At 41.5% G+C, this 1,153,433-nt stretch overlaps 3 protein-coding genes and 1 pseudogene across 5 annotated transcripts; 3 read left to right on the top strand and 1 right to left on the bottom strand.

Annotated features, from left to right (window-relative positions):
* Window positions 1-130,280: 130,280 nt before the first annotated feature.
* ARHGAP6 (Rho GTPase activating protein 6) lies at window positions 130,281-478,242 on the top strand. Of its 3 annotated transcripts, none has more exons than XM_040336505.1 (13): window positions 130,281-130,540; window positions 341,207-341,366; window positions 379,223-379,294; window positions 401,001-401,257; window positions 416,598-416,793; window positions 417,243-417,298; window positions 421,092-421,242; window positions 430,174-430,322; window positions 434,248-434,427; window positions 446,055-446,152; window positions 471,644-471,897; window positions 475,312-475,392; window positions 477,039-478,242. In XM_040336505.1, the coding sequence occupies exons 1-13, from the start codon at window positions 130,496-130,498 to the stop codon at window positions 477,728-477,730; spliced, it is 2,391 nt and encodes a 796-aa protein (XP_040192439.1). In that variant the 5' UTR covers window positions 130,281-130,495; the 3' UTR covers window positions 477,731-478,242. The 3 variants fall into 3 exon arrangements, with proteins under 3 accessions (XP_040192439.1, XP_040192441.1, XP_040192440.1); XM_040336506.1 differs by lacking the exon at window positions 130,281-130,540 and adding an exon at window positions 312,030-312,833; XM_040336507.1 differs by lacking the exon at window positions 475,312-475,392.
* AMELX (amelogenin X-linked) lies at window positions 268,314-290,723 on the bottom strand. Its single transcript, XM_040336508.1, has 6 exons — window positions 290,620-290,723; window positions 284,370-284,448; window positions 278,762-278,809; window positions 274,754-274,798; window positions 272,039-272,443; window positions 268,314-268,481 (listed from the first exon to the last, which is right to left on the bottom strand). Exons 2-6 carry the CDS (start codon window positions 284,421-284,423, stop codon window positions 268,476-268,478), a joined length of 558 nt encoding a protein of 185 aa, XP_040192442.1. The 5' UTR covers window positions 284,424-284,448; window positions 290,620-290,723; the 3' UTR covers window positions 268,314-268,475.
* LOC120930023 lies at window positions 412,758-412,900 on the top strand (annotated as a pseudogene).
* Window positions 478,243-523,262: 45,020 nt separating the features above from the next.
* Window positions 523,263-1,134,164, top strand: CFAP47 (cilia and flagella associated protein 47). The gene is made up of 64 exons (XM_040336504.1): window positions 523,263-523,464; window positions 525,255-525,406; window positions 533,179-533,294; window positions 566,863-567,001; window positions 567,964-568,189; window positions 576,505-576,665; window positions 579,222-579,352; window positions 584,824-585,059; window positions 593,460-593,649; window positions 599,497-599,719; window positions 602,046-602,198; window positions 602,334-602,523; window positions 604,247-604,343; window positions 605,178-605,394; window positions 607,266-607,510; window positions 611,302-611,432; window positions 613,104-613,226; window positions 622,898-623,029; window positions 626,262-626,339; window positions 637,029-637,173; window positions 637,641-637,735; window positions 653,737-653,905; window positions 658,711-658,811; window positions 662,396-662,555; window positions 662,719-662,917; window positions 664,221-664,427; window positions 688,917-689,017; window positions 691,708-691,848; window positions 716,958-717,177; window positions 720,787-720,999; window positions 731,187-731,268; window positions 748,689-748,826; window positions 756,115-756,301; window positions 763,483-763,580; window positions 763,671-763,787; window positions 766,710-766,844; window positions 771,693-771,805; window positions 788,324-788,474; window positions 795,660-795,748; window positions 799,247-799,333; window positions 815,235-815,290; window positions 819,500-819,645; window positions 827,063-827,171; window positions 845,156-845,382; window positions 848,093-848,282; window positions 870,795-870,991; window positions 876,263-876,406; window positions 883,174-883,347; window positions 887,555-887,666; window positions 896,809-896,937; window positions 918,380-918,477; window positions 958,626-958,801; window positions 967,030-967,137; window positions 968,563-968,674; window positions 975,751-975,855; window positions 995,981-996,137; window positions 1,012,944-1,013,039; window positions 1,037,484-1,037,643; window positions 1,040,549-1,040,643; window positions 1,060,367-1,060,519; window positions 1,095,928-1,096,099; window positions 1,100,185-1,100,346; window positions 1,105,088-1,105,256; window positions 1,133,871-1,134,164. Exons 1-64 carry the CDS (start codon window positions 523,303-523,305, stop codon window positions 1,134,078-1,134,080), a joined length of 9,507 nt encoding a protein of 3,168 aa, XP_040192438.1. The 5' UTR covers window positions 523,263-523,302; the 3' UTR covers window positions 1,134,081-1,134,164.
* The last annotated feature ends 19,269 nt before the right edge of the window (window positions 1,134,165-1,153,433 follow it).

Below are 1,153,433 nucleotides of genomic sequence, written 5' to 3'. Positions count from 1 at the left end.
GGTTAACCGTCCGTTCTCATCGGATGGACTGAACGTGTGTACGCGGCATAACGGTATGTGTCCCTGACATAGCTTGAATGAAAATGTGAAATGCTCAAATTTATTTCATACACACTGTATTTTAAGGTAGACAGGCTCAAATGGCATTGACATTCATAAACCATGTACACAACAGGGAAGCCCATGAACAGACCAAGCAGGTTTGCCCCTGCAATTTTGTTCATCAAGGCAATACAGAAGCACATTTTCAATGAAGGTCGACTTTTTCCAGCAGGTCCCTAGCATAAAACAATGAAAACATCTGCTCATCAGAGCCACTAACCCCAGTGGAGAGGCCCCTCTCCTATTTTTATAAAGTGTTGTATTCCCTCTCTACCCATGGCACCCCGGCCTTCCTGTTCAGGTGGGAGAAGGATCTTCAAAAGGAACTCTTGCCCTCCCAAAGAGATACTGTCTTGCTGCTTGCTCATACGTCCTCCATTTCATCTAGATACGCTGAAGTTAATTATAAACTATTGACTAGATGGCACTATACTCCGGCGGTGCTGCACAGGGTTTTCCCCCTGACACCCCCGCTCTGTTGACGGGGCTGTGGTGAGAATGCTTCCCATGCACACATTTGGTGGTTCTGTCCTCTCATTCGCCCATTCTGGTTAAACATCCTACACTGGATGAAGGAAATACAAGGTTTTGAAACCCCACATGACCCCTGGGTGGTACTGTTGCACTGTACGGCTGCACCAATCGGATCATATAAAAAATCACTCACTCCACATCTATTAAACGCTGCAAAGTCCCTTATCCCCCGATTCTGGAAGCAGACGGTGGTTCCCTCGCTACGCCAATGGCTGGAAGCGGTTGATCATATATATTACATGGAAGACCTTACTTCCTCTCTTAAAAATAAATCTGATTTAGCACGGAAGATATGGTCCGATTGGTTTGCCTTTAAGTATAAGTCGGCATATGCTGACATCATGTCTCAACCTACCTGATGCAATGTACTTTACTGTCAGATTGATGTAGTGTTATATCCAAGAGATTCTTTTTTTTTTTTTTTTTTAATTGGTTTGAGGTGGCGGCCAGGAGCAGAGGAATTCCCCTCCCCCCCCCACCTGCCCCTCCCCCCTTCCTTTTTCTTCCTTTCTTACCCTCCTCTCTACTCTCCTTTCCTATTCTTTATACCCGTTTTAAGTTTTATTTCTGATCCGAAGGCTTTCAATGTCACGTCTGGGCGTACCGAGCGAGGCACAGCTCTGGTTTGCGAGCTGTGGAGTAGCATGGGAAAGCGTGAGAGTTAGCTTTATTTTTCGTTAAGTCGCTTTCATAAAAGCTATTGAATGTTTCTTGCATTGATATAACCTCATGCCTCCTCTGGTACCTCCGGTTAAGTTATTTTGTTTACCAGTAATGGTGATGTCGATGCTACGGATATTATTTTATGTTACTTCTTACCCTTATTTTATTTATGTTCTTTCGTGCTGTATGCTTTTATATGCATTTCTTACTTAATAAAAATCTTATTGAACAAAAAAAAATCAGAGCCACTAACCCAACTTTTGTGAGCTCCTGACAAGACTATTCGCTAATGGGTTGCCCAAACAAACGATTAGTGTTCTGTCAACAGTCAGCCTTTTTACCCAGCAGCAGGCTCACACAGGAGTGCGAGTGAGCTCTGAGCATCATTCAGTTCACACCTGTGATCTGGATCTTCATCCCTGAACAAACAGGGCCCTAAACATAGAAACCACTCAGTACAGCATTCAGCCCTGTCTAGCCACAGCCTGCTAAAATAAATAATTTTGAAAAATTATGTTTATTACGTTGTGTAAAAACAAATAAAAAAAAATAGTAAATAATAGCCAGGTAACAGGCCTCACACTACAAACATAACACAAAAGTCGTCAACACTGGACTCACTGTATAACCCTGAGACTGAACATGTGAATAATACTAGCAAGTTCAATGGCATTTATAAATGATACTAGGGATGAGCTTCCAGTTTGAGTCGAACTCATGTTCGACTCGATCATTGCCTGTTCGCCCGTTCGCCGAACAGCGAAATAATTTGGGGTGTTTGCGGCAAATTCGAAAAGCCACAGAACACCCTGTAAAAGTCTATGGGAGAAATATAAAGTGCTAATTTTAAAGGCTTAAATGCAAATCCGGATTACATAATATGATATATATATACATTTAAAATAGCATATTGTTTTAATAAATAATATAAAATAACTAAAATTGCGTAGATAGCTAGAACTTCTAATCAGCTTTGAACTTTTATTAGTTTAGAGCATTCAGAACAATGAAAGCTGATTAGGATTATGTAATGTAGGGTACAGAACCTTGTATAATACTCTTTGCTTAAAGGAAACCTATCAGGAGACAACCTGTACACTTCTGAAAATGCAAGTTGTTATGCTGACCCTTGCTTTGATAGAGGACAAATACTGCCTTGACGTTTCTTATGCCGCGTACACACGGTCGTTTTTTGTGATGAAAAAAAACGACATTTTTAAAAGCGTCATTTAAAATGACCGTGTGTGGGGAAAACGTTGTTTTATGTCTTCTGGAAAACGACCAAAAAAAATTCGAACATGCTTAAATTTTTTATGTTGTTTTTCAAAACGTCGTTTTTTGTGTCATAAAAAATGACCGTGTGTAGGCTAAAACGACGTTTAAAACAATGTTTTTAAGCCTGCGCATGCTCAGAAGCAAGTTATGACGCGAGCTTGAATGGAACAGAGTGCCGCCGTACGTGCTGAACGTAACCGCGCTTTGCTAGAGCATTTTGAAAAAATTATGGTGTGCAGGCAACGCCGTTTTTTAAAATGAAGTTTAAAAAACTTAGTTTTTTTCATGAGAAAAAACATTGTTTTTTTACAAGACAAAAAACGACCGCCTGTACGCGGCATTAGGCTTTTTGCACATTTGCTCTGGGACAGAGACTTAGAAAATACTGAAGCCAGCAATGGCAGTCCCTATATTGCTTTTATGACAGGTTTATGTAACAACCTTTTCAGTTAATAGATACATTTGAAAAAAAACATCAGGGCCTCTTATATATGCTCAGCTTTATATAGCAAAGATCTTCACAACAATGCCATTTTTCTGGTTGTTTTTTCATTAAAAATCATTCAATGTATTTGTAAATCTATCTACTATAAATATCTAAACCTCAGTGTTAACAGCCTTTCTTAGTCCTCTGCACAAAGAAATGCCATAAGAGAGAAAGGAGCAGCACTATAAGCAAATCAGATACTGTATTGCATTGCAGCGCTGACAGTCTGTCTTCTCAAATACACTAAAGCCTCATACACACGATAGGACTTCCAATGGACTTTTTCTGTGGATTTTCCCCTGAATGGCCATGAACTTGGTATGCATACACACAGCGGGACTTTTTCAGCCAACTTTCACCAAATCACGTGTTTTTTTTTAGCTCTTTACCGCCCCCCTGGGGCAACTTCTGCTATTGTTGGCCGATCTTTAGCATTGGTTCTGAGCATGCGTGCTTGTACTTTGGACTTAAGTCTGATGGACTTGTGTACACACGATCAGATTAGCCGACGTAGACATTTGTTGCCGAAACGTTTGTCTGTTTTCACAGCGAATATTTGTCCGATGAAAAAGCGAAAAAGTTTGTCCGATGGAGCGTACACATGGTCAGATTGTCCAATCAAACAGGTTCGTCGGACATTTGTTGTCAAAAAGTCAGATTGTGTGTATGAATCTTTAGATAAGAGAGTGAAGGGATAACCTAATTTGTTTTCTGCTGCGTTTTTAGCACGAAAACCTTTTTCCTTAATTGCAGTAAATAAGAATTGGGTCACTTACTTGGCTATGTTGTTTGGCAGGAATGCCCAGACTGGCTAAGCACAATTGCAAATCCCTTTGCTTTTTAGGTATGATAGTTTATACACATAGGATAGATTATCTATAGTATTTATGTATTACAGTGATGTATTTAGCTACATTAAAAGAGTTTAGCTTTAGAGAACAACTATACCTTTGGTACAACTGTCCTTTAAACACTTCACGCCCTTAGGATGTATCTGTACATCCTAATTTTTAAGTGGTTATACCAGGATCATGGCTGCAACTGCAGCCATAATCCCAGTATCAAAATTTGCAGCCAGCAGTGGGCTTTTCTGTGGAAGTGATACAAGGGGGCCCCTTCCTGCCATTCCCAGGCTCCCCAGTGCAAACTGGGAGCCCAGGACTGTTGCTCTCTGTGGAGCCAACTAAACACGGAGGAGAAGGTATATCTATGTCCGTCCCTCCTCTCTGACGAATGAAACCGGAAGTGATGAGGATTTCATCACTTCCCATTTTGGTTTGTTATTTACAAGCTGTTACTGGCTTGTAAAGCATCTAATAAAACCAATCTTGGTTTGATCATATGCTTTTGAGGGCAGAGGAGTAATCTAGGGTCAAAATCTGTAGCCTGCGATAGGCTTTTCTGTAGAAGTGATCCTAGTGGCTCTTCAGCCTCTGAATCACCTCTAAAGGGTGCAAATTGGGGAACCCAGGACCGTTATTTTCCATGGGACTTGCTGAACACAGAGAAAGAGAAGGTACATCTGTGGCAAATGAAACCGGAAGCAACAAGGATTTTGTCACTTCTGGCTTCGGTTTGTTTTTTACTGTTAACGGTTTGTAAAGCATCTGATCAAACCAATCTTGGTTTGATCAGATGCTTTTGGGGGCAGAGGAGAGAGATCAACAGAGGACCTGTCACTTCCCCAGCTATCACAATTGATGTTGTCTTCTCCAGGCCCCAGACCTCATGGCTCCCCCCCAGAGGGTAAGTGCTTCCTCACTAGTGCTGCACCTTGATATTCCTTCTGCAGACCAACCCAGATTAACTTATCTTCCTACTATATAAAAGGGACAAGGCTGATCACTTGATAAAGTTAGGTGGTTAGTGACGATATGCATGGACAGGAGCCAGGTGATGTCACGAACAAGTACAAGGATAAGCATCAAGTTTGTTCTGTTTGTTACATGCCGGATCTGCTTGCTAACTTGATAGCAATGTTACAAGTGATATATTTATGAGTGCATTATTTACACTTTTTAATAAATCATTTGGTATTTTACCTACTACACTATGGCAGTCTTTCTGTGGTTTTGAGCCCTGTCTATAGCATCTCTTTACAAGCTGACGTGATTATTGGATCAGAGGGAGAGGATACACTAAAGGTGAAGATTACTGATCCTCCCTTGACGATTTTTTACATCAGATCACCCCTAAAATTTGGGAACAAGTGTTCCTAGACCTATTACATGGGTCTATGAAACAGGTATGAGTCCATCCTATATTCACTGTGTGGTGGAGCACTGGAAAAGGAAAATTTGATTTGTAACACATGGGGCTAAGGTGTTTTAAATCACCAACAAGTTTATCTACATGTGTGTAACTGTTTCAGGATAAGGGCAAAACTATCGGTGGAACCTGTATCACACTGAGTGGATATTGAAAAGGCAAAACATTAGAAGACATTCAGTTTATTAATAATTGCTCGGATTTATATCACTGAGCTTTATTTGGTGTCTTTAAGAGGATTTTCTTTCATATTATTACTGTAGTGGGGTATTGCCCTTTCTGATGTGAAACAAAAGACTACCATTGCTGATCGTGAAGGATCTCAGCTCCCTCCGGTGGCTGAGTTGGGTTAGAGCCACCTGTTGTTTACATTTCATTCTGGTACTGCAGTAAATGTTAGGGGATTGAGTTCAGAAGGAGAAGAGACTCCATTTGCCCTGGCCTGTAATGAACTACATTACTCAGAGAGCAGCTGTGCAACCCCAAGATGCTTTGCCTTCCGCACCGCCTGCTAAGGGGAGGTAATTTAAGGGAGAGGACGTGTTTGCCGTGCTCTCTCGGGACCGCCTCTTCAACCCAGTAGGACTCTGGGAGGAGTGTCTCCACAGGGAGTAGGCCGCAGTTGAGGCCTACATACGCCCGGGCGGAGCGGCCAGGAGGAGAAGGGACAGAGTTTCTGCCGGAGTCATTGGATGAGATCCCAGTAACCCTGTGACCTGTCTGAGGAACGGAGACTGCTGACTGACCGGACGGTGTGCCGTAGAAGGGAAAGGCCTGAACCGGTTGGGTGAGACGGGCACTTGCCTGAAAGTACTGATTGTCTTGCAGAAGGGCGGATCGTTAATATCCATATTTGCGGTTTGACTAATCAGGAAACTTTTAACAGTTTACTATTACCCTTTTGGATTATAAATTGCTTTTGCGCGCCAACGCACAAGTGCACAAACTTTTAGCAGAAGACTGCATTGAAGTTTGGCCTGGGACGCCAGGCCATCCTGATTAGCTATAGTACCTAAGGGTTATCTGTTTAGAGTTGTATATTCACTATATTCGTTGCATTGCTTTTTGACCGAGTAATCAGATCCATTACTTTATATGGTGTTGTAGAGAGGCAGAGATCTGGGTGAGGTTTGGCAATATGGCGTTTCAATATATGTGTTTTGTTGAAGGGGTTCCTCTTGCTGTGTGCTCACACAGGTCTATGTGACATTGAAGCCTAGCTCACATTTAAGCCTTAACATTGTTATTGATACTGCAGGGACCTGCAAATAGAGTAACGTTGTTTTATTCATGTTCTGTTGTTTCTTCTTTAAGTAAAGCATTACTTTGGTAATCTTGAAGTTTGTGTGCAGCCTACCTTTTATACTGCAAGATCCCTTCCATTTAAGGTAACCACTTTTTATTTGCATAATCTGTTGTAGTGTAACGGGATATTGTGCTTCCCCACAAGCTACTGGGGTCCACAACTCCCATATTACCAGGTGTGTCAAGGGAGGGTTTTGAGCCACTTTAAGGGGTTAATCACAGAGCGTAGACCCAAAACAGCCAGCAGCTCCTCTGGGGGTAGTGCTACATTACTTATTATTTTTTTATTGAGTTATTAAGCTTTTAATCTGTAATATTTCATCATTTATCCCCTTTAATTTCTTTGCGTTTTATTTATATATTTCCTGTTTATGTGAGAAACACACATTTTTGTAAATGCAGCAGCTGAAGCACATATTGTCATTTACATCAGTTTGTTGGCAGTGTGCTTTTTTTTCCCTTTTACACAGTAAGTAGGACTTGTCACTGCCCCAGTTATCATAAGTGATGTTGTCTTCTCCAAGCCCCAGACCTCATGGCTTCCACTTCAGAAGGGAAGTGCTTCCTCACTAGTGCTGCACCCTGCTATTCCTTCTGCAGACCAACCCAGATTATCTCTTCCTCCTACTATATAAAAGGGACAAGGCTAGCCCTTGATGAAGTCATGTGGTTAGTGGTATTACCCGTGGGGAGGAGCCAGGTGACATCACAGACAAGAGCACGGAATCCATTAAGTAAGTCATTGTATTACCACCATTTATGATTATACACAGAAAACAAAAAAGTAATCTTTCATTAATTTGACTTGTTACGTTAAAATGGATTATCTACTATAAATAACTACCGTATTTACCGCGGTATAACGTGCTACCGCGTATACTGCGCACCCCCAAAGTTGACCCGAATCCTGTGGAAAAAACATTTTTTTTGTGGTTTTTGTACTTACAGTTTTGGTGTCTTGCGCGGTGGCCTCGTCGGGTCCGGTGTTCATCTGCGGCTTTGGGTGTCCTCTTCGGTGGGTCCGGCGTCCTTCTGCGGCTTCGGGTGTCCTTCTGCGGCGGGTCCGGTGTCCTCTTCGGCGGGTCCGGCGTCCTTCTGCGGCGTCCTCGCGTCCTCCACCCTCGTTTCCCGCGCCGAGTTTGAATACTGCGCCGACATATACAGAGCGCAGTACACTCGTGTATTGTCGGCAATGCTCGGCTACCCGCGCTGACGTCCTGGACGTGAGCACGGAAGGAGCCGAGACTGCCCGACTATACCCGAGTGTACTGCGCTCGGTATATGTCGGCGCAGTATTCAAAACTCGGCGCGGGAAAGAGGGTATCGGCGTATACCGCGCACCCACGATTTTGCCCTGATTTTCAGGGAAAAAAAGTGCACGGTATACGCCGATAAATACGGTACTTTTTGTACGTATACCTTCATTGTTTGTGTTACCTTCGCGTTCCTCTGAAATGTATAATACTAAGTATGTTTAAAGACTTCTTTGATAAGAAGACACTCAGGGATAAACATATATTTCTGTAGCTCCAGGCGAGGTTATTAAAGGATGTATAATGAAAGACTGAGTCAAGGATTGCAGTATATAAAGGTAAACATTCTCTCCTCTCCCACACCATGGCCTGCAATGCCTCCCTCCTGGTTTTCATGTTCGAAATCTGTAAAGAAATCAGTGCGCCTATGTAGCAGAAGATGTAAATCTGAGAACTGCTTTCTAAGCAGTAAATTCCTAACATACAGTTTCCATTAAATGACCTCAGTCTGAAAGGAATTCTTAAAAGTGTTAACCGTTGCAGTGCCTTTCCACATTGTGTTGCATTGTATTATGATGAATAGAATATACCCTCAAGCAAAGAAAAACATGCGCAGCCCTCAGAGGTGTACAGTCATCACAATTCGCAACTTTATTATGAACTACAGATGTTAAAAGGCCAAAAAGTTCAGCTGAGGACCTAGCCCAGTTGGCTTTAGAAAGAAAAGTACATGAAATCAAGATTGTTGTGCTTTTATTTAAAAAAAAATATCTAGCCAGACATTATTTTTAAGTTTTGAATAAAGCAAGGCAGGGGTAGCACCTCTGTCAGGTTTTTACTGCTGGCTGGGCCTATGTTGCAAAGATTCTGTTTCAATCTGAATTTTATTGAATTTTAGTAGTATCTACATAGACATACATTACTACTATAATCATAGCAGTCAAGCATACATGTACATAATACATATTTTCTTATCTGTAACATATAATACCCATAGGCACATAAAAAAAAAAGGAAGGAGGAACAAAAAAAAAAAAAAAAGGGGGTGGGGGGAAATAAAATTAAACAGTAATAATAATCTCCCCACCATGGCTACTCGTCTGTAAGGTTCCCTTTAACCCAGGTTGGGAATTCATCTGATTTCCGAAAGTCAGACCATGCAGACCAAGTATGAGAAAACTGCTCTTCCCTTCCCGTTTCCCGGGCCAATAGACTTTCCAAGTCTCTAGAACGTTCCAATTCCTTCACCCACTCCCCTAGGGAAGGCACTACCCCTGTCTTCCAGTATCGAGGAATAACTACTCTAGCTGCTGAAATAAAGTATCCAATCACGTCCTCTCTTGCCTTTTTTAAAGGACCTGGGGTCATATTTAGAAGGGCCACTCTGGGTGATGCGCAAATTACTGTATCCTCCAATTTTCCATATAGATCAAAAATTTGTTTCCAAAACCTTCTTACCGGCGGGCAATCCCACCAGACATGTAGCATGCTACCTTTTGCCTCGTGACAACGCCAACAAATGTCAGGTATATTTTGATTGATTTGATGCATTATAGAAGGGCACCTGTACCATCTACTCACCAACTTATATGCCTTTTCTTGTGATCTTGTATCTATTGAAGTTTTGTGAGTCAAAATAAAGCTTTTTTGCCAGTCTGCTAAAGCTATATTCTCTTGGAGTTCTTTCTCCCACTTCCGCGTGAACGGGGGGAGATCTGGATGGATTGAAAGCAAAAGGATAGAGTAAATTATAGAAATTGAGTGTGATATTGGTTCTTCTTGCAGTAGCAAGGATTCAAATGCAGTCGGTTCAGCATAGAAATCTAGTTTCGATGGGATTGATCGTATATAGCAAAAGGCTTGATGTCTCTGCAGCCACTGCGCAGAGTTCTGAGGGGTCTTAGTCGATGGAAAATCTACCACTAGTAGTGAATCTGTCTGGAGGACTTGAGCAATTCTTCTATGGTCTTGTTTATACCAGGGCCCAAACGTGATTGAGTGTAGGGCTGGTAAAAAATCCGGCGTTCCAAAAAAGGGGGTCATAGGGCTCAATTGTTTTGATATTTTATATATGGGTATCAGTCTGTCCCATATATACAGTGTTTGCCTAGTAAGGTCTACTGGTATTGAAAGGCCTTTTCGAAGAATAGGCGAGGTCCATGGAAGGGCGCATAAATCTATAGGATTCATATGTCCTTCCAATTGAACCCATTGCTTCGAGGTGAAGTGGTGAAACCAGTCCGTAATACGTGCTAATATAGTCGCTTTATGGTAAATCGAAACATCTGGTACCCCCACTCCACCTCTGTTTTTTGGTAGAGATAGTGTCCCGAAACTAATTCTTGACTGGACTGAATTCCAGATAAACTTAGAAAATAGTCGGTGAATTTTACGAAAAAACACTGCCGGAAGGTGGATTGGAATTGTTTGAAACAAGTATAGAAGACGAGGGAGTATATCCATCTTAAGGGTATTAATTCTACCAAACCACGAAAGACGTTTGAGTGTATATGATGTCAGGGTCGTTTGGATTTTATTGAGCATCGGGAGAAAATTTAGAGAGTATAGTTGTGCTGGTGACGCTGAAATACTAATCCCTAAGTATCGAATCGACTCCGTACACGTCTTAAAAGGAAAGTTCTTCGATATTCGCTTCATTTTTGTTTGCGGGACAGATATATTAAGAAGTTCTGATTTGTTGCAATTAACTTTAAAATTGCTAACTTCACTAAATCTCTGGAATTCTGAAAGTATAGATGGAATAGAGGTATGGGGGTTTGTTACAAATAGTAATAAATCATCTGCAAATAGGGCCAATTTTTCATGTAGGGGACCTACCTGAATGCCCGTTATGTCTTCATTTTGTCGCAGTGCATTTGCAAGGTGTTCCATTATTATAACATACAATAATGGAGAAAGAGGACATCCCTGACGTGTTCCATTAGAGATATGGAAAGCTGGGGACAACGATCCATTCACCCTAACTCTAGCCGAGGGCGATTGATAAAGAGACATAATCCTTGCCATCATACAGGGACCCATGCCAATCTGTAGAAGAGAGGCTCTTAAAAACTTCCAACTGACCCGGTCAAACGCCTTTTCGGCATCAACTGTTAACAGACATAGAGGAATCTCTTGAGCGCGGGCATAGTCCGTCAGCAGGAGAGTTTTAAGCGTATTGTCTCTTGCCTCTCGACCACTGACAAAACCAACCTGATCTAAATGGATTAGTTGAGGCAATAGTGGTTGTAGACGGCCTGCTAAAATTTTTGAGAATATTTTAACATCTATCCCAATTAGAGATATAGGTCTGAAATTTGCGCACAGCGACAGATCTTTATCTGGTTTCGGGATAAGTGAAATATGTGCTTCCAGCGTTTGTTTCGGAAAAGTAGATCCGTTTGCTATAGAATTAAATACCCTGGTTAGAAAGGGGGTAATAAGAGAACAAAAATGTTTATAAAATTTTGGCGTAAAGCCATCGGGGCCTGGGCTTTTACCTCCCGGGGTATTGACAATAGCTTTGGTAACCTCTTCTTCAGTAATTACGTTTTCCAGTTCTTCTACTATATTTTCCGCCAAAGTAGGTATCGGAGTATCTACTATATAGGATGTTACTTTATCCTCTTCATTATCAAATGAGCTTGAAAATTGGTTTGGGGGTATATTGTATAAAGATTCTTCTGCTTCCTATTCTGGTTAAAGGAATGGATATAGCAGCAATATAAAAAATGTAAATGTACATGATTGCCGTGAACATACAATGTAATTGCTAGAAGCCAGGTGTTAAAGTATAAAGTAAAGCTTTGTCTTAAAGAGGGCGGTGTTGTAAAATAAGTTTAACCTTACTGAATATTATCAATTAGGGCTGATCTATTAAAGGCAAATTGGCTGTTCAGTGAGGTTGCACTTTGCAAAAAATTGCCCTAGAGTTTAGTGAATGCGGTGAAGTTCTACTTTGCAAAAAATACCCAATCACTTGCAAGAGAAAAAAAAACAGCATTTTTGCTTGCACATGATTGGATGATGGAGGCCAGTGGAGCTTTATCTCATTCACTAGGATTTGTGGCAAATTCCCTTTCAAAGTGCAACTCCCTTTGCAAAGTAAAGCCTATTTGGCACCAGTAAATCAACCCACAGTGTCTCTACTTTATTTATGTGTTTCCTTATAAGTTCACAAAGTTGATTCCTGTATGTATAGTAGTGTATTTTTTATGTTTGTAATTTAAAGTGGAGGTCTACCGTAAAAATAAAATACTCAAAATTTTTTATTTTTTTTTATACTTACCAGAAATGGCTGTTACTTGGCAGATTTTCCTAATCTGCCCCTTCCTTGTCCGTGGCGCTCCTGTCTCGTCCTCCTCGCGTTGTCGTCTGGGGAATGGGGCGGGCTGACTTCTGGGAACTGTGTGTTTCCCAGAAGTCAGCCGCCCATTCACAGAGCGCCATGTGACTCGCGCATGCGCAGTAGGAAACGGGCAGTGAAGCCGCAAGGCTCCCTCTGCCTGTTTCCCTTAGTGAGGATGGCAGCGCCGGGACCCGGTTCAAGGGATCGATTGGCCTCGGGCAGCCGACATTGCGAGCAACCTGGACAGGTAAGTGTCCTTATTAAAAGTTGGCAGCTACAGTGTTTGTAGCTGCTGACTTTTATTTATTTTATTTTTTTACAGCCGAACCTCCGCGTTAAGCTAAACTTAAGTTACAGCTTTAACTATTCTTTATGTTAGATCAGTTATAGGCATCATTCAGATATTTTTTTTAGCAGGCAATTCCCTGCACTATAAGAACAATGATAGCAGCTTTTTAGCAGGTTGGTTGTTCATACAGGCTGCGGGAGGGGGGTGTCTACCTGCTTGCCTGTGCGATCGGCGAGCCGGAGAAGGTGTCAGAATAAATCTGAGATTTATCTGCCTTATTTTTGGAGTTTCTTTGTCTGAAGTGGGATCATCTGTTCTTTTGGGGTCTACCTACCATCCACTGCCCCATCTACAGATTACATCATTGAGTTTATTTCCTCGCCATGCCTGTTTGACCAATGTGTTATATGGTGCCAACCTTACTTCCCTTGATTGCATTCCATGACCAAGCACTGTTCAAGATTCATCACTGCAATTTATTCACCATGGTTGGTTTTCATTCAAATCACCCCCAAAGCATAATTTTTCCGCCTCCATGATGGTGGTGATGATGTTCTTGGGGTCATAGGCAGCATTTCTCCTCCTCCAAACACGGCGAGCTGAGTTGCTGCCAAAGAGCTAAATTTTGGTCTCATCTGAGCACAGCACTTTCACCCAGTTCTCCTCGGAATCATTCAGATGTTCATTAGCAAACTTCAGGAGGGCCTGTACATGTGCTTTCTTGAGCAGGGGGACCTTGCGGGTGCTGCAGGATTTCAGTCCTTCATGGTGTAGTGTGTTACCAATTGTTTTCTTGGTGACTATGGTGCCGGCTGCCTTGAGATTATTTACAAGATTCTCCCATGTAGTTCTGGGCTGATTCCTCACCATTCTCTAGATCATTGATGCTCCGAGAGGTGAGATCTTACATGGAGCCCCAGGCTAAGGGAGATTGATAGTTATTTTGTGTTTCTTCCATTTGCGAATAGTCGCACTAACTGTTGTCACCCTCTCACCAAGCTGCTTGGCGATGGTCTTGTAGCCCATCCCAGCCTTGTGTAGGTCTACAATCTTGTCCTTGACATCCTTGGATAGCACTTTGGTCTTGGCCATGGTGGAGAGATTGAAATCTGTTTGATTGCTTCTGTGGACAAGTGTCTTTTATACAGGTAACAAGCTAAGAATAGGAGCACTCCCTTTAAGAGAGTGCTCCTAATCTCAGCTTGTTACCTGGATAGAAGTATATTTGACAGTGGGCAAATGCTTTTTTCCCTTACTGTAGGTATAAGGACATGTACTACATTATTACTATATTATTGACCCAGAACCAGTATTTAATCTGGGGGATTACAAAATAGAGGTTCAGATGAAAGGGGGCTTCTCCCTCCCAACACACACACAGACACACACAAAGGTAAGCTCCACAAAGGAAAAAAACAAGCCTTGTTAATAAAGTAGTGCGTGAAGCATTGAGTATTGACCAAGAGCAATAACTTTCAACAAGCATTTCGATTTAACTTCACTCTAGGAAAATCAATGGTTGCTTGATATATGTGCTACTATTTAAGAGTAACTATAATTTTCTTTTTTGCTTAAAGTGGTTTTAAAGATTACACGTTTTCCATTCACGAAGATAAATAATCTTCTGTGTGCGGCATCCCCCCCCCAGCCCCCCTAATTCTCATCTAAGCCACCTCTTAATCCAGGGATGTGCATGAGAGCTGAGCTTCTCCCAGGTCTCTTATTCTCTATTGGCTGAAGGCTGAAACAGCATCAGGAACAATTGGCTTCTGCTACTGTTAATCACAGCCACTAAGCCAATAAGGAGAGAGCGGGGGGGGGGGAAGGGCCGAGATGCGGTTCTATGTGTCTTATTTACACATAGAGCAGGGCTCGGGAGCCAGCATGAACCTGTGCCCCCACAGGTGCAGGCGGGCTGTTTTGGGGGAACTGACACTGAAGAGGAGCGAGCTAGGCGTGCCAGCGGGGGGCCAGAAAAGAGGATTGGGCTGCTCTATGGAAAACCACTGCACAGAGCAGTTAAGTATGACATGTTTGTTATTATTATTTTTTTATCTGCTTTTAATGTCACTTTATTTAATAAATAAGTACATTACCCGAGCCTACCTATGTGTATAATACATGCTATGCATGTATACAGAAAAACGTATCCTATGCTTTCCTGTGTTTGCCTGATGTCATTGTCTCGAGGCTACCACATTAGTTTAGGTCTCCGAATGTTTATAATGGCCAATTGACCAGACTTATAAAAACTAGCATCAGATAACAGGCATTTCTTATGTTCTTTAACACTTGATACCAGCCATTTATCCATGTGTTCAGGTTTAAACAATGGTGCTAGCATCATTACAGCATGTAATGACATCATCACAACTGTCAGCATGTGTCAAATCTATAGACTGATAGATGCCTGCAACATATCATATGCAGGACCAGACATGCCTTGTTACTTGAAATTGTGGGACAGGATTAGTTTGCCCACTGTCCATTATTTTAGTCTAGTCATATAACACTGTATTATCAAACATGTACAGTTACTGATTCATTGTACAAGGTCTAATGCAGAACATATTTTGTGATAAGGTATACACAATATACATCAATGTGTGCACATTACACACACAAGCATAACATGGTGAGGAATCTTCTGAATCAGATGTGTGCTTCTGATAAAACATGTAATACTTGTACTAATGTAGTCCAATATAGTAGCCATGATTTATTACATTGTAGCACTACCCCGAAGGAGCTGCTGCTTTAGATTTGGGTTTTGCACGTTACCTCAAGATGTCAGGGGAGGAAAGTCTGTAGAAATTGCAATGTCCACACAAGATGTAAAACCTTCAACTGCTAGGTTTTATTTTTGCTGCAGTAAAACTTGTGGAGAGAGTAGAAGGTAGAAGGAGAGAAGGGGGAAGGTTCAGGTACGAGGTACAGAGCACACATTTTTTTCCCTAAAGTTACAGTATTCACCACTCTCTCTTGAGTGGGTATTTCTCAAATGGATAGACCCAGTCCCGATCCTGACCTCCCTGGGGCCCTAAGCAAAATTACATGTCACATGAGGCCCCCGTACACACGACCGAGTTTCTCGGCAGAATTCAGCCAGAAACTCGATCGGAGCTGAATTCTGCAGAGAAACCCGGGCGGGTGTACACTTTTGGCCGAGGAAGCCGACGAGGATCTCAGCGAGGAAATAGAGAACGTGTTCTCTATTTCCTCGTTGTTCAATGGGAAATTTCGGCTCGCCGAGATCCTCGGCGGCTTTACAAGGAACTCGACGAGCAAAACGATGTGTTTTGCCCGTCGAGTTCCTCGGACGTGTGTACGAGCCTTTGAAGTTGAGAAGCAGGGGGGGCTGCCGAAAATGACATGTCACATTAGAGTTGAGAAGCGTGGGGGGGGGCGCTGCCGATATTGACATGTCACATTGAAGATTAAAGTCGAGAAGCGGGGGGGAGGGGGTGTTCTGCTGTTCTGACATCTTACATCATTAAAGTGAGAAGCTGGGGGCGCTGGCTTCTTACCTCTTCTCCTATGCAGCCAGCGAGTTGAGAAGCGGGGTGAGGGGCCGAAAATGCCTTCTCACCAGGCGGGGCCTCTAGTAATTTGGGGGCCCTCCGCAGCTTTGTGGGGCCCTAAGCGGCTTGCATAGTGAGCCTATAGGGCGGATCGGCCCTGGATAGACCCTTCTCACATGGCCTAGCAGCTGGGATGATGCATGAACAATATGAGAACAGTCTCTGCCACAGACCGTCTGAGAACGAAAGATGGATAGTCAGGGATCCACTGCCACAGGATTTAATTCCTAAACTTCCAGCCTTACAGTAAAATAGCCTTTAAGCTGATACTGCAGACTGTAAGGCAAATAGAGTAGTGGATCCCTTTATAACGAAGTCACCAGGCCTATCCCGAGACATTAGCTTGCTTTTCTTGGTCTCCTTCAGGGCAGGTCCTCCCCTGGTTTCCTTCGTTAAGCAGCTTCCCCCACTTGGATGGACAGCTTGGGATCCCCTTTTGAATCGTAGGCCCCAGCCAGCATAACTGGGCCTACTCCATTGAAATGCGACCTCGGGCCAACGTAGTCCCGATGTCAAGATCACACACACGTTCCTCGCGCCAGGAAGGCCACGAGGCGAAGGCCCCCGAAAAGCGACATCTGCCCCTTAAGTATCCCTTCCCGGCATGCACAGCGGGGCACCACTCCCACTGGGCTGCTGCCGAGAAGGGTCACCTAACACACTATGGTTTGCTTGTGCTCCAACGTTGGCCTGAGGTGGTAACACCACCTACAGGCAACAGGGGAAAATCCTATCAAGCACAACCATAGCCAGAAGAGAGGCTAATTTCAATGGAATTCAACAAAGTCTGAGCCCACTATTGGCTCAGACACCCTCTAAATTTAGAATAGCGCCCAAGTCATCGGGAGCAGGGCCCTACAACATAATTTATCATAAATTGATAAATCATTACTGTTACTGCCACAATATATCAGCACATCCAGTGAATAAATAAATGTAGACAATATTTCACGTGTCTTTTCTCTTGGAAACAACATGTTGAATTATGGATCATATTCTCTTCTCCCCAGTTCAGACCAGAACACTTCTTGAGTTTAGAAAAGGGAGACATCACGTAGATGTTTTCAGTATTCCTTTGTTAAACTGATGCTTTATCACCTTTGCCCTGGACCTTCAGGCATAGTACTATGAAAGATTGTCCCCTATGGCTATATAAACAAATGAGTTCCTTTCTCTGTAGGCAACACCTGGTGCCTGCCTGTAAACTGCTATTGTAGATAATATGATGACATAAGTTAGCAGAGGGAATTGTAGAAAAAGTAGAATTCATCCAAAAGTCGAGAACAGACTGTACTATTACTCCTTAACTATCACTCATCAGTAAAAGAGTGACAACTGACAAAGGCTTTCCACTTGGCTTTGGCTTATCATTTCCAGCAATTCCGGCAGTGTTCATATTGATTGTACTATCCTGTGTAAGCAGGTCAAGACATTCACCAGTCACTTTTTTATGGCTTGTACACATATTTCAGTACATAGTCACTCTTCCTGCAAATATGTCAAATTTTGTTTTTCCCATCGCTTTTTACCCCAATGACAATGGTTACTAGGACAAAAAGAGAGAGTGAATCTCGCCACAAGAAATACAAACTCACGAAGATCTAGCAAATGGCAATAGAGTAATGCAATAGTCAGATATCTCCTGAATCATCATTCTCTGGGAAATTATCTGCCCAGCTAAAGACATTCATAAGGCCAAAGACATGACATTACAGACCCCCAAATCTGGTCTCCTTAACCACTTCCAGACCACCACATAGCAAATTTACTGCTACAGGGTGGCCCTCCTGTGTAGAATAATATATATATACAGCCCTCAAAATTTCCACTCGCCTACTAGCATTTGGCGAGTGGATTTAAGCTGGGGGCGAGTGATGACAGGGATGCCTGACCAATTCCCCTCCAATCTGTGCCTAGACTTAGAGTCCCGATGAGATTGGCGGCCGAAGAGGAAAGGTGCATGCTCGGGAAAAGTAGTCTGGTGAGCCGCGCACAGGCAGAGCAGTACACAGGTGCTCTCCTTACATGTAGCTGGAGAGCAGAAAGTAATGAGTGAGGTGGAGAATGGCATAAATTACCACTCCGGTGCAGCGCTCACTGAAAGTTGCCTTGACATGAGAGCGGCAGCCTTCTAGTTTGTGCAGTTTTCTTCTCCTTGTGCTCTATGTAAGTGTCCAACAGTTTAGCCTGAGCACTGTGAACAGACTGGTCTCAATGTGTGCTGTGCGCTGTCAGTGTGCGCTGTGCTATGGTGTCAATGGCTGTGCAGTTGTGTGGATCTCAGCGCTGGATTGTACTCCCTCCCGCTGTGCTGCACCTCCTCTCCTCTCTGCCAGCCTGAATAAAAGGGGGAAGTGGGGACATGCAAGCGTGGAGCCGCACACACAGGCTCCTGATGATGAGATGAATGGGAGAAAGAGAGAGGATGGATGGGAGTTGCAGAGGAGACAGCAAGAGAATGGGGAAGAGACCCAGTTCTAGTGCCCTGTCCCTCTGGTCTGCCCCCAGTGCCCTGTCCCTCTGGTCTGCCCCCAGTGCCCTGTCCCTCTGGTCTGCCCCCAGTGCCCTGTCCCATTTTGTTAAAGTTAAGGTAATATTTAATTTTGTAACTCGATTCTGCATAAAACATTCCATGAGATAATCTACGAGGGCGTGTTTACGGGTGCAATTAGGCGCAGGGCAGTGTATGAATTAGGTGGGGCAACTGGTGGCGAGTAACTCTTGAGGCCTGGCTAGTGGCTCAGGACTTGAAATTTTGAGCCCTGTGTATATATATATATATATATATACGTGATTCTGTACTTCCGTCTAGGGGGTGCATGCACGTGCCACCAGCAGACCACTTCTGCTGTGAATAATCACAGCAGAAGCCGATCTATGGGTGCTTGGCATTGGGTGTCTGCCGGCCCCCACCGATCACTGGGCAGAGACACAGCACTGAGCAAACAAGGCAGATCTCCCTTTTGAAGAAGGGATGCATTTTGTGTCCCTACAAAAATAAATTATTTTCCCTAGTAAAAGAAGCACATACAGTACACAAAAACACTGGCTAGACACACAGGTAATCTTTTGATCGCACTAGATGTTTACCCCTTCCCAGCCAGAGTCATTAGTTCAGTGGCAGTGCATATATTTAACAATGATTACTGTATTACTGGTTCCTGTAAAGTGTCAAAAGTGTCAGTGTGTCCTTTTTAACTTGATCTAGTGAATTGTTTTTTTTCTACAGATGTAAAAAAAAAAAACGTGAATAGATTTTACAACGTCTAGTTTTCTTCAGTCATTACTTATCATTTTATAAAATATCATGCTGTTCATTGACAAGATCTAGACTTTAATCCATGAGGCTGTAATTTGGGGTAGACTAGGATGCCCACAGACATCTGAGGGCATGGGGCGTCCGCTCCATAGGGCAAGGGAGGGCGCTCCCCCCCCCTAGAAACCAGTGCCATGATCCTCGGGGAGAAAAACAGTGGGCAGGAAGCAAGGTGGCGGCACGGCGAATCCAATTGTAGCCACTCTCTCTCTCTTCTAGCTCCAGCTGACAGAAAGGGGGCGATCGGGGGAGATATACAGTACAGCCAGCCCTCGGCTCTCCTCTCCCTGTCACAGCGCCGCTGCCGAGTTCTCTGGTAAATGGAGCAGCGGCGCTGTGACAGGGAGAGGAGAGCCGCAGGCTGGTTGTACTGTATATCTCCCCTGATCGCCCCCTTTCTGTCAGCTGGAGCTAGAAGAGAGGGTGACTCTAATTGGATTCGCTGTGCCGCCGCCTTGCTTCCTGCTTTCCTCGCCATGATTGGCCACAGCAGAGGGCCAATCAGAAGATTCTGGGGACTGGGGGCATCATGGGAAATGTAGTCCCTTAAGAGTGGCGGCCCCAGCGTGTCCACAGACACCATGCTAAAGCCCCCAGCATGCAAGCACTCTGCTGGGGGGGGGGGTTACAAGAGGAAAAAAGAGAAAACTGTGCTCATGCTGGGGGAAGCCAGAGAGAGAGCCACGATGTGCCCACACAACCAGAGAGCCACGCTGTACCTGCACCAACCAGAGAGCCACGCTGTACCCGCACCAACCAGAGAGCCACGTTGTACCCGCACCAACCAGAGAGTCACGCTGTACCTGCACCAACCAGAGAGGGAGTCACTCTGTACCCACACCAACCAGAAAGGGAGTCACGCTGTACCCGCACCACCAGAGAGAGAGTCCAGCTGTACCCACACTACCAGAGAGGGAGCCCCGCTGTACCCGCACGACCAGAGAGGGAGAAAGACCGAGCCGCTGTCAGGGTACAGGCATGCTACACTACTGACTAGAGTCACCCCAGGCAACCCAGAGTGAGTGAACGTCCAGCCAGAGGGATCACTGTTGTGGTTTCACCAGGTCTGGTAAGAGGGCCTGTTGGCCATTATCCACTACTGTTCCTAGGGACTGAGCCATTAGGAAGTGTCTAACCTGATATCCTCCCATCTATGCTGGGGGCAATTATTGCAGACAATGACACCAAATGCTGGGAGTTTTTAGTGCAGAAACTGACACTAGTGCTGAGGGTCATTATTATGTACACTGGTACAGATGCTGAAGTATTTATTCTAGAAATCTGCACCGATGTGGGGGGTTATTGTTGTTGCTACTGATACCAATGCTGGCGATTTTTATAGCGGAAACTGACAGCAAAGCTGGAGATTGTTATTGCAGAAACTGGCACTGATCCTGGGGGTTATTTCCTTGGGGGGGCCTCCATTTTTTATGATATTGTTATTCAAAGTTGCTAGTTGCTTGATAGTTGCATCAGGTTTCTCAAACCTTTGCATGCCTGCGCTTTATGTGATAATGACTAAGCCCCTCCCCTTCATGACATTGTCAAAAAGGGACCAAGCATGGATGACCTTAAAATGATGCCCCCCCTGAAAAAAGTTCAGCGGACACCCATGTCTGAGGGGGGTTGTTTATACACCATCTGACCACTCTCACGGCACCAGATCTTCACAGTGCTGAAAAGAGCACCATTCATTAGTCCGCTGCAATATCGCAGTCGCGCTATAAGTTACTGATCGCCGCCATTACTAGTATAAAAAATAAATATAAATAAATATATCCCATAGTTTGTAGACGCTATAACCTTCACATAAACCAACCAAAAAAATAAATAAACAAAAAACATGTAGCAGAATACATATTAACCTACATTTATAAAGACATTTGATACATTTTTTTATTGGATATGTTTTATTGCAGAAAGTAATATATATATTTTTTTTAATTGTCGGTATTTTTTTGTTTATGCCGCAAAAAATACAAACCGCAGTGGTGATCAAATACACCAAAAGAAAGCTCTATTTGTTGGGAAAATAATGATATACATTTTATTTGTGTACAGCATTGTCAGATAAAGTAATGCAGTGCTGGTCATGAAGGGGGGTAAATCTTTGGGAGGTCAAGTGTTTAATCTGTGGGTCAAGTAGACATCCATCAGCCAAAAACTTAAAGGGGTTGTAAAGGAAAACATTGTTTTCCCTAAATAGCTTCCTTTACCTCAGTGCAGTCCTCCTTCACTTACCTCATCCTTTGATTTTGCTTTTCAATGTCCTTATTTCTTCTGAGAAATCCTCACTTCCTGTTCTTCTGTCTGTAACTACACACTGTAATGCGAGGCTTTCTTCCTGGTGTGGAGAAAGCCTCTTGACGGGGGAGGGGGCGAGCAGGAGTTTCAGGACGCCCACTAAAACACAGCTCCTTTCTATATCTGCAAAGTAGAGAGTGTCCTGACCCTCCTGCTCGCCCCCCTCAAGAGGCTTTCTCCACACTAGTGAGAAAGCCTTGCATTCCTGCGTGTAGTTACAGACAGAAGAACAGGAAGTGAGGATTTCTCAGAAGAAATAAAGACATTTAAAAGCAAAATCGAAGGATGAGGTAAGTGAAGGAGGACTGCACTAAGGCAAAGGAAGCTATTTAGGGGGAAAAAAAATCCTTTACAATCCCTTTAAGAAGATCATAAATTAAAAATTTTGAAAACCTCTCAAGAGTGACATTCTTGTTCTTCCTTAGATAAGCATTTCTAAAAGCTGCTTTCTGTGGGGGGCACTCAACAGGAGGAAGGGGCCTGCAGCGCCAGCGAGGGACCCGAGAAGTAGGGGATCGGGGCTGCCTTGTGCAAAATTACCACACAGAGCAGGTAAGTATAACATGTTTGCAGGGCCGGACTGGGAATAAAATCATAGCATTATTATACCAGCGCAACAGCATAACGTCAATATTTTCTTGTTCATGACAGGGAAAACCATGCATTTTAAAGCACATTTGAAGAGTGTATTATATATAGAGAAGACAGATATGAAATCACATAGGGCTTTTTATATATATATATATATATATATATATATATATATATATATATATATATATAAAAGCAAATTCCAGTTAAAAGTGGTAAAAGTGGTCAAACATCAAGGGGGACCCCAGGAACTCAGAACGTGGGGGGGGGACCATCCTCAGAAAGAATACACTCAGGTAAGGGGGGGTGGGTTACTGATATAAGGGGGAAACCTTTATATCAGTGCCTGCTTACATTATCATATCCACCCCCTTACATCAGTGACCCCCCCTTCAGACTGGCCTAGCGGTGTTGTCACTGACCTCCTCTCAGGTGCACCCTGTATGGCTCAGTCAGTAAGCTCCAGCTCAGTGGCTCTGGTTTTATCCTATAGTCTTCTCTCCACTGTCCGCAAACGTCTGACTTCTCCCATGACCCCCATCCCGGCGGCGCTCCCACTCTTGAATCCTCTCCAGACTCCCTTTAGAGACTGCAGACATGATGCAGGAGATGGTCAGAGACTGCAGACATGATACAAGAGCTCAATGCAGCCTCACCAGTGCCCATCAAATGCAGCCTCATCAGTGCCAATCAAATGCAGCCACACTGTGCCCATCAATGCAGCCTCACTGTGCCCATCAATGCAGCCTCACTGTGCCCATCAGTGCAGACTCACTGTGTCCATCTATGCAGCCTCACTGTGCCAACCATTGCATCCTCACTGTGCCCATCAATGCAGCCTCACTGTGCCCATCAAATGCAGCTTTACTGTGCCAATGAATGCAGTCTCACTGTGCCCGTTAATGCAGTCTCACTGTGCCCACGAATGCAGCCTCACAGTGCTCCTTCCAGAGGATCTGTTTGCTGTGAGATGGAGTAGTCCCTGGCCACCTGAACCTTTAGCACCTTCAGCCGTTCTAATTTTCCGGCCCCAGTCAGCCTGTCCTCTGGTCCTGGGGAAGTGAGAGCACTGGGTTGGAAGCTGGAGAGAAGAGGGAGGCAGGGGTTGGAGATCACAGAGGTGGCGGGTGGAGAGCGCTGGGGGGGAACTTGAGAGCACTGGGGGGAGCCAAAAAGAGCAGGGGTGGAGATCACAGCAGGCTGAGAGCACTGAGGGCTGGAGAGCACTGAGGGGGCTAAGAGTGTGGGGGAGGCGAAGAGCACTGGGGCGGAGCTTGAGAGCACTGGGGGGCAGAAAGAACAAGGGTGGAGAGCACTGGGGGATACAAAGCGCAGGGGGAGTGGAGAGCACTGGGGGGTGGAGAGCAATGGGGGGAGCTTGAGAGCACCAGTGGGGGCCAGAAAGAACCAGGGTGGAAAGCATGGGGGCTGGAGAGCACTGTGGGGGGCGGTGAGCACTGGCGGGGTTGAAGAGAACATGGGTGGGGCAAAATGCAGGGGGGAATGGAGAGCACTGGTGGGGTTGTAGAGCACATGGCTGTGGGCAAAGTACAGTGGAGAGTACAGGGGTGGGGAGCAGAGAGTTTGGGGGGAGCTTGAGAGCACTGGAGGGGGAGCCAGAAAGAACAGGGGTGGAGATCACGGGGGGCTTGAAAGCGATGCGTGGAGCTTGAGAGCACCGGGGGCCAGAAAGAACAGGGATGGGGAGTACTGGGGCTGGAGAGCACTGGGGCGGCGGCTGGAGAGGGATGGGGAGAGCTGGAGAAAGAACAGGGGTGAAGAGCACTGGGGGGGAGAACAGGGGTGGAGAGCCCTGGGGGGAATAGAGTGCACTGGGGGGGAGAAAGAACAGGGGTGGAGAACACTGGGGGGAAGTGGAGAGCACAGGGGGAGTGGAGAGCACTGGGAGGGAGTAGAGAGCACTGGGATGGTGGCTAGAGAAGGATGGAGAGAACTGTGGGGGGGGGGCTGGAGAGTGTGGTGAGGGAGGAGAGCACTGGGGGGAGCCAGGGAGCACAAGGAGAATCTAGAGGGGCCAGTAAAAGAATTTGGATAGAATGATCACATGGGAGGGAGCATATAGACGAATTGAGCTTTCTATATTCCTCCATACAGCCGCTGAATGTTTGATTCTACTCTTCTCCCTCCTGCAAGCATTAAGCAGCTGCATGGAGGAATATAGAAAGCTCATTTCCTCTATTATATGCAGCCCCCCTGCCGATTCTCCTATCCAGGCACACAGGGCGGGCATCTCCCTTTGTGTATCACAGAGCTGTCTGGGTCTGTGTTCAGCGTCAGCGCTGTAACAAGGTTTCGCCCCCCTTGACCGACTCGTGTGACAGGCGGAACACTGATTCTATCTACTATCACACGAGCCGGTCGGGGGCGGGATCGTGTTACAGTGCCGCCGCCAAACACAGCCAGCTCTGTGATACACAGGCAGGGCCGTCTTTAAGGCAGGGCAAAAGGGGAAGCTGCCCTGGGCCCTGTCATTGTTGTGGGGCCCAAAGCAGCTGCCTCATACTTGCCAACTATCCCAGTTTAAATTCCCTTGTCCCTTGAAGTTTTAGTCCTTTGCTGTGTCCTGATAGCTCAGTGTGAAGTGCTGCTACTAATGCTGCCCAGTTCTGACCTATTGTTGTGTACAGATGACTCACTTGCAGACCCTGTGTTTACATGTAAATAACCGGCATTCGTATGTAAATGACACGAGCATTCATATGTAAATGACATGAGCATTCATATGTAAATGACATGAGCATTCATATGTAAATGCCATGAACATTCATATGTAAATTATTGGAGCATTCATATGTAAATAACGGAGCATTCATATGTATATAGCTGAGGCCAGCGGCAACTATATGTAAATAAAGGTGGCATTCATATGTATATCATGCTCCTCTGCAGTGAAAAGATGATGTGCTGTAACCTCTAGCAACCAATCAGTGAGCAGTATTACTGTACAGAAATCTGTAGCAACCAATCAACAAGAAGAAATCATGGGCTGTAACCTCTAGCAACTAATCAGTGAGCCGTAATGTGTGCTGTAACCTCTAGCCACAAGTCAGTAAGTGGTAATGCTATGCTGTAACCTCTGGCAACCAATCACAATCACTGCCTTATCTGATATGGTAAATGTATTTATTGTATGTCTCAGAGCAGGTGAAGAGCAAAATTTCATGAGGGGGCCCGCAAGAAAATTTTCGCCCAGGGTCCAATCAACATTAAAGACAGCCCTGTACACAGGAGCCGGGGAGAGGGGAGCACTGCAGCCACAACTCAAAGCGGCCCCAGGGCAGGCGGCCTACCAGGAAATTTCCCGGTATCCCGATAGGCCAGTCCGGCCCTGCGTGTTTGTTATTTTTAAATAAATAAAAAAAAAACTTTATCACTTTAATGGGGCTCTTTTCATCACTGTGAAGATCTGGTGGCATGAGGGTGGACAGATGGTGCACATCCAACCCCCCTCAAATATCTGTGGGCATCCTAGTCTACCCCAAATTACAGCCTCATGAATTAAAGTCTAGATCTTGTCAATGGAAGCATGATATTTTATAAAATGAGAGGTAATAACGCATTTTCTAATGACTGAAACAAAACTAGACATTGTAAAATATATTCAATTTTTTTTTTAACTTCTGTAGAAAAAAACAATTCACTAGAACAAGTTAAAAATAGAAAACATTTAATCTGCCAACACTTTCCAGCAAATTTTGCATTTAAAATGAAGTGTCACGGGCAAACCAATGAAAGGAAACCAGTAAGCTATTTTGATATTTGACAGATCTCCTGTAAGGAACATCATTTTACATTAATGACAAAACATGAAATGTAAATATTTTTTTCCCGTAGAAACAAAATAAATCATTAGCACATCATTTGCCAGCCTTGCACCTTCAGTTTGTTAGTGTGGCAGAGTAGCAAAGAAAATAATAAATAAACTTCTCTTTTTGATTTCTTTCCATTTAAATCATTTAAAAGCAAAAACAAGTGAACATCAATTATAATTCATTTCTTAAAGCTGCAATTTCAAATACTGGTATGTTATTTTTGCGGCTTTACCTGGAACTGCCCATACATATGTCATATTTAGCCACACACATACAATATTCATTTGTAAGATGATATATATATATATATATATATATATATTTTAACAAAAATAAAAAGTTGTGAAATGATACTTAATCACTTTAGCTTTTGTATTTGTTTTCCCCTTATTGATCTGAGCAATTTTCAACTTTTAGATGTAGATTTAGAATGTATAAGGCCTCATGTACACAGGACGCTGCTAAACGTACGTTCAGAGGCAGTTGGACGCTTTTTTCAACTGGCCCTGAACTCATTCAATGTTATCCTATGTGACCAGGTGCACAGTCTCGTTTATTGCCATTTTTAGGCAGTTGCGTTTAACCACTTAAGGAACGCCTCCTGCACATTTAAGTCAGCAGAATGACACGGCTGGGCACATGCACGTACAGGTACGTCCTGTGCTAGTACCCAGCCGTGACCGGGACCCGATCGCCGCTGGAGTCCCGCGATCGGTCCCCAGAGCTGAAGAACGGGGACAGCTGTGTGTAAACACAGCTTCCCCGTTCTTCACTGTGGCTCCGTCATCGATCGTGTGTTCCCTTTTATAGGGATACACAATCGATGATGTCACACCTACAGCCACACCCCCCTACAGTTGTAAACACATATTAGGTCACACATAACCCCTTCAGCGCCCCCTTGTGGTTAACTCTCAAACTGCAATTGGCATTTTCACAGTAAACAATGCATTTTAAATGCATTTTTTGCTGTGAAAATGACAATGGTCCCAAAAATGTGTCAAAATTGTCCAAAATGTGTCCGCCATAATGTAGGAGTCACGAAAAAAATCGCTGATCACCGTCATTAGTAGTAAAAAAATAATAATAATAAAAATGCAATAAAACTATCCCCTATTTTGTAAACGCTATAAATTTTGTGCAAACCAACCGATAAATGCTTATTGCTATTTTTTTTTACAGATAGAAGAATACGTATCGGCCTAAATTGAGAAAAAAAAATGTTTTTTAGATATTTTTGGGGGATATTTATTATAAAAAAAAATATTGAATTTTTTTCAAAATTGTCGCTCTATGTTTGTTTATAGCGCAAAAAATAAAAACCGCAGAGGTGATCAAATACCACCAAAAGAAAGCTCTATTTGTGGGGGAAAAAAGGACGCCAATTTTGTTTGTGAGCCACGTCGCACGACCGCGCAATTGTCTGTTAAAGCGACGCAGTGCTGAATCGCAAAACCTGGCCGGGTCCTTTAGCCTAAAGGTCCGGGTCTTAAGTGGTTAACAGCGTTTCTTTGAAAGAAAAAAAAATGGGTCCAAACGCAGAAGATTTCCACGTTTTAGATGCCAAACGCGACTAAATGCTTCTAAACGCAAACGCGGCATGTAAACACAGCAAAATGGACGTTTTAAACGTGGGTTGCTATCTGTCAAGTTTCATTATTTAGGAGCAGTTGTAAAAACATCCCGTGTACATGGAGCCCTAAGGTTAAAATATAAAATATTGACAATTAATATAATTTATGGTTCATTTAAGTCTTACTGTAGACACAAGTAGTGTTAGTGCAGTGATTTATCCCCAGCCCCCATACAGCTCCATCTGAAGTTTCAGTCAGAGAATGGAAGCCTCAAAGCAGGCAGCTTCCGCTCTGCTCTATCTTAATAAAATGTAAAATGCCCTAGGGATACTTTGTTACGTATCATTTGTTTATTTCTAAAACAACGAGTGTATGTATATTGTAAAAATTTCAGTATACATCAAAATGGATAATTTGCTATGTAATTAAAGAGCCAAAAGACATAAAAAAAGAGAAAAAAATACAAATTGACCAATAAAGGTTTTAACTCTTTTACTATAGGTGACTGTACCTATTACAGTGAGGAAAATTAGCATTCGCTATTGTAAGATCTCAAGCACATGGATGATGTGATGCTGAAAATATGCCAAGCGTAAAATAAAAAATTCCAGGCAGTTTCCAGCACCCAAGGAATCACATGTGCCTCATACAGCCTGCCATACAAATGAATGGCTGTTTGTGGCTGTGTTTATGTAAATGTTGTTGTAAATGGTGATGGCCCTGTGCATCATAATATACATGAGCATACGCATACAGTGTATTTACCTGAATGCAAGACTCTTACATTAGGGAAATATGTGTGAAAGTAAAACATGTGTGAAAACATGTCACATTAGGAAAACATGTGTGAAGTAAACACTGATGAAGAGAAGCATCGGCCTTCACATGAGAACCACAATGTACAGCCATTCTGTTGTATTGCAGGCCTGACTGAAATTTTACGTCCAGCATATTTCCAGCCTCTAACTGTCCGAGTGCATGAGGCCTAAGTTAACAGCCTCCGTTACTCATTTATTAAATCAGCTCCACAGGCCTCAGTTTGTATAAAAATGTATGCTACAGGGCTGTTACCAAACTTTCTGCAAGTTTTGAGCAGTTGTCTTTTGTATTTGCTCATTGAAGAGCTATAGGTCTGACTTATTTCCGGACCTCTGCAGTGAAACCACTGCTTTCCAACCGACAGCAAGGCCCCACTCTGCAGCTGCTGGCAGGAAATAGACTTTTCTACTCAGAACAAATTTGAACACATTTTATTTTAATACACATGGAATGAGTTTAGCTTCTTTTAACTGAAGGTTCAAATAGGCTTCAGCTTTTAGGTGGCTATGATAAACTCTAAGGGGCAGATCCACGTACATCGGCGCATATATAGACCGGCGTAGCTCATCTCATTTCCGTTACGCCGGCTCAACTTAGAGAGGCAAGTACCGTATCCTCATAGTATTTCCGCACAACGTTGCGCCGACGCAACGTAAATTTCGAGGCGTAAGCCGGCGTAATTGAAAGTGGGAAGGAAGTGGGCGTGTTCCATTGAAATGAGCCTTGACCCCATGCAAATGAAGGGCCGGCCGGACTGCGCATGCGCATGATTATGTTCAGCGCCTCTGTGCGCATGCTCAGAACTCGGCCCGGCGTAATCAGTGAGATATGAACTAGGCCCGGCGTAATTAGTGAGATACGCCCAGGGCATAAATATGCCCAAACATGCGCCCGTCCATTGCAAAAGTACATCCATTTGTTTCCCCCCCTGAAGCAAGGTGCTTTTGTTCTGTTGTTTATTGGTGTTTGTAGGTTTTTGTCGGTGTGTTTTTTGGAGCGTGTTTTTTGGAGTCATGTCAGCGAGGAAGAGGAACTACTCCCTGCGGGAGAAGGCCATCATTGTCAGGGCCATGACCCTGTATGATCGGTTTCTCCATGGGCCTGAGTGTGTGAACACCACCCAGGCCAGGAGGAGGGAGATCCTGCAAATTATTGCAGATGATGTTAATGCATTGGGGAGTGAGATCAGGACCCCCAATGAGATCTTGAAAAAGATTAATGATCTCAGGCGCGTAGTCCGAGGTAAGCTGGCTAAGATGGCCACTCATGCCAGGGGCACTGGAGGGGGACCAGCAACTACTATCAGGCTCACTGCTGAGGAGCGGGTGGTTGCCCAGTGCCTCCACAGGCATCAAGTGGAGGGAGTGCCTGGATTTGACTCCATTGAAGAGGCCTTGTGTAGCATGTGTTGGGGGGAAGGAAATATGTGACAATTGTGTGGATCCTCCAACATGTGAATGTTTTGTGTCATCCACAGATGTGCAGGAGGGTGCTGGGCCATCTGGCCAGTCCGCACCACCCCCCGGACATGAGTCTGATGCAGACCCCCAGGCAAGCCAGGAGTCCTCTGAGGAGGGGAGTGGCCACAGCTCTCCTCAGGAGGAGATTGAGGAGGAGGAGGTGCTGAGTGCCAATGAAGTGAGGCTCCATTTGGAGGAGTCTAGCCCTGGTGCTGGCACCAGTCAGGCCTCCATCAGGGGTAGCACCTCCCACTCCTCCCCCAACAGGGATTCCCCCCAAGGGTCTCCCCTTCTCGTAGGCCCCAAGCCTCATCAGGAGCCAGGAAGGCGACCCGGAAGACAAGGGGGGTGGCAGAGGTTCTGCCAGAAAATCTCCGGAGGGACCAGGCCCGTCAGACCCGCCATCTGGGTCAGGTTACCCAGACTTTGAAGCGGATGGAAGACAGCATGGCCTCCATAAAGGAGTCTGTGCAGGACATGGGTTGCAACTCCTTGGCTGTGATAACCTGCCTGAATGACCTGCAGACCACCACAGCAGGCGTGGGTCAGGAGGTGCGCGCCCTGACCGAGGCTGTCCAGGCCAACACGGCAGCCATCAATGTGGGCCTCACCCGCATCGCCCTGGCGTTGGAGGGCAGGCCGCCAGGTGGGCAGAGACCAGGGGATGCTCCTCCTTCTCCTGATTCCCCCCCCCATGAGTCTCCCCTGAGGAGCCGGGGCCGTGGCCGCCGCAGGCTTGGGCCACGCCATTGCCGTTAGGTTTTTTTTTTTACTCAGGTGATGAGTGTTTTATGTTTCTTTGTTATTTTACTCAGATTATGATTTGTTTTATTTTTTTGTAGCCCAGGAAGGCTACAGTGTGAATGATGTTTGAATGTGGGGGTGACATTCCTGCCGGAAAAGGGGTGTCACCCTCGGTTGTGGTGGAGCAGGGATCCCCAGGACCAGGGAGAAGTGATCCCCAGGTCCGTGTGAATGGTGTATGAATGTACAGTGACATAATTGGAGCCTTGGCGTGGCGTTGCTGCTCCCAAGTCCTGCATGGTGGACTTGGGCTAATCCAATTTGATAAGGATGTGGGGTGTGGGGTGTGTGTGCTAGGGACCACAGTGGTGTGCATGCGTGCATTCTCCTTGTGCCATGATTAATGTGTGGGTTTAATGTGCAAAGATGTCTACTGCAAGGCATCTCCTGACTGCTGCTCCCTCAGAAGACGGGGTATCCTCGGTCAGGGGGGGAATGTCTGGTTGGGGGTTAGGTCAGGCCTTTCTCATGGCAAAGTTGTGCAGCATGCAACATGCAGCGATGATCTGGCACACAAAGTTTGGGGAATACAACAGGGTACCCCCAGACTTATCCAGGCATCGGAAACGGGACTTCAGGAGGCCAAAGGTGCGTTCCACCACTCCAAGGGTACGTGCGTGTGCTTCATTGTATCTTTGCTCTCCTGGGGTTTCAGGATTCCGGAATGGAGTCATGAGATGGGGTCCAAGTGCATATGCACAGTCACCTGGAAGGGAAAAGACAGGAGGATGTTAGTCGTGCATGTGCCCCTCGTGATGTCTGCATCATGGGGTGGGACAGTCATGCCTGACACCCATGTCACTCACCAACCAGCCAGCTGTCCCCATACATGTTCTGTTCGAATTCCATTGGGATGGGGCTTTGACAGTATATGTAGCTGTCGTGGCTGGACCCTGGGTGTTTGGCACGGACGTGCCATATGAGGCATTGGGCATCGGCTATCAACTGTACGTTGATGGAATGCCAGTGCTTACGATTGCGGTATATGTGCTCTGTGTCACGGGGGGCCGTAGTGCCACATGGGTGCAATCAATGGCCCCCACGGTGCGTGGGAATTCAGCAATTCTGTAGAAATCACGCATTGCCTTCACCCGCAGGTCCTCCTGGGTGGGTCTGATGATTTGGTTGGCCATGCGTCTGAGGATTACGGGGACAACCTGGTGCACACATCTGCTAATGGAGGATTGTGCCATCCCAGCCACCACTCCACTTGTAAGCTGAAAAGAGCCACTGGCAAGGAAATGGAGTGTTGCCAGTACCTTGACCAGTGGCTCCACTGCATGTGAGCATTTTGTCTGGCTGGTGATGTCATCTTTCAGGGTTGTGGTTAATTCCATGATGGCAGTAGGGGTGAATCTGAAGATGCGATACACCTCCGAATCACCCATGCCAAAGACGTTTATGCGCGGTCGGTATATCCTCTCCCGTGCCCTCCTCCTTCTACGCGCATCTAAAGTCAGTAGTATAGCTATGACCATGGATGCCCCTGGCATGTTGGCATACAGATTGTTGTCCTGCAAGTGTGGCTGCTCAGCTCGTCCCTAACGGTATTGCTTTAGCTGACCTGCACACGTCTGGTGCAAAGTTAAAGCTGCTTTTATGAGGGGTAACTTTAGACCGGACGTACAGCTTACGCGCACAGCGCGTAGCCTGGGCCGGACAAACGTACTTTCGTGGATCGCCGTATCTCCCTCATTTGCATAGCAAAACAATGGTGCGTCCAGCGTATTTTTGCGCCCACAATGCGCCAGTGTAGAAAAATTACGTTGGTCGGAAAAACCTAGTTTTCAGGCGTATCTCGTTTTGGGGATACGGCACATAGATACGCCGGCACATATTTACACTTACGCTGCGCATCTCGAGATACGCCGGCGTAAGTGCTTTGTGGATCTGCCCCTAATACTTTAGTAAATCAATTCCCCAAAGAGTTTGACAAGTGTAGTTTTTATGCCAGAGCTGCTTTGTAACTCCAGCCCAGTAAAAGTTAATTTCTTTCTGTGAAACATGCCTGAAACCTAGTCTGACACAAAATTACCCATGAAGCTCTTCACTACTGGTTCACACAGCTATAATAAAAAAAACTATGTTGTAAATTAACATCTGCACTCATATGATTTATCATTTATGTCAGTTCCAAAATAACATTTTGAATTTGTGTACCATTCATTTTGTACAGCCCTATTTATAGCTCCATATAAATTTCTCCATGTAAAGAGGAGTATAAGGCAGTTGTGATTTATATCTGGAGAAGGACATAGCTAGTTCTGATTACAGCAGGAAGCTGAGGTGTAAACATCAAAATGCTGCGGTTAGTGTTTGGATAAGTGATGTTGGTTGCTTACTGTGTTCTTCCCACTTACTTAGGGTACTACACTGGACCTAGCCATCTAGTCAATCCAATCTATAATGTGTATAAGAGGAATGTTACAGCTGGGAGATGTGAGTCATTCGTTAAAAGAAACTGTTTTGATACATATTGTATATTTATAGTATGTAAAGTATGTTTAGCTAGAACGATGACCTCATATTTAAAAATATAGATGTTACAGCACTGTAATAAAAGTCTGTCTGCACTGTAGCCCGCTGCAAAGGCTTACAAATTCTGGTTAGTCCTGCACATGAAGTCCACCTAATGTAGTTTCAAGTGATTGTGCAGAAATTATGCTGTACTTGAGTTCAGCAGTGTTGCCACTATCATGTAGGCCAGTGGTCTCCAAACTTTGGCCCCGAGGCCAGATGCAACCATTTGTCTGCTTTTATCGGCTCTTGGGACATTTTTCCCGCCACTGCAGAAACAGTTGGGCATAGTTCCTGACACCAATAATAAAGCACTAGTCCTCTTATTGGGCCCTATTCCTCTCACTGACACCAATGATGGGGCGCTAGTCCTCTCACTGACACCAATGATGAAGCACAAGCAGTGTTAATTTCATCGACGAAAGCATTTTCATCAAACATTTTCATCATTTTCGTCCATTGACGAAAACAAAATGAAAAGTACAGCACAATTTCGTCCACTGACAAAAATGATGAAAATCAAATCTATTTTAGCGAACGAAAACGGGATGAAAATGTAAAACTGGGGCGTTTACTCTCGTGAACTAACTTCCGGTTTTCACGGAGTTCCGTCTGCTTCTGCAATCCGCTCCCAGCAAGCAAGCGCATTCGACTATGTAGACCCTCTTTATCTTCAGCATCATAGCTCAGCCTGTCAGCTTTGTATCTGGTGTCCAGTTGCATAACAATAGCCACAGTAGCCCATGTGGCTGCTTTGGGACCTGGGAGTGGAAGGCGGCCCCATTAGGGGGGCTGTCAATGCAATTTAAACATAGAAAATCTGTGTGCATGTGACATAAGTGAAAATCCAGTACTGTATAAATAAAGATTGCAGAGGTTTTGTTAACGCAGTCGCCATAACCCTGTAATATTTCCAGTCAAAAAGGTCTGAAATCAGATATACAGGGGGAGTCTTCAGAATCATTAGTCACAGATTCTCTCTGCAGGCTGTGCAGTAAGGAGAATTTGTTTAGCTGTCTTAGCAGTGTATATTTACTCCCCTAAAGCTTCTAGTAACCCCAGACAGAACTGAATTAACTCTGTATGCCTAATGCAGCCTTCAAAACCAAAATACAAAAGAAAAAGCAGTGACTCTAAGATAAATAGCACAGTAAAATATTAATTAAGCAATCCTATTTAAAGCATATATGACTATGGGGTTGATTTACTTTAACTGGAGAGTGCAGAATCTGGTAGACATGTGCAGTTAGTTTTGTACCGAATTTGTTTTTGTTAAAATTTGACATATTCGTTAATTCGGAAACAACCGAATTAAAGAAAATATGTTTAATGATTTTTTTCGAAAACAAGTTTTTTTAAAACAAATGTTCTAAAAGATCGAAAATTAGATGACCTGAAAATCTGAAAATTCGAATGAACGAAAACCAAAACCCGAAAATTTGAAATTCCAAAAAGAAGAACGAAATATCGGAAATGAGAAAGAACGAAAGGACGAAAATACAAAAATAAGAGCAAAAATATGTAAAAAATCTAATTTCTTCATCAATTTAGGCAAATTTGTATTCTGCTACATATTTTTGGTAAAAGTGTATATTGATTGGTTTGTGCAAAAGTTATCGCATCCACAAACTATGGGATATATTTAGGGACTTTTATTTTCTACTAGCAATGGCGGCAATCATCAATTTTTAGCAGGACTGTGATATTACAGAGGACAAATTGGACTCTAAAGCCCTGTACACACTATTAGATTTTCTGCAGATTTTTGTCTTCAGATTTACCACTAGACGAAGAGAGAGATCAGTGTTTCTGATTTGTAGGAACCACAGATCTCTCTCTTCCACTGTGACAGAACGAAGGTCTGCCTTGTTTGCCTTGCCGCACCCGCTGATTTTCTCCCGCTGTGTCCAATCACACTAAAAGTGGGTTGCCGGCGGCTCACGCATGCCGGGACCAGTAAGTGTGAACAACGTACAGGTACATTGTTTTGCGCAGGCGGACTGCCCTGCTGCAGTATATGTGCCGTGGGCGGTCCGGAAGTAGTTAAATTATTACGTTTACTAACCATTATTATAGTTTTTTATTATTATTATTTATTAATAATAACTAATAATAACAAAACTCTAATAATAGTTATAAACTATTAAATTATAGGTATTGTAATTTCCTTTCAAATTCGGCTTTTAGTGAACGTAATGAATACAAATTTGGCCTAATTTATAGAATTATCTAAATAACGAATACTGCATCTATACGAATGGATTGTAACAAATTCAAATTTTTCAAAAATTTCTAATTTATTTCGAAATAACGTTTATCAAACATAACGACTAATGATCCGAAAACCCCCCCAAAAAAATGAATGAATGAAACGAAAAGTGCACATGTCTAGAATCTGGTGCAGCTATGCATGGTAGTCAATCAGCTTCTAACTTTAGCTTGTTCAATTAAGCTTTGACAAAAAATAAATCTGGAAGCTGATTGGTTTCTGTGCAAATTTTGCATTCTCCAGTTTTAGTAAATCAACTCCTATGAGTAATTCTTTATCACAAATGTTTAAAAGTTCATTTGCTAGTCTACGCTTTTCATAGATATTCCACTTTCCAGAGACTGCAAATATTTTAGGACAATCATCCAAAGCCAATTAATCTATGATATTACTTACAAATCCACAAAACAGTCAATACAATGATAAATATCAAGGTAGGTATCAGGTCATGTATCCAAAAACAAACATCATTAAAATTATACAAAACTGTCCACCAATATACTGGAATTGTTTTGTATATTAACACATTTATTACCTAGACACAGAGAGGTGCATGGGTGAACCGTCTATGACTATGTCATCCAAGCAGATAGCTTGAAAGAATAGGTTATTTAACAGAAACAATCTGACTCCAAGAGCTCCTCAGCAAACAATGCAGCTTTTCTGGTGCTTGACAAAATCCAAATTTGTCTCTTTAGCTTAAAATAGACAACTGTTTGTAGTTTTGCAAAAAAAAACGAAGTTTATAGAATTAATATTAGAGTTAAAGAGTAACTGCAGCAGCATTAAGAAAATTTGTCATTATAAAAATATATTGTGATGGTCATTATCATTGCTAATTGGTCATTAGTATTGTTTTACTGATTACTACACCACCTCTTTTGTCACTTGCTTGCTGTGGTGGTGAAAGGGTTTGGATTTTATCTTTTTGTTTTTATTGTTTTATTGCAGGTACTTATATAGCGCCATCAATTTACACAGTGCTTTACATATACATTGTACATTCATATCGGTCCCTGCCCTCAAGGAGCTTACAATCTAAGGTCCCTAACTCACATTTATACACTAGGGCCAATTTAGACTGGAGCCAATTAACCTACCAGCATGTCTTTTACACTGAGGCCTTAGATCTGAGGTGCTGAAAAAGACTGGCAAGCTACTGAGGACAGAGTGGTTAGCTGAAAAATTAGACCCCTTTCACACTGAAGGAAATTGTCAGCCGTTTTGAATGAATGAATGAATGAAAGACTTGTATAGCGCAACGCATGCGAACTGAATCGCCTCTGGGCGCTTGTTCCAGCCAGTATCTGCTTTAGCGCTAAAGCACCTGAAATGCACCTCCCCAGTGTAAAGTCCAAGTTCTTTCACACTGGGGCCGTGTGCTTCGTAGGACAGAAAAAGTTTTTGGTGCGATGCGGGAGCGATGTATACACTGCTCCTAAACCGCCCCTGCCATTGAAATCGTTGGGCAGCGCTGCCTTAGAATCTGCAAAACGTTTCGGTAGCAACGTTTTTTCAGGCACTTTTAACCCCTTGTTAACTTAGTTAAAAGCACCCTGATCCCACCCGCACAGTGCCGTAAAGCACCGCTAAAACGAGCGGCGCTTTACCACTAAAGCGGCCTGCGCCCCAGTGTGAAAGGACTCTTAATGTTATACGTTTTCGTAGCCTTACCGAAGTCCCTCCTTTTCCCTGACAACTTCTGTCCACAACACTTTCCCAGGTAATGTATTTACTATGCTGATAGCTCTCCTGCTACCTTTCCTTGATTTAGACATATGTTATAAGATCAGTGACAGTAGGGAGGTCAGGAGAGGGCCCCATTAATGTTTTGCTATACGGCCCCATGATCTGTAATTACACCCTTGCTGGTGTCAGTGTCAATTTCATGTGTATTTTTATGAAGAATCCATCAGAGTAGTTGATTCAGTAGTTCCACAGTATACTTTCTACATGGAACTATTGTTAATTCACTTTGGCCAGGTATATCAGACTTGGCTGAAAATCATATTTTGACCTGTTATGTTCATCTTACTAATGTTCTAATGGTCTGTAAAGACCCTGTGGGAGGACAGAACGTTGCTTCATTCCATCTACTTTCAAAGTATCCATTTAAGTGAATCGGTGGAAAGAACAATTCCAGGCAAGTGAACGCATTCTGTGAGCCATTGGCGCTATCTTTTGAGCACAGCAACTGTGCTAAAGTGAGAACGTTTATGCAATTTATCTTTCTCTAACTTTTAACCCCTAAAGCATAAGTAGCTCAAGTCTTATTCTGGTTGGAAACAGTGAGTTACTTTTCAGTACTGACATTCTTTGCCTAATTACAACCCAAATCGGACAAGTTTGTTTAACCATAGTAATTCCAAATGGCTATTATTCATTGATCTTACTTCTTTGCTTACTTTCTCAGTACACCAAGTTAATGCCAGATTCCTATTTTGAATATCCAATTAGAAACTTCAAAGGCATTCAATAGAGATTTGAAAATTCAGTTGTCTAAGACATATTCTCTCATTTGGGAAGAGGATATCTAATAGCGTTAAAGTTTAATTGTAATGCCGTTGGGTCAATATTATCTTATTATATTATTTGTTATGGGGCTTTGTATGTTTTTTAAGTATTCCTTTACAGCAGTAATTTCTACTTTGTTTGTCTGATTAAAATCTCTGGACTGAACGGCCAGTGAAGGGACAGTCATTGCTAGGACCCATTCATTTTGTGTGTGTAAATATCACCTAAAACCCCAATTATTTTGGGTATGCAAATATCACCTATTAATTTGGGTTTTAAACCAAAATAGCAAATAGAGCCTAAAAAACATGTACAGGTGTCTTAGGCTCCACACGTTGGCCTCAAAGGAAAATGCAAGACAATACTATCCAGTATTAAAAATGTAAGAAAAATTATTCCTGGTGGCAGCACTTCCAAAAATCCTTTTATTGAAGCATATGACAAGTGGTTGACAGGTAGACTCTAATGACTATGCGCTAACATTTAAGCAAAACGCGTCAACCTTTTTGTCCCCTGCTCCATCTGTCAACCACTTGTCATATGAAACTTCAATAAAAGGATTTTTGGAAGTGCAGCCATCCGGAATAATTTTCTAATGTTACACAGCATGCGAGTTGGGCTAGCACCTGACTAGTGTATGTGGGAATTAACCAGAGACTAGCTAACCTGGAGCAGCTTTTCTTGTTTTATTAAAAATGTATTTGACTAGTTAAAACCATACTGAATAAAGAAATACATTGGGGCTGATTTACTAAAACTAGAGAATGCAAAATAAGGTGCAGCTCAGCGTAGAAACCATTTAGCTTCCAGGCTTTTTTGTCAAAGCTTAATTGAACAAGCTGAAGTTAGAAGTTGATTGGCTACCATACACAGTTGTACCAGATTTTGCATTCTCCAGTTTTAGTAAATCAACCTCATTATGTACAAAACAATTATACATTTTCTTTAGGATAAAAATAACTATCTTAAAGTTGGGTCGCTACTCACCAGTTGTCTCTTCAGTTCAGTACTTTACTATAGCAATCTAAAAGAGGGGTTGTTAACCACTTGACAACTGGGCACTTAAACACCCTTAATAACCAGACCAATTTTCAGCTTTTGGTGCTCTCACGTTTTGAATGACAATAACTCAGTCATACAACACTGTAACCAAATGAAATTTTTGTCCTTTTTTTCCCACAAATAGAGCTTTCTTTTGGTGGTATTTGATCACCTCTGCGTTTTTTTTTTTTTCGCTATTAATGAAAAAAGAACGAAAATTTTGTAAAAAAATGAATTTTTCTTCATTTCTATCATATCATTTTGTAAAAAATGAATTTTTCCTCATACATTTGGCCTAAAATGCATACTGCTACATATTTTTGGTAAAAAAAAAAAAAAATTTGGATATTATTTAGTCTGGGTGAAAGTTATAGGGTCTACAAGCTATGGTACCAATTTCTGAAAATTGAACAATTTGATCACACCTGAAGTACTGACAGCTTCTCTCATTTCTTGAGACCCTAACAAGCCAATAAAGTACAAATACCCCCCAAATGACCCCTTTTTGGAAAGTAGACATTCCAAGGTAGTTAGTAAGAGTCATAGTTAGTTTTTTGAAGTTGTCATGTGTTCCCACAATTCTTTGCAAAATCAAGATTTTTTTTTTTTTTTTTCATACCAATATTGTCATTATAACAGGTTATTTCTCTCACATGGCATGTATATTCCACAAATGGCACCCCAAAATATATTCTGCTGCTTCTCCTGAGTATGGCAATACCACGTGTGAGACTTTTACACAGCGTGGCCACATACAGAGGCCCAACACCGAAGTAGCAACTTCAAGCATTCTAGGAGCATAAATTACACATCTAATCTCTCAACCACCTATTACACTTTTGAAGGCCCTGGAGCACCAGGACAATGGAAACGCCCACAAAGTGACCCCATTTTGGAAAGCTAACACCCCAACGTATAATCTATGAGGCATAATGAGTCTTTTGAACAGTTCATTTTTTTCCAGATGTTTTTGGAAAATGTGGAAAAAAATAAAAACACATTTTTTTTTACAGAAAGTTGTCCATTTATAGGATATTTCCAACACATAGCATGTACATAGAAAAAATTACACCCCAAAATATATTCTGCTGCTCCTCCTGAGTATGGCGATACCACATGTGTGAGACTTTTACACAGCGTGGCCACATACAGAGGCCAAACACCGAAGTAGCAACTTCAAGCATTCTAGGAGCATAAATTACACATCTAATCTCTCACCCACCTATTACACTTTTGAAGGCCCTGGAGCACCAGGACAATGGAAACGCCCACAAAGTGACCCCATTTTGGAAATCTAACACCCCAACGTATAATCTATGAGGCATAATGAGTCTTTTGAACAGTTCATTTTTTTCCAGATGTTTTTGGAAAATGTGGAAAAAAATAAAAACGCATTTTTTTTTACAGAAAGTTGTCCATTTATAGGATATTTCCAACACATAGCATGTACATAGAAAAAATTACACCCCAAAATATATTCTGCTGCTCCTCCTGAGTATGGTGATACCACATGTGTGAGACTTTTACACAGCGTGGCCACATACAGAGGCCCAACACCAAAGTAGCAACTTCAAGCATTCTAGGAGCATAAATTACACATCTAATCTCTCACCCACCTATTACACTTTTGAAGGCCCTGGAGCACCAGGACAATGGAAACGCCCACAAAGTGACCCCATTTTGGAAAGCTAACACCCCAACGTATAATCTATGAGGCATAATGAGTCTTTTGAACAGTTCATTTTTTTCCAGATGTTTTTGGAAAATGTGGAAAAAAATAAAAACGCATTTTTTTTACAGAAAGTTGTCCATTTATAGGATATTTCCAACACATAGCATGTACATAGAAAAAATTACACCCCAAAATATATTCTGCTGCTCCTCCTGAGTATGGCGATACCACATGTGTGAGACTTTTACACAGCGTGGCCACATACAGAGGCCCAACATCCAAGAAGCACCATCAGGTGTTCTAGGGACATAAATTACACATCCAATTTCCTTACAATCTATCACATTTTTGAAGGGCCTTCATATTTCTAACACAGCATGTACATACCAAGAATTACACCCTAAAATACATTCTGCTGAGTAATGGGTAAAAAAAAAAGAAGATTACCTGTGGTTTTAGTAGTGCAATTGTCCACAGAAGGAGAGCCCCGATCCAGGCAGCAGGCAGGGACGTGGTCACTGGTCAGCGACAGTGAATGGAATTGTCCAGGCAGCAGGCAGCAGGCAGGAATATTGTCCATAGTCAGTACAGTGCCAGCAGTGCAAAATATTTGTCCTGGTAGGAACATGGTCCAAGTAGCGGGCCATGGGTAGGGGAATGGGGACAGGGGTAGAGGCTTCTCCCACCCAAATCTCTTTGAAGCCTCCGGGCAACCAGACCCTAATCCGGGAATGAGAAAACTAAAAAATTAGTTTTTTCATCCAGAAAAACAATTCTGGAGCCCCTCACATATGTGAGACCCCTGTGTTCCCACTAGTATAGCAGGGTAAAAGATCAATCCAAGGGGCAGGCAAAAAACGTGGTCAAACAGTCCAGGGTCAGTTCCAGAGCAGGCAGAGGTAGGTACAGTTTAGGGTTAGGCAAAAGAGTGGTCGTATAACAAGCCAGGGTCAGTTCCAGAGAAGGCAGAGGTATGTTTAGGGTTAGGCAAAATAGTGGTCGTATAACAGGCCATGGTCGGTTCCGGAGAAGGCAGAAGTATGTTTAGGGTTAGGCAAAAGAGTGGTCGTATAACAGGCCATGGTCGGTTCCGGAGAAGGCAGAGGTATGAGTGCAGTGGCATAAGGGGTGTGGGGGGGAAATTACAGGAAATTAGAATTGCGTTTACCATACGTCCCTAATAATGAAGAAACGGATGGTAACGGCGGAAACATGTTCCAATACAGAGGCCTGGTTGGGAAGGACAATCGGGACAGTAATACGTGGTGTCTTTTCGAATTCCTCTTCTGGAGCACACCCGGCACCTCTTCTGATTTCTGTTGCCTGTTTCACGGGAGGGGGTTTGCTCAGGAAAGTGACGCTCGTGCAGTCTGCTCACAGAATCAGAGCGAATATTTTCCGGTGGGTTTTCAGGGTACAAAAGGGCGGTGATGACTTCTTCTTGATAGTCCAGATATGATACGGGGTTCTCGGATGATTTTTTTGTAAATTACATAGGAATTGTAGAAGGCCAAACTAAAAAAATAAATGGACACTTTCTTATACCAGTGGCGGGATTTTCTTGTGGGCAGGTAGGGTTCTAACATCTGGTCATTGAAGTCCACTCCCCCCATGAACAAATTATAGTCATAGATGCATTTTGGTTTTTGGATTGGGCCGGTTCTTTTGGGGACTTCCACGTGGGTGTCATTGTGGATTTATGAGAGCATGTGGACGTTCCGTTTGTCCCTCCACCTGACAGCCAATATCTCCTGGTTCCTCAATGCTGCAGACTCCCCTCGTCTGAGCTTTTGATCCACCAGTTTTTGCGGGAAGCCTTTCCTGTTGGGTCTTATTGTGCCACATGCTGGGGTATTCCGAAGGTAAAGACAGCGAAACAGGGGCAAGCTGGTGTAGAAATTATCCACATAAAGGTGGTATCCCTTTCCAAAGAGTGGATACATCAGATCCCAGACCACTTTTCCGCTGACTCCCATATACTCTGGACATTCAGGGGGATGCAGTTGGGAGTCCTTCCCTTCATACACCATGAATGAGTAGAGGTACCCTGTGGCTCTGTCACAAAGCTTGTACATTTTGACCCCATATCGGGCCCTTTTGCTGGGGATGAACTGCTTGATGCCCAGCCTGCCTGAGAATTTGACAAGGGACTCGTCCACAGATATGTTATGGTCAGGGGTATATAATTGGGGAAATTGTTGAGCGAAAAAATTTAGAAGTGGCCGAATTTTATATAGCTTGTCAAAAGCAGGGTCATTTCGGGGAGGGCACTGGGCGTTGTCGTTAAAGTGGAGGAACCACATAATTATTAAATATCGGGATCTTGGCATAAGGGAGGAGAAGATTGGCATGTGGTGAATGGGTTTGGTGGACCAGTAGGAGTACAATTGTTTTTTTTTTGAAAGTGCCATAGTAAAGGTTAGGCCTAAGAAAATTTTAAATTCGTCCACGGTTAGTTCTCTCCACTCAAAGGGGCGGGCATATCTGGAACCAGGGTTACTTCTTACGTACTGTTGTGCGTAGAGATTGCACTGGGCCACAATGAAGGATAGGAAATCTTCGGTGAAAAGTAAATTAAAAAAATTAATCATAGAAAAGTTTTCTGTGTTCACCTGGACACCTGGCTGGGCAGTGAAGGGGGGGATATTTGCTGCTCCGGAATTAGGGGGAAGCCACAGGGGGTTTTGAAGGCCATAGGGAAGGCTGGCATGGCCCCTATCCCTTTGGGGCTGAGATGACACCCTACTGGTGCCTGGGCTTTGTTGCAGTGGCACATCGCTTGAGGTGGACGGCACAGCTCTTGAGGTGGACGGCACAGCTCTTGAGGTGGACGGCACAGCTCTTGAGGTGGACGGCACATCGCTTGGGGTGGACGGCACAGCGCTTGGGGTGGACGGCACAGCGCTTGGGGTGGACGGCACATCGCTTGAGGTGGTAGGCACAGCGCTTGAGGTGGACGGCCCTGCGCGTCTGGGAGTAGGCCGCTTCTCCACGCCAGCACCCCTTTTTTTCCTGGGCACATGTTCTTCTTCAGATTCTGAATCGGACCCACTGTCTATAACGGGTTCATAGGCCGAATCAGAATCGGACAGAGACTCCTCGCTGCTCTCATCGCTCATGGCAAGTAGAAGATGTACGGCCTGCTCGCCGGTAAAGAATTTTTTTGCCATACTGGTGGCTGGTGAGGCTGTACTGCAGAGTACTGTGGTGGCACTGGTGGACACAGGTGGGCACAGGCGGCACTTATGTGCACTGTAGTGGCATGGGTGTGGCTCTGGTGGGCACAGGCGGCACTGGTGGGCACAGGCGGCACAGGTGGCTCTGGTGGGCACTGGTGGCTCTGGTGTGCACCGATTAGCAGCACTGGTGGACACAGGCAGCACTGGTGGGCACAGGCAGCACTGGAGGGCACAGGTGGCACAGGCGGCACTGGTGGGCACAGGTGGCCGTGGTGGCACAGGCGGCACTGGTGGCACAGGCGGCACTGGTGGGCGCAGGCAGGACTGGTGGGCGCAGGCGGCACTGGTGGGCACAGGCGGCACTGGTGGGCACAGGCGGCACTGGTACGGCACTGTTGTGGCAATATTATAGGACTGGTGCGGCTCTGGTGACTGGTGCGGCTCTGGTGACACTGGTGCGGCTCTGGTGACACTGATGCGGCACAGATGTGGCACTACTGGGCACAGATGTGGCACTGTTGGGCACAGATTGGGCACTTTAGGCACAGATTGGGCACTTTAGGGCACAGATTGGGCACTGATGTGACACTATGGGCACTATAAACTCACAGTTTATCTCCTCTTCTCTCCCGCTGATACTGTGTGAGGAGAGGAGAGGAGGTAAACTTTCCCTGACCTCCTTTGTTTGCATTGTGATCGCGCCGTCATTGGACGGCGCGATCACATGGTAAATGACCGTTGTTGCTGGTCATTTACCTAGATCTGTGTAGCGCCGGGTCTCATAGACCCGGCGCGCACAGAATTTTCTGTGTGCGCGCCCGAGTCGGCGCGCATTGCTGCTTCTGCGGGGCACCGTTTCAGAACGGTGACCCCCAGTTAAGCAACCACCTTGCCGCCGTTTCCAGACGGCGGCTGGTGGGGAAGTGGTTAAGAAAGATTACAACAAACTCCACTATAGTTGGTTGACATACCATAATATTATGCAGATTTTAGGCCCAAATTAGTGGTAGATTAACAATATGTTCCACTATTGAAAAGAGCACCATGCTAGCGACTCTACATAAATGTTTATATATAAGGTAGCTTCTTATTTAGCTAGATCACTATTCATTTACTGCATTGATCTGTCTTAATTTAATTTTTTAACAAAACAATTATATGATGTCATATGCAACTAGATATACTTTTCTGTAATAAGATTATCTTAATGTTACGATGTAAAATATTTCTCTTTACTCATTACATTCAATGTTTTCTGATAATCTTTAATAAAATACTTGAAAAAAAAGAAAAAAGAAAAGAAAGATTATTATAACATATTCATTATACACACTTACGCCAAGAACGTGGATGCTTTCCATGTATACTGGAACAATGCAGGTTCAGTGAAAAAAAAATATATATTTTCAACAGATGCATGTACAAATATGCATACATATATTATGTTATCATATCACATATCAAGCTTACATTTCTAGGAAATGAGCAGTCATACCCAGCATAATTTTTAAAGCTGAACTTTCCAAAATCCGCTGGCTGGGTTGGGTCTATTGAGGTTCATGCAACCTTGTGGACTTATCTCTTTAATTTACAGCTGCCAATTGTATCTGACAGTTTCAGGGATTACAGTTATCACTATACTATATCATACAGCAGCAGTTCTTCCTGAATATTAGTTCTTGCCTTCAAATTTATTGAGTGCACAAGTGTTCTACTACTATGTCAGCAAATACAGTGTTTTACCTTGTTGGCATCTTCTTTGATACAGCAGTTTGCTAAGTATTAGAATGAAATTCCTATGACCTGACAAGTACTGTGTGTGATAGATTTGGTCAGCATGGACTAGTATGGCAGGAATGTGTATTAGAGCAGTGTCAAAGATCAGTGTCCTCAGGGAATTATCTGTAGACTGCCCACAGAATTGTATCTGCTTTACATGCATTGATCTGTAATCGGATGTTACAAGGTTTAAACCTCTTTAGTTCAACTTCCTGCTTTGCAGGATTCTGGCTGCTTAAATGTTTGTGTCTGTACAGGGCTTTAATTACCCCTCTGAGTTCATAATAAACTGTGTGTATTCTTCTGACACAATCTTCAGTGCCTTTAGTTCCAGTCTAGAGCTCTAATAGCTTTGTGTGGGGCTGTAGGTGAAAGATGAGCAAAAGCTCTATTATTAGCTTTCCTCCTCAATTAAAAGAGCTCTTATCTAAACTAGTCTGAAAACAAGGGAAATTGGTCAACACATTTATAGATACACATAAAGAGGGCATCACAAAAAGTCGTAGGTGTGCGGTTGCGGTAATAAAATAAAAAATGAGCAGAACCTATAAAAAAGAGGTATTTCCGGACTTGCTACTGGGGAAACTATTGGTAATCATTTGTTTTCTTTTACTACAGAGAGACTTATGAAATGTCAGAACAAACTACTATTTTTAATGGACTTTGATCTGCAAAGGCCAGTCTGTTTAGTGGCATTTTGGTTAATTCTAGTAAAGAGCTATTCATGTAATACCTTCATTTTATAATATGTTTAAGATCAGATGAACAGAGCACATGTACCAAAACAAGATTTATAAGTATATATAGACACTAGATGACTAGACTAGGTAGATGACAAACAGTATGGGTGCCTCTCGATCATTTCAGACAAGACATCCTTGGAAGATTCTTCCAAGGATGAAAGACTGATGACCCAGGAAGGCTTTTTCTTGCCTATTGCTTTTTAATTCTCAAAGATAAAGTGATTCATTGGGGGAACTTTGTCAAAACTGGAGCCAACAGAATGTGGAGCATCTGTGCATGGTAACCAATAAGCTTTTATCTTCAGTTTGCTCAGTTGAGCTTTGAAAATGAAGGGTAGAAGCTGATTGGTTGCCATGAACAGCTGTTTAAAAATGTATTCAACAGTATTGTGATTTCCACCTAGTGCAGTGGTTCTCAACTCCTGTCCTCAGGACTAACAGACCAGATTTTAAGTATTTCCTTGGGGACATGCATACTAGAATACTGCGATCACTGAGTAGAAAATGATATCATCTGTATTTCAGTTATCTTGCAAACCTGGCCTGTTAGTGGGTCCTGAGGACAGGAGTTGAAAACCACTAACCTAGTGAGTATCCCATCTAGTGAGTAATGAGTATTTCCACCTAGTGAATCTCAACTGTTGAGAACAGATACAAAAACTGCTACAGGTTTAAAGCGCAGGTATCTCAACCTGCAGAAGCCTGCCAATACTTTCTTGTTATGGTCGAATGCCAGGTTTTTTCAAGAGGCAGTTCTTCAGCCCTTTTTTTTGCCCCATCCTGATGATTCCTTTTGGCCAGTGAGGCTGCTTACTGTGGTAAAGTAGCTGTAGGAATGTGTGGGGACTTAAGTCAGCCAAAGATAGATCAAATTTTGGACGGTTCAGCAGAGACTGGCCGAATTTCACTCCATATATGGGCACCCTGGCTGTGCAGAAATCAATCTATCGATGATAGAAGTCGGTCTATGCAACCACCCTGTCAGTTTATTTCAGAACGATCAGTTCTATCAGCCATAGGCTCCCCGCCATAAGGACACAATAGCACAGAGGGAGGGATTCACCTTGAATGTCCAACCACCTTGAATGTCTGGATGGAGGAATTGATAAATTTGCAGGATGATACATGTTGAATTGATACATGTGGATGGAGGAATTATAAAAAAAAATTGTCATTCAACCCGCTGCTTGAATAACAAAAATGTAAAATGTATGACCTGCCTTAGCAATAAGCTTCTATACTACCTGCAGGTATCATGCTTTGCCTAGCAGAACATGTGACCATGACATGAGTATTTAGGAGACTACTACAAGTATGGGAAGGCATGGATGTACAGATCAAATAATCCTTCCTGTCCATATACCCAGACATTCACCCAAGTTTGATGAGAGTAGGGGATGACATCTACCAGAAAACATTTATTAACATTTTTATTTTATTTATTTTATTACTGCTCCTTTTCTGAATAGTACTGTTGTTGATGTAATGTAGTTTATCTCCTAGTCCCTCTCTGGTATTGGGGTCTGCTGTTTTCCTCAAATTTTAGTGCAATTACGGTAATAAACACACATTTCCTCCAAGTCATTATCATTGTGGTGCAGCATTTCTTCACACCTCTGTGGGATGTACCGGTACTTATAAGATGAGACTTTTGATTTCTTTGCAAATTACATTTTTTAATCTCTTGGAGAGTTTTACTTAAGGAAGGTGACGCATGAAAGTTAAAAGTACAAGTAGATCTAACTGAGACCTAATATTATACCAATTCAGATCTTGACCGTATCTCAGTATGAAATCAACTACACGTTGCATTATAATTTCTGCTTAGATTTAAAATCATGCTGTGCTAACTTTTAGTAAAAGCTAAGAGTGCTTTTTATTCATACATCATGTCTTTCTTTACATTCAGCTTGAAAGAGAACATTAAAAAGAAAAAAATGAGATTCTATGGCAACTAAACTTGACAATGTCCTTAGCCAGTCATTAGTGAGCTTACTTGTTTGGTGCAATAATCTATAACAACCATTCTGCTAAGAAGTTGATGTCGGAAAAAGGAAAGATTTACTTCACAGGTGTCTAAGAATGTTTGTTACTAATTAATGTAATCAGTACTGTAAAACCACCCCTCCCAGTACAGGAGCAATGTCAGTTATACAGGAACTGCATAAAAGGTAGAAACAAAAAAGTTCAAGACAGTGCTTTAATAAATGTAACACGTGTGATCCAGAGATATTCAGGATGACAAAACCTGTTCTGGGGAAGTATAGTGATGAACTTTGCTGACCTCTTCTTCTGAAAAATGCTAGTTGCCTGGTTCTCCTGTTGAATTAGTACTTTCTGAGTCACTGACCTCAAGTATGCAAATTAAATTCTTAATAAACCTTTTGGAGCATTTGCATTTTATTCGCTTTTTTGCAGTACACGAAGGAAAAAAAACTGTTTTAGTAGCATTTAGAAGCAGTTAGGAGCATTTAGGAGAATTCAGCATTTTTTTCTGCTGAGAAAACACTCCAAAAAACATATTTTTTCTGCTCCTAGACGCCCAAGCTAAAAAAAATGCTAATAGCCTAAAATAGCATGCATGGACACATACAGTAGGATAACACTATTTACTGTAGTTTCTAGGAGCAGAAAATGCCACTTCTAGGAGGTAAAAAAAATACTAGTTTCATCTTCTTTAAAATCTTGCTTGTCTTGTATATTGAGCCAGTCCACAGATCACCAACACAGGTTTCCTGTTTCAGGATGGCTTCATTGCCCTGTAGGATCCCATGGAGCCACCCTTGTGTGCTTGTTCCTGGCTTTCTATCCCTACATTGTGTGAGTCAACATGAACACGCAGCCCCAAGGCCTATGATGGCAAGCCGCTGCCCTTTTCCCCCCTCCTCCTGCCACCAGGGCCGTTTGAAGGAATTTGGGGGCCCCAAGCTAAATGGACATGGAGGCCCCCCCAACTGCAACAATTTTTACTCCCCCTCCCCATGTTTTTTTTATTCCCCCCCTATGTTTTTTTACCCCCACCATGTTCTTTTTACTCCCCCACTCCCTCCCTCCCTGTGTCCTTCTTACTCCCCCCTCCCCCTCCCTGTGTCCTTCTTACTCCCCTCCTCCCCCCTCCCTATGTTCTTTTTACTCCCCCCTCCCCATGTTATTTTTACTCCCCCCTCCCCCTCCCTATGTTTTTTTTCTCCCCCGGCCCCACATGTTGTTTTTATCCCCCCCTGTGTCCTTCTTACTCTCCCTCCCTGTGTCCTTCTTACTCCCCTCCTCCCCCTCCCTATGTTCTTTTTACTCCCCCCTCCCCATGTTATTTTTACTCCCCCCTCCCCCTCCCTATGTTTTTTTTTCTCCCCCGGGCCCCCATGTTCTTTTTACCCCTCCCTCCCTATGTTCTTTTTACTCTCCCCTGCCCCCCCCTACTGAGTCTGTACCGCGTGGCAGGAGAATCAGTTTCCTGTTCCCAGCCGGACTGACAGGAAGTGAGCACTCAGTGTGAACTTCCTGTCAGTCTGGCCCGGGAACAGGAAACTGAATCTCCTGTATTGCGCGGTACCTGGCCGGAATCCGGACTACAGGAGGAAGGAAGAGGTGCTCAGCCACGCTACAGAGAAGCAAAATGAAGACTCAAGGCAGCAGTGCTGTGCTGCAAGCTCTCTATAGAGCGCTCCAGTGGCTGCAGCATATAGGAAGCTTAGCGTGGCATGGGGCCCTGCTTGGGGCCCCAGGCCAGCTCAGGGCCCCAAGCAATTGCTTGGTTTGCTTGCCTTGTAGCGATGGACCTGACAGCAGCTGGATACTGCGTTGTCCCTTCTGACCACCCTCATGTCATGTAATCATTGTGTGTGCCCTATAACAGGAAGTACGGAGAATCAGCGCTAAATAGAGCAAGATCCACTGGCTTTGTAGGGGTGCTTCCATTGATTTACGTGTCGAATATGTAAATGACCTAGATACGCCGATTCACAAACGTACTTGCGCCCGTCGCTGTAATCTACGCCGTTTACATAAGGCGTATGTCCGGCGTTACGTTAAGCCTCATAAAGCAGGGGTAAGTCATGTTAAGGTATGGATGTCGGAACAGCCGTCGTATTTTACGTCGTTAACGTAAGTCGTACGTGAATGGGGCTGGGCGTAGGTTACGTTCACGTCGTAGTCATTGAGCCGGCGTATCTTAGGGAGTATATGCAACGTGATTCTGAGCATGCGCGCGCATGCGCCGTTCGTTAGGCCCTTCATTTGCATGGGGTCATAGTTAATTTAAATGAATCACGCCCACTACCTTCCTACTTTGAATTAGGCCGGCTTACGCCGGCCAATTTACGTTACGCTGGTGCAAATATGGGGGCGAGTGCTTTGTGAATACTCAGCTTGCCTCTCAATGTTACGTCGGCGTAGCGCATATGAAATGCGCTACACCGGCACAAAGATGCGCCGATGTACCTGAATCCGTTTATCAATATATATTAATGTCATGTGAAATTTGTGAACATCAAACATTACTTTAAAAATACAGAATATTTGATGTTTGTGATGTGCATGCTCGTTCTAGATTAGTGTCTATGCAAAGTATTGAGGTCCTGGGATCAGCATGACATCCAGGCAAGTATAATTTTCAAAATGTGGCCAATGGTTACCAATGACAGCTTCTTTTAGTTGTCCTTGTCCTTTTATCTAAGCCTGGAAAGGAGGATTTCATAATGTGAGGCAGTTAGCTAGAGTATAGGGGCATAATCTTTAAGTGGAAGTTTATATACAGTAGCTACAGTACATACAATATATAGGCAATAAACTGATCTGCTACTAAGTCATGCAAATCTTTATTACATTATAAAAGCAAACCTGGCAAAGTTTGGTTTGCAGAACGATTGTTGAACCCAGCAAGAAGCTGGTGAATTCTGAACATAGCCAATCCTATTGAAGTCTAGGGGAAGTTAATCTTGTTATTTTCTTCTTTCTTTCTTGTTCAATGGGGAAAAGGTTTTTCATGCAGGTTAAAGTGCGACATTAAAGATTGACAAATCCTTTATTTAACACACCTGGGGGAATCCTAAAATATGAATGTGAAGTTACAGAACTGTACGATATACTTTTTAAGCGTGACATCAAAAGAAAAAGAAAATTGGAAAAACAGCATGGGGTTCCTCTTGCATTTTAAACCAGACTCTTATCAAGGCATGCATATGGGGATGTTGTAGGGTGGAACCTGAAAGGTCTCATAGTGTGTGATGACATCATAGTACTAGCTCTGCCCACCACATTTCCCTGTAAAAGGCATCCTCTGGGATTGGAGGCAAGTCTGCAGGCAGACTATCCTAGCCAGGCAGACTATCCTAGCATTAGGGAATAGGGAAACCGCAAAGTCTGCCTGCCTTTGCCGCCACATTTGCACATTTTGATTGGCTTTTCATTTGTTTTGAAATGGTATTTATCAAGTGTTCATTTGTGGAAGTTTATTTCATTTTTCTGAGCTGATGGTCATTTAAAGGGACAGTTCACATTTTTACTTTGCCATATATTGCATTAGATCCGGTATTCAATTTTTTTAGGTGCAGCAGTCTTATTGTTATCATGACCAAGCACAAGGTTTTTTTTTAACGATTGGTAAACCTCATTAGTGGTCTGACTTTTTACACTTAAATTATATCTAAAGTCACATGTTTTTCATGTTGCATAGATTGTGAATAGGGATGAAACACACCCCCCCCCCCGTTCGGTTCGCACCATAACCTTCGAACGGACCGAACGTTCGCGCGAACATTTAGAACCCCATTGACGTCAATGGGACTCGAACTTTCGAATTCAAAAGTACTCATTTTAAAGCCTAATATGAAAGTTATTGTCGGAAAACGGGTTTGAGAACCCGGGTCTTGCCCCAGGGAACATGTGTCAATGTCGTTTTTTCTGGAGCCATTATTTTAATGATGATTAAAGTGAAAAAATCTAATAAAAAATTCCTTTAAATATTGTACCTGCTGGGTATCTATAGTATGCCTGTGCAGTAGCACTTGTTTAGAACTGTCCCTGCACAAAATTAGATTACTATAAGAAAAAAGTAATTTAATACTGCTTGCGGCTTTAATGTAATGCCTGGTCCCTGCAATATGGATGAAAATCATTGAGAAAAATAGCATGGGTTTCTCCCCCCTCCCCCCAGGTCATTACAAGCCCCTTTGGCCCTATATACTTTGAACAGCTGTATACATGCGGTGCAAACAAGACAGGGACTCTAGGTTTGTTGTTAAGTAGAATCTGTTTGTAATTTTGAACTGGTACTTCTTTAAAGTGTATCTCCAGCCATAAAATCTATTTTTAAGCTTTTCTGAAAACATAGAGAAGGGTTATCACCCCTGTAACATTTGTTTTGCTGTCTATGTGAATCCGTTCAGAAGATTGCAATTCACTTTCTGTCCCAATGACAAATGATTTTTTGAAAATTTGTTTTTTTTACTGAAACAAGGATTGGTAATAAAGCATCAGTGAACAGGAGACACCTCTTACAGAAGAGAATTTCCCTTCCTAGGGGTAGATTTCCTCTCACTTCCTGTTGTCACGTAGCTTTAGGTGCACACTGCAGAGGACACAGGCAGTACACACTATGTAGCTTTAGGTGCAAACTGCAGAGGAAATGGGCAGTACACACACCGAGTAGCTTTAGGTGCAAACTGCAGAGGACACGGGCAGCATACACCACGTAGCTTTAGGTGCAAACTGCAGAGAACACGGGCAGTACACACCAAGTAGCTTTAGGTGCAAACTGCAGAGGACACGGGCAGCACAAACTACATAGCTTTAGGTGCACACTGCAGAGGACACAGGCAGTACACACTACGTATCTTTAGGTGCAATCTGCAGAGGACACGGGCAGTACACACTACGTAGCTTTAGGTGCAAACTGTAGAGGAAACGGGCAGTACACACCACGTAGCTTTAGGTGCACACTGCAGAGGACACGGGCAGTACACACACCACGTAGCTTTAGGTGCACACTGCAGAGGACACAGGCAATACACCACGTGAGAATACTGCAGCTAGCACAATCACCTGCCTGCCAGGAAGAGCTGATCTAGCTAAACTATACAGTGTATAAATATATATACAACACCTGGGATGCATATATCCTCTACACACTGTAACTTTAACTGACTAGACTGCCTGCTCTATCTACCTAGGAAAAATAACTCTCTCTCTCTCTCTCTGTCTCTTACCACTGCCATAACACACTACACAAGGCCGACCTGCCGACTAAACCCCCTGAGCCATAATTGGCCAAAGCCACCCGTTTTTTGCACGCTGTGATTGACCAAGTGCATAGTGCATGCTTGGCCAATCATCAGCCAGCAATGCACTGCGATGCCGCAGTGAATTATGGGCCATGACACGCCACTCGAATTTGGCGCAAACGGGCCGTAACGTTCGTAATTCGACGAACGGTCGAACATATGATGTGCGAGTCGAACATGGGTTCGACTCGAAGACGAAGCTCATCCCTAATTGTGAAAGAGTTAAAGTGTAACTTTAAGGAGAAGAAAAATGCTTGCGCTGTTTCTATGTATATCTCTTCTACCAAAAGTGCTTTTTCTCTGCGTGTGAGCTGTATTTATTTATTTGTACACTGAGCCATGCACGCACAACTAAGTACACCACCTCTGCATTCTGTGCAGTAACTACTGTGCGCGTGTGCATGTAACTTTGTTATCCCTGCTTGGTCAATCAGGATAGCTTGAGACTCCAGAACCACAAGGAGACCAGGAAAGGATGGAAGCCCTTGTGATGTAGTGATAAGTGGTAGCACAGCCAATGCATCATTGGAGAGGGGGAATAGGCAAGGTAAGCTTGCCATAATGTGCAAATATGTTTGCACACTTTTACATTATGGCAAGTGCTCCTGAGAACCCTAAAATATGGGCAGGTTTGTTCTGCTTTAAAACCCCTTTTAAATTTTTCTTTCTGCCATCTGTGTTCCATTAATACAATTTCCCTTCCTAATTTCAACTTCCTGACCTGTAGACACAATAGAAAGTGAGGAAAAAAATCTCTCACAGGAAAAAGTGTCCCCGTGGATGAACTCCCATCTATTTTTGTTCTGATGACAAGTACAATTTTTGGCTTATTTCTTACATTTAGTCCCAATCACAGTGACACCAGGAAGTAAATATCTCTAAACCAGTAAAGCCAAAGAAAAGCCTAAACAAATGTTCTAGGTAAGTGACTGACTCTTAAATGTTGTGAACTGGAACCCAGTGTGCTGCACAGATTGTCTGTGAGATTCAGTAACATGCAAAATCCAGAATATTGCTGCACTCCTTGGTATCTTTATCAAGATACCAAGGAGTGCAGCATTATTCTGGATTTAGCTTGTTACTAAATCTCTCTAAAAGGGACATAGACAGCAATACCAACCTATAAGGGGCCTAACCCACTCTATCCAAAGCAAAAAAAGTTGTACTTTAGATACACTCATTTGAAAGTGGATAGCATTAATATATTCATTTTAATTGTTCTCTGTAGTTGGTTTGTAAAAACTGGGAGATGCCCCCCCCCCCCAAACACACACCCACAAACATATTAATTCTTAATTTTATCTTCCCACAATCACATGTGTGGAATGATTTTGAGGAAGAGTATGCATTAATTAGGCTTTGTTATTTTGCAGGATGCTATCAATCCAACATGCTTTCGAGCACTGATGGCCACCGGAAAATGTAGTATAAATCCAAAAAAAAAGCAAAAAAGGATTAACGACATTTCATTAAATATTGGTAAAAAGATGAGGGATGGACAGCCGCACTCCAAACCAAACAGGTTGTCTTTATTCAAATCAACAGCAAGAACACAGCAGATCACAGCAATAGGAACAGGAGAATACCGACGTTTCGCACTGGCTTCAGTGCTTATTCATGGCCATGAATAAGCACTGAAGCCAGTGCGAAACGTCGGTATTCTCCTGTTCCTACAGTAGGTGTTTGTGATATTGTGCTTTTAGCACGACAGCGTCGCGCTGATACTCGGCGACATGGTGCCGAGATCTCGCCGACATCTTGCACTCACTGGAATAGTGACAGCACATCCCAGCAAGCGCGTCATAGAAGCGACGGGAGATCCGACTTGGATTCCCGCCAATTCTACACGTGTGCGGCGTTTGTTATGAATCCTGAGGGGGAAGTCCCCGCCGGATTTTAAATAAAAATCCGGCATGGGTCCCCCCTTAGGAGCATACCGGGCCCTTAGGTCTGTTATGGGTTGTAAGGAGAGCCCCCCTACGCCGAAAAAAAACGGCGTAGGGGGTCCCCCTATACGATCCATACCAGACCCGTATCCAAAGCACGCTACCCGGCCAGCCAGGAAGGGAGTGGGGACGAGCGAGCGCCCCCCCCCCTCCTGAGCCGTACCAGGCTGCATGCCCTCAACATGGGGGGTTGGGTGCTCTGGGGCAGGGGGGCGCACTGCGGCCCCCCCACCTCAGAGCACCCTGTCCCCATGTTGATGAGGACAGGGCCCCTTCCCGACAACCCTGGCCGTTGGTTGTCGGGGTATGCGGGCGGGAGGCTTATCAGAATCTGGGAGCCCCCTTTAATAAGGGGGCCCCCAGATACCGGCCCCCCACCCTAAGTGAATGAGTATGGGGTACATCGTACCCCTACCCATTCACCTGCAAGAAAAGTGGTAAAAACACAAATAAACCACACAGTGTATTAAAATATTTTATTAGTCTGCTCCGGAGGCCGCCCCCTGTCTTCTTTATTAGCTCTTTTACCAGGGGGGGCTTCTTCTTTGACGTCTTCGGGTGGGTGGGGGCCGCCGTCTGGTTCTCTTCCACCGCCGGGGGGGGGGTGGCTTTTAAAAAAGCCCCCACCCCCCCGGCGGGTTTCCTCCGGCGTCTTCAGCGGGGCTCTTCTTCTTCTTCCGCTATCCCGACGGGTCTTCTCCGCTATCCGGGGGGTCTCGCCGCTCTCCGCTGTTGACTCGTCGCACCCCGGTTCTTCGTCTCGCAGTCCGGTCCCTTCTTCCGTGCTGTACGTCTTCTTCCGTGCTGTGATGAGTTCTTCTTCCGTGCTGTGACGTCATGTTCTTCACTTCTCTTCTTCTCCCGATGTTGACACGCCGGTCCTCCTCGCTGAAATGACGGATGCGCGCCTTGCATCGGACCTATATAGGCCTCACAGTCCCATCATGCTCTGTACCTACCCATGTGATACCTACCCACGTGGGTAGGTATCACATGGGTAGGTACAGAGCATGATGGGACTGTGAGGCCTATATAGGTCCGATGCAAGGCGCGCATCCGTCATTTCAGCGAGGAGGACCGGCGTGTCAACATCGGGAGAAGAAGAGAAGTGAAGAACATGACGTCACAGCGCGGAAGAAGAACTCATCACAGCACGGAAGAAGACGTACAGCACGGAAGAAGGGACCGGACTGCGAGACGAAGAACCGGGGTGCGACGAGTCAACAGCGGAGAGCGGCGAGACCCCCCGGATAGCGGAGAAGACCCGTCGGGATAGCGGAAGAAGAAGAAGAGCCCCGCCGAAGACGCCGGAGGAAACCCGCCGGGGGGGTGGGGGCTTTTTTAAAAGCCACCCCCCCCGGCGGTGGAAGAGAACCAGACGGCGGCCCCCACCCACCCGAAGACGTCAAAGAAGAAGCCCCCCCTGGTAAAAGAGCTAATAAAGAAGACAGGGGGCGGCCTCCGGAGCAGACTAATAAAATATTTTAATACACTGTGTGGTTTATTTGTGTTTTTACCACTTTTCTTGCAGGTGAATGGGTAGGGGTACGATGTACCCCATACTCATTCACTTAGGGTGGGGGGCCGGTATCTGGGGGCCCCCTTATTAAAGGGGGCTCCCAGATTCCGATAAGCCTCCCGCCCGCATACCCCGACAACCAACGGCCAGGGTTGTCGGGAAGGGGCCCTGTCCTCATCAACATGGGGACAGGGTGCTCTGAGGTGGGGGGGCCGCAGTGCGCCCCCCTGCCCCAGAGCACCCAACCCCCCATGTTGAGGGCATGCAGCCTGGTACGGCTCAGGAGGGGGGGGGGCGCTCGCTCGTCCCCACTCCCTTCCTGGCTGGCCGGGTAGCGTGCTTTGGATACGGGTCTGGTATGGATCGTATAGGGGGACCCCCTACGCCGTTTTTTTCGGCGTAGGGGGGCTCTCCTTACAACCCATAACAGACCTAAGGGCCCGGTATGCTCCTGAGGGGGGACCCATGCCGGATTTTTATTTAAAATCCGGCGGGGACTTCCCCCTCAGGATTCATAACAAACGCCGCACACGTGTAGAATTGGCGGGAATCCAAGTCGGATCTCCCGTCGCTTCTATGACGGCTCTGTCTCCATCGCGGCAAGCCAGCTCGGCGCTGGCTCCCGCGATGGGGCTCGTAGGTGCTCAATCTCGCCGAGAAAGAGAGCGAGATTGACACAAAATCGGGTTCACCTACTGTATTGCTGTGATCTGCTGTGTTCTTGCTGTTGATTTGAATAAAGACAACCTGTTTGGTTTGGAGTGCGGCTGTCCATCCCTCATCTTTTTACCAATATTTGCCTTAGTGCATTGCCTGCACCCTTGGAGTCCTATATTTTTGAAACGACCCTACAATAGACCTACCTTGAGCGGTGATCTTCTCTGACATTTCATTAAACATGGACTTTTTGGTACCATTACAAAAACACCACAGGTTATGTGGACATTATGTCCTATGTAATTTCCAACGGTGCCCCAGCTAGTGACACATTCTAGACACATGTAAGGCTTTGGATCCTAAAACCTTACTGAAAACTGATATCTAGCTACAGAGCAAGAGTAGAGAGACTTCAAACTAAATGCCAGGTGTTTTCTTTTTTCTTTAAGACACATTATGCTAATCCAACTATCAATAAATTGCCATATATGAAGACAGCTACTAAATAGGGTGGCAGGCCCCCTTCTCTCCCTCCTTCCCGTTTTTTACTTTCTCTATCTCTTCCCTGCTCTTTTCTATTTACCCTCTGTTCTCTGCTTCTTCTTTCTTCCTCTCTTCCCTCTGGTGGTCGGAGTGGATAAACTACTTGACGAGTTATAAATCCCATTCTCTGGGACGCCAGTTGAGAGAGTGTTTTGCTGTCCACTCCTATCGCCACTTTACTGAAGACACAATCAGGCTAAGACAGAGGTTGGAGTGATGGCACAGGTAGCTTGGGAGTCGGGATCTTACAACAGCACACAATAGCTGATTATATTTGAAAGTTCTCTCTTGTGAAGATGTATATACAATTGTATATGCTTGCTAACATAGCCCTTCAGTTGGTTAGTGTGAATACAATCGGTTTAGCTTTCATTGTAACTCTTTCTGTACCCAATCGACCAATGAAATATGGATGCATTGGATTTTTTTATGGACATTTGTAACCCTCTGATATTTTTTTTCTTTTGTCTATTGTAAAGAACATGAATATGAATAAACAAAAATCATGAAACAAAAATAAAATATTAATGAGCTTGTGACACATTTTGCATTTACAGTATTTCACAAAAGTGAGTACACCCCACATTTTTGTAAATCTTTTATTATATCTTTTAATGTGACAACACTGAAGAACTGACACTTTGCTACAATGTAAAGTAGTGAGTCTACAGCTTGTCGAACAGTGTAAATTTGCTGTCCCCTCAAAATAACTCAACACACAGCCATTAATGTCTAAAACGTTGGCAAGAAAAGTGAGTATACCCCTAAGTGAAAATGTCCAAATTGGGCCCAAAGTTTCAATATTTTGTGTGGCCACCATTATTTCCCAGCACTGCCCTAACTCTCTTGGGAATGGAGTTCACGAGAGCTTCACAGGTTGTTATTGGAGTCCTGTGATGGATGTGAGGCCCCGTACACACGACCGAGTTTCTCGGCAGAATTCAGCCAGAAACTCGATCGGAGCTGGATTCTGCCGAGAAACTCGGTCGTGTGTACACTTTTCAGCGAGGAAGCCGATGAGGAACTCGTCTGGCCGAATAGAGAACATGTTCTCTATTTCCTCGTTGTTCAATGAGGAAAGTCGGCCCGCCGAGATCCTCGGCGGCTTCAACACTGAACTCGACGAGGAACTCGATGTGTTTGGCACGTCGAGTTCCTCGGACATGTGTATGGGGCCTGAGAGACCTTGGGCTCCTCCACCTTTCATTTGATGATGCCCCACAGATGCTCAATAGTGTTTAGGTCTGGAAACATGCTTTGCAAATCCATCACCTTTACCCTCAGATTCTTTAGCAAGGTAGTGGTCGTCTTAAAGGTGTGTTTGGGGTCGTTATCATGTTGGAATACTGCCCTGCGGCCCAGTCTCTGAAGGGAGGGTGTCATGCTCTGGTTCAGTATGTCACAGTACATGTTGGCATTCAGAGTTCCCTCAATGAACTGTAGCTCCCTATTGCCAGGAGCACTCATGCAGCCCCAGACCATGACACCATCATGCTTGACTGTAGACAAAACACAATTGTCTTTGTACTTCTCACCTGGTTGCCATCACACACGCTTGACATCATCTGAACCAAATACGTTTATCTTGGTCTCATCAGACCACAGGACATGGTTCCAGTAATCCATGTTCTTAGTCTGCTTGTCTTCAAAAAACTGTTTGCTGGCTTTCTTGTGCATCATTTTTAGAAGAGGCTTCCTTCTGGGGCGACAGCCATGCAGACCAATTTGATACAGTGTGTGGCGTATGGGGAAATAGACAACCTCTGGATATGACGCTGAGCACATGCACTCATCTTCTTTGGTCAACCATGGTGAGGCTTGTTTTGAGTGGAACCTGTCCTGTTAAACCGCTGTATGGTCTTGGCCACTGTGCTGCAGCTCAGTTTCAGGGTCTTGGCAATCTTCTTATAGCCTAGGCCATCTTTATGTAGAGCAACAATTTTTTTTTTCAGATACTCAGAGAGTTCGTGGCCATGAGGTGCCATTTTGAACTTCCAGTGACCAGTATGAGAGAGTGAGAGCGATAAAACCAAATTTAACACATTTGGACCTTTTCACTTAGGGGTGTACTCACTTTTGTTGTCATCAGTTTAAACATGAATGGCTGTGTGTTGAGTTATTTTGAGGGTACAGCAAATTTACACTGTTATACAAGCTGTACACTCAATACTTTACATTGTAGCAAAGTGTAATTTCTTCAGTGTTGTCACATAAAAAGATATAATAAAATATTTACAAAAATATGAGGCGTGTACTTACTTTTGTGAGATACTGTATATGCCTTAAGAGTGTCTAACCATTAAAGCTAAACAGTGCTTGCAGTGGGCTTTTAAATGTTATTCTAATAAAATTAGAAATGTGTAGATTAACCACTAGAAGGAATTCTATGTTACAATGGGTTCATTCAGGCTCCCCGCCTAATGTCCACCCCCCACATACCTTCTCCACCTAAGGCCCCTGCTAACAGTATGTTATGTTTTTTTATATATATATATACTTACCTTTTTCTGATGTCTCCTGGCTGGTCATATGATGCCTATGTCCTCTTTCCTTTCAATCCACTCCCAGCCACCCTGAATGAATGATGCAAAGAGTGGTGACAATGTAATGATATTGCCAAATCTCTTTGCATCAATTCAATGTAAATGCAGGATGCAGTGCTCTTGGGGTGGGGCTATTTTACTCTACACTCAATCTTTCTGGGTTCAATGATGCTGGGTGACAGTCAGCCCAGAAGGCTGGGGGCATTGAAGATGGTCGAGAAGTACCATCTTCAATGCCTCAGATGCCTCAGATTGAAGATGAGTATTACAGCTTCAGCTGTTTTTTCCTCTTGCAATGGGACATTTAAAAACCTTCAGTTGAACTGGCCATAGAAGGATCAAAAATCAACTGGTTCAGTAAGGATGTCTGAGTTTCGATCTATGGTCTTTCCCTCTCTCTTGAGTGGGAGTGTTGTTATATTTTTGTTTGATCAGAGCTTGCAGCCAATCAGCTGCAGTGCAGTGGGGAGGATTCTGATTTTGATGTTTGGATGGGGGAATCCATTCTTTTTTTTTTTTGGCTGGCTGACTGGTCAAAAAAAAAGCCTTAAGCCACCATAGATTGTTCAAATCTCGGACAGTTCAGCAGGGACCGGACGAGATTCAATTAATCTATGGGCAGGCTGACTGTAATTGTATAGACATTGATCAATTTGGGTAGAATCAGCATGTCGGATTTCTAGCATGAGGCAATAATCATTCCCGCCTGGAGAATGAAATAGCTCTGCGAGAGCTAGACCTATGGTTGCAGGAATGAAAATTGCATAATCTATGGCCTGTCTTAGGTTTTAACAAATGTTGAGATAAGACATCGACCAAACGGGGAGTGCATTTTCTTCAAGGAGACTTGCATCATGAGATGTAGCAATAAAACACAAACATTGTCTAGCACTGCAAAGCGAGGGCAAAAGTCTGTGGGGCAGATCCACAGACAGAGTACGCCGACGTATCTACTGATACGCTGGCGTACTTTCCAAATTACCCGCGTTGTATCTTTGGTTTGAACCCTCAAACCAAGATACAACGGCATCTGGGTTAGATCCGACAGGTATACGTCCTCGTACGCCTTTCGGATCTAAGATGCAATACTTCGGCGTCCGCTGGGTGGCGTTCACGTCGTTTTCTGCGTCGGGTATGCAAATTAGCTATTTCCGTCGATCCACGAACGGCCGGCGCATTTTTTTACGTCGTCTCTAGTCGGCTTTTTCCGGCGTATAGTTAAATCTGGTATTTTGCGGCGTATAGTTAGACTTGCCATGTTAAGTATGGCCGTCGTTCCCACGTTGAAATTAGATTTTTTTTTTTTGCGTAAGTCTAAGTTAAAAAAAAAAGACGTAGTTGCAACGTCATTTAGCGCAATGCACAGCGGGAAATTTAGAAACGGAGCATGCGCAGTTCATTCGGCGCGGGGACGCGCTTCATTTAAATGAAACACGCCCCCTAATCGCTGATTTGAATTCCGCCGCCAAAGATACACTACGCCGCCGTAACTTACGGTGCAAAATCTTTAAGGATTCGAAATTACGCCAGGTAAGGTACGGCAGCGGTGTAGCGTATCTCTGATACGCTGCGCCGATCTATTTCTATGTGGATCTGGCCCTGTGTATATTATGAGCAGATGCCCATGTACATGTATGATTAAAGACTTTAGATTTTTTTGATACAAGGTTTTGAAAACATCACATATTGATAAAGTTATTTCTTTTAAATATACATTTAAAAAAAATTACCTATTCACTTTAAGATTTAGATAAAGCGATCATATTGTAGTTGCGCATCCTGAATTACACAGCATTTATCCAATGTCTTACTATTGCTATTAGCGACTGGTGTACACAATGCAACATTATAATTCACTTACCTTATGATACTATGTAATACTGAAGCTTTAATTAAGCTCTTTGAACATAACAGGCACTTGCCTGCACCTATAAGAAGAGAGTATTAAATCATACTGTATATATTAAAGTATATTTAAAGCTGTGTTAAACCCAAAGCCAAAAATAAAATGTATTGCAGCTTCCTTAGATGTGGTGGCTGCATCCGTTTTCTTTTTTGTTGGGGGGCTTTTTTCCCTCTGTTTTCACCTGGCCAGTAACCCATCTTCTGTATTAGAGTGCCTCGACTCACACATGGCACTTTTGGACAGCAGCAATCTAATGCCCTGTGCACACGATCGGTTTTCCCAGTAGTAAAAAGTCTGCCGGGAAAACCAAGGGGAAAACCGAGAACCTGCTCATTAGCTTTTTCCCCCTACACATGGCCGGTTTTCCTGGCAGGAAAACTGCCATGAGAGCTTTGATCGGGAAACCCGGCCATGTGTATGCTTCACAGCTGGCTTAAAAACCGCCAGGAATCCCGGCAGGAAAAAAGAAAACATGTTCTTATTTTTCCCCTCCGGGATTCCTGGCAGTTTTCCTGTCGGGAAAACTGCCATGGAGCATATACATGCCCAGTTTTCCCGATGGGAAAACTGGTCGTGTGTACCAGGCATTAGTCTGGGGCTTTTTAGATGTACTGGCAGATTAAATAAATTGAAGACAAACTCCAGCTAAAACTTAATATTCAGTAATAGCAAACATTTTTGTCCTCTTGAGATAAAGGTTTTACATAAATACTGTATTTATTGGCGTATAACACTCACTTTTTTACCCTGAAAATAGAGGGTAAACTGTACCTGCGTGTTATAGGCAGGGGGCTGTGGAAGTTTTTTTCCTGAAACTTCCCTCATAAAGTTAGGGTGTGTGATATACGCGCGTGCGTGTTATACGCCAATAAATTCGATAAATAAAAGTTGATCATTGTAAGCACCTCTGCTAGTGTTACATGGTTTGTTTCTTCTCTGTAACTAATGCATCTTCTGGAGAGCATCATCTTTTGAAAAACACACGGTCGGTCAAAACCGATGGAAACGGACTGAAGATCTGTTTCATCGGTCCAAACCGATGGTGTGTGGGCCCCATCGGTCAGTTATCCTTCGGTCAAAACTGAACTGATCGTGTGTACGCGGCCTCAGAAACAATGGCTGGTTCACCAGATGAAAATCGAAGAAAGAAAGCCTAAAAAAGAAAAGAGATGCAGCCATTACATCCAGGAAATGGTAAGCTGGAATAAAATAAATGATTGCTTTTGGGTTTGATACTGCTTTAATCATAAAAATAGGATATGTCCCATTCCAAATTTATAGCCAAAGGCTGCCCTGTACAGAAAGTAAACATGCAATAAAGCTCCTTTTTACAGATCTGCAGGAAACCAGGGAAGGGAAGTTTACTGGACTTTCAGTTAATAGTATCGGTAAGCCTCAGGATAAATGCTTTGTTATGCAGCATGCGTGTAACTGGAAGCTCATAGGGGAGTTAGCTTGTAGGAGGAGAAGGAGATCACAGGGAATATGTCATCAGTGTGATGACATTGGACTAAATGAGTAGTATGATGTTCATTGGACTAAATGAGCTGGCTATCACTCGGGAAGCTGCAAAAATAAACTGTTCTGTTGCGCCCTTTGATATGCTGTGTGGCAGGGATCTTTGGATAAAAAGAAAAGCTAAATAGAATTACAAATGGTTTTGGCAGGTAATTCAATTCATATATTTGCATTACTACTGCATATTTTAAATAGCTTAAATACTAACTGGAATTCATTCACCAAGATGTTCATGATTACATATAAATATACAACAGCAGTATACCAGAGCTGTTACATTGTTTATTACTATTTGTTTAAAGTGTAAGTAAATCCCTCTATCGTTTTCAGCTGAGGAAGCTGCCATCTTTGCCTCTGTTTAATCCACAACTGCCATGATTCTGCACATGTGATCAGTTATGACACCAGCCATAGGATGGTCTGACAGTTTGGTTGAGAGCACAACCAATGGGAGTGTTACATTTTCGGCATGTGCCTTAAATGAAACTGTTTTATGGATGGGTTTACTTCCGCTTTAATGCTTCATTGCAAGCTGTACCATCTTTAAGCTAGCTCTAAAAAGCCAATATAGGCATGTAGGAAATTCACAAAGCAGTACAAATATAATAATTGGTAGTCAATTTACACAGCTCTTCTTTGGTTTTAGTTGAACAGTGGAATTTATTTGTCTGATTAAGAAGTCCTTTCTTATGCATCCAATGATCTAACTTGATACAAGGAATTCTTGTTCTCTGGCAATGAATAACTCCAAAGAATGTAAAGAGTGGTCAGTTATTTTAAATGTTATTTTACTAACTCAGCTTTATCAGTAATTTCTTGAAGCTTTTTGCCACAAACATAATACTACACCACAGATATATATAATATAAAATTCAACTGGTCCCAGTTATATTGTATCTATGCGGTTGAATAATTAAAGCAAATAGTCTGTTCACTTTGCTTGGAAAATGCGGTGATATTTTTTTTTAAATTGCAAAGAATACCCAATAACGTGCAGGGAAAAAAATGTTTTTTGCTTTCACATTATTGAATGATGGACATCGGCAGAGCTTCACCTCATTCGCTAAGCTCTTGAGAAAACTTTCTTGCAAAGTGCAACTTCACTTAAAAAATAAACAGTCTGTTTTTAGTAAATAAACCTCTACATGTTGCTGAAAGACTCTGATCATTGTCTCATTCATACTATTATGTTACTTCCTGTTTCAAGGGGATCAAAACTGTGGAAGCTGTGCACAAAAAAAGGAAAGTAGAGAGAAAGGGACTAGCAGCAGCCAGAGAGGTTCAAAAAGCTCACATCTACCAAATGAATAAAGTAGAAGCAGAAAGATCAATACACTGAAGGTCCTCAGGTACAACTTCCTCTCTAGCAAGGAAAAGAGAGAGCAACACAAAAGTTACATTACCAATTTCTCACATTTCCCTGGACTAGCAATAAGAGGCAGTAGAACATTAAGTGTACTCGGGGCCAGTGCTGCCACTAGGCAAACTAGGAAGCTGCCTAAGGCTCAATGCTGTCTAGCGGCGCCTGGCTGCTGGTTTCCCTTTGCGTCTGCATGCTCTGCTTGTAACTAACTCAGTCTCAGGCAGCTGCTCCGTCCAACCGGTAGTGTAATTAGAGGCGCAGCACAGCTCTAGAGCCAGCGTTAGAGGAAGCAGAGTCAATGCTTCTTGTATAGCGGCGCCTTCTCTCACATGGGCAGGGCAAAGGGGGTGGAGTCAGGGTGGAGCCATTGGGGTGGCAAAATTAGGTTTTCGCCTAGGGTGTCAAAAATCCTTGCACCAGCCCTGAGTGTACTGTAGGTATGCCACTATGAGAGGCAAGGTACAAGTATACTGCAAATTTTCAGGAGGAATTCAAGATATTTCCAGGGTACTGCTTAGGTATAATTAACATTTTTAGAGCTCCCCTATATCAAAGCATGTCATCAGTTTTTGTGTTTAGGTCCACTTTAACTCTCAAGCCTCACATTATGACACCACATCTAACACTATGAAGTGAAACAAGTGTAGTCACATCCACACAAAAGTTTTGTGAGTAAAATACTATTTTTCTAGAAAATTAATCAGAACCCCCAAACATTATTATTACTATTATTAAAACATTTTTTTAGCAGACACCATAGGGAATAAAATGGCAGTCATTACAACTATTTTTTCCAGCACGGTATTTGCGCAATCATTTTTCAAACGCCTTTTTTGGGGGAAAAAAACGGTTTCATGAATTAAGAAATAACAAAACAGTAAAGTTAGCCCAATTTTTTTATATAATGTGAAAGATGATGTTACGCCAAGTAAATAGATACCTAACATGTCACGATTTAAAATTGTGCACACTCAAGGAATGGCACCAAACTTCAGTACTTAAAAATCTCCATAGGCGACGCTTTAATTTTTTTTACAGGTTACTATTTTCGAGTTTCAGAGGTGATCTAGTGCTAGAATTGTTGCACACGCTCTAACCCACGCGACGATACCTCACATGTGGAGTTTGAATGGTGTTTACATATGTAGACGGGACTTACATGCGTGTTCGCTTCTAAGCGCGAGCTACCGGGGACAGGGACGTTTAAAAAGACATTTTATTTTATTTTTATTTATTTCATTTTTTTTATTTTTACGCTTTTTTTACATTTTTTTTATCACTTTTATTCCTATTACAGGGAATGTAAACATTCCTTGTAATAGGAATCACTGTGACAGGTCCTCTTTATGGAGAGATGTGGGGTCAATAAGACCCCACATCTCTCCTCTAGGCTTACAAGCATGAGATCGTGAAAAAAAATTCACAGATCTCATGCCGACAGCTGCGATTGCAGCTTTGTTTACTTCCGGGTACCCGGGCGTGATGTCACAACGTCGCGCCCGGGCCACCGACGGTCATAGAGATGACTGGTGACCATCTAGTCACCAGTCATCTCTATCGTCGTGAGCCAGCGCCGGCCGATTCGTTCTCCGGGCCCCCGGTGGCACGGGAGAGCCCGGAGAAGCAACGGATGGCTGCGGGAGGGGGGACGTCCCCTTCCGCTGCCTATAAGAACGATCAAGTGGTGGAAATGCCGCTTTGATTGTTCTTATCATGCACAGAATCGCCGGCAGAAGACGGTGATATCTGAATGATGCCTGTAGCTGGTGGGCACTGATAGGTGGCAATGATGGGCACCGAGAGGTGACACTGAGAGGTGGCATGAATGGGTGGCACTGAAGGGCATTGATAGGTGGCACTGGTGGGCACTGAGAAGTGGCACTAAAAGGCAGCACTGCTAGGTGGCACTGATGAGACATTGATAGGTGGCACTGGTGGGCATTAATAGGTGGCAATTGTGGACATTCATGGGCACTGATAGGTGGCACTGGTGGGCACTGTGGGCACTTGCAGTTGGCACTAGCAGGGTGTACTGGCAGGGGTTATTTGCAGCACAGAGGAGGCAGATGTGCCTCCTTCCTCTTCGGCACCGATGTCCCTTTCACATAAGCCGGCGATCGGCTTTTTTTTCTCCTCGCACTGTTAGCGTGAGGAGAAAAAAAAACAATTACCAGCTTTTGTTTACATCACGTGATCAGCTGTCATGGCTGACAGATGATCACGTAGTAAGGGGCCGGGACCGGCATTTGGGGTCCGCGATGTAGCCTTCATTCAGCTATAGCGTGGGCACCAAGTTGTAATACAAGTGTGATTTTTAACTGCACTTCTGTCTCGGTCTGATTCATGGTTTCTGACATTGTACCTTTAAAAATGTTCCTGGAATTCCTGTGATACACCCCAGATTAAATTGCCTCTGGATGGTCATATTCAAATGAGCATTATAGCTTTTTTTTTAGGTAAATAAAGGGGGGAATTTTAGCTGGTTACATTAAATGCCACTGACATTAAGCAAAGCAAATTATAATATTCATTTTAGGATTACCAAAGCATTTAAATATATAATTTAACATTCTGTACTTTTACTAACAGAATTTTAGAATGCACTTTTATGCAATAATACAGTTAAATTGTGTCATATCCTGGTCAAGCACTAATCAGTAATTTAACAACGTAAAGAGGTTTTTTATATACCTGGCAAACACAATACAGTTTCCATTATGAACGGCCGAGCAAATGGTGAATTAATAGTCATTTTGGCATTCAAACCTCAATGAAAACCACTGCTTTTAGCCCTTCATCCTTTATCTGTCCAGTAGACAGGAAAGTAAAATTGCACTGACGACCAGAGAGATTTAGACAGGGAACTGTTTAAAAAGAAAATGGTTCACAATGTCATAAAATTAAATTCACCAACGTCATTCAGGAATTAGCATTTTCAAAGGAATTTCCATTCTAAACAGTTTACAATCAAGTGATACTTCTCAAGTTTTATACAGAGAGTGATTTAGGGCTACACAGTTTTTTTTTTTTTTTTTTTTAATCTGTCTATGTACCAATATCTAGAAACTATTTCCTATGAAAACAACAATTGTCACTGCAATCATTAGTCATCATTCTCTGTGTTCTGTGTTGTGCTGGGATTGCTTTGGTGAAATCGGGAATAAGCCATATAAAAATCGTATTATCATTATACTTTACCTTCTTCTCTTGGCTGTATTACAACTTTTAAAATGGCAGAATATGTGTTAAACGCAGCAAATATTATTGCTGATGTAAGTTTTTTGTCCATCCAGACACATATTTTTGCATTTCATGAGGTTTGCCCACAAAATTGATACATTTTTCTCCTGTCACATGGACTGATAAGTAGGGTTTCACCGATACTGATACTAGTATCGGTATCGGTGCCAATACCAAGCATTTGCACAAGTATCGGTACTTGTGCAAATGCTCCGATGCTTGATCTGATACCTGTTGTATCGAACCAGGCATCCTCAATGTAGCGGTGGGGGCTGGGCAGCCTCACTGGTGATCGGTTCGGCGGTGGGGGGAGTTACAAGCACCGATCCCCCCATAGCCTTTCAATAAAGCAGCTAACAGCTGCTTTTCTCCTTCTCCCTCCCCAAAGCTGTCAGCTACTTTATTAAAAGGCTATGGGGGGATTGGTGCTTGTAACTCCCCCCACCGCCCCACCGAGTACCCCCGACTGTCCCCCTGTGCCCTCCTCTGGCTTCAGGTGTCCTCCCTCCGTGTCCTCCTCCAGGTCCCCCTCTGTGCCCTGTGGGCCCGCCTCCAGTCCCTGTGCTCCATGGGTCCTCCTCCAGTCCCTGTCCTGTTCCGGGTCCCCCTCTGTTCTCCGCGGGTCCTCCTCTGGTTCCCATCCTCTTCCAGGTTCCCTATTATAATATAATAATATTCACAGAAAACACAACCATCCATTCATGTCTCTATATTTTATTTTGCTTGAAAAACACCCCCTAGCATTTCTACCTGTAGCCAACTTGAGAAAGGGCAGATGATTCATGTAGCATTTACTTCCGTGAATCTATTTGCCATTAGATCAGGCATGCAGGCAAGGGCATGTTCTTAGCTGAGAAAGCCCCCCCCCCCCCCCGCCCATGCTAATTAAAAATAAATGTCCATAAAGGCTCCTGGAAAGTATGTCATTGTTTGTTTAGGCCAGGAACCCAGAAGCAACTGAAGAAATGTAAAAAAATGTTTAAAACAAGTAAATGTAATATACTGAAAATAAAACAAACATTAAGAGCCGGTTCACACTGGGGCGGCACGACTTCAGGAGTGACTCGGCAAGGCGTCCTGAAGACGAATTCAGAGGCGACTTGCAAAATGACTTCTGTAAAGAAGTCAATGCAAGTCGCCCCAAGTCCCCCCAAAGTCGTACAAGAACCTTTTTCTAAGTCGGAGCGACTTGCGTCGCTCCTATTAGAACGGTTCTATCGACTAGAATGGGACACGACTTGTCAGGCGGCTGAGTCGCCTGACGAGTCACCCCAGTGTGAACCGGCTCTTACAGTGCTGCCTATATAACACATAAAAGTCCACAAAACAAGTGTGCCCGTAATTGTGATCACTCTGATGACAAATGTGACACACTATAGTGCTTAAAAAAAAGTGCTTCCACAAAAGAACCTTCCTCCAAGGAAAGACAGGTTACATGGATTCCCACCTCACTCAACAAATGGAGTTGACCCCTTGTTTTTAGCAAGTGAGCCAAAAAAGCTTGTGTATATAAGACCAAGAATAAATCTCTGTCAGTTGCTCCATGAATCTTCCTTCAGCCCTATGCTAAGTATACAGCTTTGTCCCATAAATTGCGTATCAAAACAGTTGTTCCCCACATAGATAATACAATGGTAATGAGCCCCGCATAATGAAAGTATGTTTTTTTTTTTAAAACAAACGGCAAGTTCTGCACTTACATTAAAATAAACTGTCACCAGCCTGTAATATTATTATTAGTATTATTATTATACAGGATTTATATAGCGCCAACAGTTTGCGCAGCACTTAACAAAATAAAGGCAGACATTAGAGTAACATTACAATTTGGTACAAGAGGAATCGGAAGGCCCTGCGCATTAGAGCTTACAATCTAAAAAGGGAGGGTCGATTGATACAAAAGGTAATAGCTGTTGGGAATGAGCTGATGGAGGAAGTAAAGGATAGGCTTCTTTAAAGTGAAGAGTTTTCGGGGATCGTCTAAATATGGATAGACTAGGGGACAGTCGGACAGATTGGGGTAGGGAGTTCCAAAGGATTGGAGAAGCTCTGGAGAAATCCTGCCGGCGAGCATGGGAGGAGGTGACAAGGGAGCTAGAGAGCAGGAGGTCTTGGGAAGACCGAAGAGAGAGGCTTGGTTGGTATTTTGGGACTAGGTTAGTGATGTAGCTAAGGGCTGAGTTGTGGATGGCTTTGTAAATTATTTTTAGTACTTTGAATTTTATTCGTTGGGTGAGTGGAAGCCAGTGGAGGGATTGGCAGAGAGGGGTTGGTAAGGTGGATGAGTCTTGCAGAGGGTTGCTTGATGGACTGAAGGGGGATAGTCTATGTAATGGTAACACCTCATCAAAGTTTATTACACATTTCCTGCCTAACCTGTACCGCCCAAAATGTTTTGTCATCAAAAATTGGCATCCTTAGGAGCTAGGACTTCCATCCACCATATTTCTACAAAAGAACAAGCCCTATAACAAAGGTAACCGATTGAGATACCATGTATATAATATATTCTTGTTTTTACTCAGAAAAAAACTACATATAGACAGAGGGATAAAATAATTGCCATAGTCAGAGCTGCATTATCAAATGTATATAGGCAACACGTTACCTAAATTGCTCATATGTTATCACATTAAACTATGTGTATCTCAAGACCCAAATGACAACCACTAGTGTAATTTAAAAAATCTACATGTGTATAAAATGCTATTGCCAAGAAAATGATCCCAACCCAAACTAAAAAATACATACTGTACTAAAAATTGCCATAAAACCATAATCTTTACAGATAATTAAATACTAAAATATACCAAAAAAACTGATAGACTAGAGGTAAAAATTGGAAATGTGACAATTACCGGTATGATTTATATCTATATTTGACCCCTTAGGGGTTAAAGTATCCAGCTCATAAATGCATTGCATTTTTTTAAACCAATATAATCATGTCTGTGCCTCTTCAAGGCCTTTCAACCTTATCAATGCCACCAAAAGGTAAGTAATTCAGGGTCACATCTATGATACAGTGTAAAACGGTTTGAAATGCTGTGTTTTCCGTTAACCTTTTTTGATGCTGTTATCATGTTCTCTTATTCTCACACTTAATTTCCTGGCTGCCCTACCCATGTATTAGAACCGACAAAGGGCACTCCAACAAGATTGTGACATAGTTACTATCACATGAAATTAATTTGTTGATGTGTTCTGTGTTAATGACAGTTTTAATATTTTAATTGTTGAATTTTTTACAATAAACCAGAGGATAATACTCTATGGGAAGCTTTCTTTCCTATACATTATATACTGCACACCACCCATCCCAGGAGCTCTAGAGCCATAACGGAAGGTATCCATCACAGAGGATTCAGTGGAGAACATCAGAAAACATCACATTGGGTTTGGTCCCCAAAAAATGACATAAAATCACAAAATACTTTTTTGCTATAGGGCAAAGGAGTCCAACACATCCAGCGAGTTTGAATTTCTACACCACACTAACAGGTGGAAGTATTGACATCGATGGATACACAGAGCACTGCAGCACCTTCAATTTTGCACTAATAGGAACTTTTACTTTAACCACTTGCTTACTGGGCACTTAAACCACCTTCGTTCCCGGAGCAATTTTCAGCTTTCAGCACTCTCACACTTTGAATGTTAATTACTCAGTCATACAACATTGTATCCAAATGAATTTTTTGTCCTTTTTTTCATAGAAACAGAGCTTTCTTTTGGTGGTATTTGATCACCTCTGGACTTTTTATTTTTTGCGCTATAAATGAAAAAAGGCGGAAAATTTAGAAAAAAAATGAATTTTTCTTAGTTTATGCGATAAAATTTAGCAAAATATAAATTTTTCTTCATAAATTTTGGCCACAATTTATACTGCTACATGTCTTTGGTAAAAATAACCCAAATTAGTGGATATTATTTGCTCTTTGTGAAAGTTAGAGAGTCTACAAGCTATGGTGCAAATCATAAAAAAAATATCACACCTGTTGTACCGGTGCCTATCTCATTTCTTGGGGCCCTGAACACGCCAGGAAAGTACAAATACCCCCCAAATGACCCCTTTTTAGAAAGTAGACATTCCAAGGTATTTAGTAAGATGCATGATGAGGTTTTTGATGTTGTAATTTTTTCCCACAATTCTTTGCAAAATGAATATTTTTTTTATTTTATTTTTCCCCCTCACAAAATTGTCATTGTAATAGGTTATTTCTCTCACATGGCATGTGTATACCACAAATGACACCCAAAAATACATTCTGCTACTCCTCCTGAGTATGGCGATACCACATGTGTGAGACTTTTTTACAGCCTGACCACATACAGAGCCCCAATATGCAGGGAGCACCATCAGGTGTTCTAGGAGCATAAATTACACATCTAACTTGTTGACTACCTATTACACTTTTGAAGGCCCTGGAGCACCTGGACAATGGAAATGCCCACAAAGTGACCCCATTTTGGAAAGCTAACACCCCAACGTATAATCTATGAGGCATAATGAGTCTTTTGAACGATTCATTTTTTTCCAAACGTTTTTGGAAAATGTGGGAAAAAAATGAAAACACATTTTTTTTACGCAAAGTTGTCCATTTATAAGATATTGCCAACACATAGCCTGTACATAGCAAAAATTACACCCCAAAATACATTCTGCTACTCCCCCTGAGTATGGCGATACCACATGTGTGGGACTTTTTCACAGCCTGGCCACATACAGAGCCCCAATATGCAGGGAGCACCATCAGGTGTTCTAGGAGCATAAATTACACATCTAACTTGTTGACTACCTATTACATTTTTGAAGGCCCTGGAGCACCTGGACAATGGAAATGCCCACAAAGTGACCCCATTTTGGAAAGCTAACACCCCAACGTATAATCTATGAGGCATAATGAGTCTTTTGAACGATTCATTTTTTTCCAAACGTTTTTGGAAAATGTGGGAAAAAAATGAAAACGCATTTTTTTTTACGCAAAGTTGTCCATTTATAAGATATTGCCAACACATAGCCTGTACATAGCAAAAATTACACCCCAAAATACATTCTGCTACTCCCCCTGAGTATGGCGATACCACATGTATGGGACTTTTTCACAGCCTGGCCACATACAGAGCCCCAATATGCAGGGAGCACCATCAGGTGTTCTAGGAGCATAAATTACACATCTAACTTGTTGACTACCTATTACACTTTTGAAGGCCCTAGAGCACCTGGACAATGGAAATGCCCACAAAGTGACCCCATTTTGGAAAGCTAGCACCCCAACATATAATCTATGAGGCATAATGAGTCTTTTGAACGATTCATTTTTTTCCAAACGTTTCTGGAAAATGTGGAAAAAAAATGAAAACGCAATTTTTTTATGCAAAGTTGTCCATTTATAAGATATTGCCAACACATAGCCTGTACATAGCAAAAATTACACCCCAAAATACATTCTGCTGCTCCTCCTGAGTATGGCGATACCACATGTGTGGGACTTTTTCACAGCCTGACCACATACAGAGGCCCAACATGCAAGGAAGACCAACCGGTGTTCTAGGGACACATAGCATACACATGACAAGAATTACACACCAAAATACATTATGCTAAGCAAAGGGTAAACAAAAAATGTACCTGTGGTTTTAGTAGCGCAGTTGTCCACGGGACGATAGCACTGGTCCAGGCAGCAGGCAGGGACTTGGTCAGCAAAAGAAAATGCAATTGTCCAGGCAACAGGCATGATGGCATAGGTCCTACAGGCAGCAGGCAGAAGTAGGGCCTCGTTCAGGACAGAATGGGGACAGGGGTAGAGGCTTCTCCCACCCAAATCTCTTTGAAGCCTCCGGGCAACCAGACCCTAATCTAGAATGAGAAAACAAAAACAATAGTTTTCTTCATCCAGAAAAACAATTCTGGAGCCCCTCACATGTGAGACCCCTGTGCTTTGAATCCCACTAGTCCACTGGCAGGGTAAAAGATCAGTCCAAGAGGCAGGCAAAAAGAATGGTCAAACGGTCCAGGGTCAGTTCCAGATCAGGCAGAGGTATAAACAGAATCGGTAGGCATAAGCGTGGTCAAATAACAGTCCAGGGTCAGTTCCATATCAGGCAGAGGTATAAACAGAATCGGTAGGCAAAAGCGTGGTCAAATAACAGTCCAGGGTCAGTTCCATATCAGGCAGAGGTATAAACAAAATCGGTAGGCAGAATCGTGGTCAAATAACAAGCCAGGGTCAAATACAGAGCAAGCAGAGGCATAAGGGGTGTAAAGGTAAATGGCAGGAAGTGACTAATAATTTAGTAAGGAATGATAACGGCGGAAACAGCCGTCTATGCAGAGGCCTGGTTGGGAAGGGCATTGGGCACAATAAAAACGGGTGTCTCTTCTCACTCCATCTTTGGAGCACACCCGGCATTTTTTTTGGGAATTTCGGCCTGTTGGTCCGGGAGGGATTTTATCTGGGAAGTGGCGCTCGTAGAGTCGGCTTACCACATCGGATCGAATGGTTGCTGGTGGGTTGCTGGTGTATAAAAGGGCAGTGGTGATTTCCTCCTGGAAGTAAAGGTAGGATTTGGGTCTTGGAGTGGATTTTCGATATAATACGTACGTGTTGTATATGGCCAAATTGAATAAGTAAATTGAAACTTTTTTATACCACTGGTATGATCGTCTTGTGGAAAGGTAGGGCTCGATCATTTGATCATTGAAATCGACACCCCCCATGAACTTATTGTATTCGTGGATACATTTAGGTTTCTGGATTTGCCCATTCCTCCTTCTGATGGTAACGCATGTATTGTTGTGGATGGTAGAAAGCACGTACACATCCCTTTTGTCCCTCCATTTCACGGCCAGAACTTCCTCATTGCGTGCACTCGCCGTCTCCCCTTTTCTTAGCTTCTTGGTGACGAGGCTTTGAGGAAAGCCCTTCCGGTTCGACCGTACGGTGCCGCATGCGGGTGTCTTCTTTCTATACAGGTTTCGGAAAAGGGGCAAACTTGTGTAGAAATTGTCCACATACAAGTGGTAGCCTTTCTCCATGAGCGGGTTTAGGAGTTGCCAAACAATTTTCCCGCTGGTTCCTATGTAGTCTGGGCAATTAGGGGGGTGTAGCTGGCTGTCCTTTCCTTCATATATGTTGAAGGCATAGGTATATCCGGTGGCACGGTCACATAATTTGTAGAGCTTCACTCCATAGCGGGCCCTTTTGGAGGGCATAAATTGCTTTATGCCGAGCCTGCCAGAAAATTTGACAAGTGACTCGTCAACACAGATGTTTTGGTCCGGGGTAAACAACTGGGGGAAAATTTGGGAAAAATAATCTAGTAGTGGCCGAATCTTATAAAGTTTGTCAAAATTTGGGTCATCTCGGGGAGGGCACTGGGTATTGTCACTATAGTGTAGGAATCGCATGATCATTTGATATCTGGACCTGGGCATTTTTGAGGAAAAGACGGGCATGTGGTATATGGGGCGTTTTGACCAATATGAACGTACTTCGTTTTTGTGGTTTAGTCCCATACAGAATACGAGGCCCAAAAAAATTTTAAACTCTTCCACTGTAAGGGGTCTCCATTGGAAGGGACGGGCATAATAGGATGTGGGGTGACTGGAAATAAATTGTTGGGCATAGAGATTGGACTGGGAAACAATTGAGGAAAGCAAGTCCTCAGTAAAAATTAAACTGAAAAAATCTATTGGGGCAAAATTTTCTGTGTCCACTTGGACTCCTGGCTGGGCAGTGAAAGGGGGAATGTTGGCTTCTCCTGAATTAGGAGGAAGCCACAAGGGGTACTGAAGGGAATAGGGAAGGCTGGCATGGGACCTACTGGTACGTGACCTTGCTTGACGAGGTGTTGCGGTTCTGGTGGATGGCACAGCGGTGCTGGTGGATGGCACAGCAGTGCTGGTGGATGGCACAGCAGTGCTGGTGGATGGCACAGCAGTGCTGGTGGATGGCACTGCCTCCTTAGCAATACGCCTTCGTCTGGCGGGCGGACCCTCTTCCTCCTCTTCTTCCTCTTCTTCCTCTTTCTCCTCTTCTTCCTCTTCTTCCTCCTCTTCCTCATCTTCCCCCTCTTCCTCCTCTTCCTCATCTTCCCCCTCTTCCTCCTCTTCCTCTTCACTGCTAACTATCGGCTCATAGTCAACATCAGATCCGGCGTCTGACCTTGCGGAGGAATCCGAATCGCAGAGCTCCCCGTTGCTCTCGTCGGCCGCAATAATTTCGTATGCCTCCGTAAGTGAAAAAGATCTTTTAGCCATGACAAAAGATGGCACGTGGCACTGATGACACTGACAGGTGGCACTGACGGCAAATGGGACTGGCAGATGGCACGGGCAGATGGCACTGATGGCAGGTAGCACTGATGGCAGGTGGCACTGATGGCAGGTGGCACTGATGGCACTGATGGCTGACGGCACTGATGGCACGGGCAGATGGCACGGGCAGATGGCACGGGCAGGTGGCACTGGCGGCAGGTGGCACTGATGGCAGGTGGCACTGATGGCTGACGGCACTGATGGCACGGGCAGATGGCACGGGCAGGTGGCACGGGCAGGTGGCACTGGCGGCAGGTGGCACTGATGGCTGACGGCACTGATGGCACAGGCAGATGGCACGGGCAGGTGGCACAGGCAGGTGGCACTGGCAGGTGGCACTTTTGGCAGATTGCACTTTTGGCAGATTGCACTTTTGGCAGATTGCACTTTTGGCAGATTGCACTTTTGGCAGGTGGCACTGATGGCAGGGGCAGGTGGCACTGATGGCAGGGGCAGGTGGCACTGATGGCAGGGGCAGGTGGCACTGATGGCAGGGGCAGGTGGCTCTGATAAATGCACTGGCTGGTGGCACTGGCTGATGGCACTGGAAGGTGGCACTGGAAGGTGGCACTGGAAGGTGGCACTGGCAGGGACTGTGGGTAGTGTTTGTGTCACTCACTGTTTGTTTTTTTTAGACTGTAACGATGGATGCACTGTAAAAGGCTTTCTCTCCTCACACGCGGTCTGTGTGTAAGGAGAGAAAGCCGGCGATGAGAGATGATCTCATTTGTTTACATTCGAGATCATCTCTCATTGGACGGCTAGATCGAATGCTGAATGGCCGCTGTGATTGGCCATTCAGCACGATCTGTGATTGGCTGTGTCCGAGGGACACGGCCAACACAGTTTTCTGCAGAAGCGCGATCGCGGGGAAGCGCTTCCAGCAGAGAAACGACAGGCCGTTTAAAAACGGCCACTTGGCACTTCAGGTCCGCGCTGCAGACGTATTTTTACTATAGCGCGGATCTGAAGTGGTTAATTATCATCACTTTAAATCCATTTATGAATGCACTTTAATCTTTGCCACTTTCCACAATATGATGTATCATTAACTATATTTTGGTAAATATAAGCAAATTCACTGTGTTATTTATACACCCAAGGTTATAGGTTTAAAAGTTTATCATGGGTATAACCCAAAGAGTAATTAGTACATAAAAGTTTATCATGGGTATAGCCCAAAGAGTAATCAGTACATAGGAAGAGCAGGTGCTATCTATTTTCTATTTACAGATTAATCTTAGTTTCATTCGTCCAAAGAATGCTTTTCCAGAACTGGTCTGGCTTTATTAGATTTTTTTGGGCAAAGTCTAATCTGTCTTTTCTATTCTTCAGGCTTATGAATGAGCTACACCTTGTGTTGAACTCTCTGTATTTGCTATTGTCAAAGTCTTCTCTTGATTGTAGACTTTAACAAAAATACGCCCACCTCCTAGAGATTTTCCTTCACTTGTCTGGATGTTGTGAATAGGTTTTTCTTTACCATAGAGAGAATTCTGCGATCATACAACACTGTAGTCTTCTATGGACATCCAGGCCTTTTTATGTTGCTGCGCTCACCAGTGCATTCTTATTTCCTCAGAATGTACCAAACTGTTGACTTGGCCACTCTTAGTGTTGCTGCTATCTCTCTGATAGAATTGTTTTTGAAGCCTTACAATTGCCTATTTCACTTGCATGGACAGCTCCTTTGAACGCATGATGTAGGTTCACCGCAGCAGATTCCAAATGCAAACACCACACTTACAATCAACTCCAGACCTTTTACCTGCTTAATTGATGAAGAAATCACAAAGGAGCACTTGGCCATGAAGCAGCATTTGACTCAATTGTCCAATTACTTTTGGCCCCTTGAAAATGGGGGAATGGCTATTCTGAAGAGCTGTAATTCCTAAACCCTTCCTACGATTTAGATGTACATACCGTCAAATTAAACCTGAGAGTGTGCAGTTTCATCCCATGTCCATTATATAATGATAGCTTGAATATGTTTTGGTAAATACCTGAAAAAAACAAAAATTGCGCATGTGTCAAAATATATATGGACCTAAGTGTATTTGCCAGCCCACCATGGATCATCTAGTGTCATCTGTAAACTTTATTGAGGAATGATCACATCACAAAAGACAAAGTGCAATGTTTCAAGCAATGAGTAAGCATCACATGATGTGAAACATGTCAGACACCTTTTTCCTGTTGTTCACTTCATTTTGACTGCATCGTTTGGTTGTTTTTTGGATTTCATTTGTACATTGTTTTGAGGAGTGCGGCAGTCCAGGATCTTCTTCTATCCAATGCACCTGTGCATAGCCAGCAACCTTTTGGTTTAGTGGGGCGGAAGCAAAGCCAAGAGATCAGCAGTTTTTAGAGTGGTATCATCTCTCGCAATGTTTCAGAGCTGGGCAGGACCCCTTTGTCAGGCATGTGTCAAAGGTTTCCTGAGCAGCTCTGAAATGTTGCCCTTTGTGATGTGATCATTCTTTAATAAAACTTTCAGACATCACTAGATGATCTGGGGTGTGCTGGCAAATATGTTTGTTGCAGATGATGACACTTATGCCGCGTACACACGATCAGTCCATCTGATGAGAACGGACCGATGGACCGTTTTCATCGGTTAACCGATGAAGCTGACTGATGGTCCGTCGCGCCTACACACCATCGGTTAAAAAACCAATCGTGTCAGAACGCTGTGACGTAAAACACAACGACATGCTGAAAAAAACGAAGTTCAATGCTTCCAAGCATGCGTTGACTTGATTCTGAGCATGCGTGGATTTTTAACCGATGGTTGTGCCTACTAATGATCTGTTTTGACCTATCGGTTAGGAATCCATCGGTTAAATTTAAAGCAAATTTGCTTTTTTTTAACCGATGGTTAAATAACCGATGGCGCCCACACACGATCGGCTTTGACTGATGAAAACAGTCCATCAGACCATTCTCATCGGTTAAACCTATCGTGTGTACGCGGCATAAGGTTCTGCCCATCGACCGGAGCTTCAGAGAGAGAAGAAGAACTTTGAAGCCAGCAGGAGTGAGGAGTCGGGTAAGTAATACAGCCCGTTTAGCTCTCCCAAGAAAGGAGCGATTAACCCCTGTAGTGTGGGGTCCCACTGCAAGGGTTGCTTTTGTCACATTGCCAGAGTCCAATTTGAAAACAAGCAGGACAGCCAGGCAACTAGTATTTTAATAAGGAAAGCACAGCAAAACCACCCTGCATGTCTCACTCATTTCAATTAAACCTCCATATCCCTATCCAGCAAGATATCTTCAAGATACATAGACGCTCTGGAAGAAGTAGGAGTTCTCCACGCTGCTTTGTGCTTGTGCTCTACAAGGCAGAAGTTAACATGGCTGCATCCAAAAAAGATTTATTTTTACCCTCTAACAATAACGTAGACACTAACACACTCAGCAAAAATATGCTGCTTTTGTTTAATTAGCACTGCCTGGCCAAACATTCTTTTGAATGTGACAGATTCCTTGTAAGTGAATGTTTATGATTTGGTCGGTATAAACAGCGCAGGAAACGGCTGGATATTGTTCAACTATGGTTGGAATAAGTTCAGACACAGTTTGCCGTTCATATGATATGCCAGTAGTTGCCCTTGTACAGTATACAGAGCTTTAGCAATTAAATCGGGTACATTTCTCACCTCACTGTTGACACCCCAAATTCCTAGTAAAAACATGGAAAAAGAGTACTAATATACAAGTATTCCACTGTAATGTCTTACTGGAGAGGGAGATAATGATTAAACATTCGATAATGCAAACACTTTAAAATCATTACAGCAGCACCAATGAGTAAATCACTGGCACAACTACCTTTCTAATTAGCTGTAAATGGATTTAAAGGACAGTCATTCTCTTACCTCAAGACCACATATGTTGGGCTCCAGCACAGCTGCCAAGCACAAATTCCACTTTTGCAGTGAAATTTGAGAAAACTCCACTATATGTTTGGTATGTTTCATATAGAATACCTCAACTATTTTTTACCTTTTACTGTAGATATTTCTGAGGAGAAGGTGTCATGGCCGGTTTTTCTCAACGTGGTCTGTCCCAATAGCTGGGCTAGGGACTGGTTGAGCTCAATTCTTATTAACATACAATGGAGAAGACCATCTTCTAATTAATTAGTTAACCTTTTGTTAACTGTTCAAATCTATTGCAATTGATGAGATGATGTCTGTCTGCACAGTACAGACAGGGTTAATTATGGTTAATTATGGTAAATACTGCTTCCAGCCCCCCCTCCCCCCCTTACATTAAAAAGTAAGTGGAAATTTTCTTTGCTGGAAGGTCCAGAATACAGCATCTAAAAAAAGGTAAGCTGACATTTTTAACTATTTATTTTAAGTCATACTATGTGAATGGGGACATGTTACAAATTTAAAGTAGGTGTTTTGCTAGCTGCAAAAGTGTAAATACTCTTTAAAGTCCAACACCACAAATTAAATAAAATTACATTGCATCATGTATTTCATTCAACCAAGTTGGCTTCCTGGACAGTCCCCGCCTCTTGGCAATGCCCCTCTAATGCTTGGCACCTCTGACACCTCTTAATCGCAGAAGTAAGGGGGCCAGGACTGGGGTACAGCGAATAACAAAAAACAATCAAGACATTCAATATACCAATTAACTCTTTATGTGAAAGGGAAAGAATCAGAATCAAGAAGCCACTATAAGGGAGATAATCCGCCATCTTGTGCAAGGAATATCAGTGAGTAATCTAAATACACTGACATACAGTATATAAAGATGTGGACATACACTATATAACATGAATATTTTATGCTACAACATGCAACAACAGAAAATACATCCCAGGTGAAACAAAACACTACCTGCCACAAATCTTCAGAAGTCACTACGTAACATAACATGAATTAATTCATGAACAGATTAATCCTCTGGACCTGAAAGAGATAAAAGAAAAAGAAAAACAGGAGAACACATATACATGAGTCTATAGAAGTTCTAATGAATTCTTCAGCATTGCAGACATAATAGCTGGAACAGTCTTTGAAGCATCAGGCTGCTTCTTGCTAAAGCTGGCCATACATGGCCAGACAGCTGAACGAAAAAAACTGAACGCATTTGAGTTGGAAAATAAACTTTCTTGCACAATGACAGGTGTAGATGACTCTGATGAGCTTCATAGACCTTTTCCTGTTAACAGGATTCCGGGTGTGATGTTTGATCTGTCAGCTGTGTCATATTGGATCTGGATGGACAAGTTTGTAACTGAGTTGCAGTTTAGGTCAAGACTCTGGTAAAAGGAATGTAGAATTTATGTCTTTGGAACTCTAAAGCACTGTACACACGATCGGTTCGTCTGATGAAAGCGGACCGATGGACCGTTTTCATCAGACAAACCGATCGTGTGTGGGCCCCATTGGTTTTTTATCCATCGGTGAAAAAAAATAGATTTTTCTTAAAAAAACGAAAGAAAAAAACGATCGTCTGTGGGGAAATCCATCGGTCAAAAATCCACGCATGCTCAGAATCAAGTCGACGCATGCTCGGAATCATTGAACTTCATTTTTCTCAGCACGTCGTAGTGTTTTACGTCACCGCGTTGGACACGATCAGATTTTTGACCGATGGTGGAAAAAATCCATCCGATTAGATTCCATCAGATATCCGATCGTGTGTACAGGGCATTACTGGAATTTTCTAAGTGAAGAAACTTTACTATTTTACAGTTACCAGGTGTATTTTAATCAATGATGGGAATAGCCTGAGGTTGGAACTGGTCCTATGTGACCAACTTTGTACCAACTTTTGATTTAGAGTCATTAGTTACAAAATCCATTAACTGCAGAACATCTGTATTGTTGTGCAGGATCTCAATACTAGTACATTCCTGGTTACCTGTTGAAGGTTCTGTCTTGCTGCTGCCAGTAGTCATTTGAAATGTTATTTCAGTGACCACTTTTGTAAGATGATTCTCTAATGTAGACTTGATCGTTCATGAAGTTCCAGGTTGGCACCTCTTTTTTGAGTTCCCATAGTATGAGTTTTAAGAAATGAAACATGTATTTGGAATTATTTTACATATATTTAACAATGGTTTTACTAGTGCACATTGTTTGAATGCCTTTGATCGTCGCCAGATTGTGTACATTTTGTCCACTAGATGGAGCCAACGATCAAAGGAAATAATCTATTACAGAAATTACAGGCAAAAAGCAAGTACTGTAGCCTGTGCATATGTGTGTGACATTCATCCAACAAATGTTTTATAAATTGATCCCTTGATAGTGGTTTGTGTATTTAGAACCTATTGTTGCCCATTTTTCCTGGATATTATAAGGTGATTTTGCTACAACCTGCTAACATCATGCACAGTGTTCAAGTAGCTAAGACCTGATATGGTAGGATCCTCCTTAGAAATTTCAAGCTCAAGAAGAAGATTATTATGTTCCTGGGACTTATGTTGGCATCTGTTGTTGGATAATTTTAGAAGGTTCTGCAGTTTCTTTCATGGAGTTTTATATGGAGGTCTCTTAATACAGTCTGATGACTGAAGACCAAACCAGCTAATCAGCAGATCAATATCAAATAAGTGAGATGCTAGGAGTCTAACCTACTGACTTAAATGTGTATCTCCAGCTTCAGTATCTCCATAATCATCAAACTTGAACTCCAGGTTTACTTTCACTTTAAATACCGTAGTTTGTTTGGCAAAACTGGTCTAAAATTTACTAGTTCCTTTACTAAATGAGTCATGTAGCATTCATTTTTTTGTTTGTTGATTTTTCAGAGTAAAGAGTTTTACAAACATTCATATCGAGTATATTCATACCTCCCAACTTTTCAACTTCAGAATGAGGGACAAATGAGCATACCTTCCAACAAAGTTTTTGAGCGGGGGGGGGAATTCCGTGGATCGGAGTTTCGGAGTTGTTGAACGGGGGGGTTTACCGCGGGGGGGTGGGGGTGTCGCGGAATTGTGGGACTCTAACACTGATCGCTGGATTTACCGCGGGATTTACTGCGAATCGCGGGACATTCCCGCAAAATCGGGGACAGTTGGGAGGTATGGGTATATTCCATATCCTATAAATGTGATGATGGTAACAAAAGTACAGGGTTAAAACTTAAACATCGTGGACTTTAGAGAACAAATAGAGCTGGGCAGTAAAAAGGATAAAGTACTAGGAATAAGCAACCCTGAGACAGTCTGCTGAATATGCCGGATATCCCTCCAGTCCACCCATCCACCCCACTTGGGAACTAACTGTGGACGGGTGGTGGCACATCCAACCAACTCCCAGTCATTTATCCCTTCCCTTCTCCAATTAGTATATTAATCAGAAAACAAAAAATATTTGCATTTCATAAAAACAAAAAGTTGTAAGCTAGGTAACAATTTAAGGCCTCTTTCACACTGGGCGGATCAGTAATGAACCGCCCCGTGCACCTCCGCTTGCTCATCGGGGGTCGCTCTGTTGATCCCCGCTGAGCCGGCGGATAACTATGGGGGATCAGATGAACACGGACCGTATGTCCGTGTTCACCCGATCCGCCAGACAGAAGGAAAAGTAGGTTTTTCCTCCGTCACACTTTGGCGGATCGGAGCGGGTCGGATGTCAGCGGGCATGTCACCGCTGACATCCGCGGCTCCATAGAGGAGCACGGAGCGCCCGTACAGGTCCGCAAAAAAAAATGACAGACGGACCTGTGCGGGCGCTGAGTGTGAAAGAGCCCTTAGTCTGCGAGACGCAAAACATCTCATCTAAAACGTGCTAATCTAAATAACCATCAAAATTGTGTATTTATAACCATCAGTGGTCTCTTCTTCATTGTTTGTCCCTTTAAAGCGGAGGTCCCGCGAAAAAAAAAATATTAAATGCCAGCAGCTACGAATACTGCAGCTGCTGACTTTTAATAAATGGACACTCACCTGTCCAGCGTGCCCGCAATGTCACTGCCCGGTTCCCTACTGCGCATGCACGAGTAGGGCTGCATTTTCCCAGTGGTCCCAGCTGTCTCCTGGGACCAGTGTGTTTCCCAGAAGGCAGCGGGGGGGGGGGGAGTGAAGTGACTCTTCCCGGAAATGGGTGTAAATACCTGTATTATACAGGTATCTGCACCCCCTCCCCCTGAAAGGTGCCAAATGTGACACCGGAGCGGGGGAGGGTTCTGAAAAGTGGAAGTTCCATTTTTGTGTGGAACTCCGCTTTAAGTATAACTCAGGACCAAAACTGGGGAGCCTAGACCCTTTATTGGTGAGAAAGATAAGGTAATCCTGGACTAGTGTATGAGTGGATGCATTTGGAGTCATTTGAAATGACCTCATATGCAGGTTTCAATGTAGCATTAGTTACACAGTATACAGCAATGTGTTCTGGCAGTGATTCAGGGACATTCCACCTGCTGCCAGTTTAAAACCAAGACAGACTTTGTATTTCTCAGCCATTCACAAAAAAAATACTTTTATTTTTTCAGTAAATATAGGGCTTCCTCCTATTGGCTGAGGTGAAATGTGTGACATCATCTGCCTGCCTGCCTCCCCACCTTAGCCAATCAGAGGAAGCCTTGTGTTCATACATAAAAATGCAAGGCTTCCTGTGAATGGATAAGAAGCATAAAGCCCAATTGATTTTGTTCTGGAAGCAGACAGGAAGCCCCCATATCACTGCCGCACTGCTAGAACACATGGCTGTATAATGTATGTAGCTGATGCTACATACAGTTTATACAGTGCTGGCAGCAACCACATCCCTTAGTAAGGGATATACTGTAGTTCATTCCCATTGTCCACCAATGAGGGGGAAATGCAATGGGAGGGGGGGGGGGCACATGGACCACCTATTGCCAATATAAGGGGGTAAAGACACTGACCACCATTGTTAAGGGGGCACAGACACTCACTGCCAATGTAAGGGGATATAAACACTAGCTATCATTGTAAGGGTGGACAGGCATTAAGGGGTTGCTTTACTAAAACTGGAGAGTGCAAAAACAACCTGGAAGCTGATTGGTTTCTATGCAAAGCTGCACCAGATTTTGCACTCTCCAGTTTTAGTAGATCAACCCCTTACTGTCAATGTTAGGGGTACAGACACTGACACAGACAGGGATACAGACACTGACCATCAACACCTTAAAGCGGAGTTCCACCTAAAAATGGAACTTCCGCTTAATCCACTCCTTGCCCCCTTACATGCCACATTTGGCATGTAATTTTTTGGGGGGGGGGCTTCAGGAGGAGTGGGACTTCCTGTCCCACTTCCTCCTTCCGCCGAGGGGCTGGTAAGGCAAATAGCTTAGATGCCTTATTGCAGCCCCCCCTGTAGGCGAGCGCCTGTCCAATCGGAAGGCGCCGTGCCGCTCACGCATGTGCAGTGCCGCTCGTGCATGCACAGTGGGTGCCCGGCCGTGAAGCCGAAAGCTGTCACTGCCAGGTGCCCACACTAGGAATGAGGGGGGGGGGCTTAGTAAACAGCCTCTCTTCCTTTAGTAAATTAGCCATGTTGCTTTTAGCTGTACAATATAATTCAGAAAGGTACATTTATATCTTACAAAAAGCCATCTAAACAAGAAAACAAAAGTATCAACACTGACCTCTTACCATGTTACCTGAAGAGTCAGTTCTTTTTTGTATTACACATGCTTTAGGCATGAGTTCATAGCAGCAGCATTTTTTTTGTTTTTTGAATGGCTATTAATCTTCTAGCAAAAGGGAAGTTTGGTCCTGTTTTTTATCAGGAATTTAATGACACAGCTTTAGGTCTACAAATGTGAATTTTGTTATTTTTACACCACCTAAATTAATGTTAAAAAATAGAAATTCATTATAAGATGATTCAAAACACATTCCTACGTTAGGCCATTTGAAACCACTATTAATCTTCCTTTTTTTTTCCTTCTCCTGGAATAATCATCATACTGAGTATGAAAACTGTTACAGACATTTTTTTACTTTTCAAATACACTGTGTATGCAAAAGTTCCCAAAGCTAAATTATTTGGTTTGAAACAATATTTTTTTTTTATCTAGCAAAAAGAGAGCACTTGTGCCAGACTTAGCTGTTACCAATTTTTTTATTCATTTGTTTATGTTAATGGAGATTAGGGCTAAGGTACGGGTTCACCACTACCATGGGTTTAAGGTGAATTTTTGTGAAGAATCACCTGGGGGAATTTTTTTAAAACCATGCATTCTTTTCATGAACTGGGAGTCATCAGGTTTTGACCAATAAGGGGGATTTTGTTTAAGGCAGTCTCTGCACTATAAAATGGGGGCACAGAGTCTATGTCAGTATATTGGAAGAATATCTAGGCCGGTGCTCAAAATTTCCACTTGTCTGTTCACATTCGGCAAGTGGAAATTAGTTGAGGGCAAGTGTGGAGCAGGGACGGACTGGGCCGATCAGAAGCGATCAGCCAGGAAACTGTCGGGAGAAGAGCCAGCCAGATCACACATAGCGGGGATCGCCTGTATATGAAACAGCAGCCACTGTCAAACAACTTTCCGCCACTGATGAGGCAGCAATGATGGGCACTGCTAAGCTGCACTGATGAGCACTAATGAGAGCACTCTGATGGGGCTGCACTGATAAGGCAGCACTGATACACTACACTGATGGGCAGTGATAGGCTGCACTGATGGCCACCGATGAGGCTGCACTGACAGTGTGAGTCATAATATAATAAGATTATCATCCAAAACAGTGGATATCCCATATGCAAAACCATTCTTCATGTTCAAGAGGATATGTTATACACAGGCAACAATATAGTAAAACACCAAAAAGGTCACAAAGTAACATGTTGTTGATGTAAAATTTATGAATTTGTGTGCACTATTTGGGGTATGACTGTAATTCAGCAAGCATGATAAAGGAAAAAGAAAATAAAAAAAACAGAGAATATACATAGGAAAGTAGACAAATAGAATAAACAGTGCAAACCAGACGTAAGAAGAGAGCAGGAATAATAATAATAATAATAATAATAATAATAATAATAATAATAAATAATAAAAAAAAAAAGGGGGTTGTATAGGGACAAACATGGGGAGAGGGCGTGGGATTCTGTAAGGTAAAAAACTCTCTCGACTAGGCCAAAAAGACTAAAGGTAAACAGAAACTAGTCACAGCACTTTCCAGTCTAAGTGTCCAAAGGAAAAATTAGCACATGGTGGTCAGAGGAATATGTAAAGTCAAACCACTAGAACCAGGCTTTACAAAACAATTCCTCCCTCCCATTGGCTTATGCCTTAATTTCTTCCATAAATGCAATTTCTGTAACCTTACATAACCAAAGAGGGGGGAAACAGGGACCTGTTTATGATAGGTCCCCCTTCCCCACTTCTGGAGACGGTGCCGTGGCGACGTCCCTTGGAAGTTCAGCCTCCCCTCTTCCTTCCTCTTCTCCCTTCCATAAATAAAATTTCTGTGACCTTACATAACCAAAGAGGGGGGAACCAGGACCTGTTTATGATAGGTCCCCCTTCCCCACTTCCGGAGACGGTGCCGTGGCGACGTCCCTTGGAAGTTCAGCCTGCCCTCTTCCTTCCTCTGCTTCCTTCCATAAATGCAATTTCTGTGACCTTACATAACCAAAGATGGGGGAACAGGGACCTGTTTATGATAGGCCCCCCTTCCCCACTTCTGGGGACGGTGCCATGGCGACGTCCCTTGGAAGTTCAGCCCCCCCTCTCCCTTCCTCTGCTGCCAGGCCATATAAGAGGAGCAATGTGCTTCGCACATGCGCAGTAGGGATCCGTCTTTGAAGCCGAAAGTTTTGCATTAGGGAGAACAGGGACAACTTCAGCCAGCCACTAGTAGACAGATTACTGCATAATGAAAAAGCATGTGTTGCCGATATAGCTACCTGTAGAAAGGCCTGTTGCTTTCGGTAAGTTAATTGTAAAAGAAATTTTTTTTTTTACAGTTAAATATTTGCTGTGTACATTTTGCTGAGATTATCTGTGAAAATTGGATTATTCTGTAACACTATATACATATTTAAGGGATCCCACAAGCATGTTATTTCAAACATGTGTGTATTTTCTATATTGCTCTGAAACAATTAAGACAAATGTTTCCCAATAATCATTTGTACAGTTATTTACAAAATAAAAGACTATATACATTTTTAAACAAACACAATATGGAAATGTAGCACTGATATTAAAAAAAAAAAAATGAAATCCAAATGGTTTTAACCTGTAATAAGCTTGCAGCAATGTAACGTCCACCACAATGTTGTGCCCACCATTATATAGCTAAACTAAAGGCTCACCAGTTCCTCTCAATTGAAAAAAAGGTCAGAATGCACTTCATTTACTAAGTCATGGAATCCTATGCACACAGTAGCCTTTACAGGTAAGTATGCATCCTTCTCCTGGAGATACAAGACTCCCTTCTCAGGACCCAAACAAGCTCATGAACATATCCAGTCAGTATAATCTCCTCATACTGGATTGGTGCTTGTAGGAACCATAACTGGAATAACAGTCAGAACCCAGCTCCAGTATGAAATTGTAGAAGTGTTTGAAGTACCTTGGAAGAGGAAATGCCAAATGTTGTGCAAATATCTTTTTAAACCAAATTAAAAGTGCAGTTAAAACATTCCAAAATAAAATATACATTACACCATACTCATATATGATAATACACATAGACCTTCAAAAATGACTTAAAACTATTTATTATTGCTCAACTATTGTTAATTAAACAATTGATATCCCATTCCATCTTCAGTCCATGGGGGGTCTATGTTTTCAATTTGTGAATATGTTTTGTTTCACACTTGGATACCTCCCTCTTTTTGTTAACCCCCCACCCAATTGGAACGTAATTTATCAGTGGCCATACATTGTATTACGAAGGGATATTTGTTATGTTTAGAAGCAAAATGAAGAGACAAGCTGTAATATTAAAAACTGAATGGATTTTTTTTTTTAAACTGTAAGATTTGAAAGATTAGATTGAAAATTATGTAAATTAGTAGAAAAATCATCCTACTAGTTCACTTTTTAAAGGGGTAAAAAAAAAACTTTACAGTAGGCCTCCTTTACTCAACCATTTAGCCGCATGCACTAGATTCCAGCAAGAATCAATGGATGCTTGTGGCTGAAATTACATGTGCTTGCAAATATCGGCAGCCGTTTAGTATGTACAAAGTATTGACGGGCTGACAGCAGCCATCACTGTTTGCAAATAGCCACATACCAAGCATTTACCTGTGGTTAGGGAGGAGTGTCCGAGCCTGGATGCAGTCATTCTGCTGTCAGCATGTCAATACTTTATACAGACTGAGCAGCAGCCTCTATTCACATGCACTTGTCATTTCAGCTCCAAGAGTTTGACTCTTGCTGCAGGTGCAGGATGCCTTAAAAATCCCACCTTTAATGTTTTTTTTATTGCTGTTTTAACAAACTTTTATCTTGAGATTTTCTCCTTGATACTCTGCACACTCCTCCATTTGAGTGCCAGAGCTGTGTTCTGGTTTGAGTACTGAGAACAATCTTATTTTGAAGCTGCATAACAAGTATTAAAAAAAAATGTAATCACATTTTGCCAATGTCCCCCATGACAGTGAGCAATCTTTTTTTTTTTCTTTTCTTGCTTCATTTAGGAAAAAGTAGACGAAAGGCAATGTGAAACTATAGCCAAAAGGGTTTTATTTTAGTTTAGGATAAAATGGTTAGAACTAGACATGTGCATTTGTTTTCGTCCGAATGCATTTTCACCTGAATTTCAGGTATTTTCGTTATTGTTTCAACAAACGAAAACAAACACGCAGAATCTGAAATCCGAAAGATCCGACATAAAAAAATGCTTTATTTTAGTTTTCGTTGCTACAACAGTTCGATATACAGTAGGTGCACGCAATATTGTGTCAATCTCGCTCCCTTTCTCGGTGAGATTGAGCACCTACGAGCCCCATCGCGGGAGCCAGCGCCGAGCTGGCTTGCCGCGATGGAGACAGAGCCGTCATAGAAGCGACGGGAGATCCGACTTGGATTCCCGCCAATTCTACACGTGTGCGGCGTTTGTTATGAATCCTGAGGGGGGAAGTCCCCGCCGGATTTTAAATAAAAATCCGGCATGGGTTCCCCCCTCAGGAGCATACCGGGCCCTTAGGTCTGTTATGGGTTGTAAGGAGAGCCCCCCTACGCCGAAAAAACGGCGTAGGAGGTCCCCCTACAATCCATACCAGACCCGTATCCAAAGCACGCTTCCCGGCCGGCCAGGAAGGGAGTGGGGACGAGCGAGCGCCCCCCCCCCCTCCTGAGCCGTACCAGGCTGCATGCCCTCAACATGGGGGGGTTGGGTGCTCTGGGGCAGGGGGGCGCACTGCGGGCCCTCCACCTCAGAGCACCCTGTCCCCATGTTGATGAGGACAGGGCCCCTTCCCGACAACCCTGGCCGTTGGTTGTCGGGGTATGCGGGCGGGAGGCTTATTGGAATCTGGGAGCCCCCTTTAATAAGGGGGCCCCCAGATACCGCCCCCCCACCCTAAGTGAATGGATATGGGGTACATCGTACCCCTAACCATTCACCTGTAGGAAAAATGTCAAAGTTAATAAACACACCACACAAGGGTTTTTAAAATAATTTATTTTTCTGCTCCGGAGGCTCCCCCTGTCTTCTTTATTAGCTCTTTTACCAGGGGGAGCTTCTTCTTTGACGTCTTCGGGTGGGTGGGGGCCGGCATCTGGTTCTCTTCCACCGCCGGGGGGGGTCGCTTTTAAAAAAGCCCCCACCCCCCGGCGGGTTTCCTCCGGCGTCTTCGGCGGGGGGCTTCTTCTTCCGCTATCCCGACGGATCTTCTCCGCTATCCGGGGGGTCTTCTCAACTCTCCGGGGGTCTCCTTCTATGTTCGCCGCTCTCCGCTGTTACATAGTTACATAGTTACATAGTTACATAGTTAGTCAGGTTGAAAAAAGACACAAGTCCATCCAGTTCAACCACAAAAAATAAAAAAAAACAAAATAAAAAACACAGTAAAATCCTATACACCCAACTCGATACCCACAGTTGATCCAGAGGAAGGCAAAAAACCCCAGCAGAGCATGATCCAATTTGCTACAGCAGGGGAAAAAATTCCTTCCTGATCCCCCGAGAGGCAATCGGATTTACCCTGGATCAACTTTACCTACAAATCTTAGTACTCAGTTATATTCTGTACATTTAGGGAAGAATCCAGGCCTTTCTTAAAGCAATCTACTGAGCTGGCCAGAACCACCTCTGGAGGGAGTCTGTTCCACATTTTCACAGCTCTTACTGTGAAAAAACCTTTCCGTATTTGGAGGTGAAATCTCTTTTCCTCTAGACGTAAAGAGTGCCCCCTTGTCCTCAGTGTTGACCGTAAAGTGAATAACTCAACACCAAGTTCACTGTATGGACCTCTTATATATTTGTACATGTTGATCATATCCCCCCTTATTCTCCTCTTCTCAAGAGAGAATAAATTCAGTTCCTCTAATCTTTCCTCATAGCTGAGCTCCTCCATGCCTCTTATCAGTTTGGTTGCCCTTCTCTGCACTTTCTCCTGTTGACTCGGCGCACCCCGGTTCTTCCTCTCGCTGTCCGGTGCCTTCTTCTTCCGTGCTGTACGTCTTCTTCTACCCACGTGGGTAGGTATCACATGGGTAGGTACAGAGCATGATGGGACTGTGAGGCCTATATAGGTCCGATGCAAGCCACGCATCCATCATTTCAGTGAGAAGAGCCAGCGTGTCAACATTGGGAGAAGAAGAGAAGTGAAGAACATGACGTCACAGCACGGAAGAAGAACTCACAGCACGGAAGGAGAAGAAGACGTACAGCACGGAAGAAGAAGGCACCGGACAGCGAGAGGAAGAACCGGGGTGCGCCGAGGCGAACATAGAAGGAGACCCCCGGAGAGTTGAGAAGACCCCCCGGATAGCGGAGAAGACCTGTCGGGATAGCGGAAGAAGAAGCCCCCCGCCGAAGACGCCGGAGGAAACCCGCCGGGGGGTGGGGGCTTTTTTAAAAGCGACCCCCCCCCGGCGGTGGAAGAGAACCAGACGGCGGCCCCCACCCACCCGAAGACGTCAAAGAAGAAGCTCCCCCTGGTAAAAGAGCTAATAAAGAAGACAGGGGGAGCCTCCGGAGCAGAAAAATAAATTATTTTAAAAACCCTTGTGTGGTGTGTTTATTAACTTTGACATTTTTCCTACAGGTGAATGGTTAGGGGTACGATGTACCCCATATCCATTCACTTAGGGTGGGGGGCCGGTATCTGGGGGCCCCCTTATTAAAGGGGGCTCCCAGATTCCGATAAGCCTCCCGCCCGCATACCCCGAAAACCAACGGCCAGGGTTGTCGGGAAGGGGCCCTGTCCTCATCAACATGGGGACAGGGTGCTCTGAGGTGGGGGGGCCGCAGTGTGCCCCCTGCCCCAGAGCACCCAACCCCCCCATGTTGAGGGCATGCAGCCTGGTACGGCTCAGGGGGGGGGGGGGGCGCTCGCTCGTCCCCACTCCCTTCCTGGCCGGCCGGGTAGCGTGCTTTGGATACGGGTCTGGTATGGATTGTAGGGGGACCTCCTACGCCGTTTTTTTTTTCGGCGTAGGGGGCTCTCCTTACAACCCATAACAGACCTAAGGGCCCGGTATGCTCCTGAGGGGGGAACCCATGCCGGATTTTTATTTAAAATCCGGCGGGGACTTCCCCTCAGGATTCATAACAAACGCCGCACACGTGTAGAATTGGCGGGAATCCAAGTCGGATCTCCCGTCGCTTCTAAGACGCGCTTGCTGGGATGTGCTGTCACTATTCCAGTGAGTGCGAGATGTCGGCGAGATCTCGGCACCATGTCGCCGAGAATCAGCGCGATGCTGTCGTGCTAAAAACACAATATCACAAACACCTACTGTAGATAGGAGATTCGACATGATGCTGTCAATAGCAATCTGTGTCTATCGAACCTGTGGTCGAATGTTCCTAACCTTCACCCTATTAGTCCAAAATCATTCTACATAGAGAGGAAAGATTCGACGTAGAGAGAAAAGATTCAACATTATAAAAACAGTGTTGGGGTAGACCATTCGACATGAACGACGAAGATTCGATGAAGCAGAGAAAAACATACAAACATTGAATCTGTCATTGAAGGCTTATGGTGTCTGTCGAAAGTTCTAAGAAGATTCGACAAGCAGCTAAACTGTACGACACCGCGATCATAAATTTTCGGTCAAGTGTTCCGCCCATAAGCTATAGAAGAATTTGAATATTAGTTGACTAGTAATAATAATTCATAAATATAATTATTACTAGTGTCATACAACATTAGAATTCTTCTATAGCTTGTAGGAGGAACATTCGACCGGAAAAGTATGATTGCGGCATCGTACAGTTTAGCTGCTTCATCGACAGATTCAACCTTAATTCATTCAGATTTTCAGACAAATGCACTTTTTAAAACAAAATAAATAAAAACGAATTTCGGGAGTAACTAAATAAATTAATTTTTCGGACAAAAACGAAATTCCGAAACAAAATATTTCAGTGTGCACATGTCTAGTTAGAACATCTTTCAAACTTTTATTTCTATCTATATCCCTCTTGGGGAAATCTTCTCTCACTACCTGTTTCAGTAAAGATTGTTCCAGTGGAGTTACAGGCAGTAAAAAGTAACATGTTTACTGGTGGCGAAGGTTATGAGCTTCTGTTGGGTTTTCATTGCTCCTGTGTCCCCTTAGGTAGGATGTCCATGCATTTCTGTCCCAACATTGTTGGTCACCAAGATATGAAGTGAGGGGAAATGTCTCCAATAGGGACATCATGCTAAACTAATCCGTAATATATATTCTTGAATATAAAATAATTGGAGGTGGGTTAATATATTCTTGTGTTGTACAAACTCCCCTTGAAAACCTTACTTTATTTTTTCATTTCTTTTTCATTCTACTTTTAAGAAATATTGGGCCAGATCCACAGCCAGCCGCCGTAACTTAAATATTACCATTTAAGTTACACGGCCGCAAAATTTCTACCTAAGTGCCCGATCCACAAAGCACTTACCTAGAAATTTTCGGCTGTGTAACTTAAATCCGGCCGGCGCAAGGCGTTCCTATAAGTACTGCGCATGCTCACGACGTCATTTTCCCGACGTGCTTAGCCATTGCGCCGGGTTTTGAGAATCGCGACGGGCGTAAAAAAAAAAATACGAGTTGCGGCGGGAAAAAAATTAAAAAAAAAAAAAAAGGGTCTACTTTTACAACGCCTAAACAGTTTAGGCCTTGTAAAAGCAGCCCTTATTTTACGATTGCAAACTAATACTTACGGAGAAAAAACGAAGAGTAAAAGCTTTGTGGATCTCCGTAAGCGTACCCGAAGCGGCATTTCGACTCGAAATGCCCCCAGCGGCGGATGCGGTACTGCATCCTAAGATCCGGCAGTGTAAGTCCCTTACACATGTCGGATCTTCTCCTTATCTTTTGGAAACTGATTCTGTGGATCAGTTCCAAAGATAGAAACAGGGATACGACGGCGTATCAGTAGATATGCCGTCGTATCCCTTTTGTGGATCTGGCCCATTGACTATAGAGTCAAGGCTTCTTAAATAAATAGATACTATGTGTTACTTTGTTCAAATGAAAGTCTAGTCCATACTATAGTAATCAATTATTATAAAAAAAATTTGCATTAGTCTAGGTATGTGTCATGCTATATGTATCCATATGCTCTATGAAAGCAGGTCTGATTTTTGGTTCATTTTTTTTTGCGTTAGGCAGCCTGTTTAATTTAATGGACTCTCGTGACACAATGGGGTTGATTTACTAAAGGAACCCAGGTTGTTCACTTTGCAAGGGTAGTTTTAGCTTAGAGAATGTGGTGAAAACTTGTTTTGCAAAAAATACCCAATCACATGCAAAAAACAAAATTATAAAGCACAGTATTTTTGTTTCTCTATGAATGGATGATGGAAATTAGCAGAACTTCATCTCGTTTATGATGCTAAAGGAGAAATTCCCTTGCAAAGTTAAAGTTCCCGTGCAAAGTTAACAGCCTGTTTTCATTTAGTAAATCAATGTGTGGCATATCGTGTATTCACACGTGTAGGTTGCAATAGACTTTCCTGGTGTGAATGAACCCTAAAGTAGGTCTAAACCCAACAAGTATTCTAAACAATTGCCTTGTTGGGAGAAGGCCCATCTGTGAAGATGTGATCACCAAGGGTCAGGAGTAAGTAAAGCAGAGTGTAGGGTCAGGAGGAGGTAAAGCATTTTGCAGGGGTCAGGAGTGAGTAACGCTAAGTGCAGGAGTTCGAAGTAGAGGGGCAGGAGAAAGAAACAAAGAGTACAGGAGTCATTCATAAGTAATTCACAGAATGCAGAGGTCATAAGTAAGTAACACAGAGTTCAGAGATACTGTATATAGTATGCATACAGAGTGTAGGGCTCAGTAGTAAGGAACACAGCGTGCAGTGGTCAGTCGTAGGTAACACAGAGTTTAGGGGTCATTACTGAGTAACACAGTGTTCAGGAGTCAGTAATAAGTGACAGAATTAAGGAGTCAATGTATTGTATTGTATTGTATTGGCACATGTACAGCATTAAGGGGTCAGTTGTATTGGCACAGGTACATCATTCAGGGGTCAGTTGTATTGGCACATGTACAGCATTAAGGGGTCAGTTATATTGGCACATGTACATCATTCAGGGGTCAGTTGTATTGGTGAAAGAAAAACTTCCATATAGTGTATAAGTACATTTTAGTGTGGATGTGGCTCTTTCACCCAACCTCCTCAAGCTCCTGTGCTCAGTATAAACAGTTGATGGTGGTGGCCAATAATTTGCAGGCCAGGATGAGCAGACCTCCTCTACAGAGCGGCCATCTGCATTCAGTAAGACCATCATCTCCCCTAATGTGACACCTAATGTGACATCATGTTGGGCCTTTGGCTTCTGCACCACATGATAAGTTATTCTGACATGGACCAAGCAAGGGGCACAAGGCCTCATCCCCTTAGCCATATCAATGGAGCCCTGAGTTTTGAAATGGGAGGTCAGTGTGCTACGTTCTACTTTAAAATTATCAGCAATGTCCCTTGCAGAACTGATTGCAGAGCATCTCCGGGAACTTTAAATTAGAGCATATCACACACTGATTCTCACGTCAAAACTTAGGGCTCAGTATGGTAGTTTGCCAGGGAAAGGCCATCATAACAGGATCTGTTCCTGGGAAAAGGGGACAAATGGCAAGCATATAATAGAGAAATAATGGCATTGGTATTTAGGGGTGGATTTACTAAAGGCAAATACACTTTACACTTTTGCACGTGCAGTTGCTCTCTGCAGGTGCAGTTGCGTCAGAGCTTAGTAAACGAGGTAAAGCTTCCCTTTACAAAGAATACCCAATCACATGCAAGTAAAATTTGTAAAAACAGCATTTTTGGTTGCACATGATTGGTTGATGAAAGTCAGTAGCTCTCCCCCTTTTTTGCTAAGCTCTGGAGCAACTGCACTTTCAAAACTGCAGGCTGGTTGAAATAAGTCAGTAGCGCTCCTCCTTTATTTGCTAAGCTCTGAAACAACTGCACTTGAAGAATGCAACTGCACTTGCAAAACTGCACAGCCTCTTTGCCTTTAGTAAATCAACCCCCCTAAAATCTCAACCATGGGCATACTTGACAGAGTTATAACCCAGTGTCTGACCAAGGACATTCATGGCAGGACCACCAGAATTGACAAAAACTTTTAACATTTCAATAACACGTTCATTGTGCTTTATGTGCATTTTAGTATCAAACTTATTCTTGCGTTCACATTTCTGCTAATGGGGGATCGTGTACAAATGTGCGTGCTTGAACGCAAATGTGCGCATACGTGCGCATTTGTGCACATGAGGCGTAAATGACTGACTAAAAATGCAGATTTTTCAATTTATTAATTTTTTTGAAGAATACACAGCGCTAGATTACGCATCTGTGTGCATAGGCACATTACAATTAATGGGCTGTATTTTAGCTCAGTAAAATAATAAGCTGTACTGAGCTTTTTTAAGCTGCAGTGTGCAAGAGGCTTAAGTGTAACTATTCTATACTCCTGTTCTTCTGTCGTTTTAGAAATATTTTTGAGTCTTCATTCTAGCTAATGTAAAATATGCAGGCTACAGCTGTATTTTACACCAGGGAAATGGAACCATTGCCCTTTAAATCAGTTGTATGATTCATCTTACTTCCTATCACACGCCTATTACCAAGGGCCCATGTGACACCACAAACCTTTTTCGAAGCGTGTTTGCCAAGTTTCCGTCAAAAGCATTAACCTGTAATCTTGTTTTCAGTGCAGTTCAAGCTGTTATAGAATAACATATCGATGAAGCACACTTTAATTACTGCACATAAGAAACAGAAGAAGGCTTTGTCCTTGTGTAGCATCATTATGCTGTATCGATCAAATTCTTGCACAATAAAGTTAAATACAGTTTTTTGTACATTTTTTTTGTAATAAATAAATTGGAAACGATCTTGAGGGTCACTAGAATAACAAATGTGGTGATGTCACATGCCATCATTGTCTGGCAAGATAATTGCCTAAGAGAAAGTGCAGATGATGTCATTTTACATATGTCATTTGGTCTTTTGAGTTGAACATATTTGTCATTCAAGGTCACTTTTGTGCTGTAGCTTATTAAATTGAACATTTGATATTTCGTTCAGTGGCAAAGTCATTTACTGCAAGTGAATAACTAAGAAAATATGTTAATCCAAAAAATTGCAAAATATTAGCACTGAAAGGAAAGTTTTACAAAAGGAAGTTAGAGTGTTACTAAACCCAGTAATATGAAAATAGTTCATCTGCCCCCCCCCCCCCCCCCCACAGTGCCTACAGCTTATAAATCTTCTTTTTACATTAAAATACTGTCACTATATACCTTTTTGGATGATCTGTATACCATGGTCAGTGATAAACTGCACAGTTTCCCCAGTCCTGAGAGTTCAGGAAGGTGGAGAATTTCACTGCAGCCTGTATACACGCCCCTGCATGTGTAAAGTCAATATCATGTGATCTGGCTAGCTCTGATCAACAAGTAAATGTGCTCTCCAGCATAAAAGATACAACTGAGCATGTACAGGTCAGCTACCCTGCCTGTGTTAGCTGGCTTCCCCCAGATAGACAGTGCATGAGGGGGAGGATCTGTGCATACAGGATAAAACAGCCTTTTACACAATGTAGAGGATTAACCCCTTAACCACTTCCCGACCTCCTCATGTACATATACGTCAGCAGAATGGCACGGACAGGCACATGTACGTACCTGTACGTCCTCTGCTAGACGTGGGTGGGGGGTCCGATCGGGACCCCCCCCGGTACATGTGGAGGTCGGGTCCGCTCGGGGAGCGATCCGGGACGATGGCGCTGCTATTTGTTTTTAGCCGCTCCGTCGCGATCGCTCCCCGGAGCTGAAGAACGTGCTTCACTGTGGCGGCGCATCGATCGAGTGATCCCTTATATAGGGAAGACTCGATCGATGTTGTCAATCCTACAGCCACACCCCCCTACACTAGTAAACACACACACAGTGATCCCTAAATCCTACAGCGCCCCCTGTGTTTAACTCCCAAACTGCAACTGTCATTTTCACAATAAAGAATGCAATTTAAATGCATTTTTTGCTGTGAAAATGACAATTGTCCCAAAAATGTGTCAAAATTGTCCGAAGTGTCCGCCATAATGTCGCAGTCACGAAAAAAATCGCTGATCGCCGCCATTAGTAGTTAAAAAAAATAAAAAAAATAAAAATGCAAAAAAACTATCCCCTATTTTGTAAACGCTATAAATTTTGCACAAACCAACCTATAAACGATTATTGCGTTTTTTTTTACCAAAAATAGGTAGAAGAATACGTATCGGCCTAAACTGAGGAAAAAAAAAATTTATATATGTTTTTGGGGGATATTTATTACAGCAAAAAGTAAAAAATATTGCATTTTTTTCAAAATTGTCGCTCTATTTTTGTTTATAGCGCAAAAAATTAAAACCGCAGAGGTGATCAAATACCACCAAAAGAAAGCTCTATTTGTGGGGAAAAAAGGACGCCAATTTTGTTTGGGAGCCACGTCGCACGACCGCGCAATTGTCTGTTAAAGCGACGCAGTCCCGAACTGTAAAAACCCCTTGGGTCTTTAGGCAGCAATATGGTCCGGGGCTTAAGTGGTTAAAGGGGTTGTAAAGAAAAAAAAATCCTAAATAGCTTCCTTTACCTTAGTGCTTTTAAATGTCCTTATTTCATCTGAGAAATCCTCACTTCCTGTTCTTCTGTCTGTAACTCCACAAAAGTAATGGGAGGCTTTCTCCCTGGTGTGGAGTGTTGTGCTCGCCCCCTCCCTTGGACGACAGGAGAGTCAGGACGCTCTCTACATTGCAGATAGAGAAAGGAGATGTGTGTTAGTGGGCATCCTGGATCTCTTGTAGTCCAAGGGAGCATGACACTCCACACCAGGGAGAAAGTGTCGCATTACTGTGTGGAGTTACAGACAGAAGAACAGGAAGTGAGGATTTCTCAGAAGAAATAAGGACATATAAAAGCAAAATCGAAGGATGAGGTAAGTGAAGGAGGACTGCACTAAGGTAAAGGAAGCTATTTAGGAAACATTTTTTTTACATTTACAACCCCTTTAAGTTCAACAGTGAGTATAACAATAACAAGCATGCTATGCTGCATACTGTATACAGACTGATTTTACAGTGGGTTTGGTAACACTTTAAAGGCTGACTATTCACAACTCAATGCCACTTCACATCGAGAGTCCTATGTAAGAGCAAGATTTAGGGGAATTCTGGGCAATTCTTCTGATGAAAATTTGTGTACAGCTTGTGTAATTTGCTGGGAAATCTTCATGGAACATAATAAATCCTTTTTTTTTTTTTTTAAGTTTAGTGCACATGCTTTAGTCTGTCAAGCAATCGTACTAGAGGGCGGAGCCTGTGCTGACGTTATCATGCCCACTTCAGGTGGCGATGGTGCTGGTTTTATTACATGCAATTTACATTTATATGTGAATAGATACACAATATATATCAAATAAAAGCTACAGGTTGCATCTGATGCTGATGTGCCCTGTGGTACTCAAATATCCTTGGAGTATATTGCTGTTGTAATCCTAATTGATGGTCTCTGACCTGTGGGTGATCTCTGATTCAAAGATGCTGTTTTAGATCACCTATAGCTTGGGGTCTATTCAATTGGTAAGAGGCTGTATGTAGTGGAAGTGAAATTCACTGAAGGCATTGCTATTCATCACAAGTGAAGGAAACAGTTTGTGTCTGTGGAGTAGTGTTGGAACTCTCCTGAATTCTTTTCTGTTTTGGACTTTATTTGATTCATGTCAATAGTGTTGGTGGAACTCACTGGCTGTTCATATATTTTTTGCTATTATGTTTATTGCTTTATGAAATAGTGCTGTTACTTAGGTATTACAAACTGTTTAATCTGATATTGGGTTTATTACTGTATTTTCCGGCGTATAAGACGACTTTCTAACCCCTTAAAATCTTCATAAAAGTCGGGGGTCGTCTTATACGCCGGTAACCTAACATCCTTACCTTATCCTAAGACATGCAGAATCGCGGCCGTACGTTTTTTCAAAAGCCATGCCTCCTACGTCTTCTGTTCCGTGATAGACGGAACACTCAGCTTCCCAGGAGGCACTGTGTTCAGTGTTCGCCTATCACGGAGGCCCTCTCGTCCTGTGTTTAGTGCCTCCTGGGAAGTTGACTGTTCCGCCTATCACGGAACAGAAGACGTAGGAGGCGCGGCTTTTGAAAAAACATACCGCCACGATTCTGCATGTCTTAGGATAAGGTAAGGGCACAGTGAGTCTAGCATGTAATGGGGCACAGTCTGGCATGTAATGGGGCACAGTCTGGCATGTAATGGGGCACAGTCTGGCATGTAATGGGGCATAGTCTGGCATGTAATGGGGCACAGTCTGGCATGTAATGGGGCACAGTCTGGCATGTAATGGGGCGCAGTCTGGTATGTAATGGTGGCACCGTGAGGCGAGGCATGACTAGTAGGAAGGGGGTAGTCTTATATGGCGAGTATATCCCAAAACCAACATTTTGGCTGGAAAATTAGGGGGTCGTCTTATACGCCCAGTCTGTATATGCAGGATTCACTTTTAGGAAACAGCACAACTTTTTATTTTTGCTTTTTACTAATCATACTAGAAACATTGTGTGTCATGGCATTAGAACTAAAGGCAATTTAACACTGCTGTTCTGTAATTTGGCTGCAGTGCACATGTACCCACATGTTTGTGCAGTTAACCCTTGGTTTCCCATAGACTTTCTATTAGATCATGTGTTTTTGGTGAGATTCCTGAAAGCGCACCAAAGAGGTAGTATGCCAGACTTTTAATGTGCTTTCAGAAAATGCACCAAAAACACATAATCTCGTAGAAAGTCTATGGGAAACCATGGGCTAACCACATGAAAAACACTGGTACATCTGTGCTGTGTCCAATCCACAGCACAGATGTGTAAATCCAGCCTAACAGGTATATATCTGCCTGACTGTTATTCACATTGTGCTATCTATGACTAACCATAGGTCTAAGTAGATCTTGCCCATTCTGTGTCATTAGTCAAGTTTGTTATGTGTTAATCCCTGAGACTGTCTTATATGGGTCTCTAATAGATAGATAGTTAGTCCAGTCATAGCTGTAGTTGACTTAAAATTCGTAGTAACATTTTACTAGTTACTATCTGCATGGCAAAGCTTCTTATTGCAGTTTTATTGACGATAAAAGCCAAACCAAACTTTGTTAAAAGAATAAAATAACACGTGGACACCCCAGTTATATTGTGAATTTGTAGTTAAGCCAGTCCCACATGTATTTCAGCCAGTCCCACATGTATTTCATCTCTGTAGCTTTAGAACACCTACATTTCCAAGTTTGACATCTGCAGTAACTCTAGAGCAAGGGTGTCAAACTCAATTGTATCATGGGCCGCATCAGCATTATGGTTGCTCTCAAAGCGCCGGTTGTATCTGTAAGACTAGATGTCTAAAGCACCCCCCTGCATCAGATGTCAAGAGCCCCCCCACCATTAGAAGTCAAAAGTCCCCCCCCTTACTTTGTACTGCTGTGGGGAAGAAGCTGAGGACAAAGATGGGAAGCAAACATGGTCTGGAGTAGGACTGGAGGAGGTCTGGAGTCAACTGCTGGATCCTGATGAATGCTGAGACAAGGGGAGGCAGAGAAGAGGGGGTGCTGGAGCAGCACAGAGAGACACAGGGATCTCCTCTCTGCTGAGGGGGGGGCAGAGACAAACCTCTCCACGGCTGCACGGAGAAGTGCAGGAGGTGTTCTGTCCTACTCTCTAGTACCAACTGCTAAAACAAGGTGGGAGGCAGAAACGAGGGGGTTGCCACAGCTGCAGGAGTGGTGTGAGGGCCACATGAAATGGCCCGAAGAGCCAGGTTCGTCCCAAGGGTCTTGTGTTTGACACATGGGCTCTAGAGGATGACTGAATGTTTTGGTTTTGGCTACAACAAATTCACAATATAACTGGGGTGTCCACGTGTTATTTTATTCTTTTAACAAAGTTTGGTTTGGCTTTTATCGTCAATAAAACTGCAATAAGAAGCTTTGCCATGCAGATAGTAACTAGTAAAATGTTACTACGAATTTTAAGTCAACTACAGCTATGACTGGACTAACATAATCTATTAGAGACCCATAGAGATGCAACAGAAATCTGAAAGCTATGAACTGTATAGGAAGTCACACCTCAATGTGGTCAGTCGTATCACAAGTATCATAACTGCTGCTGTGTTTGAAAGAACACACACCATTCCTTTAGATGACTATGCAAGCTTTATTATAAAAGCACAAAAAAAGATTTAGTTTTAAATGTATCACATAACACTACATCTACTGTAATGATTACTGACTGCTTATCGTATCTCCCAGCTTTAAAAAATGTCCAAAAGGATGGTCAGTATGCCAGATGTATTGTGTAACAGACAACTGCTTTTTCTCTATAAATTAACCTTGGACTTATGTAGAAAAATAGAGTTTGAATGACAGGAGAGAGTGACAAAAGAAGAAAAAAATCATTCAGACACTTGGAAAATAACAGTATACATTAAGACTCTATCTTGTTTAATACCTAAGCTGCATTTTTCTTTTTATTAGGTATTAATGCCAAAGTAAAAAAATCACAAGGTACATAAATTACAATCAATTTAGGCCAATACGTATTCTTCTACATATTTTTGGTAAAAAAAAAAAAAAAAATCGCAATAAGCGCATAGTGACTGGTTTGCGCAAAACAAAATAGGGGACATGAATTATGATCGGGTGTGACGCCGCCATTCTAACTAAGGGAAACCGGAAGTGGAGCCTTGCGGCTTCACTGCCCGTTTCCTACTGCGCATGTGCGAGTCGCGTGGCGCTTCGTGAATGGCCAGCTTGTCTTATGGGACACACACAGGTCCCAGAAGACACAGGCAAGGGAGGAAATTACCTAGGAGCTCCGCGGTATAGGAAGTGGCAGATTAGGACGACTGCCTAGCAACAGGGCGTTTCTGGTTAATAAATTCTTTTTTTAGCCAAATGTTTTTTTATATGTTTCCCTATGTGTGTTAATGAAAAAAAATTCAGGGTAGAACTCCACTTTAAACTAAAAGTTTGTCATGAATTTTTCTCGAAAAAAACACCTCTTTGTTTGTGCAAATCATCTCAGACAAGTAATGTAATTATGTTATCTTGATTCTATACAATTCTCTTTGAATACTGTAAGTAAGATGTTCTAAATTTAGAAACTCACTTCCTGGGCAGTTGCCTTTAAGTATTTCAACAGTTTGGCAGACGGCTGTGTTAAGAGTTATATATACGATGACAACAAAAATACTTGGAGAGGAATTCTCATGGATGCTGTGCACGCTATATACTGGGCTGGTTTGAAATTGTATTTATTTTAAAATTATAACTAGATCAGTATTAAAGGATAATTCCACACAGAGCACAACCCCTAGTGTGGGCTCGGGTCATAAGCTGATTTTGTTTGTTTCTGTCATTTTCCTGCTTCCACATATATCCCAAGGTCTTCAGGAGTAAACTACTGTAGTTTTCTATCAATATAAAGTACATTTCTAATTATTGTTTAATTCTAAAGAAAATACTTTCTAAGGGTACACGCAAAAGAAGGAGAATCCCCCAAAGACTGAAACCAAGAACACCAAAATTGTATTTCATGCACACCAGATACATTTTTTTTTAAAACTGGTAGGGGGAATTGTACTTGAGTTACTAGGTTTATCTACCCAGGGGGTGAGACTCCTGATAGAACAAGAGGAGTGATGAGATCTTACAAATTACACAACACTAGCACACATGTATAACCAAAACCTCAGTACTGCATGGATTCATTACCTTTATTATTGTATCTCCACTTTTCAAATTTTTGACAATACACTCTATCATGGCAGTATAGAAGTTGCCATACTTCTTTGGTAATGAGAAAAGGAAGACACTGCTCCAGGTAATTGGATCCAGATGAATTAATTGAATGGGTGGCATTCCTCTAACGGGTGCACGCCTCAAAGAAGTGGCTGCACACCGAAGTACCCAACACAGAGGTTGATGCATTTCACACAGTTACATTGTACTTATTCAAGCCTTGAGTAAGTACAATGTAACTGTGTGAAACGCGTCAACCTCTGTGTCGGCTACTGTTCTGTGGTGTATGTCATGCATTTTATTTGGGATGATGCAATAAATAGACTTTTGGTACTTCAGTGTGCAACCACTTCTTTTCATAACCATACTTCTTTGCATACTTCATGGCATACTGTATATTTACATATTTTTTCTTCACTATATGTAAAAAAATGGTGCATAATTTTAATTGTAGCATAAAATGTGAAGTTTCATTGCATCAACCTGTTAGCGCTCCTGTTAACTGATTTATTTTGTTTATGGGGCTAGATTTAGTGGTTAGGCCAGATAAGATTTTTTTTTATGGTTAGGTTTAGGTTTCAGGCTTGAATTTTCATTCAAAATATACCAAACCCCAGTGGGATGGTATCTTGAACCTTACACACACTTGCCTGTATTTGTGACTGAGTTATGATTTCCATCTCCCCCATAGATCTCTCACTTTGAACCCTTCCCTTAGCGCCCCCGTTTTTTTTTCTTCCCTCCTCTCTCTCTCTTTTATCACCCACAAGGACTTTACATCGACGGACCGACCCCCCTCCCTTCTGAGCGGCAGACCGCGCTCTCCTTGCAGACCTATCCTTTCCCTTTACTCTCTCTTCCTGTTACTATGGGGAACCTTCCACAGTTTAGTTCCCCTTTGTTGCTTGAAAACAGTTGGATGTCATCACAACACCTGGAGCTTGTCTTAATTTCCTTTTTTCGCAATTTACAAAACTTTTTTTTTAAAGGTTGAAATAATTTTAGCAATTTAGTCCGCTTCTAGTGGTTTTGTTAATCAATGGATTTCATGACTGTAATGTTTATGTGATTTATGCCATGTTCTTCCCAATGGCAATGATCTGTATTACATCTCTTTGTTCAGTGTATGTGATGTGCCCTTTCTTCAATAAAGAACGTAAAAAAAATATATACTGTATGTTGTTGACCAGATAAGGGTTTGGCTCAAAATTTAATTTGAGCCTTTTAGGAACAGTTGGAGTATAATTATGAATCTCTCTATTGAGTGATTCTAGCTTGGGATTAAACATTGGGAAATAAGCTGACCGTTTAATTGTTCCATATTCTGATACTCAAACATACAAAAAAATACAAATGTTATGAACATCTGCAACATGGGCCTTCAACCAAGTGCTGGAAATGATGGCTCTAGAGCAGGAGTCCCTAAACTCTTCAGTTCATCCACTCCCTTCTTAAAGTTACAGATTTGTTAGTTGGCCCCCAAACATTTTTTTTATGAAAATCAAAGATTTGATGAAAAATTTCATGGCATCATTACTATTTTTTTTTTATAAAAGTCAGGCATGCTTTCTCTAGTCAGCTGACATTATGGTTGTTGCTATGTCAATTTTTTTGTAAATGCACAGCAATCAGTTCTTTGGCACCCCTCCCACTGCTATAGGTATATATTTTAAGTGCAAAGGTTTTCTGAATTTTTAATTTTTTTAATTTTACATTAAAAATCACTACATTTTTTTATTTCATTATACTCATTAGGTAGAGTAATTTCATATTTTATAAAATAATTTCTTAAGCAATAGTTATATACATTTTATCTATGTATGAAGCTAAAAAATGTGCTCCTGCTTATGACATGGCCTCACATCAAAAGCTGCAGCTTGCCGAAGCCAATTAAGCAATCTAGGTTGTCTAATTATCATTTGACCCCTAGGGGCACTATTCCACTGGAATTTATGAATGATACATATTATGTCTAAAGAACAGATTGCACAGTAGTGACTTCCAGGAATTCTCTGGGCTGCAGAAGCCCAGTCCATATGTTTTACTCAATATTTACTTGAAAAAAAAGGCAAATAAAAATAAAGATGAAATTATGTTAGTCATTTCATGTGGCTCACAGCTCACCAAAGTCCTGCTGGTTTGAGCTCATAATTTAATCTTGTTAAAACTGTAAAAAGATATTATCAGTGTGATCCATGCTAATAGTTTGATTGAAGCACTGTTTAAGCTCTTTCAACCTGATGTTTAGGCCATAATTAGAGGTATTGTTAAATCTTTTTGTTTTTAGTTCTTGTATCAAAGTAACACAACAAGATTGTTTATAACAAAATACAAATTTATGAACTATAAAAAAATATATATATATATATAGGACAAACCTATATACCGGTAATTGTTTACATTGTTGCATTTTGGTAACATTTCAAAATGATCTGAGTTAATTGCATTCCAGTACTTTATATTCCAAGTATACTACTTACTGGAAGCATTAGGAAGCTGGAAGCATTAGGAAGCTCTGAAAAAAATGGAACCACATTTTCTTCAATGGTGAACACTATGACATGCTTATTGCATCCCCCCCCCCCCCCCAGTTTAACAATTATTATTATTTCTTTCCACTCATTTGCATTACAGGGATGCGTAACAACAGAAAACTACAGAGGAAGGAAGTTATAAACTTTCTTTCATAAACAGTATGATGCCCAGAGGTGAGACAGGTGCAGTCTTCATAATTTAGGTATACGGAACATCATTCATATTTAAAAGACTGACTGCTGCTGGCTTACTTTAATGTATTTAAATCACGTTTAACTCTTCACCCGCTTACAGCTACAGGAAGATATAGCTTAAAGGATCACTAAAGGAAAAAACATTTTTTGCTGAAATGACTGTTTACAGCAGTGGTTCTCAACCTTCCAGTGCCGTGACCCCTTGATAAAATTTCCCAAGTTGTGGGGACCCCTAACAGTAAAATTATTTTCATAGCGCGTGTTGAAAGCACCCAAGGCAAGACAAGTAATTTGCGCCCCTAACCCGGAGACATTTAGTGCTCCCTGAGTGCCTTCCACTCGTACAGTATTAAAACCCCTTCTAGTACATTTTAGGATGTAACACTCTTTCTCTTTGTTTCTCTTTGTTCTCCTTTCTTCCCCTTTCATCTCTCTCTATCCGAATTCCTTGTTTTTCCCCCATCCCTCCCTCTGTTTTTCTTGCTCCCTTTTTTTACTTTCTCCCCCTTTTTCTTTGTTCTTCCCCCCTCCTATCATCTCCCTTCCTGGGAGAATAGTTGCAGGCTTCAGGAACAGCCCAGGATTTTGTAACCCTGGCAAATCATCATTTGACCCCCGAGGGGGTCCCGACCCCCAGGATGAGAACCACTGGTTTACAGGGTATACTGTAGAGACATAATAGTTAACTGATTCCTTTTAAAAACGATTAAAAATAGATACAAATCAATCATATAATGTGCCTCTTAGATGCAAAAACGAAACTGAAACTAGTTTAGTCTTTGCAAGTTATTTTATGCCTCTGTGCTGGACAGTGCCATAGAGAGTCATGGCTAGGAAAACGAAACTAAATACTCCCATGACTTTTTTCATAAGGAGCCAGACAACCAGGAAGTGTCCAGAACAGAGTAGTATTACAGCAACATCAGAGCAAAAACGAGCAATGAGGACATGAAACCAGGACTGCAGTAAGGTAAAGGAAGCTATTTAGCTAAAAAAAATATTTCCTTTAGTGACCCTTTAAGCTACTTATACACAAGAAATACCAGTTTCTGCATTATGGATGTTTTGGGATGGATTGGGTTGTCTCTTTAGCCTGGTATTGGGCCAACTGTGCTGGCATGTCAAACCCGTCTATGGCCAACTTAAATAACTCAAGTTACTTAATGTCTCAAATACATAATCTCAGATATCCAATATGAAAGTGAAGGAAGAGTAGGCATCATTTTATGAAAGAGAAGTTTACTGCAAGGAATTCCTGGTTTAATAAACTGCTAAATCACTGCGGTTGTGATGAATTTTTTTTCAAAAAGTAGAAATTAACCATTCTAAATTCTAAAGTTGACTGTAAGTAGTAAACATCAAATAATCATTTATGTACATTTTGACTGCCCATCTTTCTATCTTAATTATCCTAAAAATGTATGTGTAAGCATGTGAAATAGGTAAACCAGTGTGTTTCATGTACTGAGAGAGGAGCAGGCTGTGATGAAATGCCAAGGTCATGGGTAACCTTCATCTTTTGAGATCAGTTTGCCAAAAGTGTCTGTGGAGGTTTGTGGATGCCCATTGCTCTCTTAATCCTGGCTCTATCTTAGCCATATCATTAATCTGGTATTAAATGTTCGGCTTTTGCACAGAGCTGCCCCAATCCTCTTCTTCTCTGCTCATGGCTCCTCCCTCTTGACCAGCAAGTCACTTGGTATGAGGGTACTGGTGCATGCTCACTCCCGAACCCTGCTATATGTGCCCATGAGACACGTATAGCCACGGCTTGCCCCTTACCCTCTGCTCTCTCCTCATCGACTCAATAGCTTTGATTAACAGTGGCTCCCGCTACTGTCTCAACAAATGAGGGGAGGGAGTCCTGGGACAGCTGAGGCTCTTGTGCACATTGCTGATTCGAGAGAGAGTTCAGGTGGGGGTGAAGCACAGAAGGTTTATTACTTTATTGCATTGAATTCACAAAGGCAAAAAGCCTTCAGCCTTTACAACCACTTTAAGGCACCAAGTTAGTCATCTAATGTTGGGGCCTTCTTATAACAAATGGACAATGTATGGGCTCAAATGATTGCATATATCAGCTTTAAAAAAAAAGAGGTTGATTAAATGCCTTCATTCATTTTCCCTTGCTTCCTATTATGAAAGCAGAAGTAAAGTTGTAGCACCTGTAAGGACAGAACATAACTTAAAGGGTTTGTTAACCCATCCACATAAAACTATGCCAGCCCCTCTATTAGAGGAATGGAGGGGCCGTGATCTCCCTCTGACATCAGCCAGGGAGATCACGTGGCCGCTCGTCTCCTCCGCAGAAGCTGTGTCTCATAACTGTAAAGCGGCCTCGAGTCACGTGACAGCTGAAATGATGTAAATACAACACTTGTTTTTTAACTACAGACACAGTGTGCTATGCCAGCCTCTAATAGAGAGGCTGGCAGTGAACTTTTTATTTTATTCTACAAGAATAGCGGTGGGGGCGGCCGGAGACAGACACAGGGGGATGACAGGCAGGAAGGAGGGGGAGAGAGGAGAGCAGAGGGTACAGCATATGACGGAGGGACACACTTTGACCACAGTGATCAGGGCGGAGCTACCCTGGTTATTGTGGTCTATTTAGAGAGGGCATACAGGAAGTGGCAAGTGCAGGGGGGTTTACAGTTTAGAGGGGGCAGATTACACAGCACAAACGCTGTGCTGTGTAATCTGCTTTAAGGGACCAGGGTCTGCATTTTTTTTCTTTTGAGGGTTAACAAACACTGTGTGCACATCATGTTAAAGTTACAACTTTTGAGAACTAGATTGTTTGAAGATGAATGATAAGCTTGGCTATATACATATTACATGAGATGCCCAATGTTTGTAATTTTTAAAGCTTTAGACGTCAACATGGCATGTTTTGAACCCAATTTACTAAACTCAAAGTACTGTACACCTCAGACACTCTAGCGCCTTGAGGCAATTAAGTTCGCATTTGTGCGCTATACAAGTTACTCACTCACTCACTCACTCTAGCTAAAACTGTAGGTTATGAAATCCAAATAACTGTAGGCTAAGTCTTGAAATGCATACTGGCATGGCTGTTGAGATCCAGGCCACCCCAGTCCCTTTTGTAGGTATCTGGTAATCTGGGACCCTTTTTCTTAACTGTCTGTGATGCAGGAAAGTGGCTATAAAATTCAAAACACTGTATGCTCCTTGCTGTCTCTCCCATACATAAAGAATGCTATACCAAAGAGTCATTATAAGTTTCTTGCAGCCCGAAATCTGATTTTCCTTTCTAGAAATGTAAATCGGATACAATAAGCATATGAAGAAGAAGTTACACAACAAAAATGACTTCCCAATGAACATGCAAAGGGCTGTCTGGTATGTGGCTGCAGTGGATTACAGACAGCTTGGATTAACATAAATTGAGTGCCCATTCTTTCTTTAGAAAAACTGCTGTTTGTTGATATGATTAAGTTGTTTGTTGATTGGATTTCCTTAAAGATGGGAATGAAGCTTTCTAATAATCTAAGAAACCCCATAAAAAATAATTGAAGTTTTGACTCTTCCATATTTCTGGTTTAAACCTAACTCTGAACTCCGGGGTTAAGGTAAAATTTACCCTTTACAGTAGGGCCCCTTTGAACTTCTCTATGATGCTCCTAGTTTATGGGTGGGCCCTCGATATTCTCACATGCAATGCGGGACAACTGGTCCTGCAAAGAGGAGCTGCTTCAGGGGACCAGTCTTAAAAAAAGGAGTATAGCTGAAAGAACAAAGACTAAGGTAAATATTTCTACGTATTCCTTATCCCCTAGACAAAAGAAGCAATTAACGCTAAAGGATTAATTACAAGGTGTTTTTTTCAGCTGTCTCAAATTGAACTTTAAAAGTATTCAAATAATATCATGATAATATCTTGGGGATTCTGCATACCTCTGTACTGTGCCATCACTGAGAGTAGAAGTGACATCCATAAGCACAATATCTACATAGAAACAAGTCATGGAAAAAGATTACTTTGGGTTCACCAATGTATGGGTCAAGTGGACAAACAGATCTATCGCTGTAGTAAGGGTCCATCCTAAGGGTTTTCACATATGAGTACTAGTGTTTGAAGTTAGTGCTGCGATCTACAGTTCATAAATTTAGCACGCTCTAATTCCCAATCAGCTCAAACCGCTTTTTTTGCCTGTGAGTGGTGATCACTTGCTAAATGTTTATGCTGATGCCTACATGTACATTACCAAAACCTTGACATGCATGTATACCCTAAAGCCTGATGCACACTTGACGTTTTTACAGCTGCTGTTTTTGGCTTCAGCCGTTTTTCCTACAGCCAGTAAACTCCCCAGCATGTTATCCTATGTGTCCATGCGCATCCATGCGCATCCTATTTTATATTTTTGGTAAGGGTGTTTCCTGGCTGTAGAAAAACCCAGAACTAGTGGGTTTTAACCACATGCCGACATGTGCCGACACATGGCACAGGCAGGCAAAAGGACTTGCATACCCACGATCGTGTCACAGTGAGGAAGAAGGGGGAAATGCTTATGTAAACAAGCATTTCCCCAGTCTTGCTAGTGACAGGACAGTGTACACAGCTTCCTGTAATCAGAAGCTGTGATCAGTGTCGTGTCACACACAGCCCACCCCCCCTACAGTTAGAAGCACTCCCTAGGCACACCTAACCCCTTCAGCGCCACCTAGTGGTTAACCCCTTCACTGCAATTGTCCTTTTGACAGTAATTGACAGTGCATTTTTATAGCACTGATTGCTGTAAAAATTTCAAAACAATGTGTCAAAAGTGTCCGATGTGTCTGCCATAATGTCGCAGTCATGATAAAAATCGTTGATCGCCTCCATTACTAGTAAAAAAAAAAGTTTTAAAAAAAATTAGGGCTAGGGAAATTAATTAACTATTAATTCATCGATTATTCTTTAAGTTTTTTTGATCGATCAAAATTCTTTTGATCGATCAAAATTATTTTCATTGGAACTCACCTCTCCGCCGGCTTCCGGGCCTTCAGGGAGTTCCCGTCGGAGATCCGGTGATGTCACGGACACCGACGGGGGGCTTGCCATGTCCATCTGAAGGGCTCCTTTGCTGTGCCTTCATATCTGCATGCCGGCGGGAACCTTACTATCTGCCACACGCAAGGGCTGTTACACTTCCCTCTATCAACCTGGGATTCTACAGCCATCCACTGGGAGTTGTGATAGTTCCCTTCACGGGACATCTACATGCTGACAGACTGATGTTAACCCCTCCTCATCTGGATTCAGCAGTGGCATCGTTGTACACATTTTTATACCAGTATCATACTTAGCTACATGTTTTATGACTGCTTTTGCTACCGTTTGATATTACTCGCACCATTTTTACAGTTTATGTAGCTACATCGATTTTATCTCCAGTGCAATTTTTTTTTTTTTACCTACTAAGACTATAAAGGTTTTAATGCTATTCTCATTGAGCGCTGCCTGTGTGTTGTTTGTATCCTGCTATCCATTTTTCCAGTGGTTGGTAGCTGCACTGGGAATCAGCCTGCAAGGAGATCAGCTAAAAGTAGTTGGATCTGTATGTGCGTTATAATTAATCGAAATTAGTCGATTAATCGATTTAAAAAATAAATCGATTAACCGAACACAAAAAATGTAATCCGTAACAGCCCTAAAAAAAATGCCATAAAACTATCCCCTATTTTGTAGACGCTAAAACTTTTGCGCAAACCGATCAATAAACGCTTATTGCAAAATATACCAAAAATATGTAGAAGAATACATATCAGCCTAAACTGAGGGGGGAAAAATTATATATTTTTTGGGGATATTTATTATATTATTAAAAGTAAAAAATATAGATATTTTTTCAAAATTTTCACTCTATTTTTGTTTATAGAGCAAAAAATAAAAACCGTAGAGGTGATCAAATACCACCAAAAGAAAGCTCTATTTGTGGGGGGGGAAAAATAACGTAAATTTTGTTTGGGAGCCATGTCGCACGACCGAGCAATTGTCGGTTAAAGCGACGCAGTGCCGAATCGCAAAAAGTGGCCGATCTTTGACCAGCAAAATGCTCCGGGGCTTAAGTGGTTAAGCGGAGTTTTTCTGTTGTTAAAATGCTCATACTCTGATAAAAGCTTAAAAATGCAAAAAAAATATAAAAAATGCGACTATTCTGCACTTATCAGCATTTTTGGAGCCATGAGCTTTTGTGGGAGTATAGTTTTGCTAAAAAAAAAAAGCACTACAGCTAAGCACTGAAAAACACCACTTCCGGGTATGGGTCTTCGGGACTGGGCGTTCCTTCTTGATTGACAGTCTTCCGACAGGCTTCCGAAAGGCTTCCGACGGTCGCATCCATCGCGTCACGATTTTCCGAAAGTAGCTGAACGTCGGTGCGCAGGCGCAGTATAGAGCCGCACCGACGTTCGGCTTCTTTCGGCTACTCGTGACGCGATGGATGCGACCGTCGGAAGCCTGTCGGAAGACTGTCAATCAAGAAGGAACGCCCAGTCCCGAAGACCCATACCCGGAAGTGGCAGAGAAGATCGCCCTCTACAACGGTAAGTACTGCTCGGATTTTAAAACAACTAGCCGATTCCCCTAGACTAAATGAGCATCCATCTAAGGTTAAAAAAACATTTATGGGTGAACTCCCGCTTTAAGCCCCATTTACACAATCAGAATATCATACAAAGAATACCACTTTTGAATCGATCGTACAATAATATGATTGTTAGTACACAGCTGGCATCCGAAAAATTTCCAAAGAGACAAACATGAAAAGTTTTCTCGTATGATACTAGTTTGTAGGATTTCCGTTTAATCAGTACAGTTTTTGTTAGAAAATACAATATAAATACACTACAACACATTACATAACTTCCGAATTTGTATTCTGTCATGCAAGAAATTTCGTACTTTAGTAACATATTCATTTTCGATATGGATATTAGCATCCAAAAAAATAACTGACGATCATTCGTCCAATAAGCTCATTGTGTGTCCTTAAAAAAAATGATCCTTCTTTGTTGTGGAGATGAGGAGAGTTAGAGGACTTTATCAAAGCACAACTGGCAGGGCTGACACCATTTATTGTGAATTCAGTCCAGAAAAGTCACTGCATTGTCAGTATACAACAATAAATTAAAAGTGGAGTGCATTTATTGCAGATTAACAGATATATATTTCTCTTCCGTTCATAGACGGACACAGCCTTCATTGACATTAGGGTTATGATTCTTCCTACCAGGAGAGTTTAGGCATCTCCTGGTAGGAAGAAGCATAACCCTAAGGTCAATGAAGGCTGTGTCCGTCTATGAACTCAGAGAAATGGATTTTACGGTGAGTACAAAAATCCTTTTTTCTCTTTTCGTTCATAGACGGACACAGCCTTCATTGACCTTAGGGTTATGCTTCTTCCTACCAGGAGATGCCTAAACTCTCCTGGTAGGAAGAAGCATAACCCTAATGTCAATGAAGGCTGTGTCCGTCTATGAACTCAGAGAAATGGATTTTACGGTGAGTACAAAAATTCTATTTTTTTTCTGTATTTGCAGGGTCTTTATAAAGATAAAACCCAGCGGAAATGTGCATGTACTGTATTGAGAAATGTACTATATATGCGTTTTTTTATTGCCCTACACTTTAAAAGAAGAAATGTATTCCACCCAAAAGCTACTGCTAACGGGAAGATTTTGAGAAGTTCAGAAGACATTTCTCTTGATAATACAATAAAAAGAGTAAGCTTTTGTTATATTTTTAGGTGTGCGTGCAGCTCTACAATATAGTCTTGCTAGTACAATAATACCTGTGGGGAATAAGCTGCTCACACAATAAAACAAATATTGAGAAAGTTTTATTCCCACAAAGAGTGTAAAATTCAACAGAATTTCAAAAGATAAACCTACTCTTTCTGAGTAAATATTAGTAATAAATCTGTAATGTAGTTGTTGCTCCAAGTGATTTTATTATACTTTAGATAATCATATCCAGATTATAAATAAATATTTAAGCTTGGTATTGTATATCTAGTATTTTACAGATGTATATGTTATGTAAAGTCCCTTGGAGAATTATCAGATAGCTCAGAGTGGTATTCTGCATTTTTATTGCCGGTATCTGTAATATTTGCTTTTGGTGGATACACACTAGAAGAAACAAAGTTGACCTTAGGAAGGGAGATAAACTGCTGTCCTGTACTTGCTGTAGGGTGGAGTGGTTAGGATGCCATTTCTGCATTTCCTTGGAACTTCACCTCTAACACCATTTACAGGAGACAGCTATTGCTTATCTTAAAGTGAATCTATGGTCAAAATGTAAAATCCTATATTCATTTCCATTTTGTATTTCACTTATTTCTAGGCTACGCCTAGTAATCTGAATTATCTTGAAGTTTGCAGACTTACATTGTCAAGATCTACACACATTTACTTCTTAGAATCCAGTGACACGTGTTCACTATGCCCTGTGAGTAGGCAATGCTGTGTCATGCATTTCACAGAGCCTGCCTTCTGAACTAAAGAGGTGCTGAGAGGAAAAGTTTCAGGAGGCAGACAGCGAGGTACCATGGGATATGTAATCCTTAAAGGGCCACTAAAGGAATTTTTTTTTTAGCTAAATAGCTTCCTTTACCTTACTGCAGTCCTGGTTTCATGTCCTCATTGTTCATTTTTGCTCTGATGTTGCTGTAATTCTGCTCTGTTCTGGACACTTCTTAGTTGTCTGTTTCCTGATCACCACAGTACTGGGAGATTTTAGTTTCGTTTTCCTAACCATCACTCTCTATGGCTCTGTCCAGCACAGAGGCATTAAATTACATGCAAAAACTAAGCTAGCTCAAAAACGAAAGGCACATTATATGATTGATTGTTATCTATTTGTAATCGTTTTTAAAAGGAATCAGTTAACTATTATGTCTCTATACCCTGTAAACAGTCATTTCAGCAAAAATATATTTTTCCTTTAGTGACCCTTTAATCCGACAGAATTCCATCGGAGTAAAAGAGAACATGTCCTCTATCTAAACTCTGACGTAATTCCTCTGAATTTCCGATTAAAAAAGACCGATAGGGCATACACACGGTCGGAATTTGCGATGGGAAAAGTCTGTCAGACTTTTTCCATCAGAAATTCAGATTGTGTGTATGGGGCATTAGAGATAAAAAGTAAACAGCAGAGGAGAAGCTGCAAAGCACCCAGGGAATGCAGGAAGATGTGTAAAAAGGTGGCCAGCAGACTAGTAGCATTCGCAACATAAACAAAGATTTTTCAAGTAAGCCTATGTTGATTTTTTTTTTTTTTAGGTAAGCTTATATTGGATTGTTAGTATTTGTTAACCTAAAAAAAAAAGGACAAAAAAAAAAACACAGACCCTGCTTCCCTTAAAGCATGTTATATAGCACAGTGCTTGTGCCGTGTAATTCGGCCCCTTCTATCACCTAAAAAAACGGACTGATCCTGCCTGGCTATACCCTCCCCCATGTAAACTGATCACGGTTTATCAAGGCTGCTGAGCCCTGACATCGTGGTCAGTTTACATGCCTCCGTCATCTGCAGTCCTGCTCTGTCCTCCTCTACCCCCCTCCCTGCCTGTCTGCTCGTGTCAGTGCCCTCCCCCTCCCCTCCTGCTGCTCTCATAGCTACTATAAAATACTCTCTTCCCCTCTGTAATATAACAATATGTGTCCCTGTGCCTGTGTTATAGAAAAAGGCTACCAATCTGTACCTATATCAGAGTGGCTCCCAGCGCTCGCATGACTCCTCGGGTCCCCGGCTCTTGCGTAAACCAATAAATATGCGCTTATTGCATGTTTATTTACAAAAGAGAAATAATAATACTTATTGGTCTAAACTGATGAAGAAATTCATTTTTTAAATTTTTTGGGGGATATTTATTATTTTTTTTTTTGTTTCATAAAGTAGGGATATTTATTATAACAAAAATTAAAAAATATTGTTGGTTTTACAGGCGGCAACAGTTTGACAGGTGGTTTAAGTTTTACAGGCGGCAACAGTTTGACAGGTGGTGATGAGGCGTTATGCCGCTTCCTCACTGCCTGTTTTAATCCCTATAAATCTGCACAACTGTCCCGCAACAGTGTGCATTGCATGTGGATGCGGCACGGGCCCATTAAGGTGAATAGGTTGCGTTCAGCGGGCAAACATGAGAGGGGAGATAATTGTTGCTGTGGCCATGAAGCAAAGCATTGTCGCTGTGACATGTGTACACCCCCATCGCTGCCTTTGCAGAGATAGAGGGAGTGGCTGAGGAGTGGTAAAAACATGGTTCAACTGTGTGTTTTTACCTCCCCCAACCGCAAGTGTAAATGAGGCCCGTAATCTTTCCTCATTCCAATTTCTGCATCTGTGTCACCATCGGAAAATTTCCCATCAGTTCCTCTCCTAGTTTTAATATTTGGCAGCAGAGTCAGGGAGTGGATAGTTTTTATTTGACAGTGCAGCTCTGCAACAAATTGAAAAAAGTTTAGAATAAATCTATTTAATTTCACAAGCTTGTTGGAGCCTATTGTAATCAAGACCAGTCTATCCTGCAAGGAGAGAAACCTAATAGTATGGTAAAACAAATGTTATGACATCTATTAATAAAGTCTGACAAACTTGACTTTGCCAGTTTAAAGAGATAAACCAGCTGAATATCTTGCAAAATAATCCTGTGTCCAGAGTTTGAAGCTAAACCTAAAATGCCTGAAAGATGAAATGTTTATTACAACTTCTTATAAAGTTCTTCTTGCAGAAAATGTTCTCATCGTTGAAATACATGGACATTCTACATACTGTACTGTTGTTACTATTGCACAACTTGCCAACAACCTACTTTAAAGTGTTATTCCCATTAAAGTCAATGTTTATTGGTTTTCCGAGTTCTATTTATTGATGATGTAATACCCCTTGCCCTAAACGTGCATAAAGTGCACCTGTGCTAAGACTAAAGACATTAAAGTATTAACATATTCTTATCTAGCAGTAAAATATCTTTAAAACAAGCCCTCACTCACCTGTCTAACTGCTTGTACTGTGAATAAATTCATTCTCAAAATTCAAAAAAGGTCACAACAGAGACTCTTTAATCAGGTTTAAACCTTTTCCTTCGATTTCCCTTCTAAGGGGCAGATCCACATACATACACTGCGCCCGGCGCAGATGTAAGATACGCTACGCCACTGTAACTTACCTGGCTTTGGTTTGAATCCTCAACGAATTTGCACCGTAAGTTACCGTGGCGTAGTGTATCTCACGCGGCGGAATTCAAATTGGGCGGGTAGGGGGCGTGTTTTATTTAAATGAAGCGCGTCCCCGCGCCGAATGAACTGTGCATGCGCCGTCCGTAAAAACTCCCAGGGTGCATTGCTCCAAATGAAGTAGCAAGGACGTCATTGTTTTCAATGTGAACGTAAATGGCGTCCAGCCCCATTCACGGACCACTTACGCAAACGACGTAAAATTTTTAAAATTAGACGCGGGAACGACGGCCATACTTAACATTGAGTACGCCACCATATAGCAGCTTTAATTATACGCCGGAAAAAGCCGAACGGAAAGAACGTAAAAAAATGCGACGGCCGGTCGTATGTTCGTGGATCGTCGGAAATAGCTAATTTGCATACTCGACGCAGATTACGACGTGAACGCCACCTAGCGGACGCCGAAAAATTGCATCTAAGATCCGACGGCGTACGAAGACGTACGCCTGTCGGATCTAACACAGATGCCGTCGTATCTTGTTTTGTGGATACCACAAAAGCAGTGGATATGTCTATAGAACAAAAATTGTTCTCAGTAGGGCAATGAATGTGTCTGTAGAGCAGAGATTGGTGTCAGAAGGGCAGTGGATGTGTCTGTAGAGCAAAGATTGGTGTCAGCAGGCCATTGAACTTGTCAGTAGAGCAGAGATTGGTGTCAGTAGGGCAGTAGATGTGTCTGTAGAGCAGAGATTGGTGTCAGTAGGGCAGTGGATGTGTCGGTAGAGCAGATTGGTTTCAGTAGGGCAGTGGATGTGTCTGTAGAGCAGAGATTGGTGTCAGTAGGGCAGTGGATGTGTCAGTAGAGCAGAGATTGGTGTCAGTAGGGCAGTGGACTTGTCGGTAGAGCAGATTGGTGTCAGAAGGGCAGTGGATGTGTCTGTAGAGCAAAGATTGGTGTCAGTAGGGCAGTGGATGTGTCGGTAGAGCAGAGATTGGTGTCAGTAGGGCAGTGGATGTGTCAGTAGAGCAGAGATTGGTGTCAGTAGGCCAGTGGACTTGTCGGTAGAGCAGATTGGTTTCAGTAGGGCAGTGGATGTGTCTGTAGAGCAGAGATTGGTGTCAGTAGGGCAGTGGATGTGTTGGTAGAGCAGAGATTGGTGTCAGTAGGGCAGTGGATGTGTCTGTAGAGCAGAGATTGGTGTCAGTAGGGCAGTGGATGTGTCAGTAGAGCAGAGATTGGTGTCAGTAGGGCAGTGGACTTGTCGGTAGAGCAGATTGGTTTCAGTAGGGCAGTGGATGTGTCTGTAGAGCAGAGATTGGTGTCAGTAGGGCAGTGGACTTGTCGGTAGAGCAGATTGGTTTCAGTAGGGCAGTGGATGTGTCTGTAGAGCAGAGATTGGTGTCAGTAGGGCAGTGGATGAGTCAGTAGAGCAGAGATTGGTGTCAGTAGGGCAGTGGACTTGTCGGTAGAGCAGATTGGTGTCAGAAGGGCAGTGGATGTGTTTGTAGAGCAAAGATTGGTGTCAGTAGGGCAGTGGATGTGTCGGTAGAGCAGAGATTGGTGTCAGTAGGGCAGTGGGTGTGTCTGTAGAGCAGAGATTGGTGTCAGTAGGGCAGTGGACTTGTCGGTAGAGCAGATTGGTGTCAGAAGGGCAGTGGATGTGTCTGTAGAGCAAAGATTGGTGTCAGTAGGGCAGTGGATGTGTCGGTAGAGCAGAGATTGGTGTCAGTAGGGCAGTGGATGTGTCTGTAGAGCAGAGATTGGTGTCAGTAGGGCAGTGGATGTGTCAGTAGAGCAGAGATTGGTGTCAGTAGGGCAGTGGACTTGTCGGTAGAGCAGAGATTGGTGTCAGTAGGGCAGTGGATGTGTCTGTAGAGCAGAGATTGGTGTCAGTAGGGCAGTGGATGTGTCAGTAGAGCAGAGATTGGTGTCAGTAGGGCAGTGGACTTGTCGGTAGAGCAGATTGGTTTCAGTAGGGCAGTGGATGTGTCTGTAGAGCAGAGATTGGTGTCAGTAGGGCAGTTGATGTGTCTGTAGAGCAGAGATTGGTGTCAGTAGGGCAGTGGATGTGTCAGTAGAGCAGAGATTGGTGTCAGTAGGGCAGTGGACTTGTCGGTAGAGCAGATTGGTTTCAGTAGGGCAGTGGATGTGTCTGTAGAGCAGAGATTGTTGTCAGTAGGGCAGTGGATGTGTCGGTAGAGCAGAGATTGGTGTCAGTAGGGCAGTGGATATGTCTGTAGAGTAGAGATTGGTGTCAGAAGGGCAGTGGATGTGTCTGTAGAGCAGAAAATGGTGTCAGTAGGGCAGTGGATGTGTCTGTAGAGCAGAGATTGGTGTCAGCAGGCCATTGAACTTGTCAGTAGAGCAGAAATTGGTGTCAGTAGGGCAGTGGATGTGTCTGTAGAGCAGAGATTGGTGTCAGTAGGGCAGTGGATGTGTCGGTAGAGCAGATTGGTTTCAGTAGGGCAGTGGATGTGTCTGTAGAGCAGAGATTGGTGTCAGTAGGGCAGTGGATGTGTCAGTAGAGCAGAGATTGGTGTCAGTAGGGCAGTGGACTTGTCGGTAGAGCAGATTGGTGTCAGAAGGGCAGTGGATGTGTCTGTAGAGCAAAGATTGGTGTCAGTAGGGCAGTGGATGTGTCGGTAGAGCAGAGATTGGTGTCAGTAGGGCAGTGGACTTGTCGGTAGAGCAGATTGGTTTCAGTAGGGCAGTGGATGTGTCTGTAGAGCAGAGATTGGTGTCAGTAGGGCAGTGGATGTGTCGGTAGAGCAGAGATTGGTGTCAGTAGGGCAGTGGATGTGTCTGTAGAGCAGAGATTGGTGTCAGTAGGGCAGTGGATGTGTCAGTAGAGCAGAGATTGGTGTCAGTAGGGCAGTGGACTTGTCGGTAAAGCAGATTGGTTTCAGTAGGGCAGTGGATGTGTCTGTAGAGCAGAGATTGTTGTCAGTAGGGCAGTGGATGTGTCGGTAGAGCAGAGATTGGTGTCAGTAGGGCAGTGGATATGTCTGTAGAGTAGAGATTGGTGTCAGAAGGGCAGTGGATGTGTCTGTAGAGCAGAAAATGGTGTCAGTAGGGCAGTGGATGTGTCTGTAGAGCAGAGATTGGTGTCAGCAGGCCATTGAACTTGTCAGTAGAGCAGAAATTGGTGTCAGTAGGGCAGTGGATGTGTCTGTAGAGCAGAGATTGGTGTCAGTAGGGCAGTGGATGTGTCGGTAGAGCAGATTGGTTTCAGTAGGGCAGTGGATGTGTCTGTAGAGCAGAGATTGGTGTCAGTAGGGCAGTGGATGTGTCAGTAGAGCAGAGATTGGTGTCAGTAGGGCAGTGGACTTGTCGGTAGAGCAGATTGGTGTCAGAAGGGCAGTGGATGTGTCTGTAGAGCAAAGATTGGTGTCAGTAGGGCAGTGGATGTGTCGGTAGAGCAGAGATTGGTGTCAGTAGGGCAGTGGATGTGTCAGTAGAGCAGAGATTGGTGTCAGTAGGGCAGTGGACTTGTCGGTAGAGCAGATTGGTTTCAGTAGGGCAGTGGATGTGTCTGTAGAGCAGAGATTGGTGTCAGTAGGGCAGTGGATGTGTCGGTAGAGCAGAGATTGGTGTCAGTAGGGCAGTGGATGTGTCTGTAGAGCAGAGATTGGTGTCAGTAGGGCAGTGGATGTGTCAGTAGAGCAGAGATTGGTGTCAGTAGGGCAGTGGACTTGTCGGTAAAGCAGATTGGTTTCAGTAGGGCAGTGGATGTGTCTGTAGAGCAGAGATTGGTGTCAGTAGGGCAGTGGATGAGTCAGTAGAGCAGAGATTGGTGTCAGTAGGGCAGTGGACTTGTCGGTAGAGCAGATTGGTGTCAGAAGGGCAGTGGATGTGTCTGTAGAGCAAAGATTGGTGTCAGTAGGGCAGTGGATGTGTCGGTAGAGCAGAGATTGGTGTCAGTAGGGCAGTGGATGTGTCTGTAGAGCAGAGATTGGTGTCAGTAGGGCAGTGGACTTGTCGGTAGAGCAGATTGGTGTCAGAAGGGCAGTGGATGTGTCTGTAGAGCAAAGATTGGTGTCAGTAGGGCAGTGGATGTGTCGGTAGAGCAGATATTGGTGTCAGTAGGGCAGTGGATGTGTCTGTAGAGCAGAGATTGGTGTCAGTAGGGCAGTGGATGTGTCTGTAGAGCAGAGATTGGTGTCAGTAGGGCAGTGGATGTATCAGTAGAGCAGAGATTGGTGTCAGTAGGGCAGTGGACTTGTCGGTAGAGCAGATTGGTTTCAGTAGGGCAGTGGATGTGTCTGTAGAGCAGAGATTGTTGTCAGTAAGGCAGTGGATGTGTCGGTAGAGCAGAGATTGGTGTCAGTAGGGCAGTGAATGTGTCTGTAGAGTAAAGATTGGTGTCAGTAGAGCAGTGGATGTGTGGTAGTAGAGCAGAGATTGGTGTTAGTAGGGCAGTGGAGGTGTCAGTAGAGCAGAGATTGGCGTCAGTAGAGCAGTGGAGGTGTCAGTAGAGCAGAGATTGGCGTCAGTAGAGCAGTGGATGTGTCAGTAGAGCATAGATTGGTGTCAGTAGGGCACTGGATGTGTCAGTAGAGCAGAGATTGGCGTCAGTAGAGCAGTGGAGGTGTCAGTAGAGCAGAGATTGGCGTCAGTAGAGCAGTGGATGTGTCAGTAGAGCAGAGATTGGTGTCAGTAGGGCAGTGGACTTGTCGGTAGAGCAGATTGGTGTCAGAAGGGCAGTGGATGTGTCTGTAGAGCAAAGATTGGTGTCAGTAGGGCAGTGGATGTGTCGGTAGAGCAGAGATTGGTGTCAGTAGGGCAGTGGATGTGTCAGTAGAGCAGAGATTGGTGTCAGTAGGGCAGTGGACTTGTCGGTAGAGCAGATTGGTTTCAGTAGAGCAGTGGATGTGTCTGTAGAGCAGAGATTGGTGTCAGTAGGGCAGTGGATGTGTCGGTAGAGCAGAGATTGGTGTCAGTAGGGCAGTGGATGTGTCTGTAGAGCAGAGATTGGTGTCAGTAGGGCAGTGGATGTGTCAGTAGAGCAGAGATTGGTGTCAGTAGGGCAGTGGACTTGTCGGTAGAGCAGATTGGTTTCAGTAGGGCAGTGGATGTGTCTGTAGAGCAGAGATTGGTGTCAGTAGGGCAGTGGATGAGTCAGTAGAGCAGAGATTGTTGTCAGTAGGGCAGTGGACTTGTCTGTAGAGCAGATTGGTGTCAGAAGGGCAGTGGATGTGTCTGTAGAGCAGAGATTGGTGTCAGCAGGCCATTGAACTTGTCGGTAGAGCAGATTGGTGTCAGTAGGGCAGTGGATGTGTCTGTAGAGCAGAGATTGGTGTCAGTAGGGCAGTGGATGTGTCAGTAGAGCAGAGATTGGTGTCAGTAGGGCAGTGGACTTGTCGGTAGAGCAGAGATTGGTGTCAGTAGGGCAGTGGATGTGTCTGTAGAGCAGAGATTGGTGTCAGTAGGGCAGTGGATGTGTCAATAGAGCAGAGATTGGTGTCAGTAGGGCAGTGGATTTGTCGGTAGAGCAGATTGGTTTCAGTAGGGCAGTGGATGTGTCTGTAGAGCAGAGATTGTTGTCAGTAGGGCAGTGGATGTGTCGGTAGAGCAGAGATTGGTGTCAGTAGGGCAGTGGATGTGTCTGTAGAGTAGAGATTGGTGTCAGTAGGGCAGTGGATGTGTGGTAGTAGAGCAGAGATTGGTGTTAGTAGGGCAGTGGAGGTGTCAGTAGAGCAGAGATTGGCGTCAGTAGAGCAGTGGAGGTGTCAGTAGAGCAGAGATTGGTGTTAGTAGGGCAGTGGAGGTGTCAGTAGAGCAGAGATTGGCGTCAGTAGAGCAGTGGAGGTGTCAGTAGAGCAGAGATTGGCGTCAGTAGAGCAGTGGATGTGTCAGTAGAGCAGAGATTGGTGTCAGTAGGGCACTGGATGTGTCAGTAGAGCAGAGATTGGCATCAGTAGAGCAGTGGAGGTGTCAGTAGAGCAGAGATTGGCATCAGTAGAGCAGTGGAGGTGTCAGTAGAGCAGAGATTGGCGTCAGTAGAGCAGTGGATGTGTCAGTAGAGCAGAGATTGGTGTCAGTAGGGCAGTGGATGTGTCAGTAGAGCAGAGATTGGTGTCAGTAGGGCAGTGGATGTGTCAACAGAGCAGAGATTGGTGTCAGTAGAGCAGTGGATGTGTCAGTAGTTTTTTTTTTTATTCTTCTTTTTTTACTATTTTATTTTTTTAATATTTTTTTTTTACAATATTCTTTTTTATAATTTTTGTTTACAGTTTTTTTCAGGAGCCCCTGTGGGGGGCTTTGGTGAACTATCAATGGTCTAAACAGACCCACAAGGTGTCACTTTTGAGAAAGAGAAAGGGACTTAGGACAGAGCTTCCCCAGTCCCTTTCTCTGCAGCCTCAGCTGCACTGGACAGTGATAGAATGGGAAATGCTCTGTGCTGAGCGTCATAGTTTACTATGCTTCAGTTAAGAATAAACACATGAACGATCGGTATAGATCACTCGCTGTGCTCATTCAGAAAAGAAAGGGGCTGGTAAATAAAATATTTACTGGCCCCTTCCCTCGCTCTCTATCCTGAAACATTCCCTGCAGCAGCCGGGGGGAAAGGAGAGAAGAGAAGCTGGCAGCACTGCACTGGACCTAGAAGATCATTGTGATTGTCATGTACCACAGCGATCTTGATGCAGGACCTGAAAGGTCACTGCGGTAGTCATGTGCCACAGCAATCTTGGTGCAGGACCTGGAAGATCACTGTGATAGTCATGTGCCACAGTGATCACTCATGTATGAGATATGCATACTTACTTACAAATCATAGCTAGACTCCCTGTTGTGTGTATGCTATGGGTGTGCACGGCCAACTCCCTTCGGACAAAAATCCAAGGAAAAGTTTGTTTGAAGTCCGATCGTGTGTATGAGGCTTTAGACATATTTAGCTCTTGAGCCTTGATTCATTTCAATTTCCAGAAAAATATATTATTATGGCCAATTAAATGAATTAACGCCAAAGCTCTAGTTGCGCCTAAATGCATTAAAAATGCATGTCCACCGCTATCCCGCGATCATGTCACAGAGAGGCAGAACATGGAGATGCCTGTGTAGTCAAGGCATCTCCCTGTCCAGCCAAGTGACAGGACACTGATCGTCTGCTCCCTCTCATCGGGAGCAGTGATCAGTGTCCTGTCACATGTAGCCCAGCCCCCACACCAGAATCACTCCCTATGGCACACCTAATCACTTCCTTGCCCCATAGTGGTTAACCCCTTCCCTGCCAGTGTCATTTGCACGGTAATCAGTGCATTTTTATAGCACTGATCGCTGTATAAATGTGAATGGTCCCAAAATAGCGTCAAAAGTGTCCGAAGTGTCCGCCATAATGTCGCAGTCACGATAAAAGTCGAAGATCGCCACCATAACTAGTCAAAAAAAAAAATGCCATAAAACTACCCCCTATTTGTAGGCGCTATAACTTTTGCGCAAACTAATCAATATACGCTTATTGCGATTTTTTTTTACCAAAAATAGGTAGAAGAATACATATAGGCCTATATATTTTTGGGGATATTTATTAAAGCAAAAATCAAAAAATATTGCTATTTTTAAAAATGGTCGCTGTTTTTTTGTTTTATAGCGCAAAACATAGAAACCGCAGATGTGATCAAATAACACCAAAAGAAAGCTCTATTTGTGGGGGAAAAAAGGACGTCAATTTTGTCTGGGTGCAACGTCACACGACCGCGCAATTGTCAGTTAAAGCGACGCAGTGCCAAATCGCCAAAAATGTCCTGGTCATTGGGCAGCCAAATCCTTCGAGGCTGAAGTGGTTAAAGTGATACTAAAGTCTTGCATGTTATTCTTACCTGCTCTGTGCAGTGGATTTGCACAGAGCAGCCCAGATCCTCTTCTTTTTGGGTCACTCACCGGCGCTTCTGGCCCCTCCCTCCTGCCGAGCACCCAAGCCAAACCGCTGCTCTGTGTGTCCATTCCGACACGGAGCAGTGGCTCCTCACCACCCCCTCTCTCTCCTCTATGACTCACTGATTTTCTGATTGACAGCAGTGGGAGCAAATGGTGCCTGCTGTGTGTCTCAACCAATCAGGAGGGAGAGTCCCGGACAGCTGAGTCTCTTGTGGAACATTTCTGAATCGTGATGGGGCTCAGGTAAGTATTGGCCTGGGCAGGAGGGGGGTGTATGTGCCAAGTATAAAAGTGGTTAAGGTAAAACACCTTCTCTGCTGCAGGATTCCCCCATGCCCCTCCCCCGCCCCCCTTATTCTTCCCTGAGCCCGATCCAATCCAGCGATGTGCAGGAGAGCAGCGGTTCTTGCCATTGTCTCCCTCCTCATTGGGTAGATTGATAGCAATGGGAGCCATTGGCTCCTGCTCCTGTTTATCAACTTTAGCGATGAGGTGATGGGGCCAGGGTTTCCAACTTTTAGTATATTTACAAACAGTTTGTAAAATCCCTAATTGTTGCACCTGTCCATGAATGTCAGGTATGGACATGCAGCCTACATGTTCCGTAATAGACATTCATGAACAGATGCAAAAAGTACACATTTTACAAACTGTTCATACATTTACTGAAATTTGGCAACTCTGGATGGGGCAGAGTCATTGTCTGTGTCAATGGATGCAGTGGGGCTTGGGAGCGAGCCAGCACGAGTGCCCCCATGGGAATCGGTTTCCTATTGGGGGCACCAGCAAGAAAGGAGAAGCCCGGAATGTTGGCGTGGGACCCAAGAAGAGGAGGATTGGGGTCGCTCTGTGCAATTCTATTGCATAGAGCAGGTAAGTATAGACATGTTTATTATTTACCTACTTGAGGTCCGCGCTATAGCCAAATAACGGCCACAGCGCGGACCTAAAAATCCGGGAGGCCGTCAATAGACGACCTCCTCTTCGCGTGCTCTCCGCACGCCCCTGCAGGGCGCGTGCTGTGATCACCAGACTCGGGTGATCACCGATCCGAGTAAGGGGCCGATTCCGACCCCTTACCACGTGATCAGCTGTCAGCCAATGAAACAAAGAATCGGTAATCGGTTTTTTTTCTCCTCTTGCTGACAGCGTGAGGAGGAAAAAAATCCATTCACCGGCTTGTGCACAAGGGACATCAGTCCCAAAGAGGAAGGAGGCAGATGTGCCTCAGTGCCAGCTGCCAATTGCTACCTGCCAGTGCCCACAATGCCACCTATCAATGCCCACAAGTGCCACTTATCAATGCCCACAAGTGCCACTTATCAATGCCCACAAGTGCCACTTATCAATTCTCACCAGTGATGCCAATCAGTGCCTCATCAGTGCCACCTAGCAATGCAGCCTATCAATGTAACCTACCAGTGCCCATTATTGCCAGTCATCAGTGCACATCACTGCCACCCATCACTGCCACCTATCAGTGCCTATCACTGCCACCTATCAGTGCCACTTCTCAGTGCCCACCAGTGCCACCAATCAATACCCTTCAGTGCCACCTCTCAGTGCCCACCAGTGCCGCCTATCAGTGCCCACCAGTGCCGCCTTATCGGTGCCCACCAGTGCCGCCTTATCTGTGCCCATCAGTGCCCATGAGTGCAGCCCATCGGTGCCCATCAGTGCAGTCTCATCAGCGTACATCAATGAAGGAGAAATATTACCTGTTTACAAAATTTTATAACAAAATATAAAAAAAATATATATTTTTTTTTTTAAATCTCTTTTCTTTTTTTTTTCAACAAAAAATAAAAGCCGCAAAAATACCACCAAAATAAAGCTCTATTTGTGGGGAAAAAATGACAAAAATTAAATTTGGGTACAGCGTTGTATGACCGCGCAATTGTCATTCAAAGTGCATCAGCGCTGAAAGCTGGAAATTGGTCTGCGCAGGAGGGGGGTTTAAGTGCCCAGTAAGCAAGTGGTTAAAGAAAAAAAAATCCTTTACAACCTCTTTAACGTCTGGTACGCACGATAAGATTAGCGGACGATTGATCGTTCATTTTTATTTTTTTTTGCATGCTAAACTCTAATCGAAAAATAAAGAGTTTACCGAAGTTCCCGGAAATTCTCGTACGAATAAAAATTCGGAAGTGATGTCATGTGTTGTAGCGTATTCGTATCGTATTTTCGAATGTCAACGGGGCTGATTATAAATGAAAATCGCACGATTTGGTATCGGACAAGAAAAAGGTTTGTGCTTGTCCGATTGGATAATAACGGATTAACTATCGAAAAGCTGTGTAATAATGATCATATTATCGTACGACCGCGTCGAAAGCGGTATTTTTCGTCAGATTTTCTGATCGTGTGTACGGGCTATAACACCATGTCGGGTCACAGCAGCACAAATAGGGAATTTGAAGGTTTGGAGGGGGCTGAGAGCAATAGAATTCTCCATAGCTGAGTAGATTGTATTATGAATGCAGAGTTTAGTGTCCCCTGGCTTGCTGTGGGGTAGTAGAAGTGGCCCCTATATGCAGCGGCCATTGCTGTCTCCGTGTACTATGTATCATGCACGGAGGGAGCGCTGTGCCTGGGATCCGCTCAGCACTTGTTGCTTCCCCGGCCGCCCGCCAGCGTAGATGAGTAGCCGCCGGTGTAATAGGTGTGGGCGGGGCAGTGTCCCCCTCCTCCTGCCATGCCCCGCCCTCCCCCGGACTCCAGGCTCAGACTGATGGGGAGACAGAGATTGTTGCTCGCCTATGAGTGAGCCTCCTGGAGGATACTTTGTACATGGTGTAATACATGTAATAAGGGAAGCTGTGGCCGGGATTGCCATGATGTGGATGGGCTCGGTGTCCCCTCTGCGGGTGTAATAGGAGAAGTCGCCTTGTCCCCCGGATTGATCTCTCTCTACAATGTTCGGAGACTCGGTGTTCTGTGAGCGGAGGCTGTGCTATGCGGTAAGTCATTGCTCTGCTGTCACTGCCCGGAGAGGTAGGTGACAGTTTGCGGGGCTCTGAAACTTATAGATCGCCGCCTTATCACAGGAAGCCGGCTCGGTCCTTTTTAGGAAGCAAGCGATCATCGGATGCTCTGGTGATATGTACTAAGCGGAGAGCGTCAGTGGTAGCCTAGGCTCAGCTGCAACACCATGGAGATCATCTGCAGTGTGCCTATAGAAAACGGGGATTTATAGCCATGTCTATGCTCAGCAATGTATACAGGGGATTTCTCTGACTTTTTGTACTGTTTATTTACCTGTCTGTGCTATGTACTAAGTGTAGAGCATCAGTGGTAGCCTAGGCTCAGCTGTAGAGTGTCAGCGTAGGTAGCCTAGGCTCAGCTGTAGAATCATGGAGATGATGTGCCTATAGTAAACAGGGATTTATAACCATGTCTATGCTCAACAATGTATGGAGGGGATTTCTCTGACTTTTTGAACTGTCTGTTTACCTGTCTGTGCTATGTACTAAGTGTAGAGTGTCAGTGGTAGCCTAGGCTCAGCTATAGAGTGTCAGCGTAGGTAGCCTAGGCTCAGCTGTAGAATCATGGAGATGATGTGCTTATAGTAGACAGGGATTTATAGCCATGTCTATGCTCAGCAATGTATGGAGGGGATTTCTCTGACTTTTTGTACTGTCTGATAACCTGTGTGTGCTATGTACTAAGCGTAGAGCGTCAGTAGGTAGGTAGCCTAGGCTCAGCTGTAGAGTGTCAGCGTAGGTAGCCTAGGCTCAGCTGTAGAATCATGGAGATGATGTGCCTATAGTAGACAGGGATTTATAGCCATGTCTATGCTCAGCAATGTATGGAGGGGATTTCTCTGACTTTTTGCACTGTCTGTTTACCTGTCTGTGCTATGTACTAAGCGTAGAGCATCAGTGGTAGCCTAGGCTCAGCTGTAGAATCATGGAGATGATGATGTCTATGCTCAGCAATGTATAGAGGGGATTTCTCTGACTTTTTGTACTGTCTTTTTACCTGTCTGTGCTATGTACTAAGCAGGTAGCATCCGTTGTAGCCTAGGCTCCTCAGGATAGACACCATCTACTGTGGATATTCCTCTGCCTTGTTGTACTATCATTCCAACTGCTATGTGCTAAGTAGAGAGCATCAGTTGTAGCCTAGGCTCCTCAAGATGTATGTAGAATGATAGACACCATCTGCTGTTTATGTCTATGTAGCAGAGAAGTATTTATAGCCATGTCTATGTTCAGCAATGTATAGAGGGGATTTCTCTGACTTTTTGTACTGTCTTTATACCTGTCTGTGCTATGTACCAAGCAGGGAGCATCAGTTGTAGCCTAGGCTCCTCAGGATATATGTAGAGTGATAGACACCATCTACTGTGCTTACAGTAGAGGACAATTTATAGCTGTGTCTATGCTCAGGAATGTATGGAGGGGATTCCTCTGCTTTTTTGCACTGTTTGTGCTATGTACTAAGTAGAGAGTTGTAGCCTAGGCTCCTCCCGATAGACACCATCTAGTGTTCTTACAGTGCAGAGGATATGCCTCTGGCTTTTTGTACCGTCATTCTACCTGCTATGTGCTAAGTAGAGAGCATCAGTTGTAGCCTAGGCTCATCAAGATGTATGTAGAATGATGGACACCATCTGCTGTTTATGTCTATGTAGTAAAGGGTGATTTATAGCCATGTCTAGGAATGTATGGAGGGGATTCCTCTGCCTTTTTGTACTGTCTTTCTACCTGTCTGTGCTATGTACTAAGCAAGAGAGAGCATCAGTTGTAGCCTAGGCTTGTCACAATGTGTAGAATGATAGACACCATCTACTGTGCTTACAGAAGATTGTGATTTATAGCCATGACTATGTTCAGGAAAATGTGGAGGGGATTCCTATGCCATATCATTCTATCTTCTTGTATTATGTACTAAGTTGAGAGCATAAGTTGTAGCCTAGGCTCAGCTCCATGTATGTAGAATGATAGACATCATAGTCTGCGCTTATATTAGAGGGTGACTTATAACCATGCCTTTGCTGAAGAATGCTCAGGGAGATGTTAGGATAGGATTCCTCTGCCTTGTTGTACTGTCTTTCTGCCTTTTTATGCTATATACTAATCAGAGAGTATCAGTTGTAGCCTAGGCTCAGCTCCATTTATGTAGAATGATAAACACCATAGGGTGATATCTATAGTAATGCCAGTGCTCAAGCATGCTTAAGGGTGATATCATGGAGGATGGCTTTTTGTACTATGTAAAGAGTATCTGTTGTAGCCTAGGCTCAGCGTCATGTACGGTATGTAGAAAGATGGACAGTTGGACACCATCTGCTGTGCCTATAGCAGAGGGGAGCAGGAGAGTTATAGCCATGTCTGAGCTCCAGAATACTCAGGGGTGATGTCAGGGGGGTCCCTCTGCCTTTTTTTTAGCGCCTTTCTGCTTTTTTTGTGCTATGTACTAATTAGAGAGCATCATTTTTAGCCTAGGCTCAGCGTGATGTATGTAGGAAGATGGACACCATCTGCTGTGCCTATAGCAGAGGGGAGCAGGAGAGTTATAGCCATGTCTGAGCTCCAAAATACACAGGAGTGATGTCGGCGGGATCCCTCTGCCTTTTTTTTATTGCCTTTCTGCTTTTTTTGTGCTATGTACTAATTAGAGAGCATAATTTTTAGCCTAGGCTCAGCGTGATGTATGTAGGAAGATGGACACCATCTGCTGTGCCTATAGCAGAGGGGAGCAGGAGAGTTATAGCCATGTCTGAGCTCCAAAATACACAGGGGTGATGTCAGGGGGGTCCCTCTGCTTTTTTTTATTGTCTTTCTGCTTTTTTTATTGTCTTTCTGCTTTTTTTGTGCTATGTACTGATTAGAGAGCATCATTTTTAGCCTAGGCTCAGCGTGATATATGTAGAAAGATGGACACCATCTGCTGTGCCTATAGCAGAGGGAAGCAAGAGCATGTCTGAGCTCCAGAATACTTAGGGGTGATGTCAGGGGGACCCCTCTGCCTTTTTCATCGTCTTTCTGCTTTTTTTGTGCTATGTACTAATTAGAGAGCATCATTTTTAGCCTAGGCTCAACCTTATGTATGTCGAAAGATGGACACCATCTGCTGTGCCTATAGCAGAGGGGAAGAGGAGGTATATATAGCCTTGTCTGAGCTCCAGAATACTCAGGAGTGATGTCGGCGGGATCCCTCTGCTTTTTTTTTATTGTCTTTCTGCTTTTTTTGTGCTATTTACTAATTAGAGAGCATCATTTTTAGCCTAGGCTCAGCGTGATGTATGTAGAAAGATGGACACCATCTGCTGTGCCTATAGCAGAGGGAAGCAAGAGCATGTCTCATCTCCAGAATACTCATGGGTGATGTCAGGTGGACCCCTCTGCCTTTTTCATCGTCTTTCTATTTTTTTCTTTTTTGTGCTATGTACTAATTAGAGAGCATCATTTTTAGCCTAGGCTCAACATGATGTATGTAGGAAGATGGACACCATCTGTGCCTATAGTGGAGGCGAGCCGGAGATTTGTAGCCATGTCTGATCTCCAGGGGTGATGTCAGGGGATCCCTCTGTCTTCCAATCTTACTGTTACACAGATACATGAAGGTGCAGCATATTGCTGGCACACTGCAAGTATCACTAGCATTGTGAAAGACTTAATTTGGGGTTTTTGTTGTTTATATGGCAACCAGCTGTTAGCAATGTTCTAGGTTAAAGTGCATCACCCTATGATATAAGCAGACATCTGGATGGTGTCACTTCTCACTTATAGAATATTCTGCATAGCAATCTAAAGCTGGCCATACATGTCTTGCTGTCTCTTGGGCTGAGCAGGAGAAATTGATCAGATTTACTATCCACACTAAACATCATGTCCAGGTATTGTATTCAGCAATTGCTGCTCCCAAATACCCAGACGGTCGGTCTGATTGGATACAACCAGCAACTTCTGAAAAAAAGTTCATCAAAAGATCAAATTATGGCCACCTTAAATTGTATTTCCACTATTTGTACCCAAATCGGCATGACTCTTACTTTATGTTCCTATTCCCATCGCACAACTTTAAAAAAAATGCAGTTTACATTTTCTAGATGCTCTTCAGCACGGATAATCCTATGTAGTTCTATTTTCTAATGAGGGGACTGGGGGGCTGCATTTGCCGTAATTGACCCTGTCTGCACTGTGCTGGCAGATCTCATAATCAGTTGTAAACTAGATTTGATCACTGTCTGTCCTGACACAGGGTTAAAGATTCACAAAGCACTTACGCCGACATATAACAATATACGCTGACGTAAGTGCAAATGTGCGCCGTCGTATCTGTGCGCCGGACCCACAAACTAAGATGCGCCTAAAAACAGGCTTCATCCCGCCGACGTAACTTGCCTACGCCGGCGTAGGGTGGGTGCACATTTAGGCTGGACGCATGGTGGCGCTCCCATTGATTGGCCATTCAAATATGCAAATGAGTGAAATACGGCGATTCACGAACATACGTGCGCCCGACGCAGTGCGCGTAAGTTTTACGTCCGGCGTAAAGTTATTCCCCATAAAGGAGGTGCAACCCAGCAGCAGACATACAAAGGTCTGCACCAGGGAACACAAGCCGGCGTATTTTACGTTGGACGTGTCTGGCTGGGCGTACGCAGTGATCCGGCGTAGTTTAGGCAGTTGTTCCGACGTGGTGGTGAGCATGCGCAGGGGGATGCGTCCACGTCTCGGGGCATGCGCAGTTCGTGATACGTATCTGTCTGGCGCTCGGCCCATTATTTGCAGGGGGTCACACCTCATTTGCATGGCTCACGCCCACTTCCACCTACGCCGGCGTACGCCTTCGAAACCCAGCGCAGCGTTGGGAGCACTGGCTTGGTGAATTCCATGCTTGCCTCTCTGCGCTGCGTTGGCGTAGCGTACATTGTTTGTGCTACGGCAGCGTAATGTGCGCCCGCTCTCTGTGAATCTGGGCCTTAGAAGCTGGGTTCCTTTATTGTATGGTAATAAGAGGTAGCTCATCGTGTCCTAATGCCTGGTACACATTACTAGTTTTTGTTCGTTCAACCCAGAGGGTTGAATAATAATAATAAAAAAAAAAACTGACAACTCCCATTGGAGTCGATGTGTTCACCATCCGAAGTTAAGCGACCTCCCCCCACTGAGCTTGTGTGTTCTTTACATGTTACACCCATATTAAGGGCGTAACATGTATAACAATATGAATGCACCGTCCACCCCACCCCCCGTAACCTGCTGTGACAGCAGACCGGGGATCTTCTCCCCACGTCTGCTGCCACAATTTAAAAAGGACGTGGCCAAGCGGGGACCTGGCCGCGTCACTCATTCAGTGTCCTCTGTGAATGGAAAACTACAAGGTCCAGCAGCCTTTGTGGCTGTCAGCTTGTAGTTTTCAATAAACTACCACCACGCTGTGAGCGCTCATTGAGTCTTCCTGTCAGAATTAATCAGCTTCCTCGTACAAGGGACGAGCAAGCTGATACACTCATGCCGCGTACACACGATCAGTTCGTCTGATGGACCGTTTTGATCAGACGAACCGATCGTGTGTGGGCCCCTTTGTTTTTTTATCCATCAGTCAAAAAACTAGGAACTTGCCTTCTAAGTTACGGCGGCGTATCGTAAATGGGGCCGGCGTAAGCGCGCGTAATTCAAATGTGGATGAGGGGGCGTGTTTTATGTTAATTCTTGGTGACCTGATGTGATTGACGTTTTTCCCGAACGGCACATGCGCCGTCTGTGGAATTTCCCAGTGTGCATTGCTCCAAAGTACGCCGCAAGGACGTCATTGGTTTCGACGTGAGCGTAAATTACGTCCAGCCCTTTTCGCGAACGACTTACGCAAAAAAAATCAAATTTCGACGCGGGAACGACGGCCATACTTAACATTGCGTGCGCCTCCTAATAGCAGGATTAACCTTACGCCGAAAAAGACTAATGTAAACGACGTTAAAAAATAGCGCCGGGCGTACGTAAATTTGTGAATCGGCGTATCTAGGTCATTTGCATATTCTACGCCGAAAACTACGGAAGCGCCACCTAGCGGCCAGCGTAAATATGCACCCTAAGATACGACGGTGTAAGAGACTTATGCCAGTCGGATCTTAGGCTAATGTCGGCGTATCTTGCTTTCTGAATACAGAAAAAAGATACGCCGGCGCAGCTTTGAATTTACCCGGCGTATCTACAGATACACCGGCGTAATTCATTGCTGAATCTAGCCCAATAAGCTTTGCCAGCATTCCCTCCAGAGTCAATATACTGTATTTCAATTGTATTAGTGTGCTATTCAGTATTATGGCACTTTGATTGTTTGTTGACTTATCCTTAGTGCTTATAGGCTAAAGAACATAATGATAGCTATACACTTAATGAGCCAATCAGAGGATTCTTCACAGAATCACGCCAATATAATGAAATCTTATCAATTATCAGTTTTCAGAAAAATGATTCTGATCGGTCTTAAAGTAAAATCTGATTACAGTAAAACCTTGGTTTGAGAGTAACTTGGTTTGAGAGCGTTTTGCAAGACAAGCAAAATGTTTTAATACATTTTGCCTTGATATACAAGCGATGTCCTGATATAAGAGTAGCGTCACGTCACAACTGAGTATAAAAAAAGCAGAGAGGAGCCTCTAAGTGTAGCAATATGGTTACATTTAATGAAGGTACAACATTTAGCAACTTATTGCTACACTTAGAGGTGCCTCGCTTCTCTTTTATACCCTGTAAAAAAAATGCTTTGATATACAAGTGCTTTGGATTACAAGCATGTTTCTGGAACGAATTATGCTCGCAAACCAAGGTTTTACTGTATAGGAAAGTAGATAGATCGCCATGATCATCAAAAAGTGGTCATACATGCATCAATTTTATATACGGTCAGATAATTGATAGATTTATTTTCAAAAATATCATAAACGCACAGATCAAGGGATTCGCCATACACAGACCAAAGTGTTCTGCCTTTCCAATCATATTTTTGATTTGAAAACTGATTGAAACGTATGAGACAAGAGGTGGTTATACACGCATCGATTTTACAGATGATCGAATAACCAGTTGATTCGTTGGTAGAAACATTGCATCCCTCGCAACATACCGAAAGGAAAATAAAATAATGAATTTGAACTGATCGTCTGATATTCTATATACACAGCAGTATATATATATATATATATATATATATATATATATATATATATATATATATATATATTGCTATATATATATATATATATATCTCTATATATCTCTATATACATATAAAATTATATATATATATATATATATATATATATTGAAGCATACTCAATGGACCGCTTAAAGGGGAGGTTCACCCTAAAAACGACTTTCTAGTATTATATATGTACATTACAATACAATTATGCCTATTATGTTTTTTTTTTATGCTGTACATACCTCGGTACAGCTAATTCACCCGTGGCTTCCGGGTTGCGAATCCCGCGGGAGTGGGCGTTCCTAACTTGCTGGTGATTGACGTGATGACCAAAAACTAGCTCCCCCCGTCGCGTAAGCTGCGTCACGATTGCCGAAAGGAGCCGAACGGCGAGTCGGCGCTATACTGCGCCTGTGCACCGCTATTCGGCTCCTTTCGGCAATCGTGACGCAGCTTACGCGACGGGGGGAGCTCGTTTTTGGTCATCATGTCAATCACCGGCAAGTTAGGAACGCCCACTCCCACGGGATTCGCAACCTGGAAGCCAGAGGTGAATTAGCTGTACCGAGGTATGTACAACATAAAATAAAAACATAATAGGCATAATTGTATTGTAATGTGGCGGGCCATTGTAATACTAGAAAGTCGTTTTTAGGGTGGACCTCCTCTTTAATCTTTTCTCTGCCTTCACTCTTTTAGGTTTCTTTGTTTCATATTTTGTTATCTGTAATCTTGTTTCTACACATTGCTGTTTAAAAAAAAAAATGTTTACAAAATAACAACTTGTTGGCTGCAGTTAAAAAGTGTATAAAACTGCAGCAGAATAAAATATCCTGAATGTTATTGTTGGTGTTATCCATACATTGCTGTACGTTGGAATGTTGCAGATAAAAATCTTTTTTTTTTTCCTTCTGAACTAACCAGGCACAACGTGCCTGTGCCCATGCATTTGTTTTTAGAGAACATGAAACAAACTTTAGCTGCCTTGCTTTATTTTGAAGTTGCTTTTGTATCTAGAATATAGAAAACCACTTCCTTCTTTTACAAAGCAAACGCACAACCATTTCCTTTACAGCCAACACAGTCAAATCCGCTGCAATGTATATCACAAATGTGCTACGCAAATAGCTAAACACACAGACACACACATATATACAGTGTGTGTGTATATATATATATATATATATATATATATATATATATATATATATATATATATATATATATATTTATATATATATATTTATACACACTATATTACCAAAAGTATTGGGATGCTTGCCTTTACACGCACATGAACTTTAATGGCATCCCAGTCTCAGTCCGTAGGGTTTAATATTAAGTTGGTCCACCTTTTGCAGCTAAAACAGCTTCACCTTTTCTGGTAACCTTTTCTGGTAAACAAGGTTTAGGAGTGTGTCTAGGGGAATGTTTGACCATTCTTCCAGAAGCGCATTTGTGCGGTCAGGCACTGACGTGGACGAGAAGGTCTGGCTTGCAGTCTCCGCTATAATTCATCCCAAAGGTGTTCTATCGGGTTGAAGGCAGCCCAGTCAAGTTCCTCCACCCCAAACTTGCTCATTCATGTCTTTATAGACCTTGCTTTGTGCAATGGTCCAAATCATTTGGTGGAGGGGGGATTATAGTGTGGGGGGATTATGGTGTGGGGAAGGGAACTCTAATGCCGTGTACAGACGGTTGTTTTTTGTGATGAAACAAAACAACGTTTTATGTGATGAAAAAAAACGACGTTTTTGAAACTTCATTTTCAAAAACGACGTTGCCTACGCACCATCGTTTTTCAAAATGCTCTAGCAAAGCACGGTTACGTTCAGCACGTACGACGGCACTCTGTTCCATTTAAACTCGCTTCATAACTTGCTTGTGAGCATGCGCGGGTTTAAAAACGTTTTCAACGTCGTTTTGCCCACACTATCATTTTAATTGACACAAAAAACTACGTTTTGAAAAACGACACCAAAAATTCGAGCATGTTCGAATTTTTTTTTTGACGTTTTTCAGAAGACATAAAACAACGTTTTCCCCACACACGGTCATTTTAAATGACGTTTTCAAAAACGTTGTTTTTTTTCATCACAAAGAACGACCGTCTGTACACGGCATTAAGGCATCAGCCTACCAAGATATGTTGGACAATTTATGCTCCCAACTTTGTGGTAACAGTTTGGGGATGGCCCCTTCCTGTTCCAACATGACTGCGCACCTGTGAACAAAGCAAGGTCCATAAAGACATGGCTGAGTGAGTTTGGGGGTGCAGGAACTTGACTGGGAGTAAAGCCTTTAAAGGGACGCTAAAGGTTAATTTTTTTTACCTTAATGCATCGGCTGCTGTCAATCATATCCAATGACACAGCGCGCCAGGTGATACAGTGATACAGTGAGCGGCTATAGCCACCGACTGTATCATTGGAGCACACCCGCAAGAACTAACCACCATGCGAGAGAACTCGCATTTAGGTGTTTAGTTCTTGTGGGCAGGACCTGAGACAGCCGCCGGGGGACCCCAGAAGAGCAGGTTCGGTGCCACTCTGTGCAAAATGAGCTGCACAGTGGAGGTAAGTATAACACGTTTGTTATAAAAAAAAAATTGCCTTTAACCCAGTAGAATACCATTGGGATGAATTAGAGCGGAGACTGCAAGCCAGCCTGACCTCACAAATGCACTTCTGGAAGAATGGTCAAACATTCCCAATAGACACACTCCTAATCCCCCCTCCACCAAATGATTTGGACCAGAGCACAAAGCAATGTCTATAAAGACAAGGATGAGCAAGTTTGGGGTGGAGGAACTTGACTGAGCTGCCTTCAACCCGATAGAACACCGTTGGGATGAATTATAGCAGAGACTGCAAGCCAGACCTTCTCGTCCACGTCAGTGCCTGACCGCACAAATGTGCTTCTGGAAGAATGGTCAAACATTCCCCTAGACACACTCCAAAATCTTGTGGACAGCCTTCCCAGAAGAGTTGAAGCTGTTATAGCTGCAAACGGTGGGCCAACTCAATATTGAACCCTACGGACTAAGACTGGGATGCCATTAAAGTTCATGTGTGTGTAAAAGCAGGTGTCCCAAAACTTTTGATGATATTGTGTGTATATGTGTATGTGTATATATATATATATATATATATATATATATATATATATATATATATATATATATATATATATATATATATATATATATATATATATATATATATACATATTACATTTTAAAAATTGTGTAACTCTCTTCAGCTAGTTTTGTGATTCATACGCCCATGCCAAATAACAAAGCTACCAAGGCAACATTGTATTTCCTGTTTGATTTTTGCCATGCCATGCCTGCTTATTGGACAGTGTAATGGTGTAGTTGATCTGTGCATGTTATGCCTAGAATCACTATTTAATGATAGAATGTGGGAAAAGGGGGATATGGGTTTCTAGGCCCCCCTTTTCCTCATGGGAGAACGGCAGCATAGAGGTTTCAAGATCCCCTCTGCAGGGTAAAAGGGCTTGCGTTAGGGAGCCTGTAACTGCCCGCTTGGGCAACCTTGAAACTAGGAGTGGCGAAGTTTCCAGGCCCCCAGGGTCCTCTATATATAGGGGGTCCTGACTGGAATTGTGGCCAGTCGCCATGGAAGAATTTGGCTGTAGGAGCTCCCCAACCCTCCCTCCCCCTTTTTTTTGTCCTGGCCTTTGTAATGTGGTGGGTCACCTTTAAAAAAAAAAATTAATAATAAATAATTTTGTTATTGATAACTGATGAAAGGGGGACAGTTTAATAAATCCTGTTGTGGTTTTGTAATACAGCTCGAGCTGTAATAGCTGAGCTGAATAAATGGTCGTTATATATATATATATATATATATATATATATATATATATATATATATATATATATATATATATTTAAGTCGGTTTAAAATAAATTCCTATGGTGAATTTTAAGTGAATTGTTTATAAGTTATTAATAAAATAAAACCAATAATAAAGGCCGCGGCCATATATTTATTCCACATAATCTTGAGTGGTTGTTTGTTATTTAAATAATGTCTGGTGGTCATTTGAAATTGCTGCCTGTTGTCCCATCTCTTAATTATTATTTTCGTATCATGACTAGCAGCACTGCAGCGTTAATGTTTTCTATATAAATAAAAATAATCAACCTTATTTATTAGGACACATTGCAGTCACCCCTGCCAAAGGTCTTCTTATGACACCTCGAATGTGATGTGTTATTGGTTGTAATGGATAACTATCACCACTGAATTGTGCATTGCTTCTGTACATACACATTCTTTATTAAACATGGACTTATGTTTTCTGAATGTTGGAGCTTTTGTCTGTATAACACACAATCATTTTCTATCAGCTGGTTAATCATCTCCAAGAACGTGTTTAGGTTAGCTGCTGTAGCTACAATAGGCAAGTGGAGAATTACAAGGTTGTAATGGGTGCACACACTTCCACATGCCTAGAAAGAAAATGCTTTCTACCCTAAGAAGAATTTAGCTTTCAACAATGGCGTTTAAGCATGCCCCACAGGCACTCAACCTCTTCATTGCTTATGTACAAGTAGATCACAGCGATGTCTTCCAGGTACTGAGATGTCTTCGTATTTTTGGACGCGATCCATAACAGACGCATGGTTTTATTTGGGGATTAGGCAGAGCACTTGACAGCCAAATGTTGTTTTATAAACACCATCAATATGGCAGCAACATAGTATGTCTCAGAAGGACATTTCGGTTTGGGAACAAAGACTGTGCAAAAAAAGAAACAAGAGACTCTGCAATATACAGTGTATCAATTGAATGTGCCAATCAACAATAAGGGACAATTCACAATGTTGCAATATGATAAAACACACATTTTACCTTGACAAATAGAGCTACTCCAAAGAGCTACTCCAACACACCAGAGCATCAGCAAAAGTACATGGGTTTTAGTGCACCACAAACTACAGATGTGAACCATTTATGCGTAGTAAGAAGCTGTATTCTAGTAAAGGTTGCAAGTACATTAAAAACTGTGTTGATATGCGCCAACTGCCCTCTTCAAATGAATGGGCTGCCAAACCACAGAGCATGTTAAAATGTTCATTTAGGTGTAGAGGGGGGGCTTTGCTTGTCTTTATCTGGCCCCTGGGGCACTATCCCACCAACTGACACCAAATATGGGACACCATTCCACCCACTGACACCATCAATCCATCAATAGCACTATTCTTCCCATTGACACCAACAATGGGGCTCTCTCATTAAAACCAATGATGGGGCATTGCTTATGCCCACTGGTGCCGGTGTCCTGCTGAAAATGTTTCCCTGGCGGATAAGGACCACCCTGTACTGTGCAGGCGCGGCGCTTGCGCAGCACAAACTCAACTGAGCCTCCGAAAATAGCCGGAGATGTAGAGCTGAGAGTCAGCTCTACACTGCGCACTGACTATGATACAAGCCGCACGCTCCCGATGCTAGTGTTACTCTGCAAGGGGTGGGGGGATTTTAGCAATAAAGTACACATCTTAGCGGGGGAACACATTGCAAAACTCAACCATCAACAGTGCAAAATCCGCCCTTCATGCTAAGACGTGTACTTTATCGCTAAAATCACCCCTGCCCCTTGCAGAGTAGCACTAGCATCGGGAGCGTGTGACTTGTGTCATAGTCTGTGCACAGGCACCGTGTAGAGCTGACTCTCAGCTCTACATCTTCGGCTATTTTTGGAGGCTCAGTTGAGTTCGTACTGCGCAACCGCCGTGCCTGCGCAGTACAGGGGGTCCTTATTCACCGGGGGGAACTTATTCGGCAGAACACTGGGGCATTTTCTACTCCCATTGGCCACAGTCCACGCTCCCTAAAGCAGATAGTAAACTGTCACTTTGCTTGGAAAGTTTGGAGACCCCTGGTCTAGTGTGAAGTTGCTCAACTAGGATTCCTCCAGAGGTCAATAGGGGTTCTTTCAGCAATGAGACATTTCTGCCACTCAGATAAGTTCTGACTGACACCATTGGTCTTTTTATCTGTAAGGCCTCGTACACACGACCGAGGAACTCGATGGGCGAAACACATCGTTTTGCTCGTCGAGTTCCTTGTTAGGCTGTCGAGGAACTCGACAAGCCAATTTTCTCCATTCCCGTCAAGGAAATAGAGAACATGCTCTCTTTTTGGCTCGTCGAGTTTCTCGACAGTTTCCTGGACGAAAATGTACACACGACCGGTTTCCTCGTCAAAAAAATATCTCCCAGCAAGTTTCTTGCTGGTTTTTGCCGAGAAACTCGGTCGTGTGTACGAGGCCAAAGAGGCTTATTCTTCCCAATGACTACAAGTGTAAGGAGCATTTTCCCCCACTGATCAGGTATCATGAATTGTAGATAAAGTCATTTTTGGCATAGGTTCCCTGAGACTGGAACGTTATTTGGATGGGTTCCTCTATGTTGAAAAGGTTGAGAAAGGGTAGAGGTTGGGAAAAACTGTTTTACATATCTGATCCCCACTCCCCCGGCAGGCAGTGCTCCCCTATGCTCTGGTCAAGTACTCGCTGATACCGAGATACCAATAGCTTTGCGGTGAGATTTGAGCCCATACAAAATAAATAAGCTCAAATTGCATTACAAAAAGTCGCATGTAATTTGAACAGAAATGTGGTCCAATTCCTGTCCGAATCGCATGTGGTTTCCCGCACCACTCCTGTGTGAACCCATGCTGAAGTCACTATGATAAACCTGGGTTCACACAGGAGCAGTGCAGGAAACCGCATTCATGTTCAAATCGTTTGTGATTCTTTGTAAAGTAGGTTTAGCCCATTCATTTTGTATGGGCTCAAATTGCACCATAAAGGTATCGGTTTTAGGTACAAGTACTCAGGCAAATGCTTAGTATTGGCCAGGGGTCAAGTCCTGTGGAAAAAAGTGTGGGAACTCCCACATTAGATCCACTCCCCCACCAAAAAAAAATAAAAAATGATACGCTCATATGCATAATTACTAAACCGCATGTTTTCTTTTTTTCGATCCACTGTACCTGTAACTGTAAAGCAAGTTCTTTCTAAATCCTGCGATAACTCGCGACAGACCTCCGCAATGTCTCCTGGGAACAATGACAAAAGCTCCCAGGAGACATTGCGGCATCAAGGAAGTGACAGAATACCCGCACACTACCCGATAAATCCATATACAGGAAGTGGCCAGTAACATAAAGGATTACTAAGGTTCGCCTGCCCCTGACAGTGACTCGAGCTGCGCATCGCGCTTAGTGAAGGATTGGCTTGGGCGGCTCGGCTGCTCTCGGCTGCTCTAGTCCTGCAAAGGGAACTGAGTTCCTGCTGTGAAAAAAGTGCAGGAACTCCGTTCCCACGCATTCCCGCAGGACTTGAGCCCTGGTATCGGCACTGATAACCCTAGGATAAACAGAAGACTATCCTCAGACAGGAATGTTAAAAAAGCAGACTCCATGGACCACTTGTTTTTTTTTCAGTCTTCTATTTTTCTATATGGAAGATTAAGGCAATTTGAGAAGAAGGCAACCGGTCCTTCCCTACAGTTTTCGCAAAACGTCATTGCTCATGAGTTATGATTTTTCACCATAACTTATATTACAATCCTGCTATTACTTTGGAGATGTTAGGTCATATTTGACCAATACCAGCAAGGCCAGGGCTGCTGTTAAAAATCACAGGGCCTTATACAGCCTACCTGACAGGCCAACCCCCCCCCCACCCCCCGAAATATATCAAAACAATATTTTCACAAACAAAGACAATAAAATCATTATTATCAGACAAAAAAACATAACAGAGAACCTGTGTGAATTAGCCCCTTTTAAAATAGTTTTTAAAAAGCTTTAAACATTTTTTTTATATATAATTTTTTAAAGAATGTTAAACTTTATTAAAATGTATTTTATTTTACAATTTGTTATTTTTTTTTTACGAGACGGGTAAGCCAGCAGTGCCGTGGGGGGGGGGGAGCACAGTGACAGGGGGCACACAGGGGAGATCAGAAGCAGGCAGAATAGGGAGGGGGATTGGTGTGGGGGAAGTAATTCTGTAACTGCCCCTCCATACTACTACAATGATTCCCTCTGCTGTCCGGGGCCCCCTACAGGAGGACTGGTTGTCCCCCCTATCAGCGGCCCTGAGCAAGACATCTTATATAGTAGGTCTTCTCTCATCAATAAATTCAGTATTTGGAGAAGGCTGTTTGTGAAATGAAACAATTGCAATAAAGTCAAGTGAAAAAGAAATCTTCTAAATAGCAGGAACATATAAGTATTGCAGGGTGCCCTCCTGCTTACAGACAACAAACATGCTTCAACTAGTCTAGAATGCTGTAACTTCATTATAGAGATAGGCAATGGTGAACACTGCTCATTTCAGTAGCTAATTAATCATAGTGCTAGATAATTATACAGATCAGACCTTCAATTCTCAGAATGTCACAGGAAATTAACCTTGAAACCTAAACAGACAGTACAATGCGTGTGTCAGCTCTCATACCCACACACCATTGTGTTTACAGGAGCATACTCTTAAGTAATAAGCTTTCCAAATAAAACTCTCCAGTTAGTGACATTAGAGTGACTTTGTACCAAGTTCCAACGTAGACGTTCTGTATTATGGTAGCAGACACTATAGGATGCCTATGCTTACCTAACCAGTACCTCTCTGCCACCCACTCTGCCTACTGTATGTATCAGCAGACCCGGTACTTCCAAATGTAAACAAAACTGTAGCTCTCCTTTATGTCTTCTACAATTAAGCAGCTAATTGCCAGGCACACGCACTTTTCCGAGGGGACGTGTGGTTAGCCCTGCGTGGCTATTGACTTTAGACAGTTCCAATATATCTATAGGGTAGCACAGTGACTTAGTGGTTAGCCCTTCTGCACTGCAGCACTAGAGTCCTCAATGTGAATCCCAACCAGGACTCTACCTTCATGACATTTGCATGTTCTCAGTGTGATTGTGTTGGTTTCCTCCAGGTGATCCAGTTTCCTCCTACCTTCCAAAAACACGCTTCAAGAAAAAAAAAAACACGCTTCAATTCCTTCAATTCCTACGGCAGTGTAGGCCTGGTGTCTCTTGGACTCACAGTGCAATTGACCCTGCCTCGTGGGGGGATACAGAGTAGGTGGGGTGACTGTTATCTGGCGATGGTGGCTTGGTCAGTTCCACCATCGCGTATGATGGGAGATGGGCTGAAGGTTCTTTGGCTGGACTATATGTCATCCAACTATTCAATAATATGCATTATGTTTGATACTGTATACTGGATGTTGTAATTTCTAAACAAATGTCATTTTTCTCTCTATAGAGCTATAACTATTTTGGTCACGTCCTACTCCCCTGATGAAGCCAATGTCTTGGCAAAACTAGTAGGGAAGACTTGACCGCTATTTAATCAATTGTACTACAGTCAGAGGGTTTGTTTTTTATTGTTGTCCATATCTCTGTTAGGCCACCCAGAGACAGTTTACATTTCAATCTATCTATGAGCAGGCTGGTTGTACTGAAGTTGATCCATCAATCCACTTCAGTATAACCAGCCTGATGTTTTTTTTGCCCGATCAGCAGTGGTCCTTGTATTCTGCTGGTAGGGAAGGCTCCCCACACTCTCCGCTGGCAGAACACAATAGAAGTGCAGGGAGCCTTCCCTACTAGCAGAATACAAGGACCACTGCTGGTAGCTATCGCGACCGGGAGAGATCGGGCAAAAAAAACAAAAACATCAGGCTGGTTGTACTGAAGTGGATCGATGGAGCCACTTCAGTACAACCAGCCTGCCCATAGATGGATCAAAATTCAAACTGTCTATGGCTGGCCTAACAGAGATATAGACAACAATAAAAACCCGACAGGTGTCCTAATCTGTTTCCACCCTATCCAAAACGAAAAAATAAATAAAAAATTATGTAGAAATACTTTAACATTAAAAAAATATATATATTAGGTCGCCGTATTTACTTGTAATTCTGTTGTATGGGTAATACCTTAAAGCGGAGCTTCACCAAATTTTTTTTTTTTTCAAAGGCAACTGTATTGATGTTATTATTTTAAAATCGCCTCTGTAATTCATTTATTTTTTATAAAACAAACCTTTTTTTTCTGTGTTGCGCGCTTCCATCTTGCTTGTGGGCATGTGGAGCCCACTAGGATACTTTTCCGGGATAAAGGTGCTGCTGGGTAACCAGCATGCACCTCGTGATCTCGCTCATGCGCATTAAACACACGTTGCAGCGCAGGAAACGTCTCTGGGTTGCCGTCACATTTCTGCCTTTGCTATCTCGTGATGCTGAGAGGTGGCAATGCCCACTGACTCCTGGGAATCATGACACACATCTCCAAGGAGCCAGGGCGCCGCAGGAAATCACATACAGTGCCGCGGAGGGGAGAAACAGGAAGAGAGAAAGAGCCTTGAAAACAAGGTAAACTAGGAGAAAAAATAAAAAAGAATTGCCCAATGCAGTTATTATGGACTGTTTAAAAGCTAATGATGAGAAGATTATAAAGTGGGTGGAACTCCGCTTTAATATTAGACAGTTTTCAGTTCAAAATATTATAGTTAAAAAGAAAAAAAAGGAAAAAATGTCTGTAGAACTCCAGATTTCGATAATTACATGCTGTCATTGCTGATTGTCTAGTGGATTGAGCTATTGCAGATAATTTGTAGATAAGAACTTGAAAGACTTCTTGATTTGTTGCTCTTATCCTGTGACAACGTAATGCTCCTGTTTTTACAAAAACAGACATGTTCACATGCAGAGCTTCGGGGAAAAACCAAGTGTCAGACTCTTGTCAGTGGATAAAAGCTGTCAGTGTACTCTGGGATGGAGCTTTCACGTGACAGGCCGTCCTGGTCTCCTTTGTACTTCATCCATCTCCCTCATACTAGTTATCTGCAGCCCTAGCTTCGCTCATAAGGTAATATATGATGAACCTGCATACGTGTTGGTAAAATCTCACCATCTCATCCCAGGAGAAATATTATTTCAGCAAACAAGTCGTCATGGAAGTGAAGGAGAATGCCCGGGATTACTTTACCCAGCGCACAGGCATGCTGCCTTCTCTCTGTTTGCTTTAGTTTTATGAATACACAGGAATCTTCTGTAATTTTCAATACGTGACTTCTCATAAATATTGGGTGGAACACTGTAGGATGCTTTATTTACCTTTTTCCTTTTTTACTGTACATATAATCCTAATGTTTACCCAGAAGCCACAGAATCATTTAAGGCTCCATGCACACTGAAGCTGATAAAAGCTATAAAAAAACGCCAGTAGCTTTGCAGGGAGCATTTTTAAGTTTTTTAGCGTTTTTGCAATAGCTTTAATCAGCGTTTTTCAGTGTAGCTTTTTTTTTTTCCCTTTTTTTTTAAAATGGATTAAAAAACGATTGCACCTGCGTTTTTGAGAGGTTTTAAGCATTTTTGAGCGTTTTCTGCGTTTTTCAGCGTTTTGCGTTTTTGAGCGTTTTTTCCCCGCCAAAAAACGGCACTTTGAACGCAGATTTCGGGCGTTCAGAAAAAAGCCAATAAACTCCAAAGCTCATTAACACTAAAAAACTTTGCTGGCAAAAAAATATGCCTCTGGGTGCCCTTATCCTTTAATAGCACACCAAACATAATGCGATTCTTTCGCCAAAACGCAGCTTTAAAAATCGCCCCCAAGGTAGCAGGAGTTTCTTTTTGAGAGACACATGTGCATAGGGCAGGTCGTTCAGTTGAATGGGCTAGCCTAATTCCAAACGTAGAATCGCTTTTTGAAATTCGCAAATGGAGCCTTAAAGTAAACCCCCAAAAAAACAAAAACCTGCAAGACAAAGGCATAATGAGCTAGTATGCATAGCATACTAGCTCATTATATATTACTTACCTTACATGGAAGCCCCCGCTGCGGCCCTCGTACCTCCCTCCGGCCAGCGACATCTCTCCCAGAGTTACTTCTCGGTATTGCGGGATCAGGCGCTGTGATTGGCCGGAGCCGCGATGGCGTCACTCCCGTGCATGCGCGCGGAAGCCGTCGGTGACGGATCACTCAATGAAGCAACAGCACATACGCATGTGCCGATCACATCGGCACATTCAGATACGAGGGATATCTCCTAAACCTGGTTTAGGAGATATCCGGGGTAGCTATAGGTAAGCCTTATTATAGGCTTACCTGTAGCAAAAAGTGGTTGTAAAGGGTTTACAAGCACTTTAAAGTGTTACTAAACCTACAACAGTAAAATCAGTCTGTATATGCAGTAAAGCATGCTTGTTATACTCACTATGGAACCTAAGGGGTTAATCCTCCACATTGAGTAAAAAGGCTGTTTGATTCTGTCTTCTCTGATCCTCCCCTACTTCCACAGTCCCCAACCCATCTCCTGTTAGCACAGAGACTTGGAGGCACTCTGCACATGTTCAGTTTGGTGCATATTAATAAAGATTTTATTACATTTTTTTTCGGGAGGGTGCATGTGATCAGCACAGGACCAATCAGTGCAGACAGTCCCATCATGCCTCTGGGAGTAATTGTAACTGCCAGCCTTGCAATGCCTCATGGGAAATGTAGTTCCACAGCAGCTGGAGGGCCCCAGGTTGCCTACCCCTGTTTTATATGAACTGCATAAATAAGGTAGGAATTTTAAGGATTCATACAAGTGGAAATGTAGGAAAGGCCCATGAAGAAAGGCAGGTAGGCATGTCGTTGTGTCCTTTTCTCTGCCTCTATGCATTTCCTAACATGTCTGCTAAAAAGATAACATATTTGATAAGAAAGAACTTTTCAACGTCTACATCTCAGCGATAACAGAACGAGGAAGTGACGGATTGTTCACATACCAAGCTATTAAACTGTTTTGGTGAAATGTATCTCTAAAAACAACAACCAAAAAAATAAAATCGTTTTTTCGTGTTTTTCTTTTCAGTCACACATGAGAGAAAATGGTTTACAGCGTTGTCAGTCTGCGGTCGTGCATCATTCAAGGATGTATGTGTTGAAGTGTAGTTGCAGATGTCACTTTTTCACAATGCTAAAGTATCCACGCACATCTGAGAAAAGAGACATGAATGAAATACAAGGTTAGCGGAAGTACGTGGAGTTAATGGGGCTAAAGTGATGAAAAATATTGAGTGGGATGCGAGAACATGAAACGAAAGGCAATCTATAAATCATAAATACAAAAGGAAATGTGACTTTGGAAAACAGATGCTGAATCAGTGCTGCAGCAGAGCTTGGCGTGGTCACAGGTTTTAACCACTTCATTACTGGGCACTTAAACCCCCTTTGTGCCCAGATAAATTTTCAGCTTTCAGCGCTGATACATTTTGAATGACAATTGCGCGGTCATACAACACTGTACCTAAATGATATTTTTATCATTTTTTTTCCCACAAAGAGAGCTTTCTTTTGGTGGTATTTGATCATCTCTGCGATTTTTATTTTTTGTGCTATAGACATAAAAAGACAGAATATATAGAAAAAAAACACAATATTTTTTACTTTTTGTTATAATAATATCCCAATTTTTTTAAAAAAAATAAACATTTCCCTCGGTTTAGGCCAATACGGATTCTTCTACATATTTTTGTTAAAAAAAAAATCGCAATAAGCGTATATTGATTGTTATAGCGCCTACAAAATAGGGGATAGATTTATGATTTTTTTTTTTTTACTAGTAATGGCGGCAATCTGCGATATTTTTGTCAGGCCTGCGATATTGCGGCGGACGTATCGGACACTTTTGACACAATTTTGGGACCATTCACATTTATACAGCGATCAGTGCTATAAAAATGCACTAATTACTGTATAAATGTGACTGGCAGTGAAGGGGTTAACACTAGGGGGTGAGGAAGGGGTTAAATGTGTAGCCTGGGTGTGTTCTAACTGTGTGGAGGGAGGGGACTGACTGGGGGAGGTGACCGATGCTGTGTCCCTATGTACAAGGGACACAGATCGGTCTACTCTCTCCCTGACAGGACGTGGAGCTCTGTGTTTACACACAGAGCTCCACGTCCCTGCTGTCACCGCCGATCGCGGGTACCTGGCAGACATCGCGGCCGCCAGGCACACGCATCGGCTCCCGAGCGATGCGCCGTGAACGTTGATTCACCGATGCGCGCCCCCAGCGGCACGCACGGGGAATGACAACAACAGGACGTCCAAAGACGTCCACTCGGCACTTGAGAGACGCGCTGTGGATGTCTTTCGTCCATAGCGCGGATCCCAAGTGGTTAAAGAAAAAGGGTAATAACATAGTTTCAATATAGAAACATAGAAGAGCGATGGCAGAAAAAAAGACCAAGTGGTTTATTATGGAGTCTGCCCGTTTTTTTTTTTTAGCCTCCGCTCACACCGAATCTGACTTTGATATTGTGCGATTCCACTTGAAATCGCACAATTTCAAAGGCGCATGTCAGTGAGACTTCAGGTGTGAATTGGCTGACAATTGTGAGACTTCATGCAAGTCACAACTAAAAATTGCCAAAAATACTGCAGGAACTGCTTTTTAAAATTGCACTGCAAAGTCAGCATCACATCGATCTGAAACGTTCCATTGGTGACAATAGGATATGATTTGTCATGTGATTGGGATCTGCCAAGTCACATCACAAGTAGCACCAGTGTGAACAGGGGCTTATACTTTTTTTTTTGGTTACTTTTTTGTATAGATCTATGTTTGTCCCAAGCATGTTTGAATCCCCTTACTGTTGACTGACTCACTACCTCTGCTGGAAGTCTATTCCAAGCATCAACTACTTTTTCGTTAAAATAATACGTTTTAAGATTCGTTTTGAACGTTCCACCTGCTAGTCTAAGGTCATGTCCCCATGTTCTTGATCTTGGCTCTCCTGAACCTTATTCGCCCCCTTAATGTATTTAAGCGGTTCCCGACCGGCCGCCACAGTTTTACTGCAGGAGAATGTCTCCCCTGGGCGAGCCGCCATAACTGTCTGTCGGCCCTTTAACACACACAGATCCCGGTTCTCGCTCTGTCACGAGCGATTGCGGGTGCCCGGCAGTCATCGCGCCCGCTGGGCACGCCCATCGGCTCCGGAGACAAGCTGTGGGCCAGCGCCGCCGATGTTCCACATAGGACGGCTCGCCCAGGGGAGCCAACCTGCTGCAGTATAACTGCGGTGGCTGGTCAGGAAGAGGTTAATGCAGGGCATGCATTTAAGTGTAGAACCACGTTAACTCTCTCTAGATCTTCAGACAACCACACAATCAAGGAATCATGGCAAATATAATTTTATTACACGATTCTCTGCAAACTGGATGAATATACATACCTATATTGAGATGAAGTAAAACCAATTTGCCTAGTTTGCAAATTAATTCACCTATCCCTAGATATTATGAAAGTTAAGTAAAAGAGTTATGGCATAATTGCAGGTACTATGATTTGTCTCAAGAACATTTTGCCATAAAAAATCTGTTGCATCCTAATAACCAGGCATTTCTGATCTTCTTAATATTTACATATGTTGTGAAATTCAGTAGACTGTAAGCTCCTTGAGGGCAGGGACTGATGTGAATGTACAATATATGTAAAGCACTACGTAAATTGTCAGCTCCATATAGGTACCTGTAATATTGTTTATTCTAAAAATACAATATGCTTGATTAAAGAACTTTGGTTTGTGACAGTAAAAGATGTACTGGATCCAGTTTATAAGAATGCATGTCTCTATTGCCTACACTGGCCAGATATTTTCGTATTTGTCTATCATGCTGCAGTGAAATGGTTACTGGTAAATAAGTGACTACCAGGGCTTTTTCACGCCACTTCTGTTGGGCTGCGTTGCTCAACAAAGGCAATCTGAAATCTATTGTTTGCAATAGGCCCGGTTCAGCCCAATGCCCTGTGCGAAAATGGATCATGCTGAATTTACATAATTTTTTTTTTACTGGTACTTACATAGCGCCATCAATTTACGCTTTATATATATATTATACATTCATATCAGTCCCTGCCCTCAAGGAACTTACAATCCAAGGTCCCCAACTTAAATATACACATACTAGAGTCAATTTAGACAGGAGCCAATTAATCTACCAGCATGTCTTTGGCGTGTGGGAGGAAACCCACACATCTACAGGGAGAACATGCAAACTCCAGGCAGGTAGTGTCATGGTTGTGATTCAAACTGGTGACCCTAGTGCTGCTAGGTGAAAGTAATACCACTGTGCTTCCTATTTAGCTGGAAAAGCAGTGGCTGGGGGTCTACACATGCATCAGTCCTTGACCTCAAGGACCTCACAATATAAGGTCCCTAACTCACATTCATACATACACATAGTAGGGCCAATTTAGACAAGAGCGAATAAAGCTACCAGCATGCAGCCCAACATACTACACATGCAACAGTACAATGGTACTTTTACAATTTAGGGCCCTTTCCCACGTATGGATCCCATGAGGATCCGTACCTTTCTTATCCGCTTGCTCAGCGGGGATCGCTCTGTTGATCCCCGCTGAGCCAGCAGATGACAGCACGGTTCCCCTATGGGGAGATCGGATGAACATGGTCTGTCTGTCCGTGTTCACCCGATCCACTCTGCAGATGGATGGAAAAATAGGATTTTCCTCCGTCTGCAGAATCGGAAACATAACGGGGACCGATGAGATCGGGTGTCAGCGAATGTTCATCCGCTGACACCCGCTATCCTATAGGGATTAATGGATGTAATGGATGAATTAATGGATGAATGAAATACGGATAAACTGTACACATGTGTAAAAGGGCCCTTGACTAAATCCATTCTAGATGATGCAAGCAAACATTTGTTTGGTTGCTTTTTGCCCCTTAAAATTTCCTTTGCTTCAGTATTTACAACTGAAACACAATAAGATTTGAGGTTAGGCAGAATACAAGAAGGATCGATTACAGGAACTGAGTTGGGAGCGAGTCAAATTGTTGTAGAGAATATTGTGCAGCATCTTCTTTTTTGTTGGCATACAGCACTAGTCATATTGCCTTTTGTTTTTCCTATCATTTTTGCATTAACTTAGTTCTCTTAAATGAAAACAGTTCCTTAGAACATTAGATTCTGGAAGGTAGTTTTGCTTGAACCTTAGTTCTCTTAAATGAAAACAGTTCCTTAGAACATTAGGTTCTGGAAGGTAGTTTTGCTTGAACCCTAGTTCTCTTAAATGAAAACAGTTCCTTAGAACATTACATTCTGGAAGGTAGTCTTGCTTGAACCTTAGTTCTCTTAAATGAAAACGGTTCCTTAGAACATTAGGTTCTGAAAGGCAGTCTTGCTTGAACCTTAGTTCTCTTAAATGAAAACAGTTCCTTGGAACGTTAGGTTCTGGAAGTTAGTCTTGCTTGAACCTTAGTTCTCTTAAATGAAAACGGTTCCTTAGAACATTAGGTTCTGAAAGGCAGTCTTGCTTGAACCTTAGTTCTCTTAAATGAAAACAGTTCCTTGGAACGTTAGGTTCTGGAAGTTAGTCTTGCTTGAACCTTAGTTCTCTTAAATGAAAACGGTTCCTTAAAACGTAAGGTTCTGGAAGGTAGTCTTGCTTGAACCTAAGTTCTCTAAAATGAAAACAGTTCCTTGGAACGTTAGGTTCTGGAAGGTAGTCTTGCTTGAACCTTAGTTCTCTTAAATGAAAACAGTTCCTTGGAACGTTAGGTTCTGGAAGGTAGTCTTGCTTGAACCTTAGTTCTCTTAAATGAAAACGGTTCCTTAGAACATTAGATTCTGGAAGGTAGTCTTGCTTGAACCTTAGTTCTCTTAAATGAAAACAGTTCCTTAGAACATTAAATTCTGGATTCTGGAAGGTAGTTTTGCTTGAACCTTAGTTCTCTTAAATGAAAACTTCATTAGAACATTACATTCTGGAAGTTAGTCTTGCTTGAACCTTAGTTCTCTTAAATGAAAACAGTTCCTTAGAACGTTAGGTTCTGGAAGGTAGTCTTGCTTGAACCTTAGTTCTCTTAAAAGAAAATGGTTCCTTAGAACATTAGATTCTGGAAGGTAGTCTTGCTTGAACCTTAGTTCTCTTAAATGAAAACAGTTCCTTAGAACATTAGATTCTGGAAGGTAGTCTTGCTTGAACCTTAGTTCTCTTAAATGAAAACAGTTCCTTAGAACATTAGATTCTGGAAGGTAGTCTTGCTTGAACCTTAGTTCTCTTAAATGAAAACAGTTCCTTAGAACATTAAATTCTGGATTCTGGAAGGTAGTTTTGCTTGAATCTTAGTTCTCTTAAATTAAAACAGTTCCTTAGAACATTAGATTCTGGAAGGTACAGTAGTCTTGCTTGAACTCCTTCCATATGCCTGTGGTTTGCAGAGCATGGAAAATATACCTGCCCACCCACCTTCTACTTAACTACTCAACCTAATCTCAGTATAAAACAAAATTGAAAAAAACAGACATGTGTAATCGCTTGTTTTAGTCAGTGCCAGTTCATGCAGAAAAGTATGCAGCTCTACTGAAACACTATACCATTAAGGGACACGGAAAGAAGACTCATTAGCTAGGTGCATACTTTTCGGATGCTTTCAGAGATTTAATAGAGACATTTGTGGAAAATTTCTAATTTTCAATATTTTATTCTGTTTACTTTTGCAAATATGATCACATTACTTTACATGTATATGTTTTTTTATGATTAGTCAATGTTGAAATATCTGCTCACCTTTGTTTTAGCAACAAAATAAAAAAATATGTCAAAACTGTATTATCAGGAGACATGTATTACTCATCTTTATTGATTATAACCCATGGTCAAGGGAAAGTGTCCCTTCTAGTCGTTCTCAAGCATGCAAATTATTGTGATCCAGGTTGACTTTTGTATGAGTTTTGTACACTTTTAACACATTTCTGGTTTTTGAAACATCTGTAAAAGGTCATATGTCTTTTTAGTCAGATGTGTCTGTTTTAGAGATAAAAGTAGATCTCCAGGAGAGTAGCATTGAACATAGGATATACACACCCCCACCCATTTCCAGCATTCCAGCCTAACAAAAAGTGTGTGTTTAGGAGCCAGATGACACAGGAGGGATCTATTAAACAATCACTGCTTCAGCCACTATGTGAGAAAGGTCATAAGCAGAGGCCATACCACTGGAGGTGTAGTAAACTCCATGTGCCATTAAAAAGGGAACATCTTCTTCATACCTTAGGGCAGGATGATTACTGTAGTTTCTCTCAATATGTTCTTAGAGGAGTGTTGTACTATGTCAGTCATTGATTAAGAAATGTTTGGCCTTTAAGTGATACTCTTTATTGCCTAAATTAGGTGTTAAAAATTTAGTTTAGCCAACAAAGGGGTCGATATACTAAAACTGTAGAGTGTAAACTCTGCAAAGAAAATAATCAACTCCCATTTTTTTTTGTCAAAGCCTAAAGTGATTGTAAAGGAATTTTTCTTATAAAAAAAAAAAAAAAAAAAACATGGAATACCTACCTGCTCTGTGTAGTAGTTTTGCACAAATCAGCCCCAATCCTCGTCTTTTCAGGTCCCCTGTCTGCGCTTTGGGCACCTCCCCCTTGCAGAGTGCCCCCATAGCAAGCCAGTTGCTGTGGGGTCACTCACATGTGGTCGCCCCATCGTCGGCTTTCTGCGTTCATAAGACACGGAGAGCGTGGGGGAGGCACACGGAGACCCCCCCGGCCTGCCTGCAGCATAAGAGAGGAGGAGAGAGTAAGGACGAGCGCTCCAGAAAGACACCCGCCCCATTTTCGGCGCCATTATCGGCGTGAATTCTCTTTCGGCAAATTGCCGAAAAAAAGGCAATTTTCGACCGAAATTTCGGTGCATCCCGAGTTTTCAACCCCTTCTTTGGGGTTAAAAGCGCCCCACTAGCGGCCGAAAAGCACCGCCTAAACAGCGCTGCTAAAATGAGCGCCGCTTTAGCGCTAATGTGGCTGCGGTCCCAGTGTGAAAGGGGTCTTAAAATTTTGTTCAAACCTTGCTGTTTACACATGCCTGGCACACTGGCAGTAGAGTGATCCTACTATTCCTAGGTGCAGTTTCCTGTGCCACCTCTTCCCTTCCAACCTCCCCATTGAGCAATGATTCTAAGTGGTGCGCAGTGGGGCTGTTTGGCCAAAGGCTTTATGGGCTCGCAGTGCAGAACCATTTGATTTTCATGTACTAATTTTGCTGTTACTTCCATGAACTAAGGTGATAATTGTGACTCAAGGGTAACTTTTTCAGAACACAGGAAAATATTTTTTCAGTTTGCCGCTTGAACACCACAACGTGCCACTGCTCAAGTTATAAGTCAGCATATATGGGCTTTTTCCAATATATAATATATGGACTTAATTGTAAACTTTATTGGAGTGTCTGATCCATGTCACCATGCTGGCTGCCCTTATCACTTTAAAGTCCACAGAACCCCCTGTTTACAGATTTGACAATAACAGCATAAAAAAATCTATAAAGGCCTAGAACTACCATATCAAATGGGGGGGGGGGGGGTAAACCAGTTATAAAAACACATTTTTTGTATCTTTAAAAAATATATATCTAATAGTGCACAAAAAATATCAGTATATACATAGAATATAAACAACATCATGCGTTGATTCCTGTTTACTGTGAATTGCCTACTAAACATATGGACGAGTAACATGCTCTTCTTTATTGATGACTAATCAAGTCACAGTGACAGATATTTTACTGAATTGTGTGCTTTTAAATTTGCATATTAAGATTTATTCTCCCTAATTAGTATTTTATTTGTGTGTATAAATAAATAACTGTTCAAATGATGTTTTTTTATTAAATGCAACATTTTTGTATGTGCCAATCAAAGCTAATTTAGATAAAATTAATTAACGCAGCAGAGCACAAGAAACGCATGCAAGCACACCAATGCTGGTGATCTAGAACTAATGCTAATTGAAACATTTTCACCACGTCTAAAGAAATTCAAATATTGTTATGTAATGTCTTATTTCTGTTTACCATTGGGAGCACATTTGTTGGGATTGTGAAATAAATTATATGAAAATCACATAATTATGTGAAGTTAATTACAAATGAATAAAAAAGGAAGTGTCAGAAATTACAGATGGAGTTTATCATTGTCTCTTGGTAATACCAAGAAGTATTTTGCCATTGTTACACATTACAAATTCACTGTACATTCACCCATCCACGCTATTGCAATGCAGTAATGTGAATGTGCTTTTTTGCAATGCTCATTGCATGTGTTTGTGCAATGTGGTGTTGCAATGTACATATCTTACAAGTGTTCGAGCAATGCAGAATAAATGTCAACCCAATGCACAATGCTGGTGATCTGGCGTTGTAGCTCATCGCAACACATAGCAACACACTAATGTGTTGCAGTTCACTGCCAAGAATGAACTTTATTTTGGTGTGTTGTGCTGTGTTTTAAGCAGCCCATCCAAATGAATATGATGCCTTAGGGCCCTTTCACACGGGGCGGATCAGTAATGATCCGCCTCCGTGTGTCCGTAAAGCTCAGCGGGGATCCTCTGTAAAATCCCAGCTGAGCCGTCGGCTGACAGGGTGGTCCCAGCACACTGTGCAGGGACCGCCCTGTCTTTCCTCCATTCTCCCCTATGGGGGGATCGGATGAACACGGACCGTGTGAAGGCGATCATGCCGTCACTGTTGGCTCCCGCACTCATCCACGGGAGTGATGTAATCGCTACTCCAGCCAGTCACAGCGCCGGAGCAGTGATACCCGGAAGTTACTCCGGGAGAGATGTCAGCAGCGGAGGAGGTGATCGAGGACCGATGCGGGCGCTTCAATCTCAGGTAAGTAATTCATAATTAGCTAGTATGCCTTTGTCTTGCAGGGTTTAGAGAGGGTTTACTTCCTCTTTAAAGTGATTGTAAAGGCAGAATTGTTTTGTTATCCTAATGCATTAGGATAAAAAACCTTCTGTGTGCAGCAGCCCCCCTCAGACCCCCCTAATACTTACCTGAGGACCATCTAGATACAGAGATATTGCATGATAGACTCGGCTGTCCTGGACTCCCCTCCTCATTGGTTGAGACAGTAATGTGGCGCCATTGGCTCTCGCTGCTGTCAATCAAAGTCAGTGAGCCAATGAGGAGAGAAAGGGGGCAGGCCGGGACACGACTCTGTCTGAATGGACAGAGGGAGCAGCGGCCTTGGGTGCCCCCATAGCAAGCTGCTTGCTGTGGGGGCACTCTACAGGAGGGAGGGGCCAGGAGCACCGAAGTGGGGCCAGAAAAGAGGAGGATCTGGGTTGCTCTGTGCAAAACCATTACACAGAATAAAATATGAGACTGTAGTATCACTTTAAGATTTACCAAAACTACAACATGTGGACCTAACCAAATCAATCAATTAGTTTCCAATCAGGGAGGTCTTTGAAACCAAGTTATTGGTGGATCTAAAGAAGATGTCCTGCTGTCATTATGTGACCTGAACTTTGCCCTGTTGTAAGTGATGTTTGGACACAGTTCATGGCTTTTGACATATAATACATGCCTGGGGTTCTTACGTGAGAGCAGATGCTGAAATGCTAACTCTATTAGGACACAGGTTGCAACTGCTGCTACTGGCATCTGGTTGGTAAAATACTGATTTTGTATAATCTAAAATGTATCTAAAATATGTTTCTTCCTATTACTGGCGCATAGTTAGTTTAATTGCCAGTTTTTTAATATGATAAGAAACCGTCATTGTCTGCTCACTTAATTAGTCTAATTTAGCCTTTCTCAGCCTTTTTCCTCCGAGGAACGCCTAAAATATCTTTCGGGTCTTGGGGAACCCCTGCTTAAACCTATTTTTCAGAGTTCATTAGAAAAAAATGCCCCTTACATTGGTTGTCAATGGAAATAATGATATTTATGTTGGAGGTCAATTGGAAGAATGATACTTAAATTGTTGGTCAGTGGGAAGAATGGACATTGTCGGTCACAGGAAACAATGGGCCAGATCCACAAAAGGGATACGCCGGCGTATCTACTGATACGCCGTCGTATCCCTGTTTCTATCTATGCGACTGATTCACAGAATCAGTTACGCATAGATTTTCCTAAGATCCGGCAGGTGTAATAGTTTTACACTGTCGGATATTAGGATGCAGTACCTTGGCCGCCGCTGGGGGCATTTCTCGTCGAAATTCCGCGTCGGGTATGCAAATTAGCACTTACGGAGATCCACGAAGCGGTTTCCCTTCGTGAAGTCTCCGTAAGTTGTTAGTTTGCAAACGCAAAATTAGGGCTACTTTTACAAAGTGTAAAGTTAGTACACCATGTAAAAGTAGACCCTTCTTTCCCGCGACACTGTCAAATATTATTTTTTATTTTTTTTTTTCCCGCCGCATCTCTTCTTTTTCCCGACGCAACTTTTTTTACCCGGCGCGATTCACAAAACTCGGCGTAACGTAACTTCGCGCAAAGCACGTCAGGAAAATCGCGTCAGGAGCATGTGCAGTACGTCCGGCGCGGGAGCGCGCCTAATTTAAATGGGACTCGCCCCATTAGATTGGGCACGCCTTGCGCCGGACAGATTTAAGTTACACAGCCGAAAATTTCTTGGTAAGTGCTTTGTGGATCGGGCACTTAGGTAGAAATTTTGCGGCGATGTAACTTAAATAGGAAGATTTAAGTTAAGCCCGCTGGCTGTGGATCTGGCCCAATGTGCCTTACATTGGTGGTCAAAGGGAATAATGTTCCTTACATTGGTGGTCAGTGGGAAGAATGCCCCTTTAGATTGGTAGACAGTGGAAAGAATGCTTTTTACATTAGTAGCCAGTGAGAAGAATGCTTCTTACATTGCTGTTTAATGGGAAGAATGCTCCAAACATTGGTGGTCAATGAAAAGAACGCTCCTTGCATTGGCATTTCATTGGAAAGAATGCTACTTACATTGGTGGTCAATGGGAAGAATGCGACTAACATTGGTGGTCAATAGGAAAACACTCCTTACATTGGTGATCAATTGGAAGAATGCCCCCTCTTATAGTGGTGTTTTTAAAGGAGCCCTGAAAAGATCATTGACCGCTGGCTCTGCTAAGTGGCGTTGGCACCACAACTGTGTGGGCCACCACCAAATAGGAGGTCAGTCAGCCACTGCTCAAGAAACCCCTAGCATTCTGTGGAGGAGCTCTGGTTGACAATAGCTGGTCTACTCAATTTATATTCATTTGGGTCTATATGACTTAGCAAGGGATAAAGCTCTGAACCTTCTCTGATTTATTTGCCTGTTTATGTGTGTTATTATTATAGCTGCATGACAGGAGGTAACATCATAGAAGTTATTCATAATATTTACAGCATAAGGCCCCTTTCACATTGGGGCGTTTTTCATGCGGTACAGCGCTAAAAATAGCGCTGCTATACCGCATGAAAAATCATGCCCCGTAGTGTTCAATGTGAAAGCCCGAAGACTTTCACACTGAAGCGGTGCGCTAGCAGGAGCGCTCCAAAAGTCCTGCTAGCCGCATCTTTACCGCGGTATAGGAGCAGTGTGTTCACCGCTCCTATACCGCGCCTTCCCATTGAAATCAATGGGAAAGCGCGGTATTAACCCTTTTTCGGCCGCTAGCGGGGGTTAAAACCTCACAGCTAGCGCCCGAATATCGCGGTAAACACGAGGGTATAGCCACGCTACAAATAGCGCGGCTATATCGTCACCGCGGCTCCACGCTGCAATGTGAAAGCAGCCTAATAGTAGGTCAAGTTGGTAAAAAACAAGACAATAGACCTGAGCATGCCATCTGCAGGCTGCAAGTTGTAAATATGAAATATTCAAATGCAAATGATTCTGATTTAACAGAAAACTTTGCGCCGAGCATAACAAATGGAGACAAATAAAGAGTGAGTACACAACAAACTATAGAATCATTTTTAAAAGCAAATGTAGTTTCCTGTGTTTATTCATCTGAATTTATTCTTCTGGACCATAATTATGTAATATGAGAATTCTTACAAAATCTTGCACATTGCCAAAGATTTAGTAGTTTATTTAAACGGAATGTTTGGTTTTTAGGGTCTACGCAAGGAGAAACACATTAGCGTGCAAGATACAGCCAGCTAAATTCTTGAGTTTTATTGCACAGAGTTTTACTGTATATCTTCTTCTTATACCAAATAAAGGATGTTGAAATAGATCATGGTCTGCAAAGGGATATGCTTCAGTAGTGCCGATCCTGACCTCCCTGGGGCCCTAAGCAAAATGACATGTCAGGCCCCTTACACACGACCGAGTTTCTCGGCAGAATTCAGCCAGAAACTCGATTGGAGCTGGATTCTGCCGAGAAACTCGGTCGTGTGTACACTTTTCACCGAGGAAGCCGACGAGGAACTCGTCGGGCCAAATAGAGAACATGTTCTCTATTTCCTCGTTGTTCAATGAGGAAAGTTGGCTCGCCGAGATCCTCGGCGGCTTAAACACAGAACTCGACGAGGAACTCGATGTGTTTGGCACGTCGAGTTCCTCGGACGTGTGTATGAGGCCTCACATTAAAGTTGAGAAGTGGGGGGGGGGGGGCACTGCCGATAGTGACATGTCCTATTAAATATTAAAGTTGAGAAGCAGAGGGAGGGGGTGTTCTGCTATCGGAACTGACATCTTACATTAAAGTGAGAAGGCGGGGGTGCTGACTTCTTACCTCTTCTCCCATGCAGCCAGCGAGTTGAGAAGCGGGGTGAGGGGCCAAAAATGACTTCTCACCAGGCGGGGCCTCTTGTAATTTTGGGGGCCTCCTGCAGCTTTGCGGGGCCCTAGGCAGCTTGCATAGTGAGCCTATAGGGTGGATCGGCCCTGTGCTTCAGAATCTGAATAAAGGATATCTAAAACCAAACCTTTTTTTTTTTTCTTGTGGGGGATAAGTTTTAAAACTTCTGTCAAGTTTTAATTTTGTGTCCCTGATGGAGCATGGTTGTCTACTGTATCGAAAACTAAAAAAAAAAGAAAAAAGTTTTAGTTTTAGGTATACTTTAGTCTAGCTATATAATAAAAACATTTACCAGCTGAACAGGGCAGATAAATGGCTTTGCTGTTGTATTTCATTTCCATAAAGTCTATTCTATTGCCTTTACTTTTTAGAGGATGCTAACCAGAACAACTGCACTGAAACCACAAGTTTATACAGAGCTGTCAATGACATATTTATGAAATATGAAGATGAAAATGAAATAAGAGCGAGCTGTGCATGGGGCAATGAGACACAGTAATATGCCTCCTTGGTCTGGCTTGCATAACATGTAACATTCTTACATGAGTCGTTTTTCTCATTATTTAGAAGCATGCTTAAAGGAGTAGCAAAAATTAGCTTTAACATAAATTATCTTAGTTTACATAAAGTTTACATAAAGTAATTTCATTGGAGTTATTATTGCCTATAAAATAGTCTGATTAAAAATGGACATACTGTAATTACTTACTATACAACACAGCAAAAAATGACATTATTCATCTTAATGTGAATCTGTTACTTCCGTACCTCATCCGTACCTGTATCTGTTAGTGCTGTGCGAGTAAACTCTATAGCTGGCCATATATGGATTTTTTTTTTCGATCAGTCAGCAGCTTGATCGAAAAAGCTGCACGGATTACCCCATCCACACAAGCAAGGTGGGTAAAGGAATCCTCCCTGCTGCGCTATTGTATTCTGACAGCAGGAACTCCTCCGCTGTCAGAATATACTGCGTTGCAACTGATTGGCTACAGAGCTGATTGAACATCAAAATTCCAGCAAGCCCATGCAAGAGAAGTCCGATTGTTACATCAAACTTTCACAGCCATAGATGGATCAAAATTCAGCAGCTACAAAAACTGTAGCTGCTGACTTTTAATAAAAAGAACACTTACCTGTCCAGTTTTCAGTCTCCGACACTGGCATACTAACTGTGTGCAGCCAGCTGTGACTGCTTGCGGCTTCACAGTTGGCCGCTTACTGCGCGTGCGCAAACTGCACTGCTCTATCTCCCGTAGTCCGTGGTCTCGTAGCTTTCTGGGACCTGTGACATGCCCCAGAAAGCTGTAGGGGAAGGAGGGGGTGAACCTCTGCTCAGATCGCCATGGAGATCCGACCAGAAGTGTGGGAGCGGGTACCTGTCAAAGCCAGGTGCGATTTGAGCCCTTACAAAAATCACACTGTAAAGAATCGCATGTGATTTGAACAGGAGTGCGGTGCGATGCTTAAACAAATAAAAAAGTTGCGCTGTTTGGTTATGAACCCATAAAAGTTAAGTGATGCACAGTATTACTATAAAAACAAAATTTTAATCACCTTAGGTGCAAAAAAACAACAACTTAATATGTACAAAACAATAAATCTAAACACAGATAAAAAATATATAAATACAACCCCTTTCACACTGGGGAGTTTTCAGGCGCTTTTGGGCTAAAAATAACGCCTGTAAATCGCCTGAAACACGGCTCCCTTGCAGTCTCAGTGTGAAAGCCCAAGTGCTTTCACACTGAGGCGATGCGCTTTACAGCCAACGTCGCCCTCACCATAGTGTGAACACAGCCTAGCTGTGCATATTAAAGCGGAGCTCCACCCTAAAGTGGAACTTCGGCTCATCGGATTCCTCCCCTCCTCCGGTGCCACAATTGGCACCTTTAGGGGGGAGAGGGGACAGGATACCTGTCTTTGACAGGTATCCTTTCCCACTTCCGGGAGTCCAGCTGCGGCCATGACGTGGCAGTGACATCACTGCGGGGCTCCCTCCTCCTCCTCCCCTGGCCGCCGGGCTATTAGGAGAGAGGAGCGGGGCCTCGCGCATGCGCAGTAGGGTTCCCGGTGTGAAACCGAAAAGCTACACTGCCAGGTTCCCTTACCCACAATGGCAGCGGCAGCACCTGAGAGCTGATTTTTTCTGCGTCAGTGATTTTTAATGAATTTATATGGGAGAATGCGTCAATACAAAAAATTTGCACATAAAAAAAGGAGATACAGTAATATTAATTGTGCAAGTAAAGTATCAAAATTGCATAACATGTTAAGAGATAAGCTGTAGAAACAACAGGCATATGAATCAGTTGGGTTTAAGGCTTACGTTAGTTTTGCTGTGGCTTTAACGATCAACAGAAAAATATGGTAGTGACATGTCAGGAATGTATTCATACAGAATTACTGTACTGAGATGCCCACGTTGAGTTTCGCAAAACACAGGTTATAACAAATTAAAGTGTGTTTTTTTTCAATTGCCTCAATGCATTAAGGTAAAAAAACTTTTGCAAGCAGCTCCCTCCCCAGCCCCCCCCCCTTTTACCTGCATGAGTGCCCCCATAGGAAGCGGCTTGCTATGGGGGCACTCAGCAAGGGGGGCGGAGAAGAGGAGAATAGGGGCTGCTCTATGCAAATCTTTCCACAGAGCAGGTAAGTAAATCATGTTTGGTATTTAAAAAATAAAATAAAAACTGTGCCTTTACAATCTCTTTAATGTAAGAACTTGCAAAAGAAATTGTTGATTAATTTGTATTTTTTGTTTCTGAAGGAATTTATTTTTCCTACAGACAAAGATCACATGTACAGCCTTAAACCAAAAATAATCCAGCGCCTTGACAAACAGAATAAATAGAAACATATTCACAATGCTGATGCTGTCAAAATGTGTTCCTTTTTCTTGAGAAGAAAGCATTGCTGCCAGTGCATTTGCAATTGCCCAAATGCCTTTTGTCTATAAAATCCAGCATTTCACAATGCTCTTGGCTAACGAAAAATGCCCACTTTGTAGTATCAATTTGAAGACAACATTTTCAAAAGAAGGTGGCACTTCAAAAAATGAAGATTACAAGAAGCATAATTATAAAAATGAATCAAGCTGACCAGGTGGAATTGCCAACTCTCCTTGATTTTCAGGGACAGCGCTATACTGTATGTTATATATGCTGTTTATGGAGAAGGCTATTCAAACAATACAATAAAATGCCTAAAAGCCTAGATTTACCACCTCCTTGGCTCAAACAAACAAATAAATAAACAAAATCAATCTACGCTTACCACCTCCTTGGCTCAAACAAACAAATAAATAAACAAAATCAATCCACGGCCGAGGAACTCGACGGGCGAAACACATCGTTTTCCTCGTCGAGTTCCTTGTTAGGCTGTCGAGGAACTCGACAAGGCAAGTTTCTCCATTCCCGTCGAGGAAATAGAGAACTTGCTCTCTTTTTGGCTCGTCGAGTTTCTCGACAGTTTCCTCTACGAAAATGTACACACGATCAGTTTCCTCGGCAAAAAAATATCTCCCAGCAAGTTTCTTGCTGGTTTTTGCTGAGAAACTCGGTCGTGTGTACGAGGCCTCAGAAGTGACACATGCTGGTAACGGAGGAAGGAAGCACCAGAGAGAAATTACACTTAGAGCTTTGGAGAGGGATAAGTAAACAATACAGATATATGTGCTTTGCTCAGATTCCATGACTGGTGTTTACAACCACTTTAAAGTGGAATTCCATTAAAATTATAACTTAGTATAACTCTACTCCCACCCTATTCTTCGACTATTCTATCTACCCTATAAAAGAAATTACGCCTACACTTATCTGTTTTGAAGTTGCTCTGGTCTGGTCATATGGTCGAATCCCAGTGGCAGCTTCAGTGTAGAGGAGAGGCAGCCAACAATGGCTTTAGAGCCTGGGCGATGGTGTCACCCATAGGCTTACTATGGGGCATCTGTTGTCAGCTGTCTCTCCTCTACACTGATGCCGGCGCTGGCACTTGATCATGTGACCAAACTGGAGCGACTTCAAAAAGCGTAGCTGCTGACTTTTAATAAGCAGACACTTACCTGCTCCATAGGCCAGCGACGCGGCCGCCTGGAGCTCCACTCCTTTCCCCCCCCCCTCCGGTTGGCGCCTCCATTCATAGTGTGGGCACCCGTCCGTGACAGCTTTCGGCTTCACGGCCGGGCACTCACTGCGCATGTGCGAGTCACGCTGCGCACTATGATTGGTCAGGCGATCTCCTGGGACCTGTCACGTGTCCCTGGAGATCGCCTAAAGGGAGGGGCCGACCTAAGGTGAGAAGAGAAGTCGCAGAGGCGATCCCTGGGAGGAAGTGGGACAGGAAGTCCCACTCCTACTGAAGCCCCCACTCCCCCCAAAATAATTTCATGCCAAATGTGGTATGTAAGGGGGTGAGGAGTGCTTAAAGCAGAAGTTCCACTTTTCCGCTTTACGTAACACTCTATATACTATTCAGAGCCTGACCATCTATATATATGATAGGTACTGAAATGCTCTTCTGATTGAGTAATCCCATAATTAAAGGAATTATGTTTATTGTCCATATGGTAACAATCCTTTGGGTATTGAGCTGCCCAGTACAATCAGTTCTTCTATAGCAGTGTGTCAGGCTTTTGAGAATGCTCAGCATAATGTGCCCAAAGCGGCAGAAAAACATTGCATTTATGAATAGGCTTGCTACATTTTTCCTGCAGCCATGGAAGTGGTTAATCAAAGTGTTACCTTTGTAACGCCTAAAGTATTTCATTTTGAGTAACAAGTATTTTCTGCCTGTAGATGTTCATAATGTTAGGAAGTGTTTGAATGGGTATTGATAAATGGTTTTAGTCTATATATCAGTGAATTCTGTCCAATAGTGTTAGCAGTTTTTTTTTTTTTTACTTATGACACATTTTTGTTTCCTCTAAGAACTGTGGCTTTTAAATATTTCACTTCTTCCTGGGCCAAAGTTTACAAAAAATTAAGATGAAAGTTTAGGGAACTAAAATGACAGACTAAAGATAAATGTAACATTGTTCCCAGCTTTGATTTATTGCTTTATCTGGGGTCTTCAGCTTGTCGCCTGTGAGAAGGGCAATGGAGATTTCCCCGACTTCCTTTCAAACACCAGAATATGTCACGTCTGGGCCATGTGTTTCCAGTTTGTTGTGTCTCCATTTCAAAGGGTGAATGCTTTGCAGATTTTAAGAGAATTTTTTGGCGATGGGGTAATGCTGACATAAGTGAAAAGGGCTTCTACTTCCTTATAGGTGGCATTACAACAAAGCAGGAAACATGCCTATGTCTGGTAGTATTTTAACCACTTGCTTACTGGGCACATATACCCCCTTCCTGCCTAGGCGAAATTTCAGCTTTCAGCACTGCGTCACTTTAAATTAAAATTGCGCGGTCGTGCAACGTGCCTCACAAACAAAATTGACGTCCTTTTTTTCCCACAAATAGAGCTTTCTTTTGGTGGTATTTGATCACCTCTGCGGTTTTTATTTTTTGCGCTATAAACAAAAAAAGAGTGACAATTTTGAAAAAAAAACACAATATTTGTAACTTTTTGCTATAATAAATATCCAATATTTAAAAAAAAAATAGTTTTTTTTCTCAGTTTTGGCCGATATGTATTCTACATATTTTTGGTAAAAAAAAAAATAATAATAAAAAATCGCAATAAGCTTATAGTGATTGGTTTGCGCAAAAGTTATAGTGGCTACAAAATAGGGGATAGAATTCTGACATTTTTTTATTTTTTACTAGTAATACGGCGATCTGCGAATTTTGTCAGGGCTGCGATATTATGGCGGACACATCAGACACTTTTGACACATTTTTGGGACCATTCACATTAATACAGCAAACAGTGCTATAAAAACGCACTGATTACTGTATAAATGTGACTGGCAGGGAAGGGGTTAACACTAGGGGGCGAGGAATGTGTTAAATGTGGATCCTGGGAGTGATTCTTACTGTGGGGGGAGGGGACTGACTGGGGGAGGTGACCGATGCTGTGTCCCTATGTACAAGGGACACAGCATCAGTCTCCTCTCCCTGACAGGACGTGGAGCTCTGTGTTTACACACAGAGCTCCACGTCCCTGCTCTAAAACTGCCGATCGCGGGTACCTGGCGGACATTGCGGCCGCCAGGCACGCGCATCGGCATCGCTGTGACGCGCCGGGCTTGCGCTCGCGCCGCCGCACGCACACCCCCCAGTGGCCGGAGGACCCGAGGCCGTAAAAATTCGGCCTCCCGGATTTATAGAGCCACCTTGAGGCCGTCTTTTTACTATGGCCCGGGTCTGAAGTAGTTAAATAAGACGAGAGTTTAGTATTATTGATTAGAATTGTCCAGTTTAGGTCTCCTTGCTATAAATGAGGAGACTTAAAGCATGTGTTACCCCAAAACGTCATGTTCCTGATATGTGCCTGCTGTACCATGTACTTGTATGTGAAAGTATCCTGTTCTCTTTGTATTGCTTCCTTTGTGTGAAATCCCTGGTGTTCCTGTTTTTCCCTCTGCTTTCCTATTAAAAACTGACCACACGAAGCAGGAGAACACACCATGATCAATTCTCTAGCTGTGCTGGGAATTCAACCTGCTCTCCTCCAATGATCAGAGTTGTTCTGACACACCACCGCTGCACAGCCATTCACTGGGAAGCTCAGTGTGCTGCTGCTTCTCCTCCCCCCAGCTCTTGTGCAGCTGAGAACAGAGGGAACGTGATCACTTATAAAAAAATTATTAATATGTATTTTTATATCTATACGAAAATGTTTTGCCTTTCATTTCTATTTTATGGGTTGTTTTACAAGGTTATCATTTACAATCACTTTAAATGTACCTACACAGAGCCAAAAGATTTGTTCTAATTCAGCGAAAAAAAGAGAAAGGGACATTTATAGGTCACTTAGAACCGGTTCACACTGGGGCGACTCGTTAAATGAGCAAGTTTTCAAAATAATCCGACCGTGTGTACGCTCCATCAGACCAACTTTTTCGGTTTTCATCGGACAAAAAGTTCGCTCTGCAAACGGACAAACTTTACGTCAACAAGAGTCCGATGGTGCCTAGCCCGACCGTGAGTACAGCAAGCAATCAGACTTTTGTACAAAGTACAAACGCGCATGCTCAGAAGCAAGGACCAGCTGGAAGCATTCTCTCTGGTAAAACTAGCGTTCGTATTTGAAAGAGCACATTCGCGACGCGGCAAGTTCTGAATTAAAGCAGCACACATTCTCTTCTTCTTTATAATGTGATAATACTAAAAGCTGCTTTGCTGGTGATACTGACGGAGTAAAAAAAAAATGTCTTTACTTTGGATTAGTGTATTTTGGTTATATGAATCAAACATATTTCTATATTATTTTGTGGGTCAAGTTAGTACAACCCCATTGCGCAACATGTCTTGACGAACGGACATTCAGAAATGAACAAAATTGCATGAAACTGAAAATCGCGAATCCACACAAAGCCTCTACTAACTCTCGATTAGCAGAAGGAACCCAAAGGGTGACGCCAGAGAATTTAACTTCCTCTTTTAAACTCTTGTCAGTACGTTGAAATGTCACTACGTTTGTGTTTGTTGCCGAAAAAGTCAGAGCGTGTGTATGCTATGGGTGTGCCCGGACAACTCCATTTGGATAAAAATCCAAGGAAAAGTTTGTTTGAAGTTCGATCGTGTGTACGAGGCTTAAGACTAACCTATCTAGACCTGTAAGCTTCTCTGGTCCTTCTCCAGTGGAAGAAGCTCTGTGCAGGAGACAGCCGACAATGGTCGTGAAATGCCTAGGAAGTGAGGTCACCCATAGACTTACTATGGGGCTTCCTTTGTCACTGCATCCTCTGCACATGCCTCCACAGCAAAGCCGCCGCTGACAGCTCAGTGTGGGACCAGCCCGGAGCGGCTTCAGAAAAGGTATGTATAGCGATTTCTTCTTTTCAGGGCTAGATAGGTTAGTTTTAGATAGTGGATGCCTTTAGATTTTCAAATTTTAGCGTTAGGGTAAACTTCTACTTTAATTGAAGAAGCTGAAGTTAGAAGCTGATTGACTACCATGCACATCTGCACCAGATTTTGCACTCCCCAGTTTTAGTGAATCAACCCCTTAGGCTTCTCCAGTAGGTGACATTGAAAATAGGCGATATGGTGGCAAAATCAAACTTTTTGGCCTTGTACACACGACCGAGGAACTCTTCGGAAAAGACACATCGTTTTCCTCGACGAACTCCTTGTTAGGCTTGTCGAGGAACTCGACAAGCTTGCTTTGCGTACACACTGTCAAGACCAAATCTCCTCATTCTCAAAAACAGTGACGTACAACACATACAACGGCAGGGGAAGTTCGATTCCACTGGCACAACCCCTGGGGCTGCTTTTGCTAATCTCATGTTACTGCGTGTTAAGTAAAAGTTTGGTAGGAGACGATTTGCACTTTTCAGTCTGTTACAGCGTGACAAATGTGCTATCTCCATTACAAACCCTACTTTTACCGAAGGTGCGCTCCTGTCTCATACTTTATTCTGAGCATGCTTGGGTTTCTAAGCGTACACACGAACGCGTTTCTCGTCGAAAACCAGCCCAACGAGGAACACGACCAGGAAATTGAGACTCCCGTAGAGGAAAAAGAGAACTTGTTCTCTTTTTTCCTCGTCGAGTTCCTCGACAGTTTTCTCGATGAAAAGCGTACACACGGCCGTTTTCCTCGGCAAAAAAGCTCTGGCACCAAGTTTCTTGATGGATTCTGTCGAGGAAAACGGTTGTGTGTACGAGGCCTCACTCTGTGAAGGAAAACTCTTTGACGGATAACTAGATGACTAGTAGCTGTGAGTCTTGAAGAGTTGGCTGGGCAATTTGGGAGGAGAAGGATAGTAAATAAAACATAGGCAGCGTTTATAGTAACATTTCAGACTTCAGGCTAACATATCAATGAAGGTTTGAAGGTGAATCTCCAATTATAAAAAATATTTTCTTCTGATTATTTATTGTTAAATGGGCAAATCCATCTAGGCATGACCAGTTGACAGAAAATAATAGATAAAGAAAAAAAATAGCCTTCTTCTGGGAGATACTGGGAAAGCAAATTGAGCAACCCCTATAAATATACTAGCAAGGAATAAATTTGAAATATTCTTACAAAATGGCATTTTGTTTTTGCTGCATCACATCAACTATAATGATTGCCAACATAAAGCTATTAACACGTTGCCAATATAAATACTGTAATTAAAACCATTTTTTAGTTTCCATGCCAGCGTTTTGTCGAGGGTATTACAAAGACGTTTGAGCTAAAATTCAATATAGCAGAACTGAGCAGCATTAGAAAGTAGTATAGGCTTACTAAAGGAGTATACTGAGCAAGTTCATCTCATTGCAAAGTGAATAATGTAAAACTGTAATAACTTGAGGACCCAGTCGTGTCCAAAGGAATAACATACAGAATGTTTGCATATGATTAGATGATCCTTTATTGGATCATTTATGTTATTTACTAAGCTTGGTAAAAAAAATTACTTTGTAAAGTCAATAGTCTCCACTGTAGTAAATTCAACCCGTTGAATTGGTTTAAATGATATAGAGTTGGTTTTAAATGGCAACATGAGAATGGTTTCAGGCTCCTAGAATAACAGCCTGTCTACGGATGAGGTGGAGTTAACCCATCTTCAATTCAAGCCTCCAATCATGCGCAGAGACATTACAAGAATGTTTCCATAACACGATTGGATGTTTCAGTGACCAAGAATTTACCGTTCAGTCTATGTTGCCAGTGAGTGTAAGCAGCATTTATTTGCCGTCTTAGGCTTTATAATCCTTCACAGTGCCTATGAGTTAATGCTCTTGGACATTTGCATGGCCTAGCATGGCATTACTTTATTGGTCACTGCTATGTTAATTATTTTTAATAATTAACACCAACAGTTATCTAAAAAAAAAAAAAAAAAACTGTTCTGAGTGGAATGTTGAAGTTTGCTGAAAAGAGTTGTTGAATATAAAAAAAACAGTTGAGTTACAATTTTTATATGAAAAAAAAAAAAAAAACCTATCTATTTAACAACACGCTTTATTTAAAGGAGAAGTATGGGATAAAAAACAAAAATACACTCCATACACACCTCTTTGCTGAAGCAGCTGTCCCCAGTTGGCTCTAAGACCGAGAAGTGAGTCACTGCTCTCCGCTCTGCCCCTCCAGCGCTCTCTGAAGTGCAGGGCTGGGAAGGGAATCAATATTGTCAGGATGCTCCTGAAGCCTCGTACACACGACCGAGGAACTCGACGGGCGAAACACATAGTTTTCCTCGTCGAGTTCCTTGTTAGGCTGTCGAGGAACTCGACAAGCCAATTTTCTCCCTTCCCGTCAAGGAAATAGAGAACATGCTCTCTTTTTGGCTCGTTGAGTTTCTCAACAGTTTCCTCGATGAAAATGTACACACGACCTGTTTCCTCGGCAAGAAAATATCTCCCAGCAAGTTTCTTGCTGTTTTTTTGTCGAGAAACTCGGTCGTGTGTAGGAGGCCTGAGTCTGGAGCAGCTGTGTTAGTCAGCTGATAGTGGTCAATAGCTGACTCTGGGTCACAGGAGGACAAAAGTAATTGTACTCCTGTGACCCACAAGAGAAGAATGGCAAAAAAAGCTTTGACCATTGTCATTCCTTTGAGGAGATTTTCATTCACTTCCTGTCAAGCCCTCAGAACAGGAAGTGACTGGAAATCTCTCTGGAGAACACATTCCTGCGCACACTCACACACATTGGGTGTTTAGTGTGACATGTTAAAGAGGAGTTCCAGTCTCCCCCCCAAAAAAATAAAGTCAGCAGCTACAACTACTGTAGCTTCTGATTTTTAATATAAAGGACACTTACCTGCCCCTGGATCCATCGCTGTCCTCATCCGAGCTGATTCTTCAAGCAGGTTCAGGTCCAGGTGCCGGCATCTTGACCAAGGGAAACCGGCAATGGCCCTTAAGTTTTCTGTGTCCCAAAAGGCTGCGGGGAAGGAGGGGGTCGAAATTCTGCTTGGATCGCTGCAGCGATCTGACCAGACCTGGGGGAGCGGGTACCTGTCAATATGAGATACCCCCCTCCCCCCCTCAAAAAAAAACTGTAAAGGAGGAGGAAGGGCGTAACTTCCCCTTTTGGTTGAAGTTCTGCTTTAAGTTAGTTGGATGCAATGTCTTCCTTCATGTGCATGCTGTCAACCAGAGTGTGAAAGAGCTTTGAATAATGATGAGTACTCAGTTCACCATATATTTTAATTATTTTACACCTTCCAAAAAAATATGTTTTACTCGGTAAAAAAAATATGCTGTTCCCTTTTTGAAGAGTTATATTTTTAAGTAGCATAGTTCAGCTGCCACATGTGTATGAATAATCGTAAAAATAATATCATTTTCAATAAGAGTTGCATAATGTTTTTATTAGTTGCATTTTATGTATTATAAAATAATGTTCTATTGTTTGCATTTATTTATCATTTACTTTAATGTATTGTAGCATTGCAATAATAACACAGGATGATTAAAACTAAATATAAGATACTGTTTTTTTTTTTTTTTTATGCGATAACAAATTTTTTAATGCAATAACACATGTTTAAAGTGTATTTAAATTGAAACCCTTTTTTTATAGTTTTGAATGGAGTGGGAGCAGGTTTTTAACACTGTTACCTTTTTATTGCTGTCTGTGTCAACCTCCCTGGTGTCTATTGTCTGTCAACTAAAAGTAAGTGAAGATCCAAAATTTTGAGTTGTCACCGGAACAGAGGATCTAATGGGGACACTTGAAGCCCTGATAGCTAAGAAAGGATTTCCCTCGCTTTGGAGAGATTTCCTCTTGCCTATTGTTGTGTCTACAGCACACAATGAAACACAGACGGCAAAAAATTCCTTCCCCTTTCTATGCAAAGCTAAAAAAAAAAAAAAAATGCAGATTTGAATATACTTTAATCCTAAATAATTTACAACTGAAAGGAACAACATTCAAATTGCAATTAAACATTGTAAAAATAATTTATTCATCTATGCATGCATGCTTTTGTGAGGGGATCAGACAAAAGGCTGGGTGAACAGTAATGATATATTTTCAACTTTAGTATGATCAGATGCATGCATATAACATTGGAGTACAGCAAACTTACAACTGTGGTAAATCAGCCTGCAGGTCTACATAGAATACTGAATTTGGAGTTAATACTCAACAGAATAGTAAAATGGTTGTCTGGGTGTCCATACAACACTGTTAGCAATGCTTGTTTAATTGCCCTCTCAAACTGGCTTAATTGATTGTGCCACTGGAAACACATTCCAGATTTTTTTTGTGTTACTAATGTGTCCACATACAGCTCCACCACCATTCCCCACTCATGTAACATATTTTACCACTGCTAGCTGACAATAATTTGTACAGTACACTTAAATGAATCCCTGATAACTATTAGTTTACAATGCTATTTCAATCACCACCTATTTTGTGCTTAAACATAACATAACGTATGTAGCGCCTATGTACCTTACAGTACAGGTGCTACTGAAATTTAAGGGCAGATCAAAGTGTAGTTAAACTCTGATCCAGATTGTTAGTAGCAAATTGCGGTCTCTGTCTCAGCTCGGGTGCTTTTCCCAGTAGCCAATCACGAGGGTTTGTCCTTGCTGTGCATGCTGGGAGGGGTATTTATGGGACAGATGCCATTTGTTCGGGGTCTTCTTCGTCCAGTGTGGCACCCACCTTTAGGGTGGCCACATCACGGCGCCCTGGCGTTATGGCCTACCTGGCCGGAAAGCGTGCATGCCACGCGGTGTTCCTGGTTCCGGGGCCATGCTGACCCGGAGCATCTGAACAGTGGCGGGGACCCAGTGAGTGACTGGGTTCCCAATCTGAAGATCCCAAGCTGTACTGCTGTTCTGTGGGGAGTCAGTCTGAGGAGCGCCATTGAGAGGCTGGTGGTCCAAAAGGGCCTGGACAAACCACCGGGGATCGAGGTAGCTGGACACCGAGGGATTGATCACCTGTTGGTCGGTACCTGGGCGGCAAGTTGAATTAGATCCAGATATAACTCAAGTAAGGAGGCATATCTCCAATAATCCAACCCAGAGGGGATCTGTGGCAGAGGTATCTTCTCGTAGACACACAACCGAGAAACTCAACGAGAGAAACACATCGTTTTCCTCGTCGAGTTCCTTGTTAGGCTGTCGGAACTCGACAAGCCAATTTTCTCCATTCCCATCAAGGAAATAGAGAACATGCTCTCTTTTTTGATCGTCAAGTTTCTCGACAGTTTCCTCAATGAAAATGTACACACGACCGGTTTCCTCTGCAAAAAAAATTCTCCCAGTTTCTTGCTGTTTTTTGCCGAGAAACTCGGTCGTGTGAATGAGGCCTGAGGCTCATTGAGAGGGGTCTGTGGCAGAAACTTTCTCCCAAGTTCAAGTTCACCAAGGAGGGTCTGTGGCAAAGACTTATTTCTAACATTGTCCGAGTGATACTCCGGCTGCCAGGTCAGTGAGAGAGGCCTGTCCGGGTACACTGCACCCACTCCGGCGGGAGTGGTGAAGAAAAGTGTTACGTTTGGGAGCAGGACTGTTTCCTATCATTACGCCTGAATCTGCTATTCTCCTATCTTCTTCAACTTTACTTTCCTCACCACAAGTTTACTGTTTTTACCCGGCTGGGTAATAAAGAGCACAGCAAAGAGCACCTGTCTGGACATTCCTTTACTTCTACTACATGCAATACACATCACATCACCCCTAGGAATTTTGGAGGAGCCACGAGGTAACACGCCGCCCAAAATTCCAGCAGCTCCTCCGGGGGTAATGCTACACGTACATATCATAACATATAGCACATACTACATTCTTATAGATGAACTGCAGTCTGCTCACATCATTTGTAATAAAAACATCTTTGCCATCCTGAAGCTTCCCTCCAACCACTTTGCATATTATTTTATATATACTGTGATTCTTTACTTGCCAAATATACTGCAGAAATCTCCCTACACTGAGTCTGGCTGCAGCCATTTTAACAGCTGAATCTGCTGCCTGTTCACTTCCTGGATTTACACAGATACACACCTCCAGCTCTGCAACTTTCATTGGCCCTCTTATGACTCATCCCCCTTCTCTTACTGGCAAATTCTCAGAGTGAGAGACAGAGATGGGCATGATGTCATAATCCTACACCAGGGATCTTCAAACTACGGCCCTCCAGCTGTTGCGGAACTACACGTCCCATGAGGCATTGTAAAACACTGACATTCACAGACATGACTAGGCATGATGGGAATTGTAGTTCCTGAACAACTGGAGGGCCTTAATTTGGAGACCCCTGGCCTTGGTTAATGACCAGACAAGAAACAGGAAGTGGACTGTATAAGGTATTTACAGGCAGAAAAAAATGTTTTAATATCCAATGGTAAAACAACAAGGGCAGAAGATTTAATACATGGAAAGTTGAAAAAATGACTTAAGGTAATCAAATATGTGGTGACCAATAACAACTGATTTTTTTGGTTGCCCAGTTTGCATAAGTCTGTTAAGCATTAATGACTTATAACACTATTAATATGATTTATAACTGTTCTATTGCTTGGTAACACAAATTGCTAATCAGCCAATCACATGACAGCAACTCAATGCATTTAGGCATCTAGACGTGGTGAAGACAACATGCTGAAGTTCAAACTGAGCAACAGAATAGGGAAGAAAGGGGATTTAAGTGACTTTGAACATGGCATGATTGTTGGTGCCAGATTGGCTGGCAGAGCATTTAAAAAACTGCTGATCTACTGGGATTTTCACCCACAACAATCTGGAGGTTGTGTTGACAGAAATGCCTTGTTGATGTCAGAGGTCAGAGGAGAATGGGCAGACTAGTTTGAGATGATAGACAACAGTAACATAAATGACTCCCAAGGTATGCAGAATACCATCTCTGAATGCACAACACATCGAACCTTGAATCGACAAAAAGATCAAATTTTTCTAACATTCAATTAATACTCATTCTTGTAGCAACTGAACGTTCATGGATTATTATTTGTGGCATCACATGTACAAATACTAGCTGAATTTTCAACCCAGAAAATGGAGTGTATTCTATTCTAGCCCACACATAGGGGTTGGTCTACTAAAACTGCAGAGTGCAAAATCTGGTGCAGCTTTGCATGGTAGCCAATCAGCTTCTAACTTCAGCTTGTTCAGTTAAGCTTTGATAATAAAACCTGGAAGCTGATTGGTTTCTGTGAAAAGATACACCTAGTGATCATGCTAATTCTGTATTCAGTACCAGGTAATCCATTTAATTGTATACGTGAATGTTTCACAAAGACCTGACCTAGGTGCAGCTATTATGTAGTAATATTCCCGTAAAATGACATTGAAGCAAAAAAGAAAAAGAAATCATAAAAAAAAAGAAATCACTTGAGTAAACCAGAATCTGCGCCAGTGCAAACAAAAGACCCGTTCTAATTTGTCCTGACTCTAAATTGAAAATCTTCTTTTCATACAAAGGGATTAACAACTGAAGAAAAGCAATGTGAACTTTTTTGATCACGATTGTGCTTTGGAATTATATAACACTCACATTAGTCACTGGGGCAGAGAAGCGGCTGCGTGATTCATACATCATTATTTTTATAATATTTCCAAAGTGGGATGCAATTGTAAATTGAAATATGTGAAAACAAGCTGTGTTTCAATTGTCTCCCCCAGAGGATGGAAGCTGGTTCATATTTACCACAAATGTATCAGCGTAGGCAATAGACAATAAAACAGCTTAAAAAGTAAGTGCACTTTTGACAGCCAACGCAAATACTACCCCCCAGGTTCACATCATTAGTGCTAAATATAAAAACCCTACCTCTTGCTGCCCTAGATTTATCTGTTAGTCACTTAGCATGAGAAAATCGGAAATCGGATTATTACACTTTGCATTTTAGCTGTAGGCCCCTTTCACACTGGTGCGATTTTGCTGCACTTTTTATGGATGACAGAAGTGGATGAAAACTATCCCCTATTTTTCACTCCAGATGCGGTGGGACTGCAATGGGAAATTATTCCAGTGCAGTCACACCGCAAGGACAAGGCAAAATGCCTTGTCTCCTATGTACCCGGATCACACCACTCCCCTGCAGTGGTATGTGGCCACTATGCGCTGAAAAAAATACTGCATGCACTACTTTTTTTTCAGCCCAATGCGAGGCAATCCAATTGAACTTTGTGAGATGTTTGTGCTAGACTTCCTCTGTAACGCTAAACAGGTAAACACTGCCACAACTTGGGATCCAACTTGTGAGACCCCAAGTTGAATGACATGGGCGATTCCATGTTAGTCAATGAGAGCTGTCTTAATTAGCACTACTGAAGTCACTCTGACTTTAGAAAAGGTTCCTGTACTACTTCAAGGTGACTTCTATCTGACTTGTGCCCATTAAAGTGTTACTAAACCCAGGACCCTGCACTCGCTATATCGCGTCTCCAACAGTTTACAGAACATGGAAATGCAATTATTTTAGTAACTGCTAAATACCTTTTCTCATTAGCATTATATAGCTTTAGTCTTGTGACTTCTATCAGTGTCTGGTTAAAGCTTGTAGGAGGAGTTTTCATTCTACTCTTACTGTCCTATGAGGCTACAGGACCCATGACCCTCTGTCCGGACAGTGCTGATTGGCCCTTTGCTGATCACATGCACCCTCCCAAAAAAAAAAAAAAAACCCTCTAGCAATACACCAACCTGAGTGACTCCAAAGGCTCTGTCTTATCAGGCGATGGATTGGGCATAATGAAAGAAGGGCAGAATCAGAGAAGACAGTATCAAACAGCCTTTTTACACAATGTGGAGGCTTACCTCCTTAGGTTCCACAGTAAGTATAACAAGTATGCTTCACGTCATATACAGACTGATTTTTCTGTGGGTTTAGTAACACTTTAATGGAAGCCGCTTCCAAGTCAGACCCTCGTTTATATTGAAGTGATTTGGATCCGACATTGCATGAAGATGACCCTCCCTCGCTTTAAAGTCACATTGAAGTAGTACTCAGGTCGCCAGGAAGTCACACAACTTTCAGATTGCAGTAGTGTTAACCAAACCTGGTGATCAGATTGCATCATTGTCCTTTGAGAGGTTGCAGAAGAGGTTGATGTGTGACCTATATTTGTGAACATATAACTGGACAGGCAGCAAGATGTTGATGATTGTATACTGTTCCAGGAAATAGATGCTGTGCCTGGATGATACCTAAACAAAAATGGCACTGTCCTAAGAAAAGTACATTAAAACATTATCTGGGAGTTCATGATCTTTGTTAGGCCCCGTACACACGACCGAACATGTCTGCTGAAACTGGTCCGCAGACCAGTTTCAGCGGACATGTTCGGTCGTCTGTACGGCCGACCGGACAATTTTCCGGCAGATCGGACAGGTTTCCAGCGGACAAATGTTTCTTAGCATGCTAAGAAACATGTCCGCTGGAAGCCTGTCCGTCGGACATGTTCGGTCGTCTGTACAGACTCACCGGACATGTCCGCTCGGCCGAAAGCCCTCGCATGCGTCGAAGTGATTCGACGCATGCGTGGAAGCATTGACCTTCCAGGGTCGCGCACGTCGCCGCGTCAACGTCGCCGCGTCAACGTCGCGGCGACGGTGCGGCCACGTCACCACATATCCTGTCCGCGGGGATTTTGGTTTGATGGTGTGTACAACCATCAGACCAAAATCCGGGAGCGGACATGTCTGTCCGTGTGTACGAGGCCTTAAGAGAAAAAAAAATTTGTGTCGCATTCTCTCTGCTGCCCGGTGCTTTAATTGAACTTGCATTAAACTCAAGCAGCATATAAGAAACGATTGTTAACGTTAGCTTGTTATGCTTGCATTTGTACTTCTCAAAAGCTTTTGCTCAGATTATCCTGATTATAAATCATTAAACTGATGTTTATAAATTCTTTGGATTGCATTTATTATTTGTATAAAAAATACAGTTTTTGTTTTTTCCGTGCAAACAAACATGGTTTTTTACTTAGTAGTTTCTCAGGGCTGTAAACAGCTGTACTTAGGCATACCAGTCAGAAATGCTTTTGAAAAGCTGAGAAAATTCAATATTGCAATATTTTTTGTCTGGGAAACGTGACATCCTCCTTGATCAGATTAGCTGAAATTTTTTTTAATTCTCTTTATTGTTTTACTGGGCAGGAATGTTAGGTTGATCAGATGTAATCTGTTACCTGACTATCCTGTTCTGGAGGAGTCAGGGAAGTAAAAAAAAAAAAAGAACTTTTAAATATAACATTTAACTGTGCAGTAGATATAAATATTGACATACTTTTCTCTAGGTCACCCCTGTGTTTATCACTATAAGGGCCTTATTTACTAAAATTGAGCTCATGCTGCAATAAAAGGTTAGCAGCATTCAATGCCATTGGCAAATATTGATTGCTTGATCACGATGTGTTCCAATACGACTTTTCTCAGTGGTCCATCTCTGTAATGTAGCCTTCTATTGTGGATGTACAACAATATATATATATATATATATATATATATATATACACACATAATACAGAGCTGCACGATTAATTGTTAAAAAAATTGTTATCACGATTCAACCCACTCACGATCTTAATACAGCATTTCCCTGATTCTATGTAACAAGTGCAGAGCCTTCTCTGCTCAGAGCTGTCAAAAAAAAAAAAAACTCATCTTGATAAAGAGAAACATTGGGGGTTATTTTACGAAAGGCAAATCCACTTTGCACTACAAGTGCAGTCACTGTAGATCCGAGGGGGACATGCAAGGAAAATAAAAAACAGCATTTTAGATTGCACATGATTGGATAATAAAATCAGCAGAGCTTCCCCTCATTTCAGATCCACCCCTCAGATTTACAGCGACTGCACTTCCAAGTGCACTTGCAGTGCAATTTCAAGTGCACTTTGCACTTGTAGTTTGCACTTGTAGTACAAAGTGGATTTGCTTTTAGTAAACAACCCCCATTGTATCTCTTCGTCCTTTTAGATCAAAGGGATAAACTTCGGTCTATAAATGAAGGCAGTTTAAGCACATAAAGACTAAACCTTTTTTGACACTTGTTACGTACAAGTTAAAATAAGTATTATTTTGCTAGAAAATTACTTAGAACCCCCAAACATTATATATATATTTTTAGCAGTGACCCTAGAGAATAAAATGGAGATCGTTGCAATATTTTATGTCGCACTGTATTTGCGCAGCGGTTTTTAAAAAATATATATATTTTTTTAAAGAATAAATATACTTCAATGAATAAAAAATAGAAAGAAAGAAAAAAAGTAAAGTTAGCCCAATTTTTTTGTATAATTTGAAAGATGATGTCACACTGCAAGAATCAATTTAAGCAATAATGTATTCTAAGCAAAAAAATTGTGATTCTCATTTTATCCAGAATCGGGCAGCTCTAATACTACATATTTTTATATTTATATATATATATATATATATATATATATATATATATATTTATATAGATATATATCTATATATCTATATATAGATATATATATATATATATCTATATATATATATATATATATGTATATATATATATATATATATATATAATTTTTATTTTATTTTTTACTAATTGGTTTGATTGCTTTCACTTTGTTCAGTGCATATGATTATTTTTTTTACACCATCAATTAAAAAGCAGTGAAGCAGGTTTAATAAAGAAATGGCTACCAGTGGTAACAAGTCTCAGTACAGAAACTGTACATACAAGCAGTTGCATTATTTCTTGAATTGTGAAAATGTTTTTTTTTTTTTTTTTTTTTTTTTACTTGAATGTATACACTTAGAGAATTTTAAAATTCATGAAAATTCAAACTGATCTACATGCAAATATTTATTAAAAACAGAATGTGCTTAATACAGATTCTCCTGACTTGCTGTCATAAAGCAGTGTTGGACACACACATGTACAGTATATACAGCTTAAAGATATTTGAAATGCCGTTACTCACCAATTTATATAGGCACAATGGTTGCAACTTTCAAACAGCAGTTCCAAACCTACAGTGGTGAGATGTAGTTTGTAAGAGAAGGGTTAAAGAAAAGTGAAAGCCCTAATTCCAATACTTGCTATGTTTAGGCACCAGATCAATGATCTTGAAGGTATGGCGTTCAAGCACTTTAAAAAGTCAAGTAAGGCTATGGATTACGATCGCATGCTGCTGCAGTGTAAAGCTTACTGGATGTGCGGTTTTAATATGGCTCTTTCCAAGGGTTTTAACTCTGTACTGTCTTTTTTTTTTTAGATTGTTTATATGATTTATTGTGTTGTTTGTTGATTGTCTGTCTTTATGTTTTGTTAACTGTTATTGTACAATTGTCATTATTGTTTAATGACTTTGCATTATATATATTCACCTGATCCATGGATTTTACTGCAACAGTTTAATTAGTAAAATCAACTCATTAAGTTTGTTTTAAATACTTATTTTCTTTCTCTTGCACTCTACCTTTTCCAGCACCTGTAACATTATTGACTGCTGAACCCCTTCCCACAGCATAGGCAGCATCCATTTTTTCCTGGCTTTAAGACCTATTGCTAGTGTTTGATATCATTAACTCACGCCACATTTATCTTGGCATGATTGATTGAAGAGTCAGGCCTCGTACACACGCACGACCGAGTTTCTCGGCAAAAACCAGCAAGAAAATTGCTGTTTTTTTTTTTTTTGCCGAGGAAACCGGTCGTGTGTACACTTTTCGACGAGGAAACTGTCGAGGATCTCATCGAGCCAAAAAGAGAGCATGTCTTCTTTTTCCTCTACAGGAATGGAGAAATTTGGCTCGCCGAGATCCTTGACAGCCAAACAAGGAACTCGACGAGCAAAACGATGTGTTTCGTCCGTCGAGTTTCTCGGTCGTGTGTACAAGGCTTCAGGATATACCGCTAAGGACACAGTCGTTTTTGTAAGCCATGGTATATGATTCTGACTAGGCTTATTTATTATTACATGAGCCATTTGATGGTACATTTAATTGACTTCCTGCTTTCCTCATTTATGTTTTGTGTTACCAAGGCTTTGAAAGTTACTCCTTTTGTTTTAAGCTATTATCGTAAGTGTATCCTGCCTATCCCAACCATATTACTGGAAAAGCATGCTGACTTCACACAGTATATACATTGACCTCATGTGTTGGTGAGAAAAAAAAAAAGTATATGGATCATTAGTGTTGCCATGGTACCAAGGAAAGCTATAATTTTCTACAGTATGCATAAAACCTATATGTAGCCACTTAAGTCAACCATAGATGGTTTAAATCTCGACTGGTTCAGCAGAGACCGGCCGAGATTCTAACCATGTATGGAGAAGCAGAATGTACCCAAGTTGATTGCTCAGCGGGAGGGATTACCCCATCAACACTGACTGTGTTGATGGAGAAATCAAGCGATTTTCTTTCCTGCAACCATCTATGGCCGGCTTTAGCCAATGCCTCGGAATCAGCCTAGCATCAAAGACATTGAGCATTGATGATTGAAAAGAGACCAGATAAGACATTATTATATTGCAAGGTGCATTTTTTGACAAAATGTAATTAGTTGTTATATATCATTTTTTAATATTTTATTTCTGGTAGTTTTTTGAATCTTGAGAAATAGATCAAACCCTTGGTGCTGCTAGTAATGGTTTATTTATTTTGTACAAGTAAATGCCATATTGGATCATTGGGGAGCTGGTAATGATTGTATACTATTATTATCTATATATATAAAACTCAATGTGTGTATGTATGTTCCAGCATCACGTCCAAACGGCTAAAGATATTAACATGAAACTTGGCACACATGTTACTTATATGTCAGCAACAAACATAGGATAGGTGGTTTAACCCTTACCCACCCCCATTTGCCATGGTCAGGGTTTTTCTTTAAAGTCCCATTCAACTCTATGGGAAATACATGTTACTTCATGTTCCAGCATCACGTCCAAACGGCTAAAGATATTAACATGAAACTTGGCACACATGTTACTTATATGTCAGCAACAAACATAGGATAGGTGGTTTAACCCTTACCCACCCCCATTTGCCATGGTCGGGGTTTTCCTTTAAAGTCCCATTCAACTCTATGGGAAATACATGTTACTTCATAACTTCCAAACGGCTGTAGATATTTCGATAACACTTGGTCACATGTTACTTATATGTCCACTTAAACTATAGGATAGTTAATTTATCCCTTAACTACCCCCATTTGTGAGGGTCGGGGTTTTTGTTTAAAGTCCCATGCAAATCAATGGGAAATGTATGTTCCCACATAACTTCTGTACGCCTGGAGATATTTCAATAATACCTGGTACACATATTACTTATATGCCAAATAAAAATATATGACAGTTAAATTAACCCTTACCTACACCCTTATATAAAAGATGGGTATATTTATATTACTATGATTTTCCTCCCCAAAAGGTTAAGATAGGAAGACCGGGCAACACCGGGTATTCAGCTAGTATGCAATAAAATGTGTGCTTACTAAACTGAATTTATCTTCTCTTCTTTGGGTATGGTTTTCAAGTTCCAAGTTTTAAATAAAAATTTGCTAAGGTATGGACAGCACAAGTGTTCATCATTTTTCAAAATACTTAAACCAGTGGTGTTCAACTTTTTACATAGAGGTCTCGAGGGTAGCCCCCAACATATCCAAATGACAGCACCTTGGTACGTAAAAAAAAAAGATATAACTATTCTTGAATTTCTTGGATAATATTCATTAAAGTGGTTGTAAACCCTTATTTGTCACTTTTACCTACAGGTGAGCCTATAATACGGCTCACCTGTAGGTATCAAGAATATCTCCTAAACCTGTATGGTTTAGGAGATATTCCCCCCGCAATGCGCCGCTGATTGCAGCGGCGCATGTGCAGGGGGGATCCTCGGCTAAAGGACCGGCATCCGCCGGACCTTGCTGAATTAAAATCTCCCGCGCGCACGCGCGGGAGTGACGTCATCGCCGCTCCAGCCAATCACAGCGCTGGAGCGGCGATACCCGGAAGACACACCGGAGCAAGATGACATCTCGCTCGGCGTGAACCAGGTAAGTGTTCCTCACCTCGTTCCAAGGTAAGTATTTCATAATCAGCCAGTATGCGGTGCATACTGGCTGATTATGCCTTTTGCCTTGCAGGTTTAAAAAAAAAAAAAAGGTTTATGCGGTTTACAACCGCTTTAATTAGCATTGAAGATTGTATACCCATTTCTACTGTGTTACACATCATTTGGTGGGTGGGAATGAGAGTCACGTGTCTTCATGCACCCTACTAGATTGCTTTGCACCACACCCTTCACCCTCCCTCAGGGGACTTGTGTTACATGTAGGTAATCTGCATTGGCTCTCAGCAGGAAAGCCCACAAACTAGTCATGGCCACTACCGCAAGTATCTTTGAGCAAAATTAGTGCAGCCTTTCACATACCAGTAAAGCTGTGTAAGGCTTACCGACTACTGATTGGGAAGCTGGGAATCTCCCTTGAACCGGCAGATTGCCAGGGAGCCACCCTGTACTTGATATGATAGGTTGTGCCCTGGAGGGGAGATGGTTTGTGACAGCTTTGACCAGCACAAAAGTTCATGTGAAAACAAAAACAGTGTGCAGTACTTTCTTTTTCTTGCTTGTGCTCAGAATGCTCAGAATGCCAAGCACAGCCAGTGCTTCACATGGCCAACATAGTCAAAGACAGGGGCCTTGTGTTGGGCACCAGGGACTATGCAATGTTATGCTATAACTTGTGATCATCCCATCCCATCATTCTATGCTTCCTCTGAGGTTGAACAGGAATATCTCTAGGAAAATGCAGATAGAAATCTATGGAGCTGTGTATAACATTTTTTTGTAACAGAGCATGCATTATCACTGTCAGATACCACAAATGTATAAGTACACTAAACTCTGACTACTCCTAAAAATGTTTGATTTGTAGTACATTGAAATTACAGGTGTTTTATTAAGGAAATACAATGATCACGCATCAATTGTAGTTGTCAGTTATACCTTGTTTCTAGGGACAGCAAAAAAATATTTGAAGAATTTGAAGATATTCTTCCTTTCTGTGAATATTCCAAAATTCAAAAATTGTCTGAGCATATTAGTTTTGTTTTTAACTTGTTAAACAGTAAAAAAAAAAAAAAAAAATCACCAGATGCAGGCAATTCCATTTCTAGATTTTTTTTAATAAGTTTTGTATAAACAGATAACCAAGAACGGTCTAAAAATTGTTTCCTAACAAACCATGATTATGAGAGCAGGAAGATGAATTTGAGCCGTATGCGTTTTTGGGCTTTTAGGAAACAATTTTCAATTGTTGAGGGTGGAGGAGCATCTTTATATTGTCTGATATATATGAGGTAACTTTGGTGAATAAACCTAGGAGACATTTATATACTGTAGAAGCAGCACCTACTGCTTCAGTTATCAGTAGAACGGTAGGCCAATTTCATAGCTGTTTCTATTCACTTAGAGCAGCGATCTTCAAATTCCGGCCCAGGTGTCAGATGTGGCCTTTTGCTTGCTTTTAGCCGGGCACTGGGGCATTATTCCTTCTACTGTTGCTGACATGGTTCCTGCCACTGACCCCAACAAGGGGGCACTAATCCTCCCATTGACACCAAAGATGGGGTACTATTCCTTCCATTGACACAAATGATGGGGCACTATTACTCCCCCTAATACCAATTATGGAGCATTGTTTACTCCCACTGATGCCAGGACATTTTCTTTTCCCATTGACCAAACTTTGGCCCCCCTAAAGTTTGAAGGACAGTAAACTGGTCCTTTGTTTAGAAAGTTTGCGGACCCCTCACTTAGAGCATAAATGGAGGAAGATTCTGCCTGGGATCTGTGATGCTTTTATACTTTTACTGTACTTATACTTCCAAATCTTTGGGTACTCATAGGCATCCCCCTATCCAGTCTCTTTAAGGTAGACCTAATAGCCATCTTTCATCTATGGTACCTTCTAATACCTTCAGTTGACCTGGGTTAGGACCAACCTAGGATAAGCTAGTGCCGGGTGTGACATTCTGTAGTCGCTTCCCTCTCCTCTAACATTGAATTAAGGTTCCCATAGACCCCCGCAGGTGGTCAGATAAAAAAAAAAACACATCAGGATAGAAATATGGAAGATGTTGTTTCCAATTTGTGTCCATATTTTTATTCTGGCATGCTCCTGTGCTGCACATTCAGCCTTTTGTTGCCTGGGGGTGGAAGTGTGCATTGACATTAAAATGGTTGTAAACCCTTACAGACCACTTTAACCTACAGTTAAGCCTAGATTAAGGCTTACCTGTAGGTGCAACAAATATCTCCTAAACCTACACGGTTTAGGAGATATTTGCAGAAAAGACTGCACCGATGTCTACGGCGCATGCGCATCGTAGACAATGGCGCAGGCGCACTGAGCGTGCTGTTAGTGAAGGCGATCATGCGATCATGCCGTCACTGACGGCTCCCGTGTGCATGCGCAGGTTAGACAATCACAGCGCCGGAGCCGCGATACCCAGCAGTCACTCGGGTATCATGGCGGCGGTGGAGGTGAGGAACGAGAGTCGCTTCAGAGGCTTCGATCTCAGGGAAGAATTTCATAATTTGGTTGCCACATTTTTTGAGTTTCAGCTTCAGAATCTGTTCATCCAGTGAATATTCAGGGTTGATTTCATTCAGGATTGACTGGTTTGATCTTCTTGCCGTCCAAGGGACTTGACTATGGTACCATCAATTTATTAAACATGCCACAGCAAATTAACAAGACTCTCGCACAACACAGAAATGATCTGAAACAAATAATTGTATTTGTGCTCTTTTTTAGTTGTAATTATAAAAAAAAACACTGGGTTTAAGGTAAGCATTTTACAAAAAAGCTCTTTTGTGAGGCATCCACTGGACACTGAAAAACTGCCTTTCTATAATAGTTAGAAGTCCATGTTGTGACGTGATTATTTTCTTGCTGACAAAGACTGTCCTCCATATGTGCATGTGTTATTCAGTCATTTATTATCTGATAGAGTCCATATGACCTGCTGTTGTGAAATAAAAAAAAAAAAAAAAAAACGTAAAATCTGAGGATCTGTTGTTCTTCATACATGTTGTCCTGAAATATCCTTTATGGGATAATTAAATGCACATTCCAACTACATTATGTTGGATTAGATTACAATTTTTTTCATATCATTTCAGGTGGTCACTACAGCATTTCCTTATTTAACTCATTTTTGGTTGGAGTGGGCAAGGGTTAGAACATCTGTCACGTTGTATTAGCTGGCTGTGTCCCAGCTAAGGAGATTTAACCTGACTTTTTGACCTAAGTATTCTAACTGGATGAAAAGTGATAGAAAATGTGTTCAGTGTGTTAACACATTTTATGTTGTGACTAATGCACCAAAACCCCACAAAAATCGGAGTCAGTGTCACAACAATTGGATGTTTTTAACTCCACGCATTGTGTTGCCACTACAGTGCAGCAACCTATGTAATAAAGCTGTGTCCAAAAAAAGGCAAATAGAAGCCAAACAACAGTTGTCAGTATTGCGGGTTGTCTTCCTGCAGCTGATGTTTTCCCTATTAATGACTGACCATGCCTTGTTACTCACATGCCAACGAAGGGGTCCTGCACGGCTCCAAAATGTTGAACTATGTCTTCTGTCATGTGATCATTCTTCAATAACAAATTGGACATAATTGACCATCTGTGGTGTGCTGGCAAATATGTACATTTGTTCTGCACCTTGTCTCTGTATGGAGGTGGCCATATTGGTGGAGGCAGGACTTTACTTCATTATTTTAGAGCTTCTAACAAGGAGATCAATGAGCAGCACGGTAGTGACATCACAAAATCTCATCCTGAATCTCCTGAGACATGCAAAGAGAGGCAGCGGTGGCTTAGATTCACACTGCTGGTTTACCGCTATGAGACACCAAGGCACTACTGCATACCAGGAAGTGCACTTTTATTTTTAAGGAAGAATTGAGGACAAAAGGTACAGTTTCAGTGTACTGCTTAGGCACATAACATTTATAAATGTCTCCAATAGCACAGCACACTTAAATTTTTAAGCCTCGTGCCCACAGGCACGAAAAAAACGTCGCTAAAAACACGATTTTATCCACGTTTTGCATTGGCGTCAATGCGTGTTTAGCCGCGCTAGATTTTAGCCACATTTCTCTGTCTCTATTCAAAATCAGTGGTTCCCTATGGGAGCCCATAGATTTGAATAGATGTTGCACCAGAAGTCAGATCAAGCTGATCCGACTTACAGTGTGACTTGTGTGCTGAGAATCTTGGAGGGGAACACCGCCAAATATTTTTGTGAGATTCCCCCACAAGATCCATACCAGACCCTTATCCGAGCATGCAGTCTGGAAGGTTAGGAAGGGGGGGGGGAACGAGCGAGCACCCCCTCCTCCTGGACCATACCAGGCCAAATGCCCTTAACATGGGGGGGGGTTGGCTCTTTGGGGCAGGAGGACCCTGGGTCCCCCACCCCAAAGCACCTTGTCCTCATGTTGATGAGGACAAGGGACTCTTCTCGACAACCCTTGCCCGGTGGGTACAAGCAGGTACATGTATTATGTAGGGAGATTTGTTTCAGCTCTGTGTATCACTTGAGGCCAGTCACTTCACTGGATATATCTGAGAGAATACAACCACTTTAAAATGGTTGTAAATTGGCCCTAGTATGTATATATATAAATGTGAGTTAGGGACTTTAGATTGTAAGCTCCTTGAGGGCAGGGAATGATGTGAATGTATAATACATGTGTAAAGCTCTGCATAAATTAATGACTCTATATAAGTACCTGTAATAACTAAATAAAGGCAAAGGGTTTTTTACCTGCATTAAGGTAAAAAAACTTCTGTGTTCAGCTCCCCCCCAGCCCCCCCTAAATAACAACTGAGCCAATCTCAATCCAGAACTGTGCCCGAGAGCATCAGTGCAGCTCTCTCTCCCCCTCACTGGACATGAAGACAGCAGTGGGAGCCATTGGCTCCTTCTGCTGTCAATCATAGCCTGTGAGGAGAGAGTAATGGGTGGTGCCATGCTGTGTGTTGATGGACACACAGTACCCGGCTTAGGAATGAGCCCACATGAATGCCCCCATAGTAAGCAGCTTGCTGTGGGGGCACTGGGAGAAGGGGGGATCCAGGAGCACCAGAGAGGGGCCCCAGAGAAAAAGCATTGGGGCTGCTCTGTGCAAAACAGTAGGTAAGCATAACATATTTTGTTTTCTATCTATAAAGCACTTATACTAGGTGTATAAGACCATGTACTTCATTCTCCAGTATGAACAAAAAAATATATTCCTACACTTCAACATGTCTGTTACTGGACATAGAACATCAAAAACAAGAAGTCTAAATTCAGCTGCATTCATCTACACCAGACATTCTCTTGGGAACTACAGTGAAAGTGAAGTTGAATTTTTGGCTTTTAGCCTGTTTCCCCTTGAAAGCATTAGGAGTAACGCTGGGCTCACTATGAGCAACATTTGCAAGATATTATATTTGTTTAAAAAATCTTTGTCATTATTCTTTTTTCAGCAGTTTTGCTCATGCACGCGGTCAGTTAGGGCCGTACACCAACCAGATCAGCGTATTTCTGTGGCACGTAGGTGTTTTCGATCAGCCGAGAACAGGAAGCATGAAGAAATCAATGACAAGCTGACATTGTCTACGGCTATCCACATCTGGTAATCGCACACATAGAGTGTTTATCTACAGTTAAGGACAGATGTGCACCCCTGGATACAAACAGTTCACATTCAGAGCCGCACATTAGTCCCTAACCGCGTGTATTTGACCTATGTGCAATTAAGCCAACACCTGTGGACAGCCATGGACAGTGTCAGCCTTAACGGCTGATTGGGAGATCGTTATTATTAATATGGTATTTGTATTTATTATTACAACAATTTACTGTTTCATTTCTCCTAGTTGTGAAGAAGGGAACGTAAACTTCCTTCATTTTGTGGTATGTTTTCAATTTCCCAACTAGCCTCTTCCACTTAATATCCTGATTACATCTTTTAGAGAATCAATTTCCACTGGTAATCATAACATATATTGCAGCAGTTAGTAAATGTTAGTACTTGGCTTTTTATAGACAGAATTATTATTATTATTTATTTTTTACTTCACGTAGGAACGCCCATTCAGGAGGAGGAGGAGCATGATGTGAGGACTCGTTCCTGAGGCTGCTGCCGTCGCTGACCCCGGATCCCCAGGCTCTACAGGCTCCACGGGCTCCACGGCTCCACGGCTCCATGAGATCGATGAGCCATCCCCATAGGCGGTGCTGCGATAGGTGGCGTCCAGCCGTCCAGCTGCTCGGCTGTGATCAGCTGAGCGATTAGCTGAGCAATCTCCCCCACCTCCCCGTGTCAGCGCGTCGGGTTGTTTTTGAACTGACCGGCCCCCCTCCTCCACCTCTCTCCCACCTCTCTCCCCGCTCTCTCCCCCGGAGTACGACAGCATGACAGCTTGTTTGGCTTTGCTTGGCGGGCTTACGCTGGGCAGTGTTGTGTAGAGCTGTGCTGGTTCACTGGGTGCTTCCAGCACGCTCACATCCATACTCAGTGGGTTTAAAAGGGAGGGCTTGTGAGTGTGTGGAGTGAGCTGAGCCAAACGAATCCAAGCCAGGAGCTACAGCATGAATGCTGCTGCACGCTGACACTGACTCCCGCTGTGTATTGAGTTCTGGGAGATCCTCATTTGGGGAAACTGCCCCCCCCCCTCATCCTCCAGTTGCTTTAGTGGGTCAGCTGGCTCACTCTGGTAGCCTGATAAATTCTGTGTCAGGGTAAAGGGGTCCAACGTATTCACGAATACACTAATCCACCCTCCCCCCCAGTAAAGTGATACAGCCTGAAGGAACGGCAGACCGACGGGTCCAATATCCATGAGCAAGCAGGGAGGTACAAGGAGGTACAACAGGTATACTATATAAAGCTAGAAACAGTATTCACAGAGAATTCTACAAATGGTGAGTCATCTCTGCATACTATGCATACTACGCCTACTTCATACTTTACGCTCCTATGTTTAAAAAACTGACCTGCAAGATGTAACGCAAGATGTATGGTTTTGACTATAAATACTAAAGTGTACAAAGGAGAGTGATATAACTGAGCTTACAGACTGGAACAGAGATTGGACATTCTGGGCATTCCTTCTGCATTTTCTTTAGCATATATATCACACTATAACAAGATAAGAAGGCTGTAAGAAAGTAACATCAACCTGGTTATCCTGCATTATGTATCTGTGCGACTGTTAAATGTGACTTTTTAAATCTTAAATTTGATCCATTACTGCCGTTACTATATACCACACATTGATTCATAAAGTTTTTTTTATTTTTTTTTATTTTTGACCCCCGGGCTCTGGGTGTCCCATGTAAGGGATCACTCTCTCCACCCACATCCTACTGCACTGATCCATCGTGGTTGCTCGGTGGCTCGGATATTCCCTGTGGTCTTTGGGCTTTGGACTGGGGGGAGCAGCATTGTGTACTCTACCAATATCCTTACGGGGTGACTGATGCCTGAAGGATAAGCAGATGCGGCGGTTCCAATGAACATGCAGAGGCTGCTCTTTAGGTAACTCTGAAACAAATTAAAATCAGCCCACATAGAGAGTTCGGAGGTAAATAAACGAAGTGTCACCATCTCTGAAATTATCTCATATTTGATGTGTTTCAAAGACTGTTCTGCAAGATGAAATGAATGAAAATGATCGCTAAAGTGAGTTTTGCATGGGAATTTAACTGTGACTATTAATAAGACTTTAAGAGGTGCCTTTTTGATTACTCCCTAATCGTGATACAGATTGGCCAGCTTTACAGCACCGATTGTATGCACACGAGGGCTGTCTCACTAATGGTTATTGCTCAATCGCATCGCAGGTAGTAACTACAATAATAAAAATATAATTGTTATTATAAGCAGCGGGTATTATTTACTCCTTCTTATACATTCATATTTTTGTATTGTAACCGGGCCTCTCTTTTTTCTCTGGGGTGCCTTTTCTTGGCAAAGCAGAAAAGAGGGAAGGGAGAATGAGAGGCCGTCCTGTAAGAGGAGTGGTAGCCAATGCCCCCAAAACCAGTGCTAGCCCAGGCACAATAAAAAAATATATGACTCAAAATGGCACCAAAGATAACGCTGGGAGAATAGCAGGGGCCAAAAGTAGACTATCGGAGGGCCAATTAGAAAACAGTCAAAGAAGACAATCAGAAATTGGGATAACTGAAGAAACAGAGGAGGTTGCTGCAGGACCAAGCGGAGCAAGTTATATAGACCTACCCCCATCAAAAGGGGAGTTATTGGAGATGTTTTCAAAATTGCAAATATCTATCACTCGGATGGAGAATACGTTAAAAAATGAGATATCAATAGTACATGATGACATGAATCATCTATTAAGAAGAGTTGAAGAAACAGAGGAAAAACTGGACTGCCAGGCAGAAGAAGTGATAGAGTTAAAAAAACAGATGAAGGATTTACAGAGAGAGCAACGGAATATGCGGTACAGAATGGAAGATCAAGAAAATCGGAACCGGAGGAAAAATCTGAGGATCCGTGGTTTGCCAGATCAGGAAGGAGAAGATCTTCAAGAAAAATTGGATAAAGTTTTTGGTCAATTATTGGGAAAAATTGAAACTGAAAAAATTAAATTTGAAAGGTTTCACCGGATCAGGAAACCTACGGAATTGGCTGCGGAAATACCTAGAGATGTTATCGCGCGGTTCCATAACTTCCAAGATAAAGAACAAATCTGGCAAGCCCTGAAATTAAGACCTGCGAAGTTAAATGAGGTCAACTTACAGATCTTTCCGGATCTTGCTACCGAGACCTTGTCCAGAAGGAGACTATTAAAGCCATTATTGGAACATCTTAAATTGAATAATATTCAATATTTTTGGGGTTACCCTGCTTGTTTAACGGGAAGAAAGGAAGGCAGGTCCGCGACCCTAAGATTTCCTGAAGAGCTGGCTAAGTTCTGCAAAAGACTTGACATTCCACTGATAGATATACCTGGATGGAGTGAAAATGAAGAGAAAACACCGCAAGCACTTGAACAACAGACATGGCACCGCATTCCAGGAAATAAAAGAGGAAAATAAAAGAGGAAAATAGTAATAGCAGAAATAATAATAAAAACGAGGGAGTAGTAGGGTGGCTTTAAATGGAGGGGGGAGGGCTGTGGAATAAAGGCCTAGGATCCCACGGCATGGAGCGTTTTGGGAAAGGAGGAGGGGGGGAATAAAAAAAAAAAAAAAAAAAAAAAAAGAGGGGGGAGGAAACGAAGAATGATATGGGGTTAGAGTCGACTTTATAAGTGATGGAAGTTTAAGTAGGGGCGCGGATATCGGGGGCGGGCGGCAGAAGCTCTCTGAGGGTCTTGTATCAGAGCTCAACCTCAGGGGGGAGAACCGTAGGGCCGGATGGAGAAGGAGGGCCACGGATCCTTAAGCCTTTTGAAGGCTGCAATCCCCCAATATGATAGGGGTAGTAGGGGGAGGTTTTGGGGGGGTAGGCCTGGTACGGGATGTTGTGGGTGGGCGGGAGGGGGTGGATGGAATGGGGGGGAAGTGGGAAAGGGGGGGGTGGGTTTTGGATTGAGGTTCTCTCCGAACCTTCAGTGTAGTCCTGGTGACATACCATCCGGCAGTTAAAATAGGAACCCTAAAAATTCTTTCGTATAATGTTCGTGGTTTGAATAACCCTACAAAAAGAGGTAATATTTTGAGAGAACTTAAATTTCTTAAAGCAGATATAGTTCTATTACAAGAAACACATATTTCACTGGACTCTAATCTTAAAATAAGTTCATATGACTACCCGTTATGGTACTATGGGGACTCACCGATTAAACGTGCTAAGGGTGTTGCCATTGGCTTTGCCAGGGGAGTCAGATTTTCCCTGGGGGAGAGAATGGTAGACCCCGAGGGGCGCTATCTTTTCCTCAAGGGCAAAATAAATGAAGTCGATTACTCTATAGCTAATATCTATGGCCCAAACCAAAACCCTGTTAAATTTCTTAAGGGAGTAATTGAGAGGTTCATGGATTTTAGGTCCGGCAGGGTAATTATGGCCGGAGATATGAATCTCTGTCTGGATCTAGATGCCGACTGCACGTCGCGTGTACAGAGGGGAGGGAACGTACAACGGAAATTACTAAAAAAGAAATTACATCAACACCAATTAATGGATGTATGGAGAATTCAACACCCAAAAGTACGGGATTATTCATTCCGCTCCTCTGTACACGGGACGTATTCCAGAATTGATTTATTTTTGGTGGACCATGAATCTTTGGAGACAGTCAAAAGTTCTGATATCGGAATAGTAACTTTGTCGGATCATGCCCCAGTATCAATTAATTTAAACATAGCGGGAATACAAAAGAATAATAGAACATGGAAAATAAATGAGGATTTATTGCAAGACGAAGAGGTTGTAGATAAGATTAAAAGGGAATTAGGATTGTATTTTAAAGAAAATAGTTCAGAATTTCTGTCAGAAGCATTAATATGGGAAACTCACAAGGCCTATATCAGAGGTATTATGATCGCAATCGGAACAAGTAAAAAAAAAGAAAGTAGTAAGAAACGAGATGACTTATATAAAACAATTCTCGATCTGGAACAAAGACATAAATTAACAGGTGATTGTGTAGCTGGACATTCGGTTATTTTAAAAAGGGCAGAACTAAGGGACCTTATTGAACAAGAAAATAGATCAGTCTGTCTTAAAGTTAAAAAAGAAAGGTACCAATGGGGGGATTTGTCGGGAAAATACTTAGCCAAAATGTTAAAAAAGGAATCTACCAGAAATTTTATTGAAAGTATACAAACTAGTAAAGGAAATAAAGTATTTACAACCCCTGAGATTGCGGGAATATTCCAAGAATACTATGGGAGGCTGTACGCTATATCTCAAAATGATCCCCCTGAGAAAGCGAAAAGGAGATTAGAATACCAAAAAAAATTCTTAGAGGGAGCAGGTCTTAAAAAAATACCAGTAGATAAACTTAGTTCTCTAGAGGACCCTATAACAGAAACGGAAATTAGGAAAATCTTAAGAGAGTCCCCATTAGGGAAAAGTCCTGGCCCGGATGGGCTAACAACTGAGTATTATAGGAAATTTAGCGATATCCTAGTTCCTAGGATGTGTGCTTATATGAACGGTATTGGCACAAATTGGGACATTCGTCGTGAGGCACTTGAAGCTGCAATTACGATTATCCCTAAAGAGGGTAAAGACCCTTCACAGTGTTCCAGTTATAGACCTATTTCCCTATTAAATGCGGATGTAAAGTTGTTTGCCAAAATCTTAGCTGGTAGAATGAGGAATATCATGAATAAATTGGTATATAATGATCAAGTGGGCTTTATCCCAGGTAGGGAAAGTAGGGATAACAGTATCAAGACACTGTTACTGATTCAGAGAATAAAAGAAGGTAAGTCCCCAGGTCTACTACTGTCGATAGACGCTGAAAAAGCTTTCGACAGAGTAGACTGGGGATACCTTCAGACTACTTTAGAGTTTTTTGGGGTAGGCCCCAAGATGTTGGGGTGGATAAAAGCTCTATATAACCACCCAACGGGAAGGGTTAAGGTAAATGGAACGGTATCCGGGCTTTTTGAGATGTTTAATGGGACCCGTCAAGGCTGTCCCTTGTCACCCTTATTGTTTACTTTGTCCTTAGAACCTTTACTTTCTACGATTAGAAATAATCCTGACATCGAGGGGATACAGACAGATGACAGAGAACATAAAATTGCGGCTTACGCCGATGATATCCTGTTATATATAATGAACCCGATTACATCTCTCCCTAATCTTTTAAAAACTCTTAAAGTCTATGGTGAAGTTTCTAATTTCAAAATTAATCCCTTAAAGTCCGAAATCTTGAATATTACTGTGAAAGCACAGGATGTAACCAGATTTAAAAAAGACTTCCCATTTATTTGGAGAGACACGGTATTAAAATACCTAGGTGTCAATATAACAACATCTCCTGAGTCAATTTATCAGTATAATTTTATTCCATTACTGAACGATATTAAAATGGACTTAAATAAAATTGCTTCCAGACAGAGGTCCATATTAGGAAGAATAAATAGTTTTAAAATGTTAACTTTGCCCAAGATTCTATATAAATTACAAATGTTGCCGATTGCAATACCAGAAGTATATTTTAAAACATTAAAAAAATTATTAATTAGATTCATATGGCGGAAAAAGAAAGCGCGCATAGCCATGTCTATACTCACCAGAGACAAGGCGCAGGGCGGGTTGGGGTTACCTGACATCAAGGCATATTATATGGCCATTCACATGACACGGGTGGTTGAATGGGTTAGAGAAAATAAAGAAAAATTATGGGTTAAATTGGAAAGTAGTTTAAATAAAACTAGGTTAGGAAAGGAGATTTGGATTCCGGCACAATTTAGACAGCCTAAAGAGCACTTGTACACGATTACACGGACATCTATGTTAATATGGGATAGGGTTCACAAAAATGAAAAATGGGGGTACAATTCCTTATTAATACCACTATACGACACAAATTATTTTGCACCAGGGAAAGTAAGCTTGTCTGGGAGTTGGATAAAGAAAACTGACGTAAAATTAAGGGATATACTGAAAGATGGCAAAATCTATAATTATCAGGAACTAGGGAAACACAAAGAAATGTTTGAGTTGAATTGGCTGAGATACCAACAGTTGAAACATTTTGTGGACTCCCTTCCTCGTCCGATCAGGCTAGAGGGAGATTTGCTCCCACTAGAGCGTATGTGCCTGGCCTCGAGCGGACGAGGCGGGATCTCACGGATTTATAAAATATTGTCGGGACTAAAAAATAAGGGGCTACCTCCGTATATTAAAAAGTGGGATGAAGAGTTGGCAACAGGGGACACTGAGAGAGATTTTGGGAAAATATTGAAGATGACACATATCACTTCAACTAACTGCGGGTTGATAGAAATGAATTTTAAATGTTTATCAAGATGGTATATCACCCCAGATATTGCACATCGATTCCAAGGGGAGACTTCCGGATTCTGTTGGAGGGGTTGTATGGAACCCGGAACCATGTCACACCTTTGGTGGACGTGCCCCAAAATCAACAAATATTGGCATAACGTGGTATCAGTAATCAAGGAAATCACTGGAAATAAAATAGCAGTAGACCCGTGGGTGTGTTTGTTCCACGGGACAAATTTGACTAGTAAACAGTATATGAGAACCTTGCTCCCCCATATCCTGAATGCAGCAAAGAGCCTGATCCCTAAACAGTGGAAAGATCCCGAGAGCCCAACAATGAAGAATTGTCTTGATAAAATAAATGATATTTTTTATATTGAACAGCTTAAGTTTATGGGGGAGGAAGGTGAAAGGGGATTTAAACTTAAATGGCAGGACTGGGTTGACTATAAGTCATCACAGAGTTATCTAGTCCGGATGGTATAGGACAGGTTGTGAAGTAAAAGTTGACAAACTAAGAGACTGAGGTTCGGAGAGAAAGGGGTGGGTCAGGGTATGGGGGGGGGGGGTTGGGTTAGTTGACTTGGGTAGGGGCACTTTGGTCTTATGATGTAATTTTTTTCTTTTTGTACTTTGCCATACTGCCGTATGGCAATACTGTGCCCATGCTGGCTTAATATACACACAAGACATAGCAAACAAGGTAGGACAAAAAATCTATATAATAAGAAATAACCACATATGATGCAAAGCCACAAATGAGACGCTATGGGCGGTTATACCGTGAGCAGGTCTCCCTGTCCTATGTCAGGGTAGTCTTTTGTTGGCGAAGTCTGAAGTGGACGGAAAAATAAAAAAAAAAAAAAAAAAGAAAAAAAAAAAAAAAAAAAAAAAAAAAAAAAAAGAAAAAAAAAAAAGTACTTGGCTTTTTAACACGGATTTCCATAGGTCAAGAAATGTTGACCATGAAAGCAATAAACAGATAACTAAGCTTTATAGAGCCTATGCTATTGTTCTGTCCTCTTGTTTCCTGTCCTGTGTTGACATAATGTTCTGGCATTTGGATTGAGAAGAACATTTGTGCATTACGTTATTGTACATGCATTCACTTTTTCTTCAGAGATTTTTCTCTTTACTGAATTATTACTGTGAGGCTCTAATATGTGAGTAAGGTTATACTGTCATTTACTGTGAATTACACATACGAAGATATACCCCCTAGTGTACACTTGGCATTTAAAAAATCAGCAAGAGAGTTATATGATTGCGTAAAAGCATAATGCTTTCCTACAGCACACAGAACTCATCAGATCTCATTGAGATACACATTACAGGATATAATATTCCACAAAGCTGTGCCAAATACTAAATGTCTGACATCAACAAGCACTGAGTGAGAGTTCAGGAGATTAAAAAAGGTAAAAAGGAAAAAAAAAGGGCAGTTTGCAAAAGAAGAATAAAAATGTAATAAAACTTGCCAGGCTCATTGCTTACAACACTGATCTTAGCTCTATTGCAGAGCTACATCCTGATTCCCCTGCTGCACACTGTGGTTTCACTTAACAGTATTAGAGCCAGTGGTAGCCTGTCTATTAGGGACGCACGGGCTCTGCCCCCCATCTATGCGTCCGGCCCCCTAATCTACATGCAGGGCGCGGAACCATGGATTCCAATGGGGGGTGTCTTTTTTTGAAGCATGTTATTAGAGCCAGAGGCACTAATAGGCTTCAAAAAAGGGTGGGCTTGGGGTGCAGAGCACTGCGCTCCAAGCCCACCCAGTTGCGTGACAATAGCAAATTAATATTAATTAATATCAATTTATTCTTATGCCCTGTACACACGATCGGTTCATCCGATGAAAACGGTCTGATAGATTTTTTCATCAGATATCCGATGAAGCTGTCTTTCATCAGTCGTGCCTACACACAGGGCCTGATTCCAGACAAGGCCAACAAGGCCAGGCCTCGGGGCGGCAGTGGGTGCAGGGGCGGCACTGTGGCTGAGAGGAGAGAACACTTTCACTTTCATTTCGAAAGTTCCCCCTGCCATGCGGATGGTGAGAGGAGAGAAAACAGAGGGAAGAGGAGGTGAGATGGTTCTCGGCAGCAGCACCCCCCCCCCCCTTCCGGTTCTCAATGTCATTTTGTCATTTTTGGCAGCATAACCCCCCAATGATCAATGTCATTTTTGGCAGCAACATCCCCCAGGTTCTCAGTGTCATTTTCGGCAGTAGCAATCCCATTCCCCCACCCCCCCTCCGCTTCTCAATGCATCTCAGTATCCTGCCAAATAAGTCCTCTGGCGGATAATGTCCCCCCTGTACTGTGTAGACGATGGCGGCATTGAAGGACCCGGCCTTGGGGCGGCAAAGGGAGTAAATCCGGGCCTGCCTACACACCATCAGTTAAAAAACCGATTGTGTCAGAACGCGGTGACGTAAAACACAACGACATGCTGAGAAAAATGAAGTTCAATGCTTCTGAGCATGCGTCGATTTGATTCTGAGCATGCGTTGATTTTTAACCGATTAAAGATGTCACTCTCTAGATGTGCAAAGCTGGTAGAGACATCCCCAAATGCACGCCACACTTTTCAGATTTTTTTTTTTTAAACTTTGGAAAACCATTTATCATTTTCCTTACACTTCACACTTATGTTCCACTTTGTGTTGGTCTATCACATAATATCCCAATAAAATTAATTTACATTTTTTGGTTGTAACATGACAAAATGTGGAAAATTTCAACGGGTATGAATACTTTTTCAAGGCACTGTAAATGGTGCGCTTTTTTAAATAAACATAGCCCCTGATTTTGTGGATATCGGGGGGAGAAGCTTTTTTCTGTTTTTCAGTTTGTACAGAGAGTGAAAACATAAAACATTATTTCCTGGAAATGTTGGAATTATTTTACTCTAAAGAGAATACTAAGTTAATATGAAACTCCATAGGGAACATTAACACTCAGCTCAAAGAGCTGTTTTGTATGTAGGAAGAATCATTTGAATACATTGTGTTACTGAACAGGTTATATCTGTCGTAATGATTGTTTCTGCCAGACATTGATAAACCCAATGAAAAGACTTAAAACATCTAATGTGTTCTTTGGCTCTTCACCAGGGACATTAGACGCTACTTTCATTTAATTCATAACATGGAACATTTTTGCATTGCTGTATGATGATGCGTTTTACCGTCATTTTGCCTGTTTTCGTCACAGTGATTTGTAATTCTGATGTTCACTATATTATACAAAATATTTTTTTGTACTTTATCAGTAGTCTGAATTCTTTATGTGTAACAGATTTTTGGATGGAAACTGTCAACATCTCTTTACTGTTGTTCTCCACATGCAGTGCAAAATCGGAAAAATGTCATTGTTTTTAGCCCATCCCTAGGATCTAAATGAGAATGTGTATGTGAAGGCCACAAATTAAAAGAAAAAAAAAACGTGGCTACATCCTTTTCTTGCGTTTCCCATATACTGTATATGCCCGTTTTCACTTAGAGGCCGTACACACGACCGAGAAACTCGACAGAATCCATCAAGAAACTTGGTGGGAGAGCTTTTTTGCCAAGGAAACCGGTCGTGTGTACGTTTTTCATCTAGGAGACTCCCGCCGAGGAAAAAGTTCTCTTTTTCCTCAGCGGGAGTCTCAATTTCCTCGTCGTGTTCTTCGTCGGGCTGGTTTTCGACGAGAAACTTGAGCGTGTGTATGCTAAGAAACCCTTGCATGCTCAGAATAAAGTATGAGACGGGAGTAAAAGTAGCATTTGTATTGGAGATAACACATTTTTCACGCTGTAACAGACTGAAAGGGGCAAATCGTCTCCGACCAAACTTTTAATTAACACGCAGTAACATGAGATTAGCAAAAGCAGCCCCAAGGGTTGTGCCAGTAAAATCGAACTTCCCCTGCCATTGTATGTGTTGTACGTCACCGCGTTTGAGAATGAGGAGATTTGGTCTTGACAGTGTGTACGTAAAGCAAGCTTGTCGAGTTCCTTGACAAGCCTAACAAGGAACTCGTCGAGGAAAACGATGTGTCTTTTCCGACGAGTTTCTCGGTCGTGTGTACGAGGCCTCACAAGTGTTTTCCGGTATAAATTAGAGTTTACCATCCATGGTGATGACCAAATCTGAGAAAAATGGGAAATCGATGATGGTGCCAGCTGCTTATATTGCATGAAAGACAATAGGAGGGATATTTTGAAATCCACATGAATTGCGCAGGTTTGGCCTTCTAAAGATCAGATCTTTCATCTTGGCCATTTAAAATCTTTGCTTATAGCTTTTGGCCATTAAAATCTGGGGAAGCCCTGCCCATGCAGTTATGCGGATAATGTACATTATCCGCATTTAAATGGCCACCCAAAGACTCAGCCAATACCTTATCTAGCTAGCAATTTTTTACATTGTCAGCCACATGGGCCCAATTATAGGAGCATGCAAGCATTTCAATGATGTTAGCCTAAAATAACAGGTTGATTTGTCTCATCATGCAGCCCGGGTTTGGTAGAGGTATGAGCTAATGAAAATTAATGTTACATTCCTTTCCCTATCCACAAAGTGTAGGAGAAGGGATAGAGGAAATTGCATTAATGTGCCAGAAATCATCTTACATATTTCCTTTCTCGGGTGCCTCTGCATTCTTGAGAAATAGTGGGAGTAGTTTTGGAAAAACAATGTAAAGCATCAGCTTGCATATGGTATGGCAATGAACACATTCCCAGCTGAAACTCCTTTTCATCGTCCATGCTATGCTATAGTATCATCCTTCGGCCTAAAGGCTTAAAGGACGGCTGTTTAGAAATACATTTTGCTTATTTTTTGTTCAAAACTTATAAAATGTTTGCAGTTATATGTTAACTTGTATCAAAGTATTTGATGGGAATTATTGGATATTGCATAGGGGGCTCCATAGATAGGCAGGTATATCTTCTTGAGAACCTCACCAAAAATACATCCTTACTTATGTGAATCATCGAAAGTCTGAGAAACACACCTAACAGTGATAACAGTACACATATGGGGCCTTTCTTCTTTACTTTTTCTACATTAAAAGAAGAAAAATTATTTGCTGGGAAAGTTTCCAAAAAGTAAAAAAAAAATACTTTAGAACACCAGAAATTCAAATTTGTATGGCATTTTATGACATTTAAAGTCACCTAATCTTGTTAGCATTCATTGCTGTTATGTTGGTTATAGACAGCTCAGTGTCTTATAATTCTTAAAAAGTAAACCGTTTATGTACTTTTAACATTTCTCCAATGACCATCATCATCCTCCCTTTAAAGCAGATGTTTGTTCCCAGGATGATCTGTCTGGCTCCCGAATTGTACCATTTTTCTTCCATTCCTGCAATGGGCTTTGGAACCCCCTAGGACCACACTTAGGCCTTGTCGTTACAACAGTGGTCACTAAAACATAACATTATATCTGGGTGTGCGTTCTCATTTCTGGTTACAAAAGACGTAAAATGTCATTTTCACAGCAGGTAAATGGTATGCAAGAGAAACAGCTTCAAGCCATGTACTGTAGGAACAAAAATCCTTTTCATATGGAAATATATTCCCTTAAGGTTAGTTTCACTATCTCTTAATTAAGGAGAACAATGTAGCTTTCCTTTTTAGACAAATACTTTAAAGTCTGGACTACTCTCAGATGAGGTTTAGGTAAACAAGCAAACGTATTGGTTACCCTCCCTTTCCTGTCTCACTCAGACTGCTTATAGCCAACTTATGAGTGTTGGGAGCTCCTATGGAATCTTGCCCTTCATTTACATTCTCACCAGGATATCAATGATAGATACTGACAGCAACATAGAAACAAGAAACACCTTGAGCCAAATTAGATCCCATTAGCTAGAGGCATCCCTACAGTCTCACTGTGTCCATAAATATGTTATTTTTCAGTAATTGTCCTAGAAGGGTTTTCCAGTTATTTAAGCAAGAACAGAATATACCTGTTATATACCTGTTGATCTTGCCAGAAATGCTGTCCTTATCACTTCTGTAGCTAAATGTTATCTAATACTCACTAAACTACTCATCTCCCCATGCAGTTAAAGCTGGCCATACATGGATAGAAAATCGCTCGAAAAAAGCATTTGGTGCGCTTGATGGTTCGACTTTCAAAACGTTAGTGGGATCATTTTAATTATTGAAATGCAAAGTTTTATGGCAGAAAAAGAACCATTGTGTTGTTTATATATAATATATTTGTGTCCCGGGCAAGGGCGTCTGTGCCCCCTTGCAGGGTGTCTGTGTAATGTGCAGGGGCCATGGGGGTCCGTGTACTGTGCGGGGGGTCTGTGTAATGTGCAGGGGGACTGTGTCGTGTGCAGGGGGTCCGTACAATGTGCAGGGGCACCGTGTACTGTGCAGGGGGCTGTGTAATTTTTTTCTGAAGCTTCCCTCTTAAAGTTATGATGCGTGTTATACGCCTGTTTGTGATATACACCGATAGATACGGTAGTTGTAGTCCAGGCATGTTAGTTTTTATAGAAATACAGAAAAGGCTAATTCAATTATTTATTGCAGGTATTTATATAGCACCATCAATTTACACAGCACTGTGCATTCCCTGCCTTCAAGGAGCTTACAACCTAAGGTCACTAGATCACACATTGTAGGACCAAGTCAGACAGGAGCCATGGAGCACATGCCTACTCCACACAGGTAGCATCATGGTTGGGATTTGACTCAAGGACCAAAGGACAGCAAGGAGGGAGTGCTAACCACCAAGCCACCGTGCTGCCATTATATGCATCTGATGTAGCAGATCATGGTATCAGACATGAAATGTTGTTAGAGATACAAGTTGTCTGTTCATGTTTAGAATTGTGCTGACTTGTGGCTAAATTGCATTTGCTCTGAAATACTAGCACTAGGAGCTTTTGGCTCATATAAAGATTTGTGGAGATGAACTAACATGTACAGATGTGTGCATGGTGGTTAAGCCTTTGTTCACATTGAATGCCGCTTTGAAAAAGCAGCATAATCACCAAAAGTAGCGCATGAACTACTTTTTCAAATCGATGCTGCACTGAAAAGTTGGCATCGCACCTATTTGAACATGGCAGGACTTCATCCGAAAATTGCACAATTTCAAAAACGCATGTCAGCGCGACTCTAGGTGCGTCTTTGAAGACATCTGCGCGGCTTCATGCACAGATGTCTATGCAAGTCACAACCATAATCACCAAAAGTAGCGCATGAACTACTTTTTCAAATCGATGCTGCACTGAAAAGTTGGCATCGCACCTATTTGAACATGGCCATTGCCGACAATAGGGTGCGACTTGTCGTGCCATTTGACTTGGGCTAACTCAAGTAACATTCGAGGACAGATCTCTTGATTTCTATAAGATTGTATTAATCATATGAAATCAGAGAAATCAATAATCATTGGAAAGTGCATTTTTCACTTAGGTTCACTTTGAACATCCAATCTGATGCAGAGGAATTTTGTTTGCGCATGTACAGATGATTGTAGTGAACACAGCTTCACTAACCTTAATGACAATTTACTCTTTTAGTCTATCGTGGCTGTTTTAGGCTGATCATAGTATACTGTACATCTTATATGATAACTGTTCTACTGCATAGATCTTTATTAATAAGTTGAATGAAGCCTTGAGAGCCAGCGCTTGAACAATTACTTGCTAACTATTGTGGTATTGCACAATTATTCTTGATCATAGTGTGACCCATACATTAGCTCACATTTCCTTTTACTTGTTATATCATAGGATCAATCTCTCATTGACTCTTGATCGCATGGTAGCATTTGATACAAATCAGTCACCCTGTATTCACACCCAAATTTAAAGGGATTGTGGCTCTCTTGCTAAAGGAGTGTATAAGCGTTACATGATAATTTATGTGACCATTCACTTCCATCATCCTATCATTTAAAAAAGCAAATTCCTTTTTTCCAATTTTATCTGCACATGATTGGATAATTGTATTATCCACATTGTATTGTCTGAGGATTCTCATATCTTTTAGTATATCAGCCCAATTGTTCCAGCAAAAATGACCTGCCATTTTCTAGTACTCACCCATATTTCCACTTTTCTTGCAAAGTCCTCCATAACACCAAGCAATTAGCATTTTAAAAAGAAGAGTTCAGTAATGAAAGCCTACATGTTTATTCATTAGAAAAGTATGGAGGCTGCTGTTCCTACCCTCATCCTTTAAGAACGTTAGTTCCATGGCAGTCATGCTGATGCTTTGGCTTCAATGCCTTTGGAGTCTCTTAAGGCAGGGCATACATAATTTTTTTCTTTTTCATACAACCAGTAAGTTGAACAAAAAAGAAATGAACCAATTCCCCCATCCACACATTCGATGTGAATGAGGGAATCACTCCATTTGACCTATTGTATTCTGCCAACGGGGAGTCTTTACCGCCAGCAGAATACAATGATCAGTGTTACTGGCTATAGCTGGCGGCACCGAGCGTGCAGGAAAAACCCAACAGGGTGGTTGTACATAAGTTGATCGATAGATTGACTTGTGTACAACCAACTTGCCCTATGGGTACTCAACCTGTGGCCCTCCAGCTCTTGCAGAACTACAATTCCCATCATGCCTTTGTCTTTAAGAGTCATGCTTGTAACTATCAGTCTTGCAATGACTTGGTACTTGTAATCCTGCAAAAACTAGAGGGCCACAGGTTGAGTATCCATGAACCAGCCCATACATGGCTCAAAGTTCGGCCAGTCCCAACTGAACCAGACAAATTTTGATCCATGTATGGCCTGCTTTATATGGAACAGTGATAAAGAATTCTGAAACTCCTAGAATTCCAATGCAGTGTGCTTGTTCCAGTTTTGCAATCAAAAGTAAGGAAGATGAACCTATCCATGTAACTAGCATGTTTAAAAAAAAAGGCCAGCAATGGCTGCTGCCATACTTTTCTCATGAATGGGTCACAGTAATTATTGCCACTTATCTTATCTCAAGCGTGCCAATTAAATGGGGAATTACTGTTCATGCAGATTAGTCATCTATTAAAATGTCACCCGAGGCAAGGAATTCCAGTATAGTCATCAAATCCCTGTTTATTTATATAATTAAGTACTATGTCATCTGATTATTTCCAAGGGCATTGAACATAGAGATGTTACAAAACAGAAGCATATGTATCAGTTCAGATACATTAGTGGAAGGTGATCTGCAGAGCATAACGTACAGTTATAAAAATTGCTAAATACAAAAAAAGAAAAGGTGCGCATGGTATGTTGGGTACTATATACATTGCAATGGTCATATAGTCTTATAGGCCCCACAGCTTTCTGTATCTGGATATGTTGGCTGCATGCTTACCTTTTTAGGATAGCTCAGATAGCGATCAAAAATACACAAAAAGCAGAATGTAGGCTTTACAGGCCTATAAAGATGTTTTGGAAGTTTTTCATTTTGCTGAAAATTTTAAAAACTCTGCTTTCTAAGAAGTAGTCAAAAGTATTTGTGTTTTACAACCCAGACAGCAATTTATTCCAGACATCTGTAATCTTCCAAAGGGCAAATGCACATCCACTGTGCTTGTTATTTAATAGACATCCAGAGGGGCTGTGTTAGGCCTCGTACACACGGCCGAGAAACTCGACGGGCAAAACACATCGTTTTGCTCGTCGAGTTCCTTGTGAAGCCGCCGAGGATCTCGCCGAGCCAACTTTTCCCTTTGCCGTCGGGGAAAAAGAAGACATGCTTTCTTTTTGGCCCGACGAGATCCTCGGCGGTTTCCTCGTTGAAAAGTGTACACACGACCGGGTTCCTCGGCAAAAAAAACAAAAAACAGCAAGCTTCTTGCTTGTTTTTGTCGAGAAACTCGGCCGTGTGTACGAGGCCTTAGAGTATTAACCTGAGGTAATTATGTGGAATTCAAATGGCAGGTGTCAACTGCATCACCCAGAAGCAGAATCAACATTTTTGGCATATATTGGCAGAATCAGCAAAAACACGAAATAAAGGATTAAGTACCTTTTATGTTTAGAAACATTAAAGAGTGATGGCAAAAAGACCAAGTGGTTCCTTGAGTCTGTCCCCCCCCCCCCCCACTGCTCCAATTTAAAATGTATTTTTTATTTATTACAGGTACTTTTATGGAGCAGCCAGTTTATGCAGGGCTTTACACATATATTGTACATTCACAACAGTCCCTGCCCTTAAGAGGCTTACAATCTAACTCACATTCATACATATACAGTTGTGCTCATAAATTTACAGAATTTATGATTTCTTGGCCATTTTCCAGAGAATATGAATGATAACACAAAAACTTTTCTTTCACTCATGGATAGTGTTTGGCTGAAGCCATTTATTATCAATCACCTGTGTTTACTATTTTTAAATCATAATGGCAACAGAAACTACTCAACTCACCCCGATCAAAAGTTTACATACCCCAGTTAATTTAATAATAACTTAATACAGTGTATTGCCCCCTTTAACATCAATGACAGCTTGAAGTCTTTTGTGGTATTTGTGGATGAGGCTCTCTATCTTCTCAGATGGTAAAGCTACTCATTCCTTTTGGCAAAAAGCCTCCAGTTCCTGTAAATTCTTGGACTGTCTTGCATTAACTGCACTTTTGAGATCTCCCCAGAGTGGCTCAATGATATTGAGGTCAAGAGACTGAGATGGCCACTCCAGAACCTTCATTTTATTCTGCTGTATCCAATGACAGGTCAACTTGGCATTGTGTTTTGGATCATTGTCATGTTTGAATGTCCAAGTACGTCCCATGTGCAGCTTCCTAGCTGATAAATGTAAATGTTCCTCCAGTATTTTTTTGATAACATACTGCATTCATCTTGCCATCAATTTTGACCAAATTTCCTGTTCCTTTGCACACATCCCCAAAATTTCAGCGATCCACCTCCGTGTTTCACAGTAGGAATGGTGTACCTTTCATCATAGGGCTTGTTGACTCCTCTGCAAATGTCACATTTATGGTTGTGGCCAAAAAGCTAAATTTTGGTCTCATCACTCCAAATGACTTTGTGCCAAAAGGTTTGAGGCTTGTCTCTGTGCTGTTTGGCATATTGTAAGCAGGATACTTTGTGGCATTTGCATAGTAATGGCTTTCTTCTGGAAAACTCAACCATGCAGCCTATCTTTCTTCAAGTGCCTCCTTGTCCTGAAACAGACACACCACACGTTTTCAGAGAGTCCTGTATTTCACCTGAAGTTATTTGTGGGTTTTTCGCCACCATTAGTAGTAAAAAATGCAGCTAAAGGACCTTGCCCCTTTTTGCGATTCGGCACTGCGTCGCTTTAACTGACGATTGCGTGGTCGTGCGACGTGGCTCCCAAACAAAATTGGTGTCCTTTTTTTCCCACAAATAGAGATTTCTTTTGGTGGTATTTGATCACTTCTGAGTTTTTTATTTTTTGCGCTATAAACAAAAATAGAGCGACCATTTTGAAAAAAAAAACAATATTTTGTGCTTTTTGCTATAATATATATCCCTGTTTTTTTTTTTTTAAAAAAGCAACATTTTTCTCAGTTTAGGCCAATATTTATTTTTCTACATATTTTTGGTAAAAGAAAATCACAAAAAGCATATATTGATTGGTTTGCGCAAAAGTTATAGCGTCTACAAAATAGGGGATAATTTGATGGCATTGTTATTATTATAATATTTTTTTTTACTAGTAATGGCGGCGATCTGCGATTTTTATCATGACTGCGACTTTATGGCAGACACATCGGACACTTTTGACACATTTTTGGGACCATTGTAATTTATACAGCGATCAGTGCTATAAAAATGCACTGGTTACTGTGAAAATGACACTGGTAGTGAAGGGGTTAACCACTAGGTGGCACTAAAGGGGTTACGTGTGTCCTAGGGAGTGATTCTAACTGTTAGGGGGAGGAGCTACCAGTGACACGTCACTGATCACTGTTCCTGATCACGGGGAACAGTAGATCACTGACGTGTCAATAGACAGAACAGGGGAATGCCTTGTTTACAAAGGCATCCCCCCTGTTCTGCCTTTGCCAACCACAATCGCGGGCCGCCCAGGAACATCGAGTTCCCGGGACCCATGGGTACACTCACGAGGCATGCAGTGGGAGGCAAATTTAAAGGGACGTACAGGTATGCCCATTTGCCTGCCCGTGCCATTGTGTCGACGTATATATCGTTGTGTGGCGGTCGGAAAGTGGTTAATATTCTCTGAAAAATGGCCAAGAAATCATAAATTCTGCCAGGGTTATTAAACACATACTAGGGCCAATTTAGACAGGAGCCAATTAACCTACCAGCATGTCTTTGAAGTGTGGGAGAAACTGGAGGACCTGGAAGAAACCCACACAGGCACAGGGAGAACTTTAAAAAAAAAAACATTAAAAAAAATTAAGAAAGCAGAAAGAAAAAGAAGCTTACGCAACTAATGAGAAGTTTCTTTGGCTCTGAAGTTGTTTTCTTTTTTAATTCTATATATGAATTTTCTCAAACTGCACATACCTTGAGGGGGCATTCAGAGAACATACTGTAAAAAATAATGTTTAGACTTTTTTGATTACGGTACACATCAGTCTCATATAAGTAAAGCCTTTGTTACTTTTCAAATGCGTATTATTATTTTATACAGTAGCCAAACAGCTAAAAATGAACTATTGAACTGAGGAAGGGTGTTTCTGTTTTGTCAAATAAAAATCATCTCATTTCATGTCAGCTGAGAACAGAATATGGAAAAATGAAAGAACACAGCTCGAGTTCATAATACAATCACCAACAACATAGCAAAACACAAGTATGACCATATTTTGAAGACCACACTGGGTCCTTAAAGTAGAAGTGTAGGCTATGCAACACCCATGGGCGTCCGCTCCATAGGGCAAGGCAGGGCTTTCGCCCCCCCTAGAATCAGTAGTAAGACACTGTGACACACATTTAGATTTAGCTGCGGCCGCCTCTCGAACCAGCGCCGCCGATTGTCACTGTCTCTCTCATGTCCGCGGCATATCAAGTCAGTCTGTGACTGTGTTTGTTTACCTTCCGCTCCCCGCCCCTTGTTTTCCGGCCAGCCAATGATCGCTCACTCCCCCTAACTTTGCAGTCCAGCCTGGTGCTCGTCCTGGTGGCGTGACGTCACTCACGCCGGGAGGGGATCACGTTGGTGATACTGATGGCTGGGAGGAGCGTAGAGAGCTGTACCAAGAGGAGCCCGCACGCTATTGAGGCAAGTCTAACACACAGACACAGACAGTCTGTAAAGCGCTAATTGTTTGCTAATTTTCAGAAGGGACGTCCGTAAAAGCAGGCTGGCTTTGCAGACAGTGCAGTAATGCCAACACACATTAGCACACTTTGTACATGTTTGCACTGACATTTTTTTAATGGCTCCCCAATGCACTAAAGGGACACACCTGCTGCATGGTAATACACTTTGATTTTTACTATATGAAATTGTGATTGTTATTATTCGATTAGTGAGCCATTTTACAAGTGTGTGTGTCACACACACATTTGTAAAATGGCTCACTAATCGAATAATAACAATCACAATTTCATATAGTAAAAATCAAAGTGTATTACCATGCAGCAGGTGTGTCCCTTTAGTGCATTGGGGAGCCATTAAAAAAATGTCAGTGCTTTTGCTTTGTAAACTTGATATGAATAATTTTCAATACAAATTATTGGAAAATAAAAAAATTTCAGTGAAAACATTAATATGTGCAAAGTGTGCCAATGTGTGTTGCATTACTGCACTGCAAAGCCAGCCTGCTTTTACTGACTTCCCTTCTGAAAATACTAGTTTCTTGGCTGCAAAGCCACCAGAGACAGCCAAACAACTAGCACTTTAAGCAACAAAAACCTTCACATTTTTCTTTGTATATATATATATATATATATATATATATATATATATATATATATACCCTTAAAATGCCAGGAGCCGGGTGCACTGGTCAGTGATCATAGTAACTCATGTATTAATGTCAGTGCAGGACATTTACCCCCTTCCCCCCCGCTGCCATGCTTCATATTAAAAAAATCTTCAGACTGCATTCCGTATGGCATCATGAATATGCAGCATGGGGGGGGTAAATGTCCTGCACTGGTTATGGTTACTCATGTATTAATGTCCTGCACAGTGCAGGGTGCAGTGTAATGTAAAGGGGTCCAGGGATGCAGGGTGCTGTGTAATGTAAGGGGTCCAGTGGTGCAGTTTGCTGTGTAATGTAAGGGGTCGAGAGGCGCAGGGTTCTGTGTTATGTAAAGGGGTGCAGTGATGCAGTTGTGGAGAGGGGTACACAGTAGTGATAAAGAGATTGAAAGATGCAGGGGGCACAGTGGGATGTTTTTACATTTCAACGTGGGGGGGGGAGCGCTTTTAACCCCCGCTAGCGGTCGAAGAAAGGGTTAAATGCGACTGTGTATCGCCAGTGCCGAAGCGCCCCCCCCTGAAAAAATTTCAGCGGACGCCCATGGCAACACCTGCCCTTTAAATACTCCCTTCCCACTGCTCCTTATTGCATTGCCTAGAGCAGTGATGGCGAACCTTTTTGAGCCCGAGTGCCCAAACCGCGACAAAACCAACTTATTTCTTTCAAAGTGCCAACACAGAATTAAACCTGCCAGCGTCTCTGTACAGAGGATGGGACTGATCATCCCTCTTAATTCACCCCAAAAGGACCAAAAATTTACGTTTCAGCCAAATTTGTTCAGAATGTAGGTTTCAGAATTACATTCGGTTACTGCACAATGAAAACATACTGCACACTGAAAAATGACTGCACACTGAAAACATACTGCATAATGAAAACATACTGCATAATGAAAACATACTGCATAATGAAAACATACTGCATAATGAAAACATACTGCATAATGAAAACATACTGCATAATGAAAACATACTGCATAATGAAAACTGACTGCACACTGAAAAATGACTGCACAATGAAAACATACTGCACAATGAAAAATGACTGCATAATGAAAACATACTGCACAATGAAAAATGACTGCATAATGAAAAATGACTGCATAATGAAAAATGACTGCACACTGAAAACTGACTGCACACTGAAAACTGACTGCATAATAAAACATACTGCACACTGAAAACTGACTGCATAATAAAACATACTGCACACTGAAAACTGACTGCATAATAAAACATACTGCACACTGAAAACTGACTGCACACTGAAAACTGACTGCACACTGAAAACTGACTGCATAATAAAACATACTGCACACTGAAAACTGACTGCACACTGAAAACTGACTGCATAATAAAACATACTGCACACTGAAAAATGACTGCACACTGAAAAATGACTGCATACTGAAAACTGACTGCATAATAAAACATACTGCACACTGAAAAATGACTGCACACTGAAAAATGACTGCACACTGAAAACTGACTGCACACTGAAAACTGACTGCATAATAAAACATACTGCACACTGAAAAATGACTGCACACTGAAAAATTACTGCACACTGAAAAATTACTGCACACTGAAAACTGACTGCATAATAAAACATACTGCACACTGAAAACTGACTGCACACTGAAAACTGACTGCACACTGAAAACTGACTGCACACTGAAAACTGACTGCACACTGAAAACTGACTGCACACTGAAAACTGACTGCATAATAAAACATACTGCACACTGAAAAATTACTGCACACTGAAAAATAGCTGCATAATGAAAAGTTACTGAACAATGATTACCTGTAATTCAGTCCCCTTCTGCAAACCACTCAGTCCTGTCGAGGAAGGTCTCTCTGCTGGTGCTGCTGACCGGAGAAGGGGGGGCCATCACAGAAAGCCTGCTCTGTGATGGCTCTTGTCAGAGTCACAGCAGCTCTGGTCCTGACAGAGGAGAAGCAGGCTCTCTACAACACGGCAAATGCAGGGAACAGAGCCGAGCAGAGCACACTCCCGCCCACCTCAATACAGCACAGCCACGCTTTCATCTCTGCCTGCATCTTCTTGTCAAATGTGGCGGGCTGCAGGAGGAGGGCGGGTAACAGCAATACTGATTGGCTGGTGGGTGAAGCAAATATTAGAAGCGCAGATCTGATTATTTCGGCAGCTAGCCGCTGATTGGTGGGTGCAGTGTGGATTGGATTAGCGTGCGTACGTCACCCCCCCCCGTCGCTTATTCTTTGTCACTCCCACTCAGGTACGTCACCGCTAGCCAATAGATAGAACTATGGGGGATGTAGTTTGCAGTGCGGTGTGGACAATTAGATTTTCCACTGTATGCTTTCATTTCATGGCGTGCCCACCGAAACAGCTTGCCGTGCCGGGAGCGGCACGCGTGCCACGCGTTCGCCATCACTGGCCTAGAGGTTTGCATAAGTCACAATTTTAAATACATTTTTTCTTACGTGTTTCTATTCATCACGTTCCTACAAAGCCCAATCTCATCTTTGTAATGTGCAAGGCCCACAGCAGAGCTGAATTCTATAGAGGTGTGAAGTCATCTCCAACCGGCGTCCACTACTGTAGGCAATATCTGAAGGCTTGAGAGATCCCTCATACCAGCTGCACATCAGACAGAGGTGACAGAGCATTGTGGTCCTGTGACCCCAAAGAGAAACAAGGAGAAAGGGGTACTTGAATTGTGATTTACACTAAAATGTGTGCAGTAAAATGAGGAGCCAGGGGCAGCATTTAAAAAGTGGTAGCCTAAACTTCTACTTTAAAGCGGGGGTCCACCCCAAAAAAATGTTTTAGCATTACATTCAGCCGAGTTGTCAGACTGAAAATCGGCTGTTTTTTTTTTGCCGTACATACTGTATTTTCACCGCCGCTTCCGGGTATGTAATCTGCGGGACTGGGCATTCCTAATTGATTGACATCCTTCCGACCGGCGCATACAGCGCGTCACGAGTTGCCGAAAAAAGTCGGACTGCGAGTCGGCTCTATACGGCGTTCTACATGCTAATAATAGCTAAACATGCTTTCACGTGAGCATTGACATCACTGTTTAAAGAACTATAGGCACACCTGTTTGTACGTTTTGGATAGAGTAATGCCCTGTACACATCAGACGATCAGTTCATCTGATGAAAACGGTCTGATGGATTTTTCCATCAGTTATCCAATGAAGCTGACTGATGATCGGTCGTGCCTACACACCATCAGTTAAAAAAACTATCGTGTCAGAACACGGTGACGTAAAACACAACGACGTGCTGAAAAAAATACATTTCAGGGCTTCCGAGCATGCGTCGACTTGATTCTGAGCATGCGTGGATTTTTAACCGATGGACGTACCCACAGACGATCATTTTTTTCTATAGGTTTTTTATCCATCAGAAAATTTTAAAACAAGTTCCAGGAACCCGCACAGATGTCTCTGAAATCGCCCCCGAAAGTTGGACTGACATGCGGGTATGCAAACGCATGATTCCAGTCCCGCAGCAGGGTGAACCTAAGCTTAGACCTAATGCATACAGATTTTTAATTTTTTTTGCTCCTGTGCCCTCAAGCATAAAGTCCCTGCCAGGGATGAAGCCTGTTTTTAGGCGTATCTTAGTTTGTGGGTCCGCCGCACAGATACGACGGCGCATATTTGCACTTATGCGGCGTATCTGGAGATACGTTGGCGCAAGTGCTTTGTGAATCCAGGCCTACAAGGCTAGACTAGTGTAAACGCTGACTGTGTCAGCACTTACCTGAGTATTCACAAACAGCATATTTCCTCAAATGCAAAATACGTTGTACGCCATGCGCATGCAGCCATTCACTTGTATTTGCAGCAGTAATGCAGCTTCCCGGGCACCGGGAAAGCTCCAGGGATTTTACACTAGAGGACACAGTACCGTGTTCATGAGGCCTAAGGCTTCATTTCCACTGGCGTATTTACAGCCACTTTTCTGAGCGTTTTTTACAGCTTAAAAACGCCTGTCCATGTTATTCTATGGCATCATGCCCACATAGGCGTTTTTGAGCTTTTTTTACAAAATAAACATGGACAGGCGTTTTTAAGCTGTAAAAAAGGCTAACAAAAGTGGCTTTAAAAACGCCAGTGGAAATGAAGCCTTATAGTGTTGTTTGAGTCTGTTTACGTTTTTTTGGCAGTTTTAGACAAATGTAAAAAGTTACACATTTTTTTTTATTTATTTAAAAAAATTACATACACTAGAAACATAGCTTATTGTAAAATCTCGCCCAGACATGGTCTATATACAATGCTGTTACAGGTTTACTTTTTCAAATAGTCTTCATATGTTTCTATTTCTGCTGTATGTTATCTTAATGTGTGTGAGTATACAATATGCACTTGTATGATAAATGAAGGCCTTCCTTCCTTAACCACGGTGACAATACAAAGCAATTTGTTGCATATGGTGTACTTCATCTGAAAGGCATTTCCCTTCTCCAGCCTGCCTCCTTGATGGATAACTTTTCATAGAGTGTTTGTATGTATACATTGTAATAAAGTATATAGTATATTGAAGAGGTGACATAGATTTATAGTAGGGCAGTTGCAGCAAAGAAAGATGAAAAATTGATGCTGTAGTTGCTTATTATTATTGTAAAGTAGTTTCCTTAACAGGTGTGGCTATATAGTAATGATGTTGCGATAACAATAAAGAAATCCAACTTCTAACAGCTAAGCATACCCCTGAGCAACATTCCTTTATGTGTAGGCTCTGTTAAATTTCCAAGCAGCTTAGCAGGTCTATACACATTTTAGAGCTTGTGGGTCCGCAGCAAGGGACCCAGGAAAGTTTAGATTAAAACATGTAAATGTAATTTAATTAAGAGTTACATTCATACACGTCCTTAGGAAAAATGAAACAACAATACATATATGGTCACATTTTTATTACATGTTGTATTAACATGAATTTGATTGTACTTACTAGTGTAATACTGTTTTAACCACTTCAGCCCCGGACCATATTGCTGGTCAATGACCGGGCCCCTTTTTGCGATTCGGCACTGCATCGGTTTAAGTGGCAATTGCGCGGTCGTGCGACGTGGCTCCCAAACAAAATTGGCGTTCTTTTTTTCCCCAGAAATAGAGCTTTCTTTTGGTGGTATTTGATCACCTCTGCGGTTTTTATTTTTTGCGGTATAAACAAAAATAGAACGTCAATTTTGAAAAAAAATTAATATTTTTTTACCTTTTGCTGTAATAAATATCCCTAAAAATATATTAAAAAACTATTTTTTTTTCTCAGTTTAGGCCCATACGTATTCTTCTACATATTTTTCATAAAAAAATCGCAATAAGCGTTTATTAATTGGTTTGCGCAAAAGTTATAGCGTCTACAAAATAGGGGATAGTTTTATGGCATTTTTATTAATATTTTTTTTTACTAGTAATGGCGGCGATCAGAGATTTTTATCGGTACTGCGACCTTATGGCGGACACTTGGCATTTTTATAGCCAGCAGTGCTATAAAAATGCATTGATTACTATAAAAATGCCACTGGCAGGGAAGGGGTTAACACTAGGGGGCCAGGAAGGGGTTAATTATGTTCCCTGTGTGTGTTCTAACTGAAGGGGGGAGGGTACTGACTAGGGGAAATTACTGATCGCTGTTCATACATTGTATGAACAGATGATTCGTAATTTCTCCCCCTGACAGGATCAGGAGCTGTGTGTTTACACACACAGCTCCCGGTTCTCGCTCTGTAATCGTGGGTGCCCCGCTCTAGCGATCGTTGATCGGTGATCGCGCCCCTATTGGCTGAAACGCGAGATGACGTATAGCTACGTGATCTCGCGCAGCCGAGCCGACCTGCCACTGTATAACTGCGGCGGCTGGTCGGCTAGTGGTTAAAATAATTTTATGGACTTGGCCTCAATTTGGGGAATCTGTTGCCAAACTAAGCTAACTGAACATCAGCTAAAAAACAGAAACCTAATTCTGAGATGCACCGGGTTCTCCCTAAACTCAGCTAGGTGCGTAGGACAAGAAAGTTACCTGTTAGGCTGCCATGTTTCCAATCCCCAAAACAATCACTTTCTTTGCCATATGTTGAATGAAAGAAAAAGGGTTTTTTGGTTAATGTTAAAATATAAATCCAGTTGGTCCTCTGAAGTCACAGCTTGCTTTACAAAAAGTATATTACAAGCATCACTTTAAAGCGGAGGTTCCACCGTTTTTTTTTTTTTAAAAGCCAGCAGCTACAAAAACTGCAGCTGCTGACTTTTAAAAAATGGACACTTACCTGTCCAGTGCATCCGCGATGTCTTCAGCCAAGGACGAGCAATCGATAGTCCCTCGGCTGCACCCGCCACCATCCTCGGTTAGGGAATCGAGAAGTGAAGCGCGGCGGCTTCACTGCCCAGTTTCGCCGCGCCGTCACTGGTCCCCGCTCTCTCCTGGGAAACAGTGTGTTTCCCAGAAGACAGCGGGGGCTGCGTGTAGGGGCGTGGCTGCTGCAGTTTCTATTCCCGAAAGTGGGTGCAAACACCTGTCTTAGACAGGTATCTGCACCCCCCCTCCCCCCGAAAGGTGCCAAATGTGACACCGGAAGGGGGTCAGGGTTCCGAAAAGCGGAAGCTCCATTTTTGGGTGGAGCTCCGCTTTAAAGTTGAACTCCAGACTAGAACACACAAATACCCTTGTAGTGGTTTCCCCTCTCATTGGAGGGGTTACATTCTCGTTATTTCTAGATGGTAGATGAAAAGGCTTTATTACTTTACCCTATTTCGAATTCCAGCAGACTCTGGTGCTCCCCTCTTCTCCCTGAAGCTCTGAGCTGTGGCTGGTCCTCAATGTTCAGACTTGTCCTCACATCCCCCACCCCTGCACAGCCATTCACTGGGAAGATCAGTGTGTTGCTTTTAAACTGGTGGGTTTAACTAATAATTTTTTTGTATAATTCTCCTTTAAGGGGGCGTGGTAAGGGGGATGTCCTATGCCTACATACTTTTGCTAATAGCTGTTCCTCATTCCCATCTCAAAAAGTTGGGTGCTATGTTTAGAATGTTTTTAAAAATGCTTTGCCTTTCATTTCTGTTTTAAACTGAATGGGTTGTTTTACCAGGCACTATGGGCAAATAAAGTGGGTGAGGCTTCAAAACATATGACATTTTGGAAAAACACAATTCAATAGAATGGGCTGCCCTCCTCTCCAAAAGCACACCAAAATAACTCCTGTACCCGTTTTTGGAGTCGATTTGCATATTTGGACAATGTAATTTGGCGTATTGTTTGCCCATTTTGTCGCATGGTTTCATGATCATGACATCCTATGTATATGAGAAATTATTGTCAAGCTTGCTGCACCTTATCTCCTGTGGCTTGTAGATAAAAGGAGCCTAGAGCGGCCTAATTAATTGTTAAACGAGACTGTGTATTTTGCATTCGGGCCATACTGTAAAAATAGTGGTGGCATGACTTCCTTTACAAAAGCCTGTATTTAATGAGTTTCCTGCAGCCCAAATAAAGATAACATTGTATGAGCTGATCATTGTATTTATTCACACTGTGGTCTACACTGATTGCATTGGATACCTTAAAACAGAGGCAGTTAAAGCGGAGCTCCACCCTCCACCTCCGTGAATCGGATCCCTCCCCCCTCCGGTGTCACATTTGACACCTTTCAGGGGGGAGGAGGTGCAGATACCTGTCTAAATCCACGATCGGATCACAGAGCTTAAGAACGGGGAGAGGTAAGTGTAAATAAACCTTTCCCCGTTCTTCCTAGTGAGATTGTCACTAATCGTCTGTTCCCTGTCATAGGGAATTATGATCAGTGACATCACACGCCAAGCCACGCCCCCACACAGTAAGAAACACTCACTAGGGCACACTTAACCCCTTCAGCGCCCCCTACAGGTTAACCCTTTCACTTCCTAGTGTCATTTTCACAGCAATCAGTGCATTTTTATATTTTTAAAAAAATATATTAATAAAAATGCCATAAAACGATCCCCTATTTTGTAGACACTATAACTTTTGCGCAAACCAATAAATAAATGCTTATTGCAATTTTTATTACAAAAAATATGTAGATGAATATGTATCGGCCTAAACTGAGGAAAAAAAATATATATATTTTTTGGGAATATTTATTATAGCAAAAAGTAAAAAATATTGTTTTTTTTTTCAAAATTGTCGCTCTATTTTTGTTTATAGTGCAAAAAATAAAAACCGCAGAGGTGATGAAATACCACTAAAAGAAAGCTCTATTTGTGGGAAAAAAAGGACGTCAATTTTGTTTGGGAGCCACGTTGCACGACCGCGCAATTGTCAGTTAAAGCGACACAGTGCCGAATCGCAAAAAGGGGCCTGGATCCTTTAGCAACAAAATGATCCGGGGCTTAAGTGGTTAAAATACAGCCTGGGTCTTGCTTCCTATATGCTCCTCGCAATGTAAGGGATCCTTTCAGGTAAAACCATATCAGTCATGGAGGAGAAAGAAGGAAGATGCTTCCATAGTGTAGTATGTATTAAGAGTATACAAAGCCAAAACGTAAAATAAGTTACATTTAAAATTGGTGAAAGTTTTCAGCTTATTTAATAATTGAGACGTTTATTCACATTATCACACAGATGTAAGCTTCAACAAATTCTGTGTTGCTGTTGAAAGTTTTTTCAGCAGTTGTAGCATTTTCCCTCCAAAGCATCTTCCTTTGGGAGTTTCATGTTTGGTTAATGCTGGAAGCACAGTTTCTGCACAACATACTCAAGAGAGCATGAATCATTGACAGCAGGATTAAACACAAGCAACAATCTGCTATTTTTAAAGCGGTAGCATCTTTTTGAAACATAATGGGAAACCAGTATGATGCCTCGTACAGACGGTCGTTTTTTGTGATGAAAAAAAACGACGTTTTTGAAAACGTCATTTAAAATGATCGTGTGTGGGAGAAAACGTTGTTTTATGTCTTCTGAAAAACGACAAAAAAAAATTCGAACATGCTCGAATTTTTTGTGTCGTTTTTCAAAACGTTGTTTTTTGTTTCACAGAAATTGACCGTGTGTACCAAAAAACGACGTTTAAAACAACGTTTTTAAACCCACGCATGCCCAGAAGCTAGTTTCAATGGAAAAAAGTGGTGAAACGTAACCTCGCTTTGCTAGAGCATTGTGAAAAAACGATGGTGTGTAGGCAACGTAGTTTTTGAAAATGATGTTTCAAAAACGTCGTTTTATTTCATGATTTAAAACGTCGTTTTTTTTTTCATCACAAAAAACGACCGTCTGTATGCGGCATTAGTGTGCACCAGTTCTGCAATCCCAAATTGGCAAGACGTCTTATTAGTGGGTTTTACTGTACTCTACACACATATAAACCCATGACAGACCCCTTGCCCTTTTTTAACTATTATGCCACGTACACTCGATCATTTTTCGGCATGAAAGAAAACAAAGTTTTTCCAACTTCATCATTAAAACGACGTTGCCCACACACCATCGTTTTTAAAAAATGCTCTAGCAAAGCGCGGTGACGTACGACGGCACTATAAAGGGGAAGTTCCATGTGGATGACGCCACCCTTGGGGCTGCTTTAGCTGATTCCGTGTTAGTAAAAGATGATTCACGCTTTTCTGTCTGTTACAGCGTAATGAATGTGCTTACTCCATTATGAACGGTAGTTTTACCAGAACCAGCGTTCCTGTCTCATAACTTGCTTCTGAGCATGCACAGGTTTTTAACGTCGTTTTAGCCCACACACTATAATTTTTTACAACCCGAAAAACAACATCGTTTAAAACGTCGTTAAAAAATGCAGCATGTTCGAAAAAATAAATTGTCGTTTTTCAGAAGCCGAAAAATGATGTGAAGCCCACACACCATCATTTTAAATGACATTTTTTAAAAACAGCGTTTTTTTTCATACCAAAAAATGATCGCGTGTATGCAGCATTAGAACTGTTTTCAGTGTGCCATAGTTTTACATGCAACTGAAATAGGAAGTTCAAAAAAGTTGTAAACCTATTTTGCGCAGGGCTTGATACATTTATACACAATGGGGTTTATTTACTAAAGCTGGAAAGCGCAAAATCAGGCTCACTTCTACATAGAAACCAATGAGATTCCAGGTTTTATTACCAAAACTTAATTGAACAAGCTGGGGTTAGAAGCTCATTGGTTTTTATGCTGAAGGGAGCCTGATTTTGCTCTTTCCAGCTTTAGTAAATAAACCCCATTGTGTACTAAAAAGTGGGGTATGCCTGTAGTGTGATACTGTACTTGCTACTGTAATTAAAGAAAAATGTCAGGCAATTTAAATACCTATACATACATACATACATACATACAGGTAATACTTGAAAAATTCTAATATCGTGCAAAAGTTCATTTATTTCACTAATGCAACTTAAAAGGTGAAACTAATACATGAGATAAACTCATTACATGTAAAACAATATAGTTCAAGCCGTGATTTGTCATAATTGTGATGATTATGGCTTACAGCTCATGAAAACCCCAAATCCACAATCTCAGAAAATTAGAATATTACAAGCAATCAATAAAACAAGGATTGTACATAGAACAATATCAGACCTCTCAGAAGTAGAAGCATGCATATATACTCAGTACTTGTTTTGGGCCCCTTTTTCAGCAATTACTGCCTCAATGCGGCGTGGTATGGAAGCGATCAGCCTGTGGCACTGCTGAGGTGTTATGGAGGACCAGGATGCTTCAATAGCAGCCTTCAGCTCTTCTGCATTGTTCGGTCTCATGCCTCTCATCTTTCTCTTGGCAATGCCCCATAGATTCTCCATGGGGTTCAGGTCAGGCGAGTTTGCTGGCCAATCAAACACAGTGATCCCATGGTCATTGAACCAGGTTTTGGTGCTTTTGGCAGTGTGGGCAGGTGCCAAGTCTTGCTGGAAAATGAAGTCCGCATCCCCATAGAGCTCGTCTGCGGAAGGAAGCATGAAGTGCTCCAAAACCTCCTGGTAGACGGCTGCGGTGACCCCGGACTTAATGAAGCACAGTGGTCCAACACCAGAAGATAACATGGCTCCCCAAATCAACACAGACTGTGGAAACTTCACACTGGACTTCAAGCATCTTGCAGTGTGAGCCTCTCCATTCTTCCTCCATACTCTGGCTCCTTGGTTTCCAAATGAGATGCAAAATTTGCTCTCATCAGAAAAGAGGACTTTGGACCACTGAGCAATACGCCTGCAGGCTTGATCCCAAGCTGCGCTGTGTGCATCCATTGATGCTGCCCCCTCTCCCCCATCACAGGATTTTAATGACAGCAGCAGGTGCCAATGGCTGCCACTGTGCCATATCTGCCCAGTGAGGAGAGAGAGAGCAGCTTCTCTTGTCCACAGTGCTGGATCGAGATCAGGCTCAGATGAGTAAAGGGGAGGCTAGGGGAGCTGCACACAGAACGTTTTTTTTACCTTAATGCATAGAATGTAATAGGGTAAAAAAACTTTGTACCTTTAAAACCACTTTAAAAAGGAACTGCAGTCTGCTCACATAATTTGTAATAAACACATCTTTGCCACTCAGAAGCTTCCATTCAACCACTTTGCATATTATTTTATATATACAGTACTGTGATTCTGTACTTGCCAAATTCTACTGCAGAAATCTCCCTCCACTGAGTCTGACTGCAACCATTTTAACTGTGGGCAGCTGAAGCTGCTGCCTGTTCACTTCCTGGATTTACACAGATGCACAGAGGCACACCTCTAGCTCTGCAGCCCTGAAGCTCTGCTTGGCCCTCCTATGACTCATCTTCCCTCCCTTCCTGGCAAACTCTCATGAGAGTGAAAGAGAGATGTGCATGATGTCATAAGCCTAGGCTAATGACCAGACAAGAAGCAGGAAGTGGGCTGTATAAGGTATTTACTGGCAGAAAATAATGTTTTACTATCCAAAGTTAAAAACAACAAGGGCAGAAGATTTAATAGATGGAAAGATGAAAAAAAATACTGAATATCCGCTTTAACTTCCAAAAATTATACATAGCGATAGTTAACAAGACCCCAAAAGCAAATGTTCATTTAACAATCAAACTTATCTCAAACTATGACATAAACTTGTATGTGAAAATTTCACCCAAAAATAAAATTCCAATATGAATAAACATGTAGAAGTATTTCAATGTGTTTTTTTCTATTTTTCAAGGTGCAGTATACACCTCTGTACAGATGCCTGAAACAAAACTCCCTCACCAGATTTCCATGACCTCCTATTACTAAGCAGAGCTCAATGCACTCCAACTAGATACAGCTCCGCATGTCCCGTCACAGCTCCCATCAGTTCATTTCCACTTTAGACTCAATCATCACACTTGGAAAAAAAATGCTTATAGTGTAAATACATTATAAGCTCTATTATAAAAAATCTAAAGCACTTGCATTCGTAGGTGTGACAGCCACACCAGTATACCAAGCTTGTATGTTGTTACTGAACAGTTCCAGCAGAGCACACATTTGTTAGGTTGTATTAAAGTATTAACAAAAGTCTACAGGTTCCCTTAAAGGAGAGCTTTTTTTTTTTTCCATTACTATGCAGGCAGATTGTCTGGAAAAGAATTCATCATACTTTGCAGTAGATTTCTGTCATTCGAAGACAGACAACCAATTTCCCTGGGTGGTGACCCAATGATACAGAAAACAGATGTGGAAAGCCTCCACCTTGTGTACTTGTTGGAATGGAAGGCATCTGCAAAACTGTTTTCTCAATACCTTTAAGTCATTCTAAAGAGAAGATGATCTATAAACCAAGTGCGTTTTTTTTTTTAAGTAAACTGATTATTTTACAGGCTATAGTGGAGCAACTTCTACTAGAATCTGAGTTAGGGCTAGGAGAGGCAAGGTTTTCAGCACCGCCGTGAAATGAAGCAGGCCCCGTACACACGACCAGTTTCCTCGGCAGAATTCAGCTTCCGACCGAGTTTCTGGCTGAATTCTGCCGAGAAACCCGGCCGTGTGTACACTTTCGGCCGAGGAAGCCGACGAGGACCTCGGCGAGGAAATAGAGAACATGTTCTCTATTTCCTCGTTGTTCTATGGGAGCTCTCGTCCCGCCGAGCTCCTCGGCGGCTTCAGGGCTGAACTGGCCGAGGAACTCGATGTGTTTGGCACGTCGAGTTCCTCGGCCGTGTGTACAAGGCCGCACCCTGTTCGAAGTTCAGAAGAACAGGAAACATTGGGGTTCAAGTGGTAGCCTTTAACCTCTAAAGATCCAGACGGTATACTTTGTTTAACCACTTCCTTACTGGGCACTTAAACCCCCTTCCTGCCCAGAGGACTTTTTGCGATTCGGCACTGCGTCGCTTTAACTGACAATTGCACGGTCGTGCGACATGGCTCCCAAACAAAATTGATGTCCTTTTTTCCCCACAAATAGAGATTTCTTTTGGTGGTATTTGATCACCTCTGCGTTTTTTATTTTTTGCGCTATAAACAAAAATAGAGCGACAATTTTGAAAAAAATAATTTTTTACTTGTTGCTATAATAAATAGCTCAATTTTTTTAGTTAATTTTTTTTTTATCCTCAGTCTAGGCCGATACGTATTCTACATATTTTTAGTAAAAAAAAAAAAAAAATCGAAATAAGCGACTGGTTTTGCGCAAAAGTTATAGCGCCTACAAAATAAGGGACAGAATTTTTTTTTTTTTTTACTAGTAATGGTGGCGATCTGCGATTTTTATTGCGACTGCAACATTATGGTGGACACATCGGACACTTTTGACACATTTTTGGCACCATTCACATTTATACTGCAATCAGTGCTATAAATATGCACTAATTACTGTATAAATGTGACTGGCAGGGAAGGGGTTAACACTAGGGGGTGAGGAAGGGGTTAAATGTGTGTCCTATATAGTGTTCTAACTGTGTTGGGGGAGGGGGGGTGACTGGGGGAGGTGACCGATCTGTGTCTCTATGTACACGAGACACAGATCGATCTCCTCTCTCCCTGACAGCACCGCTGTCTGTGAGAGCCGGCAATGAGAAATTATCTCATATGTAAACATATGAGATCATCTCTCATTGGCCGCACAGATCGCCTAGCAAACGGCCACTCCGATTGGCCGTTCACGGTGATCTGTGATTGGCTGTGTCCAAGGGACACGGCCAGCACAGAAGTTCCCCGCTGCGTCAATTGACGGCGCCCCAGAGAAGTAGAACCACCCTGCGGCCGTCAATAGTCGTACGGCCGTCGGGAAGTGGTTAATCAGGGTTTGTGGTCTTCCATGACACATGGGACACATGGGAGAGCATTTCATTTCTACCACCTTTGGAACAATTGCATCATTTAGTAGATGTTTTGTGGCAAAACAAAAGAAACGGATAGACTAGTAGATAGAAAAGAAAAATGTCAGGCAAATTAAATACCTATACATACATATATATTTTTATAAAAAAAAATTATTTGACCTGTCAAAGAAATTATATTTCTGTCAATTTCGTATTTTCATTTCCATACTGCACAGGCTGTCTGGTGACACTTCTTACTGACTAAGGCCTCGTACACACGATAGGTTAAACAGAGGACAACGGTCTGATGGACCGTTTTCATCGGTCAAAACCGATCGTGTGTGAGCCCCATAGGTTATTTAACCATCGGTTAAAAAAAAGCCAACTTGCTTTAAATTTAACCGATGGATTCCTAACCGATGGGAAAAAAAACGATCATTAGTAGGCACAACCATCGGTTAAAAATCCACGCATGCTCAGAATCAAGTCGACGCATGCTCGGAAGCATTGAACTTTGTTTTTTTCAGCACGTCGTTGTGTTTTACGTCACCGTGTTCTGACACGATCGTTTTTTTAACCGATGGTGTGTAGGCGCGGCGGACCATCAGTCAGCTTCATCGGTTAACCGATGAAAACAGTCCATCAGACCGTTCTCATCGGATGGACTGATCGTGTGTACGAGGCTTCAGCAGTCTAGCTTCCTTTGTCACCTCTCTGTCTCCGGCCTTCTTTTGGATTTAAAATCAACATCATTACCTCTGTCCATTGAAGAAGTCTCATTAATATTATAAAATATGATACTGATGCACAAATACATGTACTCATCATCCATCAATGCATTTTAGAACAAAATCTGATCTTTGTTGAATAGCTTCCTGCTTCTCTGTCCTACAAAGAAGGTTGCGAATATCTTAGGCTGAGTTTAGCTGCCTTCACGCCATGTTGTTTCATTAAATTCAGTTTTTGAGCAGAGTGTAATTTCTAACCACTTTAATATGGGGGGGGGGGGGGAACCAAAGTGTTGCAAATAGAGATGCACTGAAATTTTGGCGGCCAAAACATATCGGAGAAAATGGTGTGTTTTCTGCATTTTGCCAATAGAGAATGCATGCAATTTTGCCATGATTCTACTGTGCTTATGGTGTGTATTTCATAGGTCATGTGACCCAAAAACTGCATAAAAAACGTAACACGGTTGTGTTATTGATGTGTCCTTTCTGCATTTTCAATGCGTTTCAACAGGGAGGTGCATTTTTGGTGTGTGTTTTTTTTTTTTTATTGACCAATAATGCAGCAAGGAAGATATTTAACAACACAAGGGACCAGTGTGAAGACATACATAGGGTTTTTTCTTGAGCTTTTCTTGCGCTAAAGGTGCCAATAATGGCCGACAATAAAAGCATATTTATTTAAATTCATGATATTAATTAAAAAGTCAAATATAATACAATTATATATAAATATATATATATATATATATATATATATATATATATATATATATATAATTTTTTTAAAAAAATGTAATTTTTGGTTATAACCAAATGCATCCTGAATTTTTGGTTTTGGCACCAAATCTTTTCGTTCTGTGCACCTCTAGTTGCATTGTATGTGACCCCTGCAGGAATAAATGCAAAAACACTATTACAGGTTTCTTGCGAAAATCAGAAATTTTGTGTGTTCTGTGATTCGATGGAAACCTGTCCGCTGGGCCGGAAAACTGTCCGGTAGGCTCTACACACGGTCGGACGGACCAGTTTCAGCGGACATGTTCGGTCGTGTGTACAAGGCCTAACTGACACTTTTGACACTTTGCAGGAACCAGTGACACTAATACAGTGATCAGTGCTAAAAATATACACTGTCACTTTACTAATGACACGGACTGGGAAAGGGGTTAAACATCTAGGGTGATCAAAGGGTTAAAGGTATGCCTAGCCAGTGTTTTTGTGTAAACAGTGTGGTGCTTTCGCTAGGGGCGGAAATGGATTCTAGTCCCTGCTTTGCAGGAACACAGAATCCATTCCTTCCCCCATGTCAGAATGATGATCTGCCTTGTTCACATAGGCAGATACCCGTTCTGTGTGTATTATCAATGATCGGCGGGTGCCGGAGGACATCCAGTGCCCGGCACCCGCAGGTCGGCTTCTGCTGTGAATAATTAACAGCAGAAGCGGCCCACCAGCTGCCTTTGCCCATCAAAGACTCCTGTTATTAGTCCTTATGCAGATCAGGAGTGCTGCATCAAGTCCCCCAAATTGCTGATGCCTGAGAAAATGGGCAGCTAGTATTTTCAAAAGTAGAGGTCAAATATGGCAGCCTCCATATTTCTGTTAGCACAGGTTTCCTTTAATCTGACAGCAGTTTGACAAATAGCCGTGAGCAGTACACCTTTAAAAGGAAACAGTGTATGATCTATGTTATTAGTAAACTCATTTATTTTATGGCTTTGTACTTACATTGCTTCTGTTAAGAAATGCTTTACACAACAATCCTTAACAATCTCCGGTTAATTCAAATAGAAACATTTCACTGCATGTCCTTCCAAATGTTCTGAGGCGTGTTTAACAAGATGTTTGTGTGTCAAACTTATTTAGAATTCTTGAGAATTGATTCTCTATGTTCTTGTAGATATTGTGTTTCCGTATCCAAGTATACTAAAGGGCAAAGGAATGCATTTAGCAATTCCACTGAGAACCCCATCAGCCTTTCAGAACTAGAAAAGTGGCTGAAAAAGTGATGTCAAGGAACACATTAAAGAAGCATTAAAGCCAAATATGCATACAACAGCTGGTCCACATATGAAGGTAGGACTCACTTGAGTAGGTTTATTGTAAAAATCTTCCCTCTGGGGTCACACTGAATTATGAGAAATATCTTTTGCAGGAAAGCGGGTCCAGATACTTAGCAGTCTAAAGATTTTGTTACAAACAACATAGACGTGTGAAGAACTTGACAACGAATTGAAATGAATATTGACTGACTTAGTTTGTACACTTTCACTGCTTTTTGATGTGCCTAATTAATTTGTAACTGCCCCGGCCAGGGATTTTTTTCTGGTGAAACATGCCGAAATGATGTTCTGGAACCTCTGCCAAAGACTGTTAGGGAGCGAAGCAGTTTCCAATATGGCTTAGCAGGGCGGCTGTGGAGTGGGCTGGCCGCATTATCCGATACAGCTAAGGTAGTTCTGGCTGAGAGCAGAAGGCAGAGTGATATCTTCTGCACTCCACCTCTCCCTGCAGACTGGATGCTTCTTTTGGTGGCAACCACAGCTGTGTGGAAGAACTACTGTGCAGGTAACCTGTCCTGACTGCTCAGTGCTCACTGTGTTGTGGAGAAGACAGTGAAGTGGAGATAAGTTGTATTATACATTGCTTTTTGGGTCAATTTAAATGTTGCTGTGTGGAGCTGTGTCTGGCAATGCTCCTATGGCTGTCTGTTTGCTGGATTGGGCCATCTCTTTGCTGGATATGGGGGCTGTCTTTTTGCTGGATTGGGCTGTATCTTTGCTGTAAATGGGGGCCATCTCTTTGCTGGATTGGGCTGTCTCTTTACTGGACATAGGGACTGTCTCTTTGCTGGATATAGGAATATCTCTTTGTTTGATCGGGATGTCTCTTTACTAGATATAGGTGCTGGATATTGGGGATGTCTCTTTTCTGGATTTGACTGTGTCATTGTTGGATATGGGGGATGTCTCTGCTGGATTTGGGTTGTATCTTTGCTGGATATGGAGACTGTCTCTTTTCTGGATATAGGGGATGACTCTGCAGGATACAGAGGATGTCTTTTTGCTAGCTATGGGCAATGTCTCTTTGCTAGCTATGGGGGATGTCTCTTTGCCAGATATGGGAGATGTCTCTGATGTGAGAAGCAAGGAGAGAAGCAGAGAAGATACAATTGCTGGATATTTCTGTTATGTACATGTTACTGCATTCCTTTTTATTAACAAATTCCATACTAATTAGCCCCCAAATTTGACTTGGTTCCCTATTCTCTAAAGGGATGGTGGTAGGAGGTGTGCAGGGGTGGGGGTGTTAAGGGGCAGTTATAGGGGGCAATTCTAGGAGCAATTTGAGGTGGAGATAAGCGTGACCTAGGGCGGGGAGGGGGTGAGTCCCTGCACCTTTTCTACGAGGAAAGAAGCCCTGGCCCCATGCTCTTACTTTTACTTGTCTACGATATTATAGGATATCATGAACTAGGCTTAGACCTGTGCAAGTGCTGTGAACTCTGTATTCAATTTTATGGAAAGTTCACACTCTTCATAGGGCAGGGGAGCTTAAGTTACACATTAAACACATCCCACCCAGTGGAGTAATCCCCGCCCCCCTTACCCCCGGTCGGTTGGGTCAACCCTAGGCTCTAATCATGTGCTTCTAAAAAAAAAAAAAAAACATTGGAATCCATGCATCCAGTGCCCACATGTGGATAAGGGGCCGGAGGCATTGATTAGGGGGGCCACTTATGGATGGGCCACCACTGTTATAAAGTGCTTAAATAAATCTAGTAAGTAACCTAAGGATGTATTCTTAACTAAAAAAATACCTTCTAATACTCTCTTTTTTATTTTTTTTATTTCTTAATAGACAAACAGACAAAACAAAACACAAGACATCATACACATTAGACCTATATATTAATGGAATTTCAAGATCCAATCACTCTGCATAGCAAATCAATTTTAAATATAAATTCTAAATAGAAACAATATAACAATTAACCAAGGGGTATTTTGTCTAGGCATAAATCTAAACCATCCCATTCGTCCACTTAGGTGTCAATACGCACCAAGTGTATTGAGTGGGAAAAAAAGAGGTAAACATCAATCCCTTCTATCCCCAGTGGCCTCAAGCATCCCTATTTTAGGACCACCTATATCTCAATTAATAGATGCCGTATATGTTTTGTCCAGTCACTTTGCCCAGACTTTGGGCAAAGGGCTAGCATATGTTAATTTCAAATATGCATTCTACATAAGGAACACAACTAAATAGTAGCCACCACTCAACCTGAAAGTTTATGTATGTCTGGTGCACGTGTGCAGTGCTCCTGACAGCCATAATAGCCGCATTAAGTTGTAGACCAGCACACACTAGTGGGATCGCAACACTCCTTCATTTAACATTGGGTTAAAAATCCAAGTGTCCTTCCTTGCTTACATGTTTCAGCCCTGTATGGGCCTTAATCATAGCTCTGCATAAAGGGAAATTTCCTCATAAATGTAATTTTGAAAAATAGACGCTTCCTCTTCTGGGTATTGGCAGTTCCTGTAGTAAATCAGGTCTTATATGTTAAAATAGGATTACATACTGTAACCCTGTCACAGAAATAAAGGGATGGGTTATTGGAAAATAATGGAATGGAGATCTTGCATTCATATTTAAATCATGTGAATAAAACATCACCATTGTAACCACCATACTACACAACCCATGGAAGTTTATATGCTCCCCTTTCAGGAAGTCCATGAAAAGAGAATATCATCTGCAAATATGATATTATTATTATTATAATACAAGATTTATATAGCACCAACAGTTTGTGCAGTGCTTTACAACATGAGGGAAAACGGTACTGTTACAATATAATACATAAGAAATCAGAGGGCCCTGTTCCTTAAAGGTTCCAATCTAGGAGATATTGTCCTCTAATTCCTTTTCTATAGAAGGGTAACTGTTTAATTCAGGGTTGCTTTACCAATTGACTAGAAGGTAATTAGTTAAACTGTATGTGATTGGATGATTGGTGTGAATATAGCTTCACCTTTTGCTTTAAGTGATTATTCGCATTGTAATCTAAACATTCTGTACTGCTTTAGTTAATTAACCCCAGAGTGGGCCTATTTTTGCAAGCTTTGGAAGTAGTTTAACAACTGTGATATGGAAGCAGCTGTGAAACTATCAGCTTCATTTAGCAATATGTCTTTAAGAGTTGTATTAAATCAGATGACATACCGTATGTTATAGCACATTGCCTTGTTCTCATGATTTTTGAAGAATATTAGAACGTATTTGCTGAAATGTTGCATTTCATAGATTTGTAGACTTTTTTCTCTATATTAGGTATCATTGTTTTACTACAATATCTCTCCCTGATCAACAGATACTAAAATAAAATACAAATAACTAAATTTCAAGTGATTATCTACAGAACCGCCCTCCCACTTGATAGTGGTTATGGTTTCGGTCTAGTTTTCGAAAGAAGGAAGCGGATAATCGATATCTCTTTGATACCCCAACTTAAAGACCTAGGGCAAGAATTTACGCCGGCGTATCCATAGATACGCTGCGTAAATTCAAAGCTGTGCCGGCGTATCTTCTTTCTGTATTCAGAAAGCAAGATACGCGAAATTAGGCTAAGATCCGACTGGCGTAAGTCTCTTACACCGTCGTATCTTAGGGTGCATATTTACGATGGCCGCTAGGTGGCGCTGCCATCGATTTCAGCGTAGAATATGCAAATGAGCTGGATACGCCAATTCAGAAACGTACATGCACCCGGCGGATTTTTTTACGTCGTTTGCGTAAGGCTTTTTCCGGCGTAACGTTACTCCTGCTATATGAGGCATAGCCAATGTTAAGTATGGACGTCGTTCCCGCGTCAAATTTTGAAAATTTTACGCTGTTTGCGTAAGTCGTTCGCGAATAGGGCTTTGCGTAAATTATGTTCACGTCGAAAGCATTGACTATTTGCGACGTGATTAGGAGCATGTGCACTGGGATACGTTCACAGCCGGCACATGCGCCGTTCGTGAGAAACGTCATTTACGTGGGGTCATGTTTTATTTACATAAAACACGCCCACCTCTTGACAATTTGAATTTGGCGCGCTTACGCCAGCTGATTTACGCTACGCCGCCAAAACTTACGGAGCAAGTGCTTTGTGAATACTGCACTTGCCCATCTAAGTTGCGGCGACGTAGCGTAAATAACATACGCTACGCCCGCACAAACTTACAGTGGGCTACCTGAATCTAGCCCCTAGTTTACACTGGAATTGAAAGCAGGCATTTTTTAACGCTCCTCAAAAACCTTTGCAGTTTATAATATGGACATCACATGGTGCTGTTCACATTATTAAAACATGAAGCACTAGCGTCCCTTTGCTTCAAAATTTACGCTTCATGTCGAGTTTGAAAGGAGTTCCATTCAAGTCTATAGTAATGCTCTGCAAAAACGCCAGAATGTATTTGAGGTGAGGTTGCGGCGTGTTAGTATATTACAGTTAATAATAGGCATTTGTGGGGCGGTTTTAATGTGCCATAAATTCATGTAAACTGTGTGTAGGGGAACGTTTTTAATGCTCATTAAATGCTTATCAAACGTACCTATTAATGTGGATTAACGCTATAGGCACATTTGATAGCATTTTGAGCAAGTTTGAACAAGCCCTAACAGAAATGTATAGTCGTTTCCATATTTTTTTTTCTTTTAGGCACATGTGCAAATGAAATTGCAAAAAGTCTATTAATCAGATTTTTTAGGACATTTTTCCTATGTACGGTATAGGTATATACAGTATGTGTAAGGTGTCAGGCATCTTTGGTTATTACTAGTGGACGTCTTGCTTCCTCCTTTAGTAATATTTAGTAGCCATGTTTCACTGTGAAACACGGCAAACAAGATTTGTTGGTACAACAAGATTCCTCAAAATGGGATTTTAAATGGACCGCAGGCAGTAATTCGTAAAAAAAATTAACAAATGTATTATGAAGTACAAATAACATACAACATGAAAAAATGCACAAGGTTGCCAATTATACAAAACGTATATATGGGAGACAGGTGTAAAAAACAGTTGTGTGCGCATTTCAAATACACATACAGTGTGGGTCTTCCTCAGGGACTATACGGGCTTCGACACGTCAAGGACTGTGGCTTCCAAATGTAGATAGTTCACCGGCAATGGACAAACACTCAAGAATAATAAGATGTACTCATTAGGGCCAGAGAGGCGTGACTGGCCAGGGTATCATGGGCCAATGTGTGTTCCCCAGATTTCTCCTAATTGTGTAGTGAATTAGCTGCAGCAAAGTGCATCAATCTTGGATAGTGCCCAATAGTATTGCCCATGGAGGGTGTAGCCAGCATGAGATGTGTTCCTGTACTTTGCAAAGACCTTATCCTTAAAAATTCATGGAAAGGAGTGTATTGTAGTTTAAATTATCATAGCAACTGTCATTGTATATGGTAGAGTGCAGGGTCTGTCCAGTTCAATGCAACCTTCCCCAGGTGGGTCGGATGGTGGCAACCCCCCCTTCCCCCGGCATTTTCCCCATTAGTTGCAGGCGGTCAGGCTTCTACAGGCAGCAGGCAGCGGCCGGTTTGCGGGCTCCTATGGGCTTTCTGTGTTCTCTATGCATTCTGGCGGCCTCCGCTGTGTGGCTCCTCCCTGCTCCTCCTAGACATACAATAGGATCACCTGTCCTTTTTAGCCAATCAGGTGACTGGTGTCAAAACCAGCTTCCTGATTGGCCGGGAAGAGATTCAGTGTTAAAACAGGCAACCCGAGCCCACCCTATATTGAGGCCTATTAGAGTCTCTGGCTCTAATCGGTGCTTCAAGAAAACTGCCCCTTCACATTGGAATCCATGCGCCAGTGTCCTGGAAGGGGCCGGATGCATGCATAGGGGAGGCGGCGATGGACAGGGAGCGGTGCCCACACACCCTTAATGGATGGCCGCCAATGCATGTTAGCCTATGTGTACATGCACATATAGACTTTTAGCAGCGGTTAGTGGCAGGTAATAAACAATTTATTCTGACCAATGAAATTAATTAACGCCCAAGAGCTTGACACCTTTAAAAGCTCATAAAAGCTTGTAAAAGCTTTAGACACTTGTACAAGCATCAGGCATTTTTTCTGCAAATATGTTGCTGGCTTCTAGGAGAGTTAAAAAAATGTCCTGTGAGCATGAGACTTTATGTGACTCTTATGTATCTTATGTATCTCCGCTATTAAGCAGGGAGCGCGACTTATTGCAGTGAGATAAAGAGCTCCCTCTAGTGCAAACTCTAGGGCAGACACTACAATAAGATATGTGTTTACTGAATATACACTCTGATTTTCTTTAAAAGCAAACCTCACTTCATTGGTACGCTTCCTGGAATAATGACTCTAAATATGTTCTCACTTAAAAATACACTCTGATTTCTCTTTAAGAAGCAAACTTCACTTTATTGTACAGTTCCTGGAATAGAAGGCAGCTTATACTTTATACTACAGCAGTTTGGTGACAACTCTTTTCCTCCACCTTGTTAAAAGTAATTGTTTACACGTTCCTCCTTAATGCAAGATCTTGTGCTAATACCAGCAACCAACTGTACTTTTCCTATCTTGGATTTGTTTCACTTCTCAGATTAGTCATTAGAATGTAGCATAGTCAGGTTAGGAGGCTCTTAAGGCCATAATGTCCTGTTTGTCTTTGATAGATAAAGAGACCTTGTCAGGTCTCCAAATAAATTAAACCCTATTTACCCCCTCCTGCCATCCCTTTTACTGGATCTTGATACTATAGGGGAGGATAGACTTACAGATCACTAAGATTGGCAGTTACAGTGGTCATATGATCAGGAGCCATCAAACCAGCTCTCCAACATACAGAGAGAACAGGAGCTATCTGTGTCGTCTCCATGATTGTGTTGGGAGCAGGCTCTCAGCATAGAAACCTTGATCACCATGGATGCATATGTGTGGCATGAAGGCAGTAAGGCCCACCCATCCTCCCGCCACACATATTGCATTGTTCGCAAGTGCTAAAGTGCGAGTTTTCTGCAGTAGAAGAGGTAGCATACCTTTCCAGCGGTCGGTATCTTCTACCCTCTTTCCGTGTTCCATAGCTCCAGTGTCCATTGGTATTCATCACTCAACACTACCAAGAGTGTCAGAAACTTGTTTTTACCACCATGCTCTGTGGTTCCTTCCTCCATCTCCTGCATCACTACTTACTGTAGCAGTAACATGGAGGAATGAACCGGAGCACACAGTGGAGGGTCACAGGCATTCAACACTCCTAAAGAGTAAACTACCTCTTCAATTACAGGGTACTGGTGTTTAGATTTGTTTAGATACCCAACAGGGTTTGTTTAAATTCCTGTATGTTGCATATGTGATCTCAGTTCAAGTCACTTGCATTTATTTCACTTTTAAATGCAACTTGTGGAGATGTATTTCTCTTAAGCATTAAATTCGACACTTTATTTTACAATACTTTTTTGTTTTGGTGGCTTTTTTAATAACATACAGCTGTGCCACTTGTATTACTCTAATATAGAAAAGCTTCTATAAATTAAACCCTATTTACCCCCTCCTGCCATCCCTTTTACTGGATCTTGATACTATAGGGGAGGATAGACTTACAGATCACTAAGATTGGCAGTTACAGTGGTCATATGATCAGGAGCCATCAAACCAGCTCTCCAACATACAGAGAGAACAGGAGCTATCTGTGTCGTCTCCATGATTGTGTTGGGAGCAGGCTCTCAGCATAGAAACCTTGATCACCATGGATGCATATGTGTGGCATGAAGGCAGTAAGGCCCACCCATCCTCCCGCCACACATATTGCATTGTTCGCAAGTGCTAAAGTGCGAGTTTTCTGCAGTAGAAGAGGTAGCATACCTTTCCAGCGGTCGGTATCTTCTACCCTCTTTCCGTGTTCCATAGCTCCAGTGTCCATTGGTATTCATCACTCAACACTACCAAGAGTGTCAGAAACTTGTTTTTACCACCATGCTCTGTGGTTCCTTCCTCCATCTCCTGCATCACTACTTACTGTAGCAGTAACATGGAGGAATGAACCGGAGCACACAGTGGAGGGTCACAGGCATTCAACACTCCTAAAGAGTAAACTACCTCTTCAATTACAGGGTACTGGTGTTTAGATTTGTTTAGATACCCAACAGGGTTTGTTTAAATTCCTGTATGTTGCATATGTGATCTCAGTTCAAGTCTTTTGCATTTATTTCACTTTTAAATGCAACTTGTGGAGATGTATTTCTCTTAAGCATTAAATTCGACACTTTATTTTACAATACTTTTTTGTTTTGGTGGCTTTTTTTTAATAACATACAGCGGTGCCACTTGTATTACTCTAATATAGAAAAGCTTCAAAGGGATGCGTGATAGTGGATCAAAGAATGTATGCATATTTGTCAGCTGAAATGAGATGATACACATTACCTAGACAAAAAAATCCAAAAGGGGAAAGGAATTTTTTTTTAGAAAAGGACCTTGAAAGAAATATGTCTGAGTATAATGCAATGTTTAGGCAGGAATTTTTTTTGCTGTTCTTTTAGGTAACTAGGCGATTGTAGTGTACAAATGTAGTGTAAACGTTGTTGTATAGATACCTATTGCTTTAAAGTTTTTCTGTTGCTTTGTGGATCTTACAGGTGGCCATATTCAGGCAGATGTTTCACAGAGAACAATAGGACATGAGACATCTGCTTGTCCTTGAACTCCCTGGGATTTTCCTTTGTGTGCCATGCCAGACTTCTGTCTTTTGATCCTGCCATTTCAACCTTCATACCTCTGCTTATGTCATGTTTGATATAGTCACCTTTGCGTCAGTCCCTTTTTTCTTTGCTTGTATCACCGGAACTTCTATTATCACTACTACTTTGGTCGTTCCTGTTCCTGACACCTGTGATCCTGCCTCCTCCAACCTCTAGTTCAGTCACCTCTACTTCTTTCTGCTTTGATTTTGTCACGTCAGCTTCATTCTCTTATGGTTTTTTTTTCTGTTGCTTCTGTTACCCTTTTATTCTGCTTATTCTTCTTTGGTCTCTGCTTCTATGTCGTATAATTCTGTCACAGCTATGTTTTTCTGCTCTGATTCACCATGCTCCTGTTACTTCTGCTTCGGGCTTCTCTTCTCCCTTTGTCCCTGTCTCCGTTTTACCTGCTCCTGTTACCTCTTCCTTTGTCTCCTCTTCTCCTATAACCTCTGCCTCTGTTTGTTATGCTCCTGACAACTCCATCACTTCTGATTTTGTTACCTTTGCCTCCGTTACCACTGCTTCTGTCTCTTCTGCTGCTGTCACATTTGCCTTTGTCTCCTCTGCTCTTGTCACCTCTGTCCATTCTGTTCCTGTTACCTCTGCCTGCTCTAAACATGTCACCTCTTCCTCTGTCTTCTCCTATCCTAGTACCCTGTCTTTTGTCTCCTGTGCTTCTGTCACTACTGTATATAGCCTAGCACACACCACTAGCGGGTTGAAAAAAAACACCTCACAGCTCAGGTCGGAGCCGCTGGACTAACAATCCAATGTTCGTATAGCGATCTCCCCTGCTGTGCTACTGTGGTCTGACAGGGGGGCCCCCCACCAGAACACTCTGGTCAGCGCTCTCAGCCATTGGTTGAGAGCGCTGAATGGGAGCCGGACGGCAGACCATTCTTGGTCATGACCCTTTGCCAGAAGCCGGGAGAACAGTTAACCTCTGTCGGACCGGCTGCCATACACACGGGCCAAATGACGGCCAGTTTCTATTGAACCAGCCGATGTTGCCCGACATTCGGCCGGTGTGTGCTAGGCTTTTGTCTCCTCTGCCCTTGACTTCTTTGCCTTTGCCTTTTCTGCTCCTGTTACCTCTGCCTGTCTCTACTGTTATTCACTCTACTTCTCACTAATCTGTCCACTCTACTTCCCTTCTTGTCCACTCCAAGCTCTGCATCTGCTACCTCCAATGCTGCAACTTATACTTGCATTTGCTTTGCAGCTATCTACTCACACTTTCAATATATTTCTAGTTTAACTCTTTTTTTTTAAGGTTTGTTTTGGCTTTTTTCTTCCAGAATTACCTTCTCTTACTTTATTAATTGGTCGTTTTTATTAGGTGAGACCCCAGAGATCATCTTCTCTGAGTTTGCCCATGCAAATCAATATATAAGTGCATACACAGTATTTTTGCTGGCTAGGGAAAGTGAACATTGGGCCAGATTCACAAAAGAGATACGACGGCGTATCTCCTGATACGCCGTCGTATCTCTGTGTTACGGCCGTCCTAACTATGCGACTGATTCATAGAATCAGTTTCGCATAGCTAGCCCTAAGATCCGACAGGTGTAATTGAATTACACTGTCGGATCTTAAGGATGCCATTCTAGGCCGGCCGCTAGGTGGCGAGGCCATTGCGGTCGGCGTAGAATATGCAAATGACTAGTTACGGCGATCCCCGAACGTCCGCGCTGTCTAACTTTACGTCGTTTCCATCGAGTTACGCTGCGTAAAATTAGGGCTGAGCCCTAGTTGTTCTAAGCCATGTTAAGTATGGCCGTCGTTCCCGCGTCGAAATTTAAAAAACCACGTCGTTTGCGTAAGTCGTCCGTGAATGGCGCTGGACGCCATTTATGTTAACGTTGAAACAAATGACGTCCGTGCAACGTCATTTAGCGCAATGCACGTCGGGTAATTTACCCGACGGAGCATGCGCAGTACGTTCGGCACGGGAACGCGCCTAATTTAAATGGTGCCCGCCCCATTTGAATTGGGCGGGCTTGCGCCGAGCGCATTTACGTTACACAGCCGCAAGTTTACAGGTAAGAGTTTTGAGAATCAGGCACTTACGCTGTAAACCTGCGGCGGTGTAACGTAAATCAGATACGTTATGCTGCCGTGGAGCAACGTAATTGTATCTGAATCTGGCCCATTGTTCCTTTTTTTTGTTTGAAACATGAACTTCAGAAATTATAGGTAATAAGGCCTTAAGACTTTTTTTGTCTCAGTGTCTCCATTTTTGCACCTCTGCTTTTTTTCATCTGCTCCTGCAAAACCACTCTTGACCCCTTCTCTGATCACACTGCACTAGAAGCACCTAACCTTCTTATCTGCGTACGTTACTAATCATCCTGGTCTTCTTGGCTCTGCATTGCCATCCTATGACATTTTCACCAAGAAACCCAAAAATAGAACCTTTCCTCCCAAAGCATAATATTCAATCTATAGCACACCTCTAGAACACCTCTACCTTCTAAATAATTATTCTGATGGTAATAATAATAGGAATAATCAGTCCTGATATTTAGAAATTTTGAACAATGCGTTTTGAGTTAAATTGGAGTTACGCTTTAAATGTATACTGGAGTAGTCTAACAGAAACCAAAGTGCCTTCCACTTAAAACACAGAATTGCTTATTGATTCTGAGCCATATGAAGCATGATCTCTGTGCTCAAGTTCATCTGTGGTTCAAAAGAATCAACAATTTGGCAAATCCACAGACTGGCATATTTGCAGTGCATGTACATATGATTTATTTCAATCCTCTTATCAAAAATATTAGATTATTTTAAATACTTCAAGGCTTTGTTTATATAAAGTTAGTTTTATTACATGTTCCCTGAAACTTGTGTTTTATGTGTTCATCACACTTGTTAATAATGCTTTGATATCTTATCCTTCCACTGTTTTCAAAGCAAATGGGAGGTTGGAGCCACTAGCAACAATGACTCATTCTCATCCTGTTTCCCGTCCTCAGTGCAGAGAGAAGCTATATAAACAGCCAAAGGTATCTTATCAAAATTGCATAGTTAAAGCAACGTTTCATGAGCATCTAAACCTAAAAAAATAATTTATTTCATGGCAGCTTTGATTTTTGCTGTATTAGTCAGCTTCTTGTAACTCAAGGACAGAATTATTGTCCTAGGGTGACAATCCTTACTCACTGTACTGTATCTATGGAGAAGCAGTGTTGTCACCCTAAGACAGGCTTACAGCACAGCTTTCCTCTCATAACATAGGGATGATATCCTATATATATAGCTAGGAACAACATAGCACAGACAATTTTTATCGCACAAGATTTTTGCTAGGATCAACAGGTACTTACTTGTTTCCACTTACTTACCTGTACCTCAGTAGTCCAACCACCCCGTGTCCTTTTTGTTTTTTTGTTTTGGTTTGGGGACCAAAATTCTAATCTCTATTCAAGGTACTTACTATGCGGATATAACAAAATGCTTTCAATGGAATACAGACCAAAAGAAAGAAAACATGAGAAGATTATATTCAGGGATTTCAGTTTTCTTAAGCAAAACAAGAAGCTCCAGTAGGTTAGCTATGCTCTAATGCTTTAGAAAACTCTGCCTCCGTCTGCTTCTGTTCTATAGATATTATGATCGGCTATTCTAGTACACCTAAAATAAGTGGTATATAGAAGGTTCTAACTTTAATATAATCACATAATAACTCCCAGTGTTCTAATGAGGAACATTCCACCCCTTATAGAAAATCTGTTCTTTGCACTTGCATTGCAAAATTGCCGGCTTAGTTTAATACCCCCCCTCCACCCTCCTGCATATTCTCCCCAATGAGTCTATTTATCCCCAGGAATGGAGAGAAATACCTGATATTTCCAGATATGGTTATGTGTTACTTCCTTTCCTACCAGATGACTGCCTGTGCTTGGTACAGCACTATCACATGGGACTGTTGGTGCATGGTCCAGCACTATCACATGGGACTTCTGGTCAGCACTGTCACATTGGACTGCTGGTGCTTGGTCCATCACCATCACACGGGACTGCTGATTCTTGCTCCAGCACTATCAAATTGCTGGCTGGTGGTTGGTCCAGGACTATCACATGGGACTGGTGGTGCTTGGTCCAGATGAGGGCAGAGAGGAAGAGCTTTTTATAAGCTCAGACTGGTATCAGAGCCCTCACTTGGGCTTCTTCTTCTGGTAGTGACTAGAGAGGTGAACAAATAAGGAAAACTATTCAATGCCGTAGGGGCTGGTACTTCAACTATTTCCCTCTGTGCACATAAAAATGAAAATAGTAATGGTTAAGTTATTTGAAAACACACACAAAAAAACTTACAGAGCTGTAAATTACGTTTGATGTGATAATGACTATTAGTACTTTTGTATGTTACCTTGATTTACATAAGAAGAGCATGGGAAGCACAAGTCTCAATACAAAAACAACCGTGAAAATGACATGCATGGGGTTCAGCTTTAAAATACAGGTCTCCCCCTCCTCCAACAAGTCTTCCCTCATTTACATTTGGCATGTCATTTTATTTTGGGGGGACGGATACACTTTTTGTAGCTGCTGACTTTTATATGGGTGTAACTCCGCTTCAAGCACCATATTGTGATGCAGAAAGTGTTGCTTCAGTATGACTCAAGTTGTAATCTACCGATACGAGTAAGGGAAGCTGCTTATGGCGATAACTGTGTTAATATGAGTGATGTACATCACTTAGCCAAAATATGTTAATATGTCAAGGAGGAAATATCTGAATTGTATAACAAAGAAAATATGTGGTTGATTTGTGAAAGCATCTGATGACCTTCACATCAAATGTGTTAATGAAAGGATTACTAACAATTGACCGATTACTTAACAAGACATTTCTGACAAAGTAGGCATTTCTCAGAAACATTGTCAATCATGAGCAGTTGAGAATGCTGTCAGGACATGTTACGGAAACAGTGTAGTCAACTTTTGTTCAGCTTCACAAAATGTGTTTATTGTTGGCAAAAATGTATACATTACTAAGTGACTACCGTATATACTCGAGAAAATACCCCTCTCGGCTTATGCTCGAGTCAGTGTACCCGAGGGGCTGCGGGTGTCCATTTTTTAAAACTTGCGGCTTCCTCCTGGTCCTGTCCCATCCCGTGATAGGCGTTTGACACTGTGTTCAGTGTTCCGCCTATCACGGACGTTCTTTCATTCTCAAACTCATTTTCCCAGCAGACACTGGGCCAGATTCATGAAGCACTTACACCGTTTTTTTGGTAGATGCACGGCGTAAGTGCAGATTTGCGCCGGCGGATCGCTGCGCCGTACCCAGAGAACCAGATTACGCCTCCAAATAGACTTCATCGCCTCGGTGTAACCTTCCCACGCCGGCGCGGTGTTGGCGCAGATTTACGCTGGTCGGATCTGGCGCGGCCATGGTTTTTGTGTTTTAAATATGCAAATGAGGTTTTTGGGCCGATTCATCAACTTAAGCTTGACCGGCGCCGGCTACTCCCGGTGAGCGGAGCTGAAATTTCCGGTGCAAAGTTACACCTCATAAAAGCAGGGGTAACTTTGCACCAAACTTGCAGAGGTCAGCTGGAGAGCAGCTAAAGCAGCAGCGTTACAAACGAACTGAGCAACAACACTTGCTGGACAACACATAGAGGCGGTCCCCATGTTGGGAGAGGCCCTCAATAATTACAGCCCTCTCCTCTGGGCTGAAATTGGTCATCCGCCCACCTGAGGATTCCTCATCAGCCATAACTGCCCCACCACAATGCAAACGACCTAGCTTGGAAAAAAAAAAGCTTCAGTACATTTGCACCTGCAGGGCGGAAGTCTGGGCTGATTCATGGACTGGGCTTTGGTAGTGGGTCGGCGTAGCTCAGGGATCACTCCGGGGCGCAGTTCTGAGCATGTGCAGATTGGGGCATTTACCCCTGGATGTCACTGAGCATGTGCGGTCTAAGATGCGCCCCGGCGTGACCCCTGCGCCACGGTCGGCACTTCATTAGCATAGGGTGACTCCCAGTTGGCCTTACCCCGCCTTACGCCATCTAAAATCCGCCCCGCTGGGGCATCGTAGACAAAAAAAGTTTCTTGAATCACCTAACTGCTTCTCTGCGCTGGACCGGTGTAGTCTAAAAATGATGCGCCACGCCGGTGCAAATCTGCACCATTGTTCATGAATCTGGCCCACTGTGTTCAGTGTTCCGCCTATCACGGACCTTCTCTTGTCCGAGGATGAAAGAACGTCCGTGATTGGCAGAACACTGAACACAGTGTCTGCTGGGAAACTGGGCACAGGGAGGCGTGCAAATGGGCATTGTTAACCCTCTTTTCCGCTTACAGTAGCTGCTGCATTTCTCACCCTAGGCTTATACTCGAGTCAATATGTTTTCCCATTTTTTTGTGGTAAAATTAGGTGCCTCGGCTTATACATGGGTCAGCATATACTCGAGTATATACGGTATATAAAAAAATACATGTCATTTTGATAATTAAAATATAACTAAAGCCAAAACTTTATTTTTTCAACTGTGCCAAATTGACAAGATTCCCCTTTACTTTCAATTTTGTAGGCACAACAGGAAGTGAGAGAACATTTCTCCAAAGTGAGGAAAATGCCCCTTTAGACAGTTGCCACCGGTATCGTTACTGAAAGATGTCCCCTTTATTCCTGTTGTCATGGCAACTCAGATCTATGGATTCTGCCTCACTTTCAGTCCGACCAAAATCCCATCGGAATTCCAACGGAATTCCATCGGAGTAAAAGAGAACATGTTCTCTATCTAAACTCTGACGGAATTCCTCTGAATTTCCGATGGAAATAATCCAAAGGGGCATACACACGGTCGGAATTTCCAATGGAAAAAGTCAATCAGACTTTTTCCATCGGAAATTCTGATCGTGTGTACGGGGAATAACTCTTCGGCATTACAGTGTAATCCCACAAGAGTGTTGTCAGTCATTAGTTCCTGAAACCCCACTTGACTAGCTACGTCACAGGGGGTGTTTATTTACTGACATACAGCAACAGCACAGGATTGGTCAGGCGGGGGGAAAAGCACCATGGAAACTGTTAAGGGAAACCTAGGCTTAGCTTACTTTTATGGCGCATGTGTGAATCCCACAGTGAGGCATTAGAAGGGGTGGAAGTACGGCTTGAAAAGACAGCAGGAGGTTTCCGCAAAGATGTTGCAGGCTTCGGCCGAGACGGATTAAATTACAAATAAATAGAAAGAATGCTTAAAAAGATGCTCCAGCTATCCCGTTGTCTTTAAAAGTGCATTATATTGTGGTATTATGTTTTTTCTGAATCTTCTGTATTGAATTTACTACTGCTTTAATGGTCATACTCTGAGGCCCCGTACACACGACCGAGTTTCTCGGCAGAATTCAGCCAGAAACTCGATCGGAGCTGAATTCTGCCGAGAAACCCGGCCGTGTGTACACTTTTCAGCGAGGAAGCCGACGAGGAACTCGTCGGGCCGAAAAGAGAACATGTTCTCTATTTCCTCGTTGTTCAATGAGGAAAGTCGGCCCGCCGAGATCTCGGCGGCTTCCACACTGAACTCGACGAGGAACTCGATGTGTTTGACACGTCGAGTTCCTCGGTCGTGTGTACAGGACCTAAGAAATATTTATTTTTTATTTATAAAAACGTTCCCAACCATTCACGGGAAACATCCATGAAGGAACTCATTTTTATTCAACCACATATATACTGTGCAATTTTGGTAATGTAACCTTTAAAAGTGACATGTTTTAAATTCTCATAATCAGCACCAAAATTATACAATTTGATGGAAAATAGAAAAAAAAAAGGTCACAATAGAAGACTTCAAATATGTTACTTTCCATATAAGGGGCTTCATTTTGATTTGTGCAGCAAGCACAGTTCATTCAGGCGCTTGCTCAGATAGAGAATGTGAAGTTCTCTAGCAAAGATAAATATATCCGGGTAATACAAATGATTTGCATGCTTGAGAATTGTGGAATACGTTAATCATTTATACAGTGCTCTTATCATGGTTCTCAATGCATTAGGAAGAATTGAGATTGTGGAATGTAGAATTTCACTGTTTACTTAAAGGCACCATGAAAATGTTCCCCGGCTGAACACAAAGTATTCTTAGTACAAATATAGAAGAGAAGCCTGTAAAGTGCCTGTATCTGCATATCCACTTCATAGGGAATTTCTCCACTCATGGATTAAACAAACCTTTTCACGGCTAGTCTATAAAGGCTGTGTTGATGCATATTCAAAACTTCAGTAGACCAATACATGCATAGTTATTCGTCAAGGAGAGAATAGGAAGGAGGGAAGGAAGGAAGGAAGGTGGGTGACATGAAAAGATGGGAAATAGCTATGAAAAAAAAAAAGAAAAGGGGAAAGGAAGGATAGAATGACCAATGAAAGAAAAGTGAGGAGTGAAAGGAAGGGAAGGAAAATAATTAAGGAAGAAAACAAAAAGGAAAGATAGAAGGAATAAAAGAGAAAGGGAAGAAGAAAATGATCCAAGGAAAGGAGGAAGGTAGTGAGTAGCATTCAATGATTAAGCACATAATACTGTGTTAGGCTGGGTTCACACTACTACACTACTTTCATCCTACTTTGCTCTGCTACATTGGTCCTACATTTATCCTACATTGGTCCTACATCCATCCTACTTTCATGAACAGGATACTACTTTGGTCCGACTTCAATGATATTCAATGGGCCTGAAGTAGGATCAATGTAGGACCAAAAGTAGTACAGGGAGCATTTTCAAAGTCGGACCGACTTGTGTAGGACGCTACAAGACCCTCTCATAGGGAAACATTGAACACAGAGCAAAGTAGGATGAAAGTAGTGTAGTAGTGTGAACCCAGCCTAAAGCCTTGATGCCTTGATTGTCCTGTGGTATGTCACATGGATTAATAAAGGACTTATATTAATCATCTTGGAGTGCGACCGTTTCTTCCTTTTTGCAGTGAGTAGCATTTGCCCATGTTGACATTACTGTAAATTGACCTGCCATTACATGTATATGTCTCTAAATTGGTGCTCAGTACTTTCCTAATAATCCAAGTGACCAGGCAGATGCTTGCTATGGTCTTATCTTCATTTATTGATAAGGCATGGAAGACTCCAGCACTTCATACATAGTTAAAGCACTTGCCCTATTTCGAAGGTGAAATGTCTTTAGACACAAATTAATTTGTAGAAAAATTTGGTTTGTACTTTTTATGAAATTAAATAATATACTAAAGCAATTCACTATACTAACGCTAACATCCATATTTTTATCTGAAAGTTTTTTTTAAACATAAATGTGCCTGGTACTCAAAGCTTTCTGTAAAATAATTCCCATCCACATATAACCCTTTTACAACTTGATGGCCAGATAACTAATTGCATTGAACTGTTGACCTATTTCCATTGCTGTAAAAACAGAAGCCTAGTGGTGTCATGTAGATATATACACTTACGTGCTCAAGGTAACGTCTTCCGAGTGCCATAAAGCGTTTACAATAATTACAGCTTAAGGCAGAATTTCAGTTACCTTACCTGTCACCAGACCTGTATGTCTCAGTTTTTAAACCTGGTGTTATAAATTGCTGCCACTAATATGTCTCCAGGCTTTATGACCCGTACACACGATCGCTTTTCCTGTTGGAAAAAGTCTGATGAGAGCTTTTGGTCAGGAATCCCGACCATGTGTATGCTCCATCTGACATTTTCCAACAGGAAAACTCCTGGAAAAATGAGAGTAGGATCTCTTTTTTCCGATCGTGTGTACAAATCCCAACGTGCAAAATTCAGACGCATGCTCGGAAACAAATCGACGCATGCTATGAAGCATTGAACTTTATTTTCTCGGCTCGTTGTAGACTTTTAGGTCACTGCGTTCTTGGCAGTCAAAAGTTCACCAAACTTTTGTGTGACCAGGCTTGAGCGGAATTCCGTTGGAAAAACCATCAGCTTTTTTTCAGACGAGAAAAGCGCTCGTGTGTACGGGGCATTAGTGGGCAGTTTTCCTGTTATCAAGTTTTACTTGTATATCAGAGGTAACTATAGAGTAGTATGGTTTGATTTTCATATGACCATTATTTTAGTGTACATATACATCATTTTGGAGCATTCTGTTCACTTTTCCTGCTCTTCCACTTATCTTGGACTTTCTTCAGTGGAAGAGTTGAGCCCTCAATACTCCCAGCTGGCAATATGTGCTCATTGTGTGGGGCAAATCATGTTGCCTTCTATCCACACTAGAGCTGCACGATTCTGGCAAAAATGAGAATCACAATTTTTTTGCTTAGAATGAAGATCACGATTCTCTCACGGTTCTCACGGCGTAAAATCTTTTACCTTTATACAAAAAAAAGGGCTAACTTTACTGGCTAGTTTTTAAATTCATTAAAGTAATTTTTTCCCAAAAAATTGCATTTAAAAAGACTGCTGCGCAAATACAGTGCAACATAAAATATTGCAACAGCCGCCATTTTATTCTCTAGGGTCTCTACTAAAATATATATATATATATATATATATATATATATATATATATATATATATATATATATGTTTGGGGGTTCCAAGTAATTTAAAATTTGGCAGGCTGCCCAGACTTGGCAGATTGCCCAGACTTTGACTTTTGGCTGAGAGCAGAGAGGAAATTCTTTGCATATCAAAGTGCAGAGAGAAAATTATTTTCATGTCAAAGATCGTGAAACCCTGTGTCAAGATCGCAATGGGAAAAAGATCGCGATAACGATTCTTGACGATTAATCATGCAGCTCTAATCCACACCTATCGTTTTAGGGAAATGTCTGCCCATCTCTCTCACCACCCTACTCCTATGCAAACTTTAAAACAGAACAGTTCAAAGTAATGGATGGCATTGCCATCTTTACATGCATTGTGTACGCAGTAGAATTGGTTTATAGGAACTGGGGGAAAGCAGAAAGATTGCATATTGCAGCCAAATAATACTATTTTGGCTAGTTTTCTAGTTTCAACTTTTCTAGTGTAATTCTTAGATCATCAGTGCCTTTTAATTGTGCACTTTCTTTAGTAGCAACTACTAGCTTTATCCCCATTTTATTGATTGTACAGTTCTTAGCAAAGGGCATGTTAGACTTCTGCAAGGAGACTTCTGCTCTCACACAGAATGCAGTGGTCTTATCTGCTTCCCTCTGCCCCATTTGACACGACTTTACACTGGCATGGGAGCTTAAGGTATTTGTAAACCTCAGACATGAAATATAAACAAAGCATATTCCCCTATAGTGTGCACTTGTCTCCATTCAGAGCAGTAGGTGTAATTTCTGTCTGGTGCTTCATTCCTCTGCTATCAGCATGAATTACTTCTGACAAGTATTCTCAATACCAAGAAAAAAAGGTAACAGGAGAGTGATCTCCAGCTGATCGTAACCCTTAGTTCTGTTCCTGTGTGCTGTGTGGAGGAAGGTGTGTCCTAGTGTATAACTTTAGCACTCTACCCCCTGTTTTCTGGAAACTTATGCCGCTTACACACGATTGGAAATTCCAACAAGAAAAACTTGTCTCAAACTTGTCATGCATACACATGGTCACATTAAATTCCCACCGTCAAGAACGCGGTGAAGTACAAAACTAAGGCCCCATACACACGAGAGGATCCATCCGCTGAAAAATCTCAGCGGATCGTTTTCAGCGGATGGATCCCCTGGTGTGTATGCTCCAGCGGATCTTTATCCGCGGATATTTCCGAATTCCAGCAGATAAAAATTTGTTGACATGCCAACAAATCTATCCGCTGGAATCGGATCCCACGGATCGATCCGCTGGTCTGTACAGACTCACCGGATCGATCCGTCCGAGGGGATCCCGAGGGGATCCCCCGCATGCGTCGTAATGATTCCTTATATGACTGTGTCGCGCACGTCGCCGCGTCATAATCGCCATCGCATAGAAATCCGCGGAAATCCTTGAGAGGATTTATCCGTGGAAACGGTCTGCTGGACCGTATCCGCGGATAAATCCCCCGTGTGTATGGGGCCTAAGACGAGCCAAGGAAAATTAAGTTCAATGCTTCTGAGCATGCGTTGACTTGATTCCGAGCATGCATAGGATATTTCTCCGTCGGAATTGCATACAGACGATCGGAATTTCCGACAAGAACTTTTCCCATCTGAAAATTTGAGAACCAGCTCTTAAATTTTTGTTGGCGGAAATTCCGACAGAAAAATTCCATTGGAGCCTACACATGGTTGGAATTTGCGGCCAAAAGCTCACATCAGACTTTTCTTGTCAAAATTTTCGATCATGTGTATGCGGCATAAGACAAGCGTTATAATTTTTGAACTGTAGAGGAGAGAAGGCTGCAGACAAACAGGTACAACTTGTGTAGGAGGATTTTTTTCATCTCTGTGTATCACCTGAGGCCAGTAACTTCACTGGGTATGTGTAGGGGTTTACAACCACTTTAATTTAATGCCTAGCAGAAGTAAGACATTTAAAATCAGTGTTTTCCTGCATTAACATATCTTCTTAATTCACGGTGGAACTACAGTAATGCCGCGTACACACGATTAGTTCGTCTGATGAAAACGGTCTGATGGACCGTTTTCATCAGACAAACCGATCGTGTGTGGTCCCCATCGTTTTTTTATCCATCAGTCAAAAAACTAGGAACTTGTTTTAAAATTATCTGATGGTTAAAAAACCTATAGAAAAAAAACGATCGTCTGTGGGTACGTCCATCGGTTAAAAATCCACGCATGCTCAGAATCAGGTCGACGCATGCTCGGAAGCATTGAACTCCATTTTTCTCAGCACGTTGTTGTGTTTTACGTTCTGACACGATCGGTTTTTTAACTGATGGTGTGTAGGCGCGACGATCATCAGTAAGCTTCATCGGATATCTGATGAAAAAATCCATCAGACCGTTTTCATCAGATGAGCTGATCGTGTGTACAGGGCATTAGGCTTTAGCAAAGTTTTGTTTTGCTATAGTCAGTAAAGTGGCTTTTATCTGCATGTATATTTAAAGTAAAAAAATGCCCTTCCTCCCAATCCCAAAAAAGTTAAACACGCTTGGGAGGGGATTGCATCAGTCTCAGGTATGCGGCTATGGTTCAGAAGGCAAGCCGACTGTCAGAATGCATGAATGATTTGCTTATATTTTGCTGATTGTCTGTAGCAGTTACCATTTAGTGTGTGTATTAAATTCATGTGCTGTATACATTTAGCTACATACAGAATCATTACGTATATGCCCAAGTAAAATTTATTTTGTTGGGTATTTCAAACATTGTTCCGTTTTTTTTTTTTTTCATTTACCTTACTGTATCTCTTGACTTTTCTTCTACTTGGCAATCAGTTAAAAGACATTCACACAAGTACAATAAAACCAATTTTTTAATTACACCTAAATTATAGCAAACACCCCACAACGTCCTTTTCAATCAGAAGTCAGCAAATAATCCAGTTAACTGATGCCAGGTCTTCATTGCCAAGGCGCACTTTATTAAGTGTTATGTTTTCTCTTTTTCATGCATGGCCAGTAAACCTGAAATACAAATTACAGTTATATAAAAGAGTTGCTATTAACATTCACAAATAGTTATGTCATGCTTACCATATCTAGGGAGAACTTGAGATTTAGGATTGCAGTGACATTTTTAAACAGTTAAAGCATATCTAAACTCAATAACAGAAATAGTAATATATTGCAGCTCAACACTTCTTAGATGTGATGGCTGCATTATTTTAGGCTTTTTTGTTATTTGTTTCACCTGTTGATCCTGCCAGTAACACAATGCCTGTCCTCGACAACACTCACACACTGTACTGTATGTTTGGAGGAGCAGCATTGTCACTCTAGGACAGGCGTGCCCAACTTTTTGAAGAGTGAGGGCCACTTAAGCGACTTGGTAACCGGTCGCGGGCCACAATGAGCAGAGCGGGGGGGACGGCATGTCCGTGTTTGCTCTGCTATACACTTTTTTTTTTTTAGCAGATCGGATTGGAGGTAGGGCACAAGCCGGTTTATGTCTGCCACTACTTGGAGGTGAATAGAAGGTCCAATTGGTCAGACCGCGTGAAAGGGGGCCCAAGGCTTTCCTGCACTTTGCAATAGACTTCTATTCTATTCTTCAGGCTTGGTGTACTTTCAGAAAGCTCACCGAACTCGCAGGTAATAACAGAAGTCTATGGCTCAGTGCAGGTAACCTGCAGGTAAACTGCTCTGTACCTGCGGATCAGTTTGAAAGTAACCACTGCAGAACAGATATGCCCATATATATATACTGTGGTTTTAGTAATAAACTTACCTTTAGTAACAGTATTCTATTCCATTCCACACCAGATAAGGAGGTCGCGGGCCACATCAGAGGGCTCAGCGGGCCACATGTGCCCCTGGGCCACTGGTTGGGCACCTTTGCTCTAGGACAGTGATGGCGAACCTTGGCACCCCAGATGTTTTGGAACTACATTTCCCATGATGCTCAACTACACTGCAGAGTGTGAAGAGCATCATGGGAAATGTAGTTCCAAAACATCTGGGGTGCCAAGGTTCGCCATCACTGCTCTAGGACATAACTACAGAGCACCTCCCTCTCTTTGGGCCAGATTCACAGCGGAGATACGACGGAGTATCTCAGATACTCCGTCGTATCTCTCAGAGTATCTATGCGACTGATTCATAGAATCAGTTACACATAGATATCCCTAAGATCCGACAGGTGTAATTGTTTTACACTGTCGGATCTTAGGATGCAGTACCGCGGCCGCCGCTGGGGGGAGTTTGCGTCGTAAATCAGCGTCGGGTATGCAAATTAGGAGTTACGCGATCCACAACGGTTTTTCGCGTTCGCTACGTCACCGCTAGTCTAGTTTCCCGTTGCAAAGTTAGTCGTCGTTTTGGGTGCCTTAACTTTACACAGCACACGTATGTGCTGTATAAAGTATGGCCGTCGTTCCCGCGTTGAAATTTAAAAATTCACGTCGTTTGCGTAAGCCGTCCGGTAATACGGAATTACGCTACGGCCGTCGCCGTTCGAAAAAATGACGTCACTTTGCGCAAAGCACGGCGGGAATTTCGAAACGGAGCATGCACAGTAGGTCCGGTGCGGGAGCGCGCCTAATTTAAATAGCACACGCCCATTTAAATTATGCGGGCTTATGCCGGAGGCCGCCGGCGTAGGTTTTCATTGCAAGTGCTCTGTGAATCAGGCACATGCGATGAAAACTTGTGGCGGTGTAACGTATCTACGATACGTTATGCCGCCGCAATTCTACCTGAATCTGGCCCTATATCAATAAAACATGAGGGGGATATTTTCTGTAGTTCACATAAGATAGCTAGAAAAGCTGATTACAATATTTAACCATTTCCTGCACATGCTATAGCCACATGACAGCTACAGCACGGGCCTTAATTGCTGAGAGGGTGTCAATAGACGCCCTCCCGTGCATGAGCTGCCTGTGTGCCTCCTGCAGAGCGCGCGCGGCATGTTCTGTGATCACTGAGTCATCTGATCACAGATTGGAGTAAGGGGTCAATCACGGCCACTTACCATGTAACCAGCTGTCAGCCAATGATGTTTACAAATGACAGTGGGAAACGGAGGGAGAGAGCACATGGGGACGAAACAGAGTTGCGCCACGTCCTGGTTGAAGAAAAGCCCTGGATGCGAGAACCACATGAATTGTCCCATGGGTCGGATTCAGCCCCCGGGCCTTGTGTTTTATACGTGAGTGATAGGGGAGACTAGATTTACAGGATTATAGACTTTTAGCTGGTCAAACAATTTAAATATAATGGCCCATATTCTGAGTAAATTTCCGCCAGCTGCGCTTAAGGCACTTACACTCCGCTGTCCCAACTTACAGGAGCAGGTGTTGTATTCCTCAAACACTTGCTCCATAAGTTGGGACAGCGGAGTGTAAGTGTCCCGGCGTAGCCTGGCGGATCTCCAAGGGGGCGGCTTCTATTCAAATGAAGCGCGCCCCCGATGCGAAAGAACTGGGCATGCGCCGGGCTTCAAAAAGCCCAGTGCGCATGCTCCAGTTCTCGGCGGAAAACGTCAATGACGCCGACGTGTGCGTCATTGACGTAAAGTCGTATTCAAGAACGACTTACGTAAACGACGTACCCGACGAAAAAACACGACGGGGACCCGACGCCATCCGTAACATGGCCTACGCGAGACTTGCGGAAACTTACCCCTCATATAGCAGGAGTAAGTTTCCGCTTACGCAAACGACGTTAGCGACGGTTACGCGACGCGAATTCGTTCGGGAATCGGCGTAGAAGGATCATTTGCATACGCAAATGACTCCTTCACTTAAATGCCATCTAGCGGCGGCCGGCGTCATTGCATTTAAGATCCGCCAGTGTAAGTGACTTACAGATGGCGGATCTTAAGTGTATCTATGCAAAAATGATTCTAAGAATCAGGAGCATAGATACACGGGCCAAAAAAGGGAGTTACGATGGAGTATCCTGAGTTACTCCATCGTAACTTCACTGAGAATATGGGCCACTGTATGTATATCAACTCTGTGTAGGTAGCTGTTTTTCCATAGTTCATGTTTAAAAAGAAGTGACCCTCAATTGTTGAGGTTAATTTACTAACAGAACAGAGGCTGCTATTTTATACATATGCTGATAACATTGTTTCTAATGTGTGAGATACGTTTCGAGGGCTATTTGTCTATACTGCATTTTGAATTCATTCAATGTGTTTGTCCCTGGATGATAATAGCATTTCATCCAGGAAGTCTGTGAAAGTAGTTGAGATGCACATCTTTCCGAGTAGTAGTCAGCCAGTGATCAGATACTCTCGTTCAGTAAACAAGCACTTCACCGTGGTTACATTCCACAACCAGATGTGAAGCATTGAATAATCTCCTTCCAGCAACATGGAATCCATGAACAGCTGTTCCCAATATATTGCATTAAAAACAGACTTCCAAGGCTGGCTATATGGCACCATTTTTAGAAACATTATGGATATGAGAATCAATACAAACAAAGTCAATGCAGTGGCAGATGTTACACATATTGGGTGTGGGGTGATGGAGAGGCTTAGTAGTTATGAAATGAATTGTGTGCATCATCTCTGGCAAAAATATTGTGTTTTGCTGCCCAATTCTGTCACTTAGGGTGTATGTGTGAATAATAGTTGTGTGTAATGTTCTCACAGCATTTCAACAATTCACATCAAACTTTACCTTTAGAGCCAGTTCACACAGGCGCGACTCGTCAGCCGCCTGCCAAGTCGCGCTCCTTTCTGTAAAATGGGACCGTTCTAATAGGAGAGATTCAAGTCGCTCCGACTTAGAAAAAGGTTCCTGTACTACTTTGGGACAACTTCAGAGAGACTTGCATTGGCTTCAATACAGAAGTCTTTTTGCAAGTCGCCTTTGAAGTCGTGGGCAGATCGTCTTGCCGAGTCGCTCGGCAAGTCGTGCCCAGTGCGAACCGGCTCTTAGGAATGAAGTTACAGGCAGGGCAGGAGCTTCAGACATGATGGATGACTTATCTATCCCCCTTTTGTTTTGCAGGCTCTTGTAGTATCTATTGTGCCACTTTAAGCCCTGGTTCACATTGATGCTACTTTGAAATCGACCTACTTCCCTTGAAGTAGCACGATTTCAAAGTATCAAGGTCAGTGCGATTTCAGGTGCTACTTGATAGACATCTGTGTGGCTTCATGCACAGAGGTCTATTGAAGTTGCACCTGAAATCAGCAAATGTAGTGCAGAAACTACTTTTGCAAATCAGTGCCGCACCGCAAAATCGTTATCGCACCAATTAAAACAGTGCCATTGCCTCCAATAGGCTGCGAGATGTCATGCGATTTGATTACTCAAATCGCATAACAAATCGCTCCAATGTGAACCTAGGGTAAATCACATTTAGATAATTATTTCATAGACAACTATACATAACAATTATGTCCCTTGGCAATAAGCAAAATTTTACATAACATTAACCACTTGCTCATATACGTCGGCAGAATGGTTGTCCTGCGCAAACTGATGTACCTGTACATCAATTTGTAAAAGCAGGATAGCGGGTCGTGGGAGCGTGCTCGTGGCGAGAAGAGGCAGAACGGGGTACAAGGCATTTCCCCATTCTGCCTAGTGACATGACAGGAATCTACTGCTCCCAGTGATCGGGAGCAGTGATCTCTGTCATGTTTCAGTAGGCCCACCCCCCCTACAGTTAGAAGACATAAAGGGAACACACTTAACCCCTTGATCGCCCCCTAGTGTTAACTCCATCTCTGCCAGTGTCATTTTCACATTGATCAGTGCATTTTTATAGCACTGATCAATGTAATAATGTCACTGGTCCCCAAAAAGTATAATTTGGGGTCAGATTTGTCTGCCACAATGTCGCAGTTAACGCTAAAAATCGCAGATCACCGACATGACACGTAAAAACAATAACAATAAATAATCCCTAAATCAATCCAGTAGTTTGTAGACGTGATAGCTTCAAGATCAAGATCACAATTTTTTAACAATTAATTGTGGAGCTCTAGTACACCCCTAAGTGAAAATGTCTAAATTGGTCCAAAAGTGTCGATATTTTGTGTGGCCACCATTATTTTCCAGCACTGCCTTAACCCTCTTGGTCATGGAGTTTACCAGAGCTTCACAGGTTGCCACTGGAGTCCTCTTCCACTCCTCCATGATGACATCATGTTGCTGGTGGATATTAGTGAACTTGAGCTCCTCCACCTTCAATTTGAGGATGCCCCACAGATGCTCAATAGGGTTTAGGTCTGGAAACATGCTTGGCTAGTCCATAACCTTTACCCCCAGCTTCTTTAGCAAGGCAGTGGTCGTCTTGGAGGTCATTATCATGTTGGAATACTGCCTTATGGCCCAGTCTCCGAAGGGAGGGGATCAAGCTCTGCTTCAGTATGTCACAGTACATGTTGGCAATCATGGTTCCCTCAATGAACTGTAGCTCCCCAGTGCCGGCAGCACTCATGCAGCCCCAGACCATGACACTCCCACCACCATGCTTAACTGTAAGCAAGACACACTTCTCTTTGTACTCCTCACCTGGTTGCCACCACACACATTTGACATCATCTGAACCAAATACGTTATCTTGGTCTCATCAGACCAAAGGACATGGTTCCAGTAATACACGTCCTTAGTCTACTTGTCTTCAGCAAACTGTTTTCAGGCTTTCTTGTGCATCATCTTCAAAACAGGCTTCCTTCTGGGATGACAGCTATGCAGACCAATTTGATGCAGTGTGCGGCATATGATCTGAGCACTGACTGGCTGACCCCCCCACCCCTTCAACTTCTGCAGCAATGCTGGCAGCACTCATAGATCTATTTCCCAAAGACAACCTCTGCATATGACGCTGAGCATGTGCACGCAACTTCTTTAGTCGACCATGGCGAGGCCTGATCTGAGTGGAACCTGTCTAAACCGCTGTATGCTCTTGGTCACCGTGCCGCAGGTCCGTTTCAGGGTCCTTGCAAACTTCTTATAGCCTAGGCCATCTTTATGTAGAGAAACAATTCTTTTTTTTCAGATCCTTATAGAGTCCTTTGCTATAAGGTGCCATATTGAACTTCCAGCAGAGGCATTGCTAGGCAGGTGTGGGGGGTGCGGGCCGTACCTGGGTGACACCCGCCAGAGGGGTGACACCCGTGGGTAGCAGCACGCACCTCTAACAGCGTCCGCTGCCACTGATTAGCTGTGCCTCGTCTTGCGCCACTGTGTACCTCAGCAGCGCAGACCGAAGCCACCTCCTCCTCTGTTTACATCCACAGAGGAGGAGGAGCCTGCGCTCAAGGGACAGACACACAGTGTGTGTAGCACAGCGCTGTTCTGAAGTATGTAAGGGGGGCGTCTATACTGCTGGGGGTCTGTACTACTAAGGGGGAGGGGTCTGTACTGAGGGGGGGTCTGTAATTCTGGGGGGTCTGCACTAGGGGGGTTTCTGTACTAAGGGGGGTCTGTACTGAGGGGGGTCTCTAATGCTGGTGGGTCTGCACTAGGGGGTTGTCTGTACTGAGGGGGGTCACTCTGCATTGCTGGGGGTTCTGTACTGACGGGGGTCTGCACTGAGAGGAGGTGTCTGTACTGAAGGGGGTCTGCACTGAGGGGGTGTCTGTACTGCTGGGGGGTCTGCACTTGGGTGGGGGTGTCTGTACTGATGGGGGTCTGCACTGATGGAGGGGTCTATACTAAGGAGGGAGGGGGTCTATATTGATGGAGGGGGTCTGTACTGAAGGGGGTCTGTACTGAGGGAGGGGGTCTGTACTGCGGGAGGGGGCTCTGTAGTTAGTGGAGGGGGTATGTAGTTAGTGGAGGGGGCCTGTACTGCAGGAGGGGGCGTCTGTAGTTAGTGGAGGGGGGCCTGTACTGTGGGAGGGGGGTCTGTAGTTAGTAGAGTGGGGTCTGTACTGCGGGAGGGGGGTCTGTAGTTTGTGGAGGGGGGTCTGTAGTTAGTGGAGGGGGGTCTTTACTGAGGGGGGACTATAGTTGGTGGGAGGGTGATACCAATTTTTTTTCACACCGGGTGACACCAACCCTAATGATGCCACTGACTTCCAGTGACCAGTATGAGAGAATATGAGTGACAACACCAAATTTAACACATCTGCTCCCCATTCAAACCTGAGACCTTGTAACACTAACGAGTCACATGACATCGGGGAGGGAAAATGGCTAATTGGGCCCCATTTGGACATTTTCACTTAGGGGTATACTCACTTTTGTTGCCGGCGGTTTAGACATTAATGGCTGTGTGTTAAGTTTTTTTGAGGGGACAGAAAATGTACACTGTTATACAAGCTGTACACTCACTACTTTACATTGTAGCAAAGTGTTATTTCTTCAGTGTTGTCACATGAAAAGATAGAATAAAATTAGGGCTGTTACTGATTAAATTTTTTGTGTTCACTTAATTGATTTTTTTTTTAATCCATTAATCGACTAATTTTGATTAATTATAACCGTAAAGTCCACACATCTCCCCCAGTAATGTCCACACATCTCCCTGTAATGTTTACAACTCCCCCAGTAATGTCCACACATTTCCCCCTGTAATGTCCACATCTCCCCCAGTAATGTCCACACATCGCCCCCGTAATGTCCACAACTCCCCCAGTAATGTCCACACATCTCCCCGTAATGTTCACAACTCCCCCAGTAATGTCCACACATTTCCCCCTGTAATGTCCACATCTCCCCCAGTAATGTCCACACATCGCCCCCGTAATGTCCACATCTCCCCCAGTAATGTCCACACATCGCCCCCGTAATGTCCACATCTCCCCAGTAATGTCCACACATCTCACCCAGTAATGTCCACACATCTCCCCAGTAATGTCCACACATCTCCCCCGTAAGGTCCACTCATCTCCCCCATATTGTCCACACATCTCCCCCGTAAGGTCCACTCATCTCCCCCGTAATGTCCACATCTCCCCTGTAATGTCCACACATCTCCCCCAGTAATGTCCACATCTCCCCCAGTAATGTCCACACATCTCCCCAGTAATGTCCACACATCTCCCCAGTAATGTCCACACATCTCCCCCGCAATGTCCACACATCTCCCCCGCAATGTCCACACATCTCCCCCGTAATGTCCACATCTCCCCCGTAATGTCCACATCTCCCCCAGTAATGTCCACATCTCCCCCATAATGTCCACATCTCCCCCAGTAATGTCCACATCTCCCCCGTAATGTCCACACATCTCCCCCGCAATGTCCACACATCTCCCCCATAATGTCCACATCTCCCCCGTAATGTCCACATCTCCCCCAGTAATGTCCACATCTCCCCCATAATGTCCACATCTCCCCCAGTAATGTCCACATCTCCCCCGTAATGTCCACATCTCCCCAATAGAAAGCACACTCACAGGCAGCAGACGATGACGTCAGCGCGCCGCTAATAGGCGACCGCCGGGTGTACCAAGATGGTCACGGCTCTGAAGCTAGGCCAAAGCCGCGGCCTTTCCTATGGGTGAGACCGCGGATCTCGTACTCGATCAAAATTATTTTGATCGATCAAAGAAATTAACGATTAATCGAGGAATTAATCGTTAATTTCCGCAGCCCTAAATAAAATATTTACAAAAATGCGAGGAGTGTACTTACTTTTGTAAGATACTGTATATCCTAATTGGTAGACGCTATAACCTTCACGTAAACAAATACATTTACAGTTATTGGGATTTTCTTTTTTCACCAAAGACATGTAGCAGAATACATTTTGACGTAAATGTATGAATTTTTTTTTTTTTTTAATGTTTTAAATTTTTTTATGTTTTATAGCAGAAAGTGAAAAATCTTTTTTTTTTCTTTTTTTTTTTAAACATTTTGTCCTTTTTCGTTTAGAGGGCAAATTGAGGGCAAAGTGGGTTCTTCCCATGTGTTGACCCTTTCCTTCCGCATCCTTCCCTGCAGTTTTGGTAAAATTGACAAATATGCTGTAAAAAATTTATATATGACTAACGTAGTCTTCTCTCAGTATACTGTATCATTCCAGACTTAGCTGAAAATGGAAAAACTGATCATTGAATGTAAAGCTATATTTTGCGGACCTGTGGGAAATGTCACTGTTTATGGATGTCATACATCGTGTTTTCATGTTTTTGTCATGAGTTTACATTAAGTTACAGATTTTTGTTAGAAGCAACAAGGTTTTAATTCATCGGATACATAGATCTATGTAACTATTGTGCCAGCTGTTGGAGTTATTTTTATACTATAGCTATACTCTTTTCTTTCATAAAAAGATTCATTTGAACAGATCAAAGCATTATTGTGAAGCAAAAGCCGGTATGGAGACTTTTACCATATGGTCCAGATTTATATATACATTCCATACAGTTTGCCAAGACTTCTAACTATAAGACTGCTTTCTGTCTCAGAATACTTTTATCGTTTCAGTACATTTAAAATAAACCCTTTCATTAAGCAAACAATTACATTATGTATAACATTTCGCTTTGGAAGAAATAAACACCAGAAAATGTTTCTGAAAATATATTGCTTTGACACAAAGTGCTCTATACATTTATCATGATTGCTGGCTTTGTTCTCACAGGAAATCATTTTTTTTTTTAACATTAGATGGATGCTCATTTTGTCAAGGGGAATCGGGTAGTTTTTTTAAAATCGAAGCAGTACTTACCGTTTTAGAGAGCGATCTTCTCCGCCGCTTCTGGGTATGGTCTTCGGGATTGGGCCTTCCTATTTGATTGACAGGCTTCCGACGGTCGCATACATCGCGTCACAAGTAGCCGAAAGAATCCGAACGTCGGTGCGGCTCTATACGGCGCCTGCGCACCGACTCACCGACGTTCGGCTACTTTCGGAAAATCGTGACGCGATATATGCGACCGTCGGAAGCCTGTCAATCAAGTAGGAATGCCCAGTCCCGCAGCCCATACCCGGAAGCGGCGGAGAAGATGCATCTCTAAAACGGTAAGTACTGATTCGATTGTAAAAAAAAAACACCCGATTCCCCTTGACAAAACGAGCCTCAATATAATGTAAAAAAAAAGGTTTTTGGGTGAACCTCCACTTTAAAGAAGACACACTTGTAGCACATTTTGTGAGTGCAGATTCTGAAACATGTAGGGTTATTTTTAGCTTTGCTGTTAAAGGTTCAGTCCATCAAGAAATAATTATTTTAGATATAGGTCAAGCATGTTGATCTGAGTAAGGCCGGCCATAGACAGAACACAAGGGGTTTGGCCCATCAATTTTGCCCATTTAGTTTCCCCATTAACACAGACAGTAATGACAGGGCAATCCCTACCGCCGAGCCATTGTGTTATCCTGGCTGGGGGGCAGGGGAAGCCTTCCCCGGTGGGAGAAGACAGTGATTAATGCTAAAGGCTATAACAGCCACTTGCAATAACCGCATTTAAAATCCAACAGGCTGGTTGTACCCATGTTGATCGATCGATCAACTTGGATATATTCTACCTGCCCATACATGGTTCAAATCTTGGCCATTTATGGCGGGCTTAAGCTCCTGCCTTTTTCTACGACTAGGATACTCCAACAGCTAGATCTCCCTGTTGTCATTTCTGACTCCATTCTGTACACATGGGAGATTGGCCACTCATGTTTGTGTGCTTGAGCACCTCCTATTGCATTCTGCCTAATCTACAATACCTAAACGATCTAACAGGGGGAGTGGGAGCATGTTATAATAAGCACATCAGGTGTGCAGCAGCCTTGGGATATCATACACACGTATCTTACTGGTCCCCAAGATATAAGAAACTGTAAGGTGGTTAACCTTCCAACATCTACCAAAAGCTAAAATTACAGTTCCTTTAAGACAATGGTCTCCAAACTGTGACCCGAGGGCTGGATACAGCCATTTGATTACCTTTATCTTAATGGGGCACCATTCCTCCCTGTAGCACTTACAATTAGGCACTATTCCTCCAACTGATACCAACAACAGGGCACTATTCCTCCTATTAAAACCAATGATGGGGTATTGCAGACTCCCACTGATGGCAGGGCATTTTCTACTCCAACCAGCCATAGTCTGGTCCTTCTAAAGCCTGAAGGTCAGTAAACTGGTCCTTTGTTTAGAAAGTTTGGAGACTCCTGTTTAAGGTATAGTGAATTATGTTGAAAAGGTGGCTAAACTTACCCATATTGGTTTCAATACAACATATAATCATTGCCATAGGACTGTATTTAAAAACTGTCAAAGCCCTATGTGCCTTTTCTATGCTCAACTGTCACTGTAAATTTCAGTATCTCAAGCTTTAGTCTTGTCAAGGATATCACATGATTGCCATGCATGTTATTGTGGCCATTCTTTTAAAGACTTGAAGCCCCTTAGGCCCCTTTCACATGGACGGACTGATTGGTCCCCTTGTCAGTTTTTCAGGCGGACCCTATCATACCATCCATTGCTTTCTATAGAGCGGCAGATGTTAATGGACATTGGCAGTGCCCCGTAACACCTGCCAACATCCAATATGATCCTGTCCACTAAAAACAGATGGATGGGGATCAGATTGAATGAGAGTTGGATAGAAACAGAAAGCCTGTCCATATCCAGCTGGCAGCCCATAGAGGACAGCAGGCTGTATCCATACCTGCGCTGTATCAGTGGAGCAGGCACAGATCCGCCTGCTTGGCGGGGATCAGTGGAGAGATCCCTTGCTGAGCGGACGGATCTGCTGGTGGACTCTGCCAGTGTGAAAGGGGCCTAATTTGACTGAACGTGTTAAAAGGAGTTATTTGTATCATGCAGCTCATATAGAGTATTGCCTGTCTGGTGACTGTAGTGTACAGACACAGTAGTTTGCCAAGATCACAGAGACTCCTGATTGTTAAAGTGGAGTTCCACCCATAAATATAACATTACATCAGTAGTTTTAAAAAAATGTCATTAGTCTTTTACAAATTTTTTTTTTTTTTTTCAGATGCCTTCAAAGTGTTGTTGCTAGGCAGACTAGTTAATCTTCCCACTTCCTGCACCTAGGTGCTTAATGCTTCCTAACCTACACCGCACAGACTCCTGGGAATGTAGTGGGTGTAACTTTCCAGGAGTCTGTGCACTCCCCAGTCTCAAAGAATCATGTGACTTGGACAGCACAGGTGCTGAAACCTGATCTGACACTGCTTGTGCAGCACTGAGCATGTGCGAGATTTGCAAGGCTGAAATCCAGGAAGTCATACAGTCTGGCTTCATGATGCACACACTTAAGATGGCCCCAGTCAATTTCTATTTTATAAAGTGTCTAAATGCTGTAACAACCTAACAAAACGTACCTTAGTTTACAGACTAACTTTACTAGAATACATTAAGCTTGTGTATTACATGGGTATTTATATTTAAAAAGTGAAATTGTGGCCGGAACTCCGCTTTAAGAATGTCCAGTGAATGTTCCTTTCTTTGTACACAGATGCTGACCCTTTCCTCTATTAAGGAGAGTATTTGAACCATCATTTTGCTGCCTAGTATATCTGATGACTATCTGCTTTGGCTGAGCAATGAGTTCAATAAATCTTCATGGTCAGAAATAGATTTGAAATAGGGAAGTCTTCCTTAGAAAATGTCTGGTGTCAGCATTGCAAGTAAAGCCACAGCTAAAGCAACTTAAAGGGGAGTTCCAGCCATTTGTATGTTTATTAAAAGTCAGCAGCAACAAAAAGTGTAGCTGCTGGCTTTTAATAAACAGGCACTTACCTGCTCCAGCGCTCCAGCGACGCGCCGGCCGGGGCTCTGCTCCTCTCCCCCCCTCCCCGGCCGGCGTCTTCATTTTCAGTGTGGGCACCCGGCCGTGACAGCTTTCGGCTTCACGGCCGGGCACCCACTGCGCATGCGCGAGCGGCACTGCGCATGCGCGAGCGGCGCGGCCCGGCGCCGTGTAATTGGCCAGGAGATCGCCTAGGACCTGTGACGTGTCCTAGGCGATCGCCTACAGCAGCCACTTCCTGAAGGCGATTAAGCTTAGTCGCCTACAGGAAGGAGGAAGTGGGACAGGAAGTCCCACTCGTGCTGAAGCCCCCACTCCCCCCCCAAAAAAATTACATGCCAAATGTGGCATGTAAGGGGGAGAGGAGTGGGTTAAGAGGAAGTTCCAAATTTGGGTGGAACTCCTCTTTAAAGGGGCACATCTAGAAATGATTATTGTGCTTAAGCTGTACTCCGAAAAATGTACCTTTTTGTTTTGTTTTCCTCCTAAAAAATGTCAGTGCTCCTGCTGTGCCTTGAGCCTCATACCTGTATACTGTATCTGCAGTGTGAAATGGTATAGGATACCGCTGTCTCTGACTGCAAGGCTCACAGGAGTTGGAGTTTTTGGTGATGCCACCACTGTGCTGGTTATTGTTTATTTGTTTTTTGTTGTTGCTGGAAAGAAAGCTGCACCTGAGTACCTGCAGTGCAAGAATTTACCCACTTCTGCTTAAAGCGGGGGTTCCGCGGCCAAGCTTTTTTTTTTTTTCCAAGCATTCACTGTGGGATAACAATATTAAGGTACACTCACTTCTCTGGTAGCTGTATATAATTTCTGTCCATTTTCTCGGCAAAGAAGGAGTTATAAAATCCATGTGATGAAGTTTCCATTTTGCTTGTGGGCATTGTGAAGCCCACAAGCAATCACTTCCTGGAAGCGGTGAATGCTGATCTCCCAGCATTCACCGCTCATTCTCTCGATAATGGCATTTATAAACTGCATGCCCTTTCTTAAAATGGCGCAATTAGAGACGCCCTCGTCACGTGACCGGCGTCACGTGATACATATAATCTCTCGAGATTTTGCCACACGGGGACCCACAATGTATCTTTGGAAGCACAACACTGTGTCCCACATTGCATTGCGGCGATGGGGAAAGGCTTAGAAACGCATATTCCCGCGGGAGGGGAATCCCGGAAGTCGCTTTATAAATGGCAATATTAAGGTATTTAGATATGGCAAAAAAAAATCTTGTGCCTTAGGATCATGTACATATTGCAGTGCTTGTGTTACACTATAGTTGTGATTTTGGGTGAATCTCCGCTTTAATGCATCCCGTGGATACGTGCTTTGGAGTTTGTTTACTAAAGGCAAGTACAGTTGAAAGCACACAGAGCTTTGCGAATGTGTTGAAGCTCTGCTGATTTCCACCATCCAATCATGTGCAAGCAAAATGTTATCTTCCTTGCACCTGATTGGATATTCTTTACAAAGTGAAGCTTCATCACATGCTCTAAGCTCTGGGGAAAATGAATGCAACTGCACTTGCAACATGCACAGTCTATTTGCCTTCAATAATCTTTCCTACTTCTTTTATTTTACTCCACTACCATTTACATACCTCCCAACTTTTTGAGATGGGAATGAGGGACACCTATCAGCAAAAGTATGCAGGCATAGGACACACCCATTTCCACGACCCCTTAAAGGAGAATTGTACAAAAAAAGATTGATAAAACCCACAAGTGCTTTTATTTACGACTACTATTCCTTTATATTGGCTTTTGACATTAACAAATGCATTCATTTAGAAATCAGGTGAAATGTTTAGCACTGGAAAACACTTTTTGATAGATAAAAAGTGCATTTTATATACATCAGACCAAAATGAGGGATAAATGAGGAGGAATGAGGGCAAAGAGGGACATTGCTCCATGGAAAAAATCAAGAGATGGTGTTGCGCTTCAATACTTAGCATAGAATGGTGTAAGTGGTAAAATCAGGGCTGTCTTAATGAGAGGGCACACCTGGGCACTGCCCAGGGGCCCCTGCACTTTCTCCAAAGCAGCTGGTCCTTGAGCCCACGCTGCCCCAAAATTGCCCCATGATGACACTGAGAGTGATAGATACACAGGGGAGGCATTCTGCCTCCTACCTACTTGATGTCTGTTTACCTGCTGTACCTGCATTTCTTTGCCCAGGGGCCCATGATGCTATTAAGACGGCCCTGGGTAAAATGTATAAATAACCAAAATAGTATAATTGATACATGAATGTGCAAATATGCAAATAGACTGACTGAAAAATAAAATCGCTATAAATGCTAAGATAAGGTGCATCCAAAGGTGAACTGAATGAATGTGCAAACAGTGCAGGGACAGTCCCTCGAAATCCGGGACAGTTGAGAGCTATGCATTTATCAGATCATTAATAATCAGGGGGCAGGTTTGACACATGAAAGCAAAGTCTTGTCTTTTACAGGGATGGCCACCTCCACACTGAGACACAGTGCCAAATAAAGCATAGTAAGTAATTAGGAAAATATCGAACTACAAGCTTACAGGCAACACCAGTGACCAGTCATTTGCACTCCCTTATCCTCTGAGGGCACAGCTTCCACAGTTTAGGTCCTTTTTAAAGTGTACCTAAACCCAAAAGCAAAAAAATGTTTGACTTACAAATCCTTAAATGTGGTGGCTGCATTTGTTTTCTTTTTTTAGGCTTTTCTCTTAGGAAGTGTGTTACTTGTCGGATCAGCAGGTGAAAATAAAAGAAACAAATCTAAAAAAAAAAACGAATGAAGCCACTACATCTAAGACTTAGTAAACTTAAATAAATTTAAAGTTTGTTTATGGGATTAATATGCCTTAAGATCGTCCTTTTGGTAGCTTTGCTCTGTTTTTTTTTTTCAAATTTGCAGTGGATATGAGGCATCTAGACACCTCTTTTTTATGAAGGCTCTGCTTCACACAAGTATAGTGGAGCTCTTTTTTTAAAAAGTTTCTATAATACTATTTAGTTTCTCTTTATATAGCAAATGTATTATTTGTTGTAGAAAACAGTTACACAGACAAAGTACTGGTTTTCCATACTCATCAATTTTGTTTTATTAGGAATTTTTATATATTTTTTTCAATGCAATGATGATAATTAGCTAAGGAAAAATTGTTGTTGACAACTAAGCATAGACTGGACTTTAATGGTAGTGAAATCATATTTTTCTTGTCATTTCTGCTCACATTTAATCCTAAAAATAAATGAAAAAAAAAAGAAGATTAGAGGGTAATTGGTACATCTGGGTTCTATTCCAATGACATTACCTTTCATAAAATAAACCTAGTTTTAGTGTGCCTTTCAAAATAATTTAAGTAAAACATTACTTACAAACAGCAAATGAATACAGTACATTCCTGATCAGACAGTGGGATTGTGATAATTATGATACATTTTCAATTTCCTCACGCATACCAATTGCCAAATATCAAACATGCACTAAACTGTGCAGCAGTAATTCAGCATGCATACACTATTATTCTACATCATGTTACTGACTTTTCAGCCTCTATCATTAAAGACTATTCGTTTTTAAAGTTTATGTATGGTCCAAAATTTTTCTTTTTCGTTTGTATGTATATATCCTCACTAGTTAGGCCGCGTACACACGATCAGTCCATCCGATGAGAACGGTCCGAAGGACCGTTGTCATGGGTTAACCGATGAAGCTGACTGATGGTCTGATGTGCCTACACACTATAGGTTAAAAACCGATCGTGTCAGAACGCGGTGACGTAAAACACAACGACGTGCTGAAAGTTCAATGCTTCCAAGCATGCGTCGACTTGATTCTGAGCATGCGTGGACTGGTCGTGCGTACTAACCATCGGTTTTGACCGATCGGTTAGGCGTCCATCAGTTGAATTTTAAAGCAAGTTCTAAATTTTGGGACCGAAGGATAACTGACCGATGGGGTCCACACACAATCAGTTTGGACCAATGAAAAGGTCCTTCAGTCCGTTTTCATCGGTTTTGACCGATCGTGTGTACGCGGCCTTAGATTTAGGCCCCTTACACACGGCTCTGTTAGAGTCCACCTGCTTAGCGGGAACCTGATTGCTCCACCTATGCAGAGCAGACACAGCTAACTCTCCATTGTCGGCAGTTGGATGCAATAGGACCACCTGTTCGTGTACACCCAACTGCCATCCAATCCACCAGACATCTGTTTTTAGCAGATAGGATCGGATCGGATTTTGGCAGGTGTTAACCGACACGTCCATTGAAACCCATCTCTCCATAGAGGAAACTTGAGGGTCCTATCAGGTCAGTCTGGAAAACTGACTGGTTGACCCAATCAGTCTGCCCATGTGAAAAGGACTTTATCCTCCCTATATTTACCCTCTCTATTTTACATGTGACAACGTTTACTAGGACAGAAAAAGATGGGAAACCAAGCATTTTACGGTTGTCGCCAGAGGAAGAGATGAAATGCAATCTTCTAAGTGTGGCATCTGTTTGGGTAACAACTGCCTAATGGAGGATTTCTTTACTTTGGAGAGATTTCCTCTCACTTCTTGCTACGTGTACAGTGCAGGAAGTAAAAGGAAATCTCCGAAATGGAACACAGATGGCAAACACATTGACAAGAGTATTTTTTTACACAACATATTGTTGTACACATTACTTTTTCACAAAGTAAAAAAAAACTATGAAGCCTCGTACACACGACCGAGAAACTCGACGGGCGAAACACATCGTTTTGCTCGTCGAGTTCCTTGCTAGGCTGTCGAGGATCTCGGCGAGCCAAATTTTTCCATTCCCGTCGAGGAAAAAGAAGACATGCTCTCTTTTTGTCTCGACGAGATCCTCGACAGTTTCCTCGTCGATAAGTGTACACACGACCGGTTTCCTCGGCAAAAAAAAAACCCAGCAAGTTTCTTGCTGTTTTTTGCCGAGAAACTCGGTTGTGTGTACGAGGCCATAGAATTGTGTATTTGTTGTAAAATACAACAATCACCCAGACTTGCTATATATATTTTTTTCTTTTTTCATATTTTTTGGCCCTTACAGTCTTTTTATGACTTTCAATGATATCAGCCAACATTATGTTGCTCCCATGGTCTAACAACATTGCCATATTCAATGCCAGCTTCTGAAGCATAAACTTTGAGCAGCTGAGCTTCCAGTATTTTTTTCTCTGTGTAATAAATTGCTAAAGTGATAATGTGAAAAGACTACGGCATTTTTAAGAAGTATTTGTACCATGGAGGAGAGATTACTTTACATTTACAGAAAACTATTTCCTGTAGCCGCTTAATTAGAATGCTATTTTGGGATGTAAAAAATATAAACATATGCTGCCTAAGTCCGCACTCCATAATTAGGACTCATCTGTTCTTGGGAATGGGGTTTGTTTTATCAGCATTTCTCTGTGAATAATGAATATTTCCTCCTGATTATTCTTTCGGTAGCTTATTTTGTGTTCCGTGATATGGAATAAATAGGTCATACTGATCATTTAAAAAATGTAAAACAAGCTTGAGAAAAGATAGAAGCAAAACCAAGAGAGTGTGAATTTTCTGATAGCTTTGTGTGACATTTTTCAAGTTTAATTTTTGTAGAATACTTGAGAATAGAATGGCTTGGAGGCTTTGTACAGTTCGATGCCCTTCCTGTAATAAGCTTGAAAAATTCCATAACCATGTTAGTCAGGTTATATTATGTAACTTTGCCCTTTCAAGATTAATTCATTAGACAAATAATCTATTGTAATGGTCTTAACAAATGTTAGAATATAATTGTTTTTTGTTCTAAAAATCTATATTTGACCACTTAAAGTATAAGGCAAACCTCCAATTCTCTTTAACAATAACCATGAAAAAGAAAAGTTTATTGCCAATAGCATAATGTATTGATCTATTACATGTACATAAAAATCACTTATCAATAACGACTGCTGATCCTCTACAACAGTGGTTCTCAACCTTCTAGTGCCGTGACCCCTTGATAAAATTTCCCAAGTTGTGGGGACCCCCAACAGTTAAATTATTTTCATAGCGTGGGTTGAAAGCACCCAAGGCAAGACAAGTAATTTGCGCCTCTAACCCACGGACATTTAGCGCTCCCTGAGTGCCTTCCACTCGTACAGTATTAAAACCCCTTATAGTACATTTTAGGGTGTACCACTCTTTCTCTTGGTTCTCCTTTCTTTCCCTTTTATCTCTCTCTATCCTAATTCCTTGTATTTTCCCCCCATCCCTCTCTCTAACTGTCTTTCTTGCTCTCTCTTTTTTTCCTTTCTCTCCCTTTTTCTTTGTTTCTCCCCCTTTTATCATCTCCCTTCCTGGGAGAACAGTGCGGGCTTCAGGAACAGCCCAGGATTTGGTGACCCCTGGCAAATCATAATTTGACCCCTGAGGGGTTCCCGACCCCCAGGTTGAGGACCACTGCTCTACAAGCTCCTTCTACTGCCCAGGGGAGTGGACAGGCTCTAAGGATGGTTCTACTTCACCCCTCTCTAGCACTGATCTAAGTCTAGGCAGGGATAAGGGTCACATGACTAGTGGTTAATTAATAGTTTATATTGATAAAAAAAAAACTGTATATTTTTTTAAATTTGTACAATTCCATTTTATTTTGAAATGGCAGGAATTAATTATTTTTTTTTAAACATTGACCCTACTCCAGCCTCTGCTACCCTGCGTGTGCTTACCTGTGCCTTCCTGTTTGTTTCCCCCCACCCAAAATATAAAACTGATCACAACCAAAATTAACCCCTAGTCCTGAATACATGCACGTTGTTCTTACCAGTTCTTCTTGGTTTTGCTTGGTTTTGCTCAATGGCTGCCATGGTTCATGTTGTCTTTCTTCCACCAAAGGGGGCTGTGGTTGAATTGGGAAAAGAGGCTGACCAGGTTTGTTTAAAATATCAGGTTTTGGTAGCTCTATTGGTTGAGTGTTTGTTGGATATTGACTCTCGGGGTTAGTCAGATAAGTTGGATTTAATGGATTAGCTTGTGGAGGTGCGAAAGGAAGCAATGGATGGTGGGGGGATAGAGGAATCATGGGCTGTTGAGGTATAAGTACAGAGTGGTGGGGTGGCAGCTTTGGTATTGCATGTGGATGTGGTAGCTGTTGCTGGGGCATCATTGGTGAAGGAATCATTGAATTCTGAAGCCATCCAGACATGGGCTCATAGCCAAAGGAGGGGTACTATAAAAATACAGTAAATATTAACACATTTGTAACTTGTCCACTGCCACAAAATATATGCTGATCTATATGCAAGAGTGCCTTTTGGTATTGATCTATCATTTGTCACCTATCCGTGTTTACATTATTCATAGAAGTGAAATTATAATATAGACACTGTAAATTGTGAATTTGAAGACTGATTATTCTAAAAAGAAAAAGTTAAAGTAATTATTAAAAAGTGAGAGTATCCATTGGTTAATAGTGCCATTGTTTTATTTTTAATTATTGTTTCTGGCTTAGAAGTAACGTAATCAGATCCATGGTTTGGTGACATGTACAGTGTTTCCATCTGTCTACCTATAATTTTCTTCAAAGTAAGATATGTATTATTTTTTTGTGTATTTATTTATTGTATTTAGTTATGTAGCACCAACAAGTTTCCCAGTACCTAATGAAATACATAGGCCCCGTACACACGACCAGTTTCCTCGGCAGAATTCAGCTTCCGACCGAGTTTCTGGCTGAATTCTGCCGAGGAAACTGGTCGTGTGTACAGTTTCGGCCGAGGAAGCCGACGAGGAGCTCGACGAGGAAATAGAGAACATGTTCTCTATTTCCTCGTTGTTCTATGGGAGCTCTCGTCCCGCCGAGCTCCTCGGCGGCTTCAGGGCTGAACTGGCCGAGGAACTCGATGTGTTTGGCACGTCGAGTTCCTCGGCCGTGTGTACGAGGCTATAGACTTTTCACATCAATCTCACATTCATGACAACATTGACAAACACTTGGACACCCAAGCTGCAAGCCAAGGGTTGTAATCACTTGGCCGTCATGTTGTCAACAGGGAGACAGATGATGAAGAGTACAAGAGGAGGAGATACAGAACAACTATTATCTATGCATACAGTACATGGATTTCTGGTACACACAAGACTTCAGTGAGACAGAAACCCCCATTAAGTAAAAGAGAAGTTTTACCTTGGCACTTAGTAATCAAGTCTGATGTGACCTAGAAGCCCAACTCTGGACAGAGAATGATGATGAAGATGGGACTATAACAGAAAAATCTGCTCTAAACGTGGTTCAGCAGAGTTGATTCCATGCAAAGCTTTGTTTTGTATTATTGAACTAGTAAAAGGTGATCCACGGGACCATTTACCAGTTTTTACTTTGTAAAGTAGACACCCCATCCCCAAACACTGATCCAAGGCTTTATGCACGCTAGCCTACACTGGCAGCTCCTAAACTTGAGTTTTTGGAATTTTTTCACCAACGCTCTTAAACTCAACTCCATAAAAGCCTGTGCCAATGTACACGTAGGCTTTTAACAACGTTTAGGAGCTGCTGTGTTAAGGTGAGTTTTAACTTTCCTCTCCTGAATGCGAAAGAATCGCATTCAGCATAGGAACTTTTGGCCCGCCGGCCGAAGGAAAATGCAAAAGTGCGAATTTGAGGCACTTTGGGTTTTCCCACAGCCATGATAAATGTAGGTAAGTGTAAATAAAGCCCAAGATTGTACCTTTGAGACTGGAGAGATGTTACTGGGTAAAAATCATCAGCCGCCCCCCCCGAGAAAAAAAAAATGTGCGTGGCCTAATAAGAAAGTAGTTTGCTTTCGTATTAATTGCTGTGTTAATTAGGAAGTACTAATGCAGTGATGCCACGATGACTACACCCTGGGTTTCAACTCCGGCTTGTGGGACATCTGCACACTCTGTAGATTAAATAGTGATCTGGTCATTCACTTGTATGAAACAGGTTCACAGGCAAAGCAAATTACTATTTTCTTGCTCATTTTCAGTCTCAAAAGCACAATCTTGGGCTTTATGTACACTTGCCTACATTCACCATGGCTGCGCGAAAAACGCAAAATGTGGCAAAATCATGCTTTTGCGTTTTCCTTTGGCCGGCGAGCCAAAATGTTCCTATCCTGAATGCTACTCTATTGCGTTCAGAAAAGGGAGGTTAAAACGTAAACAAGCCAAATGTGCTGTCATTTGTGAGACACAGAAATTGGTTTGCTCATTCCCACTATCTCGTCTGGTCCTGCATTGGATTTTCAATTGTATTTTGGTTTGGGCAGGGATTGGTGTGAAAGACCGGTGTATTTTGTAAAGTACAGGGGTATTTGTCAGTACTAGTTAACTAATATAAATCAGACTTGTATTTTAATAATGAAGAAAAAACGTTATGAAGAAAGCAACTGCGGTGTGTACCAGGAAGAAGTGCATGAAAAGTGTACATATTACAGTGTTATATTCATTGTACATATTATGTGATGCTCATTTTTACAGCTAATTGGAGTTTTAAACTCTAAATAAAATACCTTACCTGATGTTTCATCATGGACTGGTACCATTTTAAAGGTGTTAAAATCTGAAAATAAAAAGCAGTTTATATTTTACTGAATATATATTTCGCCTATTTGTGTCTCAAGCCTCGTACACACGGCCGAGGAACTTGATCGGCGAAAACCACAGTTTTGCTCGTCGAGTTCCTTGTGAGGCTGTCGAGGAACTCGGCGAGCCAATTTTCTCCATTCCCGTTGAGGAAATAGAGAACATGCTCTCTTTTTGGCTTGACGAGTTCCTCGACAGTTTCCTCGTCGAAAAATGTACACACGACCGGTTTCCTCGGCAAAAAAACCCCCCCAGCAATTTCTTGCTGGTTTTTGCCGAGAAACTTGGTCGTGTGTACGAGGCCTCACTCTGCATTGCTATTGTGCTGTGTAGCCAGTGCCCTGACTAAACATTGCCTGCTTTACAATTCGTCAACGTTAATTAACCAACTAAGCTTACTGAAAGTTCTTATCTGTTTTTCCTTAAGAATATAATTTGACAAATTGGTCATAAGTTATACCTTTGCAAAAAACTTGCATATCCTGCTGTATTTGCGCTAGACAGCTTGGAACAACTAGAATTGTTAAAGCTTAAATAAAAGCTTTATTTTAACATGACGTTAGACGTGATGTCAGATGTATTTGTGTTTCAATTTCTGTACATAAATTTACCTGATCTTAGCATGTAATAAATGACAGGGATCTTTTCTATCATTTTTTTTAATGACCTTAAAATGTTTAAAAAAAAAAAAGAAAGATTTATGCTCACCTAGGTGGATGCAGCATCCAATACTGTATCTGTCCCCTGCTGCGTCTCAAAGGGGTTGTAAACCTTCCTGTTTTTTCACCTTAATGCAATCCTATGCATTTAGGTGAAAAAACATCCTATAATTGCCGGCCCCCCGGCCCCCCGGTTTATTTACCTGAGCCCTCGAACGTAACGGATCGAGAATGCGCTGGATCTCGACCCAGTCTTCTCGGGTCTTCATTGGATAGATTGATAGCAGCGCAGCCATTGGCTTGCACTGCTGTCAATCAAATCCAATGACGCATGGGCGGGGCCGAGTCCGGCATTCGTGTCTATGGACGCAAATGCTCAGGTAACCCCCTTGGAAAAGCACTTCCCAGAGGGGGTTATCTTATGCGGGGAGGAGCCAAGACAGCCGCCGAGGCACCCCAGAAGATGTGAATCGGGGCCACTCTGTGCAAAACAAGCTGCATAGCGAAGGTAAGTATGACATGTTTGTTATTTAGAAAACAAATTTAAACCTTTAGTATCAATTTAAGCCTTGTACACACAATCAGACTTCCAGTGGACTTTTCCATGAATTTTGTTCCGAAGGGCGTTGGCCATGTACTTGTTCTGCATACAGACGGCACAACATTTTCAGCCAACAAAACCTAAATATGTGGTTTTTCTGCTCTTTAGCGCCACCCTTTGGGCAACTTCTGCTAATGTTGTCTGATGTTTAGCATTGGTTCCGAGCATGCGTGTTTGTACTTTGGATTTTAGTTGGACAGACTTGTGTACACACGATTGGGTAAACTGACATAACAGATTTATTGCCAGACAGTTGGTGAGCATGAACAGACAACATTTGTTGTCGTTAATTCAGCCAACAATTGTCTCATGGAGCATACACACGGTTGGATTATCCGACACAACCCGTCCATCAGACAATTATGGCCAAAAAATTGGATTGTGTGTACGGGCCTTAAGACTGACAACTAAGCGATAAAAGACCACTGATAGCTCAATTCTCAGTCTTCACTGAGCAGAGAGCGGTTACTGTCAGGCAAAAGACAGATAGTCTGTGCACCTTGCAAGTGCAGTTGCTCCAGAGCTTAGTAAATAAGGGGAAGCTTTGCTGACTTCCATCATCCAATTATGGTACGTTATTTTTTATTTTATTTTCCTTGCATGTGATTGGGAATCCTTTGCAAAGTGAAGCTTTGCTGCATTCTGGAGCAACTGCACTTGCAAAGTGCATACTCTATTTGTGTTTAGTAAATAAACCCCAATGCATTCCCTATTTTACTCATATCTGAACAGTTGTTCGGGAAGCCTTTCCTGGGAAACAGATGGAGGCTGCCATTGCTATTTCTCGTGCCAGTTTTCTAGCTTCTCTCCTTACCCTCTTACTTCAATATGTTGGGGTCTATCTATAAAAGATTTGCTTTGTGACTGTTTCAGCATTCATGCGGAAAAAAAAAACATTACTAATACCTGTAATGTTTGCAATATGTGTGAAATGTGAGTTTCTATTGCCTTTCACAAATGTGAATGCAATATTCTCTACTTTTGGATCCCAAGAGAAAAAAAAGCCTTAAAGGGGTTGTAAAGGTTTGTTTTTTATTTTCTAAATAGGTTCCTTTAAGCTAGTGCATTGTTGGTTCACTTACCTTTTCTTTCGATTTCCCTTCTAAATGTTTTTTTTTCTTTGTCTGAATTTCTCACTTCCTGTTCCTCGTCAGTAAGCTGTTCTGGCTGACTAACCCCCAGCCAGATGATGGGGGCAAGCATATTGAGGAGAAACAGGAAGTGAGAAATTCAGACAAAGAAAAAAAACATTTGGAAGGGAAGTTGAAGGAAAAGGTAAGTGAACCAACAATGCACTAGCTTAAAGGAACCTATTTAGAAAATAAAAAAAACAAACCTTTACAACCCCTTTAAATTAGAATTCCATGCTTAACCTAACTAGTCTTAAAAATGTCCCCTCCCCACCCAACACCTATGCCGACTAACCTGTATAAGAAAGATCTGTATACTATTTTCAGCCCGCTCTAGTCCGGTCATGTGATCCCCTGTGTCAGCCAGCTGTGGCTAGAGTGCCACTGCTAGGGAGGTTGGGGTTGCCGAAAGAAGCCGAACGGCAAGTCGGCGCTACATGGCGCCTGCGCACCGACGCTCGGCTTCTTTCGGGCAAACCCGTGACGCTCCTTATGCGACGGGTGGAGGTCGTTTTTGTCATCACGTCAATCACCTGCTGTATAGGAACGCCCACTCCCGCGGGAGGCCCTACCCAGAAGCCAGGGAAGAAAATAGCTGTACGAGGTATGTACAGAAAAAAAAAAACTAACGGCATACTGTCAATGTATGAGTGAGATGGATGTAATGTTTAAGAATAGGTGTTAAGAGGGGAGAGAGAGCATTTTACGACTAATTAGGTTAAAGGGTAACTCCACTTTTGTGGGGGGAATAGAAAATAAAGAAAAAATAATATAGTGCATATAATTGTGACACTAATGATAGTGTAATTGAATGTTATTAAAAATTTCCTTTTCAATCTGCAGCTCTGTAATTTTCGGAGAATCTATTGCAATATGGCTACCTGGGATTGTTCTGTACACATAATGTGTACTGACCACCCCCCAGAAACATAATTTCCTGCTTGTGTGATTGGCTCACCAATTTCCCCAGAATTCTGCACTAAGATACAAGTCATATTTCAGGCATCCCCTGCAACTAAAATTTCATTTTTGGAGAGATACTTTCAATAGGATCCCATCTAAAGGGATGCAGGCCCAGCAGATTTCCTCATTAGTGCCCTGCTGCTGCCACACCTGACAGGTAATTATGAAACCCCTCCCATTAGACCTACTCAGAACAGAAGCACAGTGAAACACACATGTTTTTTTTTTTCAGAATAACAAAGGGTTGGAATCTGCAACACAGTTTGTTATAATCCTTGTAATGTACATGGATCACCCAGAGGGGATGTTTTTTTCTCAACAGAAGTGGAGTTACACTTTAAGCCTGGATGGCAACAATACAACATTTGCATTCCACAACCAGGAATGTAAAAATACAACAGTCTCTCCATGTAAAAATCCTACAGCAGTCGCTTTCTTTAGTTGTCACATATACTAAATAGTGTCATTATTCAATATGACCTAACCCATACTTTGCCTGGCACCTATCTTTTACATAAAAAATTGCTATTCAACCTTTAGATGCATATTATTTAACAGTCAGTTTTATTAAACATTTATTTGCCTACCTCATAACTAAGGTTGACATATCCTGGGTGCTGCGGGTGAGGAGGAAGCTGCGAATAAAATATATGGATGTTATATTTATACAAAATAAGCTGCAATTTTCAAACTGTCACATACTGTATTATGGAAAGCAGAAAATCTGCTACAGGTATAAAGCATAGACTCTGCAGGGCATACCTGCTCGGCCTTTCTGACAGCCTAAGACCAGCGGGTAATTTTTACACTTATTGAAAACACCTTTAATGGTATATTTAACAGACTGAACTGGCACAGAAAAAGTACGTTTATTGTTAAGCCTAGAACACACGGGCCAAATAGCGGGCGGCATCGGCTGGTTCCATAGAAACCGGCCGATGAAAACTACTAGTGTGCATGAGGCTTTAGACTTTATAGATTTTAAACCTCTTTGTTTTAAAGCCGAGTTCCAACTTAAAAAAATAAAAATAAAGCAGAGTTCCAACTTAAAAAAAAAAAATAATTAAAAAAGTCAGCAGCTACAAATACTACAGCTGCTGACTTTTAATAATCGGACCTTTACCTGTTCTACGGTCCAGCGATGCGGGGGAACGAAGCTCCTCTCCGCGGCGCCGGAATCACTACTGTGGGCGCCCAGCTGTGGCTTCACAGCCAGGCACACACTGCGCATGCGCAAACTGTGCTGCGCACTGTGAGTGGCTGGGCAATTAACTGGGACCTGTGCTGTATACCGGATGATTGCCGAGAGAGAGGGGGGAAAGGTGAACTTCCTTCTGGAGCCGTGGTGCCCTGGGAGGAAGTGGGAGCTGAAACCCTCTAAAAAGAGGGTTTCCGCCCCCCCCCCCCCATAAAAATGACATGCCAAATGTGGCATGTCAGGGGGTCACCTTCCCTTAAAGCGGAAGTTCCATTTTTGGGTGGAACGCTGCTTTAAGGAGGGAAATGTAATGCAGTGAATTAAAGTGAATCAGTAAAGGTTGTTTAAAAAAACGATCAATTACCCTTTTAGCTGTTTTTAAGTTATTCATTCTAAAAAGATCCTCAAATATCACAACAAAGACGTTAGAATTTGGTTTCTAACAACTTAGAAAGGCCCCGTACACACGACCAGTTTCCTCGGCAGAATTCAGTTTCCGAATTCTTCCTCGGCCGTGTGTACACTTTCGGCCGAGGAAGCCGACGAGGACCTCGGCGAGGAAATAGAGAACATGTTCTCTATTTCCTCGTTGTTCTATGGGAGCTCTCGGCCCGCCGAGGTCCTTGGCGGCTTCAGGGCTGAACTGGCCGAGGAACTCGATGTGTTTGGCACGTCGAGTTCCTCGGCCGTGTGTACGGGGCCATACTCGCTGGATGTTTGCATTGGAGGGCAGGGGGGCAAGATCTTCTTTAATAAACACATTTTTTGAAAACTATTTTTTTCACAATGCTTATAGATGCAGAGGTGATTGAGAACTTGCTTTGAAGTGTTTTTTCATTTTGTTCAGAAGCTATAAACACTAATGTGTGCATAATCTGGGCACAGGCTTATTTTAAAGAAAGAGAAATGGAGAACAGGTGAAAATATTTTTACGTTAACCTATGTTTATGAGCTATATTAAATCAGATTTGTTTGTGATTTTTGACCATCCAGTCTTGTGATATAGTCAAGTGAAGAACTGTCATCAGCACACCAAGAATTCCTCAAGAAGGGTCAAAAGTGTTAATGTAGTTTCAGAGCCAAGCAGGGCCCCTTCGTCAGGCAATTGACCCTCAAGGGGTTCTGCATGGCTCGGAAATGTTGCTTTCTTGTGTACCATGTCAGATAGAATACATGGACCTGGACCTCCACTGTAGTTAATCTGCGCAAATTGATCCAGGACACCCCTCTAGTGTGCTGGCTGAGCAATAAAAGAGCAGCAGCATCATACTGATGAATCGTCACTCTGCTCACTTTAAGTTCTACTGTCAACAAGCTTCTGGTGTTAGGCTAGCAGAACTATTGCACTCTGCAACAGTGCTTGATTGACTCCTTCCTTTACCGATCTGAATCTCTCAGTGCAGGGTACTATAGAAACTAGACACATTAAGATATTTAAATATGTACAGACATCACATGATTTTTATGGATATGTAACTTAATTAATTGGTATTGTTATATCTCGCTGGAGTTCAGTTTACCAGAAAGTATTTTCCACTGAACCCGACTGGGTGTTTGCAAATTAATTATTATAAAATTAACTTAATTGTGTACATAACCACAATCAGAACACCAACAACATTACTTGATTTAGCTTGATTGCCTATTAATTACATATGTGGGTGTATGTGAATACTATACTGGCTCAGACACTTACATTGTTTGCATTACAAACATAAAATTGCAATAAATGCAATACATATACATGTACCTAAGCACATTACATACATCCATAAGCTGCTTTTGGTTTTGTTAAAAGCAGTTTATGTGTAATCTGTACATTTTTCTCTAAGGCTATCCATTTTCTCTAAGGATCATCTATTTCATTGGGGTTGATTTACTAAAAGAATATAATCTGTTCACTTAGCAAAGTGAAGGATCAATTTGCAAATGTAGAATTCCAGCTAAACCCTAACTAGTCTTAAAGTGATTTTAGAGGCAGGTTTTTTTTTTATCTTAATGTATTTTATGCATTGAGATGAAAAGCCTTCTGTGTGCAGCAGTCCTCCTAATACTTACTTAAGGTCCCTCTAGATCCAGCAATGTTGCAGGAATGTCTCCGCTGCCCAGGACTCCCCTCCTCATTGGCTGAGACAGCAGCACTGCTGTCAATCAAATTCAGTCAGCCAATGAGGAAAGAAAAGGGACATGCCAGGTCACAGGGAGCTGTGACTCAGTTTGGGTGCCCCCATAGCAAGCTGGTTGTGTGGGAGCACTAACTAGGAAGGAGGGGCCAGGAGAGCCAAAGAGGGACCTGAGAAAAAGAGGATCCAGGATTTACCAACATTTTAAAAATGTTCACTCCCCTGTCTTAAACCTATGCTGACTAAGCTGTGTAAAAAATATGTACTTTGTATACTTACCTATTTTTAGCCCACTCCAGTTCAGTCATATAATTCAACTCCCTTGTGTCAGCCAGCGGTAGCTGCAGTGGAGAGGAGGGACTGCAGACAGTGACTGCATCATGGCCCTGCCTATAGTTGATGCCGTTGTCAGGCGCTATTTCCATTATTCTGCAGTCACCTCTTGACTGGACTGGAGCAGACTGCAAATAGGTAAGTATATACAGTACATCTTTTTTTTTTACAAAACTTATTTAGTATGGGTGTTTGGAGGGGGAGGTAGCATGATTAGGACTAGTTAGGTTTTCACTGGAATTCTTTAATGTTTAATGTTCAGGACATAAAAGCACAAAAAGCAGAGCTCTCTAAGTGCAGCAATGGAACATTTATTGTATAATAAAAACAAATTGGTAACTCACATGAAGTAAGTTTGTGGAGTCTACCTGGCTGGCCGCAGTGCTGCACAAACCTTGCACTAGATGCCTCTTCTACAGGGATCACTGGATGTCCTGATTTCATATGTTTTACATGCCTCCACAAACACTGCACAAGCCACTGCTTTGTCCCCCGTTCCGACGGCCTAGTGCCCGCCCTGGTGACGCCCTCTAGCCTTCCAGGGCTGGATGGGTGTCACTTGCCCTCAAAAATGGCGGAGCCCTTTTCGGCTTCAGCCATTTGTTTCAGTGCGCATGCGCGTGCGTCTATCGACACGCTGACGTCATGTGGGTGGTCCGAACGAGCGGCGCAATCGACGCAGCTCGTCTGGGATATTTAAACGGGCAGAGACCCCCGTTGAATGTGTATTGGAGCCTGGGTCCCAGGACACGCTGAGCCTTACCAGATCTCACAGTAAGTCCCTCTACCTACATTGCTTGGATGCGGCATTGCAACTCTAGCAGCCTAATCTATGCTATTTATAATAATTTCTTGTTCTGTTTAGGTGCTTTCTTTGACCAGTGCTATTGGTAATATTACCTTGTACTTACTTACCTCACTTGTGGCTCCTCATATATACTTTTTGGATGCTATATCTCAGCTATAAACAGCACTACTCACTGGGACCGTTGGTACTGGACCCTCACTTTTCCCATATGATAAACAGCACTACTCACTGGGACCGTTGGTCCTGGGACCCTCACCTTTCCCATATCTTAAACAGCACTACTCACTGGGACCGTTGGTCCTGGGACCCTCACCTTTCCCATATCTATTTTTGTACCTCACGCAGGTAAATCACTGTTTATTTGGGTCACTTTCTGCATGATCCATTCACTCATTCATATTTTGCAATTTTTATTACCACTTTTTTTGTCTCACACCTTATACACTAATTCTTAGCCTCCGGCTTGCTCCCCATTCCCCCCATCACTCCCCTTTCTCCTTAATTTCCTTTCCCTGTCCCTTTCTCACCCTTTTCCCCCTTTCTCTTTCTTTCTCTCCCTTCTCCATTTCCCTATATATAACCTTTTCCCTCCCCCCCTATTCCCTCTCTCCTCCCCCCTCCTATTTCCCTCCCCCCCTTTCCTTCTCTCCTTTTTTGTTTGGCGTCACGCTATGTGCACTGTTTTAAATGTAGTCTATGTTTGATGTTTTTTATTTTTTGCTTTTGTTATTATATTAATAAATGTATGTATTTTTTTGAGATTACTGTTCTTTTTGAGTTTACCTATTTACTGTGTACTGCAACAGTCCTCCCTGCCCACCTTACTTTGTCTGCTATAAGGAGGTTACCCATAAACTACTTGCACCATAAAGACATTCCATTTGTTAGCTTCGGGTGGTTTTGCATTCCCATAGAAGTATATAGGAACAGAAAACCCACTTGAAGCAGGTCACATGCTGATTAGGGAGATCAAACTGCAGGTCAGAGCCTATCAATTAATTCTATATGATCTCAGAACTAATTCTTCTGATGCAAGCCCAAAATTCATCAACACCAGCCCCAAATTTGTTCACTTCAATCAATTTACTCATTTAATACATCAACCCCAATTAGTTTCATCCAACCTATGCCTGAACCTCTGATGAACTATTCCCAGTGGTATGCTGGCAGTAGCAATAAAAAAGCAGCTTCAACTGTACCACCCAATGTTGATGTATTAGACCTCTCATATAGAGGGGGTGCCTGGCAGATATCAGAACCGCCTGCCAAGTTTCCCCTTACAACCTCAGTGTAAAAAAACTCAAACAGTAATATCGTCTGTATTCATCAGATCTTGGGGTTGATTTACTAAAACTGGAGCCTGGTGCAGCTCTTCATAGAAACCAAACGGCTTCCAGGTTTTATCATCAAAGCTTAATTGAACAAGCTGAAATTAGAAGCTAATTGGCTACCATGCTCCAGTTTTAGTAAATCTCCCCATTTATGTTTAAAGTCCAACTCCATCCAAAATGTTATTTTGACTTTGAAAGAGTAGGTAAGAAATTCAATAATTCCAATGTATATAAATTGTGTTCTGTTGTTGAGGTTTCACCTCAACTTCGGTCCCAGTGATAACCATGATTAGGATATAGAGTGAGAAATATTGATGTGGACACACAACAATAGAAGCCAAACAGTATTTTTCCATTAGGCATTAGGAAAGTTCCTGCCACTATGGAATGAATAGAACTCACGGGTAAACAGAAAGCAGCTCCAATGAGTGACGTAAGTATAATCCAGGACTTCATAATGACACAATGCTGTATCTTACACCTGTAAATGAAATGTAAAAAATAATTTTCACAATGAAATCCACTATTCAAACTTTTCTGTTTTTCTAGAGCCCTAGTATGCAGCCCTATAGCAATAAAACTATGTACTACTGGCTACACATAAATTGACATTAATGTCTAGGTCAGTTTATCACAGATTAGAACATTTCAGTAGGATGCAGTGACATGATTGTTTGTCCTCTAGATATATTTTAGATTTGTTGTTATACATTTGTACTGTACACCATTTGTTAAGATTTTTTGTGGTCTACAGCTAAAGGTGGCCATACATGGATCGAAACTCAGCTGGTTTAGTGAGTGAATTCCCCATCTACACAGAGAGTGTGGATGGGGAAGTTGGCCAGATTTAGTTTATTCACTAAGAAGCTTTCTGCACCATCAAATCTAAAGTGAAATAGAAAAAAAAAAAAGGCTGTGCCATCTCAGAGCAGTCAGTGTTTATAAAGACGGAATGTCTGCCAACTGACTTAACTGAGAATTTCTTTGGAAATCAGTGTTTGAGGCCATATATACTGGCTGTGAACTAACAAGTGAACACCACTAAAATTAAAGACATCATGTAGTAGCTAAACGAGAGGGGTAGTGCAACCTTAAAGTGGAACTAATACCACCAATTTAATTATTTACAAAACAGATACATTCAAGCCATGCTTTGAATTATAACTTTTACAGTTAATAGTGTGCTTGTGTTATCTTTCAACCAAGCTATGCGGTCATCAAATGACTGGTGTCATAATTGATCTCAAGTGCAGCACCATGGCAACTGAAGATGAAACAGAGTCTAATGCCGCGTACACACGATCAGGCTTTTGCCCGGCCAAATTACATCAGAATTCCGACGGAATTCTATTGGAAAAATATAGAACATGTCCTATATCTAAAGTCCAATGGAATTCATTGGAATTTCCGCTGAAAAAACTCAGATGGGGATACACACGATCGAAAAATCCGATGGAAAAAGTCCATCTGACTTTTTCCATCGGAAATTCCGATCGTGTGTATGGGGCATAAGATGGCAGCTTCATTAGCTGTAAAGGATAGGAGAGTTTAGTTTCTCTTTAAGCTGGGCAGATTATTCTTCAAAAGGTTCATAGAAAAATTGTTTACAACATTTTTTTTCTTACCATCATTGAGTCAACTAATTTAGTTTGACAGCCCTTTTAAAATTTCATCTAGACCAGCTACTTTAATAGAATTCCAGATGTATTAATGTGGCAGTAGAGTTTCATTGATTCCAAACACTCATGTAGGTTGTACAGGCATATCCCACTTTTAAGTACACAATAGGGTTTATTTACTAAAGCTGGAAAGTGAAAAATAAGGCTCACTTCTGCACAGAAACCAATGAGCTTCCAGGTTTTATTTCCAGGCTTAATTGAACAAGCTGGAGTTAGAAGCTCATTGAGTTCTATGCAGAAGTGAGCCTGAGATTGCGATTTCCAGCGTTAGTGAATAAACCCCATTGTGTACTTAAAAGCGGGGTATGCCTGTATTGGAATTGTGTCTGTTACAGGGGTTGGCTATACTCAGGAAAAGCTTCTCCTAGAATATTTCTAGGTATATGATCCGACTATATTTTGTGAATTTGCAGACTTTCCCAGGACCTGCATAGTATGTAAACCTAGTTCAGTTTTCTGACCGATGTGCAACACATTCAGTAACATAATTTTTCCATTTTCTATGAATATATAAAAAACACTGATACACTGGAAAATCTCTATATGCAATAATAAGCACTCCTAATACCCACAATTTCTCATTATCACAGAGATGTTAACCCACACTTAAGCCCCCGTACACACGAGTAGAATGTCAGGAGATATTTGCCGCTTCAAAAAACATCAGCCAACATTCTGCTCATGTGTATGTCGGTCTGTCCGACAGAAGCCGGCCGGGTGCCCATACATGGATCGAAATTTGGCTGGTCCCAAATTTGTATCCATTGTATGCGGAAATTCTGATTCATTTCAGTGATTGCAAATATTAGGCAGTGTATGGGCAACCTATGGTCTATAAACAACCCCATCACTGCTTTGCACAGATGTACTGTATGTTGAACATTTGAAATGATGAGATGATATCTCATTACATTGCTAAGTTTTTATTAATATTTTCATCACAGTCATTACCACATCCAGAAAAAGGTAGCATTTAATGTTCATGGGAACAGTGGAAGAGAATGCATGAAGAAAGACATTTGTTTATTGTTGCAATTGAAATCTGTTTTCCCAAAACACGTGTACAGCTTTCCACATGTCACACAACGTTGAATGCAGCCAGTGCAGCAGTGCTGGAGGCAGGCATGTGGAAAAGAGTGGGTGGTGAAGTATGTTGGAGAAAGAAATGTGTTGAAATGACTTATAAACACAGTTATTGCTCATGGGCACGTGCAATTCTATTTTTCTGCTGTGTTTTCAAATGCTAAGAAACTAAAGTGTAGCATTCAATTAACTGAGCAACATGCAGGTGCATAAGAATATTCAGGTAAAAGGCAATGTCTCACCAAGCACTAATCTTCATGTGCTATTTAATACATTAGGCGCTGTAAAAGCAGTTATGTAAATTGCAGATTCTAGATCTGTACGGTGCTCTTTCACCACAAGTCGTATCTATGGTAATAGTTTATAGTGGCCAAAAAAATCGAGGATATTATGTGAAAGGTCCAGCTACTATATGTATTTGGCTAATCTGCTAGGTGTTAAAAGAAGTAAAGCATTTTTCATGTAGGATTACAACCCATTAAGCTCCATGGCATCGTGCTGACTCCAGAATCATGGCAGGCTTGAAATTGGGGCAAGTATTTATAAAGATAAATAGGTAGGTAGATCTACACCCAATCACTAAAATCTTCCATAATCTGTTTTAAATATCTTTAAATCTGCAGCTATCTTTAAAACTTGATGATCTTTCATTGAAGGTCCTTTAGGCACTTTTTTTGGTATGAGGTGACAAGTATTTTTTATGGGGTGACAATTGTTCCCCAATTGTTTTCCTGCATTGTCATCCTGTGACCTTTGCCCTTGTTGGATCTTACAACCTGCCATGTTAGCAAACATGGCAGACATAGTCAGGAAGCCAGCCAATAGGAATGATGTGCAGCAAATACTGTTGTGAGTGCATGTAGACAGGAAGTAACAGGAGTGCTTACAAGTTACAGGTATGCTAAATCAAGAGAATATACTAGATTTCAATAATTCAGGTATAGCTTGCAGTGCTATTCTAAACTGAGACAAAGATCTCCCCACTGGTTGCAGTGAAGAGAGCAGGCGCTTATGCACCATTCATGGGTGTAGAAGCATCTACAGACAAAAGAAGGAACACTGCTGACCGACCCAGTACATGACTATGTAAATGAGTGTGGCCTCAGCCGGTGCTGCTCCAGCCACGTCCACTGACATGTTTCGCCCCACACACTGGGGCTTCGTCACAGAGGTCATGTTTTGGATAATTTTGGAAGAAGCAAATCTGTATATAGGTATGCATTTTGATGCATTGATGTATGCATTTTGACTTAAGGTATAACTACAGCCAAAACTTTTTTTTAGACTTAGATAGTGTGGTGGGAGGGAGGGAGGGGGGTTACAACAACTGTTATGTTTTTATTGGTGTTTGTGTCCTTGAAAGAGAGATTCAATCTCGCTAATTGTCACCAGGAATTAAAGTGAGGGTAAATCCAGAAGAGGAATAGACAGAAAATCTTTCAACGGGGACACCAGTTCCCATATCAACTGTCTTAGAACAGATTTCCCTCACTTAGGTAAAATATCCTCTCACTTCCTCTTGAGTATACAGGACAGGAAGTGAAAGAAAATCTCCCTAATAGGACACAAATGGCAAAAAAATTTACAGTGGTTTCAACCCTTTGTTATTCTAGTTTTAGATTTAGGTATATTTTAATAAATTATGGCTGTTACTACTATTTAGTATATAATCACTAAGATATGTTTAGTTTTCTTTTGTTAATAAAGATAATAACATTGTATGGTACTTTCTGCATGAGAGATACAGTATATATCAGTAGTTCATGGGTAAAAAATATCCTTTGTTTTATACTGTCAGTCAGCCAAAGTTACCCTTACCATGTATCTTTTTTTTTCGCAAAGCACTATAGGAAGGTAGTAATTTTCCATCTCTTGGGACAGGATAATCAACCCTATTGCGTATAGTGAAGACAGTCCATTGCCAATGTCTGGAATTCCTTTTGGTGGCGTTCCAGCCCTATCTATTGTTTCTGACCACAAAGAATGACAAGCCTGCTGTTTTCTTGCAGTATATATTTAGGTGAATACAAACAATGTTATATTCTTCTAGGGGAAAAAAATATTTATTAATGGATGATGGCAGTTACAGTATTTATCGACGTATAACACGCACAGGCATATAACACGCACCCTAACTTTCAGAGGGAAGTTTGAGGAAAAAAACTTTACACACCCCCCTGCGTATAACATTTACACTTTATTTTCAGGGTAAAAAAGTGAGTGTTATACGCCAATAAATACAGTATATAATGTATTTACAATATATTTACATTGCTGTCTGTGTCCCTACTGGACCATAGTCTCTAGAACTGAAAGTGATGGGAAAAATCCAAAATTTTTAGTCATCACCGGAGTAAAAAAAAATGAAAATCTTCCAAAGAGGACCTCTGTTTTGGTGACAATTCTTGTTTGCAGTGATACTAATTTTTGCATAAAAAGATTATGTCCCTTCAGTTATATGTGCTTCTTTAGGCTTCATGTACACTGGCAGCTCCTGAACAAAGGAGGCGCCAAAGTTCCCAAACTCAACTCAATAAAAACCTATGTGTCCTTATACATATACAGTAGGCTTTTAGCAAAGTTTAGAAGCTGTTGTGTTTAGGTGAGATTAAACCTCTCTCTCCAGAATGCAGGAAATTGCTTTCAAGATGGGAACGTTTTAACCACCAGGTGCGGAAAAATGCTAAATGAGGCAAAAACACATTTTGCGTTATTGCCTCGTTTGAATTGTCCCGTAGTCAGGGTAGGCTAGTGTATATATAGCCTCAGTCGGATTTACACTCCTCTATAGGAAATAATATCAAATATTCGGTGGAAAACCACTGATGTCTTCTTTTATGCAAAACCCTTTTGTTTCTCCCCCTACTTTTAGCTCCATATTTTTTGTATATGACTCCATGTTTGCACATGATTCAAGGCACTTTATCAAAGACATATACTGTATGTTATATAAAATATTATTCTTTTTTACATGATGGAGCTGCATTACTACTGTTTGTGGCCTGTAAGGAACTGCTTGGTGTTGTATCTGTAATGTCATTTTGACATGCTGTGTTCTGACATTTTTAGATTGAGATCAGTAATGGCAGCCTCTATACTCTCTTAATCGTGGTTTCCTGTGAAGGGACCATGTAACCTAATTTAGCAAGCAAGTATAGTAGGAGTAACCATGATGTATAATCATATCTACGTTTCAAAAAAAGAAACAGCACTTGTTGCTTTTTTGCCATAATAGGGTGCCCTTTTCCAAGCTGCCAGTTTAACATAAAAAAACATTAAAAAAGAGTGCGCACTACTAGTACTTGTATAATAAACAAATACTCCTACAGTATACAGGCATGGGATAACTGTTGTATTTTTGAACAGAATAATTCAGTCACAGCTAAAAAATATGACTAAGATCCTTCCCAAAACACATACGCTAACTTCTGCCGATAAGGCACACTATCTGTTTTTTACACAAGTCCTAAGAGTACTGATCATCTTCTTATCCTCACCCTCAATGCTGCTGTTTAAAAGATCAGATCATGGAGTACTTCCAAGACATGGAGCTGTGCCTCTGCTTGCACAAGTGTCAGAGATTTGCCCAGAGACTTGTTTGGAGCTTAGGCCAAGTGGAAAAGTAAGAGTGAGGTATAAATCTTAAGAGGTTACTCAGTTCAAAACAGTTCAGAATGTAATTTAAATGATGGCAACACAGGGATACGTGTAAATAAAGTTACATACTTATGATTTCTAAATGATTATGAACCATGTGCCAAAATAGTTTCCCTTTAGAGCAAATATATTGCATGTTTGTTAATTTCCTTTTAAACAAAGGAATATTATGGAATCTATGCTCAATCAAATTAAAAGCAACTTAAAATATGTAAACTATTGCATTTACCTACCTTTTTACCTTCAGTTCATGGAAAGTGCTTGGAAAATGTGCACAATGACGAAGCTGCAAACATTTAAATCTAAACTGTTACCAAAGCCCAACCAATCATCATTGACTGGTTTGGGAAGGTGTCAGCACTTTTATTATCACTGGTTCATAATTGTGAAGTGTTAGCATGTTTACTGCAACGTAAATACAGTTCTCTACAAATGCAACAATGTATTATTAAAAAAGTGGATTTGTCAAAGTCAGCTAACCTAAACCTGGTTATTTATTTTTTCTCTGATGTCCAGGAGAAGAACTTGATAATTATGGTAGAATTAAATGCCTAAGTACAAGTACACATTCACTATGCAGTTCTATTTTCAGCCATACACTGCCTATTTTCCACAAAGGAATATTATTATTATAGAGGATTTATATGGGGCCAACAGTTTGCACAGTGCTTTACAACATGAGGGCAGACAGTACAGTTACAATACAACTCGATACAGAAGGAATCATAGAGCCCTACTTGTTAGAGCTTACAATCTAAAAGGGACAAGTGATACAAAGGGTAATAACTGTGGGGGATTGGCTAATGGACAAAATATAAGTACAGTTGTTAGGTGGAGGCAGGATAGGCTTCTCTAAAAATAAAAGTTTTTATGGAGTGCCTAAAAGTGGATTGAGTAGGATGTAGTTGGACAGATTTGGGTAGGGAAATACAAAGGATTGGAGAGGCTTTTGAGAAGTCCTGGAGGTGAGCATGGGAGGGGTGACAAAAGAATTAGAGAGCACTAGGTCTTGGGAGGAATGAATAGAATGATTTGGTTGGTATTTTGAGACTAGATATAGATTTTGAGACTAGGTTAGTGATGTAGCCAGGGACCAGGTTGTGGGTGGCTTTATAAGTTATTGTTAGTATTTTTAATTTAATTAGTTGTGAGTGACAGCCAATGGAGGGATTGGCAGAGAGGGGTAGCAGAGGCTAAGTGGTTTGTAAGGTGGATGGGTCTGGCAGCAGCATGCAGTCTAAACATTACTTCCTACAATTGGGCCATATAGATGTCAGCTTCTAGTATTTTAAGACCTTGTTCATATTATAGCCATTACAACTTTGGTCGCTATGCATATTATAATGAGATCCAGGGATGCTTTAGGAAGCATGTGCAGAAATATGGTGGCTTCTCTAAAAATCAGGAAGACTTTAGCAGGTAAGGTGAACCCACAGGTTTGCTTTATTAGCACAGTCTCAATATTTCTTCTTGCCTCAGTGTCTCTTTTCAAAAGCAACTAGTTCTTAAGATCTTGCATTGTTTAAAGAAAAGTGCTCAAACTGTCTTTAGAGTAGTTACAAAGTATGGTATTAGAATAGCATCAAGTATTTATGATACTCTAACGTGCTAATTTTGCCTTTTAGAATTTATCTCAAGGGTTTAGCCAAGTAAGGGAGAAAATGTATTTCAGCAATAAATAATCCAAAAGAAGGTGGGCCGGTCACTGTTGGTATAAGTTTTGCTTTAGTAGCAGTGTGTATGTCTTGAAACATAGCAACTTATTTTATTTCAGATGTGAACACTGCTAAAGGAAAAGTATTTTATGAGGTAAAACTTAAGATGCAATTGGTTTGTAAGTTATGTTCCATAACTTGGCCTTTCTGAGACTGGAAGAAGGCCTTTTGTTAAAAGAATCTTGGCAAAACCATCCTCAAAGAATAAATCTTCCAGAATTTCTTCCCAATCATAATTTAATAAAGGATATATTATATTTATGGAGATGATTTCTGGCCAAGTCAAGTATTCACATGAATTTTATTCTAAAGTGGTAGTAAACTCCTTTCTAGTACTTTTACCTACAGGTAATCTTATAATAAAGCTTACCTGTAGGTAAAATGTATATCTTCTAAATGTGCACCGTTAAGGAGATATTCCAGTGAGAAGCAGCCAGTGATGTCACAGGCGCATGCGCTCTGAAGGGATGGAATATTCGTGCCATCCCTTCAGAGCTCTGTGCCATGGTTGTGACTGCCACATGCATGCGCAGGCGTGACATCATCATGGCTTGGCCATTCAAGCAGCATGAGTCTTCAAACCCGAAAAGGAAGACCGTGTATGCAGTGCATTTTTATGTACAATGCTGTGAAAAGGTATTTGCCCCTTTCTGATATTTGTCTCATCAGTCCACAAAATATTTGCCTAAAAGTCTTGGAGATAATCAAGATGTTTTTTGGTAAATGTGAGATGAGCCTTTGTGTTCTATTTGATCAGCAGTGGCTTTGGAGATGGAACTCTCCCATGGATGCCATTTTTGCCCAGTCTCTTTCTTATTGTTGAATCATGAACACTGACCTTACCTGAGGCAAGTGAGGCCTGCAGTTCCTTAGATGTTGTTCTGGGTTCTTTTATGACCTACTGGGGTCGTCGTCATGCTCTTGAAAGTAATTTTTGTAGGCCAAGAGAAAGGTTTCCCATAAGCAGACTTTTAAGGCCCTTCTGTGCAGCTAAATAATTAGCATTTTTTTTATCTGCTCCTACTTTGGAGCTATAACTTAGTATAATGTTTTTACTTTTAGGGATTTCCTTATCTTGGGCCCCAGTATATTCCACTGGTCTTCTTGCTGCTTTGGAATGTAAGGAGACAATTCTCCTCAGGGATGACAGCTATTTTTACTAAGGCTCCTCTGTATACTCTCTACTTGCTTTGTTTGATGTCCATTGGCCTTGAAATGGCAACCCCATTGGCACAGCTTTCCGTATTATCTGCCTACATCTTTTAATGCTATACAATGAAATATTGACAACTACCTTGCCATCCAACATTATGTAAGTAGATTATTGAAATGTTTGATATGACATGTACCATGATTGCAACTTTCTACTTGCGTAACTGATGCTATATATTTTTAATTATGCTATAGAGGAATCCCTCCTTTCTATGCATCCCTGAAGAAGGAGTAAAATGTACCCCGAAAAGTGTTGGGTGTAAGGAGGTCCTTTCATATACCCTAAAGGATGGTGATATTTGCTGGCTTTGTTCAGACAAATCAATATTTCATATATATATATATATATATATATATATATATATATATATATATATATATATATATATATATATATATGTTTTTAATGATGTTTAATTATTAATAAAATCTTTTTCTACTTTAATATTTTGTATACTCGTACATCAACACCAATAGTGCCTTAAAAGTCCGCTATGGGGAAACCTTTCTCTTGTTCTTGACTACTGGATGTGGCACAACACTAACATAGATTTGCCATTTGCCTCTTCTTTTTCTCGAATTTTTGTAGGCCCACCACTCCTGGGAAGGTCCACCACTGTTCCAAGTTATCTCCATTTGTGGATAATGGCTCTTTCCGTGGTTCACTGGAGTTCCAAAGCCTTAGAAATGGCTTTGAAACCCTTCCTAGACCGATTAATGTATATTACTTTGTTTCTAATCTGCTCTTGAATTTTTTTAGATTGTGGCATGATGTGTGGCTTTTTGTGTGCTTCACTTTGTCAGACAGCCTCTATTTATGTGATTTCTTGATTCAACGGGTCTGGCAGTAATTAGGCCTAGATGTGGCAAGTGAAATATATCTCAGCTTTCCAAAATATTGTGGTTAATCAGAGTTCATTCAAGATTCCGCAGGGGAGGGGGCAATTACTTTTTCGCACAAATTATAAATTAACATGCCACTACCTTGGTAAAGTAAATTTGTGAAGGTATGGCCTGGTTCACACTAGTGTGATTTGAGATGTGATTTAAGTCTGACAGAATCGCATGACAGTGGAATTCATATTATTCTCAGTGGTGCCTGTTCACATCAGTACAACAAGTTCTATTTTGGAAAAAGGTTCCTGTACTACTTTGGTGCGATTCCAGCACGATTTGGCCCCATAGACTATGCAAACCACATCCGAAATGCAACCAAGTAGAAACCAAGTTGCACTACATAATCACATTAAAAGTCAGATCAAAGTCATATCACGCTAATGTGAAACTTGCCTAAATAGTGTTGGCTTCAAGATCAGGATGGCGGCCAAGTCATCCTGCTCCTGGCTTTATCCCACTCCTATCTTCACTACCTAGTAGGTTTCATTTACTAAAGGAGTAGAACATGTTAGTAAATGTTCACTAAATGTAAGAAATGTACTTTGAAAAGTATACCCAATCATCCGCAAATACATAAAAAATATGGATTTGTGCACAATAATAGGTGATTGAAGTCAGCTCAGCACAGCTTTACCTCATTCGCAAACTGAGCTTTCAATAATTCTTTAGTGAATCAACCTCAAGGACCTGCTACTGACCGCAAACAAGTAAGCGTGCAGATTTTCAGATTTCTCATACTTAAAGCAGAAGTTTTTCTAAAAAGAAATCCCTACAGCTTTACATCACTTACCTATAATGAAGTATGTCCCATGTTGTGCAGGCAGCTGGATCCTGGAGAAATCTTCCCATCCTCTTCTTGTGTCTGAACTTCTGGCACTGCATTGGTTAACAGCTTTGAGTCTTCAAACCGGACACGTGCCCTCCTGCCCACAGGAGAAAATCCCCTTTTTACAAATTGTGTTACAAGCAGAGTAATCAGGAGAAAATCCTGTGACTGATTAGACTCCCCCATTCAAAAATTGTTACAAGTAGTTACAAGCAAGGAAATTAATAAAATAACTTTTCTAAATGGATGAGTAGGATAAGGGGGTGAGTATGGATGGTCCAACAGGGACCCATCCCCTCATTCCTACTCCTCCATTTAGAAAAGGTGTTTTATTGATTTCTCTGCTTGTGATACAATTTTTGAATGGTCAGTCACTCCCCTGTGGGCAGGAGGAGATGTTTCCCATCGGACCATCCATACTGCTGTTTTGTCTGAACACCCAAAGCTGTTAACCACTGCAGTGCCAGGTATTTAGAGACAGGAAGAGGACAGGCATCCCTGCAGTGAAGATTTGTCCAGAGTTTATCTGCCAGCACAAAGTGGGACTTTATTACAGGTAAGTAATGTGACTAAAAATGTAGATTTTTTTTTCTTCAGCTTTAACTGCATGCTTGTTCCAGGTCTTAAACTTATAAGGTAGTAAAATCAGGATGGCAACTTTTGAGCCTATCCTTTTGAAAACTAGCCACTGTAAACAATGGCAGCCCCAGTATACAGTATGTAGCCTCACAGCTAATCTTTACAGTAGACATATTGAGCTGCTGGTATGTATGAGCAGCAGGCACCTGCTCAATATATATATATATATATATATATATATATCAGAAAATGTTGTTAGATGGTCAGTAAGACTGACTGTAAAATGACAGTGGCAGTCAGGACTATCATTAGCAGCATAGCATCTTATAGTTATGTGAGAGAGACATGGTAGCACATGATGTACACGGGACAGACACTATAAAGTCAATGTCCTGCTGAGAGGATATCACAGGCAACATCAAAGGGATCTATGAGACATAGATTGCTCTGAGAATCCCTGGTCTTCAAAATGCATTAGACAAGTCTTATAGTTTGTGAGCAAACCAGATCAATTTTCATGTCCACTGTACTCTCACATAATGTCTCTTTTTCATGCACTTAACAGGTATGTGTTTTGTATCATGGGGGATTATTTACGAAAGGCAAAACCACTTTGCACTACAAGTGCAAACTACAAGTGCAAAGTGCACTTGAAATTGCACTGAAAGTGCACTTGGAAGTGCAGTCGCTGTAAATCTGAGGGGAAGATCTGAAATGAGGGGAAGCTCTGCTGATTTTATCATCCAATCATGTGTAAGCTAAAATGCACTTTTTTTTCCTTGCATGTGCCCCTCAGATCTACAACGACTGCACTTCCAAGTGCATTTTCAGTGCAATTTCAAGTACAATTTACACTTGTAGTTTGCACTTGTAGTGCAAAGTGGATTTGCCTTTAGCAAATAACCCCCATAGTGTTAATTTGTGACTTATAAAATTTATGTATCCTGCATTCCAGCTTTAGGTGAGAAAAAATGTTTTTGGGCAATAGCTTGTTCCTTGGCCTGGAATCTACAACAGCTTGAAGTGCTACATTTCGCACATTGGCCGCGGTAGGCAATTACTTTCTGTCATTGGTTCTGTGTGCAGTATGCTGGCTTGCACAGAGAACTGGCTTAAATCAGCATCGCTGTAACCCACTGTTTTTGCCAAAGAATTAGGTCAAAGAATAAGTGTAATATCACTTGGGGCTATGTCCTCACCATAAGCACACAAAGTATATATTAGCTTGTCTTATTAACCATCTGCTGTCTTCAATAAAACTAATTATCTTTTACTTTTATTGTTCAAGATTAGGTGCTGAGGTCTAGTTTAAGCAAAGCAATTTTTCTGGGCTATTTACGAGTAGATTTTACCAGTATTAACTTTTACTTTGTAATTAAATTGACTTTTTAAGCAGTGTTATGAGTTTTTTTTTATGTATCTATAGTATATCTGAACCCAAGAACAAAAATTTTATACGGAGAATTTGATAACTGCATCATGATGCATGACTATTTCTATTGCACAGTCTACAAAATTAATTTGCATCTTAATTGAACGTGCAGTCGTTTTGTATTTGGACTTCTTTAGCGTTTATCTGGGAATGGTACCACACCAAAGTTTCTCTGACCTTCGCTAGCCTCAAGCCACATTCCGTAGTAAACCGCTTTCAAGAGCCACAAGGATTATGGCTCGGCAGTTCTCAACCTCCTTTGCTGATAATTGCAAACACTTTTTCATGACATTTTATGTAAACATTTTCTGACTGGTTCTATGCTTATGCAATATGTGTAATGTTGCAGGTATCCAGAAAGGGAGGTACCAAGTATGTGAGCATGAAGAAAAGATTTACTGTACTGCATTGACATAAAAAAACATTAATGATACATAAAACAGTTGTCTAAAAACCATGAAAAGATAAAATGTTTAAAGTCTATCCAATCTGTTAAAATAGTACTGACATTGAATACCTCAACAATCATATCCAGTATAACACATTGAAAGAACATTGCAATTTAATGATGTATTAAAATTATAGATAGATATATAGACATATCTATATATATATATCTATATCTATAGATAGATAGAGATATATCTCTATCTATCTATCTATCTATCTATCTATCTATCTATCTATCTATCTATCTATCTATAGATATATCTATATATATATATATATATATCAAGCTAGCTACACCGTGTTAAGAGGAGATTGGACATTCCGAAATGCATCCCCCCTGCATTATGCAGAATTGGCAACGCAAGGCATATGAATTAGTCACCATCCTACACGTGCTACTACCTCCTAACCACATACCTCAAACTACAAAAAAGTATAATATTTGCCAGATTGTAACACTGTAGCCTGCCAGAAAACTACATATGATTCTGGCCACTATCAACTTTAGTCTATGCTGCAGCAATTTTTAGTAAATGCAGTATTCTTTGTCAGTTTTGGATGCAGTCTTGTCATTTGTTAAAAAGTGAGTTCCAGTTTAAAGTGGAGTTCCACCCATTAAAAAAATAAATGTCATTACTGTGCAGCAAATAATATAATAAATGACATTTGGAGAATTTTTTTATAACTTACCTTTTCATGCCTGTTGCTATGTGGTCCTTTCAAATCTTCCCCTTCCTCACCATGGCTCCTTATGTCACTTCCCATGGCTTTGTTGCCATCACAATGGGGCGGGCACTTCCAACGCCGCCGTCCCCGTTGTGATGGCAACCTGAGAAGTTGGCGGTGCTGGGATACTGTGAAAATGTGCATTGTGGGAGGTATGGTAGTCCTGCCATTCATCTAGTTCTTCTGGGTATGGCGGAGGTGTAGGAGTTGCCTACCCTTACGGACACCCCTATGGGTGCTGTTGCACAGGTGCTTTAAATCAGAGTCAGTGGCTTGGTATTTTGGACAGCTATTTTATCTAAGAGAAATTCCCAAAACATGGCCTGTTGGGGGTACTTGAGGACTGAGGTTAAGAACCACTGCTTTAAATGATCCCTCACTTAACACTTGTAGCTAAAAAATTACAGGAACAGCAGTGATTAGGCTCATGCCTCGTACACACAACCGTTTTCCTCTGCAAAAATCATCTAGGAAACTGCTGGCAGAGCTTTTTTTGACTAGAAAAACGGTCATGAGTATGTTTTTCGAGAACATGCTCTCTTTTTTTTCGCCAGGAGTCTCAATTTTCTCGTTGTGGTTCTCGTCGGGCTGGTTTACGACGAAAAACACGTTTGTGTGTGTGCTTAAAAACTCGCGCATGCTCAGAATAAAGTATGAGACGGGAGCGCACTTTCGGTAAAAGTAGCGTTCGTAATGGAGATAGCACATTCATCATGCTGTAACAGACTGAAAAGCACGAATCGTCTCTCACCAAACTTTTACTCAACACGCGGTGTAGATTAGCAAAAGCAGTCCGAAGGGTGGCGCCAGTGGAATTGAACTTCCCCTTTTTAGTGCCATCGTACGTGTTGTACGTCACTGCGTTTGAGAACGACGAGATTTTGTCTCGACAGTGTGTATGCAAGGAAAGCTTGACAAGAATCTGGTCAAGCTTGACAAGAACCTTGACAAGAACCTTGACAAGAACCTCGTAGAGAAAAAAAGTTTATTTTACAACGAGATTCTCGTGTGTACGAGGCTTTAGGCATGTACCAGGAAATGCTATTTTTCAAAAGGAATTCATGACAAAAAGTGAATTTTTCATGGAAATGCCTAGCCACAATGAACTTATTCAAGACAAATAATCTTTACGTCCACGTAAAGTAGATGGGGTGGTCCAAAATAGTAGTGTGGCATCTCTAAAGAAGTGTGCTTTATATATTATGTTCAATCTAAATTTATTGAAAAATTGTTATTAGAAATTTTAACATAAAAAAATATCAAAACATCAGACATATGCCCCGAAAATCTGGGTCAAGTACAAAATAAAAAAAAGCAATAGCACGGAAAACAGAAAAAATAATTAAGTGCAAAAAACAAACAATAATAAGAGAAATAAAGCATTATTCCAAAACAAGGGGCCAGTAGGATTGGTACAAAAGATAAAAGGGATACAGGAGCTTGAACAGGAACAAAATGACAAGTGTCAGAATATGATCCGTGCGATTATGACCAGGAGAAATAGATAAAACAATGTCCCATATACTGTATTCATCACCAAACCGGCAAGCATATATGGCAGAGATGGCAGTACCAATCTAAGCTTTATATATTTGAAGTGTGCTGTTTTAGAGAAATTTAAACATCTTTAAATTGCACATAGCCAGATTGCCTTATATTATCAAGTTCACTTATAATTGAAGTTATACTTCAGAGAGTAAATTCCTTAAATTATTTTTGCGGTCCATGTGATAATAATGTGATTGGAAAGAATGTCCCAAGTGTTTGTAAATAGATTTTAAATATTTTCCACAGTTTCACAGTCATTAAACTATTACAAGAAACCAAAATCAGACACATAAAAACGCATACAGTAAACAGTTGATGATGTTGCGAGCCAAAAGCTTAATTTATCGAGATTTGTGTGAATGTTTTGTCACATTCACTTACAGCTTTTTCCATTAATTATTTTCCCAAATAGAATGCATTTATATGCTCCATGAGCTTTTCTTTAAAGTGGATGTATAAATTCTGGAGGAACTGATTGGTAATCATTATATGCAGTTATTTTTATATAATGCCAAAAGAGCCATACCACACATGCATTGGAGTTGTGGCTATGGGCACCACTTCCAGTTTCCATTCCTGTAACCTTATAAATGAGAAAGGAGGGCAATGTTTGTAGCCAAGCGACACATTCCTGCCACACCCACAGTTATGCAGACCATGGAAAATTAATAAAAAATAAATGACTTCAAAATAATCAAACTGTCAAAATAGAAACATTTTGTGACAGGACAAAGGATGAAAGATTTAGTGGTAGTGGTAGTTAAATAGAAAAATGTTTAAATAGAGTTCTATACATCAGACTAAAGATGGAAATCTGGAAATATTGGCAGAGGGATTTGGTTCCTAAAGAGAAACAGCCCCACCAATTGAGGGACAGCTGAGAGGTAAAAGCAGGTTGGTGACCAATCTGTACTGCTTAAAGTGTTACTTAACCCACAGAAGTAAAATCAGTCTGTATATACAGTAAAGCATGCTTGTTATTCTCACGGTGGAACCTAAGGGGTTAATCCTGTGCATTGTGTAAAAAGGCTGTTTGATCCTGTCTTCTCTGATCCTCCCCTTCTTCCACAGTCCCCAACCCATCTCCTGATAGTATAGAGCATTGGGGTGACTCTGGGCATGCTCAGTTTGAGTCACTCTGCACACATTCAATTTGGTGTGTATTGATCTAGAGTTTTTTTTTTCTTGGGAGACTGTATGTGAGCAGCACAGGGCCAATGAGCACAGTCCAACAGAGGGGCAGGGGTCCTGCAGTCTCATAGGACAATCAGAGGAGAATGTAAACTCCACCTACAAGCTTTAACCAGACACTGATAGAAGTCACGAGACTTCTATATACTGCTGATGAGAAAAGGTATTTATTAGTTTATATTTACTAAAATAATTGCATTTCCATGTTCTGTGGGAGAGCAGATATAGTGAATGCAGGGTCCTAGGTTTAGTAACACTTTAATGGCAATAGAGAAAATGTAGGCCACTGACCTAGCTATGCTGTCTGGCCTGCATCATGAGGGTGATTGAATGCAATTACAGATTTTTTGTAGGGTGAAACAGTTCTTGCATATGTAATTCAAGTGCTCATTTATCTGCTTGTCTGAAGATCAGCTTAAAGCAGCTGAACACCGTCTAGCTGCCAGAAATAGATCACCATGATCATCGCATTGTTGGTGGTATTGTAATATCTTGTGTATGCAGAGAACGATGAATGAGCAGAGAAGGCACAGCAGTATTGTCAGTCTGAGAGGATGGTAGTGTTAAATGTATTAGCAACTTTAGATACACAAAATTTAAGCCAAGCTCTACCTGATACTATATAATAAGTTACAGTAAATAGTGTTTTTCCTTTTGCGATAAAAGTTTTGCATTCCTGTCAGGTACCTGCATCTCCCTCCCCCCTGAAAGGTGCCAAATGTGTAGGCTCTCATAAATTTACAAGAGTTAGGACTGCAGATAATACTGGGGTGCCTAGGACCTGCTCTGCAGCTTACGCATGTGTTTGCAAATGTGTGCTAACTAAACCTCTGTTTTTAATGCAAAACTGTTAGACAGGATAATTTGGTTGGTTGCAGACTGGCTGGAGAGTTGAGCTGGGAATTTTCTTTTGTTTTGCATTAATACTGCTAAATACATCATTAAAGCAAACCTCTGCGTTGGTCATGCAGGGCAAACTAACATGTTAATTTTAATGCCACCTCCCCAGCTGCATATATTATCCTTATACTTTGTTCAGCAATTGGGACTGAAAATACACTTCTTTTTGTGAGCTGTATATGGAGCTTATGCCCCTGTCCTCATGTCACAGTCCTGAGTCATTAACCAAGATACAGACCTTTTTGATATTGGGAGAATATCTGCATCAAGAGATGTAAGGACTGGAAATATGGGGGTGGGGCACAAAAGACGTTCCTCAAATAGGCCCACTTAGGCATTTGGGGTGGGACATTTTCCAATTGGAAACCCATGGACAGGGAGTGTGCCATATGCACATCTTGACTTCCGGTAAAGATGTTTGGAGCTCTGCCCCATCCTTGGCCATGCATGCTTTTTAAATAAGAGTGACAATGTGCAATGTATTGATGGATGTGGGGGGGACTTAAGTTAAGACATAGGTAGGAGCCTGCGTTTTATTTATACAACATATAACATGTGTTTAACTTGACAGGTTTTGCTTTAAGTATTTGTTGCTTATGATAATTTTTGGGGTATTGATGAAATGTAACTTGTTAAAAATTTAGAAGAAACAATGGATTGAGGTGTTGTTACATTTTTGCTATATGCCCATTGGGAATTGACAGTGCAATCAATCATGTATTGTGGTCAACACACGGCATTACAAGTGCTGATTAATTGCTACATGAGAAGGCTGCACCTGCAAAAATTGTCAATCGTAGTATTCATGTTACAACACGAGGTGATGCTTGGTCTACTCACCTAAAACCACAAAAAAATAATAGTTTTAGGGCTGTGTTCATTGCGTAAACAATCTTAGCTTGAATAATGTTCATTTTTTAGAGTATTGTAAGCTATTCACTTAGCAAAGTGAATAGTCCCTGAGCTTGGTAAATCATGTGATGCTGTTCACTTTGGTCATCCAATCATGTGCAGGCAGAAACGCTAGATTCTGTTATATTCTTTGCACATTATTTGGTATTCAAAATGAATCCCCACATTATTAAGCTCAGTGCACATTCTCTTCTTCTTTAGTAAATCAATCCCCTTGTCACATTATTCTATAAGCAGTGTAGTAATCACATTACTCTAGGTCAGACCTGTGAAATCGTATTGACTGCATATTGAGTTGTTAAAAAAACAATAACATTTTACTGGCTTGTTTAACAATGCATTATAAAAATATATCTTACTGAATCCTGACATAAGCTTTAACATGCTAATGTTATTTTTAAAGTTATTTTTTATGCACTTTTTTCTTTAAATAATACCTTGTGATCTTGCCCCTGTAAGTCCTTGCCTGGCCACTTCCTGGTATAGGGTGACAACGGTGGTTCTGCATTGTTACCCTGTCACATGAACCTCAGTTGGAGACAACAAGTGGCCTTGCAGATACCCATTATATAGGTATGGTCCAATGTTGACACTATTGGGAAGCTTCTTCAGAGCAATGATAGTTGGGGAACTCTGGAGCTAGTGTATGTTGACAAGAGGTTGCTGAAAGAGACTAAAGCAGCACTAAGATAGAAAAAGGTAAAGCCATCATTTTTTGGGAAAAAATAATTGATTCCTATCCAGTTAATGTTCAGCTCTAGTTTAATAAGTGTGATAAAACATTATGCTATATGCCCACCCCACCTTAGATAGCAGAAGGAGCCAAGCCTATGAGAGAGTGGAGAGAGGAGAAAAGACCTGCAGATGAGCACATTGCTGTATTGATACAGGATTTAAGTATTTGGGGGGTGGGTAGGGGCACCAAAAGGTTTTTTACCTTAATGCACAGAATGCATTAAGGTAAGAAACCTTAGCACTTTAGGACCGCTTTAATACCTGGTAAGTTACTGACAATGAATGAGCTTGTGCTCATTGCTTGTGAAATGCTTGCTTACTTTTTTGATGACCTCTGTCCAAATTAAAATCAATGGAGGGACCTATGATTTCGGAGAGGGAAGGGTGTGTTTTTGTGACTCATTTTGCTGTGCACCTGTGGATAATTTTGTGACTATCTGGTGTTGGGACAGGATTTTTGACTATGTAAAATTGAAAATACATACAGGGCATTATGAGCGAAGAGAGTGTGATTTTCTATACTCTATGCCAGCCACTAGCGATAATCAAAAGTAAAATCTGGCATACTGGATGTACCGGGGGTTGATCGATCAGCTTGGTACATTCAGCCTACCCATACATGGTTCGAATCAAGGTTCAGCAGGAACTGGCCGAGATTCAAACTATAGCCTTTCATCTTCTGACACTTATCTGCTATAACATTAGAGTGTGTGCCCTACTAACACCAAGAATGTTTCGAAATTACTGGACAAAATAAAACTATTCAGCTGAACTGTGTAGGTACACTACTTTCTCAGTTTTTAGCTAGCAAACCCAGCAGTGGGAGGACAAACTGGAGGTTAAATGTTGGTCTGATATATTCTATACAAGTGGAAGTATTGTACTGTATATTGGAACAGGAAAGCTATAATTTACATGCTTTTATAAATTGAAATGCCTTACCCAGTGCTGCTGACTTTAATTTAAATCTACTCCGATTTAGCCATACGAACAAGTACTTGAATAGGTGAAAAGCTCTTCAGACCTCTAGAAAACATTAGTAATAAACTAACACATTATAGGGTATTATTTATGTACTGATTTTATTACCCATTGTGCTTCCATATATTGTACTGCGAATCCAAAGCTTTAGTCTAATTCATTATACAGCTCACTTATAGTTAGATAATTAATGCTAGGAGAAAACAAAGATGATACACTTAAGGGAGCAAGAATTAAACATCTACCTCTCAAAATAGCTGCCTTAGTACAGAGAGGCACTCAAATTAGCAATTCAGATAAAGCCTTCTATGTATACACTGCCATAAATAAAGTTGTTTTGCATTTTAGCTTTATTAAGAATTAACATAAATGTCTAATGCCGCGTGCACACGATCATTTTTCGGCATGAAAAAAAAACGACATTTTTAAAAACGTCATTTAAAATGATCGTGTGTGGGCTTCACATCGTTTTTCGGCTTCTAAAAAACGACAAAAAAAAAACTTGAACATGCTGCATTTTTTAATGTCGTTTTAAAAAATGACGTTTTTCGGGTTGTAAAAAATTATCGTGTGTGGGCTAACAAACTTCCAGGAGAAAAAAAACGCCATAATAGACTACAATTCCCAGAATCTTGATGGCAGCCGCACAGACCTTTCCTCTCAACAGATCAAGACCCCCCCCCCCCCCCCAAGAAGAAAAAAAGTAAAACCGTTTGTAAAAATAAGTATAAATACATATCTTCATTTATTTTTACAAATCTCAAAAAAAAAAAAAAAAAAAAAAAGATTTGTTTGCTTTGTTATATAAAAGTCACACTAATATGACATCATTTTAATTAGCTGTATTTGTTGCTTATATTTTGGAGTAAATATATAAGGGTGTAATATATATATATATGTGTCCAAATTTGCTTCCAAACAAAATCCCTAGGTGTCCAGAAAAGGTAGACTGCAAAACCTAAAACATATAATGTGCGGAACCCAGATATTGCTGGGAAAAAAAAGAACTCTGGAACACAAAGCGATATAGGGAGAACAAAGGCCTGATGACTCTAGTGGTTAACACATTTTGGCATCAATATCCAGGAACAGGAACTGGAACTTAATTGTACAGATTATAGAAAGTACTATACATGTAACAACTGTAAATATGACATCTACAGGTCAGAGGTATGAACACCACAGGTATGTGTGTAGCATTATAGTTTTGAAGTCATTTTTGGGTGTTTTTAATGTTGAAACTGTTCATTTTTAGGTTCAGATATAGTATGGATTATACCGACTAAAGAATGAAACTTTGAAACGAAAACAGCCATTGCTTTTATTCACTGTCCATTTATTAGGAACCACATTTAAAGGAAGCAGACGGGAAGCTCCACAGGAACAGATATGAGCACTATATTATTATTTTGGCAGCTGACTTGTACCCTTGTTATTAAGGCAGAGATATGACAGAGGCTTTCTTTCACAGACAGTATACACATAGATCATTGTCTCACATGTCCAACTACTTTTTTAACCATTGACTTTTTTTATTATCACAACCAATTTGTAATTTTTCTCAGTTTTTTCACTTTTTTTTAGACTAGTATGTCACCCAACACACATATGGATTATTTATTCACCTAGCACTTTGTATAGAGCACTCAGCAGAATAAGAGCAAGTTTCTAAAGAGCCACAACTTAAAGTGGCTCTAAATGCTAAAGGTTGTTTATCTGAATTAAGGTAAAAAAAAAAAAACTTCTGCTGCCTGTCCCCCTTTCACCCTCACTAAAGTCCTGTACACAGGGGCCAAATATTTGCCAAAATCAGATGGTACAGGACACCTTTGGGATGAATTAGAGTGGAAACTGCAAATCCAGGCCTTCTCCCCCAACATTGCTGCCTGACTTCACAAATGGGCTTCTGGAATAATGGTCAAACATTCCCATAGACACACTCCTAGACCTTGTGGACAGCCTTCTCAGAAGAGTTTAAGCTGTTATAGCTGCAAAGGCTGGGCCAACTGAATATTGAACCCTACGGACTAAGACTGGGATGCCATTAAAGTTCATGTGTGTGTGAAGTCAGGCATCCCAATACGTTTGACAATATAGTGTAGCTCAAAGGGGAGATTGATGTACTAAAATTACATTGTTAGTACAGGACCTCCTGGGGAGCTCCTCAATTTCTGACCAACTTAGGTACAGGGACAACATGAAAACTCCAGGCAGGTAGTGTCATGGTTGGGCTTCAAACCAGTGACCTTAATGCTGCTAGGTTAAAGTGGTAACCACTAACCACTTTGTTGCCCATTTAGCTGGAAAAGCAGTGGCCAGGAGTCTACTACTCATGGCATCCCTTCTATGTCAAAATGCCAGTGGAGGAAAAAAGTTAATGAATATACAGTAAAACCTTGGTAACTTGGTTTGAAAGCATTTTGCAAGCTACATTTTTTAAGAAATTTTGACTTGATATACAAGCGATGTCTTGATATACAAGTAGTGTCATGTCACAACCGAGTATAAAAGAGAAGAGAGGCACCTCTATGTGTAGCAATATGGTTACATTTAATGAAGGTACAACATTTAGAAACTCACATGGTCGATGATTAAAAGAGGCACATCTATGTATGCAGGCATCCAGGGAAAAGCTGTCCACATAGACCGTCCTCCTGACCTCCATCTACGTTTTCCCTTCCACGCTGCACTCCATGAGCACTTTAAGTCTCGCTTTCAGATCACTGTACTGCAGGGTAGACTTCTCGGTCTGACAGTGGTGAGAGCCGGCGATGAGAAGGATGGTCTATATGTGGACAGCTTTACCCCAGATGCCTGTGTCATGTGCCTCTTTTATTCCGCAACCATGTGAGTTTCTAAATGTTGTATCTTCATTAAATGTAACCATATTTCTACATTTAGAGGTGCCTCTCTTCTCTTTTATACTCTGTAGCTCCTGCTGGATTTTGTTTCTATTCCCCTTTGTGGAGGCCGCCATTTGAAGATGATCATTTTATGGTTACACAACCTATCACATTGCTATAATCTTTTTTTTAATTTTATTTTTTATCAAAAGTATTTATTTCCTTATAAAGGGTACATATGAAAAATCACAGTATTGTGGGTGCAGCCGCTTTATCAACAGAGGAAAGGATCAACATAAAATGGGTTGAGAGCTTGTCCCACGTACATATATACAGTATGTTGATGTAATTAAAGTATAGACAGTGGGCCGGATTCACAAAGAGTTACGCCGGCGTATCAGTAGATACGCCGACGTAACTCTGAATCTAAGCCCTTCGTATGTTTAAGTGTATGCTCAAACTGAGATACACTTAAACATGCCTAAAATACGACGGCCTGCGCCGTCGTATCTTAGGGTGCAATATTTACGCTGGCCGCTAGGTGGCGCTTCCATTGAGTTCGGCGTAGTATATGCAAATGAGTCGTTACGCCGATTCACGAACGTACGCTTGCCCGTCGCAGTAAAGATACGCCGTTTCCGTAAGAGATACGCCGCGTAAAGATAAACATGCCCCCTAGGTGGCGTATCCAATGTTAAATAAGTGTGGTTATTTGGTTTGTGAGTCTGTGTACTTCTTTCCAAAACAGTTGTATAAGAGGGCAGTACCACCAAATGTATAATCTTTTTATATGTACTATAAACTGAAGGACTTATGAATAAATGGTTGTGGGACGAATCATTTGAGTTTCCATTATTTATTATGGGGGAATTCACTTTAATATAAAAGTGCTTTGGATTGCAAGCATGTTTCTGGAACAATCTGGAGTCCTTTGATCCAACATAAGCAGGCTGTGCTCTTCTTTGTCATCCTCTAGCTGGTGTTGTGCATTTAGCAGTCGTAAGCAGTATGTAGTCATATAAGCTGCACCACTAGTCTTTAGTAGTGATATCGTCTGCACCAAAATAGTAGGGAAGGAAACTGGTGGGTCAGGCACTGACAACCAATTATTGTGGTTGTTGAGCTTGTCAGAATGTATTTGTGCATTGAGTACTCTGGCAGCAGGTACAGCTGTGTTACTACAATACATTTGTGTATACTTACTTGGTTTAATCCAGGTTTTTTTTTTCTTTTTTTTTTTTTTACAATACTGACCATGTTTAGATCTTTTTAGACCAACACAGAATTATATAGAACTACAACATTTTTTAATACATAGTTCCAGTGTAAGCTAACTTAATTTTTCTAGCCATTTATCATATCTGCCAGACATAAATACTCGCACCCTAATGCGTTCTTATCTTCCCAAAATGGAATCTGTAGTTTACATTCAGAGTAAAATGACCTATCCATGTTCCTGTATGTCAAGAAATAAATACACACATATACAGTATATACCCTAATTTAATTTTCCCAAGCAGCAGAAACTATTGGGCAAGATACTATTAAAGGAGAAGTATGGGAATTTAGTTTTTCCCATATTTATACTTACCTCGGTGGATGGAGCATCAGACCGATGCTCCATCTGTCCCCTGCCGTCTGTGCACTGGGAACCGAGCCACCGAACATCGCCGATGACTCAGGTTTCACAGATCCCTTAGAGGAAAGAGACTGTCTCTTTCCTCTCTGCTTCTCCACGCTCATTGGAGCGCTGAGCCGTGGAGGGGCAGGGAGAGGCTGTCTCAACGGCTCGCTGGTACGCTGAGACTGGCATCAATCATACTTGGAAAGTCGTGATGATGCACTGCCCTGACTGATGGCAGTGACGTCAGCGGAGATCGCTTTCCGCTGAAAATGGGTCACAGGATTGCAAAACTAATTGCACTCCTGTGACCCAGAGGAGAAGCCCAGCCTAAAAAGCTCAGGCTGGACTTCTCCTTTGAGCAAATATGGCAGTAAGCATACCAAAATTATTGGGTTCATCCCTTTCTCAGGTCATGTAGCTGTCAGAAAAAGCTGGACTTATTAAAAAGTACAGGATAGCAGTGTTTTTTTTTTTCTTTTATACATTTGGGTTGCCATAAAACACTCAGACATTCAGTTTAGACTTGTGAAATGCCATATTTAAATAAGAAGTCTTTTTATAATTAACAAACTGTACTTTGCTACACTAACAGTGCAGAACACATACATCTACAGCAAAGAATCTCATCCGGTTGCCATGTCAAATAAGTTAATCATAAAATGCAATAAAACCGGTTAGCTTTTCTTTGTGTTTTCAATCTGTGGTCAACAAGCAGGAAACAGGACATTAGTAGGAGGTATTTGATTGTTAGTTATGTACGGTATATGTTGGGCATATACTATACATTCTGCTGTAGGAGTATTTTAATGTACTTTCCATAAATATAATGAGAGATGTCAGGATTGTTTAATTTATATGGTGTAACCCTATGTAATAAAACAGGTATAGCCAAGCATCCTGGAAACTAAAATGCTATGTAGTACATACATTTCCATTGAGACATCATCCTCATACAATTCAAGTGGAATAGGAATTTTTGAGCTGTGTATCTTTTATAAAGTTGAAGTTGGAATGATCATGTATACCCCAATTTTCAGCAATTGTAAAGGGTGATGTATGTTTCACATATCACTGCATTTTTTTGGTGTTTTCATAGCTTCCTGCAACTATCAGATGCTTGATTTACTAAAGGAGTAAAAATAAATCAATGTTCACTTATGTTAGTGAATGAAGTAAAGCTATGGTTATTTGAATAGTCAATCATGTACAAGGGAAAAAAACAGAGCTTCACCTCTTTCACTTAGCTCAGTGAGCTTTGATTTGGGAAATACAACATCCTCTACTATATGGACTCTACTAAAGGTGCATATTGCACACACTTTTAGACCCGTTCAGGTGCATCATGCTTTTGAGACCTAATGGATTCCATTGGCCAAAATATTAATTTATTCAAGCGCTAAACGCATCCAGCGTTTAAGTGCGTTTAGGAGTGTTGAGCATTTCTTTCTGCTCAAAGGCTCCTCTCCTGAACATTTTTTTCCTGCCAGTAACTACTACTTTTTAACCACTTCTCCTTAGGTGGATGTCATATGACGTCCTGGAGTTTAAGTAGTTAAATATGAATGCAGCTGCAGGCGTCATTCAGATATCTTCTTTTTGTGACGGCGATTCCCTGTCATGTAAAAATAATCTCTTCCGATGCTTCAATCGGCTTGCCTTTGTGATCGGCGAGCCAGAGAATGAATTGGCAGGCAGCGGCCATTTACCAGAATACTAGATGGTTCCTTGCAGTCTCTATGATCTTCGGAGGCTGGGCACGATGTTATGACATCACGTCCAGCCTCGGCAGATGTAAACACTGCTGTTTCTTCGGCTGGGAAGCCAAGATCTTTTATATATATATATATATATATATATATATATATATATATATATATATATATATATCTCAGGCTCTGCCGGGAAGACGAGATAATTTTTTTTTTTATCTCAAGCTTTCCAGCCTAGAAGTGAGATCTGGAGACCCCAGATGTCGCTGTAGAGAGAACCTGCCATGCCTTATTTATATTACAAGGGATGTTTACATTCCTTGTAATAGGAATAAAAGTAAAAAAAAAATGAAAAAAAAAATGAAGATAAAGTATCAAAATAAAAAAAGAAATGTAAAAAAAAAAGAAAAAGTGTAAAACGGCTCACACACAGAAGCTAACGCATACGTAGGTTGCGCTGACATTTGTAAACGTCATTCAAACCACACATGAGAAGTATTGCTGCAAACAATAGAGTGAGAGCAATAATTCCAGCACTAGACCTCTTCTGTAACTCTAAATAGGTAACCTTTAAAAATGTTTGAAGCATCGCCCATGGAGATTTTTAAGTACCAACGTTTTTCGCCATTCCACAAGTGCACGCAATTTTAAAGCCTGACATGTAGTGTATTCATTTACTTGGCTTAACATCATCTTTCACATTATATAATTTTTTTTTAAAAACTGCGGCAAAAATACCACGTGACATAAAAAGTTGCAACGACCACCATTTTATTTCCTAGGGTCTCTGCTCTCCTAGAGTCTAAGCCCTGTGTACATGATCAACCCCACTGGACTCATACATACAGCTGGCAGCGATACAGTTGTTCCAGGGGCCAAGTCCTGGGAAAAAAAGTGTGGGAACTCCCACCCAAGATCCACTCCCCCACCAAAAAAAAAAAAATGATACGCTTGTATGCATAATTACTAAACCGCATGTTTTTTTAAGCAAGTTCTTTCTATATCCCGTGATAACTCGCGGCAGACCTCCGGAATGTCTCCTGGGAACAATGACAAAAGCTCCCAGGAGACATTGCGGCATCGAGGAAGTGACGGAATACCCGCACACTACCTGATGAATCCATATACAGGAAGCGGCCAGTAACAAAGGATTACTAAGGTTCGCCTGCCCCTGACAGTGACTCGAGCTGGGCATCGCCGCTTAGTGAAGGATTGGCTCGGGCGACTCGGCTGCTCTCGGCTGCTCTAGTCCTGCAAAGGGAACTGCGTTCCTGCTGTGAAAAAAGTGCAGGAACTCCGTTCCCACGCGTTCCCGCAGGACTAGAGCCCTGAGTTGTTCCAAAAAGTTGAAGAACGCTACAATATCTAACACTTTAGTGGACCCAGTTTATTTTTTTAAAATCAACAGAGAGCCTTCACAATAGAATGAATGGCAAGAGACTGTAGTCCCATCTAGACATGCTTTGATAGCTCTGTACAATCAGGCAGCCTGTAGCCATGGAACGTTGGGTAATATTGATGAAATACCTGACTTTAGCATGATGGTAACAATGCCTGGATTGCACTAGCAGTTCTTTTTCTTATGCTACTTGCTTCTTGGAGTTGGTCTTTAAGGTTTAATGTGTAGTAGGATGTAAGATGTCCTGTGATTGCAACTGGATGAATTTAGTAAAATGAAAAATAAACTTTACTGTTTTTACAAAACGAAAAGGGAAGATCCTGGAGCCTTCCAACATTCTTTAGTTCATTCCTAATAAGGAAAGTTTGTACAGTGTCAGTCTGTCTAAGAGGCACAGAGTCCCATGTACGGCTTTCTCCCTTTTTGCTTCACTTTTTAGTTCTAATCAGCTTTTAAGCCTTGAAAAGTCCAGTGTTAAGTGGCAGCGGTAGACTTTTCTCAGCACTGAAACTTTAATTTCTTGGTTCTCATAAGAAGGCGAGCTGAACGGAGGAAGTGAACTGCAGATCTGTAACCATCCCGTTAGTGAATCTAGCCTCTCTGAAAAACAAGACTCTGTCGTGGGATTTACAGCAGCTCCAGATGTTTTTTTCCCTCCTCGCAGCGGACTGAGATATTTTTCTTTCTGTCTTTGCTGTCTGAGTCTATTTTCGTGGTTTATGTTAATGTTCCTATTTGAAAGAAAGGAAGCAAACGTGCACTTGATGGGTAAGAAACAATAATTTCCCTACCTTTGAATGATAGCTGATGTGCTGCTTTATAATGAATCTGTTGTATGGTGATCTAAGTATGGGTGATATCATATTCACAAAGAAGGAGCTTTGCTCTGAAAATAGTCACCAACGAGGGTTATTGATCAAAATTAGGACTTTGTTTTAGCCAATTCAAGAACACCACATTTCTATAAATAAATTAGATGCCGCTTTGTCTTCCACATAGTTACATGGTAGCGTGGAATAAAGACACCAGTCCATAACGTTCAACGTGTGTGTGTGTGTGTGTTTATGTCACTACCATTTCCCATATCCCTGTATATTGCATTTTCTAAGATGTCCATCTAAAAGTTTTTTGAAATTATTGACACTCCCAGGTGACACCACCAACTGTGGAAGAGAGTTCTTAGTTACTTCATTTCGCAGTCTTGACAATGGCTTACATTCTCCTCTACTGCATGACATTTATATGTGTGTATATATATATATATATATATATATATATATATATATACTGGATGATGCATACAGACAAAAGACAGTAAGGAAGATTTACTAAAACTGGAGTGTGCAAAATCTGGTGTAATCTACATAGAAACTAATCGGATTCCAGGTTTTATTGTCAAAGCTTAATTGAACTAGCTAAAGTAAGAAGCTGATTGGCTACCATGCACTGCTGCACCAAATTCCGAGTGCTCCAGTTTTAGCAAACCTCCCCCATATGTGTTTCACTTTGCCATTTTAGCTGTGTATTTATATATTTTCCTGTATGCTAATAAGCAAAATACATTTTTATTTTTGTAACAATGTGACTAAGATAAAAATCAAATATCCAAGAGCAACGCATAATTAACCAGCACAGCATAATTAAGCATGTGTTCAAAGAATTATAATTAAGTGCATAGGAGACTGGTGGCCTGGTAAACAGCATTTCATGTGACTATGTTGTTCATGTACACTATCAGTTTAACAGTATGTTCCATTTTTATATGTTGTTAGTTCATGTCAATTTTTTCTTGTACAATTCTATTGAACTTGAGTAATGTCATTGTTAGAAGTTTCGAGCTATGTCTTTATTTTGCTATCTGTAACACATAACCTTATAATTATCATAGATGTTGCAAGATAGTAAACAGCACTGAGTGTAAACTGTTCAGTTTTCTTAGATACAGGCTGATGAGGATAACCCATATACCATTTCAGCCCCCTATCAGTTCCTCTGGTGATCTCTTCCCCTTGTTGAACAGCCAGGTACTGCTTGCTCGAGTTTGTTATTGTCATTAGTCAACTCAACATGAAATCTGCCAATAACTCAACAACCAGCACTAGCATGTGTCTATAGATTGTACACGGGCTGGCCAGTTTTAAGAAAAAACGCTCTTTAAGACCACCAAATATATTCCATTACCATGTAGATGAAACATGCAAGAAAGTCATTTAAAATGATAAGCATATGACCAATGGACTCTAAAACTCTATCACACGGGGTCTTGATTTGGGTCATGTAGGACTAAATTCATGGCAACTGTTTCTGTAAATGTTTATGACAACAAATACAATTGTATTTCTTAGTAAATTTATTGTGAAATGTTGCAGTAGTCTTTCTTTTGAAATCAAGGTTTGGTGGCAATCTTTTTTGTCATGGGAATGATGAATAGTTTAACCTTATACAAGCGTGTCCCTAACACGCTGCAGTTGGAAGCTTTGGAAAGTATAATGGTCACCACAACTCCCAAAAGGATTTTTGTTCCGTTATACAGAACACACAACTATTTTCTTTATTATGGGAAATGTGCACTGTTCCAGTATCACTCACACCCAAGGATACGATACTGTGAAATACTGATGCAATGAAATACATGAAATGTTAGCATATCAATTTTAAACATAATTTTTTTTAACTGTTGTCTCATTAGTGGGTAATTTTTAGACATTTCATTGTTTTGTAACACGCATGCGATGTTGAATTAGTAGAACTGTAGTTTCGCTAGCCAGTCCATAATTTTTTGAGATAAGTGAGAGCACAATTTTAGTGTCTTATTAAAAGAGTTCATGAAAAAACTAAACGATTTTCACATTTTGACTGTCCATGGTATGCTTTAAAAAAAGGGGGGGAAGGGTTGGGACTTTGAATGAGATGCGTTTTTAGCAGTATGCGATTAAATATATATATTTGCAAATACCTGTGTAGCTGCAGGCCAACGTCAAGGCACTCCGTGTACTGCCGTTCCTAACTATGAATTTTAAAGTCTCCTAAAAAGGCACACAGGTGTGCTAATCAATAGATAGGGGGCAGGTCATAACCTATAGTTGGTCCAGCAAAAAAGAGCACTGGAAAAACAAAAAAAAATGTGGAACCAAACATGCCTACCAAACGAAAATACCACCAAACTAAAGGCGGACCACATCAACCTGGGTCAGCTAGTCAAAAAATGACAATGCATAATTAACTGTCGGTGGTAGATCTGTGGAGGCACTCTATTCCACTCCTGAAACGCATCTCGATCCCTGGATAGTGTTGAAAAAAGGGGGGATAGGGTTGAGACTTTAGATGAGGCATATGATAAAAACTACCACAGGCCCCCATCCCTGTAAATCTATAAAAAAGGGGGGGGGGTTGGGACTTTGAATGAGATGCGTTTTTAGCAGTATGCGATTAAATATATATATGGAATTTAAAAAATGTTTCCATAATGGCCAGGCTCAAAATTACCAGCTTTAAAATGGAAAATGATTACTGGACTGGATGGGGTATTTTTACGGGGTGCATGTTTAACCACTTAAGGACCGGAAGATTTTCCCTCTTAATGACCAGGCCATTTTTTGCGATACGGCACTTCATCACTTTAACTGACAATTGTGTGGTTGTGCGATGCTGTATCCAAACAAAATTTATGTCCTTTTTTCCCACAAATAGAGCTCTCTTTATGTGGTATTTGATCACCTCTAAGGTTTTTATTTTTTGCACTATAAACAAAATAAATCGGCAATTAAAAAAAATATATTTTTTACCTTTTGTTATAATAAATATCCCCCCCAAAAAAACAAATTTCTTCATCAGTTCTGGCCAATATGTATGCTTCTACATATTTTTGGTAAAAAAAATTGCATTATGATTGGGCAAAAGTTATAGCGTCTACAAAATAGGGGATAGGTTTATGGCATTCTTATTATAATTTTTTTTTACTAGGAATGACGTGATTAGCGATTAGCGACTGCGACATTGCTGCGGACAGATTGACACTTTTTGGGGACATTTATACAACGATCAGTGCTATAAAAATGCACTAATTACTGTATAAATTACACTGGCAGGGAAGGGGTTAACACTAGTGGTAATTAAGGGGTTAAATGTGTTTCCTGGGAGGTGTTTCTAACTGTGGGGGGAGTGTACTGACTGGAGGAGGAGAGAGATCGCTGTTCCTAATCACTAGGAACAGACGATCACTCTATACTACCCTGTCAATGTAAACAAACAGATCCCCATTCTGCCTCTCTGTGGAGGGATTGCGGGTGTCCGGCGAACATTGCGTCCACGCGCATCGGCATGGCCAACGACCATGCGCATCGGCTCCCCGCTGTGAAGTGGGCACGCCTGCTATATCTCTTCAAAGAGCCAACGTGCATCTACTGCGATTTGCAGGAATGAGCTGCCCTGCCACCGTATAATGACAACGGCTGGTCTGCAAGTGGTTATGTTATAATTTTAGTTTGCCTTATAGTACTTTTGGATATGGCTCTGAATTTTTAAAAGCTTGCTTTTTTTGTTATTGAGGTATATATATTAGTGCCCCTGGAAGACGCAAGTTATTGTGAAACGGCGTAACCCCATTCATCTACTAACAGGAACGGGTTTACCTGCAGGCGAGCGGCCGGCACCACAGGTTTAAGGCTGTTTAACACTTGATCTGATATAAGTGTGTTTTTTTATCCTTTTCTTAATAAATCCTATACGGTTTTACACTATGGGAGCTGTTTTTGTTGTTTTTTTGGTATGATCCCTGCCATTGGAGTCCATTGAGTCTGTGGGTGATTTGGATTGATCTATCATCATTCCGATTTGGTTGGAGTAGAGCAAGCCGCATCTGTTTTAAAGCTGTCTTTGACCCTCTGTAACAAGGGGTCACAGAGATCCGGTGCAGTGTCACATTCCACTCCCTATCACAGAATGCTGCGGAAGTGACGTTTTTTCACCACCATCTTGCTACACCCCACGCTCCTGGACAGTAAAGATAGAGTGAGAAGGGGGCAAGTGGACATCTTATTACACCCACCGGAGTTTTAGATTTGAGACTTATTTTCAACACAAAACGGAGCTTATATGCTTAAAGACAGTATTTGGAAATCTGACGGACTGTTTAAATGTTAAATGTTGAAAGCAGCAGCAAACCTGATGACCTTACATGTTTGCTCATGTGACAAAACACCTCTGATTTTCACATTTAACATCTAAACAGTCCGTCGCATTTAAAAACACTGTATTTAAGCATATAAGCTCCGTTTTGTGTTAAAAATAAGTGTGAAATCTAAAACTCAGATGGGTGTAACAAGATGTCCGCTTGCCCCCTTCTCACTCTATCATTACTGTGCAGGAGTGTGGGGTGTAGCAAGATGGCGGCAACGGAACGTGACTTCCGGAGCATTCTGTTATGGGGAGCAGAATGTGACAACACACCGGTAAGCAGGCACTTCTCTCGGTGGTGGATTTTGTTTAACAATTTTGTCTGTAAAGAAATCACAGTATTTGGAAGAGACTGTCTTCAAATGGATGTGTCAACCATTGAGTTTACCACAATATTTTCATAACATCTTCACTGGTGTTTTTCCTGGACTTTTTTTCGGTCTATATAACACTTATTTGCTTCACGTAACAATACAGTGTTTCGTTTATTGGACTATAACATTATTAATTTTTGTATCCATTCACACATATTCCCTTATCTGTTTGTATCAAGTGATAATTGTTCATAATTTTTGTTTATATTTGATGCAGACTGATTATAGTTAGCGCAACCTATATTTTTTCCATATATAAAGAGATTTGTAGATTTTCTACCGGGGTAGGTTTCAGTGGCTCAGCATACCTACTCCATCATCCTCTGTTGACATAAGGTATTGTTCACATAAGGGGGTTTATTTACTAAAGGCAAATCCACTTTGCACTACAAGTACACTGCAAGTGCACTTGGAAGTGCAGTCTCTGTAGATTTCCATCTGCATGGGGAAAAAAAACAGCACTCTTGCACATCATTGGATGATAAAATGAGCAGAGCTTCCCCTGATTTCAGGGCTTCCCCTCAGATCTAAAGCGATTGCACTTCCAAGTGCACTTGCAGTACACTTGTAGTGCAGAGTGAGGATGCCTTTAGTAAATCAACCCCCTGGATGTCTCTCTGTTCAGTATACATAAAACAATGGTTTCTTGCAACCCTTGCTTTGGACAGAGGCCACAGGAAGTTTCTACGCTTAAAAATTTCTAATTCTACAGGAGTTTTGTGTTCTGCGTGTAGAAGCCACTCAATGTTATCCTATGTGTCCATGAACATTAGGACGATTGCAGGCATATTTTAAGCTCAGCTTATGGAAGCAGGAAAAAAAACATTCTGGTTTGCGTTCCTGATTGGAGCTTTCTGGCAGAAAAAGAAACACAAAACTCTCCTAAACTCGTCTAAACTTTGTACAAAAAAATGCTCTATGTGAGCATTTTGTTTTGTTTTTTTCTGCCAAGGGAACTGGAGTTTTTTTAAGCTCAGTGTACATACATGGAACCTAACAATAGGGAACTGGAGTAAACTTTGTACAAAAAAATGCTCTATGTGAGCGTTTTTGTTTTTTTTTTCTGCCAAGGGAACTGGAGTTTTTTTTAAAGCGGGGGTTCACCCTAAAACAAATTTTTAACATTAGAGCCAGCATACTAAGGACATTTACTTTCGGCAGGTCATTTTTTTTTCTCCATACATACCTTGATATTCTGATTTTGTCCAGGGCTTCCGCGTTCTGATGACTCCGGGACTGGGCGTTCTTATCCCTGCCTCAGGGTTCTGATGACTGCGGGACTGGGCGTTCCTATCCTTCGGTTCGATGATTGACGGCTTGTGAAAGAGGTCCCCTGTCGCACAACGCGTGTCACCAGATTTCCGGAAATAGTCGAGCTGCGAGTCGGCATTATACGGCGCCTGCGCCCGCCATGTAGAGCTGACTGCGCAGGCGCCGTAAAGTGCCGACTCGCAGCTCGGCTATTTCCGGAAATCTGGTGACGCACGTTGTGCGACAGGGGACCTGTTTCACAAGCCGTCAATCATCGAACCGAAGGATAGGAATGCCCAGTCCCACAGTCATCAGAACCCGGAAGCCCTGGACAAAATCAGAATATAAAGGTATGTACGGACAAAATAAAAAATGACCTGCAGAAAGTAAATGTCCTTAGTATGCTGGCTCTGCTAGATATAATTTAAAAAAAAAATTGTGGTTCAAAGGCTTCTGGAAGGAAAGTTTACTTCGGAATGCACCATTTACATGTATACAGTTACAAAATATATTGAGACATCTTTTAAACATTGACATATTTTGGTCATGCATTGTACACAGTCACAAATAGCGACCTCCACTGGTTAGATGCATGCTTTTACGTTCTAAAATAAGCCTGGATTTTGGGGTCCTTATTTGTCTTGCACTTGTGCATTCACCCTTGTAGTTCATTTGTTGTACATTTTAATACATGTGCTCAATCAACCATTAAAGCAGATGTGTATAGTCACGTTTTAGATTTGTTATAACACATCCTGTGAAGGGACTCATTCAGCTGCTCCACACAAGATGAACAGGCCATTTGCTTTATAGTTATCACCATTTCCATGACTGTTTTGGGTGTCGTTCAACAAAATAGTGTAAACGGTGTATGCCATCTGGTATGAAAGAGGCCATCAATGACCCAGTTAAAAAAAAAATATGAAAGGATTTCATTAGCTAGCAGCATGCTCTTTAATATAATTATAGCGTGCTCAAAACCATTTTGAAAGAAATGTAGGCAGATGTATGACCTGTAATTTGTATATGAAAACATATTAGAATCTGTCAAGTTGCAGCTATAAAATTCTGTCTGGAAGCTTTAGGTAAGAGTCAGCATGGGATTGATGGATCTTGGCACACCAGCCGAAGAGAGTGTTTCTTTTCAAGAAACATTTTTAAAGCTTTGGAATAGTTTTACTGCTTGGTGTACATTGCACTTATGTTGAACTTATGGGTTTACAATACCAATGAAATGATCATCAAAGAACTTCAAGCCACAGAAACGCCAGGGGCTGACTTCCTTGACTAAGGAATTTACTATTGATGCTATGGAAAGTACAAATATGATCATCCTTTATTCTCAGTTTCACATTAGACGTAGTGTGTGATGATCTCATAGCCCTAAGACATTAAAGACCACACACAACCATTCTGTTAATGGCACCTGCTGCCACAGCAGTATAGCAGCTAAAGCAGCGCTCATAAATCTCCCACCATTTGGAGTAAATGATATAGTAGTAATTGGAAAACAGCATTAGTCTTCATCAGTGTTTTTCAAGTCCATATCTCAGGGGATGCTAAACAGGCATGTGTTGTCCAGTACTAGGTAAGAAAACAGCTATATGCTGTAAGTTGTATATCCAGTACTTGGGATCATCACCACTGTAATATGCAGGGCATCAGGCATTGCAATGGGTTCTCTTATTTGTGATCTTGCAAAGAGAACTGTCACTACTTTCACTTTTACTCTTTATAATCTACAGTGCTAAGCCTGCTCATTGCTGCCTGTAAAATTTCACTTAGGCCCCATACACACGAGAGGATTTATCCGCAGATACGGTCCAGCGGACCGTATCCGCGGATAAATCCTCTCGAGGATTTCAGAGGATTTCTCTGCGATGGCGTGTACACACCATCGCATTGAAATCCGCGCTGAAATCCTCTGGCGATGACGTGTCGCGCCGTCGCCGCTATTATGACGCGGCGACGGGCGCGACGCTGTCATAAAAGGAATTCCACGCATGCGTCAAATCATTACGACGCGTGCGGGGAATCCCTTTGGACGGATGGATCCGGTAAGTCTGTACAGACGAGCGGATCCATCCGTTGGAATGGATTTCAGCAGATGGATATGTTGTGCAGCACAGCATATATCCGATCTGCTGGAATCCATCCCAGAGGAGATTTCTCCGCAGAAACAGATCCGCTGGCGTGTACACACCATAGGATCTATCCGCAGAAACCCATTTGCTGGGATTTATCTGCGGATGGATTCTATCGTGTGTATGGGGCCTAACTGTTAAAGCCTCGTACACACGACCGAGGAACTCGGCGGGCGAAACACATCGTTTTCCTCCTCAAGTTCCTTGTTAGGCTGTAGAGGAACTCGACAAGGCAAGTTTCTCCATTCCCGTTGAGGAAATAGAGAACTTGCTCTCTTTTTGGCTTGTCGAGTTTCTCGACAGTTTCCTCGACGAAAATGTACACACGACAAAAAAATATCTAAATATCTCCCAGCAAGGTTCTTGCTGGTTTTTGCCGAGAAACTCGTCGTGTGTACGAGGCCTAACAGTGTCTTTGTAATCCATCCTGCAATCTTTATTGACATCACGGACACAAATGCGCAATCTGTATGTTCTTTAATGGCAGGCAATATGTGCCGTTTCTAAAGCTTTAGCATTCCACGTCATTTCCTTATGCTGAAAACGGCACATACAGGAAGCCTCACTCTTCAGCTTCCTGGTTCTCCCCGTCGCATAGGGGGAATGAACCAGAATAGCATATTGCAGCGATCGCACATGCGCAAGATTTATACAGGGAAAGACAGGAAGGGCGGAAATTACATCCACACAGAAACAAGAAATCAGCAGTAAAGATGACACATCCAATGTCAGGAAGAAGATTTATTTTAGAAAAGCAAAAAAGATATTTCCAACACTCGTTTTGATAACATTTTAATATGGAAGGCATCTACATACTTTGTTGCTTGATAATATAAAAAAAAAATGTGATGGGAAAGAGGGACACATTTTATCTACTATGGAAACACACCCCTGCCATGCCCCCAGCTACATGGACAAAGACGAATTAATATAACAAATGACTGGCTAAACCCATAATTGTGTTTTTTTGCCACCTTTTCCTTGAAACTGACTCTTTAAAATGACAAATGCAATAATGTAGTGGTTAGATAAAGTGTTTAGTGTAGTATAACATGTTTAGTAGCAAAAGTGGAACTTAACCTCCCTGGCGGTATGATTCTGTCAGAAAAAACATGCTAAAAGCGGTACCATTATTTGCAAGGAAATTTGGCGTTTTATATTGTAGGTCTGTAATTTTTAGAAATAACTCACTTAAATCTGACCAAACAAGATTCTAATAGGCATCCCGTGTATTACATTTTTTTAAAAACAAAATGATAAATTATAATATATTAAATAATTATAAATAATTATAACAAATAATAATATAATTATAATAAAAATTATTCAATAATGTAATCAAATCAAAATCACTGAAATTTGCTCAGTTGCAGAATTGTCGCTGTCATTACTTTTATTTTTTTATGACGAATTTCCCCACAAATCGCTATCGCACAATTCTGCAAGTGATTATAATTTATTATCGCTGTTTTTTAGCTGATCTAAAACTATTTTTGACATAAAGGGACACTTTTGGTTGCTATGGACAATCTACAGTTTGCAGGGAGAAAAAAAGGTTTTTATTATATAAAATGACATGCAGGACACTGGGCAGACCACTAGGGACAGGGGGGGTGTGTTTTTTTTACATACAGTACTGTAATCTATAAGATTACAGTATACTGTGTGTATAGTGTTTGTTTACGTTTTTGAATTTGGCGCCGTTCTCCGTCCCCGTGCGTCGTAACGTCGCAGGGAACGGAGATCGGCGTCACACGGAGGCACTATGTGAATCGAGCGAGGTCCCGCTCGCTCACACAGCGCGGTGGCATCGCTGGATCCAGGGACAAGGTAAGTAAAAAGTGCCTGTGGATCTAGCGAGGCAAGCCCGAGACTGACTCGGGGTTACCGATAGTAGCAAGAAAATCTAACCCCGTGTCAGTCTCGGGAAGACCGCCAGGGAGGTTAAGGAAAAATCTATTTTTAAAAGTTAGATTGGGCTAGTGCAGTGTTGCCAACTTACCAGATTGAAATTTTCTGACACGACACCCAAAATTTACTGGCACAGCCAAGTTTTTACTGGGATTTACAAAATGTACTAAATTATAGTTTAAAGTGCATATTTCTGTATTTAGGCTACAAACAATATGTAATTAGCAATGTGATTTAAGGTAGATATTAAGGCAAAAAACATATTTATTTCTTATTTCTTCCTTTCTCTAAGTCACAGACATATTTTTTACTGGCAATTTTTTCCTGTCACTGGCATTTACTGGCATGAGAATAGTGCTTGATTTTTACTCTCTGCCCGTAAAAATACTGGCGTTTGGCAACACTGGGCTAGTGTAGTTATATGTAATCAATAAAATGTATAGAGGAATAGAGGGGATGTGCACGTTTTTATCTGTAGCCAATCCACGTACAGTATGTTCTTTGATCGTCCAGGCAGTGCTGCAGCGACTTCGGAAAACATTGTATTCTTTTCAGTGGAAATTAAGGTGTTCTTTGATTGGACAAGGTGGAGATGAGGGTAGGATAAAGTCAAAATCTATCCTCAACCATTCGAATAATTCCTTCTATTTAAAAAAATTATATACAAAGCATTTTCTGAATGGAGAAGGTGCCAAGTGAGTGACTCGCTGGGGGTTATTTACTAAAACTGAAGAGGGCAAAAATCTGGTGCAGCTCTGCATAGAAACCAATCAGCTTCCAGGTTTTATTGGCAAAACTTAACTGAACAAGCTGAAGTTAGAAGCTTATTGGCTACCATGCACAGCTGCACCAGATTCTGAGTTCACAGGTTTTGGTAAATCTCCCCCTCTCCCCCTCTGTGTTCTGACGCTGACATCTTTCCTACTGTGCATGTGCAAAGTGTGTTTGTGAATGGGCAGGGGAAGGAGGGGGGTGACCTTCCAGCTCAGGATGCTGTGGTGGACTGAGCTGGAAGTGGGAGCGGGTACCTGTCAAAACCAGAAGATGACAAATGTAGTAGCGTTGGGGGGCAGGCTAGCGGAGATCACCCTTTTGGGTGGTGCTCTGCTTTAAGTGCTAATTCTTAAAGGGCATTAAGCTGCAAATTAACAGTTGGTTTCCATAGGTTACTTCAATTACTGATTTTGGTAGTTATTTAGGCTGATAGTTCTTGTGCAAAGCACCTGATATTTGAAGCCAATTTTCACGCTTAGCCATTTTCAAAAAGCAATGCAAGAAACACAGTATTTTGTAAAAAAAATCTAAGTTAGACTAATCAGAATCCACTTTATGGAAGTCACACCAGTACAATATAGATTCTTGTTGGTTGCTATCTGTGCTGCCCTTGACAGTTAGTATTTAACACCTTGTAAAAAAATTACTGAATACACTAGCTTGTCCTAATTTGTAGAGAAAATGTAAAGTTAATGTAATGCAATATTTTCGTGAGTTAGTAAATTCAGGTCGCATGGTATTTCCTAAGAGAAGTAAATGTTTCTCTGTGAGCTTCTCCCTTCCTTTTGACATCCTGTGCATGTGTCATGGACCTCTTGATTAAAAAGAAACCCTTCATTTAGAAAACGTCATAAACCAAATATTCCTGAACTATTTACATAACATTCTTTGGGAAGCCAGCCAGGACGTAAAGTAAGCAGCTAATGGTGAACAAACACACCTAGATGGGAGTTACTCTGTGTGTGTTAAGAGAAGGTCATGGCCTTGTCATTGGGAATTTTGGTGGTGGATGAGGTTGAAATCACACTGCTCAAATGCACATTTTCCTAAGCAACTAACGTAAATTGGTACGGCTTGTTGATCTTTTGTCCAGTCTATGCAGATAAGAATATATTACACAATACCTATCAAAAATGTCAACCTATGCCTCTATTTATAAACAGCATTTATATATATTTTGTTTAACTCCTAAATGCCTGCTGGACACATTTTACAAAAGATTGTTCAACATCAGCTGGCATTTACATGACGATCATGTGAACACACACGGAGATGGCGAGGAACAACCAGAGGGGTTGATTTACTGAAACTGGTGCAGCTCTGCACAGAAACCAGCTTCCAGTTTTTTTTAAATAAAAACTTAATCGAACAAGCTGTAGTTAAGCTGGTCATACATGAGTCGAATTCCGAAAGAATTTCCTTATAAAAGTTGTAACTAAGAATTTTCTTTCGAGTTTTACTCCATTAGCGGGCAGCAGTAAGGACTGAGTGATCGGGAATGTTGGAAATTTTTTGAAAAACAAACAAATTTCTAATCAAAGATTGGAGAATCGTATGAGAAATATAACTGAAAAATAAATGTGCTTGAGCTGTGACCTGGAGAGAAAAGAGTATTCCGTCTACAAAAATTATTTTCTGTAGTAACATGAGGTTAAATTGAAGGCTTGCTTGGTCGAATTTCTAAATCAATGGTGGTACCATCGGATGCACAAAATTTTCATATTTGAAAAAGAACTTTGGATTTTGACCCATGTATGGCCGGCTTTAAAAACTAATTTGCTTCTATGCACATCATCAGATTTTGCACTCTCCAGTTTTGGTAAATCAACCCCAATGACTTTCCTAAAACTCAGAGTTAGGGGACATTCTTGTTACATATTGCACTGTAGTAGACGATTAATTGTTAATTTTTTTTTTGATCAATCAAAATTCTTTTGATCGGTACTAGTGGTGCAACGGATCGTAAATGATCCGTGATCCGAATGGGTCACCATATGCGGATCGGCACACTACGTGATCCACAGAGCTCTGCTGCTTTGGCCTAGCTCCCGGAGTGGCGGCCATCTTGGTCCACCCGGCGGAAGCCTAGGTGAGCCTAGAGCGTGTTTGGCCGGCTTCTCTGGTAAAATTAAGCAAGCACTAATCTTCCTATAAAGTGCGGGAGATGTGGACCATATTACAGTGGGGAGATGTCTGTGGATTACAGTGGGGGAGATGTCTGTGGATATTACAGTGGGGGAGATGTCTGTGGATATTACAGTGGGGGAGATATTTGTGGATATTACAGTGGGGGAGATGTCTGTGGATATTACAGTGGGAGAATTGTCTGTGAGTATTACAGTGGGGGAGATGTCTGTGGATATTACAGTGGGGGAGATGTCTGGATATTACAGTGGGGGAGATGTCTGTGGATATTACAGTGGGAGAATTGTCTGTGAATATTACAGTGGGGGAGATGTCTGTGGATATTACAGTGGGGGAGATGTCTGGATATTACAGTGGGGGAGATGTCTGTGGATATTACAGTGGGGGAGATGTCTGTGGATATTACAGTGGGGGAGATGTCTGTGGATATTACAGTGGGGGAGATGTCTGTGGATATTACAGTGGGGGAGATGTCTGTGGATATTACAGTGGGGGAGATGCATGTGGATATTACAGTGGGGGAGATGTTGGTGGATATTACAGTGGGGGAGATGCCTGTGGATATTACAGTGGGGGAGATGTCTGTGGATATTACAGTGGGGGAGATGCCTGTGGATATTACAGTGGGGGAGATGTCTGGATATTACAATGGGGACTATATATGGTGGTGATCCGAAAAATGTATGTGCGTTATAATTAATCAAACACGAACATTGTATCAGTAGCAGCCCTCATATATATATATATATATATATATATATATATATATATATATGTCATGCTTTACACCTTTGAAGAAATTATTTGTATTGCTTCAATTCATGAAATACATTTGAGTTTTTCAGTTTCTTATTTTTTACTGTTAATTTATTTTATTTTTTATTTATGCTTGTATGTATTTAGGTTAAATCAGTTTATGCTAAACAAAAAAAAAATATTCCCAGTCATCATTACAGTGCAATTAAAATAAATACAGCACACTGCTTTACAAAAATGCACAACACAGTAATTCAAAGCATAGCAATATACTCCAACACACATGTGCAAACCCTTTTGTTAAATTTTGATGAGAATGTACTATGAAAGCTTTTAATCATAAAGTAGAACAAAATGCAAACTTTTTGTTCTCTTTGCGTAGAGTAAGCAAACTTTTTTTTCCATCTGTGTCCAATTGGGAGATTTTTCTTCACTCCCTGCCTCATAGCCAAAACTAGAAGTGGGAGGAAACACCTCCAAATTATGGGAATTACTGGTTGTTACCAGAATTAGAGTCCCAATTGGAAGATTTCCCCTCTATTCCTGTTCTGGTGACAACCAAAAAATTGGGATGTCCTTTCACTTTTCACTCTTGATGCTAACGGTAAACATAACAAATAGAGAGGGTAAATCTCCCTACTGGAGGGGGGTGGGGGCACAGACAGCAATAAAAACTTGACAAGTGCTCTAATCCCTCTCCACTCTATCCACAACTTAAAAAAATATTGCCTTTAGTTACACTTTAATGTTTCAGACACGTTTTCTCTGATACTTATTACCACAGATAGTTGTAATCTTATCAGGAGCAAACTAAAATTGGTTTATAATCCTTTTGATCATCACGGGAAATTACATGTTTTGGTAAACTTACTTATCACAATTTCCCATGAGGATTCATGTGTGCCTAGTAAAGTAGTGTATTTTCTATTTATGACATGACATGATATGAATATATTACTATTATACCACGTTATAATTAATTATAATATTAATTATTATTATAATAATAAATAAACTGCAGCTATATAAAGCATTGATCCTGGGTACCTAACACCATTTTCACAGACATAGTGAAGCACAACAGTAAAGCTATAATGATTCTCTGCATAGTTATATTCTATAATAGAAAACATGGCAGGTGTTGTAAGAAACCCTTAGTATAACTGCAGCAGCCATGTGGGATGTGGCTGAAGCTTTTTTGAGGTGTGTGTTACTACTATAATTCTCATAAAACAAAATAATTAAATATTTGTATTACCTGTTATTTTTCGCATGCACAGTATATTATTGATTTTTTTTTTTTTATTAAATGCATTTTTTGCTGAAACGAATGTAAGGAATTTAATCTGTCATGATACAATCCACTGTTATACCCTAGGTAGGGGAACTTAACCAGAAGATGAAGGCATAGTACACTGGCACAGTCAGGCTCTCCTGCATGAACATGTATTTTGAACATGCTTACAGGAGGAGAGAGCAGAGGGATAACCTTTTTGATGCGTGGTTGCAGATTGGGGGTGTTGTCTGATCAAGCCTTGCAACTACTACATTTGGGATCCAGGTCTTGGCTGAGTAATAAAACAGCTTCCATATATGTATTTCAATTGTGTATTTAGATACATATAGCTGGATTCAGAAAGATTTACGCCGGCGTATCAGTAGATACGCCGACGTAACTCTGAATCTGCGCCATCGTAAGTTTAAGTGTATTCTCAAACTGAGATATACTTAAATCTAGTTAAGATACGACAGCCTGCGCCGTCGTATCTTAGGGTGCAATATTTAGGCTGGCCGCTAGGTGGCGCTTCCGTTGAGTTCGGCGTAGAATATGTAAATCCCTAGATACGCCTATTCACGAACGTACGTGCGCCCGTCGCAGTAAAGATACGCCGTTTACATAAGGCATTCTCCGGCGTAAAGTTATTCCATCAAATAGCTGGCCTAGTATGGCCGTCGTTCCCGCGTCGAAATTTGAAAATTTGACGTCGTTTGCGTAAGTCGTCCGTGAATAGGGCTGGATGTAATTTACGTTCACGTCGAAACCAATACGTCCTTGGGGTGTACTTTGGAGCAATGCACACTGGGATATGTACACGGACGGCGCATGCGCCGTTCGTAAAAAACGTCAATCACGTCGGGTCACGAGTAATTTACATAAAACACGCCCCCCCCATCCTCATTTGAATTAGGCGCGCTTACGCCGGCCACATTTACGCTACGCCGCCGTAAGTTAGGAGGCAAGTGCTTTGTGAATACAGTACTTGCCTCTCTGACTTAAGGCGGCGTAGCGTAAATACAATACGCTACGCCGCCTTAAAGATGCGGCGCCCTACTTGAATCTGGCCATTATTGTACTTATCTTAATGCAACACTTTTTAACAAAAAACTGGCACATTGTAAAATGCTTGCATGTTCAGTTTTTTTTTAGATTTGGCTATCAGAAAAATACATTGATCACACTTTTTGGAAAAGGTTTGCTTCTTTTAACTTTACCTGTAAATTCAATGTTGGAATGTAGATAGAGCATTGAACTTACTCTCCTACCCCTGGGATTTTGGACTATGTATTTATTTTAATACAATAACCATTTCCGCTCTGGTAGGTCCCCCCCTTTCCTGACCAGGCCCATATTAAATTAATGTCCTTTTTTCCCCCACAGATAGAGCTTTCTTTTGGTGCTATTTGATCACCTCTGCGTTTTTTTTTTTTTTTTTTGCGCTATAAACAATTAAAGACTGTCAATTTTGAAAAAAATATATATATATTTTATACTTTTTTCTATAATACATATCAAAAACAAAATGTAAAAAAACTAAATTTAGACCAATATGTATTCTGCTACATATTTTTGTAAAAAATCCCAAGAAGCGTAAATTGATTGGTTTGCGCAAACGTTCTTGCATCTACAAAATAGGGGACTGATTTAGGGACTTAATTTTTTATTGTTTTTACTGGTAATGGTGGCGACAGGACAAATCTGACACTAAATTACACTTTTTGGGGACCAGTAACCCCGATACAGTGATCAGTGCTAAAAAATGCACTGTCACTGTACTAATAATACTGTCAGGAAAGGGGTTAACATTAGGGGCGATCAAAGGGTCCCTAGCTGTGCTTTCTTACTGTGTGGAGGATGGTTTAACTATAGAAAGACAGATATCTGTCTTCTTTACAAGCAGAACAGTTTACATACAAAACACACCAAACCCGCAGTGATGTGACTCGTCCCATAGGATTGAAATGAAAGTTTTTCATTGCGTTTTTATTGCGTTTTTAGCAAGATAAAAAAGCATCAATGTGAAATGGCCCTTACTATTTATAATAATGTTTAATTAAGTGGTCGAAAGTTTTTTTTATCTTTATGCATTCTATGCATTAAGATAAAAAACCTTCTGTGTTCCTCTGCCCCCCTGATACTTACCTGAGCCCCATCTCTATCCAGTAATGTCCACAAGGGCCTCGGCCATCCGGGACTCTCCCGATGCTGTCAATTAAACTCAGTCAGCCAATGAAAAAAGAGAGGGGGCAGGGCCAAATAGCATCTCTGAGTCTGAATGAACACAGGTAACTGAAGCCTCGTACACACGACCGAGGAACTCGACGGGCGAAACACATAGTTTTCCTCGTCGAGTTCCTTGTTAGGCTGTCGAGGAACTCGACAAGCCAATTTTCTCCATTCCCGTCAAGGAAATAGAGAACATGCTCTCTTTTTGGCTCTTCGAGTTTCTCGACAGTTTCCTCGACGAAAATGTACACACGACCGGTTTCCTCGGCAAAAAAATATCTCCCAGCAAGTTTCTTGCTAGTTTTTGCCGAGAAACTCGGTCGTGTGTACGAGGCCTGTGACTCATCACGGGTGCCCCCATAGCAAGCTGCTTGTGGGGGGTGCACTCTTCATAAAGGAGGGGCCAGGAGAGCAGAAGAGGGACCCGAGAAAAGGAGGATCTGAGCTGCTCTGTGCAAAACCATTACACAGAGCAGGTAACTATAATAGTATAATATGTTTGTTATTTTAATAGAAAAAAAAAAGAGACTTTACAATCTCTTTAATGTAACTACTCATGTGCAATGCATAAAACAAAATAATATAAATTACACCTGAAATACATAGTTTACACAAAACATTCAGTTCTTTTTTTTACCTTGTGTAAAGTGTTGGTAATAGAAACTTGGGCCTGCTTTCAATCTTGCTTGCTTATGATGTCAGTGTTATGGTATGCTACACAAATTGCAATGCTAGAACAAATTCAGTAACGTGGATCCGGTTTTCATCTGCTTCCAATTGGCAAAAGAGACTATTAGTAATAAAAAAAGAAAAGATAAGCTTTGGAATATTGCTTGTCTTCACAGATTTCTCCACACAACAAAGTTGTATTGTAGTAAATGTGGCCGTTTCACAGATAATTTGGAAACGAAGATTAGCCAGAGCTAATAGCCTTTGATGAAAGGTTGTGTTGTTCATTTAGGTGAGAGTAATTTAAATGGATTATGGATAAGCACGATTTGACTATGAGTACTGCTGCTAATTAGCTAGCAGTCGGACATCTGTCATAAAAACATAATTTGTTAACAGTAAAGATAAACCAATACAATCTGAAGAAATAAAGTTGTCATAGCAAAGTAATATAATATGATATTGTTCCTTTTAAATTAAATGTAAGCATTATTTGAATACATTTGTTTTACTTTTTCTGTAAGAGCCGGTTCACACTGGGGCGACTCGTCAGGCGACTCAGCCGCCTGACAAGTTGCGTCCCATTCTAGTCAATAGAACCGTTCCGACTTAGAAAAAGGTTCTTGTACGACTTTGGGGGCGACTCAGGGCGACTTGCATTGACTTCTATACAGAAGTCATTTTGCAAGTCGCCCCTGAAGTCGTCTTCAGGACGCCTTGCCGAGTCACCCCCGAAGTCATGCCGCCCCAGTGTGAACCGGCTCTTAGAGTGTCTAACATATATCTTTAAAGCTGATCTCTGGGATAAGAAAATATTGTCTTTATACAAGAGGCATGTGTATTTTTCCTTGAATCTTGGTGCCCTTCTTGGTGTTTATTTTCCAGATCCATGCAGTAATTAAGTGTGAGACTTGCCCTCTTTTCAGCAGCTTCCTGCAATAAAGACTGGGTACTGCTGCTCTCTCTCTCCGGGCAGGTTGACTGGTCTTGTCTCCGCCCCCATCTGTAGATTTTTGCAGGCAGCCTGTAGTGGGTGGACTTTCTGGGCCCCTCCCAAAGCTCTGCTCACTGCACATCACTGCAGTACAGTGATGATGCCACTGCTACTTTATGGGTAATATCTAGGTTTGCAGAGGCATTTGGTGCACACAAGATAGATTTATATCCTTTGTAGCCATTGAGGAATATATTTGAATAAACATTTTTGGTCCAGGAGCTTATCTTTAAAGTATAACTAAAGTCAAAACTTTTTCCTTACATTAGTTTTGGATAGGGTGGAGAGGGATTAGAACACCTGGCAGTTTTTATTGCTGTCTGGGCCCCCATTAAGGAGATTCATCCTCTCTTTTTATCCTGTTTACCATTATTATTGAAAGTGAAAGTAAAAGAAAATTCCCCAGAAAAGTAATAGAAGGGAAATCTTCCAATGGGGACACTAGTTCTGATGGCCCCCAAGAGATGCCCTTAATTTGCAGGGATTTCACTAATTTCTTGTTTTGGCTATAGGACAGTAAGTGAGGGTAAATCTCCCCAATGGGGCACAGATGACAAAAAAATAAACCAATGGTGGTTATAACCCTCCCTTACGCTATTCAGGTTAAAAAAAAAGTTTTGCCTATAGTTCAATTTGGAATCTTAACAGCTTAACATATTTAACAGCTACCCATATGATTTTTGGTGATATTTACCAGCAATTTGTTTACAGGCAAAGTCATTTTTTTTTTAATATAAATTGCACTTTATTTACTGCATTCAATAATTTCTGCAAATTAGTCACGTGACCGCGTTATCACATGCGGTCATCGTTAGTGAATTGACCCCTTGGTTCTTTTTTTTCATACCTGTCATCTTTTGGACAAGAACTGAAATTTCAGTTCCAAAGTGGGAAAGGAGTAGAGATGACTAGGAAAACATATTATCTTCAGTCTCTTATACCTGCACTTTGAGTCTTGTGTGGTGCTTTAAAAGTGCAAAGGCATTCAGGTAAAGCCATGGCGTGTCAGGAACCATTAGATTTGAGATCCTCTGAAAAAAACACTTCAATCTTCAATCTTGAGTCATGTGACGGCTGATGTTTGCTAATCCCTTAAAAAAGATGTAGGAGGTGGTAAACGTATTACCTAGATATAAGCCACTCATTTACAGGATATGACTTGCTGCCCCTGCCCATCTGACAGATCTCCAAATATATAGGTTAGGTGAAGCCTAGGAGGGTAAAGAATGTTGTACTTTGGAAAGGAAAGATGTTTCAAGGAGTCAATTTAAATCTGTTTTTGGTTACCCTACAGTACATAGGCTTCCGCAGCTATAGGCCTTGAGACACCAGATATCCAGTGTTAACCTAAAGGGAACAACGACTTAATACAATACTAAATAGGGGTTTCCTGGATTGAAATCAAAAGTGCATTTACTACCATGCCAGTTTAAAAATTGTACTGTATATTGCCATGGGAGGTGAACCTTGCTTTTGGCTAGAAAGGTGTTATTCAAAGTGGATTCCTGATGAGCTGAGTGAAAGCATTCAAGCTGGGCCAGTACCAGGGGCGGACTGACCATTGAGTCACTCGGGCACTGCCCGAGGGCCCCATGCCACTAGGGGGCCCCATCAGGGTTGCTAGGCTCAGTAAAACCAGGGACAGTATGTAAAAATCTATGTTTTTTTTTACATCTGTCCCTGAAATGTCCGAAACCGACATGCTTTTGATGTGAAAATCCCGCGATTTTAGCTGCCCCACCTCTGCACTGCCTCCTGGCGTGGTGGCCATCTGTAAGCCCAGGGGCCCCATAATCTTCTATTGCCCGGGGGCCCCATGAGTTGTCAGTCCGCCCCTGGCCAGTACACAGTTGGGCCACAGGCTGTTTAATGGGTGCATCTTTTGATAAATTACATGGGTAATGGTTCCTAAATACAAGTTACACCGTGTTTACCTAATTGAGTCTGGAGTGGTGGTGGTCAGGAGAAGAAGTTATCCTCTTGGAGGTAAAGAGCAGACCCCTCTATGGAACACACGTCAGGTGATCAGGGCTCCCATGTTATTTGGGCCCCAGATGTTCAGCTAGACTGTCAGAGCCCTGATCTTGAACCACAAATAATTTCAATGCCTTACAACATGAGTACCTCTGACCATTATGGATCAGTGCTGCTGTTGATGGTGTAGCAGAGGGTTTCTAGCTCAAGATCTGTACACATGTCAGCAGAAAGCTTAGATCTGTGTGGGCTGTGGGACAGCTATAAACTGAAGTGATAGGACCCTGGACAGCCTTGTATTTCCATAGCTCCCCCAAGCAGAGCAGTGACTATGTGGGACAGCAATGTACATGCCCACAAGGGATCATTATAGTAAAATAAGCAGTGCTAGTGCTTAATGTATATCCAGGATTACTATACAATAGCTACGTATGTTACATGTTTGTCTATGTAACTGATAACCTGCTGACACTAAATATGCCCAGAGAACAAATAAGGTCAATACGGAAACTACCAGTTGGTCATATATACAGTATAGACTGGTGAATTGTATGCAGGGAGAAGTTTAGTGTGCTATATAAAGTATAGCTAGCCAAACAGACAAAGTTCAAGTTCCCTGACCCAGATAAATCTGCTTACAAAGGCATGACAATCTTTAACAGAGTCAAGAATAACTCTTCAAGTGCCCAGATTGAATCTTTTATGGTCTGTGCGCACCTGATTTAAAAAAAAGGCAAAACTCTTTGCTGAATACCTTAAAACTCTCTGCGTGTCAAATTTTTTTGCATAGCTTGGTTTGTGTGTAAATGTTGAAAGAAATTAGAAAAGCATCTGAAATAAAAAATCACATCGATCGATATCAAGTATTAAAAACAGAAAGAAGTGCAGCGCTAATAAGTGATAAATGTATGATTCATAAAAAATAAATGAAATTATGAATAAACGTTCATTCTGGAGTGAGAATTGAAAGCCAGAAGGGTAAGAAAAATTGTGTATTATAGAAATAAGTCCTCAGAAACCGTGAAGTGAAAGAATCAAGTGACTTTGTCCAGCATCATTTCTTGTGAAAACAAAAAGGCTGCTATACAGACGTTTTTTTCTGATATCAAGTATTAACCACATATAATAGTACAATTAATATTTTTTAGTCATCAACCATCCTCTAAAGCAGCGTTTCTCAACTCTAGTCCTCAAGACACCCCAACAGGTCATGTTTTCAGGATTTCATTCAGACGAAGCAGCTGTGGTAATTACTAAGGCAGTGAAACTGATCAAATCACCTGTGCAAAATAATGGAGAGCCTGAAAACATGACCTGTTGGGGTACTTGAGGACTGGAGTTGAGAAACACTGATCTAAAGTGAACTGTTCCATTGTATAAGGTGATTTCTTATTGCACCCTTAGTTGCTAGTAGTTTTTTGCTCTGAGGATATTTTGCTTGAAAGGTGCCTGCTGTGCCATGCACTTGTGTTAAAAATAACCCTTTAATATTTTTGTAGTTCTTCCTTTGACCACACTATGCAAAGAATCACATCCTTTCCAGCATAATCAGCTGTGTGGCTGTGCTATGAGTATAACCCGCCTGTAATCTAAGGCCCCGTACAGACGACCGAACATGTCTGCTGAAACTGGTCCGCGGACCAGTTTCAGCAGACATGTTCGGTCGTCTGTACAGCCGAGCGGACAGGATTCCAGCATACATTTGCCCGCCGGGCCTTTTTCGAGCGGGCAAATATTTCTAAACATGTTTAGAAACATGCCCGCTGGAATCCTGTCCGTCGGACATGTTCGGTCATCTGTACAGACCTACCGTACATGTCCGATCGGCCGCCATCCCTCGCATGCGTCGAATGACTTTGGCGCATGCGTGGAAGCATTGAACTGCCAGGGCCGCGCACGTCGCTGCGTCATCGTCACGGCGACGGCGCGGCCTCGTCGCCGCGTATCGAGTACGAGCGGATTTCTGTATGATGGTGTGTACAGCCATCATACAGAAATCTCCGGGCAGACATGTACGCTGAAAACGGTCCGGGGGACCGGTCTCATCGTACATGTTTGCCCGTCTGTATGAGGCCTAATGGTCAGACTTGTGCTGACACTCCTTTTTACTAGGAAGATCAGTGTACTGATGCAGCCCCCTGCTGACACCCCCCCCCCCCGCTGATACCCCAACCCCCCACCCTGCATTCTTCTACCCACCTCTCCAAGCCTCTAAGACAGGGGTGTCAAACTCAATTTCCTTGTGAGCCGCATCAGCATTGTGATTGTTCTCAAAAGGTCCGGTTGTATCTGTAGGATTAGATGTCCAGCGCATCCCCTCCCCTTACAGTAGATGTCAAGAGCCACCCCACCATCAGCTTGAGTCCCCCACTCTCCCTTAAATCACAGTACACCCCCCTTTTCTTATGCTGCTGCTGGGAAGAAGATGAATGCATTGCTTGAAAGCAGAAAGTAGGGGTCTGGAAAAGGACCAGAGGAGGGCTGGAGATCTCCTGCAGCTGCAGGAGAGGTGCGAGGGCCACATGAAATGGCCTGGAGGGCTGGATTCGGCCCGTGGGCCTTGTGTTTGACACCTGTGCTCTAAGGGTATGTTCACACTGCCTGCAGAGAAAACCAGAACATTTTTCTCTGCAAGTAGTAATTGCAGCTGCCGCCAAAATGGGGGCAGCACCTTGTGTTTTTACAATGCAAGGCACTGGGATTGATTTACTAAAGGCAAATCTCTCTGCAAGTGCATATGCCCCAGGGTTTAGTAAATGGAGGTAAAGCTTCACTTTACAAAGAACAACCAATGACATGCAAGGAGAATAACAAAAAATGCATTTTTGCTTGCAGATGATGGAATGATGGAAGCCAGCAGAGCTCTCCCTCATTCACTAAGCTCTGGAGCAACTTCACTTTCAAAAGTGCACAGTAAATTCGACTTTAGTAAATCAACCCAACTGTCTCCCCCTTTTTTTTCTAAACCTTAATGGAATGTCACAGTGTCATTTGATTTATTTCTCTGCATGGCAGTTGAGCGGCTGTGCATAAAACTGCAGGGTTGCGCAGAGACCTGTGGGGCGGGGCGGTGCAGATAAATGCAGACATGTTGTATTTTTTGCACCGCTGAGAGCTGCAGGGAAGTGAGACGGGGCACACAGAAAACAAGAGTTGTCTAAATGCCCGTGTCAAGAGCTGTGTTTTTCTTATGCAGAAAAACATTGCTCTCCACTGAATTGTGACCTGCTCCTCATGCAGCTGAGAAAAGAGGTCCAGTTATCACTTATTGAAAAAGGGAAAAAATACATATTAATATATATATATATATATATATATATATATATATATATATATATATATATATATATATATATATATATATATATATATATATATATACAGTATATGTTTTGCATTTCTATTTTAAACGGAATAGGTTGTTTTACATGGTTCACATATGCTGTGTGTAGTTGGGTCAGATATATTTTCTGATATTTTAGTGTGGAGAATATAAGCCTTATAGATTTTTTTGTTATGTCAAATAACATAAAAACATGAGCACAGTTCAAGAATATTATTCTGCCATTAACTGCAGGAAGCGTACTCCTCACCGTAGTCACTTTGTATGTGCATAGGGGCCTCTGTATTGTTGGATCTGTTACGCTGGTGCGTAATCATTTTTCATGTATTGTGGCTGTCCTTTTTGTACTATTTCTGGCAAGCCATCATACTTTGTCTAAACACTTAAACAAATGTCTTGTTTGACTGCTTACATTAACATTTCATATGTATTTTTTAAACAAACTTTGTCTATGCGTATGATGTTAAGAAAAATAAATGCATTTTTAGTTCAAATACATGGAATTTTGAAGAATCCAAGTAATATGCTACGGCCACAGCTTGAACGTCAGCCAAGTTTTATATCAGATAACTTATAATTCAGTTTAGCTTGCACTGTGTTGGAAAACAAGACACAGATTTGCAATGCCAATTTAAATAATGGTCTAAAAAACATTTTTTTTTGTATACTTCTTCAAATATAGCATATATCGTTTTAATTTTGCTTTTATTGTAAGTTTTCACTAGAAATAGATGTAATACTTTAAATCAGACCATGCCAAGCTAGTCTTTGTTGAGCAGGGCATGCTGAGACTAGTAGTTATACATTCACCTTGCATGTGACTGAAATTTTCTCTCCACCTTTGCTGTCAGAGTGTTGCTTATATTGCTTTGAAAAATGAAAGCGAGATCCCTGTTAATGTAATTTGTGTATAGAATTTCATGAGATCTTTTGGGACTAGTCATGGTACCTTATTTTACCTGCAGATGGAGTCAGTTGTGGGTACTGCCAAGTCCAGAGTTACCAGAAAGCCAGACTGTGCCTGAAGCAAACTAATACTTTAAAAACACTTCAAAAATATACATTTGGGCGTTAAAGCAGAACTAAACTGTATCCTAGCATCACAAATTCAAAATGCTGTTCAATTAAATGTTACTATTTAGAGCAAACTTACCCACCCTTAAATGTCTCCATGCTTTATTTTTGTTGAGAAATCATTTTGAACTCCCCCTCCCCTAGCATTTTCTAGACATTGCCATCTTGAGTAAGGGCAGATTGATGTAGCATGTACTTTCTGGAATCCATCTGTCCTTAAAGCGGAGTTCCAACCACAATTAGCATTTTTTAAATGTATGTCCTTTCATCCTGCGTTTTTATAATATAAATCTGATCACTTACTATTTTACCATCCGCCGCCGATCCACATAGATATTCAAAAAAGTAATTTTTCTTGTGGGCATTGTGAAGCCTGCAGGCACTTACTTCCTGGAAGTCTTGGACAGCGCACTGCATCCTGGGAAATGATGACACACATTTCCCAGGAGCATTAGAGGGAGATGTCAGTATCCTAGGTGGTTTCAAAGGCAGGTTTCGTGGGACTGCATAGCAACAGGCATTTCAAGATGAGTAAAAAAAAAATTCTTATTTTTTTTCTTTTTTAGTCGTAAGCTACAGTTTAAAGCAAAATAGTTTTTTTGATGGAACCTCCACTTTAACTCAGACATGCAGGCAGCAGGGTGCGCTTACCTGAAAAAGCCCCTCCTTCAGATGAAAGAAAAATGCCTATGAAGAGTAATGGGATGCATAACATAATTTTGGCCTAGGCCAGAAACCAGGGAGGCAACTAAAGAACTATAAAAATAAATAAATATGTACTATAAGTAAGTACAACATACATTTACTAATGCTAGCAGCAAGAATTAAATAGTCAATGTTGATTGAGAGAGTTTAGTTTCCCTTTAATAAAGGTATGCTGTAAGGAAAATGAAAATATGTCAGCTTGAAAGAGTATTTTTCTTCTTCATTAAGTTGGTATAAGTAGTACTGGTAGCATTCGTTTTAGTAATATGGGCTGTATTATTGCAAGATTCTGGGACACCAGCACACATGGTCTGCCAATAGATTTCCAAATAATGGAGCTTGAGTTGTGGGACTGTAAGGCCCCGTACTCACGACCAAACATGTCTGCTGAAACTGGTCCGCGGACCAGTTTCATCAGACATGTTTGGCCGTGTGTAGGCCCGAACGGACCTTTTTCGGGCGGATCGGACAGGTTTCCAGCGGACAACTGTTTCCTGGACTTGCTTTAAAACAGTCCGCTGTACGGTCGTCTGTACAGACCTACCGTACATCTCCTGCCGCCCGCCATCCCTCGCATGCGTCTTATGACTTCGACGCATGCGTGGAAGCATTTTAAAGGCAGGCCGCCCACGTTGCCGCGTCATTGTCGCGGCGACACCGCGTCATCGACGCAGCGACACCGGGGATACGCCCCGCGTATTGTTTACGCGCGGACCTCTGTTCGATGGTGTGTACAGCCATCGAACAGAAGTCCCCGGGCAGTCCCCGGGCAGACATGTCCGATGAAAACGGTCCGCGGACCGGTTTCATCGGACATGTATGCTCGTGAGTACTCGGCCTTAAAGACCTTGTGAACAGAACCAACGTGTTTGAGATTACACTTATTCCCTGACCCCATTTGACAGCAGTGGGCCAATCACTAGGCACCTATGCCTCTTGGGGATGAAATGTAGAGATGTACATTTATGGCCCCTCAAGACTACACTTTTCAGCTCTACACAGCAGTAGATGAGTATATGTGTCACAAAAAGCCTGGGAGGGAGATTGCTTACTCTTAGTAAGGCCACGACCCTTTGCACTATCTTAAAGAGGAAGTAAACCTTGATGGGTGTTACTTCCTCTTTGTTCCCCTGCAAAGGTAAAGCATAATGAGCTACTATGCATCACATAGTAGCCCATTATGTGACACTTACCTGCAGGAGAGACCCGCGATGTCCCCGTCTTCCCCGTGAGTAGCGAACGGCCATTCTTCACCCCTCTTCCTTCTGGGGCCATGAACTCTGGCTGTGTGAGTGGCCAGAGTCACGTGACGCTGCATCAGCTCACCCCCTATAATTACTACCTTTTGTATCACTTGACTCTCCATTTTAGATTGTAAGCTCTAACGAGCAGGGCCCTCTGATTCCTCCTGCTATATAAATCCTGTATAATATTAATAATGTGGTTAACATCTTCTTTCCTTTTTCTAAACTTTACATGGATGGGAACCTTACATTTTTTTATTTATTTTTTATTTTTATTGTTTTTGAATGAACAAAACAGAAAAAAAACATTTGAACAAAGAAAAGGTACACATCAGGTGTTCATTAATGATCGAACAATTCTACAACCTGCCAACATCCCACTTCAGAAAATAATATAGTCAGACAGAGCATATATATTAAACAATATGTGAATATTGAACAGAAACATCAGAAATAAAGATCTGCATTGATTGTACTGTACTCTACAGACACATCTGTTCTTGAATTTTGCTATTATTTCATCATTAGCTTACATGTTATTTTAAGTATCAGGAATTAACATAATGCAAAGAATATAGGTTGAATTATATAGAAGATATTACCCTATTGGTAAAGTAAATTTTGATTCCAACCAGGGAGTTTGTAATTTTTTTTCAGGCACCCTTACATTTTTAGAGCCCTAAGATATTTATTTTTAGTTAATGTAGAACTTTAGATGTTCTCACCAATAATAATAATGTGTATAAAATGTAAATTTAAATTCTTGTTTTACAAAGATGTAGTACCTGCTACTGTCTCAACATTACCAGCAATAGAACTCTGTGTTAGAAGTGCACACATGAATAATGAGGACAAATCAAAAGTCACATCTCTGGCATTCTTACAATATGCTGTTGTCTAATTTGTGTTATTTAAAGCTTGAGATGGGATTATAGGGTAACAACTGATTAGAAATATCTGGATCTCTTTGACAATGCTGTGACTTCATTAGACTTTTGTTGGAACAATGGAAGAAAGTAATAAATGTTTTTGAAACAATTTGCATGTTAATGCAATGCACTGTACACAATCTCAGCTGACTTTTTCTCTTTATTTTTCTTTAGGGTGATTTTACATGGAACAGCATGTCTGGGCGCACCGTCCGTCTGAAATCAGTTCCCATACAGAGTCTTTCTGAACTGGAGCGTACACGGCTGCAGGAAGTTGCATTTTATCGTCTACAGCAAGATTTTGACTTAAGCTGTCAGATCACTATTCCCAAAGGTAAGGGCATACTTTGATGATTTTTCATGGTAGCTGAGTGCTTTTTCTTACAGACTGTGTTCTGTTATCACCAAAATCTTTATTAGTTCAGAATTGCAGTGGTTTGGTTGTTCTCCAAACTCTTAGGTGGAATGCTTAAAGAAAAACAAAATCCAAAGTAAGGACTAGCTAGTTTATGAAATGTGTGTTTTTTTGTATATACAGTCTATGTATTACTAGTGTTTTCTCTATTATAATAAAGATCAACACCAAAAAGGCATTAAAAAAGTTAGATATGCTTCAGTAAAAAATATCATTAATAACACATATCAAATGCTAAAACATATTTTTTTTTTCATTTTGGATAGAGTAATTGAGTGTTAAAACCGATGTCAGTTTTTTTGTCATATTATGTTTGTCTCATTAGGGAGACTTTCCTTCACTTCCTGTCATGTCGACTCATGTTTTCAATGTGAAAGGAATCCCTTTATAAGCCCTGTACACACGCTCGGTTTTCTTGGCGGCAAAAAGTCCGCCGAGAAAACCGAGGGGAAAGCTGAGAACCCGGCAGGAAAACTGCCATGTAGCTTTGGCCAGGAATCCCGGCCGTGTGTATGCTTCATCGGCACTGCTTCGCAGTGTTTTCCATAGGTAAGTAGTAGATCTGGCGGGGAAAAAAAAACACTGTGAATCAGAAGGGGAAAAGAGAGCAGGTTCTCTATTTTCCCTCCGGGATTCCCGGCTGTTTTCCTGATGGGAAAACTGCGAGGAAGCATACACACGTCCAGTTTTCCTGGCCAAAAGCTCTCCTGGCAGTTTTCCTGCCGGGAAAACCAGTCATGTGTACGAGGCTTTAGAGAGTTGTTGGAACAAGCATCACCATTGAAAGATTTCTCTCTATTTCTGTTCAGATTGCAACTCTAAAGATTTTTAGATTTACCGTCACGTTCATTCTCCATGATATTGACGATCAGAACAATTTGAGAGAATAAACTTTGCTAACATAGCAATAAAATCCTCAGGCCTCGTACACACGACCGAGAAACTCGACGGGCGAAACACATCGTTTTCCTCGTCGAGTTCCTTGTTAGGCTGTCGAGAAACTCGACAAGCCAATTTTCTCCATTCCCGTCAAAGAAATAGAGAACATGCTCTCTTTTTGGCTCGTCGAGTTTCTCGACAGTTTCCTCGACGAAAATGTACACATGACCGGTTTCCTCTGCAAAAAAATATCTCCCAGCAAGTTTCTTGCTGTTTTTTGCCGAGAAGCTCGTTGTGTGTACAAGGCCTGACAATGGTTCTAACATCTAGCCAAAACTCTTGTGTTGTGTGAAGTCTCTTTAGCGAGCAGAAAGCCCAGACCCGACATCAAACACAGGGAAGGAAAAGGGGTGGATCCATACTCCCATTGTCGGTATAACACTCCAGGAAAGTTGGTAGCTCCTCCCACAGGTTATTAAAGGATAAGTCCACCCTAACATTAAAATTTCTACATCTACCTTTATCCATGATCTCACACTAACCTATCTAACCCTATATGGAAGAAATCAGTATACTTTCCTTTTTTGAAGCTGATCCGTTGTCCAGCGGTGGAAGCTCTGCAGAGGATGCAGCCGACCACGGCTGTGAAATGAATGGGGAGTGACATCACCCATAGACTTAATATGGGGCTTCCATGGTCTGCTGTGTCCTCTGCACCCATCTCCACAGCGAACCCGCAGATGACTGTTCAGCATGGGATCGGGTCAGATCAGCTTAAAAAAAGGTATGTATGCTAATTTATTCTTTACAGGGTTAGATAGGTTAGCGTTAGATTGTCGATGTCTGTAGATGTAGAGATTTTAGTGTTAGGGTGCACTTATCCTTTAACTCTATTTTAACAGAACGGGTGTACTTTTGAGAGTGCAGGAAAGATTTATAGATACTGGCAGCTCATAGGGATTAAGTTTAAGCAAAAAAGGAAACCCATACTTCTCTTTTAAGGACTGTAGCTGACACTTCACCATATCATAGATAATAAAGGTTGTGCCTATTGTTATATTAATTAGAGTAAGTCACTTAGTGGTCATAATTATTTTTATTAGGTCTTATTTACAGCAGATGCATGTATTTTCACACACCATATAAATGCAAGTTTTATATATGTTGTGTTGTTAAGATCTCATTTGGTGAATGAGAGAATACAGGTCTACATACAAAAATTACTGCATACATTACATTACATTTTCTTCCCAACACCTCTGAACGCAAAGAATTAATCTGCACAGGCCATACTGAATAGTGTAGACTTTCCTATACCCATGCATTTTGTCTGCTTGGGCATAAAAAATAAAAATGTCTACAAATGCTCATAGTACGAGTAAGCCCTAAGGAATTTATTGTACTTCCTAGAAAAATCATTTTAGCATGTTTAAAGAATTGGTGTGTCCAATAACATGCTTTCTGAAAGACATTGGACATGAAATGGGAGCTGTTTATATACCCTGAAAAAAAAAAGAAGTTCTAAAGTAACAGACATGGGGTCAAATGAAGGGCTCCTTGGCTTCCCAAGATATGCTGTTATCCCTAGGGCTTTAAAGAAAACACTGAGACTTGTGAGTAAGAGGGAGAAATATTATGTGGGTTGAACTGTCTCTAATGATAACCCTTTAATCAGAATTTGTTTTGATAAACGCTTTGTCAGACCAGTCTTTACTCTCTTCTATCATTACCTTTCGTTACCAGCAGATTTTTAGTGCCAGCTTTTAATTTGATATTTAGGCTTCATTTCCATGGACGTTTTTATAGCCACTTTTGTTCGCCTTTTTTACAGCTTAAAAACGCCTGTCCATGTTTTTTTTTATGAGCTGCAGCTCAAAAACGCCGCAGTAGCGTTTTTGCGCATTTTTGAGCGTTTAAGGTTTGGCGTTTTTACAGCTCTAAAGCTGGGGCTTCAGAACGCACTGGTCCTGTTTTTTTTTGCAGCTTAAAAACGGCTCAGCCATCTACAGCTCAAAAACGTCATGGTGGGCATGAGGCCATAGACTAACATGGAGAGCTGTTTTTAAGATGCAAAAAACGCTCAGAAAAGTGGCTGTAAAAACGTCCATGGAAATTAAGCCTTAGGAGAAAAACTAACATCAGTTTGATTTTTGTCATTCCGATTTTTAAATTGTTATATCGAAAATATTAAATACCTCCATGGTCCATTTTGTGTCTTTCTAACAATGGAGTGTAGGCAAGTGAATAGTAACTGAGTGTTTTGTTGATATAAGCGATGCATATCCTGTAATTATTTTCTGACATTTGATGCACCAAACAGCTTTATATAAGTCCGCAGTGATCTCATCTAAAGGAACAACTTTTTGTTTTGTCCTTAATACAGTAAAGAAGATTTAGAACCCATGTCTGATTTGAATTGCTTTGTCCCCATTAGGGAGATTAAGGCATGCGCATGTTTGGGAGTCATTATCCTTCAATGGCACCCAAAAGCAATACAATTCCTATCGGGTAACAAATACGTATAGGACAACCCATTCAAGTGAATGAACTGCTATATGCAACACGCAGAATCAAGACAAAATCGTGTAGTGGGAGTGTTTGTTCCTGCTACGCAATGATGGACCTAAATCTATCAATCTGTTTTGTCATTGGGATAGAAAGTGTGTGAAAATCCACAATTTTGAACAGCCAGTAGAACAGAAATAGATGGGAAATCTTCCAGTGAGGGCACTGGTGCTATGACAGTTGTCCAGGAGGGGACCTAACTCACTTTGGAAGTATTACTCCTCACTTCCTGTTGTGTTTGAAGGACAGGCAATGAGAACAAAGCTCTCCATATCCTTTACAAAAAAAAATGTTTTTTTAATTAGATATATGTTTAATCTTTTCAGTCCAGTGTCCACTTTAAATGGACTATGCCATTAGGCAAAACTCCTCCTAAAGGGCTTTAGTAAGTATTGTTACGGCTCACAAAACCACCTGCCAATTTATGCATCTGGACACATAGAACTAGTACGATGGTACACCCCCTATTTACTTTTATAATCAAAAAATAAAAAGGTTTAATCATAATCTGGACACATAAGTCAGGGAATAACACTACTAAAAATATTTTACTCCTATCTGCATCTCTTTTATAGAGATGTCCACTGACACGACAGAAATTAAGTGGAAGTCTTCCCGAATGCATCACAGACATAAAATTGCCCTTCTCTGTTCAAAGATCATAAAAATATATGGTTGGATTTCAATGTCAGCCCCAGTTAATTTGTTGATTGATTTTAAAAACACTAAAGCTCACAAAATAGGGATCTGCTTAGCAGTTGGCCAGGGATGGTGATGCTTGCATACACAAGACACTGGGGTTGATTTTCTAAAACTTGAGAGTGCATAATCTTGTGCAGCTGTGTATGGTAGCCAATCAGCTTCTAACTTCAGTTTGTTAAATTAAGCTTTGATGAAAAAACTTGGGAGCTGATTTGTTTCTATGCATAGCTACAACAGCTTTTGCACTCTCTAGTTTTAGCAAATCAACAAACTCAAAATGTGGACCCTCAGAATATTGCCCCTAAGTATAGATAATAAACATCACAAGCTTTCCAAAAGGAAAACAAGGGGAGAATCAATATCCCCCCATAGGTAGAGGTGGGAGCTATCGGTAGAACTATGTCACAATCAGTAGATTGAGGGTGGGATGGGGTGTTGGCGCTGCCCTCCTTATAAACTGTGTCAAGCTATAGTTGTGAACAGTGACCCTAAGGGGTACGTATATAAGTGTAGTGATTGTATAGCCAGCATAAATTGTGGAAACAAAAACTGAGTACCAGCTATATACTAAGTGTAATGACAGTAACTAAGTGCTGGCATGCAAAAATGAACCAAAAACACATACAGTTGTATAATAAACAAATAAACCAAACTGTGCTGTCACTGGTAGGCTGTAGGCTAGCCTGTGTGTAACTCCACTATGTGTGTGTTAAACATTCATATGAAAAAAGTTGATATAAAAAATGGTTAATATAATAAAATAGTCCAATGATAAAGTGCAGTGAGAAAAACGATCTTCATAAGAATAATAAGACAGCACAGTTTGGTTTATTTGTTTATTATACATCTGTATGTGTTTTTGGTTCATTTTTGCATGCCAGCACTTAGTTACTGTCATTACACTTAGTATATAGCTGGTACTCAGTTTTTGTTTCCACAATTTATGCTGGCTATACAATCACTACACTTATATACGTACCCCTTAGGGTCACTGTTCACAACTATAGCTTGACACAGTTTATAAGGAGGGCAGCGCCAACACCCCATCCCACCCTCAATCTACTCTTGCTATTCCCTTTGGGGAATCGTTCTTGGGGGGCTGCAGCCTAACATTTTAACATTTTAATTTTCAAATTTAATTTCAACTTTTATTATATTTATCATATTGGAACACACCAGATACTGGTTTAACACCTTATTCCCCTAGCGTATTATTCCACTGTATTTGTATTAGCCTTGGTGGGTCCTAAGCGCGGTTTATTTTCTTCTTTTTATGTCACAATCAGGGCCGCTGATAGAAATCATGGGGCCCCGTACAGCCTATCTGACGGAGCCCCCTTCGGCCCTATCCCTGGTTCCTCGTTCGGCCCCACCCCTAGCCCCTTCCAGGCTTTCAGTGGCTGCAGAAGGAAATTAGAGAGACCGGTTCCTCTAGATCAGTATTGCTCAACATTTTACCAGTCATGGCAAAATATATTCCCTTTTCACTGCCTGTCAACTGCCTCTGAAAAGCGATCCGAGTCTCGATTGCTTTTCAGAGGAATGGTATTTTCTTGTTGGTATTACGATCGTAATTATGACCCGCTCTGATCGTACAGAAAAAGGGTGTCAGGTTTAAAAGTAACGTGTGTGTGTGTATACACACATGTAAACACATGTATGCACATATACACACATATAAATATGCACACAGACACACCTTTTAAACAGTAGCTGTCTGCTAAGGGAGGGACCTGCAGTTACACATGGAACATGGCATGAGGCTAGATTTACACAGATTTCTGGCCATGCTTTCTCAACAGAACAGGCCCCTCACTTCTACTGTACATCCAAAATCCATGTATTTTAAGTGTCTATGGACTCCTCTCCTGAGGGATACTGTGAGAATTCACCATCTACTATTGTCTGTTATATGCTTTTTTTCTCTGCCCCCTAATTCTGAACACATACAAACATACAGATTGCTTTTTAAAACATTGACAGCAGCAGCAGCACTGTACCTTCCATGTTGGGGTACTGCGCTGTAGGGGGAGACAAAGAGCACACACTGTGCAAGACACCTCTCGCTTTGCTTTCACTTTCAGCGTCTGCACTGACGATTTACATACCAGCTGAGAATCGGGCAACCACCTTTATAACAATTCAGGCATGGGGGAGAGGGCACAATGGTCCCCTGTAGCATGGTGCCCAGTCCCAATGGCTACTACTGTGTCCCGTTTCTGTCTGCCACTGCATTGAGTGGAGGGAGATGAATCACTCCGCCAGGGAAGGGAATATGCAGGCTGTGACTTGAGCCAGCATGCGGAGCAGGCTTGGAAGTGACATGCACCCGAAATAGAAAAAATAGTCCCTCCCACACACCCACAAGAACATCAATACGGAGGTATACAGAAAGAAGAAAAAAAAACTCAGATAAGTCAGGGGTGGGGGGAGTTGGGGCGAAGGGGTGCTAGCTGGAGAAGGACTTTTTTTTAATTTTTTATTCTGCTTTCTTTTATTCTCTGATTGCCGGGCCCCCCTGCTTGCCGGGGCCCAGTACAACAGGGTCAGGTGTACTGGCTTATCAGCGGCCCTGGTCACAATAACTGACCACAATCAGGTCTTTTATCCTCAGTTATTTTAGTAAATGAATCTCATTGAGTTTCACTTAACAAGTAAGAAATTTGGAGATACAGAGTTTACCTGTAATTGTCTACATGATTGTTATATGTATTTCATTTTGGCTTAGGTGCAGAAAGTAAATTGTACAGTTCCATTTATAACACCAATTTGAACAAAAATGATGGCAGTTCATGTGCTGCAGTCTGATTCTTGCATTTGTCTTTAGTATGTGTGCATTTGTTGTCTGCAATTAGTACTTGTACATTGTAATCTGAGTTTAATCTAAAAGATGTGTGGTTATGGGTATTTTATTGCATGTTTTAAAAATGAGACAGCCCCTATGAGGGCTAGCCCATAATGCCTGTCTTTGTATTTATAGTTGACCTTGCACTTTGAGATGACATATTACTTAGCTATACCTATAGACTAGATCTACCAAAGAAGACTGTGTCCTTGGTCATTTTTTATTTTTTTTTGTATGGTAAGCAACAAGAACTCTATACACTACCTTTGTTGTTTTTTGAAAGATTAGATAGCCTGGTTTGCACTGGTGGAAGGTAAAGACATGATGTTCTTGGACAAGTGTGCATTATGTTTCCATAAACAATCCTGTACTTAATAGGCCACAAAATTCGTTTTTCTGTGTTATTTTTATGTGCTCTGTACTCATCATATACAAGCTGTTTGGCAGCATAGACTGAAAGTGTGTATGAACCACCATTATTGTAACATTTCCCAGCTAAATATTTTTAGAACTTTCTAAACTTTGCTTTGTTAATTACAAACTAAGGTTTTTCTAGTCTTCTCATCCCCAAATGACCCAAAAGCGTCTCCCTGGGATGCTTTTTGTGTATATGTTCCTTGTTTCTTTTAGTGATTTTTTTATGAAGGCCTTAGTTGAAATAATCTTTGCATTTATTAATTTGCTGACATAGTTAAAAGTTATTTGTGTTTTCAGGAGGTTTCCTCAAATATAATCGCAGCAAAATAGTTAATGCGCTAAAGCAGTGGTCTCCAAACTGTCGCCCTTTGTTTGCCTTTACCCTGCCCTTGGGGCACCATTCTGCCCACTGACTCCAACAACAGGGCATTATTTTTCCCACTGACACCAACAAAGTTTTTTCCGCCTATCGGCATGTGACGCTTTGGTCTGTGCGGATACGTTCGGTTTGTTGTCAGTTTCCGTGATGACGGCCGTCCATTTATAGGCAGGCAGACAACGTTTTGGCTCGGCCCTGCTGAGGAAGTTCGTGGAAACATAACGCGTACGGGGGAGGAGCACACAGCCGTCGCTCCCTGCCGTCCTTTCTGGAAACAAACCTGTCATTTGTTTGTTTTACATGCTGCCGATCGTTCGGATCTTTGTAAGTAGTTTTTATGCTTACCCAATACATTTTAATATTTTGAAACGGAGAGCACTTAGATTTTTTTTTCCATATATGGTATGGTAGATATTTCCTGTTTTTCTTCCATATATGGTGCATTACCCTGCTGCGGATTAGTGAGGGACCTGACATGACATTTTGCCATCAGGTGTATCTGCATTCATGATATCTGCTTGCATGACTACCTGGTAACACAGGAGTCCATGCCCTAAGATGAGAGTGGCCAATCCTGTAGTGGTGGAGGGATCACTATTGTTTTGAGCTCACGTCACCGGTGAATCTCATGTGGAATTTGGAATTTGTTCGTCACACAATTCTTTGGACTTTTATTCACGTTCATTTGGACATTTTTTTGTTTTAGGTTTTGCTGTGTTTTTTCATCTTTTTACACTTTTATTGCATCAATTGAATTTTTTATGTGCTGCCTCAATCTTTTATAATACAATTCAGTACAAGATGGTTCAGAGGATCCTGTTGTTTTTTAACCAACTTATAGACCTCTTTAAAAATCTACTTTTTAACTCCAAAAGTGTTATTGTACAGTAATTGTTGAAATCCATCCTAGTCTTGATTATTGCATTTCTTATTTTGAAAACCAAGTATAAAGGACACATTGGTAAAGAAAAACACCTGTGGGTTTTTAATGGTCTTTGCAATGGGTGTGGTAATTGTGTGTTTTCTACCTACATACTTTGTGCTAAAAGGTATTCTTTTCTTCATCTCAGGCAATGCTGAGTCCCAGTTGGTGCAGAAAAGCTGCAATGGTGCTACATAATTGTATAGAAAAAGAACATGAACTTTATCACATTGGGTACTTTTCTACCCTACTATAATTTGCATATGTACATGATCAGTTCTTGATTGTGAACCCATGGTATATGTTTGAGAATCTAGAGGAGCTTAAAGCCCAACTTCAGTGACACCTTATGTTTGGCATTTTAATTTCATGCATATTTTATGTGCTTTGACTCTTTAGCCACTTCAGCCCCAGAAGAATTTACTCCCTTTCTGACCAGAGCACTTTTTGCGATTCAGCACTGTGTCGCTTTAACTGACAATTGCACGGTCGTGCAACGTGGCTCCCAAACAAAATTCAAGATGTCCTTTTTTTTACCACAAATAGAGCTTTATTTTGGTGGTATTTGATCACCTCTGCGGTTTTTATTTTTTGCGCTATAAACCAAAAAAGAGTGACAATTTAAAAAAAAGGTTAGATTTTACACTTTTTGCTATAATAAATATCCCCCCAAAAAACAAAAAAAAATATTTTTTCTCAGTTTATGTCGATATGTATTCTTCTACATATTTTTGGTAAAATTGCAATAAGCGTATATTGATTGGTTTGCACAAAAGTTATAGCATCTACAAAATAAGGGATCGTTTAATGCCATTTTTATTATTATTATTATTATTATTATTATTTTATTAGTAGTGGCGCTGATCTGCGATTTTTATCGTGACTGCGACATTATGGCAGCCACATCGAACACTTTTGACGCTATTTTGGGACCATTGACATTTATACAGCGATCAGTAATATAAAAATGCACTGATTACTGTGTAAATGACACTGGCAGGGAAGGGGTTAACCACTAGGGATCGAGGAAGGGATTACGTGTGCCCTAGGGAGTGATAGGGGGGATGGGCCATCAGTGACGGGACATTGATCACTGCTCCCGATGACAGGGAGCAGTAAATCAGTGTCCTGTCACAAGGCAGAACAGGGAAAAGCTTTGTTTACACAGACATCTCCCTGTTCTGCAGCTCCATGACACAATCGCGGGACACTGGCAGACATCGAGTCCGCAGGTCCCATGGGCACAGTCACGGAGCTTGTGGCAGTGGCGCGCGCCTGCTGCTGGCGGCGTGCACGCGCCTGCACTGCAGCAAAAATAAAGCAACAAACCTGTAAGTTGCTTTGCGCAGCCGTGCCATTCTGCCAACGTATATATACAGGAGGCAGTCGGCAAGCAGTTAAAACATAGTAACCAGTGATCTATGCACTATTCATTGTAAGATGCAACAGTTTGCAAGCATTAAACTGGAAGAAAAGGCAATGCAATAACTTTTAAAATGTTGCCTGACCTTCAGATATACAGTTTGTTATAAATATTAATGTAAACCCCTCTAAATAACAACAAACAAAATGTAAAAACTACGGTGAGCATGCTTGCCTGCGGATCGCTGCTGAATCCATAAAGCGGTGACATCTACCCACTGGTGTCCCTAGCTCTAAGGTGTCGTCAGCCCTAAAAGAGTTAATGTACCCCAGCCACACAGACAAGCACACTTTCCAGAGCTTTGTGGTCCCAGACTTCTTGGGAAAAGATAAAACAAAGTACCTATGTCGAAATTTATTACAAACAACTTGCAGCAAATACTGTATAAGGGCAGTGGGAGGCATAATTTAAAAGGGGGGTTGTTCCATAGCCTTTCCTTGATCTTTAGGCAGGCAGAAAGCACATGGTATGTTAATAACGGAGTGGAAAGTAGGACATGCTCATAAGCAGAGTGCAATCTATTGAAAACTATCTCTATTGTACCTGATACAACTCCTTTAAACTGGCTTTAATATGCAGATCTGAGTTTCTCCACCGTATTAAAATAAACTTGGCATTTCTGTGTTTATACTTCCACAGAGTACATTCTCCTAATTGATGCCATGAGCTTTTAACATTTTACAGTGTAAATAACTGCTTATATAGACATCTACACAATAGATTTTATGTAGCTTTTTCAAACACTGTGGCATCAGATTTTTTAAACATACTTCATACCGAATGATTTACTGATTTAGATGGTGGTTTGCTGATTGTGGTACTTGGCTCAGCTCTGGTTTACAAGTTCTGGTTTTAACATGTATGACAGGCATCAACAGTCAGTTTAGCTAATATTAATATCCTTGCAGACTTATGAAAAAACAAAGAAAGCACCAGCCCAGATCTTGTAGCTAGTTGTATGGCCATATTCGCCTCAAAAGTAGTGAAAAATACTGAAACGTAACACACTGGGAAGCGGGTTATTAGAACCAGAACCAGAAATAATCAAAGGGGAGAACGTTTCTGCCTTCCACACCTAAGGATTTTTACTCACGTTAGGTGCATTACTATGCACTTGGACTCCAGGAGGTGTAAAAGACATAAACAGCTAACCTGTGCCAATTACATACATTACTGTGCCCATTACAAACATTACTGTGCCCATTGCAGCCTCACTACGCCGATCTGCATACCTAATGAGAGCCGTGTCATACATACAGTCAGACGACGGCCATTCATCCAGAGTTCAAAAGCCACGCCTCCTCCTCATACTCGTCTGTGATAGGGGAACACTCAGTTTCCCAGCAGTGAGTTAGTGCTCAGTGTTCTGCCTATCACGGACATCCTCTCATCCTCGTCCGTGGGACTGTATGCATGACACGGCTCTCATTAGGTATGCAGGCACAGACTCGAGTATAAACCGAGGGGGGTATTTTCAGCACAAAAAAATGTGCTGAAAAACTTGGCTCGAGTATATACGGTATGTCGTTTTTTTTTCAGGTAAGTTCATTTGTTCCAAATGCTGAATGTTAAAAACTATTTTGAAGTAATTTCAAGCAATATTCAAGTCATCAAATGTACTGAGAATTTACACACAAATTTTTGCATGAATGTTCCTACAAACATTCATTCAAAAAATGTATGGCCAGTTTAAGGGGTGAAGTAGCTGATAAATGTGGATTATTATCACCCTATCACGATTACGAAAACTGGAGAAAGTATGCTTGAGGAATAAGCCATCAAACTGTTTCTTGTCTTAGGAATGTCTTCATTTTAGTTTCCAGGCCTGCATACATACTTTAGGCATTACACTGGTGTCCTATTCCCATTGTTAAAAATCGAATCTGTTTTAATAATATAAACAGTGCAGAAAAAGGAATGAGTACTCCACTCAAAATTCCGAAATGACCAAGCACCATGCCAGTAATTGGGATAGGGAGACCTCCCCTCTGATATCCATAGGAGGTAGATTACTTCTGCAGATGTCTTATCCCACTGGACTCTACTGAATTTTAACTATTGCTTTCCTATTGGAAATTTGGTCCAAGAATGACAGTTTAGCTTGCCTTATTTCGTTTTTCAATATCTTTGTGAAGTTTTAAAACTGGTATATTTTGACGCAACGCAATAAATGAAGTATGTAGACCTAATCAAATCTGCCAAAGCTGCTTAGCTTTCCAGGAAAAAGTCCTTTAAATTTGGCAGGTGTTTAAAACTTGCTGAGTTGTCCCACATTTCACAGAAAATGTTAACTTTGGCAGAAATGTCAAATTTCCACTGAGTCTATGGCTGATTCAAAAGAGCATCTACAGATGAGGCGCTAGGAACACCTGTCAGTTTAATTCTTACATCATAAATCTAATTGTGCTGCTGTATACTATAGATGTCCTGAGCTGTAAATTGCCTGTCTACATAGTGTGATTATTTAGTTTGTCTAAATGATACAAATTTGTGATGCCACATATCCAAAACATATACATGTGAAGTTAACTTTAAATTCACAAATAGTAGGAAGGTTTATTCTTAAAACCTGCTACAAAATATTTTACAGGATGATTTGACAAGGAATTTAGCTCATGTGGCAAGTCTAAATTAGTAAATTTAAATGGAAAAAAAAAATTAATAGTATTTTTTTTAAAAAATAATAGAAAAAGAATAAAGCATACACGATTGCTACACAAGTCATATTGTAATTGAATGTTATTACAAATTACCTTTCCCTTTCTATCTGCAGTTCTGTAATGTTCTGTAAAATGCCATGCAGAATGGCAACCTGGAGGCATTCTGTATACAGATGGTGTACAGAACGCCCTCTCGAAATGTAATTTCCTGCTTGTGTGATTGGCACTAAGCTACAAGTCAAATTTGTGACATCATCTGTAACAAAAATGTTATATTTGGTGAGGTATACCCAGAGGGAAATAAGATCTAAAGGGATGCAGACCCTGATACTTTACTCATTAGAACCCTGCAAGTGCAGCAGTTGATTGATAATTATAAAGTTACTCCCATTCACAATTACTTTCCACATAGATACAGACAAACAAACAAACAGATACTTTTTCAGAATAACAAAAGGTAGGAATCTTGAATACAGTGTGCTAAAATCCTTGCAATGTACATAGAGCACCCAGAGGGGAATGTGTTTCTCCTAACAGGGTGGATTTAGGCCCCATACACACGATAGAATTTATCCGCAGATACGGTTCAGCGGACCGTATCCGCGGATAAATCCTCTCTAAGATTTCAGAGGATTTCAATGCGATGGCGTGTACACACCATCGCATTGAAATCCGCGCTGAAATCCTCTGCCGATGACGTGTCGCGCCGTCGCCGCTATTATGACGCGGCGACGGGCGTGACGCTGTCATATAAGGAATTCCACGCATGCGTCTATTCATTACGGCGCGTGCGGGGAATCCCTTTGGACGGATGGATCCGGTAAGTCTGTACAGACGAGCGGATCCATCCGTTGGAATGGATTCCAGCAGATAGATATTCTGTGCATGTCGACAAATATTTATCTGCTGGAAATCCATTCCAGGGGAGATTTATCTGCGGATAGATATCCGACGGAGTGTACACACCATAGGATCTATCCGCAGAAACCCATTTGATGGGATTTATCTGCGGATAGATTCTATGGTGTGTATGGGGCCTTACTCTTTAACCTTAGTGGTATAGGATGTGCTTTGCTATCCTAGCAAACCTGTGCATACTATAATAACCCAAACAGTTTAGGGAAGATTGTTTAAACTTAAAAATACTTTGCTCACTTTGAAAGGAAATTTTCCCCCAACTTAGTGAAAGCTGAAGCAAAAATATTGTTTTATTTTTAGTTTCCTTGCACATGAGTGGGTATTATATGCAATCACTTAGTCAAGGTCCCTTTCATGTGAGCGGTCTGATCGGGTCCGCCTTTCCATTTTCCAGGTGGACACAATCTCCTCTATGGAGCGGCGGATGTAAACAGACTTGTGTCCACTTACACACGCCTACCGACAATCCTATCCAAGCAGAAAGGGATCTCTTCCCTTCCATCTGGCTGGATCAGATCGGAAGGCAATCGGGTGGAAACGGACAACCGGGCCATGTGAAAGGGGCCTAAGGGAAAATATCATTGCAAAGTGAACAGTCTGCTAATATTATATATTATATTTTCAATAGACTCACTTTTGGAACCCCTGGGTGGTTGGGCAGCATCACATCCCAAACAGACATAATCTAACAAAACTCATAAAATAAAAAAGATACTGTCATTCAAACTGAAAACTTCAAAAGTAAAGTCAATATTTTTTTCAATAAGTATAAAACATAATTTAAAAGGCATTGTAGATGCGTTGTGTAAATACAATCACCTCAACTGGTACACCGTGTTATGGTGCCGAAGGAAATATTATTCACCCCTATTGCATAATAAATATTGATTTATAGTATGAATACAATGACAGTAAAAATGATCCTGCACAAATTTTTATGTTGCATTATAAGTACTTGGCAAGGGGTAGGTTATTGCTCAACACATTTTACACAGGGACTCATCAGAAGCTCATAGGTCTGTAATTATACTGTGCACGAGGTGTAAACCATAGGAATTAGACTACATAAAACAACCCCACCCCACAGGGAAGAAGGCAGCAAATAGGTGGGGCAGAAAACGCAAACCAGAGGCGAGGACCTGCAACAACGTTGCATGCATTATTAGGGAGGGGGGTCACAAAAATGACCTCTCTGGAGAGAAACCAAATCTGAATAAAGCTGAAAGGAAATACAAATGTTCTTGCCTAAACCAAGACAATTTTTTTGGTGTAGATAGTACAGCGCAAGATCAGCTGAGATTGTTGAACCCAACAGCCAAAGTGTTCCCAGAAATCGAACATAAACCATCAATGTGGTGAACAGTAGGCCATGAATCTTCAGAGTAGTAAGAATTTCAATTACCCCCCTTGTCTATACATAGTATACATCCTTTTGGTTTCTTTTTTTGACATGTCCCTCTTTAGGTTAAACCCCTCCATAAATTTATAGTATCTATGCCACAAAAATTCAACCCAGCAGGATCCCTATTACTACAAATATGATAAAGTAATGACAGGCTGTGTGTCCTAAGGTCCTTTCTTATGTTACGTGCATGCACACTCATATGTGTCAAAACGTATGCGTTTTATAGCATCTAATGCCAGGAGCATTCTTTTAGCAGAATCTTCAATCAGGGTTTGCCTTTTTAAGTTGGTGCATATAATGTTTGATTTGGATGTATAATGACTTTGTTCAGTCTAATGGCAGGTACTTTGGTAAGGGTTTTCACATAAGTGGGGAACAAAGACATGAGTTTATAGCAGGGGTGCCCAACCAGTGGCCTAGGGGGCCACATGTGGCCTGCGGAGCCTTCTGATGTGGCCCACGACCTCCTGATTTGGGATAGCAGGTTCTCAAGCCCAGATCGCGGTTTGCCGACCCGCCATCCCAGAGCATCAGTGTTTTGAATGAAGCCAATGGTAGAGGAAGCAAGTGGCTGAGGAGCAAGCAGAGCCGCATATGACGATGCTTTCTGTATAGCGCCGACTCCTGTCAGAAGCGGAGTGATACCAAATGCATTCTGCCTGGGACAGCAACAGTCAGCAATACCTGAATGGAAGACTGTTATTAATGGTAAGTTTAATACTAAAAGCAGTGCATATATGTGCATATCTGTTCTGTAGTGGTTACTGGACTGCTTTCAAACTGATCCGCAGGTGAAGGTGTCCATTTGCACCCACCTACCTCCAATCCGATCCACAAAAAAAAACCAGAAGGGGGATCCGTCCCCTTCCATCTGGTTGGATCGGATGGGAGGGCCCACAGAGTAGAGTGGGCTGTGTCCGTGTCCGCTCTGCATATACAGAGCAGACACGGATCAGTTTTCCGTCCGCTCCACTTATTGTGGCCCGCAACCAGTTACCAAGTCACTTAAGTGGCCCTCACTCTTCAAAAGGTTAGGCACCCCTGGTTTATAGGATTCAGAAAGCAAGGGGTCCTTGGGCTTCTTATGCATGACCACTATTAGGGCCTCGTACATGGATGACGGGAGCCTACCATAAGAAAAGGCCTCTTGAAGTAAGAGCAGTGGGGGAAGCAGTAATACTATTCCATACGCCTCCAAAGGGAGACCATGGGTGCCAGGATCTTTATGGTTGGAAAAACTGGATATTACCTCCTCAAATGTCTCTAAAGTTCTTATTATCTGGCATATATATTATACATTCTGCAAGGTTGCTTACATGTACCGTTTTTCCAAGTGATGGAGAGAAAGAACCTCTCTGAAGCTTTTGAAAAAGTGTGTTTTTTGCTGCTTCTATACCAAATGAGGGAATTTCTCATCACTTTCTGTTCTGATCCTTTGTTAGCAGATATTAAATCTTCTCAAAGTGCACACAGACAGTAAAACGTCCAGCCCCTCCTCATTCTAGCAAAATGTACCTACACTTGGTGGTAGAGTAATGCAGGAGCACGTTTGCCTACGCTGGAAGTGCTAAATGTCGTTATCACAACTTTTGCAGATCGATAACTACGAGATTTTGCTCCCAGTCACTCTTTCTCTTGTTTCTATAAGAGAATAAACAATAAATTGCACATGATGATAAAAGAGAGCAAATTGTGAGATGACATTTTTGGGATGCTAAACAGAATTTTCATGTCTTGCTTTTTAAAATATTTTAAAATAGGATCTCCTGTTGGATACTATTATGAGAAACAGTTATCACTACTTTGTGAAAGTTTAATTTGAAAAAGCTCTTTTGAGCTTTTCATATACCTACTTCAATTATACAATAATGTGTATAAATGATGACATGTATTTGTACTCCTAAAAATAAGTGCACTTAAGAAAACCGTGATGCATCCTGAGACCCAGGCAAATTTTGATATACGGCATAGACATGAGAGCTACAGAGATAGGATGTCTGTCTCAGTAGATCCTGCTTTTACTGCCTTCTGTTTATTTATAGGTTTCGCAAATCCTGTGCAAATGAGTCCAAGCCTTGCTTAGGCAGATTAGTAAAGTAATGTTTTTCAGACTGGTACCGGAATTAACCTGTTTGTTCATTTAAGTGAGGCAGAGTTAATTTACTTTGCAAACAAACACAATTAAGTGTGTTTGAAAATGTTTTCCTTATAACTAAACCCTATGTACTGTGTTTTCGTGTATGTATATATATATATATATATATATATATATATATATATATATATATATATAAAACATAATATCTAACTGAACAATCTACTATTAACTTTTCGCATTGTAAAAAATTGTGTGCAGTCTTTTTAAAACACAAGAGTTGATTGCTGCAGTCGGTTTAATTTCCACCACTGACCCACATGATCATATCTCATCGGGTACCCCCCACTATACCTTTTACTAAAGAAAGAAGGGACTGACCATTTATCCAGTCAAGATAAGCTAGATATGTCAGTTTGCTATTCTCTCTCCTATCATAAGGGATTTGTGTACAAATATTTGCAAAGAAGTGTCTTTCAGTAGTTGAACTACACCTACACTCCTTGGTCACTTTAACAGGAAAACCTTCAATTGCTTGCTAACACAAATTGCTAATCAGCGAACCACATGGCAGAAATGCAATGAATTTAGGAATCTGGACGTGGTGAAGACGACTTGTTGAAGTTCAAACCGAGCATCAGAATGGGAAAGAAAGGGGATTTAAGTAACTTTGAACGTGGCATGGTTGTTGGTGCCAGACAGGCTGGTCTGAGTATTTCAAAAACTGCTGATCTCCTAAGATTTTCTTGCACAACCATCTCTAGAGTTTACAGAGGATGGTCCGAAAAAGAGAAAATATCCAGTGAGCTGCAGTTGTGTGGATAAAAATGCCTTTTTGATGTCAGTGATCAGAGGAGAATTTGCAGACTGGTTCGAAATGATAGAAAGGCAACAATAACTCAAATGACTCATTACAACCAAGGTATGCAGAATACCATCTCTGAATGCACAACACGTCGAACCTTGAAGCAGATGGGCTACAGCAGCAGAAAACCACACAGGGTGCTACTCCTTGTCAGCTGAGAACAGAAAACTGAAGCTATACTTCGCACAGGCTCACCAAAATTAGACAGGAGAAGATTGGAATAAACATTGCTTGGTTTAATGAGTCTCGATTTCAGCTGCAACATTCAGATGGTAGAGAGAATTAGGTGTAAACAACATGAAAACATCCATCTGGCCTTGTATCGACAGTTCAGGTTGGTGGTGTAATGATGTGGGGGATATTTTCTTGGCACACTTAGTACCAATTGAGCATTACCTGAGTATTGATGCTGACCATGTCCATCCCTTTATGACTACAGTGTGCCCATCTTCTGATGGCTCCTTCCAGCAGGATAATGTACCAAGTCACAAAGCCCAAATTATCTCACCACTGGTCTCTTAATCATGACAATGAGGTCACTGTACTCCAATGGCCTCCACAGTCACCAGATCTCAATCCCATAGAGCACCTTTGTGATGTGATGGAACGGGAAAATCGCATCATGGATGTGCAGCCGACAAATCTGCAGCAACTGCGTGATGCTATCATGTCACTATAGACCAATATCTCTGAGGATAACATATAAAATATATAGGCAGACTCCCTGGGACTCTCACTTTTCTTTTTTTTTAAGGTCAGCACGTGCCTTGTGTTGTCATTATTGCAGTATGTTGGTTTACAGTGTTTCCAATTATATTTGTTATATAGTTATTTGCAATATTTTTACACTATTGGTTATTAGGATGATCACAGTTGTATTTGGTATATAGGTGATTAGTGCACACTTTAGTGATAATTGTGTTTGTATATCCTGGTGAATACTATTTCTATTACTTTTAGGATTATTTGCGGTAAATTTATAGAACCCAGGTTCTCCTCAGAAAGGTGCCCTTCCAGGCCAATTTTTGGAGTTTTCAAGTGCAATCAATGTATTAAAACTGTGATACAAATAATGGTTTATACATCTGTTTCTACTGGAATTATCTACAGTTCAAAGGGCTCCTTTATGAGTTACATGGGATTTTGAATTGTTTTTTAGGGGTTATGGGGGTATATGTTTTCTCATATAGTTATATTTAAAAACTGATACATGTGCAGTGTGGCTGACTTTATCTGTGGGGCAGGGGGAGTCTTAGCTCCACTCCTTTTTCCCCCAACTATTCCAAAGCAAGATCATGAGTTCTTGTTTAGTAGAAGTAACAGTGATTATTACTTATTCCAGTAACAGTCATACTTTTACAATGATTCAGACTGCACAAAATAAATATTTAGATCAGTGTGTCCTAGATGAAACTGATAACTCTCCTTTCATTGGTGTGCCCTGAACAGTAGCTGGGACGATTTGTGCTTCAGATATACTTAGTTTTAAATAATGACTTAAAGCAACTTGTTCTGTCTTGGAAAATACATTTTAAAAAGTTACATTTAAATTTAAAGAGGCAACCTAAAACAAAAATCTAAAAATTATTTCACATTTTTCAAGAGCTACAGCCTCTGACAGATACTTCAAATCCAATACACTTACCGGAATGGGTAGACTGAGAGTGTCTCTTTATGTTTTAAGGGTCAATGCACACTGGGAGTGGAAAAAAAGGCCCTAACAAGCCAGGAAAGTAGACATTCATAGGTATTTAGTAAGAGGCATGGCAAGTTTTTTAATTTTTTCCCACAATTCTTTGCAAAATGAAGATTATTTTTCCACAAAATTGTCATATTAAAGGGTTATTTCTCTCACATTGGAATATTCATGTGTGCAACTTCACCCCAAAACACATTCTGCTACTCCTCCTAAGTTTGGTGATACCAAATGTGTGGGACTTTTTCACAGCCTGGCCACATAGAGAAGCCCAACATGCAGGGATCACCATAATTTGTTCTAAAAGCATAAATGACACATCTGATTTCCAGACATTTCCACACTTTTGAAGGCCCTGGAGCACAAGGACAACGGAAACACCCACAAAATGGCTAAATTTTGGAAAGAAAACACCCCAACTTATATTCTATGAGGCACAATGAGTCTTTTGAACATTTCTTGGAAAATGTGGAAAGAGAATGAAACCACATTTTCTACGCAAGTTTTACACGTTATTAAGGCACTGACGGGTGCTGATGAGGATTTACTGATAGGGTGGCACTGGTGGGCACTGTATGTGGCACTGATGTAGCACAGATATTGTACTCTACAGGGCCACATCAGTAAAGGGATTGGCCCTTTACCCAGACCCGTAATGCGCCGGGTCCTGAGAACCCGGAGGTTACGGACACTGCGGGGTGCGCACCCTAGGGGGCGCAATAGATGCTTGTTCACGGGAGGATGTCATTGTATTCCCTCCCAGACTTAGCCAGCCAAGTGTAGCCGTCATTCAGCTATGGCCTGGTTGGCAACCGGTTATTTGCTTTTTCTGCGTGAAAGTTCCTCTCAAAAACATGATCTAGAAGGTTTTTTTTTTTACCCGTAAATGCTAAGCTTAAAATATGCCTCTAAATTACCTAACATGCAAGGACACCTATGGTAGTACTAAGTTTCTTCTACAGGCAGGAGCAAAAAATTCTAAACTCATGTAAAAGCATCACAGTTTACGCCTAGTGTGCATGGATCCTTATGTGACTTAATTTCCATATATCTGTTATTGTATGAAAAATAGAAATATGTAGATAACCACTAGAAAGAACTACAAATTTCACTATTTAGATATCAGCCACATAGGAGGTAATATGTGGTTTTCAATTCTTTTGTAACATTGTAAAGCCAAGCTGATGACTTTACATATATCTATCTAAAGAAAACCTTGAAAAAATGATACATGCCTTTCATTATTTCTGCTATAGTGGTGTTTACCCCATATGGACTTAAGTATTTTTTGTATTTCAGCTATGGGTCTGTTGATTTGACATAAAATGTTGTCATGCTCATTTAGTACTGCACATTTATTGTTTTTTTGGCTTCAAAAAGGTTTTCTTATGTTTTGATTGTCTTTCAAGAATTTTTCCAAGAACGCATTCTTCCAGGAATAACTTAATTTTGTATGTCTTCTGATGTACAAAGGATGAAAAACATATAAAGAAATAGTCTTTCTGAGTCCCATAGGCTTAAATGGGTTATACCTGTATCAACCATGCAGCCAGTCTGGTACTAGAATTTTACCAGCTAGGCTTCAGGCAGGATGGAAGGCCATAGCTGTTTGAGGAGGTAAGTAGAGATGTGTGGGGGTTAGGTTGGACACGGTTAAATGTATTAAGGGGGATAAGGTAAGCTCTAACTAGCAGGGCCCTCTGATTCCTCCTGTATTGTATTGCAATTTTACTGTCTTCCCCGATGTTGTAAAGCACTGTGCAAACTGTTGGCGCTATATAAATCCTGTATAATAATAATAATAATAATAAGATGAGGGCTGACTAGTCTTGCATCTGGCCCTTCCTGTAGTTTTTGTGCAGGCAGCTTGTAGTAGGTGGACTTGCGGGGCCCCTTTCACAGCTTTGCTCTCTTCAAAGAATATGTACAACATAGTAGGTATCTGCTTGGCCATATTTCTCAGCAATTATATTTAAGTCTTTTTATTTTATCATCAAACTCTTTACAAATCTCTGGTGTTACTGCTATTATGATGTTATATTTTTTATTGTTATAGTACTCTGCTCCTCCAGATTTTCTTCTGAAGAGGCAGCGACCGCTATGTTGAGTCTGACTGATTACTTGTACATCTCTTCCCTGAACTAACATGGAAGTGGAAGTGGAAGTGACCCTACTGTGGGGGCGTTTTCCTTTTTTCGTGTTTTATGCAAAATGCTTTGTAATGTAAACCAAAAATTAGTGATTTTAATCTTTTGTGATGTCTTATGACGTTACCAAGAAAATCCTGTTGGCCCACCTCTCTTTTTGCTTGAATATACAACATAGTTCCAATGTCACTGCTACATTTATAAGAGAAATACTGTGTTTGCAAAGGTATTTGATGCGCGCAAAGTTGATTGATATCCCTGGCTACTGAGGATTATATTTAATTAAATTGTTTTGTGCCTAAGAGCCGGTTCACACTGGGGCGGCATGACTTCGGGGGCGACTCTGCAAGGCGTCCAGTTCAGCTTTGAGTGGTTATAAGAAAATTGTTAACAAAATAGACAATTTATTAAAACAGTTTTTTGAATATTTTGTTTTGTTTTTTAGTAGACAAAACTTTAACAGGAAACATATATATTATATAGTACTCTGGCTTCCATCCTGTAATATCACATGCATGAACTAGCAATTTATATAATTGAATACATAAAAATTTGTAACTGCCCAGTGACCACACTATGATCACAGCTATTGATTTTTTTTTTTTATTACAGTGGAACCTTGATTTAAGAGTAACACGGTTAACAAGCGTTTTTAATTTAGGAGCAACTATTTTTGCGAGTGTTGTCTCGCAAGACAAGCAGAATTCAACCTAATAGGGCCTGCAGTACCGCGTTTGGCCTGAGGCGCGGGGCTCCTGAGCAGAGCCTAACAGCGCCGATCCTCGCCGCTCGGCAATGCTCAGAATGACACGGAAAATACACAGAAATGCTCAGTTTCCAAGACTTTCTGAGGTTTGCCGAGGTCAGCCAACGTGTCGTTGGGCCTTTCCGCCTGTTTCCGAGGCTCTCCTGCGCCCCCCCACCTCTGGCCGCATGCGTTATTGCATCCCATTAAAGTCAATGCGGAACAAATTATTTTTGTTTCCATTGACTTCAATGGGGAAACTCTCTTTGATATGCAAGTTCTTTGGATTACGAGCATTCTCCTGGAACGGATTGTGCTTGTAATCTGAGGTCCAACTGTATAGTCGAACTCTGGGTACAAAATGTAATTTAAATATATTCGAGACTGGGTGAATCTCCTGCGCTGTCTTGGATAGGTGAATGGGGGAGAGGGGAATGTGGAACGTGAATGGGAACACTGCAGCAGACAAAGAAAGTCTATCCTAATTAGACAATAAAAGATAATTTGCAAAAGGTGATGATGTCTGCGCTGTGAATGATTACCACTGTGGGCAGGGGAGAGAGGAAGGTGAGGGGAAAGTGAGGGGGGGGAGAGGGGGGGAGAATTAAGGTTAAAGGGGGGAGGGTGGGGGTTGAAGTCAGGTGGGTCTCTGGAGCAGTAATGAAATCACAAAAATGGTAGAGGTGCAGTTGCAAAGTGGTGATTAAATCAACATAAACTAAACAAAACTGTGCATATCACTGAAGAGGACTGAGAAAAAACTACAGTACATATATCTGACAGTCCCAAGTTAGATGAAAAAAAGAACCAAAATCAAATTCCAAAAAGTGCTGTTGCAAGAAAACATACTGAGTAAATAATCAAAAATAAAGTTCCAAAGCCAATGATGAATGAAGATGTGCGGGAAAATCAAATCCAAATGAATGAAGATGTGCGGGAAAATCAAATCCAAACAAGTGCGCCCACACCGTTAGTGATCCAAGCAGCTTACCTCCTTATCATTCAACAACCCTTAAAATGGGTGCTCTGGCCTTTCATTTGGTGGGGATCTTCCTGGTGAGTCTCAGTAGTTGGTCATGTATGGAAAATATATAATAATAAAGATAATGTGGCGTGATGCTGGTATCACATAAATAAAACAAAGGGGGGAACTCTGTATAAGGTGGATGGAAACTCACACAACTTACACGCTGTGTAGAAATGGAGTGCTTGTCTCCACGAGTGATTCCGTATAAAAACAATTTAATTAAAGCATAAAACAATCTTAAAAGACTCACATGTAGCAGTCTGGTATCGGTTACATATCCTACGAGCGCCGCGCTCGTTTACCGTCCGTCAGGTGCTGCTGCCAGTGCTTAGTGTCCCACACGTTTTCGTCACATCACGTGACTTCATCAGGGGATAGCCACAAAGGCTATAAATATAGGGCCAGATTCAGGTAGGAGATACGATGGCGTATCTCCTGATACGCCGTCGTATCTATGAGATACAAAGGTCGTATCTATGCGCCTGATTCATTGAATCAGGTTGCGCATAGATCTCCTTAAGATCCGACAGGTGTAAGTGACTTACACTGTCGGATCTTAGGATGCAATACTTCGGCGCCCGCTGGGTGGAGTTTGCGTCGTTTTCCGCGTCGGGTATGCTAATTAGGTGTTTACGGCGATCCACAAAGGTATGCGCGCTCGTCGCATTCTCTTACGTCATCGCTAGTTGGCTTTTCCCGTCGTAAAGTTGCGAGTCCTATTTAGATGGTGTAAAAATAGACAGCCCATGTTAAAGTATGGCCGTCGTTCCCGCGTCGTATTTAATTATTTTTTTTTTTTGCGTAAGACGTCCGGGAATAGGAAAGGACGTAACGCACGTCGCCGTTCAAAAAAATACGTCAGTGCGACGTCATTTCGCGCAAAGCACGGCGGGAAATTTCAAAACGGAGCATGCGCAGTACGTTCGGCGCGGGAGCGCGCGTAATTTAAATGATACATGCCCCATTTGAATTAGGCGGGCTTCCGCCGGACGGCTTTACGTTACACCGCTGCAAGTTTACACGCAAGTGCTTTGTGAATCAGGCACTTACGCTGAAAACTTGCAATTCTGTGTGAATCTAGCCCATGGTACCTAAGCACCAAATGCCTTTGCAAATACAAATTTTACGTTGTAATTGTAGTTGTGACATTATACTGTAAATGAAGTCATGACATCATCACAGTGCCGCACCCAGCCTAAAGCTGTTGTGGTACCCAGCAGGTCCATACAATATGGGGGCAATACACGACTTGACAGACTTTAACTGAGAAATCAAAGAAGCCGGGCAGATAAAAGTCTGCCTGAATCAGTGCCGGGCTGAACGAGTTAAATCATTATGTGTATGGCAAGCTTCAGAATGTTCATCTGGTGCTTGCACAATATATGCTGCAAAAGTTATGGCTTGGATATTTGTTGTTCCTAAGAAACAGCCTGAATTGCATTGCGCCGTATCCTGGAAGCAGGTGTGAGATGTCAGGATCCGTTTCAGTATCTTCTTCTGCATGAATTACATTTTAGAAGAAAAACTAACAACTGCTGTATATTTTGGGGGAATAAAAATAAAGCAGATGTTTCTAAATTGTATATTGTTGGCACTCACTCAACATTCTAATACCATTGAGTGTGGAAGAAAAATATATAAAACCTTGGAGCCAACAGACACAAAGTCTGAATACCAGTGAAGGAATGCATGTATGTAGATGTATAGCAGGTATCCAAAGATGCACAGTTGTGGCTTCTGGGCTGTAAGTTAATCTTGCATGGGTCAGGAAAACGGTTGCTTTGAAATAAATTTCAACAGACTCAGCAATTTTACACATAATAAACTCAGCCATGGTTTTTGGCATGGGTCAGTACATACTAGGACCACTGTTGGAAAAGATTTAACACTACCAGAGATGCTTACAACGGTTACATTTTATTTACATTATTTCATTTTTTTCCATTTTTTTCCATATCACATGGCAGCACAGTTGCTATATGTGCAATATATAGTAGAGCCCAACGCACAGCGCATCTCAGCATCCCTTTTGTATAAATGGTCACATTCTCTCTGTTTTCTGCTGCATAAGAGCTGCGGGGAGGAGAAGTCGCAGCACACTGATCTTGCCAGTGAATGGCTGTGCAGTGGAGGCGTGTCAGGACAAGTCTGATCATTGGAGGAGAGCAGGCTGTGTTCCCAGCAAAAGCTAGAGAACTGGCTTTGGTGTGTTCTCCTGCTTAGGCTGCATTCACATCTGAGCAACAGCCGCGTTCGCGTGTAGCAGCGTATTTTGCCGCGAGTACAAAACTTTCACTTTTTTTTTTTTTTTTTCTCAAAGTCTTCCCATTGCTGTCAATGGGAAAACGCCTATGTCGCCTGAAAAAAAGGGTCCGGGACTTTTTTTCAGGCGACAGGCGTTCGGCGTCTATGAGATGTGAACCATCTCCATAGACAGCAATGGGAATTCTCCCCTCGAGCGACAGAAGCGTCCGGCGTCGGGCGTTTTGTCGCTCAGGTGTGAATGGGGTCTTAGTGTGGTCAGTTTTAATAGGAAAGCAAGGGAACTAGTAGGGACACCTGCACTTGTGAAATGTTCTCTTAAAATCAAGAGTACGCTTACCAAGAAAATTAACCTTTTATTTCGAAAAATCTAAAGCTGGCCTAAGATGCATAGAATTTTTAATAAGGAAGGATTTTATGAATCAAGTTGTGAGCAGTACATCTGTCACAAGATATGTGTGCTAATCGTTACACAGAATTAACAAATGTGTAATGTTTGACAATTACATTTAAAATGGCATCTTCTGGATACCAGTGTCGTTAGTGAGCTTCGGGTGCTTAGGCCTACAGTTCTGGCTTTAGTACAGTGATGCTAATGGGTTGCTCACACCTTACCTTGTCCATTCACAAAATGTTTTGTATTTTTTTTTAATTACAAGGTGTAATTATTCGTTCATAATTGGTATAGTATTACACAAAGTATTACACTTCTCTAGACTAATCACAATTTTAAAAATTACTTTTTTTCTTGGAGCTGCACTGTAATAGCTAGATTCAGGTAGGGGCGCGCAACTTTAAGGCGGCGTAGCATATCATATTTACGCTACGCCGCCTTAAGTCAGAGAGGCAAGTACTGTATTCACAAAGTACTTCCCTCCTAACTTACAGCGGCATAGCGTAAATGCGGCGGGCGCAAGCGCGCCTAATTCAAAATAGGCTGAGGGGGCGTGTTTTATGATAATTTGGTTTGACCTGACGTGATTGACGTTTTTTTGGAACGGCGCATGCGCCGTCTGCCTACATTTCCCAGTGTGCATTGCGGCTAAGTACACCGCACGGTCCTATTGATTTCGACGTGGACGTAAATGACGTAATTCCCGATTCACGGACGACTTATGCAAACGACGTAAAATTTTCGAATTTCGACGCGGGAACGGCGGCCATACTTTAACATTACTATTCCAACTTGATGGAATATCTTTAGGCCTGATAATGCATTACGTAAATGGCGTATCTGTACTGCGTCGGCCGGGCGTATGTTCGTGAATAGGCGTATCAAGTGATTTACATATTCTACGCCGACCGCAATGGAAGCGCCACCTAGCGGCCAGCCTAAATATTGCACCCTAAGATAGGACGGCGCAAGCCGTCGTATCTTAGATAGGTTTAAGTGTATCTCTATAAAAAGGAAAAGCTGCGCTGCAAATTCAATCAACATAAACCATCAATTATGTTTCAAATACACAAAAATCCCAGTGCAAAAAACTGAAAAAAAGATTAGTGCAAAAAGTCCATATAGGATGTATCACAGAGGATTGCAGAAAGTGACAGGAAGTTCTCCGAATGGGTGAAGCAAGATATCCAGTTAAGAATCTTGTGAATCAGATGATATATCCACCACCACTTATGTATCAGCTGCTTACCAGAACAAGAATAAATTCAAGCATGTAAGACATGGGTCTATAAGGGTCCTGGATAAGCTGCCACTCTCTCTCCTGTATCACCAGTCCTCTATGTCAGACCATCTCTCTCCATAGATGCAACCCAGAGGAGAAAAACACTCGCATGGTGTGATAACGTTTTTAAAATATTTAATGTATAAAAAGTAATACACTCACATATAACCAGTATAAAAAGTGCGATCGATAATATTGTAGCCGGCCGGCTCTGCTGTCTGCTCGTCCTTCCGGGTAGACAGTGTGGATCGTGGTGACGTCAGCACGTCGCTCCTCCCTACGCCGTTTCGTCACAAGAATGACTTCTTCCAGGGGATATCCCCTGGAAGAAGTCATTCTTGTGACGAAACGGCGTAGGGAGGAGCGACGTGCTGACGTCACCACGATCCACGCTGTCTACCCGGAAGGACGAGCAGACAGCAGAGCCGGCCGGCTACAATATTATCGATCGCACTTTTTATACTGGTTATATGTGAGTGTATTACTTTTTATACATTAAATATTTTAAAAACGTTATCACACCATGCGAGTGTTTTTCTCCTCTGGGTTGCATCTATGGAGAGAGATGGTCTGACATAGAGGACTGGTGATACAGGAGAGAGAGTGGCAGCTTATCCAGGACCCTTATAGACCCATGTCTTACATGCTTGAATTTATTCTTGTTCTGGTAAGCAGCTGATACATAAGTGGTGGTGGATATATCATCTGATTCACAAGATTCTTAACTGGATATCTTGCTTCACCCATTCGGAGAACTTCCTGTCACTTTCTGCAATCCTCTGTGATACATCCTATATGGACTTTTTGCACTAATCTTTTTTTCAGTTTTTTTCACTGGGATTTTTGTGTATTTGAAACATAATTGATGATTTATGTTGATTGAATTTGCAGCGCAGCTTTTCCTTTTTATATTGTATTTGTGTGTGTATCTTACACATAAGTTGCAGCAGCTTTTTTTATTTTCTTTTTATTTATTTATTATTATTTTCCACATATTTTCTATAGTGTCATTACTATTCCATTTATTAGACCTGCGCAGTATCTTTAAATTTTTTACATTTTTTTATAAGTGTATCTCTGTTTGAGAATACACTTAAACTTAGGTCGGCGCAGATTCCGAGTTAGGTCGGCGTATCTACTGATACGCCAACCTAACTCTTACTGAATCTAGCTATAAATGTCCATAGCTTGGTCACAGTTCTACTATAAAGGTATGTAACAAAATAACAGTCTTCTTCCATCCCAACAACTGAATAAATAAATAAATGATGGTTTAGATGATGGAGGAGATGTTTAGAGCATCAAACTATCTGCACATGCATTAAATACATTTATATTCCAACAATCTTTTGGCTGTGCCCAGTAACATAGCTTCATTACAACGACAAAGGGAGGAGTAGTACAAAGCATCAACATAAATGACGTGATGTACAACGCTTCATTCTTGTCTGTTATCAGCAGACACCCTCTGAAGTCTGAGCCAGAAGATTTGTCACTTTCATGCAAGAGAGAGATAATGTACAAAAAACATTTTTGATGTCTTCCCTTTCCTAATATGAATAAAGCGCTTTTGTTGTTTGGTTATGTTCTCCTTGGTTACTTATTTGAACCTCATAGTTGTTCTAGCTTCTGACCTTCTTCATGAATTCTCTGATTATAAAACATTTCTAACACTATGAAAATAGGTAACTAAGTAATTAATGCAGAAGGCCAGTTGGTGATGAAGGGGAGAAACATTCAGGGGAATCAATGTAACACCCCTGAACACACAAAGTCAGTTGTTTTTAAAGGAAACCTGCACTGATAGAAATACAAAGCTATATGAGATCCTAAATAAGCGCCTGGTTCCAGGGGCGTCCGCTGAAATGTATTCAGGGGAGGGCACTTCGGCAGCGGCGATACACAGTCACATTTTAACCCTTTCTTGAAACGCTAGTGGGGGTAAAAGTGCCCTGCTAGCGGCCAAATAGCGCAGCTAAAACAATGGTAAAGCGCCCCTTTTTAGCGCCGCTTTACCAATAACGCAGCCAGCTGGCAGTGTGAAATAGCTCTTGAGATAATTAAATTTCACTCCATGCCCATATAAATATAGCCTAGAGAATGTACAGACCCCCTTTCAGCACAGATGAACCCCCCCTTCAGCACAGCCCCCCCCATTCCACACAGACCCCTCCATTCAGCACAGATGGACCTCCTCCTTCAGCACAGACCTCCCCATTCTGCACAGACCCCTCCATTCAGCACAGATGGACCCCCCTTCAGCACAGACCCCCCATTCCGCACAGACCCTCTCTTCAGCACAGATGGACCCCCTTTAAGCACAGACCCCCCCTTCAGCACAGATGGACCCCCCTTCAGTACAGACCCCGCCTTCAGCACAGATGGACCCCCCATTCAGTACAAACCCCCCCTTCAGCACAGACGGACCCCCCCTCCCCTCATCCCATTCAGTACCTCAGAGCAGCCATCAGCGTGGCACAGGCAGAGCAGGTCCCTTCCCCCTGTGTACACATAAACACTCTGCTCACTGTGCCTGTGTGACATCCAGCACCGCTCAGACAGCTCGCGGCCATGAGAGAAGGGGATGGTTGGTCAGGTGCAGTGGTGTCACCCCGCACCAGACCACCCCCTCCCCCCCTTGCAACGCCACGGCCAACAGCTTGCCTCTTTTCCCTGTTCTAACCTGCCTGTCACCATGGCCCTGTCACTGCTTCAGTCACAAAGGGGTGTCTCACTCTTCAACACCTTCACAATTTTCCAGGAGGGGTCAATTGCCCCCCCCCTTGCGCTATGGAGCGGACGCCCATGCCTGGTTCATTTGTTGACCCAATTGCTTCTAAATGGTCTGAGGCACTGACCCACAAAAGTATGCATCAAGTGAAGGTGGAACTCCTGACCTGTTTAAAAGGTCTGGGTCAGTGACACCATATACATTGAAACGAAAGGATCACAATCAGGTAGATAGCATTTTCACAAGGAAGGCTCGATGATAGCAACCTATTAATATTGTCATAGGATTCGTTAAAAGGAAACCATTACGAATGTGAATTCAGCCATATAGTTTGTATGGCTGAATTCACATCGCATTCACACCAAAATGGTGAAGGAACCTTTTTTTGTTCTGCACTGGAATCTGATCACATGGGCCATTTCACAGTTCTCACTGCGATCTGAAAACCAATATGTATTGACACCCGCAGCGGTTCGCAGAGGGCAGTGTGAACCGCTAGCAATTCAGGTGCAATGCGGGAACCCGCACTGGAATCATGCTGGGTCCTGTATCGCACAAGTGTGAACCCAGCCTTAAGCCTCGTGCACACGATCGTATTTTTCGACGGAATTGTGTGATGGCAGGCTGTGGGCAGAAAATCTGACCGTTTGTATGCTCCATCGGACAATTGTTGTAACGATTTTCTGCGGACAAATGTTGGATGGCAGGCTTTAAAATTTTCCACGAACAATTGTCTGTTGTCGGATTTTCTGAGCGTGTGTAAACAAGTCCATTGGGGAAGTCCATATGGTTTAGGTGGGTGTACTCTAAGAACACATTGAAGGAGAAGGGGACACAGACTAATGGATGTGACTAAGAGAGTTGTTTTACTTTCAAATGCATGGTTCCCAGTCAGGAAGGAAGGTAGTGGGTACACTATTTACAATAAGGAAGGGCTCGGTTTTCCTCGTTCTTTTAAGCACAAACTGAATGCTGACATCCCTGGGTGGGGGTAGTTTTCTTCTTTTCTTTGGTTTACCCTTCTGAATTGATGGTTGTTTACTGTTTGTTTTTATATTAAAAAAAAAACTACTACACTGCAATGCAGGATGGGGACGCTGATCCGCATGGTTTAGTTACGGCAACTTGGTGCTCGCACTGTTATCTGCACAAATGTGTATTTACGGCTCAATACTTTTTGTAATACCTATCTGATGGTTTTGTATGATTATTCTTCTTGTGGACAATTAAAAAAAAAAAAAAAAAGTCCATCGGACAAAAGTCCAAAGTAAAAACACACATGCTCGGATGCAATCCTCACCAAACACAACATTAGCAAAAGGAGTCCAAAGAGTGGCGCTAAATAGCTGAAAAACTACGTTGTGTATAACTACATTTGTGTTTGTTGGCCGACAATTGTGTGCCGTTTGTATGCAAGACAAGTTTTTGGCCAACGCCCTTCGGATCAAGAGTCTGCAGCTTTGTCTGCAGAAAATCCAATCGCGTGTACGAGGCTTGAGTCTTAAAAGCTACAACCACAAGTAGCTGACAGCTTACTGGATCTTGAGTTTCCTTAACAATTAAAGGGCTACTACTTTTCTTCGTACAGAATGATAGTTTACACACTTAATGGTCTGAAATTTTCACTGGCAACCACATGGAGAATAAAACTCAGCACTGATGAAAGAAGAAATGGGAATGCAGAGAAGGGGGGTGTTCAGCCAGGGGAGATGACAGACAAAACAACGGCCCCTGGCTTACATCATCTATTCAGACTTTCTCTTTTACACTATAAGAGCAATATTTCCTAAGTTCAGTTAAACAATTTTTCTATTAGGAGTATATATATATATATATATATATATATATATATATATATATATATATATAAACGTTTCATTCATGGACTTTAAACTTCATAAAGTTGAGTCATTTTAATTTTGTATGTCAGCATTTGTTGGTTTTATTGAGCCCCCAAGAGCAGTTGATGATTTTGTAGACAGCCCCTGAAGGCATGGTCTGCGGATTTGGCAGATGTTTCATCCAGGAGAGGTAGCTACATGTGTTGCTTATAAAAAGCCTGTCTTGTTTTCCTTAGGGAGTTCCTAATGTGGTCTCTGAAGTAAGACTTGGAATTTTGTAAAGATAAGGTTCATGGCATTCATATTGCACTCTTAGAGTTTTACTGCATTGGTTTCTTTTCATTTGGTATTTGAAATGTTACGTAATATCTGGCTTTTTATAACCAGTGCAGAAGTTTTCCAATACAGTTTAGAGTTTTGGATAGATTAAGAAAGTGTTGAGAAACTCAAAGATTTAGAGTTGTCAAAGGAGTGAGAGGTGAGGGGAACCTTCCAATTAAGACACCTGTTCTAGTAACAGCTATCCAAGAGGGCATTTCCCCTCACGTTGGAGAGAATTTCTAAGAGTACTTCCTGTGTGTCTATGGGACAGAAATTAATCTAAAAATAATTCTCCTGCGCTCCAGTATTTCTTTCCTATGGGGTCATGTAGCTCAATTACAAGGTATCTTCCAGAATCTTGCAGCCCTCCTCAGAATCGTGGGAATTCAAAAGTAACTAAAAGAAAAAAAAGAATGGAGGGCGCACCGACCTAGTGTGATACCGTAACAAGATCTTTAATAAAATATTGAAATCAATGATCATACTCACAAAATTGAGTTAAAAAAATTGAGCCCCGGTGGTCCTCAGAGACCACCGGGGCTCTGAGGAAAGGGGTACGCCCCCAGCCTGAATATCGGTCAGATACCATTGGACTGAAGTAATCGTCCTGTTCTGCTGGTGCTGTTGGACATTTGCTGAACTGTCTTTCAACGCTTGTTTTTAACTCAATTTTGTGAGTATGATCATTGATTTTAATATTTTATTAAAGATCTCGTTACGGTATCACACTAGGTCGGTGCGCCCTCCATTCTTTTTTCTCTTACAGAAAATAATCTCCCAGATGGGACACAGCAAAAAATAAAAAAATAACAGGTGTATTACCATACTACTCTAGTTTTCACATATACATTGAAGTACAACCAAAGGCAAAATGTATTTTCACCTCAAATCTGTTTTGACAGTAAACCAAAATGTGATATGTTTTAATTTTGATGATAAGTCAGCAGGATTTAAAGAGAGAATGAAGCTCCCTAACCAGGACACAGACAGCAATTAAAGGATAAGTCCACCTTTAGTAACAGCTCTTTAGCTGTACTTCTCCTGTGGATCACAGGAGTGCAGTTTTTTCTGTCAGTTTTCAGGCGACCGCGTGCTTCAACTGACGTCACAGAGCTGGTCCTGGCTGGGGAAAGATCGCTACCATATGGTTAGGATCCGTCCAGAACTCTGGACCAGCACCTGGCTCAGGCTCTCAGCGAGATGCTGAGAGCCTGCTCTCTGCTCACAAAGCTCTGAGAACTGGCCGATCAGCAGTTTTTTCAGTCTTAGAAGCGGTGGGGGAACAGATGCGGCATCAGACCGATGCTGCATCTACCTAGGTAAGTATAATTATTAAAAAAAAAACTTCTTTTAATCTGAATTTTTTGCCCAAGTGTTTGTATCCTGATACTGCTACAAACGATTGTCTAAACCATCTATTCTCAGTTTACAAATGGTTTTATTAGGATGGACAATGATAATACAAAACACATTCTAAATGGTTGGTATAGAATTCTGTATACAAGTTATAAGAACAAGTAAGAAAGAGGGGGAACACTCAGAATCTGGTGCAGCTGTGCATGGTAGCCAACAGCTTTTAACTTCAGATTTCTCAATTAAGCTTTGACAATAAAACCTGGAAGCTATTTGGTTACTATGCACAACTGTACTAGATTCTGCGTGCATCGGTTTTGGTAAATTTCCCCCAGAGTTTAGATTGGTGCCAATATAAGCCACAAATAATGATGAACAAAATGGAAATCTATACCATTTTAGAGAAGAATCAAAACAAATAAACCAGCTATTCACAACTGGGGTTCCTCTAGGGCAGGGATCCTCAAACTACGGCACTCTAGCTGTTGCAGAACTACACATCCCATGAAGCATTGTAAAACGCTGACATTCACAGACATGACTAGGCATGATGGAAATGGTGTAAAAACGGGGGGGAACTAATGCGCAAAACCAACCTAAACAAGGGCACAACAAAGCTAAAATAATAATGGAAATGGTAGTTCCTGAACAACTGGAGGGCCATCGTTTGAAGACCCCTGCTCTAGGGATTGCTTGCACTAAGGATTATTCACCTCCAGTTTTTCATGGTGCTTGCATAGATATGGGACCGAAACCACTTGATAGAGCCAGTGACATGATTTTTTTTTTTTAAGCTATCTATAAGTGTGGTATTCTGATCCTCACCATACAGGGAACATTCTTCCAAATAGCCCCCAATGAATTGCTTTTTTTAAGGGTTCCCTGAGACGTGAAAATAAATCAAGAGTTCCTCATGGATTAAAAGGTTTAGAAAGGCTGGTCTAAACAGAACACTCATATGTATAGTAAAGCAATTTTATTACCTGTCCATAGTTGCCAACATTGCAAAAAAAAAAAAAGGGACACTTTTTTGCATGTAGGTGGAGCCTTGTTATAATTAGGGGCGGGGCATTCGTTTGTGGGCGTGGCATAGCGTAATAGAAAAATGCGGTGCGCAAAGCGAAAAATAGGCATGGTTTGAGATGATGAAGGGATGGAGGGAGAAAGAAAGAAAGAGAGAAAGAAAGATCGATGGAGGGACAGCAGGCCCAGATACATTAACCAAATCTGTGCTGTTAACAAAATAACAAATGGATATGCAAATGTTGCTAAATCAAGTAAATGGTGAATAAAGTGCTAAGTGCACAATAATTATTTAACAAGTGAATCCATAATCCATAATATATCCTTAAAGTCCATTTAAATATAACTAAATTACTAAAAATATCCATGTGACACCAAACTTGTGCTCCCCCCATGTGTGAAGCTGCTCACCTCAGGGCATGCAACTACACAATTAAGTTTAGTCAAAACACGTAAGCGATCCACCTGGCAGTGCACACCAGTGCCTGTGCTGCTGAGGCCGCTTAGTAGGTAAGGGTAGCCTGACTGGACTGCCGGATAACGTGCGGGGGAGATGTCGGCGGGTGGCTGACAGCTGTGTCTCGGCTGAGCTCGTCACGTGACCCGGCTGAGGAGGGGGGGAGACTCCAGGCGCGTGCATGCACCAGCGCGCCGCCCGCCATCCGAATTAGCCAATCGGACAGACAGGCCAGCTCTGTCTGTCAGGGACGCTGTTAGAAATCATGGGGCCCCTGTACAGCCTACCTGACGGGGCCCCCTTTGATCCTTCCCCCGACTCACCCCTTGCCCCTCCCTGAAAGTTGAGGGGGGGGATATGATGCAACAGTTGTGGAAGTCGAAGGTGACTTCAGAACTGCTCGTATCACTTCCACATGAAACCAGACAGTTGCTTTTACAAATATACACACACTCCTGGCTGCAGACCACAGCTGGAAATGTGTGTATGTGTTTAAAAAGACATGCTTGCAGCAAGGCCCCAGCTCTGATATAAAATGCCATGGTTAAAGGGAAGTGGTTGGGGGGCTGTAAAAATGCAGTTTAGCTGTGAATTTTTACTGCTCCAAAAACACAAGTGTACAGTAGCATCTCACAGTGCCTTGTGATCTTTAGGCCTCATGCACACATTTTTTACTGTTTCCAAGCACCCCTTCCTGTTATCCTATGTGTCTATGTGGCAGGGGCATATACAGGCAAGGACAAAAAAACATGGCCATTGCATCCAGGAACAGCAGTTCTTTGACCAAAAAAATGCTTGACGCATGCAAATACTCCTAAACTCATGTTAACATTAGGCACGTTTACTGCTTAAGTGATAATTCACTTCAGTGACCAGAAAAACGTATTATGTTGGCCAATCAAATGAACGCCCAAGTGCTTGATGGCTGTAAGTGAGCACAAACGCTTGTAAAAGTTTTAGGCACTTTTCCAAGTGTCAGGCATTTTTTCTGGCAAAAGGCTGCTGCCAAGAGGAGGATCGTTTTTAAAGCATCCTGTGTGCATGAGGCCTATACCATTAGGATAATCATTGGCACAGGGGGTGCTCTATGGCTCTGTCAAAGTGTGTCACATGCTGTTGGGTGCCGATTTTGCTATGGCTGTACAATGGTACAATTTCTAACACACAGTACAGCCATAAAGTAACAAAGTCAGCACACAACATGTGACACACTTTGACAGAGCCATAGAGCACCTCCTGTGCCAATGATTATCCTATGCTGAGAATCATAAGGCAATGTGAGGATGTGGATGATTCTATTATAATGGGTGTTGTAACACCTCAATTCACTCACCCAGTGCTGCCCAGTGCCTGCCACACTACATGCCACCGGCGCCAGGATTAGCATTACCTCCCTGTAAGCCATGTCACATCAGTCTCTGAGACAGCAGCACAGGTCTGTACAGATCACTCCGCCGAGCATCAGTAAAGGAGAGCAGTGGCCTGGCAAACACTAGAGAATGCGACTAGGCACAGGTTGTATACCTCCGCCCGAAAATGAAAAAATAGTCCCTACTCAGCTTTCACCTCATGAGCTCCTGATAGGGACCAGGGAAAATATATTCATGCACCCCCTAAGCAAGTAGGAGGAGGGGTGTAATTCAGTGAGCCCTATTTTTCTTCTTCTTTTTTTTTTTAAGAAGAAATGCACTATAAAGCACTGGAAGCTGCACCTGCTTTCCCCACTAGCCGGGACAAGTCCCGGCAGGCTAAATTAGCTGGGACTAAGTCCTATTTCACGGGACTGTCCCTTTAAAAACGGGACAGTTGGCAAGTATGCCTGTCTTGCATATAATTATTGAAGATAACTGTTTTATTTTTCTTGGGTGAGTCTTTGAAAATATCCAACTTGTCAACAATGACATATACAGTCATGCTAATAGAAGTGTAAAGTACATTTGTTGTAGGCCTCTGAGCTTGCTTTACAAAGGGGTGGTCCAAGTATAACTACCTATTCCTCTATTTTAGGGACTCCAAATATTAGATCTCCCTTTCATATCTACTGGTTCTGCTGCTATAGATTTTCAAGTTTTTGGGTCCACCACCTCTGTATGCTAAAGCGCCTCCTGTTGTATATTCTATTATATATAATACATAATCAATCTCCAGTAATGTCCACAAAAGGTCTATAGTCCAAGGACTTCAAGAGTGCAGATGTCATCATCATAGTCCCTAAGAATTATAGTACGTTTTTCGATGGTTTCATTTCCCAGGATCTGCAAAAAAAATTAAATATCAATTATGGAGCAGCTGACCCCCTTCAAGTGAAACCTACATACCTTGTACAACCCTTTAGGTGTTAAAAATTCACTTGAGGTTATAGAAATTCAAGTTTTTTGGTTCTAATGCTATTCTAAAACATTGCAATGATATTTTTTGTAGATGGACAGAAGAGGAAAAAATCTTTAAGAAAGAAACTGGATTCTCTGGGGAAGGAGAAAAACAAAGATAAAGGTAAAACTGTTTTCTGCTATTTTATAGTATCGTTTTCTGTTTATCCTGCAACTTCTGTACATATGACCATACAGTGACAGATCATAGCATCAGGACCTTCCATGACTTTTATTTCCAACTTGGCTCTATTGCATGTGTGATAAAGGTGTTTTCTTTTCTATGCAGAAAAGGAGAGGCTCACTCACATGCAAATTGGAGATGAGAGGCTGAAAATTTCAGTGTGCATATGCAGTGTACAGCCTGTTATACAAGTGAATTTTTCTATGTGGCCACGCTCTTGTATACGGTAATATTTCTGTACTTCCCAGCGTTTAACAGCACATGTACCTATGGCATTTTTTCTGAATGTGATACTTTCACTCTGAGCAAATATGCCATATGCACATGAGCGGGAAAATGCCTCTCACTGCTCATGTACATGAGGCCTTAGAGTGTAAATTAAAATGGAATAACACTTTGCAGGTACATTGGAGGGATCACTCCACAATGTGCCTTTTTTTATGTTTCATTATTAAATTGGAGATTGCCGACTGAAACTTGCAGCATTTATTTAAGTGTTCTTTGCATAGGCCCCATTCACCCTTGGAAATGGTGCCGTTACCAATTACATGCGGGAGACCCAGCAGGGGCAACTGATTATTAGCTGTGGGCAGTAGATCCACTGAATAAAATGGGAGGCTGGCAGTTCCTACAGCTAACTGTGGACACTCGCATGTAATCTTTCTACGTTTATATAGGCCACGTCTCTATATAGCTCATAAAGAGGCATATTCAGGATTAACAAGCCTCCCGATACCAGGAAAAATTGCAATTCCGTGATTACACCAAGTGATGTCAGTCACTCTCTCATTATGCTTTCTCTGCTGTTTCACAGGTAATGCTGCTGTCACAGAATCCATTTTAACTGTCTAATTGCTTTGTACTGACACTCTGCAACCTTAGGGTAATGGTGCTGTCTCAGAATCCATGTTAACTGTCCCATTACTTTGCACTGATACTCTGCAATCTTTAGGGTAAATAATCCAAGAGTCTTTTGTGGTGTTAGATTCTCTCCATTAATGTTACCAGCCCAGCTACATTCCAACTTTTCAACTTAACCTCATATTTTGACCTAACACAATGGACACAGTCCTCCACCCAGAGCTCCTGATGGTGGAGATGGATTTAGCTGCAAGCTAGTACCAGGTCGCGGTCCTCAAGTTTGCCCCACCAGGGTGTGAGCAAGCCAGGGTCCAATAGAGGATAAACAGACAAGAATGAAACAGCAGCGTGGTCAGTAAACAAGCCAAGGGATCAATCACGAGTGGCTGCAGGTTGGGATCAAGCAGTAGAGTAGTCAAAGAACAGGCCGAGGGTCAAACACGAATGGTTGCAGATTGGGATCAGGCAGTAGAGTAGTCCAGGAACAGGCAGAGGATCAAACATGGGTGGTTGCAGGTACAGATGGCAGCAGGAACGACCACAGCAAGGCACTGGCAGGGAAGGCACAATAACCTGGCAAAGAGGAAGTGCTGAGACAAGGCTTTTATAGGAAGTTCATGGGAGGAGCAAGGGGTTCAAGGTTCAACCAATCCAGTGTGAAAGCCCAGACTGCAGCAGCGGCTGTTTTAGGGCGCTTTGCAGGTGCTATTTTTAGCGTTATAGCGCCTGCAAAGCGCCCCAGTGTGAAAGGGGTCTGAGGGTACAAGGTTCCAATTATCCCTATGTTTGAGATGGCACACAACTCTTATGCAGCATACACACAACCGTTTTCCATGACGAGAAAAATTAAATTTTCTTAATTGGTTGTGAAAAGTTGTGTGTAGGCTCCAGAGCATTTTTCTTGACGAGAAAAATGTCCGTTAAAAATTTAGAATCTGCTCTATTTTTTCTCAGGCACAATAACCTGGCAAAGAGGAAGTGCTGAGACAAGGCTTTTATAGGAAGTTCATGGGAGGAGCAAGGGGTTCAAGGTTCAACAGCAATTAAGACACCAAGGAAGTGTCGAGCATCCCAGATAGCTCAGTGGGAAGAGGCAATGCCAGACACAGAGGAGGTCTCAGGTTCAAGCCCAGGTCCTGACACCTCCTGTCCTGCCCCGATCTGGCCTCTTCTGTCTACAACAGTTCACTCTCATCCACACTGGACTCACATGCTCTCCTTAATACACAAAGTATCAGGCCCAACCATTGCAACCTTGGCAGACTGAGGACACCAGAAAACGTAAAAGACACAGCCATGCACTGGAGCGATTGTGGTGTAAAATCAAATCCCAGCAGCGAATTATCCTCCCTCTATGCTGCCAAACAAGCCTACTTTGTCACTCTCATTAACACTCTGTCATCGTTGTCTCTACTTTTAACTCTCTATCTTCTCCACCACAACCCAGTAACTCGCTCACGAGATTGCAGATTACTTCAAAAATAAGATTGATTCATGGGGGCATCTCCACTGCACAGATATCTATCCCACCTAACATATTCTGTGCAAAACCACCCTCTGCTGGACCCTGTTCCCGCGCAACTACTACAGTCACCCTCTTCTTCTATCCTCTGCTCCCTAACTCACATCTTCAATCTTTCCCTCTCTACTGGCACCTTCCCCCTCTACTGGCACCTTCCCCTCCCCTCTAAAACATTCTCTGATCATCATACTTAAAAAGCCCTCACTGGACCCCACCAGCCTGAACAATAAAGACCCATCTCCTTGCTCCCACTTACCTCTAAGCTTTTAGAATGCTTACTCTACAACCCCATGAGCTCCTACATCATTGACCCCTTACAGTCTAGCTTTCGCTTGCTACACTCCACAGAAAGTGCTGTAGTAAAATTCACAAATTATTTACTAACTGACACTCAAAAACTCCAATCTCTTGTCCTGCAAGACTCTACTCTCTCCTTCTTCTTCTTCTCCTCCTACCTATCACAGTGCTCCTTCAGTGTTACCTATAACTCTGCCTCTTCCTCTCCGCTTCCTCTTTCTGTAGGGGTTGCCCTAGGTTCTGCCCTTGGACCCCTCCTCTTCTCCATCTACAACTCCTTCATTGGTCATCTTATAAACTCCCATGGCTTCCAATACCATCTCTATGCTGATGATACCCAAATCTATCTCTCTGCTCCTCTCATCACTCCTTCAGTCTCCTCTCACATTACTAACTGACATATCAGCATGGATGTTGCACTACTCAGTTTTTCTAAAACTGAGCTCATAATATTCCCTTCTGACCGTGCCCCTCCCCTGACTTCTCCATTAGGATCAATAATACAATCATCAGTCCCCTCACGCCAGGATGCTAGGTGTAATCTTGGACTCTGAGCTGTCCTTTCAGCTCCAAATGCAATCACTGTCAAGTTTGTAGACTTCACCTCCGTAACATCTCCAAAATACACCCCTTTTTATCTGTTGAAACCACTAAGCAACTTATTTACTCACTTGTTATCTCTCTCCTTGACTATTGTAACTCCCTCCTCATTGGCCTACCTCTTTGCAGGCTATCCCCGCTTCAGTCTACCATGAATGCTGCTGACAGACTCATCTACCTTACCAACCATTCAGTGTCTGCCACCCCTCTCTTCCAATCCCTCCACTAGCTTCAAATTGCCCAACAAATAAAATTCAAAACATTAACAATGACAGGTCCCTTGTCTTCTCCCCCAATGCTCATCTCCAGGACTTCTCCAGAGCCTCTCTCATCCTCTTCAACTCCCCACCCCAATCTGTCCAGCTTTCCCCAGCTTTCCCCTACTGTCCACTTTTAGGCGATCCTTGAAAACTCATCTCTTCAGGGAAGACTATCCTGCCTTAAGCTAATAACCAAATCTTCTATATCAGTTCATCTCTCACAGTTGTTAACTTTTTTTCCACCAGCTCCTCCCTGCTAGAATGTAAGCTCCCAGGAGCAGGGTCCTCCTAGCCCTCTTGTATTGAACTGTATTGTTTCTGTATTGTCTCCCTTTGTATTGTAAAGTGATGCACAAACTGTTGGCACTATGTAAATCCTTTATAATAAGTATAAGAATCAGGCCAGCCTCCATATATCATGACCTAAATACTGAATAGTAGCTAAGCAACCACCAAACCATTGACAGTGATTGTATACGATACACAATTATAAAAAAAAAATACTTATTATAAAAGTTAGATTTAGTTATAAAAGTCCCTGACATATGTAGTTACAGCCATTATGGCGTAATTTATTCCCAAAGTTCATAAGCAAAGCAATGATGTCATCCAACTCTTGTCTCCAAACTTTGCTGTCTCCCCTCTTCCAGTGCACCAAGTTCTGTGTTTACATTAGAGATTAGAACTCATTGAGATGGGGTCTGAAATACAGAAAGAAGGGAACATTTCGACTGTAGGCTTGATGAGATGAGAAATTAGAAATTTAGGCTGTAGACTTTGAATATGTTTTACTCCGCAGACGTCATTGAGGGTTTGGTTTGAGGCTGGGTTCAAATATGAGCACACAGCAGCCTACAGCAGGAGTGTGTCCTTGTTCACTGTTTCAGGTCTGATTTCAAATGGAGTTTTTGGCTGAATTCGGACCTAAAATGGACAAAACGACAAACAGGGCTCCTGTGCAAATCGCACTGAAGCCGATGTGGATATATGTAAACTGGCTCCATAGAGAGACGGTCACAATTTCTGTGCAAATTGAATGCAGGTAAAACCACCTCAAGTTTATCTACTGCTAATTAGGAACATAAATATTTTAGAAAGGAGAGGGGAATAAACATGAACAGGGGGGACTTTATATGGAGCACACAGTCTTCAGGGAAAACCAAATATCAACTAGTTGAAAATATAATTGTTTTATTCAGTACAGTTGAACAATAGTTAAACAGAAAATTATATAAATATAATATCCTAATAGTGTTTAGAACCATTAATACATTTAGAAAAAAGCAAAATGTATATTGTTTGTACACTTCCCATAAAATTCAAAGAACAATCTGCACATGCATAAATATTGTAAACATTCTGTAGAAACAGCTACAACAAAGGTAGAGATAGCCTCCAACCTTCCCGACCAGCATCGGTATGACCCGAAAGGGACCCTAGGTAGTGGCGCCCCAATCTATAGTCCACAAAGCTGCATAAGATGAAATGTAAAATTGTAGAATTCATAAAGGTGCAACCACGGCTTGTAGCTAGCTCGATGCGTTTCGTGGTTTGATAGTACCACTCATCAGGAGCAGGCATGTGATGCATATCTAGAAAAAATATATAGTAATATAATAATTCGATTCATAATTACTTAGCATGTGGCAGAGGATATAATTGCACATATGGTAGGACGAACCACTCCCATATTAGAACTTACAGACAGGCATGCTGTGTAGGGAAATATGACGTGGCCCATTGGACCCACAGGTCTATCCGTGAAGTCTCCCACCAGAAATAATGGAGCGTGTGCCAGGAACGCAACCCACCACATAGCCCCTCAAGGAAGGCATGGATACTCATAGTATAAAGGCAAAATCCCAGTAGCTTTGTTAATAAGTAGGGATGAGCCGAACATACCCGGGTTCGGTTCGCATCAGAACGTTCGAACAGACCGCGGGTTCGCGCGAACATTTAGAACCCCATTGAAGTCTATGGGACTCGAACGTTCAAATTCAAAAACGATCATTTTAAAGACCAATATTCAATTTAATGTTGGTAAACGTCTTTCAGAACCCGGGTCTTGCCCCAGGGAACATGTATCAATCGAAAAAAATATTTTAAAAACGGACGTTTTTGCGGAGCAGCGATTTTAATGATGTTTAAAGTGAAAAAAAAAAATGAAAAATTCCTTCAAATATCACACCTGCTGTGTGTCTCTAGTAGTGGCACATGTTTAGAAATGTCCCTGCACAACATTAAATTATTATAAGAACAAAGTAATTTAATACTGGTTGCGCACGTGCTGTGTGGGAACAATATCTCGATTATTTTAGGGGTGGTGGGGGGGTGGCATTATCTTTTTGGGAAAGCAAAATTGTAGAAAAAAGGGCACCCCTCAAACATACTGTAATTGTAGCGCAACAAAGAGCCACGTGCAAAGTATTGCATCAAAAATTGTTATTAGGCGCCCTTGTTACACAGGGGCATAAAAATGTGTCCGTAGGCGCAACATAACACTGCAACCCCTCCCAATATCTGTAATTGGAGCGCAACAAGGAGCCACGTGCAAAGTATTGCATCAAAAATTGTTATTAGGCGCCCTTGTTACACAGGGGCTTAAAAATGTGTCCGTAGGCGCAACATAACACTGCAACCCCTCCCAATATCTGTAATTGGAGCGCAACAAGGAGCCACGTGCAAAGTATTGCATCAAAAATTGTTATTAGGTGCCCCTGTTACACAGGGGCATAAAAATGTGTCCATAGGCGCAACATAACACTGCAACCCCTCCCAATATCTGTAATTGGAGCGCAACAAGGAGCCACGTGCAAAGTATTGCATCAAAAATTGTTATTAGGTGCCCCTGTTACACAGGGGCATAAAAATGTGTCCGTAGGCGCAACATAACACTGCAACCCCTCCCAATATCTGTAATTGGAGCGCAACAAGGAGCCACGTGCAAAGTATTGCATCAAAAATTGTTATTAGGTGCCCCTGTTACACAGGGGCATAAAAATGTGTCCATAGGCGCAACATAACACTGCAACCCCTCCCAATATCTGTAATTGGAGCGCAACAAGGAGCCACGTGCAAAGTATTGCATCAAAAATTGTTATTAGACACCCCTGTTACACAGGGGCAGAAAAATTAGGCCTTAGGCCACGTGCAAAGTATTGCATCAAAAATTGTTATTAGACGCCCCTGTTACACAGGGGCAGAAAAATTAGGCCTTAGGCCACGTGCAAAGTATTGCATCAAAAATTGTTATTAGACGCCCCTGTTACACAGGGGCACAAAAATTAGGCCTTAGGCCACGTGCAAAGTATTGCATCAAAAATTGTTATTAGACGCCCCTGTTACACAGGGGCACAAAAATTAGGCCTTAGGCCACGTGCAAAGTATTGCATCAAAAATTGTTATTAGACGCCCCTGTTACACAGGGGCACAAAAATTAGGCCTTAGGCCACGTGCAAAGTATTGCATCAAAAATTGTTATTAGACGCCCCTGTTACACAGGGGCACAAAAATTAGGCCTTAGGCCACGTGCAAAGTATTGCATCAAAAATTGTTATTAGACGCCCCTGTTACACAGGGGCACAAAAATTAGGCCTTAGGCCACGTGCAAAGTATTGCATCAAAAATTGTTATTAGACGCCCCTGTTACACAGGGGCACAAAAATTAGGCCTTAGGCCACGTGCAAAGTATTGCATCAAAAATTGTTATTAGACGCCCCTGTTACACAGGGGCACAAAAATTAGGCCTTAGGCCACGTGCAAAGTATTGCATCAAAAATTGTTATTAGACGCCCCTGTTACACAGGGGCACAAAAATTAGGCCTTAGGCCACGTGCAAAGTATTGCATCAAAAATTGTTATTAGACGCCCCTGTTACACAGGGGCACAAAAATTAGGCCTTAGGCCACGTGCAAAGTATTGCATCAAAAATTGTTATTAGGCGCCCCTGTTAAACAGGGGCAGAAAAATTAGGCCTTAGGCACTGGTGGCGGAGCACAGAAAAACAAAATTTCTTACTAGCTAACAGCATGAAAAGTGAGGAGGAGAAGGATATTCCATCAGCAGCACAACAGGACAGTCACTCAGCATCAGCAGTCTCAAAGGGATCTGATATTTCAACACAAAATTCTTATTCAGTAACATCAGCATCAGGTGCTTGGTAGCCGGTGTTGATCCAAGCCTGATTCATTTTGATGAAGGTCAGTCGATCAACAGAGTCGGTGGAGAGGCGTACCCTGTGATCGGTCACAAAGCCTCCAGCAGCACTGAATGTACGTTCTGAAAGAACACTGGATGCAGGGCAAGCCAGTAGCTCAATTGCGTACTGTGCAAGCTCTGGCCAGTGATCCATCCTCAAGACCCAGTAAGCCAGAGGATTTTCCGTGGGGAAGGTGTCCAAGTCGGATCTTGCCGCTAGGTATTCCCGGACCATGTAAACCAGACGCTGGCGATGGTTGCTGGAACCGGTCAGACCTTGGGGCTGCGGATTAAAAAATTGTCTGAACGCATCGGTCAGACGGCCACCTTCTCCACCGCTCCTTCTCTGACTCACCGAAGCCTCAGCAAGACGTTGTCCAGGGCCAGGTTTTGGTAATCCCCCCGGTTCTGGGAACGCATTGCACAGACCCTTCTGCAAGGCCTCCCGCAGTAGTTTCATCTTCTGCTCCCTCTGCGATGGCAACATAAGATCCGTTACCTTACTCTTGTAACGTGGATCAAGGAGAGTTGCCAGCCAGTAATGATCCCTCTCCTTGATAGCACGTACACGAGGATCCTTACGCAGGCTTTGCAGAATCAGGGAGGCCATGCAGCGTAGGTTTGCAGAGGCATTCGGGGCACAGTCCTCTGGGTCACTGAGGACGACAGGATCCTCAGCCACCTCATCCCAGCCACGTAAAAGTCCACATGTTCCTTGGGACTGTAAATGATCCCTTGAAGACTGCTGCTGTTGATGCTGAGTGCTAGGCTCCACCTCCATGCTGCTGATACAATCCTCCTCCTCCTCCTCTTCCTCATCCTCCTCCTCCTCTTCCTGTGTTCCAGGTGGGCAAGCAGGAACAGTGTCTGGATAAAGGGGGCCTTGAGAGGTAAGGAAGTCCTCCTCTTCCTCCCTCTGTTCTGCCTCAAGGGCCCTGTCCATTATTCCACGTAGGGTGTGCTCCAACATGTGAATAAGCGGGACAGTCTCACTGATGCATGCACTGTCACTGCTCACCATCCTCGTGGCCTCCTCAAATGGTGACAGGACAGTGCATGCATCCCTGATCAAGGCCCACTGGCGTGGTGAAAAAAACCCAAGCTCCCCTGAGCCAGTTCTGCTGCCATATTGGCACAGGTACTCATTGATGGCCCTCTGCTGCGTGTGCAGCCGCTGCAGCATGGCCAACGTAGAGTTCCATCTGGTGGGCATGTCACAGATTAGGCGGTTCTTGGGCAGGTTGTATTCCCTCTGGAGGTCTGTCAGCCGAGCAGTGGCATTATATGACCTCCGGAAATGCACACAGACTTTCCTGGCCTGCCTCAGGACATCCTGTAAGCCAGGGTACCTGCCCAAGAACCGCTGCACCACCAAATTGAGAACATGCGCAAAACAGGGCACATGGGTGAGTTTTCCACGTCGCAGGGCAGAGAGGAGGTTGGTGCCATTATCGCTGACCACCATTCCAGGCTTCAGCTGGCGTGGCGTCAACCACCTCTGAGCCTGCCCCTGCAGAGCTGAAAGAACCTCTTCCCCAGTGTGGCTCCTGTCTCCCAAGCACACCAGCTCTAGGACCGCATGGCATCTCTTGGCCTGCATTCCTGCGTAGCCCGTCGTACGCCTACGGAGCACGGCTGGTTCTGAGCCAACATCACCACAGGAAGAGGCCACAGAGGAAGAAGAAGAGGAGGGGGTGGAGGAGAGAGGTGTGTCACAAGCAGTTGTAGTGTTTTGGAGGCGTGGTGGTGGAACAACCTCCAAAACTACTGTGCCTTGACCTGCGCCCTTCCCAGCTGCCAGCAGAGTCACCCAATGGGCCGTAAAAGACAGGTAACGTCCCTGTCCATGCCTGCTGGACCATGAGTCAGCGGTAAGATGCACCTTACCACTGACCGCCCTGTCCAGCGAGGTATGGACATTGCCTTCCACATGCCGGTAGAGAGCCGGAATCGCCTTCCGTGAAAAAAAGTGGCGTTTGGGTACTTGCCACTGAGGTACTGCACATTCCACAAACTCACGGAAGGGGGCAGAATCTACCAACTGAAAAGGTAGCAGTTGAAGTGCTAGCAATTTTGCTAAGCTAGCATTCAACCGCTGGGCATGTGGATGGCTGGGAGCGTACTTCTTTCGGCGCTGCAGCAGCTGGGGCAGGGAAATTTGTCTGGTAATATCAGTAGATTGGCCGGATGTACTACCACTACTACGTTGTGACACACCTATTTCTACACCTTCGGTGCAGGCTGCAGAGAGGACTAGGGGTCTAGTGGGGTTTGAGGTCACAGAAGGGCAAGGGGAGGACCGCTTTGGTCTTTGGTGTGGGTCTTTCTGGTATGTCTGCCAACGAGCTGCATGGCAGGTCGACATATGTCTGGACAAGCATGTGGTGCCCAAGCGGGTGATGTTTTGGCCACGCGAGATACGCTTGAGACATATGTTGCAAACAGCAAAGGTAGCATCTGATGGACAGGTTTCAAAAAAGGCCCACACCAAAGAACTTTTGCTGTACCGTTGAGACACAGCAGCGCCACGTAATGCAGTTGGTGTACTGCCCTTAAGCTGACCCCTGGAGGGCTTCCTGCCTCTTTGAAGATGTGCCTGTGCCTCGTCCTCTTCCTCCTCCTCCTCTCTCCTACCAGGCACCCAGGTAGAGTCAATGACCTCATCATCCCCTCCCTCCTCATCATCACTGGCGACAACCTGGCAGTATGCTCCAGCTGGGGGAACATCACTCCCAGATTGTTGTCCCTCTCGGCCACCCCCTCTCCCTGGGCTCACATCAATGCCTTCCTCTATCAGTGTTCCGTCATCGGAGTCTTCAAAACGCTGTGCATCTTCAGCTAGCATGTACCCAACACTGTGTTGAAACAGTTCGGGGGACTCCTCAGGAGGACACGGTGGGACTAGGGAAGGATTGTGTGATCCCATTGTGCAGAGGGTAGAGGACGCCTTGGCAGCTGCTTTGCCAGACAAACTATAATCAGTCTGTGTGAGAGAGGATGAGGAGGATGAGGACGGCTTGGTCATCCACTCAACTAATTTCTCAGCATGTTGAGGCTCAACACGGCCAGCTCCCGAAAAGAAGGACGAGCGGCCACGGCCACGTGCTGAAGAGGATGCACCACATCCATCACCAGCGTTACCTCTAGATGCAGAGCCTGTTTGCCCTCGTGACTCTCTGCCTCTCTTTGTCCTTCCAGCCATAGTTATGCGTTCAGGTGTTATGTAACAAAATAGTCGCTGTCACACCGACTGCGTTCAGATGGTATTAAACAGCAACCACACAGTAAGAGCGACTTGGCTCAAGTGTAAAGTAACAAAGTAGTCGCTGTCACACCGACTGCGTTCAGATGGTATTAAACAGCAATCACACAGTAAGAGCGACTTGGTTCAAGTGTAAAGTAACAAAATAGTCGCTGTCACACCAACTGCGTTCAGATGGTATTAAACAGCAACCACACAGTAAGAGCGACTTGGCTCAAGTGTAAAGTAACAAAATAGTCGCTGTCACACCAACTGCGTTCAGATGGTATTAAACAGCAACCACACAGTAAGAGCGACTTGGCTCAAGTGTAAAGTAACAAAATAGTCGCTGTCACACCGACTGCGTTCAGATGGTATTAAACAGCAATCACACAGTAAGAGCGACTTGGTTCAAGTGTAAAGTAACAAAATAGTCGCTGTCACACCAACTGCTTTCAGATGGTATTAAACAGCAACCACACAGTAAGAGCGACTTGGCTCAAGTGTAAAGTAACAAAATAGCCGCAGTGACACCAACTGCCTTTAGTTGCTATTAAACAGCACGCACGCAGTAATAGCGACTGCGGTCAAATGCGATTTAACAGCACGCACGCAGTGACACCAACTGCCTTTAGTTGCTATTAAACAGCACGCACGCAGTAATAGCGACTGCGGTCAAATGCGATTTAACAGCACGCACGCAGTGACACCAACTGCCTTTAGTTGCTATTAAACAGCACGCACGCAGCTATAGCGACTGCGGTCAAATGCGATTTAACAGCACGCACGCAGTGACACCAACTGCCTTTAGTTGCTATTAAACAGCACGCACGCAGTAATAGCGACTGCGGTCAAATGCGATTTAACAGCACGCACGCAGTGACACCAACTGCCTTTAGTTGCTATTAAACAGCACGCACGCAGTAATAGCGACTGCGGTCAAATGCGATTTAACAGCACGCACGCAGTGACACCAACTGCCTTTAGTTGCTATTAAACAGCACGCACGCAGTAATAGCGACTGCGGTCAAATGCGATTTAACAGCACGCACGCAGTGACACCAACTGCCTTTAGTTGCTATTAAACAGCACGCACGCAGTAATAGCGACTGCGGTCAAATGCGATTTAACAGCACGCACGCAGTGACACCAACTGCCTTTAGTTGCTATTAAACAGCACGCACGCAGTAATAGCGACTGCGGTCAAATGCGATTTAACAGCACGCACGCAGTGACACCAACTGCCTTTAGTTGCTATTAAACAGCACGCACGCAGTAATAGCGACTGCGGTCAATGCGATTTAACAGCACGCACGCAGTGACACCAACTGCCTTTAGTTGCTATTAAACAGCACGCACGCAGTAATAGCGACTGCGGTCAAATGCGATTTAACAGCACGCACGCAGTGACACCAACTGCCTTTAGTTGCTATTAAACAGCACGCACGCAGTAATAGCGACTGCGGTCAAATGCGATTTAACAGCACGCACGCAGTGACACCAACTGCCTTTAGTTGCTATTAAACAGCACGCACGCAGTAATAGCGACTGCGGTCAAATGCGATTTAACAGCACGCACGCAGTGACACCAACTGCCTTTAGTTGCTATTAAACAGCACGCACGCAGTAATAGCGACTGCGGTCAAATGCGATTTAACAGCACGCACGCAGTGACACCAACTGCCTTTAGTTGCTATTAAACAGCACGCACGCAGTAATAGCGACTGCGGTCAAATGCGATTTAACAGCACGCACGCAGTGACACCAACTGCCTTTAGTTGCTATTAAACAGCACGCACGCAGTAATAGCGACTGCGGTCAAATGCGATTTAACAGCACGCACGCAGTGACACCAACTGCCTTTAGTTGCTATTAAACAGCACGCACGCAGTAATAGCGACTGCGGTCAAATGCGATTTAACAGCACGCACGCAGTGACACCAACTGCCTTTAGTTGCTATTAAACAGCACGCACGCAGTAATAGCGACTGCGTTTCTGTGCAATTCAATAGCCCAGTTGCATTAACAGCGACTGCGCTTCTGTGCAAATAAATTGCACACGTGCAGTAACAGGTAATGCGTCTGTGTGTGCAATTAACTAGCACACGTTAAATAACACAGAATAATTATATTTAAAGTAAATCCCTAATGCAGGCAATACAACACGTTAGAGCGCTGCATGTAGAACAATCTCCTGCCTGATAGATAAACTAGCTGAGCTGTACAGTTTATAAATATATTGACAACGCCTAAGGATGTGAATATATTCTCTACAAACTGTACTTTTAACTATACTGACTACACTTCCTACTCTATCTATCTATCTATCTATCTATCTGGTTAAGACACTGTGTCTCTATCTCTCTATCTCTCTCTGTCTGACTGACTGATCTTCTCTAGAACCGCCAACACACTACACTAGGCAGCCGTGCAGGCTGCCTTTTATAGTGGGGGGCGTGTACTAATCCCCCTGAGCCATAATTGGCCAAAGCCACCCTGGCTTTGGCCAATTATGGCTCTTCGTTTTTTGAGCGCTGTGATTGGCCAAGCATGCGGGACATACAGCATGCTTGGCCAATCATCAGCGCTCAACGCCCCAGTGAATTATGGGACGTTTTGCGTCACTCGAATTTGGCGCGAACGACCCGTTTTGTTCGAGTTTCGACGAACGATCGAACGACCGATGTTCGAGTCGAACATACGTTCGAATCGAACGCGGAGCTCATCCCTATTAATAAGGTATGGTGTAGCAAGGAAACATCTATTTGAGGCTTCTGTGGAGATAGCAATAATAGCACTTGTATAAGACTCCATGAAAATGGATTATGATATCCTAACAATAAGGCTATGGGGATTGAGGTCTACAATATAATATAATATAACAACCCCAGTAATAAATATATATAAGGGCCCAAGTGGAATATAGGTACCTTGTATAGAAGCGTAGATGTTAATCCTTGGGGTTACGATGATTGTAAGAGACTGGGAGCCAAGAGAAGAACCAACCACTGACGGGCTTATGAGGGCACGGCCCAAACAACACACCCCCAACACCACGCTGCGTGCGTGTGGGTCGGGAGGCGCCGGCGGCTGAACGTCATAGACGTCTGGCGGTTGGCGCCAAAACAGACCCCCATAATGCACGCGGATGGACAAGTACCGCCAATGCCGCGGTACTATAGCCTGTCCACATTTCTCTAAAGTAGAACTCAGGTCAAATCTTTTTTTCTGCTTTAGGAGCAGGGCAGGTTTGGAAACACTATTGGCTTGTTAATGCTGTCTGGGTCCTTATTGGGGAGATCCATCCTCATGGGATCCATTGTCACCAGGACAAAAATTGAAGGGTTATTGCAAATTTTAGTTGCTACCAGGGGTAGAGGGAATATTTTGGACATCCATTTCCACTCATAAAAAAAATGGCTAGAGTTCTACCTTAAGTTTTAAAGGATATAGCTGAGTGGACATTTCAATGCATGTTACATTTAAAAACTTCAACTAAACCAGCAGAATAAAAACATTATTTGCAGGGTTGAATGTAAAAGTAGTACAATCAAATGCATCTGTAGAGTGATTGGGGTTGATTTACTAACAGAAAACAGAATGTGCCCTTTACAAGTGCATAATAAATGAGGGGAAGGTTCACTTTATAAAGAATAGCCAATCACATAAAAGGAAAAAAAAAAAGCATTCTTGTGTTTACATAATTGAATGATGGAAGTCAGAAGGCCTTCCCCCTCATTTACTAAGCTCTGGGGCAACTGCAATTGCAAAGTGCGCACTCTATTTGCCTTTAGTAAATCAAACCTACTGTGTTCTAACGAAACATTCCAAGTCATAGCAACGTGAAAAATATAAAACACAATGTAAATGTTTAACTTACACTGTATATACCTTCTCTGCAGTTGTTACCACTTATATTACAATATAGTTGTACACTGTTTTTATTACATTGTGTACTCATCTTCAGGTTACCTTCTTTTTATTATGTTTTATGGTAAAGCATGTATAAACTAAAATTCTGTTCTTTAGTATCTAACTGTTGACTTTATGTGCTGGTTTTTCTTTAATGAAAAGCATTGAGTGCTACTCATCTCTAAACAGAGACACCAGACCTCTACAAGCCATACATGTGAACAATGTAAAGAAAAACAATACTTTTTCAAAAAAATTAAGTATAAATAAATCCAAATCCTAAAAATTAAAAAAAAGAAAAAAGTTATCTTTCACTATAGATGATGGTTGGGGATTGTGTAAGACTTCCTTTCTTGTGAAATACTTTGTTTTATTATTTTCAAAAGGCAATTTCTGTTCAAGGGTGGCAGCTCTGCCTTGTATGGTCTGGCTGCAGACAAAGCTTTTCTCATCCTCCTCTGCAGGCTTCCCTCTGACACTACAAGGGTATATCCCAGCACAGAACATGCTAACATAAATACAGTAGCCCCCTCTGCTGCCACCACTACTGCCAGTCCTCTGCTGCAGAAACTTGTTGAAGGAGGTACCATCAGAATCATGTGAGGCACACATGGGACTTGTGTTCACACTGCTGCAGGGCTTACTAATACCTGTATTGCCTGTGCACCCAAACCAAATGTTCTAGACCATCACTGCTGTAATGAGCATGGCATGCAATAAGAGTAAGGATAAAGTGATCTATGACCACAGAGGTTGCCAAAAGAAATCCAGAAAATGTAGGGTATGTGGTAAGCAGAATCTTCTACTTGCTGTCCATTAGACGTAACTCCTACTTGATTTTGAACATTGGTTCTTTAGTGTTTAGAATATAATTGCAGTGTGATATATGCATTTGTGATCTATTATGTTTAAGGTCCCTTTCACACTGGGGCGGTGGGAGCATCGGCGTTAAAGCGGCGCTATTTGTAGTGCCGCTTTACCATCACTATTGTGGCGCTATTCGGCCTTTAGCTGGGCACTTTTACCCCCCGCTAGCAGCTGAGAAAGGGTTAAAACCACCGCAAAATGCCTCTGCAGAGGCGCTCTGCCGGCGGTATAGCCGCGGTGCCCATTGATTTCAATGGGCAGGAGCGGTGGAGGAGCAGTAAACACACCGCTCCTTCACCGCTCCAAAGATGCTCCTAGCAGGACTTTTTTTTACCATCCTGCCAGTGCACCGATCCAGTGTGAAAGCCCAGAGGGCAGCAGCGGCTGTTTCAGGGCGCTTTGCAGGCGCTATTTTTAGCGTTATAGTGCCTGCAAAGCGCCCCAGTGTGAAAGGGGTCTAAGGGTACAAGGTTCCAAATATCCCTACGTTTGAGATGGCACATAACTCTTATGCCGCGTACACACGACCGCTTTTCATGACGAGAAAAATTCTATTTTTTAAATTGGTTGTGAAAAGTCGTGTGTAGGCTCCAGAGCATTTTTCTCGACGAGAAAAATGGGCGTTAAAAATTTAGAATCCGCTCTATTTTTTCTCGTCGTTTTTTTTTTTTTTTTAATTCGTTTTTATTTGAAAAAATTTCATCAAACATATACTTGGTACCAAGGGAACAGAGATACATACATAATACGGCATCAAGGGAACGGCGCCACCAGTGCGACCGCACCCAGATTGTCCATTTTACTCCTGTACAATACAACAAATATCCATTATATGCATCCAAGGATACCACTATGAGCACTTAAAATAAATTGTTAGAACCTTCAATGTATCAGTCCTCTATTGAGATGAGATAGGAGCGATAAGAACGAAGGTACCGAAAATAGGAAATAAGACAAGAGAAGAAGAAAGGAAAGATGGGAAACATAGGAGGAGAAAAGAAGAGAAGGGAAGGGAAGGGAAGGGAGGGAAGGCTGAGGTGAGGAGGAGTAGGTTAGTAATAAGAAGAAAGTCTGATTCCGCTTTTACGGGAGTTAAACCAAATACATAAGAGCGAATTTCAGTCTTTGGCCATATACCATGTAGTCCATATCTTCCACAGGGCATCAAATTTACATCCCACCCCTCTCCTCCTGGCCAAAAGAGACTCAAAAACATAATGCGTCTGTGTCATAAGGAGAACCTCTGATGCGTTTGGGGCCCTGTCAGCCTTCCATTGCTGTGCGAGCAATGATCTAGCTGCCAAGAGGATATGAGTCACCACCGCTCTGCAATCCACAGGGAAGATTTCTATCCCCACATGTAGGATCCCCAAGCTAGGACTAGGCCGGGTTAGAATACCAGTGATCCTGGATATGTATTGGAAAATCGAGTGCCAAAAACTAGTTAAGTGCCTGCAGGACCACAACATATGGAACAGATTACCTATCCCACCACAATTTCTCCAGCATAGTGGGGAACTTTGGTTCCCAAATTTAGAAATTCTATAGGGGGTGAGGTACCACCGAAGTGCTATTTTCTGGGATAACTCCCAGTGGTTGATGCATCTGGAGGAGGAATAGATTGAGCTGAACGCTTTAGTCCATTGAGCTTCCGTGATTGTTATTCCTAAGTCGGACTCCCACCTCCTGAAGGGTTGGGACTTAACAAAGCGCAACTTGCTTTGGAAAAGGTTGTAGAAAAATGAAATACCTTTATGGGGTGTTGGGGAGGTATGATAAAACTTCCACACCTCTCTAGCCATGAATATACGATAGGGTCCAATTGAGTTCAGGAAGTGGGAGATGCGAACATAGGCATAGTGATCTGGGGGGCATAAACTAAACTTTTCCTCTAGGGATTTGAAGGAGAGAAGAGCATCGCCCAGGAACAAGTCCTGAACCACACCTATCCCCCCCCGCCCTCCAGCTGGATAGGGGGAGATACGGAATTACCAGTTTTCTCGTCGTTTTTCACTTCGTCGTTTTTCACGTTGTGAAAAACAGTCGTGTGTACGCTTTAATGAGGGGGAAAAAAACGTGCATGCTCAGAAGCAAGTTATGAGACAGGAAATTAGCATAAGCCGCCCAAAGGGTGGCGCCATTCGAATGGAACTTCCCCGTTATAGTGCCGCCTTACGTGTTGTACGTCACTGCTCTTTGCTCGAGCATTTTTTTTCACGATCGTGTGTATGCAAGGCAGGCTTGAGAGGAAACTTTGTTTTTTTCCATGACATGAATAACGGTTGTGTGTACGCGGCATCAGGCCCCTTTCACACTGTGGGCAGTGGGTGCGTCGGCGGTAAAGCGCTGCTATTTTTAGCAGTGCTTTGCCGTCAATTTGGCCGCTAGCGGGATGCTTTTACCTTCTCGCTAGTGGCTGAGAGAGGATTAAAACTCTGCAGAGGCACTTTGCCAGTGGTATAGCCGCGGCGCCCATTGATTTCAATGGGCTGGAGCGGTGAAGGAGCGGTAAACACACCGCTCCTTCACCGCTCCAAAGATGCTGCTGGCAGGACTTTGTTTACCGTCCTGCTAGCGCACCGCTCCATTGTGAAAGCCCCAAGGCTTTCACACTGGAGAGACAGCAGCGGCTGTTTCAGGACGCTTTGCAGGCGCTATTTTTAGCGTTATAGCTGCTGCAAGGCACCCCAGTGTGAAAGGGTTCTTATTCTTAAAAGTCTCTCAAACATTTATACTCTAAGACCAGGTTCACACTGGGGCGACACGACAGGAGGCTCAGCTGCCTGACGTGTCGTGTCCCATTCAATGCAATGGAACCGTTCTAATAGGAGCGACTCAAGTCGCTCCGACTTAGAAAAAGGTTCCTGTACGACTTCGGGGGCGGCTCGGGGCGACCTGCAATGACTTCTATACAGAAGTCGTTTTGCAAATCGCCTCTGAAGTCGTCCTCAGGATGACTTGCAGAGTCGCCCCTGAAGTAATGCCGCTGCTGTGTGAACCGATTCTCATTATATGGACTTTTCTATAATATTTTTCACTTATTTCTGCACACTCTAATTGGGTCTCTTAATTTTTGTCTTCAGCACTTTGATAACTTTCTAATTTCAGAGTGTTTGACCCCCAGACTGCAAAGCTGAGGGTCCATTGTTTCTGGTGAGTGGGTACACAAGAGGGGGGGGGGGGGGTTACACAGCAATTTCATATGAAGCACTTCAGCACTTTCTACTTATTTGGAGCACTTTAGCACATTGCAAGAGATTGTGTTACATATTGATAATTTTTTGGTGTTTATCACTAATATATCACAATTGTAAGCGCTGTATTGATTTTTATTTGACATTTTTAAGGTTTTAGCACCTTGTGGACAGCAGCTGCAGGTCCTTATCACATATATATCTTTCACATTCACAATCCGAGTATTTATGGTTTTATTTAAAAATACTTAACTGACTATGTCTTATTTCTCTGTTTTCTGGAATGTGTCCTCTACCTCACACAGTTATGTGAATCGTAAAATATCTTTTTTTATTTGTATTATTTTTTATATATAGACAGTTCATTGCAGAATTTCTGAATTATGTGCTCAGTGTTCTGAAACTTTGCTCAAATTCTTTCAAGTGAATGATCACAGGAATTACATTTCTGACACAATGTGTTTTATATTAAATGTTCTTGCTGTTGATAGTCTTATCTTAGCTAGTTTGCAATGCTGGTTTAAGTTAAATAACAAAAACATTTTTACCTTGGAATTACTTTTAACGTTTTAACCTTTGTTTTCATAAAAGTGGTGGTTTTCCATAGTTGTTTGGCCAGGTCAGTGTTTTAGTAATTGAATACATAGTTAAAAATGCATATATGTGAATTGTCTTACCCGCATCACATCTTGGTCACCAACCCAACCCCAGCCTTCTGCTTGGACCAGCTGGTGATTTTATTATACCCCCCCTCTGGGCAGCAAACACCCAATGGTAATCTGGTCATACACTAGTAGAATTTAATTTGTTTTATAAATGTTTGTTCAATGGCCCACAAGGCGATTTTTGTTTTTGACTCTCTTGAAGGAGAGAGTTGATTATTTTGTGTCGTTTGTTGCTAAATTCTACAAATTTCGTAAGCTTTTAATTTGGGGCTGTATGGAAGAGCAAAACAAATAACCTGGCACAGTGACATGCATAATCAAACATTACCGGGATTAAATGTTAACTTTCAAAACATTGGCATGGCAATCAAACTTTGCTTTTGAGTGCTTTTGCACAAAATCTAGTGAGTAATTGATGGTATGTTGTGCACTCTGCCAAACAAAGTTTGATAAATTCCATATCAACGTTTGAACAAATTGCTACCTGCACATGAGCAGATTGCATGTTAGATTTACAGGGCTATGTAGACCAGCGATATCTAATTGGCTAACACCACTGGCCCTTCTTCTGTGAGAGCACAATGTGGTATACCGGGTTTTCTGATTTGCATGGTATATATAGACTGAAGTTAAACTGTACAGCTCATTAGTCTTTGTATATTATGCACTGTGGATTCTGGCAGACATTTTGAAATGAGCGCATCAGTATTACCACATTTGGCTATACTGCAAATAAATATTTTTATTTACAAACAGAGAAGCAAGTGATAAGTCAAATAAAGGGCGAGATAGGAACATGCTCACCCAGTTATGTAACAGGCCACCATCCTCTGGTAATCCTTGTTGCTTGTATATCCAAACAAGATAACACATTGAGCTAAAAGACAAAATCCAGATAGAGTAGAACATTATTTAATTCATAATATATTAAAAAGTGACCCATGGCTTACAACAGATTCAACCAAATGTGCGTTTTGTAAAAATGGCCTTGTGGTGGTAATGCAGTGGTGGACCTCCTGCAATTGCTGACAGGTTTAGGGGTCCACACCATGCCTCAGATTTATGGTGGTGCCAGAAGAGGGGAAATTGATAACTTCCCAGAAAAGTACTTTGTCCCTGCCTGCCCCCAGTGACACAGAAGCAGGGAGAATAAATAACAGTGATTGGCTCTGTAGCCTAAGCAAACTAACGATAAAGCAAAAGGCTGTCAAAATTAGCCAATGGCAAGAAGGGATGTGGAAAAGGCTCTGATCCAAAGTCAAATATGCAGACGGCAGACATTTTGCCTAAGTGATAATTGAAGTGGCCAGCCATATAAATGTAATTATAAACAAGGTCACATAATCAAGATGTCAGCACTGATGTGGCGATCACTTGACTTTGTTTATGAGGGTCACATGGCTGTGTTGGAAGACAAAGTCCTATGACATTTGTCACAGAAACCACAAGTCCGCACAATGAAATTTGAGGCTAATTTAAGTGAGGGTGAAATTGGTCATTTCATTGCAGTTTTTCAAAATTACTTTATTTGGATTACTATTCCCTACTAAAGAGTAATAAAAGAGCTGAAAACACCTATTTTGAAGAAAATGCTACATTGTATATCCTTCAAGCTCAGTCATATGATCTCTGCAGGAGGAAGGATTGGCTGATCTTACCCTTTTGCAGTGATCTCATATGATAGGGTTTTGACATTCATATATGCAGCTTCCAGTAACGGGAGCATGAAACAGTATTTTGTCCAGGAAAGTATTTCACTTCTTTGTTACTGTATTATTTATCGTTTCTATCTTGACTATTAACATAGCTTTGCGTTTACTGTTGAGTATAGATTCACTTTATTAAACTGTATATCAACATGTGAGACATTAGCCTTGTACTTGACAGATGGCTTTTAAAATGTCAAACTGTAGGAGAATGTGCAAATGGTTTTAATGCTATGTCTTGTGGGTATAAAGCTCTTGAATTTAAAAGGTGTAAATGACATGGCTATATATTCATATTTTTCTTACTTTTATTCTTTATTTTAGAATTCTTGCCACAGGCATTTGGAATGACATTATCACAAGTAATAGCCAATGATAGGGCTCACAAGTTAAAGCAAGATTCTCACAAAGATGAGCAGAAAGAGGTGTCTGACTTTGTTACGTCCATCCTGCCATTTGGATCAAGGCGGCAGAATAAAGAACTCTCTAGTAGTAATTCATCTCTTAGCTCTACTTCAGAAACACCAAATGAATCCACATCTCCGAATACACCAGAGGCTGCACCTCGGGCACGCAGAAGGGTGAGTTCACACTGCCATGCATAAAAGCAATAAAAAATATGTTGTTCTTTTATTTAGTGAGATGAATATGTAATACAAAATATATTTATGTTGATTTGACTTCCTGTTGCATTTCTGGGGCAGGAAATAAAGGGAAATCTCCCCAAGGGATACAGATCTGGTTTTAACCATTCCCTAATCTATTCCATACTCAAAACTAAAAAAAGAGTGTGATAAAAAAATGGCTAAATTCCTGTACTCTTCACTTTACTTGTGTCTAGAGATCGGGTACCTCAAGATTTTAGATGCCTATCATTGTAGTCCTGCATTTTTAAAAGGTATCTTGGTATTTCAGGGACCATTAAAAAAAGTCTCAAGGAACTCTGAATTATAAATTCTGTTGAATCCATGTCTGTGAATGGATTAAGTATACAAACATGCATGTTTATGAGGGACTTTTTAACAGTTTCACTTCCTGTTGATTTTACTTCCTGTTGCATCTCTAGGGCATGAAATAAAGGGAATTCACCCTCAAAGGACACAAATCAGGTTTAAACCATTTCCTAATCTATTCCCTACTTAAACCTAAAAAAGGTTTTGGCTATACAAACACTTGAAATGTTTATATTTTTTTAAAGCTTTTTTATAGAGACCGTAATACAGATACAGTATAAAGCAATTAAAGTGGAAATAAACCCCCCTATCATTTTCAGCCAAGGAAGCTGCCATGTTTTCCTCTGTTTAATCTACAACTGCCATAATGCTGCACATGTGATCAGTTATGACACCAGCCATTGAATGGTTTGACAGTTTGGTTGAGAGCACAACCAATTGGAGTGTTACAGTTCCGGCACGTGCCGTAAATGATACTGTTTTATGGATGGGTTTACTTCCGCTTTAAGCAAGCAATTATAATAGTGATACAGTGGTTTAATACCTATAAATCTTCAAAACACATGTAAAATAAAATTCACCCCAAACTATAATAGTTGCCTTTTAAATGACTAAACTAAGATACATTTCTATAAAGTATTAAAATGTATGCATGGACAATTTATTTAAAGGCAAGTTTTGCATTGGGTAGGGTTAGAGCCCCGGTTGTGTTTCTAATGATTTTTTTTGCTGCCTTGTTTTACCCCTGGGGAGATTCATCCTATTTTCCTAGTAACCATTGTCTCAGAAAGTGATAGGAAATCTACTTTTTACCAGAGCAAGGAAAGAGAAAATCCCCCAATTGGGACATCTGTTTCTATGAAAGCTTTCTAAGCCCTTGTTCACATCGAAAACACAGCTTTGAAGTCATGCGACTTCATCTGAAATCGCACAGTTTCAAAACCGCATTGTTGGGTCAAACTTGAAAGACATCTTTGCAGCTTCATGCACAGATGTCTATTGAAATTGCACCCGAAATAGGCAAAAGTAGTGCAAGAACTACTTTTGCAAATCAGTTGCAGCGATTGGAACGATGTAATTGCCAGGAATAGGCTGCGACTTATCAGATAATTTGACCTGTCAAATCGCAGGACAAATCGCTTCAATGTGAATGAGGGCTTAGGTGGGAATTACTGTCACTTTGGAGAGATTTCCTCTAATTTCCTGTTGCGTCTCCAGAACAGGAAGGCAAATCTCCCCAGTAGGGCACAGGCAAAAAAAATAAAAAAATAACCTCATGGTGTTTCAACCATTTCCCACTCTATATGAAGCAAAGAAAAGGAGTTTTGACTTTACATACAATTTTAGTATAGAGAGGGTGCAGCACTTAGTAAATGTTCAAAAGTCACTAATAAAAAAATCACATGAAAATCCACATATAAAATGATAGCAAGAAAATCCCCACACCAACTTCTGTGAAAAGGATGTGCATGCACACTCGTCACCTCTGTCAGAAAATGCAAGCCTGCTTACCAAAACCTGTTGACCCTCAAATTATAGAGGGGTCAACAGCAGCATACAAGGAATCAAGGGGCAGATGAAGCAGTACCAATACAGTATCAATACAGTCATAATAACACAGAAAGCTCTATCACATGGGCCGGGTACATAAAATAAAGGCCATGCCTAGTTAAATATTCCCTATGATCCGTACCACCAATTGAAAAATCAGTTGTAGCAATCTAACAATATAGGGGTTTAGACTAGATTGCAAATGAAGACCACAATTTGAAACTCATACATTTTTTAAATTTTAATGAACACCCTGAAAACATTAGAATTGCTGTTAATGCCTCTAGAGATTTTCAACATATTTGTAAATCTTAGCAATCACTGAAGACAGAAAATAGAGCGTATGTTCCACTTTGCTTGTGCCATAGTTTGGTGCCACCAAAGTAGCATAAGAAAATATTGGCAGTTACTTTGGGGTAACAGTCTTGCCAGTGACATGCAGATATTTAAAGTGGAGGTCTGCCTAAAAAAAATAATATTAAAAGCCAGCAGCTACAAATACTGCAGCTGCTGAGTTTTAATAAATGAACACTTACCGGTCCAGGGTGCACACGAGGTCGGCAACCGAAGCCGATCGATCGCTCGGCTCTCGGCTGCCCCTGCCGCCATCCTCGTGAGGGAATCAGGAAGTGATCACTTCCCGGTTCCTTACTGCGCATGCATGCGTCGCGCTGTGCGTCCCCAATGGTTCCTGCTATTTTCTGGGACCTGTGTGTTTCTCAGAAGACAGTGGGGGGACGGGAAGTGACGTAGACCCCTGCAGATTCTGCAGGGGTCTATGCCTGGAAGTGGGTGTCTGCAGGTATCTGCACGACCCCTCCCCCTGAAAGGTGCCAAATGTGACACCGGAGGGGGGGAGGGTTCCGAAACGCGGAAGTTCCATTTTTGTGTGGACCTCCTCTTTAAACTCATGTCATACTCAACTGCAAGCAGCATTTAGTAGTATATTAGCCGCAGGTTTTAATCTGTAATGTAATTGTTTCCACAAGTTGAGCCAAACTTTGTGCTACAATAAAATGTGCAAAATTAATTTCAGGCTCTAATCAGAGTTATTTCACCTTGTCTGCTAATCCTGGGAAGAGACTTTTAGTCTGGGCAAAATAAGATTGACATTTACAGAGATGGGACATCTAAAATTTCCAGGAGGTGCCCATTTTCTGTCTCGTGTCTAGTCTTCTGCACATCTTGTCTATCCTCTTAAAGAAAAAAGAAAATAAACAGATCACATTTCCATGCCTATCTCCTAAAGACATCTTTGCCCTCAAGAGCACAGAGCCATACAGTGTATTAGCTAGGACTTCTAAAAATTCCTTTTTTGCATGACTCCAAAAAATTATGTTTCATAGGAGGCTTTCTAATAGTTCTTTCTAATATTTTCTTAAACAAAATCCTTATCTTATTATACAGTTAAATAGCTACAGGGATCCTAGTCCATCTGTAGCCTGCTAATTGTAATCCTGGTGGGAAAATGTTTCACCTAGGTACTTTATTAGTCAATTCGATCCATCCTGTTCACGTTCAACTTTTTGTTTTCGCAGCACATTCACTGATATATGAGTAGCCATTACTGTTTGGTTACAGAACATAGACTGCTTAGGTAAAGGCAAGTTTTCTCTTGATTTCACAGTTTGCCTAGCATATTGAAGCAATAAAGTGATAAAACTCGATGAGGTAGTACAGTTGTCAGCTTTTAATTGCTACCATACGTGATAGAAACCAGAGTTTTTTTGCAGATGTTTAGGCCACAGTTATGCATTTATAATCGCTAACTTCCCAAACCAGGCTGTTAAAATACTGATCTTTTTTAAGAACTCTATTAGGGCTTGTCTACACATTTGTATATATCTGAACTGATTTTCTACCACTACAAGTCAGTTGAAATGGAAAATCAGCTCAGGAGGAGGTTGGGAGCAGGTCAGAAGCATCTTAGAAAGTGGTCAGAAGAAACTTTCCAAATGCAAGCTGATTGGCTCCAGTTCACAAGCAGTCCAGAACCCTTTGAAATTAAATTGACCTTAAACCTAAAACCCTATTGCAATTTTAGAAAAAATATAACCCTTTCATTGAAAAAATAACTTTGAGGTTGCCATGGCTCTTACAGTAATACTATATGAGATATATGCAAATGTTCAGGAACTTCATTTGGTCACTCCTCTTACAGTACATAACATCTCAAAGTTGCAGACTTTTTTTAAGCATGTATAAGCATTTTAGAAGCATATTACATGTGTATTCAAGCTTCAGGCATTTTTGTTTTTAGTCAACAGAAAGCACCAAGGGGAGGAGACCAGTTCAAACAGGCTAAGAAACATATGAAATGTGTAAAAAATCTTGATTTGAGAATTTACAGGCATTTCCATTGAAGTCTATGGGGCCAAAAATGCCTAAATCTGCCTCAAATGTAATGCTGCGTACACACGACTGTTTTTCATGACGAGAAAAATGCAATTTTTTAAATTGGTCTTTAAAAACTATCGTGTGTAGGCCGTTTTTCACGTTGTCGTTTTTCACGTCGTCGTTTTTCACGATGTAAAAAACAGTTGTGTGTGGGCTTTAACGATAGGAAAAAAAACGTGCATGCTCAGAAGCAAGTTATGAGACGGGAGCACGCGTTCTGGTAAAACTAGCATTTGTAATGGAGATAGCACATTTGTCACGCTTTAACAGACTGAAAAGCACGAAGACTGAAAAGAGTGAATCGTCTCTCATCATACTTTTACTAACAAAATATCAGCAAAAGCAGCCCAAAGGGTGGCGCCATCCGAATGGAACTTCCCCTTTATAGTGCCGTTGTACGTGTTGTACGTCACCGCACTTTGCTCAAGCATTTTTTTTCACGATCGTGTGTATGCAAGGCAGGCTTGACAAGAATCACGTCAAGAAAAACTTCATTTTTTTCCATGACATTAAAAACGCTTGTGTGTACGTGGCATAACTCATTTAGCTTTTGGAGTGTCAGACATGGAGCTACAGGTGTCTGACCACTAATGAGTGAACAGCCTCCATTGTAATATATGGGATTCGATTTTGGATGTTGATAGTTTTGGAGCTCCAAGCTACAAAGTTCTTAGGCCTCATACACACGATAGGATAGCCAGAGGACAATGGTCTGATGGACCGTTTTCATCGGTTAAAACCGATCGTGTGTGGGCCCCATAGGTTATTTAACCTTTGGTTAAAAAAAAGCCAACTTGCTTTAAAATGTAACTCAATCCCCTTGGGACCTCCTTGGGGGTCGAATTACGATTTGTCAGGGGTCACCGAATTTCGGGCTGTTGCTGAAGCACGCAACGCTCTCCCAGCCTTTTCACGACCGCTCAGCAGGGCTGTTTCTGGAGCCCGGGGCCGCCCACTCAGCCTATTCGGAACTGCCCAGTTCACGGCATTAAAGGGGGCAGAGACTAAAGATCACCTGACTGGTGAGGAATGTGAAGTGGGAGGGGCTTAAGGAGACCTTATCTCCTGATTTCAGCATAGGGGTCACTGCTGCGAGACATCACAAAGTCAGAGACACAGTGAGTAACACTGCCTGTGATTATATTTGCCATTAAAAGTCCTCACTACAGTTCTCAGATTAGCAGATGACCTTGATCAAGAGCACCTAGTTTGGCTGATCAGAACTCCCCTCAGCACTGCTACTCTTCACATCTCCCCCCCCCCCTCAACAAGGGGTAAGAAAAGAAATAAAAATAGAGAATACATGAAAGGGAGAGGAAAAGAGGGGGAGTAACAAAGAAAAAGTGAGAGAAAGAATAAGAAAAAGAACAAGAAATATGGCTAGAGAGAGGGATGGGAATAAAAAAGGAGAAATTAGGATAGAGAGAGAAAAAAGGGAAAGAAAGGAGAACAAAGAGAAAGAGCGGTACATCCTAAAATGTGGAGTGGAAGGGACACAGGGAGCATAAAATGTCCATGGGTTAGGGGCGCAAATTACTTGCCCTGCCTTGGGTGCTGACAACCCACGCGACAAAAATAATTTTACTGTTAGGGGTCCCCACAACTTGGGAAATTTTATCAAGGGGTCACGGCACTAGTAAGGTTGAGAAACACTGGAATAGATAGATAGATAGATAGATAGATAGATAGATAGATAGATAGATAGATAGATAGATAGATAGATAGATAGATAACCCCAAAATGTTTTTCATCCAATAACTACATTATGCATTAAAGTAAAACTAAAGGCAAAACTTATAACTCCTTTCAGTTTTTTTTTGGATTTTTTGCCATTAGGGAGATTCTACTTAATTTTCTGTCCCATAGCCCAAAACAGGACGTGAGTGTGAGAGCAAAGTGAGGAAGTGCCTGATTGTCATCAAGGTGACCAGAAGTACAAGAACTAGTGTCCCCATTGGAAGGTTTTCCTTCCTTCCTGTTCCTGTTCTGGCGACAACCCAAAATTTGTGAATATCTGTCTCTTTCACTTTTGGTGTTAATGGTCTCCAGGACAAATAAAGATGGTGAATCTCCATAGTGGGGGCGCAGACAGCAATGAAAAACTGACAGTTGTTTAATCCCTTTATTAAAAACTAGAAACAAACATTTTGCCTTTAGTTATACTTTAACCACCTGAGCCCCGGGCCATTGTCAAATGACGGCCTCACGGTGGCTCTGAAAATCCAACAGGACGTCATATTCCTCCGGCCACTGGGGGGCACGCGAGCGTGCTGGCAGCGGCGCGCGCACGCCCGGCGCGTCCCCGAGATGCTAAAGCGCGTGCCTGGCGGTCGCGATGTCCGCCAGGTACCCGCGATCGGCAATGACAGAGCATGGACGTGGAGCTCTGTATGTAAACACAGAGCTCCACGTCCTGTCAGGGGAGAGAGGAGACCGATCTGTGTCCCTTGTACATAGGGACACAATCGGTCACCTCCCCCAGTCACCCCCCTCCCCCCACAGTTAGAACACAATACAGGTACACATTTAACCCCTTCCTCACCCCCTAGTGTTAACCCCTTCAATGCCAGTCACATTTATACAGTAATTAGTGCATATTTATAGCACTGATCGCTGTATGAATGTGAATGGCGCCAAAAATGTGTCAAAAAAATATTGATTTTTTTTTCAAAAATTTTCCTTTTTTTTTTTTGCGCAAAAAATAAAAACCGCAGAGGTGATTAAATACCACCAAAAGAAAGCTCTATTTGTGGGGAAAAAAAGGACGTCAATTTTGTTTGGGAGCCACGTCGCATGACCGAGCAATTGTCAGTTAAAGCGATGCAGTGCCGGAAGCTGAAATTTCACCTGGGCAGGAGGGGGGTATATGTGCCCAGTAAGCAAGTGGTTAATGACACAGTCAGCATGAGTTTTTTATTTTTTTGTTGGTCATCATCTGCATCTTAGATTTTTGGACTTCTATTTTCCTTGCAAACAAACCACAAAGTCACAGTTCCAGATCAAATAAATAGAGAAGTTGGCCAAGAAACAGTTACTTGTGATTAACTTTTCTTGCTGTGGGAAATAGTGAATATTTTGGAACATAAAAATGAATTGAGAATATTATCTTTCTTAATCAAGGCAGATGACTTGCATCAAGTACAACGCCCTCCTTTTTACCACAGAGCTTTGTCTGAAAGGACATAAACTTGTTTTTACAAAATAAAAAAATGAATATATATTATCATGCCTGTCAGTAGTGCCTAAAGCACGGAACATAAAAGGATTGACTGAGAAGACTGTGATAAAAATTGGCTAAATTCCTGTACTCTTCACTCTAATTTGTCTAGGGATCATAAAGGTTCCTCAAGATTTTGGATGTCCATCATTCTATTCCTGCATTTTCAAAAGGTCACACTGTAGTTGAGCGACCATTAAAAAATTCCCAAGGAACTCTGAACTATAAGTTCTGTTGGCCAATATTTCCTGGCTGGTCCTACTTTACTTTGAGCTGCAGGCATGGGTAAGGGAATGCAGTCCCTGAATCCATGTCATTCAATAGTTGTATACAAACAAGCATGCATTTCCCCACTTTTGTTTCTTAGCTCACACAGGGGTCGATTTACTAAAACTAGAAAGTGCAAAGATGGCGCAGCTGTGCATGGTAGCCAATCAGCTTCTAACTTCAGTTTGTTCAGTTTAAGTAGAACTATAGACATAACTTTATTTTTAATTTTGGATACAGTAAGGGATGTTTATAACCCCCTGTTTTTTTCCACTATTTGTGTCTCATTGAAGAGATTTCCCTTTACTTCCTGTCTCAAAGCCAACCAGTAAGTGCTATTTAAAGGGGTGGTTCACCCTAAAAACTACTTTTTTTTATTACACTGGCCCCCCACATTACAATACGATTAAGGCTATTATTTTTTTTGATGCTGTACATACCTTTGTACAGCATATTCACCCGTTGCTTCGGGGTTGCGAGTCCCGCGGGAGTGGGCGTTCCTAGCATGTCTGTGATTGACATTTTGACAAAAAACGAGCTCCCCCCGTCGCGTAAGCCGCGTCACGGTTGGCGAAAGGAGTCGAACGGCGAGTCGGCGCTATACTGCGCATGCGCATTGCCGTTCGGCTCCTTTCGCCAATCGTGACGCGGCTTACGCGACGGGGGGAGCTTGTTTTTGGTCAAAATGTCAATCACAGACATGTTAGGAACGCCCACTCCCGCGGGACTCGCAACCCCGAAGCAACGGGTGAATATGCTGTACAATGGTATGTACAGCATCAAAAAAAAAATAATAGCCTTAATCGTATTGTAATGTGGGGGGCCAGTGTAATAAAAAAAAGTAGTTTTTAGGGTGAACCACCCCTTTAAGGGAATACCTTGGGGACCCCTAGGTCACCAGAACTAGTGTCCCCATTGGAAGATTTCCCCTCTATTACCTTTCTGGGGTCAACCCAAAATTTGGGATTTTCTTTTACTTTCAATGATAATGAAAAACAGGACATATAGAGAGGGCAAATCTCCTTAAAGGGGAGTTCCAGCCATTTGTATGTTTATTAAAAGTCAGCAGCAACAAAAAGTGTAGCTGCTGGCTTTTAATAAACAGGCACTTACCTGCTCCAGCGCTCCAGCGACGCGCCGGCCAGGGCTCCGCTCCTCTCCCCCCCTCCCCGGCCGGCGTCTTCATTTTCAGTGTGGGCACCCGGCCGTGACAGCTTTCGGCTTCACGGCCGGGCACCCACTGCGCATGCGCGAGCGGCGCGGCCCGGCGCCCCGCTGTGTAATTGGCCAGGAGATCGCCTAGGACCTGTGACGTGTCCTAGGCGATCGCCTACAGCAGCCACTTCCTGAAGGCGATTAAGCTTAGTCGCCTACAGGAAGGAGGAAGTGGGACAGGAAGTCCCACTCGTGCTGAAGCCCCCACTCCCCCCCCCCAAAAAATTACATGCCAAATGTGGCATGTAAGGGGGAGAGGAGTGGGTTAAGAGGAAGTTCCAAATTTGGGTGGAACTCCTCTTTAATAGGTGCACAGAAAGCAATAATAACTGACAAGCAGTAAAATCACGCGACATTCTATCCAAAACTAAAGATCAGAGCTGCAGATTTTATAGTCTCCAGTTTTAGTGGAGATCCCAATCAACCTCACAGTTCTATAGTCCCTGTGCTATAATCAATTTTTTTAATCGATTAATCGACTAATTTCGATTAATAATAACGCACATACATTTTTTGAATCACCACCATATATAGTCCCCACTGTAATATCCACAGACATCTCCCCCACTGTAATATCCACAGACATCTCCCCCACTGTTATATCCACAGACATCTCGCCCACTGTAATATCCACAGACATCTCCCCCACTGTAATATCCACAGACATCTCCCCCACTGTAATATCCACAGACATCTCCCCTACTGTAATATCCACAATCACGCCCCCTGTAATATCCACAGACATCTCCCCCACTGTAGTATCCACAGACATCTCCCCCACTGTAATATGCACAATCTCCCCCACTGTAATATTCACAAACATCTCCCACACTGTAATATCCACAATCACCCCCACTGTAATATCCACAGACATCTCCCCCACTGTAATATCCACAGTCATCTCCCCACTGTAATCCACAGACATCGCCCCATTGTAATCCACAGACATCTCCCCACTGTAATATAGTCCACATCTCCCCCACTGTATAGGAAGATTAGTGCTTGCTTAATTTTACCAGAGAAGCTGGCCGAACATGAGAAGTTGAGGCCGGGTGACGTCGACTCACCACTCTAGGCTCACCTAGGCCACCGCCGGGTGGACCAAGATGGCCGCCGCTATATATATATATTGTGGTAGTGTGGTACCCCACCAGTGTCTGAATACAGGATTCTCAACCAGGCAGGTTGAGGGGCTCCAGTGTATTTGCTTGTTTGGGAGGAAACTTATTATTTACAAAAGTCCACTTTGGGACCTGGAGCCTGGGTATTTCTTAGAGATCCGGGTGGGATGAATTCCCTAGTCCTGGATCCGGGTTTTGAGACTCAACTGCGCACTGATTGTTCAGGTGTGTGTGGGCCTGATAGTAGAGTCAGGACCAGCATTCCGGGCTCCACCCTCCTGACGAGTGCAGGTGTGCACTAGGGAGGCCAGAGAGTGCTTGTCTGCACACTGGAAGCCAGAGACCCAAGTCTGAGGGTCAGAGCAGTGGACCCAAGTCTGAGGGTCAGAGTAGCGAGGGGCTGCTATCTAAATGGACGGTGTTGCCAATGGAATAGTTTGTAGGAGACAGATGATAGCCTGAAGTGGAAGGCCTGAGCAGCACTGCTGTATGTATAAGCTAGGAAGCTGAATGTCATGTGATTGATGAAAAGGAGTGTTGAAACCCCTGTAAGGGAAACCTTTGATTTTGTTTGAACTTTTTTTAATAAAATGGGCAAATGAAGCCCTTAAAAGCAGACGCAGTGAGTGGCAGTGTCCTTTAAGATCTACCTTTGATGCTAGTCCTTCACAATATATATATATATATATATATATATATATATACATTCACATCGGTCCCTGCCTTTAAGGAGCTTATAAGCTAAAGGCAGGCCAGAGGAAACCCAGGCAGATAATGCCATGATTAGAATTTAAGCCAAGAACTATAGTGGTGGAAGTGCTAACCACGTAGTCATAGATGTCAATTGTCCCTGATTTCAAGAGCTGTTCCTAATTTGGAAAAAAAGTACCTCTGTCCCTCTTTCCTTCTCATTTGTCCCTCATTTTGGTCTAATCTATTCAGTTGCATTAAAAAAAAACACTTTTTACCTTTCAAAGGGTGTTTCCCAGTGATAAACCTTTCATCCAATTTCTAAATTGCTGCAGTGTGGGTTTGTACTTGTGAGTTTAACTGATATTTTTTTGTATAATTCACCTTTAAGGGGGTGTGACCTATGCCTACATCCTTTTGCTAATAGGTGTCTCTCGTTCCCATCTCAAAAAGTTGGAAGGTATGACTTGTGCTGCCCAGCTTTAAGGTCTCAAAAATATTAACAGGCTAGTTTTTTTTTTTTTTTGCCCTGTACACTTGTGGATGTTTTATTGGTCAAGGTGGTATGGGATAGCCTGTAAGTAGGCTTGCTATAAGCAATATATTGCACAGAACTGGCAGGTAGTGTATGAGTCAACGCTCACTGGCAGCTATGGGTGGGCCATGAGGATTCGCTTCTCATCCTTTTTGGCTAAGATCAAGTGTACTATCTGTTCTTATCAGTTGTTAGGGAAAGAACCCTGATTCCCTTTTGCCAATTGGGGAGTCAGTTAGTATTTCCTTGGAACGGTGGGGGCGTTGGGAGGATCTTTTTCTCCTGGGTTGAATCTGCCCTTGTGCACAAGGCTTGTCCCCAGTTGTAGGCAAGGCTTTCCCTAAGCTCTCTAAGTTCTGATGTCTTCCTGGTAGGGTTGGAGAGGCACTGGTCTGGCGGAAGGCCGGGCTGTGAAAGAAGCCTGTGCTATATGTGCCTCTGGGGTGGCAGTCCAGGGGTGCCATAATACTCACAGATGGGGACGTTCATCTTGAGTTTTTCTGGCACCGAGGTCACTGCACCATATACACACTTTTTTCACATTTGCCTCCAGGGCCATGCCTTTTGGCTGGCACCAGAGGAATTTTGGTACTCAAGCACTTTTCTTTCCCCACTTTTATTTGTGTGTTTTGTCACTTGCACTGTGCACTTTCTCACTGCTGATTAGTAGGGTGTTGATCCTCGGGCCTTCCCTGAAAGTCTTAGGAGGGAGGGTACATGGTCTTATGGTCTGGCCCCTCCCTCTCATGGGGTCTCCCTTCGGGGGAGCCCCACCTAGTACTTGGGGTTTGTCTGTTTTGGCAGGCCTCCCAGAGAACAGGATACACCTGGTTTTAGCCAGGTAAGCCAGTGAGTACATCAGTCCCTGTCAGAAGCCTTGCGCCCTGGGAGATCAGGATAAGGGTCCTTCAGAGGAGGACTATATGTACACCCTGTGCACTTTTTGCACCGTGTGTTAGTTTGAGTGTGTTTCACACACCACAGGCTTAAAAAAATTAAATAAAAATAAGGAATCAATAACTTGGGGTGGGGGAATCAGGATGTACTCCAAATAAAAATTAGTCCATATAGTCCATAGTGGTAAGGAATATCAAAGAACAGATCCTCAGATGGATGGGGATAGCATACACAGCCACCGGCAGCTCCTCAGCAGTAAATGGGAATTCCCTCAGGCACAAACAAAAACAGGAGAAAGAGGGCACCTGGGTCAGTGTGATTGTTAAAAAAAAAATACATTTTATTCTGATACATTTACATATAAGTATCTTGCAAGTTGCACACAGGGTGGGTGTGAATCACTGATCAAGCAGCCAGATGTCACAAGGGATGAGAAGACCGCTGTGGGGATGTGGGGGTGTGTCCCTCATTCCCATCTCAAAAAGTTAGGAGGTATGCCTTACATGAGAGCATTAAAGCATTTACTAGCTTTTGTTCTTGTTATGCTTATGTTAATGTAGTTCAGTCCTGCAACCTTACTTGTCCTGGAACAAAACCAATGTTGGTTGAAGCCAGTAAACATACCAATCATACATTTAATACATTTGCAAATCATAGGGAGGAAATTTGGACAAGAGAAAACTCCCAAATCCAAACCCAAGGCAGATAGTGCCCTATGGGTAGTGAAACCTCATGTTAACATGTTAACCACTAACCCACTATGCTTTCCCACATTGTCAAAACGTAAAGCCAGGACACTGTATTTACTATATCTAGTCTCCCACAATACACAGAGGGCTAGATTCACAAAAGAGATACGACGGTGTATCTCCTGATACACCGTCGTATCTCTGATTTCGGCCAGTCGTATCTATGCGACTGATTCACAGAATCAGTTACGCATAGATATGACTAAGATCCGACAGGTGTAACTGTGTTACACCGTCGGATCTTAAATGCAATTTAAAAATGGCCGCGGGGGGCGTTCTCGCTGATTTACGCTGAATAATATGTAAATCAGCGAGATACGCCAATTCACGAACGTACACGGGCCAGACGCAGTGGTTTTACAACGTTTCCGTAGCGGTTTTCCGGCGTATACTTACCCCTGCTTCTATGAGGCGCAGCCAATGTTAAGTATAGCCGTCGTTCCCACGTCGTTTTTTTTTTTCACGTCGTTTGCGTAAATCGTTCTCGAATACGGATGGACGTCATTTACGTAAGCGTCAAAACCACTGACATCCTAGCCAACGTCAGTGGGAGCAATGCACGCCGGGAAAATTCACGGACTGCGCATGCTCATTTAAATCGGCGCGGGGACGCGCCTGATTTAAATAGTACACTCCCCCTAGCCGCAGAATTTGAATTCCGCGGGGGGATTTACGATCCGCCGCCGCAAGTTTGGAGGTAAGTGGTTTGTGAATTACCCACTTGCCTCTCAAACTTGCGGCAGCGTATCTTAAATCACATAGATCACGCGGATCTAAAGATCCGCTGATTTATGTGAATCTAGCCCAGATTGTGCAAATGCAATTATTTTAGTAAATAAAAACTGACAAATACCTTTTCTCATCAGCAGCATATAGCAGTCTTGTGACTTCTATCAGTGTCTGGCCGAGCATTGGTTAAAGCTTGTAGGAGGAGTTTTCATTCTCCTCTGACTGTCCTATAAGACTGCAGGACTCCCGACCCTCTGCCTGGACAGTGCTGATTGGCCCTGTGCTGATCACATGCACCCTCCCCCCCAAAAAAACTAAAAAACAACTAAACTTTCTAGTAATACACATCAAACTGAGCAGAGTGCCCCAGAGAATTTGTAATATCAGGGGATAGATTGGAGACTTTGGAATAAGGGGAGGATTAAACAATACAGGATCAAACAGCCTTTTTACACAATGTGTAGGATTAACCCCTTAGGTTCCACCGTGAGTATAAAACTCATGTTTTACTGCATATAAAGGGCCAAATCTTCAAAGGAGATACGCAGGCGGAACTGCTGTTCAGCCTGCGTATCCCTGTGGCTATCTTTGGAAACGATCCTCAGAAGGATTTTTCCAAAGATAGTCAGAAGATCCGACATCTGTAATAGACTTACACTGTCGGATCTTAGGATGCAGTACCGCATCCGCCGCTGGGGGCATTTCGAGTCGAAATGCCGCTTTGCGTATGCAAATGAGTACTTAGGCAGATCCACAAAGCTTTTTAGCTTTGTGTTTTCTGCGTAAGTTACGTTTTGCATGCGTAAAATTAGGGATGCTTTTACAAGGCCTAAACTGTTTAGACCTTGTAAAAACAAACCTTTTTTTCGATCGCCACGGTTTTTTTTAAATTTCGAATTTTTTTTCCCGGCGCGTATTTTTTTTTTTACCCGACGCAACTTTATTGTCCCGTTGCGATCCACAAAGCCCGGCGTAAAGTACGTTCGCGCGATGCACATCGGGAAAAATTACATCACATGCATGCGCCGAACGTCCTGCGCGGGAGCACGCCTCATTTGAATAGGAATCGCCCCCTCGATCAGACGACCGCCTTGCGACGGAGGCACTTAAGTTACACGGCGTGTAATTTCTAGGTAAGTGCTTTGTGGATCGGGCACTTAGGTAGAAATTTTACGCCTGTGTAACTTAACTGCTGAAAGTTAAGTTAGGCAGCTTTTTTGAGGATTTGGCCCACAGAAACTGATTTTACTGTTGTGGGTTTAGTAACACTTTAAACTACTAACAGAAAAGTATTATAGCTGGTGGCGGAGGGAGCCATGAGCATGTAAACATCAGCTTATTTTGACGTAAAAACTGTAATGATAGAAAATCCACCCCAGAGGTACCACTTTTTTCTCTTGAGCGTTCATGGCCAGGCTTGGTTGTGAGCTGTCAGAAAGTGCCTACAGACATATCAGATGGGTGTACATTCTCTTTTGTTAACAGACACCTTAACTACAACCAATCAAACAAAATGTAAACATATAATTAGCAAAGCAGTGAATTGGGTGTGTATACATTAAAGGTCCTAACAACTAAAAGCATTGTTTCTGCCTTGCAGGGTGCAATGTCTGTGGACTCAATTACAGATCTTGATGACAATCAGTCTCGACTATTAGAGGCTTTACAGTTGTCTTTGCCAGCCGAGGCTCAAAATAAGAAAGAAAAAGAAAGGGATAAAAAGCTCAGTCTGAACCCTATCTACCGACAAGTTCCCAGGCTTGTGGACAGCTGCTGTCAACATTTGGAAAAGAATGGTAAATTTCAAACTGATGTTTCCAGGTTTTACATGACATTGCAATGCAGCTCTAAACCTGATTTAAAAATAAATAAATAAAGAGTATGTGTTACCCCAACTATTGATTTTCCTGATATGTATCTATTTGTATCATATACTTGTGTTGAAAAGTATCCTGTTCTGTTTGCATTGCTTCCTTTGTATGAAATACCTGGTAAACCTGCCAGTCCCTCTGTTTCCTTATTTCAAACTGACCACGCTAGGTCTATTTCATCACATGCATGCAAGCATTTGTGTTCATGCTCTGATTGTTTAGAGTGTATTTTGATATTAAGATTGCGCCTTTTATTCAACCATCATCTTATGTCTGTGTCTATTGGGGTGTAGAATATAAGTACTCTGAGGTGTGTACCGAATAGGGATTGTTCACTGTGCAAGAATAAAAAAATGATATTGTATTCTTTTTAGGTCTACAAACAGTGGGGATATTTAGAGTCGGAAGTTCGAAAAAGAGAGTACGACAGGTAACCCCAAACAAAATACAGTTCTCGTGTTCATTAATTGCATTTGAGTGTTACAATGATAAAAAACAAGTTGGTGTTACATTTAGAGAATAAAGTGTGATTTACTTTTGATGTTTAAAGCCCCGTGGAACTTTCAGTTTAAACCAGCTTAGAACATCCCAGGTGTATCAGAAGTTGTACAAAAACAGAATTAAAATGTATCTCTCTGCAGAGGTCTAACATGCCTCGCCATCTCTATAGCTCTGCATTCTACAAAATTCATGCTTCCTGATGATTAAAAAGAGCGCTAACTCAGCAGGGGGGTAAATCCAGGGGACAGGATAGAATCGGAAATAAACTGTAAGTTCACTTTCAGACGAGCTGATCAGGACTGCATGTCAGTTTTTCAGGTGGACCTGATCGGACCCTCCATTCACGCCTATGGAGTGGCGGATGACAGCAGTGACTTGTCTGCTGACATCCACCGCTATCTGATTCTGTTCGCAAAATCCAGATGGATGCTGGTCCTATTTTCCATCCATCTGGTGGATCTGATCAGATATGATCGGGTGAAAATGGACAGGCAGTCCGTTTTTAACCGATCTCCTCATAGAGGAGAGCGGGACTGGGTCCGTCTCCGCTCAGCACAGTGAGATGGACCTGTCATCCACCTGCTCAGTGGGAATCAGCAGAGCGATCCCCCAGCTGTCCATCCAATGGAGGCGCCCGTGTGAAAGGGGCCTAAGACTTTGGCTACCTTTTGTTTTGATGCACCTACTGTAGAATGTATTTAACAACTTTAAACTGAAAGTTCATTTGTGCTTTAATCTTTGAGACCTCTGACTGTTTTAATCTATTAACATTAATGTGGGAATTGTAAATGTTAGAGCTATGCATAGATATAGAAGTTACATGTCCCTATGGATCTAATTAGTAATTGTTTTACTATGTTAAAAGAGTTTAGTAGATTATCACCCATGTTAAAAATTCTGCTTCTCCACCTTTGACATCAACTTATTTTCCCAAGTCTGCCATTAGTTGTATTGCTGATCTTGTTAATCATTCTGCAACAAGAAATGAGAATTAATTCATACATTAAAAATTAGATTTTAGAGGATTACAATGGTCCAGATGCCATGGATTGTGAGAGTCTAACGCCCATACATTATTTTCAGAGAAAATGGCGAGCATGTTCTTCTTCTATAAACATAATAATAATTTGACTTAAAAAGTTGCACTTGTTTGACCATTTTTGATTATGGCAACATGCAAATGTGTGTGAGTAAGAGAGATGAAAAGGGAGTGGAACCCACTGTATCCACTGCAAAAAAAAATGCATGCTAATGTGAGTGCTACACTACTAATATCACAAATATTGTATGTTCTCTGAAGGCGGTAATGTGAATTGGCCCTGTCCTAAATATTGGACATACTGTACATATACTAGTGAACAGTAGAGCATGCAGTGCCTTGCATGCATAAGAAGCAGTGGTAATGTTTTCTGATTCTTGGGGTCAATATTTTGTGCTTAAAGTGGTTGGTTGTAAAGGCAGAAGGTTTTTTATCTTAATGCATCTCTATGCATTTATCTTTATCTCTATGCATTAAGATAGAAAACCTTCTGTGTGCAGCAGCCCCCTTAATACTTACATAAGCCCCATCTGCACGATGTTGCACGAGAGACTCGGCTGACCAGGACTCTCCCTCCTCGTTGGCTGGGACAGCATTGCAGTGCCATTGGCTCAAGTTGCTGTCAATCAAAGTCAGTGAGCCGAAGAGGAGAGAGCGGGCCGGATCGTGGCACCATGTCTGTTATTTTCCACTTCAACCCAGACTTTTTCAACCTTTTTAACATGAAGGGAGCATTGGAATAACTTTCCAGGCTCAGGAAACCCCTGCCAAAACTTACTGTATCTACAGCTAACAGTATATTAGTGTGATGGTCACTGGGAAAATAGCTCTGTACATTTGGGAAGAATACAGATAGCTTAAAAGATAATTGTTGTCAATAATTACTCCTTTAAGGGGCAGAAGTTGCTTATTGCTTAAAGGGGTTGTAAAGGTAAAATAAAAAATTCCCTAAATAGCTTCCTTTACCATAGTGCAGTCCTCCTTCACTTACCTCATCCTCCGATTTCGCTTTTAAATGTCCTCATTTCTTCTGAGAAATCCTCACTTCCTGTTCTTCTGTCTGTAACTACACACAGTAATGCGAGGCTTTCTCCCTGGTGTGGAGAAAGCCTCTAGAGGGGGGAGGGGGCAAGCAGGAGTGTGAGGACACTCTCTACTTTGCAGATAGAGAAAGGAGCTGTGTGCTAGTGGGCGTCCTGACACTCCTGCTCGCCCCCTCCCCCTCAAGAGGCTTTCTCCACACCAGGGAGAAAGCCTTGCATTACTGTGTGTAGTTACAGACAGAAGAACAGGAAGTGAGGATTTCTCAGAAGAAATAAGGACATTCAAAAGCAAAATGGAAGGATGAGGTAAGTGAAGGAGGACTGCACTAAGTTAAAGGAAGCTATTTAGGGAAAACATTTTTTACCTTTACAACCCCTTTAACTGCTTAACAAACCCTTCGAAAATATCTGGGATTTCACTGAACCCTGATTGAAGAAGGTTGCCTTAACCAAAAAATTCAAGTCACTCTAAGGCCTCGTACAGACGAGGGAACATGTCCATTGAAAACGGTCCGCGGACCGTTTTCATTGGACATGTCCGCTCAGAGATTTCGGTCTGATGGCTGTACACACCATCAAACCGAAATCCCCGTGGACAGAGAACGCGGTGACGTAGACGACGCCGACGTTCTCTATCGCGCGAGTTCAATGCTTCCACGCATGCTTTGAATCAATTCGACGCATGCGCAGGATTTCGGTCCGCTGGTTAGACGTACTAACCAGCGGACATGTCCGACGGACAGCTTTCCAGCGGACATGTTTCTTAGCATGCTAAGAAACATTTGTCCACTGGATATCTGTCCGCTAGCCTGTACACACGATCGGACCTGTCCGCTGAAACTGGTCCGCCGACCAGTTTCAGCGGACATGTCCGGTGGTGTGTACGAGGCCTAACACATGTAAAAATACTGTATAATCAGAAATCAATATATATATATATATATATATATATATATATATATATATATATATATATTAGTGGCAGGTCGAGCCTGTGTCACTACTTTAAATGGTAGTCTTGGCCTGATTTTGCAGGAAAGTTGCAGGAGAAACAGTCAAGCTTACAAAGGTACAGCGTTTTGTGTTCGAGCACTGGGACTGTGTGTTTGATGGTCTGGAGGACCAAGGCATGAGGCCTGAGCAGTGAAGCTGCAAAGAGAGCCAGGCTGAATTCTATGTTTTGTGGTATTCATGTGTCTTTGTAGAAAGAAGAGCATGAAATTCACTCGAAACGGGAAATGGTAAGGCCTCGTACAGACGAGGGAACATGTCCATTGAAAACGTCCGCGGACCGTTTTCATTGGACATGTCCGCTCGGAGATTTCGGTCTGATGGCTGTACACACCATCAAACCGAAATCCCCGCGGACAGAGAACGCGGTGACGTAGACGACGCCGACGTTCTCTATCGCGCGAGTTCAATGCTTCAATGCATGGGAAACTATTCAAGTGTGAACTTTTTTCTATGTTTTTAATACAAGTGGGCAGAAAAAACCCTGAAACATACTTCTGACATGGGTTAAACGCACTGTTTGGCGTAGCTACAATGATCTACAAATTTACAAACTGGTCAATATATATAAATTTTATTTTTTTTACTTTGCCTTTAAAGTTTACTAATAGCATTTTCATTTTTTTTAGTTACGTGAAGAGTTTGATCGTGGAGTTGATGTTGTCTTAGAAGAAGAACACAGTGTCCATGATATTGCTGCCTTATTAAAAGAATTTCTCAGAGATATGCCTGACCCTCTATTGACCAGAGAACTTTACACTCCTTTTATACACACTATAAGTAAGTAGAAGTGCAGTATTTGTTGGCTGGTGCAGATGATGCAAAGAATAATCAGACATATATGGATGGCTGTAGTTTACTTGGATTCATTTGTATTGAAGAGACATACAGCAGAGAGCATGGTGCTCATGTTAGCACACAAGATATAGAAAAAAACAACAACCATAGATAACAGGAAAGATGCAGTAACAGATAGTTAACACAAAGAACATTATGATAGACTATCTGTGTATAGTGACATCTAGTGGTCATACTCCAAATACACAGGGAAATAAACCAAGCAATGTATAACATAGCATGAAACAATGTTCAGTCTCCAACACCCCTTCTCATTGTGAAGTGCTTAATTAGACAAACCGATTCTTCTTGTTAGATCCATATGTCTCTTTGCAGGCAAAGGCTTAGTAAGGATGTCTGCTAACATTTCCTCAGTGGGACAGTATTGTAGATCCATCTGTCCTTGCTCTTGCAAGTCTCTTAAGAAGTGATATCTCACGTCTATGTGTTTGGTTCTCGGGTTTATCCGCTCTGTCTGTGCGAGTGCTATACATCCTTGGTTGTCCTCATAGATTGGCGTGGACTCTTTCTGGATCTGATCTAGATCTTCCAGCAATTGTCTCAACCAGATTACCTCTTGCCCTGCTTGTGATGCGGCCACGTATTCTGCTTCGGTGGAGGACAGTGTCACTGTGGACTGTTTTCTGGTGGTCCAGCTGATCAGACCGTCTTTAAATAGAAACAGGTGTCCACTGGTGGATTTCCGATCACTGGGGTCACCTGCCCAGTCTGCATCCACATATCCAGTCAGACCACTCTTCCCTGTTGATGAAAATTTCAGTTTAAAGTCTATTGTTCCCTTCAAATAGCGTATGATCCTTTTTGCTGCGTTCCAGTCCATCTGGGTTGGCTGGGATACTTTTCTGCATAAGAATCCCACTGCTGTAGCTATGTCAGGCCTTGCCACTGTAGCTATGTATAGTAACTTCCCCATTGCCCTTCTGAATTGTGAGTCATTTTGCAAGGGGTTAATTGAGTTGTTTAATTCTTTAAGATAATTTGTCTCCATAGGCGAGTTGACTGGTTTGGCATCATTGAGCCCAAAAGTTTCAATTACTTCCTGTATTTTGTGACTCTGGTTAATAAGAAAACTACCATCTTCTTCTCTTTCTATCTGCATGCCTAGGAAGTGTTTGACATCACCTAGATCTTTTGTTTCAAAGTCCATGTTTAAGACCTCCAGCAGTCTGGAACAATCCCCTTCTTGCTCATAACATACTAACAGATCATCTACATAAATGAGTACAAAGATCCACCTACCATTTAGTTTCTTGGTGTATAGGCAGGGATCGGCCTTGCTCCTCTGAAAGGATTCTCTCAAAAGCGCCTCATTAATCTTCATGTTCCATGCTCTGGCTGCTTGCTTGAGCCCGTAGATCCCCTTCTTAAGTTTACACACCTGTTCTGGCTTTTGTGGGTCTACAAAGCCCTCTGGTTGCTCCATGTAGATGTCTTCTGTTAAGTCACTGTGTAGGAAAGCGGTTTTTACATCAAAGTGCTTTACTAGCATTTGTTTTGTAGTTGCAACTGTGAGTAGAGCTCTGATTGTGGTATGTTTGACGACTGGGGCAAATGTCTCATCGTAGTCTTCTCCATATTTTTGGGAGTATCCTTTGGCTACGAGTCTCGCTTTATATCTCTCAACTGTGCCATCAGTGTTGTACTTGACCTTGAAAGTCCATTTACACCCAATTGCCCTCTTTTTGGCCGGCAGTTGCGTTAGTACCCAAGCCTGCGTGTCCTGTAGTGAGATGATTTCTTCCTCAGCTGCCTTTATCCATCTCTTGGCTTCCCTCTCTGGGAGTTGTGTTATGTCTTTCCAACCAGTGGGTTCTCTTACGCAGGATGTTTCTACTTTGTACGAGAGTCTGTTGGGGGGTTTACCTCTGTTTTCCCTCATTGAGCGTCTTGGTTCAGCGTCATTAGCTGGTTCAGTTTGTTCCAGTCTTTTCTGTGACACAGCATCACTTTCGGGGGTTCGTTCCATAGGAAAGAAAACCTGCTCAGCGTTATTTGGTTCTTCTGCTCTTGGCATGGCTGGCTCCGTTACTTCATTTCTCGGGTCCTCGATAAATGTTACGCTGCTGCTGATTGTCACTTTATCGGTCTTCGGGTCTATGATTCTGTATCCTTTGGTGTTGTCGGCATAACCAACAAAGACACCTTCAATTGCTCGATTCTGGAGCTTGCTGCGCTTTTCTCCCGGAATGTAAGCAAAAGCTTTGCTTCCAAATACCTTGAGGTGTCCTATGCTTGGTTTTCGACTGTGCCATAGCTCGTATGGAGTTTTGGTTGTTGCCTTGGAGTGTAATCTGTTTTGTAAGTAGGTGGCCGTTTGTGCTGCTTCTCCCCAATATTTTTCAGGGAGTCCAGAATCAGTCAACATGCATCTGATCATTTCAGTCAGGGATCTGTTTTTCCTCTCTGCTACCCCGTTCTGCTCTGGAGTATATGGGACAGTCTTTTGATGTTCTATTCCTAGTTCCCTGAGTGTATTCTCAACTTGAAACCCGGTGTACTCCCCACCATTATCACTTCTGAGTACTAATGGTTTTCTGTGAAATTTATTGCTTACTTTGGTAACATAGTCCTTCAGCTTGTCGAATACTTCTGACTTATTCTTCATTAGGTATGTCACTGTAAACCTTGAGTAGTCGTCTATAAAAGTTAATATGTATTTATTTCCTCCTGGGGTGGTTGTTCTCATAGGCCCGCATACATCTGTGTGTATTAGGTCGATCGGTCTTGTTGCTCTGCTTTCACTTGCCTTTGGTGGGGTTACTCTGGTGGCTTTGGCCTTGATGCAGCATTCACACCTTAGCGTGTTTGGGCAGCCTGTTAACTTGAAGCCTTTCGTTAAATCCCGTCTGGCCAGCTCCTGTATGCTGTCAGGGTGCCTGTGGCCCAGACGTCTGTGCCATAAATGAATACAGTTCTTGTGTTTATGTGTGCAGAGCTTTGTTTCTTGCTCAACAACATCAAGTTCATAAAGGTGCTTGCCCGCTTTAGCTGTTGCTATCACTCTTTCCCCATCTTGGATAGTGCATTGGTCACCTTTAAACGTTGTGGTTAGTCCTTTGCTTGCCAGTCGCCTGACTGATATAAGGCCGCCATTGAGTCCGGGAACATACAATACATCCGTCATTGGTATTTTTAACACTTGTCCATCCTCATTTTTACAAGTGACTATTCCATGTCCTGTTCCTTCAGCAGTTGTGCAACTCCCGTCTGCAAGATATATGGCTTCTTTCTTGTCTGGATTGAGCTCTACAAAGAATTCTCTGTCGTTAGTCATGTGACTTGTTGCTCCAGAATCTATATACCATTTATGGTTGGTGACGGCATCTGTCACTTTAAAAGTTCCGTGCCACGCTGCTTGGTCGTTGTTTTTCATCATGGTTATGAGTGCCTGATTGGGATCTTTTTCCCTCTGCTCATTCCTCCACAATGGACAGTCACGCTTGAAATGCCCAGCCCTGTTACACCGGAAACATAGTTTGGCCTTCCAGTTTGGCATCTTAGTGTCTGTTGCTTTAAGTGCTGCTCCTGTATCGCTCTCTTGCCTGTGAGAAGTTTGCTCCTTTCTGCGCTTGTATTCATCTGAAAGTCGAGATTTCACTAACTGTAATGTGAGTTCTGCTTCAGATCTTGTCTCTAATGCATTAATCAGAGGGTTGTATGACTCTGGCAGGCTGCATAAAAGTATTGCTGTCACATGGTTATCTTTGATCTCCTCTCCGAGGTCCCTGAGTTGTGCAACAATCTCCAGCACGCTTCTTATATGTTCTTGCATATCCCCTTCTGGAGTCAGTTTGGACTGGTACAGCTTCCTTAGTAAATATAACTTGTTGTTTAAGCTAGAGCTCTCATGTAATCTACGGAGTGCATTCCACATACCTTTGGCAGTATCTTCCCCTTTTATGTGGATAAGCTGTTCATCTTCTACCAGTAGGGCTATTGTGGCTCTTGCCTGTCTGTTTTTCTTATCCCACTCCTGGTTGTCTACATCCGGCCTGTCTGTGGTGAGGACATCCCATGTGTCATCTTTGCTCAGCAACATCTCCATCTTGAACTTCCACATCTGGTAGTTGTCACTATTTAGCTTAGTGATCCCCAGTTTAAGATCCCCACTGCTAGCCATGATTAATGTACCTTGCTCGTATTCCAAGTGCCTGGATACCTCAGAGCAGATTTCCTCCGCAGCTTGATCAAAGATGGTGTGCAGGTGAAGACTAGGCCTCTGTTCCGGCTGTCTGATGATTCACGTTGTCTGGGCCCATAACCTTTGTTGGCTGGTGCAGATGATGCAAAGAATAATCAGACATATATGGATGGCTGTAGTTTACTTGGATTCATTTGTATTGAAGAGACATACAGCAGAGAGCATGGTGCTCATGTTAGCACACAAGATATAGAAAAAAACAACAACCATAGATAACAGGAAAGATGCAGTAACAGATAGTTAACACAAAGAACATTATGATAGACTATCTGTGTATAGTGACATCTAGTGGTCATACTCCAAATACACAGGGAAATAAACCAAGCAATGTATAACATAGCATGAAACAATGTTCAGTCTCCAACAGTATTTTCATGCTGTAGTCTTAATCTACTGATGAGATTTTAAATCACAATGGGGTATGTCTCCAAAAATTTAGAAATGTAGACTAGTAATACTTTATAAAGTTTAACGGTAGTATTATGTCACAGTGTTGCAAATAGAATTAGAATTTTCTTTTAGCACTTACATCTGTTCAAAAATTGCTTTTATTTTTAATACAGTTATTACATCTATTTCCTCCAAGGCAAAACACAGTAACATCTCACTGTAATAGCTAAAATAGCTAATAAACCATAGCTGTAAACCATAGCCATAGCATTAGCAACCATATTTCATAATTCAAAGTGAAGAAAGGTAAAATTAGTTTGGAGACTTATGAAAGTGCTCTCCGTGTTTATACTTTACAGTAAAACCTTGATTGCGAGCATAATTCGTTCTGGAAACATGCTTGTAACCTAAAGGACTCGTATATCAAAGCAAATTTCCCCATAATAAATAATGGAAACTCAAATGATTTATTCCACAACCAGGGGCGGACTGACCATTCAGGCACTCAGGCACTGCCCGAGGGCCCCATGCCACTAGGGGGCCCCATCAGGGTTGCCTGCCTCAGAAAAACCAGGGACAGTATGTAAAAATCTGTGTTTTTTTACATCTGTCCATGAAATGTCCCTTACCGACATCCTTTTGGTCTAAAAATCCCAAGATTATAGCTGCCCTGCCTCTCCAGTACCTTCACAGTGTGTGTATATTGTGTGTCTGTGTGTGTATACTGTATGTGTGTGTATACAGTACTGTGTGGCCCCATAATCTATTTCCTGGGGGCCCCATAATCTCCTATTGCTTGGGGGCCCCATAATCTCCTATTGCCGGGGGCCCCATAATCTCCTATTGCCGGGGGCCTCATAATCTCCTATTGCCCGAGGGCCCCATGAGTTGTCAGTCAGCCCCTGTCCTCAACCATTTATTCATAAATCCTTCAGTTTATAGTCCATATAAAAATATTATAGCAATGTGATTGTGGTTGTGTAACCATAAAATGTCCATCCAAAAATGGCAGCCTCCCCAAATGGATTAGAAGCACAATCCATCAGTAGCTACAGAGTATTAAAAAAAAGAAGAGAGGTGCCTCTAAGTGTAGCAATTTGGTTACATTTAATGAAGGTACAACATTTAGCAATTCACATGGTTGACGATAAAAAAAGGCACATATAAGTATGCACGCATTAGGGGTAAAGCTGTCCACATAGACCGTCCTCCACACTGCTGACTCTCACCACTGTCAGTCTGCCATCGAGACCGAGAAGACTACCCTGCAGTAAATCGATCTGAAAGCGAGGCTCTCTTCCCTTTCTCTCATCATCACCCCATATGACTATTTTTACAACCATAGGACTTTGGAGTTTTCGTTGTAACAAAGAATTTTATTGTGCATTTTATCTAAAGATTGTGGAATATTTATTGTTCTAGCTTGTTGTGCCTTTACTTGCATATAGTATAATAGACTACACTTAGAGGCACCTCTCTTCTCTTTTATACTCAATTGTGACATGATACTACCTGTATATCAAGACATTGATCATTTATCAAGTCAACGTTTAGAAAAAAAAATGTGCTTGTCTTGCAAAACTCTCTCAGACCAAGTTACTCTCAATCCAATGTTTTATTGTATGTGCTTTTTAAATGACAGTCCCGGTTTTTGGTAGAGGAAATTTACAATGTATTGGATGCTAATCGTGTGATTTTGCCTCCACTTAGACTTTGTGAGTAAGTAGAACGCTGGCCAAAAACATTGATTGTTTTAGCAACCTCTGTCAGATTTTTATTACTGCCTGGGTCTCCATTGAAGTTTACTTGCTTTTCCAGAGATAGTGGTTTCTAGGAAATGAAATGAGGGGAAATCTCTCTAATAGTGATGCAAGCAGCAATAATTCAGTGTCCCCCTCACTAAGAGCCGGTTCACACTGCGGCGGCACAACTTCGGGGGCGACTCTGCAAGTCGTCCTGGAGACGACTTCAGAGGCGATTAGCAAAATGACTTCTGTATAGAAGTCAATGCAAATCGCCCCGAGTCTCCCCCAAAGTCGTACAAGAACCTTTTTCTAAGTCGGAGCGACTTGCGTCGCCTGAGCCGCCTGACGAGTCGCCCCAGTGTGAACCGGCTCTTACTGTCTCAGTGTCAGTGGTCATTGAGACATGATATAAAAGCATGCAGGCAGGCAGAGGAAAATCTGACATAAGTTCTAACACTTTCCCACGCTATTTAAAAATAAAAATAATAATAATAATAGGAATTAGGCTTTATTCAATGTACTTCAATGATATTAACCATTAACACTTTGAGGAAGGTCAGTATACAGGTGCGGGGTGGGTTTCTTGCCATGCATAACTATTGAGACTAGTTGATTTTGCTTTGTAGTTATGAACTTCACTTTGTAGCTCTGCTAACGACAGTTTAAGCTCTCAACGCTAGAGAACATGTCTCTTCACAGGAGGAATGTTTGATTTTAGAAGTCTGGATTCAGTAAATACATGCAGAGTCATTCAGCCATAGCGTGCTTTTATTTACTCCCCCTATATATTTTAAAGCTGCACTCCAGGCAAACAGCTAAATTATTTTTATTCTTATCCATCCATTCTAGAAATTTAGCCACGCAGCACAGCCAGGGGGTTACATCACTTTCTTTAGTACAGCTGTAGACTGTAAAAGGAACACAGTGGTTATCCTCTCGCCACCTTAGGCCTGTTGACTAGTCAATGAAAGAGCAGCAATAAACTAAAGAGGTAATCCCTCTTCTCACTCTGCTCTCCTCACCTATAATAATGTTCCTTTTTGCATGCAGCACATATGATATGTTCTTAAGCCCCGTACACACGGTTGGACTTTTGCCCAACCAACTTCAAAATCCGGCACTTTTCGTATTTGTCCGACCGTGTGTACGTTCCATCGGACCAACTTTTTTCGCTTTCATCGGACAACAAGTTGGGTCTGCGAACGGACCAATTTTCTGGCAACAAAAGTCCGATGGTGCCTTGTCCGACCGTGTGTACAGCAAACTTTTGGACAAAGTACAAATGCGCATGCTCAGAACCAATGGGAAATCCGCATCCAATTCGCATAGGTGTGAACCCAGCCTCAGTCTTGCAGAGTTGTACAGACTCCTTTCCTGTACTGAAATGTCTTACTCTGATTTCACTGCACACTCTGAGCTTCTCAGAGTATGAATTATGCATTAGAACCTGCAGCAAATCAGACAGAGCCTGCCTCATTTCCAGGCTAAAGAGCATGCACCATCACCTAGCTCTGTCCTTGGCCCAATCCTTTCAATCATTGGATTTCAGTTCTTTCAATCATGGAAGCACAGCATCACAAATGACCATTACCTAGGACAGTCTTCATGCAAATGCCGCCTGCTTAGGAGCTCCCAATCCTTCAGACTAACATCCACCCATCAAGGCATTTTTTTATTAGCATTACACCTCCCAAGAGCCAATCAACTACTTGCATTTGGGCAGAGGGTTCTTGAGAGGAGTACAGAGGAAGAGAGCCGTGATGTTTTCAGGAAGCTATGTACAGTATCCCACTGCCCCCTCCCACTGGCCACGATTTTTCCCCATTGTATGTTATAGCTGTTATAGTTGCAAAGGGCGGGCCAAGTCAATATTGAACCCTGTGGACTAAGACTGGGATGCCATTGAGGCCTTGTACACACAGTCGTTCCAAACCGATGAGAATGATCTGACGGACCGTTTTCATCGTTTCACCGCTGAAGTGGCCCGATGGTCTGATGTGCGTACACACCATCGTTCCAAAAACCGATCGGGTCAGAACTCGGTGACGTCAAACACACGACGTGCTGAATAAAACAAAGTTCAATGCTTCCAAGCATGCGTCGACTTGATTCTGAGCATGCGCGGGTTTTGAACCGATGCTTTTCTGTACTAACCATCGGTTTAGACCGATTGGGCAGCGGTCCATCGGTTCGGTTTTGAAGCATGTTTTAAAATTTTGGACCGAAGGAAAACAGACCGATGGGCTATACACACGGTCGGTTTGGACCGATGAAACTGAACCTCGGTCCATTCTCATCGGTTTTGTCCGACCGTGTGTACGGGGCCTAAAGTTCATGTGCATGTAAAGGCAGGTGTCCCAATACTTTTGACAATATAGTGTATATTGCCTTATAAAATTTGTTTACCGATTGAAAAACTCTGTACTATTTTACCCAGTAAAAAAAAAAAAAGTGGTTTGTACAGAGATATTAAAAGTAATTTTCACATAATTTATTATTATCTTGTGTTTTTTTCAGTGTTAGATCCTGAAGATCAACTTGCCACTTTACAGCTTCTCATTTACTTGCTACCTCCTTGCAACTGTGACACTCTGCATAGATTGTTGCAATTCCTATCGACTGTGGCTGGCCACGCGGAAGATGCAGTTGATAAAGATGGTCAAGAGGTATGCGTCCAATGTTTTTGTTCCATGTGTAGACTTTATAGCTATCATGTTAAGCTCCCGGCCTGCCAGAGGTTTGTGGTTCATACGCAAAGATAATGTGGAAGTACAATATATTTATTTGTGGTCTAGAATTTGTGTGAAGAAAGAATATCTTTTCGGTGGTTGCTGGTTTTGCAGTAACCACACAAACACACATTTCCCCAATCACTGTTAACCAATGGCTATTGGGTCCCCATCTCTCGAAGCTTTACAGACCTCGCCATTGGCAGCATTATAATATTAATCTTTGACATTCAAAAACAACAGCTTGTAGTAGTACAGTAGTAACTTGCTTTGCACTTTCTTATGTTACCATAATTCTAACTGTAGTTTCTCCAGTAAAATAAAGAGAATAGGTCAATGTAAAGCAATGTAGGATGAGTTGTACATAAATCTTTGGCCAGGTTATAAGTGCCTGGATGACAGCTCACTTAGGGACACACTGTCATCAAGAAACACTTTTCAGGCCGTGCACATGAATAAAATTGGTTAGAATAAGAACTTACTAACGTGCCTTTTATCAGGAATGTAGTTTATTCCAACTTCAGACACTTCCAGACAATCACACTGATTCCTCACTGCTGGCCCCACCAGGGTGTCCATCTGCTGCCTGTGAAGCCTCCAGCAGCAGGGAACAGATTGCGTTTTTTCTGCCTATGCTGAGCACCTAAATGCACTGCTGTCACAGATAATATGCAGGCACTTAACCACATTATGGGATTTATTAACTAAAGAAAGCTGTTCACTTTACAAGCAAATTTTCTCTTTGCCTAGTTTATGAGTTGCAGCTCTACTGAATTCCATTATCCAATCATCTGCAAGCAAACATACTATTTTTTTTTTCCCTTCCATGTGATTGGGATTTCTTTTCACCACATTCATTAAGCTAACGGAAAATTCCCTTGCCAAGTGAACAACCCAACTGTCTTTAGTAAAACAATTTCAAAGCTTCAAGTGTTGAAGCTCCACAGGCAACAGCCAGTCATCTTGGTGACATCTAGGCCAGTACAGAGTCTACTAAAGAAAACCTCTGATATTCAGAGGGTGCAGAGTAAAGCTGGCCATAACAGATTCCTCCATCCACACAAACAAGGTAGATGGAGGAATCCAACACCATCCAGACATTTTATTCTGTCAGTGGCATCCACAGCTGTCAGAATACACTGATCATTGGTTATAACCTACTGGCTGCAGTCACTGATAAACAACAGTTTTCAAACATGTCCCTTCGACAGACCTCAATCAAATAACCAACTTCTGTCAAGCAGGTACAGCCACACGCTGATCGAAATTTGGCTGGTCAAAATTGGTGGAAATTTTGATCAGTGTATGGCCAGTTTAAAGCTATTCTGTAAGGCCCCGTACACACGGCCGAGGAACTCGACGTGCCAAACACATCGAGTTCCTTGGCGTGTTCAGTCCTGGAGCCGCCGAGGAGCTCGGCGGGCCGAGTTCTCCCATAGAACAACGAGGAAATAGAGAACATGTTCTCTATTTCCTCGCCGAGGTCCTCGTCTGCTTCGTCGGCCGCAAATGGACACACGGCCGGGTTTCTCGGCAGAATTCAGCTCTGAACCGAGTTTCTGGCTGAATTCTGCCGAGAAACTCGGTCGTGTGTACGGGGCCTAAGTGTGTTGAGTTTATTTTTATTTGTACCCACTGTTTCTCAAGCTTTTTCACGTAATAGCAGCACAGTGGCTAAGTGGTTAACACTTTTACCTAGCAGCACTAGGGTCTTTAGTTTTAATCCCAACCATGGCACTACCTGCCTGTAGTTTACATGTTCTTTCTGTGCCTACGTGGATTGACTCCCACACTCCAAAGACATGCTGGAAGGTAAATTGGCCCTAATATGTGTATGTATGAATGCAAGTTAGGGACCTTAAATTTTAAGCTCCTTGAGGGCAGGGACTGAAGTAAATGTACAATATACATGTAAAGAGCAGTGCAAATTGACAGAGCTCAATAAGTAGTTATAATAATAATATATTATTTATGGTAATTAAAAAAAATTGCATTGTTTTAGGTTGTGGATAGATATGTGGAAGATACAGTATTAGCATATGTGTGTGGTGCATAAACTGGAAAGTTAGATCCACCTTGTCTTTATTTTTGGTATCTGTTCTTATTGTTTGTTTATAAAGGCTGTACAATATAACTTCTCTTGTTCTGTATGATCAGTGTGATTCTCAGTATCTATACATATTTTGTATGCATGGTGTCTGGATAGTATGGCAGCGTACACACGACCGGACATGTCCGCTGAAACTGGTCCGCGGACCAGTTTCCGCGGACATGTCCCACCGTGTGTACGGCCTAGCAGACAGGTTTCCAGCGGACAAAAGTTTCTTAGCATGCTAAGAAACTTGTCCGGTGGAAACCTGTCCATCGGACATGTCCGATGGTTAGTACACCTAACCATCGGACCGAAATCCCCCGCATGCATCGAAGTGATTCGACGCATGCGTGGAAGCATTGAACTTCCTGGTTCGCGCACGTCGCCGCGTCATCGTCGCCGCCACGTCACCGCGTTTTCTGTCCGCGGGGATTTTGGTCTGATGGTGTGTACACACATCAGACCAAAATCTCCCAGCAGACATGTCCGATGAAAACGGTTGGCGGTCGTGTGTACGGAGGCTTACAACATCTCATGTTCTGTATGATCACTGCCATTCTTAGTATTTGGGTGTAATTCTCAGTATCTATTCTTGTTCTGTAGGTATGTAGGGTATAGTACAATGCATCTTGTATTCTGGGTGTAAAGCCCCGTACATACGACCGGTTTTCCTGCCAGGTAAACTGCGGGGAGAGCTTTTGGCCGGGAACCCCAGCCGTGTGTATGCTTCTTCGCAGTTTTCCCGAAAGGAAAACTGGCAGGAACCCCGCGGGAAAATAGAGAACCTGCTCTCTATTTTCCCACCGCGATTCCCGGCGGTTTTTAACCCAGCAGTTTTCCTATGGGGAAACACTGCAAAAGTGAGAAAATATGCGGCCGGGATTCTCGGCCAAAGCTCTCCCCGCAGTTTTCCTGATGGGAAACCTAGCCGTGTGTACACAGGGAAACTTACCGAGCAGGTTCTTGGGTTTCCCGTTGGGATTCCCGGTGGACTTTATACCGCCGGGAATCTCGGTCGTGTGTACAGGGCTTAAGTTTCAGTATCTGTTCTTATTTCGTTAGTTATTGAGGGAGTTCTGAGAAATCCTTTAAAACATAGTTTTGTAAGGTGCCATCACTGACCTCTCCTTCTGAAAAGTGTAGTTACCAGGTTGCCATGCTGGTGGTTTGGTATCAATAATTTTGGAGTCATACTGAGCAAATATAAGAATAATTTGGACGGTCTTTTGACTTTTATTTGCTCAATGCTTGTTTCAGGTCTGTGTCTGCAAAATATTGAACTAAGACACAATCAGGAAACTTCCATTTTTACAAGGAGGCCATCGATAATGGCTAGTCCCAACCCAGAATATAAAAAAAAAAACTCCAGGGTTGTTTGGTTGCTTTCATCCCTCCTTCCTCCACTTACATAAATATGCACACCAAAGTCTTCATATGGTAGGATCATGCCCAGATGTCCAAGCATAATGAAGCTTTTCATTGGTTAATTGGTTTTACACATAATAAAATGGGTGGGTGGGAGTAAACATTATTTGATTTCCATGGTAATATTACATACCATGATGTCATGGTTCATGTTAATTTTAGACGCCAATGTTAAGTACATAATATGATTTATTATGAAAAAAAGAAATGAATTTTTTCATCTATAATTGTTTTCTAGCCCATGCAATAAACTGTGCTATACTCAACAAGGTAGTCTTTGCTCATAAAATTGCTATTATGTACATTCTTTTCATGTTTTGTACTGTCTAATGTGTTTTTTATTAGATTACTGGGAACAAAATGACTTCATTAAACCTGGCAACAATATTTGGGCCTAATTTGTTGCACAAGCAGAAGTCGTCTGACAAGGAGTTTACAGTTCAGAGTACTGCCAGGGCTGAAGAAAGTACAACAATTATCTCTGTGGTACAGAAAATGATTGAAAATTACGAAAGCCTTTTTATGGTAAGTAAATTATCTAGTTGGTAAAAAGAAAAACAATTTTGAAGCGGGAAAAGTGTCAGTTCTAATAAAAAGCTTGTATGTTTGTAACTTTGTACTTCTACATTTGAGATTAAATACAACTTTATAAAGCTCAATCATATTCCCATTGTGAGCTTTGCCTAATGCATATCAAGTCAGACATTGAGGCAAGTCATATAGGCTAGGGCAGCCTTCAGGAGTCTTTAGGGGTGCCTTGGTAAAATGCCAAAAAATTACCCAAAAATGGTATACAAGCAAGCGTGGGGATCAAGCCTACGTATTAGTTACATAAAGCCAAAGATGTGCAAATGTGTATTTGCTTTGCAAGAATAAATCACCTCTAATGTTGGGTTTCCTATGCATGTGGATGTTGCTGGATTATGTAAAACTTTTAGTTTTGTTTTTTACCTTTTAGAATGGGGTGCCTCAAGATAGTGTGGGATTTTAAAGGATGCCTTGATTGAAAAAAGGTTAAAAAAACACTGGGATAGGGTATAAGCTACATGGTTGTGTGTATGTGGGGGTTCCTGAATCTGTAATGGAAACATACAGTACAGCAGTTCTACCTGTTTTTTCTAATTAGTGGTTTTAAAGATAATTAAGCGTTCTTTCGTTGGATATGCGTTTATGATTAGTGAAAACTTGACATTAGAGTTTTGTTGTTGTCTTTTTTTTATTTATTTTTATTGGTGTAGCTTAGTATAATAGTCTGTCTCTATGTTTGTACCTTGATAGTAAGGAATAGGTAGTGGCAATTATTTTGTTATGGCCAAGCTATTCACCTTCGTTTGGATCAATTGTGGGTATAGAATTGTGTATATGGGATTGTATGATTTTTTTTTTTTTGGTTGAACTAGATGAACTTCTGTCTTTTTTCAACCTGACTAACAATATGTTTTTGTAGCCCTTCACCCAGATCCCAGTAATGTTACAGCCTAGTCACATCAAGTATACAGTACAGGTCAATATGCAATTGTATGCATATGAAAATGAAAACCATGGGAATAAATGGACAGCTTATGATTTCACAGGGGTAAATTCCCTAGGGTACTCCAGGTGCAAAAATTGCCATTTGCCCAAGGTCCACCAACAGTTGATGTCTAGGATCAAATTATAGTAATAATGGAACTTGAATATAGGACAGTAAACCTGTTTGCATCTCAGCCCCTGCAAGTTTAATCTGTCCAAAACTTCAGGTCACTATGACGACTTAATGTACTTTAATCTAGCGTTTACTTTATTTTAGCAGTAATCCTTATAAGGTTGCACCCCCTGCTGAATAAGTCATCCATTCCTGAAAATGGCATTCGATTTTGATCCTTTCTGACAGTGCTTATTACATTGCTGACACAGCTTAGCTGAATCTTCCTTTCGTTACTTTTCATCTTATGTTTGTGGCCGGGAAATAATAACAATGGAAAAACATTACGCAAGTATGTTTGATGTGAAGCCAGTTTCATTACTGCTTCCCATCATTACTTGTATGCAGTAAATAGAGATAGAGGCAAGAGAAACAATTTTTACAAGATTTTAGCACTCGGTGCTGTCTCCCACTGACATACAGTCTAGTTGTTGGGCATTACACAAGACTACCAGCAATTTCTGGGAGAGTTCCAAAAGGACTATAGTCGCCCCCAGAATTGCAGTGGTTCAAATACAACTCTATACAGTAACTGAGATTGAAGCAGGAGTGCTAAAAGTTCAAAAACTCAGCAATAAAAGACCCATAAAGGGAAGTAAAGGGTCATTCTGGAACTGCTCTAAAACTACCTGGAAACTCATTGTTGACTGTGCATTAAGCAATTCCCTCTCATTAGCCATATTGGACTTTATTATGTATCGAACATGGATCAGAATTTACATAGTAATCCAATAGAACATAAGTTCTGTATGAAAATGATACCAGTAAGGAAAAAGTTATTTTTATTAAGGGATAACGAAGGGGTCTTGTTTACCTTTTCAACTACATTGGTGGGTGACTAATGACAAAAAAAGGGTTTTCGGTGACACACTCACATGGTACCATGTATAATAAATTCATGAGACTGGGTGCACTAAAATTATAACTCTGCAAGCCTGAACTGAATAATAATAGCTTTAGAAACATGTAGACTAAGATTAAAACTGTAAATTATACACTTAGCAAAATAAGACACTCATCAATCTACTGACAAGTGTAAACCTCAATGAAATTCTTGTAAGGAAAACACCACCCCTTTAGAAACTAACAAGATACAGATGAACAGATGCAGGTACATTTGTTGAAGCGTCATTATGCTTGGCTTTGTGCACACAGGTGAATGAATGAGTCCCATGTTTGGTAGCATGACATCTGTTATAGATGGAGCTTGCTTGGCTGAATTACCTATTGGCTTCTTATGTTGCCTGGGGCCTCCATTGGTAATATAGTGTATATATATTGCCAGCACACCACAGATCTTCTAGTTAAGTCCAAGCAATTATATTAAAGCATGATCACATCACAAGCAAAAAAAGTGCAATGCTTTGGAGCCATCATGATATCACATGCTTAACAAAGGGTTCCTGCACGGCTCTAAAATGTTATACACTTTTTGCTTGTGATGTGATCATGCTTCAATTAAATAGTTTTGACTTATCTCGAAGATCCATTCTGTTCTGGCAAATACTTACACTGCATCATGTATGTTCCAGTTTCCAGCTGGTGGTTGCTGCAGCACCCAGTGGCTTAGAGTTTTGTCCGAGATTGGGTGCAATCAGAATATGTAAGGTTTCCATTGGTAATATCTCCCTACTACTCGAAATATAACAAGTGTTCCTATTTATTGTACTGTATTCTCTATTATTTACACTGAACAGCCATAATATTTTAGGGCACCCAGCAAATATTGAGTAGGCCCCCTTTTGTCACCAAAACAGCCCTGACCTATCGATGCATGGACAGCACTAGACCTCTGATGGTATGCTGTGGTATCTGGCACCAAGCTGTCTGAGCTCTCAGTAGCAGATTCTGTAGGTCCTGTAATTTGCAAGGTGGGGACTCTATGGATCAGACTTGTTTTTCCAGCACATCCCACAGATGTTTGTTTGGATTAAGATCTGAAAAATTTTGATGCCAAGTCAACACCTCAAACTCTTTGTTGTGCTCCTCAAGCCATTCTTAAAATGTAATAACAGACTATCAATAAATGCTGTATTACATGCTGTTCATTCTCACTCAGTCACTGTGGGATTTGTTTTCTGCAAAAAAACTGGTTGACCCTGCTATTCTCTGTCTCCCCCTACTGTCCATGTCCCCACGGCAGTTGTGGATTTTGCAGAGCAGCTGTTGGCAGCTAGTGCTCATACTCAGTTTTTAGTGTATTTCTACTCTCAGAATTTCATCCCTATCACATCTGACCAGTCCATGTGACTATAGAGTCACACGAGTGGGCATATACACTCTGGTACATGACAGCGCATTTGACAGCTCACTTCCTCCCTCCTCCTCCATGTTCACTATCCAGCTAAATGCACTAGAGGTGGGATATTACATAATGGTTGATGGAGGCTTCACCTCCCTCTTATTCTAAGACACAGACTGGAGGGGTGTGACACAGCTTGTGACTGGCAGAAATCCACCTCCATCATGTTATCACAAAAAATAAATAAAGATTTTACTTCAAATATATAATTGTATGTCAGCAAAAAACAGTATATTTATATTAATTATTTATTTTTACTCTGTATTCCAAATCCTGTTTATTTATTTTATTTTATTTTTTCGAACATGAGACCAGCAGCAGAGGACTAAAAGCGCCTCCTGCTACTGTTTCCCTGCAGACTAGGCTAGGAAAGAGCTGGATAACAGCTGTAAATCAATTAGGCAAGAAGGTATGTTTTTTAATTAAAGTAATTACAGTGCCATCATCCACACCTATAGAGAGAGAAGGGATAATGTAAATTAAAGAGTGTGTTTAGCATTACATCAAAGTGGAGCTCCAGTTGTTTTTGTGTTTATTAAAAAGTCAACAGCTACAAAAAAGTGTCGCTGCTGATTTCTAAAAAACGCACACTCACCTGTCCAAGTATACAGCAATGTGGTCTCTAGAACCATCGCTTCTCCCTCTCTGCTCCCCTGACGCCAGCATTTCAACTGTGGGCACCCGGCTGTAGCAGCTTGTGACTTCACAGCCAGGTAAGCACTGTGCATGCCTGAGTCGTGCTGCGTCCTTCTAAATAGTCAGGCAATCTTCTGGAACCTCTAACTTGTCCCAGAAGACTGCACGGAGGGAGCGGGAGAGAACTTCAGCTTGGATTGCCTAGGCGATCCGAGTGAAAGTGGGAGCGGGTACCTGTCAAGACTAGTTACCCGCTCCCCTCCCACAAAAAAATTGACATGCCAAATGTGACAGGGGAAGGGGGAAGAGTGCTTAAAGCTGAACTTCCCCTTTGTGGGTGGAGCTCTGCATTAAACCATTTTTGCAGTGTGGCAGGGCTCATTATCCTTCTGAAAATATCCACTGCCAGCTGGGAATACCACTTCCATGAAGGGGTGTACTTGGTCAACAACAATGTTTAGGTAGGTGGTACAAATCAAAGTAACATCCACATGAATGGCAAAACCAAGATTTATCAGCAGAAAATTGCCCAATTCATTACACTGCCTCTGCCGGCTTGCCTTTTTCCTATGCTGCTTTCTGGTGCCATCTCTTCTCCAGGAAAGTACTGTACACACACCCAGCCATCCACATGTTGTAAAAGAAAACATGATTCATCAGACCAAGGCAAAGTTTACTTGCCGCATAATATATCCTATTGACTTTCAGATGCCATTGTAACAAGATAATCAATGTTATACACTTAGCTTATCAGTGGCCAAAATGTTATGGCTGATTGGTGTAAAATAAATATAAAGACTCAGTGGGGATGGTGAGACCCTTTATTATATGATGTAGTGTGTGTACAGATCGATAAACTCACCAGAAGAGACCCCCAGAGACATGACAAATGATGGGCTGAATTAACTTTTTCGCTTCTAACTGAAATATCAATTTAGGTTGACTGACCCTTTAAAATGTGGTTAATTCTAAACCTTTATAATAGGGGTCATGTGGAACATATTAATATTGCAAGATTAGATAGATCGACTCTGTAACTAGAATCATAAAACCATAAATCTATTTTTCAATATGTTTGGCATCATGTCTCATTGTATATAGTTTTTTTTCCAGCAAAACATTTTTCTTGTTAAATTTGTTTATTATCTTTTCAATATAACAAAGATTGACAAATTAAGTACATGGAAGGATGGTGGTACAATTTTCAAATAGCAATAAAGCTAAACATATCGATTTATGAACAGAATGAGTACATAATGTAAAAATGTAACGAGTAGAGCAATGAATAAACCAATAAAGTATTACATCAAACGCATTAGAAAAATTCCATTAGAAGGAAAAAAGTAAGCTAGTGACTATTGGTTCATTTTCCAAGAGCAGTAATAAGGTGATCAATCTAATAGGTATATATTAAAAACAGAAGAGATAGAAAGTATAGTCAAAAAGAGTAAAATTACCAAGGCAATAATAGTGTGTTTTCAAAGTCTGGAGGTAAACAATGCTTAAACCAAGGAAGCCAGAGTTTCTCAAATTGACCAATTGGATCTCTTTCGATTGCTTAGCATTAGGGATGAGCTTCTTTTTCGAGTCGAACTCATGTTCGACTCGAACATCCTATGTTCGATCGTTCGTCGAATTATGAACCTTTTTTGGCCGTTCGCGCCAAATTCGAGTGGCGTGTCACGGCCCATAATTCACTGTGGCATCGCAGTGCATTGCTGGCTGATGATTGGCCAAGCATGCACTATGACCCGCTTGCTTGGCCAATCACAGCTTGCAAAAAACGGAGAGCCATAATTGGCCAAAGCCAGGGTTGCTTTGGCCAATTATGGCTCAGGGGGTTTAGTACACGCCCCACACTGTAAAAGGCCGCCTGCAGGTCAGCATTGTGTAGTGTGTTGCGGTGGTTAAGAGAGAGAAGACAGAGAGAGAGAGAGAGAGAGAGAGAGTGTCATTTTTTGTAGGTAGATAGTGCAGGCAGGCAGGCAGGCTAGTCAGTTAAAGTTACAGGCCTGGATTCAGAAAGGAGATACGACGGCGTATCTCCGGATACGCCATCATATCTCTGAGTGCGGGCCGTCGTATCTATGCGACTGATTCATAGAATCAGTTACGCATAGATTTCTCTAAGATCCGACCGGAGTAAGTGTCTTACACCGTATGTAAAGTGCTTATAATACGCGCCCTTCCTTCAGATAAAACACTGCTCAGCGCACAGGAAATAGCAATAAAGATATGTGATACCCAGGAGAAATGGACAAATGGATACAGATATAAGCAGCCGCTTAAAAAAGAAATAATTCAAAAAGACAGTAAACGTGAATGAATGCAATTGACTCAAAAAGTCCAAACAGTTCGATGTGTACTGTAGCAGCGCTAGGTAATCATAACGTGAGTTCTGATTATAGTACTATGAAAACATAGGTATTCAATAATGGTGCAGATGGACATCAGCTGTGAACACTGTCTTCCATAACATGTGCTCCTTATCACCAGTCTGGTCGGGTCTGTATTATTAATAGAGATAAGAGTGATGTCATGTGACCTCCCAGAATCCTCCTCACCTCTCCGGTCAGCAGATATATACCAGCAGAGTGGTGGAGAGTGCAAGACCAATGACAGAGGCTGATTGTGTATCCCATGCTGTTTTTTTATTCTTGGTCTGGTGAGTGCATCCCCATAAGGGGATAGTATCCCCCCACGTGGTGAAACACAACCCCCTTGGTGATAAGGAGCACATGTTATGGAAGACACTGTTCACAGCTGATGTCCATCTGCACCATTATTGAATACCTATGTTTTCATAGTACTATAATCAGAACTCACGTTATGATTACCTAGCGCTGCTACAGTACACATCGAACTGTTTGGAATTTTTGAGTCAATTGCATTCATTCACGTTTACTGTCTTTTTGAAGTGTCTTACACCGTCGTATCTTAGGCTGCATATTTACGCTGGCCGCTAGGTGGCGCTTCCGTATATTTCCACGAGGAATATGCAAATTAGGTATTTACACCGATTCAGAAACGTACGTCCGACCGGTGCATTTTTTTACGTCGTAAAATACGTCAAATACGTGGGGTCACAGTGGATTTATATTTATACACTGTATAGTTTAGCTAGATCCGCTCTTTCTAATTTACTGACAGGCAGGCAGGTGATTGTGCTTGCTGCAGTATTCTCACGTGGTGTACTGCCTGTGTCCTCTGCAGTGTGCACCTAAAGCTATGTGGTGTGTGTACTGCCCGTGTCCTCTGCAGTGTGCACCTAAAGCTAAGTGGTGTGTACTGCCTGTGTCCTCTGCAGTGTGCACCTAAAGCTACATGGTGTGTGTACAATCACTGCTCCAGAAAAAACTACAGTTTTTAAAACTTTTTTTTCCATTGATACATGTTCCCTGGGGCAAGACCCGGGTTCTCAAACCCGTTTTACGACAATAACTTGCATATTAGGCTTTAAAATGAGCATTTGAATTTGAACGTTTGAGTCCCATAGACGTCAATGGGGTTCTAAATGTTTGCGCGAAAGGTCGGTCCGTTCGAAGGTTCTGGTGCGAACCGAACGGGGGGGTGTTCGGCTCATCTCTACTTAGCATGAATAAGAGCTTTATTAGTTCTGTGTATGGTTTCAGCTAGAATTGGTTTGTTTTGTGGCTGTTAGGAGCTGTAAAAGAAGGTGAAATTGATTCTGTGTGATCCCATCAGGTTTCAGGTTCAACCGGTTCCTGACCGACTCCTGTACACATGTCGGCAGAATGGCATGGCTGGGCAAAGTAACGTATATATACGTCACTTTGAAATTCCCGCCATACGGACAGGAGCCCCTGCCGCGAGCTCCGTGATTGTGCCCGTGGACTCGATGTGCGCCGGTGTCCCGCAATCGGGTCACAGAGCTTGCAGAACGGGGAGCGGCAAGTGTAAACATGCTTCTCCCTGTTCTGACTGGTGACACTGTCACTGATCGTCTGTTCCCTCTCATCAGGAACAGCCATTAGTGACATGTCACTCGTAGCCACGCCCCTTACCAGTTAGACGCACTCCCTAGGACACACTTAATCCCTTCAGCGAAAGCTAGTGGTTAACCCCTTCACTGCCAGTGTCATTTTCACAGTAATCAGTGCATATTTATAGCACTGATCGCTGTAAAAATTACAATGGTCCCAAAAATGTGTCAAAAGTGTCCTATGTGTCCGCCATGAAAGTCACAGTCACGATAAAAATCACTGATCGCCGCCATTACTAGTAAAAAAATTAAATAATAAAGAATGCCATAAAACTATGCCCTATTTTGTAGACGTTATAACGTTTGCGCAAACCAATCAATACACGCTTATTGCGATTTTTTTTTACCAAAAATATGTAGAAGAATACGTATCGGCCTAAACTGTGGCCTTTTTTTTTTTTTTATAGATTTTTGGGGATATTTATTATAGCAAACAGTAAAATATATTATTTATTTTTTTCCAAACTTTCCCTTTTTTTTTGTTTATAGCGCAAAAGGTGATCAAATACCACCAAAAGAAAGCTCTATTTGTGGGAAAAAAAGCATGTCAATTTTATTCGAGTACAGCATCGCACGACTGCCCAACTGTCAGTTAAAGCGATGCAGTGCCGAATCACGAAAAATGCTCTGGTCTTTGGCCAGCAAAATGGTCCTGGGCTTAAGTGGTTAATAGGGCTGTAGCAGTCAAAAACTGCCTTCCAGAATTTTTGGGCTATTGGGCAATCCCACCAAAAATGAAGCTGAGTGCCAGACTCTGAACAGCCGCGAAAACAAGCTCCAGGAACATCAGAAGCATATTTTTGATATTCTACCAGCAAATCCTTTTTTAACAACACCATTCCACTGCCTTCTAATTAGCACCAGTGTTCTCATGCTTGGCATGCACTGCAGGCTGACGGTGCTGCTGCTAATTGCAAGGCAATGCCTTAGCATTGTCAGCCGGCAACAGAAAGTACTGTTACTGGCAGGTTTTTCAGGTAAGAAATTTTGCAAAATGATATGTTTAAGAAATCTATATACAGTGAATAGATTTTCAGCTTACCGTATATACTCGAGTTTAATCCGAGATTTTCAGCCCTTTTTCTGGGCTGAAAATGCCCCCCTCGGCTTATACTCGAGTCAGTGTATCAAAAATTATTGCGAGGCTGAGGGCGTCCATCATTTAAAACTTGCGGTCTCCTCCTGGTCCCTTCCGTGATAGGCGGAACTCTGTCTGCTGAGAAACGCCTATCACAAGCGTTCTCTCATCCTCACACATCCCAGCAGACACTGTGTTCAGTGTTCCGCCAATCACGGACGCCTTTTCATCCTCGGACAAGAGGACGTCCGTGATTGTCGGAACACTGAACACAGTGTCTGCTAGGAAACTGAGTCAGAGGATGAAAGAATGTCTGTGATAGGCGGAACTGTGTCTGCTGAGAAACCCCTATCACGGAAGGGACCAGGAGGAGACCGCAAGTTTTAAACAATGAATGGACGCCTGCAGCCTCTCAATTTCAGGTACACTGACAACAGGCACAGTGACAATGGGCACAGTGACGACGGGCACAGTAACAATGGGCACAGTGACGATGGACACAGTGAGGATGGGCACAGTGAGGATGGGCACAGTGATGATGGGCACAGTGAGGATGGGCACAGTGAGGATGGGCACAGTGAGGATTGGCACAGTGAGGATAAGCACAGTGAGGATGGGCACAGTGACAATGAGCACAGTGAGGATGGGCACAGTGACAATTGGCACTGTGAGGTTGCAATGGGCACAGTGAGGTTGCAATGGGCACAGTGAGGCGTGCAAATGGGCATTGTTGACCCTCTTTTCTGCTTACAGTAGCTGCTGCATTCTCACCCTCGGCTTATACTCGAGTCAATACGTTTTCCCATTTTTTCATGGTAAAATCAGGTACCTCAGCTTATACTCGGGTCAGGTTATACTCGTGTGTATATAGGGTACATATATACAGTGAATAGATTTTCAGCTTACATATATACAGTGAATAGATTTTCAGCTTACATATATACAGTGAATAGATTTTCAGTTTGCATACTCATTAAAGTGGAACTTCAGTCTCTCAATCAACATTGATTATTTTAATCCCCATTCTGCTAGCATTAGTAAATAGATAGGAACGTATATCATATTTACTTGATTTTTTATTTTATTTTTTATCTCTTTAGTTACTAGGCAAATTATATCATACATCCCAGGAGTCTTTAGGAGAGGAGGAGGGGTTTTCTCACCTAATCACACCCTTCTGCATACCTGCCTGAGCTAAGGGCCAGAAATGTTAGGGGGTTGTTTTTCAAAGTGATTTCTCAACAAAATAAGCATATAGATACATATACGTATGTTGGAGTTTGTAAAAATAAATTAAATAGTGTTTTTTAGTTTGTGGTACTCAGATGTAGCGAAGATCTGCTTCAATGTCAGAACAGTTTGGTAATATTTTTATGTTTAGAGTCAATTACCCATACCCTTGCAGTATGGTAAAATACATGTTATTGCATGAAACTAACTGTGGTGCAGTCATTGTGGCACCATTTATCTTGAATGGAACCCCAATGCATCCAAATAGTACATAACAACACACAAGTTTATCTGTGAACCATCTGTGCATTAAAGTGTGCTTTGTTGACAGAAATGCTGCACTTCATCTACTGTATCTCGCTCTTTAGAACCACATTTTATTTTTGCTATGGGCTATTCCAATAATAAAGCTTGTTTTCTGCAATATTTTCTATGCACTCCATAGACAACAAATGTAACAAAAAAAAAAACACTTTCCAACTTTGACCAGTTATAGTTTTAAAAAAAGTAGTAGTGTTACTTACGATACAAAAAAGGTTCAAATATTTTATAATGTGTCTAGTTTTTAAGGACACCGAAATATAATTTCTGGTACAAAATATTGACATACTAAGTCATTTAAAAAAATTTAATAAAATGTTGCAAATATTTTTAAATTTGACAAAAAAACAATGACATGAATGAAGAAGGTAAAAAAATTAACAGTAATAAATAGACATGAACAATAATTGCTAAGGGGATAAGAGGAGGAAGGAGTTAATAAAGGACAACGGTTAAGAAAATGTTAATAAGGAGTGAAATAAAACTATATTTTATCTTTTTTTTTTACTTGTAAGGTTGCTTTAACTGATGTAATTTACAGATCAATAAATCTACACACGAATGAAAAAGGGTTAATACAATATAATAATAGGAAGTTTCATTTAACACACTGATACAGAGAAGATTTTCTGGCAGTAGCATTGACAGAGTGTCATGAGGCAAGAGGATCAGGGCATTGGAGATGCACTCTGGTAACTTTGTTATCAATTGTGCAGGGAATTATTAATTCTCTTAAATTAATGGGATGCCTTATGGTCCGAATGAGCTGTCTAATGTTCAATTATGGAAATTCACTTCAATTCCCGTCTTAATCTATTGTAATAGAACTTGGTCCTCTGGAAAAAAAATTCTATGTTTTATTTCACAGTGTTTATGTATTTCATATTTTCCATTTTAGGTCCCTCCTGATTTACAGAATGAAGTTCTTATTAGCCTGCTAGAAACTGACCCTGATGTAGTAGACTATTTACTAAGGAGAAAGGCTTCTCAGTCCTCGTAAGTAAATCTGTTTATATTTACTTGTAGTTTATGAGTAAAATTAGTGCTGGGAATGTTTCTGTTTTCTGTAATGTTTATCAGGCCTGTAGAGTTGTAGGTCTCCAGTGCTTTAGATGAAAAAAAAGAAAGAATCATCTTATGTCCTCTTTTCTCAGTAACACTCCACACATATTTGAACCCAGCCTAACCCTCTTATTGTTAACACCGGTGTGGCCATTTACAAACAGTTGGCACAGATTATTAGGGTCATCTACGTAGGAGCATGTTTTCTGTCTTGACATGCATTTATGAAGCTGTTTGAAAACATTTGAAGCCGTGAATTTTGATTTGGATCTTAGGGAGCATTGTTGAATGTATGCGTTTAATTACTTGTGTTTATTGCAATGTTTGTCAAAGTCAAATTGAATGCCAACAGAAGCAACTTCAATTTTTAAATGCATCTTAGGCCCCTTTCAAACTTATACGACTTGCCCCACGATTTTGGAATCGCAGGACAAGTCATTCTCCGTTATTTTCAATGACTACCATTCATATTGGCACGACTTTAAGTCGTGCTGACTTCAAAGTAGTTCCTGCACTTCTATTTTTCTGAAGTCGGATCAACAGATCCGAATTTGGCACGCGACTTGTGCATGAAGGGGAACTCCACGCCGATTACATATATTTTTTTTAAACCGGCATGGGTTCCCCCTTCATGAGCATGCCAGGCCCTTCGGTCTGGCATGGATTTCTAAGGGGAACCCCCACGCTGAAAAAACGGTGTGGGGGTCCCCCCAAAATCCATACCAGACCCTTTTCCGAGCACGCAGCCTGGCAGGTCAGGAAAGGAGATGGGGACGTTTTAATTAAACAAGCTGAGGTTAGAAACCGATTGGTTTCTATGCAGATCTGTTACGGATTTTAGTTTTAGTAAATCAACCCCACAGTGCTTTAGCAAACAAAATGTTGTAGTAGAGTTCATATCTATTTTCAGTGCATTCAGTGCTTGTCAGATATCATTTTATAGTTGCATAATGTTTTTTAGCAAGTGAAAAAAGTCTTTAAGTGGTTCTAAAGCCTAAATATTTTCACCTTAATGCATTTATTGCATTAATGTAAAAAGCAGTATGCCCCCTCACCCCCTCCCCTTATACTTACTAGAGCCCCATCTCCATCCAGCTCTGTGCCAATTTGCAGTGGCTCCCTCCCTCCCCGCTCTCACATGCTTAGCTGGGAACACTGGGAGCCATTGGCTCCCACTGCTTTCAGTCAAATTCTGTAACAAGGAAGCTTGGGGGGGGGATCCTGTGTCTGGATTAAGCTCATAAGTGTGCCATGATAGGAAGTGGCTTGCTATGGTGGTGCACCAAGAAGAGGATGAGCCAGGAGTGCCAGCAGGGGACACGAAAAGTGGAGGTTTGGTGCCATTCTTTACAATTCCATTGCACAGAGCAGGTAAGTATGAACCTGTTTGTTATTTAAAAAATAGTTTACAATCACTTTAAAGTGACTCTGCCATGATAAAATTATACTTTAGGCTCGGTTCACACTGGTACGATCCGAGAACCCGTGTGAATCACACTGCCATATGCCAACCACTGCGGGTGTCAATACAAAGTTAATGACACCTCCAGATTGGTTTGCATATCGCAGTGCGAACTGTCAGTTTGGACATGAATCGGAACGCATGGGTGTTAACACCCATGCGATCCGATTCTGGTGTGGATCAAAAAGATTCCTGCACGACTATGGTCTGAATGCGATGTGAATTCAGTATGTATATCTGTATGGCTGAATTTGCATCGCACAGACATTGCATGTGATTTGCACTGCAGTCGCAGGTCGCAAAGCCAACTGGTGTGAACCGAGCCTTAATAATATCTTTTGAATATACTAATTCCCTGGCTGTTGTGCAAGTGGCTTTAATGTTTTCTGAATCTCTGACCTGGAACAAGTATAGATATTAGAAGGTTTGGTACTTTCATGACAATTATTTACAGCATACTTGTTCCCCATTGTGGCTAGCATTTTCAAAAGAAGGCTAGCCCACAATCATTTTAAAGGTGGGTACAGATGGATGAAAATTAGGCCAGTTCAGCAAGGACTATGTGTGGCCCTCACTGTTTGATAAAAGTCCATTGTTAGAGCAACTTCTTTCAAATGGCCACGCTGGTAAACTTTCATCGATCAGCATCTGTAGCCAATAGGCTGCAGCCACTGATCAGTGCATTTTGCCAGTGGAGAGCCCCCCGCTGTGCGAATACAATGTTTCAGGAGGGCAGATTCCTCTATTCATGTCACTTGCGTGGATGGGGGAATCTGCTTATATATTTTTTCTTATCCAACCTACCGGCTGAACGAAAAAAAAGTTGACCGTGTATACCCAGCTTAATACTGTTAAAAGTTTAGTCACATGCTTACAGCCTAATAGTCACATTCCATGGCTTAGCGCCTTTTCAGGCTGCCTTCATAAACAGACTGCAGCACAGCAAATTAGCAATGTGTTCCCCATGTCAGGAACTAGAAAGCAACACTTATGTTCCAGAAAGGCAGGAGAAGAATGACGTGTCTCATCAGCAAGACTTCTGAACCAAGGAGGGCAGTATATTTTGAGAAATGTGATTTCTCTATGCTTTTTAGATGTGAGGAATGCTCAGGAAGCTGGGGCATAGTGCAAACACACAGAATATCTAGTGCTATCACGTTTAACCACAATTCAACTTTGGTTAGTATGGATTCTTACTGAGACTCATGGGAGTAACTGTACTCTGAGTCTCAAGCTGACGGTCTCTGTGTGTGAAGAGCTATGCAAACACCACCAACCACAATATATATTGCTGTAATGGCACAGTGCTTCTAAAGAGGCAGACTGCACAGAATTCTAGAATAGTAAAGAAAAGCATTGTATCCCTAGTGTAAGAATTAATGCCAACACATTTGTAGGAATGATTAGCATACTGTAGTTATAAGTTCTAGTTAGATATGAAAAATTGAAAAATGCATTCAGTGTTTCCTGTTAGCTTTCAATTACATAGTGGGGTTCATTTACTAAAAGTGGAGAGTACAAAATCTGGTGCGTCGGAGCATGGTAACCACTCAGCTTCGGACTTCAGCTTGTTCAATTAAGCTTTGACAAAAAAAAATGGAAGCTGATTTCTCTGCAGAGCATCACCAGATTTTGCACCCTTCAGTTTTAGTAAATCAACCCGGTGTTTCGTACTTAGAAAAAGATCTCAGCAAATTGCTTTGTTGTGCATTAAGCAGTATTAACTAGCATTGGCAATATGTGAAAGATGATTTATTTGCATAGAGTGCCCTGCTCTGTTAGGAGCAGAGCAGGGTACAGAAAGTCTTAGTGCTTTTATTATACAGAACACTTTGAATAGTATACCATTTTTATGCACCTGATCAACAAAGGTTTCAGCATAAGCGCGTAGAAAGTAATTGTTCTCTAGGTACCTCATTCACACCACGACTGAGCAGAGAGGTGTGAGCAGTGGCAGGTTTTGGGTTTCTACTTGGGGGAGGGGGGTGGCAAACAAACAACACCCCCCCTGTTTCGAAAAAACACCCTGCTGCATTGGAATCCATGGTCCGGCGCTACTGATATGAAGATCAGGGGGCCGGACGCAGGGATAGGGGAGCCACTGGGTGTGAGAGGTACTTATAAATTGGGACTGGAGCTCCCATGAAGTCTCCATCTGCTGTGGCACATTGACTTGAATGAAAAGTTACTTGTCGACATTTTGATAAAATGTAGGTACTTCACAACAAAAACAAGAAGTGTACTCATACTTGGTCTTTGCGGAACATGTTTATCCAATCTGAGGACAATCTCTTTGGGCTTGTGATAAGAGGCACTTTGTGACTATTGGATTGTCTGTTTATTGTCCCTTTATCCCCACGGTACAGCATCTCCACCAGCCAGAAAGGTGACTTTGTTTCCTCTTAAGCCTAAGGCTTTATGTACACTGGCCTACATTTACCAAGGCCACGGGAAAACGCTAAATGTGGCATGTTTTTGCCACATTTCGCATTGCAACTGTGAACGTGGTTCTTCAGCATTTTGGAGAGGGAAGTTGAAGCTCACCTAAACACAACAGCTCCTAAACTCAACGTATAGGCTTCTATGGAGTTAAGTTTAAGTGCTTTGGCAAAAAAGAAAATAGCCAAAAGCTGCTAATCTCAAGTTTAGGAGCTGCCTGTGTATGCAAGTGTGCATGAAGCCTAATTGTGTTCTTACTCCTTCGCTACTGATTTGTACTCATGACATGATTGTCAAAAGTTTGTACCCATGGATGCTTTGTCTGTTGTCCTGTTTTTTTATTTCAGAAATTGCCTTTTTTGATAAATAAAAAAAATTGTAAAAAAAAAAAAAAAGAGGTAAACAGTGCCCTGGTTTTTAAAAACGCAAAACACCACGTTCCCTTACTCATACAAAACAGACACCAGCATGCATGTTAAAATGGATAATTTTAGTGTGTGGGCTGGTGTGAATGACCCTTAAAGGGCTCTCATTTAAAAAACACTTTGATCCACTTTAACATCAGTTAAATATGTTGACTTAGTCATCATAATAACAAAGGCACTCCTAAAGTGGTTTTAGGAAGCATTTTGTTTAACTTAATATGGAAATTGTTAATAATCAATGTAGCCATTAAAGATACATAAGTGAGTAAAAAAATATCCGAATGTGGCAAACATTTCAGAATAACTGGGGAAACAATTCTGGCTTGTATGGAAGGGCCACATGATGGCTAAGAGAACATCTGGTTAGGACAAACTAAAATGGGCTGAGTAAATAGCAGATGTAAGTCTAAAAAGGGTGGATTCAAGTCCATGTCTAGGCAGGAAGCCAGATTACCAGGGTCAAGAACTTCGTTCTGGGTAAGGAAATGTAGAAATTTATGAATGTTTTTTTACAAATATTGAGAATGAAAGCCTAAAATGAATTGTTAGTAGTAATTTTATAAAGTGGTTATATGTACAGGAAGAAATAAATGCCTAAATCAGTCTAGCCTGGCTTCATTTTAAGACCATAGTTAGGGACTTTGTAGAGAAGAAACCTAATAAACTTCTGAAATGGAGTTCACAAGACCACACACAAAGGCATCTTGACTGTTTCACACAGGCCTGAACTTTGCCCGTGTAGTGCAAAGTAAGAGTGTGCCTTAATTCCCCCCTCTCCAGCAGCATATTCTCACCTTTTCCTCTGCCCCCTCCCAGAGTCACCACTGCTCTGTTCAGCTGTCGGGACCCAGTACTTCTTTTTATAGCGGAACATATACCTTATACCCCTTCCTCTTGTGACATTGCTGGTGCTTGGTGATTGGCCCAGTGTTTACCACTTCCAGGCAACAAATTAATAAACAAAGCCAACATTTCTGCAAAGTGATTTACTGCTATGCTGTGAATATCCTCTGTACCTTTGTCTCTTGCTCTTCAAGTCTGTTCACAACACACAGAGCTGAATTTATCACAGGAGAGATGCATTGTCTCCCTGTTTTCTAGATCATTTCGACCCATATACATTTTTGGTTAGACAAGTGAAAAATGCAGCAATGTGTTTTCTAACTAAAACACCAAATACGCTTTGCAAACTATATATTGTGGAAGCAATTTTGGAGACAATTTCTTGTAATTGTTTCCACTGAATATGTATTGCCTTCCATAGTGTAATGTGCATTGCTCTCATGGTTTGTACCTACATATTGGAAAAGCATTCAGTAAACATTTTTCTGGAAAAAAACATAGTGGAAGCACCATGTAATAAATGCCTATTTGTAGACTAAAGTTTTCATACCACTAAGGAAAATTGAAACCGACATTCAGTTTCTGAAATTGTGAGCAGTACGTTGACCAGAAAACCATTATGGTTTCTGTGTTTCCTTTTAAGGGTTTCGTGAACGTCTAACAGATCAGAGATACTTGAACTGCTCTGTACATCTATATCGGCCTATGTAGTACTAAGTTAGGCTGTAAAACCAAACCAAGAGTTCCCTTGAGCCAAGTCACAGTGGTCACACATTGTCAGTTTATAAACCGATAATTCTAGGTATTGTCATGGGAGTGTTGCTATTTTTATTGTACGTATCATGTGTAAAAGTAGAAATTAACAATTGTTAAGGTGTTTGGAAGCTCACTAACTGAAATATAAATATGATATGTACAGTATTTTGCTTTTGTTTTGCATTGGAAGATCTTAAAAGCATGTGTATGTATGAATGTGAGTTAGGAAGCTTGTATTGTAAGCTCCTTGAAGGCAGGGACTCATGGGAATGAGTAATATAAATATAAAGTGCTGCGTAAATTGGTAGTGCTATATAAGTACAGTACCTGTAATAAATACATAAATAAAGGTAGGTCCAGACCTAACTGTAATACATTGAGCTTTATATAGCACTTTGTATCATAAACATTTGCCATTTTTCTCCCATATAATTCTTTAACTTTTTGTTAAATCCTTTTTGCCATCTTATTGCTGATAATCTCCCCCAGCCTCTTTCAAGCCTCGTACACACGACTTTTGTAATTGAAACATCGTTTTCCTCGACGAGTTCCTTGTCAGGCTTGTCGAGAAACTTGACAAGCTTTCTTTGCGTACACACTGTCAAGACCAAATCTCCTTGTTCTCAAACGCGGTGACGTAGAACACATACAACGGCAGGGGAAGTTCGATTCCACTGGCACAACCCTGGGGGCTGCTTTTATTAATCTCATGTTACTGTGTGTTAAGTAAAAGTTTAGTAAGAGACAATTTGCACTTTTCATACTGTTACAGCGTGACAAATGTGTTATCTCCATTACAAACACTACTTTTACTGAAGGTGCGCTCCCGTCTCATACTTTATTCTGAGCATGCGCGGGTTTCTTAGCATACACACGAACGTGTTTCTCGTCGAAAACCAGCCCGACGAGGAAATTGAGACTCCCGTCAAGGAAAAAGAGAACTTGTTCTCTTTTTTTCTCGTCAAGTTCCTCAACAGTTTCCTCGATGAAAAACGTACACACGACCGGTTTCCTCGGGAAAAAAAAGCTCTGCAACCAAGTTTCTTGATGGATTCTGTCGAGGAAAACGGTCGTGTGTACGAGGACTCAGGCTTTTCCTGTCTACATACAATTTCTCAAGAGTTGGCTGCACACCATTGCTTTGGACTGGCTTCTTGATGACTATGCCTGCCCAATGTGTCTTGGCATGGTCGCTAGTAGTTTCAAATGGAGGGGAGGTGTGACAAGGTGACAATGCATGAGCACACTATACAGTCCCCATCCTATGACAGGAAGTACCTTAACAAGGACCTTCATGGCAGGGTCATCAAGTGTTATTTTAATATAATGTGCAGATTTTAAAAGACTAAAAACAACATTTAAAATGAATATGTAAAAGCTTATGAGAGATTTTATTGCTGGGGTTTAGATCTATCTTAAAGCTGTATTAAACCCAAAAGCACACATTTATTTTAATATAGCTTACCAAATCTAAGATGGGGTGGCTGCATTTGTTTCCTTTATTAGGCTTGCTTTCTTCTATTATTATCTGGTGAACCAGTCAGCAATTCTGTTGTTTTTTAAAAGCACAAGCTCTCCAGGAGAATGTATCAGTTTACATGTATGAGACAGACCAATTAACACTGGCAGGGGGGAGTAGTCACTTGCCAACCCTTCACTGTATATATACAGTGTCAAGGTGGCTTTCCTGGGCAGTACCTGTACGTGATCTTGCACTTCCGGGTCTGGGGTGCACAATTGCGCAGCCTGCTACCTGCTCCCGCTGTAAAAGGACACAGCGGGAGCCAATCAGCTGGTACAGCGGACACAGCCGAGACCCGCCGATTGTTTGGGACACAGGCAGAATGGCGGTCTGCCTATGTAAACCAGGAAGATCGCCATTCTGTGAGAAGGGAAAGCAGGAACACGGATCTCTGGCTTCCCATAGTACAAGCACCCCCACACAGTGTCCACAAGCACATGTTAGGCATACAGTTAACACCTTGATCGCCCCTGATATTAACCCCTTCTCTTCCAGTGTCATTAGTACGGAGACAGTGCATATTTTTAGCACTGATCACCGTATTTGTGTCACTGGTCCCCAGTGTCGCTTAGTGTCCAATTTGTCTGCTGCAATATCGCAGTCCCACTATAAAAAGCTAATCGCCGCCATTACTAATAAAAAAAAAAAAAATGTAATAAAAATTCCATAAATCTATCTCATAGTTTGTAGACGCGATAACTTTTGCACAAAGCAATCATTATATGCTTATTGGGATTTTATACCAAAAATATGGAGCAGAATACATATTGGCCTAAACTGATGAAGAAATGTGATTTTTTTTTTATTTGTTTTATAGCAAAAATATATATATATTTTTTTCAAAATTGTCGTTTTATTGTTGTTGTCTATAGCACAACAAATAAAAACCACAGAGGTGATCAAATACCACCAAAAGAAAGCTCTACTTGTGGGAAAAAATAGATGTCAATGTTTTTTTAGGTACAGCGTCACACGACTGGGCAACTGTCAGTTAAAATATCGCAGTGCTGTATTTATTTATCTTCACAACTAATGTGGATATAATTAATTCTTTCTGCATATTTATTATGTAATAGTTGGTATGAATTGTGTAGGATGAAATTTGGCTGCAACTGTGGATCTGGTGAGAATATTCACCACTACACTTCGCACATCTATTCTAACATTACAGATTGGGACACACAGGGTGAGAACGCCTTTTATGACATCTATTCCACATTGTGACTAATCACGTTACCTAGCACTCACACAAAAAACTTATTCCGACTAATGGCTGAACACTTAAAAAGTTAGCACCTCACCCCATATAGTAGAATATGTGAAATTGAGAGATAAGGGGGATTTTTACGGTGTGTTGCAAATAATAATGAGAAACAATTATTTGAATAGCACTCACTATTCTTTAAAAAAAAAAAAGACTGACTCACTTTAGAGGATCACCCTTCAGGTGACCGGAGTGTTTATCACTTATCTTTTGCGCACTCACCTGGGAAGAGTGACTTATTGTGGAGGATCACTCTTCAGGTGACAGGCAGCGCCACCCGCCCCTATTTTCATATAATTTTTATTACTGGTACTCTGATTGGAGCCACTTAGGCCGCGTACACACGGTCGGACAAAACCGATTTCATCAGTCCAAACCGACCGTGTGTATAGCCCATCAGTCTGTTTTCCTTCGGTCCAAAATTTTAAAACATGCTTCAAAATCGAACCAATGGACCACTGCCCGATCAGTCCAAACCGATGGTTAGTACAGAAAGCATTGGTTCAAAACCCGCGCATGCTCAGAATCAAGTCGACGCATGCTTGGAAGCATTGAAATTAGTTTTATTCAGCACGTCGTGTGTTTGACGTCACCGCGTTCTGACCCGATCGGCTTTTGGAACGATGGTGTGTACGCACATCAGACCATCAGGCCACTTCAGCGGTGAACCGATGGAAATGGCCCGTCGGACCATTCTCATCGGTTTGGAACGACCGTGTGTACTCGGCCTCAGGATAGGCAACAGGCCAAGAGGCACTACAACTAAGCGTGGAATATAAGAATTTTTACATCTTTAATTTTAGTCATGTAAAACCCTTATCCCAAAAGAAAACAACTGTTTGCTGTAACTGATTATAAAGCGTGAACTGGAGTTTGGCTTCAACTTGTCAGTGTATCTAAAACTGCTAATATATTTAACACTACCCTCCCCCCTTCCTGACTGGCAGTGGTGCTGCCTGCTGTGCCCCATGTTCTCATTCCTCCGGAGTTGTGTCTCACTAATACCAGAGGTGTGTAATGCCCTGTACACACGATCGGACCTTTGTCCGACCAAATTCACATCGGAATTCTGACGGAATTCCATTGGAGGAAAAGAGAACATGTTCTCTATGTAAACTCCGATGGAATTCATTGGAATTACCGATGGAATTACTCCGATGGGGCATACACACGGTCTGAGTTTCCGATGGAAAACGTCTGTCTGACTTTTTCCATCGAAAATTCTGATCGTGTGTGCAGGGAATTACTGGCTGGATTACCAGGGGAAAACAGAGGGGGGGGGGGACACTAAGGCAGCCACCACATCTAATGACTTGTAAGCTGCAATATATGAAAATTTGGGGTTTTGGGTTTAAAACCACTGTACAAGATTAACTTGTATGTTTTTTTTCCCTCTAAATTCTGTATATGTAAGGGAATATTTATATCAGAGTGCGTCAGTTTTTAGTTTTTTCCCTTTCCTTCCTGTCATCCATCTGTCCAAGAAGTTCATTCACTTGTCACTTATTTTCCTTACAATGGAATATTTAAAAATGATGCTCACTGTCATAGATGTTGTTTGGGCTTCCTTTCTATTGTTATGTAGTGAGACCCTGTCCTGTTATTCATTGCTTGTAGAGATATTGCTTACTCAGGGCTAACTATTGTTAGATCTATGAACAAGGCAATAAGGCCAAGAAGCAGCCCACCCAGGTCATAATTCACATAGAAAAAACATATAGGAAAACAGAAGCCTTCCTGATTGCATTCCCTGATACACGACACATACACTAGTGTGTGCGCTATATCTCACTGATATGTACCATGTCAGATCCTGTAACGTAGCAACAGGTTGGCTTAATGTAATTTTATAAAATGACTCATAACACCCACACATCTTTAAAGTCACAAAGGCTGAAAAACGACTCGGTGGATCATGCAGAACATAACCAGCAATAAAACTGTACAGAATGTATCCCTGTATGTGGCATGTAATAATAGACTTCATTCCAGGATAATGCTTGTACTTCGTCTTTCAAATCACAGCTAAGGTGACATTTAGAACTCCGGAAATAAAACAAATGGCACCATATAGGTTAATGTGGACCTTTCAGTTAATTCTAAGAAACATGTGCATCTAAAGCATTAATCGACACAAACACGTGCTTGTTTTAAGGCAAATTTTGTATTCACTGTAAAAAGATAAAGTTTTAAATGTAACCTCTGTTGTGTGAATGGGATGCCATGGCAAAACCCAAAAGCGCTTATCATGCAGCAAATATATTTGCCAGCACACTATGGATTGACACAAAATAGCGTCCAAACGGATAGTTTATTGCATGATCACAACACAAGGAGAATGCAATTTTTCAGAGTCACGCAGGACCCCTTTATCCCTCACATGCCTGACGAAGGGGTCTTGCGTGACTCCGAAACATTGCACTCTCCTTGTGTTGTGATCATGCAATAAACTATCGGTTTGGATGATATTTTGTGTCAATCCATGATGTGCTGGCAAATATCTTCGTTGTGACTTGAACCCATGGGCGTAGCATAAGGGGTTGCAGGGGTCACAATCGCAACCCCACCCCTAGCTGCAGGGGGCCCCTGCAGCCTCCCTGTCATATTATCATATCCTCCACAATGTCCAGGGTGTGAACGGCCCAGGATGGGAAAGTGTCTGTGCTGTGTGCTGGCAACATGGAATAATAAACAAGCTCAGTGAGGCAAGAGGAGTGTGCCATCCTGTAGCCACGATGGGACCAATGTCACTGGTGAGGTAAGACACCGTGCAGTGTCTCCTAGTCACCAGCTGGGATTCTTCAGTCTTTGTAGTGTGGGGGGAGGAGCTGTATACAGTGCTGGGATGGGAAAGGAGTTCTGCCAAGTGACCTGCCAGGGGTTCCTGTCCTCTGATTCTCCAGAGGTGATCCCTGTTCTCTGATGTAAGGAGGAACTCTGAAATCTCAAAACTCTTAAGCCACTTTGAGTATCTTGGTTTGCAGTGGATGTATCTGTATGCATGGTGGAAGTGGTGGGTGGTAGTGGGGAGGGGCCCAGGTCAACTTTTGCATTGGGACCCACAAGCTTTAAAGCGGAGCTCCACCCTAAAGTGGAACACCCGCTGATCGGAACCCTCCCCCCTCCGATGTCACATTTGACACCTTTCAGGGGGGAGGGGGGTGCAGATACCTGTCTAAAGTCAGGTATTTGCACCCACTTCTGGCCTCACAGTCTCGGGCAGACTGCGGGCATGACGTCACCTTCCGTCCCTCCCCCCGTTGTGTTCACACACAGCGGGAGCCAATCGGCAGGCGTAGCGCGACTCGCGCATGCGACGTATGGAACCGAGCAGTGAAGCCGTAGCGCTTCATTTCCTGGTTCCCTCACCGAGGATGGCGGGGGGGGGGGCAGCAGAGTGACGAACGATCGCTTGTCCTCTGCTGCGGACAGCGCTGAACTCCTGGACAGGTAGCGCCCCCTTACTTTCAGTATGGGCACTACGCTAAAGTTAGTGGGGAATGGGAGAGTTATTTTGCTCCCATTCACAATTTGCTAAATTGGGACTTCTGTCACTCCAGAAACGTCCACTGGGTCAGTCTGTGCTGACCCATCCCTGGCCAGCAGTTGGCACCAGAGGGGTTCTGGCAGAGCAACTTTCCCCAGCAGCCAATTAGAGGAACTTTTCCCTCGTGGGGCATGCTGGGGGAGGTTATATCTGTGACAGGTGTCATGTGCTAGGCAAGTTTTTGCGGGGTCCCGGTTCCAGGTGCGGCATCCACCTTCAGGGTGCGCGCATCCATGGACCCCGCCAGCGCGGCCCACCAGGCCAGAATTGCAGGCTACACAAAACCTCATCTGGAGGTAAAAGGGGACTCCAGTGACTTACTGGGTCCCTGGTTCTATTGAAAGGATCCCAGGCTGGGTGCCGTTCGATTGGGGGGTCGGCTTGAGGGGAACCCGGAGGCAGGTTGTCCAACAGGGCTTGAACGAACAAATCGGGGATCTGGTGACCGGAATGTTGACAGGTACGCTTTGCTGTCATCTGGTGACCTATGCTAAAACCTACTGGGAGGATTCGCTCCATTTATCCATCTAGCTCACCTAAAGTAATTGGCCTGTGGCAGAGGCCCTAGAGCCAGGTCTGTGAGAGAGATCTGTTCCTCCCAGCAAATCCAAAGTGACACCTCGGCTGCCAGGCTTGTGATAGGGGCTTGTCCGGGGGCACTTCACCCACTCAGAAAGAGTGGCGATGAATCACAAGTTAATACTACTGAGAGCAGAACTGCTCGGTTCATATCCAGGCCTAATATCGCAAGGTTCTCCCTTTCTCCTCATCAACCTTTTCTTCTTATATGAAGTTGATGTTGGCCGAGTTGGCCAGGAAATAAAGCATTGGAAAACCCTTTATTCACTGTCTGGACCTTCGCTCACTGCTTTGTTCTCCAACTGCACCCATACGCCACATTAAGGTAACTCAATATGCCGTTCCCAATAACAAATCAGCGGCTCCTGCGGGGGTAGTGCTACAATTAAAAGTCAGCAGCTGCAGTATTTGTAGCTGCTGGTTTTTAATATTTTATTTTTTAGCGGACATCCGCTTTAAGCTACGCCTTTGCTTGAACCAGTATCCAGCTGGTTTTTGCTGCAGCACCCAAATTTGAGAGCTCATCCAGGAATGCGTGCAATGGGAATATGAAATATTAGATGTTAGTAGACTTCTTCTTACTCATGCAAGGTCCAGCTTCTGATACGCAGGAAATTACTCAATCTCTTGTGAGATAAAAAAAAATGGCTGAATGAACTAAGGCCGGCCATACATGGTTCGAATCTCGGCTGGTTCAGCAGGAAATGGTTGAGACTCGAACTGTTAACGGGCAGGCCGTAAATGGGTGCAGGAAAGAAATTCACACCATGTATGATCAGCCTAAAGCCTCGTATACACGCTTTGATTTTCGGATGACAGAACGTCCGATTTTTGTGGCATGCTAGTCTCATGTCGAAAAGTGAAGAGATTACTAACAATACAAGAATTTTTGTTTGGTAGAATATAACGTCAAAAGTTACGTAATGTGTTGAATAGTTTTGTATGTATTCTTTCATTTTTCTGAGCATGCGTAGTCCTGCTCTTATGTATTTTTTCGTACGACAACCATACTAATGAAACGAGAATCAAATGTTGAGTTCACATCCGACAAAAATGTTATAGTCTGCACATCCAGCTTTTGTCTGCCGAAATAGTGAAATCGGGTGTCGAAAGCACCGTACTAACGGTAAGGTTTGCGGACGATCGGTCATCGTAACACAATTGACGTCCGAAAACCAAAGCGTGTGTACGGGCCTTAAGAGACGGAGAATGGCTGGATCAATGAGCCAGCTAATGGCAGAATCTCCAGAGTCAGAAAGTAGCCTCTGACTAGCAGCCAGTCATCCATTGTGCCATGTAGTCACAATGTTTGACCTAAGAGGTAGGACTGACTGCAATAACTTCAGTTTTGACAGTAAATACAAATAATTTCTTTATAACATGTGCAGGCATGTGTGGCTAAATAGCTGTACAATTTCACGTATGGAAGGAACCTTCATCAGATATTATGGGCACTTTAAATATTTATGTATATATGCAATGAGTATTGCTCAGTTCCTCTGTTCCATTAGAAACCTCTCTTCTGATGCAGGAGATATGTTATCTTTCAATGTTTCCCATGTAAACAGTAATCTTGCAGACTTGAAAGAATGTTGAATACAAAACATACAAAATATTCCCCATTTTTCTATAAAACTGTCATCTGGAAGGAAATTTACATAAATTTTATGGAAAGCAAATATTCCTCTTGATGTTCTAGTCACGCCTTGCTTCCTTATCTCTGCCATAGCCTGTGAAATATGGTGTCAGCTTATTACTTGGATGAACATTTCCAGGATCTCTTTGTTTTGAAACATTAATTCTCCAAAGTTTACTGATGCAAAAGTTTGTACCCAGTATTATGTGAGTTGCCTAAATTGTTAAAGGAGCGCTCTAAATTTAACATGAAACATTGAAATCTATACCTTCTGGGTAGTTAATATTTTCATGCAGGCATTTCTGCAGTAAAACAGTGCTTTATACTCCTTTTTGTCTGTAATGGGGTGATCCTGGAATACACCTGCAGTGATGCCTTACACACAGAAAGCCTGATGTGAAATGGCAATACTAAGACCTACTCTTCCAATCAGATTCAAACCTGCGTGGGAAGTCTAAATGTAATGCTGAAACAGAGAGGAACAAGCTTTAGAGCAGCCATTGTCAACCAGGGTTTCATTGAAACCTAGTGTTCCTCCAGAGGTTTCTAGGGGTCCCCTAAACTGTAGCTGATTGGCCTCCCATCTAGTAGTGCCTGCATAGTTCCAGGTCCAACTGCATTTGGCAGACCCACCGGTATGACACCAGTTAGTTCTTTAGTTACACTATATTGTCAAAAGAATTGGGACCAGTGCACAAAGCAAGGTCCATGAAGACATGGGTCAGTTTGGGGGAAAGTAACTTGCCTGGCCTGTACAGAGCCCTGACTTCAACCAATAAGACAAATTTTGGATGAATTAGAGCAGAGACTGCAAGCCAGGCCTTCTTGTCCACATCAGTGCCTGGCCTCACAGATGCGCTTCTGAAAGAATGGTCAAACATTCCCATAAAAACACTCCTAAACCTTGTGGACAGCCTTCCCAGAAGAGTTGAAGCTGTTATAGCTGCAAAGGGTGGGCCAACTCAATGTTAAACCCTACAGACCAAGACTGGGATGCCATTAAAGTTCATGTGCGTGTAAAGGGAGGTTTGATAATAGTGGGGTAGATTCACGTTGATTTTGGCCGGCGTAGCGTATCTCAGATACACAATGCCGCCGTAAGTTTGACCCGCAGGTCTTGTATTCACAAAGAACTTGCGCTGTAACTTATGGCGGCGCAGCGTAACTGGGCCGGCGTAAGCCCGCCTAATTCAAAATAGGCTGGTTGGGGGTGTGTTCTATGTAAAATACTAGTGACCCCACGTATTTGACGTTTTTAACGAATGGCGCATGCGCTGTCCGTGGACGTATCCCAGTGCGCATGCTCCAAATGATGTCGGCAAATCGTCATGCTTTCGACGTGAATGTAATTTACGGCCAGCCCCATTCACGGACGAGTTACGCAAACAACGTAAAATTTGAAATATTCAACGCAGTTCCGACGTCCATACTTAACATTGGCTGCGCCATGTTTTTGGTGGTTTATCTTTATGCCTGAAAACCCCTTACGTAAACGGCGTATCTTTACTGCGACGGCCGGGCGTACGTTCGTGAATAGGCATATCTAGCTGATTTACATATTTTAGGCGTAAATCAGCGTACACACCCCTAGTGGCCAGCGTAAATATGCAGTTAAGATACAACGGCGTAGGAGACTTACGCCGGTCGTATCTTAGCAACATTTAATCGTATCTCAGTTTGAGCATACGCTTAAAGTTGCGACGGCGGGGATTCGGACTTATGACGGCGTATCTACTGATACGCCCGTCGTAAGTCTTTGTGAATCTACCCCATAGTGTATATTGGAACACTCCTTGGCTGAACTTGCTTGGGAGAAAGTTGGTATTTTTCCTGCCATTCATTATTGTATCCCTCAAGGCAGGACAGCACCTTCAGCAATCATCCATCCCTATTGAGAGACGCAAACAAGTATCTTAGTACAGGTTTGTACAAAGAAACTTTTATTAGAAAGATCATTCGGTGGGGGGATTGCGAACACATAGCCAGCTGTTGTATGATGTTTGTAGGCAGTGTTACCCTATTATTTCTAATATTTTAGAATATGTTTCTATGCTTGATCTTCCAGTCCCCCTACAATGCTTCAGCCTTAGTAGAGAGTTTGACTCTTCATTTGTGTTTATTTTATATAATGGAGGTTCCAAGTGAAGGAGTGGGTACACATCAAGTAAAAAGGCTAAATTATCTTCTGGTTATAATAAAAGCCATAGTGAGCTGTAAGAAGAGATTGGTATAATACGATGAGTAAAGGCAATTCTTGGCCATGCCAATTATTCTGTCCTGTAAAGAGAATGTGTAGTGGTTTTGTAAATAATTAATTTATTATGTTGTTTTTATGAAAATATGTGTACCTACATTCTTCATTAAGGACATTTGTCAAATTTTTTTTTTTTTAAAACTTTTTCAGGTAAATATTGCACATTAATAATTTACATTCAGTAGAGTTGGGTGGTGGAGCTTTCGGCTCCTTTTTGCTCTTTCGCTACTTTTAATTTTTTTGTAAAATCATACAGAAGTAGATGACTTTTAGCTACTGTGTAATCTCCTATTGGATAGACTCAGTTTGATGTTTTAGTCAGACACAATAAGAAAAAAGGCTGTCAGAATCTGCTGTGATGCCTTTTTAGCTAACCCATATTGCCATGAGAATTCTTTGTCATGTAATGTTTATTTGTACAAAAGTTTGTATATCGATAATATCAAAACAGATAAAAATAAAAATTAAACAATGATTGAGAAAAAACAATTGTAGTGTCCCCTTAAATTGAATGGCTTGTATTGGTCTTTAGCCACCATATTTATAAGTCCACTGTTAAAAGCTATTCAAAACCATCTAATAGAGCATAGCTAGAACATAACCGGAGCACTAAATAAATAACCATACCCCATACGAGTGTGAAGTTGTGAAGCAGCATGTCAGAGATGTTAACATTTGTATCAGAAGTCAGAATGACATTCATATAACAAGTCTGAACACACTGGAGTTTGATAGATGTATTTGAACAGAGGTCAGATGGTAAACACAGCAGGCTCCCTCCAGCGTGGACACTAAGTCATATACTCCATCCCTACAAGTCTAATTTGCAGATATAATTATATTTTTTCATACATATATGCATACATTTTTTTTACAGTTCTAATTCCATTTAAAAGTTCAATAGTCAAAGTTGTGCTGTGTCATTCATGTTATTATGGTCTGGGCACTGTAACTGTTCTGTTTTTTACAGAACATTTTTATTTAGCAGCCAACAAATGCTGTCAATAAAGAAGCTAGAGGAGGTAGACACTGTTTGTAGCTATTGCAATGATAATGTGTTCAGTTTATTTAGGAACTAGCATATTTAGGGGATACTTAAAAGGACTGTAAAGGTTTGTTTTTCATTTTCTAAATAGGTTCCTTTAACCACTTAAGCCCCGGACCTTTAGGCAGCTAAATGCCCAGGCCAGGTTTTGCGATTCGGCACTGCGTCGCTTTAACAGACAACTGCGCGGTCGTGCGACGTGGCTCCCAAACAAAATTGGCGTCCTTTTTTCCCCACAAATAGAGCTTTCTTTTGGTGGTATTTGATCACATCTGCGGTTTTCTATTTTTTGCACTATAAACAAAAATAGAGCGACAATTTTGAAAAAAATGCAATATTTTTTACTTTTTGCTATAATAAATATCACCCAAAAACATATATAAATTTTTTTTTTCCTCAGTTTAGGCCAATACGTATTCTTCTACCTATTTTTGGTAAAAAAAATCGCAATACGTGTTTATCGATTGGTTTGCGCAAAATTTATAGCGTTTACAAAATAGGGGATAGTTTTATTGCATTTTTATTAATTATTATTTTTTTACAACTATTATTGGCGGCGATCAGCGATTTTTTCGTGACTGCGACATTATGGCGGACACTTCGGACAATTTTGACACATTTTTGGGACCATTGTAATTTTCACAGCAAAAAATGCATTTAAATTGCATTGTTTATTGTGAAAATGACAGTTGCAGTTTGGGAGTTAACCACAGGGGGCGCTGTAGGAGTTAGGGTTCACCTAGTGTGTGTTTACAACTGTAGGGGGGTGTGGCTGTAGGACTGACGTCATTGATCGAGTCTCCCTATAAAAGGGATCACTCGATCGATATGCCGCCACAGTGAAGCACGGGGAAGCCGTGTTTACATACGGCTCTCCCCGTTCTTCAGCTCCGGGGAGCGATCGTGACCCCCCTCCTGCTAGAAGGCAAGGACGTATATATACGCCCATCTGCCTGTACGTGCCATTCTGTGGACGTAAATAGGCGTGCGGCGGGCGTTAAGTGGTTAAGCTAGTGCATTGTTGGTTCACTTACCTTTTCCTCCGATTTCCCTTCTAAATGTTTTTTTCTTTGTCTGAATTTCTCACTTCCTGTTCCTCCTTAGTAAGCTGTTCTAGCTGACTAACCCCCAGCCAGATGATGGGGTAAAGCCTACTGAGGAGAAACAGGAAGTGAGAAATTCAGACAAAGAAAAAAAAACATTTAGAAGGAAAATCGAAGGAAAGGGTAAGTGAACCAACAATGCACTAGCTTAAAGGAACCTATTTAGAAAATAAAAAATGAACCATTACAATCCCTTTAAGTACCATGTGCCTCCTTACAATTTTTCTGTTTCAATTGCAACTTAGCCAAGGTAGGTTTGGAAAAAACAAAAGGAAAGTAAACCAGTGCATAAGTATCACTGGGCTCCATTCACAAAGTGGTATCTTATTGCATCTGAATACTGCACAGTGTTTTTCAAAGTTTTTGGAATTCACAAAAAAGTTACTAAAATACCACATGAGTTATTTTATGAAATATTGCAGTAGTGAAAACATGTGGTAATTTAACACCTGGCACTAGCCAGTGTATTTTTTTTGCAATATTAATAAACAGGCGTTGTCAAGGAGCGAGTGGCCTCCCACATTTTTAACAGCCAGTAAAGATTAGGGCTGTTAAGAAGCTAAAAGCTGTATTGGGAAAACGCACCATGAGGTTCCCCCGCACATTATTACGTGTCATTGCCAGAAGGTTGCTGTGTCTCCCAGCACAGTCTCAAGAGCATGGGGGAGATTTCAGGAGACAGGCAGTTACTCTAGGAGAGCTGGCCAGAGCCGTAGATGGTCCTTAACCCATCAGCAGGACCGTTATCTGCTCTTTTGTGCAAAGAGGAACAGGATGAGCACTGCCAGAGCCCTACAAAATGACCTCCAGCAGGCCACTGGTGTGAATGTCTCTGACCAAACAATCAGAAACAGACTTCATGGGGGTGGCCTGAGGGCCTGACGTCCTCTAGTGTGCTCTGTGCTCACTGCCGGACACTGTGGAGCTTGATTGGCATTTTCCACTGAACACCAAAATTGGCAGGTCCGCCACTGGTGCCCCATGCTTTTCACAGATGAGAGCAGGTTCACCCTGAGCATATGTGACAGACATGAAAGGGTCTGTAGAAGCCGCAGAGAACTTTATGCTGCCTGTAACATCATTCAGCATGGCCGGTTTGGTGGTGGGTCAGTGATGGTCTTGGGAGGCATATCCATGGACAGACCTCTACAGGCTACACAATGGCACCCTGGCTGCCATTAGGTATTGGGATGAAATCCTTGGACCCATTGTCACACCCTACGCTGGTGCAGTGGGTCCTGGGTTCCTCCTGGTGCACAACAATGCCGGCCTCATGTGGTGAGAGCATGCAGCCAGTTCCTGGAGGATGAAGAAATTGATACCATTGAATGGCCCCCACGCTCACCTGACCTAAATCCAAAAGAACACCTCTGGGACATTATGTTTCAGTCCATTTGGTACCGCTTGGTTGCACCTCAGCCTGTTCAGGAGCGCAGTGATGCTCTGGTCCAGATCTGGGAGGAAGTACCTCAGGACACCATTCGTCGTCTCATTAGGAGCATGCCCCGATGTTGTCAGACAGGCATACAAGCACTTGGGGGCCATACAAACTACTGAGGACCATTTTGAGTTGTTGCAATGAAATTTCAGCAAAATGGACTAGCTTGCTGCATAATGTTTTCACTTAGATTTTCGGGGTGTCATTGAATTCAGCCCTCTGTAGGTGGATAATTTTCATTTCCATCAAACGATGTGCCATCCTTTCATTCCTAACACATTACCCAGTCCATATCAATATAGATAAACAGTATGAGATTTTTGCCCGTTGAGATCTGTTATGTTTTCAAAGTGTTTCTTTATTTTTTTTGAGCAGTGTACATTGAGATTGATATACTAAAATTGTAGAGTGAAAAATCTGGTGCAGCTGTATGATCGCCAATCAGCTTCTTCTCTTTGGAGTCTGGCCATTGATTGGATAGATTGATAGTGGAGCAGCCATTGGCGCGCATTGCTGTCAATCACATCCACTGATGCAGCCGCCGGGGAGCAGGACAGAGTCATACACGCTGTGTCTATGGACACAGCGTGTATGACAGGGAGTGGGCCAGCAAGCTAACCTCCTAGGGATAGAACTTCCCAGAGGGGGTTAGCTATTGCGGGTTGGAGCCGAGACAGTCGCCGAGGGACCACAGAACAGGAGGATTGGGGCCACTCTGTGCAAAACGAACTGCACAGTGGAGGTAAGTATAACATGTTTGTTATTTAAAAAAAAATAAACTAATCCATACAACCCCTTTAAGCTTTGACAAAAAAAAAAAAAAAAAATGAAAGCTGATTGGTTTCTATGCAGAGTTGCACCAGATTTTTCACTTTCCAGTTTTAGTAAATCAACCCCTACCTGACCTAGTGTGTAGTTTACTGAGAATACTCAGGCAGGACTAATAACAATGTTTGAGATCTCAGAGCGGCATTGTCCTCTTACTAGAGGAAGTTTCAACCCCAATAGATTTCTGGCAGAATCAACGGGTATTTTATGCACCTACGGAATTAGGGAGCAAATAAGGGAAGTTTGCTGTTTTTTATTTACTACAGGTACTTATACAGCACCATCATTTTACACAGCGCTTTACATACATTGTACATTCACGTCAGTTCCTACCCTCAATGAGCTTACAATCTAACGTCTCTAACTCACATTCATACACACAGTACACATGTTATGGCCAATTAGACTGGAGCCAGTTAACCTACCAGCATGTCTTTGGAGTGAAGGAGGAAACCCACACAGGCACAATGTGCTAGCTTTGTGCAAGTAGTACTGTAGTTGGGATTTGAACCAGGTGTAAGTGCTAACCACTTAGCCACTGTGCTGCCCGTGTTATGGTTTAGATAAGACTTTTATAAGGGTTGATTTACTAAAACTGAAGAGTGAAAAATCTGGTGCAGTTCTGCATGGTAGCCAGTGAGCCTTTACTTTAGCTCATTCAATTAAGCTTTGACAATAACATTGGAAGTTGATTGGTTTATATGCAGAGCTGCAATTGATTTTGCACTATCCAGTTTTAGGAAATCTACCCCAATGTCAAAACCAAGTACCCCCCCCCCCCAAAAAAAAAGTACCCGCCCCCCACATAGTTCTCTCACTATAAGTTTCCTCAGTTTCGTCTTCCTTTTAAAGTACCCATCAATAATTATAAATGAAAACAACAAATGGAAGTGCTTTCTGTCCCCTACTCATTTATTTTATAATATATTTTTAATATGCCAATACAGGTGCTTTTTTTATTAGACCGGTGTTCTACTTCAGATACATTTAACTTCTTGCTTGAAACATGCAGCCCACGTCCTCAAACATTTATCAGCTGTTTTTAGTTTGCTGCATTCCACTTCATATTCTGAAAGCAATTAGCGGTGATTGCGGACCATGATTCCTCTTTTTCTCCAGTTCCACCTCTCTGTAAAGCAATTGTAATTAAATGAATAGTTTAATAATGTTTCACTTCCTGCTGGCCAGCGTACAACATTTTTTATTTTATTTTTTGCGATATTAATGCTGTCTTAATAGGTAAATAGCTTCAAATATACTCACAGCGTATTTTCTCAAATTAACAAAAGATATTCCCTTTGACGGTTGCTTATCGGTTACTGTGGAGGACAAGTGTTTGTCTTTTGGGCTGGTTTTTGTACATGAGCCTCAGTATGTTCATAAACAGAACCTATTTTAGCGTGGGCATTTGGTACAGACAGGCAACTACGCAGTTCATATTCAGGACACTGGAAATATTATAATGAACGCTGAATTTTTAAGGCTTGAAAACTAAACTGAGGCTCTTTGCTGACCCCTAGTGGCTAGCTGTGGGTATTGAATTAACCGGATGAAAAGACGTTATAAAAAAAAACACATACATATTGGAGTGTTTGTTTTGCAGTTATCAGGCACATGAAAAAGCATACTATACACAGCTGCATTGATAATATGTTTGTATTGTGCTTTGTGATGTGTGAGTGTCATCTTGAGTTACGGTTGCCTGCTCATAGTGTTTATATTGCATTTGTCTTTGTGATGTGCATTTGATAGATCCTTTCAGGGTCAAGGTGTTTGAGACACACTTCACTGTGCAAACACATTTAGACATTACTCCAGCAGCATTTTTCCACTGTACCTGTGCCAATGTGCATCATATTAAATGCATACAATGTTACAGCAGTGTGTCTGGTAAAAGTTAAATGAAGATTAAAAAAAAAAAAAAAGTATTTTAGTATTCCTTTAAAATTAAATTACTTTTTACATACTGTACAAATAGCATAGGTATCTGAAATCTGTCCTGATATCAACCTACTGTCATCCATGATATAGCAGCACTGGGCCTAAAACTAGAAAATCAAAGACATAAAAGTTTTTTAAGCTTCTGTCTTTCAACATGCATGCCAAGGAAAAATATTTTGTGAATAAAGCCTTAAAGCCATCCCACGCGGATGTAATAAGTATTAATGTCTATAGTGTAGGCATACACAGGATTATTATTATTATTATTATTATTATTATTATTATTATACAGGATTTATATAGCGCCAACACTTTGCGCATCGCTTTACATCAGGGAAGACAGTACAGTCACAATACAAATCAATACAGGAGGTATCAGAGGGCCCTGCTCGTTAGAGCTTACAATCTAGAAGTAAAGGTTGCTTTGTTCTAAACATACATGATGAATCCAGTGGCGGCTGGTGCTCAACATTTTTAAGGGGGCGCAGACAAACAAAGAAAATAAAAAAACATCAATTGCAGCCTCACTGTGCCCATCAATTGTCACCACTGTGCCATCAAACACAGTCACTGTGCCATCAATTGTCGCCACTGTGCCATTAAACGCAGCCACTGTGCCCATCAATTGTCGTCACTGTGCCATCAATTGTCGCCACTGTGTCATCAAACGCATCCACTGTGCCCATTAATTGCCGCCACTGTGCCATCAATTGTCGCCACTGTGCCATCAAACACAGCCACTGTTCCCATCAATTGTCACCACTGTGCCATCAATTTTCGCCACTGTGCCATCAAACGCATCCACTGTGCCCATCAATTGTCGCTACTGTGCCCATCAATTGTCGCCAGTGTGCCATCAAATACAGCCACTGTGCCCATCAATTGTCGCCACTGTGCCCATCAATTGTTGCCACTGTGCCATAAAACGCAGCCACTGTGCTCATCAATTGTCGCCACTGTGCCATCAAACGCAGCCACTGTGCCATCAATTGTCGCCACTGTGCCCATCAATTGTCGCAACTATGCCATTTAAACGCAGCCACTGTGCTATCAATTGTCGCCACTGTGCCCATTAATTGCTGCCAGTTTGCCCCTCAAATACCGCCAGTTTGCCCTGTAAAATGGTGCCAGTTTGCTTCATAAAATGCCGCCAGTTTTCCTCGTAAAATTCCATCAGATTGCCTCTTGAAATACCGCCACAAATAGAGCTTTCTTTTGATGGTATTTGATCACCTCGCGGATTTTATTTTTTGCACTATAAAAAAAATAAAAATACGACAATTTTGAAAAAAATAACACAATATTTTTTAACTTTTTGCTATAATAAATGTTCCATAAAAAAAAAAAAGAAATCCTCAGTTTAGGCTGATATGTATTCTTCTGCATATTTTTGGTAAAAAAAAAAATGCAATAAGCATATATTGATTGGTTTGCACAAAAGTTATAGCGTCTACAAAATAGGGCATAGATTTATGGATTTTTTTTTAATAATAATGGCGGCGATCTCTGATTTTTATCTTGACTGTAATATTTCGGTAGACACTTTCGACACTATTTTGGGACCCTTCACATTTATAGAGCTATAAAAATGCACTGATTACTTCGTAAATGTGACTAGCAAGGAAGGGGTTAACACTAGTGGGCGAAAAAAGGAGTTACATGTGTATCCTAGGGAGTGATTCTAACTGTAAGGGGAGGGGACTCACAAGGGGAGGAGACCAATCTGTGTTCCTCTGTACTGTACTCGCATGCCGAGTGACATGACGTGCCCCCTAGAGGCTCAGGAAGTAAAAGACGTCATACGACAGCGGCCCAGAGGGACAAAGGGTTCCTGCCGCCTTCATATGACTATACGCGGTAGGGAAGTGGTTAACCACTTCCTATCCAGGCCAATTCTGCCACTTTGCTTGCCTGTTTAGAGTTACAGAGGAGGTTTGGGCTAGAATCGTTACCCCCAGGGGCGGGTTCTTTTTTCATTGTTTATTTTATTCGATTTTTTTTTTTTTTTTTACACTTTGTCTTTAAAAGGCAGGAAAAGACTGAGATCAATAGAAAAAATAAATGATCTCCGCCTTTCCAGCCAAGTCCCCACCACTGAGACCTCTGTACAGGTTTGCCCTGCATTAGGATGCTTAAGATAATGCTGCTGACTATGATCAGCCACTGCACAGGAACTACAAATGCCCCCAAAATACTAGATAGATAGATAGATAGATAGATAGATAGATAGATAGATAGATAGATAGATAGATAGATAGATAGATAGATAAATAGATAATTATGGCTTATTTTGACATAATGTAAATATTTAATAACATTTGTGTTTGTATTGATTCTTGCTAGAAGCCCCGAATTGGTAAGATCAGAAGGCTCTTTCTCCATTGAAGGAAGACACTCCTCTACAGACTCAAATAAAGCCTCCAGTGGTGATGTTTCCCCATATGACAATAATTCACCAATATTATCTGAACGCTCAGTTACCGCAAGACAAGAAAATAACTCTGAGAAGGTCCTCAAGGCTGCAGAACATCAAACATTGGTTAGCCATTTACTATCCAAGACAAAGGAAACTGCTCCAGCGCAGTGGTGTTCAAACGGTATTATTTTCTAGTTATATCTTTCTTTTCTAGACGAAAATGTTTTAAAGTTTGGTAAGAAAGTAGGGTAGGGGAATGAATCAGGATAATCTATGTTTTTATATACTGTATAATGCACATGAAAATGAGCCCAAATTGAGCAATTTTAATATCATAATATAGAATGAGCGAGGAATTTTCATCTTGCCTAAAAGCAAGACTACATTAAAGTAAACTTGTTTAAAATCTGGGCCTTTTAAACTGAGCAAATGATAAAGAACACATTAGCAGAAATTTACTTTGGTAAAAAAAACATATTAAACTAATCTATAGTTACAGGCAGCTGAAGTTTTATGACAAAAAGTGGTGAACCACAAGGAGAAATATGATATTCTCGCTAGAGCGTTGCCAACATCCCAGACATTTAGGAAAGAACCCTAAAAAATGGGCACAAGTACCCGCCGGTACAATGGGCGAACAAACAGAAAAATCATGTACCATAAAATATCATTTATTTAAAAAACAATTTGTTAAAAACATATATATGTGATGTCAAACATATCAACAGTTTGTACAATACAATGGTATAAGAAGACAGAATTATGCTCAAATGAACTCATAAAGTCCCATTGTACAGCGGGGGGGGGGGGGGGTACTTATGCCCTTTTTTTAGGGTTCTTTCCTAAGTTTTTTGACAATGTCATCTGCTCCTGTGGAAGTTGAGCTTTACCCTACTATTTGGTTCTTTGATATGATGGGTAATTTTCCTTACTATAGGGGAGGCCCAGGAGTTAAGAAAAGGCATAGCCAGCTCTTGCATGAAAAGTTGAGATTTATGTCTCTTTAATGGAGATAACCTCTCTTTTACAGTTTTTCCCTATATGCCTAATTTTAAATGGCCAGGTTTGTAACAGGTTTATTTTAAGAACAAGTTGGGATCGGGACAAAGATCATTCTGATGGGCCCCTGACTATTATTTTTTTTTTAATCCAGTAATATTTCAGACCACACTGATTTCATAAACTAAAGAATTAAAGGGATTAAGCCAAAGGATAGGGGTTCTTTTATATGTATTCAATTCATGGTCTGTGGTGTTTTTTCTGTCTTGTTGAGTCTTTTGCTTTTTCTTTCAAACACCATTGACTGCAACATGTTGAGATCTAGAAATTCAATCACTCAGCAGCATGAAATTAATAGTGCACATTTTCTCAATATATGTCTGTTTGTGTAGTGTATCTTTTTTTAATTAAAACAACACAGACTCGATGTGGCATAACGTGTAATCTCAGCAGCAACCTGCAGAAATATTGAATACACAGCCCAGTCACACAGATGGCCACTAGAGGGAGACTCAACATATATACTGTATATGTGTACACAATATAATCATACAATGGTGGTAAAGCAAGTATGTAAAATGTGAGTCTTATCAAAGAGTATTTAATGTAAATGATACCATGTATCCCCCATGTATTTACTATGGCTTGTTCCATATAACTGTAAGTTTTTTTTTTTAAATATCAGTGGTGCCATATAGAAAATGTTGACATTTGCATTGTACCATGTTGACACATGGGATACCCAATGGAATTATGCAGATCACTGTACACAGCAATGAACATTTCTGTCTACAGTTCTCCTTTGACAGCAGCATCAAAATACATACTGTTCAGAGTTCTGTGCATCCTAGGTACCTAAAGATATTCAATCAGGGTTCTGTTGAACCTCCAGCGGTTGATAGCGTTTCCTTGAGCAAAGAGCAGTTTCTGCCTCTCAGATAAGTTACCACTGGAACCAATGATCTTTATGGCTAGCCATATGTAAGAGGAATATTCTTCCCACTAACCACCTATGGAGGGAACATTCTACCCACTAACTGATATGCTACTTTACTGTGGGCTGCAGATAAAGAAATTGTTAGCAGGGGCTACCTGAGACCTGAACGTTATTTCAAAGGTTCCTCCATGCTCATGGAGGTTAAAAAAAAGACTGTTTTAAATGCAAAATAAATCATTATTCTAATTGATTTAATAATTACCATCATTAGTCAAGGTAATAATGACCATCTTTTCTAGAAAAAATGTCCTGCCTTAAAAGAACCAATCTGTGAAAGCTGCTGAGATATACTCATGCCACTAAGAGATATAAGTGTTGTTTAGTTAAAAGATGGGTGATTCCCTATGTGTGACTAGGCAATGGGTACAAACAGGGCCGGATTTACCATTAGACACAGTAGGCATCTGCATATAGTAGGCCATGGATTTTTCCTGTTTCTCGGCCATCTCACATAGTTTAATAATATATTGTCACAATGCTCTAAACCAGGTCAGCATCAGTAAAACAAGAAAATGTTCTGTGTAAAAGATAATATAGTCATAAGTTAGCAAAAGCAGTGCTCTGGAGCAAACAGAAGAACGGCATGACCAAATTTAAAGTGTAAGTAAATCCCCCTATTGTTTTCAGCCAAGGAAGCTGCCACCTTTGCCTCTGTTCAATCTACAACTGCCATGATGCTGCACGTGTGATCAGTTATGACACCAGCCAATGGATGGTTTGAGAGCACAACCAATGGAAGTGTTACATTTCCTGCACGTGCCGGAAATTAAACTGTTTTATGGATGGGTTTACTTCCGCTTTAAGGAGCGAGGTCATCTCACAGATTTGGCCAGGAAAGAGCCTATAAAACAATATCTGATTAAGCCAAAAACAGAGCATGTCACGAGGAATGTCCCCAAAGTAATAACAGGAGTAGTGTCACTACAATGAAATCACTTACAGTGTTGTGGGAAGAACACGGATCCAACCTATAGTTGTACAGGGATTGCTATGGCAGAGAAACCGCTGGTGTCAGAGTGGAGAGAGCTGCCAACGGTGTTGTAAAATTCTGGATAGTGGTTGCGCAGCATTGTGAGGCTGCAGATTGACAACACACACACTGTGGAGGGGTCTGGAAGCTTATTCCAGGTAGCCAGGAGGTGAGGTTGTTGACATGTTTCGGAGATGATGTCCTTTCTAACACCAGTAAGGGATTTTATTGTAGTGACACTAGTCCTGATCGTTCTTTGAAGATATTCCTTGAACAGGGCTCTGCTTTTCTATGTAAAAGGGATGACCTTAGTAGAGGGGAGTTGCTTTGAGTTCCAATGGCCATATGCCTACAGGCTCCAACGATGGAAATCCAGTCCTGGGTACAGAATTCCTTCTGTCTTCTCTTTCTGCATCACCTCAACTATCCATCTCCTTCTTTCCTTTTTATTAGAACAACTACACATACAGTCTTTCTTTCATATCAACCTTCAACTTTCTCCTCTTGTTTCCTCCTTGGGCCTAACAGCTGACATGCTTCTCTTTGAGGTATATTTTTCATTGGCTTTTTGTGTTTGTTTGCTTTATTTTTGTGAATGTACAATAAACAATATCATTTTTTTGATTCAGAATCTGCACAGGAGCACTTCGACATATGGGGTACATGGCATTCCACACTAAAAACCGCATGTAAAGACCAAGGAATGACAGGTAGGGTATGCTGTCATTTCCAGGAATAGCCAAAACATTATTTATATTATTATTAATTGCATTTAAGTCAAGTTTTGGCACAACAAAAAATTATCTTAAATAGGCATAGTGAATAGTTATCAAATTTGCCTTTTTTTATGTTGGTGACTGCCTCATTTCACTTTCATGACAAGGTTTATCAATCAGTATTTTGGCTACCTTAAACCATTTATAGAGTGCACTTATTTTACTAATGTATCTGGCATGAACAGACCAGTATAAGTGTAATGGGCTATACTAACCTTTACCCTTTAACCCAGTCCCCCCCAGCCTTTGGGGTCAGTAATATACAATGCCACACTCTGATTGTTGAGGAAGGGGGGGTGGGGGGTTGAGATTTGATCTGTGGGATGGCAGACTAAATTGCTGTGACCAAACTGTTAATGAGGACACAACACTGTAATCTAATATACCTGAACACACACTTAGGCTTTATGCACATGGATGCATCCAATGTAAATTGCGTAAATTCCATGCATGGGATAGCTACAGCGTACAGCTGCTCATAGTAATGAATGACTATACACTGGCTGTATGTCGGCATACACCATGCTTGCATAAGCTTTCAAATGAGCATTAGTCCTTAAATAAAGCGCTGTGTAAATTGATGGTGCTATATAAGTAACTATATTTAAATAAATAAAATAAAATGTGGCTTTTGTACATTCAGGGAATTATGTGCATGTTTATGCAAGCACAGCGTATACCCGCATACAGCCATTCATTACTATTTTCCACTCTGTGCTTCAGCTATCTCTCTTGAATGCTTCAGCTGTCTCTCCTAGGTTCAAACAAACTCCCAGGATTCACAACGGATGCTCAAAAGCATCTGTTGCCATGAGGCCATAGTTATACGATTTGAGAATAATGAGATGCAATGTAAAAAAAAAGGGGGGATAATGTTAGATCCAGGTTGCATTGAAATGGTTAATATGGGTAATAAATGACAAAAGCAGTACTGTTGCTCATTTTTTTTTATGGTACTCACAATCCACCCCTCTCATGTGCTAAGCAAGCAGAACTAAAAAGGTGAGTTACTTGTTCAGCAACAGGGACACAGATTGCCACAGTAAGGGAAAAACAGTAAATGCTCCTTTGTTATATATTTTATATTAAAATATAACTAAAGGCAAAACTTTTCTTTTCAGTTTTGGATAGAATGGAGAGGGGTTAGAACACTTGTCAGTTTTTGTTATTGTCTGTGTCCCCATTAAAGAGATTCACCCTCTCTATTTGTTCTGTTTACCTATTGTCCTTGAAAGTGAAAGTAAAAGAAAATCCCAAATTTTGGTTTGTCCCCAGAAAAAGTAAGAGAGGGGAAAACTTCCAATGAAGAGACTAGTTCTGGTGACCTGGGGGACCCCAAGGAATTCCCTTTATTTGCAAGGATTTCATTTCACTTCCTGTTTAGCTATGGGACAGGAAGTGGAGGGAAATCTACGCAATGAGAGACAGATAAAAAAAAACTGACAGCGTTTTTAACTCTCCCTCTCTATCCAAATAAAAGAAAAATGTCTTTATAGTACTACTTGTTGTCTCTTTAATTGATCTTGGATATGTTCTCTCCTTTAACTGCTTTAACTAAATATATTTAATTTTCCTCACAGGTTCATATGGGAATATCTATGAAAGTAGTTCCTTGCACCAAGGACCGTTTTCTCTTTCCCAGGGTAATCTGGCACAAAACTGGCCTTTGTGTAAAAATTCATCTGCTGAAGTGGACAATGGCAAGCCAAACATACGAAGGACACACACATCAACTACCATTCCAGAGTTTAGACTTCACAATTCAGTGACACGTATTTGCAGTACTCCACAAACAGATTCAGCTAGACGAAATCTCGAACACAAGACAAGATGTGAGCAACACTTGGCCTCAAATAGTACAGAAGATGTAACGGTGGACAGTGCAAAAGTAACATGCCCTCCAAACAGGCCACCTCCTCTGAACTTGTGGCATTCTGACATCAATAGAAATGAAGCAAGGCTCCCTCCACCCTATCCTGGTTCAACAAAACAAGCTGCAACCCAGCCTCACCGATCCCCAGTGTATTCAGCAGAGCAACCAGTATTAAGGCCACCAAGGTCTGAAACAGTTGTTGGGGCATCTTTAGGAAGGACTCCATCTAGTGAACAAACTTTTCAGACTAGACACACTTCTCTAAAAACCCCAGCCAACAGCCAAAACAGTAAAAACTTGACAGATCCTGATTGGCAGGAGTGGCAAAGAGAAAGATGGCAGATATGGGAACTTCTGTCAGCCGATAACACAGACACCTTACCCGAAACACTAGTATGATGCTTCTGCTATGACATAGACATTTCACTGCCAGAGGACTAAAACAAACGATGGAATAGTTTTAAAAAATTGTGATTTTTTTTTCACATTTTTATCTGACTTCTTTCTTAAAATGAATATTTTGATAATGTTGCCAATTGTCCAAAGCTTTTTTATTATTTGGTTATGGTGTACCTTTCATGGCTTCTTTACAATTCTGGCAATTCCCAACATATTATTTTTTAATATGCCCACAGACCATGACGTATTTCAGCTTACAGTGGCAGCTTGGGCTGTGTTGAGCAGTTGGCCTGTTAGGTTAGTAGGAAACCTTAAATGCTGGTCTGGTTTTGCCTATAAATATTCTCGATTGCCACTGAATAGGGTGACATCGTGTGTTACAAATATGGTATTTGAAAGGTTCGCTCTTGTATAGAAGAATATTTCTTTTGAAAGGGTGCAGTGGCATTAAAGGATATGTAAAGGAATTTTTTTTTTTAAATAACAAACAGGTTATACTTACCTCCACTGTGCAGCTCGTTTTGCACAGAGTTGCCCTGAACCTGGCCTTCTGGGGTCCCTCGGCGGCTGTCTCGGCCCCCCCCCCCCCGCAAGATCTCAACACCTTCATGCGAGCAAGCTCACATGGTGATGAGTTCTTGTGGGTGTGCTCCTGTTATAAAGCCGGCAGCCATAGCCGCTCACTGTATCACTCGACCCCGCCCCCCAATATAGATTTGGCGCCGCTACTCCTCCTGCTTTCTTAGACAATGTCAGCAGTACTCTGCTAATCCTTGGGTGCTTACTAGCCCAGATGAATTTTGTAAACACGCCCCGAATTTGACTGAAGTAAGCCATGGGGATCGTTATGGGTAATGCCTGAAAAAGTCATTGGATGTGATTGACAGCAGTGCCAGTCAATGGCTGTGCTGCTTTCAATCAACTAATGAATGAGCCAAGAAGCTGACCGAGAAGCCTGCACGCTTACGGAGTGGGACTTTCGAAGGGTCAGGTAAGTAAACAGGGACTGGGGGGGGGGGGGCGCTAATGCTGAGATGTTTTTTTACCTTAATGCATAGAATGCATTAAGGTGAAAATTTTTTTACCTTTACAACCCCTTTAATGTATTTTAACATGTACATTTTGTAATATGTACAGTATGTTATATAATGGACTGTACTTCATGGACACATCTAGAAAACTGAATGAACAAAACTGCTTTCTATCTGCACTTGGTTCGCCGTGATAATCATTTTATCAGTTTTAAAATGTTCACAAGCTGGTTTATGTGCTTCGAATTAATTTTAATGAATGAAAAAATGCAAAATCTTTAAACATTGGTTCAAAAAGCTGCCAAAGCATGTATACAGTACTCAGTACTATATAAGTTGTTGAAGAGGCTAATGGAAATCACTAACTGCAAATGTACATAGCAGAAGGTTAATAAATAGGTCTAGTTTCAGGTTGAGCCTATGTACACCTAAAGGACTCAAGTAGTGAACCTGTATTAAAACTTGCTTATCCCTTTCAGTGCTGCACTGCCCTGCTGTGTGACGCATGTTGGTCTGTGGATCACTGTTGTCATCAAGCACAGTTACAGACACTATATATAATATATATCGATATGCATATATATATATATATATATATATATATATATATATATATATTTATCTTGTGTACTTTCCTGTATTGTTTTCCAACAATAAACTGGAATCACTGTAGACTAGTAGATTTAAGTCATTAAAAATGATATTGCTTTCAATGTCTGGTAATCTATACTTTGTATATATATATATATATGTGTATATATATATATATATATATATATATATACATACACATAGTATAGATTACCAGTAGCTTTTTGTGTGCTTTTAAATCTGCATCATATACAAAGTAGTATATATAGGGGATATACAATATGCAACAACTATATCATCTTAAGGCAGCTGTCCCTGATCTACAGATATTGCTGCATTTTGATTGTCTCTTCAATTGCAACAGCTCATAACAGTACAATAACGTTTAAGGACAACTGAATGCAGACCGATTGGAAACAATGCATCTCTGCGTTTTTCTAAGAAGAGTTAAAATGAGAAGCGACCATATTTTTAATGACATTGCATAGATGTGATAGGTACAACAAAACTGTAACTGCTTTATGCATTGTACACAACATGCTATTGTGACAAGGCCTTGTATAAAGAGATCACTTGCAGAATGCATTCTTTCTTTATAAAAATCGACAAATGTAATATATTGGGTATTTTTATGTTGTTTTGTCATGTAAATATATATATATAAATTTATATATATGTCTCTTTGCACATACAGAATAACACAGTATTATGCAGGTACTTTATCATTACATAAAATATCCATAATTAATCATTACTGGTTCAAAGGGATCCTGCCATTGGGTCTTTACAATTTGTTATAGTGTTTCCTTAACTTCAATGAGGTCCAAAGTTAAGGACAGTTTTTTTTTTCTTTACCAACTGTGTTCCTAATAACAGGGTGATTTGTTTAAATGCTAGAAAAGCTACATAAAGCACAGACTGGTTAGGCTCAAGTAAACTACCGTATATACTCGAGTATAAGCTGACCCAAATATAAGCAGAGGCACCTAATTTTACCACAAAAAATGGGAAAACTTATTGACTCGAGTATCAGCCTAGGGTGTCCATCTGCATGCCTCACTATGTCCATGCCTGAGGCCTCGTACACACTACCGAGTTTATCGGCAAAAACCAGCAAGAAACTTGCTGTTTTTTTTCTTCGAAGAAACCGGTCGTGTGTACATTTTTCGACGAGGAAACTGTCGAGGAACTTGACGAGCCAAAAAGAGAGCATGTTCTCTTTTTCCTCAACGGGAATGGAGAAAATTGGCTTGTCGAGTTCCTCGACAGCCTAACAAGGAACTCAAAGAGGAAAACGATGTGTTTCGCCCGTCGAGATCCTCGGTCATGTGTACTAGGCCTCACTGTGTCCATGCCTCACTATGCCCATGCCTCACTGTGTCTGTGACTAGACTGTATCTCACTGTGTCCATGTCCATGCCTCCCTGTGTCCATGTCCATGCCTCACTGTGCCCGTGCCTCACTGTGCCCATGCCTCACTGTGTCCGTGACTAGACTGTATCTCACTGTGTCCATGTCCATGCCTCCCTGTGTCCATGTCCATGCCTCACTGTGCCCATGCCTCACTGTGTCCGTGACTAGACTGACGTTTAACCGGCCGGCCGGTACTGGGTCCCCAAAGTCACTGGGGAAATGACCGTTTAACATGGCAGTCTATGGAAGGGGTGCCCGGTTTGAAAATTTGGTGCTCCCTGACTGTAGGTCCCCTGGACAACAAACTTTGCACACTTGTAGAGGAAGAGTGGGGCTACATGTGTGCCAATTTGGGGGCCAGCACCGGGTCCCCAAAGTCTACGAGATCAGGCGCAAAAAGGTCACTTAAGTATAAGCCGAGGGGGGCATTTTCAGCACAAAAAAATGTGCTGAAAAACTCGGCTTAAACTCGAGTATATACGGTAACCATGTTGCTCAGCTTGGGAATAGTAGACAGCATGGATATCATTATGTTATGCACAAAACTGATGTAGTCATTATTTGCAATGTCTGGTCTACACAAGTATTCGTTTATAGGTGCTAGCAAAATACGGATTATATATTACATTTATTTGCACCTATAAACTCCTAAGCCTGGGGTCCGGTGCGTGTCTGTTCACTGGTTTAGGTGCGATTCAGGTCTGAATTTTTGCCTGAATTCACACCTGAACCAGACCCAAACACACACACAGGACCCTTTTTCAATCTGGACTGTGGCCGCCCCGGACATGTGTGAACATGCTCTATAGAGAGCCAGCCACACGCGCATGTTATGGATGCCTTCATCTAATTCGCATATGTGTGAACCTCGCCTAAAACATCCATTGTCTTCTAATTCTGCCAAGACTGCAAGTATCCGATAACAAAGGTTTAATGTCTACCTTTATTCCCATATTTAAATATGATCTCTTATGTAACAGTAGACATTTCTCAAATCCTTTTTCACATTCCTATTAATTAAATGTTAACTAATGATCCTCATTGGAGCTTTCTTAAAGCAGTATTAAAAGCAAACATTTATTATGTTGCAGCTTACCAATTCTTAGATGTGTTTTAGGCTTTCTTTCTTCTATTTTCATCTAGTGATCTGGCCGGTAAGTTTGTTGTTTTTCACAAGCTTAAGCTCTCCAGCAGAATAGATGAGACAGGCTACTTGACACTGACAGGGGTGATTAAAATGATCAGCCATTATCCAAAAAGGAAAAAAAACGGTTGCTGCTTATAAAGTGGGAGCTGGAGTTTGGCTTCAGTTTGTTAGTGTATCTAAATCTGCTCATACATTTAACACTACTCTCCCCCCTAGACTGACAATGTTGATGTGCCTCCTATACTCTTTCCTCCAGAGTTGTGTCTCACTAATACAGGAGGTGTGTTATGCCATGATCGGAATTTCCGATGGAATAAAATCCGATGGAATTTTCCGTCGGAATTCCGTTCTAGCTGTCTTGCATACACAAATTCCATAAAACACTACGACGAGCCGAGAAAAATTAAGTTCAATGCTTCCGAGCATGCGTCGATTTGATCCTGAGCATGCGACGCGACGCATGTTTTTTTTTCTCCGTCAGAGCTCCACACAGACGATCGGAATTTCCATTTTTTTTTTCATTTCTAAACTTCGGCGGAAAAAAGTCCGATGGGGCCCACACACTTGACTTTTTTAATCGGAAATTCCGATTGTGTGTACAAGGCAATACTGGGGCCAGATCACCAGGTAAAAACAGAGGGAGAAAAAGCCCTCCAAAAAACTGATAAGCAGCAATATATTACATTTTTTATTAAGGGTTTAATACCGCTTTAAAGTTTTAAATGGCAAACGCTTTGTTATGAATAAAGTGGAGAAAGGTTAGAACCCCTGTCGGGCTTTTACTGCTGTCTGGGGCTCCGTTAGAGAGATTACCCCACACTTAGGCCTCCTGTATATTAATGTTGCCTTCTGAAGAATGATCCGAGGGGACATAATAGACCGAAATAAAAAAAAATGCTTTTTATTATTACAGTAGGGCAGTGCTTCTCAATTATTTTCTGTCATGCCCCCCCTAGGAAGAAGAAAACATTTCGCGCGACTGTAAATACAATCATTTGTCTATAAAATTGTTATAAGTACACCTCTGCATAACACCGTATCCTTATTATCCTTATTTGGCTTCATGCTGTCCGCTGCCAACATTTTTAGACATAGTAAGCACACCCGTCTTTCCTCGTCTCCCACCGTAGTCACAGTGAAGCCAAGCGCTACATACGCCTTGTCATATTTCCTCGTCTTAGCCTTCGGGAGACTTTCTGTTATCTCCTTCTCTCCTTCTCTCTCCGCCTGTCTTCTCATCCCTGTTAAAAATGTTTCCATGATGTCACTTGAGGGTCTGCTACACTTCGTGTCTACAAAGAGTCACACAGGCAGGTTTGGCCAATCAGGATAGAGCATTATGTCTATCCAATCGGGTCTGTTCTCCTCGAAAGGGTCACGTGGTCCTCCGCGTCGGGCTGCTACTGGGGCTGCGCTGGGACAATCTCAAGTGATCGCGCCGCGCTGCTCCCTCTCTCTGCAGTATGCAGTATTTGCCAAGGTCAAACGAGCCCCCCTTTACGGAGCCTCGCGGCCCCCCAGGGGGGCGCGCCCCACTATTTGAGAAGCACTGCAGTAGGGGAAGGTTATTTTTGGCAATTTTACTCACTTCATATCTGGTGAAATAATTTGTTCACTGGGACAGCAAATGGGGTTGAAATCCTTCTAACACAGTGCCAGATAGTATTAAAAACCAGACAGGGGTTCTAATCCTTCCTTACGCCATACAAAACAAAAAAGTTTTGTCTGGACATACAGTTTAAGAAGTCCTGGTCCCATGAATTTCTGTATATGGTTAGGACTTTACTCTTAGGCCCCGTACACACGAGGAGACATGTCCGATGAAATCGGTCCGGGGACCGTTTTCATCGGATATGTCTCCTGGGATATTTTGGTCTGATGTGTGTACACACCATCAGACCAAAATCCCCACGGACAGAGAACGCGGTGACGTGGCGGTGACGCGGCGACGTGCGCAAACCAGGAAGTTCAATGCTTCCACGCATGCGTTGAATCAATTAGACGCACGCGCGGGATTTCGGTCTGCTGGTTAGACGTAATAACCAGCGGACATGTCCGACGGAGCGTACTAACCAATGTCCGATGAAACTGGTCCGTGGACCAGTTTCAGTGGACATGTTCGACCGTGTGTACGGGGCCTGAGGCCGGATTCACACTTGTGTGATGCAAATTCCAGCTTTCTTCTCTCTGCAGAGAGAGAAGAGAGCTGTTCAGCAGATCACCTCCGTTTTAGCTGCGAATTTGGAGACCTGGGAGAGGGGAGGGGGAGGGGGGAAGTGTATTGAGGAGAAGGAGAGAAATCCTGATGAGAACTGAACACATCTACGAATCAGATGCGTGCCCATAGAAGATAATGGGCCTGAATTCGCACCTGAGCCGCACCGCAATGCCTAGAAAACGCACACGTTTTTTGGGCAATGCGCAGTGCGAATGCATCGCACATATGTGAACCAGCCTCATTAAAATCAATGTATTTTATAATGTTATGCGAAATGGATGCGGTTTAAGTCGCAAACAAGGAGGGAGTTTACAATCCCTAAATGTTATCAATGATATATAAGCTATTTTCTCCTAAAAGAATATACAATAATACCAAAGTACGTTTCTTTTTTTTTGTTTCTGCTGTGAGTTTTATAACAGTCTGTGCTTTAACCATGCTGTTTCTAGCAAAGATATCACTTGGTTGGTTCATTTTAATCTCATATCTCTGCCTGTGCTGAAAGGTTTTCTCAGTACGGCACAGTGTATATTATTATTTCACTGCTGAGAGCTTGAAACGCATTGCTGGGCAGTCTGGGTCAGGCTTTTTCAGTAGGGATCATGACCGCATGTAAAGGTAGTAAGGGAATATTTGTGCAAATAGTTTTCAGTAACTATGCTAGTATTTAAAAGTGTATCTGTCATTCTGCCACTGTACATACGAGATTTCATGATGGGCACATGCTAGTAATCTATCCACTTTACCTTTAAAAAAAATACAAAAAGCTTAATAAAGAAGAATAATATATGATGTCGTTTCTGTGTTGTATTATTTGATGTAATGTTTGTTTTAGGCTCCTTTTACTTTAGGGCGTCACCAAAGTTGCACGATTTCCAGTGCGACTTTGACGCGTGACTTTGATGCAACTGTTGGTGGTGACTTTAGATTCTCTGGACCAGTGTTTCTCAACTCCAGTCCTCAGGCTCTCCATTATTTTGCACAGGTGATTTGATCTGTGTCACTGCCTTAGTAATTACCACAGCTGTTTCATCTGGGGGGAATCCTGAAAACATGACCTGTTGGGGCGCCTTGAGCAGTAGTGCATTTAGGTTTTGTGCTGCCTTAGGCCTGACTAAACTCGTGCCCCCTCTAATTTAAATATGACCCACCCCTTCCTGTCAGGGCCACACCCCTTTCTGTTTAAGATTTTTCGAGTGAGGACACTAGTTCTTAGGGCTCTGAATTCCCTTAATTTGCATAGAATTCCTCTCACTTCCTGTTTGGCTATGGGGCAAGAAGTGAAGGGAAAGCTCTGCAATGGGACAGGGATGGTAAAAAATAAACTGACAGGGGCTATATCCAAGATGGAAAAATAAATGTTCCCTATAGTTCTACTTTAAAGGGGTTGTAAAGGTTCGTTTTTTATTTTCTAAATAGGTTCCTTTAACCTCCCTGGCGGTAAACCCGAGCGTGACTCGGGGTTGGTTTTTCATGTTAGGATCGGTAACCCCGAGTCACGCTCGGGGTGGACGTGCAGAGTGTGCAGCGGCGCGGCTTACCTTCTCGCTGGATCCACAGGCAAGTTACTTACCTTGTCCCTGGATCCAGCGATGCCACCCCGCTGTGTGAGCGAGCGGGACCTCCTCGCTCGATTCACAGTCTCCGTGTGCCGCCGATCTCCGTTCCCTGCGACGTTACGACGCACGGGAGCGGAGAACGGCGCCAAATACAAAAAAGTAAACAAACACTTTACATACAGTATGCTGTAATCCTATAGATTACAGTACTGTATGTAAAAAATACACACCCCCCTTGTCCCTAGTGGTCTGCCCAGTGTCCTGCATGTTCTTTTATAAAAATAAAAAATGTCATTTCTGCCTAAAAACTGTAGATTGTCCAAAAGTGTCCCTTTATGTCAAAAATGGTTTTAGATCAGCTAGAAAACAGCGATAATAAATTTTTTTTTTTTTTTTTTCTCAATCAAGATATTTATTGGAAGATTGAACATAGTATACAAATGACATTTCTTTCGCATTGTTTTCACATAACTTATACAGTCAAGAAAATACAGGATAGTGTCAATGTCAAATAGTAATATAATCAGTATCGTATGTTGGAATTACATACAAGAATGCACGACCTGGAATCACAAAACTTAATTTAGTAGTTATGAAAAGAAAGGGAGTGGGGGTGGAGGGAAAGGGTAGGAGATGGGGAGGGGGGATTGGAAGATGAGGGAAGGAGGGAGATAGTGGGAAAGGGAAGGAGGATGGTTCATATATGGTAAGAAATTCATTCATCTCGACACATAGTGACGGCAGATTGGGTATACAGTGGTAATATACAATTATACATTGTAGATAGGGACTAGGATATTGACAGGATTTCTAATTATATAGTATCTGATATTCATTAGATAATGTAAATACAAGCCATGGTTGCCAAAGAGTATTAAAACTATCACTGTTTTCTTTTTTCATAGCCAGTATTTCTTCCATTTTAAACATGTACTTAACTCTGTCTAGCCAATCCCTGATCTTTGGTGTGCTTTTGGATTTCCAGTGTAATGGTATGAGTGTTTTTGCGGCATTTAGCAGGTGTCTAGTGAGGGTTTTCTTATACCTGCTGATCGGGAGATCATTAATGTGGAGTAGGCATGCTGCAGCGTTTAGCGTTATGGGTGTTTCCGTAATGTGTTTAATCCACTCGTTCACCTCCTTCCAATAATCAAGGATAGGTGGGCATTCCCACCAGATGTGTAGGAATGTACCAACATCTCTCTCGCATCGCCAGCATGTGTCAGATGTTGTGTGGAACCACTTTTTAGCTTTCTGGGGAGTGATGTACCATTGGGTGAGGATCTTGTACGATATCTCTTGGTATTTAGTGCTTAAAGAGCACTTGTGTGCCATAATGCATGCCTTTTCCCAGTGAGCATCTTCTATCAATATGCCTAGGTCGTCCTCCCATTTCTGTTTATGTTTACTTATTTCAGTGGGTGCTGGTGTAACTAGCCAGGAGTAAGCTAAGGAGGTGGTATGTGGTACCTGGGATCCTTTAGCGCAGATTTTTTCAAGAGTCGTGGGAGGGCGAAGGAAGGAGGTGTGGTATTTGGTATTGACCAGGAAGTCTCTCAGCTGAAGGTAGAACCAGAAGCCGGGGAGCGGTACAGGCCTATCTTTAACTAGAGTTTCAAATGTTTTGATTGTTGGACCGTTAAAACAGTGTGTGGCTAGGAGGTTAGGTGTTTCTTTTCTGTTGAGGCCTGGAAGGAAGTCTGGGTTATTGAAAATTGGGGTAAGGGGGCCAGGTATCGAGGCGAGGTCATGTTTCCCTACTAGTTTGTGCCATACCATAAGTGTGTTGGCTATTAAGGGGTGTTCTATTACCTTATTATTCTTTGAGTGTAATGTCCAAGGAAAGAACTTGGTTTGGTGTGGGGCTAACTGTTGCTCTAACTGAACCCAATCTTTTTCCTTAGAGTGACAATGCCAGTCAATGATTCTGGTTATGTGGGATGCCTGGTGATATTTTTTATAATCTGGAAGTCCTATCCCCCCTTCATTTTTGGGCAGGGTAAGTATTTTGAAATTGATCCTGGGGTTCTTGTCTGCCCACAGGAAGCGCCTCTGTATCTTGCTTAGTTTGGAGAAAAAGGTGTCCGGGACACGGACCGGGAGGGCGTTAAATATGTAGAGAAGCCTGGGGAGAACAGTCATTTTTAAAATTGAGGCTCTGCCAAACCATGAGAACGATTTTGGGGTCCATTTGCTGAGGTCAATTAAAATAGATTTTAGTAGTGTGGTGTAGTTAGCTTGAAATAGTGAGTCAATTGTGCTGGTGAGATGTATGCCCAAGTATTTGAGCGTCTTTGGGACCCATTTGTATGAGTAGTTTGACTTTACTCGTGTCAGGAGTTCAGGGGGCAGGGTAAGGTTTAGTGCCTCCGATTTGGATTGGTTTATCTTAAAGTGCGAGATGAATCCGAAAGTATCAAATATTTTTTGTAAATTTGGGATAGAGGTGTGGGGTTGTGTAAGGAAAAGCAGCAGATCATCTGCATACGCTGCCACTTTATATTCCCTGTTGTTCACTTTGAATCCTCTGACATCTCCGGTAAGATTAATAGTTCTGATCAATGGTTCCAGAGAGATGATAAAAAGTATTGGAGAAAGGGGGCATCCTTGACGGGTACCGTTCCTAATATTTATTGGATCTGAGAGTACGTTGTTCACTTTAACTCTGGCTTTGGGGTTTTGATATAAGGCTGAGATCCAGGACATCATGTTTCCCCCTAACCCTATGTGTGAGCAGGCTGCAAACATGTAGTCCCAAGAGATTCTATCAAACGCCTTTTCGGCGTCGGTAGAAAGGAGCATCCCTTCGAATTTGGATTTCTGGGTGAGGTGGATTAGGTTTAATGCTTTTGTGATGTTGTCACGGGCTTCCCTACCAGGCATGAAGCCAACTTGTTCGGGGCCTATGATTTTTGTAAGTAGGGGTTTCAGCCTATTAGCTAGGATTTTGGCTAGGAGTTTCAGATCTACGTTTAGGAGTGATATGGGTCTGAAGTTGGCGCAGTCAGTATGGTCTTTGTCTGGTTTGGGGACAACCGCGATATGTGCCAGTAGGAATGAGTTGGAAGTGTTTTTGTTTTTCGCTAGATAATTGAAGGTGGAAAGTAGGGGCGTGCATAGTAGATTGGTGAAGGTCTTATAATATTGGGATGTGAAGCCATCCGGTCCCGGGCTTTTCCCCGTTTTTAGATCCTTGATGGCAGCTTGTATTTCGGCTGTATTTATAGGTGCATCTAAATTGTGAGTCTCATTTTGGGCAAGTGAGGGAAGTCCGCTGTCCTTCAGGAAGTTGGATATGGTTTCTGTTTTTGAGCTCTTTACATGAGGGGGTTTATGTTGATCTGGTAGATTGTATAGTTTTTCGTAGAACTTATGAAAGAGTTCTGCTATTTTCCCGGGTTCATGTCTTAAGTGGCCTCCCTTATCTTTAATGGCGTGCACGTGGTTTGCTGATTTCGCATCTCTAAGGGCTTTAGCGAGGAGTTTCCCACTCTTATCTCCTTGTTCGTAAAAGATATTTTTCTTGAAGAAAAGAGATCTCCTTACTTTAATGTCTAAGATTAGTTTCAAGGAAGTTCTGCATTTTATCAGTTCTTCCTCAACCGTAATTGATAGGGACTGTTTATGTTGAGCTTCTAGGTTGGCTATCTGTTTGGATAATCTAGTGATTTCCTTGTCCCTTTCTTTTTTTTTCCTGGATCCCCATTTTATCAGTTCCCCTCTAACTACACTTTTGTGTGCTTCCCAGTTGTTCAGGGGGGTCGTGTCATTAGCTGAGTTATTTGTGAAGAAAGAGGAGATTGTTTGGTGTATGTCATCTTTTATTACCTGATCTGTAAGTAAGGACGCATTAAGCCTCCAGTTGAAAGTGGATTGTTTAGGTGGGCCTAGTTGGAGGGAAATGGCTGTTGGGGCATGGTCTGATAGGGAGATAATGCCTATTTCAGCCCTGATGACATTTCCCAGGTCTCTTTGGGAGATGAAAATTAGGTCGATTCTCGAGTACCTTTTGTGGGGTGTAGAGAAGAATGTAAAATCCTTCTCAGAAGGGTGTGTTGACCTCCATGTGTCCACCAGTGTGAGGGATTGTAGCATTAGCTTGATACGTTTTAGTATCTTATAGGAGACGTGTGTGTATCCTGAAGATGTGTCCCTCAGTGGTGAGAGAGGGATGTTAAAATCCCCTCCAAGGACGACACACCCCTCTGCGAATCCGGTGAGTTCATCTATGATCTTTTGGCAAAATGTGATGTGTGCCTTGTTTGGGAAATAGACGTTGGCCAGGGTGATAGGTGACCCTCCCCATGTGCCTTTCAGGAAGAGGTATCTACCTTCCGGGTCTGCGAGGAGGTGTTTTAGTACAAAAGGGGAGTCTCTGTTAAATAATATTGATACTCCTTTGGTTTTGGCCAGAGGATTTGTGGCATGAAAAGCTTTTGTGAAAAGGTTGTCAGTGAGTTTGGGTATGTTCTGTCCTTTAAAGTGTGTTTCTTGTAAGAAAACCACTGCAGGGCGTACTTTTTTGAGTTCACGAAACATTTTGGTTCTTTTTTCCGGGATGTTTAAACCATTGACGTTGTGTGAGATGAGTGCTGGTGCCTTCCCTAGGAAGGCGTAGGCCATTGTGGTGGCTGTTGTTTTTTAAGTTGTGTCAGATGTGGGGGGGGGGGATGAGGAAGAGGATGGTGGTGAGGGGAGGGGGGGGTGTGGAAGAGGAGGGTGGTGCGGGATAAGGGGGAGGGCAGGGGGTGTAGGATAGAGGATGTGAGTTTACTCAAGTACACACCAGAGGTGTGGAGAGTCTGCAATATTCCTATCTATTAAGGATTGGAGTGCGCTCTTGGGGGTGGGTGGGAGGCGTGCTCCGAGAATGCAACAGTTCTGGTCTATCTACTAACGTATTAGTAGAAGCTAGGACTTGTGACAAATGATTAAAGGTCACAGTGTTGTTCGTAAGGAGATAGGGCCGTGGGACCCTGAGAAAGTAAGCATGAGAAAATGTCATTTTCTACATTATTTGTCTTTTACTAAGGCCATAACAAAATAGTATTAAAAGGGCCAATACAACCAACATATTCTGCAAAACTTGCATGACTTTTAACTATGTGTACTTGTAAGGTAACTTTTTCCCTCCTTCTCCTTCTTCTCTTCTTTCCTTCTGAACCTCATTGTACATATACCTAGTCGTCCTTTCATGGTTATTAGCTAAGGGTAGGTTTTAACAGTATTATGAAATAACCATAGATTAAAGCAAAGTTAAACAAATAGTCATTCAATTGCTGTAACTATCTAGCTTGGTTGTGGTAGAGTAGGCAAAAGAGATGCTAATTTCCCCTCTTTATTTGTCTTTTCCTAAGGCCTCATTGAGATATTAATAAAAGGGCCATTATAACCCACATATTCTGCGGGAGGTGTTTAACTTTTAACCAGGCATATTGAGAAGTAACTTTCTTCCCTTTCCTTCCCTCCTCTCTCTCCTCCCTCTCTGAACCTTTCTGTGAGTATTCTCATTCCTTCTGTCATGGTTATAAACTACAGGTAGATTCTAACATTACCATCAGATTGCCTAAAACCAAAACAAAATAAAACAAATAGTTATCTATTTGCGACAGTTGTATATCATAGTTAGAGTAGAGTCAGTGGAATCTCATTTCTAATAGTTGCTATAGGTCCTTTGGTATGCTTAAAATATGTTAATATGCTGCTGTAATGCTGATATGACATAGGCTTCTCCATGAGCATAGAGTTAGTCCTTGACTTGATTACCCCCTGCTCTTCTCCCCAGTAGGTCTGTTCTTATTGAGGAATGAGGAGAAGAGGTTATTATATTACTCACGGTTAAGACAGACATGGAGTCGGAGAGGGTCAATCTGCTTTGTGCCGTGGTGGATGTGGCCTTTAGACCGTTCTTTTCATGCAATAGTCTATGTCTGGAAATTTTACAAGAGCATTAGAATCAAACAACATGAGAGCATCAGCAAGTTTATACCAGGCCTGTAAGCATATAGAAAGATTCCACTATCTATAGGTTTCCTTTTACCGAGTACCTGTAAAAGTAAATTCTTTGTTATCTGTGTCTTTTCACAGTAGTGCGGTGGTATAAAGAGAGGAAGGGAGAGTTAAGCAAGTATACACGAAGTGGACATTGCTGAGCACATCATTGGACAAGCAGTTAGATCTTGTGGAGGTTCCGTATACTTTCCCTTTCTTCCGTGCTCTGTACCGTAGGTTATCCTGCAGGTGAGGGAAGTAGTATTGAATGTAGCGTAGGAGCGCCATCTAGTAAATAAATTATAATCACTTGCAGAATTGTGCGATAGCGATTTGCGGGGAAATTCGTCATAAAAAAAATAAAATAATGACAGCAACAATTCTGCAACTGAGTAAATTTCAGTGATTTTGAGTTGATTACATTATTGAATAATTTTTATTTTAATTATATTATTACTTGCTATAATTATTTATAATTATTTATTATATTATAATTTAAAATTTTGTTTTTAAAAAAATGTCATACCCGGGATGCCTATTAGATTCTTGTTTGGTCAGATTTAAGTGAGTTATTCCTAAAAATTACAGGCCTACAGTATAAAACACCAAATTTCCTTGCAAATAATGGTACCGCTTTCAGCATGTTTTTTCAGACAGAATCATACCGCCAGGGAGGTTAAGCTAGTGCATTGTTGGTTCACTTACCTTCAATTTCCCTTCTAAATGTTTTTTTTCTTTGTTTTCTTTGTCTGAATTTCTCACTTCCTGTTCCTCCTCAGTAAAGTGTTCAGTAAGCTGTTCTAAATTACTTTCCACCTCTCGGATGATGGTGGAAAGCTTACTGAGGAGAAACAGGAAGTGAGAAATTCAAACAAAGAAAAAAAAACATTTAGAAGGGAAATGGAAGGAAAAGGTAAGAGAACCAACAATGCACTAGCTTAAAGGATCCTATTTAGAAAATAAAAGATGAACCTTTACAACCCCTTTAACCACTACTTTTTGCGAATTCGGGACTGCGTCGCTTTAACAGACAATTGCGCGGTCGTGCGATGTGGCTCCCAAACAAAATTGGCGTCCTTTTTTCCCCACAAATAGAGCTTTCTTTTGGTGGTCTTTGATCACCTCTGCGGTTTTTAGTTTTTGCGCTATAAACAAAAATAGAGAGACAATTTTGAATAAAATGAATATTGTTTACTTTTTGCTGTAATAAATATCCCCCAAAAATATATAAAAAAACATTTTTTTTCCTCAGTTTAGGCCGATACGTTTTCTTCTACATATTTTTCGTAAAAAAATCGCAATAAGCGTTTATTGATTGGTTTGCGCAAAAGTTATACCGTTTACAAAATAGGGGGTATTTTTATGTAATTTTTATTATATTTTTTTTACTAGTAATGGCGGCGATCAGCGATTTTTTTTCGGTATTGCGACATTATGGCGGACACTTCGGACACTTTTGACACATTTTTGGGACCATTGGCATTTTTATAGCGATCAGTGCTATAAAAATGCATTGGATTACTATAAAAATGCCACTGGCAGTGAAGGGGTTAACACTAGGGGGCGGGGAAGGGGTTAAGTATGCCTGGGTGTGTTCTCACTGTGGGGGGGGGGTGGCCTCACTAGGGGAAACACTGATCCTCGGTTCATACATTGTATGAACCGAAGATCAGCATTTCCCCTGCTGACAGGACCAGGAGCTGTGTGTTTACACACACAGCTCCCGGTCCCCGCTCTGTACCGAGCGATCGCGTGTGCCCGGCGGCGATCGCGCCCGCCGGGCACACGCACGGGAGTCGGGGGCGAGCGGGGGGCGCGCGCGCCTCAGGCGGCGAGCGGGGGGCGCGCGCGCCCCTAGTGGCGGCTGGGAGAGAGGACGTTATACTACGTGCTCTCGCCCAGTCGAGCCAACTTGCCGACGTAGAACGGCGGTGGGCAGTCGGCTAGTGGTTAAAGAGACACATGGAGGGATTACTGAAACTGGAGAGTGCAAAATCTGGTGCCACGCTGTATAGAAACCAATACCTTCTAGATTTTATTTTATTTTATATGGCTACAATCACATCAGGTTTTATTCTCAAAGCTTAATTGAACAAGCTGACGATAGAAGCCGATTGGCTACCATGCATAGCTGTACCAGATTCTGAGTGCTACAGTTTTAGTAAATCTCCCCTAATGTCACATCAAGAAAAAAAAATACATCTATAATACTTACCAGTACTGTGCTGGTGGAATATTACTATTATTATTATTACAGGTACTTATATTGCGCTTTACATATATATTGTACCAGTCTTTAAAGCGGAGTTCCGGCCACAATTTCACTTTTTAAATATAAATACCCCTGTAATACACAAGCTTAATGTATTCTAGTAAAGTTAGTCTGTAAACTAAGGTCTGTTTTGTTAGGTTGTTACAGCATTTAGACACTTTATAAAATAGAAATTGACTGGGGCCATCTTAAGTGTGGGCATCATGAAGCCAGACTGTATGACTTCCTGGATTTCAGCCTTGCAGATCTCACACATGCTCAGTGCTGCACAAGCAGTGTCAGATCAGGTTTCCGCACCTGTGCTGTCCAAGTCACATGATTCTTCGAGACTGGGGAGTGCACAGACTCCTGGAAAGTTACACCCACTACATTCCCAGGAGTCTGTGCGGTGTAGGTTAGGAAGCATTAAGCACCTAGGTGCAGGAAGTGGGAAGATTAACTATTCTGCCTAGCAACAACACTTTGAAGGCATCTAAAAAAAAAAAAAAATTCCGTAAAGGACTAATGACATTTTTTTAAAACTACTGATGTAATGTTATATTTATGGGTGGAACTCCACTTTAATGTTGAATGGACCCTGGGCAAAAATGTTCTTGCCCCCCCCCCATGCAATTTTGCTCTCCATCTGCTCTGAGACATACAATAACTATCAGCTAGACTTAAAATCAGTTTACTGTATCAGATAAGGCAGTGATTGTGATTGGTTGCCAGAGGTTACAGCATATCATTACCACTTACTGACTAGTTTCTAGAGGTTACAGCACATGATTTCTTCTTCTTGATTGGTTGCTCGAGATTACTGTACAGTAATACTGCTCACTGATTGGTTGCTAGAGGTTACAGCACATCATCTCTTCACTGCAAAAGGGCATGATATACTGTACATATGAATGCCGCCTTTATTTACATATGAATACCGGCTCCCGCTATTTACATATGAATGCCTCCACTATTTACATATGAATGCTCCAGTTATTTACATATGAATGACGGTTATTTACATGTAAACACAGGGTCTGCGGGTGAGTCATCTGTACACAACAATAGGGAAGAGCTGGGCAGCACTTCACACTGAGATATCAGGACACAGCACAAGACTAAACGTTAAAGGGAAAAACTAAAACTTCAAGGGACGAGGGAATTTAAACTGGAATAGTTGGCAAGTATTAGGGAGCTGCTTTGGGCCCCACAACAATGACAGGGCCCAGGGCAGCTTCCCATTTTGCCCTGCCTTAAAGACAGCCCTGTATTGTACATTCACATCAGTCCATGCCGCCAAGGAGCTTACAATCCAAGGTCCATAACTCGCATTCAGACAGTAAGGACAATTTAGACTGGAGCCTATTAACCTACCAGCATGCCTTTGGAATATTTAGTCTGGATAATCAACCTCAGTCCTCGAGTACCCCCAACAGGCCGTGTTTTGGGATATTTTCTTATGCCGCATACACAAGATCGGAAATTCTGACAAGAAAAGTCTGATGTGAGCTTTGGAAATTCCAACCGTGTGTAGGCCCTGACAGAATTTTTCTGTTGGAATTTCCGCCAAGAAAAATTTGAGAGCTGGTTCCCAAATTTTCTGACAAGAAAGGTTCTTGTCGGAAATACAGATCGTCTGTATGCAATTCCGACATGCAAAAAAACGTAACCCTCGGAATCAAGTCTACGCATGCTCGGAAGCATCAAACTTAATTTTTCTCGGCTCGTCGTAGTGTTGTACGTCACCGCGCTCTTGTCGGTCTGAATTTTGTGTGACTGCGTGTATGCAACACAAGTTTGGGCTACAATTCCATCAGAATAAAATACACGGATTTCTTGTTGGAATGTTTGATTGTGTGTACACGGAATTAGATAAATTAGCTGTCCAAAATACCAAGCCACTGACTCTGATTTATAGCACCTGTGCAAGGTAAAGGAAAACCTGCAAACATGGCCTGTTGGGGGTACTTGAGGACTGAGGTTGAGAACCCCTGCTTTAGAATAGTTTAATTGTATATCCTGTTACAAAGACGTACGTATTTCCTATGCTCCTCAGCTCCATCTAGTGGCCAAAGTACAGTATTTTACTGTTGACCATAATAAAACATTTGTTCGGAAGAGAAAACTAAAAAAACAAAACAAAGAAAGCTCATTGTTTTTTTCCTAACTAAGGCTGGGTTCACACTGGTGCGTTGTGCGACACTGCATGCGATTCGCACCGCACAGCAGTGCAATAACATGCAATGTCTGTGCAATGCAAATTCAGTCATAAAGACTGTATGGCTGAATTTGCATCTCATTCAGACCAAAGTCGTGCAGAACCCTTTTTTTGGTCTGCAGCAGAATCAGATCGCAAAGGTGTTCAAACACATACGATCCGAATCATGTCTGAATTGACAGTTCGCACTGCCATATGCAAACCGATTTGGGGTGTCATTAACTTTGCATTGACGCCCACAGCGATTCGGATATGGCCGTGAGAAACTGCCTGCGAGTCGGGTGCGATGCAGAAAGCCATGCTGGATTCGCACGGGTTCTCGCATCGCAGCAGTGTGAACCAAGTCTTACACAGAATGATGGTACCTGCAGATTCAGTGGACAAATTCATGCACACTGCAGCTCAAAGGAGCCCAAAGATTCGGCTCCTACAGGCTTTTTCTGCCTGGAAACTCCCCTCCATGTTAGCCAATGTGTCCATGCACACTACCACCCACATTAGGGCTTTTTCAGGCGTTTTCAGGCATATGCTACAAGCAGAAAAAAAACCCCCACCAAACTCGCATTTTTGAGAGGAGCTAGTGCCCCAAAGAGCCCAACAAAAAGCTCAAAGAAGCTTGAAAACGGCAAAAAACGTTTGTTCCAACTTTTTGTTTTGTTTATACAGTGTTTGAGAAAATACTATCTAGGAGGGTTTGTCAAAAAAAATAAAGCGGAGGTTCACCCTAATTTGCAAGTTAAACACAAGGGCTCACTGCGTGTTTTAACAGTTCGCTGTCCAAAAAAAATTAAATCGCTTCCATACCTTTGTTCAGTCTTCTGAACCGGGCACTTCCTGGTTTGAGTCCCGCGGAAGTGGGCGTGTCGCTTCGGCTGCGATCGCCGCAATGATTCCTGGGAGCACAGCGTGACGCTGCCCAGGAGAGGATTCTCTAGAACCCAGCAGAAGAACTCTCGCGTGATTTCTACACGTCACATGACTCTTGCAGCCGGTCATGTGACAATTCCGCCATTTTTATTGCTGGAAACCAGGTGAAAACGCCATTACACACCTGGAGACCATGGGATAAGGTGCTATTCGAGATACTGCCGAGGAGCAAGGACGTCCAAGCTATTTATAATCTTTTTATAAATACGAGGTAAGATTTGATAGCTTTATTATTATTATTTTCTGTATCAGGATGACTGATGACCGTATCTTTATATAATACTCTGTTTACCTGTCTAACAAAAATCTCAATGCCAAAATATATTTTTATAGAATTAATACATTTTTACAATTTTTTTTGTTAGAACGCAGTATCCAGTTTTTTTTTTTTAAAGATTTTTTTCTAATTAAATGATTTATGCTCATATAAGTTTACTAAATAATGCTATTCCAAATTAAACATTAAATAAAAGAATTAATAATTGTTTTTAAAATAGTATAAGATTAAAATGAATTACATCTTTAGGTGGATTCAGGTACATTGCCGCATCTTTGCGGCGGCGTAGCATATCGTATTTACACTACGCCGCCGTAAGTTAGCTAGGCAAGTACTGTATTCACAAAGTACTTGCCTGCTAAGTTACGGCGGCGTAGCGTAAATGCGGCCGGCGTAAGCGCGCCTAATTCAAATTAAGCTGCTGGGGGCGTGTTTTATGTTAATGGGGGGTGACCTGACGTGATTGACGTTTTTTACGAACGGCGCATGCGCCGCCCGTGTACATATCCCAGTGTGCATTGCGGCAAAGTACGCCGCAAGGACGTATTGGTTTCGACGTGGACGTAAATTACGTCCAGCCCTATTCACGGACGACTTACGCAAACGATGTAAAATTTTCAAATTTCGACGCGGGAACGACGGCCATACTTAACAATGGCTACGCCACCTAGGGGGCATGTTTATCTTTAGGCGGCGTATCTCTTACGGAAACGGCGTATCTTTACTGTGACGGGCGGACGTACGTTCGTGAATAGGCGTATCTAGTGATTTACATATTCTACGTCGAACGCAATGGAAGCGCCACCTAGCGGCCAGCCTAAATATTGCACCCTAAGATACGACGGCGCAAGCCGTCGTATCTTAGATAGGTTTAAGTGTATCTCAGTTTGAGAATACACTTAAACTTACGACGGCGCAGATTCCGAGTTAGGTCGGCGTATCTACTAATACGCCGGCCTAACTCTCTGTGAATCCACCTATTAGTTTTGACTTTAGGGCAGGCATACACTTACCTTTTCATCAGCTGCTCAGTGCACGGTCTGAGCTATCGCTGATAGAAAAGATCTGGTGTATGTCGTCACAACGGGGCGTGTCCTTTTCAGGACGCCAGCCGTTGTGATGGCAACTGTGCAGTGTTGACGGCGCGGCTCGCCGTTAACACTGCGCATGCGCGGGATAGAGCGGTGAATGCTGGGACGTCAGCATTCACCTTATCCCGGAAGGAAATCCTGGGGGGCTTCAGAGTGCCCACAATCAAGATGGAAACGTCCATCTATCATTTTTATAAAATATCTTTTCCGGGACAAAGACAATGCTGGCGGCTAGAAGATTAGCACACGTGTGAAGCAGATTCACTAAGGTAAGAGCGCAAGAACAATTAAAAAAAAAAAAAAACACATTCCCGCGGAACCCCCGCTATAAATTAAAAAAAAACGCTTATGCTCAAAATACGCTCAAAGAAGCTCAAAAACATGCACAAAAACAAAAAAACACAGGCTTCTTCAAGCTGAAATAAAAGCTTTTTTTTTTTTTTTGAGCCACCTTGTGCCTGAGCGCTTAAGCTGTCCATACACTATATAATCTGATTGTACAATCGCCTTTAGATCTACCATCAATTAATGTACTGCAAGAGCCTTACCTTGATATAAAATGAACCGATTGCTTGGGTTTGTCCTTATTTTAGTTTAGTTTTGCCTCCACATTTGGACTCACCTATGCAAGTGCAACGCAGTGTGCATGTTTTTACACGTTTCTGCATCACATTTGTTTCAATGGATTGGCAGTCATGTGAAAAATGCACTAAAGAAGTGCATGAACCTTTTGAAAATTCATTCTGCTCCAAAACGCATGGCACTTCATGTGCAAGAAAACTTGAGCGCGTTAGTAGATGCACAAGCCTGCATGGTTGCAAAAGGGCACCATTTTATGTGTGTTCCCTGCCGCAATGGATAAATGTGAACTGCCTTCAGCATTGTTAAGATACAATTATATATCAGACAGGAGGCTCATATCTTATGCATTATCTTTCTTTAATAATGCTCATAGCAGAAATACAGTAAACATTTATTGTAACTTAAAAAATTCAAAGAACTACCCTTCCCAGCAGTCCCTGGGCCAACGTAGCCCCTCCCAGACCGTAACCTATATAAGGGACTGTCTGAGGTAACCTATTCCTCTTTCTTTCTGCTCATGGCAGAGATAAGTATTCCTATGTGTTATATGTTTGTTCTTTAATATCTGATGTATAATATAGACATCTGTGGCATTGTGGATAGTTTTTCACTATCTACGGTGCGCCTTTATTTATTGTATTTTTATTTTATTTTAATGTAATTTTAATTTCATTTTAATTTAATGTTAAGTTTAAATGTTATTTTATGGATGTTGTTTGGTATGTAACATCCTTTTGTAGGGGACGCAGCTCTCCGCTACTGTGTACATTTTGTACAATCATTGAGCTCATTATTGCGCTTTTTAATGGTAATTCTCTGAAAAACCGTTGCTCGTTTTTCTTTGTTTGTCCCCTTGCTTTGTACTCCATTCCCGGCCTCCCGATTGGGCTGCGGCCGATGCACATCCCTTCCCGGTGCGCTCTAGCACACTCGGCACAGTTTCTGACTGGAGGTAGGACGGCGCCATTTAAACACATTGGCGCCTTTTTCCTACCTCCCTTCTTCTCCCCCCCTGCATCACTCCGACAGTGTGCGGCGTGCGGGGCAGGGCTTGGAATGCGGGTCCGCATGTCTAGTCTTGTAGTGGGGAGTTTCTCCCCTCACAGTGATAATCTTGTATGAGTGAGGGAACGAACCTTGCCTCACTCCTACAATCCTTTTCAATGCATACAGTTTAGGTCGGGGGGCGGAGTTTCCGCCGCGGCCGCTCCTCGCCGTCACAACGGTGCCTCTCTCGGTACCGGGAGGCGCCCCCCCCCCCCCAGTCTCCGAGCGGGACGGGAAAGAGCGATTCTCATCGACCGCTCCGTCCCTCACCCCTCGGACCAATAGGGACTCCAGAGGCCGTAGTCTCGCGAGACTTCGCCTCTGGAGCTGAAATCTCGTCAGGAACCTGCTGCTGTTCCTTCATATTTGCAGCCAGTAGATGGCAGTGTAACCTCACAGGAGGATGAGAGATCTCATTTCGACCACTAGATGGCAGTACATCATTCCAAGTCGAGATCAAAATATATAAATAAATATATATATTTATTTTCCTTCAGGTTTCCAATAATTGAATGAAATATTCTAAATAATCAAAATTTAAATAAATAAATTAAATAATTTAAATATTCAAATCTAAATGAATAATAAAATAAAATAAATGTATATAATAAATAAATAAATTACATAATTTAAATGAGCCAGGACCTCGCTCCCCCTGCATCGCTACGCCAGTGTGCGGCGTGCGATACAAGGCACAGGACGCGGGTCCTCATGCTTGGCTCCATTGTTGTGGGGAATCACTCCCCTCACTGTACTGTCACAAACAAATGAATACGTTTAATAAATAAATAATAATACATATATTGGTGAATAAGTATTTTATGGTTATATATTATATATAATATTATATGATTAATTTGATATGACAAAATATATGATGTATATTTTATAAATATAGATCATATTATATTAATAAATTAATATATTATTAAATAAATATTATACTAATCATCGGTTTATGTCTCTGGGGAATTTATTTCCCTGGCATGTACTCTACTGAACAAATAAATAAATAAATAAATATTTTAATATACAAAGAAATGTATAAATTATACAAATAAATAAATAAATTATACCAATAAATAATTTTATCACAGGTTTTCTAAAAATCTGATCGGTAGATCCGTCCGGGCCGCCCTGGCGTCGGTTATCCCAACCCGCCTGCACCCCCTATGTCCGGACCATCCGGCAACGGTTTACCGCCCCTAAGAGGGACTAGGTGTCTCCAAAACACCGCCACATTTCTGTGGCCCCCGACTCCCCGGCAGGGGAAGTAAATAACATGCCCCAGGCAGTACCCCACCAGGACTGCCGACCCACTGCTCTCCCAGACTCCGATCGAGCCTCGGGGAGATGCACAGGCAGAGGCAGCGATCCGCTAGACGGACTAAGCCAGACCCATTTGTGGACTCTTCCAGAGTCGTCCGAGGCGGCTAACACCTTTGAGTCTGAGGATGAAGATGATGATGATGATTATTTGAGCAGTGGGCACATGGCGCTTCATGACGACGCCAACCCTGTGTACCAGGGTGGAACATTATTGGACTCTCATGGAGAGCCATTGTCGATCCGGGGGTGATTGCCATCCTCACTCCGGTGATTGGGAACCTCTACCCGAGGTGGCCCAATATATCAATACTGGACCCGGACATCGGTCGGTAAACCCCACCGAAACAAATTGAGGGCGTTCTACCCCTTTCCATTGCCAAATAAGATTGTGCATACTCCCGGGGTGGACCCCATACTCTGGAGGTATCTCACCAAACACGGGAAGTATCCCAAGAAGGGAATAGAGAGGTCCTTTCGGACCATTCAGGCCAGGGTCTTAGACCTTTTGGTCCTATCACCACAGCCCACGCCTTAGCAAACAGACTACTACCGCTGAACTAACGTTCGACCCAGCCCAACTCAGGGGCTGGGCCCAACGGGCAGTTGCCTCCTGGGATGCACGAACACTACGTGTCCGACAGGACACCGCCGCTCAATCTCAATGAGACTTGATCCCCAGCGGTTCCACCTAGCCGAATCAGACCCCGGCCATACCACCGAGGGCATGCTACTCGGGATCACGCGGATAAAGATATTACAAGTCGGTAGGGCTCCGGGCTTCCTCAGTACCATCTTCCTGGCCAGGTAAGGGTGGCGGTTATCGCCCTGCGGTAAAATCTCACCTCTGCGGTTCAGAGGGGTGAGGTTGGTTATCTACTTGGACGACCTACTCTTAACGGCTCGTCCTCCTCGCCTGGCGAGCGAACACGCCTCCCGGACAACTCCCCATAGATCACGGGGATCTATCCTCTCCCCATCGCAGGGGATAGAGTTTTTCGGGTTCTTGGTGGACACCAGCCGAGCGGTCCTTCGGCTACCCATGACCAATTGACCGCCATCTGCAAGAGATCAATATCTTACTGGGCAAACTACGGGTCTCCTTACGCGGATTGGCTCGCCTAGTCGGCCTGTTATCGGCGTTAATCCAGATCATTTTTCCGGCCCCCCCTTCATTATCGAGCCCTCCAGAGACTCAGGGCCCTGCGTCTTCGCTAGGGGCTTCACTGTGCAGACGAAGTCGTTTTGGACACGCTGCTGGACCTACGGTGGTGGTTGTGTCAGGCCGGCGATCGGACGGCAAGACCATCTTCAATTCCACGACGGACTTCGTCATAGAGTCGGATGCCATCCGCCTCGGCTGGGGTGCTCGGTGCGCTCCCTCGTCCACAAGAGGGACTTGGTCCGCAGCGGAGTCTCTGCTGCATGTCAACACGTAGAACTCCTGGCGACCTTCTTGCCGTCAGGACTCTGCTACCACACACGTCCAACTACTGTGTGTTCTTGCGCATGGACAACGTAACCGCGGTCCAGTACGTCAATCGCTTGGGGGGTCCCAGATCCAGAATCCTAGCGGCTCTTCCAAAGACTTCTGGCACTTATACCTGGAACGCAACTTCGTTCCGGTTGCGGAATATGCCCCAGGCACTTCCAATATGATGGCGGATTGGAATTCTCGTTACCCAACCGATTCCGGCGACTGGCGGCTTCACCGGTCAATGCTCCTGGCCCTCGCTCACCTATGGGATCCTTGCTAAAAACTATGGACCCATTCGTCTGACCCTCAGGGTCCTCCTTCACATTACAGACATGAGAACATCAGTCGTGCGGTTCACTCTGCGGTGGCCGATGTAACCAAGGCTTCCCCTCCTTCTGGGGATGTCGGTGGATCTCCCCGGGTTGTTTACTCACCCCCCTTATCTCCTTGCCAGTCCGAACGGGGATCTGCACCCTCTACTCACGGCGCTCATCCTACCTCGCCCCGCTTGGGTGGCTTCGGGATGCCGGTCGCGGACAGCGATCTTTAAAAGTTCAGCTGGGGTCTCCTTGCTTGGGCCTGGTCCCCGAGGCTAGATCGACATCTCGATCTAACTGGGGACTCTAGTTGGTGTGATCAAGGACAGGTTGGCCTGTTCAGGCGTCTGCCTGTAGTGACCAACTATCTGACGGACTCTTTTGAATCCGGGAGGTCCTATGGCTCCCTTAACGTCTATCACTCTGCGACTCTAGCCTACCGCTCCCTTGTAGTCTTACTACCGGTGGGTGAACATCCATGGGTGTACCGACTTTGACAGGCATTGAGTTTCAACGCACTCCACGCCCAAAGTATCAGCACTCTTGGGATGTGACCTAGGTCCTGACCATGCGCTCGGACTGGGGGGGACAATCTCACTCTGTCCTGAGGTTATTGTCCTTCCAGCTTACTGCCCTCTCGTGTCTGACTCCGTCTTACGTGTGTCAGGCTACACGACGTGGGACATGGCCAGGCGTCGGGTCTCATCTCAGTGAGTCAGGTTTTTTCCATCATGTGTAGGCCAGCGACGGGTCTTCCATCGGCTTTCTACCCGTTCTTCCCCGCGCATCCACAACTATGCGTGCTCCGCTCTATACAGGCTTACGAGCCCTTGACGGTCCCGCTGTGATCTTCGCAATTCTTCCAATCCCTTATTTCCACGTTAAACCTCAATTTCTGGATTTCGCGGCTAGGCTAACCAGAGGGGCACGGTCGGTCATGGAAAGGATAAGGTTTGACATAACCCCATTAGGTGCCCATCACTAAGGTCGTCACCTCGAACGACTCCCTCTAGGACTTATGGCTAGCGGCGGACTGGTCGTCCCGATCACCTTCCGCCAACTCTGCTTCAGACCGGAGGAACACATATCTGTATCAGTTTGTAGTTGTTCCGATTGTTATCATTTATATATACATTGTTATAGCTTTGAACTTGCATAAGATATGAGCCTCCTGTCTGATATATAATTCGAGATTTTCCTAGCTTGTGACGGAAAATATTAATTATATGAAGACAGGAGGCGAGTATCTTCCCTCCCGACCCCACCCTATCACGGTGTTGTCTCTCTCTCATTCTAGGCTGTTGAACCACGCATTCCTGCAAGTCGGAGGCTGATACGCCCCGGGAGTTGAGATGGCTGCTCCGTTTCGACCCATGAGTTTAGTTCACCGCAGACCAAAAATGGAGGCTCCTACTACGTTCCAGATACGGAGTCGGGATGCCGTTGACTGAATCCGTTGGTCCATGTTCCTGAAGACGACTGACCGGTCGGCTCCTAATGGTTTGGGTTTCCTACAGTCCCCCGTTGGGATGAAGTTGGTCTGGATGAAGTTGGTCCGTGTTGGCCTTGTCCTTTTCGTTCCCTCCAGATTCGGATGTCGTGTTCCGGTCGGAAGGTTCCCGGCAACCGCGGAGATGTCTAAATGGACTTTCGGTTCCTGTTTACGCTAATTCGCACGAAGAAAGAGGAATAGGTTACCTCAGACAGTCCCTTATATAGGTTACGGTCTGGGAGGGGCTACGTTGGCCCAGGGACTGCTGGGAAGGGTAGTTCTTTGAATTTTTTAAGTTACAATAAATGTTTACTGTATTTCTGCTATGAGCATTATTAAAGAAAGATAATGCATAAGATACTCGCCTCCTGTCTTCATATAATTAATATTTTCCGTCACAAGCTAGGAAAATCTCGAATTATATATATATATCAAATACACTCACCGGCAGTGGCGTCACTAGGGTTGTGTCACCCGGTGCGGTAAAACATGGTGTCACCCCCCCTCTGTCTAGGCTGCCCAGCACCAAGCAGGCAGCGCACAGGCACGGGGTGCACCCCAAACCAGCTCCTGTAAATGATAGTATAGGGCAGTATAGTGGCAGGTTAGGGTAGTATAGAGTGGTATAGTGGCAGATTGGTGTAGTGGGGTGGTATAGGACAGGTTAAGGTGGTATAGGGCAAGTTAGGGTGGTACAGGGCAGGTTGGGGTGGTATAGTGCAAGTTAGGGTGGCATAGGGCAAGTTGGGATGGCATGGGAAAGGTTGGGGTGGTACAGGGCAAGTTAGGGTGGCATTGGGCAGGTTGGGGTGGTATGGGGCAAGTTATGGTGGCATAGGGCAGATTGGGGTGGTACAGGGCAAGTTAGGGTGGCACAGGGCAAGTTGGGGTGGCATGGGAAAGTTTGGGGTGGTACAGGGCAGGCTGGGGTGGTACAGGGCAGGCTGTGGTGGCACAGGGCAGGCTGGGGTGGTATAGGGCAGGCTGGGGTGGCACAGAGCAGCCTGGGGTGGTACAGGGCAGGCTGGGGTGGTATAGGGCAGGCTGGGCATGTCAGCTAAAAAAAACAAAAAAAATAAACGGGATGGTGTCACCCCTCTAGCGGGTGTCACCCGGTGCGGACCGCACCCCCCGCACCCCCCTAGCAACGCCTCTGCTCACCGGTCACTTTATTAGGTACACCTTGCTAGTACCGAGTTGGACCCTCTTTTGCCCTCAGAACTGCCTTAGATTCAACAAGGTGTTGGAAACATTCCTCAGAGATTTTAATCCATACTGACATGATAGCATCACACAGTTGCTGCAGATTTGTTGGCTGCACATCCATGATGCAAATCTCCCGTTCCACCACATCCCAAAGTTGCTCTATTGGATTGAGATCTGGTGACTGTGGAGGCCATTGGAGTGCAGTGACCTCATTGTCCAGTGGTGAGATGAATGATCTGTGACATGGTGCATTATCCTGCTGGAAGGAGCCATCAGAAGATGGATACACTGTAATCATAAAGGGATGGACATGGTCAGCAACAATAATTGGTACTAAAAGGCTCAAAGTGTGCCAAGAAAATATCCCTCACACATTACAGCATCACCAGCCTGAACCGCTGATACAAAGCAGGATGGATCCATGTTTTCATGTTGTTTACACCAAATTCTGACCCTAATATCTGAATGTTGCAGATAAAATTGAGACTCATCAGACCAGGCAGCATTTTTTTTTCCAATCTTCTCTTGTCCAATTCTGGTGAGCCGGCGTGAATTTTGGCCTCAGTTTCCTGTTCTTAGCTGACAGGAGTGGCACCAAGTGTGGTCTTCTGCTGCTGTAGCCAATCTGCTTCAAGGTTCGATATGTTGTGCGTTCAGAGATGGTATTCTGCATTCCTTGGATGTAACAAGTGTTTATTTCAGTTACTGTTGCCTTTCTATCATCTCCAAACAGTCTCCTATGACCTCTACAAGGCATTTTCCTCCACACAACTGCTACTCACTGGATATTTTCTCTTTTTCGGACTACTCTCTGTAAACCCTAGAGATGGTTGTACATGAAAATCCCAGTAGATCAGCAGTTTTTTAAAATATTTAAACCAGCCCGTCTGGCATCAATGACCATTCCACGTTCAAAGTTACTTAAATGCCTTTTCTTCCCCATTCTGATGCTGGGTTTGAACTACAGCAAGTTGTCTTCACCACGTCTAGATGCATTGAGTTGCTGCCATGTGATTGGCTGATTAGTAATTTGTGTTACCAAGCAATTGAACAGTTGTATCTAATAAAGTGTCAGGCGAGTGTATGTATATATATATATATATATATATAGTATAATTATTATAACACAATTATATATGTATTATATACTGGCTATATATATACATACCTCCAGTGGCGGTGCGTCCATAGAGGGCGCAGGAGCGCCGCCCCCTCTCGCTCCTGCACCACCACTGAAATACAATACATAGATTCATGCATTGCATGAATTGGCTTTGGCCATTGGCTCTGATAGGCTTTCCGATTACAGCCCTCAGGCTGTAATCGGCTTCCAAATAGTTATCCAGGGGAAGCACAGGGGGTGCGTTCCTTGGATAAGACTGACAGGCGTCTCAGCCAATCAGGTTCACCGGTTCTGGTTACCAGTAACCTGATTGGCTGAAGCGTCATCGAGTGCGGGAGAAGACATCGAGGGACGGTGTAAGCAGTATGGCTGACCCCAGAAAGGTATAAGCCGGATGGGGAGGGGGCATTTACAGGGCACAGTGGCAGCATTTTTTTCAGGGCACAGTGGCGAACATTGATGGGCACAGTGGCAGCATTTTACATGGCACAGTGGCTACAATTAATGGGCACAGTGGCGACAATTGATGGCATGGCACAGTGGGGACAATTGATGGCACAGTGGCGACAATTGATGGCATGGCACAGTGGTGACAATTGATGGCACAGTGGTTGCATTTGATGGCACAGTGGCTGCATTTGATGGGAACAGTGGCTGTGTTTGATGGACACAGTGGCTGCGTTTGATGGGCACAGTGGTGACAATTGATGGCACAGTGGTGACAATTGATGGCACAGTGGTAACAATTGATGGCACAGTGGCTGCATTTCATGGCATGACAGAGTGGCTGTATTTGATGGCACAGTGGCTGCGTTTGATGGCACAGTGGCTGCGTTTGGCATGGCACAGTGGTGACAATTGATGGGCACAGTGGTGACAATTGATGGCACAGTGGCGACAATTGATGGCACAGTGGTGACAATGGACACAGTGGTGATAAATGATGGCACAGTGGCTGCATTTGATGGCATGGCACAGTGGCGACAATTGATGGCACAGTGGCTGCGTTTGATGGCACAGTGGCTGTGTTTGGCATGGCACAGTGGTGACAATTGATGGGCACAGTGGTGACAATTGATGGCACAGTGGCGACAGTTGATGGCACAGTGGTGACAATGGGCACAGTGGTGATAAATGATGGCACAGTGGCTGCGTTTGATGGCATGGCACAGTGGCTGCATTTGATGTCATGGCACAGTGGCGACAATTGATGGCACAGTGGCAACAATTGATGGCACAGTGGCTGCATTTGATGGCACAGTGGCTGTGTTCGATGGGCACAGTGGCTGCCTCTGATGGGCACAGTGGCTGCGTTTCGATGGACACAGTGAGGCTGCAATTGTAATTTTATTTTATTTATTTTTTCGTTTGTTTGCACCCCCCCCCCCCAAAAAAAAAAAAAATTTGGAGCACCAGCCGCCGCTGCATACCTCCCAACATTTTGAGATGGGAATGAGGGACACCTACTAACATACCTATGTAGGCATAGGGCACGCCCCCTGCAATTCCCCTTAAAGGAAAATTAACAAAATAAAAGGTTAATTAAATCCACAAGTGCTTTTTTTTTATTTTTTTACTGCTACTATTTCTTTATATTGGCTTTAAATTTTACAAACGCAGCAATTTAGAATTTAGATGAAAGGTTTAGCGCTGGGAAACACTTTTTTAAAGATAAAAAAGTAAATTTTCTATACATCTATATAGATGAGACCAAAATGAGGGACAAATTAGGAGGAAAGGGGGACAGAGGGACATTGTTCCAAATCAGGAACAGTTGGGAGCTATATATATATATATATATATATATATATATATATATATATATATATATATATATACAGTAAAACCTTGGTTTGCGAGCATAATTCGTTCCAGAAACATGCTTGTAATCCAAAGCACTTGTATATCAAAGCATTTTTTTTACAGGGTATAAAAGAGAAGAGAGGCGCCTCTAAGTGTAGCAATACGTTGCTAAATGTTGTACCTTTATTAAATGTAACTATATTGCTACACTTAGGCTGGGTACTAACGAGCAAACATGTACGATGAAACCGGTCCGTCGGACCGTTTTCACCGTACATGTCTGCCCGAGGGCGTCTGTACGATGGCTGTACTAACCATCGTACAGAAGTCCGCGCGTAAACAATACGCGGGGCGTGGCCGCGTCGTCGCCGCGACGATGACGCGGCGATGACACAGCGACGTGGGCGGGCCTGCCATTTAAATGCTTCCACGCATGCGTCGAACTCATTCGACGCATGCGAGGGACGGCGGGCGCTCTGACATGTACGGTAGGTCTGTACTGACGACCGTACATGTCCGAGCGGGCAGGATTCCAGCGGACGGTTTTAAAACACGTCCAGGAATATTTGTCTGCTGGGAAAAGGCCCGGCGGGCAAATGTTTGCTGGAAATCTGCCCGCTCGCGCCTACACACGACCAAACATGTATGCTGAAACTGGTCCGCGGACCAGTTTCAGCATACATGTTTGGTCGTGTGTACGGGGCCTTGGAGGCTCCTCTCTTCTCTTTTATACTCAGTTGTGACATGACTCTACTCTTATATCAAGACATCGCTTGTATATCAAGGCAAAATGTATTAAAACATTTTGCTTGTTTTGCAAAACGCTCTCAAACCAAGTTACTCTCAAACCAAGGTATATATATATGTTTGCTTAAATCTATAAACATGTCTGTTTTCCTGTTTATTACGTAATATGAGTTCCTCAGCCGTGTCCCCCTCCTCTGTCATGGTGTATTCCATTCTCTATATGCGATCAATCAGAATAGTTCCATTTGTATCTCATTGTACTGTACAGTGTGACACTTCCTCCTTCCTCAGCACATTCCATGGATTGATCCCAGCTGCCATCTAGTGGACAGAAATGGAAGTGACGTGAGTCCAGGACGATCGCTGTACAGGCACACTTACACTACTAATTCACAGACCTCCGTTTCCGCCCACACTTGTCTCCTATTGGTGCAGACAGCTGCCATTTAATCACAGCCTTCCTGTTTCCTCCGCCTCCAAATAGCTGTTGCCCAGCAACCTAGAGGACGCTAATCACTAACTTTTGCCTTGGTAACCTGGAGCAGCGACACGGAGGAGGAGAGAGTGTGTTATCCCGAGTTTTCTGTGAGAGTGCGGTGAGTTCACATACACCGGGCTAGTCAGAGTGATCGGGGGTCATTGCTGCAACTGCAAGGTAGACCAGGAAAATGTGCCAAGGCTGGAGTACTGGGGGTATGGGAGGGAGGGGGCATGGAGGTCACAGCAGGAGGTGTAGGATGGATGGATGGGGAGCCTGCAGGTGTAGTGCTGGGAGCAGAGGTGTTGCTCATCAGTTGGTCAGAGGGGGCTGGGGGCACAGTGCTGGTGGGAGCAGGGGGGGCAGGCATCATGGAAGGGGCATGGGGGAGGGGCATGTGAATATAGGATGGGGGGTGTTCTGCAATCACAGGAGTAGTGGTGGAAGGGAGTGCAGGCATGATTGTGGGTGAGTGAAGGGATCTTTACCACTTCCAGTCTAGGCCAATTCTGACATTCCTCTCCTATATGTAAAAAAGATCATTTTTTATTGCTAGAAAACTACTTAGGAACATATATTTTATTTTTAAGCAGAGGTCCTAGAGAATAAAATGGTGGGTGTTTTATATTTTGATGTCACATGATATTTGTGCAGCAGTTTTTAAAACACAATTTTTTATGAAAAAAAAATACACTTTAATTGTAATTTATTGTAATTGTAGTTTATTGTATTTTAGTAAATACAAAATACCCAGTTATTTGGTAATGTATAAAAGATGACATTACGCTGACTAAATACAGTCTTGTCTATATTTCTATCGCACACCTTCCTGGAAACAAGGCTCATCACTAATGGGTGCTGCAGCGATTACCAGCTGGATACCAGGAACCTTCAGTTGTCGTCCAAAGGTTTTTATTGCAGATAGATCACATCACAAAGATGAAGAAGTGCAACGTCTTCGGAGCCACGCAGGACAGTGTTGCCAACCGTCCGTATTTTTACGGACAGTTCGTAAAAACGGGCACTTTTTTCCCCCGTTCGTAAATGTCCGTGGTTGTGGGAATGTGCCAGTAAAAATAGCCGAGATTGGTTTGGCTTGGAACTGTGCATGGAGATTGGAGGCAGGGGGTGATGGTGGCTACGGTGGCACCGCAGAGGGGGGTGGAGGCAGGGGGAGATTGTGGCACCGCAGAGGGGGGTGAAGGCAGGGGGTGTTGGTGGCAGAGGGGGATGGAGGCAGGGGGTCATGTGACTAAATAATTTGCCCCTATTATATCGAAAATAACAAAACTGTGGGGTAGATTCATGTAGGAGATACAACGGCGTATCTCCTGATACGCCGTCATATCTCTGAGTGTGCGGCGTCGTATCTATGCGCCTGATTCATAGAATCAGTTACGCATAGATTTGACTAAGATCCGACCGGCGTAAGTCTCTTATGGCGTCGTATCTTATTTGCAATTTTAGGCTGGCCGCTAGGTGGCGCTTCCGTATATTTACACGTCGAATATGCAAATTAGGTAGATACGCCGATTCAGAAACGTACGTTTGCCCGGCGCATTTTTTTTACGTCGTTTCCGTATAGTTACCCCTGCTATATGAGGCGTATCCTATGTTAAGTATGGACGTCGTTCCCGCGTCGAATTTTTAAAATTTTACATCGTTTGCGTAAGTCGTCCGTGAATGGGGCTGTGCGTACTTTACGTTCACGTCGAAAGCATTGGCTTTTTGCAGGTTAATTTCGAGCATGCGCACTGGGATTCTTTCACGAACGGCGCATGCGCCGTTCGTAAAAAAAGTCAAATCCGTGGGGTCACACTACATTTAAATAAAACACGCCCACATCATCCACATTTGAATTAGGCGGGCTTACGCCGCACCACATACGTTACGCCGCCGTAACATAGGGCGCAAGTTCTTTCTGAATATGGAACTTGCGCCCTAATTTAAGGCGGCGTAACGTATCTGAGATACGTTACGCCCCGCAGAAAGATACTCCATTGTATCTGAATCTAGCCCATTGCTGTTTGCCTAGCGTACTTGTTTGTAGCCTAAATACTGAAATTTGCACCTAAAAATGTAATTTAGTAACTTTTGTGAAATGCCAGTAAAAATGTGGCTGCGCCAGTAAATTTCGGGTATAGTGCCAGTAAATTTCAATCTAATAGGTTGGCAACACTGACGAAGGACCCCTTTGTCAGGTATATGTCATCACATGCCTGACGAAGGGGTCCTGCGTGGCTCCGAAACGTTGCACTTGTCTTTGTGATGTGATCTATTTGCAATTAAAAAAAACGGAATATTCCCGGTGTGCTGGCGAATATGTACATTGACGCTGAGTAAATAGATACCAAACATGTCACGCTTTAAAATTGCGTCCGCTTGTGGAATGGTGGCAAATTATGGTACCTAAAAATCTCTATAGGCGACGCTTTAAAACCTTTTACAGGTTATCAGTTTAGAGTTGCACTGGTGCTAAAATTATTGCTCTCGCTCAGATGTTTGCAGCGATACCTCACATGAGTAGTGCGATTGCTGTTTACAAAAGCGTATAGAGCCTATGTGTGTGTTCACATTTGCGCATGAGCACAGGAGAACGGGGGGCGCTTTAAAATTGTTTTGTTTATACATTTTTTTATCAATACTTTTTCTTTTTTCTGATCAACTTTATTGATATTACATGGGATGAACAACATCCCTAATAATAGCATGGGATGTGCCACGTCCTCTTTATGGAGAGATCTGGGGTCTATAAGACCCCAGATCTCTACTCTGGCCTCCAATGCATCTGATTAGACACAGATCGGTCTGACCGGCTGCTTTACTAGCTGTTAAAGGCCAGCAAAACAAAGAACAAAAATCAGAAGTGATGAATTCCTAGAGGAGCTAAAAAATTGTTTATTGTAGAATGGACATACACAGGGGGGATTTATCAAAACCGGAGCAGACAGAATCTGGAGCAGCTGTGCATGGCAACCAATCAGAATCTAGCTTTTTTTTAAAAAAAACTTAAGATGCTTTTGTAGTCGTTTAACCACTTGCTTACTGGGCACATAAACCCCCTTCGTGCCCAGGCGAAATTTGCGCGGTCGTGCGACGTGGCTCCCAAACAAAATGACAAAAACACAAATAGAGCTTTATTTTGGTGGTAATTGATCACCTCTGCGGTTTTTATTTTTTGCGCTATAAATCAAAAAAGAGCGACAATTTAAAATATATATATATATATTTTACTTGTTGCTATAATAAATATCCCATTTAAAAAAAAAAAAAAACTATTTTTTTTCTCAGTTAAGGCCAATACGTATTTTTCTACGTATTTTTGTAAAAAAAAAAAAAAAAATTGCAATAAGCGACTGGTTTGCGCAAAAGTTATAGCGCCTACAAAATTATTATTATTTTTTTACTAGTAATGGCGGCGATCTGCGATTTTTATTGGGACTGCGATATTGCGGCGGACGTATCGGACACTTTTGACACAAATTTGGGACCATTCACATTTATACAGCGATCAGTGCTATAAAAATGCACTAATTACTGTATAAATGTGACTGGCAGGGAAGGGGTTAACACTAGGGGGTGAGGAAGGGGTTAAATGTATTCCCTGGGTGTGTTCTAACTGTGTGGGGGGAGGGGGGGGTGACTGGGGGAGGTAACCGATGCTGTGTCCCTATGTACAAGAGACACAGATCGGTCTCCTCTCCTCTGACAGCACGTGGAGCTCTGTGTTTACACACAGAGCTCCACGTCCCTGCTGTCACCTGCTGTGTCACCGACGATCGCGTGTACCCGGCGGACATCGCGGCCGCCAGGTACACGCATCGGCTCTTCAGCGATGCGCCGGGACAGTGTTTACCCGCTGCGCGCCCCCCAGTGGCGCGCGCGGGTTATGCTTTTAAAATGACGTCCAAAGACGTCCACCCGGCACTTGAGAGCCGCGCTGTTGACATCTTTTGTCAATAGCGCGGGTCTGAAGTGGTTAAAAAAATAAATAAATATAAGTCAGCAACTGCAAATACTGTACCTGTTATTTTTTTTATAAAGAAACACCTGTCCAACTATTTAGTGCCTTCCTCACCTGAGCCGGTTCTTCACCAGTCTTCTGGTCTCCCGCACTGGCATCTCCTTTACAGTCAGCTTCCCACTGCACATGCATGAGCTGGGCAGTGCTGTATGAATGGTTCCAAAGCCCCCTGTGATTTGTGACATGTCCCAGAGGGTTGTGGGTGGAAGGGGATTCCAGTGGATTTGCTTAGGGCAGTGATGGCTAACCTTGGCACCCCAGATGTTTTGAAACTATATTTCCCATGATGCTCCACTACACTGCAGAGTGCATGAGCATCATGGGAAACATAGTTCCAAAACATCTGGGGTGCCAAGGTTCATGGCTTTAAGCACTAATCGGTGTGTCCTGGTGGGGGCAGAACACAATAGCACAGCAGGAGAAATGAGACATGTCTGCACTAACATCGCTTGTGTTAGTACAGTGATCTGTCAGTTTTTTTTCCCATTTAGACCCACACTAAAGCTTTGTACACACAGTGGGTCGGATTCAAATAGCCTGGCGTAAATTTGTGCGGGCGTAGCGTATCTCAGATACGCTACGCCGCCGTAACTTAGTGAGGCAGGTTCTGTATTCAGAAAGAACCTGCGCCCTAAGTTAAGGCGGCATAGCGTATGTGGTCCGGCGTAAGCCCGCGGAATTCAAATTATCCATGTAGTGGGCGTGTTGTATGGTAATGAAGGCTGACCCCACGTAATTGATGTTTTTGACTAACGGCGCATGCGCCGTCCGCGAACGTAACCCAGTGCGCATGCTCCAAATTGACTTGCAAAAAGCCAATGCTTTCAACGTGAACGTAAATTACGCACAGCCCTATTCGCGAATGACTTACACAAACGACGTAATCGATGGAAAATTTGATGCTGGCCCGACAACCATACTTAACATAGGATACGCCTCATATAGCAGGGGTAACTTTACGCCGGAAAAAGCCTAACGTAAACAACGTAAAAAAATGCGCCGGGCGGACGTATGTTTCTGAATCGGCGTATCTACCTAATTTGCATATTCCTTGCGTAAAATCGACGGAAGCGCCACCTAGCGGCCAGCGTAAATATGCAACTAATATACGACGGCGTAAGAGACTTACGCCAGTCGGATCTTAGCAAAATTCTGGCGTATCTTGTTTTCTGAATACAGAAAAAAGATACGCCGGAGCATCCTAGAAGTTACGCGGCGTATCAATAGATACGCCAGCGTAACTTCTTTCTGAGTCTGGCCCAATGAGATTATCAGAAGAATGATCATCTGTTTTTTATTATATTTTTTTTGCATGCTTATCTCATATCGAAAATGAAGAGGTTACTAAAGTTACACAAATTCTCATATGGCAGAATAAAAATTCAGAAGTGATGTAATGTAGTGTATTTGTATTGTATTTTTGGACTAATACTGTACTGATTAACCACTTCCCGCCAGGCCTATTTAGCAGAATGACGGCCGAGAAGTGGTTCTGTTATCCTGACAGGGTGACATATGAGGTCCAGCAGGATAAAATGCCGGCATGCGCCCGCAGGATGGAGATCGGAGGTGCTGTGTGTCAGTCTGACACACTGCATCTCTGATTGTAGTATGGAGCCTCTGATGGAGGCTCCTTACCACGTGATCAGCTGTGACCAATCACGGTCGATCAGTGTCTCTCCCTGACAGAGGGAAGGTCTGTGCTAATAATCAGTACATTAATTATCAGCACAGCCCCCATAAGATGTGCCCATCAGCTTCCAATCAGGGCCCATCAGCTGTCAATCAGTACCCCATCAATAACGGCTGTCAATGCCAATGAAAGTTCCCACCACAGTTCCAATCAGTGCCCATCACAGTGCCAATCAGTGCCCAGCAGTTACACCTGTCAGTACCTCATCATCAGTGCTGCCCATCAGTGCCACCTGTCAGTGCCCATCACAGCCGTCTGTCAGTGCCCATCAGTGGCACCAATCAGTGATGCATATTAGTGCCCATCAGTGCCGTCTATCAGCGCCTCCTTATCAGTGCTAACTCATCAGTGCCACCTCATCAGTGCCCGTCAGTCATGGAGAAAACGTCCTTTTTTAACCGAAACAAAGAAAAACTTTTTTTCCCAAAAATCTTTTTTAGTTGAGCAAAAAATAAAAACCCCAGTGGTGATCGCGCAATTGTCATTCAAAGTGCGACAGCACTGAACGCTGAAAATTTTTCTGGGCAGGAAGGGGCGAAAATTCCCAGTATTGAAGAGATTAAACACAAATTGTATGATGGTATCATACGAGAACATTTTTCGTGTTTGTCCCTTCGAAAATTTTTGGATGAAAGCTGTGTACTAACGGTCAAATTATCATACGATCGCTTCAAAAGCGGTATTTTGTACGATTTTCTGATTGTGTGTACTGGCCTTTACAGTGTTTGCCTAACATTACACAAACGTGCCTATTTATTGTAAGTGGCTGTCCAGGATTGCTGCTTTTTTCAGTTCATTGCCATTGAGACCAGTTTGATATCAGATCACTTGGGTTTCAGGGTGTTCAGACAAAAAAAAGAATGTAAAAAAGTAGCAAGTTATTTTTTTGTCTTTTCCTGAAGCTGTCTATAAGCAACAATGTTGCAACAATGGTGTATGAAAATTTGTCTAGTTCATTCAAACAGTGGGGAGCCCTTTTTACATCACATGGCTCTACAATATGATGACAACCTAGGCAGACAGCGTGTGCAGGGGCGGACTGACGACTCATGGGGCCCCCGGGCAATAGAAGATTATGGGGCCCCTAGGCTTACAGATGGCCACCACGCCAGGAGGCAGTGCAGAGGCAGGGCAGCTAAAATCTCTGGATTTTCACATCAAAAGCATGTCAGTTTCGGACATATCAGGGACAGATGTAAAAAAAACACTGATTTTTACATACTTTTACAGCCTGGCAACCCTAGTGACATGGGGCCTTCGGGCAGTGCCCGAGTGACTCAATGGTCAGTCTAGGGTTGCCACCTTTTCTTCAAGTCAAACCCGAACACAGCAATTTTTTTTGAACATATATTTTGCTAATAAACAAGATTTCTAACCATATGAAGTTAATAACAAGAGTCCATAGAGTTCCCCTTTTCCATCGGGATCCGCAGAGTTCCCCTTTTCCATCGGGATCTGCAGAGTTCCCCTTTTCCTTCGGGATCCGCAGAGTTCCCCTTTTCCATCGGGATCCGCAGAGTTCCCCTTTTCCATCGGGATCCGCAGTGTTCCCCTTTTCCATCGGGATCCGCAGAGTTCCCCTTTTCCATCGGGATCCGCAGAGTTCCCCTTTTCCATCGGGATCCGCAGAGTTCCCCTTTTCCATCGGGATCTGCAGAGTTCCCCTTTTCCATCGGGATCTGCAGAGTTCCCCTTTTCCATCGGGATCCGCAGAGTTCCCCTTTTCCATCGGGATCCGCAGTGTTCCCCTTTTCCATCGGGATCCGCAGAGTTCCACTTTTCCATCGGGATCCGCAGAGTTCCCCTTTTCCATCAGGATCCGCAAAGTTACCCTTTTCCATTTGAACTTGCAGAGTTCTCTTTCACTGTAAGGGAGGATTCTGCAGATTCTGATGTAAGGGAGAACTCTAGGGATTCTAACATAAGGGATGCTCTGGGAACCCTGATGTACGGAGAGGACTCTAATGTAAGGGGGAACACTGTGGCCTCTGGTGTAAAGGGGAACTCTGATGTAAGGGGTGCTCTGAGAACCCCGATTTGCATTAGTGTGCTTACTCAAAGGTAGGAGAGAGAAGTGGGGAGACTTCAGTAACAGACAGGGATGGATGGTGAGCTCACTCACCCCTTGGCAGTCAGCCCCTCACATTCAGATGTATCTGAGGCTGCTGGACTTCGAGCGTTCAAAAAAAAAGCCAATGAACTCCAAAGCTCATTAACACTAAAAAACGCCCAGGTGTGCATGGGCACATAGGCTAACATAGAGTTCAGTTTATCAGCTTCAGTGTGCATGGAGCCAAAAAATCCTTGCATCTATAAACATCCACAATCTAACACTAACATATCTAGCCCTGTAAACAAGAAATCAGAATGCATAGCTTTTTTGAAGCCGATCCGACCCGATCCACAGCGACGGAAGCTCTGCAGAGGACACAGCTGACAATGGCTGTTAAATGAATAGGAAGTGACGTCACCCATAAAGTTATTATGGGGCTTCCAATGTTGGCTGTGTCTTCTGCACCCGTCTTCACAGCGAAACCGTGGCTGACAGCTCAGCGTTGGGTCGGGTCGGATCGGCTTCAGAAAAAGTATGTATAGTGACCTCTTTTTTACAGGGCTAGATGGGTTAATGTTAGATCGTGGATGGTTTAGCAGGAACTGGTCAACTTTGGGTACATGTTTACCACTGTCTGTTCAACAGAAGCCAGTCTAACAAGCAGCTTCTGGGAAAGCAGCATTCAATCAGTGATTGTAGCAATTGGATGCAAGAGCTGATCAGTGAATTCTGCCGAGAAAGAAGTCTACTCCTCACAGCCTTTCAAACACCCTTTGAAAAACAATCTATTACAGATTGCTTGTCAGAGCGAAGGTACATGCTTGCCGATATGGTCCCACTTTTCATGATTATTTTATCTGTGCATACCTACTCAGGAGCACAAATGGACAGTACCAGCAGGGGTTCTGTGATATGATAAAGATCTGTAATGCAAAAACAAACACATAGGCATAAATAAAGAAAAGAACTTGCATAATAATAATGGTAGATTCAGGGGCTGGCATACTATTTGCAGACCACGAAGCTGCTCAAGTTCCCCTGCACTTTGGGTGCTCCAATCCCACTTTTACCTAGACCACCTGCCCACCTCTAGAGCAGGATAGAAACAGGGGGGCTTTATTCAGAAAGCCACTTCCATGCTCCTGGTTTGTAATATCCAACAGGCTTCACTCTTGCCTGACCACTGTGATTAGCAAGAAATCCTCTCTCATTTCAACTTGATGCCATTTGAACTGGAAGGGAATGAGGTGTTTTAATGTATAACTCAATTTCCTTATTATTATTATTATTATTATTATACAGGATTTATATAGCGCCAACAGTTTGCGCAGCGCTTTACATCAGGGAAGACAGTACAATTACAAAACAATTCAATACAGGAGGGATCAGAGGGCCCTGCTTGTTAGCGCTTACAGTCTTATTACAGACTATGAGGGCAATGACTGCTGTTCATTTCCATTCATATATGAGGAGGAGCTGGACATGGCTGTGGAATTGTATTAGAAAGGTATCTTCTCCCTCCCCCCCCCCCTGAAAGGTGCCAAATGTGACAGCGGAAGGGCGGAAGGGGGGGGGGTTCGTTGGGGAAGGAATCAGAAAAGCGGAAGTTCCATTTTTGGGTGGAACTCCACTTTAAGTAAAACAATAATAAAAAAAAAACACAATATAAACATAATAAAATATAATCAAATAATAATAAAAAAAAGAAAACATACATCAACTTATGTGCACCTAGGTTGTGTGTGCATATGTAAAAGCTGACTGCTCAAAACAAATGAGGTATCCCCAAACACACCAGAGTGAGAGGAATAATTCAAGGAAATACATTTATAATAGGTACAGTGCTCAGTTTGCACCTATTGTCTGCTAAATAAAGTCCTTAAAGCGGGGGTTCACCCTATGAACGCAAAAAAAAAAATATTTTTTTCTTCTACCATAAAATCAGGCATTGTAGCGCGAGCTACAGTATGCCTGTCCCGATTTTTTTACCCCCGTACTCACCTTGTACTCGTACATCGAAGATACCGGGGAATGGGCGTGCCTATGGAGACGGAGGATGATTGACGGCCGGCTCTGGCGCGTCACGCTTCTCCGGAAATAGCCGAAATAGGCTTGGCTCTTCACGGCGCCTGCGCATAGCCTGTGCGCAGGCGCCGTGAAGAGCCGAGACCTACTCCGGCTGTCTTCGGGGAGAGTGACGTGCCAGGGCCGGCCGTCAATCATCCTCCCTCTCCATAGGCACGCCCATTCCCCGCGGGAGCCGAAATCTTTATCGTACAGGTACACAGTGAGTACGGGGGTAAAAAAATCGGGACAGGCATACTGTAGCTCGCGCTACAATGCCTGTCTCGATGGAAAAATGATGTAAGTGAGGGTGAACTACCGCTTTAATAAAGTCTCAAATCATAATAGTGCGCTTCAAAAAGTTTCCTCTCAATAGTGGTTCAACAACAAAAAATTAATATATATTCCTTCATATTATTTTACATGTGTCCATAAACTTTCTAAATCTGTGATACTGTACCACCTTCAAATTATCTTGCATTTGTGAAGACCTTCACACATACTTATGAAAATGTGTTTACCCTTTGAAATAGACTTCTAGATCAGGGGTCTCCAAACTATGGCCCTCCAGCCTCATAGGATGTTTTGTTCTGCAACAGCTGGAGGGCTGTAGTATGAATATTCCTGCTCTAGATGATAGGTCAGAGGGCATGTTTTATATATGATAATATCTTTATATATATATATATATATATATATATATATATATATATATATATATATATATATATATATATATATATATATATATATATATATATATATATATATATATATATATATACACATATATACATGTGTATATATACAGTAGTCCTGTGCAAAAGTTTTAGGTAGGTGTGAAAAAATGCTGTAAAATAAAAATTATTTTTACAATTTGGATACCTGCACCCCACCCCGTCACCAAAGTTCCACTTTAAGCATAAAAATATCACATAGTGCTAAGTATGCAAAGTAAAAGCATAATGGGCTAGTATGCATGGCATACTAGCCCAATTATGTGGCACTCACCTGCTAACAGAGCCCACGATGTCACCGCTGGTGGAAGCATCCATTTTCACCCCTCTTTCTTCCGGGGCCACGGAAAATAACGGGAAATCCATACCAGACCCTTATTTAAGCATGCAACCCGGCAGGTCAGCAAAGGGGGTGGGGATAAGCGAGTGCCCCCGCCCCCTCCTGAACCATACCAGGCCGCATGCCCTCAACATGGGGAGGTGGGTGCTTTGGTGCAGGGGGCGCCTTGTGCCCCCCACCTCAAAGCACCTTGTCCCTATGTTGATGAGAACAAGGGTCTCTTCCCGTCGACCCTGGCCATTGGTTGTCAGGGTCTGTGGGCAGGGAGCTTATCGTAATCCCTCCCCCCCACCCTATGTGAATGAGTATAGGGTACATTGTACCCCTACCCATTCACCTAAAAAAAAAAGTGTCAAAAATAAAACACAGTACACAGGTTTTTAAAGTATTTTATTAAGGCAGCCCTGGTGTCACTTGCGATTTCTTCTCCCCTATCCGTCTCTTCTTCCTCCACTGATGTTTTCTGCCTCTGCTGGTTCTTCTTCGCTCTCCGCTGATGTCTTCTAGCCCTCTCCTGTTCTTCTCTCTCTGCCACCTGTCTTCTGCCTCTGCTGGGTCTTCTCCATTGTCTTCTCCATTGTCCCTCTGTTCTTCTTCCGATGTTGACTCGACACTCTCTCCTGCTCTAATGCTGGGTGCACTGTGTTCCACTACTTATATTGGCATGGGGCAGGGTCACCAGGTAACGTCATCCGGAGGCCATGCCCCGTATGATGTCACCACCCGGGGCATGATGGGGCGGTGACGTCATAAGGAGCGTGGCCTCTGTATGACGTCACCTGGTGACCCCCACCCCATGCCAAGTAGTAGCACACCGCGCACCCAGCATTATAGTGGGAGAGAGCATTGAGTCTACATTTGAAGAAGAACAGAGGGAGAAGACAGCGGAGAAGACCCGGCAGAGGCAGAAGACAGGTGGACAGAGGGATAAGAACCGGAGAGGGCTAGAAGGCATCAGTGGAGAGCGGAGAAGAACCTAAAGGGGAGCTGCCTTAAAAAATTACTTTAAAAACCTGTGTACTGTGTTTTATTTTTGACACTTTTGTTTTAGGTGAATAGGTAGGGGTACAATCTACACAAGGCTCATTTACATAGGGTGGGGGGCTGGGATCTGGAAGCCCCTTGTTAAAGTGGGCTTCCAGGTTCCGATAAGCTCCCTGCCCGCAGACCCCAACAACCAATGGCCAGGGTTGTTGGGAAGAGGCCCTTATCCTCATTAACATGGGGACAAGATGCTTTGGCGTGGGGGGCGCAAGGCACCCCCCGCCCCAAAGCACCCACCCTCCCCATGTTAAGGGCATGCGGCCTGGTACGGTTCAGTAGAGGATGCTTGCCCGTCCCCACCCCCTTTCCTAACCTGCCGGGCTGTTTGCTCGGATAAGGGTCTGGTATGAATTTTGGGGGATCCAATGCTGTTTTTTCGGCATGGAGGGTTCTTCTTAAATCCATGCCAGGTCGAAGGGCCTGGTATGGTCTTGGAGGGGCAACCTATGCAGTTTTTGAAAAAATTGGCGTGAAGTTCCCCTTCAAGATCATCAGAGCACAAGTCTCATGCCATGATCCGACTTCAGTGATATTCAATGGTGTGAAGTAGGATCAAAGTCAGACCAAAGTAGTCCAGGGAGTATTTTCAAAGTCGGACCGACTTGTGTCAGACCAGTTAAGGTGGCTTTCATAGAGAAACATTGATTTTCACACGTCATGCAACATGAGCTCCCAATGTCGGAGTGTTTGTCGTACCAATGTGCCTAAGACACAATAGTGTTTATTTACTAAAGGCAAATCCACTTTGCACTACAAGTGCACTTGGAAGTGCAGTCGCTGTAGATCTGAGGGGGACATGCAAGAAAAAATTGATAAAATGGATGATAAAATCAGAGTGAGCACTCTCTCAGGGATCTATGTATTGGAAAAAAAAAACTCTGTGACAGTGCCTCAAGCATTTGCTCAGCTGTCATTAATAATTCCATATTTTGCCTAACATGTTTTTTCCTATGATTGTCAGCTGTATCTATCTAGTGACCATAATGCAGGATTCTCCTGAAATATATCAATCAGGAAAACACAGCATAATGGCCACAAGAGGGAGCTGCTGTTTGAGACATTTGCGCAGCAAATTTTTAATAAATAGACGTTGACCTGGGTTATACCACATCAAACTGTAACATTTTTTGTTGGCAGGAACTACTATTAACTGCTACATATTGTCTTGGTACACTGTATAATTTTGTATAATTTTAAAATGTTTTCATTCCTGTATTTATTTGTTGTCTGCAATGTCATATATGCATGGCGTGTTTATTTATCTGTGTGATTGTCCTTTCAGTTTTCTCACACAGCAATAAAGTCATGGAAGAACTGATTGATAATGTGTTGGGAGTGAGAATAGCACCTTGCCTTGTGCATTTCATGGATGTGTCAGTTGGGACGACCTACCAAGCCAAAATAACAGTACAGAATATCAGTCATGTAGCCAAAACGATCAAGATTAATGGACCACAAAACACACAGGTAGGAATAACTGCCTTCCACTGGTCTGCTGCTTTTCAATTCGTTTAATAGGAATGGCACTGTTGTTTTATTGCTGCACACACAATTACATTAAGTAGAATTGTAAAAATGTTGGGTTGCTTTTAATTGTGTTTTTTAATGCTTTAGTTTTTTTTTACACTGTTGTGGATCAGAAAGTTTAGAAGGCTGTTGGATATGATTAGGAACTAAATTGTGCACCGTTATGTATACAAAAACTCATTAGGCCCTATGTTCTCCACACACGGCTCATGTGTAGGGTAAAGGCTACAGGCTCGGAAAGATCAATTTATGAATAGATAGAAAACTGGCTAAAAGACAGAATTCAGAGAGTAGTGGTTAATGACTCTTACTCTGAATGGTCCAATGTTATCAGTGGTGTACCCCAAGGTTCAGTGCTGGGACCCTTAGGCCCCTTTCACACAGGCGGACCGATCACACATCCGTGTGACAGGGCCCTTACTTTTCAATATCTTTATAAATGATATTGGGTCTGGGATTAAAAGTAACATTTCTGTCTTTGCAGATGACACCAAGCTATGCAGTGGAATAACGTCCTTACAGGATGTCTCCAACTTACAAGCCGACCTCAATGCTCTGTTTAATTGGGCGACTGAGTGGCAGATGAGGTTTAATGTTGATAAATGTAAAGTCATGCACTTGGGGGCTAAGAATATGCATGCATCATACATACTAGTACAACTGGGTGAGTCAATGGTGGAGAAGGATCTGAGGTCTTGGTAGATCATAAGCTCAATAATAACATGCAATGCCAAGCTGCGGTTTCCAAAGCGAGCAAAGTCCTTTCTTGTATTAAGAGGGGTATGGACTCCAGAGACAGAGATATCATTTTGCCCCTGTACAAATCATTAGTAAGACCTCATCTGGAATATGCATATCAGTTTTGGGCACCAGTTCTCAAAAAGGATATCAGGGAACTGGAGAAAGTGCAGAGAAGGGCAACCAAACCGATAAGAGGCATGGAGGAGCTCAGCTATGAGGAAAAAATTAGAGGAACTGAATTTATTCATTTCTGAGAAGAGAAGAACCAGGGGAGATATGATCAACATGTACAAATATATAAGGGGTTGAACTTGGTGTTGACATAATCACTTTAAGATCATCACAGAGGACAAGGGGGCACTCTTTACGTCTAGAGGAAAAAAAGATTTCATCTTCAAATACGGAAAGGTTTCTTCACAGTAAGAGCTGTAAAAATGTGGTACAGACTCCCTCCAGAGGTGGTTCAGTAGATTGCTTTAAGAAAGGTCTGGATTCTTTCCTAAATGTACATAATATAACTGTGTACTAACATTTATAGGTAAAGTAGATCCAGGGAAAATCCGATTGTCTTTCAGGGGATCAGGAATGATTTTTCCCGCATTTTCCCCTGCTGTAGCAAATTGGATCATGCTTCCTGTTTTTTTTTTGCCTTCCTCTGGATCAACTTTTGTATATTGTGTATATTGGATTGTATGTTTTTTTTTTGTTTTGTTTTTTTGGGTGAACTAGATGTGTCTTTTTTCAACCTGACTAACTATGTATGAAGTGTCTGATTGACAACACTCTTTCGTTCCTTACTATTAGCAACCATTCAAACTTTCCATTAAATGCTCTAAATCACCATAGCAACAATAAGGGGATATGCATATTTGTTACTAAAGAGAGGCATGCAAACTATTCTTCAATGATATGCTTTATACATAAGCCTCATTATTTATAAACAACGTTGTATAACTACTAATAAAAATTACCCTTGTGTTTCATTTCAGTTCACACTTTCTGTGCAAAATCCAGAAAGACCAATAGCTCCTGGACTTCAAATAACGGCAACTGTTGAATATAAGCCATCTAAAAAGGAAGACATTAGTGACAAGTTACTTGTTGTGGTCGATGGAGATGTCATCAATGTGCCACTATTAGGGTATGTTCTTTATATCCAGAGAGAGAGAGAGTTAAAACTAACCAGTATATTAACCACTTGACCTCTGGAAGATTTACCCACTTTCCATTTTTTTTGCAACACGGCACTGCCTTACTTTAACCACTTCAGCTTCGGAAGGTTTTAAACACTTCCCGACCAGGCCATTTTTTGCGATACGGCACTGCATTGCTTTAACTGACCCAAATAAAATGTAATTCCTTTTTTTCCCACAAATAGAGCTTTCTTTTGGTGGTATTTGATCACCTCTGTGTTTTTTTTTAATTTTTTTCTGCTATAAACAAAAAAATACATTTTTGAATAAAAAAACAATATTTTTTACTTTCTGCTAAAAAAAACATTCGTAGTAAAAAAAATGTAAAACATTGAGTTTCTTCATCAGTTTAGGCCAATATGTATTCTGCTACATATTTTTGGTAAAAAATCCCAATACGCGTATATTGATTGGTTTGCGCAAAAGAGGATAGATTTATGGCTTTTTAAAATTTATTTATTACTAGTAATGGCGACGATCAGCGATATTCTTTTTTTTTTTGTGGGATTGCGGCGGATAAACTGGACATCAAGTGACACTTTTTGGGGACCAGTGACACCAATACAGTGATCAGTGCTAAAAAAAATGCACTGACACTGTATAAATGATGCTAGCAGGGAAGGAGTTAATACCAGGGGCAATCAAAGGGTTACGTGTGTCCCTGGGGAGGTGCTTACTGTGTGGGGGACGTATACACTGGAGGAAAAGAGAGATCCCTGTTTCAGCTTGGCTAAAAAACATGATCTTTCTTTTGCTCCCTGACAGTTCAGCGGTCTGCCTTGTTTACATAGGCAGACTGCTACTCCATCTCTCCTCTGAATGATTGGGTCGCGGCGGCCACCGTGGTCGCGGGATCCGCTGATTGGCCCCCGCTGTGTCCAATCACAGTTGCAGCGTGCGCACCTGTGCCCTGTACATCGCATGCACAAAATCACGTACAAGGACGGCAGTATATATGCGGTGGGAGGTCCGGAAGCAGTTGGCTGACAATTGTGCGGTCTTGTCTCACTGTACCCAAAAAAAGTTGTCCTTTTTTTTTAACACTAATAGAGCTTTCTTTTGGTGGTATTTGATTACCTCTGCATTTTTATCTTTGTACTATAAACAAAAAAAGACAGACAATTTTGAAAAAAAAACACCAATATTTTTTAATTTCTGCTATAAAACATATTCAACAACAAATAGGAAAATGTAATTTCTTCATAAATGTAGGCCAATATGCAGGATTGGCCCACGACATTGTGCTGCCTGGGTCCAAGAATGAAATGCTGCTCATCACCCTCGTTGGGCAGCGGTAGTTCCCCCTGGGACTCCCCATAGTGGAAGAGCTCTTGGTGGGAGATAGCCGCGGAGAAGCCATGAGGTGATAAAGGGTCTCTGTCCTCAGGGGAGATAGGAACCCTTTCCCCAGGTCAGATGGGGTCCCTTTAACCAAGTCAGATGGGGTCCCTGTCCCCAGGGGAAGATGGGGTCCCTGTCCCCAGGTGAGAAGGAGTGGGTAATGGGATGTTGTGTAGGTACGGTTGCCACCTTTTCTTCAAGCCAAACCCGAACACTTTAGCGGGACACATTTTTTTTGTAGTATACACTATGCATATATCCTAATCTAGGGAGGTCCTTACTCCTGCACACAATGCAGAAGATCTGTAATGACCTCTAATACTGGTGCCAGTATACGCAGTACTGACCTCTAGTATTGGTGCCAGTTTATGCAGTAATGATCTCTAGTATTGGAGCCAGTTTACACAGTAGTGACCTCTAGTATTGGTGCCAGATGTCTCTCTTGCTCCAGTCAGTCCCCCCCTCCCCCCCCACAGTTAGAACCATTATCTAGGAGCACACTTAACTCTTTGGTCACCCTTGATGTTAACCCTTTCCCTGACAGTGTCATTTATACAGTGCATTTTTTTTAGCACTGATCATTGTATTGGTGTCACTGGTCCCCAAAAAGTGTCACTTTGTATCCCAAAATAGCTGATCGCCATTACTACTAGTAGGGTTGCACCAATACTGATACTAGTATCAGCACCGATACTTGCCATTTTCACGAGTAGCGGTACTCGCGAAAATGCTCCGATATCGGAAACCGATAACGGAATTGACATTGCTAGGGAGCAGACCGCCTCCTCCTCCCCTCCAGACAGTGCCATCCCCACCTCCACCTCCCGGCGGCATCGCTAGGTGCAGGTCCACCCATCCTTACAGCCCACCAGCCTAGTTTCCTCGCTGCATACCTCCCTCCTCCAGCTCTGACTCCGGGCTCTCCCTGGCTGGCTGCTGAGGCTCTCTGTGTATCCTGTTGCACTGAGCAGCAGGGCTCTCTCCCTCCTTCGTGTGCTGTCCGGCCAGCTCCTCCCCCACGAGACACAGAAGATGCGGCCAGATCTATGGGGGTGCTCCCCAGATTTCAGTTGTGGCCCCCCCACCATGGACATTGTGGCCGCTGAGCTTCTCTTCAATCCCCGCACTCAGGGCTGGGACAAGAGGCAGAGGACAGGAGAAGTGTCAACAGCAGAGAGGAAAAGGTGCATGCTGTCTCCTATTAGGTTAGTGGCGTGCTCCTCTATAGAGTACCTGTACCATGCCTGCAGTCTCTGGCTGTCTCCTGTACCATGCAGTCTCTGGCTGTCTCCTGTACCATGTAGTCTCTGGCTGTCTCCTGTACCATGCCTGCAGACCCTGACGGTCTCCTGTACAATGCCTGCATTCCCTGACGGTCTCCTGTACCATGCCTGCAGTCCCTGACGGTCTTCGGTACCATGCCTGCAGCCCCTGATGGTCTCCTTTACCCTGGAATCTCTGACGGTCTCCTGTACCATGTCTGCAGTCCCTAACTGTCTCCTGTACCATGCCTGCAGTCACTTCTGGCTGTTGCCTCGTCCTTCCCTCTACCAGCTGTCACCCCTGCCCCCATGTTTCCCAATGACCCTTCTATCCCCATCCTCTTCCCCCAGCGATCACAGCCTTTTCCATCCCAACTCTCCCACCCCACAATCCCTATTTCACCCCACCCTCAACTACCGCCATCTCCCAAACCACCCCTCTTCCTAGGCGATCGGTAATTGGTATCGGCGACTACCTGAGGTAAAGTATCAGTACTCGTACTCTGTGTTAAAAAAGTGGCATCGGTACATCCCTAATTACTAGTAATCACTAAAAAAAAATGCCATAAAAATATCCCATAGTTTTTAGACGCGATAACTTTTGCGACTAGTTGGGATGTTTTTTTACCAAAAATATGTAGCAGAACACAAATTGGCCTAAATTGATGAAGAAATTTAATTTTTTTTACATATTTTTATTGGATTTTTATTGGATTTGTCTTATAGCAAAAAATATATATATATTTTTTTAATTGTCTGTGTTTGTTTTGTTTAAAGCGTAAAAAACATCAATTTCATTTGGGTACAGCGTCATGTGACCGCACAATTGTGGGGCTGAAGTGGTTAAAGCAAATTTGAGGTTAGCTACAAACATAACTGAAAAATAGAATGCAAAACGGCATCATGAATGGCCACATGAAACTTGGATACCTGTATAGTGTCTTTTGTTTCGATTATATAAATGATCCAGTTTCCTACGTCTCGTTAATATGAAAGCAAAGAAGATTTACATGGCTCAATAATCAGTCTTTGTTTATCTGGTTCATCATTGTTCTGAGCTGCCAAACAAAATGCTCTATCCAGAGACTTGATTGTTACTTTATTTCTATCACCAGTACTGCTGATGTTATGAGGTCACTCTCATCCTCAGCACAACTGCACTTTCATAGAGTTAATGTAAGCTAAATGAAATTAAATACTAGGTAAATTGATTGATTTTCTGACACAGTTCTGTGTAATTTGATTTATGATGCTGGAAGCTTGAGGTGTGTGGAAGTGCATTAATAATTCTTGAAAGTGGAAAAGAAACTAATTTTACCTGCCTGTACAGTGAATGAAGCGGAAACTGCATACATTAAATATTAATATTAATGTACCTCTACATCTCACTGCTTTAAATTGTGTCATTATTGAATAATTCATTTTAACTACTATCTCTGCACAAGATGTAAGCAATTCTTTTATTTATTTTTTTACTTAGAAAAGAAACACCTTTCATTTGTTGCTTCAGAAACTCAGCCTCTTATTGTAACTGCATAGTGGTATCTCTGTATATGTAAATATACCTGTCATTTAGCAGGGACATTTTGAACAGGCCAAATAACACTGATGCCTTGTACACACGATCGGTTTTCCCGAGGGGAACCTGCTCGGTAGATTTTTCCCTGTACACACGGCCGTGTGTATGCCCCACTGCAGGCTTTCCCCACAGAAAAACTGCCGGCTTAAAAACAGCTGGGAATTCCGGCGGGAAAAATGAAAACATAGTTTTTCCCACCAGGATTCCCGGCGGTTTTCCTGTCAGGAAAACTGCTTTGGTGCGTACACACAGCTGTTTTTTCCGGGCCAAAAGCTGTCATGGCAGTTTTCCCAACGGAAAAAACGGTCGTGTGTACAAGACATAAGATGTGTTTTTCTTAAAGCATCTGCAGAGCTATTTGTCCTGTAAAACTGCATGCACATTTATTGTGAGGGAATGGGGCAAAATCTGCTATGGAGCATACACACGGCTGGTTTTCCCGGGCCAAAAGCTGTCATGGCAGTTTTCCCGACGGGAAAACCGGTCGTGTGTACAAGACATAAGATGTGTTTTTCTTAAAGCATCTGCAGAGCTATTTGTCCTGTAAAACTGCATGCACATTTATTGTGAGGGAATGGGGCAAAATCTGCTATGGAGCATACACACGGCTGGTTTTCCCGGGCCAAAAGCTGTCATGGCGGGTTTCCCAATGGGAAAACCGGTCGTGTATACAAGACATACAATGTGTTTTTCTTAAAGCATCTGCAGAGCTATTTGTCCTGTAAAACTGCATGCACATTTATTGTGAGGGAATGGGGCAAAATCTGCTATGGAGCATACACACGGCTGGTTTTCCCGGGCCAAAAGCTGTCATGGCAGTTTTCCCGACGGGAAAACCGGTCGTGTGTACAAGACATAAGATGTGTTTTTCTTAAAACATCTGCAGAGCTATTTGTCCTGTAAAACTGCATGCACATTTATTATGAGGGAATGGGGCAAAATCAAATGTAACTAGACTATTTTCTCTCTGCGTCAAAAGTTATTCAGTTATATAGAATAGATTTAATTAGGAACATGCAGCATCATCGCTGATTTACTTCACTCAATTGCTTATGAATGAATAACATATGACCTTGAGAGAGAGTAGCCTAATAGTATTTGATTTTGTCCACTTTTGCACAGAACAATTGTTCATGCAGTTTCACAGAGCAAAGAGCTCCTGGTGTCTGCACTGGATTCTATAGTAACTCTTCTCCTACTGTCTGCACAATGTTCCCTGGCACTCCTACCCCTTTGTGCACACTTTCCATGGAATTCATAAAGACTGGCACAGACAGGTTGCGTTCCAGTGGCGACCTGTCCATAGAGGACACACAGGCGCTGCCTCCCCGGTCCATGCGTCCAGCCCCCTGATTTACACCTGATTAGAGGAAGCGGCTCTAAATAGGCTTTGAAAAAGGGTGGCCTCGGAGTGCATGGCATTGCACTCTGAGCCCACCCAGTTGTGTGACCATAGCAAATTAATTCTATTGGATGCCTAGCACTTTGGCGGAAGAGGAGACACGGCGGAGGAAGCTGGAGGAGCGGACACCGGAGCCGCCGTGGCCACTACCCACACTCCAGGAGAGGATACCACAGCCCCGCAACACGAGCGGGTAAGTGACAGACCGCCCGCGGGCAGGGGGTGCTGTTTCAGTACCGTGCCAAGTCGCCGGGGGGAGGTGTGTGTTGTTTGTTTGCCGCACCCCAATAGAAGAACCCACCAGCCGCCACTGCTAGGTTCATGCTTCCTGCGGCCATGGGGCACAGCAGATGGTCTGGTGCGTCTCTGTTCATCGTTTCAAGGACAAATCAGGTCCGAATTTTTGCCATTTAGAGCCTTTCACAGTCTCCTGTCATGTAAATTGGTTTCGGGGAACCCAGCCTCAATCTAAAAGTGGTGCAGCATTCTCCAAATTCACATACCTGTCTAGAACTTGTACAGTACTTGAACATCTGTCTCCACCAGTTTCTTTCTGTATGCCAAAAGAGAGAGAGGGTCTTAATTAGCAACCCTGATACTCTTCTTCTGGGGTTCCCCACCAGCGCTCCAGGTCCCTCCTTTTCATCGGCTGCCCCCACGGAAAGTTGATTTTCATGGGAGCACCTGTGCAGACTTGCTCCTGGGTCCTGCTGATGCGTCCATTGACACAGACATCCCCCACTTCCATGACGCATCTTTTGATTGACAGCAGCGGGAGCCAATGGCTCCTGCTGCTATCAATCTGTCCATTGAGGAGAGAGACAGCGGCTGGAGCTACTGCACTTGTGCACATTGCTGAATCGGATCGGGCTCAGGTAAGAAAAAGGGTGATGGTCTGGGGTCTATGCAGCACGGAAGGTTTTCTACCTTAATACATACAGTGCATTAAGGTGAAAAACTATAAAGCCTGGTACACACGCCCGAGGATCTCAACGGGCGAAACACATCGTTTTCCTCGTCGAGTTCCTTGTTAGGCTGTCGAGGAACTCAAAAAGGCAAGTTTCTCCATTCCCGTAGAGGAAAAAGAAGACATGCTCTCTTTTTGGCTCGACGGGATCCTCGACAGTTTCCTCGTCGAAAAATGTACACACGACCGGTTTCCTCGGCAAAAAAAAAATCCCAGCAAGTTTCTTGCTGGTTTTTGCCGAGAAACTCGGTCGTGTGTACGAGGCCTAAGGCTTTACAAGTACTTTAATGCCAGGAAAGTGGCATAGCTGCTTCATTGAAGTCCCCCCAATGTTCTCTGACAGCTCTTCATCCTACCATACACTCTATGTTCTCTGAAAACATAGGAGTTGATTTACTAAAACTGGAGAGTGTAAAATCTGTAGTTTCCATTTTTTTTTTTGTCAAAGCTTAATTTTTTTTTATGTCACAATGTAGAGTATAAGATTCCATATCATCTGTGCCCAGTCTTGTCACACAGAGTTAATCCAGCGCTGAGCAATCCTCTTTTAATGTTCAGTGAAAATTAACAGAATTCCAGATAAAAACTTGCCAAATTATAAAGTCCGTTTCTCTGTTCTTGCTTTGTGTTACAGGTTATTTACATATCTAGAGCTTGGACATGTTTATCATATGTTATGTTATGTTTATCATAATATGAGGTGATCCAAAGTTCATTGTATATTACCAGGATATGTAAATAACTTGTAACACAAAGCAAGAACAGAGAAACAGACTTTATAATTTGGCAAGTTTTTATCTGGAATTCTGTTAATTTTCACTGAACATTAAAAGAGGATTGCTCAGCGCTGGATTAACTCTGTGTGGCAAGACTGGGCACAGATGATAGGAAATCTTATACTCTACATTGTGACATCAAAAAAAAGTAAATTTTTTTTGGGTTTACATCCACTTTAAGTCTCACATATTTGAATGGTTATCATTGGAAAACATGGGGTACAACTTGTCATGCAACTTTTGATGTCCAAAGTCGCATGACAAAAGTGTCTATGGTGTCTAAATCAACCTCTTAGGAGTTTGCAGTAACTTATTTTTCAGGGATTCCCCAATGTCTGCACTGTACCCCAGTTATTTTGCATACACTTTAACATCATTGCCCTCTCATTACAGGTTTACACCATCCTGTTATTTAGAAATCGATCCTGAAGTAAATTTTGGGAATATGATTGCAAACAGCAAAGTAATATATAAGGAGATTGGCATTACGAATCATGGTTCATCTTCAGGTAATTGACTTAGTTGTATTTATTTGACCACATTAGAGCGAAAACATATCTAATAACTTTTTATTACAGATTGCTGATTGGATGGTATGTGTTATACCATAAGTAAACTTTAATAGGGGAAATGTACATTATGGAATGGTAATTTGTGAACTATTTAATGAGAAAATAAAAACTCTGGCATAATATTTATCGGTTGATGATTCTGTTCTATATGGTAGATTTACTAAAACTGGAGAGTGCGAAATCTGGTGCAGCTGTGTATGATAGCCAACCAGCTTCTAAGGGCTCTTTCACACGTCCGTTCCGTTCGTCCGTTTTTTGGACGTCCGTTAACGGACCGCAATGCTTCCCTATGGGTTAACGTCCTTTAGCGGATGAGCATCCGCTAACGTCCGTTAGCATCCGTCTGAGTTAAGTTCTGTTTTTTTGGACGGAAGAAAACCCTATTTTTCTTCCGCCAAAAAAACGGAACGGACGAAAAACGGATGATCCGTTTACCATCCGATCCGCTAACACCATGTGCGGCATTTGGTATGAATCCTGAGGGGGAAGTCCCCGCCGGATTTTAAATAAAAATCCGGCATGGGTTCCCCCCTCGGGAGCATACCAGGCCCTTAGGTCTGGTATGGGTTGTAAGGAGACCCCCCCTACGCCGAAAAAACGGCGTAGGGGGTCCCCCTACAATCCATACCAGACCCGTATCCAAAGCACGCTACCCGGCCGGCCAGGAAAGGAGTGGGGACGAGCGAGCGCCCCCCCCCTCCTGAGCCGTACCGGGCTGCATGCCCTCAACATGGGGGGGTTGGGTGCTCTGGGGCAGGGGGGGCGCACTGCGCCCCCCCCCCCCCCCACCCCAGAGCACCCTGTCCCCATGTTGATGAGGACAGGGCCCTTCCCGACAACCCTGGCCGTTGGTTGTCGGGGTATGCGGGCAGGAGGCTTATCGGAATCTGGGAGCCCCCTTTAATAAGGGGGCCCCCAGATACCGGCCCCCCACCCTAAGTGAATGGATATGGGGTACATCGTACCCCTACCCATTCACCTGGAGGCAAAAAGTTAAAGTTAATAAACACGACACAAGGGTTTTTAAAATAATTTATTAGTCTGCTCCGGAGGCCTCCCCTGTCTTCTTTATTAGCTCTTTCACCAGAGGGGGCTTCTTCTTTGACGTCTTCGGGTGGGGGCCGCTCTTCTTCGCCGCCGTCTGGTTCTCTTCCCCCGCCGGGGGGTGGGCGCTTTTATAAAAGCGACCCCCCCCGGCGGGTTTCCTCCGACGTCTTCGGCGGGGGGTGGTGTGCTTCTTCCGCTATCCGGGGGGGTCTTCTCCGCTATCCGGGGGGTCTTCTCCACTCTCCGGGGGCCTTCTTCTATGTTCGCCGCTCTCCGCTGTTGACTCGGCGCACCCCGGTTCTTTCTCCCGCTGTCCGGTGCCTTCTCCTTCAGTGCTGAACGTCTTCTTCTTCTTCTGTGCTGTGACGTCGTCTTCTTCTTCTTCTCTTCTCCCGATGTTGACACGTCGCCTCTTCTCGCTGCAATGACGGGTGCGCGGCTTGCATCTGACTTATATAGGCCTCACAGTCCCATCATGCTCCGGTACCTACCCACGTGGGTAGGTATCACATGGGTAGGTACGGAGAATGATGGGACTGTGAGGTCTATATAAGTAAGATGCAAGCCGCGCACCCGTCATTGCAGCGAGAAGAGGCGACGTGTCAACATCGGGAGAAGAGAAGAAGAAGAAGACGACGTCACAGCACAGAAGAAGAAGACGTTCAGCGCTGAAGGAGAAGGCACCGGAAAGCGGGAGGAAGAACCGGGTGCGACCCCCCCCCCCCCCCCGGCGGTGGAAGAGAACCAGACGGCGGCGAAGAAGAGCGGCCCCCACCCGAAGACGTCAAAGAAGAAGCCCCCCCTGGTGAAAGAGCTAATAAAGAAGACAGGGGGGGCCTCCGGAGCAGACTAATAAATTATTTTAAAAACCCTTGTGTCGTGTTTATTAACTTTAACTTTTTGCCTCCAGGTGAATGGGTAGGAGTACGATGTACCCCATATCCATTCACTTAGGGTGGGGGGCCGGTATCTGGGGGCCCCCCTTATCAAAGGGGCTCCCAGATTCCGATAAGCCTCCCGCCCGCATACTCCGACAACCAATGGCCAGGGTTGTCGGGAAGGGGCCCTGTCCTCATCAACATGGGGACAGGGTGCTCTGGAGTGCAGTGCGCCCCCCCCCCTGCCCCAGAGCACCCAACCCCCCCATGTTGAGGGCATGCAGCCCGGTACGGCTCAGGAGGGGGGGGGGGGCGCTCGCTCGTCCCCACTCCTTTCCTGGCCGGCCGGGTAGCGTGCTTTGGATACGGGTCTGGTATGGATTGTAGGGGGACCCCCTACGCCGAAAAAACGGCGTAGGGGGTCCCCCTACAATCCATACCAGACCTAAGGGCCCGGTATCCGTCTCCGAACAACCCATACCAGACCTAAGGGCCCGGTATGCTCCCAAGGGGGGAACCCATGCCGGATTTTTATTTAAAATCCGGCGGGAACCTCCCCCTCAGGATTCATAAAAAACGCCGCACACGTGTAGAATTGGCGGGAATCCAAGTCGGATCTCCCGTCGCTTCTATGACGTGCTTGCTGGAATGTGCTTTTACTATTCCAGCGAGTGCGAGATGTCGGCACCCTGTCGCCGAGAATCAGCGCGATGCCGTCGTGCTAAAAACACATTCTCGGCGACAGGCACTGTATGTAAAAAGCCCCCCCAAAAAAAAAAAACGGATGGAAAAACTGATGAAAAACTGACAAAAAACGGACGAAAAACTGATGGAAAAACGGATCAACTGATGAAAAAAAAACTGATCTAAAAAACTGAACTGACGTGTGAAAGAGCCTTTACTTAAATTTGATCAATTAAGCATTGACAATAAAACCTGGAAGCTGATTGGTGTCTATGCACAGCTGCACCAGATTTTGCACTCCCCAGTTTTAGTAAATCCACCCCAATGTTTCTTGCAATTCCCCATAGGCTTGCAGATGGCACTACTAAAATAAAGACACTAGTTACAGATTGTTACATTTTTGCAGCTTATATTGATTACTGTATGCAATGTGTACAGTTCCAGCTTTAGTAAATAAACCCCAATGTGTACTTAAAAGTGGGGTATGCCTGTAGTTTACTTTTTTCCTTCAAGCTATTTGGTAAGCGTGATTTGTAAATGGCCAGATAAGAATTTGTTATAGTTATTGATAAAAGTGCAATTTTTTATGTAATACAATTTTTTTTTTATGTCGTTTTCATATCTCTAACCTGCAAAAGCCTGTGAAAATGTACAATTTATTGCAGCTGTGTATGTCCATTCCTCTGCTTAGTACATCACAGCTGGGAAATCTTTAAGCTAGAGAAAATCTATCTGCAATGATGCAATACCAGCTTTAATTGCTCTGTATAAACTTAACTGTCAGTCAAAATAATGTACTGATTTTTACAGCCGCTTTGCTTTCAGAACAATATCTTTGCTTTTTTTGCCAAATGGGGAAACATAATTGGAGCCTATTTTAAAAATACTTTTACCTGGAATTCACACTTTTACCCAGGATTTTGACATTTTGTTTTCTAATTGGATTCAATTGTAAAAATTGGTAAACCGTGGATGAAAGCTGTGTGAGTCTTGGGAGAAAACATTTGTAAATAGACCCTAAAGTCTACTGTTGTTGACTTTTCATGTAGTAAATGCTAGTTGCCTGGCTGTCACGATGACCACCTTGCTTCTGTTTTTTGAATCACTATCCCAGAACAGATATGTGGGGTGCGCAAAAAAAAACTGTCAGTTTTGGTCGGAGCCGCTGTACTAACATTGCGAGGTTAGTCCAGCAATCTTCCCTGCTGTTGTGTTCTGATAGGCGGACCGCCCCCTGCTAGAACATCCTGAGCAGCGCACTCTTCCATTGGCTGAGAGCACTGATTGGTAGTCAGTTGGCTGCTGGTTTTTCAGCATGCACGTCCAACAGAAGCCGGGGAGAACACCCGACTTCTGTTGCACAGACCGACATACACACAGGCAAAATGTCAGCCATTTTTTTTTTGAACCAGCAAAGGTCTACCGACATTCTGCCCATGTATAGGGGCTTTAGACCTGAACTCCCGGAAAAGCAAATATTGTCTAAATAAAAGAGTAATGCGTATTCTTACTTGAATCTTGGCATGCTTTGTTCATTTCTTCCAGATCTCAGCATTAACCTAGTGTGAAGTTCTGCCACTGTGCAGGAGCTTCCTGTAATAAATACCAGTCAATGCTGCTTAATGCAGGGTGACTGGTCTTGTATTTCCCTCTTTCTGTACTTAGAAAACTACACAGGTGATCCCTCTCACAGCCCTTCTCTCTGCGCAGGTTATGTGTAGCACAGTGATGATGTCACCACTACAAGGTTATATCTGGGTTTGCAAAAACATTTGCTGCACATAATGAAGATTCTGTGGCTATTGATGAATACATTTCAATGAACGTTTTTGTGCTTGAAGTTCAAAGCAGACCTTGCCGTAATAATGTAAGGTCCACCTAAAATATTAGGGACTGCTAAAATTCCACCCTGGGGACACAGAGCTCCTAGAAGGGGGATTTCCTTTGCCAAGTCCAGAAAGACTGTTGCTTTACCAGAAGGAATGCAGTCAAGGATTTGTTCGCTTTTGTGGTGTGCATAGAGAAGGAAGTTGTCCTCATCGTTTTTCAAATCAAGTTGGGCATCCCATAATCCCTAAACCCTATCTAACTTAATTTCCCCAATAAAAATGTGTGTAGCCTGGCTGTACAGTAATAGGGGGACCCAAAATCCAGCAGCCCTCTAAGTCCTTGTACACACGATCAGTCCAAACTGATGAAAACGGACTGAGGTTCAGTTTCATCAGTCCAACCTACTGTGTGTATGCCCCATCGGACTTTTGTCCTTCAGACCAAAGTTTTAGAACTTGCTTTAAAATCGGACTGATGGACTGATGACCGATCGGTCAAAACCGATGGTTAGTACGCAAAAGCATCGGTTCCAAACCCGCGCATGCTCAGAATCAAGTCGACGCATGCTTGGAAGCATTGAACTTCGTTTTTTTCAGCACGTCGTGTGTTTTACGTCACCGCGTTGGACTCGATCGGATTTTGAATTGATGGTGTGTAGGCACATCAGACCATCAGTCTTCAGGCTTCAGTCCGTTTTCATCGGATGGACTGATCGTGTGTACAAGGCCTAAGGGGTAGACACATACACAAATAAATAACATACTTTTTTTTCTACTTTGACCAGTGTAAGTTTAAAAAATGAGTGTTACTGTAGATACAATGTATACATCCTATTCTGCAATTTACCCTCCTTAAAATTTCTAAAGTATGAATTTGGTACAAAGCATTTCAAAGTTATTTACAAATGAGAATGATTTTTTTCCAATTTTGCAGTTTTGCCGACCGCCTAACTGGGAATATTTTTGACGTTAAATACCAGGGGTTATTACTGTGGGGGCATCAGCGGTAAATCGCTGCTATTTTTTGCGGCGCTTTACCAACGTTTTAGTGGCGCCAGCGGCCGATGAAGGGGTTAATAGCGACTGTGTAGCGCCACCGCCGAAGTGCTTTTTAGGCGCTTTGGCAGGACTGCCCATTGATTTCAGTGGGCAGGGGTGCAAACGCCCCAAAGATGCTGCTTTTCAGGACTTTTTTTTAACGTCCTGCATGCTCACCGCTCTAGTGTGAAAGCACTCAGGCTTTCACACTGGAATGACAGAAGCGCTTTGCAGGCGCTATTTTTAGCGCTAAAACGCCTGTAAAGTGCCTCAGTGTGATGAAAGTGGCCTAAAGGTAAATGAGAGATCTGTTTTTTACCCCAGATCTCTCAATAAAGATGTCCTGTTATGCTTATGCCTATTACAAGGGATGTTTACATTAGAATGGAATAGAAATAAAAATGATCAAAATAAATAAATAAATAAAGGGACAGTTTAAAAAGAAAAAGAAAAATAAATACGATTTTTTTTTAAAGCACTGCACCCCTAATTCTAGTGCAAGACCTCCTCTGTAACTCTGAACAGTTAACCTGTGAAAATTTTTAAAGCGTTGCCTATGGAGATTTTTAAGTACCACAGTTTGTCGTTATTCCACGACTGTGTGCATGACATGTTAGATATCAATTTTTTTGGTGTAACATCATCTTTCACAAAAATTGGGGTAACTATTGTGTTTTATTTATTCTTATTTTTTTAATTCATTAAAGTGTATTTAAAAAAAAAAAGATTTGAAAAACTGCTGAATAACCGCTGCGCAAATGCAATGTGACCTCACATATTGCAATGATCGCCATTTTATTCTCTAGGGTCTTTGCTAAAAAAAAATATATATATATATATATATATATATATATATATATACATATATAATGTTTGGGGTTTTAACACATTTTCGAGCAAAAAATACAGATTTAAACTTGTAAACAAGAAGTTCCAGAAAAGGCCTGGTCAGCAAGTGGTTAATACAATGCAATCAAAATGAATAAAAGCAAAAAAAAAAAAGCAATAAAAAGTTAAAATGTTAAAGTATAACTAAAGGCAAAACATTTATTTTCTTTAGTTTTGGATAGAATGGCGAGGGATTAACACGTTTGTCAGTTTTTATTGCTGTCTATACCCAAGTTAAAGCGGAGTTCCACCCAAAAGTGGAACTTCTGCTTTAAGTACTCCTAGCCCCCTTTCACATTTGGCATGTATTTTTTTTTTTTTTTTTTTGGGGGGAGTGGGTACCTACTTTAGAGAGGGAATTCCTGTCCCACTTCTACGTTCAGTCTTCGGGCCACCTAGGCAACTCCTCCTCTTCCTCTAAGTGGCCCCTCCCTCTAAGCAATCTTCTGGGACACGTCACAGGTATGCTTTAGGCCGGGTTCACACATATGCAAATTGGATATGGGTTTCCCCACATCCAATTTGCATGACAGGAGAGTGTGACCGACTCTCAATGCAGCTGGTTTACACAGCTCTGTGGTGGCCATGGTCCGAATTGAAAAAGGCTCTGGTGCGTCTTTGGGTTCTGTTCAGGTGTGAATTCAGGCTAATATACTGACATGAATCACACTTGAACTGGTGTACATGAACGCACCAGACCCCAGGCACAAACCCGTGGCTGCACATGTGTGAACCCAGCCTGAAAGAACAAGGTGAAGTTAGAAGCTGATTGGCTACCATGCAGAGCTGCACCAGATTTTGCACTCTCCAGTTTTAGTAAATCAAGCCTTCTGAGCTCTTAATTGGGACAAGTACACACTATAGAGCAGTGGTTCCCAACTCCTGTCCTCAGGACCCACTAACAGGCCAGGTTTTAGGTATTACCTTGGGGAGATGCAGACTAGAATACTGCAATCACTGAGCAGCAAATGATATCACCTGTGATGTATTTCAGTTATCCTGAAAACCTGGCCTGTTAGTGGGTCCTGAGGACAGAATTTGAAAACCACTGCTAAAGAGGGATATTCCTTGGTAATATTTCATGTCTGGGGTTTACAACCACTTTATTAGGGTCTGGAGGTACATGTTGATATATAAAAAAAAAATCTGCAGGTTATTATAGTAAATTGCTCCCTGTAGTGCTCCAAACAAAATATATATTATATGTAGGAATAATAGAGAAAGAAGATCCTAAACAAAATTATCCTTATATACAATTTTTTTCATAGAAATAAATCAAAAACAAGTTTAGAACTTGATATTAGTTTGTGTAATTCAGTCACTTGTTGTTTCTCCATAAATCCAGAAGGTGGCAGCAATTAAATTGCTATAAAACAAGAACAAGCTGCTGCTAAGGCATGTATTCCTTTCCTTTTGCTAACTGTAGGACGGACAGAAACAACAAGAGAGTGATGCATGATGGTATTTTTTGGCTCTATCAAGTCGGTTTAATTAAAAACGAAAGCAATGATGAGTTCTTTTGAAGACTCCAAGCTCTGCTAGTTTCCTGGTCCATGTGTACCCTAACCTACATAGCTATCCCCTTCTGTACGCTGCTTTTCTACAGATGGATGCCATTAAAGCTTTAACGTTGATTTAAATAGAATATTTTGAAGTGATACCTGTGTTCCCTGTCACATAACGGTTGTATTACCGATGCATGTGTCTTATTGTACATGTGGAATAGCCAGAATGTATTATTCTTTAGAATTACCCAACCTAACAAAGCACAGCAGCAACAGCTGCAATACAATCCCCTGTGAGTTGATTTAAATTTTTAATATTGTTTTGTAATGCTTTCTAGCACAGGCCCAAAGAAAGGGGAATCTGCTTCACTCCTTACTTACTAAAACTGAAGAGTGCAAAATCTGATACAGCTCTGCATGGTAGCCAATCAGCTTCTAACTTTAGCTTGGTCAATTAAAGGGGTTGTAAAGACAAAAATATTTTCCTCTTAAATTAAAGTCTGACAGTAGCTGATAAAGTAAAAAGTAATGTTTTGCATTCTAACTAGTTTAATACCTGTTGAAATCGAGATGTTTTATTCACCTCCGTCACTCCTGAATCGTTATTCTCACTGACTTCCTGGTTTGCGGTGCGCATTCATTCTTGCTACATCACGGCCTAATGGGAACTACAGTTCCCATTAGGCTTAGCCTCCATGCCTGTGAAGGATACGAGAGCATCTTCACACAGGGCTGTAGTCATAGGGAGAGGGTGAGCACATTCTGCTTTCCACCATGCAAAACGGCTCAGATGCTGGTGGAAAGCAAGAAGAGGAGAGACAGGAAATAGCATTTTCAAACCTGGATTACTGTATTTTGGAGGTGAAAAGGAAAAACGAGGTAAGTGATATTTAAATGCTCTAGCTTACATCAATTGATCTAATAAAAAACAAACCTTTAGTGTTCCTTTAAGCTTTGATAAAAAATCCTGGAAGCTGATTATTTCTATGCAGAGCTGCACCAGACTTTGCACTCTCCAGTTTTAGTAAAACATCCACTATATAAAATGCATTTTGAACACTTCACTATTTTTCTAGGTATATATATTTCTAAAGGTGCTATTGACAAAAAAATGATCACCACATGTCGGTAACAACCCCTGCAATCCATACATACAAAGAAACCAAAACAAATAAGCTCAGAAATTAAGTTCTGTGTAATAAAATAGAAGAACACAGGGAAAAAGTATTGAACACGCTAACTGAAATTTTATTCAATACTTTGTGCAAAATCCTTTGTTAGTAATGACAGCTTGAAGATGCCTCCTGTATGGAGAAACTAGTCACATGCATTGTTCAGGTGTGATTTTGGTCCATTCCTCCTCACAGTCTTCAACTCTTGAAGTTCCGTGGGCCTCTTCTATGAACTCTCATCTTTAGTTCTTTCCATAGATTTTCTATTGGATTTAAGTCAGGTGATTGGCTGGACCATTCTAGCAGCTTTATTTTCTTTTTTTGAAACCAATTGTGTTTCCTTGGCTTTGTGTTGGGGATCATTGTCTTGCTGAAATGTCCTCCCTCATTTCATCCTCATCATCCTGGTAGATGGCAGCAGATTTTTATCAAGAATGTCTTGGTACATTTTTCAATTTATTCTTCCTTCCATGATACAATGTTTGCCAGTACCGTATGCTGAAAAACAGCCCCACACCATCATGTTCCCACCTCCAAACTTCATTGTTGGTATGGTGTTTTAACCACTTCCCTACCACTGGACGTCATATGACGTCCTGGACTTTGAGTGGGGATATCTGAAAGATGCCTGCAGCTACAGGCATCATTCAGATATCCATCTCTTCAGCCGGCGATCCTGTGCACCATAAGAATGATCATAGCGGCAGTTTCACTGCTTGATCGTTCTTATAGGCGACAGGAGGGGACGTCCCCCCCTCCCGCCGCCATCCGGTGCTTCTCCGGGCTCTCCCGTGCCATTGGAGAAACGATCTGCCGGTGCCGGATGGGAGGCATAGAGATGATTGGTGACCAGATGGTCACCAGTCATCTCTATGATCGTCGGAGGCCCAGGCGCGATGTTATGACATCACACCCGGGTACTGGAATGTAAACAAAGCCGCAATCGCGGATGAAAGCATGAGATCCGTGAATTTTTTTTCACGATCTCCTGCTTTCCAGCCTGGAAGAGAGATGTGGGGTCTTATTGACCCTGCATCTCTCCATAAAGTGTACCTGTCACGAACCATTCCTATTACAACGGATGTTAACATTCCTTGTAATAGAAATAAAAGTGATCAAAAAAATAAATAAAAAAAAAAGTGTAAAAATAAATTAAGTAAAATAAAAAATAAAATATATATATATATATATATATATTTTTTAAATGCCCCTATCCCCGGTAGCTCGCGCTCAGAAGCGAACACACACATAAGTCCTGCCCACATATTTAAACGCTGTTCAAACCACACATGTGAGGTATCACCGTGTGCGTTAGCGCGCCATCAACAATTCTAGCACTAGACCTCCTCTGTAACTCTAAACTGGTAACCTGTAAAAAAAAAAAAGCGACGCCTATGGAGATTTTTAAGTACTGAAGTTTGGCGCTATTCCATGAGTGTGCACAATTTTAAAGCGTGATATGTTAGGTATCTGTTTACTCGGCGTAGCTTCATCTTTCACATTATACAAAAAAATTGGGCTAACTTTACTGTTTTGTTATTTTTTAATTCATGAAACAGTTTTTTTTCCCCAAAATAGGCGTTTGAAAAATTATTGCGCAAATACCGTGCAAGATAAAAAGTTGCAATGACTGCCATTTTATCCCTAGGGTGCCTGCTAAAAAAACATATATAGTGTTTGGGGGTTCTGAGTAATTTTCTAGCAGAAAATTATGATTTTTGCATGTAGGAGAGAAGTGCCAAAATAGGCCCGGTATGAAAGTGGTTAAGGGATAATATGCAGTGCCATCTCACCTCCAAACATGGTGTCTATTATGGCATTCAAAGAGTTCAATTTTGGTTTATCTGACCAGACTATATTCTCCCAGTATTTCACAGGTTTGTCTAAATATTGGGCAGGATTTTTTATTTATATAAACTTTATTTGATTTTCATTAAAAAATGTATACATACATAATCACATATATTAAATGTACATTCAACCCATATCCCTTTTAATCCCTCCCCCTCCTATCCCCCCTTCTCCTTACTCGCATCCCTTTTCTTCCATTATTGTGCCTCCTCCTCTTCTTCCTGACCCTCCACCTCTTGGCCTACCCCATTTACCTATTCTGCCCATATCTCTGCATATTTCCTAGTTTCTTTAAATTCTATCAGTTTTTCCCAAATGCGCAGTGTCATTTGATCTATAAACCCAGTATGTATTATGACATCCAAAGAGTTAAATTTTGGTCTCATCTGACAGGACTATATTCTCCCAATATTCCACAGGTTTGTCTAAATATTGTGCAGCAAATTTTAAACGAGCTTCAACATGCTTTTTCTTCAGCAATAGAGTCTTGCGTGGTGAGCATGCATACAGGCTATAGTGGTTGAGTGCGTTACTTATGTTTTCTTTGAAACAATTGTACCTGCTAATTCCAGATCTTTATGAAGCTTTCCAAGTGGGGATTGGCTCTTAGAGAACTCTTCTGATAATTATTTTCGCTCTGTCAGAAATATTGCAAGGAACACCTGGTTGTGGCTGGTTTATGGTGAAATTATATTCTTTCCACTTTCGGATTATGGCCCCAACAGTGCTCACTGGAACATTCAGAAGTTTAGACATTGTTCTGTAACCAATGCCATCAGTATGTTTTGCAACAATAAAGTTGCGAAGGTCTTGAGAGAGCTCTTTGCTTTTAACCCATTATTTGATGTTTCTTTTGTGCCACCTTGGTAATAAGACACTTTTTCTTTTTCATACGTCATGGGACACAGAGTCAGGCTAATATTCATTACCTGCTGGGCTATACTCCATCATCAGGTGAATGGACACTGGTAGACCAAGGTCTTTAGACAGGAAGTAATCCCCTATATTACCCCTCCCATACAGGAAGTAACTTAAGTTTTTTACCAGTGTCTACAAGGTGGATGGCATGTTTGTTTGAACTCTCTGAGCTCCAGGTCTCTATTCTCACAAACAGTTCCAAAAATGAATCAAGGGATTGACCGATCGGATCCAATTGACACAGGCTTTATAGCTTAGATAAATGGTACCTGAGCCTCGCAAAGAAGACTCAAGATCCTGCAAGATTTTGCCTGTAATGTGGCCTCCGGGCGCTGGACCCTACAAAGTAGAATCCTGGACACTACAGCTCTAAGGCATTCTTGCAAGGGAGTGGACCCTAAACATGAAACGGGCACCCAGTCCTTGAAGGTCCTCAAGTGACAGGAACCCGCCATGATGTGTGAAGATTGGGCTCTTAGTTTCTAAGCTGCCCTGCGCCTGGACAGGTAAGTCAAACCCCGTTTTATATATACCCGGGTACTGGAATGTAAACAAAGCCGCAATCGCGGATGAAAGCATGAGATCCGTGAATTTTTTTTCACGATCTCCTGCTTTCCAGCCTGGAAGAGAGATGTGGGGTCTTATTGACCCTGCATCTCTCCATAAAGTGTACCTGTCACGAACCATTCCTATTACAACGGATGTTAACATTCCTTGTAATAGAAATAAAAGTGATCAAAAAAATAAATAAAAAAAAAAGTGTAAAAATAAATTAAGTAAAATAAAAAATAAAATATATATATATATATATATATTTTTTAAATGCCCCTATCCCCGGTAGCTCGCGCTCAGAAGCGAACACACACATAAGTCCTGCCCACATATTTAAACGCTGTTCAAACCACACATGTGAGGTATCACCGTGTGCGTTAGCGCGCCATCAACAATTCTAGCACTAGACCTCCTCTGTAACTCTAAACTGGTAACCTGTAAAAAAAAAAAAGCGACGCCTATGGAGATTTTTAAGTACTGAAGTTTGGCGCTATTCCATGAGTGTGCACAATTTTAAAGCGTGATATGTTAGGTATCTGTTTACTCGGCGTAGCTTCATCTTTCACATTATACAAAAAAATTGGGCTAACTTTACTGTTTTGTTATTTTTTAATTCATGAAACAGTTTTTTTTCCCCAAAATAGGCGTTTGAAAAATTATTGCGCAAATACCGTGCAAGATAAAAAGTTGCAATGACTGCCATTTTATCCCTAGGGTGCCTGCTAAAAAAACATATATAGTGTTTGGGGGTTCTGAGTAATTTTCTAGCAGAAAATTATGATTTTTGCATGTAGGAGAGAAGTGCCAAAATAGGCCCGGTATGAAAGTGGTTAAGGGATAATATGCAGTGCCATCTCACCTCCAAACATGGTGTCTATTATGGCATTCAAAGAGTTCAATTTTGGTTTATCTGACCAGACTATATTCTCCCAGTATTTCACAGGTTTGTCTAAATATTGGGCAGGATTTTTTATTTATATAAACTTTATTTGATTTTCATTAAAAAATGTATACATACATAATCACATATATTAAATGTACATTCAACCCATATCCCTTTTAATCCCTCCCCCTCCTATCCCCCCTTCTCCTTACTCGCATCCCTTTTCTTCCATTATTGTGCCTCCTCCTCTTCTTCCTGACCCTCCACCTCTTGGCCTACCCCATTTACCTATTCTGCCCATATCTCTGCATATTTCCTAGTTTCTTTAAATTCTATCAGTTTTTCCCAAATGCGCAGTGTCATTTGATCTATAAACCCAGTATGTATTATGACATCCAAAGAGTTAAATTTTGGTCTCATCTGACAGGACTATATTCTCCCAATATTCCACAGGTTTGTCTAAATATTGTGCAGCAAATTTTAAACGAGCTTCAACATGCTTTTTCTTCAGCAATAGAGTCTTGCGTGGTGAGCATGCATACAGGCTATAGTGGTTGAGTGCGTTACTTATGTTTTCTTTGAAACAATTGTACCTGCTAATTCCAGATCTTTATGAAGCTTTCCAAGTGGGGATTGGCTCTTAGAGAACTCTTCTGATAATTATTTTCGCTCTGTCAGAAATATTGCAAGGAACACCTGGTTGTGGCTGGTTTATGGTGAAATTATATTCTTTCCACTTTCGGATTATGGCCCCAACAGTGCTCACTGGAACATTCAGAAGTTTAGACATTGTTCTGTAACCAATGCCATCAGTATGTTTTGCAACAATAAAGTTGCGAAGGTCTTGAGAGAGCTCTTTGCTTTTAACCCATTATTTGATGTTTCTTTTGTGCCACCTTGGTAATAAGACACTTTTTCTTTTTCATACGTCATGGGACACAGAGTCAGGCTAATATTCATTACCTGCTGGGCTATACTCCATCATCAGGTGAATGGACACTGGTAGACCAAGGTCTTTAGACAGGAAGTAATCCCCTATATTACCCCTCCCATACAGGAAGTAACTTAAGTTTTTTACCAGTGTCTACAAGGTGGATGGCATGTTTGTTTGAACTCTCTGAGCTCCAGGTCTCTATTCTCACAAACAGTTCCAAAAATGAATCAAGGGATTGACCGATCGGATCCAATTGACACAGGCTTTATAGCTTAGATAAATGGTACCTGAGCCTCGCAAAGAAGACTCAAGATCCTGCAAGATTTTGCCTGTAATGTGGCCTCCGGGCGCTGGACCCTACAAAGTAGAATCCTGGACACTACAGCTCTAAGGCATTCTTGCAAGGGAGTGGACCCTAAACATGAAACGGGCACCCAGTCCTTGAAGGTCCTCAAGTGACAGGAACCCGCCATGATGTGTGAAGATTGGGCTCTTAGTTTCTAAGCTGCCCTGCGCCTGGACAGGTAAGTCAAACCCCGTTTTATATATACCCTTTACACTAAGGATGAACTGTCCTCAGCCCTAGCCGGCTTAGAGCACAGGATTGCTGGCATGATTGCCTCCATCCCGCAGGGTGGCAAGAAGCGTGACAGAATCCCCTCCCTGGAGTCTCCTAGTTTGGTGCAGGAATGGGCTGTGAATGGGGAAGAGCTAAAAGCTCAGGATTCTGTGGATGGCCTGGCAGATGGGTCTGCTTCCGAGCAATCTGGACAAGAAGATATCCAGCCAGTATATCTGCCTCTCAATCACAGAGGCTCTTGATCTTGACTCTTACCGAAATGGTTCGCTCTGCCTTTAAGTTGCCTCTTACAGAGGTCATTGAGCCTCCCTGGTCCTCTTCAGGATCCCTGAGTCCTATTCAGGCCACACAGGCTTCCCCCCTACACCCCCTGTTGGAAGAGGCTGTGTATTCTGATTGAGAACATCCTGACAGGATTTGTGTTCCTCCTAAGAGGTTTTCCCTTTTGTATCCCATGGATGAAAAGTTCACTAAGAAGAGGAGCATGCCAGATTTCCAGCCTGAGATCCTGAATGACCTCTCTGATCGCGAAAGGGAGACTTTGGTTTAGCCATTTATGGCCTTGGAGGTCCGGAGGGCCATCCAGTCCTTTCCTCCTGGCAAAGCGCCTCGGCCGGACGGACTGCCGATGGACTTTTATAGTGCACATATGGGCCTTCTGGCACCCCTGTTGGCACAACTGTATACCACATGTCTGGCAGATTGAAATCTACCTGCATCTATGTATCATGCCTATCTAACACTGATCTATAAGGCCCCTAGGGACCCTGCTTCCTGTGCCTCCTACCAGCCCATAGCATTACTCAACACTGACTTTAAAATTTTAACTAAGCTCCTGGTCCTTCGGTTATATCCCCTGCTGCCCTCAGTGATAGACCCAGACCAGACAGGTTTCATGCCCCGTAGGTCCACGGATGTGAATCTCAGGAGGCTATACACTAACATACATGCTTAACACCTTAATGTGGGTTCACGGGCGGTGGCCTCTTTAGATGTGGAAAAGGCTTTTGATACGGTTGAATGGCCCATTTTGTGGGAAACGATGTGCAGGATGGGCTTTCCTTTGCTTTTTATCAAATGGCTTCAGGTGATTTACAGATCCCCCACTTCCTCGGTACACCTGGGTGGCAGATTATCTGCTCCCTTCAGACTCTTCAGGGGAACTAGGCAGGGCTGCCCTCTTTCTCCAGCCTTGTTTGCCCTCACTATTGAACCGGTGGCGGAAGCACTCTGCATGTCATAGCACATCAAAGGTCTCTGTATAGGGCTGCTGGAGGAGAGGAATAGGCCTGTACGCAGATGACATGTTGCTCTTCCTTAACGATGCTGGCCCATCGCTGCAGGGGGCAATAACGTTCTACACACGTTTTAAGAGGTCACCGGACTTAGAGTTAACTGGTCCAAGACCCTCTTGTTCTCAATTGATCAAGCGGCCAAATTAACCTCCCCTCCTGACAACCCCCTTCGTTGGGTAGACTCTTGCAAATACTTGGGGGTACACATCTCCATCTCGGCCTCAGATTTCATTACACTGAATCTTGCCCCGGTACTTCTAGAAGCCCTATCGAAACTTAAATCATGGAGTAACCTGCCCCTGTCAGTCTGGGGGCGAGTTAACCTTATTAAAATGAAGATTGTTCCCAAGCTTACCTACCTCTTCTGCCATTCCCCACAATGGGTGCCCAAATCTTTTTTTAAGAAATTGAACCAGATTTTCTCCTCTTTCATTTGGTGTCCCTCGCCACCCAGGTACCAGGTAACAACACTAATGAGGCCACGAACGCAGGGTGGCATGGCATTTCCGGACTGCTACAAGTACTACCTGTCCTCACAATTGGTAACTGCGGCATGGTGGCTCCAGCCGCACAGGACGAATTCATCCACGGTGCTGGAAGCTACAGTGGTTGGTTCGCTGGAAGCTCTCCAACTTTTACTCTACCGGGGCCCTCGGGCTCCATATCCGCTGACCCCCTCCATGCTTACCACCCTGCGGGCATGGCGAGCTGGCCTGGCCATTGAAGGATGTAAAAAGTCAGAGATTTCCCCAAATTCTCCAATTTGACCAAACCCCAGCTTGCCGCACATTTACAAAATTTTGGACCCTTACACATGAACAAAATATGGTATCAAGCTCATGCCCCACATAGTGTCGCAAAACTCCCTACTTTCCTTCTCCCATCTATCCTCCCTTTATAACCTCCCTAACCACTACCTCTTTAGATATCACCAACTGTCCCATGCATTTGCGGCACAGTTCCCGAGTTCCTCCTGCATCGTGGCCCAGTCGAAGCTGGAGAGAACACTCAGATTTAGCTGTGATGAAAAACCCAGCTCGCATTTATATTCATATTTGGTCTTTGTGTTTCTCCTGCCCCTTGACAAACTCTGGACTAGCTGGCAGAGCGACATTCCCACTTTAAATAATGATGACTGGGATGATGTCTGGGACTTTCCGTTTAGTTCCCTGGTTTCCATTCGCGACAGATTGGTGCAATTTAAAATTGTTCATAGGGCCTATATTACCCCTCATAGACTCCACAAGATGAACCCTGCGCATTCTCCGGAGTGTTGGAGATGTGGCACCTCCCCAGGCGACTTTTCCCATATTTTCTGACAGTGCCCTGGAGTTCAACAATACTGGGGGACGGTGCTAGAACTGATTAACAATGTTGCCTGGGTCACTGTACCGTTGGCAATTGAGGTGTGCCTCCTGGGACTCATTGAAACAGTTGTCCTGACCTCTGCAAAACACACAATGGTCAGCCTGCTGCTCTTTTATGCACGAAAAAACAATGGAGAAAAACCTGCTCCCCTACACTCGTGCAATGGAAACATTTAGTAAACAACAGCCTTCCGCTATATTAAGATACGTATACAAATAGAGGCTGCCCACTGAAGTATGACAAGGTATGGCACACATGGCTGGATGAACCTGAAACAGCCTAATGAGTTGGGGTGCATGGAGACACCATGTCGGGGGTTTGCTCCTGTTGTGCTCCTGAAAACCCTGCAGTTTATTCATCCTTTGGGTTGTTCCAGCTAGGGCTCCATGTGTATGTCTTTCGGGTGATATTTGGGCAAGAATTGGTGTACCCTGGTTCTGTCGTTTTTGTCACACTTATGTTTGCATTGCAAAATGTACTGTTTTCAACCTTCTCTCCATGATATACTGTAAACATAAGGTATGTGTGTTCTGTATGTTCATAAAACTTTAATAAAAAACAACTTAAAAAAAAAAAAGAAGTGGAGCATGCCAGCCATGGATGCAGCAGTCTCTTCTTTAACCACTTCCCACCCGGCCACTGTATATATATATATATACGGTCGGGTGGGCGCTCTCTCCTTCTGAGTGGACGTTCAGGAGTGTCCCTCAGAAGGAGGGGAATTGAGCGTGTGTGCCCGCTCAGAGGCGCGATCCCAATGCGCTTGTGTCACCCAGACTGCGCATCTCAGATTGGCAGGTGGGTTCTGTTATTGGCTATCAGGGATCGTACTTACCGAGGCCAAGATGCTGCGGACGGCTCACCTTTGCTGACCGCCCTCTGGTGGTGGGAACAGAGGGGGGAAATGCCAGGAGGCACCGGTACCGGAAGCGGAGTAACTGGGTTGAAGTGCAGGTATAGGTGGACACAGGAAGCCACGGGTGACACCTGGTGGACAGGTGAGAGGTCCGGGTACACAGGATACTCAAGCAGGAAGTAGCAGAGGACAAGTCCAAAAGGCAAGCCGGGGTCAAGGGCTTGAGAGACAAGCAAAGTCCAAAGGTTCAAGCCGGGTCAGGGGTTGGAGAGAGCAGCAATCCGAGGTGAAGCAATAGGTCAGGTATCCAATCAGGTCAGGGTCAGGCAATCCGGGCAATCCGGGTCAAAAGGCAAGGTAAAGCAATGGAACACGTACAAGAGCTGACGACAAACCAGCAACCTGTCATGTGTCAGAGGCAGGTTTAAATAGGGTGGTCAAGTCTCTGATTGGCTCTGAAGGAGCCACGTGCGCGTGTGCCCGTGCACGTTCCCGTGCGCGCGTCCACGCACCCATCGCGCCGCCGGACCGCGCACGCGCGCGCGCTGCATAGGTACACGCGATATCACCGTTCTTCTGCGCATGTGCGCGAATCCGTGGCTGACAGAACTGGTGCCCTGACATTGGCCCTCCTGATCACATGACAGCTGTATCCAATCACAGCCGTCATGTGATGTAAATACCTAGGTGATCGTCTCTCCTCTCCTCACACAGAAGTTGTCGGTGAGGAGAGGAGAGCGGATCGCTGCAGCCGGCTGGTGATCAGTGAGTATGAGCTGTTTTTTACAGCTTTTTACACACTGATCACCAGCCTAGTGTAAACACACAATGTAAAACACACAATGTCCCCACACAGTAAAAACACCTGTCTCTCACATATGTAACAGTAAAATCACATGTCCAATGATCATCTGCACACATATGTCCGTGATCACCTGCGCACATCTGAAGGAGATGAACTACATACTAGCCTGGCCAGAGGGACATGTGCCAATTATATCAGCAGTCCCTATCCCAGGAATAGGGAACTGGAAGGCAGATTATCTCAGCTGCCAGCAGATCTGCCAGGGGGAATGGTCCCTACCCCAGAGGTGTTCCAAGAAATTTGAAAATGTTGGGGGTGGCCAGAGGTCGACCTACAGGCATCCAGGTTCAACAACAAGCTACAGCAGTTTGTGTCCCAAACAAAGGATCCTCTGGCAATCGGAGCAGATGCTCTGATAATTCCATGGTTTATGCTTTCCCTTAGATCCCCCTCCTTCCACTTTTGTTGCCCAGGATTCAGAAAGAAGAAGTTTCAGTCATTCTGGTGGCACCAGCCTGGCCCAGAAGGTCTTGGTTCCCAGAGATTGTGAGACTAACAATGGACAGGCCATGGACGCTTTTACAGCGCCCCGATCTACTGTCTCAAGGTCCTATATTACACCCTAATTTACAGTCTCTAAATTCAACAGCATGGCTACTGAAGCCAGGGTGTTAAAGGACCACGGCATCTTGGGACCAGTAGTGTCTACCCTAGTAAATGCTAGAAAAACTGTCACTAGGAAGATCTATCATAAGGTCTGGAAGACTTATATTGCTTGATGTGAAGCCAAAAAATGGCATCCTTAGAAATACGTGATTGTGAGAATTCTCTCTTTTCTACAGTCAGCTGTAGAAATCAAATTGGCTTTGAGTACAGTCAGAGATCAAATTTAGGCCCTATCAGTATTCTTCCAAAGGTCGTTGGCCTCCCATTCACTGATCCAAACCTGTATGCAAGGGGCAACTCGCTTGCTTCCCCCCATTAGTTTACCTATGTGTCTTTGGGACTTGAACCTGGTTTTGTCTATGTTACAGAAACAACCATTTGAACCTATTAAGGAAATTCCATTAGACTTGCTGTCACACAATCTTGCCTTCCTAATGGCAATCCCCTCGGCTAGGAGGGTGTCAGAGTTGGTGGCCCTGTCATGCAGGTTACCGTATTTAATCCTTCACCACGACAGGGTCATGTTACGACCTGTTCCATTTTTTTTGCCAAAAATGGTGTCAGCCTTTCATTTAACTGCTTGCCGACTGCCCACCATCATATTACGGCGGCAAGTCGGCTCCCCTGCGCGAGAGCCCGTCGTATAATGTCGGCTCTCGCGCAGGCCACTAGGGGTGCGCACGCGCCGCCAGAGGCACTCGCGCCCCCCGCTCACCCCCGACTCTCCCGCGCGTGCCCGGCAGGCGCGATCGCCGCCGGGCACCCGCGATTTCTTGTTACAGAGCGGGGACCGAGAGCTGTGTGTGTAAACACACAGCTCCCGGTCCTGTCAGGGGAAATGCTGATCTTCTGTTCATACAACGTATGAACAGAAGATCAGTGATTTCCCCTAGTGAGGCCACCCCCCTACAGTTAGAACACACCCCTTCCTCGCTCCCTAGTGTTAACCCCTTCACTGCCAGTGCACCTCGCAATTGTCAGTTAAAGCGACGCAGTGCCGAATCGCAAAAAGTGCTCTGGTCTTTGGGCAGCAATATGGTCCGGGGGTTAAGTTGTTAAATCAGGACATTATTTTTTCTTTTTTCTCTCTGCCTCGTTCAGCAGAAGAGAGACGACTGCACTCTTTGGACGTTGTCTGGGCAGTCAAGGTTTATTTGTCTAGATCTGAAGAGATCAAAAGGACCCAAGAAAGGGCAGACAGCTTCCAAGGCTTCCATTGCCAATTGGGTCCGTCAATTGGTCATTCAGGCCCCTGGATTAATGTCTCTAATAATGACTATATACATAATAGTATAATACATATTTGCTTGTTTGTTGGTTGTTTGTTCTAAACAAATTTCATCATTATGTACATTTGTTTATAGAACCTATGCCTGCAAACTTCCTTCCCCCTGAAGAAGACCCACATCAGCATAAGGGTCGAAACGCGTCGGGGTCTTTGCACATAAGTTAAACCAGTATACTGCTATATTTATCTATATTTATTTATTGTACCTACATGTTTATAAACAAACATTTTGGAGTCCATGTTCTGATGATTATCAGATGGTTTTCTTACCCTGTAATTTATTTGTTTTTAATAAATTATAACATTTTCCACACTCCCTATTGAATTATTTTACTTTTATAGCTGCAACTCAAAGCCCCTAGGGGCACTTTTCCTTTGTCCAAATATCTATTCAGGGGCGTGCAGCACTCTAATCCACATTTGGTTTCACCTTTTCTTTGCAAACATGGTCTAAAACATAAATCTCCTCCCTTTAGGGTGAGAGGTCATTCTACCAGGGGTGTAAGAACCTCCTGGGCTTTTCGCCATCAGGTGTCTATGGCTCAGATTTGTAAGGCTGCTACTTGTTCTTTAGGGCATCCATTCACAAAATGTATCAAGTGGATGTTCAAGCAGCCAAGGATTCGGCTTTTTGGCCGCAGTGTTCTGCGGGCTGCCGTATAAAAACTGATGGCTACTGTTTGGCAGGGGGTCTCCCTCCCCTCAAGGCTATTGCTCTGGGACATCCAAGCATGTAATGAATATTATCCTGACTCTGTGTCTTATGATGTATGAAAAAGAAAATAGGATTTTTTCGTCATACTTACCTGTAAAATTATTTTCTTTAAGTACATCATGGGACACAGAGGTCCCTCCCCTCTTGCTACAAAACTGAAGTAACTTCCTGTATGGGAGAGGTTATATAGGGGATCACTTCCTGTCTAAAGACCGTGGTCTACCAGTGTCCATTCACCTGATGATGAAGTATAACCCAGCAGGTAATAAATATTAGCCTGACTCTTCGTCCCATAATGTCCTTAAAGAAAAGGATTTTACAGGTAAGTATGATGAAAAAAATCCTATTTGTATAGGCCATCAGTTAAGACTAAACCAGCTGACTTTAATTTGCACTGACAAGGACCAGGATTGCTTTCTAATTACTGATAGATTTCAGCTGGTGTCTTGGCTTTCCATGACTTTTCCCACCTCCCTTTCTTAATGTGTTCAATACCGTATTTTCCGGCGTATAAGACGACTTTCTGGATGCAAAAAAATGCATCCAAAGTCGGGGGTCGTCTTATACGCCGGGTACAGTCTCAATACTCACTTTTTTCCCCAGCGCTGACAGTCTAACATGCTGCGATCACGAGCGTGTATTGATTTCAAAGCCGCGCCTTCTCTTCAGAGTGTTCTGTGATAGGAGGAACAAAAATCTTCCCAGCAGCGCCTCTGTTCTTTGTTCCTCCTATCACAGACGCCTTCTCATCCTCGGACGAGATGAGAAGACGTCCGTGATAGGCGGAAAACATAACAGAGGCGCTGCTGGGAAGATTTTTGTTCCTCCTATCACAGAACACTCTGCAGTGAAGGTGCGGCTTTGAAATCAATACACGCTCGCGATCGCAGCATGTTAGACTGTCAGCGCTGGGAAAAAAAGTGAGTGTTATTGCACTGGGGGGGGGGGGGACTGTAATGGCACAGTGGCAATGTGGGGGCATGTAATGGCACAGTGGAAATGTGGGGGCATGTAATGGCACAGTGGCAATGTGGGGGCATGTAATGGCACAATGGCAATGTGGGGGCATGTAATGGCACAGTGGCAATGTGGGGGCATGTAATGGCACAGTGGCACAGTCTGGGCATGTAATGTAATGGCACAGTGAGGAATGTAATGGCACAGTGAGATTTGAAAAAGCCTGTTTCTGTCAGCGGTTCTGGCTCCCCCTCAGCTTCCAGAAAGACTAGAAGGAAGGGGGTAGTCTTATACAGTGAGTATATCCCAAAATCAAAATTTTTCCTGGAAAATTAGGGGGTCGTCTTATACGCCGGGTCGTCTTATACGCCGGAAAATACAGTACTTTTTCCCTGTGTTATTCCATTTTATTACACATAACTTAATTTCTGAACTTGTTTTGGTTTCTTTGTATGCATGGGTTGTCAATGACATTTCATGTCAATAGCACCTTTAGAAACATATTTACCTAAAGAAATGGTGACGTGGTCAATACTTATTTTACCCGGTGTACGTGCTGGTACCTGTTTGGATGTGTGAACAAATCCCCAGACTCTTTCCCGTTTCCTGACTTTTTCAAAGCTAAATTTCAAGCAAAAAACATGCCTAAAATCAAGAAATAGGTTCTTTTTAACCATTTTTTTTAATATCCATATTAAAACACTGCCTATGATATGAAACATATATCAATATACAGTGGGGAATGAAAGTTTGGGCACCCCAGGTAAAAATTTGTATTAATGTGCATAACGAAGCCAAGGAAAGATGGAAAAATCTCCAAAAGGCATCAAATTACAGATTAGACATTCTTATAATATGTCAAAAAAAGTTAGATTTTATTTCCATCATTTACACTTTCAAAATTACAGAAAACAAAAAAATGGCGTCTGCAAAAGTTTGGGCACCCTGCAGAGTTAATATCTTGTACTGCCCCCTTTGGCAAGTATCACACCTTGTAAATGCTTTTTGTAGCCAACCAAGAGTCTTTCAATTCTTGTTTGAGGTATCTTTGCCCATTCTTCCTTACAAAAGTCTTCCAGTTCTTTGAGATTTCTGGGCTGTCTGTCACACACTGATCTTTTAAGGTCTATCTATAGATTTCCAATTATGTTGAGGTAAGGAGATTGTGAAGGCCATGGCAAAACCTTCAGTTTACGCCTCTTGATGTAATCCCCCGTGGATTTTGAGGTGTGTTTAGGATCATTATCCATTTGTAGAAGCCATCCTCTCTTTAACTTCAGCTTTTTCACAGATGGCATCAAGTTACCATCCAAAATTTGCTGAAATTTTATTGAATCCATTTTTCCTTCTACTCGTGAAATATTCCCTGTGCCACTGGCTGCAATACAACCACAAAGCATGATTGATCCACCCCCATTCTTAACAATTGGACAGAGGTTCTTTTCATTAAATTTTGTGCCCTTTCATTCTCATTCCGGCCAAAAAGTTCTATTTTAACCTCATCGGTCCACAGAACTTGTTTCCAAAATGCATCAGGCTTGTCTATATGTTCATTTACAAAGTTCAAACACTGATTTTTTTTGGTGAGGACGTAGAAGAGGTTTTCTTCTGATGACTCTTCCATGAAGACCATATTTGTACAGGTATCTCTTTATAGTGGAATAGTGTACCACAACTCCAGTGTCTGCCAGATCTTTCTGGAGGGATTGTGCAGTCAAACGTGGGTTTTGAATTGCTTTTCTCACAATCCTGCGAGCTGTTCTCTCTGATATTTTTCTTGGTCTTCCAGATCTTGCTTTAACTTCCACTGTTCCTGATGACTGCCATTTCTTAATTACATTCGAAACAGAGGATATTGACATCTGAAAACGCTTTGCTATCTTCTTATAGCCTTCTACAGCTTTGTAAGCGTCAACTATTTTCAGTTTCAGTTTTCTAGACAACTGCTTAGAAGAACCCATGGTGCTGATTGTTGGGGCAAGGTCAGATTAATCTGGGCATTTAAAACCTTTGAGATTGACATCACCTGGTCTTCCCAGACGATGATTGAGAACAATCCATGACACTGGCAGGTCTCAGCTTTGCAAAGGGGGCAGTGCATGCTATAAATTCTGCAGGGTGCCCAAACTTTTGCATACGCCATTTTTTTGTTTTCTGTCATTTTAAAAGTGTAAATGATGGAAATAAAATCTAACTTTTTTTGACATATTATATGAATGTCTAATCTGTAATTTGATGCCTTTTGGAGATTTTTCCTTCTTTCTTCGGCTTAGTTATGCACATTAATACAAATTTTTACCTGGGGTGCCCAAACTTTCGATCCCCACTGTAGGTTGCAATACTGAAAATAGCGCACATTGACATAGTTCACGCTAGGACAATAAAGGAGAACTCCGGACAGGATAAAGACCAGTAAGCCCACACAATATCATTTTTCTTTTTCATTTCTTAGCAGGTGTGCACTTTTACTGTCACAGCATCGTGATTAATGGGAAGGTTCATAATTGAATTGAACTGTGTGATTGTGAGTACAACACTCAGAAGCAAGATCATTTTTCAGGCAGGCATTGTTTTTGCTACAAACATTTTTTTTTTAAATGGTGTGTTGAAAACTGAAAATACTAGAGGAGTTGTTATTTTCAATGCATTTTTATTACAGATTATCTTGTCTTTATGGTCGACTCTCCATAATTAGTTTTTTTCAGTGCATTTTTATTACTGATTATCCATTCTTAGTTGTAGACTCTTGTCAATGTCATTTGTATTTGTATAGTTGTAATTGTTCATCAGATAATGTTTGCAGATCTGTGAAACGGTTTTAGAAACCAGAGGTCATGAGTTTCCTCAAATAGGTTTATATTCATTGGAATATTTACATTATATAGCAATAAACCCTTTCTCCACCAGAGCCATTTTCTGCAATTTTTTGCACACGTGTTAAAATGCACTTTTTAGGCATGATAATTAGTTAAAGCCCCCAAGCATTGTAGTAAGAGGAAGCAGAAACCCATGTAGAATAAAATGACAGTACTTTTTTTTTATCAAAACCAATATTTTCAGTAAAAAATACACTAAAAGTCCCCTTTCACACATACGGACCATTCGTCTGTTTTTCATCCATCCGTTGACAGATGAAAAATGAACATCAATGCATTTTTCTATGGAAAAATGAATGACAACGAATGATCATCCATTTTCATCAGTTTTCTTCTTTTTTTATATAATTGACAATTTTTATAAAATGTTTGCATTTTCAATACAAAGGTATAAGACACAGTTGAGGGAAGAAAAAGAGAGGGGTGGTAGTAAAAAACATCTCTCGAGAGGGTATAGATGGTCTTCATACATCAGGTCAAACATAATGTCCGGTGGCAAAGTTAGGTCACAACTCTATAGAGCAGAGGAATACAATACTGGAAATATAGTAGTGAGAGTTTTTCTGTCAGACATTCCATTAGCATGTTCCATCATGTATAATTGAGTGCCCTGCTTTTCCAGAGAGGGCTCATCTCTCCTGGGCTCCAGGTGCATATGGTATACAGAGCGGGATGCAATCAGGGTGGACCCATCAATCAATGGCAAGATCCCATGGTGCCGATTGTCGGTCTTCTCGGTCCATCACTCTAGCCAACATGGACTCCATGACCTCCACATCCTTGATTCGGCATAAAGATCAGAAAATGTTGGGGGTTTTGTTGTTTCCATTGAAGGGCCACTAGACATCAATCCACTGTTACTATATGTGTGGCCAGTTTTTTTAGCCAAACTGGGTAATTTGGGGGGGGGGGGGGGGCAATAAGAAGAATTTGGGAGAGAGCGGGGTATCCACCTTAAACAGCCAATAGAGCAGTCATTGGACCAATCGCCAGTAAGGTTACGTTGAATCACTGCCTACGACGTGACGTAACCTACGCCCAGCCCTATTCACGTACTACTACTTAAACGACGTAAAATCCGACGGCTGTTCCCTGGTCCATACCTTAACATGACTTACCCCTGCTTTATGAGGCTTAACTTTACACCGGACGTACGACTTACGTAAACCGCGTATATGAATGCGCCGGGCGCAAGTACATTTGTGAATCAGCGTATCTCCCTCATTTGCATATTCGATTTGTAAATCAATGGAAGCGCCCCTTGCGGCCAGCGTAAATATGCGCCCACGATACGACGGCGTAGGAAACTTACGTCGGTCGGATGAAGCCTAATTTCAGGCGTATCTAGTTCTATGGGCACGGCGCATAGATACGACGGCGCACATTGACACTTACGCGGCGTATCTCGAGATACGCCAGCGTAAGTGCTACGTGAATCCGGGCCATAGCATTTAATACTACTTTAAACTCTACTTGTGTTAAAGAACTTAAATTGTCAGTAGAAAATGAATGCAGGTTACTAGAGGTGCTTCCACAGCATGCACCATCACATATATCCCTGCCGCAAATCTGTTGTGTTGTGTTAACCAAATCTTGACAAGCTCCTCCTCTAGGTTGTAGCATCTACAAAAAATGCATGTATATCCTGCTGCCAGTTTACATGCTTTAATGTCAGTAAAGGTTCTTTATAAAAGATCTGGGAGTCTGGGAGATTGCATCATCATGACTAAAACAGAAGCATAAGAAGGAAAAGTCCTGGTAATTCATAGGAAGAACCTTTTTTATTAATTAGTACAATGTGCTCACCTATAACATACTGTACTTAGTAGGAGGAATAGGCACACATAGATCTGACATTTAAAACGTATCCACGTCTGACTGTTATAACAGTTATAAACAAAGGGGTAGATTCAGGTAGCAATTACGCCTGCGTATCCATAGATACGCAGCGTAATTGCTAAGTAGCGCTGGCGTATCGACTTTCTGTATTCAGAAAGCTCGATACGCCGACTGTAGCCTAAGATATGACTGGCATAAGGCTCTTATGCCGTCGTATCTTAGGCTGCATTCTGACGCTGGCCGCTAGGTGGCGTTCCCGTAGTGGTCAGCGTAGAGTATGCAAATTGCATACTCACGCCGATTCACAAACGTACGCGCGCCCGGCGTTCGAGTTTTCCGTCGTTTGCGTACGGCGCTTCCATCGTAAGGCTGCTCCTGCTATTAGGAGGCGCAGCCAATGCTAAGTATGGACGTTGTTCCCGCGTTGCGTTTTTCGAAATTTGTGTCATTTGCGTAAGTGGATCGTGAATGGCGCTGGACGCCATTTACGTTCCCGTCGAAGCAAATGACGTCCTTGCGACGTCATTTACCGCAATGCACGTCGGGAAAGTTTACCGACGGAGCATGCGCACTACGTTCGGCGCGGGAACGCGCCTAATTTAAATGATCTACGCCCCCTACGGGATCATTTAAATTACGCGCGCTTACGCCGGCCACTTTTACGAAACGCCCCCGCAAATTACAGAGCAAATGCTTTGTGAATGAAGCGTAGCTCAAGTAATTTACGGAGGCGTAGCGTAAAACCGGTACGCTGCGCCTCCGTAGTAGTGCGCGCCCGTACCTGAATCTACCCCAAAGTTTTTACCAGAGAACAACTAAATTAATTAAAGCAACTCATATCCAACAGCTTGTCTATAAATCATGAACTAATTAGAATGTTAGTGGTAGGTTACCGTGTTCCAGTTGATCATGTCTGCAATAAATAAAATGCTGGCTGAAAGTGCTTGAAATTGTTAGACAATGTTTGCATCTAAGACTGCCATTAGAGTCATGGAAAACCATAAACAATAAAAGGTGTATGTATAAGAACATTTGCAGAGCTATTCACTCTGATAAACTGCATGTACATTCATTTTGAAGGCAACAATGGAATGTTATACTATTTTCTATATTTTCTTATAAAAAATATAGAGCAGTTCCAGAAAATATTACATTATGGCCCTCTAGATGGAGCTGAGGATCATAGTAAATGCATATTTATTTCCTATGATCATTAGGTCCATTTAGTGGCCATACTGCAATATTTTTCATGTTCACTATTCTTTACAAATGACTAACATTTGACCTCGGAAAAAAAAAATGTCTTAAAGTGGATGTAAACCCTCCATACACCCAGTAAAGTGAACAGCCTCAGATGATACACTGAGATGAAGCAAATCTCCCCACATAAGTTTTACATGTATATCTGCTGTCTTCACATTTATATACTGTTTAGAAAGTGGAGATCGTGTTAGGAAATTTTAATGGTGTTTTGTAACAGGGCCAGCTCCCTGCTAATCTATTTTAGCAACCCTGACAGAAATTTCAGGCTGCTTTTATCTGATGTGCCTGAGAATTTGTCAGGGTTATCAGGCTGATAACAGAGGAACTATTCAGGAGAGAGCTATGGGACTTAGCTCTTTGAAGAGAGATAACAAAATACTGCAGATATACCATATGTGCCCAGCTCAAATTTCATGAATTGGGTTTACATCCACTTTAATAACATTTGATTTTGCCCCTATATGTACAGAGCAAATGTACATGCAGTTTCAAAGCATGCCTTTGCAAGACACGCATGGGTGCCATTAATTGTTAATGGCATCTCAAACACATCTTTCAAATGCAGCACTTTTGCATCCACCAGACCAGTTTGGTGCAGCGTAATCTAAAAAAAGAAGTGCTTGTTTTATTTTTACTACTTTTTACATGTTCTAGTGCAGCCCTTAAAAAATCCACTCGCCTGCTCGCATTTTGCGAGTGGATTTTGAGGTCTGGCGAGGAAGGGCTGCCTGTGAGCCGGGGGGGCGAGCACCGCCGGCAGCCTGTGTGTAATGGGAGTCCTTCTCCCAGTGACCGCGGAGGGGGGAAGAGAGAGAGCCGCCCAGATGTTTAGAGCGTGGGGAACACAGATAACAGTTTTCATATTAATTGCTGTGTTCCCCGTCGCTCGCTGTCAGATCCAGCCCCGCCTCCTGGTCCCGGAACTTTGATAGAGAGATCACCCGTCCGATCCTGGTGACGGGTGATTTGTCAATCAAAGTTCCCCGGCCAGGGGGGCGGGGCTGAATAGGACGTTGAGCGGCGGGAACACGGCAAGTAAAATGAAAACTGTTATCCTGTGTTCCCCGCGCTGCGCTCTGATCACCTGGGCGGCTCTCCTGTTCCTCTCTTCCCCTCTCCTGCACACAGGAACCAGGTAGGCTGCATAGTGGACACAGGCTGCATTTGAGAACAAGGGATAAGAAAGGTGCACAGGTTAGAGGTGTCAGTGCACACCAAACAATACAACAATATGGGTCCCCCTGCTTGGGGGAGGAAACTAAATACACACAGCTGTTCCAAAGTGTTCTAGTTCTCATCCATCTCACGTTGTATGTCTGTCTCTAGCTGGAAAGTTTCCTGCTCTCTCTCCATCTCCACAACACGCTCATTGTAAATCTGCCCACGGGCTGCATTTGGTGGATTTGGTGGACGCGTGCTGCATTTGGTGGACGCGGGCTGCATTTGGTAGACGCGGGGCTGCATTTGGTGGACGCGGGGCTGCATTTGGTGGACACGGGGCTGCATTTAGTGGACACGGGGCTGCATTTGGTGGACGCGGGGCTGCATTTGGTAGACGCGGGGCTGCATTTGGTGGACGCGGGGCTGCATTTGGTGGACGCGGGGCTGCATTTGGTGGACACGGGGCTGCATTTGGTGGACGCGGGGCTGCATTTGGTGGACACAGGCAGCCTGCATTGCTGGGCACAGGGAGCCTGCATTGGTGGGCATAGGCAACCTGCATTGGTGGGCATAGGCAGCCTGCATTGGTGGGCACAGATACAGTTGTTGAGATTTATTTTTAGAACTTAATTATGCATAAAACATTTAAGTGTAATTTCATGAGATTTATGAGGGCGTGTTTAGGGGCGAAATTAAGGGCGGGCGGGCTGGGTGGAGCAACTGGTGGTGAGTAACCCTTGAGGCCTGGCTAGTAGCTCAGGACTTGAAATTTTGAGCCCTGTTCTAGTGTGTTTGACAGCCATTGAAATGAATGGGTGGGACTGCACGGGAACGTGCATGTTTGAATGTGCCTGTTATAGTGTCAATGATGAAAGTAATATGTTAGAATCATTTCAGGAAGGTTAAGCCTGGTACATACGTACCAAAATTTGCCCGGTTCTGGGTGACGTTGAGTACATGTGTATCACTGTCAGTTCAACAGAAACTGGTTGTGTATACCCAGCTGAACTAAAATTGAATGTAGGAAAATAAATGTTATGTTCATTCTAAGAGGGCTACAAAAAACAATGTGTGATCCAAGTCTCTATGAGCAATTGTCGCATCACTTGTGTTGTTTGTATAGTAGTTTTATTCTTTATTCTTAGATATGTAGTAGGAGGCAGTCCTACAGGGCACAGCACTTTCTCAGCATAAAAGCAGCCTGCAACATTTTTGGATAACCACAGCTGTCCGATCTCTATGAAAGAATGTTGACTGCAACACTATCAACATATTGTGCACTCTTGCATTTCTTAATCAATGATTTAATAAAATACTTGTTCTATATCTGCCTGGGAACACTTTGCACCCACCATGTTTTGTGTCTACTGCTTCATTAAAGCAAAACAAATAAAAATCGAAAAACTAAAAAAAAAAATTCTGATATCTAATGCATAAAACATAGTTGTCGCAGCATTCTGTCTTTTAATTTGTTTTGTTAAATTCCCTATTTTGGAGAACATTGTTAGTAATGTTGTTATGTTTTGTCTGCTTTACATATAAACAATGCCATATGGAGTATGCTATTGGAGTGTACATTTTCCAGAGTTAATTCTTAACATGAAGCCGTGTATTTTTTGCATCACTGCTTCATTGACATCAAAATTATAATGCTGTCAGCTTACTTACAAAAGCGGTTACACCTTTAACACAATGGCATTTCAGCTTTCAATCTTCCCTCAGTTCATAGGGTTATTTATAGTGCATTTTACATTTGGACATTTAATGAAATTGATTAATGATTCTCGCTTATGGTGCACAGTATCTGGAATTTTTTAATTTATTGTTTTAAACACCAGGGAATTTCTAGTACATAAACTGGGGGTCTACGCTGTATACTCTTAACTGCATCTGTAGGAACTTCCGTACTGTAAGTAAATATTTTGTGTGTGTATATATACATCATTTTTTTAAGTATCCATTATAAAAAACAAAAACCTTCTGATTATAATTTTTTTATTGAAAAATTATTACTGTCTGCATTTACAGGAGGCGGAGTACAGAATTCAGACATAAATATATAAATACACTATATTGTGAAAAGTATTGGGACACCTTCCTTTACACACACACATGAACTTTAATGGCATCCCAGTTTTAGTTGGTAGGGTTCAATATTAAATTGGCCCACCCTTTGCAGATATAACATCTTCAACTCTTCTAGGAAGGCAGTCCACAAGGTTTAGAAGTGTGTCTATGGGAAAGTTTGACCACTCTTCCAGAAGCACATTATTGCGGACGAGAAGGCTTGGCTCACAGTCTCCACTCTAATTCATCCCAAAAGTGTTCTATCAGGTTGAGGCCAGGACTTTGTGCAGGCCAGTCAAGTTCCTTCACCCCAAACTTGCTCATCCATGTCTTTATGGACCTTGCTTTGTGCACTGGTGCGCAGTCATGTTTGAACAGGAAGGGGCCATCCCCAAACTGTTCCCACAAAGTTGGGAGCATGAAATTGTCCAAAATGTCTTGGTTTGCCGACGCCTTAAGAGGCCAAGCCCAACCCCTGAAAAACAACACCACACCATAATCCCCCCTCCACCAAATGATTTTGGACCAGTGCACAATGCAAGGTCCAAAAAGACATGGATGAGCAAGTTTGGGGTGGAGAAACTGGAAGAGATTTTGGAAGACTGGTCAAACACACTCCTAAACCTTCTGGACAGCCTTCCCAGAACAGTTGAAGCTGTTATAGCTACAAAGGGTGGGCCAACTCAAAATTGAACTCTCCGGACTATTTTACTTTTTACCAGTTCACTAATATGCTGGGTGAATTAAATCTTGTGCTGGGTGAGGAGTAATGGCCCCCACTCTACTGAGTCACTAATGTAGAAGACTTTCTATCATTCATTAATTTCTATACCACAATGACATCATTAGTCTGATACCACTTTTTTAAGTCACAAGCTGGGGCTAATGGAAGTAAATAAGCAAGAAGACCATGAGTAGTTATTTTTTCCTATGGTAAACTATTAGATTGATGAGTATGATTACCATGATTTTTAAGGGATTGGGAAAATGTGGAAATATGCACATAGAGGATTCTGGTGGCTTTGGGAAAAACTTACGGCATATATTTGAGATTGGATTTTTGCCATGATATACATTTTAATGAGTATTCGGGACAGTATCTGGAATCTAAAGATAGTGTAAGAGCATGGAAGGGGGGTGGTCACGAATGGGATGGAGTACTGGATAGGCATACATCATACATCTGGGCTTGTAAGTGTATATGAGATGCAAGGATCTCTGACTACGTGAAAACAATTTATCTCTGTCTAGTAGGGATAATACTGTAGGTAACCACATGGTAGATGCAGTATATTTCTTTGTGCTCAAATCACCTCAACCATTTTATTGGTGGCTTTTGACTTTCAGTGAATGTCCGTGTAGCAGGGTCTCTGCTATGAATACTTTTATGTTGTATGGAAGTTAGTCCTTATGAGATTACTTTTCCAAAATGTTTGTAACTTTCACTCTTGGTCATTTGTTCATCATGATTGTTGCATTGTTTTAACATTACAGTACATTAATGTGGTGAATGGTACTTGCTACACTGCATCTGTTATCCTATAAATATTGTATATTGATATAAAAATTGGTGTTATTATATCCTAACAGGTACTTTCAAAATAAAGTACAATGGAACCATTCCTATTATTATAACCCCAACCAGTGGTACTGTGGAGCCAAAAACAACGCATTTAATAAAGCTGGAACTTTGTGCAGATGTTCCTGTTGTCATTGAAGAAAAAGCTAAGTAAGTGAACGAATATTTACATTTAATTCATACATTTTAGAGTTCTGTTTAAAGTGGTTGTAAAAAACTCACACCTGCAAGACAAAGGCACAATGAGCTAGTATGCATAGCATACTAGCTCATTATGTAATAATCACTTGAGATCAAAGCCCTTGCTGCCGTGCCCGTACAAAGCACTGGCCGGCGGCATCACTCCTGGGGATTACTTCTGGATATCGCGGCTCCGGCGCTGTGATTGGCCAGTGCTGCGATGACGACACTCCCGCGCATTGCTTCAGTGCGCATGTGGCGATGACATCGGTACATGAAGACACAGGGGATATCTCCTAAACCATGCAGGTTTAGGAGATATCCAGGGTAGCTACAGGTTAGCCTTAATATAGGCTTACCTGTAGCATAAAGTGTGTTGTAAGGGTTTACAACGACTTTAAAACCTATACACGTACAATACTGATATTCAGAATACACTGATCAGCACTGCTGGCTATAGCTATTTAGATATCTATATAGATATATCTATCTATATATATATATATATATATATATATATATACTGTACATATATCTATATAGATATATATAGATATATCTATATATACCTATATATATATATATATATATATATATATATATATATATATATATATATATATATATATGGCCAATAAAGAAGACTTCCACTAGTCACTCAGTTAAGTATTGTAATGACAGGTTCTATATAATTACAATGTATGAATGTACAAGCATCAGCAGCGTAGAACAGCGTGTGTTCTGTGGTCTCATATCTGCAATTTAGATTAGTTTCCCTACGGAAAAAAACATTGCTTTGTCCAATTATATTCATCAGATGATACTGGTTAGGTTGATGTTACTGCTTGATACATTACCTAAAATGATATGAAGATACATATTTATTGTTGTATTCATAAACCAGCTTACTAGGCACGTGTGTTTTATCCTAGGGTTAAACTTCAAGGTCGTGAAGAAACGTCTTTGCTAATTAAAGGGAATATTGTCAGACAATCTCTTGAGTTACTAGACCTGTCTGGCAAATCTTTAAAGTGTGTTCACTTTGGAGCTGTCTATTTCGGAACATCAAAGATCCAGAAAACAGTGATATACAACAATAGTCCCGGGGAAATAAGCTGGGTGTCTGTCCTGGATGATAATGCAGTTGGAGTTGAAATGGTATGTTTAACCTTTTTTTCTACTGGTTAAGTTCTATCCATAAAGTGAACTTTCAATATAAAGCATCTCCCAGGACTTTTTGTGAGCATTCTGTGAAGTTACAGTAAAAGTCCCCCCCCCCCCCTCACTACAGCAGCCTTGTATCATAACTCATCTGTCTGAAGTCTCAACACACAACAGGGTCATTAATCTATGTCTGACAATCCATAGCACAACAAAAAGTATATTTTGCTGCCTTGCCTCACACGTTTGGCAGAGAAATGCAAAAAAGTGTATAGTAACTTTAAACAATTTTTTTAGAAGAGCAGTTGCGGGCAACAAATCAAATCAACCATTGAAGTGCAAATGGTAAAGATTGCAGTTGTGCTTAAAAAACAAATTTCATCCAACCCAAGACATTTCACTTTACTTCTTGTCCCTCTGACAGCCTGTTACAGCAGGACTAGAAGCTGTTGCCATCAGGGCAGGAAGTCACAGACCATAATAATAACCTGAGAGTTCTAATCATTCCTTATTTTACTATAAACAATGGGGTTGATTAACTAAATGCAAATGGGTTTGTTGATTTTTTTAGTGGAATTCTCCCTTAGTTTTGTGAATAAGATAAAGCTCTGTTGACTTCCATCATCCAATCATATGCAAGCAAAAATACAGTTTCTTCCTAGCACTTGGTTGGGTTTACCTTGCAAAGGAAATACCAACACACAATTCACAGCATTCACTAAGCTAAGAGAACTTTATTCCTTGCAAAGTGAACAGTCTATTTGCGTTTGGTAAATCAGCCCAAATGTGTTTTAGTGCAGTCTGGTGTTCCCATTTTAGAGAATGCCCGTTATGCTCTGTACTGGCACATGGGATACAGGCGACCATAAGAAATTGTCAGGGGTTCAATGCCTTCCCCAGTCTGTTCAAATAACAAAAAAGTTTGAGGTTATTACAATCCAATACAGTGAGACCCAACAAGCTGAGGTTTTTACAATCCAAAACAGTGAGACCCAACAAGCTGAGGTTATTACAATCCAATACAGTGAGACCCAACAAGCTGAGGTTATTACAATCCAATACAGTGAGACCCAACAAGCTGAGGTTTTTACAATCCAATACAGTGAGACCCAACAAGCTGAGGTTATTACAATCCAATACAGTGAGACCCAACAAGCTGAGGTTATTACAATCCAATACAGTGAGACCCAACAAGCTGAGGTTATTACAATCCAATACAGTGAGACCCAACAAGCTGAGGTTGTTACAATCCAATACAGTGAGACCCAACAAGCTGAGGTTATTACAATCCAATACAGTGAGACCCAACAAGCTGAGGTTATTACAATCCAATACAGTGAGACCCAACAATATGAGGTTATTACAATCCAATACAGTGAGACCCAACAAGCTGAGGTTATTACAATCCAATACAGTGAGACCCAACAATATGAGGTTATTACAATCCAATACAGTGAGACCCAACAAGCTGAGGTTATTACAATCCAATACAGTGAGACCCAACAAGCTGAGGTTATTACAATCCAATACAGTGAGACCCAACAAGCTGAGGTTATTACAATCCAATACAGTGAGACCCAACAAGCTGAGGTTATTACAATCCAATACAGTGAGACCCAACAAGCTGAGGTTATTACAATCCAATACAGTGAGACCCAACAAGCTGAGGTTATTACAATCCAATACAGTGAGACCCAACAAGCTGAGGTTATTACAATCCAATACAGTGAGACCCAACAAGCTGAGGTTGTTACAATCCAATACAGTGAGACCCAACAAGCTGAGGTTATTACAATCCAATACAGTGAGACCCAACAAGCTGAGGTTATTACAATCCAATACAGTGAGACCCAACAATATGAGGTTATTACAATCCAATACAGTGAGACCCAACAAGCTGAGGTTTTTACAATCCAAAACAGTGAGACCCAACAAGCTGAGGTTTTTACAATCCAATACAGTGAGACCCAACAAGCTGAGGTTATTACAATCCAATACAGTGAGACCCAACAAGCTGAGGTTATTACAATCCAATACAGTGAGACCCAACAAGCTGAGGTTATTACAATCCAATACAGTGAGACCCAACAAGCTGAGGTTGTTACAATCCAATACAGTGAGACCCAACAAGCTGAGGTTATTACAATCCAATACAGTGAGACCCAACAAGCTGAGGTTATTACAATCCAATACAGTGAGACCCAACAATATGAGGTTATTACAATCCAATACAGTGAGACCCAACAAGCTGAGGTTATTACAATCCAATACAGTGAGACCCGTTATGCTCTGTACTGGCACATGGGATACAGGCGACCATAAGAAATTGTCAGGGGTTCAATGCCTTCCCCAGTCTGTTCAAATAACAAAAAAGTTTGAGGTTATTACAATCCAATACAGTGAGACCCAACAAGCTGGGGTTATTACAATCCAATACAGTGAGACCCAACAAGCTTTTTATATAGGTCCTATTCTAAGTAGGGTTGCAGCTTCTGTTCACATAATTCGGTTCTTTGCTCCTCCAAATCAAAGAACTAAAGAGAGTCAAACAGGCCAAGTCATATGTGGTGCACTAAAGAGTGTTTTATTATTATTATTATTATTATTATTATTATTATTATTATTATTATTATGACTTTCACAAACATGTTGGAAAATCTCTGCAGCCAACAGCCTCTTTTCTGAAAACATTAAAGTAGTTGTAAACTTCTGAAATTTAAAAATGAACAAATCATATCCTTCTATAATTTCTACTTTCCTTCATCCAAAGCACCTAGTGTGATTCCTGACCAAGCAATCCCAGAAGACCCCCCCCCCCCCCCCCCCCCCCCAGCACACAGCAGGTGATTGACAACCTCAACTGTGTATGGTTTTTTTTCCCCCTATACATTTTTCATTTGAAATCAAAAACAGATAAATTAGTACAACATACAGACAGGAAACAAAAGGAGTTGTGAGTCATACGTGCTCTACCAATAGTTTTGTGTACCAGAAAAATACAAAGAATGTACAATAATCAGGGAATTCCAAGTGTGTAAACTCCATTTATCGCACACGTGACATATCAAACCATAACTTTATGTGCATAGTATGTGTATGTTTTTTTTATGAGACTGTAAAAAGGGTGTGTGTCCTTTTCTCCACTCAAGTCTCAGATTACACTCAGCTCCTTGCTCTGTGCAGTGTGTGACATCAGATCCCTGCCACCTGCTTTCAGGCGCTAAGGAATGCTGTGTAAAATGAAGAAGCTGTAGAAGGTACAACTTATGCTGGAGAATTTGTTTCAGTTTTGTGTGTCATCTGAGGCTAGTCACTCCAATGTGTATATGTAAGGGTTCTTCATTTCTTTGTGAATTTAGGATTTACAAACATAACTTAAATCTTGTGCACAGTAAGGACCTCTTCACATTATCTGCTTACAGTAAAATGCAGCATCAAGAATTAGAAGATTCTTGCAGCTGGGAGCACACATGTAGCTGTGGTACAACAAAATGACAGGCTGAGAGGAACCATTGCTGTTTGCATGTGCATGCACATCCAGAAGTTCCCTATGGTTAGGGATGGATGTCCAACCCTGGTCGCTCTGTGATTTCAGCTGCAAGAATCTGCTAATTACTGCCACTGGAAACCACTTTATGCAGATAATTACTCATGTGAAGGAGGCCTTATGCCCCGTACACACCATCACTTTATGTGATGAAAAAAAACGACATTTTCTGTCAAGTAAAAAATTACGTTTTTGAAACTTACATTTTCAAAGACGAAGTTGCCTACACACCATCGTTTTTCTCACAATGTTCTAGCAAAGCGAGGTTACGTTCACCACGTTTTTCCATTGAAGCTTGCTTCAATGGAAAAAGTAGCTTCTGGGCATGCACGGGTGAAAAAACGTTGTTTTTAAACGACGTTTTTTGCTACACACGGTCAATTTCTGTGAAGTAAGAAATGACATTTTGAAAAACGACACATAAAATTGAAGCATGCTTAAATTTTTTTTTTGTCGTTTTTTAAAAGACATAAAACTACGTTTTCCCCCCACACACGGTCATTTAAAGTGACGTTTTTAAAAACGTCATTTTTTTTCATCACATAAAGTGATGGTGTGTACGCGGCATTACTGTGCACACGATTTAGGTTCCATTTGTAAATCCTAAATTCACAAAGACGTTTGTCACATACTTCTATGAATAAAGATTACTATGCTATCAAAATACAACCTTTTCAATATACAGTTGAATAATGCCATATTCATTACCTGACAGCTGTGAACTTTATGCCCCAGTCAAAAGAAAGAGGAAGGTGATCTGCAAAAAAAAGTTTGCATTTATTAAAGGTTTTGCCTTAAACTCCCAAACATTAACAAAGCTATGTGAAGATGTTAGTGAAAGATATTACAGGTACCTTGGCAGGATTTCAGACCATGGACTTAGCTGCAGAGAGCTGAAATAGGCTTGGCTGGGACTGCTGGTGATAACTCAGTATTACAGAGACAGTTTTACTGGAGTAAATAAAAAAAAAGGGTGGTTTACAGGACCCTTTTGGGACAAAGTCCATCTTTTAGGACAATGTCAGCAACAGGATTTATCAAATGTACTCAACTGAATGATGCTGTAGAATGGGGAGAAGCAAATTAAGATCCTATGAAGCCAAAAGAAAATCTAACCTAGTAGAATCACGAGTTTGCCCCGGTATGACAGAGTAGATTAAGGAACAACTAGCTAAACAGCTTGATTCAAAAAATGAAAGCATTCTACTGTAAAAGTAGAAATGCAGCCCTGAAGACTTGCACAACCAGAAGTATGAGCCTTTAACATGGTAGGAATTATAGACTCTGACAATTCTGAGTCTCTCAGTACCTGGTCTTCAAAAGCAATGCTGTTAAAGCCAGCAGCCTAGAAGCAGGCTTAAAGACTGAACCTTCTATATGAGTCTCTTTATTGTTACCATGAAGGATGGAGGTCAACCTATCCTTTGCCTAAAAAGGCACTGAACACCTGTGTAAAAGTCAGGAATTTCATGAAGAAGTGTTTTAACTGCCTGGATTTGTCAGAGCTACCAATGCTTCCTGAAGTTTGCTGTGGGGAAAAAAGTGTGACCAGTTTGTGGACTTTCATTTGAAACTTGACAAAGGTCTTAGCTCTGGTTCTTACCCTCCATCACCTGAAAGGGATCCCTATTGTGAGGTATGTAGATGATCATCTTATGACGGCAAATTCATACCAGAGTTTGGAGATCAACCTTCAAATACCCCTAGGCACCATAAAGGAATTTTATTGGATTGTGAGTGTCCAGAGGCTTCATCGCAACAAGTCACAAGTCATCGTTCATTCATCAGTGTTGGGCCAACATACAAAACATACTTGGGGGGCACACCCTAAAAATGCTGTACATCTAAGCTGGTGCTGCTATAAGACCAAAGACAGTACAAAACAGATTATAGCGCACACATGCAAAAATGACATTTATCCTGCAAGGCTAGTTAAAAACACCTGAACATATTCAAAAATACGGGAATTTGGTCACACTATATGGTCATATAGTGCTAAGCCTACTTACTGCGACACAGTACACATAATTAGTGGGTCATAACCTGTTAATAGAATGAAAGAACCTATGTCTCAACCATGGGAGATAAACTCCTTTATAAAGGAGAACTGAAGGGATTCCTCCTATGCACTGGTGGCCCCTAATAAGAGATAATGAAGAGGGGGAGGGGTGCTCCAGCCCAAGAGACCTGGTCAGGGTCTATACAACATACAAAAACATACTTGGGAGGCACACCCTAAAAATGCTATACATCTAAGATGGTGCTGCTATAAGACCAAAGACAGTACAAAACAGATTATAGCGCACACTTGCAAAAATGGCATGCAACAGTCCCCTTTGCACGCTTTCATACTTTAGCAAGAAATTCTCTTAAGAGTCGGTTCACACTAGGGCGACACAACTTCCAGCGCGACTTTCAGAGGCGACTCTGACACGACTTGAACATGAACCGTAGGGCGATCTGGGGCGATTTACAACACAACTTGAAGTCGTCTCCAGGACAGGAGACTTTCCAGTGGCCAATAAAACAACAATCAGCTCTGGGAGATTGAGGGGGAGGGAGGGGGCAGGAGAGGTTTGCCTGAGAAATGTATGTTATCTTCCTGGAAAGTCGCTTCAGTTAAGACAGTGATCAGACTTCTGAGGCGACTTCCATTGAAATCAATGGGTACAAATCGCCTACAAGTCGGATTGAAGTAGTACAGGAACCTTTTCTGAAGTCGTATCGCCTTGAGTCGTGTGTATTAACACCACTCCCATTCACTTCCATTGTTTTTCTCTACAGCGCGACTTGGGACGACATAAGGCGACATGAAGTCGGATCGCAAGTCGCCCCAGTGTGAACCGGCTCTAACAGGAGTTCCATCTCAGACAAAATCTGATTAATCATTTGGCAGATGATGACTGGCATCTGCAAGATTGACCAGACCTTCTAACTTAAAGGTTCAGTCTTCAAGCCTGCTTCTAGGCTGCTGGCTTTAACAGCATTGCTTTTGAAGACCAGGTACTGAAAGACTTGTCAGAGTCTATAATTCCTACCATGTTAAAGGCTCATACTTCTGGTTGTGCAAGTCTTCAGGGCTGCATTTCTACTTTTACAGTAGAATGCTTTCATTTTTTGAATCAAGCTGTTTAGCTAGTTGTTCCCTAATCTACTCTGTCATACCGGGGCAAACTCGTGATTCTACTAGGTTAGATTTTCTTTTGGCTTCATAGGATCTTAATTTGATTCTCCCCATTCTACAGCATCCTTCAGTTGAGTACATTTGATAAATCCTGTTGCTGACATTGTCCTAAAAGATGGACTTTGTCCCAAAAGGGTCCTGTAAACCACCCTTTTTGGATTCTGCATGAAGCAAAGTGGTTCTGAGACCTTAGCTTTCCTCTCTACTAAACAAAGTCTCCACATTTTACCCCAATGAAGATATTGTGCTGCTTTCTTCTAGAGTCTACCTACAGTCCACTTCTACCCTTCATAAGATGCACTGTTTGTTTCTGTTAATGGCCAAGGTCAAGGGACTTCCAGCATTTTCAGCTACCATCTCTTGGTAGATTCAACAAATTATCTCTAAAGCCTATGCCATGTGTCATAAATAACCACATTTTCTTGCAACAGTTCATTCTACTAGGGAAGTTAGTGTCTCGGACCTTCCATCATTAGGTCTTGGTTCTAAAAGTCTGAAAGGCCTCAACCTAGTCTTCAGTTTATACTTTTGCCAAATTTTACAGGGCAGATGTAGTTGAATTGGTGGATGCTGTTGGTGTTTTTGCCCACCTCTCTTACTGAGAGCTACTTGGAACTGCTTGCGGATGTTCCAATTGTTCTGTTTGATCTACAGCAAAAGGCTGTGTCTCTCAAAGAGACAAAAGAAACAAGTCAATTTTTGTACTAACCAAGTTCCCTGAGAGATACAGCCTCCATCCCTCTTGCTAGTTATATTTGACCCATTAACTTTTTATTCTTTTTATGTACAGCTTGCTACTGACTGGTTATCCCTGACAATGGTGAAGTTTGTTTACTAGATGATGCTATACATTTGGTAACTTTTTGTTTTACCTAGTGTCCCACTCTTCTAGATGCCACTATATCCAATGGTTATGTTTGATCTACAATTAAAGCTTGTTTCTCTCAGTGAAGTCAGAGAAAATAATTTTATGGAGAGTATAAAAAGTATAAAAAAATTATACTTTTTTCATTTTGGATAGAGTAGGGACTGGATTAAGGAAGGAAAATACAATGGGACAGTGGGTGACTAGTCTATAAAAGAGAATTTGAGAAATTTTCTTCACTTTGGAGAGATATCCTTCTACGTCCTGTTTTATCTCTTGGACCGGAAGTGAACATGAAATCTCCTTAAAAGGACACAGATTTTAACAGATCTGCACAATGTCCCCCCAAAAATTCACCTTTTTTTAGGAAGCTTTGACTTGCCATGCATCTCTGTGTGGAGGCAAAACTCAAACAGCACCACTCAAAATGCCCTGTAATGTTGCTCCAGACGCCCCATGCTGCTTCCAAAGAAATTTAAAACAAAAGGTAAATTTTTGCAGGTATAGCTAAGACAAAATGAACATAATAACAATATATCCCACTTTCAAGTAACCAGCAAAGTTATTTTATTTGTATTGTTTTACAGCAGCCCTGATGAAAAGGTGGAACTAAGGGTGGGAGCTAGGCAGGCATCAGGTTCTATCATATGTTTTAATCTAGTAATACATTTTTTATTTTTATGTATAAATCTGGATGTTTTTCTATTATTTTTCAGGGCACTGATATTGGGAAGAGTACAGAAGCTGCTTTACAAGATATCAATTATAGAAAAAGGACAAGTGAAACCGATGTTTCAGCTGTACTTTCATGCTTCCCCAATCAAGGGGTCCTCTTACCTTTCCAGAAAACCACAGTCACCCTTTGTTTTAATCCTGAGTAAGTACAATGCTTATTTTTTACCTTTTCTTACAAGCTATACTGTGTTAAGAGCTTGTTTTACCACATTTTTTAACATTGCTTAGTAATAATGTGATTCTTTTTTTGTTTTGTTTTTGTAATGAGATCACTTTATGGGAAAGACTATTTCTTTAGGAAAAAAAATTGCACTTGGGAATAGATAATGCCACACCTTTCAAATCAGACTCTAAAGTGGATATGTGCTTGCATAGAGGCAGGTACACTACTCTCCATCAAATTTAGAGATGACTGAAAATATGTCCGGGTTTGGCAACCATGGACCGATCAAACATGATCCTCCGATTGGTTCTTTAGCTGCCTGCTTTTGTTCATGATATGTTAAAGGGTCACTAAAGGAATTTTTTTTTAGCTAAATAGCTTCCTTTACCTTACTGCAGTCCTGGTTTCATGTCCTCATTGTTTGTTTTTGCTCCGATGTTGCTGTAATTCTGCTCTGTTCTGGACACTTCCTGGTTGTCTGTTTCCTGATGACCACAGTACTGGGAGCTTCTAGTCTTGTTTTCCAAACCATCACTTCTCTATGGCTCTATACAGCACAGAGGCAGGATAACATGCAAAAACTAAACTGAAACTACAGGTACATTATATGATTGATTTTTATCTATTTTTAATTGTTTTTAAAAGGAATCAGTTAACTATTATGTCTCTATACCCTGTAAACAGTCATTTGAGCAAAAAAAATATTTTCCTTTACAACTCCTTTAAGTTATGTAATACATAGGACCTCACACACACACACCTTTTTTTCCCCAGAAGGATATATGTAACTCAATTTCCCTGTCTTAAGTCATAGTTCTCTGACACTCGAATGTACAATTGCATATTGTGTATGTTCTCCGACCATTACTGTCTCAAAATAAGAACTGCTTTGTCATTAATTTCATTATGTGGATTGTATCATGCCATATTTTTTTTACTAAAGACCAACCTTGTTTGTTAATTTTTTTAAAGATGACTGCTGTATGGCTATGCTTTTAGATTCTCATTACAAAAGCAAAATGGCTTTTCTTGATCTTGACCAAATGCCTAAAAATCCCTCTTTATTCCAATTGCAGCCCTAGCAGAATCAGAGCTGTCACTATAAACAAGTCTCCTTCAACCTTTTTAATATAGAGCAACCCTTGAAATACCTTTCCAGACTTAGGGAACCCCTGCTAGTAATTACTATAGCTATACCTCCTGATACATTAGTGTGATGGTCACTGGGAACAATGCTCCTTACATGTGTGGTCATTAGGAAGAATATCCCTCTTACAGAAGGCTAAAAGGATCCTTGTTGTCAGTGGTTACTTATTTGAAAGGCAGAACTTTCTCACTGCTCAAGGAACCCCCTAGAAACCTCTGCAGGAACCTTAGGGTTCCATGGAACCCTGGTTAAGAAATACTGCTCTATAGTGTCCCCCTTTGCTCCTCCCCCAGCTGCTGTGTAAAGATGCAGATAAGGGCTTTTTCAGCAGCAAAAGGGTTTGTAAGTAGGTGTAAAACTAGTCCGAGTCAAGTGGGTGATTTTTCTTAATACTTTCGTAGTGTGTGCTCACGTCTGTCTGGTCTATATAGTCAGACTGCCAAGCCAGACGTTTGTTATTTGGAGATTGTGAAAGGACAGAGATAGTCCATGTTAAAACAGTGTGTCTGAACTAAGAAAGTAGCAGACTGTACATGAGCAGACAAGAGGTCCAGTCTGGTGACTGACAGATCCAGGTAAATAGAGATTCTGAGGCCTTGTACACACGACCAAGGAACTTGTGGGAAAAGACACATCATTTTCCTCGATGAGTTCCTTGTTTGGCTTGTCGAGGAACTCAACAAGCTTGCTTTGCGTACACACGGTCAAGACAAAATCTCGTCGTTCTCAAACGCGGTGACGTACAACACATACAATGGCAGGGGAAGTTTGATTCCACTGGCACAACCCTTGGGGCTGCTTTTATTAATCTCATGTTACTGCGTGTTAAGTAAAAGTTTGGTAAGAGACGATTTGCACTTTTCAGTCTGTTACAGCGTGAAAAATGTGTTATCTCCATTACAAACGCTACTTTTACCGATGGTGCGCTCCCGTCTCATACTTTATTCTGAGCATGTGCGGGTTTCTTAGCATACACACGTTCGCGTTTCTCGTCGAAAACCAACACGACGAGGAAATTGAGACTCCCGTCGAGGAAAAAGAGAACTTGTTCTCTTTTTTCCTCGTCGAGTTCCTCGACAGTTTCCTCGATCAAAAACGTGCACACGACCGGTTTCCTCGGCAAAAAGGCTCTCCCACCAAGTTTCTTGATGGATTCTTTAGAGGAAAACGGTCGTGTGTACGAGGCCTGAGACTAGGGCAGCCCTGTCCTAAAGAGGAATAAACAGAGCTGTGTGATAAAACAATTAGGAGGCTGAAATACATTGGTGTGGTTTGTTGGCATATATAAAAGAGGCAAAAAGCCTAAAAACGCATTTTGCTATTTGGACCTGATTCTGGGAAAACTCTCAGTTTAAATCTAAATCTCACAGGATTTATATATCTTTTAGGCAAAATGAAGACATTGATTCAAATGAACTTCCATCCCAGCAGGCCTATGCACTCTTCATGAGGTTTGAAATAGTAGGAAGCAAAGAAGGATTCCTTCAGTCACATGCAGACATAAAAATGAATAATAAAGGTGGGTATTATACATTAAAACTCAGGAAAAATGCATACATTTTAGTTCCCTACTATGAAAAGCACAACAGGTTGGCACAATACTCAAGAAGAAAGAAGCGTGTGATTAATAGTTGCATTTTGGTAATATCAGACAAGCAAAAAAAAAAAAAAAAATACCAAGAAAATCTTCTAGTATTAAAAAAAAAAAAATTAAACCACCAATGCACCTTTGTTTATTTTAAATATCAAATTGGTTTATTATTCTACCTTCATCTTAATGAAGTCTTTAACCCGTTGAATGCCAAAAAATATTCCTGTTCCTTTCGCAGCTTGTCAATGGCATAATAATACATGATAATAGTCACAAACTGCACAACTGCAAAAGATATGAGTCTGTTATAATGTTAATATTTTTATTATATGCAGAAGTGATCCCTTTTACAAACATAAACAATGATCCTTCTTGCCCACTGTCTGTCCTCTTTACTCCGGGTTCAATGTAATTGCAAAGCTCAGTGTTAAAAAGGAAAATCAAAGGCTCCGAGTCTTTTATTGTGTTTTGAAGCAATATGTATTGGCAAAATCCAGCACGTTGAAAAATTGTTGGCGTAGATAAGTTTACGCCACATTAGCATGGTAGCAATAGCAGAAGGGAGATTTCACGGCTTGAAACGTGATGGATATTTTTGATGAAATCTTGTCCATTAAGACTCAATATGTATAAATGAACCTTAACTGTTTTATAAATAACAGTAATGCTCCACGTACACTAGCAGCTCGGGAACTTGAGTTTAGGAGCTTTTGGCATTTTTTTTGCCAAAGCTCCTAAACTCAACTCCATAAAAGCCTATGGGCCAAATCCACAAAGATCCGGCGTAACTTATTTTTTTCCATTTAAGTTACACTGCCTTAAAATTTCTACCTAAGTGCCCGGTCCACAAAGCACTTACCTAGAAATTTTGGGCTGTGTAACTCAAATTCCGCCGGCGCAAGGCATTCCTATTCAAATGGGGGCGATTCCCATTTAAATTAGGCGCGCTCCCGCGCCGGCCGTACTGCGCATGCTCGTGACGTCATTTTCCCGACGTGCATAGCGCGAAATTACGTTACGCCGAGCTTTGTGGATTGCGACGGGTCAATAAAGTTGCGTCGGGAAAAAAAAAAGATACGACGGGAAAAAAATAAATCAAAATTTAAAAAAAGTTGCGTCGCTGGACAGAAAGGTCTGCTTTTACATGGTGTACTAACTTTACACCTTGTAAAAGCAGCCCTAATTTTGCGTATGCAAACTAAAACTTACGGAGAAAAAACGAAGCTGAAAAGCTTTGTGGATCTCCGTAAGTGCTAATTTGCATACCCGAGGCGGCATTTCGACACAAAATGCCCCCAGCGGCGGATGCGGTACTGCATCCTAAGATCCGGCAGTGTAAGTCCCTTACACATGCTGGATCTTCTGCCTAACTATGGAAAACTGATTCTGTGGATCAGTTCCATAGTTAGGAACAGGGATACGACGGCGTAACAATAGTTACGCCGTCGTATCCCTTTTGTGGATTTGGCCCTATGTGTTTATGTATTCATAGGCTTTAAGGAAAGAGTTTAGGAGCTGCCGCAGTTAGGGGAGCTTCAACCTCCCTCAACCTCCTATATTAAGGGTCTAACCATCTGGTAAGCATAGTCATGGCACTGCGGTGGAGCACTGTTGGGATGAATAATATTATGCGCGGATAATCACTTTTGGACATTCATTTAATTTACTTTGTAGTTACACATCTGGTTCACATATGGTTCACTTATCACACTTATTAAGCTTGCTGTGTTAGTTAATTGCTCTATTTAGTTTTTTCACTTGGTTCTTAAAGAGATAACTCAATACCATTTCTAGGTTTATGTTTCCAGTATTCAGGTATATGTGAGTGCAGCTGTCTGATTTAAATTTTATTTGTTTAGTCATTTAATTATTATTACACATATGATAACATTTTTTTACACTTTAGACTCACACTGGTTCGTACTTACAAGTGTTCCTGGACACACTTCCTTGCTAACCAGACCAGCAAGCATGGGGGTCCGCAAAGTCGGGCAAGTGCCCCCCCCCCCCTGGAATCAGGGATCAGCAAGGTGTCTGTAAGTGGTCCTTGTGGTAGGTCACCTGCCCTGTGGCTACAGTGGCAACCAGGGCCGATCCAAGTGCCGAGTCCTCTCCTCTTCTGTACATCACACATGTCATGGAGCTTGCATCTGAATTCTTCCGCTGCTCTGTAACAAAGTCCCGCCTCCTAGACCGGCGGCTCCTCCTGTGATAGACGGTACAGGAGGTCTAGGAGGCTCTGTGACACAGCGGGAGATACAGGCACTGGTGAGTCTGCATTGATGGGCACAGACCAAGTCTGCATTGATGGGCATGGACCAAGGCGGCATTGATGGGAACAGACCGAGACTGCATTGATGGGCACTGGCCGAGTCTGCATTGATGGGCACTGGCCGAGTCTGCATTGATGGGCACAGACTGAGGCTGCATTGATGGGCACAGTGAGGCAGTATTGATGGGCACTAGTGAGTCTGAATTGATGGGCTCAGTGAGGTTGCATTGCTGGGCACAGTGAGGAAGTATTGATTGGCACAGACGGAGGCTGCATTGATAGGCACAGACTGAGGCTACATTGATGGGCACAGTGAGACAGTATTGATGGGCACTGGAGAGTCTGCATTGATGGGCACTGGAGAGTCTGCATTGATGGGCACAGTGAGGCTGCCTGGATAGGTACTGCAAGACTGCATTGATGGGCTCTGTGAGTCTGCATTTGATCTGTACAGTGAGTCTGCATTAGATGGGCACAGTAAGTCTGCATTTGATGGGCACAGTGAGGCTGCATTTGATGAGCACAGTGAGGCTTCATTGACATGCACAATAAGGCTGTATTTGATGGGCACAGTGCATCTGCATTTGATGGGCACATTGAGGCTGCATTTGATGAGCACAGTGCATCTGCATTTGATGGGCACAGTGAGGCTGCATTTGATGGGCATGGTGAGGCTGCATTTGATGGGCACAGTGTGTGTGCATTTGATGGGCACAGTGTGTGTGCATTTGATGGGCACTGATGAGGCTGCATTTTATGGGCACAGGGAGGCTGCATTAATGGGCACAGGGAGGCTGCATTAATGGGCACAGTGAGACAGTATTGATGGGCATAGTGAGGCTGCATTGATGGACACTTGATGGGCACTGATGAGGCTGCATTTGATGGGCACAGGTAGGCTACATTTGATGGGCACTGGTAGGCTGCATTTGATGGGCACCGTGAGGCAGTATTGTTGGGCACAGTGAGGTGAAAAAAAGGTAAAAGTAAGAAGACTAAGTAAAGGGGGATCTATTCTATGGGGGACCTGCCCTGGTCTGGCCTGCTCTAAAGGTGGATCCATATGGGAGAGCCTGGGCTGGCCTGCGCTTTATGTGATAATGACTAAGCCCCTCCCCTTCATGACATGTCAAAATGCCAAGCTAGGGTGACATTAAAATGATGCCCCCCTGATAAACAGTTCTGCCCATGCCAGCCCACGGATGCCCATGCCAGCAAGCCCTGTTTTACTACACAGTTCTCTATGGGAGAACTGTACTTTGGCACGGTTTACATTCACAATCCAAGAAACCGCACTGGATCGCAAGTGAAAAGTTCTCGGGACCCACCCGTTCCAGGTGGTCTTGGGCACAATACGCTTAACTGGTCCCAGGCGCGGTCCGGAGCACTCACACTATACAAAGGAACTTGCCCAGGAGGTTGAACTGCACCCAGGACTGGGTAATGGTGCTAGTATGAGTGCATTCTTAGTGTATCTACATGTCTTTTGCCTACTGCTTTCGTTGTACTGTTTGGGTCTTTTCACAACATTTGTGATGAAAACAGGAATCATTTGAAAAACACTTTCAAGCATAAATAGCAGTTTATGTTTTATGGTTGCAATAGAGTTGATTTACTAAATCTAGTGCAGCTGTGCTTGTTAGCCAATCGGCTTCTAACTTCAGCTTGTTCAATTAACCACTTCCATACCAGGCACTTACGCACCTTCCCGCCCAAGCCAATTTTCAGCTTTCAGCACTGTCGCACTTTGAATGGCAATTGCGCGGTCGTGTGACGTGGCTCCCAAACAAAATTGGCGTCCTTTTTCCCCCACAAATAGAGCTTTCTTTTGGTGGTATTTGATCACCTCTGCGATTTTTTTTTTTTTGCGCAACAACTAAAAAAAGACTTGGAAAAAAAATTACGTTTTTATTTTTTTCTGTATTTTTTTTTGTAAATAAGTAAGTTTTCTCTCTCAATTACGGGCACTCATATGGCGGCACTGATGGGCACCGATGAGATGGCACTGATGGACATCGATGAGGTAGTACTGACGGGCACAGATGAGGTGGCACTGATTGGCGGCGCTGGTATGCGGCACTGATGGGCACTCATAGGCGGCACTGATGGGCACACATAGGCGGCACTGATGGGCACACATAGGCGGCACTGATGGGCACACATAGGCGGCACTGATGGGCACACATAGGAGGCACTGATGGGCACTCATGGGCGGCACTGATGGGCACTCATGGGCGGCACTGGGCACTAATAGGCGGCACAGATGGGCACTCATGGGCAGCACTTATGGGTGGTACTGATGGATACTTATGGGTGGCACAGATGGGCACTGATAGGTGGGCAGTGGGCATGGATGGGCACTGTGGGGTGGCACTGATGGACACTGTGGGGTGGCACTGATGGACACTTGGGGTGGCACTGATGGACATTGTGGGGCAGCACTGATCTACCCATGTTGCCAGTCAGTGCCCATTTGTGGGCACTGATTGGCATCTTTTTTTTTCAATGCTTTTTTTTTATTTGCCCTTCCCTGGTGCTCCAGGGTGGGCTTCCCTTGTGCTCCAGTGTGGCGATCCGAGGGGGGGCTGCGCTGATAAACAATCAGCACGAACCCCCCCTGTCAGGAGAGTCGCCGATCGGCTCTCCTCTACTCGCGTCTGTTAGACGCGAGTGAGGAAGAGCCATCAACGGCTCTTCCTGTTTACATCGTGATCAGCCGTGATTGGACACGGCTGATCACGTGGTAAAGAGTCTCCGCCGGAGGCTCTTTACCGAGATCGGAGATGCAGGGTGTCAGATTGACACCCCGCATCACCGATCGCCGCGCTGCGCGCACCCACGGACGCACGCGGCATGAAATCCTGCAGGACGTCCATGGACATCCAGTCAGGATTTCAAAACCACTTCCTGGATGTAAATCGGCCATAGGCCGGGCGGGAAGTGGTTAAGGTTTCACAATCAAACCTGGAAGCTGATTGGTTTCTATGCAGAGCTGCACCAGATTTTGCACTCTCTAGTTTTAGTAAATCAACCTCAATGTGTTAAATGACAAAAATGTAAGATTATTGTGTGAATTAAAGCTATTACATTTTCATTACCATCTTTACTTTTTTTATTTTCAATGCAGGACAAAATAATCGCTATGTGGAACTGGCTGCCACTGGCTCTGCTTTCCCGGTCACATTAACATTCAGTCCAGGGACAACATACAATTTTAAGGAATGCTTGATTGGTGAAAGGATCGATATTCTCTGTTCGCTAAAAAACGAGTCTCAATTCCTCCCTGTGGTGTTCAGCTTTCGCAAGATATCCCATTTTCATATCTCTCCGGCTAATGGAAAGATAGAGCCGGGACATTCACAGGTATAAAAACAGCTTTCTACATCTGAAAAGCATTAGCATTACAGATAAAGCCGTCTAAGATATGGTAAATCTGTTAACATGGATTTCTGTCTTTTTTATCTCTCTATGCATCTATTAACTAAGTTCAATAGCTGTATTCTGTAACGTGATCACAACAGTGACAAAGACTTGAATAACATACTTTGTACTTGTATTGTTTAAAACTGAAATATACAGTTTCTTTATGGTGTTCCTAGACCTAAAACCTAACCAAACAAAAATTGGAGTAATGTTCAATCTCTTTAAAATTGCTAGGAAAAAACTGCATGCAAGCATACCTGCACAATTTTCATTGATGTGTCATAAACACAATGGGGGTTATTTACTAAAGGAAAATCCACTTTGCACTACAAGTGCAAACTACAAGTGCAAAGTGCACTTGAAATTGCACATGAAAGTGCACTTGGAAGTGCAGTCACTATAGATCCGAGGGGGACATGCAAGGAAAATAAAAAATAGCATTTTAGCTTGCACATGATTGGATGATAAAATCAGCAGAGCTTCCCCTCATTTTAGATCTACCCCTCAGATTTACAGCGACTGCACTTCCACGTGCACTTTCAGTGCGATTTCATATGAACTTTGCACTTGTAGTTTGCACTTGTAGTTTACACTTGTAGTACAAAGTGTATTTGCCTTTAGTAAATAACCCCCAATATCTTGCAGAAACCTCTATTGTAAGGCTGGGTTCACACTATCTTCGTATGCGGCTCACATCAGGGGTCCAGTGCATCCTTGTTCACCATTTCAGGTCTGGTTTCAGCCCGAATTTTTGGCTGAATTTGGACATGAAACAGATCAAAAGACACGCAATATCGATCCTGTGCAAATTCACATCGGAGCCGCAGTGGAGATATGTGAACTGGCCCCATAGAGAGCAGGTCACAATCTCCTGCTATTGCCAATTGGATGCAGGGAAAATCCAATTCGCAATAGTGAGAACCCAGCCTTAAAGTAGCATATTAATATACACATATATTTGTGTTGGTTTGGATAGCTGCCACCCCCTTCTTACATCCCTTTAGCTACTGGAATAGAAACAGTCTCCCATGGTACTTGGCATATTGTAATGTAACACAATAATTTAATATTCAGTGCAAAGTGTACTTAACCTCCCTGGCGGTATGATTCTTTCAGAAAAAACATGCTGAAAGCGGTACCATTATTTGCAAGGAAATTTGGCGTTTTATATTGTAGGTCTGTAATTTTTAGAAATAACTCACTTAAATCTGACCAAACAAGCTTCTAATAGGCATCCCGGGTATGACATTTTTTTAAAAACAAAATGATAAATTATAATATAATAAATAATTATAAATAATTATAACAAATAATAATATAATTCTAATAAAAATTATTCAATAATGTAATCAAATCAAAATCACTGAAATTTGCTCAGTTGCAGAATTGTCGCTGTCATTATTTTTTTTTTTATGACGAATTTCCCCACAAATCGCTATCGCACAATTCTGCAAGTGATTATAATTTATTATCGCTGTTTTTTAGCTGATCTAAAACTATTTTTGACATAAAGGGACACTTTTGGTTGCTATGGACAATCTACAGTTTGCAGGGAGAAAGAATAGTTTTTATTATATAAAAGAACATGCATGACACAGGACAGACCACTAGGGACAAGGGGGGTGTGTTTTTTTTACATACAGTACTGTAATCTATAAGATTACAGTATACTGTATGTAATGTGTTTGTTTACTTTTTTGAATTTGGCGCCGTTCTCCGTCCCCGTGCGTCGTAACGTCGCAGGGAACGGAGATTGGCGGCACAGGAGGACACTGTGTGAATCGAGCGAGGTCCCGCTCGCTCACACAGCGCGGTGGCATCGCTGGATCCAGGGACAAGGTAAGTAAACAGTGCCTGTGGATCCAGCGAGGCAAGCCCGAGTCTGACTCGGGGTTACCGCTCGCAGCAGGAAAATCTAACCCCGAGTGAGGCCCCGTACACACGGCCGAGGAACTCGACGTGCCAAACACATCGAGTTCCTCGGCCAGTTCAGCCCTGAAGCCGCCGAGGAGCTCGGCGGGCCGAGAGCTCCCATAGAACAACGAGGAAATAGAGAACATGTTCTCCATTTCCTCGCCGAGGTCCTCGTCGGCTTCCTCTGCGAAATTGTACACACAGCCGGGTTTCTCGGCAGAATTCAGCCAGAAACTCGGTCGGAAGCTGAATTCTGCCGAGGAAACTGGTCGTGTGTACGGGGCCTCAGACTCGGGAATACCGCCAGGCAGGTTAAAGCGGGAGTTCACCCGAATTTTTTTTTTAACATTAGATTGATGCTCATTTTGTCAAGGGGAATCGGGTGTTTTTTTTTAAATCGAAGCAGTACTTACCGTTTTAGAGATAGATCTTCTCCGCTGCTTCCGGGTATGGTCTTCGGGACTGGGCGTTCCTATTTGATTGACAGTCTTCCGACAGGCTTCCGACGGTCGCATACATTGCGTCACGAGTAGCCGAAAGAAGCCGAATGTCGGTGCGGCTCTATACGGCGCCTGCGCACCGCCGTTCGGCTACTTTCGGAAAATCGTGACGCGATGTATGCGACCGTCGGAAGCCTGTCGGAGGCCTGTCAATCAAATGGGAACGCCCAGTCCCGCAGCCCATACCCGGAAGCGGCGGAGAAGATCGCTCTCTAAAACGGTAAGTACTGCTTCAATTTTAAAAAAAACACCCGATTCCCCTTGACAAAATGAGCATCAATCTAATGTTAAAAATTAACTTTTCCGGGTGAACCTCCACTTTAAGTCCTAAGTGCCTACGATTCCATAGGATTTAAAGATCATGATTTCTTCCTTTTTTTTTTTTTTTTACAAACAATTTTTATTATGGTAGAAGGTCATAGTTTAGTAGAAATATATAACAGAAACATAGGTACAGCCAATATATCAAGTATGTACGATACTTAGTATGAGCTAAATGGTATATATAAAAATAATATAGCAATACAACATAAGAGCAATAATGGTGATATCTAAGTACAGTATACATTTTTTTCTATCAGGTTGTATAATTTACAATACAGATTTGTTCTATATTGATATTTATTTTTAGGTTAAATTAGGTGAGATCTAAGGAAGTGATATATCCCAAGGGGATCTTTTTTTTTTAAATGTGTATGAGTCAAACAGTGTATGGTGGATATGCTTTGAAAATTGTATTTGTTGTCTTGAGTTCTTCTTTAACCACTTCAGTACTAGACACTTTCACCCCTTCCTGCCCAGGCCAATTTTCAGCTCTCAGCGCTGTCACACTTTGAATGCCAATTGCTCAATCATGCAACTCTGTACCCATATGAAATTGCTATCCTTTTTTTTGAGACAGCTAGAGCTTACTTTTGGTGATATTTAATCACCATTGAGTTTAAAAAAAAAATAATTATTGACATAAACGTAAAAAAAATTACAAGAGTGACAGGATCATTGTTGTGACATGACACTAAGTGGTTGATTTACTAATGTAAAATTTACCTTGCACTGAATTAAACTCCAAACTTTAAATTGTGTGGAAAAGTTGGTTAAGTATTTCGGGGAGGAGGTTTTTCCTCTGAAGCATTTGTGTGGTTTTCAAAACTAAGAGGGAACCATGGCTAACTAATTTTTTGGTAAATGGCTAAGTTCCACGTTAATGAGCTTTCACGGTCCTCAGTGACCTGTGTAGCCGCAGGCACTGTGGAGCACTTTAGCCATAAAGTTCATAGCAGAAGCACTTAAAGGATCACTAAAGGAATTTTTTTTTTTAGCTAAATAGCTTCCTTTACCTTACTGCAGTACTGGTTTCATGTCCTCGTTGTTCGTTTTTGCTTTGAAGTTGCTGTGATCTCCACACTTCCTGCTTGTCTGGCTCCTTATGAAAAAACTCATGGCAGCTTTTCACTGTGGTCTAAGCTGTGTGTCTAAAACTCCTCAGAACCAATCAGATTCATTTTAAAAACAAAACACTGCCCTGTATTTGTTTGTTTTTGTTCTGTGGGTCTCTTTACTTCACAGAAACATGAAACCAGTTTACAAACAATGTGAAACTGCAGGCACATTATATGATTGATTTTAATCTATTTTTAATCATTTTTTAAAGGAATCAGTTAACTTGTATGTCTCTATACCCTGTAAACAGTAATTTCAGCAATTTTTCACATTGTACAAAAAAATGTGGGCTAAATTTATTGGTTCGTTTTTTCTATTTTTTTATTCAATAAAGTGACTTTTCCCAAACAAATTTGAAAGACCGCTGCGCAAATACAGTGTGACATAAAATATTGCAGCAACCATCATTTTATTCTCTAGGGTCTCTACTAATATATATATATATAATATATATATACTAATATATATATATATATAATATATAATATATATATATATATATATATATATATATATAATATACAGTACAGACCAAAAGTTTGGACACACCTTCTCATTCAAAGAGTTTTTCTTTATTTTCATGACTATGAAAATTGTAGATTCACACTGAAGGCATCAAAACTATGAATTAACACATGTGGAATTATACATAACAAAAAAGTGTGAAACAACTGAATATATATTTCATATTCTAGGTTCTTCAAAGTAGCCACCTTTTGCAGCAGACACATCTCTAGAACTGTTAAGAGGAGACTGTGTGAATCAGGCCTTCATGGTAGAATATCTGCTAGGAAACCACTGCTAAAGAAAGGCAACAAGCAGAAGAGACTTGTTTGGGCTAAAGAACACAAGGAATGGACATTAGACCAGTGGAAATCTGTGCTTTGGTCTGATGAGTCCAAACTTGAGATCTTTGGTTCCAACCCCCGTGTCTTTGTGCGACGCAGAAAAGGTGAACGGATGGACTCTACATGCCTGGTTCCCACCGTGAAGCATGGAGGAGGAGGTGTGATGGTGTGGGGGTGCTTTGCTGGTGACACTGTTGAGGATTTATTCAAAATTGAAGGCATACTGAGCCAGCATGGCTACCACAGCATCTTGCAGCAGCATGCTATTCCATCCGTTTGCGTTTAGTTGGACCATCATTTATTTTTCAACAGGACAATGACCCCAAACACACCTCCAGGCTGTGTAAGGGCTATTTGACCAAAAAGGAGAGTGATGGGGTGCTGCGCCAGCTGACTACCTCTTGAAGCTCATCAAGAGAATGCCAAGAGTGTGCAAAGCAGTAGTCAAAGCAAAAGGTGGCTACTTTGAAGAACCTAGAATATTAAATATATTTTCAGTTGTTTCACACTTTTTTGTTATGTATAATTCCACATGTGTTAATTCATAGTTTTGATGCCTTCAGTGTGAATCTACAATTTTCATAGTCATGAAAATAAAAAAAAAACTCTTTGAATGAGAAGGTGTGTCCAAACTTTTGGTCTGTACTGTATATATATATATATATATATATATATATATATATATATATATATATATATATATATATATATTGTTTGGGGGGTTCTAAGTAATTTTCGAGCAAAAAAATAATAATATTTTAACTTGAAAACAACAACTGTCAGACAAAGGTTTAGTGTTTAAGTGGTCCTAATTTACATACAGAAGTCTATTCCTTTGATGTAAAAGACAAATTGATACAATGTTTAGACTTAACATTCCAGTGATAGAATATTTTAAAACTTGGCAGACTGCCCAGACTTTGACTTTTGATGGCTGAGAGCAGAGAGCAGGGAGAACATTCTCTGCATACTGAAGATCGGGAAACCCTTTGTCAAGATCACACTGGGGAAAAAATTGCTATAACGATTCTTGACGATTAATCGTACAGCTCTAGGCTGCATTATGTAGAACTTCTACAGTAGTTTAGTTATTTACATTTTAGAATGGGGTGCCACGAGATTGTACAGATTGAAAAAAAGGTTGAGAAACACTGCCTTATTTAGTGAATACAACCTATAGATGATAAAACCCTAGACTGATCTTTCAAAAGCAAGCTCCCATATGTCCATGTTGATTTAATGTATGCCTAAAGGAGTGCTGATGAGACTGTGGGGTTGATTTACTAAAGGCAAATCCACTTTGCACTACAAGTGCTCTGCAAGTGCACTTGGAAGTGCAGTCACTTTATTTTTTTGTTTACAAACTTTTATTGAAAAAGTAGATAGTGGTACAAATCTATAAAATCAGTGCGAAGTGCAGTCACTTTAGATCTAAGGGGAAGATCTGAAATGAGGGGAAGCTCTGCTGATTTTATCATCCGATCATGTGCAAGCAAAGATGCTGTTTTTTATTTTCCTTGCATGTCCCCCTCAGATCTGCAGCGACTGCACTTCCAAGTGCACTTGTAGTGCAAAGTGGATTTGCCATTAGTAAATAAACCCCTGTGTTTCAGAAAAACATAAAGTATGGTGCTATTATGATTTGTATTCTATTAAATACACAGAACTACTGTCCTAACTAAGACTGATTTTAAACTTGGCCATGTGCTGCTGTCTGTTAGTAGCATTAACACCTCATAAAATGAAATGATTAGTTATAGAAAGTGCTTACCACAATAGCTTTATAGTGATTGTAATTGGAAAAAAATGTTTTTAAAATAACAAACACATCTTACTTACCAGCTCTGTGCAATGGTTTTGCACAAAGCAGCTAAGATCCTCTCTTCTTCTCGGGAATACATGTATTCTCACACCTGTATGCAGCCACACACAAAATGTTGCGCATTAAAGAAAACACAAAGGGGTGCCATCAACTCTTACTGGCATACCAATGCACTGAAATACGTAGTGCAGTTTCCTGCATGAGGAAATGCATGGTGCAAAAGCACCATTTGATTTTTGTGCAGGCGTGTTTTAGAAAAGGTGTGGGACCTCTTCCCTGCCAGAAAAGCAGACACAGTAGCTAATTCAAATAAATGGGCTGCTGTGACCGTGCAAATCCAGCACCAAGAGCGTAGATGGGAATAGAATTTAAAATAATGGTTTAAGAAAGTACTCTGAATTACATTTTCTCATGACTTTTGGATCATTAAAAGAGAAGTATGGCCAAAGCACTCACAGGGGTGCACTTACTTGTGCCATTTTTCTGACCAAGAATCAGCCTGCAGTAGGCTAAAGCTCACTGTTGGCTAATATCATAGAGCCACTCGAAGCTATGGAAGAATCCTGACCAGATTGTTGAGATCTGTCAAGTTGCTTTATTTACAGCTAGCTCTAACTCTTGAGACCTGAAGCCAGCCGAGCCTTCCCCTTCTCCTGCAGTGAGTGCTGGAAGGGCAGAATGCAGAGTGGTGTCTGAGTCACAGCTCTCTGCTTAGAGCTAACCAAGGACTGAGCGATTTTGTGATCACTCAGTTCTTGGGCTTAGAGCCAGTGGGGAACAGCTTCAGGATCGGACCGATGCTGCAGAATGGAGTTGAGTGTGTGTGTTTGCTTTTTTATAATCCCAACCTACTCCTTTACCATTTTGTGTGTCTTTTGCTAAAAGCTTAGCAAATAAGGACAATTTACCTATTTACTAGGTATAATCCTAGACTCTGACCTGTCCTTTCAGCCCCATATCCAATCACTATCCAAATCGTCCAGACTTCACTTCCGTAACATCTCCAAAATACGCCCCTTTCTAACCGTTCGAGACCACTAAGCAACTTATTTACTCCCTTGTTATCTCTCGCCTTGACTATTGTAACTCCCTCCTCAATGGCCTACCTATCCCCTCTTCAGTCTATCATGAATGCCGCTGCCAGACTCTTTCACCTTACCAATCGTTCAGTGTCCGCCACTCCTCTTTGCCAATCCCTTCGCTGACTTCCCATTGCCCAAAGAATACAATTCAAAACACTAACAATAACATACAAAGCCATTCACAATTCTGCCCCAAACTACATTACCAATATTATCTCCAAATATCACCCAAACCATCCTCTTTGCTCTTTCCTAGACCTTCTGCTATCTACCTTTCTTGTCTCTTCCTCCCATGCTCATCTCCAGGACTTCTCCAGAGCCTCTTCCATCCTCTGGAACACACTACCCCAATCTGTCCGGTTATCTCCTACTCTGTCCACTTTTGGGCGATCCCTGAAAACTCATCTCTTCAAGGTAGCCTATCCTGCCTCCAGCTAACAACCAAATTTTCTACTCCCCTCAGTTCATCCCTCACAGTCCCTACCTTTTCTTTCACCAGCCCTTCCCTATTAGATTGTAAGCTCGCAGGAGCAGGGCTCCGCTAACACTGTTGTTTTTATTTGTACTGTTGGTGTAGTGTCTCCCTAGAATTGTAAAGTGCTGTGCAAACTGTTGGCGCTATATAAATCCTGTATAATAATAATTTATTAATTTACCCAGTTCTATAATAACAATGCACAGCAATCAGTACTTTAGTGTTTTTTTATGTCTTATGTTTATGCTCTTTTTTTTAGGATGTGATGTTTTCGTTTGTTCCACATCAAGTAGGAACTTTTAAAGTAAAACAAGTGATGGATATTTTGGGTCCTACATCAGATGATAATTTGTCTCCTTTAAAAACAAAAGTCTTTCACCAAAAAAAGCTCACTTTCTTAGCAACCTGCAAACCATCAACTAACAAAATTGTCATGAAAGTCAACCCGGGTAAGTAAGTTTAACTTTAAATAGCTATATCTGTGTGTTTGGTGAGAAAGTGAAGATATCTGTCCAAATATTAAGGTTTACCTGGAAACAATCATTTAACATTATAATGATTTGAAGCACATTGGCCTGGTTGAAGTTCTAATTTAAATCAAAATGAAATGTTGTGGAGCATTTGAAACAGGCAGTTCATGCAAGGAAGCCCACAAACATGTTGCAGCTGAAGGGATTTTGGATGGAGGATGTCAGAATTGTGTCCTCTTGCCGAGGTTCTGTCTTTCCAATGGGACAAGGCAGGGGTGCCCATTATCGCCCCTTTTGTTAGTTTTGGTCATGGAGGCTTTCCTTCACAAAGTGCGTGCTAATCCCAATGTTTCCGGCATTGGCAATATGGAGCATAAGCTTTCCGCATTTGTGGATGATGTCCTTTTCTTTGCCACTAACCCTTGTGTAACCCTGCCCAATATCTTGCAGGATTTGGAGAATTATTTTTTAAATAAATTTGAGCAAACCTTTTATCCTGCCCCTTAAAATCGCTTGTGTGGATTGTGAACCTCCGGAGAGTTTGTTTCCTTTCCAGTGGCAATACCTTACCTATTCAGGCATTAAACTGATGGCTAATCCTGGGACCTTTAATCTGCTTATGTCCCTCCGCTTTTGATGGCAGTGCAGGAAGAACTTCAGTCATGGGATGAGACTCAATTCACTTGGCCGGCATGGATAAGTATATTGAAGATGATAATGCTTCCTAAATTGTTATATTTTTTCAAATGCTCCTGGTGAGGTTACCCTAGTCTTATTTTTGCTTGGTACGTTGTGCATTTTTAGGCTTCGTATGGCGGGGTAAACCTACCCGTTTATCTTTTCTATTCATTTGCCACAATAAACATACTGGAGGCCAAGGACTGCAGACCCTTTCTCCTACTATCAGGCTAATGCCTTGATGATTATTGTTAACTGGAACCTACATGTCCAGGACAAACTTTATGTTCTTGGTTATGTCCATGGTTGAATCATATGTATAGGGGACTGGAAGATCCCACGTCTCCATTGTCCCATTCTTCATTGGTCATCTGGTATAGGATAAATAGGACACACAAACTGGCCCCATTCCCTTCCCCTGTTTCACCATTGGGGGTTTGTCCCTGGTTCACTCTGGGAGAATGATACAGTCTAGGGATTCTCTCACCCCCTTTGAGGCTTTGTTTATGTTAACGTAAAAGACCAACTAGACTGTTATCTCAGCTTTACCAGCTATTACTTGACTTTTCTGCCCAAACAGTCCCATATTATATTAGAGACTGAGAAAATGAGCTTGGACAACCTAATTGCTAAAATGACTAAACTGACCCATACGTCCTCTGTCTGCACCAGGATGCAGGAATCTTGTTTTAAATTATGTGGATGTGGACAAAGGGGAACACTCCTACATATTTGGTGGGACTGCCCCCGCATTAAACCATTTTGGATGGAGGTCCTGAACATTATAGCAGAGGCCATACAACATCAGTTAGATGATAATACTTTTCTGGTATTATTCCATGCTACTCATTTGTCAATTGGTAAATATAAACGGTCAGTGATACCCCACCTCCTTAATGCTGGCAACTGGCAAGAGTCTGATACCCCTGCACTGGAGTACAGGAAATCCAATCAGCAGTGACAGTATCAATGGTATGATAAATGTTCCCAGTTTTATGAGACTTGTGCATTGTGGATTAATTTCATTACCTCTGAGGCCTCGTACACACGAGGAAACCGGTCGTGTGTACATTTTCGTTGAGGAAACTGTCGGGAAATTAGACGAGCCAACAAGAGAGTATGTTCTCTATTTCCTTGACGGGAATGGAGAAAATTGACTTGTCGAGTTTCTCGACGGCTTCACAAGGAACTCGACGAGCAAAACGATGTGTTTCGCCCGTCGAGTTCCTCGGTCGTGTGTACGAGGCTTGACAAATATAATATGCTGATGATGTAAGTTTTCTTTCGGATGTGAATTATGATATGCACACCATATTCTTTTTATCACAGACTTCATGATACTTCACAGGGGAGTAATTGCAATGTTTTCAATGTACCATGTGTTTTTTTTCCTACCGCCTTAAAGAATTTGCTATGTTTCATGTTCTCTTCCTTTATAATCTCTTGTCTCTCTTCTCCTTTTTCTCGTATTTTTCTTCCTGCTCAGACTCAGTACTTCTCGGTCTGTTATGGACCCAGGAGGCTCAGGCATTGGATTCTTATTTGGGTCTTCATTACCATTTATTATGTTCCCTTTTTTGATAAGCCCTCTACACTACTTGGTTACCAGTGATGTTGTATTGTGTACCATGTTGTGGGTTTTTATAAGCTATTTGCTCTTGCCTGGGTGTTATCTCAATGGGATTAGCTTCTCATCTCTGTCATTTGAATTGTGCTGGAGTCTGTGGTTTCTCAGGATGTATCATGTTTTATATATGCTCATAAATTAAGATTTTTCAAAAATGAAAAATAAGTTGCACTTTGCAATTTTCCCTAGAGCTTAGTGAATCAGGTGAAGCTCTGCTGACTTTAATCATGTGCAAGCAACTATCCTATTTTTTCCACATGATTGAGTATTCTTTGAAAAGTGACATTTCACCATTTTCACTAAGCTCTGGAGAAAATTCCCTTCCAAAGTGCAACTTCCCTTACAAAGTGAACAGCCTATTTGCCTTTATTAAATCATCTCTCATACAGTAGGTGAACCCGATTTTGTGTCAATCTCGCTCTCTTTCTCGGCGAGATTGAGCACCTACGAGCCCCATCGCGGGAGCCAGCGCCGAGCTGGCTTGCCGCGATGGAGACAGAGCCGTCATAGAAGCGACGGGAGATCCGACTTGGATTCCCGCCAATTCTACACGTGTGCGGCGTTTGTTATGAATCCTGAGGGGGAAGTCCCCGCCGGATTTTAAATAAAAATCCGGCATGGGTCCCCCCCTCAGGAGCATACCGGGCCCTTAGGTCTGTTATGGGTTGTAAGGAGAGCCCCCCTACGCCGAAAAAAACGGCGTAGGGGGGTCCCCCTACAATCCATACCAGACCCGTATCCAAAGCACGCTACCCGGCCAGCCAGGAAGGGAGTGGGGACGAGCGAGCGCCCCCCCCCCCTCCTAAGCCGTACCAGGCTGCATGCCCTCAACATGGGGGGGTTGGGTGCTCTGGGGCAGGGGGGCGCACTGCGGCCCCCCCACCTCAGAGCACCCTGTCCCCATGTTGATGAGGACAGGGCCCCTTCCCGACAACCCTGGCCGTTGGTTGTCAGGGTATGCGGGCGGGAGGCTTATCGGAATCTGGGAGCCCCCTTTAATAAGGGGGCCCCCAGATACCGGCCCCCCACCCTAAGTGAATGAGTATGGGGTACATCGTACCCCTACCCATTCACCTGCAAGAAAAGTGGTAAAAACACAAATAAACCACACAGTGTATTAAAATATTTTATTAGTCTGCTCCGGAGGCCGCCCCCTGTCTTCTTTATTAGCTCTTTTACCAGGGGGAGCTTCTTCTTTGACGTCTTCGGGTGGGTGGGGGCCGCCGTCTGGTTCTCTTCCACCGCCGGGGGGGGGGGTGGCTTTTAAAAAAGCCCCCACCCCCCCGGCGGGTTTCCTCCGGCGTCTTCGGCGGGGCTCTTCTTCTTCCGCTATCCCGACGGGTCTTCTCCGCTATCCGGGGGGTCTCCTTCTATGTTCGCCGTTCTCCGCTGTTGACTCGTCGCACCCCGGTTCTTCGTCTCGCAGTCCGGTCCCTTCTTCCGTGCTGTACGTCTTCTTCCGTGCTGTGAGTTCTTCTTCCGCGCTGTGACGTCATGTTCTTCACTTCTCTTCTTCTCCCGATGTTGACACGTCGCCTTTCCTCTCTGCAATGACGGGTGCGCGGGTGCATCGGACCTATATAGGCCTCACAATCCCATCATGCTCTGGTACCTACCCATGTGATACCTACCCACGTGGGTAGGCATCACATGGGTAGGTACCAGAGCATGATGGGATTGTGAGGCCTATATAGGTCCGATGCACCCGCGCACCCGTCATTGCAGAGAGGAAAGGCGACGTGTCAACATCGGGAGAAGAAGAGAAGTGAAGAACATGACGTCACAGCGCGGAAGAAGAACTCACAGCACGGAAGAAGACGTACAGCACGGAAGAAGGGACCGGACTGCGAGACGAAGAACCGGGGTGCGACGAGTCAACAGCGGAGAGCGGCGAACATAGAAGGAGACCCCCCGGATAGCGGAGAAGACCCGTCGGGATAGCGGAAGAAGAAGAGCCCCGCCGAAGACGCCGGAGGAAACCCGCCGGGGGGGTGGGGGCTTTTTTAAAAGCCACCCCCCCCCGGCGGTGGAAGAGAACCAGACGGCGGCCCCCACCCACCCGAAGACGTCAAAGAAGAAGCTCCCCCTGGTAAAAGAGCTAATAAAGAAGACAGGGGGCGGCCTCCGGAGCAGACTAATAAAATATTTTAATACACTGTGTGGTTTATTTGTGTTTTTACCACTTTTCTTGCAGGTGAATGGATAGGGGTACGATGTACCCCATACTCATTCACTTAGGGTGGGGGGCCGGTATCTGGGGGCCCCCTTATTAAAGGGGGCTCCCAGATTCCGATAAGCCTCCCGCCCGCATACCCCGACAACCAACGGCCAGGGTTGTCGGGAAGGGGCCCTGTCCTCATCAACATGGGGACAGGGTGCTCTGAGGTGGGGGGGCCGCAGTGCGCCCCCCTGCCCCAGAGCACCCAACCCCCCCATGTTGAGGGCATGCAGCCTGGTACGGCTCAGGAGGGGGGGGGGGCGCTCGCTCGTCCCCACTCCCTTCCTGGCTGGCCGGGTAGCGTGCTTTGGATACGGGTCTGGTATGGATTGTAGGGGGACCCCCCTACGCCGTTTTTTTCGGCGTAGGGGGGCTCTCCTTACAACCCATAACAGACCTAAGGGCCCGGTATGCTCCTGAGGGGGGGACCCATGCCGGATTTTTATTTAAAATCCGGCGGGGACTTCCCCCTCAGGATTCATAACAAACGCCGCACACGTGTAGAATTGGCGGGAATCCAAGTCGGATCTCCCGTCGCTTCTATGACGCGCTTGCTGGGATGTGCTGTCACTATTCCAGTGAGTGCGAGATGTCGGCGAGATCTCGGCACCATGTCGCCGAGTATCAGCGCGACGCTGTCGTGCTAAAAGCACAATATCACAAACACCTACTGTATATCTGTTAGCTATGGTGTCAAGGAACACTCTGAACTTTGGCGCATACAGTAATATTCCATCCTGAAACAGGTTTATAAGAATTGCTGGTATTACAGCAGTCCAACCAACTGTACCAGTTGTGTGAGTGGCAGGACCATATTTACCTTTTGGTACAGTAGGCAGCAGAGGTAAAGAGATGGCTTGTTCCTTTGTAGGTATTAGCCACACTTTTCCCATCTTTAATGGAAATACAGCCATCTCAAATAATTTCTCCCATCCATTGTCTTAAAATTCTAAGCCAGAACCAATAAAACATGGAAATGTTTTGTTTAGACAGGTAGTCTTAGCAGGCAGGGATTACATTGGGTGTCAATGGCTGTGTGCCTACAGGCTGTAATGATGAAAAGCCAACCGTGGATTCCTGAAGCACATGATCAGTAGCCGCTACACAAACAAAAGCATGTATGGAGACCCTATGTGCGGGAAGGCGGGCATCAACATCATGGGAACTGTGCAATGGCTTCAGCTTCCATTCAAGTCTTAACTACCAAAAGTACTGATTCCTTTTCTTTAAACAATAATACATTCATTGCTTACTGCAGGTCAGAAAACACAGCCTCAGCATTTACCTACCATTTTTATTGCAGGAATTACTCCTTTGATTACTAACCCTGTTGGACAGTTCGTGCAAGCAGCACCCCAAGAATCTACAATGGTAACAGAATCCTCACGCATGGCCACTTTGAATGCAGCTAAAACACACATACATGATCACCAGAAAATAAGTGATGTTTACAAAGACGTGCAAGTGGCATTTCCAAATGATCGAGCAGCAAGCATAAGACCTAGTGACCGCAAAGCACAATACAGGTACTGTAGGTTTATTCAACTGTGTAGACTCAAAAACAATGTTATTGTGAAGAATGTTATGGCACTATAGCTAAGGAACAGTTATACCGATGTAAAAGGTAATAATTTCTTTAGCCTGATGAATCCTTTCATGATTTTTAAAATAGCCACTGGTTGCTTATTAGTGCAACTTTTATTAGCGTTATGTTATAGGTTATATACTGTAACCTGTGTACTTCTCATAATAGCCATTGTTTTTAATTCCCTTAGACAAATCTTAGGCATAGCTTTATTTTCAGGTTGTTAAAAAAAGTTATCATCATTCATCATCATTCACATTACAGGACAGCTATTGAAAAAATGTTGTATTCTGATAAATGTATCACTGCATACATTAATATACATTTAACAATAGTGTACCGTATATTTCACATGCCTTAATTCATATTTTTCTCCTCATTTACATAAGGTTTAAGCTGTCTAGCCAAAATGACAGCTAGAGGGATTGAGCGAAATCATATCACTGCAGAAGGGATGCATGAACAGTTATGCCGCGTACACACGATCAGTTCATCTGATGAGAATGGACCGATGGACCATTTTCATCGGTTAACCGATGAAGCTGACTGATGGTCAGTTGTGCCTACACACCATCGGTTAACAAAACGATTGTGTCAGAACGCGGTGACGTAAAACACAACGACGTGCTGAAAAAACGAAGTTCAATGCTTCCAAGCGTGCGTTGACTTGATTCTGAGAATGCATGGATTTTTAACCGATGGACGTGCCTACAAACGATCGTTTTTTTTTCTATCGGTTAGGTATCCATCAGTTAAATTTAAAACAAGATTGCTTTTTTTTTAACCTATGGATAAATAATGGGGCCCACACACGATCGGTTTGGTCCGATAAAAACGGTCCATCAGACTGTTCTCATCGGTTTGACCGATCGTGTGTACGCGGCATTGCATGCTTAAATAGCTAGTCAGGTTGAAGTCCATCTAGTTCAACCAACAAAAATAGAAAAAAACAAAAACATTTTTTTACAATCCTATATACACAATCCCATACCCACAGTTGATCCAGAGGTAGGGGAAAATCCCCAGCAAAGCATGATCCAATTTGCTCCAGCAAGTGAAAACAATCTTTCCTGATCCCCCAAGAGGCAATCGAATGTTCCCTGGATCAACTTTACCTATAAATGTTAGTATTCAGTTATATTATGTACAATTAGGAAATAATCCATGTCTTTTTTATGCAGTAACATATTTTTAAAACCTACTTTTAGACAAAATAAAAAAAACTTGCTCAATTTCATTCCCACAGTAAGTGTGAACCAGGGCTAAGGCTGATAATGAGTAGTTGAGTTGCAGGGTGGGATCAGGCAGAAGCGTAGTTGAGAAACAAGCCAAATGTCAATAATGAGTGGTAGCATAATATGGACAGCAGCAGGGAAGACAGGAGTGGTATACTGGCTGGAAAGAGTACAATAATCTGGCAAAAAGAAAGTGCAGAGACATGGCTTAAAACCAGGAAGTTCATAGGAGGAGCAAAGAGTTCAGGGTTCAAGACAGAATGATTCAAGAAATTGTCCAGGCAATAGTCCAGGGAACTGTCCAGCATTCCAGGTAACTCAGCAAGACACAGCACAGGTTCCAAGTTCAAATCCAGAGAAACTTTGGCTGTAGCAATCTCTCAGCCAAAGTGTGACATTACTCTGTGAATGACAGCTAGAGTTTTCTAATCAGTAACGCTCCTGTTGCCTTTTGATTGCACAGCGCTAGTTGTCACACAATGGGGGAACATCAAAATCACATAGAAGGCAGCAGACCCTCTGTGAAGCCTGCAACCTGGGAAAGAGGAGAACTTGGGCTTTCATTGTTATAAAGAACAGTATAGCACATATAACTAATAGATTTCTGGCACCCGCCATTGAGATACAATTTTTTTATTTTTTATCAAGAGAAAGTTAATTTGGTTTTTAAACTCCTTCTCTACTCAAATCGACTTTTATATTTTGCACTGTTCTTGGTACAATAACATATACTGGCTTTTTAAAGCGCTCTAGAAATGGTGATATTTTCCTCTAGAATTTCAAGGTTCATCCAGCTGCTACAGCCAAATAATGGTGTCCATAATTTATGTTAAGTAAATAACTGCGTAATCCACCTGCAAATGAGTGACACCTTCATTATGCTCTGTGGAGACACAAACCACTGCCAATGATCTTATCAGCAAATCGTTTCAGATTCTTTTTGATTATTGTGTTTGATGTATTTTCTTTTGTAGCATATATTTTACATGACTTACAGCATGAAATATAAAATAACAATTTATCTAATAATAGGACTATTTTTACCAAAATGGAAAGATATAACTACGTAGATCCTGATTATGCATACACAGAAGAAGAAGAAACAATAAAGCAAACCCATAAGGACTATTATACCAATTATATAAAAGACAGGAGGGAGCTACGCCTTAAAGAGAAGAAAGACAGGTATATTGTCTTTGTAATCAACCATATGGTATATTTTAAGAGATAGTGTATTACATGCTTTCCACTGCATGTTTTTGTATGTTACATTTAAGTTTATTATCTTATGTTTTGTTCTCCTAAATTATTTTCTTATAGAGAGTTTCAAGAAACAAACAATGATATAGAAATTGGGATTACACCAGCAGCAGGTCTACAGCCACCCACTTACTCAACTGCTGAATGTTTTAAAGAGCAGAAAAAGCCAAAAACTGCTCCTGTCTCCAAAGGTCGCTTGTTGACAACTCGTCAGCTGGCATCTGCAATATCTAGATCTGTGACCAAAGAAGTAAGTATCTTATACCTTGAAGTGCTAGGACCATGTGGTTCTTGCAAATACCTGTGTTAGCCTTCAAATTGATCTCTGTGTAACTGTGAAATTGTTTGGATGAGGCTATGCATAGGAAATTTAATGATAGGTAAGTAAACTTTACCAATGCACTTCTCTTTTTTGGTCCTCTTTGGTCTGTTAAATATACCATTGAAAGTGTTTTTTTTTTTGTTTTTTTTTAACCATTCAATAACTGATTCAATTGATCTTGCTTGAAATATTATCAGCCAGCAGATAACTTCCTGTGCTCCCTGCCTGCGTTTTTTTTTTCCGTTCAGCTGGTGGGATGAATTAAAGAATCGGTTCCTCAATCCACACAATCCAGGTGTGCTATTGTGTTGTGACAATGGGATTCCTCCGCTGTCAGAATACACTGATCAACGCTGAAGCCGATTGGCTGCAGTGGCTGAATAAAGTTTTCCAGCAGTCCTGTTTGACAGAGGAAGATCTAACAAAATCTGGTTGGTCCCTGCTTAACCAGCCTAATTTTGATCTGTGTGTACCCAAATTTACCATTTACATTGTTCTGAGTTGTTTCAGCAGACTTCAAAACCATTCCCCGCTATTATAGAGAAGATGAGAGAGAGAGGTTTCTGTAGTCTTGTGTTAGTGAGACAACACTGCTTCTCCTTGGATATAGTACAGTGAGTAAATATCACCTTAGGCCAGGAAGTCTGTTACTGGCAGAATCACAAGGTGAAAAAACAATGAAAAAAAAAAAGAACAAAAAAGAAAACAAATGCTGTTGTCATATCAGAGGTCTGGTAGGCTGAATTATATTACTTGATATTCATTGGTTTACATAAGCTTTAAGCCCCATTCCCTCTCAACGTTAAGCCCTGCCTCTGTCATTCTGACATTTGATAGTTGAATGACAGGGGTTGGGAGCTTGTGGTCATGTGCAGAAGCCTAAACCCTAGGAACAGTTTATTCCCAAGGCCAAACAAATTTCACAGGGACACAGATATTGATTTAAAAACTAATAATAGTGCAATTTTAGAACAACTTTGAAATGTTTTCAGATATATATATATATATATATATATATATATATATATATATATATATATATATATATATGTATATATCTATATATATAACGTAACATAGATACAGTAACATATATATGTTCAGGTCATTGATTTAAGGCCTGTTCAAACCAGCTCACGTGCGTTATTCTTTGTATAACACGCACATCCTGATGTGCATTGTATAGGCATGGTATTATGTGTTGTTACAACCTATCACATAAAGAACAATTTTCTATGTGCCCGAGGACATGTTACCTTATACGCTAATGCATGTAAGGTGCATTAATTTGCTTTGTAATAATACATAATGCATTGGTACTATTAAATGAAACACTTTATTGTTGTCATGCAAATATCCCTGAAATGTGTGGAATTATGGACATTAAAAAAAATGGTTTTAAATAGTATTAAAATATTTAATTGTCAAGACTCTAACTTCAAAAAACACTTCTTAAATGAAAATAAGTCAACTTTTAAAATATATTGCAAGACACCATCAAGATTATATACTGTATAGTACTAAGGCCCTTAGGCAGTCCTTGAAACCTAAGGCACCACCTGAATTGAAAATTTTGGCTTCATATGCATACCTTACTTGGCGTTTTCTGCTATTATTTTATCATAATAATACATTGTGCTCTGTGTTTTAGATTAATGAGGGGCTTAATGCAATGCCATGCACCGTATCTGAGAAGGAAGACTGCAGCTTGGAACTGACACCTCAGCAACTTCATCAAGTAGTTGTAGGTAAGAGCTGAAATATCGGAATAAGGCTGTAAAAACATTCAACAGTATATTCAAATATGAACTGTATAATTAACAAAACAGATACATAAATAAAAGTAGACATGACTGTAAATCAGACAGAAAGAATACATGTTTCAACTTAGTGTGCCAAAAAAGCCAAATAAACTTTTTTTTTTTTTTTTTTATAAATATAGAGGGCTTTTAGGCACCCAAGAAAGACACAAGAGAAATAATTATAAAAGATTTTTTTTTACAAACGTTATTGTACCATAAAAATGCTTAAAAAGTAGTGCAATGGCTGATCATGAAGTGTTGGGTCAAAGATGGACCGGTAATGATCTCACAATACATAAGCAGAATATAATGAAATTCACACTGTAAGCCTGTAGATCACTAATGGATACACCCATCCATCAGCCACTATTACATGGAAAAAACTATATAAACATCACTGATCCGCTGACTAATAAACAAATCAGTACATATACAAACTGGATAAAATAATACAATGTCATATGAGATGAATGTTACATCATGGATGCTCAGTAGAGAATCACAGTAGATACTGAGCCTCAACACATTTCAATTGCATATAATCTTCGTCAGTATGAGATAAGTAGTAATTCATCCACAAGAAAACATGATATTAACAATGGAAACAAACTGAATTCTTTAAATTACCATATGATGGCTGCAAATTGGTATAATTGCATCCTACTACCGGTAACTACTTTGACAGGTGGCCTTTTTTCCAGATAAATACAAAACTTTACAGAATTTAATTATGTTTTTTTTTTTTTTTATGTTTGTAACATTTTCCTTTACATTTCACAGGTCCTTCCACAATAGATTTTGGTGAAGTCTGTGTACGATCCACGTCTATTAAAGAACTGAACATCATAAATAGTCTTCCCATGTACATCTGGGTTCAGGTGGAGATAGACTGTGATGAGCTGCAGCAAACTAGCCCCCTTTCTCATGTTGTACCACCTATGTCAAAGACTGACATTCCTGTTGTCTTTGAAACAAACTCACTAGGGAAATTTAAGAAGTAAGAATGACATAATGTATTTATTTTATTAAATCAGAATAGCCATTGACAGGATCTCTTTGTAGGCTCTTGGTTAAAAAATGTCACAAAATCTCATGCACACCCTGGAAGTTTTTGTGGATTATTACTAAATACGTTGGCAATAGGTGTACCTTAAAGTTAGTTGCACTATGTTTTGATATATCAGAGCCCAATAAGTTGATCACCTCATATGAATGGTAAAGTAGCCCTTAGGAAGAAGTCTGATGGAAGCTTTTCATCGGATATTCCGTCCGTGTGTATGCCCCATTGGACTTTTCTGACGGAATTAGATAGAGAACATGTTCTCAATTTTTCCGCTGAAAAAAATATCTATCGGGAATTTCCCTTCATCTGGGTGCAATTCCGACAAACTAAAAACTATGCATGCTCAGAATCAAGTCAACGTATGCTCGGAAGCATTGCACTTAATTTTTCTCGGCTCGTCGTAGTGTTGTACGTCACCGCGTTCTTGACAGTCGAATTTTGGTGTGACCGTGTGTATGCAAGACAGCTGGAGTGAAATTCCGTCAGAACTCCATCGGAAAAACCATCTGAGTTTAAACCGGTCGTGTGTACAGGGCATAACTTCTATTTATGGTGACCAAGCAGATATCTTTTTAAGATTAATGGCCAATGAGACATGCAGTATGCCTGGCTACCACAAGGACACACCAGGTTGTAAATTGCAGCTTTGGTGATGTGATTTCTCTACTAACATTTCACCACATAAACCCGGATAAGGACAGGGAACAATCTTACTGACAGCACCCATCTTCACCTCAACACATATACACTGGTAATCTAGCTTTTCTCCATCCCCAGCCTAGGTCATTAGAGTTTATTCAGAAGAATACATTTTAATGGAGGAATGGCTGTCCTAGCCCTGGATAATTGGAAATTATGTCCTCTGGCCATAGCTAGCACAGCTACTCCTGTACTTCTGCCATCCCTTGTTTGCCTGGTATCATACGTCTACTGTGATAATAGTCTTCAGGTGTATTAATCCTCAAAATTCTCCATGACTGACAAAAATCTGTAGTAGTTTCTGAGAAGATGGATTATGATCCCTGAAAGTGTACTGGGATAGAAAGGAAGTGAAGGAGAGAAATGAGTAGTGCGGGTAAAAGAGGTTGTAGATGTCGAAGGCCCACATTCTGATTTCATATCAACATGTTTCACATTACTCTCCCTACTCTCATCAACGAGAAACGGGCTTCCAACTGCACTGTCTCTCTAACCACCATATGTTATGTTGACAATATTTTTTATTATCACATTGCCTAATTAATAATGAAATCATAGAAATATGACAAGACTCTCACATCTCTTATGATAAATTAGAAAATATATAAACTGATAATACTGTTTGAAGTTCTTTTAAATAAGATTGAAAATAAAGTATATATACACCAGCTGTCAGTCAGAAACTTACTTTAACTATATGGAAGTCAAGCAGTTAACATCTTTAAGGTTGTTGTACTTAAGGGAATAACCTTTTTGGTTACTGTCAGCATTTTATTTAGTACTGCAGGCTCACCAGGACTTTATGCCCTCATTATTAATAGATAGACTCTTTAAACATATTCTTTCATCAGCCACCTTTATGAGCTAACATGGTTCCCAGATGCAATTCTTTGTGACCCTGAAGCTATAGCTAAGATCACAAGCACTAGAAAGTAATAGAGATATATATGTGTGAGCAGGCTGTTTCTTTGAATGATCAGACATTAAACAGTGTGGTATGTTCTTTGCATCTGACTCATTGTGCTATGTTTGCTGGTTATTATATCACTGTTAACCCAAACAACTATAAGAGTATTAAAACATACATTTTCTGAATCTTTTTACAGGTCAATTACCTACACTGTAAACAGCAAATATGCTGGTCACATCCTTGTAACAGCAAAAACAGTTCCTGTTGCCCTTGAGCTGTCATCTCACGAGCTGATTCTGAAACCGAACAATGACTTTTTAGCTGAGGCAGGATTTAGATCGTCCATAAGATTATACAATCGCAGAAATCACCCAGCTGAATTTAGCTGGAAGCCAATCATAACTGAAAAGGGAATAGCTTTTTCAATACGCCCAGCAAGAGGTAATTCATCTAGAGCATTGTTTGTGATTCCTATACAATTATTGTTAGTATTTTGTATATTAAAACAATCCTAGTCCATATTGCACTACAGTTTAGTGAAAGAGTGCATAAAGAAGGTAAGTGAATGATACAGAATGTTTTTTTTTTATGTAAAACTATATATAGCTGATTACTTTCAGATTTCATATTCTCATATTCTCAGGCCCCGTACACACGTCCGATGAACTCAACGGGCAAAACACATAGTTTTGCTCGTCGAGTTCCTTGTGAAGCCGCCGAGGGTCTCGGCGAGCCAAGTTTTCCCATTGACTAACAAGGAAATAGATAACATGTTCTCTATTTTGCCCTACGAGTTCCTCGTCGGCTTCCTCGGCCAAAAGTGTACACACGACCGGGTTTCTCGGCAGAATACGGCTCCGATCGAGTTTCTGGCTGAATTCTGCCGAGAAACTCGGTCGTGTGTACGGGGCCTCAGAGACTCAATTATTAAAGTAGCCAGGCAAGGCCCAGTAATATGGATTTCTGCACCTGACCTGCATGCTTTGGCCAATCACAGAGCAATGATTGGCCAAAGGCAGGGTGCCTTTAGCCAAGCATGGCTCAGGGGGCTAAGTCCACGACCCAAATTATATAAGGCCGCTTACACTGCAGACATATATAGTTTTATAATTGAGAGAACATTAGCTAGAGGCAGGTTAGTTAGTGGCATGCAGGAAGTTTAATATATATATATATATATATACACACACACACAGTGTAGTCAGTGTAGTGTAGACTATATATACAGTGCAGGCAGTGTAGAATATATATACAGTGCAGGCAGTGTAGTGTGTGTGTGTGTGTATATATATATATATATATATATATATATATATACAGTATACAGTGCAGTCAGTGTACAGTATATTATACAGTGTTGTGGGGGTTTGCGGGTGGGGGGCTTATCGGAATCTAGAAGCCCCCTTTAACAAAGGGTCCCCAGCCCCCCTATGTGAATGGGTATCAGGTACATTACACCCCTACCCATTCACCAAAAACAGTTTTTAAAAAGTGTCTCGCAATGTCCATCCATCTATAATCACGCTGCTGTCTCTTAGGGCGGGGCCACCCAGTGATGTAACTGAGCCGTCAGTGGTGTGCGGGGCCATCCGTGCATGTCAGTGTGTGGCCCCGCCCTTGCCTATATAACAGCTGTCACAGCGAAAAGACAGCATTCGGCTGGAGGCCTCCCATGATGGCAGAGTATTTTTGTTTTTTTTGTTCTATATTTAGGGTCTGTCAGGCACCGTGTTCGACAGCGGATGTCCAGCGGGACACTTATTATTAGGGGTACAATGTACATTCACATAGGGGGGAAGGCTAGGATCCAGATTCTGATAAGCCCCCCCCACCTGCAGACCCCCACAACCACCAGGCTAGGGTTGTGGGGATGAGGCTCTCGTTGAGGGCATGTGGCCTGGTATGGTTCAGGAGGGTAGGGGTCACTCGCTCGCCCCCCCCCCATCCTATCCTCCAGGCTGCATGCTCAGATAAGGGTCTGGTATAGATTTATTGGGGGGACCCCACGCTAATTTTATTTAAATTTTGGTGTGGAGTTCCCCTTAAAACCCATACCAGACCCGGAGGACCTGCTATGGATTTTTGGTGATACCCGCGCAGTTTTTTCATTGATTGCTATCTATATTTCCGGGAACCGGAAATACATTCCAGCCACGAGCAATTTTAAATGGCATTTTTTCAAAAACTATACAAAGTGTTAAAAAAACAATAATAAATAATCCAGTAAAGTCCATCAGAAAAAAAAAGAAGTGCTCTTGTGCAAAAACTTCATTTATACTTGTGTATCAAAAAAAAATCCATATTTCAGTGTGGATAGAAAAATCTTCACACCTAAAAGTGCACACCCAACTCTCAAGCTGCTTACCAGCTATTCTGACCCCCTAGATGGGGGTCTGTCTGGCTGCACTTTATCCCAGTATCCCCAAGGGATGGATAGATATCAGGCCCCAAGATTACTATATGGGTTACCATACAACCAGGATGTTCAACAGTGGGCTCAGCTGCTCTGACCCCAAGATGGGGGTCTGGCTGTATTTTATCCCAGTATTCCCTTGGGATGGATGGCTATCAGGAGCCAATATTCCAAGATGGGTTACCATATGACCAGAATGTTCAACAGTGGGCTCAGCAAAAGGGAGAGAGAAAAGAGGAACTCATAGTGTAGTAATTAAAAATCCAGGCATATAAAACAGTCAATCACATGCAGACACCCCAGTGGGTGTGATAAAATCACCTCTGTAGCTCCTTTCAAGGGATAAAGGAGTATCGTGAGCATATGTCATCATGCCTAATCTGTTTCTCAGCATTAGTAGAGGGTGGTTCCATCTAACAAAAGTGATGTAATCATTGGCTCACAGCATGTTCTCTGTAAGAATTCTTCTCCTTCTTTGCAGCAAAAGAGCATTTAACAGGGAGGTTCTAGTTCATCTTTATTCTCTTTATATTTTGTTCTTTTATTAGCCACTCGTTATTTGTTTTCTAATTGTAGCTAAAAAGGAGAACACAGGACATGACTGGGAAGAATCTCAGGCCCCGTACAGACGAGCGGACAGTCCGATGAAAACGGTCCGCCGGACCGTTTTCATCGGACATGTCCGCTGGGAGATTTCGGTCTGATGGCTGTACACACCATGAAACCGAAATCCGCGCGGACAGAGAACGTTCTCTATCGCGCAAGTTCAATGCTTCCAAGCATGCGTTGAATCAATTCGACGCATGCGCAGGATTTCTGTCCGCTGGTTAGACGTACTAACCAGCGGACATGTCCGCCGGACAGCTTCCCAGCGGACATGTTACTTAGCATGCTAAGAAACATTTGTCCTCTGGAAATCTGTCCGCTAGCCTGTACACACGATCGGATCTGTCCGCTGACACTGGTCGGCGGACCAGTTTCAGCGGAAATGTCCGGTCGTGTGTACGAGGCCTTACTCTTCTGTGTGGTAATTGTCTCTGTCCCTTATCCCTTACTTTGTCAGAATAATAAAATTTGAAGAGGGAAGTATCAAAAAGCCTAAGGGCTGGTAAATACTGAAATATGTGGTGTCATGAGGTTTGGTGACCACAAATGTAGCGCGTTCCATTTGAGGGAGATGTGTTTGAGATACCATTAAAAATTTAAAATGAATTGGTCCCCCATTTTTAGCAAAGGCAATGTCTTCAAGTGTGGTGCAGAAAATGGGAACAAAATATGTTTCTTCCACACAGCGTTGGGGAAGTGATGGTCCCTAAGGCCTTTGAGGTGTGTGGCCAGAAAATCTTGGAATGAAGAGGTTATAGAATATCCTAGGTCTTGCAAAGCGGCCTGGAAAAAAGCCATTATACACATACTGTAATTTTGCAAGTGTGCATGCATTGACAATGTTTAACTTGCTATTTCAGAGTGTTTGCATAAAAAAAGCCTCATATCTGCATTAATCTATCTACATCTGATCCGTAAACATTACACATATCCAATAAACCACAGTTCACATGCCGGGTAATTATCTGTAGTGTGGGATGGGTAGAGTTTATTTATCACGCTGACTGGATGGTCTGTGGAAAAAAGTATATGGATCTAGTGAGACATTTGCTGATCATGTATTTAAGAAACATTTGTTGTGCAGTCATACTTCCTAAAAAAAATAAAAATAATCAAAAGGATGTACTTTTTTTTTTTTTTTTTTACCAGCAATAAGCTTTTTTTGTATGATTTCGGCATAAACATTTTTATATATTTTTTTTACTTTTTTTAGGCATTGTTGATGCCTATGAAGATCTAGAATGTGAAGTCGTATGGCATCCAGGATTCAGCTCTCCTGAGATAGGAGAATTCAATCTCAGTGTACAGCAGAGGAATTCAGCAAAACTAAGATGCATTGCAGAGGTAATTCTAGCTGCACTACACAGATGCTGACAATACAGGCCATTAAAAAACCTGATGACAGCACAAAACCCTCCCCTTGTTTTAGAGAGAGAAAGATTTGTCTGCATTAATAAATACTGATATTGTTTTTTCTTTGTGAAACCTTCTTTGTGAAACATTAAAAAAAGATATGTGGAAAGCAGTTGGTAAGTTGCATATCTAAATGTTTACAGTCGCATGCATAATACTTAAATGCAGAATTTGGATAGTTTTAGAGTGCACGTGTATTTTGCAAAAATACAGAAATTGCTATTTGTTTTCAGTAGTATGCGATAATATGTAATAATATGTGAAACAGTGATAAAGTGCACTAATTAAACTAAACAGCAAAAATAGATAAATACTCATAAATGACTAACCCTAATTAAAAAAAAAAAACAGTAAAATGCAATAATATGTGAAACAGTGAGTCAAAAGCAGATATTTATCTGATTTTACATAAAAAGTATTAAAATAAGTCCCAAATAATAAAGTGCTTGTGCATCAAAAAGTGATGAGATGTGACGATCACATGCTCAAAAAACAGTTCTTGAAAGTTGTGAACACAGTTGCTTCCACCATCCAGGTATTCACCGTGTGTGAGCCCTAGCAGCTCACCCCAAACAAAGACCATTTTATTTTTGCTGTTTAACCTCTTTAGTTAGTGCACTTTATCACAGTTTCACATAATATTGAATAATACTGCATTTTTTCTATTTTGTGTTTTTTTTTTTAAACTAGGGATAGCTGTTCATGCATATTTGTCTATTTTTGCTGCATAGTCTCTTGCTAATGGTTGCAGATTTTTCATGTCTATTTTGTAGGGTGATTTATTATTCTTTAGTATTTATTGTGTGCATTCATTTTGGTTGGTTGTGAGGTCCATAGCAGCACACAAGTACTTCATATTTAATTTCTATTTGTTTTCAGTTAATATTTTTTATGGATTGGGTCCCATCCTTACATACCAGCACTGATGTTATGTAAAGTTTTGTGGGTTTAATAGGTTGTTTTTAACCTGTGTCTTTACAACTTTCTATATTTATGATTGTTAAATATTAGCTGTGTGAGAGGCAGATACGTTTTTCTCATAAATAATTATTTGAACTTCCACTGTAGCCCTATGAAAGTAGGTATTTGTGCAGTGGTGGTGTCTTGAAGTTTTCTACAATGTGCTCTGAATTAAAGTCACACTTTAAAATTGCGTACACTTGTGGAATGGCGCCAAACTTCGGTACTTATAAATCTCCATAAGTTGTGCTTTAAATTTTTTTACAGGTTACATGCTCAGAGCTACAGAGGAGGTCTAGTGCTAGAATTATTGCTCTCACTCTAACAATTGTGGCGTATGTAACCTGTGTGCATCTGGCTCTGATACTAGCCAGTGCCTCACCAGCCACTAACCTCACTGCACTTCTCTGGTCCCTGGTATGAACAGCATGTAACACAACATATATTGATAGTTTTTATTTTATTTAGGGGTTTAGTGACATTTTAAGAAACATTCTGTTTTGTAAAAGTTGAGAGGGGGCATAGTCAAACACAAAAGTTAGTTTAAATATGCTGATATCTTGCCGATTTTAGATTTACTACTCTAGTTCGTATAACCATGTGACCACAATAACTAATCTTGGCTTCTTTCTGAAATTACAGCTTGGATCCACAAGTGTCCAGTTTACTGAACAGAGAGTGCTCTTTCATCATGCCCCACTTGGCCTAACAACCTACAAAACAGCCATTATTCAGAACACAGGAATGAGTCATGCATATTTTCAGGTAGAAAACTGACTTTTGTAGTGGATTGTAATCACTTCAGATGAATAAGATATACGGAAGTACTATTCACTGGCCCAATTTATTATAGTACAACTCTGCGCTTAGGATGATTCAAAAATCGAAGAAAATAAATAATCTGTCCATATGATAAAATCCGATGTAAAAAGCAGCTGCTAAAGTAAAAACAGTCAATATAAGCAGAAAATAAAATCAGGCCCATACAGAGTCTGATATCAGTCCTGCAGCAGCGCTGCAAATCCCTGGTTTGCTATATTAGCTGTGTGAGATGCACACAGCTAATATGTGCATCTCACAGGGAAGCAAATACGCCTGGTGATGTATAGATGAATAGGCTGCAGATGCATTATTAGATCTTTCAAAAGATGAAATTGAAAAAAGCAGAAACTATGGGCCTGATTCCCAAAAAAGCTGCCTAACTTAACTTTCAGCAGTTAAGTTACACTGACTTAAAATTTCTACCTAAGTGCCTGATCCACAAAGCACTTACCTAGAAATTTCAGGCCGTGTAACTTAAGTGCCGCCGTCGCAAGGCGGTCCTCCTCTCCGGGGGGCGTTTAAAATTTAAATGAGGCGCACTCCCACGCCGGCCGTACTGCGCATGCGTGTGATGTAATTTTCCCGACGTGCAGCGCGCGAACGTAATTGACGCCGGGCTTTGTGGATTGCAACGGGACACTACAGTTGCGACGGGTGAAAAAAAATATACTCGCCGGGAAAAAAAATAATTATAAAAAAAAATGACAGCGTCGCTCAGCATGCATTCCTGAGAGGGAGAACTCCATGCCAATTTTCAAAGAAAAAACCGGCATGGGTTCCCCCCCCCCAGGAGCATACCAGGCCCTTAGGTCTGGTATGGGTTGTAAGGAGACCCCCCCACGCCGAAAATTCGACGTAGGGGGTCCCCCTACAATCCATACCAGACCCGTTTCCAAAGCACGCTACCCGGCCGGTCAGGAATGGGAGTGGGGACGAGCGAGCGCCCCCCCTCCTGAGCCGTGCCAGGCCGCATGCCCTCAACATGGGGGGGTTGGGTGCGCACTGCGGCCCCCCCCCACCCCAGAGCACCCTGTCCCCATGTTGATGAGGACAGGACCTCTTCCCGACAACCCTTGCCATTGGTTGTCGGGGTCTGCGGGCGGGGGCTTATCGGAATCTGGTAGTCCCCTCAAATAAGGGGGCCCCCAGATACCGGCCCCCCACCCTAAGTGAATGGATATGGGTACCTGCCGGAGCATGATGGGACGGTGATGCCTATATAAATGTGATGCAAGGCGCGCTTCCATCATTGCAGTGTCAAGAGGCGACGAGTCAACATCGGAAGAGGGGAGAAGAAGAACCTGACGTCACAGAAGACCGCGCTGGCTGCCTGTTAGTAATTGAGCTAACACACAAAGATAGCAGGCAGCCAGCGCTGAAGAAGAAGGCACCGGACAGCTGCAGAAGAACCGGGGTTCGCCGAGTCAACAGCGGAGAGCGGCGAAGATAGAAGAAGACCCCCGGAGAGCGGAGAAGCCCCCCCCCGGAGAGCGGAAGAAGAAACCCCCCCCGGAGAGTGGAAGAAGACCCCCGGAGAGCGGAAGAAGAAGCCCCCCCTGGTATTAGAGCTAATAAAGAAGACAGGGGGGGCCTCCGGAGCAGAATAATATTATTATTATTTTAAAAAACCCTTGTGTTGTGTGTTGTGTGTTTAATAACTTTTACTTTTTGCCTACAGGTGAATGGGTAGGGGTACGATGTACCCCATATCCGTTCACTTAGGGTGGGGGGCCGGTATCTGGGGGCCCCCTTATTTGAGGGGACTCCCAGATTCCGATAAGCCCCCGCCCGCAGACCCCGACAACCAACGGCAAGGGTTGTCGGGAAGAGGTCCTGTCCTCATCAACATGGGGACAGGGTGCTCTAGGGTGGGGGGGCCCGCAGTGCGCCCCCCTGCCCCAGAGCACCCAGCCCCCCCATGTTGAGGGCATGCGGCCTGGCACGGCTCAGGAGGGGGGGGGGCGCTCGCTCGTCCCCACTCCCATTCCTGACCGGCCGGGTAGCGTGCTTTGGATACGGGTCTGGTATGGATTGTAGGGGGACCCCCTACGTCGATTTTTCGGCGTAGGGGGGGTCTCCTTACAACCCATACCAGACCTAAGGGCCTGGTATGCTCCTGGGGGGGAACCCATGCCGGTTTTGAATTTAAAAATTGCCGTGGAGTTCTCCCTCAGGAATGCATACCAAATGCCGTCGCTTGAATGGGCCTTTACAAGGTGTGACTAACTTTCCACATTGTAAAACCAGCCCTAGTTTTGCGCAAGCAAATGGGAACTTACGCAGAAATCACAGTGCTGAAAAGCTGATGAAAAGCGTTGTGGATCTGCTTAAGTCCTCATTTGCATACCCAAAGCTGCATTTCCATGAGAAATGCCCCCAGCGGCGGATGTGGTACTGCATCCTAAGATCTGACCGTGTAAGTGTCTTACACATGTCAGATTTTCTGCCTAACTTTGGAAAAAGCCTTTTGAGGATCGTTTCCAAAGTTAGGCACAGACTGAACAGCAGTTCCGCCTGCGTATCTCTTTTGGGAATCAGGCCCTATGTTCTAAGTATCTTCTTTCTTTCTTGGTTTTACATTTTAGGGACCACAGCTGCTATTTTGGGTTGACATCAGAAAACTAATAGAGAAGACATTTTCCAATGGGAACACCAGCTCTCGTGACCCTAGAGACATACTGGAATTCCCTCACTTTTGGGGGATTTAGTCTCACTTCCTGTTTTGGTTATGGGACAGGAAGTGAAGGGAAATCTCCCTAATGGGATACAGATGGCAAACAACAAAATAAAACAGAGTAACCCTCTGTTACTCTATTCAAAATGCAAGAAAAAAAAGTTTCACTTTTAGGAACACAGGGCCAGATCCTCAGCCAGCGGTGCAAATTTAGTTTGTCCTAACTTATGTCATTTAAGTTACGTTGCCCTAAGTTGGTGTCGTAAGTGCCGTATCCACAGCGCATTTGCGTCTAAATGTGCGCCAGCGTAACTTAAATTCAGAGGCGTAAGGCGGGGTTTTTGCAAGTGGGAAGGAAGTGGGCGTGCTTCATTGTAATGAGCCGTGACCCCATGCAAATGAGGCGCCGGCCGTACTGCGCATGCGCGCACGAATCGGGACCTTACTGGGCATGTGCAGAACTGGTCTCGGCGCAATCAGTGAGATAGGTAAAAGGCCAAGTGTACTTAGTTTGAGGATCGCCCTGTGTGTAAAAAGCACCACACACACACACTTCCCTTGCAAAAGTATATCCCATTGTTCCCCTTCCATGAGCAATTTGCTTCTGCTCTGTTTGTTTGTGTGTTGGTAAGTTGTGTTTGTGAGAAAAGTGTTTGAGGAGTTGGAGAGTCTAGTTGTTGTTTGTTTTTGAGAAGTGTCTTTATTTATTTTGTTTGTTATTGTTTTTGCTGATTGTTTTTTGGTGTTTGTTTTTTGGTGTTTGTTTTTTGGTTGTTTGTTGGTGCGTGTTTGTTTTTGAATTACTATTAGCTGTGTCCTTGTGTGTTTAGATTTTGGTTAGTTTTTTGTGGTATATAATTTTGTGAGGTTTTTGGGTGTGTATTGTAGATTGTTTGTCGGGTGTGTTTGTTGTTGCTGGGTGGTGTATGTGATGCCCCCCAAACGCAGGAAGCTTAATTTCACCCTGGGAGAGAAGCAAATTCTTGCTCGGGGCATTGTGAAATATGGGCGATTTCTGCATGGCCCTGAGAGCCAGAACACCACCCCGGCCAGGAAGAGGCAGCTTATTAAAAAAATCACCGACCAGATCAATGCGGCGGGGGGGGGGGGGGGGAGACTAGGACCCCCGCTGGCATACAGAAAAAAATAAATGATCTGAGAAGCGTCGTCCGGAATAAGATGGCAAGGATCGACGCCCATACCAGGGGCACTGGAGGAGGGGGACCCTGCCCAGTCAGACTGACGGAGGAGGAATGGGCAGTGGCCCAGTGTTTCCACCCACAGCAGGTGGTGGGCCTGCCTGGCTATACGTCAGATGTTCCTAGGAGGACAGGTAGGTTTTTTTGTTTATTCTCTGTTGATTAGCATGTGTGGGTGGGGGAAGGGAAGATGTGCCAAGTGTGTGGTTCCTCAAACATGTGATTGTTTTGTGTCCTCCACAGATGGCCAGGAGGTTACACGCCAGGAGGTTACACGCCAGGAGGTTGGAGGCCAGGAGGTTGGAGGCCAGGAGGTTGCAGGCCCATCGGGCCAGGCTGCAGCACCACCCCCAAGACAGGCTGATGATGAGTCCCAAGAAGGGCAGGATTCCCCAGGGGAGGGGATTGGCCAAACCTCCACTCATGAGGAGGTTGAGGGGGAGGAGGATGAGTGGGAGGAGGATGATGAGGGGGAGGAGGAGGAAAATATGCAGATTGGCCGGGAAGTCCTCCTGGCCACTGATATGATGACCTTTGAGTCTTCCCCTGAGACTACCCCTGAGGCTGGCACCAGTCAGGCCACCATCAGGGGTAGCCCCTCCCACTTCTCCCCCAACAGGCCTCCAGTCACCAGGGTCACTCTCTCCCCTCCTCCAGGCCCGCAAGACTCAGCGGCAGCCAGGGGGCCAACCCAGGAGACCGTGGCTGTGGGCGAGCGTCTGTCGGCCAGTGTGGTGAAGGACAATGCCCGGCAGACCCGCACTCTTGGAAAAATACTGGAAAAACTTACGCAGATGGAGCACAGCCAGGGTGAAATGATGGAGGCACTCGGTGATGTGGCCACCAACTCAACGGCGGTCATTACATGTTTGAACGACATACAGACCGCCACAACGCGCGTGGCCCATGAGCTGAGTGCCCTGACCCAGGCTGTGCAGGACAATACAAGGTCTGGCCAGGCCAATGCGGCTGCCCTCACTGCCTGTCTCACTCGCATTGCAGGGGCCATGGAGGGCAGGCCAGCAGGGGCGGCTCCTCCTTCCCCAGCTCAACCCCCCCAGGAGGCTCCTCCTTCCCCAGCTCAACCCCCCCAGGAGGCTCCTCCTTCCCCAGCTCAACCCCCCCAGGAGGCTCCTCCTTCCCCAGCTCACCCCCCCCCCAATGGACATCCTCCGCGACGGTGTGGCCGTGCCCGTGGCCGTGCCCCTGCCCGTGCCCCTGCCCAGCCAAGGCGTAGCAATCGCCGCCGCTAATTAATTTGCTGGGATACTTTTGTTTTTTTGTTTATGCATTTTTTTTTTTTTTTAATTTGGTCTTCTGTACTTATGATTTGATTTATGTGTGTGAATGATGTGTGAATGTGGGGGGGGTGGCATTCCTAAGAAATTAAGGGTGTCACCCTCAGTTTTGGTGGAGTAGGGATCCCCAGGACCAGGGAGAAGTGCAATCCCAGGTTCCTGAATGGTGTATGAATGCACAGTGACATAATTGGAGCCGTGGCGTGGCGTTACTGCTCCCAAGTCCCAAAGGGGGGGGGGGACTTGGATCTAATCCAATTCGATGTGCATGTGATGTGTCTGTGCAAGGAACCACAGTGGTGTGCATTCATGCATTATCATTGTGACTTTATTGATGTGCATTTACAGGGAAAAGATACATTCTTATTGTGACATTAATCATGTACATTTACTGGGAAAAAATGCCTTCTGCAAGGCGTCTCCTGGCTGCTGTGCCCTCAGCAGACCGGGTAGAGTTGGTTGGGGGAGTATTGCCTGGGTCAGGGGTCAGGTCATCACATAAGTCAATATGCAGTCCCCTTCTGAGGGCAAAGTTGTGGAGTATACAACATGCCCCAATTATTTGGCACACAAAGTCAGGGGAATACAGCAGGGTACCCCCAGACTTATCCAGGCATCTGAAGCGGGACTTCATAAGCCCAAAGGTCCGTTCAACCACTCCCCGGGTTCGTATGTGCGCCTGGTTGTAGCGTTGCTCTCCTGGGGTTTGGGGGTTCCTGAATGGGGTCATTAGATGAGGTCCCAAGGCATATCCTGAGTCACCTGTAAGGGAAAAGACAGGAGGATATTAGTCATGCATGTGCCCCTTGTGATGTGAGCATCATGGGGGGGACATACCTGACACACATGTCACTCACCAATCAGCCAGCTGTCTCCATACATGTTCTGGTCAAAATCTCTTGAGATCTGGGTCTGCCGGTAAATATAACTATCATGGCAGGATCCCGGAAATTTAGCACAGACGTGCCAGATGAGGCCATGGGCATCTACGATGACTTGCACATTGATGGAATGCCAGCCTTTACGATTCCGGAACATGTGCTCAGTATCATGGGGTGGTTGTAGTGCCACATGGGTACAATCAATGGCCCCGATGGTGCGTGGAAATCTGGCAATGTGATAAAAGTCGGTCATGGTCTTTAAACGCTGATCCTCCTGGGTGGGTTTTTGAAACTGATTTCCCATGCGCCGCAGGATTGCAGGGACCACTTGGTGCACACACCTGCTGATGGAGGATTGTGCCATCCCAGCCACGCCTCCACTTGTGCGTTGGAATGAGCCAGTGGCCAGAAAATGCAAAGTGGCCAGTACTTTGGTGAGTGGCTGCAGTGCATGGGAGCGTTGGGTTGGGCTGGTAAGATCATCCTGAAGTATTGTTGTTAATTCCAGGATGGCCTCACGGGTAAATCTGTAGTTGCGGTAAACTTCAGAAGCAGGCATGCCAAACAAATCTTGCCGTGGGCGGTATACCCTCTCCTGTGCCCTCCTCCTCCTCCTCTGTGCCCTCCTCCTTCTTTGTGCCTCTATAGAGACTAATGCAGCTAGTATCATTGATGGTCCTGGCATTTTGGCAGAGAGATTTCAGTCCTGAACGTGTGTGTGCTGAGCTCTTCAGCAATGGTGTTGCTTCAGCAGACATTCAGACGGCATGTGTAAAATTAGGGCTGCTTTTATAAAGTGTAAATTCCCACCAGAAAACTAACAGGTGCGCACAGGGCGTAATCTACGGCGCACACACTTAATTCTGTGGATCGCCCTATCTCCCTCATTTGCATCTTTGCCTATCAAATAAAGCGGCGTGCCTAGCGTAATTTGCGCACGAGAATGCGCCGGTGTAATTTTTTTAGGTAGGACGGAAAAGCCGGAATTTCAGGCGCTTCTCGTTTTGAGGATCGGGCACAAAGATACACGCCGTGTAAAATTAGAAAAATCAAGTTAAGTCGGCGTATCTCTTTTGTGGATCTGGCCCACAGGAACTAAGGAATTGTTAAACAGTCTGGCTTTACTGACACCTACAGGAGGTTTGGACATTGTCAAACGAAAAAACTGTTGAAGCCACGTCCTGTATAACATCACGGCTAACTGTCACGACTCCTATTGTTTTAGGAAGTTTTACCCTTTTTCCAGATCCCACTGGACTGGAAGATTGTGGGACTAGCTTGAAATGTGACCTGGGCTCTATATTGTGGTGTTTTTGCGACCTTTGTATACTGTGTTACCTGCAGAACTCTTACTGGGTCCAGAGCCATGGCATGTCCTGTAGTGTCACTTTTTTTGTTAGTAAGGCTGGTTGGGTTGAAGAACCAATATCTACCTTACTATGGTAGAGTTATGCACTTTTTAAAATTCCTTGCTGCTTCTGCCACAGTAAGGGTTAAAGCTGGAGGTCCTGAGTGCTTATGACTTCAGAGTGTTGCATGCACAAGTTCCCCCTTCTGTTTCCTGCCATTCAGTCTAAACAACATTCTGCTGCTGTTTCTGAAGTGCTATGCAGATCACCTGTTTCTGGTCTTCTTCCACTGCTCGCCCACTATGACTTTGTCACATATGACCGCCTGCAACCCTTATTGGCACCAGCTGCTTGGGTTTAGGGGCATGAGAGGCATTGCCTCACTTTGGGACCAGTTGTTTTCTGCTATATGGTATAGGTCTTCTCAGAGATGCACAGAGGACAGTCTCCTGCAGCACGGGGAGGGCAATAATTCCTGTCACATACCTGGTGGAGATTGAGCTGTAGAGGGGGCCTCTCTTGCACCTAATGTCCAATACCCCTGGTAGTGGTGACAGGGAGTCGAGGACACAGAGTGGCACGAGGGCCGCTGTAGCAGATGGCTCAGGCTGGGTCTTGGCAGGAACCAGGTGACTGCAGAGCTCTGGGCTGGAACTGAGAACAGGAGCCTTGTGTCGCTGGATCAGCAGCTGGCAGTGTAGCTGGGACATGAGCCAGGGGGTCATCAACAGCCGGACAGAGCAGGTATCGAGATGTGAGGCAGAGGCAAAGACGGGACACAGGCCAGGTTCGGTACACAGTCGTGCAATGAGGCACAGGAATATCAGGCAGAAGCGGAGTCAAGCACAAGCCGGAGTCACAAGTAGGCAGGCGGAGGTCAGTAGGAATGTTCAGGCAAGCCGGGTCAAGATACAGGAAACTAGTACAGATTGGGTAAACAGGCACTAGCTGAAAAGACCACTCAGCAAGGTATGCATGTCACTGGCAGGTTTAAATAGGTGGACTGGCGCCAATGCGTTTCCACGCGCGCTCACGCATGCGCCAGTACATGTATTTTCTTGTGCATCTTTTAGAATGTCCATGCCTGCTCACCACTGCGCGCTTGTTACCAGGGTTTCTCTTACAATTTCCTACTGGTTCTAGAGGTGTTTAGTCAGTATAAACAAAAATGGCAACCATCCCAAGTTATAACTGTCTTTTAGTGCAAGGTGCAAATAGATGGACTGTGCACACAGTAAACAAAGCAAAATATATTTCTCAGCATAACCAGTAAAAAAAAAAAAAAACAATACACTTTTTAACAATTTGCATTAAACAGAGTGTTTATTTTGAGTGTTTATTTTCCGCCGGGAAAAATTGAGAGCTGGTTCTCATTTTTTCAGATAGAAAAAATTCCTATCAAAAAATCCGATCACCTGTAGGAATTCTGACGCATGCTCGGAAACAATTTGACGCATGCTCGAAAGCATTGAACTTAATTTCCTCTGCCCCGTCGTAGTGTTGTACGTCACCGCGTTCTTGACGGATGAAAGTTCAGAGAACTTTTGTGTGACCGTGTGTATGCAAGCCAAGCTTGAGCGGAGTTCCGTTGGAAAAACCATTCAAGGTTTTTCTGACGGAAAATCCAATCGTGTGTACGCGGCATTACTCTCTTCCCTGCCTACCATTTTTTATCTGGGTGTTGTTGATCACAATTCAATTTTTTTCAGATTAAAGGTTTTACCCTTTCTTTGCATTTTATGTTGCAAGGACTAACGCCCACAGCTATGTCATTACAAGATTAGTTGTCTCATTAGGATGTGGTATTCTGTTGGACTACTCACTTGTTCCCCACTCCTCAGCTGGACTTCTTTTGGAGTGTGAACTTTTTATGAATTCCGTATTTCCTGTGTCCTGCAATAGATAATAGAAAATAAGATTTTTTTTGTACTTCTTGTAAAAAAACACAGGTACTGCCCCTCTGTGTTATTAACACTGCATATTGCTTGCTTTACAATATGGCATGACAAATAGTGACAGGTTTTATACATTCAACTTTTGCCAGTGTCCTAACCTCCTGAAGGTGGCAGTATAACCTAACTGTTTAGTAATTTCTGACCCCATCAATGGACGTCAATAAAAATATATTGTTATTAATCTATAAAACATATTACTTTTTGTAGGTATAACATTAATTTATTAGACTTTGCATTTATTTGTTTTGTTTTTTACAGGTAGTAGATATAACTCTACTGTCTGGTATGACAATTACACCATCACAGGGTGTGGTGCCAGTGGGAGGATATGCGACTCTTAAGATCTTCTTTACACCAAGAGCAGTTATGAAGTTTGACACTAGAATTGAGGTAAAACTGATTAAAACTTACTAATAGAACATTGTATTTGTTTGTGTATGGGATGTGTTTTGAGGGGAAATTTAAAGATTGATTTAGGACTAATATTTGAGTTTTTAGCAAATACCAGTGGGTTGAATCACCCATAAACTAATTATTTTGCTTATGCTGGCCATATACAGTATTTGCCAGTTTTGCAGGGACTGGAGGATTGAAGTTATGGTGGAAATCTATTAAATCCACTGCACCTATTGTTTGATTTCCATGTCAATTTTATTTGTCCAGTCACTTAAGGTGTTACTAAACCTAGGACCCTGCATTCAATATACAGTATCTGTAAAAAGATGTAAAGTCAATCAGCGCAAACAGATAACCTAACCAATAAAGCAGCTATAGCACTTAAGATCAAAATACAAATCCTGGATAAAAACTTTCAAATAATAAATAGTTCAGCGCTAATAAGCAAAATACTAAATTCATAACATTTTATAACATAAAAAAAAAATGGAAGACTATAATAAAATCCTAAAAAGAACATCACAACGGCGACCCTAGACACCTCAAATTTTGGGAGGTTGAGAGAGTTAAAAAACATTGTGGGGGGGAGGGGGTTAATTTTATCCGACAACTCAGCCATCATGAATCATACTGGGTTTATGAAACAAAAGTAGCAGTTCCAATGGGTCCAAACGTAGAGTTTGACCTCAATTGTTTTATTTCAGACCGCTAATTTGATATCAGTCTGTATGAGTAAAATGTTATACATATGTCAGATTAAGTGTTTTTAGATTACTAATCCATATATATGGATGTTTTAAAAATATTTAAAAAAATATTGAGTGGAGGGTGGTTGATCTGGTGTTTAGTTACATTTATATACTTTTACTTGTGCACTGCAGTGAGCTTAGTATTACTTACTTTTTATTGTAATGTTTTTAGCATTTTGATAGATTAAGTTCCTTTTCTTTTTAAAATGGTGTTTTATTATAATAATCTCCTCTAAGGTGTTTTAACCTTGGATGAGGCTTACCTGTCTGCAGGTTGGCCTTCACCTTGAATGCCCATTCAAGCTGAGGTGTTAGCAGACTATTGATATGACTAAGGCCTCGTACACACCATCGAACTTGTCCGATGAAAACGGTCCGCGGACCGTTTTCATCGGACATGTCCGCTCGTAGATTTTGGCCTGATGGCTGTACACACCATCAAACCGAAATCCGCGCGGACAGAGAACGCGGTGACGTGGTCGCGACGTGGCCGCGCCGATGACGCGGCGACATGCGCGACCCTGGAATGTCAATGCTTCCACGCATGCGTCGAATCAGTTTGACGCTTGCGAGGGCTTTCGGCCGAGCGGACATGTCCGGTAAGTCGTACAGACGACCGAACATGTCTGATGGACAGGCTTCCAGCGGACATGTTTCTTAGCATGCTAAGAAACATTTGTCCGCTGGAAACCTGTCCGATCCGCCGGACATTTGTCCGGTCGGCCGTACACACGACCGAACATGTCTGCTGAAACTGGTCCGTGGACCAGTTTCAGCAGACATGTTCGGTCGTGTGTACGAGGCCTTAGACTCTGCGTCCCTATGGTGATTAACACCGCAAAGATGAGTACTGCGCATGTCCGACAATTAGCTGACTGTTAATAGGGCTGGAGTGTGTTCCTCTCAATACCACTGGGACGATACGCATGCGATAAGACATGATCACGTCAGATGCAGCCACCTTCCACTTATAGTCTCGGTGAGACTCGTATGCTGTGAATGCTTTTATGCCTAGCACTAGGACAACAGTGCTTTATTTGTGAGTACATTTTCTTTAGACCTAATAAATCTCACTGTTCCAGTTTAGAATTACCATGGGACAGAATTGATAGATTTCCTCCTATGAATGATCTCTGAAGGGTCTCAAATGATCTCCTCTGAAAAGCAAACTGCATTTGTTTATTTACCTACCAAAATATTTATAATTCTCTGCAGACAGCTATTTGGTTTACACATATCTGACCCAAAAGGGTCCTGATTTGGTTTTACCGTTTCCTGGATCACTGCCCTGCCAATTGGGCACAGGTGATAGAATGCTGATTCTATGTCCAGCTAACTGGAAGTAGGCAGCTGACATAGGAATCTGCACTGCTCATCCGGAGGACTGGAAAACTTTGACCTAGGTATAAATACAATCAAGTTACCTCTTCATGGTAGGCACAGACTTCTTTGAGTTAACCACTTGACCTCCAGAAGATTTACCCCCCCTCCCTCTTCATGACCAGGCCATTTTTTGCGATATGGCACTGTGTTACTTTAACTGACAATTGTGCATCCTTTTTTTCCCCAGAAATAGAGCTTTTTACTTTTTTTTTTAAGTTATACACAAAAAGACAGTCAACTTTGAAAAAAAGCCTATATTTTTACTTTCTGCTAACAAAACACATCCAATAAAAAACAGAAAAAAATCGAATTTCTTCATCAATTTAGGCCAATATGTATTCTTAATATATATGTCCACAGTGCTGTCTAAACCTTTGTACCTAAACCAAAATTCCCCTTATATACAGTATTCTAAAACAACAAATATGACGATAATTTGTGCAAAGTATTAGACAAGTGCAGCTTTACAATTATTCCAGTCCATATATAGATAAAATCTCAGTGGTCTTCATAAAGTGCAGTCTGTGCTTGTTATAAACTTGTGCCAGTGATAAACAAAAAGAAAATGTGCAAAAGAGGATTTGTTCCTAAAGGAACTGTTTTTTTGTGAAACCCCTTTTCACATACTTTCAGCATGCTTTATGACTCTTAGCTTCAGTCGCATGACATCTAAGATCGGCAAAGCAGGGTGGTAGACCGCAGGTCTTAACAGGTAGAACACAGGTGTATAATTCCCACCATGTGTTACTGATTGTGAGTTCCCCTTTTACCAGTCTTTAAATGGTGTAGTATCTTAACTCACGAGCACAACGTATCTTATTACTGGCCCAAGGGGTAATGGTTGATAAAACAGAAAATAATTGCATCACCTGCCTGGTTGTATAATATGGCAGAAGTGCCCAATTGCTGTAACAAATTACAAATGCCTTGGCAAGTAATACAGTAAACATATTTTATCTCAGCTAAGTATTTATTCTTTTTTAGTAGAATTCCGCTTCAATGGTTTATTGTTTTTTTATTGGTTTGAATAGCCATTTTATTTTATCATTATGTGATAAACACCATTAGAATTACAATCGTGTCCTCTCCTACAGGTGTCAGTGCGGAATACAAAGACTTTAGAATTAAGAATTGGAGGATCAGTTGTGCCACATGAAGTAAATATTTCTGTTGTAAGTATGAGGTTTACCTTAATTTATTTTGACATGTAGTGGATATTTGCTGTAATCCTGCGAGACAACTATTATAGTTTTAGATACTGGTAGCATGTGCTTGAAATACTTATTTAACCACTTAAGCCCCGGACCATATTGCTGCCTAAAGACCCAAGGGGTTTTTACAGTTCGGGACTGTGTCGCTTTAACAGACAATTGCGCGGTCGTGCGACGTGGCTCCCAAACAAAATTGGCGTCCTTTTTTCCCCACAAATAGAGCTTTCTTTTGGTGGTATTTGATCACCTCTGCGGTTTTTATTTTTTGCGCTATAAACAAAAATAGAGCGACAATTTTGAAAAAAATGCAATATTTTTTACTTTTTGCTGTAATAAATATCCCCCAAAAACATATATAAAAACATTTTTTTCCCTCAGTTTAGGCCGATACGTATTCTTCTACCTATTTTTAGTAAAAAAAATCGCAATAAGCGTTTATCGATTGGTTTGCGCAAAATTTATAGCGTTTACAAAATAGGGGATAGTTTTATTGCATTTTTATAAATTTTTTTTTTTTTACTACTAATGGCGGCGATCAGCGATTTTTTTCATGACTGCGACATTATGGCGGACACTTCGGACAATTTTGACAGATTTTTGGGACCATTGTCATTTTCACAGCAAAAAATGCATTTAAATTGCATTCTTTATTGTGAAAATGACAGTTGCAGTTTGGGAGTTAACCACAGGGGGCGCTGTAGGAGTTAGGGTGCACCTAGTATGTGTTTACAACTGTTGGGGGGTGTGGCTGTAGGAATGACGTCATCGATCGTGTCTTCCCTATAAAGGGAATGACGCGATCGATGCGCCGACACAGTGAAGCACGGGGAAGCCGTGTTTACACACGGCTCTCCCCGTTCTTCAGCTCCGGGGAGCGATCGCGACGGAGCGGCTATAAACAAATAGCCGCGCCGTGGTCCCGGATCGCTCCCCGAGCGGACCCGACCTCCGCATGTAGCGGGGGGGGTCCCGATCGGACCCCCCACCCGCTAATAGGCGAGGACGTACCTGTACGCCCATGTGCCTGTACGTGCCATATTGTGGACGTATATGTACATGCGGGGGTCGGGAACTGGTTAAAATAAATAAGTCACATGGTATGAACACATTTCACACTGGCTGCCTTAGACAAATAAACACATTAGTACATAATTTAGTCTTTGCAGGGATTTAGCTGAAATTGGGTCTGTTCCTCATGGATAACTCCAGCTAGTCACCAGCAAAGTAATATGTGTTCTGAAAACACCGCAAATTCTAACAACAACAAAAAAGCGTAATTTACATCTAAATAACATGTCAGGTTACAAGGGTAAAACCTAGTTTGTGATATTGAGTAGTAACGCAAGACATTATATAGAGTTGCTTATTAAAATTGTCACATTACTATTAAGTCCAATAGATTTGTAAAATAGAAATGTTGGCTAAAATATAAGTAAAAGCCAAAAATACAAATACAGTTTACAAAATAGCTACTACGAGTATTAGAAAAGTATACTGTATACCCATAATTATAGGATATATTCTCAAAAGACAAACATTAGCCTTTGTTTCAGCAGTGTCCCTTTGAAAAAATAATTGGTAATTCGCTTTGATAGCATGCTACATAACCAGGGGTCATGCCACATAATCAGGGGTCATGCCACATAATCAGGGGTCATGCCACATAATCAGTGGTCAAGTTGTGTATGCAGATTCTTTACTGCACCTCCAATTCCCACCCCTATCTCTCTTCCACACCACCATCATGTTCTTTGGGGGTATTTGGGATCTGGCAAAGACCAGCTCAGCATGTGCATTTATTTGTTTTTGTACAGGCGCACAATTGTTGCCAGTTCCTGGTATATGAGCATGCTAATTGCCCACAGAGTTTATGCACCTGCACAGAAAACCCATGCATGCACAGATGCACATCATACAGCCTCCTGGGATAGTTGTGTAGTAGCAATTCCAGGAGACAGCAGGGCCTGGCCCAGCCCAAAAAGCAACTGCTTGCAGCACAAAAATACACAAAAGTTAGACATTATGGCCCAGATTCTCATACATTAGCGTTGCTCCTGGGCAGCGTAATGTATGAGCTCTACGTTTCACCGCCGCAGGTCTACAGGTTTAAATCCTGATTCTCAGAACACTTACCTGTAAACTTGCGGCGGTGTAGCGTTAGATTGCTCAGGGCAAGCCCGCCCAATTCAAATGGGGCGGGCACCATTTAAATTAGGCGCGCTCCCACGTGCATTGCGCTAAATGACGTCGCCCCGACGTCATTTGCCTAGATGTATACGTAAATGGCGTCCAGCGCCATTCACGGACGTCTTACGCAAACGACGTAATTTTTATTCAATTCGACGCGGGAACGACGGCCATAGTTAACATTGGTTGCGCCTGCTAATTAGCAGGGGCAACCTTACGCGTCGGGTACGCTACGCAAACGACGTTAATTCGCTGCGTCGACCTCGCGTATGTTCGGGAATCGCCGTACTTACCTCATTTGCATAGACGACGGGGAAAAGCGACGATGCGACACCTAGCGGCGGGAAAAAAAATTACTTTTAAGATCTGACAGCGTAACAGCCTTACGCTTGTCAGATCTAATGGGTACCTATGCGCAACTGATTCTAAGAATCAGTCGCATAGATACCCGGGGCCAGATGAGGTGTTACGACGGCGCTAATGGTGTTGCGCCGTCGTAACGCCTTCGAGAATCTGGGCCTATATTTTTTTTTTACATTTTTGGAAGAGTGAAAATGTTATTAAATTGTTCAGGCAGAATTGGCTGTCTCTGCCTGAATGTCAGTGTCTCAAAGCCTTTTCCACAGATACCATTTGACCAAAACCTAATTTTGGCCCATGGCCAACTACCAGGGGGAAGCCCAGTGCCCCATTTAGAAAATTAGCAAATATAAACAATATTATAGTTTTTCTCTTTTTAGTACAACGTGTTGAATATTGTTCTAAATGGCTCAAACAATGGCCATCACATTTATTCTAAACACACCTAAAAAACGTGTTATGTGTCCTTTTTACAGCTTTTAATTAACACAACTTTTTTTTCTGACTTCTTATTAACCACTAGTAACACTTGTAGTAATTAATGAGCACCAATAAATGTCATGTAAGTCATTTCCAGTTGCCTTATTGGTAGTCATTATTGTACAAAATGGATTTGACATTTTCTGTTCATGGTTTTTATTTATCATTTATAAAGGCTATCAATACATCACACTTTTTCTGAAACATCCTAATTATATCTTTCCGAGATACACACCTGACATTTAACATTTGAAATATTTGGCTCATATGTTCATTTTTTTTTTATGTGTTCATAACTTAATTTTTGTGTCAGTTCCCTGATTTCATAATGAGCAGAGCCATCACACCTATTTCTGTACTTAAGCAAATGATGATAATAATAGTTGTATGGAATACAGACACAAGGTATCTAGATTTCTGGAGAAAAATAAGTGTTTTAAAAGAGATGGACCGGTATGGTAGGAATTACCCTTAGCTATGATAGTTTTGACATACTTTGGAAGGGTGATAAGACCTGGCTGTGTTTCCAATTAGGTTCCAACCCCAGTACCACTGAGCTGCACCCTATTGCATAAAGGCAAAGTATAGATGTGTAGCACACCCCCTAGGGAGCCGCAGGTGAAATGGGAACCCCCACCCTGCACAGCCAGACACCAAATTTTCACAGTCTTCCAGAGTCAGAAAACAGTCCAGCACTTTGGTTTATTATTTTATTAAGGGATTAGAGCTTGGATGGGGAGTATAAGTATTATGGGATGCCTACTTGACTTTAAACAACTTCAGGGACAATTTCTGCTGTATACAGTCTACAGTATATACACTCCCTACTTTCTCCAGCATACTTGCCTGCAAAATTTCCAGCTGGCACACTGCTCGTGAATATGACAAATCTGAAAAAAGATTTAGAGCAAAAGCCTGTTATAATAAGGAACCTGAGGCCCCTTTAAGTGTGTAGCAAAAATGTTGTATCCAGCTTTATCACTCCTGTGGCTACTGATCCCAGCACCACCACTACAGGCACTGCCAACCCACCTGGCTGCAGATGCCCCTTTCACTATCCCTCCTGGCTACTTCTCCATAGTCCTCCCAGACTGACACACTCTCTCTCCACAGTCCTCCCAAATTGATCACTCACCAGCTCACCCGGCTGACTTCTCTGGAGACCTCCTGCATGTGCTGATTTGCTTTTGCTGTCCTCTCCTTTCTCCTGTGCCTCCAGGAAGGATTCTTCAGTGTGCTTTAGAGGATCCCTCCAGCACCTGAACCCCAGGCCCGAGGTCACCCGCACAGACTAAGGGGCACCCTCAAGAGCCACGACAGCCTCCTCAGTACTCCATCTCCATCCTCCACCTGCTGGCATGACCCATGAGTATTTATGATGTGCCTGCCCTCTGCCAGCCCATTTTGTTGGGGATTGGCTGGGGCCCTTATCAATACTCTAAGCAGTTTCTCCTAGACTCCACCTTCTACTTCTGGAAGCTTCTCCAATGTTCCAGAAAGCAGTGGGAGTTACCAGAGATGCTGCTTGCTGAGTCACCTAGCCTCTCTGAATCACTCAGATTTTCCTCCAATCAGCTGTCATGCAGTGTATGCCAAGACTCCACTCCCACTGCTAAAAGTGGAAGTAAAAAATCTAACACAATGTTCACTTTCTAAAGAATATAGAAAGCTGAAGACAACAGATATACATGTAAAACATATGTAGGGAGATTTGTTATTGAGACATTTACCCATTTGTTTGTATTTGACTGCACGCTGAAACCAACAAGCCTAATTTCCTAATAGAGTAGAGACTGTTCGTTTAAACTTGGTACACAGAGGCCAAAAATCGGACAGTTCAGCAGAAGCCGGACAACTTTCGGACTGTGTGTACAGGTGTATGTCTAATGGCCAGCTTCTGTCGGATGGACCTGCTGGAAAACCAGAATTTGATTGGTGCTTGCAGCCATTGGCTGAGAGTGTTGATCAGTGCATTCTTGCATGGGGAGAGTCCCCATGCCAGTATACAATATCTAAAGCCCCATACACACTATCAGTTTTCCTGCTGGTTTTCTCTTCAGGTTTACCAAAACCATGTAGTACAAGGACCTGCCTGATTGCATTCAAATTGAAACACTTAAAGCGGAGTTCCACCCTCTTTCACAACATAGGTTCATCCCCTGTAGGTCTGTCCCCTTATGACGTTTTGGCATATATTTATTTTTTATCTTTTAAACTCACAGTTATCTTGAATTCCCATTTACATCCCCGCCGCGGCGGCAGCTGCCTCGGCGCCATACACGGACCGCTATGTCTCCTGGGAGAATACATCGCAGAATTGCAGAGGAATCAGCTCGATGTCGGGGGGCGGGACCAGCACAGCAGCTGAAAACACCAACATCAGCTGAGCCAATGGTATGGGATCTGGGCGGGACGCTACGTGTATGTAGCCCCGCCCACTTTCTAAAGCAGCCCAATCATTGGCTGATGTTTGATATCTGCATGGCTCCGCCTCCCGGTCCCGCCCGCCCCCGACATCACGCTGACTGCTGGTCTCTGCATTTAGTTACATATAGTATAACTGAAGCAGACAAATTGGCTCAGTGTGAAACTGCCAGTGCCAAGCAGTGACACCAGCCAGTACCAATCAGTGACACCAGCCAGTGCCAAGCAGTGACACCAGCCAGTACCAAGCAGTGACACCAGCCAGTGCCAAGCAGTGACACCAGCCAGTACCAAGCAGTGACACCAGCCAGTGCCAAGCAGTGACACCAGCCAGTACCAAGCAGTGACACCAGCCAGTACCAATCAGTGACACCAGCCAGTGCCAAGCAGTGACACCAGCCAGTACCAAGCAGTGACACCAGCCAGTGCCAAGCAGTGACACCAGCCAGTACCAAGCAGTGACACCAGCCAGTACCAATCAGTGACACCAGCCAGTACCAAGCAGTGACACCAGCCAGTGCCAAGCAGTGACACCAGCCAGTACCAAGCAGTGACACCAGCCAGTACCAATCAGTGACACCAGCCAGTGCCAAGCAGTGACACCAGCCAGTACCAATCAGTGACACCAGCCAGTGCCAAGCAGTGACACCAGCCAGTACCAAGCAGTGACACCAGCCAGTACCAAGCAGTGACACCAGCCAGTGCCAAGCAGTGACACCAGCCAGTACCAATCAGTGACACCAGCCAGTACCAATCAGTGACACCAGCCAGTACCAAGCAGTGACACCAGCCAGTACCAAGCAGTGACACCAGCCAGTGCCAAGCAGTGACACCAGCCAGTACCAATCAGTGACACCAGCCAGTACCAATCAGTGACACCAGCCAGTACCAAGCAGTGACACCAGCCAGTACCAATCAGTGACACCAGCCAGTACCAAGCAGTGACACCAGCCAGTGCCAAGCAGTGACACCAGCCAGTACCAATCAGTGACACCAGCCAGTACCAATCAGTGACACCAGCCAGTGCCAATCAGTGACACCAGCCAGTGACACCAGCCAGAACCAAGCAGTGACACCAGCCAGTACCAATCAGTGACACCAGCCAGTGCCAATCAGTGACACCAGCCAGTGACACCAGCCAGAACCAAGCAGTGACACCAGCCAGTACCAAGCAGTGACACCAGCCAGTACCAAGCAGTGACACCAGCCAGTACCAAGCAGTGACACCAGCCAGTACCAAGCAGTGACACCAGCCAGAACCAAGCAGTGACACCAGCCAGTACCAATCAGTGACACCAGCCAGTACCCGGGAACTCAGCACAGCACAGGGATGGTGTGAACCCCTCATAATGAGCACATCAGAAGTACAAACCCAGGAAGTCAGCACAGAACAGGGATGGTGGGAACCCTTCATGAGGGGTTCCCACCATCCCTGCACTGTGCCGACTTCCTCGGGCTGTACTTCTGCTGTGCTCATTATGAGGGGTTCCCACCATCCCTGTGCTGTGCTGACTTCCTGGGTTTGTACTTCTGCTGTGCTCATTATGAGGGGTTCCCACCATCCCTGTGCTGTGCTCATGAGGGGTTCCCACCATCCCTGTACTGTGCTCATGAGGGGTTCCCACCATCCCTGTGCTGTGCAGAGTTCCCGGGTCTGTACTCCTGCTGTGCTCATTATGAGGGGTTCCCACCATCCCTGTGCTGTGCTCATGAGGGGTTCCCACCATCCCTGTACTGTGCTGAGTTCCCAGGTCTGTACTCCTTCTGAGGGGTTCCCACCATCCCTGTACTGTGCTCATGAGGGGTTCCCACCATCCCTGTACTGTGCTGAGTTCCCAGGTCTGTACTCCTTATGTGCTCATTATGAGGGGTTCCCACCATCCCTGTACTGTGCTGAGTTCCTGGGGCTATACTCCTGTTGTGCTCATTATGAGGGGTTCCCACCATCCCCGTGCTGTGCTCATGAGGGGTTCCCACTATCCCTGTACTGTGCTGAGTTCCCAGGTCTGTACTCCTGCTGTGCTCATTATGAGGGGTTCCCACCATCCCTGTGCTGAGTTCCTGGGGCTGTACTCCTGCTGTGCTCATGAGGGGTTCCCACCATCCCTGTACTGTGCTGAGTTCCCAGGTCTGTACTCCTGCTGTGCTCATTATGAGGGGTTCCCACCATCCCTGTACTGTGCTGACTTTCTGGGTTTGTACCCCTGCTGTGCTCATGAGGGGTTCCCATAATCCCTACAGCGCCAGGAAGTCAGCACAGCACAGGGATGGTGGGAACCCTCATAATGAGCACAGCAGATACTATTAGTCCAGCTTTTAAAAAATTCATCATAACGAATGTGGGTAATTGTTACGAAAAGTGAACGAATCTAACGAAAATTCGTATTTCGTACGAATCTGAATTGAGTTTCGGGCACGAAATACGAAAATAACGGCTAATGCGAAACGGAACTAAACAAAATGAATTTATTGACGGCGCAAATGTCTAGTATATGTATGTGTATATATATATATATATATATATATATATATATATATATATATATATATATATATATATATATATATATATATATATATATAATATATATAATCTTGTTTCTGTGCAGATATATCTACATAACAAATGATTTAGTATATTTACTGGTTCCTGGAGGGAGGAGGGGAGGAGAGTTTTGCATAGACAAGGGGCAGCAAGTTCCTCCCGTTGCTATGGAAACCTGACCTGAAACTATTACATGCTTGTACAGCACTGAGCATGTGTGAGGTCAAGGCTGAAATCCAGGAAGTCATACAGTCTGGCTTCATGATGCCCACACTTAAGATGGCCCCAGTCAATTTCTATTTTATAAAGTGTCTAAATGCTGTAACAATCTAACAAAACGGACCTTAGTTTACAGACTAACTTTACTAGAATACATTAAGCTTGTGTATTACAGGCGTATTTATATTTAAAAAGTTTTTATTTTTAAAATTGTGGCCGGAACTCCGTTTTAAGGTTTGACCTCATATTAGATGGTTTTGGTAAACCTGAAGAGAAAACCATCAGGAAAACTGATAGTGTGTATGGGGCTTCAGAGGGAGAGATCCCTGCATCCACATCAATGTGTGGTTGTAGAGATCTGTGAGTTTTTTTAACACAACTGTGTGTATGTGTGTGTGTATGTGTGCCCAGCTTTAGCAAACTGATTGTGAAGTGAATATTCTATGAGTGCTGCGTTTGTTTGTCACAGCATTCATTAATGTCATCACTGGCTCAGCAAACTTTGTTTGAAAGATAAATGTAGACTAAAACATTTTGTTTGATTGCCATGCAAATGTTTTGAATTTTAAGGCCTCGTACACACAATCAGTCCATCTGATTAGAACGGTCCGAAGGACCGTTGTCATCGGTTAACCGATGAAGCTGACTGATGGCCCGTCGCGTTAATTAACCGATCGTGTCAGAACGCGGTGACGTAAAACACAACGACGTGCTGAAAAAAAAGAAATTCAATGCTTCCAAGCATGCGTCGACTTGATTCTGAGCATGCGTTGTTTTTTAACCAATGGTTTTGCATACTAACGATCGGTTTTGACCTATCGGTTAGGCGTCCATCGGTTCAATTTTAAAGCAAGTTCCTATTTTTTTGACCGAAGGTTAACTAACCGATGGGGCCCACACACGATCATTTGGATCGATGAAAACGGTCCATCAGACCATTCTCATCGGATGGACCGATCGTGTGTACACAGTTCATTTTGGTATGCACGCAACTTCTTATTACTGCATTTAGGAGAACAATCTTTGATGAAAATAACAGTCTTGTGGCAGTTGTTTGCATGTGCCTACGATGTATTACCATCCAACCTCAAATGATTACCTATTTGGATGATAGCAAGAGATCTGCCATTGACATTCTAATGATAATCTATTTGGCCATCCAAAAGAAAAACATAAAAACACCTAAAACCCATAGGGTGTGCAGTGCTTGAGGAAGTGGGAATAAATTGTCTGATACAGACCTGAGACTGTGTCAGTTCCTGGCCACCTTCACCAACATGTGACAAACAGCTGTTCAAACTCTCACTGCACTGTCACCAATATGTGACAATGATAACCTCACAAGGATCTTCTAGCTCGCGGGATCACAATCTAAGTAACGGTAAACAACCTTCAGTATGCAGCCCCCTCTAATTATTACCTGAGCCCGATCACTATCCATCAATGTGCGCGAGAGCAGCACTGTGCTGATTCATAATTGAAGGATAGTAAACTGTGTTTACTGTGCTTCAGTTTGTGAATGAACAGGAAACCACGCAGCACGCAGAGTACTTCCTATTCATTCACTCTCCAGTACAGTTGAGGTTGCAGAGAAAGGAACTGGGGAATCTCTTCCCACCCTCCAGTGCTCTACTGACACAGTCCACTGCCCTACCGACACAGTCCATATTTTAGTACATTCTAAAATATTTGATTACATTTATTTATAAAATTGTGTGTGCACTCGCATGTGCATGCATGTGTATGCAAATATTCAGTATGTACTGTATGTGTATATATATATATATATGTATCTATATATATATATATATATATATATATATATTATATATATATAATAGCACTGTCCCCATAGGGCTCGCTGTGTGTTGACTTCTTAGGCCTCCCTCTGATTACCTGCAACCAGTTTCTAGGGGTTTTTACTTATCCCACCTTACTCCCATTTGCTCGTTACTCAATAAACAGTCCAGGGGAACTGGATATATGGGTAAGAAATTTGCAGCCTAGCAGCCAGCATATACATCATGGATGAAAGGTGCCGATGCCTGAGCTTTCATCCACGATTGAGTGAACTCACCATCCACTGTCTGTGATTAAAGTCACCCTCCCTTCTCTCTCCTGCCTCTGAGCTAGTAAGTTCACTAGGGTAAGAGGGACTCAGATGTTAGGGGTACCCTTCGAGCTCTGATGTAAGGGGGGCTTTGGGAACCTTGATTTAAGGGGGAATGCTGGGAATACTGATGTAAGTGGGGTCTTTGGTGAGCAGAAATCCCCTTGTATCAGAGTTCCCTTTTACACCAAAGTCCACATTGTTCCCCCCATTAAAGTGTCTGTGTTTGGCTTGAAGAAAAGGTGGCAAACCTAGTTCTGAATGAGGATGGCAGAAATGTGGAGATTGTGGAAGATGTATTTAGCTGTTTGTTTTTATTTTCCAGAGCTCATTCCTTTTCCCTGGTGTATATGTAAATTCTACCCAGGCTATACCATTTTTGCTTCAGAATAAAGGAGCAGCACATGCAAAAGTAGAATTTGATCTTTCTCAGTATGAGGATTTTTCACTGTCATTCAAAGAGGATTCAGGTACTTGTTTATGTATACAATATAAAAAATCAGAAGCCTTATATAGCCTTTACTTTATAATCTATTATCTATTCTACTTTTTACATTTTATTCTGTTCACTATTCTGCTTTTAATTCTACTCTCCATTTCAATGTATACTTTTTATTCTACTCTCCTTCTCATTGTGTACACATTATTCTACTCACTATTTTACTTTTTATTTTTTATTTTACTTACCGTAATTTCTTAATGTTCACAGTTTATTCCACTCTCTATTCTACTTTTTACATATTTTTTTACTCTCCATCTCATTGTATACAGTTTTTTTTACTCTCTATCTCCCTGATTGATACGCTTATTTTTTTTTTTTTTTCTAAGACTGGCAACTAGGCACACTAGAGTACATCACTGTTCTTTTTTGCTACAAATAAATAATTTTTATTTACAGTGGATTTTTTTACAACTGCATGTAATTTTTTTGTTTTAGCTGTTGAGATTAGTCCATTGTACCCCTATCTTTATACTGTGGATTTAGAAGAGAAGGAGACTCTAGAATGTGCTCTTCATTTTAATCCTAAAGAGGTAAGTTTTGAAACATGATCACGTAGATAAAGACAACATTTGAAGGCAGCAGTTTTTGTTTATTTTTACATTTTTTGCTGAGATATTCTTTAATAACAAGTGACAAACTGTTTTCTGAACTCTAGTCAAAGGCAACCATTCATTTTTACCTTCTTCCGAATTTTATATTTAATTTGTTGGTTTTTATTTTTTTCCCAATAATTTTTACTGGTTTATCAAAAATTGCATGGAATAACAAACATTTGAAGCAAACAAGGAAAAACAAAGTACAGCGTACAAAGAATTGCAGTACGGCTTGGAAACCACTACATTGCATAATCTAGTGATAAAACTTCACAAGGGTTTTTTTTTTTTTAAGCACACGTTTAAACAAAATAATAATAATAATAATAATAATAATAATAATAATAATAATAAAAATAGCACATTTCTGCAATTCGTGTACATGTTTTTTTTTTCTTTAAAAGTGCAGAAAATATACTGTATGTTGATACTACCAGACATTTACACCCAAATTCAACTCCAAACTTCTGAAATCTAAAACAATGTTGACAGTCTCCCCTGGTGGACAACATAACACCCCCCCCCTCTCCTTATCGTAATAACATAAGGAGGTATTCTGTAGTTTTAAAAATGCATTATTCTAACACTTGTTTAAAAGGGAGGGTGCACATTGATATGTTCCTAACCATATGTTTGTTTTAGTAAAGAAACTTATGCACAGAGGAGAGGATTTTTTGATCATGACACTCTCCTTCTTCTGATCTGCTTATTTGTTCTGAGATCAGTTGCTAATTTACATCAGATAAGCTAGCACTAGCACAAGTCTGTCTGGTCACACTCCCTGAGGCCCTGTACACACGACCGAACATGTCCGCTGAAACTGGTCCGCGGACCAGTTTCTGCGGACATGTCGGTCGTGTGTAGGGCCTAGCGGACATTTTTACGGCCGAGCGGACAGGTTTCCAGCGGACAAAAGTTTCTTAGCATGCTAAAAAACTTGTCCGCTGGAAACATGTCCGTCGGACATGTCCGATGGTTAGTACAACTCATCGGACATGTCCGCTGGTTATGACGTCTAACCAGCGGCCCAAAATCCCGCGCATGCGTCAAATTGATTCGACGCATGCGTGGAAGCATTGAACTTCTGTGTCAGAGAATGTCGGTGTCTTCTACGTCACCGCGTTCTCTGTCCGTGGGGATTTTGGTCTGATGGTGTGTACACACATCAGACCAAAAGCTCCCAGCAGACATGTCCGCTGAAAACGGTCCGCGCCTGCTCGTGTGTACAAGGCCTGAGCTTACATGCATAATTAACTGTCGTTTAAAATGAATGTGGTTGTAAACCCTTATGCCGGTCGTGTGTAGGCTCCAGAGCATTTTTCTCGACGTGAAAAATGGGCGTTTAAAATTTACAACCTGCTCTATTTTTTCTTGTAGTTTTTCACGTCGTGAAAAATGGTCGTGTGTACGCTTTAATGAGGGTGAAAAAATTTGCATGCTCAGAAGCAAGTTATGAGACAGGGAAATTAGCATAAGCAGCCCAAAGCGTGGCACCATTCGAATGGAACTTTCCCTTTATAGTGCCGTCGTACGTCACCGCGCTTTGCTCGAGCATTTTTTTTCACGATCGTGTGCATGCAAGGCAGGCTTGAGAGGAATCACGTTGAGAAAAACGTTGTTTTTTTCCATGACATGAATAACGGTCGTGTGTACGAGGCATTAGGCTCCATTCATATATATGTGAATTGGAGACATTTTGAACCACATCCGATTCACATGACACGTGTCCTGGCAGCCTTTTCTATGCAGCTGATTCACATGGTGGTGGTGCAGCGGAGGGTGCAAATTCTCTGCAAATTGAAAAATACATATTCTGAGCACATTTCCTCTGTTTTGAACACAAATTCAATCAGAAAAAAAATAGCGTAGGGGGATTTTAAGGGAAACCCCACACCAAAATAACCCCCAAAAAACAGCATGGGGTCCCCCCAAATCCATACCAGACACTTAGGTCTGGTATGGATTTTTATGGGAAGCCCCACAACAAATTTTATAAAAAAAAAAAGGCAAAAATCCATACCAAACCCTTATCCGAGCCTGTTTGAACATGTATGAACCTAGCATTACATATACCCAGTGAAGTTACTGGTTCTGCTGAGAGGAGCCCCATTCTTCAGACCCCTGTGTGGGCACAGGATTTCATTGATCAATTAACAGATCAGATAACTTAGTTACACATTGCCTTTTGATTAGTGTTCATGTAACAACTTTTTTTTTTCTTTTATTAGAGGTTGTTGATTTCACCAAAATCTAATATTTCTGATCTACATTACACTCCTATTGTTTTCTGCATACAGAGAATGTCTTGAATTTCTGATATGAGTCCAGCTTTTAATGAACCGTATTGTGATATCCAAACAGTAATGTGAAGAAAGCGTTTGTTAATTAGATTAAATCCATTATTTGTCGACTTAACAGGATATGCATAAACTGTTTTTTTTTTCATTCCATTGATCCCCGTTAGACAAATGTTTAATAAGGCAAAAAGAGCTCATTTATTTCTTTTATATTTTGAGTGTAGCTCAGCCAAAAAAAAAAGAAAAATCACCTTTCTCATTACTGCCAGAGGGTCATGTAACACATTGCTCCATTAGTGATTACTGCTTACTGCTCAGTAAAAAAAACAGTGATTTCTGCCTTCCACGGGCAATTACAAACCTGTTTTCAAAATATGTCTAATGTGCCTCTAATTAGTTTATGTATCATGCAAATTAGTTTGTGAAAAGTAAAGAGTTGAGGCCTACAGCGGCAATTTGTGTCAATTATTGCAGATCTTATGTTTTATTTTGCAGAGCAAGTCATGCATTATGCAACAGAAGTCAGCTTGGTAACATCTGATGTGTCAATACACAATAACCATACAATACACCAAACCTATCTATATGACCCGTGTATAGATGTGCAAAACACAATAGTCTATTTTGCTTTAGTAAAACCTAAGACAATGGTTTGGCTGTAAGTCTGAGCAGCATGGAGACCAAATGAGGCTTAATGGATCCTTATGGAACATCAATTAAGCACCCCAATACCACACACTTTTCCCCCCTTCCTGCCAGGCCATTTTTCTGCTTTCAGTGCTCAAAGGCCTCGTACACACGATAGGTTAACCAGAGGACAACGGTCTGATGGACCGGTTTCATCGGTCAAAACCGATCGTGTGTGGGCCCCATAGGTTATTTAACCATCGGTTAAAAAAGCCAACTTGCTTTAAATTTAACCGATGGATACCTAACCGATGGGAAAAAACGATCGTTTGTAGGCACAACCATCGGTTAAAAATCCACGCATGCTCAGAATCAAGTCGACGCATGCTTGGAAGCATTAAACTTCGTTTTTTTCAGCACGTCGGTGTGTTTTACGTCACCGCGTTCTGACACGATCGTTTTTTTTAACCGATGGTGTGTAGGCGCGACGGACCATCAGTCAGCTTCATCGGTTAACCGATGACAACGGTCCATCAGACCATTCTCATCAGATGGACTGATCGTGTGTACGAGGCTTAACACTATAGCGTCGTACACACGATCAGATTTTTCCACAACAAATGTGTGATGGCAGGGTTTTGTCAGAAAATCCAACTGTTTGTATGCGCCTCTGGACAATTGTTGTCGGATTTTCCGACAACACATGTTTTATAGCATGCTTAAAAACTGTCCGACAACAAATGTGTGATGTCGGATTATCCGATCGTGTGTACACAGGTCAGTCGAAAAAAAAAACAAAGAACAAACACGCATGCTCAGAAGCAATGCTAACCATATCACAACATTAGCAGAAGTTGCCCAAAGGGTGGCATTAAAGAGCTGAAAAAACACATGGTTTTGTATTTGTTGGCTGAGAAAGTTTTGCCGTTTTGCATACCAAGTTCACAGCCAACGCCCTTCGCATAAAATTCCAATTGATTTGTCCAATGGAAATCCAAGCGTGTGTACGAGGCTTTAGAATGACAAGTGCACAGTTATGTAACACTACTCATATGACATTTTTATCATTTTTTTTTACACAAAGGGAGCTGCCTTTAAGTGGTATTTAATCACTGCTGGGTTTTACATTTTTTGCTAAATAAATGAAAAAACTGATCATTTTGAAAAATAAAAAAGTTTATCTTTGTTCCTGTTATAACATTTGGCAGACAAATAAACTTTCTAATCAAATTTATAGAAGGATATTGGTGATTGCTACTCTCTAACGTGTCAAGTCCCTGTGTACATGAAAAGCGAAAAATCCCCTAGGGGTGGGATTTTGGAGGCACTCAATGATATTACAATAGAGTAGTTTAAATATAATTTTATTAAGGCCCCTTTCACACTGGGGCGTTTTTCAGGCGCTTTGGCGTTAAAAAAAGCCTGTAAAGCGCCTGAAAGAAGCCTCCTCTGCAATCCCAATGTGAAAGCGAGAGTGCTTTCAGAGCCCTTCCACACTGCCGAAAAACGCTGGTAAAGCGCCGCTAAGACCCCTTTCACACTGGGGCTTTTTTCAGGTGCTTTAGCGTTAAAAAAACTCCCTCAATGGAAAGGGGGCTTTAGGAGCGCTGCAAAGAAACTGCTTGCAGGACTTTTTTTGACTCCCTGCAAGCGCCTTCTTTTTTTAACGCTAAAGCGCCTGAAAAATGCCCCAGTGTGAAAGGGGTCTAAATTGAAAGTGATTAACCGGTTAACGCCCACCGCATGTACATATACGTCCACAGAATGGCACGTACAGGCATATGGGCGTACATGTACGTCCCTGCCTTTCCACGGGTCGGGGGTCCGATGGGGACCCCCCGGTACATGCGGCGGTCGGTAACCCACGGGGAGCGATCCGGGACGAGGGCGCGGCTATTCGTTTCTAGCCGCCCCCTCGCGATCACACCCTGGAGCTGAAGAACGGGGAGAGCCGTGTGTAAACACGGCTTCCCCGTGCTTCACTGTGGCGGCTGCATCGATCGAGTGATCCCTTTTATAGGGAGACTCGATCGATGACATCAGACCTACAGCCACACCCCCCTACAGTGGTAAACACACACTAGGTGAACCCTAACTCCTTCAGCGCCCCCTGTGGTTAACTCCAAAACTGCAACTGTCATTTTCACAATAAGCAATGCAATTTAAATGCATTTTTTGCTGTGAAAATGACAATGGTCCCAAAAATGTGTCAAAATTGTCCGAAGTGTCCGCCATAATGTCCCAGTCACGAAAAAAAATCGCTGATCGCCGCCATTAGTAGTAAAAAAAAAAAATAATAAAACTATCCCCTATTTTGTAAACGTTATAAATTTTGCGCAAACCAATCGATAAACGCTCTTTGCGATTTTTTTTACCAAAAATAGGTAGAAGAATACGTATCGGCCTAAACTGAGGGAAAAAAAAATTATATATGTTTTTGGGGGATATTTATTATAGCAAAAAGTAGAAAATATTGCATTTTTTTTAAAATTGTCGCTCTATTTTTGTTAATAGCGCAAAAAATAAAAACCGCAGAGGTGATCAAATACCACCAAAAGAAAGCTCTATTTGTGGGGAAAAAAGGACGCCAATTTTGTTTGGGAGCCACGTTGCACGACCACACAATTGTCTGTTAAAGCGACGCAGTGCCGAATCGCAAAACCTGACCTGGGCATTTAGCTGCCTAAAGGTTCGGGGCTTAAGTGGTTAAAAACGGAGAACATGGAATAAACATGGCCTAAGCAACTGGAAATACATCATTGCAAAAATACATGACAATACAGGTTAATATTCTTCACCAGACACGTTTCAGAGTTTCTTAGCATCTCCTTCATCAGGTTTTAGTAGGGTATCAATTGTCTACAAATGCAAAAACAAATAATCAGTCAAACTCAATTTACATTATAGTACGTTAATATTGTGGATAGAAGATCTCCAACTCACATGTATTTCAGTCATGTACATGTATAAATTCCATGTTGTATTAAAAGAAAAACACGTTCTCAGAAAGTTTCTGATAGCTTCACCCACATTGAACGTGTTACACTGTGTAACAGCGGGCGGAACCGTGTCTGTGATGTAGATGGACACTCACCGTCGCACGGCACAGGCACTGACAGTGACAGGCTGGGGGGATTTTACCATACCTGTCCCCCCCGCATTATTTCCTGGGGGGGATGCGTCCCCCCTGTCTCCCCCGGTTCCTACGCCCATGGTTACACATTGTGATTTAAACAAGAAACCGATATTTTAAAGGGGCCTCAACTACTGCTGCCCCTAATATTGGAGACCAAAAAGAACTGGGACTGGACGGAGTCCTGGAATTGAAACACAAAGTTTGAGCAATATAGACTTGTATGAAAGAAAAATGTGAAAAACATGTATGTCATAAAATGTGCTAAAATAAACATGAACAATGTTTCTCTCAGCCACACGTTCAGTCCATCCCCGGGGACTACTTCCATGGCAGTGGGATGTTCAAGCGTGACGTCACTCCGCCGTGCGTGCACATGATTATGTTGTTTGTGCATGCGCAGTGTGGAGGCGCGGCTTGGGTTCTACCTAGGAAGCCATCCTATGACAGGTTCTGGTCTCCTCCCTACTGCACACAGCTGCCACCTATTTAGGCTGAGAAGGAGACACATATAGTGAGGGGGATACTAAATCCTTGCTCAGACGGACTGAATGTGCAGCTGGGAGACCATTGTTCACACAGAACCCCAGGCTCAGTGCTTTTTGGTCTCCCATATAAGGGGCAGCAGTGGTTGAGGCCCCTTTAAAATATTGGTTTCTTGTTTAAATTTACAATGTGTAAAAGCTGCAATGTGGGTGAAGCTATCAGAAACTCTGTTTTTCTTTTAATACAACATGGAATTTATACATGTACTGGAATAAATGTGAGTTGGAGATCTTCTATCCATGATAATAACGTACTATAATGTAAATTGAGTTTGACTTATTATTTGTATTTGCATTTGTAGACAATTGGTACCCTGCTAAGTCCTGATGAAGGAGATGCTAACAAACTCTGAAACGTGTCGAGTGAAGGATATCGTCCTGTATTGTCATGTATTTTTGCAATCATGTATTTCCAGCTTCCAGTTGCTTAGATTTTTTAACTACTCTATTGTAATATCATTGAGTGCCTCCAAAGTCCCACCCCTAAGGGATTTTTCGCTTTCTAAATAAATGTAGGCAAAAATGTACGCTGTAGTGATGGGCTGAATACCCCTCCCCCCCCCCCCCGGTTCAGTTCACACCAGAACAATTTGGACCGGAGCCGCAAGCTCTATTAATCACTTTAGTCCTGGAAGGATTTACCCCCTTAATGACAAGGCCATGTTTTGCGATACGGCACTGCATCGCTTTAACTGACAATTGCGCAGTCATGCAATGTTATACACAAACATGCTATAAACAAAAAAAGCAGCAATTTAGAAAGAAATCATATATATATATATATATATATATATATATATATATATATATATATATATATATATATATATAGATTTTTTACATTTTGCTATAATAAATATCCATAAAAAAAAAAAATAGAAAAAATAAAAATAAAATCTCCATCAGTTTAGGCCAATATGTATTCTTCCACATATTTTTGGTAAAAAAAAATCACAATCAGCATATATTGATTGGTTTGCGCAAAAGTTATAGGGGGAAAGCCACAAAGGAAGTACGCCGGCGTATCTACTGATACGCCGGCGTACTTTCAAATTTCCCGCGTCATATCTTTGTTTTGAATCCTCAAAACAAGACACAACGGCATCTGGGTTAGATCCAACAGGCGTACGTCTTCGTACGCCTTCGGATCTTAGATGCAATTCTTCGGCGTCCGCTGGGTGGCGTTCCCGTCGTATTCCGCGTCGAGTATGCAAATTAGCTATTTCCGACGATCCGACGAGCGCCCGTCGCATTCTTTTACGTCGTTTCCGTTCGGCTTTTTTCGGCGTATAGTTAAAGCTGCTATTTGGTGGCGTACGCAATGTTAAGTATGGCCGTCGTTCCTGCGTCGAATTTGAAAAAAAATGTTTTGGTTTGCGTAAGTCGCCTGTGAATGGGACTGGACGTAATTTATGTCCACGTGAAAACAATGACGTCCTTGCGACGTCATTTAGCGCAATGCACGGTGGGAAATTTAGGGACGGCGCAGGCGCAGTTCGTTCGGCGCGGGGACGCGCTTCATTTAAATGAAATACGCCCCCTACGCGCCGATTTGAATTACGCGCCGTTACACCGCGAGAGATACACTACGCCGCCGTAACTTACGGCGCAAATTCTTTCTGGATTCAAAGCTATTAAAAGTAAGTTACAGCGGCGTAGCGTATCTCACAGATGCTGCGCCCATGCAATTGTATGTGAATCTGCCCCATAGTGTCTACAAAATAGGGGATATATTTATAGCATTTGTATTATTATTATTATTTTTTTCACTAGTAATAGTGGTGATCAGCATGTGCACCTGCTATTGCTCTTAAAGCGGCCAATGTACAGCTATGATGATTTGCACACCTGTGCCAACCTGCCAGAGTATAATGAGGGCAAGCGGGTAAAGTCCCCATTTTGAAGGCTTAGATGCAAGTTATCGGCCATAAAAGGGTATGGGGGTCTGGGTACTTCCCTGGGGGACATGTATCAATGCAAAAATTTACTTTTAAAAAAGATTATCATTTTAATGATGCTTAAAGTTAAACATCAAAAATGAAAAATGAATTTAAATCAAATCATCTTTTTATTTATTTTGTATACAAACAACAAATACAACAAAAACAACATACAACCCAAGCACGTATTGAGAGGTAGGAATTTTATTTTTTTAAATATAGTGCCTGGGGGTCACCATAGTCTGCCACTAAAGTGGCGAATCTGTACCGTGTATAGAACCTTCTGCAGCAAAACTGACATTTGTAAAGGAAGAAAAAAATATGTAATTGATTATCGTGGCTGCAAGTTATTGGCGGCAATGCAAAGAATAACAAAAAGTTGAAAATAAAAATGTGGTGGAGGAACTTTGGGATGAATTATAGCAGAGATTGCAAGCCAGGCCTTTTCGTCCACATCAGTGCCTGACCTCATAAATGGAAGAATGATCAAACATTCCCATAGACACACTCCTAAACCTTGTGGACAGCCATCCCAGAAGAGTTGAAACTGTTATAGCTGCAAAGGGTGGGCCATCTTAATATTGAAGCCTACGGACTGAGACTAGGATGACATTAAAGTTCATGTAAAGGCAGGCGTCACAATACTTTGGGTAACATAGGGCCAGATTCAGGTACATTTGCGGCGGTCTAACGTATCCCATTTACGTTACACCGCCGCAAGTTTTAAGCACAAGTGCTTGATTCACAAAGCACTTGCCTGTAAACTTGCGGCGGCATTGCGTAAATGCGTCCGACGCAAGCCCGCCTAATTCAATTGGGGCGTGTATCATTTAAATTAGGCGCGTTCCCGCGCCAAACGAACTGCGGCGACGTGCGTTACGTCCTTTCCTATTCACGGACGACTTACGCAAAAAAAAAAATATATATATTAAAATTCGACGCGGGAACGACGGCCATACTCTAACATGGGCAGTCTAAATCTAAGCCATGAAATAGCAGCCGTAACTATCCGCCAGGAAAAGCCGACTAGCGACGACGTAAGAGAATGCGACGAATGCGCGTACCTTCGTGGATCGCCGTAAACAGCTAATAAGCATACCCGACGCGGAAAATGACGCAAACTCCACCCAGCGGGCGCCGAAGTATTACACCTACGATCCGAAGGCGTACCAAGCCGTACGCCTGTCGGATCGAAGCCTAAAGCCGCCGTATCTTGGTTTGAGAATTCAAACTAAAGATACGACACGGCAAATTTGAAAATACGCCAGAGTATCAGTAGATACGCCGGCGTATTTCTACTGTGAATCTGGCCCATAGTGTTTATATAATTATTTTTGACTCCTACAGAATTTGACCATTTTCAGTTGTAAAGGTATTAGCTTATTTTAACTTTTTTTGCATGCTGGTATTGACAGTTGACAACAATATACATACACATTGTAGGTATGTGTAGTCATAGGATACCTGTGAGCATGCATTTGTGTTAGATCGATGAAAGAGTGATCTTTACAAGGTAGGGTCATCAATAAGTGTACCCTTTTAAAATCTATTGAAGTCATTCTAAAGAATACATTGCATGGGTTTCCCAAATAAGGTCAATGTCGGAGGCTTTAATTGATACAACCCCAACATTGTAAACATTATTATATTTTTGACAACAACATGAAAAGTCCTGAAAAGCACACAAAGTGCCTCATTACTTTACATCACATACTCCATACTGCTCTCCCATTACTTTGATATGCTGTGAAGTGTCTGTGCTGAAACTTCCTGTGGCCCTACCATGCTGTTCCTAAGCTCTCATTTTGTGCTCTCTGGAGACATGCCTAGTGCATCCATGGTGTTACAACTCTTTTATAATGCAGAAATAAAAGGAGACCAGCAGGGAAGAATCTGATGTTCAAAGGCGTTATTATCGCATTCTACTTCTGAGGCACAACTGGTTCCTCTTAAAACAGTTTAAATATTTAAGCACCAAATTGTCATTCTTTTGTCAGATATGTCAGATACACTGTGTTGCACACAGAACTGAAGTCACTATAATTTAACTATAATGAACCACGGGAGTCATATCAACTCAGGGTGTAATGAATACAGTTATTAAATGTTATTGTCTCATTAGTATTTATAAGTAGCATCTTAACCTGCAGATGTCCTGCTACTGTATTCTTTATAATCATTACAATAAAAATCAGCACAAGGTCGAATGTTAAGCTTCAAATAAGATGTAGCTCTAGAATAATTAAAACTAACTCTTGTTCATTAGCTGTAGCTAATTATTATAAAGATGTGTTATTAACAGTTTCATTTTAGTAATTCAGTTGTGTGCTTGCAATACTGTTCTGTAAGTTGGTATACAAAACATGAATAGAAAATAAGCGGCGATGACTGCCTTTTTAAAGGTCACAAGTCTCACAACGCATCCTTTTAATATGAAAGAAGCTTTTTGCACATAGAAAGATTTCTTTGGATGGTAATGTACTACGTGTGGAGAATGGATACTAGCACATACTGTATAAGGATTACAGAAAATTGAGAACAAAAAAATACATTTAAAAAAATAAAATGTTATTAGGGTATTTAAAATGCCACAGCATTGTGGAGACAATTGTTATACAGGATTTATATAGCGCTGACAGTTGGTGCATTTGCAATATAATGCTTTGCAATATAAAGGGAGACAATACAAATCAATACAAGATGGTAGAAGAAGATGGTAGAATAATTTTGCTTGTTAGAGCTTACAATCTAACAGGGTAGGTCAAGTGATACAACAGAAAAAAAAATGTTTACCTTTTGGGAAAAAAAGTATAAAATTTTTGCAATAAATGTGCATTTACTATTTTTTTGCTTTAGGAGATCAGTTAAAAATACAAAGGAAAGGCAAAACACTTGTGTACATATTTAAAAAGCATTATAAACACCTTTTTTCTTCTTAGCTGCATAAGTGACTTAGAGAGGTGGGGGTGGAGACTGCAGGGGGATGTGTCAGCAAAAAGGCGGAGAAACAGCAGAATACTGAACTTCTCAGTGAGCGGCTGTGCAGGAGGTTGTGTCCGCAAAAAGGCGGAGAAACAGCAGAATACCGATCTTCTCAGTGAGCGGCTGTGCAGGAGGTTGTGTCAGCAAAAAGGCGGAGAAACAGCAGAATACTGATCTTCTCAGTGAGTGGCTGTGCAGGAGGTTGTGTCAGCAAAAAGGCAGAGAAACAGCAGAAAACTGATCTTCTCAGTGAGCGGCTGTGCAGGAGGTCGTGTCAGCAAAAAGGCGGAGAAACAGCAGAATACTGATCTTCTCAGTGAGCGGCTGTGCAGGAGGTTGTGTCAGCAAAAAGGCGGAGAAATAGCAGAATACTGATCTTCTCAGTAAGCGGCTGTGCAGGAGGTTGTGTTAGCAAAAAGGCGGAGAAATAGCAGAATACTGATCTTCTCAGTGAGCGGCTGTGCAGGGGGGCGTGTCAGCACAAGTCTGGCTGAGCTCCCACCATAGCCAGAAATCTGACCACACTGGAATGGATGTGCTCTCATGCTTAGCGTGGTCAATTTGAAATAGGAAAGCAGTGGGAATGACAGGGTCCCTGGAATCATAAGTCCATATAGTATTTGCAGCCTTCCTAAAACTTCATACAGTCCCATGTATGACTGCAACTTTGCCCGATGCATGCAGGATTGAGTAAATTCAATCTCTCCTGTGAGACCCAAAGTATCCTCTGTATGATGTCCTCCAATACTCATCACCTACTCATCACCTTCACCTGTAACTGGGTCTAGTCTGCATAGTGCTTAACAAAATATAGTCCACAGGACCTCAGTCCTCCTTGCAGTGTCCATGCAGCTAATATGATATTGACAAAAGAGGAAAATGGGTAGGTCCTCTGCTCACTAAATAACAAACTACTGGGCAGGCTAAATAAACCTTTCACAGTGTCCCATAATTTACGGACTCACCTCTAGGGTGCGGTCTCAGTGGGCCTATAACAAATGCAAAAAACAGCCCCCTGAGGAGAACATTTTCTACATGGCGTGGTCCTCCCGTGGCTTCTTTATCCGGGGGGGGTCTTTTCTTTTTGTTCTCCTCGGGGGGCTGTTTTTTGCATTTAATATGATACTGAGTTACTACTGGTGGAGTATATCCATGTGCAAGTGTTTACTATGATCCCGACCGTAGTATATAATGCTTGTAATTTCTGGAGGTTAAACACACTGGCGTGCACTCCAGCATGTGCTAGCTATAATCGGGACTCTACTGTCAGAAATCCATTATGTGGGCCAGACAAGGGGTGCCTAATTTCAAGCCACTGAGCCACTGTATGTCCCCCCACCTGATGAAGGATGTACAGTATGGGCTAGATTCAGAAAGAATTTACATCGGCGTATCTATTGATACGCCGCGTAAATTCAAAGCTGCGCTGGCGTATCTTCTTTCTGTATTCAGAAAGCAAGATACGCCGAAATTAGGCTAAGATCCGACTGGCGTAAGTCTCTTACTCCATCGTATCTTAGTTGCATATTTACGCTGGCCGCTAGGTGGTGCTTCCGTCGATTTACGCGAGGAATATGCTAATTAGGTAGATACGCCGATTTTAGAAACGTACGTCTGCCTAATTAGGTAGATACGCCGATTTTAGAAACGTACGTCCGGTGCATTTTTTTACGTAGTTTACATTAGGCTTTTTCCGGCGTAACGTTACCCCTGCTATATGAGGTGTATCCTATGTTAAGTATGGACGTTGGGTCAGCGTAAAATTTTCCGTTGATTACGTCGTTTGCGTAAGTTGTTCGCGAATAGGGCTGTACGTATGTTACGTTCACGTCTAAAGCATTGACGATTTGCGGCGTAATTTAGAGCATGCGCACTGGGATTCTTTCACGGACGGCGCATGCGCCGTTCGTAAAAAACGTCAAATACGTGGGGTCATAAGTAATTTAAATAAAACACGCCCACATCATCCACATTTGAATTAGGCAGGCTTACGCCGGACCACATACGCTACGCCGCCGTAACTTAGGGCACAAGTTCTTTATGAATACGGAACTTGCGCCCTAGGTTACAGCGGTGTAACATATCGGAGATACGTTACGCCCGCAGAAAATTACACTGGGCTATCTGAATCTAGCCCTATGTGTATAAGGACTCTACGTCCACCTCTGCAAGGGACAGGCCAATTAACCTCCCGTGGTAGATCTCCTGTATCAGGTACAAAAGAGAGAAATTAAGTAACCATGGGCCAGATTCTCGTAGAGCGGCGCATATTTAGTTTGGCGTAACGCATGTCTATTACGTTACGGCGGCTCAATTTTGTGACGTAAGTCCCGTATCCACAGAGTATTTGCGCCAGCGTAACGTCAATTCCGAGACGTAAGGCGGGGTAATTGAAAGTGGGAAGGAAGTGGGCGTGCTCCATTGAAATGAGCCGTGACCCCCATGCAAATGAAGGGCCGGCCGTGCTGCGCATGCGCGCATGAATATGCACCTCACTGGGCATGCTCAGAACTCGGCCCGGCGCAATCAGTGAGATAGGAACTAGGCCAAGCATACTTAGTGAGATACACCCTGTGTATAAATAGGCCCAGACAAACGCCCTTAAATTGCAAAAGTACATCCCTGTGTTCCCCTTCCTGAAAGCGAGGTGCTTTTGTTCTGTTGTCTGTGGCTGTGTGTTGGTTTGTGTAGGAGTGTTGTAGGAAACATTTATTGGAGAGTGTTAGAGGAGTTTGTATTAGGTTTTTTTTTCTGAGTGTTTTTTGTGTCTGTTTTTTTCTGTGTGGTTTTTGGAGTCTGTATTAGCTGTCTGTTTGTGGTTTTTGGTGTCTGATTTTTGTGTCTGTTTGTTCTGTGTCTTTTTGTGTCTGTTTGTTCTGTGTCTTTTTGTGTCTGTTTGTGGCCTTGGAGGGCAGGCCAGCAGGTGTACAGACACCAGGGGAGGCTCCTCCTTCCCCTGCCCCCCCCCATGAGTCTCCCCTGAGTGGCCATGGCCGTGGCCGGCCCAGGCCTAGCTCACGCCATCGTTAATGGGGTATGTGCTTTTGAATTTTTTTTACATCTTTTTTAGGGATTTGTACTGTGATTATGATTTGTTTTATGTTTGTGAATGATGTATGAATGTGGGGGTGACATTCCTGCCAGAAAAGGGGTGTCACCCTAGATTTGGGTGGAGTAGGGATCCCCAGGACCAGGGAGAAGTTATCCCAGGTCCATGTGAATGGTGTATGAATGTACAGTGACATAATTGGAGCCTTGGCGGGGCGTTGCTCCTCCCTAGTACCGTGCGGTGTACTTTGGTCTAATCCAATTCGATGTGGATGTGTGGTGTGTGTGCTAGGGACCACAGTGGGTGTGCATGCATGCATTCTCATTGTGCCATGATTAATGTGTGTGTTTACTGTCCAAAGATGCCTTCTGCAAGGCGTCTCCTGGCTGCTCTTCCCTCAGAAGACGGGGTACCCTCGGTTAGGGGGGGAATGTCTGGTTCGGGGGTCAGGTCCTCACGTATGTCAATCTCCAGGCCCCTTCTCACTGCGAAGTTGTCCAGCATGCAACATGCACCGATGATCTGGCACACAAAGTTTGGGGAATACAACAGGGTACCCCAAGACTTATCCAGGCATCGGAAACGGGACTTCAGGAGGCCAAAGGTGCGTTCCACCACTGCACGGGTACGTATGTGTGCAGCATTGTAGTTTTCCTCTCCTGGGGTTTGGGGGTTCCGGAATGGAGTCATGAGATGGGGTCCAAGTGCATATGCAGAGTCACCTGGAAGGGAAAAGACAGGAGGATGTTAGTCATGCATGTGCCCCTCGTGATGTCTGCATCATGGGGGGGGGCAGTCATGCCTGACACCCATGTCACTCACCAACCAGCCAGCTGTCCTTGTACACGTTCTGTTCAAATTCTCTTGGGATGTTGCTTTGACGGAATATGTAGCTGTCATGGCTGGATCCTGGGTGTTTGGCACGCCGTAACTCTCTCTGAATCTAGCTATTTGTCTCTGAAGTCTACAGCAGTTTTGGAAAGCCAGTTTATACTCAGCCACACTAACTAAAGAAGAATGGCGTGAACTTTCTTTTTAATAGTCAATTTTTTTTTTACATGCGTTTGGGTATGATGTTTGTCCAGTTTCATAATATTTGTTAGGGGGAGTTCATGCCACAGGATTTCATTAATTTGATAGTTTGGCTCGCTCAGGTTACTTGTTATACGCATTGATTATTCAGCTCAGCAGCTTCCATTCATATGCAAAACATGAGTGCTGAATGAACTGACCATTTAATCAAGTCTTGTTTCATTAGTGTTACTTTTGTTACATCTCTCCTTTTCTTATTGTATTGGACTTTTATTGATGACTTTGGCTTTGTAAATATAAAAGACGATATCACTATGGATTTTTATCCTGCAGGTGGCAGCGTATGACTTCCAGCTTCCCATAAACATAAACTACACTGGTGGAGTAAGTGATGCTGACAGCTCTGCTTCTGTAACTCCAACCCATTCAGAAAAGCATATTGTTGTTCCCAGGCCTCAAATGGTGGATGTCATCACTCCAGCATGTAAAGTCAATGCTACGGGTATGTCAATAAAATTGACTTTAATGTACTTAAAGAAATAAAATGTCTACACTTTCAAACAGAAACATGACACTTGAACTTTTGATCCCATTATTTTGGAAGTTGTCTCTCTGTGACTTGCCAGCTTTCGTGTTTAGGGCTCTGCACTTCAAAAGCATTGCGTCTTAAATTACATATACATCTCACACTAAACCGCATACACCTCACCTTGTTAAAGCACAGGATGTCTCACGCTCTGTTCTTCTAATGCAATCAGAGCTATAAAAATCATTAACATTTATGTAGGATAACTCACAGGGTTGGCATATAATGTTATAAATATAAAATGTCGGGTTAATACGTTGGCCCAAGCCGCCCTATACTGCACTTTTTATTGTTCGATTGAACCATTTTTTATCTAATATTCATTTGTTTGAATATTTTTTATTTCAATAAATTTCATCATTTGGATTTACGCTATGTGGAGGCCTTTTCCTCTTTTTTTTTTATACTTTGAATATAATAAAATTATATATGTAGAGCATTTATTTTTCTGTGCTATACAACATATTTTAGCATCCAATGACATTGCCCTACAAGGACTAACAAGGGCCTTCCCCAACAGCTATAACATAAGCGCAGTTATGTTTTTTAAACCATTATGTATCATCTACTGTATATAAACTACAGCAAAGAGAATTGATGCTGAATAAATTATAGCTATATTTTCTTTAATGGCCGGTTGGAAAACAAACAAAAAATGTATTTCATTATTTGACATTGAAAACCAATTAAAGCTGAACTCCAGACACAAAAACCTTAAAGTGGTTGTAAAGTCTCATGGTTTACCTTAATGCATGTGATGTATGCATTAAGGTAAAACACCTTCTGTGCTGCAGCTCCCCACCAGACCCCCCCCCCCCTTTTTCTTACCTGAGCCTGATCCGATCCAGCGATGTGCAGGAGCTCAACGGCTCCAGCCACTGTCTCTCTCCTCATTGGACAGATTAATAGCAGCAGGAGCCATTGGCTTCTGCTGTTAATCAAATCCAGTGACACTGGAGCCAGGGGGTGGGGTTGGATCCTGCTGTCTGTGTCAATGGATGCAGCAGCAGGACTTGGGAGCAAGCCGCACATGTGCCCCCAGGGAAATCAGCTTTCCGTGGGGGCACTCGATGAAGAGGAGGGGCATTCAGCATTGGCAGGGGAACCCTAGAAGAAGAGGATCGAGGCTGCTCTGTGCTAAATGATTGCACAGAGCAGGTAAGTATAGACATGTTTGTTATTTTTATTGAAAAATAAATTATTGTTTAGAACCCCTTTAATTTCAATACATTTTGCGAAAGCCACAGGATATAAATCGACTTTATGTACAGAAAATGCCTTTGCAAATCCAGATATGACCTAATATTAAAGCAAAACTTCAGTCATTTTTTCACCTTTCCATCCATTAAATCTTCCGCCCTTGTTGTCTTAATTTTGGATAGTATTTTTTTTTTCTGCCAGTAAATACCTTATATAGCCCCCTTCCTGTTTCTTGTCTGGACAAAAGTCTAGGCTTATGACATCATGCACAGCGCTCTCTCTCAGGAGAGTTTGCCAGGAAGGGAGGGGGGTGAATCATACGAGGGTCAATGAGGGCTGCAGAGCTGGAGGTGTGCCTCTGTGTAAATCCAGGAAGTGAACAGGCAGCAGCTTCAGCTGTCCACAGTTAAAATGGATACAGCCAGACTTAGTAGAGGGAGATTTCTGCAGCATATTTTGCAAGTACAGAATCACAGTATATATAAAATAATATGCAAAGTGGTTGGAGGGAAGCTTTAGAATGGCAAAGATGGTTTTATTACAAATTATGTGAACAGACTACAGTTCCTCTTGAAGGACATCATCACTGGGGTACACATAGCCTGTTCAGAGCTCAGATCTGTAGGAGGGACTCAACAGACCCAACCACTGAAAAATATCTACCAATAATGGCACCCTGTGGGGATGAAATATATATAACAAACAGCTGCCCCTTTAACCACTTAGGACCCGGACCATTATGCAGGTTAAGGACCTTGCCCATTTTTGCGATTCGGCACTGTGTCGCTTTAACTGACAATTGCGCGGTCGTGCGACATGGCTCCCAAACAAAATAGCGGCCTTTTTCCCCCACAAATGGAGCTTTCTTTTGGTGGTATTTGATCACCTCTGCGGTTTTAATTTTTTGCGCTATAAACAAAAATATAGTGACAATTTAAAAAAAAATCAATATTTTTAACTTTTTGCTGTAATAAATATCCCCAAAAAAATCCTCAGTTTAGGTTGATACGTATTCTTCTACCTATTTTTAGTTAAAAAAAACGCAATAAGCGTTTATTGATTGGTTTGCGCAAAATTTATAACGTTTACAAAATAGGGGATAGTTTTATGACATTTTTATTAATATTTTTTTATACTACTAATGGCGGCAATCAGTGATTTGTTTCGTGACTGCGACATTATGAGGGACACATCGGACAATTTTTACACATTTTTGGGACCATTGTCATTTTCACAATGAAAAGTGCTATAAAAATGCACTGTTACTGTGAAAATGACAATTGCAGTATAGGAGTTAACCACTAGGGGGCACTGTAGGGGTTAAGTGTGACTTCATATGTGTTTCTAACTGTAGGGGAGTGGGGCTGGACGTGTGATGGTAGTGATCGTCTTTCCCTATATCAGGGAACAGACGATCACTGACGTTGTCACAATGAAGAACGGGGAAGGTGTGTTTACACACATCTCTCCCCGTTCTTCAGCTCCTGTGACTGATCGCGGGACACTGGCGGCGATCGGGTCCCACGGGCATGGTCACGGAGCTTCGGACCGGGTTGCGAGAGCGCCGCCGGCGGCACGCTCGCGACCCCACAGCTGGGCTCTTAAAGAGCACGTACAGGTACAGTACATGCTTGTGCCCAGCCGTGCCATTCTGCCGACATATATCGGCATGAAGGGGTCCTTAAGTGGTCAAAAGTGAACAAATCACTAAACTGTGTAAAATATTGAAATAAAGGATAAGGCGCTATACATGTTGATAAAAAAACTTTGCACAAAGAATAAATATACAGTACAGACCAAAAGTTTGGACACACCTTCTCATTCAAAGAGTTTTCTTTATTTTCATGACTATGAAAATTGTAGATTCACACTGAAGGCATCAAAACTATGAATTAACACATGTGGAATTATACATAACAAAAAAGTGTAAAACAACTGAAAATATATTTCATATTCTAGGTTCTTCAAAGTAGCCACCTTTTGCTGCTTTACACACTCTTGGCATTCTCTTGATGAGCTTCAAGAGGTAGTCACCTGGCGCAGCACCCCATCACTCTCCTTCTTGGTCAAATAGCCCTTAAACAGCCTGGAGGTGTGTTTGGGGTCATTATCCTGATGGATGGAATAGCATGCCGCTGCAAGATGCTGTGGTAGCCATGCTGGTTCAGTATGCCTTCAATTTTGAATAAATCCCCAACAGTGTCACCAGAAAAGCACCCCCACACCATCACACTTCCTCCTCCATGCTTCACAGTGGGAACCAGGCATGTAGAGTCCATCCGTTCACCTTTTCTGCGTCGCACAAAGACACGGGGGTTGGAACTAAAGATCTCAAGTTTGGACTCATCAGATCAAAGCACAGATTTCCACTGGTCTAATGTCCATTCCTTGTATTATTTAGCCCAAACAAGTCTCTTCTGCTTGTTGCCTTTCTTTAGCAGTGGTTTCCTAGCAGATATTCTACCATGAAGGCCTGATTCACACAGTCTCCTCTTAACAGTTCTAGAGATGTATCTGCTGCAAAAGGTGGCTACTTTGAAGAACCTAGAATATGAAATATATTTTCAGTTGTTTCACACTTTTTTGTTATGTATAATTCCACATGTGTTAATTTATAGTTTTGATGCCTTCAGTGTGAATCTACAATTTTCATAGTCATGAAAATAAAGAAAACTCTTTGAATGAGAAGGTCTGTCCAAACTTTTGGTCTGTACTGTACAATACATCAAACCTAAATGTGCACACTGATAAAAAAGTCCATATGTGATAAATCCCAACAACAAATCAAAATGCTCTGAGATAAATTTCCAGTTCTTCCACCACGAGTGCTCAGTATGAAGATGGCCACTCACCAGAGGTGTTTGACCCCTTTTTACAGGACAGTCAAAAAACACTTTTGGAACACCAGATTGATTCCACTAATAGCATGAATCCACTCCAATAGCCACTCACGATGGAACTAGGATAGCAGTTACACTCACATATTGAATTGCCTGGCCTGGCACTAGGTATAAACAGCGTGTGTGTGTCAGCTGATCCCATGGGGATGGCGTGCATTCCACGTCTCTCGCTCCGGAGGGCAAAGCCTGGTATGGGGTATCAAATTAGGACCCGGAAGTGGCAGATCCTTCCACTACATGAGGAGGCAGATACAAGACCAATCACACTGCACAAGGAAAGAGAGCAACATTGACTAGTCTATACAGGAAGCTCCTGCACAGAGGCAAAGTTTCACACTGGATTATTGCACACATCTGAAAAAAATACATAAAGGGTACCATGATTTAAGTTGGAGTACACATGCCGCTTGTATTTAGAGAATATATGTTAATCCTGGAGTTTTTTGTTCTGTCTGTCTAATTCATCCCAAAGCTTCATTGAGCTGGTTTTACGTATAAAAAATATCATCCTGTAAACAATATACAGGTGCAAAGTACATTTTGACCTTTTTCCAGGATGTTTTTGTTTTTATAAATTGATGTAACATGGTCTGAATATGAATTTGTGTGTATTTTTCACAGTGTTACGGACAATGCTCCAGTTCTCCACTACGAGTATTTCATTTGAATTACCATCTGAAGTGTTTCATTTGGGCATTGCAGATGACTCTTTATACTCACAGGTAATACTCTCATGCACAATATTTGAAGATAAGTAGATTTGGAGCTTAGAGTTATTATAATTCAAAGGATATGATGAATTAATAAAAGGTCCCTAAAGCTATATTAGGCCTTATTCATATGGTAATAATGAGATTTGGATATATTACCCTATATGCAATGGGAGACAAATACTGAGGGTTTGCTATGTAATATATTGCTTGCTACAGACTGTGAATATTTTAGCGCCTTACTTAGCTGTATAATATACATATTTTGCAGAAAGTGTACTGTTAAGACAAAAAGGTAAACCTACACGTATATGGCAGGTTTTAAAAATGGTAAGATATCTATGGGATTAATGTTGATCTTTTAACACCAAATGTATCTTTTGTAGCATGCTCACATTGTGTTAGCATGTCTACAGATATTTGAAGCTTTGCATAGAAAAGGTAATACAATATTAACAGCGTACCCGTGCTTGCTTCTTTACAACTATGAGCAATTAGTAAACATACACATGTAAACACCTTAATTACCTGTCAGATTACCAAGTGCTGTTATTCTGTTGAATGTTATCAGATACAGCGGGTAAAATAAGTATTAAACACGTCACCATTTTTTAAGTAAATATATTTCTAAGAGTCGGTTCACACAGGGGCAACACGACTTCCAGCACGACTTTGGGAGGCAACTTGGACACGACTTGAGTATGAATCATCAGGCAACTTACAAGGCAACTTCAAGTTGCCTGCTGGACAGTACAAGGCAACTTCAAGTCGCCTCCAGGACAGGAGGATTTCCAGTGGCCAATCAAACAACAATCAGCTCTGTGGGAGGGAGGGGTTTGCCTGAGAATTGTATGTTATCTTCCTGTATTGTTGCTTCAGTTAAGACAGTGATCAGACTTCTGAGGCAACTTCCATTGAAATCAATGGGTACAAGTTGCCTACAAGTCGGATTGAAGTAGTACAGGAACCTTTTCTGAAGTCAGAGTGACTTCAGTAGTGTACATTAAGACGGCTCCATTCACTTCCATTGATTTTCTCAACCGCGCGACTTGGGACAACTTGGGGAGACTTCAAGTCGGATCCCAGGTCGCCCCTGTGTTAACCGGCTCTTAAGGTGCTATTGACATTAAATTTTCACCATATGTTGGTAACAACCCATGCAAACCGTACATTTAAAGAAACCAAAACAAATAAGTTCAGAAATTAAGTTATGTGTAATAAGATGGAATGACACAGGGAAACAGTACTGAACATGCTAACTGAAATTTATTTAATATTTCGTACAAAACCCTGTATGGAGAAACTAGTCACTCGGGTGTGATTTTGGTCCATTCTTCCACACAGCCTTCAAATCTTGGAGTTCCGTGGGCCTCTTCTATGAACTCTGATCTTTAGTTCTTTCCATTCTATTGGATTCAAGTCAGGTGATTGGCTGGGCCATTCTAGCAGCTTTATTTTCTATCTTTGAAACCAATTGAGAGTTTCCTTGGCTTTGTGTTTGGGATCATTGTCCTGCTAAAATGTCAACCCTTGATTCATCTTCATCATCCTGGTAGATGGCAGCAGATTTTTATCAAGAATGTCTTAGTAGATTTTTTCCATTCATTCTTCCTTCAATGACATGAAGTTTGCCAGTACCGTATGCTGAAAAACAGCTCCACACTGTGATGTTCCCACCTCCAAACTTCACTGTTGGTATGGGGGTGTTTTTGGGATGATGTGAAGTGCCATTTGACTATCAAGCATGGTGTGTATTATGGCATCCAAAGAGCTAAATTTTGGTCTCATCTGACCAGACTATATTCTCCCAGTATTTCACAGGCTTGTCTAAATGTTGTGAAACAAACTTTGAACAACCTTCAACATGCTTTTCTTTCATCAACGGAGTCTTGTGTGGTGAGCGTGCATACAGCCCATAGCAGTTGAGTGCAATAGTTATTGTTTTCTTTGTTTATATTATACCTATTGCAGTTTTGTGAATACTTTCAGGTGATGGTAGCAGCTTATTAATTCCAATTCACACATTGTGTTTTTATTCATTTACAACTAGGTGGCAGCGCATAACTATCACAATACCAAATTGTATCTGATAATTCCAGGTCTTTCTGAAGCTCTCCACAAGTGGTCCTTGGCTCTTGGACAACTCTTCTGATAATTCTTTTCATTCCTCTGTCAGAAATTTTATGAGGAGCACCTGGTTGTGGCTGGATTATGGTGAAATTATGTTCTTCCCACTTTCAGGTTAGGGCCCCAACAGTGCTCACAGGAACATTCAGACATTTAGAAATCCTTCTGTAATCAATGCCATTAGTATATTTTGCAACAATTAGGTTGTGAAGGTCTTGAGAGAGCACTTTGCTTTTACCCATCATGAGATGTTTCTTGTGCGACACCTTGGTAATGAGACACCTTTTTATGGCCCATCAGTTGAGACTGAACCAGTTGATATTAATTTGCATTGACAGGGGGCAGGATTGCTTTTTAATTACTGATAGATTTCAGTTGGTGTCTTGGCTTTCCATGCCTTTTTGCACCTCCCCTTTTTCATGTGTTCAGTACTTTCCCTGTGTCATTCCATTTTATTACACATAACTTAGTTTCTGAACTTGTTTTGATTTCTTTGTATGTATGGATTGCATGGGTTGTTACCGACGTGGTGAAAATGTCATGCCAATTGCACCTTTAGACATATATTTGCCTTGAAAAATGGTGACATGTTCAATACTTATTTTTCCCGCTGTATATGACTATACCAGGGAAACCAAACTACCACTCTAAAGTGAAAATAAAACAGTTTTTTGTGACACAACCCCAAATTATATAAAACGTATATAAAAGAAGTCCTGTTAACCTTGACTTAGCTTCACAACCCCCAGCTCCTAAAGCAACTTTTTGGAAGAATAGTCAGATGAGCATGCATCATGTATGCCTATGCAATAAATGGACATCTCACAGCAAAACAGGCAATTAGCAACTGGTTGGGAAACCCCAACCTAGTGAATTTTTATTTCAGTGAGAAATATTAGCCCATAGACTAAAGGTGCCCACATAATCAACCTTTTATCATATGATGGCCATAACAGGATTAGAGCAGACAACCATTGGATAATCATATTGGATAAGTACAGAGAGGAATCTGCACTATACACATTTCCTGAGTTATTTAGACTAAAACTTTTTCTGAGCTGGGATTTTTCTCTTTCTGATTCTTGTTATGTTGGGTCATTTGTATTTTAAGACATTTCTATGGTCCTTGCATTGTGTTAATGTTTAAGAAAAGAAAGAGAAATATGTTATAACAGAAGGCTGTTATTGCTCATTTCTTCCTAAAACTTTGTCTAGCTGTCTCTGGCTTCAGCAATTCCAGTTCTGACCCAGAAGAAGCGTGCAGCACATAACTTCTGATATACATACATTTTCCATCCGACTGACATTACAGTCAACTAACTGGTGACTTCAAAAGAAAAGCTCAGCTATGTCAGCCTTTGTATTTCTTTCAATTATTTTGTTTTACCATGGTGTATGATATATTGGCAGCACCTGAACCAATATACTATTTGCTAATATATTAATCTGTGCTCAAATAACTCCTCTAGGCACTTCAGCTAAGCAACGTTTCAAAGCAAATGCTGACATGGAGATTGAACCTTGATCAGAATGTGGAACCGATTAAGAATGGAATTTTTAGGTTCAGCAAACGATTTGGTGTACTGGAGTCAGGACAATGTGCAAGTATCAATGTTAACTTTTGTCCAGGTAAGTATGTTGGAAAACATTTTGTTAATCTGCATTCTATGTACAGTATCGACACAATCATGGTACAATTATTTCTACTGCCATAAATGGAGAATTATATTTCAATGCATAATAGTTCAAATGTATTATTACCTCTCATTTTTATATTTTCATTTGTTAACAGTTGGACCAGGGAATTATACTGCTGAAATACCTGTGATTCTGAATGACAATCCAGACAGTATTTACACTCCTCTCTTGTTGTTTGGAACTTCTAGAAAACCAAAGTTAACTTTTGACCCACCACTTGTCATACTTACTCCAGTGCCCTTGGACACAGAAGTTCAAGCAATCATTGAAATATCACCAACGGATTATTACAGGTATATTTATATATGGTTTATTAAACTATCATACTACTAAGCTTGTTTATACTGTATGCTAACATAACAAAAATTATTTTAAAATTGCAGGCCACTAAATACAGAAATATGTTTTACAGACCGGTGCCAGGCTGTTAAAATACAACCACACACAAAAATAAAATGTGTTTGTCTAAAGATCATTAATGTAAATTAAAGTATATAGAAGTCCATCTTTAACATACCACCAGTATCATATATTCTCTAATAAATATCTCATCATTCTGCCAATCAAGGAGTCTTTCTTTTGTATGATAACAATGATAAACTCTCTGCAGTGCGTACATTGTAGCTTTGTCACCCTGCACAGCTGCATCCTTTCACATGTTGAGGAATATCAGGAGTGTCACTGCTAATGTTCCTCCCCTCCCTGACAGTCAGGGCAGGATTAATAATCCAAGAGGGTTGCCTGCATCTAAAAGGACATAGGGCACCCTCTTGGATTGTGCCTCTTGGCTCCGTAACTGATGTGCTTGGTGGAGGTCAAGAGATGAGTTCTCTACTCCTAGAGTAAGGTTAGTAAAAACACACATGGAATGCAGCTAAAAGTGGAGGGAGACCAATACATTTAATGAAATTTAGCTAGAAAGAGACTGTAATGCCCCATACACACGTTCAGGATTTCAAATCACGAGGGGAAAGCCAAGAACCTGCTCGGTCAGTCTTTCCCCCTACACACGGTAGGTTTTCCCGACAGGAAAACTGCGATGGAGCTTTGGTTGGGAATCCCAGCTGTGTGTATGCTCCATCGCAGTTTTTCCCATAGGAAAACAGCCAAAAAACCCCGGGCAAAAGTCCGCCGGTTTTCCCTGCAGTAAAAAAGAGAGCTGGTTCTCATTTTTTGTTTTTGGGCAGTTTTCCCGTCGGGAAAAACTGCGAGGAGCATACACATGGCCGGGATTCCCAACCAAAAGCTCTCCTCACAGGTTTCCTATCGGGAAAACCGGCCCCGTGTACGAGGCATTGGAAATGTTAATGTGCAAATATAAAATTAAATCACCCGTGGAAATTAGATGGTGATGCTTTTTACCTGTGATTTTGGTAGGACTGGAAGACAGCTGGGATGTATGTTCGCTTGCATCCGAATGCTTTTTTAAGGGATGGGTATCAACTGGGGTGAATTTTTTGGTCTAGTAGTTTCATGTTTTCTTGTGACAAGAGCAGCCATTGTGTTGTCTGTTCATATAAACAAGGTATAAATAATTATTTGTGATACCTATAAAAAAAATTCTACTGTTGTTTTCTTCAAAATCTTTTTGATTAGGAAATCTTCAATAAATGTGGAAATTCCAGAGGTAGAACTTGATAATGGTGAAAGGGTAGACGTGTTTTCAGTCTACTTTCCCAATGGACAGATTATTAAAGATTCCAGCCAACCAAGTGAAAAGCTTATCTGTTGGATCTCCTTCAAATCTTCTAGCCCACTGTGTTGCTTGGTTGATCTAGTATTCACTGATGAAGAAAACAACAAGTAAGTTACTTCTATCTATCTTTTTAGAAAGATGTGCAAAAGCTATTGTATTTATTGAACACACCCAATTAAAATGATATAAATTACAATTGTTAACATCTCAGCATGTCTGGGTTTCCTCCTTCCTGTCAAGTGGACTTCATGGGGAAATAAAATCCATTTCAGCTTCATTCAGTTGACTGTGCATCTCAATAAAATCTCAGTGGTATGTAGAACCCAGAATTCCTCTTTCATTTAAAACTGTCTGGGTCTAGGTTCAATCTGATTTCATACATAAATCAGCTTCATTATACTTTTAGAAAACACACTCAGTGAAACAGGAGCTGAAAAGCATACCATTATTGTCAAAGTGTTAAAAGAAAACGCGGAGTATATTGTTCAGTGTTTGTACAATATAATTAAAGAAAGTCATTTTTTTTGTCATGATTTCATAATACTAAAATAACTGTTATTTAAAATGCCTGTTTTCATTACAAAATTTCTTTTATTGATTTTTTTCCAAACAGAACAATAAATACACATAAACTCAACATACAGACTTACAACATAATGGTCTCAATAGGTACCTCTTATACCATAAAGAAAAGAGAAAAAAAAAAAACAAGAAACAGGAAAAAGGTGAAGACTTCGTCTGTCACTAGTGCTACAGGATTACTCACTTCAAACTTGCCCCATGTCTAATTTTCCCTTTAAGATTTAATTTCCCTGGGGGGGGCCCTAGCGGTGAGGGATGGAGGCGACGGGGCAGGGTAAAGACGGAGGGTGCAAGACGAGAGGAAAGGGGAAGAGAAAAAGAAAAATAAGAGAAAAAAAATAAAAAAAACACTTAATCCAGGGGAAATAAATTCTCCCTATTGTGTATTTACAAAGTGTAAAAAGAGGGAAGGCCAAATTCCCTACCTTGTGAAAAAAAAAAAAAGAAGAGAGAAAAAAAAAATATAAGATCGAAAAATTTAATACATGGGCGAGATCACCCCTATTGTGCATATATTATTATTATTTTAATATTATAAACGTGCAAAAACCCACCTCACCCAAAAAAAAAAAAAATAATAAAAAAATATATAAACAGAAATATTAAGTGAAAAAGCCAAACGATTATTCCCGAGGGGGGGAATAATTCCCCCTATTGTGTGTTTATGAATAAATATCGGGTGAAGATTCACCCCTGTTGTGTATAATATTATTATTACTAACATTATAAAGTGCTATCATATCCCTAACCAAAAAAGAAGGGGAAAAAAAAATCAAGAGGTTTAATATAAGGGGGAAAAACACCCCTATTGTGCAAATATTATTATTATTATTTTAATATTATTAACGTGCAAAGGCCCACCTCACCAACACAAGAGATAAAAAGGATAAAAAAACTATAGAATAAAAAGATGAGTAAGAAGGGGAACATTGTCCCCTATATTATAAAGTGTGAAAAAAAGGAGAGATTATTATGGGGAGAATAATTCCCCTTATTGTGTATAGTACAAAAAAAAAAAAAAAAGGGGGGGGGGGGACGGGAGGGCACATAAGCCCGACCACCCTCCCCCTCTATTCCTCTCCCCCCTCTCCCCCCCCGCCCACCCCGTCGCCTCCTAACCCCCTGTATTCCCTCCATCCCTTCCAGGTAGTCTCATATCTCAGCCTGGATTCAACCTGAAAGGACCACAATTCCTCCATCATTCTAATTTTATCGATTTCCTGGAGCCATTCTCCTATCGAGGGCACTTCTTTTTTCCTCCAATTCCTAGGTATTAGTGCCTTGGCTCCGTTCAATAAGAACGGAACCAGGGACCCTCTATACTTTTTCCTGGATAGGCTCGTAACATGAAACAGACATTCCCAGGGATCATATTTTATCTCAAATCCGCTTATTTTTTTAATCAACACCAATATCTCCCTCCAGTATACCTGTATCAAGGGACACTGCCACCATATGTGAGCATGGGTTCCCTCCATCCCACACTCTCTCCAGCATAGGGGGGAGGCCTCACTATCCATTCTGTGTAATTTCACTGGGACATAATACCATCTAGTGAGTAATTTATAATTGGTTTCTTTTACTTTTGCATCCATCGATGTAGTATGGACATAGTCAAAAACCTGTCTCTTCTTTTTATTAGATATGGTTTGGTTCAGTTCTCTTTCCCAGTTTTCTAGTTCTCTTTCCCAGTTTTCTATCATATTCAATCCACCCAGTTCTATCTTAGTTTTCAACACCTTGTAAACACTTGATATTCCCTGCCTTCCCAGTCCTCCTTGGGTCATATATTTTTTCCATTGATTTAGTTCATTCATAGCTCTCAGGGGTTTTGGCAAAGTGTTTACAAAGTGTTGAACTTGTCTGTGCCTCCACCCGTCTCCTGGGGACAGTCCATATCTTTCTTGAAGTTCAACCACCGTACATAATTCATTACCCTTTATTACATCCTTCAATTTCAAAGTGTCCGAGGTCGCCCACCTCAGGTACATCCCTCCTCCCTTACCAGGTGGGAAGAAATCTGTACCCGTGAGTGGCAGCAGCGGACTATTAAAAAGCCATTTTTTAATCCTACTGACCTTGTCCCATATTCTGAAAGTTTCTTTTGTTATTACAGGAGTATCACTGGGCAGACCTCTATATTGCTTCGGTACCCATATTATATTTCCCAGATCTTTCTTACTTAAGCTTTCTTCAACTTCCACCCACTTTTTTTTACGGCCTCCCTCACCCTGCCCCCAGTCTATGATCCTCCTTAATATGGCCGCCTCATAATACCTTTTGAAGTCCGGCAGCTGTATTCCTCCTTCCTCTTTACATCTAATCAGGGTCTCTGCCGCTATACGAGACTTTTTCCCCTTCCATATGAAGCCTCTTATTATCCTTTCCAGGACTTTAAAAAATATTTCCGGAATTTTTATCGGGATTCTTTGGGCAGAATCATCATCTTTATAGTATTAATCCTTCCCCACCATGATACTCTTTCTATACTATATCCTTTTAATTCTGATTTTACTTTGTTCAATATTAGTATATAGTTATCTTCATAGAGGTATCTTTCTGTGCTAGATAAGAAAATACCCAGATATTTCATCCTCCTCTGCTTCCATTTAAATGGATATAGGGCCTCAAGTTCCCTGCGCTCTTGTGGACTTAAAGATATGCTCATTATCTCCGTTTTTTCTTTGTTGATTTTGAGATTCGAAATCTCACCATATCGTTCATATTCTGACATTATCCTAGGTAATGTCACCCTAGGATTAGGTACATAAAGCATCATGTCGTCCGCGAATGCAGATATCTTGTGCTCCCTTCTCTCTAGTTTTATCCCTTCTATTTCCTGGTTCATCCGTATTGTTTCTAGTAGCGGCTCTAAGGATAAAATGAATAAGAGGGGCGATAGCGGGCAACCCTGCCGGGTCCCATTAAAGAGTGGGAAACTATCCGACAGGGTTCCATTCACCCTCACCTGTGCCGTGGGGTTTGAGTACAGAGCCCCTATCCACCTAAGCATGCTCGGGCCAAATCCTATATGGGACAGATTTGCTAGCATAAATTCCCAGTCCAGCCTGTCAAACACCTTTTCGGCATCTAATGACAGGAATACTACTGGTTCTTTATTCTTTTTAGCTTTCTGTATCAGAAATATTACCCTTAGGATATTTTCTCTCGTTTCTCTCCCGGGAACAAACCCTGCTTGGTCATTTTCTATCAAACCAGCCAGGAGCGGTCTTATTCTCTCTGCAAGGATTTTTGAGCAGATTTTTATATCCACATTTATCAAATATATGGGCCTGTAGCTGGCACATAAGGATGGGTCCTTATCCTCCTTCCCTATCAGAGTTATGTGGGCATTCAGAGCCTCCTTCCGCATTACCAGACCCTCCCCTATATAATTCATATATTTCTGAAAAAATGGCCCTAGTGTCTCCCCAAATCTCTTATAATATAGTGACGTATACCCATCAGGGCCAGGGCTCTTTCCCATTTTAAGGTTCCTGATCGTTTGGCTTATTTCCTCTTTTGTTATTTCTTTCTCTAAATTGTTTATAACCTCCTCAGCCAGGTCCGGGGTCTTGACCTTTTCTAAATATTGTTTAATTTTTTCCCTTTTATTCTGGACTGCTATTTCCCCTTGCCCTTTGTTTACATTATATAAAGTTTGGTAATATTCATAGAATATTTTACTTATCTCCCTGGTGGAGTGTCTCATATCTCCGTTTCTGTCTTTTATTTTCAGGATAGGGGTCTGTGCGTTTCTCGGTTTTATGGTCCTTGCTAGCAATCTCCCCGGTTTATTACCCAGGGCATAAAATTTATTGTTCATTTTATTAAATATCCATTTCGTTTCCTGTTCCAGTAGGTCACGGAGATCTTCTCTCTTTCTAGTTAATACCCTTAGAACCTGCTCTTCCTGTAGTTCTTTATGTTTCCGTTCAAGGGCCTGAATTTCTTCTAGTAATATTTGTTTTCGTGCCTGCCTAATCTTCTTCCTCTTGGCTTTTTCTGCTATCAACCTCCCTCTTATAAATACCTTATGCGTTTCCCATAACGTAGATGGAGCAATATTTTCAATATTATTTTCTTTAAAGAATATGACCATATCCTTTTCTAGATCATCGGCTGTTCCAGCATTATTTATAAGGGATTCATCTAATCTCCACACTCTCGGTCCAGCCGGGATCTCCCCTAAGTCCAGGGACATCACCACTGGGGCGTGGTCGGACAGCGTTATCGATTTTATTTCTATCCCTATCAATCCTTCAAGCAGCCAATGATCTAGCAGGACATGGTCAAGGACAAATGCCTGTTTTGTAACAAGGATTGTTTTATTTTTCTTGGTATTGAAATAATTTCTGTATTGTATTGTTCCACGCAAAGGCACATTTCCAATGATTAGAATGAATTTGATTGCAAAGAGATTGGTATGTTAACCTAAAAGTCATTGCAATGTGGGACATGTAGCTGCTATCAGCTTCTAAATGAAAATCTGTCACTTCTGGATTTTGTTGGATAGCAATAGCTGACCATTTGGGTAGTCAATGTGTTACTTATACTGTAACCACTATAAGGCCTCATGCACACTGGAAGTTTTTGGAATTTTTTTACAACAGCTGTTTTTGGCAGTAGATATTTTTTTTTCTACAGTCATTAAACTCTCCATCATGTTATCCTATGTGTCCATGCACACATATAGATAGATTCAGAAAGAGTTAAGCCAGCGTATCAGTAGATACGCCGTCGTAACTCTGAATCTAAGCCGTAGTATATTTAAGTGTATTCTCAAAATGAGATACACTTAAATGTAGCTAAGATACGATGGCCTGCGCCATCGTATCTTAGCTGTCTAGTTCCGCCGGCCGCTAGGGGCGTGAATGCTGATTTACGCCTAGAATGCGTAAATCAGCGAGATACACCTATTCACGAACGTACGCTTGCCCGTTGCAGTAAAGATACGCCGTTTACGTAAGGCGTTTTCAGGCGTAAAGTTATTCCACCAAAAAGCTGGCCTAGCCAATGTTAAGTATGGACGTCGTTCCTGTGTCGAATTTTGAAAATTTTACGTTGTTTGCGTAAGTCGACCGTGAACGGGGCTGGATGTAATTTACGTTCACGTCGAAACCAATAAGTCCTTGCGGCGTACTTTGGAGCAATACACACTGGCATATGTCCACGGCACATATTTTCGTTAAAAACGTCAATCACGTTGGGTCCCAATTTATTAACATAAAACACGCCCCCCTGTTCCTCATTTGAATTAGGCGCGCTTAGGCCGGCACATTTACGCTACGCCGTCGTAACTTAGGACGCAAGTGCTTTGTGAATACAGCACTTGCCTCTCTAACTTACGGCGGCATAGCGTAAATACGATACGCTTCCCTGGCTCAAACATACGCCACCCTACTTGAATCCAGCTAATAGGCTGTTCTCAGCAGTTTTGGGCAGTGGCGTTTTTGAGCAGTAAAAATGAGTGGGTTCTGGGAGATGTTTTTCAGCTGTAAAAACACTCTAACGCTAATAAATGGTCAAAAACGTTGCACACTAGCGTTTTTTTTATGTTTTTGATCCGTTGAAAAAAAAAAAAGATCCTCCATTAAACACAACGTGTTGTACTGAATGCAAGATACAGACGTGTGGACTTTTAAATAATTTACCTGGCTTTCTGGCAAATATAAAAGACTCAGATTAATACATCTATGTATTTATTAATGAATCCTGAATTATCATTTTTTTCATACAATTTCATACCCTAATTTGACTTAAAAGTCTCTCTTTTGTTGGGGTTAAAAATGTCATACTTATCTGCCCTATGTTTCTTCAATGCTTCTGGCTCCTCCCTCCTGTTGAATGCCCCCACAACAAGCAGCTTGCTGCAGAGGCCCCTGAGCCAAGTCGCAGCTTCCTGTGTCCAATCAGAGAGAGAGCCGCCACCTGGCCCTGCTCTCTCTCTCCTCATTGGCTCACTGACTTTTAAATGACAGCAGCATGAGCCAATGGCACTTCGCTGCTGCCTCTGCCAATGAGGAGGCAGAGTCCCGAACAGCCGAGTCTCTCGTGCAATATCACTGGATATAGATGGAGCGCAGGTAAGTGTTAGGGGGCTGAGGGGGGCTGCTGCATACAGAAGGCTTTTTATCTTAGTGCACAGAATGCATTAAGATAAAAAAAAAAAACTTCTGCCTTTACAACCACTTTAACCACTTCAGCCCCAGAAGGATTTACCCCCTTCCTGAACAGAGCACTTTTTGCTGACAATTGATTGCGTGACTGTGCTAAGTTGCACCCAAACAAAATTCACATCCTTTCCCCCCCCCCAAATAGAGCTTCCTTTTGGTGGTATTTGATCACCTCTGTGGGTTTTTTTGCACTAAAAAAAAAAGAACGAAAATGTGGATTTTATTTTTTCACTTTTCAGTATAATAAATATCCCCAAAAAAATATATAAAAATACATATTTCTTCCTCAGTTCTACTCTTACTCAAGACAGGATAAATGCTGTGCACACCCAAGGTGGTTGTTACTTTTTTGGCTTCCTCATAAGCTTTATACTGTGGATAACATAAAATATTACTGCCTCTTTTTTACTTGACTGAATATATATTACCTGAAGAATATTACACCACTAACACAGTAACTATAAAGAAACCATAAAGTCGCAGACAGTTCATGTAGTTCCAAATATGCCAACAATGATACGTAGTAATATATGCTAAATAATATATCACTGTTCCATGATCTGACTACACTCTATTTTCCTCTGTTGTATGTGCCACTGTTATTTAAACCACACCTTTGTCTTTGCTTATATTATTTACTTGCTCCGCATATGGAGAGTTCAGAATGTGATTCAACAGAAAGTCTCTTTCTTACCCAATTTTGTAGCTTAGAAGAGTAAAGCAGACCTGAGTCTCAGAGTATAGACTTTTGTGACATCTTTCATGTAAAAAAGGATTTTCCTTTATGGAAACAATACTATATTGATAAGTATATCTTCATTTCAATGAGTGAGAAACCCACATTGTTTGATGCCTTCTAGATCAGTCCTGTTTTGAGTGCCATCAACAGCTGTCCCTGGATAGAGAACCTCTGTTCACCTCTATGGCTCTCTTTTTCACACAGAGGGAATCCGTGCTAGATGTACATTGGTGGGCAAAGATGCTGCTGTGATTAGCGAAGGCTGCCAAAGCAATACAGATCTGGTGGGTGTCGAACTCTGCAACATTGTCACTCAGGCCCCATACACACGTCCGAGGAACTCGACGGGCAAAACTCATCATTTTGCTTGTCGAGTTCTGTGTGAAGCCGCCGAGGATCTCGGCGAGCCAACTTTCCTCATTGAACAACGAGGAAATAGAGAACATGTTCTCTATTTGGCTCGACGAGGAACTCGTCGGCTTCCTCGGCCGAAAGTGTACACACGCCGGGTTTCTCGGCAGAATTCAGCTCCGATCGAGTTTCTGGCTGAATTCTGCCGAGAAACTCGGTCATGTGTACGGGGCCTCACAGATGTGAAACCTAAAGCAATATCATATTTTTCATCATTTTATGCATTGGGAAAAATACTATATCTTCACTGTCTGTCATTTAGGCAATGGAAGTGGATAAAAGATACTGGTGTATATACCTGCACTTCTGTATAATATACAGTATGGAGACTTTTTTTACCATTTTGGCATCCTTCCCTCAAACATTTTAGTGCAAAGCTTCAACATCAAAGCTTCTTGGCCTCACTTTTAACCTTTGATTTATTTTTATGGGGAGCGGACAATTGTTATTTTATATTTGAGACCTCTGCATTCCCGTGCCAAATATAGATTAGGACTAGTGATGATTCATACATTTATTATTCTTAAAACTCTACATGCCGATTAATAATTCAGCAGTGAAGTTCCTTTCAGTAAGCATAAATTCTATAACAGACATTCTTTTGTTGCCTTCCCCTAGAGCTCCCATAAGAATACTCAAAAGAATATCTCATCCTATTGTTTTATAGATTTACATTTTTTTATTTTAATGCCACTGTTGTTTCGGATGGCTTGAATCACAGAATAATGTAACAAAGGCACTTGCACTTGCTATAAACTCATTGTAAATACACCCTTTAACTGTTTTCTGTTCAAGATAAAATCATGGATGGATTCAGTTGGCAAAAATCCAGTTTATGTTACAGAAAGTGATCTATATTTTTATCATTTTAGTTGCAAAGAATTTTGTTCAGTACTCATCAATTAGTTTCCATCTAATTCCATAAATATATGCCTTACTACTTTGTTCCCATTGAAGAAAATGTCATTATACTTTACAGGATTAGAAGAGATTAAAAAAAAAAAAAGAAAAAAGAAAAAACTCTACTGTGTAGCTGTCGCCTAGTGGAAAATTGATGACAAAATCACAGAGTATATTTAATGAAAATGAGCTTCCTGCGCTTATGAGTTTTTAGTCTTCACAGTCGGAGTTTGAGCTTTTTTTGGCTACCAGCAGGTTGCAAATGTTGATTCACATAATATATTTAACGACTATTGCCTATTTTCTGTAACTTCTTTGCAAGTACACATTAGGGAAATAAGTATGCAAACAGCCGAATGATGGGTAACAAATGCTTTTTTGCTCTTTCAAGATATAGAACATATATTGTTCAATTTCACTGTCCGTCTTATGACTTTTTACTTTTACTTCTGTTTTCCTTTTTCTTTTACTCTTTTCCTGTAATAGGACTATTATAAATTATATTGAACAATGTTCATATGTGGAGTGTAGCTTCAACTGCCAGGGCCTAGAATTGAACCAAAGAGATTTCTAAAAAAAAATCCACCTCGACACATATACCCCCTAGAGAGACCTTGCCATTTTAAAATGATGGCAGTGTATTTATAGCATATTCACATGAATAGCCCAGCATTGTAAAAAATAAAATAAATAAAAAATGAACATTGTATCCCCTGCATCCCTGCAAATGTAAATGTCTCATTGTAGTTAATCTGTAGACTGTACTTTTGATGCCTGAAATTTCACTTGAAGCTTTATGTAAGCTTCCAGGAATTCTAGAAGAATTAGAAGTATTAGAAGAAGTGAACTCTGGAAGCTGTGCCCAGAAAAGGAAGGCAGGAAGGCATAGGGCAAAGGAATAGTCACCAGTATTGCTTGTGGTCTTCTTGCAGCTAATCGTTTCCCTATTACTGACTTACCATGCCATGTTCTGCACTGTGTCCCTGCGTGGAGGCAGCCACCTTGGTAGATATATAAGAGCTTCCAGCAAGGACAGTACCGCTTATGTACAATTAAGATTTCCTAATGTCCTGAATAACATACCAAATCTTCACTTTTTGAGTTCAAGTCCACTATAATCACTCACTTAAGTATGAAATGTGTCTCCAAAGTTTCCCAGGAACATGTTGCCTTAGTTGCAAAAAAGCAAAATTTTAATTTGTAGTGCTAAAGTGGTTGTAATCCCCGTTTATGAAATTTGACCTAAGCACATATATCTGTAGTGTTTACTTATCTCTCTCCAAAGTACTGTGTCTTTCTGCTGCTCCATTCCTCTGTTATCAGTGATGATAACTTCTGACAAGTTCTCCAACACATGAGATAACAGCATCTGACAGCAAATTTGTGTCGGGAGGGAGCTTAGAGGTAGATAGGCAGAGAGCTTGTCTATTCACACTAATGCTCTGCATGTTCCTTTGTTGCTCTGCCTATGTGAGAGGGGGTCTTTTATCCAATCAGCTCTCACACAGTGTAAGCCCAGACTCCACACCCACTGCTGGAAGAGTAGGAAAGATTTCTAACTTGATCTACGCTTTCTAAAGAGGGTAGAAAGGGAAAAACAGCAGATATACATGTACAACTTATGTAGGGAGATTTGTTTCATCTCTGTGTATCATCTGAGGCTGTTCACTTCACTGGTTATAGAAGAGGGTTTACTACCACCTTAAGTCAGAGGTAAGTCAGAACTTCTGATCTGCACACTGGCTCTAGACCATTAAATCCATTGGATCATCCTAATAGCCATGCAACAAGCATTTTTACTGTCAGCTGACATATTTCATTCAGTAGAGGCTTTCAAAGGAAACAAGACATTATGTTTCTTCTGTACCCTCCTCTATGACAGCATAATATCTATAGCTTGAAGACAGGTGTAATTTAATGTGCAGTTGTAACGTAGGTAACAAATAGTCTACAAGTGAGTCCATTACACAGCTGTCAATTATGTACTATCTGAAAAAAAGAGTGCTACAAAGGTAGATATGGCCCAAGCTGAACAAGAAATGAAACACGGCAAGTTCAAAAAGTTGGCAACAGAGGGATTAGACTTTAATTTCCCATCAAGCGGAGGAGGCCGAAAGTATATGTTATCTAAAGGCAGAGATCAACCGTTCATGATTAATCGACCTGCACTTCAGCAAAACTGACTAAAGGCTAGGGTGTCTTGTCGTAAAACCTTGAAATGAAAGACAGGGAATTTCTTATACAATGGCAGAAATATTTTTCACTTACTTTAATAGCATTTTAAATATGAATAGTTCCAGAATGAAAAAAAAAATCATGTTTGCAAACTAAAATATACACATCGCTGAGATAAATAACCTTGTAATGTAAGCTGGTAAATGGAGGTCAGAAAAAAATGAACAGTCACATGCATCAATACAAAGGTACTGAATTCAAGAAAACAGTTTGACCTTCTACACATCACTGTTTCAAAAGTCACTGAATGATTTTATGACATCATTTGACTGCTGGGCAAGACATGGCTGTGCTTTTTTTATTTAGTTCTCCTATGTGCACTTAAAATGAGTAATCATTACGTTTTTTATTTATTTTTTTCCCAGACTCATGCTCATCATGTCAAGCTTTATTAAAATGCCTGAAGTAGTATTAAATCCCCTGTTTTTTTTTTTTGTTTTGTTTTTTAAATAAAGTATACATATCCATCTAGCAAACGTTTACAGTTTTTTTCTTTAAAACATGTCCTCGTCATTTATTCGTTAATTCCTTTAAAGCCAGATTTGGTCAGAGTGGACATGCACGGTAAAGATCACAAAATGTCACACGACTGCCTACATGATACATGTTATCCTTCACACAAGCACATGCATCACTGTAACAGGCGCTTCCTCTAGTTGCAGCCGCTTTCGGCGCCGTAATGCGTTCCTTGCTGGAACGCATACGGCGCTCGCGCGATGACATCATCGCCTGGCGCCGTGGTGCGTTCCAGCTTGGAATGCGGAAGTGCGCAGCAAATCAGTGCTAATGTACTGCACCTTTTCATTGCCTATAAAGGCATTCTCATAACAAACGATCCCGGTTCTATTATTGTCAGCCGTTCCGGCTACGCTACTATAGAGGCAACGTTATGGCCAGCTAGCAACAGACTCTCACTGCGTCCACTCTGCCATCGCTTCCCATGCTGCTATACCGCTCCAGGAAACAACTACTACTTTAGTGCTATTGCACCTACTACAACCTTGAGGCCTTTGCTGAATACCCTACACCACGGAATCCCTATCCATTGATGTCTGCAAAACGGCTATATTGCCTCTCATATGTGACTATAATTACCTAAGCTATATTGCCTCTCATACGCATCTAATAGTTGTCGCAACAACTCCTAGTTACCACGTGTACTCTCAAAGTACCTAAGCTATAAATTGCTACTCTTATGCAACTATCAGTTGTCGCCACAACGCATAATTACTACGTGCTGACATAAGTGATACTTGTATATGGGCCTATGCCCTAAAGTTGCGGAACATGTTCGCCTAAAACTTTCTATGCTAAGGGTTGACGTATTCTATACCTTCTCCCTTAGTTGCCTAATGCACAACGCTATGTAATACTCATAATCACTAGCGTACAGTTGTGCATTGCAATCTTTTAGTAAATACTATAATTTATAACACTAAGCTCTGGTCGCATGTTGTAATGCGTCCATCCTTAGTAGCTCAACGCCTTTTTTTTTTTTATATTTTATTAAAAAAGCTTCAACATGAAAGACAAGATCACATGCAAAGCAACCTGGAAAGAGGTGCAAATATGGCTAGAAAACAATGCATGGATGACCAAACAATACATTTTTTCACTTTTTAATAAAGAGAAAATAAAAGAAGTAATCAAGGGAAAAGAGGGGAGGGCGGGGAAATAAGGAGGAAGGAGATATAGTTAGCAGCGAGATAGAGGTGACCAGAGAGGATAAACTATTAAGATGGAGAATAGAGGTATTAGTGCTAATCAAAAGAGGGGGGGGGGGCTAGAAGGGACTGCAGATCACCGTCCCCTCACGGCAGCCCGAGACAAAAACCTAAGTACTAACTGATAGCAAATACAAATACATACATAAACCCAGTGATCCCAGCATCCAATATAGATTGCTAACGCAAAGAATTACATTAAATTGAAAGCTACTCCAGTCCATATGGCAGGAGGTTACTTATGAGGCTGATCGAATGTTAGATGAGGCTGCGTTTGAAGAGGGACTTCCGATTGTCGAGCAGTCCTTTTCCATAAACAAGAAGAGAGAAGTCTGTAGGCAGTAGATATGTGCATTCCCGTTCGTACGAATGTTATTTTCGTACGAAAATGTTCATTTTCGTACCCGCAGAATAATGTGTATATACGAAAAAATTTAAGCACCAAAATACGAAAACGACGGGATTACGAATGAGTCGCATAACGAACAACCGCAAATACGAACGAACGATCCGACGAAAATACGACAAAACGAAAACGGCAAAAGAACGAATATGACATCTATAACAAAGGACTTGCATTCTTTATTTTGTTTGAATCCTTGTTCTGTTCGTATTTTGATTTTCAGTCGTATGTTCATATGACATCTAACAAAAGATTTTCATTCTGTATTTTGTTTGATTCCTTTTTCTGTTTGTATGTTCATATGACATCTTATAACAAAAGATTTGTATTCTGTATTCTGAATTCCTTCTTTCTGTTCGTAATTTGGTTTCAAAATACAGAATGCAAATCTTTTGTTATAAGATGTCATTTTCGTTTTTTTGAATGGGCAGTGAGTGTAGTTAGTTAGTGAAGCAGCTTCTCTTTTGTGCTGAGTACAGTAGTACAGTAGAGCCAAATAAACTTTTCTGTGGATTTTCGTCTGAAGGGAGAGATCAGTTGGCTAGACTTTTGAACCTGGAACCCAAAAATGGTTTTCTGATGGAGTTTAAAAACAAACGAACGTTCGGTAAAACGATCGTTTTTATGTTTGTTGTTAAAAAAGTCTGACCAAGTGTATGGGGCTTAACAATAGTTAATATGGTTGAGCCGCGTGTTGAAAGTGCCGCGAATCCCGCGATATATTTATGAAAGTACAAAATGATGATAATTCACGAAAATTATTGTCTAACAATCAACGAACATCAATTAAACAGAATAACGAACCATCCTGCATGTACGAAAATAAAACGGTAACCAAAATACGAAATGATCGGAATACGAAAAAATCGCGTCGTACGAAAAACGAACGGGAACGAACAGGAAAACGGGCGTCTTACGAAAAACGAACGGGAACGAACCTACGGAACGATAAGAAACAGAACAAAAAAAAACGAAAAAAAATTCTGTGCACATGTCTAGACTACGTCTTTTTCGAGGACGTCAGGCATTGGTTGATAAAAGATGATCTCTTGTCAAATTTTTTACACAGCCATACAGGATGGGACTTAGAATCCAGCTTTTCTCGGAAAAGTAGAATCTTGAGATTTCTAATTGTTCCAGATAGGGACGGGGGAGTGGAAGATATCCAGTGGAATAAGATATTCCTACAGGCTACGAGGAAACACCTTTCTTTATGTGACAGAGAGATGATGTATAGATCCCCCAAACTCCTGTTGCGAGGAGTGACGCCTGAGGCCCAATACTGAGTTGTCACATAGAGAAGCACATTGAAATCCTTGCTAACCGCAGTTGTGGTTCACTCCCTTCACCATGCTGTTACAATCACCCGCATAGAATTTCAGTCTCTTCCTACATATACCAATCAGCTTTAAACTAGCATTATTCATCTGCCCCTCAATCCAATTTATTTGTTAGTAGCCCAGGATTAGGTAGAAATTATGCAAAACTTAGATCCGACCGTGTTTTTTTTCTTGCTTTGCATTTACTTTATGTATAACATAGAATTATAAAGTATATAATAAAGTGCTATATACGTTCATGTGAAAAACTGGCACAAAGAAAAACACTGCATCAAACTTAAATGTGCACATTATTGAAAAAATGAGCAAGCAAAAAATGAATAAATGAATAAATCCCAACACAAAAATGGAATGCTCTGAGGTAAAACTTCTAGATCCCTCACCACGAGTGCTCAATATGAAGATGGCCACTCACCAGAGATGTTTGACCCCTTTTTACAGGACAGTCAAAAAACTCTTTGGGAACACCAGATTGGTTCCGCTAATGGCATAAATCTACTACAATGGCCACTCAGGAAGGGGCTAGAATGTAAAAAATTACACTACAGGAGAAACGGATAAAAGTCTCATAGTGTAGTAATTTTTTAATAAAGTAAAAACAGCAGCAATGATAGCAGTTAGTAAAAAAAGGAGAGAGATGGCACAAGAATCAACTAAGTAAATAATTGATAATTGTGTAAACATTTAAACACTCCCAAATAAAGTGCATACAAGGTATCCAGGGTAAAGGGATGGGGTGGGGGGAAAAGGTTATAAAAAGTCAGTTCAGGTAAATCAGTTCCAGTATACACTGGTGGCAGCAACCTTGAGAGTGGAAGCACAACTCTGAAAGACAAAATAAAGCAGAAACAGGGTTCTTCCGGACTCAGTGTAGTATTAAAGAATTTGTTTAATCAAAATGCCAAATGGCTACTCACAAAGGGATGTAAAATTTAGGCACATAAGTGGTAAGGGGTCCAGAGTCACTGTGTGGTCTGTGATGCAGTCAGTGTGGTGGAGGACTGTGAGGAGTTGTGTCCCAATGATGTAGATGGTAGCCGCTTAGAGATGGAACAAAGATGTAGCCTCTATGGATGCCAGGGCGGCTAGCTGACCACCGCGCTGTCTGTCTCTGTAACGTCCAGATACCGGAAATGGGAACGGGAAGTGTGGGTCAGCGTATAATGCAGGGGGCAAGCCCAGAGGTGGTTCACACCATGTCAGGAATGGTGGTGTGTGATAATAGCACAGGCCTCTTGTCTGCCCTTATACAGGAAAAGTTGACACATGTGCCATGCCTGGCACATGTCCTCAGTTTGTTATGCAGCATTTTTTAAATATTTACACAAGTTTGGAAGATCTGATGAAGCAGGCCAAAATAGTCTGTAGCCATTTCAGGGGAACATACACAGCAAGTGGTTGGTTGACTGAAACTCAGTGGGAATTCCAACTGCCCGTAAACCGCCTGATTTGTGACATGCCCACCAGATGGAACTCAACTTTGGCAATCCTGCAGTGGCTGTACATGCAGCAGAGGGCTGTCAATGAGTACGAGTGTGAGTATGGCACAATGACAGGCTCAGGCCTACGCCAATTGCTACTGATAAAATAATGCATACACTGTACTGTCGCCATTTAAGGAGGCCACAAGAATGGTGAGCTATGACAATTCATTCATCAATGACACAATCACAGTTGTGTTCCTGCTGAAGCAGACTCTAGATGACATTATGGGTGGGGCACTGGAGGCAGAACAGTGGGAGAAAGAGGAGGACTTCCTTTTCTCTCAAGTTCCGCTTTATGCAGACACCATTCTTCCTACGCCACAGAACACACACAAGGAGAGGGAGAAGGAATATTTGGAGGCATTGAAGCAGAGCAAGACATACAGCAATCCTTAACCAATGGTTTTCCATCCTAGAATCCTTGGGAGTAGTGGGTGGTTGGGAGGAGGCAACTCCAGATACTGTAATCCTAAGTGACCCTGAGGAGTCTGCTTCTCATGCCTCTGCAAATTTGCGGTGCCTGGGTTCCCTTATTCTTAAAAACCTGCCAAAGGACCCGAGCATACATGGCATCAAGGAGAAGGATTACTATTGTTAGGCAACCCTCCTTGACCAACATTATAAGAAGGAAAGTCTCAGAACTCATCCCATTCCCACAGATGGAGCAGAATATGAAATCTCTTAGGAGCACATTAAAGAGTTGTTTATGTAACTGCTTTCCTGACTCTGGTAGGTTACCGTCTGGTGGAAAACCTTGTTTTGAGGCTTCTGTTAGAAGAGAAGCAGTGGAGAAGGGGGTTGCCTCAGTGAAAACTTTAGTCCTTGGTTCTCAGGGCTCATCTGCAGAATCTTCATCATATGGTGGGAGATTATCTAGAGGCAAAAACAGATATGGGGACCTTTTCGGTTGAGGATCCACTGGGTTACTGGGTCATGAGAATAGACCACTGGCCAGAACTTGCCCAGTATGTAATAGAGCTGCTGGACTTCCCTGCATCCAGCATGCTTTCCGAATGGGCATTCAGTGCTGCCAAATGTTTTGTGACAGATAAGACAGCACATCTCTGCACAGACTCTGTGGGCTGGCTGACATTTATCAAAATGAATCAGTCCTGTATTAGCAACTATCAAACCCCTGATGCAGATGTTGCTGATTAAGTGCTTTCTGGATCTCAAATCTCTGAAAGACTGCCTAGGCTGCCTAGCTTTGAGGGTGTTGATTTCAAATGGAAGAAACATTTTGGTGTAAGACCCAAGGACCAGTTGATTGATTTGAATGGCTGCCTAACACAAGAAATGTGCCTAAACATGTGCATGTAGAAGTTTTGGCAGTGCAACGCACATTAGTGTACTATTTCTGCAATCAGATATGGGAAGACATAGGGTGTTTCCTACAGTGATTGGCAGTGTAAGACACACTCTGTGATGTTTTTATTTTCCACACGTTGCCACTAGAACTGCCAGCCAGTGCCCCTGATAGCTAGCTAGTGACCAGGGATACTGGCTGATTGCTCTGGTGACATTATTTGGCAGTGCAGACAGCCAGTGCCCTTGGTCACTGCCATCATACCAGTGCAGTCAGCCACAGTGTCCCTGGTTGCTGTCAAACTGGTACAGTGTCACCATACCAGTGTGCCCATCCACAGTGTCCCTTATTACTACTACACCAATCACAGTGTTGCAAGACCAGTGCAGCCAACAACAGTGTTCCTGATCACCAGACCAGTTAAGCCATCAATAGTGTTCCTAATTGCCTCTACATCAGCCCTCGTACTTTCAAATTTTCAGCGTTGTATCTTTGGTTTGAATCCTCAAACCAAGATACAACGGCATCTGGGTTAGATCCGACAGGCGTATGGCTCCGTACGCCTTCGGATCTTAGATGCAATACTTCGGTGTCCACTGGGTGGAGTTCTCGTCGTTTTGCGCGTCGAGTATGCAAATTAGCTTTTTCCGACGATCCACGAACATACGCACGGCCATCACATTCTCTTACGTCGTCTCTAGTTGGCTTTTTCTGGCGTATAGTTAAAGCTGCTGTTTTGCGGCGTATAGTTAGACTTACCATGTTAAGTATGGCCGTCGTTCCCGCGTTTATTTTGAATTTTGAATTTTTTTTGCGTAAGTCGTCCGTGAATCGGGATGGACGTAATTCACGTCTATTGTTAAAAAATATGACGTCCTTGCGACGTCATTTAGCGCAATGCACGACGGGAAATTTAGGGATGGCGCATGCGCAGTTCATTCGGCGCGGGGACGCGCTTCATTTAAATGAAACACTCCCCCTAATCGCCAATTTGAATTCCGCGCCGTTACGCCGCTTGAGATACATTATGCCGCCGTAACTTACGGCGCAAATTTTTATAGATTCGATTTAAAGCCAGGTAAGGTATGGCGGCATAGCGTATCTCGGATACGATGCGCCGGGGCAGATCTCTGTGGATCTGCCCCCTAGTGTTCCTGATCGCCTCCACACCAGTCCTAGTGTTACCAAACCAGTAAAGCCAACAAGCATGTTCCTGACTGCCACCACAAAAGTTGCAGTGTCACGAGTGAGACTAGTGTAAGCCAGCATATACAGTATATATATATATATATATATATATATATATATATATATATATATATATATATATATATATATATATATATATATATATATATATATATATATATATAACCAAAAGAAAGCTCTATTTGTGTCAAAAAATATTATTTTGGGTCATTCATTTGGCTACAGTGTTGTATGACCAAGTAATTGTTAGTCAAAACACCACATTGATGAAAACTAAGAAATGGCCTAAACAGAAAGGTGATTTAACATGCTGGCCTTCAAGTGGTAAAAAAACAAACAAAGTTGCTGTTTTACTACATCTTAAATAGCTAAAAGAGCTAAGTAATTTTTTTTTACTTAAATTCTACTTAAATTACCAACTACTTTTAATATAGTGCAAAAAAATTTATAAGCTCAAGTTCAGTAAAAATGAAAAGGACTGTTGTACATAAAATTTTAATCTCCTCATTTATTCTTATCTTTTTAGCCAACTGGGTTAATAAACATAGCACATATTTCCAGTGAGCTTTATAATAGAAGAATATTATTAATTTTCAGCTATCTGATGGATTTTGGTCCTGAAGTATAATAATGACATTTCTCTGTTGTTTAAAATAGGCAGGCTGGAACCAACACAATTTGCTTGAGTTCTTAGTTGCAGTAACACTCAGTGGTTGTTGTTTTTTTGGCAACACTTAACATAGTATGTGGGATTATGAAAATGTCTGATGGCAATATGATACAAAAGAAGTCAGTGAGCACTTTCAGAATGAATTAAAAGTGGATCTGTTTTTAAAATAAAAAAGTATTGTTGTAAATTGTACCACATTATAGATGAATGCCAACATGTCCATATGGGAATGTAAGCAGATTTGACAGCTGGTGATTAAGCCTGCCTTTTCTGGAGATTTCCAGTGCAGACACTGCAGAGTGTTTAATCATGGGCAGAGGTGGAGAACAGCTTATATTGCTATCTCTGCCCCAGAGGAAATGCAGCTGGAGTGGACAGAGACAGCAAATATTGCTAGGTAACTTTCATAAGTGATGATTTTTATTTGCTAGTTATATTGCTGTCCCACTTGAGGCATAATAATATATCTGTTATGGCATTTACAATAATATTCTATTGTACTAAATATACAAAAAGCTAGAGCAGCCTTTCTCAACCTTATTATCCCTGAGGAACAGCTCATGGTACATTAGCTTGATCAATGAATTGAAAAACATTATAAATCAAATAATAAGTATTGCGGGGTACCTATGGGCATATTTGACATTCAGAAAAAATCTATTTTAATACCTTCCTGAAAAAAAATATATATATAACAATATTTTTAAAATTAATTGAATAATGAAACAGAAAAGAAACCCAAATGTTAAAATTGAGGTGTAATCTAATATTAGTGGTCAATGTAGAGGTCACTGGAGGTCAGCGTAGGTGGGAAATCAATTTGCCATTGATCGCTTCTAAAGGAACTCCTAGCAACCTTAAGATGAATACTGTTTGAGAAACACATAACTAGACAGTTGCACATAGAAATGTTATTTTCATAAGATTTGAATTATTTTTATTGAGGCATGAAGTGATAACACCGTTAACTAAGTACAGTAAAACATTGGATTGAGAGTAACTTGGTTTGAGAGCGTTTTGCAATGTCTAGCAATGTCTTGATATACAAATAGCGTCACGTCACAACTGAATATAAAAGAGAAGAGATGCGCCCCTAAGTGTAGCAATATGGTTGCATTTAATGAAGGTACAACATTTAGCAAAACACAAATGGTTGATGATTAGGCACATCTAAGTATGCAGGCATCTGGGGTAAAGCTGTCCACATAGATCGCTCCACATAAACCATATACTGTAAATTGCTAAATGTTGTACCTTCATTAAATGTAACCATATTGTTACACTTAGAGGCACCTCTCTTCTCTTTTATACTCTGTAGCGCCTGCTTAATTTTTCTAATCCCCTTGCGAAAGCTGCTTATTGTGGATGGACATTTAATGGTTACACAACCCATCACATTGCTATAATCTTTTTATATGGACTATAAACTGAAGGACTTAATGGTTGTGGAACAAATCATCTGAGTTTCCATTATCCCTTATGGGAAAATTTGATTTGATATACAAGTTTAGAATACAAGCATGGTTTCGGGAAAAAATGATGCTCGCAATTTCAAGGTTTTACTGTATTTACCAATTAACTGAAATGTGAACCTCATGGAGGAGTATTTTGATGATTAGTGTTTACACATGACAGTGGAAATCGTTTTTTTATTGTGCATAGCTAGAAATTCCATAACACAGAGATGGGTCTCCCCATCACTGCCTACTCTGGAAAAGGGTATTGATAATGTAACATCTACACTTAATGCTGAAAAAATCAGTTTAACCCCATTGAGACAATATTACCAAATTGTATAGTCTTTGGCATCTTTGGTGGGAAACCTTAGAACTTGCACCAGCAACCCTTTCTACATATAGTGAGGTAGATATTGCAGCCTGTGAAAATAAGTCCCACAAAAGGAGGGCAGCAGTAAGCTTCTCTATAATCAGGGTGAGCCCATCTTGTGTAGTCTGAGTTTACCTCTATAATATAGTCGCCAAAATGCATTGTGGAATGCAATAGCCAATTAAAAAAAGATGCCCTACTGATATCTCTTTTTCTCATTCTTTCCTCTATCCATCTGAATTTGCCTTTCAATGGACCTTTGGACCAATTATGGTCCCTGAGACCACGTGGAAGTTCAGTTAGTGGTTCGCTTGTTCGGTTTAGATTTGCGATTTTTAGATAAAGCAAAAAGGTGGATGATGCTATATTAAATCCCACGTACATATAGGCTTATCAGTAATGCAACCGAATCTTCAACAAATTGTTAATGTACAATTACTTCCGATTACAATGGCAAATGCTAATATTGTACTTGTTAAAATTATCTGAATAAAAATATTGGAAAACAAAAAAAGATGACCTGTTGCCTTTGGAGCTCCTATATACTTGTAGTACCCTCCTAGTGTAGAGCAGGCTGCTATGCAAGTTTTTTTGGCTCCCCTGTAATCAGTGGAGCAGGGGTTGAATCTTTAAAGCTGCTTAGTGTTTCAAAGGGTGATGCTCGCTTACTTCCCCCTGTTTTCTAGAGGATTATAGATTCTAGGAGGAAGGACAGGGTATGCAGCCTAAATATTTATGGGACTCTAGCCAATCCCTAGGGAGGTGTGCCCAGAAGGTGGTGAGAGAATTCATAACTAGGCTGATGCCTGAGCAGCAGCGGCAGAGTTCCTGGGTCCAGTTCTGCTGGAGGGGACCCCTGTGAAGGGGCTCTGCCTTTGGGGCAGGTTTTCTGAAATGATCCGTTAGGAAGACACAGGGGTCCCAGCTAGGCTTAGCTGGGAAGCCTATTTGCAAACTTGAGTCCAGGAATCAAATTGGGTCTAGAGAAGCTCACTGGGAAGAGCCAGGAGGAAGTTGGTGGGAAAGAGTCCAGCTGACCTATGGTGGTGTGAGTCGACATCTCCCTCCCTGATCCTTAAGTAAATGAGCAACCACATTGCTGAGCAGTAGTGACTGTGGTGTTTATTTACTAAACTGGGGAGTGCAACATTAGGCTTACTTCTGCATAGAAAACAATCAGCTTCTGACCTCAGCTTCTTCAGTTAAGCTTTGACAATAAAACCTTGTAGCTGATTGGTTTCTATACAGAAGTGAGCCTAATGTAGCATTCTCCAGCTCTAGTAAATAAACCCCTTGGGGTGTAGCATTTAACTCTGGAAGGAGTACAGGCTACCAACTGTATAAGAGATCCTGTGGGATCCAATTTGTGCAGTGCAGCCAGCGGTTTGTGCAGTGCACCCAGAAATTGACAAGTCCTCAAGTTGTTCAGTTTTGCAATTCATCAGGGTGTCCAATGCTCCCTCTCCCATCCTAGTTTATTATTCCCAATAAAAACACTAAAAAGAACCCCTAGATTATTCTTTGGAACCAGTGAAAGAGAACAAAAGGCTGTTTGTGCTCTAAGTGGGAAAATAGTAGACAAGTGCAGAATTGAAACGTGTTTAGTTTAGTTTCGGATAGATTTGTTATGTTACAAATTTCGTTTCGTTGATTCGTTTTGTAATTAATTTTGTTTTGTTTCGTTTATTCCAACTTTTTGGTCAGGTTTGAATTCAGATTGAATTGAAAATATTGATCCGCTCTGAATTCTGTGTGAAGAATAGCAGGTTGTTAAGGAACAGGGCTGGCCGCTGCATCCTTAACAACCATGACTCACTTGCTGTCAGCAGAATATAAACAAACTATTGCTGGCATTTAAAAAACAAAAGAATAAAAAAAGAAATCAGCATGTGGTCTCCCCCCCTCCCAATCTAATTAAAGGGAACCCCATGCCAAAATAAATAAAAAAAAGGCGTGAAGTCCCTCACAAAGTCTTACCAGTCCCTTATACGATCATGCAGCCCGGCAGGTCCGGAAAGGGGGAGGGGGGCGAGCGCCCCCTTCCTCCTGAACCATACCAGACCACATGCTTTAGGGTAGATGAGGCTCCCCCTAAGGCACCTTATCCCCATGGGGACAAGAGCCTCTTCCCCACAACCCTGGGTGGTGGCTGTGGGGATCTGAGGGCGGGAGGCTTATCTGAATCTGGAAGCCCCCAGATCCAAACCCCCATGTGAATGAGTATGTGGTACATTTTTCCCCTACTCATTCACCAAAAAAGTGTCAAAAATAAATAAAAACACAGAGACAGTTGTTGAGTCCTTTATTAAGAAACCAAAAACATAATGTCCCCCAAAGTAAATCCAGCATCAATCATGATAAACGCTGCCGCCGACCTGAAAAAAACCATCTCAGCACCCATTGGTTTTTGGCTCCTGACATCTCCAATGACAGGTTACTCTGCCCCTTTGTTTATTTTCTGTTGGCACTGGGAACTGGACCTGTCAGACAGCAAATGCTGGGAGGCAAGCGAGGGATGCAGAGCTTTTTTTTTCTGGGTCGGTGGCAGTGGCGTTTATTGTGATTGCCGCTGGATTTACTTTTGGGGGACAATGTTTTTGATTTTAAGAAAAGGACTTGTCAAAAACTCTCTCCACTTTTTATATCATTTTTTTACACTTTTTTGTTGAATGAATAGGGGTACAATGTACCCCATACTCACTCACATGGGGTGGTTGTAAGATATGGGGGCCCCCTTGGTAAAGGGGGTTTACAGATTCTGATAAGCCCCTCGCCCACCGACTCCCACAACCACTGACCAGGGTTGTGGAAAAGAGGCCCTTGTCCCCATCAACATGAGGACAAGGTGCTTTGGGGGAGCCCTCCCTGCCCAAAACACCCCCTCCATGTTAAGTGCATGTGGCCTGAATGAGTAAATACAGCTGGATAAAAATAGTGTCTTTCATCATTTCAGGCTGCAAAGCAACAACATGTGATTATTTTAAAGTGGGTGATTATTTTCTATACCCACTGTATATGGATAGGATTTCAAGCTAAAATTCTTACGAAAGTTCTCAACACATTCTCAGAACATTTGCTTGCAGTTCAAAAAATGTTGTTTGCTTTTAACATTTGATTTTGAAATGAAAGCGCTTTAACAAATGAAAACCACATACATTGTTAGAAATTCCTACATTCAAGAAAAACTTTCCATCTTGTTCCTTCGAATATTCTTGTCAATGCGGTAAAAATCAAACATTGATTTGACCTACTAATGATTAGAAAAACAAACTATCTTTCTTAGAACCTTCTTTCCCCTTCTTTTTTGATCGTGTGTACTAGGCTTAAGAGTGCATTACATGCTTAAGAGTGCATTTATCTTGAATGAAAATGCCCAAAAATATATAAATATTGTATTTCACAATTGATATAGTTATTGACAAAGTAAACAAAACAGTTAACAGCTTTTAATGTTTTATTGTAGAACTACAGGCAAATGTGTATTGATTGTTGCTTTCAAGACAAGGCTAAAAGGAAATGTTATTTGTTGTTGCTAATTAATATTTAAATCCTTCCTAAATTGCATTGAATCATGTTTATTTTACTTTTAGGTTTCCTCTTCAGGTTGCTGCTGTGGCTGAAAACTGCATACTAACGGTGTATCCTTATTTAGCCTGTCATCGGACCGATCAGCAGGTCATCCTAAGAAGTGGTAAATCTTGTAAATTTTAATTATTATTGAGTTAAGATATCACTTGCATTTTATAGGCACCCGTTTGACAGTTTACATTGTAGTTTATGTTTCCACCATATGGTGTCAAAAAACGTTGTAATGAAGGTTGTAATGATACGCTGAGTGCACCTGGTGTGTTTTCTTTACAAGCTGGAGCTCAGATCAGGTTCATTAAGTTCTGGTTAGCCCACAGAAATCATATAGTATGTGGAATGATTAACACAAAGTGAATGTAAAAACAAGGCATCTATTTATCATGTCATGAAAAACGGTTGTGTGTACGTGGCATAAGGGCTCATTTACACTTGCTTTGGCTTCAACACACATTAAAGCGCCTACCGCTTCAACATGCTTTCATGACATTTTTGATGCTTTGGTGGTTCTTCGATGAACCTTTGGTGGTGCTTCGATTAAGTTTTGGTGATGTTTCAGTGGAGCTTCATTGATGCTTCCATGATGCTTTTTTGATGCTTTGTTGAAGCTTGAAAGATGCCCTGCGTGTATGCGGATGTCTCATACCTGCAATTTCTCCAAAACAAAGCAAAGCTAAAGCTGAATCAATGTCTCTCAAAAGCTGCAGGTGCTTCAAGCGAGCTTTGTCATAGAGTTCTATGGAGGCTTTGAAGATGCTTTGAAGCACCACTAAAGTGACATAATTTTTAAAGTAAACAGGACTTTAAGCTAACCATTTTATTTAGTAACATGAGCTTTGACTGTCATTAAGAGAGCTTTAATAAAGCCTATCCAAAGCCTTGTTTTGAAGCAAGTGTAAACGAGCCCTAACCCTCAGGCTTACCTTCTCTGTGACCCAAATGCCACGTACACACGATCAGAATTTCCGAAAACAAATGTTCGATGTGAGCTTGTTGTCAGAAAATCAGACCGTGTGTATGCTCCATCGGATATTTGCCGTCGGACTTTCCGACAACAAAAGTTTGAGAGCTGGTTCTCAATTTTTCCGACAACAAAACTTCAGAAATTCTGACCGTGTGTACACAATTCAACGCACAAAAATCCGACGCATGCTCGGAATCAATTTGACACATGCTCGGAATCATTGAACTTAAATTTTCTCGGCTCGTTGTAGTGTTGTACGTCACTGTGTTCTTGACGTTCGGAATTTCTGACAACATTTGTGTGACCGTGTGTATGCAAGACAAGTTTGAGCGAACATCCGTCAGAAAAAAATCCACGGTTTTGTTGTCGGAATGTCCAATCGTGTGTACGCGGCATAAGACTAACACCCATGCTTACTTTTCTGCTACTTTCCTGTAATCCTCCCACTAACCCTCCCACTAACCATCAACCCGAATGCCACGTACAGACGTTTGGACATTCCGACAACAAAACCGTGGATTTTTTTCCAACGGATGTTGACTCAAACTTGTCTTGCATACACACGGTCGCACAAATGTTGTCGGAAATTCTGAACGCCAATAATGTGGTCACGTACAACGGCACTATTAAAGAGAAGTTCACTACCAGTTGTGTTAGTGGAAGTTTGGTGAGAGACGATTTGCGCTTTTCAGCCTTGTGCTTTTCAGTCCGTTACATCGTGACGAATGTGCTATCTCCATTACGAATGCTAGTTTTACCAGACCGAGCGCTTCCATTTCGTACTTGATTCAGAGCATGCATGGAATTTTGTGCGTCGGAATTGGGTAAACACAATCGTAATTTATGAGAACTGATTTTGTTGTCAGAAAATTTGAGAAGCAGCTCTCAAATTTTTATTGTTGGAAATTCCAACAGCAAATGTCCGATGGAGCCTACACATGGTCGGAATTTCCGACAACAAGCTCCCATCGAACATTTGTTGTCGGAATTTCCGAGCGTGTGTACACGGCATAACAGTAACCTTCCCTGTAACCCTCACATTAACCCTCTGTGTAACATTAATCATCATGTTTACCCTCTTTGTAACCCAAAAACAAACCTTTTCTGTTACCCTCACATTCACCCTCCCTGTAACCCTCACATTCAACTCCCTATAACGCTCACACTCACCCTCCCAGTAACTCTCACACTAACCCTCCCTATAACCCTAATGCTTACCCTAACATTACCCCTTTCTGTAACTCTAACATGAACCCTCCCTTGTAACGTTAACACAAATCATTCCTGTAATTCTAACACTAACACTTCCTTGTAACCCTAACTCTAATGCCGCGTACACACAACTGTTTTTTTCTATCAGAATAAACTGCTGTCGGGTCTGAGAATAAACAGTGAATTACAATTCTCACTAGACACTGTGCTCCAAAGCTAAACTTTGGATTGTTTAGGGTGGAACTGAAATGGCTGTACTAAGCCAACATAAACTAAAATATGTGGTCATCATAAGACTACGTCCACCATTCCACTTGTTTCAGATTCAAGCAGTGAGGCATTTAAAGTAGTCTGATGAACCTGATCTGTTAGATAATAATGACTGAGATAGCCAAACCACATTTATTCCACATCAACTATTAGATTAGAATGCAAAATAAAGCAAACAAAAGATTTTTATAAAGACTAAAGGCTACAAAGCATCCTTTACAACAGTAGCATTACAAGTTATGCTTTGCCAGCGCATACTGTAACTGCAGTATAGCTGAAAACATTAAAATTGATTTATTTTTCCTGGAAAGTATTATCTTGTGATTAACTGTATACTTGCCTTTATTTAGGCCATAATGGAAATGGAAAAAATGGCAGCACTAGTGAAGCTGTTCTGCGTCCTTGCTACATTCCAGGAACGCCTTCTCAGAGTACATCCTCCAGCTCCCTTGGTGCTGTTACAAGCTCCACTTATGAAGAATCAGTCACAGGTATGTAGAACTTTAAAGCCCAATTCAACTTTCAGTTTAAATCAGCTAATTTAAAGTGTAACTCCACTTTCGTTGAGGAAAAAACATTCCCCTCTGGGTGATCTATTTACATTGCATGGGCTCAGTGGGTCTAATGGAAGTAGTTTAATAATTATCAATTAGCTGTGCACCTGGCAGGGCACTACTAAGGAAAGCTGCTGGGCCTGCATCCCTTTAGATGGGTTCCTATTGGAAATATCACACCAAAAATGAAATTTTTGTTGCAGGGGGTGCCTGAAATCTGACTTGTATTTTAGTGTAGACTTTTGGGAAAATTGGTGAGCCAATCACACAAGAAGGAAATTATGTTTTTAGGGTGTGTTCAGTACACATTCTGTGTACAGAATAACTCCAGGTTGCCATATTGCATTGCATTTTCAGAAAATTACAGAGCTGCAGATTGAAAAGGAAAGGTCATTTTTAATAACATTAAACTACAATATGACTTGTGTCGCAATTGTATACACTATATTGTAAATATGGGGAACTAATGCGCAAACCAAATATAGAGGGAGTGAGTAGAGCCGCATGTCTGGGCGTATTTATGCCCTGGGAGTAAACGGTGGGTGAACTTAGGATTTACGCCGGGCGTAGTTGTGAGCATGCGCAAAGGGGTGCCGGACATACGATCACGTGACGGCGCATGCGCCGTTCTTTCGGCCCTTCATTTGCATGGGGTCACGGTTCATTTAAATGGATCATGCCCACTTCCTTCTTACTTTGAATTACGCCGTCTTACGCTGGCGATTTTACGTTACGCCGGCGCAAAATTGCACGCTTTTGATTAGAGAATACGGAACTTGCCTCTCTAAGTTACGTTGGCGTAACGCATCTGAGATGCGCTACGCCGGCATAAAGATGCGCCGATCTACTAGAATCTGGGCCAGAATTCTTTCCCCATGAAAGTGGAGTTGACCTTTTAACCAGTTAGCAACCGCCCTATAGACGAAATACGTCTACAAGGCGGTTGCTTAACTCTGGGAGGGCGTCAATGTACGTCCTCCCAGAATCGCGCTCCCGCGCGCCCTGTGGGGCGCGCACACGGGAGTCTCCGTGACCGCCGGGTCCTCCGGACCCGGCTTATCACGGATCACGGTAAATCGCCGCTGATAGCGGCGGTTTACCACGTGATCGTTCCGTCCAATGACGGAGCGATCACTAGTAAACAAACCGGCGTCATGTGATGACGCCGGTTCCTCCCTCTCCTCTCTGTACCGAACGGTACAGTGTGAGAGAGGAGAGGGGGCACATTCAGTCACAGATCCAGCCATCCATCCCTCCCTGTGCAATACTCTGCAATGCCCCCATACTCTGCAATGCCCCCATACTCTGCAATGCCCACATACTCTGCAATGCCCCCATACTCTGCAATACCCCCATACTCTGCAATACCCCCATACTCTGCAATGCCCCCATACTCTGCAATGCCCCCATACTCTGCAATGCCCCAAAATACTCTGCAATGCCCCCATACTCTGCAATGCCCCGCAATACTCTGCAATGCCCCGCAATACTCCGCAATGCCCCGCAATACTCCGCAATGCCCCGCAATACTCCGCAATACCCCGCAATACTCCGCAATACCCCGCAATACCCCGCAATACCCCACAATACCCCACAATACCCCACAATACTCCGCAATACCCTGCAATACCACACAATACTCTGCAATACCCCACAATACTCCGCAATACCCCACAATACTCCGCAATACCCCACAATACCCTGCAACGTTGTCTATGGGGATTTTTAAGTAGCAAAGTTTGGCGCCATTCCACAAGTGTGTGCAATTTTGAAGGGTGACATGTTGGGTATCTATTTACTCGGCGTAACTTCATCTTTCACATTTATGCAAAAGAATGAAGAAAAAATACTAAATTTGACAAATTTTATAACAGAAACAAAGAAAAATTATTATTTTTTACAGAATTTTCAGTCTTTTTTCTCTTATAGCGCAAAAAAAAAAAAAAACAACGGTGATTAAATACCACCAAAGAAAGCTCTATTTGTGTGAAAAAAAGGACGAAAATTTCATTTGGGTACAGTGTTGTATGACTGAGTAATTGTCATTCAAATTGTGAGAGCACCGAAAGCTGAAAATTGGTCTGGTTATTAAGGGGGTTTACGTGCCCAGTGGTCAAGTGGTTAAAGGATGTACAAAGTCTTACAGTTTGCTTTTTTTTTAATAAAGCAGCCGCAGTCTGAGTAGAAAAGCCTGTTTCCTGCCAGCATGTGGCAGAGAAGCCTTGCTTTCTGTGTGGAATCAGTGGTTTCTTTTCAGAAACCCGACATGATTCCCTTAATCAGGGCTATAGCTCTGCGATTAGCAAAGCTCATGCTCCCTACTGATTGGAAGGATCTAGTTCTGACTCTTGGCAGAGGGTGTATCAGCTCATCTGAAGACCACTTCTTTCAATAGAGACAAATGGGGCTTATTTACTAAAGGCAAATCCACTTTGCACTACAAGTGCACAGCAAGTGCACTTTTAAGTGCAATCACCGTAGATCTGAGAAGAAGATCTGAAATGGGAGGAAGCTCTGCTGATTTCTATAATCCAATCATATGCAAGCAAAAATTATGTTTTTTTTTTCCTTCCTTGCAATGTCCCCCTCAGATCTACAATGACTGCACTTGCAAGTGCACTTGTAGTGCAACGTCGATTTGCCTTTACTAAATCCACTTCAAATGGTAAATTTCTGAAGCATACTGGCAGGGGATGGGCTTTTTTATCTAGGCTGCGGCTGTTTTCCAAGCTGAAGAAACAAGCTGTAAGATTTTTGTTTTGATGCACCTGGAATATATTTATCTATTTTAAAGGGAGTTTTCAGTCAGACCTAAAAACCTACACCAAACAATACCAGTGTTAGGTCTATTATAACATATATTTCCAGGTAATTCTGCATTATTTAGATTGCAAGTTACCTGCTGTTACCAACATTGTGCAGAAAAGTTTCTGTTGTGCTACTTCTGAGATTACTTTGCCGTGGAGGCCTCAGCTTTTTCAAATGTGTTTAGAAGCCCAACCCACCTATTATGCTAAGCCCCATCACCCACTTTGAAATTGAAGTGCCTAGCTGGTCGGTAAGGCATCGTCATTGGGCAGGGTGCTAACTGAGGATGGGGCTCTCAACCCTTAAGTTGAGAGGTTGAGGCTCTTTTAGAAAAGTTAAGATATTCTTAAATGGCACACAGGGAAGTTTTTTTTAGACAACAGTGATAACAGCAGCACTTTTAGAAACCCAGAGTTAAAGAAGGATTTTATTTTATAGATATGTTATACATTCACGTAATACCCTGCTCTCAAGGAGCTTACTAAGGTCCTGATCTCACATTTATACATACACATATTTGGGCCAATTTAGACAGGTGCTAATTAACCTACCAGTATGTCTTTGGATTGTGGGAGGAAACGGGAGTGCCTGGAGGAAACCCACACAGGCACAGGGATAATATACAAATTTCATGCAGGTAGTGCCATGGTCAGGCCTAGTGCTATTTTTTTTTTAAGAAGAAGCCCTGGAGAATAAAATGGTGATAGTTGCAATTTTTCATGTCACACAATATTTGCTTTGCATTGTATCAAATACTAATTTTCAGCAAAAATAAACAACCGGCTGATCACTGTGTTCTGCCGAGGGTGGGGCAGTCCCCCTGTCAGAACACAATAACTTAGCGAGAAGGTCGCCACACTAACAACCCAGCCAACTGGGTTGAAAAAAAAAACTTCCCATGCATTAGACCTGGCATTAGACCCCATATCTCTCCTCTGCCCTCCAAAGCAGCTAATCACCCAAAATGTTAATGCCTAGTAAACAAACAGTAAAAAACAGATGTGACACAATCTTTGTTGCCCCAGTTTCATATACCATTGGCTTATGATCAGGGAACAAAAGTTGCAGCTGCAGTCATCATACATATATCACCACCACTTCCTGAGGACGTATGTATATGTAAACTCCATTTGTTTTTTTTTGTTTGGTTTCTTTTTTTCACTTTAAAGCAGAGTTCCACCTATTTAAAAGTCAGCAGGTACAAAAAGTGTAGCTGCTTATTTTTAATAATTGGACACTCACCTGTCCCACGGTCCAGCAATGAGGGCGTACGAAGCCCTGCTCGTCTCCCCCTCCTCTCTGCGGCACCGGCAGTGTAACTGTGGGTGCCCGGCTGTGGCTTCACAGCCGGGAGCACGCACTGCACATGCGCGAGCCATGCTGTGTACTGTGAATGGCCGTGCAATCTTCTGGAACCTGTGACCTGTCCCAGAAGCTTGCAGGGAGGGAGGGGGAGAGGTGAACTTCCTTCCGGTGCCACAGAGCCCCGGGAGGAAGTAGGAGCTGGATGCCTCTAAAAGGCGGGTATCCGCTCCCTCCCCAAAAAAATGACATACCAAATGTTGCTTGTGGCAGGTACAGGCTGCTATTGTAGGGCTACAGGGTGGTAAGACCCCGGGCAGTAGATGGTCCCTCTATAGAGTTTTACTCTGAGCATGTTGACTTGCTGGCCCCCAAACTGATGTCCCTCCTCTCTGACTTTGCTAAGCAGGGTGCCCTCCCCGACTCTATGGCAGAAGCTGTTATTGTGTTGGTGCCTAAGCCCGGAAGGAATCCTTTGGAATGTGCCTCGTATAGGCCTATTTCCCTGTTGAATGTGGACACTAAGGTTCTTGTCAAAATCCTTGCTTTGCGTTTATCCGAGTAATTTCTGATCTGGTTCATGTGGACCAGACTGGGTTTATTCCAGGCATGCACCGACATCAATATTCAATGTTTTTTGAACAATAAGTTCAATTTCAATTCTGAACTTATCCTTGACCCATGACCATGCCGTGTAGTGGCCTCCCTGGATGCCGAAAAGGCGTTTGATTCAGTAGAATGGGACTATCTGTGGGAGGTCCTACGTAGATTCGGCTTTGGTCATAAATGCATACACTGGGTTTGGATGTTGTATGGGAGGCCTAGGGCGTGGGCTCGTACCAATAGTTGGGTCTCTGATCCTTTTCTGCTGTTCAGGGGTACTCGGCAGGGGTGTCCCCTCTCTCCCAGTCTCTTTGCTTTGGTGTTGGAACCTCTGGCGATTTCGGTCAAGGAGTCCCAAGCAATCTGTGGGTTAATGGTTGCAAGACTGGAGGAGAAGATATCCCTGTATGCCGATGATACCCTGTTGCACCTGAACGGTGTGGGGCCCTCAATTGGTCCAAGTCGGTCATTTTTCTACTGGATGACCAGGCTTCTGCCCTGGCCAGCCCATCCCCCTTAAGTTGGGTATCTGAATTTAAATACCTAGGGGTGGTGGTAATGAGGGACACAACACAGTATTATGCCCGCAATCTCCTCCCACGGTTAACCCTTCTTGAGAAGTGCTCGGCGTGGTCGGGGATCCCTTTGAATCTCCTTGGATGCATTAATGTTTTTAAAATTATTCTGCTACCAAAATTGTATTATTTGTTTGGAAACAGCCCGGTATGGGTCCCAGTCTCCTTTTTCAGAGAGGTGGATAGGTGCATTAGTACATTTATCTGGAATGGGGTCGTCCCACGGTTGCCTTGCTCTGCCCAACCTTCAAGTATATTATTGGGCTGCTGTCTTGGTGTCGGCATACTGGTGGTTTGAGGGAGCTCGCACTAACGCAGCAGATTGCCTAGAGACAGCCTTTCTGGGTTTCACTGATGGGTCTTAGCTTATAGGGGAACCAGGGCATACAAAACAGTGCTGATCCCTAGTAAAACTATGCTTTGGGTCTGGGTGGCAGCAAGGAGGCGTTTCTTTCAGGAGAATATGTGCAACCTCTCTGGGGGAATCCGAATCTGGCCCACTTTAAATCGATTCCTGACCCCCAAGTCTGGGTCAGGTTTGGTATTAAAACATTACGTGATATAATGCTGGATGGAACGCTGTTGACATATGCACAGCTTCGACGTGTCTTTTGCCTACCGGGATGGATGTTCTCTTTAGATACCTCCAGCTCCGGCATGCGGCCAGGATCCAGTTTCCTTCTAGGCCCTTACTCCAACTAGACCCTGTTGAGATGGTTTTATCACAGGAAAATCTTCAGAAGCCGCTCTCTGTACTGTATGGGACCCTGCTTAGGACTGACTCACCTAAAATAGAGAAACTCTGGGACTGCTGGAAGGCTGATTTACCTTCCCTAGATAAGGAGGATTGGAAGGATTCTCTGGAGCAATGCCCCAAGCTAGTTATCTCGTCAAGAGACAAGTTAGTAAAAATAGAACTGCTACATATGGTATATTACACGCCAGTTAGGCTTCACAAAATGTATCCAGACAAGGACCCCCATTGCTCACGTTGCCTAGTTCAGTTAGGTACTCTCCTTCACATGCTTTGGAATTACCCCAAGTTACAGGCCTTTTGGAGGGAGGTGTTTGATCTGATTAATGTAAAATTAGAATTGTCAATTCCCCTGTCACCAGAGCTGGCCCTTCTGGGCATTCCTGACGATGATCAAAGGTCTGTTTTATTTGCAAGTTGTCTGCTCCACCTACTGTTTCCTCCTGGCTAGCTGTGATTGACGCTGCATTGGCAATTTACAAATTGACGTATATTAGCCGGGGGTGCCCCTGGAAATTTGATAAGGTGTGGCAGCTGTGGATGTTGTCATAAGTGGGGGTGCCCTGTTTTTGCTTCTTGTCTCACTGCCCTTCGGGCCTGGACCTTGCTTCCCCCCGTCACCCCATTGTTAGTACTTAGTATTGATATCAAGTCTTTGCTGGGTCTCCTCATGATGTACCTTTTATTTGGTTTTATTGTATCTTATGTTAACTTCTGTTGATTGCTGTCAATTGTGCATGCATGTCACCTATATTGTCATGTCAGTAGGCTGTTTCAGACATTATTTCTTTGTTCATTTCTTTGTTCAGCATTTTATCTTTTCAATAAAGAAAACCTGATTGTTAAAAAAAAAAAAGTTTGGTCACTATAGAAATTCCAGAACTTACATTTTTTTTTTTTTTTACAAACCTTAACAAATATGTAAATGAAAATTTCCAGGGCCAGATGATTTGGCCATGTAATGCTTGTCACCCCCTGAAACCCATAACACCCTGCTTATTTCTCATAAAATACACTTTTATGAGTAGACTTTAGTCTTTCAGTGGTCTTGTTGGAAACAGTAATGCACATAGGGCCAGATTCACAAAAGAGATACGACGGCGTATCTCCTGATACGCCATCGTATCTCTGTCATCCGCCCGTCCTAACTATGCGGCTGATTCATAGAATCAGTTACGCATAGATAGCCCTAAGATCCGACAGGTGTAATTGACTTACACCATCAGATCTTAGGATGCAATTCTAGGCCGGCCGCTAGGTGGCGATTCCATTGCGGTCGGCGTAGAATATGCAAATGACTACTTACGGCGATCCACGAAGATACGCGCGTTCGTCGCCATCTCTTACGTCGTCGCTAGTCGGTTTTTCCCGTCGCAAACTTCGGCCTGCTTTATCATGGCTTATCTTTAGAACATATAAAAACAAAGAAAAAGCCGCGCCCCAGCTAACAGTCCATAAATATACACAATCTATGAGGGTGTGTTGCGTCCGTATTGAAAGGAATTAATAAGAAAGTCCGGATCGTTCCGAACTATGATGGCTCCTCCAATCCGCAACCCAAAAACACCATACTCAGAATGACCCGGAAAATATGACAAAGAAAGCCGCTTACCAGAAGGCAAGCGGTTAAGACAGATGGCTATAACCCAGCCTAGGCCTTTTGTCCCTGAGGTTTGCACCAGGAAGTCCTCCGTCCTCTGAAACCGTTGTCCTCAGCTCCACCGTGTTTGTATGAAAATAAAACAGAGAGCGCACATAGCGTGATACTGGGACAGATCCTAACAATAGTGTCTAAGGTCCACACCACCTAGTGACAGCTATCCATAAGTGTGCATACGTGACCCATCACCAATAACAGTGGCCGCTTACCAGAAGGTGAATGGTTAAGGCGTTTGGCTATGACCCAGCCCAGGCTCTTCTCCTTGTAGTAGGGGGTCCTTCCTCCCCTCTGCGTAATGCCCTGGAATTGGTTATTGCATGCAGTCCACACCACCCAGTGAACCTAACCGTACGGTGACCCTCCACCAGCCAGAATGGCTGCTTACCAGAAGAGAACAATGACAGGCAGATGGCTATAACCCAGCCTAGGTCCTTGGCTCCTTGCGGTGTAAAGTCCTCCGTCCCCTACGTACTAGGTTTCCAACTCCCCCGTTTAGAATGTATGAATGAAGAGAAAAGCGCACATAGCGTAACTCTGAGACAGTAACTTTTATTTAAAAAGATAAAAGGTACTCACAATATGAGCGATTAAAATAATCTGACAAAGTTGCCGGCCGGCATAACAGGAGCCCTACTCCTTGCGTGGTGACGTCACTGCGTGATCCTCCCAGACGCGTTTCGTCACTATAGGACGTTGTCAAATGGGGGTAGGGTCATGCAGTAATCACCTTCTATAAATAGAATGGGAGGTTCCCCCCCAAAAAGGGGATACCGACCTCGATGCTTGGTTCAAGTACTTTAATCAGGCAGGTATCTCATTCCTAGAGTTTCTCACGGATAGGAAGACGGCTAAACTGGTCAGACTTGATGATGGGATCAAAACTATAAGGACTAAACTTGACCCTTTCAAAGAGGGACAAGAATATAAAGAGAAATCGCTTAATCTTCTGAATCTTCTTGAAAAAGAAGATCGCGATCAAAGAAATAAGAAGAAAAAGAAATACAATAGGGACTTAGAGGACTATCAAAGTAATTTAGTCTTTAATTGGCAGAAGAAAATGTTGGAAGAACTTAATAAATTAAGTAACACCGAGATGGAAGTGTCTGGACAAGGAGGGGGTAATGTAGGCAACTCTCAGGTGCCAATGACCCAGAATCGCAATCCCACCTATAAAATAGGGGGGCAGCAATCTAGACCTTCCCCTAGAAGGGGTCGGGGTGCCCATAGAGGACCCCCACCACCCCTCTCTAGGGACCAGGCACGCCCTATGGGACCACCCAGACCTCCTATTGGCCAGATAAATCAGTCTCGAGGCTATGGGCCCCCTCCCAATTTGGGAAACCAATATTACAATCAAGGTTATAATGTATACCCCCAAGGATCTCGAGGGAGGGGATGGGGCTCGGGTGTTCCCAATGGTGGCAACACCACTCCTGGGGCCAATGGTGGCCCGAGACCAGTAGGAGAAGAAGATTATCCTTCACCATCATATATGTACCCTGACTCTGGTTCGGGTTGGGATTTTAATGTCCCTACATCGAATTCCTTTTTTCCCCTTAGGGACAAAGCTGGTCCAGATGGATACTTTGCCTCTGAACCATCCCAACTTTTTGCCCCCATTAGAGGGGATTGGTTTGCACCACCCCCTCCATCTTCTCTGGGGGCCCCTCCCCTTGGACCCAATGATCGCCCCAATTGGGGTTTTCGCAGACCAGGGCAGGGTACCAAAAGGTTGGGAGAAAGAGGAGAGGGAATAGAGGGGGGAGGCGCCACAGAGCAAACAAAGCGTCCCAAAATGTAACCGGGCAGGGTATTTTTAACCTGAGTTCCAAAGTCTTGAGTGACTCTGAGAAGTTAATACTGGACAAAGGGTTAAAATACGCTCCCCCTCAAGGTTTAAACAAATTCAGCACATATATGGACATCCATAGGTTCATTAGAAAAATTAACATTAAACGGTACATGAAAGGAATTTCAGTTTCCAATCAACCACCCATTAGTAACTATGTACACTCTGGCCTGAGGAACGCTTCTCTTTTCAACCCTCCTGGAGGATTGGCACCATCCCTGAGGACTTTCAGGGATGTTATGATTAGAGATCTGGAGCTCATTGAGACCAAAAAGGCGAGACTAAATAAAAGCCTACAAGAGGGATTAGATTCCCTCTGTACGAACAAGGACCTGGTTATTAGGCCCGCCGATAAAGGGGGAGGGATTGTGGTCCTCGACAGGGTAGATTACCTGCGAGAGATGCACAACATAGTGGATGACGTCAACACCTACTCCATTCTGCCCAGTGACCCCAAAAACCGCTATAAAAGAGAGTTGGAAAAATTAGTAGAGAGGGGTGTTTTTGAGGGTATATTATCAGCTAAAGAGAAACTCTTCCTCATACCCCGGGCCCCTCGTACCCCGACTATGTACTATCTCCCCAAGTTGCACAAGGACCCTGTCTGCCCCCCGGGACGCCCCATAGTAAGTGGGATTGATTCCATTACTTCCCGGGTGGGCAGATATGTGGACTTCTATTTGCAACCCCTGGTCAAGAAAATCCCTTCATATGTGAGGGACTCCAAGCACATTATGAATATTATATCTGACCTACCAGTTACCCCCAATCTTTGGATGGCCACCATAGACGTAACATCACTGTATACGATCATACCCCATGCCCTGGGCTTTGAGGCAGTCAAAATGTACCTGGATAGGGATTCTGGCCTACAATCTAAGCAGGTAGACTTCATTATGTCCCTGCTGAAGTTCGCGGCGGATTCAAACTATTTTTGGTTTGAGGACTGTTTCTTTAAACAAAACACAGGGGTGGCGATGGGAGCCAAATATGCTCCGAGTTTGGCAAATCTGTTCATGGCCAAGTGGGAGGAGGATGTCATCCACCTCGAGGAGGTCCCCCAGATTGTTATCTGGGCGAGGTATATTGATGACATCCTCCTCCTATGGGCTGGTGGGCAGGGTGACCTGATTGAATTTATCGGGAAGCTTAATGCCAATGACAGGGGCATACGTTTGAAATTTGAAGCCAGCCAGACTATGGTTCATTACCTCGATTTAAACATCCAAGTGAAGGAAGGCAAACTGGTTACTTCAACCTATTTCAAGAGTACTGATAGGAATGCCTTCATACCTATAGACAGCTGTCATCATGAACCATGGCTTAAGGGAGTTCCCAAAAGCCAATATCTTAGGGTGAGGCGCAATTGCTCTGACCTTGGGGAGTTCCATGTCCAGGCCAAGATCCTGACTGAGAGGTTTTTGGAGAAGGGGTATTGTTCTAAATCCCTACAGACAGTTCTCCATCAGGTTGCTTCACTAGATAGAAACGATTTGCTGTGTGATAGGGAGGTGGTAGGGGGGGACACCTTTCCTGAGGGGGTCCCTTTCATCACCTCCTATTCTATCCAGCATAGGGCTATCAAGCACCTTGTCAACAAGCATTGGCACATTGCCATGAATGACCCTCAACTTAAAGAAATCTTACCCCCTAAACCTAGGGTGATTTTTCGGGGGGTCCCGTCCCTGAGGAACAAAATCTCCAATAATGTTATTGACCCTCCCTCGAGGGGCTTAGGTTTCATGTTTGATCAATTAAAGGGGTACTATAGATGTGGCCGGTGCCGTGTCTGTACGTTAAATTCCAATAGACAGAGATGTGTTAGATCCTTTACCTCTACGGCAACGGGGAAGGAGTTTAAGATCAAACCGTGTGTGACATGTGCCTCTGTAGGCGTGGTCTATCTGGTTCAATGCTCATGCGGTCTCCAATACGTGGGCCGCACTAAGCGGGCATTTCAAATACGTGTTAATGAGCATATCACGAATATATTGTCTGGGTTTAGGCACCATTCCGTTTCAAATCACTATAGACTCAAACATAGTAAAGATCCCTCCAACACTCTGTTTTTAGGGATTGATAAATATCAACCCCATTGGAGAGGAGGAAACCTGGTACGTGAAATCTCACAGATGGAAATGGGATGGATATTTCGCCTTAAAACCTATACACCTTTTGGCCTGAACATAGAAACAGATGTTAATGCTTTTATCAACAATGCCTGATGTAAGCCTAATGTGATCGGCTGTATGAGGGTAGGTGTTAAAACATTTTTTCTAATGTGGTTTGGCACAGTCTAGGATCTCAGAAAAAGCCCTGCCACCATATCTGGATTTTTCACTTTTTTATAGAGATATTTACACTTTAGGTTTTTTAGTTCAAATAAGTATTTTTTGGGGACTATAATATTGGACATATTATACGTCTAGTCACTAAATATTTTAAAAAAATATATAGATTTTTTTCAACCAATGGCTTTTTGTCCCCTTTTTTCACGTAAATTAATGTTTATCATATTAATTAATTTATTTTCACATGAGGTCACGCGAAAAAATTGCACTGTGGAATGAAGTGTGAGGGAATCAATTTACCTATATAGCCTCATATTAAGAGGTTTTTTTCATAAATGTTTTTTAATATGATTTTGAGTATTACACTAATAAGTCACAGGATTGAGGGTAATATATATTTTCTCTAACCTAATTGGAATAAGATCCATATTAGGGAGTTTTTGTATTATATAATCTTTATAATTTATATTTAATTTTTCCAGACAACTGGATCTACACAACACGGGCCTCTAATAACTCCATAAGGGGGTAAATGGGGTCCGTTTAAACATCTGGGGCTGTCAGACTTCTGTTTAGGTTTGAGATGGAGCTATTCCATTTATGCCCGTTATGGTCACTAGATGGGGATGATGAGCGCGCGCGGACTATTGGTAGAGAATGTCAGGTGCCAGACATATCTCTCTCCCTGTGGTCTTTTCGCCGTGATCTCCCTCTCTTAGTCACTGGTTCATTTGAGATATAGTGCTGTCCCGCTATGGAGGTGGGAGCACATAGGTTACAATTGGGATTAAGTTCAATGCCATCCTTGAGGGACCTCACTGTTTTTACGTTTTTTCCGTGAGGGCAGGATTACCACATCAAAGATGGCGGACCTGGACTCAATACCAGCCGTTCACAATAGGCGGCTGGTCTATTTATAGAAGGTGATTACTGCATGACCCTACCCCCATTTGACAACGTCCTATAGTGACGAAACGCGTCTGGGAGGATCACGCAGTGACGTCACCACGCAAGGAGTAGGGCTCCTGTTATGCCGGCCGGCAACTTTGTCAGATTATTTTAATCGCTCATATTGTGAGTACCTTTTATCTTTTTAAATAAAAGTTACTGTCTCAGAGTTACGCTATGTGCGCTTTTCTCTTCATTCATACATTCTAAACGGGGGAGTTGGAAACCTAGTACGTAGGGGACGGAGGACTTTACACCGCAAGGAGCCAAGGACCTAGGCTGGGTTATAGCCATCTGCCTGTCATTGTTCTCTTCTGGTAAGCAGCCATTCTGGCTGGTGGAGGGTCACCGTACGGTTAGGTTCACTGGGTGGTGTGGACTGCATGCAATAACCAATTCCAGGGCATTACGCAGAGGGGAGGAAGGACCCCCTACTACAAGGAGAAGAGCCTGGGCTGGGTCATAGCCAAACGCCTTAACCATTCACCTTCTGGTAAGCGGCCACTGTTATTGGTGATGGGTCACGTATGCACACTTATGGATAGCTGTCACTAGGTGGTGTGGACCTTAGACACTATTGTTAGGATCTGTCCCAGTATCACGCTATGTGCGCTCTCTGTTTTATTTTCATACAAACACGGTGGAGCTGAGGACAACGGTTTCAGAGGACGGAGGACTTCCTGGTGCAAACCTCAGGGACAAAAGGCCTAGGCTGGGTTATAGCCATCTGTCTTAACCGCTTGCCTTCTGGTAAGCGGCTTTCTTTGTCATATTTTCCGGGTCATTCTGAGTATGGTGTTTTTGGGTTGCGGATTGGAGGAGCCATCATAGTTCGGAACGATCCGGACTTTCTTATTAATTCCTTTCAATACGGACGCAACACACCCTCATAGATTGTGTATATTTATGGACTGTTAGCTGGGGCGCGGCTTTTTCTTTGTTTTTATATTTTCTTGTGATTCACACGCCAGCTGCTGCCCAGGGTTAGGGGTGGGGTGTCTACTAGCGCGGTTTTTGTTTTTAATTCTTATCTTTAGAACAGCCAAGTTCAAGTATGGCCATCGTTCCCGCATCGAATTTCTATTTTTTTTTTTGCGTAAGACGTCCGGGAATACGAAATGACGTAACGCACGTCGCCGTTCAAAAAAAACGTTGGGGCTCTGTAATTTCGCGCAAAGCACGTCGGGAAATTTCCTAACAGAGCATGCGCAGAACGTTCGGTGCGGGAACCAGCCTAATTTAAATGGTGCCCGCCTCATTTGAATTAGGCGGGCTTGCGCCGAGCGGATTTACGTTACACCACCGCAAGTTTACAGGCAAGAGCTTTGTGAATCAGGCACTTCCGCTGTAAACCTGCGGTGGTGTAACGTAAATGGGATACGTTACGCCGCCGCGGAGTAACGTAATTCTACCTGAATCTGGCCCATAATGTTTATGGCACAGACATCATTTTTATTGGGTAGGACATGTATGATAGAATCCTCTTTAATCACATCATAGATGAAAATAAAAGGACAGTTTATAACATATACAGTTAATACTTGTCAATATCATAACTAATATTTTAGACAATTTATGCAGCAGCTTAAGCTGGCCATGTACAGCTCACATTCTTGCAGATTCCTACTCAATTAGCTCTACTCAAGTATGAGTAGAAAATTGTTGGCTGTCAGTTGAACATGACAGCATCCTATTAGATACAGTTACGGTTTGGATATACAAGCAGACACAGGTGTTGCAGCTGCATGAATACAAAAGAAGGCAGCAGAGATTCATCCATTAAATGTGTTCAGCATGGGTGAAGTAATCTATGCAATATGGCTAGCCTATAGCTATTCTATGAATTCATGTTCAGGTATGTATCAGTACATATGGTTTGGTTTTATATGTTCTTACACAGCATGCCTAAACTTAAAGGGGTTGTAAAGGGAAAAAAAAAATCCCTAAATAGCTTCCTTTACCTTAGTGCAGTCCTCCTTCACTTACCTCATCCTTCGATTTTGCTTTTAAATGTCCTTATTTCTACTGAGAAATCCTCACTTCCTGTTCTTCTGTCTGTAACTGCACACAGTAATGCAAGGCTTTCTCCCTGGTGTGGAGAAAGCCTCTTGAGGGGGGAGGGGGCGAGCAGGAGTATCAGGATGCCCACTAACACACAGCTCCTTTCTCTATCTGCAAAGTAGAGAGTGTCCTGACTTGCCTGCTCACCCCCCTCCCCCCTCAAGAGGCTTTCTCCACACCAGGGAGAAAGCCTTGCACTATGGTGTGTAGTTACAGACAGAAGAACAGGAAGTGAGCATTTCTCAGAAGAAATAAGGACATTTAAAAGCAAAATCAAAGGACGAGGTAAGTGAAGGAGGACTGCACTAAGGTAAAGTAAGCTATTTAGGGAAGAAAACATTTTCCTTTACAACCCCTTTAAGTTTAAAAGACAATTTCTTACTTTTTTTAGTTGTTTCTTTGGAGTTGGACTATGTTTTACTGCTTTGAATAGACAGTAATGTAAAGATAAAGGATGGAAGTGAGGGACTGTTTTTTTGTTTGTTTTTTAACTGTGTTGACATACTAGGCAGCACTCAAGCTTCAGACATTTACCCTTTGTTAGGACAGATAGCCCTACACATATAATAATGATGACAATGATTATTAAATCTGCCAGGATAGCACAAGACACTACAGGGTAAATTATGTCAAACACAATTTCCAGCTTCCTCATGAAACATTACATAGAAAGGGAAAACTAGGTAGGATTTTTCAGTTGTGGAACTTTCAAAAAAGAGCTTATCAAAAGCAAAGCATCAACGTTTTAATATTTTGTTTAAAGTTATAGTATGTAAATGGAAACATGTTACAAATATAAAGCAGGCATTTTACAGATCTGGATGAAAAAGTATAAATACACTTTACTTCCCGGCGGTGCAATAGCCAAAAGATGGCCACAGCGCGGTCCTCCAGTTCTGGGAGGTCATCCATAGATGTCCTCCCAGAAACCCACCTCCTGTGTGCCCGCTCTGTGAAAGCTGTTTTGGTTGGACATTGCTGATCACAGATCACGGTAAAGGGACAATCACAGTGGCCTTTTACCATGTGGTCAGCTGTGTCTACTCAAAGCTGATCACATTTAAACAGACTTGCCGGGTATTGGCAGTCCTTTCCTCACACAAATACAGAGAGTGAGGAAAAGCAGCAATCTTTTACTCACACAAACACAGTGAGTGAGGAAAGGATTGCTGATAACTGACAATGCTGTCAGTACATTGTTTACACTGATAATCAGGGCACTCATCATCAGTGCTGTGATGATCAGTGCAGCCCCATCAGTACAGATCAGTGCAGCTTATCAGTGCCGTCTCATCAGTGCAGCCTCATCAGTGGCCATCAGTGCAGCCTCATCAGTGCCCATGAGTGCCCATTAGTGCGCATCAGTGCAGTCTATCAGTGCCCCAATCAGTGCAGCCTTATCAGCATACATAAGTAAAGTATAAAAACAACTTGTTTGCATTTTTTTGACAGAAACTAAGGAAAACTTTTTTTTTTACCATTTTCTCATTTCATTTGTTAACCAAAAAAAACAACCCAGTGATGATTAAAGCAGAGTCCCACCCCAAATTGGATCCTCCGCTTATCTGATTCCTCCCCCCCGCTGGTGCCACATTTGGCACCTTTCAGGGAGAATGGGGGGAACGGGTACCTTTCCTCACTTCTGGGAGACTGTGCTACAACGCTGTCCCTCGAATGTTTTTCCCCCCCTCACCCTTCCTTTGCAGACAGGGCTAATTAGAAAGTGCAGTGTGCTTTGCGCATGTGCAGTAGGGAACCGGCTGTGAAGCCGAAAGGCTTCACTGCCGGTTTCCCTTACCATGGATGGGGGCTGGGGTATTTGTAGCTGCTGCCTTTTAATTTTTTGTGGGGGGGGGGCATAACACCTCTTTAAATACCATCATATTGTCACTCGAAGTGCGACAGTACTGAAAACTGAAATAGGCCTGGGCAGGAAGGGGGTGAAAGTGCACGATATCGAAGTGGTTAAACTTATCCTAGCTTGTCAAGATGAACCAAAAACTATCAAGTTAATATAGCACCAATATAAGATTGAAGCTATTGTTTCTGCAACACCCAACATCTAAAAACTGTGCCCAAAAAACTACAGTAAAAGTTATCTGACAAACAACAGTTACAATGAGTCAGTGCATTGCTAGTGTTATACTAGATCTAAAGCCATAACTTCTTTTAACTTTGTGGACAAACTGGAAAATGGTTAAATCCCCTGTCTTTTTCATGTGCCTTCTGTGTTCCATTGTGGATATTTCTCCTTATTCCCTGCCCCGTGAACACAATAGGAAGTAATAGGAAATCTTTGCAAAGTGACAGAAATATCCTCACAGTTGTCATGAGAGGAGATGTCCCCATTAGAAGATTATTTTCAAATTGTGTCTTTAGGTTTAATTTAATCCTTGCTGTATACAGCTTTTTGCAGCCAGGTTCACCGGCCTGTTTTTCTAAACATGCTCTGTTATTATTGTACAGTATATAAATATGTATGTGTAAAAAGCTTTATGCAAAAAGACCTAAGTGAAATTTGTACAAATTGATTGTTTAAAAAGAAAGAGACACTTGATGGAATTACTAACCTTAAAAAAGCTATGAAATCTATTAAAAAGCATGAACGAGCTGGCTACATTTCATAAGCTCTGACTCCTGTAAGTCATTTCATAAAGCAGTGCCAGACCTTGTTATACAGTAGACTATGTTATATTTTACACTAACCTCTGTAAACATAGGAAGGCTGGCTGAGTACAAGCCACAACACACAGGTTGTTCTAGGGGAGTTTAACAATACTGTTAATACCTCCTTATCATTCTACCCACAGTGACTGAGCACACCCAAATCTATGGGATACCTGTACAAGCTATACAGTATTATGACTGTCACACACTGTAACAGTAATTGTATAGTTCTTCATATCCATTTTGTTCATTGTATGGATAAAATGTCACATATATACATACAAAGTTGACATATTATCCCTGTCATTCTACAAAAAGTTTTAAAGCATGCCTATCAAAGGAGGCAGGACATTCACGTCATTGCAGCTACCTGCCACTTCAGCTGCTGTTCAGATCCCAAGAACTCCTCTGCAGAAGTTCACTCTGAAAATGACACTAGTAGTGGGTGTGGCCAGCAGCTTTACTTGAACAGGCTTGTTCTAGCTGGCCACTCTGGCAATCATGCCAGAGAGTCTAGCTACAGCTATCCTGATGACTCCCATTGCTCCCCATGGCTGGCTATATATGTCAAAACACAAAACCTCCTGCGCTCTGGTGTTTCGCCAAACCGGGTACAGCAGTGTAGTCTAACGGCAAAATCAGAAGTCTTGCAGCCCTCCACAGAACAAAGGGTGTTCATATGGCTAAAACTAAAAAGAAAAGAAAGGAGGGCGCACCAACCTTGTGCATTACCACTTAAATTTTTTTTAAAAACAGAATAAAAAGCAATGATCCTACTCACAAGACAATCATAAGTAAGCGCTTTTCAGACAACTGGACTGGACCTCGCGGCACCTGCCAGTGGAACTTCAGACATCTGAACGGCTGACACGTTTCTGGGGCGTACCCCCTTCTTCAAAGCCTAGATAGTCCGTGATACCTCTCTCCTACTGCTTACTTATGATTGTCTTGTGAGTAGGATCATTGCTTTTTATTCTGTTTTTAATACATTTTAAGTGGTAATGCACAAGGTCGGTGCGCCCTCCTTTCTTTTCTTTTTGGCTATATATGTCAGCATCCCTATTGGGGATTTCTAACATCTTCTGATAGCAATGACAAGTAAAAAGGATGTGCCAAGCATATCCACACCTGGGGCACAAGATGGTCTGAAACATGCGCTACCTCAGAGGGATTGTGTACACTCTGCCGCTAAACTACTGCAGTTTGCTTGACACCAGGAAATGATTGCTGATGCGACCACTTAAGTCCTTGACTCAGAATAAGATGCAGACCTACACAATGTACTTCCTCTATTTCCAGCAGAGGGATTTGAGGATGATATAGTATGGCTTCCTTTCTGCCCTTCACCCCTACACTTTCTCAAACTCCAAATCCTCTGCCAGAACCAACCCTGAGAGAGTTCTCAGGAATATTGCTGCACCACTTCTTTAGATACTTACATACATGGCACGGGGAAGATATATCCCTTTTACACACAATCAACAAAGGATCAGAGAGCAAACCTCTGCCTTGGAAGGACAGGTTAGAAACATAAAGGATACCATGGGCCCCCTAAAATCTGATTTTAAGATAGCCCTAATGCGGGCTGATGTAAATGCGCTCCAAGCACAGGTCCCTAAAAATATGAAGAGAGGTAATAATATCAGGATGGTAAAGTTTCCAGAGAAAATTGAAGGAGTTGACCTGACTGAATTCGCTGAGCAATTGCTACTAGCCACTATTAGTAAAGACAACCTTTCACCATTATTTACATTAGAACGAGCACACAGTCCTGCACTCCAAATAACCTGCCAACATTTTTAATAAGTTTATAGAACTAAAGAGACAAATAAATCTTTGTAAAGCCTGTAACATCTATAATCTACTCCTTAATGGTTCCATATAAATGCACTTTGACTTTTTCCCAGGGTTCAGAAAAGGAGAGGCAGATTTTTGGAAGTGAAGAGGATACAACAAAAAAAAAACTCCAGTACTTCATGATGTATTTGACAAAATGTCTGGAAATATTGAACCAATAATTACAATTTTTATGCAGACTTTGCCATAAGAGTATAGCAGTGTACATAGAGTTAATTTACAATCAGATAATAAAGTGGCTCTCTGTTAAACATTAAGGCCCAGATTCACGTAGCACTTACGCCGACGTATCTCGAGATACGCAGCGTAAGTGTAACGATGCGCCGTCGTATCTGTGCGCTGTGCCCATAGAACTATATACGCCTGAAAATAGGCTTCTTACGACCGACGTAACTTGCCTACGCCGGCGTATCTTGGGCGCATATTTACGCTGGAGGCATATGGGAAATTCGATTCCCATATGCAAATGAGTGAGATACGCCGATTTACGAACGTACTTGCGCCTGGCGCATTAATATACGCTGTTTACGAAAGTCGTACGTCCGGCGTAAAGTTAAGCCTCATAAAGCAGGGGTAAGTCAATTTTAAATTTTGTGTGTTGAAGAACACATTGGCCCGGATTCTCGTAGAGCGGCGCATAGTTATGCCGGCATAGCGTATCGAATATACGATACGCCGACGTATAGCAGAGCGGCGAGCACAGTATTCACAAAGCACTCGCTCCCAACGTTGCGCCTGCGTAACGTAAATTCCTCAGCGTAAGCCTGCCTAATTCAAAGTAGGTGGAAGGTGGGCGTAATCCATTTAAATGAAGCGTGACCCCATGCAAATGATGGGCCGAACGTACGTAACCTACGCCCAGCCCTATTCACGTACTACTACGTAAACAACGTAAAATACGACGGTTGTCCCCTGTATGGACCAGGGAACAGCCGTCGTATTTTACGTCGTTTACGTAGTAGTACGTGAATAGGGCTGGGCGTAGGTTACGTCACGTAGGCAGTGATTCGACGTATCTTATGGAGTATTTACGACGTGATTCTGACTCATGCGTACTGGGATGCGTCCACGGGACGGTGCATGCGCCGTACATTCGGACCATCATTTGCATGGGGTCACGCTTCATTTAAATGGATCACGCCCACCTTCCACCTACTTTTAATTAGGCAGGCTTACACGGAGGAATTTACGTTACACAGGCGCAACGTTGGGAGCGAGTGCTTTGTGAATACTGTGCTCGCCGCTCTGCTATACGTTGGCGTAGCGTATATTTGATATGCTACGCCGGCATAACTATGCGCTGCTCTACGAGAATCCGGGCCAATGTGTTCATCAACACACAAAATGTAAAATTGTTTGTCATATGATAAAATGCAGAAGAGATTTGCAATGTTCATGCTGCAGATAAACAGATAAACCACTATTGCACAGTGTGAAATGGTACTGAATTCAATATAAATCAATACTTCTTAGAATATTTAAATCCAAAATAAATATGCTCCTAAATGAGCATATGACAATTTGACAAAAGCAGAATTTTGTTTTAATAATGCTAATTATGAGATCATTATGGGCCCGTTGGCGATTCTCTTGGATGACTTATTTTCTCTTGGATGCTGCCGAAGCGCTGTAAAATGTTGACAGCAACACTTTATCTTAAGCTTTGCTCTGCGCAATACATTTTCAAATAACAGAAAAACTGTAAAGCAAATTGGAAAATAACAGTGTTTTCCCAAATGAGTAGTCAGCCCTAAAATAAACTCAAACACAGTACAAAATAACAGTTCCACGGGTATACAGTAACTGAACATGTTTTCAGTAAATGTATCTTATCAACATGCAATATCTATTTAGCTACTGATGGTGGGCTGGATGTTTTCCAATATTCCAGGAGCAGGGTCTTGCCTGTGTTAAGGAAGTGTGGGATTCATGATTGTTTTAATATTTGAGATTAGACATGGTTTTGTTTGGTATAAGAGGACCTAGGGGTTCTGTGGAAGGGTACAAATCAGAGCAGTAAAGCTGCCAAGAAAGCTAGGAGGTTGAATGTTATGTTTTGTTCGTATTGATGGTGCATGGAAAGACCCCTGTGTGGGAAGACATACCTGTATGAACTTTTGACATTCTTCTAAATAAAAGTGGGCAGGGAAGCCCTGAAAAAATATTTCTGGCATTGAGTAAACTCACTGTTTTGGCACTACTCCTGAGCTACAAAACCCCAACGTGTCACACTGTATGTGTGTGTGTGTATATACAGTGATGAAAATAAGTATTTGAACACCCTGCTATTTTGCAAGTTCTCCCACTTGGAAATCATGGAGGGGTCTGAAATTGTTATCATAGGTGCATGTCCACTGTGAGAGACATAATCAAAAAAAAAAATCCAGAAATCACAATGTATGATTTTTTTAACTATTTATTTGTATGATACAGCTGCAAATAAGTATTTGAACACCTGAGAAAATCAATGTTAATATTTGGTACAGTAGCCTTTGTTTGCAATTACAGCGGTCAAACGTTTCTTGTAGTTTTTCACCAGCTTTGCACACACTGGAGGAGGGATTTTGGCCCACTCCTCCACACAGATCTTCTCTACATCAGTCAGGTTTCTGGGCTGTCGCTGAGAAACACAGAGTTTGAGCTCCCTCCAAAGATTCTCTATTGGGTTTAGGTCTGGAGACTGGCTGGGCCACGCCAGAACCTTGATATGCTTCTTACAGAGCCACTCCTTGGTTATCCTGGCTGTGTGCTTCGGGTCATTGTCATGTTGGAAGACCCAGCCTCGACCCATCTTCAAAGCTCTAACTGAGGAAAGGAGGTTGTTGCCCAAAATCTCGCAATACATGGCGCCGGTCATCCTCTCCTTAATACAGTGCAGTCGCCCTGTCCCATGTGCAGAAAAACACCCCCAAAGCATGATGCTACCACCCCCATGCTTCACAGTAGGGATGGTGTTCTTGGGATGGTACTCATCATTCTTCTTCCTCCAAACACGGTTAGTGGAATTATGACCAAAAAGTTCTATTTTGGTCTCATCTGACCACATGACTTTCTCCCATGACTCCTCTGGATCATCCAAATGGTCATTGGCAAACTTAGGACGGGCCTTGACATGTGCTGGTTTAAGCAGGGGAACCTTCCGTGCCATGCATGATTTCAAACCATGACGTCTTAGTGTATTACCAACAGTAACCTTGGAAACGGTGGTCCCAGCTCTTTTCAGGTCATTGACCAGCTCCTCCCGTGTAGTCCTGGGCTGATTTCTCACCTTTCTTAGGATCATTGAGACCCCACGAGGTGAGATTTTGCATGGAGCCCCAGTCCGAGGGAGATTGACAGTCATGTTTAGCTTCTTCCATTTTCTAATGATTGCTCCAACAGTGGACCTTTTTTCACCAAGCTGCTTGGCAATTTCCCCGTAGCCCTTTCCAGCCTTGTGGAGGTGTACAATTTTGTCTCTAGTGTCTTTGGACAGCTCTTTGGTCTTGGCCATGTTAGTAGTTGGATTCTTACTGATTGTATGGGGTGGACAGGTGTCTTTATGCAGCTAATGACCTCAAACAGGTGCATCTAATTTAGGATAATAAATGGAGTGGAGGTGGACATTTTAAAGGCAGACTAACAGGTCTTTGAGGGTCAGAATTCTAGCTGATAGACAGGTGTTCAAATACTTATTTGCAGCTGTATCATACAAATAAATAGTTAAAAAATCATAAATTGTGATTTCTGGATTTTTTTTTTTTGATTATGTCTCTCACAGTGGACATGCACCTACGATGACAATTTTAGACCCCTCCATGATTTCCAAGTGGGAGAACTTGCAAAATAGCAGGGTGTTCAAATACTTATTTTCCTCACTGTATATATATATATATATATATATATATATATATATATATATATATATATATATATATACAGTATACACTACTGTGCAAAGTTTTAGGCAGGTGTGAAAAAAAGCTGTAAATTAAGATTGCTTTCAGAAATTTAGGTGTTAGGGCCCTTTCACACGTACGGACCGTATGTCCGCATTTTCATCCGTCCGTTTGCGGATGAAAATGGGACATACATGGGTCCCTATGTGATTACGGGTGTCAGCGGATGAACATCCGCTGACACCTGTAATTTGTCCGCCTCCGCAAAGATCCGCATTTGCAGACGGAAGAAATCCTATTTTTCTTCCGTCTGCCGGATCGGATGAACACGGACATACGGTCCGTGTTCGTCCGATCCCCCATAGGGGAGAGCAGAGGAAACACAGGGCGGTCCCTGCATAGTGTGTGGGGACCGCCCTGTCAGCTGCCAGCTCAGCGGGGATTTTACGGAGGATCCCCGCTGAGCTGTACGGACACACGGAGCGGATCATTACTGATCCGCTCCGTGTGAAATTTATCAATTAAAATGGAAAGTACAAAAGAGAAGAAGAGAATTCCAAATCAAATCAGTATTTGGTGTGATCATCCTTTGCCTTCAAAACAGCATAAATTCTACATGGCAGCTAGGATGTTCCAAACATCTTGAAGAACTAACCACAAATCTTCAGTGGATGTAGGCTGCCTCAAATCCTTCTGTCTTATCATGTAATTCTAGACAGACTATATGATGATGAGATCAGGAAAACCACTTCTGGCCAGACCTGGGTCCCACTGGTTTCCACCAGTTCTGTGCTGATGGCACTGCTGGGCATATTACGATGTCGAAGGGAAGTAAGCATGTTGTGTCTTTCATCTGTTGCCTTACGTTTACTTGGCAGACAACTGCCTCTACAGGCCCTCAATGTTGCCTGTTTCTTTGTGCTTCCTCAAAAAAGCTTGAACAGCACACCTTGAAACCCCAGTCTGCTTTGAAATGTTTGCCTGAGAGAGACCTTGGTAATGCAGTATAAATTACTTGTGTCTTGATGATATATATATTTTTTTTAAAGCATTCTTTACAGCATTTCTTCACACCTGCCTAAAGTGTTTGCACAGTTCAGAGTATATATTTTTTGAGTAATTTAATTATGCACAAATATAAATTTGTTTTTCATGTTCAACTCTCAAAGTTCCATTAGGTTTTGTTATGCCTAGGATCAGCCCTGCTTTAAGGTTTATGCAATGTTGCCTGAAATTCTGAAATGTACTTTTATGTTTTCTCTATAAACCGGGGAAAGTTCTTATTTGGATTGGAATAACAGCGCAGAGTACAGAACAAACTGATAAAAGTCTCAGGGGTCTTTTTAGGAGTATTGTCAGTGAGAGTAAAATGCAGTTTTGTTCTAGAACTGGATTTATCTATTGTACATGTGTATTCCCCACATAGCCAGAAAAGAACAGACAGCAATATATAAAGCACAATTTATTTGGTAATTTGTGCAAAGTGAAATATTAAATCACTGAGTGCTTAATGATAACAAAACAGCAAAATAAACTTTGTTCTATCCATTGCTTTAGTGAACTGTGAAAGCTGCGCATAAAAGCCAGGGAGCTGCTTTTCAGCTAGATTAATGCCATTAATAACATTATCTCCAAAAACAGAGTGTTTATTCCTTACTAAACATTATAAAACAATGGATTACACTGCAGTTGGGAAATTGAAAAATGGCTTTAAATATTTTTCATCTTGAAATGTTTTGCAGTAAACATAATCATTGTGTTAATGTAAAATGTTGCCACATTTTTTTTTTCAGATGATGAAAATGTGTTGGGTAATGAAAGAACTGAAAATGGAGAGGCAGAGATTCAATATCAGAGAACAAAGGACAAACTGGAACTTTTGTTTTATCCAGAAGAAGATACAGAAGAATGGATCTTTTTTCAAAAAGTTTTAACTACAGTTCAAACATGGTTCAGCCTGTTTGGGTGGCCTAGTGGCTGCAATCCTATGACAATACCAGATTCTTTGTGGAGGTAACAAATAATAAAAAGCAATGCAGTATATGCAGTTGAATTGCAGTTGAGTAATAGCTTTGAGTCTGGTGGGGATGTTGGCATCACATCCAAAATGGTGACACCTAGCAGCAGTTTCAGGGCTTTTGGATGTTTACTCATTAAACGTTTTTTCTCAGGTTAAAACATGTATAATCATACATAATCTACATGTGAAATGCATAGATAGTCTTATTGGAAGATTGGTATTGAAATGAATGGTCTGGTGAAAGGGTTTCTATAATGACTACATACTGTATAGTACAATGGCAAACCTAAGCTAACATTTTTAAAACTGTGAGCAGGCAGCTCTTTATTGCAGATGAGATATACTATAACTCTTCTGCAGTAAGACACACTTACCTGCCTGCTCTCAGTCTTTTACTAAATGCATGCTGAGCTGCGCATATGCTGCACAGCATGCATTCCCGCCACATTTTGGCTGTGCCAGAATGACCAAATCCCATGTTTGGGATGATGTCATCCCCAGGTAACCAATCAGGAGGCCAAAACCTAGCACTTGGAAGTGGTTCAGTGGAAGACGACATTGGCCAGTGAGGGTTGTAAACATTGCAGCACTGGAATTTGGAGGTGAGTATTTTGCAAAATTAGTACTGTCACTTGAGACAGATGTTACGGAAATCTTCCCAATGGGTATGCAACAACTCTTGAACCTTACTTACTCTACCCCAAAGTTAAAAACAAGTTTGATAGATCTGGAACTTGAATTAAATCTGTCATACACATAAATAGCTCAACATGTGATAAGAAAATCTATATGCAGACCTCACCATCAGTAAAAAAATCTCCAGAATACAGGCATCTGAAATTCCAACCATTCTTGCATTTGTGAATGGCCTTACCCACTTATGGCTCACTGGGCACATTGTTGGTTGATTAGGGTGCCTATTACATTAAAGAACCAATAGAGTAGTGAAGCAGGTGGAACTGAAAACAGCTTTTGCAAGCAAAGTAAAACTTTGCATATAATGTTACCCAATAATATATCTGGGTCTACTGATTTTTTAAAAGATGGTTTTCATTGAAGGTAGCATCTGATATTGAAACACATGTCCAGTTTAATTACTCAGATTTAAAAATGTTGTTATCTGGGGAGATTTCTCCTTACCTCTTGTGTAATATCATGAACAGCATGCAAAGGGAAATCACTTCAAGATTAAATACATTCTGTATATCTGAACTGTCGTACCAGATACATTATTTGCAAACCTAGGTGGCTACTCTTGGGATTCATGCCCTCTGCCACACTATATAATCAGTGGGCATCACCACTGTTCTCATCTGCATCTCTGTGACTTCTTTAAGCTGTTACAAGAATGTTGGGTGCCTGCATGTCTATTCTATTATATTCTAGATTGTCTTACAAGGATCTGAACCCAAAGCACTCCAACATGCAAATATCAATTTCCTATTTGAACTAGGCACTTTCCCCCATCTACACCAAAGATCTCTATTGTTTTATTGATGTGACAGACAGCCTGTAGAGAGGCTAAACAAAAGATTCACATTAATGCACACCCCCACAGCAAAAGTAGAGGCTAAGGCCCCATTCACACCTGAGCGTTTTATAGATGGAAGTTGCAAAACACTCAATATAAGAAATCCCATGGTTTTTAGTTGTGCCTATTCATACCTTGGCATAGTATTGTTTAAAGCTATAATCTTATAGCTTGAAAAGGTACATAAGCCACCTCTCCTCTTCTCCATCTGTGCCCCCCCCATAGCATGCTCGTTCTCGGGGGTGGGCTGTGTTTGTCTATAGGCACACATAGAGTGGCTCTGCCCCATCCTCTGCTCCCTCACTGGATTTGATTGACAGTAGCAGGAGCCAATGGCTCCTACTGCTGTCTCTGTGCCTATGAGGAGAGAGAGAGCAGTGGTGCTGCTCTCAGGCCGTGGCACAGTGCTGGACTGAAATAGGACTAGAGGGGAGCTGATTATATAAGATTTCTTGCCTTAATGCAGAGAATGCTTTTAGAACCACTGTAACATGTGTTTTTAATCCCTGGTTACTAGCTTTCTATTAGCTAAAAAATATTCAAAAATGCCTGCACAAATGCTCAAAAAAACAACCTGCAAACCAACGAAAGATGTGCAGCTAAAGTGTGAATACAGCATTACACAGGACTATAGACTCCTACTGTCACATTTAATAAAAAGGGGGGGTGTAATGGCGCTTGCAACAGGATCTAATTAAAACTAAATACCAATAACGATTTCCATAATGTGAATAAGTTGTCAGGAAAATGTGCTCCACTGGTTCCTGTGTAAAATGTGTTCCACTCTGAATAAAATCAGATACCCACCCAACATTAACTGGGTAATGTGGAGAGTAATAAGAGTGGATAAATGATGATAAAAAAGACAAATGTGCCAGTGACCCGCACAATATTAATAGCGAGTGATCTGGAATCGTTCAGATAAAATTAACAAGCAGTAGCTATCTTCATAAACATATAACATATATAGTACAAATATGCAAATGAGTTCAAACCAATCCAAAGTGCATAGTGCAATAAATGAATAATATCCATAAAAGTGAAAAAAACATCAAAAAGTGGAAGAAATATAAATAATAAAATTCCAATCCATGCATAAAAGTAAAAAAAATTCAATCCATAAATGACTGCAGTGAAAAATGTCCCATATAATTCACCAAGGAATTAAAAAAAAAAAAGAAATATCAAGAAATGTCAATATAAAAAAAAAAAAAAAAAAAAAAAAAAAATATATATATATATATATATATATATATATATATATATATATATATATATATATATAAATATATATATATATATATATATATATAAAGAAACGTGTCCAGTGCAATAATAACGTGAAAATGAAAAACAATCAAATCCAATAGTCAAGAACGCAATATCAAAGAAAGAATGAATGAATATAAAGTGCATCTGTGCTTCACTTCTATTAAGATTCCATGATGAGTGCTTCAGTGCAAAGTAAAAAACGTACTTCCAAAATGACAGACTCCAAACCTTTCCACAGTGCAGTAGTGAAGATGGAAATAGTTAATACAAGCCCCTTACCTTGAAGCGGCTTGTATGTAAGCCTTATAACATGTAAATGAAGGATGTCCCACAGCCAGCCTGCCGTTCTTACACTGCATAAACAGAGACCTGATCCCAGCAATGGCACTCAAAAAGAACACAAGGAGGATTCCATAGCGTAAGACCATTCACAATTTAATGAGTAAAAACAGTTAAAACACTTACAGACAGAGCTGTATAAACAGCGTGTAGTACGATCCGATCTCCGCTCTGCGGCCACGAGCGGATGAAGTCACCAGCAATCCTCCTCTTCCTCCATCCTATGATTAAGTAACGTGTGTTCGTTACGATACGGGTGAGGAAGAGGAGGATTGCTGGTGACTTCATCCGCTCGCGGCCGCAGAGTGGAGATCTGTCTGCCATAGGAGGTGTAAGGTGGTGGCACACAATGCGTATAAGCAAAAAACTTGAGCATTCCCAGTAGTTTCTGTAAACATTGGCAAAGGAAAAGGTGTGTTTAATTTACAGTAATGTTACTTTTTTTACCATTTGTATCTAGTGCTGTATGCAAAGTCAAGCTGTCAAAGTCTGAAGGAAGGGCTCCGAAAACAATAAACCTTGGCAAGCAGGCAAAAACAATATATGACATGCTGTTCTACCTGAGTGGACAGATGCTACCCGGAATTACTGCAAGCCAGTCATTACCCACTGATCCCACAGAAAGAGTTCTGCAGCTCCACTGGCAGCATGCAACGCTGCTCACTTTCCTCAAGTAAGGATAGTTATTAATTGTGATTTTAATAACCATTTTGATACACTTTCACAACAATTGAAGCTAAATAAGACGTTTAAAGTCATGATTTATGGGGTTGTATCAATTTTGCGATGCCAAGGAGCATTGATTTAAAAAATTGATAGCAGTGAATTGGGAAAAATATTGCGGTGAAGTTAAAATGCAGCTTCATTGTGTTCCTGAATGTATTAGGATAAGTATAATGATAAGTTCACACTGAGTATAGATTCAAACTAGACTCCAACTTTTGCATGAACACGATTTATCTTGTTTATTGATTTACATCTATCTATCTATCTATCTATCTATCTATCTATCTATCTATCTATCTATCTATCTATCTATCTATCTATCTATCTGTCTAACTATTTATCTCTATCTATCCATTTATCTACTTATCTACCTACGCATCTTAGAAAACTTTAGGATGGACAGAGCACTCCAACATGCTCATCAACCTTTTGTAGCTCTAACTCCCTGAGGAGCTGCTAGAGTGTTGTGACCCACCCTTTACTGACCAAACAACTCACTGACACACCGTCAGGGATAAAATGGGCTTTATTTGAGGTGGAATAATGTCTGCAAGAGAAGTTCTGTTTAGACAGCAATACCAGGGTTAACCCAATATAAAACCGGAACAAACAATGTTAGGACAGGGTCTATGACTTTCATTCCCTATTATTGCCTGTGAAAGGCATTACCAAATGCACTAGGCGGATAAGAGTGGAACAACCTAGCTGATAGAAAAGAAATAAACACAGCAGAGAATAACTTTAAAAGATGCTAAAAGAAAACACCAGGGGATGCAATAAACAATATGGATTATCTACTGTTCTTAGACTCTATCTAAACCCAGTGGACAATTAATTATAATGTCTGCTGGTGGTGGGGCCCTTAACATCACATTGAAAAGCTCACACTGAAAGCATCCTGCCCGATTCTGCTAGAGACAGCACAGTTACAAAGACAGCAGTATAAATAGGGAAGGCCAAATAGCCTCTCATCATCAATGCTGCATAGGTGTCCTCCACTCAGGGTCTCAGTGTTCAACAGCACAACAAGTAGAGACATGTCTTGTATACTAGGTGCACAGACTGGTCTCTCTCTTGGAACAGCTGCCAGCCTCATGCATGTGCTCCTCCAGCCAATCAAAGCTTTCCTCTCTTCTCACTCTGCTGGCCCTACCGCATTACCCAATTAAGTGGCAAGAGACAGAGAGACGAGCTGCTGCATGGCCACAAGAATGCCCAGGCTGTGTGACTCTTCTTTAACCACTTAAGCCCCGGACCAATATGCAGCCTAAAGACCCAAGGTGTTTTTACAGTTCGGGACTGCGTCGCTTTAACAGACAATTGCGCGGTCGTGCGACGTGGCTCCCAAACAAAATTGGCGTCCTTTTTTCCCCACAAATAGAGCTTTCTTTTGGTGGTATTTGATCACATCTGCGGTTTTTAGTTTTTGCGCTATAAACAAAAATAGAGTGACAATTTTGAAAAAAAAAGCAATATTTTTTACTTTTTGCTGTAATAAATATCCCCCAAAAACATATATAAAAACATTTTTTTTCCTCAGTTTAGGCCGATACGTATTCTTCTACCTATTTTTAGTAAAAAAAATCGCAATAAGCGTTTATCGATTGGTTTGCGCAAAATTTATAGTGTTTACAAAATAGGGGATAGTTTTATTGCATTTTTATTATTTTTTTTTTTTTACTACTAATGGCGGCGATCAGCAATTTTTTTCGTGACTGCGACATTATGGCGGACACTTCGGACAATTTTGACACATTTTTGGGACCATTGTCATTTTCACAGCAAAAAATGCATTTAAATTGCATTCTTTATTGTGAAAATGACAGTTGCAGTTTGGGAGTTAACCACAGGTGGCGCTGTAGGAGTTGGGGTGCACCTAGTATGTGTTTACAACTGTTTGGGGGTGTGGCTGTAGGAATGACGTCATCGATCGTGTCTTCCCTATAAAGGGAATGACGCGATCGATGCGCCGCCATAGTGAAGGACGGGGAAGCCGTGTTTACACACGGCTCTCCCCGTTCTTCAGCTCCGGGGAGCGATCGCGACGGAGCGGCTATAAACAAATAGCCGCGCCGTGGTCCCGGATCGCTCCCCGAGCGGACCCGACCTCCGCATGTAGCGGGGGGGGTCCCGATCGGACCCCCCACCCGCTAATAGGCGAGGACGTACGTGTACGCCCATGTGCCTGTACGTGCCATATTGTGGACGTATATGTACATGCGGGGGTCGGGAACTGGTTAAGGGTGCTATACTATGAATGATTACAAAAAAATCAGTATTTGAGACTGCTTCTTATTTTTATTTATATATTTATTTATTTTTCGGATTCTTTTATTTTAAGAATTATGAAGTATTACAATGCAAAAAAAAAAACCATAAGAAGCACTTGCAATTAACAATGGCAATATATACACTATATTACAAAAAGCATCGGAACGCTTGCCTTTACACGCACATGAACTTTAATGGCATCCCAGTCTTAGTCCGTAGGGTTAAAAATTGTGTTGGTCCACCCTTTGCAGCTATAACAGCTTAAAATTATCTGGGAAGGCTTTTCACAAGGTTTAGGAGTGTTTAAAGGTATTCTGTAAGGTTGAGGTCAGGACTCTGTGCAGGCCAGTCAAGTTCCTCCACCCCAAACTTGCTCATCCATGTATGTTTGAGGACCTTGCTTTGTGCATGGGCCCAAATCATTTGGTGAAGGGGGATTATGGTGCAGGGTTGTTTTTCAGGGCTTGGTGCAGGGTTCCCCTTAATATCCATACCAGACCCAAAGGGCCTGATATGGCATTTGGGGGGACCCCCACACATTTGTTTTTATTTTGGTGCTGGGTTCCCCTTAATTCTCATACCAGACCCAAAGGGCCTGGTAATGAACTATGGTGGAACCCATGCTGTTTTTTTATCTGTATTGCCAGGACTCGACAATTCATTATAGCCGCAAGTAGTTTTAAATTACTTTTTTTCCTTTATTATTATTATAATTATTATTATACAGGATTTATATAGCGCCAACAGTTTGCACAGCGCTTTACATCAGGGAAGACAGTACAGTCACAATACATATCAATACAGGAGGGATCATAGGGCCCTGCTCATTAGAGCTTACAATCTAGAAGGGAAGGTCAAGTGGAACAAAGGGTAGTTAGCTGTGGGGGATGATCAGATGGACTCAAATGAAAATACAGTTAGGTGTGGGAAGGATAGGCTTCTCTGAAGAGGAGGGTTTTCAGGGATCCTCTAAAAGCTAATAGAGAAGGAGATAGACGGATAGATTGGGGTAAGGAGTTCCATAGGCTTGGAGAGGCTCTAGAAAAGTCCTGGAGACAAGCATGGGAGCAGGTGATGAGAGAGCTAGAGAGTAGCAGTTCTTGAGAAGAACGAAGAACGATTAGGTTGGTATTTAGAAACGAGGTCATTGATGTAGCTGGGGGCAGAGTTGTGGATGGCTTTGTAGGTAATTGTTAGTAGTTTGAATTTAATTTGTTGGGTAAGTGGAAGCCAGTGGAGGGATTGACAGAGGGGAGTAGCAGAGACAGAGCGGTTAGTAAGGTGGATGAGTCTGGCAGCAGCATTCATGATGGACTGAAGGGGGGGTTAGGCCGCGTACACATGATTGGTCAAAACTGATTAAACAGTCCGTTCTCATCGGATGGACTGATCGTGTGTACAGGGCTTTAGAGTATGCAGAGGTAACTTGAAGAGGAGGGAGTTGCAGTAATCAAGGCGAGAGATGACCAAGGAGTGAATTAAGAGTTTTGTGGTGTCATTGGTTAGAAAGGGGCGTATTTTGGAGATCTTGCGAATGTTGAGGCGGCAAGATTTGGACAGTGATTGAACGTGAGGCTTAAAAGACAGTTCAGAGTCCAGGACTACTCCTAGGACCTTGACATGTGGGGATGGGCTGATAGTTGTGCCATTAATTTTGACAGAGAGATCAGGGGAAGAGGCACGTGGGGGAGAGAAAATTATAAGTTCCGTTTTGGATAGATTGAGTTTGAGGAAGTGGTGCAACATCCAAACTGATATATCTGATAGTAAATTAGTGATATGTGAGGAGAATGAAGGAGTGAGTTGAGGGGTAGAGAAATAGATTTGAGTGTCATCAGCGTAAAGGTGGTATTGGAAGCCGTGGGAGGCTATCAGCTGACCCAGGGAGGAGGTGTAGATAGAAAATAGGAGAGGTCCAAGAACAGAACCTTGGGGGACCCCAACATAGAATGGAAGAGGAGAGGAGGAAGTAGAGTTGAAATTAACGCTGAAGGTGCGGTTGGATAAGTAGTTAGAGAACCAGCGAAGAGTACAGTCACGGAGACCAAAGGTGTGGAGTTTTTTGAGGAGAAGTGGGTGGTCAACCGTATCGAAGGCGGCAGAGAGGTCCAGGAGTAGGAGCACAGAATAGTGTTCCTTAGTTTTGGCCGTTAGTATATCATTGGTTAGTTTTAGGAGAGCAGTTTCTGTGAAATGTTGAGGACAAAATCCAGACTGAAGGGGATCAAGGAGGTTATTATGAGCAAGGTGGACGCTCAGTTGGTTGTAGACTAGACGTTCAAGGAGTTTGGATAAAAAGGGGAGCAAGGAGATGGGGCACAGGTTGTCAAGATTGGATGGGTCCAGTGAGGGCTTTTTAAGTATGGGGCTTCTAGTGCATGTTTCAAAGAGTTAGGGAAGATGCCAGAAGAGAGGGAGAGATTGAAGATGTGGGTTAGAGAGTATAGAAAAGAGCCAGAGCATGGAGGGTATTTGACATTTTGTGCAGGGACTGTTCTAATCACAGGAAACATGCGCTACTTTACAGGCATACTATAGACACCCCCCAGGTATGAAATTTAAAGGAATATTTCACTTTTATTGTTTCATTTAAGCATTATTAAAATCACTGTTCCCGAAAAAACAGCCGTTTTTAAAACTTTTTTTTGCATTGATACATGTCCCCTGGAGCAGGACCCGGGTCCCCAAACACTTTTTTATGACAATAACTTGCATATTAGCCTTTAAAATGATCACTTTTGATTTTTCATGTTTGTGTCCCATAGACTTTAACGGTGTTCATGTGTTCAAACAATTTTTTTGCCTGTTCGCGTGTTCTACTGCGAACCAAACCGGGGGGGGGGGTGTGTTCGGCTCATCCCTAGTGTAAAGCCAGACGCTCCAATATTTTTGGTTCGGTACGCAGTAGAACACGCGAACAGGCAATAAAAAAAGTTCCATAGCATGGACAAAGAAGTTGATATCATGTAATGTTATAGTAAACATAACATGACATGAGATTACATAATGAGACCGCTTCTTATGACTTGAATTGGCCTCTAATTTGCCAGGTTATTGAAAGTTGTATTTAGAAGGCTTGTTTTGCTTGGAAAAAATTAAACTGATGTAACCTCTGTATTTGTGATTTTTAAGCATCTAGCTGGTTAACAGATTTTGCCTTACATAGAAGTCTGTTAAGTTTAGCCACTTAGTGCTAAAATAGTACTAGATGTAAATAATTGTAACCGCTAAGTGTGTTGACAGCAATCAGATGAATTCTAAGAAATTAATTAAAGTGGACAAGTTAGCCTGATACTCAATGAAAATCTCAGCTACATCAATTATGAAAGCTAATTGACATCAATTAAGCAGACGGTACAAGCAATAAACATCTGATGAACATTTAATGTATGATAAATTGTCATGGGGAGATTTTAAAGAAACAGCTATTTTCCACCTGCAAAGATACTGTGGGTTTGTCCAAAATTGAAAAACTGCCAAGAACTTTAAAAGGAATGCATAAAGACTAGTACATAACTTAACAACTGCATAAAGGAAACCGCATGAACTATTATATGGAAAAGTAAAAGTAATGTACTGTATATTTGTTTACATTTGTACTTGTTACGTCCCAGGGCAAGCAGCTGCATCACAAAATAATCTGCATGTGTGTAGGAGCTTGTTTTTTTCTTTGTGTAGGTTAGAAAGCATGTTACATGAAGGCATTTCAGTATGCATCCTATTTCTTTGTGATTAGGTAAGAATTCCCTCCTTGCACTCCTGTGACAGATGCATGCTATGGTTCCCAATTGTTCTATTTGTAAACTGAATTGTGCTGATAATATATGGTGGTTAGTGGAAAAGTCCACCATCTTTCTGTTATATAAACTTGGAAATAGCTGGGTATGAAACATTCTGTAGCAGATCTATAGTTCTGAACTGATTGTCAGTTTAATGAACCATACAGATAAATAGGGCAATACTTGAAGTGTTTTTAAACCCTAACAATGAACTTCTCTTATTTGCCCCTTAACCACTTAAGACCCGGACCTTTAGGCAGCTAAAGGACCCGGCCAGGTTTTGCGATTCGGCACTGCGTCGCTTTAACAGACAATTGCGCGGTCGTGCGACGTGGCTCCCAAACAAAATTGGCTTTTTTTCCCACAAATAGAGCTTTCTTTTGGTGGTATTTGATCACCTCTGCGGTTTTTATTTTTTGCGCAATTAACAAAAATGGAGCGACAATTTTGAAAAAAATGCAATATTTTTTACTTTTTTCTATAATAAATATCCCCCAAAAATATATAAAAAAAACATTTTTTCCCCTCAGTTTAGGCCGATACGTATTCTTCTACCTATTTTTGATGAAAAAAAATGCAATAAGCGTTTATCGGTTGGTTTGCGCAGAATTTATAGCGTTTACAAAATAGGGGATAGTTTTATTGCATTTTTATTATTTTTTTTTTTACTACTAATGGCGGCGATCGGCGATCTTTTTCGTGACTGCGACATTATGGCAGACACTTCGGACAATTTTGACACATTTTTGGGACCATTGTCATTTTCACAGCAAAAAATGCATTTAAAATGCATTGTTTGTTGTGAAAATGACAATTGCAGTTTGGGAGTTAACCACAAGGGGGAGCTGAAGGGGTTATGTATGACCTAATATGTGTTTCTAACTATTAGGGGGGTGTGGCTGTAGGTGTGACGTCATCAATTGTGTTTCCCTATATCAGGGAACACACGATCGATGACGCCGCCACAGTGAAGAACGGAAAAGCTGCGACCCGATCCAGCAGCGATCGGGTCCGCGGGTCCCGCGGTCCCATTCACGGAGCTTCGGACCGGGTCTCGGGCGCGCGGGCATGTGCCCAGCCGTGCCATTCTGCCATTATATTTGTTAAAAAAAAATAATGATTATAAATGTATTTTACATTTATATGAATGGTGTATAGCTGCATTACATATGTGGGATTCCATGCATTTACTATACACCATTCACATTTAAATAGGCACATGTATGAGCTTTAAATATTGATAAAAACAATGTTTTTTAATAATTAGGTTAATGTATATTGTTTGGTGGGAATGTAACTTTATTATTTTATTAATATGTGGTGTATAATGTGTGCTGATTCGTCTATTTTTCACTTCCTCATACTGTAATCCCGCTACATCACGCGAGATTACAGTGAGAGAAGCAGTTCTCAGGAGTTTCCAGACGTTTGTAGATCGCTCCTCATCTCACATGAGAACCGATCTACAAAGCTTCATAAACAGGCACTCAGAGGAGAGCGATCTCCCCTGAGAACTGAATAGCGGTATTTTACTGCACTTTCATAAAAGGACACCTTACAGTAGTAGTCAGAATGTCACCTTTACAAACAGAGAAAAAATCATCAGTGTCTTGCTGCTGGCTTTGCCAAGTTGCTGTGGTGCAGGCATTATCAAACAGAAGGTCAATCAGCTACAGCTCAAAGAACCCCTACCAACCTCTGGAGGAAACCTAGGGTTTGAAAGAACCCTGCTTCAGAATGGCTGTTTTAAACAATGCTCAATTCATGTACTAGATGTTCATGTTTAAGTTATTGCTGGTCAGAGTAACCAGCTTGATTTCACGTAAACAGCTGTAAGCATTACATAGTTTGTCGGGGATTTCCTACAAATAATTTCAGCAATCACAGGATTAAGCCCTTCATATATAATAATGTAAGGCTGTTCCTGCATGTTTTCTTTAGACAGATGGGGGATTTTACCAGGTATAAAATTGCCCTTTTAAGTTTCTCTCAAATTCATCTACAGAGCTTGCTCGAGGCAAATGTAAAGCGTATATGTCAAGGCACAGTAAAAAAACAAAACATGTACATTCATGCACATTTCATCATGTTTTATTCCTTTAAAAGACCTTGAAAGTACAGAATACTACTTGTTTATCTGTCAGAAATACACTCAGCTTTTAAGCCCTGCTGTGGGCTGACAACACGTGAAACTTTTGTGGAATTAGACTGGATTCACACTGAGAGTGCTTTCACACTAAAACCGCTCAGACGTTGGCGGTAAAACACTGCTATTTTTAGCAGCGCTTTACCATAGTTTTTTTGTCGCTTTTCGGACGCTAGTGGGGTGCTTTTAACCCCCCGCTAGTGTCTGAAAATGGGGTTAAAAGCGTCCGCAAAGCATCGCTGCAGCGGCGCTTTGATGGCGATTCAGCGGTGCTGCCCATGGATTTCAATGGGCAGGGGCGCTTTAGGAGCAGTGTATTCACCGCTCCTAAACCGATGCAAGGATGCAAAGATGCACTCAGGCTTTCACAGTGGGATTACAGCTGAGGCTTTTTTCAGGCGCTATTTCTAGTGCTAAAGCGCCTGAAAAACACCTCCAGTGTGAAAGGGGTCTTAGGCACAGAGCGGCTCACAGCAGAGGTCCAGTGCTTCCCCATTCCCCATTTCAGGTCCAATTTCAGTCAAAATTTTGGGCTGAATTTGAACCTGAAACAGACCAGAAGACGCACAGGACTCCTATGCAATTAGCACCGGAGCTGCTCCGGACATGTGTGAAACGTTCACAGTCTCCTGACATGCAAATTGGATGCGGGCAATTTTCAATAGTGTGAACCCCGCCCCAGTTTTGTCTGCCCTGCCCAATTGTCTTTTGCTAAACTACTCAACCACTATCATTCTCAGATCTCTACAACATAAAGGTTAATCATTCTGTAGTCCAAGATAAGAACTAGAAGGGCTCTTTCAAATAACACAGGAAGTACATATAGAACAGCTCAGAATTTTGCATTTCTCAAATAGATATACAAACTGCTTCCAATGGTCCGATATTTATAATTTATATATATAGTTTATTCAAACAGAATAGAACAAAACATTTCCAGTGGTATAACGTATGTAAATTAATTAAGCTGATAAAACAAAACACTTGTATATTATTTAACATTTAATTAAACAGATAATACAAAGGTTTCCAATAGTATAATATTTCTAACATAGATTAAATTATATAACAGATATAAAAAAAACACTTCCAATTGTATAATATTTATAATATATATTTGCACCAAACAGGTATAGGAAAAGCTTCCAATGGTAAATTATTTGTAATATACAGGGGGTCCCAGGATTACAAACAAGATAGGGTCTGTAGATTTGTTCTTAAGTTGAATCTGTTTGTAAGCCGGAAAAGGTACATTTTTTAGCTTTTTGGATAGCATGGGGAAGGGTTATCACCGCTTGAACATTTGTTTTGCTGTCTGTGCCCCTGTTCAGAAGATTTCACCTCACTTTCTGTCCCAATGACAATTGGATTTTGAAAATGTTGGGTTATTAGGGAAACAAGGATTGATGATAAAGCATCAGTGGAGAGGAGACACCTTTTTCCCATATTAACTCTTACAGTAGAGAATTTCCCTATCCTAGGGGTAGATTTCCTCTCACTTCCTGTTGTCTCCCTCCGTTTGTAAGTAGGAGTCGTTTGTAAGTTGGATGTTTGTAAATAGGGGACCGCCTGTATATAATTTCATCAAACTGGTGAATAATGCAAGCTGTATTACTGGCATATGTGCATGTTGCATGGGTATGGCATTTTGAAAATGACTAGTTTTCATATATGTAGTCCTCATTTAAGTCTGAATACAATCAGGAACAATCTGTTCAACTAAGCTAACATGTTTATAAAGGGGGTGTAGGGAGAGCATGCAGACATCCCAGGTGCTGACATATCGCTTAGGAAAATGACAGAGATGATTTTCATCAGGGCAAGAATTGTCAGTATACAGTAAATTTCAGTTATGTACAAAGATATTTTTATATGAATAATTTTGTTAAATTACTTCACTATATACATTTTTAACATACTTTCTTGCATGTTATATAGAAACCAAGGGGCATCTCTTCCTCACATTAAACCAGAATACCTGTTTGAACCCCTGGACTATGAGCGATGGATCCAAGTACAGGTACAGCTCACCGCACATGTTTCTAATATTGCTGTATAGATATTATAACATCTATACAGAATTCTTATCTGTAGGAATATATGATTTTCTAGTATGAAGCGTTCACACTTGAGGCCTAATTCATCAACAGCGAACCAATAATTATTTTGAGCGACAACCTAAAATGTAAATACTCCGTGAAATAAAAATATTGAAAACCTATTTATAATAAGAATAAACTCTAATGTTACTGATTAATGTTTCACTCCTAAAAAACAATTCCCACCTGATCTTACTGGGTATTTGAAACTGGTTAGGGGAAGAAACTATTAAATACTGTTAGAAACTACTGTTCCAGAGACTTACTTGATTTACATAATAGGATTTCAGTTAGCTCAGACTATTAAACAATGAATTTTCCTCCGTAATAGACCATGTTGTGGCTGAAGCCTTAATCTGTAGGTACTGTGAGCATTGAATCACTCATTTTAAAACCTAATTCCAACCAAAATGTATTTTTTTTGTTTGTTTTAGATAGAGGAGAAGAGTTATAATTTGTGTTTTTTTTATTTTTTATTTCTGTCTGTTGTCATTGAGGAGATTTTCCTTCATCCTTGGAAAACCAGGAAAAAAAGGATACAGGGATACTCGCCTCTTAACAGACTGTGAACAGTTTAAACCATTCCCAACTCTATTAAATTTGTGTTTGTGTCCCCATTATAAAGAATTCTCAATTCCTCCTGTAGTAGCAGAAAGTAAGGGAAAGTTTCCATAATAGTGATGTATTAGGCAAAGGAGACCTAACAAAGGCTCTACCTCTTCCCCATGCCATCCAAAATGAAGTAGAACATGTTTCCTGGAGTTGCATTTTAAAACTAAACTGCATACAAATATAATAGCCAAAAAGTATGCATTCATTAATTCATTAATACATCATTACATTTTTTAATAATGCAAGCAGCATAAGTGCCTGAATTTGACTTGGTTTAAGCTTCTTGTAGTCCCTATATATATATATATATATATATATATATATATATATATATATATATATATATATATATATATATATATTGAAGCTGGCACTCAACAAAAAGCTTGTGGTAAAATATAACTTTACTAGCAAGGTAAGAATCCATGAGTATAGTACTGCTAATGCTTGCAGCCAAAGAGACCTTAATAATAGCCACTTTAGGCTGAAATATGCTATACTCATGGATTCTTACCCTGTTTGCTAATAAAGTTTTATTTCACCACAAGCTTTTGGTTGAGTGCTGGCTTCAATATATATATATATATATATATATATATATATATATATATATATATATATATATATACAGGGCTTTTTTTCAGGGGGAACTTGGGGGAACTCAGTTCCACCACCTCTGGCTCGGACCCTTTGGTGCCTGCTCACCTCAATCACTTATAAACACAGAAGTCTGGTTTCTGTGTTTACAAGTCAGGCCTCGTACACACGACAGAGTTTCTCGGCAGAATTCACAGAGAAACTCGGTCAAAACCCGGATTCTGCAGAGAAACTCTGTCGTCTGTACACTTTTGGCTCGATGGAGCCGCCGAGGAACTCGTCGAGAAAATAGAGAACATGTTCTCTATTTTCTCGTTGTTCTATGGGAGAAGGCGGCCCGCTGAGCTCCTCGGCGGCTTCATCCCAGAACTCGACGAGGAACTCGACGTGTTTGGCACGTCGAGTTCCTCGGGCCGTGTGTACGGGGCCTGACAGCTTTGTAACCCCTGGAACTCTGCACTCTGTATGTAATGCAATTCTGGTATTTAATGCCCCTTTAAGACCCTTCTGAGAAAAAAAGCTCTGTATATATATATATATATATATATATATATATATATATATATATATAGGCTTACTGGAGCCACAGCTGCAGCACTAAATGGGATGCCTTTGTTGAGCGCGGTGAGCTTTAAACTTTCACTATTTTTAGATAAAAAGATTATAGTAATGCCTTAATTTTAATAATAAGGGACCTAAAATGGTTTTATTAGGGCCAGCATAAACGATCTTGCATCTTTGTTATTAAACCGACAATAGGCAGGTAAAAACACACTATTATCTGTACTGTGTGAAGAAATACAATTATTTTGTAGTCAACACATTCAATTTTCCTACTAACATTGTTTGTATATGTGCATAAAACAAGACTAATAATCATATTGAACATTATTTGTAATAACTGAAGCAGAAATGGACTGCTTGTTAAAACCAACCAGCCGTATATATTTTTGTTTTCAGTGATAAAAAACTAAAACTGATTTGTTATTGTTTGTAGCACCTTTTTTGTTCTAATTATCTTTGTTTTAGATATAAAAAATAAACACTGCTATCTTAAAGAAAGGATATCAAGAAAAAGCTTAAAAATGATTGAAAAATTAGAACAGATAAGAAATGGCTTAGTTTCCAGAGGGATTTTGTAGACGTGGGGATCTTGCCTGTTTCTGCTAGTTGCTTACTAAAACCTTTTCTTATGCCTTGAAGTTCTTTGAATCAAGCTAGCTTTCTTCAGTGTTTTCAATAGAAGTGATACAATGCTACAGTAAACAGCTTTCTAAGGTTTTTAACTACTTCAAAGCAGTATGGTTTTAGAACAAGATGAATTGCAGCCTTATCCTGGACTTCAGCCAGGCCATTCTTCCAACAAATTTTGTTCCACCCCTTGGAGCTTAATCATGGGGTTTACCATGATAAAGCGCCAAAGGGCGGAGAAAAACATGTTGGGGATGTGGCCTGGTTGGAGTCCGGGCTGAGGTTGCCATTCATCTCACTTCATGCACATGGGCTTTTAATATGATTACATATAGCCACAAAAAGCACACATGGACCAGTGGCAGAAAGGGTGAAATAGACAGTTGGCCCATTTTGACTTGGTACACCTACCACCATGCACTAGAAGTGTGGGGCATACTGTCAGTAAACTATGTGTACTGTATACAATGCATTATTCCAGCAACAAAAATCCAAAAACCGTTTAGAGCCAGCAATTCTTCGACAGGCAGGTAGCCTTTCACTATAAACAAGAATGTCTTCTAATAGCAGCATTATGTGTGGGTAGATGTGTGCTGCCAGTGGCAGCCCTACCCATGACGTATCCTATGTTGACTATGCAGAAATTTGGCTCTGCTAGAGGATTTTAATAATAATTTTTGGAGTATGTTTTCTTTTAAAACCCCTGAAAAACAGCTGCAGGCATCGCAGATTAAAGTGACTCAAACCTAAGCCATCATTTTTACATATAAAGGTTGGGAATTATAAAGCAAAGTATTAAAATTAAGCTTCCGCAAATACCTTTCATTCATTCCTTTAGTTCCAGGTCACATGAATGTTTTGATCTATTTGGAGCCAAACAGCCCCCGGTGCTATGCGGGACCAGCCTGCTCTGCAGAGAAAGGCAGTTATAGGAGTAGCTGCTGTCAATCGCCCTGTCAGGCTTCCAGCTGCCTATGTCTGCTACAGCACCACCTAAGGGGGTGGGTAAGTGTGTTTAGCTGACAGCAGCTCCTCCTATCATAGCCATTCATGGCAGGGGAGCTACCACCCAGTGCGTAGCCTGTTCTGATCTGAATAGGTATCTTGTTGTGCTGAAGACCGCGCTGTACTGACTGGATCAGTCACTGGTTGTGGGTGGGTGATTGTGTGGCTGATTAAGTAGGTGTCCCTCCATTAAGTCATGCCCAATGGTGAATACTGGCAGTGAACCTTCTTAGGGTTTGGGCTGCTGCCTTTCTGGTACAGCCTTAAGGTCATTTTCACATGTAGAATAATAGGAAAGAAGATGCACCTAATGTCCAAAACAATGCAAGTTCAATGGTAAATTAAGAAGCGTATATTGAGGATAGCGACAAGTATATCAAGCCAATGCGTTTCCGGAGAAAGGGGCTGTTGCTGCACGCTATTAAATAAGAATGATTCCCATGCTGGTTATAAACAGCATTTGTGAAGTTTAAAGTGACAGAGTCCACAATAGTTGATTATTAGAAGATCAACAAGATAAAAAATCCAATGTGTTTTGGGGATACACAAAACCCTCCCTCCTCAGGGCTTCAGTGTTGCCTCCTTCAGGAATGACTGTCTTTGGAAAAGTTTAAAAGCATTTGCAGATTTCACATTCAATATTTTGTAGATTTCACAACCAATATTAGCACCAGCACCACTGAATTTCCATTAGCACCTCCTCTTTCCTTTGTGGGTTCTTTGTTTTACGAAAGTGGCCTCACCAAAGCAATTCCGCTCAGTTTAGATCTCAGTGCCTCTTACATATACACTCCCAATAAGATCATTTGTACATTATACACTGTAAAATGGAGGAAAACTGGTTGTACTCTACAAAGGGGGATTTGTTGTAAGGCTTATTATTTAAAATTGTTCAAAACATGTATTCTAGAATAGAGGCAAACTAGGCTTATGATATCCTACATCATGCTGAAAGTCTCTGCATGAACTTTTCCAAAAATGAAAATATGTGACAATGACTAGCATATGAGCGGAATCCTATAAAAATTGCTTTGTTTGTACTAGCAAATAACACCTAAAATTGACCACCAGGGTTTGAACATGAGATGAATAGATGTAGAAGACGGCCATTAATGTATGTCTTTAAAATATCAAGTCATTTCAGATTTCTAAAAATGCTCTTACAAAGACAGCTTGCTGATAACTTCTTGTTGTCAGTGGCAAACATGAAAATTGCATGTGCTTATGGAAAGAGTGCTTGATTTCTTGTTCTTTTTTTGCCAGCTGTTTAGCTTTGAATTACTGCAGGTAGAGACACATAGAACTTAAGGGTTTGTTCCTTGGAAGTTAAATGTACTTTGTGATAAACTGTGGCTATTACACTTAATTTCAGTGGATCAGACTGTAATATTTTTCTGAGACAAGAGTATCACAAAAAACATTGACAGAGGCAATGCATATGGTATTGTACATTTTAGTGCATTGGAATCTGTATGTCTTATTATATTTCCTACAATATACTCATTTTATTCTTACTAAGTATTAAAACTGCACATATCAAAAGAGATATTGCCATTGTCAAGTTACATACAGTATATTAATATCCAGTAGTAAGTTAGTTATCTGTAAATATGAAAAAAAACATTGTATACTTTTTATTTTAGGTTGTTATTCCTGTTAAATTTAAAATGTGATGCATTCATGTTATTACATGCATCAGAAACAGCTTATGGACACTGCTGTTCTTATTTTATAATTATAGTATCCAGTGTAAAATAATTTGATTCCGTTTTTATTAAAGATGTTTTACAGTAAAAAGTTGAAACTATATTTAACATCTTATTTTATGAAACATAGGATCTATACATTTTGAAAGCTATTGCCTAAGTGCTAGTTTCATAAGGACTTGCAAACAACTAGAATTTATTTTTACTGTAAACTTAATGAATCTTTGTGGGATAATTTAAGTAGAACTATGGACAGCAATTTTCATTTTGGATAGAGTAAGGGAGGATATATATATATATATATATATATATATATATATATATATATATATATATATATATATATATATATATACAGTTTTGCCATCTGTGTCCCATTGGGGAGATGTACCTTTACTTTCTGTCCCATAGCTAAAACAAGGGACTCCTTTGGGGCCCTCCAGGTCACCTGAACTAGCGCCCCTATTGGAAGATTTTCCCTCTTTTAGCCTTTTTACTTTTACTTTCAATGATATCAATAAGAAAGACAAATAAGGAGTGCTAATCTCCTTAACATGAGCACAGACAGCAATTAAAACCTGATGAGTTCTAGTCTTTCTCTACTCTAAAATTAAAACAAAGTTTCTCTTTCCGTCCATGGACGGACACAGCTCCTTAAATCTTGACTTGTGGGTTATGTTCCTGTTCTATAGGAGAGGACTGGGCAGAACATGTTAGATATTTAAATACATGTTACTTTAAACAGAGTTGAACAGCCCCACCCAGGGGGCGGTCCCTCCAAACATAACCCTCCGCCCTGCAGTCAGCCCCTGCCTAGTTGAGGAGGAGGACCTGGCTCCCTTTGGTCTCAGGGTCCTGAGAATTTATTTATATTTTTTTATTTATTTTTATGATTTTATATAGATCCTTGTAGTCCCCCCAGTCCGGCCATCGAGCGTGAGCAGGCATTAGCTACAGGCTGGGTTGGCCACGACATATCCCATGGCTCCAGGGGTGGCCGGTGAGCTATATGCTCCAGGGTTCACATATGACCAGGCTGCTTGCTGTCTCAGTCACAGTGGACCGGGCTGACAGCTACTCTGTACTACTCGGTTGAAGGTCTGTTGTGGAACGCACCAGCAGGTCCTCGCAGGGACGGGTAAGTACAGTTCCTTCTGCCTCAGCAGGATGAAACATCTGGGCATTCCCGGGAAGGGGGTTCTCATGTCCTCCTCTTCCTCTCCCTCTGTCACCCGTTTTCATCCATCCCTTGCGGGGCTCGCTGCAACCAGGTTATACCTTTGTGGGTCTCCAGGTCCCGGTTATGGTCTGTGGGGGTGTCCAGGCCCGCTCTCTGTGGGGGTAGTCTTTTTAGTGGGAAGCCTCCACCGTGGCCTTCTCGTCCACATCGCTGTACTTTGGTGCCATTTTGGTAGTGCTGGCACAATTTTTCTGTGCCCTGTGCTTAATATTGAATTTCCCATTGCTGTGACACAGGTCAGCATTGCGGGTGGCCATTTTCTTGTGGTCCACGCCCTTTTCTCTGAGGTGTTTCGGCAGCCATTTTGGAGTGGATTTTGGCCTCTTGTGCTGGACTAGCTTCCTGGACGGTGTGAATGGCGCAATTCACCTCACAGAATTTCCTAAGACACAAGTTGTGTGTGAAAGGAGAGCGGGCAGCGGTGCTTAACTGATTCTGACTGGGTGGTGAGTCCCCTGGGTAACCCCCGGTCTGTGCATCATAGGAGGGTGGACGTTTTTGTCTTGGCTACATCCCTAAGAGCTGTCAGTGGGCAACATGGAGTCAGTGGCTGATCTTTCTTCCCCAAACATTCCTGAGGCAACAACCGGTGCCTCTGCACCTGCGGTTTCCATAGATATGCTGTCGGCAGTCCTGGAGTCATTTGTTGCCAGGGTGGCAACAAATGACCTTCTGTCTCAAGGTCCCATACTTCATCCTGCTTTACAGTTGCTGGCTTTAACGGCATAGCTATTGGAAGCCAGGTACTAAGGGACCGAGGTCTATCGGATTTGGTCATCTCAACCATGCTGATGGCACGAAAGTCATCTTCTCAGAAGATCTACCATCGCACTTAGAAGGCCTACATGTCTATGTGCGAGGAGATGGAGTGGCATCCACGGGCATATTCAATTTCCAGGGTCCTGCTGTTTTTGCAGCGTGGAGTGGATCAGAAACTTGCCTTAACCACTTAACGACCGCCTCCTGCATATATACAATATATACAACAGCTGCAACAGCATCTGGATACCCACAATCTACTCGATCCATTTCAATCAGGTTTCCGTCCCGGACACGGGACAGAAACGGCCTTACTCAAAATATGGGACGATGCCCTTGAGGCCGCAGACGAGGGAGAATCCTGTCTCCTGGTTCTGCTGGACCTAAGCGCAGCCTTTGACACAGTAGACCACAAAATGTTACTGATGCGACTGGCCGAGGTAGCCAGAATCGCAGAAGGTGATTTACCATGGTTTTCCTCCTTTCTTGAAAACCAATCACAAACAGTGAAACTGGGATCTTTCACGTCTGAAAAACGCACGGTGCCATGTGGAGTCCCCCAAGGATCCCCCCTGTCACCGGTACTGTTCAACATCTATCTTTGGCCTCTCTTTGATATTATCAGTAGCCAAGAACTACTTTAACACTCTTATGCAGATGATACGCAATTGTATTTTCGCATCTGCAACAAAAAGGATCATCATCTCAGTTTAGAGAAATGTCTCTCTTCGATAGAAAACTGGATGACTAAGAGTTATCTTAAACTCAACAGTTCCAAAACAGAACTTCTTATGTTTCACGCCAGCCGAAAGAGTCAACTGGCAAAAACCTGGACACCGCCGCCCATTCTGGGCCAAAGCATCACCCCTAGCTCCAAAGTCAAAAGTCTAGGAGTCATTTTTGACACCTTCATGACAATGGACGCACAAATAGGGTCAGTAGTCAGCGGATCGCACCATTTGTTGCGCCTACTACGCAGACTTATTCCATTTATCCCCAAAGAAGACGTAGCAGTCGTGGTGGGAACAATCGTGAATTCCAGACTGGACTATGCAAATGCCCTTTACCTCGGACTCCCAAAGTACCAAATCGCTCGTCTGCAAGTCGTACAGAATACGGCCGCCAGACTGGTGACTGGGAAAAAAACATGGGAATCAATCTCACCTTCGCTGAGAACCCTTCACTGGTTGCCAGTAAAAGACAGAATTGTATTTAAAGCACTCTGCCTGACACGTGCATCCATGGGAAGGCGCCGCAATATCTTTGCGACAAGATAGAACCTCACAATTCTAATCGCGTTCTGCGATCCACTGACCAAAATCTGGTCAAGGTGCCAAAAACCAAATACAAGTCCAAAGGAGAAAGAAGGTTTGCTTTTCAAGGTCCGAGACTATGGAACGCTTTACCAACCAGCGTTCGGTTGGAGGAAAACCACCTGACTTTCAGAAGACAGATTAAAACTCTGCTCTTTTGATGTCATGACACGAAACATCAAGCGCCCAGAGGCGATTCAGTTCGCATGTGCCGCGCTATATACGTTTTTCATTCATTCATATACATCAGCAGAATGGTACGGCTGGGCAGATGTACGTACAGGTACGTCCTGTACATCTACCCAGCCGTGGGTTGCGGGCATGCGCCCGTGACCCGGTCCGAAGCTCCGGGACCCGATCGCCGCTGGGGTCCCGCGATCGGTCCCTGGAGCTGAAGAACGGGGAGAGCCATGTGTAAACACGGCTTCCCCGTGCTTCACTGTGGCGGGTGCATCGATCGTGTCATCCCCTTTATACTGAGACACAATCAATGACGTCACTCCCACAGCCACACCCCCCTACAGTTGTAAACACACACTAGGTGAAACATAACTCCTTCAGCGCCCCCTGTGGTTAACTCCCAAACTGCAACTGTCATTTCTACAATAAACAATGCATTTTAAATGCATGTTTTGCTGTGAAAATGACAATGGTCCCAAAAATGTGTCAAAATTGTCCGAAGTGTCCGCCATAATTTTGCAGTCACGAAAAAAATCGCTGATCGCCGCCATTAGTAGTAAAAATTTTTTTTTTTATAAAAATGCAATAAAACTACCTCCTATTTTGTAAACGCTATAAATTTTGCGCAAACCAACCGATAAACGCTTATTGCGATTTTTTTACCAAAAATATGTAGAAGAATACGTATCGGCCTAAACTGAGGAAAAAAAACTATTTTTTTTATATATTTATGGGAGATATTTATTATAGCAAAAAGTAAAAAATATTGCATTTTTTTCAAAATTGTCGCTCTATTTTTGTTTATAGCGCAAAAAATAAAAACCTCAGAGGTGATCAAATACCACCAAAAGAAAGCTCTATTTGTGGGGAAAAAAAGGACGCCAATTTTGTTTGGCAGCCACATCGCACGACCGCTCAATTGTCAGTTAAAGCGACGCAGTGCCGAAACGCAAAAAGGGGCCTGGTCCTTTACCTGCATTTTGGTCTGGGGCTTAAGTGGTTAAGCACCATTAAGGGCCAGATTTCAACCTTGGCTGTTTTCTTTAAATGACCCTTGGCGACCCATTCACTGGTGGGTACGTTTGTGCAGTTCAACATGTGATTCCCCCAGATAGACCACCGCTTCCTCCATGGGATTTGAATCTGGTGCTCTCAGCTCTTTAGGAGCCTCCTTTTGATTACATCAGAGAAATTCATCTCTTGACACTATCTCAGAAGGTGGCCTTTCTAGTGGCCATTACATCTGTCAGACGAGTTTCTGATTTGGCGGCCTTGTCTTGCACTCCATAAGGACAAGGTGGTTCTACGCTCGCAGCCTTCTTTTCTTCCAAAGGTGGTTTCAGCTTTTCACCTAAATGAGGACATTGTACTTCTTTGTGTCCTCGGCTGTCGCATCCCAAAGAGGCTGTGTTGCATACCTTAGACGTGGTACGTGCCTTGCGGGTGTACCTATCTGCTACAGCTCCATTCCAGAGGTCTGACTTGTTGTTTGTGTCGGTGTCTGGTCCACAAAAGGGCCTGGCGGTTTCCTCGGCCACCATTTCTCGGTGGATCAGGCAGGCCGTCATCCAGGCCTACGCCCTTAAGGGGCGGGCGCCTCCCTTTCCTGTTACGGTGCATTCAACCAGGGCTATTGGTGCCTCCTGGGCTTTCTGACATCAAGCGTCTGTCTCACAGGTGTGTAAGGTGGCCACTTGGTCGTCCGTTCACACATTTTCCAAATTTTACAAGGTTGATGTCAGTGAATCTTCAGATGCTTCATTCGGCCGCAAGGTTTTGCAGGCGACTGTTTAAAGTTGCAACTCCTCCGTTGAGTAGCTCTGTTTGTTTGGGGTGAAGTTAGTTTTTTGATTGCTGTTCCCATCCCTCGTTTTTTTGACACTGCTTGGGGACATCCAACAAGTGAAGATTTAGGGAGCTGTGTCCGTCCATGGACGAAAAGAGAAAATATAATTTGTTATACTCACCGTAAAATCCTTTTCTCTGTCGTCCATGGACGGACACAGCACACACCCCTCCTTTTTAAGTTTGTACTGCTTTTTGCAAACTGAGCTGCTGACTGCAGGGCGGAGGGTTATGTCTGGAGGGACCGCTCCCTGGGCGGGGCTGTTCAACTCTGTTTAAAATAACATGTATTTAAATATCTAACATGTTCTGCCTAGTCCTCTCTGACAGAAATAAGGATTTTACGGTGAGTACAAAAAATCCTATTTTTGCCTTTAGTTACAGTTCAGGAAGGAAACTTGGGACTAAGCTCAACCATAAGGTTGTGTCATTGTGGTTAAACCCTCAACACTTTTTTAGTTTAACACACTAAGCAAAATAAAATAAACATTCCCTAGTGAAAAATGTTTTACAATTCTTACTCCATCACTTGCAGTTTAAAACATTCAATGCTGCTTGCTCCTACTTTCTTACTGCTGCTTCCCTAGACTTCCAGTGTTCACAGGGAAGTGGTAACAATGGACAGTGCAATCCCAAGCCAATGTGTTTGCTTGGAGAATGAAAAGGGGGTGAGGGAGAAGCATCCTAGGCTATGGGGCTTTGTGTTACTGATGATGCACACAGTGTAGGAAGACACACCTCTAGTTCCTGCATGCAAGGGTGGCTCTTTAGGATGTTGCAAGAGAAAAAAGCCACCCTGAAAAAGGAAACCTGTTGCAGCAGACATGGCACTGGCCTTGACTGAAACATAAGCAAGGATTAAAACACGAAGAAGCTTCATATTCAGTAAGTGATAAAACTAGCTGCTGAAAGTACTTAAAACTGAGAGTTTTATATCACTAAGTCTTTCAGCAGTATAAATAATAGGCTTTTTCCATCAAATAAGCAAACTGAGGTTATAGGAAACATGGTGTGTAAGTATGCCTTTTCAATTCTTTCTGTACAGCCTTGTAGCTGTACATCTGCAGTGGAAGATCTAAAGCCAGCCATATACGGTTCAATTTTTTTTTCAAAAATTGTATCAAAGAATTTTCGGAAGAATTTTGGACCGTTAGTGGGCTGCAGCAACAGGCGATTTTCGTGCGGCAATCAAATTTGAGGAATCGGACGTGTTGGAATTTTTTGGAAAAACGAACGATTTTCTAATTAATGATGGGAGAATCGTGCGAGAAGTGTAAGAAAATTCCTGGAGAGAAAAGAATATTCCCAGCCATGAAAATTATTTTCTGTAGCAACATGAAGGCTTGGTCGGCCGAATTTTGAAAATCAATGGTGGCATCATCGGATCACAAAAAAAAACAACTTTCTGATTTTGAAAATAAAATTTGTTCGAAATTCGACCGTGCATGGCCTGCCTAAGGAGACCTAATGCTGTTAGTCCCATGAGTTTGGGATTGAGATTTGGTGATTTCACTCTGGGTTGCTTATTGTTCTCCTTGCCTAGAGGCTCTGAATTGATAAATTTAGCCCTCTCTCTACCACCTCCACACAGGGCCGCTGTTAGAAATCATGGGGCCCCGTACAGCCTACCTGATGGGGCCCCCCCCAACCCCGCCTCAAAAAAGTGATATTTATCTTTGTCCAGGGTAATCACATTCCTTCTAACAAATGAGAGTGCTGCAGCTGACTTTAAGGATTCAATTTTCCTTAAGCCAGCACATCTATTATGCCTTTAAATCAGCTGAGGCATGCACTCCAAAAAAATATTTAAATCTGTATGACCCAATTCACACTAGCATTGCTCTCTGAAGAGTGATCTGCATGCGGATTGCTCTTCTGACAGAATTTGGCTGGTGGTGAACAGGCACTGTATCACCTCCTCAGCAGGAAACATGGTGGGTGGTTACAGTAGTTGCTTTGCGGATGCAGCCTATGTACTTTGCCAACCACTACCTTTCCAGCATGAGGGCCCTTTCACACAGTGCTGCTCCACTCAGCAAGGGATCAGTGAGTGGATTCTCTGCAGAATTGGAGCTAAATGGGACAGATGTGTTCTGATTTCCAGGTCTGTTCAGTTTGCATCTGCACACAATGCACAGCCGAGAGGGAAGGACTTGTAATGTCTCTATGGGTGGCCAAATGGAAATTTGGACTTGTGTCCACTCACAACAGGCAATGTGGAAGGAAGATTGACCACACTCCCAGCATCAGAAAAAAAAATTAGCTTTTATATCCACATAGAAAAGCATCACAAACCCACAATACAGAAAGATAGCAGCATTTTTTTTTTTAAATCTATGTACATCTGGATTCCATCCTATATAGAGCTTTCATACAGATCATACAGATCCACATGAAAAAATGTCAGGCAGATCTAATTGTAAGGTTTGGGTGAAAGCTTCTTTAAGGAGGGGTGGTTGGTGGGTGGTTAAAAAAATGCAGCTCAGCTACATGTTTTTACTCCCCCCCCCCCCCCTTCCATCCAAACAAGTAGCAAGTGTAAAGTAGCATCTCATGCTTATGATTATCATTATGATGATCACAGAACTTTAGATCCTCTATTGCTCTGCCACAGTGCCACATGGCTACTGAGTGCTGACTTTGTTATGGCTCTATTGTGTGACAGTCTGTACACACTCAGACCCAATAGTCATGTGACACTGTGGAAGAGCAATAGAGGATCTAAAGTGCTGTGATCATCCTAATGACGATAATCATGAACACAGTGGGGAGTCAGGGGGCTGTACCTTCTTTCCATGGTAGCTGGTGTGACTGTGTACCCTTCCTTGCCTGTAGCTGTGCACCGCTGCTCGATTAAGTTTCCTGCATCCTCTCAGCCAGACAGTCACATGACTCTCTCACTCCCACCCACAGACAGCACTTACTGAGGGAGCCCTGTACACATAAATCACTCCGCCAGGGATGGTACAAGCAGAGGGCAGCCGGAACTAGAACATGTGCAGCGCATTATGCGGCAGGCTTTATCTACCTGCGCCCCCCGAAAATGGAAATAAAGTCCCTTCAGTTTTTTCACTTCCTGGGCCCCTCTATTGCCCTAATGGGGCCCAGGATTATGTAAGTACACCCTAAAAAGCAAGCAGGAACATGGGTGGTTTAGAAAAACATTTTAATATATTCTGTCAGAATTTAACTATAAAGCTTCCCGGGCCCCCTAGCTGAGCCGGGCCCGGTACATCAGGGCTGGCTGTACTGCCCTATCAGCGGCCCTGCCTCCACACAGAGACATGGGGATGATGGGGAAAAGTAGAGGTTTGAAAAGTTCATGGATGATATTACAAGGAGTCAGAAATCCACAGTCAGGTCTCATTTACGCTTGCTTTGCTCTCTGAAGAGTGGGTTGCTCTTTGAGGAGTACTTGATAGGCCATGAGGTGGCATTGTATTGTGCCGATTGTGACCGGAAAATAATAATAATAAAAATGCCATAAATCTTTGCCATAGTTTGTAGACAAAAAATATGTAAAAAAAATATATATTGGCCTAAACTGATGAAGAAATAATTTTTTTGAAAAAAAAAAAATGGGGATATTTATTATAGCAAAAAGTAAAAAAAATTGTTTTGTTTTCGAAATTTTTTGTTTATAGAGCAAAAAATGTAAACCACAGAGGTGATCAAATACCACCAAAAGAAAGCTCTATTTGTGGAAAAAAAAGGATGCAAATTTCATTTGGGTAAAGCATTGCATGACTGTAGGATTACCAGTTAAAGCGACACAGTGATAAATTGTAAAAAGTGCTCTACATTTGCACCGTACATTTGCACATACCGTATTTATCGGGGTATAGTGCGCTCCCGCGTATAGCGCGCACCCCTAAAGTTGCCCGAATTCCTGTGGAAAAAAGATGTTTTGTACTTACAGTTTTGGTGTCTTGCGCGGCGTCCATCGGCGGCCTCGTCGGGTCCGGCGTCTGCGGCTTCGGGTGTCCTCTTCGTCGGGTCCGGCGTCCTTCTGCGGCGTCCTCGCGTCCTCCCCGCTTGTTTCCCGCGCCGAGTTTGAATACTGCACCGACATATACCGAGCGCAGTACACTCGTGTATCGTCGGGCAGGCTCGGTAACTCTCGCGCTGACGTCCTGTACACTCAGGTTGTCAGTGCGAGAGGCGCCGAGACTGCCCGAAGATACACGAGTGTACTGCGCTCGGTATATGCCGGCGCAGTATTCAAACTCGTGGCGGGAAAGCGGGTATCGGCGTATACCGCGCACCCAAGATTTTGCCCTGATTTTCAGGGCAAAATAGTGCGCGGTATACACCGATAAATACGGTATATTCTTTTGATTTAGAAAAGCTGTATATGTCTTGCATATATTGCTGATTGGTGTACATCTTTCGAATCTAAAAGCTTCAGGTGGTATGACTGGCACACCAAACACTGTATTTATCAAAATGTATACATAACCAAAACCACTGGAATCATTAAAGTGTATCTATAACCAAAAATGTATTTTTTAGTTTTGGATAGAACAAGGATTAGAACCTCAGTCAGTTTTTTCATTGCTCTCCCATTAGGTAGATTTTGCTCTCCATTTGTCTTTGGCCACTGTCACTAAGACAGAAAGTAATGGGAAATCCAAAATCTTAAGCCTCATACACACTTTTTACCGCCGGGAAACCCAAGGGGAAAACTGAGAGCTGGTTCTCTTTTTTTCCCCGGCAGTTTTCCTGTCTGGGAAACTGTGATGGAGCATACACACAGCCGGTTTTCCCGGCCAAAAGCTCTCATGGCAGTTTTCCAGATGGGAAAACCGGTTGTGTGTACGAGGCTTCACAATTGTCACCTGACTAAAACATTAAGGGAGAAGTACAGGAGGAGAATTTCTCCTGTGGATCACAGGAATGCAGTTCTTTCTGCACTCCTGTGACCCATTTTCCGCAGACCGAGGGTTGAAGTCCGCTGTTAGCTAACACCACAGAGCTGGTCCAGGCTGGGTAAAGATTGCAACTATATGGTCAGGATCCACCCACATGCCTGGACCAGCACCTTGGTCAGCCTCTCAGTGATCCGCAGAGAGCCTGAGTCAGCCGCTCCTGCACCCTCCACAGCCCAGCGCTCCAATGAGCATAGGAGGGCTGGAACAGAGAGCGGAGATGACAGTTCGCAGTGTTTGATCACTTGGTTCTCAGTCTTAGAGGCGGCGGGGGACAGATGCAGCATTGGACCAATGCTGCATTCAGCTAGTTAAGTATAATTACAAGAAAAATACAAAACTCAACTTCTCTTTTAGGTGAAATGATTAATGTATGAGCTGTCTAAGAGAGGAAACCTCTCTATTTTGTAGAAATGTCCTCATTTCCTGTTGTGTCTTCAGGCCAGGCTATACATACTATAATGCCTCGTACACACGACCAGTTTTCCCTTCGGGAAAACTGCCATGGCAGCTTTTGGCCAGGAAAACTGTCCGTGTGTATGCTCCATGGCAGTTTTCCCGACAGGAAAACCATCGGGAATCACGGCAGGAAAAATGAGAACATGTAGAAATGACCTCTCATTTCCTGTTGTGTCTTCAGGCCAGGCTATACATACTATAATGCCTCGTACACAGGCAGGCCGGGATTCCTGTTGGTCTTTTTACCGGCAGTTTGTAAACAAAAAATGGCAAACAAGGCTAGTAATATACCATGTAAATCTGTGATATACTGATTGCTGTTCATCCCCTATCTGCATAAACAAAATATTCCAATGCAAGGTGATTGAAAAAAGAGGGGGCTAAAAGAACGACAATTATTATGTAAAGTATCAAAAATGTATAAACAATTTATTATAAATATTTTACATGGTAAGTGGACTAATACAGGGAGATCAAAAGCGCGTTAAATGATCTGGATGGAATTGCCAAGCAGATCCACAGTTATACACACATGACAAGGACATACATGACACAAAACATGTAACAATACACAAGTCCGGACACCAGGTAATTTGGGGAGGGTCAACTCCTATGGGGAAATCCCATGAAAACAGCAAAGCTGTATGGAGAGTAAGACCCACACCCAAATCCCCCTGGAGGCTCGAGCCAAAAAGCAGAAGAAGGAAAGAAAAGGGGGGGGCAGAATTGGGGGGACAGATGGATTAGCTAACTGGGGGTACTCAAAGCTAAGGAAGCTTTTCCCCGGCAGTTTCCCTATGGGAAACACTGTGGTGGAGCATACACATGGCCGGGATTCCCGGCCAAAGCTTTCACCGCGGTTTCCCCAAAGGGAAAACCTCTGGTGTGTACACATGAAAAATGACCGAGCAGGTTCTCGGTTTTCCCCCTCGGAATCCTGGTGGACTTTTTACCGCTGGGAATCCCGATCGTGTGTACGGGGCATTAAACTGACATATAGATCTCTGACCTTTTTCTTTAACACTTCTGGGAGTAGGTAACAGGCAGCCTCACAGTATTGTGCTAGCAGAATCTTGGACTTGGCAACGTCACCATAAATGGTTTCTCAAGTACAGTAACCCTAGTCACCTTTCACACTTCTTTTTTAAAATAACATGATTATGGTTTTCTCACTCTTGTTTTTCTTACTCTCTAGTACTGTATTACTCAGCTGTTTGCTAATGTTTACCTTGTGGCAGTTAACACTTCAGAAAATAACATTATATAACTGATTTTGATTATTGAAGCATTAGATGCACACAATGACAGCCAACACAGTGATGTTTCTCACTTCAGCAGGCACTAAGCTGCATTAGCCCCATGGGAAGAAAGCTAAGTAATTTTCTTAAAGTTTTCAGAAACTGACATAATGTAGAATACTGTTATGTAGTCAATTTTTTTTTACAGTTTTTTAATCTTAAATTAAACATTTACATTATATGTATATGTACATTTTTGTCTTTATAGGATCAGATTCAAAAGCTGCATACCTCAAGCAAAAAGAATGCAGATCCAAGTAATAATGTTCTGTTTCCTATTAGCCACAGTGCATTTCAGTCTGTGAGTAAACGTTCGTGGACAGATGTACTGCTCCAAATATATAAGGTGGGAGAGATTTCTATTTGTGACAATCTAACTAATCTACACAATTTTTATTTGCTGCATTTTAGCACTTAAGATGGCCATACAATCGGAATCTGTAATCACTATTAAATCTTTTTTAGATCTACTAAAGCTATGTAGTAGAAGCCCTACCTCTACTCAGTCTGTATCTTGACAGGTAGGCTTTTATACTAAATAGACAGTAGATCTAAATAAGTCTGTTTAATTAGACTGCAATGTGTATAGCTAGCTTAAGTGCTGAAGATGGATTAAACCTTAACTTCAGCCAAAACCTTTTGGAATGCTTATTAAGGGATATATTAGAATGTCTCTCAGGTCTTAAATGCTGTCTCTGTTCAGTTAAGGACTTTTTTTTCTGCCAGGAAATGCTGCCTGTGTTCTCATGAGCCTAGGTTCAGAATGCTGCGAATTCAAAATTTCGCGGCCGCGATTTTGCCGCGATTTGCCGCGATTTCGGCCGCAATTTAATGTAAATCGCGGCCCGAAATCGCAAAAAGTAGTACAGGAACTACTTTTTGAAATCGCAGATGCGGCGTCGCACTGATTAGGACAGTGCCATTGCCGATAATTGCCGCCGATTTGAGATGCGATTTGACATGTCAAATCGCATCTCAAATCGTTCCAAATCGTACCCAGTGTGAACCAGGGCTAAAGGAGATTTCTGTTCATTTCCTGTTCTATTTGATACTCATCCTCCAGACAGGAGGTGAGAGGAAAAACTCCTTTATAGAGACACAGATAGCAATACAGTTCTGGCAGTAGTTCTAAACTGTCCTCACTCAACTAGAAAATTTGTTTTTATTGCTATTTGTGTTACAGTTGGGAGGATTTCCCCTTACTTCCTGTTCTCCCTGACACCCATCAGATACACAGAAAGTAAGGAGATATCTCTTGAAGCCTAACTCCATATTTAATGTTGTTTTTAACCACTTAACCAGTTCCCGACCCCCGCATGTACATATACGTCCACAATATGGCACGTACAGGCACATGGGCGTACAGGTACGTCCTCGCCTATTAGCGGGTGGGGGGTCCGATCGGGACCCCCCCCGCTACATGCGGAGGTCGGGTCCGCTCGGGGAGCGATCCGGGACCACGGCGCGGCTATTTGTTTATAGCCGCTCCGTCGCGATCGCTCCCCGGAGCTGAAGAACGGGGAGAGCCGTGTGTAAACACGGCTTCCCCGTGCTTCACTGTGTCGGCGCATCGATCGCGTCATTCCCTTTATAGGGAAGACACGATCGATGACGTCATTCCTACAGCCACACCCCCCAACAGTTGTAAACACATACTAGGTGCACCCTAACTCCTACAGCGCCCCCTGTGGTTAAGTCCCAAACTGCAACTGTCATTTTCACAATAAAGAATGCAATTTAAATGCATTTTTTGCTGTGAAAATGACAATGGTCCCAAAAATGTGTCAAAATTGTCCGAAGTGTCCGCCATAATGTCGCAGTCACGAAAAAAATCGCTGATCGCCGCCATTAGTAGTAAAAAAAAAAAAAATTAATAAAAATGCAATAAAACTATCCCCTATTTTGTAAACGCTATAAATTTTGCGCAAACCAATCGATAAACGCTTATTGCGATTTTTTTTTACTAAAAATAGGTAGAAGAATACGTATCGGCCTAAACTGAGGAAAAAAAATGTTTTTATATATGTTTTTGGGGGATATTTATTACAGCAAAAAGTAAAAAATATTGCATTTTTTTCAAAATTGTCGCTCTATTTTTGTTTATAGCGCAAAAAATAAAAACCGCAGAGGTGATCAAATACCACCAAAAGAAAGCTCTATTTGTGGGGAAAAAAGGATGCCAATTTTGTTTGGGAGCCACGTCGCACGACCGCGCAATTGTCTGTTAAAGCGACACAGTCCCGAACTGTAAAAACCCCTTGGGTCTTTAGGCAGCAATATGGTCCGGGGCTTAAGTGGTTAAAGACCAGGCCTTTTTTGGAAAATTTTGCTTACAAGTTAAAGAGGAGAAAAAAATCATACCTTTAAGGCTGGAAGGCGGAAGTAACTTTGGATGTCGCTTTAGTCCTCCAAGGGCATAGAGGCAAGTGGGGGCTATCTTGCCAGGGCACCCAACACATCGGATCGGCTCCAGGCTAACCAACAGGTTTGGTAAGCCCTGACACACCCGGGAAGCGGTGCGTGGGGCACCTCTGTAAAAGTGATCCTGTGATGAATCTGCCGCTGGGACTGCTTTTATTAGATGCAGAATCACCTGCAGTACAAAAAAAAATACTGGGGTTAGGGCAGCTAGCTGCTGCCCTAACCCCGGTATTTAAAGTCAAAGTAATGACATAAATGTACTGTGGGCAGTCTTGAAGTGGTTAAAGAGTTTGATAAATAGTTGCTTTGTGCTAAGCTGGCCCACGCAAACTATTTACTACTCTAACAGGTATGCTTGCTGGATGTGATGTATTAACTGTTTGTAGCATTAGCATTGTCTTCCGTAGTGGGACAGGGACTTCCTGTCCCACTCTCAGAACAAAGCAGAGTCAGACTAAGCACTGCTTAGCTGTTCACAGGAAGCTTTGTATTCTATGAATTAATACAAAGCTTCCTCTGATTGGCTGTGGCTTTAAATGGGCAAAAGACAACAAAGAAAACACAACAAAGATTCTATAACCTACTGTCCATTGATTGTCCATTAATTATTGCCATTTACTTATGATGGGTAATGGAAAGCTAGTCCTTATGCCTCGCACACACGATCAGTTTTCCCGATGGGAAAACTGTGAGGAGAGCTTTTGGCTGGGAATCCCGGCCGTGTGAATGCTCCTCGCAGTTTTTCGATGGGAAAACTGCCCAAAAACCGCCGGACAAAAAAAGAAACCAGTTCTCTATTTTCCCGCAACGGGCAGACTTTCGCCCAGCGGTTTTTGGCAGTTTTCCTATGGGAAAAACTGCGATGGAGCATACACACTGCCGGGATTTCCCGTACGTTTGTACAAGGCATTATTGTAAAATGAATGCAGAAATGTTCGTGGGTCTCCCTTCAATCATATATTAAAGAGGTTTATTCCTCATTTTATTTAGTAGATGGAGCCATGCAAATTGTTCCTGTATATCCACATAGTCCAATTAATTTGCTGAATTATAGTACTGATACAGCTCAATATAATAGAACCCCATATTTCAAATTGTATGTAGCTTTTTGGTTCCTTTTAGCCCACCTCACCAAAATGGGTCTGGTTGTTCTGTAGTATAACATTAATGAACATTTTTAAAATATAACCGCACCATGGCCATGGAATATGTGCATCCCTCTCTACCTGACTTTGAAGCTTAAAGGGGTTGTAAAGGTTTGTCTTTTATTTTGTAAATTGGTTCCTTTAAGCTAGTGCATTGTTGGTTCACTTACCTTTTCCTTCAATTTCCATTCTAAATGTTTTTTTTTCTTTGCTTGAATTTCTCACTTCCTGTTTCTCCTCAGTAAGCTTTCCACCATCATATGAGTGGTGGAAAGTCATTTAGAACAGCTTACTGAACACCTTACTGAGGAGAAACAGGAAGTGAGAAATTCAGACAAAGAAAACAAAGAAAAAAACATTTAGAAGGGAAATCGAAGTAAAAGGTAAGTGAACTAACAATGCACTATCTTAACCACTTAAGGACCAGCCCATGTACATATACGTCCACAATATGGCACGTACAGGCACATGGGCGTATAGGTACGTCCTCGCCTATTAGCGGGTGGGGGGTCCGATCGGGACCCCCCCCGCTACATGCGGAGGTCGGGTCCGCTCGGGGAGCGATCCGGGACCACGGCGCGGCTATTTGTTTATAGCCGCTCCGTCGCGATCGCTCCCCGGAGCTGAAGAACGAGGAGAGCCGTGTGTAAACACGGCTTCCCCGTCCTTCACTATGGCGGCGCATCGATCGCGTCATTCCCTTTATAGGGAAGACACGATCGATGACGTCATTCCTACAGCCACACCCCCAAACAGTTGTAAACACATACTAGGTGCACCCTAACTCCTACAGCGCCCCCTGTGGTTAACTCCCAAACTGCAACTGTCATTTTCACAATAAAGAATGCAATTTAAATGCATTTTTTGCTGTGAAAATGACAATGGTCCCAAAAATGTGTCAAAATTGTCCGAAGTGTCCGCCATAATGTCGCAGTCACGAAAAAAATTGCTGATCGCCGCCATTAGTAGTAAAAAAAAAATAAAAAATAAAAATGCAATAAAACTATCCCCTATTTTGTAAACACTATAAATTTTGCGCAAACCAATCGATAAACGCTTATTGCGATTTTTTTTACTAAAAATAGGTAGAAGAATACGTATCGGCCTAAACTGAGGAAAAAAAATGTTTTTATATATGTTTTTGGGGGATATTTATTACAGCAAAAAGTAAAAAATATTGCTTTTTTTTCAAAATTGTCGCTCTATTTTTGTTTATAGCGCAAAAACTAAAAACCGCAGATGTGATCAAATACCACCAAAAGAAAGCTCTATTTGTGGGGAAAAAAGGACGCCAATTTTGTTTGGGAGCCACGTCGCACGACCGCGCAATTGTCTGTTAAAGCGACGCAGTCCCGAACTGTAAAAACCCCTTGGGTCTTTAGGCTGCATATTGGTCCGGGGCTTAAGTGGTTAAAGAAACCTATTTAGAAAATAAAAAACAAACCTTTACAATCTCTTTAAGGGGAGGTAAAACCACCGCTCACCCACCTGTTTATACTGTCCGCCCTGACCACATGTGTAAAGGAGCCCTTGCTTCTTCTCTTCAGAAAATAGAAATCCAGGTGATCCGTATGGGCTTTTGCACTTTGTATGATATCACAACTTTTTTCACTACTTGATCAAATAAACTTGATTGAATATGTGTTGAAATAAATCCGCGCAAGTATATTTAAAAACACCAGTGACAGCAAAAGTATTTGGTATTGAACTAGGAATGGTTGAAGGCGATCAGTGGACAGCTGCCTCTACTAATTGCTTCCACCTAAGTGGAGCAAGAAAGTGTTAACTGGCGGTATGATTCTGTCTGGAATTACGTACCAAAAGCGGTACAATTATTTGCAAGGAAATTTGGCGTTTTATACTGTAGGCCTGTAATTCTTAGGAATAACTCACTTAAATCTGACCAAACAAGAGTCTAGTAGGCATCCCGGGTATGATTTTTTTTAAAAAACAAAATTTTAAATTATAATATAATAAATAATTATAAATAATTATAACAAATAATAATATAATTATAATAAAAATTATTCAATAATGTAATCAACTCAAAATCACTGAAATTTGCTCAGTTGCAGAATTGTCGCTGTCATTACTTTTATTTTTTTATGATGAATTCCCCCACAAATCGCTATCGCACAATTCTGCAAGTGATTATAATTTATTATCGCTGTTTTCTAGCTGCTCTAAAACCATTTTTGACATTCTACAGTTTTCAGGCAGAAAGAACAGTTTTTATTATATAAATGTACATGTAGGACACTGGGCAGACCACTAGGGACAAGGGGGGTGTGTAATTTTTACATACAGTACTGTAATCTATAAGATTACAGTATACTGTATGTAATGTGTTTGTTTACTTTTTGAATTTGGCGCCGTTCTCCGCCCCTGTGCGTCGTAACGTCGCAGGGAACGGAGATCGGCGGCACACAGGGAGACTGTGAATCGAGCGAGGAGGACCCGCTCACTCACACAGCGGGTAGGCATTGCAGGATGCAGGGACAAGGTGAGTAACTTGTCTGTGGATCCAGCGAGAAGGTAAGCCGCTGCACGCCGCTGCACACTCTGCACATCCACCCCGAGCGTGACTCGGGGATACCGATAATAGCATAAAAAATCCACCCTGAGTCACGCTCGGGTTTACCGCCAGGGAGGTTAAGAAGAAAAAGAAAGTAGACTTTGGCGCTGGTTCTATGGAGCCAAATGCTCCATAAAAGAGGCTCCTAGTGTAAGGTGCAGTGTGCAAAATATACACAAAGGGCCAGATTCACGTACAAGAGCGCCGGTGTAACGTAACCCGTTTACGATACACCACCGCAAGTTTCCAGTTTTAGTGCCCGATCCACAAAGCACTTACCTGGAAACTTGCGGCGGTGTATCGTAAAGACGTCCGGCGCAAGGCGGGCCAATTTAAATGGACGGGTGCCATTTAAATTAGGCGCGCTCCCGCGCCGAACCTACTGCGCATGCTCCGTTTCGCAATTACCGTCGTGCTTTGCGCGCAGTGACGTCATTTTTTCGAACGGCGACGCGCGTAGCATAATTCCGTATTCCCGGATGGCTTACGCAAACGACGTTCATTTTTAAATTTCGACGCGGGAACGACGGCCATACTTTATACAGCAATACGATAGGGCACCTAAAACGACGACTAACTTTGCGACGGGAAACTAGACTAGCGGCGACGTAGCGAACGCGAAAATCCGTCGTGGATCGCCGTAACTCCTAATTTGCATACCCGACACTGGTTTACGACGCAAACTCCTTCCAGCGGCGGCCGCGGTACTGCATCCAAAGATCCGACAGTGTAAAACAATTACACCTGTCGGATCTTATGGATATCTATGCGTAACTGATTCTATGAATCAGTCGCATAGATAGAAACAGAGATACGACGGCATATCTCTTTTGTGAATCTGGCCCAAAGTGCTAAATGATCCCAAGTGCCTATGTAAACTACTAGAATAATTCCACAGTATATATCATAAATGCAGCTATGAAAATAAATAAAAAATTACATAAAATATATATCACAGTGCTGTGCAAATTAAAGTGCTATTGTAAACACTGCTAGGTAAAGAAAATGTGCAAAACTTAAAATTCCTGTTCCATTAGGGTACCTATGTTAACCCTTTTTAACGATTTAAACTTGATTGCATACTGAAAATAGTGTGGGGGTATTCGGGGGGCAAGGTAGTTTACATACAAAAATATTCTTCAAGCAGAAAAATCATCTGGAAAGGTCCACTAATGTCATTTGGTGAAAAGAAATTCAATCTCTTCAGCTTGTGTTTGCTGGTTATTTTATGTGATTCAAAGATAAAAAACATTTTTATCTACTAAAATATTCTATTCTATTTTTTAAAGTTCCTATAAAGACTCATGGAGATACATTTCTATGATGCAACTAGATTTTAATTGTATGCTGTAAAATATCCCAACCATCTGGGCTGAATTATGGGGATATGTTTTATGTACGTAAGGTTTTCTTGATTGATAGGCTGTAGATCTAAAAATATACACATGATCATTAAATGAGGTTTTTTTTTACTGCTTTTTTTTTTTCTATAGGTGTTGATCCTTTCACGTGTTGAACAGACAAATACAGATGATGAGAGTGTGATAGACTGCATGCCAAAAATCAGTTCTGAGCCTCTGTCAAGTAATATATACTCTACATCAGAAATAATTCTTCTTACTTGGCTTAATGTTCATTATGAAAAGATGAGAAAAGTGGCATGGAAAAACTGTAAGAAAGGTAAATAAAAATAAAAAACAGTAAAAAATTATTTTATGCTGGGATAAGAATACTTATAGAATGGCTCATGATAAATACAGGGCACAGCCTTACCACTTGCAAGCTTCCACTTTACATGACTTTAATCTCTTCATAACCTGAGGATCATAAAGAGTATGTAAACTCAACATTTCTTATTATTGATATGTGCCTGCTGTACCATGTACTTGTATGAAAAAAGTATCCTGTTTTTAATTGTATTGCTTCATTTGTGTGAAATCCCTGGTGTTCCTGTCAGTCACTCTGCTTTCCTATTAAAAACTGACCACACTAGGCATGCACACAAAGCGTAATTAGTTCTCTACTGTAGCTGTGATAGGAACTCAATGGGGTGGATTTAATAAAACTGGAGAGTGCAAAATCTATTGCAGCTCTCCATAGAAACCAATCAGCTTCCAGTTTTTTTTTTTGACAAAGCTCAACAAGCTGACGTTAGAAACTGATTGGCTATCATGCACATCTGCACCAGATTGTGCACTCTCCAATTTTTGTAAATCAACCCCACGGTGCTCTCCTTCATTGATCAGACTTCTGCTCACACACCCTCCTCCCCCATTCACAGCCATTCAGTGGGAAGTTCCGTGTACTGCTGCTTCACCTCCCTCAGCTCTCTGGTCTCAGCTGCATTAAGAGCTTAGAGGGTTTGTGATTACTTATAAAACAGGGGCGAATAATGTATTAATAATGTTTTTATATCTTTATACACATGTTTTGACTTTAATTTCTAATTTAAACTGAATGGGTTGTAGCTTTTGTTGGTACAATTTCTCAGTAATAACATTTCTTGTTAATTTCCTATTATGAACTGTCAATTAATTATAATTTCACATACTGTCATTATTTGTACTAAGTACTACTGTTTCTACATTTTACTTTTTTCTTTGTGTACATTATGTGTACAGAGAAAGAAGCACAGTGCCAGCTGCAGCCTGAAGAAGTTTGTAGACTTCTTCATAAGTGTGGGATCTTTAGTATGAGAGCTGCAGATGTCAGGGACAGTGTAGTCTTGGAACTGGCAGCACACACAGGAGCATGCTGCTAGTTGATAGGTGGGACATAGATTAAAGTTGTATTAAACCCAAAACCAAACGTATTATATCCTGAATCTTACCAGTTCTTGGATGTGAGGACTGGGTTTTCTTTTTTAGGCTTTCTATTTTTTTTTCACCAGGTGATCTTGCCAGTTGGTCTGCTGTTTTTCAACAGAACAAGCTGTCTTGCAAATATATCAGTTAAGAGTGTTGAGACAAACCATTTACCACTGTTAGGGGTGCTTACAATGATCAGCTTTTAATTATTGTGCTGGCAGCTCAACCCCTCCCGATGTAGCCCTTAGATGGGGGAGGAGAGCGACCGAGAGTCACGTGACCATTCTGAAGAGATCTGATCTGTGTGTTATGGTTGCATAAAAGAGAGGGGCTGGCAGTGATTTTTTTTAACAATTTACTTTGCTACTCACTGCGGGAAGAGGGGGGCGGAGACAGCTCACTCACACAGGAGCTGACAGGCAGGGAGGGAGGGGGAGAGAGGAGAGCTGCAGAGGACAGAGGCACATAAACTGACCACGGTTATCGGGGTTAAGCAGCCATGACTATCATGGTAAGCACACAGAGGGGGACACAGGAGCAGGTACAGTAGGATAAAACAGTTTTTTTTTTTACAGTTTAGAGAGATGCGGATTAGACAACAGAAGCAATGTGCTGTTTAATCTGCTATAAGGGAACAGGAGCTTTTTTTTTCTTCTTTTAGGGTTACTACCACTTTAAGGTCTGTTTGTTAATGTAGCCAGGGGGAAGCAGGGTATTAGCCCTGAACAATATAGGTCTAAATAGCCTAAAAATAGTTTAGGTCTTCAATCAGTTTTAAATGTCTCAACTGGTTGAAGACTGCAAATAAAGAGCAAATAAAATGTGTTTTCTCCAAATAACACCCGTTTGATATTTCTGCTGTCACTGGAAAGTCTGCTTTACTCTAATTGCTGCAATAAACTGTGCAGCAACATTCCATACAGGGGCTGATTTACTAAAGGCAAACCGACTGTTCATTTTGCAAGGGAAGTTGCACTTTGTAAGGGAATTATCCCCAGACCTCAGTGAATGTGATTTCACTTTGCAAAGAATACCCATTCACATGTAAGGAAAAGAAAAAAAAATCTATTTTACTTCCACAGCCTATATCCCTTTTAATCAACCCCAGAATTTGAGATTTCTCAATCGTTCTTTATAGGTATAGGAACTTATAGAAGTGTTTATGTGAGTGCTATTACAAAGTTTTCCCTAAGTAACCAATCGTTCATTTACTCAGTTATCTAGGAGAGCAATTATCGTAATGTCCTAATGTTTTCTATTGTCTTAACTTTATTCTTGCATTATTTTTTTAATGGAATTTACTTAAGATTATGTTTTATGGTCAGTTTATATGCAATCATACATAATTCCTACTTGTGTACCAATGTAAAATGCTAACCAACTATTAGTGCGGGTATCCAGATGTGCCTGGTATTCTTGGTTACTTTCTGATGGAATATCAGGCTTTTGTCCCTTTGTATTGATCTCTGAATTGGATGGGTGACCTTATTAATTAATCGGTTTAGGAGACGGGAGAGATAAGATCCACAAGCCAGTAAAGTCTGTATTTACATATTAAAGCACCGGCACTATTATTTTGATGTCATTTTACATTGGTACACACATGTATATATACAGTCTGTTAGTATATGTTTGTAATTATAGTACGTTGGACCACCTATATTTATTTAATTATAAGACATAGTCCAGAAGCTGACCTATAACATTAATTGCTATGCAGTTGTCATTTGGTTAAACTTTTTTGTGTAGGGAATTGTATATCTTTGTGAATTGTAATTCTTGATTCATGTCAGAATTATCGCAAAGAAATAAATTAAACTCATGTTCAGAGTTATGAGAACAGCCGTGCCCTAGGCCTTGATATAACTTGGATTTTCTAGCCAGACACCTGTAATTAGTTTTCTACTTATACCAAGTATTTCATCTCAACTCCCAGACAAGGTCTTCTGAGGCCAAGCTATTGGTTCATTCACTATCAGGGAAGCTTCATTTATTTCACGGATATAAGAGAACACTAAAAGGCAGAAAGAAAAAGGTTGCTATTGATGGACTTGGCCCTAAATTTATCACACTTAGCCCTTTTACTGATAAATTCCACTGCATTAACTGCAGGGTTTGTTCTATGTTTATGTTATTAACAGGTATGCGTTTTTCTTCTTAATTATTCATGTAAATGATTATTTGCTTACCAAGGCTGTCAGTTAACAATTTCACTTGAAAAATTCTCTTCATCAAAACTCTGAAGGGAATATATAAACATTTCCAGCCTATTGAACTTTTTCCTTAACTCACAGTATTGATTTTCTGTGCCTCCCTACCACATGCCATTTGTTCCCTAGTACATGTACTACGTATTTCTAATGTGTAATATTTCAGTATGTTGCATTGCTCGAGAAATAATATGAAATACATTTTCCATGACATGCATAGTGGGACTTATCTCAGGGCTTCTTGCTACTATCTGTTGTAAATTCATACTGCTTATATTACGTAAAGCATTGACTGCTCTGTGTTATTAACAGAGATACACTTTTCAAACCTAAAAGTGGACCTTTCAATAACTTGTCTGCATGAATACATTTCTGTGACATTTCACAAACAAGCCATCTTTGCACTCCAACTAAGTGACTTTGTCTGGGCGAAGATAATATCATCAATCTGGTGGGGGCAGAATAAAGCATTTTTTTCCAGTCTTCTATTCCTCAAAGATCAGACTACAACATTGAAAATTTGTCACAATGTGAGAGGCTGATGTAGGCGTGTCAGACAGCACAGTCAAGAACTGCAATTAATATCTCAGATTTTTTACACTTACACATTGTTAAGCATGCACCTAAAATGAAAAATAACATAAAATATATTTTATATATATATATATATATATATATATATATATATATATATATATATATATATATATATATATATACATAGGGGTGTGTGAAATGTACCGCTAAGGGTGCTGTACAATGGAAATGTACAAAAGCATACATAAATAATGATTGATCTAATGAAAATCAATCTCAAATCACGCTATGAGTGAATATATGAAAAACAGAACAAGTCCAATGAGGTGAATCAATCCTTAGAAATAACAGGCAAAGTCCACCACAGATAAGTGGTTGTTCTCAAGTGGATACTGATGATTCAAGCAGGTGTATGAAACATCCAGAGTAATATGTCACCCAATCAGTGATAAGAATATATACTCTTACCGGAACGGGTGGACCCGAGTGTCAGCGACAACGAGTCAGTAAAGCATGGGTGTCCAGATGGGCAAGTCGACCAAGCTATCAAAGAAGCCCAGGGAACTCTGGAAGCAACTCAGAAGGATCTTGTAAGTGACCGCAAAACTGGAAGGCTGATGACCAAGTTGGATAGCCCAAAAAACTCACATCCGGGGGGGGGGGGGGGGCTTGTAAAGAAAAATTGCCTCCAATTTTATAGGTCAAAAAAGGAAGTTTTTATTTTAAAAAAAACAACATACATGCATAAAATATAATCACAGGATTAAAGCAATGTGGGGAGCAATGAGCCAAGTCCGATTTTTTATATATATATATATATATATATATATATATATATATATATATATATACATACACACACACGCAGTATCTCACAAAAGTGAGTACACCCCTCACATTTTTGTAAATATTTTGTTATACCTTTTCATGTGAGGCCTCGTACACACGTCGAGAAACTCGTCGTAAAAGAAACATCGTTTTCCTCGACGAGTTCCTTGTCAGGCTTGTCAGGAATCTTGTCAAGCTTTCTTTGCGTACACACTGTCAAGACAAAATCTCATCGTTCTCAAACGTGGTGACGTAAAACACGTACGACGGCCCTAAAAAGGGGAAGTTTGATTCCACTGGCGCCACCCTTGGGGCTGCTTTTACTAATCTCATGTTACTGTGTGTTAAGTAAAAGTTTGGTGAAAGACGATTCATGCTTTTCAGTCTGTAACAGTGTGACGAATGTGCTATCTCCATTACGAACGCTACTTTTACCGAAGGTGCGCTCCCGTCTCATATTTTATTCTGAGCATGCGCAGGTTTCTAAGCATACACACGAACGTGTTTCTCATCGTAAACCAGCCCGACGAGAAACACGATGAGGAAATCGAGACTCCCGACGAGAAAAAAGAGAACTTTTTCTCTTTTTTTCTCGTCAAGATCCACAACAGTTTTCTCGACGAAAAACATACACACGACCGTTTTCCTCGGCAAAAAAGCTCTGCCGCCAAGTTTCTTGATGGATTTTGTTGAGGAAAACGGTCGTGTGTACGAGGCCTGACAGCACTGAAGAAATGACACTTTGCTACAATGTAAAGTAGTGAGTGTACAGCTTGTATAACAGTGCAAATGTGTTGCCCCTTCAAAATAACTCAACACACAGCAATTAATCTCTAAACCGCTGGCCACAAAAGTGAGTACACTCCTCACATTTTTGTAAATATTTTGTTATACCTTTTCATGTGACAGCACTGAAGAAATGTCACTTTGCTACAATGTAAAGTAGTGAGTGTACAGCTTGTATAACAGTGTAAATGAGCTGTCACAGGCCATGACACTCAAACCACCATGCTTGACTGTAGGCAAGACACACTTGTCTTTGTGCTCTTCACCTGGTTGCTGCACACGCTTGACACCATCTGAACCAAATAAGTTCATCTTGGTCTCATCAGACGACATGGTTCCAGTATGTCAGTACAGGCACTGGGAGTTACAGTTCATTGAGGGAACCATGAATGCCAACTTGTACTGTGACATACTGCAGCAGAGCATGATCCTCTCCCTTCAGAGACTGGGCTGGCTGCAGGGCAATATTCCAACATGATAATGACCCCAAACACACCTCCAAGATGACCACTACCTTGCTAAAGAAGCTGAGGGTAAAGGTGATGGACTGGCTAAGCCTGTCTCCAGACCCAAACCCTATTTAGCATCTGTGGGCATCCTCAGACGGAGGGTAGAAGAGTGTTAGGTCTCTAACATTCACCAGCTCCATAAAAGGTCATCATGGAGGAGTGAAAGAGAACTCCATTGGCAACCTGTGAAGCGCTGGTGAACTCCTTGCCCAATAATGGTGTCCACACAAAATATTGGCACTTTGGGCCCACTTTGGACATTTTCACTTAGGGGTGTACTCACGTTTGTTGCCAGCAGTTTAGACATTAATGGCTGTGTGTTGAGTTATTTTGAGGGGACAGCAAATTTACACTGTTATACAAACTGTATATTCACTACTTTACATTGTAGCAAAGTGTCATTTCTTCATTGTTGTCACATGAAAAGATATAATGAAATGTTTACAAAAAATGTAGGGGTGTACTCACTTTTGTGAGATTATATATATATATATATATATATATATATATATATATATATATATATATATATATATATATATATATATATATATATATATATAGTAGATGATCAGGTCAAATAACCAACATTATATTATATATTATAAATTTAAGTTAGATGGATAGATAAAAATAAATGATTATTAAATATGCCTCTAGCTTTCAAATCTATTTATGTATAATAAAATAAATTCAACAGATTCATGTACTGTTTATTACCACCTGAATAAAACTTTGAGAACACATTGGGCACAGCTGTGTCCAGCTTATCAGAAAGCTTGAGAGATAAGCTTTTCAAGTAATTTTGTACCAGGTAATAAAATGCAAGACAAATCGAAAAATAAAGGATTTATGCATTTGTCTCTATTGTTTTTGGAGATAGATGAAACAAAATAAACAAATAATACTTTCCTTTGTTCCTGGCATCTGAAGATTGGATATTGTACCCTAAAAAAAGCCACATGGCTTCTCCTGCTCTGTCAGAACTATGTATTCAATATAATGGGGAAATAGTAATGTTCCGTATTGTCATCATCTTTCATGTAAAAGTAGCATTGAGTTTTTATTTCTTTTTTTATGAATATAAAAATAAGTGTCTTGGTGTCTGTTTTAATGCAATGCCACAGTAGGCAGTGAAGATGTTCAGGGGAGTGCTGTTTTCTAATTAGGTTTTATTTTAACAGGGGACATACCACCCACAAGATGGATCATGAACTTTGATAAAGACCTTTTAGATGGTCTTGTCCTTGCAGCACAGGTGGCAGCCTATTGTCCATATCTTGTAAGTATCAGTTTGTTTCCTATAAGTACTGAAATCCCTTCACATTGAAATTAATAGAAAATACTTTATTAAATTATAATTTTTTTGCAGGTCTCCTCCCATTTGGTAGACATGTATACCAGTCCAGAGTCTCCAGAACAATGCCTGCACAACTGCCTGATCCTGATGAATGCTCTCCGAACAATCAATTTAAACATTGACATACAGGTGGAACAATATTTGCCCTATATCCATGTATTTAGTCTAACATATACCGTATCTCTTTGTATATTATATATTTTTTAAACGCAGGAGAATTTATCTAATTTCAGTTTCACTAATCTTATGTGAAAAAAAATTCAGGGAACCTTGTGCATTGTGGTAATGCATGCATGTCAACATGTTCATTAAGGTGTGTTGTGTTAAGTATAGTACCGCCATTGGCAAAAAGTTTTGAGAATGACACAAATATTAATTTTCACAAAGTCTGTTGCTTCAGTGGTTTTAGATCATCTTGTCAGATGTTACTATGATATACTGAAGTATAATTACAAGCATTTCATAAGTGTCAAAAACTTTTTATTGACAAATACATTAAGTTTATGCAAAAATTTCAATATTTGCAGTGTTAACCCTTCTTTTTCAAGACCTCTGCAATTCGTCCTGGCATGCTGTAAATCAACTTTTGGGCCACATGCTGACTGATGGCAGCCGCCACCTCCCCCATTCTTGTATAATCAATGCTTGGAGTGTGTCAGAATATGTGGGGGGTTTTTGTTCACCCACCTCTTGAGGATTGACCACAAGTTCTCAATGGGATTAAGGTCTGGGGAGTTTCCTGGCCAAAATGTCAATGTTTTTTTCACCAAGCCACTTAGTTATAATTGTTGCTTTATGGCAAGGGGCTCCATCATGCTGGCAAAGGCATTGTTCCTCACCCAACTGTTCTTGGATGGTTGGAAGAAGTTGCTCTTGGAGGATGTTTTTGTACCATTCTTAAGCAACATTTTTAAAATGAGCCCACTCTAATGGCTTAGAAGCAACCCCACACATGAATGGTTTCAGGATGCTTTACTGTTGGCATGACACAGGACTAATGGTAGTACTAACTTTTTTTTCTCCGGACAAGGTTTTTTCCTGATGCCCCAAATAATCGGAAAGAGGATTCATCAGAGAAAATTACCTTTCTGCAGTCCTCAGCAGTCCAATCCCTGTACCTTTTGCAGAATATGAGTCTGTCCCTGATATTTTTCCTGGAGAGAAGTGGCTTATTTGCTGCCCTTCTTGGCACCAGGCCATCCTCCAAAAGTCTTCTCCTCACTGTGCGTGCAGATGCACTCATATCTGCCTGCTACCATTCCTGAGCAAGCTGGTGGTGTCCCGATCCTGCAGCTGAATAATATGTAGGAGATGGTACTGGTGCTTGCTGGACTTTTATGGACACCCTGAAGCCTTCTTCACAAAGTTTTTTTTTATGGGATAAAGTTTGTGTTCATGGCAAAGAGGGACTTTGCAATTATTTGAAATTCAACTAATCACTCTTCACAATATTCTGGAGTATATGCAAATTGCCATCATAAACACTGAAGCAGCAGACTTTGTGAAAATGTATATGTGTGCTATTCTCAAAACTTTTGGCTATGGCTGTACATGAAAATGAAATGGCTGGCAATGCACCAAAATTGCCCAAAAAAAAAAAGACTTGCATAATATTTTGAAAGGTTGCACATCACAATGCATGGTGGTGTGTTACCATGTATGTCAGAGATATGTTGCCTTAGTGTGTTGGGGTAAAATTTGAAATAAATGGACTCACAGCATGCTAATGCATGTTACTGAAATGCATCACAATGCAAAAGTGTGATTCAGCCTTCATCCATAGTACAGCTGCTGCTAATTTCATCTGCAGTAATCCCCTGCACACCCCATGTCAACAGCATTTATATTTTAGCCACTAGTGAATAGAAGACAGTTAGCTTTATGCAGGCATACAAACAAGTGATGCTGAACATTCAAGGGACTCTTGTTGAACTAGGTATATCCATGAAACCACAGTTTGACACTAAAATAGAGGTATATCATATTAGAGCTGCACGATTAATCATTAAAAAAAACACAATCTCTTTTCAACCCCCCATACGATCTTAATCCGACATTTCCACGATTCATGTTACAAGTGCAGTGTTCCGCTCACTCACAGCTGTCAAAAAACAAACAACAAACATCTGCAAATGTTTATCAACATTGCTCAGTTCTGAGAGATTAAAGGAAACATTGTAACATTTAGTTCTATTAGGGATGAACTTCGGCCTGTACGTGAGGTCAGTTTAACTCATTAAAGACTAAGCCTTTTTTCTGACAATTGTTGTTTATAAGTTAAATCAGTATTTTTTGCTGGAAAATGACTTCGGACCCCTGTATTTGCGCAGCAGTCTTTCAAACGCAATTATTTTGAAAAAAAAAAAACGTTAATGAATAAAAAAAAAACTACACAGTAAAGTTAGCCCAATTGTTTTGTATAATGTGAAAGATGATGTTACACCGAGAATTGTGAGAGAATTGTGATCTTTATTCTAGGCAAAAAAAATTGTGATTCTATTTTTTTCCAGAATCCTGCAGCTCCTTATATATATATATATATATATATATATATATATATATATATATATATATATATATATATATATATATATATATATATATATATATATATATACTGTATATATATATAGACGGATATGCTAGGGTTGTGGGGGCACTGTATATTTCTGATTATTATTACACTTCATCTTTACTCATATAATTACAGTATTTTAACTTCCTAAATGGTGCACATATTTGTTTAAATCTACATTTTAGCTGATATGGGCCACACTTAATGTTAAACCTTTCTAAAAAAATCTTAAAAAAACTTTAGCAATGATCTTAAATATTTGAATTAAAATGTCTAAATTAGAATGTGCCCTTTCTAATAGGGAAGTCTGAAATGCAGTAAGTACTCAGACAGCTGGGGACTATGTGTATGCTGGGCTGCCACAAGCAAAAACAAGTGCAGTTAAAAGCTACATGTGACACCTGCGATTCTGGCTGTGTACCACTGAAGTAAACTGTTTTCTATTTGTATTGTGCTGTCTTTGAATTTCTGTTTAGGCTACTGACATATGTGACCCAAATCCAGTAATGATGCTAATGCTGTGTGTGTACCTGCATGAAAAACTGCCACTTTATGTGCCTAAAAAGATGATCACATTTGATGGGCCGCTTCACCAAATTATTTCACGCCAGGTAATGAATAACACGTACATATTATGTTAACTTATCATGTTTTTACTTTACTCTTTCTTTATTCTGTAGATATCAGATAAAATAAAATAAAATGTATTATGAATATAATTGAGCAGCCAAACCAAGCTTCCTCTGCATGCACAAAAAATAAAATGCCTAAATATTTTTTTTGTTTTTCAGAATAAGTATGGCATTTTAATGTTATGTAGTCTGCTATCTAGCCTCCAGATAGCCATTCTCAGCTCCATTCCCTTTTTAGTATCATTAGTTTAATTACTTTTTATCTGTGCTGAGAGAAGCCCGTTGTTTACAGAACTGCATAGAATCATAGAAGCAGTGACTCATTCCTATCACAGGCAAACATTTATAGTGGACTCTCCTATGCTGCATTCATTTTGGACAGGTTGTGAGCCCTTGAAAGGGCGAAGAAGCAGAGTCTAATCACACATATCAACAGATACTCACCAGAACACCCTAAAAGGGATGATGGCCTTTACATAAAGGTGTACTAGGTTGCAGCCTGTAGGTACACCTGTGCATATGGCAGCTAGAGCCAAAGCATGATACAAAGCTAACAGGCAGATTCAGAAACAGGAATAGGCCAAAAGTCAGAGTAAGCAATGAAAAAAAGTATAGTCAAATACAAATAGGAAGTTAAGCTATTACTTAGGCAATGGATGTTGGTCTAAGCTCACCTTAATAGTGAGGTTGATTGACAGGTTAGGTTGGGAGAGACTGTGTAGCTGCTATATCAATCATCAGCTGCAATTTGTCCACACCTATACCTCACAGTCCATTGGATCAGAGCAGGGTTTAGTCATAAGGTAAGAGAGAATATCTGGATAGAGTTACAAAGAGTTGCAGCACAGCCTTGCTGCTGTTACGTGACAATCCTTTTTCAGATATCTGAATCCAAAGTTGCAATCAAGCTGCTTTGCTGTGCTCTCTTTAGTTAACCCATAGTAATCTGAGAACCCTTTGTCATGTAAATGGTAATTTGTAAAACAGAGATTGGATCTACATAGTGTAACATAGATGTAAAGCAGTTTAAGCACTTATAAACTTGGAAAAAGGACTAACATATTACCACAAATTATTATACAGTTTCTTTTAAAGCTATATTAAAGCTTAATTTTTATTTTAAATTAAAATAATTAATGGTTTTGCACAGCGCAGACACAATCCGCTTCTGAGGTTCCCCCTGGCGCACCACGCTCCTCCACTTTGGTAAGTGCCCCCAGGGAGAGTTTTCCATGGGGGGCACCTGTGTGTGCATACTCCTGTGCCGCCCTGTCTGGGTCTATTGACACACAGCTAACAGCTTGGCCTCATCCTCCACTCACTTGGCACAGCATTTGGTTGACTCCCGCCATCTGACAGCTCTTAAATTGTTAGGGGGCGGGTGACCCCGTCCTTGTGACATCATGGGCCAGAGTCATGCTGGGTCGCTGACATCACAAGGGGTAAGCGGAGCTGACGGGAGCCTGTGGTGTGAGCAGACCTTTTCCTTTTGGGTAAGCGGTGGCGGTGGGTGTCGTGATTGACAATGGATCTACACAGGGGGACTTTTATTTTTTAAATAAAAGACCTGTCAAAAACTGTCTAATGTGTTTTTTTACACTACACTTTTTTTTGGGGGGGGGGGGTGAATGAATAGGTTTACCCCTACTCAATCACATGGGGGCAGGATCCAGATTCCGATAAGCCCTCCACCCACAGACTCCCACAACAAAGGAAGAGGCCCTTCTGCCCATCAACATGGGGATAAGGTGCTCTACCCAAAAGTACAGTAGGTGTTTGTGATATTGTGTTTTTAGCACGACAGCATCGCGCTGATTCTCGGCGACATGGTGCCGAGATCTCGTCGACATCTCGCACTCACTGGAATAGTGACAGCACATCCCAGCAAGCGCGTCATAGAAGCGACGGGAGATCCGACTTGGATTCCCGCCAATTCTACACGTGTGCGGCGTTTGTTATGAATCCTGAGGGGGAAGTCCCCGCCGGATTTTAAATAAAAATCCGGCATGGGTTCCCCCTCAGAAGCATACCGGGCCCTTAGGTCTGTTATGGGTTGTAAGGAGAGCCCCCCTACGCCGAAAAAAACGGCGTAGGAGGTCCCCCTACAATCCATACCAGACCCGTATCCAAAGCACGCTACCCGGCCGGCCAGGAAGGGAGTGGGGACGAGCGAGCGCCCCCCCCCCCGAGCCGTACCAGGCTGGGTGGGGGCCGCCGTCTGGTTCTCTTCCACCGCCGGGGGGGTCGCTTTTAAAAAAGCCCCCCCCCCAGCGGGTTTCCTCCGGCGTCTTCGGCGGGGGGGGCTTCTTCTTCCGCTATCCCGACGGGTCTTCTCCGCTATCCGGGGGGTCTTCTCAACTCTCCGGGGGTCTCCTTCTATGTTCGCCGCTCTCCGCTGTTGACTCGGCGCACCCCGGTTCTTCCTCTCGCTGTCCGGTGCCTTCTTCTTCCGTGCTGTACGTCTTCTTCTCCTTCCGTGCTGTGAGTTCTTCTTCCGTGCTGTGACGTCATGTCCTTCACTTCTCTTCTTCTCCCGATGTTGACACGTCGCCTTTCCTCGCTGCAATGACAGGTGCGCGGCTTGCATCGGATTTATATAGACCTCACAATCCCATCATGCTCTGGTACCTACCCATGTGATACCTACCCACGTGGGTAGGTATCACATGGGTAGGTACAGAGCATGATGGGACTGTGAGGCCTATATAGGTCCGATGAAAGCAGCGCACCTGCCATTTCAGCGAGAAGAGCCGGCGTGTCAACATCTGGAGAAGAGAAGAAGATGACGTCACAGCCCGGAAGAAGAAGAATACGTCACAGCATGGAAGAAGAAGATAGACGTTCAGCGCTGAAGGAGAAGGCACCGGACAGCTGGAGGAAGAACTGGGGTGCGCCGAGTCAACAGCGGAGAGTGGCGAACATAGCAGAAGACCCCCGGAGAGTGAAGAAGACCCCCCGGATAGCCGAAGAAGACCCCCCCGGATAGCGGAAGAAGAAGCACACCACCCCCCGCCGAAGACGTCGGAGGAAACCCGCCAAAGAGTGGGCGCTTTTATAAAAGCGACCCCCCCCGGCGGTGGAAGAGAACCGGACGGCGGCGAAGAGCGGCCCCCACCCGAAGACGTCAAAGAAGAAGCCCCCCCTGGTAAACAGAGCTAAAGAAGACAGGGGGAGCCTCCGGAGCAGAAAAATAAATTATTTTAAAAACCCTTGTGTGGTGTGTTTATTAACTTTGACATTTTTCCTACAGGTGAATGGTTAGGGGTACGATGTACCCCATATCCATTCACTTAGGGTGGGGGGCCGGTATCTGGGGGCCCCCTTATTAAAGGGGGCTCCCAGATTCCGATAAGCCTCCCGCCCGCATACCCCGACAACCAACGGCCAGGGTTGTCGGGAAGGGGCCCTGTCCTCATCAACATGGGGACAGGGTGCTCTGGGGTGGGGGGGGCCTGCAGTTCGCCCCCCTGCCCCAGAGCACCCAACCCCCCCATGTTGAGGGCATGCAGCCTGGTACGGCTCAGGAGGGGGGGGGGGGGCGCTCGCTCGTCCCCACTCCTTTCCTGGCCGGCCGGGTAGCGTGCTTTGGATACGGGTCTGGTATGGATTGTAGGGGGACCCCCTACGCCGTTTTTTCGGCATAGGGGGCTCTCCTTACAACCCATAACAGACCTAAGGGCCCGGTATGCTCCTGAGGGGGGAACCCATGCCAAATTTTTTTTTTAAATCCGTCAGGATTCATAACAAACGCCGCACACGTGTAGAATTGGCGGGAATCCAAGTCGGATCTCCCGTCGCTTCTATGACGGCTCTGTCTCCATCGCGGCAAGCCAGCTCGGCGCTGGCTCCCGCGATGGGGCTCGTAGGTGCTCAATCTCGCCGAGAAAGGGAGCGAGATTGACACAATATCGCGTACACCGTATGTTGGGGGCATGCGACCTGGTATGGTTCAACAGGGGGTTAGGACGCTTGCTCGTCCCCTCCCTTTTCTGTAATCCCAGGCTGCATGCTCGGATAAGAGTATGGTATGGACTTTGGAGGGGACCCCCACGCCAATTTTTTAAACATTTGGGCATGGGGGTTCCCTTCAAAATCATACCAGACCCTAAGGAAGGTTTTTCACATTGTTTTTTATTTTTTTATTGTCAGCATTTATTTATTTTTATTTTTTTACATTCAGCTTTTAGGACACAGTGGCCCATCCGCTCCTTAACAACCATGTTGTTTAGTATGTTAATAAATATGCCTTCTACCGCTAGGCGTTAAATTACTGCATGTTTTCACTACTAAAATACTATATAACTTCATAAAATAAAGAATGCAGTATTTTAGTAGCAATTTTTAGTGAGTGCCCAAAACGCTGTGCGGTATCTTGCCACATACTCGGATGCGGTAAGATACCGCTTTGTGAATAAAGCCCAATGTCTCTTATTTATGTAGTTCAATAAAAATAAATATTGAATAATTCATTTCATAGCTTGAGGTATTCATTCTTGGGTCTTGTTTTCACTTATTCTGTGCGCTTTGTGGTGACCTAGAGTTCATTGGTTCCTTTGCAAATCAATGAACTGAATGCAACAATCATACATCAAACTCGTTTTATGCAGAGTGCAGGCAAGTGTTTGCTTTTAATACAAATAATAATATGCGTTCTTTAAAAAGGTTGTGTACTTTAATAAATATCTGTTGACTCAGTTTTTACACTGCAGTGATTGACTGTAATGTTCCATATCACTGGTATTCAATGACAGTTTGTCACTATTATATTACCTATACACAGCTGCTGATCAATAGTCTGACCTTTATGATTTTATATTGCTGGAACAGGTCCGTTTGAAAAATCCAAGCAGCAAACCACTAGTGTACAATGCTACAGTTGTAGGTCGAGAGTCAGCTGATTTCTCATTGCCTAAAGGAAACACAATAACGATTGCTCCAAAGTAAGTAACCTTTTTCATTGTCTTCATTGGAACTGACAGCTCAGAATGCATACAAATGTTGCATATTAAATATAAACAATATAGATCATTATTGTTCACCAGGGTAAATCTAGTTGTTTACATAATGTAGATGGCAAACATATGCTGCAGTTTGACATGCCACTTTCTTATCATGCCCAGTGGCAGTCTTTCTAAAAATTAATGCTATCATTAGTCATTTTTTTCCCCAGCATCTGTTGTAAGTACCAATTAAAGAATCATTGTTTGAAATCTGTCATTCTCTCTGAATGTATATATTTATGTAGCTTTTGTGTAATAGCATCTTCTTGTTGGTGCCTGGCTGGTTTGCTTTGACATCCAGCTGTGCTCTTATTCCAGGACACTATGGTATTACTGAGCATCCCCTGTTAGTACATGATGCATACTATAGTTTGAGATTAACAGGTATTGAAGAATGAAATCTGACATTGACTGTGCACAGCCAAGCAGAGAGATAATATTGCCCTTGACCTTGTTGCTGCACTCATTTGTGCCTCACAGAGCATAGCCTTTGACCTCTTTTCCAGCTGCACGATTCCAGACTTTCTTTTTATTATAGGAGCATAATCTGAGGATTACAGAATAATCACTTAAATCAACACCTAATAAAGCAAAAGTGCAAACAATGAGAAAGTGCAATGTTTGTCATTTCCCCTCTCCATATACATCTGCAAAAATATACCATGCTGGCTGAACCTAGCAAAACGTTTCATAAACAGGACCAAATGTTTTTCTAGCAAAAGCTAAAAATCGATGCACGTCTAAGGAAGCGCTTTAGTCTAAAAATAAAATCTATATTTTATCACAGAAGAGTTCTTTAGCACTCTATATGCATGCTCATATATTATTATTTTTTTCTGAAATTTGATTAGGCCGTTAATTTGAAACATTGCTAACTACTATAGCAGATTACTCAATTAATCTTTCTGTTTGCACCTTGTTGTTAAAGGAAATTATCATGCAGAAGTTAGGGATCTGCAGGTGTAGTATCCTGGATCAAGAGTCAGTCAATCAAGTGTTTGAATCCCTTGTTTGCACATGCCTTTTTCTGGTCGATGACTCAATGAGGTTGATTTACTAAAACCGGAGAGTGCAAAATCTGGTGCAGCTGTGCATGGTAGCCAATCAGCTTCTAACTTCAGCTTGTTCAGTTAAGCTTTGACAATAAAACTCGGAAGCTGATTGGCTTTTATGCAGAGCTGCACCAGATTTTGCACTCTCCAGTTTTAATAAATCAACCGCAGTGTGTAGAAAAGCAAGGAGTTTGCAGCTTTAAAGCAGTAGTAAAGTCTGATTTGTGATTTTTATCCTACAGGTAAGCCTATAATAAGGCTTACCTGTAGGTAAAATGAATACCTCCTAAAAGAGCACCATTTAGGAGATATTCACACTTGATGCTGCAGAGATTTCACCTGTGCATGCGATCTGAAGGTCCAACATACCTTGCCAGTCTTAGTTTGTAGGGTTCAATATTGTGTTGGCCCACCCTTTGCAGCTATAACAGCTTTAAAGGCTGTCCACAAGGTTTAGGAGTGTGTCTATGGGAATGTTTGACAATTCTTACAGAAACGCATTTGTGACGTCAGGCACTGATGTTGGATGAGAAGGCCTGGCTTGCAGTCTCTGCTCTAATTCATCCCAAAAGTATTCTATCGGGTTGTGGTCAGGCCAGTCAATTTCCTCCACCCCAAACTCGCTCATGTCTTAATAGACCTTGCTTTGTGCACTGGTATGCAGTCATGTTCCATTTACTGGAACTAAGGGCCAAGCCCAACCCCTGAAAAACAACTCCACACTATTATCCCCCCTCCACCAAATAATTTGGACCAGTGCACAAAGCCAGGTCCATAAAGACATGGATGGGTGAGTTTGGGTGGAGAAACTTGACTGGCCTGGGTACTAGGGTCTCAGGAGGGCAGAGTACAGGGGGGGGATTCAGGAGGGCCCATTACTCGGGGTCTTAGGAAGGTATTGGAGGGTCAGGAGGACAGAGCACAGGGGGGTTAGGAGGGTATGGTATTGGGGGGCTAGGAGGGCACAGTACTGCAAGCTCAGGAGGGCAAAGTACAGGGGGTTCAGGAGGGCACGTTGGTATTGGGGGGGTCAGGAGAACATGGCACTAGGGGCTCAGGATGGCAGAATACAGGAGGGCATAGTGCAGGGGGGATCATCAGGGCATGGTGCAGGGAGGTCTGGAGGGCATGGTTCAGGGATGACAGAAGGGTATTTAGTGCAGGGGGATCAGGAGGTCATGATACTAAAGGAAAAAGGACAGCATGGTGCTGGGGGAGGTCAGGAGGGCATAGTGCAGGGAGGTCAGGAGGATATAGTACTGGGGGTATCTGGAGTGCATGGTATTGGGGAGTCAGTAGGGCATGGTATTGGGGCTCAGGGGGTCAGAGTACAGGGGGGTCAGGAGGGCATGGTACAGAGAGGTCTGTAGAGCATGGTGCAGGTAGGTCAGAAGGGTATGGTACCTGTTCATCAGGAGGGCCTGGTGCAGAGAGGTCAAGAAGGTACTAAGGAGTCAGGAGGGCATGGTGCAAGGGGGGATCTGGAGGGCACAGTATTGGGGGGTCAGGAGGGCATGGCATTAGTCAGGAGGCCATGGTATGGGTGGTTAGGAGGGTATAGTATTGGGGGGTCAGGCGGACAAAGCACAGGGAGGTTAGGAGGATATGGTATTGAGGGGCTCAGAAGGGCAGAGATATTATGGGATTTGTTAAGGATGGCTCCCAGGTTGGAGTCCTCTGCTGCACTCAGGTAACAGAATGCAGGAATAAAGCATGGTAAAAAATTGGCAGTCAAAGTCACTGTCAAACAGGCAAAAGGTCAGGACAGTCTAATAACAAGAATCCTTGAGAAACAGGCAGGAGATCAGGGCAGGTGTAAACAAAGATCATTTAAAAACAGGCACAGGTCATATACGGATATGAAAATTTAGACAGGAACCAGCAGGGAGAGTACAAGAGCACCTAAACAAGTGTACTCAAAAAGACCTATGACAGTTTTCCAGATATTAAGAAAGCTGTTGCACAGATTAACAGGAATCAAATATGGGACCTAGGTGCAAAACAGCAGACTGATCCTGCGGACACTGAGCTGCAACTTGAACAGCTACAGACAGTGATACCCCATTTATGTGAGCACCACTCAGTCCAGGAGTATGGCTGACACTGAGGAAAAAGAGCAATGCCCCATGATGCCAATGAAGAAGACTTTTTTCTTTTTTTTTTACCTTGCTTTGATATACTGTAAATGGTGAAAGGTTGTGGTAGCCACATTAAAATTCAAGGAAATGTGTGCTAAACGTAGCAGGCCAAAGGCATCTGAGGTACACAAGGCAGCTGTTTTAGAGTGGGTCTATCAGAGAAATTGACTATGCCCAAAGAGATCCCTAAAGAAGAAGAATGCAAATACATATCTCTCCTACTTACCATTCTAAACACTGCTCCGATCAAGTGTCTGCAGAGAACAGATACTTCCAGACATGTCGATATAATTATTATTATACAGGATTTATATAGCTCCAACAGTTTGCACAGCACTTTACAACATGAGGGCAGACAGTACAGTTACAATACAATATATACAGGATGAATCAGAGGGCCCTGCTCGTTAGAGCTTACAATCTAGAAGGGAGGTTCAAGTAAAACAAAAGATAATAACTGTAGGGGATGAGCTGATGGAGAAAATAGACATACATTTGTTAGGTGTGGGTAGGATTGGCTTCTCTGAAGAGAAGGGTTTTCAGGGAATTGTCCTAAAGCTAATAGAGTAGGAGATAATCAGACAGATTGGGGTAACAAGTTCCATAGGGTTGGAGAGGCTCTGGAAACGTCCTGGAGGTGAGCATGGGAGGAGGTGACAAGGGAGCCAGAGAGCAGGTCTTGAGAGGAAGAGAATGATTAGGTATTTTGAGACTAGGCTAGTAATGTAGCTCGGGCTGAGTTGTGGATGGCTTTGTAAGTAGTTGTCAATATTTTGAATTTTGTAATTTGTTGGGTGAGCGGAAGCCAGTGGAGGGATTGACAGAGAGGTCTAGCAGATACTGAGCGGTTGGTAAGGTGGAAGGATCCAGGGGACAAGGTAAGTAACTATGCCTGGATCCTGCAATGCGATCCAGAGTCTGGCTCAGGGATACCGCTAATGGTACTGAAATTCCACCCCGAGCCAGACTCGGGAATACCACAAGGCAGGTTAAAGGAGAGTTCAGAGTCCAGGACTACACCTAGGACCTTGGCATGCGGGGATGGGGTTATAGTTGATTTTGACAGAGAGATCAAGGGAGAGGGCACATGAGGGAGTAAAAATTATAAGTTTGGTTTCAGATAGATTGAGCTTGAGAAAGTGGTGTGACGTCCAGACTGATATATCTGTTAGTAAATTAGTGATAGACGGGGGTTAGTAAATTAGTGATAATTGACCTGTGAGGTAGAGAAATAGATTTGAGTGTCATCAGCGTAGAGATTGTATATATATATTATACCTGCAATGATATAATTCCCCCCCTCCAGCATTCAGTGGTTCCTATCACCAATCCATTACAAAACATATATTTTGTTTATTAAGTTTAGCATTGAGCATTCTTTTTGTGTCCTTAGCCTTCTTGCTTCAAAGGGTTTTTGTGTCTTACCTCTTAATGCATGTATTGTACTTACTGGTGATTTACTGTGAAAGCTCTTATGATTTTATAACTCATAGCTCAGGTGTTGCAGACTCTGTTACAGCTGAAGTGCTATTGGATGTTTTCAGCCCCAGCAATCTAATGCCACTTCCTAAATAGAGCTTCAATTTCACTTGTGTCTAAGTGACTGCAGCATCTGAGGTCTGAGTGGAAAGATATTGAGCTCTTTGATGAACCACCAACGAATACAATAAATGTACACATACACTCTGCACTGCTCCAAAATAGGATTTAGTTACCTTTTGCAGCTTTGAGCCATTTCTTCAGCTTAAAGAGGAACTGCAGTCTGCTCACATAATTTGTAATAAAATCATCTTTGCCATTCTGAAGCTTCACTCCAACCACTTTGCATATTATTTTATATATACAGTACTGTGATTCTGTACGGTTATTTTCTGGAGCTCTCTTCTCCTCCTCTTCTGTGTCTGCCTCCATATCAAGCTGCTTGCTATGTGGGCAGGTGTGCAGACTCGCAAATCCATTAACACACACAGCCTGGCTCAGCCTCACCACTGCTTCTTCCTCCCTTGATTTGATTGACAGCAGCAGGAGCCGATGGCTCCCACTGCTATTAATGTTCCCTGGGAGACCAGGGAGAAGGAGTAGAGCTGCTGCAGACAAGCATAGCACTGGATTGAGAATGGACTCATGGAAGTATTTAGGGAAGTGAGGGAAGCAAACATATACTGAAACTTTGGTGGTTTCCATGCGGAATATTGAATAATTGTTGGACAATCCACCCGTGCGCAGGAGTTTGTTTTTTCTGTATGAAACTTTGTTTTACCTTTAAATAAATGTAAAGCCTAAGCATTTTTACCTTAAAGTGGTTGTAAAACTCAGTCATGGAATCTGAATAAAGCACATATATCTGTGGTGTTTACTTATCTCTCTTCACGGCTCTAAGGCCTCGTACACACGACTGAGAAACTCGACGGGCAAAACACATCAAGTTCCTCGTCGAGTTCCTTGTTAGGCTTGTTGAGGAACTCGACAAGCTTGCTTTGCGTACACAGTCAAGCCAAAATCTCCTCGTTCTCAAACGCGCTGACATACAACACATACAACTGCAGGGGAAGTTCTATTCCACTGGCTAAACTCTTGGGGCTGCTTTTGCTAATTTCATGTGTTTGCGTGTTAAATAAAAGTTCGGCAAGAGACATTTGCACTTTTCAGTCTGTTACAGCTTTAAAAATGTGTTATCTCTATTACAAATGCTACTTTTACTCCCGTCTCATACTTTAATCTGAGAAAGCGCGGGTTTCTTAGCATACAGACGTCCGAGTTTCTCGTCAAAAACCAGCCCGACCAGAAACTCGACGAGCCAAATCAGACTCCCGTCGAGAAAATAGAGAACTTGCTCTCTTTTTGGCTCGTCGAGGTTCTCAACAGTTTCCTCAACGAAAATGTACACACGACCGGTTTCCTCTGCAAAAAAATATCTCCCAGCAAGGTTCTTGCTTGTTTTTGCCAATAAACTCGGTCGTGTGTACGAGGCCTAAGTGTAATTTCTCTCTGGTGCTTCATTCCTCTGTTATCAGCATTAGTCACTTCTCAAAAGAGAAGTTTTTCTGATACATGGGGGGGCGGGGGGGGGGGTGCTCTGAATGGAGCTTGTCTAGCCTAGCCACATTGTTTGTGTCTATAGATGGAAGCAGCATGGCTCAGGATTGAGCTTGCAGGTGTGCCACCAAAGGAAGCAGCTTCCTATGGTGGTATACTAAGAAGAGAACCTTGGCGAAACCGAGAAGAGGAGAATGGGGAGTGATCTGTGCAATGCCATTGCACAAAGCAGGTAAGTATAACATCTTTGTTCTTTTAAAGAACACAAAAACAACTTTACAAAAACTTTAATGCAAGTAATGCATTACGATACATAAAAGAAATTAAGAACACAAATGCTCATAAAATGAAGTTTGCTTTGAAAACTCTGTATGTACTACCAAATACAATTGAATTTGATTTGTAAAGAGTAAAATATATATAATTTTTTTGGTGTTATGGGTTCTTGAATATTATGATGACTACCTCATTGATTGATGCAATGTGAATTATTATTCCCTTTAAACTTTGTGTACTTTTGGTTTTACATCAGCAGACTATACATTTTCTCCTACATGATTGTCGGTAATAAATTGTGAATCAAGGCATAATATAATTTAAAATAACAGTTTGAGGTTTTGACAAGTTAATACCTTGCTTGTTTCTTTCTTTCTTTATGTTTCAGTGCCTTATCAGCACCTTGTAGTTTTGGAAGAGAACTTTTTTTTCCGTACTTAACTGTCATTATAGAATGTCAGTGCTAATTTGGCAGAAGAAATAGAGGCAGAATGATTCGAACAGTTTGTGGTGCATGCAGAATTGCTGCACTGCACAGCCCTTTATTATAGTTAAATGCTTTTTGATGTACAGTATTTCCATTTGGTTTGTTTCCAGGGGGAGAGTAACAAAACATTTCAAATTAGTTGCAGTCTGGCACTAGGTTTTGTATTACAGGAACAGTGTTGCTGATTTGACCATTTCATTCTAATTGATCTCAGTCTTCTCACCTAGCAATGGTTGATTGATGATAGGGTGCAAGCCCATACATAATACGTATCAAAACATTTTGTTGTGCTTGTCTCCAAATGCTTGTACACAACATACAAAGGTTATTTTGAATCATGGACAGTTCTGCATGCACAACTAAAGCGTACACAAGTATTGTTTAGCATTTGAACAAAAGTTATTTACTAATGTTTTTAACTACCAAAAAAAGGAAATTGGTGAGTGGTAAACATGTCGTTTCTACGGGTAAGAACACTCTTTCTTTTGCACTAATCTTTATAAATGAGTCCCTTATTTTTTTCCCCATAAATTAGTTAAAGCCCATTTTGCTCCATTATCAAAATAACATTATGTCACAGCAGGTTGGTAGATGTGGTATATTAAAAGCTTAACATGACACTAAATGATCATTCTTAAATGGTAATTCCACCTTTAATGAAAAATATATAGAAAATAGAAAGAAATTATATAGCATATATACAATAATTGGAACACAAGCCATGTTGTAAATTAACCGCTTTAGCCCCGGACCATTATTCAGCTAAAGTAATAGGTCGCTTTTTGCGATTCGGCACTGCGTCACTTTAACTGACAATTGCGCGGTCGTGCGCCGTGGCTCCCAAACAAAATTAGCGTCCTTTTTTTCCCACAAATAGAGCTTTCTTTTGGTGGTATTTGATCACCTCTACGTTTTTTATTATTTGCGCTATAAACAAAAAGAGAGCGACAATTTTAAAATAATTCAATATTTTTAAATTTTTGCTATAATAAATATCCCCCAAAAATATATAAAATCAATTTTTTCTTTCCTCAGTTTAGGCCGATGCGTATTCTTCTACCTATTTTTGGTAAAAAAAATCGCATTAAAGCGTTTATTGATCAGTTTGCGCAAAAGTTATAGCGTCTACAAAATAGGGGATAGTTTTATGGCATTTTTAGTAATATTTTTTTTTACTAGTAATGGCGGCGATCAGCGATTTTTATCGTGACTGCAACATTATGGCGGACACATCGGACACTTTTGACACCATTTTGGAACCATTGTCATTTTCACAGTAATTAGTGCTATAAAAATGCACGGATTACTGTGAAAATGACACTGGCAGTGAAGGGGTTAACCACTAAGGGGCACTGAAGAGGTTAAGTGTTCCCTAGGAAGTGAGTCTTACAGTGTGGGGGCGTGGCCTGGTGTGACATGTCACTGATCGTCTGTTCCGCTGACAGGGAATAGACCATCACTGCCACTGCCACTAGGAAGAACGGGGAAAGGTTTGTTTACACTTACCTCTCCCCATTCTTCAGCGCTGTGACCAGATTGCGGGACACCGGCGGCGATCGGGTCCACGGGTCCCGCGGTCACGGAGCTCAGGAAGTGGTTAATGTTATAAAAATGACCCTTCCTTTTCAATCTGCAGCATACTAACTTTCTGTAAATTCAATGCAATATGGAAACCTGGGAGTGTTCTGTACCCAGTTGGCGTGGGGAACGTGTCCAGAAATATAATTTCCTGCTTGTGTAATGGGCTGACTGATTTTCCCAGAAACCATACCTTGTTAACAACCCATTCAGTTTAAAATAAAAATGAAAGCCAAAATACTGTATGTGTGTATAGATAAAAAATATCATTTAGATGTAAATACCAATTTGTTTTTATTTTTCTAAAGTGATAACATAACCTCTGTTCTCAGCTGCATATGAGGCTTAAAAAGGTGATGTGAGAGAAAAGGCAGGACACTGATCTCCCCAGTGATGGCTGTGCAGGTGGATGTGTCAGCACCAGTCTGACTATAGGAGAACAGGTGGGCTGTGCTCCCAGCACAGCCAGAAAACTGACCACACTGGAGAATATGTGCTCTCATTTGAAATGTTGGGGTAGCACACTTTAATCTCTTGGCATCAAGTAGTTTTTGGCATGTATGTAGCAGAGTTTACTGCAGAGTGCATACATGGTAAATGCTTGAATTCATTATACTGGAGCAGGCATCACTAAATGGCGAACCATGGTCTAGATCAGGGGTCTCCATACTGTGGCTCTTTGCTAGCCTTCATCTGGCTCTTTGGGCAGTATTGCTCCCAACGTTATGAGGCACTATTCCTTCCAATGACACCAACAATGGGGCACTATTTCTTACACTAATAGCAATGATGGATGGAGTACCATTCCTCCTTCTGCCCACCAACACTGGGGCCATGTTTATGCTCACTGATGCTCGGCCCTGGGGCATTTTCTACCCCCACTGGTCAGAATCTGGCCCCCCCTGAAGTCTGAAAGACAGTAAACTGGCCCTTTGCTTGAAAAGTATGGAGACCCCTGGTCTAGATCCTGACTGAGTAACAGTACTATCCAGACTGCAGTCTGACTAAATATATGCCTAAATGTCCTCTCCTGGCGGCCAGCTCACCTGCTTGCTACTGCAACTATTATCATCAACGAAAACAGAATGTGTACGGGAGATTGTGATGTGAAGAGTCATAGCACAAACTTAAAACTCAGACCTCTGCTGTAAGAACATTTTACTGATCGGGCCTCTGCAAATTTTTATTCAGTACCCCTGTACTAGAATGAAGTGCTTACTGTGTTCTCCACTCAGATCTCAGGTTCTGCAATGATTTTGCTTCAAGTATAAGTGAAGCAGCATGGCAAAACAAGTAATGTTGAAAATTAAAACTATGCATTCTTCCTGACACAACTGTTTAAGGATTCATTTAAATTGGATATATTAACTGCGGTGTAGCTAGTATCAGCCTTAAGCCCTGTACACACGATCGGCTTGTTTGATGAAAACAGACCGATGGACTGTTTTCATCAGTCAAACCGATCGCGCGTGGGCCCCATTGGTTTGTTTTCCATCGGTGAAAAAAAATAGAACATGTTTTAAAATTTTCCTATGGATAAAAAAACGATAGAAAAAAATGATCGTCTATATGGAAGTCCATCGGTTAAAAATCCACGCATGCTCAGAATCAAGTCGACGCATGCTTGGAAGCTTTAAACTTCATTTTTCTCAGCACGTCGTAGTGTTTTACGTCACAGCGTTTGGACACGGTCGGATTTTTGACCGATGGTGTGTAGGCAAGACTGATGAAAGTCAGTTTCATCGGATATCCGACGAACAAATCCATCGGATTAGATTCCATCAGATATCCGATTGTGTGTACAGGGCTTAAGACATTATTACCAGCAAGAGTTTGACCAGCTCTTGCAGTTTGTTATACTGTATGTTCAATAGTTGCTGTGCTGTTCATGTACAACTCTTGCTAGGCTAATAGTTACTAATTAATAGATATTCTAGAGGCACTAGAAAAATGGTGAACTTTTAAACCAGGACTTGGCACAGCCACATTTGCATATTTATGTAATAAAAAAAAAATAAACCATTTTTTAATAGATTTTTATACAAGTCATACAGTCATCACACGGTGTGCCTGAAATAGTTGATCTGTTGGTCTGATTCTGTAAATGTATCATTATGGATTATGTAAAACCCATAGTTTCTACATTATCTAGAGCAAACATAGGTGGTGATTATGCACATATAAGGTTATCTTGGAATTTCCTTTTAAATCTTGAAAACATATTTATTATTTTACTGCTTTACAAGGTAAGAGTCAACATGTAAACAGTTTTTTCCCCAAAGAATCTCAAGTTCAAAATAGTGCCAAAAAAAAAGAAAGATACAAACCAATTTACGATTTTAGTGATTATTCGTGACATTCATGGCAAGGTTTCTTGGAGTAGAGGTCACAAACTTGAATGCTTTTAAGTCTTCCTTCCACCTTTTTTAATGTTTATCTCTCATGGGACTGAGCTCATCAGTTCAATACTACTGCTGAAACGGTAATGACTTTTCGAGCTCTATAGCTTACCTTATTCCAATTTCTCTGCAAGCCATGGAGGCTTTATAGTGCAAGACAAAATTTACTGTGCCTCTTCTGGAAATGAAGAAATCAATGCATGGCATGTCTTTATGTTCCAATATTCCACACGTTTGTCATTGTTAAACAAATCTGATATTTGACATTACATTTATTTTGTAGTAGCTAACAATATTTTCCATATGTTTTTAGTGTACATGTAAGTATCTTGGGTAACAGCTGGGCCAGATCCCTTTGGGGAGCTATGCTAAATTAATGACAACATCATACAGAGATATTATAATTAAATGCCACCAAAAACATATTTAGCTGGAGCATATATATATAGTTTTATTTAAACTGAATGCTAACAAATGAAGGAAAATGTTTAGGTATGTCTAGAAAACCTGATATATTATACGCTATTTGTCATTAAACTTGCAATGTACGTAAATGCAGCCTACTGCACAGTATATGTTTAGAATTCTCTGCAGCCTACTGTGCAGTATATGTTTAGAATTCTGGGTAAAGAAAAATTACTGTGGACTTCCTAAAGTGCCTTAAAATAGCATAAGCAGACTTCAATTTAACTTTCGTCCAAGACAGTGCCATTCTCAGTTCCAGAACATTAAAAGTTATCTAATAAGCTTCTGAAATGTCACAAATATCTGTAAATGCTTTCATTGTTCTCACAGACTCAGCACCTTGCAGTCAGGCTGCCCATGATTTTCAAACTTAAGCCTCGTACACACGATCGGATATCCGTCAGACCAAACCGTGGATTCTGGTTCAAAGGGCGTTGGCCGCAAACTAGTTCTCCATATACACGGCCCAACATTTTCAGCCAACATTCACAAAACTATGTGGTTTTTCTGCCTTTTTAGCGCCACCCTTTGGGCAACTTATGCTAATGTTGTCTGATGGTTAGCATTGGTTCGGAGCATGCATGTTTGTACTTCGGATTTTAGTCTGCTGGACACGATCGAATAATCCGACGTAACAGATTTATTGTCAGACAGTTGGTGAGCATGAACAGCCAACATTTGTTGTCGTTTATTCTGCCAACAATTGTCTGATGGAGCATGCACACGTCAGATTATCCGACACAACACGTCCATCAGACAATTATTGTAAAATCCAATTGTGTGTATGAGGCTTTATAGTGGACATTAGCAATTGCATCACGTGCCCTATTAATATTTTCTTTCAGTTTGCATCATATGGAACCCATTACTTCAATGGCTGCTTCCTCTGACTGGTGTTTATGATGATCAAACAACATTTAGAAAATAATATACATACAACATACAAACTTATTATAGTGCTTTTGTAACAACAGCAATGTAAAACATTTCTATGTGTTAATGGTTTATTCCTTAGTAGCCTATTTGACAGTTGTTTCTAATTCCTTAGGGCAATTTTGATTTATTAATGAACCAATCAAACTAGGGTGGGAAAAAGCTCACCACAAAAAAGTTTTGCATGCAAAGTACAGAAATGATCCAATTCAGTCCTAATTAGCATTGTGCATATTTTATATTTTTTCAAATAGTACTAGTATATTTTATGGTTGCTACTGTATGTACTGACATAAACAAAGTTATGTCTTTGAGGATTCAAGATGTTCTGTTTATTGTTGTTCAACTGGTTTACATCTAGTTAGCCATTACATTTTAGGAATCTGTTAGTGTGCTTATGTTGGCTTATCTATGGACCAGCCTGTAATATACACAATCAGCTGCAATCTCATTAAGAGGACAACTGCAATATGAGTTACTGCTATGGCAGCAACCTGGAGATTGCTGAAATTAGCAGTAGAATAAATACAATTATTTATTATCTCACTCCCGCTGGCAGTCCCGATTTCAGCCGCGATTATAGAGACATCTGTGCAGGTTTCTGCACAGATGTCAATGTAAATCGTGTGCCGAAATCGCAAAAAGTAGAACAGAAACTACTTTTTGAAATTTTTTGAAATCGGTGCAGTGCCGCAGACATGCTGCATTTGACATGCCAAATCGCATGTCAAAACGCACCAGTGTGAACCAACCCTAAGTGTCTTTTACACATATATACACACGCTAGACTATGGGGGTTCATTACTAAAGGCAAATCCACTTTGCACTACACTACTTTGCAAAGTGCACTTGAAATTGCACTGAAAGTGCACTTGGAAGTGCAGTCACTGTAGATCCGAGTGGGACATGCAAGGAAAATAAAAAACAGCATTTTAACTTGCACATGATTGGATAATAAAATCAGCAGAGCTTCCCCTTATTTCCGATCTACCCCTCAGATTTACAGCGACTGCACATCCAAGTGCACTTTGCACTTGTAGTTTGCACCTGTAGTGCAAAGTGGATTTGCCTTTCGTAAATAACCCTCTATGTCTGTAGAAAACCACATAAGAAATAATATAATGACACCACTAACTCAAATTAGTGTAACTCTGTGCTCAATTATAGTGCAGAATGTGAACTATTAATTACCGTATTTATCGGTGTATACCACGCACTTTTTTGCCCTTAAAATCAGGGCAAAATCGTGGGTGCGCGATATAGGCCTATACTCGCTTCCCGCTCTGTGCTTGAACGCGGCCGCTGACATATACCGAGCGCAGTGCACTCGGGTACACTCGGCCATGCTTGGCTCCCCTTGCGGTTATGCGAGAGAGGCCAAGAGGAGCCGAGCGTGCCCGAGTGTGCTGCGCTCGGTATATGTCAGTGGCGGCGGCGGTGTTTAAACACAGCGTGGGAAGCAGTGATCGGCTCAGAGACCAGCGCAGGAGAAGCGGGGAGGACACCACGAAGGCACAGATGGACGTCGGACCGGACAAGGACGCCGGGCAAGACACCAAAACGGTAAGTAATACAATTTTTTTTTCAGGAATTTCAAGTCCACATTAGGGGTGCGACAAATAAAAATGGTATGTTTTAATGCTCAAATAACAGCATCTGTCATAAAATACATCCAATATAATTGTGCTCAAAATATTCACAAACGTGTTCCCATGCACTACAAAAGTGCTATGTGCAAAGTGCTATTTTGCTTGATTCACAAACTGACATGCATAATATATACAGTCCTTTCACAGTTCAAAAAAATCCAAAGCAACTGGTGATAGCAAAACGTGTCCTTGTGTCCACTCTGGTGCTCCCCCTTCTGTATATGCGCTCACCTTAGAGCGTGTGACCCTGCAATTAAGCCTGGTCAGAATACGCATATGAACCTCCTCTGGGTTCAGTGATTATGTTTGCATCCTGGGCTGGTAACGTGTTCCCAATGTGTATGATGAAAAAAACTTGATAGTGTGATGTCGTTTAAAAATGTATTTTGTAAATAAAACTTAGCCCCTACTGTGGAGTACTCACATGTTGTGGGTGCAACAGTGCACCACTCTTTACACGCTCAGGGATACTGCTGAAATAATGTGTCCTTTCCTTTAGCTGAGAATGCTCCACTGCCTCCTGCATCGGTCCTCTACCCTACGCGTTTCGATACCAGGATTAACTCGTATCTTCCTCGGGAAGATACGAGTTAACCCCGGTATCGACATGCATAGGGGAGGGGACAGGACGGTGCATGAGGCAGTGGAGCCAGCCAATGGATTATGCTGGAGAGCGGAAGCTCTGGTTTGAAGAAGGACCTTTTACCTCCCTCAATGAGGATCTACCTTCAGATGCTGTGTGGCAGACAGATCCTGGGACATTGTGATTAAGACCTGATTTGGGACTGTAAGACCTGATTTGGGACTGTGTGCCTGCTTTTGTAAGGATTTATACTGAGAAGCTTGTCCTCCCATTGATTAATATTATTGTTTTGGAATATCCTGTGACTCTTAACCCCTCTCCTGTTCAAGTTCTTCAGCAATAAATAGGAATAAGACATCCCCTAGACTGAGGCATTATTGTTCGTGGTGCATGAGACTATGCTTGTGATTGGTGGCTAGTGGGCATGGGCATATTCTCAGTGGTCTTCAGGGGTGAGTGCTACATATGTATGGAGAGAAGCCTATGATGCCACAGTAACAATCACTTTATTAACATATTGTATATTGTATGAATGGGAAGCTGATTAAATCATTTTTCATAGGTTACAGTAGGACAAAGATTACTTTTTGTGGCTTCCTATAAATTATGCCAGTACAACAACCAACATATATTTGACAGGTGGCTCTTTGCCAACCTGGGGCTGGAAGCATACTGCAAAAAAAATAAAACCCAGAATTCTTTGTGGAAACACCAATATTGGATAAAAAGTTGGTGTTGTGCCTTACTATTGGTCAAGGTTGTCCCATCATTTTAAGAAAAAAAAGAGCGGAGGGCTCACCGACCTAGTGTGATACTGATAAATAGATTTATTCAAATATTAAAATCAATAGTTATACTCAAAAATTGGAGTTAAAAAACAGGATTTTAAAATTATTGCAGCAGATGTCCAGCAACATTAGTGGAACACGGTAATCGTTTGAACCAACAGTCAATGTTACAGCTGACGCGTTTCAGGGGCGTACCCCTTTCTTCAGAGCCTGTTTTTAACTCCAATTTGTGAGTATAACTATTGATTTTAATATTTGAATAAATCTATTTTATCAGTATCACACTAGGTCGGTGCGCCCTCCGCTCTTTTTTCTCTTTTATAGTTTTATGAATTCCCACGATTCTGAGGAGGGCTGCAAGACTATAGAAGATAACTTTTAATTGAACTGCACCACCCCATAGCACTTCCTGAAAATACCAGAGCGCAGGAGACTTGTTTCTGTTTATCTGCTATTTCTGTCCCATCATTTTGACAGGCTTGAGTCTGTATGTGAATATTACAAGTACAATATATTTCTACTCCTAAGACATTCTAAAAGGTAACTGAAACAGACTGCATGCACATGCTGTATTTAATATTGTTTGGGCAGCTTACTTTGCAAAAAGTCAATTGAGGTACATCTAACTGAGACATTGTTCCACATTAAAAATACAGAGACCTGTTAAATTGAAAACATGTTCATTGCATTTAAATGTCATGAGATAAAGTATTAAGTGAGGTGGCACAACGGATCTGCAGAGCTCAGCAGAAATAACCTGCCTTGAGGCCAGTATTTCTCCAATTTAAACCTGGGGCTAAGCTGTCTGATAAATCATCCCTCTGACTCATTCAGCTTCTGCTACTGAGTTCTGTTATCAACTGGCTTCTTTCAGCCAAATTGTTATTTATTAAAATGGGTAATCTTTTAATTGCTTCTATGGTTATACTACTTGTTGGCACAAAAGAGGAACATAAAATATCAATATGCAATATTTCATTCTCTTGAAACAACTCATAAAGAAAGAAATATGGGAGTACTTGTTTAGGTATATGATGAAATTATTAAACAATTATTGTATACTTTTTTTTACAGAAGCCAAGTGGATATAACTGTAGACTATCAAAGTCGTTTCTTGCACTCTGCTGAAGCCACTCTGTTATTAGTAACAAGACCAGCCAATGGAGCAGGTGGGACCACGGTGGCTTTCTCTCTCCAGTCAAGGCTGACTGATTTAGTGCCCACTGTAAGTATTAATACGAATGCTCTCCATAGCAAGTATTGTCTAAATGGAGTTACAGTCTTTTTTCTTTTTTCCTTTAATATTTGTATTGATTTTGTTTAATCGCAAAGCTAACAATAGCACAAAAGTACATTAATCATCAGTTTCAAATATACAAAAAGAATGGGAAAAAAAGATAAGGCAACTCCCAGTCTAAAATAACAGAATACAGTAGACAGTTAATCTGGGATGATGAGCCATGATCTACCTCAAAACATCATTTTTTTTTATTGGGATGTAATGTGGACCAGCATCAAAACATATGAATGACAGGCTGTTTATGAAAATGCATGTCCTGCTGCAAAGATGTATTATGTTCTTTAACCACTTCAAAACCAGGCACTTAAACCCCCTTCCTGCCCAAGCCAATTTTCAGCGCTGTCACTGTTTAAATGACAATTGCGCAGTCATGCTACACTTTAACCAAATATAATTTTTATCATTTTGTTCCCACAAATAGATCTTTCTTTTGGTGGTATTTGATCACCTCTGCGATTTTAATTTTTTGCTAAACAAATAAAAAAAAGACTGAAAATTTTAAAAATAAATACAAGTTTTTCTTTTGTTTCTGTTATAAAATGTTGTAAATAAGTATGTTTTATCCTTCACTGATGGGCACTGATAAGACAGCACCGATGAGGTGGCACCAATGAGGTGGCACTGACGGGCACTGAAGATGGGCACTGGTAGGCGGCACTGATGGGCACTGGTAGGCGGCACTGATGGATGTCACATAGTTGAGTTTTGGGAAATTAAAGAATAAAATAGAAATAGCCCATAAAGGGAAAGTATAATGATTTTGGGTCAATTTCATTTTTAAAAAAATTGTGTTTATCATTTTTTAAACTATTGATTTTTTCATCTTTTTGCTTTTTGAACATGGAGAGTCCAAGATCACCAGCCAGCCGAGTAAATAGTCTTTATTGATCTCCTAAAACAAGTAAACGAAAAAAAAATGTTTTTAAGCAAAAGTCAAAGGCCATAATCCTGGTATAATTAAGACCACAAAATGGCTCACCAACAGTATACCAGTCCCACACTTGGGTTTAGAGTTTCCCTATGTTTTGGGGTACAGAAAATGTTGCAAGAACTCAGCTAACAGAGTCTGAGTTGCCAGACAGCCTACATTTACAGCTACAGACTATTCCACCTCATAGACAGGTGAAGACTATTTCCTGCTCCCTTTGAAGCCTCCCTTGCAGATGGGTTAACCCTTTTCACACCAAAGTCCGTGTAATCAATGGCAAGGCCCTCTCTCTCTGTATTGAAACCCTGGTGGATGCCTTAGGTACCTCTCTCATGGTAAACATGAGTGCTGGGAGTAGGCAGTTACTTTCCATCTTTTTGCACCTCCCTCTTGAGCAAAGAATTTAGTGTCTTATTAAACCTTTCAACCAGCCCATCTATCTGTGGGTAATTGACTGACGTACGCAATTGTTTATTCTGGAACAACTTGCATCACCTTTAGCATGAACTTTGTGCCTTGGTCCAACAAGATCTCCTTAGGGAATGAGAACATGGTAAACAACTTTTGAGCAATTGCTTTGGAGGAGGGTTTCCTCAGAGGGACTGCCTTTGAATACTTTGTTGTTTAATCGACCAGGATGTATTGGTGTCCCTGAGCAGATTTAACCATGAGGTCCACCAGATCCATTGCAACAGGTTCAAATGGTACCTCGATAATTTGCAGAGGTACCAAGGGGTTCCTAAAATGCAACACTGAAGCAGTTAGCTGACAAGTGAGACATTAACAACAATATATTTTACATCAGCAATAACTCCAGGCCAGCAGAACCAATATTGTATCCATGCCTCGGTTTTCTCTGCCCCCAGGTGACCTCCCAATGTATCATTGTGAGCCAAGTCGAGTGCCATGTGTCTAAAAGGCTGGGGGACCAATAACTGGTTGACCACCTAACCTCGGACTTCTGTGACTCAGTATAGCAAATCACTATAGATCTCAAAGTGTGGAAAGCTTTTTTTGGCTGCAGGCACTTGTGATACTCCATTAACCACTGTAACTTGCTCTCTGGCATTTTTTAATGTGGGGTCTTGCATTTGAGTGTCACCAAATGCACTGCTTGACACTTTCAGTTCAGGATGCATGAGATTAGACTCGTTGTCCTCCTCACACACAACCTGGAGTAAGGAAGTTCCTTTACATCCTCTTCAGCCAACCTACATAAGAGGAGATATCCCCCCTCAGGGTCTCCCTGGCCTGTCTACCACAGGTGCCACAATGTCAGCATTTTCTAGAGTCACAATGTCCAGCTCTTCAAATGCAACAGAATGATCACCCCATCCAGGCAGTCCTCTGCTCACATAGTCCCATAGTTCCACAAAGACATACACCATTCTATTATGATATCATAGATTAAGTTGGGTAATACCCCAACCTCTTAAGTAACCATTCCATACACAGTGGTTATTGTCACTGATACCAGTGGGTACTCTCTCTAGTGTCCCCATAGGGTCTTATGTATAGGACCAACTCTCCCAGCTACCTCAGTATAGACAAGGGTTATGGATAAGTGATGGTGAAGCGCTGTGAACAATTAGTTATACCAGGGAACTATAAACAAAAACCCATAAGCTGGGTAAGTAGGCCCTGATAAAAACGGGTAAGTGAATAGTTAAATAAAGTGAATACTAAAAGAAAGAGGAGGTGAATACAGCAACCTGAAATATGTACTAAGTGACACAGGTGTGACAGGCTGTATATAACAACTACACAGTAATATAGTTTAATACATAAAAAGTGAAAAAAACAATAGCTCACACAGGCTAAGATAGCTATACTGTAAGTTCTGAAATGGGTAACAGACACAGCATAGCACAACACACGTGTATCTAAAGTCTCTTAAAGTGGTGATACCGAAACCCCAAAAATGCAAAAAGTGTCCAGTGTTTATAAATAAACAGACTTCGGTGCGCACACCTCTTGTGGTACTAGATGCTCACCTCAGAGCTATAGCACGGATAGCTCCTAGTACCATGGATGTCTCTGGTTAAGGCTGAGAGAGAGGGGGGGGATGATTTGGTCCTCATCAAGTGTTCATATATATATGTAAGAAGAAATATAAGGCATAATAGCATAATCCTGTGGAAGAAGTTTGGAATTGATATATGCACACATAAAAATTTAAATTTTACCAAGATACTGCACTATGGGCCCCCCTCTTTTCTCTTCCATCCCACACTCTCTGAGTTTTTGCTGACACCACGAGTCAAGAGAGGTGGAAGGTATAGAGGAAGTGAGTGCTGCCATACTATTTAGTGACCCTCCAGCATACAAGATCAGGATACGAACTCGGTGTTCGTGGAGATAGGTCCACTATCCATGGCCTCAATGTCAGTGCGTGCATATGTGATATATCAGTTCCAAACTTCTTCCACAGGATTATGCTATTATGCCTTATATTTCTTCTTACATATATATATGAACACTTGATGAGGACCAAATCATCCCCCCCTCTCTCTCAGCCTTAACCAGTGTGGCTGCACCTTTGAGGAGACATCCATGGTACTAGGAGCTATCCGTGCTATAGCTCTGAGGTGAGCATCTAGTACCACAAGAGGTGTGCGCACCGAAGTCTGTTTATTTATAAACACTGGACACTTTTTTCATTTTTTGGGTTTCGGTATCACCATTTTAAGAGACTTTAGATACACGTGTGTTGTGCTGTGCTGTGTCTGTTACCCATTTCAGAACTTACAGCATAGCTATCTTAGCCTGTGTAAGCTAATGTTTTTTTCACTTTTTATGTATTAACCTATATTACTGTGTAGTTGTTATATACAGCCTGTCACACCTGTGTCACTTAGTACATATTTCCGGTTGCTGTATTCACCTCCTCTTTCTTTTAGTATTCACTTTATTTAACTATTCAATTACCCTTTTTTATCAGGGCCTACTTACCCAGCTTATAGGTTTTTGTTTATAGTTCCCTGGTATAACTAATTGTTCACAGCGCTTCACCATCACTTATCCATATTCGCACTTTTTCTGTTTAAGGCAGACTATTAGGTGACTGCAGCAGTGCCCCCCAGTGTTCAGCTTAGATAGCGCAAGAGTCCAACTATTTTCATAGACAAGGGTTACCATACTAGCGGAGTCCAGTAGTGCACAGGCATTAGGTTGCTTCCCCATATGGTCATATTCAAACTGTCCCTCAGCCAGATCTAGGTGAGCACCACAGACCCTTTGGGTATATAAGGACATCCTCCGTGTCACCCCACATTCCATTGGTTCCTCCTGCAGGGGACAATGAGCCTGTAATCAGGGTCCTTGTAATCAGGCTATTCCCACTAAACGTTTCTCAGAGCCTCCGATTCCAGGGTCCAAAAATGATGACTTACCAATCCTGAGAAAACTGCCAATCGATTATCTCCTCTCCAACTGGACTATTCCAGAACCCTTTACCCTGCATGTATGAGTACCAAAAATATCTCTTATGGTCATCCTTTACAGGGATCACAACCCAAATAAGGGAGAAATATACCTATTGTCCAAGACCCATTACTGGTGCCCTGTACAGTCTATATATATATGCAATCTTTGTTTTACAAATTAACCTTATAAGACAAAAAGTTTACCAAAATACAGTGGGTCAACTGACAAGGCAGTAAAGCAGATGCTTTCTAATTTGGAGCTCAAATTGTTTCCTTGAAACCTCAAATTGAGCTTACCATTAAGGGAAGAATCATGCAATTTATAAATTTACCTGTGGTTCAGTTAGACCAAAAATGAACCCTAGGATGAAGAAGCTGAGTTGGCTATCTTTTTTTAGGCTACGTACATTTTTTGCAAGTATAGAAAAATACCCGTTAAATCTGTCAAAAGCTTGTGCCATTTAAACGTCCCTTGTACTAAACCATGGGTGCTCAACCTGTGGCCCTCCAGCTGTTGCGGAACTTCAAGTCCCATGAGGCATTGCAAGGCTGATAGTTACAAGCATGACTCCCAAAGGCAGAGGCATGATGGAACTTGTAGTTCTGCAACAGCTGGAGGGCCACAAGTTGAGCATCCATGCACTAAACTAAAAGCCTAAACAATTTATTTAGCCTTCCCAGTTCTCTATGCTATCTACAAACTCCTTCCTCCTAAGTTATGGAGATATGGGCCAAGTCAATAATTCAGGTGAAGGTAGCAACTCTAGGTCAGGCAAAACGTGATACTAATAGGATCGCTGGGTGAATAAAAAGGAAAATAAACTCTTACAAATTAAGCCATTACATCTAAGGTTTGGTAAGCTACAGTAAAATAAATTATGTTCTTGGTTATGGATACCAATTAAGCTCTGGTGCCCAACCTGTGGCCAGGGGGCTTCATGTGTCCCTTTGGCATTTATTGTGTAGCCCTTTGAACACTTTAAGACAATAGTTTTTTTTTAATAGAAATGTATGGAGTGCAAAGATTTGGAAGCATGGATTTGTAAGAGAGCTGTAATATTTGTGAACTCTAGCAGTCTCATGTACCACATCCCAAGTCTCTGACCATCTACTGTTGATAGTTATTTGTAGTAAAACAACATGCTTTCTATAACAAAAAAGGCAAAGGAACCACATGAAAACAGGAAAAAAAATCAGATGATCAGATCAGTGCAAAAGAAGAAAGTAAAATATCATTATATTTATATATACCTAACTAACTACAAAGACAAAACATATTTTGTTTTAAATTTTATTTTCTCAGCCTAGACCATACAGCATGTACAGAACTCATATGCATTACCTTTAATCTGATGAAGCTTTTGAATTGTTCTGGGAAATCTTTAGTTATTCACTTATCACCACTTGCACTCACATACATGAATATGTTGTACCTGTTGCACATATATCCTAAAGGTAAATGAGCTAGTATTTTATCAACCAATACATCTGAAATAATTGTATTACCTCGTAGTTATTGGATTTAGGATATAGTAGGGTGGGATTAATGCTACATGGGCCCTAGGCAGAATAATAATTAATACATCATACTAGTAACATAACATCACAGTGAGGACATTACATTAGTCTGATAGCATGGTATAACTTGCTAATATTCTGTTGGTCTCACTTTTTTAATTCCCCACTGTAGTGGCTTGGATAACATACCTGTATACAGGGGGTTTAATACCCACTGCACAGGGCACCATAAAAATCCAGTCTTAAGTGTGAGCTCACCCATATGAGATATTAAACATTTTTTGGGATGCCGATGGGTTGAAAGTTCCAGTGTATTTAATATATACTGGAAATCTTACATTTCTGTGCTGGGATTCCTACCTCTCTCTCAAAGCTGTAGTCATTATGAAAAGTAAGAGCCCTTCTTTATTCCTGTGAAAAGGAATGTATCCTACAGGCTCCAATAAAAACTGTAACAACAGATTTATTGGTGTTTGAATTTCAATACATTGGAGGCATTTACTAAAACTGGAACAGACAGAATCTGGAGCAGCTGTGCATAGTAATCAAGCTTCTATCTTCAGCTTGTTCGGTTACGTTTTGAAAATGAAAAACAGAAGCTGATTGGTTGTCCTGCACAGCTACTGCAGATTCTGACTGTCTCTGTCTTAGTAAATTTGCTTTGACAGCTAACAGCTACTATAAAAGTGACAGCACAAAGGTTAAAATAAAAATTACTGAATCTTAATTAAATATTCTTGTGTAAATAGTTCAATATACATTATATCTTTTAGACTACAAGAGGGTAATGGGAGTCTGAGCATAAGAGGAAGTTGCAGTCATTATTTGTCATTGATTAACTATTCTCATTTCAGTATCTTGACAGTTATTCTTTGGCTGCCCTTCTGCAGCTGTCATTGTAGCATCTAACAGGAGACAGGAAGGAGAGCGACATGACATTTACTTTGGAAATAGCTTTCAAAGCATAAAGTGATAACCCCTAGATATTAACAGTTTGTTAAAGTCTTAATTATTTTTCTATGTTTAAAATATATAGTAAGTTTTGCAAATAGAAGTGCAGAAGTATTAGCCCCCAGACTTTACAGTGTGGTAATAATTGTACAAAAGGGTTGATCAATGAAATCTGAAGCAAAATAAAAATGAAGTTGCTGCCAATAGAAACCAGTCAGACTGTAGCCCCTTACCTTTTCACATAATTATCACCATCAATTCAGTATTTTTTTTTTTCTGCATTATTAGGTCCAGTTGAAGCAGGAATCTCCATGCTATGAACTGGAAAACCTTGTTTTGTCTGTTCAAAGTCCTTACAAGGGAAAAGGGAAATTCAGGTGAGTGGTATAAAATTTCACAGTGAAATAAATAATAAATCACTTTTATTTAAAGCTCCAACATATTGTTTAGTATTGTACAGTATACTTCAACACCTTTCCTTTTTCCAGTATCATTGTCTCTACAGCAGATATTCAAATACAATAACATATTTAGTCACACATATTTAGAAAATCTAAGGGTAGGTGTAAAAGGCTTTTGCACAACTCAGCATTGTAACCTGACCTTTCCTCTCCCTTTTTTTTTTACTTGGATTGACCTTCCATTTTGATGGTGCCTAGATAGTTCCATCTTCAATGCCACTTGGCAGTCTCAGCGACTTCACACCAATAATTTTTGTAGTAGTGGTTAAGGGTGGCATTGTGATCACCTCTGTAAGGGGGGATTCTTCCTATAACCATCACCGTAAGTAGAATTTTTCCTACTGCCCCTGATTAATTGATTTCAGCAGGGGTTCCCTGAGACGGAAAGATTATTTTGAGGTTTCCACCGGGGTAAAAAAGATTCAGAAAGGCTTCTCTACTTTTTTTGCAAAGCACTGTACAGAACACCTGAATTGAAATTCTACTGTTTCCTCTGCACTCATGCTGCAAGAGCACTGATAATAAGGCACAATGATGTTTAAGGGCAATTTATAGGATAGGAAAGCTGTTCCAAATGCAGTTCAGGCTGGGCCTAGAACAGCCAAAGGCAGGTGAGGCTCAGACTTCATGTCAAAGCTCTTAGTCCCCTCCTGCTTTTTAGAAATTGGCATAATGTATAAAATTGTTATGTAGATCACTATAAGGTGGATAGAAGGGCAGCATAATGTATAACACGTTGGAATTTAGGTAATATAAGGAAAATGTAAGGTTAGAAATAGTACCAACAGTCTGACAAAACCTAATATGTTATTCTAATGCCCCATACACACGATCGGATTTTCCGATGGAAAAAGTCAGACTGACTTTTTCCATTGGAAATTCCGACCGTGTGTATGCCCCATCGGAGTAATTCCATCTGAGTTTACATAGAGAACACGTTCTCTCTTCCTCCAATGAAATTCCCTCGGAATTCCGATGTTAATTTGGTCAGACAAAGATCCGATCGTGTGTACAGGGCATTAGAGTGAATTTCCATTCAAACAGTTTGATGACTAGCAGAGGTTTGACATGATGATATTGTTGGTGCAACATGTTAAGGCATCACACTATACCTACCAAATTTTCAACCCTCTTTCTAAAACCTACTTCTAAAACTCCTCTCCACTACTCCTCCACTACTACTAATAGTAGTAGTAGTTGTTACCAGCTGCATGACACCAATAATTTATATCTTTCAATTTATAATTGATAAGTGGTATAATTATTTATTTTGTGCCATATTTATATATATATATATATATATATATATATGTATATATATATATATATATATATATATATATATATATATATATATATATATATATATAAATCGTTTAGGTGGTATGATTCTATGCTGTGCTTAACAGCATATGTAATTTTATATTGTCACTGTTACTTTTTAAATGCTATATGATGATATGCCACCAGTGAGTAGCTATGTTAGATGCTGAGACATCAGTCTTCAGTGACCAGCTGTCTACAATGGGATTCTGAGGACAAGATCACCAATCAGTGCATTTCCTGCACTAGGAGTCTAAGATTAACATCTATAGTAACACGCTGCACGCTCCCCAGCATTGAAGCTGATATAGAAATCATCATTGACCAGCTATTAACTTGTCAGCACTAAGATGTTGAAGCAAACATTACCAAATACCAGCTGTGCACTTACCATCATGAAGAGTCTATTATTTACATCACCAACCCACTTGTCACCACTAAGATGTGGGGACAAACTTTACCAATGACTAGCTGTAAACTTGACAGCATGACGAGTCTATTATTTAAATCACCAATGAGCAGATGCACACTTGTCACCACTAAGATGTGGAGACAAAATTTACAAATGACTAGTTGTGAACTTGACAGCATGAAGATGCTAAGTCAAATATCACCAAATGTTCAGTCATAAACTTACCAGTAGTAACATGCTGAGACAAACACTACCAAGGACCATTCATGAACTTGCCAGTATTAAGATTCTGAAACAAACATCACCAATGGCTCTTATGAACTTGCAGTGCTAAGGTGCTGAGACAAACATCATCAAGACCAGTCATAAGCTAGCCTGCACACAAATGCTGAGACAAGAAACACCAGTGACCACTTACCAGCATGAAGATACAGGCTATATAATGTATCTCCAATCTGTATCCATGTAAAGGAATTCACAAGACCTCTTTAAAAAGTGGTGAAAGCCAGAGGCAATGGGGTTAGACAGTCTTTTTTACCTTTTAAATTACTATGTTAGAACTTCCATTCTCAACCAGGGTTCTGTTAAGCCCTTAGATTCCTCCAGAGCTTGCTAGGACATCCTTAAGCTGTGACTTATTGACTTCCTATCGAATGATGCCTGTACAGTTCTGGGTAAGGGTGTCATTCTGACAACGACTGTAGGGGGGAATTATTTCCACTGACCACCAATGTCAGGGGCATTTTCACTGACCCCAAAATAATTCGTTTTAGTAGGGGTTCCCTGAGACCTGTAAATTATATCAAAGGTTTCTCTAGGGTAAAAAAAGTTGGAGAACAGTTGTGGTAAAGACATGAGGCTCAAAATAAAAGAGGCTCAAAAAGTCCCTAAGTCATTTATCACAACTGTAGAACCATAACATTATTTGTATTTCAGAAACCAGGAAGTCATAAATGTTCCTTCTAAAACATCAACTGTGTTTTTCAGGATGTTGTATTAGCAGTTATTGCTCATTTGGAGCCATTTAAAATCTGTTTAAGAAATCAAGTAGGAATGAGTAGTAATGAAAATATTTAATGTTATAGTACTTCTCACAATACCGTGCATGTTGCAGTTAGGGTTACGTATACTTATTATATCCATGTATTTTTCTGTTTCAGGACTGTAACATTGTAATAACTGTATAGATAAGAGGAACATTTAATTGATTTCCTTCTGCTTCAGTTCTAATTGAAAAAGCACAAAGACTCTTTTGAAAAACTTAACTTTGCCTCAAGCTAAATATTAATGCTAATGCTTTTTCTTAACAACCAAACGATTCTATAACACAGACAGTTTTTTAACATTTTGCTTGTGCTGGTATGATGTACACACCCACTAATCTGATTATTATTATGTATTTTTTTGCCATTTTCCCTTGAAGCTTTATACCATTATAGCTCTATTTGACAGCTACAAAATTGAAAATCTCTTATCTGATAGTATGGCTTCTTAAAATATGTAAGCAGTGAACTTAAAACTCAAAATAGTTGAACATTTTAAATATCAGAATCTTTGCGCTGTCAAAATAAAAAATCATCTGCCTTCTTTAAAAAGTTTGTTAAAATTATTCACATATAAATTAATCAGATGCAGCTTTTGCTTACCTTATCAAAAACATGTATTTTTATTTCCATTAGAGTGATTTTTGTGGAATCTACAAGCTACTTAGCCTTTCCTGATTTCCAAGATGAATTTGCCAAGCTAAAGCAAGAAAATGATTGCAGGTACTGTGTATTACCTATGTATCGTAAGTTGACTGCTATGATAGAGCAATAAGTATTATTGTAACAATGGGTGATCTATAGAATGCGCCCTAAAAAGTCGCCCACCGTTGCGCCTATGGAGGAGTGGATGATGCCTAGCTGCTGTTTAGAAGATAATAAGTGAACAAAAAGAATGTAAGATGATGAAACTCTCTAAGGAGTGTCAACAAATTAAAACAGCGCTATCAAATAACTGTGCATATTTGACTATATAAAATACATTACTACAACCCATATGTAATGATATACAGTGATAATAAACAAAATATATCCAGTTTAAGAAATAAACACTAAACTGTGACTGTAATAATAAACACCCGTGATTGACTTAAACGTGAAGTGAACGCACTGAAAGTGCAAGAGACAGTCTTTAAAAATAATTTAGAACGTGGCCAAACAAAGCAAAGTTCATGTGTATAAGGATCCTGCGATCTTCAAATTTTTTCAAAAACTTCCACCACACCCGACAGTGCTCAGTGATTCCTCCCCCATCAAATGGACACTCACCGGATAGGTATGCCTCACACTCTCGTGTTTTGGCACAAAAAACCTTATCAGATGTAGTTGTTCCCGTCAATAAAGATGTAATCCAAATATGACATCCAATCAGTTCCACATATATGTCAGAGAGAGACAAAAGAAGTGCAAATAGTGTGATACCATCAAAGGTTTAATAGCACACCAAAATAAAACTTCAAACAGTGCACTCACAAACAAAATCTTGTAAAACAGCAGAATATCACATCAAGAAACTCCTTCAAACGTCAAAATGGTGAGAAGCGGTCACGGCGGACCCCCGATCAGCGAGAAAAAGTGAAACCAATTCTCCTACTCACGGTGCCATGGACTTCTGTCAGATGCAGCTGCACATCCACTTAAATAAAAAACTTCAAACGCACTCTGCATCCAAAAACGCAGCACTCACTAGTAAAATTAGACTGTATGGCAATACCCCGACATGTTTCGTTATAAAAACTTATTCATGAGTCCCATGAATAAGTTTTTATAACGAAACATGTCGGGGTATTGCCATACAGTCTAATTTTACTAGTGAGTGCTGCGTTTTTGGATGCAGAGTGCGTTTGAAGTTTTTTATTTAAGTGGATGTGCAGCTGCATCTGACAGAAGTCCATGGCACCGTGAGTAGGAGAATTGGTTTCACTTTTTCTCGCTGATCGGGGGTCCGCCGTGACCGCTTCTCACCATTTTGACGTTTGAAGGAGTTTCTTGATGTGATATTCTGCTGTTTTACAAGATTTTGTCACAAGAGTGCACTGTTTGAAGTTTTATTTTGGTGTGCTATTAAACCTTTGATGGTATCACACTATTTGCACTTCTTTTGTCTCTCTCTGACATATATGTGGAACTGATTGGATGTCATATTTGGATTACATCTTTATTGACGGGAACAACTACATCTGATAAGGTTTTTTGTGCCAAAACACGAGAGTGTGAGGCATACCTATACGGTGAGTGTCCATTTGATGGGGGAGGAATCACTGAGCACTGTCGGGTGTGGTGGAAGTTTTTGAAAAAATTTGAAGATCGCAGGATCCTTATACACATGAACTTTGCTTTGTTTGGCCACGTTCTAAATTATTTTTAAAGACTGTCTCTTGCACTTTCAGTGCGTTCACTTCACGTTTAAGTCAATCACGGGTGTTTATTATTACAATAAGTATTATTAATAAAAAGGCTAGATACAGACTTTTAAGTACACAATGGGGCTTATTTACTAAAGCTGGAAAGCGCAAAATCAGGCTCCCTTCTGCATAAAAAACAATGAGCATTTGGGGGAGATTTACTAAAAATCTGGTGCAACTCTGCACAGAAACCAATCGGCTTCCAGGTTTTATTGTTAAAGCTTAATTGAACAAGTGGAAGTTTTCTGGTTGAACTAGATGGACTTGTGTCCCTTTTCTTGTAAGTGAGAAGCTGATTGGCTAACATGCACAGCTGTACCAGATTCTGAATGCTCCAGTTTTAGTAAATCTCCCCTTTGTCTGTGCAGCTAGATTTGTATAAGGGAAATAATGGTGGTGAGAATGAACTTAAAGGAGTTGTAAAATCTCAAGGTTTTTCACCTTAATGCATTCTATGCATTAAGGTGAAAAACCTTCTGTGCTGCAGCAGCCCGCAGAGCCCCCTTTTTACTTAGCTCCAGCCGCTGGCTCGGGTCCTCATTGGATAGATTGATAGCAGCAGGAGCCAATAAAATATTTTAAAAAATTGTCACTATGTTGCACGCTTTCCCAATGCAGACTATACCCAGCCCTGCCAATGCATATTGCACAGGTATATTCTGTTGTCAGAAAATCCAGCCTGAGCAATGACAGTTGCTTGAGCGAGTGCTTGTAGTCATTAAGTGGCTGCAAAGAGGCTGAAGGATGAAATAAAAAGTAAAAACAAACATTTCATTAGCAAAAAGCATGGAAATGTATGTTGAATGTTCCTTAAAGCTCTGTAAAATAAACTCTGAACAGGATTGGTTCAGACTAAGAATGACATTGGGTTCACCGCAAACATAGATTCATGGTGAATCCCAAAGGATCGCAAATTTCAAACCTTTGCCTGAAAACTTTGCAAGTTTGCAGCCAATAATGCAGTGCTTAGCCTTTTCCCCTGGTCGTCTGAGTCACAAGATTCAATAATCTGAAGGATTAACCCACTCCCCTTATTATAAAAAAGATGAGCTTGGAGAAGCGATATTGTTAGTGTGTTGCTGTTAAGGAGAGTTTGAAATTCTGTATAAGAAGGGATACTGTACCACAATGTGCTTTACTGTACTTTTGATTAAGGTATTGGTACAATAGCTTGCTTATTAGCCCTACAAATGGCTAGAATTCAATCACAAGCAATTCCAGAAAATATGTTGCAACCCAGGTAAATATTTCCCAAAAAGTTCTTATCGTAAAGGGAAAGGAATTCCAAAAACTAATAAAATAGTCCTTAACCACTTACCCCCCGGACCATATTGCTGCCCAAAGACCAGAGTACTTTTTGCGATTCGGGACTGCGTCGCTTTAACAGACAATTGCGCGGTCGTGCCACGTGGCTCCCAAACAAAATTGGCGTCCTTTTTTTCCCACAAATAGAGCTTTCTTTTGGTGGTATTTGATCACCTCTGCGTTTTTTATTTTTTGCGCTATAAACAAAAATAGAACGACAATTTTGAAAAAAATGAATATTTTTTACTTTTTGCTGTAATAAATATCCCCCAAAAATATATAAAAAAACATTTTTTTTCCTCAGTTTAGGCCGATACATATTCTTCTACATATTTTTCGTAAAAAAAATCGCAATAAGCGTTTATTGATTGGTTTGCGCAAAAGTTATAGCGTTTACAAAATAGGGGGTATTTTTATGGCATTTTTATTAATATTTTTTTTACTAGTAATGGCAGCGATCAGCGATTTTTTTTTTCGGTATTGCGACATTATGGCGGACACTTCGAACATTTTTGACACATTTTTGGGACCATTGGCATTTTTATAGCGATCAGTGCTATAAAAATGCATTAGATTACTATAAAAATGCCACTGGCAGTGAAGGGGTTAACACTAGGGGGCGGGGAAGGGGTTAAGTATGCCTGGGTGTGTTCTTACTGTGGGGGGGGGGTGGCCTCACTAGGGGAAACACTGATCCTCGGTTCATACAGTGTATGAACAGAAAATCAGCATTTCCCCTGCTGACAGGAACGAGAGCTGTGTGTTTACACACACAGCTCCCGTTCCCCGCTCTGTACCGAGCGATCGCGTGTGCCCGGCGGCGATCGCGCCCGCCGGGCACACGCACGGGAGTCGGGGGCGAGCGGGGGGCGCGCGCGTGCGCCCCTAGTGGCGGCTAAAAGGTAGGACGTCATAATACGTGATCTCGCCTAGGAGAGCCACCTTGTGGACGTATTATGACGGTGCGGCGACGGCAAGTGGTTAAAGGGACACTAAAGGTTAGTTTTTATTGCCTAAATTCATTGGTGTAAGCTAGTGCATTACAATGTCACTTACCTCGTCCTTCCATTTGCGCTCCAAATGTGAGTAATTCAGCTTTCAAAAAGTAATTTCCTGTCTCTCCTCATATTGCTTTCCACCAGCATCTGAGCCGTTTTGCATGGTGGAAAGCTGAATGTGCTCGCCCCCTCCCTACGACTACAGCTCTGCGTGAGCTGCGTGAAGAGGCTGTCTACAATTCACAGGCAGGGAGGCAGGGCATAAGTGGGCGTCTCTATAATGTGGCTTAGTCGGCTGGGGAGGTGGGAATGTGTGTAGACTGGGGAGACATAAATGTGTGTAGGCTGGGGAAGCGGGAATGGGTGTATACTAGGGGCGGTAGGGGCGGAGTGTGGCGGCGTGTGTCCACGAGAAATTTACTCATTATCGTTCGGCGATTTAAAAAAAAAAGGCCCTGCACATGCAGGATGCCGCTAAGCCTAATGGGAAGTGTAGTTTCCATTAGGCTGTGATGTATTTATTATGCACGCGCACCGCAAACCAGGAAATGAGTGGTAGTAAAGATTCAGGAATGACTGAGGATGAGAAACAAGCTCTATTTAAACAGGTATATAAGGATTTATAATGGCAATCATTCATTTTTTCTTAATCAGCACCTTTCAAATGTTAATTTAAGTGAAAAATTGTTTTAACTTTACAACCCCTTTAACCACTTCAATTCAGGGCTTTTATACCACCTCAATACCGGGCCTTTTCTGGCACTTCTCTCCTACATGTACAAATTGTAATTCTTTTGCTAGAAAATTACTCAGAACCCCCAAACATTATACATGTTTTTTAGCAGACACCCTAGGGAATAAAATGACGGTCATTGCAACTTTTTATTTTGCACGGTATTTGCGCAATCATTTTTCAAACGCCTTTTTTTGGGAAAGAAAATGGTTTCATGAATTAAAAAAATAACAAAACAGTAAAGTTAGCCCAATTTTTTTGTAAAATATGAAAGATGATGTTACGCCAAGTAAATAGATACCTAACATGTCTTTAAAATTGCTCACACTCATGGAATGGCACCAAACTTTGGTACTTAAAAATCATCACATCGCGCCTGGGCCTCTGACGATCATAGAGATGACTGGTGACCATCTGGTCACCAGTCATCTCTATGCTTCCCACCCAGCGCCGGACGATTTTTTCTCCGGGACCCCTGATGGCACGGGAGTGCCCGCCGAACCACCGGATGGCGGCGGGACGGGGGATATCCCCTCTCGCCGCCTATAAGAATGATCAAGCGGTGGAACTGCCACCATGATCATTCTTATCGTGCACAGAATCACTGGCACGAAAGAATAATATATGAATGATGCCTCTAGCTGCAGGCATCATTCAGATATCCCCCCACAAAGCCCAGGCCGTCATATGACGTCCACCCAGGATGGGAGATCCCATCTGTGGATGTCATATTACAATGGCTGGGTAATGAAGTGGTTAAATAGCTTCTAGCACAAAGAAGGAAGCTCCACCAAGAGACAGGAATAAATCTCTAGAGTAAATAGCAGGAAACACAAGGGGGTGCCACTAAGTGCAGTATTAAAATTCACTTTAATAAAAAAGCCACATGCACACTAACATTGTTCCAAATAGATAGCGCTTGTGAGTACAAACATGTCTCAGTAGGAAATGCCCATGCACTGAGTGGAGATGGTAACAGCAGCAAGCCACAATCAGTAAGCCGTAAAGCCACTTGTTGGCTAAGAGGACTGTGGAACCAGTCATGATGCATTAAGATAAAAATCCTTCGGTGTGCAGCAGGCCCCCTCGGCCCCCCTAATACTTAGCTGAGCCCCATCTCTGTCCAGCGATGTCCATACGTTTCTTGTCTTTCTGAGACACAGCGGTGGTGCCATTGGCTCACGCTGTTGTCAGTCAAAGTCAGTTAGCTAATCAGGAGAGAGAGGGGGCAGGGCCGCGGCTCTGTGTCTGAATGGACACAGAGAGCTGTGACTTGGTTCAGGTGCCCCCATAGCAAGCTGCTTGCTGTTGGGGCACTCAACAGGAGGAGCACAGAAAGGGACAGAATAGGAGGATCTGGGCTGCTCTGTGCAAAACCACAGGACAGGGCAGGTAAGTAGTGTTTGTTATTTTTATTTAAAAAAAAAAACAAGACTTTACCATCACTTTAATCACATAATCCCCCTCCCTGTGGACTTTAATGGGGTTTGTTGCTAACTTTGAGCAACATTTGCTAAATTGTTTGTGAACTGAACCTGAGGAGATTCTCTTATATATAGTTCAGAGGCGTCCAGCTTGTTTGTTCATTGGATAGTGATTGTGTGCGGGTTTATGCTTCAGCATTGTTTTGACTAATGTGTGGTCTGGTCTGAAGATTGAATGTTGTTCTTTTTATATAAAGGTTTGCATTTTTACAAATTTTGACCTACACTATTAGTGAAGGAATGCAACAGTATGAGTTATGAAAATTTTAATATTCTGATGTATTCAGAGTAAAAGTGAAATGTTCAAAATCAATAATAAAACTGGCTATGCAGCAAGTAAGGAAACAACAATTAGCCACAAGCCTGCCCAGCAAGTGTTAGAATCAAGTGATTAAACTTTCAAGTAGAGCTACAGGTTAAATAAGGTTTAAGTATGTCTTTTATTCTATTTATGTACAAATCCTTATTACCTCTAGTGTTCTGGCTAAATCATTAGAATTACAATATTTATAGAATACTCTCATTAAGGGCAATTTAAAGTTCAGTGTATGTTAGTCCCTTGTGCAGTATGCTTATTGAAAATTAGTTCTGCATTGGATGCTTAAGATGTTGAGACATACAAAACAAGAGTTACATATTGCTAGTAATGCACCTATTTGGACATACATATCAGACCCTTTTAGATGGTCTCTAGCAGATCTAATCACTTGAACAGGATGATTGAGTATCAAAATATCACCTAAAATACAAAATACAGTACAATACAACACAAAAACAACAGCTCACAGTTCAAACCAGTCAACTACCAATAAACAGATTGTGCTCCACCCTGATAACTGCCACATAGTAAGTATTAATATGCCATGCCCCAGAGGGACCCATACCAACCATAGCCCTGGGCCCCAACATACATAATACCACCAGGATCTCAAGGACCAATGCGGTCACTCAACAACAGAGGGTGTGATTAAAAATAAATAGACATACGAGATGGAAGTTTCCTTTATAAAGAAAATGTAGTTAAGTCTACTAATAGGAAACTAAGGTATCACATGGCTAATTATAGAGAAAAGTACCAGTGAGCAATGTATTCAGACCTGGGTCGCTGTTTCAGAGTTCCTTACCCAGAGAGACCTTGTCAGATTAATTGGGGTAGCCTCTGCTGTTTTAAGCATTCTTGTAAAATGGCAGAGCAGAATTTATCAAAGACTTCCACTTATCAAGAGTTGGAGGGGCAGGGCACTGCTGATGAATCACAGTTGCCTTCCTGGCATAATAAAGTAGCAAACCCAGTAAGGTTCTGGTGGCTTTTCTGTGGGCCAAAGGGGTTCACAAGACCTAGTAAACAGACTTTCCGGTCCAGAGGTATATGGATATTAGTGACAGCTAGAATTACTAGTTCAGATGTGAAGGAAGCTGCCATTTAGATCTCTACGCCCAGCTGAAAAAGAGTAAGGTAGTACCGGTGTATGATCTTAAATTGTATGAGTCGGTCCCTGGCAGTTCCAATTGTTGGAATAGATAGTCTCACACAACTTCCCAATCATTATTATCAAGACTAGAAACATCAATGACCATTTATCTCTTAATTTAAGCAATCCCTGTGAGATGGGCTGTTGCTGAGCCTTGCTTAAAGTCGGGTGGGCTTTGGGCAAGAGCTTAGCTTGCATGAGAGATTCCATGCTGGGTGTGTATAGGGTAATACTTTCACTTGCCTGAAGAGTATAGGTCCACTTTAAATTGTGTTGTACGCAAAATCAAATGGAAATGTTTTTCAAAATTAGTTGAATGTTTTTAGGCATATTACTGTATTTATATGGCAAATACAGAACAGAGAATTTGAAAAGTGTAGTCAGTGGCACGGGAATCATAATTTTTATTGTGGTTGTAATTCTGTGTAATTCATTGTTGTTCGTGAACTTGCTTGAAGTGTTATATTGAGAGTAATAATTCATTCAATATCTTTCCCAAGTAGGTATTTGGAAATAGATTTGATAAATGTCCCTTTTATTCATGGCAGTATGAAATGTCCCTCTATGTTTTAATATTAGACTTTTAGACTATTTCTTTAGCACATTTTTTAATTTGTTAGGGCACAATTTTTTTTAATTGACCATGAAGCCATATTTACCAGTGTCTCATTTCCATTTTTGTTCATAAATCTAACAACTGATAAACAGATCTTTTAATAAGCATAATGCTTTTTGAATGATAGATTATCAATATAAAATGTGAAATATAATTAAACATCCACCAATTATAATACCATTAAAAGTTATGAGGGCATGTAAAAAAAAGGTTATCTACTTTTACTAAGAAAATAATACATTTTCATCCACCATAAGACCCTTTTCACAGGGGCTGTCCGATCAAGTCTGCCTGTCAGTTTTTCAGGCGGACTTGATCGGACCATCCATTCACCCCATGGAGCAACGAATGTCAGCAGTAACATATCCGCTGATGACCACAGCTATCCGATCCTGTCCGCCAAATCCAGACAGATGGTGGTCCTATTTTCCATCCGTCTGGCGATTCGAATTTGATATTATCGGGTAAAAATGGTAAGGCGGTCCGTTTTCACCCAATTTCCCCATGGGGAGAGCGGGACTGTGTCTGTCTCCACTCTACACAATGAACGGAGATGGACCTGTCATGCGCCTGCTCAGCGGAGCGATCCTCTGCTGAGCAAGCAGAGTCTGTCAGGCAGAGGCATCCTTGTGAAAGGGGCCTAAAGGGATTGTCAACTATTTTTGTAAAATAAAAAATCACTTAAAACAGTATTAAATACTGTAGTGAACACCAGACAGGCATTTCCTCTGTAGACATGCATTTGCTTTTCTAACCACATTTTATGTATAAAGTGAATCTGTAATATGTTTATACATGTTTCCATTATTGTTGGGAATAAACAAACTAATATTTAAATATTACTTTTTTTTAGTCAGGTAAATTAACCACTTAAGGACCGGACCAATATGCTGCTACATGACCCAAGGGGTTTTTACAATTCGGCACTGCGTCGGTTTAACAGACAATTGCGCGGTCGTGCAACGTGGCTCCCAAACAAAATTGGCGTCCTTTTTTCCCCACAAATAGAGCTTTATTTTGGTGGTATTTGATCACCTCTGCAGTTTTGATTTTTTGCGCTATAAACAAAAATAGAGCGACAATTTTGAAAAAAATGCAATATTTTTTACTTTTTGCTAAAATAAATATCCCCCAAAAACATATATAAACAAAAAAAATGTCCTCAGTTTAGGCCGATACATATTCTTCCACCTATTTTTGGTAAAAAAAATCGCAATAAGCGTTTATCGATTGGTTTGTGCAAAATGTATAGCGTTTACAAAATAGGGGATAGTTTTATTGCATTTTTATTATTTTTTTTTACTACTAATGGCGGCAATCAGCAATTTTTTTGTCGTGACTGGGACCTTATGGCGGACTCTTCGGACAATTTTGACACATTTTTGGGACCATTGTCATTTTCACAGCAAAAAATGCATTTAAATTGCATTGTTTATTGTGAAAATGACAGTTGCAGTTTGGGAGTTAACCACAGGGGGCGCTGTAGGAGTTAGTGTTCACCTAGTGTGTGTTTACAACTGTAGGGGGGTGTGGCTGTAGAACTGACGTCATCGATCGAGTCTCCCTATAAAAGGGATCACTCGATCGATGCAGCGCCACAGTGAAGCACGGGGAAGCCGTGTTTACATACAGCTCTCCCCGTTCTTCAGCTCCGGGGAGCGATCGCAACGGGGCGGCTATATACGAATAGCCGCGCCGTCGTCCCGGATCGCTCCCCGCGGGAATCCGACCGCCGCATGTAGCGGGGGGGGGGGGGGCCCATCGGACCCCGGACCCACGTCTAGGCAGGGACGTACAGGTACGCCAATGTGCCTGTACGTGCCATTCTGCCGACGTATATCTACATACGGCGGTCGGGAAGTGGTTAAAAGTTAATAACACCCCCAAATCAGTTTGCATATCACAGTGCGAACTGCAAATTCAGACAGGAATCGGATGGAGTGGGTGTGAAAACCCATGCCATTCGATTCTGCTGCGGACCAAAAAAAGGGTCCTGTGCGAGTTTGGTCTGAATGCAATGCGACTTCAGCCATACTATCTGTATGGCTGAAATCGCAACACAGAGATTGCATGTGATTTGCTGCAGAGCGAATTACATCCAAAGTCGGACATCGCTGCAGTGTGAACCGGCACTTAAACTGCAGTCGAAAATAAATCCATGGTGTAGATTTGGTCAAGCATGCTTTCCTTGAATACTATTAATTCACAAGAGTGTTTGGAGCCTGCTTGATGCTTTTCATGTGCTGAATGTATATTACTTTCCTGGCTCACCCATATATATTTATATATTCTGAGCTTATATTTTTCTTGATTTATCAAGAATAATCCTGTGTTTGAATTATAGGGAAGCAGCAACTGTGAATGAATGCAAAAAACACAAGGCAACAGCGCTCAGAAAAAACCAAATGACAACAGTCAGTTAGCAAGGGTTAATAATACGAGATACAATGACAGCAGCAATTATAAAATCAATAATTAAAAGTTCATGAATAAAAGTTCAAATAAAGGAATGCAATCAGTCCATATATAAAAGCTGTATTCTCAGGGTGAATTCTAATAGGTGACCAAGGGCTGCTCTCCAGGAGTGAAGTCAACTCAGGTATACATGAAAAAAAGAAAAACAGGAAAAAAGCGCCTCTAGGTCATCTGGTTTATTTACATAGATGGGAATAAGTATCCAACACTTACATGTAAAATTGTAGAAACAGGGGTGCAAGTGAGGATGTGTGATGTGAAGATGGCTCGTGTCTCAATCCTGTTGATGGACGAGCAGATCAGCTGGAGGGGAGGCAGGAGCTGATGGCTGTGTGGGAGCGGTGCTGGAGCTCAGTGCTCAATCCATTCGAGTAAGCCGGACGGGTGCCGATAGGGGCCAACGCAGGATAATACAAATTACAGAATAAAGCAGGTGCACGGCTCTCGTTCAGGAGGCGGTGACGTCAGCGGGACGGTGGCCGACAGTGGCCAATGGGGAGCCTGTAAATACGATCGATCTACAACAGTAGAAACGGAAGAAAGAGATAAAGCAGAGATGGCTATACAAGGAAGGAAAAGAGGCAGAAACAATTATATATAATAAATGAATGTAAATGTATATGTGGAGGACTATGCCAATTAAAGCCATACTGTAAATTTGCACAGGGGCCAGATGAGAACAATAATAATGAAGGTAAAAAGGCACTTCTTGTATACCATTGAAAAGTGAAGCGGGGAATAGTTATTATATATAATTGTTTCTGCCTCTTTTCCTTCCTTGTATAGCCATCTCTGCTTTATCTCTTTCTTCCGTTTCTACTGTTGTAGATCGATCGTATTTACAGGCTCCCCATTGGCCACCTTCAATCACATGTATTCCCCTTTATATTTCTGGATGGCCTTCCCCCTTTACACTTGAAAAAGGAGCGCGCTGTCTTGATACTGACTGACGCTAGGCTCTGAAACGCGTTGTGTGCTACATTGGCCCCTGTCGGCCACCGTCCCGCTGACGTCACCGCCTCCTGAACGAGAGCCGTGCACCTGCTTTATTCTGTAATTTGTATTATCCTGCGTTGGCCCCTATCGGCACCCGTCCGGCTTACTCGAATGGATTGAGCACTGAGCTCCAGCACCGCTCCCACACAGCCATCAGCTCCTGCCTCCCCTCCAGCTGATCTGCTCGTCCATCAACAGGATTGAGACACGAGCCATCTTCACATCACACATCCTCACTTGCACCCCTGTTTCTACAATTTTACATGTAAGTGTTGGATACTTATTCCCATCTATGTAAATAAACCAGATGACCTAGAGGCGCTTTTTTCCTGTTTTTCTTTTTTTTGTGAATGAATGCAGTTGTTCAAATAATAAGTTATAAGATCAGTTGCTCAGATCAATAATGGCATTAGAAATGCAGAGTTTGTGAAGAAATAGCCAAAGGCACACACATAGGTCAGCTGTAACCGGTTTGATTCCATGGTTTATGACCCAAAAAATTGTCACCCTTAGGCAGGTGCTTTTACAGATATTGAAACGGCCACCCTCACCCAAATGGAACGGTATAAAAACAGATCTATAGAATATAAAACTATATGTTATATATTAAATTAACATAAATGAAATTAAAATACATGTATAGGGAATATTTTATGATTATTATTTACGGTATATTTATTATGTAAAATTACAACAAAGTATGCACATATACTATATATATATATATATATATATATATATATATATATATATATATATATATATATATATATAATGTATATTACTGTGCAAAAGCTTTAGGCGGGTGTGAAGAAATACTGGCTTCAAAACAGGATCAGTTCTTCTATGTACACTTGCACACAGTTTTTGAAGGAACTTGGCAGGTAGGTTATGAATAAATAATGATTACCACAACTTCCTAATTTCCTAAAACTTAATCAAATAACTCAAATAGTGTGTAATAATAAAGATGTAAATAAAACGTCCATGCTTTTCCACAATCCAAAAGTGGTGGTTCTTCTAAGTGGTGCAAAACCAAAAAACAGAAAACACATATAAATCTTCAAAGTGTGACAAAATTCTTCCAAGCAATGTGTCAAAAATGAATCTGTGCATAATCTTCGTGATTGTTTCAATACTTAATGCTCACAGAGAGCTTACCTCAAAGAGGAGTATAATAAGCCTTCTTGATCACACGAAACCTGGGCAAACGCCAACTCCCAATCTCCCTGGATTTTGAGTTCACGATGGGGATCTCCAATGATGCCGATGGTTTTCCAGATTTCCAACCATATGTGGATCTCCCAAGAAAAAGAGTCACTGCTCCAGGTGTATGATGATAACTTGAGGTGGAATATCTCGTAGAGTGTCAGCCCCGGCCCGCCTCCGTGGAAAACTTGTAAGAAAAGAAATGGCTGCACATCCAGGAATTCCGATAGCCTTTTATTGTTCAAAGTAATAACACCAAAGACACCAACACAAGGTCACGTAGATGCGTTTCACACAAACATCTTGTGCTTAATCATTACCAATAATGATTAAGCACAAGATGTTTGTGTGAAACGTGTCTAGGTGACCATGTGTTGGTGTCTTTGGTGTTATCACTTTGAACAATAAAAGGCAATCGGAATTCCTGGATGTGCAGCCATTTCTTTTCTTCCCGGTTTCAGATTTAATAAAAAGATAAAAAGAGCCTCCCATAGCGAAAAATCGTATGATAAAACAATTTATTGAACGGCTAAATGGGCTCTTACATTTAAAAGCAGTATAACAACCGAACAAATAAAGTACAAACCGAGAGTTGTAGACGCCTCCAACTTCACTTTCGGTTCCAATGGTATATCCGGCCACGCCCTACGTGTTACGTCACAACACGTGACTTCATCAGGGTAACAGGATTGGATCTCAAATGCTTCTATTTATACATGAAAACATGAAGAACATGAACATGAAGGAAAACCCGTCGTAAGTCTACATGAATCTGGCCCATAGTTGGAAATCTAGAAAACCATCAGCATAATTAGAGATCCCCAACCGACTCCTACATCCTCGTGAACTCAAGATCCTGGGAGATTGGAAGATGGCGTTTGCCCTGGTTTCGTGAGATCAAGAAGGTTTACTATACACCTCTTTGAGGTAATAGATGGTGTTATGTATGATTTGATTATTATGTGGATTATTGTTTTACTCTCTCAATGTATTCGTTATGTTACGGTGTATATATGGCTCCGTTGAGAACCTGGACTTGCCTTTTTGTGATTTAAATAAAATATTTGAATGAAACAATCACGAAGATTAAGCACAGAAGAATTTTTGACGCATTGCATGGAAGAATTTTGTCACACAAGATTTTTATGTTTTTTCTGTTTTTTGGTTTTGCACCACTTAGAAGAACCACCGCTTTTTAATTGTGGAAGAGTGTGGACATTTTATTTCCATCTTTATTATTACACACTATTTGAGTTATTTGATTGCGTTTTAGTAGGAAATTAGGAAGTTGCGCTGATCATCATTTATTCATACCCAATTCTTGTGCACTTATACACTTTAGATCCAGCAGCATCTTCCGTTCATTTTTTTGTTTATTTATTTATTTATTTATATAGTTCACTTGGTAGCACGAGGGATCACACCCCTTTCATATCATTTTGTCAGGTAGGTTGTTTCACACATTTGGAGAACTAACCACAGATCTTCTGTGAATGTAGGTTGCCTCAAAGTTTCTTTATGTATTCCCAGACTGACTCAATTATGTTGAGGTGCAGGGCTCTGTGGAGGCCAAACCATCACTTCCAGGACTCCTGACATTGCATGATAGAAACTGTATTTATTGGCGTATAACACTCACTTTTTTACCCAGAAAATAGCGGGTAAACTGTGCATGCGTGTTATACGCAGGGGGCTGTGGAAAGTTTTTTACTGAAACTTACCTCTAAAAGTTAGGGTGCGTGTTATACGCCTGTGCGTGTTATACGCCGATAAATATGGTAAGTATCTGTCTGCCTGTATTTCTCAGCATTGAGGACACCATTGCTTCTGATGAAATTTGGTTAGTTCTACAGGATGTTTGGAACAACCTACCTGACAAGTTTTTTTTTTCAAAAACTGTGTGCAAGTGTTTGTAGAAGAACTAATGCTGGTTTGAAACCAAAGGATAATCATACCAAATATTGACTTGATTTAGGTTTTTACTCTGTTCACTCACCTTGCATTTTGCAAATCGATAAAAATAAATAATTAAAATACTTATTTTTTTAAAGCATTCTAACTCTACAGCAGCATTTATTACACCTGCCTAAAATATTTGCACAGTACTGTGTGTGTGTATATATATATATATATATATATATATATATATATATATATATAGAGAGAGAGAGAGAGAGAGAGAGAGAGAGAGAGAGAGAGAGAGAGAGAGAGAGAGAGACCTTTGCATGTAAACTTATTTCAAGCACCCACATAATCACTTCACTGCTGGTTACAAGGTAATATCTTCCATCCCACTCTTAAGCCTGGTACACACAATCACATTTTCCTGTGGACAAACCGTAGGACTTTTGTCCAAAGCGTGTTGGCCATGAACTTGTCTTGCATACAAATGGCAAAGAATTGTTGGCCAACAAACACAAAACTACATGGTTTTTCAGCTCTTTTGCACCACCCTTTGGGCAACTTCTGCTAATGTTGTGTTATGGTTAGCATTGCTTCTGAGCATGCATGTTTGTACTTTGGATTTTTGTCCGAATGACTTCTGTACACACGATCAGTTATTCTGACAACAAACATTTGTTGTTAGAAAATTTTAAAGCATGCTATCCAACATTTATTGGCAGAAAATTGGACAACAATTGTCCGATGGAGCATACAAATGGTCAAATTTTCTGACAACAGTCTGCCATCACACAATTCCCATCGGAAAATCTGATTGTGTGTACGAGCCTTTAAATTTACATCTGCATTCAGAACAAATTATAGGCAAAACTGTGATTGGTATAAACTATAGATCATGTAGAAACAGGGAAACATGGATTCGTTCAAAAACAACATATGACCAATTGGTTAGCAAGTAACAAATATGATTGTTTTATATACTGTATAATTTTAAAAAACAAGTATAAATGTAATACATTTTTCTTTCAGTGACCGTATCATGGAGCATGATCGTCCTGGGGTGATACGTAACACAAATAATCAAGGTACAATATGCTTCCCCCAAATGTGAATAACCATTTATATTTTATATATACAGGGTGGGCCATTTATATGGATACACCTTAATACAATGGGAATGGTTGGTGATATTAACTTCCTGTTTGTGGCACATGTGAGGGGGAAACTTTTCAAGATGGGTGGTGACCATGATGGCCATTTTGAACTCGGCCATTTTGAATCCAACTTTTGATTTTTCAATAGGAAGAGGGTCATGTGACACATCAAACTTATTGGGAATTTCACAAGAAAAACAATGGTGTGCTTGGTTTTAACGTAACTTTATTCTTTCATGAGTTATTTACAAGTTGCTAACCACTTATAAAATGTGTTCAATGTGCTCTCCAGTGACATGTGGTGAGTGCTACGCTGTGGGCTCTTGCTGAATGAAGCTAGGACAGCCACTGATGTTTCTTTATTAGACCCCTTTCACACTGGATACGCCTATAGCAGAGCTTTAAAATCGCGGTAAAATCACGGTAAAATAGCGGTGTTTTACCGCGATTTTAACGCTGCGCTATAGGCGTATTGTTTTTCTTGTGAAATTCCCAATACGTTTGATGTGTCACATGACCCTCTTCCTATTGAAAAAACAAAAGTTGGATTCAAAATGGCTGACTTCAAAATGGCCGCCATGGTCACCACCCATCTTGAAAAGTTTCCCTCCTCACATATACTAATGTGATAAAAACAGGAAGTTAATATCACCAAACATTCCCATTTTTTTAAGGTGTATCGTATCCATATAAATGGCCCACCCTATATATATATAATATATATATATATATATATATATATAAACAGCCTTTATTACATTAAACCAAAGCCAAAATTCTCAAAAATGCACAGCACTATATGCTTGCAATGGTCGTTATTAATAACAAAATGCCTTAGGACACATTTAATCAAATTAATCACCATTCTATGATAAATGTCCTATACTGACTTCTTAATGAATGAGGGAAAACTGTGTGGTACTACAATTAACCTACTATATATAAATGTAGAAGAAATATCATTTTTTTTTGTTATATAAACCATATTTGCCTGTAAATGTAATTTGTGATTTCTTGGTTTTCTAGTATGCACCAAGATGTGGTTACCAGTGCCAATCAGCACTACTAAGTGTGAAATAAGCCAACCAACAAATGCGTCTAATATTACTGACTATTTTTAGGCTAAGTTCACCATTTAGTAGCATGTTACACGTTACACTCGTATTTGCGGTGTAAAATGTAACATGTTACTGAAGAGCCTGCCAGCACCCCCAGGTGCCCCATCGTGACAGCAGATGGGGATCCTCTCCTACACTCGCTGTCACAATTTAATAGCAAGACAAGGGCGCACTGACCTAGCGCATTACCAAAAAAGTGAAAACAAAAGGCCTGAACAACCTCTGGACCACGGTCTTAGATCAGAAAGATAACTATAGATGCGGCATCAGTAACTGTGGAATCTGTGCCTTCATGTGTCACCGGAAGCAGGACGTGATGGGGACGGATGTAAAGATGCACTGCATTAAGCAGTTTATCAACTGTGGCACGTTCCATGTAATATATGGCCTATTATGCCCTTGTGGGTTTCTATATGTTGGATGCACATCATGTCCTCTAATGGGCCGTACACACGACCGAACATGTCTGCTGAAACTGGTCCACCGACCAGTTTCAGCAGATATGTTCGGTCGTGTGTAGGCCCGAGCGGACAGGATTCCAGCATACATTTGCCCGCCGGGCCTTTTTCCAGCGGGCAAATATTTCTGGACTTGTTTTAAAACAGCCCGCTGAAATCCTGCCCGCTCGGACATGTTCGGTCGCCTGTACAGACCTACCGTACATGTCCGAGCACCCGCCATCCCTCGCATGCGTCGAATGACTTTGACGCATGTGTGGAAGCATTGAACTGGCAGGGCCGCCCACGTCGCCGCGTCATCGTCGCGGCGACGGCGCGGACACCCCCCTCGTATTGTTTACGCGCGGATTTCTGTATGATGGTGAGTACAGCCACCATACAGAAATCCCCGGGCAGACATGTACGGTGAAAACGGTCCGGCGGACCGGTTTCATCGTACATGTATGCTCGTCTGTACGCGGCCTTAGAGTAAGAATAGGAGAGCACAAAAGCAGTATCTCAAACCAAAAGGAGAATTACTTTCCTCGACACTTCACGGATGTTCACACTGGAAGCACAGAAGGCTTGAGGGTCTTTGGGATAAAGGCCATAACAAATGATCTAGACAGTGGCAAGAAATACCAAAACTTTCTACAAGAGAGGCCTTATGGACTTTTTCCTTAGGATCTCTTTCCCCTAAAGGCCTTAATGAGGATATAGAACTACAAATTGTAGTATAGTCCTAAATTTTGTCCCTACAATTGATTAAAACCTGAGGATGACAACTTAGCCCGATGGGCCCCCTTATGAGTAGCCATTGATCTTAATTTCTTATAGTTAAGTGCATCTCCACATTTAGTTTGTATGTCTGGCCCCTGTTTGGACTAGTAAAACATCTGATGCGTTTGGTCACTAGGGATAGGCCGAACGGGGTCCCTGTTCATTTTGCACCAGAACTTTCGAACACAGCGAAAGTTTGGACCCGAATAACGAACCCCCCATAAAGTCAATGGGACCCAAACATCAAAAATCAAAAGTGCCCATTTTGAAGGCTTATATGCACGTAATTGTGGTAATTGTGCATACAATGGTTATAGGGGTCCGGGTCCTACACTGGGGGACAAAATCCACACCAGACCCCTTATCCAAGCACGTAACCTGGCCGGCCACAGAAAAGAGGGGGGAACAGAGAGCACCCCCCCCTCCTGAACCGTACCAGGCCACATGCCCTCAACATGGGGAGGATGTCCCCATGTTGATGGGGACAAGGGCCTCATCCCCACAACATTTGCCCGATCTGGCTCTCATTCCCTCCATCATGGTGGCCGGAGGATATCATGGCCGCCGGCCATACGCACTGGGTCCCCCACTGTACAGCGGATGTGCGCCTGCTACAGCTCCTGGAAGAAGCCAACTTACACCTGTAGTGATTTGCAGGAATGTACCAACCTGCCACCGTATAATGATGGCGGCTGGTCGGAAAGTGGGTAAACAAACCTTTTTAATATTTTTTGATGTCTCAATAAAATTGTATTTTTTTATAATGATTTTTTTGATTAGTGTTTAAAGTCCCAGATATTTTTGTATTTCAACAGTTGTTGTTTAGGGGATGGTACCTCCTAAGGGTAGGAATTCTCTAATGCTCCACCCCTACACACAAATATCTTTGCAGTTTAGTGAAGGAAGATAATACTTTCAGTTTAGCTCGCAGGAAGCGACAAGGAAGGACACTGCATTTCTGACTAGATCAGCAGGTGTTCTTTATACTTTCCGAAAATTTTCTTAGCCTGAAAAATAAAAAAAACTAATAAGGACTGATAAGCTGCAACATATGACATTGTACTAGGGTTTAGTTACTCTTTGAATTACTGAACCTCTGTATATAAGCTGGACCTCGGTCACTATGTTCCCAAACACACAAAGTAAACTTGTAAAAATACAATGACCATAAAGCATCATGGAAACTTTTGTGCCCTGGAGACATCTAGAGCTCACATTTTATACAAAGAAATAGATTATATCTGGGGGTGGGCCTGATATTAGTTTGCTGATGACATTGGTCTTTGTCTTGTCTTGAATTCTGACAGCTCATGAGACCTGTTATATGTGATGGAATACTCTCAAGTTGTCTAGAGAATTTATGCAACTGAGGGTGATCATCCCACTGCTTGATCAGTAGTCCAAATGTATTTTGCCATGGAAAACTCATTTCATATTACTACTCTGGTGAATCATTTGTAACCTCCTGTGAGAAGCTGGAGATAATGTTTGTAGCTGACATTATTGCTGACACTTTTGACAGCACGACTACTTGATATGCTAGTGCGGTAATGTAATTAAATTATTAGGAAGATTCTAGCTAGTGTGAAATATAAATACAGAGGATACAAAGCATTAGGCATCCATCTGTATGTCATTTTATTAAGCTCTTCAGTCTCTCCAGTAGTGCATCAGATATTGCTGGATGCCTTAGGCTTATGCTATATCTATAGCAAATATGTTGTATAGGCTATATTTGGAAAGTTATTGTAAAATGTGTGCTTTTTTTGTGTTTTTATGCATTTTTTTTTTTTTTTTTCTTACAGAATTCCAGTCCTCCCTATTACATCAGTTCTTTTGTCCAGCAAATTCTATTTTGCTAAAAGAAGGCATTTCAACAAACTTGCAATTAAATTTCCTTCCATTTGATCTTGGTAAACGGTACTGCACAGTTATTTTCACCAATGGAGAGGTAAGTGGTAAATGTACTTTTACTGTGTAGTACCTATTTGGCTGAATGAAGTAGATTACTTGAGGATGCAGATGAGTAAATACAGGAAAGCAACAAAGCAGTTGCCTATTGAACACAGGGTACAAGAGACTCAGCATCACGCTGATAAAAAAAAGGTCAGTTAAAATGCCTGTGAGGTCTGTGTGTTTGACTCAAAATAAAATAAAAATAAGGTAGGCTTTTTCAGTTACTATATTTTCCACTAGCATAACTACAGCCTATAGGATGGGAACATTTCCAACTGATATCTAATCTGAACAAAGATTTAAAGGGGTTGTAAAGGTTTGGTTTTTATTTTCTAAATAGGTTCCTTTAAGCTAGTGTTGTTGGTTCACTCACCTTTTCCTTTGATTTCCCTTCTAAATGTTTTTTTTCTTTGTCTGAATTTCTCACTTCTTGTTCCTCCTCAGTAAGCTGTTCTGGCTGACTAACCCCCAGCCAGAACAGCTCGGATAATGGGGGCAAGCTTACTGAGGAGAAACAGGAAGTGAGAAATTCAGACAAAGAAAAACATTTTTAGAAGGGAAATTGAAGGAAAAGGTAAGTGAACCAACAATGCACTAGCTTAAAGGAACCTATTTATAAAATAAAAAACAAACCTTTACAACCCCTTTCAGCTCTAGCTTAAAGTGAATAGAAAATCCAGTGATTTATGTGTTCCTTTGTTATGTAATAAGGTGTTTATAAAAAAAAAAACTATGCAGCACATATTTGAAATACTGTACATGCACACTTTCCCATGTTGTATGCCATTAAAGACCCTAAAGTACAGAGAGGTATCTGTTTATCTACCAGAAACACAAACTCAGCTCTTAAGTGCAGCATCTTTAGGACTGAGTGGTGACAGCCCTACATGTGTCTTTTGCTAAATTATTTAACCACTCCCACTTTTGATCTCTACAACGCTAATTATTCTGTATTCCAAGATAAAAACTAGTAGATAACATAAAAAGTGTGCAGAGGACACAGGCCAGCTCTAAATTTTTGAAAAGATCAACCGTTTTTTTGCACTTCTAAAACAGATGTAAAATAATGCATATTTTTTTTTTTTAGTATAGACCCCCTTTTTTTAGTATAGATATAAGTATGATTCTGTTTAATTTTGCAGGCCTAGCTCTGCAACCCAGCTGTAGCTTCAATCTCTGGTATCAATCTTCAGTTTACTGGATTAGGGAAAGTAACTATCCACAGTATTTTGTACTCTAGGACCTGGCAGAATGCTTACAAACATTGCCTTCTGCCCTACCTTTCTGTGTAGATGCCCTAGAACAGTGATGGCAGACCATGGCACCCCAGATGTCTTGGAACTACATTTGCAGATTGCATAAGCATCAAGGGAAATGTAGTTCCAAAACATCTGGGATGCCAAGGTTTGCCATCACTGCCCTAGAATAAGTCATGACATACATTTCAAGAAAGACTGTAATTTCTGTCCACCCACAGAATAATATGGTTAATAGCCTGGACAGCTGAATCTGCCTGTAAAAGACTCCTCATTTGTATGCCCTTTGAAGGAGGATGTATCTTTAGTGATGCACTTGACAAGTTGATAAAAGAGGTCACAGAAGGAAAGGACCTTCTTCTATAATGGAGGTTTCTTAAAGCCCCTCCTCCGGGATTTCTACCTCCTCTAAATGAAGAATGCCCCATTGCTCTAGCTAGGCTTCACATTTGAAGCCTTAATTCCGCCCTTCCTTTTGACGCAAGACTTGGAAAGTCCACCAAGTCTGTCACAAAGCCTTCTTTACAACAGGGAGTGACAACTTTAATTTTAAGAGCATGGGGGGGTTGTCTATTAATGTTTGAATCCTTTTAGCAGATTTTTGGTCCAATAGGTAGTTTTAAAAGGATGCAAAATAAAGTTTTTAAACTCTCTCCCCTCAATGTTTTCTTCTTTCAAACTAGTCAAAACCTGCCAAATGGCAGTCAAATTGCAGACTGCCCTGAACGATCTCTTGTCCCAGGGAGGGATCATTCTGGTCCTTCTAGAGCAGGGGTCTCCAAACTTTCTAAACAAAGGGCCAGTTTGTTGTCCTTCAGACTTTAGCGGGGCTGGTCTTTTGCTAGCAGGGGTGGATTTTCTTCTGGCATCAGTGGGCCGAAAACATCACCACATTTGGTATTAGAGGGACCCACTGTTGATATCATTGGGAGAAATAGTTCCACATTGTTGTTATTGCTGAGAAATCATGCCCCATTGTTGATGTCAAAAGCAAGCAAAGGGTCACAGTTTGGAAACCACTGCTCTAGTGGAGTACAGGTTCAAAGGATTCTATTGAAACCTGTTCATTGTATCAAAGCTCAGAGGGGGTATTCCTCCTATTCTGGACCTTAAATCCCTCCGCAAGTACCTTTTGTATTCCAAAGTTTTGCATGGAATCAGCAAGGTCAGTAATTCCTTCTCTGAGACAAAGTGAATATCTTGCATTGGTAGACATTCAAGGTGCCTACCTGCACATTCCAATTAATTCACTTCATCAGCACTTTCTGTGCTTCACAATAGGAGTCAGACGCTTTCAATTTGTCACACTGTCATTTGGCCTATCCTTAGCCCCCAGAGTATTTACAAAGGTGCTTGCATTCAGGTCATAGGGTACTTACACAACTTGCTTCTGAAGGATTCATGTCTACCAAAACTATTTTCAAATGTCCAAATGACTATCCAGATTCTTAAGGCCTTTAGCTGCATAATTAACCATCAAAAGTCTGCTATCCAACCTTCCCTTCTTCTAGAATACTTAGGCCTTATTTGTTTCTGGCATTTTAACTCACTTTGTTTCTGGCATTTTAACTCACTCTGTGAGATTCTCTATGAGGGATCTGGGCCTTATTGTAGCCTCAGTTGAGGCTGGGGAGGAAGGTTCCAATTTCTCATGGTTCAAGGAACCTGGTCGCCAAGGGAAGCAAAGTGTCAGCTGCTGCACTTGCAGGGTTCTAATGAGGAAAGTGACAGGGTCTGCATTCCTTTAGACGTGATTCTCCTTTGTGAATATCATATTAAAAGTGACTTTTTTGTTGAAAGGGTTGCTGAAGGAAATGCCAAAATCTGACTTTTATCTTAGTGCAGACTTCTGGGACAACCAATTAGCCAATAACACCAGCAGGAAGTTACATATGCTGGGGGGGGGGGGGGGGGGTTCTGTACACCATCTGTGTACAGAACAGCTCAAGGTTGCCATATTGCATTGCATTATACAAAAAAAAATTACAGTGCTGCGGGTTAAATAGGAAAGGAAATTCAATACCATTCAATTACTATATGACTTCTGTAGAAATTGCATATGCTATATTATTTTTTTGAAAATTTAGTTATCCTTTAAAAGTGAGTGTAATTCTTTCTTTGGAGAGGAACCAGCAATGTCCATTAATCTCTGTTGTTCACAGTCTGAGAGTGGACCATTGGTTGCTGGTTTTCCTCAGCCATCACCACCTGACCCAGGGGAAATGGTTCCTTCATACTGACATTTTCAATCATCTATGTCAGAAATTAAAGACTCCAAATGTGGACCTCCTGGGCTCCAGGTTGAACAAACATTTATCCATGTTTGTGGACAGAACCAAGGACCCTCTAGCACTGACACTGGATGCCATAGTAATACACTGACTCCATTCTGGCCTGCAAAATAGGGGAAGAGAAAAAAATTGGTGATTCTCATTGCACTGAACTGGTCCAGAAGAGGTTCACAGACACACTCAAAAACATCTGGGAGATGCCCCAATGCCTCCTCCAAAGAGTCTAGGCCTACTGTCTCAAGGCCACGTGTGCCACCCTGCTCCTCGGTCACTGTTGAAACCCAGGTCTTGAAGGAAAGGGGTATCTCTATGCTGACTGTCATTTCTAACGTATTCATAGCTGGCGAAGTCACTTTATGGCTGGTTTGAAGATACTCTGTATCTCACATTCTGGCCTTGCTACAGTTGGGACTTTTCCAGAATTAGGCCTTAATAACTCCTCAGTGATAGGTTTTGACCTTGTCCATCCTATTTTTACTGAATCCTCTTCCAGAAACCTATTTTTTTTCCCTGTTAGAACCTTTATTCAAGGTGTCTTATGAATCAGGCCCCCATTAAAGTGCCACATACTTCCTTGGGATCTGAATTTGGTCTTTTCTGCTCTGCAGAACCAATATTTCGACCCATTAGGGAACTCCCCTTTTGGTGTTCTCTCCTGCAAAGAGGCCTTCTTGGTGGCTATCACATCTGTCAGATATGTTTCTGAATTAGTGGCTCTATCATGCAAACAGACGTTCCTCATTATTAGTGGTCTTTCGTCCAAGACCCTTCTTTCTACCCAAGGTGGTCTTATCCTTCCACCATAATGATGACATTGTCCCTCCTTCTTTGTGCCCTGCTCCAAGGTGTCTGGATTTTTTCATAGCTGTCAGGGTTTACTGACAACCACAGCCTCTTTTAAAGAAAAAAAAAGATATTTTTTGTTTTGCTAACTGGGTCTCACCAAAGACACTTTTTTGCCTCTGGCCCCGTACTCACGACCAAACATGTCTGCTGAAACTGGCCCGAGCGGACCATTTTCGGGCGGATCGGACAGGTTTCCAGCGGACAACTGTTTCCTGGACTTGCTTTAAAACAGTCCGCTGGAAACCTGTCCGCCCGGACATGTACGGTCGTCTGTACAGACCTACTGTACATGTCCTGCCGCCTGCCATCCCTCGCATGCGTCGAATGACTTTGACGCATGCGTGGAAGCATTTTAAAGGCAGGCCGCCCACGTCGGCGCGTCATTGTCGCGGCGACACCGCGTCATCGACGCGGCGACACCGCGGACACGCCCCGCGTAATGTTTATGCGCGGACTTCTGTTCGATGGTGTGTATAGCCATCGAACAGAAGTCCCCGGGCAGTCCCCGGGCAGACATGTCCGATGAAAACGGTCCGCGGACCAGTTTCATCGGACATGTTTGCTCGTGAGTACTCGGCCTAAGTCCGCTATAATGGTATGCTCTCAAAAATAAGGAATCCCCAGTGCTCACTCCACCAGAACAGTTAGATTATCCTGAGCTTTCTGACATCAAGCATCTGCTGCTTCTACAGCTTTGTAAGACCACTACTAAGATTTGGAATGTACAGGTAAGCAAAAATGTCACTATCGATATGTAATTAATAAAGGTGGTCTTGACATACATAGGTGTGCTGGTGAAAATCTTTTTTGGTAAGCTTCCCTATAAGGGCCCATGGAGAAAAGGCAGAATTAACACGTGGCCCACCTGCTTGGAGTCTATTGAATGTTCCACACAGAATACGTCATAGCTCCTGCTCAAGGATGCCAACGTATCCTAAAGTTGAGTGGGTATAGACAGCATGGAGGGAGCCATTCAAGGTTTTTTTTTATTATTATTATTTCCATAGAATTGTTATTCTTTAAGGTTTTATTTTCCAAAGATATACAGACACAGTGTAATTCTAGATGTATAGCTAAAATAGATGCAATTTAGCAGGAAATTTATATGGTATGACGATGATCTGTGCATTAAAGGAACTGACTTAATGTAAACCATTCTAAAATAGCATAAACCTTTATGATAAGATTGAAAGCTAGCAATAATTATTCAGAGGGTTTCTGTCACTTAATACACACGTATTTAAGTTAAAAGGGTAAACATCTCAGAAAAACAGCTTAATCAAAGCCATGTAAAAAAAAGCTTCCAGGATTTAATTAGGTAGATTGGGAGTTAAATCTAAGCTAACAGTATTCAGTGTTTACTAAATGTGATCACGATTACAGATCATCAATAAATAACAATATGGATTGTTTTCTATACCTTTTTCATTAGCTGAAAGTTTAGCCTTTTAATTTTATGGTAAACTACACCCTTAAGCCCAGTCATTGCAGATTAGAATTTTTAATAGCAGGTTGCTAAACTTTATATACAGTTGCAAGAAAAAGTATGTGAACCCTTTTGGAATGATATGGATTTCTGCACAAATTGGTCATAAATCGTGATCTGATCTTCATCTAAGTCACAACAATAGACAATCACAGTCTGCTTAAACTAATAACACACATATTTACATAATCGAAACCGCAGAAACAACCTAAGGATTTGTGGCATCCCATAATCAGTTTCTGACCATATGCCTGCAGTATCTCCTTCCTGAGTCACCTCCATCTTCATTTGCATGTGACAGAATCCATAGGGCCGTGTGTCCTAAACCACCTCCAGACAAACCTCCATGGGACATTATTCTGTGCAAGACAGACTTCATCACAGAAGAAAGCATATTAAGAGCATCCAGAAACACGCACAACATTAAATCGAATGACATCTCTCTCAAATTACTCTGGAAAGGAGATGCAAAATGAAGGAAATATCTTCTGCTCACATTAGATAACGGTGGGGATTTCCATTCAAATTAACAGTACTGCACAATGGCACTCTTTACACAGTCTTTTATGTCTCAGAGGTAAAGGATCTCCTGGTGAAATTGGGACTTTTGGATTTGGTTGCAGAAGAAAGACTACTCTCTGTACTTCACCTATATGGGCTACCCCAGCCACATGTCAGGATCAAAGAAGATGGCAACAATCTTCTCAATCAATTATAAAAATCAATTATACTATTCCATCTTCAAGGTATTTTGTGGTCCAGGTTGATTCAACCCAGTGAGATCTTTCCCTTTAAATATGGTGGTGGCTTACTCATTTCAATTATGGCACAGATAGAAAGATACATCTGACTTGAATTTGTCCTCCCCCAGCATCATTTTTAGGAGGCCCCCCCCCCCCAACAAAGTTTTACCCTTAAAAATCTCCGTAGGCGATGTTTAGAAAATTCTACAGGTTGCATGCTTTGAGTTACAGAGGAGGTCTATGGCTAAAATTATTGCTCTCACTCTACCGATCACGGTGATATCTCACATGTGTGGTTTCAACACCGCCTTTCATATGCAGGCGCTGCTCACATATGCGCTTGCTTCATTTTTTTTTCTTACTTATTTTTCCTTTTATTTTTTATTTTTACACTGTTCTTTTAAAATAAAATATTGTTTCACTTTTATTCCTATTACGAGGAATGTAAACATTACTTGTAATAAAAAAAAAATTCATGACATGACCTCTTAAATATGAGATCTGGGGTCAAAAAGACCACAGACCTCATATTTACACTAAAATGACCCTTAGTTCCAGTGAAGGGAACACTTAAGGTGTCAGTATACCAAGACTTTTTGGTCAATTTCATGCTCCCAACTCTGGGGGAACAGCTTGGGAATAGTCCCTTCCTGTCCCAATCTGACTATGCAGTAGTGCACAAACAAGGTCTATAAATACATGGATGAGTGAGTCCTTGCTATATATATATATTTATTTATGTTTAGCAGTTGCTGTTATTCCAGTTTCTTATTGCTCAATTTTTTTTCAGATTGGTGACTTTGTATATGTGATTGAGGGAACTGGAACACCACCATTGCCTTCGTCACTTCTTCCTGTTGACAGTCCAAATGTTTTTCAACCCAGTACTTCACTTTCAGGTTGTATGTTTTTCTGCTTATATTAATTTATTTCAATGTCTGTTTATTTAATTAAAATATTTTACTTTAGCTGTTTCATTATCTATTTCACTGTTTTTGTTTATTTTTCCCTAAAACATCATGGTTATCTGCCTTCTTTGCCAACCAACTTTTTTTTATATATTTTTGGAAATCACATAAAACATTATAAAAAATAATTTTTGTTTCTATATAAAAATTGCCCATTATAAGTTTTTATCACCAAGCTAAGTGAACTTTGAAACAAAGCGTAAAACGCTTGGCTTTACAGATACACACAACATTGAGGTAAAGGTTCTTAAAGATAAAGATGACTATTTACCCTATCCAGCCTCTTGTTGGAGTAGCAAAACTTCCTTGTTTGCTTTTTGCTTGTGATAAAAATATAAAGACTTTAACATTTTTAGAAATACATACAACACAAAATCAAATGTATCAAATTGGTAAATTCAATTAATTTCACATTTGTATATAACCCTTCTGACGTTAATTAAGCTATTCAGTCTATGCTAATTCTATTATGCTGTCTATGTAAAAAAATATATATATGTTTAAAAAAAAGCCAATCGGCCAGTTGTTGAAATTCCACCAAGGTTATATATACAGTATATATATATTTTTTAAGATATATATATTTTTTAAGATCCCACTGAAATAATTATTTTGAAGCTCAGCTTTTTTTAATGAGAAAAGCTTTTAAATAGTTGAACTGTGATAAAAGTGCTATTATTCTGCTTATCAACTATACTAGTATATTCAAATAAGCCAATTTAAAGGCAGCTGTGTCAACACACATTCTCTATTTTTAATAGTTATGCATAATTGTATTAAGCAAAAACTGCAAAGAAATTAGATTTTTTTTTCTGTAAGATTATGGAATATGAGGGCATAGAATAATTGAGCTGCTAAATGAAAATTATTGCATTGTCTATGTGCCAGATGAAAATCACCATCATCATGAGTGTATAAAATATTCAATATAAATATACTGTTTAAAAAATAATTGAACAATAACTTTAAAGCGGAGTTTCACACAAAAAGTGAACCTCCACTTTTTGGATCCCTCCCCCCCCCGGTGTCACATTTGGCAACTTTCAGGGGGGTGCAGATACCTGTCTGAGACAGGTATTTGCACCACTTCCAGGTTTCTTTCTCCCGCAGGGAATCCAGCCTTGCACATCACCCTCCCGCTGTCTTCTGGGAAACACTGTTCCCATGAGAGAGCGGGGACCAGTGACGGTGCGCCGCGATCCTCGTGCATGCGCTTGCGCAGTAGGGAATCGGGCAGTGAAGCCACAAAGCTTCACTTCCTGATTCCCTCACCGAGGATGGGGCGGAAGCAGCCGAGGACCGAGCGATTGCTCAGCCTCGGCTGCTGACATTGCGGGCGCGCTGGACAGGTAAGTGTCCATTTGTTAAAAGGGAAGCAGCCGAGGACCGAGCGATTGCTCAGCCTCGGCTGCTGACATTGCGGGCGCGGCGCGCTGGACAGGTAAGTGTCCATTTGTTAAAAGGGAAGCAGCCGAGGACCGAGCGATTGCTCAGCCTCGGCTGCTGACATTGCGGGCGCGCTGGACAGGTAAGTGTCCATTTGTTAAAAGTCAGCAGCTGCAGTATTTGTAGCTGCTGGCTTTTTAAAAAAAAATCTGCGGAACCTTCGCTTTAAGCTTTTAAAATAATTCTTACTTTTTTTTAACAATAAAGGGCATAACATGTGTCCTTTGTTTAAATAACTGGTGTGAGTGTCATTACATAATGAAGAGTGGATCTGTTTGTTTTAAAGAGGATTAACTTCTTACTAAGTTATTTTCATGTTGGACCATATTATTACCCAAAATCAATTTACATGGAAAAAAGTATCAATGCAACACCAGAAATTTCTTGATAAATAATAAAAACTCTAACTCTAACAAACCACTAATCTATTTAGTTTGTTTATTTAAGCAAATAAATTCTTAAGCATACTTTAATATAGTAATAACATACAAACAGTAAGATGGAAATAACTTAAAGTACCACTAAAGGCAAAACATTTTTTTTTAAGTTTTGGACAGAGTAGAGAGGGATTGAAACAACTGCCAGTTTGTACTGCTGTCTCTGTTCTTGTTTATATGTCTTATTTACCATTTTCATTGAAGGGAAAAGTAAAAGACAAACTCACATTTTTGTTTGTCCCCAGAAATGTATTTTGCAGGGATTTCCTCTCACTTTCTTTTTTGGCTATGGGAGAGGAAGGGAAGGGAATTATCTGCAATAGGACACCGATGGCCAAAAATAAACTGGCCTGGGTTTACGCTATCCAAAAGGAAAAACATTTTGCCTATAGTTCTGAAGACAAATTATTATATATATATATATATATATATATATATATATATATATATATATATGTAAGTGCCAATTAAATATCCCATATTTACCAAGTGTATCACATGAAGGCCCCTTTGGTGATCTCAGGGTATATCTCCCTATCCCCTCAAGGGTCTGACTTAATATAGAGCTCTCACTGGGGCAATACCAATTGGTTGGCCTATTTTGCCTATCTATTCAAATCTTACTCATCCTTTCTGGATTGGACAATTTTCATTACCCTTTAGTTATCATAACCTCAAAACCCTTTAATGTAAAGCCTTAGCACAGCATTTTTGGAGGGGAAATTGCATATGCATAGTAGGTTACACAGGATCTTCAAAGGTAAAGTTAGATCCTCTGGGCTAAATAATTACATTGGCCCAAAACGTTCTGTGATAAGCCACTAGCCAGTCTATTGTCATGGAAAATGTGGAAAAAAAAAACTGCGCTAGGATACAATGCTAATGTTGGTACAAAGAATGCCTAAAGCTCTTAGTTATAAGCAGCAGCTAACCTGAAAACAAAAAAAGTGAACAAAAGTGGAAAAAATATATATATAGTTGCGTTAAACCTCAAAACAAACTCTAAAAAGGATTAGTTGTAAATAGCTACCGTTTGGTAAATCATAGCATATAGGTATATGAATGATTTCATACAGTGCAAAAACAATAAAAATTATCCGTGCAACAAACTGTAAGTTCAGCCAACAGTGAAGTGATTCAAAAATGCAAAAATATAAAGGAATAAGTCCATAGATTACTTCAGTGTGAGTGTACACCCATGTGATAATCCAAAGTATAAACCAGACTCTCTTCTCAGAATCTGAAGGCCGAAGTGAAGTCCACCACCATTTAGTAAGTAGAACTGCTTACCAGAGCTAATTGGTCCCTTATGACAGAGGACCCAAGACAGCATGTAAAAAATCCCATCAGGCAAATGACAGTCCCTGTATCCACAGTGTTGTTGCTCCGCACATTCCACAGCATAAGAACCAGTAGAAATTGTATGACATGCAAGGGAAAACGAATGCCTCGATAGTGTAAAATCAATGGTGTTTATATGGAAGTAACAAACAGTAAAAAACCCACATTTATTGTAGAAAAGACCAGCCTTAAGCCTGTTGCGCCAGCCGGACGCAAACGGGCAAACCCGTCCTATGTGGAGATCGAGCAGTGAGGGTGATGACATCAGTGATGCGTTATCCCTTTAAATAGAAAAAAAACAAAACCAAGCCTCGCTCTGGAGAGGTGCGCATGCGCGTTCCTGAGGCTTCCAAGCCTCATTTGGGGACACCATCTGAGTGTGTCTCATCCCACCCATAACCTCAAGTGTCGCTGTGCTGAAATTGACACAAAGCCCCTTACATGGGCTACATGTGCAGGCACACTCTCTACAGAGACGACCGCTCCAACCCCACACACGTAATGCCACATCGTAAATGCGATATGACCATGCGATATCAGAGGGATTGGAACAACACTATTTCCTAACAATGGTTCATAAACCATACGTCCCCAGTACAAATCATGTTAAAAAAACACAATAAAACCTTTGAGAATTTACTCCCGAGATTCAGGCTCAGCGAGACCCAACCCTCGAGGGTAGATGGAGTAACCGCACATAAGGGGTTAATAAAAAAATTGTCGTGCCTTATCACATACAATATCGTTGGTATATAATAGAACATTCCCTTTGGCAGCTCACATTTAGACCAAAGCTGCCCCACACCTCAACGTTACGCTGGCAAAACTGACGTTTACTGACGTAAAATTGGGAAGTTCAGTAAGGACCATAAGAGTGTTGATCCCTCTAAGGCCATTCCTGCCCAAGAGAGATTAATCTAATGATCTGCTTCCTGTAAACAGGAAATTTTGAAATGTTTAATTTGATCAACCCATAAAAACCCATAGCCAATCAGCTGCAGCACTGATCAGTGTATTCTGACAGCAGAGAATTCCCCGCTGTCAGAGTACAATAGTACAGCGAGAGGATTCCTCCATCCATATGTGGATGGGGAAATATGTATTTGTTTTTATCAGCCTGCATTTTGTTATAAATATTTAATAAATGCAAAAAAATCCTGAAGGAACCTTGGGAGTTGATATCTTCCTGTACTTGCTGTCTCTGCTAATTGTTAGCAGTTAACCTTTTTACCAACTATCTCTTAAAAACTCTAAACTTTTGATACCTTTGTACTCCTCTATGTTCAACAGAAGCCGGTCAAATGATAAAATTCTGTCAACCAGTCATGCTGGAAAACGAGCATTCAGCACATACAGCCAATGGCTGTAATTCTGATCTGTGTGTTCTGGTGGGGAAGCTCCCTGCCCCCTGCATCCAGATCACTTTTGTGGGGGGATCTGTTAATTATTTTAACTCAACCAAGTTATAGAACCCAAGCCCCACCCCCAAACACGCACACCCTCACTCTCAAGCCCCGTACACACGGCCGAGGAACTCGACGTGCCAAACACATCGAGTTCCTCGGCCAGTTCAGCACTGAAGCCGCCGAGGAGCTCGGCGGGGAGAGAGCTCCCATAGAACAACGAGGAAATAGAGAACATGTTCTCTATTTCCTCGCCGAGCTCCTCGTCGGCTTCCTCGGCCGAAAGTGTACACACGGCCGGGTTTCTCGGCAGAATTCAGCCAGAAACTCGGTCGGAAGCTGAATTCTGCCGAGGAAACTGGTCGTGTGTACGGGGCCTAACACTCACACACACAGTTTTGGCGGAGGAAAGGAAAATATGTTCTGTAATCTGTAGTCTTGTACTAGGGTGACAAAGCTCCTATATAGTACAGTATGGCATATTGTAGATAGTTAAATGTATATATTTTAGCAGTTTCTAATCTCAGTTTGGAGTAGTTTTATTCTACAATGTTATTTCTGTTTAATCACATATCCCAGTATTTTCATAACAGAAAAAAGAGTGGGGAAAGGGTGTTTTTGGGACCTTAAATGAGGCAATGAGTGGGTAGGTTCATCTGCCTCCATCCCTGTTATGTATATAAAATAAAATCAATTGATTAATTGAAGGGGTTGGTTGGGACTTTGTATTAAGCACAGCTAAGAAAGTAGGAGCATGAAATCACATGATAACAGATTCCAAAAAGATACACATTGAGTAAAAAAGATAAAATGATAGACAAGAGTAACACCTTGGTAGTTTATTATGCATAATAACAACATGATTCATAAACAATCTATTGGTAATAGATGAATTGGTATATGGTAATAAAATTGTTCCAGTTCATGAAATACATAATTATGTTAATAATAGTAATAGTTAATAATACAATTTATAGCATTCATATTGTTGAATTTCAGAATCACATGATCATATGATGTAACATAAGGCTAGGGCTCTACGCGTTTCGTGGAGATATCCACGTGTTAGGAAAAATGTACATAAGCATAAGTCTCTAATAGAAAAAAAGAATTACAAAATGAGCAGATGCTTGACACAGAAGAAGAATATAGCGGAGGTGGGGTAAACATTTCCAAACGCTCTTACTTATGAATAAAATGGATAAAATACTTTAATGATGTTGCTGACAGCTGAGGGCACCATGGAGAAATAGACTTCCCATGGGAGCTAAGGCTGCAATTCCATGGTTGCACTAGGACCAGAGGACGTGAGATAGGGAGCATCAGTGATGATGTAGTCCCCTATTGGTGATTAAATATTGTGTAGAGTGGGTGACAGTTGTAGTGAATGTACTGTAAAGTAAGCATTTCACATGAGTTTGTGTGATACAATGTCCTTGGGCCACTTGAAGACTATTGCCCAAGGAGTATTTGATTGTATCAAGTGGCAGGGAAAAAGTGGATATGTGGATATGAAAACTATATATGTGCACCGCAATACCAAAAAAGGGGTAAGGGAGTGTATTACCTTAAGTCTCAAAGGAAATTTGTGAGGGCTGATGTGCTGAGGTCTGAGGGGTAAAGGAAATTATGCGCTCCACCCACGTGTAGTCTCAATGGCCAGTATTTTCATAGTCTGTTCAAAACATTGTTATGGAACTTTCAAAGAATGAATTCATGTCTAAAAACTGAAAGCTTTTTTTTATTATAATTTAACATATTATATTTTATATTTATTTATATTTAACATCCTCCTTCCAATTAAAATACCCTAATTTAAAACAATTCTTTCATGAGAAAATGGAACTGCCTTTGGTGTCTTGCTTCTGAAAATCCATATCTTCCTACTTGTTCTGGCTTAGTTAATTGAAGTGTTACTAAAGTTTTGGCATCATAAGAAATCAGCAATGACATCTCCTATATTTTAAAGAGAACTTTTCTTTAAGGAAGTCTGAAAGCAAATCATTCTGTTTATGGGTAATTGTATATACTTTTTTATTTTTAATATGGCACTGTCCTTCCAGAAATGCTGGTTTATAGTGCAGCTAAAGCTTACATATTGATCAATTAATCCGACTTGTACGTACAACATAGTTGAAGGAAAATGATTAAGCTTTTTTACTGAGCACATATTTTGCATTAATGTGAAGGGCCCTTGCAGTAATTCTTATGCTGCGTACACACGATCGGAATTTCCGACAACAAATGTTCGATGTAAGCTCTTGGTCGGATATTCCGACAGTGTGCAGGCTCCATCGGACATTTGCTGTCAGAATTTCCGACAACAAATATTTGAGAGCTGGTTCTCAATTTTTCCGACAAAAAACGTTCTTGTCGGAAATTCAAATCGCGTGTATGCAATTCCATTGCACAAAAATCCACGCATGCTCGGAATCAAGCAGAAGAGCCACACTGCCTATTGAACTTCATTTTTGGCTTGTCATACGTGTTGTATGTCACTGCGTTCTTGACGATCGGAATTTCCGACAACATTTGTGTGACCGTGTGTATGCAACACAAGTTTGAGCCAACATTCCGTCAGAAAGAAATCTACAGTTTTGTTGTCGGAATGTCGATCGTGTGTACATGGCAATAATGTTTTCCATATGGAACCTTAAAAATTCTTGATTCTTCTTGTAATAGCTGACTGCATTCTTGACAGCTCAATCGACATCCTTACCTTATGAAGACTAATATAGTCAGATACAGGATAAGCCACACAAACACTGTGTGATATTTTTGAGAACACCTATAGACTCATACTAAGATAAGAGAATCAGAAGTGCACATATGCATTCAGATTATCTTCAAAACTAGTTTTAGGCCTCTGTCACAATAATAGATGTGTGTATGTGCCATTGCTTACATTTCCTGCCTAATTGTCTTCAGTTCACTTATAATTTTGGTGAGATAAAAGATGCAGTTATTTAGAGGCCAGATTAAAACAAATAAAGTATGCTGCCTTGAAATGAGGTTTCACCGGTTTAATGTCTGATAGGTACCTTCATATATCTATCAGGTGCCATATTTGGTCAAATCTGTTACAGACTGGGCCAACTCCTAAAGAGAAAACAAAGACTTGGTGGTCTAATTTGCAAGTATATTTTCAGCTTTAACCATATTAATTCTACTATACCAAAAAGAAAGATGGCCCTGCATATTTAATAAGAAAATCTAGTATGACTGCTCCTCAATCATAAATGTATACTTCACATGTGAATAATTACAAACTATGCAAAGAAGTAGGGCCTTTTTAACATTAGCATTGGCTGAAAAAAATATTTATGACAAGCTGATCACATTCAAATATTATGTGTGTAAGCATCGATAATGAATACATATTATGTTAATTTATTAACAAAAAATGATTTGAATTGAACAAAAAGAACATACATATTTATTTATAAAAAAGATTTCAACAAGCATGAAAAGGAACCTGCCTGGTTGTATATGTTCTAGTTGCCATTGCTGGAATGCATGTAAGAGTGCAAGCTACAAAATCTTCTTTGCTATTTTTCCTTTACTACTTGACAAACTATTGACTTAGAACAAGCATGTACATATTAGGTGTCAGGGAAAGTCATAAAGAAAGGATAAGAATGACAGACCTGTAACTTGAAAGGAAGAGCAAAAATACTATAGCCCCAGGGATTTTTGAGGAGGCAATGCACAATACTATCACAAATATGAATAAAATAGATACTTTATTACAAACAATGGTTAAAACCAGTTTAGAAAACAGAAAATGCACTTATAAAAACATGTACTGTACATTTGAAGATATTCCTTCTTCTACAAAAGTACATATTTTTCCATACAAATATATAATTGTGATTAGGAGATTAACATTCAAAAATGAAGAACATCATAATCTCTATGCGTTTCATGAAATGCAGTTCACTTCATCAAGAGTTTGATGTTACTAGCAGTCTGTCTAAAAATTGGAAAATAAACACACAATTGTAACAGAAGAAGAGAGAAAAAAGGGGGGCTTACAAGTCACCAAAATATTCAGCTTCACCCATGCACAGCCAAGGACCCGCAGCAGAGAAGACAGTCTCTGCTGTGGTACATTAGACATGTGCGCTCATGCACATCCCACTCCCATCTTGCCTTCCTCACCCTCCTCCTTTTTTCTTGTCTCAGGTGACATTTCTCCTAATCCTGGTCCGCCATTTTCCAACTGCAAGCCACATATCCAATACCTCTCCTCCTCTGTCAACCACCGCAATCCAATCGGTTTCATTTATATCCCCCTGCTTCCTCAAACAGCCCACCAATCTCATGCGCCCTTTGGAACGCCTGCTCCATCTGTAACAAGCTAACATCTGTACATGACCTCTTCATCTCTCATGGCTTTAACATACTCACCATAACCGTAACCTGGCTTCAAAATTTTGACTCAGCTTCTCCTGCTGCCCTCTCCCATGGTGGCCTCCATTGGACTCACTCCCCCAAACCCCCCCAGACTCACTCCCCCAGACTCACTCCCCCCTCAAACGGACAGAAATGAGGCAAAGTTGGATTTCTTCTATCCCCACAAAGCACCTTCCTAGTCCTTCCTATCCCTCTCTCCTTTCGAGATGCACTGTATTCTCAACTTAACCTCATCTTTTGACCTAACCCAATGGACACATACTTCCACTCACTCCAATGGTAATACCCTTGACCTTGTATTCTCCCATCGCTGAAATCCTAGCAACCGCTTTCCGTTTTTCCTCTCTCTGATCACAACCTCATCAGTTTCACTGTATCCTTGCCTCCAACCACCCGTCTCTCCAAGCAGCAAACAATTACTTGTAGGAACCTTCACCACTTTAATCTCTTCTCTATTCTGCTACTGACCACCTATATGACATAATTTGGCCCCTGTCTTGTCCTGACCTGGCCACCTCTGTCTACAAAAGTTCATTCTCATCATTACTAGATGAACTTGCTCCTAACTACACGCAGAATCAGGCCCCAACCTTTGCAACCCTGGCAAACTGACAACACTAGAAATCTCAAGAGTCATTGCCATGCTCTTGAACGACTGTGGCATAAAACCAAATGCCTGCAACGCTTTACCCGATATAAATTCACTGTTCTAAAATACAATTCCTGCATCCATGCTGCCAAACAAGCCTACTTTGTGTCTCTTATTAATACCTTGTCATCCAGTCCCATCTGCTCTTCTCAACCATTAACTCTCTGCTTCGTCCCCCACCCCCTCTACCCACTAACTCACTCACTGCCCAATAGATTGCTAATCACATCAAAGACAAGGTTGATGCAATTCGTAAGGACACCTCCATTGTACGTACACCTTCCCCACCCAACATACCTTGCCTAACAGCACATTCAACACTCTACACTTTTGAATTGGCTACTACTGAAGAGGTTACAAAACTTTTCTCAGATGCCCACCTAACCAATTGTCCCTTGGATCCTGTTCCCTCCCAACTACTACGGTCACTCTCTTCTTCTATTCTATGCTCCTTCACTCACATCTTCAATCTCTCCCTCTCTAGTGGCACCTTCACCTCCCCTCCCTTAGAATATGCGCAGATCACTCCCATACTTAAAAAGCCCTCACCGGAACCCACTAACCTGAACAATTTAAGACCCATCTCATTGCTTCCATTGACCTCTAAACTTCTAGAATGCTTAGTCTGCAACCATCTTAGCTGCTACCTCAGTGAAAAAAACCTTCTTGACCCCTTACAGCTCCACGGAAACTACCTTACTAAAATTCACTAATGCTTTACTAACTGCTAAAACCAACAGCCAGCACTCCATACTCCTACTACTTGACCTCTCTGCAACCTTCGATACTGTTGACCACCCACACCTTCTTAATAAACTACATTCCCTTGGCCTCCAAAATTCTGCTCTATCCTGGCTCTCTGCCTATCTATCACAGCGCTCCTTCAGTGTTACCTACAACCCTGTCTCCTCCTCTCCATTGCTTTCTGTGAGGGTCCCCCAAGGCTCTGTTCTTGGACCCCTTCTCTGCTTTATCTACACCTCCTCCCTTGGTCACTTGATAACCTCCCACAGATTCTAATACCACGTATATGCCGATGATACCCAAATCTATCTGTTTACTCCTCACCTCACTCCTTCAGTCTCCTCTCGCATTACTAACTTACTAACTGACATATCAGCATGGATGTCGCACCACTTTCTTAAACAAAATCTCTCAAAAACTGAGCTATTAATATTCCCCCACACCATGCCCCCCTCCATGACTTTTCCATCAAAATCAGCAATGCAACCATCAGTCCCTCCCCTCATGCCAGGGTACTAGGTGCAATCCTAGACTCTGACTTGTCATTTCAGCCTCAAGTCCAATCTTTGCCAAAAGTTTTTAGAATTCACCTCAGAAACAGCTCTAAAATTTGCCCCTTTTTAACAAATGAAACCACCAAGCTCCTCATGTACTCCCTTGTCATGTCTAGCCATGACTATTGCAACTCCCTTCTTATTGGCCTGCCTCTCCATAGGCTATCCCCTCTTCAGTCTATCATGAATGCTGCTGCCAGACTTATCCACCTTACCAACCGCTCAGTGTCTGCCAACACTCTCCTCCAATCCCTACACTGGCTCCCAATCACCCAGCAAAATAAATTCAAAATACTAAAAACTAGACATGTGCATTTGTTTTCGTCTGAATGCATTTTTGTCCGAATTTCAGGTATTTGTGTTATTGTTTTAACAAACGAAAGCGCAGAATAAAAAAACCGAAAGATACGACATAAACAAATGCTTTATTTTCATTTTTGTTGCGACAACAATTCGATATGGATAGGAGATTCGACATGATGCTGACAATAACAATCTGTGTCTATCTAACCTGTGGTCGAATGTGCCTAACCTTAACTCACTCTATTAGTCCAAGATTATTCTACATAGAAAGAAAAGATTCGACATAGAGAGAAAAGATTTGCCATTATAGAGAGAAAATATTCTACATAGAGAGAAAAGATTTGACATTATAGAGAGAAAATATCGCTGCTGGAATTGGGTGGGGGAAGTAAAATAAAAATAATGATGATGATGAATGTTATTGGCTGATTGTAACCAAAGAGGAGGAGCAGTAAAATAGCAAGAACTAACTTGACAATTCAACATGAACGACGAAAATTCGACAATGCATCGAAAAACGTACAAACGTTGAATCTGTCATTGAAGGCTTATGGTGTCTGTTGAAAGTTTTAAGAAGTTTCAACGAAGCAGCTAAACTGTACGACCCTGCAATCGCACATTTCCGGTCAAATGCTCCGCCCATAGGCTATAGAAAAATTCTAATGTTGGTTGACTAGTAATTATAATTAATAAATATAATTATTACTAGTCATACAACATTAGAATTCTACTATAGCTAGCTTGTAGGCGGAACATTCGACCGGAAATGTACGAATGGCGCCGTCATACAGTTTAGTTGCTCAGTTGAATGTTTCGCTGCTCCGTCGAATATTCTTTGAATATTCGACAGACACCATAAGCCTTCAATTAAAGATTCGACCTTAATTCATTTGGATTTTCGGACAAATGCAATTTCTAACGAAAAAAAAAAAAATGAATTTCGGGAGTAACTAAATAAATACATTTTTCGGACGAAAACGCAATTCTGAAATGAAATATTTCAGTGTGCACATGTCTACTAATCACAACATACAAAGCTATTCACAACTCTGCCCCGAGCTACATCACCAATCTTGTCTCCACATATCACCCATCCTCTCAGCTCCTCTCAAGACCTCCTACTCTCAAGCTCTCTTGTCTCCTCCTCCCATGCTTGTCTCCAGAATTTCTCCAGAGGCTCGCTCATTCTCTGGAACTCACTACCTCAACCTGTCCAGCTATACCCTACTCTTGCTACCTTCAGACGATCCCTGAAAACTCATCTCTTCAGGGAATCCTATCACGTCTCCAACTAATCTTTTACCACTTCCATCAGCTCATTCCCCACAGGTACAACCTTTTGTACCACATGCCCCACCCTATTAGATTTTAAGCTCTTCTGAGCAGGGCCCTCCTAATCCTCTTGTATTTTTCTCTATTATAACTGTATTGTCTCCCGTTTATATTGTAAAGCGCTGCATAAACTGTTGGCGCTATATAAATCCTGTATAATAATAATAATAATAATAATTCAGCTAGGCAGGTCCTATATATTTATCCTGAAAGCTTCCCTTTAAAGTCATGGTAATGTGGATTAAAGGAATACAAAATAAGCCCTTACAGTTCTTAATGCATAAAGTATTAAATCTTCAAAACAAGCAAATGTTTTTCTAATTTAAGGAAAGTATGTATAAACTGTAATTGTAAATTGTATTTATATATGTATGTCGTTAAATTTGTAGCATCCAAAGCTGATGGTGATTCTTCCGATAATTATAAAGCTGTTTAAAACTTGCTTGATATACTCAAATAGAAGATAGTAGCTATAGTGGTTGATTTAATAAACACAAATAGGCTATTCCCTTTGCAAGGGAACTTTTCCTTAGCTTAGTGACAGTGGTAAAATGGCATTGTACAAAGGATACCTAATCACGTGCAATGAAAAAACACATAGGTCGATTCACAAAGAGTTAGGCCGGCTTATCTGCAGATAAGCCGACCTAACTCTGAATCTACGCCGGCGTTTGTTTAAGTGTATTCTCAAACAGAGATACACTTAAACAAAGCTAAGATAGGCCGGCTTGCACCGTTTTATCTTAGCTTGCAATGTTTCAGGTGGCCGCTAGATGGTGCTTCCATTGCGGCCAGCGTAGATTATGTAAATGAGGGGATACGCCGATTCCCGACGATTTACGAGCGTACGCCGGGCCTACACCGTCGAGTTACGTCGTTTCCGTAAGGGATAGGCTGCCTAAATTTAGAGCTATGCTCTAGTGGACTAACTATTGTTAAGTATGGCCGCCGTTCCCGCCGCGAGGTTCGAATTTTTTAGGTCGTTTTCGCAAGTTGTCCGCGAATCGGGATTTACGTCGTTTACGTACGCGTCAAAATCAATAGGCCCGTACGGCCTACTTAGCCGCAATGCGCACTGGGAAATGTAGTCGCCCGGCGCATGCGCAGTGTAAAAAAAATTAAAAAAACGTGAGGTCAAGCCTCATTTCCATACTACACGCCCCCTCCCAGTCATTTGAATTAGGCGCGCTTACGCCCGCTCGTTTTAGGCTATGCCGCCGATAATTTGAAGGTAAGTGGTTTGAGAATCACAAATAGCCTAAATAATTTACGGCGGTGTAGCCTAAAAAGACTAGGCTAGGCTGTCCTAATTTAAGGCCATTGTATGTGAATCTACCCAACAGAATTTTGTCTTGCAAATGACTGGGTGATGTAAGTCAGCAGAGTTTCATCTCTTTCACTAAGCTCAGGAAAAATCCCCTTGCAAAGTGAAAATTTCCCTTGCAAAGGGAATAGCCTATTTGTCTTTAGTAAATGAATTTCACAGTGTCAGATATGCAGCTGATCATTAAGCTAATGTCACGTTGCAAATGTTAGACATATGGGGTTATTTACAAAAGGCAAATCCACTTTGCACTACAAGTGCAAACTAAAAGTTTGCACTGAAAGTCCACTTGGAAGTTCAGTCACTGTATATCTGAGGGGTAGATCTGAAATGAATGGAAGCTCTGCTGATTTTATCATCCGATCATGAGCAAGCTAAAATGCTGTTTTTTTATTTTCCTTGCATGTTCCCCTCGGATCTACAGTGACTGAACTTCCAAGTGCACTTTCGGTGCAATTTCAAGTGCACTTTGCACTTGTAGTTAGCACGTGTAGGGCAAATTGGATTTGCCTTTAGTAAATAACCCCCATAATGGTATTTTCTCAACAGCAGTAGCTCAGCGTAGAAATGAATACATTAATTCTTCTCCCGCTGTCACCCAAGCTTGAATGGGAGCAAAACTTTCCAAAACACTACATGCATCCCCATTCTTGTATGACATTCATTGCTTTGCTGGGCTGTTGTAGTGCAGTAGGTGGAAGACCCGTCAATCCCTCCACTGATAATCCCTCCAATCCCTCAACCAACAAATTAAATTCAGAATACTAACAACAACTTACAAACCATCCACAACTCGGCCTCCAGCTACATCACTGACCTAGTTTCAAAATACCAACCTAATCGTTCTCTTTGTTCCTCCCAAGAACTCCTGCTCTCTAGCTCCCTTGTCACCTCCTCCATGCTTGCCTCCAGGACTTTTCCTGAGCCTCCCCCATCCTATGGAAGTCCCTACCCCAATCTGTCCGACTGTCTCCTTCTCTATTTGCTTTTAGGTGATCCCTGAAAACCCTTCTTCAAAGAGAAGCCTATTCTGCCCCCCACCTAACAACTGTACTTTAATTTTCTCCATCAGCTCATCCCCCACAGCTATTATCTTATGTATCAACTGATCCTCCCTTTTAGATTGTAAACTCTAACTATGTAGGGCCCTCTGATTCCTCCTGTATTGAATTGTATTGTAACTGTACTGTCAGCTCTCATGTTGTAAAGTGCTGCACAAACTGTTAATGTTATATAAATCCTGTATAGTAATAAAAATAATAATATTTCTGCTCAGAAGAGCACATCATGCAAAGTCCCCCATTTGACCTTGGAGACTTTAATACTAAATGACTGCAAATATTAGCCCTTCTCTCCAGAAAGATTAACTGAAAACTGTTTTAATTTTTTTTCTAAAATAAACCAAGGTTAATCTATTTTTGTTTCATGAAACAACTGACTGATTGTTCTAATTAACAACTCAATTCAAAGTGTTCTTTAATTAAAGGTATAATCCATTTTCTCTGAAGTGATAAAGGTTTTTTAAAGACCATATTTAAAAAATATATAGAGAGTAAAAGAAAATGTTCAAACAGGTTAAATACGTTTATCTTATGTGTTAAGAGAAAATATACCATTGTTTTAGAACACTTATGCGGCGTACACATGACCGTTTTTCGGGTTGTAAAAAATGAAGTTTTTAATGGTCTAGAAAAAACATAGTTTTTTCAATCCGATCATTAAAACGGCCTTGCCTACACACGATCATGAAAAAAAAATGCTCTAGCAAAGCACGGTGATGTACAATACGTATGACGGCACGATAAAGGGGAAGTTCCATCCGGATGGTGCCACCCTTGGGGCTGCTTTTGCTGATTTTGTGTTAGTAAAAGACGATTCATGTTTTTTAGTCTGTTACAGCGTGATGAATGTGCTTACTCCATTACAAACGGTAGTTTTATCAGAACAAGCGCTCCCGTCTCATAACTTGCTTCTGAGCATGCGCTTTTTTTTCACGTTGTTAAAGCCCACACACGACCATTTTTTACGACGTTAAAAACGACAACGTTAAAAACAACGTGAAAAATTTGAGCATGTTTGAAAGTTTTAATGGACATTTTTTACATCGTGAAAAATGCTCTGGAGACCACACACGATCGTTTTTAATGACATAAAAAAAACGTAATTTTTTACAACCCGTTACTGTATAAACACAGTATTTTATCTGCATTGGTTTTTGGTAATTTTTTGGTGCTATCTTACTATTTTATACAACTACTTGTTTTTGTTTGCATTATATAGTGCAATAAATATATTTACCTTTTTTTTGTGATAAATGTACACATATATACAGTACAGTAAAACCTTAGTTTGAGAGTAACTTAATTTGAGAGCGTTTTGCAAGACAAGAAAAATGTTTTAATACATTTTGACTTGATATACAAGTAGCGTCATGTCACAACTGAGTATAAAAGAGAAGAGAGGCACCTCTAAGTGTAGAAATATGGCTACATTTAATGAGGGTACAACATTTAGCAACATATTGCTACATTTAGAAGCGCCTCTCTTCTCTTTTATACTCTGTAGCTCCTGCTGGATTTTTCTTCTAATTCCCTTGTGGAGGCTTCCATTTGTGGATGGACATTTTATGGTTACACAACCTATCACATTGCTATAATCTTTTTATATGGACTATAAACTGAAGGACTTATGAATAAATGGTTGTGGAACGAATCATCTGAGTTTCCATTATTTTTTATGGGGAAATTTGCTTTGATATACAAGTGCTTTGGATTACAAGCATGTTTCTGGAACAAATAATGCTTGAAATCCAATGTTTTACTGTATATGTTCCTTCTGTTATATAGCAACTACAGTTTATACACTTTTCTATAATTTTACCGAAGGACAAGAGAGAGATGACAGGCTTGATGCATTAGGACAAGAAACTTGCTCCCTCCATGAATAAACTGTCATGAAACACTTAATTTATGTTTGTATGCCACATGTTCCTGTTAAATTTAATTTGGTTTACATTGCAAAGTTCTGCTTATTGCTCTTAAAAAAAAAAAACACAAATAGTTAAAGCTGAACTCTAGACTGCTAAAAAATACCCAAATTATTGTAACCTTGTAGTCAATACATCATTACATTTATTTTTAAATGACAACAGTGTAAATATCTTTATTTGAGCTGGTATCTGCTCCTTGCTTTCCCTGTACAGTCAGTTCAGAGTCAGCTCATAGGAAGTAGTAGCACAAGTAGCCAATCAGATGAATTGATTACTGTGCTGCTTCTGCTATCACTGTCAAGTTACAGGCTGGAGCAGGACCAGGATGAGCTGGGCTCAGAGGAAGTGGGTTGAATGATGCTGGCTATTAAACTAATGAAAGAAAAAAGTACTGCAGGGAAAAAAGGATGATTTTTAACTTGATCTTTTAAAGAGGTTGTAAACCTTAAAAAAAAAACCTGCAGGACAAAGACATAATGAGCTAGTCTAGTATGCATTGCATACTAGCTCATTATGGAATGCTTACTTTAGAATGATGCCCTGCAGTGCCGCATGCACTCCGCTCCCACGTTGACATCTTTCACCAGAGTTACTTCCGGGTCTGCCGACTCCGGTGCTGTGATTGGCCAGAACCACAATGATGTCACTCCCACGCATGTGCACGGGAGCTGCCAGTCACGGCACAGGCCCTGAAAAACTACACAAGTGGACTGTTTCTTCAGTGTGCATGTGCCTAAGACGACGGCAGCAGTGTTTATAGTAAATATCTCCTAAACTGTACAATACCTAAAGAGTTTACAACAACTTTAATGTACTATTCATTTTTTTTAGTAATGTCTGCTTTGAGGTCAAGGTGCCACAATAAAGACATAGTTCTGTAGCGACCCCCTATTATATTGTTTAAAAAAAGCATACTAGAATACCACCATAAAAAATATTTGCTAGTTTTTGTGCTAATTTCCATTTATTTGTTATAGGCAGCACACACTCAAAAAAAACCTACTACCTTAAATGTAAAGAAAGCAGTGTCTTGGAAGAAAATCTGAAGATACCATTAATTAATGAAAGAATGGAAAAAGCTTTAGCAATTGCAGCCCAAATACAGATGTCACCGCAGGAGTACAAGCGCAGAAAAGTCACTGGCACACTGGAGAGCAGCAGTGTCCGAGCTGCAATAGCAGCATCTCGCAGTAACAGAGAGGAAGTAAGTTACATGTGTAGTCTGGGCAAATGTTCTACATAAACTATCCCTGTATACATGTGAATATTGTGCATGATCAGATGGCACAACAGAAGCTGCAAAAATTCACACTTAGATTTGGTTATAGATAATCTTTCCTATGGACAGTATTATGGCATGTTTCATAAACATTGCCACCCAGTGCTCTCATCTTATTTCTTACTGATGTGAGCTGTAAAGATAAATCACATGCACTAAGTTAATTTGTTCTTTAGTAGTAACCCATGAGTGCCTATGTTATGGTAAATGTACAATCTGCAAGCTCAGTCTGAAAGCTGAAGATATAAGGGTGGGGTTGGTAGAGTGTGAGTATGGTTGCAGCCTTCTCTGCATGTCCCTTTTCTGAACCACTTTCCCCCTGAAAGTGCAATGAGGTAACCCAATGACACTTCTTGCAATGATTTCAGCCTTCTCTCTTGAGGCTGCTGATAGGGAATCTAGAGTGGTGGTAGAGGTACAAAGGGAGGAGCTGCTGAGGTGCTGCTCTCCCTGAGCCCTGTGGTGAACATTCATGTGTATTTTCATACATGTGGTACCCAAATGACATTTGTTATTACCACACTTGGGATTCTGCTGACATAGGTAACGGTGGTGCAATCTGCAGAACATGTTTAAATGCCCATACAGCTGAGCTCTAAGGAGTGGGCATGGAGGTAACATTAGCCTGCACCCATGGATCTCTCCTATCCAGTTGAATTGGGTGGCTGCTCCTTCCAGTCCTCTGTGAGCTGCCACTGGCTTACTAATATTGTACCTCTCACCTCTTTTACTACATCTACTGCATTACTCTCCTCCTCAACCTCAGATGCAATTAATTGCTGCATATTCTTTTGCAGCAAGTGGCTGTGTGCAAAAAAATTCAACCAACTCTTTAGAGCCAGTTTATCGGGCAGCAGCAGGAATATCTGTGGATGAGGAAGAAAACAGGATGTTTTGCAGCTTACGATGACCTCACACTACTATGTGCCTGGGAGAAAAAGGAGGATGATGCTAATGATGTTGATGAAGGCTTCAACACCTTCACTGTGTGCTTTTACATTATAACATACACCTTATCTAAAAAGAAAGGCACATATGCCATGTGCCATTCGACTGTGAATACGGATCCTTTCCCCCCCCCCCCCAACTGCATAGAAACTTCTCTCTTTAGGCCCCCCAGGCATGATGGCAATGCCTGGGAGTTATTCCCTTTGCCGTAATGGCTGTGCAAAAATTCTATATGAGGGATGTGGTGTTTTGATTTGCTTGACTCTTTGGTGCTTATGCCATGTCACTGACAACTTTGTGCTACTTCTGACATAAACATAAAAGAACAGAAAACATATTAAAATAACTTAAAAAAACAAACAAACATCAACTACCCATCCCAAAATACAGGCAAATTAAGCCATCCATTTATAAAAAAACAAAACAAAGGAAAAATAATCCCCCCCCCGCCCCACACACACACACACAAACACAATAATAGCAGGAAACAAATGGTGAGCAGCAGCAACACAACTTGTTATTGCTTGTTATTGACGCAATACAAACATAGTAGTAGTCTTAAAAGGGACTCTTGGGTCTGTTTAAATCAAAGGCAGTAAATGCAGGTGATACTTAGGCCGCGTACACACGATCGGTTAAACCGATGAGAATGGTCTGATGGACCGTTTTCATCGGTCCAAACCGATCGTGTGTGGGCGCCATCGGTTATTTAACCATCGGGTTAAAAAAAGCCAACTTGTTTTAAATCCACGCATGCTCAGAATCAAGTTGACGCATGCTTGGAAGCATTGAACTTCGTTTTTTTCAGCACGTCGTTGTGTTTTACGTCACCGCGTTCTGACACAATCGTTTTTTTAACCGATGGTGTGTAGGTGTGACGGACCATCAGTCAGCTTCATCGGTTAACCGATGATAACGGTCCATCGGTCTGTTCTCATCGGATGGACCGATTGTGTGTACAGGGCTTTACACTCGACTCTTCCACTCCCCTCAAACTGCAATTCACTGCAATATATCAGTGGCAATATACACTACTGAATAAAGTACTGCGTATAGCAGCACTTTAGTAGCACTAGCATACTATTTATCTCTAAGTGCACTGTCAGCTGTCCCTGTCACTAAATTACACACTCTGATAAAGGGATGCTGAGAGAAGAATGCATTGTAGGGTGTTTAGCTGGGCAATTTCTTTCCCAAATATTTGGAATAAATCTGAACTTCCTAATAGGTAACATTTGGTCTGAACCTGGATTTAGACTTAACCCTGAGATAGTAATGAATTGTATCTGACAAGGACACCAGTAGTTTAATACGGGCACGTGTTTTGCTTAGATGAGTCATATACTGTGTATTATAGTTAAAAAATGAAAAATAAAAATGGGCACATGTCAAAGAACACTGTCAAATGGTTAGTGTTCTTTCTGCCAAAGATCTTCCCCTTGAAAATCACAACACCAAATAATTTCATATTCTACGAACATGTTTTTTCAGTGCAAAAGTAAGGGCAGACAAATCTGTCTTTCTGGCTTGGCTTCTGAAAGAGGTCACTTAAACAAGAGCCTAAAATCAAGTCTACCACACCTGCAGGAATTGGAAAATGAAAAGTTTATGCATATTACTATTTAAGGCGATTTTATGTGGGACTTCGGTGCATTACATTGTTTAATTTTTCTTTTCCTCTTTATAGGTAAATATGTATTTGCGGTCTTCTTCTTTTTCTTCCTCTAAAAAGTTCCAGTCTAATCAGTATGAAGTGGAAATAAGTATGCCTGAGCATTTTGAGATTCCAACACAAATTTCCATTCCAGTTTCTACAAAAAATCAAACATTTGTTAAACACACCTCAGCTGAAGGAAGTCTACATTATAATGAACAAGGTATCAACTTTGCATGATAATTTATATTGCTTATTTTTTTTTCTCATAATTGTCAGTAAGGGGATAAAAAAGAAAATGAGAGCTTTGATTTATGTTCTTTAAAGCCCATCTATGGGCAAAACTTAACCCCAACCTCCCCCTCCCCCAGTCTGTTCTGTCTTTTGTTTTTAAATACTTTTGGACTTGCTCACCTCACTGGTGTTGTTTCTGGGTGTGAAGCACTGGTAATCTAGTGATGCATATCTGCCTGGCTGGCCAATCACTTTTGGTTCCTGAAGGAAGAGCCAATATGAGGTGTTCACATCATACAGGCAGTTACATGGAAAATCACAGAAAGCCCCACCTCCTCTACACCGAGTGACAGAAAAGACTCAGAACCAAAACATCACCACAGATTCAGAATAAAAGGTAGTAGGATTCAAAGGCAATTGGGTAATATTGTCTACAAGAGGTTTTTGACACTGGCAAGCAAAAAGACCATGACCAGCCTGGTATAACTTCTCCAACTTCCAGCATGCCTCTGTTTTTTGCTAGTGTCCTAGGAGGATGGACTGCTTTTCTCTACTAAGAAAAATGTAACCAGGTTTACTAGCCAATTTAAATGTTTTCCTTTTTCAAGATTTTTTTTTTTCAATCAATACTTCATCTACAAACTACTAGAGTTAATCTCCATACAGTTATCCAGATTGGCATAACCTCAGCAATAGCTTTGGATACAATCCCTGGACCCTATTGGACTGAATGATTACATGATCTGCCTGACATGTGACCTTCAGATACTGGGTTCAGGGATAAGGCTATTTCCAGACCTTTGTGTACTGTGTTAGTTAACTGCAGAGTGCTATGCTTTGCAGTCTCTGATGTGACCCAAACTCTGAAGATTCATTTATGAGCAAGAGTAGCTTTATTTATTACAAACATTGGGCACCATTATTATCCCTATTTTTTCACTCGTTTTCCACAAAAAGGTGCTGAGAAGCTATGTTGGAGTGTTGTGCACTTGAGAACGGGCGCACATTACCCCACCGTAGCGCATCTCCATGTACAATACACTGACACAGCGCAGAGAGGCAAGCATGGAATTCAGGAAGCCAGTGCTCCCAAAGCTGCGTCGGCGTGGCGTAGATTTCGAAGGCGCAGGCCGGTGTAGGTGGAAGTGGGCTTGCCCCATGCAAAGCCATGCAAATGAGGCGTGACCCCATGCAAATGATGGTTGGAGAGCCAGACAAGTACGTTGAATGAACTGCGCATGCGTCGTGTCGTGGACGCATCCCCGTGCGCATGCTCATAACCACGTCGGAACAACTACCTAAGATACGCTGGATCACTGCCTACGCCATGAACGTAATCTACGGCCATCCAGACATACGTCCAACGTAAACTACGTAAAAAAACGCTGGCTTGTGTTCCCTTATGCAGACCTTTACATGTCTGCTGCTGAGTTACACCTCCTTTATGGGGCTTAACTTTACGCCGGCCGTACAACTTACGTGCACCTCTCGTAGCCTGCGTCGGGCGGGCACAGGTTTGTGAATCACCATATTTTCCTCATTTGCATATTTGAATGGCTAATCAATGGCAGCGCCACCATGCGGCCAGTGTAAATGTGCGCCCACCCTACGCCCCCATAGGCAAGTTACGTCGGCGGGATTAAGCCTGTTTTTAGGCGTATCTTAGTTTGTGGGTACGGCGCACAGATACGACAGAGCATATTTGCACTTACGCGGCGTATCTGGAGATTCGTCGGCGCAAGTGCTTTGTGAATCCGGGCCTATATGCTTTTGTTCCCATCACTCAGCGTGGGGTAGAGACCTTCCTACCACTGCTCCTAATCATAATAGATACATGGTTATACCTTGGTTAGTCCTTGGGGAGTGGGCTTACCTTGTATTTGAGATATGTTTTCTCTGTTAGAGGTGCAACATGTCAGATCCCAAAAACACATGTAGCAGTCCCACTGTATTGGGTCCCTCCATCAACTGTGTCACTTGGGCTAAGAGAAGTCATCTGCCCCAGCAAAAGATAAATAGGTCTCAAGTTGATAGGATCCACTCCTACTCTGAGACCAAGAGGAGTCCCTTTGTTACACCCAGGCTTCAATCTGGGTCCAAACTCAAGCTACAAACTCAGTTTCACCACCTTTTTCATAGCTACATATGTTACCTAGTTGGTAAGGTTGAGTAAAGACACTGGTCCATCCAGTTCAACCTGTGTGTGTAACTTCTGTTTTCCATATAGTTGTATATCTAAAAAATAATTAAATGTATCTTCACTTTCTGCTGACACCACCAACTGTGGAACTAACATGACCCTAACAGTAAAGAACCCGCATAGTTTAAGATTGAACTGCTTTTCGTCCAAATTCAATGTGTGGCTAAGTTTCTTTTTTAGAGACCAAAGATAAAATAGTTTTCTCCCAATTGTAGAGTCACCAGTCAAAGATATGTATATTATGATCATATCCCCCTTTCTGCTTCTTTCCCTTAAGTTCCCTAATGCCCTGTACACACAAGCGTAATTTCCACCAGCAAAAGTCTGATGTGAGCTTTTCCGCCAGGAAAAGTTTGAAAGCAGGTTCTCAATTTTTCAGACTGAAAAAATTCCTATCGGAAAATCCGTTCGTCTGTATGCAATTCCGATGGGGGAAAAAAATGTGTGCTCGGAAACAATTTGACCCATGCTCGGAAGCATTGAACTTATTTTTCTCACCTCGTCGTAGTGTTGTACGTCACCACGTTCTTAACGCTCAAAAGTTCAGAGAACTTTTGTGTGACCGTGTGTATCGAAGCCAAGCGTGAGCAGAATTCCGTCGGAAAAACCATCCAACTTTTTTCAGATGGAAATTCCGCTTGTGTGTACAGGGCATTAAACTTGCGGAGAAGACTTAAACATTAGAGATGCATGCACTTTCTTTATTGAGGGACTTATGTTAGTCTTTGCAGACATCTCAATAGACAGCATCTTAAATGCCGAGGTATGGTAAATGGTTTCCAGGGGCTACAAACTGGTTGGTAAGTTCTGCCCCCAGGTTCAGGTTTTCCAGCCTTTCATTTTCGCTGCACAGATTAACAGGCTTTCATGCAGTCCTTATGAGTCTTCTGGAACAGCGGATTATTGCCCTAGTTCCTGTGGTGAAAAGGTTTCATGAATTTTATTCCAGTCTTTTCACAGTTCAGATCCCCAAAGGGGCCTTAAATCCCAAGGCATTTAATTTATTATTTTGGCCCTAAAAATTCCACATGAAATTCACCGGATTGATCATAGCTACTCTCCATTAAGAAAACGTTGTAGTCCTGCCATTTGGCTTGTGTTCCACAACCCTGTGTTAATCTAGCATGTATCCCTTGTGCTTGTACACTCATTGGGCATGCCCATTTTGGGATATGTAGACAACCTCCTTTTAAGGAGAAAAATTGTCACAAGTCTCGACCTTGAAAAGGTTCATTTGTATCCTGAACAATCAGAAGTCTGCATCAGAATTGACTCAGTGTTTGGAATAATCCTAGACACAGTTCAAGACAGAGTTTTTTGCAAAAAAAAGCTTCAAGCTCCCTGCAACCAGACTTGAACTTGGAGCACAATGTTTTTGTTTGGCAGTATTCAAATTCTCCTGTAGGCAGCAGTATAACCCAAGTGTCTCTAAATCCTGTTTTTCTCAATCAACGCAAAAAAAAAAAGTTATTTTACTTGCTATACCAGTGATTAATACCAGAGTGTTGAGGGGATGAGGTATGTGGGGCAGGAGGGATCCTGGAGATTAACTTTAGGTTTTCAAGTAGGACATTTTTATCAGTAGCCAACTGCAGATACATGGTTTCTTGTTTTATTAATATGGTAAATACAAATGGACCATTTTCTAGCTTTACAGAGTTGAATTTGAACTCACTTAAAGTGAGTGTAACGTTTTTTTATTAAAATAATAAATGTGATATACTCACTTGCTCTGTGCAACCTCCTCTTCTGGGGTCCCCTGCTACGGCTCTCCGCAACTCCTCTTCAGCATTTGCCCCAGACATGCGGGCTAGCTCCCGGTGTGTGTCTATTGACTTGCTCTTTGCTCACTGGCTTTGACTGACAGCAGCATTAACCAACTGTCACCACAGCTGTTTTGAGTCTATCCAAAGACAGCAATAAAGCAGTGCTACTGCTCTTGGGCTCAGTGCTGAATTGAGATCTGGCTTAGGTAAGTATTTGAGGAGGGCAGAGAATGCAATATGGTAAAAAAAAATACTTCTTCCTTTACAACTACTTTAAATTATTGCTCTGTCTGGTAAACTTTTTTACTCACATAAACAGATATATGATATGTGCTAATGTGCCTATATCTGTCATTGTTCAAACTGATAAAACGTGAAATCTCATTGGTTGCTATGATACTCTACATTGCACATCAGTACTACACTTTTTATTGCCTTGTCAAACAACTTTGACAGCCTCAGTCTGCTTCTGGATGCTCGTAAATTACATCCTTCTTGACATTTCTGAAATCCTGACATTTCACTTTATGTTGGTAGTTAAACAGCTTTGCTTATACATGAGTGCTTTTTCTGAGACGTTTTGATGTGAACAAGATTTCTTTATTCATCTAAAATGGCATCTCATTACTCATTTGTATTACTAGCACCTGCATTTTTTATTAAAATTAAATGTGAAAATTGAAGTAATTTTGAAGTTTTGTTATTCAAGGTAATCTAGAAGCTTAGTTTAGTTAAGATTGCCATATGAAATACCTGTCATTTGATTGTTTTCTGATTGTATTTTTAATAGTATTGATTTAAGTCTGCCACAAAAAAATTTTTGCCAAAATAACTGAACATTTTCCTAATTTTTGTTTCCTTATAAATTCAATGATAGCAAACATTTCTGTAGATTCACTCCCAAAAATTTTGAGGCTAAGCCAGAGAATGTGTTCTGTAATGATCCTACTCATGACAATGGGAGGGTACCTATGCTGTCATGGAATCTATCAGGAAAAGACAATTACAATAAGAATCTGATAGGACATTTTACGTTTTCCTGGCTGACTCCATGGCAGCATATTTTGGGAAATAACTAGTCAAAAAAACAAGGCTGAGATGCTGAAAAAGCTTCATAAGCTGGATGATTCTGGATTTTTTCCTTCCCTCTGGTTCTGCTAGAGAGAACAACAACAAAAATACCTAAATCTCTAAACAAAGCTGTAGCTTGTAAGCTTACTCAAAGTATCCCAATATCTAGGGCATGGAATCAGTCCTGCAGGTAAGGAAAACAAATATTTAATTCTCATGGGATGCCAAAGCCACCTCGGTTTGCATCCCAGTATGGGTATAAACACTACCTGGACTAGGCAGAGTGCAAAAAAAAAGGATCCCTCTTAGCCAGAGATCCTGATTCTGGCAAACTTCTTAGGTGAGGAAAAATCCCTTAGAGAGGCTGCCTTCATGACTGAGCCTTTACTCAAAGCTGGACTACAAGCCTGCCTGGAACTGCAGACCACCTAAGGACCCCTCAATGCCTTGACCCTCGCTAACTTCCTGGTTGAGAATATAGCCCTAAGAGTTTTTCTACATGGATCAGTCCTCACTCAAACTGAACTGAAGCTGATACCACCTGGAGCTGCAGGCCACCAGAGGATTCCTGGTAGCTTATGGCTCTGATCTTGGCAAACTTCCTGGGTGATGTCATACCCTTAGGCCGCGTACATACGGTCGATCCATCCGATGAGGTTCACAGCTGAAGCAGACCGATGGTCTGATGTGCGTACACACCATCAGTTCAAAAACCGATCGGGTCAGAACACAGTGACGTAAAACACAAAACATGCTGTTCAATGCTTCTAAGCATGCAACGACTTGATTATGAGCATGCGCAGGTTTTGAACCAATGCTTTTGTGTACTAACCATCGGTTTTGACCGATGGTCAGCCGTCCATCAGTTTCGATTCTAAAGCAAGTTCTCTTATTTTTGTCCGAAGGACAACAGACCAATGGGCCATACACACGGTCGGTTTGGACTGATGAAACTGGACTTCAGGCCGTTTTCATCGGTTTGGACCGACCATGTGTACGCGGCCTCAGAGAGACTGTCTTCATGTTCAGTCCTTACTCAAGCGGGACTGAAAAAATATCTCATCTTGAGCTGGTGAGGAAGTGCAGAGCAAGCAGTGAATCCCACCTTAGGAGTCTTGGCTTCCATCGAGTCTTAGATGAGCACTCCATAAAAGTATTGGATAAGTATGAGATAATTCACCTATGAGACATTGGAGAGAGCAGGGAGTACAAAGATCTGCCCTCTATGAGGGCTGAAGATCAGAATATAAAAGACCTGAGGAATGAAACAAAAAAAACATGTTAGTGCACGTTAGTGTAAGGTATAATCCTCCGTAATACATATCAGCTTAGAGAAAAACAGCCAAGGCTGATTAGTCTTTTCCGCTCAAGACTAATAACTTGAAAACTTGAAAAGAGATGAACATATTTGGAGTTTTGCACCCTATCTGAGAGATGAAGGATTGAGGACTGGGTTCCGATAACTCAGAACCAAAAGCAGAAGCCCAGGCCTGTTTGGCCAATTGAGAATAATTGCCATTTTCTTTGCAAAAGACCCCCAAAAATCTGTAGATGAATCAGATTGGCAGAAAAGCTTATGACTTTGAAACATCCCCTGATCTGTCACAGCATCCACTTCCAGGGCTTGCAGGCCCGGGCTCCTTGGGAAAAGTCTTTCCAGCTTGCAATTGTGAGGAGATGCAAGCAGATCTGATGCCACGTACACATGACCATTTTTCATGATGTGAAAAATTACATTTTTTAATGTCAATAAAAACGACAGTGTGTGGGCTCCAGAGCATTTTTCATGACGTGAAAAATGGGCATTAAAAATTTAGAACATGCTCTATTTTTTCACATCGTTTTTCACGTTGTCGTTTCTCACGTCGTAAAAAAATGGTCGTGTGTAGGCTTTAACAACGTAAATAAACCGTGCATGCTCAGAAGCAAGTCATGAGACGGGAGCGCTCGTTCTGGTAAAACTAGCGTTCATAATGGAGATAGCACATTCGTCACGCTGTAACAGACTGAAAAGCACGAAGACTGAAAAGCACGAATCGTCTCTCACCAAACTTTTACTAACACAAAATCAGCATGGTACCATGCGAATGGAACTTCCCCCTTATAGTGCTGTTGTATGTGTTGTACGTCACCGTGCTTTGCTCGAGCATTTTTTTTTTCACATGTGTAGGCAAGGCAGGCTTAAAGGGTCACTAAAGGAAAAAAATGTTTTAGCTGAAATTACTGTTTACAGGGTATAGAGACATAATAGTTAACTGATTCCTTAAAAATGATTAAAAATAGATAAAAAACAATCATATAATGTACCTACAGTTTAGTTGTTGCTGTTGTTTCCTGATATACAGAGACAAAGAGCCAATAGAGGGCAGTGATGGATTGTAAAAAGAAACTGACACACAGTAATCACACCTCCTTGATTAGTCACCACAGTGAGAAATCTCCCAGTACTGTGGTGATCAGGAAACAGACAACCAGGAAGTGTCCAGAACAGAGAGGAATTACAGCAACATCAAAGCAAAAACGAACAATAAGGACATGAAACCAGGACTGCAGTAAGGTAAAGGAAGCTATTTAGCTAAAAAAATCCTTTAGTGACCCTTTAACAAGAATCGGGTTGAAAAAAACGTTGTTTTTTTCTAGACCATTAAAAATGGTCGTGTGTACGCGGCATTACTTTGGAATCTTGCCCAAAGAGAAAAATCCACATAACCTGGATTTAAGAACTACTCATTGCCCAATTGGGCCACAGAATATGGATTCCTCCCAGAAGTTCAGAACCCCCGGATGTGGGCTTGCTAGAGTCTTAGAAACATTTTCATTACCCAGATCACAATCATCTCTACCTCTATCAGTAGACTTGACTTGAAGGTTCTGATGTGCCCATTGATGAAGTACACCACTGAGATGTTGTTCAGCCTCACCATAACTATACCTACTGTCTACTGTCTGGCGATGAAAGGTATGGAAAGAAAAAAAAGGATAGCCAGATATCTGTAGTGTTCAAAACAACTTCATAAACAGAGGAGTTCCACTGGCTATAGTTGTGCAGCAAAGAAGATTTACTACTGTGCCAACGTCCAAAGCTTCTTCTGACTGTCTTTGAGATATGAATAGCATGCTGCATATCCACAGATAATAAAAAAAATACCTCTGGAAAGGGAGCCTCCTTCACTAAGCTCATGTTAATATGGAGATAGGAGAGACCATGGTCTCAGTCACCAGGCTTTGAGGCATTGACAATTGGAGAGGAAAACCAGTATAACCCAGTGCCCTACCACCAGTATGTTCTAGAGACAAAAAGTATGTAATCTAAACCATGATGAATTAGGCTCCCAGATACACAAGCATTTGTGTAGGTGTCATGTGATACTTTTTTAAATAATAGCCAGTCAACCTCTGTGTTTTTGAAAAGGATATCTGTCTTGAGAAGGAGTAGATTGAGATTGCAACCAGCAGACATGTAATCTGAATAATGTTTTGACCCATGAAGAAAATGTAGGTATGTCCAAAAAAAGACACTGCTGGGAAGGTTGAAATAGCAACCTACTGGGCAACAATAGTACCCATCTTAAAAACTCATCTGCTGGAATTGGAATTGGTGGCCTCTGAGACAGAAAGATTTGACATTGTTAGCAGAATTTGTCTCTTTGTCAGAGCAAGGAATTCTTTCTGGCACCATCAGGGGTTTGAAGGTGACTGATTGTCTAAAGAGGGTCTAAAGTAATTGTCCTGAGGAACCAAGTGTCCAAGACCAAAGCTGTACATGCATGTCGAAAGAGGTACTCATAAGATATGTACAGGGGGCATGATCTCAAAAAGACCAGAAAACATCCTGTCTTCCTGGAGTTAGATGTTTGCTAACTTCTTGGATGAGGACTCTCTGTCTTTTCAATTTTTCCTGGAGTTCAAGCTGGAACTACAGGAGCAAACCTCTACAGAGTTAATTAGGAATTGACTCTTGAACTGCAGTCTTCTTTCACTTAACAGACATTTACTCTGATGCTGGAGGCCAGACTAAGGGTAATCCCAGCTCTTTGCTAACTTCAGACAGATACAGCATGGCTTCTAAGTTCTAGATCAACACCCTGATTTGGTATATCCTTAAAAAACATAGCATCTTTTAATGATAACTTTATGTGTCTGGCTAAGTTATGAGGGTTAAATCAACCAAATGGATGTCTCTTTATGCTGACATCCTGCTAATCACCCTTGCTTTGTCTTTCTGGATCCTGAGCTTGAATTCCACCTGACATGCCATCTGTACAAATTTAATACATTTTCCCTGCTTCTGTATGGGTTTCCTTTTGGATTCTCTAGTTTCTACCTGCTACTCAAAAACATACTAAATGGTAATTGGCTTTCCATAAACTGCCATTATTGGGTGCACTAATGTGCCAGATACATTCAATTTTAAGCTCTTCCAGGGGACTGGGTCTGATGTGATTGACTCTGCGCTCTCTGTAAAATGCTGTGATCTGACATAAGTTCAAGCTTACAGTAATGGGTCAAACAGCAGTCATATAAGTATCAGTTATCCAAGATATCCGAGACACTTTGGAAATTAAAATATGGAACCCTCTAACAAATAGTGGAACGGTAAATTTCATGAGTCTTCAGTATTACCTTCATTGCAAGGAAAGGAAAATTTGCTTGCAGGTAGGACAAAGGACCTGTAGTGGCTAGCCCCCTTCCCAGTTTGCCCCCAAATACTCTCTCCTAGTATAGATAAAGTGGATGGCAAAGAAAGATCCATGTCGATAGAAAAATGCTTGGATTCTAGGGAAGTTCACAATTTACCAGCCAGTCATCACACAGCCTTAATGAAGTAGCAGATCCCCACAGCATAGTTTTCTGTTTATGTTTAGCACCGTGTTCTAAAAGAAGGTTTAGTCCAATGGAGATTCTCATTTTTGCTCCTTCTCTACCGCAAAATCCAACCCCAAGCACATGGGCTGCTGGGCCAGAGCAGGCACCTGTTGCTTGCTGGTTTATTTACACCCAGGGAACCTTCAAGAATTCCACTCCCCTAGTATTGGCGATCTAGATAGCACTGCTTATTAGACTGAATTACTCAAGGATTGTCTGACCTGTCAAATATCCATACTTCCCATACAACATTATCCCTGTTGCAGCGTACTGGGATTCTCACTGTAACTGGAAGGTGCTAATGTGACTTGAAACTTGAAACTTAGAAGGAGAGTTCCACTGATCAACAGACTGGAATCTATTCACAGATGTTCCAAAAAAAATAATAGCACCCAGAAAAATTCATTGGAGCAGGATCCACAGCTATTCCAAGAAAAAAAATAGCAACCAGATAAAGCCCTAGGAGCAGGATCCCTGTACTCTTATGACAGATTTACTTATACAGTATTTAAGAAATAACAGTAGAATTAAACTCAAAAGGCTTATTAAAAAATTGTTGTCAAATGTTAGCTTGAAATCTGATTTGTATTCATTATTGCTGAGAATTTTTTTTAGAATTGATTTAGTATATTGCATGTAGTTTCTAAGTTGGAAAGCGGCAGGCAAAACTGTATTCCAGAAATTGCTCTTTAAAGACATTCTCTGCTGTTATGTAAAGCCTAAATTGTATAATGTCAGTGATTTCTCTGCAAATGACTGATCTTGGGGCATGAATTATATACACTTTAGAAAGAAAAAGATAAGGCTTTATTTTTTTATCAGACATGCATCTAAGTAAGAGTTGATATACTATGGCTCAGTTACAAAAAAAAAAAAATATGGATTGTGGGGATGAGGTGGAGGTAATTGATGCAGCTTAGTTAAAAAAATATATATTTTTAATGATAGGATATGGCCCTACCTGTAATACGATCACCACACACAAACCTGGCTATTATTGTGGCAACAAACTTAGCCAGAATTTTCTAAAAATCCAGGTCTAGCAAAAAGTTCAACGGTTGGCTTCTACATATCTGATGTAGATGTTTTCTTTGACTTGGTCGCTCCTGTCACTGGCACTTAGTATTTGTTTTTCAGTTGTTGTGCTGAGTAGAAGTTGTGCCCTATCTGTCTGAAAATGGTTGCTCCCACTCAAGGCCAATTTCCACAGATAGCTAAACCTGGTTAGACATGATAAAACCTGAAGATTCTGAAGGGGCATGCTGAAGCAGTATTAAAGCCCAAACCCCATTTATCATGTAGAAAATGAATAGCACATATAATGTTTGGTAAGCTGCAACATATTGCATTTTTGGTTTTGTGTTTAATGGCACCCGATGTAATATGTTACTAGTGCAAACATCTCCAAATAGATCAAAACAGTAAAATAGCTATGTCCCTTCAGCAGAAGTCTGTGTCAACAAAATGGCTGCAATAGAATTGTGAAACTGACAAACAGCCTACATTGTTGGTAGAGGAAGGGGACAATATACCCAGAATTAAATAACTTGGAGTTTACGTTTCCTCCTTAGTTCAAGCCTGATATAAAGATTACATGAACTAATTAATTAATACAAATAATAATATAAAACGTTTAGTAGTTTCAAATAAAGGAAGTATAAATAGTGGTTTTGTTTTTCAATAAAACACTTACTTTGAAGGTAAAATAAATAAAGAATACATTTGGAAATTAGGCTTCTAGAATATGGCTGCTGTGCTTCCATATTAATGAAGGTGGTGGCCTTCTGAGTGTTTGACTTCCATCTTCATCCCAGCCCAGCCCAGCAACATACACAATGTGCACAGCATCCCCAGAGGACTAACTGGCTTCCACATGCTGCACTGGGGATAAGGTGATGTCACCATAGGGAGGAGGAAGTTGGCACAGCCGAACAGAGAGTGGAAGGGAGTCCCAAAATTCCAGGCTTGACCTCTCTCTTTCTCCACATGTCCCTGCAATGGTGACATGGGGGCGCAGTGGTGGAGTATGCAGTAGTAGATTTGCTAGGTGGCAGTATCTGTAGTGTTGGAATTCAATCTTGGGGGTGCTGGGAGGCAGGGAGGTTCAGGCTCAGGGGTAGGATGTCTGAGTAGCAGGGAAGGAGCTGGCCGGTGGTATCCTGGGTGTTGGGTTGCAGTGTCACGGGTTCTGGAAGACACTGAGGTTCAGAGTCCAGTTAGGTAGCAGAGAGATGCCATGTCATTGTACAGAGTGCCAGCCGTTCTTCATAGATTTGAATACAAAAGCTGTCCATCTGTAATCCTGGAAGTATGCTTCTCTTACTAAGAACCACCTAATATGGTGTAGGCTCCTGGACTGCATTGGGGTTGATTTACTAAAGGCAAAAAGACTCTACAAGTGCAGTTGCTCCAGAAATTAGTAAATGAGGCAAGGCTTCACTTTACAAAGAATACCCAATCACGTTCAAGGAAAATAAAAAAAAATATGCATTTTTGCTTGCACGTGATTGGATAATGGAAACTAGCATAGCTTCTGCTCATTTACTCAGCTCTGAAGCAACTGCACTTGCAGAGTGCAAATACACTTTGCTTATTGCACAGTCTATTTGGCTTTAGTAAAACAACCCCATAGTCTGATGAAGGTAAATGTAAGGACGTTTAGCTAGCATGGGGAGTAAATCATTTAGTTAAAATTATTTGAAAGTATAGTTAGCCTTTAGGCCTCTTTTAAAGCGGATCTCCACTCTAAAGTGAAGTCGCGCTGATCGGCACCCTCCCCCCCTCCGGTGTCACATTTGACACCTTTCAGGGGGGAGGGGGTGCAGATACTTGTCTACAGACAGGTATCTGCACCCACTTCCGGCCACACGATACGGGCAAAAGACGGGTTTTTTCCTTACTTCCCGTCCGTCCCCCATTGTATGCTGGGAACACTCGGCTCCCAGCACACAGCGGGAGCCAATCGGCGGCCGCAGCGCGATTCGCGAATGCGCCGTAGGGAACCGGGCAGTGAAGCCGGAGCGCTTCACTTCCTGGTTCCCTCACCATGGATGGAGGAGGGAGCAGCAGGGTGACGAGCGATCGCTCGTGATCTGCTGCGATCGGCGCTGGACTCCAGGACAGGTAAGTGTCCTCATATTAAAAGTCAGCAGCTGCAGTATTTGTAGCTGCTGGCTTTTAATATATTTTTTTAGTGGCACATCCGCTTTAAACTCAAGTGTTACAGTAATGTGCATTTTTAATACAACAGTTACACAGCTCAATGTGCAGTGAAATTCATTTAGAATGTCATCTCAATGCACAAGTACAATAGATGCCAACAGACTTACCATACAGGGAGCCACAACACACATTCCTTGTGGTGTGCTGCATTTAAAGCGGTGTTTCACCCTGCAGAACAACTTTTTAGCATAAAATTCGGCATAGCAGCGCGAGCTACAGTATGCCTGTCTTAATTTTTTTATCCCCGTACTCACTGTGTAATCGTACATAGAAGATTCCGACTGCCCGCGGGGAATGGGCGTTCCTTTCAAGAGGGAGGGTGATTGACGGCCGGCTCTGGCACGTCACGCTCCCCGAAGACAGTCGGAGTAGGTCTCGGCTCTTCACGGCGCCTGCGCACAGACTATGCGCAGGTGCCGTGAAGAGCCAAGCCTATTTCGGCTATTTCCGGAGAAGCGTGACGCGCCAGAGCCGGCCGTCAATCACCTTCCGTCTGGATTGGAACGCCCATTCCCCGTGGGCAGTCGGAATCTTCTATGTACGATTACACTGTGAGTACGGGGATAAAAAAATACTGTAGCTCGCGCTACTATGCCAAATTTTATGCTAGAAGAAAACATTTTTTTTTTTTATAGGGTGAACCCCTGCTTTAAAAAAAAGGCACAGTTCTGTTTTTTTTTCTGTTTTTTTTCTGTTGCCATGTATTTAATGGCATAGTGTGAGGTTTCAGTGACAACAAACATGTGATACTTCTTTCTTAGTTACCTTATATTACTTTGTCTATTTCTGAGAAGATATACAGGTATGTGGGTAGGTTTAACACTGTGCTGTCAGTGTATGGTCTTGTTCCTGAGTGTGGGTGAGATGTAATTTAAATTGTATTTCTTTTGATCCAGCTTGTATGTAGGCAGAGTCTATACATCTAACAGAATTTATTAGGATTTCACGCAAATGAACAATTTTCCAGGACATGCATAGTGCAGGTAGCAGAATACATCTGCAACCTCCAAGGGAAACTTGTACTTGGCAACACACTACATTAATCTTCCTAACCTGCTGACTTTACCCTGCATTTTTATCAGTGCCTAGATTAAGATGTAGCTGAATAACTTTTTTTTTTTATTTGGTTCTGTTTAGGGCTGTGGAAATTAACTATTAATTCCTCGATTAATCTTACATTTTTTTGATCGATCAAAATTCTTTTGATTGGTACTCACCTCTCCGCCAGCTTCCGGACCTTTAGGGAGTTCAGTCAGATATCCGGTGATGTCACAGACACCGGCGGGGCTTGCCGTGTCCATCTGAAGGGCTCCTTTGCTGTGCCTTCATATCTGCATGCCAGCGGGATCTTACTATCTGCCACACGCAAGTGCTGTTACACTTCCCTCTATCACTTCCCTCTATCAACCTGGGATTCTACAGCCATCCACTGGGAGTTGTGATAGTTCCCTTCAGGGGGGCATCTACATGCCGACGGACTAATGTTAACCCCTCCTCATCTGGATTCAGCAGTGATATCGTTGTACACATTTTTATACCAGTATAATACTTAGCTGCTTAGATGTTTTTATGACTGCTTTTGCTACCGTTTGTATTACTCGCACCATTTTTACAGTTTATGTATCTACATCGATTTTATCACCAGTGCAATATTTATTTTGTTTTAATGTTATTCCCATCGAGTGTTACCTTTGTGTTTTTTGTATCCTGCTATCCATTTTTCCAGTGGTTGGTAGCTGCACTGGGAATCAGCCTGCAAGGAGATCAGCTAAAAATAGTTGGATCTGTATGTGTGTTATAATTAATTGAAATTGGTCGATTAATCGATTAAAAAAATAATCGATTAATCGAACACACAAATTGTAATCAGTAACAGCCCTAGTTCTGTTACAATCAGGGCAGCCATCAGAAATTTTTGGGCCCCTTACACAGCTTTAAGTCTGGGCCCCCCGATATTTCCCAGGGCCTGCCCACGAGCCATCCCACTCAATCTGCATACCGGCCACCCCACCTGTACGCACCCAGCCCCCTTTACACCTGTACGCACTCAGCCCCCCTCAATCCAGTATATATGTCAGCCCCCCCCTCACACCTGTATATACAGTATCTCACAAAAATTAGTACACCCCTCACATATTTGTGAATATTTTATTATACCTTTTCATGTGACAGCACTGAAGAAATTACACTTTGCTACAATGTAAAGTAGTTGGTGTACAGCTTGTATAACTGTGTACATTTGTTGTTCCCTCAAAATAACTCAACACACAGCCATTCATGTCTAAGCCACTGGCAACAAAAGTGAGTACACACCTAAGTGAAAATGTCCAAATTGGGCCCAAAGTATCAATACTTTGCGTGACCACCATTAGTTTCCAGAACTTTCTTAACCCTCTTGGGCATGGAGTTCACTAGAGCTTCACAGGTTGCCACTAGAGTCCTCTTCCACTCCTCCATGATGACATCACAGAGCTGGTGGATGTTAGAGACCTTGCGCTCCTCCACCTTCAATTTGAGGATGCCCCACAGATGCTCAATAGGGTTTAGGTCTGGAGACATGCTTGGCCAGTCCATCACCTTTACCCTCAGCTTCTTTAGCAAAGCAGTGGTCAGAGGTGTGTTTGGGGTCGTTATCATGTTGGAATACTGCCCTGCGGCCCAGTCTCCAAAGGGAGGGGATCATGCTTTGCTTCAGTTTGTCACAGTACATGTTCACATTCATGGTTCCCTCAATGAACTGTAGCTCCCAAGTGCTGGGAGCACTCATGCAGCCACAGAAAATGACACTCCCACCACCATGCTTCACTGTAGGCAAGACACACTTGTCTTTGTACTCCTCACCTGATTGCCACCACACATGCTTGTCACCATTTTAACCAAATAAGTATATATTGGTCTCATCTGACCACAGGACATGTTTCCAGTGATCCATGTCCTTAGTCTGCTTGTCTTCAGCAAACTGTCTGCAGGCTTTCTTGTGCATCATCTTTAGAAGAGGCTTCCTTCTGGGACAGCAGCCATATAGACCAATTTTGATGCAGTATGGTCTGAGCACTGACATGCTGACCTCCCACCCCTCTCACCTCTGCAGAAATGCTGGCAGCACTCATATGTCTATTTCCCAAAGACAACCTCTGGATATGACTCTGAGCACGTGCACTCAACATCTTTGGTCAACCATGGCGAGGCCTGTTCTGAGTGGAATCTGTCCTGTTAAACTGCTGTATGGTCTTTGCCACTGTGCTGCAGCTCAGTTTCAGGGTCTTGGAAATCGTCTTATAGCCTAGGCCATCTTTATGTAGAGCAACAATTTGTTTTTTCAGATCCTCAGAGAGTTCTTTTCAATGAAATGCTATGTTGAACTTCCAGTGACCAGTATGACAGAGTGAGAGCAATACCACCAAATTTAACACACCTACTCCCAGGTGACACCTCTTCACACCTGTATATATGTCAGCTTCTCACACTTGTATATATGTCAGTCCCCTCACACCTGTATATATGTCAGCCCCTCACACCTGTATATATGTCATCCCCCCTCACACCAGTATATATGTCAGCCGCCCTCACACCTGTATATAAGTCAGCCCCTCACACCTGTATATATGTTAGCCCCTCACACCTGTATATATGTCAGCCCCCCACACCTGTATATATGTCAGCTTCCCACATACACAAGTCTGTAAACACACAAAGCTCTGGCCCCTTCCTGTACACAAACAGCCCCCTCCCTTTCCTTCACAGCCCCTACTTGTAAATGAGATCTTCCTACCTAGTTCCAGCTCTTGTTTCCACAAAGCTGACATGTTGCTGACACACAGAGAAGTTGCAGTCATTCACACTACATAACACAGTACAGGCAACAACACACGAGGGGTACACATGCACATAGTAGCCAGAGGTGGTAGTAAAGAGCTTGATGTCTAAGCTCAATGACACAGCATGGCTCCCCCTCACCTGTTCCTGCCTATCATAGTCCGACTGGGCCCCTTACATGTGTATCAGCTGCCCCCCCGATGGTGGCCCTTATAACAATACACTTTTAAAAACATATGAGGTGCAGTGAATTATCTATGCTCACTCTATATGGCAAAATGAGGTGTATAATGTTGTCATTACATTGGTACATGGTATATTTTGCAAATTTTTTATGCATTTGTTGTGGCATAGTAATTTTTTTTATGCTCAGATATGTCAGCAGAAATGCATTATAAAAACACAGTTTCAATGTAAAAAGTGTGACCCACTCATGCCAATTGGGGAAGGTTGATTTTTGCAAGGCTAATTAGACTGTAGCCAAGAAACACTGCAGAAGTAGTCAGGGCTAGGGATGAGCCAAACACCCCCCCGTTCGGTTCGCACCAGAACCTTCGAACGGACCAACGTTTGCACGAACATTTAGAACCCCATTGACGTCTATGGGACTCGAACGTTCGAATTCAAAAGTGCTCATTTTAAAGCCTAATATGCAAGTTATTGTCGTAAAATGTCTTTGAGAACCCGGGTCTTGCCCAGGAAACATGTATCAATGGAAAAAAAGTTTTAAAAACGGACGTTTTTTTCAGGACTCCTGAAAAAATTAAAGTTTTTTAAAACTTTTTTTCCATTGATACATGTTCCCTCGGGCAAGACCCGGGTTCTCAAAGACGTTTTCACAGGCATACTATAGACACCCAGCAGGTACAATATTTAAAGGATTTTTTTTTTAATTTAAGCATCATTAAAATCACTGCTCCTGAATCTTTAGGTGCAAACTACAGAGCACACGGCCAGTACACACCAAGTAGCTTTAGGTGCAAACTACAGAGGACACAGGCAATAAACCACGTAAGAATACTGCATCTAGCACAATCACCTGCCTGACAGTAAATTAGGAATAACTGATCTAGCTAAACTATATAGTGTATAAATATATGTACAACACCTGGGATGTATATATATCCTCTACACACTGTAACATTAACTGACTAGCCTGCCTGCTCTATCTACCTGCAAAAAATGACACTCTCTCTGTCCTCTCTTAACCACCGCAACACACTACACAAGGCCGACCTGCAGGCGGCCTTTTATAGTGTGGGGCGTGTACTAAACCCCCTGAGCCATAATTGGCCAAAGCCACCCTGGCTTTGGCCAATTATGGCTCTTCGTTTTTTGCAAGCTGTGATTGGTCAAGCATGCGGGTCATAGTGCATGCTTGGCCAATCATCAGCCAGCGATGCCGCAGTGAATTAATTTTTGCTAATTTTAGCAAGGTTGCATGGTCATGAAAAGTAATATGAGAATAAGACAGAACACATCAAGGTGGAACTGGGTCCTTTTAAATGAATAGATGTTCACAAGGGTGGTACTAAAATAGCAGTTCATGTGAATCATATGAAGCCTAGCAACACAATGAGCTCAGAAGATCCACTTAATATATATAATACCCATTTATTGCTCGGAATGTGTGTCAACTTGAAACAAAAGCAATCTGTATGCTGCTTTGTTTATGTAGAATGGTAGGAGTACCTGTGTGGAGACTGCTTTTGAAATAGTATTGCTGGGGGAAAATGGGCTTATAAAGATTGTTGTGCTGGTTATGATTTTCATAGATATGGCTCTTGGAGTGACATATTTGATTTATCAGACAAAGTAGTCACCTGGCAGCTTCAGAAAAAATGTAAACTCTGGTAGCCAAGGTCAAACTAAAAATCAAGACAAGGTAGCAAGATGACAACATAAATTTGTTTGAAATACATGGTCTGAGTGTTAAGACAGGTGCAGTTACGCTATGCATTACATTGAAAAAACATAGCTCATCCAAGACAAAAAAGTCAAAGCAGGCAAAAAGAATATACAAAAGGTTGTAAGATACAAATATAATAGAAATATCTCAGTTACAGCTTTTGTTTCCTCTATTCTGAGCCATTATCTTTATAGAAAAAAAAAAATCCTGAAATCCTTATGCCAAATGTTAACATAATGTGCACAGCCCATCATAAGATAAGGTCTAAATTAAAAAGCAGATGTATTCAAGATTCGTTAAAATTAAGTCTTGAGTGTGAACAATCCTGGAATAAATCTCAACATTTCTCTTGCTGAACACCATCCCGTGTATTCTCCCTTTGATGCTTTTGATACTCATACACGACATGATTGTGATGCCAGTGGTGTTTTAAGGGTGTGCTCAGCATAATCTCCAAGCAGCAGTGTCTTCAAAAACCCATTGAAACTACTTCACAAATGCTGATCAGTGCAAAAAAAATATCAAAATTATTAAATCAAATTAAATACACAGGTGTGATACTTTTTCCTTATGAAGTCCCTTTTTTACTGTTAACTAGTTTTTACTATTAAAGAAATGCAAACAAAAGAAGATTATTCTAATAAAAATAACAATTTAGTTATTTTTATTGGAATTGCTTTATTCTGTTTAGGTCTCTTTAAAATGGTTGTAAACCCATGTCATGAAATTTGAACTAAGCACATATATCTGCAGTGTTTACTTATCTCTCTCGCAAAAGCTCTGAGTGTCATTTCTCTCTGGTACTTCATTCCTCTGTTATCAGCATGAGTCACTTCTGAGAAGTTTTCCCTACACATGAGATGAAATTTGTTGGGAGATAAGTACACAGCTTGTCTATTCACAATACAGCTCATGTCCCTTTGTTCCTCTGCCTATGCGAATGGGAGGAGTCTCTTTCATCCAGTCAGCTCTCACACAGTGTATAAGAGCTGTAACTGCAGCTCTCCACCCCCTCCTCTGCACTCCTCACAGATGTATAAAGATTTTTTCACAAATCTGCACTTTTAAAGGGGTGTAGAACAGAGAAGACTGAAGATAAACTGTAGGACAACTTGTTTCATCTCTGTGTATTATTATTATTATACATTATACAGGTCTTATATAGCGCTAACAGTTTGCGCAGCGCTTAACAAAATAAAAGCAGACATTACAGTCACATTACAATTCAGTACAAGAGGAATCAGAGGGCCCTGCTCATTAGAGCTTATCATCTGAGGCTAGTCACTTCACTTGGTATATATGGTGTTTTAAAACCACTTTAATGTACTGTAGTATCACAAAGCCCCATCTCAACCATCCAGGACCCAATGCAAGATTTCACTTGCAGTACCACATCAAAGTGACAGCATAAAAACAAAGGATCTCTATCTCAATACTCAGGCCCCGTACTCACGACCAAACATGTCTGCTGAAACTGGTCCGCAGACCAGTTTCAGCAGACATGTTTGGCCGTGTGTTGGCCCGAGCGGACCATTTTGGGACGGATCAGACAGGTTTCCAGCGGACAACTGTTTCCCGGACTTGTTTTAAAACAGTCCGCTGGAAACCTGTCCGCCCGGACATGTACGGTCGTCTGTACAGACCTACCGTACATGTCCTGCCGCCCGCATCCCTCGCATGCGTCGAATGACTTCGACGCATGCGTGGAAGCATTTTTAAGGCGGCCCGCCCACGTCGCCGCGTCATTGTCGCGGCGACACCGCGTCATCGACGCGGCGACACCGCGGACACGCCCCGCGTAATGTTTACGCGCGGGCTTCTGTTCGATGGTGTGTATAGCCATCGAACAGAAGTCCCCGGGCAGTCCCCGGCCAGACATGTCCGATGGAAACGGTCTGCAGACCGTTTTCATCGGACATGTCCTGCCGTGAGTACTCGGCCTCAGACTTCATGGTCCTACTGTTTTTTTTTGCAAGGGGCTATGGGAGGTGTAAAAGCTCTCTGTACAATTTGAAAACATTCCAAGCAAATGATCATAAAGTAGCTAACATCATAGTAACATTACTAGTTTAACTGTTGTTTACTATTTTTAAATATTAGTACACATTTAAATCCTCTGAGATACATCACTATGTATTAGGAGTTACAATATGTAGTGTTACAATGTGACTTTGAAATGTAATAAATATTAACGTCTTTCCCAAAATCTAAGCAGTTGTTTAGCTGACTTTTATTCAAGGTCATGAATATTTTAAGTTTGTTGTGATCCTGCAAGATGTATGATAAACTTGTTTGCATGTTAATTCAGAGGAATTATAATAAATTCTACTTCATTTTACAATGTGTGCATTAATCTAGATGTCAGGATAGTATAATGAGCTTTCAACGTAAAAGGCTATTTTCATGAATAAAAATGCAAAATTGTTGATAATAGTAGTATATCAGTTGTTATAAATATATAAGAGGTATTTACAGAAGTCAAAACTGATCTGCTGTTTGAATCCCACTGTAGATCGGCAGACTGATGAACGTTTGGCAGTTTTTTATAAGTCAGGATAGATTCATTACAGTGTGTGCATTTTCCATAAGCAAACATTTCTAGACTCCTACTATTACCTTTATTATGCATACAGTTTGTGTGTTTTCCGGAAGGTAATTTTTATTTGTTACTAGAATCCGGAGTTTGGGGTTCTCTCTGCCATCTGTCATCTCCTGCTCTTTGGCAGGATTTGTAGGCTGAAAGACAAGAACAATTAGAAGTGTGTAAAAGATTACTCAATGTAAATTTAAATGCCCAAATGTGACAATGTAACCAGTTTATAATGATTTCAAATGAATACATGCAGGACAAAAAGAATTGCAGGTTACAGAATGCACTAAGTGTAATTGAAGAGACAAAAAGATCTAAAGCTGGCCATACATGAGTAATTTTTTACTTCAGCTAGTGGGTTCAGTGAAAAAACTGACTCAATCCCCCCACCCACACATTCATTGTGATTGCAGATATCCTCCCTGTTGTGTTATTGTATTCTGACAGTGGGACTTCCCCTGCCATCAGAATACACTGATCAGTGCTGCAGTAGATTGCCTGCAAGCGCTGGTCGAATGGAAATTTTCAAGCAGGGCTGTGAGAACAGCCATAGATGGATTAAAGTTTGGCTGGTTCATGTTGAACCAGTTGACATTAGATCCATGTATGGCGAACTTTAATCTTTCCCACTCTATTCAAAACTACAATTATTTAATTAAGAGTTTACTTTAACAAAAACATTCTTATGTTAGCCTGTAGGTTTCAGGTTTAAGGCTAAATCCACTTATTGCATATCTAAGGATATACAAATGTAAGGTTTGAGTATCTATATTAAATATAATTGCAGAGTTCTGTAGATATACCATACACTTTCCATGAATCGTTTACATATATTTGCATTGGATATACAAATAAAATTAAAAGTAAGAGTATACATCTAAAAAGAATTGCAGTTTCTATGCTAATGTGTCTCACATAGTGTTTACATTTTGTTTGATGTATGAATAACCTGGATCATGCTGGGAAAGTGTGATAAATTGTGCATATTTCATGCCATATTTGCAGTAAGTATTAAATCTGGATGAATAATATACCTCATTTGTTTAATTTTTTTTTTCTAGATAAAGAAAATGGTGTTTCATTCCCACTGAAATTTGTCCCTGAAAAACCTGGCCGATATCCCTGCAAGATTTTGCTTCGTTCCTTTCATGATGTACGAGTTTATATGATCGAGTGTGTCGTCAATCCAAGCAGCTCAGAAACAGAGTTTGAATTTATTACCTCAGCCGGTGAAGCACTGATACAAGATATTCCAATAGTAAGTTACACCACATGGCTTCATTATGTACGCTTTTACAATGTATCCTTCTTGAGAACTGAGTTTTAATATATTGTGGTTGATGCAGTTTTTCCATATCACAATGTTTGATATTTAGCTATGAATTCTGCTGCATGTCAGGCATTTGCTTCAAGGCTAAGAAACTTTACAAGGGACGTGAAAATGAACACACAAGGTATGCCTTGCAATAGATCCCAGCTTTGTATTATTGATGTAACATTCCAACCCACTCTAACCATACAATATAAATTGGGAGTTGTGGTTGGATCATCTTTTTTAGAGCATAACTATACTTCAGGAGACAATGTACTTCCAATGATGAATGTTTTAGAAAACTGCAAAAGTATCACTTTAAAAGCTTATCACTTGTAGTCTTGTGTACCACCTTTTAGGGTGCAGTGTTTACCTAAGACCCAATCCATATATACAAATTGGAAAAGGTGATATTAAAATGCTGTGAACATTAGATTGATGGAAAGTGTATGGTATATCTGCAGAACTCTGCATAGTATTTTGTGCATTGAACACCTAAAATCTTTGTGTGGGGTAAGCGTTTTGCATACAACTTTTTTTCACTCACAGTGCTGTGTTTGGCAACACTGTAAATGATTATTTGTAAAATGCAAACAACACTGTAGAGTCTCTAGTCAACTTCAGGTGTGGCAGGCTCAAATATTATACAGCATTTTGAACTATACTGTGGGTGACACCTGAGTTGTTTTATGTATAACAATGACAAGGAGAAAATGTGCCCTTGGGACTTTTATGAGTGGTGCTGAATAAAAAATATCCAACAAAGTATTAAAAACGTATAAAACTTATTGCAAAGTACATAAAACTCACAATATAATTCAATTTAGATAATGGTGTGAATATCCACAAATCAGACATGTAAATCCAACATATCACCCACGATTGCAGAAATATATATTTTCAATTCATAAAGGCTTAAATCTCTCTATACATTTCATGGGGCAATATCCACTTCTTCAGGAGACAGCCTTGCTTGACTTTTTGTGTGTAAAAACCAGCATTGAAAAAGTGGGAGATAAGCAAAACATTGTAGGTCAACAAGTACAAATATTGACACAATATTGACAGGATCTCAATACTGTTAAACAGAATCCACAGAAATGGTTCCAACCCAGGGCTGAAGGTAGTGGTTGGACCCGGGGCCAGGTACCAAAAGAGGGCCCAAATTATCAGAACCCCTGGGTATAAAGTGACAAGAGAATCGTGAAGAACGAGTAGCTTAGGGGCTGCTCCACAGCATCCCAGTGTTATCCAGGTTGTCTTCTGAATAAGTGGGTGTTGCCCCATGAAATGCATAGCGAGCTTTAAGCCTTCATGAATTGAATATATATTTGATTTACATGTCTGATTTGTGGATATTGACACTATTATACAAATTTAATTAGATTGCATTTTTTATTTATTTTGTAATACATTTTGTACTTTTTGAATACTTTGTTGGATATTTTTCATTCAGCAACACTCACAAAAGTCCCAAAAGCACATTTTCTTCTTGTCTTTTCTGTACATTGGGGGCTGTTTTGCTATGGTTTAAGCTCAGGGGGCCTTCTTTCCTCTTTATGTTTATGTATAACCACTTTATGGTGGCCAACATTCTAGCAACAAGACAGGACAGGGAGTGCCATCTCTGGGATATTTTTTTTAGCCAGGCTTTGGGAGGTATGTAGTAGGCCTACATGTTTAGCAAGGACATTATTCAACTTTCATCAAAGCTACACAGTTTATTTGCTGTAGAAGTTCCTTACCTGCATAGACAGTCTTTTGGTAAATGTGAACTAGCCCTTTATATCTAGGCATTAGGGATGAGCTTTATGTTCGACTCGAACATTGACTGTTTGCCCGTTCGCCAAATAGCAAACAATTTGGGGTATTCGTGGCAAATTCGAAAGCCACAGAACACCCTTTAAAAGTCTATGGGAGAAATCAAAAATGCTAATTTTAAAGGTTAATATGCAAGTTATTGTCATAAAAAGGGGACCTGGGTCCTGCCCCAGGGAACATGTATCAATGCAAAAAAAGTTTTAAAAACCAATGTTTTTCCTGGAGAAGTGATTTTAATAATGCTCAAAGTGAAATAATGCTGAAACAATAAAATTGAAATATTCCTTTAAATTTCGTACCTAGGGGGTGTCTATAGTATACCTGTAAAGTGGTGCATGTTTCCCATGTTTATAACACAAAATTATATTTCTAATGGAAATAAAGTAATTTAAAACTACTCGCAGCTATAATGAATTATCCGGTCCCAGCAATACAGATAAAAGTAAAGTAATTGAAAAAAACTTATGGGGTTCCCCCAAATTCCATATCAGGCCCTTCAGGTCTGGTGTGGAAATTAAGGGGAACCCTGCACCAAGTTTTTTTTTAAATGGCGCAGGGGTCCCCCTCAAAATTGATACCAGACCCTTCAGGTCTGTGTGAGGTTCCCCCCAAAAATCCATACCAGACCTTTATCCGAGCATGCAACCTGGCAGGCCACAGGAAAAGAGGGGGACGAGAGAGCGCCCCCCCTCCTGAACCGTACCAGGCCACATGCCCTTAACATGGGGAGGATGTCCCCATGTTGATGGGGACAAGGGCCTCATCCTCACAACCCTTGTCCAGTGGTTGTGGGGGTCTGCGGGCGGGGGGCTTATCAGAATCTGTGGGTTGGTAACGGGGTACATTGTACCCCTACCATTTCACAAAAAAAGTGTCAACCACAGTAGACAGCTTGGAACAAATCCTTTATTAAAAAGAAAAGAAAATGTTTTCCAACAATGTAATCCATTTTCAAGCAATACAGAGAAAAAAAAAAGATGACTTGATCCTGCCTCCATGGGAGGCACCAGCGGAATGACGCTTTCCCGCCGTGACAGCTCTTTTATAGCTGAGGGCGGGGTCACCTGTCACGTGCACGGGTGACCCTGCCCCCTCTGACGCAATGTGACGATGGGAGAGCGGCATTCCGCGGGTGCCTCCCATGGAGGCACGATTGAGTCAGCTTTTTTTTTAATATCGCTCGAGAATGGATTACATTGTTGGAATTTTTTTTCTTTTTTTTTAATAAAGGTCTTGTCTTAAGCTGTCTACTGTGGTTTTTAACATTGTTGACACAGTTTTTTTGTGAAATAATAGGGGTACAGTGTACCCCGTTACCAATTCACATAGGGGGGGCCGGGATCGGGGGGTCCCCTTTGTTAAAGGGAAAACAATAAGATAAATTGTCAGCGCAAAAGACTAGTGCATAAAAATATATATATATATACAGTATATATATATATATATATATATATATATATATATATATATATATATATATATATATATAAAAATAAATATGGACAGAGGATAGATCTAAAAAACCCAGTCACAGTTCTTTAGTCCATGTTCTAATATGTGGTGATAACCAACCTTTTAAAAAAGGGATAAGGATGATAAGAGGATGGTAGGCGGCAGCTGTCCTCAGAGAAAGCCAGCTCTGTAAGGGGAAGACAGTTTCTCAGTGGTTTGCCTCATACTGTCCTTCCCCCAGTGCTCTCTCTGGTTCCGCTTCCGGGGACGTCATCGTCTGTGTTCTACGCTGGTTCTGGCCAGCCTTTCTGATGGCCACAGGATGAACAACTACACTTTCCTGCCTACCCGTGAGCCTGGATGCACCTGAGACAGGACCGGACCGCGATTACAACCCAGCAAGTTCAATTTATTTTAGAGAAATAAATACTTCATCTCAAAATGTATTTTTATTTTATTTTTTTGAAGTAACAATTGTACAATTATATTCAATGGTTGAAATTTGCATTTGGCTATATTAACACACATTTTCAAGTTCACAAATGCTTTTTAGCCAAACTCTAATTTGCGAATTTACTATAGCGCTTGGTAAAAAGTGAATGAAAGTAAAAATTTGAGTATTTTGCATGTCTGAACATGTGCACTTGTGCTGGTACATAGTTGTAGAAAGAGGGGGAATTTATCTCTCCTTAGACTTTCTATGATATTTTAGTTTATACATCAATTTTTTCAGCAGTTTAAAAGCAGATTATCTTTAAACAATATACCACATATTTAAGAACCATTTAGGCTATCATATCATGCTCTAACATTATTTCCATGTGCAGCTCCCATGTTTCTAGCTTGACTAATTATTTTGATGGTCTCTGTTGTCTGTGACCTGTAGTGAATTCAATTTTGTGAGTATTTTTTCCCGAGAACTATAGTAAATTCAATTTTCGCACTAATGTACACGGTTTGGCTAATTTGCGCATTCGCATATTCGCATTATAGTAAATCAACCCCATTCAGTTTGCATTTGGTTATAAAAAAATCAAGTCTTTAAAAATAAATATACTTATATGTATTAGCCTAAAATGATTACAACCTATTTATTGAGTAATAAAGATCAAAGGGAAAATAACATGGCCATGTCCTTTACAGTCATGGACAACTTCTCAGTAACAGATTTGTGCCAAAGGAAATAGCAGATTGAAAGGAATGTGTAGCTTTGTGGAATCAAGTTTGGCTTACAGTATTATATTTGGAAATAATAATAAATCTCTGTATCCAAATCAATATAGTCCTGACTCTTGTGACGTTTTTGTAAAAAAAGGACACATCTACACTCTCAGATTAACTTTGCTACATTTGGTTTGCCTAATCATTTTATATTTGTGTTTTTTTTTTAAAGTAAATTTCTCCACATTTGCCATACTAATGCCTCTTTACTCATATGGTATGTATTTATTATGGTCCTTTTCTGGTTCATTTCTTATATGATGTGCTATATTGTGCCATTCTCCACTACACTGGATAGAAGATGCCCATTTTTTAGCAGCCCCAAAGCAAATGTAATGATGTGGCTTAATGATCCAGTTTACCATTTTGCTCTAAAATGCAATACATAAAGAAATATAGTACAGTTTTTTGTAGTATAATTCTAAAACTCTTCTTTACTGGTATTAAAGTATAATATTTTGACATTATATAGTATCACACGGTTTGCATGCCTTCCTGTTGAAACTTACCAACGTTTAATTTTAGTCTTTGCAAATACATTGCAGCAAGTGTTTTAAAGTACAGGTAATGGAGATTAGCAAATGTGTTCCGCATCATTAGCTCAATGTAAAGTAATTAAAGTATCTCTGGATCGGTGCTGTGGTGATCATTATACATTTCTGTTTCATGTGGACTTCCAGAGTGCTTTTTAAAACTAAGAATATTCATTTTGCTGTTTTATAGAGCAATGTGACTCAGCAAGACTGGAAATTAAGAGCCATTCTTCAAGGTGATCGATTCTATGGGCCACCATTCTTGTATGTCCCAGCAGGGGAGACAGCGCAATATTCTTTAATGTTTAAACCTATTTCAAAATGCTTCAGCACAGTAAGTACTTTAATAGGAACATACTTTAAGACTTACCTAATGCTTCACAGATGACACCATTATCTCCTTTATCTTTGTATTTCCCAGCAGCAATAATTAATATTGTTCCTTTTTTAGACATTAAGTACAAGTATCTTAAAGCAAGGATGAAATAAGTGGCATGCATCCTATAATGGCCAATATCCCTGTACCAATATGGTAGTTGTTAGGATAACTAACTATACATTAGTCCAAAAACAAGTTATTTTTCAACATATAACTTTTAAGTACCGGTATAAATAGATATTGATTTTTGCATAAAGATTCATAAATTATGGAAAATTAAATATTCTATATACCATAAAAAACATAAACCAAGAAAGCAAAAAGCATAGTAGTGAAGTAAGTATTCACCTCTTTGGACTTCAGCACATTTTGTAGTGTTGCAGTCTGGCCTAATTCCAGCAAATGTAGAGTAAGGGAACAGTAACATTTTGTTTATGTGCGTGACTTTATTAGGAGGATTATTCTTTACTTTCTATCCCTGTGACACCTGTCAGAAAATAAGGGGTACTGTTATCACAGTGACAGCAAGACATGGGCAGCAGTAAAAATACTGTACTGTCAGAAGTTTTAACCCTTACTAAATCTACTAAAAATTTGTTTTTGGTTTTGTCTGAGTGTCCATTGGAGAGCTGAGTCTGGCTTTAAAATGAATTATGTGTATGCATATATGGGATTTCATGTCACTAAGGCTACTTTTATGCTGGGAGGGGGCAGTCTCCTGAATGTAAACACGATAGCAACATCACAACGTCACTTCCGGTTTACTCGCCTGCCAATGGCTCCAGATTTAAAAAATATATACAGTATTCAGAATCGCCGCTTTCGACAATCTGAATACTTTGAAGTGTAAAGGAGGGATTTGGGGTCTTTTAGACCATTGGTCCCTCCATAAAGAGTACCTGTCACCAGCTATTACTGTCATATGGGTTAATAATGTAAAAAAAAAAAAAATAAGAAAAAAATAAAGCGCCCCCGTCCCCATGAGCTCGCACAGCAAAGAAAACGCATATGGAAGTCGCGCCCGCATATGTAAACAGTGTTCAAATCACACATGTGAGGTATCGCCGCGATCATCAGAGCGAGAGCAATAATTATAGCACTAGACCTCCTCTGTAACTCTAACCTGGTAACCGTAAAAACATTTAAAGTGTCGCCTATGGAGATTTTTAGGTACCGTAGTTTGTCGCCATTCCACAAGTGTGTGCAATTATAAGGCGTGACGTGTTTGGTATCTATTGATTCTGCGTAACGTTTTTTTATAATTCATAAAAGTGTATTTTTTCCCAAAAAGTTGCGTTTAAAACACTGCTGCACAAATACAGTGTGACATAAAATATTGCAACAATCGCCATTTTATTCTCTAGATTCTCTGCTAAAAAATATATATATAATATTTGGGGGTTCTAAGTAATTTTCGAGCAAAAAATATGGATTTTAACTTGTAAACACCAAATGTCAAAAATAGGCTTAGTCATGAAAGGGTTAAAAGAAAGAAGACATGAAATGTGCATGCTTTGCAGAGATATAGTGCATGTGTTTTTGTATTGTAAAATACCAGTAAACTCCCAAGTTTTAGCAATACAACATGTAGAAAAATCCAATAGGTTAAATATAAATGCAAATCCTATAAATTGTGTAAGGTGTTATATTATTTAATATTGCCTCTGTTCCTCATTTGCTCTTAAAATCTCAATGATGAGCATTTCTATAATCTATACTTTATAATTGAGTATGTGCCACAATCCTTAGATTTTTTTTTTATCTAATCCACCTCTACTAAATGAAGGTCTGTGTAAGCACAGATCAGTTGTAAAATAACAAATAATACAAAAACACATACACAATATACAATTAGTCAACTACATGTTTATGTTTTGCTTAAAATGTGCTTATGTTTAAAATTAGTTAACTTATTCAGTTATTTAGATCACTTCAGTCATTTTGTTCACTTTGTAGACAGACAATCTGATTAGCTTTAGTGCTAGTTCATACCAAACACAGTTCTGTTCAGTTCCTGTGCGCTTTTTATCACTAAAAATGCATGCACAATGTTTTCCATGTATTCCAATGGTGCTAGTTCACACCATGCAACTAGAGCCATTGGAATACATGGAAAAACACTGTGCATGTATTTTGTGCAGAAAAAAAGCACACAGAACTAAACGGAACTGCGTCTGGTGTAAACTAGCACTTAAAGTGACACAATATGGTTAATTTACTAAAACTGGAGAGTGCAAAATCTGGTGCAGCTCTGCATAGAAATCAGCTTCCAGGTGTTTTTTCTTTGTCAAAGCTTAATTGAACAAACTGAAGTTATAAGCTGATTGGCTACCATGCACAGCTGCACCAAATTTTTCACTCTTCAGTTTTAGTAAGGCCCCTTTCACATTGGGCAGTGGAGGTGCGGTGACGGTATAGCAGCGCTATTTTTAGCGCCGCTATAACGTCGTATTTACCGCGATATTAGGGCGCTAGCGGTGCGGTTTTAACCCCTGCTATCAGCCGAAAAAGGGTTAATACCGCCCGCAATGCGCCTCTGCAGAGGCGCATTGCGGGCGGTATTTCCGCGGTTTCCCATTGATTTCAATGGGAAGGCGCCGTATAGGAGCGGTAAACACCCCGCTCCTATACCGCTCCAAATATGCGGCTAGCAGGACTTTTGGAGTGGTCCTGCTAGCGCACCGCTTCAGTGTGAAAGCCTTCAGGATTTCACATTGAAGCCTGCAGGGCACGATTTTTTCAGGCGGTATAGCAGTGCTATTTTTAGTGCTGTACTGCATGAAAAACTCCTCAATGTGAAAGGGGCCTAAATCAATGTGTCCAACAAAAAATGCAGGTAAATTTGCAGAAGAATTAAATATCTTAATTGCCTACTTTTGTTTTCCTTTTTATGAAATATTTTTTATTCGCTTGCAATGTTCCTTTAAGTTAGAAAATTTGACTACTCTAGTAAGAGTCAATTCTCTTTCATAGCACCCTTTTGCATTGTACATCCTATTTACTCTGTATGCTGACCTGACTTCTCTGCCTCTCACCTTTTTACATAAACTTTTATGTAGCTGTAGGGGAGGAGCGAAGGGGAATATTATAGATCAGGGGTAGTAAATTAAAATTCACTGAGGTTCGGTCACTAAAAAAAATTCTGAATCGCAAGTCTGTGCAAAGAAAGATGTACACCTCTTCTTTCCTTTTTCTTTGGTGTGAACCGTGCTCTTTGGCGCTTTTCTTATTGTTTCCTCCACACACTCTGGTAATACTCTGTAAATGTATATGTCCCCAATAGTGTTCCCCCTTACATCAGTTGCCCTACCAGACTAATTAATTATATTGGGTGCCCCCATCAGACAACCCCTTTTATGTTAAGGGACACTCTGATGGGTACATTTATGTTAAGGGGAATACTGATGGGCAAATTTGACTGTCCCCATTAGAATGCCCCTTAACATAAATGTACCCATCAGAGTGCCCCGTAACATAAATTTACCCATCAGAGTGCCACTTAACATAAATTTTCCCATCAGAGTGCCCCTTAACAAAAAATGTGCCGCACATACAGGAAGTCTGCACATGCAAGAAGTCTGCACATACAGTTGTACTCATAAGTTTACATACCCTGGCAGGAGTCTGCACATGTGGCAAGCTGCAAGGTGCGGAAGCTGCGAGGTATCATATCTCGCAAGGAGTGAGTGAAGAGCCGGGAGCCGCTAACAGCAGAGGGGTGGGGCGCTCATGTGACATTACAACCCAACTCGTGGCCTGGCCAGGAGAAAGTGCCTGAAGTGAGAGCCACAGTCAGCGGCAGGTGGTGGGGTGCTCACGCGAAGGTGTCCCAGCAACCCAGGGGTGGGGCATAAATGTAACATCACTGTCCCTGCAAGAAATGACTTCTGAAATATGGCAACACACTGGCGACCTGATGGTCCATTTAATGATAGCCGTCATAGGTATAAATCATGCATAAAATATGTTAATCACATATAATCTAATCGGAGGATATTTGTTGAAATTAATGGTCTGGCAGCGGGTTCTCTTTAATTATATATGCTAAGGCAAGATAGCTAAAGAAATTGATTGCTCTTAGTAATGAAATGTAAAAAAGATAAATATTAAATTAGATGTGTAAATAAAAATTGTAGCCAAGCAGAAGCTTATATATAAGCAAAAATTTAATTTATCTCTGCAATATATGCACATTTGCCTGTGTTCTATCTTTTAAATGCCCCACAAGTATAGAAAAATACTCAAAGATCTGTTAGAAATGCACTCAGCTCCTAAACCTAGGTTCACACTAATTCAGTGCAGAAAGCCCCATGATCTGTGCATGTTCCCACACCACATTCAAATCACACTGCCCTTGTGATCCGCTGTGGAGTGTCTTTAAAGCGGGAGTTCCGCGGGAAAACGTTTTTTTTTTTCAATACATTTTTGAAACGCTGAAGGTACAAAGAAAAGAGTACTCACCAGTCTCATAATTGCAGCCGCTAGCAGGAAGATTTCCCCCAAAAGTATATTTTATAAAATTTCATGATGGACATTGCCATCTTAACTGCTGGCACTCTGAAGCCCTCCTGTGTTCCGGGATGCGGTGAATGCTTAGTTGGAATGGGCGAATTCTATCAGCCCCCGGTCACATGACCGTCACATTACTCTGCACCCGGTCATCTCTCGAGATTTCTTCTCTGCTATTGAAAGCAATGTTGTCTCGTCATCGTGAGACACACGTAAACAATCCCATAATTCAATGCGGCTAAAGCGACACGCCCAGTCCCGCAACGCTAGAACCAGGAAGTGCCTGGTCGAGGAGGCAGAAACAAGGTTTGGAATTTTTGTGAATTTTTTTAAACTGCCAACTCATTATGTACATCGGGGAGAATATTATTTCAGCCAAAGTGTCCAAAACGGGGAACCTCCACTTTAAGTGCAATATTTACAACTCCCCAAATGCAGTTTGCAAATGTAGTGCCTTTGCCGGCACTGGATCACATGGTACAAAAGTAGCATGCAATCCAGTTGCAATGCGGTGCATGACTTTTGTGTGATGTGGTGCAATTTGAGTCCATTCAAAATGAGGATTAAATTGCAGCTTGCTGAATTTTAACAGGAGTGCTGTGTAGTTCTTGTGCAATTCACATGCAAAGTGTGAACTGAGGCCTCGTACACACGACCGTTTTCCTCGATAGAATCCATCAAGAAACTTGGTGGGAGAGCTTTTTTGCCAAGGAAAACGGACGTGTGTACGTTTTTCATTGAGGAAACTGTCGAGGAACTCGACGAGGAACAAGTTCTCTTTTTCCTCAACGGGAGTCTCAATTTCCTTGTCGTGTTCCTCGACGAGGAACAAGTTCTCTTTTTCCTCGACGGGAGTCTCAATTTCCTCGTCCTGTTCCCCGTCAGGCTGGTTTTTGACGAGAAACGCGAGCGTGTGTATGCTAAGAATTCCGCGCATGCTCAGAATAAAGTATGAGATGGGTGCGCACCTTTGGTAAAAGTAGCATTTGTAATGGAGATAGCACATTTTTCACGCTGTAACAGACTGAAAGTGCAAATTGTCTCTTACCAAACTTTTACTTAACACGCAGTAAAACATGAGATTAGCAAAAGCAGCCCCAAGGGTTGTACCAGTGGAATCGAACTTCCCCTGCCATTGTATGTGTTGTACGTCACCGCGTTTGAGAACAAGGAGATTTTGTCTTGACCGTGTGTACGCAAAGCAAGCTTGTCGAGTTCCTTGACAAGCCTAACAATGAACTCGTCGAGGAAAACGTTGTGTCTTTTACGACGAGTTCCTCAGTCGTGTGTACGAGGCCTCAGGCTTAATCCCATTGTGTGCTGACAACACTCTGCTGTAGACTGTAGTCAGCCCTGTCCAGGGCTAATCCAAGGGTTAATTTATTTTCTTGAGACAACACAGGACGAAAGAACTGCACACAGAACAGCTCTAAATTTCTGCCATACTCAACAGGTATTTTTTTTTTACTTTATAACAAAATACTTTTAATAGTATAGTTAACAAACATGCAGATACACATAGGAGAAGTGCATTGCTAGAGTTTACATATATTTAAAACCTCATAATAAACATATACAGTAAGTAATGTATTGTATATCACGGCTTCCAAAATACATTTTTACAGGGATTGTAAAGTTGGTTATTGTACATGAAAAAAGATCACCTGTTATACATTCAGTTATCATACCTGGTTGTTAAAGGGTAAAGTTGTCTTCTTTGCAAATGGATGGTGTCTACGCCTCTAAATAAACCCTTAAAATTCCTGACCAAAAGCAGAGAAATAACCCTAACAAACTCCTACTACTAATATGCCCTCCTAGAATAGTTACTACAAGGATACTCTGTAAACCTGGAGTAAAATGTGTGTTTTGCGTTTAGCAGCTAGTAAGATTCAGCTGTTATTTGTAATGCTGCATTGGTTGGAACTCCACTAATTTCAATCTTCAATCTACTTCTATGAAATATCCAATGGTCACATTTTATGGCCGAAACAACATGTTGGTGCTATTACGAATCATTAGGTAATATAAGAATTTATTTTTTGCTATTTTCCTCTCTTAGGCTCATTTAATTATTGTAAAAAGTAAGGATGAAAGAATGTTCAATGAGCAATTATTTCACTGCTTAATAAATGATTTGTTTTAGGGGGGAATTTAGGAAATGGAAAGTGGAACTTTGTAGCCAAAGGTTTAATACCTTCCTATTTTATCAGGGCAAACTATTGCTTCAAAATGAAACAGATGGTACCGAACATATATTTGGCCTCAAAGGCATTGGCCAAGAACCCCTGGCTCTTGATCAGATAGTGATAAATTGCCAAGTGAGACAAATTACACAGAAGGTCCTTATGGTGCCCAATTATACAAATGACAGATTGACATTTAAGGTAAGTTTTATTCTTATTTTTCCATGATATTGAAAGCAAGAAGTTTAAATGTTTATATGCTAGCTTTTTTAAGCATCTTTGTTAAATATAAGTCATCTGTGTTAGCTGGCCTGTTGTTTAAGAGTATTTTTTTTTGTATTAGGGGTTCAGAAGAGATCATAGGCATTGAGGTGTAGGTGCATGGTAGAGAAAAGATTTGCAAATTATATGTGAGAAAGGCTGAGAGACCTTCCCTTTCATTGAAAATACGTTTTTGTTTACAGCCATCTTAGTTGTCCTGACTATGCCGGCGTAGCGTATCGAATATACGCTACGCGACGTAGCGCAGAGCGGTGAGCACAGTATTCACAAAGCAAATGCTCCCAACGTTGCGCCGGCGTACCGTAAATTCGTAGGCGTAAACTGGCATAATTCGAAGAAGGTGGAAGTGGGCGTGATCCATTTAAATGAAGCGTGACCCCATGCAAATGATGGGCCGAACGAACGGCGCATGCACCCTCCTGTGGACACAACCCAGTGCGCATGCTTAGAATCACGTCGGAAATACTCCCTAAGATACGTAGAATCACTGCCTACGACATGAATGTAACCTACACTTACGCGGCGTATCTCGAGATACGTCGGCGTAAGTGCTATGTGAATCCGGGCCTCGATGTGCTGTATTTAGACAAAATGTTACCCTAGGTGTATACTGTATATAGGGTTTTGCTCTTTTGAAAAGGCTCCATGCCTTCTGTTACTTTAAAATAATTTATGTGCAGTGTTACAGTTCTATGTATCTGTAGAGTCCACCAAGGAAATCAAGGGAAGGCAACTAAACATGTGTTAAATTTGTAGTAAAGGTATTTTATTTTTACCTACAGGTAAGCTTATAATAAAGCTTACCTGAATATTTCTTAAACGTGCATCATTTAGGAGATATTCTAGAGAACAGCAGCAGCCGGTGATGTCACCGGTGCATATGCTCTGAAGGAACGACTTACCTGTGATGTTCTATCAGAGCCTTGTTCTACGGCCGTGACTCCCACATGCATGCGCAGAAGTGACGTCAGCCAGCTCAGCCATTCAAGCTGCTGCAGCCTGTGAGCCCGGAAGGTAGACTGGGTGAAGATAGAAGCCTCTGCAGTGGTGAAAGCACGCAGGTAAGTATTTTGATAAGATAATACTATTTTAAAATGAGAAGTTGAAAAATAATGCAACACTCTAAATCTACTGAGACTATGCCAAGTCCATCCCTTCCATCAATGTTTCTCAACTCCAGTCCTCAAGTACCCCCAACATGTCATGTTTTCAAGCTTTCAATTATTTTGCACAGGTGATTTGATCAGTTTCATTGCCTTAGTAATTACCACAGCTGTTTCATCTGACAGAAATCCTGAAAACATAACCTGTTGGGGGTACTTGAAAACTGGAGTTGAGAAAAATTGCCAAAGCACGGCAAAATAAAATACACTCCTGTTGCACTATGGCAGTTGATGCAGTATTTAAACTTTCTCAGCTATAAAATGTAGAAAAGAAGTACAACCCTATATACAAAAAAGTTAGGATGTTTTGTAAAATCTATATAAAATCTGAAAATCTACATAAAAACACAATGCAATGATTTGCAAATATCACCACATTTTATTTACAATAAAAAATAGAAAGCACACAGTATCAAATGTTTAACCAGTTCAATAAAAGGAACTTTTATCCCCTTCCTGCCCAGATCTATTTTCAGCTTTCAGCACTTTGACAAGCAACACTGTACCCATATGAAATAATTTTATTTTTTTCACACAAATAGAGCTTTCTTTTGGTGGCATTTAATCACTACAGTGTTCTTTTTTTGCTAAATAAATGAAAATAGACCAAAAGTTTTTCGTTATTTCTGTTATAAAATTTTTGCAAATAAATAATATTTCTTTATCATTTTAGCCCAAAATGTATTCTGCTACATATTTTTGGTAAAAATAGCCCAACTCAGTGTTTATTTTTTCATCTGTAGTAAAGTTATAGGGGTTTATTTACTAAAGGCAAATCCACTTGGAAGTGCAGTCACTTTACATTTGACTGTGACATGCAAGGAAAATAAAAAACAAAATGTTTGCTTGCACATGATTGGATGATAAAATCAGCAGAGTTTCCCCTTGTTTCAGATCTACCCCTCAGATCTAAAGTGACTGCACTTCCAAGTGTACTTGCAGTGCACTTGTAGTGCAAAGTGGATTTGCCTTTAGTAAATCAGCCCCATAGAATCTATAAACTATGGTATACATCTGAAAATCGATCAATCCTGAGGTACTGATGATCTCATATATGAAATATGTAAGGCCTTCCCTGAAATAGATGTTATCTGGATAAGAGTATATGCTGCTCTAAAACCTAGATGTATCTTTAAACATTGATGGTTCCTTTCCAGATGTGCGAGCTGCCCATTCCATATGCACTAATGCACACATACAGTATAGACTTGAGGGGATATCTATACCACCATGTCCCAACATGCATTCCATGTAACATGGAATTTTCTTAATTGACCATTTTATAGCTCAACTCTAAACACAACTTTTTAAATGTTTTGAATAATGTAGAAGGGTAAAGCCCCGTACACATGATCATACTTTTTCCATCGGAAATTCCGACCATGTGTATGCCCCATTGGAGAAATTCCATCGGAAATTCCGATGAATTCCATCGGAGTTTAAATATAGAACATGTTCTATTTTACTCCGATGGAATTCCGATGTGCTTTTGGTTGGGCAAAAGCCTGATCGTGTGTATGCTGCATTATCAGATGCTTGTCAGATTATTATTGCTGCCTGTGTTCCCAACTGCGTGAATTTTTCTTACTTTCTGTCAAACTCAATAAACCATATTTAAAAAAAAAAAAAAAACATAGGAACTCGGGGCCAGATTCACAAAAGAGATACGACGGCGTATCTCCTGATACACCGTCGTATCTCTGAGATACGATTGTCGTATCTATGCGTCTGATTCATATAATCAGGTTACGCATAGATAGCCCTAAGATCCGACAGGTGTAAGTGACTTACACCGTCGGATCTTAGGCTGCAATTCTAGGCCGGCCGCTAGGTGACGATTCCATTGCGGTCGTCGTAGAATATGCAAATGACTAGTTACACCGATTCACGAACGTCCGCCTTGCCCGTCGCTGTAAATTTACGTTGTTTCCATAGAGATACGTCGCGTAAAACTAAAGCTGCCCTCTAGGTGGTCTAGCCAATGTTAAGTATGGCCGTCGTTCCCGCGTCGAAATTTGAAATTTCACGTCGTTTGCGTAAGTCGTCCGTTAATGGCGCTGGACGCCATTTACGTTAACGTCGAAACCAATGACGTCCTTGCGACGTCATTTAGCGCAATGCACGTCGGGAAATTTTAGGGACGTAGCATGCGCAGTTTGAATTAGGCGGGCTTGCGCCGGGCGGATTTATGGTACGCCGCCGCAAGTTTACAGGCAAGTGCTTTGTGAATCAAGCACTTACGCTGAAAACTTGCGGCGGTGTAACGTAAATGTAATGCGTTACGCAGCCGCAGCATAGGGCGATTCTACGTGAATCTGGCCCACAGACAGCAATAGAAATACACTATAGTAAATTTTAATTTGGAATCTCTATCTGTTTTTTTTTTTGCTGTCTGTGACTGTGCTTTTCTTTCACGTGAATGCTGTCGATTGGTGTCAGATAGAACAGGAGAAAATAAAAGCCTCCATGGTAACACATTATTGTCCTCCCAAAGATCTTATACTCACCTGTTCACTATCATGGCAGATTCACACTGTGTGGCCCATGAGGAATCACATGGCTGGCCCTATAGTCTTCTGTATATGCGTGTACAGATCCCATCCTTCCTTTGGATGGTAGATGGCTTCTCCATAAGAATGAACAGGATTTTTTTCTCTGCGTACGCAGAAAACTTTAAGACTGACTGGGGCACTGTATAGTGGTGGCTGTGCAGTTTCCAGGATCATGCACAGGTTATGTATTTGGGTAAACCTTCACATTATCTGTTTTTTGGTTTTGTTAATCTGCATGACGGAGTTCATTGTCATGAGTATTATAATTGTATATCCAATTTCTCAAAACTGATTCATAGTACAATGCAATCACTTTTCCTCTTCTTTTGTCTGTGGCATCGATAACATTTATTGATATATTAAAAGAGGACAATACTGTAACAGTTAATATCACATTTTAATCCAACTTAGGTGGTGTCAGATATTCCAGTCATTAGTGGACCTCAAACCTTAACTGTAAAGCCAGGAACATCATGTCCCTATACTATCAACATATCTCCATGGAAACGTGGCTTATTCCAAGGTAATAAGTTCGTATACATGTGTTACATCTCCGTTATACTGACAGGTATTGAAGTTTATTTATAGCTCTAGAATACCTTCACCAGGGAAAACAACAATATCTATTAAGTGCTATTCTAAAACTTGCTTACAAGGATTCATTTAAGAAGCTTATACTTAAGGGTAAGTCACAAACAAAATATATGAAAACAAGTAAGAGCTGCTGCAGTTAGTTGCTATACAGAAATGCTCAATTAAAAGTTAGTTACATTTTCCGATTTCGATTCTGGCCAGTAAGTATAAATCCTCCCTCCCAAAAATAATGCGATGGTAGGAAATAGTTTTCAGTAACTATATTCGCATTGTCTGGTGGATTTTGACATAAAAAATAGCAGAAAATATTTCAGTGTACAAAATATAACAGTCACATACAGTGCCTTGCAAAAGTATTCACCCCCTTGAAATTTTTTCGTGTTTTGTTGTCTCACAACCTGGAATTAACATGGATTGTTTGAGGATTTGCCCTTAACTTTAAAAATGTTTTTTTTTGTTGTTGTGAAGCAAACAACAAATAGGACAAAATAACAAAAATGTGCATAACTATTCACCCCCCTAAAGTCAATCATTTGTAGAACCACCTTTTGCGGCTATCACGGCTTCAAGTCGCTTTGGATAAGTCTCTATGAGCTTGTCACATCTTACCACTGGGATTTTTGCCCATTCCTCCTTGCAAAAATGCTCCAGCTTCTTTAAGTTGGATGGTTTGCACTTGTGAACAGCAATCTTTAAGTCGGATCACAGATTTTCTATTGAATTGAGGTCTGGGCTTTGACTAGGCCATTCCAACACATTGAAATGATTCCTCTTAAACCACTCTTTAACAGTATGTTTGGGGTCATTGTCCTGCTGGAAGGTGAACCTCCATCCTAGCCTCAAATCACACACAGAGTGGTACAGGTTTTGCTCAAGAATATTCCTGTATTTAGCACCATACATCTTCCCTCAACTCTGACCAGTTTCCCTGCTGCTGAAAAACATCCCCACAGCATGATGCTGCCACCACTATGTTTCACTGTGGGGATGGTGTTCTTTGGGTGATGTGATGTGTTGGGTTTGCGCCAGACATAGCGTTTTCGTTGATGGCCAAAAAGTTCCAAAGAGTCTCCCACATTTTTTTTGCAAACTTAAAATGTACCATTTTGTTTTTTGCTGGAAGTAATGACTTTCTTCTGGCCACTCTGCCATAAAGCCCAACTCTATGGAGCGTACAGCTTGTTGTCATCCTATGTACATATACTCCAGTCTCTGGTGTGGAACTCTGCAGCTCCTCCAGGGTTACCTTAGGTCTCTGAGCTACGCTCCTTGCCCGGTCCGTGAGTTTTGGTGTGCGGCCGTCTCTTGGCAGGTTTGCTGTTGTGCCATGTTCTTTCCATTTGGTTATGATAAATTTGATGGTGCTCTTAGGGATCATCTAAGATTTGGATATTTTTTTATAACCTAACCCTGACTTGTACTTCTCAACATGTCCCTTGTACTTGTTTGGAGAGTTCCTTGGTCTTCATGCCAGTGTTTGGTTAATGGTGCCTCTTGCTTAGGTGTTGAAGCCTCTGAGGCCTTTCAAAAAGGTGTTTATATGTAATAACAGATCATGTGACACTTATGCCGCATACACACGATTGGTCAAACTGATGAGAGCGGTCTGATGGACCGTTTTCATTGGTTAACCGATGAAGCTGACTGATGGGTCAGTCGTGCCTATACACCATCGGTTAAAAAAACGATCGCGTCAGAACGCGGTGACGTAAAACACAACTACGTGTTGAAAAAAATGAAGTTCAATGCTTCCAAGAATGCGTCGACTTGATTCTGAGCATGCCTGGATTTTTAACCGAAGGACGTGCCTACAAACATTTGGTTTTATTCTATCGGTTAGGTATCCATCGGTTAAATTTAAAACAAGATTGCTTTTTTTTAACCTATGGATAAATAACCGATGGGGCCCACATACGATCGGTTTGGTCTGATGAAAACGGTCCATCAGACCGTTCTCATCGGTTTGACTGATCGTGTGTACGCGGCATTAGATTGCACACAGACCGCATGGAATCCCTCAGCTGAAAGTTGTAGCTATGATGAAATATCTTGGGATTTGGATCTCGAGGGACATTAATAGCTTTGTCCAGAATAACTTAATTCCTCTTTTGTCTAAATGGGAACATAAAAGAGACGCCTGGTGTAGACTACCATTATCTATAGCGGGACGATGTAACCTGATAAAGATGCTATGGTTACCTCAGTTACTCTATATCCTCCATAACTCTCCAGTTTGGATAGCTCAAAAATGGTTCAAAAAGATAGAATCCCTCTTCAGAGAGTTAATTTGGAAGAAGGGACACGCTAGGATCTGTCTCCAGACCATGCAGCTACCAGTTAAAGAGGGGGGAATGGCAGTACCTCACCCGAAAACATACTTTATAGCCTCACAATTACAACAACTTGCGAACTGCGGACTGGAGGGAGGTGGAAACTCCGGTAGACTGATGCTAACGGGAGCACCACATAGGACAATAGTAGATGCACTTGAGGCTGGTTCGTTTGCCCATAGATGTCCAACTATAAAACTTAGCCTTAAAGTGTGGCAAACAACAAAAGCATTGATGGGCTACAAGGGAATAACAGTATTTGCCCCTCTCTGGTGTAACCAAAACTTAAGAGAATTAAAAGACATTGAGAGATGTAAAGAATGGGAGAGACAAGGGATAAGCCGGTTAAACCAGCTGTACAATGGAGAACAGATGAAATCCTTCGCAGACTTGCGACAGGAATTTAATATAACAAATAAAACATTTTACAGATACCTACAGATACGACATGCTATCCAAGCTCAGTTTGGGTCACAACCCATTGTATGGTCCTCGGCTCCCACCCTCCTGAAAATAACCTCTCCAAAATCAACTAAAGGCCTGATATCTGAGTTGTACTCTAGAATAGGAGCTAAAACAATAAGTAGGGCAGGCCCCATTAAGAGCAGGATAGGTTGGGAGAAAGACTTGGGTCAAATGACCACGGAACAGTGGAGTGCGATCTTGAGGAGGGGGGTATTGGTTTTGATCTCCCCATCTCAGAGGGTATCACACTTGTTCCTCTTGCATAGAGTATACTATACCCCCAGGAGAATGTTTAATCATGGTTGGAGAAGTACTGACGAATGCCCAAGGTGCAGAGCGACAGGTAATCTTATTCACATGATGTGGAAATGCCCAAAGCTATTTAGATACTGGGAGGAGGTGGTCAACATAATAAATAAAACCTATAAAACTAAGCTAGAAGCTGAGTCTAAGACATGCCTGTTAGGCAGCATAGAGGAAAATAGAGTGCCAGCCAGCTCCCTTGAAGTGGTACTGAGATGCCTCTTCCAGGCAAGGAAGTTAATTGCGTTGAGGTGGCAGGCCAGGACACCACCCACTGTCAAATCTTGGGTTGAAATTATAAACACAATGATTTGGAGTGAGAGAGTGACACTTACTCGACAGGGGAATTATAGTAAGTTTGTGAGGATGTGGAAACCCTGGCTAGACGAAACAGGATGCTCTATATAGAAATCGCCATTTAAATTTAACAAATATCTTAACCCACTATTAGGTATTTATTTATGGGGAAGATGTACTTAACGTAGTACATCCACTTCAAAAATTAGCTTATGGTGTGATGGGAGGGTGGGAGGGCGGGCGAGGTTTTAATGGGGTGGGAGAGGGGGAGGGGAGGCGAGGAATGACAGTTTAGAAACTAGGGTTTTCTTTTCCACTTATTCACAATGTCATAAAGAACGAGGATAGGAAAAGACAAGGGGAAAATAGGGGTAAAAACGTATGCTTGGGTATTGTTTATAACACGCACGATGATGTAATAATTTTTGTAATTTTTTTTGATACGCAAACAACAATAAAAAAACATACAAAAAAAAAAAAAGATTGCACACAGACATCATTTCACTATTGTGTGACTTCTGAAGGTAATTGGTTGCTCCGGAGCTTTTTATGGGCTTCATAACAAAGGGGGTGAATACATACGCACATGCCAATTATCATTTTTTTATTTCTGAAAAATAGTTTTATGTATATATTTTTCTAATTTATTCATATAAAAAAAACATTGAACTAAAGGCTGTAATGTAACAAAATAGGTAAAAAGCCAAGGGGAAGTAAATACGTTTGCAAGGCACTGTAGGTGTTACATAAAACCGAGGCCAGTGTATGGAATATATTTTCTAAAACTATCTGTTATCTCACTTTTAAAATATGATTGGTTGCTGTGTATAACATCAAACAGCCCCTTAGGTATGCCTAAATGTATACTATCTATGGTGGTCTCTTTAACTTGTATATGAGCAGTGCAACATTTCCTAAGTGTGATAGTAGATTATTGGTATTAAGGTCAAATAAAAAGGAATATTTCCATGTTTTCATTGCTACCATGTAACAGGCAAAACATTTGTTCAAACGCGTGAACACCGTTAAAGTCTATGGGACACGAACATGAAAAATCAAAAGTGCTAATTTTAAAGGTTATTATGCAAGTTATTGTCATAAAAAGTGTCCAGGGACCTGGATCCTGCCCCAGGGGACATGTATCAATGCAAAAAATGTTTTAAAAAGGGCTGTTTTTTCGGGAGCAGTGATTTTATTGATTAAAGTGAAACAGTAAAAGTGAAATATTCCTTTAAATTTCATACCTGGGGGTGTCTATAGTATGCCTGTAAAGTAGCACATGTTTCCCGTGCTTAGAAAAGCCCCTGCACAAAATGACATTTCTAAAGGAAAAAAAAGTAATTTAAAACTATTTGCGGCTATAATGAATTGTCAGGTCCCGGCAATACAGATAAAAGTCATTGAAAAAAAACAGCATGGGTTCCCCCTTAGTCCATTACAAGGCCCTTTGGGTCTGGTATGAATATTAAGGGGAACCCCAAACCCCCAAAAATGTGTGGGTGTCCCCCCCCAAATTCCATATCAGGCCCTTCAGGTCTGACATGGATTTTAAAGGGAACCCTGCACCAAAATTAAAAAATAAACGTTGTGGGGTTCCCCCCAAAAATCCATACCAGACCCTCATCTGAGCACGCAACCAGAACTGGTAGGGGTACACATCACATAGGGGGGATGGGATCTTGAGTTCCCCTTTGTTTAAAGGGGCTTTCAGATTCCGATAAGCCCCCCACCCGCAGACCCTCACAACCACCGGGCAAGGGTTGTGGGGATGAGGCCCTTGTCCCCATCAACATGGGGATATCTTTCCCATGTTGAAAGCATGTGGCCTGGTATGGTTCAGGAGGGGGGCGCTCTCTCACCCCCCCTCTTTTCCTGCGGCCTGCCAGATTGGGTGCTCGAATAAGGGTCTGGTATTAATTTTTGGGGGAACCCCACGCCAATTTTTTTTTATTTTGGTGTGGGGTTCCCCTTAAAATCCATACCAGACCTGAAGGCAGGCTTATCTGTAGGTACTGTAAATATCTCCTAACTTGCACAGCTTAGGAGATATTCAGAGTGCATTCAGCCGATGACATTATCGGCGCATTTGATCTGAAGGTCCGGCTACAGTGTCGGACCTTCAGAGCCCGTGCCGGAAACTTCGGCTCCCACGTGCATGCGCGGGAGTGACATCTTCACGACTCTGGCCAATCACATAGCTGGAGCTTGCAAATCTGGAAGACAGACAGGGGGAAGATGTCAGCCCCCTCACGGTTGACTTTACAGCGCTGGAGGGCTTTGTTCGAAAGTGAGTATTTCATAGTGTGCTAGTATGCGATGCATACTAGCACATTATGCCATTGCCCTGCTGGTTTTGTTTTTTTTCTGCAATTTACAACCACTTTAAGTAACTGTCCCAGGCATTCAGAACAGTTAATTTATATTTTGTTTTTTAAACATTTAGTAAATACCATTGTGAATAAGAGAAAACAGGTGGTGCTAACGAAACAAAGAAAATACTGTGTACTGTATAAGTAGTATTTCAACAAACATATCAAATGATAAAAGCCTTTTGTAAGTAATACAAATAAACTGTAGGGACATTTATCACTAACATTAAGAGATTAAAGCCTTCCATCTGGAAGAAAAAATACAGAAGGGTATGCACACCATATAATGTAACAGACATATGTGTATATTGGGGACTAAATATCCTTTTTTTAAGTGAATCTGATCTGGTCTAAAAAATGTTTTTAGATGACATTGGTTCCAAAATGTAGAAACCTTGTAAGCTCCCTTAAAGTGGGGGTTCACCCTAAAATACAACTTTGTACTATGCCATTCAGCATACTAGCGTGAGCTACAGTATGCCTTTATTTATTTTTTTTGTGCTGTACTCACAGTTTAATCGATTAGTTTAGTTTCGGACTCCCCGCGGGGAGTAGGCGTTCCTATGAAGAGGGGAACATGATTGACGGCCGGCTATGGCGTGTCACGCTTCCCGAAAATAGCCGGAGTAGGACTTGGCTCTTCACGGCGCTATACGGCGCCTGCGCACAGACTAGGAGCTGACTGCGCAGGCGCCGTGAAGAGCCAAGTCCTATTTCGGCTATTTTCGGGAAGCGTGACGCACCATAGCCGGCCGTCAATCATGTTCCCTTCTTCATAGGAACGCCTACTACCCACGGGGAGTCCGAAACTTAACTAACGGATTAAACTGTGAGTACAGCACAAAAAATAAAATAAAGGCATACTGTAGCTCACGCTAGTATGCTGGATGGCATGAGAGACAAAAAACATATTTTTTTTAGGGTGAACCCCCGCTTTAAGTACACATGTAAGGTATTTAAGTGTACCTAAACATTTTTTTTTCATTTAAGATGAAGGCAATAATCAGAACCCCTGTACGGTTGTTATTAGTTTCTTTATTCCCTCAAGGTAGCTTCATTCTCTCTTTGTCCGGGTGACCATTCATACTAGGAATAAAAGTGATGGGAAAACCCAGAATTTTGCCAGCAGAGCAGGTAGAGAGGGGACATTTTCCAATGGTGACACGTGGTGACACGTTTCAATGGTCTCAGAGAGGATTTTCTTCACTTTGGAGTTTTCCTTTTACTTCCTGTTGTTTTCGACAGGAAGTGAAGGAAAATGTTGGCAATACAATATAGATAACAAAAAAAAATTATTGGAGTTTTAACTCCTCCCTGCTCTATCCAAAATGAAAAAAAAATAGCTTTAGCTTTAGATTTGAATTGATCCTTTGGCTACAACTACTTGAGATTAAGCCCCATCTTTTCTTGGTGCTCAGCCCCAGCTCATGTCATTCAGATGTCTACTTTCAGAGTCTCTGATAGTTTTAGGACTAACAGGGGGAGGGTTCGTTTTAACCCCCCTGGTGGTATTCCCGTGTCTGGCTCGGGGTAAGATTTCAATACCAAAAGCGGTATCCCCGAGCCAGACTCTGGATCGACTCGCAGCATCCACAGGCACAAGTTACTTACCTTGTCCCTGGATCCTGCGATGTATCCCCGCTGTGTGAGCGAGCGGCGTCCTCGCTCGATTCACACAGTGCCTGTGTGCCTCTGATCTCCGTTCCCTGCGACATTACGATGCACGGGGGCAGGGAACGGCGCCAAATTCAAAAAAGTAAATAAACACATTACATACAATATTCTGTAATCTTACAGATTACAGTACTGTATGTAAAAAATACACACACCCTTTGTCCCTAGTGGTCTGCCCAGTGCCCAACATGTTCTTTTATATAATAAAAACTGTTCTTTCTGCCTGCAAACTGTAGATTGTCCATAGCAACCAAAAACTGTCCCTTTATGTCAAAAGTGATTTTAGAGCAGCTAGAAAACAGCGATAATAAATTATAATCACATGCAGAATTGAGCGATAGCGATTTGTGGGGAAATTCGTAAAAAAATAATAAAAGTAATGACAGCGACAATTTTGCAACTGAGCACATTTCAGTTATTTTGATTACATTATTGAATATTTTTTATTATTATTTGTTATAATTATTTATACTTATTTATTATATTATAATTTATGATTTTGTTTTTCAAACTTTATCATACCCGAGATGTCTACTAGACTCTTGTTTGGACAGATTTAAGTGAGTTATTCCTAAGAATTACAGGCCTACAATGTAAAACGCCAAATTTTCATGCAAAATAATTGTACCGCTTTCAGCACCTAAAACCAGAAATAATCATACTGCCAAGGAGGTTAAATTGGGCCTAGGATCCAAAGAGCACCACATGGACACAGGCGTGGATTTAGAGACTAACATGGGTACATGGCACCTGTACAGTATTTTAGACTAGGTCAGATTCACCTAAAGACAGTAGCACATGGGGCTATAATGAAACAGAGATAAACCAAAAATAATTTGGTTTTCATGGTAATTTCCTCACAGGTAGGCATAAGAACAATTGAATGGGGAATGCTCATTTTGTCAAATCTTGAATTTTTCTCCATGGCACATGCTCATTGATTTAATAGTGTACTGTAATCTCTAAAGTTATAAAGCTAACACACTTGAAAAGTGTAGTATTTTGCAATATTTGTATGCTTTGTTTTATTCTTGTCTGTCTAGAAAAATAAATAACATTTAACCAAATATTATAGCCTGTGTTCACTCGACACACACTAGAACATTTTAGGAAGCGAGCTAGTATCCACTTTGTGGCAGTTGCAGACAGTGGCTAGAGGGTAGACCTGGCAATGCACTATCAGGGGTTGGCTGCAAAAAGATTTGAATATGTTAATTGTGGTAAGAGGTAAGAGGAGGTTAAAAAATATACCATGGTGGTGGTGAAATTCCTCTTTAATAAACATAACACTCATCAGATATAAATGATTTATACATGTTAGATGCAGGATTGTACTCCAATACTTGCATATAATATTTTCTCCCATCTAATGTACAGTATTTCTGATTGAAAAGAAACATAGTTATTTTGGACAGTTATTGTGCCAGATAAAAAGTGCTCAAATGAAATCAGAGGGATACGATATTTAAGACAGGGACTGGGAACATCTTGGTTAAAATCATTTCTTTCTTCACTGTTATTATGTTGGATAAGAGCCCATAACACAAGTGTCATTCATTCTAAAGTCTGAGCATTCACTATAAATACAAGCATTACTATTAATCCAACATCTGGTGTCTCTTCTTTGTGCTAGGTGTAATCTCATTTGTTGCGGAAGACAGAGAACAGCAGCAATTTCAACATGGCAACCCACCAGCTACTGCAGATGGTGTTGATGCTATTCAAATAGTGGAATTTCAAACTGCTGGTGTAAAGAAAACAGGTATGTTTTGTTTTGGAAAAATGAGAAATTCTAATACACTTACTAGTGTTTGAAAATAACTCTGTTACTATTTAAAAATGTAAAAGAGGCCAGACTGTAATTCTTACATGTCCTGCCCTCTAGTCTACCAGTCTTTACTGTCTTTGCATGGATAATCTTACTTAACCACTAAAGCCCCGGACCAAAATGCTGCCTAAAGACCCAAGGGGTTTTTACAGTTCGGGACTGCATCGCTTTAACAGACAATTGCGCGGTCGTGCGACGTGGCTCCCAAACAAAATTGAAGTCCTTTTTTCCCCACAAATAGAGCTTTCTTTTGGTGGTATTTGATCACCTCTGCGGTTTTTATTTTTTGCGCTATAAACAAAAATAGAGCGACAATTTTGAAAAAAATGCAATATTTTTTACTTTTTGCTATAATAAATATCCCCCCAAAAGATGTATACATTTTTTTTCCTCAGTTTAGGCCGATACGTATTCTTCTACCTATTTTTGGTAAAAAAAATCGCAATAATCGTTTATCGGTTGGTTTGCGCAAAATTTATAGCGTTTACAAAATAGGGGATAGTTTTATTGCATTTTTTTATTTTTTTTGCTACTAATGGCGGCGATCAGCGATTTTTTTCGTGACTGCGACATTATGGCGGACACTTCGGACAATTTTGACACATTTTTGGTACCATTGTCATTTTCACAGCAAAAAATGCATTTAAATTGCATTCTTTATTGTGAAAATGACAGGTGCAGTTTGGGAGTTAACCACAGGGGGGGGCTGTAGGAGTTAGGGTGCACCTAGTGTGTGTTTACAACTGTAGGGGGGTGTGGCTGTAGGACTGACGTCATCGATCGAGTCTCCTTTATAAAAAGGATCACTCGATCGATACGCCGCCACAGTGAAGCACGGGGAAGCCGTGTTTACATGAGCGGCTATAAACGAATAGCCGCGCCGTCGTCCCGGATCGCTCCCCGAGGGAACCCGATCGCCGCATGTCGCGGGGGGGTCCCGATCGGACCCCCCACCCGCGGAAAGGCAAGGGCGTACATGTACGCCCATGTGCCTGTACGTGCCATACTGTGGACGTACATTTACATGCGGCGGTCGGGAAGTGGTTAAAGTATCTTTGGCATCTGGCAAACTTCAAGATGAGTGCTTTCCTTCTATCACTTCCTCACTACTGTGCCCTGTACTGATGTATGGGTAAGATATAAGAAGTAGCCATAGCTCTGTGAGACAGCAAACATTAGAGTCACTGGTGATCAGACAGGTGAGTATTAGTGCACTTTCCCTTTTTTTCAGTAACACAGCATCTATAATTGGTGGTGTGAATTGCATCAAGTTGAAAATGTTGGATTGTCATACAAAATGTATATTGTAGTAAATGTTCACAGGAATATGTATATATATACCCACCCTATTAGATTGTAAGATCTTCTGAGCAGGGCCCTCTTAATCCTCTTGTATTTTTTTTATAATATAACTGTATTGTCTCCCTTTTATTTTGTAAAGCACTGCGTAAACTGTTAACACTATATAAATCCTGTTTAATAATATAAGAAATATGATTTTTGTACTCACCGTAATATCCATGGACGGACACAGCTTCCTTATAATCTTGACTGTAGGGTTATGTTCCATCTATCAGGAGAAGACAAGGCAGACATGTTAATAGTTAAAACATGTAATCTTTAGCAAAGCTGAACAGCCCCGCCCAGGTGGGGCAGTCCCTCTGGTCATAACCCCTCACACTGCACTGAGGGGTGGGTGCTGTGTCCGTCCATGGACTTCAGAGAAAAGGATTTTACGGTGAGTACAAAAATCCTATTTTCTGTTTCGTCCATGGACGGACACAGCTTCCTTATAATCTTGAATGTAGGGACGTCCCCAAGCAGTATAAAAAAAACGAGGGGTGGGAACAGCAATAAAACAAAACTTCACCCCAACACAACCTCAAACGGCCGCCTGCAAAACCTTGCGGCCGAAGCAAGCATCCAAAGATGCACTCATATCAACCTTGTAAAACTTATTGAAGGTGTGAACGGACGACCAGGTCGCCGCCTTACACACCTGTGAGACAGACGCTTGATGTTGGAAAGCCCAGAAGGCACCAATTGCCCTGGTAGAATGCGCGGAAACAGGAAAGGGAGGCGCCCGTCCTTTAAGGGCATATGTCTGAATTACCGCCTGTCTGATCCACTGAGAAATGGTGGCCAATGAGATCGCCAGGCCTTTCTTTGGACCAGTCACCGACACAAACAATGACCCTGACCTCAGGAACGAAGCCGTAGCAGACAGATACTCCCTCAGAGCATGTACCATGTCTAAGGAATGAAACACAGCCTCCTTGGAATGCGACGGCCGAAGACATAAGGATGGAAGCACAATGTCCTCATTCAGATGAAAGGCCGAATCCACCTTCGGAAGAAACAAAGGTTGCAGGCCTTCAAAGGAGGAATCCCTCTGATGTTCTCAAAGGGAGGTTTCTGAAACACTGAGAGCACCAGGTTCAAATCCCATGGCGGAAGTGGTGGTCGAACCGGGGGGACCATATGTCGGACCCCTTTCCGTGCAAGGACTTGCTGGTGTGTTTCTGACAGACCTACTTCCGAGCAGTACAGAGTAGCTGTTGACCACGGTTCACTGTGACTTAGACAGCAGTAGCCCAGTCATATGTGAACCCCAGAGCATATAGCTCACTGGCCAACCGTGGAGCAAACGGGGCATGTCATGGCCAACCCAACGCATAGCTAAGGCCTGCTCACACACGATGGCCGGACTGGGGAGACTACAAGGATTTATATTATCCAGCCTGTCACCCAGCCGGCAGTTGATAGTAGATCTCAGGATCAAAAAAAAAAAAAGTTCTTCAGGACCATGGGCCCAAAGGGAGCCAGGTCCTTCTCCTCTACTAGGTAGAAAAAAGTGAGCTGCTGAATGCAGTGTGAGGGGTTATGACCAGAGGAACTGCCCCCCTGGGCGGGGCTGTTCAGCTTTGCTAAAGATTACATGTTTTAACTATTAACATGTCTGCCTAGTCCTCTCCTGATAGACAGAACATAACCCTACAGTCAAGATTATAAGGAAGATGTGTCCATCCATGAACAAAAGAGAAAAGTATATAGCTATTTGTTTATTCCAACAAATACATTTTATTCAAACTATTAAAAAAAAAAAAAAATTTTAAAATATAAAACGCAAACAAACTTGCTTCCTGTCCCAAATTTATTTTAACCTAACCTTTAGCGCAATAAAATAGTTTCACATCCTTTTAAAATGTAATAATTTTTCTTGATGATATTTAATATTTTCATAGTTTTGTCCGGAAACGCCTAGCCTTTTTCATTTATATTTGTAACAGTGTATTCTTTGCTAGATAATATATACTATTTTTACAGTTTAGTCTATAGAAACCCAGGTTTTTCAATTTCCATTTCCAACAATGTGTTTGTTTTGTAATCTCTTTTTCTATTCATTATCCTTGTCAACACTTTCTACATCTTTCATTGGACAGGGACACAATTCAGAGTTGTTTGCTAAAATGTATGCTGGAAAAGACATTCTTGCTATTTGCTATAAGCTTTCTAACAAAAAGAGCTGCAATGTGTGAAATTGCTTCCTTGCGGCAGTGCATTCTTTAGGTCACGGATATGGAAAAGTTTGTATGTAGATAGGAAAAAAAATCCCATATGATTTGCCATTTAACATCTCTCTTTTAGAATGTGACACTTTTTTCTAAAAGACAATTCGCTTGTTTGAACACGTCAGCCCTTAGCTTTTAGCAAGCTGCCTCATATTAAATGTGTTCAGCTCACTGTTTTCAGAGGTAGCTAAGAGAGTACAATTGTATACTGTCTTCCCTGGGTCATTGTGCATACTACTGCTTCTTTATAAAATTGGTGAGCAAAAATGCATGATGCTAAAAGCAGCCAATCACGTTAATGTGCCATTTTTTTTTTTTTTTAAGGAAGGTTAGAAAATAAAAAGCAAAGTACTCAAATGGGTATTTCTGTTTTGAATTGATAAAATGTCCAGCATTGATTTCTCAGTGCCTCAGTTTCCAGCTATATCCACCAGCAGCAAGTGTTGCTTAAGTTTTTTGGCCTTTCTGCTAAGCCTCTTTTACATCACAGTGAAGGCCATAGCTATACTTTTTGGGTTTGGTATGATGGTGGGGATTAAATTATCATTAGAGTCCTCAAGCAATTCAAGAAACTAATGCATGAAGAACTTACTCTCTTAAGAAATATTAGGTAGGCAGTAGCCGGCTTAAATTGTTCCCCCAAGTATCCCATAAAGCCAAAGTCAAAATGTGCGTACAACACCTTGCAATAGAGGTTCTTCTCTGTTATACCTCTCAGTTGTTCGAAGTGTTTGCACATATAAATATTTGCATTAACATTTTCTAATTTAAAAAAAATGTGCGCAGCAGACCTTACTCCCTTTTAAAATTCCATGAAACTTGAAAGTACTAGGGGCAATACCATCTAAATTAAATGTCTACTCCAAGCTGCTAGACAGATTTGATTTTTCTTCTAATTGCTTCTCTATCTTTTCATTCCTTTAATTATCCGTTAACCTGCAGCACAGATGCTCTTTAGTGATTTGCCTGCAGTTAACTTAGAGACTACATTTTTGCCATTAATGTTAACTGTGTTCAATGTGTCACAATGCCTTATGCCTAGCCATAAGGATTTAATTGTGCAATGTGATCCAAACAATATTTCTCTGATGGATGATGGCTGGAATAAAAGGCTTGAAGGTGTTATTTTTTGATATGGCTGGACTTCCAAAAACAAATATGCAGAAGCAACTGTTTACTACAATAATACAAAACCCCAAGCTAGAGAAAATATTTTTGATCATATAAATATATTTGAAGGTCTGTTTCATGAGACCAAGATCCAGAATTAATTGTATTTTCACTGTAAAACATATATAACTTAAATGAAGAAATTAAAGATGTTTTTTTCTGTTATGTATAATATTTACCAACTATTCTCATAAAGTGAGAAGCATCTCATTAATGAAGAGTTGTGCTTGCTGGTGAGACACAGAAGAGCTCATTCTGGCCACAAATGCTGGTGAAGAAATGTAACTGTCATTTTACCTCTTCTCTGTCTTGACCCTTCATTCTTCTAAGCCTAACATTTTCCCTAGCCCTCTATTTAACACTAAATATACAATCTTACATTATAACCTAATTGATAAAGACATCCCCTGAATTCAGTCCCTTAATCTAATCCTTAATATGAAAACTCTATAACTTAATCTAACTTTAACTAACCCTAACCCTCTCCTAACCTTACATTTGAACTCCCTGCAGATATGAAAATTACATAGATTAATGCAGTTATACATAAATTAAACATCTCTAAATATATTTTTTCAATGCAACTAGTACTTACATTTGACTTAATGTCAGCCTCCAGTATTCCCCTGTACCGTTGAACAGTGGCAGAACTAGAAGCCAATCAGATTTTTTGCATGCAAATATACTAACAATGACTATGTTGAGATTAGGAGAGAGCAGTCTGATCTGCTCATGACTCACCTGCTGCTCCTTCACTGTCTAGTTAAAGTATGGGCACAACTCCCCGACCGGGGAGGAGAGAATTGCTCTGTACGTGGACGATGTCCTCCTGTTCCTTGGTGACACGGGTCACTCCATTAGGCAGGCAATGACTATTTTTGGAGAGTTCGGCAGCATATCTGGACTGGTAATAAATCGGGAGAAATCTGCTTTAATGCCGGTAGATCCAATGAGGAACCAGATCCTGGCTGAGATTCCACAGCTAGAGACAGTGGGGAAAATGAAGTATCTAGGAATAGTCATTGCAAAGGATCTTAACACATACATAGAGAATAATTTGGCTCCACTGCTGCTTATATTTAAAAACAAAATTGGGATCTGGCGGCACCTCCCACTGTCAGTCGCAGGGAGGTGCAACCTGATTAAAATGATGTGTATGCCACAATTATTATACGTATTACATAATGCGCCAATATGGATACACAAAAAATGGTTCAGGAATATAGATACTCTGTTTAGAGAATTAATTTGGAAAGGAGGGCAAGCTAGAATAGGGCTGCAAACTTTGCAACTGCCAATGAGGGAGGGGGGAATGGCAGTACCACATCCACGCTGCTACTTTTTGGCAGCACAACTGCAACATCTCGGAGTAAAAATAGAATCAGGAGGAGATATAAACGGAAGTTTAATGACTCAAGGGGCCCCCCATAAAACAATTATAGAGGTGCTGGAGGCTAACTCATTTATTAATTTAACCCCTACGGTTAAGATGGCAATTAAAGTATGGAAAGCCGTAATGTCAGCTGGAGGACAGGTGGGAGTGACAGAGAATGCACCTTTGTGGAATAACAGGAACCTCTGGGAGTTGGAGACAGTGGGAGAAATTAAAGAATGGGCAGTAAAAGGGATAGTTAGACTGGCTCAGTTATATGAGGGAAGTACCTTGAAAATGTTCGCTACTTTAAGAGAGGCATATGAAATCCCTAATTACACGTTCTACAGGTACCTCCAAATTAGGCATGCGTTAAATGCTCAGTTTGATAGAGCGGGACCAAGTTCAGGACTTGAGTCTCTCAAAAATTAGGAGGGGGGATAGAGAAGAAAGGGTTTATCTCTGAAATGTACCCATATATATGCGAGGGGAATATTGAGGGACCAGAGCAGCTTAAAAGCAGAAAGAAATGGGAGGAAGACCTGGGAACCATAACGGGCGACCAATGGGGGAAGGTGCTGGAGAGAGGGCATATGGCCACAGTTTCGCCCGCCCAGAAGGTATCATTCCTAAAGATGATCCATAGGACGTATTATACCCCAAAAAGACTATTTAGATTTGGTTGGAGAGTGGATGCGGGATGCCCCAGATGTCAGGTAACCGGGGACTTAATACATATGTTATGGAGATGCCCAAAATTATTCAGGTATTGGCTAGGGATTATCAATATTATTAACATGATATATGGGACTAAGTTGGAGATGGACCCTAGAACGTGTATATTGGGACTATGGGAGGAAAGAGATGGAGTGGCGAGCACCACAAAAGCAGTGTTAAGGTGCCTTTTTCAGGCAAGAAAACTAATTGCTCAAATTGCAAGCAGTAAACCCCCCATCAATAAGTGAGTGGACTAATGCAGTGACAGAAACAGTATGGAAAGAGAAAGCAGTTTATATTAAGAGAAGAAATATCAAGGAATTCGATAAAATATGGAAGCCGTGGCTGCTTAGAATAGGATACCCTGTATGAAATGATGCTCATCAAACTGGAGAACAAGGGTGGGTGGAGGGAGGGGGGTGGTAGGATAAAATAAATTAATAGGGGAAACCCACAAGGTTATGACATGCAGGGAATGAGAAATGTTTTGTAAAAGGAATATTATGAATGTAACCTTTTTTTTTATATATGAGGAAAAAAATCTAATAAAGAGAATTAAATAAAAAAAAACTGGGCACAAAAAGATAACCAGACTGTATTGCTTATTAACAGTAAAGAAAAGACCAGTCACTACTCTGCCTGTACTGTCTGGCTGGGCTGTGTAAATCTCAGGACTAGATGGATAGAAATACAAATACTTTGGCAGGTAAAACAGTTCTCATTAATGTATTCAATCTATCAATTTAGTTGTTTCCCTGGTGTTCAGCTTTTTTCATTTAAATAGCTTTAATGGAAGAAAACAGGTCAATAACACATCCTGAATCTCTCCAGGGCACTTGCTGGTTCAGAAAAGTACATCCAAACAGAGAAATCCAAATATAGGAATGTAGTGTTTTATATGCACAGGAAGTTCAATACCAACTGGAACAGCTGAATTCCATCATCCATTGACAGAGAAGAAAAAATATACTATGGTGGGGGCGTGGAAACCGAGCTACGAGATGGACGCCTGACTTGAGAGCTCTGCTCGGCCGCCGGGGGACACTATATCCAACTGAGCTTCTCCTCCATCCTGACAGCCCCATCCTCGGAAGTCACAGTGGGATGACACGGTGCCAAAAAGAACCATACAGCATCAGGCAGCATAAAAAAGGCAACACACCACCTGGGGGTATAGTGGCACATCCTCCAGCACCTCCAGTCCTACCACACAGAGCCCAGTCAAATCCAAGCCCTGCTGGCACTCCCCATATAGAGATCAAGCAGACCCAGACATGGAGGTGAGCATATCCCAGGCATCCAAAGATGGTGTCCCCTCAGGAGCAGTGGATTCAATTGCTGCCTTCCCAACCACAGGGCAACCCATATTGGACACTACATTAAGAGAAATGATGATGTCATTCAGGGCATCACTCCATGCTGACCTTGTCTCCAGTGTTAAAACATGCCGGGGGGAGGTTCATGTCTTGGGGAACAGTCAATCATGTGCAACACACCATAGGGGACTATTCTGCATCGTTTAATACACTGGTTGAGTCTCACAATGCACACAAAAAGGAAATCACATGGCTAAGAGATAAAATCGCAGACCTAGAAGACCGATCTAGGAGAAACAACATAAAAATAAGTGGCATCCCTAAATCTGTACCTGCCCAACAGTTACAACAATTTGTCCAAGGCCTATTTTTCTCACTGGCAACTGCACTGTCGGTGCATGACCTTACAGTTGATAGGGTTCACCAAACCATCTTTTCTGGCTGTGGAAGTGCCCAGAGATGTTTTATTGAGGGTACACTTTTACCATGTCAAATAGTTGCTAACAGCATCATTTAAGAGGGCTGAATATCTACCAGATCAATATACGGCTATCCAGCTGCTACCTGACCTATCCAGACACACCCTCCAATGAAGACGCAATCTGGCAACAATAACAAAAGCCCTCTGGAACTACCAAATTATGCACAAATTGAAGTACCTGAGCCACTCTCTCCATTACCCACAATGGGGTCACGGTGACAACATTGGAAGAAGGCCTAACTGCCCTGCACCAGTGGGGAATACTTCCTGCAACTCCATTTTCACCAGCTTCAGCCAGACCACTACTTGTTGCTGAACCAGAGTGGCAAGTAGTATCACGCAAGAGATCCTCTAAAAAACACACAGGTGGAAGCTCACAGCACACTCTCTAAAAGTCCTCAAAATCCCCCGGTTAGAGGAATGTTTTACATACTTTCCTTTTTTCCCTCACCTACCAATGGATCTCCTTTTTTATGCTCAGTAAGTTAACTTACTGTAAAGTATTTCATTCTATCTTCTGTTCTTCCTGTTTGCTACATGGCACGTTGCCAGCTTCCAAAATCATTGATTCCACAGAACACTCTCCGGCCCTCTACAATTCTACAGAATCGTCAAAAAAGATCCTCATGGGAAGACAAGACTGTCATCTGTTGACCATTGCTAAAACGGATGGTCCCGTTCTTGATCAGCAGTAGAATGACCACATCTCCCATTGTTCCTAAAATATACTCACCATGACCTTCACTTGCCTCTCACTCAACACCAGGGGCCTAAACCATCCTGCAAAATGCTTTTCCATGTGGAAGGAAGCCTGAAAACATAGAGCAGACATACTATGCATTTAAGAAACCCACTTGTCTTCCAGCTCAAAGATTTATTTTTGGATCCAGAGGGCCGATACGTCATCGTTACATGTGAGCTCAACTCACAACCATATACGCTGGTGGCTGTGTATGCACCAAACTCACACCAAATTTGTTTTTTCCATGCCCTGTTCAAGCGCAAGTTAAATATGGACACCTTTTGATATGTGGTGACTTTAATGTACCACAGCTCGTTACCACAGCCCAGCTAGGACTGTGGTAACGCACAACCATTCAGAGAAATGGAAAAACGATGTCTCGCCTAACCTCTCAGATGTGACAGCCCTAGTCCAACAAAACCATACCTATAAACACTGCCTAGCATTTAACGCTCTCACAGGTGCTAAGTTCAAGAAGGTATGGGAGATATGGATAGATAGAGGCAATAGATCGCCTAACTGATAATCTGACTTAGCTAAAAAGAGGATGTAATCAATCTTAATACAGTGTATCACTAATTACTACAGTATGTCACTAATTATTATACTTGTCATTCAGCCCAAAATATATATTTGGACCTCTATATGTTGTTGCTACCTTTTGTTTTGTAGTATGCACCAAAACCTCTTTTTACACCCTTGTATACCTGTTTGTATACATTTTGTATGCCTACAAATAATCAAAATATTGTTTTAAAAAAATATCCTCATATCAACAGGCTGCACCAGTCCCCATCAAGAGATAAACCAATGAGGGGAAGCTTGATTATTTACTTGACGAGAGAGTAGATTGGCTCAGTGCCATATTCAGCTTCTGCTCTGAAAAGATATGTTTCTCCTGTTGTTTTTATTGCTGTGTAACATGTACACTAAGGAACCGAAAATAAATAAGCTTCACAATGATGAAATAGCAAGGAATTAACATAGAATAAGCCTTATGATGTATGTTCTTTCCCTCACATGCCTTAATAAAAAAAGGCAAATGAAACTGATAGTCAAAGTAGTAGATCTCTCTGCTCTCTCCCTTCTCACAGGGCAGATTGTTGACAGCAGAAGCTATTGGTTCCTGCTTCTGTCAATCAAAATGATATGATGAGGGATCCAGGGCCTAGTCTCACTGTCTATGTCTATGGGCACAGGCACTGCAGCTAGGGATCAAGACCAAATTTTCATTGACATTACTTTATTATGCTTTGCAGTATAAACATATTTTAGTGTCAATATAAACTGGAAAATTGTAAAAAAACAACATTTTAATTCCTGGCTCACACTAGCACGATTTCCCATGTGACTTGTGTCACATAGAATCACATACCACAATGGAAATCACATTATTCTCTATGTTGCCTATTTACATCAATGCAGCACAGCATGGCACAGTTTTGGAAGACGTTCTGTTTATTTGTAGGGAACATCAGGATAATGAGCTCCATAGAGTATATAAGATCTCTGCCAACATCCCAAGTACAAATAGATATGTGCACAATTGCGCAGGAAAACCCCTCAGGGACTTTTAAGGCAGAATACAAACAAGGTAATTGAGTTAAAACGAGAATGCTAAATTTTATTTGAAGCGTATAGTAAAAAAGACATCAGTCCAATAAAAGTGTCACATATAACAGACTCTATGTATATACAAACTATTTCATACATATACATAGTTTACTCAACATATTAAGATAAACCCCAGAGGACTGAATGCATATACTTGGTCAGCTTTGGAGAAAAACTTGAATGAATCCCGACATGTTTCAGAAGATTTCCTTCTTCAAGGGAGTTAATGGGTATATAGGACTCTAGAAGGCAATGTATCAAAATTAATGTGAAAATATAGAAAAAATATAATTTAGTTAACATACAATTTATAGCATATTTGGTGTATTTTATGTAGAGCATATATGCAGGCTTTTACCTTGTTTGTATTCTGCCTTAAGAGTCCCAGAGGGGTTTTCCTGCACAATTGTGCACATGTCTATTTGTAGGGTAAGGAGTCCTGTGCTACTTTGGTGTGGTTGCTGAACAATTTTGTCCTTCATAGACTGCAATAGAAATGCACCATGTACATGTTATGTGTTGGGTGTTAAGAGCTGCTGTCAGCCAAGGATTCCCAGATGACAGCAAAATGTAAACAAAGGAGCCCTATAAAAAAAAGATGTGCCCCCCCAATCCATACCAGGCCCTTTTGGTCTGGTATGGATTTTAAGGGGAATCCCACGCCAAACAAAATGGTGCGAGGTCCCCCCCAAAATCCATACCAGACTCTTATCCCAGCATGCAGCCTGACAGGCCGGGAATAGGAGGGGGACAAGCGTGCACCCTCCTCCTTGAACCATACCAGGACACATACCCTCAACACCTTGTAAAGAGGGGCAATGCACCTTATCCACACTTTAATGAGGACATGGACCTCTTCCCCACAACTCTGGCGTGGTAGTTGTGGGGGTCTGCGGGTGGTGGGCTTATTAGAATCTGCAATCCCCCTTTAATAATAAGGGGCCCTTGGATACTTCCCTCCCCATATGAATGAGTAAGGGGTAAATAGTATCCCTACTTATTCACCAAAAAGTGAGTGGTAGATAAAAACACAACATAATTTATGACAAATCTTTTATTAAAAATATTTTAAGAATATTACAGCAATCATCAATCACATCTTCCAGCAATTTAGGTCCATGTAAATCATGATGAACAATGGCTGCTTACCCACATGAGAAAAAAACAAAAAAAAACAAGCAAACTGAGCAGTTTCCTTCCCCTACAAATAAACCCAGCGACATGAAAATAATGCATCAAAAACATATAAAAAAAAAGCATCAATGTCGCACTACAAAATTGCATTGAAAATCATATCAAATCATAGCTGCACTAGTGTGAACCTAGCCAAACACTTTGGGCCAGATCCACAGTCAGCGGCGTAATTTTAGGCAGGCGTAGCGTATTGTAGTTACGTTACGCCGCTGCTACTTTGAGAGGCAAGTGCTGTATCCACAAAGCACTTGCCTCTAAAGTTACGGCGGCGTAGCGTAAATCTCCCGGCGTAAGGGCGCGGAATTCAAATGATGAACAGGGGGGTGTGTTTTATGTAAAATAAGCTTGACCCCACGTAAATGACGCTTTTTTCGTACGGCGCATGTGCGCGCATGCTCAGTATCACGTTGAATTTTCAAAAAAAATTACTCTCGCTCAATGCCTAGACGACGTGAACGTAATTTACCCAAAGCCCTATTCGCGAACGTTTTACGCAAACGACGTACACAATGGAAAAATTCTACGCTGGCCCGACGTCCATACTTAACATTGCGTACGCCTCGTAGAGCAGGGGTAAAGTTACGCCGGAAAAAGCCTTACGTAAACAACGTAAAAAATGCGTCGGGCGGACGTAGGTTTGTGGATTGGCGTATCTAGCTAATTTGATTACTCAACGCGGAAATCAACGGAAGAGCCACCTAGCGGCCAGCGTAAATATGCACCTTAGATCCGACGGTGTACTAAGACGTACGTCAGTCGGATTTAGCCCAGCTTCAGGCGTATCTTGTTTTGTGGATACAAAACAAAGATACGCCAGAGCATCCTAGAAGTTACGCGGCGTATCAATAGATACGCCGACATAACTTCTTCGTGGATCTGGGCCTTTGTGTACAGTAAAACTATTGGTCAGTATTGCCAAAAAGCTGTGCTTGTCTTCCAAAGGAAAATGTGTATTACTGTTATCATAAGTCAGGGCTTTTTTTTTCAATGGAAAGTAGCAAAAGACGGATGGACGGCCGCACACCAAAGAACTCTTGAGTTGTCTTTATTGAAGGAACATAAGCAAGATGTTCCTTCAATAAAGACAACTCAAGAGTTATTTGGTGTGCGGCCGTCCATCCGTCTTTTGCTACTTTCCATTGCCTAGTGCATTGCCAGCACCCACATCCACCTGGACTTATCCACGATTGCACTTGGGATTTCCCTGGAGCGGTGAACCCCACTTCGCTTAGTTCTTTTTTTTTCAGCCAGAATATGGCGGAACTCTGTTCTGCCACTTCTGGCAGTCCTCTCCTCTCCAACTTGTCACTAAACACAGAAGGCAATAGAGGGCATTTTTGCACTACTTACTTCTTCTACCAGTTTCTGTGTGCTATTGCTGAGTACTCAGGGCATGTGCAGTTAGGGACATATGTTAGTTAATACCCTGGGTCCCAATGCTGCAACTGCTGCATTTTTTTTATTCCTGCTGTGCTTTGAGAGGCGGCTCATGTCTCACTCTACCTGCCACCACCTGTATGTGAGTTATGGAGGGCGTGCCAAGGTGAACTGTGGACAGGGGTGCAGAGTTGAGCTGTCTGGACAGGGTCCACAGCTGTTAAACTACAATAACAAAGTGGGAGATTCCTGCAGCTACATCATTTGTTTGGATGCAAGGATCTGTCAGTTTTTTTTTTAACCTGTATATGTATACCCAGCTCAAGGCCTAACTTTCCAACTTTCTCATTTTATAACTAAGCTTGATCACCTTGGCCACAGGCGCTAAACAGCAGGAAGGTCAAAGCCTCCTTTATCTACCTATAAAAGGGTCTGAAGACCCCACTGACAGCAGGGTGCCCACCACTCAAGTGCCAAGACAGCTGCACAGCCCACTTCCACTACAAACAGCTACCCAGAGACAAAGGGTACAATCCCTTGGGATCATATACCCATCATGGGGTGGGGATGGTTATTAAGAAATAATATGCACCCACCTCTTCCTACACTTCTTAAGCCAGTGCTTCTCATAAGACTTTTGAGGTCTGTGGGAGGGCAGGACAGAAAGCCAATAGCCGACAGTAGCAAACAAGCCTGTACTGAGCCAGGGCTTTGTCTGTTGATGTAAAGGGACCACTATGCAGAAGATGGAACCTGATTGGGTCATTCAGGAGTTACTTTTTCCTTGGTCTACTGCTGCCATTGTGATTCTGCTGCTTGTCTCTCCATGTGACCCCTGCTGGATTATCTCTTGCTGTATCTGGAATTTCTCTCCTGTGTCCCTCTGGACTTACCTCATATCTCCTTTCTGTACCATAATGCTACATTGATATCCTCTACAACTTACCTCCAAATCCATCTAGATCTGAAAAACCATTGAAAAGATTTGCATCCGTTTCAATTTTTTGAGGCCTAAACATGATGGATCAGATGTACTGTAAAATAATGTATACAGATGCATATCTTTACAGATGCATTAAGCATAACTATACCACATTAATATACTGTATGTTTTATTATTTGTTGAGGTGCTTTTCATGCTCCATGTACACGGGACATTTTTACAACCTCTCCTGAACAACTTAACTTGAAAGATAGTAACCCACGTTTAAAACGTCAGTTTTTCCACTTTTACATGTCGCGTGTAGCAGCTTTTTTTTAAAATGACCGAAAACGCTTATAAACGAAATGCTGCTAAACGCAGGTTGCCGCATTTAGAAGCGTTTGGCGTCTGAAACGTTGGAAACTTCAGCGTCTGAACTCATTTTTTTTGCCTTCAAAAAAGGCCTATAAATAAAATTGCCTAAAAAGGACAATAAACAAACCTGTGTACATGTATACATAAGATAACATTGAATGGGTTCAGGGGCAGTTGAAAAAAGTGTCCAACTGCCTCTGAACATCTGTTTAGCAGCAGCAGTGTACATGGGGCCTCATTGTAATATACTGAATTTTAGATTAAATAATTTTGTCAGTATGTACACAGTATCACTAAAAACACCACCAGATATAAAGACCTGTACTCCACTGTAAAGGTAAAAATGCTGCCTAAGAGCAGATGCCACCTTATATCTATTATTATCTGAATTATCCAGATGATCCCCTCTTTGTGCCTCTCCTAAACTAGTTTTATTGTGTTACCAAGGCATAACTTTCTCTGATTTCATAGCTAAGCTGGAACTCCTGCCACAACCCCTGCTCTGGGTGCCAGTTTCCAACCAGTGTTATGAGTGCCAGTCCCCAGCCCTCATCAGATAAAAAAACATAAATGTCAAACTTTAATATGGAACTATATTCCCTTTTTTTTGCTGTGCCTGGACTGCTGCCCTGTGACCCATCATTTATTTTTACTGTACCATATTGCAACCTTGTGGAATTACTCTTTTGATAAAAACTCTGCTTGTTGAACCCCTAATAAAGAACCTCTTAGTGAAGACCCTGAACCAATCTTGATCTCTGTGTATGTTTTATTAAGCCCACACCTCCATCACAATCTGTCATCCTCTTGCCAATGAGAGTGGCCTTATTGGCAATTGTGACAGTTTCACCAGACAGTGAAATTGCAGCTGACAAGGTTTATCCTTGTAGTGGTGGAAAGTCAGGGCCCAGAAACACAATTAAACTAGTTTAAGATGGGCACACAGCAAAACGTTTTCTGCCTAATAAAGATTATAGCAGGCATCTTATAGCATCGAGTATAGCATAGAGTTCAAAATTAAGTATATTTTAATTTTCATCCTTGTTTATGGACTAGTAAATCATAAAGTAGGGGCTCTTTATTTTGTAGGGTTTACTGTAGACTATAACCTTTTTAGACTAAGGCCCCTTTCACGCTTGTGTGACCTGAAAGTCACATGATTTTGCCGTGATTTTTTTTTGCTGCGATTTTGCAGCGATATTGACGTGACTTGAAGCAATGCCTGTATAATGTTGAGGTCTAGGGACCATAAGTTGCTTCAAAGTTGGACCAAAGTAGTGCAGGGACTACTTTGAAGTTGCTGCAACTTGAAGTCGCACAGATATGAATGGTACTCATTGAATAGCATGTACGATTTGTCATGCGACTTTGCAGTCCCAAGTCGCACAAGTGTGAAAGGGGCCTAAAAGATTCTTGTTTAAGGTTTTCTACCATATGGATCAAATAGATTATTAGCATGAAATAATGCATGTGTAGGAAAATATGTCTCTCTGTGCAGCAGTTGTAATTTAGGTTACTGGCTTTTTTTAAGGAAGTAGTTAGAATCCTCCTGTATCATAATAAAAATAGCCTGCACAAAATATATTATTAAAAAAAATGTTCATGCATATCTTCACTGAATACTGATCACAATGATGTTCCATTATTTTAATAGCAAAAGGTGACATGTCTGTGTTTGATTTTGTTAAACAAGGTCCGTGTTTTATTGGAAAAATTTGCATTTTTACACCTTTTTCTTTGAACAAATAATTACCAATTTCCTGATGAGTTACAATAACCATATATTACCTTGCATGTATTCTCCTTACTCGAACAGGACATTTGACCTTTGGTTTTGTTGTCAATATATCATGAGAAGTTCAGAGTACAATTACAGATCCATTAAGCATAGCTATAATACTTGGATATATTTTGTTTGACATTTATTTGAGCTCTCTTTTCCCTTAATTGTACTTCTTTGGAAAGAAACTCTAACATTTATATATTGTGGAATGTGCAAGAGGCTTGTTATTAGCTATTTAATTGGGTAATTTAGCCAATAAACAATGTCACACAGACGTGATTTAATAGTGGAGCCCAGCAATTCTGTTGTCAGAATTTGTTTGCGAGAACAACAGAATAATATAATATTATGAAATATTATCTTTCCAATTATTTTGTACAGGTCTACATGTATTGAAACTTCTATTACTTTTATGATGCTCAGAATATAAATAAGTAGAACTGCTTATTCAAGTCTTGCTTATTATAGCATCTTCAGTAAAAGACTTGTACTAAAACACCTATTGCGTTATAGGTCAGTGCCTTTAGTTATGTGTTTAGAATCTTTTTAAGCATAATAAAACAGCAGTCACGGATTTAGAATTATTTAATCATATTTTAATTTCACACTCCTAAAAATACAGATGTAATAATAAAAAAAAAAGAACAGTAAGTTCAAAAGTTCAGTAAACATTTTAAGTAGTCATGGCCTGTATTAAATATTTATCTTTCTTTGTTTTAAAGCGGTAGTAAACTCCACATTTTGATTTTTACCTACAGATAAGCTCATAATAAAGGGTGAGTCTGTGTCCACTAAGTGTGAGGCCCCATGCACACTGGACGTTTTTGGAAGTTTTTACAGCAGCTGTTTTTGGCTGTAGATGTTTTTTTTCTACAGTCATTAAACTCTTCATCATGTTATCCTATGTGTCCATGCACACATAGGCTGTTATCAGCAGATTTGGGCAGTGGTGTTTTTGAGCAGTAAAAAAACACCAAAACTAGTGGGTTCTGAGAGACGTTTTTCAGCTGTAAAAATGCTCTAACGGTGATAAACGCAGATAAATGCCCTAAAACGTCGTCTCACCAGTTTTTTGGTTTTCGATAAAAAAAAGAATGTTTTTTTCTTCAAAAAAAGTGTTAAAAATGCTAATGCTGAAAAATGCAAAAAAAGGTAATAAACACAAAAAAATGCTATTGCAAAAATGTTGCAAAAACATTGAAAAAAGTTGAAAAACTCACTGCAAAGCTACTGGCGTTTTTATAATGTTATTTTAATGTCCAGTGTGCATGAGGCCTGAAAGTGAACACGGCTCAAGGATGAACTTTGGAGCACGGTTCCATATGGGTTGCTATTGGAGATATATTCACTATCTGCGCTATAAGCAGATATGATTAATTGTATAGCCTTGGCTTATACCACATAATGGATATGTATATCCATTATATATTATATTTATATATTTATTTATATATTTATAAATGCATATTTATTTATTATAGACAAAGTCGAGCTGGCCAAAGATGGATAGAGGTAATACTCAGTCCCCAATAGTATGCAAACAACAAAAAAGAAAAATGCCCTTGGAACTTTTAAGGAGCACACCTCAGGTAAAAAGTATAAATGATTTATTTGACAAACATTTAAAAACAACAATTAATTTAAAAAAAAGGAAACAACTTATTTAATGTCGACATATGAATCAATATTGCATTTTTATCACAGACCTTTCCATGAGATCTGATTGTGTCATGCAGATGACTGTAAGTAGTCTAGGATGACTGTGCTAGGTCTCGACGCGTTTTTGCGAGTCTCGCTTCTTCTGGGGGAGAACAGATAGATGCAGGTGACAGATGACTCCTGGCCTACTAGATGATATGACTCTTTTTGATGATCAAACAATATATAAATGAATATGTACGCAGATGGATATGATACCCTATACTTATAAAAAAGATATATAATGAACTGTCCATAAGAATGAATGGATGAATGCACACACTGCCAACCATGCCACAAAGCTAATCTCACCTCTGGGAGCTGTGGAAGGGCAGGCTGCCACAGACCAGTCACTGTTGCTTTTGTGCTTCTCCCTCACAGGGTGTAGGCCTTCCCAGTTTGGGATATACCATATTTATTGGCGTATAACACACACCCTAACTTTAAGAGGGAAGTTTCAGGAAAAAAACTTTCCACGGCCCCCTGCGTATAACATGCAGGCACAGTTTACCCTCTATTTTCATGGTAAAAAAGTGAGTGTTATATGCCAATAAATACAGTACATCTTCCGCTCCAGTTACGGGTTTCGTGGTTTCCCACTGGTTCCATCTCCCCACCCTTCCACAGTTCCCGGGGGTGAGATTAGCTTTGTGGCATGGTTGGCAGTGTGTGCATTCATCCATTCATTCTTACGGACAGTTCATTATATATCTTTTGAAATCTTTTTTCTAAGTATAGGGAATCATACTCATCTCCGTACATATTAATTTATATATATTTTTTGATTTTCGAAAAGAGTCATTCATATCAGCTAGTAGGACAGGAGACCTCTATCATTCGCATCTATCTGTGCTCCTCCAGAAGAAGCGAGACTCTTCCTGTGAAACACGTTGAGACCTAGCACAGTCATCCTAGACTACTTACAGTTATCTGCATGACACAATCAGATATCATGGAAAGGTCTATGATAAAAATGCAATATTGATTCATATGTCGACATTTAATATGTTGTTTTCCTTTTCTTGTATTAATTGTTATTTCTAAATGTTTGTCAAATAAATCATTTATACTTTTTACATTAGGTGTGCTCCTTTAAAGTCCCAAGGGCATTTTTGTTTTTGCTGTGTGCATATTTATTTCATTTTTTGTAGGGTGGCATATCACTGTACTATATTTTTGTTATTTTTAATCTGGTGCAAAATATCACAAAGTTACTTACATTTGAATTAAAGGCTTTTAAAAAATGTATGCCTTTTAATGCAACTAAAAAAAGAAAAAGAAAAAGGAAACTAATAAAATGTTGAAAACTAATAAAACAAATAAACTGTTTTAAACGTTAATGATTAGAAAGAAAAAGCAGGAAAAAAATAAGTTAACCACTTGTTATATGTCAGCACATATAACAAGTTGTTATGGCATCAGATTGCTGCCATAACCCCGGTATCCTCTTCTTCAGCCGGCAGTCCTCTTTCAGATAAAAGTGGTTTCTGCGGTGGATATGCCGCAGGAACACTTTTATCGGGGGGGCGGGGGCACCGTTGGTCTTTACCGCTTACCAGACTTCTGCCTAATGTTCTTAAAGGAGAATTGTTTTGATCCCAGATCTCATATTTAAGAGGTCCTGTCATGCTTTTTTTTTTCTATTACAAAGGATGGTTAAATTCCGTGTTATAGGAATAAAAATTACCCATTTTTTTTTTAAAAAGGACAGTGTCAAAAAATAAAATAAATACGATTTTTTTTAACGCCCTGTCCTGAAGAGCTCATGCAGAAGCAAACACATACGTGAGTAGGGCCCGCATATGAAAACAGTTTTCAAACCACACATGTGAGGTATCTCAGTGATCGTTAGAGCGAGAGCAATAATTCTAGCCCTGGACCTCCTCTGTATCTCAAAACTGGTAACCTGTATACATTTTTAAACGTCACCTATGGAGATTTTTAAGGGTAAAAGTTTGTTGCATTCCACGAGCCGGCGCAATCTTGAAGAGTGACATGTTGGGTATTAATTTACTCGGCGTAACATTATCTTTCACAATATAAAAAAAATATATAAGGTTTTCGAGTTCTAAGTAATTTTCTAGCAAAAAACATATTATTTTAACTTGTAAACACCTAGTCGTAAAAATTGGCTTGGTCCTTAAGTGGTTAAAGGGAGAATGAAAAGAAGGAGTTTATTGGGGCTGTTAGAGTAAACTAATGGTTAATATGGGTAGATTGAAAAAAGTTACAAAAAAAGGTTTTATCTTCTGGTATTCTTTAACTGACATATACAAATTGAGGCGTATCCTTTTGATCTGCAGATACATGAAACAGTAGATACAAAAGTAACTGTTAATTTGTTAAAAAAAATGTTAAGGTTGATTTATTAAAGGCAAATAGACTGTGCACTTTGCAAGTGCAGTTGCACTTATTTTTCCCTAGAGCTTAGTGAATGTGGTGAAGCTCTGTTGATTTCCATCATTCAATCATGTGCAAGCAAATATGCTGTTTTTTGTTGTTTTGTGCCTTTAGTAAATAAACCCCAATGTCCTACAGTCCATGTTATGACAGCAGTATTACAGCTACTGTGTTTGTGCGGCTTCCAACTGTCAACATTTCTGGCAAGTTTAAGGAGGGTGCAGCAGGGGCGCAGAAGGATAGGACTTGCTACACACGTCCTGTGTACTTTGATAACGTTTTTTTGGACACGTGCAGTATGTCCAGTGTCACCAATTGGTTAATTTTTCACATATACTTTTTTGAGACACCCTTTAGTATTTTGTGGCTTTCTAAATCATGTGTCTGGTATATATTTAATTAAGATATTTCCGTTTTCCGAGAAAAGCTTTTTTCAGCACTTATAAGAACCAGTGTTTGCTTTTTCCTTATTTGTTACCAATATTCACGATATTTACTCAACGTGCACAGTTCAAAGTGCATCCTCCTAGCATATGTTAATTGATTGAAGTTTTCTAAAGATTCTAGTGATAAAAAAATGTCTTCATGTATATGTGTGTGAAATGCATTAACTAAAATATTTTTTTAATTACTTTAAATATAGATGGCAAGGCAGATCCTTACAAAGTATGGTTTTCAGTGCAAATAAACAGTATGCCTGCACCACCTGAGCAAATCATAGATGTGACCTGCCCTGTGTTGGTACGTATTTACCTTAAATATAAATTGCTTTTACATACCAATATTTAAAATTTGTTTTACTTTGTAACCTACATGAATTGCAAAGCTCTTTGTGCATCAATGATTGTATTTTCTGCATAACATCTACCTGGAGATCTTAAAGTGGTTGTAAAGGTTATTTTTTTTTTTTAAATAACAAACATGTCATACTTAGTTCCACTGTGCAGTTCATTTTGCACAGAGTGGCCCCGATCCTGCTGTTCTGGGGTTCCACGGTGGCTCTTGCGGCTCCTCCCTGTCATAGCTAACCCCCCAGCTAACCTTGCGGGCACGCTCACATGTCATACACTTGGCCCCGCCACCCGGCGGCCGCATCATTGGATTTGACTGACAGCAGCGGGAGGCAATGGCTGCGCTGCTATCAGTCTATCCAATCAACGCTAAGACTCTGTGGAGAAGAGGACACCGGGGACGCCCAGAGCAGGTAAAGGGGCTCAGGTAAGTTAAGCGAGGGGGCTGGGGGGCCCGTGATTGGCAGGTGTTTTTTCACCTTAATGCATAGGATGAACCCCTTTAATAATGCATTTTTTAAAGTACTAGATAGCCTCATTACTGACTGATGTAAAATGAATGGCAACTGAGGCAGGTTCTAAGAAATTCATTGTTTATTGTTTAAGAACTGCATGTGTATTTGGGCTTGTTTGACTAATATGCTTCTATTTTTGTGCGATTAACTGCATTTACAGCTGCGTTTAGCTGTGGTTGGCCATTATTGTCATCCCCATAGCAACGGTTTTTATTTTGATGTGCTTCCTGTTGTTTTTTTATTTTGTTCACGCTGCTATCCGCAGTTATATGCAGATAGCTACGCAAAATCGTTCCTGGACGCAGTCAAATCTATTTTTTCTATCTGCACCAAACCGCATGTAACCAAACCACAGCTAAACCCAGTGTGTGAATGGGGCCATAGGAAAGCATTGTGTGCGTTTAGCTGCGGTAGATAGCTTGAGAATCCGCAGCTAAAAGCACCATTCTATCCGTTCATGTGAAAGGGGCCTTACACAGATAAGCTGCTGACCTCACCTAAACCTACCTTGACCTTGATGTGAAACCTAGATAAACAGTTGGTACTTGCTCCGATTTGCCTTGGAAATGGTCTCTGGCCTCTTCCCTGACTACGATTCTATCTTCACCTTAAAACTGTTTGGTTTGACCATTGCTAACTCACTTATTGCATTGATACACAGTCCTTTATGTTGCACAGATTTCTTATCCACCTGCAAACCCTACTTTGTCCTACTGGAACTCTGTAATCTCAAACACCATTGTAATGTCGATCTGTAGTTTGTTTTCTTTGTTTATTGCTGCTCTCTGCACATTATTTTACTCCAGTAAAAATTGAATAATGCCAGTAGATTTCTGGTGCATTGGACATACATACACTTTAATTGTAAGAATAAATAATTTGTGTTTTTAGCAATATGTAAGTATGACATTCTTAAATATAAAAGTAACTTATAATTTACAATTAGTTTTTTTAGCTTTACCAAAATACATTGGGGTTAATTAACTAAAACTGGGGAGTGCAAAATCTGGTGCAGCTCTACATAGAAAGCAATCCGCTTCCAGGTTGTATTGTCAAAGCTTAATTAAACAGGCTGACGTTAAGTCTAGGTTCACGTTAGAGAAATTCGTAATGTGAATTAAGAGATCAAATCGCATGACAAGTTGCAGTCTATTGGAGGCAATGGCACTGTTTCAATTGTTGCGACAACGATTTTGCCGCGCCGCACCAATTTGCAAAAGTAGTTCCTGCACTACGTGTGCCGATTTCAGGTACGACTTCAATAGACATCTGTGCATGAAGCCACACAGATATCTATCAAGTAGCAGCTGAAATCACGCTGACCTTGCTACTTTGAAATCGCACTACTTCAAGTGAAGTAACGTGATTTTCAAAGTGGCATCAATGTGAACCAGGGCTTAAAGCTGTTTGGCTACCATGCACAGCTGCACCAAATTTTTCACTCACCAGTTTTAGTAAATAAACCCTTTTGTTTCATAAATAGTTACATATACTTTGCTGCATAAACCACAGACAGCTCTGTACTATCAGAGAAGAATTTAACGACTCTTGTTTTATACCTCTTGTTTTTAAATAACATCTTGTGGCAGGTATTTACATTTTGTTGCTTTTCATATTTACATCCTTCTCTTGCTAGACTATTAGAGGAATATGGGTCTAAAAGATGTGCCATATGCCAATTATCAAATAGTTTTCAGAAAACTGGTGCAAAAAAGGCAGGTCTTGTGTGGCACTGTACAATACCATTTTTTAATAGACTATTGCAAAGTTGTATTTCATATTTACGCGTAATCAGAAGTAAAGAGAAAGGATTAATAAACTCTAAAAACATTAAACGTTAATCATATTGCCAAAACAGTAAAGGTAAGTAATCACTAAACAGCAAACATCAACTTCCCCTCAGCGCTCATGAATCTGTTCAAATAAACAGGTCACAGACCCTTCAAGCTGCTGCTATTAAGTGAATCAGGAAGTAATAAATATGTCTACACAACCTAAGGCTAGATTCACACCTATGCATTTTTTGTGCTTTTTGCATTCTGCAGATTTGCACTACAATCCATTTAACATGGTTTCCTATGGAACACGTTCTGTAGTGCAAATCTGCAAAATGCAAAAAGCACTAAAAATGCATAGGTGTGAATCCAGCCTAAGGAGATATAGGCATTATATTAACTCTTGTATCAATCCCAGAAAGATATTATTTTAAACACATAATAATATATAAACCAGCACAATGTCCTCATTATTAACAAGAATAGAAAAGTCTCTGTAGAGTAATCAGCTTTAACAAAATAACCAACAGTGCGTGGGGGAGTGAAAAAATGATAATTATAATTAATTCCTCAAAATCTTCATCCCTTCACAACACCACGTGGGACACCGCTCCCTTAAGATTTTACACTTACTAGAAATCAGGTGAAAATCATCCTTAAACTCCACAAATAAGCAGACTTCCTCCTCTGATCATTGGATCATGATAGGGACTACCTCTTTAGCTTCTAGCGTAATTTCACCAGTATTAGGGCTGTATGGATTCACACTGGGGATTATTTACGAAAGGCAAATCCACTTTGTACTGCAAGTGCACTTGAAAGTGCACTTGTAATTGCAGTCTCTGTAGATCTGAGGGGAAGGTCTGAAATTAGGGGAAGCACTGCTGATTTTAGCATCCAATCATGTGCAAGCAAAAATTTTGTTTTTTATTTTCCTTGTATGTCCCTCTCATTTCTACAGCAACTGCACTTGAAAGTGCACTTGTAGTGCAAAGTGGATTTGCCTTTCGTAAATAACCCCCACTGTGTTCTATCCTGGAATGCCAAACTCCAATAGATTGCTACTGGATCCCAAGCCCATCAGCAATCATGCCCATAGGATAAAGAAGCTCTCATAGCATAATTCTGTTTTAAACACTTGCTTACTGGGCACATATACCCCCCTCCTGCCCAGGTGAAATTTCAGCTTCCGGCACTGCGTCGTTTTAACTGACAATTTCGCGGTCGTGCGACGTGGCTCCCAAACAAAATTGACGTCCTTTTTTCCCCACAAGTAGAGGTTTCTTTTGGTGGTATTTGATCGCCTGTGCGGTTTTTATTTTTTGCGCTATAAACCAAAAAGTGCAACAATTTTGAAAAAAAATACAATATTTTTTACTTGTTGCTATAATAAATAGCCCAATTTAAAAAAAAAACACATTTTTTTTTCTCAGTTTAGGTCGATACGTATTCTTCTACATATTTTTGGTAAAAAAAAAAAAAAAAAAATATCGCAATAAGCGCAAAAGTTATACCGCCTACAAAATAGGGGACAGAATTATTTTTTTTAATTATTTTTTTTACTAGAAATGGTGGCAATCTGCGATTTTTATTGGGACTGCGACGTTATGGCGGACACATCGGACACTTTTGACACATTTTTGGCGCCATTCACATTTATACTGCGATCAGTGCTATAAATATTCACTAATTACTGTATAAATGTGACTGGCATTGAAGGGGTTAACACTAGGGGGTGAGGAAGGGGTTAAATATGTTCCCTATATAGTGTTCTAACTGTAGGTGGGGGGGTGACTGGCGGGGGTGACCGATCTGTGTCTCTATGTACAAGAGACACAGATCGGTCTCCTCTCCAGAGACAGGACGCTGTCTGTGTGAGCCGGCAATGACAGATGATCTCATATGTTTACAGATGGCATCGCAAACGGCCACTCTGATTGGCCGTTCGCGGCGATTTGTAATTGGCTGTGTCCAAGGGACACGGGCCAACACAGAAGTTCCCCGCTGCACGCTCTGGAGCGCGCGCGGGGAACGCCCAAAGGGGCAGACGTCAATTGACGTCTAGTTGGATTTTGAGATCCGAGCTGTAGCCGTCATTTGACTATAGCGCGGGTCTCAGGAGGTTAATTAAACCCTAAATCCCCCCTTATATATTGCACTTACAAATATAGGATTAAAATTGAGCATGTAAACAGTAGCTTGCCTGCCTGGTGTCACTCCACTGCTCCTAGTATTGAAAGAATCGTGGTAATGCCCGGGTTGAGCTCCACCCGGGCATTGTCAAAGTCTACGACACTATGCGTTAGGCTACATATGCATTAGACTACATGGACACTCAGCTTGTCTACCCTCGTGGAGCTCAACTCGGGCATCGCCGTGATCCTTTCAATACTATGAGCGGTGGAGTGACACCAGGCAGGCAATTTGGATGTATAGCATTCATTACCTCCATATTATATTGAACATGGCAGTACATATTAAGTACAGCAATAAAGTTCTCCTAAAAAGGCAACTCCCTGGTCAGGAGTGGTAAACTTATCAGTGTAACCACAGAGTAAAAAATCAGGGCCACAATCAAAAACCATTAAAATATTGACTCATATATGCCAATCGATGACTCACATACATAATGTGCCCAAGCTGGTGCTCAGCTTGCCTTCAAGACTAGAACACATGAGAGGGGAAAGCCCAAGCCCCATATATAGCCCCTTACACCAGCTGTATATGACCCCGATCTAAGAGGCTAATTAATCGGCATCAGGGAAACCAAAGATTGCTGCAGCACCGGCAGCACTTTTCTCTTGCCAATTACCTTACTTTTCATATTGTTGTTTCAAATTTTCCAGATGATTTACTATTATTTGTTGTATTTTCCCTATCAGACTTTTCTATTTTACATATAGATGAACATATTGACTGCTTTTTGCAAGGGATTATTTTCAGCTAACACATTTCACATTTCATCATTCAGCAGTTTGCCCCCATTCGATTTAGACCCCTTTCACACTGGGTCGCTTTGCAGGCACTATAACGCTAAAAATAGAGCCTGCAAACCGACCTGAAACAGCCGCTGCTGTCTCTCCAGTGTGAAAGCCCAGAGGACTTTCACACTGGAGCGGTGCGCTAGCAGGATGATAAAAAAAGTCCTGCTAGCAGCATCTTTGGAGCAGAGAATGAGTGGTGTGTATACCGCTCCTCCACCGCTCCTGGCCATTGAAATCAATTGGAGCACCGTGGTTATACCGCCGGCAAACCGCCCCACTAGCGGTCGAATAATTGACGGTAAAGTGACACTAAAAATAGCGGCACTTTACCGCCGACGCTGCCCCAGTGTGAAAGGTGCCTTAGTGTATGTTCACCTTTTCAGAAAAAAAGTGAAAAGGTGGGGATGTTGATCTGTCAATGCCCATGCAGTCGGTGTGGCAGTTCTCTGTGCAGATAATGGTCAGTACCTGCACGGTGAATCACTCTGGTCTATCTTTATTGACATGAATGAATATAGCAGGGTCTAGTATGTAAACAAAACAAATAAACATCTTTAACAAGAAAATATTAAAGGGGTTGTAAAGGTAAAAATGTTTTCCCTAAATAGCTTCCTTTACTTTAGTGCAGTCCTCCTTCACTTACCTCATCCTTCGATTTTGCTTTTAAATGTCCTTATTTCTTCTGAGAAATCCTCACTTCCTGTTCTTCTGTCTGTAACTACACACAGTAATGCAAGGCTCTCACTGGTGTGAAGAAAGCCTCTTGAGGGGGGAGGGGGCAAGCAGGAGTGTCAGGACGCCCACTAACACACAACTCCTTTCTCTATCTGCAAAGTAGAGAGTGTCCTGACTTGCCTGCTCGCCCCCTCCCCCCTCAAGAGGCTTTCTTCACACCAGTGAGAGCCTTGCATTACTGTGTGTAGTTACAGACAGAAGAACAGGAAGTGAGGATTTCTCAGAAGAAATAAGGACATTTAAAAGCAAAATCTAAGGTAAAGGAAGCTATTTAGGGAAAAAATGTTTTACCTTTACAACCCCTTTAAGAACTTGTTAAAACATGATTTCTTTCCAGGGGGAAACATTTATGGTACAGTGTGTAACCATAAATTGGATTAAAATTGCAGCACAATAACTTTTTTGCTTGCTGAGTAAATATATCAGTGTATTTTAATAAAAACAGCCTCAGTTAGCTGGAGTCTTTCCACAGTTAGAAAGACCTATGTTCTTTATCTGAATGAGCTATACTTCATGTGTATTAATGTAGCAGTGCATGATTGAGATAGGATTCAGAAAATTATCAGGGGAGCTGGGGGACATCCTGTGGCACAGAAGTGTTTTTTTTTTTTTTTTTTACCTCAATGCAGAGAATGCAATAAGGTAAATAAAACGTAACCCTTTAGAACCACTTTAAATGTGAACCTGCTTACCCTATACACTGCATACATATGCTGTGCTTCCCCACAAAATACTTCCTGTCTACTGTGAATTGTGATATGCTCAGTGGTAGTAGCATTTTCCAGTGAGTCCATGATAGATCTGTGTTTTGGGTTTGCTGACCCACTTTTATTTAAAGTGAAACTTTACCCATACCAACATAATAAAAAATAATGTTCTTTAGCAAGGAACATACATCCCGCATTAAAAATTGTGCTTCCAAAAGGGGGGGGGGGCTGTAAATTGCCTGCAGCATTTCTCCTGTTTCTTCTTGCTAGAGGCTGCCATTTTGCTGAAGTCCAAAGTCTCTGATTTGATGTTTTTAAAAACAGTTACATTCCTGGAATGGAAAAGGGAACCCAGGTGGGAACCCAGATGAATATCCTCCGCTGCAGATAATTCAGGTGCAGGCAATGCACTTAGCAAAGCAGGAACAAAAATTGTCTCTGGACAGCCGCACTCTGAACAGTTTCACACTGAAACTAGTGCTTAGTCATAGCTCCTCCCACACAGCTATGAGGGGAATTGTAGCTCCTCCCACACAGCTATGAGGGGAATTCAAGCTCCTCCCACACAACGCTGAGGGGAATTGGCTCAGTTTTTTGGGCTCTGCATAACTTCTGCATACTTTCAGCTATTAAAACCATTCAACTGGGGGGCGCATGCGCAGCGCGACGCTGATGGGAAGTGCCTAGACACATCTCCTCCACACCCGGTCACATAACGGCCGTTTCCCCAGGGCTATAACGCTCGTTTCCGGACCAAAACCACCAGCACCCCTGCGGGAATACGAGGTGCATGCCTGGCACAAAAAAGAAGAAATTTCACGGCCAGCAGCACTCGCTGACAAACTTTCTTATGACCATGGAGCAGAGAACAGGGAAGACGTCCCAAAATGGCGCCTGCAGCAGCGTGTGGGGAGAAGATGAAATCGTCTCACAGCCCTCTAAAACTCTGCAGAACTGTGAGTACAACTCCCCCCTATCTAAGGCTGACCTGGATGAGAGCCTCACAAAAATCTTTAACAAATTAGTGGAAAAAATCGAGATTGAGGTACACAAATCCACTGCTGCACTATCACATGAAATTGCTAATATAGGTGGTCGCACCGACCTCTTGGAGACAAAACATGATGAACTTTCCCTGGCACATAACGACCTGAGAAAGGACTATGAAAATCTGGCTGATAATTTCGCATTTATGCAGGCCCAAGTTGAGGATTTGGACAATCGCAATCGCCGCCAGAACATTAGATTGCGTGGCATACCAGAATCTATCACCGACCTATTACCAGCAGCATCCCAGATATTCCACAATCTTCTCTTAGAGAAGCAACTATCAGCCTTTTCCTGCGACAGGATTCACAGGGCCCTCCGTCCCAAACCCCCACCTGAAAACCCCCCCAGAGATATCATCATGTGCATGAAGGATTTCCTGGTGAAGGAGGACATCATGCGTGCCTCCAGAAATGCCCCTAACATATCTTTTGAAGGAAAACGCATACAAATTTTCCCTGACATCTCCCCAGCTACACTTGATAGGAGACGCAGGATGAAGGAGGTCACCTCAGTCCTGCAATCAGCCAGGATAAGATATCGCTGGGGATTTCTCTTCAAACTGACTATTCCTCACAATGGTTCTACGTACACTGTATATAATGTAATTGAGGGTAAGGAACTACTGGTCAAATTAGGTCTGTTACCCAATGAGCCCCATCCTCGGCTCCCTGCCACTCCAAGACCCTCACCTATATGGTCTACTCCTTCCAACAGACGCAGCCAAAGAGACCAGAGGAGATTATTCAACCCACACCAAAACTAACCTGTGTGATTCCTATATGATCACCTCAAGTAATTGCACTATCTACAATACAAATTTCTATACCCCTGTAATATAACCATGCCTTATACTCTGGAACTTCCATGCGACATATCTTTGCGACCTCTTGTAGTTGCTACAGAAGAATTCCTTTAGCAACGATCACTGAGGGTCGCATACAACCCGGACATCCATCCAGCACTCATTCCAAGTTATAATGCACTACGCAATGGATGTCCCTTCCAGGCAATAGTCCTTTCCTCCAACTTGATCTCGTCCTCTATCCTATGTCTCTGAGTAGGATGATGTTATAGTCCCTTGCATCTTTAGGAGATCTGAGAGAATCTCCCTGGACTTCCTAACTACATCCCCTCCCTGATGAACAGGACTGCCACCTATTTCACTTGGATATTTCCCACCTTGCTGGAATAACTTTGACACAACTCACTGTGTCACTTCCCTGATATGCTCTCACCCTGACAGCATACAAATACAGCCAGTTATGCTGGCCGTGTTCTCTAACCTTAGAGTGTTAAGTTGCCACACTGCAGTTTAAAACTGCCATGCACTTATATATTGATGTTTTTTTTCAGTTGAACCTGTTCTCCTTAAGACCGGGTGTGTCCGCCGTTGCTGGATTGTCCCCACTCCTGCCTCGATCCCTTTCTTGATCACCACTTTTGGTGGTCTGGAGAGATCGGATGCGGGAAATGGACCATTTTTTTTTGGTCCTTCATGTTAATGTTTTTTTTTTCTCTTTTTATCTTAAATCAGTTTAAAACCAGATCGAAGGGGTTCTCACCCCTCCTATGGATTTTGGTTAACATCAGAAATGTTATTTCATATTGTTCTTTATGCAAAAAACTAATTTTCTTTATTACAGGCATAGTGTACGAGTTTCTCAGTTTGTCTACATATATAGGTATACATGGTTACTATCATATGTTATATTTCTGTGCTCACTGCACATCTACTCGTCTGTCAAAAATACTGTTGTCAAGCAGACTTACCTCATGCCCTCAGTATTTTTCACGATGTTACGGAGGTATTGGCCTTGATGAAATGTACCTGATATGCTTCTATGTCCCTCGGACTTATCAGTCCCTGGTAGGGTTTGCGGACCTACCCATAGGATGCTACTTTTTTAGTCATGGGTCTTAAAGTTATATCACATAATACTAATGGGTTTAACTCCCCCAATAAGCGTAAAAAGGCCTTCCAACAATATAAGAAACTGGGCGCTGACATTATTCTCCTCCAGGAGACCCACTTTGCATCCGCTAATCACCCTAAATTTTTCCATAAATCCTACAATCAGGTGTATCTCACCACATATGCCAACAAAACAAGGGGTGTCGCCATTTTTATACGTAACTCAATTATCTTTGATGTTCACCATGTATTCAGAGATCCTGAGAGTAGGTATATCATTCTAAAGGGAATCATTAACAATAGGGAGATCACCATAGCCTCGGTCTACGCCCCTAATGATACCCACACATCCTTTTTCCTCAAATTTTTTGAGGCAATGGACAAATATCACTCCCCCCACACAATAATTGGTGGTGACTTTAATCTAGCGGCCCACCCAACCCTTGATAGAAGTGTCATATCCCCACATACTAAATCTTTTTCTAAAACGATAAACCGCCTATTGAACAAATCACAATTACTAGACACTTGGAGAGCCCACAATACAGGTATCAAGGCCTATACTCACTACTAACACCCACATGACTGTTACGCCAGACTAGACTATGTGTTCTCCACCCCTATTCTGCTAGTCAATTCCACTCAAGCGCAAATTCACCCCTGTCCATGGTCGGACCACAACATCTGCTCATTCACCACATCATACATAGGCCTAACTCCCTCCCCCTTCAACTGGCGTCTTAATGACTCCCTACTAACTAACCCCATTAGCAAAGCCACCATCTCCTCTCATATAGAAAATTATTTCTCTGATAACATCAATGAAGAAACCCCTCCTACATCGATATGGGTAGCACTCAAGGCAGTCCTTAGGGGCCATATCATTAGTCTAGCTGCGTCCAAGAACAAAGAAAGACAGGCCGATATTAAACGCCTTACTAATGAGCTCCACCATCTATATATCAAACTACACCACACAGTTGACCCTTCCATAACTCAGCAAATCCAAGATAAACGGAAATCTCTAGACTTAATCCTTTCCGCCAACGTTGAAAAGTCTCTCAGATTTTCCAAAGCTAAATACATGCTTCATTGCAACTCCCACTCGGCGATGTTTGCAAGGAAGCTTAAACAAGATAGTAAGCCCACTCATACCTACAGACTTAGAAACAATAGTGGCAACCTAGTCTCCCATCCACAGAAAGTAATAGAAATTTTTACCTCCTTCTATCGGGACCTCATGTCAGACCCTAACACTCCCCCAGGTAACGCCGCTAAGTCATGGCTAGATAGCCTTAACCTCCCTTCCCTGAATCAAGAGCAATTGGACTCTCTTAATTCACCATGTACAACAGAAGAAATCACACATATCATCAAGTCACTTAAATCCTCCACAGCACCAGGCCCCGACGGATACACTTCCGTATACTATAAAAAATTTGCTACCCTCCTTGCCCCCCACTTAAAAAACCTATTTAATCACATCTTGGGAGGTAACACCTTCCCAGATGAGATGCTATTAGCTAACCTCTCCCTCATTCCCAAACCTGACAAAGATCATTCACTTCCCCAAAACTTCCGTCCCATCTCTGTCCTAAATAATGATATCAAAATTTTCGGTAGGATCCTAGCTGACAGGCTTGCCCAAGTAATCTCCCCATTAGTACACATTGATCAATCGGGCTTTATTCCCAATAGACAGATTACAGATAACATCAGGCTTGTTACCAATATTATTCAGGATGCTAACCTTCACTCACGCCAGACCTGTCTTCTTAGTCTTGACATTCACAAGGCGTTCGACAGCGTCAGCTGGTCATACCTGAATAACCTACTACCCAAATTTGGAATCTCTGGAGCATTTTTGCAGGGGTTTAATGCTCTTTATAGCTCCCCAAAAACCCGCATCCGTTTACCTGGTATCAACTCTGACTTCTTCCCTCTGGGTAGAGGCACCAGACAGGGTTGCCCCCTGTCCCCACTCCTTTTTGCCTTAGCCATGGAACCTCTAGCCCAAGCAATTAGAACCAACCCAGATATCAAAGGATACACCAAAGATCAGCAAGAATACAAGATTAGTTTATATGCGGACGATGCACTGATATACATCACGAACCCCCATGTCTCCTTGCCTATACTTCTTCAACAACTAGACCTCTTCCATAAAATCTCAGGACTTAAAATCAACTTGAGCAAATGCTCAGCATTATAAATTAACATCCCCCCAACTGACCTTGGCCTTCTGCAGTCCAACTTCCCTTTTACTTGGATCACATCCTCATTCAAGTATTTGGGCATTAACATCACCCCACTTCATAGCGACCTATTCAAAACTAACTACATCCCCTTATTTGCACGCATCGCCTCCCTCTTAAAACACTGGTCCACTTACCATATCTCTTTCTTGGGCAGAGTTTGCGCAATTAAAATGAATATTCTCCCCAAACTCTTATACCATTTCCGTACCCTACCAATCAATGTCCCCAAATCTAAGATTGAAGCATTACAGAGACTCATCAATAAATTCATATGGGCGGACAGAAGACCAAGATATAGCTATGCCCTACAATATAGATCTCAATCCACAGGTGGTCTAGGTCTCCCCAACTTGTGGAAATACTTCCTAGCCGTGCGCCTCTCACAGATTTCCCAATGGTTCTCCCCAAATAAAAATATCCCCTGGTTGAGCTTTGAAACCTCATCCATACACCCATTGCACTTACAGGGAATTCTCTGGTCCAGATATGTCCTTTACCGAGACCTTATCAAGCGCAATGTCATAGTTGCTCACGCATTTAAGCTCTGGCAAGGATCTAGAGATATTTTTTCACTAGCCTCAGAAATCTCTCCACACACATCATTCTTAGGTGACCCTAGACTCCCCCTTGCATTTAAAGATAAACACCTGTTCTCCTTTTGGATTCACCATGGACTGACCTCCTTGGGCTCACTGCAATCCAAATGGATTTTCAGATCTTTTGAATCCCTTCAAAAAGATTTTAACTTCCCCTCCTCAGAATTGGAAAGATTCCAATTGATCAAATCCTTTTTCCAAACATATTACTCTATCTCCACGAACACCAAAATAACAACATTCGAGAGAATTTGCAAATCCTCATCCCGGGATAGAGGCATGATCTCTAGACTTTACACATACCTCAATGACTTTTCTACCCCAGAAAAAACCCAACCCATGCTTCACTGGGAGTCAGATCTTAATGTCGACCTCCCACTGGAGACATGGCACTCTATGATTGAAAATCTTAAGAAGAGCAATAAGGCAATTTCCTTCAGAGAATCCCCAACCAAATTATTTACAAGATGGTATTTCACACCTTCAAAAATTCATTCCTTCTACCCATCGGTCTCTCCGGCCTGCTTTAGAGGCTGCGGATCAGAAGGTACTCTACTCCACCTATTCTGGAGCTGCCCTTGTCTCTCACAGATATGGTTGGAGGTTGCTCAAAGATTTGAGTACTCCTCCAAACAAAAAATATCCCTTACCCCTTTAATCTGCCTTCTATACAGTAACATCCCTGATATTCCCCTTCCATGCTCTAGACTCCTTCATTCACTATGCAGCTCGGTTCAATGGATGATAGCACTCAACTGGAGGTCTGATGTAGTAGTATGGTCACAAGTGCTTGATAGGATGGAGCTTCTGAAGCTCTCAGAGAGAATTTTCCACACAATCAATGACAGCCTCCACATCTTCGACACGAAATGGTCATACTGGTAGATTACAAATAGAAGTTTCTGATAACTTTGTACACTTTCAATTTTTGTGTTGCACAGCTTTGTATACCATTTAAGTACTCAGATGCCAATTATTGTCAAAATACCTCATGTATCACCTTCCTTCTGATATGCCTTTTAAAAGTTCTATGCTTTTATTCACCTATGCTTGTACCTATTTTTTTTGTACTATCCAATAAAAAACTTTTGTAAACAAAAAAATAAAACCATTCAACTTTTAAAATGTTCAGCTCTTTCAGCTTATGATGGGACTTCTTCAAAGTTTTTTCTACTATTTATAACTTTTAAAATATTAAGCTTTTTAACACTTTTTTAACATTGAAGTCAATAAGAGCATGCTTCAAATCCTTAAAATCTTCTTCTGCTCCCAAAAGTTTCAGCTCCTTCATACTTTCACCTACAGACGCCAAACAAATTTGAAACTGTTTACAACATTTTCAGCTATCAGGCTATATCTTTTCAGTTTGATATCTTTTACAGTTTATAAAAAAAAAACATTTTTGAAAAAAAAGTGAAACAAATAAAATAAAATAATTTTTGAAGAAAATAAAAATAAATTTTGAAAAAAAAACATTTAAATTTTTTAAAAAACATTAAAACCATACCTACTTTTCCAAAAATTCTCACTTCTTCAACTTTTTCTTACAGGTTTACACAGTTTCCAGAGTTACTCTAGCCACTCCAACCACACAGTTACTTGGCCCACTCCAGTTGTAGACTACTGGTGGAGGCAAGAACAATTCACAATTTCCCCAGAAATTGTAGCTTTTCTAGTTTTTAATGCTTTACATAGCTATACCTGAAAAAGGGACCAGCCTGATCTAGCAGGACTTGTCTGACTAAAGTTCCACTTTAAATTAAATAAAAAAGTTACGGACAACAAACGGTTGTCATCACAGGGGTTTCTACTATATATAACATTGAGCCTCTTGGCCCTAATATGCCCTAATATGCTCACTCAGACCCTTCTACACAGCACCTCTGTGTTCATGTGCCTTTCCCCCAGCTCTCCAGACTCTCTCAGTCCTCTAGACCTGCTCAGTCATCTCAACTCTCAGGTCATCTAGAGAAGGAACCTTCTGACTCTAGGATGGAGTATTGTCTCCTAAGTAAGGGCTCCTAATGGGGGCTATGAGCTATGCCCAGGCTGTGCACAACCGCATACAGCCTCCTAGTCCCCAGTAAGGTGTGGACACTGAGTTAAGGGCTTCTTCCCCCCCAAAGCTTTTCGAAGTCTCCGGGCTCCAGACCCTAATCTAGGAATTACAAACCTAGGAAAATTTGCAAGGTCAACTTTTTCTGCTTTGAACAGAACTTCTGGAGCCTTATAATCCAAGCTTACTTGTAGGTAAAATTTATATCCCCTCAACGTGCACCATTTAGGAGATATTCTAGTGAGCAGCATTATGATATTACCTTGCAGAGTGATTTTTTTTATATAGACTTTACTAGTGCTTTAAAGTAAAACAATCTTGTACCTTTAGAACTTCTTTAATGGTATTGATTGATTGATTGATTGATTTTATTATTTGTTAAGCGCCAAATACAGTTTAAGTACTGCGCATAAGCGCTAGACAGACCAAATGCATATACTGATAATCAAAAAAATAAGCATAGCAGATATCACATACAGAATAGATTAGTAATAAATAACAACTGAAATAACATAAGGAGGATCATCTAAACAGAGGGAAAACAATGAAATAAAAAAGAAAAGTTGAAGAAGCAGAATACCAGTCCACATTTAAATAGGCAGCAACAAGTCAGGGCAGGCTGATGAGCTGGTTAGTAGTAAATAGCACATGTTCCTTATTCATATACATTGGAAAGTAAGTGCATCTTCAGTACCTTGCGAAAATGAGTTAGCGAGTTAATTTTCCGCATACTATCAGGAAGATTATTCCATAGGGATACACCAAAGACTTGGAGAGTGTTTCCACCATCTGCCGCAAAATTATATGGTTTTGGCATAAGATGGTTTTGATTCGCCGACCGTAAAGATCTTTGTGGGGTATAGTGGGAAACTATACTCAATAAATAGATTGGACCTTGACTCCAATATGCCTTAAAACCAAGTGTACAGTTCTATGGGGTATGCAAGTGTACAGTTCTGTGGGGTATGGGATTAAAGTTTTTCTGTTGTGTTGTATTGAGCGGTGGAAGATTAGAACCTCTGTCAGGTTTTTATTGCTGTTCTTGACTATGTTGAGCTTCCTTCTTTTTTTTTTTTACAGTTAATGGGAGAAATCATTCCAATGAGGTCACAGATCACATTAAACCCTGGGAGGGATTCAATCACTACTCCAAACCCCAAAACTAAAGGGATTTAACTAGTTGCAGACGTTGGACGTGCTTCACACACCAGATAAACACCATCCTTGTACACAGGACATGTGCAGCATGTCCAGTCTCTCTGCCCTACTTCTGGGACCCCCTCTTTCTTCTCTGAGTATACATTAATGCCAGCAATGGGATGAACTTAGATCTGCAGATAATGCAAGTTAAAGCAAGTTGACCAGTAAAAAAAACATTTTTGATTTAATTATTTAACCTGATTGGATGGATGAGTCCTGGCTTCTATACAGCGCCACCTTGTGCCCAACACTATATCTTTGGTTTTCACCTGTTTGCCTCCCTCATGGTCAGATGCTGAGCCCCAGAGCATGAAACTCTTAAAATGTATACTTGTTCTGGATTAGTGCCTCACTGAGTAGTGAACCAAAACAGCAGTGTGACGGTCAGGGAACTAGTAACTTCTATAAGAAGTCAGCAGTGGCAAAGTCCATATTTACATAATTGATGCTTGAGAAGATAAGACAAGCGGGTCTAGAGGATAGATTTTGTTTTGCATTTTATCTCTGAAATCTTAATAAGGTTTCATGATTTCAATCATTGTATAGTAAAATGTCTGCAGTGTGTATTTATTTTAGAATAACTTCTTAAAATTCCTTGAAAACGATATTGAAGCTTGAGTTGTTTAGCTTCACCAGTTCACTGTACCACAGGCACTGATCAACAATATGTTCTTCCAGCTGTGTGGAAAACAACATTGGCATTGAGGGAATGCAAACAAGGTAAACAGAGGAAAGAATACACATTTAATGAAAACAATTTTTAATATCGCTGTTATCATTCACTGAACCTGCTCCATAAACAATAGCTGTAAACAGACTTTTAGATAGTGAGGTTGATTTACTAAGGACAAATAGACTGTGCACTTTTTAAGTGCAGTTGCACTCATTTTCCCTAGAGCTTAGTAAATGTGGTGAAGATCTGCTTATTTCCATCATCCAATCACGTGCAAGCAAAAATGCTGTTTTCTTTTAACTTTCCTTGCACCTGATTGGGTATTTAAAAAAAGTAAATCTTCACCACATTTACTAAGTTCTGGGGCAAATGATTGCAAAGTGCAGTGTCTATTTGCCTTTAGTAAATCAATCTTATGGACTCTAAGCCCAAATCTTTATTTGTTTCAAGAAAACTATGTAATTACAAAGAAGTATACCGTGCAATTTGTACTATATAGCAGAGAGCATTTTTTAGCTGGATCCTGATATATAGATTATATTGCAAGCCTAGATGACTGCATCACACTGAGGCTGCAAGGATTGTGTTTATTTAGGCTCCATTCACTCCTAGGCAATTTGAATTGCGAGCAGAACTTCTTTTGGGCGAAACACGTCCAGCGATTTTGTTTGCGCGATTTTGCCACGATTTGTTGTGGCAAAATTGCTCTGTATTTGGGGTGCCATTAAAAAATAATAATGACATCGCAAAAGATTCCTGGGTTTTGCCACAATTCAAATGGCCTAAGTGACCACTCCCTAGCCCATGCATGTATTCTACACTTCCGGTTGTGTGGATTGTTTGTTCCCCTTGTGGCTGCTGTAGTTCACTACAGAACATATGATCTAGTGGGAGGAACCACAGTGTCCATAAGAGAAGTCAACCCATCTGACAAACAATCTGTTCAAATACTTGCATCGGCTGGGGAGCAGAGAAGTGTGAGCTTTATACAAGCTTCTGGAAAGGTAAGTATATGCAAGGTAAGCTATTGGGTAAAATAATTTATAAATAAAATGGGATTTTTAAGGTGCCAACAAAAAATATGTAAAAAATAAATTGCTTTAGGTCCATGTGCTCCTGTGCAACACTGCATTAGATGACTTTCCGCCATGCTGTATCTCACATATATGGGGATCCTCTGGAAATGTCTATGAAATTCTGGGGGTTCTGAAGCATTTTAATCTTTTTGGGACAAGATTCCAGGTGTGCCTCACTGGATACTTGGGACAAAGGGGTCAATTCACTAAGGTGTCCTTTTATGAAAGTGAGATCAGCGGCGATCCCAACTCTCACCACTGATCTCAGGTCATACACAGTTTATGAAGCTGAGGTAATCAGCTGAGAACATGTTCTCCACTGATTATGTCAGCACAGTGAGAATCTGTAAAATCACTGTCACAGAAACGGCCAGTTTATGAAGGTGCAATCTCAGCACCTGAGATCGCATATCGCATATATATTATTCTACCTGCATTAAAATGTTAAAATGCTATTAGTCATTTTTATATAATTTTTTATTTATTAGTAAAAAAAAAACTGTAAACCCTAAAATATGGGTTTATCCATGGACTGTTCTATTACAGTTATACAGGGTTTATATTTGTATACTTATTACTTACTATTAAAAAAAAATGAATGATTATAAATGTATTTTTCATTTATATGAATGGTGTATAGCTGCATTACATATGTGGGATTCCATTCATTTCCTCTACACCATTCACATGGTGTATATATCTAGTATACAGTTATGTGAAAAAGTATTTGCCCCCTTTCTGATTTTTTTTGTCACACTTAAAGCGGGGGTTCACCCTAAAAATTCTAACATTACATCCAGCATACAAACGACATTTACAGTATGCAGGTCTTTTTTTTTTTTTTTTGCCGTACATACCGATATAGTGTGATTTTCGGTGCCTACGGTGCCTGCGCCCGCCGTGTAGAGCTGACTGCGCAGGCGCCATATAGCGCCGACTCGCAGCTCGGCTATTTACGGAAAACTGGTGACGCGCCTTGTGCGACATGGGAACTTTTTCACAACACGTCAATCATCTAACCCAGGGTTAGGAACGCCCAGTCCCGCGGGAATCAGAACCCGGAAGCCGGGGAGAAAATCACACTATATCGGTATGTACGGCGAAAAAAAAAAAGACCTGCATACTGTAAATGTCGTTAGTATGCTGGATGTAATGTTAGAATTTTTTTTTAGGGTGAACCCCCACTTTAAATGACTCCGATCATCAAACTAATTTTATTATTGCACAAAGATAACCCGAGTAAATACAAAATTCAGTTTTTAAATGATGGTTTCATTTATTAAGGCAAAAAAGCTGTCCAAACCTGCCTGGCTTAATGTGAAAAAGTAATTGCCCCCTAAACCTAATAACTGGTTGTGCCACCCTTGGCGGCAACAACTGCAATTAAGTATTTGCGATAACTGGTAAAACTCTTGTTTGCAGAATTGTTTTAAATCAGCCATATTGGAGGGTTTTTCAGCATGAATGGCCTGTGTATGGTCATGATACAGCATCTCAGCTGGATATAAGTCCGGACTTTGACTAGTTCACTCCAAAATCTAAATTTTGCTTTGTTTGAACCATTTGGAGGTGGACTTGCTGTTTTGTTTTTCGGGTCAGTGTCTTGCTGCATAACCCAAGTGCAATTGAGCTTGAGGTCATGAACTGATGGCTGAACATTCTCTTTTAGGATTTTCTGGTAGAGCTCAGAATTCATGATTCCATCAATTATGGTAAGTCGCCCAGGTCCTGAAGCTGCAAAGCAGCCCCAGACCATCACGCTACCACCACCATGTCTGACTGTTGGTATGATGTTATTGTTATGAAGTGCTGTATTTGTTTTATGCCAGATGTAACGGGACACACACCTTCCAAAAAGTTAAATTTGTGTCTCATCAGTCCAAAGAATATTTGCCTAAAAGTCTTGGGAATAATCAAGATTTTTTTGGTAAATGTGAGATGAGCCTTTGTGTTCCTTTTGGTCAGCAGTGGCTTTGGCCTTGGAACTCTTCCATGGATGCTATTTTTGCCCAGTCTCTTTCTTATTGTTGAATCATGTACACTGATCTTACCTGAGGCAAGTGAGGCCTGCATTTCTTTAGATATTGTTCTGGGTTCTTTTATGACCTCCTGGATGAGTCGTTGTCATGCTCCTGGAGTAATTTTTGTAGGCCAGCCACTCCTGGGAAGGTTCACCACTGTTCCAAGTTATGTCCATTTGTGGATAATGGCTCTTGCCGTGCTTCACAGGAGTTCCAAAGCCTTAGAAATGGCTTTGAAACCCTTCCTAGACCAATACTTGTATGTTACTTTGTTTCTAATCTGTTCTTCAGTTTTTTTAGATTGTGGCATGATGTGTGGCTTTTTGTGATCTGTTAGCGTGCTTCACTTTGTCAGACAGCTTCTATTTATGTGATTTCTTGATTTAACAGGCCTGGCAGTAATCAGGCATGGGTGTGGCAAGTGAAATTTAACTCAGCTTTCCAAAAAATTGTGGTTAATCACAGTTCATTCATGTTTCAGCATGGGAGGGGGAATTTACTTTTTCACATAGGACCAGGCAGGTTTGAACCGTTTTTTCCCCTTAATAAATTAAGTGATAATTTAAAAACTGCATCTTGGATTTACTCGGGTTATCTTTGTGTGATATTAAAATTAGTTTGATCTGAATCATTAAAGTGTGAGCAATATGCAAAAACAAATTAAAATCAGGAAGGGGGCAAATACTTTTTCATAGTATGTACAATGCTATCATAGTGTAATAGTGTTGCCTAATAAACTACTATATTGATCTGATATTTCATTTATTTATTTGATTTTCTAAAGTTGAACTCCCTCCCTGAGTGACTGATTGCATATTTGAAGGCATTGCTAATTAGTGTATTACCCTAGACTAAATCTTGTATTTAAAAATTAATAAAACATTGATTGCTACTAACAAAAGATCATTTTAGTCAGGGAATGTTGTGCTCTTTGTGTCCAAATAAGCCTTGATCTGTAATTCTTTTTTTCTCTACATGTCAGCTTTATTAATTAATCCTTAGTGTTCAATGTAGCATTACATTTGAATTTGTTTTTCAGGCCACTCTGTATTTTAATCTTCTTCCTCACTTTGACAGTTTTGTAGACTTGGAGCTAATTCATATGGATGACAGTCCTTCACTAGCAGTCCCCAAGGCTTTAGAGCATGGCTGTGCAGCTGTGCAAGTTGGTGGTATAGAAAGAACAGTCACACCCATGAGGTATAGAAAAAGAAAAGATATTAAAAGCATAGTACACATCTATACATCATGTTTGTTCCCCAGAGGAAAGTGTCATCCCTAGACAAAGTGAAATGTTCTCTGGATTGCAAGCTTTCACGAGTCAAAAGCTTTTTATCATCCATGTCAGCTTGAATCTTTGTTTCTCCAGTACATGCTTTAAAAGTGAATCAGAGTAAAAATGAATAATAAACATTTACAGCTAAGATTTTTTCTTTATGTCAAGGGGAGCTACACATAGGACATAGGTTTATGGTCAAGTTGTAGTGTACCATTTAGAGTACGTGGAAGGATTAATACATAGATTGGTGCATTTAAATATAAACCCATTATCTAGACAGCTCTGAAAATAAACAAGATGAAGTAAATCACTGCTGATTTTCTGAAGAAAATGTCATATACTCAGAAATGATTGCTAAACATTTTTCCTACAGCAACTGAGTTGGACACTGCTAAACAAAAAGTCACATAAAGGTGACTTCTGGATTGTAGACCAAAGGCATTTTTATAAGGTTACATCTTGTCTCCTTAGAATGACAGTTATAGCATTTAAGAAAAAAAGAAAATAGACTTCTTCCCAGGATAGCTCTGTAACTCCTTCGGATTGTTAAATCTTGAAGTAGCGTTAATGTTCTTTTCTCTCACAGATAAGCTTTCTTATCTTTTTGGTTTTCAAACTTTACTCTACACATCTTTGCTATGCTTTAGGTGGACACATTCCTACAGAAGTGAAGTTCTGCAGTGTTACATAATACAGTAAGTTGTTATTTGCACAAGTTAGTTACAAGCTTAATTCTGGCAGACAGAATATTGAGATCTGAAATAATAACAGGTTACATATTTTTGACTCTATTATGTCTGAAAACCTTACTGAATTCTGTTAACATGAGAGCAGTGTTCTTTGTTGTAGCTACTGTATGCAAATATTCTGTTGCCTGTTGTGGATGCACAGAGACAGCATGCTACTAGAATCATTTCCCAGTGGGCTTAGTGCAAAATCAACAGCGTGTACAGGCAATACAAAACAAGATGCTTATTACATTCATTATATCTCCTACTTTGCCTTCTGTATAAAATGTTAGCAAAAAATTGAGCTATAGTCTAATTTTCACAATGCCCTTTGACCCCATGGGATTTATTTACTAAAGCTGAATAGTGCAAAATCGGGCAGTGAAGCCGCAGCGCTTCACTTCCTGGTTCCCTCAGCGTGGATGGAGGGGGGAGCAGCAGGGTGATGAGCGATCGCTCGTGCTCTGCTGCGGACGGCGCTGGACTCCAGGACAGGTAAGTATCCTTATATTAAAAGTCAGCAGCTGCAGTATTTGTAGCTGCTGGCTTTTAATATTTTTTTGGGGTGGAACATCCGCTTTAAGATCGCCACTTAGATGACATTGCAATGTGAACTGTTTGACCCGGTTCACACTGGGGCGGCACGACTTTGGGAGCGACTTGGCAAGGCGACCTGAAGACAACTTCAGAGGCGACTTGCAAAATGGCTTCTGTATAGTCAATGCAAGTCGCCCCGAGTCGCCCCCAAAGTCGTACAAGAACCTTTTTCTAAGACTTGCGTCGCTCCTTTTAGAACGGTTCTATTGAATAGAACGGGATGCGACTTGTCAGGTGGCTGAGTCGCCTGACGAGTCGCCCCAGTGTGAACCGGCTCTTTGGGACTGAGTTTTGAACCCATATGGCTGCTGTTGGCAAAACAACTCTAATTATTCTACCTCTTCTACTCACTATGTAGATGACATTGCATGGCTTCAGAGCCTGCCCCTCACATTGAGGTAGAATGTAGAATGTATTTAATGCTGTTCAATAAAACGTACTGAAACATTTTGTAGTTCTAGTGAAGCTAAACCTACATTGAAAAAATAATTGGGAGCAGGCAGCATTTTGTTGTAGAATAGACATGCTATGTCTCTTCTACAATAAAACAAACGTATCTACCTATTCGCAAGTCAGTTTACATTCTCTGCACAGTACATGAATTACTCCCTTGCATACAGTATGCACAAGAGTCACGTCATTCCCTGCAAACCATTCTAGATAGCTGATGACTGGCACCCAGAACATTTTAGTGCCTGGCAAAAGATCCAATGGCTGTATTGCTGAAATGGAGGCGTCTATATGTTAAGTTAAGTTCCACTTTAACCCATGTTAGTTTTATATCCTTAAAATGTAATGTTCAATTCTTAGGTAAAGTGTTTGTTAACCTAAAAAAAAAAAAAAATAGATCCTGTTCCTTTAAAGTATGTAATATAGTACAGTGCTTGTGCTATGCAATTTGGCCACCTGTAACACCTGAAATACCTTGCTGATCCTGCCTGGTTCTGCCCTTCTCTTTGTAAACTGACCACAGTGTATCATGGCTGCTGAGCCCTGACACCATGGTCAGTTTACGTGCCTCCGTCATCTCTCCTGTCCTCCTTTCCCCCTGCCTGTCGGCTCGTGCATCAGCCCCCCCCCCCCCTCCTGCTGCTGAAATAACATTTCATATCATATATAATCCTCCTTGTTTACTAACGATATGTGCTTCTGTGTGTGTAATTTATAAAAAAAAAATCAGATTATACTTCATTTCAGAGCACCGCTTGGCGCTCACATGACCAGCCGGCTCTTTCCTCCTCCCCTAACTCCATAGCTTGCTTTCCTTCGCTTTTTTTTTTCTGTTTATAAACATTTTAAATTTGCATTCCTTTTTGTAATGTCGCTAAAGAGCTCGGTAGATAGAGGGTCACAGCTCCTAACCTTGGGTGCCAGGGAACCTTGTTCCCTCACTGGATTTACCTACCTGTAACCATGGCACTTCTAATGTAAGCTAAAGACTTAATCACTGGAAAAGCCACAGACATCATCTACCTCCCATGCTCCCAACATCCTTCATAGCATTATGTATATTTCTGGAAAACAAGAAATGTGTAAGACAGCCTAAATAATTAAATTGAACATATTCAACAAAGTACAGTGCAAAAGATGTTTGTGGCATCTTTTACATAAAAAATGAATTTAATTTAGCGTCTTTTTGTCATGTAAATGACACTGTTGAGAAAATTTAAATTAAATAGATTTGGGGAGGACATTTTTCTAAGTGTACTTAAGATGTTTCTCATGCAATTTAAATCACTAGAAAAAAATAAAAAAACTGACACATGCTAATATGCAGGGCTTTTTTTCAGGGGGAACTTGGGGGAACTCAGTTCCACCACCTTTGGCTCAGAGCCTTTGGAGCCTGCTCACCACAATCACTTGTAAACACAGAAGTCTGGTTTCTGTGTTTACAAGTGACAGCTTTGTAACCCCCTGAACTCTGAACTCTGCACTCTGTATGTAATGCAATTCTGGTATTTAATGCCCTTTTAAGACCCTTCTACTGTTTGTGAAATCTGAACGGGTCGTGGTTGAGTTCCTGCACCTATTTTCTGAGAAAAAAAGCTCTGCTAATATGAGATAACATGTATTTAACGTTTCTTTGAAAAAAGACCAATTTCACAGCTCTGATACATTAATTTTGTTAGCTTAAACTGCGTTTCTTTTATAATTTTGAAGTTTATTGAATATTAAATATATAAAGTAGCTTCCATAAAAATATCCTTTTATTAGGTGTTACCTCAATATTACATTGTTAAATTCCCTTTTTTATAAAGTACACATTTCAAAAGATTTAATTCTTATGAAAATGTATGTTTTTTGTTTTCATCCTCTCATAATTCTCAAAACCAAGCAGAATGTTCAATAGTTTGTGAGCAGACATTGTCAAACAGATGCATGAGATTTTTACAGGGATATAAAATCTGGGCATAAAGCAAACATTGCTTGTCTGGATGAATCTTCAATCTGTTGAAAGTAACATAAAATGTGCAATGACACAAAATGACAAGTACAACAGAAACTGTTAAAGAAGTTTACATAAGCAACCATGTAAATCAGTAATACAGCAATAATCAGACAATGAAAGGTCTGGACTTTTGTAAATAATTAATATATGTTTTAAGGCCAAATATTACACTGTTATAAAGTCAAACCATATTACATGATAATGACAGTGAATACACATAAGCACTAACATTTTTTACATGGTTGCCTTTGTAGATCTGAGCAAAGTAAAATTTCTTTAGGCCTCCCAGCCCCAATCACACACACACAAACTGCCCTTTGTCATTAAAAGCAGCACCTAAATACTTATTTGGCATCTCGAGCAGCCAGATCAGCTGATTCACCACTGCTTCCTCCACTTCTGAGGGAGCAGAAATATGAGAAAATCAGATGTCTTTACTTGGGAAACGGTTAATGTCTTTCACAATCTGGACTTCTAGCTTTGGTGTTAGGACAGTTTACAAACAAAATCTTATCGACTGCACTTAGCAACACTAATAAGCTATACACCCCCAGCTGCCAGTGATACATGAACACGCCCCCGTCGTCTTAAACTAATAAAAATTAAAATTCAGTGTTTGCGACTAAATTATATGAAAAACACACAACTAAGTGCAAATCTACAATCAAACACTACTGACAAAAATTGTATTAGTGCAAATACATCCAAAAGTGTAATTTTGCTAGAAAATCTAACAGTGTTAGACCCCTGTGCTCTATATTTCCCGGATAAGTAAAAGAGCATGAGGTAAAAATGTACCCCAAAGCGCAAAACACTCAAGCCTTGTACACACAATCGATTGTTGGCAGGGGTTTGTCTGTTGACAGACCGTTGTCCTAAAATCTTACCGTTAGTACGCTCCGTTTGACAATTGTTGGGTGACATGCTAGTAAATTTGTGGTGAACAACTTTTATTTGTCAGATTTTCTGATGGTCAGTACACAAATCCATCACGCAAAAGTCGAAAGTATAAACATGCATGCTTGAAATCAATGCTTATCAAACACGAAATTAGCAGAAGGGGCCCAAAGGGTGGTGCTCAGGAGCTGAAATTCCTTAAAGTACGTCACTACGTTCGTGTTTGTTGCATGACAATTGTGTACCGCTAGTATGCAAGACAAGATCCAGGCACACGCCCTTAGGACAAAATCAGACACTCGGGTTGGCCAACAATTGGATCATGTGTACGAGGCTTTAGAAATGAATGCAAACAAACCTTTTAAAATGTATTAAAATATGGGCAGTGGACAGTGTCGGTACAACAGTGAGTGGTGTCCGTAAAGCAGTGGGTGTGTCAGTAGGGCAGTGGACAGTCAGTCAGTGGTGTCAGTAGTTTTTTTTTTCAATTGTTTTCTTTATTTTTTACAATAATATTTTTCTTATTTTTTTACTATGTTAGTGTTTGTTGCATGACAATTGTGTACCGCTAGTATGCAAGACAAGATCCAGGCACACGCCCTTAGGACAAAATCAGACACTCGGGTTGGCCAATAATCAAATCGTGTGTACAAGGCTTTAGAAAAGAATGTAAACAAACCTTTTAAAATGTATTAAAATATGGGCAGTGGACAGTGTTGGTACAACAGTGAGTGGTGTCAGTAAAGCAGTGGATGTGTCAGTAGGGCAGTGGACAGTCAGTCAGTGGTGTCAGTAGTTTTTAATTTTTTTTTTTCCATTTATTTTCTTTATTTTTTACAATAATATTTATTCTTATTTTTTTTACAATTATTTTAGAATCTCTGTTGCGGGGGCTTTGATTACATTTTAGGGGTCTAAACAGACCCCTGGTGTTTAACTTTTTAGAATGAAAAAGGGGCTGAGGACAGAGATTATCCAATCCCTTTCTCAGCAGCACTGGATGGTGAGTGAATGGGAAGTGCTTTGTGCTGAATGGCTTCCTATTTATTCACAAACTGAAACATAGTAAACACAGTTTACTATGCTTCAGTTATAAACTAACACATCGAGTGATCAGTACCAATCACTCACTGTGTTCTTTCAGAAAAGGAAGGGCCCAGTAAATGACATATTTACCAGCCCTTTGCCCACTCTCCATCCTGAAACGTCCCCCTGTGTGCCCACAACAAGAACTGGTGGGAGAGGAGGGAATCTGGCAGCACTGCAGAAAGAGCTGTACACAGGCAGTATGTGATTAGATTATTATATCCGATTGACTTAGGCCCCTTTCAGACATGCGGACTGTATGTCCGGTTTTTCATCCATCCGTTTGCGGATGAAAAACGGACATACATTGGTCCCTATGTGATTGCGGGTGTCAGCGGATAATTATCCGCTGACACCCGTAATCACCCGCCTCCGCAAACATCCGATTTTGCAGACGGAAGAATATCCTATTTTTTCTTCCGTCTGCGGATCGGATCGGATGAACACGGACACATCCGATCCCCCCATAGGGGAGAGCGGAGAAAAGACAGGGCGGTGACAACTCAGCGGGGATAAACGGAGCAATCCCCGCTGAGCTTACGGACACACGGAGGCCGATCATTACTGATCCGCCCCGTGTGAAAGGGCCCTTAAGGTTTTTGGTGCATACTACACTATGAGGTTGTTTATGTTTTGATACCATTGCCACATTGATGTGAAGTGGAGGAGAGGCGTTGAAACACATTCTGTTGACATAGACTTTATATTTTACTTTATGTTTTACTTACTTTGTGGACAATTTATCACTGATGTTATATGCACTGGATTCACTATAATTCACTATAATTTTGGATGTATATTTGCGCTCTCACACAATGTTTTTACTAGAGTTTGAATGCATATTTGCACTATATATTTGTGTGTATTGCATATAATTTAGTCAGAAGCACTGGGTTTTATATACATTAGGGAATCAGTTTGCCCCTTAAAGCGGATGTGCCACGGGAAAAATATATTAAAAGCCAGCAGCTACAAATACTGCAGCTGCTGACTTTTAATATAAGGACACTTACCTGTCCTGGAGTCCAGCGGTGATCGCAGCAGATGACGAGCCGATCGCTCGTCACCCTGCTGCTCCCCCCTCCATCCTCGGTGAGGGAACCAGGAAGTGAAGCGCTCCGGCTTCACTGCCCGGTTCCCTACGGCGCATGCGCGAGTCGCGCTGCGCCCGCCGATTGGCTCCCGCTGTGTGCTGGGAGCCGAGTGTTCCCAGCATACAACGGGGGGACGGACGGGAAGGAAGGAAAAAACCCATCCTTTGCCCGTATCGTAGGGCCGGAAGTGGGTGCAGATACCTGTCTGTAGACAGGTATCTGCACCCCCCTCCCCCCTGAAAGGTGTCAAATGTGACACCGGAGGGGGGGAGGGTTCCGATCAGCGGGACTCCACTTTAGAGTGGAGATCCGCTTTAAGACTTGCAAAAATACTGTTTTAGATGATAAGTGCTGTTTTTAGATTTGGCTTACTGCATGGCATGGGAAAACTACAATCAGTTTCTGAGTTTTATTAGACGTCATTAGACGTGTGCAATTGGTTTTGGTCCGAACATAAATCTGGAACAATTTTTGGTGATTCTGAGATTCGGATGTACAGTAGGTGAACCCGATTTTGTGTCAATCTCGCTCTCTTTCTCAGCGAGATTGAGCACCTACGAGCCCCATCGCGGGAGCCAGCGCCGAGCTGGCTTGCCGCGATGGAGACAGAGCCGTCATAGAAGCGACGGGAGATCCGACTTGGATTCCCGCCAATTCTACACGTGTGCGGCGTTTGTTATGAATCCTGAAGGGGAAGTCCCCGCCGGATTTTAAATAAAAATCCGGCATGGGTCCCCCCTCAGGAGCATACCGGGCCCTTAGGTCTGTTATGGGTTGTAAGGAGAGCCCCCCTACGCCGGAAAAAACGGCGTAGGGGGTCCCCCTACAATCCATACCAGACCCGTATCCAAAGCACGCTACCCGGCCAGCCAGGAAGGGAGTGGGGACGAGCGAGCGCCCCCCCCCCCTCCTGAGCCGTACCAGGCTGCATGCCCTCAACATGGGGGGGTTGGGTGCTCTGGGGCAGGGGGGCGCACTGCGGCCCCCCCCCACCTCAGAGCACCCTGTCCCCATGTTGATGAGGACAGGGCCCCTTCCCGACAACCCTGGCCGTTGGTTGTCGGGGTATGCGGGCGGGAGGCTTATCGGAATCTGGGAGCCCCCTTTAATAAGGGGGCCCCCAGATACCGGCCCCCCACCCTAAGTGAATGAGTATGGGGTACATCGTACCCCTACCCATTCACCTGCAAGAAAAGTGGTAAAAACACAAATAAACCACACAGTGTATTAAAATATTTTATTTTTCTGCTCCGGAGGCCGCCCCCTGTCTTCTTTATTAGCTCTTTTACCAGGGGGGGCTTCTTCTTTGACGTCTTCGGGTGGGTGGGGGCCGCCGTCTGGTTCTCTTCCACCGCCAGGGGGGGTGGCTTTTAAAAAAGCCCCCACCCCCCCGGCGGGTTTCCTCCGGCGTCTTCGGCGGGGCTCTTCTTCTTCCGCTATCCCGACGGGTCTTCTCCGCTATCCGGGGGGTCTCGCCGCTCTCCGCTGTTGACTCGTCGCACCCCGGTTCTTCGTATCGCTGTCCGGTCCCTTCTTCCGTGCTGTACGTCTTCTCCTTCCGTGCTGTGATGAGTTCTTCTTCCGTGCTGTGACGTCATGTTCTTCACTTCTCTCCTTCTCCCGATGTTGACTCGCCGGTCCTCCTCGCTGAAATGACGGATGCGCGCCTTGCATCGGACCTATATAGGCCTCACAGTCCCATCATGCTCTGTACCTACCCATGTGATACCTACCACGTGGTAGGTATCACATGGGTAGGTACAGAGCATGATGGGACTGTGAGGCCTATATAGGTCCGATGCAAGGCGCGCATCCGTCATTTCAGCGAGGAGGACCGGCGTGTCAACATCGGGAGAAGGAGAGAAGTGAAGAATATGACGTCACAGCACGGAAGAAGAACTCATCACAGCACGGAAGGAGAAGACGTACAGCACGGAAGAAGACACCGGACAGCGAGACGAAGAACCGGGGTGCGCCGAGTCAACAACGGAGAGCGGCGAAGACAGAAGGAGAACCCTGGAGAGTTGAGAAGACCCGTCGGGATAGCGGAAGAAGAAGAGCCCCGCCGAAGACGCCGGAGGAAACCCGCCGGGGGGGTGGGGGCTTTTTTAAAAGCCCCCCCCCCCCCCCGGCGGTGGAAGAGAACCAGACGGCGGCCCCCACCCACCCGAAGACGTCAAAGAAGAAGCCCCCCCTGGTAAAAGAGCTAATAAAGAAGACAGGGGGCGGCCTCCGGAGCAGAAAAATAAAATATTTTAATACACTGTGTGGTTTATTTGTGTTTTTACCACTTTTCTTGCAGGTGAATGGGTAGGGGTACGATGTACCCCATACTCATTCACTTAGGGTGGGGGGCCGGTATCTGGGGGCCCCCTTATTAAAGGGGGCTCCCAGATTCCGATAAGCCTCCCGCCCGCATACCCCGACAACCAACGGCCAGGGTTGTCGGGAAGGGGCCCTGTCCTCATCAACATGGGGACAGGGTGCTCTGAGGTGGGGGGGGCCGCAGTGCGCCCCCCTGCCCCAGAGCACCCAACCCCCCCATGTTGAGGGCATGCAGCCTGGTACGGCTCAGGAGGGGGGGGCGCTCGCTCGTCCCCACTCCCTTCCTGGCTGGCCGGGTAGCGTGCTTTGGATACGGGTCTGGTATGGATTGTAGGGGGACCCCCTACGCCGTTTTTTTCGGCGTAGGGGGGCTCTCCTTACAACCCATAACAGACCTAAGGGCCCGGTATGCTCCTGAGGGGGGGACCCATGCCGGATTTTTATTTAAAATCCGGCGGGGACTTCCCCCTCAGGATTCATAACAAACGCCGCACACGTGTAGAATTGGCGGGAATCCAAGTCGGATCTCCCGTCGCTTCTATGACGCGCTTGCTGGGATGTGCTGTCACTATTCCAGTGAGTGTGAGATGTCGGCGAGATCTCGGCACCCTGTCGCCGAGTATCAGTGCGACGCTGTCGTGCTAAAAGCACAATATCACAAACACCTACTGTATTTAATTCTATGAGTGAAATCATAACACATTTGGTTGGATCTCACTTAATTTTGTTTTGTATATTTGATTTCTAATTCCATTTTTTTGGAGCGATTCAAATTCAGATTGGTATAAAAATGATTGACAGATTAAAATTCTGTGCTAAGAATAGCTAGCTGTTAAGGAGCGGGCCGGGAAGTCCATCTCCTGGAGTCCAGCGATGTCAGCACCGTAGCCAATGTTTCCATCAGCTGTCGGGTGTTGACGCCGCCATTTCCTGTAAGGGAACCCGGCCGTGAAACCTTTTGGCTTCATGGCCAGGTCCTTACTGAGCATGCGCCAAGCTATGCTGTGCTCTTCTACTGATAACAGAAAACAAATACTTCTGCGCACGAGTGGATTACCAGACAGTGAATATTTTGTGATGGTACATGTCACTGGCCTTGCTACCCTTCAGGGATAGGGGTATCCCAGCAATAAACAAGTAAAAGAAAGAAAGGGCGCACCAGTCTAGTGCATTATCCTTTTTATTTATTTTATTGGAAAAATAATAAATCAAAACGATTAACCAGGCTGAGCTCTGAGGAAGAAGGTTGTCCTTTGAAAGGCGTCAGTCGGCAGTGGCCCTTATCACATCCTCTATGACCATCTGGAGTGCGTTTGGTCTTGACTAATTGCTGCTACCTGTGGAAACTTTGTATATTGTGAACCTTTCAGCTACACTTGTGAGTAGTTTTGATTCATTATTTTTTCCAAAAAAAAAAACATCCGAAGGATAATGCACTAGGATGGTGCGCCCTCTCTTTGTTTTTCACACTCTTCTACTGGTCTGACAGTAGGGGAAGGAGGAGGGGGTCGGACATCTGATGTATCTCACCACGGCGAGGTCAGACAAAAGTGGGGACAGAGTACCCACTCCCCTTCCCTCCCCCATGGAAGGTGCCAAATGTGGCAATGGAGGGGGGGACAGATAAGCGGAAGTTCCACTTTTGGGTGGAACTCCACTTTAACTGCCTCACCAGTTTAGCATGCTCACTTTATCTTTGCTCATTCGTTGCTCCATTTGGAATTAAAAGAAAAAAATAATACCTTCAGGTATTGGGAGCATGTGACTCCAATTCCCACCTCTTCACAGCTTTGTAGATCGAGATTGGGATCAGGTAAGTGTGGGGGCTGGGGGGGGCTGCACTCAGAAGATTTTGTACCTTATTACAGAGAATGCATTCAAATAAAAAACCTTCAGCCTTTAGAACCACGTTAAAGGGTAACTCCACTTTCATGGAGAAAAAAAATACCAAATAAAGAAAAACTTATATAGCGCATATAATTGGGACACAAGTCATTTTGTAACTGAATGTTATTAAAGCGGAGCTCCACCCTAAAGTGGTACTCCCGCTGATCGGAACCCTCCCCCTTCTGGTGTCACATTTGACACCTTTCAGGGGGGAGGGAGGTGCAGATACCTGTCTAAAGACAGGTATTTGCACCCACTTCCTGCCACACAGTCTCGGGCAGACTGCGGGCATGACGTCACCTCCCGTCCCCCCCCCCATTGTGTTCTGGGAACACTCGACTCCCAGTACACAGCGGGAGCCAACCGGCAGGCGTAGCGTGACTCGCGCATGCGCTGTAGGGAACCGGGAAGTGAAGCTGGGGCGCTTCACTTCCTGGTTCCCTCATCGAGGATGGCGGGGGGCAGCAGAGTGACGAGTGATCGCTCGTCCTCTGCTGCGGACGGCGCTGGACTCCAGGACAGGTAAGTGTCCTAATATTGAAAGTCAGCAGCTGCAGTATTTGTAGCGGCTGGCTTTTAATATATTTTTTTCAGCGGACACCCGCTTTAAAAATGACCTTTCCTTTTCAATCTGCATTCACTATAATTTTCTGAGAATGCAATGCAATATTGCTATCTGGAGTTGTTCTGTACACAGAATGTATCTATGCGGCTGATTCATAGAATCAGTTACGCATAGATAGCCCTAAGCCCTAAGATCCGGTTTTTCCCATCGTAAAGTTAAGGGTGCTTTTTCATGGCTTATATTTAGAACAGCCATGTTAAAGTATGGCCGTCGTGCCCGCGTCGAATTTCAATTTTTTTTTGCGTAAGACGTCCGGGAATACGAAATTACGTTATGCACGTCGCCGTTCAAATAACACGTCTGGGCGCCGTAATTTCGCGCAAAGCACGGCGGGAAAATTGCGAACGGAGCATGCGCAGAACGTCCGGCGTGGGAGTGCGCCTAATTTAAATGGTACACACCCCATTTGAATTAGGCGGGCTTGTGCCGGACGGCTTTATGTTACACCGCCGTAAGTTTACACGCAAGTGCTTGGTGAATCAGGCACTTGACCTGAAAACTTGCGGTGGTGTAACTTAAAGACGATACGTTACGCCGCCGCAGTTTTCTATGAATCTGGCCCATAATTTCCTGCTTGTGTGATTGGCTCACCAATTTTCCCAGAAGTCTGCACTAAGATACAAGTCAGATTTCAGGCATCTCCTGCAACAAAAATTTCATTTTAGGAGAGATGCTTTCAATAGGTACACATCTAAAGGGATGCAGGCCCAGCAGATTTCCTCATTAGTGCTCTGCAGCTGCACAGCTGACAGTTAATTATGAAACCACTCCCATTAGACCCACTTAGCATAGAGGCACAGAGAAACACAGAAGGATTTATTCAGAATAATAAAAGGTAGGAATCTGCAACAACGGTTGTTATAATTCTTGCAATATACATAGATCAACAAGATGGGAATGTTTTTTTCTCAACAAAAGTGGATTTACACTTTAAGTGATCCATTTTCTTTGCCCTGGACAGAGGACAGGTACACTTTCAGGTTTGTTTGTTTTGGTTTACATATCACTTCATCACTTTTTATAATATTTTACTGCTTACATTTTAGCTGTGTACACCATTACATAATAATCTGTTTTAAGTACATTACTAGATTATGTGTAGAAGATTTGTAGTACATTGTGCTATATAGTGCTCTATACTTGTTTAGGTTTCTACGCTGTTGATTTCCTGCAGATTTCCTGATTTTTTTAAGTGACTTTATTGTCTTCATGCATACACTCTATAGGACAGGTGAACAATGCATATTGTACATAATGTGTTTGGAATGGCAGCTTATAGTTGATTTCTATTATATATTAAAACCTGTTGATTTAAAAATAATAAACAAAATTCTTAAAATTACTTTTACATGAAGTTTGTGTGTTTGGGTTTTTACAAAGTTTAAGATGTGATTGCTGATTGGTGGTCATGGAAAACTTCACTTTGAATCTATTTACTGCTTTTTTCACTGCATAACTAAAGAACACTGCACATGTAGACTGCCACTACTATAATTGTATTTCTGGATTAGAAATATTTTGTTCTTTATTGACACCCATTTTAATAAAACCTTCAAGGTAACTATGAAAGGTTCAAAGTGGAAGCTGAGAATCTGCTTACTTGCTTTCCATATGCTTTACTTCAAACCATAAAGGTTAAGAGGGTCCTGTGTATGAAATAAGAGCTATTTGTTAATTGGACACTTGCCTGTTTAATATGAAATTATTGAGGCATCAATGACATTAAAATGTTAAATCTCTGTAAAAAAAAAAAAAACTCCTACTGTCCTTTGAGGCTACACTGTGCAACTCCCTCCATTATCAAAGAGCACATCTCTCCCTGTATGTGTAAGATCTGGTCTCATCCATCTTTATTATAATGAACACCAGCTGGGAAATGGATAGAACTTCCTAAACACACTTGTATATTTGACCTAGTCGTATACATTGCTGTATTTTTATTATATAATTTTTTGTTCGGAAAGTTTCATTTGCAATGCTCCAGTATGTTAATCTAATATGGACCGTACTTAGAAGATGTGAGGTATTTAGTGCATGAAAGATGATCATGCAAAAAAAACATTTGTGAATAGTGTATTCTTAGTGATATCTATATGCATTAGTCTGTGACAGCAAATTGCATTTCATCAGTAGGCAATTCTGACTTTTCTGTTTTTAATCATTAAACTGGAGCCCCTGTTGGCTTATTTTATTCTGCCTACTAATGAGTCTCATCTAATTTCCTCAAAGGCTATTATTTCGTGAACCAATTTAATAAATGCTGAGTCATCTGTTTTAAAAGTGCTAGTTCTTAAAGAACCACTAAACATAAAAGATAGGTTGCTGTGTATAAATGAGGTACTTTTAAAACTCATAAGTTAGGCACCATACACATCTTGTGTTTACCTGCAGTTCACCTGCGGCTGCTCTTTCCTGCCAAGGCTTGGGTTTATTTGTGTTTGAAGTCTACAAGATATAACACTGTGATCTGCAATTATCCACATAGTCCACAATAAATCCAGGTCATGCTGCGCATTTCAGCTCTGCAGTTCACCTGGAGCAATCAAAGAAAACTGCAGAATAAAATATTTGTGGGTATGGATCCTTAAAGTATCAATAAACTCTTATTAAAAAAGGGTCACCCAGTGATTTTTATGTTTTTGGTTTGCTTTTCATTTGTTTGCTTTTTACTTTAACCAATTTAACTCTGGAAGATCCCTTTCTGCCCAGGCATTTTTTTTCGATACTGCACTGCATGGTCGTGCGACACTGTACTCAAATAATATTGATGTTCTTTTTTCTCATAAATAGAGCTTTCTTTTGGTGGTATCATAACCTCTGCAATTTTGTGTGCTATAAATGAAAAAAAATGTTCTGCTATAAAACACATGCAATAAAAAAATCAAATTTCTTCATCAATTTAGACCAATATGTATTCTGCTTCATGCTTCTGCTAAAAAAACAAAACCTATAATGGTATATTGATTGCTTGTTGCAAAAGTTAAAGTGTCTACAAAGTATGAGATATATTTATGGATTTTTATTTTTATTTTTTTATTTTATTAGTAGGCGGCGATCAGCGATTTTTAGCAGGACTGCGACATTGTGGCGGACAAATCTGACACTAAGTGACACTTTTCGGGGACCAGTGACACCAATAAAGTGATCAGTGCTAAAAAAAATGAACTGTCACTGTACTAAACACAACGTAAAAAACACAAAGAACACTAAACGCAATGAATTAAAAAACCCTAAAACCCTAATACACTGTATAAAGGTTTAAATAAAACTTCACCAAAGCATTTCAGTGTTGCCGATTTACTAAAGGCAAATACACTGTTTACTTTACAATCGAATTTTCTTTTTGTAAGGCCTCGTACACACGACCGTTTTTCTCGGCATAAACCAGCAAGAAAACTGTTGGCAGAGCTTTCTTGCGGAGAAAACCATTCGTGTGTACGAGGCTTTCAGGTTTCTCATCGGGAAATCTGCCCAGAAACTCGACGAGAAAAATAGAGAACTTGCGCTCTATTTTCTCGTCGAGATTCTTGTCGGCCTGTTTCCCGACGAGAAACCAGAGAGTGTGTATACTTACCTATCACGGTGGAAACCTGTGCATGCTCGAAATGACTTTGACGCATGCGCGGTAGCTTCCACGGCATAGGTGAAGCAAGATGGCTGCGACGGCATCGAATGTGACGAGCGCATGCTCGTCGTGCGTGATTACGACACCGCATTCTTGCCTTTCAAGAGAACCGCGGTTCTTTTGAAAGGTCAGTGTGTACACTCGGGCGGCAAGAGATTCTTGCCAAGAATCTCGTCAAGAAAAACTTTTTTTCCTGATGAGATTCTTGCCCGTGTGTACGAGGCCTAATGCCCTGTACACGCGATCGGTTTGTCTGATGAAAACGGACCGATGGACTGTTTTCATTGGCCAAACTGATCGTGTGTGGGCCCCATCAGGTTTTTTCCCATCGGTGAAAAAAAATAGAACCTGTTTTAAATTTTTCGTACGGTTAAAAAACGATCGTCTGTGGAGAAATCCATCGGTCAAAAATCCATGCATGCTCAGAATCAAGTCAACGTATGCTTGGAAGCATTGAACTTCATTTTTCTCTGCACGTCGTTGTGTTTTACGTGACCGCGTTGGACACGATCAGATTTTTAACCGATGGTGTGTAGGCAAGACTGATAAAAGTCAGCTTCATTGGATATCTGATGAAAAAATCTATCGGATTAGATTCCATCAGATATCCGATCGTGTGTACAGGGCATAAGAGAATTTTCCCCTTAGCTCAGTGAATGAGGTGAAGCAATGAAGGAATCCAGTTTATTTATTTGTGTACAACTTTGACCAGCCAGGCACAATAGACTGCTGTTTCTTAATGGTACCCGTCCATGTAGACTTTAAAAATGCAAGTGAGAAATGTGAAATTACAATGAGATTTTGCTGAGCAGGCAATTTAGATATAAAAAAGTACTTTCTACAGTTTTTCTTTGAAGTCATATATGATCCCAAAGTTAAATCATGCTAATTCACAACAACAATGCCATGATAGCCTCTTTAAAACTAAAGTAGTGCAAAGTGAACAGTAGTTTGCAAAGTGCAGAAACCCAGAGAGACCAGATATGAGTTTGATTAAGTCAACCACTGATGAAGACATATCCTAATTGGCTGCCGTGTGATACTGCACTTTTGTTCATGGATTTTTGCTTTTTTTTGTCATCCCATAGATAAGTGTAGTTAATAATTTGTGTTTCACAAAATAATGAAATGTAGTGAGGATTGTAAATAATAGGAATGAACAACTGTAAATCAGCAACTCAATACCTAGCCTCCAGTGGTTGCAGAATCCTGATGATTGCTGCATTTATAAATCATGTTGAGCTATGCAGAGACTCTCTCTTGCTTTGAGTTTTCTTTTTATTCATGAACAGTCTGTGACAGGATTGTCATCTTATAACCAGTCCCGAATGAGTCAGGGCACAAGCATGAAGCTGGCATGCCAATCCAAAACTAATGATCTGGTTTTTCAAAGTTGACAGTTAACAGGCTAACTGCTGATATAGTCAACACAAATCCATCAACATTACAGTTTGCCGTACATGACTAGTTTTCATATATAAGCATTTGTCACTTCCCCACATACAAAGTGCACAATGTTAGGTTGTTATGTTTTTATGATTACAGCTTATTATGACTTTGAGACCTGTCTGCATACATTTATTTTTATTTTTAATAATGTAATTATTTTATTTATAGATTATGTTTCATTAAATAAATAATGATTTCAGTAGCTATTGGCTTCATTTTAACTCAGCAATATGTATGCTATTCTTTTTCTACATAAAAGATGTTGCTTTAGTCTGCCTAACTTAACTATGTTGCTGGCTGCCTACATCATCACTAACTGGCCATCATGTGGAGGAACAACTACACAGCGCACAACTCCTCAAGTTAGGTAGCAGCCCAGCTCACGTGCTGCACAATTTAAAACAAGGAAGATCGAGATGACTGCACTCCAACACTTCACTTTATTTGGTATAAACATTAAAACCAAATGACAGATGGGGCAAGTACAGTGAGGGCCAAGCAGATAGACGCATTTCACACTGGGGTAATGATTAAGTGTTGACCTTAGGCACAAAACATGTCTATCTGCTTGTCCCCTACTGTACTTGTTCCATCTGTCATTTGGTTTTAAGGTTTATACCAAATAAAGTGGATTTCTGGAGTGCAGCTGTCGGGATCTTCCTTGTGTTCCATCATTCAATAGACATGTGCACACTGAAATATTTAGTTTTGTAATTTCGTTTTTGTCTGAAAAATACATTTATTTAGTTACTCCCGAAATTCGTTTTTATGTCGAATCTGTCATTGAAGGCTTATGGTGTCTGTTGAATGTTCTAAGAAAAAAAAAAAAGAAGATTGGACAGAATCTTTAAAAAAGAAAAAATTAGACTCTTCATGTCTCTCTATGTCGAATCTTGATGTCTCTCTATGTCGAATCTTCATGTCTCTCTATGTCGAATCTTCATGTCTCTCTATGTCGAATCTTCATGTCTCTCTATGTCAAATCTGTCATTGAAGGCTTATGGTGTCTGTCGAATGTTCTAAGAAAAAAAAAAAAAAAAAGATTCGACAGAATCTTTAAAAAATAAAAATAAAAAAATTAGACTCTTCATGTCTCTCTATGTCGAATCTTCATGTCTCTCTATGTCAAATCTTTTCTCTCTATGTCGAATCTTTTCTCTTTATGTAGAATAATAATTTAATATGTATGCTAGGCTCATTCTGATTAAGAAAGGTGCATTTGTTCTTTAACCTTTTTGCTACCAATGTAAGGCTTACATTGGTGGCAGAACTAGCCCATAAAATAAATCCTGGTTGATATAGCAGTGAGTCAGGAGGATATAAATCTTCCACACAAACAGTAACATGCTTCCCATCTGATCATCCCCCCCCCCCACCACCACCACCATGTATCCCAGTCTCGCTTGTCTTTCCTGGATGCAATGACAGCTGTCAGTAAGGAGAGCGGTGGGAGATCAGAAAACCTGCAGGAAAGCTTACCAAGCTTAAAGGGGTTGTAAAGGAAAAAACATTTTTTTCCGAATAAGCATCCTTTACCTGCAGACATTCCTCTTTTCACTTCCTCATTGTTTGTTTTTGCTCATAAGTTTCTCTATTTCTTCTCTGTTCTGTTCACTTCCTGCTTGTCTGATTGTTAGTCACCACCGTGATGGGAGGCTTTACTGCGGTGGTCAGTAACATGCTCACACCCTCCTGGGAACTACATCTGTGCGGCAGGATGCTCTCTACGTGTTAGCGACTTCAAGGAGGTGTGAATTACTGGGCGTCCCGCAATGCATACTGGGAAATGTAGTTATTACATGAACAAACGATGCAAACCAGGAAGTAAATGAGAGAACAGAAACTAGAATGCCGGAGGTGATATAGATGAAGGAATTGAATAGGTATTTACTATTTTTTTAACAGAATCATTACACTATTCTGTCTGTCTACCTTGCAGACATTAATTTTAGGCTACTTTTTTTTCCTTTAGTGACCATTTCACTAGATAATGGTTGTATTAAAAACAAATGTTTTTTAATAAAAATATGTTTCATCTTTTTTCATCCTTTTTGATCAGTGCTCCTGATCTCTATTTGAGGCCATTTCATGTCTACGTGCATGCAATCCAGCAATGGATGAATTGCAATTCTAAGGGCTGGGTTTCTTGATAATGGCAACATTGGATCATGCATGTAATTAAAGGGCCATTTGCCTCCACAGGAAGCCCAAATGACAATGCAGCAGGACAATTGGGAGGAAGGGACAGGGTGTTGTCACTCTATAACAGAAAGTGAACTAAGCGGAATAAACATGAAAATGGAATGTCGACTTTACTCATACTTTATATGAGGGTATGACTTACACTTCAAACTTCTTGAAATAATACATGGCTAACATGGTACAACACTCTACTACTTATATAATGGCTAAACAAAATAAGAAAAAGTAACAATAAATGGATTATAAAAAAACTATTTTCAGTCACAATTTCTGAAATTCTTATTTTTTTTGTTACAGAAAACAGTTGGAATAAACATTCCCATTACAAACCCAACAATGAATGTCCTAAATTTTCATGTTCTGGTGGATGGTGATGGAGTTACTGGTGATGACAAATTTACTCTACAACCCAAGGAAACATTTCCTTATGTAGCCAAATTTTCCCCAACCAAAACAGGGATTTTCAATGCAAGGTAAGTTATACAACACAAGTAGAGTGAATATCAGCCTTATTAGTGGGAATGCTCAATAGCATTCCCAGTATTGTTATTCGTTTTTTATTATTCTTATTAATTTTAATTTTATTCCATACGTTTTTTGGCTCTGCATAACTTCTGCATACTTTCAGCTATTAAGACTATTGAACTTTTAAAATGTTCAGCTCTTTCAGGTAATGATGTGACTTCTTCAACGTATTTTCTACTATTTATACTTTTTAATATATTAAGCTTTTAGACACTTTTTTTTAACATTGAAGTCAATGAGAGCATGCTTCAAATCCTTAAAATCTTCTCTGCTACCAAAAGTTTCAGCTCCTTCATACTTTCACCTACAGACACCAAACAAACGTTAAAATGTTCACAAAATATTCAGCTATCCGGCTATATCTTTTCAGTTTGATATCTTTTTACAGTTTTTGTGAAAAAGCTGTTTACATTTAGTAATCATTTCAGGAAATGTTATCGATTTTAGCAGAGTGTCTATGGCCTGGGTGGCCTACCTGCGGCCATCCAGCTGTTGCAGAACTACAAGTCCCATGAGGCACTGCAAGTTGCTGACAGTTATTAGCATGACTCCGAAAGGCAGAGGTGTGATGGGACTTGTAGTTCCTCAACAGCTGGAGGGCCAGAGGTTGAGCACCCATGGTCTATGGGGTTGCTTAGAGTGGATGATGTCATTGCTACAGCACTGAGCTTTAAAAAAAATATCTTTGTTCCTTTTCTATAAATTGCTCTCACGCCCACAAGATCTACTTGTCATACACAATTTATACATCAAAATGTAAGTATTTGTGTCTATTTTTAGGCTATGTGCTCAGTTTTGTGATACGACTTTTACTTTTGGCTGGTTGAGCTTCCAAATGACAAGAGTTCTATACTTTCTTCCATTGACTGTCCTGTATGAAATTCAGACATTAATGGCTGTGTGTTGAGTTATTTTGAGGGGACAGCAAATTTACACCGTTATACAAGCTTTAAAATCACTATTTTACATAGTAGATACAAAGTGTAATTTCTTCAGTGTTGTCACATCACAAGGTAGAATAAAAGATTTACACAAATTCGAGGGGTATACTTACTTTTGTGACATACTGTATGTGATCTCCTGCACACACTCCTGCACACAGAGGGGTGTACTTACTTTTGTGAGATGCTGTATATATTTATTGTAGTCTATAAGTGGTTATATCACACCCAGGGCTCGTCCGTGCAACTGCACCAACATGGTGCAGTTTTTGATGGTGCAGTTTTTTTATCGGGCAGTTTTTGATGGGGCAATAGGATGGGGGCACTTTTTGATAGGGAAATAGGATGGGGGCACGTTTTGATGAGGCAATAGGATGGGGGCACATTTTGATGGGGCAATAGGCTGGGGGCACTTTTTGATGGGGCAATAGGATGGGGGCACTTTTTGATGGGGCAATATGATGGGGGCAATTTTGATGATGCAGTTTTTGATGGGGCAATATGATGGGGGCAGTTTTGAATGGGGGCAATTTTTGATGGGGGCAGTTTTGAATGGGGGCAATTTTTGATGGGGCAATTTTGATGGCAGTTTTTAATCGGGAAATTTGATGGGGGCAGTTTTTGATGGGGCAATATGATGGGGGCAGTTATTGATGGGGCAGTTTTGATGGTAGAAATGTTATGGGGCAATTTTATGGGGCAGCTCCTGCAAAAGGTAATTACTTTAAAAAATATGCTAATTAGTGGGAATGTTGATTCTCACTTCAAATTTTTCTTACGGATTTAAGCTATTCATCCAGTTGGCTTTAGCAATTCAGCTATTCAGCATTCCCACACATTTTCTGGAGGAAATGCATTTTCTAGTTAAAATTGTAAAATTGATATGAAACTCTAAACATTCTTGGAAACTGTATGCCACCACCTAGTTCTACTGGCCATTTCAGACACAAAGAAAAAGAAATACAATGATAATTTAGCAGCATGTAGCAGACTTTTTGTAACATTATCTTCTCCATTAGGTTTTTAGATATAAGACCTGATTTATTAAAGTGTAATTTAGGGCAAAGTGAACTTACCTTGGGACTTATTTATTCATGCATGATGTATAGGAAATTGAACCACTGTTGTTTTCACATTAGCCTGTTTACTTTTCTCACTTTACATTTAAGCGAGCCAGGCCCAGGTACAGTGACATTTTGGTGTTGCATTTTAAAGAGCTTAACTTCCTCACGCTGGCCGCATGCATATATGCAGCCTCTCAGGAAGTGGGCCTTAACGCTGAGTGGCCACATATATCCTACCAGAATGTAATCAGAGCTGTAACAAGAGGGCACTCCTGGCATGGTTACTGAGTTAGTTCTCTACTTGTGATCGGGAGCTTGTGACTGCTGTGACAGCCAATCATGGTGGTCACATGATCAGAAAGCCTGCCCCACCTTCTGGCATCAGAAACCTCTTAAAGGGCTGTGAGGGGTTAAAACAAGAGCCTTGTTTTATTCCTGCATATTTTACCTTACTTTTGCTTTTTTGAGCAATAGGGGAGTAAGAGAAAGGTACAAATATCTGTAAAAATATCTCCAATGATAGAAAAGCCTACATGGGGCTGAGGAGTGTCCAATCATTAAGCACCATCACTGTCTCTTATACCCAGATGTACAACAATTTTTTTCAATCCTATAGGCTGTACTGACTGGTGAGGAGCGAAGAAAACTTGAGTATGTGTTGAATGCATTAAAGTTAACTTGCATGGACAAACACATGTTTACTTTAAGACACAAAGGGGTTGATTTAATAAAACTGGAAAACTGTGCAAAATTTGAAAAGTGCAAAATTTGCAGCTGTGCATGGTAGCCAATCAGCTTCTAACTTCAGTTTGTTCAATTAAGCTTTGACAAATAAAACTGGAAGCGGATTGATTTCTATGCAGAGCTGCACCAGATTTTGCTAAAAAGAGGATTTCCACTCCCCCTCCCAAAAAAATATGACATGCCAAATGTGGCATATCAGGGGGTCATCTTCCCTTAAGGCTGAAGTTCCATTTTCGGGTGGAACTCTGCTTTAATTAACTAATTGAGTGGCAGATGATTATTATTAGAATTCATATTCTTGGCCCGGATTCAGATAGAATCGTCTATCTATCGGCGGGCGTAACGTATCGCAGATACGCAGATATACGCAGATATCGCAGATACGTTACGCCGCCGTAAATTAGGGCGCAAGTTCCGTATTCAGAAAGGACTTGCGCCCTATGTTACGGCGGCGTAACGTATGTGTGTCAGCGTAAGCCCGCCTAATTCAAGTGTGGATGATGTGGGCGTGTTTTATTTAAATGAATGGTGCATGCACCGTTCGTGAAAGAATCCCAGTGCGCATGCTCAAAATTACGCCGTAAATCGTCATTGCTTTAGACTTGAACGTAACTTACGTACAGCGCTATTCGCGAACGACTTAAGCAAACTCGACGCGGGAACGACATCCATACTTAACATAGGATACCCCTCATATAGCAGGGGTAACTTTACGCCGGAAAAAGCCTAACGTAAACAACGTAAAAAAATGCACCGGCCGGACGTACGTCTCTGAATCGGCGTATCTACCTAATTAGCATATTCCTTGCATAAATTAACGGAAGCGCCACCTATCGGCCAGCGTAAATATGCAGCATAAGATACGACGGTGTAAGACACTTACGCCGGTCGGATCTTAGGGAAATCTATGCGTAACTGATTCTATGAATCAGTCGCATAGTTACGACCACGCACACTCAGAGTTACGACGGCGTATCCCAAGATACGTCGTCGTATCTCCTTTCTGAAGCCGGGCCCTTGTGTTAAGCTGTTTAAGACCTGCTTTAACCACTTCAATACCAGGCACTTACACCCCTTCCTGCCCAGGAACATTTTCAGCTTTCAGCGCTGTCGCAATGTAAATGCGCAGTCTTGCTACATTGTACCCAAACTAATATTTTAACATTTCGTTCCCAAAAATAGAGATTTCTTTTGGTGGTATTTGATCACTGCTGTTTTTTTTTTATTTTAACAAATAAAAAAGAAAATGTTGAAAAAAAAAGTTTTCTTTGATTATGTTAATAAAATGTTGTAAATAAGCTTTCTCCTTCACTGACGGCACTGATGCGGCTGACCTGACAGGCACTCATAGGCAGCACTGATGGGTACTGATAGGTGGCACTGGTGGGCACTGATAGGCAGCACTGATGGGCACTGAAAGGCTGCACTGATGGGTATTTATGGGTGGCACTGATAGGTGGCATGGATGCGCACTGATGGGCACTGATAGGTGGCAGTGATGGGCACTGATGGGTGGCACTGATGAGCATCACTGATAAGGAGACATCTGGCAGGCATTAGTAATGGTCACTAGCTGGCAACATTTGTGGGTACTAATTGGCATATTTTAGTCACTGTGTGGCATCCCTGGTGGCAATGGGTGGCATACCTGGTCATCCATCTGTGGTGGCCATCCCTGGTGGTCCTGGTGGTGTCCCTGGTGGTCAAGTGTGGGCATCCGTGGGTGGGCTGCTCTGATAATCAATCAGCGAAAAAAACCCTGTTAGGAGACCCGCTGATCGGCGTCCAGTGTTCGTCAGACACAAGTGAGGAAAAGCAGATACATGGCTTTTCCTGTTTACACTGTGATCAGCCGTGATTGGACATGGCTGATCACATGGTAAAGAGCCCCTGTCAGAGGCTCTTTACCGAGATTAGTGTAGTGGTGTGTCAGACTGACACACCACACCACAGATCGCCACGCTGCACGTGCCGGCTGTTATCCTGAAAAATGTCAGGATAACCAAACTGCTGTCATTTTGCTATAGGCCGGGAGGGAAGTGGTTAATGTACATATTTTTACAAAATAATATAAATACATGATATAAGCAATTATTCTCAAAATGATTGGTTTATTTGTTTAATACACATCCATTGTATTATTATATATAGTGTCTCACATAATATGCCTACAGTCAAACATGGTGGTGGGAGTGTCATGGTCTGGGGCTGCATGAGTGCTGCCAACCCTGATGAGTTACAGATTATTGAGGGAACCATGAATGCCAACATATACTGTGATATACTAAAGCCGAGCATAATCCCCTTCCTTCGGAGACTGGGCCGCAGGGCAGTTTTCCAACATGATAACGACCCCAAACACGCTCCCAAGACGACCACCGCCTGCGAAAGAAGCTGAAAGTAAAGGTGATGGACTGGCCAAGCATGTCTCCAGACCTAACCCCTATTGAGCATTTGTGGGGCATCCTCAAACTGAAGGTGGAGGAGTGCAAGGTTTCTATCATCCACCAGCTCCATGATGTCATCATGAAGGAGTGGAAGAGGACTCCAGTGGCAACCTGTGAAGCTCTGGCGAGCTCCATGCCCAGGAGTGTTAAGGCAGTGCTGGAAAATAATGATGGCCACACAAAATATTGACACTTTGGGCCCAATTTGGACATTTTCACTTAGGGGTGTACTCAATTTTGTTGCCAGCAGTTTAGACACGAATGGCTGTGTGTTGTGTCATTTCTTCAGTGTTGTCACATGAAAAGATATAATAAAATGTTTACAAAAATGTGAGGGGTGTACTCACTTTTGTGAGATACTGTACCTTGAAGTGATTGCAAACCTCAGACATGAAAAATGAACAAAGCACATCCCACTATAATGTGTACTAACCTGAACCCAAAGCACAAAGACAGATTCATCTCTGTTCTCCTCTCTCTCTGCTATCTGCATAACTCATTCCTAAAAGATCAAGCCAACACCTCAGCATCCTAGAAGACTGCCCGCCTCCCGCCTCCAGTACACAGCAGATAACTTCTATCCTCAGCTCTATATTTCTCTGAGCTTGTGAAGAGGGGAGGGTGTCCATTTCCCCCAATCGGTGATCAGATTTCATGGAGCTCTGTGCTCTAGCTCTGCAGTGTGTGTGACATCAGATTCCCGCCCCCCTGCTTTCTGCTCTGAGAGATGATGTGTAAAATGTGTGTTTTGGAAGACTTTAGCAGAGAGAGGGCTGCAGATTTTGAGACATGTTTCATCTCTATGTATAATATGAGGCTAGTCACTTCACTGGGTATATGTAAGGGTTTATAACCACTTTAAGATATATTACGAATGTTCTGTACTTCCAAGGCTTTTGTTTTGTGTCTATTGTGAATGGTATTATTATGCATTCTAACTTACTAGTATATAAAGTCGCACGGTCTGGGCAGACTACAGATTAAACCAATTGTTAAATATTGGTTCAGATTTTCTGGGGTTGATTTACACCCCATACACATGGGCCGAATGTCGGGCAGCATTGGCCAGTTCAGTAGAAACCAGCTGACATTCAGCTTGTGTGTTCTGCAGCCGGTCCAAGGGGAAGGGGCATGACCAATAAAGGTCTGCTGACTGACTCCTGATCAGCACTCTCAACCACCCCCGGATCAGCACTCTTAACCAATGGCTGAGAGAGCTGATCAGAGTGTTCTGGCGGGGGGTTGTCCCCCTGTCAGAACACAATAGCACAGCAGGGGAGATTTCTGTACTAACATTAAATTGTTAGTACAACTGCTCTGACCTGAGCTTTTTTCGATCAGCCCGTTGTGTTGATCAAAAAGAAAAATAGGCTGTTCACTTTGCAAATGCAGTTAGATTTTTATCACCAGAGCTCAGTTAATGAGGTAAACCTCTGCTGAAGTCCATCATCCAAACATCTCCAAGCAAACATGTTTTTTTTTTTATTTCACTTGCATTTGATTGGGTATACTATACAAAGTTCTGAGAGAAATTTTCTTGCAGTGTGCGCATTCACTTGATAAGTGAATAGTGTATTAGCCTTTAGTATTTGCCTTTAGTATTTGTGTCCTCATTGAAGGTCATGGGTTTGGTGTCAAAAGAATGCATAGTCATCACCAAGGAATCTCTCAAAACTGTTAGTTTTACTGCTTTAGTCCAATTGCAAACTTGCAGATAGCTTAAAGTGGCTGTAAAGTCAGAAGTTTTTTTTTTATCGTAATGCATTCTATGCATTAAGATAAAAAAAACGTCTGTGTGCAGCAGCCCCCCTCACCCCCGCTAAGACCCTGAGCCCATCTCGATCCAGTAATGTTGCAGGAGTGTCTTGGCTGCCCGAGAATCTCCTTTCTCATTTGCTGAGACAGCAGCGCAGTTTCATTGGCTCCTGCTACTGTCAATTAAAGTCAGTGAGCCAATGGGAAGAGAGAGGGGGCAGGGCCAAACCACGGCTCTGTGTCTGAATGAACACACAAAGCAGCAACTCGGCTCAGGAGCCCCCATAGCAAGCTGTTTGCTGTGGGGGCACTTGACAGACTGCAGATAAACAGGAACAACCTATGTAGAAGGATTTGTTTAAATTTTCCTATAAACATGGTACTACCTGGTACCATGGTTAACCAAAGAGGAGGCGTGGGACTAGGTGTGATGCAACCTATTGGGCAGGGCTAGCCTTTTCTTCTAGTACCAATTAGGTTAGCGTTGTAAAGGAACATACGTGGTACCAAGCTGGGCCTGCTAAAAAAAAGGGCGGGGGGACTTTGTGTAGAAAATTAAGGTATGTTCAAAAAATAAAATAAAATGTAAAGCTAGTATATACACAATTTACTGTAAATAAATTGGTTTTAGTGCTTGTGTATTACATACATGTTTCCTAAGTATAATTATCAATACTGTGTGTAAAGGCAAAGTAATCAGTCCAGAGAGTGGTTTGAAGGATGTGGTGGTCAGTCACGAGGATGTGCAATGGAAATGAATACCAATACAATTACTTAATTCTAATAATAATCAGGTGCCACTACATTTGTTAAATAATGTATTGTTGCCATATCCACACAGTGAATGTAAATGACCTTTTAAATGATTGTATGTGCTAAATTTAGTTACATCTCATACATGGTATGTTATCACAGATTGGTGAATAACTGATTGCCAGTAGTAGATGCTTTGCATGTAGGGGGATTCATTTTTCCAAACTTCCTGGTAAAGGAAAACATATTGGAATCCATAGGACAGTATTGATCACTATGTGCTAAATCATGTGTTTACGTTTTTATCAATGACTTTTGGAATCTATTCCAAGTTCTTCAGTCTCTTTACTCTATAAAGTTGATGAACATGCATGTGCAACTGACAGACAGCAGCCCCCTGACAACACCTTCAGAGCAATGATATTTAAAACATGTTCTAATTTATTTATCTATGATTTTTTTTTTTTTCTAGTGTGATTTTCCAGTGTGACATATTTGGAGAATTTTGGTATGAATTACAAATGTCATCTGAGAAGCCAGCACCAATTAAACTTCCTGAAGTAGCATGTGAACTTGGAAAGTTAGTATTGTCTTTGCACTTTCATTTGAATGCTGTTAGTTAAACTCGACATTCAGTCAAATAAACATTTTATTTTTTAGCCTTCAGCATTTTAACTGCTTTGTTAATGTGTTTAGTTGTAGGTGGTAAATTTCTGCCTTGTCATCAGCCGTATGTCGATTTTTTTTACCCTAAGACCATATTTTCCTCTTACCAATAAACTACAGTATATTTAAAACAGAATGGCATTAATTGCTGTTTATCTTTGACAAGATGTAAAACACAGCCAGGCTTCTTCTCTGCCCTCTGCATGTGCTTCTGTTATTTACCTAACCTTGGGCATTTTTGACAGCTGCTTGTCTGAAACATGAGAATTTTAAAACTGGGACTACAGAGGAAAGGACATGAGGATGTTCTGTGCTTTTTTTTTATTTAACTCCTGAATTGTCCACATAATGATACTGTTGCCTCTAATGTGGCAAAATGTATTTTAACGTTTAAAATTAGAAAGTTAGTGATGCAAAGTAACAGACCTTAAAGCGGAGCTCCTCTGTAAAAAAATATTAAAAGCCAGCAGCTACAAATACTGCAGCTCCTGACTTTTAGTATTAGGACACTTACCTGTCCTGGAGTCCAGCGACGTCGGCAGCAGAAGACGAGCAATCGCTCGTCACTCTGCTGCCCCCACCGCCATCCTCGGTGAGGGAACCAGGAAGTGAAGCATTGCGGCTTCACTGCCCGTTTCCCTACGGCGCATGCGTGAGTTGCTCTGCGCCGTGCTCACTGGTCCCCGCTGTGTTCTGGGAGCCGTGTGTTTTTCAGAACACAACGGGAGGGGGGGGGGATCTGACGTTCTGCCCGCAGTCTACCCGCAGACTGTGTGGCCGGAAGTGGGTGCAAATACATGTCTTAGACAGGTATCTGCACTCCCCTCCCCCTGAAAGGTGTCAAATGTGACACCGGAGGGGGGAGGGTTCCGATGAGCGGAAGTTCCAATTTAGGGTGGAGCTCCGCTTTAATATATGCTCATGATATTTGGAGTATAATGCCCCGTACACACAATTGACTTTTTCCATCGGAAATTCCGACCGTGTGCATGCCCAATCAGATTATTTCCATAGGAAATTCTGATGAATTCCGTCAGAGTTTAGATAGAGAACATGTTCTCTTCTACTCCGATGGAATTCTGTTGGAATTCCGATGTGATTTTGCTCGGACAAAGGTCCGACCATGTGTACGAGGCTTTAGGGGGAAAAAAAGTAATCCTGTAGAATTGTATGGTAAAAATAGATTGCATGTTGTTTTGATCTATTCACATTTAAATACATTTTTTCTGTTAGTGCCATAAATGAGTTAACCTATATATTATTTTAGTTTCACAAGATAAAGAAATGTATAATGGCTACATGTACTGTAACTCTTCTTTGATTTTTGAATATTTTATAGGTGGACTCGTCTTATTATTCCATTGCATAATCCTACGCAAGAAACCTTTGAGCTACAAACTATAAATACCAATCCTGAACATTTCTTAGTGGAAACGGATCACAGTAAACCAGTAAGTTAAACTTTTTTGTATTGATAATTTTGAATAAATGGTAATTTTTGTTATTAAATTCATTGACCCCTGACGGTGAACTATAAATGTTAGATAAATGGCTAGGTAGTTTTGCATGATTGCAGTGTATTTTATATCCTGGCCCTTTAGTTGTACTTAAACAAATAATTTTATACAGTATATGCAGGTCAAACCAATCCTGCAGCCTCTTTCTCAATGCTTTCTTCCTAAATTTACAGTAAGATCAGTTGAATTAGATTGGAGACAATCTTTACCATATATTTTAATTTTGTTATATTGGATTATGGTAACTTTTCTATGACTTCCTTGAAGTTCACCTTTGGAACATGTTACATGTTCAACCTGTATTTAGGGTGGAACATGTAAGATGTTCCAGCTCCTGCATCCTCTCTGCCCGATCCTCCTCTTCATGTAAGAGTGGGCAGGTGATCCTCCCCCTGCACCTGCCCACACAGCCACATCATTAATTTACAGAGTTTTGTGAATGAGTGAACTACAGGTACTGTCGGCCACCACAGATGATGGCTTTTAGTTCTTAATAAACTGCAAAGGTGTCGGTGAGTGCTCTGGTAGTTTTTCCTGCAATTCAGTAACTGCCTGCCCATATTGGAGATAGTGTACTGAGAGTTTTCAGGATCCTGGCATTGCACCCATAGTCTGCTGATCATGGGTGCAATGCTTTACAGGCTCCAGTGTAAAAACAATTCTAAATGCACATTTTTTTTCTTTAAATGTACATGTATTATTATTATTATTATTATTATTATTATTATTATTATAAAAGGTAAAGTTATCCTTTAAAGGACTTTCCAGCTGTTTGTCATACATGTTGGAGACAGACTTTGATAGGAGTGAAAGAAACTTTGGACAGTCCAACATTCTATATGTGTAAGGAAGGCCCTACTCATGAGAGCTTACTATGTAACTGGAAGGACAAGTGATACAGAAGGCACTAACCATGAAGAATGAGCTGATGGAGAAAGTAAAAGTACAGTTTTTAGGAGGAGGTGGGGTAGTTTTCCCTAAATAGATGAATGATTTCAAGGATTGCTGTAAAATTAGGAGAAAGTTAGACAGACTGGGGTGGGTATTCCAGAGGATAGGAGATGTTCTGTATGTCTTTATACTTTTTTTCTATACATTTAGGAATACAATTGAGAGAGATATAAGGCTTGCAGGAGGGTGAAGCAACCTCAACACCCCAGCTGTGGTGAAACTGCAAATCCTGTGAGACATTGCAAGACAGTCATGATGGGATTTGTAGTTTCACCACATCTGGAGTGCTGAGGTTGCCTAAATTGCCAATAAAATATTTAGGAGGGATATCACCCTAAAAAGTAAGCTGGAGCTTTTGTTCACCTGACAGTTCTTCTTCCTAACCTTTCTTCTCTTTTGTAGGTAGTTCATCTCTCTTTTTCATCCTTTAGCCTTCACCATTCTTATGCACCCTCACTAATTCAGATTTTTTTTACCCTAGGTCTGTTTACTTTTTATTTTTCATCTCCTACTGTATCTAGTTGTCTTCCAGTTGTCTGTTCATTTACGTTTCCTCGCTTAATTGGACTGCCCTCTTGCTTTTGCTCCCTGGCTATTCAGTGATAGACATATTTTGCTAATTTTTGTATAAATATGATAGAATGTGACCTTTTTTTTTTCTTTTGTCAAATAAGTGCTGGAGAAATTTGAACTGTAACTAATACACATTTTTTTGTGCTATAATACAAGACATTTGTCTTAACTCTGCTGTTTCACACTCATACATCATGCAATCCACACTGTGAACAAGCAGCAGTCATTTATCCACATGCACCAGGAAAATACACATGTAGTAAATGTTAGCTGAATATCAAATTTCCTGCTTTTAAATTTACACATTTTTTTAAATTTTTGTTTCTCTTTTTATTTTGGCATCCCACAAGGGTATTATGCAAGAAAGAACTTAAAAACAACCTAAATGCACATTGTGATGGTAAACAGATTGCCAAATCATTACTTAAAGAAAGAAGTTACGCTGATATGTATTTCTTTTTGTTTATGAAGAAAATTAATAAACACTATTGAAACATAAAAACAACCTAAATCTAAACATAAGAAAAACACTGGGTGTAAAAATAATACAGTGTGCATGAAATTTTTTTTAATTAACTTTAGTAAAAAGGAAATGTACCGGGGATATTTGCCGGGCTATAAGGCGACTGGGTGTTTAAGACAACCCCCTAATTTCCCAGTTAAAACAGGTTTTGGGCTATACTCACCATGTAAGACTACCTCCCTTCTGAGTCAACACCATTTAAAAACATCAAATTTGATTTAAATAATTTTAATTAAATTGACTATGACTTACTGGTACTTAAAATCCTTCAAAATCCTCATCATGTTCATCCTCTGACATCATAAGTTCATCAATGACATCTAGTGATACATTTGTAAGATAGTCATCATATTGATCTAATTCTGAATCAGATGGTGTGACTTCAGCTTCGGCTTCACCTTCATCTTGGCACAAGTAGTCGTCCTCCATACCATTCAATGAATTTGATATGCCACACCTCTTGAAAGACTTGATTACTGTTTCTGCATCAATATCATTACAGGCTTTTATGACAAAGTTACACAAAACATCCAACTGTGGAGCATGCATGTTTCCCCCTTTTGGCTTCATATTTCCTTTTTCTTTCTGGAGCCATGATGGGGTCTTGTCTACCAACCATTTTGTTTACACCCACTAATCTGTTAGCCCACTGGATGTTCGGTAATACTGTATGTACGGTGGCTTTGGCTACATACAGTATACATACAGTATACCGCACTGAGCCAATCACGGCGAGCAATGTATTATATTAATGAATAAAAAGCCTGCTTGGATTGGCAGAGTTTGTAACATCATCACCCCGCCTCTCTGACTCAGCCAATCCTAGCAGGCTTTGTATTCATCAATAAAATATATCACTCACCGTGATTGGCTCAGAGCAGCATACTGTATGTAGCCAAAGCTACATACAGTATTACCGCACATCCAGCGGCCTGACAGACTAAAGGTTCACATTTTATACCCTGCATATAAGACGACCCCCGATTTTTGGGGGATGTTTTTAAGTATAAAAAGCCATCTTATACCCCAACAAATACAGTATATACCCATCCAATTCTAAAGCTTGAACCTAGATACCCATCTGTAGTGAAGTCTATGTATTAATTTATATTGTTTTGCGCTATTTTCCTTTTTTAAAGCTTACTATTTAGATGTAGAAAATAAATGAATGTTTTAAAGAAACCAGGTGAACCATTCCCTTTTCATATTCTGTTTATGACACATTTGCATAATTTTTTACAAGAAATGTGAGTATTACCACCTATTAGACCCATTCATTATGCAAGGTTGCAGAAAGTAGTCATCCCATTCTACCAGCTTTGTGGGTCGTTTACTGGAACATTGCTATTCCAACTTTGCTTTATGTGCATAACATTCATCATGTTTGTTATCCTGCTGTACAGTTCTCAGAATATTGCTTTAGGTTCACTTTTTGTTTCACAAGTCATTAACATAGAAATGGATTTGAATTAATTATCATGACTTCTAACTTCTGCATATTGCAAGTGAACTGTCCGGAGAGTTAAAAATATCCCCAGTGCTGTCTAGTGTGTCTGGTTCATTAGCAGTGGCTTAAATGTCATCAGCAATAGAATTGCATTACAATGGAAAGACCCTTTGAAAAGTCAGCTCCATTCATTTTCTTTTCTTCATAACTTAGTTGTGGGCCAAAGCTGGGAATTATAGTTCCAAAACAATTAGCCGTTCTTTGCTTTGACTTACTAAAGCATAACTGACCCCTTAATGCATTTAGATTGTTATATGTGCTGAGAATAAATGAACTAAATTACTACAGTCCATAACTTTCTGTAAAGACATTGTGAATTATGGATAATACCACCTCTCCCTTTCTTAAGGCATTACACATTTTTTACTAGTATTTTAGTATATGCTCTATTAATAGCATTTTGTTACTTAAGTATTTTAAGTAAGCATTGCAAGAAACATATTGTTGTTGAACAATGCCATGGTGTAGTGTCCCATACAGGTTTTAATAGCAGGTGCTCACTTTGTAACCTTTATACCCCCAACTGCTCCCCAGACACCAGGCTGAAAGAATGCAATAAGCTGAATAGCTCAGTACATTTGAGAAAAGTGTTTGCCTTGGTTCCATTGCAGCAATTTGAGTTACCTGCAATGTTTCTTGTTATACCACAGAACCCCTCATTTCTTAAAGTGAGAAGGCAATGGGCAAGGACCATATTCTCTAGGTGTACACTATCTACTTTTATAAGTTTATGTTGTTGTGATGAAAAATGCAATGCAAAAATCACAGTCAAATGCCAGCAATTTTGCTCAAATACTGTATGACCAAGAGTCAGGGCTGGACTGGGACAAAAATGTGGCCCTGGACTTCATCCAGACCGGCCCACTTTGACAGGTCTCTCCCACAGCGGCCGGACAACTCCCGTACTCCCCCGGCCACCCAAGCCCCCTCTCCCCCTTCACTAGCCATTAGCCGTTTTACTTTATTAGAGTAGAACGGCTGGTACTGGTACTCTTATAGGCAGTACCAGTGGGGAAGCTAGACATTATTTTTCCCGGGCAAAGAATCAGTTTGGTGCCCCCCTAATGGGACAAGATTAGGCAGAAGTGAGAAACTCCCAGGCCGCTGTCACTGAAGCCGGCCCACTGAGCCATCGGCCCACCGGGAAACTCCCTGTAGTCCCAATGGCCAGTCCATCCCTGCCAAGAGTTTGACATTTTATGATCAGTCAATGGAATAAACAACCACTTGAGTTTATTATATATAAATCCATCTGTTGGTGAGTACTAGTCTCCTGGTGGCTAGATTTAACACATTTGCATGAGACAGAAGAGTATTTTAAGTTCAAAACACATAACTACCATTATTAAGAGAATACTGGTCTATGCATGCTCATGTCTATATGTGTAAGTGCATGAAATTTGGTCCAGTGTTACTCATCATATTCACAATAAATTCACTTTTTTGAGTCGTGTTCCACAGTTTGCTCACATCAATTAAATTTCTCTTGTAAGCTTTTCATATATTCAAATAGCGTTCCATTTATATACTACGGGTATAACAACAGACAAAAAATATCACATGTATACACCAATAAAATCAACCTAATTCTTATGCCCTGTACACACGATCGGATTTTCCGTCAAAAAAAGTTGGATGTGAGCTTTTGGTCGGAAATTCTGACCGTGTGTATGCTCCATCCAACATTTTCTGTCAGAATTTCTGCCAGCAAAGGATTGAGAGCAGGTTCTCTATTTTTAAAGTTCTTATCGGAAAATCCGCTTGTCTGTATGCAATTCCAACGCGCAAAAAAACATGCATGCTCAGAATCAAGCAGACGAGCCAAACTGCCTATTGAACTGCATTGATCTTGACTCGTCGTACGTCTTGTACGTCACCGCGTTCTTGACGGTCGGAATTTCAGACAAGATTTGTGTGACCGTGTCTATGCAACACAAGTTTGAGCCAACATTCTGTAAAAAAAAAAAATCCACGGTTGTCGGAATTTCCGATCATGTGTACAGCGCATTACACAGATTTACCTTTTTAAAGAAAAGCCACATTTTTAATACTCTTTACCATATAGCAGAATTGTATTACCCTCAGCTGGACAGACCCCGGGCCAGATTCATGTACCTGCGCTGCAGCGTAACGTAACTCATTTACGTTACACCGCCGCAACTTTTCAGCGCAAGTGCTTGATTCACAAAGCACTTGCCTGAAAACTTGCGGCGGCGTAGCGTAAATCAGTCCGGCGCAAGCCCGCCTAATTCAAATGGGGCGTGTGTCATTTAAATTAGGCGCGTTCCCGCGCCAAACCGACTGCGCATGCTCCGTTAGGAAATTTCCCGCTGTGCTTTGCGCGTATTTACGGCGCCCCGACGTGTTTTTTGAACGGCGACGTGCGTTACGTCCTTTCGTATTCCCGGACGACTTACGCCAAAAAAATAAAATTTGAAATTCGACGCGGGATCAACGGCCATACTTTAACATGGATGGTCTAATTTTACACCACCTAAATAGCACTCTTAACTTTGCGACGGAAAAAGCCGGCTAGCGACGACGTAAGCGAATGTGACGAACGCGCGTACCTTCGTGGATCGCCGTAAACACCTAATTAGCATACCCAACGTGGAAAACGATGAGGACTCCACCCAGCGGGCGCCGAAGAATTACACCTACGATCCGAAGGCGTACGAAGCCGTACGCCTGTCGGATCGAAGCCTAAAGCCGTCATAACTTGTTTTGAGGATTCAAAACAACGCTACGATGCGGCAAATTTGAAAATACGCCGGAGTATCAGTAGATACGCCGGCATATTTCGACTGTGAATCTGGCCCCCCATTTTTAATGTCAGATTCATTTTTTTTTTTACAAGGCATCAACAGGGTAAAACATCCTATAGGACCATTTAGGAACATGTAATGGGTTGTAGTTTATATGGCATCTTCAGTTAATATTTGAGATCTACTAAGACTGCTGTGTGTCTGGATACTGCGTAAAATGATTCAATGATCCATCGCAATATTACTTTGACCACTCACTGACGTAGTAGAAGAACTATATTTTAAATTTAAAACTATTGCCTAGCCATTGTTTTTTTGTTTTGTTTTGTTTTTTTTCATTGAAATAGATTGCATCTAAGTTACAGTTGCTTTTAATGGCCACTTTTCTAATTTTGAAGCTAAAAAATACTAATGGTGGCTCGTTTCTTCTTTTGCTTCTCATTTTACTGAGCCAGAAGAACAATAAAAATGTGTAAATAACATTCTATTTGGCATAATACCACGCTAGTAACTGGAATCATTGTCATCAATAAAGAACATTTACAGTTGTTTAGCAGTGTATCAGACCATGAATGCACACAGTGCACAAAGCTTTAGTGGAGCGCATTAATCATCAGCATTGAAGATACTTCTACAGAGTTGCAATACCAGTACAAAAACAACAGTTTTGTTTTTTGTTTTTTTTTAACAGCTTTTAGTACCACCCAGTTCCACTACTGAAGTGCTGTTACAGTTCTGCCCATCTGCCCTTGGGAAAGGAAATCATACAGCATCCATCATCTTTACAAACCCACAGGTAGGCTCTTAGAATGTGTAAACTACGGTAATTATTTATGGCTATGTATACAAACATTGTATCATATTTTTATAGTGGTCATCATAGTAGCATAAATAGTTTATTAATTGCAGAACTAGGAGAATTACAGATATACACGCAGCACAACCATTTTCTTAAAATCAGGTCAGCAGAAAGCATCTTACAATAACTCTCTAATCCATCACATTTAATAGTAGAATCATCAATAACCCAGATGAGCACTTGTCAGCTTTTTCTACCGTACATTCCACAAACCCTAATTATTTCTCGCTTGGTAATATATAAGCCACCATTCTCCAGTCTAAAATGTTTTGAATATTTTGATAATATTAATATGAATGTGTCATGCACCTCCAAATACTTTATATCCGCTATTTGACAAATATTTATGGCAATTTTTTTTTAATTAGTCAACAACAGAATATGTTATGAGCTTTAGCATTTGCAAACTGGACTTAAACTATATTGCAATAACAGTTGCTTATGGGGGGTTTTCTCTCTCAGTGTTAGGGCAGCTTATATTCTACTGTAAATCTATACTTAAGGCAGTATTAACCCCCCAATATATATATATATATATATATATATATATATATATATATATATATATATATACAGTGCTTTGCAAAAGTATTCGCCCCCTTGACATTTTTCGTGTTTTGTTGCCTCACAACCTGGAATTAACATGGATTGTTTGAGGATTTGCATCATTTAATTTACAGAACATGCCCACAACTTTGAAGATTGTTTTTTTTTTTTATTATTGTGAAGAAAACAACAAATAGGACAAAATAACAGAAAAAGTCAATGTGCATAACTATTCACCCCCCTAAAGTCAATACTTTGTAGAGCCACCTTTTGCGGCTATCACAGCTCCAAGTCGCTTTGGATAAGTCTCTATGAGCTTGCCACATCTTACCACTGGGATTTTTGCCCATTCCTCCTTGCAAAACTGCTCCAGCTCCTTCAAGTTGGATGGTTTGCTCTTGTGAACAGCAATCTTTAAGTCTGACCACAGATTTTCTATTGGATTGAGATCTGAGCTTCGACTAGGCCATTCCAACACATTTACATGTTCCCCTTAAACCACTCAAGTGTAGCTTTAGCAGTGTGTTTGGGGTCATTGTCCTGCTGGAAGGTGAACCTCCATTCTAGCCTTAAATCACACACAGAGTGATACAGGTTTTGCTCAAGAATATCCTTGTATTTAGCACAATCCATCTTTCCCTCAACTCTGACCAGTTTCTCAGTCCCGACTGCTGAAAAACATCCCCAAAACATGATGCTGCCACCACTATGTTTCACTGTGGGGATGGATGGTGTTCTTTGGGTGATGTGATGTGTTGGGTTTGTGCCAGATATATTGTTTTCTTTGATGGCCAAAAATTTACATTTTAGTCTCATCAGACCAGAGCACCTTCCTCCATACATTTTGGGAGTCTCCCACATTTTTTTTTGCAAACTCAAATGTGCCATTTTGTTTTTTGCTGAAAGTAATGGCTTTCTTCTGGCCACTCTGCCATAAAGCCCAACTCTATGTAGCGTACGGCTTATTGCCATCCTATGTACAGATATTCCAGTCTCTGCTGTGGAACTCTGCAGCTCTTCCAGTGTTTCCTTAGGTCTCTGTGCTGCCTCTCTAAATAATGCCCTCCTTGTCCGGTCCGTGAGTTTTGGTGTGCAGCCGTCTCTTGGTAGGTTTGCTGTTGTGCCATGTTCTTTCCATTTGGTTATGATAAATTTGATGGTGCTCCTAGGGATCATCAAAGTTTTTTTTTTTTTTTTTATAACCTAACCCTGACTTGTACTTCTCACATTGTCCCTTACTTGTTTGGAGAGTTTCTTGATCTTCATGGCAGAGTTTGGTCAGTGGTGCCTCTTGCTTAGGTGTTGCAGCCTCTGGGGCCTTTCAAAAATGTGTGTATAGGTAATGACAGATCACGTGACACTTAGATTGCACACAGGTGGACATCATTTTACTAATTATGGGACTTCTGAAGGAAATTGGTTGCACCAGAGCTTTTTATGGGCTTCATAACAAAGGGGGTGACTACATACGTACATGCCAATTATAATTTTTTTTATTTCTGAAAAATAGTTTTATGTATATATTTTTCAAATTTTACTTCACCAACTTAGACTATTGTGTTTTGATCCATCACATATAATTCAGATAAAAAACATTGAACTAAATGCTGTAATATAGGTAAAAAGCCAATGAATGAATACTTTTGCAAGGCACTGTGCATATATATATATATATATATATATATATATATATATATATATATATATATATATATATATATATATATATATATATATATATATATATGCATATATTAAACTGTAGCTCACCAATTCTTAGATGTGGTGGCTGTATTCATTTTGTTTTCAAAGGATAAGTTCATCTTTGGGAACATTTTATATGTTCCATCCATTTTTAGCGTGAAGCATGTAACATGTTCCCACTCCTGCAGCGTCTATCTAATCCATTGCTTATAGTGACAGCAAGTGGGGGATCTTCTTCCCTGCTCACTGTCACTATTTTAAAAAAAAAAACACTCTGTTCACCTGCCCACATCATTTAATCACAGAGCTCTGTGAATGTGAAACTACAAGTACCAACACGCTTTGCAGCTGTTGGCTTGTAGTTCTCAATGAACTACTAGGGCACTGTTGAGCACTCTAGGTAGTTCATTGTCTTTTCCTGTCAGTGTATGTCTGCCTGCCCCTACAATGTACTAGCAGACAGATAAACTGACAAGTCTGCATGAGTCCTACATGGCACCTGTCATCTGCTAAACCCAGGTACAATGCTTTCTAGGCAAGTAAACAAAATAAATGCAAATTTATCCTTTAAGGCTTTTTTTCCTTTATTTTCACACAGTGATCCAGCCACTAAGTCTGTTATTATTCAGCCTACTTTACCAGTCCAAACTGTCCAGGCAAAGAAGAAGTTAGAGGGTTGAAACAAATCATATAGCACTGATTTGGTGCTTACAATGGTCAGCGTTTATATATTTATATAGAACCTTTATCCCAAAAAGGAAAAAAAAATATTTGCTGTAACTGCTTATAGTGTTATCTGGAGTTCAGCTTTAATTTGTTAGTTAAGTTTGTCTAAATCCACTAGTCTAAGGCAGCCAATACATTAATAATAATTTTTGTTCAACCAGTGGGCTGAACAAAAAACATTATCCGTTTCCCAGATCCACATATAATCACTCCTGCTGTGCTATTGTGTTCTAATAGTGGGGACAAGTCCTTGCTTTTAGAACACATGGAACAGTGTTAATGGCTATAGCCGGTGGCACTGGCCTATCAGGAAAAACCCAAAAGGCAGAAGTCGATCAGTAGAACTGGTGGAAATTTGATCCGTGTATAGCAGGCTTAACACTACCCTGTCCCCAGACTGACAATGCTGCTGTCCAAGGGTGTCTTCTTTACTACTTCATTCAGAATGCAGACACCTTAAGAACAGGAAGTTACTGGCTGGATCACCAGATGAAATAAAGAAAAGAAAGTAAAAAAAAAAGAAAACCAAAGCAACCACCACATATAAGAATTGGTAAGGTGCTGTATTTTACATTTTTGTTTTTGAGTTTAATACCACCTAATACAATGTGCACTCCACCTTTATCTGGTTAAATTTATTTTGTTGCTCAATTAAGGTGGGTAGTATATCGATCCTTGCATAGACTTGGATATTTTCATGTAGTGTCATGGCAGTGCAATTGTAAATAACATAACATATGGCTCGATACCGATAGAAAATATTCATAGTTTATTGTTTTACGTATCTATTATATCATTCAGTTTCATTGTTCATTGTGGTCCTGGCCTTTATAACATTTTATTAGTACAGCACCAACCTTTTTACTCCATGCCCTGCCCTTAACATTTTCATCCTACTGGCTCTTTCCCATCACCTTCCTACAGCAAAATATCCACCAAATTGACACTGACCTATTACAGCTGGCTAATTGCATGAATGTTGAAAGGACAACAAATGTTACTTACGTGCTTAAGAGCCGATGCAAAGCTATGTTTAACAATGACACAGAATATTTTTTTTTTTACTCTTTGTAGCTTCTGAAGGAACTTTTAACCTTAGAGGAAAATGTCATTGATTTTCTTCCCTTGATTTCACTGATTAAATGTATCTGAACTGACAGTTCTAGCAATTTAAGGCTTCTCATAGCTGGGTAGCTGACTAATCTAAAATCAGCTAATGATAGTTCTTCTATCGTAAGCTTTAACTGTTTCTGATTGTGCCTGTTTGCTGAATTGAGAGAAACGGCTCTGAGTTATTATCTGCCTCATTTGTTTCTGCTTTAAAAGTGCCTGAAGAGTCCTTCACATTAAAGATCTGGGATCCTCTTTCTGATTCCAGGTCATCTTTTACATTTCAAAACAAAATCTAATTTGACAGCGTAGAAGAGAATTGAGAAGTTAAGCATACATCTTAAACATTTTATCACATTTCCTTTTTACAGCATTTGCATATATCATGTTAACAACCTCTGAGAATTGACGTTTTAGCCCAGAGTATTTTTTTTTATCCTTTTGCACTGTATGCTTATAATAGATATTAAGGAAACAAACTAGGAGATATGTGGCAATTGCCACTTTTTTTTAAGAGAATCACATATGGCTTGATTTACAAACGCATAAGCATGCAGTATTTTCATTTTCATGTGCTATTAACTTTTTTTCACTATACATTTTTCAGTCCATAAAATATATTATTGCATATACCAGGTGAACATTACACACATGCAAATATTTAGATTTTTTTAAGATAGTTTGTCTATAAATATCACATACAAATGAATTCATAAGCAATGTACAGCTTGCTACTTAAAATACTGCTACCTTCAGGCTGGTTATAACTGTTGCATTCAATATGGTACCAATTGAGGAGAGGATATGTTTGAGTTCAAATTGCATTTTCAGCTAAATCTTTTTTGAAAAGTACCATTTGATAAAATATCCAACAGACTGAAAATAGCTTATCCCTCCTAGTAGATTTAGTACAAATACTGGTTTGTATTGAAATGAAACCCCCCAAAAACGTGCACTTAATAATTCAGGTGAGCTGTGCAAATGCATAGTGGTAGCCTGGGGCACATTTCCTGCTTCATATATACTTCTTCATACTTCTTCAAAAGATTACCACTTATACTCTAGTTGATCAATTTACCAAGTGTGTGTGTGTGTGTGTGTGTGTGTTGTTTGATCCTGTTTTCCTCATAATGTTCTTCATTTCTGTTGCTTTAGTTATACTGGGCCATATCCACAAAAGAGATACTCCGGCGTAAGCCGTCGTATCTCTGGTTCTAACTTTGGAACTGATCCTCAGAAGCAGTTTTCCTAAGTTAGGCAGAAGATCCGACATCTGTAAGGGACTTACACTGCCGGATCTTAGGATGCAGTACCGCATCCGCCACTGGGGGCATTTCGAGTCGAAATGCCTCTTCTGGTATGCAAATTAGCACTTAGGGCGATCCTCAAAGCTTTTGTGCTTAGTTTTTTCGCCGTAAGTGTTAGTTTGCCAAGTGTAAAACTAGGGCTGCTTTTACAAAGTGTAAAGTTAGTCACACCTTGTAAAGGCCCATTCAAGCGACGGCATTTGGTATGCATTCCCGAGGGAGAACTCCACGGCAATTTGTAAAATCCAAACCGGCATGGGTTCCCCCCCAGGAGCATACCAGGCCCTTAGGTCTGGTATGGGTTGTAAGGAGACCCCCCTCCGCCGAAAAATCGACGTAGGGGGTCCCCCTACAATCCATACCAGACCCGTATCCAAAGCACGCTACCCGGCCGGTCAGGAATGGGAGTGGGGACGAGCGAGCGCCCCCCCCCTCCTGAGCCGTGCCAGGCCGCATGCCCTCAACATGGGGGGGTTGGGTGCTCTGGGGCAGGGGGGCGCACTGCGGGCCCCCCCACCCCAGAGCACCCTGTCCCCATGTTGATGAGGACAGGACCTCTTCCCGACAACCCTTGCCGTTGGTTGTCGGGGTCTGCGGGCGGGGGGCTTATCGGAATCTGGGAGTCCCCTTTAATAAGGGGGTCCCCAGATACCGGCCCCCCACCCTAAGTGAATGGATATGGGGTACATCGTACCCCTTTCCATTCACCTGGAGGCAAAAAGTAAAAGTTAGTAAACACACAACACAAGGGTTTTTAAAATAATTTATTATTCTGCTCCGGATGCCCCCCCTGTCTTCTTTATTAGCTCTATTACCAGGGGGGGCTTCTTCTTCCACTCTCCGGGGGTCTTCTCCGCTCTCCGGGGGGGGTTTCTTCTTCCGCTCTCCGGGGGGGGGGCTTCTCCGGACTCCGGGGGTCTTCTTCTATCTTCTCCCCTCTTCCGCTGTTGACTCGGCGAACCCCGGTTCTTCTCCAGCTGTCCGGTGCCTTCTTCTTCAGCGCTGGCTGCCTGCTATCTTTGTGTGTTAGCTCAATTAGTAACAGGCAGCCGGCGCGGTCTTCTGTGACGTCACCTTCTTCTCTTCTGTTCTTCTCCCCTCTTCCGATGTTGCCTCGTCGCATCTTGTCGCTGTAATGATGGAAGCGCGCCTTGCATCCCATTTATATAGGCATCACCGTCCCATCATGCTCCGGCAGGTACCCACGTGGTGGGTGCCTACCCACGTGCACCCACCACGTGGGTACCTACCGGAGCATGATGGGACGGTGATGCCTATATAAATGGGATGCAAGGCGCGCTTCCATCATTACAGCGACAAGAGGCGACGAGGCAACATCGGAAGAGGGGAGAAGAACAGAAGAGAAGACCCTGACGTCACAGAAGACCGCGATGGCTGCCTGCTAGAAATTGAGCTAACACACAAAGATAGCAGGCAGCCAGCGCTGAAGAAGAAGGCACCGGACAGCTGGAGAAGAACCGGGGTTCGCCGAGTCAACAGCGGAAGAGGGGAGAAGATAGAAGAAGACCCCCGGAGTCCGGAGAAGCCCCCCCCGGAGAGCGGAAGAAGAAACCCCCCCGGAGAGCGGAGAAGACCCCCGGAGAGCCTAAGAAGAAGCCCCCCCTGGTAATAGAGCTAATAAAGAAGACAGGGGGGCCTCCGGAGCAGAATAATAAATTATTTTAAAAACCCTTGTGTTGTGTGTTTAATAACTTTTACTTTTTGCCTCCAGGTGAATGGATAGGGGTACAATGTACCCCATATCCATTCACTTAGGGTGGGGGGCCGGTATCTGGGGCCCCCTTATTTGAGGGGACTCCCAGATTCCGATAAGCCCCCGCCCGCAGACCCCGACAACCAACGGCAAGGGTTGTCGGGAAGAGGTCCTGTCCTCATCAACATGGGGACAGGGTGCTCTGGGGTGGGGGGGGCCCGCAGTGCGCCCCCCTGCCCCAGAGCACCCAACCCCCCCATGTTGAGGGCATGCGGCCTGGCACGGCTCAGGAGGGGGCGCTCGCTCGTCCCCACTCCCTTCCTGACCGGCCGGGTAGCGTGCTTTGGATACGGGTCTGGTATGGATTGTAGGGGGACCCCCTACGTCGATTTTTCGGCGTGGGGGGGTCTCCTTACAACCCATACCAGACCTAAGGGCCTGGTATGCTCCTGGGGGGAGAACCCATGCCGGTTTTTTCTTTGAAAATTGGCATGGAGTTCTCCCTCAGGAATGCATGCTGAGCGACGTTATCATTTTTTTTAATAATTATTTGTTTTCCCGGCGCGTATATTTTTTTTCAGCCGTCGCAACTTTTGTGTCCCGTCGCAATCCACAAAGCCGCCCGGCGTCAATTACGTTCGCGCGCTGCACGTCGGGAAAATTACGTCACACGCATGCGCAGTACGGCCGGCGCGGGAGCGCGCCTCATTTAAATTATAAACGCCCCCTGGAGAGGAGGACATCCTTACGACGGCGGCACTTAAGTTACACGGCCTGAAATTTCTAGGTAAGTGCTTTGTGGATCAGGCACTTAGGTAGAAACTTTAAGTCAGTGTAACTTAACTGCTGAAAGTTAAGTTACGCCGCCTGGCTGAGGATTTGGCCCACTGTTCTCAGAGTGTTTCTAGTTATTAATTTTTGTAAATTTGGAGTGAGGTACCATATGTAAAGGTTCTCATTGACATCATCCCACATATACACGTAGGCAATATTTGAAAGAAAAAGGGATGCCAATGATAGCCACTTTCAAACATTAATGTATAACAAAATAAAAATTGTATTATGTCAGATAGTAAAAACAACAACTAAAACATTTTTGAAGGTATGTAAAACAAAAACCTCCAACAGTAGCAGAGCTTGTTTTTTGCAGATTCATGAATCAATTCACAGTTGGTCTATGCATTTCGCAGGAGCCCCTGCTTCGTCGGGGCCATATATGTAATATACTGTAAATTGTTCTGTATGCACAGCTCTGACTACAGCCAGAAAGAAGAAAAGAAAATGAATACATATGAAAAAGATATTCATATAAATATAATAATCACATAAATAAACTATCTCCAATACGGACAAAAAGAAAAGGAGGGGGGGGCATTATTGGTGTGTCTAGATCCTGTTTATCTTGGTAAGGATGATATCCCTTGACCTGTTGGACTCCTTGGATCTGACAAGTTGCTTCAACTGACCACAGTTATCCTAACTGCCTTGACCTTGGTTGTGTGGTGCTGTGAACAAGGCTTATTGCCAAAATGAGTCTGCTGCTGACTGTACTCACTGTAAAGGCTTTACAATAAATACACTTGATGTTATGGAGTTACTGGCTGCTTCTTTTTCTTGATGACTGTGTTTTAAATAAGCCCCTGGTTCTATGGTTTTTATGCTCAGCTCTGGTTACCACATCAATTATTCTTGTGGACTTACCTCAACTACTCCTAGAATTCCTAGCATACTAGATTAGCCTCCTGTTAATACCAAATAATCCATTACTTAAATTGTTGAGGGCAATCAAGTATAAAGTGAATGTAAAAGGTGGCTGCTAAAGGTGAAGTGTCCATCAATGGTCATCTGGTTTTAATAGGGATCCAACCTTTACAGCAGCAGCAGTTGGTTCTATAGGGAACACTAGTCACTGTCTTTTAACTTACAATCTTATACTGTGGAAGCATTGAAAGAGGGAAATGTATTTCCTCTTTCAAAGTTAGTATGAAGTCTAGAAAGCAGAGTGAATAAAAAATTGTTAGGGAAAAACAATTAGGGGACAGCATCAGTGTAGTGGTGAGATATAGTTTCATCATTTTTAGAGTTTTACCTTTATGAGAACGATAGCAGCAGAATAAAAGGGATAAGCAAGAATGAGATTTACATCTTTACATCTTGTTTTCAGCCCATCTGCTCAGAAGCCAAAATCCACTGCCAACCTGTCACTTAAGTTCAATAATTGTATAACAAAAAATAGTTGCTCTACCACATAATGAGTAAATTATAAATCCACAAAATGAATGTGCAATATAATAAAGCAATTACTATAAGTCCACAAATAAGCAAACAATGTGATTAATTTATAAAAAACGCATCAATAAATAGTGTTAGTCCATAGATGCTGACAGTGCACAATGAAGAGAAAAAACTTGACTGTAGATATAAGATATAATGTATATATGTTCTGTTCATCAAAAGAAAGGCGATCAATGCCGCTTACCAGATGGAATGGATCTCAAGTGATAGAGGTCATAAAGGCAAATCACAGGAAACTCAGTTGGCTGCGGATGAACCATCCAAGGACTCCTCCAAAGGTGGAACTTCCCCACTCACGCTGTATTAAGCTCCTGCCAGGTGGATAGAAAGTATACAGCAATTGTGTATCCAAGTACGCTTTCACATTCAATATTTCAAAAAGGGCAGAGAAAAGAAGGCTTCATGGTGCAGTAATTAATTTAGGGGGTTTTATTTTAAAAAACACAAATGATACTGACAGCCAAAACAAAGTTAAAAAACACAGCCGCAACTCATAACCAGAGAGGATCGTGTCTGGTGACGTCAGAGACTGTAACTCCACTTGGTAGGAGTCATATTGTCACATTGTAATGCACAATTTTTAGTTTAGAGAAATTCATAATTATTTAAAATATTTTCAGTGTATTGTTCATTACAATCTAATGTTTGAGAACATCGAAAAACTCCACTGCAAATCCAGTAGTCTCTAGTAACTGTCAAGTATTATTTATTAATTAGCTTTTTTAATGAAAAAATCGAAACGTGGAAATGTAGTATTCTCAGTGATATCCACCATTCTCTGCAAATTTTTCCTTTAATGTAAAAATTTAACAAATGTACTTTAGATCAACGTATTTTGAAAATGACATGCAAGTACAAACTATTAATATTAATATATGGCCTCATGGACACAGTGAATCATTTTCTGTTCAGCTGTTTACAAAACTCCAATTATGAAGTCAGCATCGTTAGGGAGTTGTGGACACAGTAAACATGATGCAATCAACAAACATACCAGGCATGCCCATCAGCTGCTGGCACATCTGTAAAGATTGTTTGGATGTTTGCTGTTCTCATGCACCTGATCCTTAATGAAATTGGCAAAGAAACTCTTAGAAGATGTGCTGTCTTCACCCAAGAACTAGCTGTTTGTTTAGTTTTCATATTTGGACAATGAATGATTGAAAGAGGGCAGAGACAATCTGTTTGATATTACTTTTACTTAGTAATGGATAATAATACACCAGCCAATGATAAAAAATACACACTGGGAGCAGAATTAAAGTAATATTTTGAGCAAAGCCAAAACTATTTATTTTATTTGTGTCCTCTTAATTTAAGGTTAATTTTAGGTTTTGCAATATCACATGATTCTCCTAGTAAGAAATTCACTGCTAAAAAAAATTAAAGGAACACTTTGAAAACATATCAGATCTCAATTTGGAAAAATATTGTGCTGGATATCTATACTGATATGGACTGGGTAATGACTGGGTAATGTGTTAGAAACGAAAGGATGCCACATCTTTTGACGGAAATTTAAATTATCAACATACAGAGGTCTGAATTCAAAGACACTCTGAAATTCAAAGTGAAAAAATGATGCAGCAGGCTAGTCCATTTTGCTAAAATGTCATTGCAGGAAACTTAAAATGGAACTCAGTAGTTTGTGCTTGTATGCATGCCTCATAGCATCGGGCATGCTCCTAATGAGACAACGGATGGTGTCCTGGGGTATTTTCTCCCAGATCTGGACCAGAGCATCACTGATATGCTGAACAGACTAAGGTGCAACCTGGCGGCGGCGGATGGATCAAAGCATAATGTCCCAGGAGGTTCTATTGGATGTAGGTCAGGCGAGCGTGGGGGGGCCATTCAATGATATCAATTCCTTCATCCTCCAGGAACTGGCTGCATACTCTTGCCACATGAGGCCAGGAATTGTTGTGCACCCGGAGGAACCCAGGACTCACTGCACCAGCGTAGGGTCTGACAATGGGTCCAAGGATTTCATCCCGATACCTAATGGCAGTCAGGGTGTCATTGTCTAGCCTGTAGAGGTCTGTGCATACCTCCATGGATATGCCTCCCAAGACCATCACTGACCCACCACCAAACTGGTCATGCTGAATGATGTTGCAGGCAGCATAACGTTCTCCATGGCTTCTCCAGACCCTTTCTCGTCTTCTACTCAGAGTGAACCTGCTCTCATCTGTGAAAAGCACAGGGCTCCAGTGATGAACCTGCCAATTCTGGTGTTCAGTGGCAAATGCTAATCAAGCTCTTAGGTGCCTGGCAGTGATCACAGGGCCAGCAAGAGTGTGTTGGGCCCTCAGGCCACCCTCATGAAATCTGTTTCTGATTGTTTGGTCAGAGAAATTCACACCAGTGGCCTGCGGATGGTAATTTTGTAGGGCTCTGGCAGTGCTCATCCTGTTCCTCCTCACACAAAGGAGCAGCTACTGATCCTTCTGATGGGTTTAGGACATGCTATGGCACTGTGCAGCTCTCTTAGAGTCATTGCCTGTCTCCTGGAATCTCCTCCATGCTCTTGAGACTGTGCTGGGAGACACAGCAAATCTTCTGGCAATGGCACGTATTGATGTGTCAATCAGCTGATTGGAGGCTGGGAAGCTGATTTGCCTGTGTTTAGTGCGTGTGCAGGGCGCAAGCTGTGTGCCCGCACACACTCTTACTCTATTTTGATTTGTTAGCATGCCCTAGTGGTGTCATAGAATTGGCGTGGTGGGGACCGGAGGAGAGGTCAGTGGGCAGTGCCTTTTACATCACTTCCGGTTTCTGGAGCACGTATGGGGGAGTCATAGAGGAGCGGCGCCATTGAAGGTAAGTGTGGCTGTTCATACTGCTCCATACTGTTCATAAGTGTGGCTGTTCATGGCTGGGACTTGTAGTTCTCCATCTTCTCCTGGGGCTCAGGTGCATGCAATCCACCATCTTAGTCCAGTTTTTCTCTCATGCCAGGAGAAGATGGAGAACTACAAGTCCCAGCAGGTTATAATATAACTCTCAGAGGTGGATGGGTGTCTGGACACCCATCCACCTCGGAGCCTTATATTATAACCTGCTGGGACTTGTAGTTCTCCATCTTCTCCTGGGGCTCAGGTGCATGCAATCCACACCCATACACCTCAGAGCCTTATATTATAGCCTGGTGGGACTTGTAGTTCTCCATCTTCTCCTGGGGCTCAGGTGCATGCAATCCACCATTTATGGGACTACAAGTCCCAGCAGTGAGAGAAAAACTGGACAAAGATGGTGAATTGCATGCACCTGAGCCCCAGGAGACGATGGAGAACTACAAGTCCCAGCATGTTATAATATAAGGCTCTGAGGTGGATGGATGTCTGGACACCCATCCATCTCGGAGCCTTATATTATAACCTGCTGGGACTTGTAGTTCTCCATCTTCTCCTGGGGCTCAGGTGCATGCAATCCACCTTCTATGGGACTACAATTCCCAGCTGTGAGAGAAAAACTGGACAAAGATGCTGGATAGCATGCACCTGAGCCCCAGGAGATGATGGAGAACTACAAGGAGGATGAGTGGTCATGCCTTTTTTTCTTTTTAATGCTGGGACTTGTAATAGTGTTGTACTTGTAAGAAGGAGAGGCTGGAGCCCGGAGGAGGATGTCTGTCTGCTCTGCCACCCTGTGTTAGTCTGGGGCGGGGGGGGGGGGGGGTGATTGCTGTGTCCACCACCCCCCTGCCATGTGCATAGTGTAGCACTGTAGCTGACCTGATTGGGGGGGGTTGCAGAATGCAGATATGTGCTATTTACAGGGTGCAGAATGCAGATATGTGCTATTTACAGGGGGCAGAATTCGGATATGTGCTATTTACAGGGTGCAGAATGCAGATATGTGCTATTTACAGGGTGCAGAATGCAGATATGTGCTATTTACAGGGGGCAGAATTCGGATATGTGCTATTTACAGGGTGCAGAATGCAGATATGTATGATTTACAGGTTGCAGAATGCAGATATGTGCTATCTACAGGGTGCAGAATGCAGATATGTGCTATCTATAGGGTGCAGAATTCAGATATGTGCGATATACAGGGTGTAGAATGCAGATATGTGCAATTTAAGGGTTGCAGAATGCAGATATGTGCGAAATACAGGGTATAGAATGCAGATACATGCAATTTACTGGTTGCAGAATGCAGATATGTGCTATTTACAGGGTGCAGAATTCAGATAAGTGCTGTTTACAGGTTGCAGAATGCAGATATGTGCGATTTACAGGTGGGAACCCCTCATTTTGGAGGGAACCCCTCATTACTAACAGTGTAATTTTTCAGTTTGTTTGCGCCGATCTGATAAGGCTGCACTATATACCATGATCTGTGATGCTTGGGCTATATACTTTGTCCTGTGATGCTGGGGCTATATACTCTGTCCTGTGATGCTGAGGCTTTATACTCTGTCCTGTGATGCTGGGGCTATATACTCCTGAAACTATGAGTGGATGCAAGTGGAATACAGGGGACGGAGTAGGTGGATTATATAAGGGGTGTGGCTTACAAGAAGTGGGAGGGGGCCAATCATGGAGGGGTGGGGTCTTGCGCCCCCCCATCCTAAAACTTCACCAGCCGCCACTGCTCTATAGGTTGATATATATTTTTTTTTAATTCAGTTTGGCTGAGAGCAGTGGTTTTAGTAATGCTTAACATGAAGCAATACAAATGCAAAAGTGTCATATAAAATAACATGCCTGAGAGGTGCCCTGACCCTGTCTGTTAAGTGGAGCATCTGTGCTAGCTATGCAACTTACTACAACAAAACTGAAATTTTCAAAGAAAAAACTGGGTTAAGTGCCAATTCACACCAGCGAGATGCGGGAACCAGTGTGATTCCCATTCCGGTTCCCACATCGCATAGAACTCGCAGGCAGTTCACACAGCCCTATGCGAACCATTGCGGGTGTCAATAGAAAGTTAATGACACCTCTCAGGTGGGTTCGCATATCGCAGTGCAAACTGTGAATTCGGACAGGAATCGTATCGCATGGGTGTGATCGCAATGGGTCCTGCACGATTTTGTTCCAAATGTGATGCAAATTCAGCCATACAAAAATCACATGCAATGTCTGACATCGTGCTGGTGTGAACTGGCACTTAAGGCCTCATGTACACTGCTGCTGGTAAACGGACCTTTAGGAGCAGTTGGGCATTTTATTCAGCTGCTTCTGAACTCTCCTCTATGCTACCTAATCAGTACATGTACACGGGGTCATTTATAGTTGTTTCTAGGCAGTTGAATTTAGAAGCATTTTTTGAAAACACAAAAAAAAAATGGGTTCAGGCGGATGTTCAGAGGCATTTGAAACACCAAATGCCTGTAACAGCTTCTAAATGTTGCTAAACGCGGTAACTTGCATTTAATAGCGTTTCATTTACAGACGTTTTTAATTTTAGCAATTTATTTTTACAAGCGCTTCTAGGCGCAAACGCGGCTAAACACGACTAAACGCTGCATTTAAATGCGGATAAACTGTTGTTTTTAGACGCCGGTTTGTAGTTGTCAAGTCAAGTCTTCAGGAGAGGTTAAACAACGTCCCGTGTACATGAAGCCTAAATTGCTGGCAAAATGACAGCTCCCAGCTGCTTTGTTATGTTTTTAAACAAACATCCAGGGATTTGTAAACAAACAGCCAGGAAAATCCTAGATGAGGGTCTGGTATAGATGTTAATGGGGAACTTCACAAAAAAAGAAAATAGCAGGGGCCCAATTTATACCAGACTCTTCGGGTTTGTTTTGGCTTTTAACCTCCCTGGCGGTCTTCCCGAGACTGACTCGGGGTTTGATTTTCCTGCTACGATCGGTAACCCCGAGTCAGTCTCGGGCTCGCCTCGCTGAATCCACAGGCACTTTTTACTTACCTTGTCCCTGGATCCAGCGATGCCACCGCGCTGTGTGAGCGAGCGGGACCTCGCTCGATTCACATAGTGCTTCCGTGTGACGCCGATCTCCGTTCCCTGCGACGTTACGACGCACGGGGACGGAGAACGGCGCCAAATTTAAAAACGTAAACAAACACTTTACATACAGTATACTGTAATCTTATAGATTACAGTACTGTATGTAAAAAAAACACACCCCCCTTGTCCCTAGTGGTCTGTCCTGTGTCATGCATGTCATTTTATATAATAAAAACGTTTCTTTCTCCCTGCAAACTGTAGATTGTCCATAGCAACCAAAAGTGTCCCTTTATGTCAAAAATAGTTTTAGATCAGCTAAAAAACAGCGATAATAATTTATAATCACTTGCAGAATTGTGCGATAGCGATTTGTGGGGAAATTCGTCATAAAAAAAAAAAAATAATGACAGCAACAATTCTGCAACTGAGCAAATTTCAGTGATTTTAATTTGATTACATTATTGAATAATTTTTATTATAATTATATTATTATTTGTTATAATTATTTATAATTATTTATTATATTATAATTTATAATTTTGTTTTTAAAAAAATGTCATACCCGGGATGCCTATTAGAATCTTGTTTGGTCAGATTTAAGTGAGTTATTTCTAAAAATTACAGACCTACAATATAAAACGCCAAATTTCCTTGCAAATAATGGTACCGCTTTCAGCACCTTTTTTCTGACAGAATCATACCGCCAGGGAGGTTAAGGAGGGAACCCCACACAAAACAAAACAAAAAAAAAACATGCATGGGATCCCCCCTGTGCCACATGTCCTTAATGTGGGGGTGGGGAGTACCTTGTCAGGGGGGAGATCCTTGCAAAGCACCGTGTTACCATAGTGATGTGTGTGAATAAGCAAGGGATACATAGTATGCAAGTTCACCCCCTTCCTGCCATTCTGCATCCAATTTTTTTTATCTTTCTATGAATGTGTGTATATCTTTTTTTTTTTATTGTAGCGTTAGGAAGGTGCATTGTCATTTTTTGTGCATTGTCATATATCATCAATGAATGTTGATGCACATTTTCAATGCTTTTTTCACTTTAATATTTGGAGTGGATAGAGTTAAAAGCCATTGACTAAGCCTTGTTATTAACTGTTCTAAAACATCCAAGCACATTAAAATGCACATAACTTGTTTTGATGAGTTACTTTTGAATTCTACAGGCCACTCAGTGCACAAAGATGCAGGAAAAAAATTATATATGTTATTTTTAAATAAGCGCATTAAAGTGCAAGTTTGTAAATGGGTCCTAGGTTGTATTCCTTTGTAAACCCATAGCTGTTTCCTTCTCAGGCACACTACAGACCAGATGTTGTAAACCTCTGTGTATACAGATGGGGATCATTACACAGATGGCTCAGTCTTATTTTTTACATACACGTATAGAATGCTTTATATATGCAGAGCTCAGGTAGAAATTACAATCACTGCACTATGATTGCATCTTGGAGGAATACAGATATTCAGAAGCCATACGGACTGCTATTGTGGTTGTTCCACCACTGGGAAAACGATTGCCTCCAATTGTTTATTGATCGACTCCCTTATTTTTCTGGTTATGTCAACTCTACAGCATTACTCTGCTGAAAATGTAGTATTCTTTTTTATAGAGAGTATTATTTCAGAATTCTAATATTTCTTATTAGGACAGTTTTATCAAACAATATACCAGAATACATCACATAGGTTAACTCCTTCATGCCTAGAACTTTTTATGACACTTGTTGCTTACAAGTTAAATTCAGTATTTTTTGCTAGAAAATTAGTTACCACCCCCAAACATCCGTTGCTTGTAATAACAGCCAAGCGGCTGATTAGCCACATCAGTCGTTATTACAAGAAAGCCGACTGTTGGCTCTAAAAAAACGGTACTGGGGTTATGTGTGTAGCTGCAGGCATCACCCCAGTACAACCATCTGAAGCCAAAGGCTGCATTTTTGCGTTACATCATTGTCAAGGGGTTACATACAGTATATGGTTTAGCCAGAGCACATAAAAAAAATTCTTGCAGACTATTTGTTGAACAGCTTATCTAAAGATAATACAGATCTAACAGAGGTAGAAGTGAGATGGTGACAGAAAACCATAACACGTGGCTCATGTCTTTTTCTAATTCATCTGAATTCAGCACGTGCACTTTCTTTCAAATGTAACATCTTTTTTTCAGCTTAGATTTTTTTACTTTATATTAATGCAAAAGTAATGCCTGCCTGAGCATGCTTCAATACACGTGTTTTGCTTGGGGTCTGACCTGTTAAAGATTATTGATTGGTTGCTGTCATTCCATGTAGACCACACTAGCTAATCAGTACAAGACCACCAGCTGTGAAAGGTTTTAGCCTTTTAACGGCACCTCTATGCATGTGGAGTCGGAATGCCTGACTACTTATTTGAAGTGGAAAAATATCACTTGTTAAAGTCATAACATATTTCATAGCCACACCAACACTTACCATTAAACTGACAGGTTTTGTAAAGGCTTGAAATGGGTTTTTGAAAATAAATGGAAAAGACGTTTAGAGCTAATACAAAAAAGCCAAAATCAATGCAAAGCAAATACTAAAATAAATATTTGTAGCAATATCCTTCATATGTCAGGCTAACATGCCCTTTACTTGAAATAATAAACATTTTTATGAAAAGTTCACTTTTCTTCCAGCTGACAAATCTAAAGATAGTGGGCCAGATTCAGGTAGATCCGCGCAATATTTGCGTGGGCAAAGGGCAACGATTTTTGCTCTGCGCCCACGCAAATATTTCGATTTGCCCGCGATTCACGGAGCAGTAGCTCCGTAAATTGCGCGGGCGCTATGCTAATTAGCCCGGCGTAAGGGCGCCTAATGTAAATGATCCCGCCGGGGGCGGGAATCATTTAAATTAGGTGCGCTCCCGCGCCGAGCGAACAGCGCATGCTCCGTCGGGAAACTTTCCCGACGTGCATTGCGGCAAATGACGTCGCAAGGACGTCATTTGCTTCTAAGTGAACGTGAATGGCGTCCAGCGCCATTCACGAATCACTTACGTAAACGACGTGAAATTTAAATTTCACGAGCGGGAAGGGCGGCTATACTTTAGCATTGGCTGCCCCTGCTATTAGCAGGAGCAACCTTGCGCTAAAGTCGCCGTACGGAAACTCCGTACCTTGCGTGCGCAGGGCCCGCGCAACTTTTGTGAATCGGTGGTAGTATGCAATTTGCATACTATACGCCGATCACAATGGCCGCGCCCCCTAGCGGACAACGCAAGAATGCAGCCTGAGATATGAAGGCATAAGGAGGCTTATGCCTGTCATATCCTAGGCTGCAGTCCGCGTAACCTATGGTTGCGCGGGCGCAATAGCTTCTTGAATCTGGGCCAGTGTTTGTAAACTTGTGTAGAAAACTTTAAAGGGTAACTCCACTTTTGTGGGAAGAAAAAAATAGCAAATAAAAAAATAATAATATAGCGCATATAATTGCAACACTAATCATATTGTAATTGAATTTTATTAAAAATTACCTTTCCTTTTCAATCTGCAGCCAATGTAATTTCTGAGAATGCATTGCAATATGGCTACCTGGAGTTTTCTGTACACAGAGGGCCAGATTCACAGTGGAGATACGACGGAGTATCTCAGATACTCTGTCGTATCTCTCAGAGTATCTATGCGACTGATTCATAGAATCAGTTACACATAGATATCCCTAAGATCCGACAGGTGTAATTGTTTTACACTGTCGGATCTTAGGATGCAGTAGCGCGGCCACCGCTGGGGGGAGTTTGTGTTGTAAACCAGCGTTGGTATGCAAATTAGGAGTTACGGCGATCCACAACGGTTTTTCGCGTTCGCTACGTCGCCGTTAGTCTAGTTTCCCGTCGCAAAGTTAGTCATCGTTTTTGGTGCCTTAACTTTAGTCAGCAAACGTATTGCTGTCTAAAGTATGGCCGTCGTTCCCGCGTCGAAATTTAAAATTTCACGTCGTTTGCGTAACACGTCTGGGAATACGGAATTACGCTACGCGCGTCGCCGTCCAAAAAAATGACGTCACTTCACGCAAAGCATGGCGGGAGTTACGAAACGGAGCATGCGCAGTAGGTCTGGTGCGGGAGCGCGCCTAATTTAAATGGCACACGCCCATTTAAATTACGCTGGCTTAGTTTTCAAGTGCTTTGTGAATCAGGCACTTGCGATGAAAACTTGCGGTGGTGTAACGTATCTACGATACGTTACGCCGCCACACTTCTACCTGAATCTGGCCCAGAATGTGTACTGACCACTGACCACTACCACTTTCCTGCTTGTGTGATTGGCTCGCCCATTTTCCCAGAAGTCTGCTTAACTGCTTGCCAACCAACCGCCGCAGTTTTACGGCGGCAGGTCGGCTCGGCTGCGCAAAATCACGTAATATTACGTGATTTTGCATTTCAGCCACTAGGGGCGCTCGCACCACCCCTGCTCGCCCGTGGTGCCGCGCGCCCGTCGGGCGCGATGACCGCCGGGCACCCGGGATCTCTCGTTACAGAGCGTGAACTGGGAGCTGTGTGTGTAAAAAGTCAATGCACAGAGTTGCTATAGATATAAGCTGCCCCCCTTAGAATGTTACATCGGCCCAAACACAACAAAACATAGTAGCATTCGATTGTGTGGGTCAAGTCTTTTACTTTGATTCAGCACGTATTATTTATCTTTGCCATTTTTTGCAGGTACATGTTTATTTTTATGATAAATATTATATCTCCACAGCTTGAAGAATGGACATTCCATGTGTCTGGAGTTGGCCTCATTCCTCAACCTATAGATCCAGCAAGCATAAGTGCTAGGGTTGGCAGTTTGGCCTCCATCATCATCTCCTTTAAGAATCCCACAAATGAACATGTTCTCGTTGATGTTATCCTTACCGGTAAAGTTTTTTTTTTTTTTTTATTGCCATTTAACAATAACAGTATAATTATTTCAGAACTGCAATGGATTAATTGAATTAAATACAGCACACTGTTAAAGGTTAGACGTATAATAATGCAATAGGTAAAATGAGCATGCTTCACTGTTTAATAATGATGAATATCTCAATACATTTACTGTCTCCAAATCATAATGAAAATTAATAGCCGCAAAAGAATGTGGATAAAAGTTTTCATTGCAGCAGTTTGAGTTTCTAGGGGTTAAAGGACATTATCATTTGGCAGCTAGAAGCAGCAGCTGCACATTTATTAGTTCCCATAATTGTATTTTCTTTTCACTTGACATCAAAGATGAAATAGTGTGTGTAATAAACTGATTTATAGACAGACTGTTTTCTTTTAATAAATTATATACCGGTAGTTGTTTATATGTTACATGTTTCAAGTACAAAGAGTGGTCCCATTACATGTTTAACAACTAATAAAGTGTTATAAAAAAAAATCTTCAGTCAGATTCTGAATAAACTATTCATTTTGATGAATACACAAATATGTTTGCCAGTTTCAACAGCTTTGCTGGTTAGAAAATGACAATACCAGTTGCTGCAATGCAGTATAACTTGGTTATACTGTATATATTATATAATCATGTATATGGGGACACATGTTCATTTATGCTTGCATATGAATCTGATAACATAAAAAGCTACACAGTGAAATGTAAGGCTGCATCGTGCTTTAGGGCTCATATAACTCATATAAGCTCATATAAGCATATTGTTTGACCTTTCTAAGGAGGCAATAAGCAATGTGCACATGGTATGATCTCATACTAATTAATAAAATCATCTTTTATTTTTCTGACTGCAGTTAATTGTTGGATAAGAGCAGTAATATAAGTCTATGAGTGCAGTTTTCGTTCTTTTCTTAGGAAGATCTCATTATCGCTTTGAAAAACAGAAGCATTTGTTTATATAGTGAAGTTATCAGGAACAAATCTTAGTTGCCTGGATGCTTTTCTGACCTACTACATACTTTTTATGCAGATCCAAATTGTTAGGGAGAATGCAGAAGCCCTTAACTGCATACATGTTTTGGGTCAAGATGCTGAGGAAAGAAGGTCAACATAACAACCAGGCAACTAGCATTTTAAGAACGAAAGGTAAACTTAGGCAGCTGTTATTTTTAATTCATATGGGCCAGCATGTTATATACCCATTGCCAGAGGAGGATATGTTTTGCACAGACATGTATTTTAATGAGTAGGATGCTATACACCGATCAGCCATAACCTTATGACCACTGACTGGTTAAGTGAATAACTTTGACTATCTCATTACAATGGGATCTGAAAGTCACTGAATATATTAGGCAGCAAGTAAACATATTTAGCTAGATTTACAAAGAGTTAAGCCGGCGTATCAGTAGATACGCCGTCGTAAATCGGAATCTAAGCCGTCGTACATTTAAGTGTATTCTCAAATTGAGTTACACTTAAATGTAGCTAAGATACGACAGCCTGCGCCGTCGTATCTTAGCTGTCTAGTTCCGCCGGCCGCTAGGGGCGTGAACGCTGATTTACGCCTAGAATGCGTAAATCAGCGAGATACGCCGATTCACGAACCTACGCTTGCCCGTCGCAGTAAAGATACGCCATTTACGTAAGGCGTTTTCAGGCCTAAAGTTAGTCAAACAAATAGTTGGCCTAGCCAATGTTAAGTATGGACGTCGTTCCCGCGTCGAATTTTGAAAATTTTACGTCATTTGCGTAAGTCGTCCGTGAATGGGGCTGGACGTAATTTACGTTCACGTCGAAGCCAAGATTTCCTTGCGGCGTACTTTGGAGCAATGCACACTGGGATATGTCCACGGATGGCGCATGCGCCGTTCTTTAAATAGTCAATCACGTCAGGTCACGGATCATTTACATAAAACACGCCCCCCTGTTTCTCATTTGAATTAGGCGCGCTTAGGCTGGCCCATTTACGCTAGGCCGCCGTAACTTAGGAGGCAAGTGCTTTGTGAATACAGCACTTGCCTCTCTGACTTACGGCGGTGTAGCGTAAATACGATACGCTACGCCGGGTCAAAATTACGCGGCCCTACCTGAATCCAGCTAATTGTCACTGAAGTTGATGTGTTGAAAGCAGAAAAAATGGGTATCATAATTTGTTGTGCATGGGGCTGCAGAGGTGCAGACCAATTGGGGTGATCATTCTGACCTGTGTCCATAGCCAAAAGTGCATATAATGGGCACATGTGTATCAGAACTGGTCTATGGAGCAATAGAAGAAGGTGGCCTGGTATGGTGAATCTAATTTTACTTTTACATCATATGGATGGGCAGATGTGTGTGTGTGTGTGTGTGTGTGTGTGTCTGTGTTGCTTACTTAGGGAAGAGATAGCACCAGGATGCACTATGGGAAGAAGGAATCTGATGGAGGTAGAGCTTTGTTGCTTTGGGCAGTATTCTGTTGGGAAACCTAGGGTCCTGCCATTTATGTGTATGTTAGTTGACACACACCACTTATCTAAACATTGTTTCTGACCAATTACATCCCTTCATGGAATTTTTTTTTATTTTCTTATGGCCATGGCCTTTATCAAGACAATGTATCCCGCCACTATGCAAAAATGGCTCAAGAATGGTTTGTGGAACACAAAAACAAATTTGGCCTCCAAATTTTCCAGATCTCAATCCATTAAGCATCTGTGGGATGTCCAATCCAAGGAGACCCCACCTTGCAACTTACATGACTTAAAGGATTTACTACTTATGATTTAGTGCCAGACACCACAGCGTATCTTCAGAGGTCTAGTGGCGCCCATGTAGGGACAGGTCAGGGATGTTTTGACAGCAAAAAGGGGACCTACTCAATATTATATTGATCAGCATAATATTATGGGTGGTCTGTGTTTATATTAAAGATATTTATATGCTATGATTAAGCATTGAAAGTCAATGCGAAACGCGTCAGCCATTTTCCCCACTGTATGCTGATTGTATGCTGTGCATTTTTTCCATCAATAAAGAGCACGTCTTTTTTCAAGACTTTTTGGAGTGCGGCTATCCATCTTTTTCTCTATCCAAAGATATTTAACCACTTGACTACTGGGCACCTTAACCCCCTTACTGCCCAGATCAATTTTCAGCTTCCAGCGCTGTCACACTTTGAATGACAATTGTGCGGTCATGCAACATTGTACCCAATTCAAATGTTTATATTTTTCACACAAATAGATCTTTCTTTTAGTGGTATTTATTCACTGCTGGGTTTTTTATTTTTTGAAAAAAAAAGACTGCACATGTTGAAAAAAAGTTTTCAGTCTTTTTCAAATTCATAGTTTGTTATACAGTTTTGAAAGCAGGTATTTTTTTCTCCTTCATTGATACCTGCTGAAGAGTCTCTACTGATGGGCACTAATAGGCAGCATTGATAGGCTGCACTTAAAGGTATTGATAAGGCTGCACTAATGGGCACTTATAGGTGGCACTGATAGGTGGCACTGATGGTTGGCACTGAAGGGCACTGATAGGTGGCACTGATTAGCGACACTAATAGGTGGCACTGATGGGCACTGGTAGGTGACACTGATAGGCAGCACTTATCAGTGGCACTGATGATGAGGCCCTGATGGGCATTGATTGGCAGCACTGGTGGACATTGATGGGTGGTACTGGTGGGCACTGGTAGGTGTCACTGGTGGCTACTGATAGGTGTCACTGGCAGGTGACACTGATGAGGCAGCTGCAGCTCTCTGTGTGAGGGGCCGATGTCCCTCTGAGAGAAGCCGGAGAAAATACAGATTACCGATCTTCTGTTTACTTCATGTGATCAGTTGTCATTGGCTGACAGTTGATCACATGGTTAGGGTCCAGGGTCAGCCCCTTACTGCAATCTTATAGACTCACAGAGCGTGCTGCTTGACCCACAGGCAGCTCATTCATGGAAGGACGTCCATGGATGCCCTCCTGGCAATTAAGGCATGCACTGTAGCCGTCTGTTTTCTATAGTACGGGTGGCAAGTAGTTAAATTAAATACATTTAGGACTGGCCTTCAGTAAACTGATCTTGTAAGGACAGTGATATATGATCTTGTGATTTCAGCTGCCCATTCAGCTGAACGCTTAGCCATTCTCTTCCAGCCTAGCAATCATCCTGCACAGCTCTGTCACCTCCACTCCTCCACCCTGGTTGCGTGTCAGGATGCATCTCTATTGACTATAGCAGCCAGGCACTGCCTTTTGCCTGTCCTGTGCCCTGATTGGCCAATGAGAGGAATCCACACTGATAGGATGGTCTATTCCATATCCTCTGTCCTTATTTGTTGGTGGTGGCATCCTATTTGAAGATCACAAGCCCAGAACTCTGGGCTTGTGCTAGTGTTCACTACTTTGCTGCTGTACCCTCACCTAACTTGTTTATGAAAGTCTTGTCTTGTCATCTCTGGATTCTCCTGTTGCTAACTTCTTCGTTTTGAATAACAGGCTACACAATTTTTTTTGCTAACACACCACACCTTAGTGTATTTCTGAATTCTGTGCTACCATGCATGTCTGTCCACAAGGCGCATTGGGGTGCAATTCAAATCAAAGGCACCATATCACACCAATGCACCTAACATGCTTTATACCGCAACAACTAGGTACGAACATGCCCTTAAGGCAGGGGTGGCAAACCAGTGGCCCGGGGGCCACATGTGGCCCGCAGAGCCCTCTGATGTGGCCCGTGACCCTTCTGCTCTGAAATGGTGGGTTGGCAAGCCCAGATCGCAGGTTGCCGACCCATCATACCACAGCATACGTGTTGTGAATGAAGCTGGTGGTAGAGGGAGAAAGCAGCTGTGAAGCACAGCCCCATAAGCCGATGCTTCCTCTACAGCACCGGATTTTGCCACAGGTGGTGTCTATGGCAAAGTTCAGCTAACCCGCAGGATAGACGCAGGTGCACTACGCTGCACCCGCGGTGTGTGTAAACTGCAGCACATCAGTGTGAAAGCAGTATTAGGCCCTTTTCACATGATCAGCCCGACCAAATGGGACCCTCAATTCACCTCTATAGAGCGACAGATGTTTGTTTACACCCGCCTACCTCCAATCCGAAAAACAGAAGAGAATTTGTCCCTTTTCATCTAGGTGGATCGGAGGGCCTATAGAGTAGCAGTGACCTGTCGTCCGCCCGCTCCGCTCATTGTGGCCCTTGACTGGTTACCAAGTTGCTTAAGTGGCCCTCATTCTTCAAAATGTTGGGCACCCCTGCCTTAAGGGCTATGTTGCCTATTCTAAGGCAGGGTAGGAAAGTGGTTTCATTGAAATGTACAAAGGTTCTACATTGTCCAGTTAATAAATAATGTACAAATGGTATCTGTGAAAATACATCATGGCTATCTGCATATGTTTGGAGCATACATTCTTTATCATCATATTTACTGTCTAATTCAATAGATACCTTTTTTTCATTACACACCCTGTTTTAGAGCCAGTATTGTCATCACTGGGTCTTCTCTCTTCTGTGTAGTGCAGGCAGATCGTGACTGTGGTAGGGTGCTGTACATAGCTTTCTGAAAACATCCCAGGAGCATTCCTTTCAAGAGTCCTAAGCACTGATGCAAGCAGTGAGATGGCTCTTGGAAGGAATTGTAGAAATATGCAACTATCAAAATACACTGATGTGTTTCAATGGCCTGCTTTAGTGACCTTTACAACCAATCACAAGTGAGCTTTAATGACTTTAGTCAAATAAACTGCAGGAAACTGATGATTGGCTGGTTCTTTGGTTTAGAACATGCTGTTGATTTTTTCACTATGTTATCAAAGAAAACATGACATGTAAAACAAACAAAATGTTTCTCTATCTCATAAGAAGTTTTAAACATTCCACATATATTGTGTACAATAATGTTTTTTTGTCTGAAACAACTATACATTACTATTTTTCTTATATCAAATGGGCTGACCAACTAAATTGATTGCAAATTGCTTTGCTTGGTAATTTACAGTTAAAATGACTGTTTTTGTTTTAGCATGGATGAAAGAAATAATAGGGGTTAAACTAAAGCATGAACTTTTCACCCACCAAGTTTAATTTAATTTAATTTCTTCTCAGTTCTTAGCAAAAAAAAAAAAAAATGTGCCAAACAACCCTGAACTAATTTCTCCAGCGGGAAGTCCTAAGGCTTGTATTACTAGGCTTTCACTCTCGCTTTCCTTTAATAGATTTTTGGAACAACATCTGCTAAGACACCATTCATTCTACATAAAGAATGAAGACTGCATACTTGGGCATAAATAAGCGACTGGCAGCATGGGTGAAAATACCTTGGAGTGTAGCAAGATCTGAATACATGATTGAAATTAGAGGTCATATAGAAGTTGTTTTGTTTTTAGAAACTTTCTACTGGTGATGTGTTCATGTAAATCTGATAAGATAAAGTAATGTCATCCATTTTAACAGAAGTGTATGATTTTACATCCATATGCTTCTATAATATAATGCGGGAGCAGCTATGCTTAATTAAAAAGTTATGATAGCCATCGTATTGTTGTACCCCAATAAGGTCAACATTGTCTTAGTGAGATTTCATCAGAAACCTTGCTGTGACTGCTGTTGGATATTTTTGGTCTATTACTATTGCTTCCGCTAAGATAAACTAACCTCAGAGCTGTAGGCACTTTCCTACCTGTACTGACATAAACATACCCATTTGTGCAAACCAAAGTCCATATTTATGAAAAGATCATTAAAGCAAGGCCAGAAAAAAAGGTATTCAGAGGCCATTGTGTGCCTCCAAACTTGGCTGCCCTATGATGTCTATAGCTAGCTTAACGTATATGTAAACCCTAGAAAATAACTTATTTTATTTGTTCCCTTTGGTTTGTTTAATATACCATTGGAAGCATTTTGTTAAATCTGTTTAACCACTTAAGGGCTGCCTCCTGCACATATACGTCGGCAGAATGGCACGGCTGGGTACAAGCACGTACAGGTACGTCCTCTTTAAGTGCCTATCCGTGGGTCGCGGCGCGCGCCCGCGACCCGGTCCGAAGCTCCATGACCGCGGGACTCGCGGACCCGATCGCCGCTGGAGTCCCACGATCGGTCCCCGAAACTGAAGAACGGGGAGAGCTGTGTGTAAACACAGATTCCCCGTTCTTCACTGTGGCGCCGTCATTGATCGTGTGTTCCCTTTTATAGGGAAACACAATCAATGACGTCACACCTACAGCCACACCCCCCTACAGTTAGAAACACAAATGAGGTCACACTTAACCCCTTCAGCGCCCCCTTGTGGTTAACTCCCAAACTGCAATTGTCATTTTCATTTTGAAAATGGTCCCAAAAATGTGCCAAAATTGTCCGAAGTGTCCGCCATAATGTCGCAGTCACGAAAAAAATTGCGATTTGTTTTACCAAAAATGGTTAGAAGAATAGGTATCGGTCTAAACTGAGGAAAACATATATATATATTTGGGGGATATTTATTATAGCAAAAAGTAAAAAAATATTGAATTTTTTTCAAAATTGTCGCTCTATTTTTGTTTATAGCGCAAAAAATAAAAACCGCAGAGGTGATCAAATACCACCAAAAGAAAGCTCTATTTGTGGAAAAAAAAGGATGCCAATTTTGTTTGGGAGCCACGTCGCCCAACCGCGCAATTGTCAGTTAAACTGACGCAGTGCCGAATCGCAAAAACTGGCCAGGTCCTTTAGCTGCCTAAAGGTCCGGGTCTTAAGTGGTTAAAAGTGCATACAATGTTTTTATTGTATCAGAAAACTAAAGCAGTTGTTATTTTGAACTCTAGAATGATTGTCTTGTGGCGACCTGGAAGTAGGAGTGGTTGAGTAGTGAATACAGCACTTGCCTCTCTGATTTACGGCGGCATAGCGTAAATACGATACGCTACGCCGGGTCAAAATTACGCCTAAATTGTCTAATTAAGCTAGGTGTCACTGAAGTTGATGTGTTGAAAGCAGAAAAAATGGGTATTATAATTTGTTGTGCATGGGGCTGCAGAGGTACAGACCAATTGGGGTGATCATTCTGACCTGTGTCCATAGCCAAAAGTGCATATAATGGGCACATGAGTATCAGAACTGGTCTATGGAGCAATAGAAGAAGGTGGCCTGGTATGGTGAATCTAATTTTACTTTTACATCATATGGATGGGCACTGAACTTATTCTCCCTGGAAAAGAGACGCTGAAGAGGGGATATTTTTTTCCATGTACAAATACTGTAGTGGTGACCCCACAATAAGGATAAAACTTTTCCGCACAAGGGAATTTAAAAAGACACGCTGCCATTCACTAAAATGAGAAAAGGGTCAGTTTAAGCTTAAACTGCTTGGGGGTTCTTTACTGTTAGCGTGGTAAGGACGTGGAATTTTCTTCCACAAGCAGTGGTTATAGCGGGGAGTATCTATAATTATGGAACTACGTGTTTAGTACTTATTTGACCTGCTGTGTGTATCAGGGGCGGACTGACAACTCATGGGGCCCCCGGGCAATAGGAGATTATGGGGCCCCCAGGCAATAGGAGATTATACACACAGTATACACACACAGACACACAATATACACACACAGTATACATACCCACAGAATACACATACAGACACACAGTACACACACACACTGAGAAGGTACTGGAGAGGAGGGGCAGATATAATCTTGGGATTTTTAGACCAAAAGGATGTCAGTAAGGGACATTTCAGGGACAGATGTAAAAAAAACAGATTTTTACATACTGTTCCTTCCTTTTACTGAGGCTGGCAACCCTGATAGGGCCCCCTAGTGGCATGGGGTCCTCGGGCAGTGCCGCCCCTGGTGTGTATGTATATATGTATATGATATATGTGTGTGTGTATGTGTGTATATATATATATATATATATATATATATATATATATATATATATATATATATATATACACAGTATCTCACAAAAGTGAGTACACCCCTCACATTTAATATTTTATTATATATTTTCATGTGACAACTCTGAGGAAATTACAATTTGCTTTGCAAAAGTGAGTACATCCCTAAGTGAAAATGTCCAAATTGGACAGAATTAGCCATTTCCCCTCCCCGGTGTCAGGTGACTCATTAGTATTACAAGGTCTCAGGTGTGAATGGGGAGCAGGTATGTTAAATTTGGTGTTATCGCTCTCATTCTCTCATGCTTGTCACTGGAAGTTCCACATGGCACCTCATGGCAAAGAACTCTCTGAGGATCTGAAAAGAAAAGAATTGTTACTCCTCAAAAAGATGGCCTAGACTATAGGAAGATTGTCAAGACCCTGAAACTGAGCTGCCGCATGGTTGCCAAGACCATAGAGCAGTTTAACAGGACAGGCTCCACTCAGAACAGGCCTGGCCATAGTTGACCAAAAAAGTTGAGTGCACATGCTCCGCATTATATCCAGAGGTTGTCAATGAGAAATAGACATATGAGCACTGCCAGCATTGCTGCAGAGGTTGAAGGGGTGGGGGGTAAGCCTGTCAGTGCTCTGACCATACGCTGCACACTGCATTAAATTGGTCTGCATGGCTGTCATCCCAGAAATAAGCCCCTTCTAAAGATGATGCACAAGAAAGCCTGCAAACAGTTTGCTGAAGACAAGCAGACTAAGGACATGAATTACTGGAACCATGTTCTGTGGTCTGAGACCGAGATAAACTTATTTGGTTCAGATGGTGTCCAGCATGTGTGACGGCAACCAGGCGAGGAGTACAAAGACAAGTGTTTCTTGCCTATAGTCAAGCATGGTGGTGAGAGTGTCATGGTCTGGGGCTGCATTTGTGCTGCCGGCACTAAGGAGCTACAGTTCATTGAGGGAACCATGAATGCCAACATGTACTGTGTCATACTGAAGCAGAGCATGATCTCTCTCGCTTTGGAAACTGGGCCACAGGGCAGTATTCCAACATGATATGGACCCCAAACAAACCTCCAAGATGACCACTTCCTTGCTAAAGAAGCTGAGGGTAAAGGTGATGGACTGGCCAAGCATGTCTCCAGACCTAAACCCTATTGAACATCTGTGGGGCATCCTCAGACAGAAGGTGGAGGATCGCAAGGTCTCTAACATCCACCAGCTCTGTGATGTTATCATGGAGGAGTGGAAGAGGACTCCAGTGGCAACCTGTGAAGCTCTGGTGAACTCCATTCCCAAGAGGGTTAAGGCAGTGCTGGAAAATAATGGTGGCCACACAAAATATTGACACTTTGGGCCCAATTGGGACATTTTCACTTGGGGGTGTACTCACTTTTGTTGCCAGCGGTTTAGACATTAATGGCTGTGTGTTGAGTTATTTTGAGGGGACAGCAAATTTACACTGTTATACAAGCTGTACACTCACTACTTTACATTGTAGCAAAATGTAATTTCTTCAGTGTTGTCACTTGAAAAGATATATTAAAATATTTACAAAAATGTGAGGGGTGTACTCACTTTTTGCGAGATGCTGTGTGTGTGTATATATATATGGAGTCCTCAGCACCTGTAAACACCCTGCCGATGGAAAGCCAATGAAAACTGTCCTCATCACCAGGCAGCAATGTGGGTGTTAGAAGAAGTACACTTATTACACCCTCCAGTCCGAGAAGACTTAGAACCTGGCACATCACCTGACCACAGATTTAAGGTAAGTATTCTGGGCATTTTAATTATTTATCAAAATCTTTTTTTACATTACTGTTTGGTAATGTGGATTAAGAAACAGTCAATATACAAATAGGTTACTCATTTCTTTAATATTTGTTTATAGCCATTATCTTTGTAGAATGTAAGCTCGCAGTAGGTCTCGCTTTCCTAATTTATCTTGTGATTACTGTTTATCTTTTTGCTATATTGCTGTAAGCACTATTCATTATGTATTTAATCATCTGTATTATTCACCCTTGTTCTGAATCACATACATTTCCTCTTTAGAAGATAGGATATATAATACTGTATATACAGTAAATAATTTGGAATGATAATACTGAGGACATATCTATTTAAATATACATCTGGGAGTAATTTAGTATTATTATCTGCAGACTTTTTCCTGACCCATTTTTCCCATACTCGTCCTCCACCCTTAAACCCCTTTGCTTTAGCATTGAAAAAAGCGCCTGTAAATTGCCTGAAATAATAAGCTGCATCTGCAATCCCAATGTGAAAGCCTGAGTGCTTTCACACTAAAGCACCTGAAAAATGCCCCAGTGTGAAAGGGGTCTTAGCGTTAAAAAAGCACATATAAAGCGCCTGAAAGAAGCCTCATCTGCAATCCCAATGTGAAAGCCCGAGTGCTTTCACACTGAGGCGCTGCGCTGGCAGGGCGTCAAAAAAAGTCCTGCAGCAGCTTCTTTGCAGCGCTTTAGGAGAGTTGAATACACCGCTCCTAAAGTGCTTCTTTCCATTGAGGCGCTTTTTTAACGCCAAAGCACCTGAATAAGCCCCAGTGTGAAAGGGGTCTTAGCGGAGGCTTTCACACTGGGATTACAGATGAGGCTTCTTTCAGGCGCTTTACAGGTGCTTTTTTTTACGCCAAAGCGCCTGAAAAACGCCCCAGTGTGAAAGGGGTCTTACAGCAGCATTAGATATTGTAAATCTTTAGAAAACAAATCCCAGTGACTTAAAAATTATCATAAACAAGGCTACGCATAGTAACATTTAGATTTACTAAAACTGGAGCACTCAGAATCTGGTACAGTGTATAGTAGCCAATCGACTTCTAACTTAAGCTTAAGCTGTAGCAAAAAAATCTGAAGGGTGATGGGTTTCTATGCAGAATTGCCCCAGCTTTTGCACTCTTCAGTTATAGCAAATAACCCCTAGAGAAATATTTATTTTACATGTGCACAATCATCTGTCCACAGTGCTCAGAAGAAATGAGCAGTGGGCACAATAAGGAGCCCGCAACATGGGATTGTGATCGCCACACATTTTATAAAGTTTCTGTTCTGAATTATTTAAAAAAAAAAAGATTATTTCAGTCACAGGGCTTTGAGCGGGAATAATGTGAGGACACAGGTGGCTGGAGGTTATATAAGCCACCTGTGTGACAGAATTCCTCACAGCAGCCCCTGAGGCAATTAGGATTGGAGCTCCCCTTCCCTTCCACCCTGTCGCTGGCACCATTATGTGGTTGTGTCACCCTTGGATCAAGGGGGGATTTTGGTTTATCAATTTATTCATTATAGCTCGAGTCCTATGACTGAGCCAGTTTAGAATTTGTTTTACATGTTTAAATATATATTTATTTATGTTTTCAATGATTAATATTTAAATAAAGATATTTATTTATTTATTAAAATACCAATAAAGGTGCCGCGGCCGTTTAAAACACCAATTTAGTTGTGTTTCTTTATTTACTGGTTTTCTATATAGATAAGGGCGATCTACAATCCCATGTAAACTGAATAAAGGTTCTGATTCAGGATCTGTGTTGGCACAAAACTAAAGGGAAATAAATCTGTGTAAAGTTAGAAATGTCTTTGCTAGCCTGATTACAACTGTGAGGCCCCGTACACACGTCCGAGGAACTCGACGGGCAAAACACATCGTTTTGCTCGTCGAGTTCCTTGTGAAGCGGATCTCGGCGAGCCAAAATTTCCCATTGAACAACTTGGAAATAGAGAACATGTTCTCTATTTCCTCGCCGAGATCCTCGTCGGCTTCCTCGGCCGAAAGTGGAGACACGGCCGGGTTTCTCGGCAGAATACAGCTCCGACCGAATTTCTGGCTGAATTCTGCCGAGAAACTCGGTCGTGTGTACAGGGCCTCATTAATAAATACTGCAAACTGCTCAATTCTCAGATCAACATCAGAAAGTGGCCACCTTTCCTTTTTTCTCAATGTTCTTGATCAACCTTTTCATCGCATGAAAAGGTTATCAAATAACTAATATCATAGAATAGCAAAGACAATAAAAAGTGCATTATTTTTGTATCCCACTTATTATTTCACTAAACCATGAAATTGTGAACTAGGAAGACTTTTTTTTTGTTTTTGTCTCAGTGACCAAGGCTTAGAAAGACATACTGCCATTTGGTAAAAAAAAAAGTTTTTTTTTGTTCCATTAAAAAAAAAAAAGTTTTTGTATCAATTGAAACATGCTTGGTAATTGTGTTTGCTACCTTTCACATAGCTTTTTTTAAAGATAATTGGTAGAGAAAACCAAGAAAAGGATTAGCCATTGTTCCTTCTAGAACATATTCAATATAAAATCGACTTCATGTCTGTTTTTCTTTTGTATTTATCTACCAGAAATATTGTGTGCTTTTATGCCAGCAATCGAAAATAATTATAGACTACATTGATCATGCCCCTTTTCTTGGTCCATAATATTGTTTTAGTGGGAATTAACTAGAAAACACTTACGGGGGGGGGGGGGGGGGGATTATTTGTTTTATTTGCTATCTAGTAAATACTGTACATATACTACTTTCTTTTGATAGATCCTTTAAAAATACCCACAGTACCCCATGTGTATGAGAGTTTTAGTGTGCTGAAATAAAAAGCTTGTGGGCTGCTTAAAGCAAATAAGAACAAATTAATTGCAACCCAAGTACATTCTGCACTTTGCACTCAGTAATGTTATGCGGCTAAGGCACTTTACTACTCAGTTGAGCTAAAATGTGCCTGCTTTTAGTCCTAGTCTTGGTAGTTATTATTTGTAACAATTTTCCCCATATATAACATTGTATTTTAGTAATTTAGTAGTGTTTTAAGATTACTGCATTGTATTGATGCCACTACAGTGAGCTTTTTTTTTCCTTGTCAAAATTATCTTTATTAAATGCAAAATTAAATTGTACATGTAGCGTACGTTTGTTACAATATTCTTGTGGTTATTATGCTATAAGATAGACAAGCAGTATCATCTCTCTTGTTCAACGATAAACAAAAATAACTTAGCCACGTTCTGTTGACTATAACAGGAAGAGTTTAAGTAATTTACTTAGCAAAGTATGTAATCCTTCCAACTTGTCTCAGTGACTAATAGATAATATATTAAAGACAATACTTCCTTATTTAATGTAACCTTACCACTTATCAACTTTAAGTTACTAAGATGTGCTACCTTTTCAATGTTAACGGCAGATACACGAGGGTACTACCTTATGCAATATCAGACCGGGGGAAGGGAGAAGGAAAGATAAGAAAGGAGAATGGGGGGGGGGGTTAAATAAAGAAGTGACAAACAATATCCTGGGACTTCTCTGCTGTTATTACAGCATATAGACACAATAAAGGCTCAATAGTCTGTTACCAGAATAGTACATATTGCTGATATTCTTTGAGTGGTGACTCAATCTTTGCTCTCTTGAAGAGCTGATGGGTGTTGGATACCAGTAGTATTCATTGCTGTGCAAAATAATGAAAATTGAAGTCACCATCGGTCACACTGGTAAGCATTACTTTTACTTTTTTAGTTCGCTTAAAGAGGAAGTAAACCCTGATGTGGTTTACTTCCTCTATGTCTCCCTGCAAAGGTAAAGCATAATGGGCTACTATGCATCGCATAGTAGCCCATTATGTGACACTTACCAGCAGGAGAAACTGCTGTCTTCTTCCATGGCATCGAGCGTCCATCTTCACCCGTCTTCTTCCGAGGGACGCAAACTCTGGCTCTGTGACTGTCCGGAGTTGCGCAACGTCACTCCCGCTAATGCACGTGGGATCCGCCTTAAACGGCATGACCATGGCTTGAAATGGCACAGCATTCCCTTTCAAGACAGTGCATGCACAGAATAAGGCATAGCTCAGGGAAATTGCAAATATCTCTGAGACCATGTAGGTCTCGGAGATATTGCAAGCACCTACAGGTAAGCCTTAATCTAGGCTTACCTGTAGGTGTAACTTCTGCCAGAGGGTTTACAACCACTTTAAGCCTACATTTATACCTAAACAAACTATAATCCTAGTAGTTTTGCTTTTTGCAAGTGTTGCATGATGTCCATCAAGTTGTAGTTGTATGTTCCCTGGGCTGGGCAAGAGCAGAAATTTTAATAAAGTAATATTGCACTATTCCAAATATGTAAATATCCAAATCATGAATAAATTAAGGAAAATCACATAAAATAGGAAAAATGGTAAATGTGCAAGTGAAATGTTCACAATAAATGTATAATTCAAGTGTTCAAATATAATTGATGAATAGTCCTTTGATATAATAATCGCAAAGATTCTTTCTGCTTCCACCAACACCTCACCGGTGCTCACAGAACTCTTACCTCAAGGGTACATAATATGAGTCTTGGACCAACCTCCGAAATGGGTAAGACCGTCAATCCTTCCAGGGTATGCTCAGCTTATTCTCAGATACAGGTACAGATTCCCATAAGAGGATAAAGTAGACAAAAGAGCCTCCAATAGTATATTACCATTAAAAAAGACCATTTATTAAAACAATATCTGCTTACATCTAAATTCAGAAAGCTGCGCTTCAAACGAGTAAAAACATCTGCGTTTTCTACCTTTTATGTCACTTCCGGTCCACTGTGTACTCCGGTCATACCCTGCGTGTTACATCACATGACTTCCTCAGGGAGAATAGTCCTAGTTCTTGAGGCAGATTGGAGGTTTTTTTTTTAACTATAAAAAACACCCAAAAACATTTGCGCATTTACAGATGCACCCATTGAAGTTCTACGGGGGCAGAATGCCTAAATATACTCAAAAGAGCACATATACTTTTTGAATGTAAGGCATAGAGCGTAGGGTAGCTGTGCATGTAAATGTGAACAGTGAACAGTGCATGTTGAACATACTCAGATAAGGAAACAAGCTAAAAAATGCTCAGATGTGAATGGGGGTTTAACATCAAACCTGACCAGCAGCTTCCACTTCCTTTCAAAAGCTGGCCATACATGGATCGAAATTTGGTGAGTTCAACAGGAAATTTCTATTCATGTATGGGTAGGCTGATTGTACCCAAATTGATCCTTCAATCGACTTGAGTACAACCAGCCTGTCTGATTTTTGGCATGCAAATACTTCCGGCGACTATAGCTGCTAACAGTAATCATTGTGTTCTGCCAGCCAGGAATCAAGCTATTTCCTTTTCCTTCTACCTACGTGATAATGATTGTGTTTACTCACTGGCAGCCTAGGCACCCATTACTGTCATTTAGGGGCAGCCAAACGGAGCAGCAGAGGAATGAACAGAAGGTAAATATAAGGTTTTGGTAAGGCTGCCGTTAAAGTAAACTCGTCGCTTTGCCCTTTTTGGAAAAAGCACAAGTTCACTTAAGCTGGGTTACACATGTTTGAACATTTGTTTGAAAAGCATAATTCAACCTACAAGTAATATTTTTGTATTGTTAGCCTAAACATACATGTCATTGCTTAGCTGATATGGTACCCTTAACACACACATTGTATATCTGAAAATGAAGGAATCCCGTTTTTGGGCAGAACTATTAAAAAAAATTATCTGTACAGAGATGTGCAAAAACTTACAATTTTACAATTTTATTTTTTTTAAGATCCAATTTTCATGTATTTAATTTTTTCCTGCCAGCTGACTATTTTTGTAATTTGTAATATGGATAGTTAGTATGATTTCCAGGTTAAAACCTCAAATTATTGCAGGCATGACAAGCAACATGATTAAAAATGCAAAGAGAAAAGAAACGGAGGGGAGATGCTGTCACCTCTTATTTGAGAGTGTACTTTGAAGAACATTCATCCGTGAAGTACTTTCATTAGAAAAGGCCTTTGATCACATTTCAACCATCAGTGAATTTATTTCCTTGAATTTGACATTGAAGTATAAGAAAATATTCCATCTTTTGTGTTACTTTTTTCAGATCAAGAACAGACCATGCATCGGCTTAGTGCATCTATTCTGCGCCATTCCATCAATAAAGAGCCAGCTTTCTGTCTGCCCCTGAAACAGACGCAAGGTATTTATTTTAGGCTTTTTTGTCTTATTGTTGGGAAAATAGCACAATGACTGGATCATCCTGTTTTATTTCCAGGTTTTGTGCTTTTCATTGCTGCTTTCTGTAGATAATTGATTATCCTATGTGTCAAACTATAATTCTAGTCTTCATTTTCTACAAACATCATACAATACAGTACAGTGATTGATTTATAAAGATAACATGTCCAAGATAACTATCAGCATTCTGTCTACATTGTAATAGTAAATACAATTCTTACAGCTGGTAATATTTAATTCATGCATCATTTTTTTTTCTCGTTTTTCATTGAAAATGTTCATGTTACAACAAAAAGTACAAATAGTACAAAAGTATAAAGGTATACATTCAACAATATGTTGTAGCTACTCTCTTAAGGCACAAGTGTGCATGTAACAATCAATGGATTACCTATTGTTAGAACTGAGTAGTTGTAGGATTTACCTTAACCATAACATACTTAGAACAACATTTTTTTTTTATGAGATAAAACAAAGGGTGGGGTATAAACAAGGGTAAAAGGGAAAAGTACTTTGGTCTGACCACTTACTAAAACATGAATTCTCAGCTTACTTTATACCAGTTCTTCCAGATTTTCTATTGGGTGTCAAATTGTTTTCTAGAACCGTGTCTGCTAGCCAGTAAGGATTCATAGACCTAGTGAGATTGTGTAGTTTTGAGTACTTCAAAGGTGTTTGGGGCCCTTATTGGATTTCCAGTGTTTCGCTATCAATGTTATGGCCACCAGAAGGATATGTGTAACCACGACATGAAAGTCAGGGGGGAAGTTTTCTACGCCTATATTCAGTACTGCCAAGCTCGGGTTAGGGGGTGTCAGGATCCCCATAATGTTAGAGATAGAGCAGAATATGCTATTCCAGAAGCTCGTCAGTGGGGATGAGCTTTATGTTCGAGTCGAACATGAGTTCGACTCGAACAATGCCGAACAGCGAACAATTTGGGTTGTTCGCGGCAAATTCGAAAAGCCGCGGAACACCCTTTAAAAGTCTATGGGAGCAATCAAAATTGCTAATTTGAAAGGTTAAAATGCAAGTTATTGTCATAAAAGTGTTTGGGGACCTGGGTCCTGCCCCAGGGGACATGTATCAATGCAAAAAAAAAAAGATTTAAAAATGACAGTTTTTTCAGGAGCAGTGATTTTAATAATGCTTAAACTGAAACAATAAAAGTGAAATATTCCTTTAAATTTTGTACCTGGGGGTGTCTATAGTATGCCTGTAAAGTAGGGAAAAAAAGTAATTTAAAACTTCTTGCGGCTATAATGAATTGCCGGGTCCTGGCAATACAGATAAAATGTTCAGAAACTGATTTAGAGATCTTAGATCCAGGATGGGTCTGACATCTCCGTTTGGTTTTGGAATCACAGAGAGGTTTGAATAAAAACCTGAACCTTGCTCCTTTAGGGGTACTTCTGTGATCACCTCTTGGGACAGTAAGTGATCTAATCCTTTGAAGAAGGACATTCTTTTAGTGGATCTTTGGAGAGCCTTGAGCTTCGGAACTGAGATGATGTGATCTCTCAAAATTCCAGCTTGTACCCTAGGGATACTGTGGATACTTCCCACTTGTCCTGGATTTCTGTCTGCCATGCCGCTGAAAACTGACGGAGTCGTCCCCCCACTCGGCTGAGCGGGGGTGCCTCTTCATAAAAAAGGCTTTGGGGTTAAGCTTGTTAGCTTTTAAACCCCACGACTTCTTTCTTTTCTGGGCCTGGTCTTCTTTAGCCTTTGTGGCTGGCTGAAAATTCCGTTGCCACTGGCTGGAGGTAGATCTATCAGGAGTCGGGGAGAGAGAATGCTTAAAACAAGGATGCTTGTTTTTCTTCTTCTCTGGCAGAAGGGTAGTTTTACCACTCAATATCCTTTGGATATACTTTTCCAAATCATACACAAAGAGGCGTTCGCCATGGAAGGGGAAGCTGGCCAAAATCTTTTTGCATGGGGCTTCTGCTGACCAATGCCTTAGCCAAAGAATTCTGCGCATATGCACCAGCTGGAGCGTGAGGCGGGATGCCTGTTGGATAGAATCTCTAATGGCATCCGCTGTAAAACATAAGGCCCTAGGCATATTCTCCCAAAATTTGATCTGTTCTGAAGTCAGATCTTTCATAGGTTGTTATCCCCAGATCAAGGGGTAAAGGGAAATCTTGTAATGGGGACATTTGTAAAAAAAAAAGACAGTTGTTCAAGGGAAAAGTGAGGAGAATTCCCCTCATTTTAGGAGATTTCTTCTAATTTCCCGTTGCATCTCTGGAGCAAGAAGTGAACAGAAATGGATAAAAAAGGATAAAAGAGTCCAAATTATTTTATTAGTTTATACTAATAAACTAATGATGAATTTGTAACTAATGTATCCTTTAGTCTGGTGCTCTTTCCATTAGTGTCTGCTTTTTTCTAGGACTGACAGGAGTTAAACGCTCCCCTACTCTAGACGAACTACATAAAAAAATATTTTTGCTAGACATACACATAACATAGACATGTAATGAAAATTTACACTTTCTTGCCATGAATACAAAACTGATATTCCCAGAATCAAAGTATAGATCACATGGCCTCTGGGTACTAATCTTCACTGCACAAAGTCTATTGGTTTCAGTCAGCAGAGAGAGAAGAGATATGTAATGTAGATGATTACAAACTGTATATAGAAACAAAACTTTTAATATGCTGCAACAAAGTGGCAAGATGTTATATGTATACACAGTATATAAACATCTAACTACATTACATAAGGTCTGCACTGTGTATTATGGACAACTGCCATTAAAAAAAAATACACTAATTAAAAATAAATAAAAAATCATTCTTCCATTGTTGCATATCAAGTCACTTTCTTGTAACCTCCTTACAACCACTTCCTGTCTACATACACACACCCCAGAAATGGCTACATATTTATTAAAATAGTTTTTTCTTAATAGTGACAACAGTAGACTATGCCTGGATAATGTGTATTGAAATGGACAGGGACAAAGCACCGACACCCTATAACTGTGCCTGAACAAAGACATTTATGGCAGGATTAGAAGTCAGTTAATATCTTTCTCATGCATAAAAAAAAATGTTTTAAATAGCTATACACAGTTCCCCTTTAAAGTGAGCCTGTCATTGTATATTTTGATTTCCAACAGCTTGCGTTTTCTAACTCTGCCATGTTGCTGACCTCTGTTAGATGCAGATATCCAACACTTGCAGGTGTGTCATATACGGCTGGTGAGCCATTCTCTCTAAAGTTTTTTTTTTGGTGGAGCACTGAGCACCTCCACTGATCTAAATGTAAATGAGTGGTCTATTGCGCTACTGCGAGTGGTAGAATGTGAACCAAGTGAAAATAAATATAAATAACAATAGTTATCAATGGGTACCAAATGGTGAATAAGGCACAAAAATACTAAAGCTGCTGTATCTGCAGGTGCACAAAGCCAGTAACATAGAAATAAAAAATAGTGATAAGCGCTAAAGTAAAAGTGAATAACACATAATAAAGTGGCCAACACACTGTGACCTGAGTGATATGTAGGCTAGGGGAGCCAAAATCATAAAAAAGACAGTCCCACTGGGGGTGGTATACTGAAAATAAAGTCTATCAATGGAATGATAAATCTATCAATGGAATGGTGCATGTATCATCCTAGGAGCAATACAAATGGGTGAATCATCTGGATATGGTATTGAATCCCATCACTAATCTCCTATTGCCCTTACCTTCAACCAGTAGTTGTATCGCATAGGGCAAGGGGTCTCTCCTTCTGTTCAGCGCCGCCTCTCCTGGATCGATTCCAATGGTGTCCTGGGGGGTGGAGGGTCCCAGGATCCGTATGTCTGTCAGTCACAGGGATGGAGCCAAGGGATGCAGTGAGGAGATAAGTGCCACAATAGTGAAGAGCGTTGTGGAAGGTGGTAAACAGGCAGGTTTAAAATCAGCGGTTCGCGCTACAGAGCTGCAGCATGGGACGCGGCTGGTATGTCAACCCGAGTTAGTTCCGTTGGCCTCCGGCTGTTTGCATAGGTCTCACTTCCTGAGACCTATGCAATCAGCCGGAGGCCAACGGAACTAAGTCGGCTAAGAGACTGTTACCCAGTGCCTCTAAATCTATGAACCTTTTAGATTTGTTTGATATTTTTTTATGTAATTACTGACTACAGTGTGTTTATGGATAATATCACTTAATGAGAAAGGTTTAAACTCCCTTCAGAACGAGGTTGCTAGCTTTAACCTCTTGAGGCCCGCGCTATAGCCGAATGACAGCTTCAGCACGGACCTGAAAATCCAACAGGACGTCAATTGACGTCCGCCCCTTTGCTCGTTCCCCGCGCGCGCTCCCGAGCACGCAACGGGGAAATTCTGTGCTGGCCGTGTTCCTTGGACACAGCCAATCACAGATCGCTGTGAACGGCCAATCAGAGTGGCCGTTTGCTGTGCAATCTGTGCGGCCAATGAGAGATGATCTCAAATGTAAACATATGAGATCATCTCTCATTGCCGGCTCACACAGAGACAGCGTCCTGTCAGGGAGAGAGGAGACCGATCTGTGTCCCTTGTACATAGGGACACAGATCCGTCACCTCCCCAGTCAGTCCCCCTCCCCCACAGTTAGAACACTATGCAGGGTACACATTTAACCCCTTCCTCACCCCCTAGTGTTAACCCCTTCAATGCCAGTCACATTTATACAGTAACTAGCTGAATACCCGGCGTTGCCCGGTCTTCCTATCTTAACCTTTTGGGGAGGAAAATCATAGTAATATAAATATACCCATCTTTTATATAAGGGTGTAGGTAAGGGTTAATTTAACTGTCATATATTTTTATTTGGCATATAAGTAATATGTGTACCAGGTATTATTGAAATATCTCCAGGCGTACAAAAGTTATGTGGGAACATACATTTCCCATTGATTTGCATGGGACTTTAAACAAAAACCCTGTCCCTCACAAATGGGGGTAGTTAAGGGATACATTAACTATCCTACAGTTTAAGTGGACATATAAGTAACATGTGACCAAGTGTTATCGAAATATGTACAGCCGTTTGGAAGTTATGAAGTAACATGTATTTCCCATAGAGTTGAATGGGACTTTAAAGAAAAACCCCGACCATGGCAAATAGGGGTGGGTAAGGGTTAAACCACCTATCCTATGTTTGTTGCTGACATATAAGTAACATGTGTGCCAAGTTTCATGTCAATTTCTTTAGCCGTTTGGACGTGATGCTGGAACATACATACATACATACATACACACACTTGAGTTTTATATATATAGATAGATTAGTGCATATTTATAGCACTGATCGCAGTATAAATGTGAATTGTGCCAAAAATGTGTCAAAAGTGTCCGATGTGTCCACCATAATGTCACAGTCCCAATAAAAATCGCAGATCGCCGCCATTACTAGTAAAAAAAAATTTTTTAAAAAAAATTGGGCTATTTATTATAGCAACAAGTAAAAAAATATTGTATTTTTTTTCAAAATTGTCGCTCCTTTTTGTTTATAGCGCAAAAAATAAAAACTGCAGAGGTGATCAAATACCACCAAAAGAAAGCTCTACTTGTGGGGAAAAAAGGACGTCAATTTTGTTTGGTAGCCACGTCGCACAACCACACAATTGTCAGTTAAAGCGACGCAGTGCCGGAAGCTGAAATTTCACCTGGGCAGGAGGGGGGTATATGTGCCCAGTAAGCAAGTGGTTTTAAAGAAATTTAAGTTTTCATGAGATGATGTCATTTTAGTGCAAGAAAGGAGGTTTATTTAAATTTTCTACAAAATAATTTTCACATTTCTATGTTGCTTCAGATTCCCTCGGAAAAGCTGGAGTGGCAATCTTGCTTAATCACTTAAGGGCCAAGACTCTTTCTGAGATTTGGTGTTTACAAGTTAAAAACATATTTTTTTTTTTGCAAAAAAAATACCTAGAACCCCCAAACTTTATATATATTTTTTCTAACACCCTACAGAATAAAATAGTGGTCTTTGCAATAGTTTTTGTCACATCATATTTGCATCGGTCTTACATAAGCAAGAAATTACAAGAAATTCACTTTTTTTAATTAAAAAATAAGACAACAGTTAAGTTAGCCCAATTTTTTGTTATGCTGAGTAAATTAATACCCAGACTATGCTACAAGTTTTGAATACATTTGTGTACAAGGCCCATTCGTGCTTGTTTTCATTGACAGTGCCTTGAAAATATATACATACCCCTTAAAATTCTCTGCATTTTGTCATGTTACAACCAGACACGTAAATGTATTTTATTGGGATTTTATGTGATAGACTAAGGCTGCGTACACACGGTCGGTCCAAACCGATGAGAATGGTCCGACGGACCATTTTCATCGGTTCACCGATGAAGTGGCCTGATGGTCTGATGTGTGTACACACCATCAGTTCAAAATCCGATCGGGTCAGAATGAGGTGATGTAAAACACACAACGTGCTGAAAAAAACGAAGTTCAATGCTTTCAAGCATGCGTCGACTTGATTCTGAGCATGCGCGGGTTTTGAACCGATGCTTTTGTGTACTAACCATCGGTTTGGACTGATCGGGCAGCGGTCCATCGGTTCGATTTTGAAGCATGTTTTACAATTTTGGACCGAAGGAAAACAGACCGATGGGCTATACACACGGTCGGTTTGGACCGATGAAACTGAACCTCGGTCCATTCTCATCGGTTTTGTCCGACCGTGTGTACGCGGCCTAACACAAAGTGGCACATAATTGTGAAGTGGAAGGAAAATGATAAATGGCTTTCAATTTTTTTTACAAATAAATATCTGAAAAGTATGGAGTCCATTTGAATTCAGCCCCTTTACTGTGATACCCCTAACTAAAATCCAGTGGAACCAATTGCCTTCAGAACTCACCTACATAGTAAATAGAGTCCACCTGTGTGTAATGTAATCCCAGTATAAATACAACTGTTCTGTGAAGCCATCAGAGGTTTGTTAGAGTACCTTAGTGAACAAACAGCACCATAAAGGCAAATGAACACACCAGACAGGTCAGGGATAACATTGTGGAGAAGTTTAAAGCAGGGCTAGGTTTTAAAAAAATATCCCAAGCTTTGAACATCTCATGAAGCACTGTTCAATCCATCATCCGAAAATGGAAAGAGTATGGCACAACTGCAAACCTACCAAGACATGGACATCCACCTAAACTGACAGGCCGGGCATGGGAAGCATTAGTCAGAGAAGCAGCCAAGAGGCCCATGACAACTCTGGAGGAGCTGCAGAGATCCACAGCTCAGATGGGAGAATCTGTCCACAGAACAACTATTAGTCATGCACTCCACAAATCTGGCCTTTATGGAAAAGTGGCAAGAAGAAAGCCATTGTTGAAAGAAAGCCAAAATAAGTCACACACATAGGTTAGACATGATGGACTTGTGTCTTTTTTCAACCTTACCTACTATGTAACTATGTAAGTCCAGTTTGTGAGAAGCCATGTGGGGGACACAGCAAACAAGTGGAAGAAGGTGCTCTGGTCAGATTAGACCAAAATTTAAATTTTTTTGCCTACTTTTTGTGTGGTGGAAAACTAACACTGCAGATCACCCTGAACACACCATCCCCACCATGAAACATGATGGTGGCAGCATCATGTTGTGGGGAGGTTTTTATTCAGCATGGACAGGAAAGCTGGTCAGAGTTGATGAGAAGATGGGTGGAGCCAAATACAGGACAATGTTAGAAGAAAACTTGTTAGAGTCTGCAAAAGACTTGAGACTGGGGCAGAGGTTTACCTTCCAGCAGGACAATGGCCCTAAACATACAACCAGAGCTACAATGGAATGTTTTAGATCAAAGCATATTCATGTGTTATAATGGCCCAGTCAAAATCCAGACCTAAACCCAATTGAGAATCTGTGGCAAGACTTGAAATTTACTGTTCACAGATGCTCTCCATCCAAGCTGACAGAGCTTGAGTTGGTATAAACATACCCATAAAGACTTGCAGCTGTAATTGCAGCTAAAAGCGGTTCTACAAAGTATTGACTCTGAGGGGTTGAATACAAATGCACGCCACACTTTTCACAATTTTTTTGTAAAAAAAAATGAGAAAAACATTTTATCATTTTCCTTCAACTTTACAATTATGTGCCACTTTGTATTAGTCTATCACATAAACTCCCAATAAAATACAATATAAAAACCAAGGGTGCAATCAGTGCAAAAATTAACAACAATTCCCCTCCTTATTTATTCATCATTTATATATTTGCATATTTATATCTATTTTTTGCGCTGCACTATTTTCTTCTATATTCCCAATAAAATACATTTACATTTTTTGGTTGTAAGATGACAAAATGTGGAAAATTTCAAGGGGTATGAATACTTTTCCGAGGCACTGTATATGCAAAACTCTCCACGAGGCCCTCCCCATGACTGGAGATTATTATTAAAACATGTTCGACAATTGATTCCATTAACTAAATGATCTAAAAATCTGTGATACAGTGGTTGAATCTTCCCTTTGTGTCCTGTATAAAGAAAATTATTACAAAATGTTTGATGTTCTTATAAAACTCCTGATGTACTTTATGTATATAACCAAAAGATTTCAGAGACATGCTAGAGATGCTAGAGGCTGGAACGAGGCTCCTTATTTCATATATTTTGTCAATGCTCCTTAAAACAACCTCTCTGGACTCATGTTCAGCAGCTCTGGAGGTCTTCCAAACTATCCAAAAAAGCTAGCTTCTCACATTCTGCTAGCTGCCAGAAAATGTATAATTTTACACTAGCAGATCAGTAAGGCACCGCCCAATACCCAGATTCTATGCGTTTTTTTGCGGATATAAGACAGATGTAGCACATTGCTACCTAAACTCAGGGTACCTTGTAATTATTTAATAAAATATGGGCCCTATTGGGCCAATCTATATTGGGTAGACTCTTCCTCATCTGATGCTTGTCTCTAATGCTTATTTGTCATCTAGTGTATGGTTATAAGTATGCATAACATACTAGTTTAAACGAAATTCCATTTTTTATTATTTTATTTAATCCGGGATTCTCTCAGTTCTATTTTCTTAACTATATCTTACTGTAGTTCCTTTATTTCTATATTGTATATTAACAGTTACGGAATGTTATGATCAAGATTAAGTTTTGCTGTACTCTGGATCATACTAGAGATATATATTTAGATATTCCCGTAACTTTTTGCTAAAGTTTCTTACTGAGATTTTGTAAATTATCTACATTAACCACTTCCTTCCCGCCGTATGACTATAAACATCCTCTATTTTAAGAGGAATTCCGTTGTTATGGTAGCAGCTAGCTACCATAACCCCGGTATCCTCTTCAAGAGCTGGCGGTTCTCTTTCAGATAAAAGTGGTTTCTGCGCTCCGTTGGTAACGGCCTAGGTGATCCGGACCTGTCCCATGCCTGACATGGAGACGAGTGAGGGGAAGATGGCCCCTGCCCGTCTCCAAGTCATTGCAGGGCGGAAGTGACGTCAAAACATCACTTCCGCTCATAGCTCTTAACCTCCCTGGCGGTAAACCCGAGCGTGACTCGGGTTGGTTTTTCATGTTAGGATCGGTAACCCCGAGTCACGCTCGGGGTGGACGTGCAGAGTGTGCAGCGGCGCGGCTTACCTTCTCGCTGGATCCACAGGCAAGTTACTTACCTTGTTCCTGGATCCAGCGATGCCACCCGCTGTGTGAGCGAGCGGGACCTCCTCACTCGATTCACAGTCTCCCCGTGTGCCGCCGATCTCCGTTCCCTGCGACGTTACGATGCACGGGAGCGGAGAACGGCGCCAAATTCAAAAAAGTAAACAAACACTTTACATACAGTATACTGTAATCTTATAGATTACAGTACTGTATGTAAAAAATACACACACCCCTTGTCCCTAGTGGTCTGCCCTGTGTCCTACATGTACTTTTATAAAAATAAAAAATGTCATTTCTGCCTAAAAACTGTAGATTGTCCAAAAGTGTCCCTTTATGTCAAAAATGGTTTTAGATCAGCTAGAAAACAGCGATAATAAATTATAATCACTTGCAGAATTGTGCGATAGCGATTTGTGTGGAAATTCGTCATAAAAAAAAAAAATAATGACAGCAACAATTCTGCAACTGAGCACATTTCAGTGATTTTGAGTTGATTACATTATTGAATAATTTTTATTATAATTATATTATTATTTGTTATAATTATTTATAATTATTTATTATATTATAATTTATAATTTTGTTTTAAAAAAAAAATCATACCCGGGATGCCTACAAGACTCTTGCTTGGTCAGATTTAAGTGAGTTATTTCTAAAAATTACAGGCCAACAGTATAAAACGCCAAATTTCCTTGCAAAATAATTGTACCGCTTTTGGTACGTAATTCCAGACAGAATCATACCGCCAGGGAGGTTAAAGGGACATTTTTTTTTTAAAATGACAATATTTTTTTATTGTATTTTAGTGTAAATATGAGATTTGAGGTCTTTTGGACTCCAGATCCCATATTTAAGAGGACCTGTCATGCTTTTTTCTATTACAAGGGATGTTTACATTCCTTGTAATAGGGAATAAAAATGACACAATTTTTTTTTTTTTTAAAAGAACAGTAAAAAAAGAAAAGGTTAAATAAATAAGAAAAAAGCGAAAGCATAAGTGAGTAGCACCTGCATATGAAAACGGTGTTCAAACCACACATGTGAGATATTGCCGTGATCAGTAGAGCAAGAGCAATAATTATAGCCCTATACCTCCTCTGTAACTCAAAACATGCAACCTGTAGAATTTTTTAAACGTCACCTATGGAGATTTTAAAGGGTAATAGTTTGTCCCTATTCCACGAGCGGGCGCAGTTTTGAAGTGTGACATGTTGGGTATCAATTTACTCAGCGTAACATTATCTTTCACTATATAAAAATAATTGGGCTAACTTTACTGTTGTCTTATTTTTTAATTCGAAAAAGTGTATTTTCTCCCAAAAAAGTGCACTTGTAAGACCGCTGCGCAAATACGGTGTGACAGAAAGTATTGCAACAACCCCCATTTTATTCTCTAGGGTGTTAGAAAAATTATATATATATGTTTGGGGGTTCTAAGTAATTTTCGAGCAAAAAAAAAACACCAAATCTCATAAATAGATTTGGTAATGTAGTGGTTAATAGATTGTTCTTTATTTATTTTGCATTATTATCTGTCTATTTTTCTACTCTGGAATTGTTATGGTTTAACAGTTTCTTTCTCTTTTTTATTCTTGTTTTAAAACCTAATATTGAATACAATTATACTGCTTGCTAAATCCCTCAGAGACAGTGGGCCAGATTCACGTAGAGCGGCGCAAATTTAGTTTGTCCTAACGTATGTCAGTTAAGTTAAGGCGGCTGAATTTTGTGACGTAAGTGCCGTATCCACAGAGCATTTGCGCCCAAATGTGCGCCAGCGTAATGTAAATACCGAGGCGTAAGGCGGGGTTATTGCAAGTGGGAAGGAAGTGGGCATGCTCCATTGAAATGAGCCGTGACCCCATGCAAATTAAGAGGGCCGGCCGTACTGCGCATGCGCGCAAGAATCTGCACCTCACTGGGCATGCTCAGAACTCGGCCCGGCGCAATCAGTGAGATAGGAAATAGGCCAAGCTTACTTAGTGAGATACGCCCTGTGTATAAATAGCCCCAGACAAACGCACTTCCATTGCAAAAGTACATCCCTGTGTTCCCCTTCCTAAAGCAAGTTGCTTTTGCTCTGTTGTTTGTTGGCGAGTGTATTGTTAGATTAAAGAGTTGTAGAAGTAGGAGATTGTAGTAGGTGTTTGTTTTTTCTGAGTGTTTTTTCTGTTTGTTTTTTTCTGACTGTTTTTTCTGTTTGTTTTTTCTGTGTTTGTTTTTGAGTTTGTATTAGCTGTCTGCTTGTTTTGTTTGATTTTGGTGTCTTGGGTTTGCGGTTTTATTTTTGGGTGTGTTTGTTCTGTGTTTTTGTGTGTGTTTGTTCTGTGTGTATCTGTGTCTGTTTGTTCTGTTTGATTTTTGTGTGTGTTTGGTGTTGAGTGTTGGGTGTTATGGCACCAAAGAAAAGGAAGTTAAACTTCTCAGTGCGTGAGAAGCACTTACTTGCCAGGGAAATCACCCGATTTGGGCGATATTTACATGGCCCTGAGTGCCGGGAAACCCCCCCGGCCAGGAAGAGGGAGATCATCCAGCAGATTACGGATGAGATCAATGCGGAGGGGGGGGGAGACGAGGACCCCCAGTGGGATTGCCAAGAAGATAAATGACCTGAGGAGCCTGGTCTGTGACAAGCTGGCCAAGATAACTGCCCATGCCAGGGGCACTGGAGGAGGGCCACCCTGCACCGTAAGGTGGACAGAGGGTGTGAGCGAGCGGGACCTCCTCACTCGATTCACAGTCTCCCCGTGTGCTGCCGATCTCCGTTCCCTGCGACGTTCCGACGCACGGGAGCGGAGAACGGCGCCAAATTAAAAAAAGTAAACAAACACTTTACATACAGTATACTGTAATCTTATAGATTACAGTACTGTATGTAAAAAATACACACACCCCTTGTCCCTAGTGGTCTGCCCAGTGCCCTACATGTACTTTTATAAAAAAAAAAAATGTCATTTCTGCCTAAAAACTGTAGATTGTCCAAAAGTGTCCCTTTATGTCAAAAATGGTTTTAGATCAGCTAGAAAACAGCGATAATAAATTATAATCACTTGCAGAATTGTGCGATAGCGATTTGTGGGGAAATTCGTCATAAAAAAAAAATAATAATGACAGCGACAATTCTGCAACTGAGCACATTTCAGTGATTTTGAGTTGATTACATTATTGAATAATTTTTATTATAATTATATTATTATTTGTTATAATTATTTATAATTATTTATTATATTATAATTTATAATTTTGTTTTAAAAAAAAAATCATACCCGGGATGCCTACAAGACTCTTGCTTGGTCAGATTTAAGTGAGTTATTTCTAAAAATTACAGGCCAACAGTATAAAACGCCAAATTTCCTTGCAAAATAATTGTACCGCTTTTGGTACGTAATTCCAGACAGAATCATACCGCCAGGGAGGTTAAAGTGACATTTTTTTTTTAAAATGACAATATTTTTTTATTGTATTTTAGTGTAAATATGAGATTTGAGGTCTTTTGGACTCCAGATCTCATATTTAAGAGGACCTGTCATGCTTTTTTCTATTACAAGGGATGTTTACATTCCTTGTAATAGGGAATAAAAATGACACAATTTTTTTTTTTTAAAAGAACAGTAAAAAAAGAAAAGGTTAAATAAATAAGAAAAAAGCGAAAGCATAAGTGAGTAGCACCTGCATATGAAAACGGTGTTCAAACCACACATGTGAGATATTGCCGTGATCAGTAGAGCAAGAGCAATAATTATAGCCCTATACCTCCTCTATAACTCAAAACATGCAACCTGTAGAATTTTTTAAACGTCACCTATGGAGATTTTAAAGGGTAATAGTTTGTCCCTATTCCACGAGCGGGCGCAGTTTTGAAGTGTGACATGTTGGGTATCAATTTACTCAGCGTAACATTATCTTTCACTATATAAAAATAATTGGGCTAACTTTACTGTTGTCTTATTTTTTAATTCGAAAAAGTGTATTTTCTCCCAAAAAAGTGCACTTGTAAGACCGCTGCGCAAATACGGTGTGACAGAAAGTATTGCAACAACCCCCATTTTATTCTCTAGGGTGTTAGAAAAATTATATATATATATGTTTGGGGGTTCTAAGTAATTTTCGAGCAAAAAAAAAACACCAAATCTCATAAATAGATTTGGTAATGTAGTGGTTAATAGATTGTTCTTTATTTATTTTGCATTATTATCTGTCTATTTTTCTACTCTGGAATTGTTATGGTTTAACAGTTTCTTTCTCTTTTTAATTCTTGTTTTAAAACCTAATATTGAATACAATTATACTGCTTGCTAAATCCCTCAGAGACAGTGGGCCAGATTCACGTAGAGCGGCGCAAATTTAGTTTGTCCTAACGTATGTCAGTTAAGTTAAGGCGGCTGAATTTTGTGACGTAAGTGCCGTATCCACAGAGCATTTGCGCCCAAATGTGCGCCAGCGTAACATAAATACCGAGGCGTAAGGCGGGGTTATTGCAAGTGGGAAGGAAGTGGGCGTGCTCCATTGAAATGAGCCGTGACCCCATGCAAATTAAGAGGGCCGGCCGTACTGCGCATGCGCGCAAGAATCTGCACCTCACTGGGCATGCTCAGAACTCGGCCCGGCGCAATCAGTGAGATAGGAAATAGGCCAAGCTTACTTAGTGAGATACGCCCTGTGTATAAATAGCCCCAGACAAACGCACTTCCATTGCAAAAGTACATCCCTGTGTTCCCCTTCCTAAAGCAAGTTGCTTTTGCTCTGTTGTTTGTTGGCGAGTGTATTGTTAGATTAAAGAGTTGTAGAAGTAGGAGATTGTAGTAGGTGTTTGTTTTTTCTGAGTGTTTTTTCTGTTTGTTTTTTTCTGACTGTTTTTTCTGTTTGTTTTTTCTGTGTTTGTTTTTGCGTTTGTATTAGCTGTCTGCTTGTTTTGTTTTATTTTGGTGTCTTGGGTTTGCGGTTTTATTTTTGGGTGTGTTTGTTCTGTGTTTTTGTGTGTGTTTGTTCTGTGTGTATCTGTGTCTGTTTGTTCTGTTTGATTTTTGTGTGTGTTTGGTGTTGAGTGTTGGGTGTTATGGCACCAAAGAAAAGGAAGTTAAACTTCTCGGTGCGTGAGAAGCACTTACTTGCCAGGGAAATCACCCGATTTGGGCGATATTTACATGGCCCTGAGTGCCGGGAAACCCCCCCGGCCAGGAAGAGGGAGATCATCCAGCAGATTACGGATGAGATCAATGCGGAGGGGGGGGGGGGACGAGGACCCCCAGTGGGATTGCCAAGAAGATAAATGACCTGAGGAGCATGGTCCGTGACAAGCTGGCCAAGATAACTGCCCATGCCAGGGGCACTGGAGGAGGGCCACCCTGCACCGTAAGGTGGACAGAGGAGGAGCGTGCGGTGGCCCAGTGCTTCCATAGCCAGCAAGTGGTGGGCCTGCCTGGCTTTGACTCCGAAGAGGGCGTGAGGACAGGTAAGTTTTTTTCTATCTGGTGAGTAGCATGTGTGGGTGGGGGAAGGGAATATGTGCCAAGTGTGTGGATCCTCCAACCTGTGAATGTTTTGTGTCATCCACAGATGGCCAGGAGATTGCTGGGCCATCAGGCCAGTCTGCTCCATCCCCAGGACTTGAGGCTGCTGAGGAGCCCCAAGAAAGCCAGGAGTCCCCAGGGCAGGGGAGTGGCCACACCTCACCTCAGGAGGAGGTTGAGGGGGAGGAGGATGAGGGGAGGAGGATGAGGGGGGGAGGATGAGGGGGGGAGCTCGTAAATGAAGATATGGACATTGCCAGGGAAGTCCTTGTGTGTTTGCAGGAGGATCCCCCTGAGGCTACCCCTGAGGCTGGCACCAGTCAGGCCTCCATCAGGGGTAGCCCCTCCCACCCCTTCCCCAACAGGGCTCCCCACACAAGGGTCTCTCTCTCCCCTCCTCCCAGGCCACAAGCCTCAGCTGCAGGCAAGAAGGCCACCCAGAAGACCAGGGGTGTGGCCGAGTTCCTGCCTGAAAATCTGCGGAGGAACCAGGCCCGACAGACACAACATCTGGGTCAGGTCAACCGGACTTTGGCCCAGATGGAGGAAAGCCTGGTCTCCATTAAGGAGTCGGTGAGTGATGTTAGCACCAACTCGGTGGCGTACATCAATTGCTTCAACGACCTGCAGGCTGCCACAGCAGGCGTGGCCCTGGAGGTGTCTGCCCTGACCCAGACTGTCAACGCCAATACACTGGCTGGCCAGGCCAATACGGCAGCCCTCACTGTGTGCCTGACCAGGATCGCCGTGGCCTTGGAGGGCAGGCCAGCAGGTGACCAGCCACCAGGGGAGGCTCCTCCTTCCCCTGCTCCCCCCCCATGAGTCTCCCCTGGTTGGCCGTGGCCGTGCCCGTGGCCGGCCCAGGCGTAGCTCACGCCGCCGCCATTGACCATTTGTGATGTTCTTTTGCTTTTTTTTTATTTTCTACTGTGATTATGATTTGTTCTATGTGTGTGAATGATGTATGAATGTGGGGGTGACATTCCTGGTGAAAAAGGGTGTCACCCTCATTTTTGGTGGAGTAGGGATCCCCAGGACCAGGGAGAAGTGATCCCAGGTCCATGTGAATGGTGTATGAATGCACAGTGACATAATTGGAGCCATAGCGTGGCGTTGCTGCTCCCTAATACCATGTGGTTTTCTTGGGTCTAATCCAATTCGATGTGGATGTGATGTGTCTGTGCTAGGGACCACAGTGGGTGTGCATGCATGCATTCTCATTGTGCCATGATTAATGTGTGTGTTTACTGTGCAAAGATGCCTTCTGTGAGGCGTCTCCTGGCTGCTGCTCCCTCAGTAGACCGGGTAGAGTTGGTTGGGGGGGGGGTGTCTGGTTGGGGGGTCAGGTCATCACGTATGCCAATCTCCAGGCCCCTTCTCACTGCGAAGTTGTGCAGCATGCAACATGCACCGATGATCTGGCACACGAAGTTTGGGGAATACAACAAGGTACCCCCAGACTTATCCAGGCATCGGAAACGGGACTTCAGGAGGCCAAAGGTGCGTTCCACCACTGCACGGGTACGTATGTGTGCAGCATTGTATCTTTCCTCTCCTGGGGTTTGGGGGTTCCGGAATGGAGTCATGAGATGGGGTCCAAGTGCATATGCAGAGTCACCTGGAAGGGAAAAGACAGGAGGATGTTAGTCATGCATGTGCCCCTCGTGATGTCTGCATCATGGGGGGGACAGTCATACCTGACACCCATGTCACTCACCAACCAGCCAGCTGTCCCCATACATGTTCTGTTCAAATTGTCTTGGGATGTCGCTTTGACAGTATATGAAGCTGTCATGGCTGGATCCTGGGTGTTTGGCACGGACATGCCATATGAGGTATTGGGCATCCACTATCACCTGGACATTGATTGAATGCCAATGCTTCCGATTGCGGTACATGTGCTCTGTCTCATGGGGGGGCTGTAGTGCCACATGTGTGCAATCAATGGCCCCCACAGTGCGTGGGAATCTGGCAATTTTGTAGAAATCTGTCATTGTCTTCATCCGCTGGACCTCCTGGGAGGGTTTGATGATTTGGTTGGTCATGCGTCTCAGGATTGCAGGGACAACCTGGTGCACACATCTGCTAATGGAGGATTGTGACACCCAGCCACAGCTCCACTTGTGCGCTGAAAAGAGCCAGTGGCAAGGAAATGCAGTGTTGCCAGGACCTTGACCAGTGGCTGCACTGCATGTGAGCGGTGTGTTGGGCTGGTGATGTCATCCTGCAGGGTTGTGGTTATTTCCATGATGGCTTCACGGTTGAATCTGAAGTTGCGATACACCTCAGAAGCAGTCATGCCAAACACATCTAGGCGTCTGCGGTATATCCTCTCCTGTGCCCTCCTCCTCCTCTGTTCCCTCCTCCTTCTGCGTGCCTCTAAAGTCACTAGTATAGCTATGAGCATGGATGCCCCAGGCATGTTGGCAGACAGATTGTTTTCCTGCAAGTGTGTGTGCTCAGCTCTTCCTTAATGGTGTTGCTTTAGTTGACCTTTACACGGCTGGAGCAAAGTTAAGGCACCTTTTATAAGGTGTAACTTTCCGCCGGCAAACTAGCAGATGCGCACAGGGCGTAGCCTACGCCGCACAAGCATACTTTTGTGGATCGCCATATCTCCCTCATTTGCATATTTAACTAGCAAAGAAGTGGTGTGTCTAGCATAATTTGCGCTCAAAGATGCGCCGGTGTAATCGTTTTACGTAGGACGGAAAAAAATGGTTTTCAGGCGTATCTAGTTTTGTGGATCAGGCGCAAAGATACGCGCGGCACATTTTTCAATTACGCCGCGCATCTTTAGATACGTCGGCGTAAGTGCTTTGTGAATCTGGGCCAGTGTTCTTTGCATGAACCTCAGATATAGCCCATGTCACAATGATTCAGATGTATATTAAGGATCTTTAGGGCAGACCCACAAAGATCAGCACCGGCGCAGCGTATCTGAGATACGCTACGCCGCCGTAACTTACTTGGCTTTGGTTTGAATCCTGAAAGAATTTGCGCCGTAAGTTACGGCGGCGTAGTGTATCTCCAGCCCCATTCACGGACGACTTACGCAAACGAAGAACATTTTTCAAAATTATACGCGGGAATGACGGCCATACTTAACATTGAGTACGCCACCAGATAGCAGCTTTAACTATACGCCAGAAAAAGCCGAACGGAAACGACATAACAAAATGCAACGGCCGCTCGTACATTCGTGGATCGTCGGAAATAGCTAATTTGCATACTCGACGCGGATTACAATGGGAACGCCACCTAGCGGACGCCGAAAAATTGCATCTAAGATCCGAAGGCGTACGAAGACGTACGCCTGTCAGATCTAACCCAGATGCCGCCGTATCTTGTTTTGAGGATTCAAAACAAAGATACAGCGCGGGAATTTTGAAATTACGCCGGCGTATCAATAGATACACCGGCGTACTTTCTTTGTGGATCTGCCCCTTTGTCTTCATTTTGGGCCTTATTTTGCTGAATTGTATGTTCTTTACAGATAACTTTCAGGCTGCTTTATAAGCAGAATGTAGACAAAGTAACTTATACAGTAAATGAAGTGTGAGTTATGCCAATGTACTATATCAGTGACAAGGAAATTAATTGCAACAATCCTAACAAATTGAAGGGTAAATCATAATGTGCTTAAACTATTTGCTCTTTTATTTTACTTAGCATTAATATTTTTGTTAAACATTTGTATACTCAGGTTTGTTTTGCTTTCGTTTTGGACAGCATGTTAGATTCCCTTTGTTGGCTATCACACTATTTATTTGGCTTTCTACAATTTACAGTGTGTGCTCATTTAGACATAATTTCCTAAGGTTAATAGAGACAGCGCTTATTAGCAATTTTACATTTAGCTTGGCTGCTTGGACTGCATAAGCCACTTGATAGCTGTTAAAGGTGATCATTAAACATTTGCCATCAACATCTCATCTGTACAAAGTTCAGAAATCTAGATCCATTTAGAATAGCTTTGAAAGCTCAACCGTAGCCAAAAGATTTTTCTTTATGTTTTGAGTAAAGTAGGGAGAACTGGGGAATCTGTTTTATTTTTTTCTGTATGTGTTCTTGCTGGTGGATGTATTTTATCTTAAATGCTTTCAAACTCTGGTACGCAGAATATCACCACATCTGGAATCAATTTATACTTTTTTTCTCCTCTAGGGCAGCTACCAAAACCCACAGAAATTAGTAACAGGAACATGTCATTGGACACAATCACTACTGTATTAAAATTACCAGAAACATTATTATTATTATTATACAGGATTTATATACAGTAGTGCCAGTTTGCAACAGCGCTTTACAATATAAAGGGAGACAATACAGCAACAATACAATTCAATACAAGAGGGCCCTGCGCATGCGAGATTACAATCTAATAGGGAGGGGCTGGTGAAACAAAAGGTAGTAACTGTGAGGGATGAACTGATGAGGGAAGTATAAGATTTATTTGTTAGCTGAAGGCAGGATAGGCTTCTCTGAAGAGATGAGTTTTCAGGGATCGCCTAAAAGTGGACAGAGTGGGAGATATCTAGACAGATTGGGGTAGTGAGTTCTAGAGGATGCAAGAGGCTTTAGAGAAGTCCTGGAGATGAGCATGGGAGGAGGAGACAAGGGAGCTAGATAGCAGGAGGTCTTGGGAGGAGCCGAGAGAACAATTTGGGTGATATTTGGGGACATAATTGTTGATTTAGCTCAGGGGCAGAGTTGTTTATGGCTTTGTATGTTATTGTTAGTGTTTTGAATTTTATTTGTTGGGCAATGGGAAGCCAGTGGAGGGATTGGCAGAGAGGGGTGATGGACACTGAGCAGTTGGTAAGGTGGATGAGTTTGGCAGCGGCATTCATGATAGAGTGAAGAATCACTTGGAGGTTGGAGGATGCCAGTCTTGCGCCACCACAACTGGTAATGGATAGACTCCGGAGATAGGGAGCCTAGTGGGGGTTAGGGGGGGGGGAATAGAAAGGAGTAAAAAAACATAATCTAAATGAGAAAAAGCACACACACTAGACCCTAGAGAAGCCTGAGGGCAGAAGGAAAACGACACTTAGACACAATAAGGTATAAATAAGGTGATGGCTGAGGGGGGAGGGGGGAAAGGGAAGGGAAGAAGGAAAAAGAAAAATATAAATAATACACAAAAGGCTACACGGTTGATTATAAAAATAATGTTTCATGGAAATATAACTAAATGTCCTGTCATTTTTTATATATTTTTTGTATATGATTGAAAGCACAGAGTGTACCACAAGAGCAAATTTTTAAATAAAAAAGGATTTATGATAGAGTGAAGAAGGGATAGCTTATGGAGAGGTAGGCCAATGAGGAGGGAGTTACAATAGTCAAGGAGAGAGAGTGTGTGAGCCAGGCCTTCTTGTCCAAAATCAGTGCCTGACTTTACAAATGTGCTTTTGGAAGAATGGTCAAACATTCCCCTAGACACACTCCTAAACCTTGTGGACAGCCTTCCCAGAAGAGTTGAAGCTGTCATAGCTGCAAAGGGTGGGCCAACTCAATATTGAACCCTATGAACTAAGCCTGGGATGCCATTAAAGTTCATGTTCGTGTAAAGGCAGGTGTCCCAATACTTTTGGTTATATATTGTATGTACGTCAGGCAGCAAGTGGTTAAAAGATGGATTGAGGGTATAAATTAGTCTTAATAGGTTTGGATTCGCAAAAGTAAGATAAAGGCAGTCTGTTAAAGATGCTTTATACTTATCTTTTCAGTGGCTGCGTGTTAAGTCTAGGTTCACAACTATGGGGCTGATGTGTTTTTTAGGCATGTTTTTCAGTACATTTTGCATTTTGAAACAACTGTATTTTATGCATTTTTGCATGCATTTAGCTTTTTACGTTTTTGTTTCTCTTTAAATGCACTGTAAAATACACTTATACAAATCTGGTTGCTAAGGAGGGGGCCAAGAAGATGGCTGCCACGTCGCTAACAACCGATGAGTCATCAGCTGTCAGCGGGGTTCCTGCTGAAATCTGAGCTGAAAAAGAATTGTAAAAAAAACGGCGTGGGGTTCCCCCCAGAATCCATACCAGACCCTTATCCGAGCAAGCCGGCAGGTCAGGAAAGGGAGGGGACGAGCAAGCGCCCCCCTCCTTAAAGGGTTTGTAAAGGTTTGTTTTTTATTTTCTAAATAGGTTCCTTTAAGCTAGTGCATTGTTGGTTCACTAACCTTTTCCTTTAATTTCCCTTCTAAATGTTTTTTTTTCTTTGTCTGACCTTCTCAATTCCTGTTTCTCCTCAGTAAGCTTGTCCCCATCATCCGAGCCGTTCTGGCTGGGGGTTAGTCAGCCAGAACAGCTTACTGAGGAGGAACAGGAAGTGAGAAATTCAGACAAAGAAAACAAAGAAAAAAACATTTAGAAGGGAAATCGAAGGAAAAGGTTAACCAACAATGCACTAGCTTAAAGGAACCTATTTAGAAAATAAAAAAACAAACCTTTACAACCCCTTTAACCATACCAGAACGCATGTCCTCAACATGGGTGTTTTGGGGCAGGGGGGGCTCTGCCCTCCCACCCCAAAGCACCTTGCCCCCATGTTGATGAGGACAAATGCCTCTTCCCGACTACCCTTGCCTGGTGGTTGTCGGGATCTGCGGGTTCGGGGACTTATTGGGATCTGGAAGCCCCCTTTAACAAGGGAACCCCCAGATCCCAGCCCCCCACCCTATATGAGTGGGTATCGGGTACATCATACCTTGACCCATTCACCAAAAAGCAGTGAAAAGTGAAAAAATAAGACACAGTTTTTGAAATTTTTTATTAGTAAAATAGCTCTGAGCCGCCATCTCTCCCGGTGTCGCCTCCCCCAGTGCCCTCGCCTTCTTCCACGACATTTTCTCCCCATGCTGTCATCTACCGGTGTCGTTGTCTTCCTCCTCCTCATCGCGTTGTTGCCACCTTCTTCTTCCTCGCCATCGGCAGTTACCCACCAAAAAAACAAAAAAGAACAGTCTTGTCGCAAATCTGTGTTCCTCCGTTGTTATGTTCCCCGCTGTCCGGCGCCTCTTATATAGGCAAGGTGCGTGGCCATCCAATGATGTTGCCTGGAACGTCCACCCCTTGTGACGCCACATGTCAAAATGGGCGGGCTCTCTGGGGGACATCATTGGATGGCCACATCCCATGCCTATATAAGAGCTGCTGGACAGCGGGGAGCATAACAACGGAGGAACATATTTTCGCGACAAGACCAGCTTTTTTTGTTTTTTTTTAGCGGGTAAACTGTGATGGCGAGGAAGAAGAAGAAGAGGGCGGCTGTGACCACGCGAGGAGGAGCAAGAAGACGACACTGGGAGATGACAGTTCGGGGAGAAAGCAGCGGTGGAAAAGGGGAAGGTATCGGGGGAGTCGACATTGGGAGAGACAGCGGCACAGAGCTATTTTGCCAATAAAGGAATTGTCAAAAACTGTCTCTTGTTTTTTTTTCTTTTCATAGTTTTTTTGGTGAATGGGTAGGGGTACGTTCTACCCGATACCCATTCACATAGGGTGGGGGTGCTGGGATCTTGGGGTCCCCTTGTTTAAGGGGGCTTCCAGATTCTGATAAGCCCCCAGCTCGCAGACCCTGACAACCACCGGGCAAGGGATGTCGGGAAGAGGACCCTCTCCTCATCAACATGGGGGCAAGGTGCTTTGGGGTGGGGGGGTGAAGAGCCCCTCCTGTGCCAAAGCACTCATACCCCCATGTTGAGGGAATGCAACCAGATCTGTAGGGCCTGGTATGGAACTGGGGGGGGGACCCAACGGCCTTTTTTTCAGATTTTTTTTTCATTCGCCTTTCAGCAGGCTCATCACTTGCTAAGGCTGTTGCGGCCGGCTTCCCGGTTCCCTGCTTAGCAACCAGTTATATACAGTGGTAAAATAAGAAATGCAAAACACATCAAAAATCAAAACATAAATGCACCACTTGCGTTTCTGGTGCAGTTCCATTGAAATCTATTAGCCGCAAATCTCTGGGAAAAAAGTCCCCGACCCTTTCCAAAAATGCATTGGCCACAAAACGGATAGATGTGAACTAGTACCATAGTAAGCAATGGTAAATGGACTGTAGTGCGTTTCTGCAAACTTCAAAATGCACTAAATTGATGCATAGGGTAAAACATTACTGGGTTTATTATTTCTGTTTTTTTACGGTGTGTGTCAAACTCACTTTCCCTGGCACATGCTGATTTTCCTTCCACCAGCTTTTAAGTACAGGAGTGACATAGGAGGTGGTAGGTGTGTATACAATTCATTGAATAAAAAAATAATGCTTGCATAATAACAAACTGCTATTTACCTCCATTCATTTAAGTTGTTACTTTGTTCTCTAGAAGTCAAAGCCATCTTTCATGAAACGGTGTGGCTGTATGGTTAAGAAAAACTATGCAAGTTGCCAAAATGACATTTTTACTGTACACGTCTTATTATGCACAAACATTTAGATATTTTTCTTTGTACTTCTTTTCTAAGCAAAAGTGACAGTTTTTATATATTATTTTGTGTGAATATTTTTTTCCCAGATAAACTTTTGGTATACCATCTGCAATAAACAGAACTGAACTAATTTACAACTGAGAAATAACGAATTGTTAGTGTCAAGGTGTATACTTTATTATAACAAAGAAATCACGATATACGAATTGAAAATAGTATTATGAAGTAAAAACATAATTATCTGTCAAACCTGATCAAATATAATTTAAACATGTCAGAAATCGAGTTGCACCTGAAACAAAAGCAATTTCATATTCCTTTTGTCAGAAATGTTCAGCTTTATATTTGCTCACACGAACAAGATTAATGAGATGGAGAGCAATAAAGATATGTGCTAATACATTTTAGAAACAGTGTTGATATTTTGAATTGCCATACTTACATGTATGCAGTACAAAATTGTGATTGCAGTTCAACCAGTTTTAGAATAAACCAGGAGCACATATGAAATTGTGAATTATAAATTTAAGATAAATCGGTGTGTGATGTTCATGCAAATTCATGTTTATTTTACAAAAGATTGAAACAAAACATATTGTCATTATTAAAATATATGAAGTGGCTAAAATGCAGAACATATTTTTACCTTTTTTTCTTTTTATGAGAGCAGATGTACTGGATTGGTATCAGATCACCGAGTATTTTGTTTGCTTTATATATTACTGATGTTTTCATTTAATGAACTGACCTGCATATATTTTTTAAATTGCTATTTTCAGTTTTTTAATGTTCTTTAAATTGTATGTGTATTCTCCAGGAATTCCTTTAGGTCCAAAGGAGAAGCTTGATATACCAGTACTATTTGCACCTGATACAATGAAGCTTTATGAGGCTTTGGTGGTTGTGAACGTGGTAAAAGCAAATGGAAACAACTGGGAGCACAACAATGTTGAAGATTTAGATACAGAACTAAAAAGGCAAGTAGATTTCAGCTGGTATGTAATCACTCCGCTAACACATGAAAGAAAAAAGAATGGTAAGAGCCCTGCCATAGGTAAAGGCTAGTGTGTAGCAAAGAAAGTGTTAAATATAATTTAATTTGTAGCTAAAGCCAAAAAAAGTCCTTTATAACTTGTGTAGCGTTACCCCCTTAGGAGCCGCTGGTTGTTGTTGGGATCGGCATATTAAGTTACCTCACAATGTTGTTTAGGGGTGTAGTTGATGAATAGAGTAGCATAGAGTAGTGAGTGAATGTCCAGTCAATGAAGAAAGGTTTTCAAATGCTTTATTTTTGGCCCAACATAGCCAACATCAACATGAGGTAGGAAGGAAAGGTTGATGAAGCGATAGAGAGCTTTGCAGTATCAGGCCTGGATATGAACAGAGCAATCCTGCTCTCAGTAACACAGTAGTAATCAACACAATTTGTCGCCACTCTAGCCAGAGTGGGTGAAGTGCCCCCGGACAGACTCCTGCCACGAGCCTGGCAGCCGAAGTGTCATTTTAGATTGCTGGTAGGAACAGGCCTCTGCCACAGACCTGGCTCTAGGTCCTCTGCCACAGGCCAATTACTTGAATGAGCTAAAACGAACGGATTGAAATTGAGCAAATCCTCCCAGTAGATTAAGCATAGGTCACCGGATGACAGCAATAGTGTACCTGTCAACATTCTGGTCACCAGATCCCAGATGGTTTGTTCAAGCCCTGTTGGACAACCTGCCTCTGTGTTCTCCTCAAGCCGATCCCCCAATCGAGCGGCACCCAGCCTGGGATCTTCTCAATAGATGGGGGGACCCAGTAAGTCACTGGGGCCCCTTTCAGCAACATGGAGCTCCGTGTAGCGTATGACCCCGGCCTGGTAAGCCATCACCGGGGTCTGTTGGATGCGCACACCCTGAAGGTGGGTGCCGCACCTGGAACCCGCGAAGAACCAAGGAAAATGGCGTCTGCCACAGATATACCCTCTCCCAGCATGCCCCGCGAGGGAAAACTCCTCTAATTGGCTGCTGGGGAAAAGTGACTCTGCCAGAACCCCTCTAGTGCCAACTGTCGCCCAGGGGTGGAATCGACACCCCTGGAGCGCAGACTGACCTACAGGACAGTTCAGGAATGACAGCAACCCAAATTTAGCAATTTTGTGAATGGGAGCAAAATAACTCTCCCATTCCCCACTAACTTTAGCGTAGTGCCCATACTGAAAGTAAGGGGGTGCTATACTTGGATAAAGTAAGGAATGGTTAAAACACATGTCCTGTTTTGTTTTAACATAATAGAAAGCAGGATGAAATCTCTCTAAAATAAGTTAAATCCCCTTTTAGGCAGTTGGCATGTTAATAAGTGTCTCCATTTGACAATTTACCAAATATTCTTGTTCTAGGGCCAACTCAAAATTTGGATTGGTCACTAGGACAAATAGATTGGGAAATTCTACCTAGAAGGAACATAGACAGCAATTAAAAGGTACAGATGAAAACATTTTCATCCCTCACAATTTTTGTAGATAAAATAAATGTCTTAAATAGAACAAGTCGAGTTGAACATGATTAACTACTGCTTGCTTGGGGTTTAGCTTAGCATGCACTGCACTTGATAGGAAAAAAAAAATGTTTAAAATTGACAAACAAACCACTTATGCCCGGACCGATGGACCGTTTTCATCGGACGAACCGATCGTGTGTGGGCCCCATCATTTTTTTCCCATCGGTGAAAACAAAAAGAACCTGTTTTAAATTTTTCTTATGGTTAAAAAAACAATAGAAAAAAACGATTGTCTGTGGGGAAATCCATCGGTCAAAAATCGACGCATGCTCAGAAGCATTGAACTTCATTTTTCTCAGCATGTCGTTGTGTTTTACGATCAGATTTTTAACCGATGGTGTGTAGGCAAGACTGATGAAAGTCAGCTTCATCAGATATCTGATGAAAAAATCCATCGGCCCGTTTTCATCAGATGAACCGATCGTGTGTACAGGGCACTAGTCTAAATTATTTCAGTATGTTAGATAATATGGAGGATTATTGAGTCTATTTTACATATGGCAGTCATGTTTATTGATCTGGTTCAGTTATACTTTTGTAAGACACAAAGTTGTAGGTGTTGATAATTTACCATCTTTGAGTAATTTGTTTCATCTATTGAAAGTATATAACTAGCACTGTCCCCTGGTAATTTGATCTCGAGCGTAAATAAAACTAAATACATTAATATTATTATTATTATTATTATTATTATTATTATTATTATTATTATTATTATTATTATTATTATTATTATTATTATCTGTCTTCTGCTGGATGCCCACCCAGCCCAAAAGTAAATACACTGTAGGCATAATTTAACAATACATTCAAGCCTCGTACACACGGTAGGTTAACCAGAGGACAACGGTCTGAAGGATCGCTATCCTAGGTTAACCTATGAAGCTGACTGATGGTCCATCGTGCGTACACACCATCAGTTAAAAAAACGATTGTGTCAGAACGCGGTGACGTAAGACACAACGACGTGCTGAAAAAAACGAAGTTCAATGCTTCCAAGCATGCGTTGACTTGATTCTGAGCATGCGTGGATTTTTAACCGATGGTTGTGCGTACTAACGATCGGTTTTGACCTATCGGTTAGCAATCCACCGGTTAAATTTTAAAGCAAGTTGCCATTTTTTTAACCTAAGGTTAAATAACCTATGGGGCCTACACACGATCGGTTTGGACCGATGAAAATGGTCCATATGACCGTTGTCCTCTGGTTAACCTATCGTGTGTACGAGGCCTCAGAGTAAGTATTGCCATTTATATGAGTAAATTAGCATGCATGTTTTTTTTTATTATTATCATTAACTATTAAAAACGGTCATGTTCCAATTTATTATTAATTATTTGTAGCATATCAAAAACTGAAGATGGAGCTATTTCTGGTATACGCTGGATTTACCCAGTTCATGGAATTCCAGAAGCTCAGCCATCAAAATCAACTCCAGGTATCTGAAAAAAATATATATACTGTATATGTAATATGTAATTGCAAAACAGATGTATATTTCTGCATTTTGTTTAACTTTAAAAATAAAGATTTTAAAGGGCCCGAGCATGCAAGAACAGCTATGTAGGTTTTCGGTGTTCTTATTCTCAGTATAAGCTACGACAGATTCCATAAAGCACTTAGATCCAGGTGTATATATCAAGTTAATGAATGTGAGAAAAAACTGAGTCTTCATGAATTTAAATATAGCCTTTCGGGTTCCATGAACTAAAATATAGTTTATGGTGAGAGAAACATCATCTTGATTAAAGTTTTACATGAAGATCTGTCAACCCAGTGAAAACAGTCTATTGTCCACAATGACCAGTGGCTAAAATTGCATACCTACTCTCAGATGGAAGTGTCGTGGATGTGTCTCTGTGCATGCCAATATCAACATTGGTGTGTGGTAGCTCGAAGTATCCAAAGGCAGAGTGGAGGTGGATGGAATAGGGGAGCCGTTTGCTGTTTTGGAGAAGAGTACAGTTGACATGGGGCTATGGCAGGTCTTCCCACAGTGACACCATGCAAGGGCGGTGGCTAGCGATAACATCATTTACTGCACCAGAAGGACAGAGTGGAAGCCAGCGGAGAGAGTGAAAGGAAAGACACCAGGGTGGCAATCCAATAGCATGGTCCCATCACTGTGACCACATGTTTAGCGCTCCTGCTCCTTGTCAAATCATGTGACAGGATGGACTAACGTGGATTAAAAACAAAGAAACTGGAAACTAGCGGGGGCTGGAACAATGTGATTGGCTGAAGACACATCTTTGACCCTTCCCCCTGGGAATTACACCATTACAGTGCCAGCTACATTGTATTATATACTTGCTGTTAGCAGATGATTATTATTTAAAAATGTATTAAACCTAAAATCATCCTTGTATAGTATATGCAATATGTGAAACTATACGTATGATGTAAATATGTACATATATTAGATGAACAAAATTATAAAATAAATACTTGAACACTATCTAGGAAAAAAATGGAAAATAAAAAAACAATAAATATGAAAATGATATATAAAAAAGGATAAAAACAATAAAACAATATAAAAATGTATATGTGTAGAAATGTATTTACCGTATTTATCGGCGTATACCGCACACTTTTTCACCTTGAAAAAAATTTGAAAAAAGCATGTGCGCATTATACGCCGATGTGCGCGGTATACGCCGATTTACATTCACAAAATGTACAACAATGTACATACTGTTCGGAGACACCGTCGGAGCCTGTGTAATGTGCGGGCAGCCTGTGTGATGCGTGGGTCTCGGGCGCTCGATCTTCGGCAGCCATCCCCCCCACTGCAGTGCTGTAATCAGCAATCGGAGCCACTGTCGGAGCCTGGGTGATGTGCGGGACTTGATCCCCAGTCCCGCACATCTTTAGTGCCCACTTTAGTGCTGTGATCAGCATCAGCGTCGGAGCCTGGAGCCTGGGTTCTGTGTAGGAGGCTGCAGTGGACAGAGAACGCCTCCTGCTCCAAGTCTCGCGGTAGTCAGCGTAACTTTCCCGCCGTGCAGAGGGTTACCATGGTTACGCTGATTACCGCGAGATTCAGAGCCACTGAGAGGAATCTGCTCCATTCATCTGCTCCATTCATCTGCTCCATTAAGGTACAAATCACTCCGAATTAAAGGGTTAATGGGGGGGGGGGAGAGGCGGTGTTTTAGCATAAATTAGTCCATTGTCCTGAATTCTTTTATTACTAAAAAAAAAAAATTTAAATGTTTAAAAAAGAAAAAACCTGCAAGCAATGAATAAATGAATCTCCAAAATAATTCCAAAATGATTCCAATAAATAAAAAAGAAAACGAACTGGAATGTTTAAAAAAAAACATTTCAGTTCGTTTTTTTTTTTATTTATTGGAATTATTTTGGAATTATTTTGGGGATTTATTCAGGGCTTGGATAATGAATGTCAGACAGGTTGTATGTTTTTTTTAAACGATACAACCTGTCTGACATTCATTATCCAAGCACTGAATAAATCTCCCAAATAATTCCAAAATAATTCCAATAAATAAAAAAAAAAAAAACGAACTGAAATGTTTAAAAAAATATGAAATTGTACGGTAATTTTTTTTATCTCAGTGCGGTTCACATTTGTGCGCTCTACGATATTTCATGTAATTTGCACTGCAGTGTAAATCACATGCGATGTCGGTGCGATGCGATTTTATGCATCGCATTCTGACCAAACTCGCACAGTCCTATTTTTGTGGTCCGCACCAGAATCGTATCACACCTATGCAATCCGATTCATGTCCGAACTGTCAGTTCGCAGTGTGATATGCGAGCTGAAATAGGGGTGTCATTAACAAATGTATTGACACTCCCCGCAGATCGCATATGGCAATGTGAACTGCTAAGTGAGTTGGGTGTGATTCGGGAACCCTGTAAATCCACTGCGGGTTCCCGCATCGCACCCGACTCGCACAGCAGTTCACACTGTCCTATGCGATCTGCAGGGAGTGTCAATACATTGTTAATGACACCCCTATTTCAGCTCGCATATCGCACTGCAAACTGACAGTTCAGACATGAATCAGATCGCCTAGGTGTGAACACCCATGCGATCCAATTCTGGTGCGGACCCAAAAAAGGGGTCCTGTGTGAGTTTGGTCCAAATGCAATGCAAGTATGATAATAACACCAGTATTACCATACCATACTACACACATTACAACAGAGTACTGGTAAATTTACACACCCAATACTACCTTACTCCTTTTATTTAAATTTAGGTAAAAAGAATACCACTGGTATCCCTAATGGAATAAAAAAAAAGCGTGGAGCATATACAGCTGGTTTCAAGTTAAAGGTTGTGGAATATGCCAAACAACATGGAAATAGGGCTGCAGCAAGGCATTTTGGAGAGCCCCCAACAGAAAGCACAATATGAGATTGGCGAAAAATGGAAGAAAAACTCAAGACATTATTAAAAACAAAATGCAATTTTCGCAGCGGTATTGTTAAATGGCCAAAATTAGAAGAACAGGTGAAGGAATTTGTCGTTAATCATAGAAAAGCTGGCATTGCTTTATCAACAAAAATGATCATCATTCAAGCAGTGAAAATCAGCAAAGAGTTGAAAATACAGGATTTCAAAGGGACAACATCATGGTGTCAAAGGTTTATGAAGAGGCATGAGCTTCGGATGCGAACAAGAACCAGGATTGCCCAGCGTATGCCGGAAGATTATGAAGAGAAGATAATAAATTTCCATCACTTTATTATCAAACAGCGGAAAAGACAACATTTTGAAATTGGTCAAATCGGCAACATGGACGAAGTACCCCTCACTTTTGATGTTCCTTCAAATAAAACCGTGGAAGCAAAAGGTGCCAAGTCGTTACAATCAAAACTTCAGGGCATGAAAAAAATCATTATACCGTGGTCCTTGCGTGCACTGCAGATGGAAACAAGCTGCCACCATTGGTTATTTTTAAAAGGAAAACTCTTCCAAAGGAGAAAATTCCAAGTGGCATAAAGGTGCATGTTCACCCTAAAGGTTGGATGGATGAAGAAGGCATGAAATTTTGGATCAGAAATGTGTGGGAGAAGCGCCCGGGTGCTTTGTTAAAGAAGCCGTCCTTGTTAGTACTGGACTCATTTAGATCTCATCTTACAGAGCCAACAAAGAAGGAATTTAAAATGTGCAACACAGAGATGGCAGTCATTCCAGGAGGACTAACATCACAATTACAGCCATTAGACGTTTCCATTAATAAGCCCTTCAAAGCCTTAATGCGTGAAGAATGGAATAAATACATGTGTGATGAAAGCCAACATGAAGTTACAAATTCTGGGCGATTGAAAAGACCTGGCATTGCAAAAGTGTGCAAATGGATAAAGACTTTGTGGGATTCGATTAACGAAAATATTGTAATCAAATCTTTTAAAAAATGTGGCATAAGCAATGCTATGGATGGGAAAGACGATGAGGTGCTATATGAAGACAGTAGCAGTGAAAGCAGCAGTGTTGAGTGTGATCTGGAAGATAGTGAAGATGAAGAGTTTCTTGGGTTCTCGGAGAACGATTTCTAAATGTTAAACTTCTGCAAAAACCTTAATATACAAGTTTTTTCGTTAAAACAGTTGATTTTAGTTTCATGTTATGTTCATTCCTTTGATAAGTGCTTAACTATTAATAAAAAAACGTTTTGAGCTACCTTTGTTTTGCTTCAAAGTTCTTTATTTAAAATTTTTTTTTTTTCCTGAAACTTCCGTCTTAAAATTAGGTGCGCGTTATACGCCGGTGCGTGTTATACGCCGATAAATACAGTTTATGTGTAATACATAAGAGCAAGGATTGGTTGTTATATATACAAATATATATCACCATGGTATGAGAGTCCACACGTGTGCATATTTTACTAAAATATAGAGATATTGGCAAAAGTTGATGATTCCTTCTGACAGCTTGGGTATAAATCTATTATTAATAATGTTATATTCCTAGTTGTCATAAATGTTAGTGATTGTTATTAATTGCAATATCTGGTATCAATGAAAATCATTAAGATTAAATTAGAAAAAACTCAGAAACCGCGACCATGAAAAATAACAATTGGAGGGCAAAAGGAAAGGTCAAAGAGAAGATATTGGATATTTATATAAAATAATTTGTCTCCAATTCTTAATTTAACCCATTGGGGACAAGGTGTTCAATCTAAAAATCCAAAAGGCCTCCTTTTTGCAAAGCAAGGCAAATTTCTCATTATCTGTTAGGGTTTTGTCCGAAATGTATTTGATCGCCCTGACCTCGAGACATTTGATGTCCATGTTGTGGTGTGACAAAAAATGTTGGGGGATGCTGTGCTGGTCACATCCACCCTTAATAAAGCTCCTATGCTCACCCTCACATTTATAAAATGTATGTATGTTGCGGCCAACATATAGTGGGTTACATGGGCACCAAAGTACGTATATCACAAATTCGAACAAGCAAGTAATACACTGCTAATTGTGAACGTCTCACCCTCTTTATCAGAAAAACTTGATTTTCCATGGGAGATAAACTGGCAGGTAAGACATACTCTCTTGCGACATTGAAATATGCCTGTTTGGTGATCGACATAAGAGCGGATGTCTGAGGTGTGTGCTTTCTGGTGTGATTTTAATTTACTAGGGGCAATCAAGTTTTTTAGGGTTTTAGCTCTTCTAAACATAACTCAGGGGACTTTGAGTATTATATTTGTTAACTTGGGCGCTAGTTGTTGAATGCTCCAGTGTTTACAAATGGCCTGTGTAATTTTTCTATGTTGGTTGTTGTAGCCCATAACAAATATAATTGTATATTTTTCTTCAGTTTTATGATCTCTATTTAGAGGAAGAGACAGAGGAGCAGTGTGTTTCTGAAATGCTTTATTCAATAAGGATTTGGAAAAGCCCTTTTCTAGGACTTATTTACCAAAATGTGGCCCTGTTTCTTGTACAGTAGTCCTCTTCTTTTGTGCAGTTTTGGAGCAGCCTTTGGAATTGGCCTCCTGGAATATTCCTACACTAAGAGGGGTGATGGCACCTTGAGAAATGTAAATAGGAATTACCACTGGTTGGTTCGCAGTGGTTCTGGGAAATTATATTACCTTGTTCATCTGATATTTCCAGATCTAAAAAAATAAGTACCGTATATCTGGATCTATGACATGTGTGAATTTCAGTCCAGGGTCATTGTGGTTGCAATGGGACACAAAGGAGGAAAATTGTTCCACTCTACCATTCCAGATGATAAGGACATGTATAATGTGTCGAGCAAAGGGATTATGGTTCCAGATGGAGCTCCTTCCAGTGTTTGCATAGCAAGGGGCAAAATTTACCCCCATAGACGTGCCTTAGAGCTGAAAAAAAACTGGTCTAGGAACGTGAAGAAGTTATGTTGTAAATAAAATTCCATCACTTCTATCAGAAATTGGTCCTATCACAAGTTGATAGTGAGGTTTTTATAAAGAAAGTATTGTAAGGCTCTAGGGCCTACTGTAGGTGGGATAGATGTATATAGTGTTCATACATCTAATGAGGCCCACAAGTAATCCTCTTCTCAAGTGTATGATTTTAGTGTGTCCAACATATGACTGGAATCTCTAATATAAGCAGGGAGGTTAGCAACATTGGGCTGGAGGAAGATTTACTTTACATTGTAGCAAAGTATAATTTCTTTAGTGTTATTACATGAAAATATATAACAAAATATTTACACACTGTAAAGGGGTTAGCTCGATAGTGGGGTGTGTGACCTCCTGAGTGGGTTCACTACACACTGAATTATACAGAGAGGCAGCCGTGGGTGGTTGAAAAACAAGGGTTATGGTTTATTCTTCCATATTGCTGGAAACAAGTGCAAGCATCAAAACAGCATAAACAAAATAAAACATAAAATAAACCCTGGCCACTTGGGCCGTCTACCTTCACAACACAGGAACCTACCTATGGAGTCTGGCACAGCCTACTGCTGGGCAGACACTGCTGGTCTTCCAGCAGAAAACAATAGTCTTTTTGATTTTCTTATCACACAGCAAAGATATCAACAACCACTTCACCTTCAGAAGTCTTCCTCAGCTCAATGCTCTCCTTAACTCAACAAGCCTCAGGATGAAGCATTGAGTAGTAATCCTCTGGACAATTTATAGAGGCCTTAATTTCCTCATTCTGAACAGCTGAAGCTATCCACCGTCCTTAAACCTTTCTGGCTACCTCTGCAGCCGACACCTGATAGTAATTGGTGAATATTCTAAACAAGGCAGAAATGTATCTCCCGTCTGTGACAACACCCCCAGATTTACCTGGCTTCCTGTCACAACACTCAATTTTGTGAGATACTGTATACATAACCAATCCTTGGTCTTATGTATGATACATATATATAGCTTTCTATATATTTTTTATTGTTTCTGTCCTTTTTTATATATAATTTTTCATATTTATTATTTTTCCTTTTTTTATACTTTTTTTTCTTTTCCTATACAGTATACTGTATAATGTTTAAATATTTATTTTAGAATTTTGTTCATCTAATATATGTACATATTTACATCTTGCGTATAGTTTCACATATTACATATTATACATACTATACAAAGATGATTTTATGTTTAATACATTTTAAAAAAAATATCTGCTAACAGCAAGTATATAATACAATGTATATGGAGCTGGCTCTGTAATGGTGTAATTCCCAGAGGGAAGGGTCAAACATGTGTCTGCAGCCTCATGCCTCATTCCCCGCTAGGTTCCAGTTTCTTTGTTTTTAATCCATGTTGGTCCATCCTTTCACATGACTTGACAAGGTGCAGAAGCACAAAACATATCATCACAGTGATGGGACCATGATATTGGCTTGCCACCCTGGTGTCTTTCCTTTCACTCTCTCTACTGGCTTCCGCTCTGTCCTTCTGGCATAGCAAGTGATGTCATCGCTAGCCGCTGCCCCTGCATGGTGTCGCTGTGAGGAGATCTGTCATAGCCCCTAATAGACTTTACTCCTGAGCTGGAATGGCAAACGGCACCCCTATTCCATCCACCTCCTTTGAGCCACCACACACCAATGTTGATATTGACAGGCACAGAGACACACCAAGGACCCTTCTATCTTAGGGTAGGTATGCAATTTTAACCACTGGTCATTGTGGACAATAGTCTGTTTTCCATGGGTTTTGAAGACCTTTATGTAACTTTTAATGAAGATGATGTTTCTCTCACAATAAACTATATTTTAATTCACGGAATCTGAGAGACTGTCAGGTTTTTTCTTACATTCATAAACTTGAGATATACACCTGGATCTAAAGGCTTTATGGAATCTGTTGTAGCTTTTCTATGACACCCCTGGCAGCTAAGCAGCTAAGGTCTACAGGGTTGTCATCATTTCATCTTTTCCTCCTATTCAGACCTCCACAGCAGGCACCTTATAATTTTTGTTGTTTATTCTCAGTATACACTTTCCTGTATATACTGCAGGACACATTAAACAGTGGATAAATGTAGGCTAAGCATGTCACATTCAAATAAGACAGTGGGCCAAATCACAAAGTCTAATAGGTCGATTCAGAAAGAGTTAGGCTGACTTATCAGTAGATAAGCCGACCTAACTCAGAATCTACGCCGACTTATGTTTAAGTGTATTCTCAAACAGAGATACGCTTAAACATATCTAAGATACCATGGCTTGCGCTGTCCTATCTTAGGTTGCAATATTGAGGCTGGCCGCTAGGTGGCGCTTCCATTGCGGTCGGCATAGAATATGTAAATTAGTAGATACGTCGATTCACGAACGTACGCCCGGCCGCCACAGTACATTTACGCCGTTTCCGTAAGGCATTATCAGGCCTAAAGTTATTCCATCTAATAGATGGAATAGTAATGTTAAAGTATGGCCGCCGTTCCCGCTTCGAGATTCAAAATTTTTACGTTGTTTGCGTAAGTCGTCCGCGAATAGCGATTTATGTCGTTTACGTCCACGTCAAAATCAATAGGCCCGTGCGGTGTACTTAGTCGCAATGCACACTGGGAAATGTCAAAAACGTAAGGTCAAGCCCCACTAACGTAAAACACGCCCCCTTATAACACATTTGAATTAGGCGCCCTTACGCCTGCCCGCTTTATGCTACGCCACCGTAACTTAGCAGGCAAGTACTTTGAGAATCAAGTACTTGGCTAGCTAACTTACGGCGGCGTAGCCTAAACACGCTAAGCTACGCCGCCGCAACTTTGCACCAATCTATGTGAATCTACCTATAAATCTTCAAATGGGCCACTTTATGTCTCCTTATTTAATGTAGCCCTCTTTTGGGGAGGGTATGAAAAATGGCCCTTCCCAAATAGGATGTTGAGCTAAACTTGTAAGGAAATTAGGGAAGTAGACCTTTGTTATGTGGGAGAGTGGGTTTGTTAATAAAGTTGGCAGTGCCTCCACGCAGGACAAGGCCTCTGTGAACAGATGGGATTCCTTTCCTGAGAAACTGACCAGAACTACTACAGCCAGTATATACAATAACCATAGATGCACACCAATATGAAGATAATACAAACTTTATATAAGAAAAGATTATTAATAGTGCATACATCCAATGTACAAACAGGTATTATCAATAAAGGGTCCTGGTGGAATTGTGCACATACCTGGGTATATACAGTACAGACCAAAAGTTTGGACACACCTTCTCATTCAAAGAGTTTTCTTTATTTTCATGACTATGAAAATTGTAGATTCTCACTGAAGGCATCAAAACTATGAATTAACACATGTGGAATTATACATAACAAAAAAGTGTGAAACAACTGAAAATATATTTCATATTCTAGGTTCTTCAAAGTAGCCACCTTTTGCTTTGATTACTGCTTTGCACACTCTTGGCATTCTCTTGATGAGCTTCAAGAGGTAGTCACCTGGCACAGCACCCCATCACTCTCCTTCTTGGTCAAATAGCCCTTACACAGCCTGGAGGTGTGTTTGGGGTCATTGTCCTGATGGATGGAATAGCATGCCACTGCAAGATGGTGTGGTAGCCATGCTGGTTCAGTATGCCTTCAATTTTGAATAAATCCCCAACAATGTCACCAGCAAAGCACCCCCACACCATCACACCTCCTCCTCCATGCTTCACAGTGGGAACCAGGCATGTAGAGTCCATCCGTTCACCTTTTCTGCATCGCACAAAGACACAGGGGTTGGAACCAAAGATCTCAAGTTTGGACTCATCAGACCAAAGCACAGATTTCCACTGGTCTAATGTCCATTCCTTGTGTTCTTTAGCCCAAACAAGTCAATTCTGCTTGTTGCCTTTCTTTAGCAGTGGCTTCCTAGCAGATATTCTACCGTGAAGGCCTGATTCACACAGTCTCCTCTTAAAAGTTCTAGAGATGTGTCTGCTGCAAAAGTTGGCTACTTTGAAGAACCTAGAATATGAAATTTATTTTCAGTTGTTTCACACTTTTTTGTTATGTATAATTCCACATGTGTTAATTCATAGTTTTGATGCCTTCAGTGTGAATCTACAATTTTCATAGTCATGAAAATAAAGACAACTCTTTGAATGAGAAGGTGTGTCCAAACTTTTGGTCTGTACTGTATATATATATATATATATATATATATATATATATATATATATATATATATATATATATATATATATATATATTAATATAAACCAAAAAAGAGAGCAGCACTCACGGGACTTGAAAGGTGAACATGTTCACTACAGTCTTTGCTGTGGACCCGGGTCAATTTTTTATCCCTGATTTGTGTGCGGTGACAACCATTAGATATCATATATTTATTAAAGAAATGGTATCTCGCGCCAATTATAAAAATATAAAAGGAAAATAAATAAAAACTGCTCCCCAAAAAAACTAAATGGAGATACCAATAGTGCAATGTGAAATATAAATGTGTGGGGGCGCTATAGAGCTAATAATGAGCTCTGTGATTACACAAAAACAGATATTGTACCTATCAACATGTGACTGTTCAAATGAAACTGTAAGTGATAGAACATCAAAACAGTCCAACATTTCTAAAGGTTTCCCCAACCATAGTGTTGTGCCATTTTGACCAGTTCCACGATGGAGATCCCTGCCAGCTCACCTTCTATGGTATAGATAGAGCTGTGCAACATTGGAGAGGTACCGATCTCAAGAAGGCCATCTCCCAGAATGAGACCCAGTGGTTTTATCGTCTGCAGACTATGCAACTGCTGGGACTCAATATAGATCTGGACCTCAATTGTTTTTTAACGAATGAATAAATATCTCCTTATCTCTGTTATTAATTGCAATATTTCAATGGTTTCATGTTTTCGTATTATGCTCTGTTTATTATGTATTTATTAAACATTTTGTGAAGTTATTGATTCGGCACTGTCACCTTAATTCAACCGTTAGGGTATCAGCACTCCCTCGTAGTATGTGTTTTTTAAGCGTGCTGGATGTATCCCTTTGTATTGTTATGCTTAAGTCCGGCAATGGGGCTGTTAAACTCACACTTCCTGGTTGGTTGATTGACAAGCACATTTAAGACCATTCACTTAGTGACCAAGTACGCTTCCTGATGACGTGTTAAACGAAACGTACGTTGAGGCGGTACTTGGTCACGTTTCTACCTCACTTCCGGTCCCGCTGTCTCGCTACTGTCGTAGGTGGAACGCACGCCAGTCTCCGATGGACGGACAGGACTTATATCCACCTATCCCATGGCTTTCAGCCTCAGTGCCGGGCCAAGGCAAATCCAAATGTAAGCAGCCCTTTGGCTTTTTATTCTTGTATTTTATGTTTTAATCAAACGGGATTACACTATTGTTGCTCCTTCCATTTTGTTTACATATCCTGTTCTGAGCCATCCCTGGGGAGTCAGACTATATCCGGGATTACATTTCTTTAATGCAGCAAGTGTCATCTTGCTAAAAGCGCACCTGACCTTTTTTTAATCAAAGGGGTCAACATTTTGTGGTAAGCGGCCATCTATTCATTGAGCACTTTGGGTCTTGTTTATTGGTGGTGAAGGTGTCACTTCAACATCACTAATGGATTTATCTATTTTGTCATTGAATATGGACTGGTTATATTAGTTCTCCAAGGAACAGAGTGCTAGATTCAGAAAGCTTTTACGCTGGCGTATCTATTGATACGCCGCGTAAGTTAAAAGATGCGCCGTCGTATCTATGTGGGGTATTCTGGAACCTAGATACGCCTGAAATATGGCTTCAGTCGACCAACGTAAGTTGCTGTACGCCGTCGTATCTTGGGTGCATATTTACGCTGGCCGCAAGGGGCGCTTCCGTAGATTTACGCGTTGAATATGCAAATGACCTAGATACGCCGATTCACAAACGTACTTGCGCCCGTCGCTGTAATCTACGCCGTTTACCTAAGGCGTACGTCCGTCATAAAGTTAACCCTACTATATGAGGCGCAGCTAATGTTAAGGTATGGATGTCGAAACAAGCGTCGAATTTTACGTCGTTTACGTAAGTCGTATGTGAATGGGGTTGTGCGTAGGTTACGTTCATGTCATAGGCATTGAGGCGTCGTATGTTTGGGTGTATATTCGACGTGATTCTGAGCATGCGCGTGCATGCGCCGTTCGATCGGCCGCTCATTTACATGGCATCACGGATAATTTAAATGAAGCACGCCCACTACCTGCCTACTTTGGATTAGGCGGGCTTACGCCAGCCTATTTACACTACGCCAGCGCAACGTACGGCGCGACTCCTTTGAGAATACTGTTCTGGGCTCCCTGTTTTACATTGGCGTATCGCTTATGAGATGCGATGCGCCGGCCAAAAGATGTGCCGAGCTACCTGAATCTAGCTCTTAATATTCTACTTATGCACTTTACTGCTATGGACTCATGATATATTTTTTATCACCAGCATCAGTATTTACTATTCAATGTATCCAATTTATTGTTTTGGACTTATGCTACTTTTTCTTATCATTAGCATCAGTATATATTTGATCCATTCCCATTGGACTGTTTTGGTGTTCTATCCCTTACAGTTTTATTTGAACAATCACATGTTGATAGGTACAATATCTGTTTTTGTTCCATCACAGGGCTCATTATTAGCTCTATATAGCGCCCCCCACACATTTATATTTAATCATATATTTATTAACAGATACCTCTGGATGAATATTACAATAAAGTTAATTTTCAAGATGATTACAATGTGGTGTTCATCTTATTGTCAGAGATCTAAGGGACAAGATATGTGGTGATGGGGTGACCCACCACATATTGTTCAACCAGCCTGGAATGCAGATTTTTACCAGCAGAAACCATGGTGTGACACTGGAACTCGGAATGAACCTATCTACTCTGCATCTTAGTCCCTAGTATAGTTAAATCGGTCATGCAACTGAACCTTTAGCTACTAGAAGTGGACTTGGATGGCTAACCTGGCTCAAGCTTATGCTGGTTACTGATTCTGAGCTAAAACCAGCTATATAATTTTATACCAGAAGAGACAGAATTAACTAAAATAGCAGAGGGTGTATATAAACTAACATACTGAAAGGTTACCACTATGCATACACACTGGGTCACAGACTGAATTATATAATAACCTCTGCTTCTTGTCTGGAATAGCAAGAGTTCCTCCAAGGGGACATGTTGTCTAATCCCCTCTTAGCTCCATATTAATAGCAGAAGTATTTACAAATCCAGAAAGTAGAGGACATCAGATCTCTACACTAATTACAGAAACAGATTATGGCAGTTATAGTAAAAATTACAACTTACACTACTCTCAGAGAAGGGGGCAAAAAATCCTGAAGTTTTAGGTTGCAAATCATGTAAGGAATTGTAAGGTATGAACTAGAGTACAGCTGGGGGAATTTAAATGATTGCAGTGTGTGTGTGTGTGCATTGTACCTGGAACAGTGGTACAGTTTTAGTACAGAGAAGGTGTAGACAGGATGCTGTAGGCCCCAGCAGCACATTGGGAACGTGTAGAATGGGGAGTATGTCAGCACTGCCAAGGGGCACATTTAAAAGTAGGGTTAGCAGAAGAATTTATTTTAGAAAAAATAGCAAATACATGTAAGTTATAATATGATTATCTATTTTAAGAAAAAATATAAACTTTAATGTCACTTTAGGATTAAACCTCCTTTCTTCCCATCTCAGAACTTGGAGCATGTCTTTATTCACCTTTGATATATTTGTACACTGTGATCACATTTCCTCTTAAGCATTTCTTCTCCAGGGTGAATAAGTATAATCTTTGAAGTCGTTTCTCATAGTTGAGCCCCTTTATTAATTTTGTTGCCCTTCAATGAACACTTTCTAGTTCAAGGACATATTTCCTGTGGCTTGGTGACAAAAACTTTACTGCATATTTAAGCTGAGGCAGAAAAAGTGCTTTATAAAGGGTGGACTTATTGATTTATCCCTTGAATGTATGTTTTTTTAATGCATGAGAGTAATGGGAACGTACTGTCGTGTCTGTGATCTACAAGAACCCCCAAATCTTTTTTTCTATCACTGATTCTTGCAAAGGAGCCCCTTAATGATAGTATTTTGCATGCATGTTTTTAGCACCCATTTTGCATGCATGGTTTTAGTGCATTCTTTCCATTTTTCAATACTTAACATAATCTGATATATAGCTTACCACCCCTTATTTTATCAAGGTTTTCCTGCAAGCTTGCTTCATCTTGTGTTGAATTGAATTCCTTGCATATTTTTGGATCATTGATAAACACTGAAATTGAACTCATTTATTTCAACTATCTGGACCCATTCATGTAACCGGTTTTCCTATCCATATTCATACGATTTCTTCAACACCAACAGACTTTTTTTTTTTTTTGAGTGAACTGATGAGGGCTGCAGAGAAGGAGCCAGAGGGCCACATGTGGTCTATAAAACACCAGATTGACATGTCTAAAGAAGAAGATACTAGAAGTATGAAAGATGTTTGCTGTACATTAGGAGCTAACAATACAGTTTACAGACCCAAAGTTCAGCTTTTGATTTTTGGGCATTTACATATATATTCCACAAACAAAATGTTGTTCAATCATGATTTCATATGTTCCTGAGTGGCCTTACTCTAGCCAAAACTTAAAAAAATAAGTTTTAATGTTGCATACATTTTAGCTTGTATAGTACTCCTTCAGCCCCATACACACTATTAGTTTTCCTGCAGGTTTTTCTCTTCAGGTTTACCAAAACCATGTAGTGCAAGGGCCTGCCTGATTGCATACGAATTGAAACTCTTATGCCCTGTACACACGATTGGTTCGTCTGATGAAAACGGTCCGATGGACCGTTTTCATCGGACGAACCGATCGTGTGGGGGCCCCATCGTTTTTTTTCCCATCAGTGAAAAAACTAAGAACCTGTTTTAAAATTATCTGATGGTTAAAAAACGGATAGAAAAAAACGATCGTCTGTGGGCAAGTCCATCGGTTAAAAATCCACGCATGCTCAGAATCAAGTCGACACATGCTTGGAAGCATTGAACTTAATTTTTCTCAGCACGTTGTAGTGTTTTACATCACCGCGTTCTGACACGAACATTTTTTTAACTGATGGTGTGTAGGCAAGACTGATGAAAGTCAGCTTCATTGGATATCTGATGAAAAAATCAATCAGTCCGTTTTCATCGGATGAACCGATCGTGTGTACGTGGCATTAAGGTTTGACCTCATATTAGATGGTTTTGGTAAACCTGAAGAGAAAAACCTGCAGGAAAACTGATAGTGTGTATGAGGCTTAACACTTCTGCCGCATACACACCATCACTTTATGTGATGAAAAAAAACGACATTTTCTGTGAAGTAAAAAACAACGTTTTTGAAACTTCAATTTTCAAAGACGAAGTTGCCTACACACCATCGTTTTTTCACAATGCTCTAGCAAAGCGAGGTTACGTTTACCACGTTTTTCCATTGAAGCTCGCTTTATAACTAGCTTCTGGGCATGCGCGGGTGTAAAAACGTCGTTTTAAACGTCGTTTTTTGCTACACACGGTCAATTTCTGTGAAGTAAAAAACGACGTTTTGAAAAACGACACATAAAATTGAAGCATGCTTCAATTTTTTTTGTTGTTTTTCACAAGACATAAACCAACGTTTTCCCCCACACACAGTCATTTAAAGTGACCTTTTTAAAAAACGTCGTTTTTTTTCATCACATTAAGTGATGGTGTGTACGCGGCATTAGGAAGTATTTCACATAATTTAATTGAACAAATACATTAATCAGGGTTAACGTCACAAAATCGAAATTTCTCAAATAAAAATGCAGTATTTTTTTCCCAGTCATTGATGTACTATACACATAAAATGTTTGTAATCTAATATCTAGAATTTCTGGCAAACTTTGAGTAAAATGTTAACAAAGCACCATTATTCTTTATTTTCTAGTAATGTGCACACTATGAGAATCTTGCCTCAGACACCGTAATGACTATTTATCATCATTATTTGCATGACTATGTGGACTTTGAAATAGGCCTTCTAGAAATTGCCATTTTCTAATATTCTTCTATAAATTATGATGCAGTGCCCTGTGTTAAAATCTGTAGGGTTGTTTTTTTTTACTATTTTAAGCATTGTGTTGAATACAAGACAGTAACTGCTGTGACATATAATTCCAGCTGAGGGTCTAGTTACACACATGCTTATTTTTTCATGCCTGCAAGTCTGATTTCTCTTAGAAAGGGCTACATGATTTTCCAAAATTCTAATGAGTTTCCATCAGCACTCATCAACTTAGTGAAGAATTTTCAAGCTGTGATTTTCAGACAGTGAACGTTCCCATGTGACCATACCTCAAGCATTGCAGATACCAATTTCATTTTTACTAATTCCAATTAAGATTTAATGAGACCTGACATACAAGCCTTAAAAACAGCTGCTAAATTATTTAGTATTTTAATAGAGGAAGATACAGTTTTTACAATGCAGATTTTAAGCACTATTTTTTGGAAAGAGACTTTTAGCACTGAAAACATGTTAAAATAAAACAGTGCTACTAAAAGTAGTAGTAGTAGTATATTCTAGTAGTGATCCTAACACTGGCAAAAAGTAGCCAGCAGCACAATCACTAGAAAAGCAAAGGAACCACTTACCTGCTTCTATGGCAGCACTCCTCAGTGCATGGTTCAGCAAAGGATAGCTTTAAATCTGTTTGCTTGTTAGTGAACAAGATTTTGTAGCATTTCAGCATGTCAGGGAGTGACAACATAGAAGTAGGTGAGTGTTCTATTTTTTCATCCTCTTGTTAATGAGCTGTTGAAAGAATTATGATCATTAGTCTAACATGGGCCTAAAATGTAACATCAACTTAAGCCTCACACCTAAGGCCCCTTTCACACGGGGCGGATCAGTAATGATCCGCCCCGTGAACCTCCGCTTGCTCATCGGGGATCGCTCCGTTGATCCCCGCTGAGCCGGCGGATGACAGTCCAGTTTTGGGCACCAGTTCTCAAAAAGGATATCGGGGAACTGGAGAAAGTGCAGAGAAGGGCAACCAAACTAATAAGAGGCATGGAGGAGCTCAGCTATGAGGAAAGATTAGAAGAACTAAATGTATTCACTCTTGAGAAGAGGAGAATAAGGGGGGATATGATCAACATGTACAAATATATAAGAGGTCCATACAGTGAACTTGGTGTTGAGTTATTTACTTTACGGTCAACACTGAGGACAAGGGGGCACTCTTTACGTCTAGAGGAAAAGAGTTTTAATCTCCAGAAAGGAAAGGTTTCTTCACAGTAAGAGCTGTGAAAATGTGGAACAGACTCCCTCCAGAGGTGGTTCTGGCCAGCTCAGTAGATTGCTTTAAGAAAGGTCTGGATACTTTCCTAAATGTACATAATATAACTGAGTACTAAGATTTGTAGGTAAAGTTGATCCAGGGTAAATCCGATTGCCTCTCGGGGATCAGGAAGGAAGCCAAAATTCAGCTACGAGTAAGCATCACATGATGCAAAACATGTCAGCTCTTTTTTCCTAGTCCACTTCTTGTTTGACTGCATGAATTTTGGCTATTTTTTCTATTTGCATTTTTGTTGTTTTTTTATGTTTTGAATAAAGACATAGTTTTTTGAGGAGTGTGGCGATCCAGGATTTTTCTTTCATCCCATGACTATGTAACTATGTAACTATGGCCCTCTGTATATGAGTGGTCATGGTAAAATTGTGTAAATCTCCAGCTGCTCTGCTCCAACCCTCCAGGTGCCTGCAAACTTCTGCTCATAGATGGACTTAGCAGATGTTAGATAGTAAGACAAATAAGCCTGCCATAGTGTAAAACCATTGAGACTCACTTTATTACTAAAATATTACACTCACATATTCCATACAATCACAGCGCTAAGACCGTCAATCTGCGGACTCCAGCAAGAAACAATGATTGATCAGCGTGCGTGATGATGTCACCACGTAGGCCACTTCCCTAAATGTTTCATCAGTAGCTGACGTCTTTAGGTGACCCCCATGGCACACAATTGTAAACCACAACAAAATTCCTCTCCTGCAATATGGAAAGTTATCAAGTTGATTTACTATAGGTAAATAGGCTGTTCACTTTGCAAGGGAATTTTTCTTTGCAAATTAGTTTTTTGTTGACTCAGTAAATGTAGTAAAATTCACATTTCAGAGAATACCCAATCACATGTAACTCACTTTAAAACACAGCATTTGGCTTGTTCATGATTGGATGATGAAAGTCAGCAGAGCTTCACTTCATTCACTAGTTAGGGAAAAATTCCATTGTTAAGTGAAAATACCCTTAAAAAGTTAACAGCCTTTTAGCAAATCGATCACTAAAATTGGGAGAGCTGTGATATATTAGGTATTTACACAGCCAATGAGGTAGGAAACTTTTCTCTGCTACTCTTTTATCATGCCACTGGAAACATGATTCTCATCAATACCCCAGCTCAATGCTATTAAATTAGTTTTGCTAGGGGAAAATTAAACCATATGAAATTAAACCACGTTGGTTGAAAGAATATGAAAACCTTCCTTGTAAAATCTAGTTGATTTATTTTTCTTCTTAACCACTTACCCCCCGGACCATATTGCTGCCCAAAGACCAGAGTACTTTTTGCGATTCGGGAATGCGTCGCTTTAACAGACAATTGCGCGGTCGTGCGACGTGGCTCCCAAACAAAATTGGCGTCCTTTTTTTCCCACAAATAGAGCTTTCTTTTGGTGGTATATTCACCTCTGCGTTTTTTAGTTTTTGCGCTATAAACAAAAATAGAACGACAATTTTGAAAAAAATGAATATTTTTTACTTTTTGCTGTAATAAATATCCCCCAAAAATATATAAAAAAACATTTTTTTTCCTCAGTTTAGGCCGATACGTATTCTTCTACATATTTTTCGTAAAAAAAAATCGCAATAAGCGTTTATTGATTGGTTTGCGCAAAAGTTATAGCGTTTACAAAATAGGGGGTATTTTTATGGCATTTTTATTAATATTTTTTTTACTAGTAATGGCGGCGATCAGCGATTTTTTTTTCGGTATTGCGACATTATGGCGGACACTTCGGACATTTTTGACACATTTTTGGGACCATTGGCATTTTTATAGCGATCAGTGCTATAAAAATGCATTCGATTACTATAAAAATGCCACTGGCAGTGAAGGGGTAAACACTAGGGGGCGGGGAAGGGGTTAAGTATGCCTGGGTGTGTTCTTACTGTGGGGGGGGGGGGGGGGTGGCCTCACTAGGGGAAACACTGATCTTCTGTTCATACATTGTATGAACAGAAAATCAGCATTTCCCCTGCTGACAGGAACGAGAGCTGTGTGTTTACACAAACAGCTCCCGTTCCCCGCTCTGTACCGAGCGATCGCGTGTGCCCGGCGGCGATCGCACCCGCCGGGCACACAGTCGCGCCCGCCGGGCACACCGCCGGGCACACAGTCGGGGCGAGCGGGGGGCGCGCGCGCGCGCCCCTAGTGGCGGCTAAAAGGCAGGACGTCATATTACGTGCTCTCGCCTAGGAGAGCCACCTTGTGGACGTATTATGACGGTGCGGCGACGGCAAGTGGTTAAGGTGCAACTTTAAGTGGAGCATATGCAGTATTGTGTATGACCTCTAATTTATTTTAAGAAGCAGAGCTTTCAAGTATTAATGTGCCTTCTTTAAATAAAAGGTTGACTAGACACTAAAAATATATTTGGTTACTTTTTTTCAGCGGTTGTGAGTTGCCAAGCAAGAAATAGGACTGAAGAAAGGGTAGAAGTGTTGTTAACTGGAGTTGTTCCTGGTCAGACAGCTATGACAGTATCAAGTCATGATCTGAAATCCACTGAGGTTGGCCATAAACAAGAAGTTCAAGTCACTAACGGTATAGTTAAACTCGTTTTTGTTCATTTTTATGTCTTTATAATTATACTTTTAAAATGATAAAGAATATGCTTTAGGTCTGGAGAAACTCCAGTTAAATCGACTTCTCCTGGTTTGTGCCAACTAAATTCAATATGAAAATGCTTTCTACTTTACAGTATACATCTATTAAATTAGGCTCCATAATGTATAAATAGTAGGGATTAGATTTATTTTCTCAAGCAGTATCATCATTATGTACAGTTTTACCCTATACAGTGTAGATCCCTCATTTCATAAAACTGTTTCCTGACCCTCTTAGTTCAAACATTGTTATACCTACTGTTACTCCCAAAACAAAGGTTGGTGAAATAAAGAAAGTGTATGTAGCTGCTATTGTGCTTAGGTGTCTAATGCCGCGTACACACGATCAGATTTTCCTTCGGAAAAACCTTGGATGTTTTTTCCGACAGAATTTCCCTCAAACTTGGCTTGCATACACATGGTCACACAAAAGTTCTCTGAACTTTCAACCGTCAAGAACGCGGTGACGTACAACACTACAACAAGCCTAGAAAATGAAGTTCAATGCTTCCGAGCATATGTCAAATTGTTTCCAAGCATGCATTGGAATTTTGCGCGTTGGAATTGCTACAGACGAACTGAATTTTTCCTTCTGATAATTTGACAACCAGCTCTCAATCTTTTGTTGGTGGAAATTCAGACAGCAAAAGTCAGATGGAGCATACACACGGTCGGAATTTCGAACCAAAAGCTCACATGGGACTTTTCTTGTTATCTTTTCTTTAATGGAAAGATTTTTGAATAAACTACCATTTCCACAATGCTCAGGGTTTCATTTGTTGGGATGTAAAAGTATAGAAGGACTCCTGGGGAGTCAAGGCAGTGGTTGTACTGAGTGAACAACCAAGTAAAATCAGATGTCGTATTTTAGTGACCCAGAGTTATTTAGAATAAGTTTGATTGCCTTGGAAAAAAAACACAGGGGCAGATCCACAAAGCAAATGTGCCAACTTAACTCGAGATACGCGGCTTAATTGAAATTTACACGGCGCGTATATTTGCGCCTGATCCTCAAAACGAGATCCGCCTTAAAATACTGTTTTTCCGTCCTACCTAAAATAATTACACCGGCGCTTTTCTGTGCGCAAATGACGCTAGAAACGCAGCTGTTTTGATAGGCAAAGATGCAAATGACGGAGATAGGGCGATCCACAAAATTAAGTGTGTGCGCCGTAGATTACGCCCTGTGAGCTTTTGTTAGTTTCAATGTGTAAATTTACACATTTTAAAATAGGTGCCCAAATTTTACACATGCTGTGTAATGGTCAGCTAAATCACCACCATTAAGGAAGAGCTGAGCACACACACTTGCTGGACTACAATCTGTACCAAAAGTACCCCTGCAAATTAATGTCGGCGGCGTTTGCTCCGTCTGGGCTGCCCACGGGCACGGCCGACTGGAGAATCTTCATGGGGGGGTGTGAGCAGGGGAGGGAGTATCTTCATGGGGGGTGGGCGAGCAGGGGAAGGAGGAGCCTCCCCTGGTGTCTGTCCTCCTGCTGGCCTGCCCTCCAAGGCCACTGCTATCCTTGTGAGACAGACAGTGAGGGCAGCCGTATTGGCCTGGACAGCCCGGGTATTGTCCTGCACAGCCTGGGTCAGGGCAGTCACCTCCTGGGCCACGCCTGTTGTGGCGGTCTGCAGGTCACACAAACATGTGATGACCGCCAATGAGTTGGTGGCCACATCACCGAGTGACTCCTTCATTACACCCAGGCTGTGCTCCATCTGGGTCAGAGTGACTTTTATCTGACCCAGACTGCGGGTCTGCCGGGCATTGTCCTTCTGAAGACTGGCCGGCAGACGCTCCAACACCCCCCTGGTCTCCTGGGTCCCCATTCTGCCTGCCCCTGAGGCTTGTGGCCTGGGAGGAGGGGGGAGAGTGACCCTTGTGGGTTGTGGCCTGTTGGGGGAGGAGTGGGAGGGGCTACCCCTGATGGTGGCCTGACTGCTGCCAGCCTCTGGGGTAGGCTCTGGGGTAGCCTCAGGGGTAGCCTCAAGTGTAGCCTCAAGGGTATCCTCAAAGGTCATCATATCAGAGGCCAAAAGGACTTCCCGGCCAATCTTCAGATCTTCTTCCTCCACCCCCTCATCCTCCTCCCCCTCATCCTCCTCCCCCACACCCTCCTCATGAGGGGAGGTTTGGCCACTCCCCTCCCCTGGGGACTCCTGCCCTTCTTGGGACTCCTCAGCAGCCTCTTGTCGTTGGGGTGGTGCAGCAGCCTGGCCTAATGGGCCAGCAACCTCCTGGTCATCTGTGGAGGACACAAAACAATCACAGGTTTGAGGATCCACACACTTGGCACATCTGCCCTTCCCCCACCCACACATGCTAATCACCAGATAGAAAAACCAAAAACTTACCTGGCCCCACAGGAACATCAGATTGATATCCACGCAGGCCCACCACCTGCTCTGGCTGGAAACACCGGCCACTGCCCATTCCTCCTCACTCAGACGGATGGGGCAGGGTCCCCCTCCTCCAGTGCCCGTGGTATGGACAGTGATCTTAGCCACCTTGTTCTGGACCACGCTCTTCAGATCATTTATCTTTTTTTGTATGCCAGCGGGGGTCCTTGTCTCCCCCCCCCCGCCGCATTGATCTGATCAGTGATCTTTTTTAGAATCACCTTCCTTTGGGCCGGGGAGGTGTTCCAGCTCTCAGGCCCATGTAAATAGCCCCCATATCGGACGATGGACCTAGCAAGGATTTGCTTCTCTACCTGATTAAAATTGAGCTTCCTGCGCTTGGGTGCCATCACAGACACCACTCATCAACAAGAAACTCACAGGACAAACAAACAAAAATACACACACAACAAACAAACAAAAACACTCACAGAAGAAACACACAAAAAGCAAAACACACAAGCAGACAGCTACTACAATTTCAAAAACAAACACGCAAAAAACAAACACAAAATACAATCAGAAAAAAACAAACACAATATAGAATCAAAAAAAAAAAATACACTCAGAAAAAAAACAAACAGAAAATACACTTAGCAGAAACAAACACCAACTACAATCTAATACTCCTCCAAAACTTCTCTATCACACACAACTCACCAACAAACACCGACAAACATTCAGAGCAGAAGCAACTTGCTCTAGGAAGGGTAACACAGGGAAATACTTTTGCAAGGGAAGTGTGTTTGACTGGGGCTATTTATACACAGGGCGATCCTCAAACTAAGTACGCTTGGCCTTTTTCCTATCTCACTGATTGCGCCGAGCAAAGTTCTGCACATGCCCAGTGAGAAGCAGATATGTGCGCGCATGCGCAGTACGGCCGGACCTTCATTTGCATGGAGTCACGGCTCATTACAATGAAGCACGCCCACTTCCTTCCCACTTGCAATAACCCCGCCTTACGCCTCTGAATTTAAGTTACGCAAGCGCAATTTTGTGCGCAAATGCGCTGTGGATACGGCAATTACGACACCAACTTAGGGCGCCGTAACTTAAATGACATAAGTTTTGTGTAACTTAATTTGCGCCGCTGTTTGTGGACCTGGCCCACAGTATCTAAAGGCCCGTACACATGGTCGGACTTTCGGCCAACAAACTTCAAAATCAACAAGTTTTCACATTTTTTCGATAGTGTGTACGCTCCATCGGACCAACTTTTTCGGGTTTCATCGGACAAAAAGTTCGGTCTGCAAACGAACAAACTTTACGACAACAAAAGTCCAATGGTGTCTAGTCCGACCGTGTGTACAGCAAGCCATCGGACTTTTGTCCGAAGTACAAACACGCATTCCCAGAACCAATTTTAAAATCAACCAACAATAGCAGAAGTTAACCAAAGGGTGGCGATAAAGAGCAGAAAAGAGTAGAAAAAACATGTGATGTTGGGAACATTTTTGATTTTTTCTTAGAAAATTTAGAGCGTGTGTATGCTATGGTGTGACCGGGCAAATCACTTCGGACAAAAATCCAAGGGAAAGTTTGTCGGATGTCCGACCGTGTGTACAAGGCTTTACAGTTACAAGGTAGCAACTTTACTGAGTAGGCCAGTAAGATCCTAACAGAATGCCTTAAGCTAAATCAGATTTATATTTAGGTTATCCAGAGAGGATTTTTTTTTCAAATAGATTTTTATTGAACATTTTCCAAAATTACATCCGTAAGACATTAAAAAGTTCAAGCTTCAAACAACCTATGCAATATCACATTTGTAGAAATAGATCAATATATAACTTTCAGAACAAAGCAAGTAATCGTGCTATGAACTTATGGTTAACAAATGGATAATATGAAAGAGGGAAGATAATCAAGCGTATACAGTAAGAAAATATAATAAAAAAATAAAGAGGGAGAAAGAGAAATAGCAAGATAAAATAGGAGCATCACTGTAGGTGCATATTCAGAAATATACCAGAGTATCAAACTGTTAATCAAAAGGTTGTCAGATTAGTCTTTTTGTATACCATTGTTCCCAGGGGGACCAGTAGTTACTTGTTTTTTAGGTGTAAGGGTTTGCTACGAGACAAGATAGTTTCATGAGTGTAACGTAGTTGTACAAGAGCAATTACTTCCGTTACCGTTGGGCTTGTCTGTAATTTCCAGCACCTAGTTATGAGTAGTCTTGTTGCCAGAGAATGTGTGTGGTCACTAGTCTCAAGGAAGGGGAAGCGATTATGTGCTTAAGTTTAGAATAGCTAGTTATGGGGTGAATGTCAGAGGTGAGTGAGATATATCTTGTAGGATATGCTCTCTGTCTTTACACAGGTTAGTTATTGCCAGGCAGGACCACAAGGTGTGTAGTAAAGTGCCTGTATGTTGGCATCCTCTCCAGCAGGTAGGGGAGGTGGTGGTTTGGAATTTAGATGTTTTCTGTGGGGTCAGGTACCATCTTAGATATATTTTATGTGATAATTCCCACAAGGAGGTACAGCAGGTGGCCTTGTATATTGACTTAAAGGCTGTTTGCCATGGTTGGTCAGAGAGGTGTGTTTGCATATCCTCTCCCCAGTCTTTAAAGGGTTTAGATTTGTGAAATACTGTTTTTTTCTTGAAGTTTAGGGTAGATTAGTGAGATTCCTTTGGTGCAAGTATTGTGTAGGAAGTAGTAATTCCATAATTTGATTGGTAGGACCCCTTCTAGATGTGAGTGTGCTCTCAGGCAATCTTGGAGTCTATATATGTTGTAGTAATCGTTACTGGGTGCGTTGTACATAGCTTGTAGTTGGTCAAAGCTTTTGTTTAGTATCATAGCCCTGAGTTCAGAGGTTTAGTGTACCTGTTACAGTACCCACTTGGGTATAATGAGGTCAGGCGATATCAGTTGGATGGTGCGAAGAGGAATTAAGAGCGGTTTGGTGGGAAGCTGTGACCATTTGAAAGAATGTAATTTCCTCCATGCTTTTACCAATGTTACGCCATAGTGAAGTTGCGTGTGTAGTTACCCATTTTTTCAATTGGGATAGTATGGTGGCTAGGTAATAATCTTTTAAGTCATATCCAGAGAGGATTTTTATGAAATAGCTGTACATATTTAACATTCATATACAGTGAGAGAAACAAATATTTGATCCCCTGCTGATTTTGTATGTTTGCCCATTGACAAAGAAATGATCAGTCTATAGTTTTAATAGTAGGTTTATTTTAGAGAGACAGAATAACAAAACAAATATCCAGGAAAACACATTTGAAAAATTTTATAACATGAACTAAGTATTTGATCCCCCATCAATCAGCAAGATTTTTGGCCCCCATGTGTCTTCTATAAAGGTAACACGATGAGATTAGGAGCACTCTATTAAAGGGAGTGCTCCTAATCTCAGCTTGTTACCTGTATAAAAGACACCTGTCCTCAGAAGCAATCAATCAGATTCCAATCTCTCCACCATGACCAAGACCAAAGAGCTGTCCAAGGATGTCAGGGACAAAATTGTAGACTTACACAAGGTTGGGGTGGTCTACAAGATCATCACAAGCAGCTTGGTGAGAGGGTGACAGCAGTTGGTGTGATCATTAGCAAATGGAAGAAACACAAACTAACTGTCAATCTCCCTTGCTCCATGCAAGATCTCACCTCGTGTAGTTTCAATGATAATGAGAATGGTGAGGAATGAGCCCAGAACTACACAGGATAATCTTGTCAATGATCTCAAGACAGCTGGAACTATAGTTACCGAGAAAACAATTGGTAAAAATTGGTTTAGCACACTACGCCAGTGGGCAAACATACAAAATCAGCAGGGGAACAAATACTTTTTTTCCTCACTGTAGTAAGGAATACTTTACAAAAAAATAGTTGATGGCACCAGAATTCATAGCGTTAATTGTTTTAGGTAACATCTTATTCCTATAATGGTTCTAGTACCCTAACTACAGGCCGCGACTGAAAGTAGAATGTATTTGGGCAGTGGGCCATGGGACATTTTGATTGTATGTGGTCTAGGACATGGTTGAAATAATAGGAAGATGAAATTGAAACTTATCTAATAAGTCTATTTCAATAAATAATGGGGTAGATTCACATACCTGCGCTTCTTGTTACGGCGGCGCAGCGTATTGTATTTACGCTACGCCGCCGTAACTTACAGGAGCAAGTGCAGTATTCACAAAGCACTTGCTCTGTAAGTTGCGGCGGCGTAGCGTAAATGGGGCCGGCGTAAGCGCGCGTAATTCAAATGGGGAAGGGGGGCATGTTTTATGCTAATATGTGATGACCTGACGTGATTGACGTGATTTACGAACGGGGCATGCACCGTCCGTGTACACATCCCAGTGTGCATTGCTTCCAAATATGGCGCAACGACATATTGGTTTCGACGTGAACGTAAATTACGTCCAGCCCTATTCGTGAACGACTTACGCAAACAACGTAAAAAATTCAAATTTCAATGTGGGAACGACGTCCATACTTAACATTGGCTGCGCCTCCTAATAGCAGGAGCAACCTTACGCAGAAAAAGCCTTACGCAAACAATGTAAAAAACTACCGCCGGGCGCACGTACGTTTGTGAATCGGCGTATCTAGGTAATTTGCATATTTTACGCCGAAAACAATGCAAGCGCCCCTAGCGGCCAACGTAATATTGCACACAATTTTACGCCGCCACATTCAAGTTACGTCGGCGGAGGAAGCCTATTTTTTTAGCGTATCTGCCTTTGTGAATCGGCGTAACGATACGCCGGCGCAGATTTAAAATTACGGCGGCATATCTGGAGATACACCGCCGTAATAGCTACCTGAATCTACCCCAATATGTATAAAAAATAAAAGTATCAGTAAGATGGTGAGATGAAAACTCTAACTGCTATTGGGAATAAGATCTCGCGCCAATATGAATTAAATAAAGTGAAAAATTAAAAAAGTAAATATATAACCAAGCTGCTCTCTGTGAAATTACATAAATGCAATTTTAAACAGTGGAGTGAAATATAGAGGCGCTAGGTAATAGTGTGTGAACACTAAAAATATTATGCATAAATACCTAAATATAAATGAGTGAGTATGAGGTAAAAATTGTATAAATCAATAATAGTGACCATATATAACAAAAATTAACCACAATAATTGTTAAAAACAATCAATACATAGTATTGCACAATATAAAGTGAGAAATGTGCCAAGAAATAAATAGAAATAAAATAGAGTCCATATATGTATAAATGATGAATCTTCAATAATATAGACAGAAGATCTTCCACCTTCACCAAGATATAAAAGGACCACCAAAAGTGCTCATGGATGGCACCTTACCGCAAATAATGGACCACTTTAACTAAAAAGAGGTCAATTAGGCAGATTGGAGATAATTTCCCAGGCTTAGATCCCTCAGTCTCACAGTCTTGATAGCACAACACTCCACGCCACATGAGGTATTAAAACAAGAGAAGGAAAAATCGCCATAGAATAATATTGTTTTTTATTGTATAAAACAGAAGAACAAACGCCAAATGGCCTCTTACTTGATGGGGTGCCTAGCCCCGGCACTGAGGTTGAAGGCGTGGGTATTATGGGGAGATGAGATGGAGTCCTGTCACCGGCATAAAACATGCAGAGCCGCAATCGCGTGGTTGGCGTGCGTTCCACCCTCCAAGGTTGGAGAACCAGCAGGACCAGGAAGTAGGTGGGTCGAGCGTGACCTGTAAGCCTCGACGTACGTTTCGTGATGATGTCACGTCGTCAGCTTCCTGACGACGTGACATCATCACGAAACGTACGTCGAGGCTTACAGGTCACGCTCGACCCACCTACTTCCTGGTCCTGCTGGTTCTCCAACCTTGGAGGGTGGAACGCACGCCAACCACGCGATTGCGGCTCTGCATGTTTTATGCCGGTGACAGGACTCCATCTCATCTCCCCATAATACCCACGCCTTCAACCTCAGTGCCGGGGCTAGGCACCCCATCAAGTAAGAGGCCATTTGGCGTTTGTTCTTCTGTTTTATACAATAAAAAACAATATTATTCTATGGCGATTTTTCCTTCTCTTGTTTTAATACCTCATGTGGCGTGGAGTGTTGTGCTATCAAGACTGTGAGACTGAGGGATCTAAGCCTGGGAAATTATCTCCAATCTGCCTAATTGACCTCTTTTTAGTTAAAGTGGTCCATTATTTGCGGTAAGGTGCCATCCATGAGCACTTTTGGTGGTCCTTTTATATCTTGGTGAAGGTGGAAGATCTTCTGTCTATATTATTGAAGATTCATCATTTATACATATATGGACTCTATTTTATTTCTATTTATTTCTTGGCACATTTCTCACTTTATATTGTGCAATACTATTTATTGATTGTTTTTAACAATTATTGTGGTTAATTTTTGTTATATATGGTCACTATTATTGATTTATACAATTTTTACCTCATACTCACTCATTTATATTTAGGTATTTATGCATAATATTTTTAGTGTTCACACACTATTACCTAGCGCCTCTATATTTCACTCTAACTGCTATTAATGAACAGAATACTGTCTAATAACATAAATTCTTTCCAACAGTTTTTGTTTGCCCCAAGAGAATAATTTCACTGTTCCTTTGATTCATATGCCAGTGTCTCAACAAACAGAGTCAACTCTATGGGCCTATTAATTAGTGCCCTTTGGTATAAATTTGATTGCTGTTAGTATGCCATCTCTGGTATGTCATATTAATGTACATCTTCATAGCATGTGGATTTACATTGTAACTGCAGTTAATTACACTTGTAGCTTGAGGTTATATATTCACAATACATTTCTACTTTATAATCCTGCAGCATAGTATTTTATTTAAACAAGCCTCCTTCATTCTGTCTGCACGCTAAAAAGAAAAAAAAAATTCTATGGGTTTTAGAGCCTTTTGATGCCACTGCAATAAAACTTGTTTGTGAATTCTAGTGTTTAAATGAAGAGGCAGGTATTGATTTGGAACATGACATTCTTTCAGGCTAAGAGACTAATAATGGAATGCTCTGACACATAAGAATCCAGACCTATTTGAAATTTTGACACATTCTATTATACAGTTGGTGGCATTATAATAGCATTATTAATATATAAATTGGACGCCTGTCATAATATCATCTGTAGCATTGTCTTATAGTTGTTAGTTACCATTTCAACATGTCTAATAAAATTTGCTGCACCACATGGGAATGTTGTGTATAATAACGCGTGTGCTCTGTGTAATTGGACATTTCTCTGATTAAAAATGTGGGGAATTCATTCTAAAGTATATAAATTCAAACAGGCACATCTGAAGTTTCATAGTTATTCCATTAAGCTAATAAAAAAAACATTGAGATACTCATGTCAGACAGCATTGGTTAAGTAAACAAAGTCAACATCTTTTAATGAAGAGGAATAAAAAGTTCCTATGTTTCCTTTGAATCCCTTTGAATCCCAATCAGGTATGTTAAGCTGCACATTAAATAGATTCTCATTGTCTACTTTTTTCTTTTCTTCTTTCTTTTACTTTCTAATGTCGCATATGTATGCACAATTTCAATGAACCAAATATCAGAGAAATCAGCAAAGCTGAAACACCATTTCAAAATTCCCACTCCAAACAGCCAAAGCAACTGTGAGCCACTTTGATTCTACACATGGGTTCTGGTGAACTTAAGGCCTTCGGTCACATTCAAAGGACAGGCTAGGCCACCTTTATTCTGTTCCAGGTGTTACTGTGTACCTCCACCATCACAGGAGTGAGCTCTCAAATGTTGTCCTCAAAGCCTCTGCGTCAAAGCTGCTTCTGCACATATAAGGAGGTTTGAACCAGATACCGTGCTTGCTCTTGTGATGATTGAGGGGGACAGTAAAAGCTGGGCATGTCTTAGCAATGTCCTAGCAACAAGGCAGGATGAGGAGATGCAATCTCTGTGTGTTTTTCACTCAGGCTTCATAAGGTACATATATGGGCTACATCTATAGCAAGAGCATTGTTTAACTTTGGTCAAAGCTGCACAGTCTTCTTTTATCTACAGATGTCCCTTATCTGCATAGGCAGTTTTTTGGTAAACGTGAACTATGCCTTTAACCACTTGAGATCCGCGCTATAGACAAAATACGTCCGCAGCGCGGCTCTCAAGTGCCAAGTGGCCGTTTAAACACGGCCTTTTATGTGCATTACCCGCGCGCGCCACTGGGTGGCGCGCGGCGGGTAAAAACTGTCCCGGCGCATCGCCGAAGACCCGATGCGTGTACCTGGTGGCCGCGATGTCCGCCGGGTACACGCGATCGTCGGTGACACGGAAGGTGACAGCAGGGACGTGGAGCTCTGTGTGTAAACACAGAGCTCCACGTGCTGTCAGAGGAGAGGAGACCGATCTGTGTCTCTTGTACATAGAGACACAGCATCGGTCACCTCCCCCAGTCACCCCCCTCCCCCCACACAGTTAGAACACACCCAGGCTACACAGTTAACCCCTTCCTCACCCCCTAGTGTTAACCCCTTCCCTGCCAGTCACATTTATACAGTAATTAGTGCATTTTTATAGCACTGATCGCTGTATAAATGTGAATGGCGCCAAATTTGTGTCAAAAGTGTCCGATACGTCCGCCGCAATATCCCAGTCCCAATAAAAATCGCAGATCGCCGCCATTACTAGTAAAAAAAATAATAATAAAAACAATCATAATTCTGTTCCCCATTTTGTAGGCGCTATAACTTTTGCGCAAACCAGTCGCTTATTGCGATTTTTTTTTACAAAAATACGTAGAAAAATACGTATCGGCCTTAACTGAGAAAAAAAAGTTTTTTAAAAAAAAAATGGGATATTTATTATAGCAACAAGTAAAAAAAAATATATATATTTTTTAAATTGTCGCTCTTTTTTGTTAATAGCGCAATAAAATAAAAACCGCAGAGGTGATCAAATACCACCAAAAGAAAGCTCTATTTGTGGGGAAAAAAGGACGCCAATTTTGTTTGGGAGCCACGTCGCACGACCGCGCAATTGTCAGTTAAAGCGACGCAGTGCCGGAAGCTGAAATTTCGCCTGGGAACAAAGGGGGTTTATGTGCCCAGTAAGCAAGTGGTTAAGCTCTTTTAACATATCTGGGATCAGCAAAGTAGCTTTTGAAGTACTTTTTAAATACCCCCTTTTCCCGTTTTTTTTTTTCTTGAGCTTTGAGAGTTATTGGCACAGGCCCAGGCCTGTGTACACACTGCTTTATTTACATTTAGCTCATCTACATTTTCCCCTGCTACAGTACAGTGCAGATAAGCTACGTGCTTGATCCATGACTTACTTACCAGGAACAATAACTATTGAATTCTATACTCTATGGCATGCATGTAGTCACTGCATATCCACATCACAAGCTGCTGAAGAAGCCAGCATCTGCATAGATTTTCTAAGGGCTGCCATACATGGATGGAATTTCGGCTGGTTCAGCAGATCTAGCAATCAACTTTTATACAACCAGCCTGTCAGGTTTTTCACAAACGATTAGTGCTGCCAGCTTTAGCCAGCAGCACTGATCAGTGTATTCTGATGGCAGGGAAGTCTCCCTGCTGTCAGAATGCAATTTTTTTTTACAATTTCTGGAGACAGAGGTAGGAAAGGAACTGGTTTGGTTAAAGCTTAACCTCCCTGGCGGTATGATTATTTCAGATTTTAGGTGCTGAAAGTGGTACCATTATTTGCAAGTAAATTTGGTGTTTTATACCGTAGGCCTGTAATTCTTAGGAATAACTCACTTAAATCTAACCAAACAAGAGTCTAGTAGGCATACCGGGTATGAAAAAGTTTGAAAAATTTAGATTTTCCTAGCTTGTGACGGAAAATATTAGTTATATGAAGACAGGAGGCGAGTATCTTATGCATTATCTTCCTTTAATAATGCGCACAGCAGAAATACAACTTTCAGTGAATTTTAATAATAAAATAACTTTTTATAAACAAACTACAAGTCCCAGCAGTCCTCTGGGTATGCCGGCCAATCACACGGCAGATCCGGTAGTATATAAGGGACTGTCTCTTTAAACACCTCCTCTTTCTTGGAGCGAAACTGGTAAGGACTTGAAACCGAAAACTTCAACTGCAACTAGTCTTCCGTCCGTCAGGAATCGGATCCGGCGAGTCGAGCAGGTAGACGTCCCAACGGGGAACAACAACGGAGAACACTCCGGAAACTTCTCAGCCCGTGGCTCGTGTGTTTCGTTCATCAATAGCCTGGAACAACATGAGATAAAACCGTGATAGGGATGGGTCGGGTGGGAAGATACTCGCCTCCTGTCTTCATATAACTAATATTTTCCGTCACAAGCTAGGAAAATCTAAATTTATATATCAGACAGGAGGCTCATATCTTATGCAAGTTCAAAGTCATAAATGGATATACATACAGTGTTAAACTTGACAAATCAAAATAATAACATAATCACAGAACTGTCATAGATACGTGGTCCTCCGGTCTAAAGTAAAATTGGCGAAAAGTGGTCTCGGAAGACCAGTCTGCCGCCATCAGAAGATCCGAAAGTGAGCCACCCGAGGTGATTACCTTGGTAGCCATGGCACCCCTTGAAGAATGGGCACCAAACAGAGTGACATCAATCCCGGCCATGTCCATGGTGAACCTCACCCACCGGGCCAGCGTGGCCGAGGAAACCGGAAGATGTGGGCGTACGTAGGAAATGAGAAGTTGTGACAACGACGGAGATCGTAGCGCAGCTGTTTGTAACTCATAGGCCTGCAAGCAGCGAACCACACATAAGCGTGGGTGTGTTGGAAAAGACGGATAGAAGACCGATTGTATTCTTGTTTTTGTACGACGTACAACCGAGAACTGAACGCCCCGGGGTGAAAATTGGCGCCTAGAAATGTCTAAGGCTTTGACATCAGATACTCGTTTGATGGAGATTAAGCATAAAAGAACAGTAAGTTTAAAGGACAGTAGCTTTAGCGGGAGAGCGTCATTGTCCTCCCATGTAGAGAACATGTTCAATACCAATGCCACATCCCAAGTGCTCTGATATCTGGGATGTGGTGGACGTTGGAATCTAACACCTCGCAAGAGGCGGCACACCAAGGGATGTCTACCAACCGGAAGGGAATCTACCGGGCAATGGTAAGCCGAAATGGCTGATCGATACACGTTGATGGAGCTATATGATCTCCCGGATTCAAATGAATCCGCCAGATAATTAACTACCATAGGTACAGGTGCGTGAACGGGATCAATTTGCCGTTGATCACACCAACGTACCCAGGTTCCCCAGGCTGATCGGTACGCCGATCTAGTCCCGGGGGCCCAGGCCAGGGCGAGGAGGTCCCTAGCCGTTCGTGAAAGGTTGCTACCTGAGTCCGAGACCCCGATACCAGCCAAGCGAGGAGATGAAGGTCGTGACCCACTACCAGGGGATGGAGTTCCCCTGTTGGATTGGATAAGAGATGTGGAACCCGGGGAAGCAGTCTGGGGAGATCGACAGTCATTCCCAGGAGCAGGGGGAACCACGGTTGTGCTGGCCACCAAGGAGTGATCAACACGACTGAGGCCCCCAGGTTTGCCACATGAAGGAGAACCCTGAGGATCATTGAGAAGGGTGGAAACGCATAATGCGTCCCTTGTGGCCAGATCTGGCGAAGGGCGTCTATCGCCTGGGCCTCGGGGTCCGGTCTCCAGCTGAAAAAGTGCGGGAGCTGCCGGTTGAGGCGTGAGGCGAAGAGGTCCATGGAAAAGGGACCCCACAGTCGAAGCAGGGAGAGGAATACCGAACGGTCCAGTCGCCAGTCGCTGGAGTCGGTGAGGTATCGAGAATTCCAGTCCGCAACCAAATTCGAGGTGCCTGGGATGTATTCTGCCAAGGGAACGATGTTGCGTTCCAGACAGAAGTGCCAAAACTCCTTTGCTAAAATTGCCAGGGTTCTGGATCTGGAGCCGCCTAGGCGGTTGACATATTGGACTGCGGTCACGTTGTCCATGCGTAGTAAAACAGAGCAATTGGATACGTTCGGCAGAAGACTCCTGAGGGCGAAAAAGGCCGCCGTGAGTTCCAACGCATTGATGTGAAGCATCGACTCCTCTGCGGACCAGGTCCCTCCTGTGGCGGAAGGTCCGCAGCGAGCACCCCAGCCGTGTCGGCTCGCATCCGATTCTATGATGTAATCCGGATTGGAGCTGAAAATGGTTTTCCCATTCCAATCGATGGCGTGTTTTAACCACCAGCGTAACTCTACCACAGCTTCCGCATCCAGTGGTACCTCGTCTGAGTAGCGAAGGCCCTGGCGCAGGTGAAGCGCTTTGAGCCTCTGCAGGGCTCAATAATGAAGTGGTGCCGGAAAGATGGCCTGTACAGAGGCCGATAAGAGTCCTACTAGTCGTGCTAAGCCGCGTAGGGACACTCGCCGTTTGTACAATATGGAATGTATCTCCTTGCGGATAATGGCCAGTTTGGTCTTGGGCAAGCGAAGGACAGCGCGATTGGTGTCCACTAAGAATCCCAAAAATTCCATCTCTTGGGATGGAGTCAGGATGGACTTTTCGCGGTTTATGACAAAGCCTAATTCCTGGAGTAAGTTGACAGTCCAGGAGGCATGAATGTTTGCCAGGTCTATGGAACGAGCCATAATGAGCAGGTCGTCCAGGTAGATAATTAATCGTACGCCCCTGCTCCGTAGGGCCGCCACCACTGGTTTCAGCAACTTGGTGAAACACCATGGGGCGGAGGATAGCCCGAAGGGAAGGCAGGTGAATTGCCATATCTTGTCCCTCCAAATGAAGCGTAGAAGGTGTTGGGAGGAAGGGTGAATGGGGACTGTGAGGTAGGCGTCCTTCAGGTCCACCTTTACCAACCAGTCCCCGGGACGCAGGAGGTCCCTCAGATGATGAATCCCTTCCATCTTGAAGTGTCGATAAACGACGTGTTGATTGAGGGTTTTTAGATTTATAACGGGGCGGAATCCGCCATCCTTTTTCCTGACCAGAAAGAGGTTGCTGAGGAACCCTGGGGAGAGAGGGTCCACCTCTATGACGGCCTGTTTGGAGAGGAGCGCTTGGAGCTCTTGGTCTATAAGTATCGAGTTCTGGTTTGAGAACCGGATGGGGTGAGGTACCACATTCAGTTCTGGTAAGGAATACAGTTCTATCTGATATCCCGTAACCGTGTTGAGTATCCAGGGGTCTGCCGAAATCGCAGACCAGCCGTGGATAAAATGTCTCAATCTTCCCCCTAGGGTGTGAAAAAAATACTGGTGTGTGGCACTCACCGGTAGCAGGTCTTGAACGGGGATAGCCTCTCCCTCCGCGTCCCCTCCAGGGACGTCCGCGTGGCGGAAAGAATGGTGCTGGTTGAGCCACCGGGATTGGATATGACTGTGGAGCCTGGCTGTACTGAGCGGGAGCTCTATAGTATTGCCTGTTTGCGGAGTAGCGACCGGCAGAACGGCCCCTGTTTCTGCCGGCCCTGGGAAAAATTTTGGCGGTCCCTGATTTCTTCAGTGAAGATTGGGCCTTGTCCAGACTCGTGTACAGTCCGACCATTTTATTAATATCCTTGATAAGGGAATCTCCAAAGAGCATGCCCTCGGCTGACGGGCCAGGTTCTGAGTCTGCGAGATGGGATAGTTGAGGATCCAATCTCATTAAAATGGATCTGCGACGCTCCGTGGAGCAAATGGTATTTGCGCTGCCTAACAGGCAAACCGTTCTTTGGGCCCAGCCTCTGAGCTGATCCAAGTCCACCGGATTATCCGAGGAGGAAGCTTGCTCGGCTATATTTAAAATTTTGGTGACAGGGCCAAACAGATCGAGTATGCGATCCTGGATGGAACGAAAGGATCGTTCGATACCCTTTTTAGAATATTTGCCCTGTTTTGTAAGGTACCTGAGCAGTACCGGGTCCACCTCGGGGGTGCAAACCGCCTTTTTTGGGATGCATGGGCGAGGACACTCCGCTCTCAATTTGTTGCGGTTGTTTTTATCCACGGACCTGCGGGCCCAGTATTGGATATATTGGGCAACCTCCGGAAGAGGGGCCCATTCTCCAGAGCGGGGGTGAGAAATCCCTTCTGGATCGAAGAAGGGTTCTCCCTTAGCGTCTAAAATTATTTCGCCCTGGGTTACAGGGGTGGCGTTGTCAGTGGGCGCCATATGCCCACTACCCTCATAATCAATATCATCAGCATCATCATCAGACTCGTAGGCGTCTGCCGCCTCAGATTCCGCGGACGAATCAGACGTGTCCACAAAGGAATCAGGTTTGGACCGTCTTGCGGACCGTTGCCCCTGCGTTTGCTGCTCCCCGAGGCTCAGGGGTCGGTGAGAGTCTGGGAGGGTAGTGGGTCGGCAGACCGGGTTGGGTGCTGCCTGGGGCACATTATTTACTTCCCCTGCCGGGGAGTCGCATGTTGTGGGAACGTGTTTGCGCTTATGAGTCGCCTTGCCCTTTTTTGTGGGCGGTTCACCACAGCCTGGGGGACCAGGCATGACAGCAGCCAAATGTGTCATGGGGGCCGAAGCCATGGCTACTTGTACCGAATGGTTAATGAGTTCCTGGATCTGGGCAGCAGTCAGGAATATGGGGCTATGAAGGGTGTGGGCACCTCCATTTGGGGTGACAGGGGCTTCAGTATACTCCTCATCAGCCATGGTAATTACAAGCTGAGGGGAATCTCCTAGGTAACAGGTAATAGTGCAAGAGGGGAAAGCAGGTGGGAAGATTTTTCACACTACTGATTCCACTAGCACAGTGTAATTGCCCCAGATGATCTAGCCCAGTGAGGTTTTGATGTAAGGTACACCTATCTCTTATTTGTTATTAGTAATAGCCTATTAATTAGGGCTCTATTTGATTGGTTTGATTAAATCGATTTTGTGAAGGGGGCCCTCAGGGACGTCCTACCCGTACAGCCGACTGCTCCACACTGGAGCAGCGGCGAACGGTAGGCGTGTCCACGTTCAGGAGAGCGTAATCTCGCGAGATTACGCTTCCTGAGCTGTGATAGGACAGCGCTGAGGTCCGCCGAGCCCGCCCCCCGCAGCGCGCGACGTGCTGATTGGAGGAGCGCGGGGATGCTGCGATACGCCCCCTCAGAGACGGGACTCTCTGAGGGGAAGCGCGCGGTGTCTGAAGAACTGACAGGGAAGGCGCCAAGAGGAGTAAAATGGCGCCGACCTGCGATGCGAGATCTACCTCAGGGGACAGAGGACACCTATCATTGTATGTAGAAAGCGCTGGCGCTAAAAGCGACAGTTAAGGGCAACAGCATATTTCTGACAAGGAAATTATATATATATATAAAATTACAATAGTACATATTAAATATAAAATTAAATATAAAAATTACATAATAATGTTAATATCACTACATCATTTAGAATGTAATGGGCAAGTAATGGGAACAAGTCCCATTAAATATGACAAGAATCAAACAATAAATTATATCTGTAGAATAATATACTCATCTGATTTCATGCTGTGAGCAGAAAGAAAGAGGAGGTGTTTAAAGAGACAGTCCCTTATATACTACCGGATCTGCCGTGTGATTGGCCGGCATACCCAGAGGACTGCTGGGACTTGTAGTTTGTTTATAAAAAGTTCTTTTATTATTGAAATTCACTGAAAGTTGTATTTCTGCTGTGCGCATTATTAAAGGAAGATAATGCATAAGATATGAGCCTCCTGTCTGATATATAAACAAAATTATAAATTATAATATAATAAATAATTATAAATAATTATAACAAATAATAATATAATTATAATAAAAACTATTCAATAATGTAATCAACTCAAAATCACTGAAATTTACTCAGTTGCAGAATTGTCACTGTCATTACTTTTTTTTTTTTATGATGAATTTCCCCACAAATCGCTATCGCACAATTCTGCAAGTGATTATAATTTATTATCGCTGTTTTCTAGCAGCTCTAAAACGACTTTTGACATAAAGGGACACTTTTGGTTGCTATGGACAATCTACAGTTTGCAGGCAGAAAGAACAGTTTTTATTATACAAAAGAACATGTAGGGCACTGGGCAGACCACTAGGGACAAGGGGTGTGTGTAATTTTTATATCCAGTACTGTAATCTAAAAGATTACAGTATACTGTATGTAAGGTGTTTGTTTACTTTTTTGAATTTGGCGCTGTTCTCCACCCCTGTGCGTCGTAACGTCGCAGGGAACGGAGATCGGCGGCACACAAGGACACTGTGTGAATCGAGTGAGGACCCGCTCGCTCACACAGCGTGGCGGCATCGCTGGATCCAGGAACAAGGTAAGTAACTCTTGGTATAAAAATCTTACCCCGAGCCAGACTCGGGAATACCGCCAGGGGGGTTAATAAAGCAATGGGCCCTGATGGTATTCATCCCAGAGTTCTAAGAGAACTTTGAGGTATAGTTGTTGGACCATTAATGGATCTTTATATTAAATCTCTTCTAACAAGGGAAGTTTCCCATGACTGGTGGGCAGCTAATATTGTACCTACCCACAAGAAAGGCAGCAAGGAAGCTGTATGTTTTTAAAATGTTTTCTTTCCTTTTACCAATAAAATATTTGAACAAGGAAAGACAGCAAGGTAGAAGCTGGCAATTACAGGCCAGTGAGTTTTAATGAGAAAATATACTGCTCTAAATGTTGCTGATCCCTTGGCTTTGCTTCCGTCCCACTGGACCAAAAGGGTGCTGGCTATGCACAGGTGCATTGGATAGAAAAAAGTCCTGGACTGCCGCACTCCTAAAACAATGTCTTTATTGCAAATGAAATCCAAAAAACACCAAAACAATGCAGTCAAAATAAAGTGAACAAAAGGAAAAAGGTGGCTGACATGTTTCACATCGTATGATGCTTACTCGTAGCTAGTGAACAAATGACAAAAACTGTGTTTAAAAAGAGGAGGGAAAAGGGTGAATGGGGCGTTTCACCAATTATCCCACAGGTGATTGTTGGTCAATAGAACACTTTAATGAACCCTGATGTGTCACACATGGGATACTGAAATATGGGGGGAACTAATGCGCAAAACCAACCTAACCAAGGCAGGACAAGAACAGAACTAATAAATAAGCAGTGGCCACTACTAATAGTGCTCACACACTGATAACAGATAATGAAATGGGGGGTGTAGTGGCACTTGCAACTAAAATCACTAAATAATTTAAATATATACACTATTTATAAAACTAAAATGTGCAAAACAAACTCCGCCTCCTGGCGATGGTAAAAATGTGTATCACTCTAAACCGGAATACCATCCAACAAAAATATCATAATGTGGAAGATATTAAGAGTGAGCAAATAATGAAATCGGTGTGACCGACGTGCCAATGACAGCACAATGGTCCTAATAAATGGCAAACTTCAAATCCTGAGCATAAATCACTTCCTACAAATCCAAATAATAAATAATGTGATAGTCCATAAAGTGCTTCATCCACAAGTAGTGCAGTGTGCAAATATGCAAATAAATATCCGGTGACTGAATGTCCAAAAAAATATATAATAAATAAAAAGTGAATATTTCAGATTATAAAAACAATCCAATATATGTGCTGTAGTGAAAAGATAAAATATATACCCAAATAAAGTCCACACAGGGATCCCTAGAGACAAGTGTCAAAGGGTCCCAATGAAACTTTTAAAATATATTTTCCGTGTCCAGTGCACAAAACGTGCAAGAGTGAAGAAAACTAAATTCCAGTGGCCAGTTCAATTAATGTATTTCTAAATGCATCTGTGCTCTAGTTGCTGTAACATGCAGAGTGCTGTGGTTGCAATCAGCCCGACTCTCCACGGTGACCAGGGATATATGTGCTAGCCCCTTACCTCAGGGAGGCTATAAATAGCCTAAATGAATGGTTCCCAATAGTGTCTCCCACAGTCAGCCGATAGATCCACTCCAATGAACTCACAGACTCAGCGCGATGATTCCCAAAATAAAGCACAGGGATGCCTCCATAGTGTACGATTATTACAACATTTAATGAAAGAAAAGTAAACACTTACAAGCAGTGCTGTAAGAACAGCATATAAAGTGGCGTGTGCGTTTTCCTGTGTCCCCGCTCTGCGGCCGCAAGCGGGTGACGTCACCAACAGCCCTCCAACGTCCTCACGCGTATCGCGACAGCCGACGTCGCTTAATCATAGGATGGAGGGCGGCTGGTACGTGGGTGACATTTATAGTAACTTGCTAATGAGCGCATAGGAGAAAAAGGCCAGCGAGACATCACAATAACATAACCGCAATGCCGCCAGGCCGATCTCAATCGCAAACACAACAATCCATTGATATACATTAAAAATATATATAAAAATATAAAAACATAGTAAAATGCCCCCTCTGGTGGCTGAGGGAGGACATGCGTGATTGCAAATAATTGGAATACAATAGCAGATATAAGGGTGCGCCACTACCCCCTGCTGGACATCAAAAAATATATCATAGAAATCTAGATTCCTAAGCTTAAGGAAACAGGATAATGGGAAAGAAAGATAATTGATCCAGATATGTAACAGACCATAAGAGGACAATAAGACACTAATGAGTATAGCAATGTGCCTGATACTAGCAGATGATCTCAGAGGGAAGAATGATACTTAATATTCCAGAAATTGTCAATAAGGGAGGACTGGTAGATAAATTATGGATAAATAATACTAAAATATTAATAGAAAACCGCAACAAGTATTAGTACCATGTAAAATCCATAAAATAGCAAGTAATAAAATACTCACTAAAATCCTATATTAAAAGGATAAAAAACGTTAAGAGGAGAGTAAAGGGATATAGTCTTAAAAGTTAGAGATAAAACAATTAAGATCAAATTCTACATTATGCCCATGTGGCGTTAAAGTGCACAATTCGTGTATCCAGCGGGATTCTGCCTGGCTAATTTTCTGCACTTTATTATCCCCTCTCCAATGGGGTTTATATTTTTCTATGCCCCACACCATTAGTGAGGATGGATCTCTGTTGTGGTATCGGTCGTAGTGGCGGGACAGACTATGCTTAGGGAACCCATTTATTATGTTTTGCGTGTGCTCCCGCAGTCTTTTCCTCAATTTTCTCTTTGTTCTACCAACATATTGAATCTTGCATGAGCATTCCAGAAGGTAGACTACCCCTTCAGTCTCACAGGAAATAAATTCTTTAATTTTATATTCCTTCCCTGTGAAGCACGATTTAAAATTTTATTTTTTATTTTTACTCTCTTTAGTACGCTTACAGGTAAAACATCTTTTACAGGGATAGTATCCTTTTTCATTAAAAAATGGAAAACTTTTTTTCTCTGGAGGGTCAAGTACATTTTTGGCAATCATGTCCCGTAGAGTAGGGGCCCTCCTATATGTGAATAATGGCTTTTCTGGAAGTATTGGTGCCAGATGTCGATCGGCCCTCACAATGTGCCAATATTTCTTACAGATCGCCTCTATCTGCTTATGCTGCACGTTATAGTCCATTATTAGGGGTACTCCCCCCATGTAGGAGTTTTTTCTTGTAGAGTCCTGGATCAGTGTATTTCTATCTAGGGTGACCACATCTTGTATCTTTTTCTCAATAAAGTCAGATTTGTAACCCTTTTCCACAAATCTCTTGCCAATAAAGTCCGCCTGTTTCAAGAATACATCAGTTTTAGTACAATTTCTCCTTAGTCTCAATAGCTGACCCTTTGGTATATTATCCAACCAGGGCATGTGGTGACAGCTATCCAAAGGCAGGTAGCTATTTCTGTCCACAGTTTTAAAGTGCGTTTGTGTTACCAGTTTAGTTCCTTCTTTGGTAATCTCCAGATCAAGAAAGTGAATTTTTTCATCGCTAATCTTCCAGGTCAGTTTGATATTTTTCTCATTTGTGTTCAAATAAAAACCAAAGTCCATAAGACTCTCCCTGTCTCCTGCCCAAATAATTAAAATATCATCAATAAAACGCCTGTATAAAAGTAACTGTTGCGGTTTTCTATTATATAAAACATCTGCTTCCCATTCAGCCATATACAAGTTGGCCACACTTGGTGCATACTTCGCGCCCATATCAATACCGCAGATTTGCTTAAAGTAATCATTTCCGTACCAGAAATAATTGTGATCTAGACTGTAATCCAGACAATTGCAGATAAACTTTTTTTGTGCGGTTTTTAGGTCACTTAGACCATTCAATGCCCACTCGGTGGCTTGTATTGCTTCCTTATGGTTGATAATTGTATACAATGAAGATACATCAGCTGTTGCCAAATAAATAGAATTCCCATCTATTGAAATCGTATCCAATAGCTGGATAAGATGTTTTGTGTCTCTGAGGTACGATTCCGTCTTTTTCACTAGAGGTTGCAAGAACCAATCTATGTATTCACCTATTCTGGCACCTACAGAGTTTATCCCATTCACGATGGGTCTTCCTGGAGGATCTTCTCTTGATTTATGTATTTTGGGGAGCGTGTATAAGACTGGAATTTTGCATCCCAGGGGTTGAAGCTATTTAGCTTATTTTTTGTTCAATAAGCCTTTCTTGGTTCCTCTTTTTATAAGGCTTGCTAAATCATCTTTATAACAAACTATTGGGTTCCCTGGTAGCCTCAGATACGTTGTATTGTCACTCAGTTGACGTTCGATCTCTCTCTTATAGGCCTCTTTGGACTGAATGACAATAGCTCCCCCCTTATCCGCTTGCCTTACGACCACGTCATTTCTTTCTTCCAATTTTCTTATGCCATTCTTGATGTCTCCCGGATCAGAGATTTTCTTAATTTTCAGGTCCTGTAGGTCTTTTAGTACCATCCGTCTGAACACTTCAATATGTCCGTCATTGCTAATTGGTGGATTGAATACCGATTTGTTTCTCAGGTTACTAAACACCACATCCGTAGCTTCCGTGATATTTCTTGTTGTACCCTCTCCTGGTTTGTTCATCATGTACTTCTTAATGTGGAGGCTTCTCGCAAATTTGTTAATGTCCACATAGGCATCGAATTTATTAAAGTTTTTCTTTGGGGCATATTTGAGGCCCTTATCCAATACTTTTATTTCCTCCTTAGTGAGTTCTACTCCACTAATATTGACAATCCCTTCTCCTATCAATCTCTTTTTCTTCTGCTTCTTTGCTCCCGCTCTGCATCCTCTCTTTGATTTCCGTGTCCTCCAGACTGATTTTCTTGGGTCCTCCCTGGTGTTCTCCTCGTTTTCTCTTCCTTGTCCCGATTCCTCTGAACATTCTGATTCCTGTGATCTCCTTTCCTCATATCGCCTGGTCTGGTTTCTGGACTCCAATTCCGTGATCTCTGTACCCCATTCTCCCGGTGACGCCTGGGGGATTCTCGGCGTCTTTGCTCTAAAAAACGCCTTGGTGATGCGTTCCTATTTTCTCTTCCATACGAGTAGTGGCGATTGGGTGTTTTATTTTCATAATGCCTTGGTGTTGTACCTCCTCCACCATCATCTCTTCTTAGATGATCATAATAATTATACACTGGTACATTATATGAATTTTCATAGACCCTTCTCTCTTCCTGTTGGTAATAGTTTCCTTCCCGTCTTGGATTTTCATAATGATAGGCATCCTGATATGCCTGGTTTCTCCCAGGTGGTGTCCGTGATCTCCCCCTATTAGGCATATGTTGGAAAGGTCTAGGGGCATTATATGCATTCTGGTTTTGCCAGTTCTTTTTCCAAAAGGGTTTCCAGCCATTGTTGTTCCCATTTTTTCTCGGTTTTTGATTCGGGGTATTGGCCCCTTGGTTTCTCTCCATTGTATTGGTATTCTGATTCGTTTCTTTATCACTATTAGCATCAAGTCTTGTATCCTGTTCCGGAGAGCTCCTATTCGAGGCAGTTCCTACTTCTTCTAGTTTATTCTGCCACTTAAATACCAGATCATCCTCATAGTCTTTCATATCCCTCTGGTATTTTCTTTTTTTCCTAGCTGCTGTCTCCTTGTCTTTTTGTTCCATGTCCCGTTGTAATTGTTTAGACAGAGCCAGAAATTCTGGAAGGTCCTTACTACTTTCCAAATTAGTTTTTATTTCTGTCATACTACGATCAATGACTCTGATTTTCCGTTGTTTCCTCTTAATCAATAGTAGTAGCAGCTCTAGACCTTTGTCATTGAAAAACTGGAACCACTCATCAGTGGATTCCTTATCAGTTAGGCCATCATTGATGGGTACATCCCATCTCAATCTTCTTGGGATTAATCTATCCTTGATGTACTTCTCATGGGTGGCAATATCCCACCAAGCATTTATTTTCTTTTCCATCAGGTGGCCCATTTTCCTGAAACTATTTTCAATATTTCCACCTGGGTTCTCCTCATGTTTTTCAAAGATATTATCCATATCTAATTCCCTATTCTCCAAAAATTTAAATACCTCCATGGTTTGCTGCACAAGTGATGTAGATCTAACAACAAGTATGAAATATGGGGGGAACTAATGCGCAAAACCAACCTAACCAAGGCAGGACAAGAACAGAACTAATAAATAAGCAGCGGCCACTACTAATAGTGCTCACACACTGATAACAGATAATGAAATGGGGGGTGTAGTGGCGCTTGCAACTAAAATCACTAAATAATTGAAATATATACACTATTTATAAAACTAAAATGTGCAAAACAAACTCCGCCTCCTGGCGATGGTAAAAATGTGTATCACTCTAAACCGGAATACCATCCAACAAAAATATCATAATGTGGAAGATATTAAGAGTGAGCAAATAATGAAATCGGTGTGACCGACGTGCCAATGACAGCACAATGGTCCTAATAAATGGCAAACTTCAAATCCTGAGCATAAATCACTTCCTACAAATCCAAATAATAAATAATGTGATAGTCCATAAGGTGCTTCATCCACAAGTAGTGCAGTGTGCAAATATGCAAATAAATATCCGGTGACTGAATGTCCAAAAAAATATATAATAAATAAAAAGTGAATATTTCAGATTATAAAAACAATCCAATATATGTGCTGTAGTGAATATAGGATTTTAGTGAGTATTTTATTACTTGCTATTTTATGGATTTTACATGGTACTAATACTTGTTGCGGTTTTCTATTAATATTTTAGTATTATTTATCCATAATTTATCTACCAGTCCTCCCTTATTGACAATTTCTGGAATATTAAGTATCATCCTTCCCTCTGAGATCATCTGCTAGTATCAGGCACATTGCTATACTCATTAGTGTCTTATTGTCCTCTTATGGTCTGTTACATATCTGGATCAATTATCTTTCTTTCCCATTATCCTGTTTCCTTAAGCTTAGGAATCTAGATTTCTATGATATATTTTTTGATGTCCAGCAGGGGGTAGTGGCGCACCCTTATATCTGCTATTGTATTCCAATTATTTGCAATCACGCATGTCCTCCCTCAGCCACCAGAGGGGGCATTTTACTATGTTTTTATACTTTTATATATATTTTTAATGTATATCAATGGATTGTTGTGTTTGCGATTGAGATCGGCCTGGCGGCATTGCGGTTATGTTATTGTGATGTCTCGCTGGCCTTTTTCTCCTATGCGCTCATTAGCAAGTTACTATAAATATCACCCACGTACCAGCCACCCTCCATCCTATGATTAAGCGACGTCGGCTGTCGCGCTACGCGTGAGGACGTTGGAGGGCTGTTGGTGACGTCACCCGCTCGCGGCCGCAGAGCGGGGACACAGGAAAACGCACACGCCACTTTATATGATGTTCTTACAGCACTGCTTGTAAGTGTTAACTTTTCTTTCATTAAATGTTGTAATAATCGTACACTATGGAGGCATCCCTGTGCTTTATTTTGGGAATCATCGCGCTGAGTCTGTGAGTTCATTGGAGTGGATCTATCGGCTGACTGTGGGAGACACTATTGGGAACCATTCATTTAGGCTATTTATAGCCTCCCTGAGGTAAGGGGCTAGCACATATATCCCTGGTCACCGTGGAGAGTCGGGCTGATTGCAACCACAGCACTCTGCATGTTACAGCAACTAGAGCACAGATGCACTTTAGAAATACATTAATTGAACTGGCCACTGGAATTTAGTTTTCTTCACTCTTGCACGTTTTGTGCACTGGACACGGAAAATATATTTTAAAAGTTTCATTGGGACCCTTTGACACTTGTCTCTAGGGATCCCTGTGTGGACTTTATTTGGGTATATATTTTATCTTTTCACTACAGCACATATATTGGATTGTTTTTATAATCTGAAATATTCACTTTTTATTTATTATATATTTTTTTGGACATTCAGTCACCGGATATTTATTTGCATATTTGCACACTGCACTACTTGTGGATGAAGCACTTTATGGACTATCACATTATTTATTATTTGGATTTGTAGGAAGTGATTTATGCTCAGGATTTGAAGTTTGCCATTTATTAGGACCATTGTGCTGTCATTGGCACGTCGGTCACACCGATTTCATTATTTGCTCACTCTTAATATCTTCCACATTATGATATTTTTGTTGGATGGTATTCCTGAAAAGAAGGATCATTGACCACCTAAAAATACTCAGGGCAGATCATCTCAGATTAATCTAACTGAATTGTTGGACCATTTTTTCCAATGTTATGGACCAGGTTGGTGCTGCAGACATAGCGTATTCTTATTTCAGCAAGGCATTTGATGCAGTTCCACATAATGATCTAATACAGAAATTGTATAAGCTAGGACTTAACCCTTGGGCGGTTCAGTGGATATGCAGTTGGCTAAAGGATAGATACCAGAGTGTGGTTGTAAATTGGGTTCACTCGTAACAGAGACCAGTCACTAGTGGTGTACCACAAGGCTCTGTACTAGGTCCTGTTTTATTTAGTCTATATGTAAGTGATATAACTAAAGGTTATTGTTGTTGAGCAAGTTATGTATTTTTGCTGATGATACAAATGTGTGTAATAGGGTTGATATCCCTGGAGGTGTCTGTAACATGGAACATGATTTGGCATTGCTGGAAGATTGGTCAAAGCAGTGGAAACTGCAGTTCAATGTATATTATTATGTAAAATAATGCACCTAGGGAAAAATAATCTCTTGAAGAAGTACAGCATTGGGGGTACAGTGTTAGCCAGCACTACAGAGGAAAAAATATGTGGAGGTACTTATTTCAGATAATTGCAAAGTAAGCAAACAATGTAACCAGGCAGTGGAAAAGTAAATAGAATCCTAGAATGCATCACTAAAGGGCTCACCAGAGGGAGGAAGGAGGTCCAAATGTCCCCACATTGATCTTTAGTGAGACCTAACTTTGAATACTGTGTCTAGTTCTAGAAACCTCACCTACAAAAAGATATTGATAACATAGAACAAGTGCAGAGACAGGTAACACAAATGGTAAAAGGTCTGGGGAATAAAACATATCAAGAGTGACTTAATATGTACAGTCTGGAGGTAAGAAGGGAAAGGGGTGACACGACTGAAACTGTTAAATACATCAAGGGGGTAAATAAGATTCAAGAGGGCAGTTTTTTCAAAATGAAGCCAAAATCAAGAATAAATTCAAGGAAAATTCAAAACCAATTTTTGAATGAATTATTTTACTAAATGGGTAGTTGATGCTTGGAATAAACTTCTAGCATTCTAGCAGAGGTAGTGAGTCAGTCAACAATAAGTGGTTTGAGACATGTTTGGGACAAACATAGATCTATACTCAGTCAATAAAATGAATGAAAAAAAAAAAACGTATGACTCAATGAATGACTCATCTTTTCTCTGCCATCGCTTTTTTATGTTTATCTCAGTAGGGAGGATTCCCCCATCCACATTGGGGGAATTGGGTCATTTTTTAAATTCAACCTGCTGGATGCCTAAAGGAGTTGTAAAGGCAGAAGTTTGTTTTAATCTTAATGCATTCTATGCATTAAGATAAAAAGCCTTCTGTGAGCAGCAATTGCCCCAGCACCCCGTAATACTTACCTTAGCACCATCTCTGTCCGCGATGTCCACGAGTCCCTCAACCGTCTGAGACTCTCCCTCCTGATTGGCATAGCAGCAGCACCGTTGGCTCCTGTGGCTGTCAATCAAAGTCAGTTAGCCGGAGAAAGGGTATGGGGCCGAAAAGCAGCTCTGTGTCTGAATGGACACACAGAGCTGCAGTTTGGCTTGGGTTTTCAGAAGTGAATTGGTTAGGAACCTCTTTCTCTTGAATAATAGAGACCCAATATTGGATATTGTAATGTGGACTTGAAACCCTGGTTTTAACCCCTTCATGCCAACCGTACACAAATATGCAGCTTGAAGGAGTTGTACCGGGGTGATGCATGCAGCTACCAAGTGAGGCTGTTCACTTCACTGGGTATATGTGAGGGTTTACATCCACTTTAACCACTTTCCGACGGGTTACTGTACATTTATGGCGCCAGGATGGCTCTCCTATGTGAATCGCTGTATATATACGGCGGCTCCTTTAAATGCTATAGCAGGTGTGTGCACGCCATTGGAGCCGCGCCTGCTGCACGGCGGGGGAATGATGTGCGTGGCCACGATCGCCGCCGGCCACCCACAATTGCGGGCACGAGAGCCAGAAAGGAATTTGTGTGTGTGAACGCACAAATCCCTGTTCTGACAGGAGAGGAGAAACAGATCGTCTGTTCCTACTAAGTAATATCTGGCTCCTGCTCTAATCAGTCCCATCCCCTCACAGTTAGAAACACACCTATGGAACACATTTAACCCCTTGATCATCCCCTAGTGTTAACTCCTTCCCAGCCAGGGACATTTACACACTTCCATAATCTTTTACCACTTCCATAAGCTCATTCCCCACAGTTACAACATTTTGTACCACCTGCCCCACCCTATTAGATTGTAAGCTCTTCTGAGCAGGGTCCTCTTAATCCTCTTGTATTTTATTGTATTGTCTCCATTCTATATTGTAAATCGCTGCGTAAACTGTTGGCGCTATATAAATCCTGTATAGTAATAATAATAATAATAATAATAATAATAATATTAATAATCAGTGCATTTGTATAGATGTCAGTGGTCCCAAAAAAGTATTAGCAGTGTCCAAACTGTCTGCCGCAATGTTGCAGTCCCGCTAAAAATCCCTGATCACTGCCATTACTAGTAAAATAATAATAAAAATGCCATAACAATGCCATAAATCTATTCCCTATTTTGTAGACGCTATAAGGTTTGCGAAAACCAATCAATATACACCTATTGTGAATTTTTTTTACCAAAAATATGTAGAAGAATACATATTGGCCTCAACTGATGAAGAAATATGTTTTTTAAAACCATTTTTGGGGATATTTATCATAGCAAAAAAATATAATTTTTTTTCAAAATTGACGCTCTTCTTTTGTTTATAGCGCAAAAAATACAAAAACGCAGAGGTGATTAAATACCACCAAAAGAAAGCTCTATTTGTGAGAAGAAAAAGGACGTCAATTTTGTTTGGGTACAGTGTCGCATGACAGTTAAAATGACCCAGTGCCGTATCACATGGTCACTTCCTATTACTGTTACAAGGGATGTTTACATTCTTTGTGTCAGCAATAAAAGTGATAAGAATTTTTTTTAAAGGGACAGTGTAAAAATAAAAAAAATATATAAAATAAATAGGGAGTTTTTTTCCCCTTAAAGCGCCCCCTCCCTCCGTTCTCGCACACAGAAGTGAATGCATACCGCACATGTAAGGTATCACTGCGATCGTTAAAGCGAGAGAAATAATTCTAGCACTAGACCTCCTCTGTAACTCTAAACTGGTAACCTGCAGAAATGTTTAAAGTGTAGCCTATGGAGATTTTTAAGTACCTTTGTTTGTCGCACATCTTAAACAATGACATGTTAGGTATCTATTTACTCAGCATGACATCATCTTTCAGGATGTACAAAATGATTGGGCTAACTTTACTGATTTTTTTTTAATTCATGAAAGTGTATTTCTTCCCAAACATATTGGATTTTGAAAGACCGCTGCGCAAATACAGTGTGACATAAAATATTGCAACAATTATTCTCTAGGGTCTCTGCTAATATATATATATATATATATATATATATATATATATATATATATATATATATATTAGCAATGGCCGGCGGCGATTGTAACATGTAACCAACAAATGTCAGAAAAAGGCTTAAAGGGTTAGTAAAGGTTTTTTTTTTTTTTTTAAATAACAAACATGTCATACTTAGCTCCACTGTGCACAGAGTGGCCCCAATACTCGTCTTCTAGGGTCCCTCAGCGGCTGTCTCTGTTCCTCCCCACAAGAGCTTCTGGGAAGCGCTGTCCCAAGGGGGTTATCTTGCGGGCGCGCTTCAGTGTGATACAGTGGTGGCCATAGCCGCCAAGTGTATCACTCGGCACCGCCCCCTGGTGCGCCACGTCATTGATAGTGCTGCTATCAATCATCCAATGAACAGCCGAGAACAACCGAGAAGACCAGGCCGAGAAGCCAGCACGTTCACGACGTGGGACTTTTGAGGGCTCAGGTAAACGGGGAGGGGGGGGGCTTTTAAGCATCAGATGTTTTTTTCACATAGGATGCATTAAGGTGAAAAAACGGGAATCTTTACAACCCCTTTAAGCATGAAAGGGTTAAAATACCCCACAGTTACTATTAACAAGTAAACTCTAGCCACCAGTCTAAGATTAAATATTGTCACCATAAGTAGTTAATATTTCACACTGTGATTAATTATATTTTTTACTTATTATTTTTGGCGCAGAAATACACCTCACTCTCATAAGATTAAATATTGTAGAAACATATTAATAAACATTTTCTATTCATTGTACTCAAATACCAAATACCGTTAATTAGGGGCTTTTTTTTACTTTATATTGTGAATGTGAAGTATTAATTTATTTATTGGTGTATATATCTATTTTGTTTATAGAGTTGCTGTCAAGCCATGGTATAATTCATTATCATTGCCTATTATTTTTCTCATGGTTTTTAATGTGAAGATGTTCCTAGCAATGCAGAGATATTCTGTTCAGAATCCCTGAAATTAAAAACACAGCATTAGCAGAAATATGATTACAAAAACTGCCTCAAGGAACACATTTGTAAAGCATGTTATCTAATGCAGTTTTTGTTTTCTTTCTTTTAATTCATTGTTTCTCATATATGTCATAAAGTTACGAACAATCCAATCCAATCCCTCATATTAAAATGTAAAAATGTGTATCTTCTTTTTGCATTTTTTTTAACTTAGAGGTATTAATCCCACAACCAAAAATTCAACATATTGCACCTTACCAGTCGTTAGATGTGGTGGCTGCATTGTTTTTTTCTAGGCTTTTTTTTTCTCTCTGCTTCCTATTGATTAATGTATGACCTGCCTAACTAATTGAGACCAAACTCCAGTTCACACTTTTTTAGATGTTGCAGAAACTGTTTTCTTTCCTTTTGTGATGAAGGTTTTATATAGTAAATAACAGTTGATTATTGTAAGCACCCCAGTGGTAAATGGTTTATCTCAACTCCGGAACGCAGGACAGCTTGTCCTGTTAAAATACAACAGAGTTACTGGTCAGATCACCAGGTAAAAATAAAAGAATTAAAGCCTAAAAAAATAAAAAATAATGCAACCATCACATCGATGAATTGGTAAGCTGCAATATAATAAATGTGTCTTGCTCTTGAATATGTCTTTCTTTAGGAATCTCTTGTGATTATAGCCATATTTAGAAAGTCTACATCAAAAAAGCATGATTCAGCACTGGTTATTATTAATATCTTTTGTGGGGAGAATCTAGTTATAAACAACATCTGTGACTATAGAATCTATGGAAGCTAGTTTTAAAATAAAGAGTGTAAAGGGCTTCTATATCAAAGTACAAACAATACCAACGGCTTCATTATGCTGTTTACTCACCAGTTTGCATTATTTTTTATATGGCATTAGATTCCAAAGTATCCATAGCCACCACTAAGCTTATTATGTTGCCAACAAATGAACTTTGGAGCAGAAGCACTGAAATAAAAATGTAACGATGAACTCCAGACAAAAAATAATGAAGCAAATTAATACAGCTCTGTATTTATTAAAACATTATATTATTAATGTATTTTTAAATGCATGCAATTTACGTACATAAACTATATTGTCAAAAGTATTGGGACACCTGCCTTTACACGCACATCATCTTTAATGGCCGACCCTTTGCTGCTATAACAGCTTCAACTCTTCTGGGAAGGCTGTCCACAAGGTTTAGGAGTGTGTCTTTGGGAATGTTTTACTCCCCTCCTCATTGGCTTAGACAGCAGCACAATGCCATTGGCTCCCACTGCTGTCAATCAAAGTCAGAGAGCCAATGAGGAGTGAAAGGGGGGGGCTGGGCCACAGCTCTGTATCTGAATGGACACAGGGAGCTGTGGCTTGGCTCGGGTGCCCCCATAGCAAGCTGCTTGCTGCGAGGGCACTCAATAGGATGGAGGGGCCAGGGGCACCAAAGAGGGACCAGAGAAAGGGAGGATCTGGGCTGCTCTGTGCAAAACCACTACATAGAGTAGGTAAGTATAACATGTTTGTTATTTTTAACAACAAAAAAACAGGAGTTTAATATCACTTTAAGTATGCAGCCTTCTATCTGCATCAGATGGACCAGGAAGTCTGAGGTTAACCTTCTCCTTTCACTACAGTAGATTTTGTCAAAATCAAAAAATTCTAACACTTGCTGATAAATAAACAAATATTAAAGGAAATGCAAAAAACTATGTGTGACCTATACAGGTTACAGTACGTGTACAATATAGTGGCCCCCATGTTTGGGACCTGTATTTGAAGACACCCGTTTTGGCACCTTTTTGATGTCATTAAGTCATCATGCTTACCTGCGCATTTGTAATTTGCGTGAAGACATCACCCCGCATTTATAACATTACCGCACATGTTAGTCTGATGCTCAAAAACATCATTAACAATGTTATTGTGAAAAGCTGCCTGTACATTGCAACCAGCAGGGAGAAAGCCCTGCAAATCAAAATTAGGAAAAAAATTCATCTTGACTTTTTTAGTATACCACATAAAAGTAGTGACTCAAAGAGGCGCTTTTATCCACAAATACATTTTTATTTTTATTGTAATATATTTCTCTATAAACTCTTCATCATTGCTGTGTCTTTTAATGGCATAGGGGTCAGTAAGGAGAAGCCACTAAACTTTGCTAGGGGCATAAGAGATTGACACTTCAGGACGTGTCAGTCTCTATACAGACTTCAGTTGGCGATTCCTCTTGATTAAAGTGCTGTTCATTGGCTTGGGCAGAAACACAGGTATTAAGTATAAATGGGGGGGGTGGGTGGGGGTTGAACTGTCCTGGTACTTTATGCACAACATTAGAAGCTTTTTGTTTACATTTTTTTTCACACAGTATTTGCACAGTGATTTTTAAAAAAAAAATTGGGGGTAAAAAATCTCTTTTTTGAAGTTTAATACACTAAAACACACTATATTGCCCAAATGTTGGTAAAATATAAAAGATTAAATAATGCCGAGTACATAGATACCAAACACGACATGCTTTAAAATTGCGCACAACCATGCAGCGGTGACAAACTACATACATTTTTAAAAGCCTTCAATGCCTCGTACACACGCTTGGGATTTCCGATGGGAAAACTTTGGTCGAGAATCCCGACGCGAAAAGCTCTCCTCACAGTTTTCCCATCGGAAAACCCAGTCATGTATACGAGACATCAAGGATACCACTTTAGGTCTACTGCTAAAATGACTGCCCTTGATCTGACGTTCATAGTGAAACTTTACATGCATGGTGCAATTGCTGTTTACATATGACACAAGGCTTGTATTCACCTTTGCATGGCTGCATTCTTAAGTTTCCCAATTGGACAGGAGAGGCAGAGAATACCATTGAAGATGGCGGGAGGGGGGCATTCCCTCCCACTGCTTGTAAAACAGTCTAGTGGCTAATTAGCCGCTAAGATTGCTTTTACATGAAAGCCGACCGCATGGTTGAAAAGAATAATACCAAGATGATGCCAAAACCTGCATCATTCTGGTATAACCTTTCAAAGTCCAGCAACCTACTAGTAGGTTGCTGGTCCTTGTTGGGCATATATTGTAATGTTCTTTTTTTAGTGCAGCCTGTAGATTGAACAAAAAAAGAGATTGATCGGTGGGTATGTCCACCATTAATATACCTCCCTGCATCCACCCACTTCTAATGATGTGCATACATGCATCGTTTATTTAACTGTGGTGGTGAAATCACCTCATACAGTGCTGAAGCCGCTGATTTACATATTGTGAGAGCAAACGCTGTTGCTGTCAAGATAAATAAATCAGTGCTGCAGCTGAATGGTGTACCTGAAAAGCAAACAATGGTAACAATAAAACATTCACTTAACAAAAAAAACTATCTGTGCCAAAAAAAGGATAAAATAAATGCCCAAGCATGGGGGCGATTAGGTAAAATACGGTGGATACCCTGATGCTATAAAAAATAACTAACTAACTAGCGTCATATGTGGCACTAATACGGCGATCAGAAAATAGATCTACTAGTGACACTGGTGACATGGGGTGAGAGGGTTAACCGGGGGTTAAACCTTTATTTAGGGCGGTACCCTAGACCTACCTGGGCCAACTACTAGCTGCCCTAACGCTGATTAGTGTCACAAGTGACACCAATGCAGTGATCAGGAAAAATATGAAAACTGCTCTCGGTGACACATTGACATGAGGTAAAGAGGTTAACTGGGGGGGGATCGGGGGTTGATCGGGGGGTGAAATGTTTGCCTACGTGTACTGTGTCATTGTATTGTTGGTGCAACTAACTTTTGATTTTTGAATCCAAGATAGTATGTGGAAAAAGTAAAAATTCATGTTTACTTTAATACTATGATGTTTCTGAGGTGGCTAAAATAAATGTCTTTATAAAAAAATTGCTATAATAGAATACATAGAGAAAATGTATCAACTTACTGATGGTACTGAAGCTGCCAGCTATCTAACCATTGATCTTGGTTTTCTTCAGGTTTCAGCACTACAGAAGAATTTGTTTATGAAATTAGGTATGAATCTGAAGAATCAAGATCCCGGCTAGAACCATCTGTGGGAATTGAACTTGTTAGGAAAGAGCGTGATACACCATCTGGGATTGTCACTTTAATTTTCAACATCATTTTTGCACCCAACAAGTCAATGAGGTAAAGTGTTACATATGTAGTATTTTATTGCGAAAGTAATAGCTGATCTTGTAATAAGACAGCAAATATGGAGTGTTCAGTATTCATTTTAATTAGTGCCATGTAAAACGCTTTTACAAAATGAAATGAGAATAAATGAAATAATTTGGTTACTTTTCAGTAGATGAACTAGCTAAATATTCCCTCACACCTTGCAATGCTATATACTGCTCAATGAAAGAAATACAATGAACATGTTAATAGGCTAAACTTTGATATATTTTCAATTAAGTATTACAAAATACATTGCAAGTGTTGTAATATTCTTATTTTTCATACACCAAACCACTGCTTTCTCGCATTTCCTATTTCAATTTTCTCCTCTAATCCTAAAATCTTTGCTGAAAATTTAGGTAAGGTATTATCTACAATTCATGGAAATTAGATGACAGGTACCCAGCATGACTGTTTTCCTATGTCTGCTTTGATGGCTTCTGGTTTGGAGCTTTTGGGAGAACTTTGACTGGATGGGTTAGAAAATTCAACTGGCTGACTGTTTTTCTTCCCTGAAATAGTCAGCAGTGGTAATGTCTAGCTGTAACTGCTCCCCCACCCCTTTGACATAAACTTGTGATATATTTAGAGCCGTACTTGCATGTTTAAGTCTTCTGTCACACTGAATCTGACTTTGAAATGTCAAAGTCACATGTCAGTGCGACTTCTGATGTGACTTTACAGACACCTGTGCAACTTCATACACAGATATGCAAGTCACACCTGAACTTGCAAAAAGTAGTGCAGGAACAACTTTTAAAGTTGGAGCGATGGAGTTGAAGTCGCACTGATTTGACCTCTTCCATTGCTAACAATAAGGTGTGACTTATCATTAAATTTGAAATTATTAAATGACAAGTCGCACCAGTGTGACTGGGGGCTAAAGCCCAAATCCATGCCAAAACATTTTAGTTTGTTTTAGTTTGTTTTTTTATTGCCACCTATGTTCCTACTTTGAAATTTCACCTGACTTCCTGACAGGGCAGCAAGTCATAGGAATCAGTATACAGCCAAAAATAATAATAGTAGCTTGAGGAAGAACTTTCCAAAAAGTCTTTACAATGCTGTCAACTTGCGCTTTTTGTTCAACTGCCCCTCCCTCAATTTCTTGGATAGGTATGCCAAGAACAGGAAGGGTGGTTGAATTTCCCCAAAGGGAGTCACAGACAGCAATAAAAAAACTGACAGAAATGTTAGTACTCCCTCTTTATATGAACCAATGAAAAAGCATATGTGGATTAAGTAATGTTTTAAATAGATTTGCTGTTTTTTCTCTTCTGATTCATATTACTTACATTTTATTCAAGTCTAACAACTCACTTGAATGATGCTTATAGAACACTACTGTATCTAAATGAATGGGATACCAGACTTCATCAGCAGATGGCACCCTGAGTGACATCAAGTCATCTACAGTATAATTGCAGTTTCCAGACAATACTGCTCCTAGTGTTATTATAAGGAGTATTCAGAAGCCAGGAGCAGTTTCTAGAATTCCCTTTTTCCGATTGGCACACAGAACATAATGCTTCACTTTAACTGCATTATATGCTGTCCAGAGAGTTGTGGAAAAATTATGTATTACGGATTTCAGATAGTTATATAATTAGCACAGCAAAATATATTAATGTTTATTTTAATCATTGTGTAATTTGACTAAAGAATGTTGTCTTGTATTTGTTAAGTGCTGCTTTAGGCCTCATGTACATGGGCAATTTGGCCAATCAGCATCAAATCGTAGCATTTTTTACTGCCCAGGAGGCACAGGTGCAGTGATCAGTCCCACTTCCCACACCTGTAAAAATATAAATCCGAATTCCTGCGTTTTCGAGCATACATCCCCAAACACATACAATCCTAAATTTAAATGTGGCTCGGTACAGTGTCCAGCGACATCAAGCCAAGGTTTTTTCAGCCTGATTTTGACAGGCTGCTGGCAGTGGAGCTGAATGCTGCACATTTGCCTCCCAGGAACCTGATAATACTGAGACTTGATGTTGATGGCCCAAACTGCCTGTGAGTATTTAGCTTCAAAGTAAGGTGTTTAAAGAGCAATATGGAAGCTTCTGTTGCTAGTTGACTGTCTGTTGTGGTGCCTCTTTGGTTTTCAATACATTGAAAGTCACTGACCTGAAGCAGTTATGTAAATTTAGAAAGTGTGAAAAAGTAATATCTAAATAGTTGTAAATAAGGATGGGCCTGCATGGCAAACCCCACTGAAGTCTATGGGAGCCGAACAGGAAATAATCAAAAGTGTAATTTTGAAGGCTTATATGCAAGTAATTGGCCATAAAAGGGGTATTGTTTTTTGGGTACTGCCCTGGGGGACATGTATCAATAAAAAAAATCCTTTTTGCCGTAGCCATGATTTTAATTATGCGTAAAGTGCAACAATAAAAATTTAAAATGTATTTAAATACAGTGCATTTGGGGTCCTATTATTGTGCCTGTAAAGTGGTGCATCTGTAGCATGCATAAAACATGCTGCAGCAAAAATTACATTTCTAAAGAAATAAAGAGTCCATTCCCATTTAAAATGACTTGCGGTTGCAATTAGCCCCCAGCCCCCAGACCCTTTAGGACTGGTATGGATTCGAAGGGGAACCCCACACTAAAAAAAAATTGTTCTCCCCAAAATCCATACCAGACCCTTATCTGAGCACGCAGCCTGGCAGGTCAGAAAAGGGGGGGGAAGCAAGTGTCCCCTTTCTGAACCATACCAGGCCACATGCCCTCAACATGCCCACCCCAAACCACCTTGTCCCCATGTTGATGGGGACAAGGGCCTCTTTCCAACAACCCTGGGCTGTGGTTGTCGGGGTCTGGGGGATGATCGGAATCTGTAAGGGGGCCCCCAAATCTGCCCCCCATGTGAGTGGGTATGGGGTACATAGTACCCCTACCAATTTACTAAAAAAGTGGCAAAAAGTAATAAACACAAGACACAGTTTTTGACAATTCCTTTATTAAAAAATAACAATTATTGTCCCTTGATGTTAATCAAGCATTGCCCGCCAACCCGAAGAATAAAACAAATCAAAAATGCTCTGCCACCTGGGAGGCCTCCCGTCGACTGCCTGCTCTGCACTTTGACATTTCTTATATAGGTAAGGGTCTGTGTCTTTTATGGAGAATCAATACATTTTGAAGATTTTAAAGAGCAAGCAAGGACTTGCAAACCAGGGCCACCTAGCTATGTCACCCAGTGGCACCACCCCATTCTGATGTCACGGACTGGTGCATGCTGGGCATGTGATGTCACGTGGGTGCAGGGCCACCAGGTGACATAGCAAGGTAGCCTTGTCCCTTACCCATATAAGAAATGTCAAAGTGGAGAGGAGGCATTGAGCGAGAGGCCTCCCAGGAGGCGGGTCGTTTTTTTGGTTTTTTTTTTCAGGTGGGCGGGCAGTGTGATGTATGATGGATTTACATTGAGGGACACTATTTTTTATTTTTTAATAAAGGATTTGCCAAAAACTGTGTCTTGTGTTTATTACTTTTTGAGTGAATGGGTAGGGGTACTATGTACCCTATACTCATTCACTCAGGGGGGCGGAATATGGGGACCTGGTATAGACTGGGGGGATCCCACACTATTTTGTTCCTTATTTTTAAACCTACACTTTTTTTATTGTTCAGCTGTCAGCAGGGAAACCCATTGACAGCTGATGACGCATTGGTTGTAAGGACACCGCGGCCAGCTTCCAGCCCCATTCCTTTACAGCCAGCATACACTTAGCAAACCTTTGCCCAATCAGGGTGCATAATTCACTGTGTAGCGCTCAGTGAATTGCAGGGTGATTGTCAGGGGGAACACCCTGCAAATTCAGGTGTCCGGCAAATAGCTGAGCGGGCAAATGTTCAGGCAGAACTCTTCGCCCATCCCTAGTTGTAAAGTATAAAAGCAAGAGGGTCAACATGGCAGCTAAGCAATTAGCATTTTTGGAAAAAGAGGTCAGCAGTGTCTGTTTCTCGCTAAACATTTTTTTTTGGAGGTCATATACACCCACATGTGTAAACCAATTCACTAAGCCATATTTTTTATCTTTTAGACACTTTGCCACATTAGTGGTACAGTGTGTCACAGGAGGGGTATGGAAATTCCCCATACAGTTTGTTGCCACTGAACCAAATGTGGATGATGTCATTGAGATTGAGGCAGCTGGTCTAAACAAAGAGTCCGTTGTTGGCTTCAGACTGTCCAGTCAGACAAGGTAGGTGTGTTAACTTTTAAAATGAGTAGTGTAAATATTATATGTGTTTGTTGAAAAGTTTGTTAATAGTAGCAGTAGTAGCAGGAGTGGTAGCAGTGAGATAGATTACTTTCTTGGGGAACTCTAAGGTATTTCCAGTCTATCAGGGAGATACAATACCTACAGTATGTTCAGTGCACTGCCCAGGGCCACCTCACAAATGCCTTTCAGTTTCCATCTGCTTCTGGAGTCTATTATTGTCATCATCTTCATAAGTATGATTCTGTTGACACAAAGAAAATGATGCCAAAACAACATCAACTGCTTCTGCTCAATGCAAAGGAACAACATTTTTTTGATATCATACACAGTTAGCTTAGAAGTCTTAACTAGAAATCCATTTCAAAGCATTCCACTTTGTTTGCTATTCCTTTTTTTTACTACAGTTAAAAAGTAGGCAGGGCTGGACATACTGCAGATGCAGGTAGTGTGACCTCTCTGACCTACAAGGTTCAATGGGGCTTACGTCATGCACACTGTCAATGGTGGTGAGCCAAGGTCTTTCTTGCTATCCTTGTGTGTGGACAGATGGATAGCCTGTGAGAAAATATTGCTGGAAACCTATGAAGACAGAAATAGCTTCTGAAGTGTTCCTGGTACACAAAAATGCATTATCAGAAAAGTGAAGCGTGATGTTATCATGTTTTGTCTAGCTTCCCACCTGTGACAAAAATTTGTGATTAGTAAGGAACTCACAAATCATTAGTCATCTTACAATCATGTCTGTATATTTAAAAGTATGGCTCTACATCTTTTTTTATAGTGCAAAACTATTTTCAGGCTTGCTTTTGCAACTTTTATAATTCAAAATAAGTTAATCACTCATTTTATATGTATTAGGGCAGCCCTCAAAATTTCCACTCGCCTACTAGCATTTGGCGAGTGGATTTAAGCTGGGGGCGAGTGATGACAGGGCTGCATGACCAATCTCCCTCCAATCTGTGCCTACACTTAGAGCCCCGATGAGATTGGCGGCCGAAGAGGAAAGGTGCATGCTCGGGAAAAGTAATCTGGTGAGCCGCGCACAGGCAGAGCAGTACACAGGTGCTCTCCTTACAATTCTCATTAAGCCATGGGACCTAACAGTATGACCTCTCTGAGCCTGCCCCCCTCCCCCGGGCCCCGACCAATGTAGCTGGAGAGCAGAAAGTAATGAGTGAGGTGGAGGATTGCAAAAATTACCACTCCGGTGCAGCGCTCACTGAAAGTTGCCCTGACATGAGAGCAGCAGCCTTCTAGTTTGTGCCGTTTTCCTCTCCTTGTGCTCTATGTAAGTGTCCAACAGTTTAGCCTGAGCACTGTGAGCAGACTGGTCTCAATGTGTGCTGTGCGCTGTCAGTGTGCGCTGTGCTATGGTGTCAATGGCTGTGCCGTTGTGTGGATCTCAGCGCTGGATTGTACTCCCTCCCGCTGTGCTGCAGCTCCTCTCCTCTCTGCCAGCCTGAATAAAAGGGGGAAGTGGGGACATGCAAGCGCGGAGCCGCACACACAGGCTCCTGATGATGAGATGAATGGGAGAGAGAGAGAGGATGGATGGGAGTTGCAGAGGAGACAGCAAGAGAATGGGGAAGAGACCCAGTTCTAGTGCCCTGTCCCTCTGGTCTGCCCCCAGTGCCCTGTCCCTCTGGTCTGCCCCCAGTGCCCTGTCCCTCTGGTCTGCCCCCAGTGCCCTGTCCCTCTGGTCTGCCCCCAGTGCCCTGTCCCATTTTGTTAAAGTTGTTGTTGGTAATATTTAATTTTGTAACTTGATTCTGCATAAAACATTGTCATTCCATGAGATAATCTACGAGGGCGTGTTTACGGGTGCAATTAGGCGCAGGGCAGTGTATGAATTAGGTGGGGCAACTGGTGGCGAGTAACTCTTGAGGCCTGGCTAGTAGCTCAGAACTTGAAATTTTGAGCCCTGTATTAGGGTATATTATTTTATATGAAATATGATTTTAGTTGGCATTAACATTTGATATTATTGTCATAATTGGCAAAGATTTGTCAGGTCACATTTTATGAGTTGGTTATTTGTATGAATTTAATTCCAGGGGCCAGGGAGGATTAGATGGTGATTAGGACTTTAAACACAACTGTATTTATTTTGTTTCTATTGCATTTGGATTTCTAAGCATATCAGTTAAAAGTGTTTTAAGGTCAAAAGGAGCAACTCAATAGAGGAAGAAATCTTATTATGCAAAATGGCTATTTAGCTATTTAAATAAATCCCAATTCCACCAGAGTGTTGTGTTTTTATATTGGAGAAATGATTTCCTCTTCGGTGCTTGCTCTTATTTGAATTATACAAATGACATCAACAGCGCTATGAGTTTTTTTTAAACCTTGTAAATATATAAATTTACATTTCCTATGGAGGATTTCATGTGCTAACTACAAGAGAAAATGCAGTATTTTGGCCTCCGGAATCAAATATATATGTTGTACCACAGAGATGGATATAGGAAAAAATAAAAAATAAAATCACTGTTCAGTAAAATAAGTCAAATAAATTATCCCCAAAGGTATATGTTGAGAAGACTGCATATATAATATCAAGTCACTGCCTAGAATGTAAACATGTGTGTTTATTATATATTACTTGTATTACTTATAAAAAGGGGACAGCACTAAATCTGCCTGGTTGTTTGGCCATGACTGTGGCCTTTGGCACATGCACCATTATGTTAAGCTTTATTTTACAAGGGAGGGCAAAATACAATGACAATCTCCAAAGTTACCCGTAGCCAATGTATCCACCATGTAGATACATTTTAATTGCATTCAGTGTTTTGCAGATGTTCAAAGGCTTTGTTTAATAAATTTGATTTGTGTATTTCTTTCATGATGATGTGTTGTTTCCAAGCATTTATGCTGCCTTGTTATCCCAGATCAGAGTGGTTGAGGTTATACAGGTAAACAGGACATGTCCCTACCATATGGCCATAGGCAGACTGGCCTATGACGATCTGTTCTATGGCCAGTGTATAGGAAATTAAAATTGGGTAGAATTTAATGTATTGAAGCTCATAGGGTACATTTTCTTAATGCCCCAAACCTTGCTCTGTTGTCCTGAGGAACCAGTTGACCACAACATTAAAACATAAACTGGGGTGGGAGATGTGTTTGTGTGATTACTAAATTTATCAGTAGTGTTGTGCATTATACAATCATTAATTGTGTGCCCTATATGTTCAGAATATTTTAAGTGGTTGTAAAGCCTTAAGGTGCATTTTATGCACTAAGGTAAAAACCTGTCTGTCCTGAAGCACCCCCCCCCCAGACCCCCCTTTTTCTTACCTGAGCCCTAATCAAATCAGCGATGTGCTCGAGCACATCGGCTCCAGTTGCTAGCTCACGCCTCATCGGACAGATTGATAGCAGCAGGAGCCACTGCTGCCAATCAAGCCCTGTGACACGGGAGCAAGGGGCAGGGCCGAGTCCCACTGTTTGTGTCAATGTACGCAGCAGCAGGGCTTGGGAGCGAGCCCGCATGGATGCCCCTACAGAAAGCCATTTCACAGAGCAAGTAGGTATAGGCATGTTTATTATTTTACAACCAGTTTAACTTGAATTTAGATTTCTGTCGCCTTTAGATTTAGCCATAAATATTCTTGAATAAATCTATTAAGGAATCATAACCATAAATAGTGTTCCCATAGGGATTTTTCCTTTTGTTTACCTGTATGTCAGATACACCTATCTCTTTCTGTCTCTTGTTCAAAGTAGGGTTGTCCCGATACCGATACCAGTATCGGTATCGGGACCGATACCGAGTATTTGCGGGAGTACTCGTACTCCCGCAAATACCCCCGATACCTAAATAAAATACTTGCCCCCCCGCCACCGCCGCAAAGCCGCCGCCGCAAACTGCAAAGCCGCCGCGTTAATCAGCGTGCGGGGAACATTACAGCTTTCTTTTGAAAAGCTGTATCCCTGCCGCGTATAGACACTCCCCCTTGCGTGGGATTGGACGGATGATCTGTCAATCCCGGGCAAGGGGGACTGTCTATACACGGCACGGCGGGGATACAGCTATTCAAACAAAAGCTGTAATGTTCCCCGCACGCTGATTAACGCAGCATGTGCGGCATCATCCAGGTATGTGGGACATGGCTGCATTATGTAGGGGACATGGCTGTAATATGTGGGGGACATGGCTGGAATATGTGGGGGACATGGCTGCAATGTGTGGGGGACATGGCTGCAATATGTGGGGGGACATGGCTGCATTTGGGGACACATTTAAAAAAAAGTATCGGTATTCGGTATCGGCGAGTACATGAAAAAAAGTATCAGTACTTGTTCCTAAAAAAAATGGTATCGGGACAACCCTAGTTCAAAGGCAATACAGCTCATGTCTAGTAAACTGTGACAGCTTCAGTTAGTTTAAAAATTAAAGATATTAAAAATCGCCTGGCATCTTCTAACTGCCACAGTAACAGCTATTCTCTAAGGTGTATGACCTTTCTTTATTTCCCAGGGCACAAAAATGCAGGGTGACATAGGTATAATGGTATTTTAGGCCAACCTGTAGTGACAGATTGAATTGCAGCTTGCTACTGACATTTTTTTATCCTGTAACTAATCAGTGTATTAGTAGAAAAAAATCCCCCCTGATATTTCATCATTATTCACTGCTGAAATTACTCCTGTCTAGTTTTCATTTGTTTTAAGGTAAAACCTAATTAAACTCAAATGTTTTTATTGTTATACCAAGGTACCCAGAGCCATTCAGCGCATACTTTTTAGTAGGCAGTGACTTGGAGTTTTCCGTGTTTCCACAATCTGGAGAATTATTGCCTATTGGAACTGCTGGGACTCTAATTACTGTTGGATTTAAGCCTACAATGTACAGTAAGAAACACAAAGCTACTTTAGTAATACAGGTAAGCTGCTTTAGAAACACATGGAAACCCCTTGTTTTTAAATTAACAAAAATACAAATAATACCTATATGCCATAGATATTAAAAATCAGACATTATGTTATATAATTTGAGCTTGTGTTTGTTTATCAGAATATCTAACACAAGAGCTGTTTTTCTTTGCATATCAAACTATTAGCCACTCAATTCAATTATCTTTCTTTTAATAAGTACAGTATATAAGAATATTACTACAACACTAAACAATCTGGGCCCACTGATTAATTGCATTTCATTTAAAAAACATGCACCTGGGAATGGGTGGGTGGATGATGCAGGGTGTGTGCTAATACGGTCAGCTGGTCAACTCTTTCCTGTGTTATGACCTAAAGTCTGATTATGAATAAGACATTACTAATGGAAATGTCTGGAAATGTGGATTAGCACTAGAAAAGTAAGTGACTGTATATTTAATGGAAAGCTTTGATATTTTTACAAAACAAGTACATGAATGTTATATTGGTGCATAGGGGAGCTGGAATTTAGAAAAAATAAAAAGTGTACAAAGGTGAAACCTTTAAAGTTATTGCACGTTTTTAATAACAAACAGGTTTATACTTACTAGCACAGAGCAGATCCGAACCTCCTCTTCTTGAGTCCCTCGCTGGCGCTTCTGGCTCCTCCTCTTCTCAGTGTGGCAGTGTTCATAGGAAGTGACTTTTATAGTGGCTCAATCCATAGACACAGACAATGTGGCTTGCCCCCCCCCTCCCTTGTCATAGGATTTTAGTATTTGACTGACATTAGTAGGAGCCAGTGGCCTGTGATACCAGGAAGTGAAAGAAGAGAGAGCTGCTGCAGACGGGCACAGCGCTGGATTGATCAAAGACTGTAAGTGAGGTAAGTATTGGGGGGGTAAGGGGGCAATACTTTTACCCAAACATTTGTTACCTTAATGGAGGGAAAAAAGAAGGCTTTAGAATCACTTGAACCCTTTTGTCGTCCGGTCCGTACGTCATAAAATAAAGCCTTAATAAAGAGAACCTGTCACCTAAAAATCATCATGTAGGGGACTTTTTGTGATGAAAAAAAGTTAAGAAAAAAAAAAGAAATAATATATTTTTGAAAAAAAATAAAGTTACACCCAAGCACATATATTCCCCCCTAAAAAAAAATGATAACCCCCACATATACACATGCACAAGCACAAACGCATGTGTTGGAGTGAGAGCAATAATTCTAACACAGAACCTCCTCCGTATAACTAAACTGATACCTATAGGGGGCTTTTGAAGCGTCACCTATAGAAAATATAGGGTACTAAAGTTTGACACAATTTCACGGGTGCACAAAGAAGGTTTGGCATTTTGGGTATCTATTTAGCTCTTATATTTTACCAAAAATGTGGGTAATTTATTGCGTTTGTTTGCCCTACAATTCACACTAGTGTGTTTTTTATTAAAATTTGCTCTTGCGGTAATATCGTGTGACATAGAAAATTGGAACTACTACTATTTTATTCTCTAGGGTATCTGCTTTCAGAAAATATATAACATCTGTGGGGTTTGTGTAATCTTCAGGCCTAAAATTATTTTTTAAACATGTGTGCAAAAAACAATAACAATGTATCTGTCAGCGAAAGGGTTACTATTCGACTAAATACATTTTAGACTTACACCATAATGTAACTGTGGGTTTCATACCAATATATATATATATATATATATATATATATATATATATATATATATATATATATATATATATATATATATATATATAATCACAGAAAGTCAGAAAGAGTTAAAAGGGCCCTGGTCAAATGCCTTATACCAATTAAATCAAGAACTTACTATGTTCATTTAAATGCACTGAAAGGGCATTCCCCAAGTTTTACAATGTACACTAAATTATGATGTCACAATCCTAGAATTTCACTATAATTACTGCAATAAATCCAACACTTAGTTTAGTTAAGGGCAGTATTTAATCAGTAGAAGGCCAGGATGGTTATCGCACAGCCTTCCCCAACGAACAGGAGATTACACTGCATGGTAAACTTTGTAATCATGGCATTGTGTACCCATAAAAACTTTGCTTTGCAGCTTGACAGGAATCAATTCTGTCAGGCCTCGTACACACGGCCGAGGAACTCGACGTGCCAAACACATCGAGTTCCTCGGCCAGTTCAGTCCTGGAGCCGCCGAGGACCTCGGCGGGCCGAGTTCTCCCATAGAACAACGAGGAAATAGAGAACATGTTCTCTATTTCCTCGCCGAGGTCCTCGTCGGCTTCCTCGGCCGAAAGTGTACACACGGCCGGGTTTCTCGGCAGAATTCAGCCAGAAACTCGGTCGGAAGCTGAATTCTGCCGAGGAAACTGGTCGTGTGTACGGGGCCTTACAGTGCTATTTTACCAGACTGTGATATCTCCAGTCCCTTATGTTAACAAAGCATTTTGGCTATACAGTGGCCTATTTCGCACCATCAAATGTTCTGAAGCTTTTGGAATTCTATTTTATCTCATGAGCGAAATTCCATTGTGTGTACATGCCACTTTAGATTAACCAATGTGTTTTGTATCTGCACAGACTTCAAAAATGTTCAGCTGCCACTGAACTCTTTCTTATTCTGAATTTATTGTATGTGGTATAAGAGAGTGAAAGGGAGAATTTGATTAGGACTGTATGGCCATAAGGGTAAGAAAATGAGGAGAAGGGGAGCTAGGAGTGTTTTTTTTTTGGGGGGGGGGGGTTTGGATAGAGTGGGAAAGTGTTGGATCCTCTGTCAGGTTGTTACTGCTGTTTGAGTCTTCACTGGGGAGATTTTTCTTAACTTCTTGTCTTGGTATACTCTTATGCCAGAATAGGAAGTGAGAGGAATCTGGCCAGCAGAACGAAAAACAAAAACAAAAAAAACAGTGGTTCTAACCTTCTTTATTTTATTTAAAAAATGTATTTTTGCTGCTATATTCTTTGGAGCGGAATATGATGGTAATCCTCCTAAATGCAGACAAAATCAGCAGTAAAAATAGGGAATCAAATTATTCTCTACTCTACCCAGAACAAAATGTTTTTGGATAAGGGTTCAATTAAGCCCCCTTCAGATGGCTGTTCTGAAAGTGTGTATTGATCTGGATTGTTAAGTGCACATAATTACGTAGCTACATTAGCTTTGCTTTGCTCTGCACATAAATGACTCTATGATCCAAGGTTACTTCTGTTGCTCATCCCAGAGGGCCTGCACTGTACCATTGTCAGTTTCTGTTTGTACATAAACTAAGCGTTAAAACACATGGGGCACCTAAAGAAGGGAGGGCAACCAATTCAACCTTTACTTTCAACCGTCAGGCTCTGACAAGGTAATGGGCAAAACAGTACCAAACGATTCTAAACAGTGGAAGAGCTCATTAGTGCAAACAGATTTTCCAGATTTTCCTTTTTTTTTTTGTAGAAAAGTAGAGAACAAATCGTTGAGGTGAAGGGACCATTTACGCACATCAGCTGAGTCAGGAAAAAGGTCATTGGGGATCTTGGTGCCTCAGTAGTATTTGTTTTGAGATGTATAGGGGTTCAGGTGCTACAAATTTAGCTATGCATGCTGCCAATCCTAAAACAGGAGAACAGATTAAGTAATATTATAATATGAAAAAAGTCTCTTGACCATGCACTTTTCCATTATTACTGGATGTAATCCATGTGCAGTACATATACTGCTTCTGGTGAATATTTAAAAGCTTGACTCTGTAGGGAAACATAGAGCAGAGAATACAGCAGTAATGCACTTGGACACTGCATTCCACATTTGATATCATTTGCTCTCTTTACTGTAAATGCATGCATGTCCCATTAGCTGTTCTAACAATAATTCAGCTACCCGTAAATTCAACCTCATTATGCACTAAACATATAGTGTGATAGCATAATAACCTTTGCAATAAAGGCTAGCACTGTAAGTATACAGTATCACAAGGCGCAAGAAATACCTAAGTAAATTCCTTAGTAGTCTGCTGTCTACTAACAACATTTATCAGAAATGCCAACACTTAAATGCATTTCATTTCAACACCGCCACTTAGTGAACTGCATTCCAATAAAGAACTGGAGCTCTGCTTATTAACAAGCTCAAGTTATGGCTGTGGCTAATTAGAAGGAATTTTCTATATAACTAGTAGACTGATAGATGTATGCAGTGCTTTTTGAGGAGCAGCTAGATTCTATAAAACAAATCAACATATGATTGTAGACAATGTACACAATTAGTGTAAAAATAACTACAGCGCTAAATTAAATACTCAAACATATAACATTAATAAATCACCAAATAATAAAAAGCTGCAAAAATATTTGGTAGTGGGTCAAACAAAGTAAAAAAGTGTATAATATAAAATAATGCGCTAATTATTAACTTAATTATGCCAACCGTGCTGAACAGTGATTCAAAAAACAATAAGGAACAAATCCACAAATAATGTCCAATTGTGTCTAAGATGTGCACCAGTGTTTCAATTAAAACAGCAACACCCAGTTCAGTGCAGTGATAGGATTAAACGATGTAATCACAAAACCACTCCTGCTTCACAGATGGGGGGTTCTCCTCCACACAGACACCGCTCATGAAAAGAAAAGGAGACAGCTCATTGCACAGATGGTATGGCACCAGAAAGAACCAAGCAAAAAGATATTCCTCTAGAATGGCACACTCACGCTACCGCCGTTAAAACACAGCATGGATATTCAATGCACCAATCCTCCATAGGGCCGCTCAGCTAATGTTGCATCTACTCATTCGGATCCACTGTCCCGCTCGTAGCTCCTCCCCCACGCGTTACGTCAATGGTCACTTGACTTACTCATGGGTCACTTGGTTCTTTCTGGTGCCATACCATCTGTGCAATGAGCTGTCTCCTTTTCTTTTCATGAGCGGTGTCTGTGTGGAGGAGAACCCCCCATCTGTGAAGCAGGAGTGGTTTTGTGATTACATCGTTTAATCCTATCACTGCACTGAACTGGGTGTTGCTGTTTTAATTGAAACACTGGTGCACATCTTAGACACAATTGGACATTATTTGTGGATTTGTTCCTTATTGTTTTTTGAATCACTGTTCAGCACGGTTGGCATAATTAAGTTAATAATTAGCGCATTATTTTATATTATACACTAATGTACACAATTAGTATTCCTATATATTGTTAATATAATAAGCAAATCAATGAAAATGATCCTCTAAAATACTGTATCAATATTTATTATTAACTAAAATAAATAATTATGGATACTGAAATATCAGATATCTGCTTTTTAGAAAGGCTCTTCACACCATGGCTTCCAATACCATCTTTATACTGACGACACCCAAGTCTATCTCTCTACCCCTCAGCTCACTCCTTCAGTCTCCTCACGTATCACTAATTTACTAGCAGACATATCAGCCTGGCTATCACACCACTTCCTAAAGCTTAATCTATCCAAAACTGAGCTCATAATTTTTCCTCCCCCATGTGCCCCCTCCCCTGATTTCTGTCAAGATCAATAGCACTACTATCAGCCCGTCCCCACATGCCAAGGTTCTAGGTGTAACCCTGGACTCTGAACTATCCTTTCAGCCCCACGTCCAAACACTTTCCAAATCTTGCCACCTCAACCACTGCAACATCTCCAAAATACTCCCCTTCCTAACAAATGACACCACAAAGCTCTTAGTTCACTCCCTGGTCGTCTCCCACCTCGACTCCTCACCGGATTGCCTTTACATAAGCTAGCCCCCTTCAGTCCATCATGAATGCTGCTGCCAGGCTCATCCAACTTACCAACCGCTCAGTGTCTGCTACCCCTCTCTGTCAATCCCTCCACTGGTTTCCACTCACCCAACAAATTAAATTCAAAATTCTAACAACAACTTACACAGCCATCCACAACTCGGCACAAAAATGAATGAAATGTCACTTTGTGACATTTTGCTGATGGTACAAAAAAAGGTAAAAACCCAAGGCACCACTTCCCAAAACTTGTAATGTAGGGACAGAAGGAAATGGATAGAGGGGGATTTACTAAAACTGGTGCACACAAAATTTGGTGCAGCTGTGCATAGTAACCAATCAGTTTCTAACTTCAGCTTGTTTAATTAAGCTTTGACAATAAAACCTAGAAGCTGGTTGGTTACTATCCACAGCTGCACCAGATTATGTGTGTACCAGTTTTACTAAATCTTCCTCTCAGTGTTCTTGTGTGGGTAGTGTGAACAAGCCCTAACTCTTCAAATCAAGATACAGTATGTGATGGGCTGTGGGAAAAATCCCTCAGCATAGCATAGCAGCTTGGCATGGATCATACTATTGCTGCTCTTAGTTTCCTTGGTATATGACTGTATTTTTAGTGAACTGCTAATCTAATTGACTGACCTTATTAGGAGACAATTTGTTTCTTGAGTTGGTTTCTAAGGGTAAATAGAAATTCACTTCAAAGTTTTCACTTTGCAAGGAACATGTTCCTTATGTTTTTTTTTATTGAAGATTTTCAGAAAAATAAGAATTGCAACTATTCTATAACTAAGTGCTCAAATTGGACTTTGTCCATATGTTGCTTTCTTCTGTACATTCTGTATAGGGGTTGATTTACTAAAACTGGAGAGTGCAAAACCTGGTGCAGCTCTGCAAAGAAAACAATCAGCTTCCAGTTTTTTTTTTAAAAAGCTTAATTGAACAAGCTGAAATTAGAGCTGATTGGCTACCATGCACAGCGGTACCATATTTTGCGCTCTCCAGTTTTAGTAAATGAAACCCATAGTGTTATCCAAAACCTAAAGTCATAGTCATAATACGCAATTGAACACCTAGAGATATGTAAAAGCATGCAAAGTATAAAGAAAAATTATTCATGCTGTCAATATTTATTGCATCTCTGGGATTGTGGAATAGACATTTGCATTTTATTTATGGAAATACAAGCTGTAACTGAAAGAGACATTGAACAACGTATTTGCAAAATAATTTTGTTTCATCATTTTTAGTTTGTACTGTCAACATAAAAACTGAGCAGCCTTGTCTATTGAAATAACTGTTTCATAATCTTCTTTATCAAAAGGAGGAAAGTCTTACAGATACTATTTCAGAAAGAAACTCCTGACTAAAGTAATAGTTTTACTCTTGATCTTTTCCATGGAATACAGCTCATACATTTCTGAAAACAACTTACCATAACAAATTTCTCTTTAATATAAATTTCCATGTGCCTACATTTTGCAGATATTGGTATTTTTTCATTATTCCATTTTTCAAATCATCTTTTATTTTATTTTTATTGTATCATGGTAATACTGTAGGGACTTTAACAGCAATTTTGAAATATGGTGTGTGTTTACCTATATATTATATCTGGCTTTACATCTGCCCTGTAATTGCACTTACCCAAAGATAGATGCCAATTGATATGCATACTGGGTCACCTAATGGTTCTTTTTCTTGGTGGGGGCAGCCTAGTATGCAACAGATTTGAGAATGGTGATATGTGAGAAATATGGTTAGGGCATTGCTTGCAACAAGTAGGCTGCATATGCATTAATCTTAAACACATACTTACAAAGCCACAGATTTTCAATGTTGGAAAATCATTGGGATTAATCAGTGATTGTGTTTTAATCGCAAAAAAAAAAAAAAGGTAATTTCCCACACATTCTGGAGCATTGTGTTATTATTGGCAAGTAAGGAGATTCTAGATAAATAGGCATATCTCTCACCAAAGTTATTTTTTATTAAATATAAGCTCGTTGCTGATGTTAAATGGAAGGCAGAGAGTGGTCAACAGCTAATTGTAAAGTTAGAGGTTACTTTTATTCAATAGAATTGAGGTCAAATTTGTATAGTTGCATTCTGAAAGGCATTTGTATTTGTCTAAACTTTCATATTGCTAGCAGTATATCTTGATACTTCATTGGACCCCCTTTCCAAAGAGGATGAAAGTACATGTTGACCATCTTACTAGTAGTCAAAAGGTGCCTCGGATTTCTCATATACATGGTTGTTTATTTGGGATGCTTGGCAGGCTGAGCTGACCCCCCCCCCCCAAAGGCTCAGTACACATGTGAGTAGTGGGCAAGTAGTCAGGCTGCAGCTTCACATACATTTCTATTGTTTAACCTGAAGAGCTTCATCTGACTAGGACAGAAGTTCCATGCCTAAAACACCATCTTAAACTATTGGTGGTATATATATATATATATATATATATATATATATATATATATATATATATATATATATATATATATATATATATATATATATATATATATATATATATATATAGTTTTTTTTATTTATATGTTTTATATACATTTTAAATCAAACACAAATACAATGTGAAGCTCACATACAAGTGATCTCAGGCAAATAATACAATAATACAGAATATCAAAATGTGTATGATAGGGGATGAGAGAAGGGAACATTTCTTTACACATGAAATTGTATAGAAATCTCTGTTAGAAATCTTATTGGGATTCTTTGTTTTTTTATAGAAATGAAGTCTGACGTTGTGTTGGTTCTATTTCTGTTTTTTAATTTAAATACCTGTTTAAAATGACTGGATGGTAAACTGTGCAATAATGTTGCTAATGTAACATACAGATATAGTCAGGAGAGAATGTCTGGCTCTGTTCATAGTAATCATGAGTAAATAGGCTTTGATCACAGACTCTAAGGAATCTAGAATGCTCTTTAGTTTAGGTCTCTAGATTTAAATATATGAATCTTCTATCGCTGTCTTGATTTTGCACAGGAGATATTCCTTTTGACAGATCCTATTTATAGCGGGGATGAGGTGTGACATAGTAATGATTTTATTTTACATCTCTTTATTGGAGAACTCTGTTCAGCAATGCTGATTGCTTTTGCTAAGTGGAAGTAATTGCTTGCACAGTGTGTTGTTAAATTGTTTTTCTTATTAGTAAATAGAATATATTGCTTTAAGAAACAGTCAGTCATTGGCCCTAAATGTAGACCTAATTGTATTCCTTTTTTTAATGTCACATGAAGACAGTGATCAAGCTATCATTAATTTCACAAAAGCAGTAGCTGCACAGGTTGGCTTCCCAGTGAACAAGGCTGTTTAGTGAAGGGCTAATCAAAGGGAAATACAGGTTCAGTGAGCAGTAGCAATGAGCAGCCTTGCTCCCTATATTCAGGCTCAGTTCACACCATGGTGTTCCGCATAGCGATTCTGAATCACCGCAAAACGCGGGATGTGTTTGTGATTCCCCCTTACTTTTAACCCCCCTGGAGGTATTCCCGAGTCTGACTCGGGGTGAGATTTTTTGGCTACGATCGGTAACCTTGTCCCTGGATCCTCGCTCGATTCACACAGTGCCTCTGTGTGCTGCCGAACTCCGTTCCCTGCGACGTTACAACGCACAGGAGCGGAGAACGGTGCCAAATTCAAAAAGGTAAACAAACACCTTACATACAGTATACTGTAAACTTATAGATTATAGTACTGTATTTAAAAAAATACACACCCCCCCTTGTCCCTAGTGGTCTGCCCAGTGCCCTACATGTTCTTTTGTATAATAAAAACTGTTCTTTCTGCCTGCAAACTGTAGATTGTCCATAGCAACCAAAAGTGTCCCTTTATGTCAAAAATGGTTTTTAGAGCAGCTAGAAAACAGCGATAATAAATTATAATCACTTGCAGAATTGTGCGATAGCGATTTGTGGGGAAATTCGTCATAAAAAAATAAAAGTAATGACAGCGACAATTCTGCAACTGAGCAAATTTCAGTGATTTTGAGTTGATTACATTATTGAATAATTTTTATTATAAATATATTATTATTTGTTATAATTATTTATAATTATTTATTATATTATAATTTATAATTTTGTTTTTAAAAAAAATTCATACCCGGGATGCCTACTAGACTCTTGTTTGGTCAGATTTAAGTTAGTTATTCTTAAATTTTACAGGCCTACAGTATAAAACGCCAAATTTCCTTGCAAATAATGGTACCGCTTTTAGCACCTTTTTTCTGAAATAATCGTACCGCCAGGGAGGTTAATGGCACCCAAATCGCTGAAACAGATTTGCCGCGATTGTCGCACAACGAATCGTGGTAATAAAATCATGCAAACAGAATTGCCAGATGCCTGACGCCCAAAATAAGTGCAAAGACTGGAAGGCTGTTTCAGTAGTATTTTAATTTGCACAGGGGTATTATGAGATTTTAAATCATTAATTTGTATACTTTTGTTCAAAAATACTTTGCATGTTTTGGACTGCTTTGTGCTCACACCACGTGATTTTTGTCCTTTTGGTGCCCAATAGTGGAATGCATTTAAAGGCTAAAGCCTCGTACACACGGCCGAGGAACTCGACGTGCCAAACACATCGAGTTCCTCGGCCAGTTCAGCACTGAAGCCGCCGAGGAGCTCGGCGGGGCGAGAGCTCCCATAGAACAACGAGGAAATAGAGAACATGTTCTCTATTTCCTCGCCGAGCTCCTCGTCGGCTTCCTCGGCCGAAAGTGTACACACGGCCGGGTTTCTCGGCAGAATTCAGCCAGAAACTCGGTCGGAAGCTGAATTCTGCCGAGGAAACTGGTCGTGTGTACGGGGCCTAAATCTACCTTGGGCAAAATACATTAGTGGATCCCCACAGCTACTACAAATAAAAAGAAGCTCCAGCTGCAATACTGACCTGATCTATAGAGCTGTCCCCTACAGACTCAACAATTCAACACTGAGGTTCTGTTCCTCTTCTGAGATGAATGTTGCCCAGCATCATTCATCCCACTTCCTGTGAACCCAGCATATTAAGGTTCTGCTCCCTGCTTTACTTTACTTTAGAACACCTGTGACCTCATCTGATCCAGGTAAAGACATCTGTAATAAAGTTAACAGTAGTGGTCATATAGGGGAGGCAAAGATGTGGAAAATCTAAGCCAGTAGCAAAGCTTTAGTAGATTAGAGTTACTATAGGAAAAACCTTTAGTTAAAAAGGTCAATCTAAGTTCACTTAGATATCATTTTGGCTTCTATAAGTAAGGTAAAAGCTTTACCTTATGCATTAGGCTATTTACTCCTTTTGAGAATGTGCCCAAATGAATAAATGAAAATGTATGTACTGTCTAAAATAATATGGTTTTGGTACTTTTTACTTCCTTTTTTGAGACCAAATGCTAAGTAGTTAACATTTGAAACATAGATAATGTATCACTCATAAACCTCCAGTCCTGGATATCAAGAGGAATTACAGTCCTTGGCGACGTAATAAAAGATGGCTCACTCCTTAGTATGGAAACCCGAAAGAAGAGGTTTGGGATGAGAGATGTAGATACATAGACCACCTCACATATCTTGGAATACACCACCTCTTGTTGGCATCCCCTCCTCCTGAGGTGAGTCATCCTAAACAATTACTGCACTTTTGCTTGTTGATGCCTATCAGAAGCAAAGCCATCTGCCTAATATATAATATCATACAGGAAAAGCTAACATTCCTCCAATCAAAACCTTTCCTGCTATGGGAGGAGGATTTACAATCCTCATTCATCACCTCCCAGTGGATCAATGCCTTTATGTCGTTCTATAAAGCCTTGCATTGTGTCCAGCATTGGGAGCTGACTCAGAAGATCGCTCTCCACCTGTACCTTACTCCCTATCCACTAGCTCAGATCTACACATCCCACTCCCTACTATGATGGCGAGGATGTGGCCAAAAATGTAGGAAAAGGGGTTCTGCGCAAACCTTCACACTGATAATAATAGTGACAATGATGAATAATAAACTGTGCAAAAAACAATAAGTGGTTATCAGGAGAGCTGAGCTCAAATCATGTGCAGTGAAATAATATGCAGAAAAAACAAAGTGCAAAAATGTCCCAATAATGAATAATGTGACACGCTGCCAAAAGAGAGTAACAATGTAGCTGAATGTCCACTAGGTCAGGTATGGGCAGATGATTGACAGATGGGTGATCATATGCCTCAGAGGGCTCCCAGAACTCTTACCTCAAAGCCAAAAGTACAGGGCATCAAAGAGATCCTTAATGTCAGTCGCCTGCTTGCAGCCACAAGAGTCTTCCCTCTTATCACAATCTACTGGAGTGTCTCCTCGACCAATCCCTAATTGCACTCAGAGCGGAGGGGAGAGAGAACAACAAAGCCTCCAATGGTGTAGTAGAGTAAACTCAGGGGGAGGTTTAATAGAAAAACCTGTGCTTACATTAAAATCGTGCAATACATAAATCAACCAGCGGCGTTCTCTGTGCCTGCTTACGTCACTCCAGGTGTACGTCTGTCCAATCCCTACGCGTTACGACACAGGGTCACGTGTCTTCATCTGGGGAACGTGATTGGCGGTAGGGCTAATGTTTATATATCTCAAAACCGGAAGTTGTATCACAGCCATTTTATCGTAGTAAGCTGCATATTGTATACTGTAGCCATTCGTTAGAAGGTCTAACACTACATGAACTGGCAGGTGATTGGCAAAGAGTGGATGACCTTACCCAAATAAGTAAATAGACCATACACATAGACTGGAAGTAGTACATTACGGCAGAGACTGCAGTATTAAAACGCGGGATACAAAACATAGTAAAATACTTCAAATGGACAATCAAATCAATATTAAAATACAGATGTGGCTCAATCAGGGGAGCAACTGCCGTTGAACATGTGTGAATGCTCTGGCAGAGAGGTCTCTTGGAATTAAGAGGTAACGCTGCTCTCACATAGAGTTAGCTGATCTGATATTAAAATGAGTGCAAATATTTAGAATAATTAAAATCATTAAAATAATTAAAAAAGGGACCAAAGCCATTAAACAAAAGGCAAAAAAGTTATAATGGAATAGTGCCTCCTGTGGACATATGGTGATCGCACACCTGGTTTGTCGCTTGATAAAACAGCATCAAATAAAAACTATTGCCACATATCATAAAGATTCTTGACCAAAAAACCCTCTAGATCAGTGGTTCTCAACCTTTCTAGTGCCGTGGCCCCTTGATAAAGTTGTGTGGACCCCCAACAATAAAATTATTTTCGAAGTGTGAGCTGTCAGCCCCAAGGCAAGACAAGTAATTTGTACCCCCAACCCATAGACATTTAGCACTCCATGAGTCCCTTCTACTTTGAACAGTATTAAAACCTCATATGGTACATTTTAGGATGTACCACTATCTTTCTTCTCCTTTCTTTCCCTTTTATCTCTCTCTATCCCAATCCCTCTCTTTAGCTGTCTTTCTTGTTCTTTCTCTTATTCTCTCTCTTTTTCCTTTCTTCCGCCCCCTCTTTTCCTCTCCATTTCTTGTATTCTCTATTTTTATTCCTTCTCTTACCCCTTGGAGGGGGGATGGGATGAGTGGCAGTGTTGGGGGGAGTTCTGATCAGCCAACTTAGGTGCTCTTGATGAAGGTCATCTGCTGATCTGAGAACTGTAATGGCAACTATAATCACAGGTAGTGTTACCCACTGTGTCTCCGACTTTGTAGTGTCTCGCAGCTGTGACACCTATGCTGAAGTCAGGAGATAGGGTCTCCTCCAGCCCCTCCCATCTCACAATCCTCACCAGTCAGCGGACAGCTAGTCTCTGCCCCCCAGCCAGGCCGTGAACTGAATGGGCGGCTGCGAAGAGGCTGAGTGGGTGGCCTTGGGCTCCAGGAACAGCCCAGCTGGGTGGCCACAGGCTCCAGGGACAGCCCTGCTGGGCAGCCGCAAAAAGGCTGGTAGAGTGGTGCGGGCTTCAGGAACAGTCCAGGATTCGGTGACCCCTGGCAAATCATCATTTGACCCCCGAGGGGTTCCCGACCCCCAAGTTGAGAACCACTGCTCTAGATGTTATCACCAGTGGTTAAATAAGATAATTAAAAATAACCACATATATGTGTGTATAACACCTTATTAAATGTGCATATAAATGACATAAAATTAAAATCCAAGATCAGAAATTGCTGAGGAAGCAGTTGAGATCAAATTTAACATTCATTCCTCCTGGTACAAGTGTACGCATACTGTGGATCCATTTTGACTCTTTTTGACTTATGGTTCTGATCTTGTGACTACCTCTCCAAGATGGGTTGTATTTCTCAATCCCCCAAAACTGGAGTTGAGTCTGGTCTCGATTGTGTACCCGATCAAAGTGCCTTGAAACATTATGTTTCGGGAAACCTTTCATTATATTTTGGACATGCTCCTTAACTCTAACCTTCAAAGCCCTCTTCGTCCTCCCCACATATTGGAGGTTGCAGCTACATTGTAGCACATACACAACCCCCCCAGTATGGCACCCAATGAAATCTCTAATCACATGGGTTTCTCCTGTGTTTGTAGCTACAAACTCAGTTCTTTTCTTTTGGAATCTCTGTGACTTACGACACTCATAGCACCCCTTGCATGGGAAGAACCCTTTTCCCGAAAAAAATGTATACCCAGGTTTCGGTGGAGGTTCAACTACTGTTTTGACAATGAGATCTCTAAGAGTGGGTGCTCTCTTATAGACTATCCTCGGTTTGTCTGGGAGGATTTTCTTTAGATCTTTGTAATTTTTCAAGATGTGCCAGTATCTCCTGATCAGCTTGGCCACATCTTTGTGTTGGGAGTTGTAGTCCAGGATTAATCCCGGTGCTGCTTGTTGATGGGCTTTTTTTTATTTTCCTTTATCCTGTAGCATCACATTCCTGTCCTTTCTTTCCGACAGTATCTATTTGATTTTTCACCCATGATTCTTCATAGCCTTTTTCTTTAAACCTTGAACCAATAATCTCTGCTTGCAGTATGTAATCGCTCTCTTTGGTGCAGTTCCTTCTCATTCTTACAAGCTGTCCCCTCTGGATATTGAAAAGCCATAGTTTAAAATGGCAACTGTCCATAGAGAGATAGCTGTTAGTATCCACATTTTTAAAGTGTGTTTTGGTGACTAACTTATCGTTTTCCAGACTGATGTTTAGATCTAAAAAAGTCTACAGATTTCCCATCTATTTTCCACACCAAGGCTATATTCCTATCATTCCTATTGAGTGTTTCCAGGAAGTTCTCCAGGCTCTCTCTGCTGCCATTCCACAAGATGATCATATCATCAATATACCTTTTATAAAGGGCTAATTCTGCAGGAGTGGTCTCATATACGGCAGTTTCCTCCCATAATGCCATGAAGGCATTCGCCACACTAGGTGCAAATTTAGCCCCCCAAGCGACAAACCAGGTGTGCGATCACCATATGTCCACAGGAGGCACTATTCCATTATAACTCTTTTGCTTTGGCCCCTTTTTTAATTATTTTAATGATTTTAATTATTCTAAATATTTGCACTCATTTTAATATCAGATCAGCTAACTCTATGTGAGAGCAGCGTTACCTCTTGATTCCAAGAGACCTCTCTGCCAGAGCATTCACACATGTTCAATGGCAGTTGCTCCCCCGATTGAGCCGCATCTGTATTTTAATATTGATTTGATTGTCCATTTGAAGTATTTTACTATGTTTTGTATCCCGCTCAACAGCGTTTTAATACTGCAGTGTCTGCCGTAATTTACTACTTCCAGTCTATGTGTATGGTCTATTAACTTATTTGGGTGAGGTCATCCACTATTTGCCAATCACCTGCCAGTTCATGTAGTGTTAGACCTTCTAACGAATGGCTACATTATACAATATGCGGTTGGCTACGATAAAATGGGCACGATACAACTTCCGGTTTTAAGATATATAAACATTAGTCCTTCCGCCAATCAGGTTCCCCAGATGAAGACACGTGACCCCGTGTCGTAAACACGTAGGGATTGGACGGACGTACACCTGGAGTGACGTAAGCAGGCGCAGAGAATGCCGCTGGTTGATTTATGTATTGCACGATTTTAATGTTTTAATGTAAGCACAGGTTTTCTATTAAACTTCCCCCTGAGTTTACTCTACTACACCATTGGAGGCTTTTTTGTTCTCTCTCCCCTCCGCTCTGAGTGCTATTAGGGATTGGTCGAGGAGACACTCCAGTAGATTGTGATAAGAGGGAAGACTCTTGTGGCTGCAAGCAGGTGACTGACATTAAGGATCTCTTTGATGCCCTGTACTTTTGGCTTTGATGTAAGAGTTCTGGGAGCCCTCTGAGGCATATGATCACCCATCTGTCAATCATCTGCCCATACCTGACCTAGTGGACATTCAGCTACATCGTTACTCTCTTTTGGCAGCTTGTCATATTATTCATTATTGGGACATTTTTGCACTTTGTTTTTTCTGCATATTATTTCACTGCACATGATTTGAGCTCAGCTCTCCTGATCACCACTTATTGTTTTTTGCACAGTTTATTATTCATCATTGTCACTATTATTATGTCAGCGTGAAGGTTTGCGCAGAACCCCTTTTCCTACATTTTTTGCACTTGTGTATTGTAAACACTATTAGGTTTTGCTGCACCACATATATTTGTTTGGTTATTATCATTGAGCAGTCCATATTAGCGCGAAGGCACTTTCCATTTATTCACTGAGGATGTGGCCAAGTTTGCAATCTTCTCCAAATATTTTGGTCCTGTATAAACATTGGCTTCTGGATTAAATGTTTACAAATATCTCAAAGTTGAGAGGTGCAGTGACTTCTCCCAACCCAGTTTTGGCTGTCCTGAACATTGGAATTGATAATTTACCCTATTACTTTTGCTATGTTGGCACGCACATCCTGGTCACTGGCAGGCTCACAATAGCCAAACACTAGAACGTCCAGGACACCCCCAACCCTTCAGAAGTGATTAGACTTGTCAAATTCCTTTATTCTTATGAATGCACTGTTGCGTTGTGGATTGGTCGGGTGTCTGTCCCCCTATGGGAACCCTGGTCCACCAGGACCAACAAATGACATTACCCTCTTAAATATGTTTTTGCTCTACCTTGACTTATCTTACATGGTGGACCTCTTTTGATATACGTGACGATCAGACTGCTAGGGCATCAACTGTTTTGTGTATTATTTCTTCAGTTCTCATGTTCTTATTTTCATGTTAACTATGTTAACAACACCCTTTCCAATATGTCCATTGTCAGTGGAATAATCTGTATGTTTTTAAAATACTCAATGAACACTTATTGTCAAAAAAAGAAAAACAGATAGATAATTAAATTAGTTAAATGTGATACAGGCTAAAGACTATTATATTAATAAGAAGAGGTATGTGAGTACTAGTAGGGTTAAATTGTTCTGCACACCAGATATCAACATAGATATTTTGCAGAGGTTAATGAATCATATTCACAGTGAGCATAACCCATCGGGTACATTTCCAAGCATCCAGAAAAGATAACTGTTTCACCTTCAGCTTCAATTAACAAAGCAATTAGGATACCCTCTGGGAATAATTCCTATTAATACTAGTGTTGTTGTACAGATTTAAATCAGCACATTGCTTGATTGAAGAGAAGCTGCTATTATGAAGCATTAGTTCAGTAATGGCCAGTATCAGCCTGAGCAGCAGAAAGATGTGAATATTTTATCTTTCATTAAAGTTATACAAGTTACAGAATAATTACACCCAACCCAGAAAATATGTTTTTTACCGCACCAATTTCTTTCTAATCTCACTGTAAGGCTAGAAGGTGAGATTGTGCTCTGTCCTCCTGCATAATTACATTTCTTTGGGCCTAATGATAAATGTGGACTATGACTACCATTATTTAACAACAACCACTATACACACAAATATCTCATACAATATAACAGTTTTTAAACACCAAAGTTCCTTGTAAGGGAAGTTACTGTTGGTGCAGTAAGGTGGAATGCAAAAATAGTTACCGTAGGACCTGCATTGTCACTGGTCCAGTAGCTGTTTGTACTCTGGTGATACTGCTTAGTGGTTAATATACTACCGAATCTCTAATAACCTATTATGAATATCATTTTCCATGGTATTCTCTATCAAGGTATCTTACTAGACATACAATAGATGGCATGTGTTCAACAAAAAAGCTTTTTAGTTTTAAACACTATAACCCACATGGTAATCACACAGGAACCACACCGCATTCCTGTGCAATTCACATGAACTGAGTTTTGAGCCAATTCATGGTAGTTTTATACCATGTCATCCAGTGCAGACAAATTGCACTGCATTTGCGATGTGTTTGAGGTGTTGTCCGATAGAAGAAGTGTTACATAAAAATGAATCAAATATCAACAACAATGCATGTAAGGATTCATGCAATTAACCTCCCTGGCGGTATGATTCTTTCCGAAAAAACATGCTGAAAGCGGTACCATTATTTGCAAGGAAATTTGGCGTTTTATATTGTAGGCCTGTAATTTTTAGAAATAACTCACTTAAATCTGACCAAACAAGATTCTAATAGGCATCCCGGGTATGACATTTTTTTTAAAAACAAAATTATAAATTATAATATAATAAATAATTATAAATAATTATAACAAATAATAATATAATTATAATAAAAATTATTCAATAATGTAATCAAATTAAAATCACTGAAATTTGCTCAGTTGCAGAATTGTTGCTGTCATTATTTTTTTTTTTTTATGACGAATTTCCCCACAAATCGCTATCGCACAATTCTGCAAGTGATTATAATTTATTATCGCTGTTTTTTAGCTGATCTAAAACTATTTTTGACATAAAGGGACACTTTTGGTTGCTATGGACAATCTACAGTTTGCAGGGAGAAAAAAAGGTTTTTATTATATAAAATGACATGCATGACACAGGACAGACCACTAGGGACAGGGGGGTGTGTTTTTTTTACATACAGTACTGTAATCTATAAGATTACAGTATACTGTATGTAATGTGTTTGTTTACGTTTTTGAATTTGGCGCCATTCTCCGTCCCCGTGCGTTGTAACGTCGCAGGGAACGGAGATCGGCGTCACACGGAGGCACTATGCGGTGGCATCGCTGGATCCAGGGACAAGGTAAGTAAAAAGTGCCTGTGGATCTAGCGAGGCAAGCCCGAGACTGACTCGGGGTTACCGATCGTAGCAGGAAAATCTAACCCCGAGTCAGTCTCGGGAACACCGCCAGGAAGGTTAAAGTGCATAAAAATATGTGAGAAATCTGTAATTATGGAGAAAAATAAATTACTAGCTTTCTTAATATATGATCAACATATAAATGAACTGTCAGAACATATATAAACATCAAAACCATAAGATGAGTGAAATTACATATAAATTACTATTAAACAAAAGAAAAATGTCCAATGATGCAGTCCCTTAACCACTTGCTGACCAGTCGCCGTACTTATACTGAGTCAGGTTAGCTCTCCTGCGCAAACCGACGGCCCTGCCAGTGTCATTTATACATTGATCAGTGCATTTTTATAGCACTGAACAATGTGATAATGTCACTGGTCCCCAAAAAATTTAATTTGGGGTCAGATTTGTCCGCCGCAATGTTGCAGTCCTGCTAAAAACCTCAGATCACCACCATTACCAGTAAAATCAATAAACAAAAATAAAAGTCCCTAAATCTATCCCATAGTTTGTAGACACTATAACTTTTGGGCAAACCAATCAATATATAAGCCTATTGCAATTTTTTTTATCAAAAATGTATAGAAGAATACATATTGGCCTAAACAGATGAATACATTTGTGTTTTTATATTTTTTGGAGGATATGTATTATAGCAGAAAGTAAAAAAAAAAAAATTTTTTTTTTTTTTTTTAATTTTCACTCTTTTTTTGTTTATAGAGCAAAAAAAACAAAAACCGCAGAGGTGATCATATACCACAAAAAGAATGCTCTATTTGTGGGAAAAAGGACATCAATTTTGTTTGGGCACAAAATTGCAGGACCACACAATTGTCAGATAAACCGATGCAGTGTCGTATCGCAAAAAATGGCCTGGTCATTAAGGGGGGGAAAGTGGTTTATTAAATGTGTGAATGACTAGATCAGGAATCTTCAAACTATGGCCCTCCGCTGTTGCGGAACTACACGTCCCATGAGGCATTGTAAAACTCTGACATTCACAGACATAACTAGGCATGATGAGAATTGTAGTTCCCGAACAACTGGAGGGCCGTAGTTTGAAGACCCCTGGACTAGATGCTAAGCTTTGTGCAGTTTTTAAACTTCCTTTATAATCAATAAAGTGCAATAAAGAGGGTCCCACCACCATTCACATTCCACTCTCACCTTACTCTTTGCATGTATTTGGTTGAAAATAGGTCAGATGAGCATTCCCCTTTAGGGTGTTCACGCCAAGGCACCACTGCTCCCACAGTTCTCCTCAATGTTTCTTAGATAAAAACGCTTGTGTAGCGCAACACTTTTTCTATCTGACATTTTTGAGGGTGTGGGAATACACATAACAGTGTAAGCATGTTGATTTTTTTTTTTTGGGGGGGGGGGGTATTTGTTATTTTTATATTATCACTGGTAGTTTAGCACTTAAGCCCCATACACACTATCAGTTTTCCTGCAGGTTTTTCTCTTCAGGTTTACCAAAACCATCTAATATGAGGTCAAACCTTAAGAGTTTAAGTTTGTATGCAATCAGGCAGGCCCTTGCACTACATGGTTTTGGTAATTGTAATGCAATGTGGGAAATGTGCAGGGATCGCTGTGTTTCCTGCACTGCATATGTGTGAACCTAGGTTTAAGGTCTTAGTCACACAGGCATATTAAACGCTATGTTCAAGTCTGTACTGTGTACAGTTTTATATGAATCTGAACACAGCACTTTTGTAGCCTCTTGCATACAGCTGTGTTTTGGTCATGTACTATATGCAGTTCAAACGTTAATGAATGTGCAAATGTTTTCATGCATTACACGTAAATGGACATTTACCCGATGATTGGGTACATTGAACCAACTCAGTTGATTCAACCCAGACATCTTGAATAGTGGATATTGTAGTCCACCACTGTGGCCATATGTGCCACCACCATTACCTAGTCTCATTCACGCTTTGTTTATGTGTGCATCTACCCCCTGGCTCTGAATTAGTCATTTAGTAAGCAGTGGCAGTGGTACAGCTGCAGGATTAACATGCCTTTCAGTCATTTAAATGACTGAAGATTGAGAAAATTTTGTGTCTGTGCCACTGCCTAGTGAAAGACTCATTCAGGACATCTGCCTAATGACAAAGTGTATGTGTCACTAGGCAGTGGTGCTGGCACATTATGACCTTGACCTTCAGTCATTCAGAATATTCACATAGCACTCACTGACAGCTGCTTATTCGGATCTCAGTTATATGGACATACTCATGTAAATACGTTAGAACTATGGACAATTTTTCTGCCATCAAGAATCTGTGTACATTTCAAAACTGTGTGCATAAGCCCTAAAAGAAAAATAAACATTTCCCTGAATAGATATGCATGTGTTACGTCCCGTTTGGGAGAGCCTGACGAGTAGAGGGAAAGCTCTCATACAGCCCCGGCTCAAGGACCACTGGAGTTGCAGTGGCCCATGAGAGCATGGTGAGGTAAGAGCGCCTACGAAGTCCTCTGTTGGTAGCGGTAGTGGCAGCTGATGAGTAGCAGGACCAGACTGGATTGCTGAGCAGCAGAAGGTAACAGGAACAGCAAATGCAGGTATGCTGTGGATGCAGGGCAGCGGATGTACGCAAGTTGTAGATGCAGGACAGCAGTAATGGAGCTACACAGGTTGGAAGCAGAAGACTGGAGCAGAGTCAGACAGGCCAGGTTATACATGGAGGATCAGTCTATCATAAACAGCAGGCAGAGAATGGTCAGAGTTCAAGCTGAGTTTGGCAACAGGAAATCAGGCAGACAGGCAGGAGTTAATCAGGGTCAAGGCAAGCCAAAGGTCAGGACTGGAGACAGCAGCGTGGTCAAATACTGGATCAGATACAGATACAGATACAGGCACAGGATCAGAACACAAGGTAAAGCTGCAGATCAGACAGCACTGCACTAGTGCAGCTGCTGTCCTTATATAGGCAATTTGGCACCAGCATTAGTGGCTAACATGCGTGCGTATTTTCACGCATGCACATATGCGTTTGCCTGTTAGCACCAATGTCCGTTTGCCTGTTAGTGCCGATGTCCGTTCGCCCATTAGCGCTAATGGGCGTTTGCCTGTTAGCACTACTATTCCCGCGCATAGGCCTTAGCCCATGCCCAGCAAAACGGGCACCTGCTAATGCACGTCTGTGCATACCATGTCCCTGACAGCATTCTCATACACTACATATACTGTTGCTACATACTCCATTACCTCATACACTACGTACTTTATATTTTATGTACTTGTATAGTGGCCTGTGGAAACACACACTATGCACCCTGTTATCTCTGACTATATCGGCACTGGCAGTAGGAAACAATAGTCTGTAAGCCAAAAAGTCTAACCCCCAATCCCTGCATAGGGAAACCCAAAGGTGTTCTGCTGTGGTTGTCTTTGATGTCTGCAGTGATCTTATAATTTCACTAAAGGTCATCTGCATAGTTCTTATTATTATTATCATTATACAAGATTTATAAAGTGCCAACAGTTTGCACAGTGCTTTACAACATGAGGGCAGACAGTACACTTACAATACAATGCAATACAGGAGGAATTAGAGGGCCCTGCATAGTTAATTGCAAATGTAGTTCCTTTGAAAGACTAAAAAACACTGGACCCCACCTGTTTGAAAACAGTATCTCCAATATTGTATATTGTGAGTGGGTTGAGAAGCCTTCTGTACTTTGCCTGTACAGTTGGTATACAGTTAGTAACATGATGAGCATAGAGGTTCATATATGTCCTCTTCTTCCTACAAAAGAAAAACACAGTCAAAGGCGATAATTGTATTTAGCACAGATTAAATACATATTTTTTTCAACAAATATGTTGTTGCCATTGCTTGTATTTCCTTGACAGGGGACAGATAAATGTGAAACTATAATCATAGTTACTGTTGACAGGGTGGCAACTCTGATTGTACAGGTGACGAAAAAAGAACCTTTAATATTTGACAAAACTCCAGAATATGTTTTCCATCAGAAAACATCTCGCATGCCTTACATAATACTATGATTAGAAATACTCCCGGGAACCTGAAGCTCAGAAACTACAATTAATAATATATCTGAAGAAACTACAATAAATATTACATGTGCGCAAACTCATGTCAGATGTTGTTGATTGAAAAATGCTTATAAAATAATGGCAATGCAAGGATTAATATTTCTCTTGATAAGGATTAGCCTGGTGAACTTACATATTTCTTTCTTAACTGAATTGTAAGTTAACAATGTGGCCTTTTACTATGATATGTACATATTGATGCACGTATAAAAGGGCTAGCATGTAAAAAACAGGCACAGATTCCTTGTAGAACAAATTTATACTCTACAGTTATCTATCCCAATTACATTTTCTATTATAGAAATTATTAGAATGATAACACTTCTTAAACTTAATAGACCAAAAGTAGAAATCATTAAAGTTATATTACCTGATTAAATTACCATTTTATTTTTACAATACTCTGTTCGTAGCCTTTAGGTTTACTCTCCTCTGCCCTCATTATCATATAAAATGGGATATACTGGATTCATGCTCAATTTCCTTCATAATGCAGTTTGGAGGATATATTAAGATTCATTTCCAAAAATGTATTAGGACTTAGGCCTCATCCAAAAAATCTAGACAAAGGTTAGGCAAGCACCAGGCTAACCCCCCCCCCCCCTTCCGAACCCTACAAAGGTGGACTGTAATGGCCATAAAATGGAGACATGGTTAAAATTTTACAACGTTTATTATACAATTTTATTTCAATGTTTTTATTAAGGTTTTTAGAGTTACAGGCAAGAAAAAAACAGTGAAGCAGTTGCAAGTTACATAACTGAGAAAACATGTGTGGTGACACAACAATAACAGTTTCTTTAACAGTAGACTTCATAAAAGAATATGTAAATTCAGATACGTAGGGGAGTCCACTGAAGCAGAATTGGGAGGTAAATCGGGGGACTCTGTGCAGGAATCATAGGTAAACCATGCATGCCCCCAGAGCATTCACACACCCCTAACGGGTACTTACTGTGTGTGGGTGGGGGCTTCGAACGCTGATAGTTGTTTTCCCAATATTATTGGTTTACTAAGAGTAACAGTTGAGACTCCCTATGTCATTGGAGTTTGGTTCCAGCTCAGATTCCTCCCATGGGGGCAAAAAGTCCTATCGTGTTGTAGAATCTGGTTCAAATGTTGCAATTTCTACTGAGGAAAAGAGGACACTATGGCAGGGCGGGAGAGGGGGAGGGGGGGTTGAGGGGGGTTGAGGCCTCAGCCATTTGTATGTAACGTGAAGGCACACAGCATCCTGTGTAGTTCTCAATATCAAGCGATTATGTATATGCATATAGGTATGCATTGCTTGGCCGCATTTATGAGATGGAGAGTGAGAGATTTTTTGTAGGCAGCGTGGGGTATAGACATGTGGTGGAGGAGGTATTGGGCAGGGGGTGAAATCTGGAGTATCATTATTTTAGTGGCAAGGTGGTGAACTTCTTTCCTGAAGGGTTGTATGAGCGGTCAATCCCACCATATGTGGATCATGGAGCCTTGGGCTGAGTTGCATCTCCAACACTATTATACAATTTAACCACTTCAGCCCAGGAAGGTTTCACCCCTTCCTGACCAGGCCATTTTTTTTATACTGCACTGTGTTGCTTTACCTGAAAATGGTGCGGTCCTGCGATGCTGTACCCCAAAAAAAACGTTATGTTCTTTTTTTCACACAAATAGAGCTTTCTTCTGGTGCAATTTGATCACCTCTGCAGTTTCTATTTTTTGCACTATAAACAAAAAAATCCCTAACAATTTTGAAAAAAAAAAATGTCTTCATCAATTTAGGCCAATATGTATTCTGCTACATGTTATTGATAAAAAAATCCCAATACGCATATATTAATTGGTTTGCGCAAAAGTTATAGCATCCTGAAGAAGCCGTGTTTCTTGGCAAAACTTTGACCATACAGATAACACCAGATTAATCCATTCAACCTTGTATATCTTACTAACCACATACACTGTTTTATTATGTATATTGTCCAATCCCCCCCCCCTTTATTTGGGGGGGAAAGGACACTAGATTTTTGGTGATTTTAAAGTGTATAATAAACTTCGTAAAATTTTAAACATTTCTTCACTTTATGGCCATTACAGTCTGCCTTTGTAGGGTTCAGTTTTTTTTTACCCCGGTACTTACCTAAATTTTGTCAAGATTCATTACATAACTTGTGTATATGTGTGACCATGTCTTACTTCCATGTGGCAAAGGAAGTTACCTGCCACTTCTAGGCTTTATTGAGCCATGCACAAAGCAACAATATATACAGTATGTATACCATCAGTAGGATGAGCCATATCAGATTGGGTTTAATGCTAACTTTAAATATTTTTATCATTATGAGATTTGCATCACATTAAGTGAACACAGTTTGCCACATTATTTTATTTTATTTATTTATTACAAGTACCTACATAACACAGTCAATTTAGGCAGCACTTTACATATTTATTATACATTCACATCTGTCCCTGTCCTTAAGGAGCTTACAGTCGAAGGTCCCTAACTCACATTTATACATACACATACTAGGGCCAATTTTGACAGGAGCCAATTAACCTACCAGCGTGTTTCTACCCCGAGGAAAACCATGCAGGCACAGGGAGAACATCTTAAAGATTTGCTTAATTTTCTCTGTTCATGGAAATAAGAGCAAACAGGACATGCACTCACAGATACAGGATTCCCCTCCTCATTCTCAGATCCAATTCCTTATGACACTTCAGGGATACTCTCACTGCATAAAATTCAAGCGCCACGCAAAGGTCTTGTGATGTTTCAGGTCCAGCATGATCCTTTCTCAAGACAGAATTTCTCAGTCCATAGCAGAAAGGATCTTGATGGGCCAGAAACATTACTGACAAAGAGAGTGATTTTAACTGTGAACGCTTTTTATGCTGTTTGTAAATAAATAAATTGATATGTATTACAAGGCCTCTGTGTGCATATTGGCTATTTGATGCAGCAAACATGACATTAGCACTTTTTAATTAATTACATTCATATGTTAAGGATTCATATTTTAAGCACTACAAATGTCACATATTATTTTATAATGATAATCATTAAATCGTAAATGCTGTTCAGCTATTCTGCATGAATTTGTTATGGCAGTGTTAAAAACAAACATAGAGGACTGAATCTGATACTGTGATACTGCTGCCTACTTTTAGTTGTCTTTGTGGGTAAGTGCATGAATGAAAAGGAATACAAACGTGTCTTAAGATAATTTTTCATGAAAAAAAGAGGGGAGTTTGGGACTTTAAATGAGACATATGGGTCACGTGTCTCCATCCCTAAATCTGCATAAAGAAAGGGGGGGTTTTGGGACTTTAAATGAGGTGAGTACACATGGCTAGGAGATGAGTATGAGTTTATTGGTGAAACAAGGAACATGGCAAAATGACATGATACATGCCGCAATAAATAAAATTGTCAATCCCATATTGCAGACCATATATAGAAACAAACATTAGTAGCAACCAGCCAGCCACTGTGTGGTATGGAACGAATCCTGGATGTAGTAAAAACACTTAAAATTACATGGTAGATGGAGAACTCGAGATAATTTATTGAGTAGGGAGGTCTGTGTGAGAATAAGTGCATCCAAATCAACCCAAAGCATTTCATTGATAATACCACTCTTCAGGGGCAGGTGCACGCAAGTCTATAAAAAACAAAACATGAGTAGACCACTATGATCCAATGTTGTACCCCTCAATGGGGAGGAAATGTACAAAAAAGAGATAGAGTTACTCATCCCTGTGATTACTTACATCGTAATAAGTCTGGAAAATGTAGGACGAGGAGTCAGAAGCCGTCCAAATTGTCTGTATCGGGAGCTGTGGAATACTTTGTGTGCACCTCCTCCCCACCCTTTCCCAGTCATAAACTGCCATTCTCTGACTTCTGAGATGCATGCTACTTCTGCAAAATAAATGTATATTATAGTTATAGTTTATAGTAGGCAGCCAGGACACTAGAGAATCGAATCCTGCATATAATTAAAAACATTACTTTATATTAAACATTTACAAGTTCTTTCTGAGTGTAGATACTAAAAGATGCCTGTTGTTACCTTTATTAGAGAATTTTTTTTGTCTGAATCAGTTTTCCTTTGTTACTGTGCGGACTTCATTGCTAAGCCGTGTAAACTGGCATTCCAAATAGGCTGTTTAAAGGACACTCTTATTGGACAGAGTAAGAGCAACTAGTGAAGTTTAGCTATGGAGTCAGTTTATTAGGTTTAAAATGGAGCACAGGTTGATTTCAAATTATAAAAGTTTTCCTTTATGATAGTAAAAATGTGTATATCTCTTACCTAGAAAATTGCTTGCTGCACATTGGAGCAAGTTTTACATTTCAAACTAACCTATTTTTTCTCGGTTTATTTTGGTTCTTACCCACTAAATCTTCTAATAACAAAATGTAACGCTAGCTTGCTTGATGTGAAGCAAGCCTATTGCTTCAGTGCTTAAATTAGGCCAATCTTATTCATTCATTCAGAAAGTCAGAGCTTAATACCAGAGGGAAAATCTCACAAATGCAACTGTCCTTAACCCCCCTGACGGTAAACCCGAGCGTGACTCGGGGTTGGTTTTACATGTTAGGATCGGCAAACCCGAGTCACGCTCGGGCTGGACGGGCTTACCTTTCGCTGGATCCACAGGCTTGGTTTACTCACCTTGTCCCTGGATCCAGCGATGCCACCCGCTGTGTGAGCGAGCGGGACCTCCTCGCTCGATTCACAGTCCCCGCGTGACGCCGATCTCCGTTCCCTGCGACGTTACGACGCACGGGGACGGAGAACGGCGCCAAATTCAAAAAAGTAAACAAACACATTACATACAGTATACTGTAATCTTATAGATTACAGTACTGTATGTAAAAAATACACACCCCCCTTGTCCCTAGTGGTCTGCCCAGTGCCCTGCATGTACTTTTATATAATAAAAAATGTCATTTCTGCCTAAAAACTGTAGATTGTCCAAAAGTGTCCCTTTATGTCAAAAATGGTTTTAGATCAGCTAGAAAACAGCGATAATAAATTATAATCACTTGCAGAAATGTGCGATAGCGATTTGCGGGGAAATTCGTCATAAAAAAAATAAAATAATGACAGCGACAATTCTGCAACTGCAAATTTCAGTGATTTTGAGTTGATTACATTATTGAATAATTTTTATTATAATTATATTATTATTTGTTATAATTATTTATAATTATTTATTATATTATAATTTATAATTTTGTTTTAAAAAAAAAATCATACCCGGGATGCCTACAAGACTCTTGCTTGGTCAGATTTAAGTGAGTTATTTCTAAAAATTACAGGCCTACAGTATAAAACGCCAATTTCCTTGCAAAATAAATGTACCGCTTTTGGTACGTAATTCCAGACAGAATCATACCGCCAGGGAGGTTAATGGTGTAAGTTTATATAAACATGGATGTTCTTCTTTACAGTAAATACGGCTTTAGAATCATCTACTCTTTCTATAAGCTGAGAAAATATGTTGTTCTGGTTATTCTTCTTCATCAGTAAATATTTTCAGTGTTTATTATATGAACTTTTTTGGATTTTTTCAAATTGCCTTATTTGTTTTTCCAGACTCAGACAATGGAATGGACCTATGAGATCAATGGAGTTGCCCCAAAGACCACTCCACCAACAAATGTTTCCTCCAGAATATGTTCCATGGGTGTAAAGCAACCAACATTGAATCAAAAACGTAATTTCTTACGTGAAAACCTTAAACTAACAACAACAGCTGTGTCGTCACCAAATAAAGGGGCTTCGTTGATATTAAGAACAAAGTAAAGGATTGGAAATAATGGATGCACTTTCTTTTGTACATTTCTTTATGCTAACATTTGCAGTAATAAATATATTTTGCAACTTAAATCTTAATCTGTTTTCTTTGGTGTTTGGAATTCAAACACCGTTTTGGAGTTGGACACACACAGTAAATACAATTATAAGACCTGTCATTGTGTTAAAAAAACTAAAATGTACTGGTTTATTAAGGTCAGAAAGCTGCAGAAAGTGATCACACTCTGACAATTTTCTGAGTGCAGTAAATAAAACAATAAAATGTGCAAGGTGCAGTAGCCCATAGCATCCAGTCAGATTTCACTTTAATGTAGTCAAAGCGGTACAAGATGGATTCTGATTGGTTTCTGTGGGTCATGGCACTTGGCAGTTTAATGCCTGAATTATTTATATACACAATACTCTTTCGCCAAATATATTTGCTGTACTTTTAAAAGAAAGAATAAAAAAAAAAGAACTCAGTGATTCCAAGGGAAATGCATTTAGTTAAAATGTTACCAATAACCAAAGCATTATTGTATAAATAAACATGAGCTAATGTGAGTGAATGTGAGCTTTACTTGAATACACAAGCCACAGAAGACTTTAAAGAAGCTTGTAAGCCACTACACTACTTTCTTTGCCTCTGTTCAGAAGAATAGGAGAATCAATATGACAAAGAGATAGGAGGTGGACTTGACATGAACAAAATTGCCTTTGGGATGTAAGACAATGAGCTCTTAGATGTCTCATTGGTTTCTTCTGATCATGAACAGGGGTACAGAGGGTACAGGGATAAGGCAAACCGAATAAATACACAAAGTATCGCCATCCTTCAAGCGTTTGTGGAAACTGATTAGAATAGTACAGTAGCACCCAATTCCACAATCTGGACACAGGTTACAAGTGTGAAAAAAAACAACACGCGCACACATTCAAATTTAGGCTGCCACTACCCAAAAGTTACATTCTTGTAGTGAAAACTTGCTTCTGAAATCTCTGTGCATAAGCAAACTAGCATGCAAGCTTCACAAACCACATGCACTGCTATTACTAGCAATTACAGGATAGCTAAACCAGGCAATATCACTTCTAGAGTTAGTGCACACACCCACACACTCAGGCACATGCTCATTTCACATACAGTCTGGTGAACTTTAATGGTTGTGTGGCTGTCTAAGTGATTTGTCCACACTTCTGAGCTTTCCCCAGCTATACTGTGAGCCAGAACCCTATGCAGTCACATTTCCAACTGCCAACACAATTACACACACACTGGACACATGGATTCCTGCCTGCCAATTTGATCTGTCCCTGCCTTTGATAACATCCACACACTAGTGCTAATCTGAATGCATTTAGATTGGTCTTCTTATTCTCTGTTAACCAACTACTGCAATTACAGGGAACACCATGCAATGACCTATAACCTAGCTTATAGGCATTGATGATACACTACAACAACGCAAATTACATTTACAAAACAGCCTCTTCAGATGCATGCATTCTTTGGAGCCATCAAGAGACAGCATATTAAGTTTCATATTTAAAATCCCTAATCAGGCAAAGCATAGGAAAAGTACAGTTACATAATGTAAAAAAAGACAGATGTAATTAAGTGAGAAATACTGTACATACAAGCAAATAGTATAAATAAAAAAGGAAAACTTACAGAAAAGGGACCTTCTGTTTCCAAGGTTGTAAAGAAAATGTTAACCATACAATATTGTTAACCAAGAGTCGATTTCAGATCTCCATTGAGGCTGGTCAGTAGTTGCAGAAGAGCAGTGTGAAGAGTACGACAACAGGCAGTATGCATAGGGGAAGAGTGTGGAGGGTATGAGAAGGGGCAGTATGCGCATGAAAGGAGTTCAGAGAGTATGAAAGGAACAGTGCAGTATGTGCAGGAGAGAAGTTCAGGAAGTATGACAAGTAAAATGTGCAAGAGGAAAGTGTGGAGGGTATGAGAAGGGGCAGTGTGTGAAGGAAAGAGAGCAGAGGGCATGACAGTAGGCAGTGTGAGCAGAAGAGAGAGAAACATATGTGATGGGAAGTATGTACAGGAGAATACTGTGAATCATATGACAGTGTGTGATAGTGCAGGCAAGAATCTAATAGCAGCTTTCCCAAGGGACCTGTTACTGCCATTCTTGCATGGGGTGCAACAGGATGGAAACTAGGGTGTAGATAATGTGGGAGGCAGAGCTGTCAGCAAATAGCTGTGCTTAGATCTATGGAGAAAACAAAGAGAGAGTGCTGTGGGCAAAAGTGGGAAGGGTAGCAGCTTGGAATGGTATATGTTGCTAGCTTGTGGTGGTAGCACAACAGCATATATGTGCATAGTGCATAGCTCCCTGGCTGTAGTAGTGGAATGAGGTATCCGACCATCTTAATTCAGTTTTTTGATTTACCAAGACATTTCCTGTAATATATGATTTGTCCTATGCCAATACCTAGGCAAAATGCCTAATGCAAAATGCCTTATCTGCTTAACATGTTTGCTTTGTGTCCATAATTAGGACGTTTATGTACCTCCACTCTCTGAGGTCTGTTACTTCTAGAAATAAATATAAATGTCACCAAAAGAACTTTATTAACCCCCCTGACGGTAAACCCGAGCGCGACTCGGGTCTGGTTTTTTATGTTACTATCGGTTAGTCCGAGTCGCGCTCGGGATGAATGTGCAGAGAGCGCAGCGGTGTTCCTTACCTTGTCCAGGCGATCCAGCGATGATCTATCATTGCTGTGATCGCCGCCGAGACACACACCGCGCCGTCCATCGCTCATCTGACTTCCTGGTTCCGTTCCCATGCACCGCAATGGTGCATGGGAACGGAACTGGGAGGGAAATTCAAATGTTGCACCAACACAAACACATAAAAAGGTGGTGATACAATGTAATCTGAGAGGATTACACTGTATCACTTTGAAAACTGACACAGTGCCCTTTCATTGCCCCTTGCCATTGTCATTGCTGACATATAAAACCTTATAAACCATATAAAAAATGGCATCAAAAAAGCGCTGTCCTCCAAATGCGCTTTTGGACCAGCTGAGCGACAGCGATAGCGGCAGCGACACGGAGTTGCTCGCAGATCAGAGCGACAGTGAATCATATGGAGATTTATCATCTGGATCTGACACTGACACTGATATAGAAAGTGACGCCGCAGATGATCCCGCACCTGACCTGAGTGATGTGCGCACTTGGTGCCCTATAGACAGTGATGCGGACCAGACAGCGCCCCCGAGGTTCCGATTTACTGGATCTCCTGGGATGAAGGTAAATGTGGAGGCCGACAACCCTATGGCGTATTTGAAACTCTTTTTATCTGAGGAGGTCATTTTACAAATTGTGACGGAGACCAATCGCTACCACGATCAGCAATCTGCTACGCTGCGTGGCAGATTTTCCAGGTCCAGAAAATGGGAACCGGTCACCGAGGAGGACATTTGGAATTTTTTGGGACTCATCATCCTTCAGGGGGTGGTGGGCAAACCGCTCCAGAAGTGGTACTGGACCACCAATAAGATGCTGGCCACTCCGTTTTTTGGCACTGTGATGTCCGAGTATCGCTTTTCACTAATAATGAAAAACCTGCACTTCGCCAACAACGAAGAATTTGACGAGGCCACACATCCTGCGCCAAAGCTGAAAAAAATCTGGGAGGTGTGCCAGATGATTGTTGCCAACTTTCAGCGGACCTATGTGCCAGAAAGGGACGTAAGTGTGGACGAAAGTCTGATGGCCTACAAGGGACGCCTGAGTTGGATCCAATATATTGCGTCCAAAAGAGCGCGCTTTGGGATAAAATTTTACATGCTATGTGAATCATCCACCGGCTACATATGGAATTCGGTAATTTACACCGGGAAAGGTACCAAATTCAATCCCAGGTACAGCCGCTATGGGATGGCCACGTCTTCTGTCCTGTCACTGCTGGACCCATTGCTGAACCAGGGATACTGTGTGACAACAGACAACTTTTACACGTCACCAGAACTTTATGAGGTTTTGCTCCTCAATAAAACGGACGGGTATGGTACCGTGAGGCCAAACCGGCGTGACATGCCATCTACGTTTGGCAAGAAAAAAATAAAAAAAGGAGAGATGGTTGCCTTTCAAAAGGGCAAAATGATGGCAATGCGCTGGCGAGACAAAAAGGACGTGTGTCTCATGAGCACCGTGCACAGCACCTCCACTGCCATGGTCCGCACAAAATACGGAAACGAAGTGCTGAAACCACAAGTCGTGATCGACTATAACCACACAATGGGAGGTGTCGACCGAGCCGATCAGGCGATGACTTTTTACCCGGCGATGCGAAAACAACAAAAGAAGTACTATAAAAAGATTTTTAGGCATCTCCTTGAACAATGTCTTTGGAACGCCTATATCCTTTACAAAAAAAACACGAACATACCTCTTGTTCATTCGGACTTTATTTGGAAGTTGGCTGAGCAGATCTTTATCAATCACCCGACGGCATCAGTGTCTGCTAACAGACACGGACGACGCTCTGTTGACGTTGGGAATCCAGAGCGCCTGACAGGTCGTCATTTTTTGGAACCTGTACCGCCAACCGCACGAAAGTTAGCGCCTACCAGGATGTGCGTCGTTTGCTGCGCCAAGAGGGATGAAAATGGGAAAAAAGTCCGAAAAGAATCAAGGTACTATTGCCCAGATTGCAATGTCGGACTTTGTCTATTTCCTTGCTTCAAAGTGTTTCACACTATGGATGTGTATTGAATTTCTTTCTTTGACTAATTTCTTTATTTTTCATTGCTTTGTTAAATAAAATTATATTATTGATTAATTATAATTCATGTGTTTTGTGTTTCAAATTTATCACATCTGGAATGTCTACTAGAGTCTTGTTTTGGTCAGGTTTAAGTAAGTAATTACTAAGAATTGCAGGCCTATAATACATATCACCAAATTTCCATGAAAAAAAATGTACCGCTTTTGGTACGTAATTCCAGACAGAATCATACCGCCAGGGAGGTTAATGCTATACCTCCATATTGTTTACCTTGTCTGAATTTATTCTCCAAAATGTGTCCTCAGATCTGCAAACAATCTTCTATATTGCTTTACCCCTTTGAACTGTGCCCAACACTAAATATCTTAGGTGCTAATTAAAAACACATCTCTCCTGAATCTTCTGGGGACCTTCTATTATCTCAACAATTTCCCATACTGATTTACATGGGCATATTATTTCGCCCAGATCTCCAACTTCATGCTTAATGACTGATTAATGGAGTTTACATGTCACATTTATTAATACATGGTTGTAACTTTGTGTGATTGGGCCCCGTAGTAACACCATTACATGACCCATTTCTACCCCTTTCTACTCCAATCTCCTTCTCAAACACAATTTATCTAGTGACTTTGAAAAGTATTTTTACTTTCATGGTTACAATTTAGAGGCTATTGAATCATCTGAACATTTACTTATCCAAGTGAATTCATGATATGTTATTGCTACCTCTACATAACACTGTGTATTCAGAAATGTATGGGCCTCCTGTGGGCCCCGTTGCAGTCACAGAGTATGTTATGAGTATAGAGTACCACAATGAGGGAAATTTACTAAAAGTGGTATGCACAGAATCTAGTGCAGCTGTGCACGGTAACCAATCAACTTCTAACTTCAGCGTGTTCAGTTAAGCTTTGATAATAAAACATAGAAGCTAATTACTATGCACAGATGCACCAGATTCCGTGTGTACCTCTTTTAGTAAATCTCCCCCAAATTTTCTCTGATTACTTATAGCTATTGTGTTTCTAATTCTATTCTACAGGATCGTTTTGTATATTTTCCAAATGTGGGCTCCATTAAAAAGCTTTAATTGATGACTTGTTAAAGGTGGAAACAGTCATATCATCCTTATTCATCCATTTCTGCTTGTCAAATGAGCGACACAAAAAAAAATCTATAAATATCAGGTGTCCCTTTATTGCTATTTGTTTGCAGTTTTAATAGCAAGGATAAAAAATGAAAGCCCCAAAACGGGCACCTTAAAAAACAAGTCAGCAATGGTGTTTTTTTCTATCAAGTTTATATATATATATATATATATATATATATATATATATATATATATATATATATATATATATATATATATATATATATATATTGAGCAAAATTATAAATGCAACACTTTTGTGTTTGCCCATATTCATCATGTGCTGAATGCAAAGATCTACCACTTCTTCTGTGTACACAAAAGGCCTATTTTCTCTCAAGTATTCACAAATCTGCCTAAATCTGTGTTAGTGAGCACTTCTCCTTTGCCGAGATAATCCATCCACCTCACAGGTGTGGCATATCCAGATGCTGATTAGACAGTATGATTATTGCACAGGTGTGCCTTAGGCTGGCCGCAATAGAAAGCCACTGTAAAATGTGCAGCACAATGCCACAGATGTCGTAAGTTTTGAGGGAGTGTGCAATTGGCATGCTGACTGCAGGAATGTCCACCTGTTGTCCTTGAATTGAACATTCATTTATTTACCATAAGCCATCTCCAAAGTCGCTTCAGAGAATTTTTACAGTACACCCAACCGGCCTTTCAACCGCAGACCACATGTAACCACACCAGCCTAGGACCTCCACATTCAGCATCTTCACCTCCAAGATTGTCTGATACTAGCCACCCCGACAGCTGCTGCAACAATCAGTTTGCATAACCGAAGAAACCATCTCAGGGTAGCTCATCTGCATGCTCATCGTCCTCATCATGGTCTGAACCTGACTGCAGTTGGTCGACTTGAGTGGGCAAATGCTTACATTCGATGGCGTCTGGCAGTTTGTAAAGGTATTTCTTTCATGGATGAATCCCGGTTTTCAGTGTACAGGGCAGATGGCATACAGCTTGTATGGCGTTGTGTGGATGAGTGATTTGCTGATGTCAATGTTGTGGATCGAGTGGCCCATGGTGGTGGTGGGGTTATGGTATGGGTAGGCATATGCTATGGACAACGAACACAGGTGCAGTTTATTGATGGCATTTTGAATGCACAGAGATACCGTGATGAGATCCTTAGGGCCATTGGTGTGACATTCATCCATGACCATCACCTCATGTTGCAGCTGGATAATGCACGGCCCCTAGTTTCAAGGATCTGTACACAATTCCTGGAAGCTGAAAACATCCCAGTTCTTGCATGGCCAGCATACTCACTGGACATGTCACCCATTGAGCATTTTTGGGATGCTCTGTATCAGTGTATACAATAGCGTGTTCCAGTTCCTGCCAATATCCAGCAACTTTGCATAGCCACTGAAGAGGAATTGACTAACATTCCACAGGCCAAAATCATCAACCTGATCAACTCTATGCGAAGGAGATGTGCTGCACTGTGTGAGGCAAATGGTGGTCACACCAGATACTGACTGGTTTTCGGACCCTCACCTTACCCCCTCAATACAGTAAAACCACATTTTAGAGTGATCTTTTATTGAGGCCAGCCTAAGGCACACCTGTGCAATATTCATCTGGTTAGGGGCCTATAGCATACTCCCAATATTACTTTCCCCTTAGTTTCCTCCCTTTGTAGCTCTACCCATAATTATTCCACCTTCTCCCGTGCTCCCTAAAGCCCCTTTCACACTGGGGCGGGAGGCGCGGTGGCGGTATAGCGGCGCTAAAAATAGTTGCGCTATACCGTCAGATTTGCCGCAGGATTCGGCCGATAGCGGTGCGGTATTAACCCCCGCTAGCGGCCGATAAAGGGTTAATACCATGGTTTCCCATTGTTTTAAATGGGAAGGAGCGGTGAAGGAGCAGTATACACATCGTTCCTCTCACCGCTCCAAAGATGCTGCTGGCGGGAGATTTTTTTCTCTCCCGCCAGCGCATCGCCTCAGTGTGAAAGCCCTCGGGCTTTCACATTGAGTATGCAGTGCAGGAGTTTTTCAGGCGGTATAGCAGCGCTATTTTTAACGCTGTACCGCCTGAAAAACTCATCAGTGTGAAAGGGGTCTTAGTGATGTCATCTCTCACATTCATTAGTACATCTTTTTACCAACCATGGCAGCAAAAATAGTTAAATAAACAGTAATACTAAAGAATCACATGCATATGAACTATTCTCAACTGGGTAACTTTTACATTGACTTCAAAATAGGTATTTATTTAATATATAAATATTTATTGACTGTGTTTTAAGGACTGGATATCTCAAGTGCCATTATAAAATACCCTGAATCTCACACAGCGCCACTAATTGTGTGAACCACCTTAAAAATCATGTTTCAGTCATTTCAGTTTGCACCCACCACAAACTCTAATAGCTAATATAAGACTTGGGAAATGGTAACAGTTTGAAGTATTCCAGTCATTCACAATGTCCTTGTAGGTCCAGCAGTTACTGATTGCTGTCCAATCTTGAGTACATCATGTTAGATGGTTAAACACAGCAGGCTTCACTTTTGTTTTGTGACAAGTGTGCAGGCATAAAAAAACTCTTCCAGCTTCAATTGATTTAACAAAATGAAGCAAAAATTACATTTAGGAAGCGGTCTTCTGAAAGTGATGTATTTTCCATCCCCACTGAGAGGATATATTACATCAGATGCAAGCACATATTGTAATCAAATGGCAATCGTAGATCTCACAAATATGAATGAACGCACTTTATGAAATATCGTTACCAAAATACCTGCACTTACGGTATTTATAAAGTGGGATTTATTTTTGCCACTATTGTTTTTTGATTTTTGAACATTTTTGAAGATGCCTTCACTGAAAATAAAAGTACTACATTTTCACATTATTATGTACCGTATTTATTCGAGTATAACGCGCAAAATTTTATACCCAAAAAAAAGTTCAAAGTTTGGGTGCGCGTTATACTCGAGGACTTTTTCCCACCCGCCGCTACCGCCGCCGCACACGCCGCTGCTACCGCCGCCGCACACGCCGCTGCTACCGCCGCCGCCACCGAAGCCACAAACGCCGCTACAACATTAATCACGCGGCGCGGGGGAACATTAGACAGCTTTCGTTTGAATAGCTGTTTTCCCTGCCGCGCGTAGACACTCCCCCTTGGACGGATCTGTCCAATCGCGAACGAGGGGGAGTGTCTATGCGTGGCAGGGAAAACAGCTGTTCAAACGAACGCTGTCTGTAATGTTCCCGCGCGCCGCGTGATTAAAGGTAAGGGGGCATGGCTGGACATACAGGGGGCACGGCTGGACACATACAGGGGGCACGGCTGGACACATACAGGGGGCACGGCTGGACACATACAGGGGGCACGGCTGGACACATACAGGGGGCACGGCTGGACACATACAGGGGGCACGGCTGGACACATACAGGGGGCACGGCTGGACACATACAGGGGGCACGGCTGGACATACAGGGGGCACGGCTGGACATACGGGGGCACGGTTGGACATACAGGGGGCACGGCTGGACATACAGGGGGCACGGCTGGACATACAGGGGGCATGGCTGGACATAAATGATTTTTGGCAATTACAATGATTTTATACCGATTTTTAATTGAAAATTAGGGGTGCGCGTTATACACGGGTGCGCGTTATACTCGAATAAATACGGTAAATACAGGAGTAGGTATGTGCTTCATATCAGACAATTAGTAGATCAATAAAACAATAATCTAAGAGCACTTCTGTTAAAACATATGCCAATTTGCTTGCATGCTTGATAGTGATTAATAGATTATTTTTCAGGGCTTCAACCAGCAGTGAAATATGACAGGATTGATATATATATATATATATATATATATATGTGTGTATATATATATATATATATATATATATATATATATATATATATATATATATATATATATATATATATATATATATATATAAATATACACACACCAAATTGTGTATCATCCTCAGTCTCCCTGGTGAGTTGACACTGCCTGTAGATCTTGCTGAGTCAGCAGGTTGCCATAATGTCTACACAGACTGGGTTTCAGTCTTTGCATAAACAATATTTCAATATTTAAAACATACCATGGGAAATGCTCTGTCCTCCCACTGTTGCCACAATTTAAATTTATTTTTTCTGGTTTGGGTATTCTCTCTTCAGCCTGTACATTAGCGATTCACTACTATCTGAATAGTCATACAGACCTGACACCTTGCTTTCCACGAATGTGAGATCTCTGGCTCAGGTTACCATTCCAATCTACCTTATTCAATTGTTATTAGACACAACATGAACTATCAGAAAATAAAAACAGCCTTCGCCATGTTTTCTAAGCTCTGGGGACAATTCCCTTGCAGAGTGCATATTCACTTGCAAAGTTAACAGTGTATTGCCTTTAGTAAATCAAGCCCATTTTTTTGCACAATACATCATAATATTTTAGTAAATAGAGTTGTAATAAAACTTCATGACAGGTTATACTTTTGCACTAATTATTACTATTTATTGATAGAAAATGTGTGGCTATTTGTTGTTTTTAATACTGTATAAATAAAACTGCTTCTTCGCTTACGTACTGTGTTACTATTGCTTTGCATATTTGTTTCCCTATACAATATTTACATTAAATCTAAGCTTCATTCCCCCCATTAGAGTAAGATATGCAATCCGGATGTCCCGTTATGGTGTGAATTTTCAGCTTTAGAATATTATGCAATGTTTCCCAATGATTTTATGTTTATTCACTGTGGTGATATAGTGTCTTGATCAGTTTAAACTTTTGATTTTCTTTACCGGTAATTAATGTGGCTTTTAGTGTCATTGCATTTGATTTCGAAAATGTGTCCAGTCAGCGTCCCTCAATGACACGAGTTGTGTACTCTGCTCTAATATATAGGAAGCAGTTATTGTACTTTGGCCATTGCCTTTAATTGACTTCAGCGTTTGTGCTCATTTGTCTACATCAGTTCTTTAAACTAATGAATATTAATATATCTGGGGAGGCAAACGGTTCTCATGGAAATGTTGCTGGCTGAAACTTGAATCTGAAGATTTATTATTTCAATTCTGCAACCTAATATTTAGAACAACTCTTCTAATCAAATATTTTATATTTATTTATTATATACATTAGTTCCAGACCAGACAGATACTTAAACAATAAAAAGCCATCAGGTGAGCAGCTGGTGAATTTTTGCATTGTCCCTTATGTATGGGATTTTGCCACATCAGTTTTCTTGCACTGGAAATGAGCGCTGTGTGTTTTCAGTTCAAGACCTGTGCCATTTCAGGACTCCCAGTGCAAGAATTCTGTGAGTATGCAGAACAAAGTTAAATTTTAAAAAAAAAGGTTAATCCACTTTCGTTGGAAAAAATGATATATAAAAAATAATAATGTAGCATATGCAATTGCTACACGAGTCATATTGTAATTGAATGTTATTAAAAATGACCTTTCTGTTTCAATCTGCAGTGCTGTCATTTTCTGTAAAATGCCATGCAATGTGGCAACCTGAAAGTGTACAGAACTCCCAGTAAAAATGTTATGTTCTGCTTATGTGATTGGCTTCATTATTTTCCCAGAAGTCTGCACTAAGATACAAAGTCAGATTTTGGGCATCTTCTACAACAAAAATAACATTTTTGGTAAGATACTCGTAAAGGGAAACCAGGTTAAAGGGATGCAGACCCTACCACTTTCCTCATTAGAATACTGCAAATGCAGTACTGATTGATAATTTTAAAATGACTCATACAGATTCACTCTGAGCATGGACACAGAGAAACAAACAGCTATTTCTTCAGAATAACAAAAAAGGTAGGAATCTGCAAGAAAGTCCCTGCGATGTACATAGATGACATAGAGGGGAATGTTTTCTTCTCAACAAAAATGGAGCTACTCTTTAAGTTATGGGTTGTGTTACATTAAAGCTTAACTATATAACTACTAGCTGAATACCCGGCATTGCCCGGTCTTCCTATCTTAACCTTTTGGGGAGGAAAATCATAGTAATATAAATATACCCATCTTTTATATAAGGGTGTAGGTAAGGGTTAATTTAACTGTCATATATTTTTATTTGGCATATAAGTAATATGTGTACCAGGTATTATTGAAATATCTCCAGGAGTACAGAAGTTATGTGGGAACATACATTTCCCATTGATTTGCATGGGACTTTAAACAAAAACCCTGACCCTCACAAATGGGGGTAGTTAAGGGATAAATTAACTATCCTATAGTTTAAGTGGACATATAAGTAACATGTGACCAAGTGTTATCGAAATATGTACAGCCGTTTGGAAGTTATGAAGTAACATGTATTTCCCATAGAGTTGAATGGGACTTTAAAGAAAAACCCCGACCATGGCAAATGGGGGTGGGTAAGGGTTAAACCACCTATCCTATGTTTGTTGCTGACATATAAGTAACATGTGTGCCAAGTTTCATGTTAATATCTTTAGCCGTTTGGACGTGATGCTGGAACATACATACACACACACACGTTGAGTTTTATATATATAGATAATGGTTTGTTTCTGAATATAATTTGAGTGTATTGTTAAATTGGATAAATTATAAAATAAAATGTACACTTTGTATCTACAGTAGTTGCGTTAAAACTAAATTATATATATATATATATATATATATATATATATATATATATATATATATATATATATATATAAAAATACATATTTCATATAATGATTTTTGAAGACAGATGTGGCAGAGCCATTCTAATTCAATGACATCACAGCACACAGTGTATAATACCTTAACATGTGTTGCAATAACATGCATTAGCCCAATACATCAGCATGACTCCCATTAGACCAATTCACTAATAATAGTAAGTTAACTAAAACTAACTAAAATAAAAAAAGGTAAAAAACAAAGGTTAAAAAAGAACATAAACTTGTACAGGGTATTCACCTTGAGTTTTTTTTTCATTCAACCATAGGGTTGAATAACAAAAAAAAATAACCCACAGGTTCCTGCATCCACACAAGAGATGTGGATGCAGGAAGCTCCCCTGCTGTGCTGTTGTTTTCTGGCAGTGGGCCCCCCCCCCCCATCAGATTACACAGATCAGTAGTGCAGCTATTGGCTGCATGTGCTGATCGGATGCAGGGTTTCCAGCAGGACCGTTCAGCAGAAGCCAGTTATTGGAACTGACAGGGGTAAAACAGAATTAAATTCCTGCTGAACCGGCTGTTTTTGTGGTCCGTGTATACCCTGCTTTAGGATGAAACAACCCTCAATGGGGAACTTTGTCAAATAAATCGGTGACACAGTTAGATGGAAATCAGGCTGCCTCCCATTTAGCAAAGTCGGTGACAGGTTTACAGTGTATTTGTGACACGTTAGTCGGAAGTTCTAGGCAGCCAAATTACAAATTTGCAAGGACTGCAAAAGATTTATAATAACTGAAGATAAGGCTGATTTTGATATTAAACACCTAACAAGAAGTGGTCAGGGTAATTTTTCATTCTGTCACAGTGCGATTTTATAGCAGAGTGTTTATAACTCAAGCTATAAACTTGTAATAGATCTGTCACACAATCTGTCTCACTGCTCCTGTTTAATATTGCTCTGCTGGGCAATGCAATGGTCCCCCAATGTTTGCATTGAGCTTGCAATGTCTACATATTACCATCATGCAAGTTATAACATATGGAAAAATGCAAAAAATACTGCACTGTGTATACAAATTACATATATATAGCAGCCAGCACAGCCCAAGACCAATGGTGTGAACAGTATGCAAAAATTAGTGCAACGCTCATAGATATGAAAATACTTTTGAAAAGCTGTGAAAAGTGACAATAAGTCTGGTATTCAGTATATGCAACTGACAATTCTTAACATTGTAATAACACAAAGTGCCTGGTGAAAAATTATAAGATTATACATATTTGACTACAATAATTCAATCAATATTAATAGTCCACTAGTGTGAAAAAATGTGAAGCATAAATAGTCCCAATAGAAGGATGACTGAACATCACAGGAACATCTCTGGAAAGAGCAATATCAATGGGGTGAAAATTCGAGATACCATTAACTGTGTAGAGGCTTACCGGAAATGGTGAACTTAAGGGGGCATATACCGCCTAAGTCAAACAGGCTTTAAAATGGATTTCACCATTTATGACATGAAAGGGGGGGAAAAGGCCTTCACAGATCCTGGAGAAGCAAAGCTTTTATCTTCCACAGACTGATGGACAAATTGGGTGTACACCAACTTAAATTTTCAGGAGGAGGGAGAAGGATGGTCTCAATGTTCAGTCGTGGTGGCCAAAAAATGAACATAGAATAATAATGTAAGGGTAATCTACTATAAAAAGAATAAAACGGAACACTCACATTTCCAAAGTGTACACAAGCTTTAGACCCCTTTCACATTGGGGCATTTTTCAGAAGCCTCATCTGCAATCCCAATGTGAAAGCCTGAGTGCTTTTAGAGTCCTTTCACACTGCCAGTGTGAAAGGAGGCCGTATATAGATGGCCTCCCGGCAGATGAGAGCCACCTTGCGGCCATATATAGTCGGCCGCAGGGTGGGAAGTGGTTAAAGAGGAAGTAAACCCTCTTAAAAGAATCCAGAAAAAAAACACCTGCAAGAGAAAGGCATAATGAGCTAGTATGCATAGCATACTAGCTCATTATGTGACACTTACCTGAAATCGAAGCCCCCAAAGTGCTCCTCGTTCACCTCCGCCACCATTTCCCCTTGGAACTTCTTCCTGGTATTGCCGCTCCGGCGCTGTGATTGGCCGGAGCGGCAATGACGTCACTCCCACAGATGCACGCTGGACCGGCACAATCCCGCGAATGCGCACAGGACCGGCATAATCCCATTCAGAATGCCGGGATGCTCAGTGCGCCTGCGCCGTTGTTTTTTTTAGCAGGTAAACGTCTGAAATTTGTCTTGCATACACACGGTCACACTAATCTTGTCTGAAAATTCCGAATGTCAAGAACGCAGTGACGTACAACACGTACGACGAGCCGAGATCAATGAAGTTTAATAGGCAGTTCTGCTTGATTCTAAGCATGCACAAGTTTTGCGCGTCGTAATTGCATACAGTCGAACATGATTCACAACGGAATTTTTCCTGTCACGAAAATTGAGATCCTGCTCTCAATCTTTTCTTGGCTGGAATTCTGAAAGAAATAGTGCAATGGAGCATACACATGGTCAGAATTTGCGACAAAAAGCTTACATCACACTTTTCTCTACAGGAATTGCGAACGTGTGCACGAGGCATAAGCAATGTTTTATCAGCATTTATACGATATGTGTGTCATGCAATAAACTCCAACAGAAACTACCACCTACTGTAGTATATATTAAGACACCAGTAATAGAGAATGTGGTGATTTGTGAGCACACAAAGGGTGAAATCATTTCTATATATAATATTCTAATTCAAACAAATCTGATGAAATACCCCCTGAATTGTAGAGAGCAATGGTCTCAAGACATAGGAAGTATAGAAGAAGATGTGTGGTCAAAGGTTGATACAATATTGGAAAAAAGTTGTTCAATATATTACCAGTATATAGTATTGCATGTAACCCATATACAGGCACCTTGGCATGTTGGGGTAGCTGGCTGTTCCATGCAATCAAGCCAACCTGAGATTAGAGCTTAGTAGAACATTATTTCTTGCTAGAAAATTCATTGGCAAACATATTTTTCCAACTCAACCTGAAGTGAGTATACGAATATTGATACTCAAGCTGAATTAGAAATTAGAGCAGCTGATTTCTCAGCATAACGGAGCTCCAAATGCTTCAAACGATTTGGGTGGAATTACTTCAGATACCTGGTTTGGTACCAAATTATTTATTTGTTTAGAAAGTTTGGTTAAAAAAAAGTATACAAGTTATGAAGAGTAAATGTTGATGTGTATTATTATATTATTGAACGATGAGAACATGATAGATGCTACAAGTTCAGGTACCTTGGAGTAATAATTTGCCTTGTGTGTGTGTGTGTGTGTGTGGCGGGGGTGGACAAGAGGGAAAGAATATGTACATGCTTAAAATATGTAATGTCTTTTTTATTGGATTTTGTTTAGTTTTGTACTTTATTTTCTTGCCCCTTTCTTTTTAATGTATTTTGGTTTGTATTGAAAATAGGGTTTCCAAGTTGTTGTTTTTTAGTCTGTGTTATATTTGTTTGATGGAAAAAAATATATAACAAATAAAACATAATTAAAATGTTAAAATGTTAATATAGTAGTCATAAACGAGCAATTTTTGATAAGCAGTTTTCCCAGCAGAGTATTTTAGTACACTTAAAGGGTCACTAAAGGAAAACATTTTTTTTTTGCTGAAATGACTGTTTACAGGGTATAGAGACATAAAAGTTAACAATGATTAAAAATAGATAAGAATCAATCATATAATGTACCTGCAGTTTCACTTTCGTTTTTAAACTGGTTTCATGTTTCTGTGAAGTAGAGAGAGACCCAGAACAAAACCAAACAAATCCAGGGCAGTGTTTTGTTTTTAAAATGAATCTGATTGGTTCTGAGGAGTTTTAGACACACAGCTTGGACCACAGTGAAAAGCTGCCATGAGATTTTTCATAAGGAGCCAGACAAGCAGGAAGTGTAGAGATCAGAGCAGAATTACAGCTACTTCAAAGCAAAAACGAACAATGAGGACATGAAACCAGGACTGCAGTAAGGTAAAGGAAGCTATTTAGCTAAAAAAAAATCCTTTAGTGATCCTTTAATCCTTATCTCAACTGTCTTCAATCATGATGATTTCCTGAATTGTTTAAGAAAGGTGTGAAAAAACAAAAGCAAAGCTTAAAAAGAATGACTTTCATAGGGTTAGACTTAGCCCTGGGTAGCCTCCCAAGACACTCACATCTTAGAAATGTGTTTATTATATAGTATGTCGTGTTTGTTATAGCTAAGAACTTTATTGTGGTAAAGCTTTTAGTCTTTCTGCTCAGAAATAATAATTTAAGGTTACATAGGGCGATGTTCTCTTTGTATAACTCCCTGTACGCATTGCAATTTGCTGCCTTGTGTCCTGTACAAATTCCCAGCTTGTTACTGTAGAAAAACAGACCTTGAAGGAAATGTCACAAAACTACACATTTAATAAACCAGGAGCTAGTAAAATACCCCTCTATTGTTTGTTTACAAGGTTAATATTGTGATTGATCGCAGTGTTATGTTTAGTTGTTTCAGAAACTCATTTCTTCACATATCAGTACCTCTTTTTTAACAGATCATTGCAAAAGCAATGCCTTTTTTTTCAAACAGTGGCTATTGCAGGCTTAGCGTAATGAAGAGCTATAGCTCTTAATCATATGGGGGTATGTTGGCGTGCTGCACTGAGGCCACTGTATTTACTCAAAGCGCAAGGGACCTTCTCTAAAGCATGTTGACAGGGCACAGTCTTTTCTCCTGTATTTCTGAGAGTGCAAATACTCACTGACTAGGGTGCAGCCCTTGGCAGTGAAATACCACTACTGAAATTCTGTGGTCAACCAGCTAGGCATCTAAAGACTTAAAGTTGCCTTACTCAAAAATACCCTATTCTGACTCTGTCAAGCTGCTCACTGGCATTTGCAAGACGGTGGGCAGGCTAACCTGAGTAGAGCAACACAGTGGACATTGATAGCCTGTCAGGACTTATTAATAAAACTACCTAACAATGTATTGTTGCATGCAACAACAAAAAAATAAGCACCTACCATTTTAAGGTTAGTTGCAAATGTACGTACATAAACACTTACCATTCTCACAACCTCTGACACCATTTTGAAAGACCCTTTGTCTTCTTTCACCTCTGTTACTAACACCTTTTATATTACTTTAATATTAACTTTTGTCCTCCGGCATTTCTCTGTTCCACCACACCCAAACACACAGCTGTGGGAATGACATATAATAAGTCACACTTAGGCCCCGTACACACGACCAAACATGTATGCTGAAACTGGTCCGCGGGCCAGTTTCAGCATACATGTTCGGTCGTGTGTAGGCGCGAGCGGGCCGAATTCCAGCAAACATTTGCCCGCCGGGCCTTTTCCCAGCAGACAAATATTCCTGGACGTGTTTTAAAACTGTCCGCTGGAATCCTGCCCGCTCGGACATGTACGGTCGTCAGTACAGACTTACCGTACATGTCCGAGCGCCCGCCGTCCCTCGCATGCGTCAAATGACTTTGACGCATGCGTGGAAGCCTTTAAATGGCAGGCCCGCCCACGTCGCCGCGTCATCGCCGCGGACACGCCCCGAGTAATGTTTACGCGCGGACTTCTGTACGATGGTTAGTACAACCATCGTACAGAAGCCCTCTGGCAGGCATGTACGGTGAAAACGGTCCGACGGACCGGTTTCACCGTACATGTTTGCAAAAAATGGAAAAAGTGCGCTTATCTATAACAATAATAAAAACAGCTGCAAACTCAAAATGTTTATACAAACAAAAGATACTATGAAAAGAAGGAATGGAGTTGCGCTAAAAAAACGTGACTTTATCAAAAAATAGTGAACACTATAAAGTCCCAAAAGAAGAAGAAAAATCTTCTTTATTCCAATATCAACTCTGTGAAAGTTCTGTGCATAATCAGATAATCATGTGGAATCACAACGTGTGGAAAGATCTGGATCAATGTTCCCTGAGAGTGCTGACCCTTACCAGATATTCAGATCCAAAGGATCAAGCCAAGCGGATTAGCCACACACCTGGGCTGCATAGGAGATCAGGATCTTGATAAGGTCTTCCCAGCAGTGGATCAGTGGAACATCCAGAAAGCAAAAAAAATAAAACTAGATAGTGTGATATTGTCAGGTAATCACACACAGAAATTCCCCCTGTGACTGGCAGACGGACAGTGTGACATGCAAACCACCACCTAAAAACACACTGACCCTTACCAGAGATCTGGGTATAAACAAATCGAAAACACACGGGGGATATGGGCAGCCACTGGAAATGAATTCTCCCACAGACAATCCTCGGATTCACCAAAGTGTATTAGACAATCAGATATTCAGATCCAAAGGATCAAGCCAAGCGGATTAGCCACACACCTGGGCTGCATAGGAGATCAGGATCTTGATAAGGTCTTCCCAGCAGTGGATCAGTGGAACATCCAGAAAGCAAAAAAAATAAAACTAGATAGTGTGATATTGTCAGGTAATCACACACAGAAATTCCCCCTGTGACTGGCAGACGGACAGTGTGACATGCAAACCACCACCTAAAAACACACTGACCCTTACCAGAGATCTGGGTATAAACAAATCGAAAACACACGGGGGATATGGGCAGCCACTGGAAGTGAATTCTCCCACAGACAATCCTCTCTCCTGTCTCCTTCGTTTGACATGTGCTGGATTGTCTGTGGGAGAATTCATTTCCAGTGGCTGCCCATATCCCCCGTGTGTT

The sequence above is a fragment of the Rana temporaria genome, chromosome 2, assembly GCF_905171775.1.
Source record: "Rana temporaria chromosome 2, aRanTem1.1, whole genome shotgun sequence".
Lineage (NCBI taxonomy): Eukaryota > Metazoa > Chordata > Amphibia > Anura > Ranidae > Rana > Rana temporaria.
This window is presented reverse-complemented; position numbering and strand designations above follow the sequence as displayed.

What these genes read in the sequence shown, in the direction of transcription:
- ARHGAP6 (XM_040336505.1), top strand. Translation starts at nt 130,496, where the DNA reads ATGTTCGGAGACTCGGTGTTCTGTGAGCGGAGGCTGTGCTATGCG. An exon ending in GGAGAAAAACAAAGATAAAG is followed by an intron (nt 379,295 to 401,000) that starts GTAAAACTGTTT and finishes TCTTTATTTTAG; the next exon opens with AATTCTTGCCACAGGCATTT. An exon ending in AGCGCAGTGGTGTTCAAACG is followed by an intron (nt 471,898 to 475,311) that starts GTATTATTTTCT and finishes TTTTTGATTCAG; the next exon opens with AATCTGCACAGGAGCACTTC.
- AMELX (XM_040336508.1), bottom strand. Translation starts at nt 284,423, where the DNA reads ATGAAGTCCTGGATTATACTTACGTCACTCATTGGAGCTGCTTTCTGT. An exon ending in ATGTCAACCTTAGTTATGAG is followed by an intron (nt 274,799 to 278,761) that starts GTAGGCAAATAA and finishes TTTTATTTTCAG; the next exon opens with ATTTTAACACCTTTAAAATG. An exon ending in AGTCCATGATGAAACATCAG is followed by an intron (nt 272,444 to 274,753) that starts GTAAGGTATTTT and finishes GTATTTTTATAG; the next exon opens with TACCCCTCCTTTGGCTATGA.
- CFAP47 (XM_040336504.1), top strand. Translation starts at nt 523,303, where the DNA reads ATGGAAGAACTGATTGATAATGTGTTGGGAGTGAGAATAGCACCTTGC. An exon ending in TGAGTCATGCATATTTTCAG is followed by an intron (nt 613,227 to 622,897) that starts GTAGAAAACTGA and finishes TGTTTTTTACAG; the next exon opens with GTAGTAGATATAACTCTACT. An exon ending in ATGTGACCTGCCCTGTGTTG is followed by an intron (nt 918,478 to 958,625) that starts GTACGTATTTAC and finishes TTTTTGTTACAG; the next exon opens with AAAACAGTTGGAATAAACAT.